General features: G+C 40.0%; 14 protein-coding genes, 1 long non-coding RNA gene, 3 other non-coding genes and 4 pseudogenes across 33 annotated transcripts; 8 read left to right on the top strand and 14 right to left on the bottom strand.

The window, feature by feature from the left end:
* Positions 1-44,997: 44,997 nt before the first annotated feature.
* Positions 44,998-98,784, bottom strand: LOC133070268 (cytochrome P450 2C19-like). 4 transcript variants are annotated; one of them, XM_061162225.1, is made up of 9 exons: positions 98,586-98,784; positions 97,238-97,400; positions 96,916-97,065; positions 81,118-81,278; positions 79,321-79,503; positions 71,026-71,167; positions 60,140-60,327; positions 54,938-55,079; positions 44,998-45,273 (listed from the first exon to the last, which is right to left on the bottom strand). In XM_061162225.1, the coding sequence occupies exons 1-9, from the start codon at positions 98,751-98,753 to the stop codon at positions 45,140-45,142; spliced, it is 1,431 nt and encodes a 476-aa protein (XP_061018208.1). In that variant the 5' UTR covers positions 98,754-98,784; the 3' UTR covers positions 44,998-45,139. The 4 variants fall into 4 exon arrangements, with proteins under 4 accessions (XP_061018208.1, XP_061018207.1, XP_061018210.1 ...); XM_061162224.1 differs by lacking the exon at positions 44,998-45,273 and adding an exon at positions 53,508-54,023 and having other exon boundaries at positions 98,586-98,783; XM_061162227.1 differs by lacking the exon at positions 44,998-45,273 and adding an exon at positions 53,508-54,023 and having other exon boundaries at positions 98,548-98,685.
* LOC133070271 (GTP-binding nuclear protein Ran-like) lies at positions 81,380-91,429 on the bottom strand (annotated as a pseudogene).
* Positions 98,785-112,014: 13,230 nt separating the features above from the next.
* Positions 112,015-151,441, bottom strand: LOC133069886 (cytochrome P450 2C9-like; annotated as a pseudogene).
* Positions 151,442-152,258: 817 nt separating this feature from the next.
* LOC133070266 (cytochrome P450 2C18-like) lies at positions 152,259-193,766 on the bottom strand. Of its 3 annotated transcripts, XM_061162221.1 has the most exons (10): positions 193,510-193,764; positions 186,371-186,533; positions 186,048-186,197; positions 183,086-183,246; positions 180,415-180,591; positions 175,925-176,066; positions 169,819-170,006; positions 169,028-169,096; positions 161,329-161,470; positions 152,259-159,345 (listed from the first exon to the last, which is right to left on the bottom strand). In XM_061162221.1, the coding sequence occupies exons 1-10, from the start codon at positions 193,675-193,677 to the stop codon at positions 159,164-159,166; spliced, it is 1,542 nt and encodes a 513-aa protein (XP_061018204.1). In that variant the 5' UTR covers positions 193,678-193,764; the 3' UTR covers positions 152,259-159,163. The 3 variants fall into 3 exon arrangements, with proteins under 3 accessions (XP_061018204.1, XP_061018205.1, XP_061018206.1); XM_061162222.1 differs by lacking the exon at positions 169,028-169,096 and having other exon boundaries at positions 152,261-159,345; positions 193,510-193,761; XM_061162223.1 differs by lacking the exons at positions 152,259-159,345; positions 161,329-161,470 and adding an exon at positions 166,054-166,933 and having other exon boundaries at positions 193,510-193,766.
* A 21,934-nt stretch (positions 193,767-215,700) lies between these two features.
* On the bottom strand, positions 215,701-253,182 carry HELLS (helicase, lymphoid specific). Its single transcript, XM_061162220.1, has 22 exons — positions 253,007-253,182; positions 252,438-252,559; positions 247,772-247,894; positions 244,887-244,943; positions 242,484-242,520; positions 242,330-242,394; positions 236,497-236,538; positions 233,208-233,432; positions 232,656-232,838; positions 232,202-232,345; positions 231,280-231,476; positions 229,165-229,261; positions 227,755-227,916; positions 226,560-226,699; positions 226,327-226,465; positions 224,960-225,043; positions 224,757-224,876; positions 224,072-224,188; positions 223,601-223,760; positions 220,719-220,815; positions 220,561-220,637; positions 215,701-216,242 (listed from the first exon to the last, which is right to left on the bottom strand). Exons 1-22 carry the CDS (start codon positions 253,035-253,037, stop codon positions 216,148-216,150), a joined length of 2,514 nt encoding a protein of 837 aa, XP_061018203.1. The 5' UTR covers positions 253,038-253,182; the 3' UTR covers positions 215,701-216,147.
* A 7,883-nt stretch (positions 253,183-261,065) lies between these two features.
* Positions 261,066-348,821, bottom strand: TBC1D12 (TBC1 domain family member 12). 3 transcript variants are annotated; one of them, XM_061162218.1, is made up of 14 exons: positions 347,743-347,870; positions 309,249-309,372; positions 305,850-305,886; positions 286,442-286,557; positions 281,612-281,694; positions 279,214-279,331; positions 277,883-277,989; positions 272,532-272,612; positions 270,152-270,240; positions 268,245-268,316; positions 266,616-266,744; positions 266,242-266,351; positions 263,774-264,032; positions 261,066-262,918 (listed from the first exon to the last, which is right to left on the bottom strand). In XM_061162218.1, the coding sequence occupies exons 5-14, from the start codon at positions 281,634-281,636 to the stop codon at positions 262,850-262,852; spliced, it is 1,059 nt and encodes a 352-aa protein (XP_061018201.1). In that variant the 5' UTR covers positions 281,637-281,694; positions 286,442-286,557; positions 305,850-305,886; positions 309,249-309,372; positions 347,743-347,870; the 3' UTR covers positions 261,066-262,849. The 3 variants fall into 3 exon arrangements, with proteins under 3 accessions (XP_061018201.1, XP_061018200.1, XP_061018202.1); XM_061162217.1 differs by lacking the exon at positions 305,850-305,886 and having other exon boundaries at positions 347,743-348,821; XM_061162219.1 differs by lacking the exons at positions 305,850-305,886; positions 309,249-309,372; positions 347,743-347,870 and adding an exon at positions 307,591-307,608.
* A 9,127-nt stretch (positions 348,822-357,948) lies between these two features.
* On the top strand, positions 357,949-358,051 carry LOC133070860 (U6 spliceosomal RNA). The gene has a single exon (XR_009696264.1). It is a non-coding gene; the product is annotated as a U6 spliceosomal RNA (small nuclear RNA).
* A 13,558-nt stretch (positions 358,052-371,609) lies between these two features.
* On the top strand, positions 371,610-398,528 carry NOC3L (NOC3 like DNA replication regulator). Its single transcript, XM_061162216.1, has 21 exons — positions 371,610-371,732; positions 372,898-373,105; positions 375,887-376,019; positions 376,912-377,069; positions 377,681-377,734; positions 379,065-379,195; positions 380,242-380,403; positions 380,770-380,863; positions 382,599-382,774; positions 383,181-383,309; positions 387,412-387,543; positions 389,212-389,292; positions 389,617-389,717; positions 392,666-392,738; positions 392,824-392,887; positions 392,974-393,045; positions 393,383-393,564; positions 394,819-394,947; positions 395,578-395,675; positions 397,621-397,705; positions 398,035-398,528. The coding sequence occupies exons 1-21, from the start codon at positions 371,724-371,726 to the stop codon at positions 398,161-398,163; spliced, it is 2,400 nt and encodes a 799-aa protein (XP_061018199.1). The 5' UTR covers positions 371,610-371,723; the 3' UTR covers positions 398,164-398,528.
* Positions 398,529-402,226: 3,698 nt separating this feature from the next.
* On the bottom strand, positions 402,227-766,751 carry PLCE1 (phospholipase C epsilon 1). 3 transcript variants are annotated; one of them, XM_061162214.1, is made up of 34 exons: positions 766,554-766,751; positions 760,078-760,326; positions 728,480-730,036; positions 595,458-595,746; positions 559,796-560,112; positions 503,554-503,699; positions 496,860-497,118; positions 494,629-494,834; positions 478,322-478,997; positions 470,436-470,603; positions 468,707-468,824; positions 467,920-468,076; positions 463,883-464,008; positions 463,654-463,790; positions 461,308-461,546; positions 459,483-459,544; positions 458,599-458,764; positions 452,964-453,071; positions 451,732-451,848; positions 448,144-448,302; positions 441,030-441,159; positions 437,309-437,430; positions 436,295-436,412; positions 430,750-430,881; positions 429,324-429,614; positions 423,615-423,778; positions 422,050-422,311; positions 419,581-419,699; positions 417,311-417,439; positions 415,451-415,660; positions 408,431-408,589; positions 406,778-406,996; positions 406,259-406,467; positions 402,227-403,801 (listed from the first exon to the last, which is right to left on the bottom strand). In XM_061162214.1, the coding sequence occupies exons 3-33, from the start codon at positions 729,680-729,682 to the stop codon at positions 406,282-406,284; spliced, it is 6,894 nt and encodes a 2,297-aa protein (XP_061018197.1). In that variant the 5' UTR covers positions 729,683-730,036; positions 760,078-760,326; positions 766,554-766,751; the 3' UTR covers positions 402,227-403,801; positions 406,259-406,281. The 3 variants fall into 3 exon arrangements, with proteins under 3 accessions (XP_061018197.1, XP_061018196.1, XP_061018198.1); XM_061162213.1 differs by lacking the exon at positions 760,078-760,326; XM_061162215.1 differs by lacking the exon at positions 760,078-760,326 and having other exon boundaries at positions 467,968-468,076.
* On the top strand, positions 404,956-405,028 carry TRNAE-UUC (transfer RNA glutamic acid (anticodon UUC)). Its single transcript has one exon. It is a non-coding gene; the product is annotated as a tRNA-Glu (tRNA).
* LOC133070715 (ADP-ribosylation factor-like protein 6-interacting protein 1) lies at positions 482,052-483,157 on the top strand. The gene has a single exon (XM_061163104.1). The coding sequence runs from the start codon at positions 482,121-482,123 to the stop codon at positions 482,730-482,732; it is 612 nt and encodes a 203-aa protein (XP_061019087.1). The 5' UTR covers positions 482,052-482,120; the 3' UTR covers positions 482,733-483,157.
* Positions 757,115-757,221, bottom strand: LOC133070852 (U6 spliceosomal RNA). The gene has a single exon (XR_009696256.1). It is a non-coding gene; the product is annotated as a U6 spliceosomal RNA (small nuclear RNA).
* A 74,842-nt stretch (positions 766,752-841,593) lies between the features above and the next one.
* SLC35G1 (solute carrier family 35 member G1) lies at positions 841,594-851,751 on the bottom strand. Of its 2 annotated transcripts, none has more exons than XM_061162211.1 (3): positions 851,488-851,751; positions 846,833-847,013; positions 841,594-844,634 (listed from the first exon to the last, which is right to left on the bottom strand). In XM_061162211.1, exons 1-3 carry the CDS (start codon positions 851,663-851,665, stop codon positions 843,896-843,898), a joined length of 1,098 nt encoding a protein of 365 aa, XP_061018194.1. In that variant the 5' UTR covers positions 851,666-851,751; the 3' UTR covers positions 841,594-843,895. The 2 variants fall into 2 exon arrangements, with proteins under 2 accessions (XP_061018194.1, XP_061018195.1); XM_061162212.1 differs by having other exon boundaries at positions 846,833-847,010.
* A 7,991-nt stretch (positions 851,752-859,742) lies between these two features.
* Positions 859,743-860,256, bottom strand: LOC133070714 (mitochondrial import inner membrane translocase subunit Tim17-A-like; annotated as a pseudogene).
* A 240-nt stretch (positions 860,257-860,496) lies between these two features.
* LOC133070713 (translation machinery-associated protein 7-like) lies at positions 860,497-860,792 on the top strand. Its single transcript, XM_061163103.1, has one exon. The coding sequence runs from the start codon at positions 860,497-860,499 to the stop codon at positions 860,689-860,691; it is 195 nt and encodes a 64-aa protein (XP_061019086.1). The 3' UTR covers positions 860,692-860,792.
* Positions 860,793-894,497: 33,705 nt separating this feature from the next.
* LOC133070260 (uncharacterized) lies at positions 894,498-919,584 on the top strand. Of its 2 annotated transcripts, none has more exons than XR_009696111.1 (3): positions 894,498-894,595; positions 910,875-911,056; positions 912,109-919,584. It is a non-coding gene; the product is annotated as an uncharacterized LOC133070260 (long non-coding RNA). The 2 variants fall into 2 exon arrangements; XR_009696112.1 differs by having other exon boundaries at positions 912,105-919,584.
* A 30,246-nt stretch (positions 919,585-949,830) lies between these two features.
* Positions 949,831-986,387, bottom strand: LGI1 (leucine rich glioma inactivated 1). Its single transcript, XM_061162210.1, has 8 exons — positions 986,035-986,387; positions 985,574-985,645; positions 965,911-965,982; positions 965,737-965,808; positions 957,380-957,451; positions 954,657-954,826; positions 954,218-954,382; positions 949,831-951,148 (listed from the first exon to the last, which is right to left on the bottom strand). Exons 1-8 carry the CDS (start codon positions 986,247-986,249, stop codon positions 950,313-950,315), a joined length of 1,674 nt encoding a protein of 557 aa, XP_061018193.1. The 5' UTR covers positions 986,250-986,387; the 3' UTR covers positions 949,831-950,312.
* Positions 986,388-1,004,640: 18,253 nt separating this feature from the next.
* On the bottom strand, positions 1,004,641-1,004,740 carry LOC133070875 (U6 spliceosomal RNA; annotated as a pseudogene).
* Positions 1,004,741-1,024,264: 19,524 nt separating this feature from the next.
* On the top strand, positions 1,024,265-1,058,910 carry LOC133070258 (protein FRA10AC1). Of its 4 annotated transcripts, none has more exons than XM_061162208.1 (15): positions 1,024,265-1,024,285; positions 1,024,589-1,024,658; positions 1,026,399-1,026,475; positions 1,027,800-1,027,895; positions 1,028,003-1,028,048; positions 1,031,063-1,031,139; positions 1,032,182-1,032,265; positions 1,032,840-1,032,924; positions 1,037,807-1,037,852; positions 1,039,785-1,039,898; positions 1,041,677-1,041,719; positions 1,043,951-1,044,069; positions 1,048,892-1,048,930; positions 1,056,488-1,056,566; positions 1,058,725-1,058,910. In XM_061162208.1, exons 3-15 carry the CDS (start codon positions 1,026,399-1,026,401, stop codon positions 1,058,765-1,058,767), a joined length of 948 nt encoding a protein of 315 aa, XP_061018191.1. In that variant the 5' UTR covers positions 1,024,265-1,024,285; positions 1,024,589-1,024,658; the 3' UTR covers positions 1,058,768-1,058,910. The 4 variants fall into 4 exon arrangements, with proteins under 4 accessions (XP_061018191.1, XP_061018192.1, XP_061018190.1 ...); XM_061162209.1 differs by having other exon boundaries at positions 1,024,268-1,024,289; XM_061162207.1 differs by having other exon boundaries at positions 1,024,269-1,024,396.
* Positions 1,058,911-1,062,249: 3,339 nt separating this feature from the next.
* PDE6C (phosphodiesterase 6C) lies at positions 1,062,250-1,111,253 on the bottom strand. Its single transcript, XM_061162205.1, has 22 exons — positions 1,110,789-1,111,253; positions 1,103,872-1,104,024; positions 1,103,678-1,103,767; positions 1,102,600-1,102,740; positions 1,101,841-1,101,915; positions 1,100,786-1,100,850; positions 1,100,617-1,100,683; positions 1,094,863-1,094,910; positions 1,090,113-1,090,262; positions 1,089,388-1,089,531; positions 1,088,040-1,088,108; positions 1,082,396-1,082,542; positions 1,082,032-1,082,139; positions 1,081,391-1,081,500; positions 1,079,670-1,079,757; positions 1,069,838-1,069,938; positions 1,068,056-1,068,163; positions 1,067,908-1,067,971; positions 1,065,638-1,065,712; positions 1,065,439-1,065,522; positions 1,064,907-1,065,060; positions 1,062,250-1,062,936 (listed from the first exon to the last, which is right to left on the bottom strand). The coding sequence occupies exons 1-22, from the start codon at positions 1,111,251-1,111,253 to the stop codon at positions 1,062,875-1,062,877; spliced, it is 2,568 nt and encodes an 855-aa protein (XP_061018188.1). The 3' UTR covers positions 1,062,250-1,062,874.
* Positions 1,111,254-1,122,840: 11,587 nt separating this feature from the next.
* RBP4 (retinol binding protein 4) lies at positions 1,122,841-1,129,074 on the top strand. The gene is made up of 6 exons (XM_061162204.1): positions 1,122,841-1,122,955; positions 1,123,163-1,123,291; positions 1,123,387-1,123,523; positions 1,123,698-1,123,804; positions 1,127,009-1,127,221; positions 1,128,753-1,129,074. Exons 2-6 carry the CDS (start codon positions 1,123,181-1,123,183, stop codon positions 1,128,788-1,128,790), a joined length of 606 nt encoding a protein of 201 aa, XP_061018187.1. The 5' UTR covers positions 1,122,841-1,122,955; positions 1,123,163-1,123,180; the 3' UTR covers positions 1,128,791-1,129,074.
* A 140-nt stretch (positions 1,129,075-1,129,214) lies between these two features.
* On the bottom strand, positions 1,129,215-1,152,575 carry FFAR4 (free fatty acid receptor 4). 2 transcript variants are annotated; one of them, XR_009696108.1, is made up of 4 exons: positions 1,151,847-1,152,575; positions 1,143,537-1,143,665; positions 1,131,721-1,132,584; positions 1,129,215-1,130,953 (listed from the first exon to the last, which is right to left on the bottom strand). XR_009696108.1 is itself a non-coding variant. In XM_061162203.1 (3 exons), exons 1-3 carry the CDS (start codon positions 1,152,411-1,152,413, stop codon positions 1,132,195-1,132,197), a joined length of 1,086 nt encoding a protein of 361 aa, XP_061018186.1. In that variant the 5' UTR covers positions 1,152,414-1,152,575; the 3' UTR covers positions 1,129,215-1,132,194. The 2 variants fall into 2 exon arrangements, 1 of the variants encoding a protein (XP_061018186.1); XM_061162203.1 differs by having other exon boundaries at positions 1,129,215-1,132,584.
* Positions 1,152,576-1,153,433: the final 858 nt, after the last annotated feature.

Below are 1,153,433 nucleotides of genomic sequence, written 5' to 3'. Positions count from 1 at the left end.
AGAAAAAAGAATAAAGAAAAATAAACAGATCTTAAGAGACCCATGGAACTCAATCAATTGTAGTAACATCCACTTTATAGAGTCCCAGAAGAGAGATCAGGAAGGAATAAGTATTTAAAATAAGAATGACTGAAAACTTCCAAAATTTTGCGAAGTACCTGAATCTAGAAATCCAAAAAGTTAAACTCCAAGAAGGATAAAACCAAACAGACTCACAGTAAGGCATATTGTAATAAAACTGTCAAAAGCCAAAGCAAGGGAGAGAATGTTCAAAGCATCCAGAGAATAGTAACTTGTCATATACAAAGGCTCATCCATATGATAACATTACATTTTTTCCACAGAAACTGTAGAGGCCAAAAATCAGTGGAAAGATATATTTAAAATCTTGAAGGCAATTATGCCCACCAAGACTTTTGTATGTGGCAAAACTACTCCTCCATAAATAGGAGCTATAAGACACCCCAAAATAAAGGCTAAGGGGTTCCTGGTTGACAAAACCAAAGATAGGAGGCAATAATTCAAAGCCAGATTTATAAAGTTCATTGTTTCAAACAAACATGTAGGCAAATAGAAAAGCAAAAACCACTATTGTTGTTGTTCAGTCACCAAGTCATGTCCAACTCTCTGGAACTCCAAGGACTGCAGCATGCCAGGCTTCCCTCTCTGTCACTATCTCCTGGAATTTGCACAAGTTCATGTCCACTAAATCAGTGATACCATTTATCCTCTGAGATGGTTTATCCTCCAATCATCTCATCCTCTGTCACCGTTTTTTCCTTCTGCCCTCACTATTTCCCAGCATCGGGGTCTTTTCCAATGAGTTGGCTGTGTGTATCAGGTGGTCAAAGTACTGGAGTGTTGGGTTCATCATCAGTCCTTCCAAAGAATATTCAGGGTTGATTTCCTTTAAGATTGACTCGTTTGATCTCCTTGCTATCCAAAGAACTCTCAAGAGCCTTCTCCAGCACCACAGTTAGAAATCATCAATTCTTCAGCACTCTGCCCTCTTTATTGTCCATCTGTCACATCCATACATGACTACTGGAAAAACCATAGCCTTGACTACATGGACCTTTGTTGGCAAAGTAATGGCTCAGCTTTTTAATATGCTATCTAGGTTTGTCATAGCTTTCATGGCTGCAGTCACCATCCACAGTGATTTTAGATACCGAGAAGAGGAAACCTGTCACTGCTTCTACTGCATTCTAGTAGAAAAGCCTCATTTCATTTTCTAAATTATGTAAAAGAAAAGCTTATTTAAAAAATCATTATAAATAGATGATTTAAGGCACAAAATATAGAGATATAATTTTGTACACCAATGAAATAAGGGGGTGAAGTTGGATGGGAGCAGAGTTACTGTATGTGATTTGAAGCTACTGAGAAATCAGTTCATGTTGAATGTTATGAATTTAGAATGGCAACAATAATGTCTTTTATAAGTACTAAGAAGTTAATTTTAAAATACACAAAAAATTTTAATGGAAATAAAAAAGGTACACTAGAAAAAAGTTGATCAAAAAAAACAAGGCTATACTGAAGGAATTGAGAAGCAAAATTATAAAATACATTAGAAGAAAAAATTATAGGGCAGAAATAGATCCTTCAATATGACTGATCTCTTTGATTGAAACTCACAATTTAAGACAGATATTGAAGGAATAAAATTTTAAACTGTGTGTAGAAATATTCCACTACATATCCATAATAAATCTACACCAGTATAGAATATGATTTAGCCATAAAAGAAGGAAATCCTGATGTCTGTGACAAGATGGATGGGCCTTATATCTATTATGCTAAGTAAAATAAATTATACACAGAAAGGCAAATACCACGTGATCAAATTTATATGTGAAATATTCTAATAACTTTATCTCAGAGAGACCACATTGGTGGCTACCAGTGAAGGGAGAAGAGGTCAAAATGAATGAAGGGAATCAAAGGTACAAATGTCCAGTTATAAAATAAATAAGTCCTGGTGATATAATACACAGCATGATGACTGTAGTTAATGACATATTCCCTATTTGAATTGCTAAGAGTAAATTCTAAGATTTACAAGCAAAAAATCTATAACTATGTGTGGTAATAAATGTTAATTATACATATTACAGTAATCATCTTGTAATATATGGAATCATTATGTGGTACACCTATAACTAACTGATATATAACTGTACATGTTACAGGTCAACTATTCTCAACAAAAAAACCCTGCATGTTGTACAAGAAACTCACTTGAGATGCTAAAATACAAATATATTGAATGAGAAAGAAGGAAAGAGATTTTGTAAGCTATGAGTAACCAAATAAAGCTATACTGACTATATTAATATTAGAAAAAAATTATCAAAAATAGTTTAAAGGGAAAAAATAAGAATGGGATGTTTGATACTGGACTAAGAAAGGTGAATTCATCAGGAAGTTATAGAAGTATAAACGTGTATCCATCAAGCAACAGAGCCCCCCAAATATATGAAGCAAACATTGAAAGACCCAACAGGATAAATGCAGGGTTCTACAATAATCATGCAAGACTTCAATATTCAATTTTCAATAATGGATAGTACTACTAGACAAAAGATTGATGAACAAACATAAAAACTTGAACAACACTAGAATCAACTATACTCACAGACATATAAGGAAAACTTCACTCAACAACTGCAGAATATACACACTTCTCCAGTGCACATACAGCATTCTCCACATGTTAGATCATAAACAATTCTCAACAAACTCAAGAGACACAGATGTACAGAACAGACTTTTGGACTCAAAAAGATTTTAAAAATGATACAACCTATCTTCTCTGACCACAGTAAAATGAGGCTAAACATTAATAGAAGAAAGATAGAAAGTGAAGTTGTATCTGACTCTTTGTGACCCCATCGTCCGCCAAAGTCCTCTGCCCATGGGATTCTCCAGGCAAGAATAATGGAGTGGGTTGCATTTCTTTCTCCAGGGGAATCTTCCTGACCCAGGGATTGAAGGCAATCCCTGCATTTATAACTCCTGCATTGCAGGCAGACTCTTCATGGTCTGTCACCTGAGAATCCCCTAAACATCAATAGCAGAATGAAAAATTAAAAATTCACAAATATGTAAATGTAGAAAAATAAATCTGATAGTTATACATGTAAAGACCTTGGAAGCTTCAACTCCATTCCTAAAAACAATTAAAAAGCTGAGCAGACGAAAAAATAAACTTTTCAAAGACTCTTAAGAGTGTTTAGCACAAAGGGAACACCAATGCCCCCTAGCTTGGAGAGGTTGACAGGGGAATACAGGGAGTCAGACTTACCAAAAGGAGCTTCAATGAGTGAAACGAACCATGAGAACAAGTATCAGGGAAGGAAAAGTCTGAATTGTAATAGAGAAATCTCTCAAAGTTTAGCCTGAACAACTTTGAGAGACAGGGTGACCCCATCTTCCAGGGGCCATCAAAGTTTTTGAGATTTATCTCTAGGAGTTTTAGCAAGTTCTCAAACTACAACTGGAAAAATAAAATCCGTTAAGCTTCCAGCAGGTGAAGGGCAAAAGGAGTGTTTTTAAAATATATCAGAGCACTCGATTCTTCTTAACAAGCCTTGCCCTCAACAGAAATTAGTAATCAATAGTCTCACCTGCTGGGGTATTATCAGAGCCTAACTGACTGAAGGAAAGGGAAGTACTCAATCCAGTCAGCTCTAGCATTCCATGTGAGGGAAGAAAAATATTCACCTCTAGTCTACTAAACCTACCCTCTCCCACCTAAGGAAGGAGAAAAATACATGTAAAGCTCACAGTCCAGAGGCAAAGTTTTGTTTAATATATGAGACCAAGTCATAGGACTATAGAATGTTTCCTCTCCTCCCACATGTCACCATCACATTACTAAATGACTATTTGTAACAGTTCCTTTCACCAAGCACAGCATGTTCACCATTCAACAAGAAATTACAAGGCATACCAAAAGGCAAAAATCAGAATTTGACAGAGCAAGCATCAAAACCAGACATGACAGGGATGTGAAATTATCAGACTAGGACATAAAATTATATTCCTCTGCTCATGTATTTAAAGGGTAAGGTAGAAACCATGCAAGAACAGATGGGAAATGTAAGGAGAGACATAGAAATCCTAAAAAAGAATCAAAAAGAAATGCTAGAGATCAACACACTGTAACAGAAATAAAGAATGCCTTTGATGGGCTTCTCAGAACACGGGACACAGCTGAAGAAAGAATCTCTATTTTGAGGAAATCTCAACAGAAACCACCAATGCAAAGAGACCAAAGACTTTTAAAAAAGAGAAAAAAAGCATATCCAAGGACTATGAGACAAGTTCAAAATGTGTAACACATTCGTGATTGGAGAGGGAGAAAAAAAGAGATAAAGGAACAGAAGAAATATTTGAAACAATAATGACAGAATTTCCCCCAAATTAATATCACATACTAAACCACCAATTAAGAAAATGTAAGGAACATAAACAAAATATATATCAAAAAAGCAAAACATAATCAAAAAGCTCCTGCACCGAGGCATATATTTTCATATTACCAAAATAAATAAATAAATAAATTTAAAATTCTGAAAAAAAGAGGAAAAGAGCATCTTACTTATTCAAGAACAATAAGAAGAATCATTCCAACTTCTCCTTACATACCTCAGAAGCAAAAGGACAGTGGAGTGAAATATTTAAAGCATCAAGAGAAAGAAATCACCAACCAAGACTGTGAACCCTGCAAAATGATGCTTCATTAGGGAAAGAGAAATGAAGACTTTCTTGGTGGGAAAAAAGCCTGGAAAGCAAAAATTGAGAGAATTTGTTGCCAATAGAACCACTTTGCAAGAACTGTTAAAAGAATTTTTCAGAGAGAAGGAAAATCACATAGGTGAGAAACACACCTATATAAATGAAGAGCTACAAAGAATGAGTGAAGGTTAAAAAAAGTTATTTTCTTTTTTCTTAATTGATCTCAAAGCTAAAAGTTTGTTCAAAATAATAACAATGAATTTAATTGGGTAATGCTTATGAATATGTCATACAAACATATATGCTTATATAAAAGTGGGAAGAATGATAGCCTGATACAAGGAATGGAAGGGAAGAAACAGAATTATTTTGCTACTCCCTGTGAAATGGTGCTGAAACAACTAGGTAAGCTCAAGAAAAGGAGTGAAGTTAAGAGTCAGCCTCACTTCATACACAAAATGTAACTCAGCATAGATGAAAACTTTAATGTAAGAGCTAAATGTATAAAACTCTTAGAAGAAAAAGTGGTAAATCTTCACAAGCACAGATTTGGCAACAGATCCTTAGATTTGACACCAAAGTTACAAATATATGTGTATATATTTGTCTTATATATGTATTTGTCTGATACACATGCTAGACTTCATCAAAGTAAAAAATGTTGTTGTGTATCAAAGTAAAAATATTTGTGTATCAAAAGACATAATCAAAGATGTGAAATGAAAATATACACGTTGAGAGAAAATACTTGTATTTTATATATATGTAAGGGCATGATGCACAAAATATCAAATTTGAGCTACAGCTATAGTTCAATGATAAAGACAAGCAACACAATTTTAAAATGACAAAGAACTTGAATAACATTTCTCCAAAGGAGATATAAAAATGGGTAACAACCCATGAACACCCTGCAAAAATATGTTCAACATCATCGTTCATTAGGGAAATGAAAATTAAAGCTACGATGAGAAACTACTTCACATTAACTAGGCAAGCTTTAATAATGACAAGAAATTGGAAATTAAGTACTGGCAATTATGTCAGAGAATAGAAACCTTTAATTGACAGTAAGAATATAAATGCTGCAGTCACTACTGAAAAAATTTGGCTGTTCCTCAAAATGTTAGACATAAAATTACCACATCTCATCAATTCCACCCCTAGGAATATATTCAATGAAAATGAAAACATGCCCATGAAGAAACATCATTTATAAGACCCAAAGGTAGACAACACAGATGTTTAACAGTACATGAATGAATAAAAATTATCAAATGTACATAAAATCAAAAATTATGCAGCCATAAAAGAGAAAAACAAAGTACTGATACATACTATAACTTAGATAAACTTCCAAAACATACTAGGTAAAAGAAGTTAGAAACAAAAGTGGCAATACTATGAGTTCTGTTATACACTATATCCATAACAAGAAAATTCATAGACTCAAAACATAGACTACAGGTTGACACATGATGGGGTGGAGGAAATGGACAGTGATGATTTAATGGATATGGCATGTTTCTGCAAAGTGATGAAAAAATATTTTAATGAATGAGCTAATTGTAACACAAAAATTGTAGCACTAAATATCAATAGAGTGTATACTTTAAAATGGTTAATTATATGGATATAAATTTCACCTCAATTTTAAAATGACACTGCTTCATAAGTTGATCTACATATTTCCTGTCAAAATCACCACTGATTTCTTTGCATAAATTGATATGTTTTTCCTAAAAATCATCTGGAAATTCAAGAGACACACAAAACCAAAGCAATCTTAAAAATGACAAAAAATTAAAGGACTCACATTTCTCAACTTCAAAACTAACTGTTGTTGTTCAGCTGCTAAGTTGTATCCAACTCTTTGTGACACCATGGACTGCAGCATGCCAGGCTCCTCTGTCCTCCACTACCTCCCAGAGTTTCCTCAAATTAATGTCCATTAAGTCGGTGATGCTATCTACCCATCTCATCCTGTGCCATCCCCTTCTTCTTTTGCCCTTAATCTTCCCCAGCATGAGGGTCTTTTTCAATGAGTCAGTTCTTCATATCAGGTGGCCAAAATATTGAAGTTTCAGCCTCAGCATCAGTCCTTCCAATGAATATTCAGGGTTGATTTCCTTTAGGATTGACTGGTTTGCTATCATTACAATCTAAGGGACTCTCAATTTCTCCAGCACTACAGTTTGAAAGCATGAATTCTTTGGCACTCAGCCCTCTTTACGGTCCAACTCTCACATCCATACATGATTAATGAAAAAAACATAGCTTTAACTATATGGATCTATGTTGGCAAAGAGATGTCTCTGATTTAAAAAAAAAGAAAACAGTAATTAAAATGACCAGATGAAAGTGTAAGGACTAACATTTTGATTACTGGAACAGACATCAGATTACATAAATACCTCAAATTTTGGGTCAGCTGATTTTTGACAAAGATGCCGAGGTGATTCATATGGGGAAAATAGTCTTTTCAACACATGGTGCAGGATTTATGCTCACAGACATGTAACTCCACCTCCATATCTATGGCAATTCATTTTACTTCACACAAAATTAAGGCTTCTCTCTTCCATCCACCTACTCGTTCCCATCACAGGCCAATATGTACGGCATTATATATACAGCATTCACCCATCTGAAATTCCCTACCTTGCCCTTCAGTGCTAATATATTCAGATTTATTTCCAACCACCTGACATGCAAAAACTTCGGCTAGATTAAGGCTTTCTTTTCCATTTCCTCATACAGTGTGTGCAATGATCATGTCCATCATCATATCATACCATGATATTTTGTATGTTCTAACTTGTTTCTAAATGTTTCCATTTCACCTGAGATGTCATCAGTCTTTCCATAGGTATATTATTAATATGTGAAGAGTAGAATCAATATATTCAACTGATTAAACAGTTAAATGTCATATCTTCCAAAATAGATTCTCAACTATAGATTTGTGCACAATTCAAATACTTGTCAGCATATAATGCCAAACCACTGAAATATCTCCAGTAAATTCAATGATCCCCCCCAAACTGCATAAGCAACCAAGTTATTGAGTTGTCATTAACATTTTACCTGCTCCATCTTGATTAGGAAACAATCAATAAAATCCCGAGGATTGTTAATGTCCAGGGATGTTTGGTGTTCTCTTGTTTTCTCAAAAATATAACTCTTTAAATTAGCACAGTTTTTAAGGAATTTGTTATGGCTCCCTGGGAAATGATCAATGAGAACAGGGAAAGTATTGCAGATCTACAAAAGAAAACAATAGTTTATTAACTAAAGAATACCTTATGAAAATTTATATACTATATGCCCATCCTTGGTGAGCAGCCATGTTAAAATAGTGATATAAAATGGTCTTTGTATTGAAGGAAATATTCATTTCACAATACACTGTATCTATGTTGATAGATGTATTTGAGGAAGAAAATACAACCCAGGGATAAAAAATGATAATCATTTCCTATAATCACACATCAAGTTTACAGTATAAAATCATCCTTGTATCAATTATCTTATTATTTCTTACAACAACTTTTCCCTACAATCATGAAATAAGGGATAGATTTACATTTTATAGATGACAATAGAGGTTAAGAGAATTTGGATAACTTGATATGCACAGAGATGATTCCTGATGTTTCTATTTCTGCTTAGTAGCCTCAAACACAAAATCAGTATTTTAGAACCTAGAGGGTTCAAAAGACACCATGAAACACAACTCAACATTTTATGGATAAAGTAACTGGGAACCAGAGCAATTAAGTGACCTTTATGAGGTCACACCATTGTCATTTAGGCAGAGGGCAGAACATGTCAGCTCAGCACAGGGTACACCTGTGAGGTTTGTTTTTGGTTCCTACACCAAGGAAACAATCATTTTGTCATCCCCAAAGCAATTTTGTCAGTCAGGATGCCAACTGAAGTATCAAACTCTCCTATCCTAGTTGGTGTCCCCTGGCAGCACTCTCCACCTTAAAGGAGATCTTCTCTTCCTTCCCCAAAGCAGATATTTCTGCCAATTAATATGCTGAAGTAGTAACTAAGTGGAGACTGAATGACTAGACTTGTGGGCAATAGAAGCCTTTCCAGAAGGGTCTGGAAGTCCTTCTACTGCTGTGGGCATGCTTTGGAGAAGTCACCCAAGTAGTTTATCGAAAAACCATTGAACAGAGTCAACAGGACTGAATTGCAGTTCTGTATTATTCTGGGCATGTATTTTCCTGTCTGCTCTTAAAGGGCTCAGCTATCTACCCCAGATGAACACTCCACAATGCTAAGCTCTGGGCCGGACTGTGCTCTTCATACATTCGCCTCACAGCTTCGTGCAGAGAGAGATCTGGACCTCACGCAGAAAAGAGCAGAAATGATTCCTCGAGAAGAAAGGAACTTGGTCTCACCTGCAGCCATGGAGAGCTCAGAATTCTGGTGTTTTCACTAAATGTTTTTATTATTGCTAGAAAAACCTGATCTTTATACTCAAAACGGTTCTGGAAAATAATGGAGCAGATCACATTGCAGGGAGCACAGCCCAGGATGAAAGTGGGATCACAGGGCAACCCTGAAGAATAACAATTTAAGCACATCATTAAAGCATACATGTGAAAAACACTTTGCCTTTGAGACTGCAAGTAAAGGTTATGTTAGAAAGTTTGTCAGTATTTCTCCTACAAAATCCCTTAACAGCACAATATTCAACATGCACAAAATTAACACATCAACTTTTACCTTGATCTGAATAGCTAGTTAAATAATGCTTTTAAAAAAATATTAAAATCATATCCACTGCCAATACTTGTGCTCTCTTCAGAACCCAACGTTCCTTTGCCCAAGGGATAAAGAAGAAAATATTTAAAGATACTATTTTTAAGAGAAATAAGAGAGAATATAAGTGTATCCCTTGGGTGGTTTACAATCCCCTTGTACAGGCAAGATGCAGAACTGGCAGATAACAGTAGGGGGCACACCATGCAATACAAACTTAAAATCGGAATACAAGCAATTGTTGGGAAAAGGATTATGGACGCTCAGGAAAGGAAAAGGACAACTTTTAATTAGTTGTAAGAAGTGGTTGTACTTGACATGGTCTTGAGTAATTATATTTTGTAGTATTTGTGTGGTAGCTCAGCATTTTCAAAGCCCCTTCAGTTAAACTCACTGAATATATTTCACACTATTGTTGTTAGGTATTACTATGCCCATTTTAAAGAATAAGAGGACAAGGTCCTAGAAGCAGGAGAGATTCAACCAGAGTCACATGGCAAGATAGGGGCAACGCTGGGACTCAAACCTGGGTCTTTGGAGTTCAAGTTCAATGGGCCATGCAATGCTCCCACTGCTTTCTAATCCTGTCATTCTTTGCCTTTAAATTAGAATCTAAGAGCAAAGCCATGAAGCAAAATGAAAATGCAATTTAAAAATCCTGGGTACAAAAATAGAATCACAGACATAGAAAAGAGACAGGTGGTTGCCATTGGGGAAGTTTGGCGGAGGGGTGGAGTGGAGTGGAAAGTTGGGGTTAGCAGAGTTAGTTACTTAGATACTAAATAACTCAGTTACTTAGTTACTACTTCAGATATCAGAGTTTGGGAGAGGGGTGTTACACATAAGAGTTAAGTATCAAGTGGGTAAACAACAAAGTCCCACTATACAGCACAGAGAACTATATTCATTATCGTATGGTAAACCATAACGAAAAAATATTTTAAAAAGAATGTGTGTGTATATATATATATACACACATACATACATATATATATATATATATATATGTATAACTAAACCATTTTGCTGTACAGCAGAAATTAACACAACATTGGAAATCAAATATACTTCAATGAAGAAAATTGATTAAAAAATTATTTTAAAAAATTTAAAAGATGGCATTTTCATATAATTTAATTACTAACATTGTAAATGCTGATTATCATCCGTTTGAAAATTCTGTAGAAAATTAAGCACTGGGGACTTTCCAGTGGTGGTCAGTGGTTAAGAATTCAACTTCCAATGCAGGGGACGTGGGATCTATTGGAGAACTAAGATTCCACATGCCACGGGGCAACTAAGCCTGTGAACCTCCACTAGGGAGCCCGCGTGCTACAAACTACAGAGTCCACAGGCCACAACTAGAGAGAAACCCACATACTGCAATCAAGATCCAGGATGCCACAACTAACATCAATGTAGCCAAAAATAAATAAATATTAAAACAAAAAAAGAGAGAAAGTCAGAGAACAATGAACTGCAATCTCAGGGTATCAGTTATATGAATGAATTATATTCATATAAAGGATTTTTCTGAATTTTTTTCAAATCATGGAAAATCTGTACTAAATAATGTACAATGCTGCTTAGAACTTCAAGATAAAGCTATTTAGAAAGAAGACAATGTGATAAATAAATACACTGGAATATTATTCAGCCATAAAAATGAAAGATTGTATCATAAGCTACAACATGAATAAAAAGTGAGAACACTGGGCTAAGTGAAAATAATCAATTACAGAAGAACAAATGTTGCATGATTTCACTTATACATGAAGTAGCTATAGTAGTCAAACTCATAGAAACAGAAAACAGAATGCTAGTTGCCAGGGTCTGGGGGAAGAGGAAATAAAGATGACTCCAGTAGGCCTCTACCCTTGAGCAACTCATGCAAAGAATGAGATCTAGAAACCTCATCATATCCCTATGGAATTCATCATGTAAGAGTATCAGCCAGTGTTGATTTCTTTGTTGCTGTTGTGTGATTATTTTAATGTACAGAAGGTTCAAGGAGATATTACTCAAAAGCCAATTCAAACCAGGTTGGGCCCAACCACAAGACTGGAGGCTGAGCACACAAACCAAAAACTGTCCAAAAGCTACCTTTGCTTCATGTGAATGCTAAAATCTCCTCTGTAGTCAGAGATTAAGGCCTATTAACATAATACATGATGTATAAAGAAGCATGCTCTCAAACAGAGCTTCTGTGAAATTATGATCACCTTTATATGTAATGACAAAACTTTCCTGCCAAATATTCATCCCCTGCCCTGATAAAAGGACAAAACTTTTATCAGGAAAGCCAGATAAGTGACTCAGGGTGCTGAGGAAGCCAGAGCTTTGAAAAAGGATTCCCTTTACTAGATGCAAATAAACACTTTAATTCATATGTCAGTTACTTTTGGAGTTGTCTCTGATTAAACACCGAGAAGTGAACTCCTTTTGGTATGGTAACAGACAGTCGTAGTTTAAAGAGTACAGAGTATCAGGCATGTAAGATGAAAAGTTCTAGAGACCTGCTGTATAACAGTATGATTATAGTTAACAAACTCAGTGTTGTAAGTAAGTATTCACTTAACAATTTGCTAAGATGGTAGATTTCATGTTAGGTGGTTTTTTAACTATAAATTTTTAAAAGGTGTTGGGAAGAAATGGTTAAGAAATAGATAAAAGAAACATGTATCTTGGGCTTCTATGCCAGGTTCTAGGGTCCTAAGTCTAGAAAAAAAAAAAAAAATTATTTTAGCTACACTGGCAGAGATAATTTGGAAAAGAGGTAATTTGGGGCAAGTATTTCTTTGTCTATATGTGAGTCACAGGTAAAATCTGATTTGCTGTCATTTGTTTCACTTACTACAGGATAAAGAATTTTAAAACAGCAGAATTGGGGACTTCCAAGGTGGTCCAGTGGCTGACTCCATGCTCCCAATGCAGGGAGCCTGGGTTCAATTCCTGGTGAAGGAACTAAGTCCCAAATACCGCATCTAAGACCCTGTGCAGCCAAATAAATAAATATCAAACGACTAAATAGTGGAATTTGTAATATAAGCTGAAAATTAGAGTCATTACGACAAACACTTTATAGGTGATTACACCTGGTACTGCAAGGTAAATAATTACCATACATTTGTTACAAAGCCCAATAAAGGTGGGGCAAGTTTGCAAATTGAAAAGAGAGCCAAGTTTGACTTAGAGAAGACAGGGTAAGCAGGTGTTGAAATGTTGAAATCTAGTTAAATAAACATTTTTTTATAACTTGGTGTTTTACAGAATTATGACACAGCAAATATTTATTCAAAATATATAAATCAATACAGTGAGTATTATGCAACAGAAAATTAAGAGTGCTGATATTTTAAAATAGTGTTGGTTTTTAGAAAAATCATAATAGATGAGAATTGCAATAAGATATCCTTAAATGATTAAAATCATATGGCATTAATATTGGCAAGTATTGTAGGTTTGGGCCCTGGAAATACTCTCAGACAAGTCTGTGAGGATGATAAATATAGTTTAATTAAGTGAATGTACATGATACTAGTTTCACACTCCATAAGCATATGAGGAGGTCATTCCCACCCTGTCCAGTTAACAACTATTCCCTGCTGAAATGCTCTAAGTAGACCATCCATATTTATGCTATGAGAAAATACTGTTTTCTCACTTTTTCAGTAAATTATTCAGAATTATTTTTTGTGATTTCTGATGTGAAAACAAAAAAAAAAGTATCAGAGAAAGTATGATAAGTGATCTTTAAACCCACACTGTGTACACAACCATGGGTATACACCAAACGATCAGCTGGCTACACAAAACTCCCTTGGCTTCCTCTTCTTCACAGTCTCCCCCTCGAAGGAAGAGCTTGCAATCATGATCCAAGGGAAAAATGCATCTACTCCTGAAATGTTTCCAAGGGCGTCACTGGAGAAGACGGCAGTCCGTTAAGGTCAGAGTTACAGAGCATAGAATCACCCACCGTTGGTTTTTCTCAACTCCTCCACAAGGCAGTGTGCTTCCTCTTGAACTCTGTCCTCAATGCTCTTCTTCCCCATCCCCAAATTCCGCAGAGCCATGAGGGAGAAGCGCCGGGTCTTCTTCCATCTGTTGCCATTGCTGAGAATGATTCCTACCAGGAGGAGAAACAGAAACTATTAACTGGAGGGAGGCCTTAGGCAAGGAGTGAGCTTACAGTTGGCAGCCCTTCTGGTGGATCCAGCTCTTCTGGAGGGCTCTTCAAATCCCTCTTTTCCATCCTCCTCATCCCCATTTTGAATGCAGAACATGTGCACATTCACACCTACCATGTCCTTTTCTAACTTTTTCATTCACTGGGAAATGGCCTCTTCCAGAAAACTCCTCTCCCAGATCAATCAGAGCTTCCTTTACTGCTTCATACCCATGCAAGACCACCATGGGCTTCATGCCAAAATATACAGTGAACACAGGGCCATAGACTTTTGAGAGCTGGGAATGGAGATGCATGTAATAACAAAAGAAGTCAATATTTGATAATACATTGTGCCTGATGCAGAATGTGTTATCATCCTACAATTATGTTTTTCTTCTGCCACATACAACCTAAATATTCCTGAATTCAATACCTAAACATGATGGTGATTGTTACAGCTTCCACTAATGGATGAACTGCAATGCCAGGCAATGCCAAGTAACTGGCACACAGATGACAGTTAATCCTCACATCAACACCTTCAGCAAGTTTATTTGCTCCACTTATAAATAAGGAAACCATGGTCAAGGAACTTCATTTCATTCCAGTGTCCCAGAGTTACTATATATAGAGGATTGAAATTTGAATCTCTCCTTGTTCAACTTCTGATCCTTGAACAATACATGATTCTTCAAAGCCCACCTTTAAACCAACACCCAGCTGACTGCTTCAGAGTTACATGTAGAGTTCTTCCCATGAGAATTCTCATTCTCCAGTCCTGTGATGAATGCTACAATTATTTTTTGAAGGATAGTTGACTTATAATACTGTTATAAAACTACAGTACTAGTTTCAAGATTACAGCACACTGATTCAGTTTTTTATATATATATATATGTATATGTATGTATATATATGTATATATGCTTGTGTATATATATATATATATATATATATCATACAATGTATATCATATGTGTATATACAATTCAGTTTTATATATGTATACATACATACATGTATATAATATACATAATACATAGATATAAAACATGTTATTTTTTCAAATTCTGTTCCATTACAGGCCATTGCAAAATGCTGAATATTCTACAACTCTATATTTTAAAAAATAAGTTCAAATGTTCTAATGCCCAGCCTTGTTTGAGATCCACTGGTGTCACTAACACAGAAAGACAGGAAGCATCGTAGAGGCAGGGAGAGGACATGCAGCATCTCATGGAAGAACATCATCGTCCATCCTGCAGCATCCACAGGGTACAGACGGCAATTTCCTGCAGAATCCAAATGAATGCTGCTGCTGCCAGTTGGACCCTGACTGATGACTTTTTTCTTTCACTCACTCATGCTGGTCTTGAACACAGAGCTATTTCCTTAATACCAAGCCCAATGCGCTTCTTCAGAAAAGTTCTGTTTTCATAGGATTGACCATCTGAACAAAATACACAGCTTATATAGTGTACATCTTCCACAAGGAACTTTTATTATTGCCAAACACTTCATTTACCAATTTACCTTCAGCCCCAGGCTGTGAAATAAACAAGGGAAACAAATCTTTAACTTTTGACACCTTATTATTTTGATTGCTCCATTCAAAGAGCTAAGTGCTCCTCTACTCACAAAACACATTATTTTGTTTATGACAATGACAGAGCTAAAAAAAAAAAAAAAGGAGAAATATCAAAGTTTAGGTATACATGTATATAATTTTTTTAGTTTGGCTTAATTTACTTACTGTTTGCAAGACACTGGAGGAGCTTAAAACCTACTTACATCACTTAAGGATTGGCTGATGTTCTTAACATCTAACTGTAGGATGTTTCCAAGAATGGGGAGAGGAGTGGGGCCTGGCGGGAGCTTCCCTTTCCCAGAGCTCTGTTTCCAGAGTGAGAGGAGAAGCAGAGAGCAGAGGCAGAGCACCAGGGCCACAGCCAGATCCATTGACGCCGTCTCTTCTCACTCAGACGACTGTGAGCCTGAAACCTAAAGCTTTTATAATAGTCCCTGTTAATTCAACCTTGGCCTCTCCCATATAAACAGGCTAATCAGTTATATCCACTTTGCACTCTATTCTGAATAGACTTTACCCCACTGATAAAAATCAAAATAAACTGCCCTTTAGTCCTGTTTTCTCTGTGTCCAGTGACCGCTCTGGAGATTCTGGTTTAATCACGGTAGATGGTGTTCCAGTTATAATTTTACAAAGTGTTTCCATTATGCAACCAAGATTGAGAACCACTGAAATAAAAAATCTAATGACAAAAAGCGCTTGAATTTCTGGATTCAAATCAATGACCAGCTGGGAATGTATCACTTTGAGGACAATCACTGTTTATTTAAAAAGAATGCTCTATCTAATGCTAGGATATTTTGTCCTTGAAAGTGAAAGGCTTCAAAGTATTTGAATGCATTGTACTAACATTGCACTTGTGGCTGTTTAGTCACTAAGTCGTGTCCAACTCTTTGTGCCCCATGGACTGTAGCCTGCCAGGCTCCTCTGTCCATGGGATTTCCCAGGCAAGAATACTGAAGTGGGTTGCTGTTTCCTTCTCCAGGGGATCTTCCTGACCCAAGGATCGAACCTGCCTCTTCTACATTGGCAGGTGGATTCTTTACCATGGAGCCACCACAGAAATCCAACATTACAGTTACCTACTCATAAAATAGTTAATGATGACATATTTAAGAAAATCAAAATGGAGTAACTATGGGCAGTCATTGTGGATGTGATTTCAGACATGTTCCTGCATCACTGATTACTTCAATTCTGAACTATGTCAAACTCAATTACTCCACCAGCCATTTTCAAAATGATATATACTAGTAGCTGTTAACTGCAAGTTTATAGTATCAAAACTGCCTACTTCACAACTACTTAATCACTTCAGGCACAACCAATCCTTGCTTAACAAGCATCTTTACATCTTTCCATCTCCAATCCTAATTCTTTTCTTTTTCCTTGGCTTAAGACAACACTAATTTATTATCCTACAATTCTAGAGGTCACAAATCTGAAAATTAAGGTGTTGACAGGGCTGCATTCCTCCTGGAGGCTCTCGGGAAAATCCATTTCCTTGTCTTTTCCAGTTTCTAGAGGCCACCTTCATTCCTTAGCTCACGACCACCTCCCCCATTGCCAAGGTCAGCAGCACAGCATCTGCAAAGCTCTTTGATCTTCTTGACCTCCTGCTACAAGGACGCTTACAATTCCACTGAGCATACCAGGTAATCCAGGATGATTTTCTATTCTCAAGATCCTTACTTTAAAAAATTTTTAATTTTTTGTACAATTATTTAAGGTTACTTTCCATTAACAGTTATTACAATATATCCATCCTAATTTTTGACACAATTTGTAATTTTTGCCCTTATAAACTTCCTCATTTTGTAGTGTGGAAGAACACAGCTTAAGTACTTCCTGGATATGTGTCTTCTGAGAAGCAGTCCTAACAAATCCCAAATAAACACCTCTTGATTTCAACCATTTTCCATTCTGGAAATTCATGGTTAACAATAACATAATTCAAGCATCCTGAATGACCAAAGACATATAAAATAGTTGTCTAAGTAAATCAACATGACTTTTACTTGGAAATCCCAGGACTACCTCAACAAAACAAACACTGGACAGTAGAGATGGTAAATTTGTGTTTTTCAAATGAGGGAAAGGGAGATTCTGAGTAAAGAGGACAACTGTTCAGTGTCACAAGGCTCATAATAAATAAAATTAGGATTTAAACTGAAATTTTCTGACGCCCATTGTGATGCTGTCTCATATATACCACAGCTGCCTCAGGAAAAATTTTAGAAAAAAAAAAAAGCCAAATACCCTAAAATGGTACCCTGAATATGCACCCCACTGACAATTTACAAAACAACAGGCATCACAGTAAATACATCTCCCTGGACTCCAAGGTGAAAAGGATCATAGATTCTCAAGTGGAGAAATGTTAAAAAGGTACTCTCCCCTCCTCATCAACAGAGGTAAAACTCGCTCAGGCAATAGAAGGAAGAGGCATTCTCAAGAATTTATATAGAAGGCCTGTGGCTTAAGCCTCCCAGTTGCTTCCAAACCCAAATGCTTTGTTGTCCTTTGGAGTTTTACTTTGTCAGAAATAATGAAATAAAAGGGGCTTCTCCTATGGCTCATCAGTAAAGAATCTTCCTACAAAGCAGGATGCAGCAGGAGCTGCAGGTTTGAACTCTGGGTCAGAAAGATCCCCTGGAGAAGGAAATAGCAACCCATTCCAGGATTTCTTGCCTGGACAATGCCATGGACAGAGGAACCTGGTGGGCTACAGTCCATGAGGTCACAAAAGAATTGGACACAACTGAGGAACTAAACAACAATGCAATAAAGTTTGTACAGTAGCAAACCAAAACTTTAGAAAATGAAGACCTGATTGATATAAGAACCAGGATATTGCAATCAAGACATGGCAGTTGTTAGGACTGCAGCCCAAGAGACATAGATTCATTAAGTAACTGAATCAACTTTCACTAGACTACAAAAAGGTAGAGGCTTATAAAGGCAAAACTCACAACATTCTGTGAATTGTTTGTCAAGAATCATAATTGGAGATGGCAAGTAAGAGTTCTTGTTAAGTAAGCAATGGTTGGGGTCCAAAATTGTTGCACTGTTAAAAGGGGAGACCTTGAGAACACGAGACTGCAACTGTCAGGTGTTGCTCTGAGTAGGGTTGATCCCATCCTTGCATCTCGTAAAGGTCAAAGAAGCATCAAGTTCTCAGAGGTGCAGAGATAAGCTTGAGACTAGATCCTCAATAGCCTCCTGACTTCATTTTTGTATGTCTGAACTGTGATTACTCCATTTTAATTTCAATTTGTCATCAAGAGCAAGGAAGAGAGATTTTACATAGAACAACAGGTGTGGATTCATTGGAGGATCAGAGGCATGGACTTCATCAAACAGACCCACAGCACAGAACCACCAGGACATGCAGACCCAAACAGGAGATGAGAGTTAGTGGTCATGAAGATCTAAATATCACTGGAAGGATAAACATCACTAGATCACTAATTGCAGTGTTTTACAATCACATGTTCTACAAAGATATCATATATGTTTAAATTGATTAGTGCAGTTATTTCTAAGATCTTTTAGTAGGGAGAAGTAAATTTTTGTCAAGAACTAATTACAGTAATGTTTTATCCCTCATGTTTGCATGGATTCATGTTTTATTCACCACGTAAGAGAAGATTTTCACACCTATGATATCTCTTTATTCTTTCAATTATCTTTGCCTGAGTCCCTTGGACTGCAAGGAGATAAGACTAGTCAGTTCTAAAGGAAATCAACCCTGAATACTCATTGGAAGTGCTGATACTGAAGCTGAAACTCCAATCATTTGGCCATCTGATGAGAAGGGCTGAGTCATTGGAAAAGACTCTTATGCTGAGAAAGATTGAGGGTAGGAGGAGATGGGGGCAACAGAGGATGAGATGGTTGGATGACATCATCGACTCAATGGACATGAGTATGAGCAAGTTTCAGGAGACAGTGAAGGACAGGGAAGCCTGGCATGCTGCAGTCCATGGGGTCTCAAAGAGTCAGACACGACTGAGTGACTGAAAAACAAAAGTAAAACTATTTCCATTTGGGGTTTGAAGAAACTGAGCCTTGGAGATTCAGTTCTTGTGCCAAGGACACAGTATCTGCAAATGGCAGAGCTGAGACTGGAACCCACATCTCCTGAGTCATGTGTTCAGTTCAGTTCAGTCGCTCAGTCATGTCCAACTCTTTGCGACCCCATGAACCACAGCACACCAGGCCTCCCTGTCCATCACCAACTTCCGGAGCTCACCCAAACCCATGTCCGTTGAGTCAGTGATGCCATCCAACCATCTCATCCTCTGTCGTCCCCTTCTCCTCCTGCCCCCGATCCCTCCCAGCATCAGGGTCTTTTCCAATGAGTCAACTCTTCGCATGAGATGGCCAAAGTATTGGAGTTTCAGCTTCAACATCAGTCCTTCCAATGAACACCGAGGACTGATCTCCTTTAGGATGGACTGGTTGGATCTCCTTGCAGTCCAAGGGACTCTCAAGAGTCTTCTCCAACACCACAGTTCAAAAGCATCAGTTCTTCGGCACTCAGCTTTCTTTATAGTCCAACTCTCATATCCATACATGACTACTGGAAAAACCATAGCATTGACTAGATGGACCTTTGTTGACAAAGTAATGTCTCTGCTTTTTAATATGCTAAGTTGGTCATAACTTTCCTTCCAAGGAGTAAGCATCTTTTAATTTCAGGGTGGCAATCACCATCTGCTGTGATTTTGGAGCCCCCCAAAATAAAGTCAGCCATTGTTTCCCCACAAGCAAGCATTCTGTTCACCAGGGTCACCATATACTGAGTATGAACCTTTATTCAATATTTTGTTACTCATCCCAGTCAATAAATTTCCAGATATATTTATTTGGTTAATAATTACTAAACCGGTTGACTAAAATGGGTGTCAGAAAAGTTTGGTTTTGTTTTGTAACCTGTAAACTTGATTGAGTCTAACACTCAGAGTAGCTCTTATTTACAACAAAAAGAAGCAGTAATTCGCTGCCTAACTTACGTAGCTCTAAATTCTAAAAGAACTGAACAGATTATTGTGGATGAAATCAATTTGGTCACTTTCTTTAGAGCTGCCCTTTTATTCTTTGAGAGATGAGTGTGTCTGCTTTGATCCATTTTCCTTCTGTTAAAGCTCACTGCTTTTTATATAGTGAAAGAGTCAAAGATAATTTAAAGATTGAAGGAATCTCTGACATCAGTTAGTCCAATCTTTCTTTCTTTCCAACCAGAAATTTAGTGACAGTGGATAAGGTGTCCTCACTGCATTAGTACAAGGCCTTGGGTTAGAATCCTAGTTTTCCAACTCCCAGTTCAGTGACATCACACATCAGTAGCATTCTTGTTGCTGTCCAAATGATCAGGATAGCATCAGTATTAAGCTCTCCACTATCATAAAGCAATACAAACTTCAGGCTGACTAGAATTGTGGATTTGGATTATTCTTTTTAATTAATAGAATTTATTTTTAATTGAAGCATATAGTTAATTCCAATATTATATTTTTCAGGTGTACAACATAGTGATTCAATATTTTTATGAATTATGTTCCATTGAATGTTATTAAAAGATCATTGCCATAACTGCCTGTGCTTTACAGTACAGTCTTATTGCTTATCTATTTTATACAGAGTAGTTAGTATCTCTTAATATCATATCCCTAACTTGCCACTCCTCTTCCTTCTCCTCTTTGGTAACCTATAGTTTGTTTTCTATATCTCTGAGTCTATTTCTGCTTTGTGTATATACTCATATGTATTATTTTTTAGATTTCACATGTAAGTGATATTATACAGTATTTTTCTCTTATTTCAGTAAGCACAATATTCTCTAAGAACATTCACTTTGCTTCAATTGGCAGAACTGCATTCTTTTTATGGCTGAGTAATAGTCCACTGTGTTTGTACCACATCTTCTTTATCCATTCGTCTGTTGATGGACACTTGACTTGCTTCCAAACTGAAAGGCTGTTGTTGAACCACAAAAGACACCAAGATTCTTGGCCTCCAGAAGAAAAGAATTCAATCTGGGGCCAGAGACGAGGCTTGATCACTCAGAGCTTTTGTATAATAAAGTTTTATTAAAGTATAAAAGAGATAGAGAAAGCTTCTGACATAGACATCAGAAGGGGGCAGAAAGACTGACCCCTGACTAGTGTTAGCAATGGAGTTATTACAGTGAATCAAAAGAATGTCTGGAGGTTGTAAAGACCTTACTAGACCCACTCCCATAATTTATATTTTAAGATAACAGGATTAGCCAGAAGATTTTTTTCCAGAAACTGTCCTCAAGCAGGATACATTATTGTTATATAATCCTAAGGAATGTAGAGGAAAAAAAGTTTGTCTTTTCCTCCTCCTTGAGAATTCCAGATCACTCTCTCCTTGGGGACCCCCAGACTTCTTATCAACCTGCCTAGGAATTGACTCAATACCTTGACTTGTAAGTAGTGCTGCTATGAACATTGGAGTGGAGGTATCTCTTTGAATTAGTGTTTTCATTTTCCTTGGCTATACACCCAGGAGTGAAATTGCTGGATCATATGGTAGTTTTATTTTTAGTTTTTTGAGAAAACTCCTTATTGTTTCCTACAGTGCCTGCACCAATTTACACTCCCACCAACAGTGTATAAGAGTTCTCTTTTCTCCTCATCCTCTTCAACATTTGTTATTTGTGGCCTTTTTGATAACAACCATTCTGAGGTGTGAGGTGATTTCTGTGGTTTCGATTTGCATTTTTCTCATGGTTAGCAATGAAGAACATCTTTTCATGTGCCTGGTAGCCATCAATACGTCTTTCTTAAAGAAGTCTATTCATATCTTCTGCCATTTTTAATAGAGTTGCTTGCTTGACATTGAGTTGCATGAGTTGTTTATGTACTTTGGATATTAACCCCATTAAATGTATTATTTGTAAATATTTTCTCTTATTCTAAAGGTTGTCTTTTTTGTTGACTTCCTCTGCTGTACAAAGTTTTTAATTTTAATTAAGTTCCATTTGTTTATTTTTGCTTTTATTTCTTTTGCCTTAAGAAACCAATCCAAAAGAAATTATTGCTACAATTTATGTCAAAGACTATTCTATGTTTTCTTCTAGGAGTTTCATGGTTTCTGATCTTACATTTAGGTCTTTCATCCATTTGAGGTTTCTTTTGTTTATGGTGTGAGTAAATGTTCTAATTTCATTTTTCACATGTAGCACCATGTTTTCCCAGCACCACTTATTGAAAAGACCCTTTTTTCACTTTTGTAAACTCTTGCCTCCTTTGTCATAAATTAACTGACCATATGTGCTGGGGTTTATTTCTGAGCTCTCTATTGCGTTCCATTGCTCTGTCTGTGCTTACACCAGTACCATGCTATTTTGATTAGTGTAGCCTTGTAATATGGTTTGAAGTCTGGGAGGGTGATACCTCTGGCTTTATTCCTTATTCTCAAGACTGCTTTGGCAATTCATGGTCTTTCATAGTTCTACATGAAGCTTAGGATTGTTACAGTTTTGTGAAAAATGTCAAGGGTATTTTGATAAGTGAAGTCATTCAGTTGTGTCCAACTCTTTGAGACCCCATGAACTGTAGCCTACCAGGCTCCTCCGTTCATGGAATTTTCTGGCAAGAGTACTGGAGTGGGTTGCCATTTCCTTCTCCAGGGGATCTTCCCAACTCAGGAATCGAACCCACCATGTGTCCCACATTGCAAGCAGATACTTTACCGTCTGAGCCACCAGGGAGGCCTGGTATTTTGATAGGGATTGCATTAAATCCAGAGATTGCTTTGGGTGGTATGAACATTTTAACAATATTTTTTGCCAGTCCAATAGCTTCATAGTATAGTTTGAGATCAGGAAGTAGAATGCCTCTGGCTTTGTTCTTCTTTCTCAGGATTGCTTTGGCTATTCAGGCTCTTTTTAGTTCGTTCAGTCACTCAGTCGTGTCCAACTCTTTGTGATCACATGGACTGCAGCACACCAGGCTTCCCTGTCCATCACCAACTCCCAGAGCTTGCTCAAACCCATACTTCATGTAGGCTGTTTTTGCTTGCATACAAATTTTAGAATGGCCTCCCTATTTCTGTAGAAAAGGTAATTGGAATTTTGATAGGGACTGCAATGAGATAGCTTCGAATAGTTATGGATATTTTAACAATTTTAATGTTTCTGATCTATGAACACAAGATATCTATTTGTTTGTGTCTTCTTCACTTTCTCTTAACCAAGTCTTTTACTGCTGATTGTATAGATCTTTCACTTCCACCACTAAATTTACTCCTATGTATTTTATTGTTTTTTATGCTATTGTGAATGAGGTAATTTTCCCTATTTCTTTTTCAGACTTTCACTGTTAGTGTAAAGAGATGCAACTATTTCTTTTGCTGATTTTATATCCTGCAACTTTACTGAATTCATTGATTAGCTCTGAGAGTATTTTGTTGAGTCTGGAAGTTTCTATATATATCACTTGCAAATAACACCACCACCTCACAGCAATATACTGTTCTGTATTTTTCTATATATTTGGCCTTCACAAAATGTCCTTTTATTCCTTATACTATCATGTTGCTGTTTATGGTGCTTTCATTGCAGATTGAAGAATGCCCCTTAGCATTTCTTGTAAAGCAGTTTGAGTGGTGAGGAATGTTCTTAGATTTGGTTTTGGGGCATAGCTCTCATGTTTTCAAAGAGAGTGTTGATGAGTATAGGTTCTTTGTTGGTGTTTTTTTTTTTTTTTCTTTCATTTCTTTGAACTATCTTCTCATTCTCTTCTGCAAGGATTCTGCAATCTTCTGGTAGTATTGAAAGGGCACCCTTGTCTGTGACAAATCGCTTTCTCTTGCTGCTTTCAAAATTCTTTCATAATTTGCTTTTGACAATTTGATTATATTGTGTCTCAGTGTAGATTTCTTTTTATCTGAGGTTCTTTTATAAGTCCAGTATATCTCCATCCACTTCCTTTTCAGATGTAGGAAGTTTTCTGCCATTGTTACTTTGAATAAGCTTTCTAGTACTTTCCCTTTCTCTCTTCCCCTTCTAGGGCTTCTACTCTTAATATATTGGTCATTTCACAATGTTCCATAAATCTTTTAGACTTTCTTTTCTTTTCCTTCTCCTTTATTCTCATTTTCCTGGTTGAATAATTTCCAGTGACCGATATTTGAGTTAACTGACCATTTCTTCTGCCTGATCTAGTCTGTTCTGGACCCTTTAATGATGTCTTACATTTAGTTATTATATTCTTCACCTCTCTGATTTCTGTTTGGTGGCTTTACATTGCCTATCTTTTTCTTGAAATTTCTGCTTCATTTCTTTATTGTTCTCATGAACCCAGTAATGATGTTTATGGCTGTTGTTTTGAATTATCTTTCACTTAAATCATGTATTTCCTGTTACTTCATTTTCCTTGACTCTGCTTTGCTTTCTGGACTTTAGACAAACAGTCACACTCATTGTCTTCACTGACTAGTCTCATGCAGGAGAACCTCACCAATCAGTTCATTCAAAGATTGTGAAGGTCTCTGAAATTTACTGGCTAGTCCAGCCTGCTTCTTCTGTTCTGTTCATTGCCCATTTTCCAGAGTATGCTGAATCCTGTCAGTGTTCTAAAACAAGCAACACAGAAGCTAGTTCCTCATGCAACTGCCCCCAAAATTGTGAATGGAAGGCCAGATGTGAATGCCAACTCCTTTGCTCCTCAGAGACAATCTGGGAGCTGGGGGTGGGGGTTCATGCTCAATTATATGGCACTTTGCAGATGTTCATAAGAAAGACCCTGATGCTGGGAAAGATTGAGGGCAAAAGGAGAAGGGGATGACAGAGAATGAGATGGTTGGATGGTATCACCGACTCAATGGACATGAGTTTAAGTAAACTCTGGGAGTTGGTGATGGACAGGGAGGCCTGGTGTGCTGCAGTTCATGGGGTTGCAAAGAGTCGGACATGACTGAGTGACTGAACTGAACTGAAGAGGTTGATAGTTATGGCAAGAGTGTATTTCTGCTGTTCTTTCTGGCTTTGATGTAACTGGATTCACGTCCACTAAGGTAGAGAAATCTTTCAACTAGGTTCTGGATTTTTTTTTTACAAAGAAAATTGATCCATGTGCTGCTCTGAATCAATGTGGCCACTGAGGGAAGGAAAGTTCAGAGTTTCTTATTATGGCAGGTTACTAATAGTATACCCTCTTGGGTGAGTTTCAGCAGATTGCATACTTAAGGAATTGATCCATTTCAATTAATTTATAAAGTCAGTGAACATAGAGCTGTTCATAATACTTCCTTTATTATGCTTTCAATATCCATGGCATCAAGAGATGGCCCCTCTTTAATAACAACTTGTGATATTTGTGTCCTCTCTCTTTTTGGAGGGAGACTGGTTAAGGTAATTTCTTATACACAATCTCAATTTCTGTTTTGATTTTCAATTGTGGTTCACTATGTCTTATTTGAAACTGAATTCTCACTATCACTGATCTTAATATTCCCTACATATGAAGCTGCTCTTGAAAGCAATCTCTCTCTTTTAAAACCAAATCTCATATAACTCTAGACAACATGCATAAGAGGGAGATTTTCTGCTCTCATTCCCTCTGTCCTTCTCTATGCATATCATTATAAGGAAGAGCATGACATCTTTGTCTTTTTTTTTCCTTTCTTACAAGACACATGCACAAAAGAAAGAAAACCTGAGAAGTGGCTCATCAAATTCTGCTTTTTATTAGAAACATACACTGGAGAAATAGGTATCATTGGCACACACTAATCATCTTGCTCTACTTTGCACTGACTACATGATACTATATACATAGTCCTACTTAATATTAGACACATATTAGGATATGTGATGATCAATACAAATGTTACAGGATATGAAGAACAGCAGATATGTTTCTGTGGTAAAACTGTGCAGGGAATGAGAAGAGGTCAGAGAAAGTATTCTCAGGAAATATTAACAGGACACTGGTGAATGATGCCCCCGAGGAGAGGGAGTTGAAGACGACATCACTGAGGAAGCTGGATGATCTAGCATTCTTCACACAAGAATGAAGCAAAGCTGGTAAGAAGGCAGCATAGTAGCTATCCCAGTAATAGCTGGGGTGGTGTCAATGTCCTTTGGGTCAACCACAGATTTCAAGGTAAATTTTTGCAAAATTGTGGTCAGGAATAAAAACAGCTCCATGCAGGCCAGGCCCTCTCCCACACAAATCCATTTTCCTGAAAATAAGAAACAGAAAGTACATACTCCTTGAACACTGTGTTTCTGGCTGCCAGAAACAGACTATGCAGTAACTTTTTGATGAATGTTTGAATGGATGGATGGAAGGTAGATCGCTAGAGAGACAGGTGGACAAAGGGTAGATACACATGCTATCCATCTAATATCTAATCTTAACAGGTATCCTTCTTTCAGCAGATATTTACTGAGTATCAGCACTATACCACATACTTCATTAAGTATATTATAACTCCAATTTGACATTTTCAAGTTTCCATCAACTTTTTCTAGAAATATTTATACATTGGTTGTATTTTTGTTCCTAGTGTGATGGTCCGATATCTTTCTTTTCTTTCTTCAAAGCCTCTGTTCTCTGCTGTAAGTATATTGAATCTACATTAACCTTGAAGATTTAAAGTTTTATAACACAGAATTTCTTTAGTCTAAGATACACTTCTCTTATATTTTCAGAATGTAGTTTAAACTTATTTCTGAATTTGAAAGAACTGGGTCACTGCTCCAAAACTCCAGTAATCTAGCCCAATGATGAGGATGTATCATGGGAAGGGAAGGTGTAGGGGCACTGGGATTGCTGTCCCTCATCATGGACAAACAGCATTTCAACCAGGCCCAAAGTGGGTACTATGGAAGTTCCAAAGGATGCTTAAAGGCACCTTGTCCTCTGAAGGGAAGTGAAGTGAAGTCACTCAGTCATGTCCGACTCTTGGTGACCCCATGGACTATAGCCCACCAGGAATTTTTGGAATTTTTTAGGCAAGAATACTGCAGTGGGTTGCTATTTTCTTCTCCAGGGGATCTTCTGTCCCAGGGATCAAACCTGGGTCTCCCGAATTGCAGGTAGACACTTTATCCTCTGAGCCACCAAGGAATCCCTAAAGTAATGAAGAAAGTAAATTTGTGTTACCTGCTGAGAAAGCCATGAAATTGTTGCTCTTCCTAAAGTTGCCATTCTCATCCAGGAAGTGGTCAGGGTCAAATACCTCTGGGTTGGGGAATTCTTTGTCATCAGGCAGCACAGAAGTCAGTGATGTTAGTGTATCTGTGCCCTGGAAAGAACAGATGAAGATAAACTAACCTATGAAGAAGTCACAGAGCTAGAAGTACTGCTGAAAATCATTTAGTCCAACCTTAGGATTAATCTTGGATTGAAAGAAGGGCAGTGGCATTTTCAATCAGACAGAACAAGTAATAAACAAGGATAAGTTTAAGACTAATGACAGTGATGCTGCTAAAGTGGACTTCAAAGGCATCTGAAATACTCAGTACATGGGTCCTAGAACTTATGAATCCAATCTGCTTATCACCACATTTGAACACTGGTGTCTGACCCCACTAGCTTATTTGTTTTATCATTTCAATTTTCACTCATTTCATATGTGGATTATGTCTCTACTATGTTTTAAATGTCTCAAATTATCTATTTGCATGGCTTTTGTAAACAGACATTTGATCTAATATAAAATAACTTATTCAATGATAATAAAGTAAATGCAATAACAAATATTATTGTTTTACCATTGCCAAGCAGACTGTTTGTCTTTATTTAAAAATACTGTGTTAGACTTCATTACAGATTAATCCCAGATTTGAAACACAGGAAGGATGGTAAAATTAGAATAATCATTTCACAACAATTCAGTATAGGATCATTAATTTAAGCAAGTTTTATCTATTAATGCTAAAACTATTGGTTAAACAACTGAGAAGCAAGATACAAATCTATACAGTACCATGCAATTTTTAATTAATTAAATGTGCAAAAAAGGACCTGTGTCATGGAGTAATCTGGCAGATACTACTTTGTCATGGGAACAGCACTGCATAACCAATAATGGGATAACTGACGTATGTGCCTGCACCTCCCCAGTGAATTTCAGTGGGAAACACAAAGTACTCATATACTTAAAGTTGTAACTGGAATCTGTGTCCAGAAAACAACCACACAAAACCAGCCTGAGGAATATCTTACGTGATTACCAAACTGAACTCTACAAAGTTAAAGGTACTGAAAGAAAACAAACAGGACAAAAGAGAACTGATAATGGGAGATAAATGGAGAACAGGGAAAATATAATCAAATTATAGGCTTGTTTCTGGACTGGACATTGATTTGCAAAAAAAAAAAAAAAAAGTTTAAAGCTTATTCCATGAAAACTGGGAAATTTTTAATATAGGCTGTCCATTGGATAATAGTATTCTATCAACGACAACTCTTAAGTACAACTGCTATTATTCCTCTGTATACAAAAAATCACTGTTTTGAGCTATACATACTGAAGTAGGGAAGTGTGAATGAGTAGATGGGTAGATTGATAAATGAATATTTGTGGAAAATTTTTACACATTAAGGTATGGGGAAGTCATTTTATCTTATACATGATTTAACTTGAATTTTATGTTAAATAAAACTGCCTGTTTGTGGCCTATCACACATACACACTAATTAATTATTAAAGAAAATGTGAATTGAACAGAAATAAAGAATGTCCATGTTAAAAATAAGATTAAGTGCCTCCTTTCTGGGATGCCAGTGTTGAAACTCTTGCAATGAGAAGACTCCTCTCTTAGGTGCCAAGGCCATACCAACTCGCTGTGCTTCTGTTGATAATGTTTTTTTTGAAACCTTATAAGAATGTATCTCTGGCTTCCTGATGTTCTTCGTTCTAACAAGGTACACAACTATGTGGATAAACCATACCTCTCCAGAGCAGTTCCTCAGTTATCTGAGAGGTTGTCTTCTGGGCTATGGTCCTCAGTTTGGCTCAAATAAAACTCTTTTCTACAGACTGTTTACTGATTATTTCTCAACACTGCAAAAGCAAGTAAATATACAAATTCACATATAACATACATATGAACATGTTTTTAATGTTTTATGTTTAAAAAATAATTAATGCAAACTTGGGGGAATCTTCTATCCCCTAAGGTTACCATGTAAAATGTCTACAACCCTTTATTATTCTCTTGTATATATTTATGTAAGAAATACATAAAATTTTCCTTTAAGATGCCACAAAAGATACAAAATCCAGTATTTTCATCAAATGTTGCTCAAGTAATTGCGTATTTCATACAGAAATAAAGGAAGCATAAACATTACTCAGCATCATAAGTAAAAATTACCTGCCTGGATCATCGTCTAAATGTAAGCACTAAATTTTGAAGTTTTAGAAATAGATAAGGGCAAATCTTTCAGACCCTGTGCTGGAAAATGTTCTTTATATAAACTAAAAAGAAAAAAAATATCCCACAAATCAATCTCACAGCGTTGCAAAACATTCTTTCAGACAGTCTTACATACTAACAAATATCAACCCATGTACAAATATAGCCTTTGTACAAACAACGACTAAGCATTTTAAATGGAAAGTAATCAAGGAAGAATAATATTTTGTGACACATGGGAATTCTATGCAATCTAAATTTCTGCCTCCATTAAGACTTGTATATAGCCCTTTTTGTTTGTTTAATATGTCCTTGACTGCTTCCAAGCTGTAATAGCAGAAGTGTACCAAAGTATACAAAAAGCATCAGACACTTCAAGGCTTCAAATTCTGAAATACTTACACTCTGGAATAATACAGAAAAAGTTTACCAACTCCTGTCTTAGACCATTCTCTCCAGTTAGCTCAGCAGCTCCAGGCTTGAATAAAACTAATCACTCATCTAACTGGTAAAAAAATATAACAGAATCAGCCTCCCAATATTCTCATTGGAAAAGACTCTGATGATGGAAAAGACTGAAGGCAAAAGAGAATGGGTGGCAGAGGATGAGATGGTTAGATAGCAACACCAACTTAATGGACATGAATTCAAGGAAACTGGAAGACAGTGGAAGACATAGGAGCTTGGCATGCTATAGTCCATGGGACTGCAGAGTCAGACATGTCTCAGCAACCGAACAACAAAGCCCTATATTTATGTTTCTACACTGGGAGGGTCATGCAGAAGGGAATGGTCATCCCCAGTATATACTTGGGAATAGACATATGACAATATAATGGTTATTTCCAAATATAGTGGATGTGTGAGATGGGCCATTCCATTTTGATTTCTAGTACATTGTTTCTCATGTACTTAGAAATAAGAGGAGAAACAAGTTTGATTAATGACTACCTTAGACTCCAACATTACAAAAGGAAAGTCTTCTCTCAGCATGTCCTTTGGTTAAAAAAAAAAAAAAAGTGGACTTGAAGTACTAACTCTTGTATCAAATTTGTGATTACTGAAACAAGTCCAATAATCTCTTCATAAAATCATCAAGTCTGTCTTCTCCAAAGATTGGCACTAGTACTTGTACCTTACACAAATCTCATTACACTATCAGCTGACTTTTCAACAGAAATTCTGCAGGCTAGAAGAATGTGGCATGATACACTCAAATTTTTTTAATGTGATGAAAAGAAAGAACCCACATCCAAGAATACTCTACCAGATTTATAAAGACTCAAAAGTTTCACAGATAAGCAAAAGCTTAAAAAAAAAAAAGAGGGAAACTACCTCTTCCAGAAAATTCCTCTCCCACATTAATCAGAGCTTCCTTCACTGCTTCATATCCATGTAAGACCACCATGGGCTTCATGCCAAAGTACACAGTGAACACAGGGTCCACCTTTGGACCAACACCCAGCTGACTGCTTCAGAATCAGCTAATGACAGCAGTTATTAGAATTATGATTCTGTGGCCCTGTGATGAATACTAGAAATCTGTAATTTTAAAAAATAAATTCAGATAATTCCCAGCCCAGTTTGAGATCCACTGGTATTACTAACATAGAGAGACAACATCATAGAGGCAGTGCCTGGACATACAGCATCTCATGAAAGAACAACATCTTTCATCTTGCAGCATTCACAGGGTACAGATGGCATCTGCCTGCAAATTCTTGACTGATGACTTCTTTCTTTCAATCACTCATGCTCATCCTAATCCCAAGACAACTCCTTATATCAGGCACAACAGCCTTTTTCAGAAAAGTTCTGTTTTCCTGATCATCTGAACAAAACACCTGGCTTATATAGAATATGACTTCTGGAAGAAAATCTCAAATCATAAAACATTTCACTTCATTTATCTTCAGCCTCAAATCACAGCAAATGCCTGTGTAACAAAGAAGGGAAGCAACACTCCCAACGTTTAATATTTTATTACTTTGATTCTACCATACAAAGAGCTAAACACACACAAAACACATTATTGTTTTCCCCTGCTTACAATAATGACATAGCTGAAAGGCAAGAAAAGTGTCAAAATCACAGGAAGCAATTTGCTTCACACTGATCTATTTTGACAGTGTGCCTTAGCGAAATGTAGGATTTCCCAGCAAGAATACTAGAGTAGATTGTTGTTTCTTTCTCCAGGGGATCTTCCCAACCCAGGGATCAACCTGGATCTCCTAGTTGGCAGGCAGATTCTTTGTCACTGAGCCACCAGGGAAACCCCATTAGTTTTATAATCAGACTTAACTTACTATGTACAAGACACTGACTGGAGAAGCAGAAAACCTATTTACACTGTTTAAGGATTTGCCGATGTTCTTAACATCTAATTGTAGGACATTTCCAAAAATTGGGAGAGGAGTGGGCCCTGGGGGGAGCTTCCCTTTCCCAGAGCTCTGTTTCCAGAGTGAGAGGAGAAGCAAACAGGAGAGACAGAGCACCAGGGCCACAGCCAGATCCACTGACGCCTTCTCTTCTTACTCAGAAGACTGTGAGCCGAAACCTAAAGCTTTTATAACAGTCCCTGCTAATACAACCTGTGCCTCTCTGATATAAACAGACCATGCAGTTATATCCACTTTGCTCTCTATTCTGAGCAGACTGCCCCAATGATAAAAATAAACTGTGCTTTAGCTTTGTTTTCTCTCTGTCCAATGATCACTCTGGAAATTGCGGTTAGGCTGGTTTAGCTGTGCTGGGATTGGGTCTAGTGGGTGGAAAAAGTCCCACTGTGCAGCTGGGATTGAGAACTATAGAAATAAATAATTTGATGCCAAAAAGGGCTCATAACTCTGAATTCAAATCAGTGACCAGTGGAAATATTTGACTCTGAGAACAACCAATATGCCTTTTTTGCTTTTGAATGTTTATCTTGTAATACTATATCCAACACTAGGATACTCTGTCCCTGAAAATGAAAGATTTTAAAATATTTCAATGTACTGTACTCATATTACATTTGCCTATGTATAAAATAGTTAATGGTGATATATTTAAGATCATCTGTATTTTAAAGATCATTGTATTTTAAAATCAAAATATAGTAACTCCAGTTCAGGCCTGCAAAATGAAGCTGCACAGTCATCATGGGTGTGTTCAGACATGTTCCTGCATTACTGAGAACTTGAATTCCCAACTGTGGCAAACCAAGGACTTCACCAACCATTCCAAAACAATATCTGCTAGCAGGTGCTTGCTGCAGTTTTGTATTTTCAAAGTTTCCCACCCCCTTCACAACAATATAACTATTTTGAACCCATCCAACTCTTGCTTACAAGCATTCTTACTTCTTGTCATCTACAGTTCTAATTCCTGTCAAAACATTTATCTATCCCTGTGGATTTTTGCCTTTATAAAGTTCCCCGTTTTGTAGTCTGGAAGAACACAATTTAAGTGCTTCTTGGATCTGTGTCTCCTGGGCAGCAGCCCTAACAAACCCCAAACAAACACCTCTTGATTTCAACCAGATCTACATTCTTGGAATTCTTGGTTAACACTAACATAATTCAAACATCTTGAATGACCAAAGACGTGAGTATATAATTAGATGTACATGACTTTTACCTTGAAATCCCATGTCTACTCCATCAAAATAAACATTGGAAAGTAGAGATTGTAATTTTGTATCTCTCAAATGAGAGAAAAGAAGATTCTGGGTGAACAGAAATGTGCAATGTCATATAGCTTATAATTAATAAGACTAGGATTCAAACTGAGATCTTCTGATGCCCACTGTGATGCTCTCTCATATATACCACAGCTGCCTCAAGAATAATTTCAGAAAAACAAAACCAAACCCCTAAAATGTTACTCTGCATATGCACCCAACTGACTGTTCACAAAGTAACAGGCTTCACAATAAACAGATGTCCCTGGACTCCAAGGAAAAAAAGATCACAGATTCTCAAGGGAATAAACCAAAACTAGGGATTCTCCTCTCTCCATCACCAAACAAGTAAAACTTTCTCAGGTAACTGAGGGAAGAACCAATCTCAAGAATTTCGGTGGAAGGCTTGAGAAATTATGGCTCAAACCTCCCAGTTGCCATGAGACACAACCCTTCTGTTGCCTTTTGAAGTCTGTCTTTATCAGATATAATGGAATGAAGTATACACAGTGTTAATCAAAATTTGAGAAAAGACCTGACTGAAATAAAACATGTTTCTGAGAGGTTTCTTAGAACTGCAGCATGAGAGACACAGATTCAAGAAGCAGTTGAACGGTGCTTCCACCAGACTACAAAATGAGGGAGGCTTATAAGGGTAAAACAAAATTCCATTAAGTTGTTTGTTAAGAAGTATAATTGGACCTGGCAAGTAAGGGTTCCCATTAAGTATGGATCAACTGGGGTCCAAAATGGTTGCAGAGTTGAAAAGGGAGACCTCGAGACTGAGTGCAACTGGCAGGTGTTGCTCTGAATAGGGCTGATCCTCCCCCTGGGTCTGGTACAGGTCAAAGAAATGTCAAGTTCTAAGTGGTGCAGAGACAGGTCAAAGAATAGGGCTGATCCTCTCCCTGGGTCTGGTACAGGTCAAAGAAACGTCAAGTTCTAAGTGGTGCAGAGACAGATTCTCAATGGGCTCCTGACTCCCATTTTTGTATGCCTGAAATGTGATTGCTGTTGCTGTTCAGTCGCTCAGTCGTGTCCGACTCTTTGTGACCCCATGGACTGCAGCACACCAGGGCTCCCTGTCCCTCACCATCTCCCAGAGTCTGCCCAAATCCATGTCCATTGCTAGTATATAGGAAAGCGACTGATTATTGCCTGTTCTCCCCCAAATACTGAAACCACGCTAAAATTGCTTCTTAGATGTTTTTTGATTCTTCAAGATTTTCTACTTACATAATCACATTATTGCCAAACAAAGATAGTTTTATTTCTTCCTTCCAAATCTGTATACTTATTATTTCTTTTTCTTTTCTTATTGCATGAAAAGATGAAAAGTCCTAGAGACCAGCCATATAACAGTATCATTATAGTTAACAATCCTCAGCACTGTAGTATTCACTTAATAATTTGTTAAGATGGCAGATCTCAGGTGTTTTTAAATTTTTGAAAGGTATTGGGAAGAAATGGTAGGACATAGATAAAAGAAATATGTAGCTTGTAGATTCTATGCCAGGCTCCTTTAGATGTCGCAGGGCATCTACACAAATAAAACAATAATAAATAAAACAACATTTATTTTAGCTAGACTGGCAGAGGTAATTTGGAAAAGCCATGGGTATTTCTTTAGCTATATGTGAGTCAGAGGTAAAATCTGATTTGGTGTCTTTTGTTTCACTTAATACAGAATAAAGAATTTTCAAACAGTGGAATTTGTAATATAAGCTTAAAATTAGACTCCTTGTGACAAACACTTTACAGGTTATTACGTCTGGCTGTGGGAAGTAAATAATTACCATATATTTGTTACCAAAATTCAGTAAAGATGGGGCAAAGTTTGCAACTGAAAAGAGAATCAGTTTGGATTTAGAGAAGACAGGAGAGCAGGTGTTGATAATGTTTAAATCTAGTTAAATAAAACGTTTTACAACTTGGTATTTTTGGAGAATTATGACATAGCAAATATTTATTCAAAAAACATAATACAATGAGTATTGAAAACAGGAAATAATGAGAGTGTAACTTTCCTCATAGCTCAGTTGGTAAAGAATCTGCCTGCAATGCAGGAGACCCTGGTTTGATTCCTGGGCTGGGAAGATCCTCTGGAGAAGGGATAGGCTACCCACTCCAGTATTCTTGGGCTTCCCTTGTGGCTCAGCTGGTAAAGAATCCACCAGCAATGTGGGAGACCTGGGTTCAATCCCTGGGTTGGGAAGATCCCCTGGATAAGGGAAAGGCTACCCACTTCAGTATTGTGGCCTAGAGAATTTCATGGACTGCATAGTCCATGGGGTCGCAAAGAGTTGGACAGGACTGAGCGACTTTCACAACAGGTAGGAAGACCAGAGGACCCCAAGTGGCAGGAAGAAGTAAACTGCAAGTGGCAAACATTTTTTTCCTTCTCTACACAACATTCAGAAAACTAAGATCACGGAATCCACTCCCATCATTTCATGGCAAATAGATGGGGAAACAGTGGAAACAGTGACAGATTTTTATTTTGGAGGGCTCCAAAATTACTGCAGATGGTGATTGCAGCCATGAAATTAAAAGACGTTTGCTCCTTGGAAGGAAAGTTATGACCAACCTAGACAGCATGTTAAAAAGCAGAGACATTATTTAGCCAACTAAGGTCTGTCTGGTCAGGACTATGGTTTTTCCAGCAGTCGTGTATGGATGTGAGAGTTGAACTATAAAGAAATCTGAGTGCTGAAGAATTTATGCTTTTGAACTGTGGTGTTGGAGAAGACTCTTGAGAGTCCCTTGGACTGCAAGGAGATCCAACCAATCCATCATAAAGGAAATCTGTCCATAATATTCACTGAAAGGACTGATGCTGAAGCTGAAACTCCAGTACTCTGGCCACCTGATGCAAAGATCTGAGTCATTTGAAAAGATCCTGATGCTAGGAAAGATTGAAGGCAGGAGGAGAAGGGGACAACAGAGGATGAGATGGTTGGATGGCATCACCAACTCAGTGGACATGAGTTTGAGTAAACTCCAGGAGTTGGTGATGGACAAGGAAGCCTGATGTGCTGCAGTCCATGGGGTCACAAAGAGTCAGACATGACTGAGCGACTGAACTGACTGACACAAAATTAAAAGAGGCTTCTTTTAATTCTGTGTTGACACACCTGGTTCTGCCTTGAGCTAACCAATGTGTTTTTCTTATGGAAATTATTTTCTTAAGCTATGTTAGAGAAACTCTGTATTTGTTTTGGAATCTGCCTTTCTTGAAAATGGTTCTGCACAAGATTAACTTTTTTCTGTTCTCAAACCTTGGGCTGATAATGGCTCAACAAGCCAATATTCCTGTCAATTGTTTTATGGCCAGGGGATGACACACTTCATGCCATACTATCTCAAAAATGCATACTGTAGAAGAGGGGCCTGGTGAAACTCCCTCAGCCTTGAGGTATCTCTCTTATCTGATTAATAGCTTTGTAACAGGCATAAAGTCAGTTCAGTCACTCAGTCATGTCTGACTCTTTGTAACCCCATGGACTGCAGCATGCCAGGCCTACCTGTCCATCACTAACTCCTGGAGTTTACTCAAACTCATGTGCATTGAGTCAGTGATGCCATCCAACCATCTTATCCTCTGTCATCCCCTTTCCCTCCCGCATTAAACACCTTGCTAAAACTTGCAAGGGGGCACTCTTTCTGTCCCCTTCTGATGTCTATGTCAGAAGCTTTCCCTATCTCTATTATACTTTCCCTATCTCTAAAACTCTGCTATGCAAAAGCTCCAAGTACTCAAGCCTTGTCTGACCCCGGGTTAAAATTCTCCTCTGGAGGTCAAGAATCCTGGCCTAACACATGGTTTGCAGTAGCAACCTTTCAATAAGAAATGCTGATATTTTCTAGCAAGTGTGGCCAGAACAATTCTATTGGCCAGAAGTGTAGCTTTGGGCCCTGCACATACTCTCAGCCATTTCTGTGAGGCTGAATATATAAATATAGTTTAATTAAGTGAATGCACATGACATTTGTTTCATGCTCCATAAGGGTATGAGGAGTTCATTCCCACCCTGTCAAGTTAACAAGTATTCCCTGTTGAAAGGATCTGAAATAAACAACCCATATTTATGCAGTGAAAAATATTGTTCTCTGAGTTTTTCAGGAAATGATTTAAAACTATTCTTTGTGATTTCTTTTTTTTTTTTAAACAAATATTTTTTATTTAATTAATTATTTATTTTTTCAGTGGGTTTTGTCATACATTGACATGAATCAGCAATAGATTTACACGCATTCCTCATCCCAATCCCCCCTCCTACCTCCCTCTCCACCCGATTCCTCTGGGTCTTCCCAGTGCACCAGGCCCGAGCACTTGTCTCATGCATTCCACCTGGGCTGTTGACCTGTTTCACCATAGATAATATACATGCTGTTCTTTCGCAACATCCCACCCTCACCTTCTCCCACAGAGTTGAAAAGTCTGTTCTGTACTTCTGTGTCTCTTTTTCTGTTTTGCATAAAGGGTTGTCGTTATCATCTTTGTAAATTCCATATATATGTGTTAGTATGCTGTAATGTTCTTTATCTTTCTGGCTTACTTCACTCTGTATAATGGGCTCCAGTTTCATCCATCTCATTAGAACTGGTTCAAATGAATTCTTTTTAACGGCTGAGTAATATTCCATGGTGTATATGTACCACAGCTTCCTTATCCATTCATCTGCTGATGGGCATCTAGGTTGCTTCCATGTCCTGGCTATTATAAACAGTGCTGCGATGAACATTGGGGTGCACGTGTCTCTTTCAGATCTGGTTTCCTCAGTGTGTATGCCCAGAAGTGGGATTGCTGGGTCATATGGCAGTTCTATTTCCAGTTTTTTAAGAAATCTCCACACTGTTTTCCATAGCGGCTGTACTAGTTTGCATTCCCACCAACAGTGTAAGAGGGTTCCCTTTTCTCCACACCCTCTCCAGCATTTATTGCTTGTAGACTTTTGGATAGCAGCCATCCTGACTGGCGTGTAATGGTACCTCATTGGGGTTTTGATTTGCATTTCTCTGATAATGAGTGATGTTGAGCATCTTTTCATGTGTTTGTTAGCCATCTGTATGTCTTCTTTGGAGAAATGTCTGTTTAGTTCTTTGGCCCATTTTTTGATTGGGTCATTTATTTTTCTGGAATTGAGCTTCAGGAGTTGCTTGTATAGTTTTGAGATTAATTCTTTGTCTGTTTCTTCATTTGCTATTATTTTCTCCCAATCTGAGGGCTGTCTTTTCACCTTACTTATAGTTTCCTTTGTTGTGCAAAAGCTTTTAAGTTTCATTAGGTCCCATTTGTTTAGTTTTGCTTTTATTTCCAATATTCTGGGAGGTGAGTCATAGAGGATCTTGCTTTGATTTATGTCGGAGAGTGTTTTGCCTATGTTCTCCTCTAGGAGTTTTATAGTTTCTGGTCTTGCATTTAGATCTTTAATCCATTTTGAGTTTATTTTTGTGTATGGTGTTAGAAAGTGTTCTAGTTTCATTCTTTTACAAGTGGTTGACCAGCTTTCCCAGCACCACTTGTTAAAGAGGTTGTCTTTTTTCCATTGTATATCCTTGCCTCCTTTGTCAAAGATAAGGTGTCCATAAGTTCGTGGATTTATCTCTGGGCTTTCGATTCTGTTCCATTGGTCTATATTTCTGTCTTTGTGCCAGTACCATACTGTCTTGATGACTGTGGCTTTGTAGTAGAGCCTGAAGTCAGGCAGGTTGATTCCTCCAGTTCCATTCTTCTTTCTCAAGATTACTTTGGCTATTCGAGGTTTTTTGTATTTCCATTCAAATTGAGAAATTATTTGTTCTAGTTCTGTGAAAAATACCGTTGGTAGCTTGATAGGGATTGCATTGAATCTATAGATTGCTTTGGGTAGAATAGCCATTTTGACAATATTGGTTCTTCCAATCCATGAACATGGTATGTTTCTCCATCTGTTTGTGTCCTCTTTGATTTCTTTCATCAGTGTTTTATAGTTTTCTATGTATAGGTCTTTTGTTTCTTTAGGTAGATATACTCCTAAGTATTTTATTCTTTTTGTTGCAATGGTGAATGGTATTGTTTCCTTAATTTCTCTTTCTGTTTTTTCATTGTTAGTATATGGGAATGCAAGGGATTTCTGTGTGTTAATTTTATATCCTGCAACTTTACTATATTCATTGATTAGCTCTAGTAACTTTCTGGTAGAGTCTTTAGGGTTTTCTATGTAGAGGATCATGTCATCTGCAAACAGCGAGAGTTTCACTTCTTTTCCTATCTGGATTCCTTTTACTTCTTTTTCTGCTCTGATTGCTGTGGCCAGAACTTCCAACACTATGTTGAATAGTAGTGGTGAGAGTGGGCACCCTTGTCTTGTTCCTGATATCAGGGGAAATGCTTTCAATTTTTCACCATTGAGGGTGATACTTGCTGTGGGTTTGTCATATATAGCTTTTATTATGTTGAGGTATGTTCTTTCTATTCCTGCTTTCTGGAGAGTTTTAATCATGAATGGGTGTTGAATTTTGTCAAAGGTTTTCTCTGCATCTATTTAGATAATCATATTGTTTTTATCTTTCAATTTGTTAATGTGGTGTATTACATTGATTGGTTAGCAGATATTAAAGAATCCTTGCAGTCCTGGGATAAAGCCCACTTGGTCGTGGTGTATGATTTTTTTCATATGTTGTTGAATTCTGTTTGCTAGAATTTCGTTAAGGATTTTTGCATTTATGTTCATCAGTGATATTCGCCTGTAGTTTTCTTTTCTTTGTGGCATCTTTGTCTGGTTTTGGAATTAGGGTGATGGTGGCCTCATAGAATGAGTTTGGAAGTTTACCTTCCTCTGCAATTTTCTGGAAGAGTTTGAGTAAGATAGGTGTTAGCTCTTCTCTAAATTTTTGGTAGAATTCAGCTGTGAAGCCATCTGGTCCTGGGCTTTTGTTTGCTGGAAGATTTTTGATGACAGTTTCGATTTCCTTGCTTGTGATGGGTCTGTTAAGATCTTCTATTTCTTCCTGGTTCAGTTTTGGAAGGTTATACTTTTCTAAGAATTTGTCCATTTCATCCAAGTTGTCCATTTTATTGGCATAGAGCTGCTGGTAGTAGTCTCTTATGATCCTTTGTATTTCACTGTTGTCTGTTGTGATCTCTCCATTTTCATTTCTAATTTTGTTAATTTGGTTCTTCTCTCTTTGCTTCTTAATGAGTCTTGCTAACAGTTTGTCAATTTTGTTTATTTTTTCAAAAAACCAGCTTTTAGCTTTGTTGATTTTTGCTATGGTCTCTTTAGTTTCTTTTGCATTTATTTCTGCCCTGATTTTTGAGATTTCTTTCCTTCTGCTAACCCTGGGGTTCTTCATTTCTTCCTTCTCTAATTGCTTTAGGTGTAGAGGTAGGTTATTTATTTGGCGTTTTTCTTGTTTCTTGATGTAAGCCTGTAATGCTATGAACCTTCCCCTTAGCACTGCTTTTACAGTATCCCATAGGTTTTGGGTTGTTGTGTTTTCATTTTCATTCATTTCTATGCATATTTTGATTTCTTTTTTGATTTCTTCTATGATTTGTTGGTTATTCAGAAGCGTGTTATTTAGCCTCCATATGTTTGAATTTTTAACAATTTTTTTCCTGTAATTGAGATCTAATCTTACTGCACTGTGGTCAGAAAAGATGACTGGAATGATTCCAATTTTTTTTGAATTTTCCAAGACCAGATTTATGGGCCAGGATGTGATCTATTCTGGAGAAGGTTCCGTGTGCACTTGAGAAAAAGGTGAAGTTTATTGTTTTGGGGTAAAATGTCCTATAGATATCAATTAGGTCTAGCTGGTCCATTGTGTCATTCAAGGTTTGTGTTTCCTTGTTAATTTTCTGTTTAGTTGATCTATCCATAGTTGTGAGTGGGGTATTAAAGTCTCCCACTATTATTGTGTTACTATTAATTTCCTCTTTCATACTCGTTAGCGTTTGCCGTATATATTGCGGTGCTCCTATGTTGGGTGCATATATATTTATAATTGTTATATCTTCTTCTTTGATTGATCCTTTGATCATTATGTAGTGTCCTTCTTTGTCTCTTTTCACTTCCTTTATTTGAAAGTCTATTTTATCTGATATGAGTATTGCGACTCCTGCTTTCTTTTGGTCTCCGTTTGCATGAAATATTTTTTTCCAGCCCTTCACTTTTAGTCTGTATGTGTCTCTTGCTTTGAGGTGGGTCTCTTGTAGACAGCATATATAGGGGTCTTGTTTTTGTATCCATTCAGCCAATCTTTGTCTTTTGGTTGGTGCATTCAACCCATTTACATTTAAGGTAATTATTGATAGGTGTGGTCCCGTTGCCATTTACTTTGTTGTTTTGGGTACACGTTTACACAACCTTTCTGCATTTCCTGTCTAGAGAAGATCCTTTAGCATTTGTTGAAGAGCTGGTTTGGTGGTGCTGAATTCTCTCAGCTTTTGCTTGTCTGTAAAGCTTTTGAATTTTCCTTCATATCTGAATGAGATCCTTGCTGGATACAGTAATCTAGGTTGTAGGTTATTCTCTTTCATTACTTTCAGTATGTTCTGCCATTCCCTTCTGGCCTGGAGGGTTTCTATTGATAGATCAGCTGTTATCCTTATGGGAATCCCTTTGTGTGTTATTTGTTGTTTCTCCCTTGCTGCTTTTAATATTTGTTCTTTGTGTTTGATCCTTGTTAATTTGATTAATATGTGTCTTGGGGTGTTTCGCCTTGGGTTTATCCTGTTTGGGACTCTGTGGGTTTCTTGGACTTGGGTGGCTATTTTCTTCCCCATTTTAGGGAAGTTTTCAGCTATTATCTCCTCGAGTATTTTCTCATGGCCTTTCTTTTTGTCTTCTTCTTCTGGGACTCCTATGATTTGAATGTTGGGATATTTCACATTGTCCCAGAGGTCCCTGAGGTTGTCCTCATTTCTTTTGATCCTTTTTTCTTTTTTCCTCTCTGCTTCATTTATTTCCACCATTTTATCTTCTACCTCACTTATCCTATCTTCTGTCTCCGTTATTCTACTCTTGGTTCCCTCCAAAGTGTTTTTGATCTCATTCTTTGCATTATTCATTTTTAATTGACTCTTTTTTATTTCTTCTAGGTCTTTATTGAACATTTCTTGCATCTTTTCAATCTTTGTCTCCAGTATATTTATCTGTAACTCCATTTTGTTTTCAAGATTTTGGATCATTTTTATTATCATTATTCTAAATTCTTTTTCAGGTAGATTCCCTATCTCCTCTTTTGTTTGACTTGGTGGGCATTTTTCATGTTCCTTTACCTGTTGGGTATTTCTCTGCCTTTTCATCTTGTTTAGATTGCTGTGTCTGGACTGGGCTTTCTGAATTCTGGTGTTCTGTGGTTCCTTTTTATTGTGGAGGTTTTACCCAGTGGGTGGGGTTAGACGATTGGCTTCTCAAGGTTTCCCGGTTAGCAAAGCTTGCGTCAGTGTTCTGGTGCGTGGAACTTGATTTCTTCTCTCTGGAGAGCAATGGAGTGCTCAGTAATGAGTTTTGAGACGGGTCTATGTGTTAGGTGTCACCTTGGGCAGCCTGTATGTTGACGTTTAGGGCTATGTTCCTGCGTTGCTGGAGAATTTGCTTAGTATGTCTTGCTCTAAAACTTATTGGCTCTTGGGTGGTGGTTGGTTTCAGTGTAGGTATGGAGGCTTTTGGACGGTCACTTATTACTTCAAGTTCCATGTAGTCAGGAGTTTTCTGGTGTTCTCCGGTTTTGAGCTTAAGTCTCCTGCCTCTGGATTTTAGTTTTATTCTTCCTGTAGTCTCAGGACTTCTCCAACTATACAGCACTGATAAGAAAACTTCTAGGTTAATGGCGAAAAGATTCTCCCCCGTGATGGACACCCAGAGAGGTTCACAGAGTCACATGAAGAAGAGGAGAGGGAGGAGGGAGATAGAGATGAACAGGAGGAGAAAAAGGGGGACTCAAGAGGAGAGAGACAGATCTACGCAGTTGTCTGTTCCCAGAGTGTTCTCCGTAGCCCAGACACCCACCAAGATTCACAGAATTGGATTGGGAAGAGAAGGGGAAAGGAAGAAATAGAGGTGTTCTGAGGTAGAAAGCAGAGAGTCAAGATTGGGAGAGAATAATCAACACACTCCTGAATAAAAATGGGAACTGAATATTGGATTGTTAAATGTTCACAATATATATCATATATTGAAAAACAAAAATTAAAAATCTAGAGTAGAGATTAGACTCTTAAAAATACTATATGAAAAACAAAAACCAAAACACACACAAAAAAAGTTTTTAAATATATATGAAGTTCAGTTTAAAAAATAGGGCTTCTCTTCTTTTTTTTTTTTTTTTTTTGGTAAGGTTATAGTGTATTGAAAATGAAAATTAAGGCGTAGTAGAGGAGTACTAGAGGACTTTAAAAGAAATAAGAGAAAAAGAAAAATAGAAGAGCAAAAGGAGAAAAAAAGAAAAAAAAAAAAAGAATTTTCCCTAATTAAAAAAATCATAAAAATCTATGAAAATGAAAGTTAAGGAGTAATGGGGGAGTAATAGGGAATTTTAAAGGAAAATAAAAGAGAAAAAATAAAAAAAAAATTTTTTCTTATTTAAAAAAAAAAAAAAAAGTAAAAATATATCTAGGAATTTCTCTGGAGCTGTTGCGGTCAGTGTCGGTTTGGCTCAGTTTCAGATATCTCCTCGTTCCAGCTTACACTTCTCGATATCTACAGGCCTCTTCTGGTGTAATCGGTGTTTTCTACAGGGATTTTAATCTGTTGCACCGCTCTCTTCTGAAGTGGTTCCCTTTGTTTATTTGGCTTCTGTTTGCCGGTTTCTTCAGAGCCTCATTTCCGCCCTGACACAGGCGGGCGGAGGTGGACTCTTGTTCAGGTAGCTAGTTCTGTCGCGCTGCTGGGAGGGGCTGGCGAGGAGGGGCTCGCGATGTGGGGAGGGGCTGGCGCTACTTTCTCGGTCTGCGCTGCTCAGGATCCCGGCTGCTCTATATGGAGCTCGCCACGCGCTGTGCGCAGCTCCAGCCCTAGGGTGTTCCACAAAAGCACGGAACAAAAGGCTGCGTCCGCTCTTGTGCCTTCCCCGTCAGAGCGGTCCAGGCAGCCAGGAGCTTGACAGGCGCACTCTCCCCAGGTGCGGCACGCCCACTACCTTCCGCGGTCCCAATCTCGCCGTCGCCAGTCGGGTGCGTGCGCCTTCTGCCCTCTGCGTCCCCAGCCCCAGTCCCCGCCCACGCTGGTCGGGTCCCTGCGCCCTGTGTCTCGCCGCGACCTGCTCCCACCTCCGGCGGGTCTGGGCCAGTCCGCAGTCTGCGAGCTCTTCTCTGGACTTTCTCGGTCCCTTAGTTCTGCGAACGGCCGGCAGCGTGTTCGGGCCGGTTAATTTTCTCTCTCTTCCCTGCTTTCCCACAGTTCAAGTTGGCAACTCACAAAAGCTCTCTCCGATTGTCCTCAGGGCACTCAGGCCCGGACCCTACCCCAAGCAATGCCGCCCGCTCCTCTCCGTGCCGCCCCCACTTGCTGGTGGCGGATGCGGGTGTCTGGGGTACTTTTCTGCTGAGAGTTGCTTTTAGGCACGTAATCTGTGGGTTTTATTTATTGTTTCCCTCCCAGTCAGGTTGCCCTCCTAGATTCAAACACTTTCCCCAGGCCCGCCAGTGAGAGGGTTTCCCGGTGTCTGGAAACGTCCTCTAAAGACTCCTTCCTGGGACGGATCTCCGTCCTGAGCTTTTTTGTCTCACTTTTTATCTTTTATATTTTGTCCTACCTCCTTTCGAAGACAATGGGCTGCTTTTTTGGGCACCTGATGACCTCAGCTAGCGATCAGAAGTTGTTTTGTGAAGTTTGCTCTGCGTTCAGATATTCTTTTGATGAATTTGTAGGAGAGAAAGTGGTCTCCCCGTCCTACTCCTCTGCCATCTTGGCTCCTCCCCTTCTTTGTGATTTCTGATGTGAAAACAAAGTTCAGGAGAAAGTATAATTAAATGACCTTTAAACCCACACTGTGTGCACAACCATGGGTGTACATATGACAGTCAGCATGGCTACACAAAAGCTCCCTTGGCTTCCTCTTCTTCATACCCCTCCCTTCCAAAGGAGGGCTGCAATAATGATCCATATGAAAGATGTGGCCACTCCTGAAATATTTCCAAGGGTGTCACTGGAGAAGAGAACAGTGTGTTAAGGTGAGAGTTACAGAGCATAGAATCCCCCACCATTGGTTTTTCTCAACTCCTCCACAAGGCCTCAGGCTTCCTCTTGAACACGGTTCTCAATGCTCCTCTTAACTATCCCAAATTCTGCAGGATCATGAGGGAGAAGTACTGGGTCTCTTTCCAATTGTTCCCATTGCTGAAAATGATTCCTACACCAGGAGAAGAAATAGAAACTAGTAGGGAAAGAGGAGTGAGCTGACAGCTGGCAGCCTTTCTGGTGGATCTAGCTCTGATGGAATGCTTCTCAAATCCCTCTTTTCCATCCTCCCAACCCCTCTTGCCTGGGGCTTCCCTGATAGCTCAATTGGTAAAGAATCCACCTGCAATGCAAGAGACCAAGGTTCAATCCCTGGGTTGGGAAGATCCGCTGGAGAAGTGATTGGTTACCCACTCCAGTATTCTTGGGCTTCCTTTGTGCTCAGTTGGTAAAGAATCCACCTGCAATGAGGGGGACTGCAGTTCAGTTCCACGGTTGGGAAGATCTGCTGGAGAAGTGATAGACTACCCACTCCAGAATTTTTGGGCTTCCTTTGTGGCTTAGCTGGTAAAAAATCCACCTGCAATGCAGAAGACCTGGGTTTGACCCCTGGGTTGGGAAGATCCCCTGGAGAAGGGAAAGGCTTCTTTCCCTTTTCACTGGAGTGAAAGTACCCACTCCAGTACTCTGGCCTGAAGAATTCCATGAACTCTATAGTCCATGGGGTCACAAAGAGTTGGACACAACTGAGCAACTTTCAGTTTCACCCATATTGCCAACGCAGAACACAGTTTCATCCTTATTGCCAAAGCAGAATATGTGCACATGCACACGTACCATGTCCTTTTCTAGTTTCTCATTCACTGTGAAACTGTGTCTTCCAGAAAACTCCTCTCCCAAATCAATCAGAGTTTCCTTCAGGGCTTCATATCCATGCAAGACCACCATGGGCTTCATGCCAAAATACACAGTGAACACAGGGCCACAGACTTTTGAGAGCTGAGAATGGAGATGCATGTAATAGCAAGAGAAGTCTATAGGTGATATTATACTGTGCCTGATGCAAAATGTATTATCATCCCACAATTATGCTTTTATTCTGCCACATACAACATAAAATGTTCCTGAATTTAATACATAAATATGATGGCGATTGCTACAGCTTCCACTAATGCGTGAACTACAATGCCAGGCAAAGGCCCAAGTAACTGGTACACAGATTACAATTAATCCTCATATCAGCACCTTCAGCAGGTTTATTTGCTCCACTTATAAATAAGGAAACTGAGGTCAAGAAATCGCAATTAATTTCCAATCCTGATGGCTACTATACAAAGGATTCATATTTGGAACTCTTCTTGTTCAACTTTTGATTCTTGAGCAATATATCAATTATCAAAGCCTACCTTTAAACCAATAACCAGCTGACTGCTTCAGAGTTACATATAGAATTCTTCCCATGAGAATTCTGATTCCCTAGTCCACAGGGCTGCAAAGAGTTGGACATGCCTAAACTGACCTAGCATGCATGAATGCATGATGAATACTATGATTATATTTTGAAGTATGGTTGATTTATAATACTGTGCTGTAAAACTACAATAACTAGTCTCAAGAGTACTGCAAATTGATTCAATTATATATATATATATATATATATATATATATATATATATATGACATATATTATCTTTTCAAATTCTGTTTCATTATAGGCCATTACAAAATACTGAATATACTACAATTCTGTATTTTAAAAAATAAGTTCAAATAATTCTAATGCCTGGACTAGTTTGAAATCCACTTGCATCACTAACACAGAAAGAAAGGAAACATCATAGAGGCAGTGTCAGGACATGCTGCATCCCATAGAACAACATATTGCATCCTGCAGCATTCACAGGGTACAGATGGCAGCTTCCTCCAGAATCCAATGAATGCTGCTGCTGCCAGTTGGGCTCTAACTAATGACTTCTTTCACTGATGCATGCAGAGCTATTTCCTTAATACCGAGCACCATGTGATTCTTCAGAAAAGTTCTATTTTCACGGCTATCTGAACAAAACACACAGCTTATATAGTGCGCATCTTTTGTAAAGTAATTTTTTATCACCAACCATTTCATTTACCAACTACCTTCAGCCCCAAATCATAGCATATTGCTGTGAGATAAGAAGGGAAGCAACACTCACGCTTCTGACACTTTACTATTTTGATTATATCATACTAAAGGAGATAAGTCTTGGGTGTTCATTGGAAGGACTGATGCTGAAGCTGAAACTCCAATACTTTGGCCATCTCATGTGAAGGGTTGACTCATTGGAAAAGACCCTGATGCTGCGAGGGATTGGGGGCAGGAGGAGAAGGAGACGACAGAGAATGAGATGGCTGGATGGCATCACCAACTCGATGGGCATGAGTCTGAGTAAACTCGGGGAGTTTGTGATGGACAGGGAGGCCTGGCGTGCTGCGATTCATGGGGTCACAAAGAGTCGGACACGACTGAGCGACTGAACTGAACTGAACTGATCATACAAAAAGCTAAGTGTTCCTCTACTCAAAAAGCACATCGCTTCTCTATTTATGACAGTGACAGAGTTAAAAAGCAAGAGAAATATCAAAGTTTATAGAAGTAATGTGACTTATGTTAACAGTGTGCTCATAGAAATATTTATTATTTTTTAGTTGAGCTTAATTTACTTACTGTTTGCAAGCGACTGGTGGTGGTGGTTTAGTCACTAAGTTGTGTCTGACTCTTGCGACACCATGGACTATAGCCTGCCAGGCCCCTGTGTCCATGGGATTCTCCAGGCAAGAATACTAAAGTGGGTTGCCACTTCCTTCTCCAGGGGATTTTCCTGACCCAGGGATTGAACCTGCCTCTCCTGCATTGGCAGGCAGATTCTTCTTCCTTTTTTTTTTTTCCAGTTTTATTTATTTATTTATTTAACTTTACAATATTGTATTGGTTTTGCCATACATTGACTTGAATCCGCCATGGATGTACATGTGTTCCCCATCCTGACCCCCCTCCCACCTCCCTCCCCTTCCCATCCCTCTGGGTCATCCCAATGCACCCGCCCCAAGCACCCTGTATCATGCATCGAACCTGGACTGGTGATTCATTTCGCATATGATACTTTACATGTTTCAATGCCATTCTCCCATATCATCCTGGCCTCACCCTCTCCCACAGAGTTCAAAAGAATATTCTATACATTTGTGTCTCTTTTGCTGTCTCATATACAGGGTTATCATTACCATCTTTCTAAATTCCATATATATGTGTTAGTACACTGTATTGGTGTTTTTCTTTCTGGCTTATTTCACTCTGTATAATAGGCTCCAGTTTCATCCACCTCATTAGAACTGATTCAAATGTATTCTTTTTAATGGTTGAGTAATATTCCATTGTGTATATGTACCACCACTTTCTTATCCATTTGTCTGCCGATGGACATCTAGGTTGCTTCCATGTCCTGGCTATTATAAACAGTGCTGTGATGAACATTAGGGTGCACGTGTCTCTTTCAATTCTGGTTTCCTCAGTGTGTATGCCCAGCAATGGTATTGCTGGGTCATATAGGAGTTCTATTTCCAGGTTTTTAAGGAATCTCCACACTGTTCTCCATAGTGGCTGTACTAGTTTGCATTCCCACCAACAGTGTAAGAGGGTTCCCTTTTCTCCACACCCTCTCCAGCATTTATTGCTTGTAGACTTTTGGATAGCAGCCATCCTGACTGGCATGAAATGCTACCTCATTGTGGTTTTGATTTGCATTTCTCTGATAATGAGTGATGTTGAGCATCTTTTCATGTGTTTGTTAGCCATCTGTATGTCTTCTTTGGAGAAATGTCTGTTTAGTTCTTTGGCCCACTTTTTGATTGGGTCTTTTATTTTTCTGGAATTGAGCTTCAGGAGTTGCTTGTATGTTTTTGAGATTAATTCTTTGTCCATTGCTTCATTTGCTATTATTTTCTCCCATTCTGAAGGCTGTCTTTTCACCTTGTTTATAGTTTCCTTTGTTGTGCAAAAGCTTTTGATTTTAATTAGGTCCCATTTGTTTATTTTTGCTTTTATTTCCAATATTCTGGGAGGTGGGTCATAGAGGATCCTGCTGTGGTTTATGTTGGAGAGCGTTTTGCCTATGTTTTCCTAGGAGTTTTATAGTTTCTGGTCTTACATTTAGATCTTTAATCCATTTTGAGTTTATTTTTGTGTATGGTGTTAGAAAGTGTTCTAGTTTCATTCTTTTACAAGTGGATGACCAGTTTTCCCAACACCATTTGTTAAAGAGATTGTCTTTTCTCCATTGTATATTCTTGCCTCCTCTGTCAAAGATAAGGTGTCCATAGGTGTGTGGATTTATCTCTGGGCTTTCTATTCTGTTCCATTGATCTATATTTCTGTCTTTGTTCCAGTACCACACTGTCTTGATGACTGTGGCTTTGTAGTAGAGCCTGAAGTCAAGCAGGTTGATTCCTCCTGTTCCATTCTTCTATCTCAAGATTGCTTTGGCTATTCAAAGTTTTTTGTATTTCCATACAAATTGTGAAATTATTTGTTCTAGTTCTGTGAAGAATACTATTGGTAGCTTGATAGGGATTGCATTGAATCTATAGATTGCCCTGGGTCATATACTGATTTTCACTATATTGATTCTTCCAATCAATGAACACGGTATATTTCTCCATCTGTTTGTGTCCTCTTTGATTTCTTTCACCAGTGTTTTATGGTTTTCTATATATAGGTCTTTTGTTTCTTTAGGTAGATATATTCCTAAGTATTTCATTCCTTTTTTTTTTTTTTTTTTTCTTTTCTTTGCAATGGTGAATGGAATTGTTTCCTTAATTTCGCTTTCTGTTTTCTCATTGTTAGTGTATAGGAATGAAGGGGTTTCAGCAGGTGGATTCTTTACCACTGAGCTACCACAGAAACCCAACGTTACAGTTATTGTTCAGTCGCTAAGTCATGTCTGACTCTTTTCAACTCCATGGACTATAGCACACCAGGACTTCCTGTCCTCCACTATCTCTAGGAGTTTGCTCAAGTACATGTCCATTAAGTCGGTAATGCTATCTAAACATCTCACCCTCTTCTGTCCTCTTCTTTCCCCATCAAAATGATGACATATTTAAGGAAATCAAAATGGAGTAACTGTGGGCAGTCATTGTGGATGTGATTTCAGACATGTTCCTGCATCACTAACTACTTCAATTCTGAACTGTGTCAAACTCAAGTACTCCACCAGCCATTTGCAAAATGATATAGACTAGTGGCTGTTAACTGCAAGTTTGTAGTTTCAAAACTGCCTGCTTCACAACTATTCAATCATTTCAAACACAACCAATCCTTGCTTAACAAGAATCTTTACATCTTGCCAATCCTAATTTTTTTTTTTTCTGGCTTAAAATAACACTAATTTATTATATTACAATTCTAGAGGTCACAAGTCTGAAAATTAAGGAGTTGACTGGGCTGCATTCCTCCTGGAGGCTCTTGAGAGAATCCATCTCCTTGTCTTTTCCAGTCTTTAGAGGCCACCTGCATTCCTTAGCTCACACTGCCTCCTCCATCGCCAGGGCCAGCAGCACAGCATCTTCATGGCTCTTTGATCCCCTTGACCGCCTCCTTCAGGGACTCTTCTGATTCCACTGGGTGTGCCAGGTAATCCAAGGTTGATTTTCTAGTCTCAAAATACTTACTCTTTAAAATTCTTAAATTTTTGTACAATTTTTAAAGGTTACTTTCCCTCAACAGTTATTACAAAATATCCAATCCTAATTCTTGACACAGTTTGCCATTTTTGCTTTTATAAACTTTCACATTTTGTAGGCTGGAAGAATACAGTTTAAGCGCTTTTTGGATCTGTGTGTCCTGGGCAGCAGTCCTAACAAATCCCAAATAAACACTTCGTGATTTCAACCAGATCTCCATTCTGGGATTTCATAGTCAACAGTAATAAAAGTTAAACCTCTTAACCAACCAAAGACATATAAAGCAACTATATAAGTAAATGTACATGACTTTTACCTTGAAATCTCAAGTCTAAATTTGTATAATTTTTTTAGATTTCACATATAAGTGCTATCATATAGTATTTTTGTCTAACTTATTTCAGTAAGCATAATATTCTTTAGGAACATTCACCTTCCTGTAATTGGCAGAATTTCATTCTTTTTATGGCTGAGTAATATTCCATTGTATGTTTATACTACATCTTCTTTATCCGTCTGTCTGTTGATAGATCCTGGGTTGTTTCTATGACTTGACTTATAAGTAGCACTTCTATGAACACTGGGCTGCACGTATCTCTTTGAATTACTGTTTTCATTTTCCTTGGCTATATCCCTAGGGGTGGAATTGCTGGATCATATGGTACTTCTATTATTAGTTTTTAAGCACACTCCTGTTTTCCAAAGTGCCTGCACCACTTTATGTTCCCAACAACAGTGCACAAGAGTTCTCTTTTCTCTTCAGCCTCTCCAACATTTGTTATTTGTGGTGTTTTTGATGATAGCCATTTTGACAGGTGTGAGGTGACTTCTCATTGTCACTCTGATTTGCATTTTTCTTATGATTAGCAATGTTGAACATCTTTTCATGTGCCTGGTAGCCATCAGTGTGTCTTTCTTTAAAAAGTCTATTCATATCTTCTACCATTTTTAATAGAATTGCTTATTTGATATTGAGTTGTATGAGTTGTTTATGTATTTTAGATATTAACCCCTATTGGTCATATTATTTGTAAATATTTTCTCTAATTCTGAAGGTTGTCTTTTTGCTGATGACATCCTTTGCTGTATGAAGTTTTTGTGTTTAATTAAGTTCCATTTGTTTATTTTTGCTTTTATTTCTCTTGCCTTAAGAGACCAATCCAAAAAAAAAATTGCTATAATTTATGTCAAAGAGTGTTCTATGTTTTCTTCTTTGAGTTTCATAGTTTCTGGTCTTACATTTAGGTCTTTCATCAATTTTAAAGTTCCTTTTGTGTATGGTGTAGGTAAATATTCTAATTTCATTATTTAACATGTAGCGCCTTGTTTTCCCAGTACCACTTATGGAAGATACTGTCTTTTCACTATTGTATATACTTGCCTCCTTTGTCATAGATTAATTGACCACATGTGCCTGAGTTTATTTCTGAGCTCCCTGTTCTTTTCCATTGCTCTGTCTGTGCTTACGCCATACCATGCTATTTTGATTACTGTAGACTTGTAGTATAATTTGAAGTCTGGGAGCATCATTCTTTTTTCTCAAGAGTGCTTTGGCAATTCATGGGCTTTTGTAGTTCTACATGAAGCTTAAAATTGTTTTTTACAGTGCTGTGGAAAATGTCAAGGATATTTTGATAGGGATTACATTAAATACATAGATTGCTTTGGGTAGTATAAATATTTTCACAACATTTTTTGCCAGTCCAGTAGCTTCATTGTATAGTTTGAGATCAGAAAGTACAATGCCTCTGGACTTGTTCTTCTTTCTCAGCATTGCTTTGACTTTTCAGGGTCTTTTTGGTTACATACAAATTTTAGCATGGTTTCTCTATTTCTGCTGTTCATAATACTCCATTATGCTTTCAATATCCATGGCATCAAAGAGATGCCCCCTCTTTTAATTACAACTTGTGAAATTTGTGTTCTCTCTCATTTTGGAGAGAGACTGGCTATAGGTGATTTCTTATACACAATCTCATTGATTTCTGTTCTGATTTTTAATTATAGTTTTCTATGTCTGACTTTTAATTGCTCACTATCACTGATCTCAATATTCCCTACAGGATGAAGCTGCTCTTGAAAATAATTTCTCTCACTTTTAAAACCAAATCTCAAATAACTACATAAGAAGCATTCAAGGGAGGTTTTATGCTCTCATTCCCTCTGTCCTCCTCTGTGCATATCACTATAACAACCAGTATGACATCTTTGCCTTTTTTTTCCTTTCTTACTTGCAATATGCACAAAAGAAGAAAAGACTGAGAAGTGGCTCATCAGATTCTGCTTTTTATTAGAAATAAGCACTGAAGAAATAGGTCTCATTGGCACACACTAATCATCATGCATTACTTTGTACTGAGTACATGGTACTAGGTACACACTACTACTTAATATTAGATATCTATTAGCATATGTGATGGCCAATAAAAATACTACAGGATATGGAGAATAGCAGATATATTTCTGTAGTGAAATTGCACAGAGAATGAGAAGAGGTCAGAGATGTGTTCTCAGGAAAGATTAACATGACACTGGTGAACGATGCCCCCAATGAAAGGGAGTTAAAGACAATGCCATGGATGAAGCTGTATGATCTAGCATTCTTCACACAGGAATGAAGCAGAGCTGGTAAGGAGGCGGCACATTAGCTATCCCAGTAACAGCTGGGGTGGTGTCGATGTCTTTTGAGTCAACCACAGATTTCAGGGTAAATTTTTGTAAAATTGTGGTCAGGAATAAAAACAGCTCCATGCGGGCCAGGCCCTCTCCCACACAAATCCGTTTTCCTGAAAATAACATAGATAGTACATACTCCTTGAACGCTGTGTTTCTGGCTGCCAGAAACAGACTATGCAGTAACTTTTTGATGAATGTTTGAATGGGTGGATGGAAGGCAAATGGCTAGATAGACAGATGGACAAAGGGTAGACACTAATACTATCCATCTAACATCTAATCTTAACAGGTATCCTTCTCTCAGGAGATATTTATCTAGTTATCAGCACTATACCACATACTTCATTAAGTGTATTATAACTCCATTTTGACATTTTCAAGGTTACATCAATTTTTTTTTTCTAGAAATATTCATACATTGGTTGTATTTTGTTCCTACTGTGGTGGTCCAGTGTCTTTCTTTCCATTCTTAACATCCTCTATTCTCTGCTGGAAGTATATCAAATTTACATCAACCTTGAAGTTTTTAAGTTTTATAACACAGAGTAACTTTTGTCTAAGATGCACTTCTCTTGTATTTTCAGAAGGTAGCTTAAATTTTATTTCTGAATTAGAAATAACTGGGTCACCTCTCCAAAGCTCTAGTAATCTACTCCAAAAATGAGGATGTCTCATAGGGAGAGAAAGTGCATGGGCATTGGGACTGCTGTCTCTCATCATGGAAAATGAACATTTTGACCAGGCCCAGAATGGGCACTATGGAAGTTCCAAAGGATGCCCAAAGGCACCTTGTCCACTGAAAGTGAAAGTCACTCAGTAGTGTCTGACTTTTTGCAACCCCATGGACTGTCCATGGAATTCTCTAGGCCAGAATACTGGAATAGGTAGCCTTTCCCTTCTCCAGGGTATCTTCCCAAACCAGGGATTGAACCCTGGTCTCCTACATTGCAGGTGGATTATTAACCCACTGAGCCACAAGGGAAACTTGTCCACTGGAGCAATGAAAAAACTAAATTTGTGTTACCTGCTGAGAAAGCCATGAAATAGTCGCTCTTCCTAAAGTTGCCATTCTCATCCAGGAAGTGGCCAGGGTCAAATACCTCTGGGTTGGGAAATTCTTTGTCATCGTGTAGCACAGAACTCAGTGATGTTAATACATCTGTGCCCTGGAAAGAACAGATGAAGATAAACTAAACTACAAAGAAGTCACAGAGCTAGAAGAACTGCTGAAAATCATTTAGTCCAATCTTAGGATCAATAGATGATTAATTTTGGCTCAAAAGAAGGTCAGTGCCATTTTGAGTCAGACAGAACAGTAATAAACAAGGATAAGTTTAAGACTAGTGGCCGTGATACTGCCAAAATGAACACTGGCAGCATCTGAATACTCAGTACGTGGGTCCTAGAACTTATGAATCCATTCTGCTAATCACCACATTAAGGACATGGTATCTGCCCCCACCAGCTGCTTTATCATTTCAATTTTTACTCATCTCATATGTGGATTATGGCTTAATATGGAAGTCTCTATTGTGCTTGAAATATCTCAAATTATCTGTTTGTATGGCTTTTGTAAACAGGCATTTGATCTAATACAAAATAACCTCTTCTACGATAACAATGTAACAAATATTATTGTTTACCATTGACATGCAGATTGTTTGTCTTTATTTAAAAATATAGGGCAGGCTTCATCACAGATTAATCCTAGATTTGAAACACAGAAAGGACTGTAAAATTTGCAAAATCACTTCACAGCAATTCAGCTTAGGATCATTAGTTTAAGCAAGTTTTATCTATTAAAGCTAAAACTGTTGGGTAAATGATTAAAAAGCAAGATACATACCAATAAAGTACCAGGCAATCTTTTATTAATTAAATGTGAAAAAAAGGACCTGTGTCATGGAGTAATCTGGCAGATACCACTTTATCATATGAACAATACTGCATAACCAATAATGGGATAACTCACATATGTGCCTTCACCTCCCCAATGAATTTCAGCAGGAAACACAAAGCACCCATATAGTTGAAATCATAACTGGAATCTATGTCCAGAAAACAATCACACAAAACCAGCCTGAGGAATATTTCACATGACTACTAAATTGTACTCTTCACAGAGTTAAAATGTACTGAAAGAAAACAAAGAGGGCAAACAAAACTGGTAACAGGAGAGAACAGGGAGAACAAGGAAAAGATATCCAAATTATAATCTTGCTTCCAGGCTGGACACTGATTTTCAAAGACAAAAAGCCATAAGGCTTACTCCAGAAAAACTAGGAAAATTTCAATATAGGCTGTACACTAGATAATATTATTCTGTCAATGATAACTCTTGAGTATAATTACTGTTATTGCTCTGTATATAAAAATCGCTATTTTGAGCTATACATACTGAAATAGAGAAGTGCAGATAGTAGATGGATAGATTAATAAATGAATATTTGTGGAAGAAATTTTTACATATTGAGGTATGGAGAAGTCTTTCTAGCTTATAAATGATTTAGCTTGAATTTTATGCTAACTAGAACAGCCTGTTTGTGGCCTATCAAACATAAACACTAATTATTAAGAAAATGTATATTGAACAGAAATAAAGAATGTCCATGTTAAAAATAAAGATTAAATGCCTCCTTTCTGGGATGCCAATGTTGAAACTCTTGCAACGAGAAGACTCCTCTCTTAGGTGCCAAGGCCATACCAACTAGCTATGCATATGTTGATAATGGTTTTTTTTGCAACCTTGTAAGAATGTATTTCTGGCTTCATGATGTTCTTTGCTCTGACAAGGTACACAACTGTGTGGATAAACCATACCTCTCCAGAGCAGTTCCTCAGAGTTATCTGAGAGGTTGTCTTCTGGGCTATAGTCCTCAGTTTGGCTCAAATAAAGCTCTTTTCTATTCCTCTTACAGATTGTTTATTGATTATTTCTCAACACTGCAAAAGCAGGTAAATATACAAATTCATATATAACATACATATGAACATGTTTTTTAATGTTTTATGTTTAAAAAATAATTAATGCAAACTTGGGGAAATCTTCATCCCCTACAGTTGCTGCTGCTGCTAAGTCGCATCAGTCCTGTCTGACTTCTTGTGACCCCATAGGCGGCAGCCCACCAGGCTCCCCCATCTCTGGGATTCTTCAGTCAAGAACACTGGAGTGGGTTGCCATTTCCTTCTCCAATGCATGAACGTGAAAAGTGAAAGTAAAGTCGCTCAGTCGTGTCCGACTCTTAACAACCCCATGGACTGCAGCCTACCAGGCTTCTCCGTTTATGGGATTCTCCAGGCAAGAGTACTGGAGCGGGGTGCCATTGCCTTCTCTGTCCATCCCCTAAGGTTATCATATAAAAGGTCTACAACTCTTTATTATTCTCTTGTTTGGGTTTATATAAGAAATAAATAAAACATTTAAGATAACAAAAAAGGTACAAAAGCCAATACTTTAAGCAAACGCTGCTCAAACAAATGCACATTTCATAGAGAAATAAAAGAAGCATAATCATTACTCATCATCATAAGTAAAACTTACCTGCATGAACCATCATCTAAATGTAAGCACTAAAATTATGAAGTTTATAAGGGTAAATCTTTCAGACCCTGTGCTGGAAAATGTTCTTTAGATAAACAAACAAACAAAACAATCCCACACATCAATCTTACAGCATTGCAAAATGTTCTTTTAGACAGTCTTACATACTAACAAATATCCACCTATGTGCAAATATAGCCTTAGTACAAACAATGACCTAAGTATTTTAAATGGAAAATAATCAAGGAAGACACTTTGTGACACATGGGAATTATATGTAATCTAAATTTCTGCTTCCAAAAAGACAGGGATATAGCCATTCTTGTTTGTTTAATATGTCCTTGACTGCTTCCATGCTACGACAGCAGAAGTGTACAAAAGGATACAAAGGGCATCAGACACTTCAAAGCTTCAAATTCTGAAATACTTACACTCTGAAGTATTACTTAAATACTGTAATACTTCTGTCTTAGAGCATTCTCCCTGTTAGCCCAGTGGTTCCAGCCTTGGATTAAAACTAATCACTTATATGATTGGTAAAAAGGTATAACAGAATCAGCCTCCTAATAATCTTATTGGAAAAGACCCTGATGCTGGGAAAGATTGAAGGCAAAAGCAGAAGAGGGCAGCAGAGGATGAGATGGTTAGACAGCACCACCAACTTAATGAACATGAAATTAAGGAAACTGGAAGACAGTGGAGGACAGCAGAGCTTGCTGTACTACAGTCCATGGGGTCACAAAGAGTTGGACATGACTTAGTGACTAAACAAGAATAAAACTCAATATTTATGTTTCTACACTGGGAGAGCTATGCAGAAGGGGATGGTCATCCCCAGTATATGCTTGGTAATAGATATATGACAATATAATGGTTATTTCCTAATACAGTGGATGTGAGAGATGGGCCACTCCATTCTAATACAGTGTTTCCCACATACTTAGAAATAAGAGTAGAAACAAGCTTGATCAATTATTACCTTAGACCCCAGTGTCACAAAAGAAAAGTCTTCTCTCAGTTAGGACTTGAAGTCCTAACCCTTGTATCAAAACTGCAATCACTGAGACAAGTCTCATAATCTAGTAAAATCGTCAATTCTGTCTTCTCCAAGGGCTGGCACTAGTACTTGTGCCTTAAGAATCTCATTGCTTTCTTTCCCCAGCAAAATATAAATTTTAGTTATATTATTTTGTAATTTTAATAATATGTCTTGGCTTCAAGTGGATAAGAGAAGTTTTCAGCACACAAATTAGAAAGTCTGAATATATACAGATATTCTGTGTTAGAGAGCATGAGAAATCTACTAAGACAAAAATCTGTCTCAATATTCCGAAGTTTGGAGAACCTCAAAGAGGAAAGCTGACACCTAAAGTTAATATTAGTCTCTGTCAATGTTCAAATTTTACTCAAAATACTCAAAATGGGAGAAGTTACATCATTCCATCTGCCAAAGAGGAGAGGGATGGACCCTTTCTGGAATAAAATAAATAACATCTGAACTCTGCATTTTTTCATTTATAAAAATTGGTATTTAACCAAATGTAACTAGACATTTCAAAGACACACTAAGTGGCCAAAGGTAGAAGTGAGGAAAACAATAAATATACACCCACACTATGAAACATTTCTCACCTAATTTTATCATGCTAGCATGACCTTTAAAACAGAAATCCAATGAAAAAATGTTGAGGAAGAAAAGATGTAAACCAAAAATCTCTTATACCATAATCAGTAAAGTCCTGAACAGAATGTAGCAAATGAAATCCAACTGAGTATATATACTTATAATATGCATATTCAGTGGGAAAAGTGAGGTCAATGTATTCAACCATACCAATAAGTACAGACATCAACATGAAAAAATTATATACATGTTCACGGCTAAAAATAGCATTAAAAATGAGAACATATTTTCTACTCTGATTCTTTAAAATGTATGTAGCAAAATGTACATAAAATATCATTATCAATAGTGAAATGTTAACCACCATTCTACTGAGATCAGAAATGAAAACAAGACTAAAAGAAAGTTATCAGCCCAGACAGCATGACAATGTATAGAGAAATTGCAATTAATCTAGAGGGAAATTTTAAACACTGATTTTAAATTTGGCAAGATTGCTTCATATAAAGTTATTAAAATGATAAAATCAATTATATTTTCAATCCAGATAATAGAATGGAAAAGGCATTTTAAAACAACAATAAGCACCTAAGGGAAAAAAAGAAAAGATACATAAGCCATTGTACAGAAAAAAAATTACTGAGAAAACTAAAGAAAGCCTTTCAAAACTGGACCATATATCATATTAATTAATGCAATGATTCAACATGCCATGATGTTATATCTTTCCAAATTGACCTCATATCACCCTGACAAAAATCCCTGCAGTGTTTTGGTAAATTGACAAATTGATACCAAGATTCATTTGGAAATGTAAACAGTTAACTTTCGTCAAACCAAATAAAAGAAATAGAAAATTTGGAAGTCTTACACTGCTAGCTGTTATAAATCTGTTATAAAGCTTTACAGACTAAACTGGAAAAAACACACAATTCATCAAGCCTGCACACAAATGATTACTTATACTTCTTTCATCTTGCTTTCATAGAGGATGGCACACAAACTGTCTAACATGGGAACTTCAGTACCACCGAGGTCAGTATAAGAGAAACCAATGTTACCTTGGGGATGAGGTAGTTTCTGAATTTAACATCACAGTTCACAGCATGAGGTACACTCGTGGGAGCCAGGTCAATGTATCTCTGGATCTCATGCACCACAGCATCCATGTAGGGCATGCGGGTCCTGTCCTGCATGCAGGGGCTCCGGTGTCTGCCAATCACACGGTCAATCTCTTCCTGGATCTTAGCTGATAAGAGATAAGTAAGACTGAAGAAGGAAAAATTGCACACCACATTTGCACAGCAATTCAGGGATACATGATGCTTCATGAAGGTATCCCAACAACATTATACACTTAAGTTATATGCTCAGAAATGCACCTCGACATGGAGAGAGAATTGCCATAATACAAATACATGTTAGTCTCTGACAAGCTAGACTTAAGATACAGCTAAAGAGACTTCTATGTTAGCATACACAGTAATACAAGCAGAAATGATGAAATGTTTGAAAATAAAAACACAACACAAGATCAAGAAACTAAAGTTGTTGGAGGAGAAAAACGGGAATCTATTAATTTTATATCAAAACAATATGTGGATTGAAAAGGTAAATTATATGTGTTTTAGTGTATTTGTGTATTCTGTGTGTGCAACATGCAGTGTTACTCTCTTCATCCTCCAATTGCCAAATGCTGTCACTTTCAACATTCTAGTGGTTTCTTCTGAAATTTTTGTCCTATTTCTGATCAATGACTCTGTTTCTATTTTTTATGAACAGATTTTCAAACAATATCTGATTTCCTGGTATGAGAGCTGAGAATTTACTTTTCTATCCCCACCTCATACAAAATACACATACAAATCCCCTTACTCCACTTCCAATATATTTAAACCATAATTTTTAGCTCTTAGAACATTCATTTTAACATCATTCTGACTAAATAAACAATGCTCACTCATAAGAAAACTATGATTATGCTTCCTTTTGGTACCTTCTTGGACCTTACTATGTTTCTTTAGTTCAAGTCATAAAACTCTGTACCCTGATTTAAGATTATTTCCAAATACTGAGGTAGATGTTTTGAACTCCTAATAATAATTTCCCTATTATTCAGAAGCCACAAACAATCCATCACCTTTTGTCTTTTGTTCTTGGCATCTCCCTTCATACCTGCTTTATCCACCTGATCCATTTAGAAGTGGATATTTTCCAGGCCTGCTATCTAGCAACAGCCCTGACACTTTTTCTGCTTCAAGAGTTCTCAAGATTCCTGAAGCCCATGACTTCCTCTGACATGACTTCAGGCATTTGAACATGAAAGTTTGATAGTTGACTTGAATTCTGATGCCTTAGTGAACTCTAATCCTTTATCTATGACATGCTACATCTCTCTGTGTCAGGAAGCTTCCTGTGTGCTGTTTTGGATCTGTCAGGAATTCTCTGAATATTCAGGAATTAAGATGAGAGGCACGCCTTTCCTGGGGCTGAGGAATCCCGGAATTTCCTTCATTAGTTTTTCAATACAGTGATAAGTACCCTCTTCCTTCTTATGAACCATACGGTAAAAAGTGATTGTTTACAACTCTCTCATTTTAACAGGGATTGCCTTATGTTTTGTAAGTCTGGAATTTTAATCTTTATCCTTGTTGAGAATAACTACCTTGTAAGGCAGTATATATGCCCACACCATGTTGATTAAAACACCTTTGCTCCATCAGAGCTTGGGTCCCCATGTCTTTCTTCCTTTCCTTCTTTCTCTCTCTCTCTCTCTATTTCTGGCTGATTCCCTAGAGCGCAAAAGCCGGCTGCATAACCCAGGGAGTATTTGCCTCTTTCCTTCTTTCATTGTCTCATCATCGACTCCAGACTACCAGGTTCCGGTCCAATAAAGGACCAACATCTCTGAAAGTTTTTGTGATTTTTCTCTTTTATTCTGGTGTTCAGAAATTTCATGACCTGTGTCATGGGGTGGAAATTTTTATTTCATTCACTCTGCTAGACATGTCAAGAGAATTTTCTATCTACATGGTAAAATTTGGAGGCCTTTTCTCCAGAGTGCTCACTCTCTGGAGTTTTTCTCTGGCTGTTCAAATTCAGAAAGCAGGATGGAGAAAGGAGCTAAGAGTCCCTGAATTCATGAAGAGGATTTCCTAACCTTTCCTCCAAATCGTGACCTCATGCTTTGCCCCTGTCTCTGCCCAGTGTCCTGACTGTAAAGTCTCTTAGTTTCAGTTTCTCTAGGCAATAAGCTTCTCTCATTCTATTGGGGAAAGAATGATCTGATAAAAGGAGCTGTCAAAGGGTTGTGACTGGGACAGTTACCTTTATCAGCCTATTTCTCCCTCCATCCTCTTTGACTCTTGGTACTTATAAATACTGAAACTTACAGGATGGTAAGGACACAAATGACTCTCCTTATTATACAACTTCCTCTTCTGACATATAGGCCATAACTTCATTCTCTGTCTGACTTCACTGTCACCTCTCAATATGCTCTGTGTTTCAAAAATTTGTTTAAGATGTGTTGGCTGCCTCTCCAGTTTTAAAAAGCTAACTCTGGCCTGTTAGGCTATGGTCATTTTACTGAAACCCTAACACAACAGAAGATCATGTGTATTTCTAAACTGCTGTTCAGGGGGAGGAGCCAAGATGGCGGAGGAGTAGGACGGGGAGACCACTTTCTCGCCTACAAATTCATCAAAAGAATAACTGAACGCAGAGAAAACTTCACAAAACAACTTCTGATCGCTAGCTGAGGTCACCAGGCGCCCAGAAAAGCAGCCCATTGTCTTCGAAAGGAGGTAGGACAAAATATAAAAGATAAAAAGTGAGACAAAAGAGCTAAGGACGGAGGTCCGTCCCAGGAAGGGAGTCTTAGGCGGCATTGCTTGGGGTAGGGCCTGGGCCTGAGTGCCCTGAGGACAATCCGAGGGAGCTTCTGTGAGTTGCCAACATGAACTGTGGGAGACCAAAAGAGCGAGAGTAAATTAACCGGCCGAACACACTGCCGGCCGTTCTTAGAACAAAGAGACGGAGAAAATCCAGAGAAGAGCTCGCAGGCTGCGGACCGGCTCAGCCCCGCCCGAGGCAGGAGGCAGGGGGGAGGGGAAGGTCGCAGCGAGACACAGTGCGCAGGCACCCGACCAGCGCGGGTGGGGACTGGGGCTGGGGACGCGGAGGGCAGAAGGCGCACGCACCGGACTGGCGCCAGAGGAAACTGAAACTGGGTCTGCGGAAGGGAGGGGGCGCGCCACACCTGGGGAGAGTGCGCCCACCAAGCCCCTGGCTGCCTGGACCGCTCTGACGGGGAAGGAACAGAGAGCAGGCGCAGCTTTTCGTTCCGCGCTTTTGTGGAACACCCGAGGGCTGGAACCTCGCGCAGCGCGGGGCACGCTCCATATAGAACAGCCGGAAGCCTGAGCAGCGCAGACGGAGAAAGCAGCGTCAGCCCCTCCCTGCAGCGCCAGGCCCTCCCCGCGGTGCCAGCCCCTCCCCGCAGAGCGACGGAACTAGCTACCTGAATAAGAGTCCACTTCTGCCCGCCTGTGTTAGGGCAGAAATGAGGCTCTGAAGAGACCTGCAAACAGAAGCCAAATAAACAAAGGGAACCACTTCAGAAGGGACTGGTGCAACAGATTAAAATCCCTCTAGAAAACACCGACTACACCGGAAGTGTAAGCTGGAACAAGGAGCTATCTGAAACTGAGCCGAACCCACACTGACAACAACAGCTCCAGAGAAACTCCTAGATATAATTTTACTTTTTTCTCTTCTTTTTTTTTTCTTTTTTTATTTTTTCTCTTTTATTTTCCTTTAAAACAACCTATTACTCCCCCATTACTCCTTAACTTTCATTTCCATAGATTTTTACGATTTTTTTAATTAGGGGGGAAAAATTTTTTTTTCTTTCTTTTTTCTTTTTCTTTTTTTTCTTTTTCTTTCTTTTTCTTTTTTTTTCTTTTTTCTTTCCTTTTTCTCTTCTATTTTCTATTTTTCTTTTTCTCTTATTTCTTTTAAAGTCCTCTAGTACTCCTCTACTACTCCTTAATTTTCATTTTCAATACACTATAACCTTACCAAAAAAAAAAAAAGAGAAGCCCTATTTTTAAACCGAAGATTATTCTCTCCCAATCTTGACTCTCTGTTTTCTACCTCAAAACACCTCTATTTCCTCCTTTCCCCTTCTCTTCCCAATCCAATTCTGTGAATCTTTGTAGGTGACTGGGCTACGGAGAACACTCTGGGAATAGACAGCTGCGTAGATCTGTCTCTCTCCTCTTGAGTCCCCCTTTTTTCTCCTCCTGCTCATCTCTATCTCCCTCCTCCCTCTCCTCTTCTTCATGTAACTCTGTGAACCTCTCTGGGTGTCCCTAATGGGGGAGAATCTTTTCACCATTAACCTAGAAGTTTTCTTATCAGCGCTGTATAGTTGGAGAAGTCCTGAGACTACAGGAAGAATAAAACTGAAATCCAGAGGCAGGAGACTTAAGCCCAAAATCGGAGAACACCAGAAAACTCCTGACTACATGGAAGTTTAAGTAATAAGAGACTGTCCAAAAGCCTCCATACCTACACTGAAACCAACCACCACCCAAGAGCCAATAAGTTTTAGAGCAAGACATACCATGCAAATTCTCCAGCAACGCAGGAACATAGCCCTGAACATCAACATACAGGCTGCACAAGGTGACACCTAACACATAGACCCATCTCAAAACTCATTACTGGGCACTCCATTGCTCTCCAAAGAGAAGAAATCAAGTTCCACGCACCAGAACACTGACGCAAGCTTCGCTAACCAGGAAAGCTTGAGAAGCCAATCGTCTAACCCCACCCATTGGGTAAATCCTCCACAATAAAAAGGAACCACAGACCTCCAGAACACAGAAAGCCCAGTCCAGACACAGCAATCTAAACAAGATGAAAAGGCAGAGAAATACCCAACAGGTAAAGGAACATGAAAAATGCCCACCAAGTCAAACAAAAGAGGAGGAGATAGGGAATCTACCTGAAAAAGAATTTAGAATAATGATAATAAAAATGATCCAAAATCTTGAAAACAAAATGGAGTTACAGATAAATAGCCTGGAAACAAACATTGAAAAGATACAAGAAATGTTTAATAAAGACCTAGAAGAAATAAAAAAGAGTCAATTAAAAATGAATAATGCAATGAATGAGATCAAAAACACTTTGGAGGGAACCAAGAGTAGAATAATGGAGGCAGAAGATAGGATAAGTGAGGTAGAAGATAAAATGGTGGAAATAAATGAAGCAGAGAGGAAAAAAGAAAAAAGGATCAAAAGAAATGAGGACAACCTCAGGGACGTCTGGGACACTGTGAAACGCCCCAACATTCGAATCATAGGAGTTCCAGAAGAAAAAGACAAAAAGAAAGGCCATGAGAAAATACTCGAGGAGATAATAGCTGAAAACTTCCCTAAAATGGGGAAGAAAATAGCCACCCAAGTCCAAGAAACCCAGAGAGTCCCAAACAGGATAAACCCAAGGCGAAACACCCCAAGACACATATTAATCAAATTAACAAGGATCAAACACAAAGAAGAAATATTAAAAGCAGCAAGGGAGAAACAACAAATAACACACCAAGGGATTCCCATAAGGATAACAGCTGATCTATCAATAGAAACCCTCCAGGCCAGAAGGGAATGGCAGGACGTACTGAAAGTAATGAAAGAGAATAACCTACAACCTAGATTACTGTATCCAGCAAGGATCTCATTCAGATATGAAGGAGATTTCAAAAGCTTTACAGATAAGCAAAAGCTGAGAGAATTCAGTACCACCAAACCAGCTCTTCAACAAATGCTAAAGGATCTTCTCTAGACAGGAAATGTAGAAAGGTTGTATAAACGTGAACCCAAAACAACAAAGTAAATGGCAACGGGACCACACCTATCAATAATTACCTTAAATGTAAATGGGTTGAATGCACCAACCAAAAGACAAAGATTGGCTGAATGGATACAAAAACAAGACCCCTATATATGCTGTCTACAAGAGACCCACCTCAAAACAAGAGACACATACAGACTAAAAGTGAAGGGCTGGAAAAAAATATTTCATGCAAACGGAGAACAAAAGAAAGCAGGAGTCGCAACACTCATATCAGATAAAATAGACTTTCAAATAAAGGAAGTGAAAAGAGACAAAGAAGGACACTACATAATGATCAAAGGATCAATCCAAGAAGAAGATATAACAATTATAAATATATATGCACCCAACATAGGAGCACCACAATATGTATGGCAATCACTAACGAGTATGAAAGAGGAAATTAATAGTAACACAATAATAGTGGGAGACTTTAATACCCCACTCACAACTATGGATAGATCAACTAAACAGAAAATTAACAAGGAAACACAAACCTTAAATGACACAATGGACCAGCTAGACCTAATTGATATCTATAGGACATTTCACCCCAAAACAATCAACTTCACCTTTTTCTCAAGTGCACACGGAACCTTCTCCAGAATAGATCACATCCTGGGCCATAAATCTGGTCTTGGAAAATTCAAAAAAAAATTGAAATCATTCCAGTCATCTTTTCTGACCACAGTGCAGTAAGATTAGATCTCAATTACAGGAAAAAAAATGTTAAAAATTCAAACATATGGAGGCTAAATAACACGCTTCTCAATAACCAACAAATCATAGAAGAAATCAAAAAAGAAATCAAAATATGCATAGAAATGAATGAAAATGAAAACACAACAACCCAAAACCTATGGGATACTGTAAAAGCAGTGCTAAGGGGAAGGTTCATAGCATTACAGGCTTACATCAAGAAACAAGAAAAAAGCCAAATAAATAACCTACCTCTACACCTAAAGCAATTAGAGAAGGAAGAAATGAAGAACCCCAGGGTTAGCAGAAGGAAAGAAATCTCAAAAATCAGGGCAGAAATAAATGCAAAAGAAACTAAAGAGACCATAACAAAAATCAACAAAGCTAAAAGCTGGTTTTTTGAAAAAATAAACAAAATTGACAAACCGTTAGCAAGACTCATTAAGAAACAAAGAGAGAAGAACCAAATTAACAAAATTAGAAATGAAAATGGAGAGATCACAACAGACAACAGTGAAATACAAAGGATCATAAGAGACTACTACCAGCAGCTCTATGCCAATAAAATGGACAACTTGGATGAAATGGACAAATTCTTACAAAAGTATAACTTTCCAAAACTGAACCAGAAAGAAATAGAAGATCTTAACAGACCCATCACAAGCAAGGAAATCGAAACTGTCATCAAAAATCTTCCAGCAAACAAAAGCCCAGGACCAGATGGCTTCACAGCTGAATTCTACCAAAAATTTAGAGAAGAGCTAACACCTATCTTACTCAAACTCTTCCAGAAAATTGCACATGAAGGTAAGCTTCCAAACTCATTCTATGAGGCCACCATCACCCTAATTCCAAAACCAAAGATGCCACAAATAAAGAAAACTACAGGCCAATATCACTGATGAACATAGATGCAAAAATCCTTAACAAAATTCTAGCAAACAGAATCCAACAACATATTAAAAAAAATCATACACCATGACCAAGTGGGCTTTATCCCAGGAATGCAAGGATTCTTTAATATCCTCAAATCAATCAATGTAATACACCACATTAACAAATTGAAAGATAAAAACCATATGATTATCTCAATAGATGCAGAGAAAGCCTTTGACAAAATTCAACACTCATTTATGATTAAAACTCTCCAGAAAGCAGGATTAGAAGGAACATACCTCAACATAATAAAAGCTATATATGACAAACCCACAGCAAGCATCACCCTCAATGGTGAAAAATTGAAGGCATTTCCCCTGAAATCAGGAACAAGACAAGGGTGCCCACTCTCACCACTACTATTCAACATAGTGTTGGAAGTTCTGGCCACAGCAATCAGAGCAGAAAAAGAAGTAAAAGGAATCCGGATAGGAAAAGATGAAGTGAAACTCTCACTGTTTGCAGATGACATGATCCTCTACATAGAAAACCCTAAAGACTCTACCAGAAAGTTACTAGAGCTAATCAATGAATATAGTAAAGTTGCAGGATATAAAATTAACACACAGAAATCCCTTGCATTCCTATATACTAACAATGAAAAAACAGAAAGAGAAATTAAGGAAACAATACCATTCACCATTGCAACAAAAAGAATAAAATACTTAGGAGTATATCTACCTAAAGAAACAAAAGACCTATACATAGAAAACTATAAAACACTGATGAAAGAAATCAAAAAGGACACAAACAGATGGAGAAACATACCGTGTTCATGGATTGGAAGAACCAATATTGTCAAAATGGCTATTCTACCCAAAGCAATCTATAGATTCAGTGCAATCCCTATCAAGCTACCAACGGTATTTTTCACAGAACTAGACCAAAGAATTTCTCAATTTGTATGGAAATACAAAAAACCTCGAATAGCTAAAGTAATCTTGAGAACGAAGAATGGAACTGGAGGAATCAACCTGCCTGACTTCAGACTCTACTACAAAGCCACAGTCATCAAGACAGTATGGTACTGGCACAAAGACAGAAATATAGATCAATGGAACAGAATAGAAAGCCCAGAGATAAATCCACACACCTATGGACACCTTATCTTTGACAAAGGAGGCAAGGATATACAATGGAAAAAAGACAACCTCTTTAACAAGTGGTGCTGGGAAAACTGGTCAACCACTTGTAAAAGAATGAAACTAGAACACTTTCTAACACCATACACAAAAATAAACTCAAAATGGATTAAAGATCTAAATGTAAGACCAGAAACTATAAAACTCCTAGAGGAGAACATAAGCAAAACACTCTCTGACATAAATCACAGCAAGATCCTCTATGACCCACCTCCCAGAATATTGGAAATAAAAGCAAAAATAAACAAATGGGACCTAATGAAACTTAAAAGCTTTTGCACTACAAAGGAAACTATAAGTAAGGTGAAAAGACAGCCCTCAGATTGGGAGAAAATAATAGCAAATGAAGAAACAGACAAAGGATTAATCTCAAAAATATACAAGCAACTCCTGCAGCTCAATTCCAGAAAAATAAATGACCCAATCAAAAAATGGGCCAAAGAACTAAACAGACATTTCTCCAAAGAAGACATACAGATGGCTAACAAACACATGAAAAGATGCTCAACATCACTCATTATTAGAGAAATGCAAATCAAAACCACAATGAGGTAGCATTACATGCCAGTCAGGATGGCTGCTATCCAAAAGTCTACAAGCAATAAATGCTGGAGAGGGTGTGGAGAAAAGGGAACCCTCTTACACTGTTGGTGGGAATGCAAACTAGTACAGCCGCTATGGAAAACAGTGTGGAGATTTCTTAAAAAAACTGGAAATAGAACTGCCATATGACCCAGCAATCCCACTTCTGGGCATACACACTGAGGAAACCAGATCTGAAAGAGACACGTGCACCCCAATGTTCATCGCAGCACTGTTTATAATAGCCAGGACATGGAAGCAACCTAGATGCCCATCAGCAGATGAATGGATAAGGAAGCTGTGGTACATATACACCATGGAATATTACTCAGCCATTAAAAAGAATTCATTTGAACCAGTCCTAATGAGATGGATGAAACTGGAGCCCATTATACAGAGTGAAGTAAGCCAGAAAGATAAAGAACATTACAGCATACTAACACATATATATGGAATTGAGAAAGATGGTAACGATAACCCTATATGCAAAACAGAAAAAGAGACACAGAAATACAAAACAGACTTTTGAACTCTGTGGGAGAATGTGAGGGTGGGATATTTCAAAAGAACAGCACGTATACTATCTATGGTGAAACAGATCACCAGCCCAGGTGGGATGCATGAGACAATTGCTCCGGCCTGGTGCACTGGGAAGACCCAGAGGAATCGGGTGGAGAGAGAGGTGGGAGGGGGGATCGGGATGGGGAATACGTGTAAATCCATGGCTGATTCATATCAATGTATGACAAAACCCACTGAAATGTTGTGAAGTGATTGGCCTCCAACTAATAAAAAAAAATAAAAATAAAAAAATAAACTGCTCTTCACAACTGTTAACTCTTTAAAGGTTAATTTCTAACAAAAGTTATTTGCAAAGGATAAAATTATTGACCCCAACCCCCACCACTATCAAATTCTTATTTTGGTAAGAAATATTTTCCCGGGAATAAACTTCTTGACTGATAAAATTCCTTTATGAACATCTTAAGCCAATTCCCTGTGAATATAACTTTTTAAAGCAGTCACAACACTGAAATTTTCATCAGGCAGTCTCACAAAATTTCCAGGATTTCCATTTATGTTTCAAAAAGCAGAATTTCCATTTTCCGTGCCCTGGCTTTAGAACCCTGCATTTTCAGAATGAGGAAACTCCAGAGTGATCTTTCCATAAGAAAGCCATTATGCAACCACAGGCCAACTCATGCTGGCTATGCCCACTACATGTGACCTCCCATGAAATCCAAGTGCTACTACGTTGATTTTCCTACCTTTCACAGTGTCTTCACTCCTGTCATCCTGCTATATCATGTAAAGATGTCCCATTACTTTCCCTTCACTAAATCTGAAAAACATTAAGGTGCTCAAACAGAGATTTAAGGGCTTCCCTTGTGTCTCGGTCCTTAAAGAATCTGCCTGCAATGCAAGAGATTGCCTGCAATGCAGGAGACCTGGGCTTGATCCCTGGGTCAGGAAGATTCCCTGGAGAAGGAAATGGCAAACCACTCCAGTATTCTAGTCTGGGAAATCCCATGGACAGAGGAGCCCAGCAGGCTATAGTCCATGGGGTCTTAAGAGTTGGACATGACTTAGAGACTAAATCACCACAAGAAAAACAAGGTGGAAAGCACTCCTAGTCTCTTTCCAATATCTTTTCTGAAATCACCCTGCCCAGCATGTTATCATACCTGTGACTTCTGGGTGCTTCAGCAGGAGGAGAAGCCCATATCTCAGCGTGGTGCTCGTTGTCTCTGTCCCAGCTCCAAACAAATCAGATACAGTGATTGTCAGGTTTTCAAATGTATATTCTGATTGATGATTGTGTTTTTCCTAGGAATGATTTGATTTTTTAAAAATTAGAAAGCATACCAAAAGCAGGTAAACATGGCCCATTAACAAGTAAAAAACAAGTCGACACAAATGATTCCTGATGAACCCCAGACATATTGGATTTACTCGATAAAAAGTTTAAAATTCATGTCTTAAACTGGCTCAAAGAGCTGAAGAAAACCACATACAAGAACTAAAGCAAATCAGGAAAATATATATACAAGTGAGGAATAATGAGAAAAGTACTATAAAAAGGAACCAAAGAGAAACTTTGGAGCTGAAAAGTACAATAACTGAAATTTAAAAAAAAAAAAAAAATTATCAGAATTTTTCAACAGCAGACTGGAGGAAGCCCAAAAAAAAAAAAAAAAAAAAAAACCATCAAACATGAAGCCAGGAGAACAGAAATTTCCTGTGAATATCAGGAAGAAAAAGGAAGAAAGAAAACAACTGGAACTCAAACAAGTATACCAATATCCACTTAATGGGAGCCCCAGAAAAGAAAGAGAGAAGAAATAAAAAATAAATATTTAAAAAAAGAATGGCTGAAGACTTCCAAAATTTGATGAAATACATGAATGTATGAATAAAAGAAGCTAAACAAACTCCAAGAATATTGAAGTCAAAAAGACCCAGAGCAAGGTGTATTTTAATCAAACTGTCAAAAGCCAAAACTAGAGAATGTTTGAAGTGTCAAGGGAGAAGTGACTCCCTTGTACACACTCCCTGAAGTGTACAAAGGACCCACAATAGCATAATATATCATTTTTCTCCAAAAACTGTGGAAACCATAAATCAGTGGAAAGATATTAAGTCCTCAGTGTAAAAATGTCAACCAAAAATTCTATATCTGGCACAACTATCTCTCCACAAAATAGGTGATAGAAGACATCCCCAAAATAAAACCTAAGGGGTTCCTTTTTAAAAGACTGGCCCTACAAGAAATACTAAATGGAATCACCTTTCAGGTTAAAACGAAAGGTATTCCATGATAATTCAAATCCAGATTGACAAATAAATATTTTTGGTAAAAATAATAATGTAGGTAAATACTAAAGCTAATATTATTTTATCCTAGTATAAAAACTCTTCTTTTCTATATTATCTAATAGAAAATTGAATAAAAATCATTAGAAATACCTTTTCTAGGCAGAAAAGATATAAAGATGAAATTTATAACATCAACAAAATAGAGGGAGATGACATTGGCTGGGAGCAGAGTTAACATATGCAATTTGAAGCTACTGTGGAAGCACTTTATACTGGACTGCTATATATTTAGGATGTTAACAGTAATCCCCATTCTAAGAAATCAATTAAAAAATAACACAAAAAATTTGAAGAGGGCATTAAAAAGGTGCCTGCAAAATTGATCAAACAAAAAATATGATTATGATGGAAAAATTGAGAAACAAATCATAAAATGCATTGGAGCAAAAAAACGGCAGAACAGAAATAAAGCCATTAATATTAAACTAATTCTTCAATATTAATTAAAGTCACTTTGACTAAAACTCACAATTTAAGACAGATATTTAAAGAACAAAAATTTAAACTGTATGTATACACACACACACACACATATATATAAGCTATTATATATCAATAATATATCCATACATGTATAGAATATAATTCAGGCATGCAAAAGAAGAAAATCCTAACACTTGTGATATCATGAAGGATGGCCCTTGAAGTTATCACAGTAAATGAAACAGATCAGATACTGAAAGATAACTACCATATGATCAAACTTACATGTGAAATATTTTAAAAATCTGATCTTAGAGAACACATTGGCTGCCAGAGACGGGGAGTGGTCAAGATGAATAAAGGAACTCAAAAGGTACAAAATTCCAGTTATAAAATAAATAAGTCATGGGTAACTACTACACAGCCTGATGACTATAGTTAATACTGTATTGTATCTCTGAAAATTTCTAAGAAAGTAAATCCTAAAAATCCTCATGTTCTCATTACAAGAAAGAAAACCTATAACCATGTGTGAATGGATGGTAACTACATTTATTATGCTAATCATCTTGTGATATATACATATATTGAATCACTATGTTGTATATCTATAATTAATATATTTTATATCAATTCTTTTCAATTAAAAATTGCATATTGTCTACAAGAAACCCACTTATGACTGCAAGATACAAATATGTTGAATGAAAAAGACAGAAAAAGATTTTGCAAGCAGTGAGTAACCAAATACAGCAGGAATGTTAAAAAAAAAAAAAAAAGTTAGATTTTAATCAAAAAGAAATTAAATGGAACAAATGAGAATGGAGTGTTTTTTTTACTGGGTCAACAAAGATGAATTCTTCAAGAAGCTATAACATTATACATCTATATGTGGGCTTCTCCAGTGGCTCAGCAGTAAAGAATCTGCCCGCGGGTTTGATCCCTAGGTTGGGAAGATTCCATGTAGAAGAAAATGGCAACCCACTCCAGTATTCTCACTTGGGACATCCCATGAACAAAGAAGCGTAATGGGCTACAGTCCGTGGGGTCACAAAAGAGTCAGCCAGAACTTAGCTGCTAAGCAACAACAATAACAACACCATCTATGTGCACCGAACAACAGAGCCACAAAATATATGAAGTAAACATTGAAATAATTGAAAGGATAAATGAAGAGTTCTATAATAATAGTAGGAGACAGGCTTAGTATTACACTAGACACAGTGAAGAAATAATCTGTGAACTTGGGGATATCACAGTAGAAACCTCTAAAAGAAAGAGAAAGAGACTTTAAAAAGAGAGGCAGAAAAAGGAAAAAGCAAATCTAAGGACTATGGGACAAGTTCAAAATGTGTAACATACTCATATAGGGAATTCCAGAAGGAAAAGTAAGAGTAAAAGAAGTAGAAAAAAATATTTGAGACAATAATGAATCAGAATTTCCCCAAAATTAGTATCATACACCAAACTACAGATCTAAGAAACTCAAAGAACACTGATTAAAATATTGCCAAAAAACAAATCCTACTCTAGGCATACATTTTCAAACTACAAAAAGTCAAAGGTAAATTTAAAATTCTCAAAAAGCCAAAAGTAAAAAGTGCCTTACTTAAGAGGAAAAAGGATGAGAATAATTCTGACTTTCCCTCACATACCTTGTAAGTATGAAGACAGTGGAGTGAAATATTTAAAGTGTTGAGGAAAAGAAACCACAAACCAAGACTGTGTACCCTGCAAAATGATGTTTCCACAGGGAAAGAAATAAAGAACTGCTCAGACCAAAAAAAAAGAAATAATCTGTTACCAGTATGACTACCTTGCTAGAAGTGTTAAAAGAAGTTCTTTGGAGAGAAGGAAAATCATATCAATCAAAACCACATCTACATAAAGAAATAAAGAATTACAAAGAAAAGAATGCATAAACATTAAAAAGTTTTCTTTTCCTCATTCATAATTGATTTAACAGCTAAAAGTTCAAAATAACAACAATGTATTTGATGGAGTAATGCTTATGAGTACTTCATATATAAATATATATATGCTTACATACAGGTGGAATGAATGACAGCATGCTACAAGGGATGGAAGGGAATAATTAGAATTATGTTGTTACTATGAGATAGTTACTCTGACAGTGAAATGGTACAGGAACAACTAGGTGCAGGAAAAACACAGGACATGACCCTGTGTTTGTGTTTGTTTCCTTAATGAACAGTGACGTTGAATGGACCCTGTGTCACTCCATATAAAAAATTTAACTCAAAATAGATGAAAAATTTAAATATGATACACACATATATATTTAATGTCTAACTCAAAGAAACTCACAGAAAAAGAGAGCAGAATAGCAACTATCAGAAGTTGGGGTGGTGGTACCAGGAGAAATAGGGAGATAATTAGTCAAAGGATAAAAACCTCCAGGTGTGAGATGAATACGTTTGAGGGATCTAATGTACATTATGGTGGTTATAGCTAACAATACTGTATTATACACTTGAAAGTTGCTAACAAAGTGTTAAATGTCCTCACCATAAAAAAAGGAAATAGTAATTATGTGAGTAGATAGAGGACTTAACCCAATGCTAGTGTGGTAACCCTGGTGGCTCAGACGGCAAAGCGTCTGCCTACAATGTGGGAGACCCAGGTTCGATCCCTGGGTTGGGAAGATCCCCTGGAGAAGGAAATGGCAACCCACTCCAGTGTTCTTGCCTGGAAAATCCCATGGATGGAGGAGCGTGGTGGGCTACAGTCCACGGGTCGCAAAGAGTCAGACATGACTGAGAAACTTCACTTAGTGTGGTAATCACTCTATAATATGTATGTGTATCAAATTAACACAGTGCCCAGTGCTCTCTGACAACCTGGAGGGGTGGGATGGGGTGGGATGCGGTGGAATGCGGTGGGAGGGAAGATCAAGAGGACAGAGACATATGTATATCTATGGCTGATCTATGTTTATGTAGGGGCAGAAACTAACACAATATTGTAAAGCAATTATCCTCCAATTAAAAATAAATTCTTAAAAAAAACAGAAAAATACTTTACAAGAGTTAAATCTATAAAACACTTAGAAGAAAACATTGTACTATAGCTTTAGAAACTCAGAAATGGCAACCAATTCTTAAATTTGACACCAAAGTAACAAATATATATATGTGTGTACATATGTATTTGTCTAATATATATCATATTTCAATAAAATTAAAATGTTTATGTATCAAAAGCATAATGAAAGATGTGAAATGACAACCAATATGTTGGAAAAACAGCTCAACAACAATGACAGGTGCCCAGTTTTAAAAAGGCAAAGGACTTGCGTGATATTTCTCCAAACAAGAAAATACACTCAACGTCACTCTTCATTAAGGAAACACAAAATATAGTCACTACCAGATACAACCTCACATTACCTAAGCAAGCTTTAATAGTGTTAAAAATTACAAAGTAAGAATTGGCAATTATGTGGGAAAATAGGAACTCTATACATTGCTGCCAGGAATATAAATGCTGCAGTCACTGTTGGAAAGTCTGGCTATTTCTCAAATGTTAGACATGAAATTATTAATATCATATGTCTTCTCAATTCCACTTCAAGGAAAATATCAAACAAAAAGGAAAATGTGCCCATGAAGAAATTTGTACACAAATATTAGTAGCAGTCTCTTTCAGAACACCCAAAGAAAAACAACACAAATGTTGACCAATCTGTGGATGCATAAAAAATTATAGTACACACATACAATTGAATACTGTTCAGCCATAAATGAAAAAAACAAAGTGCTCATACATATTACAACTTAGAAAATGCTCCAAAACATTATATTGGGTGAAAGAAGCCAGAAACAAAAGGGGCAATGCTATGATTCCTTTTATACAATGAATCCATAAAAGGCAAATCATAGACATAAAGCAGATTAAGTTGACACATGCTGGGGTGGAGAGAATGGACAGCAATCATTTAATACACAGCATATGCTTCTGTACAGTGATGAGAAAGTTTTGAAATAAGAACTAGTGATCACACAACATTGTGAATGCACGACATACAACCAAAATGTACACTATTAATTGTATGGCATGCAAAAGATATTAAGAAAGGGTGGCAAGATACACAGAAGAACTATACAGAAAAGATCTTAATGACCCAGACAACCATGATGGTGTGATCACTCACTTTGAGCCAGACCTCATGGAGTCCAAAGTGAGGCAAGCCTTGGGAAGCATCACTACGAACAAAGCTAGTGGAGGTGATGGAATTACAGCTGATCTATTTCATGTTTTAAAAGATGATGCTTTTACAGTGCTGCACTCAACATACCAGCAAATTTGGGAAACTCAGCAGCGGCCACAGGACTGGAAAAGGTCAGTTTTCATTCCAATCTCAAAGAAAGGCAATGCCAAAAATGTTCAAACTACCACACAGTTGCACTCATCTTACACACTAGCAAAGTAATGCTCAAAATTCTCCAAGCTAGGCTTCAACAGTACCTGAAGCAAGATCTTCCAGATGTTCAAGCTGGATTTAGAAAAGGCAGAGGAACTAGAGAGCAAATTGCCAAAATCCATTGGATCACAGAAAAAGCAAGAGAGTTCCAGAAAATCCTCTACTTCTGCTTTATTGACTATGCAAATCCTTTGACTGTGTGGATCACAGCAAACTGTGAAAAATTCTTCAAGAGATGGGAATCCCAGACCACCTGACCTGCCTCCTGAGAAATCTGTGTACAGGTCAAGAAGCAACAGTTAGAACCAGACATGGAACAACAGACTGGTTCAAAATTGGCAAAGGAGTACATCAATGCTATATATTGTCACCCTGCTTATTTAATTTACATGCAGAGTACATCACATGTAATGCCAGGCCGGATGAAGCACAAGCTGGAATCAAGACTGCCAGAAGAAATACCAATAACCTCAGATACACAGACGACACCACCCTTATGGCAGAAAGCAAAGAGGAACTAAAGGGCCTCATGATGAAAGTGAAAGAGGAGAATGAAAAAGTTGGCTTATGATTCAACACTCAAAAAACAAAGACCATGGCATCCGGTCCCATCACTTCCTGGCAAGTAGATGGGGAAACAATGGAAACAGTGAGATACTTTATTTTCTTGGGTTCCAAAATCACTGCAGATGGTGACTGCAGCCATGAAATTAAAAGACACTCGCTCATTTGAAGAAAAGCTATCTATGATCAACCTAGACAGCGTATTAAAAAGCAGACATTACTTTGCCAGCAAAGGTCCATCTAGTCAAATCTGTGGTTTTTCCAGGAGTCATGTATAGATGTGAGAGTTAGACCATAAGAAAACTGAGTGCTGAAGAAATGATGCTTTTGAATTGTAGTGTTGGAGAAGACTCTTAAGAGTCCCTTGGACTGCAAGGAGACCCAACCAGTCAACACTAAAGGAAATCAGTCCTGAATATTCATTGGAAGGACTGATGTTGAAGCTGAAGCTCCAATACTTTGGCCACTTAATTCGAAGAACTGACTCATTGGAAAAAACCCTGATGCTGGGAAAAACTGAAGGCAGGAGGAGAAGGGGACAACAGAGGATGAGATGGTTGAATGGCATCACCCATTCAATGGACATGAGTTTGAATAGGCTCTGGGAGTAGGTGATGGACAGGGAAGCCTGGTGTGCTACAGTCCACAGGGACACAAAGAATCAGACATGCCTGAGCGACTGAACTGAATTTATGTGAATTTCACCTTAATTTTTCAAATAACATTAGTCCATAAATTGATCGACAGATTTCACACAATCTCTATAAAAATCACCACTGATTTCTTTGCATAAATTGACAAGTTTATCCTAAATTTAAGGGGCACAGAAAAGCCAAAACAATCTTACAAAATGACCAAAAATTAGAGGTCTCACACTACTCAACTTCAAAACTAATTATGAAACTAGTAATTAAGATGTCTAGATGATGTGCCACTGATGTAAAAACTGACATTTAGATTACTGAAACGGATGCCAGATTGCACAAATGCTCAAATTATGAGTCAGTTGATTTCCGACAAAGTTGCCAAGATAATTCATGTGGGAAAAATGGTCTTTCCAACACGTAGTGCAGGGTTCATGCTCAGAATCATATAATATTAATATAACTCCATATCTTTGCTAATCAATTTACTTTACACTCAATTAAGGCTTCTTCTGTCTACACACCTACTCTTTGCCATCACATGCCTATGTAAACAGCATCGTACATACATCATTCATCCATCTCATATTCCCTCCCTTGTCCTTCGATGCAAATATGTTGATCTATTTGCAGCTACCAGCCAAGCAGGAAGCCCAGTTAGAGCTAGTCATCCTTCTTTATTCCCTTTACACTGTGTGTGCTATGATCACGTTCATCATCATATTATACCATGATATTTTGTTACTTTTAACTAGTTGTTATCAGTTTCCAATTCACCTATGACATCATTCTGCTTCTTCTTGGGTAGATTATTAGCACCCAAAGAGCAAAATCAAGGTATTTCACTTATTTAATGACTAAATATTACATCTTCATAATGCTTAGCATAGATTCATGCACACAAGTACTTAAAATGCTTGTCAGCATTGCTTGCCAAACCACTGAAACATCCCTGGTAAATACAGAAGATTCAATGATCTATAAAATGCACAAGTAATCAAATAATTGAACTGTCTTTAACCTATTACCTGCTCCATCTTGATCAGGAAGCAATCAATAAAGTCTCGAGGATTGTTAATATCCAGGGATGCTTGGTGTTCCCTTGTTTTCTCCAAAACATAATTTTTTACATAAGCAATATTTGTAATAAGTTTTTTATAACTATAACTCCATGGGAAAAAATCAAGGAGCACAGGGAAAATATTGAGGACCTAGAAGAGAAAACTATGGTTTATTAAATAAATAAACAGTTAAAACTTACATGCCAAGTCCTGGTTGGAAACTGTAGTATAAATATTAAAATAAATATGGTCTCTAAATGTTGAGGAGTATTTTTATTATACAAATACATAGTTTTCTATGCTGATAGAAGTATTTCAAGGAGAAAATTCTGGTCAGGGATCAAAAATAATAATCATTTCCTACACCTACATATCATGTTTCCAGTATGAAAACATCTTTACATCAATTCTGCCTGTTTTTTACATCAGTTCTTCTCTATAATCATGAAATAAGGGTTGGCACAAAGGACAATGACTCACATTTTGTAGATGACAACGGAGGTTAAGAGAGTTTGCACAGCCTGATATAGAGCACAGAGCTGGTCCCTGATGTTTCTACCTCTGTCTCATAGACTCAAACATAAAATAAGTATTTTATTAATAGGACTGAAAAGGTCCTAAGTGAAAAAAAGTGAAAGTGAAGTCGCTCAGTCGTGTCCGACTCTTTACAACCCCATGGACTGTAGCCCACCAGGCTCCTCTGTCCATGGGATTTTCCAGGCAAGAGGACTGGAGTGGGTTGTCATTTCCTTCTCCAGAAAGGGTCCTAAAGACACCATGAAACTCAACGTTTTTTGGCTAAAGTAACTGAGCACCAGAGCACTTAAGTGACCTCTGTAAGGTCACACCACTGTCTTTTAGGCAGAAGGCAGAACATGTCAGCTCAGTATAGAGTACACCTGTGATGTTGGTTTATGGTTCCTACCCAAAAGATATCCCATTTTTTGCAATCCCCAGAGCAATTACCTTGCCAGTTAGGATGCCAGCTGAAGCATCAAACAGTCCTAACCTAGTCAGTGTCCCCTAGCAGCACTCTTTCACTCAAAGGAGATATTCTCCTGCTTCCTAAATGCAGATATTTCTGCCAACTAAGGTGGTTAAGTAGTATCTAGGTGGAGACTGAATGACAAGACTTGTAAGTAATGGAAGCCTTTCCAGAAGGGCCTGGAATTCCTTCTGTTGCTGTGGGCATGCTTTGGGGATGTTACCAAAGTAGTTTATGGAAACTGGGCTTTTAAAATTGGTAGAAAAACCACTGAACAGTGTCAACAGGACTGAATTGCAGGCATGTATTTTCCTGTCACGGAGAAGGCAATGGTGCCCCACTCCAGTTCTCTTGCCTGGAAAATCCCATGGATGGAGGAGACTGGTAGGCTGTGGTCCATGGGGTCGCCAAGAGTTGGACACGACTGAGCAACTTCACTTTCACTTTTCTCTTTCACACATTGGAGAAGGAAATGGCAACCCACTCCAGTGTTCCTGCCTGGAGAATCCAAGGGATGGGGAGCCTGGTGGGCTGCCGTCTATGGGATCACACGGAGTCGGACACGACTGAAGTGACTTAGCAGCAGCAGCAGCAGCATTTTCCTATCTAACATTAAAGGGCTCAGCCAGCAGCCCCAGATGAGCACTCCATGATGCTAAGCTCTGGGCAGTACTGTGCTCTTCACAGTTTCACCTCACAGCTTGGTGTATAGAGAGATCTGGACCTCATGAGAAAAAGAGAATAAATGACTCCTCGAGAAGAAAGGCCCTTGGCCTCACCTGCATCCACGGAGAGCCCAGAATCTTGATATTTTCATTTATTGTTTTCATTAGATTTAGAAAAGTCTGATCTTTATAATCAAAACGGTTCTGGAAAATAATGGAGCAGATCACATTGCAGGGAGCACAGCCCAGGATGAAAGTGGGATCACAGGGCAACCCTGAAGAATAACAAACATTTAAACACATCATTAAAACATACACATGAAACACTTTATTTTTGAAACAACAGGTAGACTGTTAGAAACTTTAAATCAATATTTCTTGTACAAAATCCCTTAACAGCAAAATATTCCAAATCAAAAATTGACACATCACTTTTGCCTTAATCTGAAAGACCATGTTAACCTATTTAAATAAGGTCTATCTATTCATTTATCTTTACATTGTATTGATGTATAGTCTATTTACATTGTTAATTTCTACTGTACAGAAAATTGTTTCAGTTATACACACATACATATATATATTGTTTTTCAAATTTTTTTCCATTATGGTTTATCACAGGATATTTAATATAGTTCCCTGTTCAAGGCAATAGTACCCTGTAGTTTATCCACTATATTTATAATAGTTTACCTATGCTAATCCAAACTTCCAATCCTTCCCTCCCCCACTGATGGAAACTACAAGTCTATTCTTTATGTCTGTGAGTCTGTGTTTTTCACAGATATACTCATTTGTGTCACATTTTAGATTCCACATACAACTGATATCATATGATATTTGTCTTTGTCATTCTGACTTACTTCATTTAGTATGATAATCTCTAAGTCCATCCATGTTGCTGCAAATGGTATTTAAATAATGTTTTGTTTTTTTAAAAAAATCAATCCAGGGACTTCCCTGGCTGTCTAGTGGTTAAAACTCCACGCTTCCACTTCAGGCAGTACAGGTGGGATCCTTTGTCAGGGAACTAAGATCTCACACACCACATGGCACAGCCATAAAATTTAAAATAAATTCAATTCATATTCACTGCCTTTTCTTATATCTTTTTCACCTAAGGTATCTGTTAATTTGAAAGGTGAATAATGAAAATGCTGAAGAGACCGTTTTCACATCATTTAATTACTAACATTATCAGTGCTGAGTATCATAAACACTGACATAGGAAAATGGGAACAGTTAGGGACCTCCAAATGTTTTTTATATAATGAATATTTGAAAGAGAAAAGAAATATATAATGAATATTTGCAGAATCAGCAATGAAGAAGCTAAAGAGAGAGAGATTGTAGACTTCGTGTATTTGAAAAAGTAAATGTATAAAAGCAGGAAGAATCCATGCTACATGAGAAGAAAAACTAATATGAGTGAACAAGTATTATGAACTGGATTTTTTTGTCCAAAGTAAATATAAAATATATTTTTTATATCAACCATAAATCCCAGGGAAGTGAAACCAGAAAAGGTTAATTGGCAAATGGAGTTTTTTTTTCTTTTTTTTTTTTTTTTTTAGATATTTGAAATACGACTTTATTCTGATTGTAAAGGAAAAGGAATGGGAATGACAGTAACAAACAAGATCCCACCTCTCAATATTGTCATGTGACTATAGCAGTCTTATATTTGAAACTCAAGGAGGAAACAACTGCGTTCCAAAACACCTAAATATGCAGGTCCCAAAAATGAAAGTTTTTTTTTTTTTAAACTGCCACATTCACTCCAAAGCCCATCCATCTCCTTCAGCATCCAAAGATTAAGCACATGTTCTGCTTAGCTATATAATAGTGGCAAACACGCTGCACCACTGACATCACAGGACAGTTGCCTATAAAACTAGACTTCTGACGCTGGGCCCCGGCTTCACTTTCTCATAGGTCATCATCTTCATCCGGGAGAGCAGTTGTCTGAGCAACCTCTAACTCGTGCTCGTACTGTGCTGCCAAGGCTGGGTCCATGACCACCTCTGGTGGGGCAAGAGCAGGCATGGCGACAAACTCCAAATCAGGGTCTCCAATCAATTTTCTAGCAAACCAGAGGAAGGGCTTTTCAAAGTTATAGTTACTTTTGGCAGAAATGCCATAGTACTGAAGATTCTTCTTTCGGTGGAAGACAATTGACTTTGCCTTAACCTTTCTGTCCTTAATATCCACTTTGTTGCCACACAACACAATTAAGATGTTCTCACACACTCATACCAGATCTCCATGCCAGTTAAGCACATTCTTGTAAGTAACTCTTGATGTTACATCAAACATTATAATGGCACACTGAGCTTGTATATAATAGCCATCTCTCAGTCCACCAAATTTCTCCTGACCAGCTGTATCCCATACATTGAACTTAATAGGTCCTCTGTTGGTATGGAACACAAGAGGATGGACCTCATCACCCAAGGTAGCTACATACTTCTCAAATTCACCAGTCAGATGATGCTTCACAAATGTAGTTTTTCCAGTACTACCATCACCAACCAAAACAAGTTTGAACTGAACTTGGGGTTCTCCTTGGGCAGCCATTGTGATGTTACTTCCAGAAGTGTCTCCGCACCCGTCTCCAAATGGAGTTTCTTTATGTGTCATTTCAATGTTAAAAAAATTTCCTTCCTTAAGAATTAAATGATCTTCATTTCCAATGACCATAAAAATTAATTAACTTAAGCAAGGCTGCATTATGTGGACCTCTGGGCTAGTCTTCTGTTTACCCATCAACAGAATATTAAACTTTGATAAATTTAAATTTTTCATCATTTATATCAAGTTTATTATATTTCCAATGAAGAAATTATACTAGAGGAAAAGATTTCTTTTTTGGTAGGAGATCTATAAGATAAAATTGGTGCAATCAAACAATCAAAGAAAATTCTGGCACTTCCCTTGTGGTCCAGTGGTTAAGAATCTGCTTTGTAATTCAAGGAACACAGGTTTGATCCCTGGTTGGGAAGCTAAGATCCCATAGGCCCCGGGGCAGCCCTTGTGCTTCAGCGAAACATTTCACATGACACAGTGAAGATTCCGCGTGCCACACCTAAGGCCTGAAGCAGTCAAATAAATAAATCAACTTTTTTTTTTAATTCACTATATAAAGAGAGATACAATATTCACATATATAGATGTGATTAGGATTACTTGAGTCAAAGTACAGTAAGGAGTGACATCAGAATGACGGTGTAAGAGGAAGTCCCAGCCTTCGTTCCCCCACAGAAACACCAGTTTAGCAATGATATGTGGATTAAAATTTCTTTATGAGACTTTCAGAAAGTTTTAAGAAGTCACAATACCATAGGCCACTACGAAGCTGAAAACAGATAAAATAAAACTGATAAGAAGTGCAATATCACTTCACCTGCATCAACACCTCCCCTGCAAAAACTCAGTGCTGAGGCAAAAGAATGCCCTAGGTTGTGATTAATCCAGGAAAGAGATGGATGAAGCATGCATTCAATGCAGCAGTGGGCTGCTTGAGGAAGCAGTTTCTGTCCTGCCTCACTTGGAGTGCTGACAGAACTGGCACAGTCTGGATGTCTGGAATCACTGAGAATAGAGGGTGAGAAAAGTGATTTGCTGTGACCAGCATGACCTGACACAGTCTAAAGAAGGTGCACAACTTGAGGCTCATCCTCTAATAGGGGGAGGGGAGTGGAGTTTCATCCAGTGTCCTGGTTTTTTGGAGGGCAACTCAAAGGACTGGTAACTGTCTAACCTGATTCAAGGCATTAAAGGGGAGCCTACAGATTTTTGGATGCCACTGAGAAATGGAAGAGCTTGCCTCTGTTGAACCACAGAACTTTCAGTGTGCAGACAGATAACAAAGAGAGCAAGAGAGGACTAGCTCCTGAGAATGAGCTTGGCAAGCTTTCCTAGTTGTGAAATTCTACACATAAGCCCACAGTAGTTGCAGCCACCAAAAGAAACAGAAGGGCCCAGAATCTCCAGCCAAGACGCTTGCTAAGTGTTTTTGCTCTATATAAAGCTGGTCCATAAAATCTGAAAGAGGTAGATATTTTTTCAAATTAATGAATCTAAACATAAAGTCATGAAACACACAAAGAAGCAAGAAAAATGGCTCAAACAATGTACAAAATAAATCCCAGAAACTGATCCTAAAGAAATGGAGTAATATCACTTGTCTAAACAAAGTTTTCATCAGAAAGTGATGCAGGGACTTTCCTAGTGGTCCAGTAGTTAAGATGGTGTGCTTCCAATGCAAGGTGACCGGTATGATCCCCGGTCTGGGAACTAAGATCTCACATGACTCACAACGAGGCCAAAAAAAAAAAAAAAAAAGTGACACAGATGCTCCACAAAGTCAAGGAAATGATGCAATGAACAAATGAGAATATCAAGAAACAGAATACATTTTTTAAAAACAGCTGAAATCTGTCAGGTTGAAGAACACAATAAGTCACATAAAATTTTTGCTCAAAGGTGGGTCATTTGCTATTACTCAGAAGAACAAAAGGGAAAAAAAATATCTAAAAGAGTGAAGAAAACACAAGGGACTTATGGGACATCAACAAGGGGGTCCATATACACATTATTGGGAAAGAGAGAAAGCTTATTTGAAGAAATAATGGCAAAAACTTCCTACATCTGAGTGAAAAACTGACACAGATTCTAGAAGGCCAATACATTCTAACTTGGATGAAGAAAAGAAACTCACACTGAGATACATTATACTCAAATTGCCAAAATCAGAGACAAGGAGAGAATTTTGATAGCAGCAAGACAAGTGATATGACAGATAGAGTAGAACCATAATAATACTAACAACTGATTTCTAAGGAAAACATTGCAGGCCAGAAAGCAATGGGATGATATACTCAAAACGTGGAAAGAAAAAAGCTACCAACCAAGAATATTCTACTGACAAGAAAATTTTTTCAAAAACAAAGGACAAATAATCACTTTCTCAAATAAACAAAAGTTGAGGGAGTTAATCCACACTAGACCTGTCTTAGGGCTTCCCTGGTGCCTCAGAGGTAAAGAACTGGGCTGCCAATGCATGAGATAGATGCATGTTCCATCCCTGGGTTGGGAAGATTCCCCTGGAGAAGGAAATGGTGACCCACTCCAGTATTCTTGCCTGGGAAATCCCATGGACAGAGGTGCCTGGTGGGCTACGGTCCATGGGGTCTCAAAAGAGCTGGACATGACTTAGCAACTAAATAACAACAACAAAGACATGTCTTAAAAGAAATGTTAAAAAGGGGTTCATAAAGTTCAAACAACAGAACACTGAGCAGCAACAGAAAATCACATGAAAGTATTAAGTTAATCATCATATTTTGTGCTGGTCTCAGCCTATCAATAACCATAGGTATAGATGAACTAGACCTTCTGGTTCTTTTTATGACTGCAAGAAGTCTTTCAGCAAAACTCATCAGGAAACTTTGAAACATAGAACTTTATTACCAACAAGACCTGGATATTGCCAACACACCTGGGAACACACTGTGAGGTTGTGAGTGGAGAGAGACAGAGAATGACAACTTACACAGTGGCCCGGAGTTCTGCTCTCACTGGGGTAAAATTTGGGGCACAGGGTTTCGAGGGCTCTTTATGGATGAATTTAGGACATAGAAAGTGGAAATACAAAGCACTGAAAGATAAAAAAAACAAGTAGCCAAAATGCTTGTAATTGAAATCATCCAAGAACAAAGCAGGCTCAGTGGGAAGAGCTCTTTAGTCTCCTGGCTGGCTTGTGTTTATTTCAGATAACCACCTTTGAAACGGATGCTGTTTGGAAACAGATGCCTTGGCGATCACAGCCGACATCAGGTATTTGCATTACAAAAAAGAAAAATATCCAGAACTGTCTGAGTTTAAACTACACATTAGAAAATGAAAATCAAAAGCAAGAATTAGCACCTCACATTTGTTAGGATGGCCATTATCAAAAAGAAAGAAAAAAGGGAGAAAGGAGGGAGGGAAGGAGAGAGAGACAGGAAGAAAATAACAAGTGTTGATGAGGGAGTTGAGAAATTGAACCCTTATATCCACTTGATAAAATGTCAAATGATTTACTATGAAAAGCAGTATGGCCATTCCTCAAAGAATAAAAAGAAAATTTCTGTATTACCCAGCAGTCCCACTTCTGAGTTTTCATGCAAAATAGCTGAATCAGGATCTCAAAGTTCCCCCTTTTGACTTGACTTTTTTTCCCCCAGATCACCTCTATTTCCTCCCTCCCTCTTCTCTTCTAAATCCAATTCTGTGAATCTCTGTGGGTGTTCTGGGCTATGAAGAACCAGGGAACAGAGTACTGCCTAGATCTTTCTCTCTCCTCTTCAGTCCCCCTTTTTCTCCTCCTGCTCATCTCTATCTCCTTCCTCCCTCTCCTCTTCATGTAACTCTGTGAGCCTCTCTGGGTGTCCCTCACGGTGGAGAATCTTTTCACCATTAACCTAGAAGTTTTATTATCAGTGCAGTATAGTTGGAGAAGCCTTGAGGCTACTGGAAGAATAAGACCGAAAGCCAGAGGCAGGAGATTTAAGCCCAATCCTGAGAACACAAGAGAACTCCTGACTACAGGGAATATTAAGTAATAAGAGATCATCCAAAAGCCTCCATACCTACACTGAAACCAACCACCACCCAAGAGCCAATAAGTTCCAGAGCAAGACATACCAAGCAAATTCTCCAGCAATGCAGGAACATAGCTCTGAGCGTCAACATACAGGCTGCCCAAAGTCAGACCAAACACATACACCCATCTCAAAACTCACTACTGGACACTCCACTGCGCGCCAGAGAGAAGAAATCCAGTTCCATGCACCAGAACACTGACGCAAGCTTCCCTAACCAAGAAACCTTGACAAGCCAATCGTCCAACCCGACCCACTGGGAGAAACCTCCACAATAAAAAGGAACCACAGAACACCAGAATACAGAGAGGCCACTCCAAACGCAGCAATCTAAACAAGATGAAAAGGCAGAGAAATACCCAACAGGTAAAGGAACATGAAAAATGCCCACCAAGCCAAACAAAAGAGGAGGAGATAGGGAATCTTCCTGAAAAAGAATTTAGAATAATAATAATAAAAATGATCCAAAATCTTGAAAACAAAATGGAGTTACAGATAAATATACTGGAGACAAGGATTGAGAACACGCAAGAAATGTTTAACAAGGACCTAGAAGAAATAAAAAAGAGTCAATTAAAAATGAATAATGCAATAAATGAGATCAAAAACACTCTGGAGGGAACCAACAGTAGAATAACGGAGACGGAAGATAGGATGAGTGAGGTAGAAGATAAAATGGTGGAAATAAATGAAGCAGAGAGGAAAAAAGAAAAAAGGATCAAAAGAAATGAGGACAACCTCAGGGACCTCTGGGACAATGTGAAATATCCCAACATTCGAATCATAGGAGTCCCAGAAGAAGAAGACAAAAAGAAAGACCATGAGAAAATACTCGAGGAGATAATAGCTGAAAACTTCCCTAAAATAGGGAAGGAAATAGTTACACAGGTCCAAGAAACCCAGAGAGTCCCAAACAGGATAAACCCAAGGTGAAACACCCCAAGACACATATTAATCAAATTAACAAAGATCAAACACAAAGAACAAATATTAAAAGCAGCAAGGGAGAAACAACAAATAACACACAAAGGGATTCCCATAAGGAAAGCAGCTGATCTATCATTAGAAACTTTTCAGGCCAGAAGGGAATGGCAGGACATACTTAAAGTAATGAAAGAGAATAACCTACAACCTAGATTACTGTACCCAGCAAGGATCTTATTCAGATATGTAGGAGAATTCAAAAGCTTTACAGACAAGCAAAAGCTGAGAGAATTCAGCACCACCAAACCAGCTCTTCAACAAATGTTAAGGATCTTCTCTAGACAGGAAACACAGAAAGGTTGTATAAACACGAACCCAAAACAACAAAGTAAACGGCAATGGGACCATACCTATCAATAATTATCTTAAATGTAAATGGGTTGAATGCACCAACCAAAAGACAAAGATTGGCTGAATGGATACAAAAACAAGACCCTATATATGCTGTCTACAAGAGACCCACCTCAAAACAGGGATACATACAGATTGAAAGTGAAGACTGGAAAAAAAAATACTTCACGCAAATGGAGACCTAAAGAAAGCAGGAGTCGCAATACTCATATCAGATAAAATAGACCTTAAAATAAAGGCTGTGAAAAGAGACAAAGAAGGACACTACATAATGATCAAAGGATCAATCCAAGAAGAAGATATAACAATTATAAATATATATGCACCCAACATAGGAGCACCACAATATGTAAGGCAAATGCTAATGAGTATGAAAGAGGAAATTAACAATAACACAATAATAGTGGGAGACTTTAATACCCCACTCACAACTATGGATAGATCAACTAAACAGAAAATTAACAAGGAAACACAAACATTAAATGACACAATGGACCAGCTAGACCTATTTGATATCTATAGGACATTTTAACCCAAAACAATCAATTTCACCTTTTTCTCAAGTGCACATGGAACCTTCTCCAGATAGATCACATCCTGGGCCATAAATCTAGCCTTGGAAAATTCAAAAAAATTGAAATCATTCCAGTCATCTTTTCTGACCACAGTGCAGTAAGATTAGATCTCAATTGCAGGGAAAAAAATTGTTAAAAATTCAAACATATGGAGGCTAAATAACACGCTTCTGAATAACCAACAAATCATAGAAGAAATCAAAAAAGAAATCATAATATGCATAGAAATGAATGAAAATGAAAACACAACAACCCAAAACCTATGGGACACTGTAAAAGCAGTGCTAAGGGGAAGGTTCATAGCATTACAGGCTTACCTCAAGAAACAAGAAAAAAGGCAAATAAATAACCTAGCTCTACACATAAAGTAACTAGAGAAGGAAGAAATGAAGAATCCCAGGGCTAGTAGAAGAAAAGAAATCTTAAAAATTCGGGCAGAAATAAATGCAAAAGAAACAAAAGAGGCCTTAGCAAAAATTAACAAAGCTAAAAGCTGGTTTTTTGAAAAGATAAACAAAATTGACAAACCATTAGCAAGACTCATAAGAAGCAAAGAGAGAAGAACCAAATTAACAAAATTAGAAATGAAAATGGAGAGATCACAACAGACAACCCTGAAATAAAAAGGATCATAAGAGATTACTACCAGCAGCTCTATGCCAATAAAATGGACAACTTGGAAGAAATGGACAAATTCCTAGAGAAGTATAACTTTCCAAAACTGAACCAGGAAGAAATAGAAGATCTTAACAGACCCATCACAAGCACGGAAATCAAAACTATAATCAGAAATCTTCCAGCAAACAAAAGCCCAGGACCAGATGGCTCCACAGCTGAATTCTACCAAAAATTTAGAGAAGAGCTAACACCTATCTTACTCAAACTCTTCCAGAAAATTGCAGAAGAAGGTAAGCTTCCAAACTCATTCGATGAGGCCACATCACCCTAATTCCAAACCCAGACAAAGATGCCACAAAAAAAGAAAACTACAGGCCAATATCACTGATGAACATAGATGCAAAAATCCCTAACAAAATTCTAACAAACAGAATCCAACAACATATTAAAAAGATCATAACTCATGACCAAGTGGGTTATATCAGGAATGCAAGGATTCTTTAATATCCACAAATCAATCAATGTAATACACCACATTAACAAATTGAAAGATAAAAACCATATGATCATCTCAATAGATGCAGAAAAAGCCTTTGACCAAATTCAATAACCATTTATGATTAAAACTCTCCAAAAAGCAGGAATAGAAGGAACATACCTCAACATGATAAAAGCTATATATGACAAACCCACAGCAAACATTATCCTCAATAGTGAAAAATTGAAAGCATTTCCCCTAAAATCAGGAACAAGACAAGGGTGCCCACTCTCACCACTACTATTCAACATAGTTTTGGAAGTCTTGGCCACAACAATCAGAGCAGAAAAAGAAGTAAAAGGAATCCAGATAGGAAAAGAAGAAGTGAAACTCTAACTGTTTGCAGATGTCATGATCCTCTACATAGAAGACTCTAAAGACACTACCAGAAAATTACCTGAGCTAATCAATGAACATAGTAAAGTTGCAGGATATAAAATTAACACAGAGAAGTCCCTTGCATTCCCATACACTAACAATGAGAAAACAGAAAGAGAAATTGAGTCAACAGTTCCATTCACCATTGTAACAAAAAGAATAAATATTTAGGAATATATTTACCTAAAGAAACAAAATACCTATATATAGAAAACTATAAAACACTGATGAAAGAAATCAAAGAGGACACAAACAGATGGAGAAATAGACCGTGTTCATGGATCAAAACAATCAAGATAGTGAAAATGAGTATACTACCCAAAGCAATCTATAGATTCAATGCAATCCCTATCAAGCTACCAATGGTATTCTTCACAGAACTACAACAAATAATTTCACAATTTGTATGGAAATACAAAAAACCTCGAATAGCCAAAGCAATCTTGAGATAGAAGAATGAAACTGGAGGAATCAACCTGCCTGACTTCAGGCTCTACTACAAAGCCACAGTCATCAAGACAGTGTGGTACTGGCACAAAGACAGAAATATAGATCAATGGAACAAAATAGAAAACCCAGATAAATCCACGTACCTATGGACACCTTATCTTCGACAAAGGAGGCAAGAATATACAATGGAAAAAAGACAATCTCTTTAACAAGTGGTGCTGGGAAAACTGGTCAATCACTTGTAAAAAAATGAAACTAGAACACTTTCTAACACCATACACAAAAATAAACTCAAAATGGATTAAAGATCTAAATGTAAGACCAGAAACTATAAAACTCCTAGAGGAGAACATAGGCAAAACACTCTCCAACATAAATCACAGCAAGATCCTCTATGACCCACCTCCCAGAATATTGGAAATAAAAGCAAAAATAAACAAATGGGACCTAATGAAACTTAAAAGCTTTTGCACAACAAAGGAAACTATAAGCAAGGTGAAAAGACAGCCTTCAGAATGGGAGAAAATAATAGCAAATGAAGAAACAGACAAAGGGTTAATCTCAAAAATATACAAGCAACTCCTGCAGCTCAATTCCAGAAAAATAAATGACCCATTCAAAAAACGGGCCGAAGATCTAAACAGATATTTCTCCAAAGAAGACATACAGATGGTTAACAAACTCATGAAAAGCTGCTCAACATCACTCATTATCAGAGAAATGCAAATCAAAACCTCAATGAGGTAGCATCCATTACATGACAGTCAGAATGGCTGCTATCCAAAAGTCTATGAGCAATAAATGCTGGGCAGGGTGTGGAGAAAAGGGAACCCTCTTACACTGTTGGTGGGAATGCAAACTAGTACAGCCACTATGGAGAACAGTGTGGACGTTCCTTAAAAAACTGGAAATAGAACCGCCATATGACCCAGCAATCCCACTCTTAGGCATACACACCAAGGGAACCAGATCTGAAAGAGACACGTGCACCCCAGCATACACACCAAGGGAACCAGATCTGAAAGAGACACGTGCACCCCAGTGTTCATCGCAGCACTGTTTATAATAGCCAGGACATGGAAGCAACCTAGATCCCATCAACAGATGAATGGATAAGAAAGCTGTGGTACACATACACTATGGAGTATTACTCAGCCATTAAAAAGAATTCATTTGAATCAGTTCTAATGAGATGGATGAAACTGGAGCCCATTATACAGAGTGAAGTAAGCCAGAAAGATAAAGAACATTACAGCATACTAACACATATATATGGAATTTAGAAAGATGGCAATGATAACCCTACATGCAAAACAGAAAAAGAGACACAGAAGTACAGAACAGACTTTTAGACTCTGTGGGAGAAGGCGAGGGTGGGATGTTCTGAGAGAATAGCATTGAAAGAAGTATACTATCAAGGGTGAAACAGATCACCAGCCCAGGTTGGATGCATGAGACAAGTGCTCAGGGCTGGTGCACTGGGAAGACCCAGAGGGATGGGATGGAGAGGGAGGTGGGAGGGGGGATCAGGATGGGGAACACATGTAAATCCATGGCTGATTCATGTCAATGGATGGCAAAAACCACTACAATTTTAAAGTAATTAGCCTCCAACTAATACAAATAAATGGGGGGGGGGGAGAAATATGGGGGGAGATTGGCAAAGATGGCAGAGCAGGAAGATCCTGAGCTCACCTCCTCTCATGGGCACCCCAAAACTACAACAATATACAGAAGAACCAGCAATGAAAAAAGCCAGAACCCACCAGAAAAGATCTTAAACAACTAAAGATATAAAGAAGAAACCACAAGGAGATGAGTAGGAGGGGTGAAGTGAAGTACCACACCCCCACATAAGTGACACACAAAGGCAAGAAAAATTACAATTGCAGAGATTGTCCTCAAGAAGTGAGTTGTCTGAGCCCCACACTGGGCTCCCCAGCCTGATGGTCCTACAACAGGAAGATGAATCCCCAGAATGTTTGGCTTTGAAGGCCAATGGGGCTTACTTTCAGCTGCCCCAGGGGGCTGAGGAGATAGAAACTTCACTCATGAAGAGGACATACAAAATCTCACATGCTCTGTACCCAGCATAGAAGCATTCATTTGAAAGAAGCCTGGGTCAGATCTACCTGCTGATCTCAAAGAGCCTCCCAGAGAGGCAGGAGGCACCTGGGGCTCACCCTGGGGCCATAAATACTGGTAGGAGCCATTTTAGGGAACTTGTTCTGCCACATAGACACTGGTGCTGGCAAGTGCCATTTTGGAATCTTCCCTCTGGCTTAGCATCATGACCCAGCCCCCTCATACCTCCCAAGAGCCTGTGGGCACCAATACTTGCCCAAGACCAAGCAGCTAACCAAATGGGGACATAGCCCTACCCACCAGCAGAGAGGCTGCCTTGAAATTCTCTGACTTCACAACACCCCTGTACACAGCCCTGTCCACCAGAGGACAAGGACTCAGCTCTAAACAGCATTGCACAGGCACTAGACCCAGGAATCCCAGGGCCCTACAATCAGAGAACAAAGGACTCAGCTCAAAACACCACTGGCAGGCACCAGTGCCAGAATCCCCAGCCCCACCCACCAGCAAGCCTGCTGTCATCAGACAAGCCTCACCATTAGGATGTGGATAAGAAACCCAGGACAGTTTGACAGCCCCACAGCATGCAGACCCAGTCCACATACCAGTAGGTTAATGGTGGCTTAGCTTGGTAAAGAACCCGCCTGTCAATGCAGGTGATGCAAGAGACACAGGTTTGATCCCTGGGTCAGGAAGACTCCCTGCAGAAGAAAATGGCAACCTGCTTCAGTATTCTTGCTTAGAAAATTCCATGGATGGAGGAGCCTGGAGTGCTACAGTCTATGGGACTGCAAAGAGTTGGACACAACCGAGCACACATGCATACAACAGCACCAGCTAGGCTGGCCCTGCCAACCCATAGGCCTGCCCTAGCCTTGTGACCAGCCTCTTGCACCATGAGTGGACACCAGTCACAGGACTACCACAGGCCTATAGTCTGTGGACCAGCCCAGTCGTCATAAGACCAGCACCAACCTGAGACCTGCTAGACTTCAGACCCGCCCACCAGTTAGCCTAGCCTAGGCTCAGCACCAGCCTCACCCACTGGTGGACAGACACCAGCCCCAGAATAACAGCAGCCTTGCAGATTGTGGACCCAACCCACCCAATTCTAAAAGGCCAGACCCTGTTGCCCCAGCCTCAACAACCAGCAGGCCAACACAAGCTTCTGAATACCCCAGAACCCACAGCCTGCTGTGTCAGGAACCAGTCTCACAAACCAGTGGTCCCATACCAACTCTGGAATCCTTGGGCCCCTAGGCAGATCCCAGGACCTGACTCTGCTCGCCTGGGCCAGCAAGTGACACAGCACCTGGCTTCACCATCCAGTGGTCAGGCACCAATCCTTGGATCTCATGAACCCTGACTCCACCCACCAGTGAACCAGCACTACCTCTGGAATGCCCCAGGGTTCCACAATCAGCCAGTTCTTGTGATAGCATGGCCAACCAGCAACTGGCAGCCTCTGTACAAGGCAGGAACACTCAACCAATCTGACCGAGGTCAACCAAGACTACCATATTGCCTACAGTAGTCAGCCCACAACAGAAAGACAAACAGCCCACATGGGGGGAAATCCTGAGGAATATAGCTCTAATGATGAGTGGGCAGTGTGTTGTTGGGACACATTGGACATCTCCTACAAAACATCATTTCTCCAAGGTCAGGAATTATAACCAACCTCCCAGATACACAGAAATAAAAACAGCAAGTTAGGGACAAAAAATGGGGCAACAGAAGAACACGTTCCAAACTGAGGTGGAGATATATAATCTACTCAAGAAAGAGTTCAGGGTAATGATCAATAAGATGATCAGAGATTCTCTGGTGATCCAGTGGTTATGAACCTCTGCTTCCACTGTAGAAGGCATGGGTTTGATTCCCCGTCAGGGAACTAAGATCACACACGCCACATGACTCAACTAGAAAAAAAAGAAAAAAGATGATCAAAGAACTTTGGAGAAGAATGGATACACTAAGCAAGAAGTTAGTAGTTTTTTACAAAGAATTGAAAAATATAAAGGACAACCAAACAGAGATGAAGAATATAATAACTGACATGAAAAATACGCTAGAAGGAATCAAGAATAGACTAAATGAAATGGAGGAACGGATCACAGAGGTGGAAGACAGAGTAGCGGAAATCACTGATAAGGAACAGAAAAAAGCATGAAAAGAAATGAGGGCACTTTAAGAGACTCTGACAATCACATTATATGGGTTCCAGGAGAAGAAGAGAATGATAAAGCGGCGGAGAACATATCCAAGACGCATTGTAATTAAAATGTCAAACAATTAAAGAGAGATTAAAAGCAGCAAGGGAGAATTAACAAGTTACATGTAAGGAAATTCCCATTACACAATCAGCTGACTTTTCAACAGAAATTCTGCAGGCCAGAAGAAACTGGCATGACACACTTAAAAATTTTTAAGTGATTGAAAGCAAAAATCAACAACCAAGAATGCTCTACTCACAAGGTTCTCAATCAGATTCGATAAAGACATCAAATTTTACAGACAAGCAAAAGCTAAAAGACTTCAGCATCACCAAATCAGCTTTACAAGAAATAGTAAAGAGACTTCTCTAAGTGAAAAGAAAAAGCCACAACTAGAAATGGGAAAATTACAATGGAGAAAGCTCATTGGTAAAGGCAAATACAGAGTGAAGTTATTTTTTTTAAAGTGCTGCATTTATACAGAAGTCATAATTGAGAGCAGCATTAAGACATACCTAAACGATTAAAATCCCTAAATGTCATTACTATTTGCCAGAATTGTAGCCTTGGCCCTGAAGTGACTCTCAGACACGTCTGTGAGGCCGTACGTATAAAAACCATCCAGTTAAATGAACATAAATGTCACTGTTTCATGACTCATAAGGGTCATTCTCACCCTGTCCAGTTAACAAGTATTCCCTGGTAAAAAGCTCTGGAATAGACAACCCACTTTAATGCTACAGGAAAGATATTGTTCTCTTTTTTAGGAAAAGACTCAAAACTATCCTTTGTGATTTCTGAATTGAACACACACCTCAGGATAGAGTATTATTAAAACACATTTATACCCACACTGTGTGTACCATCATGGGACAATCATATGACACACATGACAATCACAGATATACAAAAGCTCCCCTGGCTGTCTGTGCTTCACACCCTCCCCCTGTCCATCTGAAGACTGACAACCACCACCCATAGGAAAGATGTGGCTGCCCCAAAATGTTGCTAAGGACATCACCGAGAGAGAGAAGGCTGCTAAAGTCAGAGTTACAGAGCACAGCATCACCCACCATTGGTTTTTCTCAACTCCTCCACCAGGCAGCGAGCTTCCTCTTGAACCCGGTCCTCAATGCTCCTCTTCCCCATCCCGAAATTCCGCAGGGTCATGAGAGAGAAGCGCCGGGTCTCCTTCCATAAGTTTCCGTTGCTGAATACGACTCCTGATGGGAGGAGAAACAGAACTAGGAGGGAAATCCTAAGGAAGGAGGAGTGAACTGACACTTGGGAGACCAAGAAGAACAAGCTCTGCTGGGGGGCTCTTGAAATTCCTGTTTTTCACCCTGACCACCCCTACCCATTATCAAAGCTGAACGTGTGCAAATACACACCTACCATATCCCTTAGTAGTTCTTTCAATCACTGGGAAACTGCCTCTTCTAGAAAACTCCTCTCCCAAATCAATCAGAGCTTCCTTCACCGCTTCATATCCATGCAAGACTACTGTGGGCTTCATTCCAAAATACACAGTGAACACAGGGCCGTAGACTTTTGAGAGCTGGGAATGGAAATGCATGTAATAGCAAAAGAAGTCAATACTTGATAATATATTGTGCCTGATACAGAATGTGTTACCATCCTACTATTATGTTTTTATTCTGCCACATAGCCTAAAATACTTCTCAATTCAATTCTTAAGTGTGATGGTGATTGTTACAGTTTCCACTTATGGATGACCTGAGATCCTGGATAATGGTCCAAATAACTGGTACACAGATTCTAATTAATCCTCAAATCAACACTTTCAGCAGGTTTATTTGCCCCACTATAAATAAGGAGACTGAGGTCAGGGAATTCTGGTGCATTTCCAGCATCCCAGGGCTAATATATAGAGGATTACAATTTGAAGATCTTCATAATCACCCTCTGATCCTTGAGAGGAATGTAGCAGTCCTCAAAGCCCAGCTTTAAACCATCAGCCAGCCAAATGTTTCAGAATCACTCACACAGCAGTCCTTAAAATTCTGATTCTATAGCCCTATGATGGATACTAGAAATTTATCATTTCAAAAAATAAATTCTGATAATTCCCAGCCTCGTTTGAGATCCACTGGTAAGACTAATACAGAAAGAGAGGCAACATCGTAGAGGCAGTGCTTGGAGAGACAGCATCTCATGGAAGAACAACATCTTGCACCCTGCAGCATTCACAGGGTACAGACAACAGCTTCCTGCAGATTCCTGAGTGATGACTTCTTTCTTTCAATCACTCATGCTTGTCCTCATCCCAGGTCAATTCCTCTACATCAGGCACAACGCCCTTTTGCAAAGAAGTTATATTTTCCTGACTCTCTGAACAAAACACGCAGCTTACGTAGTATATGACTTCTGGAAGAAAATCTCAAATCACAAAAAGCCGTTTACCTTCGGCCCCAAATCATAGCAAATGGCTGTGAATCAAAGGAGGGAGGCAACACTCCCAGCTTTAAATACTTTATTATTTTCATTTTACCATACAAAGAGCTAAGTGTTTCTCTACTCAGAAAACACATTCCTTTTTCCTCTATTTATGACAATGATATACCTGAAAAGGCAAGAAAAGTGTCAAAATTTACAGGAAGTAATTTGCTTCACATTTACATATTTTGACAGTGTGCCCATAGAAATATCTGTATTAGTTTCATAATTAGGCTTAACTTACTTACCATTTACAAGACCCTGGAGAAGCATAAAATCTACTCACACTGGTTAAAGATTTGCTGATGTTCTTAACATCTAACTGTAGGATGTTTCCAAGAATCGGGAGAGGAGTGGGGCCTGGCGGGAGCTTCCCATTCCCAGAGCTCTGTTTCCAGAGTGAGAGGAGAAGCAGACAGGAGAGACAGAGCACCAGGGCCACAGCCAGATCCATTGACGCCTTCTGTTTTCACTCAGACGACTGTGAACCTGAAAGCTTTTATAACAATCCCTGTCAATTCAACTTTGGCCTCTCCAATACAAACAGACCAATCAATTATATCCACTTTGCACTCTATTCTGAGTAGACTTCGCCCCAATAATAAAAATAAATTGTGCTTTAATCTTATTTTCTCTGTGTCCAATGATCACTCTGGAAATTCCAGTCTAGCTGGTTTAGTTGTACTGGGATTGGGCCCATAAGTGCATGCCAAGTCAGTTCACTCATATCTGACTCTTTGTGACCTATGAACTGTAAGTCACCAGGCTCCTCTGTTCAGGGAATTCTCCAGGTAAGAATACTAGAGTGGGTTGCCAGGCCCTCCTCCAGGGGATCTTCCCAACCCAGGGATCAAATCCACGTCTCTTATGTCTCCTGCATTGGCATAACAGTTCTTTACCACTAGCACCACCTGGGAAGCCCTGGGATTGGGTCCAGGTGTGGCTAATTAAAAAAAAAAAAAAAAAGGCTCCTAACTGTGGATTCAAATCAATGACCAGTTGGAGATATGTCACACTGAGGACAATCAGTTTATCTTCAGTTCAGTTCAGTTCAGTTCAGTTGCTCAGTCGTGTCTGACTCTTCGACCCCATGGACTGCAGCATGCCAGGCTTTCCTGTCCATTACCAGCTCCTGGACCTTGCTCAAACTCAAGTCCATCAAGTCAGTGATGCCACCCAACCATCTCATCCTCTGTCATCCCCTTCTCTTCCTGCCTTCAATCTTTCCCAGCATCAGGGTCTTTTCCAATGAGTCAGTTCTTCACATCAAGTGGCCAAAGTACCAGAGTTTCAGCTTCAGCCTCACTCCTTCCAGTGAATATTCAGGACTGATTTCCTTTAGGATGAACTGGGTTGATCTCCTGGCAGTCCAAGAAACTCTCAAGAGTCTTCTCCAATACCACAGTTCAAAGGCATCAATCCTTCAGCACTCAGCTTTCTTTATGGCCCAACTCTAACATCCATACATGATTACTGGAAAAACCATAGCTTTGAATAGATGGACCTTTGTTGGCAAAGTAATGTCTCTTCTTACGCCTTTTTAATTTTATTTTTTTATGTTTTTCTTGTAATACTACATCCAGCACTGGAATACTCTGTCCTTGAATTTGAAAGATTTTAAAATATTTTAATGTACTTACTGATATTACATTTGCCTATACATAAAATAGGTAATGATGACATATTTAAGATCATTTAAAAATCAAAATGCAGTAACTGTCATTCAGGCATCCAAAATGAAGCTACACAGTCATTATGAGTGTGTATAGATTAAGTTCCTGCATTACTGAGAACTTGAATTGCCAACTGTGTCAAACTCAAGGACTCCACCAACCATTTCAAAACAGAATCTGCTACCAGGTGCTTGCTACAATTTTGTTTTCAAAGTTCCCCACACCCTTCACAACTATGTAAGCATTTTGAACTCCCCCTCCAAAATTCTTGCTGACAAGTATCCTTACATCTTGTCATCTACAATTCTAATTCTTTTTAAATTTATTCTTAATTGAAGGCTAACTGCTTTTTACTATTGTTGGTTTCTGCCATACATCAACATGCATCAGCCATAAGTATACAAACAATTCTAATTCTTCACAAGAAATGTATGTACCCTTGCAGTTTTTTACGTTTATAAATTTCCCATGTTGTAGTCTGGTGGAATACAATTTAACTGCTTCTTGGATCTGTGTCTCCTGGGCTGCAGTCATAACAAACCCCAATCAAATACCTCTTGGATTTCAACCTGATCACCATTGTCATTAATACTAACATAATTCAAACATCTCAAAAGACCAAAGAGATATCAAGTAATTATGTAAGTAAATGTACATGACTTTTACCTTGAAATCTCAAGTCTACTCCACCAAATATTAAATATTGGAAGGTAGAGATGGTAATTTTGTAATTTTCAGTATGGGAAAGGAAGATTCTGGGTGATTAGAAATGGCCAGTGTCCTAAAGGTCATATTAGGTTGTTGCAAACAAAATTGTGGTTTTGGACCATGAATTTTAAATCCTTATAACTAGCCTCAAACACCTCTTTATTTAGAAACCATTACAATCAACACATTTTTTTTTTGCCAATGAGAAATAAGTTTGTTTATTCCTGTAGTATAAAAATCCATGCTTTGAGCTTCATTGAACTCTTGGAAAGCATTTTCCGCATCCTGGTTATGGAAGCGGTTTCCCTGAAAAAAGCTGTCCAAACACTTGAAGAAGCAGTAGTCAGTTGGCAACAGGTCAGGTGAATATGGCGGACAAGGTAAAACTTTGCAGCCCAATTTGTTCAAATTTTGAAGTGTTCGTTGTACAACATGTGGTAAGGCATTGTCGTGGAGAACTGGGCCCTTTCTGTTGACCAATGTTGGATAAGGGAGTTGCAGTTTTGAGTGCATCTCATTGATTTGCTTAGCATACTTCTCAGATGTAATGGTTTCACTGGGATTCAGAAAGCTGTAGTGGGTCAGCAGACCACCAAACAGTGACCATGACCTTTTTTTGGTGTAAGTTTGGCTTTAGGAAGTGTTTCAGAGCTTCTATTTGGTCCAAACACTGAGCTGGTCCTTGCCAGTTCTCATACAAAATCCACTTTTCATTACATGTTATAATCTGATTGAGGAATGTTTCACTGCTGTTGTGTAGTTCTGAAGGCTAAAATGGTAAAGAATTCACCTGCAGTGCAGGAGAGCCAGGTTCAACTCCTGGGTCAGGAAGATCCCCTAAAAAGGAAATGGCAACCCACTCCAGTATTCTTGCCTAGAGAATTCCATGGACACATGAGTCTGGCGGGATACAGTCCATGGGGTTGCAAAGAGTTGGTCATGACAGCGAATATAAATAGAATGAAACAGAACAGAATAAGAGAAGATGACACTTCAAAACGATTTTCAGTGAGCTCACGAGGCACCCAATTATAGAGCTTTTTCACCTTTCCAGTTTGCTTCAAATGCCAAATGACCATAGAATGGTCAATGTTGAGTTCTTCAGCAACTTCTTGTGTAAGTTTTAACAGGATCAGCTTTGACAATCCTCTCAGTTGGTCATTGTCAACTTCTGATGGCTGGCCACTGTGCTCTTGAAGATGAAGATCTTCAAGACTTGTCTTGTTTGCAAAACTTCTCAAACCACCACTGCACTGTACGTTTGTTAGCAGTTCCTAGGCCAAATGCGTTGTTGATGTTGTGAGTTGTCTCTGCTGCTTTACCACCCATTTTGAACTCAAAGAGAAAATCATTTGAATTTGCTTTTTCTCTAACATCATTTCCCTAGTCTAAAATAAAAATAAAATAAACACAAGTGATAAGTCATTGGCAAAAAACACAAAGCAAGAAATGTGCATTAAAATGATGTATAACATAACAGGGGCTTCCCTGGTGGCTCAGATGTAAAGAATCTGCCTGCAACGCAGGAAACCCAAGTTTGATTCCCCACATTTAAGAATTTATTCCAGTATCAAATGGCAAAGTTACTTTTGCACCAACCTAATAATTAATAAGACGCAGATTTAAACCAGAGAAGGCAATGGCGCCCCACTCCAGTTCTCTTGCCTGGAAAACCCCATGGACAGAGGAGCCTGGTAGGCTGCAGTCCATGGGGTCGGTAAGAGTCGGACACGACTGATCGAATTCACTTTCACTTTTCACTTTCACGAATTGGAGAAGGAAATGGCAACCCACTCCAGTATTCTTGCCTGGAAAATCCCAGGGACGGTGGAGCCTGCTGGGCTGCTGTCTATGGGATCGCACAGAGTTGGACACTACTGAAGTGACTTAGCAGCAGCAGCAGCAGGATTTAAACTGAGATCTTCTGATGTCCACTGTGACGCTCTCTTATATATACCACAGCTGCCTCAAGAATATTTCAGAAAAACAAAATCAAACCCTCCAAATGTTACTCTGAATATGCACCTGATTGTTCACAAAATAATAGGCTTCACAATATACAGATGTCCCTGAACTCCAAGGGAAAAGACTCACAGATTCTCAAGAGAAGAAATCAAAAATAGGGATTCTCCCCTGTCCCTCACCAAAGAGGTAAAACTTACTCAGTCAACTGAGAGAAGAGCCAATTTCTGAGAACTTAGTGGGGAAGGCTTGAGAAATTATGGCTCAAGCCTCCCAGTTGCCTCGAGATACAACTGCTTCTGTTGCCTTTTGAAGTCTGTCTTTATCAGAATAAGAAAAAAATGAAATGAAGTATACACAGTGTTAACCAAAATTTTAGAAAAGACCTGACTGAAATAAAATGATGTTTATTGGGGTTTTGTTAAGACTGTGGCATGAGACAGACTCAAGAAGCAGTTGAATGGTGCCCCACTGGACTGCAAAATGGGTGAGGCTTATAACGGCAAAACCTGCAAAATTACATAAGTGTTTTAAGAAGTATAATTGGATCTGGCAAGTAAGGGTTCCTATTAAATATGGATAAACTGGGGTCCAAAATGGCTGCATAGTTGAAAGGGGAGACCTTGAGACTACAAGAGTGAAGCTGGCAGGTGTTGCTCTGAATAGGGTTAGACCTGTCTTTGGATCTAGGCCAGGTCAAAGAAATGTCAGGTTTTCAGTGGTGCAAAGACATGTCTGAGACCAGATTCCCAATGGCTGCCTGACTCCATTTATGTATGTCTGAACTCTGATTACTCCATTGTAATTTCAATCTGTGATCAACAGCAGGGAAGGGAGATTGTACACAGAACAACAGGTATGGATTTGGTCGGGAATGGGAGGCAGAGACTTCATTAAACAGACCCACAGTACCAGTACATGTAGACCTGAACAGGCGATGACAGTTAGTGGTCATGAAGATCTAAATATCACTGGAAAGGTTAACACTAGAACACTGATGACAATGCTTCACAAACAGGAGTTCTACAACATATCATTATATTTGTTCAAAACTGATTGGTGAAGTTATTCCTAAGCTCTTTTAGTAAGAAAAAAAAAAGTGTTTGTCAAGACCTAATTACAAAATACTTTATTCCTAAAAAAAAAAAAAATACTTTATTCCTCGGGTTTACATGAGTTCATGTAACAGAGAATTTAACACCATTTTATCTCTTATGATTCTCTCAATTACCTTTCCCAAAGATAAAATTATTTCCCTTTTTATGATGGGCCTTCGAGATTCAGTTCCTGTGCCAAGGACACAGCACCTGCAGGTTGTAGAGCTAAGCCTGGAATTCACATCTCCTGAGTCAGGCATGCCTCCTTGTAAGCAAACACTCAGTTCACCAGGGTCACCACACTTACTGCATATGTACCATGATTCAATATTCTGACTCATCCTAGTCAATGACTTTCCACATATATCAAGTGAGTTAATGATTACTGCACCAGTTCATTAATTTCAGAGTCAGACAAGTTTAATTTTGTAACCTTCATACTCTAGCAAGTCATTAGATGATTGGATGGCATCACTGACTGAATGTACATGAGTTTGAGCAAACTCCTGGAGATGGAGAAGGACAGGAAAGCCTGGCATGCTGCAGTCCATGGCGTAGGAAAGAGTCGGACACAACTTAGCAACTGAACAACAAGACTCAGTGTAACCTTTATTTCCTACAAAAAGAAGCAGTAATTTGTTACCTACCTCACACAGCCCTATGCTCTAAAAGACAAGCCAGCTAATATCGGGTGAAATAAGTTCAATCACTTGTTTTAGAGCAGCTGTTTTAATTTTTTGAGCAATCAGTGTGAGTGTGACTGAACTTCATGGAGTCACAGAGTCAGACACAACTTAGTGACTGAACAACAAAGTGCCTGCTCTGCTCCACTTTCCTTCTGATGAAGCTCATTGCTTTTCATAGAATGAAAGAGTCAAAGATAATTTAAATACTGAAGGGATTTCTGAGATCAGTTAGTCTAATTTACTTTTCTGATGAGCAGTTAATTACAGTGAGACAAAGTGTCCTCATTGCCTCAGTACAAGGCCTTGCATTAGAATCTCATTCTCCCAGCTCCCAGTTGAGTGACATCTCACGTTAAGTAACATTCCTGCTGCTGTCCAAATGATCAGCATTAAGATCTTCATTGTCATACAGCAATACAAACCTGACTTCAGCTATAATTGTGGATGCACATCTTTCTTTTTAATTAATAGAATTTATTTTATGGTAATTATAAATAAAACAACAACAAACATTCATGTGCAGGTTTTTATGCAAACATAAGTTTTCAATTCATTGGTATACCAAGGAATGTGATTGCTGAATCATATGGTAAACATGTGTTTAGTTTTCTAAGAAACCTGTCAACTGTCTTCCAAAGTGGCTGTACTGCTTGCATTCCCACCAACAATGACTGAGAGTCCCTGTTGCTCCACATCCTTGCCAATATTTGGTTTTGTCAATGGTCTGAACTTTGGCCATTCTGTAGTGGTATCTAATTGCTGTTTTCCTCTGCAAGTGTCTAATGATATATGATATTGAGCATTTTTCACATGCTTACTTGCCATGTCTATATATTCTTGCCATTTTTAGGGTGGGTCCTATTATTTTTATTTTTATTGAATTATAGTTGATAAACAATGTTGTATTAGTTTCTGGTGTACAGCAAAATGATTCAGAGAGAGACATATATCTTTTTCATACACTTTTCCATTATGGTTACAGGGTATTGAAAATAATTCCCTGTGCTATACAGTAGGACCTTGTTATTCATCTGTTTTATACAGATATATTAGTTTGTACCTGCTAATCTCAAACTACTGATTTATCCCTCCACCACACCCTTTCCCATTTGGTTTGTTTTTTATGTGCCTGTTTCTGATTTGCCCATTTTAAAATCAGATTGTTATATTTCTATTGTTGAGTTTTAAGAGTTCTTTGTGCATTTTGGATTATGATCCTTCATCAGATACATCTTTTGCAAATAATTTCCCCACTCAATGGTTTCTATTGACAGAACATTCAGCAGAGCAGAAGTGGCTAAATTTAATGCAATTCAAATTACTCTTTTCTTTCCTTGGAGTCTACCTGTAGTGATACACATAAAAATCATTGTCAAAATCAAGAACATCTAGTATTTTTTTTATATTATCTTCTGTAAGTTTTATAGTTTTGCATTTTACACATAGGTCTATGATTCATTTGAATTAACATCTGTGAAGGTTATAAGATAATTTGTGTGTGTGCATGTGTGTGAGTGAGAGAATATTTAGTAATTGCAGAAGCATTTGTTGAGAAGACTAGCCTTCTCCATTGAATTGCTTTGCTCCTTTGTCAAAGATCAGTTGACTGTATCTGTCTACCTATTAATATTTCTGGACTCTTTTTTCCATCAAATCATTTGTCTCTGTTTTCATCAATACCACTCTGTCTTGATCATGGTAGCTTTGCAATGAGTCTTGAAATCAGAGAGAGAGAGTGCTCTGACTTTGCTCTCCTTTTTTAATATCGTGTTGACTATTCTGGGTCTTTAACCTCTTCATGTACACTTAAGAATCTTACTGTCAATATGTTTAAAAATCATGCTGAGATTTTTATTGGGATCACATTGAATCTATAGACTAAACTGGGGAGAACTGAAATCTAAACTCTATTGAATCTTCCTATTGATAGATGTGGAATGTATTTCCGTTTTTTAAAAATCTTTTTAGTTTTCTCCATCAGAGGTTTAGAGTTTTCCTCAAATAGAACTTATACAAATTTTGTCAGATTTCTATCTAACTGCTTAATTTTTGTTTTAATGTAGATAATAATATTGTGTTTTTAATGTCAAATTCCAATTGTTCATTGCTAATATTGTTGTTGTTCAGTCACGTCTGACTCTGCACCCTGATGAACTGCAGCATGCCAGGCCTCCATGTCCCTCACTATCTCCCAGAGTTTGCCCAAGTTCATGTCCATTGCTAGTACACAGGAAAGCAACTGACTATTGCTTGTTCCCTACCGTATATGGGAACATGCTAAAATTGCTTCTTAGTTGTTTTTTCATTCTTTGGGATTTTCTACATAATCACATTATTGTCAAACAAAGATAGTTTCATTTCTTCCTTCCCAATCTGTGTAACTGTTATTTCTTCTTTCTTTTCTTATTGCATTTAGCTAGGTCTTCCAGTTCAATACTAAATGGGAATAATTAGAAGGGACATAATGCCTCATATCTATCTTAGCAGGAAAGCTTCCAGTCTCTCACCATTAACAATGATGTTAGTTGTGAATTTCTGTAAATTTTCTTTATCAAGTTGAGGAAGCTGCTCCTCCATTCTTGATCTGCTTAGAGTTTTTAAATCACAAGTGGGTTTTAGATGTTCTCAGATGATTTTTATACATCTATCAATATACAATCATAGAACTTCTCTTTAAACTGTTGATGTAATAGGGTACATTGATTTTCACATGGGATACATTAATTGATTTCATATTTTCCATACCACAAATATGTCTTACTTGGACCCAGCGTACAATTCCTTTTCTACACTATTGGATTTGATTTGCTAATATTATGCTGAGACTTCTTGCATCTAAGTTTATGAGGAATATTGGTCTGTACCTTTCCTCTTCTGTAATGTCTTTGTCTGATTTTGGAATTAGAGTAATGCTAGCTTCATAAAATGATTTTGTAAGAATTTCCTTTACTACTATATTCTGGAAGAGATTATAGACAATTGGTATAAATTATTCCTTGACTATTTCATAGAATTCACCTGTGAAACAAAGTCTTGGATTTTCTCATCTGAAATATAATAATTATTGATTCAGTTCATTTAATAGATAAATACCTATTTGGACTATATTTCTTCTTGCATGCACTTTTTAAATTGTTTTATTGTGGTAAGAACACTTAACATGAGATATAACCTTATAACTCATTTTTAAGGTACAATGCAGTTCTGGTAACTACAGAAACACTTCTATACAGTAGATATCTAGAACATACTCATCTTGCATTGTGTGCATGCATGCTCAGTCGTGTCCGACTCTTTGAGACTCCATGGACTATAGCCTGCCAGGTTTCTCTGTCCATAGAATTTTCCAGGCAAGGGTACTGGAGAGGGTTGCCATTTCCTTCTCCAGGGGATCTTCCCAACCCAGGGATCAAACCCATGCTTCTTGCATCTCCTGCATTGACAGACAATTCTTTACCAGCTCAGCCAGCAAGGAAGCCCTCACCTTGTGTTACTGAAATCTTATATCTATTGATTAACAACTGCCCCTTTGTCTTACTCTCTAGGATTTAGCAAACGTCATTCAGTTCTTTGATTCTATGAATTTCATTATTTTAGATAATTCATATAAGTGGAATCACGCAGTGATTATACTCCATAGTTGTCTAAGTTCACTCAGCCTAATTGGTCAATGTTCATTCAAGTTACCAAGTACTGCAGCATATTCTATTCCTTAAGGTTGAATAATATTCCATTGTATGTATATCGCATTGTTTCCATTCATCCACTGATTGACATTTAGGATTCTTCACATATTGACTGCTATGAATAATGCCGAAACTGGCATTATTTGCATTATAATAATGCAAATAATTATTGCCATGTTTGGCAATAATGCCAAAACATGGAAGTTTGGTATCTCTTCAATATCCTAATTTCAGTTCTTTAGGTAAATAGCCAGGAGTGACATTGCTGGTTATATGGTAATCCTACTTTTAATTTCTGATCAGCCACTATTCCGTTTTCCATAGAAGTTGCATCATTTTGCATTTCTAGTACACAAGGGTTTCAATTTCTTCACACTCCTGCCAACACTCCCTTTCTTTTTTATAATATCCAGCCCAACAGGTGTAAGGATATAACTCACTGTGGTTTTGGTTTACCTTGCCCTGATGTGTAGTGATGTTGAGCACCTTTTTATATACTTGTTGGCTAATGTTATGTTTATTTAAGAGAGATGGCTCTTCTAGCTCTTTGCCCATTTTGAAACTGGGTTCATGGATTTTTACTATTGAGTTGTAAGAGTTCCTACATATTTTGGATATTAACCTCTCATCAGATATGATTTACAGATATTTTCTCCATTTTATATGTTGCCTTTTCACCTTATTGATTATTCCCTTTGCTTTGTAGCTTTTCATTTTTATATAGTTCCACTAGTCTAATTTTTCTTTTTCTGCCTGTGTTTTTAGTGTCTTATCCATGAAATCATCATCAAAACTCAGATCATAAAGCTTACACCCTATATTTTCTTCCAAAAGTGTTATAGGTTCAGGTCTTACATTTAATCTTTAACCCATTGTTAGTTGATTTTTATATCTAGTGTAACATAAGAGTCCAATTTCATTCTTTTCAACAGGTGTATCTATTTCCCCAGCATTATTTGCAGAAAAGACTGCTCTTTTGTGTAGTCTTGGCATACTAATTAAGGTTCAAGTGACTCTATTAGCTCGGATTTATTTCTGGACTTTATACAGTGTCATTGCACTGTTTATGTCTATCTTTACATCAGTGCAATACTGATTAACTGCTACAGCTCCATAATATAATATATTAGAATTTTGAATTAGGAAGTGTGATGCCTCCAGCTCTGTTGTTTTCTTTTTTTAAAAATTTATTGCATTATAGTTGACTTATCAGTACTCTTGCCTGGAGAATCCCATGGACTGAGGAGCCTGGTAGGCTGCAGTCCATGGGGTCGCTAAGGGTCGGACATGACTGAAGTGACTTAGCAGCAGCCGCAGTTGATTTATAATGTTGTGTTTAATTTTTGCTGCACAGCAAAGTGACTCATTTATATATATATATATATTCTCTTCTACTATGGTTTATCACAGGATATTGGCTATAGTCCCCTGTGCTATACAGTAAGAACATATTGTTTATCCATCCTAAATATAATAGTTTACACCTGCTAATCCCAAACTCCCAATCCTTCCCTCCCCTACCCACCCTCTCCCTTGGCAACCTTAAGTCTGTTCTCTGTATCTGTGGGTTTATTTTGTAGATATCTTCATTTGTGTTTTATTTTAGATTCCACAAGGTAAGTGATATTGTATGGTATTTGTCTTTCTCTTTCTGACTTCACTTAGTATGATAATCTCTAGTTGCAATCCATATTGCTGGAAATTGCATTTTATTTGGTTCTTTTATATGCATGAGTATTATTCCATTGTATATATGTACCTCATCTTCTTGATCCATTCCTCTGTTGATGGACATTTTTGTTGTTTCCATGTCTTAGCTATTGTGACTAGTGTTGCTGTGAACATAGGGGTGCATGTTTCTTTTTAGATTATAGCTTTGTCTGGATATATGTCCATAAGTGGAATCACTGGATCACATGGTTATTCTATTTTTAGTTTTTTGAGAAACTTTCATACTATTTTCCATAATGGCTGTACCAATTTATATTTTCATCACCAGTGTAAGCTTTTCTCTACAACCCTCTCCAGCATTTATTATTTGTAGACTTCCTAATGATAGCTATTCTGACCTGTATGAGATGCTACCTTATTTGATTTCCATTTACTTTCAGCCTATGAGTGTCCTCAAATCTAAGATTTTATTTCTTCTTTCAGAATTCTGAGGATATGTTCTATTTTCTCTCCTGTCAGTTTCCATTACTAAAATAATTAGCAACATGGAACATGTTTCATTTGTCTGTCTTCTTTGGTAAAATGTCTATTTAGGTCATTAGGTCATTTGTCCATTTTTCAATTGGGCCATTTGTTTTTTATTGCTGAGTTGTATGAGCTTGTATATTTTCAAAAGTAAGCTCTTTCCAGTTGTATTGTTTGCAAATATTTTCTCCCAATCTATAGTTTGCCTTTTTGTTATGTTTATGGTTTCCTTTACTGTGCAATAGCTTATAAATTTGATTAGGTCCCATTGGTGTTCTTTTTCAAGATCGCATTGCTACTTGAAGCGTTGTGGTTTCTATCCATTTACTTTCAGCCTGTGAGTGTCCTCATATCTAAGATTTTATTTTTTCTTTCAGAATTCTGAGGCTATGTTCTATTTTCTCTCCTGTCAGTTTCTGCTCTAAAATTTACTGACAGTTTTGTGGGGTCCTTTGTATATGAAAAGCTATAATCTATGGCTGCTATCACTGTCATGGTCATTGATTTTTGACAATTTAATTATTGTGTGTCTCAGCATGGATTTCTTTGAATTTTTAAATCTAAGGTTCTTTATACACCCAGGATTTTTATGTCCACTTCTTCCCCAGATTTGGAAGATTTTCTGACATTGTTACTTTGAATAAGCTTTTTAGTCCTTTCTCTTTCTCTCTTCTCCTCCCATACTCCTATATTATTATATTGGTCCATTTCATGGTGTTCCATAAATCTCTTAATCTTTCTTTTCTTTTTCCTAGTTTTTCTTTCACTCCCTTGATTGACTGAATAATCTCCGGTAAGATATATATTTGAGTTCACTGATCACTTCTCCTTGATCCAGTCTGCTGTGAACCCTCTAATGATGTCTTAGGTTCAATTATTACATTCTTTAATTATCTGACTTCTGTTTGGTACCTTTAAATTTTCTTTTGTTGAAATTTCTGCTTCATTTCTTTATTGTTCTCCTGAAACCAGTAATGATTTTTGTGGCTGTTATTCTGTTAAATCATGTATCTTCTGCTTCTTGATTTTTCTTGACACTCTGCATTGGTGTTTGCACATTACACCAACAGTCAGTTCTCCCAATCTACAGTAACCAGTCTCATGTAGGTGAAGAACCTCACCAACCAGCTCAGTCAAAGATTCTGAAGGTCTCAAACTTGCATGCTAGTGCAGCCTGCTTTTCTTTTCTAGCTTTCACCAGGTTTCAAGAGTATATTGAGTCTTATCAATGTTCCAAGACAAGCAAGATAAAGCGAGTTCCTCATTCCAGTCCCCCCCCAAAAGCTGTTATCCTTTGGAATGCCAAATGTACTGGCATATAATTAGGAGAAACATCACGACCTTTTTGCACCTTTTCTTCCATTTTGTACATGCACTATGCACAGAAGAGGGAGAATCTGAGAACTGACTCATCAAATTATGCCTTTTATTTTGAACATGCACAAGAGAAGGCTCTCCATTGGTATACACTAACCATCTTGTTATATTTTGTACTGATTACATAATAATACTCAATAATAGACAAGTATTAGCATATGTGATGGCCAATACAACTGTTACAGAATATGGAGAATAGCAGATACATTTCTGCAGTGAAACAGCACAATGAGATGAGAGGTCAGAGAAGGAATTCTCAGGAAAACTGACGGGAAAGAGGTGAGTGATGCCCCGATGAGAGGCAGTTGAAGCCAGATGATCTACCATTCCTCACACAGGAATGAAGCAGAGCTCATAAGAAGGCGGCACAGAAACTAACCCACTGGCAGCTGGGGTTGTGTCGATGTCCTTTGGGTCAACCACAAATTTCAAGGCAAATTTTTGTAAAATTGTGGTCAGGAATAAAAACAGCTCCATGCAGGCCAGGCCCTGTCCCACACAAATCCGTTTCCCTGGAAACAAGAAACACAGAGAGTACATACACTCCTTGTATATGTACAGAACATTGTGTTTCTGGCTGTCAGAAAGAAACTATGCATTTGATGAATGTTTCAGTGAATGGAAGGAAGGCAGAATGGCTGGATAGACAGATGAACAAAGGGTAGACATACATGCTATCCACTTAAATCTTATCTTAACAGGTATCCTTCTTTCAACAAACATTTACTGAGCATCAGCACTATACCACATACTTCATTAAGTATTCTCATACTATAGCTGCAATTTGATATTTTCAAGTTCAATCTTTTCCTAGAAACACACATATATTCATTCTATTTTCTGTTCCTAATCTGATGGTCCAACATGTTTCTTTCCATTCTCCACAGCCTCTGTTCTCTGCTCTAAGTATATTTACTCTTCATCAACCTTGAAGTTTCAAAGATTTATAACAGAGTTTCTTTTGTCTAAGATGCGTTTCTTACATTTTCAGAATGTAGCTCAAACTTTATTTCTGAATTTGAAAGAACTGGGTCACCTCTCCAAGCTCCAGTAATCTAGCCCAACAATGATGATGTATTGAGGGGAGGGAAAGTGTATGGGCACTGTGATCGCTGCCCCTCATCATGGACAAAAAAGCACTTTCACCACCCTTACTGTGGGGATGAAAGTTCCAACTGATACCCAAAAGGTATCCTGCTCTCTGACGTGATGAAGAAAATAAACTTGTGTTACCTGCTGAGAAAGCCATGAAGTACTCACTCTTCTTATAGTTGCCACTCTCATCCAGGAAGTGGCCAGGGTCAGATATCTCTGGGTTGGGGAATTCTTTGTCATCATGTAGCACAGAAGTCAGCAATGTTAATACATCTGTGCCCTTGAAAGAACAGATGAACATAAACTGAACTACACAGAAGTCCTGGAGCTGGACAAATGTTGCAAACCATTTAGTCCAATTTTATGGTTTATAGATGAGGAATCCTAGGCCTAAAGAAGGGCTGTGGCATTTTGAGCAAGACAGCAGCAGACAGAGCAAGCAATAAACAAAAATAAATTAAAGATGAGTGGTGTCAGGAATCCTCTGGCCAGAGGAGAGGCACGCCTTTCCCTTTCCCAGGGCTGAGGAATCCAGGCATTTCCTTTGTTAGTTTCTCATTATGGTCATAAGTACCCTCTTCTCTCTTTAATAGGGATCGCCTTGTGCTTTGTAAATCTGGAATTTTAATCTTTATCTTTGCTGAGAATAACTACCTTGTAAGACAGTATATATGCCCACGCCATGTTGATTAAAACACCTTTGCTCCATCAGAGCTTTGGTCCCCATATCTTTCCTTCCTTCCTCCCTTCCTCCCTTCCTCCCTTCCTCCCTTCCTCCCTCCCTTCCTTCCTTCCTTCCATCTCTCTATTTCTGGCTGATACCCTGGAGCGCGAAAGCCAGCTGCATAACCCAGGGAATATTAGCCTCTTTCCTTCTTTCACTTTCTCATCATCAACTCTGGACCACTAGGTTCCAGTCCATTAAAGGCCCAACAGAGTGGCAGTGATGTTGCAAGTAAATCTCAAAAGCATTTGAAACAGTGAGTACATGGGCCCTAGGGTAAATCCATTCTGCTTATCACCACATTTGGACACTGGTGTCCGTCCCCAACAGCTGCTTTGTCACAGTTTCTACTCTTCTCACATGTGGACAACGGTTTGAAATGGAAATCACTGTTGGAACTTGAAGTGTTTGGAGTTATCTGTCCATAGTACTTTTGTAAAGAGATAGCTGATCTAGTCAAAAATAACCTCTTCTATGATAATAATAAGTACTAGAGCAACTATTAGTGTTAATCCTTTTCATGCAGATTATCTTATTTGAAAGTATAGGGTAGATTTCATTACAGATTAATCTCAGCATAGAAATGGAAACAAAGATAAAATTAGAAAAATCATTTTATAACAATTCAGCATAGGATCATTAATTCAAGCAAGTGTCATCCATAAATGCTAAAACCGTAGAGTGAATGGTTAAGAAGTTTGATATTTACAAAGCCCTGAAGTACTACACCATAGATTTTCATTAATTAAATGTAAAAAAAAAAGGAAACTCTCCCATAGAGAAATCTGGCAGATACTACTTTATTATATGAAGAACAACCCATACCAATAATGGGGTGACATTATGTATCCCCACCTCCCAAATGAATTTCAGTGGAACACACAAATGCACCTACATAGCTGTCTAACCAAATAATAACTGAAATCTAATTTCTAGAAAACAATTGCCTGCAGAATATTTTACAAGACTACTAAATTGAATTCTTCACAAAGTTAAATGTTGAAAGAAATACAGAGCAAAGGGAACTGATAACAGGAAACTAAAGAGAAAAGCTAACCAAATTATATGCTTGCCCCTAAGCTACATACTAAATTGCAAAAAAAAGGAAAGTTATAAAGTATATTCTAGGCAAGTCAGGAATTTTTAAGTATAGGCAGTACATAAGATAATATGATTGTACTTATGGTAACTCTTGAGTGTGAATATTATTGTTCTCTTTATAAAAATCATTGTTAATGAGACATACACACTAAAGTAGTGAGGTGTTGATGGATAAGTGGATAGATAGATAAACTGATATTAATGGAAGAAATTTTTACATACAGAGGAATGGGGAAGTCATTCTGGCTTATACTTCATTTAACTTGAATTTTACATTAAGTAAAGCAGCCTCTTTGTAGCCTATCAGACATACATTGCCCATCTGTTTAATCATTTTTTAAAAGGGTTGACTGACCAGAAATAAAGAATGTTAAAAATACAGATTAAATGTTCTTAGGACATCAAAGCTGGAAAGACTCCCTTCCCAGGCATCAAAGTCATACTGACTCTATATACCTGCTGATCTTGTGGGGGGGGGGGGGGCGGGGGGACTTGAAGGAATGTTTCCCTGACTTGCTTGATGAACTTTGTTCTGACAAAGTATAAAACTGTGCTGAAAATCATGTTTCTCCACAGCAGCTCTTCAGAGTGATCTGAGAGGCTATCTCACACGCTGAGCCCTAAATTTGGCTCAAATAAAACTCTCTTCTATTCCTAATATGGCTCAAGGTTTCATTGAGTCAGACAAAGTTGTGATCCATGTGGTCAGTATGATTAGTTTTCTGTGATTGTGGTTTCCATTCCATCTGCCTTCTGATGGATGAAGATAGGCTTGTGGAAGTTTCCTGATGGAAAGGATGGCTTTGTAAAACTGGGTCTAACTCTGGTGGGCAAGTAAATCTCAGTAAATGCTTAGTAAATCTTTAATCCAATTTTCTGCTGATGGGGTAGGTCTGTGTTCCCTCCCTGTAGTTTGGCCTTCAAAAAGACTTATTTATGCCAACATATTGCAGCTCCCAGGACTGTGGTAGTCAGTGGCCCTGACCCCAAGGCAGGCAACTGTCAACCCAAGCCTCCACGGGAGACTCCAGGATAATCACAGGCAAGTCTGGCTCAGTCTCTTGTGGGGTCATTGCTCCTTTCTCCTGGGTCCTGGTACACAGAAGGTTTTGTTATTTCCCTGGGGGTTCTCAGTCCTTCTGCCAGATGCCCAGGTTGGGAAATCCATTGTGGGCCCTAGAACTTTTGCAATAGTGTAAGAACTTCTTTGCTATAATTGTTCTGCAGTTTGTGTGTCATCTGCTCAGTGGCTCTATGGTGGGCCAATGGTGACCTCTTCCAAGAGGACTAATGCCACATGCCGTGCCTCCCAGGTCTGCTGCCACCAGAGCCCTTGTCCCCACAGCAGGTGACTGCTGACCCATGCCTCTGCAGGAGACACTCAAACACTCAAAGGCAGGTCTGGATCAATCTCCTGTGGGGGATCACTGCTCCTTGCCCTCAGTCCTGCACACACAAAGTTTTGTTTGTGCCCTCTGAGCATCTCTGATGGGTCTAAGATTTGATTTTAAATGCAATTGATTCCCTCCTGCCATCTTGTTGAGGCTTCTCCTTTACCCATGGATATGGGATATCTTTTTTTTTTTTTTTTTGGTGGAATCCAACATTCTCCTGTTGATGGTTGTAGTCCACAGGGCTGGAAAAGGTCAGTTTTCATTCCAATCCCAAAGAAGGGCAATGCCAAAGAATGTTCAAACTATGGCACAATTGCACTCATTTCACATGCTAGCAAAGTAATGCTTAAAATTCTCAAAGCCAGGCTTCAACAGTATGTGAACCAAGAACCTCCAGATACTCAAGCTGGATTTAGAAAAGGCAGGGGAACCAGAGATCAAATTGCCAACATCCATTGGATCATAGAAAAAGCAAGAGAATTCCAGAAAAACATCTACTTCTGCTTCATTGACTACCTTAAAAGCCTTTGACTGTGTGGATCACAACAAACTGTGGAAAATTCTTAAAGAGATGGGAATAGCAGACCACCTTACCTGCCTCCTGAGAACTCTATGAAGGTCAAGAAGCAACAGTTAAAACCGGACTAGGAACAATAGACTGGTTCCAAATTGGGAAAGGAGTATGTCAAGGCTGTATATTTACATTGTCACCCTACTTATTTGCAGAGTACATCATGTGAAATGCCATGATGGATGGAAGCACAAGCTGGAATCAAGATTGCTGGGAGAAATATCAATAACCTCAGATGTGCAGATGACACCACCCTTATGGCAGAAAGCAAAGAGGAACTAAAGAGCCTCTTGATGACAGTGAAAGAGAAGAGTGAAAAAGCTGGTTTAAAACTCAACATTCAAAACACAGAGATCATGAATGGCATCTTGTCCCATTACTTCATGGCAAACAGATGGGGAAACAATGGAAACAAGTGACAGAATTTATTTTCTTGGGCTCCAAAATCACTGCAGATAGTGACTGCTGCCACAAAATTAAAAGACCCTTGCTTCTTGGAAGAAAGGCTATGTCCAACCTAGACAGCATATTAAAAAGCAGAGACATTACTTTGCCAACAAAAATCCATCTAGTTAAAGCTATGGTTTTTCTGGTAGTCATATATGAATGTGAAAGCTGGACCTGAAAGAAGGCTGAACACCAAAGAATTGATGCTTTTGAATTGTGGTATTGGAGAAGACTCTTGAGGGTCCCTTGGGATGCAAGGAGATCAAACCAGTCAATCCTAAAGGAAATCAATCCTGAATTTTCATTAGAAGGACTAATGCTGAAGCTGAAGCTCCAATACTTTGGCCATCTGATGCAAAGAGCCAACTCACTGGAAAAAACCCTGTGCTGGGAAGGATTGAGGGCAGGAGGAGAAGGGAACGACAGAGGATGAGATGGTTGGATGGCATCACTGACTCAATGGACATGAGTTTGAGCAAACTCTGAGAGATGATGAGGGAGAGGGAGGCCTGGTGTGCTACAGTCCCTGGGGTCGCAAAGAGTCAGACATGACTGAGTGACTGAACTGAACTGAACTGAAACTGACTTTAAAAATCTAACAAAATGTATATAAAACATCATGCTTAATAGTTTATGTTAATCTTCACCCTGCAAGAGATCAGAAATGATGAAGGATGAAACAAAGAGATTTACCCAGATAGTATGACAGTATATATAGAAACTGCAATTAATTATTAGTAATTTTTTTAATTTAGCAATGCTGCTATAATAAGGTCATCCAAATGATAAAATTAATTATACTTCTGTATTCCAGATAATAAAATGATAGTCATTATTTAAAACTTATAACAGTATTAAGCATCTTGCAAAAAAGTTTTGCAAGCCAATTTACTGAAAAAGATATTATTGAGAAAATTAAAGAAAGCCCCCCAAACCAAGGACTATATACCATGCCCATTAATTGAAAGACTCAATGTGTCATGATGTTAAGTCTTTTCAAGTTGATCTAATGTCACCCAGATAAAAATCCCAGCAGAGTGTTTTGGTAAATTGACTGACACTCATACTAACAAATATCAAATAAAAACTGATAACATTTGGAAAAATAAACAGCTAAGATGAGACAAACAATACAAAAGGGGCAGAACAAACTTGGAACACTTGCACTGTCAGCTGCCAGAGCCTATTATAAAGCTTTACAGACTAAACTAGAAACAGCACATCTTCCATCAAGCCACCACACACAGGATTTTTGTGTTCGTAGAGGACTGCACTCATACTGTATAAATGGGAACTTCAAGACTACTGAGGTCAGTATAAGAGGAGCCAATCTTACCAGGTGGCGCTAATGGTAAAGAACCCGGCTGCAAATGCAGGAGACATAGCAGATGCGGGTTCGATCCCTGGGTCAGGAAGATCCCTTGGAGAAGGGAATGGCAACCCATTCCAGCATTCTTGCCTAGAGAGTCGCATGGAGAGAGGAACCTGGCAAGCTACAGCCCATGGAGTCGCAGAGTCAGACATGACTGAAGCAACCTAGCACACAAGCAATCTTACCTTGAAGGTGAGGTAATTTCTGAATTTAATGTCACGGGTCACCACATGGGGCAGACTGGTGGGGACCAGATCAACACATCTCTGGATTTCATGGACCACAACATCCATGTAGGGCATGTGGCTCCTGTCCTCCATGCAGGGGCTCCGGTGTCTGCCAAGCACATGGTCAGTCTCTTCCTGGACCTTAGCTGGTAACAGATAAGTAAGAATGATGGAGAAAGAAAAGTGCACACCACATTTGCATACAAATTGAAGGACATGTGAGGTATTATGAAGGTGCTCCAGCAACATTATAAACATCAGTTATAGTTCAGAAATTCACCTAAACATAGAGATAACTGCTATAATATAGATACATTCAACTCTCCTGTGAACTAGGCTTAAGATACATCTATATATACCTCTTTATTAGTATACATAATAAGACAAACAGAAACTCCCTGCATTTTGGGAACTACAATGGAGAAAGGAACTAAAAGTCTCTGAATTCAAGAAGTGGATTCTTCCCTAACCTTGCCTCTCATCTGTGCACTTCACTATTTTCCTCTTTTTCTGCCCAGTGTCCCTGAGTATAGAGCCTGTTGGTTTCAGTTTCTCTGAAGAATAAGCCTCTCTCATCCCACTGGAGAAAATGTTACGTGATAAAAGGATTTGTCAAGCGACAAGGCAGAGACAGCTACTTTTTTCAGTCTCTTTTTCCTTCTACCCTCTTTGACACTTGGTACTTCTAAATACTGAAATTTATGGGGTTATAGGGATATATATCTGAGTTAAATTCATCCATTCCAGTCCATCTTAGTTTGCTGATTCCTAGAATGTCGATGTTCACTCTTGCCATCTCCTGTTGGACCACTTCCAATTTGCCTTGATTCATGGACCTAACATTCCAGGTTCCTATTGCTTTTTACAGCATCAGACCTTGCTTCTATCACCAGTCACATCCACAACTGAGTATTGTTTTTGCTTTGGCTCCTTCCCTTCATTCTTTCTGGAGTTATTTCTCCACTGATCTCCAGTAGCATATTGGGCACCTACTGACCTGGGGAGTTCATCTTTCAGCGTCCTATCTTTTTGCCTTTTCATACTGTTTATGGGATTCTCAAGGCAAGAATACTGAAGTGGTTTGCCTTCCCTTCTCCAGTGGACCACATTCTGTCAGACCTCTCCACCTTGACCTGTCTTGGGTGGCCCCACAAGGCGTGGTTTCATTTCATTGAGTTAGACAAGGCTGTGGTCTTGTGATCAGATTGGTTAGATTTCTGTGATTATGGTTTCAGTGTGTCTGCCCTCTGATGCCCTCTTGCGACACCTACCGTCTTACTTGGGTTTCTCTTACCTTGGACGTGGGGTATCTCTTTACGGCTGCTCCAGCAAACTGCAGCCGCTGCTCCTTACATCTGACAACGGGTATCTCCACATGGCCGCCCCTCCTGACCTTAAAAGTGGGGTAGCTCCTCTCGGCCCTCCTGCACCTGCGCAGCCGCCGCTCCTTGGATGTGGGGTAGCTCCTCTCGGCCACCGCCCCTGACCTCAGATGTGCTGAAGCCAGGCTTCAGCAATACGTGAACTGTGAACTTCCAGATGTTCAAGCTGGTTTTAGAAAAGGCAGAGGAACCAGAGAGCCAACTGCCAACATTCACTGGATCATCGAAAAAGCAAGAGAGTTCCAGAAAAACATCTATTTCTGCTTTATTGACTATGCCAAAGCCTTCGACTGTGTGAATCACAATAAACTGTGGAAAATTCTGAAAAAGATGGGAATACCAGACCATCTGACCTGCCTCTTAAGAAACCTGTATGCAGGTCATGAAGCAACAGTTAGAACTGGACATGAAACAACAGACTGGCTCCAAATAGGAAAAGGAGTACCTCAAGGCTGTATATTGTCACCCTGCTTATTTAACTTATATGCGGAGTACATCATGAGAAACGCTGGGCTGGAAGAAGCACAAGCTAGAATCAAGATTGCCGGGAGAAATATCAATAATCTCAGATATGCAGATGACACCACCATTATGGCAGAAAGGGAAGAGGAACTAAAAAGCCTCTTGATGAAAGTAAAAGAGGAGAGTGGAAAAAGTTGACTTAAAGCTCAACAATCAGAAAACTAAGATCATGGCATCTGGTCCCATCACTTCATGGGAAATAGATGAGGAAACAGTAGAAACAGTGTCAGACTTTACTTTTTTGGGCTCCAAAATCACTGCAGATGGTGACTGCAGCCATGAAATTAAAAGACATTTACTCCTTGGAAGGAAAGTTATGACCAACCTAGATAGCATATTAAAAAGCAGAGACATTACTTTGCCAACTAAGGTCCATCTAGTCAAGGCTGTTGTTTTCCCAGTAGTTGTGTATGGATGTGAGAGTTGGACAGTGAAGAAAGCTGAGCACTGAAGAATTGATGCTTTTGAACTGTGGTGTTGGAGAAGACTCTTGAGAGTCTCTTGGACTGCAAGAAGATCCAACCAGTCCATCCTAATTGAGATCAATCCTGGGTGTTCATTGGAAGGACTGATGTTGAAGCTGAAACTCCAGTACTTTGGCCACCTCATGTGAAGAGTTGACTCATTGGAAAAGACCCTAATGCTGGGAAGGATTGGGGGCAGGGGGAGAAGGGGAAGACAGAGGATGAGATGGCTGGATGGCATCACCAACTCGATGGACATGAGTTTGGGTAGACTCCGGGAGTTGGTGATGGACAGGGAGGCCTGGCGTGCTGCGATTCATGGGGTCACAAAGAGTCGGACACTACTGAGCAACTGAACTAAACTAAACTAAACTGAGGGATACATATTAACTTTGATTAGATACCTTTTCCTTTCTACATTTAGGATGCAATTTCATCTTCCCTACTGAGTTCATTATTACTCCTCGGTATGTTCTCTGTGCTTCAGAAATATGCTGAAGTTTTGCTGGCTATTTCCTGACCTCCTCTTGTTCAACTTTAAAACTCTTAGTCTTATTTGTAATAAGTTTTTAATGGGATGGTGAAACAGGACAAGATAATGTCTTTTCTAGCCCACCATGCACAATCATAAACTCTTACAAGGTAAATTTCAAAAAAAAAAAAAAGCACTTTGTAAAATTTAAAATTTTTGACCCTCAAACTTCTTATTTTGGCAAGCATCATTTTTATAGAAACAGACTTCTGGACTTTAAAAAAAAAAAATACCTTTATAGGCATCTTATGCCTAAAAGGTACAATTTCTTGTGACTCTATATGCTTAGAGCACTTCCCAGAATGTGGGCCTCCCTGGTGTCTCAGACAGTAAAGAATTCACCTGCAATGCAGGAGACTGAGGTTCAATTCCTGGGTCAGGAAGATCCCTTGGAGAATGGAATGGCAACACACTCCAGTATTCTTGCCTGGAGAATTCCATGGACAGAAGAGCCTAGAGGGCTACAGTACATAGGGTCACAAAGTATCAGACACAACTAAGTGACTTTCACTCACTCATCACTCCCAGAATGTGGATGTTATCTCAAGCTACCTCATTAATTTTTAGAATTTCCCCTCAGACTTCAATAAGGAGAGGTTCCATTTTCCCTACTCTGGCTTTAGAACACGGCATTTTTAGAACAAGCAGACATGTAAGTGGTCCTTCTATAATAAAACCAATATGAAGTCCCAGGCCATGAAATGAAATGACCTCTCATGAAATCCAGATGCTGCTGTGTTGATTTTGCTGCTATACACCATGTCTTCAACCTCTCAGGTTATGCAAAGATGTTCTCTTATTATTTAATGAAATACCCCTTCATTAAATCTGAAAACATTAAGCTGCTCAAACAGAGATTTAAGTAATTCTCTAAGAGTAACAAGATGGAAAGCACTCCCAGTTTCTTTCCAGTATCTCTTCTGAAATCACTCTGACCACCATATTATGATCCCTATGACCTCTGGGTGCTTCAGCAGCAGGAAGAGCCCACATCCCAGGGCAGTGCTCGTTGTCTCTATCCCAGCTCCAAACAAATCAAATATAGTAGCTGTCAAGCTTCCAAATGTGAAGTTCAATTGTTGATTGTGCTTTTCCTAGGAATGATTTGATACAATTATTTGACAGGCTAACTTTTCAGAATTATAGGTAATCCAAAATAACTCCCATTATTTTAAAGTTAAGCCTATTTTATATGTGTCTGTGTGTGTGTGTGTGTGTGTGTGCTAAGTTGCTTCAGCCATGTCTGACTCTTTGTGACCCTAGGGACTGTAGCCCGCCAGTCCCTCTGTCCATGGGATTTTCCAGGCAAGAATACTGGAGTGGATTGCTGTGCCCTGCTTCAGGGGTTTTTCCCAACCCAGGGATCGAACCTACGTTTCTTACATCTCCTGTATTGGTAGATGGATTCTTTACCACTAGTGCCACCTGGGAAGTCATACACACACACACACACACACACACACACACACACACACACTGCAAGGTGCAATTTTAGAAAAAAAATCTACTGTAGAATATAACAAGAGATTATAGATCAGCTGACTCAAACATCAGTTTCTCCTAACTTATTCCTCACTTGCCTAAAAGTTCCATTCATCAGCCTCTTTTGCATTTAGGTGAGCCAAGCAGTGGGCTTCCCTGGTGGCTCAGTGGTAAGGAATCCACTTGCCAATGCAGGAGACGTGGGCTCGACCCCTGGGTTGGGAAGATCCCCTCGAGTAGGAAATGGCAACCTGCTCCAGGATTCTTGCCTGGGAAATTTCATGGACAGAGGAGTCTGGCGGACTACCGCCCATGGGGTCACAAAAGAGTCAGACACAACTTAGTGACTAAACAACAACAACAAGCAACATGGTTTTCACCAGTGAGATACAAGCAGAAGGCTATTGGAATTGCTTCCTCTATGCCCTCCTTCCTATCCAAACCAAATATCTGAAGGAGTTGTTAGAATACCCCAACATCATTTTCGGACAAGAAGTTTTAATAATGAGTGAGCCTGGCAGGCTACAGTCCAAAGGGTCGCAAAGAGTCAAACACAACTGAAGAGACTTAGCATGCATGCACATGAGCTCTATATACTCAGCATAAGTAAATAAAAATGGAAGGTATTTGAATCCCTGATGTTTCAGGACTACTGTACTATTCCTACACTGACAGAAGATTCTTTGTATATGAGATAAATATAGCCTCTATTCATTAAAGCATTTATTAATAGGTTTTCTCTTATTTATAGATGAACAAATCTTAATTAGTAGAAATAGATAAATTAGGGCCATAACATGAAAGATGTTATAAGCCTGAATCAAGATTTCATAATTCTCTTCTTTGTTAAAAATGTACATGAATTCAATACTGTCTGTATATTCATGATGAAGTTGAAATTGTACAAAGCTAATACGGCAGCACAACCTGAAATGAACTATATGTAAATTATAATAAAGAGGATGGATTCACAAAGACAATACAAGACCATCGTGGTTGTATTCCACATGCAATGCAGTTAGCAGCTTGACCTAAGAAACAAATGTAGGAATAAAAAGAATATACAGCTTTAAGTTACACTACAATCATAAATACAGAAAGTTGAGGCTTTCTCTGCCCAAGGGGAAAAGGGAAGGGAAGGAGTAATGCAGTGCCAAAGCTGACAAACTAAGTGACTGTCTCTCATAAATAAGGAGACAGACAGCAATCGAAAAGGAAAAGTAATGCTGTTTTAGGATTGATGCTATGATGTGACACAGACTACATAACAAGCAGGTAGTTTTAAATACTAAGTAGAAGGGATCATTAACAGGCAAAAAAGTATATTTTGTAAACATGTCCCTAGACTAGCATTAATTTTATGATGCATTTATAATCTCCAGGGCCCCAGTGCCATGTCTATTATTATATAATAAACACAATTAAGACAGACTAAACTCACTGAGTGTGTGCTCTTGTTAATGTTAGGTAGTTAAAATAGGGAAAAGGAGTCCAGAATGGCGGTGGCTAAAAGATAAGGAAGAGAAAAGCCCACAAAAATAGAATAAAGGAAGGTCTCAGGACCAGAGTGAGGACCTCAGGTAGAACAAACAACACTCCTGGCTAACCCAATTTACATAGGGCAGGCCCATGGGGAGAAAAAACATAAAAAGAGGAGCCAAAGGGCTGGAGGGCTCTCTCTTTCTCTCTCTCTCTCTCTCTCTCTCTCTCTCTCTCTCTCTCTCTCTCTCTCTCCCCCACGCGCTGGGGCACTCTTCTCCTCGCATCTTTGGGTCAACAGGCCCTCACGCCTTGAGAATGGATTTTCCTGTTACTATCTAAATAAAATAGAGCTGTAACATGGAGCTGTAACACTGATTTGTCTAAGAGGTATAACACGGTCCATTCGAGACTTGAGAGCTATAACACAGTCTGTCCAAGACCCGAGAGCTGTGACATGCCGAGGGCTTTAATGTCTGTCACTCCAAATCTTTGTTGCGATGACACAGAACCGAGGAGTATACACTCATCTGACATTAATTTCCCTCAGGAACACTGGCATCACACAAGCTTTCAGATTCTCAGTTCAAAATTACTCAAGTCAGTAAGAAAAGCAGTCCTCTCATAAGACAATATTAGTGTTTCCATTTCTTGAATTTGATTTGCAGATACAGTGGTTATGTGTACACAGCCTATCATTATTACACAAAACAATTAAAGAAAACCTAAATAAACAAATTACTTACCTTGTCATAGATCTGGACACTCAATATTGTGAGGATGGCATTTCTAGAGTAATGTCACACAAAAGGCAGAGAGGAAGTTCTAGGAATCAGTCCGTCTGCTGAAGTAACTACTGGCCATGCACAAAGGGTCTGAGCAATTATTTTTGTACCCTGGAGATTAAACACTTGCAGCCTCCAGGCGTATGCTTAAATAAATGTGTCTGGTACATAAATCATACCAATGTTTTCTTAGGTCAATCTCCCAGACAATACAAATAAAAACAAAAATAAACAGGACCTCGACTGAGCGACTGAACTGAACTGAACTTAATCAAACTAGTAAGCTTTTGCACAGCAAAGGAAACCATAAACAAAACAAAAAGACAACCTACAGAATGGGAGAAAAGTATTTGCAATTGATGTGATCAACCAGTGCTTAATTTTCAAAATATACGAACGGCTCATACAACTCAACAACACAAAAACAAACAACCCAGTTGAAAAACAGGCAGAAGACCTAAACAGATATTTCTCCAAAGAATACATACAGACGGTCAAACCAACCATCTAAATTCTGTACCCTTCAAAATTTCCTTAAAAAGTGAAGGAGAAATGAAGACTTTTTTAGCAAATAAGCAAACAAAATTGTGGGAATTTGTTGCCAGTTGAATTGCCTTGCAAAGAATGTTTTAAAAATCTTTAGAGAGAAGGAAAATCATATAGGTCAGAAACACATCTACATAAAGAAAGGGTTATAAAGAAAGAATGAGTGACAGTAAAATAAAAAGTTTTGCTTATTTACTTTATTGCTCTAACAGATAAAAATTTGCAGAAAATAGTAAGAGTGCATTTGATTATGTAATGGTTATGAACATATCTGTAATTATACATATGCTTATATATTAAGTGGAATGAACCACAACAATGATACAAAGGATGGAAAGGAAGAAGTATAATTATTTTTTATTATAAGAGACATAAACTGTAAAGTGGAATACTGTTATTTACAAGTGCATCAGAGTATTTAAATATGTGAGGCAAAACTGATAGAACTTCAAGAAATAGAAACAAAATGAATAAAATACTTAAAATAAATTTAATCAAGGAGGTGAAAGATCTGTACACTGGAAACTATAAAAAAGAAAATGAAGAGGATCAATTAATGAAAGATATCCCATGTATGTGAATAAGAAGAATTAATATTGTTAAAATGTCTATATTACCAAAAGCAATCTACAGATTCCATGAAATGTGTATCAAAATAGAAATTTTCACAGAAATAGAAAAAAAATTAAAATTAATATGCAAGGATTTCCCTGGTGGTCCAGTAGTTAAGAATCTGCCTATCAATGCAGTGGACATGGGTTCAGTCTCTGGCCCAGGAAGATCCCACATGCCATGAGGCAACTAAGCCCATCTGCCACAACTACTGAGCCCATGCACAACTATTAGAGCCTATGCTCTGCAACAAGAAAAGCCACCACAGTGAGATGTCCATGCACCACAACTACAGCATAGCTCCTACTTGTCACAGCTAGAGAAAGCCTGCAGAGGAATGAAGACCCAGAGCAGCCAAAAGTCAATAATTAAAAAAATTTTTTAAATTCATATGGTACAAGCAACTCCTGCAGCTCAATTCCAGAAAAATAAATGACCCAATCAAAAAATGGGCCAAAGATCTAAACAGACATTTCTCCAAAGAAGACATACAGATGGCTAACAAACACATGGAAAGATGCTCAGCATCACTCATTATCAGAGAAATGCAAATCAAAACCACAATGAGGTACCATTACACACCAGTCAGGATGGCTGCTATCCAAAAGTCTACAAGCAATAAATGCTGGAGAAGGTGTGGAGAAAAGGGAACCCTCTTACACTGCTGGTGGGAATGCAAACTAGTACAGCCACTATGGAGAACAGTGTGGAGATTCCTTAAAAAATTGGAAATAGAACTGCCATATGACCCAGCAATCCCACTCCTGGGCATACACACAGAGGAAACCAGAATTGAAAGAGACACATGTACCCCAATGTTCATCACAGCACTGTTTATAATAGCCAGGACATGGAAGCAACCTAGATGCCCATCAGCAGACGAATGGATAAGGAAGCTGTGGTACATATACACAATGGAATATTTCTCAGCCATTAAAAAGAATACATTTGAATCAGTTCTAATGAGATGGATGAAACTGGAGCCCATTATACAGAGTGAAGTAAGCCAGAAAGATAAATACCAGTACAGTATACTAATGCATATATATGGAATTTAGAAAGATGGTAACGATATCCCTAAATGCAAGACAGAAAAAGAGACACAGATGTATAGAACAGACTTTTGGACTCTATGGGAGAAGGTGAGGGTGGGATGATCTGAGAGAACAATATCAAAACATGTATATTATCAAGTGTGAAACAGATCGGCAGTCCAGGTTGGATGCATGAGACAAGTGCTCGGGGCTGGTGCACTGGGATGACCCAGAGGGATGGGATGGGGAGGGGGGTGGGAGGGGGATTCAAGATGGGGAACACATGTAAATCCAGGGCTGATTCATGTCACTGGATGGCAAAAACCACTACAATACTGTAAAATAACTAATACTGTAAAATAATTACAATAATTAGCCTTCAACTAATAAAAAATAAAAAAATAAAATTCATATGGAACAACAAAGGACCCTGAATAGCCACTGTAATACCCAAAAAAAAAAAAAAAGGGTGGAGGAATCGTACTCTCTGATTTCAAACTATATTACAAAGCTATAATAATCAAAACAGTATAAGAACAGCTACACAGACCAATGTAAAAGAATAAAGAACCCAGAAATAAATGGACAAATTTATGATCAACTGATCTCAAGACACATAATGCAGAAAGCACAATCTCTCAAAAATATAGTGCTAGGAAAACTAGATCACCACCTGCAAAAAAAAAAGAATTTGAAACATTATCTTACAACATACAAAACATCACCTCAAAATGGACTGAAGACATAAACATAAGACCTAAAGCCATGAAACACCTAGAAGAAAGCATAAAGGGAAAGCTTCTTTCTATTGGTCTGGGCAATGATTTATTCAATGTGATACCAACAGCATAGGAAAAACAAGCAAAAATACAATATTTTTTCCTGCCAGTAATCCTAGCCACTAGTACCCAGGAACTGCAGAGGACATCTTATGGCCCAGTCTGGCAGAGAAGCAAGCTCAAAATCCCATTCAACTAATAAGCACAGCCTCCAGCATACATGTATCAAAACCACATATTGTACACATTAAATGGGCTTCTCCAGTGGCTCAGTGGTAAAGAATCTGCCTGCAATGCAGGAGACACAGGTTCAATCCCTGGGTCTGGAAGATCCCCTTGAGGAGGGCATGGCAACCCACTCCAGTATTCTTGCCTGGAGAATCCCATGGACAGAGGAGCCTGGTGGGCTACAGTCCATAGGATCCCAAAGAGCTGTACACAACTAAAGTGCTTGAGCATGCACGCACACACACATTAAATACATAAAAAATTTCCAAGTTTTACTGAGGTATAATTGACAGGTAAAAAATTATTTAATTGAAATAGAAGAACTATCCAGACCAATTGGGCTTCTCTGGTAGCTCAGCTGGTAAAGAATCTGCCTGCAATGAGGGAGTTTTGGGTTCCATCCTTGGGTTGGAAAGATCCTCTGGAGAAGTGAACGGCTATCAACTCCAGTATTCTGGCCTGCAGAATTCCATGGACATGCAGTCCATGGGATTGCAAAGAGTTGGACATGACTGAGCAACTTTCACTTCACTTCACTTCCAGACCAATTAGGCAAGAAAAAATAAATAAAAGATATCTAATTTGGATAGGAAGAAGTAAAACTATGACTATTTCCAAATAATTCAATATACATATAGAATCCACAAAAAAATTTACTAAAGATAACAAATGAATTCAACACAGTTCCAGGGTATAAGACCAATGCAAAAATCAATTGTTCCATTCTTTATTTCTTCTTTGCCATTGTGATTTGATGACTATCTTTAGCATTATGTTTTTATTCCTTTCACTTTTTTTGTAGCTATTGTAGAATTTTGGTATGGTTACCATGAAGTCTATATACATAGATTTTTGATGTGAGGTTACCATGAAGTATGTAAGTGAGTGGGGGGTAGGGGTGGGGGGGAGGCGCTTCTCAAGTGGCTCAGTGGTAAAGAATCTGCCTGCCAAGGCAGGAAACATGGATTTGATCTATGAGTCAGGAAGATCCCTGGTAGGAGGAAATGGTAACCCACTCCAGTATCCTTGCCTGGAAAATTCCATGGACAGAGGAGCCTGGAAGACTATAGTCCATGGGGTTGCAAAGAGTCAAACACAACTGAACAACTCAGGGCACGCGCACACACACACACACACCAAACGACATAATCAAAGATGTAAAATAACACCTATGGGACAGGAAAAAATATTTGCATTTCATATTTTTATATATATAATATATGGGTTCAATGCTGAAACTACATAAACAACTTTTACGTTCAACAACAAAAACAAGCTCTCCAATTTAAAAAGGGCAAAAGGACTCGAATGACATTTCTCCAAAGAAAATATAAAAGTGGTAGACATACTATGCTGAAATCACATAAAAATATGTTTAACATTATTGCTCATTAAGGAAATGCAAATCAAAGCCACAACAAGATATCACTTCACGTTAACTAGGCCAGCTTTAATAATTACAAAAAATTATAAAATACATATTGGCCACTATGTGGGTAAACAGGACCCCTGTACATTGCTCGTGGGAACATGACTGCTGTAGTCACTGTGGAAAAGGTTGGCAGTTCCTCAAAATTAGACATAAAATTACCACATATCCCATCAATTCTACTCCTATAAATACACCCCACAAAAATGAAAAAATGTCCATCAAAAAACTTGTACACAAATGTTTACAGTAACACTATTCATAAGACTCAAAGACAGAAACAACACAGATGTCCACCAATAGATAAATGGATTAAAAAAAAATTACAATGTGTGCAAAAATGGAATATTATTCAACCATAAAAGAAAATAACAAAGAACTGATACATGCAACTTAGATGAACCTCCTAAATACTATGCTAGGTGAAAGAGCTAGAAACAAAAGTGACAATGCTATGAGACCATTCATATGCTATATACATAATAGACAAATTCATAGAGGTATAAAGCAGATAACAGGTTAACACAAGATGTGTTAGTTATCATTTAATGGAAGGGTATGTTTCTGCAGAGTGATGGAAAAGTTTTGAAATTAGAGAGAGCAAGTAATCACACAATATTGTGAGTGCAATAAATACCACTAAATTGTACACTTTAAATGGTTAATTGTATGGTATGTGAATTTCATCTTATTTTTTTAAATTACATTACTCCACAAACTGATCTACAAATTTCCTATAATCCCTACCAAAATCACTACTGTCTTCCTGGCAAAAATTGATGAGTTTATCCTATAATTAGTCTGAAAATTCAGGGCACTGAGAATAGCCAAATACTCTTAGCAATTAACAACAAAGTTAGAGGACTCACACTTCTCAATTTCAAAACTAACTATAATACAATGCTAATAATTAAGGAGAATCAATAATGTGTTATGGTATAAGGTTTTCATATAGACTATTGGAAAAGATTTGAGATTACACAAATAAACCCTTCCATTGATTGAGTCAACTGATTTTTGACAAGGGTGCCATGATGGTTCATGTGGGGAAAACAGTCTTTTCAACTAATGGTTCAGGGTTCAGAGTCTCAGATACCAGCCTCAAACTCCATACCTATGACAACTCATTTTGTTGTAGCCACGCGTTCCAGAAAACAAACTCACTCAGAAGGACAATGCAGATAGTGGAGTGCAGTTTATTACACTGGCAGGCCCAAGGCAGAGTCTCCTCTTAGCCAAGGACCCGACCAGCATTTGTGAAAATCTTTTATACCCCATGTCTACGTGTCCGAACCCAGCACCCCAAATTCCTTGAGACTTATATAAACAAAGGAAGGGTAAATACAATCCCAATAACCCCACCATTCATGTGCCAAGAGATTAGACAGCTAAACGATTAGCCACTAATCAATAAGCCCGAGGTTACACTCCGATAGGTACAGAAAATTTATGGCCTGTCTGGAGGAAGGGGTGATTAGTGTATGTGTTCCCTTAAGCGAGGAGTAACCTGGATACAATCTTCAAGGTTCCCCTGTCCGGAGTGGGTCTTATCCTTCTGTTGTCGTTTCCAAAGGCACTAAACACAGAGTTCAGAGTCCATTGGAGAGGTGGCCGAGCATGATCAGCCGAACAGGCCTAAGATGGAGTCCAGGCCCTATGAATTCCTTCTTCAATTTTACTTTACACTCAATTAAGGTTTCTCTCTTTCATTCACCTACTCTTTCCCATCATATACCTTTGCACCTTTACATACACTATTCACGCATCTGAAATTCCTTTCCTTGTCCTTCATACAAACATATTAAATTTATTTTCAACCACCTGTCATGCAGAAGTCCAGTTAGATTAAGCCATTCTCTTTCATTCCCTCAAACTGTGTGTGCAGAGATCATGCCCATCTTCACATTATACTATGATATTTGTATTTTATACCTTGTTTGTAATTGTTTCTTTTTCACCTGAGGTGTCATTCTGACTTTTCTTGGGATGACTACTAGTATACAAAAAGCAAGATCAATTTTTCCACTTATTTTAAAGTTAAATACTGTATCTTTCATAATGCTTAGTGCATACAATATATGCCCACAATAGATACTTAAAATGCTTGTTGGCATTACTTACTTGACCATTGAAACATTCCTAGTAAATTCAAAACTATTCAATGAATCACAAAATGCACAAGCAATCAAAAAACTGAACTGTCATTAACATTCTACCTGCTCCATTCTCATCAGAAAACAATCAATAAAGTCCCGAGGATTGTTAATGTCCAGGGATGCTTGGTGTTTCCTTGTTTGCTCAAAAAAAAATTTTTTTTGTAAATGAGCAGCATTTTTAAGTACTCTCTTAATGACTCCCTGGGAAACAGTCTAGGAGAGCAGGGAAAGTATTGCAGATCTAGAAGAGAAAACAGTAGTTTCTTAAATAAAAAACATTTAGTGAAGACTTATTTAATATGCCAAGCCCTAGTTAACAACTGTGGTATAAATATTAATGTAATACAGCCTCTGTATTGAGAGAAATTTTCACTTCACAAATACATAATTTTATATGTTGAGAGATGTATTTGAGGGAGAAAATTATGACCCTGGATCAAATATGATTATTTTTTTCCTATAGTCATATATCATGTTTATATGACTATAGTCTTCCCTTGTGGCTCAGATGATAAGGAGTCTGCTTGCAATGCAGGAGACCTGGGTTCAATCTCTGGGTCTGGAAGATCCCCTGGAGGAGGGCATGGCAATCCACTCCAGTATTCTTGTCTGAAGAATCCCATGGACAGAGAAGCCTGGTGGGCTACAGTCCATGGGGTCACATAGAGTCAGGCACGACTGAGTGACTAACACACACACACACACACACACAAACACACACATGTTGACAGATGTATTTGAGGGAGAAAATTATGACCATGGATCAAATATGATAGTTTTTTCCTATACTCATACCGGAGAAGGCAATGGCACCCCACTCCAATACTCTTACCTGGAAAATCCCATGGACGGAGGAGCCTGGTAGGCTGCAGTCCATGGGGTCGCGAAGAGTCAGACATGACTGAGGGACCTCACTTTCACTTTTCACTTTTATGCATTGGAGAAGGAAATGGCAACCCACTCCAGTGTTCTTGTCTTGAGAATCCCAGGGATGGGGTCTCACAGAGTCGGACACGACTGAAGTGACTTAGCAGCATACTCATATATCATGTTTATAGCATAAACGCATTTTTATCTCAATTCTCTCATTTTTTACCTCAATTCTTCTTTACCATCATGATATATAGGATGACATGAAATACCATGATTTACATTTGTAGTTCATAAGAGAATTTAAACAACCAGAAAAGAACACAGAGCCGGTCCTTGATGTTTCTACTTCTCTCTCATACACTCAAACATAAAATCAGTATTTTAGGGCTGAAAGGATCCTAAAGAACCACGAAACACAACCAATATTTTATGGATAAAGTAACTGGGCACCAGAGGAATTAAGTGATTTCTGTGAGGTCCCTTAGGCAGAGGGTAGAACATAGGTCAGCACAGGGCACACCTGTGATATTTATGTTTCTTACACACACACAAACAATCATTTTGTCATTCCTGTTAAGTACTTAGAATAGGGAAAAAGAGTCCAAAATGGCGGTGGCTAAAAGACCTGGAAGGGAAAGCCCGCAAAAATAGAACAAAGGAAGGTCCGAGGACCGGAGTGAGAACCTCAGGTAAAACCAACAACACTCCTGGTCGGCCCAATTTACATAAGGCAGGCCCAGGGACAGAGAAACATATAAAAAGAGGAACCAAAACCCTCTTCTCCTTTTTTGCTCCCTCCCTCTCCCCTGCGCGATGGGGCGATCTCTTCGCGTCTCTGGATCGATGTGCCCTCATGCCTCAAAGATGGATTTTCCTGGTATTATCTAAATAAATAGAGCTGTAACACTGATTTATTTAAGAGCTATAACACGGTCTGTTTGAGACCTGAGAGCTATAACACGGTCTGTCCTCCGAGAGCTGTGACCCGCCAAGGGGCTTTACTGTCCGTCACTCCAAATTTTTGTTGTGACGAGACAAAGAACCAAGGAACATATACTTACGTGACATTCCCAAAGCAATTACCTTGTAGGTTAAGATGCCAAATGAAGCATCAAATTCTCCTTCCTGTCCTAGTTGTCCCCTGGCAAAATTCTCCCCCTTGAAGGAGATATTCTCCTCTGTACTAAATGCAGATATTTCTGTCAACTCATGTGCTTAAGTAGCAACTGTGTGTGTGTGTGGGGGGGGGGGGGTACGCTAAGTCACTTCAGTCGTGTCTGACACTTTGTGACCCCATGAACTGTAGCCTGCCAGCCTCCTCTGTCCATGGGATTCTCCAGGCAAGAATACTAGAGTGGGTTGCCATTACCTCCTTCCTGACCCAGGGATGGAACCTGCACCTCTCACATCTCCTGCATTGCAGATGGATTCTTTACCGATGAGCCACCACCGCAAAAGCCCTAAATAGCAACTAAGTGGTGTGAAATTAAAGTACCTCCTGCCATAACAATAAACAAGAAATGTCATAGCCATTAGTGATTTCTGGCCTCCAAATGTGAATGAGGGCTCCCAAAACTGAGTTCTGACAGATGCTGCCACTCCCCAAGATGACTGCTGAGCAGCTGGGGGAAGACAAGAAGAAGCTTAAGGAGGCTGCATTCCTCCAGGTGAACAAGGAAACTGGATTTAGCCCCAGAGAGCTGAGGTGCATATCAAAGGAATGAATTCAGTGAGCCCAGAGGCTTGCATCTTCTCATACACAGAATGCTAAATTCCTTAACTTGATATCTGATCTTTGACGTTCAGACTGCTTGCTCCCTTTGTTGCAAACTTGTATATAGCCTGACTCCCCCTCCTGCCTCCTTGGAGCAGTTTCCTCAGAGAGAGTGAAAGGTGGTCTCCCACACTCAGAGTCCTAACCATTCCCACCAAATAAAATAACTCTACTTTCAGGATGTGACTATGTTTTTTTAGTCAACAGTGGAGACTGAATGACAAGACTTGTGAGTAATGGTGTTATAGCCATGCTTTCTGGGAAACAAACTCACTCAGAAGGACAATGCAGATAGTGGAGTGCAGTTTATTACACCGGCGGGCCCAAGGCAGAGTCTCCTCTTAGCCAAGGACCCCGTCCAGCATTTGTGAAAATCTTTTATACCCCATGTGTACGTGTCCAGACCCACCACCTACCCCATGTGTACGTGTCCAAACCCACCACCCCAATTCCCTTGAGACTTACATAAACAAAGGAAGGGTAAATACAACTACAATAACCCCATCATTCACGTGTTATGTGTTCAAACAGTCAATAATCAATAAGCCCGCAGTTACATTCCAAATAGTTAATAACCGATAAGCCTGTGCTTACATTCTGATAGATAGTGTCTGGAGGCAGGGGTGATTAGTGTCTGTTTTCTCTTAGGTGATGAGTAACCTGGATATGATCTTCAAGGTTCCCCTGTCCGGAGGGGGTCTTATCCTTCCATTGTTGTTCCCACAGGCACTAAGCAGAGAGTTCAGAGTCCACTGGAGAGGTGGCCGAGCATGATCAGCACAGACAGGCCTGAGATGGAGTCCAGGCCCTATGAATTCCTTCTTCAATGGGAGCCTTTCTAGAAGGACCTAAAAGTCCTTCCATTGTGCTGGGCATCCCTTTGGACCATTGAAGTATACAGATGAAACACCCGGTGTTTGAGATAACATGTGAAAGTTGTTTTAGAAACTTTAAACAATATCATATCTACAAATCCCCTTAACAACAAATATTCACCAAGCATAAAATCAACATTTCACTTTTAACTTAAAATGAGTAGATTTCAGTGTAGGTAATTAATTAATGGGTTGTTTTTTATTATTCGATTCACTTCTGCTGCCTTTTCTTGTACCTATTTCACCCAAGATGCCTGTTAATTTGAAGAGAAAATGGTGAAAATTAAAATTTAAAGAGGTCATTTAAAAATACCATTTAATAACTAAAATTGTGAGTGCTGAATATCATCTCTCTGGAAAGCCTGTAGGAAATTAAGCACTGATATACAAAGGAGAATAACTAGGGACCTCAAACTATGTTTTGCTTAATGAACAGCTGAAAGAATCACAAGTAGAATCAGAAGAGGTGAAGCTAACATGAGAGAGATTGTGGTTCATAAGATGCAAGCCTCTGGGCTCACTGAATTCATTCCTTTCATATGTACCTTTAGCTATCTAGTTCCTGGGTTACTGTCAGGGGTGGCAGATGTGGCAAATGGCTGCTTCCTGCATCCACCCCTCCCCCACCACAGTCCCAGCTCCTCAGCAATCACCATGGTGGGTGGCGGCATCTGTTGGATCACAGGCATTGTGTTCCCTTTTGGGAGACCTCACATTGGGAGGCCCAAAGTTGCTGAAGGCTGTGACTTCTTGCCCTTCAATACGGCAGGAAATATTATATTTCACAGTATGTTTTAATAAATTCTCATTTTTTCCCATCATTTAAATCAAGTTAATCATATTCCCAGTGAAGGGCTCACTTTCTTTTTTACCTGAAGTATAGCTGAGTTACAATATATTAGTTTAAGGTGTACAACTATTGGTGAACTTAATATATATAAGTGGGAATTTAAAGCACAGGAAGAGAAAAGGAAAAAACGTAGCTCAAAAAGTCAGTCACTGAAATCAAGCAAGATCTCTAAAACGAAGGAGACTCAGTGGGGGGAGGCAACCAGCTCTTTATCTAGTCCTGTGGCTGTTTATCTGAGACAATCAGCTTTGGATGCCCCTTTGAAATGGATGCCTCAGCCATCAAAGATCAAATTAGACACTTGCATTACAAAATAGTAGGAAAATTGTCCAGATTTACACTCCACATTAGAAAATGCAAATCAGAAGCGAGAGATATCACTTAATTCTATCTGTTAGAATAGGCACTATCCAAAAAAAAAAAGAAGGAAAGAAGGATGAAGGGATAGAAAGAGAGGGAGGGAGTGGAGAAGAAAATAACAACTGTTGGTGAGGGGGGGGAGGTAGAATACTACTACCAGAAGCTCCTATGGAAAACACTAGGATGGTTTCCCAAATAATTAAAACTAGAATTGCCATATTACCCAGCAATCCCCTTTCTGAGTTTCTATTCAAAAGAACTAACTCAAACTTTCAAAGTGATATTTGTACTTCCATAACCTTAAAAGTTGAGGTAAAACAACTTAAATAGTCCCCATTGATTAATGAATAAAGAAAACATGTAAATACATATACTGGAATAGTATTCAGCCATAAAAATGAAACAAATCTTCCCACATGATACAACATAGATGAACCTTGAGCAAACTGTACTCAGTGAAAAAAGCCAATCACCGTAGGACAAAGGATTCATAATTCCCCTTATACAAAATATCTAAATGAGTCAAACTTACAGAAATAAAAAGTATCCATTTGGCCAAAAATTTCCTTTGTTGAAGTAAAAAGAAAAGACATCTTTCATTTTCACCAAGAACTTTATTGAACAACATATTCACCGTTTGTTCCCCTACCTTCTGCAATTTTTTACACAACTTCATACTTCCACCTTCCTAAAACTTTTTGGTTTTGAGTAAAATGTTCCAGGTGCCTTTTACAGTCTTCCAGGGAACTGAAAATTTTTCCATTAAGAGAATTTTGTAAAACCCAAAATAAATTGATACCTGAGGGTGCAATGTCCAGTGAGTACAGTGGCTGAATCAGAACTTCCCAGCCAAGCTGTAACAGTTTCTGCCTGATCATCAAAGAAACATGTGGTTTTGCATTATCCACATGGAGATTTATAGATTTTCAGTTGACTAAGTCCTGACATTTTTCATCAAGTTCTAACTGGAAGCAGTACTTGTGGGAATTAATAGTTTGGTTTTCCAGAAGGAGCTCATAATAGAGTTCCACCATAAACATAATATTACCTTCTTTGCATGAAGACAAGCCTTTGGTGTGGTTGGTGGTTCATTTTGCTTGCTTCATGATCTCTTCCATTCCACATTATTGTACAGTATCCACTTTTCATCACTCATCACAATTTGTTTTAAAAATGAATGTTTTTGTTACATTTAAGTAGAGCGTTGCATGTGGAAATATGGTCAAGGTTTTTTTCCCATAACTTATGTGGAACCAAATCATCTATGTCATTAACATAGCCAAGCTGGTACAGATGCTTTTCAATGCTTAATTTGGATATTTTGAGTATGTTGGTTATCTCCCACCTGGATTGTTCTCAGTAATTGATCACTATCAACTTCAGTTGATCTACCTGATCAGGAAGCATTGTCTAGTGAGAAATCTCCAACATGAAACTTGGCAAACCACTTTTCACATGTTCAATCAGTCATAGCACCTTCTCCAAACACTACGCAAATCCTTTTTGTGCTTCAGTTATGTTTTTACCTTTCTCAAAATAATAAAGCATCACATGCCAAAAAAGTTGCCCTTTCTTCCACCTTCAAATAGCTACACAAAAATTCACTTTCTGCCATTAGAGTGATATCATCTGCATATATGAGGCTGCTGATATTTACCCTGGCAATCTTGGTTCCAGATTGTGATTTATCCAGCCTGGCAATTCACACCAGGGAAGCCCAAACACTGCACAGAAGTTTTAAATAAGCAGTGTGACAATATACAGCTCTGTTGTACTCCTTTACCAATTTTTAACAGTCCATGTTCCATGTCTCCTTCTAATCATTGCTTCTTGACCTGTATAGAGATTTCTCAGGAGACAAGTAAGGTGGTCTGGTATTACCATCTCTTTAAGAACTTTTCATAGTTTGCTGTGATCCACACAGTCAAAGGCTTTAATGTAGTCAATAAAGAAGAAGTAGATGTTTTTCTGGAACTCCCTTCTCTCTCCATGATCCAAAAAATGTTGGCAATCTGATCTGTTTCAGATTGCCTTCCTCTGCTTCTTCAAAACCCAACTTGTACATCTGGAAGTTCTCAGCTCATATACTGCTGAAGCCTAGCTTGAAGGATTTTGTGCATCACCTTGCTAGCATGTGAAATTGTATGGATGTCTGAACATTACCTTTCTTTGGGATTGGAGTAAAAACTGACATTTGCCAATCCTGTAGCCACTGCTGAGATTTCCAAATTTACTGATATACTGAGTGCAGCACTTTAACAGCATCATCTTTTAGGATTTTAAATAGCTTAGCTGGAATTCCATTACTTCCATTAGCTTTTTTTTGTAGTAATGCTTCCTAAGGCCCACTTGACGTCACACTCCAGGATGTCTGGCTCTAGGTAAGTGACCACATCATTGTGGTTATTCAGGTCATTAAGACCTTTTTTGTACAGTTCTGTGTATTCTTGCCACCTCTTCTTAATCTCTTCTGCTTCTTTTAGGTCCTTACCATTTCTGTCCTTTATTGTACCCGTCTTTGCATGAAATGTTCCCTTGTTATCTCCAATTTTCTTGAGGAGATCTTCTGTTATTTTCCTCTCTTTCTTTGCATTGTTCATTCAAGAAGGCCTTTTTATCTCCCCTTGCTATTCTCTGGAACTTTGCATTTAGTTGGGTATATCTTTCTCTTTCTCCCTAGACTTTCACTTCTTTTCTTTCCCCAGCTATTTTTAAAGCCTCCTCAAACAACCACTTTGCCTTCTTGCATTTCTTTTCCTTTCGTATGATTTTGGTCACTGTCTCCTGTACAATGTTACAAACCTCCATCCATAGTTATAATGGACACTTAATTTGTTAAGATCATAGATCTCATGTTACATAGTTTTTTTACTACAAATTTTTGTAAAGTGTTGGGAACAAATGGTTAAGGCATGGAACTATGCCAGGCTCCTTTAAGAAGCTTCTAAGCCTGGTTCCTTTTAAAATTACAGAGATCTAAATTTAAAACCGGAGAAGGCAACGACAACCTACTCCAGTACTCTTGCTTGGAAAATCCCATGAACAGAGGAACCTGGTAGGCTGCAGTCCGTGGGGTCTCTAGGAGTCAGACACGACTGAACGACTTCACTTTCACTTTTCACTTTCATGCACTGGAGAAGAGAATGGCAACCCACTCCAGTGTTCTTGCCTGGAGAATCCCAGGGACGGGGAAGCCTGGTAGGCTGCCATCTATGGGGTTGCACAGAGTTGGACATGACTGAAGCAACTTAGCAGCAGCAGCAGCAACAACTTTAAAACAACTTTTATTTTGGCTAGACAGATAAATAGTAATTTTGAAAGTCTTGGGCATTTCTTTGTCAACATGTGATTCACAGTAAATCTGATTTAAGTTTTCCATTTAATATAGAAGGAAGAATTTTAAAACAGAGTAATTTGAAATATGAGCTGAAAATCAGAATCCTTGTGATAACCATTGTATGGGTCATTATACCTAGTAGTGGGAAGTAAATAATTACCATACATTTGTTACCAAAATCCAGTAAAGAGGGGGCAATGTTTAGCAAACCGAAAGCAAAGCCAAATTTCATTCAGAGAAGACAGGGTAGCAGTTACTGATAAGGCTAAAGTCTAGTTAAACCAAACATTTTCTAGCTTAGTATTTGTGTATTTTGCAGAATTATGATGCAGCAAGTATTTATTCAAAATTTATAAATAATGTATATATAAATCAATACACTAAGCATTAAGTAACAAGAAAAATGAAAGCTGATTTTTAAATGGTACTGTCTGCACAGAGAAATCAAAATTGATAAGAACTGTACTAAGATATGCCTAATAAAGTAAAACCATATATAGTATTACTCTTAGTCAGAACTACAGGCCTGGGCCCTCAGATGTGTCTGTGAGGCTCATTATATAAATATAGTTCACTTATGTAACATACAAGTCACAAGTTTCATACTACATAAGGGCATGATGAGGTCATTCCCACCCTGTCCACTTAACAAATATTGCCTGCTGAAATGCTCTGAAATAGACAACCACATTTATGCTATGGAAAAACAATGTTATCTAATGCAGGAAATAATTCAAAACCATTCCTTGTGACTTCTGACTTGAAAAGAGGTTCAGGATTATGATTAAATGACCAATATCCACACTGCATGCACAATTATGGGAGTACACATATGACAAGCACAGATACACAAAAGCTCCCTTGGCTCTCTCTTCTTCATACTCTCCCCCTCCACAGAAGGACTGACAACTACAATCCATGTGAAAGACGTGAAAGACATCCAGGCCTCTCCTGAAATGTTTCCAAGGATGTCAAAAGAGAAGAGAGGGGGCTTTGGGGGTCAGGCTTACAGAATACAGCATCTCCCACCATTGGTTTTCTCAACTCCTCCACCAGGCAGCGGGCTTTTTCTTGAACTCGGTCCTCAATGCTCCTCTTCCCCATCCCGAAATTCCACAGGGTCATGAGGGAGAAGAGCCAGGTCTCCTTCCATCTCTTGCTGTTAGGGGAAGCACACTGATTGAAACCGCCCACCCTGGTCAGGTACCATAGTAACCATTTGCATGAGTTGTTTTATGGCAGGAGATCCTGATAAGGAATACGGAACTAATAGGCCACCACCAGCCGGAAGAGTTCGGGAAAGATCGAGAGGAGACACTACCTGTCCGTCCACTTCCCAGAATCCCTCTTGCTAGCATCCATCTTGGCTGAGCGATGCGTGCGCCACCAGGAAAGACTCTGAATTAGAATGATTGGCCAAAGACAACCCGGAAACTAATCCCATCACCATAAAACCCAAGACTGCAAGCCACGTGGCAGAGCAGTTCTCCTGGGTTCCCTTACCTACTGCTCTCCACTCGGGTGCCCTTTCCCAATAAAATCTCTTGCTTTGTCAGCACGTGTCTCCTCGGACAATTCTTTTCTGAGTGTTAGACAAGAGCCCAACTTTGGGCCCTGGAAGGGGGTCCCCCTTCCTACAACAACTGGCAACCACGAAGGGACTCCCCCATTTCTACTGGGGCTGACATCCAGACCGCTCAGGGTACTCCAGGACCAGCTCACCTGCCGACGGACCTGACCCAGCGGCCGCAACTGGGACTCGTTTGTCCCTGGTCTCCTCCTGACGCAGACAACTGGCCAGGGTGCCCCAACCGGGTAAGGAACAAGAGATTTTGTTGACCCTTCTTTTCCCACCCCTCTTTTCAACCTATCCTATTTTTCTAGTCCCCCGGTCCTGGACGCAGGAATCTGGTCGAAGGGCCTCAGCTTAAGCTGAGGATTGGAGACTGATCACCTCCTCTTGGCAGAGAACTCGAATTCTGGTTCTGGTAGGGCCGAGTTCCAGTCCTCCCTTCTCTGGAAGCCCAGGGAAAAGTCCCGTAACGCCTGGGTGTCTGCAGGTGGCAGGAGACGTCTGTAAGGCCACCCCTTTTTTTTCTCTTTCTCTCCCCCACTCCTAGACCTTCTGTCTCGTCCCACTCCTTTTCTCTCAACCTGGCCCTCTTCCCTCTCTTTGAAGACCCAAGTTATTTCCGCTTACTCTGTCTGTCAATACTTGGACCTGAAGTTCTGGGTCTTTGTAAGAGATTTTCAGAGAGGCTACGCCCTCTGCTCCCCATCAACTGTGCTTTCTGTTCCTGGGGAGACGACTGAGCGTTAGAAGCCCTCCATCGGGTGCCCTGTTTCTATAAATTCAGCCATTTAATTGCGCATTTGGCTGAGTGCTTCCACGTGGAAGTGATTGACGGGGTTCAGTATAGTCGCACCTGGTCTTGGGTGAAAATTAACACCCTAGATACATCCTTAGGGGTTAATTTACCTTTTGGGGCCAGCCCTACAGCCCCATTGATTGTGCTTACTACCGAACATTTCCTTTGGCGCTTATACAATCAGGCCCTTTGGGACCAGGAGAGAGCTTACAATCTCTCTAGAGTCAGATATAGAGGCATCCGCCCCAGTACTGGTCCCTTGGGAACGAGATATAGGCTATACCATCGCTAAAATGGGAAATAAGCCTAGCTTCCCTCTAGACACCCCGCTCGGTTGTCTTTTGGCCAACTGGGAGGGACACCAACTGGGAGGGTTAAAAAAGAAAAAACTTATCAAATACTGTACTCAGTACTGGCCTACTTACTCCCTGGGAGGAGGGGAAAAATGGCCCCAGTCAGGATCACTTGGACACAACACCATTTTACAGCTCAGTCTATACTGCAAACGTGTGGGTAAATACAAGGAAGTTCCCTATGTTCAGGCCTTTATGGCCCTCTACCAGGATTCTGAAAAAAAAGGGAAAATATAAGCTTGAGGACTTCGATAAATGCTCTTCCAAAATCCTTTTAGCAAGGCCTGAAACAGAAGATCCCCTTGACCTTCTCTTGAACTCCCCTGCTTCAGCAGAGAGGCCACGAGGAAGGGAGGGTCAGACACGCCCGGAAGTCAGGAGCCCGGCCCGGAAGACATGAGATCAGAAGGGGAGTCACTCCCAGTCGCCTCGGCTCCTCCTCCATATGTCCCCTCCCCCATGGGGTTACGATCAGGAAGTAAGCTTTGTCCTCTACAGAAGGAAAGGTCATCCTCAGACAAAATCTGCCCCCTAAGAGAGGTACCAGATGGGGAGGGGGGAACTATGCACGTTTATGTTCTGTTCTCTATGCAAGACATTACCCAATGCAAGGAACAATTGGGTTCATATTCCGAGAGCCCCCAAAAATTTAAGGATGAATTTGAGCATCTTAGCCTTAACTTCTCCCTCACCTGGAGGGATATAATGGTCATCCTCACCCGGTGTTGTAATGATGAGGAAAAAGCTCGAATCCTAGATCAGGCTAGAAAAGTGGCTGATGAAAGACAGCGGGTAGATGTCAGTCTGGCCCCTGCCGAAGAGGCAATTCCCTCGACAGAGCCAGACTGGGATCCTAATACAAGGGCAGGAAAAGAATCCTTAAGACACCTCATTACTTGCCTGCTACAGGGAATGACCCAGAGTGTGCGAAAGGTTGTTAATTATAATAAGATAAAAGAGGTTACACAGGGAGAGAATGAAAATCCAGCTCTTTTTTTGGGCAGACTCACAGAAGCCTTTAGAAACTTTACCGAGACAGATTTAACAAGTATGGAAGGATGAGACCTGTTGGCCCATTCCTTCATAACCCAGGCAACCCCAGACATAAGGAGAAAATTACAAAAACTAGGAAAAGGACCAGAGACCCCAATTTCCAATTTGGTGGAGGAGGCAAATAGGGTGTTTTTGAACAGGGACCGGGAGGAGGAAGCAAGAAGGGAGCAAAAAGAAGTCCGAAAAGATAGGAGAATAGAGAGGCAGACCCAGGCCTTGGCCCAACAACAGGCTAAAATCCTGGCCTTGATTCATCCTGCCACTATGCGAGAGTACCGGGGAGAGCAAGGAAGAAAAAAGATCTTAACAATCCACCGCGGCTGAGCCGCACCCAATGTGCCTACTGCAGAGAGGATGGACATTGGAAAAGGGAGTGTCCATATCGCCCTAAGGGAAGGCGTATGGCGACCCCTACACCTGCTCCCTCTGTGTTAGTTCTGGGCGACCAGGACTGACGGTGCCCAGCGGCTCGAGAAACCCCCGCGAATGGTGAGATCCAAATCACTCCTCTCGACCCTTGGGTGACTCTACAAATAGAAGGTAAGGATGTGAACTTTCTTCTAGACACGGGGGCTGCCTTCTCCGTTCTTCCTTTCCGATTAGGACCTTTAGACTCCCAGACTAAAATGGTGATAGGGGTAGATGGAAAACCCCAAAGCCGGAATTTTACTAAGCCCCTCCATTGTAAGGTGGGAAATTGGCAAGGAACCCACCCCTTCTTATACATCCCTGGTTGCCCTGCTCCCCTACTGGGGAGAGACCTTCTTTGCCGCCTCTAAACCAAAGTGACTTGGGGAAAGGTAGAAGTCGATAATTTTCTTTGCCTAGTGTCTGAATATTTACAGTCAGAGGTAGAAAAGGAAGAGTCTGTCCCTTTCCTAGATGAGGTCAATCCCCAGGTGTGGGATGTCTCCAGCCCTGGTTTAGCCATAAATATTCCACCGGTAAAGATTTCTCTGAGGCCAAATGCTCCCTACCCCTGGAAAAGACAATATCCCTTAAAACCAGAAGCTCTTGAGGGTCTTAGACCATTAGTTAACAAATACCGAGATACTGGAATTCTAATCAGCTGTGAGTCCCCCTGCAATACTCCAATCTTGCCCGTTAAAAAACCAGATAGATCTTATCGATTCGTCCAGGATCTAAGAGCTGTTAATGAAGCTGTGGTTCCCATCCACCCCATAGTCCCAAACCCGTATACCCTCCTATCCCAAGTCCCAGGAAAAGCCAAGTACTTCTCAGTTTTGGATCTTAAAGATGCTTTCTTTTGCATTCCTCTCCATCCTGAATCCCAAAAACTCTTTGCTTTTGAGTGGCGGGACTTGGAAACGAGGGAGACCATACAACTCTGCTGGACTCGACTACCACAAGGATTTAGGGATAGCCCTCATATCTTTGGGACTTCCTTGGGGAGAGAACTAAGGGAATTAACTTTAATGAACAGTAGTCTAATACAGTATGTGGATGACTTGCTCATAGCTAGTCCAGATTTTACCAGCTCTCAAATGGACACTATTAAAACTAAATTTCCTATATGAAAAGGGTTATCGAGTATCCCCCAAGAAGGCTCAGATTAGCTTAACCCAAGTAAAATACCTTGGATTTATAATTACAAAAGGAAAAAGAATGCTTGACCCCGAGAGGAAATCCCTCATCTTAAATACCCCGTACCCCCAAACAAAAAAAACAGCTTAGGGGATTTTTAGGAATGACCGGGTTTTGCAGGATCTGGATTCCTAATTATGGCAATCTGGCCAAACCCCTATATGAAAAGTTAAGGGGGAAAGAGGAAGAGCCACTCGACTGGGATGAGACCTGCAAGGTGGCCTTTAGTGCCCTAAAAGAGTCCATCACTACAGCCCCAGCTTTAGGCCTCCCAAACCTGGAGAAGCCTTTTAGACTCTATGTTTCTGAAAGGATAGGAACTGCTCTTGGGATGTTAGGGCAGATAATGGGGCCGTATTACAACCCGTGGCTTATCTCTCAAAACAACTAGATGAGGTGGCCAGAGGGTGGCCCACTTGCCTCCGGGCAGTAGCAGCCACCGCTCTTATGGTTAAGGAGGCATCTAGGCTGACCCTGGGTCAGCCCACCACAGTGTATACACCTCACCAGGTGCAAGCAGTCTTGGAAACTAAAGGGGACAGGTGGATGACAGGGGGAAGGATCACCCAATACCAAGCCCTCCTCCTTGACACTCCAGAAATAAGGTTGAGGGTCTGCCAGACTTTAAATCCAGCAACCTTACTGCCAGATCCCCCTACTTCCCCTCTGGATCACCAATGCATACAAATCATAGACGAGTTATACTCTTCTCGCCCGGACCTATCAGAGACACCTTTATCTGACCCAGAGGAAAACTGGTACACAGATGGCAGCAGTTTTGTAGAAAAAGGAGAGAGAAAAGCAGAATATGCAGTAGTGAGCCTAAAAAAAACTAAAGAAAGTGGGTCTCTTCCCCCAGACACCTCAGCCCAGAAAGCTGAACTTTTTGCCCTGACAAGAGCTTTGGAGTTAGGAGAAGGAAAGAGGATTAATGTGTATACGGACTCTAAGTATGCTTTCCTCATTCTACATGCCCATGCAGCAATTTGGAAAGAAAGAGGGATGCTCAGTGCCCGAAGCTCTCCTATTAAACACAAAGAGCTCATTCTCAGGCTCCTGGAGGCAGTCAAACTTCCTGCAAAATTAGCTGTCATCCACTGCAAGAGTCACCAAAAGGGGCAAGAAAAAGAGGCCCAGGAAAATAGGAAAGCTGATCAAGAGGCAAAACGAGCTGCCAGGAAAGCTACCTCTGCCACTGCTATCTGCCCCCTTTCCCCAAGGAAACCCTGACTCCAGATTATACCCCAGAGGAACATTCCCGATATGCTGAGCGGGGGTGGGAGATTGGGTCACATGGGTGGTTTCAGACTGATCAGGCCCAAATAATACTCCCTGATTCTCAGGTTTAGAAAATTACTAACTCCTTACATAAGAGCACCCATTTTGGAAGAGATAATCTAGAAATCTTGCTTAAGTCTATTCTCTATCATCCCCAGTTAGCTAAGGTTGTTAGACAGGTCACACAGAATTGTGATACCTGTCTAAAAAATAATCCAAAAACCAGACCCTTGCCACCTCCTCTAATTAAACCTGTCCAACATCGGGGATCATACCCAGGAGAGGACTGGCAAGTAGATTTTACAGCCATGCCAAAGACCCAAGCGTTTTCTTATTTGCTAGTCTTTATTGACACATTCACAGGATGGATCGAAGAGTTCCCTACTAAGACAGAGAGAGCTACAGAAGTCTGTAAGGCTCTGCTGAAGGAGATAGTGCCTAGGTTTGGGCTGCCTCGGTCACTTCAGACAATGGGCCCTCATTTACAGCCACGATATCCCAAAACCTAGCCGCATGCTTAGGCATAAAATACCGGCTCCACTCATCCTGGAGGCCTCAAGCTTCAGGAAAGGTAGAGAGAGACTTCTGCTCTGCTAGGCAGGCCTACGCCCCGACACAGCAGGAAGAAGTTACAGAAGAAAGAGACCTCCGCCCCAATTCCCAAGAAGCATCTTGAGTATGAAGTCTCTCAGGGGGGAGTTGTTAGGGGAAGCACACTGATTGAAACCGCCCACCCTGGTCAGGTACCATAGTAACCATTTGCATGAGTTGTTTTATGGCAGGAGATCCTGATAAGGAATATGGAACTAATAGGCCACCACCAGCCGGAAGAGTTCGGGAAAGATCGAGAGGAGACACTACCTGTCCGTCCACTTCCCAGAATCCCTCTTGCTAGCATCCATCTTGGCTGAGCGATGCGTGCGCCACCAGGAAAGACTCTGAATTAGAATGATTGGCCAAAGACCACCCGGAAACTAATCCCATCACCATAAAACCCAAGACTGCAAGCCACGCGGCAGAGCAGTTCTCCTGGGTTCCCTTACCTACTGCTCTCCACTCGGGTGCCCTTTCCCAATAAAATCTCTTGCTTTGTCAGCATGTGTCTCCTCGGACAATTCTTTTCCGAGTGTTAGACAAGAGCCCAACTTTGGGCCCTGGAAGGGGGTCCCCCTTCCTACAACATTGCCATTGCTAAAGAGGATTCAGAAACTATTAACAGGAGGGAGGCCCTAGGCAAGGAGGAGTGAGCTTACAGTTGGCAGCCTTTCAGGTAGACCAAGACCTGCTGCCAGGTTCTTCAAATTCCTCTAATCTACCCTCTCCACCCCCAATGCCAATGCTGAACACACACACAAGCACACCTACCATGTCCTTTATTAATTCTTTCAGGCAACGGGAGACTGCTTCTTTCAGAAAACTCTTCTCCCAAATCGATCAGAGTTTCCTTCACTGCTTCACATCCATACAACATCACAGTGGGCTTCATGCCGAAATACACAGTGAACACAGGGCCACAGACTTCTGAGAGCTGGGGAAGGAGATGCATGTAATCACAAAATAGGTCACAACTTGATAAAATATAATACCTGACTCAGAATATATTATTATCACACTTTTACATTTCTATTCTTCCACAAACAGCCTAAAATATTTCTGAATACATAAGTATTATAGTAATTGTTACAGTTTCCACTTTATAGATGGGACTCAAGTAACTGGTACACAGATTATAATTAATCCACATATCAGCATCTTCAGCAGGTTTATTCACCCCAACTTATAAATAAGGAAACTGAGGTGGAGAATTTCAATTCATTTCCAGCGTTCCATGGCTATATTTAGAAGATTCAAATTTGAAAACTTTCTTACTCAATCTCTGATCCTTGGGCAATGTATCAACCCTCCAGGCCCACCTTTAAACCAACAGCCACCTGCCTGCTTCAGAATCACCACAGGTCAGTCATTAGAGTTCTGATTCTGTAGCCCAAAGATGAATATTAGAAATCTGTATTTTAAAAATAAGTGCAGATAACTCTAATGCCCAGCACAGTTTGAGATCCACTGGTATTAGTAAAACAGAAAGAATAGAAGCATCATAGAGGCAGTGCCAGGCCATACAGCATCTTGTGGAAGAAAAACATCTTCCAGCCTGCAGCATTCACAGGGTACAGACACCAGCTTCCTGCAGAATGTAAATGAATGCTGCTGCCACCAACTGGGCCCTGACTGATGACTTTTTCTTTCATTCACTCATGCTGGTTCTGATTTCAAGCTAATTCCTTAACCTCAGGCACAATGCCCTTTTTCAGAAAAGTCCTACTTTCCTGCCCATCTGAAGGAAACACATAGCTTATATAGTATATGACTTCTGGAAGAAAATCTTGAATCACAAAACACTTCACTTACCATTTACCTTCTGTCCCAAATCATAGCAAATGGCTATGAAACAAAGAAGGGAAGCAATACTCTCAGCTTCTGACATTTTTATTTCAACCATACAAAGAGCTAAACATTTCTCTACTCACAAAACTCTACTTTGTTCCTCTATTTATGACAATGACATGCCTGAAAAGGCAAGAGAAGTAACAGTATTTACAGGGACTAATTTGCTACACAAGGAGCTATTTTGACAATATGCCCCCAGAAATATGTATTAGTATCATGTGTGTGTGTGTGTTAGTTCAGTTCAGTCGCTCAGTCATGTCTGACTGTGACCCCAAGGGCTGCAGCATGCCAGGCTTCCCTGCCCATCAGCAACTCCCGGAGCTTGCTCAAACTCATATCCATCAAGTTGGTGATGCCATCCAACCCATCTCATCCTCTGTTGTCCCCTTCTCCTACTGCCTTCAATCTTTCCCAGCATCAGGGTCTTTTCCAATGAGTCAGCTCTTCGCATCAGGTGGCCAAAGTATTGGAGTTTCAGCTTCAGCATCAGTCCTTCCAATGAATATTCAGGACTGATTTCCTTTAGGATAGACTGGTGTGTTAGTCAGTCATGACCAACCCTTTGCGACACCATGGACTATAGCCTGCCAAGCTCCTTGGTCCATAGAATTCTCCTGACAAGAATACTGGAATGGGTAGCCATTCCCTTCTTCGGGGATCTTCCTGACTCAGGGATGGGATCAAACCCTGGTCTCCCACATTGTAGGCAGATTCTTTACTGTCTGAGCCACCATGCATGCATGCTAAGTTGCTTCAGTTGTGTCCAACTCTTTGTAATCCTATGGACTGTAGCCTGCCAGGCTCCTCTGTCCATGGGATTCTCCAGGCAAGAACACTGGAGTGGGTCCCTCCAGGGGACCTTCCTAACCCAGGGATCAAACCTGAGTCTCTTAAGTCTCCTGCATTGACAGACGGGTTCTTTACCACTAGCACCACCTAGGAAACCCCAGAGAAGCCCACTAGTGTCATAACTGGGCTTAATTTACTTACTGTTTGCAAGCCACTGGAGGAGCATAAAACCTACTTACATTGTTGAGGATTTGCTGATGTCATTAACATCTAAGTGTAGGATGTTTCCAAGAATCGGATGAGGAGTGGGGCCCGGCGGGAGCTTCCCTCTCCCAGAGCTCTGTTTCCAGAGTGACAGGAGAAGCAGAGAGCAGAGACAGAGCATCAGGGCCACAGCCAGATCCATTGACGCCGTCTCTTCTCACTCAGACGGCTGTCAGCATGAAGTCTAAAGCTTTTATAACAGTCCCTGCTAATGCAATTTGCACCTGTCCTAGGTATAAAGATATCAATCAATCATACCCACTTTGTACTCTATTCTGTGGGACTTTGCCACTCTGACAAAAACAAAAACAAACTGTAGTTTAGTCTTATTTTCTCTGTGTCCAATGATGACTCAGAGATTCTGGTTTATTTGTACTGGGTTGGGGTCCAGGTATTGCTAATTAAAAAATTAAGTGGTTCTAACACACAACCAGGATTGAGAATTATTGACATAAATAGTTTGATGCCAAAAAAGGCTCAAAACTCTGGACTGAAGTCAACAACCAACTGGGAATTTATGATTTTGAGGAATATCAGCATATTCTGTCTTTTATATTTTAAAAAGAGTATCTTGTAATGTTATATCTAACACTATCTAATATACACATGTATCTAAAATCTAATTTGTCCTTGAATATGAAAGATTTTAAAACATTTTAATGTACTATACTAACATTACAGCTGCCTATACATAAAACAGCTAATGATGACATAGTTAAGATAATTTAAAAATCAAAATGAAGTTAATTATGGTCCTGGCCACCAGAATGGAAATGCGTGGCCATTGTAGATGTGGTTTCGGACATATTTCTGCATATCCGAGAACCTGAATTTTTAGAACTGTGTCAAACTCAAAGATACCACTAGCCATTTTCAATGGTTGCTGCTGCTGCTGCTGCTAAGTCGCTTCAGTCATGTCCAACTCTGTATGACCCCATAGACAGCAGCCCACTAGGCTCCTCTGTCCCTGGGATTCTCCAGGCAAGAATACTGGAGTGGTTTGCCATTTCCTTCTCCATTTCAATGGCTAGTGTCTGCTTAATATGGGCAGTGTCTGCTTAATGGGCAGTATTTCTTTCTGGAGTGATAAAAATATCTTGGAATTAGATAATGCATAATGTGAATACACTAACATTTTCTAAATTGTGGTCTTTTAAATCGGTAAAGTGTCACCTTTTAAAAAAAGAAAACAGCATATGCTAGCTGCAGCAAGCTGCCGCCTTGTAGTTTCAAGTACCCACACACTCCATTCTGTAATCATTTTGAACCTCAACCTACCCTTGCTTGACAAAAAGCACCATTAATTCATGCAGCTCCAATCCCAGTTCTTGACAAATAATTTATGTAACCTTGTGTTTTTTACCTTGGTTTTTTTTTTGTTTGTTTGTTTTTTACCTTGTTAAGCTTCCCCCACCTTGTAGTCCAGTGGAACACAATTCAAGGTCTTCTTCAATGTGTGTCTCCTAGGCTACAGTCCTAATAAACATCAATTAAACACCTGTTTATTTCAACCAGGTCTCCATTCTTGGAATTTCTGGTTAGCATTAACATAATTCAAACAATTTGAATGGCCAAACAGAAATAAAGTAATTAGCCAAGCAAATTTACATCCTTTCACCTTGATATCTTCAGCCTCCCTCCCCTGCCCACAAAAAAAAAAAAAAAAAAAAAAAGAAAGAAAGAAAGAAAGAAAAGAAATATATTGGAAATAGGGATTATTATTTTGTATTTTTTCAAATGGGGAAAAGAGAGATTCTGGGAGAACAGGAAGCCTGTCCTGTGTCACAAGGTTCATAATTAATAAAACTAAGATTTAATTTAAGATCTTCTGATGTCCATCAGTTATAATGCACTCACACCATAGTTGCCTCAAGAACAAATTGAGCAAGACAACTAAAACCCTGTGAACACAAATAATCAATAAGCAGTTTATAATAAGGAACAGAAGAGAGTTTTATTCAAGTAAAATTGAGGTCTATACCACAGAGAGAGCCTCTCAGTAGCTCTGAAAAATAGCTCTAGAGAAACATGGTTTTCAGTACAGTTTTACAACTTATCAGAAAAAAGAATACATATCAAACATGACATGGGAACATTTCTTCAAAGTTTCAAAAGAGACAGATCAGCACATGCCCAGAGAGTTAGTATGACTTTGACATCTTGGAAGACAGCCTTAACTTCGATGGCATTTGAAGGGAGGCATTGTATCCCTATCTTCAAAGTGGACATTCTTTACATTTGGATAATGCACTCTTTAAGAGTTAAAGCAGATATACAAGGTATGAAAATAGACCATAAGACAGGCTGTTCTAGTTATCATAAAGTTCATGTCAAATCATGTATAAGCCAGAATGACTTCCCCATACCTGAATATGTGAAAGTTTCTTCCACCACCCCCAGATACATTACTCTGAATATATACCCCACTGACCACAAAATAACAGGCTTCACATTAAACAGATGTCTCCTACTTGATCCAAGGAAAAAAGGGTCACAGATTCTCAAAACAAGAAATCAAAAACAGATATTCTCCCTTCTCCATCATTGCAGAGGTAAAACTTACTCAAGTAACTGAGGGAAGAGCCAATCTCAATAATTTAGTAGGGGAAGTTTGAGAAACTATGACTCCAGCCTCCCAGCTGCTTCCAGACACAATTGCTTCTATTGCCTTTTGAAGTCTGTCTTTGTCAGAAGCAACAGAATGAAGTTTGCACAGTGCTAATCAAAATTTTAGAAAAGACCTGATTGAAATAAAAAGGTGTTCACTGAGGGTTTGTTAGGACTGTAGCCTAGAAGACACAGACTCAAGAAGCACTTGAATTGTGTTCCACTGGACTACAAAATGGTGGAGACTTATAAAGGGGAAGATTGCAAGAGTATGGTTAGACACATGAGTTACTTATCAAGAATCGTAATTGGATATGGCAATGGGTGAAAGTTTCTGTTACATAAACATTGGCTGGGCTCAGAAACAGTTGCACAGTTACAAGGGAAGACCTTTAGAACATTGGGTCTGGTACAGGTCAAAGGGATGTCAAGTTCTCAGGGGTGCAGAGACATGTTGGAGACCAGATCCTCAATTGCCTCCTGTTTTTGTATGCCTAAACTGTGATTGTCCTCAGTCGCTCAGTCATGTCTGACTCTTTTGTGACCCCATGGACTGCAGCCCACAATGAGTTACTTATCAAGAATCGTAATTGGATATGGCAATGGGTAAAAGTTTCTGTTACATAAACATTGGCTGGGCTCAGAAACAGTTGCACAATTACAAGGGAAGACCTTTAGAACATTGGGTCTGGTACAGGTCAAAGGGATGTCAAGTTCTCAGGGGTGCAGAGACGTGTTGGAGACCAGATCCTCAATTGCCTCCTGTTTTTGTATGCCTAAACTGTGATTGTGCTCAGTCGCTCAGTCATGTCTAACTCTTTTGTGACCCCATGGACTGCAGCCCACCAGTCTCCTCTGTCTATGGGATTTCCCAGGCAAAAATATTGAAATGGGTTGCCATTTCCTCCTCCAGGGGGTCTTCCTGACCTAGGGATTGAGCCTGTGTCTCCCGCATTTCCTGCATTGGCTGGATTCTTTACCACTGAGTCACCTGGGAATCCTGTGATCACTCCATTATAATTTAAATTTGTCATCAACAGCAAGGAAGGGAGATTTTACACAGAACAACACATATGGATTCAGTGGAGGATGGGAGGCAAGGACTTCATTAAACAGACCTACAGCATGGAGCCACTATAACATGCAGACCAGAACAGGAGATGACAGTGGTCATGAAGATCTAAATATCACTGGAAAGGTAAACATCACTAGATCACAATGACAATGCTTTACAAACGTGTTCTACAACATATCATCATATCTATTCAAAATTAATTAGTGAAGTTATTCCTAAGCTCTTTTAGTAAGGAAAAGCAAGTTTTTGTTAAGAGCTAATACCTGGGAATTCCCTGGTAGCTCAGTCGATAAAGAATCTGCCTGCAGTGCAGGAGACCAAGGTTTGATCCCTGGGTGAGTAAGATCCCCTAGAGAAGAAAATGGCAACTCACTCCAGTATTCTTGCCTGGGAAATCCCATGGACAGAGAAGCCTAGTGGGCTACAGTCCAGGGGGTCTCAAGAGTCGAACACAACTTAGCGACTAAACCACCAAAAGCTAATTACAAGATGTTTTATTCCTCATGTTTACATGAATTTATATCTTATTCACCTTAAACAGAATTTTCCCACCATAATATCTCTTATGATTATCTCAATTACCTTTCTCAAAGGTAAAATTATTTCCAATTCATGGATGGGCCTTGGAGATTCAGTTCCTGTGCTAAGGGTGTACATGGCACCTGCAGGTGATCGAGTTGAGACTGGAACCCACATCTCCAAGCAAACATTCAGTTCACCAGGGTCACCACACTTACTGCATATGTACCATGATTCAATATTCTGTGACTCATCCTAGTCAATGAATTTTCAAATATGTCAATTGAGTTAATAATTACTGCACCAGCTGATTAAAGTGGGGGGTCAGATAAGTTTAGTTTTGTAACTTATTAACTTGAATGAATACAAGACATGCTGTACCTTTCAACTAGAAAAGAAGAAGTAGTAACTTGCTGCCTAACTTACAGAGGTCTAAACTCTACCTAATTTTGGATGAAATAAATTCAGTCACTTTCATTAGAGCAATTTTATTCCTTGAGAAATCAGTGTGCTTGCTCTGCTTAACATTCCTTCTGTTAAAGCTATTTCTTTTATAGAGTGAAAGAGTCAAAGATAATTTAAAGGCTGAAAGTATCTCTGAGATCAGTTAATCCAGCCTTTATTTTAATGAGCAATTAACGACAGTGGATAAAGTATCCTCACTACATTCTTACAAGGCCTTCAGTTAGAATCTGTTTTTCAACTCCCAGTCAATGACATTTCACATCAAATAGCATTCCTGTTGTCCAAATGATTAGGACACCATGAATATTAAGTCCTCCACTGTCACAGAGTAATGCAAACTTCAGGTTGGCTGGAGTTGTGGGTTAGGGGTTTTCTTTTTAAAGAATAGAATTTATTTTTTACAGCAGTTTTAGGTACACAGTGGTCACACATACTCACACACACACAGCCTATCCCACCACCAGCAACCCTCACCAGTATGGTACACTTATTACTATTAATGATATAACACTGACACATGATAAATCAAAGTTCACAGATTATATTAGGATTCACTCTTAATTTTGTACGTTCTATGGATTTTGACAAATGTAGCATGAGCATGTATCCACCATTAAAGTATTATACAAAATTATCTCACTGGCCTGAAAGTTCTCTGTGCTCCATCTATCTGTCCCTCCTTCCCAAGCCCCTGGAAACCACTGATCTTGTATTGTCTCCATAATTTTCTAGAATGTTACAGAGTTAGAATTACACAATATGTAGCATTCAAATTGGTTTCTTTCACTTAATAATGTGCTTAGGGTTCTTTTCATGGCTTGCTACCTTTTTTTTTAACAATGAATAATATTCCATTCAATTGATATATTACTGTTTATGCTTCAACAACTGAAGGACATCTCGACTCCTCCAAGTTTTGACATAAATTTATGAATAAAGCAATTATAAAAGTTAATTTTATAAATAAACATGTTTTTATTTAAAAAGTAACTAAAAACATTAATGTGCAGGTTTTTGTGCAGATGTAAGATCTCAACTCATTTGAGTAAATTCCAAGGAGTACGACTGCTGGATCATATGGTAAGTATATGTTTCATTTTTTAAGGAACTGCTAACTCTTCCAAAGTGGTTATACCATTTTGCATCCCACCAGTAACAACTAACAAACGTTGCAGCTCCACATCCTTGTCAATATTTGGTTTTGTCAATGATTTGGACCTTAGCCATTTTATAATGTGTGCTTCCCAGGTGGCACAAGTGATAAAGAATCCAACTGCCAGTTCATGAGACACAAGAGACATGGGTTTGATCGCTGAGTTGGGAAGATCCCCTGGAGAAGGAAATGGCAACCAACTCCAGTATTCTTGCCTGGAGAATTCCATGGGCAGAGGAGCCTGGTGGGCTACAGTCTATGGAGCTGCAAAGAACTGGACACACACAAAGAACTGAGCACACACACACACATGATGTGTGTAGTGGTATCTAATTGCAAGCCTCTAATTATATATGATGTTGAGCATTTTTCACCTGCCTATTTGCCCCTTCGACATCTTATTTGCTAATGTTTTTATTCAGATATTTTGCACATTTTAAAAATCAGGTTTTTTATTTCTGACTGTTGAGTTTTAATTAAGAGCTCTTTGTTTATTCTGGGTAACAGTCCTTCACCAGATATGCCTTTTGCAAATACTTTATCCCAGTCTGTTGCTTGTCTCTTCCTTCCATTGACAGTATATATCACAGAGTAGAAGGTTTTAATTTTAATGAACTCCAAATTATCAATTATTTTTGTGGATTATGCTTCAGAGATAAATTTTAAAAGTCATCACCTAGTCAAGGTAACCTATATTTTCTCTCATGTGATCTCTTAGGAATTAAAAGTTTGCACTCTGCATTAAGTCCTATGATCCATTTTTAGTTAATTTTTGTAAAGGGTGTAAGATCTGCATGTAGATTCTATGTGCATGTGTTTCGCATGTAGGTACCCTCTTGCCAGTCAAGGACTGGATTCAAATTCTCTCAATTTTGTTTGTTTGAGGGTCCTTATCTCTTCACTTTTAAAGACAATTTCACTGTATACAGAAATCAAAGTTAGTGCATTTTTTTTTCCTTTAAATACTTCACTCCAATCTCTTTCTGCTTGCACACATTTTGAAGAAAATCCCAATGTAATTCTTATTCTGTTCCTCTAAAGGTAAGATTTTTTTTCTTCCTCTGGCTTCTTTCAGATATTTTCTTTGTTTTTATATTCTATGTTTGAATGTGATATACCTACACGTAGACTTCAGGGTATTTTTCCAACCTGATGTTCTTAAGGTTTCCTGAACGTGTGGCATGGCATCTGACATTAATTTTGCGAAATTCTCTGAAATTACTGCTCAAATATTTCTTCTGTAGATCTGTTTGTCTTTAAATAAATGTTTTAATTGAAGCATAACATCCATAGAGAAAATATGCATATTCTAAATGTGCATGCCAACACACTAACAGAGGGTGAATATTTCCGTATAATCAAGACACAAATCATGAAAAAGAATTGCATAATTTATGTTTTCCATTGTACTGTTATAGACATTTCAGGTTCTTGCTGTGTGGGGTTATTTCGATTGGTGCTGTTATGTGCATTTCTAAACATGTCTTGTTGAAATCCCAAAGTACTGCATTTCTGTTCAGTACATACTTACAAGTGAAACTGCTGGACATTCATGTGTTTACTTCCAAAAAAATGGCCAAATAGTTGTCCAAATGGTTGAACTAATTTACAATATTACTCTGAGAATGCCGGTTGCTTCACTTTCTTGCCAAAACTTAGTATAATTTTTTTTTTTCATTTTAACCATTCTGATGGCCATCTAAGGATATCTCATTAAAATTTAAATTTGCACTTCCATAAAGCTTAATGTTGCTGAGCACTTTTTCAGATGTCCAATGGCAATACTAAGTATTCATATGTGAAAAACTAGTTTATTGGGGTATAAGCTAATAGTTGGCTTCATACATTTTTAAAACAAATGCAAGCGTCAGAGAGAAAATTTGGTAGTATGTGCAAAGAATTTATACTCTGAACCAGGTGAGTGTAAACTGCTAACCTGAATGTAAACTGCTGACCTGATACCTGATCTTGGTATCAAAGACCTGAATTATTTTAGTACATGTTTCCTTAAAAGAAGTCAAATCTTTTACATAATATTAATAAAACCTTCAACAGGAATTTCTAATTCTCATTTCCATTAGTGTTTCAGGGATAAGTCCCAAAGATATTCTTTATCTCTCAGCTATCTATATTTCAGAGATGTCTTGAGACTAAAAAGTTCAGGATCATAGCATCATATTGCCATCACTGATGTTACATATAAAACAATGTGATGGAAAGTAGAAAAAAATAGAATCTGGTGACACCTTCAAGGGATTTTGTTCTTCCTCACAGAGAAAAGAATAACACTTAGAATACATGATTAGAAATACAGAAACATAGGTTAATATTTGACTATAAGTTTGAAACACAAAGTAATGTGAACATTTCATATCTTCTTTTAGTGTTCATAGTAACACCAACCAGAGGAATGAATTCTAACACTTATTATTCAGTCCTCCCAATTGCTGATTTTCTCACTATTTCCCTACAGGCTGGAGCTGCTCTGGGACACAATTTCTCTTTTCCAAATCCAATCCTCAAATAAGCCCAGGTGATACTCAGCACATAGTGTTCCTACCCTCTTCCCCTTTGTCCCTATCTGTGTTAATCATTATGAGGACAAGCACAGACTCTTCAGACTCTTACTTTCATTCATTTCTTACCTGCATTACGTACAAAAGAAGGAAAGTCTGAGACTGGCTCAGCAAATACTGCTGCTTTTTATTTAGAACATCTGGAGAGCAAATGGCTATGTGTTAGCTTATACCAACCATTCCACTCTGTTTTACAGTGATAATACGGTACTGACTCTTAAGTAAGTATTAGCATATGTGGTAGTTAATATAAGTGTTACAGAATATGAAGACAGCGAATATATTTGTGCAGTAAAACTCAGGAGACTTTCCTTTCATGGAAGTTGGATATTTACCAGATATTCACATAGAAGTTGGATATTTACTGGAGAAAATTGTGGTGGTATGAGATGGGCGGTCAGAAAAGAGTATCCCTGGTAGAAAGAAGGAGGTGAATGATGCCCCAGAGGAGAGTAATTACAGACACCAGCACAGCAGCAGCCGATGGACTGCCCTTCATCACACAGGAACGAAGCAGAGCTGGTACAGGGGTGGCACATGGCCAAACCCACTAGAAACTGGGGTGGTGTCGAGGTCCTTTGGGTCAACCACAGATTCCAGGGTAAATTTCTGTAAAATGGTGGTCAAAAATAAAAACAGCTCCATGCGGGCCAGGCCTTCTCCCACACAATTTCGTTTTCCTGAAAATAACACACACAGAGGAGATTTGTTCCTTGAACATTACATTTTGAATTGTCACAAAATGTATGAATGATTGAACAGATGGAGGCCTGGAAAGATGGTTAGAGATAGAGAGACAGAAGGAGAGACACACTCGCTATTCACCTAATATCTTCATAGGAACTTTTCATTCAGTAAATATTGATTGTCAGCTCAGCGTCAAGTACTTCATCATGTATTCCCACATTTTAACTGCTCTATTCCACTTCCAGTTTCCATCAATCTTTGTATAAACACCCCTACTCTGTTTGTCCAGGTGGGCTGAAAGGAGAAGCCCTGAGAGGAGGAAACTTGTACATATGTGCTTCCTTTCTACTTCTGGCACAAAATTCAGCCAAAGATATTTTTCCTCCACGTGCTTTCAAAAGTACATGTCTAAATGTGTCGGTCTTCTACTTGAAAATATTAAATGTCTCTTCCATCTGTTATGAGGTCCAAATGAGTTGAGCTGGCCCTTCATATTTTGTTCCCAGTATGGATGGAGGGGCCTGGTAGGCTGCAGTCCATGGGGTCTCTAGGAATCGGACACGACCGAGCGACTTCACTTTCACTTTTCACTTTCATACATTGGAGAAGGAAATGGCAACCCACTCCAGTGTTCTTGCCTGAAGAATCCCAGGGACGGGGGAGCCTGGTGGGCTGCCGTCTACGTGGTCGCACAAAGTCGGACACAACTGAAGCGACGCAGCAGCAGCAGCAACATTATGTTCCATATCATTCTTTCCATTCTTCACACCCTCTACTCTCAGTGCTAGCGATATCCACTCTTCATCAATCTCCAAAACACCATTAAACCTCTAATTTTGTCTCATGATGTTTCACTCGGTCAAGATGCATGTCCCTGACACTTCCTTCAGGACCTACGCCCCCATGTCATTTCCTCTTTATGGTCTTTGCAATCTTCACAAACAGCAGAATCTTGCCCTCTCTGGGTTTCCTCAATATCACATTCATTGCTTCAGTTGAAGCATGAATCACCTTGAATCGTAATTCTGGTTCCTCTGCTATGCTAAAATGTGTGCTTTTGAAATGAAGGCTCAGAAGATGACACAAAGCAGGCATCAAAAGCCATCAAATACATGGAGGTGAATCTGTGGCCAGAGACTCAGCACACACTGTAGTTGTGGAGACCCAGTATCCAAGATCTATGATCAAGAGTGGAGGATGATCACAGTGCTCTGGAACCACTGCAGGGTATCTTGCCACATTCCCAAGGACGCATTGACACTACAGTTAGCTGGCAGGGTCTGACTTTCTCAATCTAAAAGAATGTCCTGCTCCTGTAAAAGTGCCCTGCCTTCTCTTCTCACTTTGTTCCTGTGAGGCAGTTCAAACTCCCTTTCTTCTGTAAGAATGTTCCTTATTCCATTTTATGCCTCACTGTGGGCATGAGTGACCAGAAAAGTGTTTCTCCTTCTGGTCTCATGAGCAGCCTGTGCTTTCCTCTCTCACAACACTATTCAATGTTCTCTTTAGTAATCTACTTCCCTAACTAGATTGTGAGCCCACTTTGGTGCCCATTCTGTACTTTTAACCCCAGAATTCAGCCTAGGGAGTGAGGGATATCACTCATGGAAAATACTCAAACTTATGGACTTACGTACCTTTCTCATGGCAGAGAAGCAAAACCTAAAAGTTTCACCTGCTAAAAGGAGCTCACAGGTAGCTCAGTGCTACCTAAGATTATTACTGAATTATGCTATAGGCATAATTCAATTAACCTGTTTTCTAGCTTTCTTACTTTGGAAGAACTGGGTCACCTCCCTGAAGTTCCAATACTGGGGATATGTGGTGAGGGGGGAAACACATGGGAATTGAGAGTGGTGCTTGTGATCGTGGACAAAAAGCATTTCTACCAGCCCCAGAGAGGGCATCATTAAGTTCCAACCAACTCCAGAAAGGTACCTTGTTCCCTAAGTACTTAAGGAAATTAATTTTATTACCTGCTGAGAAAGCCATGAAGTAGTCACTTTTCTTAAAGTTGCCGCTCTCATCCAGAAAATGGGCAGGGTCAAATACCTCTGGGTTGGGGAATTCTTTGTCATCATGTAGCACAGAACTCAGTGATGTCACTATAGTCGTGCCCTGGAATGAAGGATGAAGATCAACTGAGTTATAAGAAGTCATGGAGCAAAAGAAATGTTGCAAATCATTTAGTCCAATCTTTGATCTATAGGTGAGGAGCCCCAGGGCCAAAGAAGGGCAGTGGCAATTCCAGAGAGACAGACCAAGCAATAAACACGGATGGGTTTAAGCTCAATGGCAGTGATGTTACTAAAGTGGCCTCCAATAGCATCTGAAGTACTGAGTACTTGGTTACTTGGTTTCTGAATCCCTGTTACTTATCACAGTGTTTAGACACTGCTGTTTGTTTTGCTCAATTTCATCATTTCGTTTTCATACATCTCATATGTGGATTATGTTTTAAAATGAAAGCCTCTGATGGCTCTTGAAAAGTCAGATGTATTTGGAACCTATTTACAGGGCTTTTCAAAAATAGAGGTCTGGTACGATTAAAAATGACATCTGGCACATCCATACAGACAGAAACAGGTTAGTGGTTGTCAGGGGCTGGAGGGAGGGAGGAATGGGCAATGACTGCTTAATGGATGGGTTGGGTTTCTTTATGGAGTGATGAAAATGTTCTGAACTAGACAGTAGCTATGGTTGCACAACATTGTGAATGTACTATATTTCACTGAATTGCTCACTTTAAAATAGTTAAAATGGTAATTTTTACATTATAACTTATTTTACCACAATAAAAAAGAAAATATTCTCAAGAGGAAAAAATGATTTCTTAGACAAATACACTAACAACTACTGAGCATTTATCTTTGGGATGAAATTTGTTTCTCTTAATTTTAAAATGTGGAGAAACACATTATGAATGAATTCTAGATTTTTAAAAAAAGATGATAAAATTAGAAAAATTTTCATTTTTCAACAAAGCAGTAAAGATTATCAATTATTACTAAAACTGTTGGATGAATGTTTTGGGAAACAGTATACACTAAGTCTTAAAGTACATGCCATAGATTTTTAATTAATTACCTATGAAAACAGACACTCATCAATAGAGAGATATGGAAGATCCCGCCTTAATAAGTGACCATCTTAGCATTACCACTAATGGGATAAACTGACAATACGTCTTCAGCCAAAATCCGATGCAGTGGGACATACACAACATCGCCTATGTAATTTTCTTGTCAAATACACAGAATTGGTATCTAATCTCAAGAAAACAATTACCAAAGCCAGACTGCCAAATGTTTAAAATGACAATTGTCTTGGACTCTTCAAAGTTGTCAATGTATTGAAATAAACATAGGAACAGAAACTGTTCTTGATAACAGGGGAGTAAAGGGACAGATAAATGAAATACTTGTTCCTTGACTGGACACTAGATGTCCCTTCAAGAAAAACTACATAAGATATATTAGGATAACTGAGAAAATGTAATTATAATATATATACTAGATAAAATTACTGTATAGATAATTCCTTTAGTGCAAATGTTTTTACTTTACGTAGATGTAAATGTTTACTTTACGTAGATAAAGTCCTTGTTCACTTGTTTGGAAGATATATATACTGAAATATTATTTAGGTTTAAGTGTGATAGATGGTAAGCCAGAAAGATAAAGAACATTACAGCATACTGACACATGTATATGGAATTTAGAAAGGTGATAACAATAACCCTATATGCAGAACAGAAAAAGAGACACAGAAATACAGAACAGACTTTTGAACTTTGTGGGAGAATGTGAGGGTGGGATATTTCAAAAGAACAGCATGTATGCTATCTATGGTGAAACAGATCACCAGCCCAGGTGGGATGCACGAGACAAGTGCTCCGGCCTGGTGCACTGGGAAGACCCAGAGGAATCGGGTGGAGAGGGAGGTGGGAGGGGGGATCGGGATTGGGAATACATGTAAATCCATGGCTGATTCATATCAATGTATGACAAAACCCACTGGAAAAAATAATAATAATAATAATAATTTAAAAAAAAGATCAAAAAAAATAAATAAATAAAAATTCTAGAAGGAAAAAAAAAAAGTGTGATAGATGATAGGTATGTAGTTAAAATGTAAATATATACACACTTCCATATATATTTCATATATTATATATATATATCCACTGTGTGTTTAAATACTATTTAAATTTTAAAATTTTTTAAATTTAAAATTGGGAGTAATTCCACCCCTTAAGTTTATCACATCTAAGGTTTATAATTTTATTGTCAAAATTATTGCCTTGTATAATCTCAAAACAAATAATACAAGAAAATGTTACTTTAAGATTTTAAAAGCAGGTGTATTTTCAGCAAATGGTGTTGGGACAAGTAGATATCCATGAAGAAAGAAGTGTGATCATTATTTCACACCATAAGTAAAAATAAATTTTAAATGGATCATAGACTTAAATATAAAAGCTAAAAGTATAAAACTTGAAAAAGAAAAGATGAGCATAAATATTTGATAACATGCTGGAAATAAGTATGACACAAAAACACAAGTCATAAGGGAAATAACTGATAAATTGGACATCATCAAAATTTTAAACTTCTGCTTTTTTCTAAAAAAAAAATTCTGCTCTCTCAAAAACATTGTTAGAAACCAAAAAAAGAAAGAAAAAGACACATACTGGGAGTAAATATTTGCAACACTTAGACATGATAAAGGGATTGCATGCAAAATATATAAAGAACTGCAATAAGTAATAAGGCAAACAAGACTGCAAGGAGATCCAACCAGTCCATCCTAAAGGAAATCAGTCCTGAATATTCATTGGAAGGACTAATGCTGAAGCTGAAACTACAATACTTTGGCCACCTGATGTGAAGAGCTGACACTGGAAAAGACCCTGATGCTGGAAAAGACTGAAGGCGGGAGGAGAAAGGGATGACAGAGAATGAGATGGGTTGGATGGCATCACCGACTCAATGGACATGGGTTTGGGTGGACTCCGGGAGTTTGCGATGGACAGGGAAGCCTGGCCTGCTGCAGTCCACGGGGTCGCAGAGTCGGACACAACTGAGCGACTGAACTGAACTGAACTGAAGGCAAACAACCCAATAAAAAATAGAACTATAACTTGAGCAAACACTCAATGAACATATATGAATGGCCAATCAACATATTAAAAAAATATATCACTATTTGCCCAAAAAAACCATAGGTAAAACAAAATGTGGTATCACTACACAACTATTACAGTCTAAAATTTAGAGGGCACATCAGCAAGTGTTAGGGCGGGGGAGTCAGGGGACACGCAGACTGCGCACCAAGGTCCCTTCCCTTTAGGGCCAGCGGCCGGTGATTGCCCGCAACCCGGCCACTTAGCCACGCACAACGCAAGGCATAAACGACAGCAACAAAACAGTGTGGGAATGAGCCTTTGCTTAGTCTCCGACCTCATCCCTCCTCATCCCAAGTGCAAGCCCCGAGCCCTGCGGGATGCGCAACTGTGCCACCGGCTAGGGTTCTGTGAGCGCTGCCAGCCTGTCGCGCCAGGCTGGGGGACGAGAAAATCGAGTTCTCCACCTGGTCCAGGCGGCGCCGCCCCACGTGCCCTGCGCCCTCGGAGAGGAGACTCTTGCCACATGTTGGATCACGTCTCACCGCGCCGCGCAGCCAACAACCCCAAGGCGCTCCCTGTGCGGAACGAAGCGCGTTGGAGGGCCCACCGTGTAAGCCGCGAGGCGGCTTCCACCCCTCCTCTGTCACTCTCCGCGCGGGGACTACGGGTACCAACGAGTGGAACGCCTTGCGGCGCTGAGGTCCCGACCTTCAACCTTTAACTCTGCCTCCGCCCCCACCTTCCTCGTGGGGTCAGACCTCTTTTGACTCAAGCCTGCAAGCCCTTCTACGGAAAAGTGGGAACGCATTCGGCCCATTAGCATGCCAATCAATTCCACCAAAGTTTGTAACGATGTTTTAAATGTTTTGTTTGTTTAAAAATATTTACAGATCTGAAATCTCTCCCTTTTGCCCCTTCCCTTTCTCAGGACAAGGGAAAGGAAAAGAGGCGTTGAGATAATTGTTCAAAGCCCCCAAGGGCTGTCTTGGCCGGACATATGAGTGGACATATATACAGGTGTATACATGGGGAAAGACATGTACTTGGTTTCATATTTTTCTTTTTTTCCCTACCAATCAATGGCGATCTGACCAAAACTCCCTTTCCCACCACCACCGGAGAACAGCCCCTCAAAACCATTTTCAAAACATATTGCTTTGTTTGGGGTAGAAAGCAGGTGATTTGGCTAGAGGAATACTAATAAATACCACAAACAAAACAAACAGAAGCCATTAATACAAGATAATGAATTTTTTTTAAAAAGTGTAAGAACACTAACAAAGGCAAGTGATGAAGGGTACCCCCAGCAACTGGAACTCTCATTCATATATTGCTACTTGGAATGGAAAATATCACAGCCATATTAGAAAACTGTTTAATGGGTTTTTAAAAATGAAGTTAAACATTTAAACAACACTCTCACTCTTCGTTATTACCTAAAAGAAATGAAAACTTACATCCACACAAAAACCTATATGGAAATGTTTATAGCACCTTTATTCAAATGGCCCCAAATTGGAAACAACCCACATATTCATCAATCAGTCAATGAATAGACAATTTGTGGTACTCCATATGATGGATTACTCATCAATAGAAAAGGAATACACTAATATATGCAATAAAAAGATGAATCAAACATATTCTGCCACATAAAAAAGAGATTAAAGGCATATATTGATTACAAGTTATTTCACTTACATCACATTCCATTATATTGCACTCTTGAAAACGCAAAACTATAGAACTAAAAACAGATTAGTGGTTATCAGGGGCTAAAACTGGGGGAAATGGATTGGTTGCAAAAAGAGAATAAGGGAAATTTTCAAGATGATGAAAATGTGTTTATATCTTACTTGTGTTGGTAGTGACATAACTTCACATATTGGTCAAAACTCTTTAGACTCTGTACTTAAAAGGGTGACTTTTCTTTTACATAACTTATACCTCAAGTGAAAAATAGAGGAAGATATTAAGTCACAAAAAAGCACACACAGTAAAAAGTAAGTCTTCTTCCTATCTAGCTGCACAAACTCATTTAGACTCTTCAAAAACAACCATTCCCACCAACTAGTTATATGTGCTTCCACAGATATTATGCATATTAGCAGATAATCCTATATACATTTATGCTACTTATCACTTTCTTCTCTTTTTACCCAATGCCAAACATCCACTAGATTTTGATTTTTTTCTATAATGAAATAATTTAGATATTGTTTGATGTCAACACATATGCTGCTACTGCTGCTAAGTCACTTCAGTCCTGTCAGACTCTCTGTGACCCTATGGACAGTAGCCCACCAAGCTTCTCTGCCCATGTGATTCTCCAGGCAAGAATACTGGAGTGGATTGCCATGCTCTCCTCCAAGGGATCTTCGCAACCCAGGGATCGAACCTGTGTCTCTGATGACTCCTGTACTGGCAGGCGGGTTCTTTAGCACTAGCTCCACCTGGGAAGTGTGTCAACACATATACATCCACCTTATTCTTGCTACACAATATAAATGTGCCATTAAACTTGCAATGAATATTTAGTAGCTAAAAATACTTTTTTTATTACAAGTAATGATGCAGTGATACATTTTGATATTCCTTCACAAGCATTTGTAGTAGACACCAAGAATTATAACTGTTGCATTATAAGATATATTTTATTTTTTAATAGTTATGGCCAAAATGTCCTTCAAAAAAAGAAAAAATGTACTTATTTACAGTCTTACCAGTGGCACCTGAAAGCACTTGTTTATGTATATACTCACTAGTAAAAGGTTTTTTCAGCCTTTGACCTCGTCACTCTGATAGACGAAAATGTCTCATAGTTTTAGCTCATATTTTAAAATATATGTTACCTGGTTTAATTCTTGCAACATTTTGAGGTAAACACAATTAGTATTACAGACAGTATACACATCTCCAGTAGGACATAAATAGTCACACAAAGTGGCATAAATAAGGAATAAAAATAGATTCACTTCAGTTCCAGTAACGTTTTGACCGCCAAATGAAATTGCACTCAATTTATATTTGTTTTTAGTTTTTCAAGTTTTTAGTGTTGCAGAATTAAGGATGAGGCATTTCTAAAACCATGTGAGAGGGAAAAAAAACTTAGAACAGCTCTAACACGATAGACTTGAGTGATCTGTGGCTATTTATAGCTAAAGCCAGTCAAAAGTAAATAAAATTTAAAGTTCAGTTCCTCAGTTGCATTAATTACATTTCAGGCATCCACTGGGCACATGTGACTAGTGGTTGTCATAAGGGGCACACAGATATTCAGAATTCCATATTTCCCAGAAGATAGCAGTAATAATTTCAACCTTAAGAAACTCACAACCCTTTTATCCTCAAAGAAGAATTTTTAGTTATCTTATTTTTATATAGAATAGTAACATATGCAGTCTTCAAAACAGAATAGCAGTCTTCAGAACAGAAACCAACTAGAAAGTCTGAATAAAAACAGAAACCATGTGTTAGAAAGCACTGGAAAACTGCTAACAAAAATTGGTCTCCAGATTCCAGACAGAAGAAACTTGGAAAGGTAAATTGGCATCTGCGGTCAGTTTTTGACTGTGTACATATACAATTCTGAAATAGGAAGTGTTACATAATTCTGTCTAGCAGAGAAGATAAACATCACCTAAGACTGTGTATTTTTCTTATATAATATCTGAGATTAAGCCAAACTTATTAGGCACAGAAAAGGCAGAACTAACTGAACACCCAAAAGAAATATATATATATAATAAAAATATACCCACAGTATGGAAAATTTCCAACCTATTTTACGAGGCCAGCATTACCTTGATATCAGAAGTCGGACAAAAATTTTTTGAGAAAGGATAATTGTAGACCAGCCTCTTACAAATATAAATACAAATGTCCTCAATAAAATCTAGCGAACCAAATTCAGCTTTTTATATATGAAAGGGACAGAGACAGAGGGAACAAAATATATACCATGTAAACAAATGCAGAGAATTCATTTGATCAAATTATACACACGTTTGTGGAAAAAAGTAGACAGATTGTGAATAGCCAGGGAGAGGGGAAAACAGGGAGTTCCTAATCAGTGGACATAAAATGGTTGCCAGGGGTTTGGGGGGGAGGGGGATGAATAGACAGAGCACAGAGGATTTTTAGAGCCATGAAACTACTCTATATAATACTACAATGATGGATACATATCATTAGACTCTTGCTCAAACTCACAGAATGTACAAGAGTGAACCCTAATGTAAATGATGAACTTTGGATGTTAATGATGGTCAGTATAGGCTCATCAATTGTGAAAAAGGGTACCAGTGTGGTAGTGGATATTGATAATGGGAGAGGCAATGCATGTGTGGAGGCAGGAAGTATATGGAAAATCACTGTATCTTCAGCTTAAAATTGCTGTGAACCTAAAACTGCTATAAAAAATAAAGTTTATCCCCCAAATCATACAAAAATAGGATTAGGAAGTATTTCCCTAACCTGTTTTTTTTTAATATTTACAAAAATGTACATAAAATATCATTCTCAATGATGAGATATATAATCCTCACCTCTTCCAAGATATCATAAATGAAACAACAGCCACTATCACGACCTTGTTCAATATTATCCTTGAAATCCTGCCAGTGTGATAATGCAATAAAGTAAATCAAAGTCATGAGAATTGGAAAATAAAGAATAAAACAAGTACTAAATCAGGTAACAGAATTGTGGTGCATATAGATATCAAAAATAAATCTACAGACAAATTATTAACAATGATATATGAATCTGGAAAAGTTGCTAGATATAAGGGCATCAAGATAATAAAATCTTGATATTTTGATATACCAAAAAATGGAAAAAGCAATTTTAAAATTATAAAATGTATAATAAGATCAAAAATATTACTTATATCAGAAAAACATAACAGATGTGCAAATCACTGTACTAAAAACAAAACAGTATCAAAAAAATTAAAGAAAATCCAGATTAACTGTATCTGTGAATTGAAAGCATCAACATGTCAAGATGTCAATTTCCAAATTGATTTGATACTACCAAGAAAAAAATCACAACTGAATGTTTTGGGTAATTGACAAATGAATACTAAAATTTATCTGGAAATGTAAACAGCTAAGAGTAGTCAAAACAACATTAAAGAAGCAGAACAAATTTGGGAGACTTAGCCAGATATCGAGATCTGTCATAAAGATTTATAGCCACAAATTGGAACAGCACAAAACCCTTCAAGCTGCCACATGTATGATTTTTCCAATTCTCTCATCTTGAGGACTGAAATCATACTGTGAATATGGGAACTTCAAGGGTGTTGAGGTCACTGTAAGAGAAACAATTTTACCTTGGGGATGAGGTAGTTTCTGAATTTAATGTCACGGGTCACCGCATGGGGCAGGTTGGTGGGGACGAGGTCAATGTATCTCTGGATCTCGTGCACCACAGCATCCATGTAGGGCATGTGGCTCCTGTCCTGCATGCAGGGGCTCCGGTGTCTGCCAATCACACGGTCAATCTCTTCCTGGACTTTAGCTGATAAGACACAAGTAAGACTACTGGAAAAAAGAGGAAAACGCATGCCATATTTTCATACCAAATCAGGGTGACATAAAACTCTGTAAAGGTGTTCCAACATCGTTATAAACATCAATTATATGTCCAATACTTTGGCCACTTCATGCAAAGAGTTGACTCATTGGAAAAGACCCTGATGCTGGGAGGGATTGGGGGCAGGAGGAGAAGGGGACCACAGAGGATGAGATGGCTGGATGGCATCACCAACTCGATGGACATGAGTTTGAGTAAACTCTGGGAGTTGGTGATGGACAGGGAGGCCTAGTGTGCTGCGATTCATGGGGTCGCAAAGAGTCGGACACGACAGAGTGATTGAACTGAACTGAACTGATATGTCCAGAAGTACACCTAGACTTAGAGAGTTATCATATTACAAGTACAAATGACCCTCATACAAGCTAGACTTTGAGATAAATCTGTGCACACCTATATATTAGCATGAAAAGTGAAAAAAGTGTTAGTCACTCAGTTGTGTCTGACTCTTCCTGACCCTATGGACTAGTAGCCCACCAGGCTCCTCTGTCCATGTAATTCTCCAGGCAAGAATACTGGAGTAGGTTGCCATGCCGTCCTCCAGGGGATCTTCCCAACCCTTGTCTCCTGCATCGCAGGCAGATTCTTTACCATCTGAGCCACCAGGGAAGCCTATATATTAGCATGCATGCATGCTAAGTCACTCCAGTCATGTCCAACTCTTTGCAACCCTATGAACTGTAGCTTGCCAGGTTCCTCTGTCCATGGGATTCTCCCGGCAAGAATACTGGGGTGGGTTGCTATGTCCTCCTCCAGGGGCTCTTCTGAACACAGGGATCAAATCTGCCTCTCTTACATCTTCTGTTTTGGCAGGCAGGTTCTTTATCACTAGCACCACCTGGGAAGCCCATATATTAGCATAGAGGATCATTAATAAAAAAAAATAGAAATGATGAAACACTTTAAACACAAACAGTATATTATTAAGTCAAGAAATTTCTATCATCACGTGTAGGAGACAGGAAGAATAAAAAAAGCTGGCCCCGGCAAGGGTCGCAAAAAAAATTTATAATTATTGATAAACTGGATGCTATAAGGCATGAGACTCTTGGAACAAGTCCAGAGGGAACAGTGCATAATCTTGAAAACAAGATATGAACCTGGGGTCGGAAAACCGACCCCAGACAGTTTCTCAACCGGCGTCTCAGAGTCACAGGTTTTACGTATCTGGTGGAAAATTAGTCTTAGTTACTGATTTGTTATTGATTACCGTTTCCTAATTATTCAATGGTTAATGATCATTTTGTTCTTTGGCCCTGAAGGCCACGTGAGTTATAGTTTAACTCCCCACATATTCTTTCATTCAAGGCTGAAAGTGTAATAAAGCTGGATTGGCTCCAGTTTCGGCACCTTCACCTTGGAGCGGTGTTGGTCCCCCATCCTCGCTTTTCTCTGAATTCTTGTGTCTCTTTTCTCATTCTTGCCGTATCGCGCTTTCGGAATCCTTGCTTGTCGGGTTGGTCTAGACAAGTGGCCCGGGAACAGGGACCCAAAAGTGAATCCAGCCTGCGAGGCTAGCTCCTAGCAGCAGAGAACGCAGGGAAATCCGGCCAGCTCGGCAGATGAAGAAAGAACTTGGTAAGTACACCCCTGCGGATTTGTCAATCAGGGTAACAATGGGGCAAAATCCTTCTAAACATAGTGACTATATGCAAATGCTGAAAACTTTGTTAAAAAGTTCGGGGGTTGAGATATCTCACTTCTCTTCTAAAAAATTGTTTTCTGACATTGAAAAATATTGCTACTGGCTAGATCAAGATAAAGGGACTTTGAGGCATGAAGAATGGCAAGAAGATATGCGTTGCCTGCGCCGTGCCTACCAAAGCGGCGAAAAGATTCCTTTGTTGGTATGGTCAGTAGGGAATCTTATAAACACAGCTTTAGGACCGCTGCAATCCGAAACCTCGGATTCAGGGGATTCCGTAGAACAAACACAAGAACAAATGGAGAAAATGAATTTATAACATAGGTGATGAAAAAGAGAAACAATCAATAAAAATAAAAAATAAAAGCCAAAAAAATGATAGAAATCAAGAACAGATCTTTCTCGCTCAACCAACTACACCTTTGGTCGAGCCCCCTCCTTTCAATTCTGAAACCCCTTGAGATGATGGATTTGTTTTTAAACCACAGATAACTGTGCCTAATAAAATGACGCCTTTACAAAAGGGAGTTCGTATGGCACAATTGCAGTGGAATGAAGATGCTTTAGTTCTCCCTGTGGCTGTAATTCAAATCCTACCAGATCCTCAATTCCCACAAGGAGGAATGCATTATGATTATAATGTCATACCATTTAAAACTATAAAGGAGATAAAACTGCATGTACCCAATATGGAACTAATTCTCCTTATACCATGGGACTAATTCAGGGACTTTCAAAGCTGAATGGTTAATTCCTTATGATTGGAAAATGATAGCCAGAACTTGCCTATCCACCTCAGAATTTTTACAGTTTAGGACCTGGTGGCAAGATGAGGCAAATCAACAAGCTTGCAGAAATGCAACAGCCAACCCGCCAGTTGCTATAACACTTGATCAACTAATGGGTAGTGGGGTACATTTTGACATTCAAGCTCAGTTACAACTTGATGATCAATTACTCACTCAAGTGAGAATGATATGTTTAAAAGCCTGGGAGAAAATAAATCCACCTGGACAAGGCTCGATTTCATTTACCCAAATTAAACAATCAGATAGGGAACCTTATGTAGATTTTATTGCCAGGCTACATCAAAATTTAAATAAAACAGTCTCACAACGTGGCTTGAGAGATTTGCTGATGCCAGTTCTTGCTTATGACAATGCTAACTCAGAATAGGAAAAGGTGATTCAGGCTCTCAAGGCACAGGGTGCCCCTCTAGAAGAATATTTTAAAATTTGCCAGGATATTGGGTCAGAACCATATACAATGCAACTTCTGGCTCAAACATTGTCTAAAGCTAATAAAAGACAGATATGAGATATCACCAACATGGAAAATTAGGACACATTAAAATAGACTATAAAGGAAGAAGAAGACAGTCAGTTGATAAATTATACTATTGGTTCTGATGCCACTCCTGAATTTGTATTGCTTTTGGAAGTATATGTCTTAAAACAGGATATCAAAAGTGGCTGTCAGTTGTCAAAGAATCAAATGAAGGTAAGACTTCCCTCTTTCTGTTAACTGCTCTTACTTTTTTAGAAAAAGAGGAAACTTCCAGCATGATGAATCCACCTGACCTTCCTGATTGTGTTGCTGAAATTTGCCATGGTATTGAAAATTGGTTAAGATGAAAATTATGTAAAGGATCAGAAGGTCACTTATTATTAAATGTTGCAGAAGGCTCCATTATCGATTGGGGACCCCAAGAAATCCTTAAACTTATAAAATCTAAAGTGTCTTCCCCATGGTTATATAATGATAAGACAATTAGTACTTATGGTACTCAACCTCTCATATGACATGGGGTAGGATTAGCTCCCCCTGTGCCTCGTTTAGATCATTATCCTATTCGTGATAAAATATGGAAAATATCCATGACATTAAAAAAACTAATTGCTTGAAAAAGACAATATACTGAATATATTTTAAATGACCCAAAAGCTATCTTTAATTTTACAAAAAACTCTATCCACACTATTCAGACTTGTGTAAAAATTCCTTTGGTTTTTATGATCGGACCAACAAAATATGATCCCAATTTGAGATTAGTAACATCTATTAACTGTTCATTTTATACATGTATAAATAATACCATTCCTTTTGATACAAGTTGACAGTATTTACATTCTTAAAGCCAAAACTAACATATGGGTTCCAGTTGATTTACAATGACCTTGACAAGAAAGCCCTACATTTTATGTCATTGAAGAAATATTAAAAAATCTTAAACATGTTAAATGTTTTCTGAGATTGCTAATTGCTGCCATCTTAGACATTATTGCTATTACCACTACACCAGCCGTAGCTGAAATGGCTCTTCATAAATCTGTACAAACAGTTCATTTTTTACAAGAATGACTTAAAGATGCCTATGTCCTTTGGACCACTCAACAAAAAATTGATAGAAAGTTGGCCTCCCAAGTGACCAGCCTTCAACAATCTGTTATTTGGTTAAGAGATCAACTAGTCAGTTTACAAAAACAGGTGAAAAAAAAAAAAAAAAAAAAAACAGGTGAGACTAAAATGTGATTGGAACTATACTTCCTTTTGTATAACAGCTTTCAAATATAATAAGACACAATTCAGATGGGATAAAATTAAACAACACCTATTGAACCAAGATAATATTTCTGTAGATATTCAAGATCTACAAGATATATTAAAAGCTTTTAATAAACATCTCGATGTAATTTCTGGATCAGATTTTCTTGATACTGTTGCTGATAATCTTTCTTGTCTTAATCCCTTAAAACAGATCAATACATTTGGATATGGAATTGCTCTGGTTATGGGAGTGCTATTAATTATGTGTTTGTGTTTCTTTATAGTCTAGAGAAAAACAATCAAGAGACAATGCAGCCAACAACAGCAACTAACATTTTTCACCATTTCTTATCATTTACAAAATCAAAAGGGGGGAGATGTAGGAGACAGGAAGAATAAAAAAAAGCAGGCCCCGGCAAGGGCCGCAAAAGAAATTTACAATTATTGATAAACTGGATGCTATAAGGCATGAGACTCTTGGAACGAGTCCAGAGGGAACAGTTCATAATCTTGAAAAGAAGATATGATCCTGGGATCGGAAAACCGACCCCAGACTGTTTCTCAACCGGCGTCTGAGTCACAGGTTTTACGTATCTGGTGGAAAATCTATCGATAAAAATATTAGTCTCAGTTACTGATTTGTTATTGATTACCGTTTCCTAATCACTCAATGGTAATTAATGATCATTTTGTTCTTTGGCCCTGAAGGCCACATAAATTATAGTTTAACTCCCCACATATTCTTTCATTCACGGCTGAAAGTATAATAAAGCTGGCTTGGATTCAGTTTCAGCACCTTCACCTTGGAGCGGTGTTGGTCCCCTGATCCTCGCTTTTCTATGAATTCTTGTGTCTCATTTCTTATTCTCTTGCTGTATCGCGCTTTCAAAAACCCAGCTTATCGAGCTGGTCTCGACAATCACAGAAAGAAAAACAGGAATCAAGTAGTATTATTTTCATATCAAAATAATATACAATGTTTTAAAAATCAAATTCTATAACTGATGTATGTATGGTTTGCAATTGTATATGTATTGTGTGTGTATTTATTTGCAACTTGAAATGCTATCTTACTTAATGTTTAAAAAGGGAAAAAATTCTTTTAGGTACATCTTCGTCTAAATAGCATGTATCTTTTTCTAAATCTAACCTTTTAAAGTACTTCTCAGACTGTGAAAATTTTCTCAGGCTTTCTCACCAAATTCCTAGAATTTCTGCTATACTTCAACAATATAGCTCCCATCTTCCCTACCCTAGCATTATGATGCTGCATATTTAGAACAGGGAAAGATTTCTATAAAAACAAGTGTCTACTTCTTAAGAAAACCAGTATTGCATTGCAGGCCAATTTATGCTGGTTGTGCCTGCTGCAAATCCCTTCCCATGAAGTCCAGACACTTAACCAAAATTTTTTATTGATGAAATCCATAGCTTTATTGCCTTTGTTACTGCTCATACTGTCTTCACTTTTCTCAGCAATCCTCCCTACTATACAAATTTGTCTTACTTTCACCTTTTTTTAAAAAAATATTTCGGCAGCTTATAGCTGGTGGCATAGAAATTTCAAAACTAAAGCTTCTCTAAGAGAAATTATAAGACAGAAGACCCAATATCTTCCCCGAAACTCACCCTGCCCACCATGTTATCATACCTGTGACCTCTGGGTGCTTCAGCAGCAGGAGGAGCCCATATCTCAGCGTGGTGCTTGTTGTCTCTGTCCCAGCTCCAAACAAATCAGACACAGTTGCTATCAAGTTTTCAAAAGTAAACTCCATCTCTTGATTGTGCTTTTCCTAGGAGTTATTTGATGTAATTATCTGGTAGTTTGCCAGCATAAATAATTAAAATCAATCCAAAATAACACACCCTGTTAAAAAGCTAAACAAACCTAGACACTCGAGTGCAGTACTACAACAACTGGCAAAGTGTGTAGACTGGGCTGATGCAGTCTTGATTTCCTACTCCTCATCCCTAGCTTGCCTAAAAACTTCATTCCAAGCCTCTTTTGCAGGTGCACTGGTCAAGCAACCTACTTCTTACCAAAGAGCTTGCTGATGCCAGTTTCTCTTTCTTTCTTCATAGTCAAAACACAGATACAGAGGTAGAAGTGGTGTAGTCATCATTTTGAAACATGAGTATCTGAGCATGAAAATGAAACCTAAATACTTAAATATGCTGAAGAAAAATGGAAGGCACTTGAGTTCAATGTACTTCATGACTAGTCCTGGACTTCCCAGCATAAGAGTCTCTGTGAATCCATTCTTTTTCTTTGTAATCTATTCTAGGATGTGCTGCTATGTTAGCTTTTGCACATTTTCACCTTCTTCATGGGTCTTTAGGCAGAGTCCAGATAAAATGGTTTAAAAGGAAAAGAGAATTGCAAACTCTTGATTCTGGTTTATAACATTTTTCAAGATATGGCTCTAATTTGCTCATTTCTGTCAATAAAGTTTGTGTTTGCCTACAAATAAAAAAAAAGTTAACAGTGGTTTAAAGAAATAGTGAGTTTATTTATCGCACATAAAAGACGAAATGGGGCCAGCCACTACTGTATTCCAAGATGTGAGGCAATAGGCAGCTTGGTCGAGGAAATCAGTGCAGATGCTCAGAATAAGGAATTGACTGAATAAAGTTCTCACAAGTTGGAAGTTGGGAGAGTAAAAGCCCTTCACAAGGACAACTAAGGTGGGTTTAGAGGAGGGATATATATGACATAAAATTGGTAATAACAATGGAACAATCTGAAATACTGACTACACAGGTCACAAACATACCAAAAAATAATCATTTTTTCCTATCCAGTCCTCTAGACTAGCATTAATTTAATAAGACTCTTATAATCCCCAAGTGACCTGTGGCATGCCAATATTATGTAATCCAACACCATTAAGATAGATTTAACCCTATCACAGTTGTACCTGATAGACAAAAGTAGTTATCCCCATTGGTAACATCAACTTCACACAGTTTCTAAGTTTGTCAACTCAAAATTACTCTGAGGCCAGGGAGAGTAGAGTTCTTATAAATTGTTATTGCTATTTCTATCTGTTCAAGTGAATTTGAAGGATCAGTGGTTATGTACACATAGCCTATCAAAAGTAAGCTAGCCTATACAAAACCTTGCTGAAAGAAATTAAAGAAGACCTAAATAAATGGAAATACATTCCATGTTTATCTATTGAAAGATTTAGAATAGTTAAGATGGCATTACTCCCAAACTGACCTACAAATGCAACATGATCCATGTGAAAATGGATCAGATTCTACTAGGATGGCTAGAATCAAAAAGACAATTAGATAATCAAAAAGATAATTAGAAGCACTGTCAAATATATGAATAAACTGTAACCTTCATACACTGCTGGTGAGTATATAAAATGGTGCAGTCAATTTTATGTGTAAGTTTTCTTCTAAGAGTTTTATAACTTCAGCTCTTACATTAAGACTTTGATCTGCCACACTTCCTTTGAAGGTTAAATATAAAGTTATCATCTATCTGTGCTGTGCTCAGTTGCGTTCGACTCTTTGTGACTCCATGGACTACAGCCCACCAGGCTCCTCTGTCCTTGGAACTTCCCAGACAAGAATACAGGAGTGGATTGCCATTTCCTATTCCAGGGGATCTTCCTGACCCAGGGATTGAACTCCCATCTCCTGTGTCTCTAGCACTGGCAGGCAGATTCTTTGCCACTGTATGACCTGGGAAGCCCACCACCAACTCTATCACTAGGTATATACCCAAGAGAAATTAAAACATATGTGTATACAAAACTTGAGGGGTTTCCCCCGTGGTGCTAGTAGTAAAGAGTCCGCCTGCCATTACAGCAAGTGCAAGAGATACGGGTTCAATTCCTGGTTTGGGAAGATCCCCTAGAGGAGGCCATGGCAACCAACTCCAGTATTCTTGCCTGCAGAATCCCACGGACAGAGGAGCTGACAGGCTACAGTCCATAGGGTCGCAAAGAGTTGGACATGACTGAAGCAACTTAACAAACACACACATAACATAAAACTTGTACACAAATGTCCACAAACTCATAAAAACTGAAATAGAAGGAACCAAAATGTCCATCAACCAACAAACAGATATATAAAATGTGGTATATCCACACTGAAATGCCATTTAATCATTTAAAGGAATGAAGTACTGATGTATGCTACATCACCAATGAACCCTAAAAGCATTAAGTGAAAGAAGCTAGACACAAAAGACACATATTGTATAATTCCATTAATGCGAAATGTCCAGAATAGCAAACTTATAAAGATGGAAGGTAGATTAGTGAAGCCTAGAACTGGGGAGATTGGGGAGGAATGAGGGTGACTCCAAAAGCATAAAAGATTTCTTTTCACGGTGATAAAAATATTCAGAAATTGATTGTGGTGGTAGTTGTTCAACTCTGTGAAAATACTGAATTGTATACTGAATGTGTGAGGGATATGGTATATAAATTGTACTGAATAAAGATGCTATAAAAAAATAAATATGATAATGAAGTCCAGAGAAACAATAAGGGTTTTAAACATAGCACTGATGAAACAGCCACTGTTAAATGGAATACCAGACATCTTAGAGCCTCCTTAACCCAGGATTAGTGGAGAGACTTCATAGCATAATGAGAATCCCTCAAATTATGTGCAAAATATCAGGAACTCATATAGGTGCATCTTTCTAGGACAGTTTCCTTACTCTTAATCAGATTCTCAAATCAACTGGGCCCCAGAAAGACAAAAATCATTGCCCAAGCACCAGAGAAAGCAGAGAGCAGATTTGCTTCTTCTTCCTTCCTCCCATTTCTTTAAGCCACTCCATGTGCTTCCCTTCATTCTGTTCGAAACACATGATTTGAGCAGTCCAGTTCAAATCCATGAACAATTCTTCGAATGTCATCTTCATCAGCATCTTTGACTCCTTGCCATTTTAGCCTACTAACCAATTTCTCATTTCTGCCCAGTGCTACAAAGTGGTTGAATAAAAGAGTGATGGCCTCAGATGAAGAAATTTCTTTCTCTAGAATTAGTTTCTACAGGGCATTTTACAGCTTTTGCTGGATTCTACCTTTTCCCAGTTCAAGAACAGCTTTGCACCTACACAGATTTTTTTATGGCACCTATATTTCTCTTGCCACAGTTTCCAACTTGACCCTACCACTAATCATATTCACTATTAAGATTTACTATCTGAATTTTTCCCTCCTTGGTTGAACTTCTCAGGTAAGAAATTTGATCTTTTTACTGAGATTTCCCAGACAGTCCCTATAATTTGGCTCTCATCCTCTCTTCTAACTAAAACTAATCTTTATAGATCTCTGATAATATGACAAGATGGACAGATTGATTTTATTTCAGAATCCTCTGCATTTCCATGTTCCAGACTTTCCTCAAGCCAAAGTTCAAAGAAATTAAAAATCTCATAGCTGGTCCTTGAGGTCTATTCTTATTGTACCGGTCATTCTACAGAACTCCCAGGATAATCTTCCCCAGTAATTATTTGCATTCTACTCTTGTTTTGGTTCATACATCTACCTGATAAAAATCAAAACTTCTCATTCACGTTTACTTGAAGGACACCAACCTCCAACTCTGTATCTGTCCAGAATTATTTTTGGTTACACTCAGTTAAGGCTTCTCTCTTCTACCCACCTAGTCTCTGTTCCACAAACACCTCTGAACCTCTCATGACATCATTCTACCAATCTGAAATTCCCTCCCTGATGACTTGTTGCAAATATTTGAAGATATACATCAAGCTTCAGGACATACAGGAAACCCAAGCAGGCTAAACCCTTCCTTCTCACTCTCCCACATGCTATGTGAAATGATCACACCCACCTTCCCTTTATGGCTCAGTATTTCATATTTCTCACTTGTCTGCACTTCCATTTCACTGGAGATGTGTGTTCTCTTTCTTCTCAGCCAGCCTATTAGTACCCAACAGACAAGGTCCATGTATCCCAGTTATTTACCAGGTCAATTTTAAATCTCCCATGATGCTCAAACCAAATCCATGCACAAATAGTACCCAAAGTGCTAATCAAGCATTTCTTCTCTAACCATTAAACATCCCTAGTAAGTACATAACAAGTTAATGAACAAAAAAATTCACACAAACAGATAACCAATCTGTCATCAACATTTTACCTGTTCCATTTTGATCAGGAAACAATCAATGAAGTCCCGAGGATTGTTAATGTCCAGCGTTGCTTGATGTTCTTTTACTTTCTCCAAAACATAGCTTTTTACATAAGCAAAATTTTTAAGTACTTTGTTATGACTCCCTGGGAAATAGTCGATGAGAATGGGGAAATTGTTGCAGACCTTGAAGATTAAAAATATGTATTTATTAAATTAAAAATATATGTTGAAGACATATATACCATATGCCAAGCCCTGGTTAGAAACTGAAGTGAATGGTCTATATCTTCAGGGGGAGCTTTTTATATTGTACATATAAAATAATTCTTTATGCTGATAGAGGTATTTAGGGGAGAAAACTCTGACCAGGTGCTAAAGGTTGACAGTAATTTCCTATATTCATACAACAACTTTATGTTATTAAAGCATTTTTATGTCAATTCTCTCTTTTTCTAAATTAATTCTTCTTTATAACCTTGAAATACAGAGTAAGATGAATTACTATGATGCACATTTTATAGATGAAGACAGAGGTCAAGGAAGTTTGGAAGTTTTATCATTCCAAGCCCAATCACCTGGTCAGCTAGGATACCAACTAAAGCATCAAACACACCTGCCCTGGTCAGTGTTCCCAGTGGCATCACTGTTCACAAACTTTCTTCCTCTCTGAAAGAGATATCCTCTTTCTTCCTAAAGTAGGATATTTCTGCTAAGTAATGTGATGAGGAAATTTCTAAGTGTGATTGGCGGACAAGCCTATGCACAATGGAAACCTTCCAGTCAGAGCCTGGATGTTTACTGAGTGCTGTGGGCATGCTTTTGGGCAGTCACCAAAGTAGTTTATGGAAACTGGGTTTTGGTGGGTTAGTGGAAAAACCACTGGCCAGGGAGTCAAGAGTCTTGAGTTCCAGCTTTATATTCAGGCATTTCTTTTCTTTGTAAAATAAAGGCACAGTCACCTGTCTCAGAAGTTTACTTTATGACACTAAGGCAGGAATGTCACGTTCAAACATTCATTTAGAATAACATCAGCAAAAATGATGCAGTAGACAACTCAAAAGGCCTATCCCTCTTTTAAAAAGTGTCAGAAAATTAAGTAAATACTATCAGAATCAACTTGGCAGAACTCTAGAGCACCAAGGTTTATAGCAATCACATAAATGTTGAATCAAGGAAAAGACAACTTAAAAACAGCAGAAAAGATCTGTTATTGTTTTTTCCTTTGTCCCACCTCCTTCCTTGACAGTGGCCTTAACAAGGGCAGCTTGTGGTATGGGAGCCTGGTTCCTCATTCTGGTGGGACCAGAGCAGACTTCACTAACAAAGAACTGTGTATCTGTGTTCTAACCTGTCTGGGGCCACCGGAGGCACTGACTCAGGCACTTGTCTTTGTTTCATCTGACTTGAAACTTAGGGTAGAAACACAGTAGGGATTCTCAAAGACCTGGCAAGATTAATGAAAAACCCACAGTTGCCTGGAGCAAAAGATTACAGTTAAGGCACACAACAGAGCACCAAACTCCAGAAAGAACATCTGGGGAGGGAGTGCCTTTAAGAAATAAGGACATTCAAAAGCACCCACATATACTGAGGAATTTAGAAAGCTATACACATGCCCAGGGCTGGACACCTGCTAAGAAAAGACCTAAGAAGAGACTAAGCTTTCACCTCTGGCTGATCTCTAGGCTGAGTGCAAGTAACAAGCGAAGACCAAGACAGAGTTGAAAATAACCTGGCTGAGGGATTCCCGGGCAGCCCAGTGATAAGAGAACCCACCTGCCAATGCAAAAGTTCAGTCCCTGGGTCAGGAAGATCCCCTGGAGATGGAAATGGCAACCCACCACAGTATTCTTGGGATACTGGGAAATCCCTGGGACAAGCCAGGATACTAGGAAAAGCCTGGGAAATCCCATGGACAAAGGAGCTTCACAGGTATAGTCCATGGGATCACAAAGAGTCGGACATGACTGCGCAACTAAGCATGCAAGGACAAGTCTAGAGGAGTAATTTCCTTCCCTTTATTTCCTCCCTTTCTCCCTTTCTTCTTTCCTCCCTTCCTCTCTATCTCCATCTCCATCTCTTTGTCTCACCTTTCTTTCCTTAGGATCCTCACATCCAGTGACATTGCTATCCACAGATTCACAGATATGAAAACAAGCTATAGAGGGAGAGGAGAGGGGCAATACAAGGGCAGTGAGGGAAAAAGGGGTTTTATGGGATTATATGATATCTTGTGGGTGTAACTTCTGAAAATTGTAAAGCATTACAGAACTTAAAGAACATTTTATTCAATTTTTTAAAAAAGAAAAAAAAAGCAAAAAAAAAAAAACAAACCCAAAAAACTCTATCCAAACACTAGCTGAACATAAGCTAAAGGAACAGAAATGTCAGCAACCACACTAGACAAAAGAAAAAAAAAGAGATTGTGCCAAAACAGTTTAGAAAAGTCACTAAATAAATGAATAGCTACAGCTTGCAAAAGTCAAACAAACAGAAACTATATCAAACTAAAAAGCAAAGCAAAGAGGGGAAAATCTGATTCCCAGTTGCGACATTGTAATATCCAAAATGTTCAGTTTTCAAACATTCTCTTCACAGCTTGGTCCATACTGAATTCTGAACTTGTCAGAGAAAAGAACACAGATGACTTCTCAGGAAAAAAGGAGCCTGACCTCACCTGTATCCATGGGGAGCTCATAATCCGGAGATTTTCATTAAATTTGTCTAGCAAGTTAAGAAAATTCTGATCTCTGTAATCAAACCGATTTTGGAAAATAATGGAGCAGATCACGTTGCAGGGAGCACAGCCCAGGATGAAAGTGGGATCACAGGGTGACCCTAAAGAATTGAAAAGATTTATAAAACACTGTTATTATAAATATAAAACTGTGCTGTGGATAACAGATAATTTTAGAATCTCTGAATCAACATCTACATAGAAATTCCCTTATTGGCAAAAATTTAAGCGTGCTTAAAATACATCACTATTGCTTTTAACATGAATTAACCGTTCCATCCTTGTTTGTTTAACAGACCTTTTTTTTTTTAACTTTTTAGCTGGGCTGCACAGTTTGAGGGATCTCAGCTCACCAACTACAAACTGAACCTGGGCCCATGGCAGAGAGAGCCCAGAATCCTAACCATTCAGCCAACAAGGAACTCCCCCATCCTAGCTTGTTTAATAACTGGTTTCCAAAATCTCCATCTACTTCACTGCCTTGAGCCAAATTGCTGGTTATTTTGAAGAATGGAAAAAAATTGTAAAGGTCCGGTTAAAAACAATAATTCAAGTTATCTATCAGTACAGAATCACATCTGTCTGGTAAGCTAGACAATTAAGCACTATGTATGAAGGAAAAAATATTTAGAAACCTGGGAACCTTTTATATATAACAAATAGTTGAAGGAATGACTGGTAGGATCAGAAAAAGAAGAGATTTAAGAGAGAAAGATTATGGAAAAATTCAGGTATTTGATGGAAAAATGAGTAAAAGTAAAAGTCATCCACGCTGTATGAGAAGAAAAAGTAACACAAATAAACTACAAGTTGTAAGATTTGTTTGCCTCAAATGAAAGTAAGAATTCTTCATTTCAAACTTCAATCACAAAGCAAACAAGAAAGGTTAAAATGAAATGTCCATGTGTGTGACAACTAAAATATGACTTTTAATTTTTCCTGTCACGTCACTGGAGAGGAAGACTTACAAAGCAGATAGTTTGGAATCCAGACTGAAAATAAGACTCATTGTGTCAAGCGCTTCATAAGTCAATACAGCTAGCAGTAGGGGTGAAAAATTACCCTAAGAGTTCTAGTCCCAAATCCAATTGTTTTAAAATGTACTTGGGGTTTTATTTTTACTCACATGATGAGGTCAACAGATCAGGAGATGATAGTCATAGAGAAAATAGTTTGTTCCCAAGAGGAGGGGTACACCACAAAGGGCCACATGGGGAAGCACCAAGATTGGTCAGGAGAGAGCATGGAGCAGAGCTTTCATGGGTTTTCAAAGAAGAAATGAGCAAGGTGGGGTCAGTATGCTAACTAACCTTAGGATTGGATAGTTTGGGTAATTTCAGAGGGTTCTAGGCAGTAGGGAGAAGGCAATGGCGACCCACTCCAGTACTCTTGCCTGGAGAATCCCACGGATGGAGGAGCCTGGTAGGCTGCAGTTCATGGGGTCTCAAAGAGTCAGACACGACTGAGCAGCTTCACTTTCACTTTTCACTTTCACGCATTGGAGGAGGAAATGGCAACCCACTCCAGTGTTCTTACCTGGAGAATCCATGGACAGAGGAGCCTGGTGGACTGCCATCTTTGGGGTCGCACAGAGTTGGACATGACTGGAGTGACTTAGCAGCAGCAGCTGCAGCTAGGCAGTAGGAATGGTCCCTGGTTGTCCCATAATGCCTTGGGTTGATTTAGGGCAGGGAGAATATTGGCTTGGTGTGTGAGGGTTTCATAAAGTAGGTATCCAGAGGGTATGGGCTCTGGATGGTTGGCTTGAAAATCAAAGGCACGCTCATAGAAAAGATGTGATGCTCTATCTCAGGATTAACTGACCCCGGGAGAGGCAGTTGCTCCCCAGGTCTGCAAGCCCTCCCAAAATGTCAAAGTATCATACAATATAGAAAATACAAAACATGGGAAAGGGAAAGGGAAAGTCTCTCAGTCACGTCCAACTTTTTGCAACCCCATGGACTATACAGTCCATGGAATTCTCTAGGCCAGAATACTGGAGTGGATAGCCTTTCCCTTCTCCAGGGTATCTTCCCAACCCAGGGATCAAACCCAGGTCTCCAACACTGCAGGCAGATTCTTTACTAGTAAGGGAAAGGAGATAAATGTAAAGAGAAAGTTGAAGTTGGAAGCAACTAATAGGGAAGGCAGGCTGAAATCTAAATAAATCATTTTATAACCTCGTATTTGTGTAAATTTTAGGATTATTCTATAGCATCTATTTCTTAAAATTCATAAAACAATACTGTAACTTAGAAGCAACATTAAATAACTCAAGCTGATAATTTTAAAAGTTGTTTACAAGGCAATCACAACGGATGAGGCCTGCACTGAAGGATACCTAAGTAATTAAAACCGTAGAAAAGTATCATTACTCGCTAGAACTGTAGGCAATGAGTGTCTGAAGAAACTCAGACATCTGAGTAAGGTTGACCATACAAATACAGGCCAATTAAGTGAAAGCACATGCCTTCCAGAGGGGCATGATGAATTCATTCCCACCATGTCCACTTGACAAATATTCCCTGATGAAATGTTCTGGAATAGATAATCCACACTGACACTATGGGGGGAAAAATTGCTCTCTAACACACACAAAAAAAAATGAGACTCAAAATCTCCTACCTTCATGACCTAATGATCTGAAAACAAAAATTTCAAAACAGAATGGGATTAAATGACCTTTAATCCACACTATATGCACCCTCATGGGTGTACACACACAAGCATAGATACACAAAAGCCCTCTTGGCTCTCTCCTCTCTCTCTCTCTTCTCCATGGGAGGGTTGAAAACAATGAACCATATGAAAGATGTGGCCACCCTTGAAATGTTTCCAAGGGCGTCCCTGGAGAAGAGAGCAGTCTGCTGAGCTCAGAATAATAGAGCATAGATTTACCCACCATTGGTTTTTCTCAACTCCTCCACAAGGCAATGGGCTTCTTCTTGAACACGATCCTCAATGCTCCTCTTCCCCATCCCAAAATTCCTCAAGGTCATGAGGGAGAAGCGTCGGATCTCCCTCCATCTCTTCCCATTGCTAAAGAGGATTCCTACCAGAAAGAGAAACAGAAACTAGGAGGGAGGCACTAGAGAAGGAGGAGTGAGCTGACACTTGGCAGCCTCAGAGATGGACCAAGCTCTGCTGAGGGGGCTCTTCAAATTCCTCTTTTCCATTCTCCCCACCCCCATTAGCAATGTTGGACACGTGCACATGTACACCTACCATATCCTTTATTAACTCTTTGAGACACTGGGAGATTGCCTCTTCCAGAAAACTCTTCTCCCCGATCAATTAGGGCTTCTTTCACTGCGTCATATCCATGCAACACAACAGTGGGCCTCAAGCCAAAATACACTGTGAACACAGGGCCATAGGTGTTTGAGAGCTGAGAAATGGAAAGAAAATGTAAATATTAGCAAAAGAAGTCACAATGTGGTCTATTTTGCTCATGATTAAGACTGTTATTATCATCATATTGTTGATATTTTATTCTCCCACACATTTCTGGATCTTATACATCAGTATTAGTTTAGTCGCTGTCGTGTCCAACTCTTTGCGACCCTGTGGACTGCAGCACGCCAAGCTTCCCTGTCCATCACCAACTTCCAGAGTCCACCCAAACCTATGTCCACTGAATTGGTGATGCCATTCAACCATCTCATCCTCTGTCATCCCCTTCGCCTCTCTACTTCAATGTTTTCCCATTAAGGTCTTTTCAGATGAGTAAGTTCTTCGCATCAGGTGGCCAAAGTTTTGGAGTTTCAGCTTCAGCATCAGTCCTTCCAACAAATATTCAGGACTGATCTCCTTTAGGATGGACTGGTTGGATCTTCTTGCAGTCCAAGGGACTCTCAAGAGTCTTCTTCAACACCACAGTTCAAAAGCATCAATTCTTTGGTGCTCAGCTTTCTTTATAGTCCAACACTCACATCCATACATGACCACTGGAAAAACCATAGCTTTGACTAGACAGACCTTTGTTGGCAAAGTAGTCTCTACTTTTTAATATGCTGTCTAGGTTGGTCATGATTTTTCTTCCAAGGAGCAAGCGTCTTTTAATTTCATGGCTGCAATCACCATCTGCAGTGATTTTGGAGACCAAAAAAATAAAGTGTGTCACTGTTTCCACTGTTTCCCCAACTATTTCACATGAAGTGATGGGACCAGATGCCATGATCTTAGTTTTCTGAATGTTGAGTTTTAAACCAACTTTTTCACTCTTCTCTTTCACTTTCCTCAAAAGGCTCTTTAGTTCTTCTTCACTTTCTGTCATAAGGGTGGTGTTATCTGCATATCTGAGGTTATTGGTATTTCTCCCAGCAATCTTGATTCCAGCTTGTGCTTCATCCAGTCCAGTGTTTTTCATGACGTATTCTGCATATAAGTTAAATAAGCAGGGTGACAGTATACAGCCTTGAGGTACTCCTTTTCCTATTTGGAACCAGTCTGTTGTTCCATGTCCAGTTCTAACTGTTGCTTCTTGACCTGCATACAGACTTCTCAAGAGGCAGGTCAAGTGGTCTAGTATTCCCATCTCTTTAAGAATTTTCCACAGTTTGTTGTGATCCACACAGTCCAAGGCTTTGGCATAGTCAATAAAGCAGAAGTAAATGTTTTTCTAGAACTCTCTTGCTTTTACAATGATCCAACGGATGTTGGCAGTTTGATCTCTGGTTCCTCTGCCTTTTCTAAATCCATCTTGAACATCTGGAAGTTCACAGTTCACGTACGGCTTTAAGCCTGTCTTGGAGAATTTTGAGGATTACTTTACTAGTGTGTGAGAAGAGTGCAATTGTGCAGTAGTTTGAGCATTTTTTGGCATTGCCTTTCTTTGCGATTTGTAAGTATAATAATTCAACATCTATTCATGATAAAAAAAAAAAAAAGCACTCTCACTAAAGTGGGTATAGAGGGAACATATCTCAGCATAATAAAACAGAAGACCTAAATAGACCTTTCTCCAAAGAAGACATACAGATGGCCAACATGCAATGAAAAGATTCTTAAAATCACTAACAATTTAAAAAAAAATCACTAACAATTAGAGAAGTGAAAATTGAAACCACAATGAGGTACCACTGTGTACCATCAAAATGTCTACAAGTACTAAATACTGAAGAGGGTGTGGAGGAAAGGGAAGCCTCTTACACTGTTGGTGGGAATGTAAATTGGTGCAGCCACTAAGGAGAACAGTGTGGAAATCCCTTTAAAAACTAAAAATAAAACTACTATATAATCCAGCAATTTCACTCTTGGGTATATAACCAGATTAAAAAAAATGAAAACTCTAATTCAAAAAGATAATGCATCCCAATGTTCACAGCAGCATTACTTAAAACAGCCAAGACATAGAAGCAACCCAAGTGCCCGTTAACAGATAAATGGCATAAGTATATGTGGTATATACATACAATGGAATATTACTAAGCCATAAAAAAACAATAAAATGTTGCAGCAACATGGATGGGCCTAGAGAATATGCTTAGTGAACTAGGTCAGAAAAAGAAAAATACTACATGATATCGTTTATATAGAGAATCTTAAAAAAAACACAAATGAATCTATAGACAAATTGTAAACAGACTCACAGACACAGAAAACAAATTTGTGGGTAACCAAAATGGGTGAGAGACAAATTAGGGGTATGAGATGAACAGATTCAAACTACTATACATGAGACAGAAATGCAACACGGCTTACTGTACAGCACAAGGAAATACATTCAGTAACTTGTAACAGACCACCACAAAGATGGCGGCGCCCATCACCGATTGGGCCACAAAGCGATCACACTGCGGGGAGGCGCCAATGGAAGCCTGAGACAGGCGAGCTGCGGTACCACTGAGCACGAGGCACTGGAAGCGGATCAAGTGCAAAGCAACGTGCTTGTCCTGCGTCTGGAATCCCAGCCCGGGCGGCTGATCACCAGCAGCTCCTCACTAATGGCCCTCCAGCAGCTCTGCGGTGGCGGACAACTCGGCCTGGCCCCAGAAGCATCACCTGGTGGACTTCCTAGCGGCAGTGGGCAGCCACTTCCAGGTGGCGTGAGTTTGGCAGAGTATTTATACCAGGTGGAACCCTGGAGCAAGCGTCCTAGATACATGCTGTGGCCTTAATTACTTCAGTCGTGTCTGAGTCTTTGTGACCCCATGGGTTGCAGCCCACCAGGCTCCTCTGTCCAGGGGATTATCCCGGCAAGAATACTAGAGTGGATTGCCATGCCCTCCTCCAGGAGATCTTCCCCACACAGGGATCGAACTGGCGTCTCCTGCATCTTCTTCACTGCAGGTGGATTCTTTACCACTGAGTCACTGGGCAAGCCCCTGCATGCTGTAAAGCAAACGCCTACCAAAGGGGCCCCGAGGGCCGTGGATGGTAAGGGAAGGGGGAGTCAGTTTACATCACAGACAAGTAACAAATCCTGATTGTTTTCGTTGTCGGACACCATATTCTTAAGAATGAACTTCCGTTACTCAAAATAGGAAAAAGGGATTTCTACATTATAAAATGGCTTCAGCCATTAAGAAAAATCCTTTCAGTGGGTCAAACAAACGTATCCTTCATTCATTCTCAAGACAGACGAACTTAGATTCTTCGCTTATGTAAATCAAACCACAGAGAAGGGAGTATACTCTAGGCCTCACAGGTGAGTAATTTCATTATTTATATGTTTGTTCTGTTTGTGAAATAGTGGGATATTTTATTTCCTGATCCTTAAACGTTAAGGGCTACCACAGAGAAGTATGATTTCCAGGGATAATCTCTTTTAATAATTACTTTACATGAAAAACTAAATGCTATTTTTCCTGTTCTGTCCTTCTTTCTCTTTTTGAAGACAAAAACAATGAAAAAGAGGCAGTATAAGAAACTATGGGTACTTTTATATCGGGTGTATATCTCACTGGATTTTTTTGTTGTTTAGGAAGCTAATATAGTTCTCCTTAAAACAGGAGAAATGTTAAAGGAAGCCATAGTTGGCATTAGAAATTATGGTAGAAATATTAATAGTTTCTTTTCAAAGAAGAGAACAAAAATCAGTACTTGACTTTTCAGAAAGTGTCTTATTCAGTTTTCCAGTCCTTTTCCTGTGTTCCATAGAATTAAATGTATTCCTAACTTTGTTTTTGTTTTTGTTTGTTTGTTTGTTTTTTTGCTTAGTAAAAAAGGTAGCAACGCTTTATAAATTTATAAACATTTAGTTTTAAGTTTCAAATTCTGTCCCCAGGCAGATTGCAATTTGAGATTAACTGAAAAGTAGCCAACAAGATAGAATAGAGGACAATTATATGCGTTTGAAATATAAAAAAGGATAAAAATTTTTAGGTCAGATTTAAAGGATTTGGAATCAAGACTTTAGTTAAATTAAGCTCTACATTCACTAGACAAGTTGATCCTCTGGAAATGTTTCTAAAATCTGAAAAATCAAGGTAAGCACCCCTTTTTCCCCTGAGGATCTAGTAAAACATAAACACAAAATGGTTTACAATCAGATTTGTTCTAGAACATCTTACAGGCACCAAAGCATGGCTTTAGAGTTCAAATTCTAGGTGTTTTACTACCTGGGAATTACTTGGAGCAAGTCACTATCTTCATATGCAGAAATGGAGATGTAATAGTACTTGAGTCAATTACAAAATTCTAACAGGAAAAAAGTCAAAACTTTCACATAGTATAAGCTGTATTGCTATATTCCAAAGCATATTTAAATGTTATATGGTTTATCCAGACTTTCCTCTGGGGTTAAAGTTAGAAAGAATTCACTTGTTAACAAACTTTAATGTTGCTTCATACCAGCCATTTTATTTACATAGTAAGAACATGCAGATATCTATTATAAATGCAGAGATCATCACTGCATTTCAGAACTTCACTCAGTTTGAGGACCAACAAAAGAAGGTTTTTCTCTTTCCATACCTATCTTGCCTCTGTTTTTCTTTGTACAAGGTTTATAGTAGTAACACATGTGTTACCATAGTAAGTCACATTTTCAATTTGAAATTTATTCAGTATGCTAGAGAAAGATGCATTACAAGGCTTTTCCCTCTTACAAATTCAGAAAGCTAGAATAGAATGGTAGTCATCTGACCTACCTGAACTAAGTCATTTGCTGTTTTTCAGTTGCTTAATCATGTCCGACTCTTTGTGACCATATGGACTGCAGCACGCCAGCCTTCCCTATTCATCACTATCTCCTGGAGTTTGCTCAAACTCATGTCCATTGAGTTGGTGATGCCATTCAACCACCTCATCCTCTATGTCCCCTTCTCCTCATGCTCTTAATCTTTCCCAGCATTAGGGTCTTTTCCAATGAGTTGGCTCTTTGCAAGGTGGCCAAAGTATTGGAGCTTCAGCTTCAGCATCAGTCCTTCCAATGAATATTCATTGGAAGTAAGTCATGGATGGCTATAATTTCAAAATTTATGTTTGATGATGGCAGAGTAATTTCAAAGTGTGCTAACAAACATTTTGGAAGCAGGTATTCTATGAAGATGGTACTACTTACTGACAGATTCAAAGTTGTACCATATCAGACTGAATCCGGTTTTTTCTGTTTGAGATCAGTTGCTGAGCCTATTGTTTCTTAGTAAATGGGTATATTTAGATAAATGTAGCAGACACAGTCATATTGTCTTGCCAGTAGTCCTTCATAAATGTTACAACTTTAAAATTTTTAATATCTACAATATACAATTTATCTTAAATTTATGATGTAAGTCATGTCAGGAACCACCGGGGGATTTTAGTAAAATGTGTATGTTCTAAACCTCAGTCCCGACCCCGTGAAAACCTTTAGGGATATGTGTATGTGTGTCCGGATGTTTTTCTTAAAATAATAAAGGTCCATCATTATTTTCATTTAAAAATACTTTGTAACAAGTATACTATCAAGGGAGAAACAGACCACCAGCCCAGGTTGGATGCACAAGACAAGTGCTCAGGGCTGGTGCACTGGGAAGACCCAGAGGGATGGGATGGGGAGGGAGGCGGGAAGTGGGATCGGGATGGGGAACACATGTAAATCCATGGCTGATTCATGTCAATGTATGGCAAAAACCACTACAATATTGTAAAGTAATTAGCCTCCAACTAATAAAAATAAATGAAAAATAAATAAATAAAAGGGGAAAAAAGTGGTGCATGTATCTTTTTGAACTATAGTTTTTCTGGGTGTATGTCCAGGAGTGATTTGCTGGATCATATGGTAATTCTATTTTTAGTTTTCTGAGAACCCTCCATACTGTTTTCCATAGTGGCTGCACTAGTTTACATTCCTACCAACAGTGTAGGAGTGTTCTCTTTTCTGTACATCCTCTCCAACATTTGTTATTTGTAGACTTTTTATTACTTAGGCCATTTGGACCAGTGTGAGGTGATATCTCACTGTAGTCTTGAGTCTCACTCAGGACTACATTTCTCTAACAGTGATGTTGAGCATCTTTTCATGTGTCTATGGCCATCTGTATGTCTTCTTTGGAGAAATTTTTACTAAAGAGAAGGCCCAAATTTCAACACTGCTTAGTCAGCCTCTAGTGCCTAAGACATTTATTGGTAACCCCTATGCCGACCTCAGAACCAATATACAACTGACTGCCTCCAGATCACTTGTAAAGCTCATCCCATGGGAATTCTGACTCAGCAGTAATAAATACTAGAAATCTACATGTTTAAAAACCACCCTCAGTGATTCAAATGCCCAGCCCAGTTTAAGATCCGCTGCTGTTACTGACAGGAAGCAAGCAAGCATCACAGAGTCAGTGCCAGGACACGCAGCAGCTCATGGAAGAACAATTACTTTCATCTAGCATCATGTCTTGCAGACAGCAGCTTTGTGCAGAATCCAAAAGGATTTTGTTACCACCCAGCTGGCTCTGAATAATGACTTTTTTCTTTCATTCACTCATACTTGTCCTGATCCCAAGCTATTTCCTTAACATCAGGCATAGTTTGCTTCTTCACAGACATTAAATTTTCATGGTTGTTCTGAACAAAACACGCAGTTTATATAATAGATGACTTCTTGAATGACATCTCTAATCACAAAACACTTCCCTTATCACTTACCTTCAGCCAAAAATCATAGCAAATGTGGTGAAACAAAGAAGAGAAGCAATACTCCAATCTTTTGCCACATTATCATTTTGATTCAGTTATACAGAGACCTAAATGTTTCTCTACTCAAGAAATGCTTTCCACTCTTCTTGACAATGACAGACAAAAAGTAATATTCCATGGGAGTATTTGCTTTAAAATGACATATTTTAGTAATTTTAAGATACTGTAATGTATTTTAATATATATTTTTTAAAGTAGATGTTCACTTACCCTTTGCAAACCACTGGAGGAACATAAAACCTACTTACATTGCTTAAGGATTTGCCAATGTCCTTAACATCTAACTGTAGGATGTTTCCAAGAATCGGGAGAGGAGTGGGGCCCGGCGGGAGCTTCCCTTTCCCAGAGCTCTGTTTCCAGAGTGACAGGAGAAGCAGAGAGCAGAGACAGAGCACCAGGGCCACAGCCAGATCCATTGACACTGTCTCTTCTCACTCAGACGGCTGTGAGCCTGAAATCTAAAGTTTTTATAACAGTCCCCGCCAATTCAACCTGTGCCTGTAACTCAGAAAGTGAACAGTCAGCTAGGTCTACTTTAATCTCTCTTTTGAAGGGACTTTAGCCCTGCAATAAAGATTAAAATATGGTACTGTTTGTTTGCTCTTGCCATTTTTTTAATGACCCATCTGAGCATTCCAGTTTAACAAGTCAGGGGTGGAACAACCTGGTGAGTTTTCTTTAAACACTCCAGGGGGTTGACAACTAGTGAACTAATAAATGATTTAATCAAAAAGTTGCTCAACATTCTGGATTGTCTGATTAGTAACCAGTTGAGAATTTATGACTTTGAGGTCAAACCTTGTATATTACAAGATGCTTATCCTTTAATGTTTTATCAAATACTAGTATACTTTGTCCTTGAAAATGAAAGCCTTTTGAAATATTTTACTGTACCCTACTAACATTATAGCTTCTTAAACAAAAACCAGGTAATATAACTCATACATCTTGAAGGTCTAAACATGTATCAAGTTCTTAGCTAAAAGTAAATTTACACATTTTACCATTAAATTCTCCTCCTCCTCCCCTCAAAAATATCACTAGAAGAAAAAAATTTTAATTTTTCTTTTTCAAATGGGGAAAGGGAAATTATTCATAGAGAACAGGAGATGTGTCCAGAGTCCCACAGCTAATAAATGACAAAGCTGTTATTTGAACCAGTTTTAATCTTTATTTTCTTGGGCTCCAAAATCACTGCAGATGGTGACTGAGGCCATGAAATTAAAAGACAGCTAGTCGTTGGAAGAAAAGCTATGACCAACCTAGACAGCATATTAAAAAGCAGAGACCTCACTTTGCCAACAAAGGTCCATCTAATCAAAACTATGGTTTTTCCAATAGTCATGTATGGATGTGAGAGTTGGACTATAAAGAAAACTGAGTGCCGAAGAATGGATGCTTTTGAACTGTGGTGTTGGAGAAGACTCTTTAGAGTCCCTTGGACTGCAAGGAGATCCAACCAGTCCATCCTAAAGGAAATCAGTCCTGAATGTTCATTGGAAGGACTGATGCTGAAGCTGAAACTCCAATACTTTCACCACCAGATGTGAAGAACTGCCTCCTTGGAAAAGACCCTGATGTTGGGAAAGATTGAGGGCAGGAGGAGAAGGGGATGACAGAGGATGAGATGGTTGGATGGCATCACCAACTCAATGGACATGAGTTTGAGTAAGCTCCAGGAGTTGGTGATGGACAGGGAAGCCTGGTGTGCTGCAATCCATGGGGTCGCAAAGAGTCAGACACGACTGAGTGACTGAACTGAACTGAACTGGTATTTGAACTAATAGTCCTCTAATGCCCATTGTGGTACACCGTGGTTTACACCACGGCTGCCTCAAAAATAATTTTAAGAAAATAAAAACCAAAGCCCCTAAACATTAGTTTCTCCGAACGCATACCCCAGTGGGTGTTCATAGAATAACAAGCTCACACTAAATAGATGCTCCTTATTTGATGCAAAGATCAAAGGATCGTGGTGTCTCAAGAGAAGACATAAAAGATAGGAATTTGCCCTTCTCCATCACTACCAAGGTGAAACTTGCTCAGGTACTAAGGAAAAGCAGTCCCAGAAAATTGAGGGGTCAAGCCTTGAGAAAACTTGACTTCCCCCACCTCTCAGTCACCTCCAGGTACAGGGGCTTCGGTTGCGTTCTTTGTTCTGTCATTGTCAGACATGATGGAATGAAGTACACACCGCAAGAAAGGGAGATTTTAGATAGAACAAAAAGGTGTGGATTCAGTGGAAGATGGAAGACAAAGACTTCATTGAACAACTCATAGCCCAGAACCATCTCAACACGCACAACTGAACAGGAAATAACATTTAGTGGTCATGAAGTTCTATATGTGACTGGAATCTTGTGTATTACTACATCACTAACAGTAATGATTGTACAAAGACATTCATAAGATCATCATATTTGTTTTTTTATTGAAGTATAGTTGATGTACAATTTAGTGACGTGCAGCTTTTCAAGGTTATACTTCATTTATAGTTATAAAAATTGGTTATATCCCCTGGGTTGCACAACACGTCCTTGTAGCTTATTTGATACATAGTAGTTTGTGCCTCTTAACCCCACGTTCTCATATTACTGCTTCCTCCCTTCCCTCTCCTCACTACTGGTAACCACTAGTCTGTTCTATCTGAGTCTGTTTCTTTTGTTATGTCCACTTGTATAGAAGCATGTACTTTCCAATAGGATTTTAAGCTGTTTTTGAGGGAAGCTTCAGCAAGAGTCCATAGTTCATCGGACATCCTCAGAGAAAAGGAAAATAGTCACTCTGTAAGCAGCTCTTATATTTTTGTATAAAGTGTTCTGGTTTTCAGAGTCTAAAACCCATTCTGCTAAACTTCTTTACTGCTGTGCTTTCTTTGTATTTCCTTTCCAGTTTCTAACTTTTTTAAGCTACATTATTGTTTACTTGTGACATGCTTGTACTAAGTGTTAAGTAATAAATGGTATGGATTTTCTTTTTTTGTTTATTCTGTTTGGCTTTTATTTTGGTTATGCTGGGTCTTTGTTGTGGCAGGCGGGCTTCTCTACTTGTGGTGCTCAGGTCTCCTGCATTGCAGGCAGATTCTTTACCATCTGAGCCACCAGGGAAGCCCTTTAGTTAATTGGCTGGGCTGTGTCTTCACTGTGGCAGGCAGGCTTCTCTACTTGTGGTGCGCCGACTTAGTTTCCCGGCAGCCTGTGGGATCTTAGTTCCCCAACCACAAGTGGAACCTGCGCCCCCTGCATTGGAAGGTAAATTCTTAACCACCAGGGGAGCCCTTGAATTTTCTTCACTGAATAATCTCTATTCTACATATCGTTAGTGTATCCGTTGTTAGTATTGTTGAAGTAGTGTGCAATGTTGTTTATTTTAAAGATTCTAAAAGATTATTTAGGAGCGTTCGCAAAATTTCCAAACAGTTGTTTTCTTTGCTTTACACTTTGTTTTTAATTTTCCTGAAATGGAATTATAGGAAGTGATCTTCATTATGCTCTTTTAACTCTTTTCAAGTTGAGGATCTTTTATAGTCCAACATGGTGAATTTTTATTAATGTTATATGTGCTCAGTCATGTCTGACTCTTTGCAGCCCCACAGACTGTAGCCCACCAGACTCCTCCGCCCATGGGATTCTCCAGGCAAGAATACTGGAGTGTGGTGCCATTTCTTACTCCAGAGGATCTTCCCGACCCTTGATCAAACCCTTGCATCTTCTGCTTTGGCAGGTGGATACTTTACCACTAGTACCACCTCAGATGCCCCTGTGTTACACGGTCATCTGTTATTAGCATTTGTTCCAGATTTTTTTATTACATCACTCTCCATTCTATGTCGACCAGTTTTAACTGCCTGAGGAGTCAGCAGAACGTGATGTGTGAATCTCCAGAGTTGGCCCAGGATGGCTTTCTCCTCCCTCCATTCATTCAAATGCTTATTCATGTATCTCTCACAAACATGCCCGGAGCTCTGGGCTCTTCGTCCTGGTCAGGCCCTGCCCTGGGCACTGAACACAGGGGCAAGTGAACACAGTTGTTAAAGGAAGGGTGTGACCCCACACTGGCAATGGAAAGAGGATCTTCCCAGGCTGAGAGTACAGCAGGCCCAGGGGGTTGGATGGACCTGCTGGGGCTGCAGAGGGAACAGTTTTAAGTCAAGGAAAGGAAACGCCGAGGTGGGGTGGAAGGCGTGTGCATTTTTTTATTGCTGTGATGCTGCTCATCAGCCCTCTGCATGGTCTGAGCCAGTTACCTGTCACAGGAGTGACACTGGACAGAAACCAGCTCAGCTATCCCCACAGTGTGGAGTGGTTCAGCAGGCCGTGGGAGCATCTGTAGGGGCCTCTGCTTCAGGAGCCACTATGGAGGAACCACATCCTGGCAGGGGGGTGTAATTGTAGCGATTGTGGCAAATGCTAAAGAGTTTTCTGGTGGAACCCACCAACAGTGAGACACACAGTCTCGCTGTCCCTGGATGTCACTGGGAGATGGTGGAGTGCGCTGTGACAGTTCAGGTGTTCACAGCTCACTTCATTTTAGGCAGAATTTTCCAGGCAGTGAAAGAATGGCTTTCTCTGCGGAGAGACAAGGAATCTGCCAGTAGCCCTTCAGCATGAGTGGTTGTAGCAAAGTGTTTGATGTTTCCTTCTGTGAGGGAAGAGGATGCAAATGCAGAAGTACCTTATGAGCTGGATACCTTTAACTCTGCGATGAGGAACGTCATATGCATTGTAGTAAAACACGGGGAGAGGGGGGAAATCCTCAATATTCAGACCGATAACAGTTGATTCTGTTCCTGCAACAACAAAGGATCCAGCCTCTGGGAGATGGAACCAATAACATCATACAAAGTGGAAGAGGCTAAACCACAATTAAAATTACTGTTGGCGACTGGGTCAGGGTCACCACTGTGAGCTCTTGGGCCTGAGTGTAGAGTCCAAGAGTGTCCCTGCAGGATGCTGACTCAGGATCAAAGTCCTGACCACTTCCCTGGAGGAAGTGGACGTAGGTGATAACCTGGAGTCAGAGGATGGAGAGGATGTTGTCCACCTGGAAGGGTCCAGGTTGACACAGCAGGATGCTCCAAAGTCACATGTATATTCAGACATTCAAAATAGCAGGAATAATTCATCCGACACCCACATGGCCAAAAAAGAGACGAAAATGCCCACCTGACAGATCATCACGAAGCTGTTCAGACTGAAATATCAAATGGGCTGATCAGCATCCTAAGGAGGGAGGAAATGAAGTGACAGAGCCTTGTCAACAGAAACAAGAAGAGCATCTCAGAATGGCCTGTTGCTGAAGATGGTCCTTAGCGGCAACAAGTGGGAAGTTCTGAAGGAGATGACCTGATAAAGTGTGAGAATGATGAGCTAAGGGCCTACAGAAGGGCTTCCCTGGTGGCTCAGTGGTAAAGAATCCACCTGCCAACGCAGGAGACACTAGTTTTATCCCTGGTCCAGGAAGATGCCACATGCAGATGAGCAACTAAGCCTATGCACCGCAATTGAGCCTGTTCTCTAGAGCCCGGGAGCAACAACTACTGAAGCCACATGCCCTAGAGCCTGTGCTCCACGACAAGAGAAGCGCCTACAACGGGAAGCCTGAGCCCTGCAACTAGAGAGTGGCCTCTGCTCGCCACAACTAAAGAAAAGCCCGTGCAGCAACAAAGACCCAGCACAGCCAAAAATAAATAATTTTTTTTTAAAAGATCTACAGAAAACAAAGGTCTCAAAAAAAAAAAAAAAAAGCTGGCAGGATCCATTTCTTCTTCACACAGAAGGCTGTTTGTGGAACCAAAACCTCATGAGAGTTTGAGAGGGAACTGAATGAAACGTCATCATCTACAGAGAAGAGATTAAAGACCTGAGACAAGGAAAAGCCCTGTGATTAAACTGGAACTTCTAGAAGTGGTTCCTCAGATGTCTGTTGAGCCCTAAGGAGATTTGGAAAGGACCACTTGCTCCCCAACCCCCGTGCAGGGTGCTGCCTCCTTCTCCTCAGACCCCCGACTCGCCCTGTGCCAGGCTGACCTTGCCATGTGCCAGGCTGACCCCGCCCTGCCGCTCCGATCCCCAACCCATGTTTCCTGTGAGTCTATCAGGGAGCTCCTAGCAAGAGGATGTTTACGACCAGTCCAGGAAGCCTGCATATACCCCTGTGAATCAGATCCCGTCAAGGGGGCTTTGCCCACCTTTTTGTCCATCACGTCCTGGCATTTTTCCCTGGACAACTCCTTTCTAAAATTTGAAGTGTATTACCTGTGTCTTCCACCATGACACTTGTTGTAAAAATCCTAATGTACCAGTAAGACGTCTATGTCGCTGAGTTTCCTATCTTCCTCAAACTATTGTGGAACTATGTGTGTATTTATTTTTAAAATACATAACTCATTTGTGGCAAGTGGTTTTGCTTCCTTTCATCTTGATATTAATGTTTCAGGATTGATTCAATATAAGATATTACACTGCATTATTCATTACATCATACATCTGGAAACAACCAGTAGTAGATGTTTCTTTGATGAGTCAGTTGATTTTTGTTTAAACACTACAGTTTAATCCACAAAGACATTTGAAATTTTATTTTATTTATTTTTTTTTCTAGAAACAATTTTTGATAGAAAGAGGATTAAAAACATGATTAAGAAAGTAGACATTTTGGGAGGGAGGGGTAGGGAGTTTGGGATCGACATAAACACAATGTTGTGTTTTATTTTATTTTTTCATTTTTTTCAGTTTTATTTATTTATTTATTTTTACTTAACAATATTGTATTGGTTTTGCCATCCATTGACATGAATTCGCCATGGGTGTACATGTGTTCTGCATTTCTTCTCTGTTAATGTTTCTATTCACCAGTCTTACAAGAAAGAGCTAAAAATTACTTTGTGGTCTCAATAGATTACGGTTGAATCTTTAAATGGCTAGTGTGTGGTGATCACGTAGGGAGGGCAACAGGGCTCCCTGTGGAGTGGGAGTCCAACAGAGCTGGACCCATCTGTGTCCAGTGCCTCTGGCTATGTGGCACTCTGAAAGATGCTGCACTGATTGTAGATGTTCAGTGAAGAAGGAGGTAGCCTCAGGTGGTCATTCCTGGCCTCTGCCCTAATCCCCGGGAGACCTGGTGGCCACTGGGACCCTCAGGCTCTTCATGGGAAAGATGGACTTATCCCAGTATAACTCCCTCTTCAAAACAGTGTCTTTAGACTTCACTTACAGCTTTCTGGATGACGCTAGTGGTAAAGAACCTACCTGCTAATGCGGGAGACATAAGAGGCATGGGTTTGATCCCTGGGCTGGGAAGATCCCCTGGAGGAGCGCATGGAAACCCACTCCAGTATTCCAGCCTGGAGAATCCCATGGACAGAGGATTCTCTGTCTTATGGCAGGCTACCGTCTATAGGGTTGCACAGAGTCAGACACGACTAAAGCGACTTGGTGCATGTGCACACACACACACACACACACACACACACACACACTCTCACAACGACGTCCTGATGTCCTCAGTGGGATATTGCCCCCAGAGCTGGTCTGGGGGACCTTGGTGCTAGAAGATGAGGTGTGGAGGCATCTCTGCCCGGCAGTGGGGCTGATGCAGGGTCAGGTGTGTCCCCAGAGCTGGCATGTGGAAGGGTGTGGAAGCAGAGAGCACAACCACAGGCTCAAGTATTTGGGTCTCATGCTCAGGCTAGTAGCGCACTACAAACAACAGAACAGGCTGTACTGATCCTCAGTCTAGTCCAGAACTGCAGACAGTCAGGGCAGAGCCGCTGTCGGTGTCTTCAGGGGAGCTGTGTCACAGAGCCTTGGTGTCAGCCAGGTCCTGGGGCTGGAGAATCTCACACTGTCCGACCACCACCGAGTCTCAAGTTCCCATCGGTACCTGAGTCCAACACTGGAAACTGCCTATGTGATCCTGGGCAGCTTCCAACATGAGTAGAACCTTTGAATTGGGATCAGCCTGCTGCCCAGACTTGTTTCCATTACTCATGGGAACAGCATGAGTAATGGGAACAACAGTGGTGGTGCTGTTGAGTAAGAGGGGCCCTTTTATGTCCATTCAGCGATGCAATGGGAGAACTGCACTCTTTTGTAAAGGTGGACTAGCTAATATATCTCACCTTCTCATGGATAACAATGATTCAGGCTGGGCAGTTTTTTCATAAGAAAACAATTTCAGAATGCATTTAGAGAGACACCCAAATCAAAGAGATCCTAGAAGGGAGTGCTTGAGAAGATGGAACTTTCCATCTGAGGACAGGCCCCAGTATGTCCAGAGTATCAAACTTCACACAAATGACACGGGATCAAATAGAAAATCAAAAAAGTCACGTTGGTCATAGAAATTGATTTTATAATCAAAACTAACCCCATGAAATTAGTTTTGAGTTCAGATGGCTTCTTCATGAATTCTATCAAATTGAAGATGAAGGAAGAAAATTTCCTGATGTCTTGTGGAAACTGATTATTATCCTGGCACCAAACCCAGCAAAGACATCACTCAGAAAAATAATCACACACCAGTCACTGTCGTGCTCATGTTGTCTTAAAATATATTGATCCAGCAACAAGCATAATGTCATGACCAAGTGGCATTTAGCAACAGGAATGCAAGTTCACCTTAAAAAATACAAAATTTAAATCCACTTTTGTTAACTAAGTAAAAAAGACAAAACAAAAAATTCATCTCAATAGGTTTGAGGAAATTTGGAAGAAAATAATTTCCCATTAATTATGGAAAAACCCTGCAGAAAAACTGGAATAGAGGGAAAGTTCCTCTGTTGATAAAGTTCCTCAATAGAGTCTTTGAGTTAGCACTATCTCTGTGGGTGAAACATGGAAACATTTCCCCATTCTATGAACAACAAGGCAAGCTCTCATTGCTTCTATTCAACATTAAGTAGTGGTCTTAGTGAGTGAGATATGGAAGGAAAAAAAAATAGAGAAAACAGACAAGAATACTGAAAATGAAGAGATAAAAATTTCCATGTTCACCAAAGGGATGAGTTTATATGTAGAAAATCTGAATTTTTTTGTAAAAACTACTTATGTTAAAATACATCTGGGATTTTTTTTCATCAGGTATGGTAATACACACAGACACAGAACTGACTGTCATGAAGGAAGAAGTTGCTGCTCACAGCTGAAACAAGACAAGGGAAAGCATGGGCAGAAGCCTTTATCCTGGTTTTCGTGGGAAGGAATGGGTGAGGCAGAATAGGTAGGATTAGTAAGTTTAAGATTTAACTGTTTGAATAATTTCAGCAGGCTCCAGGGCATAGGTATACTGCCCCTGGTCACCTGGTACCGGACCCTGAGATAATCAGGGCAGAGGAACATTGCCTCCTGGTGAGTAAGAGCCTGATGCAGGGCAGGCAGAGCTCTGGTGTCATTCTTCTCTGTAGCAGAAATTATGGGAACTGCTGCTGTGAAACTGGCAAATTATGTTATTTCACATGTACAAATTTCAGGGAAAGGAAAAATTGTAGTTACAGAATCAGAAAAGTATTTTCTTAGGACAATTATGGACCTTGATTGACTGGATCAGACATAATGGGACTTAAGGGGTAATGATAATATTCTGTATTTTGATCAGATGGTTGATACATTGGTGTTAGCACTGATCAAAACTCATCACATTGTACAGTTTTAATATATGTGCAATTCCCTGTTGTTAAATTTCACCTCAGTAAAAAAAAAAGAAACTATGTTTCTATATTTTTAAGCATAATTGACATACAACATATTAGTTTCTTGTGTATAATATAATGATTTGATATTTGTATATATTGCAGAATTCTCACCACAATAAGTCTAGTTGACATCCATCCTTATATATAGTTACAGAATTTCTTTCCTCATGATGAAAAACTTTAAGACTTAATCTCAGCAGCTTTCAGATATGCAGTACAGTATTACTAAGTTAGTCAATGTGCTGTACAGTAAGTACATCTCCATGACTTCTTTCTTTTTTAACTTGAAGTTTATAACATTTGACTCCTCACATTTTGTCTCTCTAAACCCCCACCTCTGATAACCACCAGTCTGTTCTCTGTATCTAGGATCTTAGTTTTTGGGGGGTTGTTGGGTTTTTTTTAATTCCACATGTCAATGACATAGTATTTGTCTTTCTCTGACCTATTTAACTTAGCATCATACCCTCAAGTTTCATCCTTGTTGTTGCCAATGCCAAGATTTCAATCTTTATTATGGCCAAATTGTAATCCATTGCATGCGTAGACTACATTTTCTTTATCCAATCATCCTTCAATGGACCCTTAGGTTTTTTCTGTATCTTGGCCATTATAATTCATGCTGCAGCAAACATGGTCATGCATCTATTTTTGCAAGTTAGTGAATTCATTTTCTGAAGATAAATACCCAGAAGTGTAATTGCTGGATTGTGAGGTAGTTCTGTTTTTAAATTTTTGAGGAACCTCCACACTGTTTTCCTTAATGGCTGCACCAATTTACATTCCCACCAGTAATGCACCAGGGTTCCCTTTTCTCCAGTCCTCATCAGTGCCTGTTACTGTTGACTTTCTGATCATAGACATTCTAACAGGTGTGTGAAGTGATACCTCATGGTTTTGATTTGCATTTCCTTGATGATTAGTGATATAGAACATCTTTCCATGTGTCTGTTGGTCATCTGTATGTCTTCTTTGGAAAAATGTTTCTTCAGATCCTCTGCCCACTTTTAATTGCATTGTTTGGGTTTTTTTGCTGTCGAGTTATGTGATAGCAACATACATATTTGCTATTTATATATTAAATTAAATATTAATATATATAATGCTTATATAATATAAATTAAATATTTATATATTTTTAATATTAACCACTTAACAGATATATAATTTGCAGATATTTTCTCCAACTTAGTAGGCTGCCTTTTTGTTTTGTTGGGTCTGGCTTCTGCCCTCATCTTTGGGGAAATTGCTTTCCTCTGTGGCCCTAGTTTCCTTATCAATAAAATGAAACTGGAAGACTTCTTGTTCTCTAGGGTCCCTGAACAGAGGAACAATGTATAACAGAGCTCTGGTAGCAATTTTGGTGCTCAGTATCCACATGTTTGGGGTTTAAAACATTTTTTTTCCTATCACTTTCAGTAAGAAACACATTGACATGTCAAGAAAATGTACACACACACACACACACACACACTATAGTATTATCACCTGGAGAATTCCATGGACAAAGAAACCTGGAGGCTACAGTCCATGGGATTGAAAGAGTCACATGACTGAGCAACTAACACACACACACACACACACACACACACACACTCTCTCTCTCTCTCTCTCTCTCTCTCTCAACCACACACGAATTAAATTAATAGATAAAAAATGAATGGATAAATGATTACATATCCACCCTACTTAATAAAAGTAGGTAAGTGCTATTTTAATTTTGTGGTTGTATCGTTCAGTTCAGTTGCTGAGTCGTGTCCGACTCTTTGCGACCCCATGAATCGCAGCACGCCAGGCCTCTCTGTCTATCACCAATTCCCGGAGTTTACTCAAACTCATGTCCATTGAGTTGGTGATGCCATCCAGCCATCTCATCCTCTGTTGTCCACTTCTCCTCCTGGCCCCAATCCCTCCCAGCATCACGGTCTTTTCCAATGAGTCAACTCTTCTCATGACATGGCCAAAGTACTGGAGTTTCAGCTTCAGCATCAGTCCTTCCAATGAACAGCCAGGACCGATCTCCTTTAGAATGGACTGGTTGGATCTCCTTGCAGTCCAAGGGACTCTCAAGAGTCTTCTCCAACACCACAGTTCAAAAGCATCAATTCTTCAGTGCTCAGCTTTCTTCACAGTCTAACTCTCACATCCATACATGACCACTGGAAAAACCATAGCCTTGACTGGACAGATCTTTGTTGACAAAGTAATGTCTCTGCTTTTTAATATGCTATCTAGGTTGGTCATCACTTTCCTTCCAAGGAGTAAGCATCTTTTAATTTCATGGCTACAATCACCATCTGCAGTGATTTTGGAACCCCAAAAAATAAAATCTGACACTGTTTCCCCACCTATTTCGCATGAAGTGATGGGACCAGATGCCATGATCTTAGTTTTCTGAATGTTGAGCTTTAAGCCAACTTTTTCACTCTCCTCTTTCACTTTCATCAAGAGGCTTTTTAGTTCCTCTTCACTTTCTGCCATAAGGGTGATGTCATCTGCATATCTGAGGCTATTGATATTTCTCCAGGCAATCTTGATTCCAGCTTGTGCTTCTTTCAGCCCAGCGTTTCTCATGATGTACTCTGCATTAAATAAGCAGAGTGACAATATACAGCCTTGACGTACTCCTTTTCCTCTTTGGAACCAGTCTGTTGTTCCATGTCCAGTTCTAATTGTTGCTTCCTGACCTGCATACAGGTTTCTCAAGAGGCAGATCAGGTGGTCTGGTATTTCTATCTCTTTCAGAATTGTCCAGTTTACTGTGATCCACACATTCAAAGGCTTTGGCCTAGTCAATAAAGCAGAAATAGATGCTTTTCTGGAACTCTCTTGCTTTTTCGATGATCCAGCGGATGTTGGCAATTTCATCTCTGGTTCCTCTGCCTTTTCTAAAACCAGCTTGAACCTCTGGAAGTTCATGGTTCATGAATTGCTGAAGCCTGGCTTGGAGAATTTTGAGCATTACTTTACTAGCGTGTGAGATGAGTGCAATTGTGCAGTAGTTTGAGCATTCTTTGGGATTGGAATGAAAACTGACCTTTTCCAGTCCTGTGGCCACTGCTGAGTTTTCCAAATTTGCTGACATATTGAGTGCAGCACTTTCACAGCATCATCTTTTAGGATTTGAAACAGCTCAACTGGAATTCCATCACCTCCACTAGCTTTGTTCGTAGTGATGCTTTCTAAGGCCCACTTGACTTCACATTCCAGGATGTCTGGCTCTAGGTGAGTGATCACACCATTGTGATTAACTGGGTCGTGAAGATCTTTTTTGTACAGTTCTTCTGTGTATTCTTGCCACCTCTTAATATCTTCTGTGGTGGTATAGATATAGATATATAGATGTATATACAAATCATTCCTAGACTATATGCATTAAAAGACTTACAAATATTTACAACTGCAGATTTAACAAAATTAATTGAATAAATTAATACACGCAGGCACACACACACACACGCACACACACACACGGTACTAGATAATGGATTGCTGTTTAATTAAGTCCTGTCTGACTCTTTTGCAGCCGTCAGGACTAAGGACTGTAGCCTGCCAGGCTCCTCTCTTTCCATGGGATTTTCCAGGGAAGAATACTGGAGTGAATTGCCATTTCCTTCTCTAGAGGATCTTCACAACCCAGAGATCAAACCCACATCTCTGGCATCTTTTGCATTGGTAGGCGGATTCTTCACCACTGCACCATTGGAAAAGACCAGGTAAATGGGTAAAAACAAGCAAATCATTCTTAGACAATATTTAGCAAAAGCCTAGAAAATGTTCACACTTTCAGACTTATCGAAATGTATCCTAAGAAGCAAATCAGAGATTTACAAACACCTATACAGGAAACATCCTTATATATCCAATATTTATCCAATAAGAAACAATTTTTTTAGAATAATAATGATCCATGAATACTGTAAACTAATTGAGTATGTACTCAATAATATTCTTGGGAAATATTTACAGATATAAATTGTGTATCATATTATTACCTGAAGAAGCAATTTACTAGGTTTTATATACCATATTATCCTGAAACATAAATATGTGTGCTTCTATATTTTCCAATTTTTCTGAAATTGTTATTTTATAATTAGAAAAAGTAGATTTTGCTTTAAAATATGATGAAATAACTTGGAAATTTCCCTTGCTGTTACAGATAGAGGAGTTACTGAATTATTGCTCTTTCCATTTTTTAACTGGCAAAATAAAATAAATAAAACTGAAATCTCACCCAGTAAAGCAGAAAAACTGAAGTATTTAGAACCGGGAAGGTCAGTTTTAATCTGGGAAATGATGCCACCTTGTGGTCTTTTTGTATACTGCAATGTATAACCATTTTTAGTATTAATACAAATTTCAGGGTTAAATTCTGCGATTGTCCTCCAGCTTGCACTTTGAGGGGTTCTCTTTCTATTTCATGGTACTTACTTGCAGCAAAGAAGGATTTGTTTAGGAAATAAGATGGTTATAAAATAAAAAACAAGTTTGTATTACACTACTATCAATAACAGGAAATCCTTGGGTTAGCTGACTCCCAACTGAAGTTCCTTCTCAATTGAAACATGATAAGACTAAGTCTGTGGCAGAATGTTTATATTCTTTGGAGAGAAAGGACTCACTAAGTAAAAACTTTCCCGTTCATTGTCAAGTGAAAAACAAAAGGGCTGAGGGACCCTTTAGAAGCCACACTGACCAGTGGAGCTATTCAGGGGTCCTTGTCCATCAGGGAAGTCTTGTCCAAGCCCAGCCCAGGCCAAATGAGATCCTTGCAGGCACAGTAATCCCAGGCAGGCTTATAGGGCTGGGAGGGGACAGTGGGTGCAGAGAGTCACCTGAGCTGGAGGTCTGAACACAGAGTTAACAGGTCATGCAAGTTTCAAGGCAGTTTATTTTTATTTTTTATTGGAAAATAATTGCTTTACAGTGTTGTGTTAATTTTCGCTATACAACAATATGAATCGCCATATATACATGTATCCCCTCCCTCTTAAGCCTTCCTCCCTTTCAACCTCCCTCCCGCAACCCCACCCCTTTAGGTCATCACAGAACACTGAACTTAGCTCCCTGTGCTGCATAGCAGCTTACCACTAGCTATCTGTTTTAACAACGGTAGTGTATATATGTCAGTGTTCTTCTCCCGATTCATCCCACCCTCTCCTTCTCCCTCTGTAGGCAATCTATTTTAAAGCAAAAAGAATTAAGGACAGATTTACAGAGAACAAAGTAGGAAAAAACCCAGGAAGTAGTTGGTAACAATAGACATCTGGCAGAAGATGGCACCAACCTATATTATCTTTCCCTAAAATACATAAGAATAAAAGCAGTTTTTAGAGAATAGTTCTGCTGTTATTTGATAAGCTTTTTTTTTTTTTTTAATAAGGTTTCATTTTTAAAGGAAAAAAGGTATACTGGATTGACAGGGAGTTATCCCTAACAGATGGCCTTGAACAATTTATACTGAAAGGTTTAGTGTAGGTAAAGTTCTTGAAACAGTGCATGGTACACAGTAGCCCTATAGATACATGGTAGCTAACATTATCATTGCATTGCAGGTGGGTGCTTTACGATCTGAGGCACCAGGGAAGCCCAGCATTACCATTAGATGTCACTATAGCTTTTTTTTTGGTCTACAAGCTGACTTGTGACAAAAATTTTTTCTGAAGTAGGATAGCAATTTGCTGATGAAAACAAACAAACATCACCCTTCGGGTGACCATAACAGCAAGTGACTCATATCTCCCTGACAAAGGGTATAAGTAGTTCAGAGCTGATTACAAACTCACTGTGGACAAGTGGATCCCCTCTACCCATGTGCTCCTTTTTGCTTCCTGTGGTCAGTGCAGCCAGGATTCCATGAAAGAAAGTCTGCGTTTTCCTCCTCTGACAGTCAGAACCATGGGTGCCCATCCCTGGAGGCACAGACCCCTCTGCAGAGGCAGACGTGACAAGGGGAGGCAGAGTGATGGAGAGATGCCTAAGGGCCAGTCCTGTGTCCTTGTCCCTTCCCGGCAGTCCTCAGTCTGGCTTCACTCCTTTTCCTACTCTGTTGCTCAGTTGGGAAGTCTTGGCTGCAAAATGTTCAGTATGTATAAAAGTCATGTTGAAAAAAAAATACAGAGAACTTCCATTTTAAAGAAAACATGCAAACATGTATACATTCACAAAGAAAAATGTGGGAATGAATTGTCTCCCCCAATTTTTAACCAGGTAGTGAAATTATAAGTGATTGTTCTTTTCCTTTTCTTTCTTTTTTAAAAGGATCTGATATTTTGACCCTGTCAACACAGAGCATGTATTAGTTTAGAAAGAAGCAGGAGAAAATTTATTTGGAAAGAATGGTTTGATTTTTTGAAGACTGAAGAATTTCTGCACATGTACTTACCAGTCTTAAATATTTCATTATTTGTCATCAGAAATCATCTTTATCAAGATTAAATATTGTAGTCATAATGCAAAGCAGAAAGCCCGTCTATGTGTTGTTGAAAGGGCACGTATAAAGACATGGCTGGCATAAATCAGAGTGGGTCTAAGAAAAGGTTGATTTTCAGGTTCTTGAAATGCCTATCCTTTTGAAAATGGTCCCTTTAACATCTTGCTCATTTGGGGACACTGGGGCCCTTCTGAGTGTAGTCAGTTTTGATAAACACCAGCACCTGAGCAACCACACACTATCAAGATACAGGATAATTCCATTCCCCTGAAAATTTCCCTCACTCCCTTTCCAGGTAATGCCTATCCTCGGAAGAAACCACTGCTCTGGTTTTTAGCTCTATCCATTAGTTTTAGCTCTTCTAGAACTTCATAGAAGTAGACATTCTTGAGTGATGAAATTGACTTTTTGCAAACAACAGACTTTAAAAGACTTTAAGATTATCTTTACAGACAATTGAAAACCCTTCATTTTCAGAAATCTACCTAGTTTACTGTGAGATTAGTTTCATAATTCAAATATCATATACATTTATATACAATATGATATTATACCTCTTTAGGAGAAATTGTCGCTTGGAGTCTGGGTGTGACTTGCGTCTGTTTCTCTTTAAGGAAACACTTCAAATAAGATCAAGTTTAAATTAATATTACTGGAAATTGAGCATTTTCCTTGTAAGAATAAAAAATAATAATAAATAGAACATACAAGGATGTCTTACAGAATTTAAGGGATTTTCTTAGGTCCAAAACCCCTCTCTGACGCTTTACTTAAACTTTCTTCCATTTGTTCATTCTTGTGTTTATTCAGTAAATATTTATTGGACAATTACTGCATACACCAGGGTCTGAACTAGGAATTAAGGAAAATTTTCAGGAAAAAAGAAAAAGGTCATCAGGACATTATTCTCTAGTCAAGAATAAAATGCATATTCTCAGAGAGTTGTAAGATACTGAATAATGAGTGTCCTAAAAATGGTAGAAGGATCTGTAGAAATCTGAAAGGGATAAAAATACCCTGTTACGAGAATCAAGAAAAATTAATGGAAAAGTTGATATTTGAACTAAGCTTTGAAGACTGGGCAGAGCCAACTAAATATCACAAGGCTTCCAAAAACAATTTCAATTATCTCCAACTGGTCTTGCATTTGAGAGTAAGAAATAATTCTCAATGGTAGTTTTCTTAAATGCCTCAGCTGTCCCTGTTCCCACTCCTTTGCAATGTAACTTTACAGTGCCCTCCCCTGCACCCTGTGATTCTGCGCTTGTCCCAGTGGTTTTCTTTGGCTGATGGGAAATTATATGTGATGCAAGTAGAATGGGGGTAGTTAGGCAGAATTTATAGGGCAGAGTCAACCTCCTCATTAAAGAATGGAGCAGCAAAGCCAAACTTGAAAGCATTTGATGTAGTTGACCTCGCATCAGCTCCAGGACAAAGCTGAGAGTAGAACTCTCAAAAATTAACCACTTACTAGGCTACAAAGAATATGTTAATTGACCACCAAAAGCAAAATTGTTATTCAGGCAACATCCACTGATCACGATGCAATGAAGTCAGAATTCATTTTTTTAAATTTAACCAAAAAAATTTTTAAATCTACCCACCAGTTGATAGTACTGTTCAAAATATTTTAAAACACCTTCTAAATAATTATGTGTGAAAAGATTCTAAAACTAAAATCCCAACTATTTGCAAATGAATCTCAATAAATGCCCGATATTTATCGGTATATAAATTGTTTAGTTTTGCATGTAATCACTGAATTATAAGCAAGAAAAGAAATAAACTCACTAACCAACTTCAGGGCTTCCCTGGTAGCTCAGATGGTAAAGAATCTGCCTGCATTGTAGGAGACCAGGTTCGATCCCTGGGTTGGGAAGATCCCCTGGAGACAGGAATGGCAACCCACTCCAGTATTCTTGCCTGGAGAATTCCATGAATAGAGGAGCCTAGCGGGTATAGTCCGTGGGGTTGCAAAGAGTCGGACACAACTGAGTGACTGACAACCAACTTCAACAATCAGAAAATAAGAATGTCAAAATAAACCCAAAGAAATATGGTAGACAGAACTGATGTGAATACCTACCCATCAACTGTAATATAAACACATATACATGCTGCATAAAATATTACAAAAATACTCTTATACAAACTAGAAGGAAAGATAGACAAATATGCAGGTTTCAGAATCCAAAAGATAAAGAGTGGAATACAGAATTGGCCTGTAAGCCCAAGGCCTGCTGCTGCTGCTGAGTCGCTTCAGTCGTGTCCGGCTCTGTGCGACCCCATAGATGGGAGCCCACCAGGCTCCCCCATCCCTGGCATTCTCCAAGTAAGAACACTAGAGTGGGTTGCCATTTCCTTCTCGAGTGCATGAAAGTGAAAAGTGAAAGTGAAGTTGCTCAGTCGTGTCCGACTCAGCGACCCCATGGACTGTAGCCTACCAGGCTCCTCCACCCACGGGATTTTCCAGGCAAGAGTACTGGAGTGGGGTGCCATTGCCTTCTCCAAAGCCTAAGGACAGGACAGAATTATAGCCTCAAAATGGGGCATTAAGTTTTGAAACAACTACATAACACCTAGGTGTCTACAAGATTGCTTCATTCTATTAATAAAGGATTAAAAGAGCTCCATCCACCAATGTAGGGAAGTGAAGAAGTTCACTGTCAGTCCTTGGGCAAAGTCAAGTCCTTGGTTCAGTCACTGCCCTGGGCAGGGAGAAAAATGTAACCTGGGAGAAATCAGGACCACAGATCTACATCATACAAGGGGTAAGGACTATGTTTTCTTTTCCTTGTTGATTATTTATTTTAAATGTAGCAGTGTGTACAGCTGTTTTTAAATTTTTTATTGACATATAGTTGATTTACAGTGTTGTGTTAATTTCTGCAATACAGCAAAGTGATTCAGTTATATATATGTGTGTGTGTACATACATATATATATATATACTGTTCTTTTTATATACTTTTCCATTATGGCTTAATCATAGGATATTGAATATAGTTCTCTGTGCTATACAGTAGGACCTTGCTGTTTTATCCATTCCATGTATATTAACTTACATCTGCTAACCAACCTCCGTCTGTCCCTCTTCCAATCCCTTCCCCCTTGGCAACCACAAGTCTGTCCTCTATGTCCTTGAGTCTGTTTCTGATTCATAGATAGATTCATTTGCCTTTTTTTTTTTTTCAGCTGCACCACAGTTTGCAGGATCTTTGTTCCCTAACCAGGAATTGAACCCATGTCCCCTGCAGTGAGAGTGCAAAGTTCTCACCACTGGACTGCCAGCGAATTCCCTGTGTCATATTTTAGATTCTACATAGAAGTGATATTATACTTTTTCTCTGATTTATTTCACTTAATATGATAATCTGTAGGTCCATCCATGTTGCTACAAATGGCATTATTTTGTTCTTTTTTATGGCTGAGTAGTAGTCCATTGTGTGTATATACCACATCTTCTTTATCCATTCCTCTGTTGATGGACATTTAGGTTGTTCCCATGTCTTGGCTATTGTGAATAGTGCTGCTATGAATGCAGAGGTGTATGTTATCTTTTTGGGGAATGAGAGTTTTGTCTGGGTATATCATGTCCAGCATTACTGGATCATATGGTAATTCTATTTTTAGTTTTCTGAGGAAACTCCATACTGTTTTCCAAAGTGGCTGCCCCAACTTACATTCCTACCAGTAGTCCCTTTTCTCCATATCCTCTCCAGCATTTATTTGTAGACTTTCTAATGATGGTCATTCTGACTGGTGTGAGGTGGTACCTCATTGTACTTTTGATTTGCATTTCTCCAATAATTGGCATCTTTTCATTTGAAAATTCTGAGAAAAAGTAAAAATTTGTTTTTATAATTCACTTTAAAAATTTATCTTTTAATCAAATCCATTTAGAATTAAAATCATTACCTAAATTAGGGATGTAAAATGTATGTAACAGACAAGTTTCCCTAGATTTTAAGTTACCTCTTCTCTGAATGTAGCAATTATAAACCAGTGATAACAGTGATTCCAAAGAAATAAAGACCAAAAAGATATCTTTAATTTTACTCATAAATAGGATTCCTCGGGCTTGATTTTTATAGCCACAATTGATGGTAAAGTATTAATACATAGTATGTTATTTGTGAAGATGTACTAATATAGCAAACAGAATCATAAAAACTTAAGTAGCATTAAGTTAAAAAGCTCAAAACCAAAACTAAGTTTTGAAATAAAGAGTATAGAATTTAAAACTAGAAGCACTTATTTAATGTTTTGAATATAAATATTATTGCATTTCAGGCTTTTCATAATGTTTTACTTCAAAGTTCTAAGACTAAACAAATCAAATTGCTAAAACATTACTGAAAAATTCCATCAAACATGTTTGCCTGGAAATGTTCAAGTGACCACTTTCACTATACCTCCCAATACATTCAGGATCTGTCTCATAATACAGAATGACTCACTGAATAATAAAGCTAATGAACTATTTTTCATGGCAATTTGGTCAAGTGACGGAAGACAAGTCCTGGTTTGAGAATACCTTTTCATACAGATGAAGCAGGGAACATGTTTCAATATCATAGAATGAATACATTCTGTTACCCTTGCCCCGTAAACTAAAATCTGGAAACTAAAGTAACAGTAAAATTATTAAAGTCATTAAAATCTCAAGATAGAGAACACAAGAGATAACACACGGTTTCAGAAGCTGAAAAATAACCACATGAATGGTAATATTCTTAAGAGGCTGGATAACAAGTTCATGAAGTTCAGATTGGGATAGTTTATCAGGCAACCAAGTAAAAATGTGAAGTAGGCAGTTGGAAGTGAGTTCAGGAGAAAGATTCTGGCTGGAGATATAAATCTGAGCCACCACTACAAAGTTGGTATTTAATACATGTGCTGTGCTTAGTCACTTAGTTGTGTTCAACTCTTTATGATCTCATGGACTGTAGCCCACTCCTGTATATGGTGATGCTCCAGGCAATACTGGAGGGGGTTGCCATGCCCTCCTCCAGGAGATATTCTCAACCCAGGCATTGAAACCAGGTCTCCCACATTGCAGGCCCACCAGGGAAACCCATTTAATACATAGTTGGGATTTAAAGCAACAAACCATCAAGGGAGTCCCAAGTTCTCTCGGGAGATTCTAATGAGTCAAATAAATAGCAAAGGAGACTGAGAAAGAGCCAGAGAAGTAGGAAGAACCAGACAAATGTGTCTGCTAAAAACTTGGAAACTACAGAAACTGGTTAGTGGAAATTAAACATCTATATGAAATGCTTCTGAAAGATCAAGTAAATGATCTTTGAGGTCGGACTCAAAATGACTCAGAGGTCACTGGAGACAAAAATTCTGAACGGAATGGATTCAGGGAAAAAAATGGAAGTGAAACAAGTCAACAGTGAATATAGAGTTTTCAAGGAGTTTGCTGTAAAACAAGAAATGGGGCGTTTCTGTTGGCTCTAGCTAGAACAGACTACACCCATGAAGGGAAAGGATACATGGGCACAGGTGCTGGTAGGTTTACAGATGCAATGGTGGCAACTTTTAGAAGTTCTTTTCTGATTGTTTTTATTTTCTGTGAGGACAAGGGAGCAAGACCAGAGGGAGGAAATATCAGAAATATGAGGACAGAGATAAACTCAAATGAAATAATCATTTGAGATGAATGTAAGACAATGGAGTAAGAAGCAACCAACCAAGGTTATGATGATAGTTTGTCAGAGACTGGTAAACATTCCCACTTTAAAGAAAATCCACTGTTGTCTGTTCTTTACTTTGGCTGAATAGTCTCTCAAAACAGTTTTTCTTCTGAGTCCTACCTAGCTTCCATTGCCCTAAAGCAAAGAGAATCTGATCTACATTGGAATATACATGGCACCAAGAGTAACAACCTACACAGAAATGTGTGCTTCAGGCAGCATTAAGTATTTCTCTTCTTCAGTTTCATTTAGGGCCTAAATGATTCCCAACTTGGCCTCTATGCTCCTCTGTTATAGGATCATGTGTTACTTATATTCCTAAGTCTTATTTTAAGCCCTCCCTGTTATAATTTTCAGGGTCTCTTCTCTTTTTCTGTTCCTGTTTTGCATGGTACCCTGCCACTTCCAATTTCTAGAACCAATTTCTTTTGTCAAGAACCTGCAATTTCTTCCAAAGCAGTCTCTGCATTGACCCAGTGTCCAGTGGAAATCTTTATATATATGACATATGTGTAAAGTACTGATAAATCGAAATGGCAGTCAAGATTTTTGACATTATTTCACCTGAGCCATTATTTATCTGAAAAAATAATCTGATGAGATCATCTTATAACAAATATTTATTTGGCAAACCATTTTATAGAAATAGACCCTAAAAATCAAACCGTTTCTTATTTAAACAATGGACAGTATCATCCCAGTCTTTCCCCCATCCAAAAATCTACTCCATAACTGAAGTACCAAAAACCCATGAACTGTACTGCTAAAAAGGAGGGTGGGGGAAAAACATTAAACTTCCACAGGAAGACTGTATAAATCTGGCAGTGGTTAAGTACACATCAGCCTGTACCCAAGAGTACTACTGAACCTGAAAAATTAACTGAAAATCTAAATTTACTCTTAATATATGTATTTGCTCTTAATAAGGTTCAAAAATTATGCATGGTACAGTTATATTATGTAAACTGATATAATCAAAGTAGAGTGAAAAATGTAGATTTTAACACCAATACAGATCACTAGATGTGAACAAGAATTTTTTGAAGACATTCTTTTAAAACAAACATTCAGAACTAGAATCTTCAGAATTTTCTAGTATCTTGAAAATCCCCATCTTCTCTTTAACTGGTCCTGAGGCATTCATTTGATCTAAGAGAAAAATATATAAACAGGTATTTAAAAAAAAAAAGGTATAAGAACTTACAAAGAAATCTCCTCTTATTAAAACGAGAACTGGCCTCCTGGGAACAAACTGAAACACCAGTTTGCTAATCAAAATCACTTCTGCTGAATTTAAGATATACCTAGCAATAAACACCACCAATGTGAATTATATTCTCGTATATATATATATACATATAATTTTTTTAAAGCCCAATTATGGTTAGTTTAAAAGCAGGAACGCAAAACACCATGATAATATATCTTTATACTCCCACAGCTAATTTGAAATCTTTTATATTTTTGTCAATATGATAGCTATTGAAATGAAATTACTTCTGGTTTTAATCTGCATTCTCGGATTTCTAGGGAGACTGAAGCATCTCTTTATGTTCAATGGTTGTTTCTTTCACTCCTGGTAACTGTTCAGTTTTCTTGTTGATATTTATTTATATATGATAATCATTTCCTGTGTGCTATGTACTGCAGGTATTTGTGGTTTGTCATTTACCTGTATATGGTATTGTTTTTACAGAAGTCTTTAATAAAATTTATTAATCTGTTCATTTAGTTTGAGAGTTCTGTATCCTATTTAAGAATTCTTTTCCTATCCTAAAACCCTACAGTTATTTCCCTATTTTTTAAGTTAAATGTTTTGCTTTTAAAGTTTTGATGACTTAATTTATTTAGAATTTATTCTTGAATATGATGAGATTTACCACTGTTGATACAAACTGGCAAACCATGCTTTACCATGCTTTGCAGATATTACATTTTTTACAAATTGAAGGTTTGTTGCAACCCTATGTTGAGCTAATACATCGGAATCATTTTTTGCTCACTTCATGTCTGTCTTGAATTTTGGTTAATTCTCACAATATTTTAAACCCTCCACCAAAAAGATTGTGACTTGCTGAAGGCTCAGATAATGGTTAGCATTTTTTAGCAATAAAGTATTTTTAAAGTATGTATATTGTTTTTTTTAGACAATGTTATTTCACATTTATTTCACACAGACTACTTTATAGTGTAAACATAACTTTTATAAGCACTGAAAAAAAATTTTTTTTAATGTGTGATTTGCTTATTTCAGTGCTCTGGAACCCAGCCTGCAGTATCTGCAAGGAATAATAGGAATTTCCCCTCTCTGGTTTGAAATGACATTTATCATCTATTGATCTTTCCATAGAAGTTTGGATGACTTTCTGGATTTGCCATATCAGTAGTCAATTTATCTTATATGTTAAATCAACAGTCTTAATTATTATGATTTTTAAATTGAATCTTAGTACCCGATATAAAGTATTTTGTTGTTCTTCAAAATTGTCTTGGCTCTTGGTCCTTTACCATTCCATATTAATTTTAAAAACAGCCTGTCAAAGCTCTTAAAAGAACCATAATATTGTGGATTTTAACTAGAAGATTAATGTAAGGAATACAAGTTAATCGTATCCATGAATACAGTTAAATTTGTCATGTATTCAGTCCTCTTATTGTCCTTGGATGTTTCATAGCTTCTCTATAAAGGTCTTAAAGAAATTATTATATTTAATTCTAGGTATATTACAGTTTAGTAGCTGTTGTAAACATCTAATTTTCTAAATAATTACTGCTAATACACATACTATTAATTTATAGCAAACTTTATGAATTCTAACTTTTAGATTCCCTCAGATTTTCTATGGATATAATTATACCACCTGCAAAAGCAGTATAATGAAACTAATTATTCCTATTTTTATTACCTTATAGCATTAGTTAAGGATTTCCTGTATATTGCATTATGTTTTATAATGGGAATGACAGCTGTTACACTCAACTGTTCTTGATTTTCATAGTAATTTACTAAATGAATGCATTTTTTCAGATTAAGAACATTTTCTTTGTCATATTTAAGAATTATGAAGTTGATTACGATGGTATGTCAAGTGGGTTTTCAGAATCTAGTTCTTTTTTATTCAGTTAATGTCAATTAATATTTTCAGATGTTACCCTATCCTTTTATGCTTTCTATGCTGCTGCTGTTTATTTGATAATATATTTAAGATTTGGCCATAATGGTATATCTTTATCTCATATTTTTCCTGTACAATGTGAAAATTAAAATTCACATAAACATGCAAAGAACTCAGAACAGCTAAAACCAACTTGAGAAAGAAGAACAAAATTGGAGGATTCACTCTTCACAATTTCAAAACTCACCATAAAACAATAATCAAGACAGTGTAGTACTGGCACAGGATTAACAAACAGATTAACAGGAATAGGAGAGAACTGAGAGTATAGAAAAAACCCTCATATATATGACCAACAGATTTCCAACAAGGGTGCCAAGGCAATTCAAAAGGGAAAGAATAATCTTCAGTAAACTGTGCTGAGACAATTGGACAACAAGCAAAAAACTGAATCAAGACCCTTACCTTATATCCTACACAAAAATTAACTCAAATATGAGCCTATAAAACTCTTAAAACATCAGACTTCCCTAGTGGTCCAGTGGTTAAGATTCCACGCTACCAGTGCAAGGGGTGTGGTATAGTCCCCAGTCAGGAAGCTAGATCCCACATGCCATGTGGTGTGGCCAAAAAATTTTTTTTAGTTAAAAAGAAGAGAAAAAAAAATCACAACTTTGCTAGGCAAAGATTAGATACAACACCAAAATTGTGAGTAATAACAATAAAAGGATAAATGTAACTTCATCAAAATTTTTCCTTCTGCTCTTTAAGAGACACAAAGGAAGTACAAAGATAAACCACAGACTGGGAGAAAATATTTGCAAAACATACATCTGATAAAGGATTTGTGTCCAGAATATATAAAGAATTCTCTCAACTCAGTAAGATGACAAATTTTAGAAGAGCTATTTGAAACTAAGTTGAAGATATCATGATGCTATACTCAGTGATGTGCTGGTGTTTAACAACAGACTCCTATTCCCCAAAAAGGGCTGTAGTTTATCTTTTTTCCGTTTCTATGCCTGCCATCACCAACAGCAAGCTACTAATGTTTAACACTGCTGAACACAATTAGGAAAAGATACCATTATTTATTTCCACTCTGGATATACAATATACGTAAATAATCAAGAGCATAGATACCCATGTTACAGAATGAGTAGGAAAGGATGAGTTTTAAATATTTATTTGTATTCAAAATAACTTATGATCACCATTTGTAGGCATCAACTCATTATTCTTACAATTTATACATAAAAGCAGCAATTTATCTTGCAGACCCGTGGACTATAGCCCACCAGGCTCCTCCATAGGATTTTCCAGGCAAGATTACTAGAGTGGGCTGCCATTTCCTTCTCCAGGGGATCTTCCTGACCCAGGGATCAAACCTGGGTCTCCTGCACTACAGGCAGATTCTTTACCAACTGACTTACTAAGGAAGCCCTATCTTGCTTATACAGATTGTATCTCAGAGTAACCAAATAATTTATATGGGAAAGTTATAATAGACAAACTCCAGCTAATAAAGGAATGACAGAATAAGAAAATCAGCATTTTGTAATGCTCAAAAAAATAATGGTTCTAAACCACAATAAATAAATGCTAAAAAAAGTCAGGTTAAATAGAACAGAATAGTAAATGAAGATCAGCCTGAATCAGGTGATTAATCTTAAACTTAGCTAACTAAAAATAAGAAACCCAGACATGATACATCTCTTTATATCATTTAAAATGAGAACAAAGCACTGGTATTCCTAGAATACGGAACTTGGATCTTATTAAGCCAGTAGAGCTATTTTCACAGCTATTTACCACTTCACAGAAAATAAGTAGATTGAGGAACAAGTCAAAGAACAATGGTAGGGAGAAGTTGGCCAATTCTGGAATGCAGGTCGTTTCACTGGACAAATAACCCCGTTTCTCCAACAAATCAACAGCATGGAATGACAAAAGTGAGGAGGAAAGTGATACAGAAAAAAAAAGATAGCAAGAACAATGGAATTTGGATCCTGATTCAAACTGTAAAAAGACTGGGCCAAGTGGAAAAATTTGGATATGAACTGGGTATTAGCTGCTATTAAAGTTTTAGGGTCAACTCTCTCAAATGTAATAATGACATAGTGATGATATTTAAAAACATGTTCTTCTCAATAAATGATGCCTAAAAGTGGCTATGGCATGAATTTAACATTCTGATTGAAGAAAATGGCAATGAAACAAAATTGGCTAAATGTTGTAAACTATTAGGGCAGAATGAGTTGTACACAGGGGTATATTATACTTCTCTCTACTTATGCATATGTTTCAAAGTTTCCATAAAAATAGTAAGTAAAACCATAAGAGATACTTACCAAGAAGATCACTTCGATCTAACAGCAACTCCAGATCTTTATCACTAATGACTTTCTCTCTTGATCCTTTTACTTCCCTATAAGAAAACAAAATACTCAGGTCTATAGGATAAATCAAAACTATGAATTATATTTTTCTAAAGTAAAAACAATCTTACCTTTCATAATCTCTTGATTTTAATAATTCCATTAATTCCTTAGGGTCTAAAAAGTTCTTAGATTGATTTAATCCAGATCGACCACCTTTGAAATGATCTGGAAAAAATTTACAAAAAATTAAAAACATTCAAAATTGCTTTTAAAACCAAAACAAACCAATCAGAATACCCTACATTAAATAAAAAGGACAGACAAACCCAGTGTTGGTAAAAAAGAAAAGCAACTGCAGTTCTCATACTTTGCAGGTGGGAGTAAAATGGTATGTCCACTTGGGAAAAGTTTGGTAGTGTTCTATAGGTAAACATATACCCACCCTAAGACAAAGGACAAATAAATACATATGTTCATTAATACTTGTAACAAGAAGACCTTATTCCTAAGAACCAAAATCTGTAAACCAAACATCAATCAATAAAAGAATGGATGAATTATTTCGCAATTAAAAAAAAAATCACAAACTTCTAACACAACAACAGAAATGAATCTCAAAATACGTCAAATATAAGTAGCTAGGCTAAAGAAGAATATGTATGTACAAATGAATCCAGGTGTGAAGTTAAAGGAAAAACTAACCCATGTGACAAAAACTGGAATAGTGACTGCCTTCTAGTAAGGAGCAAGAGTCTGGGAAATACTGGAAACGGAAACTTTCTTGGAAAACAGAAATGTTACCTTGATATGGATGACAATTATTTGAGTATAACTTGTTAGAGGCATCAAGCCATATACTTAGCTTGGAATTTTACTGTATGTGCATTACACCTCAATAAAATATTGCCAGCATTTAAAAAATTATTTTCAACTTGTTCTCTGAAATTAATCTCTAAAATAACTAAAAATAAAACTTGGGAAAATAAAACTATAAAGACTGTACCTAATTTAAAATCCCCTGGTAGCTCAGCTGGTAAAGAATCCACCTGCAATGCAGGAGACCCCGGTTTGATTCCTGGGTTGGGAAGTTCCCCTCAGAAGGGATAGGCTACCCACTTGGGCTTCCCTGGTGGCTCAGTTGGTAAAGAAATCACCTGCAATGAGGGAGACCTGGGTTCGATCCCTTGGTTGGGAAGGTCCCCTGGAGGAGGGCGTGGGAACCCAATCCAGTTTTCTTGCCTGAAGAATCCCCATGAACAGAGGAGCCTAGCGGGCTACAGTCCATGGGGTCACAAAAAATCGGACACAACTGAGCAACTAAGCACAGACAAACACAATTTAAACCAAATTCAATAAACAAAATATAATGTATTTCATCATTCAAATCCCTAAAAGCAGCATAGATGAAAAAAACTTTAATCTGCACAAAATCTTACTTGGACCAAGAACCTTTTTTCTTCAACAGAAATTCTAACTACAATCTGAATGCTCCATCAAGCCAAATTAAAGATGTCTAAAACCTAATCCATTATTTCTCTCAAAATCAAATACACTGGAGAAAGTTTTTTTGAGTAGAAAAGCAGCATAAATTGTTAGTGACATTCAACATTATTATGATTTCTCTACGCTTCAAAATGTACAGAAGATGATTTTCAATTTTTTGTAAGGCAGCCATCAAGTCATTTGCCCAAACAGAATTTTATATAGAATAAACAAAAGCAGAACTCCAAGGACTCTCAGGGAACAGAACATAAAATGCCAATGCCTCACCCACATCACTTTCCCTATTTCTCAGAATCTTTTCTAGATAAAAAATGCTGTGTTTTTAATATTGTATTACTGGAACTATGAAAAGGGTATACTGAAACCAAATATTTTTTAAATAGTGGGGGCTCAGCAAAGTCAGTACTTTTATGGTAGCACTACTTCAATATACCTTTAATCTTTTTTAAATTGGACTATAGTTGCTTTACAATGCTGTGTTAGTTTTTGCTGTACAGCGCAGTGAATCAGCTGTATGTATTCATATATCCCCTCTTTTTTGGATTTCCTTCCCATTTAGGGCACCACATAGCACTAAGTAGAGTTCCCTGAGTTAGACGGTCAGTTCTCATCAGTTACCTATATATACACATAATAGTGTATATATATCCGTCCCAATCTCTTAATCCATCCCACCCTGTAAGATAGTTACAGAAAAACCAGAATGAACTCTTTGGCCAACCCAATACCATATGATCCAGCAATTCTATTCCTGGGTATATATCTGAAGAAAACAAAAATACTAATTTGAAAAGATGCATGCACCCCAATGTTCATAGGAGCATTATTTATGATAGCCAAGATATGGAAGCAACCGAAGTGTTCAACTGATGAATGGATAAGGAAGAGTACAAAATGGAGTATTAGTCATCATAAAAAAAAAGAAATTCTGCCATTCAAAACATGGATGAACCTAGAGGGTATTATGATTAGTGAAAAAGGACAGAAAGACAAATACTGTATGCTAAAACTTGTATGTGGAATCCAAAAAAATCAAACAAGAAAACAGACTCACAGATATAGAGAACCAGTGGTTAGTGGGGAGAAGGGAAGGGGCATTAAAGTCATTATTTTTCAATAACTTTAAATGGAGTAAAATATATAAAAATTGTGAATTACTATGCTGTATACCTGAAACTAACATAATATTAGAAATCAACTATACTTCAATAAAACTTTTTTTTAATGAAAATAGAGAATAATCAGTAACATCATGTCAAAGCGCCATGACAGACTTCAGACTTTAAGATACTTTAAAAGTACACAAAAACCACTACAATATTGTAAAGTAATTAGCCTCCAACTAATAAAAATAAATGGAAAAAAAAAAAGTACACATAGCTTCAAATTCCCCACTGCCTATTTAAATCTTGCACTGATTTCTTTTATAAAGAAAGTAACAACAATAACAAACTCACAATACATAATAGACAACTGAAGCAAAAAAGTACTACAAAATATTATTTACTTTTGTGGATGATCAACTTTTCCAGTTTTCTTTTAGCAGCTGCTCTTTCCACAATTTTCTGATCAATAGTATTTGCTGTAACAAGACGATATACAACAACTGGCCTTGTCTGACCAATTCTATGACATCTATCCTGGGCCTGAAGATCAGACTGGGGGTTCTTAAAAGTTAAAAAGAAAAACATTTCACAGTTTAAGGTTAAAATTAGTTAACTCATACTATGTGGGTAGAGTCAAATAGGATGATCCAACCAGAATCTTTTAAACAGTGCCTTAACTCAATTTAGGCTTCTAAGCATTACTTCAGTGATAAAAATACATTTTTAAGTCTTTACACACAAAACACTTGACAAAGAAATGATTCTTATCTTATAATGGATATGTTTTCAAAACAGGTAAATGAAATTGCAAAATATACAATGAAAGATTAGAATGGAAATATAATCTGTCTATTGCTATACTTCCAACTTACCCAATCACTATCATAAATGATAACAGTATCTGCTGCAGTCAAATTAATGCCCAGGCCACCAGCTCGGGTACTCACTAAAAAGATAAACACATCTGGATCTGTGTTGAAGTTGTGTATCTAAAAGCAAAAGGGATGTAAACATAAGGAAATAAGAAACTGTTCCTTCCTGGAATGTGGATAAAAAACTGACTAGTAAGTAGCAGTAGCTATCTTATCACCATCTGTTTATCAGCAAAGGAGGGGGAAGGCAGTGGTGTGCCATGGGACACATAAGCCAGCATTCTTCAAGCTGGGTATAGTTCTCAAGCATCTATAGGACTTCTGATGTGGGATAAATAAATACTGACAGCCCCAGAAGCCATAAAGTAGAAAAGACCAATTTGGTGGAAAAGAGATAAAACTATCAGATTCATCTCCCATGAAACAAAATAATCATGCCTATTGCCCAGGTAGTGGCAATAAGCCAGAGGCCCTAGGATGCAAGTCTTTTTATTTTTTGGTTGTGCCACAGGGCATGTGGGATCCCAGTTGCTCAGCCAGAGACCCAACCTTGTGCCCTCTGCAGTGGAAACACAGAGTCTTAACCACTGGACCACCAGGGAGTCCCTAGGTCTATTGAACATTACTTCAGAAATCAAGAAAGGAGTTACAAAGAATTAAGTATGTATGACACAAGCAGTCTTACATTTTTTTCTCTCTCTGAATATGACATGGATCCATCAAGCCTGCTAAAGCTGAAATTTCTAAAGTGACAGTAATCCATCAAAATGTCCAACATTCCTGTCATTTGTGAAAAAAGCAGCACCTGAAATTTAAATATACCTTAGTATCTATACTTACTAACAAAAAATAATTATATAGCCAAAAGCCCAATCAAAAGTACCAAACCTTGTGACCTCTGGTTTTTAGTTCTGGCAGCATTCGATCCAAAATTAAGAATTTCCCAGAATTTGTTACCAGCTCTTCATCAACCTTAAGCAAAGAAAGGAAAAATTAAAAAAAAAAAAAGAAAATAGTCACACAAATAATAATCTGTTTTTGTCAAAATAAAAACCATGTTTACAGGTTTAAGTTTTCAATGACAAGTAAGTCCCACCTTTTAAACTAACTTTGTTATTTGACCTTTTTTATCAGGAGATAGTTCTCAAGCAAAGATATACTCTAGAATTTAAAATCAATGATCTCACAAAATACAAACTATAGTTTAAGTGTATACTTAATCTATCCTCCCCACCCCTCACCCCAAAACTCTGTATAATAAAACATTAAGTTCAACTTAATATTGAGGTTTATTCTTTATAACTGAGTACACTTTCAACCAAATGTGTATGAAAATTACTGCCAAAATTCTTAGTAGAAATGAAAGAAAGTGTAAGAGCTTATAAGTAACCTAAATATCAAAGATGAAATTAATCTTCTGATGAATTATCAATCACCGCCAGAGATTATCTTCTTCCTTGTTCAATGAAAAGCTTTAAAGCAGTCTTCTTAATTGGGGCAAATTTGCCCTCCAACCCCCAGGGTATACTGGGCAGGGCCTGAGATATACTTTAGGTTGACACAGCTGGGGGAGGGGAATTACTGTGGCATCTGGTGGCTAGAGGCTACGGATGCTGGACAACTGGCCTATAGCCCACAAGCCTGTATCACCTTAACAAAGGATTATCTGGTCCTAAATGTCAATATGCCAAGGATGAGGAATCTACTCTAAAATAGGGTTATTTAGAGTTACTGACAACGGATGTCACTTAATATATGTTGTCTTCCCATCAATCACCCAAGAGACCAATTTCATTCATTTAATCTGGGAGCCTGCAACTCAACATCAACTTTTTGTTCTGTTCTGTGGCTATTTGTTGAAAGTTAAGCAATGAGCAGTCAGATTGCCTTTGACAAGCTGAATACTAACTAAAGGAATATTGAAAAGGTGACAACAACCTCTAAAACAGACACTAAGTAAAACATGGAGTGGAAGCCAACTGGTTACTAAAAAAACTTATATTTCTAATGTCACTCTAAATTTAGGAGGATTCTTAGCTATTTATATAAAACATATAAATAAAATATTAGTTAGCTTACATATAGAAAACAACCTTTATCTGGGGGGAGAAGACTATCATCTCTACTTACTAAAAGGATTACAATCTTCATGACAAACAGCAAAGTATTTACTGCAAATAATAACAAAATGACACTTTCACATGACATAAAAAAGTCACAGAAATCAAAATAGTATATTATTAAATAGTATTTACCTTAAACTCTTGTGTAACTGGATCTATAGGGTACTCAATCAAATATGGATGGTTACAACATTTTCGAAGTAGCATCATTATATTCTGCAACTTCAGATTAACTTCAGATTCTATAGGGACATTTGTTTCCACAACAGTTCTGCCCAAAAATGTATAATCCATGAATACAAGAAATTAAAAAAAAAAATACAGTTTAAAGAATACTTTTAAAAAATCTATTTTTAAACTCACACCTTTCTCGGTCTACCTCTGGCTGTATTTGGCTGATCAATTTTTCTAATTCATTAGGGAAATCATCTATTTTGCTGTAATCTACTGACTTTCTAGTTCGGCGTTTTGGTCGTCCAGTGGGACTCAGCTCAACTGTTTCTTTCTGTAACAGAACAAATTAAAGGAATATCTGTTTAAAAAGCATACCCTTAAATTCTATATATACATATATATAAAGTAGGGCATAATATTTTTATGTACAAAGTGTTTTAAGATATTAAAAAACTTCTGTCTTTCATCACTGAATTTCGTAATTTTCAAAGGCGCAAAACCAAGGATCCATAAACTATAGCCAAATGCAAATGTTTTCCTGTGAAATTTCATTATTTTAACACTGATGCCCATATCTAGTTTCAGAGTTAATGCATTCATATCACAGTGGAAAAAAATGATAGATGAAACTTCTGAATTTATATAAAGGAATTTAATAGCTTTGGGCTAAAATAAGACCCTGTGTATCATTACAGAGGGTATTTCTTTGGATTGGTATAATACAGCAATGAAATTCCTCCCCAAAGACAACTTTTAATTTTCTAACAGCTAAAAAGTCAGAGATTCCTTTAATTAAAATAAAAATGGTCTGATGCTTATACAAAACAAAGATGCATAACCATAAGAACTTTGAAAAGAAACACATAGGTACACGGTAAACAGTTAAAAATCTGGACATCTTAACAAAATTTAAGGGTCTCCTGATCTCCAGTTGTAAGATATTCACATTCCAATTCAATTTCTTATAATATGATGGGTGACTAAAAGAGATGCTTCTTTCAGAGAGAGGATTTTATTTAAGTTTTTGGCTACCAACAACCTCCTGTAAAGGGATTATATATTTGAAGTGACTGGTCTAGTTGGCAAGCCTTAGTATACTGTGTGCTTGCTCAAATTTATTTTCAAGTTGACCCCCACACAGTATTTCAGATGACTATAAAGCAGTTATTGCAAAAACCATCACTTGAACTTTAGACAGATTTTGCTATTGGCCTGATGCCTTATACTCCAATTAGAAATTCACCCTCAGCAAGTCATGAAAACAGATAATAAGCCTTATTGTAAAAAGTCATGAAAACAGGCGATGAGCCTTTTAAGACTGAAATGAACCATGAAAATTTTCTATGCCAACTGTCATTTACAGGTTATTTCAAGTCCACATTCTACCTCACTGGATCCAAACATGTTTGCAATTGTACGGTTCACAATGGCTGTGTAAAAGATCTCTTGTTTCTTTGAAAGTGGTGCATAAACAACTACTTCTCGTTTAGGAGGAACTTCAAGGGCAACATCAGATTTGAGTCTTCTCAGTAAGAAAGGTGTTAAAATCTAAAATTTAAACATGAATAAATACATGTAAACATTAAACATTTCCGTATTTTCAAGGAATATTCTCCCAAATACCATCTTATCCCTTCTTCCTTTCTTCCTATATGAACCTATCATCTCAAAAAGTGATATAAAATATCTCCATGAAATTTTCTGAACCAGACCACATGATAAACTCACAGTGTTTATCTGTGTTCACAACTTATTAATTTTACAAAAATTCTAGTATAACTTGAATATTTTAAAAAGCAAAAATAAGAAGATGGTATATATACTTCTTAGGGATAAAGTTATAGCCCATATTTTTTAAAAGTGAGGTTCTGAATTAGTAAAAAACCAAAAACAACTGACCCAGAAAAGTAGACATGAAAAGTTCCCTTCAGTAAGTTTTAAAACTTCAGACCTAAAATTATTCTTTCATCAGCTGTGATGACAAGAGATTTCCACATTTTAAAAACAACAGAGAAGCAATAATTATACCATTATCAAACTGTTCAGGTGTTTAAAAGACACCTTTACAGCCTTATCTTAAAATTTACATATAGAAAGTTCATTTTTAGGGCTCTGTACTTAAGTATTTCACAGGTATAGAGCCAAGCACAGTGAGACTTTAATTTAGCCAGAGACAGAACAGTAGGTTAAGAAAAAAGTATCTATAGGCAGCAGTCCAGAAACAAATACACCTACATGCAATTATCAGAAAAAAACATTCATATGATTTGGGATATTACTTTTACTTTGATTTCTGTACTGTCTCACTTCAAAGTCAAAAAACTTGAAAAGTCAAAAAAACTTTTTCAGAAAGATTTTGAATAAAATTGTCAAAGCACAATTGAGAAGAAATTCATAAGAAACTTTTGAAAGACTGTATTTGTTTGAAGACAGATAGGATAGATAGAATCTGTATAAAATGGCAGAATGGATCACACAGTTTGTAAGTAAATTATGCAACTATTATTGACAAATACTGCATACAAATCACTTATTTTTATTTTTGGCTGACAAACACGTATATAACCATTACGGATAAAATGAGTATATGTGGAAAGGACAAAAGTTTGAAAAAGCACTTTAGTTCTGCTATCATACCATGAGACCACTGGGGGAGGGGAAAGGATAGGAGAGTAAGTTAAATTAGGGTGCAGGAAGCTCATTTTTCAAAATCTACAACAGGTTGTATAGGTAATTTCTAAGGTGTCTTTTTTATTCTGTGAGTCTATAGTAAGCAGAATAAGAAAATCAAAAAACCTGATGCAGCATATGTAATACATTCTGTTCTCTCTCTTTAGCAATAATATCTTCAGCAGTTTCAGAAAGACTAGTGATATCAAACCAAGATTCAAAGCTGTAAAAGAAAAAATTATAAGTTAACCTATCAATGTAAATCAATTACATTAACACATTTTTACATTTTAAACTTTATATTAATCTGTATATTATGAAGCAGCATTTTTCCAAAGGGAACATTTTTTCTGATTTATAAATATATTATCTTACAATAGTATAAACACCAAATAAACATTAAGGTACATTTTTTCCCCTCTTTCTTTAAAGGCAGACTTCATTTGGATATGTCTAGAGTCCTGGAAGCTTGCCTACCCCATGTTCTCCTACAAATGGACCTTGAGACAGGTCCACCTCTATTGGGAAACGTCCTCTTCCACCAAATATGCAGCTTCAGGAAGAATGCACATATCTCATGGGAAGAAAGGGACACTGGCCTTGATAGTCAAAGCAACCTTAGCTATCAGTGGGATGACAGATGTCACAGCCACATCACCCTCACATCCTAAGATACACATTTTATGAAACACTTTAATAAAGTTATAGAAATAAAAACTGTCTCTGAAAATCAAGGGCATATGACTCTCTTTCTTTTAGTAAAAATGTGACCCACTACAATGTTTTAGGAATCAACATATATGTAGGCTGATAATGATTTCTATTAATATCCTTAAGATCTTCACAATGTAAAACAAAACAAAACAAAGCCATATTAACATGAACTATCAAATATAAGCATGTCTGCACTAATACTGTCAGTAAATACAATTAGGGAAAATGGTTATAACAGTAGATAGACCAGATATTCCCAAAATTTCATCACCTGAGGCACATTTTATGAATTCAGATTCCCAGCTCCTACCTCCTAACTCAGCAGAAATGCACAGGACCTGGAAATCTCTTTCAATAAATGTTCCCTAAGACAGCCTGGCCTTGGGCTAATATCCTGTCATCCGAGGAGGAACACATTCTCAAAAACATTAAAAGTTACTTTCCCATATAAAATTAACTTTCTTACTTCACTGATGCCAAAGTATAAACCAATTATTTTGACTATTTTTAATGTCTGGTAAGATTATTTACTTTTCCATTCTGAGCACACTGATTTTCTGAAAACTACATTTATATTTTGTTCTTTATGATATATGCTTCAAATACAGCTTCTAGAATAAAAAACCAAGGTCTACTGAGAGACCTGGGTTATATTTTTGAGTCTGGCATTAACTAGTTATATTTTTAATAATTTGACACTTGGGTTTTCTTATGTGTGAGATAGGAGATGTAGTCAACCTCTATCCCTAATTTGTAAGAATATAATGAGAAAAATCCATACAAAAGTGAAAGTTAAGACAATAAGGAACTTTATAAAATTATTTTAAGGCAGAGAATTCCCAGGAAGTCCAGTGGTTAAGATATTGGGAGCATTCACTGCCATGGTTGCAGGTTCAATCCCTGGTTGGGGTATTAAGATCTCACAAATCATGTGCCATAGTCAAAAAAAATAAAAATAAAAACTAAGCAGTATAAAAGTTTTCCTTTAATAAAGGCAATAAAAACTTGAAAATCACTTTTATTTATCTCTTCTCATAATTTGTGTCAAAAGTAGAACTTACTAGGGGAGGGGGATTTGGAGGAAGGTGGTTAAAAAGTACAAACTTCCAGTTATAAAACAAACACTAGGGATATGATATACAACATGACAACCATAGCTAACATGGCTTTATGACACATAGTAAAGTAGTTAAGAGAACAGATCTTAAGAGTTCTCATCACAAGGAGGAAAACTTTTTCTTTTTATTGTATCTATTTGAGATGATGGATGTTAACTAAACCTACTGTGGTAATCACTTAACAATACATGTAAATCAAACCATTATACTGTACATCTTAAACTTACACAGTAATGTATATCAATTATTTTTCAATAAAACTAGAAAAAAATAGAGAACATATATACTACAAAGAACTAGCCAAAAGCTACTATTGAAGTCCAGCTACCTAGAAGAAATTAATCTATGAACACAGATTTTGAGACGTTTAGAAAAACATAGGCAATAATTAAATAACTAGCTTACCTACCTTTTCAAGTCATCAAATACATCTGGTAGCAAAAAGTTTAGCAATGACCAAAGCTCTGATAAATTGTTCTGCAAAGGAGTACCAGTCAAAAGAAGTTTGTTATCCGCATTGAATCGTTTTAACTCCCTAATTAGGCGGCACTTCATGTTCTTAATTCTGTGTCCTTCATCTACTATTAAGTATTTCCAATAGCAATTCTAGAAAAGGAATTCAGGGGAAACATTTTATATGATGGTCTCACAATTTCTCCTAAAAGCAATTCTAAAAAAAACAAAACCACTTTATTAGGAATGAATGTCCAATTTTATTGAATGGTATTTCTCTATTGAGATAATCATGTTTTCCTCTTATCTACTAAGAGAGTAAGTTAGATTTTCTGAAACTGATATATACTTGTATTCCTAAAACAGTCCTCACTTGGTCTTAAACTAATAAAGTCCACCTGCTGTTATGTATTTAAGAATCTCCATTCACATTCTTTAGGCAAAGTAGTCTGTAGTTTTCCTTTCTAATGCTTTGTCAAGTTTTTAATTAGTGTTATCCTGGAGTCCTAAAAAAGGAACTGAAAGACTTTGTTAGTTATATATGCTCTGAAACATTAAATAGCATTGGAATTTTCATCATAGCCAAAAAAATAAAATTAAAAAAGAAAAAAAAAACAAGGAAAAGAGAAAAAAATTATTTAAATGGTGTTGTGGCTACCAAGATTTAAGTGCCAAAGGCTTTAATTTTCTTGTTACAGACTACAATCTTCATCTCAATCTTTCGGTTAATATAAACCTCCAGGTTCTAAAGGAATATACACAATGCAATCTATTCCATCAGGAAAAAAAAAAAAATAAACAAATGCTCTTGGAAGGTGATATAAATTTTCAGAAATGTGATTTATGGATTACAAAGACTCCTATAAGACCATTCGTACCTGTAATGTATTTCGGTCTCTCATAGCTATCTCAAATGAAGTGATCACCACAGGATGAATCTGGAGTGTCCCTTTCCGTTCGTGAATATGCTTCACCAATATTCGACGCTCTTGCTGGGCACCATGATATAACATAGTAGGAATCTAAAAGATTTTATTAGATTGATTGGTAACAAACTTTAGAACAAAATATAAATAACAACAATTTGAAAAATATGAAGTTAAACATTTCTGAGAGAAAAAAATATAATAGGCAAGATTTCTGAGATGACTAATACGTAGTCTATATAAACTTACAGAAGGTATTGCTGATATTGAAAGATAAGTTAAATAAGATGCAGTGCTACACAGAAATCAACAGAATTATAATAAGAGATCTATAACTTAATTCAGGCAAGAAAACAATAAAATATTTGTAATGATAATATATTTAGCAAAAGGAAGCATGTCTTACTTCTGGTGTAAATCTTTTGAATTCAGCCATCCAGTTAGGAAGTGTGGACAAAGGGCCACAGACGAGAAAAGGTCCAGGTACACCTCTCTGAATCATCAATGCAATTGTAGCAATGCACTGAACTGTCTTCCCCAATCCCATTTCATCTGCTAAAATACCGTTAATTCCATTTTCCCAAAGCATCTGGACAAAAAATATACACTCTATTTGAATGCTGATATAAACATCTATTGAATCAGCAGTTTCTTTCTTTCTTTAATCCAAAGAGGATAATTATGATGAGACTGACATATTCACATTTTAAGTTATAAAAACACTGTGTGAAATCAGTTTCCAAAGCCATAAAAATGGTAGCCTTGAATAAGATAAATTTTCACTTTCAAAAACTCACTCTGGATAAATAAATGAGAAAATGAGTATTTACACAGAAATATATGTCTTATATATAATAGTGACACACAGAAGGAACAGCTCAAGTTGTGTTATATCATATTAATAGGTTATTACGTAGAAATTAAACAATATCTTGTATCAAAATTGAGGATGTATTACCCTAAGCCATTCCATGCCTTCCACCTGGTACCACCGCATCACTCCTCCTGTGAAGTGTTTTGGTTGCTGAAAGGGTACTGGCTGTCCATTACATTTCCGAACTGGGTCAAAAAAGAATTTCGTATTTTGCCTAACCGTTTGAGATAATCTATCTTTAATTTTACTATTTGAATCTTTATTTTTCTGAAGATCTTCTACACACATATTAGAAGAGGAGCTCTCATTCTGTAAAGAAAAAAGTTCAGATAAAAGTTTAATACATAATTATGCTGCTACCCTCTGTTAATCAGAAAATGTAACTATTAATCAAAATTTGCAGTCACATAATCACGGTGAAGATCACTTCACATGTTGAATAAAAATCTATAGTTAGTTCCATTCTAGAATATAAAAATTATTTACTTTCTCTAAGTAATTACCTTCACTACAGGGAAAGGGACAAAGTACATATAGTTTAAAACTCTATCAAACTTAAAGAGTGTCAATTTATCTGTGACACAGCACCAACTTTTGACCAAAGGTAGACTTCATTGGTTAGCTATGCCCAAATTCAATTTTAATAATATGAAAACAAGGATTAAGTCAATTCAAATGAAGTCCTATAAATGATGCCAACAACTGAATATTCAACTGGAAATATAGGGAACCTGACTTTCACCACTCCATACATAAAATTTGTGATTAAATGATATACCTAAACATCAAACCAAGGACCATAAAGCTTTCAGGAGAAAACAGAGAATAACCTTGTGATAAATTTTCACAAGGTTATCACAAATCTTGATAACCTTGTGATAGACAAATACTTCTTATACAAGACAAAAAGAGTACTAACCACCAAAAGAAAAAAAGTAATGATTTGGACTATTACAAAATTTAAAATTTTCTGCTTATTGAAAGATATCACTAAAAAAAGATATCATTAAGAAACTAAGTAGGCAAGCCAGGAACAGAAAGAAAATACAGTATATATATCTGACAACAATCAGAACTCACGTATCAACAAAAACACAAATAACACAATAACTGGGCAAAAGATATAAACAGAAACTTTACAAAAGAAAACACATTAACAGCCATTACAAACACAAAAATTAACTCTATATTAGTAATTAACAAAATACAAAATAAAACTACATACGATTCATTTCACAGCTAAGGTTAAAAAGACTAATGACAAGAAATGCTGGCATGATATGAATTCAAACTTTTATACACTACTAGTGGAGAGTCAGGAAGCAACAGTTAGAACTGGACATGGAACAACAGACTGGTTCCAAAGAGGAAAAGGGGTATGTCAAGGCTGTATATTGTCGCCCTGCTTATTTAACTTATATGCAGAGTACATCATGAGAAACGCTGGGCTGGAAGAAGCACGAGCTGGAATCAAGATTGCCAGGAGAAATATCAATAACCTCAGATATGCAGATGACACCACCCTTATGGCAGAAAGCGAAGAAGAACTAAAGAGCCTCTTAATGAAAGTGAAAGAGGAGAGTGAAAAAGTTGACTTAAAGCTCAACATTCAGGAAACTAAGACCATGGCATCTGGTCCCATCACTTCATGGAAAATAGATGAGGAAACAGTGGAAACAGTGTCAGATTTTATTTTGGGGGGCTCCAAAATCACTGCAGATGGTGACTGCAGCCATGAAATTAAAAGACGCTTACTCCTTGGAAGGAAAGTTATGACCAACCCAGACAGCATATTAAAAAGCAGAGACATTACTTTGTTAACAAAGATTCGTCTAGTCAAGGCTATGGTTTTTCCAGTGGTCATGTATGGATTTGAGAGCTAGACTATAAAGAAAGCTGAGCACCAAAGAATTGATACTTTTGAACTGTGGTGTTGGAGAAGACTCTTGAGAGTCCCTTGGACTGCAAGGAGATCCAACCAGTCCCTCCTAAAGGAGATCAGTCCTGAATATTTGTTGGAAGGACTGATGTTGAAGCTGAAACTCCAATACTTTGGCCACCTGATACGAAGAGCTGACTTATTTGAAAAGACCCTGATGCTGGGAAAGATTGAGGGCAGGAGGAGAAAGCGATGACAGAGGATGAGATGGCTGGATGGCATCACTGACTCAATGGACATGGGTTTGGGTGAACTCTGGGAATTGGTGATGGACAGGGAGGCCTGACGTGCTGCAGTTCATGGGGTCGCAAAGAGTCAAACACGACTGAGTGACTGAACTGAACTGAGCGAGAGTAAAATGGTGGGTTCACTTTCAGAAAATAGCTCTACTTTCTTATAAAGTTGAACCTCATTTACCATATGATCCAGCAATTCCATTCCTAGGTATATATCAAAAAAATATGAAAACATGTCCACACAGATCTTTACAGAATTATCATAGCAGCCTCATTCAGAATAGTTACAAAGTGGAAACAACCCAAATGCTCATGAAGAGAATGAATAAAGAAACATTATAATATGTAATAGAATACTACTCAGCAATAAAAAAAACCTACTAGTAACAAAACAACATCAATGATCATCATCCACGGTGAATGAAAAGGAACAGAAAATAGAGGTGGGCAAATGACTGGCAAGGATACCAGAGATCCTTATACCATAATGAAAAGGTGCTAAAATCTTGATTTGGATGATGGTTACAAAGATATATACACTTAACAAAACTTATCAGAATGAACACAAGATCAGTATGTTACTTATTATATATTACAAAGTGCGGTCAATTCCACAGTAAATTGTGACAGAAGATTAGATTGGACTTTATCTTTTAAAATACATCTAAGATTTGTCAAAAAAATATGCTTAATCTTATTTACGTTTAACATAGTTGGGTTGTAACTGCATCATAAACCAAATCTTATACTAAAGAAAGAAAAAAATCCTGTAATTATAGAGCCTTGGATAGTAAATATCCAGGTCACAAGGCATCTCTCTACATAAAATGAGGGGTTGAGGGTGGGGACAGAAACAAGCCTTCTCAAACAAAAGCAAAGAAAATCTTGGAAGGCCAGAAACAAGACTGAAGTATCCCAAGGGACTTCCACAAGCTGTGGAATATATACATGTGGAATGTATATATGCATATAGTAACAGTTACCTGCATGTTTGCCAGACTCTCAAAGACTCAAAACTTAATATTTACATATTAAGGAACATATAATAGATTATACTTAAAGTTGATAGATAGGAAAGAAGAATGTTATAGGATAACTAGTGAGAAAAAATGTACACTGGTGACTAAGAGAAAAAAGAACTAATGATCAGGGACACAAATATGACTCCTAAATTTATTATCTCTTATAAATCTCTTACCTCATTCTCCTTTTTATTTTTCTTGGCCACAGACAAAATTTCCTAAAACAGTGAGAAAACAGAAACAAAATAACAATGATTGTGGTCCATTCATTTATTTATTCAACAAACATTTATTCTTATTCTGATTTTCTGCCAGGAAATGGGGATGAGGCTCGCAAAGTAACTAAAATACAGAGAAATCAAACATGAGACAAAATTAGGCCCATGGCATCTTATAAAATCCTGAATTCGTAAGCAGCACTTAAAATTGGAATATTTACTCCCAAATTTTCCAGTTTGTTTTTTTTCTTAGTTGAAGTTTATCTTAAGTCCAAAGTCCAAATTCACAGTCCTCTAGTAAAAAGGCAAACTACTACCCATGGACCAACTCTAGCCAGCAACCTGTTTTTATAAATGTCTAAAGATGGAGAAGTTCTATACAGTCAACAAAAACAAGACCTGGAGCTTGTGGCTCAGATCATGAACTCCTTATTGCCAAATTCAGACTTAAACTGAAAAGAGGAGGGATAACCACTAGACCTTTCAGGTAAGACCTAAATCAAATCCCTTATGAATATACAGTGGAAGTGAAAAATAGATTTAAGGGACTAGATCTGATAGACAGAGAGCCTGATGAACTACGGACGGAGGTTCGTGATATTGTACAGGAGACAGGGGATCAAGATCATCGCTATGGAAAAGAAATGCAAAAAACCAAAATGGCTGTCAGAGGAGGCCTTACAAATAGCTGTGAAAAGAAGAGAAGTGAAAAGCAAAGGAGAAAAGGAAAAATATACCCATTTGAATGCAGAGTTCCAGAGAATAGCAAGGAGAGATAAGAAAGCCTTCCTCAGCGATCAATGCAAAGAAATAGAGGAAAACAACAGAATGGGAAAGACTAGAGATCTCTTCAAGAAAATTAGAGATACCAAGGGAATATTTCACGCAAAAATGGGCTCAATAAGAGACAGAAATGGTATGGACCTAACAGAAGCAGAAGATATTAAGAAGAGGTGGCAAGAATACACAGAAGAACTGTACAAAAAAGATCTTCATGACCCAGATAATCACAATGGTGTGATCAGCTCACCTAGAGCCAGACATCCTGGAATGCGAAGTCAAGTGGGCCTTAGAAAGCATCACTACGAACAAAGCTAGTGGAGGTGATGGAATTCCAGTTGAGCTACTTCAAATCCTGAAAGATGATGCTGTGAAAGTGCTACACTCAATATGCCAGCAAATTTGGAAAACTCAGCAGTGGCCACAGGACTGGAAAAGGTCAGCTTTCATTCCAATCCCAAAGAAAGGCAATCCCAAAGAATGCTCAAACTACCGCACAATTGCACTCATCTCACACGCTAGTCAAGTAATGCTCAAAATTCTCCAAGCCAGGCTTCAGCAATACGTGAACCGGGAACTTCCATATGTTCAAGCTGGTTTTTAGAAAAGGCAGAGGAACCAGAGATCAAATTGCCAACATCCGCTGGATCATCAAAAAAGCAAGAGAGTTCCAGAAAAACATCTATTTCTGCTTTATTGACTATGCCAAAGCCTTCGACTGTGTGGATCACAATAAACTGTGGAAAATTCTGAAGGAGAAAGCAATACCAGACCACCTGACCTGCCTCTTGAGAAACCTGTATGCAGGTCAGGAAGTAACAGTTAGAACTGGACATGGAACAACAGACTGGTTCCAAAGAGGAAAAGGAGTACGTCAAGGCTGTATATTGTCACCCTGCTTATTTAACTTCTAAGCAGAATACATCATGAGAAACGCTGGGCTGGAAGAAGCACAAGCTGGAATCAAGATTGCCTGGAGAAATATCAATAACCTCAGATATGCAGATGACACCAGCTTATGGCAGAAAGTGAAGAGGAACTAAAAAGCTTCTTGATGAAAGTAAAAGAGGAGAATGAAAGTTGGCGTAAAGCTCAACATTCAGAAAACAAAGATCATGGCATCTGGTCCCATCACTTCATGGGAAATAGATGGGGAGACAGTGGAAACATTGTAAGACTATTTTCTTGGGCTCTAAAGTCACTGCAGATGGTGACTGCAGTCATGAAATTAAAAGACGCTTACTCCTTGGAAGGAAAGTGATGACCAACCTAGATAGCATATTAAAAAGCAGAGACATTACTTTGTCAACAAAGGTTCATCTGGTCAAGGCTATATGGTTTTTCCAGTGGTCATGTATGGATGTGAGAGTTGGACTGTGAAGCTGAGCACTGAAAAATTGATGCTTTTGAACTGTGGTGTTGGAGAAGACTCTTGAGAGTCCCTTGGACTGCAAGGAGTTCCAACCAGTCCATCCTGAAGTAGATACGTCCTGGGTGTTCATTGGAAGGACTGATGCTGAAACTGAAACTCCAATACTTTGGCCACCTGATGCGAAGACCTGACCCATTGGAAAAGACCCTGATGCTTGGAGGGATTGGGGGCAGGAGGAGATGGGGATGACAGAGGATGAGATGGCTGGATGGCATCACCAACTCGATGGGCATGAGTTTGGGTAAACTCCGGGAGTTTGTGATGGACAGGGAGGCCTGGCGTGCTGCAATTCATGGGGTCGCAGAGAGTCGGACACGACTGAGTGACTGAACTGAACTGAACTGAAAGTTTAATTAGAAAAAAAGTCAGGCTCATTGGTTTACAATTCGTCTGTGACTATTTTCTGGATACAACGGCAAAGTTCAGGGTGAGTTACCCACAAAACTATTCAAAGTCATAAAATGTTTATTATCTAGCCCTTGACAGAAAAAGTTTTCAAAACCCTGCACTAGAGTCAAGCTGTGGTTACCACCATTATTCAAGGATTCACTTCCAAATGTATTAAAATCCCAACTCCAGGCCACTTTAGGCCTCTCTCAGGATTAGAGACCTGAATATGCAATCTTGAGCAAGAGGCAAAGACAAATACATTAAAAATAAAGAATAAAGGTGTTCTGATTTTGAATTACCTACTAGATGCTAAGGGTATGGAGACAATGACCCTAGTGACTTAGTAGAACATTACATCAAATTTTCTGAAAAAAACTGTCATCAGGGCATAATAATTAAAGACAGAATTAAATTCTAGGATAGCATATGCAGAGGCTAAAGTGGATAAAACAGTAAAATACACTCAAGAAATTTTAAGCATATCTCAAATTTGAGATATACAGGAGAATAAAAGGACATGTAAGTGGCTGACAGCACACACATACATACATGTGTGTATGTAAAGTATCATATAAATACAGATATTCATATTCTAAGGCTAAAGAGATTTAATATAGAGAATAGATAGAAGAGTTGTCTTTTAAAATGCCTAGCTGAGATTAATCTTTCTGGAGAACAATTTGTGAATGAATCAAAACAATAGCAACTATTAAGTATTCTTGTTAGAAATTAAACTTCCTAAACTCCTGACGCCGCTTACCTCTACAGCTTCATCCTATACCTCTCTTCTGTTTATAAACTGGAGCCAAATATAATTTCTTTTTAAATTTTTTTAATTTTCCAGGAACTCTTCTGCCTCTGGACATTTGTCAAAGATTATCATCTCTTCCTATAACACAAACCCAGCATCTTCCCTATATCTTATTACTTCTATTAACCTGTGCCCACCACCTTTACATGATTTAATTTTTATCCCTCAAGTCTCAACTTCCTAGATGAAACCTTTATGAAACTCAGGCTTGAGTTACATACCCCTCTATATGCTCAATGCATTTTCCAATTATCCAATTATATTTGACTCAGTTCAGTTCAGTCGCTCAGTCGTGTCCGACTGCGACCCCATGAATCACGGCATGCCAGGCCTGCATGTCCATCACCAACTCCCGGAGTCTACCCAAACCCATGTCTGTTGAGTCAGTGATGCCATCTAGCCATCTCATTCTCTGTCGTCCCCTTCTCCTCCTGCCCCTAATCCTTCCCAGCATTAGGGTCTTTTCCAGTAAGTCAACTCTTCACATGAGGTGGCCAAAGTATTGGAGTTTCAGCTTCAACATCAGTCCTTCCAATGAACACCCAGGACTGATCTCCTTTAGGATGGACTGGTTGGATCTTCTTGCAGTCCAAGGGACTCTCAAGAGTATATTTGACTACTTCCTTCCAAATATTTCTCACTGCATAAATGCTGAGGCAAAATGAGTGATGATGCTACTGAGTCTAAGTTCATACTGCTTGCTGCACAACAGGCCAATAATTGAGAGAAGAGCTGTTGGGGCAAGGAATAACAACTTTATTCATAAAGCCAGCAAACCAGGACGATGGTGGGCTCCTGACCCAAAAGAACCATCTTGCCTGAGTTAGAATTCAGGCTCCTTTTATACTAAAAGAGGTGGGAGTAAAGTCAAACATTTCCCGGTTCACATCAATGTTATCGTTTAGTAACTAAGTTGTGTCTGACTCTTTGGCAACCCTGTGGACTGTAGCCCGCCAGGCTCCTCTGTCCATGGGATTTTTCCTGACAAGAATACTGGAATGGGTTGCCATTTCCTTTCCCATGGGGATCTTCCCCACCCAGAGATCGAACCCCATCTTCTGCACTGGCAGGCGGATTCCTCACTGCTGAACCACAAGGGAAGCCCAGTTCACATCAAGAGATGTGTTAATTTCTTCCTCCCTGCAGTCATTCACAGGTGGGTCTGGTCAGGATGTTTCCTGTGAGCTAAATAAAGATATTCTAGCTTAATGCTCATTACTTGGGAAGCAGAGTTCCCAGAGATGGGCCATTATATATAATTTAAACTTATACGCAACATCCCTTTAATGATTAACCTAAAATAGAATCCTCCCTATAACAATTACCTTTCTTTACTAATTGACCTTATCCACTTAGCACAAAGCCTGCTCATAGCAAATATGCCACCAACATTTGAGGAATTAAAATAACAGCTATGTGATTAGCTAAACTTAAATAAACCTCATTAATAGTGTTTTCACTATTATTAATTAATAAGTGTTTTTCACTGCAGTCTCAGTGTGTTCCACAACAAATCAAGAGGGTCCTGAATATTATTTTTAAATGGGGAAAGAAGGGAAAATAAAGAGTATATCCAGAGAGTAAAGACAAGTATTATGGGGCTTCCCTGTGGCTCAGTGGTAAAGAATCTGCCTGCCAATGCAGGAGACACAGGTTCAATCCCTAGTCCAGGAAGATGCCACATGGTGCAGCGCAATCGTCACAACTACTGAGCCTGTGCTCTAGAGCCTGGGAACTGCAACTACTGAAGCCCACACACCTTAGAGCCGGTGTCCCACAAGAGAAGCCACTGCAATGAGAAGCCCACACACAGAAACTATAGAAAAGCCTGCACAACAACAAACACCCAACACAGCCAAAATAAATAAATTAATTAACTTTAAAAAAAAATAAGTATTATGTTAAACTTTATTAAGATGTGAAGAGTTATAATTTCAGATAAAAGAAAAGTAGAGCAGATAATAAAGTTAGAATTTTTGTTAATATTAAGAATGTGATATATTAAATTATGCTTAAGGAATATTTAGGGTTTGTTGTAATTAAAGCTACTCTTTAATTAATTTTTATTTAATGAGGTACTAAGTGAGAAGGTGAAAACAGAAATGGCTTTAGAAATTAGTTTATGGTTTTAGCTCCCTAACAATCTTTCTTAAGATACAATTTTGAGGTTATAAGAAGTTGTAACAATTTCTCACTAGGTCAAGCTCATGATCTTTTAACAGACAGGAAGACGGTACCATCTTCTTCCCTAAAACACTTAACTGGCTGAAAAGACAGGTAAGTATCAGTAATCAGTACACCTTTAAGTAATAGTTATCAATATCACATAGGTTATACACAACATAAAACCTTATGTGTCCTTCCCCCTTTATTTTTACCTCTTTTGACATGATCTCTGAAATATTGTATGATTCGTCTTCTCTTCCTCTCTTCTTTTTCATGACTATAAAAACAACACCATTTTAGTTTTTATAGTAAATTAAGCAAAAAATATAAACACATATTCTTCAAAACTATAACAAAGAAATTTACCTGCATTCTCCTCTCTTGCATCAATGGAATTTTTATCCTACAAAACAAGGATTTATACTATTATTTTTCCAAAACTTCTATGGTATTACAAGTTTTAAGGCACTGATTAAGTAAGCTTTCCTTGCAGTTGAACCAAATCTAGAACTCTTCACTATTATGCTTATTAAAAGGTAACCTTTTCCTATATTTCCCTATTATAACTTGTTTGTAACTCTTTCCCAAAGACTCTACTTTCCTCCATTTTCTTCCATGTAAGACAAATTTCAAAATTAAACAGAGGCATTTTTATTTTTTGTAATTACCATGTACATCTATTCTGTGTTTATGCTGAAGATACTCAATGGTTATGGTATGGAAGGAGTACTCATTTCAGTATAATTTGTAAGTTAAATACAGCTGAGAGTAGATTATCAAAGAGAAAACCAATGGAAAAAAGACTAGTGAAAGGAGATGAAAGAAAGGAAGAGACATTCAAAAACAGTCTCAAAATGAGAGTTGGAAAAGAATAGGAAGACAACATGCATGAAAAATAAAAATGACAAAGAAGGTAAATATAAAAATGAAGTAAAAAATTTAAAGGATTAAAAAAGAAAATATCAAGAGACTAGTGAAATGGAATAGACAGAATATGATGGCTGACACCTTTAGAATAAAAGGAAAAAAAACCCCAAAAGCTGGTATAAAAAGTTAGCTTGGTGAAAGTAAAGACTGTTTTAAAGCAACAGGTTGAAGAGTACAGAGCAAATGGTTGGTTAAGTCAGTAAAATTATAAGTACATTCTTCAAAAACCCAAAGTCCCTGGAATTAGCAACTGAGTCAAGTATCAGTTTTCCACAATTGCTTTTGTTGTACAGTTACCTGTTATGTACTTTAACATCACCACTAACTACACTAAAAATCAAGTAACTGGACTTAGATACCCTCCCTATTTTTCTTATTGGCATTTTGATATTTTCTAACAAAGGCAGTTTGGGGTAGAAATTAAGTGTGGAGTCTGAAATTAATCCTAGGATCAAATTCTAGCTTACAATTAACTAGCTATGTGACCTTCAAACTTAGTCAATTCTCATTCACAATAGCTGAGTTCTATAAAGTCATCATGAATACTGAATTAGTGAACACCGAATCTGTCCATCTAGAAGAAACACAACTTTAGGTTTCTGCAAGCACTTCTTCATTAACTGATCAATACATAACCCTGTTATGACAGCTCATTTAAAACATATGCTGATTAACACTGAACTCAAAGCCAAGAGCAATTTACTCATACATGAAGGAAGCTTATCTAACAGATATATTTTCTCCATAAGGCACATCACAGTCTTCTTGCATAAGAAACAGACAGCACTGCAGCACGATGTGACTGACAGTCTTTTAAACAGCAAAATCACCAAAACCACAAAAATACAAAAATCATGGCATTACACAGACACAAAAAGGACACTTTTGTGTCAACAAAAGTTGACACTGTGACAGCTTAAATAAGGCAGATAGCTTTGACCTCAGCTGGGAATGTTACTTATCAAGAGACTCAAATTTTTTGCCATTCCATACATGCACATGTCTGTGAATGGCCACAAAAACAAGGGTATTGATTTTGGGGTAACCAATTATAGCAAGTAGGCTAATTGGAAAATATGAAATCTATGAACAATGAGGATGGACTGTACTCTATCTCCTTGCATCAGCTTCTTTATACATAAAATGTGGATAACAGTATCTCTTCCTAAAAGAGCTACTTTGATAATTAAGTAAAGACATGTAAAGTTTAGAACAACACCTGGCACACAGTAAGCACTCAATAATTGTTACCCATATTATTTCTCTTTTCACTAGCACAAGTGTTGTCTGTGCAATTCCTATCAATATGGCATATAAAGCCTCATGTTAAAAAAAATGAAAACATATTCCTCCAAAAGATCACATCTACAATTCAGACTATCCCTAAATGGATGCTCTATCTGAAATGCTATTACCATACATGCTATCTACTCCAGTTTTGGTTCCACTGCTACAGCTACATACAAGATACAAATTTAGATTATTGGTATGGTTAGAGGCATGAAGAAGAGCAATCATTACAGGCTCCAACAGAGTTGGTCACTTATAAAATGCCTTGAGGAATAAAATATTTGTAGATTTTTCCTGAGATTATAAAGTGAAATTTTGCTACTATGAAATACAGTCCACAGGATAAGAAACTAAAGGTCACAGTTTAGCTCTCCTTCCATATCTAAGATTCTGAGAAACAGATTTTACATGTTTCTATGCAACCAACAAAGAAAGGCTATCAGATAAAGAAGGTTAAAATTAAAAAGATGATCAAGAGTCAAAAGAATACAAGAGAATGTCTTCAATATCTAAGGTAATGTATATAAAATATTCTAGCTTACTATTTATTACCTTTGTAACTTTCAAAGATTCCTTTTTTCTCTCCAATTTCTCTTTCTTCTTCTGCTCCTACAAGATAATTTTTTCTTAGTGTCAAAAGTGGAAAATGCAAAGTATGAAACACATATATCAAATAACTTAAGATCACAATGAAGAAACTGTATACAAAAATTAAAAAAAACAAAAACTTGAGCTTCAAGCCTTTACGAAGTAAAAGGGAACAGATTTACCCTCCTGCCTTAAGCAACTAAAATCCAGATAAAACATACCAATGGTTTTCAGCAACTTTTCATCACGCAGCAAAGGACACTGAACACTGACAAGAGGGAAACAAACAAGGTGAATCTTCTGACTACTAAGCTTCCTGCCTAGAGGCAACGTCCAAGTGCAAACAATGGAGGGAAACCCAAGTAGAGCTCTGCAGTCTGAGTTGAGAAGACAAAGTGCAAAACTCAGAGGAGCTGGCAAACCACGGTCAAAGTACCAGAGGGGAGAAAGCAACATACAAAAGAAGCTCTTACAGGGGCACTCTCAGGCTGAATATTAATCAGTGTGTGAGTGTAGAAAATGAGGGCCAGGAAAAGAGCAACTAGAAAGCAGGCAGAACAATCTCTGTACTCACAAGGGATCAGGAACAGTTCATATTCCCATCAGCCAAACCTGAAAGGCCTCTTAACACACAGGGCATCAAGAAAAACTTTCAGAAGAGGGACCAAGTTATTCTTAGACTAGAAGCTGTTCCAAAGCCCCCTAACAAAGTTTTAAAAGCAGGACATAAAACGATTCAAATTATTTCCAAGAGGTGGTTAAGGGTATTTGCCTTAGGAGTCATTAAGCTTGGTATTTGTTTTTCTGTTTCATTTTATCACAGTGTTTTGAAAAGGGCTCCAACAAAGAAAAAAGAAAATTTAGCAAATGTAGCAAGATCTTCACTGATAATCATTAACGGTCAATGATGGGGACAAAAGGATTTATTGTAGTGTTAACATTAGCCCAAGTTTTAAAATCTTCATCTATTATAGTAGACTTAGAAATAAATTATACAGTGTCTTAGATGATAAATGCAATGGGAAGAACAAAACAAGGTAAACAAGATGAGGGAAGAGGTGCCAGGTAACTTTATTTAAGGTTGTCAGGGCAGGTCTCATTGGAAAAATATTTAAGCCAAAGCTTGAAGACGATAATGAAGTAAGCCAGGCAGGAATCTATTGAGAAGAGGGTTCCAAGCAGGAAACACACCTGGAACAAGGTTTGAAAGGTAATGGGGTTGAGAGAGGCAACCAGACTGCTTATGGTCTTCTGGCCATCATAAGGACTTGGGCTTTCTTAGAAACAGTGAAAGCTAGAAAGCAGTGAAATATAATTAAAATACTGCATGAGGGGGGGTGGGGGAAGCACTAAAGAAAAACACATTCTTCGTCCTGTAGATAAACTTTTAAAAATGAAGGTAAATGAAGACTTTTTCAAACATAAAAGCTAAAAGAACCTGTCACCAACAGAAAATGAAGACAAACCTATAATTACAGAAAGCAGATCAGAAGACAGGAAATGAGGAAAGCCAGAAAGTGAGGGATGGCAGGGAATTAAAAAGGGGGCAGAATTCAGCCATAAAAAAAGAATCTAATTTTGCTATTTGTGACTATATGGATGGATCTGAGGGCCTTATACTAAGTAAAATTAAAGAGAAAGATAAATATTATATAATCTCACATGTGGAATCTTTAAAAAAAAAAAAAGCTCAGATACAGAGAACAGATTAGTGCTGGAGGGTCGGGCGGGTCAAATGGTAGAAATTTCCAGTTATAAAATAAACAAGTCAAAGGGATGTACTATACAGCATGGTGACCACAGTGAATAATGTGTGTGCTGCATGCTCAATCATGTCCGACTCTCTGCGACTCCATGGAATATAGCCCACCAGACTCCTCTGTTCATGGAATTTTCCAGGCAAGAATACTGGAGTGGGCTGCCATTTCCTACCAGGGGATCTTCCCAACCCAGAGGTAAACCTGCATCTCTGCATTGGCAGGCAGATTCTTTACCAGTGTGCCACCATACTTATTGCATATTTGAAAGTTGCTGAGAGTAAATCTTAAAAGTGTGCATTGTAAGGAAAAAAATTTTTTTAAACTAGGTATGGTGACATTCACTAGACTTACTGGGGTGATCATTTTGAAATATACAGCAATACTGAATCATTACACTATACACCTGAAACTAAGATAACGCTCTATGTCATATCTCATTAAAAAGGAGACAGACAGAATTTTTGGGAATTAATGGTTATGTTCATTATCACAGTTGGGGTGGCTTCATGGGTATACATTTTAAATATGTACAGTTTTGTGTGTATCAATTACATTTCAATAAAGCATTAAAAAAAAAGGACTGAGCAAAATAAAATACAAAATTTCTAGCATCCAAAAAAAAAAAAATCACTGGACAGAATAAAAATCAGTCAAAAGGTGAATTAAAAAAATGTTAGTATATTCATACAATGGAATGCTTCTTAGGAATAAAAATGATCTATTAAATAAATACACATAAGTGAAACTTAAAAATATGCTGAGCTAAAGTAAAGAAGCAAAACACCAAAAGAATGTTTTTCCTATGATTCCATCCATATAATATTCTAGAAAAATCAATACCAATTTATAATTACAGCAAACAGAGATCAGTGTTTGTCCAGAGCCAGAAGGAGAGATCACTGAGAGAAGAGAACTTCTGTGGGTAATGGAAATGTTCTTTATCTTGACTGTACTGATGGTTACACAGGTCAAAACTCACCTAACTCTAAATTTTAAAATGTGTGCATTATAGTTCATATAATTTATATCTCAATAAAGCTTTTTTAAAAAAAATTAAGCTGTTAACTATAATCAATCACACATACATACCTCTAACTGCTGCTGTTCCATTTTAGTCAATAAAAATTTGGAGTAAATATTGCTTTTTTCAAGCAAATGTTGAAGTCTACGATATCGAATGTCCATGGACTCTCTATCCCAAGACATGCGAGCCTATCCAAAGAGAAAGTTTCCATAAGTATTAAGTTTGCTGACATACATTGATCCTTCTGCACAATGTGTAACAAAGATGACTAAAGAACTGCACTTTAGGTTTAATATATTTCCTATAATTAACAAAATACTTTTATAATATTAAATTCACTTACTAAAAATGCCTATCTTCAAACAAAAAACTAGAATAGCTTAAAAAAATATGATTCTGGGGTTCAACAGGCAATCTGGTAAAATATGTTAATAGCTTGGCTACCAAAATATTGAAATTTCAGACACTGAAAACATGGTTTTTGGCATCTACGAAACTGAAGGCCCATTTTCAAAATATCTGAAATTACAATTCGAAAGTAAATATTTAATTCAAGTTGAAATTAAGTTTTTAAAAAACTAAATGATTTCAGAAAAAGAAAAATTTTATACACCAGTTTTATGTGAAAGAGCACTGGAAGTAGAAGATAACCTCATTGGCTAAGGACTAGAACATCTAGTATTAGAACTTAAATACGATATTGTTAAAATATTTCAACAAGCTAAATCTGTTAATTTCTTATAAGCTTCTTTTCTCCTCAGTACTGTGTTACCCAAGATCTGCCCTTACCTTTTAGGTTCCTTTTACTCTCATACTCTTAGCTTTATCTTTGACCTCTGTACAACTTCTATCTACAAACCTCTGCTTTTCATATTGCTGTCACACACTATCTATTTTTCATTTATAAAAGTATGCAACATTCTAGTGGCTAAGGAGGATCTCTCAAGTCACAATAAAAGTAAACAGAAGGCACAAGAGAGAAAACAAAAGCAACAAATAAATAGCATAGTTCAATGGTTCACAAACTTTTTTTTGTAAAAGGGCAAATATTTAAATATTTCAGCATGATATGGTTTGTACTGCGAATACTTAAATCTGCCTTTGAACAGTTACAGACAATAAATATATAAACCAAAGTTGTGTTCCAATAAAACCTTATTTACATAAACAGGCAGAGGCCAAATCCACTTTATAAGTGGCCAACTAAATACTGTAATCTGAACTCAAAAGAAAAGCACTAAGTGGGCTAAAATCAAGAAAGAGTTGAATATGTGCAAATCTTACTAAACACCAATCCCACTCCTGCATGTGTGTGTGTGAAGTAAATTTAATTCAGTGGTTAAGGCTTGACATTATAAACCAGACACCATTATACACTGGCTTGTATTTCTCAGATGTTACATCATCTAACTTTTCTTTCAAAACAAATCATTTTCTATTACAAAAGTAGTTACAATAAGACATCAAGGAATAAATCTAATGAAAGTAATATATGTGGATTACAAGAAAATGAAAATTCTTTAAAAATCATCCATAAACTTCTCCATGCAAATAATCTGTTAATATCTCATAAAACTATTTTCAGTTATTTTAGGATGGCCTTTCTTTGACTATTACCAATTTACTACTATGATTCCAACAGTCAGTCACTGAATGCAATGGACATTATAAAGAAATGTAATTACTTGACTTTCATAAAAATAACTATATTTAACTTTATTTTTATATTTTACTTAAAATCCTTTGGGCTTAATTTATCTGCAGCTTTAAGTCTTGTTCAGAATAAATTAGCATACATTTTTAAAAGTAATTAATCCTTTAACATGCCATCATGGAACAATAATTTATAACAGACTATGCCAATGGTTAACCTTTAAACCCAGTCTTCCATATTTCAAAATAATTTTGTAGTAAATCTTCTCATCTATCATTCCTCTTTCTTAATTTTGTTATTTGTTATACTAAAGTAAATCATAACTTCATCTGTGGAAAGTACTGAGTGCCTGGTGGTAAGTTTCTCTTCATGGGTAAAAGAGTATGCCAATGGATACCATGAGCATAAATTCTTCACTGTCTATCCCATCACCTCTCCCAAGCCCAGAATTTTTTTTTTCATTTTCTTTTTGCAGAGGGAGTTCTACTTCAGTCTACACAATATGAGCTGTTTTCCTTTTACCTTTCCAAGAACCCTCACAACTCTTACCTTTCCCTTCCCCCCACTACACAGACATTAAGGCTACTCTAAAGACTTCTAGACTAACAATGACTTCTTTCAAAAGGAAATTCAGGTGAAAAGTCAAATAACTGTAGCAAATGAATATCAATATCATTCTCCAGGCTCTTCACAAACCTCCCAATCTCCTAAACCAAAGCAAATGCTTCTCATTAAGAACTTAAGCTAGCTCTTCCTCTCTTAAGTACTTCGAAATATATGCCCATAAATACTGTATTCTCCTAAAAGGAATCATTACTTTTGTATGATGAATTTTTTTTAGCTCCAAAGACCTATAAGAGACTTATTGGAATTTTCTCCATAGTCACTGAGGTAGGAATAATTTATGTCAAGGACAAAAAGTAACAAAATTCTTTCAATACCTGTTTATAAAAAGACATGTAATAACAATGAACCACAGTCTTTCACCCTTGTACCAATGGGATTGAAAAGAGCTTTATTCATGGAAAATCTGAAAAATCAATTTAAAAATTGCTATTTTAAGTTCTACGATACATAACTGCTAAAGAAAAGCTAGTTGTACCGTACCTATCCCTCAAGTGTTAACAATTCAAAAAAATCTTAGAATGACAAAGTGTTTGTTCAAAAGCTTAAAAATTTCACTAAAAGGAGAAATGAACTCCCCGTTTAATCAGCAAATACTTATGGTTCTATAAATTTTGACAAATCTTTTTAAAATTGTTTTTTATTTTAAAAAAATTCTTGGCCGCACTGCAGGGCCTATGGAAACTTAATTCCCAATTTAGGATTGAACCCACGCCCCCTACATTGAAAGTGTGAGTCTTAATCACTGGACCACCAGGGAAGTCCCTGTTAAAGCATTTTTGAAATGTATTCTTATTATACCTCTCTTTCTTTGAATACCATTTCCTTATCCAATAATCTTCATGGGTTATAAAACTGAACTACACTACTCAAAATTAAGGGTTTATCGTTCTTACAATCTCTGAAGTTGATTCTACTCTGGACTGTGCTCCAGGATCCATCCTTTACAATTCACCTTGCTACAATAGCCACAAAGTTTATTTTATTTATATAGTCATATATGTTATGTAATATATTATAAAATATTCTTTTACTTTAGTTAGAAATTCAACAGACATTTATTATCCTATTATCTGCCTACTATCTGCCAAGTGCACAGTCTACAAAAAAAAATGTGATGTGCCCTCAAGAAACAAAGTGAGAAAGTAAGTAATGATAATACTGTGTAACAGAGTACTATGGGAATTCACAGAATGAGTAAAAGTGGTTTACGGTTGACCTCCCAATTCTATTAAAATTTATTAACTTATTACCTTAACCAATACAACTACAGATGATGAGTAACAACAGAACTAGAATTTACTGGAGTGAAAGTATAGCAACCTGGTTAAAAAGTGTGAATTCTGAAACCACAGGGCCTACATTACCATCTTTGCTCTGCCATTTACTAGCTGTGGGACCCCAGGCAACCTCTAGGTGCCTCAGTTTCCTCATGTGTAACACAGAATGAAAATAGAACCTACTTTATAGAATACTTTAATAAAATAATTTATACTAATAATTAAACTATTAAGTTTAATAATAGTAATGAGTTAGTAGTAGTATCTACATGATAGAATAGTTGAGAATTCAATGAGTAAAATACATGTACAGCATTTAGAACAGTGACTGACAGTAAATGAGCACGAGGTGTTAACAAGGCTAACAAAAGAATCATTACTGATATAAAATAGGAGGGAACCAACTAATGTATTACTTGCCTTTGGAGTACATTACTCCCCAATTTAAGTAGTTTTATAATTACAGGATGTTAATTCAGTATTAATGTCCTTAGGGAGGTATAATGTTAAAAAAACTCTGGAAGCAGTCAAATTTGAGCTCATTAGTGTGTGACACGAGCCCCAGTTGCCTCAGCTTCATCATATGTAACTGGAAATATCAAAAGTATCGATATAATCGTAATACTGGGAGGGCTAAATAAATTATTACAAGAAATTACTTAGTAGGGAGCACATTTAGAGTTGGCAGGTAAACAACGGGGTGGGACAGTACTGGAGTTAAATATATTCAAAAACTGAAGCTTTTCAAGAGGTTAAAAAGTGCTTTTAGCAGTCTTCAAAATAAGAAAACCTCAAGGACAATGTCACTGAAAAAGTACAATGAAAAAGAAAGCAAAAAGCAAGTTGATTACTTAGATGGAAAGAGAACACTGAAAAAATTAACTACCGACTTTGGAAGAATTATTATTATGGCTGAACAAGCAATTTGAAATGCTAACTTAAGAGAGATGAGGCCACTTTCCAGACCAAGACTGTAACTGATAGAAGCATCATTCCAAGCTCGTGCAAAGCTTTCCCAAAAGTAGTATCGGTAAAGATAGATAAATAAGGCAGTTCGTTTAAAAGTTGATTAAAAAAAAAAGAAAAAAACTAGTAAACTTAAGCACACAAACCACACCCCCAAGGACGCATCAGGTTACTACTTAACGACGATGAACTTGATGCCTAAATTACCTTTTCTAGCATCTTCCGCTCTCTCTCTAGCCCAGCAGCCTCAAGCTGTTCTTCCTCCTCTAGCATGACTGAGGTAATCACGGCAGTCTCCGGCTGTTCAACCACATCTGGAGCTAGGGGCCCTGGCGGGGAAGGCGGGGGGGAAAGGGCTTTTAAATTGCAGTTTTAAAAAATGACCAATTACTCGATGTCCGAATTAAACAACCCTTGTCGCCTTCCGAGATGCATTTGACGCAAAAGTTGAAGACCCAGGGGGGACGCCAGCATCACCTCTCAGAGACCTCCTAGGTCTTCACTATGTCAACTAGTAGTAGCCCGGACCGCAGTGTACAGCTGGGGATGTTCAGGAAAACGCGGTCTCCTGTGTAAAATCTCCTGTACTATGCAAATACACGCAACTTCGGGTGTCCCCTACCCCTCCCCACAGAAAGGGGAAACCTCCTTTCCTCCTCAATCTCTGCCCGGGGTCGGCTCTCCCCGCAAAAGCTCGGCTGCAGTCTCCATGCTGCTCCCCCACCCCCGCCCCGGACGCCACAGCCCGCGCTGGGAGGCAGGTTCTCCTCACTTACCGCCGCTGTTCGCGGGGCGTTGCGCCGGCATGGCTGGACACACACTCCGGAAACCGGTGCCCTCCTCACAGTGCCTGTAATGCCGCACGCTAAATCCTCACTCGCCGCTCGGCGGTCCCAGTCTCTCGCCCAAGCGTCCAGCCAGAGAAAAACGCGCGCTTCTCCTTCGCGGGAAAACGCCGTCATCTCGCGATGCTTCGTGCTCCCCACCCCGCCCCCGAGTCCCAGAGGCGCGAGATTTGGCGGAGTTTGGTTTTCCTCAGAATCCACTTCGGCGACGGTAAGCGTTTTTATGGGGACCTCGGGCTTGGGGTAGGTGGATTCTGCTGCAGAAGTTAGCCTGTAGCTCTGTGATGCTGGGCGAGTTTGCCTAGCGAACGGCCCTGTTTCCTTACGTAACTGATGATAATGCCTCACTATGCAGGCTTAAGCAACACTCTGAACAGTTTGAAAGGCACCTTCACACACACTGGCTGATGTGATTTAAACCCCGCCCACGGATGATCCTTTAGGTAGAAAGAGGTACCGAGTATCCAGGTGAAGATGTGAGAAATACATATTGCCAACTTTGGCCACCATCCGCAGTTAACATTTTGAGTGAAAATTCCCCGAAGTGACCCAGAAGAGGGCTCTTTTGTGGCTGGAATAAGAGAGATAGTATTATGGTAGAGTTAAAGAATGAATAAGCACTTATGGAAAAAATTCTAAAAGAAATAAAGAGCATAAAGAAATGTTTGATTAAACGAAGAGATAAAGTATATTCTTGGAAAACTTAGTAATGAATTTAATATTAGTATTCATTGATAGTAAGAGTTGTACAAAACGGTTGATATTTTCTAATGGGCTTTTCATGTATTAACATTTATACTATGCATTAACTCTATGTAGAACCTTAGAGTGGGTACTTTATGAGGTTGGAGAGTATGAAGCCAAGAATTTAAGATGGGAGTGATGGCTTAGGGGGAATAAAAAGATAAGAGAACATATTTTACAGACCAATGGGTGGTAGTGAGCCATGAACTCGGGGGTATTCATGAATTATGTTTGTTGCTGAGGTCCAAAAGCAAAAATGAAAAAAGTGAAGTAAGGCAAGGTAATAAAAATACAAACCTATATTATTTTCTAGTAAAAAATAAAATAATATAAAATAAAACGTTGTTCCAGGATAAAGGAGAATTTAATGCAGTGATAAACCTAGCGGAGTGGCCAGTAGAAAAGACATAAGGTTCAGGAATTTCAATAGAGGTGCAGTAATTAGAGAAAGTGCCTGAAGGGAGGACCTGGGCTCTTCTGGCCCATGGTTTTCACTTCAGTCTTCAGTCCCACACTTTCTTGCCTGCAGTCCCTTCTAACAAGTTCTTGTACCACCCCCACCCCAGCCTCAGAATTTACGGTATACCTGCCATGTAACCATCTGTTTCCTCCATTTCTGACTCCCAACTGCTTTACTAATTGTAATTGTACAAAACTTAAGGGTTTACAATGCACCATAACCATCTTCAGCAACCTTTGTAACACTGAGATTAGCAGAGAAGATTGTTTTCATTCCTACATTATAGGTGAGAAAACTGATGCTCACAGAGGATAAATTAACTTAGCCAGAAGCCTACAGTCATTTTGTGATAAAATAGTAGCCAAACCCAGGTCTTTTGAAAGCCAGTTCAGATTGCGTTAAGATAAATTATAACCTTCATTAATAATTACTCTTAAATCCTACCTCTTTCTAATCAAGGACAATAGCTATCAGTCAGTGTCATGTTACTAAGATTTTTAACCTACAATCAATTCCAAAATTTCTTTTCCTGACTTTTGAAACACTACTTTTTACAAGGCTTTCCCCTAATCTACTGAGAATCTTTTCTTGTTCTCTCTTTTGAACTCAATTGTGGCCAACCTACCCAAAACTTTGCTCCATCTGTTGCTCTTCTCTACTTTGTTCCTTGTAGTCTCTGCTCTGCAAGCTTCAATGATCAGCTCAAGGCCAATAACTTCCCTTCTGATTCCTCAGAGATCAAATGGGGAAGATTTATCCAAACACAAATAGGATGGAATTCAAACAATTTCATCTGATTCTCGAAAGACAGAAATTTCATCTAGTATCTGGTCCCACACCTGACACCGTTTGAACTGGTATATCTCCTGACACGTTTGCCACTGTGCTGCAAACTTCCAGATGTACAAGCAGGGTTTAGAAAAGGTAGAGGAACCAGAGATCAAATTGCCAACATTCAGTGGATCATAGAGAAAGCAAGGGGATTCCAGAAAAACATCTTCTGCTTCATTGACTATGCTAAAGCCTTTGACTGTGTGGATCACAAAAAACTGGAAAATTCTTAAAGAGATGGAAATACCAGACCACCTTACCTGTCTCCTAAGAAACTTGTACGCAGGTCAAGAAGCAACAGTTAGAACTTTACAGGGAACAGTGGACTGGTTCAAAATTGGGAAAGGAATACACCAGGGCTGTATATTGGCACACTGCTTATTTAACTTCTATGCAGAGTATATCATGCGAAATGCCCAGCTGGATGAATCACAAGCTGGAATCAAGATTGTCGGGAGAAATAACAACCATTAGAGTGATACCACTCTAATGGCAGAAAGTGAAGAGGAACTAAAGAGCCTCTTGATGAGGGTGAAATAGGAGAGTGAAAAATCTGGCTTAAAACTAAGCATTCAAAAAACTAAGATCATGGCATCCAGTCCTATCATTTCATGGGAAATAGATGGGGGAAAAAGTGGAAGCAGCCACAGATTTTATTTTTCTTGGGCTCCAAAATCACTACAGACGGTGACTGCAGCCATGAAATTGTGTGGGTTTTCTATTTTATATATAGTAGTGTTTATCTGTTAATCTCAAACTCCTCTTCCCCCTTTGGTAACCTTAAGTTTGTTTTCGATGTCTGATTCTATTTGTTTTGTAAGTAACTTTATTTGCATCATTTTTTAGATTCCACATATAAGTGGTATCATGTATTTGTCTTCTGACCTCCTTCACTGAGTATGATAATCTCTAGGTCCATGCATCTTGATGCTGTCAACTACAAATTGGCACTTTCCATGGTTGCTTGCCATCTACCTTTACAAAGGATGAAATCATGTGCTGCTGTAGCTGCTGACTTTCAACACCCATTGAAGGAGCTCAGAGTGGAGAACAGAAATGCACTCTGTACTCAGGAAAAAACTGGCAGGACAGGTCTTCAGATAGATATTCTAAGAGCTGAGTTTATGAGCCCAATTCTCCTCATATCCAGAAAAACATGAAAATCCTTCATGGTGATGTCTGTTCCATTTGACTAGGAAAGGTTTCATGAGACTGTAGAAACCTTCTGGAAAAATATGTGCTTGATTGCATATATACTCTCTTCACCAAATATCATATGTATACTGACCTTCCCCCCGCCCCCCGCCTCTATGAAGCAGTTACTCAGAGCTATCTGCTAAGGTGCTGTCTTGCAGGCTGCAGTCCTCCTTTTGCCCCAAATAGAATTTAACTCAATTCTCAGGTGGTGCAGTTTAAGTCAACACTGCTAATGGCATTCATTCTTTTTCATAGCTGATGTGTGTTTGTGTGTGCATGCATGCATAATACATCCTATTTATCCATTCATCTGTCAACAGACACTTAGATTGCTTCCATGCCTTGCCTGGTGTAAACAGTGTTGCTATGAACACTGGGGTGTATGTATCTTCTCAAATTTGAGTTTGCATCTTTTCTGAATATATGCCCAGGAGTGGGGTTGCTGGATCACATGCTAACTCTATTTTTAGTTTTTCACTTCAGTTCAGTCGCTCAGTCGTGTCTGACTCTTTGCAACCCCATGAATCGCAGCACGCCAGGACTCCCTGTTCATCACCAACTCCTGGAGTCTACCCAAACCCATGTCCATCAAGTCGGTGATGACATCCAACCATCTCATCCTCTGTCATCCCTTCTCCTCCTGCCCCTAATCCTTCTCAGCATTAGGGTCTTTTCCAATGAGTCAACTCTTCGCATGGCCAAAGTATTGGAGTTTCAGCTTCAGCGTCAGTCCTTCCAATGAACACCCAGGACCGATCTCCTTTAGGATGGACTGGTTGGATCTTCTTGCAGTCCAAGGGACTTCTCAAGAGTCTTCTCCAACATCACAGTTCAAAAGCATCAATACTTTGGCGCTCAGCTTTCTTCACCGTCCAACTCTCACATCCATACATGACCACTGGAAAAACCATAGCCTTGACTAGATGGACCTTTGTTGGCAAAGTAATGTCTCTGCTTTTTAATATGCTATCTAGGTTGGTCATAACTTTCCTTCCAAGGAGTGAGCGTCTTTTAATTTCATGGCTGCAATCACCATCTGTGGGGATTTTAGAGCCCCCCAAAATAAAGTCTGATGCTGTTTCTACTGTTTCCCCATCTATTTCCCATGAAGTGATGGGACCAGATGCCATGATCTTAGTTTTCTGAATGTTGAGCTTTAAGCCAACTTTTTCACTCTCTTCTTTCACTTTCAACAAGAGGCTCTTTAGTTCCTCTTCACTTTCTGTCACAAGGGTGGTGGTGTCTGCATATCTGAGGTAATTGGTATTTCTCCTGGCAGTCTTGATCCCAGCTTGTGCTTCTTTCAGCCCAGCATTTCTCATGATGTACTCTGCATATATAAGTTAAATAAGCAGGGTGACAATATACAGCCTTGACGTACTCCTTTCCCTATTTGGAACCAGTCTATTGTTCCATGTCCAGTTCTAACCGTTGCTTCCTGACCTGCATACAGGTTTCTCAAGAGACAGGTCAGGTGGTCTGGTATTCCCATCTCTTTCAGAATTTTCCACAGTTTATTGTGATCCACACAGTCAGTCTTTGGCATAGTCAATAAAACAGAAATAGATGTTTTTCTGGAACTCTCTTGCTTTTTCGATGATCCAGCGGATGTTGGCAGTTTCATCTCTGCTTCCTCTGCCTTTTCTAGAACCAGTTTGAACATCTGGAAGTTCACAGTTCACATATTGCTAAAGCCTGGCTTGGAGAATTTTGAGCATTACTTTACTAGCGTGTGAGATGAGTGCAATTGTGCGGTAGTTCGAACATTCTTTGGGATTGCCTTTCTTTGGGATTAGAATGAAAACTGACCTTTTCCAGTCCTGTGGCCACTGCTGAGTTTTCCAAATTTACTGGCATATTAAGTGCAGCACTTTCACAGCATCATCTTTCAGGATTTGAAGTAGCTCAACTGGAATTCCATCACCTCCACTAGCTTTGTTCGTAGTGATGCTTTCTAAGGCCCACTTGACTTCGCATTCCAGGATGTCTGGCTCTAGGTGAGTGATCACACCATTGTGATTATCTGGGTCATGAAGATCTTTTTTGTACAGTTCTTCTGTGTATTCTTGCCACCTCTTCTTAATATCTTCTGCTTCTGTTAGGTCCATACCATTTCTGTCCTTTATCGAGCCCATCTTTGCATGAAATGTTCCCTTGGTATCTCTAATTTTCTTGAACACATCTCTAGTCTTTCCCATTCTGTTGTTTTCCTCTATTTCTTTGCATTGATCGCTGAGGAAGGCTTTCTTATCTCTCCTTGCTATTCTTTGGAACTCTGATTCAGATGGGAATATCTTTCCTTTTCTCTTTTGCTTTTCACTTCTCTTCACAGCTATTTGTAAGGCCTCCTCTGACAGCCATTTTGCTTTTTTGCATTTCTTTTCCATAGCGATGGTCTTGATCCCCTGTCTCCTGTACAATATCACGAACCTCCATCCATAGTTCATCAGGCACTCTGTCTATCAGATCTAGTCCCTTAAATCTATTTCTTACTTCCACTGTATAATCACAAGGGATTTGATTTAGGTCATACCTGAATGGTCTAGTGGTTTTCCCTACTTTCTTCAATTTAAGTCTGAATTTGGCAATAAGGAATTCATGAGCTGAGCCACAGTCAGCTCCCGGTCTTGTTTTTGCTAACTCTATAGAGCTTCTCTATCTTTGGCTGCAAAGAATATAATCAATCTGATTTCAGTGTTGACCATCTGGTGATGTCCATGTGTAGAGTCTTAGTTTTTCAAGGGACCTCTATACTCTTCTCTGTAATGGCTATACCAGTTTACTTTCTCATCAACAGTGTAAGAGGGTACCCTTTACACATATCCTCTCCAGATTTATTATTTGTAGACTTAGTGATAATGGCCATTCACACCTCATTGCAGTTTTGATTTGCATTTCTAGCAAACAGTTTTTTTAAAGGGCAAGGCTTTCTTCTCTCTCTGAAGGGGCTAATTTCCCTGATATTAAAAAAAGAAAGTCTTTAATTGTTTAAAAACATGATATAATTTTCATCTTTACATGTTGTGATAGCTCAGTTGGTAAAGAATCCACCTGCAATGCAGGAGACCCCAGTTCGATTCCTGGGTTAGGAAGATCCGCTGGAGAACGGATCCGCTACCCACTCCTGTATTCTTGGGCATCCCTGGTGGCTCAGCTGGTAAAGAATCTGCCTGCAATGCAAGAGACCTGGGTTCGATCCCTGGGTTGGGGAGATCCTCTGGAGAAGGGAAAGGGTACCTATTCCAGTATTCTGACCTGGCGAATTCCATGGACTCTATAGTCCATGGGGTGGCAAAGAGTTGTACATGACCGGACAACTTTCACTTTCACATGTTGTGAAACAGTGAAGTCCAAATAAATGGTTTTACCACTGTGCGTGCATGCATGTTCAGTTGGTTGTGTCCGACTTTGCTGCACTATGCACTGTAGCCTGCCAGGCTTTTCCAAGCAGGAATGTTGCAGTGGGTTGCCATGCCATCCTCCAGGGAATCTTCCTGACCCAAGGATCAAACCCATGTCTCCTGTGGCCCCTGTACCACAGGTGAATTCTTTACAGCTGAGCCACCAGCACTGTAGGAAAGCAAAATTTGTCACCCCAAAATGTGTCTTTTTGGTGTGAAGGTTAAATTAAGCTAATTATTTTTAAGAAACAGAAGACTCAGTAAGTTTTTCTTGTTACTGTCCCCTTATCTGCCAAAAAGAATTTTGATAGAGGGTCTATTCTGTAATAGAACTAAGAATATAGACTAGGTGAGGTGGGGAAAACTCTGCAGGGGTGAAAGATCAGAGTCCACTCACTGTCTTGCAAGGCCCAGCAAACATCTGTTTATCAAACATTTGCTTTTCATCTCCATGTGAATTGCTTCCCCTTTGAAGTCTCAAACCATACCCCTAACATCTTTAGTTTTCAGCTGAAGACAGTATTTAAGGTGAGGGTTTCAGTCATTTTGGTGAGTTAGTTTTCCTGGGTAGTGTCAGAGGGGAAGAAATTTTCCTCAATCCTTCTTAGTTCTTTAACAGAAAGCAAGAATATATATATATAATTGAATTGAATCACTTTGTTGTACGCCAGAAACTAACACAACACTGTATATCAACTATACCTTAATTAAAGTATACATATATACATATATATACTCTGCTTATATATATGTGTGTGTGTATACTCAAATCAATAACATTCTCTGAAGGTCATCACTACAAAAGAAATCAGCAAAAACTGTGTTCTGACTTTAGAAAGCTATGCTAGTTACTGGAGTCTTCCAGTAGCATTTAAACAGTACAGTGCAGACCAGGGCTAAAAGGACAATGAGTGAGAAATATTGATTAGACAGACAAAACATCATACTCAATTTCACATTATCTTGAGGTTTTTAGGAAAGTTATTTCTTTAATTTTATTTTTTAATTGGAAGATAATTACTTTACAATATTGTGATGGGTTCTGCCATCATCAGCATAAATCAGCCACCTCCCTTCCACCTCTCTCCCAGGCAAGTTATTTTTTAACTGAAAATATACTTTACCCAAAAAACTGCCATACACTGACCATGTGAATAATGAGTAACTCTATAATGCCTGTATAAGAGGTTTAAGGAAGATACAACTTTCTCACTACCAGTACTGTCAATTTCAAAAGCCAAAAGGCCCAGTCATCCTCAGGAAGAGAAATCTGGCAGAAAAGTTTATTCCCTTTTTATCTCCACATGTAGTTAAATATCCCCCATGTAGTTAAATAATGAAGACTCATTTCAAGTAATTACTCTGCTTATAAGTTTTATTTACACAGTAATTGTTAATAGTGGGTTTTAGTAAATTCCTTGTATTTACATTTTATATACACATTTATACTTGAAAGGTAAAGAAACTGTACAATAATAAAAATGAGAAAAAAAAAATACAGTAACTTAGGCCCAACTTAGGAAACAAATACACAAAAGTAAGATTAAATTTTGGCAGGTAGTACAACCTCAATGAGATTACTGCCAGGGGTTTCATTCCCTCTATCAGGGCCACCAATACCAAGGAAGTAGTTATCAGAGTTAATATGTCATTCTAAAACCTATTAAGACCCTGAGTACTCCCTCAATATTTTATTACACTACTAGTTTCCACTAAGAAAGCTCCTATGACAGGAGTTAACTTCTGAGGGCTCCATTAGTGGTCCCTAGGCTAGAGTGACCCATGGGGTAAAAATACATGGATACCATCTGGTCCCATATTCCTAAAGAGGCAGTCACTACACTAACAAGGTTCTCAGACTTGTTAGTTTGAAGACTATATACCACTAACAGAAATAGTGTGCTTAAGTGTTGTTTCAAACCAAAGTGCAACATAAAAGCACACTATAAGTCTAATTATTAACCAAATACCATGTTATATAGATATCAATAATAATAAAGTGATTTAAGCTCAAGAATCAAACATAATAAATTTAATGTCAGGTTACCAATAATTAATCATTCCTTTATCCACTATATCATCAAAGTTAAACTCATTAGAAAAAAATTAAATTTTAACTTTCTTTTACTCTCATTTCCATTGATTAGAAAATTATACACAGGGTTTTACAAGTCATGGACTTTGCTACATGTTTCAAAATTCAAACTGGAATTACCAAATTTTGTTTCTACAGACAGTGAAAGAATTTTAACTAACAAACTTAAAGTCTTGCCAAGTAGCATGCTATTTAAGAACTCTCAGAATTCATTACTTTTTATTCTTACCAGTGAAAAACCTCATTTATATTTATGGACTTACTCCCTCCAAAAAGTCTTCAGTCCATTAAAGTGCAAAGAAATTTTCTTCTACCAGTTAGCTTTCTTAAATTACTAGATGAACAATTCTTAGACTAGAAACAGAAAAGCTAAATTCCTCTGAGTGACAGGAATTCCTTGAGAAAAAGAAACAATTTCCTTTTAAAAACAGACATGATACTGTGGAAAACACTTACATAAGTGCTAAACAATCTCCTACCAATATTTCCAGTTCCCAGATAACCCAAATTTGCCCCAACCTGGGAGTGAATATAAACATCAGTGACATAAACACTTTACAATCAAAGTTGCTTATTATTGGTCTATAATATCTTCAAATGTTTGGAACTGGAGATAATATCTGTACTAAGGCGTTTATTTCAAATAGTATTTTAGGAGTTAAAGTAGTATTTAAATAGCCTGTTCTGACCTCCAAAGTGCCTTTATGCTAACAGTTAAAAAAAGAAAAGATGTAAAAATTTTGAACTATATCCAAAGCTATTAAAAAATTTATTGCATTAAACTATTCACTCCATATTATGGAGTATGAACTAGCCATTTAAATTTTCTCCTTTGTAAAATGGCTCTCCCTATAAAATACTTTTTAAATTAATACTGTCAATGGGTTACTCATTTACTTCAGCCATGGAATTCAAAATCAGTAGTTTTCCATGTCTTGATTCTTTTAGCTTTCTTCAGCATTTTCTACCATGCTTTTTACATAGGAAACAAAAACTTTTATCAAAAAACATTTGTTATATTGCAATTATTTTGTTAATTTTGAAGGTTAGCTTTTCAGAGCTGGACTATTATTCTTGTCTCCTTCTTTAATATCCTTCATCATAGATGCAAAGACCTGGAAATTATATAAAGTAAACATTAATGCTAAAAACAACAATCATGCAGATTAAAGAGATTTTAAAATCTATAGTTTATTAACATGAAAAAGCTTTAGCATACATAACTTTGCTCTCTGAAAGAATGTCATTCTCAAATCCTCGTTTGTTTCAACCCAATTTTATGATATACAGTTAGATTCCAGTTTTCATCACTTGCCAATATTATAAAATTACTATTAGGTAACAAAACATTTCCTGGACCAATATTCATTTGTTTGGTTTTTTTTTTTTGCATTTTCCCAATGTTTATTTTTTTAATTAATTAATTTACTTTAATTGGAAGCTAATTACTTTACAGTATTATAGTGGTTTTTGCCATACATTGACTGGACCAAATATTTTCATGTTCATAAGCAATAAAACTGTGAACTTATGCCTACTGTCCATCATTCATGAAGCAAGTGTTAACACTTTAGACTGTCAATATATTTGCTTCCCTAACAACATTAAGCATCTAAAAAGTCAGAATCATATATTACATTCTTTTTATTACAAACCCTTAGTACACATTCAGGTATTTAATACAATTGTTGTTTATTTGAAATACCAAGGTGCTTATATAATTACCCTGGCAATTCATGCCTATTGTAGGCTGTACTTCACTAAACTCAAAATATTACTGGACTTACATAAAAATAAAGCCATAGGTCTGGAGAGGTGAAAGAGAAGCAATATTTTTTTCAAAGTCAAAAATTATTTTTAAAGCTTTTTTTTAAACTTAAGCACTAACATTTGTGAAATACTTAACTTTTTTTTTACATTAAAAAAAAACTTTTAATACATCTGTTAGAAGTAGGAAAATGTCACTCTACCTGAGTCCATTTTTTGGTACTATTCTGCATCTGAATGGCTGCAATACAGCTGAACAGTTTTTCTGATGTGATATCTTCCGGCAATTTAGTTAGAAACTGTGCTATGTGAATAAAGTCCATCTGTAGAAGAATATCTTCATATAATCGGAGGATTCCTAATCCAGTCCTAAATAAAAATTCCTCCCCATCTCTGCAAAATACATCCCATACTCGACAGGCCAGATCAAGTGGTAGTGATTTGCTATATAGTGTGAAGATCCTAAAATTAGGGGGGAAAAAGCCATTGAAATTTTTCATTCATTTATTCATTCACTCATTAAGCATCTCTATATAAAAGGAAGTGCTTAAATTAGGGCTGAAAAGGCAAATAAGATATGGCTCCTTCCCTCAACTTGAGTAGTGGAAAATTAAGTAATAAATGACAGAAGTATGTGAATTTATAATCTTATGCAGCGATACAGGCTAATACAAACTACAATGGCAGAATAACCTCATGGTTAAGGGTATGGACTCTGAAACCAGCATACCTGAGTTTGAATCTTAGATTTGCAATTTATTGATTTATGTTCCCTGAGTAAGATACTTAACCTTGCTGTGCCTCAGTTTGCTCATTAGTAAACAAAGATAATAAAATTACCTAAATGTAAAGTGTTTGGAATAGTGAATGGCACATAAGAAATGCTCAATAAAAGTTACTTCTTCTTATTGTATGAGGACAAGTATCCTATATTAACCTAAATACAAAACCATAAAGCCTGACTTCTCTCCTTTTTTTTCTTCTTCACAAACACCTACTGTTTTGTTTTCTGGTCACCAAACTTTACTTACTACTTCTTTTGGAGCATGTATACCCTCCAATAGAATCACCAAAGGTTTTTCCCATCTTTTCTGATAATGTTTGATCGTGTATTTATTCAGTAGTACTTTGGAGTAGCACTGCGGTTGAGGAAGTAGGGAGAGTAGATGCTAGAGAACTTCTCTTGATGTTACCTTGGCAAAGAAGGTACACATTGTTTACACAGGCTAGCTGAGATACTGTTGATGAAATGTGAGCAAGTCAACTAAAGGCTCTCCCGCCAAAAAATGAAATAAATCCTCATTAGCACTGCCACTTACTTATTCTTCTTTTTTCTTGCACCATTGGTTCTGGGCTTTGTATGTTACAAGCTCAATGGAGTGAAACAAAAATCCATGTCTACTTCTTAAATTATAAACACATATTTAATTGCATAACAAAAACCAGAGGGAATTCCCTGGCAGTCCAGTGGTTAGGAGTCTGGTTTCCACTGCAGAGGGCTTGGGTTCTATCCCTAGTCAGGGAACTAATATTCCAAAAGCTGTAAGGCCCAGCCAAAAAAAAAAAAAAAGCCCTCCAGAAAACCTAAAGCATACTCTTGGTAGTACAGAGAATACCAACTCACTGTTCAAAATGTGAAAGGGTATTAGTAGTGCTGAGGCAGTTTCTAGTATACAGTACTCACTCGGTATTAATTTCATCCTGCTCCCTTTATCAGTTGTGATCCTGTTTTGCCTCATGTTCACAGTTCTTAAGATGGACAGTTGAGTAGTTTTACCCCCATTCTTTACAGATTTAGTATTTGATCTTGGTCCTTCAGGTCCCATAATATAAAACCCTTCTTCCCATGATCTTAGGTCCTACCCAAAGGAACTCTAATGTTCCTAATTGGAACAGGAGAATACGTTGAAAAATAACTTTTTTTTTTTTAAGTCTAAATAGAAGAAACCTCAAACAACCATAAAGATAGCTGATCAATGCCATTGTCTATATTAAAACTTATTATCACTTATATGAAAGCCACTGATTTTTAATGATTAGGATTTAAGATTTAAATATTTCATATGTACTCTTAACAATCTATCTTAAGATCAACTGCTCTATCTCTTGGGCAAAATTCACCCCCCTCTAAATATCTACTGCTACTGCTCAGCAGAGTCCTAGGCAAACCTTCCAAGTTAGAATAGAAGAGCTAGAATTGTAAAGTTAAAAAAAGGCAGTAGCACTTAAATAAGGTATCAATACTTGGTCAGACAACTGGATAAGGCCTTGGAAAAAACAAAGCTCTCAGTAAAGAAAACCTATCATAACTATCATAAGCCCTTATATGTTAAGAATATTAAAGGAATAGCAACTAATTCTTTCTCAGAGCTTAGTATGTATCTGGCATTGAGTGAGATAATCCATGCAAAACACTCTAACTACAACTCAAGATAGAGATATTATTACTCCCATTTTATAGTTTGGAAATTGATATACAAACAGGGATTCTGATTTCAAGCCAGAGTTCACGCTCTTAATCAAATCCCTCCCAACAGAAATGTGAGGGTTTCTTTATACCTAAGAGAGAGTTTTTCTTGTATGTATGATCCTGTGCATCAGATTTACTTTAGGCAAAAAGTTTTACTCTGTTTCCTTTTAATTACTATATTCTACTTATGTTATGACTTACCAGTCTATCAAGTATATATCTGGTGTAAGACTATAAGATTTGAAATGAAGAAATAGTTTGGAGAGATTTTCTTCAAAAAATACTTCAAACGTTGCAAAATATTTCAACATCTAAAGATAGAAATTTCAACAAAATTATTTAAGAGTATACTCAAGAAATTGAGAAATTAAATCCTTACTCATAAGTTAATAGAAAATCTTGCTTAGCACCTCTTTCTCAGTCTTTTCATCAAGCATTCATAAAACTGTAATTCAATGAAAGGCTTATTTTAGATCACCTTGGTCTTCTAATTACTGTATTTTACTCTGTAAGGGCAATCAGACTATAGAAACAGACAGTCAAAGAAAAACACAATTCATTCTAAATGTCCATACCATGCTGTGATCCACACGAAAAAAGGCTAACTGGCATGGCTTATTCAGGAGATTTGCAAATGCAATGAAGGCATCTGCTTCTTCCAAGTTGAGAATGAGAACTGCTGCTATGAAGGACATCCCTTGGACCTTCAAAAGGAAGAGAAATTAATGCAGGAGACGCAAGAGACACAGGTTCAATCTCTGAGTCAGGAAGATCCCCTGGAGCAGGAAATGGCAACTCACTCCAGAATGCCTCTCTGAAAAGTTCCAGGGACAGAGGAGCCTGGTGGGCTACAATCCATGGGGTTCCAAAGAGTCAGACACGACTGAGCAACTGAGCACATACAGTTTTAAAATAAAAGTTTTATTTTAAAATATCAATATTTAATAAGTGCTAAAAATTAAATCCTTTATGATGAAACTTATAATGAAAAAATTTAAATGAATGTCAACTTAAAAATGTGAAGGGGTTATGTAATTTTTTATGACTCTACTATAGAACACATGAGCAAAAGAGATTCTCTGTTTAAATCTACTTTCTTCATAAGGACATCTTTAATACTACAACCTGCCCCATCCCCAAACTTCACTTTCCCCCCAACCCATGCCATGCTTTTTCTATAACACTTATCACCTTTTAATAAACATGTGATTTACTTATTTGTTGTTGTTTATTGTCTGTCTCCTTCTAAATTATAAGAGACAAAAGGAGGAATCTTTCTTTTGTTCACAGAGCCAAATAAAATGCCTAGAACAAAGCCTGACATATAGCCATAAGCACACAATAAATATTTGTTGAGTGAATGGATGAATAAACAGATGTACAAATGAACATGCAACAAAATAGGGTAAGTTGTATCAGACAGCCACCCTATTGTGAAATCTCTAAAATTTTTCCATTTTAAGACAAAGGCAAGAAAATGAAGGTTTTATGATTTCCAGTAAAACATGAGAAGTTGAACACATTTTTCTTTGTCCCCTTCCCTCCCAAATCCAACTAAGATAACAGTAAATAAAAAGATAAGAGTTAACCTAGAAGAACAAAAAAGAAAATGGAAAATAATATAGACAGTAGATAAAAGATGTCAATAGCATTTTAGAAATTTTAATTTAACTATACAGGGAATATTGAGACTAAAATATGTGCTGAGGAGAAAGCCAGTCAGCAGCAAGCCAATTCAGCCACAAATTCTGGAAGGCTCAAGAACTGAAGTTATCAGGCACCTCTAAAATTGAGAGGAAGGACTAAAACTTGGATTGGTTAAAAATTTGTAAAAGGAGCAAATCCCCTCCTCTACTCTGTATGTACAGGTACCTATCTTTTCCTCAACCCAGATGAACATGAGGTTTATCTCTAAAGAGACAATCAGGAAAAGGAGAGTTAGGGAGAAGGGGAGGGCAACACAGGAGGGATAATAAATAAAAGTTTATAAATTGAATGGTCAAATCCCTAGCTGCTCTCCAAGAAAGCTGGCAATCAGTTTCACAAGCCTCTGTCAGGAAAGGGAAAATTCCTCTCAGAGTAAGCTGACAGGAGCAAGAAAAAAACTATAGCGATAGAGACATTTGAGAGCTAATACAACATAAGCTACTATGAGATAAGAGAGAATGTTTATATTCAAAAGACAGATTGAAACAAATACTTACATAACCAACATCCGGTCGGTAACATGTATATGCCCCTAATATACTATGTAAGACATCATGATATGGGCCACCCTTAGAAAAGAGAAAAATGAAATGTCAAACTATACAAATAGTTGTTTCTAAGTTAATTCTCAAAAAACATGTTAATTAACTTAATATTTCCTAAATGACTAGTTTTGGTCAGTATACTTAATCACTCTGCAAAGATATGTTCTAAAGTATGGATAAAAAATATGTAATTGTGGAAAACCAAAAAAGTCAAATAAACTTACTTGATGGATGGATACAAACTATAGAGTTGTATGCAATTTTAAAGACATCTAAATGCTCAACACCACTCATTATCAGAGAAATGCGAATCAAAACCACAATGAGGTACCACTTCACGCCAGTCAGAATGGCTGCTATCCAAACGTCTACAAGCAAATAAATGCTGGAGAGGGTGTGGAGAAAAGGGAACCCTCTTACACTGTTGGTGGGAATGCAAACTAGTACAGCCACTATGGAGAACGGTGTGGAGATTCCTTAAAAAACTGGAAATAGAACTGCCATAGGACCCAGCAATCCCCCTGCTGGGCATACACACTGAGGAAACCAGAACTGAAAGAGACACGTGTACCCCAATGTTCACTGCAGCACTGTTTAAAATAGCCAGGACATGGAAGCAACCTAGATGTCCATCAGCAGATGAATGGATAAGAAAGCTGTGGTATATATACAGAATGGAATATTACTCAGCCATTAAGAAGAATACATTTGAAACAGTTCTAAGGAGGTGGATGAAACTGGAGCCTATTATACAGAGTGACGTAAGTAAGTCAGAAAGAAAAACACCAATACAGTATACTAACGCATATATATGGAATTTAGAAAGATGGTAACGATAACCCTGTATGCGAGACAGCAAAAGAGACACATATGTATTGAACAGTCTTTTGGACTCTGGGAGAGGGCAAGGGCGGGATGATATGGGAGAATGGCATTGAAACATATAAATTATCATATGTGAAACGAATCGCCAGTCCAGGTTCGATGAATGAGACAGGGTGCTCAGGGCTGGTGCACTGGGATGACCCAGAGGGATGGGATGGGAAGGGAGGTGGGAGGGGGGTTCAGGATGGAAAACACATGTACACGCATGGCTGATTCAAGTCAATGTATGGCAAAACCAATACAATATTGTATTTACAATATTATAAAGTAAAATAATAAATTAATTAATTTAAAAGGAAAAAAAATTAAAATATCAAAGTTAAAAAAATAAAAATAAAGACATCTAAAGTTGGCACAATAAATTTATAATGAAAACAGATTCTTTCATTTGATGTAATACAATTTCAGCAAAAGAAAACCAAGAAGACACAAAATTAAGTTTATTAATAATTACTAATTTTAATGGTGAAACTTTCAATCTCACTTTATCAACATAGAGAAGAATTTGATGAATAAAGACTTGTCATGTATACGTATAAAATGTAACCATTACTCTCCTCATAAAACGTAAGCACTTTCATAATAATCTCTGCACAAAAAACAAACTTTCCTATTACAATTATAATTCTGAAAAAAAAATTAAGGTTTGGAGCAAACTTCCTTATAGTTTACCAACTTGCTAGGCAAAAATGTTAAAATTCAGATATTTTACAGAATAGAAACTAGACAAAGAAATTCACTTCAGGGAAAACTCATCAGGTACCTTTCCGTGCTACCTAACTGCAATGCATTCAGTCAGTGGAATAAAATAACAGAAATGCCTTTACTATTTTCCTACTAGTTTTGCCTTTTTTATATAAAGGCCTTCAATTTTTATAGTTATGCTTTTAAAAAATAATAGCTATGCATTTAAAGAATTTGTTCCTTTGGATTAAAAAAAAATAGTTGCTACAAGTTAGTTGAGATACCCTTACCTTCTGAAAGATGTAGAGAGATGGAAATGTACGGGATATGTCCAATTTAATTAATTCTAGACTGGCCTCTCGATCAGCAACAGATACACCTGCATTTGTCAGGTAGATAAAACTGAAATGATTACTTGTTATACCAAGTTCAGTCTTGTAAACACAGAATGATCACACAGCATGTATGTTACTTAAGGAAAGTTAAAAGCTGAATAGTCAATAACTTGAAAGAAACATCACAGCTTTTCCTGGAACTTATAGCCTTAAACCTGTATGCAGGTCAGGAAGCAACAGTTAGAACTGGACATGGAACAACAGACTGGTTCCAAATAGGTAAAGGAGTATGTCAAGGCTGTATATTGTCACCCTGCTTATTTAATATGCAGAGTACATCATGAGAAACGCTGGGCTGGAGGAAGCACAAGCTAGAATCAAGATTGCTAGGAGAAATATCATTAACCTCAAATGCAGATAACACCACCCTCATGGCAGAAAGTGAAGAACTAAAGAGCCTCTTGATGAAAGTGAAAGAGGAGAGTGAAAAAGTTGGCTTAAAGCTCAACATTCAGAAAACTAAGATCATGGCATCCGGTCCCATCACTTCATGGAAAATAAGATGGGGAAACTGGCTGACTTTATTTTTCTGGGCTCCAAAATCACTGCAGATGGTGATTACAGCCATGAAATTAAAAGATGCTTACTCCTTGGAAGGAAAGTTATGACCAACCTAGACAGCATATTAAAAAGCAGCGACGTTACTTTGCAACAAAGGTCCGTCTAGTCAAAGCTATGGTTTTTCCAGTAGTCATATATGGATGTGAGAGTTGGACTATAAAGAAAGCTGAGCAGAGAAGAATTGATGCTTTTGAACTGTGGTATTGGAGAAGACTCTTGAGAGTCCCTTGGACTGCAAGGAGATCCAACCAGTCCATCCTAAAGGAGATCAGTCCTGGGTGTTCATTGGAAGGACTGATGTTGAAGCTGAAACTCCAATACTTGGGCCACCTAATGCGAAGAGCTGACTCATTTCAAAAGACCCTGAAACTGGGAAAGATTGAGGGCAGGAGGAGAAGGGGATGACAGAGGATGATATGGTTGGACGGCATCACTGACTTGATGGACATGGGTTTGGATGGACTCCAGGAGTTGGTGACGGACAGGGAGGTCTGGCGTGCTGTGGTTCATGGGGTCGCAAAGAGTCGGACACGACTGAGCCACTGAACTGAACTGAATATGAAGAAAGAATCTATACACTTATCACAAAGTTTTATGGTAAAAGATTTCTGTTTCTAGGTTTTATAAAAGGTAGGGGAAAGACTACTGCTCTTGCAATAACAATTAGGAAAAGACATTTCAAATATCATATATTTTTTTAAAAGGCATAAGAGGAAATTCCCTGGTGATCCAGTGGTTAGGATTCTGCACTCTCATTGCTAAGGACCTGGGTTCTGTCCCTGGTCAAGGAACTAAAATCCCACAAGCCATGTGGTGTGGCCAGAAAAGAAAGGGGAAAAAAAAAAAAAGGCATAAGAGAATTGTGAGCACAGAGAGTTCTAAAGGGTTTAAATCTCAGAAAGAGTAGAGCCTTTCCTTTCCTTTCCCAGGTAAGTGGATACCAGTGGCCATTTTTATTCCTAGGGGCACCTGCCAAGTGTGGGAATGGGCTCAGGACTGAGCTTGCCAGAGACGAAGGTACTCTGCTTGAGGAAAGAGAAAGCAGAAGAGCTTTTCATGGCCCAATAAGACTGATTTGGAGGAGCCTGAAAGTATATCTGGTTTTCCTCTGTGGAACTTTTGCTGGGTTCCAGCGTAGTGCAGAAGGCCAGGCTGGAAAGACATATGAAATCACCCATAGGCACATGGCCCTTGGGAGAAGGTCTCATTAAAGCAGGGAGCCTGTGGTTCTTTCCATCAACAAATCTGAAACCCAAGATGAACTAATAAGTCTATCTAAAGCTGCAATCCTGCCCAACCTAGCTCAGGAACTGACTGAATTGAAGTGATAATCCAACAGCGTAAGAGAAAAGAGCATGCTTCCTCTGCAGGGGAGGTCACAAGCGAGCTGTGAAGATCATCTATCTTTTCAGTAAGAGGTGGCCTAAAAATACTGCACCCCATTACTTTTACTGTTGTGATTAAAAACTGGATTCTGGAGTCCAACAACCTGGGTTTACATCACAGCTTCGCTGTTCCCAAGTTAACTATTCTGAGCCTCAGTTTCCTCTTAAATCATTCAGTATAATAACATCTATTTAAAGGGTTATTAACATTAAAGGAGATAATGTATGTAAAGAATTATTGCAGTTCCTGACATATTGTAAAATTCACACTCATATCTCAGCACCTGGATTTTGAGAAATTTCTAGTAACAACAACAAAAATAGCCCACCTTCTACATCATTCTCTGAACTTGTTTCACTGAAACTTTTCCACCGTTCCTTTGCTCTTGAGAGGAAGATTTCATAAAGTTCTGGGGAAAAACAAGAATAAAAATTCATAAATAATAAGAGAAATTTATCCACATATTTCTATTTTAACTCTTAAAAATAAAGATAAAAATCTTACTATATCGTCAGATTTCTCTTACATGGCAAGTATCAAAAACATGGTAAACGGAAGTACTTGATTCTACCAAAACTATTCATTACACAACCAGAAAGATAAAATACTGCAGAGAGGTCATCCAAATAGCTACAATAAAGAAAGAATGTTAAGAGGCTGGAAAAGATGCTTCTGCTAAAGGAGTATCACTGTGGAACAGCAGAAACATGATTTTCTTAGAGTTGGTCAGACCTAGATTCAAATTCCAGCTCTGCCACTTAAGACCTGTGAGACTTCAAGAAAGGTCACTCTGGAACTAGGCTGTCTTCGTCGGTAAACTGGAGAAAAGTAACACCCACTCATGGGGTTGTGTATGTGTGCTCCAACGCTTCAGTTGTGTCTGACTCTTTGCGACCCCATGGACCACAGCCAGCCAGGCTCCTCTGTCCGTGGGATTTTCCTGGCAAGAATACTACAGTGGGTTGCCATGCTCTCCTCCAGGGGATCTTCCCCATTCAGGGATCAAATCCGAGTCTCCTGCATTGCAGGTGGGTTCTTCACCTGCTGAGCCATCCAGAAATCCCATGATTAAGTAAGGTAATTTACATTAAGCTCCTGACACCATATAGATCCTTAATAAATACAAATGCTGGTTCTTGCTTTCCTTCTCTTAAAATTGTTTTCTCTATTATGATATTGCTATATGATATCTCTATTATGACATTATGATAAGGCTAACCAAGCTATTCAAAGCTACCAAACTTCACAGATTTCGCCAGAAGGCCTACATACAAAAATCTCAACCCCTGTGTTTTTACTTCAATTGCCCAGTAACTTTTTGAGACTGTTACTCTGTGCTTTCATATACAGGATCTCATTAAAATTTCAAGAACAAAAGAAATTGAAAATTTTTCTCAACTCTCAAATTTTAATTGTTTCTACTTTCTAACTAACCACTACAAATATTTTAAAATTTACATAAAAATAATAAATTTCAATGACAAAACAGCAGAAAATATTTCGTGCCCAAATATCAAAATTTATATAATACTGCCCAATATACCAAGAACATATTTCGCTTCAATTAATATTTTTTTAATGTATTTACTACTCATAGTTTGGAAAGAAGAAATTTTAAAAGAAGAAAAAACTTAAAATTTTTATTATTTGTGCCCAACTCCATCAGTGGGCACAAGTCTTCATATAAGATGTAGATATACTCTTAAAATTTAGACATAATTTTTTTGCAGTTATCAAACTAAAGTTTGCACTTTTCTGATTTCAAACTAATTCCAAGCTAAGTCCAAAAGTTTCACTATTCTTTTCAAATGTCAAAACTGTCCTGGAAGAAGAGAGGCTTGCCAAATAACTACATCACCTTTGGAAGTCACAAAATTAACCCAATAATAAAAATGTAGCACTGCATTTCCAAACATCAAAGGATATCTCTCCCAGGAAGAGTTATAGTGCTTATCTATAATAAGATGACTTGCATCTCGGTTTGATTCCATGCTTGACTGCGCATGTCACACATTTTATTCTGTATCTACAAGTGTAGAGCTTGAAGCAGACTTAAAGAGGTATCTTGGACTTGAACAGAGAATACTTTGAAATCAGTGTACATTTCACTTTCTGATTTTCTGACAATAATGATACCATATACACTCTCAGTAAATTTTATTTTCACTATAATTTTATATTTATCATCACAAATAACTGTTAGAACACTCCTTTGAGATAGCTAATTATCTCGTCCCCACTTAAAAACTAAGACCTCTAGATGTTAAGTAATTTGCCCAAGATCACAAACCTAATATATAGTGGAACTAAGATTTGAACTACATGTGACTGACTTCAGAACCTCTATTCAGAGTTACTATTCTCTAATGGTTATAGATTTCATGATTAAAAGAAATACAACAGGAAAAAATGTTAAACTATTAGAGCCCCTGAAACTAAACAAAGTTATCAAAAGTAAATTTACTTCCATTGAAATTTAGCTTTCTTACCACCACTAACAAAAAAAAGGAGAATGAGTCCCTCCAAAATCATTGCAGATGGTGACTGCAGCCATGAAATTAAAAAACACTTACTTCTTGGAAGAAAAGCTATGACCAACCTAGACAGCATATTAAAAAGCAGAGACATTACTTTGCCAACAAAGGTCCATCTAGTCAAAGCTATAGTTTTCCCAGTAGTCATGTATGGATGTGAGAGTTGGGACTATAAAGAAAGCTGAGTGCCGAAGAATTGATGCTTTTGAACTGTGGTGTTGAAGAAGACTCTTGAGAGTCCCTTGGACTGCAAGGAGATCCACCCAGTCCATCCTAAAGGAAATCAGCCCTGAATATTCATTGGAAGGACTGATGCTGAAGTGGAAACTCCAATACTTTGGCCACCTGATGGGAAGAAATGACTCATCTGAAAAGACCCTGACACTGGGAAAGACTGAAGGTGGGAGGAGAAGGGGACAATAGAGGATGAGACGGTTGGACGGCATCACCGACTCAATGGACATGAGTAAGTTCCAGGAGGGGAAGCCTCCTGGACAGGGAAGCCTGATGTGCTGCAGTCCATGGGGTCGCAAAGAGTCGGACATGACTGATCAACTGAACCTCATTCACTCCTGAATACATAACTGTTTAATAGAAAGAAGCTAAAATTACTTTGAAAATGAATGACCCAGTTACTTTATAAGCCTTATAAATTTTGAGCTTAAAAAAAAACTTTTTGATTAGAGTATTGCTAAAGATTAACACCAACTTAATCAATATTTTAATGTCTAAGTTATATATACCTAATACTGTAAAGCTAAAGTTCTCAACAAAACTGCAAATAAAACATAGCCACCAATACTTCATCATCTTACCTGTTACGTAAACTGATTCTTAAAACTTTAAACCAATACAATAGTTTGCTAAGCTTAATTTCTCAATACTTCCCTTAAATTCTATTTTTAATTGAAAAAAAAGTCATTAAAATGACGTTTATTATAGGATATCTGTGAAAATCAATTTTATAAACCATATATGATCATGTTACTCAAAGTTGGCATCACTTTTTTTTTTGCTATGTTTTCTTAGCCAGATTTATTTTAACACAATGGGCTACATTTCTACAGTTAAGATTCACTACTTGCCATATTTTAAGAAATCAAATAAACACAATTCAATTAGGTGTGGGTTTTTCAATACTTCCATAAAGGCAGAAGGGAGAAGCATATAAATTAATTCGTTAAAGACAGTCTTTGAAAAGCATATTTTACAATACATTATCTCATGAATTCATCAATTTCTCACCACGAGAAATTATGAAAAGCCTGTTTAATTCCAGAGTTTGCATATTTTCACAACTAATCACAGTGCTTTTATTGTACAAAATATGTGTAGTTTTTTGTAATCCTATTTACCAATCTAGGCTGTTACAGAAAGATTTTATCCCATGCTATCATAAAGATGTTCTTCAGAGGAAGTTTTGGAAAAGAAAAAAAAAAATTTTTTTTTGGCATCACTTTTAAGACTGAAGACAGACATTTAGGTCTTTGTTATAAATTCTGCAAAACTCCTGGAGAAGACTCATGAAGGTCCCTTGGACTGCAAGGAGATCAAACCAATCAATTCTACAGAAAATCGACCCTAAATATTCATTGGAAGGACTGATGCTGAAGTTGAAGCTCCAATACTTTGGCCACCTGATGCAAAGAGCCGATTCATTGGAAAAGACCCTGGTGCTGGGAAAGACTGAAGACAAAAGGAGAAGGGTGGCAGAGGATGAGATGGTTGGATAGTACACTGACTCAATGGACATGAATTTGAGCAAATTCCAGGATAGTGGAGGACTGAGGTGCCTGGTGTGCTATAGTCGATGAGGTCACAAAGAATCGGACATGACTTCACGACTGAACAACTATATATAATGCTGACTGCTGTAATGAATATCCTTGTAGAAAAGCTTTCGTAATTCTGTTTATTTACTTAAAGTGTTAGAACTAGAATAAATGGGTTAGAGGTTACATTTTTTGAAGCTTTTTTAAATATTTCTAAATTATTTTCAGTCATACTCTATGTGGGTAATATTCATTCATTTACTCACTTTTGAGGAGTAAGAAAACATCACCTCGATATTGTTTTGACACAAATGTCTCTGATTTAGCAATCACTAGGAAAATAGTTAAATAAATTATAGTATAGCCAAACCATGAAATACATTGCAGCTATAGTAAGTATAAATACACCTGTATGCGCTGACATGGAGGGATGTTGAGATGGTTTTCAGAAAAAAAATAAAGAAAACGAGAAGGCTTAACAAGTATCATAAGTAGATGTACCCTTTTTTATGTGCATAGAAAAAAGATCTGAAAGAACATATACCAAATTGTTCACTAGTCCATACTAGGATTAAGAGAAGATGTTTGGGTGAAAGAGGGGGACAGACATGCAGTTTGTACTTCACTATTGAATTTTTTTCAATAATATGTAAATAAAAATTTTAAGTAACAATGTATTATTTATATTATTATACTAGAATCCCTAAAAGTCTTTTTGTGGTGCCTCTGTCTGGCATTATCATTATCATTCAGACCATTTTTAATATTATTAATTATTTTACTCTATGTGATACTATCCTTATTTTATCTAATTTTTTTAGTTCATCAAAACTACACTACATTTTATTCCTATCTACATTTTACTCCTATGCTTCAAGGTTTTAAGAAACTTAAAAAAATAAAAGCAATGAGAATCTTCTGTTTTTTTCAAGTTTTTAAATAAAAACATTCAAAATGACTGGTTTGTGTAGAGACAGGAAAAGAAATTTCTATCCTTCCCATAATATTTTTTTTTTAATAAAGAGGAAACTTGTCCACAACTAGACTATTTTATTTTTCCTTGTATATCTTTATTCATCTACTGCTACCTATACCCAGAAGTTCTTGAAGTTATTATCCACAGTTTAATTTGGATGTCAAGATTATTATTGATGGTTGTAAACTAAAGGAAAACACACAAATTTTATATACATAATATGAAATACAGTAACTTATTAAATTGTATCAGGTTTTAGAGGGCGTGGGGAATGAAGTATGCTCTTAAAATGATATATATGGTACTGCCTTTTTAAATGACCAATCTCTTAATCTGTTTTGTATCTCTGAAGATGGCTATTAACATGTGTGGGAGTAACTGAATATAGAATACAAACCAGGAGTGATATTTAGTTCATTTCCTACAGCTAGACTCCAAACTTTCCCACGAACACTAGGGGGCAATCCCTGCCACCACAATTCTCGAACTCTTCTCGTACTACGCCTAGAATTGAAGGGGGAGAAAAAAGGAGAAAGTTACTTTTTATACCAAAAATACTAGTTCTATGATGGTTTACCTAGTCTACAGCCAAATGACTGAATGATTTTTTAGAACATGGAGACTTAAGTATGTGATGCATTCCTTCCTTGGGTTCATGCATGTAGGCAAAAAATGCCTAAAAAATATACAGCAATTTAAAGGGAATTGTCTTCCGTAACTGCCACTTACACTAAGGGTACAATGAGAGAATAAGAAATACAAGAAAATCATGAAAAATCATCATAAAAAGAATATAAAAATGCATTGTCAATACAGTACCAAAAACAAAATCACCAAGTATTTACTACGGGTAAAGCTCTAGTCATTGGGAGGCAGCACAGTCTACTGAAAGAAGTGTGGGCTTTAAAATCAGATAGACTTGAGTTCAAATCTAGTTAACCATTCATTAATTGTACAACCTTGGGCAAATCACTTAACCTCTCTGACTCTGAGAATCCCTCTAAGATAAAAGGAAATAAAGGTTGTGAGAATCAAATGTGATTACTTGTGTAAAGAGCCTAATATAATATCTATCACATTATGCCAATATTCAGTACATTCCCAAAGCACATCCTATACTTGGCATTGCAGAAGTCATCTCCCACCAGTCCAGAGGAAAAATAATGCATGTATAAAAATATTATCAAAAAATAAAAGGCAAAGTAACACAAGAAGTGTATTAGTCTCAAAGTATAATGGGACATTACAGAAGGGAAAGATCATATATAACATATTATCTTGATTATGAGAAGCATATTAAAATCACTTTACTATTTACCATTTAATAAACGCACATTACAATGAATGTGTATGTTTAATATTTTCTTTGCCAAAAATCCTGCTATTACATCAACAGTACATGTAGCAATATAGATAGTACGTTAGAATTAAGAAAATATGGTAACAGGAAATTAGAAATGTCATGGATCAACAAGTATTCAGATACGATTCAAATGATAGATTAAATTCTGATATGCATAGAGGGTGGTCAGTAAGGGAAGCAGGCATTAGAGATTGAGGGATTTACAAAAGCAAAGAACAGAGATAAGCATGAAAATTTTCAAACTCTGGTTAACAGTATAATTTAGCCAAAACATACAACACATGCTAGAAGTCATCAAAATATAAAATTGGAAACATGAGATCTTTGGAGACAGACTGAAATTCAGGAAAAGTCTGCTTACTTACATTACTTCCCAATTGGGTAGTATTTCATTGATCCAAATTACCATTGCACTTGCAATACTTTCTTCCTGTTTAAACCTTTCTTTCATTATTTTTTTCCTTTTATGTGCTTCTTTAATTTCTGTTTTAAACAAGTAAAAATTATTTCAACATAAAACAACCAGATCAAAATGCCCTTCTCTTTCTACCGAAGTCTACAAAAGAGACCTTCACATAAAGAATATTCTGGTAAAAGGAAGGAAGAATGGAAATGAAGAAGGGAAGAAGGGGAAGAAAGGAAAAAGGAGAAAGAGGAAAGGAGGGAAAGAGGGAAAAAGAAAAAAATGAACTTGATTAACATAATTTAAAAATAGCTTCTTCTATTCTACAAAAATGGATGGAACAAAGCTCAAAAAAAAAATTTTAATAGATTACTATATCACATAGTCTACTTACACTTAATGAAGTAAAATTTCTCATGAATTAACTATGTAAAAATAAACAACTGTGAGCGACTAACAATACCAATTTTTTCATACAACGGGTTTATGAATTTCTTCACATAAAACCACATGACAGTGACTTCCCTGGTGATTCAGTGGTTAAGACTCTGAGCTTTCAATGCACAAGGTGTGGGTTTGATCCCCAGTCGGGGAACTGAGATCTCACATGCCATGTGGCACAGAAAACAAAAACAAAAACCCACATGACATTGAAAAATGATATTGCCATAGCACTATTACAGTGACCCTTTCTTTTGCTATGATGTTTCAGTTTACTAATTACATGGAAATTTTTAAATCCTCCTAACACACACACATACACCTAATACCACTCTGATGATCAGGAGTCACAATTTTGGAATAAGAGATGCCCCCCAAATAGAGAAGTACATACACAGAGAATGAATGAATTTTAGAACCAGTGGGACTTCAGAGATTAGCTGGCTAAACTGTTTTCTAATTGTGTTTAACACATGACTCACAAACCATCTTAAGGGGGCAAGTAAATAGCTTCACGTTTTTTTATTTATGTATTCAGATTCTAAGTGTTGACTGAAGGGCATGAAAAGTCCAGATGTAGTCAACTGCCCCCTCCTCCACCCTTCTTCCCCAATATACACAAACATTTCACAGATGAGGAAAATTAAGATTTATTTAGAGTATCACATCCAGGAAGCATAAAACAACATTAAAGCTTTGACCTTCTGACTTCCCAATTCAATGTTACTTCTATCATATCATATTGTTGGTGCTAAGACACTTCAGTCGTGTCCGACTCTGTGTGACCCCATGGACGGAAGCCCACCAGGCTCCCCCATCCCTGGGATTCTCCGGGCAAGAATACTGGAGTGGGTTGCCATTTCCTTCTCCAATGCATGAAAGGGAAAAGGAAAGGGAAGTCGCTCAGTCATGTCCAACTCTTAGCGACCCCATGGACTGCAGCCTACCAGGCTCCTCCATCCATGGGATTTTCCAGGCAAGAGTACTGGAGTGGGGTGCCATTGCCTTCTCCGATCATATTGTTACATTCATCTAATTTATCAATAATCATCTTAAACATTAATCAAATAGTAATGTCAATGTTAAGAGTCGATTAAAATTTGTTGGGTATGCTAGAAATATTTCAAATTGTATAGTAAAATAAATGTAACCAATGTTTACATAATTATGCCTTCTAAAAAGATTGTGCCACAAAGCAGAAGTGTATATTATTATAATATTTGATTCACTTAAGTCAAAGGAAAAAATATCAGTTGTTAATAAAGTTTATGCCAAAAAATATAGATAACTGTGTAATATTTTCTAAAAATGTACCCTGAACTAACAATACTTAGGTAAATAAGTATTGCTAAATCATCCTTATGTTTTATTTTTGGTTGGAAGAGAGAATGAATAAATGTGTGAATTTATACACATAAGAATATACACTTCTGTGCCTGTCAAAATGACATAACTGGGACTTGAAAAAAACTTCATAAGTCATGAAACTTCATAAGTCACTTTTTACTTCCAAATCATATTCCCATAACCTATAGAAAGTTACTGCAAAATGTCAAAATTCTTAAATTATAAAATATCAAAAGCCTAGTGAAAAAACAAATGAATTTCATGAATGGATTCATGAATAACATCTTCATTTATAAATTAAAGTACTAGTAGTCCCAGGTTTATGATGCAATTACGTCTCTCACAGATAGTCTTAGGCCTTTCTCCTCATACTAGTTTTGTAAAAGTATTTAAAAAACTATGATTCTTGTATGACATTTTATTTCTCTTTAAACAAATTTAGTCAGCATCATCTTAAAGACAGACTTGGTCAATTTCACCATTTGCCATCCTGTTGAAATGAATTTAGTAGGAAATGAATTTCGTACTAACATCAATAAATAAAATATATCACCTGGAGTTAAATTTTATACCTCGTTTTTTAGCCTCAGCCACCATCTCATCATATTCTTGTCGGTGACGTAAAGCCTCTTCCACAGATTTGGCAGGAAGATTTCTGAGGAAAAACAAAATGTAAGTCAATTTTTTAAAGACTAACTTAAGTTTACTGATCTACTTTCTTTATATAGCCAGATACAAAAGAATTTCTAACTTAATTTTCACATTTCATACAATAAGAAAGTATAAGGTTGAAAAGAACTCTCCATTTTAGAAAAGAATCAGAATCCAGGTTGCTAATATTTGTTATATATATCAAATATCATATATATTTGTTTATATGTCATTTAAACATGTTTGATTTTAGCCAATAACTCTAGCTTATTTGTTAAACTCACTATAGTTTATTTTTTAGTCAACTTTTTTGAGGTATAATTTCACCCAACAAAATGGACATACATATTTTAAGAGTACTGTTTGATGAGTTTTGCCAAACGTATATATCTGTGCAAAAAATGCATCAATCAAGATATAGAATGTTCCCATAAATCCACAGTTTTTGACCCCTTTACACTTAATACTTACCAAACTCCTACCTTAAGCAATCACATATCTGATTCTATCACTATAGATTAGTCTCTAATAAAGAATTTCATATAGATTCTTTTGTGCCTGGCTTCTTTTGCTCAGCGTATTTTTGATATTCATCCACTTTGTCCTGTGTATTAGTAATGATTTCTTTTAATTGGTGAGTAATGTTCCATTTACCCATGTGGATGGACATTTAGACTGTTTCCAGTTAGGGGCTACTGTGAATAAAAGCTACTATAAATATTCAAGTGTGGCTATCTGCATTCATTTCTCTTGGCAAATAAGTAGGAGTATTTATATGCTTTCCACTTTATTAGAGATTTAACATAACATTCTAAATAAAATTTTGGTAATCCATTACTCACTTGCATATATTATATTTTGGTTTATAAAATCAATGGCTTCACAGAGGCATGATTTAAATATATGACTATACAAAATGAAATACATTTGAATATTACCACATATCCAAATATGTCATAATAATGTCAAGTTTTTAGAACCAGTTTTTTAAATGATTTTCAACAGGCTAGGTGGGGAAAGGTATGTGACAAACTTTCAAATTATATATTATACTTCTTGCCATCTCAGGTTAAGATTCCTTAGATATGTTGTAGCTGCTGCTGTTGCTAAGTCACTTCAGTCGTGTCCAACTCTGTGTGACCCCATAGACAGCAGCCCACCAGGCTCCCCCGTCCCTGGGATTCTCCAGGCAAGAACACTGGAGTGGGTTGCCATTTCCTTCTCCAATGCGTGAAAGTGAAAAGTGAAAGTGAAGTCGCTCAGTTGTATCCAACTCTTCACGACCCCATGGACCACAGCCTACCAGGCTCCTCCATCCATGGAATTTTCCAGGCAAGAGTACTGGAGTGGGGTGCCATTGCCTTCTCCTATGTTGTAGCAGGAAGGAATAAAAGTTAAGATTTCTGCTTCAGACCATAATGGAATAAGAGGGATCAGGTTTATCTTCTTGCCTTAATTAATTAGAAAAACAAATAAAATACATTAAACTACAGTTTAAGATGCTGGACCATAGGCAGCACAAGACCATACTCCTTATGAAAAAGGAAACAAGGTAACCCTGCAGATGCCTGACCTTACTCCCTGGAGTTTCCAGGTCTCAGTGCTGGAAGGAAGTGCCAAAACAGGGCCCACCAGTCTTGCTGAGTGAGAAAACTTAGAGTTTCAGATAGAATTTGAGTAACTGTGTACCAGAGAGAAGGCAGCTGCAGAGGCTTTGGCTGAACACTGAACTATGTATGTGTGTGATTAAACTATAGTGGCCAGAGAAAGAAACACCAGAAAGAAATAGGTAGAACATTTTCAAAATCACACTGGACTGGGCCATCAAAGTAGAGAGATCTCCTAATAGAGTATTCAATAGAATCCTTAGGGCACTGCCTCAGTAGTAAGGATAAATTATAAATCAGCTCTACACTAACGGCTGTTCTGGAAGCACTCTAACAATGATTAGATCAAAAGGATCAAAGCAATTCCATACCACACCAAAAAATATTTATTTAAAGGAATACAAACAAGTCCAATACCCAACCATGTAAAAACACAGTATCTGGTATCCAATAAAAATTATCAGGGATGTGAAGAATCAGGAAAATAAAAGCCATAATACAAAGAAAAATCAATCAGCTGAAATAGGGCAAAAATGTCAGATAACAAGATTAGAACTCAAGGACGATAAACCTGTTATAAACATACTCAAGAAGAAGAAGAAAGTAACATGATAAGAGAAATCCAAGATCCAAATCCAATGTCTACAGATGAAAATTTCTAGAATGATAAATTTAAAAGATAGGACTGACAGAAAATTATATACTACAGAAGAAAAAGTAAGTGAACTTTAAGATGTAGCAATATAAAACTGTACAGAGAGAGAAGAAACCCCACCCCCTCAAAAAAAAAAAAAAAAAACATAAATGAGCTATGGGACTCTATGGAAAAATATCAAGTAACATATGTTTAATGTATATCTCAGAAGAAACGAGGGAAGGCAGAACAAAAAGCTGTTGAAGAAATAAAGACTAAAATTTTACCAAAATCAATAGAAAACTATAAATGCAGAGATACATTAAGCTCAATGAATCCCAAACAGATAGAACATGAAGAAAACCACACCAAAGCATACCATAATCCAATTCATGAAAATCACACAGAACAAAGTCTTTTTTAAACGCATTCAGAAGTAAAAGAAATCACTGCAGGCTGAAAAAGTCAACAGACTTGAAAGAAATGAAAAAGCCTGATCCTTAAAGGATGAGGCAGGTGAGAAGTAGAAATAGGATAACTGCATTCCAAATGAGGGTAATAATGAGAAGACATGGCTTAAAAGAAAAGTTTAATTATTAAAGAGTAAGGTGTAAAGAAATATTTATCCCAAACACTATTTAGAACAAAACCTTTTGCACTGTATTTTTATAAACTTCTTCTGGAAGGAAGTTACAACTCTTGGTTAAAATCTTAATCTATTTTGGATGAATTTTTAAAAGTTTAAGAAAGGTCTGGGAATTTGGCTATTACCTACGCAGCTGTCAGTCAGTCAAGAGTCTAAAGATCTTTAGTCAGTATTCTTTACCTAGCCAGGTATTCTTTCCTTGCTTATCTAAGCACTCTCTGAATTGGCCCTGTTCATTCACCTGGCAGCAAGACTGAAATATCAATAAAACTTTGACATGGTCTCATAATTAAAAACTTTTTTTAATACTAATGAACAATGAATATGGACATATTTACCAAATCCTAAAAAAAAAAAAAAGGTACTGGGATCACAATCTTTAGTATGAAGAAATATAACAAGAACAAATAAATGATGTACTTATGTTCAGCTTCTCTCCTCTCATAATATCTAAAAACATGTTCAACCTCTACCTGTTTGGCTCCAGATTTTTTTTATTACACTCATCAGGATAATGGGTAGAAAAACATGCAGACTAGGAATGTAACTTTAAATAAAGTTAGGAGTTTGTATACTGGAAGGAAAGAGAAATCTAGAAGAAGAAAAAGCTTAGGTCCAGAGAGCCTAAGAAGGAAAAAAAGCAGTTAAGGACCAAGTAGTCTTGGTTTAGGGACAGTGTGCTTTGTCTGATAACAAATCAGAGACTTTATTTTGAAGAACAGCAGCTTTGTGGAAAGCTAAGATGGGAAGGACAAAAATGGAAATGGAAGAATTCAAGATTTTTTCCTTATATATCCTTATATATATATCCTTTTCCTTATATATATATATCCTTAATACCCAGGAAAAAATCTTGAATATATATATATATGTATATATATATATATTTGGGGTTTTTTCTTTCCTTTTTTTTGGTCACACCATATAGCGTGTGGGATCTTAGCTTCTCGACCAGGGATCAAACCCACATCCTCTGCATTGGTGGGCAGTCTTAACTACTGGACCACTAAAGATGTCTCAAAAATATACTCTTAATAACAGTAAACCAATCGGTTGATAGCAATTGCATGGCAAAAAGGACAAATATATCTTAAGTGCATATTAAATGTAAAGAAACGAAAACTAACTGCTCTATCATGTGAAGGCGAGACAGAGCAGGGGTTGGAGGGGTGGGCAAAATAAGTGAAGGGGATTAAGAAGCACAAATCTCTGGAGAAGGAAATGGCAACCCACTCTAGTATTCTTGCCTGAAAAAGTCCATGGACAGAAAAGCCTGGCAGGCTATAGTCCATGGGGTTACATGACTCAGCACACATGCATGAGGGTGGAGGGAGATGGGTTGGTAGCAATAAACTGGTAGAACTTTAAAAAGAAAAAAGAGTACAAATCTCTAGTTATATAATAAATAATTAACAGGGATATAAATATAACATAAGAAATATGTCAGTAATACTGCAGTAACTTTGTATCAGGATGGATGGATGGTTATTGTTATCTGGATCATTTCATAACATATATAAAAGTGTCAAATCATTATGCAGTACACCTGAAATATAACACTGTACATCAGCTATATTTCAATTAAAAAAAAAAGATAAGGCAGAGGAAGGCTGACACAGTAACAGATATATTATGTTATATATATTTTGTTTCATACACTGGCTCATAGAGACATAGAAAACATGCATAAATCTTGGAGATCAACAATTCTTCCTTATTTATGTTAGGATTCATCACTGGGATTAAATAGAACTTTTTAAAACCAATTTCTTTAATTTACTGATACCTTTTAAATGAAATACTAATAAGAAAAATTAAATTTAAGTTCAAAATACAAACAGTGTGCCTGATGAGAAATACTTACGATGGTCGATCCTCAAGAATCAGGGCAGTGGTAGAAAGTGGCTCAAATTCAAAATTCTTTCGTCTTGAAGACTGAGGTGGTGGTTTACAGGTTCTCCCTGTCCGTGCTTCATATTCCTAGAGTAGATAAAAATATACTTATGCAGCGACTTTTGCAATTAAATCTGTATCATTTAGGATATTATGCTATAATAAGGAATACATACAATTCATACATTAATTTGGTAAAAATATCAGATAGGCAAAAAAGTCACTTTTTTGCCCTGAAGCAATCTAAACTATTAATTTATGCAATATATAAAGTATGAAAGTATGTCAAAAGAGGGGAAGGTACAATGTACTAGATTAATTAGGTAAGGTTTAGGAAGATGTTCTTGTTTGCATTCTATGGTATCAGTTTCCAGTTTCTAAGTCTATGATATCACTTCCATTATTCAAAGTCCAGCTTTGAATAATCTACATAGGATAAGCCTACTTTCTAAACTTTCAGCCAGATCAATGATAAAAATACTGACACAAGAAACAGATAATCCTGTTTTAATGCTCTGAAGATCTCTTTCAAGTGTGTCACTGAACCCCTAATCATACTGGTTTTGGATTTCAACATACTCTGAATCTAACTACTATAATAAATCTACCCACTTATTTTAAACTGAAACAACAATTCACCAACATATCTTACCCAAAAAAAGGCCAAAGACTCAAATATTTCACTAAAATTTAAAAAACTGTTACTATGGTATTTTTTCATTCAACTGAATTGATAATTCTCTTAAAAGAAATGAAGTTGGTTTAACGTGATATGTTTTTGTTGGACATATTCAAATTTCTACATTTGAGCATTTTTTCATAAATGTTCACAAGCTTCTGCTAAAATTTCTAGAAAGTTGCAGATCAATACCAAAATTGTGACTTATAATTTCCAGAACCCACATTATTCCCTTTCTAAAACAAAATCAAGCTAGTATTTGATCACCTCCAGATAATAAATATATTTTTCATGATATTCTCAATGGTTACTTATGAGTACATCTTCAAGTTCACTGTCAGATAAAGACATTAACTCAAATGAAGAAAATGAAATGCACTTAAAGTGATCAAGTGTTTCTCTTATTAACTAGCTGTTTTCCTACCATGGCGTATAATTCTTTTAAATTACTATTTTTTCTAACTCAAAAACAGATTCTCACTACCAAATCTGATGGTTGCAAAGTACAAACGATGGTTCCATCCCTCTTAAAAATCTGATAATCTTGTTGAAGCTTCATCTTATTTGATATTACTTTAAAAAACAATTTATGATGTCAATCATTTTCTATAAACTTCAAGCTTTACTTTTGGTTTCTGCCACAGTTTACAATGGTTTGTACTATTCTTTTTTTTTTAACATTTTTTTTTTTAATGTGCACCATTTTATTGAATTCATTACAATACTGTTTCTGTTTTATGTTTAGGTTTTTTGGCCACCAGGCAAATGGTGTCTTAACTCCCAGACCAGGGATTGAACCTGCACTCCCTACTTTGTAAGGCGAAGCCTTAGCCACTGGACTGCCAGGGAAGTCCCTAAACTATTCTTTTATAACTGTCTTTAATTCTACATCTCCTCTTCCTTCCACCAAATCTAAGCTATTAGTCTGAGAGTTCCTTTGCATGACTGCATTGGATTTTTAGAGACTTCTTTCTCAAATTATTTAGAACTTTGTATGTTCATTTTTGCTAACTCCCATCTCAAAGAACTGTACAGACTTTCAGTGTCAAAAACAGTGGAGTCATTCTTTTTTGTTTTCAAAATTTTCAGTGCCAAAAACAGTGGAGTCATTTCTTTTTTGTTTTCAAAATTTTCAGTGTCAAAAACAGTGGAGTCATTTCTTTTTTGTTTTCAAAATTTTCTAATATCTAGGATATACATGTTACTATGATCAATATTTCTTTTCTTCATTACAAACTCAAGTGTAATCCCCTTTTCTGCTAATGTTTTTCTTATTAAAAACCATATATGCTAATACATATGAGGTTTGTTATCACTTACATGGCACTTTGTTTTCCTACAACGTGACGTGGACTCACTGCCAGACAGAATGCAATGAATACTACCCAATAAAGCATGTTCCATGCAAACAAATGCCAGCACACAGAGAGTAAAATAAAACTCCTAAGTCAACATATTAAAAATAACAACTAGCATTTACTGACACTGACAACATACCACACAGTGCTTTAAACACTTAACACATTTAATTCTTGAAACAACCTTGTGAGGCACCTAACTCACAGTAGAGGAAACTGAGGCACAAAGATGATATTAGCAGACAGTCAAGTAGCTATCTATAATAATTTAAAATGAATGAAATCATTTAGTGAGAGGCTAATAGGGAACTTTAAAATGGGAGGCTGGAGCTAACAATACCTCAATCACCAATCCATCTACACATTATTTTAAAAGACTACCAGACAGTATGTGTTTCCTGATGCAATGTGAAGTACATATCATCATTCTTGAAGTATTCTTGCCAAAAGAAAAATCAAACAAATATGATTAAGTCCCTAGAACTGTACTCTCCAATATGGTAGTCAAAAGACATGATAACCAAATAAGTCATATTATGGTCAAATATACATAGAAAAACATCAAGGAATTTGAACAATTAGGTTTCCCTCTGGAGGGCTGGACTAGAAGGGCACTTGTCTTACTTTACTCAGTGTTGTCTGACTTTTCTTACAAGAAATAAAGTAGCTTATTTATGAGAGGCCATTTTATATAAAGTTACTGTGGATCACTGACAAAGATTTTACTTAAGAGCTGGGATCAGAACTAAGGCAAAAATGATAGGCATTAATTAGACAGAAAGACTTGGAAAGAACAGGTGAGGGGGAACAAGCAAAAGTGTGGATTAGGGAAATATTAATCTCAATGAATATGAAAAAGGATGGGAAATAAAGTATAGACTAAATTATAGGGCCTTTCACTGGCAAAAATACTTGGAATTCATGCTGAGCAAACTGGAAAGCCACTAAAGACAGAACAAAAAGTGAATACTTTATTAAAAATTAACTAAGTACATGTTTAATATAAAAGGCAACACAAAAGCAAGTTCACCAATATCATTTATGTATTCACCTTACAAAGGAGCTTTATACAGAATTGTCACTCAGATATTTTTCACATGAGAAGAAGAAGGAATTTATATTTGAGTACTTCCTATCACAGATGTTTCTAGAGTGTGATATTTTTTAAAAGCTTAAAACATGGTATTAATCCATCCTCATCTGAAAATAGGATATATTTATACATTTTTAATGACTCAAATATTTGCCAAATAAAGGTGCTAGTCTAACATGATTAAAAGTACAAATTGTATCAGAAATAGTAAAATATCAAATATCAGTACTTTCAAAATTAATCACAAAGTGATATCAAATACATTTAGGCAAATGAATCAGACCACAGGACTAATATTCTGTATATTTATGTCTCTGTAACAACAATTCTCTATAACTTTGGTTTCTGTTTGACCAAGAGTACCAGTCAGAGACTAACCTGCTCCACCACTCTCTTAGCTACGCCCTCCTCCATGTGTGGGCTTCATCTGGAGGCTGGCTTGTTGATCAGAGAAATGACTGTAGCAATGCCAACTGTCACATCCTTAGAGCACAACTTTCAAAGATCCTCTAGCTGTTCTTCTAATAGCAACTTTCACAAAAGAAAAACAAAGTACCCTTCCTGGAAGGTCCCAGTAAACACTTCATTCAACATGCAATCACAATGACCTGAGAAATAAGCTTTATCAGTGAATTAAAGTTAATCAGGGCCTATTGCTATAGCTGAGGAAAATCACATAATTCTTAAATCACTCAATTCGAGGACAACAGAGAGAGATAATAGTGTTCAAGTTATTGATATGTAGTTGATATCCACAAGACATCATTTAAAAATACAACCAAATAGTACATCATGGGGAGATTCCTGAAGCCATTTTCACTTTAAATCCATGTATCATGTCATAAAAATCCCCTGTCTATTCCTTCCATAGAAGTTTAATAATGTGGAGAAGGAAATGGCAACCCACTCCAGTATTCTTGCCTGGAAAAGTCCATGGACAGAGGAGCCTGGCGGGCTGAAGTCCATGGGATTACATGACTGAGCATGTGTGCACGAGGGTGGAGGGAGATGGGTTGGTAGCAATAAAGTGGAAGAACTAAAAAAAAAAAAAAGAAGTTTAATAATGAACAAAATATTGATAATTTTATAAGTCATAAAGAAGCCTTACAATATTAAAAAATGACTGGAAATATCATAGTCCAAGGATATCAGTATATAATGCTAGCTACAGAACACTCACTATCTGAAAATACCACATCAATCTCCTCATTTCCTAACAACAAAGGTTAATTTTTTTTTTTCTGCCACACTATGCAATTTGTAGGATCTTAGTTCCCCCCAAGGACCAAGGATTGGACCAGGGCCCCCAGCACTGAAAACAGAGTCCTAACCACAGACTGCCAGGGAATTCCCAAGGTCAGTTTTAACTGACTTATTTTGAATTGTTGGAGCTACCTACCAATGGTAAGATAAGAAGCATCTAGTTTTTCTCTTAGGGAATATATTTCTATGAGATATTGCAACGAAGCTTGTTTATTTTGTCAATTTAACTTATTTTTCATCTTTCACTCAACTATTTTTCTATGAAAGCTACTTAATTGGATAACTAGAATAGAAGATGAAAACAATCCTAGAGGCAGGCTAGCAATATCTGTAGGATAATTTATTCTAGCTATTGGTGGCTCAGACGGTAAAGCATCTGTCTGCAGTGTGGGAGACCTGGGTTCGATCCCCAGGTTGGGAATCCCCTGGAGAAGAAATGGCAGCTGACTCCAGTACTCTTGCCTGGAAAATCCATGGATGGAGGAACCTGCTAGGCTACAGTCCATGGGGTTGCAAAGAGTCGGACATGACTGAGAGACTTCACTCACTTCTACTGTAAGAAAATTGGAGGCAAATAGGCAATTAATTCTAAGTCTGGTCAAAAGATGGTAAGCAACTGATATCATCTCCATGAGCACAGAGTAGAAAAAATTACTTATTATTCCAAGGCAAAGAAATACTAGATTCACATAAATGAAAAAGATGTTTTTTCCTCAAAATAATCTCTTAGAAAAGAGGACATATTTGCTTAACATCTCTCATATTTTGGGTGATTTCTCTATTAGTTTGAATGGCAAGGCACTATTTGGAGGAGGTGCGTCATCCTGAAATTATCTCAGTCAATACTGAATATAGTTTGGAAGGTGATTTATTTTATTTATTTATTTTTTTGCTGTGGCATGTGGAACTTCTCTGACCAGGGATCAAACCCATGCCCACTACAGGAGAAGTGTGGGGTCTTAACCACTGGACCACAGGAAAATCTTAGAAGGTGATTTTTTGTTCAATTTTTTTTTGTTGTGGCTTTGTTTAATTGGAGTAGGAAAGGAAGAAAATGGACATAAAGTAATGAAGGATTCTCAATTCCTGGAGGTGTAACCATTCAATTGCAAACACTCATGAAGAGTCTTTAAAACATTACTGTAAAGAGCAATATAGTAAGAGACTAGGTCATAGAGATAATTTTATACTTATAGAACAAATAAAAGAAAAAATATAAAGCATCTGGAAGTTTGTGGCTTAAGACAAAATTTCTAGTAACAAGATAGTACACTTAAAAGGCACTGTACCTTCTACAAACTTGGACAAAAGTGAAGATGCACTGTTCTGGAGCTAAAGACCACAAAAATGCTCAATGATGCTGAATATATTGACATTGAAGATGTATGCAAACAGATCTGAATAAAAAGGTACTATTTCTTAATATGCTATTATATATGCAAACTGAATATGTAATTAGAAACAAGTATTTGATTTTCATCTATTATACATTTCTAAAAGTTATATATACATGTTGGACAAAAAAATTCTTCAGAAAGATAGGTAGATTCCCACTTGGTGGGCAAGGAAGAGGTAATTCATACTGTCTCTCTGTAAATAACTTCTTTGTTCCCAAAGGGGAAACAAACAAGGTGAGCCTATTGATCATCCTATTATTATGCATGGGGGCAGTTCTGATATGACCCAGCAATCCCACTGCTGGGCATACATACCAAGGAAACCAGAATTGAAAGAGACACGTGTACCCCAATGTTCATTGCAGCACTGTTTACAATAGCCAGGACATGGGAGCAACCTAGATGTCCATCGGCAGACAAATGGATAGGAAAGCTGTGGTACATATACACAATGGAATATTACTCAGCTATTAAAAAGAATGCATTTGAATCAGTTCTAATGAGGTGGATGAAACTGGAGCCTATTATAAAGAGTGAAGTAAGTCAGAAAGAAAAACACCAATACAGTATATTAACACATATATATGGAATTTAGAAAGATGGTAACGATGACCCTATATGCGAGATAGCAAAAGAGACACAGATGTAAAGAACAGACTTTTGGACTCTGTGGGAGAAGGCGAGGGTGGGATGATTTGGGAGAACAGCATTGAAACACGTGTATTATCATATGTGAAACAGATCGCCAGTCCAGGTTCAATGCATGAGACAGGGTGCTCAGGGCTGGTGCACTGGGATGACACTGAAGGATGGGATGGGGAGGGAGGTGGGAGGGGGTTCAGGATAGGGAACACATGTATACCCAAGGCTGATTCATGTCAATGTATGGCAAAACCCACTACAATACTGTAAAGTAACTAGCCTTCAATTAAAATAAATAAATTAAAAAATAAAATATTAATATCTACAAAAAAAAATTATGCATGGGGGCAGTTCTGGATATCTAGTGCACAAGGGAGAACTGGAAGAACGTCCCAACTGTTAGTTGGAATGGTCAGGGGCTGTAGGGGGCAGAATTTGTGGGCCAGAGCATCAGAAGAGGAAGCATTCTGATGAGAAAGAGCTCTAGGAATCTGCATAGAAGTCCTCTGGAGGTATTATTTAGCTGAGTACTAAATGGATGTGTGTAGGGCAAAACATTATAAGACTGGGAAAAAAGAAAAACAACTTCTGGGGAAAGAACAATTACTATGGAGTGGTAAGTAAAAGAGTTCCCACAGCTCACCTATGGCTGAGAAGTATTCACATTCCTACTAACCCTAACCAGATACGAAAGTCATCACTGAATACACAGAATATTCAGAAGAGACCTGATTGTTCAAACTGATCTGAAACTATGCAAGTCAGAAGACAATGGGAAAATCTTTAAGTTGCTGAAAGAAAAAAAAATAATTAAAAACAGGGAACAAACTTGTTGACTTAGGATTCTACACACACACACTTGAAAAATAAAAGCACAATAAGAATGTTTTCAGACAAACAAAACCTGAAAGAATCTGTTGTCAGTAGACCTGCTCTATATTTTAAAGGAGATCTTTCAGGCAGAAAGAAAGAATACATTACATGAAAACACAAAGAAATAAAAGCACCAAAAATAGTAACTATGGAAAGACATTTTAGAAAAGACACAACTAAGAGACAAAAATATAAAAGTAATTTTTAAAAGGATATCTGACTAAATGCAAAAATAATACCAGAGTATTGAGGAGGTTTACAGCACAAAATCAGAAGGGACAAAATGGCAGTATACTGTTGTAAAATTATTACATTGTACTCAAAGTGGTATAATGTTATTTGGAGATAGATTGTATTTCAGATATATATCATAACAGTGTCCCAGAGATGGTTTCATGATGTCTACAAAGTCAAAACTATAGTCCTAATAATGTTAATAGTTTCTTTGTCAGTATGTTGACAATTTTGCTAAAGCAAAACAAGGAATAAAACTGTTGATCCCCTAGCACAATCAAAGCAATAACATGAAAAATGAAAGTGAAAGTTGCTCAGTTATGTCTGACTCTTTGCAACACCATGGACTACACAGTCCATGAAATTCTACAGGTCAGAATACTGGAGTAGACAGCCTTTCCCTTCTCCAGGGTGTCTTCCCAACCCAGGGATCAAACCCAGGTCTCCCACATTACAGATGGATTCTTTACCAGCTGAGCCACCAGGAAAGCCCAAGAATACTGGAGTGGGTAGCCTATCCCTTCTCCAGCGGATCTTCCCAACCCAGGAATTGAACCCGGGTCTCCTGCATTGAAGGCAGATTCTTTACTATCTAAGCCAGAAAACATAGCCCCAGTCCAGTCATGAGGAAATCATCAGACAATCCAAAATTGAGGATGTGATATAATAAGAAATATTTATTTGTCTCTGTCCCATTTCCTGCCACACAGTTCTTGAAACCTTTGAAATCACTGACATGATGTGTCTTTTTGTATGCTAATGAGATGACTGGTAGTTGAAGGTTCCTAGATATTTTCAGAATGGAGGCTCGTTGCCAAGGGTACCAACTATATACTTTCAAAATCAGAACTTTCAGCTCTACCCCTTGACCTCTGTAGAGGGAAGAGGTCCTGGAGGCTGAATTAATCACCAGTAAGCAATGATTTAATCAATTGTGCCTATTTATTATAGTAAGGCCTCCATAAAAAATTCTACCTGAAGTAGTTCGGAGTACTTTTGGGTTGGTGAGCACTCTGTGGGGCTAAAAGGGTAATGAACCCATAGCATGCTTCGAAGTTCTATGTTCCTTCCCTTATATCTTGCCCTATGTATCTCTTCCATCTGGCTGTTTATGTAATAAACTGCTGCACAGCATGGCCAGAAAAAAAAAAAAAAAAAGAAGTACTAGAAGCCTGACTTGTATTAAGCATCTAAAATCAGAGGCAGTCTTGTAGGACTCTTAACCTGGGGGTTAACAGTAACTCCAGATAAACAGCCCAAGAATTGAACTGAATTGTAGGACACTCAACTGGGGTGGAAGAATTGGTCAATGTGAAGAAAAACCCTACACAGCCTACATAATTGGTGTCAGAAGTACTGAGGGCAGGAAAAAATTAGTAGTTTTTCTTTTAAGGACCATTTTGGAAAATATCTGACCAATATTCCTCCTTTGATTCCTTGTGCATATCAAAAAGAATGCATGCATGCATACTAAGTCACTTTAGTCATGTCCAACTCTGTGCAGCCCCATAGACGGCAGCCCACCAGGGTCCTCTGTCCCCGGGATTCTCCAGGCAAGAGTACTGGAGCAGGTTGCCATTTCCTTCTTCATCAAAAAGAAAACACACAACTATATGAAAATACTCTTTCCTTTACTATCTAGATATTTGTATAAGGCTATATTTTCTTCACGCACTTAAACTAAAACAATAGACAAGCAGAAACTGAATGCAGGAGTAGAAATGATAATCCAATCTTCTTTCATAATATTAAGCCAGACATTAAGAGATGTGTAAAAATGTAAAACAATGCTAGTCTTCCCATCAGTTGGTTTTTTAAAACAGTTTTTAAAATATATATTATTTATGTTAACATGTAATGACTTTATTATTGCTATTTTTAAATGAACTAATAAATATTTCAACCTGTCAGTATTAATTCTGGGTACAGCAGTTACTCATAGACAATTCCCATGAACAAAAACTCTTTGGAAAAAACAAAAACAAGAAATTCTTTGAGATCCTTAATAGCCAGAATCCAAAGCAGTTGTAAATATAAAACATTTGAAAACTGCTGGCCAAGAGCAACAACTGAAAAACTGAAACAAATGTATAGCTAATAAGTTAATAGTGGAGATAAAATGGAGTACTAAAAACACTCATTTAATTCAAAAGAGGGCAGGAAATGAGATAAAAATTAACAAAGACCAGATGGGACAATCTGAAAAGAAGTAGCAAGATGGTAAATTTAAATTCAGTCATACCAATAAATGACAGTAAATGACACTCTATTTAAAAAGAAGAGGGTATTTAGACTGCCTACAGAGACCCAAATATATGCTATATACAAAAAAAAACACTTTAAATACAAAGATGGAAAAAAGCAAATGAACAGAACAATTAACATGTAAATACTAATTGAAAGCAAGCTATAGTGGATAAATTGGACAAAAACTTCATAATAAGAACCATTACCAGGGCAAAAAAGACATTACATTAATGGTAAAGAGGTCAATTCACCAAAAAGACATAAAAACAAAGTTTCAAAACAAAAACAGAAGAAAAAAGAGAAAAGGACAAATAGTCAAGTAGATTATGGTGGATATTTCATTATTCCTCTCTCGGTAATTCATAGAACAAAAAATCAGCAAAATTATAGAACATTTAAACAATACTATCATCTAACGACCCAACTGAGATTTATAAAACACTGACCTAACATCAGCAGAATACATACATTCTTTTCCAATGCACAAGAAATATTGTCTAAAACATCTTATACCTAGGACGTAAAACAACTTTCAAATATTAAAAAAGACTGAAATTGCATTATGTATATTGCGTGAGCATAATGGAATAAAATTAGAAGTTATTTACAAAAACCTATCTGGGAAAAGTCTAAAATATTTGAAAGTTAAAACAACACACTTCTAAATAATCATAAAACATTTTCAGTTGAGTGAAAATGAAAATTCTGATACCTGTTAAACACAGCTAAAGCACAGTTAGGAGGAAATGCACAGCTTAATACAAATATTAAAAAGATAAACGGTCTAAAATCAATGATCCACTTTAAAAAACTAGAAAAATCGAAAGCAAGAGGAAAGCAATAATAAAGAGCAAAAATAAATGAGATAGAAATAGAGAGAGAGGTAAAAATCAATGAAACAAAAGGGGTATATTTTTAAAAGGTCAATAAAGCTGATAAACTTCTGGTAATATTGATCAATAAAAAAAGAAGACACGAATTACTAATTTCAGGAATGTGTGAGAGATCATCTCTATGTTTATGACATAACAGATAGATATTAAAAGGATAAGAGAATATTATTAACAATTTTATTCCAATAAATCCTACAGCAGAGATGAAACAAAAATCTCTTGAAAGATACAAGTTAACCAAAACTGAATCAAGAAAAAACAGAAAACAACATACCTCATATCAATTAAAATTTATATTTATAATTAAAAAGCTATCCAACAATACAGTAAGTCCCCTACACATGAAAAACTTCTATTCTGAGTGTGTTCATAAGTCCAACTTGTAAGTCCAATAAAGTTAGGCTAGGTACCCAACTAACACAAACAGCTATATAGTACTATACTGTAATAGGTTTATAATACTTTTCACACAAATAATACATAAAAAACAAACAAATACAAAAAAACAAAGCATTTTTAACCCTATAGTACAGTACCTTGAAAAGCACAGTATGACAGTTCAGTAGTTGGCATACAGGGGCTGGCACTGAGTGAACAGGCAAGAAGACTGAGGACAAACTGCAGTTTCACTCCAGCCTGACGCTGACAGAATGCACTTTTTTTGAAAGCATGCAACTTAAAGGTTCGCATGCAAGGTACTTACTGTAACAACAACAAAAATCCCAGTATACTTCGTTTATGTCACTAATTCTCAATTGGGGTTGACTCTGGCCCTAGGGAATGTTTGACAACATTAAGAGACATTTTTGGTTGCCACAACTGTGAGGGAATGCTACTGGCATCTACCGGGCAGAGGCCAAAGATGCTGCTAATTCTTCACTGCACAGGAAAGGTCCCCAAGAACAAAAATGACAAGGCCTAAAATGTCAATAGTGCTAAAGTTGAGAAACCTTGCCTTAGATAATCTCACTGCCAAGTTCCATCAAACATTTAAGGAAGAAAAAATGTTAATTCTACACAAATTCTTTTAGAATAGAGGAAAGAAACAGCTCTCAATTCATTCAATAATTCCAGCATTATCCCAATACCAAAATCAGACAAAAATAGTAAAAGAAAATTATAGACCAATATCTCAAATTAAAATAGAAGCAAAAATTCTTAACAAAATATTAGTATTTCAACTTTGTTTTTCTGCTCCAGCACGTAAGAACCTTAAAAGTTGCCTACCCATTCTAGTCAGTAAAAAGCTGAACAAATAAAAAAAATCAACAAGTCTTCTTAAATTCCTCAGAGAAATGAGGTCACAGGGCAAACCGCTGTCACAAAATTAGAGAAATAGGTAGATAGATGTCGAGGATCACAATTTACCAGGGCAGAAACTCCTGAAGAAACCTCTGTGGGAACCAATGCCAGGGTAGGAAAACCTGAATTGTAACTGACAAATTGCTAGAGGCTTAATGCGGACAGGTCCGAAAGCTAAGACTCTGAGAGATCCCAGCCCCACATACTTCAGCAAGTTTTACCTCCAGGAACTCTATCAGGTCCTCACAGAGAATGACAGAGAAAAACGCCCTTGTGCTTGCAGCAGTAGGAGGGGAAAAGGAACTATTTTGAAATACATTAGAGCAATCTGTTCTTAACAAAGCTTGCTCTCAGGAAAAACTATTTCACCAGAACCTAACTTACTGCAGTCTTATCAGAGTCTAACCTATCTGGGGAAAGGAACATGTCCAACTCCAGCCCACCTCTCCCACCTAAGGGGGTAGAGGGACTGAGAAGTGCCTGTGCACTGGCGAAGTGCACAGTCTGAAGGCACAGGATCACCAAAAGACTGAGAACTAATCACAGGAGTATGCAACCCTTTCCCTCCCTCTGCACCTCACCACTACATTACTCGGGTCTATTTACTAAAGTTCTTTATTGAGTCCACCATATCCACTCTTCAACAAAAAATTATAAGACATACTAAAAAGCAAAAAACCACAGTTCAAGGAGGTTGAACACATCAGAACCATAGTCAATATGGTAACAATGTTGAACTTAGTAAACAAGGAATTTTTGAATACTATTAGTGTGCTAAGAGCTTTAATGGGAAAAGCAGACAACATGCAAGAATTGATGAATAATGGAAGCAGAGAAATGGCAATTCTAAGAAAGAATGAAAAAGAAATGCTACAGATTTAAAAAAAAAAAAAAACTAACTAAAAGAGAAACGGAGAATGCCTCTGATGGAGTAGAGGCAAACAGTTGAGGAAAGAAACCTTGAACTAGAGGATCCCTCATTAGAAACCTCCAAAACTGAAAAAGAGAACAAAGACTGAGCAACACAGAACAGAATATCCAAGTACTGTGGGACAACTACAAAAGATGTAATATATGTGTAATGGGACTACCAAAAGAAGAGAGAAAAAATGGAACAGAAGCAATATTTGAAGGAATGACAACCAGGAATTTCTATAAATTAATGTCAACACCAAACTACAGATCAGAAAGCTCAGAACACAAGGTGGTATAAACGCCCAAATAACTACACCTAGGCAAATCATATATAAATTGCAGAAAGTGTGTTAGTGTGACAATCGCTCAGTCATGTCTGACTCTATGTGACCCCATGGACTCCTCTGTCCACTGGAGTTCCCAGGCAAGAATACTGGAGTGGGTGGCCAATTGTGGAAAATCAAAGATTTTAAAAAATCTTGAAAGAAGCCAGAGGTGAAAAAACCTCTCTATACAAAAAGCAAAGATAACAAATTTACGGAGAAGTTCTGCACTCTACAAAATTATCCTTCAAAAAAAAAAAAAGAAGAAGAACAAGACTTTTCCAAACTAACAAATATTGAGAGAATTTGTTGCCAATAGATATTTGCCTTGCAAGAAATGTTGAGAGAAGCTCTTCAGAGAGAGGGAAAGGGACACCTCAGAAATTTTTATCTACATAAAAGAAACAGTATCAGAAAGAAATACATGAAAGTAAAATAAAAATTCTAGTTTTACTATCCTTAACTAATCCAACAGATAACATCTTGTTCAAAATAATAATGATACATTCAGTTACATATGGTTGTGTGTATGTGTATGTGAGCATGCTCATGTGTAAATGAAAGGAATGACAGCAAGCATACAAAGGATGGAAGGAAGCAATTAGGAATATTTTGTTTTTATGAAGTACTTGCAGCATGGTGAAGTGGTAAACAATATTTTTAAATGGGTTTGTATTAATTGTAAATGCATATTGCAAACTCTAGGATAAAGGGAGGAAGGAAGGGAGAGAGGGAGAGAAAAAGCAGATACAAACTACAAATATCATAAATGAAAGAGGGGTATCACCACAGATTTGATACATGTTAAAGAAATATTATGAACAATCATATGTCCATAAACTTGATAAGTTAGATGAAACGGATAAATTCCTTAAAGACATAATCTGTTAAAACTCACAGAAGAAGAAAGAGATGATCTGAACAGTCCTGCTATCTATTTAAAAAATTCAGTCAACAATTATACTCTCAAAAAAGCTGGGAAAAATGAAAAGAAAAGTAAGGGAGAAAGGGAAGGAGTGAAGGAGGGAAAGAAGGAAGGACAAAGAGAACCGCATTGATAATTACTTTCCAAAAGAGAAAGCTCCTGGCTCAGATGAGTTCATGGGCAAATTTTTAAGAAACATTTAAGGAACAAATTATATCAATTCCCTATGATCTCTTCCAGAATATAGAAGCAGAGAGAATACTTCCTAATTTAATCAATGAGGCCAGCATTACCCTAATATTAAAACAGGCAAAGACATTAAAAGAAAACCCTGATCAATACATCTCAGAAACACAGATGCAAATATCCTCAATGAAATATTAGCAAATCGAATAATCAAATAATGTATAAAAAGGATTATATGCCAAGATCAAGTGGGAAAATTCAACTCATTCATAACAAAAATTCTCATTAAAGTAGGAATATAAGGGTCATTCCTTTCTTGATAAACAACATCTACAAAACAACCCAAAGCTAATACTGTATCTAATGGTGAGAAATTTTTGAAGTTTTCCCACTAAGAACAAGGCAGGGGATGTCTCCTCCCATCACTGCTTGTCAACATTGTATGAAAAGTCCTGGCTAATGCAACAAGACAAGGAAATACAAGGTATACTGATTGGAAAAGAAAACAATAAAACTGCTTTTGCTTGCAGATGCCATGATCTAGTCTACATATAAAATCTGAAAGAACAGTAAAAAAAAATATATATATATATATATGTTTATATGTAGAGGCAAAAGACCCAGAATACCAAACTCAATATCGAAGAAAAAGAAAGTTGGAGGACTAACATTACCTGACTTCAGGACTTAATGTAAAATTACAGTAATCAATACAATGCAGCATTGACAAAAGACTAGACAATGGAACAGAATAGACCGTGGAAAACAATTCCACATAAACACAATCAACTAATCTTCGACAAAGGAGCAGCAGCAATAAAATGCAGCAAAGGTAGTCTTTTCAACAAATGGTGTGGAACAAGTGGACATCCACATGCAAGAAAAAAGGATTTAGACATAGAAATTACACTCTTCACAGATATTAACTCAAAATGGATTATAGACCTAAATATAAAACAAAAAACTATAAAACTACCAGAAGATAAGACAGGAGAAAACCTAGATTACTTTTGGTATGGTGATGACTTTATTTAGATATAATACCAATGGCATAATCCATGAAAAAAAAATTGAGAAACAGGACTTGATAAAAATTAAAAACTTCTGCTCTGTGAAAGATACTGTCAAAAGAATGAGAAGACATAGACTGGAAGAAATAGTTACAAACGATACATCTGATGAAGGACTGCTATACGAAATACATAAAGAACTCAAAATTCTGCTGAGTTCTGTTTTTATTATTATAAGAAAATGAACAATCCAATCAAAAATGATCAGAAAAGACACCTCACTAAATAAGATATGCAGATGACAAGTAATATGTTCTAATTCATATGTCAATTGCAAATTACAAATTAAAATAACATTCAGATACCAACTACACACCTATTAGAATGGTCAAAATTCAAAACACTGATACCACCAAATACTGGTGAGGATGTGGAACAAAAGAAATGCTCATTCATTGCTTGGTAGGAACGCAAAATGGTACAGTTACTTTGGAAGACAGTTTGGCTGTTTCTTATAAAACTAAAATACCATATGATTCAGCAACCAGGCTCCTTGGTATTTACCCAAAAGAAATGAAAACTTACACCCACAAAAATACTTAACACATAGATGTTTATAGCAGCTTTATTCACTATTGCTAAAACTTGGAAACAAACAAAATGTACTTCAAATTGCTTTCTACGTATAATATTTCAAATATTACATCCAGCACCCAAGCAAAGGTAACAAAGCACACACAGAAATGAAATAGCATCCACTAACAAAAACTAGCAGAATCAATATTCAATATAAACAGACCTATAGAATTTCCAGACATTGAAATTATCAGACACAGGCTATGTAAAACTATACTTACTATGTTTAAGGAGATAAAGGCCAAGCTTGAAATCTCAGCAGGGAACTGTAAACTGCAAAAAGCGATATAGCAGATTTGAAAAAGAAACAACTAGAAACACAAGAATTGAAAAACACAAAATTGACATTAAGAACTCAAAGTATGGGGTTGTCTACGGCCATACCACCCTGAATGTGCCCAATCTCGTCAATGTATGGGGTTGAAGAAACTGTATTTTTAACTCATTCCCTAGGTAATCCACTGTGTTTGATAACAAGAATCATAGACTACTACAACAAATTTTAAAGCCCTTTGCAGTCTCACTGTTTCCTAGTTTCTATAAAGCCTCCAGAATTTTTCCAATATATGAATTTGATGTCTCAGCGCTGAAAGTATTTTGGTTAAGACCAACTTTCTAACCTGTGGCTAATGACCTTCACCTCTACCCTACTCAGTCACTCAGTGGTGTCCAACTCTTTGCAACCACATGGACTGCAGCCCACCAGGCTTCTCTTTCCATGGGATTTTCTAGGCAAGAATACTGGAGTGGGTTGTCATTTCCTTCTCCAGGAGATCTTCCCCACCCAGGGATTGAACCAGGGTCTCCTGCATTGAAGGCAGATTCTTTCGGACCTAATACTGAGTGCATTCCTGCTTGCTCATTCAATTTTCTCTATCTGGAATGGCTTTCCCCATCTTGTCTACCTGGTGGACTCCTGCTAGTATATTTCAGAACACAAACTGCATGTAATCCTGAGTAGAAGTAATCACTCTTTCATCTCTACTCCTGTACTTTGTGCACAACTACAGCACTCACTATACTATAGAAGAACCATATATGAATCTTTCCCCTCCTCCCCACAGTTATACGAGAATAACAGAAAAGCTAGGACTCATATTAATCTATTTCTCAAGAACCTAAACCATGCCTATTTCATCGTACAGTCAATGTCTGTTGAATAAATTACACATTCATTAAAATGAAAGCCAAACAAACTTAGAGAAGAATCTAGGATCAATTAAAGAATTTTGTCCTTCAAATTCTACCAGAGAAAAGGTTTAGGGCTTGCTAATATGAAGTCACACAATAAGCTGGTCACAGAATGGCACCTACAACATTTTGATGTCTTAGGCTCTATAGCTAAAGGACTCACCAGAAAAAGAACATACCAGGAGGGGGTTATGAGAAAAGATAAGTCTATGGGTTCAAAGGGAGGGTGGCAGGAGTCTTTGACCAACTTCTTGAAGTAAGATATGGGGTCTGGGGAGAAGGAAGAATAAAATAGGAGCTTCTCCTTTAAAGACAATGTGAAAGCCAAAACAAGCTTGATGCATATACACTGACTTGACTTTTGAGTTTCAGAGTACAGTGAGAACACTATTCCTAAAGGGGTTAGTGTTAAATCCAGGCCAGTAAGTAAACCCTCATGTTTCTATATTATGGCAGCCATTTATAGACAGCCAGAATAATGTTTCAGAAATGGAAGAAACTCCCCATGTGTACATCTCTATCACCTTAAGAACATGTCTACCCAAGATAAAGACAAGTTTACACAATTTGATCCAAAAGCCAGGGAAATCATCATGCCTGTAGTAGAGGGGATAGCCAATTAGGATACCTTTACTGGTTGATTCTAGGATCTGTGAATTAGAAGAAATAAAATGCATCCCATAATTCAAGTTTAACTGAAACCTAGGGAAAAGCATTTCATCATCCTCTGGTATACAGCAGTGTTTTAATAAGCTTCATTCTGGTAAAGCTATTAACACAATTTTGTTTTAGTGTAATTTGAAGCCTAACATAAGTCTGACATCAAGACAGAACAAATATAACTTCTACTTTGATACTAGAATTACATGTTTGGAATCAAATAACAAGTAAGTATTTTCAAATTGCAACTCTTTTCCAAGTATCTAACAATTAAAAAAAAAAAATTCCCCCCAATTCTGCCCTGTTCAATTTGTGATAACTTATTATTGTTATTCTTTTCATTTCTTTAACTAATTTAACCTTCTTTCTTAAGGTTCATACTTCTCCACTCTCCCAGGAGCACAGGCCCAGAGCTGGCACAAAGTCCTCTCTCAATCTTTAGACCACAGAAATCAACATTTATGAAATCAAAAATTATTCATACATAGGAAAGACACAGCAATTTATCATTAACTATAAATATGGAACACACGTGTGGCAAGAAAGATAATTATTCACTTCCTTTTCAAGGTGACAATACATTAGGTAAATAAAGATGAAAGAACATGCAAGTGTGTAACAGTTTTAAGGACTTATCAAAAACAAATTCTGAACATAGTTCAGACCCTCCACAATTTAACAACAATGAAGCAGTTCATTTATTGCATCGCTCACTCAAATTTTATACTGAAGGTATCTATATTTAAGTACAACTAAAAAATAACAAACTTTTCAAGTATCCTAACTACATAAACCAATAAAGTTAGCAACCAGAAAACTATGCTCTACCCTTACAAACTGTAACATAATTAGTGCTCACAAAGCATGTGTATTCTAGTCCTTTCCACAATACTACTTACTGTTCCTAAAGTCAAAGGCTTAACTGAGGAGAGTGACCTATTCTCCTTTAGTTTTTCTTCTATTTTTCGGTCACGCTGTGCGGCATGTGGGATCTTAATTCCCCAACCAGGGGACAAACGTGCGCTCCTTGCAATGGAAGTGAGGTGTTAACCACTGGACTGCCAGTTAAGTCCATGACCTATTCTATTTTAGACAATTTGAAATGCTCAGATCAAGAAACTGAGTCTTAAAACTTTTTTCCTTGCTTGTCAAAAAGATAGCTGAAAGTGATTCTAACACTCAACTATAACACCACTCAGAAAAAGACATGAGTGATGAAAAACATGAAACATCTTCTAAGTACTATAATCTCACCTATTCATAATGAAAAAGATGCCAATATAAAAATAGTGCCAAGCAAAAAATTACTTTCTACTGAAAGACCGAGTTTGACATAGGCTATATTCGATCTAGTATGCAATCATGTTACAGTTACACATAACATGGCGCATTTAAAATAATTCTCACTTGCAATTTGGAGGTCATAAACTATGTAGCTGTATTCCAACTTCAGCCTATTAATTTAGAAAAACCAAAAACTTAGGTCAATTGAACTACAATATAACTGAAATACTATTTATAAATAATAGATGCGATTTTTAACATGGCTCACCAACTGGTTCAGATGGCCACAAGCAGGAATTTCACACCTGCAAGAGAACACATGTGATAATCCTCATAAAATAATATTGTGAATATTCGTGTAATTTGGGGACTGATTGTCAAGTTAAATGCCAAACTTGAGTCAGTCTGACTTTGCTATTATCCTAAAATGATCTTTATACTTCTTTACTATTAACATGGAAAGTACTAAAATTGATCAAATCTTTAATAACTTTTAAAAATACTTAACCTACAAGTATCTTTCACTTTTGAACTCTGAAAAACTATAGATACAAAATACTTAAAAGAAGGCAAAAAATTGTATATATAGTAACATTTTGTTCTTGGGAAAAAAAACCATATAATGTAAAACTATATACACATGAAAATAACTGTATTTTCTACACAAAAATTGAATTTTAAAAGGCCTAAAACTGGTGAAGGGAAAAGTAAAATGAGATATGCCTTCCTATAATGTTTTATATTTTATAGAGAATATAATCATGTGCTATTTGTGCAATTAATAATTAATAGAGAAAAAGGTTGTAATTCAAAATAGTTTAGTTAAGTTTATAATCTTATAAGTGTCTTTCCATTAGAAAAAAATTATAGCCCCCAAACATATACTCATCCTTAAGAATATGGCAACTCCTTTCTGGATATCTGCTTAATGAAATAATTATCCTATAAAATACTACTACCACTCTAATATTCTAACAAATTTTACAGTTTTGCCCTTCTTGAAGCAAGTGATGCATTCTCAGAAAGATCAAAGGAATCTATTTTTTCCTTAGTACTTCTTGCACTGCCTCACTTTTTCAAGCAGTTTTACAGTGGAATACTAGCTACCTTCATTTTCTATAGCCGTAACAGCTTAAAACCTTATCCTAAAACATGACAGATGTGTCTGAACACTCTTCACGGTTTTACTCTTACATTATTTTAAATTTCTGACTCTAAACACAACACACATTTTACATGTGAACACAGTCAAAGATCTCAAATGTAGTTTTATGCTGATAATGTTTTACAGAGTTTAGAAATTAGGACTGTAAAAAAAACTGTTTTCAAGTAGAAACAGAATATTGTAGCTTTACCATTACTAATAAAAGAAAATCATGCCCACTTTTAAAATGACAATTGCAGGAAAGAGAATAGCAAAATGAGACAAATGGGGGGTCAGGTATAGGACACAAACTGTAGTAAAAGAGAAAGTAGAGACATATTCCATTACATGGTGAAACAGACACATATTTTTGAGGGTGGAAAATGGTCAGAGGAACAATGACTTTGCTATCCATCACAGCCCCCAGAAAACAAACAGAAGCATGAAAAAGGCACCAAAATACACACTAGTCCCTACACACACCAGAACACTCAAAAATTAAAAGCAGCAGCTGGGAGAAATCAACAAGTGTAAACAGCCAGAAAGGGACTGTAGAAGATAGAAATTGCATTTCAATTCTACTCTTTCTTCCCATACGAAAATAAGACTTGTTCTTTTCCTGACCGCTCATCAAATTTTCAAACAACATATATATATAAAGGAAAGAAAATGTGAGGCCTTGGCACTCCAAAATGAAAACAGCAGATTGAAGGCAATGGCACATCAGTAAACAGATAATTATCCACTAGTAATTAGAGACCTACAGTAATAAAATATCACAGAATGTTAGTTTACATAAAGATATTAAAGAACTATATGCACATGCATATTTCAGGTAAACTACCATAAAGTCAAGAATACAAACCTTCAATAGCAAGACCACTGTTTTTGCCTCTAGAGGGCGAACTTGGTCTTCTGAAAAACTCTATAGACAAGAGAGGTTACTTTTAGACTTTACAAAAAAAAAAAAAAAAGAGTTAAAATTTAAGATGTCCAGATAGCAAAGATGCCCAAACTTTATTGGATTAACAGCAACCTTAGTGTCTCAGTAATTATTACTGGCACCCCCAAACCAACAGAAATACTCAATTATTCTGTTTAATGAGTAGTTATGTCCCAGTACTTAGTAATCATTTGAAAAAATGCACATAAATTAAAAGAAAGCCTTATTGCATTCTTAAATAACCACAATTAATCACTAATTGGGCATGTGTGCCTTTTGTGCAGCGTACAATTTCACAAATCTTGAAATAAGACTGGACACCATCACCTTCATTTCCTGTTTCACACTGATTATTGCAGAGTATCTGATTTTTACCACAGCAAACTCAGAAAAACCAGATTCACAAAGACACAATGTCACAGAAAGTAATACATTGCCATTTTATGTTAAAACCGTGTACCACCTCAAGCTATCAGGCTGCACCGTATCCAACAAGCGGTGGAAGAGTGTTACTGAGTTTGCCATGGTTCCCATCAGCGTTAGCTGCTGCAGCACATGGGGTGCCCTAGACACACAGCTCGGGAATCACAGCACTTCAGTGTTAAGTCTGAGCAGCATATAAACTAGTTGATATTTTAACTACTTGCAATTGAAATTAACTATAACAAATGCTATTAAAGATCTAAAAATTATGTTCTCATTTACTTCGGAAACCAGTTTTTCTTTTCAGCAATAAAAAGAACACTATTAAATCCTTAAAGGAAAATATTTTTCCAATTTAAATGATGATTACTGCTTTCATGGTGATTATTTTTATAAATGCTGGATGTGCTAAATTTGATAAACTACAACTGGAAGGAGATAAATAAGAAATGTATCATTCTATCTCCTTCTGAGAAGTAACTTCTCTAAACTTAAAAATGCCACAAACTGATAAAAGAGTCTCACTGTTGTCCAGTCTCACTGATCTCCTACTACTGAGAAGCACAAGCTAAGAAGTCAAACAAGACATGAAGTTCTTAAGAACTCAAGAAGATGGGTATTAAGACAGGTAACAGAAGTTGGCTTCTAAATTACTAGAAACAGAATATATACCCACCCACCTCACAAAGTCCTTGGTAGAAAACCAGAAAATGACCAAGGAAAATTTTCAACCTCAAAATCTACTCAGTTTTCACTTTATACTGCTTCATCAGTTCACAACTACCTATCATACATAAAATCTGTGCCATTGCAAATGCTACCATGTTCAATTAGAAGTCACAGTATGTGGTGAGGATGGTTTACTGAGAAAATTTTAAAAAAGAAAGAAAAAAAAAAAAAAAGAAAGAAAAAAGACACTATCCAAGGAATAACTAGAAAATAAAATCAATGTTCTGTTACTATAAAGAATTTTCACAACCATAAAATATAATTGAAAATATATATCATGCTTTAAAAAAAAACTTAACGTTACTAAAAATGTCTATAGTCACAAAATTTTGTATGTTAAAAAAATGAATGAAAGTAGAATATGGTTGATTATCTAGAAGAGAATATTTGAAAAGCAAGACAAACCATATGGCTATATTAGTACTTACCTGCTGAATGATTTTGGAAGTTTTCTGAAGATTCTCTCTGGGAGGGACTTTACCAAATAATTTCCAGCCAGGAGCACTATGTACAACTGATTTGAGTTCTTTTGTCCTTTTTGGGAAAAGGTTTCTGAAACAAGAAAAATTACATGAATTGTGCTTCTGGTAACCAAGGAACTACTTGAAAAGTGACAGATATAAATAAAATGTAAATATTTGCTTTGAATTAGCTACAAAGTGTACTAGAATTGATTATACATGTATTATACTTGACAGTAAAAGCCAAAAATCTGAAAACAAAAAAGTTAAAGAGAACTTGGATAAAATAGGTAAAGGATTAAGCCATACAATTTTTGTGGGAAAATACTACTTAATTATTCTCTGTAACAATTTGTTAGCGTTTGAAATAAAAGAGTATCTATTGAGCCTATTCCTATAATATATGTATATGCAAATTGTTTTTCCTAGTCAAGTATGCACAAGAAAAGCTTACATGTAACTTAGTAAGAAAGTTATTTCTCATTGACAGTCTTAAAAAAATCTGCATAAGGAACAAGAATTTTACCTATAATCACCATGCCCTTACCAACCAAATTAAGTATATATTGTACATGTAAGCAGGAATGATATTCAAAGTATATATACATCAATATGGCATGCCAGGGTACCACAGACTAATCAGAAAGGTACAATAAATCCAACTGAATATAAACACTTCATATAAGCTGTGATATAAATATTCACTAAGAAAATTTACAATTTTTACATACAGTCACAAAGTATTTGAAATCTCAAATAACTTGGTTAATCTATACTCAAAATACATACATACATCTGTTCTTAAAAGTACATTATTGTGATAAGAATGGGATAAATTTTTAATGCATAATGTTAAGGCTATTCTTCAAGTTTAGAAAGATATCAACGGACTCCTACAAAATATGAGTTAATCAGTAATAAAGAAATAGTCTCATTTTCCTGGGTGTGCAGCGGAAGTGAAATGATGACTCTTGACGACAATTTAGACTAATTCCTACTTAAAATACTCTAGAAGTTTCATCTGAGACCATATATAGTTACCCAGTTTTCTATTTCATAAAATATCTAAATTTTCAATAATGATTACATGAAGGACTGGTATATTTACAATAAAGTTTCATGCCTCAAAGGATGGCCTATTAATTTAAATACTATTTTATACCTTGTGTGCTGCTCATCAATTTATTGCCTCGTAGCTCCATTATGAACCCTGCAGTATACGCTCTGTGACAACATGGAATTCCTTTGAGCATTTCTCCTTTTAAATAAACATGAAGCTGTTACACTTTCTCAGTAGAGAGAACTGAAGGGACACCAGGAGAAAGGGGCTCTGCTCTCCTGTGGTTCCCAGCTGAAGCAGAGTGGGCCAGTGGTTTGCTGTGAGGATATCCAATAGAACTCTGCTCAGTCATGTGCCCAAGTCCCTCAGCAAACTTACAGCCTCAGCAACTCAACTGGCAGATGGCTTTCCTGTAGTCCTCTTAACATTTAAACTGGCACCCCCAAGGCTTCCTGCCAGCACTGAAGCACTAATTCTCTCTGTAAGCCCCACACAGCTCACTCGTACTCCCCAGAAAGTTCTCATCAAGCTATGCTTTCCCCACAAGCTTCCATGTGGCCTGCCTACACACCTTCCAACCAAGGTTTCCCATCCCACCATGTTAAACACAGGGGAAGGACCTTTGACACCAAGGTTTATACAAAGAATTCTTGCATGAGACATCAAAAGCATGATCTATAAAAGAAAAACTGATGAACCAAGCTTAAATTGAAACATTTGCACTTCAAAAGACATCACTGATGCAAAATGAACAAATAGAAGGATCTAGAAATCAGTCCCTCCACCAAAGTAAAAACTGAACCAGAAAGAGCAATTGGAATCAATCATTTTAGAACTATAGAACCTTATCAGAAATTTATAACCACCAACGGAGTGTATGAAAGGAGAGGCTGCTGATCTTCCCTAAGTGAAGAGCATGGGTGAACCAACTACCATCAACTGTTCCTCAGCCCCTCCCTCCTGCAGCAGTGGAGACAGCAACCTGCTGGCTCCAGGAGGAATAGTTTCTAGAACAGGCAGCAACAGCAGCTTCCATTGGTGGTATCTATCAGAACATTAAAAAAGGGTACTTTTTTTGACCCAGATATTTAAGGAAATCTTTGTCAGGCCACCAGCTAACTGCAGGAAATAACAGAACAGAAACTTGTAACCACACACAAAAAGGATTACACACTTTGCAAAAACAGTTTGGAAATAACACAAACAGATGGCTCTAGCCTTCAATGAACAAAAATCTGCAGTCACTGAGAACTGAGAAAACAGATTTACACAATTTCCACATAATAATACTCAGAATGTCCAAGTCTCAACAAGAAAAGAATTATAATACATACAAAGACACAGCAAAGTATAGACCATTCACAGGACAAAGAATTTGGCAAAAACCATTCCTAAGGAAGCTGAGACAATGAGATTACTAGTCAAGCATGTTACATTAACTGTCATAAATATACCCAATGAGCTAACCAAAACTATGAACAAAGAATTAAAGGAAATCAAGCAGGGAACAAAGTGAGAATCATTAGAGACAATTATATATAGGAACCAAACAAATTCTGGAACTGAAAAGTAGAATAAAATTAAAAATTCATTAAAATAGTTCAACATCAGATTGCAGCAAGCAGAAGAAAATATCAGCATGTAACATGATGATAAGACAATTGAACTTACTCAGTCTCAAGAGCACAAAGAAAAAAGAATGAATAAAAATGAGCAGAGCCTGAGAAATTTGTGCAACACTGTGGAGTATACTAGCATATGTACTATAAGAGTTCCAGAAGCAGAAGAGGAAAGAAAAAGGGGGGCGGCAGAAACGATATTTGACGAATGGCTAAAAATTTTTCAAATATGATGAAAGACACAAACCTACACATCCAAGAAGCTCAACAAACTCCAAGCAGAATAAATTCAAGTAGATATACATGGAGAGACATTATAGTCAAACTGTCAAAAGACAAAGTGAATTTTGCAAGCATCAGGAGAGAAGCAACTATCACAAACAATCTATCTTCAATAAGATTAACACCTGATTTCTCATATGACATCTTGTGGGCCATAAAATGTCAGGCTGACATAATTTAAAGTTCTGGGGGGGGGGAAAAAACCTATCAACTGAGAATTCTATATGCAGCAAAAGTCTATCCTTCAACAATGAAGGAAAAATGAAGATATTTCTAGATAAACAAGTTAAAGGTGCTCATTCCTAACAGATCTGCCCTACAAGAAGTGTCAAGAATTCTTCAGAATGAAGTGAAAAGTAGCTCAAAACCATGAGAAGAGATAACACTGGTAAAATTAATTACACAGGTAAATGTCAAAACCAGTATTATTGTACTTTTCTGTTTATAACTCCACATTTTTCTTATGTGATTTAAAAGGTAAATGCATAAAATAATATTTACAAATTTATATTATTGGGCATACACCATACAAACATGTAATCTCTGACAATAACAATATAAACGAGGAGGTACAGAGATGTATATAGTTAGCACAGTTTTAGTACACTAATGAAACTGGTTTATATGCTAATGAAATTAATTTGGTATAACTCAAACCAGGTTGCTTTAAGTTCATGATGTCAGTTTTAATCCCCAAAGTTACCACTAGAAAATAACTTTAAAATAAACATAAGAGAATCAAAATGGTACACTAAAAATTCAACTAAATATAAAAAGTGGTAAGGAGGAACTGAGGAACAAAAAATATATATAAGACATACAGAAAATAAACAGCCTAATGACAGAAATCCTTCCTCATCAACAATGAATTTAAATATATAAGTTGATTAAACTCTTTTATTAAAAGGAGAGTGACTGGAAGACTGGATTAAAAACACTATGTATGTTGTCTACCTGGGTGGCACAGTGGTGAAGAACCTGCCTGCCAATGCAGGAGACAGAAGAGACAAGGGTTTGATCCCTGGGTTGGGAAGATCCGTAGGAGAAGGGCATGGCAACCCACTCCAGTATTCTTATCTGGAGTATTCCATGGACAGAGAAGCCTGGTAGGCTATGGTTCATTCGGTCACAAAGAGTCAGACACAACTGAAGTGACTCAGCAGCAGGCACATGTCGTCTATGAGATATTCACTTTAGATAAAAAGATACAAAGAGATTAAAAATAAAAAGATGGAAAATTACATTGAAAACAAATAGTAACCAAAAGACAATGGCAGTGATTATATTATTGTCACATAAAATAGATGTTAAGTCAAAAAGGTTACAAGAGGCAAAAGAGAACATTATGTGTTGGGGAAAAAAGTTTAATCCATCAAGAAGATATAACTACTATAAACATTTTTGTTGTTGTTAAGTAGCTAAGTTGTGCCCAACCCTTTGGCGACCCCACAGACTGTAACCCACCAGGCTCCTGTGTCCATGGGATTTCCCAGGCAAGAATACTGAGTGGGTTGCCATTTCCTTCTCCAGGGGATCTTCCCAACACAGGGATCGAACCCACATCTCCTGTATTAGCAGGTGGATTCTTTACCACTGAGTCACCAAGGAAGCCCAATTATAAACATACACACACCTAACAACAGAAGAAAAATACATGAAGAAAAATTGACAATACTGAAGGAATAGGCAGTTCTACAATAACTGGAGACTGCAGTACCATAGTTTTAATAAAAAAACAATCAGACAGGTCAAAAAGGAAATCGAAGACTTAAACATTAAGTAAGTTATACCTAATAGGCATATACAGAGCATCCCACTCAACAACAGTAAGATACACATTCCTAAGGGTACATGGAATAGTTTCCAGAATGAACTATTTGTTAATGCATAAATGCTTTAATAAGTTTTAAAAGATTAGAAACACACAAAGTGTCTTTTCCAACCAGAATAAAATGAAATTATAAATCAGTAACAAGAAGAGGAACTTCTCTAGTGGTGCAGTGGTTAAGAATTCATCTTGCAATGCAGGGGACTCAGGTTCAATCCCTGGTTGGGAAACTAAGATCCCACATGCCATGGAGTAACTGAGCCTGAGCACCACACAACTGAGCCCTCATGCTCTGGAGCCCCTGTGCCACAACTAGAGAGTCTCTGCGCCCCAATGAAAGATCTCACATGGCATCTCACATGGCACAGCGGAGACCCTGTGTGCTGCAGCTGAGACCCATGCCCGCCAAATAGATAAATAAGTAAATGTGTCAAAGAAATACACACACACACACACACACACACATATAAAGTAACAGGAAGAAAACTGGAAAATTCACAAATATATGGAAACTAAACAACACAGTCTTAAATAACCAATAAGTGAATAAATCAGTCAAGAAATTATAAATTAGAAAACACCTAAGATGAACTGAAACAGAAATACAGCATATCAAAACCTACGGTATACAGCAAAGGCAATGACAAGAGGAAAGTTTATAGTTGTAAACACATATATTTCAAAAGAACCATACCTCATATCAATAATATAACTGCACACCTGAAAAAAAGAAAAACTAGAAAAAGAAGTGCAAACTAAACCCAAAGCTAGCAGAAGGAAGGAAATAATAAGGATTAGAGTGGATAAAATGAAAAAGAGAATTGACAAATAATAGAAAAAAATTTTAAGCAAGTTCTATGGAAAGATCAACAAAGTTGACAAATTCCTAGCTAGACTAAGAAAAAGGGAGAAGATTAAAATTATGAAAAGCAGAAGTGAAAGGGGGATATTACTAACAATAAGGAGTATATATGAATACTATGAACAACTGTTCACAAACAAATCAAATAACTTAAATGGAAAAATTCCTAGAAATATACACACTACCAAAACTGACTCAAGAAACAGAAAATCTGAACTGATTTATAAGTAAGGAGACTGACTCAATAGTCAAAAACCTAACAAAGAAGAGCTTTAAGAACAGATGGCTTCACTGGTGAAAAATCTAACAAATATTTAAAGAAGAATACCAATCTTTCTCAAATTCTTCTAAAAAAGTGAAGAGGCACAACATTACTCAGTTTTCCTAGGTCTTTCCCATGTGTACATATTATTAAAGTTTTGCTTGATTTTCTGGAATATAAAACTAGAATAATATTTTATACTGGACTGGCAGAAACTAAGAAACCTGATGACACCAAACGTAGAGGGAAAGAAACACTGTGAGGAAATTACATTGGTGTAATCACATTTGTTCCAGCTGCACACACTACACTACCATCGAGCATTATACTTCTAGCTACATACTCCAGAGAATGTTATGGACATATGCACTAGAAGACATATAAAGAACATTCAAGGCAACATGTTCAAGACAGCAAAAACCTTTTAACAATTCAAAGATCCACTGACAGATGAATAGAAAACTTACGTTATGCTAATTAGTAAACGCAATATTATTCCCCCATGAGAATGAGCCAAAGATACATCCATCAACATGGATGAATCTTAAAAACAATGCTGAGTTTAAAAAGAAAGACAGGGTGTGGGGCAAGATGCAGAGTTCACACAGTGTATCATTTTTATAAAGCTCAAAAATGATAAAAATAGTAACAAAAACTTGGGGCAAAAATTATTCCCTAAAACATCAAGGAAATTCAGGATAGTTGCTACTTCTTAGGGGTGAGCAGGATAAAAAGGCACTCACAAGGTAATATATTTTCAATAGTAGTGTTGGTAATGTTCTGTTTCTGGGATTGGACAAAAGGTTTACCAATGTATACCAGGCATCATAATTCACAAATCTGCTACATATGTATTTTCTTTTGTATGTGTCAAAAAAAAAAAACAACACTAGTTTTTATTAAGCTATATAAACCTAATGTACCAACTGGAACTCCCTTGTAACTAGAGAGCACTAACTAAACCAATTAAAAGATTTCATATTCTTAGTCTATCACTAAGGAGTTATAAAGTTAGCCTTTGCCTATAGTTTTAGGCATCCACTTTTGTCACAAGTTTAGACATACTTCTTTGGGCCTAAGTTGATAAACATTTCAGACTGTAAGCATTCCTCTTAGAGTCAATTTACATTCATATATAAATTTGTCTCCATCATATTGAGGTAATTATTTAGTCAGAAGCCTTCACACTGATAATTAGTTCTTGCAGGGGGCGGGGAGGCGCTGTTTTTCACAGCTATTGATACCATCAACTCCAATCACTGACAAGATCGAAATCTTTAACTACAACTTTAATAGTTTCAGATCTAAAAATCTATAAATTGCTTTTCTCCTCACAACAATGCATGAACAAGGTAGTGCCTATAAGGTGAAAAAAATAGCTTTTCATTCTCTAGAATTGCAGGGTTACATATCTACTTAATTAAAGCACCATAAAGTAAAAGAACATAAGCATTATTTTTTCATTCAGTGAAGCACAGCTTCAAAGAATGTCACCTGTCTGAGAATACAGACAGAGCAAAAGAATGAGAAGACCACAAATGTAAGAAGCAATTATACCAAAGAATAGTGATAATGACATCAGAAAACTCATGTGCAGAGTTTTACAAGGAGTTTTTGGGAGTGGTTGTCTCTATAACCTTTACCTACAATTAGATACTGTAATTACAACCAAACAGTGAAAAACTAGAGGCTGTACATATCGACACTGTACATTAGATCTCTGTAAGTTACAGAACAGAACCCTTTACAAATCACAAAATGCCAAATATACACAAAGTTTTGAATAAATATAGTTAGAAATTATTCTGAATCATTAAAAACTGTTATGCATCAAGGGTGAAATAGATCACCAGCCCAGGTTGGATGCATGAGACAAGTGCTCAGGGCTGGTGCACTGGGAAGACCCAGAGAGATGGGATGGGGAGGGAGGCGGGAGGGGGGATCGTGATGGGGAACACATGTAAATCCATGGCTGATTCATGTCAATGTATGGCAAAAACCACTACAATATTGTAAAGTAATTAGCCTCCAACTAATAAAAATAAATGGAAAAAAAATGTTATGCATGAATATATATATATATATATATGTTTATGTGCAAAATTAATTTACAAGAATATTTTGAACTTCCAAAATTAAAGTCAAGGAATATTAATTTTTTAAACCAAACAACAGTTGGTCTTCCAATGGATACAATTTCTTAATCTTAATGGATACAAAGGGGAAAAAAAGCAAATAAATATATAACTCCCACAATAAAAAGTCTGCTTATAATATGTATTATAGTACAATATTATAATAAGACCAGACTGAAGTCTAAATTCTCATTAAATCATAAAAACAAACCAAAGCCAAATATCTTCTATTTACCTATCCAGTAAAATTTGGTTACTCTAAGAGATTGTCATAAAATAAATATGAACCCACAGGTATCCAACTGCAAAGAAAGGCCATCAGATAATGTTTCACAATAATTTCTTAAGCCACTAAGAAATTTTGGATTGGGTTTTCAGGTTATCCCTTGCCATGAAAAAACTATAACGTAGCTAAATGACATACATCTGCAATGAAAAACAATTTTAAAACATTGTTACAAATATACAGAATGATATTAAAACAACATTACAGACTAATGGGCTTCTACTTGCTAGCCTAGGAAGAAAAATACCAGTTTATCAAACCTTAAGGGGAAAACACAATTAAAAGTTACAAAAATAGACTAAAAAAGTCCCATACTCTGTTGTTCTTCTCATGCCCATTCCCTTGCCCCCTGCCTTCCCCAATCCACCATCAGGAGACTGAGAAATTGGAGGTCCCAATGCAAATAAACATGTGGGCATAGGTTCCTCCTCACCAGCTTTTCAAACTAACGACAAACTGTCTTTGTCTGTCTCTTCCCCTCACCTTTTTCCCACCTCCCAAGACATTCAAAGTTCTTGACTTTAAAGCAACACTAAAGGTGTCTTAGCAGAACAAAACTGCTAAATGTGTTCAAGCACCCATACTTAAAAGGGGACAATTCTTTCACTCTGAATTGGAGGTAAAGCCTGACTATATGAATGAGATTTATACATCGGTGTTGGGGGACAGAAATCATTCATTCTGACTGCTTCATGTTTCAGGGGAGTGGCAGGGCAGAGGGACACTCCAAGCATCTCTTTTCTCCCTTATACATCTCCAACTGAGGAGATAAAATTTTGCTGACAGACATTGTTACCAAACAGCAGAGAAGATACTGTTTGCTCTACTTTTACAATATGCAGGTTGTTTTCTCTACCCCCATCTCTACAGGAAAGGCCTGCTGCACTAGTGACTAGCTGGATACATTTAGAGTTAGGAGGTACAAAGGCTATCTTTCAACCCAGATTTTATGAGTATTAAAGCTGATGTTATGAGGTCCTATTTGTCTGTGTCCATGTCTTTTTCTCTTATAGTAACAAACCCAGATGCGCTGACATCTGGGAACAGTTGAGCTGTTCTCCCTCAACAACTGTCAAGTCTTTACAGATTGGGTATCTTACTGCTTCCGATACACTGGAAACATTAAAACTATGTTTTCTAGTTCGGGGTTTTTTTGTGTTTGCTTTTCATTCTATGACACATTTTGTCAGTGTATATAACAAACAAGGAGAGGCAGTAGTAATTCATCTTTCCATTAAAATCACTCTCCACTCCAATCAACACTATGTTCACATACACAACAACCTACACACCAGAGATACAAAGACAAGACACCATCTTCTATTCTCTGCACTACTTACGTCCACTCTTCATAACAAAAAGAAACTGAAAAATCTGTAGCAACAGTTAAGAAACAGCACCAACTGAAGAAATACCAGATCAATGTTTCTATATTGCTGAAAATGTAATGAAAAAGAAAAGAGAACCACCACCAACAACAACAATGAAATAACAGATGTGGGGATAAGAAGAGGAAGAAAATTTTAAAAGGCCAAGTTTTTTCTTTTAAGTGGTTTTTATAATAAAGGCTGATGAATGGCTCTTACTTGTTAATACCTGTTAATACCTGCTTCACTTATCTGTTTCATTTTTCTAAGATTTCTTCACTTCTTTCACCACACTAAAAGAGTTAAAAATTATATAAAAGAGATCATTTGCCTACTACTCCTTATTAAGGGATATAGCTAACCAGTAAGGGCCACAACTTATTCACACCATGTAAGTTCTGTGCTCATGATTTCTAAAGTAGAATCTCCAGTACTTGGGTCTTTAAGAATTGGCAAACCCACTTATATATCTGAGCAAAAATCATATAAATTCCATATTTTCTCAGACTATGAAATCCGACAGTTACAGGAAACTGTGACTACATAATCCTGAACCTTCTTACCACCAACAATATCATCAGTTCTAGCAAAACAACACTATTTTTGCCTAATATTTACATATATATGACTTTTTTACACTTTTTAGATTCATTAAATAAATTCTAATCATCATTTAAATGTAATTATACATTAAAAAGGGGCTAGAATACTTTCAAAACAGGAAAAAATTCAACTTTAATCAAGAGAGAAAAATCAGCTTAAAAAACTGGAAATCATGACCTGATCTTCAAATTCTGTCTCAGCAGAAGTTGGACTTCTGAACACACAGCAACTTCCTGGACTTTGTACTTAAGTTTCCCTAAAGTATAATAGAAGGCCAAAAAGAAAACATTATCTAGTGAACGTGGAATGCTACAGTTGACTACATAATTAATTCAAAGAAGTATAAGTACTGTCTCTTTAAAACACAGTTCTTTGGCTACCCTTGAGTATTTTGGATTAAAGATCTGGCATGAAGATTACTTACATTCTTTCCAAACCTCAATCATTTTTCACTTGAAAAAGACTTTCAGCTGACTAGATGCAAAAAAAAGTTTGGTTTTTTTTTTGCTAAATAACAGGCTTTTTTGAATTTCAAGAATTTTCTTTTTTAGGCCGTTTGTGGATCTTGTCTTTGTCATAATTACAAATCCTAAAAATAAAAAAATAATAGAGAATTTTACTTAATACATACTGTTTAACTAACCTAAATACTGCCACAGATCAGGACTATCAGAAAAGTACAGAATTCAGTATCATTTATTCTTTGTAAAAAAAACAAAAACAGAATTTCGATGCTGAAAGTAAAGGTTGTAATTCTTTTTTAAAAGTATTTCACGGCTGCTAGGGACCTCAGACAGAAACCAAGTCAAAGGTCCTTGACCAAGAATCAGTGCACCTACATGAACAGACTAGAGGAGGTCCATGGGCCTCCTCAAACTGTACGTACAATTTAAAGTAAATAATGTACTCATAAACATTTTTCTTGGGCAGCTATCTATAGCTTTCATCAAATGTTCCAAGTATTCAATGTGGCACCCTACCACCCCCAAGAAAGGTTCACGAGCCATTTCCCAAGGTCACATCAATAGGAAATGTTGAAGCCAGGTCTCTCACACAATTCCTCTTCTTTCTAATCAAACTCATCTTGTTCACATCCTCCATAGCACAATCACAACATAAGAGCTTCCAACTATGCCTATTCGCTTTCATCCTACACATTGCCAAAATGCTTCCTGATACTCATTTAAACAATACAAATACATAAATTATTTTCTTCTTTCTCCTGTTTTCATGTCAGCAAGTCATCTTATAGTATGTGTTATTTCTTTTAGTAAATAAGTTTCAGGCAATATCTTACTGACGGAGATCTTTTAATTCCTTTACTTCCCTGAGAGCTCAGTTGGTAAACAATCCTCCTGCAATGCAGGAGACCCCACTTAGATTCCTTGGTCAGGAAGATCCCCTGGAAAAGCAATAAGCTACCCACTTCAATATTCTTGGGCTTCCCTTGTGGCTCAGCTGGTAAAGAATCCACCTGCAATGCAGAGACCTGGGTTCAATCCCTGGGTTGGGAAGATCCCCTGGAGAAGGGAAAGGCTACTCACTCCAGTATTCTGGCCTGGAGAATTCCATGGACTGTACAGTCCATGGGGTCGCAAAGAGTTGAACACAGCTGAGCAACCTTCACTTTGCAGGGAGAAAACACAATTGAATACAACTAAGGAAGGGAAAAATAATTATAAGAATATTCTTGCTTTTGTGCTACATACTAATTACATCATGTATCAAAGTTTCATGAAGAGAAACTGTTGCGTTAAGCCTAGTGTAGTACCTAAGACATTCAGAGAAAAGACAGAAACCACTAGAAGAAAAGAGGAAGGATACAGGAAAGAACTTTTAGGAGAAGAACATGAGCAGTAACAAGGAACAACATCAGTAAAATATGAGCAAAAACATTTCAGTCATCAGGAGGTAAGATATCTTTTAACCTCTAAGAGAAATTTGGGGGGACTTCCCTGGTGGTCCAGTGGTTAGGATTCAGCACTCACTGTCAGGGAATCCCTGCTGGAAGAGTAAAATCCCACAAGCCATGCAGCTCAGCCAAAGGAAAAAAAGAGAAAGCTAGGAAAGAAAGGCAAGATAAAGACTGATAATGATGAATAAAACTAACCACATGTGAATACTTATCCATTAATGTCTCTTACATTAATAAAACTATGCTAGTGTTGTTTACCATAAAAGTAAAATATCTTTTCATGTATTAATATTTAATCTTCATGATTAATACACAGTTTTGGGGGGGATAAAAATGTTCTAAAATTATGGTGATTACAGCACAACTGTGAACTGAGTAAATATCACTGAGCTGAGTACACTTTGAACGGATGCATTGTATGGCATGTGAATTATATCTCAATAAAACTATTATATTTTCAAATAAAAAAAAATCAAAAGTGACAACAGGTAAAAAAAAAAAATAAGACCAAGTGGGATGTATTCCAAGAATGCAACGCTCATTCAGTAGTCAATAGTCAATCAATATAATTCACCATCTTAACAATCTAAAGAAGAAAAAACATGACCCATATCAATTTATGCACTTGAAAATATCCTGAATCTAGTGTAGATTTTAAAAAGTAAACAGAAAACTATGAATAAAATGGAAGTTACCAAGCATGGTTAAGAGCATCTGTAAAAATAACCTACAGCTAACATCACACTCCTCATCATGGATCACAGCCTTGTCTTGGAGAAGGGGCTTTATAACTCAATGAAGCTATAAGCCATGTCATGCGGGGCCCAAAATGGACAGGTCATAGAGGAGAGTTCTGACAAAACATGGTCCATTGGAGAAGGATACGGCAAACCACTCCAGTATTCTTGCTCTAAGAACCCTATGAGCAGTATGAAAAGGCAAAAAGATATGACACCAGATGAGCCCCCAAGTTGGAAGGTGTCCAATATGATACTGGGGAAGAGCAGAGGGCAGTTACTAACAGCTCCAGAAAGAATGAAGCTGCTGAGCCAAAGTGGAAACAGCGCTCAGCTGTGGATGCGTCTGGCGGTGAAAGCCAGGTGATGTAAAGAGCTACACTGCATAGGAACCTGGAATGTTAGGTCCAAGATAAATAAGACATGGTCGAGCAGGAGATAGCAAGAGTAAACATCTACATCTTGGGAATCAGTGAATTGTAATGAACGGGAATGGGCAAATTTAACTCAGATGACCATTATACCTACTGCTGTGGGCAAGAATCCCTTAGAAGAAATGGAACAGCCCTCATAGTTAACAAAACAGTCCAAAATGCAGTACTTGTGTACAATCTCAAAAATGACAAAATGATCTCGGTTCATTCCCAAAGTAAACCATTCAACATCACAATAATCCAAGTCTATGTCCTAATTTCTGATGCCAAAGAAACTGAAGTTGACCAGTTCTATGAAGACCTACAAGACTTTCTAGAACTAACACCAAAAAAAGATATACTTTTCATCACAGGGGACTGAAATGCAAAAGTAGGAAGTCAAGAGATAACTAGAATAACAGACAAGTTTGGCCTTGGAGTACAAAATAAAGCAGGGCACAGACTAACAGAGTTTTGTCAAGAAAACACATTAGCCCAAGGAAACATCCTTTTCCAACTACACAAGAGATGACTCTACAGATGGGTGGGCATCACCAAATGGTCAATACCGAAATCAGATTGATTATATTCTTTTCAGCTGAAGATGGAGAAGCTCTATATAGTCAGCAAAAACAAGACCTGGAGCTGACTATGGCTCAGATCATCAGCTCCTTATAGAAAAATTCAGGCTTAAATTGAAAAAAGTAGGGGAAACCACTAGGCAATTCAGGTATGACCTAAATCAAATTCCTTATGATTATACAGTGGAGGTAATGAACAGATTTAAAGGATGAGATCTGGTAGACAAAGTGTCTGAAGAAGAACTGTGGGTGGAGGTTCCCAACACTGTACAGAAGGCAGTGACCAAAACCATCTCAAAAAAAAAAAAAAAAAAAAAAAGGAAATGCAAGATGGTAAACTTCCTGGTTGTCTGAGCAGGCTTTACAAATAGTTGAGGAAAGAAAAGATGTGAAAGACAAGGGAGAAAGGGAAAGATATACCCAACTGAATGCAGAATTCCAGAGAATAACCAGGAGAGATAAGAAGGCCTTCTTCAATGAACAATGCAAAGATGTAGAGGAAAACAACAGAATGGGAAAGACTAGGGATCTATTCAACAAAAATGGAGATAGCATGGGAACATTTCGCGCAAGAACAGGCTCAATAAAGGACAGAAACAGTAAGAACCTAACAGAGGCAGAAGAGATTAAGATTCTGCAAAAATACACAGAAGAACTACACGAAAAAGGTCTTAATGATCAGAGTAACCAGAATGGTGTGGTCACTCACCTAGAGCCAGACATCCTGGAGTGTGAAGTCAAGCACTTTGGAAGCATTCCTACGAACAAAGCTAGTGGAGCTGATGGAATTCCAGTTGAACTATTTAGAATCCTAAAAGAAGATGCTGTTAAAAGTGCTTCACTCAATATGTCCACAAATTTGGAAAACTCAGCAGTGGCCACAGGTTGGAAAATGTAAGTTTTCGTTCCAAATCCAAAGAAGGGCAAGGCCAAAGACTGTTCAAACCACCAAAGAATTGCACTCAGTTCACATGCTAGTAAAGTTACTCTCAAAATCCTTCAAACTAGGCTTTAGCAGTATCTGAACTGAGAACTTTCAGATGTACAAGATGGATTTAGAAAAGGCAGAGGAACCAGAGATCAAATTGCCAACATCTGCTAGATCACAGAAAGCAAAGGAATTCCAGAAAAACATCTACTTCTGCTTCACTGACTACAAGAAAACCTTGACTGTGGATCACAACAAACTGGAAAATTTTTGAAGAGATGGGAATAACAAATCACCCTACGTGTCTCCTGAGATACCTGTATGTGGGTCAAGAAGCAACAGGTAGAACCAGACACAGAACAAATGACTGGTTTGAAACTGGGAAAGGGGTATGAAAAGGCTGTATGTTGTCACCCTGCTTATTTAAATTCTATGCAGGGTACATCACGCAAAATGCCAGGCTGGACGAATCACCAGCTGGAATCAAGATTGCCAGGAGAAATATCAACAACCTCATATATGCAGATGGTACCACTCTAATGGCAGAAAGTGAAGAGGAAATAAAGAGCCTCTTGAGAGCAGGAGAGTGGAGAACTGGCCTGAAACTCAACATTAAAAAACTAACATCATGGCATCTGGTCCCATCACTTCATGGCAAATAGATGGGGAAAAGGTTGAATCAGTGACAGATTTTATTTTCTTGGGCTCCAAAATCACTGCAGATGGTGACTGCAGCCATGAGATTAAAAGATGCTTGCTTCTTATAAGGAAAACTATGACAAACCTATACAATATATTAAAAAGCAAAGATCACTTTGTTGACAAAGGTCTGTATAGTCAAAGCAATGGGCAATCGTTTTTACATAGTCATGTACGGATGTGAGAGTTGGACCATAAAGAAGGCTGAGTGCCCAAGAATTGATGCTTTCCAACTGTGGTGCTAGAGAAGACTTTTGAGAGTTCCTTGGACTGCAAGGAGATGAAACCGTCAATTCTAATGGAAATCAACCCTAAATACTCATTGGAAGGATTGACGCTGACAGAAGATTCAATACTCTGGGCACCAGATGGGAAGAGCCAACTCGCTGGAAAAGACCCTGATGCTAGGAAAGACTGAAGGCAAAAGGAGAAGAGGATGGCAGAGGATGAGATGGTTAGCATCACCAACTCAATGGACATGTGCTATGCCTGTGCTCAGCCTCTTCAGTCATGTCTGACGCTTTGCGACCCCATGGACTGTAGCTTGCCAGGCTCCTCTGTCCATGAGATTCTCCAGAAAAGAATACTGGAGTGGGTTGCCATGCCCTCCTCCAGGGAAACTTGCCAACTCAGGGATCGAACCCGCAACTCCAGCATGTCCTGTGTTGCAGGCAGATGAATTTGAGCAAACTCAGGGAGAAAGTGAAGGACAGGGAAGCCTAGCATGCTGCAGTCCATGGGGTTGCAGAGTCAGACATGACATAGCAACTGAACAACAAAAACATCATCCTTCAATGTAAAAGACCAAATGTTTTGGAGATTGGTAACAAGGTAAGGTTGTCCACTCCCATGACTCCCCTCAAAAAAAATGTAAAATCCTCGTCAGGACACCAAGGCAAGAAAAATAAGTGTCGCAGAAAAGCTTCTAGAACTAATAATTTACCAGGGTTATAGGACAGAAAGCAAACAAAAATCAATCATATTTCTATATAGTATAGCAGTGAATATTTAGGAACTGAAATGTTAAAAATACATAATCTCTAAGAGTTCAAGTCCATGATGTTGCAGAGTCGGACACAATTGAGCGACTGAACTAAACTGATAATAGCTCAAAAATATTAAATATTTGACATAAATCTAAGAAAACATGACATAAATCTAAGAAAAGATAGTGGAGGTGATGGAATTTCAGCTGAGCTGTTTCAAGTCCTAAAAGATGATGCTGCTGAAGTGCTTCACTCAATATGCCAGCAAATTTGGGAAACTCAACAGTGGCCACAGGGCTGGAAAAGGTCAGTTTTCATTACAATCCCAAAGAAAGGCAATGCCAAAGCATATTCAAACTACCACACAATTGCACGCATCTCACACGTTGCAAAGTAATGCTCAAAATTCTCCAAGCCAGGTTTCAAGAGTACGTGAACCGAGAACTTCCAGATGTTCAGGCTGGATTTAGAAAAGGCAGAGGAACCAGAGATCAAATTGTCAACATCTGTTAGATCATTGAAAAACCAAGAGAGTTCCAGAAAAACATCTATTTCTGCTTTATTGACTACTCCTAAGCCTTCGACTGTGTGATCATAAAAAACTGTTGAAAATTCTTAAAGAGATGGGAATACCAGATCACCTGACCTACCTCCTGAGAAATCTGTATGCAGGTCAAGAAGCAGCAGTTAGAACTGGACATGGAACAATGGACTGGTTCCAAATTGGCAAAGGAGTATGTCAAGGCTGTATATTGTCACCCTGCTTACTTAACTGATATGCAGAGTACATCATACAAAATGCCAGGTTGGATGAAGCACAAGCTGGAATTAAGACTGCCGGGAGACATATCAATAACTTCAGATTTGCAGATGACTCCACTCTTATGGCAGAAAGTGAAGAGGAACTGAAGAGCCTCTTGATGAAAGTGAAAGAGGAGAGTGAAAAAGCTGGTTTAAAACTCAACATTGAAAAAACTAAGATATGGCATCTGGTCCCATCATTTCATGGCAAATAGATGGGGAAAAATGGAAACAGTGAGAGACTTTATTTTCTTGGGCTCCAAAATCACTGCAGATGGTGACTACAGCCATGAAATTTAATACACTTGCTCCTTGGAAGAAAAGTTAAGACCAATCTAGACAGCATATTAAAAAGCAGAGACATTACTTTACCAACAAAGGTCCGTCTATTCAAAGCTATGGCTTTTCCAGTAGTCATGTGTGGATGTGAGAGTTAAACCTTAAAAAAAGCTGAGCACTGAAGAATTGATGCTTTTGAACTGTGGTGTTGGAGAAGACTCTTCAGAGTCCTGTGGACTGCAAGGAGATCAAACCAGTCAATCCTAAAGGAAATCAGTCCTGAATATTCATTGAAAGGACTGATGCTGAAAGCTCCAATACTTTGGCCACCTGATATGAAGAACTGACTCATTAGAGAAGACCCTGATGCTGGGAAAGATTGAGGGCAGGAGGAGAAGGGAACAACAGAGGAAGAGATGGTTGCATGGCATCAGCGACTTGTTGCACATGAGTTTGAGTAAGCTCCAGGAGTTGGTGATGGACAGGAAAGCCTGGCATGCTGCAGTTCATGGGGGTCACAAAGAATCGGACACAACTGAGTGAATGAACTGAAGAAAACATAAGCAGAATGTGTATGCTGAAAGCTACAAAACTCTGATAAAAGAAGTTCATAAGACCAAAATTATAAACAAAGAAATATACTGTGTTTCAGGAATGGAAAATTCAACATAGTAAAGATGTTAATTCTCCCCAAGTTAATTAACAAAGAGTTCTGTAAATATAGATAAGCTGATTCTAAAATTGATGTGGAAAGGCAAAGGAAGCAGAATAGCCAAAACGATTTTGAAAATTTAATTAGTTGTCATTTTCTGCATTAGAATGTGAGCTTTATGGATGTTGCCACCTCATTAGACTGTGAGTTCCGTGTTGACCATTGTACCCTAGTGCTGTGCTTGCACACATAAATCAGTCTGCTGATTGAAGGCTGCAGAGAAAAAAATAACTGCTATCCTCAAATTAGCTGTCTTATCCATTCATGGTTGCTACAACAACAACAACAAAAACAAACACTTGGTGGTTTATAAACAAAAGACGCTTCTTCCCTCCAGTTATGGAGGCTGGGGAAATTTAAGATCAAGGCACTGGCAGATTCAGTGTCTGATGAGAGTTGGCTTCCTGGTTCATAGACCGTAGTCTTCTCACTGTGTCCTCACAAGGCAGAAGGCACAAGAGAGCTCTCTGGGCCTCTTTCATAAGGGCACTAATCCCATTCATGAGGGCTCCACACTTATGATCTAACCACATGCCAAAGGCCCCACCAGCAAACAGTATCACAATGGGGATTAGGTATCAACATACGAATTTTAGAGGTGACACACTCAGTCTATCACACTAGTCTAACGAAGTGCAGTCTGGGGAGCTATTATTTCTATGAAACTTTCTCCCCATGAGCCATTTCTTCTATAAATCACTCTCTCCTTATTTTACTTTCTATCTTATATAATAATCTGAATGCTACTTTTAAACTCTAAATGCATTGAGAAGTAGACTTGCGCTATTTCCACAATAACCTGCACGTAAGGTATTTAAACACTCAGGAAATTTTCATCTTTAAAACTAACACAGAATAAAAATTGACTGTCTTTCTTTTGGCATACAGTTCTACAACTTTTACCACATATAAAGATTCATTTGCCAGGTGGCTTAATGGTAAAGAATCCACCTGCCAGTGCAGGAGATGCAGTTTTGATTCCTGGCTGGGGAAGATTCCCTGAAGAAAATAGCAACGAGTGGGTTGCCTGGGAAATCCCATGGACAGAGGAGCCTGGTGGGCTACAGTTCATGAGGTCACAAAGAGTCAGTCAAAACTGCTCAGTAGCAACTAAGCACACACACACACAGATTTGTGTAACTATTACCTCAGTAGAGGTAATAAACATTTGCATCATCCCCAAAAAACTCAATCATGTTACCTTTTTGTAGTTACCCCTCCCAATTCCTGTAAAGCACTGAAATGAGCACAAAGATGGACTTAACAAGCCAGATTCAGTGCTAGAGGATTAATGTTGCTTCCCTCATCTCACGCTCCCTGGTAGTATCAACGTCATAAGCATTTCAATTTATGTTTGCAATGTGATCATCACTGGCTTTACCAGAAAGGTTTTATTCTAGCTCCTTCTTTTCCTGCTATACATTCTGTACTCAACAAGGGAGGATTCAGACAAACAGAAATTAAAGGGAGAGAATAACATATTAACTCATTCTGGCTAGAATAAACTTCAAAGTACAGGCAGAAAAGAATAGAGAATTTCATTTCTTGCCCCAAATCCTCAACCCTCTCTAATATCTATGGAAAAGTTTTAATTTTTGTTAACTGAGCATTAAAGACTCTTTACAATTTGGACTCAAATTATTTTTCCAACATTATTTTCTACTACCCTTTTTACAACTAGGAGAAATATATGTGACTTTAGAATACCTGCAACGTACTCCCACTTCTTTCACAGCATCTTTGTCCCATCCCTGACTGAAGCAGTAGCCCAAAATGGCCATATTTGTGTTTCATGGTCTTGCCCCTCAGTCAGCACTTGATTAAGTCGGACTGCTGATGAAACATGGATAAATCCATACGCAGGCTAAGACAATCAGATTTCCAGGATTTTTAAATAGAAGACTTAAAGATTGAGACAAATGACAATAAAAGCTCAAACTGATAAATCAGGTACAGTTGAAACAGCTTCTGCAGGTAAAAACCATGCACTGAACAACCAAGAGGCAGAAAAGAGACGAGAAAAGCCAAGCATTCCCTGGAAAACAGAAAAACCATTATTCCAAGTACTCTATAGCCCAGGTATATTTTATTTTCTGTCTTCAGAATGTGCACAAGATTCCTATTACAAGCCTACAATAAACTCTCCTGCATTTAAGTAGCTTAAGTTGGGTTATACTCCTTAAAACTAAATAACTCTAACTGTACTCTTTTTCACACATTCTTCAATTTCTTGCCTCTGAACTCTGGATAGCTACATAAATATCTTACCTTTTACAGTACAAACTAAATTGGTTACACATACTTAGAACTGTAATATATCAAATTTAAAACATTTCTACTTTTGCGCATCAAATGAAACTATCAAGAAAGTATAAAGGCAAACCATAAAACAGGAGAAAATATGTAATTTGTTTTGCTAATTAGAAAGGTGAAAGAAAATATTTACCTCACAAGTAGAAAAGTATAAAGGATACTTCAAAACTGGCAACAGCATAAAGGCAATACTTACAAAGTTCAGTATATTTCTTTTACATTATAACAGTATCAGTTACAGATGCTGTATTATGGATTTTACCACAAACTATATAAGTGAGTCCTTTAAATACAGACTGTTTTGCAAACACCCTGTTAACAGGAGTTGTAGGCTTCACCAAAATTAAACTGATATAGCTCTAACCACCCAAAGATGACCAAATTCAAGGGTGGCAGACCCCCAAGTCACTGAATTTATTTAATCCTTCAGAAGAGTACCGGAGGGGAGGGGAAGAAGAGTACCAGAGGTGAAATAATTTATGCTTGTTTATATAAATTTCAACTATTTACATATTATTATGTGTCTCACTATTTGCTTGGAGATGAATCTATTATATCTAGAATATTAGAGTAATTACTATAATTAATATATAACTGAACTTACTTAGTTGGCTTCCTAATGAATTTCAACTATGACTCTCCTCCACGTTCAATTTTTCAGTCTTATCTTACATGGGCCCAACTGATTTCTCTCCTACAGAAACATCTCCCAGAGAAAGGAATCAAACATACTTTGATTAATGATACTATTACTCCCAGAGTGACCATTCCAAAGGTTCCAATCATTTAACTATTAAGCCCTGGTACTTTTAAAAAAGCTTTTAATCCAATAAATCTTTGTGTTCATATGTACATGGCTCTATGTCTCTTTACAAAGACAAAAAACACATGTTTCATATCTGCAGGGAGTTTTCATTTTAGTAGAAGAGAAACATACACCTACAAGTAATGATGAAAGTCTCAACACTTTGTGTTTACCTCATTCAATCCTTAAAAGCAGGTGATGGGTACATGTCCACCATCCACTTCTATGAAGCAATATACAGAACTTGTGCATTGGATATAAAGACATGATTTTACTACTTTATTCTCACAGGATTTCCTCTGAAATTGATTCCCTTCTGCTCCACAACAATTACAAACTACTAGGTACAAAATAAATTAGAAGGATATTATGTATAGTCCATGGAATATAGCTAATACTTTACAATAATTTTATTTTTTAAAATTATTTTTAATTACTTTTTATTTGGCTGTACCAGGTCTCAGCTGTGGCATGCGGAATCTAGTTCCCTGACCAGGGATTGAATCTGGACCCACGGCATTGGGAGCATGGAGTCTTAGCCACTGGATCACCAGGGACATCCCTGTAATAACTTTAAATGGAGTATAACTCATAAATATCAGATCACTAGGTTATATATCTGTAATTAGTATAATATTGTAAATCAACTGTAATTGAATTTAAAGGGGAAAAAATTGGCCTAACAACTATTCTGGCTCTTCGCCCCTCCTCATCAAATTCTTTATAAAACATAGTAGACATAATTTTTCACATGACTCTCCAATTTCATATCATCCCACTTCCCTCAAAAATCAAAGTTACCTTCATTAAAGCTTCACAAAATGGCTACTGTGTAGGCACGTGTGTATGTTAGTTGCTCAGTTGTGTCCCAACTCTTCGCAGCCCCAGGTTGCCCCAGGTTGCCCCAGGTTCTCCAGGCAACAATACTGGAGTGGATTGCCATTTCTTCCTCCAGGGCATGTTCTGGACCCAGGGATCAAACTTGGGCCTCCCGCATTCCAGGCAGATTCTTTACCATCTGAGCCACCCGGGAAGCCCAAGGTAAGCATATATCACTGAATTTGTTAGTTAACTCTTCTGATAGAGACTGAATTTACATCAATGACTTGGATATCACACTTTAATAAAGAGACTGACAAGTACAGATAAACTACCACTACAGATAAACTATCCAAGTCCCAGTTTCTCAAGTCCCAAATCATCTGCTACGCTGCTACCAGAGTCACTGTTCTAAAACACAATCTTAAGCATGTTGCCCTTGTTTTGAAAACCCATCAAAGGTCTGGTATGCTGCCACCCCTCATGGAATCAATTAAAACTGTGTAGTTCTGTCACACAAACTCATTGATAATTTAGCCCCAACCTTTCTGTCTCCATTTTTGACACTTTACCTCACTTGCCCTAAGGTATTGTTCTATTGTTGCTATTGTTTAGTTGCTAAGTCACATCTGACTCTTTTGTGACCACGTAGAGTGTAGCCTGCCAGGCTCCTCTGTCCATGGGATTTCCCAGGCAAGAATACCACACTGGGTTGCCATTTCCTTCTCCAAGGGATCACCACAACCCAGGGATTGAACCTGCCTCTCCTGCACTGGCAGGCAGACTTTTCACTAACACTGAGCCACCAAGGAAGCCCTGTGTCCTAAGGTGAGGTCATACTAATAAGTCTCTACAGTTTCAAAAGTGCTGTGCTATTTCATGTATAATTCTGCATATGCTGTTGTGTGCCTGTACTGGCTTCAGCCTCATTCCAATCCAAACCCTCCTCCTCATCAGTAAAAACAAAACAAAACAGAAAAATTATGCATTCATGTTTCATCTAATGTAAAAAGTTCCCTAATGTCTTATGACCAAAGTTAATCACTCCTTCAGTGCCACTGATGCACCCTTGTATTTTCTTTTATAACACTAATCAGGTTTGTATTGTAAGTACTGATTTATATGATTCGCCCATCTTAAGTTTGTTATTAGAATATTTTTTCTCTAATTTCCTTAGTACCTCATATATATAATAGGGCTCAACAGCATTTGCTGAATGAATAAATGGTAAGAAAATGTCAAGCTAATTCATAAGAATTGTATATGCTTAGCTAGCAGGGTCAAAAACAGATTCAGTAGCAATTTTTAAATTTCTGAACAGCAATTATGTAAAAGAACTCACTTGTTCTTTGTGTCTCTAAAGGGCAAATGAGGACCAGGAACATTACAAAGAGATACACTGTTCTTTGACATAAAGAACCTTCTAACAATTAATACCCTCAATGGGCTGCATTGAGGAAATAGAGTTGCTTGTTAGTGAAAGAATTCAAGCAGAGGCCAAACCACATCTATCAGGTGCCTAAACTCTCTCACAATAGAGAGGCGGACACTTAGCTCTGGGGGTTGTTGTTTAGTTGACACTTTGCTCATCTGACCTAGAAGCACTTTCTGAATTGAACCCGTCTTCCAGGAGCACATTTAAAGTATCTCTACTGACCAAGGCACCTGTCTTTTATTCCACTTGGTGTTATGACATTTCCATCAAAATCAAAAGATTTTGGTGGTCTCACACAACAGCAAAACAATCTTATCTCTTCATTACAATGTGTAGCTAGTTATTATTTTAATCAAGAACACTTTATAGTGGTTAGCTTCTAATTTTCTTTCTTCACGCAGTATAATTCTCACTTGTGCTAACAATATAACTTATTTTGAAAGGTAATCACGGTCCTAGTATGGTATTCTTGTGCTTCTGGAAGTATATCACAAAGATGGACATCACTCTCTGGTTATAGGTTCAATTACTGTGCTGGTTACCTCATATCATTTTTATCAAAAGCTATATTTTTTAATCTTTAGACAACAAATTTTGTGTATTCAACACCCAATTATGAATTACAACAAATCTTTTGTTTTCCAAACAACACCCAAGCTCTTTAACTCTTGGTGTACTGATAAAATTAAAAAGTCAATTCAACATGGGTGAGCTAAGGAGTGTAAAGGGCTATGTAACCAAAAAAGCAACTCAAATTTTATCAGTCTTCACAACACAGAAACTACTTAGTCAATTAAGACTTTTAACGATTTAAAACTTCAATAACTTACTTCAAAACTTAAATTTATACATAATATATCTTCCTGATAATGAATAAGTTTCTTATGGGTGGCAGATTTAAATTGTTTGCTAATTTTACTATGGTCCTTGTAGAAGAAACTTACCTTTTAGCACTGGAGCTCAAGTAAGACTACATTTTGTAAAACTGTATATTGCATTTACCTTATACTTTGATATATGTAAACTGTAATATATGAATCTGTCATACTAACAACCTAAACTTTTAAAGTCTAAATTAAACCTTATATATAGGTTTTCGAAAAGGCAGAGGAACCAGAGATCAAATTGCCAACACTTGTTGGACCATCGAAAAAGCAAGAAAGTTTCAGAAAAACATCTATTTCTGCTTTATTGACTATGCAAAAGCCTTTGACTGTGTGGATCACAATAAACTGTGGAAAATTCTGAAAGAGATGGGAATACCTGACCACCTGACCTGCCTCTTGAGAAATCTGTATGCAGGTCAGGAAGTAACAGTTAGAACTGGGCATGGAAAGACAGACTGGTTCCAAATAGGAAAAGGAGTACGTCAAGGCTGTATACTATCACCCTGCTTATTTAACTTATATGCAGAGTACATCATGAGAAACGTTGGGCTGGAGGAAGCACAAGCTGGAATCAAGATTGCCGGGAGAAATATCAACAACTTCAGATATGCAGAAGATACCACCCTTATGGCAGAAAATGAAGAACAACTAAAGAGCCTCTTGATGAAAGTGAAAGAGGAAAGGAAAAAGTTGGCTTAAAGCTCAACATTCAGAAAACTAAGATCATGGCATCTGGTCCCATCACTTCATGGCAAATAGAAGGGGAAACAGTGGAAACAGTAGCAGACTTAATTTTTCTGGGCTCCAAAATCACTGCAGATGGTGACTGCAGCCATGAAATTAAAAGACGCTTACTCCTTGGAAGGAAAGTTATGACCAACCCAGACAGCATATTAAAAGCATAGACATTACTTTACCAACAAAGGTCTGCCTAGTCAAGGCTATGGTTTTTCCAGTGGTCATGTTATGGACATGAGATTTGGACTAGAAAGAAAGCTGAATGCCTAAGAATTAATGCTTTTGAACTGTGGTGTTGGAGAAGACTCTTGAGAGTCCCTTGGACTACAAGGAGATCCAACCAGTCCATCCTAAATGAAATCAGTCCTGGATATTCATTGGAAGGACTGATGTTGAAGCTGAAACTCCAATACTTTGGCCACCTGATGCAAAGAGCTGACTCATTTGAAAAGTCCCTGAGGTTGGCAAAGATTGAAGGCAGGAGGAGAAGGGGACGACAGAGGATAAGGTGGGATGGCATCACAGACTCAATGGATATGAGTTTGAGTAAACTCTGGGAGTTGGTGATAGACAGGGAGGTCTGGCGTGCTGCAGTCCATGGGGTCGCAAAGAGTCAGGCACGACTGAACTGAATTGATACAATCTGTCATTAAAAAATATTTCTTTTGCAAGACATAACCTGTTAAGAAGCCATGAAGGTGCTTAGTTGTTCAGTTGTGTCTGACTGTGACCCTATGGATTGTAACCCACCAGGCTCCTCTGTTGGAATTTTAGGCAGGAACACTGGAGTGAATTGCAATTTCCTCTTCCTGAGGATCTTCCCAACCCAGGGTCTGAATCTGTATCTCCTGTGGCTCCTGCATAGGCAGGTGGATTCTTTACCACTGAACCACCTGGGAAGCCCCAGGATGGGGATATTAGGGAAGTTGAGAGGAGGAGGCACAGCAGCAATCTTTAAGAAGTTGCCAGAAGCATCCCAGGGCATTGATATAAGCAGAATAGAAAAATAAATATGTAAATAACCTGTGGTAAGTGCACAGACAGAAGTACCGAGCTAACTTGCAGCTAACGCTTACTCTCTCCAGCAATTTTTCTCTGCACGAACCTCTTCAGACTCATTCTAACAGTTTCTCTCGTCTCTAAGGAAACCCCTACACTTTCCCAATATTGTCTCCTTTCTCACTACCTGAACTGGAATGCGTGAAAACAAAGTATTTATCTATAGCGTATTTTGTACTCCCCGTGCTGTTTTTAGAAAGGAGGTAAATGAACATTTTATGTTTTTCTAACAACAACAAAAACCAATACAGTGTTGTGGTCTTTGAATAACTTCTCTGGGACAGCAAAAGAAAAGCATTTTGCCTACTTGACTAGAAAATGACTACAAACAGTCTAGATGAAAACCAGATTTGGAAATTCTAAATAATGTAGTTGTATATTACAGTATTGGGGAATATATGAGAACACAGCACAGAATTTGATTTCAAAACTATCATGTTCATTTCCAAATTTAAAATGTTTTCATCTGTGTGAGGTTAGAGAGAGACAGAAGCAAGTACTGTTTTTAACCAAGAAATGTAACCCAAAATCAAATTTAAATTAAAAAGAAACTGAAAAGCAAATTCAAAGGTAAATTAAAAATTAAACACATTACCAAGTTAACTCTTAAACTAGCCCTAAGTAGGAATGTAATTTGTGGCTTGCTTTCCTAGGTAAACTTCTCTTAATCACAGGAAAGAGCCTGCTGAAAAGCCAGACAGTCACATGGGTTCCCCTCTCTTTCTTGTTTTGGCTACAGAAATAAGAAGTGCAAGAAAGGCTGAAGCAGCAAATTCTGGAGGGGAATAAGCCACGTGCAAAGTGCAGAATTTTTTCTTAAAGGCATGGAAAAGAATTACAACTACTCAGCAGAAGGAAGGAAAATTAATGCCCTTTTTGATAAACTATAAATAAGAAGTTAAGTTCTGACTCCATGTTGAAGAGGCCTAAGTAAAGTTTTTTGAGTTAAAGCTTTTCACAGAACATGTAAGTATGGCTATCTAAAACCACATAAAGTGAAAGTAAAAGAACTTTCCCACTAATAAAAAGGAAAACAGGATTTTAATTATGCAGAGATAGCTTCTCAATCTAGTGAAAGTTAGTAAAATACTTCTATATTTGTACTTATATCTGTTCTCTCCTGTATCTCTATTCATACTCATCAATTACATAGTACCTCAATATGACCCAATTTTAATTTTAAGTCAATAAAGCAATCTAACCTTTAAATGTATGTTGTACCTTCTTTTAGTTACCACCTGGAGAGCTCTGCCTATCAATAATTTCAGCTGACACCTGAACAACTCGAGGACTAGGGGGACCTAACATAGTCAAAAATCCCAGTATAATCTTACAGTCCGCCCTTCTTATCTGCAGTTCAGTTCAGTTCAGTCGCTCAGTCATGTCTGACTCTTTGCGATCCCATGGACTGCAGCACGCCAGGCTTCCCTGTCTATCACCAACTCCTGTCTATCATCAACTCTTGTTTAAACTCACATCCATCAAGTCGGTGATGCCATCCAATCATCTCATCCTCTGTCATCCCCTTTTCCTCTACACCCAGAATTCAATCAACAGAGGATGGTGTAGGACTGTAGTATTTATTATTGAAAAAAATCCACATGTAAGTGGACCCGGGCAGTTCAAACTCCTGTTTGAAAACAGTCAACTGTATTTCACAAATTATAGTGTGTAACCATTTTCATGGTTTTTCCAGTGGTTATGTATGGATGTGAGAGTTGGACTGTGAAGAAAGCTGAGCACCAAAGAATTGATGCTTTTGAACTGTGGTGCTGGAGAAGACTCTTGAGAGTCCCTTGGACTGCGGGGAGATCTAACCAGTCCATCCTAAAGGACATCAGTCCTGGGTATTCATTGGAAGGACCGATGCTGAAGCTGAAATTCCAGTACTTTGGCCACCTCATGCAAAGAGGTGACTCACTGGAAAAGACCCTGATGCTGGGAGGGATTGGGGGCAGGAGGAGAAGGGACGACAGAGGATGAGATGGTTGGATGGCATCACCGACTCGATGGACATGAGTTTGAATAAACTCCGGGACTTGGTGATGGACAGAGAGGCCTGGCGTGCTGCGATTCATGGGGTCGCAAAGAGTCAGACACGACTGAGCAACTGAACTAAGTGAACCACTTTCATCAGAATCACTTGAGAAATCCTGTTAAACATTTGGATTCCTACTGGACCCCAACCAAGATCTACAGAATCAAAAAGAGTACTCAAGGAATTCACATCCCACCCCATCCCCTACCACAGGTAATTTTAAACACTGATGCTGCTGCTACTGCTAAGCCACTTCAGTTGTGTCCGACTCTTTGTGACCCTATAGACAATAGCCCGCCAGACTTCTCTGTCCATGGGATTCTCCAGGCAAGAATACTGGAGTGGATTGCCATGCCTCCTCTAGGGGATCTTCCTGACCGAGGGATTGAACCTGGGTATCTGATATCTCCTGCACTGGCAGGCAGGTTCTTTACCACTAGACCCACCTGGAAAGCCCAGTTTTAAACACTAATGTTTAATAACTACTGTAGTAGGGTCTAAGCAACAAGCAATCAGAACTCCCTGGGGACAACTTTAATGTAGTCAATAGGGTTCCTAGGAATAGGAATAAGCCACCTCAAAAAGGTCTGTCTTTCCCTTTCTGAATAATACATTTGGAGATGTGTAACAAATGTATCACTTCAAAATCTCCCAATGTTTCCACATTTCCCCATAGTTTTCCTACCACAACATACTAAGTATAAAATATATGAGTAAGCCAAGTTAAACAGCTCATGAATTTAAACTTAAAAAGTGTCTTTCCCTGTCTATGTAAAGTCCTTAAAACAATAAAAGATACAAATATTTTAATCTTTCTCAACATTCTCTCCTTTCAGTTCCTTCTCAGATTTGCTTTTTAGGCAAAGCTTCAAGACTTCTAGAAATGCTGTATCATTACACCAGAGTCCACTTTAATACCCATCCAATCCCGAAAACAAACTGTTTTAAAATCTACTACATAAATTGTGCAATGCTTCTTTAGTGAGTACACAAAAAATTCATCCCAGGCTCTCCCTTTTTTTAAACCAGTGATTTCAGTGAGGGAGTTGGGAAAGGAATTGTGGCTATCTTCTGTAGTCTGAATAATAAGATGTGGGTCCTCACTATACACCACATAATAAATACAAGGCATTTACCATATTATCTCATTTAACGCTCATGATAATCCCATGAGATAGCTATCGTTATTACCCACATTTTATGGATGAGTTGTCTAAGGTCCAGAGAGGTCAAGTTACCTATCCGTAAGTTTACAGCTAGTAAGCTAATTTTCATTCCAATCCCAAAGAAGGCCAATGCCAAAGAATGTTCAAACTATCATACAATTGAGCTCATTTCACATGCTAGCAGGGTTATGCTCAAAGTTCTTCAAGCTAGGTTTCAGCAGTCCATGAACAACTTTCAAACGTAAAAACTCTGTTTAGAAGAGGCAGGAACCAGAGATCAAACTGCCAACATGGAGAAAGCAAGAGAATTCAGAAAAACATCTACTTCTGCTTCACTGACTCTAAGAAAACCTTTGCCTGTGTGAATCACAACAAACTGAAAAATTCTTAAAGAGATGAGAATACCAGATCACCTTACCTGTCTCCTGAGAAACTCGTACGTGGGTCAAGAAGAAACAGAACCAGATGCAGAACAACTGACTGGTTCAAAATTGGGAAAGGAGTATGACAAGGCAGTATATTTTCACCTGGCTTATTTAACTTATATGCAGAGTACATCATACAAAATGCCGGGCTGAATGAATCACCAGCTGGAATCAAGATTGCCAGGAGAAATATCAACAACCTCATATATGCAGATGATACCACTCTAATGGCAGAAAGTGAAGAGGAAATAAAGAGCCTCTTGATAAGGGTGAAACAGGAGAGTGAAAAAGCTGGCTTGAAATTCAACGTTAAAAAAACTAAGATCATGGCATCTGGTCCCATTACATCATGGCAAACATTTGGGGAAAAAGTTGAATCAGTGATAGATTTTATTTTCTTGGGCTCCAAAAATCACTGCAGATGGTGACTACAGCCATGAAATTAAAAGATGCTTGCTTCTTATAAGGAAAACTATGACAAACCTATACAGTATATTAAAAAGCAAAGACAACACTTTGCTGACAAAGGTCTGTATAGTCAAAGCAATGGTGCTTCCAGTAGTCATGTACAGGTGTGAGAGTTGGACCATAAAGAAGGCTGAGTGCCCAAGAATTGATACTTTAGAACTGCAGTGCTAAAGACTCCCGAGAGTTCCTTGGACTGCAAGGAGATCAAACCAGTCAAGCCTAACGGAAATTAACCGTAAATACTCATTGGAAGGACTGATGCTGAAGCTGAAGCTCTAATAGTTTGGCCACCTGATGGAAGAGCCAACTCACTGGAAAAGACCCTGATGCTAGGAAAGATTGAAGGCGAAAGAAGAGGGCGGCAGAGGATGGATGGTTAGACAGCACCACTGACTCGATCGGCATGTGCAGTGCCTGTGCTCAGTCACTTCAGTCATGTCAGACTCTGTTTGACCCCATGGACTGTAGCCTCCTCTGTCCATGGGATTCTCCAGGCAAGAACACTGGAGTACGTTGTCATGAGACGGTTAGATGGTATCATCAAATCAATGGACATGAATTTGAACAAACTCTGGGAGATGGTGGAGGACAAAGGAGCCTGGTGTGCTGCAGTGCATGGGGTCACAAACAGTCAGACACAACGTAGTGACTAAAAAACAACAAGCTAATTCAAGCAGTCTAACTCCACAATCAGCATCTTTAAGCAGTACACTATAACCATCCAGGGCTTCCCTTGTGGCTCTGCTGGTAAAGAATCCGCCTGCCATGAAGGAGACCTGAGTTCAATCTCTGGGTTGGGAAGATCCCTTGGAGAAGGGAAAGGCTACCGACTCCAGTATTCTGGCCTGGAAAATTCCATGGACTGTATAGTCCAAGTGGTTGCAAACAGTCAGACACGACCGAGCAACTTTTGTTTCACTTTACTTCACTTCCATATCCATCCTATAGCTTAAAGATTCCACCTGCCAAGGGCAAGTCCCCTGAATCCAACTAAGGGTTGTGGATTATCAAGCATCTCACCTTTTTAATGTGCTTTTAGGTTATTTTGCAGTATGACAAGGCTAGGGACTGTTGTACTAAGTGATCAGTTCCCCAAAGCGGCACACTGGCAAACAGAAAAAACTCATGGTCTGGAAGTTCAAGTATCCAACTTCAATTCACTGATTAACTAGAATTTACTTATTATCTTACTCTCTCTCTTTCCTACTCCAAAGAAATTATGAAGAAAAAAAAAATCTAGAATTGCTAAGGAAAAAAAAAAAAGAGAGCTGTTGGTCTGTTTATGAGACTGCCTGCTTATGAGACACTAAACAAAGATCACTGAAAAAAAATAAAATAAAATAAACAAAGATCACTGATGTTTAGACTGATGTTTAGCATGATTACTCTCAGGTAGAGTTAGGCCTTTACCAAAAAAATGTTCAAGGTAGAATTCAGAGTTGAAGGGGTATTTCTATCCCTGGCAACTTTTTCATTTTATAGATGAAAAAACATGCTATTTTTTTTAAAAGCATTCTCTTTAACTCAATTCAATTCACATTTGTAGTATTTAACCAACAAATATTTGAGGTTTACAATAGTGTATTGGAGCTGAAAGGCACTCTGAATCTCCAAATTTCACAGATGAGAAAAGTGAAGTGAAGAAATTTAGTGATTTGCCCAAGATCACATAAATTATTTAATGATACAAGAAAAGAAACTACCCAGGACAAAAGTCAAGTTTCTTATTTCTCAAGACAATAGTATTTTCACTACACTTCTTATAATTCACAGAAATCAATGTATTAGCTTCAAGCCCCAGGAATCATACCTATCCCTAGTTCTGATATTTTTTTAATTAACTCTCTGTCTCTGGGCAAATAGCTATAAAATAAAAATAAACCCTATCTTTCTTAGGTCACAGGAATATTTCAGGAATCAAAAAAATTATAAAGGAAAAACATATTAAAATAATTTTGTAAAAATATGAAATTATGTAAAATTAAAATATACTTGACATTTTTTTTCTAGAGGCAAATGGGTACTGGTTGTTAAATCCAAATAATCTAAACTGAAAAGCTTTAAAACACATTGCTTTAGATCACCTGAACTCGTTAACATCTCTAGTTCATTTCCAATACTAAATTAATACCATCTTACTAAGTGATGGCTAGCAAATAGAAGCTAACCCTGATTTTCCATAGAGTATTAAAGAATGAATAAAGGGATTCCTAAAATTCCTTCTACTTTAAACAGTTCTGATTTTACAGTAAACCACAATAGTTTCCCAAATAAAAGTCTTACAGCCAACAGTAAAGGTGTGGTGCACACGTGCTCAGTTGTGTCCGACTCTGTGACCCCATGGACGGTAGGCAGTCAGGCTCCTCTGTCCATGGACTCTTCCAAGCAAGAATACTGGAGCGGATTGTACTTCCTTCTCCAGTGGATCTTCCCAACCCAGGGATCAAACCCAAGTCTCCTGTATCTCTTGCATTGGCAGGCAGATTCTTTACCACTGAGCCACCTGGGAAGGCTCTTTTAGTCAATAACTCTATGCCAAACAAAGCGTGGAGTTTAACTAGTAATAACGTACAAATGATGGATTCTTAGTTGTGACAAATGTACCACAGTTATGTGATACTGTCAACAGGAGAACTGGACGAGGGATATATCAGAACTTTCTATAGTACCTTTACAACTTTTCTATAAACATAAAACTATTCTTAAAAAAGTATCTTAAAAAATAAAAAGTCTCAAAAAATAAAATAAAAAAGTAAATCTCTGTGTCTTACCACGGAAGCCTGGATTCTTAACCAATGCACCACCAGGGAAGTCCCAATTCCAAGTTAATATTAGAGTCTGCTTTGCTTATTAGGGCTTAGTGTTAAAATGTTAGTTTAGTTTAGCACTTCAAAATAATGTTTGAGTGATTAAAATTAACTAAGTCCCACAAAAATTAGAGTTTCCCAATACTTTCTACGGAGAAGACAATGGCACCCCACTCCAGTACTCTTGCCTGGAAAATCCCATGGATGGAGGAGCCTGGTAGGCTGCAGTCCATGGGGTCGCGAAGAGTCGGACATGGCTGAGCAACTTCACTTTCACTTTTCACTTTTATGCATTGGAGAAGGAAATGGCAACCCACTCCAGTGTCCTTGCCTGGAGAATCCCAGGGATGGGGTTGCACAGAGTCCGACACAACTGAAGTGACTTAGCAGTAGCAATACTTTCTACTGAATTTATATTCAGATGATTACATCTCTAACCATGAACTACTTGAATCAATGTTGGGTTTCTAATGGTTTGGTATAGGTAACTAGTGCTTTGCAGTTAGTTGTTGTTTTTTTTAAGAAATTATTGAATCTGAGCTGGGGGAGAGGGCTAGACATAAGAAAAGGGAACAAAACACTCTTCAGCCATTAGCTCCCCAATCTAATATTATAATGGGTAGCTTCACAACACTCTAAAATCTTAAAAGACTCATTTTTATTCTAAAACAACTAATTAGACATTCTTTTCAGTTTTTCTAAAATTTTACACATTTTAATTATATTAATATAAAAGTAATGTCCAACAGAATTTCCTTAGTGACACATTAATGAATATTTTTATAGTATTGTACTAACAAAAAATTAATGTTTAGAGTAAGATATATCTTAATTCTCCTTTTAAATAATCATACCACACCTCTTATAAAGAACTGTTTGCTTTGGGGAGCTATAAAAATCTTTTAAAACTTATCAGAGGTTTGATATTTTACCTTTTCTTTATTGAAATGTTAAAGAAGGGATTTTTTTTTTTTTGAGAAACTGGTCCTGAAACTGTGGCTTTTATTTTAGTTGACTGGGAAGAATACACACTGTAGGACAAATAAGCGAGTACTATCTGATGAAGGTCAATGATGGCTCAGTTCGGTGAATAATGATTTCATCAACTAGTGTACAACAACTAAATTTTGAGTAGTAGTGAAAATATGGTTGATTTTGTTGTTTCTGAGAATCTTAAACTAAGAAAAATTATAACAGAAATTTCAAAAATTCTCAATATCATAACAAAAAGTATATTCTCAACAATTTTCATAGTGGGGAGATTAGAGACTGCCTATATATGAAAGTCGCTCAGTCATGTCTGACTCTGCGACCCCATGGACTATATAGTCCATGGAATTCTCCAGGCCAGAATACTGGAGTGGGTAACCCTTCACTTCTCCAGGGGATCTTCCCAGCTCAGGGATTGAACCCAGGTCTCCCACATTGCAGGTGGGTTCTTTACCATCTGAGCCACAAGGGACGCCTAATATGTGAAAAGAAACCACTAAATGAGCCTACATTGCTAGTCTTCCCTGTTCAGCTACCCATAATAAAAAGAGATCCACAAAAATAATTTTGTGCAACGTTTAGGAAGTTTCAGAGTTGGTAACTACAGGGTAAACTACATGAATCTCTATGTTCCAGAATCTATAAAATCAATCTATAAAAATTTATATAAATTCCAGAATCTAAAGTTTATCTTTCAGATAGAAGAAAAAAAATCTTTAGTATTTTTTCCCTACCTTAGTCATGCCCTTTTAAGGTACTAAATTCTTGTGATTTATCATGCAGATTTTGTATTTTAAAAATATATATATTAACACTATCAGGAGACACAGATACATACTTGTGTGTTTCTAAACAACAGTGACTTTGCCAGTGCAATCAGAACAAAAGTATTCGAGTATTAATACTCAAAAGTATTAAATGTCTTTTAAAATATACCTATTAAGAGCATACATAAAAAACAAACAAAAAGGAGTGTATAACTTAAAAAACAAACCAGTCTAGTTTGAAGACAAGACATGGATTTGCTTAAAGGACCCATAAAAATGGTTTAAAGTTACTTCACTTTCAGAACAGAATAATAAACATACCCTTGAGAAACAAAGGCTAGCCTACAAACACAAGGGGTTTGTCTTAGCTTTCATCTTCTCACTGCTAGGTTGGTGAGAGTGGCAGCAGTGGTATGTACCTAGCACTTCAAAACTTTAGAGATAGGAAAAGGCCAAAGACCTGGGGGAATGTTACTTCTGCCGCTGCTGCTGCTGCTAAGTCGCTTCAGTCGTGTCCAACTCTGTGCGACCCCACAGACGGCAGCCCACCAGGCTCCCCCGTCCCTGGGATTCCCCACGCAAGAATACTGGAGTGGGTTGCCATTTCCTTCTCCAATGCATGCTGCTGCTGCTGCTAAGTCACTTCAGTTGTGTCCGACTCTGTGAGACCCCATGGACAGCGGTCCACCAGGCTCCCCTGTCCACAGGATTCTCCAGGCAAGAATACTGGAGTGGGTTGCCATGTCCTTCTCCTGAATGTTACCTCCAGGGCTCCCGTAATCAAGTCACTATAAACACAGATGCCCATGGGCAGCTGAGGCAAGCTCCCAACAGAGTCTGAACTAGAACTCATTTCATCTAGAAGGAAGGGCAAGCAGGAAGGAGATAATGAGAACTGTCCCATTTTGGACCAAATTCCTTTTTCTCCCACATGATTTCTATCCTACTCAGTGAGGCTTTTGTAAATGATATGCCTTGACTGAACAAATTTCTGTAGTAACAAATAAACAGAGCCATAAAATGGTCCACTCTCTTCACTTGTAAAAGGTTAAAACAAACATGAAACCAGTCTTTTAAAGTATTTCTTGTTATAGATTTTTTGACCCAGATAAGAGAAAGAGAGGAAATGGAAAGGAGAAGGGAAAGATTTAGATAATCAGGTGGGAAAGAAAAAAGTCACAGGTAAACGTAAGTTATGATTGAATTCCTGGACTGAAAATCAGGAAGCCTGGTTTCTAACCCAGCTCTGCCATTAGCTGACAACTGTTTATGGGAAGAAAAACACTCTGAGGTTGTAGGGAGAAGAGAAATTTCTGATTATTCTTTTTGGAAATAGATTTGTTCAAAATTACACTACCTAGAGAACAGTAAAAGAGGGACAGACCATGAAAGTTGTCACTTCAACACAATCTGAATGGGATTCTTCATACAACACTAGATATTTTAGATTCAGAAATGAAGGTCATAGTCTTTGCCTTGAAGGTGTTCAGCATGCAGTTAAGGTTTTGACTAAAGGTTAACAGAAAAACAGTCCTAATGTCTGATTCTGTCCTTTCCCAAGAATGTTATATGAAGGAAGCAATGATGCTTAGAATCTTGACATTCATATCTCAAAAGTGAAGCTTAGAGAAATTAACTTCAGGGGACCTAAGTTTACTGACTTTCCACTCAGTGCTCTGATACACATGAAAAGTATATCATATGAATATCAACTAAGCCATATGAATGTCAACTAGCTATGCCCTCCAAAGTCCTGTTCAAGTCTAAAACTGCATGATACCTAACATCAAAACATGACCAATAAATATGCACAAGTTCCACAAAAAAAAGTCAAAAAAAAAAAAAACCAACAAAATACCTACAGGCTTCACACACCTTAAGAGCTTTAAAAATATTGCCACTACTAGCTTTAAGTATGTCTCTGCACAGATCTTTGCACAATTTGAGGCACAAACACACATTTCACTACTATATATATTGTCCTATGCGTAAAACAGGGCTGCTCTGGTAGCTCAGCTGGTAAAGATTCTGCCTGCAATGCAGGAGATCTGGGTTTGATCCCTGGGTGTAAAGATCCTCTGGAGGAGGGCACTGGCAACCCACTCCAGCATTCTTGCCTGGAGAATCCCCATGGACAGAGGAGCCTGGTGGGCTACCTTCTGTGGTCATAAAGAGTTGGACACCACTGAGCAACTAAATACACACATGACTAAAACATAATGAGGATTTCCCCAATCTTGATTTAAATAACTTCAGAATTTATTTGTAAATGTACACAAGCAGGAAAAAATAAAAGTTACTAGAGTAAAAAAGGGAATAAGAAACACTAATTTCAATCAGAAAACTGTGAGTCTACAGATACGCACACTGCTTGCATATCCTCTCAAACCTGAGACTCATTACTTTGTTTCTTTATTTCTGGTTTTTGTCATGATCCCTGAAAAGGGAACAAAAACACAGAAGAAAGGAGAAAGAACTTTGAAAGGGAGGGTTTTCCAAGTTGGAAATATTTTCCTATTTGTCTAGAGACTTAAAAAAAAAAGTGTGTCAAAATCTGACTCACAGGACACTGCTTTTTCACTAAAGTGAATTAAGATGAGTATTTTCTAACGACATATTTATCCCTATCAACGTCCCACTGAGAAACTGCAATGTCCAGCACCACAATTTAACTTGAAGACTAGCAGGACAAATCACATATACGACACCATAAAAATTTAACAGAAGTTGCCGAAAAAAAGTATAGGTCTATCTGGCAAAAGTGGGGAAAAGGAATTTTCTAGATAAAGTGCCACAGTAATTTGGTTTTAAAGGCTGGATCAAATTTTAAACACTAAACTGACGTTATTTTAATAAAGGCCACTGAAACAGGCTGTTAAACGCTATGAAACTCAACCACGTCTAATTTCAATAATTCCCAATCTACTCGAATGGGTTTAGATTCCACGCAAAGAGACTTCCCTTTCTCTTTCACAACCGCACCAGTACACACACATCCCGCACCAGTACACACACACCCCGCACCGCACCGCCACCCGCCCCTAAATCCCAACAGTATAGTACACGCGACGAAGAAGGCTGTCTATTTCTCTGGAAGAGGCAAAACTGTAGATATGGCACTAGCACGCTGGCCTAAATTCACAGAAACCAGATGTGAATGGCAGGTACAGCGTCCAGCTCAGGGAAACACCAAGATTGGCTCCCCGCGCTCACAACTTCTCCGATCCAGACGCGCAACACAATGCAGACCTAGTTCCTGGTCCCTCCTGTAACAAATCAAAGCTCAATCCTGATGCCAGCGAGAGCCACGCTGAGGCTGCACTCACGTCGCTATCCGCCCGCTCCCGGCCCCGAGCCCGCCCGGAACCCCGGAGTAGCCTGAGCTGTACCTGGCGAAGAAGTCGGCGAAGCCGCCGCTCCGTCGAGCCCGAGTCGAGGGCCCGGCAGGGCCCTGTTCCGCGGCCGGCAAGGACACCGGCGCCCCCGCCGGCGGCAGGTGGTCGCGGGCGCTTTGGCAGCGGCTCACCTCGAACGTATTCCGAGAGTTCAAGTGAACGTCAGAGAAACCGACGCGCGGCTTGGCGCCGGAGCCCCCACTAGTCCTCTCCGCCGAGGTGATGGGCGACGCGCCCTCCTCGGAACCCCCGGCTCCGGCTCCCGGCCGCTCCAAGTCCTCGCTGCCGCTGCCGTCGCTGGTCGAACTGTCCCTCGCGCCGCTGCCCGCGCCCTCGGGCTCCTCGGCGTCCGCCGCCTCCAGGCAGCAGCTCCGCAGTGGGTCCTCGAGCGGCGCGGCCCAGTCAGACAGGATGCCCGCGCCGTCCGCGCCCTCGTCGCCAGGCCCGTCCGGACCGAGGCGGCGGTGGCGCGGTTCCCGGCTGCCGGCGCGGGCCAGGTCGCGAGAGTCCTGACCCAGCAGAAAGCCCGAGTCCCCGTTGGTCATGCCACCGTGTCGCGCCGAGCCAGCATCCACCGCCTCCGCGTCCCGGTGCTTGGAGCCGGCGTCCGGCTGGCAGGCGTCCGAGCGCGGGGCTGCCGAGGGCGGCAGACCACAGGAGTGGCCGGCGGGGAGCGGACAGTAGCACAGCCCGGGCTCCAGCTGTGCCCCGGCCGCCGCGAGGTAACGCCGAAGGAGCTGCTGAGGCGGCGGCGTCTCCTCCTCCTCCTCCTCCTCCTCCTCTTCGGGAGGCTCCACAGCGCCGACGCCTCCGCCAAAGCCGCCTGTGGCCCGAATCATTTTCCCGTCCAGGCCCGCGGAATCGGGCGCCGGCAAAGGGAGCAACTTGGGGTTTCTTGCCGAGCAGCCTGCGGCATCCTCCGGACCCACCATCTGTGGCCGGGTGAGCGCCGCCGGAGGAGGCAGCGGAAGCTCCCCAGCACAGGCTTGGCCGGGGAAGAGCCCTGAACGCTGGGACCGCAGCGGCTACCGCCGCAACGTTCCCAGACCCACCCCTCCCTCCCGGGAATTCGGGCAGTTGCAGGAGGGCGGGCACGCGCCTGGGCTCGCGCACGCGCAAAAGCCAGACCGGTCAAGCTCCGACCTGGAGATTCCGCGAACCATAGAGACGGTAGCTAGAGAGACCCACTCCGTGACACTGCGACCGGCAATCTAGGATCAGCCCTCTGGACAGTGGAGGCTGGTTGGCCCACTCCGAACAGGACGACCATTAGGGAAGCCCGGGTATGCCTCCCTTAGCAAAAATTCACTTGATGTACTTATATCGGGCTTCCCTGGTGGCTCAGATGGTAAAGAATCCGCCTCCCAATACAGAAGACCTGGGTTCCATCCCTGAGTCAGGAAGATTCTTTGCAGAAGGAAATGGCAATTCTCTCCAGTATTCTTGCCTGGAGAATTCCATGGACAGAGGAAACGGTCAGGATACAGTTCATGGAGTCACAAAGAGTTGCACACCAATGAGCGACTAACACAATTTATGGGAATAGAATACAGGATTTAGAATAAGTCCTTCCACCTCTAGTTTATATCCACCGCTCCATCCCCACTATTCAGGGCTGTTTTCATCTCAAGTTAACACGCTTCCTTCTCCACTTCATCTTTCCCAATATTAGCAAAGTTATGTTTCCCATATAGGACAACGTTTCATCGTATCACTCTTAAAGATTTCCATTATCACTTGAGGAGATAGAAGTAGAGTCAGGCAGAGAGGGCTATTGAAATAATTCCAGCACCCCATGAAAATGGATTAAAATGGGGTGATAACCAATGAATGGAAATGAAGTCTATTTAAAGTAGAAATCCCAAGATGTGATAACTGTGCAGACAGAAGGATTGAAGAGAGTGTTACCGAACATTACCAAGTCCATGTGCCCAACAGATAGGCCAAAACAATGCTAAAATATTGGAGTTTGGAACAGAGAAACGTTTATTACAGCACCATGCAAGGAGATGGGTGGCTCATACCTTAACCCCAAAGTTACTGAAAGCTTTCATCAAAGCACTTTATGGTTAGTTGCAACTTCTTGGTGTCAGAGCCTTTGTTCTTAAAGTCAGGTCATGGTCAGGTAACGATGTTCCTGTAAACCTCTACCAAACGAATGTTATTCTCTGTCCTGACAAGAAAGGGCAAGGTCCCAAGGTACAACTTTTAACCTCCAAGGTCCAGGTCCTGGCTAAGAGGAAGCAGAGCTCAGCTGGCGGTTCCCTCAGGGTCAGGTTCCCCAGACCCTCACCAACTGTCATCACTGAGAGAGCCAGGCACCTAACTCATCTGGCCGTCAGGCTTCTCAGGCCACCCAAAGCGGGACACCACGTCCCACACACTGTGACCCAGACCGACCACCGCTACTATTTGGTCCCAGAGTCAAGGATGGGGGGAGAGGTTCACCGCTGCCTCAAGACCTGGGCCAAGGCCAGTGGAGGGCCTTGATGAGGGCTCTTAAGTCCTACAGAACATAGCTCCAAGCCTGTTCTCTTGGTGCCCAAGCTCACTCACTGACCAAAGGCCAAATGAACTGGAGGGCCCTAGGGAGAAGGCCAGGATCCACTTTTTACCTCATTCTTCCCCCACGCACTGTTGGCTGAATCCCCTCACTAACTGTCCTTTCTTAACAGCTGGTTGCTTGTGGGTGGGGCCCACTGCTGAGATGTCCAATGTCTGAGCAGGGTCATCGGGGTTGCTCATTGACAATTGGTTGCTAGTGGGTGGGGACCTCTGACGAATGGACCAATGGCTGAGCAGGACCCATTTCCTGGTAACAGGGTGCTGAGTAATGGCACACAGCAATTCAGTTCAGTTCACTCAGTCCTGTCCGACTCTTTGCGACCCCATGAACTGCAGCACACCAGGCCTCCCGGTCTTTCACCAACTCCCAGAGCCCACCCAAACCCATGTCCGTCGAGTCGGTAATGACATCCAACCATCTCATCCTCTGTCGTCCCCTTCTCCTCCTGCCCTCAATCTTTCCCAGCATCAGGGTCTTTTCAAATGAGTCAGCTCTTCGCATCAGGTGGCCAAAGTTTTGGGGTTTCAGCTTCAACATCAGTCCTTCCAATGAACACTCAGGACTGATCTCCTTTAGGATGGACTGGTTGGATCTCTTTGCAGTCCAAGGGACTCTCAAGAGTCTTCTCCAACACCACAGTTCAAAAGCATCAATTCTTTGGTGCTCAACTTTCTTTATAATCCAACTCTCACATCCATACATGACTACTGGAAAAACCATAGCCTTGACTAGATTGGGCCTTTGTTGACAAAGTAATGTCTCTGCTTTTTAATATGCTATCTAGGTTGGTCATAACTTTCCTTCCAAGGAGTAAGCATCTTTTAATTTCATGGTTGCAATCACCATCTGTAGTGATTTTGAAGCCCAGAAAAATAAAGTCAGCCACTGTTTCCCCATCTATCTGCCATGAAGTGATGGGACTGGATGCCATGATCTTAGTTTTCTGAATGTTGAGTTTTAAGCCAACTTTTTCACTCTCCTCTTTCACTTTCATCAGGAGGCTCTTTAGTTCTTCTTCACTTTCTGCCATAAGGGTGGTGTCATCTGCATAGCTGAGGCTGCTGTGCTAAAAGCTGAGCTCACTGCACTCTGTTACAGGAGGAATCAGCCAATCACTACAAAACTCTTGAGAATGAAGCTGATGTGGTTTGCAAAAATAGTTGTGGATTGGAAAGAACTTGATTAATAGGGGAAATATAGCTGGGAAAGTAAAATATCCAGCATTTAGAGTTCTAAAACTTCAGTTAGGGCTTCAGTTTAAAGAGGCAGATTGAAGAGGTATTTGCATAATACCACTAGGTGAGTCACTGGTAACTTCACCTGGGAAGAAAGACTAAAGATGAATGTGGGGTAGAGACTCAAAGGTGTCTCAAAAATTATTTAAGGATGGAAAAAGAAATCATATTGCAAGGGACTAAAGAGACACTAGTTGTGGATAAAATGAAGTGGCAGATATAGACCACTCATTCTAGAAGTATGTCAATGAAAGGATAGCAGTAGGAGAATGGAGAATTAGAGGAAGCAGCATTGTCAAGCCTTTAAAAAAAATATACATACAAAAAAGTGAATATAACCTATATTTAAGTAACAAAATGCATAAATAAAATGGCTATCCATGTGCCTAGCATCCAGTTTAAGAAACATCATGTCTTTTATAGTAAGCATTTCTCAAGGTCCTAAGTAAAATGCCAAGGGCATAGTTGGCAATACATTGTTTTTTGTGGGTTTTTTTTTTTCCTTTTTTGACTGAGAGTCCAAATCTTAGTGCAGGATCTTAGTTCCCTGACCAGGGATTGAACCCTTGCTCCCCGCAGTGGAAACATGAGAGTCTTAACCACTGGACTACCAGGGAAGTCCCTAGCAATAAACTTATTATCAAGATTTTTCAGAAGAAGAAATGACCTCCAAGATACAGGTGGAAAAGTTAATATAGGAAGACAGAAAATATTTGTAATTCATATATCTGATAAAGGCCCAGTATCCAGAATATATGAAGAACTGAATTACAAGAAGACAACCCAATTTACAAATGAGTAAAGGAGTTGAACAGATATTTCTCTGAAAGAAGATATGCTAAAAGTTGTTAATAAGCATATAAAATGATGGTCACCATAATCTCTAGGGATATGCAAATCAAAACCTCAAAGATAGCACTCACACCCACTGTGCTGGGCTATGCTTAGTCACTCACTTGTGTCCAACTCTGTGACTCCATGGACTGTAGCCCACCAGGCTCCTCTGTCCGTTGGGATTCTCCAGGCAAGAATACAGGAGTGGGTTGCCATGCTTCTTCCAGGCGATCTTCCTGACCCAGAGATCGAACCCAAGTCTCTTATGTCTCCTACACTGGCAGACAGGTTCTTTACCACTAAGCAATTCTTTACCACTAAGCAATTCTACTCCTAGGTATATACCCCAAAGAATTGAAAACAGATGTTCAAACAAAACTTTGTAGGTGAATGTTTAGAGCTGCACTATTCATAAAAACCAAAAGATGGAAGCAACCCAAATGTCCATCAGTAGAGGAGTTGGTAAACAGAATGTGACATATACACACAGTGGACTATTATTCAGCCATAAAAAGGAATTAAATATTGATAATGCTACAAAGTAGATGAATATCAAAAAAATATTAAGCTAAGTGAAAGAAGCTTGACACAAAAGATCACATGTTGTGTAATTCCATTTATATGAACTGTCCAGAACAGGTAAATCCATAGAGAAAGCAGATTGGTGATTGTCAATGGCTGGGGGAGGGGAAAAATAGGGCAGGAATGTCTTATAGATAAAGGGTTTTCCTTTGGGGGTGATGAACATGTTTTGGAACCTGATACAAGTGGTTGTTGCATGACATTGTGAATGTACTAAATGCTACTGAATTGCACATTTTTAAATGGCTTTATTTTATGTGAATTTCACCTCAATAAAAAAGTTAATGTAGGAGATAGCTAGACATAAGTATAGTTGTACAGTAAAATGGTAAAGATGAGGGTAGCTACGAGAATTTAATTTCAATCTTTTCTCTTTTCATCTTTTTTCCTCTCTTCCTAGAGAATTTATCTCTGCAATTTTCTTCCTGCTGTCAAACTTCCCTAACTTGTTATTTTTTCTAGCAACCACTCTACTTCTCCCTCTATGAACATCATACTATTTTTAAAATCAAGTTTCTTCAAGTTGTTTATTTAGCTCATTTCCTTCCTTCCTCATGGTCAATACAAGAAGCTTTTATGAACCATAATAGCCCATACAACCCTTCTGTTCTCTCAGTGCAGACTTCAAAATTGACACACATTTCTATTTTGTAACTTTGTCTACAATAATAGTACTGCATAATTAATAACATTAGTAATTCTTGTTAGTGATTAGTGGTTATACTTCCCACTTTCAACAATAAAATTTTGTCTTATCTGATAAGTAATATCATAAGCTATCTTACAAAGAAGTACAAAATCTACTTTCAAGGTGTAGCATATTCTTTTTGTGGTCATTAAGTGTTTGACATAGAACTTTTGACACCACTTACTACATTACTACCACTCTAGGCATAAATAATACATCCCTGAACATTCCTATAAATCTGATGAACTCATTATGATGAGAAAGGATATTCTCAATCTCTGCCATAAAATATTACCCTAGTTAAAATATGAAGCTCCAATACGTTGGTCACCTGATGTGAACAGCCAACTCATTGGAAAAGACCCTGATTATGGGAAAGATTGAAGGCAGAAGGAGAAGAGGGCAACAGAGGAAGAGATGGCTGGATGGTATCACCGATGCAGTGGACGTGAACTTGGGCAAACTCTGAGAGATGATGAGGGCCAGGGAGGCCTGGCGTGCTGTATCCATGGGGTCGCAAAGAACTGGACATGACTGGGTGACTAAACAACATGAAAACAAACTATGAAAAACTACTGGTATACTTGGATTCTTATATTTCTAGGAAAATTTGACTTTCACAGAAATTTTCAAAATATATAATTAGTCATATTCTATGTGTGACCCACTCTTCATTATTGAAGGATGAAGCATGGTACCATTATCCAATATTATTATTTTGCTATAATTGTACTCAAGGAGAGTACAAAGACCTCCAAAAAAGGCCTCAAAACTCCTTGTATCTTTTTTTAATCATTAATTTTTTCTTGTTATACTGAATTTCCAAACAGCATCCAAACAGTTTTACCTTCTATCATGTTAAATCACCACCATCACCACACTTATCGATTAAGTGATGTTTCTCACTTAGCTGCACATTAGCAGCAACATTTAGGGAATTTTTTTTTTCTTAAACCCTGATGACTGGGCCACACCCAAGAAGAATTAAGTCAATATCTCTGGAGGAGGAGCCCTTACACTGGTATTAAAAGCCACTTGAGTAAATCTAATTTATAACCAAGGCTGAGGAATACTGCCTTAGTAGCTACAACCTTATCTCTCTGCTTCCCTAAGCTAAAGTTTCTTTAAAAGGATGTTCACACATTGTGCACCTCTAGAGGTGATACCCTGAGAAGGATACAATGTGTCCAAGGATGTACAACCTCAGTATACTCACACAATAGCATCAGATGAACTCAAAATGAGGAAAATTCTCTTTTATAAAATGTAATGGTGGTAGGGGGCATACTCTAGTCTTCAAAAATTTTTTAAAAAATGGTAAAATTATAAAAGGCAAAGAAAAACTGTGAACATGTTTGAGATTAAAAAATATTAAAACAATATGACAATTACATGTAATACCTGACCCTAAACTGGACTTTGTATTAGGTAGAGAAAAAGAAAATATTCTATGAAGGACTGTATTAGATCAGCCAACACAGCTGTCTTATGCGTAGTGGATTAAATAAAGGTGTCAATATAAAAATTTTGATGTTTATAATTAACAATTGCTATATTCTATAAGAAAAAATTTCTATTCTTAGGAAACATACACTGGAGTATTTAGGATAAAAGGCCATGATATATGTAATTTACCCTCAAAGGCTTAAAAAATACACATGCACACACATATACACAGAATAAGGGATAAAGCAAGTAGGATAAAATGTTAACAGTGGGATAAACAAGGTCCTATTGCATAGCACAGGTACCTATGTTCAGTGCCCTGTGATAAACTAAACCAGAAAAGAATATGTGTCTGTGTGTGTATGAGTCACTTTGCTATATAGCAGAAATTAACACGATATTATAAACCATACTTCAAAAAAATTTTTAAGAATGTTACACTAGGCAAATCTGGGAATGATATGAGTGTTTCTTGTATTATTTTTATGCTTGTAACTTTCTGTAAGTTTATTTCCAAAGAATAATATTTTAAAGATGTCTCTAGTCTCTATTTTCTCACTCCTCTCTGCCCCCCAATTTACTCCATTCTAGCTTGTGTCCACAATTCTAGCTTGTGGTGTCCACTCTCATTAATGACTTCCCTGTCCCTAACTTAAGAGAGAAATTCCAGCCTCCATCTTGCTTAATCTCTCAACAGCATTCATTTGTTGATCACCCCTCCATTTTGAAATACTCATGCATCTGACTTTCAAACTTTTCAAAGAAACACTTTTGCTCCTCTCAGTTTTCATTACTCCATTGTTGCCATACTCTCTCAGTTTTCCCCCTACCTCTACGGCTACTACTTCTTAATTTCCTCAAGGCAAGAAGAATTTCTTCCCTCTTAACTGAAATTTCCTAAAGGAATAGTTCTGAACCCTCTTTTCTTCTTATTCAACCCTCTTTAACCCAGGTAGTCTCAGTATTTAGATGATCATCTATCAACTGAAGACTCTAGAGTTTGTATCAACAGCTCCAACATTATCATCCAAATGCCTTCTTGGTATTTACATATAGATATTTTTAGTCATTTATGGATATGAGAGTTGGACCATAAAGAAGCCTGAACACTGAAGAATTGATGCTTTTGAATTGTTGTGATAGAGAAGACTCCTGAGAGTCCTTGTAGACTGCAAGGAGATCAAACCATCCATCTAAAGAAAATTAACCCTGAATATTCACTGGAAGGACTGATGCTGAAGCTCCAATACTTTGGCCACCTGATGCAAAGAGACGACTGATTGGAAAAGACCATGATGCTGGGAAAGATTGAGGGCAGGAAAAGATGGCAGAGGAAGGGATGATTAGATACCATCACCAACTCAATGGACGTGAATTTGAGCAAACTTTGAGATAGTGAAGGACAGAGAAGACTGGCATGCTGCAGTTCATGGGGTCGCACAGAGTCAGACATGACTTAGTGACTGAACAACAATAACAGACATAATAAATATGATTAAATGAGTCTCTCCTAGTTTTCTTCCAGCATTCTCCATCTTAATACATACCACCACCATTCACTCAGTTTCTCCAAATCCTATATGCCAACTGTATACCCAGTATCTCTACCTGGTGGTCTTAAAGTCACCTCCATCCCAGTACCTCCAAGTCTAAACTCATAATTGCCTTCTCCAAATCTGCTCCTATTATAATATTCCATATCTCACCAAATGACAATATTTTAGTTGCTCACACCTAAAACCCAAGAGTCATTCTCTTTCTTATATGACCCTCTTTCTTATCCAATTAGCCATGTGTAGTGGGTTGAATTTATCTCTGGAAAAGATATGTCCAAGTCCTAACTCCAAGGACTTAAAAATGTGACTTTATTAGAAAAGAGTCTTTGCAGATATAATTAAGATAAGGTTCCCAAAATGAGATAATCCTGGATTAGACATACTCCCTTCCTCATCAGTTCTCAGTTCAGTCGCTCAGTCGTGTCCGACTCTTTGCGACCCCATGAACTGCAGCACACCAGGCCTCCCTGTCCATCACCAACTCCCTGAGTCTACCCAAACCCATGTCCATCGAGTCGATGATGCCATCCAACCATCTCATCCTCTGTCGTCCCCTTCTCTTCCCACCCTCAATCTTTCCCAGCATCAGGGTCTTTTCAAATGAGTCAGCTCTTCGCATCAGGTGGCCAAAGTTTTGGAGTTTCAGCTTCAACATCAGTCCTTCCAATGAACACTCAGGACTGATCTCCTTTAGGATGGACTGGTTGGATCTCTTTGCAGTCCAAGGGACTCTCAAGAGTCTTCTCCAACACCACAGTTCAAAAGCATCAATTCTTTGGTGCTCAACTTTCTTTATAATCCAACTCTCACATCCATACATGACTACTGGAAAAACCATAGCCTTGACTAGATGGACCATTGTTGGCAAAGTAATGTCTCTGCTTTTTAATATGCTATCTAGGTTGGTCATAACTTTCCTTCCAAGGAGTAAGCATCTTTTAATTTCATGGCTGCAATCACTATCTGCAGTGATTTTAAAGCCCAGAAAAATAAGGTCAGCCACTGTTTCCACTGTTTCCCCATGTATCTGCCATGAAGTGATGGAACTGGATGCCATGATCTTAGTTTTCTGAATGTTGAGCTTTAAGCCAACTTCTTCACTCTCCTCTTTCACTTTCATCAAGAGGCTCTTTAGTTCTTCTTCACTTTCTGCCATAAGGGTGGTGTCATTTGCATATCTGAGGTTATTGATATTTCTCCTTGCAATCTTGATTCCAGCTGTGCTTCCTCCTTCCTCATAGAGCTAATAAGTAGCTGTGATGGGTGTCCTTATAAAAGAAAAAAGAGAAGGGCTTGCTTTTGCAGTACATATACTAAAACTGGAACAATACAGAGAAGATTAGCATGGTCCCTGTGCAAGGATGACTCACAAATTCACAAAGTATTCCATATCTGCGGGAGGGATAAATTAACAGTTCGGGATTAACATATACACATTACTATATATAATACAGATAATCACAGGACCTACTGTAATGCACAGGAAACTCTACTCAATAGGTGTAATAACTTATATGGGAAAAGAATCTGAAAAAGAAAGAATATATATATGTATAAACACACACACACATATATATGTATGTATAACTAAATCACTTAGCTATATACCTGAAACTAACACAACATTGTTAACCACCTATATGCCAATATAAAATAAAAGTTAAATTAAAAAATTTAAATAGTAATGAGTGGTAAAAAAAGAGAAAGCACATGGAGACTCTGGGAAGAAGACCACGTGAAGATGGAGGCAGAGATTTGAATGATGCATCTATAGGCCAAAGGAACACAAAGGATTGCTGGCAACACCATCAATTAGGAGAGAGGCATGAAGTGCATTCTCTCTCAGAGCCTTCAGAAGAAACCAACTCTGCCAACATAATTTTTTTAATGTTATTTATTTATTATTTTTTACTGTGCTGGGTCTTTGTTGCTGCCCATGGGCTTTCTCTAGTTGCAGCTAGCAGGGGCTACTCTCTAGTTGCAGTGCACAGGCGTCTCATTGCAGTGGCTTCTCCTGCAGCAGAACACAGGCTTTAGGGCATGCAGGCTACAGTAGCTGTAGTGCGTGGACTCAACACTTGCAGTTCCTGGTTCTAAAGCATCAGCTCAGCAGTTGTGGTGCATGGGCTTAGTCGCTCCCAAGCATGTGGGATCTTCCCTGGACCTGGGAAACCCGTGTTTCCTGCATTGGCAGGTGGATTCTTCACCACAGCCACCAGAGTAGTCCCCTTGCCAGCACCTTGATTTCAGATTTCTGGTCTCCAGCATTGTGAGAGAATAAATTCCTGTTGTTTTAAAGCACTAAATCTGTGGTAATTAGTTATCACGGCCTTAGGAGGCTAATATACCTAGTCTGGGCTCCCCAGACAGCTAGGTGGTAAAAGAATCTGCTTGCCAATGCAGGAGCCAAGGGTTCAGTCCCTGGGTTGGGAAGATCCCCTGAAGGAGGAAGTGGCAACCCACTCCAGTATTCTTGCCTGGAAAATCCCATGGACAGAGGACCCTGGCAGGCTACAGTCCATGGGGCCGCAAAACAGCTGGACAAGACTGAGCGACTACAATACCAAGCAGTCACTAAGGTCTGTTTGTGTTACCCTGCTGAATATCTGTGTTTTTTTTTAATTATATAAAAGAATGTTATTAACTGTAGTTCACCATGTTTTACATTAGATCTTCTGAAAGTAGATAGCTGAGATCCTTACAAACTCTCAGCTATAAGATGGATAAGGTCTAAGGATTTAATGTAAATATCCTCTAAATGTACTCACTTCACAATAGCTACCCACCCAGACTAAGTCACCATCATCTCTTCCCTGGGTGACATAAGTAACCTCCAACCAGTTTCTCCACATTCCCTTGGGGCCACATTCAAACATTTCCCCATGCTGCAACCAAAGCACTTTCTAATAAACCCATATCTGATCACTGCCTTGCTCTTTTAGTCACCTTCATATTAACCTTTCAGGAGTTTAAAAGAAATACTTTTTCCTTAGGTCTCATTTCTCTATTGTTTCCATTTTTTCCCCCTACATTTTGGCTGTTTCTTCTAAGTACTCTTCTGAGTTCCTCTTCGTTGAATCATCCTCAACTTCCAGAAATGATTTAAATTCCACGCATGCCTGGTAAAGCCTTAGCTAGTAAAAGAAGTGGCTAGGACTAAGGTTGCGGATTATAGTTAGAATACAAGTATTGAGAAGATGTGTATTGCAGATTAACCACAAGGGTGAGACACATGTGGGAAATGAATGATAGTAAGATCACAAAGCAACTGCCGTTTGGTAAACCACAGCAGGACAGCCACAAACCAAGAGAGAGATAAGATGCTCTAGAAATGCATACTGATCCTTTGGGGAAGCAAACTGATGCCACATATCAAGAGGCACTGCAATCCTACTCCTGGGAATGTGTCATAAAAAAATAATTCAAAATAATAAAATAAAAGCTACACACACAAAAAAATAAATAAAAGCTACACAAAAAGGCCTGTAACAAAATGTCTTAACAGTTAAAAGTGAGAAATCACTTAAATTGTCAATAATATAGAAAGTGTACAAAAAACTAGGTTTATCTATGAAATATTACAAAGTTGATTAAAATGATAAAATATAGAAATATGGGGTCATTTTACAAAACAACATTAGATAAAAGGTAGAGAAACATAATTGTATATCATAACTATGATGATGCATAAAACCAGCATCTCCAGTTTGATAAAAATTAAAAAGGATAGATATGAAAAGAGAATGATGGAGGGTTTTTTTTTAACATACTTTCCCTTTTTATGATATTTTATTTTTAAAATATTTCTATTTATTTGTGCATTTATTTATTGCCTGTGCTGGGTCTTCAGTGTTGTGTGGGCTTCTCTCTGGTTGTGACAAGCAGGGGCTGCTCTCCAGTAGCAGTGTACTGGCCTCTCATGGTGGTGGCTTCTCTTGTAGCACACAGACTCCAGGGCACATGGACTTCAGTAGCTGGAGCATATGGGCTCAGTAGTTGCAGTTCGCAGGCTCTAGAGTGTGGGCTCCGTAGTTTGTGGTGCACAGGATTAGTTGCTCCTCGGTACGTGGGATCTTCCTAGACCAGAGATCATGTCTCCTGCACTGGCAGGCGGATTCTTTACCACTGAGCCACCAGGGAAGCCCCTTTATGATATTTTAAAACAGATTAAATAGTAATTCTTTAAAAGAATAGTCTGAAATGCATTTCCAAACACATATCATAACTATGAATTGTGAAGAAGCGAATAAGAGAGTCCCTTGGACTACAAGGAGATCCAACCAGTCCATCCTAAAGGAAATCAGTCCTGAATATTCATTGGAAGGACTGACGCTGAAGCTGAAACTCCAATACTTTGGCCACCTGATTGATGCAAAGAACTGACTCATTGGAAAAGACCGTGATGCTTGGAAAGATTGAAGGCAGGAGGAGAAGGGGACAACAGAGGATGAGATAGTTGGATGGCATCACCGATGCGATGGACATGAGATTGAGTAGGCTCTGGGGGTTGGTGATGGACAGGGAGGCCTGGTGTGCTGCAGTCCATTGGGTCGTCAAGAGTCAGACATGACTGAGTGACTGAACTGAATTGAACTAAGAAACAGACCTCATTTAAATTGTTCCGTTTGTCCTGCTAATGTGACTGATCCGGTGTAGGATCACGCATTCCTTTTAGTTTTCATGTCTCCTTCTACCCCTGCAATGCAGGACAGTTTCTGTCTTTCTTTGTCTTTCATGACCTCTGGGTTATCTGTCCAGTTGTACATGTCCTGCCCTGCACATCTGATTTAATGCTCTGTCATTGTTGTCTTGAAATTCTTCATCATTTTCAAGGAAATTTTGAAATTTTCACATTTTAATTTGATCAGGGCTCTGTAAATTAAGTAGTTGATTCTGAATGACCTTGATAGTTTTGAAAAAGATTGGCTGGCTGTTTATAAGATCCCTCAGTTTAGGTTTGGCTTAATTGTTTCTTCATAATTCAATCCAGGTTATGAATTTTTGGTAAGAATACCACTGAAGTGATGTTGTGTCCTCAGGCCTGGTAGCAGGAGGTACAGAATACTAGTTTATTCCCAATACTTGTAACAATAACTTTAATAACTTAGTCAAGATGATGCCTTCCAGTTTTCTGCACTGTCCAGTGTCACAGTTTTGTCCTTTGATACACATTTTCAAATTGCTTTGTGAAAAGGTTGTACAATTTTACATTTCCTACCAGCACTGTGTGAAAGTGCCCATCATCCTAAACCCTCACCAAGCTAGATCCTATCTCTTAAAAAAAAGTTTGCAACTTTACAAGAGGACTGTCTTTAATTGTTTCCAACTATTATACTTTTCTTTCAAAAGTACTACTAATGAAGGTGGACCTACCTCCTTCTCCATCCCAGCCCACCCCACAACCATATTACTTAAGTCATTTACATTTCTTCTTTTGAGATTAAGTAAAAAATCTCTTTGGTTCAACCTGCTTCTAGTCCACCTTAGTGATGAGATAATCCTAATAAATATTTGTGAGTTGAAAGGACACCACAGAGAAGTATACAAATTATAGGCCATCTCATGTGGTTTTAAATGTTTAACAAAATGGACAACAGAAACCTCCTTTAGGAGCTGGTGATTATCTTTAGTATACAATTGTGTATTGTAAATTCCTGAAGGGGTTGTGATAAACTGGCTCTGGATTTAGGCCACTGGGGAGAGAAGAGAACCCCTGTGGCTTGCTCACAATGGATGCGTGAAGGATAAACAGAATACAGGAGGAAAAAAAACGAATAGAAGATTCTAGGGTGCTCTGTTGGAGGGCAGTAGGGATGAGGTAACCATATAACAGAAAACCTCTGACAGCTGAGTTATTCTGGTGATCCAGCTGGCATGACTTAGTCAAATCAAGTACATGCATAACCTGTGACCCAGCAATTCCTCCTCTGATTATATCCTTCAAAGGAAATTTCTCACAGGTCCTTAAGAGGAATATTAGAAGATGCTCATTAAAGTGTGCATTAAGGCGTGTTGTTGTTCTTCTGTGAGGTGGAAAAGAATTCGAGACAATTCTGAATTGACGTAAATGTGTAATAAACAAGATGAAGAACTATGAACAATTAGCAACAACAGATCAGATATACACAGAGCAAGGTTAGGATACACAGATATACACAGAATAACTATATTAAAACCAGTGCCAAGTGAAAAAAAGAAATGAGAATAAGAAAACAAAATCATTTACATAGATGAATAATACATATATACAAAACAAATATGCCTTTCTCAAGAACATCAATAAATTTTAAAAATCTATACAAACAATGGCTGAATATGGAAGAGAGAGAAAGGAATTGCTAAAAAGGGATAAAACTGAGTATATTGATAAATAAGAAAGTAACAGAGTCTCTGCATGGATGAATAATGCTAATGTGTCAAGAACTGAGGAAGGTGTTAACTCTGCATTCAAGGAAAAAGAAAGAAACAAGGGGAGGAAGTAAGGAAAAGAAAGGATAGAAGTTAAGAAAGAAAAAGCAAGAGAGCAGCGAAGTGATGGGCAATCAGTCTCTGTTCCCTTTGATCACAGGGCTTTGCATATGTTGTTCCACCTGCTAAAAATTCTGAGACAACGATGACCATCACCACCGCCACCACCACCACCCACACATACACACAGTTAACTCCTCTTTCCTTTAGATCTCAGCTCAGCCATCAATTCTTTAGTAAAAGCCTCGTATGACCTGTTTGATGAGGCCATAGTCTCTTATCATAGTAGGTCTTAACACCATATTCTCTCTTTTTCGGCACTAATTACAACCAAAAGTTTTAGAATTAGAAAACTTTACATCTATCTGGGTGGTTTGTTTGACTAATATCTGCTTCCCACCAGTAGACCAAAGCCCTACAAGCGCAGCTGCTAAGTCACTTCGGTTGTGCCCAACTCTGCGCGACCCCATAGACGGCAGCCCACCAGGCTCCCCCGTCCCTGGGATTCTCCAGGCAAGAACACTGGAGTGGGTTGCCATTTCCTCCTCCAATACATGAAAGTGAAAGTGAAGTTGCTCAGTCGTGTCTGACTCTTAGCAACCCCATGGACCGCAGCCTACAAGGCTCCTCCCTCCATGGGATTTTCCAGGCAAGAGTACTGGAGTGGGGTGCCACTGCCTTCTCCGTACAAGCACAGGGGTGGTATCGTTTTCTTGTTCTCATGCCTGGACACTGGCTGATAGTTGAGTGGCCAGTTAATATCTGTTACATGGGTGAATTAATAAAAGGATAAATTAATGAACCTACAATAAAGATTGGAAAAGAGAACCAAAGTGGAAGAGCTATGAAAAGAGCCTCACAGAAGGTCTTGAAGTTATTTGCCAGAAAGGAGGAGGGACTGTTTCTTAAGTTAACCACGCCTTTTGCAGTCAGGTGCTGTATACCATCTCACTCACTGGTAGGCACTGTTATCCTCAAGCTTTTTTCCATATACCATTTGGGATGTGGCAATTGAGAGACACTGGAAGAGGGGACTATTCATCAAGAATGATGAAAAGAAGGGAAAGGAAAAAAGAACTGGAGAGAAAACAAGGGTTTAGCAGAATGCAAATGGATACTGACCAAGCTAAATAGGAGATAGTTACCAACCCACTCCAGTATTCTTGCCTGGGAAATCACATGGACAGAGGAGCCTGGTGGGCTACAGTTCAGGGGGTCACAAAACTTAGCAACTAAACAACAACCAAAACAGTACTTTTGACCTAAAGTGATTGATCTACTGAAAACAGTTCACCTTTGGGATGGTGAGTAAGAGTAGGCTGAACTAATATCATGCCATGCAATCCTGAGATTTAAAATAATCAAGATGCATGTCTCAAAAAAAAAAAAAAAAAAAAAAGATGCATGTCTCATACTCAAGCATCTTTAGGGACCAATAAGGCTGATGGATAACAGAAGTACTGGGGCTGGTGGGGGAACTAGAGACTAAATACCGAGTGAATATATGGTCCACTTAAAGGTATTTAAAAAATCAATGAAAAGTATCATACACACACAATTTTAACCAAACAAAACTATTCCTCTGGCAGAATCTGGCCATGAGGCTCAAGTCTGTGCCCCAGTGACTGTTCTAAATCCCAAAGAGCTGACCATGTCAAAGAAATAAGTAACAGAAAACACCCAGAATAATCAAAATCTACAACAAGCAAGGGGGGTACATAAACTTATACCTAGGATTCACCTCAATTCATCAGTTAAATATAATCCAAAAAACAGTAAATATTTATTGTTTATAAATACAGAGTAATGACCCAGGTGTCTCAGGTTAAAAGATGGAATTAGTTATGACTCCTGTACTTCGGTATTAGTTCTCAGTTCAGGACTTACAAGGTTTAATGAATGGGCAGTCACACAGGTTACAAAATAATCTTTCTTATCTTCTCAGTAGAAAATCAGTCTCTCATGCTGTCCATGATTTAAATCTCACCTACACATCCATTCAACTTTAAACCTATCATAGTCATGTAACGTCCCGTATTCTAAAATCATCTCATCTATATAAAATTCTGATTTCTTTAGCATTGGGTAATAGGAAAATAATCTGTGTTTGAAATCCAGTGCCTACTCAGGTCCCAGTAAAGATGCTCAGTAAATGTTCACTGAATCCAAAACTGATGTTTTTAAAATATGTCCACAAATTCTGATATTTTCTCTTCAAAAAAGTATACTCTAATTCCCCTATCATTGGGAGTGGTCTGAAATAAGGTGACTCATTTTTAACAAACTGAATAGTGGAAGTGATGACTTCCATGACTAAGATCTTTAAGAGGCATTAGAGTTTTCCCCTTGCTCTCTCTCTCTTGGATAACTTGCTCTGGGGAAAGCCAGCTGCTGTATCATGAAGACACTCAAGCAGCCCTATGGAGAAGTTCACGTAGTGAGAAGCTGAAGCTTCCTGCCAACAGCCAGTAAGTAAGGAATGATACGTCCTGCCAAGAGCCATATGAGTGAGCCATCTTAGAAGGTAATCCTTCTGGGGAGATTTAAGAGGGAGAGGACATATGTAAACTTATGGCTGATTTGCATTGTTGTGTGGCAGAAGCCAACATAATATTGTAAAGCCATTATCCTCTGATTAAAAATAAATTTTAAAAAAGAAAAAAAAAAGTTAATCCTTGAGCCTCAGTAAAGTCTTCGGATGACTGTAGTTTTGACCAACAGTTAAGACTGCAACTTCCAGAAGCAGAGCCATCCTGCTAAACTGCTCCTAAACTCCAGATGCACAGAGATTATGTGAAATAATAAATGTTTATTATTGCTTTAAGTTGATAGCTTTTAGAGTAATTTGTTAAGCAGAAATATATAACTCATGTGCCTACTGAAATTATCATGATGTTATGACATACATGCACCTGGTGTTTAAAACCTAGCTGTTTTGGCGCCTCTTTCGCTTACCTTCTACTCCTCCTCCACTTCCCATCTTTGCCACCTCCAGAAGCCACTCATTCCCATAATTTCTGGATATTAAAAAGTCCTTTTGCTCCTAATGAGCCCAAGAGAAGGATTCCTTCGGGGCAGACTTTCTCTTCTTTCAGGTGTGACAGATGTTGGATGAGACATTTTGGATCATCAAGATCTCTCATCAATCTATTCATAAATATCTACTTATTTCACTTATGCATCAATTTATTCACCTGAGAGGATTTTAATTATTAGCAACACGGACTTCCCTGGTGGTTCAGTGGCTAAGACTCCATGCTTTCAATGTAGGGGGTCTGAGTTTGATCCCTGGTCAGGGAACTATATCCCAATATGTCGCAACTAAGAGTTCGAATGCCACAACTAATCAACTAAAGATCCCACATGCTGCAACGAAGATAGAAGCTGCCACCTGCTGCAACTAAGACTGGGTATGTAGAATGTATGTGTGTGCTCAGCCGTGTCCAACTCTTCATGACACCATGGACTGTAGCCCACCAGGATCCTCTGTCCATGGAGTTTTCTAGGCAAGAATGCTAGAGTGGGTTGCCATTTCCCTCTCCAGGGGATCTTCCTGACCCAGGAATAGAATGCAGGTCTCTTGAGTCTCAGGCACTGGCAGGCGGATTCTTTACCAGTAGTGCTACCTGGGAAGCCCACAAGACTGGGTATAGCTGAATAAATAAACAATTAAAAAATAATAAATAGCAGTATCAGTTTAGAAAATGAAGGGAAACAATCAGAAGCATAAATGCCACCTAAGCAGGTTTTAGGACTATATGCGGATAAGCCCATAAGTGGAAGTATTTCCAAACTTGTAACCAGAGGAAGGACTTGGCCTTTGGTGAAAGATGAAGTAGAGAATATTAGAATAAGCCGGGGCACATTGTGATATACAAGGTACCTAAGATGTTAGTTTCATTTTATGGTCTCTTCCCTGTGCAGGGTACTTACCAGTAGCTTCAGAACAGAGGCAGAGACAATATGTCCTTGTTTTACAGAACACTCTTTCACAGAGAGCTCCTAGCAGAGTCTGGTACAGAGAGAGAGGGAGCAACTATTGCTGCCAAAGGGATTATCAGAAACTGGACATGACTTTGTGTGTGGAATCTACTCCCCCTTTCCCAAAGATTCTGGAAAGCAATGAATAAACAAAGTGGCTCTGAACAGACAATGCAAGTAAAGAAAGAGGAAACGTTCAGGTCTTAGAAATTAAATTTATCAACAAAATCTCAAATAGAAAAGATTATCACAACCCTAAGAAAATCCCTCTTTGTTTCCTGATCTATAATATTGCAGATGAGGGGGAAAAAAAGAGCTTAAGGTATTTGATCTCTTTCACTGAAAACCATTCCCACTGGTAGAACTGGCATCTTATTACATTTCCCGCCTGGTAAAACACAGACTTGACTACACCATAATATCAAATCCTCAGATTTATTAACTTTGAAATGGACACAATATCATAAGATTACTGAGGAAAAATAATTATATTTAGGGAAATAAAAATGCTTATGCTTGGGAAATCAAAATGCTTAATAAAAATGCTTATTAACAATGCTTATTAAGTGATAATTGTCTTAGGTTAGGGGTCCCTAAATTTGACCCTGAGTCAAGGTGTTACGAGTTGAAGTATTGCCTTACAAAAGATGTTATAATTCTTTTCCCCAGAATGTAGAAATGTGACTTTATTTGGGAATAGGATCTTTACAGATGTTACCAAGTTGTGACAATGTCATGAAACTGGAGTTCTTATATAAGAAACTAGTGTTTCTTATATGAGGGGAAGATGGCCACGTGAAGACACAGAGATGGGGGAGAATGCTATGCAACGATGGAGGCAGAGAGAGGAGAGATGCATTTATTAACCATAGAACACCATGAATTGCCAGCCATCACCAGAAGCTAGGAAAGAAGCATGAAACAGACTTCTCCTCAGAGCCCTGAAGAGGAACCAACTGAACTAACACCTTCACTGTATTTCCAACTTATGGTCTCCAGAAATGTGAGAGAATAAATATTTTTGTTTTAAGCCACACAGTTTATGGTACTTTGTTACAGCAACTCCAGGAAACTAATATAGAAGGATTTGAGAGTATGTGGTTTATCTTGAAGGAGAGACCTGGAACCTCTGATGGAAGAATAAGCCAGCGAGACTGAGAAGAGAAAGTCACTAATAGAGTAGGCTGATGGGTGGGTAACCCTGCAGGTAGGGCTCAACTCTTCTACAGACTCTTGGAGACAACGGAATATGCCTCAGTTGTTCTGCTTTTGAGAAGTGAGGACATTGGTGTACTTATGGGTAAAAAATATTGGTATATTAGTGTTCTGTGGCCATTGTGACAATTACCACAAATTTGGTAGCTGAAAACAATGAAAAGTTATTCTCTCACAGGTTTAGAGGCCAGAAGTTTGAAATCAGTATCCTTGAAATCATGCAGTCAGCAGGGCCATCCTGCCTCCAGAGGCTCCACAGGAGAGTCTGCTCCTTGCCTCTTCCTGCTTCTGGTAGCTGCTGGCCCTTCTTGACTTGTGGTTACATCACTGCACTCTCCACTTCTGTGGCCACAAGGTCTCCACTTCTGTCTGCGTGAAATTTCCCTTTGCCTGGCTCCCCTAAGAACACATGTGACTGCATTTAGGGCCTACCTGGACAGTCCAGAATCATCTCCCTATCTCAAGATCCTTAATCATACCTTTGGCTCTAAAACATAAAATTCACCAATTTCAGGGCCTGATATCTTCAGAGGACATTCTTTAGCCTACCACACTTGGCATATGTATTTACCCTTCAGCTTTCAATTGTCATGGGTTGAAGACTGCTCTCAGGGTCCTTAGTGCTTCTAGACTGCCCTGTAGGGGTTGAGAAAAACTCCACAGGTTAAAAGTTGCATGTATTGAATGGAAAGTGTTGAGAGGATGTCAATGTGATGACAGTATCTGCTACACTATTATTTTTTGTTATTTAGACTTTTGGGTTAATAATTTCAAATTGAATAGTCATTAGTTATAATTATTATTAGCTATTTTAGCCTCATTTCCTAATGACCCACAATATAAATTATTTGCTCTGTGTGACCTAGCTTAGAAAAAAAAATTTTAAGAAGAGTAAACAATATTTTTAATGATAAAAATAATCTTTGGCACAGTTAAGTTTTATATACCACATATGTGCACAGGTACATTCAGCCCATATAGAATCTATTAAGTGGAGTCATAAAGAAACATCTCTCGAGAGGCAGACATTTTACTTTACCTGCTGTACACAGTGAGTCCAATCATTATCTTTTCATATAGGTGTCACAGACATAAGGTTTAGGAATCTCTTTGCATTAGGTAGATGGATGAGATCACACCAGAAGGGCAAGTAGAACAAAAAGAGAAGTAGAAAGGCGGGTCAGGAGTGGCACCCTGAGAGTAACCTACATTGAAGAGGCAGGAGGATGAAGGAAAGAACGTAGGAGGAGAAGCTGGTAAAACGGCTGTTCAGGGAGCCAAGGGAGTCAAAATTCTAATGTGAGAAAGGAAAATTGCAGCGGAGAGATCTAGTGAGGTTTAAAAAAAAAAAAAGAAATAATGTAATTCAATGCACACTTAAAAAAATTCACTTTACTTGGAGATTCTTGGTGATCTTATTGAGAGCAGTTACAGTAGACTATTATGGGCAGGGTCTCAAAGGGGTTCACAGGAACCTCTGGGTACAGTCCCTGTGAAGTTAGTATGGGGTAGCTCAGTGACCCTCTTAGTCCAGGTATTCAGGAAAGCTATGGAAGATCCAAGAGGATCTAGCCCAAACTGAGCTTAGTGTGGACTGAGTGAATGGGAAATGACACGAAGCTGGTGATGACATAACTGAGAAACCAGATTACATTAGTAGGAATCATGTAAACTTCCATTTGTTAATTTTGTGTTTAAATGACAGATTGCTCAAAATCAAGATGGGAAAGATTAGCTTGGCAAGTGCTTAAAAATGATCCAAAGATTTTTGGTTGATTATAAACTTAAAATGGGCCAAAAGTATGACTTAACTCTTAAAAAAGCTAGCACAGGCTTGGGCTGTGATAATAGAGAAGATGAAGTGGAGATACCAAGAGTAATATAGTTTTTTTCTTTCTTTCCTTTTTTTTTTTTTGAAGTAAAGACAACCAGAGAATGAGGAAAATAAAACAGCAATTAAAAGAAGTCATTAGAAGAAAAATGAAGGATGGAAGAGATTTGCATATATTAATCGGCCACGGGGAAAGATGCACTAGGGAGGGAAAGAGAGAGCAGGGATAGTTAGTGATACATGGAGTGTGATGAAGCTGGGAGAAGTTCATTTCGAACGGTAATGGATATGCGTCATCCTCGGAGAGACTGGACAAGAGGCTGAAAGAACGGGAGTGACCACAGATAAATCATTATGTTTGAGAAGGAATTCAGACACTTGGGAAGAGCACAGGCTAATGTTTTCAATTTGTTTGATGAAGTAATACTCCAGTGGGACAGGTTCTGCTGTCTCTGAGAATGTGTGTAAAGGACAGCAATGGGGAAATTGAGGAAGTTGGAAGAGAGGGAAAGAAGAGTTCTGGATAGAATGGGATTCTTGGTCTCTAAAGTGGGATCCAGAAACTGAAAGGTTTCTTCTCAGTCTCTATAAGACCAGCACCTACAAGGGAGCTCAGACTCTTTGGAGCGTCTACTGGCCTTTCCCCTCTAGCTCAGGACTGCTAGGCCAGACAGCCCGGATGTTCTCAGAATTGCAGATTTTAAAAATAAAAACAAACAAGAAAAAAAAAAAAAAACGAAAGCAGAATTCTTAAATTTATTCATGAAGAAAAAGTCTTTAAAGACAATCATTTTGGAAAAACAGTTATTCTTGCAATGCATAAATCTTCCTGTTAAAACTAATGACTTCGGAGGAATTACTGACGAGACAGTAGAATTGACAGAAAAGTTATAGCTATAAAAAACTGAAAGGCAGATGAATCTCACTGATATAACTGTTTATGAAGCAGTGGTTAAGTTAAGGCAAAAAGGGTTTCAAAATAAAACATTAAGAATCATAGACTTTTGAGTGCCGGAACTCATAAGAAATCATTAGCCAACCACAACTCGCCCAGATAACCTGTCAAGGGGCAGGTATTTCACAAATGGAATAAGCTCTTCTCTGTCCCACAAAAATCAGTATTCACAATAGAAAGATAAGACGAGCTATATCCTATAACAAGCTAAACATGAGAGGTACAAAATACAGGAAGATGACTGAAAAACTCAGATCCTATCGTTCTGAGAAGAGAAGCCCGATTTCCTGAAGAACTGCAAGGAAATTGGGCAGGAGTCAGATTCAGAGACCCTGTAGAGTGACCACTGATTACCCACCTTTGGTGATTCACGGTGCGTGCGCGGCCATGCGCGTGCACGCCTGGGCGCCGTCTGCCCAGGGCCGCGAGAGGGCGCACGACAGCCCTGTCTACGGAAGTCCCGCCCCCATTTCCGGCGGCGGAGGATGGGGAGGGGCTAGTGGCAGTTTCCGGCTGGCTCAGTGTTGCTGATTTCCCACGTGTGTTGCTGGTTCGGGATTCCTGGATTACCGCTGTCCGGGTGAATTTGTCCAGCCGGGGTACCCTGCACACTGAAGGATGAAGGCCGTGAGTGTCCTCAGAAGCCCGGTCCCCGCGGCTTAGGACCCTTTTGGGTCACAGAGTCGCTGCCGTTGTATGTCGGGCGGCGGCGGTGGCCTAGATTAGGGACTCCCTCCTGGCTCTCCGCGTTGTCAGCTTCCTCTCAGACCTGGCTCCTTCTTTTTCACCCACTGTGCACTCTTGGCTTCAGCGGGCCGCAGTGACACTAACACGAAGTCTTGAGTTCGAGTTCATAAGATGTCAGACTTGAAGAGTTCTTCAAGACCATCTTTTGAACCCGTTATTTTACAGATGAGAAACGGTCCTGCTTCCAATAAGTTTATGAGTCTTGGGACCGTTTTTTTTTTTTTTTTTTCCTCCTAAAGGTAAGGATATAGAAAAGCAAATTGTAATCCACATCCGAGTTCAGCTTTGTTTTCCTCACTTTGTCTTGATCTCTTTAAGCTGTAGCTTCATCAGTAATATGAGGATAACAGCAATCACTACTTCTAGGCTGTTGGCGGTAATATGTTAGAGCACTTTGTAAACAGTTAAGCGATATGTAAATGTCACTTGTTATTGCTAAAGACAGCCAATATTTTAATCTTAGTATGCCAAACCACGAGTGTTAAATTAGCCTCGAATAACCATTTACCAGTAACTCAGTGGTTTTTCACATTTTTTTTTAGTCTCAGACCCTTTTGAGCAGCTGTGGATTCTGGTCACGGGAAGAACCTCCCGTTGAATAACTCCTGATCTAGTGCTGTTCTGTAGGATTAATGCCATAGTGTGGTTTTAGCTCTTATATGCAAGACCCGTGACTGTGAGACATTAAAATTGTGGAATTGGTCTAATGAAATTTTATAATCAATTCTTTTTAACCTGATTTTAAAAATAACATATTCATGTGTATTATCAAGTGTGAAACAGATCACCAGTCCAGGTTGGATGCATGAGACAAGTGCTCAGGGCTAGTGCACTGGGATGACCCAGAGGGATGGGATGGAGAGGGAGGTGGGAGGGGGGTTCAGGATGGGGAATACATGTAAATCCATGGCTGATTCATGTCAATGTATGGCAAAAACCACTACAATATTGTAAAGTAATTAGCTTCCAACTAATAAAAAATAAAGGAAAAAAAAATAACTTATTTTTCTGGGTATTCAGTGACCCTTCTGTTGTTGTTTTCTAGAGAAGAAATAAAAAACAGGTTCCAAGCTTTCGGAAGTTGTTGAAAACTAGTAAAGTCAAACTTGAAAACAAGCTAAAAAACAAACAGTTTAAACAACAAAGCACTCTCAAGAAGTACCGTAAAGAGCAGAGGAAACTAAGGCAAGCTGTAAAAGATGCCGTGTCTAAGAAACCCGTTCCATTGGAGGACCCAAAGGAAAAACGACCAGGTAACTGTGAAAACATTCCTGTGTTCCAGTTTCTATTGATTTGTTCTAAAATATTCTTCATGCAATAACTTTGCTTTTTAGCCATCACTCCTAGAGAAGGATCATAGTCCTATGTATTTCAGTCACTATGAGAAAACATTTTAATGCAGTATTCACGGTGAAAGAGACCCAGCCTCTGCTTTTAGTTTGTTTAGAAAGCAGATCTGAAGATTTTCAGTGCATACTTGGGAAAACAAACTCAGAATAACCATGTAAATAACTTTTGGGCATTCCAGTGCTGCCACTTTCCCATTTCACTGGCAGTTAGCTAAGAAAAGAGTTGCTTTTCTCTGCTGCATTCTTTACAGCGTTGCCAAGTATCACTTAGTCTTCTAAACTCTGGCTTTCTTTTCACTTGGAATGAAATTGAGCTGTAATCGTCAAGGTTATTCTTTTGTCAACCTGTTCAAAAACTCCCAAGTACTCAAAACAGTTAAGGAATATGATCATTCTGACTCAGACCTGTTTTGCTACAGCAGAAGTGGTACTTTCAGGGTATTAATATTTGACTATATCTGACTTTTCTTTCTTCCTGTGCACATCTCATTCTCTTACAGTGACCTATTTAATTTGATCCATTGGCAACTGTGCTATTGTGATGTATAAAAGGGCATGGGACTGGAAGTCAGGATACCTGAGCTTTTCTCTTAATTTTGTTTCTTATTAGTGGTGTGGCCTTAGTCTGTCACTTAATCTCTAGGTACTTCATTTATTTAAAAAAAAAAAAAAGGCCTTGTTTGAGTTAGATATTTTTAATATCTATCTAAATTTCAGAAGAATTTAAAAAGCATGATTGTTAGGTATTATATTTTAAAAATAAAAACAAAAAATGTCTTTCTTCTTACATGTTGAGCATATAAATTAAGTCTCTTAGGGAGTTGGGTATAGGTAATGTTCAAGTGGAAGACCTGGGTTAGAGACAATAGTTTTGCAAATTATTACTATATAGATGGTAATCAAAGCCTTTGACTTGAGTAAAATCACCATGGAGACTGTGTAACATGAAAATAAGAGAACCCAGAAAATAATTTTAAGAAATGCCAGCATTTAAGAAGTGAATAGAGAAACCTGTAATGTGGTTTGAGGTGGAGCCAGAGAATTAGGAAGAAAACTTAAATTGTATATGTCTTAGAAATTGAAAGAAACATGTTTCAAGAAAGAAAGAAACTTTTTTAATGTTCTAACATGAAATAGTCTATAAGATGAATTTTAATTTTAAAAAGCAAGATGAAAAGTAGTGTATATTGGAGCTTCCACCCACTTGAAATTATAGGTTATCACCACCTGTAAGATGGGCTTACACCAGTTGAGTAAAAAGGAGAAAAATATGTATGTACACATAAACTCAAATGTGAACTATCACAATAAGAATTAAAAGAAAAAAGCAATAGACTTTCCTTTGACCCAGAGATCTCACTGCTAGGAATGTATCCTACGATTATTTGAAAATATTTTCCAAGAGCATATATGCCCAAGCATGTTCATTGCAACACTGTTCACTTCAGTTCAGTCGCTCAGTTGTGTCTAACTCTTTGCAACCCCATGAACCACAGCACGCCAGGCCTCTCTGTCCATCACCAACTCCCGGAGTTTACCCAAACTCATGTCCGTTGTGTTGGGGATGCCATCTAACCATCTCATCCTCTGTCTTCCCCTTCTCCTCCTGCCTTCAATCTTTCCCACCATCAGGGTCTTTTCAAATGAGTCAGCTCTTCACATCAGGTGGCCAAAATATTGGAGTTTCAGCTTCAACATCAGTCCTTCCAATGAATACCCAGGACTGATTTCCTTTAGGATGGACTGGTTGGATCTCCTTGCAGTCCAAGGGACTCTCAAGAGTCTTTTCCAACACCACAGTTCAAAGGCATCAATTCTTTGGCACTCAGCTTTCTTTATAGTCCAACTCTCACATCCATACATAACTACTGGAAAAACCATAGCCTTGACTAGATGGGCCTTTGTTGACAAAGTAATGTCTCTGCTTTTTAATATGCTATCTAGGTTGGTCATAACTTTCCTTCCAAGGAGTAAGCGTCTTTTAGTTCCTCATTGCTGCAGTCACCATCTGCAGTGATTTTGGAGCCCCCAAAAAAAGTCAGCCACTGTTTCCACTGTTTCCCCATCTATTTGCCATGAAGTGATGGGACTGGATGCCATGATCTTAGTTTTCTGAATGTTGAGCTTTAAGCCAACTTTTTCACTCTCCCCTTTCGCTTTCACCAGGAGGCTCTTTAGTTCTTCACTTTCTGTCATAAGGGTGGTGTCATCTCCATATCTGAGATTATTGATATTTCTCCCGGCAATCTTGATTACAGCTTGTGCTTCCTCCAGCCCAGCGTTTCTCATGATGTACTCTGCATATAAGTCAAATAAGCAGGGTGACAATATACAGCCTTGACGTACTCCTTTTCCTATTTGGAAGCAGTCTGTTGTTCCATGTCCAGTTCTAACTGTTGCTTCCTGCCCTGCATACAGTGTTAATTTATGGCAATTATTATGGCGTATATGGCAATTATTATGGTTAATTATGGCAAAAATATGGAGACTATAAGGGGCTTTCTTTATAGGACACCCAAGGACAGCAAAGAATTGTCCTGCCCAGCATGTCAGTAAAGCTCACGTTTAGAAACATTGGGGTAAGGTGGTTGAAAAACATAAGCTTTTCCTATTGTAGACACAAAAACACAGGGTTCTATGTCTCTAATACTAATTCCTGATTTTTTTTGTTGTTTGTTGGAACAGGTAAAAGGATTGAGAGGGAAGAGGGAGAAGAGGAGGAAGCCCTTCCTTTAGATATGATGGATGAAGATGACTTACAGTTAATGAAAGATTTAGGACAAAGAGCATCTTTTCTAACGAGAGACATTTCTTCCAGGTAATATTTCTTTTAGATTATAGTCATTCACATCCTTTCAATGTTAAAAACTTGGTTCTGAATTTTACTCAGGTGGTTAGTGCAAGATGCTGCTCATCTCTGAACACTGGAGTTTGTAAACTGTAAACCCTATTCTGTAAACCTTATTCTATATATTTTGTAAATAAAATTAGTTCATAAAAAAAAAAGCTGATTTTATTTAGTATATATCTTTATTTCTTTTGAGTCTGAATAGTGAAGCAGAGTGAATGGGTGAAGTATGCTTTCCTCTGTTTGAGGCAAAACAGTCCCGGGTTCCTTATGGCCGTGTTACCCGTGTCTCAGTTGCTGTTATCCTGTTATGCTTAGTTGCTCAGTTGTGTCTGACTCTTTGTGACCCCATAGACCACAGCCTGCCAAGCTCCTCTGTCCATAGAATTTTCCAGGCAAGATTACTGGAATAGGTTGCCATTTCCTATTCCATGTTACCATATCAGGTAGGTATTATTCTGTTTCACAGAAAGGAAACTGTTTTCCCATAGTCACAAATAATGGATCTGAAATTTAAACTTAGGTGAAGTCCAAAGTCCATGCTATGTTCTGAAGGTTTTGGGAAAAGTGAAACCTTTGGCACGATGTCCACATTGGCTGTGTGGAATATTCTTCAAAAAAAAAAATCTGTAACTTCACCTCTGTTTTGCTGCTAAAGGGAAAACTAAATGTAAACCGTAGTTTTATGGCTTTATATGGTAGGCCATACGATTCATTTACTATACAAATGCCTCTTATGTTCCTGATCTAAGTGCTAATATCTTTATGCCAATTGAATTTGATTAGTGATTTATTTTTATGTACTTTTAAAATAATAAGTCTCTGAGTTCTTTTTTAAATATATTAAAATTTTTTCTTGCAGTGAGCCTGTTCACGTCAAGAAACGGAAGCATGAGAGTGTTATAGATAAATATGAAAAAATACCAAGAACTCTGCATACTGCGCCAGAGAAGGAACTGATTCACTTACTTCCTATCAAAGATAAAAGTGGTATAATCCCACAGACCAGAGAGAAACCAGGTGAATCTGCTCAGCCTGTGTATTAGGTTAAAATTTTGGTCCCTTACTAATATCACGTTCAAAATTTTCTCATTCAAAATTTGTTTTATTTTGACTTTTACTCATATCTACAAAACAGGGTAGCTACAGTTAGTCATAGAGCAAAGTTGACCATTCTGGCTGGAAATACAAATGATTATCTCTTAATTCAGTATGCCCATTGTACTATGAGTACTGCTGAAGCTGCAAGGTTAAGGTGATTCTTTTCAGAGTATTTCATTTTTTTGTTTCTAAAATTAGAAACATACTAGTCATCCTTTTTTAGCCTTTTTTTTTCCCCCATACATGTATTTTTGTGAAATAAAACACAAAAGTCTGGGAATCAAAGATGTGAAATTATATGGGTTATAAAAAAAAAAAAAAAATCCGCCTGTAAAGCTACCATCTGGGCAAGAAAGAAATACTGCCAGCACTCAGAAACATCCCTTCTGCTCCCCTTAATCACTAATTGCTCCCTCTGAATAAAAGTAACTGTTTTCCTGAGTTTTTTGGTAATCACTTCCCTGGTTTTCCTTGTGGTTTTACAACTTACATATATTATAACATTTTTAATATGCATATTTTCTGTATAGTTATTGACAGTAACCAAGACGAAGAGGATCAAGAGGAGATGGAACCTGAGGAAGGTAATGGGATGCATCTTTCTAGTTAGTAAATTGTTAATTGAGAATTACATTTTTTTTTTTACTTAATAGTGAATTAGTTTTAGATGTAATCTGGAATGTGCATTTTGGAGTACTGGTCATTTCAAGGTCATTTTGAACTTTTTCCCACACTTTGAAAATCTTACCTTGTGTAATTTGATTGATTGTTGCCTTTCCTATGGAAGATTTTATGCAGTTATGTTTGTGATGTCTAGGCATGCGTGGAGAGTCTGATAAATCATTACTATTTTGAATTCTTTTTAATCATAATGTAAGGACCTGCCTACAAATAACTATTAACTTTGTAGCCTAAAGGATAAAAATGACTCTGGTACAAAATTATTTTGGCTCTTTCTTAGAGAAGTTATACTTTATGTATGTCTGTTTAACATAACTGAATGTGGGTTCTAATAGTTGGACCAGTTCCAATCACAGTTAAACTGAAAGAACATACTTTATTGTTTGAAGCTATATTGGTTTGGAATTTGTGATAAAACAAGCTAGTTAAATTTTACTTTGTCTTAGCAAACCTTATTAGTGTAAATGAGATTACAGGGCAACTGTTTTAACTGTTTTTGGTCATTCCTCATAGGCTTATACCAGATACGCTTGTGTGTTTGTTAAATCTAGTTCCATGTAAATTTCTTAAGGTAGATGTATTTTGCATAGAGCTGAAAACAGAGGAGCCTGTTTTGTACTTTTTCAAAACTAAATCAGATTGTTCTTTCTCTTAATTTGTATGAATTATTGTGGATTTATTAGCATAGTGGGCTTCCCTTATAGCTCAGTGGCATGGAACCTCTACCAATGCAGGAAACATTAAGTTTGATCCCTGGGTCAGAAAAATCCTCTGGAGAAGGGAATGGCTACCCACTCCAGTATTCTTGCCTGGGAAATCCCACAGACAGAGGGGCCTGGTGGACTACAGTCCATGGGGTCACAAAGAGTCGGATGGACTTGACTTAGTGACAAAACAACAGCAACAGTTAGCATAGTACTTATGAATAAGAACTCTTAATCGGACTACCTGGATTTAAATCCCATTTCTGCCAGATATCCGAGCTTAGGCAAGTTACTTTCTCTTTGCCTCAGTTTATCTACAAAATGAGGCTAATGACAGTAGTATTTGGCTCAAGTGATTAGTGAGAGATTTATATGTATTAATAGTAATCTTGGCCCATAGCAAGTACTTGGTAAAAGTTAGCTATCATTATGGTTGTTTGTTACTACAAGAAAATTATTTTAATCATTAAGATTCTTGGATTCTTGTAAATAAAAAAATGTTTAAGAGGTGAAACCTAATCTGTTTCAGAGATAATTGAGAAGCCCATTAAGGAGCTGACATTAGAAGAACATTTAATTGAGAGGAAGAAGAAACTGCAGGAGAGGAAAATGCATATTGCAGCCTTGGCATCTGCCATATTATCAGATCCAGAAAGTAATGTAAGTATAATTAATTTCCTTAGGATCTTCATATTATGTGGTGTGATAGTCTGATCTTTTAAGATTTTCTTCCTAGCTGTAAGCACACACGGAGAGGAAGGGCATTAACATGATGGTAGTAACTGAGTTAAAATAAGAGTACATAGAACCTTAGCCTAATCCAAATCTGAACTTTGTTTCTTCTGTGATCTTAGAAAAGTTGCTTGAAAGTTCTGAGTCTTATTTTCTTCATCTCTAAATGAAGATATTGGACTATACTTGATTGATGTATGTAACAATGTGTCTCAGAAAGTGTTTTTAGGGAAATAAGACACACCTGGTTTAAGAAAACTCAATGCCATTTGTGGCAATATGGATGGATCTAGAGATTAGCAGACTGAGTAAATAAAGTCAGACAGAGAAAGACAAATAACATATGGTATCACTTATGTGTAGAATCTCAATAAATGATACAAATGACCTTATTTTAAAAGCAGAAAGAGACTCACAGTCATAGAAAACAAATTTACAGTTACCAAAGGGGAAAGGGATGGGGGAGGATAAATTAGGAATTTGGGATTCAGATATAGATCAGTAACAAAGAACTACTGTATAGCAGAGGGAACTATATTCATTATTTTGTAATAACCTGTAATGGAAAAGAATCTGAAAAAGAATACATATGTATCTGTATGTGTATACCTGAATCACTCTGCTGTACACATGAATCATTGTAAATCAACTATATTTCAGTTTTTAAAAAGGTAGCATCATAAAAAAAAATAGCATCATTAAAAAAAGAAAACTCAAAAAAAGAGTTTCTAAAAATAGGTAGATTAATAAATAAGTATATTTTTTCTAACTGCTTTTTTAACAAAAATTTGATGCACTTAGAACTTTAGTGATTTATGTGTTGTTAATGTGAGCAGTGTCTGGAGTTGTATGTGGCTGGACTAGACTGTGAGCCATGGTGAGAATTCCACTTATCGTGCCAGATGTGTGGTGGTTTTCTTTTGTTCATAATTATCTTGCCATTTCTCTAGCCTTATATGTTGTTTCTTTAACAGATTAAAAAATTGAAAGAATTACGTTCTATGCTGATGGAACAGGATCCTGATGTGGCTGTCACTGTTCGAAAGCTGGTGATAGTTTCTTTGATGGAGTTATTTAAAGACATTACTCCTTCATATAAAATACGACCCCTAACAGAGGCAGAAAAATCCACCAAGGTAATGCTGGATATAAGTACTACACAAAATAAGCTGAAAACTTTGCTTTGCTAGAGACAGGAGAAGGGCTTCCCTGATAGCTCAGTAGTAAAGAATCTGCCCACAGTGCAAGAGATGTGGATTCAATTCCTGGGTCAAGAAGGTCCCCTGGAGGAGGAAATGGCAACTCCCTCCAGTATTCTTGCTGGAAAACCCCATGGACAGAGAACCCTGGCGGGCTACAGTCCATAGGATCACAAAGAGTCAGACATGAGCAACTGAGCATGCAGAGGTGGGAGAAATAGTGGGGGTACTCATATTTTGCGCTAATTTAAAAATGGATTTTAATATTTTGATTTAAGAAAATGGTCTTTTTGGTCTTTTTAGATCCGCAAAGAAACCCAGAAATTAAGAGAATTTGAAGAAGGCCTGGTTAGCCAATACAAATTTTATTTGGAAAACCTGGAGCAAATGATCAAAGGTATATTAAAGTATCCTAAGAGTGTGTAGTGCACTGAGCTCTCAGGAAGGTGAATTCTGTATTCTGTCCTGTGTGTTGAGTCAGTTTAGTGTATGATCAGGAACAGAGTCTACAGTCAGACTTCTGAGTTCAAGTTCTGGTTCACCTCTTAGGACCTGTGATGGGCAAAGGACAGCCTCTCTGTGCTGCAGTTTTTCTGTCTATAAAATGGGAGTAAGAATAGTTAAAGTACTATGCTTTAGTAGTATTTTGATGCTTTTCTTTAATAGGAACAACCCAATCTCAAGATTGTTGTGAGGAGTGAACTAATTTATAGGTATAAAGTAGGGTTATAGTGCTTGTACGAGATACTGTGCCTCATCAGCTGTCAGTATTAGCATTGCTGTAGTCCTGTACCTAGTAAATAGTTATATGTTTCTTGAATTTATGAATGGTTAGAATTTATTCTACTGTTGTTTATTTGGAAGGAGTAGGAAGAGAAAGATATCTTTCTCGGGGGAGAAAGATAATGTGAGTGGATGTAAGGAGTGCCTCGAAAATGGACTTAACATTTTCAGGATGATAAACTTGTTTGTCAAACGCTGTTTGCTTTCTCTTCGTTCAGAGGAAAAAGGGCATAGGGATCATTCTGACATGAATGGGGAAGAGATTTCTTGCCAAGGCAAGGAGCTTTCACCGGACTCAGTTGGGCTCCTTTACTCAGTGCTGGGTCTAAGGATCCAGCTGCCATCTGGATGGCACCCAGATGCCATCTCAGCAGCAACAGAGCTGAATCTTTTGGCCCAGTAAGGACATGGAGTGGGGTCGGTGGTGTGGATATTGCTTCTGTGCTCTGTCATCCCAGCTGGAACCTGCGTACTAGCATTTATTTATCTATCATAATGTCTTCAAGATTCTTCCCTGTTGTAGCATGTGTCAGTATCTTCCTCCCTTTTTAAGGCTGAATAATATCCCATTGTATGTACACACTGCATTTTGTTTATCCATTCATCCATCCATTATGAAGTCTTGTCAGTTTTAAGTAAATAGAAAATATTGTTCTTAATTATGGTGAATGCAGTCTGTTTGAGGAAAAATCACATTTATGAGAAGCAAGTTCAAAACAAAGGCACTTGGGGAATTCCCTGGTGGTCCAGTGGTTAGGAATCTATGCTTCCTCTGCAGGGGGCATGGATTCGATTCCTGGTAGGGGAACTAAGTTGCTGTATGCTTCGTGGCACAGCCAAAAAATTAATTAATTAATTAAAATGTAAAAAGTCACTGTCTTTCTCATCTTTGGCTGTGTATGATGAAGAGAGAGGTGTTGAACCTACTTTAGAAAAAAAATCGGCATATTTTCATATGCTCATATTCAAGATACTGTGTTACAGTACATTACAGAGTATGTGTGTAGATATTTCTAGAAAAGAGGTACTGTGAATCATCAGTTATTTTGAAGAAGTTAAACCTCTTCTGGACCTCTTGGGTAAAGATACCACAATGAGCATTAGCACTAAGCCTGGGGAAATGATGTAAGATCCAAGATTCTTATCATTGTGGGGAGAGTCAGATGATGAATGATGGTAGGTAAGTGCTAGTGATAATATTTGTACTTGTGTCTTAAGTGTAGACAACTCATATTTAAGAATTCAGATGGCATGTTGATTTTTCATATGATTGCCTATTAGTGTAAAAGAAACTAATTAATTGAAATTTTAACCAGTGAGTAAAGTAACCCCAGTTATCTTTTGATTAGACTGGAAGCAAAGGAAGCTGAAGAAAAGTAATGTAGTTTCCTTAAAGGCCTACAAGGGACTGGCAGAGGTGGCTGTGAAGAGCCTGTGTGAGCTGCTGGTGGCCCTGCCTCATTTCAACTTTCACAACAACATCATTGTATTGATTGTCCCTCTCATGAATGACATGTCAAAATCGGTGGGTTGCTTTTGCTGCTTTTGCTTTTCCTTAACAGAAAATCCAAGACTATGTGATTATTTTTTTCCCTCTCTCTCAAAATTCTTTTGGAGCTCTTATTTATTGCTAAAATGGGGTCCATTAAATACTGTCTCTTCAAGAAAATTGTTTGAAAATAAGTTTGTCGCAGCGATTCTGAGTAGCAACTGGTTTTACCCTCTAGGGAACATCAGGCTTGTGTCTGCACACATTTGATTTTCACAACTGTGGTGGTGGGAGGAGGGGATTGTTGACGCTAGATCAAAGGTCAGAGAGGCTTCTAAACACCATATAGGACGGGCCCCCACAACAAAGAATCACCTGGCCCAAAATGTCAGTACCGCTGAAGTTGAGAAACACTGGTTTATTGTAACATTTTATTTTTCAGATATCTGAAATGTGTTGTGAAGCAGTAAAGAAACTATTTAAACAAGATAAATTAGGCCAAGCTTCCCTGGGTGTAATTAAAGTGATATCTGGTTTTGTGAAGGGCAGAAATTATGAAGTTCGGCCAGAGGTAAGCCTTTCTTTTCTCACCTCGCATTGTGTTTGGTTTTAAAGTACAAAGTTAATTTTCAGTTGTTATGAAGCATTTGTTTTTTGTAGAAGTGTGTCAACTATAAAGTGAAAGTACTCCCCCAAAGTAACCATTCATAACAATTTGGCATGTATCCTTCTATCACAGACATTTATGTATACAGATAGAGACATGCTGTGTTTATATGTTTTTAAAAAATGGGTTTATACAATGGAAACTATTCTGGAGTTTTTATGGATTGTGGATTTATGTAAAGGGCTATTCCATTCTTTTGAATGTTTGCCTTAGTATTCCGTTATGTGAATACGTAGTCCCTACTTGAAGGACGGCTGAGTTGTTTCTAAATTTTTGCTATTACAGTCAGCATAGAAAAGAACATCCTGGTCACGTTATTTTTTCACACTTGTGTGAATAATCTGTGAGTTAAACTTCTTAAGTGTCGATTCTGTGTCCCAACAGTATACACATTTAAATATTTGAGAGATAAAGCCAAATTGTCTTCCAAAAACATTTGAACACTTGTGTTCCCACCAGTGATAGGAGTGTCATTTCCCTACAACCTACCCAATGTTGAGTATTTTCACTCTTTAATCTTTGTTAGTCTGTTGGGTAAAAAAGTTGTATATTAATAGATTGTTTATTTTGTTTACACATTTTTCTCAGTAACGTTTTGCTTCCTTTCATACATTTATTAGTCATTTGAATATTTTACCTGTTTGTATTGTTTGCCAGTTGTTTTTTCTCAGGTATTTGTCTTTCTTAATGATATGTTAATTTTTAAAATACTCATTTATTTTAATAAAAGTTATGTACTAGGCACTATTCTAGGTCCTAGGGATAAAGTAGTGAACAACAGAAACAAAAGGTCTGTGTTTGTTGAGCTTACATAGTAAGCATATTAAATCTTTGTTATATAAATTGCAAATATTTACTTGTTGCTTTTAATCTTGTGCTCTTTTTGCTTCATAGAAGTTTTGCATTTTAATTATTTTATGGAATTGATTTTTTTTGTATTCAAGAATATGAAGTATCTTACCTTTATGTTCTTAAATGAAGTTTTATAGTTTTCTTCTTTTGGGCCTTAGATATTTTTGTTAATTTTTTACTGTTTTATTTTATAACTTTGAAGTCTTCCTTTGTCATCAAACCCTTTACATCACCCGAAGCTGATCATTTTAGCTGAACTGCTAAAATTACAAATATTGGGCTTAAATATTACTCAAAATTTTAGAGTAAGCAGATAATAGAGCTTGAACACAAATGTGATGTGATGTGAGGAAATACTTTTATCGATGCTAGAATATAAACTGCTTTCTTTACTTTCTTGGTATTTGTTTGTTTTGTATGTTTACAATTTTTACAGTGGTTTTTTTTTTAAGGTGTACGATGTGATGATTTAATGTATGTATACATTGTGAAATGATTACTACAGTCAGGTTAGCACATCTGTTACCTCTCATAATTGCCTTTTTTAGTGTGGTGAGAATACTTAAGATCTATTCTCTTAGGAAATTGCAAGTGTATGATGGAATATTATTAACGGTAGTCCCCATGCTGTACATTTGATATCCAGAACTTACTCACCTCATAACTGAAAGTTTGTATCCTTTGACCAGTTTCCTCATTTCCTTCACCCTCTGGCAACCACCATTCTACTCTGGTTCTGTGTATACCTTGCGATCATACAGTATTGGTCTTTCTGTGTCTGGCTTATTTCTCTTGGCATAATGTCCTCCAGGCTCATCCATGTTATCACAAATGACAGAATCTTTTTAATGGCTGAATAATATTCCTTTGTATTGTATGTATTCACCACATTTGCTTTATTCATTCATCTGTCCAGCAGACATGTCGATCGTTTCCATATCTTGCCTTTTGTGAACAGTGCTGCAGTGAACATGGGTGTGCAGGTATCTCTTTGAGATACTGATTTCATTTCTTTTGGATATATACCCAGAAGAGGGATTGCTGGATCATATGATAATTGTATTTTTCAGTTTCTTGAGGAGGCTCCATACTGTTCCATAATGGCTGTATCAGTTGACATTCCCACTGACAGTGTACTAGACTTTGCTTTTCTTTCTAACTGCACTGTGTGCAAGCTTGAGCGCTTAGTTGCTCAGTCGTGTCTGACTTCTTTGCAACCCTATGGACTGTATCCTGCCAGGGTCCTCTGTCCATGGGATTCTCCAGGCAAGAATACTGGAGTGGGTTGCCATTCCCCTCTCCAGGGGAGTTTTCCCGACCCAGGAATCAAACCCAGATCTCCTGCATTGCAGGTGGATTCTTTACCGGCTGAGCCACCATAACCATTCTAACAGATGTGAGGTGGTATTTCACTGCCGTATTTATTTTCATTTCCATGATGATTAGTGCTGTTGAGCATCTTTTGATTTGTCTGTTGGTCATTTGTTGTTCGTCTTCTTTGGAAAACATGTATTTAGGTTCTTTGTTCTTTTTTAAGTCTGGTTATTTGTTTTTTTTCTGTGAGTTGACTTCCTTATTATTTTGGATATTACCCCTTGCAGATACATGATTTGCAAATATTTTCTCCCGTTCAGCAGGTTGCCATTGCGTCTTGTCAGTGGTCTCCTTTGCGCGTGAAAGGTTTGCAGTTTAACATAGTCTCACTCGTTTGCTTTGCTTTTGTTGCCTGTGCTTTTGGTGTCGTATCTGAAAAATTAATGTTCAGACCAGTGTCAAGGAGCTTTGCCCCTGCATTTTCTCTTATAGGGGTTTTATGGTTTGGGTTCTTACAGTTAAGTCTTTATGAATCCATTTTGAATTCATGTTTATGCCTGGTGAGATAAGGGTCCAGTCTCACAGCTCTGTGTGTGGATATCCAGTTTTCCCAGCACCAGTTGTTGCGGAGACTGTCCTTCTCCTGCTGTGCTTTCCTGGTTCCTTTACCAAAGATAAGTGAGGGACCGTGTGCTGCTTTCTTTGATTTGGAGTTATTTATTTGGGGAGGGAGCTTCCCTGATGGCTCAGCAGGTCAACAGTCTGCCTGCAGTGCAGGAGACACAGGAGCCACTGGTTCGATCCCTGGGTTGGGAAGATACCCTGGGGATATTTTAGGAGCGTACAGAATACCTAAAAATACTAACATCTTCTGATGCCTAGAATGACTTAAGGTGCAGTATTTATGCTTTTCATTCTTCCTGGTTTCCATTCCACACTTTAAATGAAATTCTCAACTTTGTTCAAAATGTACATATAGGAACTTCAAAATAATATAAACCTGTAGTTCTCCCCTTCCCCCTGCAACACACACACACACACACAGAATGAGGCTGTAACTGCAGGTCAGTAGAGTGGTTTCTTCCCCAGAAAATGTAGGATTTTAAGCCCCTTTGTCTTTGTGTTTGGATGGCCACTGTAGTACACAATACATCAATTTCTGAATTAGTTTCTGATTTTTTTTTTTTTTTAATGACTTAAGGCAGTAGTACACATGGACCCCGGACCAGCATCAGCTGGGCCCCTATTACAGACCTGCTGAATCATAGACTTTGGGGATGGGGTCTAGCTGCTTGTGTTTTCACAAGCCCTCTGAGTGAGTGTGATATCTGGTCAAGCTGGAGAACCACTAGCTTAAAGAAATTATTTTAAAATGAATAATGTTAGTCGTCATATTATTTTTTTATTGAGAAAAAAAGATTAGAACTGTTAACTGCAGAATTGAATCTGATTTGGGAAATGAAAGCTGGTTTAGAAATATCTAAAATATCCTCACCTCCCATGCTGGTCCAACCTTTTCTGGCCTGTCTGCTCTTGTCCTGTCTACCAGTGCCACATTGTGTTCTCTTCTTCTTATTTTCATTGCAAAGTAATATTATGTGTATTTAGACAAATGCTAGTGTCCAATCATGGACGAAAATTACTGAATATGTTTAACAAAAAGCTAATAGAACTTTGTATAAAATGTGATAAAAGATGTTGCAAAGTTTTTTTGTTTTTTGGATTTTTTTTTTTTTTAGCTTGAAGAAAGGAAATAACATTGTTTAATGCTTATTCTGTGTAAAGTATTTGAGAGCAATATAAATGTTAAGCTGTGTATTTGTGTTTTCTTCAATAACAGATGTTAAGAACATTCTTGTGCCTAAGAATCAAAGAAGTAGAAGTAAAAAAAGATACGGAGGATATTAATAAACCAAAAAAGTTCATGACTTTTAAGGAAAAGAGAAAAACTCTATCAAGAATGCAGAGAAAGGTTTGATTGATTTCCTTTTTGGTTTTAATTGATTTTAGAGTAAAATCATAGGCATAGGTGAAAATCATAGTTAAATCATAAATATAAATATTTTAAAATCTGATATTTAGAGGATTTTATTTTCCCCAGTTATTGCAAAGAAATGTTTTATGAAATCAACTTTAACTGACAATTCATTAGCAAAGAGAGCAACAGGTGAAGAGGTTTTCTTGCCATGTTGTCTTTTATCCTTTGACTTTTTCTTGCCATGCTGGCTTTTAAGGTCGTCTTAGATTCGTTGTGGTAACACAGATTCCTTCCTTAAAATAAAGGGTGTATTCCTGTGAAGTTGGCAACAAAATAGGTTTTAATTGAATTTTGTTTTTCTATTGCTTTGAATTTGAAACCCAGGTTGAAATTCCAGACTTTTATTTATTTGCTATGGAATTTTGTAAACTTTTTTTTTTTTTTTTTTAGTATTTTGAGAAATAGAACTAATAATAGCACTGCCTTGCAGGGGTCACTGTGCAGTTTAAATAGAATAACATAGGACAACAACTTAACGGAGTGTACAGCACTGAGTGTACTATATAAACGTTAGTTAGCACCACCACCATCGTCATTATGATCTCTTCTCAAAACATTTCTGAACAGTTTATTAGGTTATCCAAATGGGTTATTAAGAACAAAATAAAAAGTAATTTCCAGGAACATCCATCTGTGAATGGGTCTAATAATTTTTTAAAACAAGACAGAAATATCAGAAGGAGGGGACACATGTATACCTATGGCTGATTCTTGTTGATGTTTGACAGAAAACAACAGAATTCTGTAAAGCAATTATACCTCAATTAAAAAATAAATTTTTTTTAAAAGAAATATCAAAATAGACTTAGTGATTGTTAACAAATGAAGGTTAATATTTAAATTATTTATACTACACTCTCCTAATGTAGGTTGGACATGCCTGTTAGGAACAGCATGTATGTGCCTACAGTGGGGAATCAGAGATTCTTAGCAGATCTTCAACAACTTCATGTGAGGGAAGGAAACTATTCCTCAGTCAGTCCTCTGTATCTCAGGCAGTGTGGCAACCATTGTTTACTGCTCTTAACAGCAGGAGGGAGTGGGAAAAAATTGTTTTTTTGTTGAATTTCTGAATGTATAGTTTTATGCATTGTATGTAAATAAGTTTGGGAAGTATTGTTGATGACTGGTTTCCACGTTATACATGATTTCACAATAAGAATTCTTTCTGGGCTGAGCGTGTCCTTTTTTTTCTTTTTGAAAGAATTTAAGTTGTAGAAAATTTAAGTTACAGAGAGTAGCAATAGAATTTAAGTTACAGAGAGTAGTATAACATATCCCATGTATTTACTGTTCTGAAGAGCAAGTATTAATACACTTCAGTTTTTTTTCTTGAAAAGAAAGAAAACACTGGTGATGGAGTTGGAGTCCCTTTGTTCCTCTCTCCAATCCCTTTCTTCTGCCTTCCTTCTTGGAGGCAGCCACTGTCATAAATTTGGTTTGTATATGTTTTTTATCCATGATTTTCTCTTTTTGCTTGTATTTGTATCTGTAGACAGTCTATGGTATTGTTGTATGTGTTTCATAATACTGACATATAATGCGTCTCTGAAACTAGCTTCTTCACTCAGTGGTACACCCTTTTTTAAAATCTATTTTCAGTGGAAGAAAGCAGAAGAGAAATTAGAGAGAGAACTTCGGGAGGCAGAAGCTTCAGAGAGTACCGAGAAAAAACTTAAACTGGTAGGCAGTTTCACACATTCTCTTATGCTTTTAAAACTGTTGTTAAGTGATCTTAACTAGAGACTTTCTGTTTCAACTTATGGTTATATGATTTTGGTTTACTTCATGGGGCTTGGGTGTATGATATGCAGGAAATGTTAATCTGAGTGATGATGGTAGTTTTAGGAAATAACAGTATGTGTATCTTCATTCTGTTTTGTTGAAACTCTTAAGGTTGAATAGCGATGGAGGGATGGGAAAAGACTGAGCTTTCAAAAGTGATAGTTTTGGTAACTTGGGAGAAAGTATACTAGGTTATACTGAAGTCATTTTGTCTGTTCTCAGCACACGGAGACTTTGAACATCGTGTTTGTAACCTACTTCAGAATACTGAAGAAGGCCCAGAGGTCACCCCTCTTGCCAGCAGTTTTGGAAGGTCTTGCCAAGTAAGGGCTGTGTAGGTTGAAATCTTTTAAATTCTTTCTAAATAAATAAGACTGAAGTAATCATGAATTTTAAACAGGGTTCACTAATGATTACCTCGTGTCCTCAGTTCTCATTCCTTTTCTATTTGTTACCAGCCTTTCCTTGAAACTGTTCGTAACACTACATATTTTTTGGTTTTCTCATCTCAAACCTTTAATTTTTTTAATATCCTTCACTAACTCTTTCCTCCTGCTTACTCAGTTCTCACTTTCCCTAAGATTGATCCCTTAGTTCTGGTTTCCTTCTGCTCTGTAGTCAGTTTTCAGTCTTGTATAATCTGTTCCTCTTAAGATAGGTCTTTTTGTATTTTTCTGTGAACCCTGATGAACCTGTTGGGGGATGTGAGCCAGAGTTATGGTTGTCATGATGGTTTTCTACAATTGAGATATTGTCCCATAGAACAGTGCTATCTAATAGAAATATGGTGTGAACTACATATGTAATTTAAAATTTTCTTTTAACCACATTGAAAAGGAAAAAGAAACAGTGAAATCAATTTAAGTATATTTTGCTGAATTTATTTTATCTAAAATATTATTTTGACATGTTCAGTTCAGTCGCTCAATCGTGTCCAACTCTTTGCAACCCCATGAATCACAGCACGCCAGGCCTCTCTGTCCACCACCAACTCCCGGAATTTACTCAGACTCATGTCCATCGAGTCGGTGATGCCATCCAGCCATCTCATCCTCTGTCATCCCCTTCTCCTCCTGCCCCCAATCCCACCCAGCATCAGGGTCTTTTCAAATGAGTCAACTCTTCGCATGAGGTGGCCAAAGTACTGGAGTTTCAGCTTCAGCATCAGTCCTTCCAATGAACACCCAGGACTGATCTCCTTTAGGATGGACTGGTTGGATTTCCTTGCAATCCAAGGGACTCTCAAGAGTCTTCTCCAACACCACAGTTCAAAAGCATCAATTTTTCAGCGCTCAGCTTTCTTCACAGTCCAACTCTCACATCCATACATGACCACTGGTAAAACCATAGCCTTGACTAGGCAGACCTTTGTTGGCAAAGTAATGTCTCTGCTTTTTAATATGCTATCTAGGTTGGTCCTAACTTTCCTTCCAAGGAGTAAGCGTCTTTTAATTTCATGGCTGCAATCACCATCTGCAGTGATTTTGGAGCCCAAAAAATAAAGTCTGACACTGTTTCCACTGTCTCCCCATCTATTTCCCATGAAGTGATGGGACCAAATGTCATGATCTTAGTTTTCTGAATGTTGAGCTTTAAGGCAACTTTTTCACTCTCCTCTTTCACTTTCATCAAGAGGCTTTTTAGTTCATCTTCACTTTCTGCCATAAGGGTGAGTGTTAAACATTAATGAGATATTTGACTTTCCTTTTTTCATAATGTATCTTCGGGAAGTGGTATATATTTTACATTGTAGCACATCATCTCAGTTTGGACAAGCTGCATTTCAAATGCCTGATGGCCAGTGGCTACCATTGTTTGGCAGCCCAGCTTTAGAGATAGTACTAATGTCTGAAAGATAGAGAAAAGGCAGATTCGGTTCAATATAGAAGAAATTACTTCCTAATGACTAGAGCTGTTTGGTGATGAAATGGTTTGCCTCATAAGATAGTGTGGTTCTTGTCATTGAAAGAGAGGTTAGTGAGAGATTCAGAGAGAAGGTATTATTACATTAAGGAGGACCTGTTTGTTTTTTCAGTGACCAATTTCTTTATTTAAACAAATTCTTAATAGTCATTTATTAATACAAATTCAAATAATGCAGTTAAAAATTAAAAGATCATAAGTTCCCTTCTTTCCTATTTAGTCAGTTCAGTTCAGTCGCTCAGTTGTGTCCGACTCTTTGCAACCGCATGAGTCGCAGCACGTCAGGCCTCCCTGTCCATCACCAACTCCCGGAGATTACTCAAACTCATGTAAATCTGCCTACCTATCTTCTTTCGTATAGATTGAATCTTTCACACAAATGTATACTGTTCTGTAACTTTTCTCTTTTTGATAAACTGTTATTCTGTGTATCCTTCCTTGTTAGTACATACAGACCCACTTTTAAGTTCATGATGCTCCATTTTATGGATATATAATACTTTATTTGATCAGTCCCCAGTGCTACACTGGAAATAGCTTCAATGTACTTGTGTGCATATATTGCTAGGTGGAAGAGTATGTTCATTTTAAATTTTGATAATTATTGCTGTATTACTTCTCCAAAAAGTTGTACCAGTGCACAGGGAATCTGTGACCTCTAAGGTCTTTCCTTCTAATATTTACTTTGTGTCAAAGGCTCTTGCACTAATACTGAAGAGATATCCTGACTTGAACTACTTCAGTGCCTAACATTTTATAGTGTACAGAGTGCTATGACATTTAGTAGCTCACATGATTCTTTAACTCTATTGAGTGATCTCAGTCATTTCTAGAAATAAAAGGCCAGAATTTAGGATTATGTAGGTAATTAATTGGAGAGCCTGAGCAGGGCACTAGGTCCAGCATTTATTTTTTTTAAGCTTTCCGAGGGTCTGTTTTCTTATTAGTAGCAAAATCTTTCCTCTCTTCCTTCTTCTGCCCTGTTTCCCTAGAAGCTGTAACTGATGACTCCTTTGTTACTTAGAACATTGCTTGGGCACTTAAGTCAGCTTGTCTCAGAGAAGTAGTTTGCTCTCAGCACCTTCTTTCTCTGAGCAGGAGTATTTTTGAAATATATTTAATTTGTTTAGTGCCTCATATCCTCCTGCTGAGTACAGTGTCTAGTTGTGGATGAATTGTCCAAGAGGCCAGTATGAATTAATGAAAAATATAATCACTATCATCTCTAGCATAGCTAACATTTTGAAACAAGTAATATTAAAAACACGGTTTTAAAGTCAAGTTTAATTTTTAAGTTCTCTGTATCTATTTTTACATTACCTTTTAACCAAATTTTGTTTGATTCTAGGTTTGCTCACCTTATAAATGTGGAGTTTTTTGATGATTTATTAGTAGTTCTACATTCTCTCATTGAGTCTGGTGTAAGTACCTCTACTAATGAATTACTTTTTAAGATATAAATTGTAGTTATTCTTAATATCCTTTTTTTGTCTTTGTCTTTTGAAGGACTTAAGCTATCAAGAAAGTCTTCACTGTGTCCAGACTGCTTTTCATATTCTTTCTGGGCAAGGTAAGATAGTTTCTTGACCAAGTTCTGTTTATCTTCGCCTGTGAAGGCTGTAACATACCTAATTGATATTTGTTGTGATTTCAAAGGTGATGTTCTGAATATTGATCCAATGAAATTCTATACTCATCTTTACAAAACACTGTTCAAATTACATGCAGGTATGTATGTTTTAGATAATGTGTCTTTAATAAATCTTTATCTTTTAAGATTATGTTGTGACTGCAGTTCTAGTCAATGAGAATTGAGAAATAGGAGCTAGTGTATAAAATGCTGGCCTGCCAGTGCCACACATCTGTATTTCAGAAAACTTTTGGAATTGACTGGAGATGAATTCCAACTCAGAGCAATATATGGGCAGGGTAGCACTGCTTCATCAATTAGGGAAATGATGTGGGACAGGCACGACAGGTTCATCTGGGATTTTTCGAGTTCAGTGAAGTTGCTTAGTGAAAAAGGGATGAGACCAGCCCTGAAGGGTCTTATCTGCTGTTTTAGGTGCTACGAATGAAGGTGTTGAGACCGTCCTCCAGTGTCTTGATGTCATGCTGACTAAACGCAGAAAGCAAGTTTCTCAACAGCGGGCCCTTGCCTTCATTAAGCGCCTTTGTACCCTTGCTCTTCACGTGCTTCCAAATTCGAGCATTGGCATTTTAGCAACTAACAGAATATTAATGCATGTAAGTAGGGTGCAAACAAATAGAGCATAGTTCTTGCTATGTAACAGTGGTATTTTGTTTGATGTATGTCTTTTCCCCCATTTACATTATTATTTTAATTATAAAAGTAATTCATATTTGTGATAAGATTAGGTAATAAAAGAAGTACATAAAATTATGAAAAGAAAACATTCCACCCCTACTGACACTCTTCAGAAATAACCGTTTTTACCAGTTGGTGCGTATCCATCCAGAAGACTTTAAAAAATTCATATGTAAATGTTTACGCTAAATACACACAAGTAGTAATCACTCGGTCATGTCCAACTCTTTGCGACCCTATGGACTGTAGCCCACCAGGCTCCTTTCCATGGGGTTCTCCATGCAAAAATACTGGAGTGGATTGCCATTCCCTTCTCCAGGGGATCTTCACGACACAGGGATTGAACCCCGGTCTCCTGCATTGCAGGCAGATTCTTTACCATTTGAACTATAGGGAAGTCCTAAACACACACAAACAACAGAATTTTTTTTCTTTTATCGGAGAGGGGATTATGATATACATCTCTGCTCTACAACTTTTCTTTTTAACACTTACTGATGGCGAACACATTTTTGTGTCAGTACAAATACAGCTACTTTGTCTAGTTAATGACTGCTGGTTTAACATGGTTCTTACTGTGTGAAAGCACTGTTACAATGCTTTGCAAAAATTAATTCACTTAATTTTCATAGCAGCTCTGAAGTAGCTACTATTTTTCTCATTTATAGATAGGAAAAACTGAGGTCCAGAGAAAGAAACTTGCCTAAACTGACACTTCTAGCAAGTGGCAGAGTTGAAATTAAAATTTAAGCAATCTGGCTTTTACACTTTGCATTTTCCTTTTGATGGACATAAGTTGTTTGCTTCTTTGCTATTATAAATGATGCTATAGTGAATATTCTTATATGTGTATCTAATGTAATTATTTCTCTAAAAAAGATTCCTAAAAGTGGGGTTGCTGAGTGAAAGAATATCTGTTTTCTTTTGCAAGATGAAATGAATTATTTTCAAAGCAAGCTAAGAAATATTCTTTTGCAATTTTTGTTCTGTTATGGGACAAACTTAAATTGCAGAAATTAAAACTAGGTATAAAGTACATGTACTTGTATCTCTTATGTAACTATAGAACCAAATTATGTTTAAATGGAAGTAAAAGTACAGAATCCAATAGCATCCTTAAAATTAATAATATTGCTTTAATTAGTCCTTCTTTTAATGGGACATTTTTGCAGACTTTCCCTAAAACAGACCTGTTGCTTGACAATGAATCTCAGGGAAGTGGGGTTTTCCTTCCTGAGCTGGATGAACCCGAGTACTGCAACGCTCAGAACACCGCTCTTTGGGAACTGCATGCACTGCGGGTAAGAGTCCCCCCCAGCCCTTTCCTTTTTGTGAAAAATATTTTTCAGTTTTTGCCCAAGTAGTTATAATTGCCAGAGAACTTAATGTATTTTGTTTTGGGACTGCGTTTCCTACGATTCCTGTCTTAATAGTCCATATCTCACTTTGCTCTTGCTATTAAGATGCTGAGATGCATTTTCTAAGGAAGCAGAAAGTGGTGACAGTGTATTGTAGGGTGAGATTTCCTGAAATCTTTCCCTGACACTATTCAAAATAGAAGATTCGTTATCAGGAATATTTGTATTGGGTCCTATCCAGGGAGACTTTCAGAAGCCTGCCAGTTTCAAGAGGGTTTCACCTATGTTGTGACCCTATAGTGTGAATAGTAGCACTCGAGTGGAAATACATTTCAGGAAACCTGTTGTAAACTAACTTTTTTACTCTGAAAGAGAAATTGCCTTTTGCTTTTCCTTTTCATACTGTAAAAGCAACTTGTGAGCAAATATACTGTTTTTTTCTGTGGGTAGGTGGTTCTAATGAATTAGATATGCATTTGTGGTTTTTAGAAAAAGTGGTGTTTATTAAACTGTGGCTCGTGTCTTATAAAATACTGACCTGCACAAAATGTGGTTGTCCCCTTTCCCCTTCAGCGACATTACCATCCTATAGTGCAGAAGTTCGCTGTTCACCTCATTGCCGGAGCCCCTTCGGAAGGCTCGGAAGCGCTCAAACCAGAATTGAGCCGAAGGTAGTATGTAGCATTGCCTTATCCTAGAACTGCAGATTTCAGCTAATAGCTGTTTTGACTATGACAAATCTGTTTTTTACAAAGTAATAGATTTCAAAATGGAAAGTGGCAATTGGTCATCTGGATTTGGTCCACTTCATATTCTTGAGTTATTCCAAGGAGAAAACATTGCTGACTGAGATTTGGTTTGTTTTGCATAATTACTTTTTTTTTTTAGTTATAGAAAGTTTCACACATACAGATAAGTAGAAAGAATAGTGAATCCCCAGGTGCTTATTATTTAGGTTCAATGTGTAATAAGATGATGCCATATTTGCTTTATGTGAAAATCCCTGAGTCTAACCAGACTCCCTTTTCCCCTCCCCTCTGAATGGTTCTGCTAGGACCAGAAGGGGAGAAGTGAGGAGGCAGAGAGAAGAAGTGCTTTGAGCCCTGCCATCAAGAAGGCAGCACTTTCTCTTCTTAGCCCTCACAACTATCTTTTTGTGCCCCCTGACCAGTCAGAATCTGGACTGGCACTTACAGTGTTCATCTTACACTCTTTCAGATGGGGAAAAGGGGGTCCTCCTAAAAGAAGTTTCTTTACCCACAACTTTTTATTCTGTAAAATTTCAAAAAGTACAAAGAAGTTGAAACAGTAGTAATTAATCTTTTTCTCCCCCCCACCCCCACACAAGATCAATTAGGAAATACTTCATTCTACAGAAGACACCTTTGTGATAGTTCCACCATTCAGAATTAATATTGTGCCTTAGATTTTTCCCCTTCCATTACAGCCCCATTGGTTTCTTTATTATTATTGTTATTTTTTTTTTTGGTTTCTTTAATCAGAGACCACAGACAGGTGGCCTGAAGACAAGATTTTCTGGCCTCTTCAATGTTTGAACAGAAGTCTGATTCGTTGCTAAATTGTCAAATTTGGGAGAATTCATCCAAAAATCACATTTCCAGCTTCTCTGGAAATACTGGGAGAGATGACAAAACAGATCTGTATTTTTACATCATAATAGTCAGCTACCCACCTCTCTTAATGAGGTATAAATTGTAATTTCCTATAAACCCTTTTCATTCTGGGTAGGATAGAGATAACCTTTGCCCTTCTTCAGTCTCAGATCATTAAGGACTCATTTACATGCAAGGGTATGGACATTTATTCTGTCCTGATTGGCCCCTGCTTGCTTCCAATCCAAGCAAACAACTGAAGAATGCTGTTGGAAATCCGTGGAAGATAACCCCATGCCTTGTGTTCTCATGACTAACATATTGTTCACGTAACTGATTGAGTTGGGATTTGATCACATTAAATTTGAGGTCTTTTGCTCAGCCTTTTTGTTCAGGCTTCTATTTATCAGTGTATACCAGACCTATCTGAGGTGGATTTAGTTGGATAACGAAATTATAACATAGGGATTTAGGACTTGTTTTGTATGTGTGTTTTGCTGGTTTTCAAAGAAAACAAAAGCACTCATTAGAAAATATGTGTATCCTTAAGTTCATCACAGCATTATTTACAATAGCCAAGATATGGAAGCAACCTAAATGCCCATCAATAAATGAATGGATAAGGAAAATGAGGTATTTATGACTGGAATGTTACTCAGCCATGAAAAAAAGTATTAAAGCTTGCCCTTTGCAACAACATGGATGGGCATAGAAGGTATTATGCTAGGTGAAATAAGTCAGAGAAGGACAAATACTATATGATTTCACTCTCAGAATAAATGAACCAACAAAACAAAAACAGTCATGGATACAGAGAACAGTGAGGTGGTGCCAGAAAGGAGGGGGTTAGAAGGAGGAGAGAAATAGGTGAGGGAGATTAAGAAGTATACATTGAGTACAAATTATTTTCTCTGGGTACGATCTAATTCTTTGGGTACAATCTAACTTTTCAGGTTATACACATGGGTTGGTGTCTTTACATTTCTTATGTTTGTTATAATAGATCTGCTGCAGAACTTTTTGAGGCTTATAGCATGGCAGCAATGACCTTCAATCCTCCTGTTGAATCTTCAAACTCCAAAAGGAAGGTATGTGATAGTTTTCATTATTTTTTTAAAAGATGAAATAAAAACTAAATGTCTCTTAGTAGCTGATTTCAACTTGCTAAATTGTTTTCTAGGTTTTTTTTTTTTTTTTTCATGTTTAGGAGTTGATGGTAGGGTGAATTTCTGGGATTGGAATCCTATGGAGATAGGAGACTCTTTTATTCAGTGTAGACTAGCTGACACATCCAAGATCTGACACAGCCCCTGTCATCGTTATGTTTCACATGTTGGTTTGATGTCAGCTGTTGCCATTTTTAACTTTGCTTACAGCATAAGCAGACTTTTAACTCATACTTCTAATATTTTTTCAGGATAAAGTTTTACAAGGGGATTCATTTTTGAATGAAGAGTTAAGTCAACTGATCAAAAGACATTGCAGACAAGTTGCTACTCAGTTGCCTCTGGATTTTACCAAATGTTTGGAAACATCACTACGGTAGTAGAAGAATGAGGAGTCTCTGGACTTCATGTATATTTGTGTGTTTGTGCAGGTGCACATAAAGATAGATTGTTAATTTAGGACTTTCTCTTGAGGAGAAAGACTTATCTTTTGCGTGGCACAGGGTTCTGCCCCAATCCTAAAAATAAGCACAGGAAAATCAAGACTATGAGATTGCTTTTTACCAGTCAATTACTCTTTATAACCAAATAAATCTATTTTTATTGTACCACCATGACGGAAGTGAGAAACAGTCTAAATTTGAGTGTATATATTTTTATGAAAATTTTTGAGAAAAGGAAAAATAGCTTGCAATTGGATACCAAGTTCTTTGGCTCTTACTGGACAATAAACTTCAAGAAGTAACCTAATTTGGTATATGGGGGAAAAAATGAGTGCTCATCATGGTTGCTTTCGCAGAAAGTTTGAGTGTGATTCTAGTCTGTTGGAAGTCCTTCATATTTTCTGACATGCTCTGGAGGGTGAAAGGGGAAAAATCCCTTCCAGGTGGAAAAAAACAAGTCTGAGACTTTACCATTCTGTCTTAAGGATAAAAGGTATCCAGTGAGGGTCTTTTGGGCTTTCCAGGTGGCACTAGTGGTACAGACCGCACCTGCCAGTGCAAGAGATGTGAGAGATGCGGTTTTGATCCCTGGGTCAGAAGATCCCCTGGAGGAGGTCTTGGCAGCCCACGCCAGTATTCTTGCCTGAAGAATCCCACGGACAGAGGAGGTAGGAAGGCTACGTGGGATTGCAAAGAGTTGGACACTATTTAAGCAGCTTAGTGTGCATGCAGCACGGGGGGGCTTTGATTTTATTCCCCCCGTCCCTTTTTTTTAAATGGATGAAATGCCTATTCTTAGGAATGTAAGTAAAAAAGTAGTATTTTATGTGACTGTTAACATATTCTAGGAATGGCCTATGAAATAAGTATTTTAATTACCAGTTTATAAATATTCTTTACTGTGAATAGTTGAGTAAAACAGCTGCCTTTTTCTATTCTTTTGAGAATTAAAAACACAGCAGTCCAACTTGTTTCTAAAATCAGTTTTTAGGCTTGATTATTTAATGGTGAGAAATGTATGATTCAACATATAAATATTTGCTTCTAACCCACTTTTTAGATATTAAAAGCCAGAAATGTTATGAATATTTGTTTAGATGACCAAGGGGTCTTTCCCCATTGGAACACAAGTGACCAGTACATGTCACAAATCATTTATTTTTCCAAACATATATAAATACATTTATATTTCACTTTGGCAGCAGAAACTATACTTTAAATGAAAGATCAATTTTAAAACAGAAGTTCATCAACTATTCCACAGTTGCACTATGCTTTTAACCTTCTTGTTACATATACAGAGAATCACAGTGGGACCATAAAATGATACATCTTGTATTTGAATATCCTGTATGAATTGCTGCTGCTGCTGCTGCTACGTTGCTTCAGTCATGTCCGACTCTGTGCAGCCCCATAGACGGCAGTCCACCAGGCTCCCCCATCCCTGGGATTCTCCAGGCAAGAACACTGGAGTGGGTTGCCACTTCCTTCTCCAATGCATGAAGGTGAAAAGTGAAGTCGCTCAGTCATATCCGACTCTTAGCGACCCCATGGACTGCAGCCTACCAGGCTCCTCCATCCATGGGATTTTCCAGGCAAGAGTACTGGAGTGGGGTGCCATTGAATTGAGGATGAAACATACTTGTGCATTTAACTTCTACAGTCTTGTACTGATGGGTTTCATTTTCAGAGCTAAATATTGTACTCATTAATGATAACACACAGACATACAGCCCGAGGCTATTATAAACTAGTCTTCATATCTGTTTCTTTAACTAGATAAATATTGAACACCTACTATGTGCTTCACATTGTGCTAGGCACTTCAAAGTGAACTGGGTTAACAACAGACATATGATATAGCCTCTGTCTTCCATGCCCTTGTATGCCGAGTCAGATCATTTTTGTTTGAATGAGGCATTACCCAGTTGAGTGAGTTGTTGAAGTTCAAAGACCTATATCATCTGAAATAGGGAAGGTTTCAGAGGCCTGCTTAATGGCAGACTTCAGCATAGCATGTTTTGGATCTAAGAGATGTATACAAACAGCTTGGTAATCTTGGAGATTCAGTATCTCAAAAACATTCAGGAATTCCTGTCAAAATCCTTAGCCATCAGGCAAGGACTGTACTTAAGAAGTTGACAGGTGGCAATGGCAGAGAACATTTAAGTTGTTAACAATGTACTGTATCATGGAAATGTTGACTGAGGTGTGGGCTTGGTGTAAGAGGCAGTCTCCTCTTCTAGTAACTTTTTGGAGGGCCCAGGGATTGCCCTGTTGTCTTGCTGCTGATGTGAGAGAAACAACTGGAGGGGTTCAAGGCTGCCATCTAGAGATTTCTTTTGCTGTAGGCTGCGTCTCACTGTGCCAAGTTTAAGATCAGACACCAGCCAGGAAAATCCCCCTTAGTGGCATGGGAGCAGAGTTGTGGAGTTTTATGCTTTAGTTAATTCTGTTTTACCAGACCAGTACACAAGGTCTTACTACTTTTTGGAATTAAGCAAGGCCTGTGGGTGTCTGGCAGAGGAGGAGAGGTCTACAGAGGTATTGTAAAGGGAGAGAACAGAGGAAAGGAAAGATGTAGTTTTTAAGAAAAGAACATACGGAGCCACTGGGGACGCAAACTGTCATTAATGAGCCTCCACTGTCTCCAGAGCCATCAAGATGGGAGACCTTTGTTGAAAAGTAAATTTGATTTTTGACTCACTTTTGTTGAGTCTGGACTCCGTATTTCCCCCCAACTGGAGAATTTATAAATAACTTTTACTTGCTAAAGATGACATAAAACGAGGTGTTCCTTCAGGAGGGCACTTTCTGCCCAAATAATGTTGTTACCTCCTACAAGTTTATCCTCAGACTTATTTTCAACTCCTTCACACCCTTATGTGATCTTACATTAGTTGGCAAAACAGTAAATTCCAGATGAGGTGATAGGAAGTTACTCTGTTTCTTCTGGCGTCACACATCACATTGGATTCCCAGTCTAAATCCTTTCCTGCCAGCTCCCGTAATCTTAAAAGTTGGAATCACCCAGCAGAGGGACAGAATTCATGCTCTTTTCTTTCTGTTTTCAGTGAAGCATCTTAAAATATTTTTCCTCAAAATCTTGTAATAAACCCAGCTTACATATTTAGATTCTTTCCCATATCAACTTTACTGATGAAAGTTTGCTACCCAGGTTTTTAGTAGTCTGAAAAGTATGAAATGGTAATGGGTATAAGCCTGGGTGGCTATTTTAGATGCATTCTAAACAGTAGGACAGTTTCTTTCATTTGGTATACTAATACAGCTGTATAATTCAGAGAAACTCTAAATCAAAATTTCTTACTTTTGGCAAACACCAGGTTGTGTTGGTTAGTTGTAATAATAGAGTAAACCCTCTACATTTTTGAGCAATGTGTCCCTCCTAAAATCCCCAGGACTCAAATACCTTAGAGTGTGTACTTTTACCTCACAATGGGATGAGCAACCAAGATGGGTTGTGACATAGGCAGAAGGCTGGGTTCACTCACTTGCTAAAACCAGTCTCAAGTTAAGTTCCAGATTTTATGCTAAGGACCCTGGGGTGGGATGGAGGGCTTAGAGTCAAGACCAGTTGATAAAACCTAGTGAGACCAGTCTTGCTTTCCACCTCACTACTCTGCACAGTTTTCATCTTGACTCTAGCCAGTTGGACTTGTAACTCGATGTTTATGACACAGTAACGCCAATCAGAGGCTTCTCTGGTGGCTCCATCAGTCAAGAATCCGCCTGCAATGCGGGAGACCTGGGTTTGATCCCTGGGTTGGGAAACTCCCCTGGAGTAGGATATGGCAACCCACTCCAGTATTCTTGCCTGGAGAACCCCCATGGACAGAGGAGACGTGGGCTGCAGTCTATGGAGTTGTAGAGAGTTGGAAAGCACAGCAAAGCCCAAACAGATGGCAAAAACGCCCATTAGTTGAGACAAGTTTGATGACGGTTTCTGGAAAAATTTTTAAAGTGAAGGCAGCATTGTGCATTTGTTGCAGACTGATTATTTCATTTAAAAAGAAACCTGTAGTACTGTACAAACAGCATCAAATTGAAATAGCCTGAATGCTGTTGACAAGCAAACGGTGATTCTTTTAGCAATAAGGCTTTGACTTAGTCAGAACTTCCAATAACATGAAAGCTGTGTTGTGTTTTTGATACTTTTGTTAGAGTACACAAAGAAGGGGGAATTGTTTTATTCATTTTTTTTTTATGGTGAAAATGTCTCAAAGCAGAGATTAGAGATTTTAGTATGTTTTATAATTTGAAGAAAAACATCAAATTTGAAGGTCATTAGAAAGATAAAATTTGGATTTTACTTTAGAGGAACACATTTTATGTGAAGAGTCACAATTTGCTTCGTGCCAAGAACAAGACGAATCCTTTATCACTTACATGATAGTCTTATACAGCAAGGTTTTAAAAATAATTTACATTAAATGGCAAGATACATGAAATTCTGGCCTATTTCAGGTATTCAGGGCATACATTTTCTTCTAAGGAGATTTGTTTTCAAATAGTGAAATAGAACCACTAATGCTTCTAATCTGCAAGCAATATCAAGAAAGCTATGTATAATAAATACATAGGTACAGTGTCAGTACAAACCTCGTAAAATAAATAAACACCAACTCAGTCTACTTCTGCGTTAGAAACATGGTTAAGTTTCTTACTAAGATGCCACAACTCAGTAGATAACATTATTCTAAATTCATTTTGTAGAAACCAAAAGTCTGTGAATATAAGTGATAAACATAAAAAACCCAACATCATTCTATATGTAAAAAGAAACACTATAGGAGAGTTCACGATGGTACACAATACAGAGAGTAGGTTGAATTATTTTTTAATGAGTCCTAGAGGACATATTTACATGTGCAATGCCCCAAAGCTTCCAATTCTTAGCCATAATAGGTATGACTAAACTAGCCTGCTTGTTTTCTTACCTCTGTGCATCTTGTTCCCAGTTTTCTAAGTCAGGTCAGCAAACTGTGGCCTTTGAGCCAAATCCAGCCTGCCACCTGCTTTTGTGTGGCTGTTGAACTAAGAATCGTTTACATTTTAAAATGATTTTTTTTTAAAATCCAAAGAGGAATATTTATGCCATGGGAAAATGATATGCAATTCCAATTCCAATGTCTTTAAATAGTTTTCTTGGATCACAGCCACCACATTCAATCATGTATGTATTGTCTATGGCTGCTTTTGCACTAAGCTAAATCATTGCAACAGAGACCATTTGGCCCATTAAGAACGAAGATATTTACTGACTAGCCCTTTATAAAAGTTTGCTGACTCCTGTTCTAAGTCAATTATTGCAAGCTTAGCGGTGGTTTTTCCAACTGTTGACATGTAAAATGGCAGTCTGCTGGGCTTCTTTGCTTCATTCAGTAGGAAACCAGTTGATAGCAAGCCCTGTACCATTTTGCTTGACCTCAGCGTGGACCTCGTATCAAGAGTTCAGAAATCGTAAGTTTCCAGTTTAGTTTATGAAAATAAGGGAATTATATTTGTCTCCATTATGATCGTTCTTGATTTTAACTTCTTGCCAAAAGATCTTCACCTGTAAAGTTGTATACATAGGCTTGTTAGTATTAATATCTTCAAAGTGAAGCAGCAGAAACAATTCACAGTGTAGCAAGGTTTAGGGTTGGTCAACCAACAGAAACCCACAGCTCTGGTGGCTGGGTTTGGGGCAGAGAGTATTTCCTATAAACTCATAGTGTTAGAACATGATGTTCCTGGGAGGTGGAACATTAGGCTATTTCTGCCCTGGAACACCACATTCTTTAGAAAGTTTTTTAACCACAATTAAACTGTTCAGCTTTTTCTTTTTTTTTTTTTTTAAAGGTGGACTTCTTTCAACTGGTTAAATATATTACTTAAGATAAGGTAAATAATAACTTGTTTAGAAATTCTTAGATGATTATTAGGGGGTAACTCTTGAAACTTTAGAGGTGAATATTTCAGAACAAATAGCATGAAATATTATGTTGCTCAGAAAGCAATAAAAATACTAAACTTGTTTTCTTATGAGCATATACAGAAAGGCCCTTCTTTTTTCACAAGTGCTCTTTCTTGGAGACAGTATTTGTAAAGTTAATAACATGGGACATATATTACCATATATACATCTATGCACCAATGGCTATTATTCTTTCAATGACTGTTAAAGAGAACCTTCCCCAAATTTAGGGAAAGAGGTCAACTGACTGATTATGAATTTCTGCTTATGATAGGAAAATTGAATCCAAAGGCAATCATCTAAATCACCACCATAAAATACAAGCAATTAGTAATGCTCATTAGAGCAAGCACATTATTTTGAAGTCAGGTTTCTAATGGAGTTGTATTATATACTTATTAATCTTATGGCACACCCAGGGCTCTTCCTCTGCCAAGTGTAATTTCACTCTACCATTAACGGAAGTTATAACAGACAAGTGAGAGGTGTGCATAACATTATCACACCTATGATTTATTTGATGCTAAGTTCTTAATATGGAGAACAATATTTGAAATTCTGATCACTGTCTTTACTGTGTGCTCACAGACCCACTACCATGATGAGTCATTTTCCAAAAGCTGGAGAGGCTCAACATGGTGCTTAATCCTAAAGCTCACTTAGTTCTTGGAGAAGGCACTATCTCAGTGACACTGTCACTGAGAAGGAAAGTAAGTTGAGTCTAGAACTTTAAAAACAAGATATCAGGAAATTCTCTGGTGGTCCAGTGGTTAGGACTTTGCACTTTCACTGCCGAGCACCCGGGTTCAATTCCTGGTCAGGGAACTAAGAGGAAGGAAGGTGGTAATAAAGATAACTATAAAAAAGGGGGAGGGTATGAAATACCAGATGTACCACAACAGAAAATGGGTGCTGAGCCTTCTCAGAGTCTGGAACAGCCCAGGGTTTCACTATTCTGTGCAGATTCAGTATTATCTGATGCTGTATGATGTGGACTGCTGCCACGGTGCTGAGATTTCTTTCTGGTGAGTCTTTGCATACAGAACCTAAACAGTGCTGACTCGGAATAGTGGGGTGTGCAGAAGCTCTGGAGAAGGTGATTTCCTGTATTTCACTGTCTGTTTTGAAAGAGGTTTCTTTGTAAGTGTATCTGGGGCACCAGTTGTTTTAGGAGTTGCTTCTTAAACATTGGCTCAATATGGGCTCTTGTAAGTCAGATTTGGCCCCATCAAGAGGTATCAATAAATTTCTTCTAATTGTGAGCTACAGTTTTATATAAGAAATACCTGATTGTGATGCAGACAGATGATGCAGCTGTGTAATATAAGCAACAATGCCTTCACCATGCTGTTGGTCTCTCAAGGATTTTAAATCTTAGAACTCTATGATGGAACAGGTGAAAAGAGGGCTTTAATAATCCCTTGAGTTCATTAAGGAACTAAGTGAAAGAAGAGAACTATGTTTGGTTTCCTCACATGCCTTTTTTAAAAAAATTCAGATCCATTTAAATAGTTTAAAACAGAATGAAATTTACTCTGTATGTGAATACCAAGCAGTGAGCTGGCAGCCAAAGGCATGATTTACTTTATGTCATTTTGCTTTCTCTTTAATCATCACAACCTGCATGCCAGATTTTAATTTTTCCATTGAGTCAGAAGAAATGGAGGTTGTTGAGGCTAAATCAGACCTAAATTAGAAGAATAGCAAACTAAAAATCCAAAGAATGAAAACAGAATGACCCATAGTAATCCTTTGAGAATGTTCATATGAATTACCAGTAATTAAGACAGTTCTATATCTGATGAAATAAAGCTACTGTAGTTTGGGCAAGTTTATTGTCCTCTTGGGGCCTTGATTATCTACAAAAGAAGGAGATCTGAAATCATCAGTGCTGAAGTCTTGTATATCTTCAGAGCCCCTTTTCTGTAGGGTTCCATCCCTACCTGCCTCAGGGACTTCGTCCTCCAGGAAAACACAAAAGACAGTGCACAAACTTATGTTTTACAAAGTAGTATAGTTGACCCCTGTTTAGAACGCTGCAATGACTCAGGATACCTGGGTAAACCGTGCTATCTTGCTCACTGTCGGTAGTCTGTGGTGTCACTGGAAGGCAAGCCACCCATAGGTTTCTCTTCCTTGTTTTGGACATTTTCTGAGGCCAAGACCTGAGAAGGTGATGTGGGTCCTCGGGGCTGTTTAGTCTTGGTGAGCTTCTTGAGTTCACTTGCAAAAGAGATGCCTTTTTTTTTATCTTCTCGAGATGCCTGTGGAAAATAAGAACCTTCCCTTGGTATTAGGTTAAAGAGACTGTATCAGAGCCCTTTCTTGTTCTCTCTCTAGTAGGCAGAGCTTTGGAAAGCAGGGTGGAGGGGACCCCCCACCCCCCTGCCACCTCAGGACTGCTTACACCCAGAGGGAAAGACATTTCTTTGCACACGGTGAAAATAGAGCCAAGCAAAATTCTTCCCACTAGTGTCTTTGACTCGGGAACTTCCTCTGGCTTTCACTAGCTCCTGAATTTGATTATACTGTAGTTATGAAAATCAGCTAGAGCAAAATAACCATTAACTTTACCTGCACCTGTTCCTTTAGCTTAAGGATGAATTTTCCTGCACCTTTCCACTTGCTTTGAGCTTGAAACACACACTCCTGATCCAAAAGGACACGCTGGGAGGCCTTTGGGGTGGAAGACTTCCTGTTGGCGGTGTCTTTCACCACCTCTTCCAGAAGCACATAGTCACTCGGGTTGGGGTTGCTTAGGATGCTATAGGAATATTTGGCTTTGCATAAGGTCTGAAAGGTAAGTTATGATCAACAGAATAAAGATACAGTATCTCCAACACTTGCTTCCCTGTAAATGAGACTTTAAGGTGGAAAAAGTCACAGACTTTTAGACAGGGGTGGGGGTTGGAGGATCCTTTTCAGATCATGTCATCCCACTTCTCATTTTACATTTTCACAGTTGTAGCTTATACAAACTTGCGCATATTGCCTCATTTAGCTTCACAGCACCCATCCATGATTTAGATGTTCTAATCCCCATTTTTCAGACAAGGAAGCTTAAACTTAAGAGGTCAGGCAGATTCCAGAGGATGAACAGCTTAGTAAGTAACACAAAAAGGACTTGAGCCAGATTTTCTGCATCCACCAAAGTTCATGGACCTGAAAGTCACCCAGACAGTGAGGGACAGAATCCTGACCCTCCAGAGCCTCTCTGGCCCACAACACTGCCTCTGCATCTCTTGGTCTTGAATGTTGAAGGCATTTTAAGACTTACCTGGTCTCACTTCTCTTTTATCTTTTATCAAGACTATCTTTCATTTATGCATGTATTCACTCATCAAAAATTTACTATGTTCCAGACGCTGTATATAGTCTGGGGAGTTCAAAGTCTCACCTATTAAGGAGACTAACATTAATCAAATTATTGTGCGATCCGTGTAGCAAATAGCACTTAAATAGTGCTTGCCATGTTAGGTGTTATACTAGGCAAATGTCCATTACGTATATTTACTTAATGTTCACAATAACTATAAAGAAAGTGCTGTTATACTATCTTCATGTTTTCCTGTGTGGTAGCTTGGCACACGGCATTGTGCTGGAGCCCATTGGAATCTGATGTGTGAGGAATGTATAAGATAGAAACTGGCAAATGCTACAAATCAGGGTCTTACTTTTTTTTTAAAGAGAGCCAATTTACCAGCACACCCATGTAACTTACACACAGATGGTTAAATGACTTGCCCAAGCTCTCCAAGCTAGTAAGATGTAGAGCCAGGGTTTACATCTGGAGCAACCTGATCTACAGTCGGTGCTGTGAACCATTATGCTAACTTCTCAAGCAAGTGTTTAATAAACACAAACCACTACAGGGCTTGGAATGAAGGCAGCAGAGTTCTCTGGAGCCATATACACAGAAGGGGAGAGGATCAGAGAGTCCTCCTGCATGTCGTCTGAAGGATCCTGGAGAGATGGTCACTAGGTGATAGACGATGACGCTCCTGCTCTGCAGAACCATCTTCTGGCTCGGCTGTCAAGGCTTCCGAGAGAGCCTGACTCACAGCATATACTGGGCAAGTACTGTTGAACAACCGGATACTTCCCAGCCTTACCAGGCACATGCTGCCTTGTCGTGTCCCCTTTGTTCCCAAACCTCATCCCCAGAGGGAGCTGGGCCCAGCAGTTGACATTGAGGACAGGGCTGGGGGAGGGCGGGGAGGCCTTCACCTGCTGAATGACGTCCTGCGCGGTGCTGACACGGGGTGCTTTGATGACCGTGCGCGGTTGCTCGGGGGAAACGTCGTGCACCTGGACAAAGAAGCTGTCCTCCTCTGAGCTCAGGAGCATCTCCTTGTCATCTTGCACAATGCTTTTCTCCTCCAGGTTCTATGTTAAGAAAAGGAAAGTAAATGATAACGTAGAATAAGGAAAGAAAAATCTAGTAAAAATTTGAGTTGGATCTTGGCAACGTGGAAACAACTTTTTAGCTTGATATCCCATACACTAGTTACTGTTTCACAAACTATCCTAGAAGGATATACATGTCATCTTAGAGGAGGAAAGTACTGTAAGTTTCTGCTAATGTTGACACCCTGATAAGGTCTGGTCCCGAACAAGCCAGTAGATCTGCTCGTGTTTGCTGTGGATTTTGAGTCCACAAAAAAGCTAGAGATAAATTTGTAAAAAAGACAATATGCCATTTTTCCAGTTACTATTCAAATTTTCCAGTTACTAATTCAAATGGGCTTCCCTGGGGGTGCTCATGGTTAAGAACCCACCTGCCAATGCAGGAGACATAAGAGATGCTGGTTCATCCCTGGGTCGGGAGGATCCTCTGGAGGAGGGCATGGCAACCCACTCCAGTATTTTTGCCTGGAGGATCCCTTGGACAGAGGCGCCTGGTGGGCTACAGCCCATAGGGTCACAAAGAGTCAGACATGACTAAAGCGACTTAGCACACACGAAAAAGCCAAATAAGAATACAGTAAGTACATTTAAGAGAAATCCCCTCCATTCCCCAACAAAACTTGAGCATTTAAGAAATGCTAGACATCTGAAATGTGAAACATGCAAGATTGACATTCCGGCAGGCTGAATGAACAAAACTCACAGTGGAAAGGCTAAAACAATGACTGGAAGTAAGTCACATCGAAATGAATATTGACAAAATTCTCAATAATTATGAGAATTGGTCATCAGATTAGATGGTTTTTGGTGGGTTGGCTTTCAGTGAATTTTACATTTATAATTATGTGTTTTAAATACATAGTTGAAAATGAACGTGTTAGTCACTCAGTTGTGTCCAACTCTTTGTGACTCCATGGACTGTAGCCTGCCAGGCTCCTCTGTCCATGAAATTCTCCAGGCAAGAATACTGGAGTGTTGGAGAAGGAAATGGCAACCCACTCCAGTATTCTTGCCTGGAGAATCCCATGGACGGAGGAGCCTGGTAGGCTACAGTCCACGGGGTCGCAAAGAGTCGGACACGACTGAACGACTTCACTATTACTATCACTAATCTCTCACTACTTGCCCTTAACTTCTCTTACTCTGAATAGGCCCTGACTCCAGCAATCATTAGACCTCACTAGAACCCACAGTCCTTTAATCCTAGTGCCTTCTCATAGTATTTCTCCCCTCTCTCCCTCACTTACCCAGAGTCTATAGTACATTATTAATAATCGCTCCCTTGCATATACTCTCAACTCCATCACTCCATTCTTTGTTGAATTACTTGGCAAAATTCCAGTCTTTATTAATCTTATTGCCTGCTCTGCAGCCATGAAATTGGTTAGAGAAAGGCATAAACCTCCAAGAAAAAGGCACAAGTCACTACAGATTCTAATCACTAAAAAGATAAAAGGGGATACTACAAATAACTTTATATTCATAAATTTGAAGAAATGGACCAATTCCTCAAAAAACATAACCATCAAAGCTCAATATGAAATCATCTAAATAGCCCTATACCATTAAAATCTTTTTAAATTCATAATTAATAGCTTCTGAAAAAAATCTCCAAGCCCATATGATTTCACTGAAAAATTATACCAAACATTTAAAGGATTAGTACCAATGTAAAAGAGACTCTTACAGGAAAAAAATCTATTTCAGAAAATGTCTCTTCCAAAAATTGGCCTATTCTGTAATTTTTGTCAATAGGACAAATTCTATCAACAAGAATACTTCCCAACCAATGAGGCCAGTATTACCCTGATAGTAAAATCAAAGACAGTACCAAAAATAAGTAAAAGCTGCAAACTGTTTAATCTTCAGCAAAACACTAGCAAACCAAATCCCACAATGTATGAAAAGAATTATCAACCCTAAAACCCAAGTCATATAAATTGGAAATGAATAAAACTCTTGTTTTTGGGGAAAAAAAAAGAAAGAATACTGGAGTGGATTGCCAGTCCCTTCTCCAGGGGATCTTCCCGACCCAGGGATAGAACCCAGGTCTCCTGCATTGCAGGCAGATTATTTACCATATCTATAGACATGTATTTTTTAATTGTTTTTTTTATTTTTAGACAATCATATAAATGGTATTAATGCCTCATCCAATATAGACATAGGTATCTTATCAAAAATTTTCAAGCAGTAAGGAAATAAATCAATATAAAGGCAAACTTCCCATTTCTACGTTGTTTCATTCTTCCTTCCACCTCTCCCATCTCATTCTCCATAAAAAAAACACTGTTGTTAGGTTGTATATCCTTTGAACCATCTGCTATGGATATAAAAATGTATTTTTGTGTATGTGAATAAATACATACAAAGAAACCCTGGGACTTCTATAGTGGTAAAATGGAGAAGAATCTACTTGCCAATGCAAGGGACACGGTTCAATCCCTGGCCTGGGAAGGTTCCACATGCCATGGGCAACTAAAGCCCTTGTGCCACAGCTCCTGAGCCTGCGCTCTAGGGCCCTCAAGCTGCAACTGAGCCCACAGGCCGCAAGTACTGAAGCCTGTGCTGTGCAGGAAGAGAAGCCACCACAGGGAGAAGCCTGTGAACCACAGTGAAGAGTAGCCCCCCACCCGCCACAACTGGACCAAGCCTGCACAGCAACGAAGACCCAGCACAACCAGAAATAAATAAACAAAAAGCAATCCTGGAATTACGTGAACTTAAATATAATGTCATTGTCAAATGGCTCCTGTTGTTTGCTAGAGCTGTCTTCAAACGAGGGCCGTGTAAAGTTATCTTCCACAAGGGAGCAGCATGGAGACGATGGGGAGGTGAGGCAAGTAAACAGCAGGCAATCCCATCTCAGGATGGGAGGATTTGGCAGGAAGGCCCTCCAGTCCCCAGCATGCTTCTAGCTTAATCTCATAACATCCCACAGAAACGGTGCTAACTAACCAGAAGAATACAAGAATCACTCTCATTGTCCTGGAAATTCCAGCCAGCCCTAGGAACCAGAATTGTCCCTGTTGATATTAAGGTCAAAGGGGGTAACTGCCAGCAGGTGGCGCCAAACTGTGACGTGAAGTGAAGTCACTCAGTCGTGTCCGACTCTGCGACCCCATGGACTGTAGCCTACCGGGCCCTCCGCAAGGTCAAAATGGGTAACTGCCACCAGGTGGCGCCAAACTGTAGCCAGGACCAAAACGGACTGGCTCCTGGGGCTTCTCACCAATCAGCTGCACAGCCTCGCTCCAATCATTTCATTGTTCCTACAGGTGTGATCCCTACGATTTACATACAGCTGAAGTGTTTGGATTCCACTCATCAAATTATGCGTGAGGGGGGGAGAGCTATTCTGTATTTTTATTACATAAAATGAGACTGTAATACATATACTGTTCTACAACTCATTTTTTCTCTCCTTAAAAGGCTGTGATCAGGGACTGCTACCCTCATGGTCCAGTGGTTGAGACTTCACCTTCCAACACAGCAAGTGCCGGTCTGATCCCTGGTCAGGGATCTAAGATGCTACATACCTCAGGGCCAAAAGCCCAAAGCATGAAACAGAAGCAATACTGTTGCAAATTCAATAAAGACTTTTAAAATGGTCCACATCAGAAATACCTTTTTAAAAAAGATTGTGATTATAATTTCATGTCAGTTTCTAAAGATTTTCCATAGTATGTCATTGCATTGATTACAATATATTTAACCAATTGGAGAGTGGGGTTGGGTGGTAATTCACATGACATAATTTATAATCCTGAAAGCCGGGATGTAAGTAAGCAAGACAGAAAAGTTCTAAGTTGCCATATAAAATAACACAATGACCATGCACTAGGAATTATTTCTAAGAGCACTCCTTAGAGCCTTACTCAGAGCTTATTGATTTTTAAGCTGTTTTCAGTCACATTAGGAGCCATAGATTATGACCATAACAATAATCCTCATTTGCATTTTCCTTTATAGTTTACTAAGCATTTTTCTACATTTTATTTACATGTTTGACTTGAGTCTCATAATAATTTTTTGAGCCAAGCAGGGTAGTTTCTATCAGGCGTGCGTGCTAAGTTGCTTCAGTCCTGTCCGACTCTTTGTGACCCTATGTACTGTAGCCTGCCAGTCTCCTCTGTCCATGGGATTCCCCAGGCAAAAATACTGGAGTGGGTTGCCATCCCCTCCTCCAGGGGATCTTCTCAACCTTGGAACCTAATCTGTGTCTCCAGCGACTTCTGCATTGTAGTTGGATTCTTTACCGCTGAGCCACAGGGGAAGCCCAGTTTCTATCATAGATTTTACAAACATGGACACAGAAGTTTACAGAATTCAGATGATCCTTTGAAGGTCATCTATCTAATTTGTGTCAGAGCTGGGTTTGTCTCATTGCAAATCCAGCAGGTGTCAGAGGGGAGCATATTGACCTTAGAAAGATACCTAACAGCTTGAGAGCCCAGGAAACAAGAAAATTATACAAAGCAGACAGGCAGGATCAAAGGTCAAAGACAGCAGCTTTGGAACTTTTAACATACGGACAAACTGCCTACATAGCTTCCTAGTTTCAGAGAGTAGACTAAGTGGAAATACTTATAGCCCAAATCGATCAACTATGCCAGTGTCTGCTTCCATTCAGTAAGTGCTGAATTCATTTGGTCAATCAGTAAATTTGTATCGTGGTCACTGTGCAGCTGGTAAGCCTAGATACATGAAATATGATTTGTTATCTTTTGAGACATACTTCAGTCATTTCAAAACTTTCCTCTCAACAAGGCATATAAAGAAGAACTTGCTATATTATACTCATCAGAAAATGCTTGTTAGCCTTCCCCTCTACTATATCCTTTTTGCAAAATGCTTCTGTTCCACCAGCCTTGATTAAACATTTATTCCTGACATCTCTACTGCTTATTGTCATATACATTTTAATTGCATATGGGGCAGCCCTGGTTTCCCAGTCCTTCCAACCCTGTGATGAAGACCCATCGTGACACTCGGCAGTCTGCCCATTGCTGCTCACTGCCTCCTCCTGCCTCCCCTGGTGCTGGGCATGGAGGAGCCATGAGCACTGACTCAGCTCCAGCCTGGGCAGCATGGGGTGGTGGAATGAATACTGACCGGAAGCCTAAGACTTCAGTTCTTTCTACTTCTCACCCTGTCGTAATCTAACCTCTCTGAACCTGTTTCCTCTGTGTAGAATGGTTTCCATTATATCATAAGATGATTCAAAATATTGGGTGCTTGAGAGCATTAAACACTGTAAGTCATGATGCACTATATGATTAAAAAATTCACTTCACTGAAATTGTCACTTCTAGGATACTTTTCGGTTTTTTTGGCTAGGCCATGCGGCAGGCGGGATCTTATTAATAGTTCCTGGACCAGGGATCGAATCAGTGCCCCCTGCATTTGGAGCATGGAGTCTTAACTACTGGACTGCCAGGGAGGTCCCTAGCATACTTATTTATATGTGACAAAGACAATTAGAAATAGGAAAAAAAATTAGAGAGAAATTAAAGATGGCTTCAAAAGCCCAGGTAAGCCCTCTGATATTTTCTTCTACAGCTTTTATGATTAGAATTGCTTCTCCACCATCTTAGTACTTTGTACACGTCTGATGGGGAGAAGACGCTAGGGAGATAATTACATTTCTTGGCTTACAGGAAGTGTCCTTTTATGATCTAAGACAAGGTTAGGAGGGAACGCAGAGGATCTGGTTCCTAGAGAAGCAGGAGTGTGGTGAGGCTGCAGGCCATGTTCATAGTTACGCAGAGAGTGAAAAATAACACACGATGCTGAAATGGGCTCTTTATCATCTCTATGTTCTAGCAAGCATGGACCAGCAATGGGCATTTTACCAGTCCATCTCCATTTCATGCCCCCAAAAGGCAGATCATGTGCCTAGAACAGGGCCTGGCACAATTAAGTGCTCAATAAATATTTGTTTAATCAGGTTGTTGAACTGCTTCAACTGCTTTCTTGTTGATCTATCATAAGGCATTATTATCTATGTAATGACATTATATGTCATTTTTAAAAATGGCAGTCAATTAGTGGGCTAATATAAGTCTATTAAAAAGAAAAGTGCTCCATCAGCAAACCCCATCAGGAGTCCCCCAATCTGGAGTCAACAGACAGTACTGTTTCCATTATCAGAATGATCATGGGAATATTAGGGACCATAATATAATCTGCTACAAATTCAGACCAAAGCTGAGAGGTTATTCTTACTTTGTGTAATCTTATGGAATATTTTCAAAGAAATGCTGTTGTTTCATGAATTAGCAAAAAACCTTTTATTAGCTAAAACTTGAATGGGCACTACAGGAGGACCAGAGAAGGCAATGGCAACCCACTCCAGTGCTCTTGCCTGGAAAATCCCATGGACGGAGGAGCCTGGTAGGCTGCAGTCCATGGGGTCGCTAAGAGTCAGACACGACTGAAGCGACTTAGCAGCAGCAGCAGCAGCAATGGGAGGGCAACCAACCCCCAAATGCAAATGCCTACAGACTTTCCATTACACAGTGGTGACCCTCACAGCCAGGTCTTCACACATTCAGGTAAAACACTGGACACTACACTGATGACATGCTTAAGGAATCCTTGGAGTTCTTTCTCCCTTTGTTTCCTAAGGGATGATTTTTAAACCAAATTTCTATAACTTAGAGTTAACCCTCTGAATATGTGCAGAAGAATAAAATCAATTCTCCACATTTACTTAAAAGAAGACTATAAAGCAAGTTGCGGTGATAAGAAGTTCTGAATTTGAGGGAGGCGGCCAGTGGTGAGGTAGTGAGTCACATATAAGCTGTTACTGTGTAGGCTGCCCCAGGACACACTTACTTCCTGCTGGGTTTTTAAGACAATCCTGCCAACATATCCCTCTTCTGGAAACCAGCTGCTTAAAATTTGCACAATCTCTTCTTCTGGACCAATGGCTCTCTGGAACGGTTGTTTCCTACATTCATTCTTCTCTTTAGATATGAAATATTTTTCCTCCATTAAAAAATAGTCTGTGGCAATAGGTTTGGTATCTTGATCCATAACGAGAATCTAAAGAAAAAGCAAAGGCCAATTAAGGCACACTTCTGAAGAGTGGCAAAAACTTTAAACCCAAACAAGTCTATTTTCTCAGGGTTCGGATAAGTTTGGTTTGCAATTTATAAATGAAATCTACCCTGCAGTGTTGCATAACTCTTTCTGGAAGATCTTAGAATTCTCTTACGTCCAAAAAGAATTGTTTATGTTCATTCTGGGCAATGAAACAATTTATTCATAATCACCAGCCAGCAAAACAGTTTTTCCCACTGATGGAATAAGAGCTCTTACTGAATTAAAAACTTTAGGTTTTTCAATCTGTGAACTTAGCTCTTTGTAATCTTGCAACACAAGACCAAAGGCAAAGAACCCAGTCCAGCTTTTATCAAGATAATCTCCCATTCTCATGTTAGAAATACTCAATCATCTTCTAATCTCATCTGATCTAAGTTCCTGGGAATTCCCTTTTCAAATAACGTCTTGACAGTGTGCCTAGAGGCCTGTTTTCTCTATTGGCTACTGACCCTGACAGTTGAAGTGGCTGAGACCAGGCTGGGGAGCCAAACAGACTCTGGTCTGAGGCCTGCGTTTAGTACTTACTGGCTGTGAGGTTCTGGCCAAGATATCTGACCCCGTGGAGACTCAAGTGTCCTCATCTATACAGTGGAAACAGTAAGAGGAGCAATTCTGTCTCTTAATTTTGTTTCCTTTTATGATTGAGGCACTGACTGCAAAATGTAACCCAGGTGCATCAGGATAACTTAGAACCTGCCAGGCTCCTCTCTCCATGGGTTCCCCAGGCAAGAATACTGGAGTGGGTTTATTCTCCAGGGGATCTTCCGGACCCAGGGATCAAATCAGGTCTCCTGCATTACAGGCAGATTCTTTACTGTCTGAGGGAAGCCCTGGTAAACATGGTAGCTACTCTTACTGATGTATTCTTTCACATGGTTTTCTGTTATCCAGATTACTGGCAAAAGCTGAACTTTGAGTGACCAGAGAAGGCTGCCAACTTCTGGCATGGAGTAAGCAAACATCCTTCTCCTCAGGCATCCATCCACTTGACCATGCAAGCATGCAATGACCAGAATCAGCACTTGGTGATTGATTGGTCTCACTCAGAGAAGCAGAAGGACCTGGGGATGGGCTGGAGGTGGGATAGAAGATCCTTAGGAAGACTCTTCTCCCTTCACTGCAGACCTTGGTCTCAGGTTGATGCTGGACTGTGGATTTTGTGGGGCAAGGCAGCTACCACTACAGCAACAACTAAGGGATGAAGCTTCCAGGAGCAGGTCAGTTGACACTGTCACCTCCATGAGATGGCCAGCATCACTTCCTCCCCAGTCCTACTCCACAGCCCCGGGATTACTTATGTGGACAGTAATGTGCTGCTTTTTATGGGTGGTCCATGGAAATGCTTCCTTACTTTTCACCATTATATTTTACACTGTCTCCAAAACCCCAACAGTGCTTTGTGAGGGTAGACACCAAAGTTCAAAAACAAAACAGCCCAAACCCCTTGGTAGTAGCTATTGTTTTATAATCTATGAAATTTGACACTTGAGCTGCTCTGACTTTGAGTCAGTTGTAAAATGTTGGACAAGATGTTAACCTAGAGATGCCTCTCAAAGAACTGTTTCTTAACTATAGACTCAGTGAACTTACTTGTTGGAGAAGCTGCTTTGCCTTAGTGGCTCCGTTTATAGAGAAAACCGTAAAGGGCTCTGGACCTGGGACGCCATGCACTGTGACTCTGTGAGTCTGCAAACATTTTCTTTCTTCTGTATTAAACATCTGTCAAGGAAGATCATATGGTTTCTCATTCATTTTCATTCTCCTGTTTCTAGGCTACATCAATACAGAAGTGCTGGTTCTTAGAAGTACACGCAGGGACACATAAATGCAAAATAAGGCCAACCTTTTATAACCAGATGCATCTTTTTGTGGTTTTAGGCAATAGTGCATGTTCCTTAATAGTCTAGTAAGAATATTTAGCAGCATACCACCAAAGTAACAATTTATTTTAAATAACAGTGTTTCTTTCCATCATAATTAGGGGACTGATATTGTCTGAAATGTATGTCAGCCCTTACTTATGAAGTGACATTCAACAGTGTCTACTGAGTTCCATCTCTCTTCAGGGCACTGGGCTAGAATTTTGATGGTAAAATGATAAATAAAATATTCTGGCCTCCGGGAGCTTGCTGTCCAGGCACACAAATAATTGTGATATAAAAAGTATTTTTGTTAGGAAGAGCTGGGGAGGTGTGTAACTCTCAAGTCTTTGAGCAGTTTGTATACTGAGATAGATTCATTCATAAAATACAAAATAATTTATGGAAGGCTGACAACGATGGCTCTGGGGTTTCAGGGAGAAATAAGACATCCCTGGCTTCAAGGTGGGGGGCTTCTAGAATAATAAGCTAGAAGAATAAGTGGACACACCCAGAATGGGACACTACCATCTAATTCTTGCTCTCAGGTACCAGGCAGACCGTCCCTGCTTCCCAGGCAGGCAGGCTAACAGGCAGGCACCAGGCAGAGGCAACACCTCTCTCTACTGGCCAACATGCTATATTCAACCTCGATCACTTGTTGAAGGGAGAATGAGGAGAGCCCAAGAAAACAAGCTGAGGGACAGAGAGAGAGAAGAAACCATTGAGGTGAGAGAAGGAGAAGCAGAGGAGGAAGCAGGGTGATGGCGGCAGCGGTCAAGTCGGCGCCACTGTGAGCACAGAAGGCAGCTTTTCAAAGGTTGTTAGGACCACACTGAAGTATAAGGTGGATGCAACCAGACTTCTCTGGTGGTCTAGAAGTTAAGAATCCACCTGCCAATGCAGGGACACAGTTTCAGTCCCTGGTCTGGGAACTAAGATCACGCATACTGCAGAGCACCTAAACCCGAGCACCGCAACTACTGAAGCCCGTATGCGTAGAGCCTTTGTTCCCCAACAAGAGAAGCCACTGCAACGAGAAGCCCAAGCACTGCAACAAAGAGTAGATCCTGGCTGCAACTTGAGAAAGCCCGTGTGCAACAACAAAGACCCATTGCAGCCGCATCCCCACCAAAATAAATTAAAAAAAGATCAGTGTGGCTGTGAATAGATTACTAAACATGTAAAGAGGCAATGGGTGGACACCCTTTAATTTTTCAAGAGCAAGCATAGTGGAATCAACCAGTTAATCAAAGCAGAGTTCCTTGTCGAGGTAAACAACCCTGCGTTACTGGGGGGAGCATTGGTCCAACGGTTCTCAAACTTTAACCGATGGACCTCACCATCAGTTCTCAAACTTTACCGACGGACCTTAACCAGTGGGGAACTTGTTAAAACCCAGCTTCTGCAACGGTGGCCCTTTGTGCAGTGTTCCTCTCTCATTCCCGAGAGTGAAGGTTCTGAGTCTACTCAGGTGCCAGGGTACTGCTAGGCTTGCAGAGTTACCTGTCGCCAGCAGCGCCTGGCTGCTCACCTAATCCTGCTCGCCTGTGACATCTGCCCCTGCACTACTGAAGAAGCAAAGGATTTTCCTGGTCTAACCTAAACCTTCTAGAAGTATCAAGATGCTTCCTAGCAGGCTTTGTGTAATTAGCCTTTTCCCTGTGTTGTTAATTTTGGCTCACTTCCCTGGCAAGTACTATGGCACTAGACGATGAACTTGGGTTTATAGCTGTGTGACTTCAGGTGTACTTAGCACTCCCCTTCCTTTGTAACATGGAGATGATACTAACAGCTATGTCATGAAGTTAGTGAGGATCAGATGAGTCAATATATGTGTAAAGTGCTTAGAATGTGTCAGGTATCAGCCATTGTTGTTATAATTATATCCATAGCCACCTAATGTATGACTCGAATTGACCACATTCCTGGACCACAAGAAAGCCTGCCTCTGGTGTAGCAATTCCCACAAATATGCTGAGTGAAATAGATCTTCATTACCAGAGAGGCCGGCACAGTATTGCCAGAGGAATTTTCTTCCATCCTCCTGCTGTTTATGAATAAACTAGAGATTTCCAAGACTTCATTGTGGAGATTTCGCAGCTGAAGATGTCGATATCCTGGAACAATGCAGAATTGGGAAAAGCTTGTTAGCCATGCATTGCAGAGCTCTGCAGAGAAGATGCCTCAGGAAGGTCAGTAAATGACAGGGAGAAATAAGAATTTCAGATGGGCAGGGGTGACAACATGCAGGTGACCGACAGATGTCTTTTCTCCGCGTGCTGCCCCCGGGGACAGTTTGGGGCCACCTAGTGGTTGTAGTTACCTTGTCCAAGTGCTGTTTTTAAACTTAGACTCAAAATGAACATTTTAAACTTAAACAACATACAGTAGGAAAATCTGATCATTTATGTATCAAGTCAGCTAGAGTCACTGTTCTAGAAATATTTCCTCTTAGAACAACTTTAGTGATAATAAAGTATTCCAACAACAGAGAGTTGGTTAAAGAAGTTACAGTATGAGTGTTTGTACAAATATAAAATAGAATAATACGCAACTCTGTAAAGTGGTAACGAAGATGTATATCTATTTACCTGATAAGTTGTTCACTACATATGTTAGTGAAAATCAGTAAGTCGCAAAACATTAAGGTTAGTAGGAAGCTTACTTGTTAATATTTATACACATGGGCAGAGAAATAAAGCCTGCAAAAAATATCTACACCAAAAGTAACTATCTTGAAGAAATAAAAAGATGGTTAATTTTTTTTTAATTGTTTTTGTTCTTCTGTACTTCATCATATTTCTATAATAACTGTTAGGAACTGAATGGTGTCCTCCTAAAACTTGTGTGTTGAAGCTCTAACTCCCAGTACCTCAGAATGTGACTGTGTCTGGAAATAGGGTTTAAAGAGGTGATGGTGGGTCATTAGGGTGGGGCCTAATCCAACATGACCAACGGTCCTTATTAGAAGAGGAAATTGGAAGGCAGACACGGGGAGACACCAGATGCTGTGCACACAGACCAAGGGACAGTCCTATGATGACACAGCGAGAAGGTGACTCTCTGCAGGCCAAGGAGAGAGGCCTCAGTAGAAAGCAAACTTGCTGAAACCTTGATCCTGGGCTTCTAGCCTCCAAAGCTGAAACAGTAAACCTCTGTTATTCAAGACACCCAGTCTGTCGTATGTTGTTACACAGCCCGAACTGACTAACACAGTCAGTGTTATGACATAACACAGTGAGCATGACCATGTGCTACTCACACAATGGAGAAAAGAAACAGGAAAAAAAAAAAAAACTAAAGAGTAGGGGACTGCAACATGTTGGTGGAGCTCAGAGGCTGGCAAAATGTGGTTGCAGGAAGAAGCATGTTCAGGGAGCTTGATACTCAAATGAGATCAGCAGGGGCAGCGTCCCCAGAGCTTATTCAGTCAGTCAGTCAGTCAGTTCAGTCGCTCAGTTGTGTCTGACTCTTTGCAACCCCATGAATCGCAGCACGCCAGGCCTCCCTGTCTGTCACCAACTCCCAGAGTTTACTCAAATTCATGTCCATCGAGTTGGTGATGCCATCCAGCCATCTCATCCTCTATCGTCCCCTTCTCCTCCTGCCCCCGATCCCTCCCAGCATCAGGGTCTTTTCCAATGAGTCAACTCTTCGCATGAGGTGGCCAAAGTACTGGAGTTTCAGCTTCAGCATCAGTCCTTCCAGTGAACACCCAGGACTGATCTTTAGGATGGACTGGTTGGATCTCCTTGCAGAACTTGTTAGAAAGACATAAATAATCTCAAGCCCCAAACCCACTGTATCAGGATCTGCATTTTATTACCCAGAGCCCAGGTGACTTGATTGCACATCAATTTTGAGAAGCAGTGCATGAACATTCTGGACAAGTGTGACAAGCTGACGTTTCCCCGAGGGCCATGGCAAAGCCAACAGACAGCAAGACAACAGCTCTAACCTTTGCTCAGGATTCTCCACCTTCCCTGCTCTGCACCCAAACCACCCTTGGCTTCCCACAATGACCTTCCACAATGGCCTCCCACCAGACCTCGACTCCAACCTCAGCCCACTGATGCCACCAGCACAACCCAACCCTCCCTGCTCTTGGTTTCCTCTCCTTACAACAGTTCCAGCTTTAAACATGCCAGGGGTGCAGTGGGAGATACTAGGGAGGGATATATGGGAATAAGAACACAAGGACCACTGCTCCCAAAACAGACAGAGGTGGCAGAGGCCATATTTTATAAGTGATGTTGTCAATAACCTTGGATTTTAGAATAACGTAAAAGAAAACTGCCTTTTGAGGCATGCTCAGGGTTCAAATTTGCATTATCTTCTTCTGCCTCTTATTTTACCTTTTTAATATGAAAATTTCAAACATACACAAAAGTAGAGAGAGGCGTGTAATGGACTCCAGGCACCCATCACTCAGCTACAATGATCACGAACTTTTGACAGTGATTCTACCTCGCTTTAGAGCCTTGAGGGAGATGATTCTCTGAGCAGTGACCACCGAGCTGTTGTTCTCCACGACAGCAAAACGAACAAATACGAGATCTTCGAAGTGAACCCGGAAGAGGAACTGTTCATTCCACATGGGGTTCAGAGTATTGCGGTGGATGGGCTTCGTGCGGAAGTGGCAGCTATCCAAGGCCATGCCCAGGACATCAACCTCGATACATGGGCTCCCCGTGCTATTACTCGGGCACACGTTCTGCCCAGAGACAATCTGAGGGGAAGAAAGGATCAAAGTCACTGGGGTTGCAAAAGAAACAGATGTCACCACTGAGCCTCACTGCTTCCCTCTGCAAAGAAAGACAAAGAACTTTCTGGAATGGACCAAGTAAATGATTAATAAGGCTGCTAAAAAAAAAAGAGACTGGAATCATGGGAAATTGCATGACTGGAATCATGGGAAAGTTTATTTTGTCAACAGCATTCACCTAACTATAACCTTTCAACTGTCAATATACTGAAACATCTTCAAAAAGCCACACAATTAAGATGAAATTGTTTGTCAAGAAGCTGAGAAAAAAAGACCTTAATTGTGAAGCCACAAATGTGTTACTAACATTCTCTTCAAAGTGTTTTAGGTGTATCTTTTATAACTCCAAAATGTTTTTCTTAAATAGTTAAGTTCTGGATCAAGTCACAAGGAATGCTGTTCAAAATTTATAGCCTTCTATCAGCATGACGCTATAATCAAGTCTAGCAGAAATGGTCACACAGAAAAGGAGCTACTGCTCTCCTGTCTTAGGGAAAGAGGAAATGCAGTTTGGTGGGAGGATAATCTGTGAGCTGGGGTTTCCCAGGGGTGTGAGGTATTGTGAGCAGACACTGCTTGGCATTCCTCCTTAGGAGGGAAACAGACGAGATCTAAAGATGGGCAGAAGGATAACTTCATCACTCCCTGTCTTTTCTAGCACCCATTCAGTTTTGTGGGTTTTTTTTTTTTCTTCCTCAGCTAAGAGGGAGTGAGAGAAGCTGGAAATAAAATTGAGTAATGAACTACAAGGACTCTGATGTTAAGGGCAGTCTGTGGAGTTCTGACAATTAGTTAATTAGACAATAAAAGGAATTAGACAATAAAAGGAATAAGGAGAGGCCAGGAATGACTGTAAGGAGTTTAACTGATTTGTATGGTGATGCCTGTTTTACTTTTTATAAGAGCCTATTAGAGTTTAAGATGACTTGCTCTAACAAGGACCTCAGCTTTTCTGGGGTGCACTGAGAGTTATGATTCTGAGGGCCCTGGAAGACAGAATTACCATCACCAGTATGGAGGTGGAAGCAGGGGAGGGGGGTCATCACTCTACCTTCTGAGCTCTGGCAAGTATAGTACCTGGTGACTGTGCACCTAAACCTCAGCTGCTGCCTTCTGAGAAGTAAAGAAATTCTTTTGGGAACTAAATCTGCACCAACAAAATTGTGACATGAGAGTTTGGCCATGCCTTGAAGTCAAAAGCAGTTCATATTCAGTAGGGCTTAAACACCTTCTTATATTCTCTTGGGACCACAGGGGCCAGACTTACAGTTAACGAATAGACGGCAGGCTCCATGTTGTCCAGGTCTCTTTCCAAGGGGGAGAACTTCTGATACATGGAACAGTTCTTGTCCCACAGAACTGGGGGTTTCAGAACATAACCACAGCCACCATTGGCCTCAAACATGGCGGCATTCAAATGTAAAGAGAGATCTGTAAAATAGCATCACTTGTTATTTGGTCGCTTAAGTGTCATCTTACAAATAGACTTTACCAATTTTCTCTAAATTTAAACAGGAAGAAGAGAGAACTATCCATTCACTCCATAGATTGAGTGCCTACTATGTGTCAGCTCTTGGGCACCAGAGATGCAGTGTGGACCAAGACACAAGATACCCACAGTCTTCATGGAGCTCACTGTCTATGGGATATGCCTCGTTTTCTGCTCCAACCCAGGAGCCGCTCAAAAAAACTCCTGCCACTTAAAACTCCTTCTGCAAATTAAAATTTGCAACATCCTTTCAAAAACTAATCTTTGAAATACTTCATTTTATACTGAATTTTAGAAAGGCATAATGGCATTTTCTTATCCCCAAACACCAAACCATGCAGACAATCATACAACTAATTCTTGCCTTTTCAAACGTAAGATGAAATCTTAAGAATCCAAGAAAGACCAGGAAAAGAGCCAAAGAAACATATCTTTTCCTTGAAATCTCAATTTCAACTCATAAATTACTGTATTTCTACCTCTATTTTTAAATTGTAGTTAGGTATGAAAAAACAATCATTATCACATGTGATTCACATTATGTCCACAATCCCCTCAATAATACACTCTGGGAACCCTCACAACAGCTTCCAGTCTTCTGTGGCCAGATTTTATTTGGCAGAGTTGTCTGATGAATGGTTGGATCTCTGTATGGTTTGGGGCTCGTACACACCCAAATGCTCATCTGATGGCACAAGTCTGTAGAAAAGCTGCATTCCAAGTGAGCAAGAAGTTTATGAGATACACCTGACAAATGTCCCCTCTGACAGATTCCTTCCATGTGCAGAATGAACTCTGCTACCTGGACCAACATCAAGGAAAAGTGTGGCAAGTAAGCCCCGCAGAGCAATGAGAAGTTGGCCTCTCTCCTTGTCTTGTGAGTAAAAAAATTTCCCCATAAGTGGGGTTGGCCGGGATTATGTGCAGGCATTTCTGGGGTCAGATGTCTTACACACACATCAAAGCTCCTTGAGCCTCTGTCTCCCTTATCAATAAAATTAGTGCACTGGATGCTACCAGCCCCAGTGTGCCTGATTCATTGGGGACAATTGCCTGCAACCGGAAAAAACTCTCTTCCTGGGAGAAAACAGGCTATCCTGTTACAGAGGAACACAGACGTGGGCAAGGATGGGTCAGATGATCAAGCCCCATTCTAAGAACTTGTGTGTACTAGTGCCTCCCAATAACCTATGAGGTAGATTCTTTTTGTGTTTCTCATTTTTATAGATGAAGAAACTGAGGCATGAAAAGTGAAAAAGTCCAAGGCATCTAGCTAGTAAGAAGTGAATGATAAGGTTTGAACACAGGCAGCTTGACTCACAGTTCCTAATCTTAAGTACTGGGCCATATAATGTGCATCTCACAAGGGTGTCATAAAGATAAGCGAGATCATGTGCAAAAATCCCTACCCCAGCCTTTGGAACATAGAAGGTGCTCGATAAACAGTAGGTATCAAGTCATGATTATACTGGCCACGCTCATTTAGGTTTGAAGTCTGATTTCATTGGCATTTGTGTCTATCTCTGTAGCTCTGCAAAACTTCAAAGCACCTTTTTTAACTAAAATCTCACTTGGTGATTTGGTATATAAAACAGATCTACGTGCAGCTGCTCAGTCAGAATAAAGATGGGGCTTAAATCTAACGCTCCTACTGCCCCCTAGGGTGGTCCCCAAACTTCAACTAGGGCTATAGTTTTAAAACCCGTTTTAACCAAGAATGAATGTGCACAGATATATGTAACTCCATCAACCCTCTCAGTCAATGCATGGGATGGCAGATTAAGCATATCCTTTACCTTTGTGTCCTTCTAACATTAAAAACCCTGTGTGAAGTTGACACATTTTCATAATCATTATGCTTATTTGGGGGCTGGAAAAGTCATCAGAAAGTGTGTGATGATTATTCAGAAAAGCATAATAAATATTAATGGAAGTTTTTCTTTTGACTTGGGGCTGCATTTCTACATACTTGTAGGTCCTGGGACATGAGGGAAGAATCACTCTGACCCAAATGGAAAGAACTTTCAGGGGCTGTTGCCTATAATAACCAGGGTCTGCCTATCAGGATGAGGTCAGTTTCCAAACTTAAGATTTTGTTTTACTGAGTGTAGACCTAGGATACTCTGGTTTCAGATCACTGCAGACCTTCTTGGAGTTGATGGAGCCATTAGAAATCTTGGGAAGAAGTGACCCTAAGTCCATGGGCATACCTTTGGGGCACCAGGGTCCCCTGAAATTCAGGAAACTTAAGGCAAACAACCCATGGAACATATTTGGATTATTACAAGGGGTATGGGGAAGGGGTTATTTGTTATTTGGTTGGGATATTTCATGGAAAATCAAGCATTCCCTAACCCAGGAATTTTTTTTTTCCAAAAATTAAAATATAGTGATTCCAATGACGCTTATCTGTCTGTTTGGACTTGAAATTCACCTGGCAATACCTAGAAGGAATCTAGACCAAAAATCAAGAATGATAGGCTCTGCTGAAGCTCATCCAGACAGTGTTAGCGCAGCACAACATGCATTTATTGAGCACCTACTGTATGCAAGAGATTGAACTAGGCTCTACCCCCAGTGTGCGAGAATGAAGACCTTTTTTACAGATAGACTGAAACTGGACACAGTGTGAGCTTTGTCCAGCATGGAAGAGGCTTCATCATTACTGGCTACATTGAATCAAGAGAGGATCTATGGCAGCACTCCCTCCTGGGTTGGAAGATGACATAGAGAAACTTGAGGATGACACAGAGAAACCTGAGTGGGGTAGCTGGAACACGCACCCAGCTTGATTTGGGGAAGAGGCTGAGCCTCCAGGGGTGAGTGGAGGCCAAGCTGCAGCCTCCGTGTGTGCTTCCAGACCACAAGGAGGCTTGAGGAGGGCCCCATTCCTGTGTCCCCTTCAGCTGTGGCTCCCTCTGCCATCAGTGGAGCCAGTGTGTCTGCACCAGCCTCAGCACTTCAGGAGGAAGGACACGTCCCAAACCAAGTGCATTTCCATTTCCTTGAGAAAACCATTTAGCTAGTTATTTCAGTTCACTTAAAATATTTCCGTATCATCTCAACCAAGGGCGCCAGTGGACACAGGGCCACAGACGGGGCCAGAGATATAAACCCACAAGCCACTTGGGACAGACTGAAAAGAAATTTTTACAGCTTTGAAAATATTTCACTATTATTTCCACTTGCGAGTCCAAAGTGTACTGTTTTCATAACTTATCAAAAATACTTAATGAGAGCTAATGTTTGTGGAATGCTGTCCGCACTCCAGGCACTATGCTAAGTATGGTATTTCACCTGCATTATCTTATTCAATTTCAACTGAAAGGAGCAAATATAACAAGGGCGAGAAAATATGACTGATGTCTCTAACCAGGGTTGGCCACAAATGGGCTTTGGTGGCGCCAGTGCCAGGTGGCTGGCTGATCCCAGAGCTATAGCTGTGGTTTGACCTTGGCTGCAGACAGGGTTACGCCGTGGTGGATGGGTCAGCACGGTTGGTTAGGATCTGATTCGGTGCACGTGAGAGAAAGGCGCAGGCTGCTTGACTGTTCAAAGAGAAGAATCTGATTTTTGAAAGAGCTTTGAGGAAACATTCCTCATCTGCTCTTTCTTCATCTGCTGTAGCTCCCCACCTCCCCCCACATCTAAGTGGAACCAGAGAGTTTTATCCTCTAAGCTCTGAGAGTCCTTGAATTTATAAGTCATTCTGAGACCGTGAGCAACTTAATTGCTCTTTGTCTTGGTTTGCTTCTCTGAGAAATAGGGATTATAAAGGCTCCTACTTCTTAGGGTTGTTTCAGAGATTAAATGAGATAACAAGGGTCAAGAGTGAGCACAGGCTGCTGCTGTTTAGTCTCTCAGTCGTATCCGACCCTTTGCGACCTCATGGACTGTAGCCCACCAGGTGCCTAAGTCCAGGCAAGAGTACTGGGGTAGGTTGCCATTCCCTTCTCCAGGGGATCTTCCCAACCCAGAGATCAAACCGGGTCTCCCACATTGTAGGCAGATTCTTTACCACCTGAGCTACCAGGGAAACCCAGTGCACAGGGAGCCACCTGCAGTAAAAGCTAGCTTGTACTCGGGAGTTTTCAGCCTCACCCGTTATCCCCCGTGAGCATCTCATGGACAGAGGAGAAGTCCGAACACTACTTTCTCTGTCCATATAATTCAGACTTGTTTCCTTTGCATTAGCTGCTCGCTGAGCACTGACCATTCATCTCCATTTCAATCTCAAAGGGATGAGAAGAAGCTAAAATGGTATTAACTTGCAAAGTGTTTGGAAAGACCCTACTTTTTAACAGCAAGAAGAAAAAATGAGCAAGACGGTTACTAAAGAGTGTTAAGAAATCTTTACCCCAACAGGTCTTTAAAAACAAATTGGACACAGCTCTATCAATAGCAGTCCTATTTTTAAACAGTGCTTTAACAACCTAGATGTCCATCTGCAGATGGGTGGATAAGGAAGTTGTGATACATATACACAATGGAATATTATTTAATGTTAATTAAAAAGGAATGCATGTGAGTCAGTTCTAATGAGGTGGATGATTCTGGAGCCTATTATACAGAGTGAAGTAAATCAGAAGGAGAAAGACAAATACTGTATATTAATGCATATATATGGAATTTAGAAAGATGGTACCAACTATCCTACATGCAGGGCAGCAAAGGAGACACAGATGTAAAGAATAGACTTTGGACTCAGTGGGAGAAGGAAAGGGTGGGATGCTTTGAGAGAATAGCATTGGAATATGTACTTTACCATATACAAAATAGGTGACCAGTGCAAGTTTGATACATGAAGCAGGGCACCCTGGAGGGATGGGGTGGGGAGGAAGGTGGGAGGGGGGTTCAGGATAGGGGTGACACATGTATCTATACCTGTGGTCGATTTACGCTGATGCATGGCAAAGACCATCAAAATGTAATTATCCTCCAATTAAGGCAGAGACTTTTGCATGAAGCTTTCCTAGTGGCTTAGATGGTAAAAGCGTCTGCTTACAATGTGGGAGACCCAGGTTCGATCCCTGGGTCAGGAAGATCCCCTGGAGAAGGAAATGGCAACTCACTCCAGTATTCTTGCCTGAAAAATCCCATGGATGGAGGAGCCTGGTAGGCTATAGACCATGGGGTCACAAAGAGTCAGGCATGACTGAGTGACTTCACTTTCTTTCTTTCTTTCCAGTTAAAATAAATAACAAATAATAATAATAAAAATAAATAAAAAGTGCTTTAAAAATGGAGCAGGAACAAGAGACTATTCAGGACTCCTTGAGGTTTTTTTTTCCCTATCGCCTTAACTCTGAAAAGTCAAGAGTACAATTTAGTGTCTAATTCTCTTCTCTTTTCTGTCTTCTGTATTTTTACCCTCACATAGGCCCTAGTTGGGACTCTCGCCCCCTTGAAAACATGTTTTTTTTTGAGATGTAAGATGCAAAGGAGTGAGGGGAGAAGGCAGTCCTCTGGGAGAAGCAGGCCCATTACCATCTGTCTGGTAGTTGAGTGCCACGAGCTGTATCCCATGGAGCCAGAACAGGAGTGGGTTGGGGTTGGAAGAGTCGATGCGAGTGGCAGCCGGGTACGTCCTCAGCAGCTGGCAGGCGGTGTGCTGGATCAGTTTCTGAGAATACCTGCGACATAGACGTTTGGCGGCATTTTCATTCAGCGAGGAGATATGGTAGCATTTGGGAGTTCTAATGATAGCGCTGAGGGATGTGGTTGGGTTGACGGAGAAAGGAGAGTCCTCCCAGGCCTGTCGCATTCCTTCACAGGAACCTAAACCCCCCCAAAGATTAGCCTCAGATTAGTGCAGAACACTTGAGGTATTTTAGAAAGAGAAACCTGAACAACATCGCAGGCTACAATCACAGCACAGGACACATCGGCGTGCACCTAGAGTGTTACCTGTGAGTTAGTCCCCCACCTTGAGAGTAAAGGACAGCCGTTAAGGGTGTGCCTTTCTACCTGCTAGATGGAATGCTACCCATTCACGAGTCAATAAATAATAAAGCCAACTAGATCTTCCCCCCAAAAGGAACAGCTATAGAGTTTGAAAGTAAGTGTAACACCAATTTGAATTAAAAGCCCTAAAGTCCTTTGCCTCAGTACCTCATTTTCTTGTAGATATATTTGCACAGATATAAAACAATGTATGCATATGCAAGGTATTCACTCAGCAGTATTTTTTTACAGCACACACACACACACACACACACACACACACACACACAAAGCAATAAAAACCCAGGAAGCAACCCAGAAGTTCTACCAGTGAGAAATGGTTAAATAAATGGCAGTATATCCACACAACAGAATACCACAGGGACATTAAGGAGGGTAAGGTAGATTATATGTACAGAAAGCTATGCAGAAAGCTATAGTGCATATAAAAGTTATACATTTTCAGTTATATCCCATTTGGATTATCTTAAAAAGAATCTTATTTTTCTTGAACTAAACACAATAAACTTAATAGTGGTTACCTCTGGGGAGTAGAACTGGGATGTTGCGAGTGGAAAGAAACTTTAATAATACTCTATAGTTTGAGTTTTTTAACTACGAGAATTTATGACTTTGACAATAAAAAGTAATTAGACATAAACTGGATATATCTTCTGGAATTATAATGGGGAAGAGTACAGTTCCAAGAACCATGAGAAGGTTCCAAGGTGGCTCTAATTTTTACTTCTGAGGCAAACACTTTTAGAACATCTTCAGTGAAAGACTATTTTTTAGGAAGTTAAGAGGATAATTTTATAATTAAAAAAATATTTACACCACACTTAGATAATATGAATAATCATGACTATAAAAAAAAAAGATTAAAAATTTCCAGGGAAGTGCTTAGTGAAATCTCAGAATTCTCCAGCATGCATAATCAGGCAAAGATATTGTCAGAAGGTGACTTTACTTTTTCCAGATGTTTTGTTAAATGGTGCTGTCTCCCCGGGGCTCATTCTGCCCGGATTGTTGCCAAAAATGGACTTCCTGCTTTTCCTTTCTTTTCCTCTGCTAGAGCCAGATGCATTTAGAGTTGACAGGCCTGTTCCCATAAAATGAAAATAAATAAGCCAAAAACTACAAGCAAGGGAACTCAACATTTTCCATCCCTGCTAATGTTTATTTTGAAGTCCTGCTACTCCCTTCTAACCCAGTACAGAAGATCTACTAGCATTTTTAGCACGATTAATAATAGCATTGCAAGTAATGACAGTGAAGTTTTTATCTCTGTAGGCAAATGAGACAAGACCTTCAGGATTATTATAAGACGACCACAAAATCACACCCATACCTATTCGGTTATGCAACAGAAAGATTTTGAAAAATTGCAAGAAAAAAATCTTTTAGAGCCTAAACGATTAGACTCTAGAACCTAATTAGTGCAGTTTGGAGAGATGAAAGAATGGTCAAAGGCCTGAGCTGTCATATAATTGTGTGCTAAGTCGCTTTAGTCCTGTTCGACTCTCTGCGACCCCATGGACTCTAGCCTGCCAGGAACCTCTGTCCATAGGATTCTCCAGGCAAAACTACTGGAGTGGGTTGTCATACCCTCCTCCAGGGAATCTTCCCAACCCAGGGATTGAACCCACAGTCCCCAAAGTCTCCTGCCCACTCGCGGCAGTTTCTTTACCACTAACACCACCTGGGAAGCCCATATCATAACTGTCCAGAATCAATTCCTGCCCATAGGAACCTTGATTTAACATCTACCTTCTTGGCTCCTCAGCTGCCTTATCTGCAAAATGGGTGCAGTGATAGGAACTCATTCACAGGGTTAACCTGAGGATTAAATGGGAAACAGATTATGCTGATAACTATGTTTCAGGGCTTCTCTCCCTCACTCCTGGTCCACCCACTCTTTGGATCCTTCCTGGCCAGTGCTAGGGCACATCAGGAACTTCACAGGTATTTGCTGAATGAGGAAACAAATTCACACCAAACAAACCTGGCAGCTGGGCAGGATGTAAAGGCAACAGTGAAACCAGAGTTGCCTTCAAACTGGTCCCACTCTCTACAATTGTGCCATTAGAGAGTAATTCCTTTAGCTGAAGCAGTATTCAGGAAGGCCACTTTAAGATGAAAATAAACTTTCCAAGAATATCATGTGAGAAGACAGGAGTAAGTAGTGTTTAATAAGACTGTGGGCTTCCCAGGTGGCTCAGTGGTAAAGATTTTGTCTGCCAATGCAGGAGACCCAGGAGAAGCGGGTTCAATATCTGGATTGAGACAATCCCCTGAAGGAGGAAATGGCAAACCACTCCAATATTCCTGCCTGGAAAATCCCATTGACAGAGGAGTCTGGCGGGCTACAGTCCATAGGGCTGCAAAAAGTCGGACACAACTGAGCTCAGGAAGAGTGTAGACTCTGGAATTTAAACCCTGTTCCCTGCGGAGCGACCTCACACAAATTACTTAACCTCTCTCACCACTTATTCCTCATCTCTAAGAGAGTCCTGGTTAGGATTACATGAGATAATGTATATCTGCATACTTAGTAGGTTGTCCTGTTCAGAGAAAATATTCAGTGCAAAGTAGTTATGCAGCTTCTATATCTTTTTTTTCCTCTGAAGTATCTGAAACTGTGAAGATGCACAAACTTGAACAAGTGAATTCTTTATCTTAAAACTTTTTTTGTGAATTTTGCCCTCTACACAATGATGTAACAGTGGATTTTCTCCCGAGTAAAACCGATGAAGGGTCAGAGTGAGGGGCTGCATTCATTGTGGGGTTTTTGCACACACCCTGGAACATGCTGACATCCCCCAAGGGTACATGATCCCCTTTGAGGAGCCTGGGTGTTCTCTGGGGTGGGGTGAGCAAGCAAGAAAACAAGCGATGAGTGATCAAGAAAAGGGAAAGAATCTGGAGAGGCCCAAAGAAGTTATTGAAAGAGCAACAAAGACCCTTAATCTGCCCGGTTGGTCCCTTCACCAATGACAAGGACAACAACCATTTCCAATGAGCCAATTATTTTCTAGATAGTGTGCTAGTCACACTGTGCGCCTTATTGCTAAGTTATATAACAGCCTTGCAAGTTAGGGCTGTTTATACAAAAACCTTGCAAGTTACGCCTCTTTCACCAGTAGAGAACCCAAAGTGCAGAGAAGTTATAGAACCGCCCTGGCCAAGTCACCTGAGGAGTGACTGCCCGTGGAGCAGGTCCCTGATCTGGGGAAGGACGCGCCCATGGTCTTCATGGTGCTTCCCTGCTCTAAAGAACTTTTTGCATGGTGGCTCCTTGGGAAGGGACTTGGGATGGTGAAAGGTGAGATGCATAGACATTGATGATGTAGCAAAATTAAACCAACAGTAGAGCAAAGTGAACACTTTTAAAAATTATTATATTCATATAAATTTTTAAGTTGGATCTCAAAGAAATTCACACTGTAGGGTATTTTCCTCCTGAATTATTCAAACAAATCATAATGACAATAAATATTTAGAAGCTATTACGACAATGATTCGGGCAATGCAATTTAGTCATTACGAGAAAGGAAATAAATTTGGGGAAAAAATGTGAGAAACTTCAATTACTAAAAGAAAGGTTAAAAAGTGGGGGATTAGAATATAGCATACTTATAAAGGATGTGTGCTATTTAAACACTTTAAAAAACAGCACACTTGGAATTTTAAAAACAAGCCAAACAACCCCATGCTCTGCCTGTGCCTCGTCAGAAACTGTACCAAATGACCTTTGACCCTTCCACGATCCTCTATCAGTAGAGAAATGTAATCTTTCATGGTGACTTCAAATATCTCTGGGAACTTGTACTCTTTGTTGACTCAGTGCTTGAGAGGAAAAGACAGAGCCAGAGGAACATTCTGGGTGCAGTGGCAGCTAAATTTATAAAGAACAAGAGATGCAGTGAGTATGGTTCTTGGATGGAGTGGTCTTCACATTTGTTCCTGAGATGAGGGACATGCAGGCCATGAGGCTCATTGACAGTGAAAGAATTTTATCCCATGATAAGAACAATTTCACTAACTATAGATATGGTGTACTCATGAGACAGAAAGTCCGAATCTGTGAAACTAAACCTACATGGCCAGGTTCTTTCGTTTCTTTGAAATCTGTTGTTGTTGTTTAGTCTCTAAATCATGTCCGACTCTTTTGCGACCCCATGAATATGTAGCCCGCCAGGCTCCTCTGTCCATGGGATTTCCCAGGCAAGATTACTGGAGTGGGTTGCCATTGCTGGCTACTTATTCACTCTTATCCTCCTCAACAGAATATGCTAGCAGATAGGCAGTAGCAGCTGCCAAAAGTTTAAAAACAGTTTATATTTATATATTTTAAAAGATGGTAACGATAACCCTATATGCAAAACAGAAAAAGTGACACAGATGTACAGAACACACTTCTGGACTCTGTGGGAGAAGGCGAGGGTGGGATGTTCTGAGAGAATAGCATTGAAACAAGTATACTATCAAGGGTGAAACAGGTCACCAGCCCAGGTTGGATGCATGAGACAAGTGCTCAGGGCTGGTGCACTGGGAAGACCCAGAGGGATCGGATGGGGAGGGAGGCGGGAGGGGGGATCGGGATGGGGAACACGTGTAAATCCATGGCTGATTCATGTCAATGTATGGCCAAAACCACTACAATGTTGTAAAGTAATTAGCCTCCAACTAATAAAAATAAATAAAAAAGAAAAAAATAATAAAAAAGTAAAAAATAAAAGCAGTTTATAAGAGAAAATCTAAAATTGAGAAAGTTCTATGATTTTTATCCTCCTCTGGTGTGTGAAGAGACCACTGGTTATCTATTTTTTGATAGCCTAAGACCTCTGTCCCCTTTGCAGGGCAGAGTGTGAGAACTGGGTCTTAAGATAAAGCCTCTGGAAGCAGGATCTGCATCCAGACCACCTTGAAAAAAAAGAGGGTTGGTGTTTTAATTTCCCTCTCTAGGTCAAATTCATCCAAGCTGCTTACTAACATTTAGATGGGTGCCCCAATGCCAGCTGCTTTCCTGTCCTCAGAAATCTTGTACAAGGAAATCTTTCTTCTTAATAAGAGGAGATGAATTTTTCTGACTTCCAGATATTTATGGATTTCCTGTTTGCCCTCTGCCTCCTGCTGTTCCATTTCGATGAGCTCACTAGCAGCACACCCTAACAAGACAGGAGGGTAGTCCCAGGGTTAAGAGCAGGACTTTGGAGGCAGACGAGCTTCAGAATCAGAATTCTATCCTTTATTAACTGAAATGCACAATTCTGGGGGCAATGGTTTATCAGCGTAAGTTCACTTGTACTTCTAAAAATGGCCAATTGGGGAAATCTCCACTGAAATTTTGTCCTTGATCTTTGCAGTTTGGGTAGAGACTCACTACCTAGCTCAGGGATGGGGCACATGACATAAGTCCTAGACCAGGGGTCCCCAATCCCCAGGACATAGACTAGTAGTGGTCAGTAACTTGTTAGGAACAGGGCCCCATAGCAGGAGGTAAGGGGCAGGTGAGTGAGTGAGCAAAGCTTCATCCGTATTTACAGCCCTTTCCCATTCCAACTCCTATCAGATCAGCAGCAGTATAATGAATGTAATGCTCTTGAATCATCATGAAGCCTTCCTCTGTCCTCCTCTCCCACCCCTTCCCCCATGCAGTCTGTGGAAAAACTGTCTTCCAGGAAACCAGCTCCTGTTGCCAAAAAAGATTGGGGACCACTGCCCTAGACTGTCAGAGCATTGCATGTCCTTGATCACAGTGACTGGTTTGGGGATGGGCAAAAACCCAATGAAAAACAATGAAACTGCTGCTGAAAGTTCTGAAAGAGACTCATCCTGAAGCTGAATCTAGAAGCATGCAGTGCTGGCCTGCTGCAGCTGCCTTGCCACCATGAAGGAAAAAGGGCCAACACGTGGTAACCCAGTGAGAGTCAATGGGGTGATCCTATGAAGTGAAAGGAAAGCCCTGGATAGAGATGTATTTGAAACTTGTTTATCTCTTCATTTTTCAACACACAAGTCAATACATTTCTTCTTTGCTTATGCCAATTTCTGCCACTTTCAAAGAAAAGAGTCTTAACTGATATGCTCTGAAACCTTGGGCCAATTATTTCATCTCTCTCAGATTGTTTTATGTAAAAATAGGGATAAATCTGCCTACTGACAGAATTATTATGAAGTCATTTAAGATGATGTATGTAAAATATTTAATACAAATCCTGGTACTTAAAATTAAGTGCTTAATAAATTTTAGCTATTAGTTGTTGTGAATATTATGATTATTATTAACTATTATGAAGAGAAATGGTATGGTCTGAAAAAATGATAATATTATGGTATTATCCACATCAGCATCAAAGCAAATAATAATAATAAATATTTAGAAGGTACTGGAACAGTGATTTCTGCAACACATTTTAGTTATTTTGAGACCATTCACAATACCTGATTAAATAGTGTATTTGTATCTTTTGGTATCTTTAAATGCTATAAATGATACTGTCTACTCTTACCTGGGAATTTTACTGCTTGGCAATAGATGACAAGGTCAGAAAGCTCTGGTGCAATCTGTCTGCTTTCCTTTTTATTCTGAGGAAGATAAAATTCTTCTCCCAGTTCCATGTCATAAACCTATCAAGGGAACAATGATACTGGTTTACAGGGAAGGTACCCATCAGATCACTTACCTCTGACTCCCCAAAGCTCTTTGTTCCTCTCTTTTGTCATCAGTGTGTTTCACTTGCTCTATCTTATCCATATACACATTCTAACACCTTCCCTAGAGAAAAGCTTTCTGAGAGCAATGGCTGAGTCTAACATTTTTCATCTTCCCCCAGGGCATATAGTTCAGGGTCTAAAATGTAGAACATTATATGCATCTTTGTTGAACAAATAGATGATGGAGTATGTATCTTCTGTGGCTCAAATTCTTGGCACATTTTGTTATTTTGTTCTCCAACAATGTCACTGCAACTATCAATTTGCTCAAAGTCTAACACTGTGAGGCACTTGAGGACTGGGTCCAGGTATCTCATTTATTTTTCCATTCTTAGTGTCCTCCCTCTGCTAACACTTCCCAATCAGCCCCGTTTATCTTCTTGGTCATCCCAAACAACTTTAAAACTTCCGGCAATTCACTAAACATACCAGGCTGTCCTCCTGCTCTGAATGCCCTGTTTTAATCTGCTTCTCAACTTCATCTTCCAGATGATCTGATAACAATGTGTAATCACTGCTCTTTGTAATTATTTCCAAGCACTGTTGACATGTTTACTTCCGTTGCTAAATCACCGCCTGTGTTACATTAGTGCCTACCACATGCTACACCTCCAGTAGGTACTGGCTGGATGAATAAATGACTAACTTTCTATAAATGATAGAAGGGGGCCCATATCATCACTGACTTTGGCATTCAAGGGAAAGTGAGGGGAAAGGTGAAGGGAAGGGATAGGGAGGGAGTGAAATCCTATCTGAAACTGACAAGAGTACCATGTCCAAGTACAATGGAACAGAAACCATTCACCTACCTTTCCTTTGTTGCAAGCAGAGTTATCTGCTTTCTTTATCCTCTTGGGGATTTCTTCATTATACTCAAACTGAAGTTTGTCATTACATGATTTATTTTCAGGTCTGTCTTCTAGAATGTTGTCTGAAAATGAGTTGGCAGGCTTTAGTGAATAAGAACTGAATGCTTTACTTTAAGGTTGTGTCTACATCACTGCAAGAATATCCAGGTTCTTGTTCTTATCTGTAAGACTGAGGTGCTGACTACATGTTACCAAAATAATGGCTTAAATTTTTAAATTTTGTTAAATGATATATTCATTTTTGATTGAATGGACTAACTTACCAGTTAGTTTTGGTACCATATAGACATAATCTAAATGAGAAAACTTATTTTCGCACAATTAGAACTGTGCACAGATTATGGAAGATACCCTGTCAAGAAGCTCTCAGCACACAAGTTTGGGAAAGGTTGATTGGTTGAATCACTTCTTGATGGTACAGACATGATTTAATCACTCTCACTTAAAAACGAAGCTATTAGTTTCTTTTACCTCTAGAAATGTCAAAACCAGAGGGGAAAAAGGCATTGTTATTTGCCATGCAGTTTTCACAAATATACTTAATTGGAAAGTAAAGTTTTCATAATTGTCTATCAATTTATGAAGGGAAAATCTTAAGATGAAGAATCAAGATAGATTTAAACATTTCCAAAGTTTGACAGATAACCTTCTACTTTGCTCTTACTTTGGTATTTCTATTCAAAATGACTGTAAAGGTTTTAGGAAAATAAACATGATTATGTTCTTTTAAAATGACAAACAAGAAAGCTCATTTCTCACCCACAATTTACTATCTCATCAGACCACAAATGCTTAGACCAAAATATCCTTATACCAAATCAGGGCCATGCAGGCTGCCAAGAAATAAATTAGATCAATCAGTTAATGACATTTTTGTTCTTAAGTGTCACATGCGAATCAGACCTAAACAATAGAAAACAGAATGCTGACATTCATGCAGTTAAAATGCCAGGTTCAAATGGCTTTACCTTCCTGACTGTTAGGAGCAGGAGAAGCAGTAAGGACATCTGCTACAGAAAAATAGAATCAGAAAGGGGATAAAAGTAAGGAAAATTAAGGCAAAAAGCCAGATAAATTAAATTAAGGTATGAAGTAAAGCATAAATAACAACAGCTTAAATCACAACATAAATGAAATAAGAACTCTTCCACTGATTTAATAGTTTGACTATTAAGGGATGCAAAGACTAGCAATAAAAGAAGTGCAAACATTGTTAACATTAATCATGCTGCCACATTCACACTACCTATCTTCAGTTACTGATGGTCCTAACAGTCTGCAAAACACTTCATGTCGAATGGATAGAAATTGATTAATTTGTTAGAATCATGCAATCATTAGACTTCATATATATGAAGTCACAGAATATCTATATAAAGTTGTAAATTCAAATCTATAGTGCATGTTCAACGCTAGTTAAGATGTACAGCAAGGTTGGGGAAAAATTAATTGATATTGCTTTAATAAAATTTAATTGAATAAATATTCATTAAGAACTTACTGGCCAAAAGGCAGAGTAGTACTTCCTGAAATAAATGAGCCTCATTTGCAACTTCCTTTAGATTTTCTGTAAGTAATTTTCAGATAGTTCCCAGGAACTATCATAGTTTTATAGCCAAAAAAAGGTTTTAGAGAAATTTGCTCATTTTATATATGTGAAAACTGAGGACTAGAGTTGTCAAAGAGATAAATTGGGCTACCTAGGTGAGTTTTCAGCCTGACTTGCTTTCAATGGATTCAGAAAAGTGAAAGTAAAGGTGTTAGCCACTCAGTTGTGTCTGACTCTTTGTGATGTTATAGACTATAGCCCGCCAGGCTCCTAAGTCCATGGAATTCTCCAGGCAAGAATACTGGAGTGGGTTACCATTCTCTTCTCCAGAGGATTTTCCCACAGCTTTTGAGGAATAGGCTTTAAGAAATGATCTTGACTCCTTCCTGTTATCATGCTTTTTCAGTCTCCCAATTAGAGAATATGCCCCTTGTGTTAACTGACAGGATTTCAGGTCAGTTTTTAGTTGATGGTATGAAGCAGTCAGGGCTTCCCAGGTAATTCAACTGGTAAAGAATCTGCCTGCAATGCAGGAGACCGCAGTTCAACTCCTGGGTCAGGAAGTTCCCCTGGAGAAGGGAAAGGCTACCCACTCCAGTATTCTTGGGCTTCGCTGGTGGTTCAGACTGTAAAGAATCCACCCAAAGACTTAGGCTCGATCCCTGGGTTAGGAAGATGCTCTGGAGGAGGGCATGGTAACCCACTCTAGTATTCTTGGCTGGAGAATCACCATGGACAGAGGAGCCTGGCTGGCTACAGTTCTTGGGATCACAAAGAGCCAGACATGACTGAGCGACTGACTGAGCACATGAAGCAATCAACTACTACTAAGGACAATTATTAAATGGACAGAGACTAGTATTATATCTGGGGGCAGAAACAGATTAGACTGTAGCTGCTGACCATGATGGAGGCTCATGGAATCATGACTAGACAATCATGCTGCATGAGAAGTGGATATTTGGAGGAGGCTTGGCTGTCGTTTTTTTTTAAGTTTTTTTTGATGTAGGCCATTTTCAAAGTCTTTAGTAAATTTGATACAGCACTGCTTCTGTTCCATGTCTTGGCTTTTTGGCCGTGAGGCATGTGGGATCCCAGCTTCCTGGCTAGGGATGGCACCTGCATGCCCTGCAATGGAAGACAAAGTTCCAGCTACTGGACTTCCATGGACGTCCCCTGGCTGCAGTCTTAATGCAAGTGGTAAATGGTTGCTGGTCTGGGTATATCTACACATTAACAAAACAATGAGAAGTAATATAGTCTACATTTAAATGTTTAAGTAAACAGGAACTTTGGCATTTTTTTAATGAATACATATTTGTCTTTCAGATGTTGCCAAAATTAAAACAATCTATCATCAGCAGTGGTACCTGTGGAAGCATTTTGTAATCCCTAGCAGAGATATGAATTTCGTCCAGATGAAATACACCTGAAACCTAATTCTCTTGTAAGAAGACACCTTCACTTGTAAAACAGGGTAGGTAGTATCATTCCTGTGACTTTTCTGTAGTGCACCATTAGTCTTCACTCGTATTGTTTTCTCTTTTGGTGGGGCCAGAAGGAAATGTCTGGTTGGCTTAGTAATGTGAGAACCAGGGTAGGGGGGTGGGTGCAGAAGGGGAATGATGCTTCATTTTTTCCCATGCTCTTGCAAAGCAAGAGTGAAAGCAGTGAAGAAGCAGAGTATGGGAACTCGATGCTGCTCCCTGCAGGTGGTTCAGGAGATAGAAAAGATTTAACCACAGTCTACAAGTTCCACCAAGATCATCAGACATGCCAGATAATGAAAGGGTAAGAATGTGGTCTCTCTGCTGTAATTCTACCTCTTTCTCTAGAAACCAACTTAGGAACAACTCCTGTGCTGCTTTCCACATCCTCTTCTTTCCTTTAGTAATGGCTCTAGTGGCTGACAGAATCCCCTTCCTTGCTTGGTCCTCCTTGCTAAGTGACAGGATTCCAGAAACTCTTAGATAATATTACAACAACCTGTACTGTTTGTCTATAGAGTGCCAGACTTATTTTGGAGAAAAAAAAAAAAAGACACCAAAAAACCCAGTAGAAAAACCATCCAAGTGTGCTTCCCTGAGTACAGCGTCATGTTGGCTCTCTTACCATCAGAGAGGGATTCATAATCGTAATCATATTCATCCTCTTCATCTTCCTCTTCCTCATTATTAGCAGGTGGGGAGTTGGCATTGCTACCGTTATAAGCCTGAGCTTGCATGGATGCTAGCTGATGAGCCTGTAAGATATCAATAATTAAAGACTGTAGATATCCAGCTACTAAACTTTCATTAATGGTTTTCAAAAGGACTACCCAATGCTTACCATAGTCCTAAAAAGTGGCTTAACCCATTCAATTATCTAGGGGAAAAAAAACCCCAAAACTCTACATTCGCTTAAAATACAACATCAATACTTAGGCAAATGTTAACATCTTTGCAGGAGGAATCCAGGAACTTTTAGAAAACTATCACAAGGAATTGGAATCCAGGTCCCCTAGGACTACTTCCCTCCTTCCCAGGAGAAACCTGGGTGCTTCAGAGAATCATCAATCCTGAATGATGAGGAAGTAAGTCAGCCCATTCATTTTGAAAAAGAAAATCTCTGCTAAAAAACTGTCCCCCACTTCTTAAAATACTATCTAAAGGTCTTTGACATTGAGAGAAATGTTAGAATTCCTATGGATGGGAAAAAAGAATAGTTGATTTAAATAAAATTCTTTGAACAATATAAAGTTTTTTCAACAAATAAAGTTTTATCAACTTTTCAAAAAAGTTTTTATCTGAACCATCAGTCAGATTAACAAAATAGACTTAGAAGCTTCTGGAAACTTGATGTGTGCTATCAGAAAGGTCATGTGCCTCTACATTTGAGTAGAATTACTGTGAGGGAATAACACAGGACACAAGAATAAATATAAATCTGGGAGCCTAGCATAAGGAAATAGTCCAAAATACAGGCAAAGTTATTTGCGTGAATTAAAAACAGGAAACAACCTAAAAGTCCAACAATAGAGGAACTAAGTCACGCAAGTATACACATATATACACTTTTAAGTGTACATGTACACATCCATGTGAGTATATACATATGTAGACTCGTAAGTGTACGTGTACACATCCATGTGAGTATATACATATGTAGACTCGTAAGTGTACATGTACACATCCATGTGAGTATATACATATGTAGACTCGTAAGTGTATGTGTACACATCCATGTGAGTATATACATATATATACACCTATGCAAATATATATAATTCTATATCCTTTGTTTGATAACTATATGTTAAGACCTTTATGCCTCTATATAATGATTATATAAAATAACATACATAAAAGGCTAGATTTTAAATATTGATACAGGCAGGCACAGATCCCTTGGGCAGTCTAGTGAGATAAGATCCTTCTCAGAATATTTTAAATGCATAGAATAAAATATGCAAGATTACAAAGGAAAAAAGGAATGTTGACTACAGTTATCAAATGTTAAAAAGACAAATCGATGCTATAGGAATATATGTTTCTTTATTAACACAGTGAAAAATATATAATGGCAGGTTGTGTAATGCTTGTGAAATAGTGATGAGAATAAATAATTCTTGGAGATAATGGCAGCAACTCTGATATAATATGAAAAACCTGTGATTTCTATTGATGACAAAGACATTACCGCCAATTTTATTCTGGTGTGTTTCTTATATTTATAATCAGAGGAAAGTCTAAATTTTATCTACAGGTTAGTGAAAATTAAGATGTAATTTTTTTTTTTCTCAGGAATTCTCTGGAGGCCCAAGTGATTAGGACTCTGCTTCCACTGCAAGGAGCATGGGTTCAATCCCTGGTTGGGGAACTATTAATGAGATCCTGCAAGCTGTGTGGTGTGGCCAAAAAAGAAAAAAGATTTTTTTTTTTTTCATCTAACTTCATGGGCCTCCTGAATTCTATCCATAGATTCTATTAGGGTTAAGAATCCCTGTGATATATGTTGTGTTTGGCTTTGGAATTAAGTATATTTTACAATAATTCTCTCTTAAGCTTCCTGAAATGCGATTATATTGCATTTGTAATAAAATATATATATAAGGAAGATAGGATTTAGGCTATGTCGATATCCAGATAAATCTTTTACAATGCAGTCCACTCCAGATAACTGAACATGGCCTAAGCTCAAAATTTTTATGGAACACTAGCTCCATGGGTGTTAACAGCTGTTATATAAAAAAATGACAATTACAGTAACCATACAACACAATGGAAGCTTAAAAACAACATCTTACAGTACTAAAACACATTCCTACTACAGAGTTTCTCAAAGCCTTCATTAAATATGCTAAAGGACATCACGGTTCTTCAAAGATCTTCAGTGCAGCATTTCCCACGCTTATTTAACTGGGAATTTTCTTTTTTTCCCAGAGTGTCTCATAGGATTAGCGTTCTTTCAAACTTTGGGAAATATGCTCCAGGCACAACTGAGCTACAGAAGCAAGTCTATCTGTCCTAGATAAGCAAATAACCTCCAAACAGTAAACACTCAGGGTGGAGCCAAGTATCATGAATGGCGATGCCAAGAGCTGGGAAGCCCGCCCCCCGGCCCCCAACCCCAGGCAGAAAGTTGGGGGAACCAGGAAGGGGAGAGCTGCCAGTCAAAGTTCCACCACCAGGTATCAGAAAGCAGAGTGTCAAGGCCCCGTCAACTTGCAGGTACTTCCCCCAGTGCAGGAAGTATGGGATGGGTGGCACAATGACAGTCAAGAGCTGACTTCCTTATTCTTTGCAATATCCTACTTATTTTAGGACAGAAGAACAGGATCTCAGCCCTTGATAAAAGCAATTCAGATATAGGTCAGAGGGTCAGAGGTAGGGATCAGGTGAAGAGACTGGCTCAAATGGGCCCAGGCAGGAGCCATGTCTCACTGGCTCTATTCCTCCAGCCCCTAGCACAGCACCTGGCACTGAGTGAACTGTCTGAGTCTAGCAGGTTGGAGTTCAGAAGACCAAGGGTTCAGAAATCAGGCTGTGAGTCAGTCTATTCTTGCTGAGGGTGAGTTCTTTGAATAGAAAGGACCCAGATGCTGTAAGTTAGGGATGGGTCTGAGCACACTGGAGCTCTAGGCATGCATCACTCAGCCCCATGTGAACTCAGATCACCAGGTCTGGACCCACAACCTGTCAGGCAACTGAAAAGCCTTGACAATATGACTGTCAGCAGCATGCTAGTAGCTCAGTCATGTCCAACTCTTTGCAACCCCATGGACTGTAGCTCGCCAGGCTCCTCTATCCATGGAATTCTCCAGGCAAGAATACTGGAATGGGTAGCCATTCCCTTCTCCAGGGCATCTTCCCAAACCAGGGACTGAACCTGGGTCTCCTGCATTGCAGGCAGGTTCTTTTCCATCTGAGCCACCAGGGAATTCCCTGGAAAATCACGGGGGTCTGGAACTGTGCTTAAAACACTGATATACTATCAAGGGTGAAACAGATCACCAGCCCAGGTTGGATGCATGAGACAAGTGCTCAGGGCTGGTGCACTGGGAAGACCCAGAGGGATGGGATGGGGAGGGAGGTGGGAGGGGGGTTCAGGATGGGGAACACATGTAAATCCATGGCCGACTCATGTCAATGTATGGCAAAAACCACTACAATACTGTAAAGTAATTAGCCTCCAACTAATAAAAATAAATGGAAAAAATAAATAAATAAATAAAAAATAAAACACTGATAATGGGATTACATTGTCCCATTTTTCCAAAAGGAGGAAGAAGTAAGTTGTGGAAGTCAAATGGTAGGAAATGTCAAGGTGATAGCTGACAAAGTCTTAGAATGGATTATTTGGTTGTGAGAACACAGAAAATAAAGAGGTGACTAGAAAGAAGTAGAACGAGTTTACTAAGAAAAAATCTCCCATACAGAAACCTGTTTAGACCTTTTGGGTAAGGTAACTCACTTTGTGGGAAATAACAGATAAGCAGCATTTTCCAACTTTCAGGATGGTAAAAATTATTTTTAAGTAAACAGATTACCAGGACTTCCTTATGGCAATTCTGATTTAGTTAGGCAGATTTGGGACCTAAGACTCTGTGTCTTTCAAAGTGCCCCAGTGATTCTTTCTTTCTTTATTTGGCTGCACTGGGTCTTAGCTGCAGCATGCAGCATCTTTAGTTGTGGCATATGGGATCTAGTTCCCTACCAGGGATCGAACTACTCAGTCCTTCTGCATTGGGAGTGCAGAGGCTTAGCAACTAGACCACCAGGGAAGTCCCTGCCCCAGTGGTTCTTATCAATGTATCCTGACTTCTGGACTGCCTTTGATAAGGTCTTTCCTAAAGACCAGAATCAGAATCCTGCCTCTGCCACTATGAGCTGGGAGACTTGGAGAAAGTCCCACAGATGGCTAGACCTCAATTTCTATTCTATAAAGAAAGAGGTTGAACCAGATTCTGCAGAAATGTGGGCTTCAGCGAACAGAGAACCAGACGGGAGGCATAATCACCTAAACTCCAGGGAGGTCCTGCATGAAGGGCCACAGGGCTCTCCAGTGGGTCGTCTGGCTCAAGGGCAATCTGAGCGAAGGCACAGTTTGGAAAACTGCTAATAAATACATTGGATGACTAATGTTAAAACCCACAGGGAACCTTACATGCTGTATAATAACATACTCAAACCAAGAAGAGCAAATTTAAGAGCGATAAATGTGAGGCTCCTTTTATGTGGAAGGTTAACATTAACTGTAAACCTGGAAATGTGGGGAGACTAGACATAAGTTTAGTCCTGTGAAAACAACTGAACTCTTTGTTTTCCACAAACTCAACATGGGCCTGGTAGGTGTTAAAGAATTTAAATAGCAAAAACAGTCTGAGGTTGTATTAACTGAGGTATAAAGTTCAGATTAAGAGAGGTGATGCTTACACTGTTCATGAGTTGACAGACCCTGAGCATGGACTTAGTTCTGGAAATCATGTTTTAAGATGGACAAATTCAAGCATATCCACAAACGTAAGAATATCAAAACAGTCTTAATGGAAGAGTCATATCCTGTGAGGCACTGTTGACACAACAGAAACGTTTAGCTTGGAGAAGAGAAAAGCTGGTGAGAAGAGACATGCTGGCTTTCAAGATGTGCAGTTAGTCTGTGCAGCTGCAGAGGAAAGTTGTGCCAAAGAGTAGGAGGAACAGGAAGGAAGATTCGGACTCTACATACAGAAGACTTTTGCAACAACACGATCTATTCATTAGTGGAATGGACACTGTGTAAGTCACTGCAAATGTGCAAAGAACAGGAAAGGCAGCAGCTACAAGAACATCCAAATATGTCTTGAAGACCATAGAGCAGAGGGCAGCTGGATCTGCCTGGCACTGAGATGTAGGCAGTAGTTTCTGGATAAAGAGAGCAGAGTGGAGGAACAGTGCTGCCAAAGAAAAAGTGCCTTTTACGTGGGGGAGTCAGTTTCTGCTGCAGAATTTGAGGAGGCCAGGCATAAGCATATACATGCTAACATTTTGGTCAAATGGCTTCATAACAAAGCCCGTCTGCATAGGTGTCATGGCTTCTGGAACCCAAGTAAATGCAGCAGCTTTGGGGAGTGCAGATCTGCACAAAGGCAGACCTAGTAGAGGTCTCAAACTGGTGGCACTTAGCGCTGACTTCACCTCCAGACCAGACTTGTTTGGCTGATACAGTGTTTTAAGAATTTTTAATTAGGGTTGCTCATTCATGAAGCCATGTGCACTCCCTTGCCCTCCTCGCCACTTCCCAACTGTTTTATATCCAGCTGGCTCTTATGTTTATGTTTCCTGGTTGGCCCCTGAAGGTGGCTGCTTTTGCAACTCTTGGCCCAGAGCTGTGCATGATGGTCAAATTGGGCAATGGGTACCTCCAGGGTACACGAAGACTTCTAGGAACATGCAGGTTTGGATCTTTAAAAGAAATCAATCTCCAGACTCAAGATTTTTCATCATGTTTGGGCACTCTTTTTAAAACAGGCTTGCCTGAGAACAAGCTTGTGGTTGGCTAATTTTCCCTTCTCACCTTCTCTTCATGATTGTTCTTCTCACTTTACAAGAAACAAGCAGAACTCTCACTGATCAAGCAATAATCTTACAGTGATATAGGAGATGAGGTGAAAAACCATTCCAGGCAGTAAAAAGAACATTTGAGGATGCAGAGCTCCTGAGAGAGTCTTAAGAAATGAAAGAAGGGGGCATCTTATTTCATCCAGGCAGTAAATACATTCAAGGTTTTATGTCTTGTCTATCATCTATCTGTATCTATCTATCTACCTGTCTCTCCCTTCCTCCCTTCCTTTCCTCTGTCTGTCTATCCATCTACCTTGGAATTAAACTTTAGAAGTGAGATGTGCATCAGAGGGATGATAATACAATGTTTATGTGAATAAAAAAATAAAGTCAGACCTTTTTTGATCAAATGTAAGTCTGACTGGGCTGATTTATTTGACAAGTACTGTTTTTGTATATTACATTTGTATATAATTTATGTTATCTCCTGTTGGGGACTGAGGTTTATGCAGCAACTCTTGGCTGTGGTAAGTTTCAAAAGTGGTGTTTCAGGGCCAACAGTGCCTTCCTAAACAGGGCAAATAGTTTTGGCAGCTGTCGTTCTGTGCAATGAGTAAGTGCAACCTGGCATATGGACTTACGGGTCCTGGACCTGAACTTTTTCACATATCCTCGGGCAGAGGGCCCTCCTATGCAGGCAAGTTTGGGGTGCTCTGAGTATAGATGTCTTGAGTGAGGCAGATACAGAAGTGCCTTGGGGTCCACATACCACAGTGATACACCGTGCCAGCTTCCACAGGGCTAGGACCACAGAGCTGCTGCTACTGGGGGTCTACAGCTGACCTCGGGGGTCACAACCCCATGTTCAAGGGCTCCACAGGGGCAGGGACTCTAAAGGGGACTCCAGTGACCACTGAGGGATTGAGAATTGTGAAGCCCAGGTCCAGAGATAAAGGTCGCACATTATTCTGCCCCGAATAAATTAAATAATGAGGTATATGCTATGTCAATTTTTCAAAATAAAATTTTAGGTGAGTGGGAAGAGAGTATTTATCAGTCTATTAAAACAAAAGCCAAAACTCAAATATATCATTCAAGGAAAGGGAATCTCCAAAAACTGGTTACCTGGCTGAAAGTTTAGAATGACATCAATTTCTTTGTTCTGGGCATGCAGCATCCCTGTAACCTCTTTAACAAGAGCATACCTTTTGCTTTAAGATATCCACTGGTGTCTGATGGGCTTTTAATTTCTTATTTTTGAGAAGCACTTTCCTTCTGAGTTGGTCAGGCGAGGGGAGCATTGGATCATCCGAGAAATCACTCTCAAATAAGAATTTAGCCACCAGTTTTTCTCCAAACACAGTCTAAAACAATAAAGGAAAACACATTATCAATGACTTTTGTCTATACTTAAATCATTTGGCTAGGTATTTCAGCCCAATGGAATTCTTCTAAAAATCCCAAGAAGAGGAACTAGGAAAGAAGTTGTATCCATGTGTCCCCACCCCTCTGCATAGTTTCTTAGTGGAAAGAAGGGAGGCAGTGAGAAACCAGGAGGAGGGTTTTAGGGCATCACCGACTCGATGGACATGGGTTTGGGTGGACTCAGGGAGTTGGTGATGGACAGGGAGGCCTGGCGTGCTGTGGTTCATGGGGTTGCAAGGAGTCGGACACAACTAAGCGACTGAACTAAATTGAACTGAACCAGAGGGCAGCTCTAACTGTTTAGGAAAACACTCTGGGGTCTGATGTACAAAAGAAGAAAAAGAGATTCAGTAAGAGCTGTGGTTTGTAGAATATGGACTGTTCCAGATGTGGGCAGGAGGTCACAGGCTACAAACCTTGAAGAAGGTGGGGAGTGGGGACAAAATGAAAAATAACAGGGAGAATTTGTTGCCATTTGGTATAAAGAACCGCACACGCCCTTCTCACAAAGGTTTCCTGAGCACTGGTCTCCAAAGGGACATTTGTGTTCCCCAAGAAGGTGGGTGTGGGGAAAGGTACAGGATGACCCCCTGGAGTGAGGGTAGAAAATATGGCAGTTTCTATTTCTAGTTGTCTTTTTTTTTTTCTTTTTTAATGAAAACAGAACAAAAATGGAAGATTATTAGTGCTTAATGTGCAGACTGAAAATGGAACCCTCAATGTATGTCAGAGGCTGTTCATAAAGGTCCCTGCAGGGCTGGCAAGGGGTCTCCACTGATGCAGAGGGACCAAAGGTGTGTCCCTCACATATTTGTTTGGTACCAGCTTATTGAGATGATCACAGTTTGCGTGCCGTGGTGACCACTGCGGTTAATTTCGAAAAAAGATTTTTCTTTAAAATATTTTGTAATTAGATGAAAAGTGATTATGAAAATCCTTTATAAACATACAGAAGCTCACACTTTATTCAAGGAAAATGCACTTAGTCAAAGAAAGTAAAGTCGCTCAGTTGTGTCTGACTCTTTGCGACCCCATGGACTGTAGCTGGCCGGGCTCCGTCCATGGAATTTTCCAGGCAAGGATACTGGAGTGGGTTGTCATTTCCTTCTCCAGGGGATATTCCTGACTCAGGGATCGAACTTGGGTCTGCAGGCAGTTTCTTTACCGTCTGAGCCACCGGTGAAGCCCACTTAGTTAGTCAAAGGAGTATTCTAAGTTATGCAATTTTCTTTAAAAAAAAGTATCCTAAAATTTCTGACTTTTTCTGTGCTGCACTTTGTTACCAAATGATGATGATTATAAAATCACTATTAGTCTGTTCCTATGTGCTAAGTGTAACATTTTAACACTGAGAAAGCAGTTGCTTTTTAGATAAAATTTGTGTTCTGGAAAGAGTAAAGACAACTGTCTAAAGATATTTCTATTGTGATGTGATTTTGTTATAGGAAACAATGTATTTTAACATAAACACTCATGTAGGCACAGTCAAAAAACATGGAAACAGATTTTCTAATGGTTACAAAATCCTCTAAATGAAGGATTTTAGTGGAGTTTGAACTCATCTGTTAAAAATATAAAAGTGAAAGTGTTAGTCGCTCAGTTGTGTCTGACTTTTTGCAACCCCATGGACTGTAGCCTGCCAGGCTCCTCTGTCCATGACTTCTCCAGGAAAGAATACTGGAGTGGGTCACAATTCCCTTCTCCAGGGGATCTTCCTGACCCAGGGACTGAACTCTCATCTCCTGCATTGCAGGCAGATTCTTTGCTATCTGAGCCACCAGGGAAGCCCCAAAATATAAAAGTATATAAAGGCAAGACCTTTACATACAAACTCTCTAGCCAAATTCCAACAAGAACCTTTGCCTCATTAATGGAATTGAGAAATGAGTACCGTGATTTAACAAGTGCAGTTAATGACAACTCTTTTCCATCTGTATATAGGTATCTTTGTAAGGCATCTTTATCAGCTACTATAGCTATTAAAGACAAATGCTGAAATAATAAACTAAACTTAAAACCAGACATGCAAGTCAGCAATCACAAAAGTTTCAAAAATAATGAGGTGTATTCAATCACATTGTTCCCACTAAAAATTTAGATAATAAATAAACAGTCCTAATTTTTTTATGATAGCAAAAGGTTTTTGTATCATTAATAAATAATAGCATTAAAATGCTATTCTTTACTTTCATCCTTTCGGTTACCCTCTTTTATATTTTATTTTTGCATGTTTTAATTAATATATGAAATATGTTAGTAAGTAGGATATGTATATAATTTATGAATAAGTCAATATACACAATAGGAATACATGGCATATTTTACTGATAGAGGTATGCAATCAAAAAAGTTTAGAGGGTTTCTTTGGTGGCTCAGTGGTAAAGAATCCACCTGCAATGTAGATGTGAGTTTGCTTCCTGGGTCAGGAAGACCCCACATTCCTCAGAGAAACTAACCCCATGTGCCACAATTATTGAGTCGCGCTCTAGAGCCTGGGAGCCAAAATCAGTGAGCTCACAGGCCTAACCTACTGATGCCCTTGCGCCCTAGAGCCTGCGCTCTGCAAAAAGCAAAGCCACCACAATGAGAAGCCCATGCACTGCAACTGGAGAGTAGACCCCACTCGCTGTGACTGGAGAAAAACTGGCACACAAAATAAATAAATAACATTATTAAAAAAAACGTTTAGAGACCATCATTCTAAATGATGGCAAAGAAAAGGCAATATGAAAGGCTGATTAGTTTTGTTGGCATTAGTTTTGTATTTGGGAACATTTTCTTCTCTCCATGCCCCTCCCTCCCACTGAGAACCATATTCCCATAAATGCCTCTACTAGTGGAGGAAGGGGGAAGTATACTGGAGTATTTGCCGTTAAATCTGTTTGTATTATAGTTTCTTTGCATAAGGAAGAGCTGGGTGCTAACAGCAATTGTTGTGGCCAGTCTAACCTCTTTGCCAACATGGATCTCTATATCTGAAGTTGGGCCGCAAGAAGATTTGACTTCTTTGCCCTTAAATATTTTCAGCTTTTCTATATATAACTGGCAGATGACACCCCGGCACCCCTGATTTGTGATTCCAAAAGTGTTGGAGAGTTGGTCTTCTTTTACCTCTGAAGGCTTTCTAGAAATTGCCAGAAGACTACAGAAGAATGCTTCAATCACTAGCTGAAAAGATGAACCACTCAAGAGAGAGCCCCAAGCTCATAGGGGCATCCCCATTTTTCAGGTCTGAGGGATCTAACTATACATGTTTCACAGCTGAGGTCCAGCTGTGGTGTGGTCCATGGTTGCCCCAAATTAAGCTCAACAATAGTCAAACATGACAAAGACCAAGACACCATCCTGTCACTTAGCTGATACCTTACCTTGAAAATTTCTGCCATTTTTCGTTGCTGAGGCAATGAACAGTGGTTCTCAATCGATATGATGATGGGCAGGTCAGAGTTGATGAAGGCACTGCGATCGATGGCTTCAACCACTTCCTGTGAGGGCCAAAAAGTCTCATCAGAGCTCAGATATCTGCCCAGGGTGTCAGGAAACAAGGTACTAATAGCCACAGAAGGCATCTAACTTGGTGTATGCAGAAGACTCTAGCCAAAATAGTTTCTATCTTTTTAAATATATTTTCAAGTTAAGCTGTACAATAGGTTATTTTCTATAAAAACATTAAACTATTCATATTAAGTATTGTTCACATACTATGAGGAACAGTTATCAGTATCGTCAATTTAACAAATCAACATATATATATTGAGTATATTATAGGTAAGATACATTGTTTTAGTTACAGTATCAAAAATAATGATGCATAAGATACTTTCCTGCTTTCAAGGAGTTTACAATCAAGTCTCCTTGGGGTAATAAGACATATATCACCTATTTTTATGTATGCACATAAATACAGTTATCAATCCCTCCTTTCCTCAGCATAAGGCAAAAAAAGTTTTAAAGAAGGCTGAATAGGAAAATGAGTTGAAGAGAAAAATATGCTTTAGCCATTATCTTCACATACAAGACAGAAATAGTAATATTACTTCTCAGTCCAGTTACAGTTCAGAAAAAAAAAATGATGCCACAGCCAAAGACCCTCAGATTGAGGTTTATAATTGTACAATGAACAAATAAGCTACCTAGAAACTGACATCATAATACAATGAGACCAGTCTTCCTGGGTGATGAATCTCCTGAGGTGGAATCAGTTCTCATTACTTTATAGTGTTATTTCATCCTCTCTCGACACATGATGTTGGCCTTTGTCAGCTGAACACCAGGGAAAATGATCTTTAATTCTTACAGCAAGAGAACAACTCCTGCCTTTTATGTATCATTTTATGATACAGAAATTACAATAACATTATTACATGATAACTAATTTAAGGTAATGGTTACTAAACTTTGGCTGAATGGGAATATAAGGAGAGTTTTAGATCAACTCCCCAGAAAATGAACATGTGCACATCCCCACAATTTGGAGGTCTTAAGACCCAGGATAAGAACCCCCCAACCTAAGATATAACTTGGAAGAGTCACTATTTAAATGATGAGTAAAGATAATGACTCTCTGTGATCTGATCTAAAGAAAGTTATGAAGCATTACCTTGAAGGGGATCTTGGTTGTCAGGGTGTGTCCATGATAAATGATGGGCATTCCATCATCTCCGTCCCAGCAGTCCAACTCTACACTCCTACAGCCTTGCAGGAGGACCTGTGGGATCAATGAGTGAATCCACCCCAGATGAGCAAATGGAGATAAAGCCTCAAATTAAACCCAGCACAGGCTTCCACATATCAGTGTTCATGCTCCAGGCTAAAACAGAAGGGCCTAAGATTGAAAAGAAACATTGCATGTTGGCCAAAGGCCACAATATATCACAGGTGGGGAAGGGATAGAACAGATTAAGGTGGAAAGAGTGCTGACCAGAGCTAATACTAGTGGAAGGTAAAATTTGATAGCAATAACATATGATCATTTTCCCATCAACTTTGGTCCTTCAAGTGACCTACATATGGTATATCCTTAAATGAAAAAGCCAGTTCTATTTTCAGTTTTTTAAGAAATCTCCACACTGTTTTCCATAGCGGCTGTACTAGTTTGCATTCCCACCAACAGTGTAAGAGGGTTCCCTTTTCTCCACACCCTCTCCAGCATTTATTGCTTGTAGACTTTTGGATAGCAGCCATCCTGACTGGCGTGTAATGGTACCTCATTGTGGTTTTGATTTGCATTTCTCTAATAATGAGTGAGGTTGAGCATCTTTTCATGTGTTTGTTAGCCATCTGTATGTCTTCTTTGGAGAAATGTCTGTTTAGTTCTTTGGCCCATTTTTTGATTGGGTCATTTATTTTTCTGGAATTGAGCTGCAGGAGTTGCTTGTATATTTTTGAGATTAATCCTTTGTCTGTTGCTTCATTTGCTATTATTTTCTCCCAATCTGAGGGCTGTCTTTTCACCTTACTTACAGTTTCCTTTGTTGTGCAAAAGCTTTTAAGTTTCATTAGGTCCCATTTGTTTAGTTTTGCTTTTATTTCCAATATTCTGGGAGGTGGGTCATAGAGGATCTTGCTGTGAATTATGTCAGAGACTGTTTTGCCTATGTTCTCCTCTAGGAGTTTTATAGTTTCTGGTCTTACATTTAGATCTTTAATCCATTTTGAGTTTATTTTTGTGTATGGTGTTAGAAAGTGTTCTAGTTTCATTCTTTTACAAGTGGTTGACCAGTTTTCCCAGCACCACTTGTTAAAGAGGTTGTCTTTTTTCCATTGTATATCCTTGCCTCCTTTGTCAAAGATAAGGTGTCCATAGGTCCGTGGATTTATCTCTGGGCTTTCTATTCTGTTCCATTGATCTATATTTCTGTCTTTGTGCCAGTACCATACTGTCTTGATGACTGTGGCTTTGTAGTAGAGTCTGAAGTCAGGCAGGTTGATTCCTCCAGTTCCATTCTTCTTTCTCAAGATTACTTTGGCTATTCGAGGTTTTTTGTATTTCCATACAAATTGTGAAATTCTTTGGTCTAGTTCTGTGAAAAATACCGTTGGTAACTTGATAGGGATTGCATTGAATCTATAGATTGCTTTGGGTAGAATAGCCATTTTGACAATATTGATTCTTCCAATCCATGAACACGGTATGTTTCTCCATCTGTTTGTGTCCTCTTTGATTTCTTTCATCAGTGTTTTATAGTTTTCTATGTATAGGTCTTTTGTTTCTTTAGGTAGATATACTCCTAAGTATTTTATTCTTTTTGTTGCAATGGTGAATGGTATTGTTTCTTTAATTTCTCTTTCTGTTTTTTCATTGTTAGTGTATAGGAATGCAAGGGATTTCTGTGTGTTAATTTTATATCCTGCAACTTTACTATATTCATTGATTAGCTCTAGTAATTTTCTGGTAGAGTCTTTAGGGTTTTCTATGTAGAGGATCATGTCATCTGCAAACAGTGAGAGTTTCACTTCTTCTTTTCCTATCTGGATTCCTTTTACTTCTTTTTCTGCTCTGATTGCTGTGGCCAAAACTTCCAACACTATGTTGAATAGTAGTGGTGAGAGTGGGCACCCTTGTCTTGTTCCTGATTTCAGGGGAAATGCTTTCAATTTTTCACCATTGAGGGTGATGCTTGCTGTGGGTTTGTTATATATAGCTTTTATTATGTTGAGGTATGTTCCTTCTATTCCTGCTTTTTGGAGAGTTTTAATCATAAATGAGTGTTGAATTTGAACTGCCATATTACCCAGCAATCCCACTTCTGGGCATACACACTGAGGAAACCAGATCTGAAAGAGACACGTGCACCCCAATGTTCATCGCAGCACTGTTTATAATAGCCAGGACATGGAAGCAACCTAGATGCCCATCAGCAGATGAATGGATAAGGAAGCTGTGGTACATATACACCATGGAATATTACTCAGCCATTAAAAAGAATTCATTTGAACCAGTCCTAATGAGATGGATGAAACTGGAGCCCCTTATAGTGAAGTAAGCCAGAAAGATAAAGAACATTACAGCATACTAACACATATATATGGAATTTAGAAAGATGGTAACGATAACCCCATATGCAAAACAGAAAAAGAGGCACAGAAATACAGAACAGACTTTTGAACTCTGTGGGAGAAGGTGAGGGTGGGATATTTCAAAAGAACAGCATGTATACTATCTATGGTGAAACAGATCACCAGCCCAGGTGGGATGCATGAGACAAGTGCTCGGACCTGGTGCACTGGGAAGACCCAGAGGAATTAGGTGGAGAGGGAGGTGGGAGGGGGGATCGGGATGGGGAATACGTGTAAATCTATGGCTGATTCATATCAATGTATGACCAAAAAATAATAATAATAAAAAATAATAATTAAAAAAAAAAAAAAAAGAAAAAGCCAGGCTAGAGCTCTACCTGGGCAGATGTCAGAGGAGATGACACAGGTGCTGATGAGGAAATGAGGACACTGATTCTTTAATGAACTGAAATATTTATATGAATCTAATCAGGATAAAAGTTCCTCTGTGTGTGGTGCTAAGTTGCCTCAGTCGTGTCTGACTCTTTGTGACCCTATGGACTGTTGCCTGCCAGGTTCCTCTGGCTACGGGATTCTCCAGGCAAGAATGCTGGAGTGGGTTGCCAAGCCCTCCTCCAGGGGATGATCTTCCTGACCCAGGGACTATACCTGTGTCTCATGTCTCCAGGATTGGCAGACAGGTTCCTTACCACTAGTGCCACCTGGGAAGCCCAAAGCTCTTCTATTTAGGCCCAAAACTAATACCTTTGCTGTGAACATGTAGCATGTGAGAAGGGTAGAAGCAAGGAGTTTTCAGGAATTTGTTTGCTGTCTAATCCTAGAACAGCATCCACAGCAGAGACGGCAAATAAATCCATAAACTCCCCTTTTCCATACCCATAGCAGTCATCAGTAATCAATCATAACACATTTGCCCCCAAAGCTCTGATGCATTGTCTCATGACCTCCTCAGCAAAGAACCCCAGGAAACATTACCAATGAATTAGATGAGATGATACCTATTTGCTTTCCTGAATCTAAAAGCTAGAAGCAGAGCTCCTGACCCATGTATTTGGGTGGCATTTCTGTAATGTTAGCTTGGATCAACTTCTTCTTCCATAGACTCTATGTGTGGACCATCTTAAAGATGATGATATTCAAAAGGGTCAACCAAGCTAAGAGGTGTATGTATCTGTGAATGAGCCAACTCTCTGCTTTAAGAATCCACACACCTATTTCCATGTAACAGCAATACAGTAACTGGGGGCTAGTGGCCACTACAGTTGCTACAACATAACTTAGATAGTTGAATCCCCGCTAATGCTTTTATATGAGATACTTGCTAGATTCTTCCCATTGCACACCATAGAGAACCCAGTTTTCCTAGGCAGCCTCTCATCCCACAGGGAACTGATTCTGTGGTAGAGAATCCTAAGGCCCTCAGCATTTTTCAGCATCAGAGTATCTAGGGGTGAGTTGCTTTGGGCTGAAACTGTTGTGTAACATGACAGCTGAGACGTGAGGCTCTCCGCAGTGAGCCACACTGGGAAGAATGTTCACTGACCGGCAGCAGACCAGATGGCTTTCAGCATGAAAAGACTAAAGGTCTGTATTAAAGTCCACATAACTTTAAAGGTTCCACATACCGCTAGAATAGGAGAACCAGGGCTGGAAATTCCAGGTGAGAAGAGGGCTTTCTCTCACTTCTCAATGACCCATAAGTAACGAATGTTAGGAGGTAATTGGAGGAGTTGAAGGACAGCAGAGTGGTAAGAAATGAAATAAAAGGGAGCCTCACATTTAAGGTTTAATCACATCCATGAATCTATTTGAGGAGTTTCTGTGCTTTATTCAAAGACTTGGGGTGTAATGTTAAGGAGTTTAAAAAGAAAATGTCCCTGAAAAAAAAAATTAAAAAAGAAAACCTCCCTGATGTCAAATAGGTAAGTGTAGTAGGAATTAAAGCTAGGACACCAGTCCCTGCTTATTTTCCTGGAATAAACACACACACACACACACACACACACACACATATTTCATTTCTTTCCCTTAGAACAATAGATTTGAAACTTCTTTTAACCTTGGAATTCTCAGTGCAAACAGAGGGTCAATATAGAAAACACATAAAAGAGCAAATCTTCAGCTGCAGTGGAAGCAGGGCATGGGACCCTCCAATATCAGCTATTCTGTGTCAGTAGCTGAGGTCCCTTGACAGACACTTATTTTGAAAATCGTCACTCTAAGAACACATCTTCATTTCATAATAAAAACCCTTTAAATTTTAGAGTTTAAAAGACATACTCCATACCCAATAAGCTTTGGGACAGAAGTTTAACCCATGCTTTGAGAAATATCTAGAGTAATCTGAGGAAAAAAGGAAGCTCAAGTGTGCTGTGTTTATGTATACAATACAGTAATAATTTTTACACTTGGACCCCTTCCCCCAACACACAGACATGGACACTCACACACACACACACACACACACACACACACACACAGGACCTAGCTAGATCCTCCCACAATTAACTGGTCTTGTGGGAGTACAGAAAACAGGGAGCATAGACAAAGGTATTGAAGAAAATACAATAGAAGCAACAGCCATACAGATAATTGAGAGCTGGATGTTTAGGCAAATAGGATGTGCTTTTTCTAGTCCAGAGACCCTTCTGAGTTTTCAAGAACATTCCCATCAATTTAAGTGTGTAAGGATACTGCCTACATTTTGTAGATTTTTTTTTTTTGGTAAGTTGGTTGTCATAATGATGGATTAATTTTCTAACAAATTGCAAAACAAAATAAACAATATTCTGGGAATAACTTCATAAACAGTTGCATTTTCTCCTATGCTTTCCCACTACAATATATTGATTTATTTAGCATCTAGGCAAGCGATTAGATAGTTTTCTCATGGGAAAATCTAATTTTAGTAGGAGTAGGTCAAACTAACCAAGATCTAAAAGCTATGAGTCTCAAACTACTACTTATTTATTTATTTATTTATTTTTGCCTAGAATAAAGGTTAAGTATAGATGGGGGATGGGGAGCGGAATGGAAAGAAAAGAAGCAAAGAAAACAGCCGTATATATTGGCAGCTTCCCACACATCATATTTCCTCACATTTCACAATTAACAGCATATAAGCTCATCAAAGGAGCCTGGGGTCAACTTTCTGTGACTAGGGGTTACGTAAATAAGGTTAATGAAAACCACATTCCCAGTGAAATTCTCGGTACCTGGCTGTAGAGTTCTACTGAGGATTCTCCTTTGAGCTGGTGGCCCGTGAGGTAGGTATTGTGTGAAGATTCAATGTAATAGTAGGAGAGGGGCAGCTGCATTTCTTTAACGTTCTCCTGTGACTCATCATTTTTCGAGGCAAAATTATCTTTATCCATAAGAAACCTAGGGGAAACAATTTTCTCAGTCTTGTATAGGAAAACTACACACTCTCTTTTCTGAAGTATACTTGACTTAAAATATTATATTAGTTTCAGGTATGCATGCTAAGTTGCTTCAGTTGTGTCCAACTCTGTGCGACCCCATGGCTGCCAGGCTTGTGTGCCCATGGGATTCTCCAGGCAAGAATACTAGAGTGGGTTGCTGTGCCCTCCTCCAGGGGATATTCCCAGCCCAGGGGTTGAACCCGCCTCTCTTACATCTCCTGCATTGGTAGGCGGATTCTTTACCACTAGCACCACCTGGGAAGCCCAGTTTCAAGTATACAACATAGTGATTCAGTATTTTTATAGATTATACTTCATAAAGCTATTATAACACATTGGCTATATTCCTTGTATTATACATTAATCCTGTATTTATCATATGTATCATTTGTATCTTTTAATCCCCTTCCCCTATCTTTTTCAAAAAATTATTTTATTTTTTGGGCTGCACCACACGGCAGAACTAAGGTTCCCCGACCAGGGATTGAACCTGTGCCCCCTGTGTTGGAAATGTAGAGTCTCAACCCCTTGACCACTGGGGAAGTCCCCCTTCCCCTATCTTGTCCCTCTCCCAAGTCCTCTCTCCACTAGTAACAGCTAGTTTGTTCTCTGTATCTGTGAGTCTATTTGAGAAATATACATGCTTAAATGATGGGCAAAAATATTTTAAAAGTTACCTTGCAAATCCTTCAAATGACATTAGGCCTTGATGACACATACTAATGCTAGGCTCGAACTTCTGCAAGGGATACAAAAGGAGTGTTATTTAGGTAAAGGAAACTAAAGGGAAAAAAAAACCACCACATCATTTTTTAAAACTGTTCTGTTTTCATCAGGAAATATCTAAACCAAATATTTGGACTAATTTAGTTATGGAGTGTTAAAATGTAGTTTTTAGTCCAAAAGAAAACATTTATTATGTGTGAGTTTATTATAGGAAGCATATTTATTTAAGAGGAAAAAAATAAAAGGAGAAAAGAATAAAGCTGATTTATATGGAAACAAACAGTATCAGTTTATCCAGGTGAAGATGGGAATCAGAACAGCAGCTACTACAGAGTTGGTGGGAGGTGAAATGTGAAGGTCCACTCAGGACAGTGGTCACACTCCATCATATCTTAGTGCACACTCAATCATGTGATCATAATCTTACATTTTTAGCATCGCCAGTGATCAAGTCCAGTTGCTGGCCAGCTAATCCACTGATTCCTAATCAATTGACAAGGGAGGCTAAAAGCCTAGACTAATTCTGTTGCATGTGGCGCAGCCACAGTGAACCATCTGGCCCCCTCTCTCCTCTCACCCCCGAGAGGAAGCCATGACCACCTCTTCTGGGTTACAGTGACAGCTTCCTTCCCAGTTTCTCTGGCCTTCACTCCTTCCCCAGCAGAGTTTACACTCCAGTGGGGCCAGAGTGACCTCTTAGAAACTTAAATCATCTTCCCCTGCTCAAAAATTTCCAATAGCTTCTCACCTCCCATGGACTCCTTACCATGGCCTAAGATGCCTGGATGGTTTGGCCCCTGCCCACCTGTCTGAAATCAAGTCTGCTACGGTCCCTCTGGCTTTTGTTATTCCTCACAAACTCCAAGCTGGCTTCTTCTTGCTACTCTCTGTCTGGAAAGCTCTCTCTTTAGACCCTCGCAAGGCTTAATCATTCAGGACTCAAGCCAAGTGTCAGCTCGCTCGAGTGGCCTTGGCCTACTCCTCTCAACCTTCCATTCCCTTACTCTGCTCAGGTTTTTTTCAGAGCCCATTATTACCTGAAATTACATGATATCTTTATTCATTTATAGTTTGCCTCACCCACTAGAATGTAAACTGCTATGAAGGTCAGAACTTGATCTTAAATACTATATTTCCAGGCCCAGAGTAGAAGCTGATAAACATTTGTCAGACAATCAAAATAGCTGATGACCTAACTACCAATTCCATTGCATGTGCTGGAACAACAAAAAACAATCATGTACTGATTCCTTACAGTAGCCACTGGGTAAAAGTGACTTGGTGTTTAGTCACTAAGTTGTATCTGACTATTGCAATGCCATGGAGTGTAGCCCACCAGGCTTTTCTATCCGTGGGATTTCCCAGGCAAGAAAACTAGAGTGGGTTACCATTTCCTTCTCCAGAGAATCTTCCCAAATCAGGGATCAAATCTGAGTCTCCTGCACTGGCAGGCGGATTCTTTACCGCTGAGCCACCAGGGAAGCACAAATGGACAGAGGAGCCTGGTGGGCTGTATAGTCCATGGGATCGAAAAAGAGTCGGACATGACTTAGCAACTAAACAACAGCAAAAGAAAAAGGTTTAGGACCTATGTTAACTGTATGTTAAATAAGAACACTCACATATTTGGTTTTTTTTTTTTTTAATAAACTTCTATTTCTCCTCCAGACTTTAAAGGCATTGGAAGGAAGTATAAAAAGAGTAAACGTTCAGCAGAAAATAATCAGAATAGGTAGAAGCTTAACACATGTCCTTGCACACAAAAAAGATACAAACCTGGATGATGCTGAGGATTTCATCATAAGTATAGTGTTCTCCTTGGCAATTCACTAGGAAGTCATTGAGCTGGAGGATGCCGACTCCAAACACACCCAGAGATGTGCTCTCCACTCCGGTGCCATTTGTTACAATACTTGCAGCAGCAATGGCATCAGATATCTGCCTCTGGTTGTCGGACAGCTGCTGTTTACTCTTGATGAATAACCCCAAATCTGAGACATTTCTGGTCAACAAATCTGAAACAGAACCATCCAACAGAACATGGACGGGCTAGCCAGCATCTTTCATAAAGCCCATTTTTGGAGATAATGATGTTGTGGAAATATTAAGCAGTAGTAACTCTTCACTAATCTGTCTAAACATGCTATCAAGCTCAGTGCTTCTTCCTGACTTCACATAGTTGAAGGAATAAAAAAACAAATTAGTGAATAAATAAAAGAAATGAAGAGAGCTAGGTCAATGATCCTAAAAGCTCATAAACTTCAGTATCAGATGCAAACTCATGTAAATTCAGTTGGGGATTTTAGGCTGAACTCAGACTTTGGTTTTTGAGAATAACCACTTCTATGACTGAGCACGCATGGAAGATATACCCTTAAGATTACAGTTTTTTTGTACTTTAAAAGTGTAACTGTAAACATTTGTGTGCAGGTGCCTGTGTGAACGTATGTTTTCAACTCATTTGGGTAAATACCAAGGAGTAGAGCTGCAGGATTATATGGTAAGAGTACATTCTATTTTGTAAGAAACAGCCAAATTCTCTTCTGAGCTGGCTGTACTGTTTCACACTGCCACGAGCAATGCCCTAGTTGCTCCACATGTGCACCCTCTTTGGTATGGCCGGTCATTTTCATTCTAACCACCACGGAGAACAGGGTGGCAGTTTCTTGCAGAGCTAAATACAGGCTCACCATAGGATCCAGCAACTCCATTCCTAGGTGTTTACCCAAGTGAGTTAGAAACTTAGGTCCACAAAAAAACCTGCATACCAAATATTTATAGCAGTTTTCTACATAATTGCTAAAACTCAGGAGCAACCAAGATGTCTTTCAATAGGTGAATGGGCAAGCATACACATAACAAAATATTGATCAGCAATATAAAGAAATGAGCTGTCAAACCATGAGAAGACATCAAGGAACCTTAAACACATATTACCCAGTGAAAGGAGCTAGTTTGAAAAGGCTACATACATACTATACGATCCCAACTACATGACATTCTGGGAAAAGCAGAGCTATGGAGACAGGAAAAAGATCAGTATTTTCCAGAGGTTCAGAGGAGAGTGGGAGAGTGACAAGACAGAGCATAGCAGGTCTTTAGGACAGTGGAACTATTTATGCTGTATACTATTGTAATGGCAAATACATGATCATTATACTTCTGTGAAAACCCATAGAAAACACAGACAGTGAACATTAATGTAAATTATGGACTTCAAATATATCAATATTGACTCAACTGTAACAAATATACCACACTAATGAAAAAATTACTAAGGGGGAAACTGTATGTATTGGGGGAGAGCATACAGGAACTCTCTGTACTCTCTGCTCATTTTTCTGTAAACTTAACTATCCTTAAAAAATAGTCTACTATTTTTTTTGAAAACTATAACTACTTGACAAATCTACAGTTATGTACATTTATAACTGAATGGCTATAAGGTTGAAAAAGGTTAGTATTCTTAAGGACAATATGTTTTTAAATAAGTAAAAAAGAAAATGCAGGAAAGAGGACTAAGTTAATTTTGTTTTTTGCTTTTTAGAAAGGTTTATGGTTTCCAGCAAGAACAGAAGAGAAAAACAATAGGCCTAAAATACGTGGGTGGTGATGGTAATGGTGGTGGCAAGGAATGGGATCAAGGAACTCTGGTTTATGTATTAGGAAGAATGTCCTGAATGCTCAGGTAGGAGTACTTTGCTGAGGTCAGGCAAGATCCTCCTGTCAAAGGGCAGACCACTCCCAACGCTGGGTGCAGCACCCACCCACCTGGAGGTAGGGAAGAAATGCATTTCCCAACTGGGACATGCCACAAACTTCGTGGACATTTGGCAATAAGTGGGAAAGGATTTTTAGTTATCACAATGACTGGAAGGCTCTACTGGTTAAATATATCCTGGACTCTAAGGACAGACCCATACAATGATGAATTTCCTAGTCCAAAATGCTAATAATACCATCCCCCTGACACTCCCATTAGAGAAATGATTCTCTAAGCATTTCACCATGCTCCTGGAGGCAGTGTGCCATGTGGGACAGGCTGAAGGTTTGCATGACTGGGTCTCTAACTATTTTTAGGTAGAAAGGTCTCAAAGGGAAATATCAAATTGTCACACAAACCTAGGTCAGGCTGAAGACCGCTGACATTTTCATCAATGGTCAGGTTGGTATAGAGGGGGGCTGCCTCAGAGCCAGCTCGGTCACAGGGTACGGCGTAGATGTCAAAGAGGTCCTTCAGGTCCTTGCGGCTCCTCACACTGGGCACAGGGTGGAGAACACCTCATCTTTAGCTCCGTTTTAACAAGGGAAGGGTAAGAGGAGGGAAGGCTGAGAAGAAAGCCGGTCGTACCTGAATGATTTGAACAGCTCAACAAATTCCACAAAACTCATGCTGCTGTCTGAAACCATGAAGCTCTGAAAGCCCTGCATCCCTCCTTTGATCTTCCCTGGCCAGCAGCTGCTGCTGTTCCAAGCACTGCAACAAAGACACGGCCTTGATGGGCAGAACTGGGACCGGTTCTGTCACTCTGCCCTAAGAGACGTTCTGGGATTAGCAACATGAACCGAAAGATGGACTGCAAGCCACTGAAGTTTAGGCTCTTTTCTTTCTAAGCATTGCTTTAATTATTACATCTTTTCATTTCTCTCCAAATTCATCTATATTGCATCAGAGGAAATAAAACATTATATATTGAAACCACTTCATGTTTACAGCCTATTTAATAAGGGCACAAAGCTGAGTTAATATTCCTCTACAAATCAAAACAGGTCTTTGAAATCACAGGTCAATGAGAGGAAAAAAAAAAAAAACCCATAAATTCAGTGGTTTTGAAGAAAAGTCATTTCAAAAAAGAGCCCCACATTGTGCAATTATAACTTATGGAAAATTATTCATGTGCTTTTATATATTTTAAATCATAGAAACACATTTAAGAAGAAAATCTTGAATGTATCAATGTCTTCCCTTTCTTCTTTCTTTACCAGTTTTTAGATGAAAACAAGGAAGGGTTTTTAATGCTAATGGAAAATGTGAGTCACAAAAATATGAAGGGTGGAAAGAAGCCAACTCTTGCCTAGAATTATATTTGCACCTGCCAAGGCTGTATCTATGTAATATAAAAATATCAGTCATCTGGGTCAAAAATTCAGTCTAGCTCTTTCACAATATTTTTTTATTTCCTATGCTGGTTCCTTGAGAGGAGAGTATGAGAAATGTTTTGGCTGGTTTTTGGTCAAATCAATCAGTAGGATCTTTCTTTTTTTTTTTTCCATTTTTGTTTTTGTGTTTAATTTTTCATTTTTAAAATATTTCAAATATATAAGAAAATAGAGAGAATATTGTAATGAATAGCTAGCTTGTTCTTGATCCTTTCAACAGTGTTTATTTATGGAAAATTATTTTGTGTTGACATCTGAAGGTCACCTCCATTAATGGAAGAGTATTACAAATGGATAGATTTATGGTATTATACTTTGTAGGCCTGGATTGTTGATTCCAAGTACAGTGTGGGAAACAGAGGGTAGATCTTGAAGAAGAGGACAAAGGTCTGATAACAAAGTGGTTTTTCATTTGAATTTAAATATATATGTTTCATGCCTTCCTTCCTCTGGTTCCCTGACCAGCCACTGTCTATAGGCACCCAACTCCCTCTTACTTTAGGAACCTCTATTCTTCTACTCGGTTCCTTCCTAGGGCTCAATTTTGCTTTCTTCTTGAAGAGTATTCAGGCTGACTTCTCCTCTCCCGCCTTGTCTTCTCTTACTGGCCCCCTGTCCTCCTATGGCGGGGTCCTCTGATTTTGCATCTGGCATGGTAGTCTCTCTATTTTTACCTCTTTGAAAATATTTTCCTTGTTTACTTTGTCTTTCCTTTTCCTGCTTATGAGTGATGGAAATAAAGGGAAAGGCCACTTAATTGTACTTATGTGGCCGTTTTATTTTCCCAGGGTACTGTTTCAGTTCAGTTAGACAGTTCAGTCGCTCAGTAGTGTCCAACTCTTTGCGACCCCATGAATTGTAGCACGCCAGGCCTCCCTGTCTACCACCAACTCCCAGAGTTTACTCAAACTCATGCCCATCGAGTCAGTGATGCCATCCAGCCATCTCATCCTCTGTCATCCCCTTCTCCTCCTGCCCCCAATCCCTCCCAGCATCAGGGTCTTTTCCAATGAGTCAACTCTTCACATGAGGTGGCCAAAGTACTAGAGTTTCAGCTTCAGCATCAGGCCTTCCAATGAACACCCAGGACTGATCCCCTTTAGGATAGACTGGTTGGATCTCCTTGCAGTCCAAGGGACTCTCAAGAGTCTTCTCCAACACCACAGTTCAAAAGCATCAATTCTTCGGTGCTCAGCTTTCTTCACAGTCCAACTCTCACATCCATACATGACCACTGGAAAAACCATAGCCTTGACTAGACAGATCTTTGTTGGCAGAGTAATGTCTCTGCTTTTTAATATGCTATCTAGGTTGATCATAACTTTCCTTCCAAGGAGTAAGCAGCTTTTAATTTCATCTGCAATGATTTTGCAGCCCCCCAAAATAAAGTCTGACACTGTTTCCACTGTTTCCCCATCTATTTGCCATGAAGTCATGGGACCAGATGCCATGATGTTAGTTTTCTGAATGTTGAGCTTTAAACCAACTTTTTCACTCTCCTCCTTTACTTTCATCAAGAGACTGTTTAGGCTGAAATATAATGCAAAGAATTCTGATTCTTTGTAGCTTTAATTTTGTTACAAACCTACAAACCTTGCAAAAGTGGTAAAAAGAATTTCTAGGTACCTGTGATCCAGTTAAGCCAAATGCAGAAATTATGTACATTATTCACACTATGAAAGGATGCTTCCCTTTAAAAGAGGATTTACTGTAGGGTTTTTATCTATAGCAAGCTTCCAAGAGAGAGAGAAAGAGAGAGATACAGAGACAGAGACACCCAGAGAGACAGACAGAGACACAGAGACAAGGAAAGAGGAAAACAGACATGAGGAGGAGGGAGATGCGGGGAGGAAGAGAAGGAGAGAAGAGGGCGGGTGATGCATGTGTGTTAAGTGTGTGTGTATAGAAATGTTTCTAAACCAGTACCTATACAGACCCATATCCTCCTCCCACTTCTCTGATGAAGTAATAGAATGTCTGCTTTTTTTTTTTTTATCATGGTTCTGTCTGGAATCTCAACATTTCTTAAACTTTAGTGTGGGGTTGAGAGAGATGATATGGCATTCTGATTCCTCTGAAAGACTTTCATTTTAATATATTTTTTTAAGAGGGTAGCTGTTGTTTCAAATCTTTAATTGGCATGGACCTTAAAAAATTATTTACAGTAATACCAGCTTTAGGATTATATCTAAACCTCTCCAACTGGCTGTAAGACATTCATTTCTCCAGAGATGTACATCTTATACATGAGAAGAGTGTTAAATATATTTCACCCATTAGCAAAGGATCAAGTTGCTTACATGAAAACATTTATCCTTCATTTAAAGCAGTGCTATCCAATAGAACTTTCTGCAATGATAGAAATGTTCTTTATCTGCACTGTTGAGTACATACAGTAGCCACCAGCCAGTGGTAGCTCTGCAATACTTTTAATGTGGCTAGTGTGACTGAGGAACTGAATTTGAAATTTCATTTTAATTAAATTTGAATTTAAATAGCCAGTTAACTTTTTTTGTTTGTTTTCTTGTGGCTGCTGTGCTGTGCTAAGTAGTCTCAGTCGTGTCTGACTCTTTGCGACCCCATGGACTGCAGCCCGCCAGGCTCCTCTGTCCATGGGATTCTCCAGGCAAGAGTACTGGACTGGGTTGCTGTACCCTCCTCCAGGGGATATTCTTGACCTAGGGATCCTGTGACTCCCACGTTGTAGGCAGATTCTTTATTGCTGCGTCACTGGGGAAGTCCTTTCCTGTGGCTAGTGGCTGCTAGATCAGACAATGCAGATTTAGAGACTGACCGCTCAGGTTTTGTTACTGTTACTGGCCTCTGAAGGATTGGTTTGTCAAAAAAATTAGAAGCCATTATAGTAATGTGGCTCAGATGGTAAAGAATCTGCCAGCAAAGCAGAAGACCTGGGTTCAGTCCCTGGGTTGGGAAGACCCCCTGAAGAAGGAAATGGCAACCCACTCCAGTATTCTTGCCTGGAGAATTCCATGGACAGAGGAGCCTCACGGGCTACAGTCTATGGGGTCGCAAAGTAGTGTGAATGGTAGTAATGTGAGAAAGTAGGAAAATGCAGTCAAGAAAATTAATAGCTTTTAAAATTTTGGGGTTTTCAGTTTTAAAGTGATTGTTAGAGACCATCTTTCGACAGAGCGCTGAAAGAGGATGCCCTTCTACACAACCCGAATGGTGTAAAGGGTCCTTCTTTTTATCATGTTAAGGCCCCACCTGGTCGGGCTCTTGTTGGAAGCAGGCAGCACAGGGGAGGACACTGGCCTGATGGGAGATGATGTCCCGGCAGTCAAGGTAGGGGGCCCAGTCGTGGTCAAGGAGTGGGCTCTTCTGGAAGGGAGAGGGTTGGGAGGGTTCATGATGGCATTTGCCTCTGTGAGAGTGGAAGACAGAAAAAAGACAATGACTCTGATTAAACTTTCCCTCACAAATCAGATAGAAAAGATGTTTCTGAATGTCTGAGGAAATCAATCTATACAGGCAATTATAAGAAGCATTATATGTATATGTATAAGCATATATGTATAAGAAGTATTAAAATATTCTGGTGAGTTCTCAATCCTGGCTACACATCAGAATCATCTGGGGAACTTAAAACAGTGCCTAGATATCCTGAACTCACATAGAGTCTGAATCGGTTGGGCTGGGGTGTGGCAAGAGCATGCATAGAATATTTAAAAAGCTCTAATATCCAGCCAGGAGGTAAGAATCACTGGTCTAATCCAGTGATTTGATTGTATCTTTCAAATCTAATATTCTTTGTCAATAATGGCAAGTTAACTAGTTAGTATTTTCTTCTAAGTACAACTTACATCTGCAAACTTGTGTTTGCAGAAATACCTCTTGGGTTCCATCATCCAGTTAAAAACAAAGGTAAGTATATTTAATAAGATAGAGTTTAGTTAAGAAGGCCTGTGTTGAGATATAAGTGTATATCTCAATTTAAAACCAAATGCACGTTTTCCCATTTAAAAAACCCTCAGATATGAAGATGCTGCTTTACCTGATTCTTCTTGTTCATTGACATCTTGAGGATCAGAACCACTCCGGCTCCGACTCTCTTTGTGTGTTTTGGCCTTGCGGGTGGCCATCTCGTCATCCGTCACCTCTCCACTCTCACCCTGGGAACAGAAAACTCACATGCTTATCCTTCCCATCTCTGCTTAGCTCAGGTGGGTCCCTATTTTTTCACTGATCCACCATCAGTACCACCTCCCCCTGGTGAAACCAGTAAAGACCTATGTGAAGGCTGACCAAGTGTTCCCTTGTTCTGTTTATCCCACGTGTTCTTCATGATAATGCAGTACTCCTTGGGGGAAAGGGTGACAAGAGAAGGCATAAGATCCCTGGAGTCTGTGCAGAGACAGAATTATAAAGCAGATAAAGTTCAACCTAGGCATCAACAGCCTCCCAAGTGCAAAGAGTGGAACTTCTTCCATTTAACCATGAAGAAAATGTATCACACTATAGTGATAATATAAATAATGTAATATATAATATAGAGTGATACATATATATATATATATATATATATATATATATATCATGCTAAAAAACAAAACACAGAATTTACCATCTTAACCATTTTTAATGCTTCCCTTGTGGCTCAGATGGTAAAGAAGCTGCCTGCAATGTGGGAGACCTGGGTTCAATCCCTCGGTCGGGAAGATCCCCTGGAGAAGGAACTGGCAACCCATTCCAGTATTCTTGCCTGGAGAATCCCACGGACAGAAGAGTCTGGCAGGCTACAGTCCATGGGGATGCAAAGAGTCAGACACAACTGAGCAACTAACACACACATGACCATTTTTAAGTGTACCATAGAGAAAGTGGTGTTAACTATTTGTATTTTGTTGTGCAAGGTATTTCTAGAACTTCTTCACTTTTGCAAAACTGATACTCTATACTCATTAAACAACTCCCCCTTTCCCCTTCACCTTAGTCCCCGCAACCACCATTCTATTTTCTGTTTCTAAGAATTGGACCACTCTAGGTATCTCATACCTGTAACTGGAATCATGCAGTATTCGTCCTTTTGTGACTGACTTATTTCACTTAGGATAACGTCCTTAAGGTCATCTGCGTTGCAGCACATGACAGGATTTCCCTCTTTTTATCCCCATTGTATGTACATGTTACCTTTTCTTTATCCTTCATCGGTGGATGGACACTTGATTCTCTTGTTAATATATTTTAAATTGAGTTCTAGCCTTTTGACCCTCCAAAACCTTCCTAATATGATCCTTGTTCCTTACTATCCTTTCTTTGCCCACCACAGAGCCGATGCTCCAACCTGAAGCCTAAATCCAGGGCCCCCTGTGCCAGAGAGGCGGTCCCCTGCATTGTCTGCCTGGTGAATCCCATCTGTCCTTTAAGACCCACCTCTCACCTTCTCTGTGGAGCCATCCCTGCCTGACTCCCAGTCTTCTATTTCCCTTCTCTCTACCCCACAGCACTTTGCAGACAGCGTGACAGGGACTCTTACTTAGATCTCACTGTGTTTGTTAGCATCTCTGTGTCCCTCTATGGACCCTGACTTTTTGCTGGTGGTGACTCAGTTCCTAGTACTGGGCTTGGCATCCAGTGGGCACTTGGTAAGCTCTTGTATTTTATTTGTTTTACATCTCACCCTGTCCCCAGTCCAAATGACCTAAAATAGTTTATGGTTATGTAGATTATACAGTGGTCCCAGATGATTGGGTTGGATGCTTAATAAACAAGTAACACCCTACCCTCATAAGGATTTTCTTCTTTTTCTTGGCGTTGCTTATACTTAAGGTGTTGGGTTTCTCAGCGCTCTTTGCTGATGTCCCAGGGCTGGGGTTTCGAGTACTCCATCGTCTGCCACCAAACAGCTCCACAGCTTGAGCCAAAGTTGGGCCTTCATATCGTCCATCCTCCTGTAAAAGAGACACATTCTGAACCCATAAGGGAAGAATGAGTAAAGGGGGAGTAAATGTATCAAAGGCTTTCCGGAAATTCCCAGAGGCAGAGGAGCACAGGCTGTCACCAAAGAAGAATGATCTGGCCACCCAAGTGGCTCTAACTGTCCGGACTCTCTGTTGGGGATTTCATCAAGTCCTATGTGGTCCTGGTCAAGTCCAGCTGAGTTCCAGTGTTGTGCTTTAATACAGCCACATTCAATTGGGATTAACAAAAAAATTTCCCTTTCCACTTTCAGAAGTTATGTTTCAGTATTATCACTGCAGGAAAATTCATTAAGATGTACTTTGTAAATCTGGGCTTTGAAGGACTTGAGGGTGTATATGTGTGTATGACTCTATTGAAGTAAAATCAAGTTCTATTTGTTATTTCATCACTCTAGCTATATTTTCACCTAGCTTGATGCTTGGGACAGTCTGACTTGGAGTCAGAGTAGGTGGAGTACATGAAATTCATTTTGAAGGGCTTTGGGGGCACCTCAAGTAGTTGAGCTGCCATCTTCTTCAGTGACTGATATCCAAGGACAGAGAGCCCAGGTGTCTCAGAACACCACACATATTATGATGCCTTGAGCAGTGAAAACATCCTCAGTGGGTACATGATGGTTTACAATAGCTGTTTCTTATAAGGCAGCTCTATGTAACATGCACTGAGTATCAGAAGGGATGGAGTAATTAAACAGTGTTCAACAATTCTCCTTGTAAGTCAGGAAAGTTAATAAAACTACAAAAAGTCACATATGAATTGAAGACAATATTGATATTTCACAAGTCATAGAAAAAGCACCTTTTAAATCTATTTCTATTTACTATCTTTACTTTCTACAAGCTTTTAAGGTTAGTCCTCCTTTGCAAATGCAAAGATGTGCTTATAAATAGATTTTGGCTTTGTTGTAGATAATAAGCAAATAATAAAGCGACTTTGTGCACAAACGTGTGTGCATGTGTGTGTGTGTTTGCGCCTTCATGTCTGTGCTTGTTCCTAATGTTCAATGACTATCTGATTTGATGACTTGAGTTGTGACCTCCTACTTCCTGAATCCCATTACAGATCCCAGGATGCTTAGTGAATTGGATACTTGGTGATCTTTTGAATGATTTGTGATGAAACCTTTTGGTGACCTTCTGTCCTGAATATCTGTGATTTATGCCTGTCTGTGGGTCATTTTTCTTTTCTTTAACCATACCCAAGTTTACTTTATCTCTTGTCACTGGATACAGTCTTGGGTCTATCAGTCAATGGGGAACATCCTCCCTTGACCAATGGTTGGTATAGGATCCAAATAAGCCAATCAAACTCACCATCCCTGACATGTACACACTACTATATTTAAAATGAATAATAATCAACAAGGTCCTACAGTACAGTTCAATGTTATGAGGCAGCCTGAATGGGAGGGGGATTTGGGAGAGGATGGATACATGTATACATATGGCTGAGTCCCTTTGCTATTCATCTGAAACTGTCACAACACTGGTTGCTAATGGGCTATATCCCAATACAAAATAAAAAGTTAAAAAAACCTCCACCCCTGGAAAATGAATCTTGAATGGAGTGATACAAAGAATGAAAATGGCTGGAGATGATTCCACCTGGTGCAGATCTGCTGGAGAGAGTTCCTGCTAATAAGTCACCAAACTGACTGCAAAGTGACATAATTTCATAAGGTGATTTTTAACTACCTTATTGCATAACATACTCTGATTACAAAAAAATTCTGTAAAATTTTATCTATGGGTTTTAACTAATACATTTTTAAACATTAAACCTAATGCTTAAACAGAGTAGACCACTTCATTAAAATTTAAAAGCTCTTCTCTGCAAAAGACATGGTCAAGAAAGTTAGAAGACAAGTCACGGGCTGGGAGAAAATATTTGAGAAGAAACATCTGATAAAGGTCTGTTATCCAAAATGTACAAAAAAAATTTAAAACTCAACAATAAGAAAACAAATGACTCAATCAAAAAATAGGTCAAAGAATTTGATAGACACCTCACCAAAGTATATATGCAGATGGCAAATAAGCATATGAAAAGCTGTTCCACGTCATATGTCATCAGAGAAATGTGAAATAAGACAACGAGGTAAAACTGCACACCTATTAGAATGGCCAAAATTGAGAACACTGACAACACCAAATGCTGGTGAGGATGCAGAGCAATAGGGACTCTCATTTGCTGCTGGTGCGATTGAAAAATGTTACAGCCACGTTAGAAGGCAGTTTCTTACAAAACTAAACACACTTTTACTGTATGATTCAGCAATCACACTCCTTGATATTTACCCAAATGAGTTGGAAACTTGTGTCTATACCAAAACCTGAACATGGATACTTTCACTTGCTTCATTCATAATTGCCAAAACTTGGAAGCAACCAAGAAATCCTTTAGTAGGTGAATGAATGAATAAACTGTGGTTCACTAAGACAATCAAATTTCACTCAGTAAAAAAAAAAAATGAACTATCGAGCCACAAGCAGACATGGGGGAAAACTTAAATGCATATGACTAAGTGAAAGAAACCGATCTGAGAAGGCTACATATTCTATGATTCCAACTATATAACATCTGCAAAAGGCAAAACTATGGAGACAATAAGAAGATCAGTGGTTGCAGGGGCTAGGAGAGAGTGGGATGGAGTGGGAGCAAGATGAACAGGCAGAGCACACCGGATATTTAGGGCAGCAAAAATGCTCCATATGGTATTGTAGTGAGGGATATATGTCAGTATATTATACTTGTACAAGCCCATATAATGTACAGCACCAAGAGTGAACTCTAAGGTAAACTATGGACTTTGGGAAATTACGACATGTTAACGTAGGTTCATCCTTTGTAAAAGGATGTCTAGTCAAAGCTATGGTTTTTCCAGTAGTCATGTATGGATGTGCGAGTTGGACTATAAAGAAAGCTGAGCACCAAAGAATTGATGCTTCTGAACTGTGGTGTTGGAGAAGATTCTTGAGAGTCCCGTGGACTGCAAGGAGATCCAACCAGTCAATCCTAAAGGAAATCAGTCCTGAATATCCACTGGAAGGACTGATGCTAAAGCTTTGGCCACCTGATGTGAAGAACTGACTCCTTGGAAAAGACCCTGATGCTGGGAAAGATTGAAAGTGGGAGGAGAAAGGGACAACAGAGGATGAGATGGTTGGATGGCATCACTGACTCAATGGACATGAGTTTGACTAAGCTCCGGGAGTTAGTGATGGACAGGGAGGCCTGGCATGCTGCAGTCCATGGGGTCGCAAAGAGTCGGATACAACTGAGTGACGGAACTGAACTGAACTGATCCTTTGTAAAAAATGTATCATACTTGTTAGTGATGTTGATAACGGGGGAGCCATGTATGTGTGGGGACAGGAGGTTTATGGGAAATCTCTGTACTTTCCTTTCAATTTTATAATAAACCTAAAAATGCTCTAAAAAATAAAATCTTTAATAAAATTTAATAGACCCATTACCATGTACATATAAAAGAATCAGCCTCTACTGCTTTGGTTTTCATAAATTCAGAACATCCTAACATGGGCCAAGCTTTACTATTAATGGAAATATTTTAGGCCTGTAAAAGGCAGGATGCCTTTGTTTAATCTTTAAAGGAGACTTTCTGGGAACTAAAATGTACTCTGAATCTTCCTTTTGTTTTACACAAAACAATAAACTTGTTTGGGATGGATGAAAGATGTACCTTCTATTTTAAATTTGGGCTATAGCAAGTGAAGGTACATTCTCAGTTTTAGAAAATGGTTCATGTGAACACTGAGAATTAGGAAATTGACTCCTTAAAAAGTATGCATGTACTTTTGAGACTTCCCTGGTGGTCCATTGGTTAAGACTCCACACTCCCATTGCGGGGGGCCTGGGTTCAGTCCCTGGTCAGGGAACTAGATCCCACATGCTGTAACTAAGAGTTTGCATGCCACAATGAAAAGATCCTGCATCCCAAGACTAAGGATCCAGCATGCAGCAACAAAGGTCTAAGATCCTGAGTGCCACAACTAAGACCCATGGAGCGAAATAAATACACATTTTAAAAAAAATTCATGTACTTTTAACTTGGCATATCTTTGCATATGATACCTTAAAGACTTAAAACAATCTAACTCTTTAAATAGATGCCCCACTTTTTTCCTTGGAGATAGCCAGAATCTGTTTCTGTTGCTTACAAAGAAGTTTACTGATAATCCTGTGTATAACCTCCTCAGCTTCCCAGAAATCTTTCCAAATATATGAGTTCTTAAGCTCTGCCCATAACTTTGAGCCAAAGCTCATGATACCAACCTTTCTTCCACATCCCATATCAAATTTCTGCACAGTTTGCTTTTTAAAAATTTCTTGTATCCCTAGGCTTTGTTACAAATATCACTATTGGGAATTCCCTGGTGGTCTAGGGGTTAAGAATCTGTCTTTCAATGCAGAGGACTCGGGTTCAAGCCCAGGGAACTAAGATCCCACATGCCTTGGGGGAACAAAGTCCATGCCACAACTACTGAGCTCATAGGCTCCAGAGCTCATGCTTGGAAACAAGAGAAGCCCATGCACTGCAACAAAGACTCAGAGCAGAGACCCCCCCAAAAACCAAACAAACAAAAACAGAAGTCACTATTTTTTCTTGTCTTTTGCTTTATCTCTTACTACTATTTTCATTAGCTTAGTTTATATTCACTAGCACTAAAATACTTGTACTTGAAAGTAACTCTGCAAACATTTATCACAGAAGAGGACTCGGATGTTAGGAAGATTATTTTCTATATAAACTCTTCCTAAATTGGGGATAAAGAAATATTCTTATATGGCTGTTAGCGGAAGTTTGGAAGAAATCAAGATCTTCCATACATTTCTTTAGTTTGTAGATACGTTTAAAAATTTCTTTTGTACTTTGGGACTTCTCAGAGTTTTAAGTGTGCTAAGCTGTATTATAAATCACCAAGGGGGCATTTAGAATGATACCTATCTGACCTTTTGTTCTCCAAGTGCCAAATTAGCATCTTTTTAATATTCCCTGATACAATTTGGGAACTGGTCTATATAATGGAAAAATGAGTAGTCTGTTGACCTTTTTCACTTAAAAAAAAAAAAGAAAGAAATCTTGAGTGTCTAAGACTGTTGTCTGTCTTAGGCAGCTTGTGTAGTACATTGTTTTGAGGATGAATGCCATCTATGTTTTCAGAAGTGACTGAGGTATATGGAGGCTTTTTGCCCTTACACTGTGACAGCTTGGTTCCTCACAGGGGTGGAAGGATGGGGTGGAGAGAAAGGGAGGGATATAGCTGTGGTTATAACTGCGTAAGACCAAGTCAACTCCAAGTCACTGCCTCTGTCTCAGCTCCAGCAGCACCTTTTCTCATCCATTGTCTGTGGTCTCATCTGGTGCCCCCTCAGCATAAACTGAAGGTTGCCAGGGTAAATGAGAAACTTTGTGCTGTGTGTTAGTTGCTCGGTTGTATCCGACTCTTTGCGACCCCATGAACTATAGCCCCCTGGGCTCCTGTACTGGAGTGGGTAGCCATGCCCTTCTCCAGTGGATCTTCCTGACCCAGGGATCCAACTCGGGTCTCCTGCATTGCAGGCAGATTCTTTACCATCTGAGCCACAGTACAGTACTGTGAACTTAGTAATGAGAAACTAAGTAGACTTTACATGTTAATTCAGTTACTTTGTAAGACTGGGAAGGAAACACGTGGAGCAAATAAACCACATAGGTTTTGTGACAGTGACTGTAATTGAGCCCAAAGACTTTGGTTCATGACCAGACTGAATGCATTTTCATGACTAGAGAAGGCTGAGGAATGACTGTAATTGAAAACCAATACTCATAATAGCTCCTGGAGACCTTCCTTCCAAGCAGCCGGCACCACTGAGAGCTCCCTGTGCAGTAGACAGGAAGCAAGCATTTTGGTTTCCATTTTATTTCAAAAAATATTTATTTATTTGGCTGTGCCAGGTCTTAGTTGCATCATGTGGGATCTTTAGTTGTAGAATGTGGGATCTAGTTCTGTGACCAGGGATAGAACCTGGGCCCACTGTATTGGGAGCAAGGCGTCTTAGCCACTGGACCACCAGAGAGGTCCCTTGGTTTCCATTGTAGATGAGTTAACCAAAACTGGCTTTGTGCAGTGCAGCATAATCATGTATATAGGCCTAAGTGCTTATTAATTAATTGAGTTCTTCAGGATATGATCTCTACTCATTAAGTGCTGTATGGATGTGGGGAAAGGGGAAAGAAGGGGTTTTACACATGTGACTCCACTAACATTCCAGAGTAGAAAATGTTTTAAATTATCAGAAACATGTTAGAACTATGAAAAGTACACGAAAATCAATCCTTTGAGTAATTTAAGTCACAGTGGTATTTGTTCTGTGACACTACAAAAGATAATTCGTCCCCCATAAGATAGAAAAGGGTTTCCCTTGTGGTTCAGCTAGTAAAGAATCTGTCTGCAATGTGGGAGACCTAGGTTCAATCCCTGGGCTGGGAAGATCCCCTGGAGAAGGGAAAGGCTACCCACCCCAGTATTCTAGGCTAGAGAATTCCATGGACTGTATAGTCCATGGGGTCTCAAAGAGTCGGACACAACTGAGCTACTTTCACTCACTCAAGACACAAAAACATAGCAAAGAAAAAGTGAATACTCTATACAACTCATTTGACAATCCCACCAATAGTGTCACCTTGTAGTGGGGTTTATGACTCAATTTCCAAGCAATCTCTGCCCTCCTTCCTCCATAAGCATGTGGCTCTAGCTACATCTGTGTCTCTTCTCACCACCTCATCCAACCCAGTGCTGGTGGACCTTTGGCTGGAGGGTCAAAGTACCTGATGTGTGTGTGTGTGCTCAGTTGCTCAGCCATGTCTGACTTTTTGTGACCCCATGGATTGTAAAGCACGCCAGGTTCCTTTGTCCATGAAATTTTCCAGGCAAATACAGGAGTGGGTTGCCATTTCCTTCTCCGGGGATCTTCCCAACCCAGGGATCCTGATACTTCAGGGGTTAACAGAAAAATCACTCAGTCTAAGCTGTCTCCTAAGGGCTGTTGCCACTACAAATGAGGTTTGGAAGAACTCTAGTTGTGACTATCTCACATTTGGGAATGTTTCTTTTAATCTTACAAGTTCTACAGTTTGGCAGCAATACACAGTAAATTAAAGAACTCTCTGAGAGTCATGGAGCACATTAGAAGATGAAATAGGATTTTGGTTTCCAAAGTGAAGATTTCCAACACATCAGCTAGTCCCTAATTAGTATAAAAGCATTCAGATTACAATGCTTTCCATTTTCACTTTAAGTGAAAATGCTTATATTAACTTGTTTCTTTCCAGATGTGAGAAGTCACTATTTTCATACAAAATAATAATAGGACCTACTTTGAGCCAGACACTATGCTTTATACACATGAATTTACATTATGGCTTTACACATATTAACTCAGTTAAGCCTCACAGTCACCCTTTGGACAATATGAATAATATCATTATTTTTCACACTTTATAGATAAGAAACTAAGGCACAGAGAAGTTAAGTAAAAGCTGTTCAACATCACTCAGGCAGACAGTTGTCAGAGCTGGGAAAATGAACCTTGGTGGTCTAGTTGTCCAGTGTGTTTTTACAAGATAAATCTGGAGAATTATACTACCGAGGAGACAGGGAAGGCTGCATCCCTTTCCCCTTACCTGGTAGAGGCTGACGTACTGTTTCCGCAGCCACTGCTGTCTTTGGTCAGGGAACTTCCTCATCTTCCTCACAGCTCTAGTGAGCTCCAACAATCCACTGAAGAGCATTTTAGCTGTGTGCTTTGGTGCCACAAAGTGCAATAATCTATTGTCCGTGGTCTGCAGCCCGTAGAGCAGTGTCACACCAGTCTCTGAGAGAGACATGTTACTCAATTTGTTCTGAACACACACAGTGTGTATATCAATGTTAGGGTGTCCCATGTACACAGCCTTTGCTGCAAACAGATCCAAGATCCCCTCCACCAGGCCACTTAATCCAGCATTGCCCAGTAACGGGAACTTGCCAGGCTCAGATGTGTTACTGAGCACGCCAAGTTTTGCTTTAGCACTGGCTGGGGAAGCAGTGGTGGGTTTTATCCAGGTCAAAGTGCTATTGTCAGGCTGAAGCTGGAGGAAGCAGCGGGCAGAGAGGTGCGTGTCCTGATCATAGTGGATGACTGTGGCCCCCTGCAACAGGAACTGGTGCACATCAGCTTGGATGGACAGCACGTACCATGGGATGAGCTCTGTCCCATGGTCAAAGGCTTTCTGTGGCTCTTCCGATCCATGAGAGTCCCATTCTTTGGGCTGCTCAAAGATGTCATTTTCGGAATCCAACAAATCTCCAATTATAAACCTGATAGAAAGAATTACAAATTTGATCTGTCTTATAATCAGAAGTAAGGACAACAAAAATCTTTCACTGACACTGGCATCATTTTTCATTCCATTATAAATTCAAATTAGCATAGGAAATATAAAATGCTACAAGTCAGAGTGATTTTATATAGTGGTATTCTAAAACCTTATATTTAACAACATGTCTGACCATAGGCTTTGAGGCCCCATGGACTGTAGCCCGCCAGGCTCCTCTGTCCATGGAATTTTCCAAGCAAGAGTACTGGAGCAGGTTGAATAAAGGAACTACTATATTATTGTATTTTTAATGTAAACAACAAACTTCATTATTTATTAGTCTTTCCTCTTGTGTTAAATACACACATTTTTGCAATTAATATGACCTACTTGCAAAGTAAGTTTTATTATTATTTTAAAATTTTTTTTAAACTGGAGGATAATTGTTTTAAAATATTGTGTTGGCTGCTGCAATGTATCAATATGAATCAGCGACAAGTATACATATTTTTTTAATCTATGGGGGAACTGAGGTTCAGGAGGGGTGAGTAACTGGCTCTAGGTTACCCAGCTCAGAAGAGACCTACTAAAGGCAGGAATTTGGTCTGTCTGACTCTCTTTCTTCTATTTGGCTACTTTGGTAGGAATGTGCCTAAGAGAGACTCATTCTCTTCAAAGCATGAGAAACTGTTACTAAGGTCAAGGCTTTTCACTACTTGATCCACAGAAATCACTAGCAAAGGGGTGGGTAAAATTGAGGAATTGGTCCATACATCCCTGGGAAGGGATATTCCCATCACCTCCAGACACTTGGGCAGCTGACAGCCTCTTGGCGAGGTCTGAGAAGCGGCCTTGGGCTTCTCAGACTCTCGGTCTAGATCCTGGTCCCTAAGCAAGATTCCACTCCTGCTTTCAAACAGGAAAATGTTCTTTTTCCATGCCTCACATAAACAGATATTCTTAAGAAAGAAAAGAAATCCACAAGAAATCTCACAAATCTGATGACCAGAAGATCCTTTTCAAATAATCCACACTGGAAACACTGGAAACCACCCAAACGTCCAGCAACAATCAAATATATAAATAAAATTTGATGTATTCATATAACACCAGCCTGCACAGCCACGAAAGTAAACATGCAATGGTTAACCACCTGCAACAACACAGACAAATCTTAAGCAAGACATACAGACATACATATTATGTGATTACATTAATGTAAATTTCAAAAAAAGGAAAAATTATACTATATTGTTTAGAGAGGCATAAAGTGGTAAAATTATAAAGAAAAACAGAATGTATTATCACAAAATTCACAGCAGTGAATTTTTCTTTACAGGGAAAGCTGGTGATATAACAGACAGGAAAAAGGGGGCTTATGGGTACTGATAATGGATGGTAGCTACACATACACTCACTTGAAACTATTAAAAAACATTAGTTTAAAAAATTTTTTCAGAATAGTTTTAGATTAGGAGAGAAATTGCAAAGATAGCATACCCCATATACCGTTTTTCCTATTATATTAACATCTTACATTAGGGTGGTGTATTTGACACAATTCATGAATCAATACCACAAAACACTACTATTTATTAAAGTCCATACTTTGCTTAGTATTAGTACTGGTCTTATACTTTGTTTAGTATTTGTATTAGTCTTTGTGGCGTGATTGGTGGCATTATCACCTTTGCCTGTTAACTGGAAGATTGGTGGTTCAAGTCCACCCAAGGATGCCCTTCTCTGTGTTCCTCAGACAGTAAAGAAGCCACCTGCAATGAGGGAGACCTGAGTCGGAACCCTGGGTTGGGAATATCCCCTGGAGGACGGCATGGCAACCCACTCCAGTATTCTTGCCTAGAGAATCCCCAAGGACAGAGGAGCCTGGGGGGCTGCAGTCCATGGGGTTGCGAAGAGTCGGACACGACTGAGTGACTTAGCACAGTGCAGCACATACTTTGTTTAGATTTCTTTAGTTTTTTACCCATTTCCCTTTTCTGTTGCAGGATTCCATCCAGGAGCCCATATTACATTTAACCTTCATATTTCTTTATGTCATGGTTTCTCAGACTTTTCTTGATTTTACGATTTTGACAGTTTTAAGGAACAGTGGTCAGGAATTTTGTAGAATGACCAAAAATTAGAATTTGCCTGATGATTTTCTCATAATTATTCTGGTGCTCTGGGTTCTGGGGAGGAAGACCACAGAGGCAAAGTGCCATTCTTGTCACATCATATCCAGGGAACATACTATCAACAGGGCTTATGCTGTTGATGCTGACCTGGCTGAGGTAGTGCTAGTCAGTGTCCACTTTATGGTGTCCACTTAAAGTTACTTAAAAAAAACAACCTCCTTTCTACATTGTCCCCTTTGGAAGGAAGTCACTGTGTGCAGCCCACACATAAGGAAAGGTGAGTCTGCTCTACCTTCTAGAGGTCAGAGTATCCACACAAGTTATTTGGAATTCTGCATGAGAAATTTGTCTCTTCTCCCCCATGTGTTTGCTTTGTTATCACTTACATACATGGACTTGTGAATATTTATGTAATACTTTGGGTTATAATCAAAGCTTCTCTGGTAGTTCAGGCGGTAAAGAATCTGCCTTCATGGCAGGAGACTTGGGTTTGATCCATGAGTTGGGAAGATTCCCTGGAGAAAAGAATGGCTACCCACTCCAGTATTCTTGCCTGGAGAATTCCATGGACAGGGGAAACTGGCAGGCTACAGTCTATGGGGTTGCAGAGTTGGACACAACTGAGCGATTTTCACTTACTTACTTGGGTTATAATCTAATACTATTTTATTTTGTTACTCAAATTGCTCCAGCTTTGGCCAACATAATATAACTTTCCGTTGGCTCTTGTGCATCTTTGATATAACCTCATTATTGTTTTAGTTTTTTTTTCTCAGCACTTATTTACTTTTTCTGGCACAAGATACTCCAGGCTCATCTTGTATATTTCCTGCCCCAGTCCTAGAAGCAGTCTTCTTTCCAAGGAGGTTTGCTTTCTTTCACTGAAGACTTATTAGAAATCAAGATCTGGTTAGGGGTGCGGCGAGGGAATCTGCGGAGGAGTAGACTTGGTGGCGTCCTGTGCTCGCTGAGATTGCACCTCGAGAACTATGGCGGAAGGAGATAATCGCAGCACCAATCTGCTGGCTGCAGAGACTGCAAGTCTGGAAGAGCAGCTGCAAGGCTGGGGAGAAGTGATGCTGATGGCAGATAAAGTCCTCCAATGGGAAAGAGCCTGGTTTCCACCTGCCATCATGGGTGTGGTTTCTTTGGTGTTTCTGACTATCTACTATCTAGATCCATCTGTTCTATCTGGTGTTTCCTGTTTTGTTATGTTTTTGTGCTTGGCTGACTACCTTGTTCCCATTCTAGCACCTAGAATTTTTGGCTCCAATAAATGGACCACTGAGCAACAGCAAAGATTCCATGAAATTTGCAGCAATCTAGTAAAAACGCGACGCAGAGCTGTGGGCTGGTGGAAACGCCTCTTTACACTAAAGGAAGAAAAGCCGAAAATGTACTTCATGACCATGATCGTTTCTCTGGCTGCGGTTGCTTGGGTCGGACAGCAGGTCCATAACCTCCTCCTCACCTACCTGATAGTGACTTTCTTACTTTTGCTTCCTGGACTGAACCAACATGGAATCATTTCGAAATACATTGGAATGGCCAAAAGAGAGATAAACAAGCTTCTGAAACAAAAAGAAAAGAAAAATGAATAAAGCATTTGCTTTATTCAGTGTGATTAATGGAGTATACATTGTCCTTGGGAACAGTGTCTGTTATGCTGTTTGGATACTAAAATGTTACAGAAGTAGCTCTCTGCTGTCCCTTGCTCTGCCCTTAGTAGAAATTCTGACTTGTCAAGTAAGGCTTTATGCCCAGTGTCTTCATGGGTGTATTCTTATCAGCTGGCCTTATATGGACAACTCTTCAGTTCCTCATCTTGGTTTTTTGTCACCCAGGGTTAACTGAACTCTTAGTTTTAAAATAACATAGTGGTGAACTTCACCTTTTAGTACAGTTAACAGTGACTTGGGATAACTGTTCAAGTTGATCTTTTTTTTAAGCTGGATACAGGAGAGTGGTCTGTGGTTTCAGGAAGCTCGTTCTATCATCTGCTTCCATGGTCTGCTTAAAAAACTGGCTTCATAGTTTCCTTTGTAGTGCAAAAGCTTTTAAGTTTCATTAGGTCCCATTTGTTTAGTTTTGCTTTTATTTCCAATATTCTGGGAGGTGGGTCATAGAGGATCTTGCTGTGATTTATGTCGGAGAGTGTTTTGCCTATGTTCTCCTCTAGGAGTTTTATAGTTTCTGGTCTTACATTTAGATCTTTAATCCATTTTGAGTTTATTTTTGTGTATGGTGTTAGAAAGTGTTCTAGTTTCATTCTTTTACAAGTGGTTGACCAGTTTTCCCAGCACCACTTGTTAAAGAGGTTGTCTTTTTTCCATTGTATATCCTTGCCTCCTTTGTCAAAGATAAGGTGTCCATAGGTCCGTGGATTTATCTCTGGGCTTTCTATTCTGTTCCATTGATCTATATTTCTGTCTTTGTGCCAGTACCATACTGTCTTGACGACTGTGGCTTTGTAGTAGAGTCTGAAGTCAGGCAGGTTGATTCCTCCAGTTCCATTCTTCTTTCTCAAGATTACTTTGGCTACTCGAGGTTTTTTGTGTTTCCATACAAATTGTGAAATTCTTTGGTCTAGTTCTGTGAAAAATACCATTGGTAGCTTGATAGGGATTGCATTGAATCTATAGACTACTTTGGGTAGAATAGCCATTTTGACAATATTGATTCTTCCAATCCATGAACACGGTATGTTTCTCCATCTGTTTGTGTCCTCTTTGATTTCTTTCATCAGTGTTTTATAGTTTTCTATGTATAGGTCTTTTGTTTCTTTAGGTAGATATACTCCTAAGTATTTTATTCTTTTTGTTGCAATGGTGAATGGTATTTTTTCCTTAATTTCTCTTTCTGTTTTTTAAAGGAAACTATAAGTAAGGTGAAAAGACAGCCCTCAGATTGGGAGAAAATAATAGCAAACGAAGCAACAGACAAAGGATTAATCTCAAAAATATACAAGCAACTCCTGCAGCTCAATTCCAGAAAAATAAATGACCCAATCAAAAAATGGGCCAAAGAACTAAACAGACATTTCTCCAAAGAAGACATACAGATGGCTAACAAACACATGAAAAGATGCTCAACCTCACTCATTATTAGAGAAATGCAAATCAAAACCACAATGAGGTACCATTACACGCCAGTCAGGATGGCTGCTATCCAAAAGTCTACAAGCAATAAATGCTGGAGAGGGTGTGGAGAAAAGGGAACCCTCTTACACTGTTGGTGGGAATGCAAACTAGTACAGCCGCTATGGAAAACAGTGTGGAGATTTCTTAAAAAACTGGAAATAGAACTGCCATATGACCCAGCAATCCCACTTCTGGGCATACACACTGAGGAAACCAGATCTGAAAGGGACACATGCACCCCAATGTTCATCGCAGCACTGTTTATAATAGCCAGGACATGGAAGCAACCTAGATGCCCATCAGCAGATGAATGGATAAGGAAGCTGTGGTACATATACACCATGGAATATTATTCAGCTGTTAAAAAGAATTCATTTGAATACAGAGTGAAGTAAGCCAGAAAGATAAAGAACATTACAGCATACTAACACATATATATGGAATTTAGAAAGATGGTAACGATAACCCTATATGCAAAACAGAGAAAGAGACACAGAAATACAGAACAGACTTTTGAACTCTGTGGGAGAAGGCGAGGGTGGGATATTTCGAGAGGAATCGGGTGGAGAGGGAGGTGGGAGCGGGGATTGGGATGGGGAAGACGTGTAAATCCATGGCTGATTCATATCAATGTATGACAAAACCCACTGAAAAAATAAATAAATAAATAAAAGCTCATGGAAGCAAAAAAAAAAAAAAAAAAAAAACTGGCTTCATGAATATAGAGACCAAGTTTACCATTTCTGATGAAGAGACCAATGAAGAGTCATTCCTCATTCTGTTTCGATAGTGTGGGAGAAGCCTCATGGAATAAGATGAAACTCATTCCATGTCTTAGCATGTGTTTTCTCCCTTGTGCAGAAGTTAGCAGTTTGTGGGAAACATTGATCTTTCCTCCCAAATGGGGAATCTGACAGGAACTTTCAGAACTCTTGCTCCTGCGCACTTAAACTTGAAGTTAGTACATCCTCAAAGGCTTTTTAGTAGCAGGCTTACACAAGTTGGTATTTAGGACTTCTAAATTTCAGATTTTCAGTTAATTGGAGCTAAAGTCTATAATAGGTTAAGAGTCATGTCTATGATCTTCACTCCAAGACCAGCCAATAAAGGACAAAAGTCTTCCTGTGTTGAGTCAAGATTCACTTCAGTAGAAAATAGCCTTATCCTACTAATTTTTCAAGACCAGAATAAGCCTTTAAAGATAAGTCTCAAGAGTCTCCTTTTATGGTAACACTGGCTGCTTTTGGTCCCCATAGATGGAGTAGTTGAAATCTGTAGGAATGGACCTCTGAGGAATGGAAATGTGATATATTTGGGAACAATTCTTAAAACTGATTAACTAGCTATAATATAGTTTTGTGAATATTGCACTGATGCTGTGAAACCTGGACCTTGTGGTATATCAGTCCCTAAATTAGTGTTATTTTCTCCCCTTCAATATTGCTGTAAACAGTGGCACTGTGTAGCATGTTTGACTTTTAAAAAAAAAAATGTTTCGTCTACAAACTACCATAATTTACACGTGTTTCCTCATTGTATATAAGTTTGTCTTCCTATCCAGATTTTTTTTGTGTGTGTTCTACCAATTAACTACTTTCGCAGTTTTAATCCTGTATTATTTCTTCTACTTTGTTAAAAGGGGAATAAATGAAAAAGCTGGAAAAAAAAAAAAAAAGAAATCAAGATCTGAGTTCTAGGTGCAAATCCATTCTTTTTAACGCACTTTTCTTAATGTTACATCTCACCATAAAAAGTGAAGAAAGAATGAGAAAGGAAGAAAATCTTTTGTATTTAAATTATCACAGTCTCTCTGAAATTTCTCTCAGTAACAGTGGGAAACCAATACTCAGGTTCTCTTACACAATACTTCTGTCCATTCTACACATATATGTAGCAAGGTGGTTAGGGGCACAGCCTCTATTCACTTTGGGTTTAATGTTAGACTCTATTACCTCTTCACTGTGTGATCTAGTCAAATCACTCAACCTCTCTGACCCTCACTTTACTCATCTGCTAATGGCAAAAAGACAATACCCACTTGCAGAGAGTAATGGTGAAGCTCAAATAAGATAATACTGGTAAGTGATTCAGCACAGACTCTGGCTCAGTAAAGTAGATGACTATAATTAAACATAAAAAAGATCAAGGTTTTATCCTGCCTCTTCTTCTTCCCACTTCCTTTTCTCTAGGCTAAATCAGTCCAGTTGTTCCTCTAGAGGGGCTTTCCTCAGGGCCACATCCAAGTTCTTTAATCCTTATTTCCTTTCTCTGGGACCATTTCCACGTTCTCCCTGTCACACTGCTTGCTGGTGTTTTTTTTTTTTTTCCCCCTAAGAGCAAAAATGATTCAATTGGAAAGTATCAATACCCATGAAATGTAACATATGTTGATTTGGACATAGAACTTCTGGTTTTAATTTAGCAAGAGAAATGGTGTTTTCCATATTCCATTTAATTTGAGTTCTGAGCTAAATCAAATATTTTCCAGTGAAAAACTATAGGCATTATGAAAAGTCGTATCTGGAAAAGAAAAATTATGAGGCTTTTCTGGAGCCTGTTTCAACTGCTCAGCTATGATGTAAGCTGGGAGAGAATGGACACTATCTTTCTTAGCATCAGTTCTATTTTAGACACAAAAGAACTAATGTTAGGTGTTAATAATTCCTCTTCTAGGGACTAATGCCCAAGATAAAATTGGCAGTTGTAATAAAGTAAGATCACTTTAAGAAGGAAACTAGTAGCTTTGTCTCTTACATCATATAGTAAATTTTATGCATTTCTGTGCCTGATTCTCTCAGGAGACAAGTTTCTGTGGGTTTACAAAAAGGAATTAGGTGGGACTTAAAGAGTTACTCAGGAACCAAGTGGCATCAAAGATGTGGTACTGGCAAAACAAACCTACCTAGTCAAATTTAGGTCATATGCCTTAAGGAGAGGACCAAGAAGTAAAAAGAGAAGGAAAGTTCATATTCAACCTCTGAAGAGGTTCTGAAGCATCCTTCAGTTAGAAACTATAAATTGACAAGTAAACACCTTTCTAATGTTCCATGATGAAAATCTGTTTAAAAATATAACTCATTTTAAAAAATATTTATTTTTAAAATATTTATTTACTTGGCTGCACTAGGTCTTAGTTGGGGACATGGGACCTTTGATGTTCATTGTGGCATGAGGGATCTTTCAGTTGTGGCATTTGAACTCTTAGATGCAGCATGTGGACTCTAGTTCTCTGACCAGGGATTGAACCTCGGCCCCCTGAACTGGGAGCATGGAGTCTTAGCCACTGGACCACCAGGGAAATCCCTGAAGATCTTACATTAGGGGAAAAGTGGGCTACTTATCAGGTGGCACCTGTGGTAAAGAACTCATCTGCCAATGGAGGAGACACAAGAGACTCAGGAAGATCCCCTGGAGAAGGGCACGGCAACCCACTGCAGTATTCTTGTCTGGGGAATCCCATGGACAGAGGAATCTGGTGGGCGATAGTCCACAGGGTTGCAAAGAGTCCGACATGACTGAAGGGACTTGGCACTAATTTTTTTCATAACATTTTGTTACTCCTGCAGAGTTAAATGGATTACATAAACATGATTCATCAAGTGATAAGCCTAAATTTAATTTTGTAAGACATGAAAAGGTGCACTTTTTCCAAAGGACTTGCTATAGCTGTACCCTGTAATAAAATTGAGAGTTTCAACTTTGCTTCTGGCAAATTCTTGCTTTTAATTAACTTAGCACTTTCCTCAGCCATAGGCAGCTTCTAAATTATAGCTGCATAATGCAAGGACTTTAAAGCCAGCCTGCCTGAGGTTAAATTCTGGCCCTGCTAAATGTGAGATCTTGAGCGAAATAGAATCGCTGTGAGGATTAACTAATTTAAATGTAAAGTATTTAAAACAGTGTTCCTTTAAAAGTAGGCTCTTGATAAATAATAGCGTGTCAAATACTAGTAGTATGGCCCAGTTTGTGTGCAAAGTCAATATCCTAAAACACAGCCACCCAAACAAACATTGCTTCTTTGTAAAAATGGTGTCCAAGTTTCATGCTGGGATTCAAGTGATAAACAAGCTTAAACTGAATGTTGTGCATGCATGCTCAGTTGCTCCATTCTGTCTCTTTCTGAGCCCATGGACTATAGCCCGCCAGGCTCCTCTGTCTATGGAATTAATCTGGCAAGAATACTAGAGTGATGCAATGAACATTGGGGTGCACATGTCTCTTTCAGATCTGGTTTCCTCAGTGTGTATGCCCAAGAGTGGTATTTCTGGGTCATATGGCAGTTCTATTTCCAGTTTTTTAAGAAATCTCCACACTGTTTTCCATAGCGGCTGTACTAGTTTGCATTCCCACCAACCGTGTAAGAGGGTTCCCTTTTCTCCACACCCTCTCCAGCATTTATTGCTTGTAGACTTTTGGATAGCAGCCATCCTGACTGGTGTGTAATGGTACCTCATTGTAGTTTTGATTTGCATTTCTCTGATGATGAGTGATGTTGAGCATCTTTTCATGTGTTTGTTAGCCATCTGTATGTCTTCTTTGGAGAAATGTCTGTTTAGTTCTTTGGCCCATTTTTTGATTGGGTCATTTATTTTTCTGGAATTGAGCTGCAGGAGTTGCTTGTATATTTTTGAGATTAATCCTTTGTCTGTTGCTTCATTTGCTATTATTTTCTCCCAATCTGAGGGCTGTCTTTTCACCTTACTTATAGTTTCCTTTGTTGTGCAAAAGCTTTTAAGTTTCATTCATTCCCATTTGTTTATTTTTGCTTTTATTTCCAATATTCTGGGAGGTGGGTCATAGAGGATCCTGCTGTGATTCATGTCGGAGAGTGTTTTGCCTATGCTCTCCTCTAGGAGTTTTATAGTTTCTGGTCTGTCATTCATGTCAATGTATGACAAAACCCACTGCAATGTTGCGAAGTAATTAGCCTCCAACTAATAAAAATAATTGAAAAAAAAAGAAAAGAAAAGACCCTAAAAAAAAAAAAAAGAACACTAGAGTGAGTTGCCATTTCTTCCTCCAGGGGATCTTCCAACCCAGGGAATCAAACCCCAGTCTCCTGTATGGTCAGGCGGCTTCTTTACCACTGAGCCACCTGGGAAGCCCTTGAATGTTGTGCAGACCGGGGAAATGGCTTTCTTTGTTATGGTAATAGAAGCGGGACTGGGTCTTGTGTACTGGCAAGCAGACAGGAAAAAAGAGAAAGAGAAGGGTTCCTGGGTATCCCCAGTCCCAGAAGCCCCTAACAGAGCCAGCCATGGGGTGGGAGGAGATCGTGTTAAGCTCTTGGCTAGACGGAGGCAGTCAGCTGTTCCTAAAGGATGTTGTGAGGTTGGTGTTTATAACGCTGCACCATCCTTCATGGAGAATAAGTGACTGGTTTCCTATCATTTTATAATTTCATGTGTGCACATAAGTGTGCATGTGTATGTGTGGCAAGTCCTGGTATCTATGATCTTTTCTCAGATACTCTATTTCCTTATGCTTAGCTTTTTAAAAAACTTTTTATTTTGTATCGGAGTATAGTTGATTAACAATGTTGTGATAGTTTCAGGCGCACAGCAAAGGAACTCACCTTTAGCTTTCTTATTTCTATCCTTGTGGGGTCATCTTTCAGGGAAGTGTCTCAGGTTGTTGGGATGGGAGAGCAGCGCATACTCCGTGTTGTCCCATAAAGAAGGGCAGGGTGACTGAGGGCTGCTTCTCAAATAGTGACTGTTGCCACAGGTGCCCATACCTTAAGGTCTCTGCTATTTGTGATGGTAAGCATTAATTACAATAGCCACCATTTATATGCCTTTATAATGCAAAATTCCTTATTTTACATGTATCCTCTCACATAATCCTTACAACAACCTTATAAATAAAGCATTATAATCATTCCCATTTTACAGATTATAAAATTGAGGCTTAGTAGGCTTCCCTGGTGGCTCAGAAGGTAAAGAATCTGCCTGCAATGCATAAGTCCTGGGTTTGATCCCTGGGTTGGGAAGATCCCCTGGAGGAGGGCATGGCAACCCACTCCAGTATTCTTGCCTGGAGAATCCCATGGACAGAGGACCCTGGTGGGCTACAGTCCATGGGGTTGCAAAGAATCAGAGTCGACTGAGTGACTAAGCACAGCACAAGAGCAAGATTAAGTCACCTACCCAGGTGACACAAATAGTAAGTGGTGGGGGCAACATACAGTCCCAGACAATGTGATTGCAAACTTTGAGTTCCGAATCATCCTAAACAGCCTCCCTTCTAAGGTTCTGCCTGAACTAGTTATCTGCTTATATCCAACTTCTCCAAGTGGAATAATGGTTTTTAAGAAGTATTTTAGAGAGGGTGGACAATGTTGGTAATAAGAACTTGTGGCTCCTATATCACCCAACACTCTTCTCTATACACCTAAATATTCTTAACTTCCATTTTCCTACAATGGTGCCATATGCTACTCTTATGCCTTCATGACTTACACTCACACAAGCAAAACTTATTTATTCTTCATACTGGTCAATTTGAAAAGTCATTATTAATGAGCTTTATAGGTCATATGAAATGTAACTGGGCTACTTTTAGAATTTAGATGTTCCTAGTCTATAGGAACTAGGAATAAAAAGAAGTCGAGGGTTCCACAGTGACAAGAAATGCCTTCAACACTGCAGGAGGAAAGAGCCTGCCCTGCAGTTGATCACGTGGTCAGGCTCACAACCCAGCTCTGCTAGGCACCACTTAGGGAAGTGACTTCACCTCTCTAGGCACCACTTTCTCAACTGTCCACGGAGATGATAAGTTGATGCCCTTAAGATCTCACTGACATTTTGAGATTATTTCAACCCTGTTCCTTTCCTACTGAGGTACTGAATTTCTTATGACCATCTTTCTGGGGTTTCTGTCAATGTTTTGAGTGGGTGTTCTGGCAGAAGTAGCTGAGATGTTTGAGAAGAATTATTAGACACCCTACAGGTTGGGTGAACCAAATGACCATGAGGTCATCCCTTCTTTCTCTGATGTAATTTTCACAGGGTTGGTGGCTGCCATAGGAAAGGGGCTGGAGGTTACTGTTTACAGAGTCTTTGTTTCAGCAAAATCAACAACAAAGCATAGTTCCCGTGGGTTTTGAGATCTGGAAATCCCTTTTTCACACACAACCCTGTACTGGATATTTTAATGCAGGACTCCGGATCAGAAATGGATTCCCAAGTCCTGGCAAATGGTCCCGGAAACAGTGCTTGCTGATCTGGCTTCAGTGAATTCTATTAAACACCCCCACCCTCATCTTGTGTGTTCAGTGGTTCTTTTCAAAATAGCCATCATGTGGGGTAAGAAAATTTACCAGTACTGAAGTACATAAATTTCAACGTGAGGATGTCAACCTGACTTCTTGGGTTTTGTAAAAGAAATATTTGCAATTTTGTGCTTCTTTTCCCCTTCTAAGAGTGCTTACAAGTGGAGTCTAGAAAATGCAAAGTAGAATGTAGATGATAAAACAATTAGGGAGGGGACAAAGAAACAAGCAGAGAATTGGAAATAATGATTTCAAAAGAGGTGATGGTATGAGGTATGAAATTTATTACTTGAAGGAAACCTAGTCAAAAGGAAAAAGATGGTAAAGAAAAACTCAGAGGCCTGGTCTCTGAGTCTCAACCAAAAGTGAAGGGAAGTGAAGTGAAAGTCACTAAGTCATGTCCACGACTCTTTGCGACCCCATGGTCTATACAGTCCATGGAATTCTCCAGGCCAGAATACTGGAGTGGGTAGCTGTTCCCTTCTCCAGGTGATCTTCCCAACCCAGGGATTGAACCCAGGTCTCCCACACTGCAGGCAGATTCTTTACCAGCTTAGTCACAAGCATTCCTAAAAGTATTTTTAGAAAGACTAACACCTATAAGTAACATATACACCTACACACACACACAGCCCCAAGTGAAGGTTGTTATAAAAAAAATCATATGAAATTTTATCTATTCAGAGATGACATATCCTTTATTGGAGGATTTAAGGAAGGAATTTCAGCCAGATCTCAGTATGAAGAACAGGTGTGCTTCTCCCAAACATCTGTTTGATTTTTCTTACAAAGACTGTGACTCCTGATTCCCTCTTTTTTATGGTCACTATCTCAAAACAAAATTTAGTCACTGTAAAGACAATATAGTATACATTTCTGTATGTTTTATTTTTTCCTATCCTACTTTCCTTTTCCCTTTATATCTTCAATTATTTATATCTATTCTTATAAGCATCTACAAAATATTTTGTGGGAGGATGTAGATATATACATAGATACCTGTGTATAGAGACAGGTAGATAGATGTAGATTAAGGAGTTAAGGGCTATGAGAGGCCTCTGTGCTTATTTGTAGATGGTCCTCTCTCTATTTATATATGATGGCACCAACATCAGCAAAAATTAGTGAGAAACTTTCAAATAATCTTTGACTCACAACCAACTTAAAAAGAACAATTGGTAGAAGCTACTTGTGAAATTTGAGCTTTAGGGATGTGACATTGTGATAAAGGCAATATTGGTTCATCTTTGAGCACCTGGATCCCCTATGGGGGAATGAGCTAGGAGATGAGGTTTGGAAAAAAGCTCAAAGGCTTTGGAAAAACTGGGTATATAGGTTCATCTCTTTAATAACAATACTTGGGATTCAGGCACAAGGTGTTCATTTCTGTGTTCACAACTGATCCTGAGGATCCAGCACTACAATTCCAAAGGAATTATTTTCCAGAAACACTGTCTCTTCCCAATGTAGGTTCATGCATACACAGTCATCCAGGAAAGACTTTGCAAAACAAATAGCGATGTCTTACAAGGACTGGGAGACAACTGCCAGGTATGACTCATGAGTATGCCACACAAACAGAACCTTTTGTGGCCAAGATGTCAAAGCCAGCAGATGTTCTGCTTTTGGGTCATGCTCAAGGATTCTTCCAGGTGGATCAGACTCCTCTTTGAGTTTGGCTTGACCATGAGTAAATGGCCTTGAAGAGATGCAATGGCTACCCTAAGACCATTGATTTCTGAACTTCTCATTTGGTCTTGGGTTAAGCAAGCATGTCATGGGTAGACTGCAATGCTTGTCAATAAACAGCAATCGGAACAGCAAGGCAATCACAACGCTGCAGATGCCACCTGAAAGTGATATCCTGGAAGCATTGCAATGCTTGTCAGTCAGTGATGAGCTGCCTTAGAATCATCAGAAGTTGGGGGGAGCTGCAACAGTGCTGATTTCTGGATATGACTGACTCCAATCCTACTGCTGCTGCTGCTGCTGCTAAGTCACTTCAGTTGTGTCCGACACTGTGCGACCCCATAGATGGCAGCCCACCAGGCTCCCCCATCCCTGGGATTCTCCAGGTAAGAACACTGGAGTGGGTTGCCATTTCCTTCTCCAATGCATGAAAGTGAAAAGTGAAAGTGAAGTCACTCATTTGTATCCGACTCTTAGCGACCCCATGGACTGCAGCCTACCAGGCTTCTCTGTCCATGGGATTTTCCAGGCAAGAGTACTGGAGTGGGTTGCCATTGCCTTCTCTGCCAATCCTACTAAATCAGTATATTTGATTGAAAAAGGTTAATATTTGCCCCATGACTTACCCAGTAACTAATAAACCCTTTTTAAAAAATTAGTTTTTTAATTGAAGTATTGGGGCTTCCCAGGTGACACAGTGGCAAAATTAGCCTGCCAGGGTAAGAAATACAGGAGATGTCAGTTCAATCCCTGGATCGGGAAGATCCCCTGCAGGAGAAAATGCAGCCTACTCCAGTATTCCTGCTTAGAAAATTCCATGAACAGAGAAGTCTTGTGGGCTACAGTCCATGGGGTTGCAAAGAGTCGGACACAAGTGAGCAACTAACACACATACACAAACACATCAAAGTATAGTTGATTTATAATGTATACTCTGGATACTATTGGAGAAGGGAATGGCATCCCACTCCAGTATTCTTGCCTGGGAAATTCCATGGACAGTGGAGCCTGGTGGGCTACAGTCTGAAAGTGCAAGTGAAGTCGCTCAGTCGTGTGTGACTATCTTCGACCCCATGGACTGTAGCCTGCCAGGCTCCTCCGTCCATGGCATTTTCCAGGCAAAAGTACTGGAGTGGGTTGCCATATCCTTCTCCAGGGGATCTTCCTGACACAGGGATCGAATCCGGTCTCCCGCATTGCAGGCAGATGCTTTAGCATCTGAGCTACCAGTGAAGCCGGGCTACAGTCTATGGGGCTGCAAAGAATTGCACACGACTGAGCAACTAACACATACATGGATGCTATTTACAACTGAAACCAAATTGGAGTAGGAAAAAGAAGAAACGAGAATCCTAATTTTTAAATCCCATGTGAAACATCCCATGTAAAACTTACTGCCATCGGGCTTTATCTTTCAGGGAATTTTTCCTTGAGCTGTTCCCATCACTGGGGCTGTCCTCCTCCTCTGTCTCCAGACTTCGACTGCAGCTCCTGATGATCTGAAAGATGCTGTTGACAGTGGATTCCTTCTCTGAATTCTTTAAGCCATTCTGTCCCACTCGTTGTAAGAAATTATCTTGTCCACTATAATCGGCTACAAACTACAGAGAAATATATTGAGGATTTGTTATCGCAGCTTCACATACTACATCTAAATAACCTACTTGGCTAGAGAAACGAAATCATAACAATCATAAATAATGGCATTTGTGCCTATTTTATTGGGGGGAAAACCAACCTCCAGGAAAAACATTTTTTCCTTTCACCACATGAAATACCAAAACTTACTCTTGTTTCCACTAAGACAACTTCAGTCCCTCTAGGAATCAACACTCCACTTCAAGTTTATAACACAAAAAGCAATATTATTTCAAGGTTCCCTAGGGAGAAGATTAGCCACTTTACAGAGGAAGGATAGAGTTATTTTATTCCTGTAGTGAGAATTGAGAAAAACCATGACAGAAATCTATTATTCTATGGAACCAGATAAAATTACTGGGGCCCAAGGAAATGATCAAGGAAAGGGGACATTTTGCTTTATTTCCCATACACCTTAACAGTAACACAGAGGCTTCCTGGTGATTTATAAGCTCTTATTGTCTGTATTTGTAATCAGGGAAGTATCTCCCATCAGAGGTCAGAGGGATGGCTAGGCCATGAGATATGGAGTCCCCTACTTTTCAGATGTGAGGGAGCCGGTGCGGGTACAGCTTGGGGGGCTTGCTTTAAGCTTTCTCCTTCATTTCTTGCACTTTTTTTTTGTTGTTGTTATTTAGTCATTAAGTTGTGTCTGACTCTTTTTGACTCATGGGCTGTAGCCTGCCAGGCTCTTTTGTTCATGGGATTTTTTCAGGCAAGAACATTGGAGTGGGTAGCTACTTCCTCCTCCAGGGGATCTTCCCAACCCAGGGGCTGAACTTGCGTCTCCTGCACTGCAGGCAGATTCTTTACCGCTGAACCACTGGGGAAGTCTCTTCTTGCACTTTATGATCCCTTTCACAAGCCAGGGAGATAGAAGCCAGTAATGCTGCCAGCACCTGTCAGGGGCTCTAAGTCTCCCTGATACCAGGTAATTCTTTTGCTCCCAGGGGACCTGGAAGAGGCTGCAGTTTTAGGAGAGTCTTCCCACTGTCACCAAGAAGGGGTGTGAATGAGGGTGAGAAAGAGAGAGAGAGAGAAGGAGAGAGGGGGAGAGTGTGTGTGTGTAAGGTCAACAGTGGGTGCTGGTACCATGGCGAGAATGACTCTAGATTTAGGTATGGGACTTCCGGGCATGGGACTCTTCAAATTTCTCCGTAAAGTCCCCCACCTTTCAATCCCTTCTTTCATTTCTAAACACCATATAGAGAGGTGTCTGTATATTCTGTTTCTCAGTGCCTCTTCTCTGCACTGCCCAATACTCTGAGTCCAAGCTCATGTGGTTCTTCCCGTGCTGGGGGTTGGGAATGAGCAGCAATGGGCTGAGGACAGCATGATCAGGAGCCCAGAGCACATCCTCAGAGGACATGCCAAATTCCCAGAGTGGAGGAAAAGAAGGCAGCATTGACTTCCCCTCATTCTTTCTTCCACTGACCCCAAAAAGTTACTACTCTCATCTGACTTCTTATATCCCCTTCACCCATTTGCACCTAACAAGAGAGGAAAATCCCATCAACCTTAAGAAAAAACACCCAGAAAAACAGCACCATTTGTACATTGCCCCATTAAAGCTAACTTAATATAAAGCTCCAACAGTGCTAGTTGGCGTTCTTTTCTTTGGAATGTTCTAGTGAAAGTGAAACTGTCAGCTGCTCAGTCATGTCCGACTCTTTGTGACCCCACGGGCTGTAGCCTGCCAGGCTCCTCTGTCCATGGAGTTCTCCAGACAACAATACTGGAGTGGGCTGCCATTCCCTTCTCTAGGGGATCTTCCCGATCTAGGAGTCGAACCCAGGTCTCCTGCATTGCAGGCAGATTCTTTACCATCTGAGCCACCAGGGAAACCCCCAAGGATCTAACTGTGAGTCAGCACAACTGTGACAATGGATAGCCCCCGGCTCAGAGGTGTCTCTCTTCTGGCTTCAGTGTGTGACAAGCCAGGAGGCAACAACGACTCTCCAGATCATGAGAGTTTTGAAAGGTCTCACCTCTAGAGTTTCTTCCTGTGAATTGTACCTCGGGCAAAGCTTCATGAGGCCAGAGGCTCCGTCCAGCACCTCACAGAGCTCCTTCAGGAACACCCCGCAGAACGGAACCACCTTGCAGCCGGGGATGTGCAGCGCTCGTGTCACCACCTTCCTGTATTCACAGGAAGACTCGTGCTGGGCCATGGCGTCCTTCAGGCTCCTCATGGTCTCCAGGTCAGACTGGTCCATAAACTGCCACATTTTTAAAACTTTCCTTGACCTATGGCAAGTCAGGGACATTGTTTTTAGATCAAAGGAGAAATAATATCGTTTACAGTAGACAGCTTAAATTCTGTATGAAATTCATTTGTTTATGTTTTCTTTCTGTTTTAATATTTATTTAGGATTCACATTGCCACGTACTTCCCCAAATGATGTGAATATTACTTTAATAAATTGAAACATGAAATTAAACAGAGATATATACAAAAACACACATTGGGTGGAGTTAATTTTGGAAGGTGGGCACTGAACCTTAAGTTTGAGTTTTCCTGGTTTCCCAAAAGGGAAACCTGATGGGTAATACGGTTTTTACAAATATTCATGGAGGATCACTCACAGAAAATGTGTTCCATTCACTCCTCTTGATCTTTTAAACATAACTGGATGAGGCCAGTGCTGCAGTGATGCCCACAAAGCCTGTTTTGGCCTCTTCTATTGAACTGCTTCAACTGATATTAAGTCACTGGCCTGTCTTGAGGGATCTTATCTTAAAGTATCATTTGCAGAATAGGATGTTAAATGAGAGTCTTCCTATGTTTAAATTGCTGCTAAGAACAACAGCTGACATTGAACTCCATCTTCTAAAGTGAGGCAGCGTGTCGTCACCAGGAGACTCAAAGTGTTCTCCTGCAGAGGTCTCCCACCCTCCATCAGCAGAGAACTGGGTCTGAGCAGCTAAGCGGGGACTTCTTTGCAGATGGCTGTCAGGACATGGTAAGTGAGAAGGAGGAGATCTCCCCAAGTTCAGGGGCTTCGGGGAACTTCATGGAGAGGCTCGCCCATGTCCTGGCAGCTTGTTGATCATGTGGGCTGCCTGGTGTGTGACTTCCTGGGAAAGTGTAAGGACGAGAGGCTGCCTGGGGCCGCGGGATGGCTATGTGAGGGAGAAGGATTCGGTGGCCGCGCTTTGCGTCTGCAGAGCCTGGGTGGGCAAAGTGCTGGGGCTTTCTGTGAGTCTGGAATGGACCCTGAGAGGCAGCGGGGCTTGAGTTATCTTGAAAGGCTTCCCTCCAAAGAAGGGGTCCCTAGTGGAAAGAGTCTGTAACGGTAGGCCTTCCAGAACTAGATGCTGTGGGGGAGGACCGAGTGGTGGGCCAGGCTGGGGGTGTACCACCCCCTCCAGGTGATGGTACAGGGGGTTGCTTCCAGACGGGAACTGGGGGGAGTTAGGGGAGGTAAGTAGGAAGTGACCCTGAAAACACCCCACATGGCTCTCTGTGGGGTCACCAAGGCCGGACCACAGCGGCCCCAGTCAAGTTAGACTGGCTCCCTTTACCCCTCCTCCCTTCTTCTCTCCTGCCCATGTTTTCTGCAGGAACCCTGAGCTGGAGACAGAGGGAGAGAAAAGATAAATTATATCTTCCCACCTACTGCAGCTTTTTTTCTTTTTTCTTTTTTACTGCAGCTTTCTGAGACTGGTAGGGCTGTGAAATTGGGGAAAGAGTGAAGCTTTTCTTCCTTTTTTTTTCTTCCCAGGTGGCACTAGTGGTAAAGAACCTTCCCAGGTGGCGCTAGTGGTAAAGAACCAACCTTCCTGCCAGTGCAGGAGACATCAGAGACACAGGTTTGATCCCTGGGTTGGGAAGATCTCCTGGAGGAGGGCATGACAATCCACTCCAGTATTCTTGCCTGGAGAATCTCATGGACAGAGGAGGCTGGCAGGATATAGTCCATGGAGTCACAAAGAGCCAGACACAACTGAAGCGACTTAGCAGCAGCAGCAGTGTGACATACAGGATCTCAGTTTCCTGACCAGGGATTGAACCCATGTCCCATGCAGTAGAGTGTGGAGTGTTAACCACTGGACCATCAGAGGAGTCCCTTTACTCCTTTTATTGAAGCTTTAAATGAAAACTTGAAGCTCTGATTTATATCAGACTGAATTAAAAAATCATTAGGTAATATCTAAGACATCCAAAAGACATCAAGAAGTAGAACATGACAAACACTCATGCATCAACCTCTCAGTTTAAAAAATTAAAGCATTCATAATATGGCTGAGGCCCCAGAGAACTCCTCTGTGAACACACCCCCCTCCCTTCCTCACAAGGGACCACGACTGCAATTTTACTGCACTCCTTCCCTGACAATTCCTCATACTTTCTCAACTCGGGCAGATATTGCTAAGCAGTTTGTACAATTGTTTGTGCATTTTTAAACTTTATACAAATGGTGTCACGCTGTAGGCGACCTGCTTTTATGGCACTGCCATATGATTCTGGGGTTCACTAGCGCTCAAGGGCATAGGTGAAGGAGACGGCTTATTAACCACACGAGTGATGGGGAAAGACACAGGGGGCCCAAGGTACATTCCAGAATTCAGCGGAAGAAGAGCCAATTGGCTGGTTTGAAAGACAGTGAGGTCAGAAAAATAAAACTGTCTCCTGATTTCCCCCCACTGGGTTCAACTTGTCCTACAACCAGTTCCTTATAAGGTGGTGAGAACCCATTTGGGGGCATGGAATGGAGGTTTAAATAAATGAAGTGAACACATGAATGAGACTTGGTTCTCATTATCTGATCATCCTTTTTTTCATGATTCATGATATGTGGGTGGGGCAAGAGACAAATATTAGCAAAGAGCAATGGTTTTTTGTTAGACTGAAGACTGACACTTTTTAAAAAGAAACTTTATTTCTTTTCATGATTAAAAAGGTATGCCCATTGTAGACAATCTCAAAAATACCAAAAATATAGAAAATCCACTCACAGTTCTTCCAACCACAGACAACAGTAGGTATATTTCCTTCCAGTACTTATCCTATTTGTGTCTGTCTGGTCCAAATATTTTATACATTTTGTTGTATAAATATTGCTGAGGTTATTAAGTATGGACAGCTTTGTTCCCAGGTAGTTTTATATATTGTATGTTACTTGAAGTCCTATGATATTAAAATTATTATAAACATTGTTTTTGGGGATTAAATAATATTCCACTGTGTGGATGCATCATGTTATTTCCTTCATTGTTCTATTATTGTTCATTTGATTTATTTTATTTTATTATTTTAAAACCAAGGTGTCATTGACATTTGGGTTATTTTATATTGACATTAAAATTGAGTAAATATTGCTGCATGTAAATCTTTGTACTTCTACTCATTTCCTGTAAACAGCTGAGAATTTAGTTCGAGAAAGCAAAATGTACAAAGGTGACAGAAAAGCAGTCACTTAACAATAAGATTGTGCCCCCTTCCCCTCTAATTGTTTTAAAAATAAAAAAAAAAAATCAGTTATCTTGATGCAGTTCAATTACTTGTAATCTAAATGCTTTCAAACTTGAAAGTGCACATGTGAGCTCTTCCTCCACTATCATTCCATCATAAGGACATCCAGCAACTTACCTCCTGTATCTACTGTTCTGGCTGACGAACTATTAAACCTGGTAGTTTTACCCATCTACTTGTAAAGACTAATTCAGCCTTAAGCCAAATATAGGAGTGTGAAACTAGGTAGCAGTGGGTCTGGGGTGGCCAGGAATCAATGGTTAAGATTTAGCTGCTTTGACATTATTTCTCACCTCAGAAAGAATTACCTGGCTCTATAGACTTCCACTATGGCTCAGCTGGTAAAGAATCTGCCTGCAAGGCAGGAGACCTGGGTTCAATCCCTGCATTGGGAAGATCTCCTGGAGAAGGGAAAGTCTACCTACTCCAGTATTTTGGCATTGAGAATCCCATGGACTATAGCCCATGGGGTTGCAAAGAGTCAGACAATTGACTGAGCAACTTTCACTTTCACATGGACTTCTTGGATTTTGAATTCAAATTAAGTTGGGTCTAAAAGTCACATTTCCCCAAGGCCTCCATTGGGCATTATGAGGCTATGCTTTGCATCAAGGCACTCTCTAATACATGGTACGTGGCAGCCAACCTCCAAGATGGCCTCCAAAGATCCACACTTCCTGCTGCAGTGTGGTCCCACTCACAGTGAGTCAGGGCTGGTCCTACATAATCAGTACAACATGGCAGAAGTGGACAGTGTGTGACTCCTGAGGCCAGGACATAAAAAGCACTGCAGCTTCTGCCTTGCTCTTTCCATTTATTTATTTATCTATTTATTTATTTTTGGCAGCACGGGGTCTTTATTGCTGTGTGCAGGCTTTCTCTAGTTGTGGCGAGCGGAGGCTACTCCCTAGTTGTGGTGTGCAGGCTTCTCATTGCAGTGGTTTATCTTGTTGCAGAGCACAGGCTCTAGGCAATGGGTTTCAGTAATTGGGATTCAGGGGTTCAGTAGTTGTGGTGCACGGGCTCCAGAGTACAAGGATTCAATAGATGTGGTGCATGGGCTCAGCTGCCCGCTGGCATGCAGGATCTTAGTTCCCAGACCAAGGATCAAACCCACGTCCCCTGCCTTGGCAGGCAGGTTCTTAACCCCTGGACCACCAGAGAAGTCCCTGCCTTGTTCTTTTGGATTGTTCACTTTGGAGGGAGCCAGCTGCCATGCTGTGAGGATGGTGACATCCAGAAGAGAGGAAGCGAGGTCCCCAGACAACAGTCAGCACCAGTTTGCTAGTCAAACATGGAAGGATCAGCACCATTGTATGTGTGTCCTTAGTTGCTCAGTCGTGTCCGACTCTTTGCAACCCTAGCCCACCAGGAGGTCTGTAGTCTACCAGGTTCTTTCATCCATGGGATTTTCCCACTAGAGTGGGTTGTCATCTCCTCTTCCAGGGGATCTCCCACACCCGGGGATCTCTTGCATCTCCTGCATTGCAGGTGGATTCTTTACCCCTGAGCCACCAGGGAAGCCCAAGCACCATTAAAACAGGACTAATTTATCATAATATGATCTCTATTTTTTTTACAAGAAAATAATGCAGGGACTTCCCTGGTGGTCCAGCAGTTAAGAATCTGCCTTCCAATGCAGAGGATGTGGGTTTGATCCCTGCTTGGGCAACTAAGATTCCACATACTGTGGGGCAACTAAGCCTGCATATTGCAACTAGAGAGAAGCTGGCAAACCACAATGAAAGATCCTGGATGCTACAACTAAGATCTTGTGCAGCCAAATAAATAAATAAATATTTAAAAAGAAAAGTAGCACAGATTCTTTGTAGAAAATGTATCACAAAGAGAATCAAATCATCTGGATATAGCCTTTTCTTCACCCAGTACTTTTCTATTTTTCCTTCTTTCAAGCCATGCTTAGTGCATTTGTATGACCATTTTAAATGCCAACGACATGATCATGTGAGTTTATTCTTAGTTGAGAAAGTTCAAAAGGACGAAAAAATTTCCAACTAAGAATTTTCCTCTCCACCCCCAATCCTGAACCCCTATGTCGGGCCTGGAGAATCAAAGAAAAACCTTGAAATGTTATGAAGCAAGATCTATTTATAGATCTTCGTTGGGAAGACAAATCTTAGACAACAACAACAACAGCAATGACAAGTTCTCTTCTTGAGCCTTACTACATGCCAGACACACATACTCAACACTTTACATTGTCTCATTAAATCCTATGCAAAGGGGTAGGTGCTTTTTATTATTGCCCCCATTTGCAGATAAAGAAACTGAAGCTCAATGAGGTCAAGTAACTAGATTACACAGCTGTTCCACAGGGGAGCCAGGATTTGATTCCCTGTTATTCTAATTCCACCATTTATCCTCTTCTTCCTCATACCACACTGCCACCCACAAGAGTGAGGAACAGCTATTTTAGCAAGGTAACTGACGCTTAAAGGGAATACAGCCGGAGGCTTTAATGACAGAATGCTGATCTTATTATTAGCTTGACAGAGAAGGTGTAAGAGGAAGATATCACTGAAGTTAAGGGCACAGGCTCTGAAATCAAGGTGGCCTGCATTCACATTCTGGCCACACCAGGTGACCTTGTGTGAGTGATTTCATTTCTTCTTATCTTAGACATTTCTTCTTTCATCCGGTATGGAAATAATAATAGTATCTACCTCAAAAAATTGTTCCAACAATTGAAAGTTTTAATAAACAGAACATGCTTAGTTCAATTCTTGACATGTAGTAAGTGTTCAATAAAAATGACAGCTAAGATTATTCAGTGCTTATTATCAACATAAGCCACTGTTATTGGTGAGGGCAGTCAGTGGTTGGCAGCTTACAGTGCTGGGTAATTTGTAAGGTAGATCTGGGAAGAGATAGGTAACAGTGGGGCGCACAGGCCAGGAAGGGGAAAAGGAGGTCAGTGATGGCATTGAATGAGTTAAGCAATCAGACACTCAGCCTGCCCAAGAGCATGGGATCAAGGCAGACACAGTGCAGTAGGATCATGCCTGCTTAATTCTGCAGCACCTCTGAGGAACAGGGATTGTGGCACTAACAGAGGGTAATATATTTCCCCCCAAAGATCAGTACCAATTGCCTAGTTGGGGTAAATATGGTTACCCAGACAATTAATTCAGTGCTATTCAGCTATTAAGAGGAAACCCCAGATAACTATATTCCACTGCCCATACCTGAGGCCGGCCAAGAACTCCATGACGGCATTGTAGTTGCCCATGTTCCAGCAGCATTTGGCCACGTGAACCAAGTACGAGAAGACTTCCCGCTTCTCTTCCATGGAGCCCGCCGCGAGGATCAGCCACGTCACCCAGGAGCTCACCTGTAGAATGCAGAGAGGGGCATCCACTGAAACCAAGCCGGGGAAGCTTGACATATATTTTCTCATGAGAAAAATATTGTTGTTGTTGTTTTTAAGTCAGTTTAGTATTAGGAAATGAAGGACCCTGTCAAGAGACTGAATTGAAGCTCTAGCTCCATCATTGCTTTGCAATGGGATTAACCTCTCTGTTAATCTTCACCTTTAAAATGAGGCTGAAAGGTAATTCATATAATCCCTTTTCATCTATAAGATTCCATGAGACCATAGGAAAACAAGGCCTAAAGGTAATGATGATTTAAGTGTATTTGACTGATGGAGCAAGAATAAATGCAATCAATGCACTTAGCACATGAACAAAAGTCCATTTGTCAAAGAGTACAATGCATAATATTAAATGAAAAAACACAAAAAACTTTTTGAACTATCTTACACAAATGCATTATCTATTATGTTCCTCAAATGACTAAATAATAGAACCAACATAGCACTTATGTTACTGTTCTAAGCACTTCATATATGTTAACTCATGGATCTCTTACAACAATCCTGAGTCAGGAACCATAATTACGCTCATTTTATAGATGAGGAAACTGAAGGACAGAGAGCCTAAAAGACTTGCTCAAAGTTCCCAACCAATAGGTAGCAAAGCCTGAAACTGAACTGAGGTATGTGCCCCTGGTGGCTGAGAGGTAAAGAATCCATCTTAGCCAACCAGGAGATGCAGGAGACGCAGGTTATGGGAACATCCCCTGAGGAAATGGTAATTCACTCCAGTATTCTTGCCTGAAAAATCACACCAAGAGAGGAGCCTGGCAGGTTACAGTCTATGGGGTAGCAAAGGGATGAACACAACTGAGCACATACACATGAAAAATGAAATGTGTGTCCCTGAGGTGTTACTATTGACTACTCACTAAACACTTAATGTAGATACTATTCTCCTCTAGGCTTAAATTTAGCCTAATGTGATTTGCCTTTCTACTATACAGACCAGTGTATCAGTTCAGTTCAGTTCAGTAGCTCTGTCTGAGTCTTTGCGATCCTATGGACTGCAGCACGCCAAGCTTCCCTGTCCATCACCAACTCCCAGAGCTTACTCACACTCATGTCCATCCAGTCAGTGATGCCATCCAACCATTTCATCCTCTGGCGTCCCTTTCTCCTCCCACCTTCAATCTTTCCCAGCATCAGAATCTTTTCTAATGAGTCAGTTCTTCGAATCAGGTGGCCAAAGTATTGGACTTTCAGCTTCAGCATCAGTCCTTCCAGTGAATATTCAGGAATGATTTCATCTAGGATTGACTGGTTTGATCTCCTTGCAGTTCAAGAGACTCTCAAGAGTCTTCTCCAACAACTCAGTTCAAAAGCATCAATTCTTCTGCACTCAGCTTTCTTTAGAGTTCGACTCTCATGTCCATACACAACTACTGGAAAAACCATAGCTTTGACTAGATGGATATTTGTCGGCAAAGTAGTCTCTGCTTTTTAATATGCTGTCTAGGTTGGTCATAGCTTTTCTTCCAAGGAACAAGAGTCTTTTAATTTCATGGCTGCAGTCACCATCTGCAGTGATTTTGGAGCCCAAGAAAATAAAGTCTCTCACTGTTTCCATTATTTCCCCATCTATTTGCCATGAAGTGATAGGACCAGATTCCATGATCTTAGTTTTCTGAATGTTGAGCTTTAAGCCAACTTTTTAATTCTCCTCTTACACTTTCATCAAGAGGCTCTTTAGTTTTTCTTCACTTTCTGCCATAAGGGTGGTGCCATCTGCATATCTGAGGTTATTAATATTTCTCCCAGCAATCTTCATTCCAGCTTGTGCTTCATCCAGCCCAGCCTTTCATATGATGTACTTTGCATATAAGTTAAATAAGCAAGGTGACAATATACAGCCTTGACGTACTCCTTTCCTGAGTTGGAACCAGTCTGCTGTTCCATGTCTAGTTCTAACTGTTGCTTTTTGACCCGCATACAGATTTCTCAGGAGACAGGTAAGGTGGTCTGGTATTCCCATCTCTTTAAGAATTTTCCACAGTTTGTTGTGATCCACACAGTCAAATGCTTTGGTGTAATCAATAAAGCAGAAATAGATGTTTTTCTGGAACTCTCCTGCTTTTTCGATGATCCAACGGATGTTGGCAATTTGATCTCTGTTTCCTCTGCCTTTTCTAAACCCAGCTTGAACATCTGAAATGTCACGGTTCACGGACTGTTGAAACCTGGCTTGGAGAATTTTGAGCATTACTTTGCTAGCATGTGAGCAATTGTACAGTAGTTCGAACATTCTTTGGTATTGCCTTTCTTTGGGATTGGAATGAAAACTGACCTTTTCTAGTCCTGTGGCCACTGTTGAGTTTTCCAAATTTGCTGGCATATCGAGTGCAGCACTTTCATAGCATCATCTTTTAGGATTTGAAATAGCTCAACTGGAATTCCATCACCTCCACTAGCTTTGTTCATAGTGATGCTTCCTAAGGCCCTCTTGACATCACATTCCAGGAGGTCTGGCTCTAGGTGAGTGATCACACCATTGTGGTTATCTGTGTCATGAAGATCTTTTTCGTACAGTTCTTCTGTGTATTCTTGCCACTTCTTTTAATATCTTCTGCTTCAGTTAGGTCCATACCATTTCTGTCCTTTATTGAGCCCATCTTTGCATGAAGTGTTCCCTTCAGTATCTCTAATTCTCTTGAAGAGATCTCTAGTCTTTCCCATTCTATTGTTTTCCTCTATTTCTTTGCATTGATCACTGAGGTAGGCTTTCTTATCTCTCCTTGCTGTTCTTGGGAACTCTGCATTCTCCTTTGCCTCTAACTTCTCTTCTTTTCTCAGCTATTTGTAAGGCCTCCTCAGACAACCACTTTGCCTTTTTGCACTTATTTTTCTTTGGGATGATCTTGATCACTGCCTCCTATACAATGTCATGAACTTCCGTCCATAGTTCTTCAGGCACTCTGTCTATCAGATCTAATCCTTTGAATATATTTGTCAATTCTACTGTATAATCATAAGGGATTTGATTTAGGTCATACCTGAATGGCCTAGTGGTTTTCCCTACTTTCTTCAACTTAAGTCTGAATTTGGCAATAAGGAGTTCATAATCTGAGCCACAGTCAGCTCCTGGTCTTGTTTTTGCTGACTGTATAGAGCTTCTCCATCTTTGGCTGCAAAGAATATAATCAATCCAATTTCAGTATTGACCATTTGGTGATGTCCATGTGTAGAGTCTTCTCTTGTGTTGTTGGAAGAGGGTGTTTGCTATGACCAGTGTAACTGGAGTATAATACTTAATAATAATCTACTATTAAAGTCCCTGCTTTATGGTATGCAGCCTCAAAATCCTTTGCTTAATCTCTAAGATTATTTTGCTGCTACCTATACTTTGGTGCCTTGATACTAATGTTCACTTAAGTTACTTTCTCCATCCTGCTTAAGGTCTGGGCTGATAAGTTAAGTTGTTAGTAGATCAAAGCCTTGGTCTTGACCTTGATCCCCCACCCCCACCCCTGCCATGGCCCACGAGTTTTACTTGGTTCAGCAACAGTGCCAAAACCTGAGGAGCAACTCATTTCTCTGGCTTGAGTGAGAGTGAAGCCTGAACAGAGAACGTTACAGGGGGAAAAGTTCAAGGTCTAAGGGAACACTTCTCTGCCTCCTTTCCTCCAAATAAAATGAGAGGAATGAATGGCATTTAGTGCTGGCAGCAACCACAGAGGGCGGCCCAACCTCTTTCTTCCAGATCAAGAATTCAAGGCTCGTGGGAGAAATTGACTTGCCAACGTCACAATTCTTATGGATGTCAAAACTAGGACTCCCAGGCTGGTGCTTTTTCCTCTGATGAAGGGAAGCTAGTTTTGGTAAACTTGGCACTGGTAGGTCCTTCTAAGCACTCAATAAGAGATGCATACTTGAAGACAGAGATGGAATCAAAGGAGAAGATACCAAGAAGAGTATCAAAACATGATTTAGAAAATGAAAAAAGCAGAACAGAAAAGATCAGTGCTGAACACACCTTTCCTTTCCCTATACACAAACAAGTAGGAGACAGCAACAGAGAGATTCCATGCTAGCACAGGGTTATAATCTGGTACCAGTCAGGAGCACTGCAATAATAATCTGTCTCTTCTTTTCTGAAATTGGCTGAAGCAAAAAGTGATGGGCCACCTTCTAGCCCTGAGCCCAGCCCCAGCCCAATGGGCTTTCAGCAGGCACCACCACTCTCCACCTGCTCAGACTTAGCTGAGCTCTCATGAGACGTCAGGGAACAGATCTGGAATCAGACCCCTGGGATGAGCCAGAGTCCAGACCATCCTGCAAAGAATGAAGATCCTCTTGGGAAAGAGAGAACCTTTTGTTTGGTCTCCTGGGACTCCTCTGGGATTCCCAAAGCCAACCCCTCTCCTGCAGCTGTGAGCAATCCCTGGCTCACTGCTTCTCGGCCTTGTCCCTTCAACTGCTTACCCAGTTACCAGTCACTTTGTGGAACTCTGGCTGTCTAGACCAAGCCATTATATTGCCAATAGAGACTTGAATGTCGTTAAAGTTTTCAGCCAATTCTTCTGTTGGTGTGATCAACTTTTGATAAACCCTATCTACCTAATGTGAAGAGCTGACTCAAAGACCCTGATGCTGGGAAAGATTGCAGCCAGGAGGAGAAGGGGGTGACAGAGGATGAGATGGTTGGATGGCATCATCAACGCAAGGGATGTGAGTTTGAGCAAACTCTGGGAGATAGTGAAGGTCAGAGAAGCCTGGCGTGATGCAGACCATGAGGTCAAAAAGAGTTAGACATGACTGAGTGACTGAGCAATACCAATCCTGCCAAAAGAAGTCATCAGAAAACACTCAGAATCACAATGTCATTGACGCTTTGAGCTAGAAATTCAAAACCATCTCCTTAAAATAAAGATGAAATACTTAAAAATTTAAAGTTGTTCTTCAAAGACACCCAATGCATTAATTCTTGAGGCCTCTGGCTATATTGTTTGTATGGCTTTAGCGCCTTTCCTGTTGAAATGGATGGAAAATCAGTGTTTCTGCAAAGTCACTGTTCTTTCCGTCTATTTTGGTACCACACAGTGACTTGTCAATGCTGTGACCTGAAAGGGTTAACACATCTCCCCCTGGAGAGACCTGCTTCAGAGAGCAGGCACTGACCGTCATGAGGTTTGTGCCTCAGTCCTGACCACACATCCAGATTTATTTCCTATCAGTCAAATTATTTTCCATATACTTTCCCACAATGCTAGGAAAAAAATAGTGATACCATATTTCACATGGAAACCTAATTTAAACCAACTGTTCCATCTCCAAGTGTGAGTCCCTAGGGCTTGGTTATTGAGATTATGTAAGCACTGCTATCATAAACACATGCACACACAGATACACACACACATACATAATATCTGCCTACAGACTTTGGGAACAATTCTTACTGTGGCCTAATGTACTAATAATTCCACAAGCATTAAGTAACAAGAGTGCCGCCACTGATTCTAAAAAACGCAAATTCTAAAATGACACAAAAAGAAAACAAGGATTCAGTGATGACTGTAAAATGTAGACCACAGCATAAACATGGTCATATTTACTAAGTGGATGAAGGAATGTGTTGCCAATCCATAAAGCCTTTCAGCAAACCACACAGAAAAACACGAATTGCACGTGTATAGTACTACGACTCAAACACAGGGAACAGTCCTAAAGCAGAAAGGTGTTATATGTGTCAGATTATTTTGCCTCACTGCAATGGTCAGCACAGCATAGACAGAGAATCTGGGCCCTAGTCCCATTCCTTCAGTGTTCCTCCCAGAGGCTCTGTGCTTACCCTGACAATCCTGACCCCTTTCTACAGGGCTACAGCTCCTCCATAACTCTTTTCTTTTCCTTCCTTCTCAGGCCTTTCTCAGTACTCTGAGGCCCGCGGACTGAACAAGTTGCTCTCTCTCTCTCTACATCAAACACCTTACTGGCATCATATAAGCTCAGTTTGAGAGGAACGTTCTTGCTCCATTCAACGTGACCTTTCCCTGGTCCACCACGCCTTGACTATGTCCTTTGTAAAGCTGAGTCCTTACCTTGGCCCTGGAGGCCCCTGTCTGTTCTCCAGTCTCACCTTGGCTCTCCCCACACCCCTCCTCTTAGGGAGGTGAACCAGGCTTTTCGCATCTTATGGAGCTTGTACTGGTTGTTCCTTCTATGGGAAGGTACCCTGTTCCCAGCCCTCCACCTCTGCTTTAGCTAACATTGACACATCATTTAGGCAGAACCATACTTAGGCCTGTAGCCAGGCACCCTACCCATGCCCCAGGCTATAGAGGCCCACGTTGGCCCTCATTCAGCTGTGTCCCCCACTTCCCTCCAAGAATAAGAAGCCTGTGGGCAAGAGGGAACATGTCAGCCCACCACCAGATCACTCACCCCTGTAGACCAGTATTCCCAATGCCCTGTTCAAGCACCCCACTTCTAGGATGGCAAGGGCCTGATATCTGGATCAGTCCTCCTGAGGGTCAGTCACAACAATAGGCCTGAAGGCTGGCCAAGGGTGGGTAGTATATGGACGGAGTTTACACTTGGGGCCTGAGGTATCCACATGATACAGGCATACGAGCCAGGGTGGAAGGAGGAGGTGGGCAGGCCACGGGCTGGGGTCTGAGGGCCTCTCTTTGTACTTCATCCCGACTCCCCTAAAGTCAGGGGCAGGGCTGTGTTCAGGAATCTGATGAAGGCCTCACTACCTTGGGGAGGCTCGCCCTGACTTCCCACAGGGGCAGGGTCCACACGCTCTGTGCTAGGTGGAGCCCCAGACCCCTTGTGCCATCAGCACTGTGTTCCCCAAAAGGCTGACTTGGGGGCTGCTGCACTCACCAGCAGCACAGCTCACTCCAGGTGCTCGAGGGGAGTCACGTGTGAGTGCGTGTGACCTCCCTGGGAAGGCCGCTCCGACGGCTCACCTAGCATCTCACACACAGACTCCTCCGGCTTCTCTTTCACTGGATGTTGGACCTTGAGTCCAGCGTCACGTCTGCACTTGGATTCTCACAGCCGCATGCGTTTGCCTCTGGCTTATTTTTGTTATATTTGTGTGCCTGACTCTTTCACATGGGTCTCTTCTGTCTCCCCCCACACCCCCACCCAGACCTCCAGGGCAGAGACCATCTTTCCCACATCCCCAGTGTGGGGATGTTCGGTGCCCCTGACCGGCAGGCAGGCCACTCAGAGTCCCAGGAGGCCGTGGGCAGAGAGGATTCTCAGCCTTCAAATGGCCAGAGATTATATTTGGGAAAAGGCCTGAACACTTCCTACTGCTGTTCCCAGGTCCAGAAAAGGGGGACCGATGACTTCCTGCCAAAAAGTTTTTTTGAATATCCTGAACAGAAGTTTTCATAGAAAGATGATCCTTTGTAGTGGGTATCTGGTCACCCTCACTGCAAAGTCCAGGTTCAAATGGTAAAGTCTAAAGAAGGCCATGAAGTCTAAGTAGAAAAGCTCCTCTGAAGTGGGTTGTGTGCGATGCATATCTTTATCCACCCTCTACAGAGTTTTATTAGAACAACCCTTGAACTAGGGTAATTGGCATGCACATGCAGGCAACAACACACATACACACGTCCCTGCCTAGGCAGCACTCCTCACAACATGGCACATCTGCATCAGAATCTTTAGGCTGTTTATTCAAATACAGATTACAAGGCCCCACTCAGACCTAGAAACCAGACTCTCTAGATCTTCAGACCACGAATCTGCATTCTCAAATGCACTTAAGTTGAGAGCTTTCCCTGGGATTCAGTGTCCCTTTCTGGGCCCCTGAGCCTCGAGTCAGGAAGCATCACTTCTGTAGTACCTGTCCAGTACTCTAAGTCACCACCTCTGTAACTGCACCTGAGGCTGGAGCTCTGACCCATTTGGAACTCACAACTCGGAGCCAGCAGGAGATGGCATGGCACAGTGGTGAGGAGCATGGGCCTCGGAGTGGACCTCTTTTCAACTCCCAGTTCCACTGTTACTCTGTGCAGGTCTCTGAGGCAAGTGATCTACCCTCTTGGAGATTCCATTTCTGTTCCAGTATAAGGGGAATAATAATATTTACCCCATAAAATTGTCATCAGGATGAACCTGCAGACTATATCTAAGACCTTAACGTGGTACTCAGTATGTAGTTAAGGGTTCAACAGAAGTGGATTACTGCGGCCACCTGCTGCTTCTATATCCACTATTAGTACTGCTATCTGCGTTCCAGGAAGCAGAGCACAGAAATCCAGAGGGAGGAGTCTCTAAGTCTCAGTTCCTAACTCCATGGAAGGAAGGAGTCCAAGGCTGGATCAGGAAGAACCTGTAGTAGCCTTAAGAAGGGTTTGTCCTTCAAATGCAAACCTGTCCTAAAAGGATAGCTCACCTATTTCCTGTTTTCTGAAGGCTTCTCTGACTCCTCATTAGGAATAAAATATCATTTTTCCTATTTAAATTGCCCAATTCATATACATATGTAGATTTATCTATGTGATTAATAGGTGTATTGATAGCATCCTCCCTGAGGATGTGAAGTAAGAGCAGAAGAAACTCCTGTTCTGCCTGGCATGGTTTCACCATAACTTTGTTTAGGAGAGACTCGGAAAAAAGGAGACACTTGAAGGTGGCTTCCGGAGAAGCCCTAAACACATCCTGGATTATACCCACCTCAAACTGCAGCACAAGTGTCTACAGAACAAACTCTCCACCTCTTTTTTCTGGCCCTCAGTCCTGGTACCATCTGATCTAAATTTACATCTCCAGCATTAATTTTGACTCTTTCCCACTACTCATCTGTCTGACATTCCAATCCTACTACATTTCATACCATTTCCTCTGCTCGGCCTATTCCTCCTGTCTCTGTGGTGTTGTTCCGTCTGCTCCTTGCGCTGTGCACACGTGCTTGTTTCCCTTTGCCTGTCCAACATTTCTTAGCTGAACTGCCTTTCCTCCACCTCAATCTATACAGATTACATGAAGTTGCACCCATACCCGCCACCTTTAGGCCTGGCCTCAGTGATTTGTTCAAAGATGGGTATAGGAGCCAAGTCAGGCCAACCAGAAGTCTCCTTGAGTCTTCTGCTGAAACTGTTAGGAAAAAAGACACAATCTTTTCATCAGAATCATAAACTTCAAAGATATGAGCCTGGAGCTATCAACAGCCACCTTTGCCACAATATCAGGAAAGCCTGCTTGAGAACGAAGCCAGCACAAATGAAAGATGAAAATAGATTCCTGAGGCTATTGGTCAGATTCCTAGATCCAGCCGTACTTGAAGCCCTGAGAATATTTCATTTAATAAATGAACAAATTCCCTTATTTTGTTTGAGCAGGTTGCTGTTGCTGTTAACTTGTAACTGGAAAGAAAAATTCTTAACTCTCTTTATCAGATGACCCTCATTCTTCCAACAAACACTTACTGAGTATTTACTACACAGTGCACCATGTAGGATACTAGCAAAAAATACAAATATGGTACCTCCCGTGGGGAGCTTGGAGCCTCATGGGGGAAAATAATATAAACAAGGAATTAAATAATAGTGTGGTTGATACCATGATTAAGTACAAGGCCAACTTTATCCATTTATATGCTATCATCTTTGGAAGTCCAAAAGGAAGTCTGATCTTTTTACCACTCCTTGGTCCCAGTCAACCCCCCAAAGCACTTTATTTATATCTCTATACAGTGCTTATTCTTTCCAAGCAGCTACTGCATGCCTGTGAACTTGCCAGGAACATGCTAGGCATGGGGGCAGGAGAGGTTGGATCAAGTATGAGAAAAGTACGTTGGCATGCTCTGCATTGCAATGATGTCAACTGTATATATGTCCATCTTCTCTAAATAGTCAGCTCCTTAAAAATAGGGACCATGTCACTCAGCCATCTTTCTATTGTTTGCAGAATGTCTTCCCTGTAGTTTGCAAAAGATAACTTTATTCTCAAATTATTCAACTAAAAATTCCTTATATACTCAGAAAAAAGATTCTAAATTCACTAGAATTATTTACTGTTTTTAAAACACACTTTTTGTTTATTCTTCTTCCATTTAACTAAAAGCTTGTATCATAAGTTACATGTGAATATCCCCAGGATGTGAACTCTAGAAACTTTGACAAGTCCTCAATTTTACACGACATACTTAAACTGCCTTTTTGTATAAAGCATACAGTTATTATAAGTTTTTAAAATGCTTTGCTGTTCCATTCTTTGTGACATTACATTACCTTTAAATATTGAAGTATAATTGACATATATTAGTTTCAGGTGTACAACAATTCAATATTTGTATCTATTATGAAACAATCACCAGAACAAGTCCAGTTAGCATCCATTACCACACATACACAATTTTTTTTCTTGTAATAAGGACTTTTAAGATCTCTTCTCTTAGCAACTTTTAAAAATGAAATACGGTGTTATTAATGATAACATGTTGACTACCATTTTATATATAAATATGTATATATACATATATAGAAAAAATATCCTCGTGACTTCATTATTTTATAACTGTAAATTTGTACATTTTGACCCCTTCACTCATTCCCCTCCCACCCCTCACTGGCCTCTGGCAACCACCAAACTGTTCTCTGCATCTATGAGCTTCATTTTGTTTTGTTTTGTTTTGTGTGATTTAAATCCCACATATAAGTGAAACCACAAGGTAATTCTCTTCCTCTGATTTATTTCACTTAGCATGACATCCTTGGGGTCCCTTCACATTCTCCACAAATGACAAGATTTCATTTCTTTGTATGGATATTTACTATTTTAAAATCCACCATTGGACATACTTTGACTTAAAGATACAAATGCCATTTCTATTTAAATGGTCTACAGAGAATTACAACGGCTATGCAGGCTGTGTTACCCTCTTCTCTCTTAACACAACTGAATGGATCATTCATTCTGAAATCATTTTTTAAAAACTATTCAAGAATAAGCCTCATTTTATGCATATTCTCTCCTTTTGTAACAGTATTATCGTTGTCCTGGAACAGGGTCTTTTTAATTTCATCCCATTTTAATAATGGGATTAACACTCACCACTAGGGACTTCCCTGGTGGTCCAGTGGTTAAGAATCCACCTTCCAATGCAGAGGATGAAGGTTTGATACGTGGTCAGGGAACTAAGATCCCACACATCGTGGAGCAACTAAGCCCATGCTCTGCATCTACTGAAGCCCACTCGCTCTGAAGCCCACAGGCCACAACTAGAGAGTCTGTGTGTCACAATGAAAGATCCCGCATAACAGGGATGATCCTGCATGCACAACTAAGGCCCAGTGCAGCCAAATAAATCAATTAATTAAAAAAAAAAACCATGGCTAGCAATTTACATAAAACATCTTGACATGAGTTGCCAGCTCCACACTATCCTGATCCTATTGCAGGATCACTTATGAATCAATTTCTTTTCCTCTTTGCATGATTTTAATAATAATACTTACAGTAACAATAGCTTCAAAGTATTGGTTGTGTGCTATGAGAGGGACACTGCTTCTTCCATTTAATCCCCTCAGCCCTCACAGATGGTACTAACAGTGTTCCCATTTTACAGATGGGGAAACTGAGGTTCAAAGTGACTGAGGTAGCCTGTCCAAGGTGACACAACCTGAAAACTAGGAACAAGACAAATCAAAAGCCTGTGCTTTTAAACTACGTGCTTAACTATGACCCAGCAATCCCACTTCTGGGCATACACACTGAGGAAACCAGATCTGAAAGAGACACATGCACCCCAATGTTCATCGCAGCACTGTTTATAATAGCCAGGACATGGAAGCAACCTAGATGCCCATCAGCAGAGGAATGGATAAGGAAGCTGTGGTACATATACACCATGGAATATTACTCAGCCGTTAAAAAGAATTCATTTGAACCAGTCCTAATGAGATGGATGAAGCTGGAGCCCCTCATACAGAGTGAAGTAAGCCAGAAAGATAAAGAACATTACAGCATACTATCACATATATGTGGAATTTAGAAAGATGGTAACGATAACCCTATATGCAAAACAGAAAAAGAGACACAGAAATACAGAACAGACTTTTGAACTCTGTGGGAGAAGGTGAGGGTGGGATATTTCAAAAGAACAGCATGTATACTATCTATGGTGAAACAGATCACCAGCCCAGGTGGGATGCATGAGACAAGTGCTCCAGCCTGGTGCACTGGGAGGACTCGGGGGAATCGGGTGGAGAGGGAGGTGGGAGCGGGGATCGGGATGGGGAATACGTGTAAATCCATGGCTGATTCATATCAATGTATGACAAAACCCACTGAAATGTTGTGAAGTGATTGGCCTCCAACTAATAAAAAAAAAAGATTAATAAAAACAAAATAAATAAACTACGTGCTTTATTCTTTTCCATTTTTTCTTGAGCAAAGAGGGCCAACTTTTACTCCTGACGAGGGCCCTGATCTATTGAGCAAAGAAATGCCTTCACACAGACTATGCGGAGCTCTGCTCCAGATTTGAGCAGCCGAGTCTCATCTCCTGTAGAAACAGGCCGTTGGCGTCCTGATAGGTCACAGAGAATGTGGTGCAGGGGCTTGCCAGCTGTCCCCCAGTGTTCCTGCTCTCTCACCTGCGTAAAGTTCTAAGTTTTCTCTGACAAGCATGAATTTGAGTCTGGAAGTGGAGGGAAATTGTGAGAGAAGCCCTGAGAGAGATTCCATCCCTGGGCTCACTTCTGGGGGTAGTGAGGTGTCCTGGGCAGAGGTCTGAGGAAGTGTCAGGAGATGCCCTAAGAAACCTCCCCTGAGCTGCTGCCACCCCAGGAGTGGCTCCATCCCGAGGTGCTCTGAGTGGTGGACAGGAAATGGCTTCCCTGGTTACCTAAGTCCCCCAGTGGGAAACTCACTGGCCACAGGCCACACTGCTTGGAGAAGGGAGAGAGAAGGTAGTCTTCTAGGGCCACTGAGCAGGGCCAGAGGTTCTGAGACCTGCTGTGAATCACTCTGGACGCCAGGGCAGGTGGATTCCTGTCACAGGAAAGGAAGAATGAGCCCCATAAGTCACTGTTTCACCCCTAGGACCCAATGGCAAATGTTTGCTGACTGCAAGGTGGATGGTAAGCAGGTAACAGGAGATCAACAGTTAAACAGATACCAGTGATCAAGCAGGAAGGAGAGACTGTAAGGAAATAAAATCATTTGTGTGTGCTCTCCTATGTTCCTCTAAAGACAAATCTGTGTGAAGAAACAAAGGATATTAGCATCCCACCAAGATCCATTACATCCTCCCTGCTGGGCCCTGGTAGATATAATAGATCATTAAGAGGAAGGTAATGGAATCTGCTCTCTGTGCTGTACATGTGCATAGGGGTGAGCTTCTGTGAATGAAACTTGCTAAGGAATAAATGTGATGAAAACCAGAATTCTGTCATTTTAGCTTCCCTGTTTTAATGGGAGGTGAGAGAGAGAAGGGAAAACACAGGATTTGGAGCCAAAGAAATGTAGGTTCACATCTTGGCACTACTTTTCACTATTTCTGTTACCTTGAACAAGTATCTTACCTTCCCTGAGACTCAATTTCTCACCCATAAAATGTCCTGCCATAAGAGGGGCGTGTGGTAACTAATAGACAATAAATATACATAAAGGGCTCTAGTGGTTGGAGCAGAGTACATACTCAATAAATGTCAAGTGATGCTGATAATGAAAAAAAAAAAAAAAAAGCAGCTCCTTCTTCAAAGATGTTTCTTTGAGGAAACCATGTTGGCCTTTTAATTACAGTGCCAGCCTCTCTGTTTTGTTTAGCAGAGAAAGACTTCCCACGGATCAAACCCTCAGAAGGAATGATCCTTTGTTTCTTTTAAAGAGACCAAAAAGGAAAGATACAGGGAAGGCAGAAAGGGAGTAAGAAAAAATTGAGACCCTCCCCTCCAAAAAACCAGATCAACAAAAGTCTAAGGACAGTCAGCAGGGATGGATGGGACACAGGAGATGAGGAGCGAGGGTGTGGTGAGGGCTGTCTGAGGAAGTGGGGACACGTGGATGTGCTTTGGTGGGAGGGGAAGTGCTTAGGAAACAGCAGTGAGTCAGAGCTAGGTTCTGTAAGGGCAGCTGCCTTGAGAGCCCTGGCTCCTTTGTCCAGGAAACACTAGGTGCGCTGGTCAGTAGTGACACTTGATTCAGAGTAGGGCTAAACAGCAGCAAGGGACGCTGCCCAGTTCAATACCTGTTTCACTTTGTAAGAAGGAGGTCATCTTTTCTTGGGAAAGAATAGATCCCAATTCCAAATAAAACCCAACAGAGCTGTACACGTAAGGCAGAAATTCTAGGATGCCAGCACAAAATAAAAGTACTTGGTGTGTCTCTCCAAGCACTTAATCTATGAAAACAAACAATGACTGTCCTGTGATGAGGTCATGTAACTGGGTGAATGGTAACAACCCTGTGGCACAAAGCTAAGAACTTGAGCCTGACAGCTGAGTGCGTGGAAATTCACTTCAGGAAGCAAACCACTGCTCCGGGGTCTGGCTGCAGCGCTTCCACATGGTACCTGAACTTTGCCCTGTGTGCCAACTGGCATGCTTCTTCACGTCTGCCTACCCCTATGCAGCTTTAGAGTTTGCATGAAAGAAAACTTTAAGAGTTTGCATGAAAGATTTCTTGTAAGAAATCTTGGCGGGCAGACTCTGTGCCAGTTTTGAGCTGTTCCGCATACAGTAGGTGCTTAGTAAATATGTCAATAACTGTAGTTTTCTCTTTCTGCTTGGAAGACCCAGGGAGAGACAGGTCAGCCAGGTTCTGTGGTAATAGGTCCCAGCTTGTGTTCTGGGGACATGTTCTTTCAGATATTAGCTATTTTGTGAAGAAAGTGTCTGGGGCCATTCAGGTTTGGGAGATGCTGGGAACAATTAAGATTTCTTCACTGACAGGATTTCTTAGACCTTTAAATATGCTAACATGCATGGTAAATCTCTAAGGGGCTAATATTGAGAGTTTCCCAAATTCTTTATGGGTATTAAGTCACTTCAGTCATGTCTGACTCTTTGCAACTCTATGAACTGTAGCTTACCAGGCTCCTCTGACCATGGGATTCTCCAGGCAAGGATACTGGAGTGGATTGCTATGCCCTCCTCCAGGGGATCTTCCTGACTCGGGGATCCACTCAGGAATTGAACCTGCCTCTCCTGTATTGGCAGGCAGGTTCTTTACCACTAGCGGCACCTGGGAAGCCTGAAATTCTTTATACCATGTCATTTTTCCCTAAAGGAATCCTGGAATATTGGCACTGGATCTCTTTGAGCTCCTACAGCCTGGAGCCCTCATAGCCTCATCTCCACTGGCAATTCTGAAGACCTTGGCCTGTGTCTGCTCAACCTCAGAACACATCCTTCCACCTCTAGAAGCTGCAAGGTGTGAGTGGACATCAGGGGTTAGAAACAGCCAGAAATGGCAGCCTGTGGTTTTGTGACAGGTGTCAAAAACTCAGAATCAATATATTGTTGTAGGAATTCTAAAACCAATACACAAATAAGATTTTTTTTATAATCCATAATGAGGAGATTAAGGCATGCAGGCAATCATTATTTCATAGCCAAGGTGGTCAGAAGAAAGAGCTGAGCAGACCAACTTTCAGCTGTGGTTCCACTATACAATATGACAATGACTACATCAAAGGACCTTAGAGGTCCTTTAGATCACTTTCTGTATTTCATAGATGAAGAAACCCAAGAGAACCAGAGAGGTCAGGTGACTTACCCAAGGTTATCCAGCTGGTCAGCCATAGTGCTGGGGCTAGACCTCAGGTCTCTGACCTCAGGACATCCTGCAGTCCTAATCTGCTGGGTTTCTGCTATCTCTGAGAAGAGGATCTGATGCACTGCCCCCTCCCTCTCTCCCTCCCTCCACCCATGGGTCTGCAGACGCAGACTTCCCAGGTGAAGAAGCAGCACATGCCAGCAAGGAGCTAACCTGGTCTGATGGAGAGGAGGAGGAGGGGAACTGGAGGAATTGCTGAAGACACTAGCTCAGGGAACCTAAGAGATAGTGGCAGCAGGTCCTAGCTGGGCAAAACCCAAGGAACAAAAGGAAGAAGAGTCAGGGCAATGAGACGCTCTCAGTGGGCAGCCACCTGCCCACAGAGATTTGGGGCAGGATTCTAGAAGGGAGGCTGGAAGAAAGATAAGGAGAAACTACATTTTGTAGAGTTGCTACAACTTCATTGTCTTCAGCGATGGCAGGAGAGGTCTGAGGAAGAGTCAGGAAATCTCGGAAAAAACAAACAAGCAAACAAAAAGACCTAGGAAAGGGACTTGCCTGGGGTGCAGTGGTTAAGACTCCATGCTTCCAATGCAGGGGACACAAGTTCAACCCCTGGTCAAGGAGTAAGATCCTGCATGCCAGGTGGTGCAGCCAAAAAAAAAAAAAAAGCTTCTTGTTCTGGGAGGAGGAAGGCAGGTGGGAAGAAGCCTTCCAGGAAGATCCTGCCAGAATGTGTGTTCTGGGAAGGGAGACAATGGCTGCTCACCAGTGTTGGTGTGGAGGATTATGGGTTGGGGACCCCAATGAATAGTGCATGGGCATAAACCCAAGGACAGGAGCTGCAGAAATTCAAAACTTGGAGCGGCTGGAGGGAGCTTCAGGCCAGCAGAAGAGGGGATTTACTTTGGAGACTGGGGCCATGCCACGTGGCTGGCAGGACTTCAGAGTGATCTTGTGTGGACTAAAGTTCTGCTTGTTTTCTTCAGGAGAGTCAGTTAAAGAAGTTTGGGCGGGTGTTGACAGTTTCTGAGGGTGTGTTGACAGTTTCTCTAAAAGTGACTGACCTGTTTGGGGTCTGGTAATTTAAGGGTTCCCTGAAGCCAGGGCAGGAGGCAGTGGGGGCTAAACACCAGCTTTGCTTCTTCTGTTGGGGGAGGGTGAGCTTTCACTTCAGAGGGGTTAAAGACATGCTTTACATCTGGCTCAAGAAATCTCTTTAGAGAAATATTTACTCCGAAAGTGCCTTGGGTACAGGTGACAGAGACTCAAAAATAAAAAACGCTGCTTAAAGTATTAGAAAGTGGCATTTCTTATACCAAAACTAGACAAAACAAGACAAAAGCCCAAACCAAACCAAAACAAAGCAAGATCATGCTTTTGGGGTGCTGACTGGACAAACATTCTTTCCTGGATGAAGTGGAGCCGGGATAGGAAGGGCTCAAAGTCAGAAGTGCTAGGTTCACGTCTCAGCTCTACCATTTACTGTGATACTGGGCCAACTACTTACTCTCTTCTACTCCTTCAATTTAAAGCAGGCATGTCAGCAACACCTACCTTACAGAATGGGAGGGTTAAGTGAAATAAGGTGAGAGTGCTTATAAGCACAGTAAAAAGGCTAGCCAATTTTACCAATATTAATGGGCACATATTCAATGATTTCCAGATATGGCATTTGGTTTTGTGAGGCACCTACATTTAATGTGGCATTTCACTTAACTTAGAAATTAAAATATTTAAGGAATGTCTTTAAAAATTTTATTTACTTATTTCTTTACTGGCTGACCTGGGTCTTCATTGCTGCTTGGGCTTTTCTCTAGTTGTGGTGAGTGGGGGCTACTCTCCAGTTGTGGTGTGTGGGCTTCTCATTGTGGTGGCTTCCCCTGTTGCAGAGCAGGGGCTCTAGGGTGTGAGGGCTTCAGTGGTTGTGGTGCACTGACTTAGTTGCTCTGCAGCATGTGGGATCTTCCTGGACCAGGGATTGAACACACATCTCTTACATTGGCAGGCGGATTCTTTACCACTGAAGACCTAGTTTAATGTCTTATTATGTATCTCTCACCGCTCCCTCACTGGCCTCTGCTCCATGAGCTATTTATGTCCACAGGTAAACTGACAGATGTTAATAAGAGAGCAAAAGCAAATTTTGCTATGAGTGGATGAGAGTTCAGTGTACCATATAAAACTAAGACTATCTGACACCATTTCCATATAAGATTGACTAAATGATTAGTTTTCTAAGATACAGTCAAAACCTCAGATGTTTTAGTCAAATATTTTTCTGAAACAAAGTCGGTATGCATAATTTTTTTTCCTTTTAACTGTAAGTGAATAGACTAGAGCCTTCTATCAAATCTGTTCAACACCTGCAGCATATAAACTCAGGCCCAGATTTCCTAAAAATGCTGGACATGTTTTAGTATTTTAATGATAAAACCCAGATGTCTTGTTTTACATGCCCTGGAAGAAAAGAAACATACAACCTTACAAAGAACACTTACCATTTTAAATCTGATTAAACTCTATGCCAAACAAGGACTGGAAAGAGTATGATGTTTGTACAAACAATCTTTTAAAAAGTATTTTTCAAGTCCACTTAAATGTCCTGGAAAACTCCTGAAATGTGAGCCAGCAATATTTATTTACATTCCATCCCTGCATTGGAATATTAGTTTGGGGTCATGTCTTTGTGCTTAGAGTAAGAATCAAGGTGATGATTAGTTTGATTCTCCAATCTATTTCCAGGTCTGAATGGAATGAACCCCACTTTGGTCACATACAGAAGACAATACCATTTAGAACCCGGTGGCTTAGTATCAGAACCACCTGTGAGAATTGGCCAATTAGTGTCTAATTCTATAGATCTCGGGACGGAGAGGGGAGGAATCTGTCCTATTAAATCAAGTAACTAAGTGTTAGTCACTTCAGTCATGTCCAACTCTTTGCGACCCCATGGACTGTAGCCCACCAGGCTCCTCTGTCCATGGAATTCTCCAGGCAAGAACACTAGAGTGGGTTGCCATTCCCTCCTCCAGGGGATCTTCCCAACCCAGGGATCAAACCCAGGTCTCCTTGCATTGTAGGTGGACTCTACCATCTGAGCCAGCAGAGGAATCCTATTAAAAAGTCCTTCTAGATGATACTGATTAAGCCTAGGAACTGCTGAGCTAGGGCTCTGGCTGTTTCAAATTTCAGTATGCACAGGAATTTTGGGGGATTTTGTTAAAATGTAGGTTCTGATTCAGTAGGTCTGAGTTGAGATTGGGGTTGAGTGGGGAGAGTCTGCATTTTGTTCTCAGGTCTCTTCAGTCTTTTTCCATCAGGAATGATTTCTCCATATCTCTCTTTCATGTCCTCTACAATTTCAAAGATTGCAGGCTTCCATTCTGTAGGATAGCCCTTTGCCTAGGTCCATGGGATACTTCCTTATGTCCGGACTTCAGTTTCACTGTTTCAGCAGGAATGCCCCAGAATGAAACTGGGTTTGTCTCAGTGCATCACAACAGAAGGTACAGGATGACACCACTTGGTCATATAGATCTTGATCATGTGACCAGATCTCTGTATCATAACATCACCATTTGTCCTCGATAACTGATCAGTGTTTATGTGGAGGTCATTCAATGAACACACTGAAATCTTGCTCCTCATCAACCCTCTGTCCACCTGCTTTCAACAGATGACTACCACCTGGATCAACCATCCACCCCTATGAGAGTTGCCAAATGATGATTTATATTTCCACTATTCCTTCTATTTTTATTAGTTGCATTCCTTGGTAAGGATGAGCTTTCCTTTCTTTGTACATGAGTATATTCAGTCACTCAGTTGTGTGCAGCTCTTTGAGACCCTGTGGATTGTAGCCTGCCAGGCTCCTCTGTCCATGGCATTTTCCAGGCAAGAATACTGGAGGGTATTGCCATTTCCTCCTTCAGGGATCTTCCTAACACAGGCATCAAACCCACATCTCCTGCATTGGCAGGCAGATTCTTTACCACTGTGCCACCTGGGAGGCACCCCCCCATTTATTTATTTATTCATTAACTTAAATCAGCAAAGACTAATAGATTGCTAAACTTCCTACTACACTGGAATCCATGACTATCATAATGAAGCTCAAATTGTTGCAGAAGCTCAAATTCTGGGTCTTCTTGACATACACCATCATCATTTGAGCATTCCCTTACATTCTAGCATAACAAGATGTTTCAGACTTCTCTTTAATTTTTCCTGCTCCACCCACAGAATCAGCCATTTCTCCAAAAAACCCTTGGTTTCCTTTAAGTGAAGGGTGATATTTAGAATCTTGGTATTTGCGTGTCCAGTGTGCTCATGCTACTGGAATGTCATTTCTTCTAGGTCCCTTAGTTACACAGCGCTAGAAAATACACACAAACACACACACCCCCTTTAACTACTCCCATATTTATCTCTATATCTATATATATTTAAAAACATAAGTTCATAATGAAATCTACATTTCCATTATAATACCTTAAGGTTCTTTCTTCTTTCCAAGTTTGCATCTTTTCCAACAGTGATGAATCTGGCTTTCATATATTTTTCCTTAATATATTTAAGTACTTAATATATTTAGTACAATTGATTGGGTTATTTGCTTAAAGTAACTGGTATGCCAACCATCCAGCCCTTCTCTTCCAACCATCACCTATGTGCCCCATCACCACCCTACATTCTCTGGCATGCAATTGATGTACCTGTGTGGCTCCCACAGCCCTCACTTCAACGAGGCAGACCTGCTCCTAACTGTTCCATGCTGGGAAAGAAAGAGAAAGCTATTCATTCTTTGTAAATGAATCAATAGTGTCTTGTGTTTAAGCTACAATGGTTAGTAAATTCATAATTGTGAAAGTAAATTTGACTTTTTTGTTAAAACACTCTCTAATAAAAAGTAAATACTAAGATAACTTAAGGAGCTTCCCAGGTAGTGCTAGTGGTAAAGAACCCACGTGCCAATTGCAGGAGAAACAAGAGACATGGTTTCAATCCCTGGGTTGGGCAGATCCCCTGGAAAAGGAAATGGCAACCCACTCCAGTAGTCTCACCTGGAAAATCCCATTGATAGAGGAGCCTGGGAGGCTATAGTCTGTAGTGTCGCATAGACTTGGACACGACTTAAGTGACTTAGCATGCAAGATAATTTAAACACTGTGTGTGTGTGTGTGTGTGTGTGTGTGTGTGTGTGTGGCAACTGAACTTTAAAGTTGTAAAGAACTTCAAAGGTCACTTAGTCAAATGGTTTTAACTGGAGTCCCCAGGATTTTATGCTGATGCCTAGGACACAACATTGAAAGCAGAGCTGCTCTGATGAAGACAGGCTAGATGAGAGTAGTCTCTCTTCAAGGAATATTCCCTAGAGCTTCTCAGAACATCATTTCAACACCACCAGTCTCATCCAACCTCTCAAAGTCCAAACAAGGAGAAGGCAGGCTTAACCGACCACTTTGCTATTTGCTAACAACTCAGCCACATAGATTTGACCATTGTCCACTGTTGATACATGTCCAGGAACTACCTATGGGGCCAAGCCATGTATCTCAACATTCCTTTCAGGATTTCAGGATTCTTACATTCTTCTGGATCTTACATTCCTTCTGGATACTTGAAGGAATTTTAGAAGATTGTGTTACATAGGATTTGTCCATTGATGGCACAAATTCCAGCTGTTCATAAGAGAAAGAATGGCCTAGATCCCTAACTCTTAACTTATCCCCAAATTATTTCAATATGGCATTGAGGTGAATAGGATATACCTGCTTTCACTCCCCACAACTGTAAATATAAAGAGGCATCCACATGATGAGCAAAAAAAGAAAGAAACAACTGTCTTCCAATGGTAGAAGGGTAAAGAGTACTCAATGGAACTATAGAGAGCAATGAAAATGAATCAACCATAGCCATACATTTCAACATGGATGAATTTCAAATACAAAATTGAGTAAAAGAACAAGTCAGGAAAGAATACCCACAATCTGGTCAAAACTTTCTATCAATTTCCCATATCCTTCTGGATAAAATTGAAATGTTTTACAAAACTCTATACCATCAAGCTATTTGACCTCACCTCCTACTGCTCTCTTCCATCCTTCACAGCCACACTGGCTTCCTTACTCTGCTTTGAATGTGTCAGGCATGTGAACCCAACCCCGCCCGCTCCACATCTCCACAGGGTCTTTGCACTTACTATTTCCTCTGCCTGGACAGCTTCCTTCAGAAGTCCAGATCGATCACTTTCTCCCCCACTTCCTGTCTTTACTCAAATATTAGCCTCTCAGTGAGGTCTTCCCACACCTCCCTACTTAAGGTTACAATAATCACTCTTGGGACTTCCCTGGTGGTCCAGTGGCTAAGTTTCTGTGCTTGCAATACAAGGGCCCTGGGTTTGATCCCTGGTCAGGGAACTAGATCCCATATGCCGCAATTAAAGACCCTGCATGCTGCAATGAAGATCAAAGATCCTGCATGCCCCAACTAAGACCCTGAGCAGCCAAATAAATAAAGTTAAATAAATATTAAAAAAGCCACTCCCCCCGAACACTCCTCAACCCTCTCCCCTGCTGTATTTTCTCTCTAGCACTTATCATGCCATATGCTCTACTTATCATCCGTCTCCACCTAACTAGAATGGAAATTCTATCAGTAGATATTTTTATCTTTTTTTTTTTCTCCACTGCAGGATCTCCAGAGCCTAGAACAGTGCCTGGCATGTCATAGACACTCAATCAATATTTCTGCACGAATGACTGAATGAACAAATGAAAGCTCTTCCAAGCGTGGCCTCAAGAAGCAAACAAAAATGCTAGCTGTCTGACAACAGGAGGAAGAGCTCATTTCCAACTCTGCTGGATCCAAAGAGTTGCTTTTGGCAGCCTGCCTCTGACATATAATTCTGGTTGACAGATAAATCCATTTAGCGATTCATTTAGGCATCTGAGGGTGGGGAGAGTGCATTTTGGAGCTGTCCACCCTGGAAAGGGCGTTAGGATGCTGCCTCACTCACAACAAAGTGTTTTTAAAGAGCTGAAGTACACTTGTTTCCTAGTCAAGGTAGCCAACAGAAGACTCTGCCCTCAGGCTCCTGCAGGCCGGTCTTCTCCTCTGTGTTCTATGTACTTAGTCATTCAATAAATACTTGTCCTGTCTAAGTGAAAGGACAGACAGCACTAGGGCTTCATGTGCATAATCTTCTTCTTTTAGTTAAGCAGACTTTATCAAATTTATTTGCATGCAACTTCACTTTTTTTCATTCTTTGTTTCTCCACCTTCCCAACCTCCCTCCCCTCTCTCTCTCCCACCACTCATAAGGTCCTTAGTTTCAACTTCATTATTTTAGGCAATACATGTTTGTTGTAAAAAGAAAATCCAACAACATAGCTTTCCTTGCAGTAGAAAATGAAATTCCCTCCCTCATTATGGGTCATTCTAATCATATCATTTATTAGCCCTCTCTTCAGGTAGACAGGTAAGATTCCTGGGGGAATAGAAAGGTGATGAAAAGGGAGGGAACTTCCACAAAGTTGACTTTTATATACAAAGGAACTTGCCAGGAATCTCAACTTTCAACTGTCTGTTCTATATCATGCTTGTCAAAAGCTTGGCTGAGGTGACTGGTATTTGCAAAAGACATCCTAAGGGTCATACCAGGCACTCATTCCTGGGATTTTCTGAGCTTTATCCCTGTGCCAAGTGACTCTCAGTGAGCAATACACCTGGACTAGATTTATCTCAGCTCTCTACGTACATATCTTTAGAGAGCTATGCTTTTAAATCATTTCCGTTTATTGAGGGTCAATATAAAATATGACTGGAGAGAGATGGTTTCTGCAAATGTTTTTGTCCCCCAAACAGTTCTTAGAGACTATCCACCTTCCATAGGACGCAGAAAAAATTCCTCCCTGAACTTAGCTTGGATTTTCAGACAATCTGGTATGCTGCTTCTTCTTCGCCTTCCTCCTCTCATTCATCTTCTCTCCCCTCTCTCTAAACTTTCTTTTTCAGATAAAAAGAATAATACTGTGTTATCACCTCTCTCTTTTTGCTTAGGCTACCAGGAAGCTTGGCCCAACTTTGAATCAATGGTATCAGTTTCCCTTGGCCTACGTGTTCTTTCTTGCTCTGTTTTATCCTTTCTTGGCATGAGTCCAGTATTTCTACTCCACCATTTCTAAAACTCTTCTTGAATTTTTTCTATTTTTTTTTTTTTGCAAGAAGAAGGAGATGTAAAAAACAATAAGAGTCCAATGCTGACATTTTATAATTTACAAGGAAGGAAAATAGGGCTCAGAGAGGTTGCCTTTGCTAAGAGTCACAAAAAGCTAGTTAGCAGAAGCTTTCAGATTAAAACCTGAGGGTCCCCACTCTCTCATTGCCCTATATAGTATTTCAAATTAAAGACTGTATTTCTTCTGTCTTCAGATATTGTGAATATTCACTCTGACATAATAATGGGGATATGGACAAAATATATTTAGGAAACAAGGTATTTCTGAGTATGACATTTTTGTTGTGGACTATGGGGTCACCAAAAAGAGGGAAACTATGAGCTTAATGCAAGCTGAAGAACTCCATATTTTGAAGTTTGAAATATGGTGGTTTATCCTCCCAAAGCAAGTATGTGAAAGTGAAAGTTGCTCAGTTGTGTCTTACTCTTTGTGACCCCAAGGACTACACAGTCCATGGAATTCTCCAGGCCAGAATACTGGAGTTAGTAGCCTTTCCCTTCTCCAAGGGATCTTCCCAACCTAGGGATCGAACTCAGGTCTCCCACATTGCAGGAGGATTCTTTACCAGCTGAGCCACAAGGGAAGCCCAAGAATACTGGAGTGGGTAGCCTATACCTTCTCCAGAGGATCTTCCTGACCCAAGAATCAAATCGGGGTCTCCTGAATTTCAGGCAGATTCTTTACCAACTGAGCTATGAGGGAAGCCCCAAATTGATTGTATTTAAAATAATTTCCCCCTAAAACATCAATATGAAGTAAACACTCTTATTTGTACTTTAAGGTTTCCTTGTGTGGGCTTCCCAGGTGGCTCACTAGTAAAGAATACGTCTGCAATGCAGGAGACGCCAGTTCGATCCCTGGGTTGGGGAGATCCCCTGGAGGAGGGCATGGCAGCCCACTTCAGTATTCTTGCCTAGACAATTCCATGGACAGAGGAGCCTGGTGGGCTACAGTCCATGGGGTTACAAAGAGTTGGACACAATGGAAGCAACTGAGCATGCACGTGTGGGAAAATAGGATAAGTATAAAGATGGACCTAGGAGTGCTGAGTTGTCAGGGCAGACTGACAGGTGACCCTAAGTGCCATAGAGGAAGGGGTTATAGCTAGGGGGAGCAGAGAGTATGGCAGAGCCCAGATCTGACTGGAGTGCCACTATGGGTAGGGGTTTTAGGGGCACACAAACTGTTTTGGAATCCCAGTTCTCCCAGGTACCAGCTGTGTGAACTCTGAAATGTGTTCTAAGTTCTTTGCACTTTGGTGTGCCCATCTAAAAAACAAGACTCTTCGGGGGATTTAATAAGTCCCCCTGGATGAACCCCACAGTGTAGACTTAAGTGCTCAACTAATCATAGCTATCACCACTTCTAAGTCAGGTTAGAGAAACCACAGTATCCAGTCAGTAACTAAGTTACTTAAACAACTAGGCAAAAATCACGAAGGAAAACCTTCAGTACACAGAAGGTGCTGAAGAGGTGTTGGGTATGCTTAACTGAGGTCACACTTTCCTCTCAGGGGTGGACATAGCTGCAAAGATGTTTTCAGACTAAAACTGTGATGAGCCAGACTTACATTAGCATAAATCAAACCAATAAATAAACTTCGTACCTAGGTAACTGCCTAACTCTGTTGGACTTATATATCTTGCAGCCAAAGGGCCAAGGCTTCCTCACATTGTGATCAAGTCATAAATGACCAGCTGAGCACAGAATGGGCCAAAGTGCCCCCTGAAGAGTAATAATAGGCCAAGACTACAGTCCTAAGGTCGGCGCCCACAGAGAAAAGACCCTCAAAAACTGAGTGATTGGCAGCCCTGAGTCTTGGGACGTGAGACTGGAGTGTCAGTTCCTGTGGGGCCTGGGCATGAAGTTCTTGGCTCAGTTTCATCACAGTGAATTGGATCTGAACGTGAGACATCCTGCCAGAAACTTTCTGTAACAGGAGGCTCACTAGAAAGCAATGGAAGGTTAAGCTGCTACATGTCCTTTAAAGGCATCACTATTATCTCAGGGAAGGGGGTCAGGGTACTGTGGCCAGGAATAAATTAATCTGATAAAAGGAAAATGGAAATTTCCTCTTGGCATAAAACATCTTGACTGATTGACCTAGACGGTCCAGATGTTTGGATATGGACACATACTGGCCATCCCATGGTCACATTATAAAATACTGGGTTCTATACTATACCATCTGTAAATTGATCTTATTTGTATACTTGCTCTTATTTGTTAACTTGAGAAGCAAAACAAAATAATAGTTTACAGGGATTTCCCTGGTGGTCCAGTGGTTAAGACTTTGTGCTTCCATTGCAGGGGGTCTGGGTACAATTCCTGCATGCCATGTGATGTGGCAAAAAAAAAAAAATAACAAAAATTATATATAAAAATTTTTTTTTAAGTTTTAGAGGACAAACAGAAATGAAGCTAGACAAGCTGAATTTTGTTTTTAACTTGGCATAAAAAGTGGCCTATGATTTTGTGTGTGATAATCTAAATAATTATCTTCTGGGTTTTATTTATTTATTTATTTTTTACCAAACATGTCTCCATATTTAAATTTTAGAACAAAACTGCCCTCTACCCCAAATATCTATAGTCATCCTTTTCTTTGGGTTTCTAAGTGGACAACAACAAAAAAATCAAAAAAATTTTATTTGAAGCTTACATAATTCATGTCACATAACCTTAAAAATTATCTTGTTTAAGATTTCATCAAGATTAAAACTGAAATCCTTCAGAGAATATTTTTCAGTGGGGCAAAATGTCCTATATATACAAATGAAATTTTAGCTCAATTCTTATTTTGTGAGAAGTTTTTTAAAGTAAACTTAATTTTATAGTATTTTTAGACTTACAGGAAAACAGCAAGAGTACTACAGAGAATTCTCACAAACCCAATTTCCCCTTTTTTTAATGTCTTATGTTAGTATGGTACATTTGTCACAATAAAACAATACTGGTATATTATTATTAACTAAATTCCATAATTTATTCACTTTCCCTCAGTTTTTACTTAATGTCCTTATTCTGAAAAGTTACTCATTTTTTCCTCCCTTTCCACATGGTCCTCTTCGGAAGTAAGTCACTAGGTGAAGCTCACTCTGAAGCAGTAGGGAGTCATGCTCCACCTCTGAGAGGGTAGTTTCTAGAATGAGATCTTTTGAATTCTTTTCCATAGGATAAGTGCCTATGTTTCTTATTCATTGACTTAATCATTTACTTATATCAGTACAGATCCATGAAGACTTACACTTTGGGCTAGGTTGAGAGCTCAGCTACTCTGGGATATTGTTGCCTTGATAGCCATTCTGTGTGGCCAAGTGTTAAAATGACACTAGCCCCTTCCTCCTGGCGCAGAATCACAAGTAAATACAGGTTTAGGATAAGGACTCCCTCAAAGACTTTCTGGATGAGCATTCTTCCCCAGTGCTCTGCTTGAGGCCTTATGCATCTTAGACAAGACCTCCATGGAGCTTATCAAAACTCTGCTCTTTTTGTTTTACATTGACCAATCTGGCTTTATCCCAGAAATTCCAAAGCATTCCACTCATGGATCCTAATAAAGGCACATACCCCAGGTCCTGCCTTTCTCACTACCTGCACGTGTCTTGACTTCTCCATGTGGCCCCTCTAAGTGTGCTTGCGAGGTACAAGGACACCAAACAGTCTTTGTAGAACCATCTGACACCAGACATTCCACTTAACAAATGCTCATTATAAAAAGCCGTGACAGGCCATATACTCTTAAATGGGTTTTCCCTGCTATCTAAAAGTAGAGTGTTCCTATGAAACATTTTGTAAACCAAATTGGTGTAGTAGAGAGAGTAAGTGATTACCTTAGGACACATCTTGCTACCACAGATAAACTGATAAGAAAGCACAGATGTTCAAAGACGCAACTCAGAGCTACGGCACTGAGACGTTTAGTGTAGCTCTCCGGGAAGCAGAGTGGTGTTGCCACTCTTACTGCTGGCCATGATGCATGCTGCCTCTACAACCGCTCACTGTAAAACCTGTGCTTAATGCTATTTTTTCTTGCTTTTTGCCATTTTTTTTTCTTTGTAAAAATGGAAATCCTTTTTGGATTTCTTTTGGTGAGCAAAAACAGGTACTAGGGCAGATCTTTTGTAAAACTGAAATGCAGTAAAGTGAACTTTTCAAAGAGCCAGAGGTACCTGTAGCACTTTATTTTGTTGCTCTAATTGCTCCAGCTTTGGCCACTGGGAGCTCTTTCAGTTGGCTCCCGTGCCTCTTTAACATACCATCACTGCGGATTTTTGGCTTCTTACTTATATCCTAGTCCTACTAGATGCTCCAGGTTCATCTTGTATATTGCGTGCCCTAGTCCTAGAATCAGACATTTATCCAAGGAGCCCTGGTTCCTTTTACTGAAGAATGGAATTAGAAACCAAGAGCTGGGAAGAAGGTGTGCTCACTGCTACTGGGGTGTCAGTTGCTTCTAGGCCCTCAGAAGTCAGAGCAAGGAAATACAAGTGTGTATATTGACCTACGAATTCATACATACCTACCAACATTTCTACATGTACATTATGTACATCATGTACTACATGTACACTTGTACATTATGCTAATCATTAGTTCATACCAATGTCAATGAGAAAGCATTTGCCAATTTGTTTCTCACACACTTCTGTTTTTAACTCAAAAGTAAACCTCAAAGTTGAAAAGAGTAAGTTAATGATATATTTAAAATGGATAACCAACAACGACCTACTGTATACAGCACACGGAACTCTGCTCAACGTATGTACCAATGTGTGATACATACAACCAATGTATGGCAATCTGGATAGGAGGGGGTTTGGGGGAGAATGGATACATGTATATATGTTTGAAGGAGTCCCTTCACTGTTTACCTGAAACTATCATAACATTGTTTGTTTATCAGCTATACCCCAATACAAAATAAAAAGCTTTTGATTTTTATAAAAAAAAAAAAAGAACAAAAACAACAACCAAAGAGTAAGCTAAAATTATTACTTTATGTTCAGTTTTCTTCTCCACCCCTTCCACCCCGCCCTGATGGGGCATATGAGGCAGCCAGTCCTCTTATCTGCCACAGTCGTATGAATGCCTTACCCTGGGGACACTGCCTGGTTAGCCCTGCCGTTATTTCTCCCACAGCACGTCATACTGCCTGCTCTGCGGATTCCACTCCTGCTGACTTCCATCACAGAGGGTCATGTTTCTTTACAAAACTGACTCACACTTGATGATTTACATCTTGACCATTTATCTGCTTCTGTGAAAAGTTCAAAATCTGAAGCCAAAACAAACTTCAGAATGCATCTAAGGCAAAACCTCTTGTTGCTTTAGACTTGCTGTAACTCACTCTGTCTGCCAAGATGTAGGGGAAAAAAACAAGACATTTAGTTCATGTGGGAAACAAGTTTTGCATATAAGTGGGTATGGGTATGATCATTATCATCGGACACGGGAGCATGTCTTACTTGGGTGTGGCACTTAACAAATTATAAAACACTTCTGCTTAAGCTATTTCATTTTTACTTCTATATAACAATCCTGAGAGGGGAAGACAGACTGGTGTTCCATTTACAGATTTAAAAAACTGAGGTTTGTGACAGTAAGTGCTGGTGAGGAAACAGAGCAACCGGAATGGTCACACTGGGAATGGCAAATGATACAGATACAGACAATGGCAAATGATATAGACACCTTGCACAATGCTTTGCAAAATAGTTTAGGTTTACCCAAGGGAAATTAAAACCTACCTTTACCTATTTGAGAATGTTTAGTGGTTTAATTTATAATTGCAAAAAAAGTGAAAATGATCCAAAAGTCCTTCAGTTAATGAATTAATAAAACCATAACAGACGTATATACAGTGAATACTACTCAGAACAAAGTACTGACATGCACAATAACAATAATGAATTTCAAATGCACTATGCTTAATGAACAAAAGCCAACCTCAAAAGACTGTAAGATTCCATTTACATGACATTTTGGATAAGGCAAAAGGATAAAGAGAGAAATCAGATAATTAATTCCCACAGGTTTGAAGATGGGGAGGAGACTGACCACAAAGGGAACTTTGGAAATGAGGGAAATATTTGTTTGTGGTGGTCATTACAGAAATCTACACATTTGTCAAAAAATACAAATTGTACACCAAAAAGGTGAACTCTACAGTGTGTAAATTATACTTCAATTCAAAAAAGAGAATCGGATCATTGAAAAGTGGTAGTGGAGGGACTTCCCTGGTGGTCCATGTGGCTAAGACTCCAGACTCCCAATGCAGGGAGCCTGGGTTCAATCCCTGGTCAGGAAACTAGATCCCACATATGCAACTAAGAGTTCACAGGGCATAATAAATGCTTCACATGCTGCAAGTAAAGATCCCACATGCCCGATTGAAGATCCTGAGTGTGGCAACTAAGACCCAGTACAGTCAAATAATTAAATAATTTTTTTTTAAGTAAGAGGTTTAACTCTTCCTTAAAAGGGGAGGGGGCTGATGGTGGAAAGGAAAGTTTAAATAAGCTAAGTTACCCACTGAGCAACTTATTCATAGTTACCAAGCAGAAGTAGGAATTGAACCCAGGTTTTCTACCTTCAAGCCCAGAGTTTTTCTATTGAGAATGGACACTTGTCTAGAAAACAACCGATTTTCTGTCTTTCCTGCTTATAGACACAAACCCCAGTTAGAGTGAGAGTCTTAAGTGCTGATCCCTTTCTTCTTGTCCACACTTGGAAGTAGAGCTCACTTTTCCTGCCCAGGATACATATTCCTACTTAAGGATTCAGAATGACAATAGCCAATCTATAAAACATGAGACCATATCTTAGTGAATCATTTTATTAAGATTTATACATGAATGTGCATAGCAGCATTGTCAGAAATGTTGTAAAGATTTGAATGAAAATTTCTCCAAAGAAGATATAAAAACATAAGCACATGAAAAGATACTCAACATCATTAGCCATTTAGGGAAATGAAATCAGAACCATAATGAGCTACCACATCACTTCTGCTAGGATGGCTATAATAGAAAAGATTTTGACAAGGATGTAGAGAAATCAGAATCCTCTTATTTTGCTGGTGGGAATGTAGAAGGGTACAGGCACTTTGGAACACAGTTTGACAATTCCTCAAAATGTTAAAAATTGAGTTAATATATAACCCAATGATTTCACTTCTAGGTATATAAATACTCAAGAGAATTCAAAACATATATCCACATACAAATTTATACATGGATATTCACAGCAGCATTATTTGTAATAACCAAAAAGTGGAACAACCCAAACGTCCATCAACTGATGAACAGGTAAACAACATGAGCTATATCCATACAACAGAATATTACTCAACAATAAAAAAGTGAAGCACTGATGTGTGCTATAATTCAAAGTGAATGAACCTTGAAAACATTGTTGTTTGGTTGCTAAGTCATGTTTGACCTCTTTCTCGATCCCATGGACTGTAGCCCACCAGGTTCCTCTGTCCATAGGATTTCCCAGGCAAGAATACTAGAGTGGGTTGTCATTTCCTTCTTTAGGGGATCTTCCTGACCCAGGGATTAAACCTGAGTCCTGCACTGCAGACAGATTCTTTACCACTGAGCTACCAGGGAAGCCCCCATTGAAAACATTATGCTAAGTGAAAGAAGTCACACAAAAAGACCACACATTGTATGATTTCATTTGTGTGAAATGTCCTGAATATGCAAATTCATAGAGACTAAAAGGAGATAGATTAGTGGTTTCCAGGAACTAGGGTTAGAGAGGAATAAGGAGTGACTGCCAGTGGGTAGGGGGTTTCTTTTGTGGGCAATGAGCATGTTCTAAAATTGATTGTGGTGGGACTTCTCTGGTGGTCCTATGGCTAAAACTCTGCACTCCCAATGCAGGGGGCCCAGGTTCGATCCCTAGTCGGAGAACTAGATCCCACATGCCACAACTAAGAGCTTGTATGACGCAACTAGAGATCCCAAATGCTGCAACTAAGACCTGGCGCAGCCAAAAAATAAATAAAATATCAAAATGAAATAAAATAAGATTGATTGTGGTTTTATCTGTACAACTCTTCTGAATATACTAAAAAGTCACTGAAGTATATAATTTAAATCTTTCTGTTTTATTACATATAAATGTATCTCAATAAAGCTGTTACAAAATGACAAATACTGAATATAATAAACAAAAAAAGAAGTGCTGCCAGCAGTAGAGAAAATACACCAGAAGGAGGATCAGGCATGCAGAGCTGGGCAGTCCCCCCTTATTATGTTTAAGTGGGGCCCTTTCTCCCTCAATTTCTCCCATGGAGGACAGGCTATTGAGCCTCCTCTCTCATCCAAAGAAGATTCAGCTGGGGGTGTAGCTGTTTCTCCTGTGGGCTCTGCCCAACTGTAATAACCAGGCTGAGGGTGGATCAGATAAGAAGTTATTACCTCAAAGAAATGAAGAGCACACCATGCTAAAATATATAGGATGCAGCAGTCACAGAACCCTTGCTATCACCCCACCCCATAGAAACCAAGCCACTGAACCCAGGGCCACGGCTGCTGACTGGCAGACTCAGTTCCTGCCCCTTCTTTCCCTGAAAATAGGGGTATAGCGAGTGTATAGCACATACCGGGTATTGTGGATTCGGTATTACATTGAATTCATCTTATGTATTAAGCATCAGAGGACTATAACAATAGATGGCATTTATTGAGCCTAAAGGAAATCAGTCCTGAATATTCATCCGAAGGACTGATGCTGAAGCTGAAGCTCCAATACTTTGGCCACCTGATGTGAAGAGCTGACATTGGAAAAGATCCTGATCCTGGGAAAGATGGAAGGCAGGAGAAGGGGGTGACAGAGGATGAGATGGTTGGATGGCATCACTGACTCAAAGGATGTGAGCTTGAGCAAGCTCTAGGAGATAGTGAAGGATAGGGAAGCCTGGCATGCTGCAGTCCATGGGGTTGCAAAGAGTTGTACACAATTCAGTGACTGAACAAAAAAATTGATCATAACAGAATTGATGGGGGCATCAAATGGCCCCATCTAGAGGGTATTCGACAGAGGGGGGAAAAAGAAGCTTAGTAATGTAGGTCACATAAACAATGCAGCTAGGATTCAAACTTGGGGAGATCAGACTCCAGAGCTCAAATTCTAAGGGGTGCTAGAGATCGCTTGTTCTCAACCTTTGTCTTACAGGGCAGAAACTAATGTCCAGGGGTTAAAGGAGTTGCTCAGCATCATGTGGCTGGCTAGAGGCAAAAGGAAGAATCCAGACTCATCACCTTGTTAAAAGCACCCCTGGCCTTTTTTTTAGACTCATGGTACAGAGATGGCAGAAATTCCCTGAAGTCAGGATCTCACAGCTAGTCCAGAGTCATGTAACTTAAGTCCAGGCAGATGAGTATGCATTGTTTTCTTCAGGATTTCTAAGAAAGAAGTTTTCAAAATCTTCAGGGAGTTATACAGCTGACAGAATGTCTTACTGTATGTGTGATTTTTTCTCACTAGTCTCATCTTCCCAGGAGAAAGGGCATCACTGGTGTGGCATTACTTTCCTCAAAGATGTCCAGTCATGTCACCTCCTCTTCCAAAAAATAGAAAAGAAAGAAAGCAAGCTTCCAATTCTTAGGAATACTTCTTTGTCATCTCATTGTGTCTTTTTACACAGGGACTTCTTTCCTGTTAAGGGGAGGACTTGGATCTCTAGGGCTTTAACAGTGAGTCGCCAAATCATAAACTCCCAGGGCTGGAAGAGGTCATGTGGAATCTGGACCATCCTACCACCTGTTAAAGGTGAAGGCACTCTTGTTGCCCAGTTGGGGCAGGGCAGGTAGGGGAGAGGAGAACACATGATATTTTTAAATGTATATTTTGTACTTTATTAAATGCTTTTACTTGTGCTATCAATTATATTTTAAAATTTCAAATCACATTAAATGTAGATATGAATGTTTTTTAATTCTGAAAAAAGAGCATGAGTTAAAAATGTTATAACACTATACCTTAAATGCAGTTTCTCTATTCTATGAATCCAGATACAGACAGTAGAACCACTCCTAACATCAGTATCTCTATCTGTCACTTTTGCAGTTATTCAAAGAGCCTGCATAAGCATGTTCAACTGTTCAAAATGGGGACCTCCATTTTCCCAAACCTCCTGATAGCTTGTAAATAGAAATCTTAAAATATTATAGTATTGGAAACATTTTTCTTATCCATTCTAAAAGAAGTGATTGAGAGTTACTAGTTTTCCTAGAATCATTATCTTCAACATTGTGTGTGGGTATGCTAAGTCTCTTCAGCTGTGTCCAATTCTTTGCGATCCCATGGACTGTAGCCCACTGGGCTCTCCTCTGTCCAAGGGATTCTCCAGGCAAGAATACTGGAATGGGTTGCCATGCCCTCTTCCAGGAGATCTTCCTTAGTTGATATTTATTGAGTTCTTAAATCAAGGTTGATCACTGTGGCGAATATATTCCCCCCAAACTGTTTCATAATTCTTGCAACAAGCCTACGTGTTACATGGGTTTTATTAGTACCATTTCATGGATGATGAGACTGGGGTATAGAATGGTTAGGAAACTTGCCTGGGGTCCCACACTCACTGTTGGGACTGGGATTTAAATTCAAGCTCCAGGGCCAGCATTCTCCTCCAGAGTTGCTGTTTGGGGCACTAGGTGAATGCTGCCCTCTGGAACTTTGTAGGGTCCCTGCCACTCCCAACAGAGCACAACAGTGAATCCTTGAGGCTGATTCTTATGAAAGGTGCATGAGGGATTACTCAGGGAAAAAACTGGACAGGTTCGTTGGAGAGACGCTTGAATGCAGCTAAAAGGCCTGAACACTACTTGGTCAGTGATAGGAAGCTATGAGAGAAAGACGAGCAGAGAGTTAGCTCCTGTTATTGCCACAGGGACAGGGAATAAATGCAACAACCAAATGAATGAATGTGAGTCCTGATAAATACTGTCACTGAATTCTCCTGGGAAAGGATGGCAAAACTGTTAGCCAAAGTAGGATGTTTGGTTCTGTGTGGATTTTTATCAATAGAATATCTGATTCCTTCATTGGCAGAGATAATAGTTACTTTTCAGTACTGAAGGGCTTTCCAGGTAACATAGTGGTAAAAGGATCTGCCTGCCAATGAAGGAGACACAAGAGATGTGGGTTCAATCCATGGGTCAGGAAGATTCCCCTGGAGTAGGTAATATCAACCCACTCCAGTATTCTTGCCTGGGAAATCCCATGGACAGAAGAGCCTAGTGGGCTACAGTCCATGAGGTCACAGAGTTGGACACAACTGAGAACACACACATACAGTATTGTATTGCATAATAGGTATCCTGCCCTGATTGAAATAAGAACAGTAACTAAGCTTGGTTTGAAATTCTGGAATATCATACCTACTTCAAAACAATGTGAAGTAAACATTTTTTTTTTTTTTTTGTGATATAGTTATGAGATGTTAATAAGGAAATCACACTGTAAAAATCATTAAAAACTTTGCTTTTTAATAAAGACAGTTTTGCACCACACTTTCGGTGGACATAGCATGCTTATCTCACCCCCTGGTTGGGGACCAAGCTTTTGAGAGCCCAGCAGGGAAGCCTGTCTTGTGTTTATGTGGCTGTAGAGAAAATTAGTTTCAACTCATTTGCAGAAGTGGATTTCAGAGGAAGGGATTTGACAGAGTTGTTAAACCCAGTGGAGGCAGAAGAGGAAAGCTGGGCTGATTATGTATCTGAGCGCTGTCATCTTGAAATTCATTTTGGCCCCCAGAGTATAAATACACTTCAGTATTTTTGTTAGGATTGCCAGAAAATCAGCAAGTGTTCACTTTCTTTGGCCAACAAAAGCATGACTCTCTGTGCAAAAATTTTCTGCACATTTATAAACAAGAACATTTAGAAAATCCCCTCTTGCTGAGAGATATTACAACAGATATATTTAACTGTGCCGTAAAATAAAGCAGATATTAAGAACACCGTTAAGTTCATCAAGCACAGGAAAAGGTTTTATGTCTCTCTTCTGACACAAATTTATACATGTCTCCCTATTGCCAGAAAAATACCTTCCCTGTACTGTGTTGATCTGATGAGCACCATCCAGACTCTCACCTTTGTGTTCTGACTTCCTTCTCAAACAAGTTTTCCTGACCCATCACCTACATTTTCTCACCACTGCACCCTGGTTTTCCATCCCTGCAGGTTATTCTACCAGTGGTCTCCAAGTGACCCAGGACCTTCTACCCAAACTTTTCTCCCTCACAAAATCTCCCAGTTGGAAAAAAAAAGGCAATTGGATGATCTCAAACTTTTTGGCAAACCTTTTTTCTAAAAGACCAGATTATAAATATTTTAGACTTTGTGAGCCATTCAATCTTTGTTGCAACCAGCTTTGCAGCGAGAAAGCAACCATAGAGCAATATGCAAACCAATATGCAAACCAATAAGCCTGGCTGTGTTCTGGTGCAATTTTTTGTATGGACACTGATATTTGAACTTCATATCATTTTCAACCATCACAAAATTTTACTCTTCTTTTGATTTTTAAAAATCATTTAAACATGCAAAAATTATTCATATTTCACAGGCAATACAAAAACAAGTGGTGGCATAGATTTGGCCCACAGGCCACAGCTTGATCTTGGACAACCTCCCAACCCAAACCATGAGTTTCTTCCCAGTTTTGCAGAGAGCCAGCCAGGCCCTTTGTGAAATTTCTCCAGTTGTAGAAAGCTCACTACCTCCAAAGGCAGTCTGTTCCAAGGCCAAGATAAAATGATGGGCCCTAGTTTTGCCTGACCCTAACCCTAAAGTCACAAAGAATAACTCAGTTTCATTTTCATGGTAACCTTTCAAATATTGAAATGCACCTATCTTGCCCACATCAGAAGTCTCCCATTTTGTCAAAACAGTCCAAGTTTCTTCAGCTGTTGCTCATTGCCATTCATTTAACCTATCTTGGGACTGTTCAGCCCTCATCCTGGTGGGAGGAGAGGAGGAAGGCTAGAACATACATCAACTATCATGCAATTTAAATATTTCAGATGGGTACTTTTTGTTCCTTACTATTTTTTATCCTTGGTTGTCTCAAGAGCAGTGTGTTTGGCGAAACTAGAGAAAGACCAAGTAAATAAAGTTGGAAGTGAGATACGTTTGGGAAATGCTGATGAACTAACTATAAGTGTCTTTATTGATGGATTTCTCAGGTCTTCAATACACTAATGTGCATTGGGAATATCAATACACAAGGAAGAAGCTGCAAAGATGTTTCTGGAAGGCACTGAACCATGAATCTTTTATTTTATCTTATTTTCTCCTCCAGAGCAGGCTGAGAAACCAGGATTCTGCAGCACAATTTTTAGGAAAAGCTACTCTCAGAATGTCTATCAAAATGTTAGGCTTGCAGTGGGAGTGAAAGGCAGCAATGATGAGGGGAAGAGCTCTGAACATGGACAGAAGGACAGACTGGAGACCCAGAACCAAAATCAGAGTGGCCCTGTAAGGATGAAATGAGATAACTCATGTGATGAGCTCTGTGTCAGTATAAAACACAGTATAAACGGGTCACTATATGATTTGGGGTTTTAAGTATACCTTAGAATTTCCCCCCAAGATTGACTGTTGTCTTCTCCAGTTAAAGATTAACAACAACAACAAAAATAATAATATCTTATAAAACAATAAGAAGCTTTTAAGACAGTATTAGATAGAACTATAAATGTGTGTTGGTCGGTTGTGTATGACTCTTTGTGACCCCATGGACTGTAGCCCGCAAGGCTCCTCTGTCCATGGAGTTCTCCAGAAAAGAATACTGCAGTGGGTTGCCATTTCCTTCTCCAGAAGATCTTCCCAAACCAGGGACTGAACCCGGGTCTCCTGTGTTGCAGGCAGATTCTTTACCATCTGAGCTACTAGGAAAGCCCAGAACTAGAAAAAACTTCATAGTTTTTTTAATCTTTTATATGATATGATGATTTAAAAAAATAAACAATTCCAATTTTATTTATTTATTTATTTATTTGGTGGCACTGGGTCTGAGTTGCAGCACATGGGATCCAGTTCCCTGACCAGGGATCAAATCTGGGCTCCATACATTGGAAGCATGGAGTCTTAACCACTGGACTACCAGAAAAGTTCCATAAACATACAGATTTTTATTTCCTCCACTTCCAGGGAGTAGATGTTACATTTATATATTCAACTGATCCAAATAAAGAACTGCCACAAACATATGGTGATTTTACTTTTCATTGAAGAGAATAGCATTTTACAAATTATGGAATGACTCATAACAAAAAGATAAGGCAACTTTAATATGAATTGAACTAAACATTAAATAAACTAAGATTGTGGCATCCAGTGCCATCCCATCATGGCAAATAGAAGGGGAAACAATGGAAACAGTGATAGACTTATTTTGGGGGGCTCCAAAATCACTGTAGATGGTGACTGCAGCCATTAAATTAAAAGACGCTTGCTCTTGAAAGAAAAGCTATGACAAATCTAGTCAGCTTATTAAAAAGCAGAGACATAAGTTTGCTGACAAAAAGTCTGTATAATCAAAGCTATGGTTTTTCCAATAGTCATGTGTGGATATGAGAGCTGGACCATAAAGAAAGCTGAGTGCCAAAGAATGGATGCTTCTGAACTGTGGTGTTGGAGAAAACCCTTGAGAGTCCCTTGGACTGCAAGGAGATCAAACCAGTCAATCCTAAAGGAAACCAACCCTGAATATTCACTGGAAGGACTAATGCTGAAGCTAAAGCTCCAATACTTTGGCCACCTGATGCGAAGAACTGACTCATTAGAAAAGACCCTGATGCTGGGAAAGATTGAAGGTGGGAGAAGGGGGTGACAGAGGATGAGATGGTTGGATGGCATCACTGACTCAATGGACATGAGTCTGAGCAAGCTCTGGGAGTTGGTGATGGACAGGGAAGCGTGGCATGCTGCAGTCCATGGGGTCTCAAAGAGTTGAACACTACTGAGCGACTGAGCTGAACTGAACTGAAGTTCATATTAAACCCTTGCATCATGGTAGCTGTAGGTACCTAGGGAAGGGGCAGGAGGGAGAGAGAATAGAAGAGATGGATGTGGTGGTTGGAAAGGCCAGCAATCTTCTTGGCTGCATTTTTTGCCCAGGGTTTGTCCTTCATGTTTTCTAGCCTAATGACTTTTATACAATTTTAGTATCTATACAGCTTTTAAAGTGGGAGGTATAATGATAAAGGAATGAAACTTGTATTTGTGTGAGGCTTCTGAAATCTGAATCACAAGATTAGGGTCTCACCATGTAAATTCATGTGGCTCAGACACATGTGCCAGAGCAGGAGGGACCAAGACCTCACCTTCCACAGAATCTGCCCTGCTTTGACCGGAGTTGAAGCCTCACTTCCTTCCCTGCTCTGTCTCCAGCTCTCAAAGGATCTGTAGCCATGTAGTTTAGAGAGGCTAAGGCATTAAGCCAAAACCCACCTTCTCCTTTATATGACAGACCCACCTACTTTTCCCATGTGGCAGAGTTTCTTAAAGCATGCTTTATAATAGGTACCAGGCCTACAGCTATGCAATACTCAAATATTTTTATGAAATATTGCCTTCTAAGAGAGTTCCAATGTACATGAGCACAATAAATGACCTGAGAAGTCCTGCAATGAGAAAAGAAAAAGTTATCGTTTGCCCAGGCTGCGGCATATGCATATGCCACATGAATGATACTGACTTCCTACACTTTAGGAGATGCTGCTCTAGTCCAGTCAAATCCCTCAAACAAACCAGCATTTTCTGGCCTCATTTCTTTTTTAAAAAAATAATTTATTTGTTTATTTTTGACTGTCTGGGTCTCTGTTGCTGTGTGGGCTTTTCTCTAGTTGCGGTAAGCAGAGGTTACGCTTTGATAGAGTGTGTGGGCTTCTCACTGTGGTGCCTTGCCCTGTTGTGGGGCACAGGCTCTAGAGTGCGCCAGCTTAGTAGTTGTGGCAGCTCTGTTGTTGTGGAACGTGAGCTCAGCAGTTGCAGCACATGGGCTCAGTTGTTGTAGCTCCCAGGCTCCAGGGCACAGGCTCAACAGTTACCGTGTGCGGGCTTAGTTGCTCTGTAGCATGTGGGATCTTCCCAGACCAGGGACTGAACCTGTGTCTCCTGCACTCCTGCCTGCCTGGCAGGCAGATTCTTTACTCCTGAGCCACCAGGGAAGCCCTGCCCTCATCTCTTTATTCATGGTATTTCCTGGGGCAAGTATTTATTGTGTAATTAGATACATAGTGCTACACATATAGCAATAAAACAGAGTTTGGGCTCTGGGGTCATGAAAGCCTGAATTTCATCTTAGTTTAGTCACTCTCTAGCTGTGTGATAACTGGACAAATTATGTAGCCTTTCTGAATCTCAGTTTTCTTATTTGCAAAATAAAGCAGTGATTCCCATCTTTCAGAGTTGTGTGGAAACTAAAAGTGATTAGGTATGTAAAGTGCTTGGCATGGTGCCCAGTGCAAGGCACAGAATTAACAGTGGTTACATTATTAATTTCTCTGTCATCCTCATTATCATCATCATTGTTATTTAAGTAAATGGAATAACAATTAGACATCCTCCAACAGCTATTTGTCAAATTAACCAAATTTTTTCTTTCCTTTTTAGAGGATAATTTGACTTGCATATCAGGCATGTTTACTGGTTTTAAGAAATCATTTCACAGAGTATCTCAAGCTACACCCAGAAACAAAATAAGGAACATCTGTCAGATGACTGCATTATGGAAATTTACATCTAGCTTAAAAACACTACATAAAGAGGAGATATGTGGTTCAGGGAAACCTGATGAGCAGTCTAACGATGTGCCAAAAGGCTTCCTGTTAATTCTTATTTGGTTTGACATGTTTACCAACAATTTGCATTTAAAAACATGAGACATGTGTATCAAACCTGAATATAAAAAAAATATATATATATGGGGAGTGGAAGCTAATACATAACTAAATTAATATTCAAAACAGTGTGGAGATTTCTTAAAAAACTGGAAATAGAACTGCCATATGACCCAGCAATCCCACTTCTGGGCATACACACTGAGGAAACCAGATCTGAAAGAGAAACGTGCACCCCAATGTTCATCGCAGCACTGTTTATAATAGCCAGGACATGGAAGCAACCTAGATGCCCATCAGCAGATGAATGGATAAGGAAGCTGTGGTACATATACACCATGGAATATTACTCAGCCATTAAAAAGAATTCATTTGAACCAGTCCTAATGAGATGGATGAAGCTGGACCCATTATACAGAGTGAAGTAAGCCAGAAAGATAAAGAACATTACAGCATACTGACACATGTATATGGAATTTAGAAAGGTGATAACGATAACCCTATATGCAGAACAGAAAAAGAGACACAGAAATACAGAACAGACTTTTGAACTCTGTGGGAGAATGTGAGGGTGGGATATTTCAAAAGAACAGCATGTATGCTATCTATGGTGAAACAGATCACCAGCCCAGGTGGGATGCACGAGACAAGTGCTCCGGCCTGGTGCACTGGGAAGACCCAGAGGAATCGAGTGGAGAGGGAGGTGGGAGGGGGGATCGGGATTGGGAATACATGTAAATCCATGGCTGATTCATATCAATGTATGACAAAACCCACTGGAAAAAAAAATAATAAAAATAATTAAAAAAAAAAAAAAAGAGAAAAAAAAAATTTTTTTTGACAGGTTTTAATGTGCCTAAAGAAAACACTTAGTAGACTTAAATATCAAATACTACCTCCATATAAGAAAACAATAAACACGGACTTCCTGAAGATCCCATGGCTAAGACTCCATGCTCCCAATCCAGGGGGCCCAGGTTGGATCCCTGGTCAGGGAACTAGATCCTGGAAGCCAAAACTAAAGATCCTACATGCTACAACTAAGACCCAGCACAGCTAAATAAATAAATATTTTCAAAAAAGGAAACTACAAACAAAACAACCTATGCACAGAGAAAATTTGAGCATGGTCTCTTTGTATGATACAAGTCTAGGGGTTTTAGTTGATCATCAGTGGGCTAATAATTAGACAGAAAAAGTAAAGAGCAGGAGAATGACCCAGTTGCAAGAAAGAAGAGTCTCACTATTCAAAGCAGATTCAGTTCATTTCAGTTCAGTCACTCAGTCGTGTCCGACTCTTTGCGACCCCATGAATCGAGAGGACCTCATTTCTTAAGAGGGATGTTCAAAAATAATACAAGTTTGGACAGTGTGAGGAATGCCCAATCTTGAGAGAACCAAACCAAAGGAAGACAGTTTCTATTAGCCCCCTGGAAGGAACAGGTAGAATTTATGAAGAGGCAGATTTCAGTTTAAGGAAAATTTTTAAAACAAATTGAGTTCCATCAATATAACAGGCTCATTAAAATGGAATGAACTCTGTCTTTGGAAGTTTTTAGCAAAAGCCAGGTCAGACTATGCAAGGGAGAGATTCCTACAGTTGGTGGAGATAGGAGAACATACCATAATCTCTGAAACTTCATCAGTGATAAAGTTTATAATTGTGTCTGATAAAAGCCTTACCAACATCTGAGGCTCTGAAGCCCTTGGCCATGCTCGAGAGAGATGTGCCTGTTTGACTCTCTTCCACTATCACAGTCCTATGTCCCATGTGGCAGGAATCCCCCTAGTTGCTATTTATTGAGTACCTATCCTGTACTGAGAGATCTTATACACATTAGCTTGCTTAAATGTCCCAATAATTATGTGAATTTTATAAAATTAGCCCATTTCACAGATGGGAAATATGAAGCTGATTATCAAGTAATGTGATCACTTACTTGTCTAGAGTCCCATAGTGAGTAAGGGCAGAACCTGGACGCAAAACCAGACTTTGAAACAGAATCTTACTCTTTCCACTACCTATGGTACCTCTCCAACCACTGTCTCTCCTGTGACAGGTGATACTTGGCACTGCCTTTTTCTAAATATGTGTATTTATTTAATATTTTATGTCTTATGTGTCTGGAACTTGACTGTAAATTCCTTGAACAAAGGGACATGTCTTGCTAATTATGTCCAACAACATCTATGTCAAGAAACAAGTGGTAATACCAATTAGCATTATTCATTTATTAACTATATATGAAAGCTATAAGGAAAGCTGAGCACTGAAGAATTGATGCTTTTGAACTGTGGTGTTGGAGAAAACTCCTGAGACTCCGTTGGACTGCAAGGAGACTTAACTAGTCAATCCTAAAAGAAATTAGTCCTGAATATTCATTGGAAAGACTGATGCTGAAGCTGAAACGCCAATACTTTGGCCACCTGATGCAAAGAACCGACTCATTGGAAAAGACCTTGACACTGGGAAAGATTGAAGGCAGGAGGAGAAGGGGACAATAGAGAATGAGAAAGTTGGATGGCATTGCCAACTTAGCGGACATGAGTTTGAGCAAGATCTGGGAGTTGGTGATGGACAGGGAAGCCTGGTGTGCTGCAGTCCCTGGGGTCGAAAAGAGTCAGACATGACTGAGTGACTAAACTAAACTGATTTATTAAATATGTATTAAGCATCTAGTACTTAAACTTAACATTCAGAAAACTAAGATCATGGCATCTGATCCCATCACTTCATTGCAAATAAGTGGGGAAACAATGTCAACAGTGACAGACTTCATTTTTTTGAGCTCCAAAATCACCGCAGATGGTGACTGCAGTCATGAAATTAAAAGACACTTGCTCTTTGGAAGAAAAGCTATGACCAACCTAGATAGCATATTAAAAAGCAGAGACATTACTTTACCAACAAAGGTCCATCTAGTTAAAGCTATGGTTTTCCCAGTAGTCATGTATGGATGTGAGAGTTGGACTATAAAGAAAGCTGAGCACCGAAGAATTGATGCTTTTGAGCTGTGGTGTTGGGGAAGACTCTTGAGAGTCCCTTGGACTGCAAGGAGATCCAACCAGTCAATTCTAAAGGAGATCAGTCCTGAATATTCATTGGAAGGACTGATGCTGAAGCTGAAACTCAAAAACTTTGGCCACCTAATGTGAAGAACCAACTCATTGGAAAAGACCCTGATGCTGGGAAAGATTGAAGGTGGGAGGAGAAGGGGACGACAGAGGATGAGATGGTTGGATGGCATCACCAACACGATGGACATGAATTTGAGTAGGCTCCGGGAGTTGGTGATGGACAGGGAAGCCTGGCATGCTGCAGTCCATGGGGTTGCAAAGAGTCAGAGAGGACTGAGCAACTGAACTGAACTGAACTTAAATGACACTTGGCAAAGAACCAGACCTACAGCAATGAACAGGGTAAGCAGGTTTCTGACAAAAAGTAAACAAGTCAATGGCTTCCCTGACTTTTGAACTGAGACATGATCAAGAAAAAGCAGACACCAGCAGTGGGGGAGACAGTCTTTGGTCTAGGGAACAACAAGTGCAAAGCCTGCGTGGGAAGAACCAGTTCAGCGTCTTCAGGAACAGAATGAAGTCCAGTGTGGTTGGAACAGAGCCAGATACAAAGATGGCTGGAGAAGCTGATGGGGCAAAATCATGCAGGATCTTGCCATTTTGGATTTCATTCCAAATGCAAAGGGAAGACCTAGTGGAATTTTTAGGAAGTGGCTCAGCAGTAAAGAATCTGCCTGCAATGCAGGGGACACAGGTTCGATCCCTGGATGGGAAGATCCCCTGAAGAAGGAAATGGCAACCCACTCCAGGGTTCTTGCCCAGCAAATCCCATGGACAGAGGAGCCTGGTGGGCTACAGTCCATGGGGCTGCAAAGAGTTGGACATGACTTAGCAATTAAACAACAGCAGTGATCTGATCCACTTCATATTTATAAAATACCACACTGGCCACTGTGTGGAGAAAAGGATTATAGGATATGCAAGCATCAAAGTAGTACTGGAGGTGAGTGCAATGGTGACTGGCTCCAAGGTGGTGGCAGGGGGAATGCTAAAGTGAAAAAAGGGAAAGTGTTAGTTGCTCAGTTGTGTACGACTCTTTGTGACTCCATGGACTGTAACCCACCAGGCCTCTCTGCCCATGGAACTCTCCAGATAAGAATACTGGAGTGGGTAGCCATTCTCCTCTCCAGGTGATCTTCCCGACTGAGGGATCGAACCCACATCTTCCACACTGCAGGAAGATTCTTTACCATCTGAGCCACCAGGAAAACTCCTAGGGGAAATGCTAAGGAGTAGTCCAATTCCAGGTGTATTTTGTAAGTCGAGCAGATGCGACTTGCTGATGGTTTGGGTGTTGGCAGTCTGGGTAGAGAGAGTAAATCAAGAGTGACTCCTAGCTTGTTAGATTGAGCACCCAGGTAGATGCTGAAATGAGAGGAAGGAGATAAATGGGGAAAATACTATGTGGTATGTGAATAGGGTAGAGAGAAGGCAGTAGTTCTGTTTTGGTCATATTTGAGATGCCTTTTAGACATTAGAATGTAAGCTTTATGCATGGAGGGGCTCTGTCTTGATTCTTTGCTGTATCCCCAGCACACAAAACAGTACCTAGAATACAAGACGTACCTTGGTAAAAATCTGTTGAATGATAAAAGCCAAGGCGGGGCATCAAGAAGGCAACTGGATTTATGAATGTTTAAATCTCTTTGGTGAATGTAGATTCTTGGCAAAGCATAAATTTTCTGCCTTGGCTCCTACATGTGCAGTAAAGACCTCTGAGAGAGTGGTTTTTCAGAGAGTTGAATTAAACATCCTAACAGGGTCAGTTAAGGCAGTCCTGGGGAGAGTCTCAAAAGCCCAGTCTCTTTCCCTCAGTGTCACTCAGTGACATGCCTGATGGCAAAGAATATGGGGTCTTGAGAAGCTGCTGGAGTGTTTCTCTGAGTCATGTTAACTGTTTCCAGTTAAAAATAAATACTTCTCATGTACGTCAAAATCGTATTTGTCTGTTTGCTAATTTCCACTGGATGCATTCTTATTTTTATCAGTCCAGGGATTGAAGTAGCAACTTGATGCTTACTTTCAACAGAATAAAACAGGCCTCCAATGAATCTATGGCTTTGGCAGTTCTCTTTCTAGAATGGCTAAACACTAAAGGCATGATGTGAGCCTTAAGCAGGGTAAATAAGAATAAAAATATCCTGTCATAGTAATAAAATAGTTTGAATATTGAAGACTTCAAAACCAAGTGCTCTAGGACCAAAAATAAAAAAATACAGAAAGAAAGAAGGAAGGAAGGAAAGAGCAAATAGGCAAATAAGCAAGCCATCACATTTAACATTTATTGTTCATTTATCTATTTAGACAATTTTCAACTATTATACTGTCTCCAAAGACTGGAATCATTTCCCCCCTATTTGTTTTGGGATACAGCTTTATTCTTCTCTTCGAAAACCTGTGCTCCTGATGGTCTAGAGTCATGATTCTCAACCATTGGTGGCATCAGTAATATATAGTGGAACTTTCTAAAAATACAGATCCCCAGGCCCACCATGGATTCATACAGCCAGAATCTCCTGTGGACTAGCTCCAGGCATGTGTGTATTTGAAAAATATTCAGATGCCCATTGCTTTCATTCTGCTGATCAACGAAAGCCACTGTTAAAGGAAATCATGTTTGATGTTTAAAGCATGAACTCAGGCGTGGAGGGACTGATTCACAAGATACTGAGCAGGTCCTCTCCAAAGCCTTCTCCTGCTGCCCCAAATTGGAGCACAACTAGAGAACAGCCAAAAAAAATCCACAAAATAACTGTACTCCCAGTCTTTCAAGGAGTACAGGTACAACTAAAGATTTTGAATTTCAAAAGCCATGCCTGTTGGGAGTATAAGTTTCATGCAAAATTGAAATACAGAAAAAGAGGAGGAAAAAGATTTGCAGATGTGGTGTGGTCAAGGAAGGAGAATAAAGAAACAAAGGGAAAAAAAAATTTTTTTTTGGCTGCACTGCACAGCATGTGGGATTTTAGTCCCCTGACCAGGGATCAAACCTACACCCCCTGCATCAGGAGCCTGGAGTCTTAACCACTGGATGAGGCAAGTCCCTAAAGCAAAATTTTTATTTTATTCTTTTTTTGGCAGCCTACATTCTCAAGTACCCAGTACCTAAGGAGATTTCAAAACCAAAACGGAAACTTTAAAAGCCAAAGACCTTAAATCCCGTTTCTGCCTGGTACTGGGAAATGACAGTTTATTCTATTACTTTTCTAGGACAATGTTCTCAGACATTGTGCAATACCACTGTCCTACCCATTTCCAGCTCCACAGTCTGCCAATTCAAAGGAGATGCCACATTTTCAATATCATGGAGTCTACAAGGAGGTCAACAGTGTTATACATGTTGAAATAATAAAGAATATTTGAATATCGTTGTGAAGCAAATGGTTTAATTCAGAATAAAAGACCAAGGTGAGGAAAAAGGGCTCTTATGGCTTCTGATTCAATGGCACCAGGTTAACGAATCAAGAATATTGGCTTCAGAAGTCAGACCACCTGAGTTCAAACACTAACTCTGAAGCCATGGGTCATTTACTTAGCCTCTCTGTGCTTCCATTTTATCATCTGTTAAGTGAGGGGATAAGAATAAAAAGTGGGATCTATTATAATTAGTTATTGTGAAAATGCAGCTATTTTAGTTTTGTTTGTAACTGACATTGAACCCAGGACTGTGTCTTGGGTCCTCACTAAGTGCTTTACCCACGTCATCTCTCTGACTTATATCAACCATGTGAAGTAGGTACTATTAATATCCCCAGAGAAAGATGAGGGATTAGGTACTTGGCTTGAGGTTCCACAGTGAGAAATGATGGATTAGAACCCAGGCAGGCCACTGTAGATAGGGAAACCTAGGGTATTTTGAAAGACCACTGTAAGTTAATGATTACTCAAGAAAGCTATCAAAACTCCCCGAAGCAGGCTTGCTTCTATAAAGGCATAAATAAATGCACGAGATATACTCCAGGCCATTAGGTGAAAGAAAAATGTCACCACCCGTGTCTACTGGTTTGAGTAAGTGCTATGATAATCCTAGTTTGACCTCATAGGGTCAGACTCTCTCTTGCCTGATATAGGGAGGAGCCAGAGATCTAAGTCTGATACCTACTTAAAGAAGGTGTCTTCCCCCCTCCCTGACTTTCCTTTGGTTATAAAAGGGCAGCGTATTTAATCCTCGGGGCAGAGCCCCCGTGCCTTCCTGCTTGCATCTCTCACAAGTGTCCTATATTCATAAATCAGTTGGACATGACCGAAGCGACTTAGCACGCACGTATTTCTTTAGTCCAGAAACTTCTGAACTAAAATTTCTGTTCCCTGGGGAATGCGGCATGAAATTTCCAGGGAAATGAATACCATTTCTGCTCTCAGAGGTATGCCTCTAGGGAGAAGTGCTTTCACAAGGAAAAATCTGGTTTTCCAAAGAGAGCTGAAATTTCCCTTACCCTGAGAGAGCTTTACTACTTACCTCATGAGTATTCCAATATGAGGGAAAATAGTTTGTACAGCAGTCCTGAGCAGAGGATTTGTTTGGCTTTCTGCATGAAAGAGTATGAGTGTGGGGGACAGGAAGCTTTGATAGGAAACTTTCCTAACAAGGTTGAGTGTACAAATTCAAAACCAATATTTTTTAAAAAAATATTTCAAGTGAAGGAACACATTTGGTCATTGTTGTTGGTTTAGTCACGAAGACGTGTTCAACTCTTTGCAACCCTGTGGACTGTAGTTCTCCAGGCCCCTCTGTCTGTGGAATTACCCAGGCAAGAATACTGGAGTGGTTGCAATTTCCTCCTCCAGTGGACCTTCCTGACCCAAGCCAGGGAGCCAGGGATCAAACCCTGGTCTCATGCATTACAGGTGGTCTTATGCATTGCAGGCAAATTCTTTACCAACTGAACCACAGGGAAGTTCCCATTGATCATGATGATATGTTATGCTTTTTTCTTATTATGCTAAAATGGTATTTCCTGGGCTACGAACAGAGAGACTTCAGGATGTTGGAATTTGTCAAAGCGATCATGATCCCTTAAGATTATATTCGTTGCAGCTGAAGATGGAAAAGCTCTATACAGTCAGCAAAAACAAGACCAGGAGCTGACTGTGGCTCAGATCATGAACTCCTTATTGCCAAATTCAGACTTAAATTCAAGAAAGTAGGGAAAACCACTAGGCCATTCAGGTATGACCTAAATCAAATCCCTTACAATTGCACAGTGGAAGTGACAAATAGATTCAAGGGATTAGATCTGATAGACAGAGTCCCTGAAGAACTATGGATGGAAGTTCCTAACATTGTACAAGAGGGGGTGATCAAAATCATCCCCAAGAAAAAAATGCAATACGGCAAAATGGTTGTCTGAGGAGTCCTTATAAATAGCTGAGGAATGGGGAGAAGTGAAAGACAAAGGACAAAAGGAAAGCTATACCCATTTGAATGCAGAGTTCCAAAGAATAGCAAGGAGAGATAAGAAAGCCTTCCTAAGTGAACAAAGCAAAGAAATAGAGGAAACTAATAGAATGGGAAAGACTAGAGATCCCCTCAAGAAAATTAGATACCAAGGGAACATTTCACGCAAAGATGGGCTCAATAAAGGACAGAAATGGTATGGACCTAACAGAAGCACAAGATATTGAGAAGAGGTGGCAAGAATACATAGAAGAACTGTACAAAAAAGATCGTCATGACCCAGATAACCACAATGGTGTGATCACTCACCTACAGCCAGATCTCCTGAAGTGCAAAGTCAAGTGGGCCTTAGGAAGCATCACTACAAACAAAGCAAGTGGAGGTGGTAGAATTCCAGCTGAGCTATTTCAAATCCTTAAAGATGATGCTGTGAAAGTGCTGCACTCAATATGCCAGCAAATTTGGAAAACTCAGCAGTGGTCACAGAACTGGAAAAGTCAGTTTTCTTTCCAGTCCCAAAGAAAGGCAATGCCAAAGAATGTTCAAACTACTGCACAGTTGCACTCATCTCACACACTAGCAAAGTAATGCTCAAAATAATCCAAGGGAAGATCCAATAGTATGTGAACCAAGAATTTCCAGGTGTTCAAGCTGGATTTAAAAAAGGCAGAGGAACCAGAGATCAAAATGCCAACATCCGTTGGATCATAGAAAAAGCAAGAGAATTCCAGAAAAACATCTACTTCTACTTCATTGACTACACTAAAGCCTTTGTCTGTGTGGATCATAACAAACTGTGGAAAATTCTTAGAGAGAGGAATAACAGACCACCTTACCTGCCTCCTGAGAAACCTGTATGCAGGTCAAGAAGAAACAGTTAGAAGCAGACATGGAACAACAGACCGGTTCAAAATTGGGAGAGCAGCACATCAAGGCTGTATATTGTCACCCTGCTTATTTAACTTAAATGCAGAGTACATCATATGAAATGCTGGGCTGGATGAAGAACAAGTTGGAATGAAGACTGCCGGGAGAAATTTCAATAACCTCAGGTATGCAAATGACGCAACCCTTATGGCAGAAAGCAAAGAGGAACTAAAGAGCCTCTTGAAGGTGAAAGAGGAGAGTGTAAAAGCTGACTTAAAACTCAACATTCAATAACTAAGATCATGGCATCTGGTCCCATCAGTTCATGGCAAATAGATGGGGAAACAGTGGAAACAGTGAGAGACTTTATTTTCTTGGGCTCAAAAATCACTGCAGATGGTGACTGCAACCATGAAATTAAAAGTCGCTTCCTCCTTGGAAGAAAGGCTATGACTGACCTAGACAACATATTAAAAAGCAAAGTCCATATAGTCAAAGCTATGATTTTTCTCGTAGTCATGTATGAATGTGAGAGTTGGACCACAAAGAAGGCTGAACATTGAAGAATTGATGGCTTTGAACTGTGGTGTTGGAGAAGACTCTTGAGAGTCACTTGGACTGCAAGGAGAGCGAACCAGTCAATCCTAAAGGAAACCAACCCTGACTATTCATTGGAAGGTCTGATGCTGAAGCTGAAACTCCAATCCTTTGGCCACATGATGCAAAGAGCTGACCCATTGGAAAAGATCCTGATGCTGGGAGAGAGAGATTGAAGGCAGGAGGTGAAGGGGATGACAGAGGACAAGATGGATGTATGGCATCACTGACTCAATGGACATGAGTTTGAGCACATGCCGGGAGATGGTCAATGACAGGGAAGCATGGCGTGCTGCAATCCATGGGGTCACAAAGAGTCAGACATGACAGAGCAATGGAACAGCAAGGAGATTCTGGCTGAAAGGACTCAGGCCCAAACAGTCTTTCTCTGGTCAGATTGTTTATTTATTCTTATGATCTTTCCTAGAGAGTTAAGCCGCACCTTGGCACTCTTTATAGAGGGCATGACCTTTACACTGTTGAACTGACATTTGGTGAAACTCACCAGATGGAAGGGACAGGCAACACCTGAGTGTCACTCTGGACTGCCTACATTTGTGTGTCTAGAGAAGCAGGTTGATGATGGCTTAGGCTGACCAAACACAGGAGGGTGGGGGAAGGTCACCTGGGGTAAAGAGCCAGGGGGAATCTCTCCTGAGCCTCCTGGGGTCTCAGTCTAACTGGGGGCTCAGTCTTGGGCTCACCACCTGCCCTTGGATCAGCTGGTTCAAGAGAGGAGCTCTGAGAATGGTCTTGCTAAGACCTACTCAAAAAGAAAAGCTGCTCTCTCAGGGCATAGGATGATGGATTCTGACCCCAAAGGCCATCAGTGGGTGGACAACCAGACAAAAGCAGAGGCCATACTGAGGAGGCATAAGGTTTGAGAACTAGTGACTCATACACTGCTTCCCCAAATCATGTTCCATCACAGCCCTTTGCAAGAAAAGGGCGTGAACTCAAAGCTAGTAAGGATGCTCATCAATCTGTATTTGCCTTTCATCTCTTCTCAAAGGCACGTGATAAAGTATGTCATCTTTTTGGGAAAATTATCTACCAAAAAATGCCTCTCTGTCTCCTTTTCGTAGAGATAAATGGCTCTGGAATTAATTCGAAGAGAAACTAAAAACAGGGAGATCAGAAAGAATGTGGACTAGAAGTAGAGGTGGGAGAAAGGAAGAAGGAGTGGGGAAAAGAAAAATATGATTTGAGACTGTCAGAGCAAGGAAGTGGGTGGCCAGGAAGTGAGCCTGCTGAGCCTGAGAGGAGCAAGAGAGAACACTGGCTTCTCGGAGCTTCAGAACAAGAATATGACTACAGAGGGGTCTGGGTCAAAAGGGCTCAGCAAGCCCTGCCTTCCAAACCAAGGGGAGCAGGATTGAGCCCATCCCTAGGGCCCCCTAGTGGCTCAGATGGTAAAGAATCTGCCTGCAATGCAGGAGACCTGGGTTTGATCCCCGGGTTGGGAAGATCCTCTGGAGAAGGAAATGGCAACCCACTACAGTATTCTTGCCTGGAAAATCCCATGGACGGAGGAGGCTGGTGGGCTACAGTCCATGGGGTCACAAAAAGCTGGACATGACTGAGGGACTAACACTTTTTACTTTTCACTAGGACCCCCTTGACTACCACTGGCTTGGGGGCTGGCTCCTTGTGCCTGCTTCTGCTTACTTACAAGGATAAAGAAAAGTCACTAGCAAGTACCAGTCTTGACATCGGGCAGGAGAAGGGGAAATGGGGAGAAATTTTGCTTCCAAGCCACAATCTAAATGGATTTTAAATGATTTATCTCCTGGCCTTCCTTAACATAAGCCAAAACCCCTTTCAGTTATTTCATGACTGTACTTGGAGCTGCATTTTTACCATATTTTCCTAAGAATTAATGTTATGCAACACTGCCTGAGAGGCATCAGGGATATTCTTCCCTTTCCCCAACATTACAGTTAAGTCCTTATGTAAAGAGTTGTTAGGATTTGGGAAACTTCTAGCTCATGATCACATTCTCCTGACAATTAGGAGCAAGCTGCCTCAGACCATGACCATGAGGATTTCCTGCTCATGACAAGAACTGGTCATATTGTATTCTTGCCCAGAATGGCCTCCTCCCGTTTCCTGAGATGGTCCCCCTCTATCCCAACCACCCCTCAAGGCCTGGCCACAAACACCAGTGTGAAGGAGAGTCTGATCGCCCACCTGGATACTTCAACTCCCACCATCTGTGTCACTCACACAGCACATAATTTCTGTCTTTTTTGGTATAAATTTGTGCCCCTGCCTGACTACAATCTAAGACTGGTAGCTTCTGGCAGCCACAGACTGTTACTCACTTTCCTTAGCGCTTTTCCACTATGGTCTCCTGCTTCTGAGAAGTACAGAAAACAAGTCAACTGAAAGATTGAATGCTTGAACAAATGCATTTGCCTTTCTCCTAAGTGACTAGCAATGAAGCTAGTATTCTCTCTCTTGTCTTTGAGATTCTCCCATGTTAAAGAAAAATATATTTTACTTCCATTGAGGAAAGTGCATTTATTTTGTATATCCAATTCTGAAAGAACCAAACATGGGATAATAATGTTGTAAATTTTCATCATATGTTGTTCAGTCGCTAAGTTGTGTCTGACTCTCTGAGATCCCATGGACTGCAATCCACCAGGCTTCCTTGTCCTTTACTAACTCCTGGAGTTTGTTCAAACTCATGTCCATTTAGTCAATGATGCTAATTTCTTATTTAAAAGAGATGTTTGGCACACCAATTTAAAAAAGAGAAGTTTACAGAATAGTAGGTGCTCAATAAATAAATCTTGAGTGAGTGAATGAATGAATGAATGGTAATAGGAAATTGGATAAAAATAGAAATGGTAGGAGAAGTAGAAAAAGAGTAGATGCACAAGAAGTTAAAGGAGACCTTGGGCCTGAGTCAGAGATCTTCTGACCTGAGTCAGAAATGCTTATTTTACTACAAACTTTAACTTGGTAATTCAACAGGTAGAGAGGCAAGGCAATTGGTTGAGAAGAAAATTTACTTTAAAGACAGACATCTGGATCCTGACATCACTCAGCCACTGTGTGACCTTGGACAAGTGACTCAACCTCTCTGAGCTTCACTATTTTTTTTAAAAAACCTTTTAATTTTGAACTAATTTTAGATTTACAGGAAAGTTACAAAAATACAGAGAGTTCTTGTACATAGTTCACCCAACTTCTTCCAGTGTTAGCATCTTTTATAACCATAGTCCCACTATCACAACAAGGAAATTAACATTGATACATTCATACAAATTAAACTACATGCATTATTAGAATTTCACCAGTTTCCCATCAATATCCTTCTTCTAGTCCAGGATGTAATAGGACCCTAAACTATATTTAGTTGAGCACAAAATTCCTGGTCTCCTCTAGTTTTTGACAATCACCATTCATGACCCTGACACATTTGAAGAGTAGAAGGGCCTTCAATTTGGGATTGTCTGATTTTTTTTCTCATATTGTGGTTCAAAGCCCAGGCTCTGAGACCTGACTCTGTGGGTTTCAGTATCGCTGTTGCCACCTACTACCTATAGGACCTTTTGAAAAGAATTTCACCTCCTCGTGTCTGTTTCCCCTTTGGTAAAATGGGGTTAATGACAAGAATCTGTCTCCCAAGGTTGGTTGTGAGGAACAAATAAGTGGCACATGTTAAATAATCAGCATGACAGTGCTAGATGACTACTAGCAATTCCTATGAATCACGATCTCCCTTTGAGAAATGATGCTCAGGGCATCTCTGGAACACAGAGCTGTTTGAGATCAGCCTCTAACACTCTCTTCATCCACTGGGCCTCACTGTCATGATATAACCATCACCAGGGTCATGATTGACTGGCTATGGAGGCTGCAAGGTGAGCTGCTATGGTTGGAAAGTGTTTAAGTAACAAAGTTTGATTGATCCTCTGCCAACCAGAGATATATGAGACCTAGGATATTCTGTTAGCATTTAGGTAGTTTACTAAATGATGAGGAAACTACTGTGTTTGTGGAATTCAACCAACCAACACCCACCAAACACACAGACTGAAATTCTGTGTTTTAATATTCAAGACAAGGAAATGAAGTCTAAAAGAAATAAAATATAGAACAGAAAGCTCTGGGTGTGGGGTTAGGCTATGGAGTGAAAGTATTCTTTAAGTCCAGGAGCACAGCATCCCCTGACCCTAGCACTTCATAGAGACCTGCCTCTCTATCCTGTCCTTCATCCTTGGTCCAAGGTCACAGGGTGTCCAGCAAGCTCCCAGCAAGCTCCTAGACCTCTTATAATACCTCCCTTCTAGGTGTTCCCAGACTCTGGTCACACCTGTCCTTTTTAGAAGTTGCTTCTGGCAAGGTCTCGGAGGCCTTAGAGGGACTTTCTGGGGCTGAGAAATTGATGGTATATAGAGGTCAGGAATGAGGCAATTCATTGTCCTTCAAGACCATGTTCCTCCCAGCACTCCTGACCCAGGTGTATTAGTGTTTAATTTCTGCGGGGGAGAACTGACAATAGCAGATGGAGTGGGCTAGAAGGACCCCATGGGCAAGGGATCATGTCATCAAACTCCAAATTAAGACACCTGGGCTTACAAGGAGGAAAGGAGGAGGCAATTTGACATTGAGCCCGGGGAGAACATTTTGGCAAGGGCATACAGAAAATGAGGGGTTCTGGTTGTCCAAAGGGTGAAAGCTTGTAGAACATGGTTATGCTATGGGATGGAGATGGGCTCAATTAGGTTGAAGGGTGAAGTGGAGTGAAAGGGAGGATGACAGTGTGTCTATCTCATTGCCTGGAAAGAAAACAGTCATCATGGAAGCGTCAAGACAGACAGGCAGATGAGATAGCAGTAACAAACAAACCTAAAAGGAGAAATGCCTAAAGGTCACTTACTAGCCGTTAGACAAAGACAAATATCATATGACATTGTTTATATGTGAAATATAAAAAAATGGTACAAATGAACTTATTCACAAAACAGAAGTAGAGTCACAGATGTAGAAAACAAACTTATGGTTACCGGGGGAAAGTGGGGGAGGGACAAATTGGGTGATTGGGATGGACATACATACATTACTATATATAAAACAGATAATTAATAAGGACCTATTGCATAGCACAGGGGACTCTACTTAATATTCTGTAATGTCCTATAAAGGAAAAGAATTAAAAAGGCATACGTATATGTATAGCTTATTCACTTTGCTATACAGCAAAAACGGATACAACATTATAATCAATTATATTTCAATTAAAAATTAACTAAAAATGAAAAAAATCACCAGTGATTCAATCACAACAAATCTGAGAGTGGCTTCTTACCTCATTAAATCTCATCACAAGATCTTCGAGGGCGTTGTGCTCTCCATTCTGGGAGGTAAGAATGGATGCTGAGATGGATGCTTTGAGGGAGGGCAGGGACCTCTGACGTTCTGTGGTGCCCAAGCCCCGGGTCAAGAAGAAAAGATAGTCAACTGGCAAGACCCTTCGGTAAATATTTTGCTCCTGCTCCATCAGGATGCTGGCGACTTCCTCTGGGAATTGGATGAGGGGCTTCAGATCAATCAGTTCCTTGCTGATCCCAGCTGAACTTGAAGGAAGGGCACTGGAATTGGCCATAGACGTGCCTGGTTGGCGTTCTGAAATAAAGCAACAGAAGCCATGGTTACACTGTGATTGGTATCCCCTACCACAGATATTTGGGCTTCCCAGGTGGTGCTAGAGAACGCTAAAGAACCAGAAGATGTAAGAGACATGGGTTTGATCCCTGGTTTGGGAAGATCCCCTGGAGGAGGGCATGGCAACCCACTCCAGTATCCTTGCCTGGAGAATACCATGGACAGAGGAGCCTGGCTGGCTACAGTCCATAGGGTCGCAAAGAGTTGGACATGACTGAAATGACCTGGCATGCATGCATGCACAACAGATATTTACTTGAGAGCCATTCAGAATCCTACAGCTTTCTCCCTAGATGTACATCGACAGATGAAGGGATAAAGAAGCTGTGGTACATATATACAATGGAATAATACTCACTCATCAAAGGAACAAATTTGAGTCAGTTGAACTGAGGTGGGTGAATCTAGAGCTTGTTATACAGAGGGAAGTAGATCAAAGAGAGAAAAACAAATAATGTATATTAACACATATATATGAAACCTAGAAAAATGGTACTGATGAATCTATTTGTAGGGCAAAAATAGAGACGCAGATGTAGAGAACAGACTTGTGGACACAGTGTTAGAGGGTGAGGAGAGGGTGAGACAAACCACTAAAACATATACATTACCATATGTAAAACAGATAGCTAACGGGAAGTTCCTATGTAACACGGAAGCTCAACCCGGTGCTCTGTGACAACCTAGAGGGGTGGGCTGGGGTGGGGGGTGGGAGGGAGGTTCAAGAGGGAGGGGATATTTGTATACTTATGGCTGATTCATGTCATTGTATGGCAGAAACCAATAGAGTATTATAAAGCAATTATCTTCTAATTAAAAATAAAATTTAAAAAAATCTTATAGGTTTATCAACCAAAGTTTCTGCTTGGTGAATAGTCTATACTATCTCTCCTGTTATGGAGACCTTTCTGATATCTGTCTTGCCCCCCTCCCACTCTTTGGTTTCCCATTTTCAGAAGCAGAAGTGATCTAGCACACCATTCCCTAACCAGTTCACTGTGACACTCCGCAGAGTATTAGTGAAGGAGAATGTACTATTTGCTTCCTCATCCTTCAGGGCTAACCATCAGTCTGAAAAGGAATGAGGGTGGGCACGGGCAACGCAACTGAAATGGAAGAGGAAAGAAGGCTGTAAGGGGAGGAGGCCTATACACGTATAGGGATGTGCACCCTGTGTGCAAACACACCAGAGACCTAAGGACCCTCCGCACACCAGATTTCAAAACTTCACGGTCTACCCTGCCAATATCCCACCCTCAAAGATGCCAGTTCCACTGAGATTTATTTGGGGGTTTTCAGGAACAGAGGGCTTCCTTGATGGCTCAGACAGTAAAGAATCTGCCAGTCATGCAAGAAACCCAGGTTCAATCCCTGGGTTGTGAAGATTTCCTGGAGAAGGAAAGCGTAACTGACTCTAGTATTCTTGCCTGGAGAATCCCATAGACAGAGGAGCCTGGAGGTCTATAGTCCATAGGGTTGCAAAGAGTTGGATACAACTGAGTGACAAACACTTTACTTTCCTTACAGGGACAGAACCACCTATACAAGTAAGGAAGAAATAGGTAATAAGGAGATATATCTAAATAAATAAAATAAAGTTTATTGCCTGTTTCACAACTAATAATAAGAAGGTGGTAGCAGGAAGGAAGGTAGCAAGTGCATTAGATAGAAGTCCCAAAGGCATTCATTCATAGACTCAAAATTATTCTCTTAGCACATGTTCACTTTGCCACAGTGGATATCTCCACCTTCCATTTCTTCCTTTCCACTGACTCTTCTTTGCCTAGAGAGATGTTAATTACCTTTATCCTTAAACACAAACCAGTAAAATATCCCTTCTCCCTTAAACTTCAACTAGCCTTACCCTGCATTACCTACCTTCTCTAAAGGGTAGTCTACTTTCCCTGATTCCTTCCTCTATGAGTGTGGCGACTATATCTTCTGATCCAAAACTCAAGCCATGCAGTCTGTTCAAATTAATAAATCAATAAGGATGTGGATGGAACAGAAAAGTGGAAACCAGGTCTGTCTTAGATGACAGTGTTGATGTGGAATACCAAATCATATCTGGTTCTCTCTAAGCTCATATTTGAAAATAATTAAAATTAGGCAGGTACTCAATCAAGCCTACAAGATCTCATTCTCCAACTTGCTGGATGGTTGAGAAACTGACCAGATTTCCCCCACACTGAGCCAGAATATGGCCTGAATGATGACAGAGGCAGATTTCAGTTTCTGATGCTGATCATTTATGTACAGTAGAACTAGCCATATATAGTAAATCTTCCCAGAAATAACCAGGTTTAAGACATGATTTCAAAGTATAGCATTCTGTGAAGGAAATAAAAATAACTCCCTAATCTTATGAAACAGCTGCTTATTTAACTTACATGCAGAGTACATCATGTGAAAAAAACCACAAGCTGGAATCAAGATTGCCAGGAGAATATCAATAACCTCAGATGTCCAGATGATATGACCCTAAAAGGAGAAAGCAAAGAGAAACTAAGAGCCTCTTGATGAAGGTAAAAGAGGAGAGTGAAAAGGCTGGCTTAAAACTCAGTATTCAAAAACTGAAGATCATGGCATCCAGTCCCATCACTTCATGGCAAATAGAAGGGGAAAAAGTGGAAACAGTGACAGACTTTATCTTCTTGATCTCCAAAATCACTGTGGATGGTGACTGCAGCCATGAAACTAAAAGACGTTCGCTCTTCAGAAGGAAAGCTATGACAAATCTAGACAGCATATTAAAAATCAGAGACATTACTTTGCTGACAAAGGTCTGTCTAGTCAAAGCTATAGTTTTTCCAGTAGTCATGTAAGGATGTGAAAGGTGGACCATAAGGAAGGCTGAGTACTGAAGAATAGATGCTTTTGAATTGTGGTGCTGGAGAAGACTCTTGAGAGTCCCTTAGACAGCAAGGAGATTTAACCAGTCAGTCCTAAAGAAAATCAACCCTGAATATTCACTAGAAAGACTGATGCTGAAGCTGAAGCTCCAATAGTTTGGCCACCTGATGCGAAGAGCTGACCCACTGAAAAAGACCCTCATGCTGGGGAAAATTGAGGGCAAGGGGAGAAGGGAGTGACAGAAGATGAGACGGTTGGATTAATTCAGGAGGTAGGTATTATGTAATACTCACATAAGGTAACATAAGTGGTCAGCTGGGAAGTTGGGATTTGAATTAGGGTCTTTTTGACCTCAGAGTTTGTGTTCTTGATCACTCAGCATATGATCTTATGTAGCAACAGAAAATCACATTGGCATTATGGATTTTAGATGCATCACAAGTGATTTCTGTTAGTATAAGTCAACTTCCTGTGCTTGCTTACTTGCAGTGGTCTGATGAGATGAACTCTTCAAACTCTAAAGGTAAGGATTTGACTCTAAAGAGGTGACAGTTTCATTCTTTGGTCAGCCTGGAACCATCGTGTCAATCACAACATTACAATTACATTAGAATGTAGCAAACACTAATGAAAAAGTGCCCTCTCCTTTCCTTCTTACAAATTCATATGAAAGTTCCCATGCTTGAAATCAACATTTTTGAAAGTGTATTACACTGAATTTATGCAAAATATGGTTCCTTGGTTACTAATTTAGAGACATACAGGGTTAAACAAAGTTAAACAAGCTTTCTTTTTTCTATTTTAACTTCAGGACTTCTCAGAGCCTTTAATAATTCCCCCTAGGGGAAAAACTATCATAGCACACAGTAGCTATCCTCAATTTTGCTATCTATCTCTATATCATTTATATGGAAATTATAGTTTCCTCAAAACTTTTGTCAACTGGGGGAAATAGGGCCTTGGGTACTTGTGAGGTTAGTGGTTCCAAAGAAGCTTGGCCTGCCATATTGCCAAAGACAATATATACAGGTCTATGTAAAGATTCAAGGGTGAGAGAGAACATTGCTTATTTAGGAAACTGCACATCATTGCCCAAGGCTGTAGTACATATTAACAGAGATGAAACATCCGTGTAGAAAATGAAGGAAGCTTTATTTTCTAGAAGGCACTACAGAACAGGTGTGGCTCATGAAGGAACAATGGGGGTGGTAGGAGAATCCAAATATACATGTGAAGAAATGTACATCTTAAACTCTGGGGTCTCTGGGTGGACCTATGCAATCACCCGACCTTGAAGGAGGAGAATCTGGGCCAAGTCTTCCCTTGAGGGATGCTGTGGTGAGAGACATCCACTTAACCCTTGGTTCCTTCCTTCCTAGGACCAGAAAGCCCTGATCTTGCCTATAAACTTCTACTCCCAGAGACTGTCTACTATTTCACTGAACTTTTTTCTAATGTAATTTTACAGTATTAAAAAGATATATCAAATGTTATCTGAAAAATTCAGCCAGAGAACAAAATTCTAATCTTCTCATGGGCACAAACTGGTTTGGTATTTGAGCAGTTCAGATTTTTCCAAATATTGCAGTATTGTTTTTTTTTTTTTTTTTTTATTAGTTGGAGGCCAATCACTTCACAACATTTCAGTGGGTTTTGTCATACATTGATATGAATCAGCCATGGATTTACACGTATTCCCCATCCCGATCCCCGCTCCCACCTCCCTCTCCACCCGATTCCCCCGAGTCCTCCCAGTGCACCAGGCTGGAGCACTTGTCTCATGCATTCCACCTGGGCTGGTGATCTGTTTCACCATAGATAGTATACATGCTGTTCTTTTGAAATATCCCACCCTCACATTCTCCCACAGAGTTCAAAAGTCTGTTCTGTATTTCTGTGTCTCTTTTTCTGTTTTGCATATAGGGTTATCGTTACCATCTTTCTAAATTCCATATATATGTGTTAGTATGCTGTAATGTTCTTTATCTTTCTGGCTTACTTCACTTTGTATAAGGGGCTCCAGCTTCATCCATCTCATTAGGACTGGTTCAAATGAATTCTTTTTAATGGCTGAGTAATATTCCATGGTGTATATGAAAAATTAGTTCAAATTGCAATTAGGGAAGAGCAAAGAAAAAACTTTTATTATATCTACTCTACCCATTTTTCTTTGATCTGAATTCAGTTTGTAGGCAATCCTTTATTTTTTTTAACTGAAGCCCTGGATTCATCAACCTCACACTTAGTAGTCTTTGAGTGATGTGATTCCAATCATATAAAATAAGACAGGAGAGGAAGGATGTTGATTCTTTCTTTTATTTAAGATTCAAAGTTGACTTGCAGACACTAAATCTCAGGCAGAGTTGAAAATTGTTTTTCAACAGGGAAGTAATAGATTTAGATGGAGAAAGGTCAGCTAGTTGGTGATACTTTCTCATTATCTGTTATTGGTTTTTGGAGTAACAATCAATCTTGCAACAACTGTGTCTGGTTCTCAATACTGCATGATTTTATGAGTTCACAAATCAATGAAGCATATTATTTCTAAGTCACACTTTTTTTTTAAAAAAAGGGAAAAAACCAATATGCATAGATTGAGAATTAAACCATAGTCAGATAAAATACTTTATAAGCGATGGAAGAGCTTCATAGAAGAAGAAAATACGACAGTATTCCTATTAGTAAAAAATAACTTCTGTGCTCACTCTGACTTCCAGAGAGACATGAGTCCACCATGAAAGTATAAAAAATTAGAGAAGTTTATACTTTCTTTATAAAAGAAAATTAAAACAATCAATAATCCTACACACACAGATAATCTCTGCTAATACTTTTGTTGTAGCATTTCATATTTTTTCTACAAATGTACAAAGCATTTACAAAATTAGGATCAGAACACATGCTTTTGTTTTTGAAGCAAACAAACAAACAAAAAACCCAACTTATTCTACAGTACACATTTCCCCAGCTTTAAAACTAGTTTTCTAATATTTGATCTTAATGGCTCTTTAGTAGTCAATGTTATGTTTACCATTTATGTCATTATAAATAACACTGTGATAGAGTTTTTAAATATATCATTATATGTGCTTATTATAGTTTCCAATAACATTGAAACAAAGAAAAATTCCCCACCCACACTGGGAAATTTCCAGGGAGCAGTAATTTCTTTTCACAGCACACATTAGTCAAATGTTTTAGCCATATTTCTCATTGATCACCTATTGTTTCTGATTATTTTGGGTAAACAAAATTAATTGAGCCAAAATTCATATGGTAAACTATAATAAGATGTCGTGATTACAGAGGAAAGTAGCATTACTGGCTCAAAGTTAACAGGAGGGAAACTCTAGAGTGCCAGTGACAATCTAATGCCCTTGTACCCAGCAGGCCATTCCTGATGGCCAGCCCAGTAGATGTGAATATTTCTAGAGCAGAGCCCAAGCAGGTCACCTGAACACCAGAGTCTGATCTGGCTGAGCAACTTAAACCTATACTATTTACCCTTAAGGGATTCTGTGCTTCTATTTTATAATGATAATCATCAATAATAATACTAAATAAATTATAATATCATTAAATAATGTATAATAATCACTACTTACAGTATACTAAGAATTGCTGTAAGCTCCCTAAAGAGGTCTCACTCAGTCCTCACAAGCACTTTAAGCCATATCACCCTATGCTATTACTTTTTTAAAGCTTATTTTTAAAAATTATTTATTTATTTGGGAGTACCAGCTTTTACCTGAGGCATGCGGGATCTAGTTCCCTGACCAGAGATTAAACCCAGGTCCCCTGCATTGGGAGCACAGAGTCTTAGTCACTAGAAAACCAGGAAAGTTTTATTATTATTATACTTATTTTATATTATTATATACTCATTTTATTATTATACTCATTTTATTTATACCCTCTCCTATTATTATAATACTCATTTTATCATACAGGGACAGAAGTTACAGAACTTATTCAGTATCATCCTGAGATTAGCGATGGAAGCCGTGCCACATCAGTCTGACACCCAAGTCCAGGCTCCCCAAATCACCACCCTCTCTGGCTTGAAGGATTTGTTCCTCTTAGTGTCTCTATACAACTGGTTTCCTAGTGGTAGGTAAATGAGGTGGGACTCGGACCAAATGATCGAGCTGGAAGGACCTCATTCAGGGACAGCTAGGACAAATTTTCCACACCTTACAAATCAGGAAACAGTGCCTCTAAGAGATCACGCTTCCTGCCCAAGGTCCTGGAGCTGATTATTGGCAAAGGTGGTCTCCAACTCCCAGTCGAGAATTCCCTCTCTACTCCACTGTCTCCCCTACTTAGTGTGGGTAGAACCTCAGGTGTTGTACACTCCTGGGGGGAATCTCCCCCAGAAGAAGAAAACAAGGTAATGGAGAGTATAATCCAGTGGTTACGAGTGGGGTCCAGGAGTGGGGCTGCAGCCCAGCTCAGGCCCTGACTTGCTGACTGACCTTGGGTAAGTTCTCTACAAGCATGTCACAATGACGATGGGGAAATTAAAATGAGAAAATGCATGCAAAAACGTTTAGCACATATTCAGCTCTCAGTAGTTAACTGTTTTTTTATTGTAGTGAATTTATCCTTTGAAAGAGGAAGGAATCTTGGGGCCTTTCATCTTGGAAGTCAGATGGAGAGACTTAGTCATATATCAAACCATTTCAGGGTATGGAAACTTTTGCTTTGTTTTTATAACCTGCAACTTGTACCCTCTGGTATGGTGCCCATCATAATCAAGCATTTTTTAAAGATCCTCATTTATTCATAGGAAACTATCCATCACATTTTGCCATACATTTCAGTAATAGATTCCCCACTTTAAAAAAAGTTATCCCCTCCCCACCCCAAATTTGCTGTTCTTAACTTGGCAGCTGTCCCCTCTATGAAGAGTTACATCCCTTTTAGTTTGGCATCATCAGCAAACCTCATTGAAAAGTCAGAATAGTCTCAGAGTTAAATCCTTTCATGCTAAAATACTGCTGAGTTATTTATGTCCATTCTTTTTTTTTAATTAAGATATAATTCACATACCATAAAACTCATTTTTGAAAGTATACAATTCAGCGGTTTTTCAGTATGTTCATGGAGTTGAATTGTCGTCATAGTTAGTTTTAGAACATTTTTTTATCACTGCTACTTCCTTTAAGGCTCAGCAAGTAAAAAATCCACCTGCAGTGCAGAAGACACAGGAGACGCAGGATCGATCCCACATCAGGAAGATCCCCTGGAGGAGGAAATTGCAATCCACTCTAGTACTCTTGCCTGGACAACCCCATGGACAGAGGATCCTGGCAGGCTACAGTCCATGGGGTCACAAAGAGTCAGACACAACTGAGCAATAATATTAGAATATATGCACACACATTATCAGTCATTCCCCCTGGCCCAACTCATATCAGCCCCCGATAACCACCACTCTGTCTCTATGGATTTGTACATTTTCTAAAACTAAATCATACAGTATGTGGCCTTTTGTGTATGGCTTCTTTCAGTTATAATATTTTCAAGGTAAATCAATGTTATAGCATGGATCAGTACTTCATTTCTTATTTTGGCTAAATAAGATTCCATTTTACATATATACCAAATTTTGTCTATCCATTCATCAGGTAATGAACATTTGTGTTGTTTCCACCTTTTGATGATCATGAATAGTGCTATTACAAATATTTGTGTAAAATCTTTTGTGTGGGTAAATACTTAGGAATGGGATTGATGGATCATATGATAACTCTGTGTTTAGCAGTTATTGAAGAATGCTCAAACTGTTTTCCTCAGGGACTGCACCAATTTACATTCCCTCAGCAATGTACAGGGCTCCAATTTCTCCACATCCAGGTCAACATTTGTTTTCCTTAAATTTTTTAAAAAATTATAGCCATCCTAGTGAGTGTGAAGTGGTATCTTATGGTTTTGATTTGCATATTCCTAGTCACTAACAATGTTGAGCATGTTTTCATGTGCTTACTGGCCATCTGTTTACTTCTTGTGAGAAATATTGACTTAAGTCCTTTGCCCAACTTTGAATTGGGTTGTTTTGTTGTTGTTGTTGAGCTGTATATATATTCTGGATATTAATCTCTTATCATATATGTTATTTGCAAATATTTTATCCCATTCTGTGTGCTACCTTTTAGCTTCACTGACAGTGTTCTTTGACAAACAATTTTTTTTCAAAAAAATGGCAATATAGTTGATTTACAATATTATGTTAGTTTCAAGTGTACAGCAAAGTGATTCAGTTACATATATATATTTTTCAGGTTATCTTCAATAATAAGTTATTATAAGACATTAGATATCACAAAATTTTTAATTTTGATAAAGTCCTATTTTCCATGTTTCTTCTGTTGACTATGCTTTTGGTGTCATATCCAAAATTCATTGCCATATACAATGTCATGATGCTTTCCCCCTATGTTTCATAGCTTTAGGTCTTATATTTAGTTATTTGATTTGTTTTAGGTTAATTTTTGTATACAGTGTAAGGCAAGGATCCAAATTCATTTTTGTACATGTGTATCCAATTTTCCCAGCATCATTTTTGGAAAAACTTTCCCCACTGAATGATCTTTGTTGAAAATTATTTGATCATACATGCAAGGGTTTACTTCTGGGATCTCTATCCCATACTTTTGGTCTATATGTCTGTCTTTATGCCAGTATGATTACTGTAGCTTTGTAGTAAATTTAGATATTGGACGTGTGAGTCTTCCAATTTTTTTCACTTTTAAAGTTTATTTTAAAAAGTTACTTTGGCTATTTTGTGACCCTGAAAGTCCATGTGAATTTTAGAATCAGCATGTTAATTCCCCCAAAACAGCAGGTGGATTTGGTAGGGACTGTACCGAATCAGTAGATTACTTTGGGGAGTATAGCCAGTTTAACAATATTAGTTTTAAATTCATGACCACAGGAGGTCTTTACACTTATTGAAGTCTTTTAAAATTCTTTTTTTTTTTTTGAACAGCATGTATACTATCTATGGTGAAACAGATCACCAGCCCAGGTGGGATGCATGAGACAAGTGCTCCAGCCTGGTGCACTGGGAAGACCCAGAGGAATTGGGTGGAGAGGGAGGTGGGAGCGGGGATCGGGATGGGGAATACGTGTAAATCCATGGCTGATTCATATCAATGTATGACAAAACCCACAAAAAAAAAAAAAAAAAAAAGTATTGAAAGGCTAAAAAAAAAAAAAAAAGACCTTGGTCAAAAACAAACAAAAAAAAATTCCTTTTTTTTTTTCTAATTAATTAATTAATTTATTTTTACTTTACAATATTGTATTGGTTTTGCCATACATTGATTTGAATCCTCCATGGGTGTACATGTGTCCCCCATCCTGAACCTCCCTCCCACCTCCCTCCCCTTCCCATCCCTCTGGGTCATCCCAGTGCACCAGCCCTGAGCACCCTGTCTCATGCATTGAACCTGGACTGGTGATTCATTTCACATATGATAATTTACATGTTTCAATGCCATTCTCCCATATCACCCCACCCTTGCCCTCTCCCAGAGTCCAAAAGACTGTTCAATACATCTGTGTCTCTTTTGCTGTCTTGTTCTTTCAACAGTGCTTTATAGTTTTTAGTGTATAAGTCTTGAATTTCTTCTGTTAAATTTATTCCTGAGTATTTTATTATTTTTGATGCTGCTGTAAATGAAGGAGTTTTTGTAACTTCACTATCAGATTGTTCATGGCCAGTGTGCAGAAGTATGACTGAGTTTCTGTCTTGCAAGCCTGCTGGATTCAGTTAATAATTCTAATAGGAGTTTAGTAGATTCCTTATGATTTTCTATATATGAGATCAGGTTATCTGATAACAGAGATAGTTTTACTTCTTTGTTTCCAGTTGGAATACCTTTTGTTTCTTTTTCTTACCTAATTGCCCTAGCAAGACCCTCCAATAAATGTGGAACAAAAGCGGTGAGAAGAGATATCTATGTTTGGTTCCTGATCTTGGGTGAAAAATTCTCAGTCTTCCACTGTAACACATTATATTAGCTGTAGGTTTTTCATAGATGCACTTTATCAGGTTAGAGAAACTCCCTTCTATTCCTATTTTGTTTAATGTTTTTATTGTAAAAGGGTATTGGATTTTGTCAAATGATTTTTCTGCATCTATTGAGATGATCATGTGGTTGTTATCCATTATTCCATTAATATGGTGCATTACTTTAATTTTCATATGTTTAACTGCATATTTATTTTATATTAATATATCACATATTCAAGTACAGCCTAACCGAGAAAAGCCTTGTATGAGACCAGCAGACATTTATTGTTTATTTGCAGTTCTGACCTTAACTTGGACCTGTACATTGGACAAGAACAGATGGCAAACTGGGACGTGACTGTAACCATGACTTCAAACCACAAACACTCTGATATTTTTAAAAACTATGTTTGTTTTAAAGAAAGGAAATGTATATTTTAAAAATGCATGTTGAAAATTGTTGTTTGTTATTATAATCACATTTTCAACCCATGGTGATCTGAGTATCAATTAAAATAGCTCTATGACTTAAAACTGGTGCATGTTATTTCTGATTTAAAACATATTGTTTTAGAACTGACCTGTACCAGACTTTGGGTAGCTCAAAGTCACTTAATAAGAAAAACACACGTCGACCTGGAATTTATTTATTTATTTTTGCCCATAAAAAGCAGTACTAATTGTACTGACAGCATTACTTGCTAACATTTTATTTAAATATCTCCTTTAATCCTACCAATGACTCTGATCTAAGTATGATTAAATGTTAGTCAATCAGTCATGTTCAACTCTTTGTGACCCGCATGGACAGTAGCTCACCAGGTTCCTCTGTCCATGGGATTCTCCAGGCAAGAATACTGGAGTGAGTTGCCATTCCCTTCTCCAGGGGACCTTCCTGACCCAGGATCAAACCTGGGTCACCTGCATTGCAGGCAGATACTTTGCTGTCTGAGCCACCAGAGAAGCCCCCAAGTATGATTAAATATTTCATTTTATAGCTGAGGAAATGCCAAAGGTTAAGTAACTTGCCTAAATACTCACAGGTAGTAAGTAGTGATGCCAGGAATTTGACTCAGACTCATTTGACTTCAAAGTCCACTCTCTTCACCATTTCTTGTACTTTGGGTACCACAGTTAAAGTTATGCACAAATTCAAAACTGTTCATTTCCCCTTTTCAACTAAAATGGGACCAAAACCTGAAGGCATAAGGATTCACATTGTGTCACTTGTTGACCAATGTTATTTCAACTCAAATCCTTAGTAAGTACTTACCACAAGAATTCAGCCTATGGTATGTACCTTATCTAGTAGTGGACACGACTGTATAGAAACTATTTTGTATTTAATTATGTAATATTATTTGAGTAGAAGATCTTTACTGACAAAGTCAAAGCTACCTTTAAGAGGGGGAAAAGATAGTCATGCCAAAGTGGCTAGTGATAGATTAGAGAAAATTATGATTTGGTGCATTAAAATTACCATGCAAATGTCATGGAGCAGGAGCTTGGTGATCTATAAGTCTAAGCCTAACACTGTGGACCTTCCCTGAGTCCGGCCTCAGGACACTACATGATCTTGGCTTTCCTCTTTACTCTCCAGAAATGACACTGGTTTCTGAGTCTTCTTGCAGCTCCTGAGCCTGAACTCTACAGTCTCAATTCTCTCACCTCTCTCTTTCCTAGAATGTTCATCTCAAGCTGCAACCATCACAGCTAAGCAGATGACTTTGTAAATGTGTAATTCCAGTTCTGACCTCTCACTTAGCTCCAATCCTGATGCCTCTATCGGGAGGGCCTACTCGAACAACCAGCATCTTAGAGTGAAGTTATGCAAGTTGAACTTCTATTTAGGGTGTCACCTTCACTTCCTCAGGTCCAAATTCTTGGGGACTTTGTTACTCCTCCACCTCCTGGGCTGAGTTTGCATCTATTAGTTATTTCCAGAATGAGTCGCTTCCATCCCATTTTCATTGCTTTCTCTCAATCCACCCGCATGGACGTCTGCATCAACCTCTTGACTGTCCTCCACTATAAGATGTTCAGAAGAATCCTCACAAGACCTTTCTTAGGCCAAAGTCTAGGGGGTTAGCAAGGCCATTTGATTCTGTGACATGATGTCCATGATGGCAGTGGGATGTGGGAGAAGAGAGCCAATTTAGTAAAATGTGTAAAGAAAACACATACGTTTCAAGATGTCTAAGAGAGACCTCACGCTTTCTTCCTGAGGCCAGCTCCTCTTTGATTTGGTATAAAACAGTCATAAGACCTGGAATAACAGCTGTCATCCTCTCTCGGAGCAGCAGACACAAAAGAAGTGCTGGTGCCCGTTCCTGGACATGAGTACATGCCCAGCCTCTGGTATCCGTGATCCTGAGCCGGACTGCTGCCAGCTGTGACTGTGCAATCCAGGGCTTCATGCCTGGGTACCTTGGGCACCTTCAGTCTCATGTCTCCCACCAGAGGCATGTGATAAGGAGGTGGTAAAGAAGGAGCCCTAGGCTGCACATGCAAGTCGGGAGAGTGATCAGGTGCCTGGGCTCTGAAATGGGATGGAACTAAGTTCAAATCCTGCTCAGCACTCCCTTTAGTTGCTTAATGCTGTAATTAATCTCTTTGAGTGGAACAGGCCATCTGTTCACCTTCCTGTGAACTCCCAGCTGGAAGGCGTACAAACCACCACTAAAGAGACAAGAAGATGGGGAAAATCAGTTTTCTTCAACTCCTTAGAAGTGAAATGTCATCTGTGGTTGGGACAAACACTGGCATACCTCTGAAGGTGGATGGGGGTGGGATCATCATGAGGCTCTCGAAGTGTCTTTTAAAACAGAGACACCCACTTAGCCTAATGGCAGAGGTTTGAGTTTGTGGACTGGGGCAGGCAAGTTGGGGGCCAGAAGGGAATAGCTCAGGACAATAGAGGGTGAAGCCACCAGCTATCCTCCCCCTTCTCAAGCTCTTCTTAAGTAGGGGCACCAATTTATGGTCCTTAAGTCTCAGTTTTCTTATCTTTGAAGTGGGAATCATGAGTCTACCTTACAAGGTTGCTTTGGAAATCACATGAGATGTACATAAATCACTCAGCATGGTGGTTGGGCCATTCACAGAAGACCTGAATATTTTCACATAAACTCTGGGGAGGTGGTCATATGCCCTAGAAGTGTGTTATTATTTACTTGTTTATAAGCACATGAGAGTTGGCAAAGGGAGGGAACAGCTCATTAATACACATAAGACATGTAACTTCTCATTCTGTTGAAGGACCAATTGCTCACTGGTCTGTTATTTCTTTCAGGGTGACTTCCTTTTTATCTATAGTTACAGATATAAATACAAATAATAGAAGCAGATTCTATTTACTAACAGCTGGGGGGGATCATATCTAAGTACTCCATAAGCTCTTCAACTGAAGGGACCCAACTGGCTGATTCTTGCTCTCTCTAAAGGAAGAATCCTCTCTGGCCACTCTGAGTCTTATAGTTGTTGACCGCCAATCCTGGGCACCAAAGAGAATGCTCAAACAATCTTTGTCAATGAAAAAGACCTGGGATCTTTCCAAGAAGACCCTGAAATTGAATGAGACCAAGGGAATGAAGATAGAGGGCAAAGGAGAAAAGATTTTTGTACAATTATTGAGTACTATAGCTAGGACTGAACCCAGGATTTTTACCTAGGAATTGTATTGATAAAATAATGCAGATTCTGATTCATTAGGTCCCAGGTGGGGTCTAAAGATTTCTGCTGTTTCTGGGACCATACTTAGAGTTGCAAGAGGGTTGATACTGCTGAAGCACTTAGAATAGTTTATGGTATGTAGTTTCTGATTCAACAAATGATAGATATTATTGTTTCTATTATTCGCACTGGCTGAGTTGTATGTAGCTCTTAGAAACTGGGCAAGTGCATTTGGGTTTAGAAGTCCATTTTCCATGGACTTGATTGGCTCAGACCAGTGCCTCAGGAATCAAAGATGAATTCAAATGGGCTGGTGAACTGACCATAACAAACTTTGAAGATGCCTTCAGAACTAAGGATTCAAGCTCAAGGAAAAGTGGAACAAAGAAACAGGAGAATATTTTTTTTTAAAGCTGCCTCCTGTGTGTGGCAGCAACCGAAGGGTGCTGCAGCAGGACAGGGCTCTTGTTCTGTGTGCAGCAGGCGGGCTTCCTATCCTAAGACCAGGCACAGGCTGGAGTGGAAACTCTTGAACCTCAGAGGAGGAGTTTGGTCTCCTTAGGCAAAGGTGGGTGACACAGAAGCCATGAGATACAGAAAGGTTCCTTGAAGAGGCTTCCAGAGGTAATCTAGAGTCTTGCTGCTCAACATGAGGGTCTTGGCCATCAGCAAGTGCATCATTTAGGAATCCCTGAAAAATTCAGAATCTCAGTCCTTACCCAGACTTAGTAAATCCAAATTTACTAGGTCTAAATCCCAACAAATCCAAATTTATTGAAATTTGCATTTCAACAAAGTCCCCAGGAGACGCATATGCACATTACTAATTGACAAGCACTGCTTTGATGGAGTTTCTTTACAAGTGCAGTGGCCACAGGAAAAGAAGCATCCAGATATAGCAAAGAATAAAGCCCACTGGTTTCACAAACCCACAGGCAGGACCTCAACTATAGTCAATACTTATCATCACAATTATGTGCAATTATGTGACAGAAGCAGTTTACATATGTATAATGGCTTAGAGTAAAAAGACTGAATGCCTCTACATTCCTTTGATTTATAGACTAAGCCTATTATTTCCACTTTGTGGATACAGAAAACTAAGGCTCAGAGAGACTGAATAATCAAATACGAGGTCCCCCTAAAATGATTCTTTGAAACTATACCTCAAAAATTGATCTTCAACATAGAAGCCTAAATTAAAGCTATTTTATTCTACTACAGGTCCCTTTATAAGTACATGGTTTCTCATTAACTTGTACTAAATCGAACAGTAGAAAGGATCAATATTTTGATCTTAAAATATTAAATCTTAATACAATATTAAAAACAATATTTTTAAAGCAATGCAGGCTTTTTGCTTTTAAGTCCAAAGTAATAAAGGTACAGAAATGATTTTTTTTTTTTTAAGAAAAAGCACAAGAATTCAGGTCCAAGTTAAGCACTAAGCAGTCACCTTTGGGCACTGTAAATTGATACAAAGGTGCTCTGGGTAGCCCTGGTCCTTTTTCAGTGTTGTTTTCAGAGTCTGTAGTACTGTTGTTTGGACCTCCTATAGCTTATGTTGCTATCTCCAACTCTTGGCAGAGTGCCTGCAGAGAGAAGAGGTTAGTAAGTGTCACTGAATGAACAGATGAAGAGACTGATAAACACGAGGGAATGTGACACAGTCCAGGGCCAAAGGAATCTAAGACCTGGGCTCCCTGCTCCCCCTACTGTGGAGAGATCAGAAGGTTCTGGAAGGGATGTGGCATCCATGTCAGCAAGCAAACTCTTCCTCAAATAGCTAGTGTAATTTCTCTAAGTCCAGACATTCAGACAGAGCAGGGAAGAGAAGAACAGGAAGTCCTTCCAATGGAATCCATTGGCAAGAGTGATTTGTGTGACCTGTTTTTGATAAATGGGATAGTAAGTCTGTGCTTTGCTGAACACATCTGTTATCATGCACCTGTATGTCCATCCCATGTCTAGGCATTTCCCTCCCTTTCCCTTCTTCTATCTCTTTTACCTCCCTCATTTCCTTCTATCCTTCTTCTCTTTTTTTCTAAGAGAAAGAGTTTGCACAAAAAATTCCAATTTTCTCATGTCTGAGGCAGAAAAAGAGAAAAGAAAATTTATATGTGCATTATTCACCTGAATTATTAATAGCCAAGAAGAGGAGACAGAACTTCCAGGCAGGTGAGTTGCTGTTGGTGGCTGATGTGGCCTGGAATTGTGAGAAGGGTGGGTGTGGATGGGAGAAATGAGCTCTGAGGTCAAGAGCTGGGGAAAGTTCTGTTTCCTGAGGTTTGCACTGACCCCCAGAGTCCACCTGCAGCTCCAGGCAGCCTCCAGAGGAGGGCACGCTCCCCAGCTCCATTTCCACAGTTCCCCACCCCCCCCCCCCAAGCTCTCTCCCTTCTGTCAAACCTGACCTCTTGCTAGACCCAAACCTGAACCCCTTCTAAGACCCATTCTGATCTAAGCCTTTGTTCTTACTATTTCTGGAATGTCTTCTTTGCTCTACATCCACCTTTTTCTGTTGTTTGTTTTGCACGGTATGCTTTATAACCACTAAGTTCATTGATTTTATCCCATTATAATTTTGTGAGGCAAGTATCTACATTGTCCTCATTATATAGAAAACATGATGAAACTTAGGAACAGAAAGGTTAAGCAATTTGCTCCAGGTCACAAAGCTTGTCTGATGTAGAGCTGGGATTTAGGTCTGTCTGTTGCCAAAGTGCACACTTTTAATCACTAATCTTTGTTTCGTATGTGTCACGGTATGGTGTAACCACATATTCAAACGTCAGTCTATCAACTAAATCACTGACTCCTAGAGATGAAGAACATGCTTTCTTTTCATTGTTTTCCCTGGTTAGGACAAAGCCATGGCTAGCACTCAGCAAACGTTTTCACAGTGTGTTACATTTCGTTTCCTAGAGGTGGACTAGAGACAGGCTAAGAGCTCAAGTCTAGGTTGTGCTGTGATGTGTTGTGCTTAGTCGCTCAGTCGTGTCTGACTCTTTGCAACCTCATGCACTGTAGCCCCTCAGGCTCCTCTGTCCAAGCGGATTCTCTAGGCAAGAATACTGGAGTGAGTTGCCATGTCCTCCTCCAGGGGATCTTCCCAACCCAAGGACTGAACCTAGATCTCCCACATTGCAGGCAGATTTTTTACCATCTGAGCCACGAGGGAAGCCCCAAGTCTAGGTTGAGGTTAGTTCAAATCAGGCTTCTGTGACCTTTGGATTCATGACCATCTAGGGCTTGGTCCTTAGCTGCTCTGAGTCTTGGTTTCCTACCTCTGTGTCCATCTCCATCTTTTACTAGACTGTGAACATCAGGGAGACAGGAGTAGTGTTAATTCTTCTTCAATTTACCCCTTTCACTGTCTCCAAACAGCATCTAACTTGATTAGGCATCAAGTTGACTATTCAGTGAATGAATGATTGTTCACAATTCTCTATACATCTGCCTCCCATTTTAAAAAAAATGGAATAAAAAAGAAAACATGTCACCTAACTGTTATGGGGAGAGAGAGACAATTACACTATGTTATGCATACAGAAAACTAAACAATGAGACTGGAAAGAGTGACAAAGGATATTGAAAATAGAAATCAAGGTTGGGAACTTACCAAGACCCTGTCTATGGAAAATGTGAATGCTCTCTGGAATTTTTCCAGCCCAGTTTCTGAATATGTAACACACTTCCAGAAGATCTAACTTGGACTTTAACATCCCATTAGCAGAAAAAAAAAAAGGGGGAATACTGTATAGGTTTTAGGTTCCGAACACAGTCTATTTCTGGGTTTGCAACTGAGGTGTTGAGACACTTCAAAAAAGGGCAAAGACTGAAGAGCACGCAGTTAAATTAGACTGGAGTGAAGCAGTGAAACAGGACATTAACCCACTTGAAGACCCTTGAGGCCTCCAGGCTTTCCCCTTGGATAACTCTGAAAGGCATCCAGTGAGTTCCAATTTGGGCAGGGGTTTGTTTATTCTGCTTGGTTCAAATCAGGGCTACAGATCCCTAATGGTTTTCATGTCCCTAAAGGTTTTCCACATTTGGGCAAGATCTATGCTTTATGGAAGTCCAAAGAGGCCCTGCTCCCAGCCCCTCAGGCTGAGCAGTCTGCATCAAGACCAGTCAAAAGCCCAAACTCCGAGAGAAGTTTAGCAGCATATATCCCTTGGCACGAGCGTGGGGATTTTCACAATGTTGCTGTGTCACAGTAAAAATGCCTCCATTCTTAACCAACCGTAATTTTTATTACCTTTTCATTTTTCTCCCTGTGATGCTAAATTTTCAAGGCCAATCTCTTTTCCTGTAAGCACTGCCCTGGGCCAACATAAACTACATGTGTTCACACTGGCTTCTGGCCCTTTATTTTGAGCACACTATTCCTGATCCGGGAATATCCTTGTAGGTTTGTGATTACGACTCTCCCTCCTTCCTAGGGTGTCCTACCTCCAGACTCTTGACCTTTGTTGGTCTTTCCTTCCTAAAATTCAACCTGCTTTAAGAGCATGTGATGGCTCTCTAATGCTTTAGGTCCAAATTTTCCCCTTGTTTTCTCCAAATTGTGACTGGACCTACCAACTTAGCCTTATGCCTCCTTGTATTCCCCCCATGAGATCTTGGCTGAGAATCACTTCCTCATACTTACCTTTTACTTATCTCACGTATTTTTCTTGCCTGGAATGAGACCCTACTCCCCCACTCCCAAGCAGAAGCTGGTTCACAGAAGACTTCCCTGCTTCCAGCCCAGCCTCCTAAACCCAAGAACTAAAACTCTCCCTGGCATACCACCCAGGGCACACAAAAGAAGATGTCTGCAGGGTCGGGCAGGTGAGAAAATAAGACTCGGGATGGGAGGGAGATAACCCAGCGGTGGGGTCCGGGTGGGTAGGTATGGGAGGGTGAGTTGAACTGGTGCATCTTGCTTGGAGGCAGGTGTATGGATCAGGACCAGTGCAAGGGGCCAGGGGAGAATGGGGGCCCGGGGGTGCCAGAAAAGATAGAACTCTACATTTTAACGCAAAATTTCCTAATTTAAAAAAATACTGAAGCTGTCAAGGAAAAAGCCACATGGCCTGGATTTGGCCCGCCAGGGAGTTTTTGCTTCCCTAGTTAAAGCAAGACACTGCTATGACTCAGTACTCAGAGAGTCTGGCCTGGGGTGGGGGAGTGTTAACAGTCCCCCTGGGCCTGCGGGGGGGGGGGTGGTGGGTGGGGTGTCATCAATCCTCCTTTCTAGTCCACACCACAAACCTTTCTTCTAAACTTCTTGGAATACAGTTCCCAGGAAGTAGAGAGAGCTGGGTTACTAGGTTATTTGTCCTTTGCCTGCCTCCTCAGAACAACCACAGAGTACTAAGGCTCATCTGAGCTGTAGCTTTCTTTCAGATTATCCTTTATTCTCTGATTCAATATCTTCAGTGGTTTTAAATGCTAACATTTTTATCTGGATATAAAGACGGCTGGAGTCATCTCAAGCTGATTTTTGTCTGAATCATCCTTTTGAAAGAGAAATCCTATGGTGTCCCTTCTTCTGTGTGAAACTTGGTTTTCCATGGCTCCCAAGGATACAGACAGGAACCCTTAACTACAGTCTGTACTATCTGGCAACTTGCTTTACTTTTCTGTGGCTTAGCTTCTTCTCATGTAAAAATATGAGTTTTAAATTAGATAATACCGGGGAAAAAAAAAGCTTGTCAGAGTGTCTGGCTCACCGTGAGCACCCAACACCTGTTAGCCTTTGTCATTCTGAGTTCTCCAGACTTTCTTGAGAGGGAACCCTCCAGATCTCAACTGTCCACTCTAACTTCAAACTTGCCATACTCCTGGCTGCCATGGGGCCTTGGCAAATAATTACTTCTGTCTAGAACATTCTTCTTGCTCCCCTTCCCTTAGCTACAGGCTAAGGAGAGCCTGTAGCCTTACGTGGAAGCCTTCTCTGCTTGGGTCAAATCCCCCTTTTAGAAGATCACATGCGCATGGCCCTTTCCCTGGTAGCACGTACGACAGCCACAGCTTGTCATTTATTTTTGTAATTACTTGATTCCCTACTGGTCTTTAAGTTCCATGTGGGTGGGTACAACGTCTGTTCTATTCCTGGTACCTGGCAGTGGCGGTGTTTAATAATATTTGCAAGATAAAATGAATTTCCACCACCAGCGGCCTGTCCTTGGCATGTGTGGGGGTATGATGACCACTGAGAAGAGGGCATTCCCCCAGAGACAGAGAAGGAACATGGACTCCTCTCTCAGTGTGAGGGCTATGGAATGGAGGTGCCTTCATCTCTTTTCTCAGGAAAGAGACTCCAGACCCTTCAAAGCAGGGCTAATGCAGAGATTGGGGTCACTCTTTTCCCCCCGCCTTTTCTCTTTTCTCAGCAACAGTGTAAGTCCACTTTGCAGAGATAAGACCCTCAAGTGCACTTGTCAATTGGCTCAGGGGTACAAGGACACATTGAGCAGTGACAGAAACAGACCAGAGAGAAGTCATTCCATGGCCGTCTGCCTCAATATGGGCCAGGGCAGGACTCTCTCACTCAGAGGCCAAGGAAGATCAAAGGCTTAAATATTCCTTGTATGGCTCTCAGATGGTCTGACTTCTGCCCTGTACCTCCAGTCACAGATTGAGCAGGACGGGGACCAGCCCAAGCGAGTTTTGTAATTGATGCTTGAAAAATAGTCATTGCTGGTAAGTTAACTCTAGATGGTGATGCTCACAGGTTCGAACCAGATGGCTTCAAATTTCTTTCCTGGTTTTAGTACGGGGAATTGTATGTTATCTTGAGTTGTATGTATGTATTCATTTACTTATTTTTTCACTCAACAAATATTTTCTGAGACATCCTCTCCCATTTGGTTGATTCTGTGCTATGACTACTCAGCCGTAGATGGGAAGATCCTTCCATCCACCCCTACAGGTTCGCATAACAAAGAATACTGGAGATGTCTTAGAAGTCCTGGGAGGAATACAGGGCAAGGAGGCAGCAGGTACACAGAGAAGAGATCAATTTTGTAGTCTGGATGAACTTGCAATCAAATTGGGGCTTCTATGTTATATTTATGTACGTACACGTGCACACACGCACACACACAAACACACAAATACACACAAGGTCAGTACAGGGTGAAATGTGAGTGGGAGTTAAAACTATTGGATTTCCTGGTGGTTAAGAACTTGGGTTGGACTCTCAGACATAAATCACAGCAGGATCCTCTATGACCCACCTCCCAGAATATTGGAAATAAAAGCAAAAATAAACAAATGGGAATGAATGAAACTTAAAAGCTTTTGCACAACAAAGGAAACTATAAGCAAGGTGAAAAGACAGCCCTCAGATTGGGAGAAAATAATAGCAAATGAAGCAACAGACAAAGGATTAATCTCAAAAATATACAAGCAACTCCTGCAGCTCAATTCCAGAAAAATAAATCACCCAATCAAAAAATGGGCCAAAGAACTAAACAGACATTTCTCCAAAGAAGACATACAGATGGCTAACAAACACATGAAAAGATGCTCAACATCACTCATCATCAGAGAAATGCAAATCAAAACCACAATGAGGTACCATTACACGCCAATCAGGATGGCTGCTATCCAAAAGTCTACAAGCAATAAATGCTGGAGAGGGTGTGGAGAAAAGGGAACCCTCTTACACTGTTGGTGGGAATGCAAACTAGTACAGCCGCTATGGAGAACAGTGTGGAGATTTCTTAAAAAACTGGAAATAGAACTGCCATATGACCCAGCAATCCCACTTCTGGGCATACACACTGAGGAAACCAGATCTGAAAGAGACACGTGCACCCCAATGTTCATCGCAGCACTGTTTATAATAGCCAGGACATGGAAGCAACCTAGATGCCCATCAGCAGATGAATGGATAAGGAAGCTGTGGTACATATACACCATGGAATATTACTCAGCCATTAAAAAGAATTCATTTGAATTAGTTCTAATGAGATGGATGAAACTGGAGCCCATTATACAGAGTGAAGTAAGCCAGAAAGATAAAGAACATTACAGCATACTAACACATATATATGGAATTTAGAAAGATGGTAATGATAACCCTATATGCAAAACAGAAAAAGAGACACAGATGTACAGAACAGACTTTTGGACTCTGTGGGAGAAGGCGAGGGTGGGATGTTTTGAGAGAACAGCATCGAAACAGGTATATTATCTATGGTGAAACAGATCACCAGCCCAGGTTGGATGCCTGAGACAAGTGCTCGGGCCTGGTGTACTGGGAAGACCCAGAGGGATCGGGTAGAGAGGGAGGTGGGAGGGGGGATCGGGATGGGGAATTCATGTAAATCCATGGCTGATTCATGTCAATGTATGACAAAAACCACTACAATATTGTAAAGTAATTAGCCTCCAACTAATAAAAATAAGTGAAAAAATAAATAAATAAATACACACATCTGTTTTTCTGCGAAAAAAAAAAAAAAAAAAGAACTTGGGTTAGGGATCAGAGAGACTTGGAGACCAAATGTAGGCTTTGCCCCTTTAAGCCCAGTTAAAGGTTTTAGTTCTAGACTTGGTAGTCCATAAGCTCAGATCCTGTGCATTGCCAGAGTCTCTGAAACTTTTTATACTGTCAGTTTCCCTCCATGTTTCCAGATCATCCCCAAAAATATCTGCTTGAAATGGATTTTAGACGAGTCTGCTTACTAATGCAGAAGTTGAATGATTCTGGGTATGAATCAGGGTAAAATACCATGACTGTTAGCAATGGTGTTTCTGGTGACTAAAATTCACAAGAAGAGCCTCAGAGGGGCGGAAGCAACCATTTTTTCAGGCCATCATAGAATCGTTTGTTATTACAATGAAATAGAGAGTAAAGAGGCTTAAAATGCCAAATATGTACATATTTCCAGCTGGCAAAACATTTTATACTTTCCAGAAGATGGTAACATCTTCTGTTAGAGTTTAGTCCATTGAAAACCAAACACTCTTAAAATGTCCACTAACAACTTTAACTGTACTAGTAATTTCTTGGTTTTAAGACTCAATTCCGACAGAAGTTTAAATAATGACTCAGACTGTCCTGAGATCTTCTCTTTTTTTTCCTCTTAAATATTTGCTACTGACCCACATGTTATTATAAACAAATTATAAGTATATTCCACTATGTTCTATAAATGTTCCCATGGACAAGAATTTTCATAGCTCATTTAAGTGAGGTTTTTGTCCTTTAAAAAGGTAAACAATTTAAAAACACTCAAAAGGATTAGTTACATGTATTGAAACATTTAATTTTATTGTAAAGAGTAATGCAACTTCATAAAAATGTACAAGTTCTAACTTGAACACTAAATTTTATACCAAGCTTAGCAGACATGGTGCCCAATCCCAGGAATAAATGCTTAGCATCTTTTCTACTCTGGAGGGAACAGAGATGATACCAGCAAAAAAGTGGAACTAAAACAACAGAAGCATCATAACAGAGGTGAGAGCTTGTTTTCCTTAGTTACATAGGGTGTTCACATTTCTCCAGGCTCTTAAGTGATTTTAGAAACCTCAGACTTCACTCAAGTTGGTACAGGGACCCTCTGAGCCCCTACATCCTGTTTTTATCTCAACTATAACATTTATTACCATCTGAAAATTGCAGGGATATTTGTCCATCTCCTGCAGTATCAGGTGAATTCCTTGAAAGTTAAGACTTTGTCTTATTCACTGTTTTATCCTCAGGGCCTAGCACAGTGCTTGTCACATAGAAGATGCTCGACTAATGTTTGTTAAATGAATTAATGAATGATCTGATGCATGAACCCTAAGGAAAACCTTACAAAGGGGCAGAATCCAGCCTCTAGATACCTCCTTTCAAGTGTCCTGTAAGGATGGCAGGACAATCTGGTTGCGACATCTGTCACCCCATTGATCGCCAGGGTTGATTCGGCTGATCTGGCTGGCTAGGCGGGTGTCCCCTTCCTCCCTCACCACTCCATGTGCGTCCCTCCCGAAGCCGCACGCTCGGTCAAAGAGGCCGACCATCCCTGATAGAGGAGGACCGGTCTTTGGTCAAGGGTATACGAGAAGCTGCGCTCCCCTGCTAAAACCTCCAAACAAGCTCTCAAGTGTCCCGTAAGATACTACTTCTCTGAGTCCAGAGCCAGGGAAACCTGGAGGTTTGTGTGCATCTAAGACTGAGCTAAGAGCAGAGTACCTGAATCAAGAACAGTGGAAGGCTGGCATTTCAAGGAACTGGTAAGGGTGGCAGCAATCATCATTGCTACCCTCATCATCCTCAGCATCACATCATCAACCTAACATTTACCGAAGAGAGATGCCAGATACTTTGCTCAGTTATTTATATACATTATCTCATTTAGTCCTCAGAACACCTCTGTGAAGTTCTCACTTTTATTCCTGATTTACGGTGGCAGACACTAAAGCCTAGGAAGTAAAGTCACCTATTCAAGATGGCATAACATTGAAATCGAGACTCAAACCCAAGACAGAATGATGTTCCCAGTCAATTTCTTTTAACCATGAAGCAATTAACAGGACAAAGAGAGCCCCAGTAATACTTTTCTTATTCATTCTAAGCCCTTCTCCCCACTTACTTTAACAAAGCCTCTGTCCCCCTTCTCATCTGAATGTGAGCCCCAAATGGCTTCAGAAAACAGTATCACTGGAGACAAAGGGCTTGAATCCATCAAAGTTTGCACACAGGCTCCAAATGCCTCTTTTTAACCAATAGTCACGTGGTACGGACAAGAACATCAACATTCAAACAGTATAAATGGATAGGAGGTGACAAGTAAAAGGCCTCTCTTGGAGGCAATCATTTTTGCATGATTCTGTGCCTATTCTTTGACAGTTATCTTTTAACTGTAAAAAAAGATTTTGGGGATTTCCCTGATGGTCCAGTGCTTAAGAATCTACCTGCCAATGCAGGGGACATGGGTTCCACACTTGGTCTGCGAACTAAGATTCCACATGCCTCAGGGCAACTAAGTCTCATGCCCTCTAACTACTGAAGCCCGAATGCCCTAGAGTCCATGCTCCACAACAAAAGAAATCACCGCAGTGAGAAGCCTGAGCATGCACTGCAACTATAATAGCTCCACAACTAGAGAAACCTGCATGCAGCAACAAAGACACAACCCAGCCAAAAATAAATAAATAATAAATGTACAATTTAAGGATGAAAAGAAAAGATCTGCATCTCATTTGAAAAAAAAATTCCCTTCCCTTTCAAGAATAGTGTATTTAATCACCTCGATGGAAGATGAGAAATCTGGCCCATTCTCCCCATCACTGCAAATTACATCTTTTTAGTTTTATTTTTCTGTTGATAACTGTATTGTTTCAGCTTTAAATACTATTCTTCTTGTGCTTTCTTTTTTTAAAATTTATTTGTTTTTAATTGATTTAAATACTATTCTTAATCTTCTCTCTTTATATTTCACTTTAAATGTATTTCTTAGCTCCCCCAAGGTTATCCAACTGCTCTTTCTCCTTCTCTAAACCTTCCTTTTTCAAGATCAATGCAATGATTTCTTATGCCAGGTTGGCTGGGGGGAACATTTACTTACTGACATTGAAAAGTCATATTTTAAGACTTCTTGATTTAAAAGAGTTATGAGTTCAGTGTTATATGCAATAAGCAAGCTTTGGAGGAAAGGATTGGAATCTAGTTGTTATTTTTTTGGGTACAGAGTTTCAAATAACTATCTTGCAAATGGTTTTCTGAAACATGGCCCACTCAGAGTTTCTGGAGCTAGGACTTGGAATTTTTATGATCAGTTCAAATATGGGGAAGAGATGGTTGGATGGCATTACTGACTCAAAGGACATAAGTTTGAGCAAGCTCCGGGAGTTGGTGATGGACAGGGAAGCCTAGCATGTTGCAGTCCATGGGGTTGCAAAGAGTTGGAACATGACTGAGTGACTGAACTGAACTGAACAAATATGGGAAGTCCAAGTGACTGACTGGGGTTGCTGTCCTCACCAGTCATCTTTCTGAATTTAGTATTAGGATTTAACCAACCCTTAACTTTTTGATTTTTTGATGCAATGGGAAGGATAGATGGGCATATGATCCAACAATTCAATTAACTTTTACCAACATTGGAAGGATGTATTACTAATGGTAACAACAGGGGACAATTTTGTGCACTGTACAAAGGTCTGTACCCAAGTGGAAGAGAGATTTGAGTCTACATGCTGTGCACTAAATGATGTATGTGGGGATGAGGCTTCATCACCCTGGAGAGAGTGAAGAGGGGTGAAAAATCTGTAATTTTTACAGATTACAATGGGCCAGCAGTACCTGACACTGCCTTAGCAATGCTGTTGTTCAGTTGCTCAGCTATGTCCGACTCTTTCTGACCCCATGGACTGCAGCACGCTAGGCCTCTCTGTCCCTCCCCATCTCCCGGAGATTACCCAAGTTCATGTCCATTGCATCAGTGATGTCACCCAGCCATCCTCAGACACCTTCTTCTCCTTCTGCCTTCAATCCTTCCCAGCATCAGGGACTTTTCCAATGAGTCAGCTGTTCGCATCAGATGACCAAAATACCAGAGTTTCAGCTTCAGCATCAGCCCTTCCAATGAGTACTCAGGGTTGATTTCCCTTAAGATTGAATGGTTTGGTCTCCTTGCTGTCCAAGGGACTCTCAGGAGCCTTAGCAATGCCTCCTCCTAAATGCCTCCAGTTCTCACTACTCTTTCCTTCCATCCACCTTCCACATCAGGCATTCTCACCTGAAGTATCAGAGATTCTAGCTCTTCCCCCTCCCGCTTTGGCCATGCTTCCCATCCCCCCCGCCCCCGCCCCACTTTGGTCATGCCTTATAGCTTACAGGATCTTAGTTTCTCAACCAGAGATTGAGCCTGTGCCCTGGGAAGTGAAATCATGGAGTCCTAACCACTGAACTGCCAGAGAATTCCTGATCAGAGACTCTTGATTTGGTAGGTTTGGGATGAAGCCAAAGAAAGCTATTTTGTGGACACTCAGGCTGGCTGATTCTGATGCAGGTGGGCTAAAGATGATGCTTTGAGCAGCCCCACTCCACACTGCAGCCAGATGGATCTTTCTAAAGGATCTGATCACATCACATCCTTTCTTAGAACCCTTCTGTGTCTCTCCTACTTACAAGGTAGGATCCAAGCTCTTTATCATGAATTACAGTCCCCTGGAGACCTATTTTCTTGCCCCATACCTTCCTATTTACTTCCGGTGCACCTCAAACTTTGGCCATAACAGCATGGTAGACCAGCAGTCCCTGAACACATCGTGCCTTTTCCTGTCTCATGTCTTTATACCTGGGTGCTGTTTCCTCTACCAGTTACCATTGGCTCCTCTATCTGTCCCTGATGCTCGCAGGGGAGTTTCCTTCATCAGTCAACATCCCAGGTCTCTATTCCAACCCACCAGATCCCTCTCTTCACAAAGCTAGGATCCACTACAGAAAGAAAAGAAAATTGTGTTTTTATGGGGTAGCAAGTGAGGAGTAAATGGGCTGATACAGTCAAGGGGGCTCTGACCCCCAGAGGCAAGACATGTCTAAGGAAGAAGGGAGAAGAGTTCAGACAGGGAGCAAGGAAGGCCCTGGAGATAGCTCTGTAACTATTCCAGGACCTTGTGCTGACAGTACCTTCTGAGACACTGAAAATAACTTTTGTACCAGCTTGGAAACTTACTGAATGTATCTGCATTTCATATGAGTCTGACAGGTGAGTGCAGCCTACAGTGAAAATTAGTGCTTTCTTTCTTTGGTTCTAAAATTATCTCATTCAATTAAATGTGATAAAGAGCAATGATCACATGTTCCTTGATTCTATGAACACATCTGCCCCTGGAATCCATGAAAGTTTATAGACTGTCTGCTCTGTGCCTGGTCGTGTGTCAGGCAAGATGCTCATGGGAGAGGAGGATGAATATTAGAGACTGAGACCAGAAAAATCCATGATCAATGAAAACAAAGCAGAAATGGACAGTGCCATCAGAGAGCTGCAAACATGTCTGCATCACAGCTGTGACCAGAGGCCCTGGAGAAGCTTGATCTGAGTTGGCTACACACACTGACTAGTTGTATGACCTTGGGCAAGTCATTTAACCTTGTGGGCTTTAGTCTCCTAGCACTAATAATTTCTTCCTTACGGGATTGCCAAAAAAGGACCGTCATAGTTTCCTAGTGCTACCCTAACAAAATGCCACCACTGGATGGTTTAAAACAACAGAACTTTGTTTTCAGTTCTAGAGGCTAAAGGTCCAAAAGCAAGGTGTTGGCAGGGACATGCTCCCTCTTACACTCTGGTAAGAATTTTTTCCTGTCTCTTTCTAGTGGCTGCTGCTGGCTGGCAGTTCTTGGCATTCCTTGGTTTGCATGCATCACTCTGATGCCTCTCATATCACATGGTGTTCATCCCAACATGGTCTGTCTGCCTGTTTCTTCTTCTGATAAGGAAAACCATTCACTGGGTTTAGGGCCCATTCTAACAGAAAACAACCTCATCTTAACATGATTACATCTGCAAAGATATTACTGCCAAATAAAGTCCCATCATAGGATCTGGGGTTTGAACTTCAATGTATCTCTTTCAAGGGACACAAGTCAACCCAAAAGGACTACATGAAATAATGCAAATAAAGGACTTGGTGCATTGTCTGAAACACAATAAGGACTCAACAAGCTGCCTGAGTTCAAGCACAGACTTTATCACAGACTACCCATGCACTCTTAAGCAAGTTTCTTCATATCTCTGGGCCTCAGTTTCCTCATTAGTAAAGAGTACCTCTCTCATTGGTTTGGTTTTCTCTCACTGAATGGTATTCAATGAAGTCAAACATGTGAAGCATCCAGAGTAATACCTGGCACCCAGCAAGAACTAAGAAAAAATTCACAACTATTACTATGATTCTAATTCCAATCCTTCCCTATGCCCAACTTTCTCTTTACAGATGGGAGAGTTTACAACTTCAGAGATAACAGTAATAAGGATGTCAGCTTGGAAAAGTTTTCTTAAAAAGTTAGTTCCTGTGCTTGACCCTCCTCCTCCCCCAAAATACACTTGATTGTTTTGACTCAAGAAGCATCTCTGGTAATATTTGAGGTTGATGACTTTGTGCTGCTCTGGAGCCTTGGAGATGTTCCCCCTGGTTATAAGCAGGGGTATGGAGTCACACTCATCAGAAACACCTGCACAGGTTTAGGTCACATCTAGACATGAAGTCACACTCCTGAATCATGCCTGGCCACACGTATCCCAAGGCAGAGGGCTTTCGTCCTGCACCCACCAAGCTTTCTGGCCCCATGAGCTACAGACCCCAGCTTTAACTGACTAGCCTTGAACTTTGTGAATCTTTTTAGGATGGCAGTAAGGGCTACTTCATTAAACCTGAAACCTATTATTACATTTTCACTGGAGTGAGAAATATTATTTTACACGTTGAAGGCTTCCAGATGTGATCTTTCCATTCTTCTCTGAGATGACACCACCCTAGACAATAGTGGGCACTGAATAAATACTTCTCAGTTGATTAACTGGCATAAAAACATACCCCAAGTTGCATTAAAGCATACTTTAACATCAAGAAAATAATCTCAAGGTCACAAAACTAGGAAGTCAGATTTAAATACACTTAAATCTTGGAATTAGAACCATGGAGATGTCTTCCCTTGCCTGGTAGGCATATAAAGGGTAATTGTTTTGATTATGAGGAAGTCAACCAAGACAGCCTTCATAAACTAAATTATTTATGAGGTACAATCACATAGTTCAAATGTGTATGTGTATATTCCTATTAGGTCTTCCTATTTTTATACTCAAAGTTATTCACTTTAGAAAAAGACAAATAGAATATACTTCTTGCAGTAGAAGAAAATAAGCTGAAAATTATTAGACCTTTCTATCAGAAACAGAATATTCCCCATTTTCAAATAAGAATATTACATCTGCAGGGTACTTTTTCTTTTCATGTGAAAGTGTAAGTTGCTCAGTCCAGTCCATCTCTGTGACCCCATGGACTATAGCCTGCCAGGCTCCTCTGTCTATGGAATTCTCCAGGCAAGAATACTGGAGTGGGTTACCATGCCCTCCTCCAGGGGACCTTCCCAACCCAGGGATGGAACCCAGGTCTCCTGCACTGCATGCAGATTTTTTACTATCTGAGCCACCAGGGAAACCCTCTCTTTTCATATTAATATTCTACTTATAGTCTATCTATGATGAATAACTTTATTAATAACTATTCTATACATACACACACCCAAACTGGTTAAAAAATGAGCATTTCCTACTACATAATTTAAATATGGGTGACTCTACTTTGTCCGAGTTACATGTAAATATTTAATCCTTTGATTTACAAACTTAGGAACAAGCTGATACAAAATGTACACTTGAAAACAGCCGCCTTATATTGAAAAATCGTCTTCCTTATCACTATTTTTTTTTTTTACTTTTGCTATTTCAGTGCTTTACATTACTATCAATTACCTCATTCCTTTCTCTCCCTTTTGTCTTTATCTTGCTTTTGTAACTTTTAGTAGGGAGTACACTGGAAAAAAAGATAAGTAGGCAATGGATTTAGAAAACGTCTCCCTGATTATTGAAGTCAAGAACTCTTGGCTGCCACTGCTCTACAGAGCTGGTCCTGGGATTCTCGAAAGGTTAACGGGGAGGAGGAAGAGGGGATTTGGATGGGAAGCGGAAGGATCTTGACTGTACTCAACTAGTGGAAGTCCCGGATAGGATGGAGTAAGTTCTCCATTTTCCATTTTTTGAGATAGTGTACCCTTGCTGATCAATGCTTCATATCAGAAAATGTTTCTCATTATTTGGCAAACTTTCCATTGAGCAGACAGACCATCCTCACTAGTCCTGAAGGCAGAAAACCAGGAATGAACTGACTGTCGGCTGATTTTTTAGAGCTACTCGTACCACTGGAGGGGTGCAAACTGATGAAGATGTTGGAGAGTTAGGAGAATCTTGTGGACTGTGGTAATGCTGCAAAGCTGCACAATTCTGGCCAATCAACCCTGACATTATCAAGTCCTGACTTGGGAATGCCCTGTGAGTAATGAAGGAATTGGTTGGACATTTTCCCTTCCTAGTCTCACCTACTAGAGGCAGCTCCAAACCTTGTTTTGAAATCATAACCACTTCTAGGAGACAAGTTGACTTGGGGCACCTGCAGGTCACCTGGAAATCTGTCTTCACATTTCTTTTTCACAAACTTGGTTCTTTCTAACATCTTAATGGGCCTGGCACTAAAGACCTGCATAATGTGTCCCCCCTGTTTAAATCCTTTGATTTCTGAGTGTGTGTTCATTGGTGTAAAAACATTTATAACAAAATTTAGGGTCTTAACCATTTTTAATGCAGCTGAGTTGTATTGAGTAAATTCATATTGTTACACAATTATCACCATGATCCATCCTCAGAATTCTTCATCTTGCAAAATGAAACTCTGTACCCATTTACAGTAACTCCGCATCCAAACCCGCCCTCCACCAGCCCCTACAACCACAGTTCTACTTTCTGTCTCTGATGATTTGGACTATTCTAAGCACCCCACACAAAAGGAATCATATATAGCATTTGTTTTTCGCCCTCCTCCTTTTTTTCCCCCTACCTTTTCCAACTCGATTTAATCCACTTTAAATGTGATCTCTCTCATGGAAAAGGTCATTCTTTTTGACCCTTTTCCTTACCTTTTCCCTCTGGGAAAAAATTACAAACTTTGTCCTGCCTCCCTCTTCCCTTCTTCATTCCATTTATAAGCCTCTCATTAAAAGAAAAGAAAGTTACTGGGATAATAATTTTCTGAATCTTTCACATTAGATATGAGTTTCAAAATATAATTAACCATAATGACAGAACTATAGATGCCAACATCTAAAATCTCTGAAATGGCCCAAAGTTCTTTACAAAATCTCCATGATGTTTTACTTTAACTCTACTCATCTTAATTAAAATGATTTCCCCTCAACAACAAATGCCTTTTAACTCATTTGTATCACTTTTTTTTCCTGGAGGCTGATGCTCAGTATTCTAACAATTGTGTTTTTCTCTCTATTCCATGGGAAGTGTGTAGATTTCAACTTTGTTGTGGGTGAAAGAGGTTTGTGAGGACTAAAGTCTGGAACCAAATCACAATGTTTAATACTGCTTCTCCAGAAAGCATTCTGAGTTCCACACAGCTCCTGAGAAATGAACTCTGGAACATGAGCCGTTTATAACCTGGAGACTGAGTATGTTACACACTTCGCGTAGATTTTCATTAGTGACACAGAGCTGAAAGTTGTTGGCCTGCTCAATGCCATAGGACACATAGTGAACAATAAAACAAGCAGACAAACGTGGCATAGCAGCCGAGCATATTGTCCAGACCCCCTGCTGGAGCATGAGGCCAATAGAGTTCAAGACCCACCTACTCAATATGCTGAACCTACAGGTTCCCTAAACACTCCATGATTTTGAACGGCCATGTATCGTTTTCTAAGATGTATTATATTCCACTGCATGTTGAAGAACCATATGTCTTACTACAGCACATACAGATTTTGAAAACCCCATGGGAGGAAGCACTGAAGTTGAAAAAGATTCCCAAGAGAGCAAAGTAGAGATACAGAAATTAGCTTGGAGGTGAAGCCAACCTGCTAACTATATTATTCAGCAGAAACTACTTGCAGATGGATATCAGAAACCATTAAAGAGGTGCAAAACAGAAAGTTAAAAGAAACTCCCAACTCTTGCATAAAACCCAATTCAATGATCACTCATTAGCTGATGATCCAACAAGTCCCAGAGATAGGAATGCTGATCTCAGAGCTCTGATATGAACAGGAAAGTGCAAATAGCAGTGGAGATCAACTTACTTGTTATCAGGGCAACAGACACCTTAACTAATGGCCTCCTTTTTTCTCCCCAAAGGTCTGTGTAAGACTGGAGGCAGCCTGCCTGGGAACTAAAACACAACATTTCGGGAGCCTGGAAATCTGTCCTTTTGCAATTAATAGAGAAGAAACAAAGTGGCTTTTATTGACTTTGTTCATTTGCAGCCAAACCATTTATCACATGGACTATTAACTCTACTTTCAAACACTTTGAACTCTTAGAGTCACTTCCACATTATTTGGCATTTAACTCTCTGCAGTCTTTTCTTTGAATAGTTGGTGCATGCAAATCTGGCTTGCTCACTAGGATCATAAAAACTTAAAGGCAAGAAAACTAACTTGTATGTTATTAGGATCTCCCATAAGGCCTACACACTGCTTGGCACAGACTGGGTATCTGATACAAAAGCCTGATTAACACACAGGATAAGCTCCTCACATAGAGTCACAAGCACTGAAGCTCTGCCAACTCTATATGTCAGTTTCGACTCGAATTCCCAGGAAGATCACTGATGGAGAATACAAGCTTGGCAGTCACCAGGAGCCTCATCAGAATAGAGAAATCTTGAATCCTGTGGATAGGGGAAACCCTTAGTACCTAGAGACTACAAGTTCCATGGGTGAAAAAGTGAAAGTGACAGTCACTCAGTTGTATCCAACTCTTTGCGACCCCGTGGACTATACAGTCCATGGAATTCTCCAGGCCAGAATACTGGAGTGGGTAGCCTTTCTTTTCTCCAGGGGATCTTCTCAACAATTTCCATGGAGGTAAGGGCTATGTTTTGTCCCCAACCCAGCACCCAGGGGCTCAAAAAACATATGCTGAATGAATGAAACATATATGAATCTAAGTTTCTCCTCTTTAGTCTCTGGGATTAGTGGTCCCCATCTTGTGTTTTTCTTCATTCATGATTTATAACCGATCCACAAAAGTTAAGGTGACACTAGAAAACAAATCAGCATGGCACCCACATGGTACACAGACAGGTGTGGACCTCCTCTAGGGTCTTCCCAAGGGGTGTTGGGGTGGGGCGGGGTAGGGGAGGTTGAAGGTCAAGGAGGAAGACCACTGGTGTGATAATCGTAGGTCTGGGGCTTGCTGTGGAGGGATGAGAGGGGCTCTCCTTGAGAGAAGTGGCAGGATGTCAGAGAGAGTTCTTGGCAGCCCCTGAGCAGTGGAACGCTGCTCTGCATGGTCCCCGTCTGGTTGGCAGCTTCCTGCTAGGGAAGGATGCCAAGTGGGTGGTGTCAGCTGTGCAGTGCACAAATCTCCACTGGTGCACAGCCGTTTCTGACCTGCCTGTCTGCCACTTGTGGGAAGTAGCTGGGAAGTTCTGATGCAGAGACCCCATTCTCCATTAGTTTTAATTTCTTAGCAGTATTTCTGACTGTCTTGTCTTTTAAGATGGAGGTCGCTGGAAGATGGCCTTTAGCTTCTCTGGTCAACATGAACCTATTAATTCTGTGTAGGCGAGAGAACTCTATTCCACTCTGTTTTGAGTGAAACAGTTGGTTTTCACTGTGACCACACGACTACACTTTTTTACGAGCTTTTTTACTTTTATTTTTTTACAGTAATTGACATCTGTCATAGACCACCACCAGGAGAAATCATCTATTAGTATAACTTAAAAAAATTAAACGCAGCCTTTTAGTCATTTACTTCTTTTGAAAAAGAAATTTCAAAATCTTAATGTTCATTATTCAGAATGCTTACACCTTAAGGGATTTTGGTAAAGGACTATCATTTTATATTCTTTTAAGCAGCTACCTTTTCTGAAAGTTGTTGATAAGTGGACTCAATTTTCCATGAGGAGATGCATAAATGTTAACTCAGATTCTTTTCTGCCTTCAATGATGAAGAGTTAAAAGTGAAATTTCAGACAGTACCTTTCAGCATCATTCGTCCCGCGGATCCTCCAAAAGAATTGAGGAGGCTGCTTCTTGCTCCTAAAGATGTGGTGGCTTCCAGGAGAGAGCCGGTGATGTACTGAGATATGGAAGTCCTTTGCAGGGTGGCACGATACTCACACACCGTGTCTCGGACACATTGCTTTAAGTACGGACTAACACTGATCCTTTCATGGGCTGTCTCGGAGGCTGGGAGCTTGGCGAAGAAATGGAGAAGAGATCTAATTGTTTCTTCTGTGGCTTCTCCCCTTCTCACTGCACTGTAGATCTGTGAATAGCACAAAGTACAGGAAGTATTAATCTAGTTTCTTAGAAAAGCAAATTAACTTGTTGACAAAATGCCAAGATGACTTATTAAGAAAGAAGTCTCAGTCGCTCTAAGCGCAAACACTGTGAACACTGGGCTCATACATTAACCTGAACATTCTACAGACACCATTTATTTGGGAAAGCTATGTGCAGTTATGAAATAGGTCGTTCAAACAGCGCTGCTATCAGACAGAGCACTTACGACTTGTACCAACCAAAAATATATTCAGCTCAAATTTCTCCTCCTTCTCTTTATTAGAGCAAAGCTCGTCTACAGTGGGACAAGGGCATACCTTTCCTATTTGTCGCTCTGGACTCTCTTGAGTGACTCCCCCAGCCCTGTCTATCTTCAAGGAACCCTTCAGACTGACATTCATGAGGAATCCTCCTTTCATGCTCAGAATGAAATAAGGGTGAGTGGGTTAAGGGGCAGGAGAATTTCTATATTCACTTTTTGGTTATAAGCTTTCAATCCATCAGCTTAGATCAAAGTCTTGAATCCTTTTTCCCCCTCTTCCTCCCTCACCCCCACATCCAATGAGATGACAGATCCTGCCCACTTCTCTTTCCTTCCTTTCTTTCTTCCTTCTGCCTCTGCCACTATTCTGATTTCCTCTTGCCTTCATCACCTGAATTCACAAAGAATTATCTCAAAGAGATTGGATTATTACATTTTCCCAGCCATAATTCCAATCCATTTCAGTGCAATTGTTCAACATGTGTTTATGTAGATATGCTCTGTGCAAGGCACTGCATTGAAAGATGTGAGGTGTTTACGAAGATTAACAGACACCTCTTGTGCTGTAGGACTTCACAATCTAATTTAGAAAATGAGACCTGAAAGTTATGAGGTTTGACACTATATCCAGGAGGTATGGGGTTTTGTCAAGGTCTCTGGGAAGCCAGAGCCTTCTTGGCAATGTATAAATGCCAGAGAAGAAAGATAACACAGGGTGAGTTAATCTAGCTTTCTGACAGTGGAATAAATGTTTACTATATTGTGTTGTCTGCATCATGCTACCTTGAGCACCATGCCTTGGTTGACAATTGATGCATCAAATTAAAAAATTGTTCTTCTGTGTTTATATACCAATTATGTGTTAGGCCTTGGTAAATACAACAGCTTCTCCTCTCCAAGAGTTCACAGTCTAACAAGGAGGGTGAACAGATAAAAAGTTCAGGGTAGGGTGGAGGTGACAGCGATGAGTGGCGAGGGAAGGGAAGAACCTCGCATGCCCTTCAGACTCTGCACGCACCCTTGGGAAGCTGCACACTCCAAAACTCACCTTAACTAGCATGCCGGGGTACTCAAAAGGACCCCTGTTGAACTAGTCTGTGATGACACCCTGACTAGATTTCTACTCTGCCTTCCTCTGCTTTCTGGTATATACTTTTCATTTGAAGACAGAGTGTGGAATCTTTAACTTTAATTCTGTCATTAAATTTCTGGTGGCCACAGAGATGGTGTGCTGGGACAGAAGGAGCCCAGGCTTTGGGATCAGGTTTGTGGGGTTGTACACCCAGCTCTGCCTTGACCAGCCAGAGAGGATACTAATGCCCATTCTTAGAGATGTTCTGGCATTCCCCCCTGACAATGCATACAAAATGCTCAGTCTGGGGTCTAGAAACAGTGCCCATTAGCACTGAGCAAGAAGAGAATGGACCCTGCTCTAAACAATCATTAAGTGATTGTATAACAACAGAGCACAGAGCACAGTCTATGAAATTCACTGTGATGGAGTTATACCCTTGCTCTTACGTGCTAGATAATGTCATCCTAACCTTATTTGGGTGTATTGTGAGGACAAACAGGGGTAGAGAGTTGCAGAGCTCAGAGCATGCTTTTCTTCTCCCAGCTCCAAATCATACGGGCAGTCTCCAACACACTAAGTCTCAAAGAGTCCTTCAGAAGTAAACAATCTGGATGTTCAGAGAAGAGAACCTACTGTGAGATTTGATAGCTAAAGATAAAGAAAGAAGCATGGCTTTAACTGGGGCAGCTGAGGGAGACAAGTCACATGGCAAGTAAGGGTGAAGAGGCTGGAAAACAGTGTGTCCTGGGGACAGTGAGTAGAGCAGGTATTAAGAGCAGAGAGTGTAGGGAAATCACTGGGGAATTGAAAAGGTCAGTTGGCCTGACAAAGGAAAGCCTTGAAAGTCAAGAAAAGAGGTTTAATCTATCAGAGATGGGTAGCCCTTCACTTTTTTTGGTCTATTTGTTTTCAGCAGAGGAATGCCGCTAGAAAGGCCCAGTGGTTCAGTGGTAAAGAATCTGCCTGCAGTGCAGATGCAGGTTCAATCCCTGGGTTGAGAAGATCCCCTGGAGGAGAGCATGGCAACCCATTCCAGTATTCTTGTCAGGGACATCCCATGGACAGAGGAGCCTGGCAGGCTACAGTCCATGGGGTCGCAAAGAGCCAGACATGACTGAGTATGCATGCACACACTTGGATATATTAAGTAATTATTCAGCCTTGCTATCAGCTGTTTCCAAGCCCTCCAACTTGTCTGAAGAAAGAAGAAATGAAGAGTTCTAAGAATACATCCCTGAGATGCTATCACTACTGCTAACACCCCATCCACAAAGGATCAGAAAGATACCTACAGGTCCCACCATGATCTGGACTAACACATGTCATTCATACCAATACTTGATAAGCTGAATTCAAAGATATGGAAGTGCCTAGGGTACATGTTAAAATATAGGCAATAACCTCTTACTAGATCATCCATTTAAAAAAAAAAAGCAACTACTGAAAATTCTACCTATAATAGAATGGGAGAAGGAGGCAGTATGAAACAGTAATTATGAGTGTTGCTCTGAAGTGTTAGTTTGAGTCTGAGCTTCTCTGCTTCCCATCTGTATGACTTTGTCTAAGCTGCTTTGCCATTCTGTGTCTTAGTCTCCCTTTCTATAATATACAGATATAATACATATTATCTGTCCTATAAAGTTGTAGTAAGAATTACAAGCTTTGATAAACACAGTACTAGGACTAGAACAGCTGTTTAATAAATGTTCAACAAATATTGGCTTTTATGATGATGGTGACAAGGATGATTGCAATAGACTACAAAAATGACCATACATTATTCCTTCACAGATTTCAGGCCAGTCTTGGGATTTGCTTAATCAATGGGAATTCAGTAAATGTATTGCCAGTGAAGTCTTCAGTGTTGGAGCTTGCTCTCTCTTGCCACTTTTGGAAATTCTGAAACAACTACCAAGTGAAGGAGCCAGAACTAGCTTACTGGAGGGTGACAGACCACAGCTGAGTCATTCCTGTCACCTTTGCCAATAGCCTGCCAATAGGCAGATTCCCTGGTGGCTCAGATGGTAAAGAGTCTGCCTGCAATGTGGGAGACCTGGGTTCGATCCCTGGGTTGGGAAGATCCCCTGGAGAAGGAAATGGCAACCCACTCCAGTATTTGTGCCTGGAAAATCCCATGGATGGAGGAGCCTGGCAGGCTACAGTCCATGGGATCACAAAGAGTCAGACACGACTGAGCGACTTCACTTTCTTTCACTTTGCCAACAGGCAGACACATAGTGAATCCCTCCTAGATCATCCAACGGCTAGTCCACCTGCCATCACAGACACATGAGAGAGCCCAGCAAAGATCAGCTCATCCAGACTAGGAGAACCGTCCAGACAATTCACAGGTACACGAGCTACATGAATGCTGTATTAACCAGGAAGCACTGGGAATGCCTTGGCACATGGCAAAAGTCAACTTACACAATGACGATGTGGTAGAGGCAATGATAAGCATTTCCTCGCATGATATCTGAATCCACACACTAGCCCTAATAGGTTGATTCATTTTGCAGATGGGGACAGTGAGCCTAGAGAGACAGAGTGAGACAGTCAACTTTACACGACTAGTAAGAGACTGAGCCAAGACTGAAATTGGGTTTGTCCAGCTCTGTGGTTCCCCTTTATCCATTGCACTAAACATGGTCACACCCAAAACCCAAACAACGGGATTCAAGAAAATGTTGTTATTTGGCAAGAGTGTTAAGTGATGTTAACATTGCAGTTGTTATAGTTTTTATTCATGATAATTCCTTTCATGGTCACCCTAAAGTACTTTGGAAAACAGTCAAGTTATGACTAATGAATGAGCAAATATGTTTCCTTTTTATGGAGATTTGTAGTTTGAATTACAAGGTGAAAAAATATATAAACTTTATCTCACTTGATTAATGTGGTAATAGAAGGTGCTGAAAATTAGACTACTGCCTTATATGGGTCAATATCTTTTTTGATATAAAATCAGCACCTTACAACAGGGCATCCAATCTTGGTAAAAAGATATGTGTCTATCCACTCACCCAATGATTGATTTTTATTTATTTTGAAAACATACAAAAAAGAACTTTGCAAACATGCAAAAAGAACTTTTACTGGAGGAAGGAAGACAGTAAACAAGTAAATCAAATAAGTTAGCTAGCAATTAGTTAGTAAAAGTAAAAAGTTAGCAGTTAGTAAAAGTAAAAAGTTAGCAGTTAGCTGCAACAGCAATTGCAGGCTATTATAAATAGTCAAGATACATTTCAGATATGGACTCTACAGGACTTGCTAAAGTCACTGGGAATCAAGGAAGGAAAGGAGTCAAGATTTTTATAGTTGGCCATTGTGGAGTTCTTAGAACTTTTAAGATCTATATATATTTTTTAGATTCCATGTAGAAATGATAACATATTTGTCTTTGAGATAAATATAAAGCATTTGTCTTTATATGTACATTTGCATAACATAAACATAAATTAATATAAATATTGTAAATCAACTATACTTCAATAAAAAAGATTTACATAAAGAGCTATAGATCAATGTTGCCCTCCATAGCACCTATGTTTACCCACCACTGTGAACTGTGAGTGGGTCCTCTCCATGGAATTACACTACTTCGACTACAGCAGGTGCTGCGTTTGAGAAGCATGACCTCACCATTACGAAGTTACCTGCATAAAAGCGAGCAGTCCTTAGACAATACTTAGGAAAAATTTGAAGTTCCTTGTGACTCAAGAAACCAACACTGGGACATGGAGTTCAGATCCAAACCCAAATAAAACAAACATCCAAGGCTGGGTAATTCAGATGGAGATGAAATCAAAGACTTGAGAGCACTGAAAGGCATAAAGCAGCCAGGCACATCAGGTCCATAGCACTCACTCAGGAAGAATGCTCCTTCTTCTGCACAGCTGGAAAGGGCTTTGTCTTATCTTGACTTCTACTGGGGTCCAAGAGAGTGCTTGACAAGGGGAGTCAATTTTGTACTTGCTCTGTTCCAAAAGCTTTCTTTCTAGGGTCAGAGCTATGGAAAATCACAATGTTCTAAGATCTGCTAGCATATCTCCCGAAATCTTTCAACAAGAAGGAGGCTTGTTACTTGGGTGTCCATTGACCCTTAACAGTAATACTTGTGGGCTCCCCTGGTGGTTGGGACAGTAAAGAATCTGCCTGCCAAGGTAGGAGACCTGGGTTCAGTACCTGGGTCAGGAGGACCCCTGGAGAAGGGAATGATTACCCACTGCAGTATTCTTACACTGGAAATCCCAAGGACAGAGGAGCCTGGCAGGCTACAGTCCATGGGATCTCAAAGAGTTGGACACGATTAAGTGATGAGCACACACACACACACACAATAATACTTGTAATCACTGCAACATTTAATGAATGTTTAAAATGAAGTAGGCCCTGAGCACTGAGACATGAGTTCACTGAAACTCCAGAACAGCTCGAGAAAGAGGTCCTACTTTTACCATCACATAAAAACAAGGAACTAATGTGCATACACCTGACTCAGCATCAGGACTCTGCATCTCTAAGCCAGCACTGCGAGCCACCAAACCAAACAGCTAGAGAATCCTATACTGCAGTTGTCCAAGAAAGCTCTTTTTAGAGAGGGGTAGATAGCTAGTAGGAAGCTCCTGTATGGCACAGGGACCTCAGCTCAGTGCTCTGTGATGACCTAGAGGGGTGGGATGGGAGGGGTGGGAGGGAGGGTGGGTGGGATGGGAGGGAAGAGAGAGGGTATATATGTATACATATAGCTAATTCATGTTGTTATACAGCAGAAACTAACACAAATGGTAAAGTAATTATACTCCAATTTAAAAAAAAAGCTAGAAAGAAAGGTAGAGCAGATGCAAAGTAATGATAATTTTACCAACAGCTGAATTCACAATAACAATGGTATTGACCATTAGACAGTGGAATCATACTTTCAAAATCTGAAAAGGGAACTGAGATTACTGTGAGTATTGCAGTAGCAATCCTGCCGCCTCTCTTTATGGTCTATTTTCTCCCTCTAGAATGCAACCTCAAGAGGATTTTATTTACTTTTTCACTGCTCGATTGCCAGGGTCTGGAAGTTTTGGCATTACAGCTTCTCAATAAATAGTTCTTGATAGAATTAATGAAGGTCTTTTATATCTTCACCAAGAAATTGGCTAGAATCCTTTAGTTTTTTGGTCATGATAGTTTTTTGGTCATGACGTTATTGGATTCATCTAAACCACAGGTGACATTGTATTGTCACCTGTATGTGCTGAACATCAGATACAGAAGTCACATGAAATAGCACCAAATCTTTACAAAGCATTCAGAAAAGCTGCAACCAGATGAGGCTTTAATTGCTACTAACCAAATGTGATCTGAGGGGCTCCCCAGGTGGTTCACTGGTAAAGAATCTGCCTGCCAATGAAAGAGACAGAGAAGACATGGGTTCAATCCCTGGGTTGGGAAGATCCTTTGGAGGAGGAAGTGGCAACTTACTCCAGTGTTCTTGCCTGGAAAATTCAATGGATTAGATGGAATTCCATGGATTAAATTCCATGGTGGAATTTAATTCCATGGATTAAATTCCATGGTGGAATTTAATTCCATTAAATTCCATTCCATGGATTAAATTCCTGGTGGGCTACAGTCCATGGGGTCACAAAGAGTCGGACACAACTGTGTGACTGAGCATGCACACAAGTGTGATCTGTTCTGAGAAATTCACCAATAGTTTAACATTATCCCATTATCATTTGCTGATTTTCCTAAGAGTTGAGAATGCTGAATCAGATCTAGTCTCCATCCTGAGTTTTCATGAAAATGATGATTTAAAAGAATCATGGGGCTTAAAGAAAACAGATATGGATTCAATATGGACTTTCCGGATTCAACAAATGCTGAGTTGCAGTTACAGAGACTATGGTAGATGCATGAGGACAATGATTAAAAAAAGAAAAAAAAAGACAAACTCCGTCATATGGTCAAAACCCACCCCCTACCACAGTTTTCTACATTTAACATGAAAGGGTCAGCTAACATTATCCCTACATCCCTCTTAGTGTTACTGTTTGATGACCAATACATCTCAGCTTTCTTAAATGGAGGACAAAGGATATTAATTAACCTTAATTTTAATGACAATTTTGATCATGATACTTTTTAAATTAATTTTTTTGAATATAATTGATTTACAATGTTACCTTAGTTTCTGCTGCATAGCAAAGTAAATCATATATACATATACACACATACACTTTTTGTAGATTCTATTCCCATATAGGTCATTATGAAGTATTCAGTAGAGTTCCATGTGCTATACAGTAGGTTCTTATTAGTTATCTATTTTATATATAGTAGTATGTATATGTCAATCCCGATCTCCCAATTTCTCTCTCCCCACCTTCCCCCTTGGTAACCATGTTTGTTTTCTGCATCTGTGACTCTGTTTTAGAAATAGGCTCATTTGCACCATTTTTCCTAGATTCCACATACAAGTGATATCATATGATATTTGTCTTTCTCTGACTTACTTCACTCAGTATGACAATCTCTAGGTCCATCCATGTCACTGCAGATGGCATCATTTCATTCTTTTTTAGATCATCATCAGTTTTGAATACAGCGTATAGTCAGTATCTCACTCATCAGGGTTCTCCTTCAATATCATCTGTCATTTCTCACTAGCGACTATATATCCACTTCTAACAGCACCCTTAAAATCCCCATAATGTGATTCTTAAAGTAGCCTGAGCTGGAAAAACAAATAACCATGGTCATCTGAACTGTGCAAACTGAGAGTTAATAGGCTGGGGAACAATGCCGGAGCCTTCCTCAAGGAATCAAGTGTGAGAGTTGTGGTTTGGAAAGCCCTTTTACTGGTCTCATGGGCCCCTTTCCTAAATTCTGGAATCCAGAAGCAGTGTTCTAGAAGGTTGAGATGCTGGAAGCTTGACTTCTGATGCATGTGTGTGTCTACACAAAATGCAATGACATAAAAACCACCAAGTTTCCTGAAGAGTCAACAAAAACAGTGAGGCTGTTATGGGTTGGAGGGTGGTAGCTGAGGCAGCCTGGAGACCGGAGTGGTAGGGATGGGGAGAAGGAATTTGGTAGCAAGCCCATTGCTTCCTTTGCTCTTCATTCTACATTCCATTCAAGTGCCTGTGCAGAGAATTCCATTCTACTGAGAATATTCAGACCATGCACGAGACACTGACCAAACAGAGCTCCACAGAGCCAAAAATAAAGACTTTGCTAAGGCCAGGCCAATTAACCAGAGCTATGCCACCCGCTTCTGTAGGAAGCCAAAACTTTGTGACTGCAGGAAATGTCTAAGAAGGAGTGTGAGGGGATGCCCCAGGACATTTGATAATCTGAGAAGGTAAAGGCTGGGAATGAATGCCCTTCCACATATCTTCTTTCCATCCACATTTTACACTTGCGTTCAGATTTTGCCTCCTCCAAGCAGCTTTCCCCCAGCTTCAGGAAACATCATTGTTTTGAGTTCCAGCTGCCCCCATACAAAACTCTATAGTGGCACTTTCTGTAGACTGGGGAAGTCGCTGTTTACTCCCCTTCCAGGCTCTGAGTTCTCCAGGTGGGGATGGCAGTCAAGTTTTGGTCCACATTTAGTCCCCAGCAGGAAGCACACTGCCTAGCCCCTTGCAAGCAGTGAAGAGAGGGAACAGGAGTGAAAGCACTGAAGTCTTTACAGCAGGTGCTCAAAGTGTGGTGCCCAGAACAACAGCAGCATCACCTGGGAACTTGTTAGAAATACATATTCTTGGGCCCCACCTCAGACCTACTAAACCCAAAACTCTAGGGTTGGGGCCCAGAAATCTGCATTGTAACAAGCCCTCTGGGTGATCCTAATTCCTGCTAAAGTTTGAGAACCTGATATTTTATGAGACCACATTACGTTTCATTTCTGACTGCACTTCTCATGTTATCCATCCCATAAACATGCACATCCATGCCATCTGCCTTTTAGAATGTGAGCTCCTGAGGGCAGGGGTGAGGTGCTCATGTCTCTCTGTTTCCCCAAAGCCCCTACCTCAGAGTCCAGCACAGGGCCAACTTGACAAATGCTATTTTCATGAAGAAGCATCTCTTGCAGAAGTTCCCTGCAGCTATGCATGCGCCAGGCCTTTCTGAAATGATGCTTCTGGCTTAATATTTCCCAAGATGAATCATGCCTGAGATACTAATTCTACTGGGAATTACCATACAGATGAATCATATTCGTAATGAGAAAACCTGGCTGCCAAGGAAGCCTCTTGAAAAAAAAAAAAATCAAATCAGTACAAATGGATTATGTTGGGAGGCTTGTGATGTCAGGCTGTGAATTAGGTCGACAGAAGGGATTTAAAGGCCTGAACTACCAGGCTCTCTGCAGCTCTAAGGAGCAGCGGGTCAGTTAATGAATCACATGGGGACAAAGCCCCTGCAAGACAAAAACAAACTTTCACAAATCCTCTAGATTGTGTTACCCTGGCTCAGAGGTTTGGGGCAGCGTTCTTGCTCAGCTATGCACATGGGAAGCTATGAGGGAAAGAAAGTTCCTGAAGTCCTGTGGCTCCAGGCTGCTGTGTCCACAACAGGTGGATGAAACCAAGGTCAATCTGCAGGGCTAGGTTGTTTGCTTCCTGAGCCCCAACTGAATCCCTACTCAACAAGCTTCTAACTTCCCTTCCTCTGCTCAACTCAGAAGGATCAGTTCAGTTCAGTTCAGTCGCTCAGTTGTGTCCAACTCTTTATGACCCCATGGACTGCAGCACGCCAGGCCTCCCTGTTCATCACCAACTCCTGGAGTTTACTCAAACTCATGTCCATTGAGTCAGTGATGCCATCCAACCATCTCATCCTCTGTTGTCCCCTTCTCCTGCTTTTAATCTTTCCCAGCATCAGGGTCTTTTCAATGAGTTGGTTCTTCGCATCAGGTGGCCAAAGAATTGGAGCTTCAGCATCAGTCCTTCCAATGTATATTCAGGACTATTTCCTTTAGGATGGACTGGTTGGATCTCCTTGCAATTCAAGGAACTCTCAAGAATCTTTCCCAACACCACAGTTCAAAAGCATCAATTCTTCAGCACTCAGCTTTCTTTATAGTCCAACTCTCACATCCATATATGACTACTGAAAAAACCATAGCTTTGACAAGACAGACCTTTGTTGGCAAAGTAATGTCTCTGCTTTTTAATATGCTATCTAGGTTCCAAGAGCAACCATCTTTTAATTTCATGGCTTCAGTCACCATCTGCAGTGATTTTGGAACCCAAAAAAAAATAAAGTCTGTCACTGTTCCCACCATTTCCCCATCTATTTGCATGAAGTGATGGGACAGGATGCCATGATCTTAGTTTTCTGAATGTTGAGTTTTAAGCCAACTTTTTCTCTTTCCTCTTGTACTTTCATCAAGAGCCTGATTCGTTCTTCCTTGCTTTCTGCCATAAGGGTAGTGTCATCTGCATATCTGAGGTTATTGATATTTCTCCCGGCAATCTTGATTCCAGTTTGTGCTTCATCCAGTACAGCATTTCTCATGATGTACTCTGCATTTAAGTTAAATAAGCAGGGTGACAATATACAGCCTTGATGGACTCCTTTCTCTATTTGGAATAAGTCTGTTTTTCCATGTCCAGTTTTAACGTTTGCTTCTTGACCTGCACACAGATTTCTCAGGAGGCAGGTCAGGTGGCCTGGTATTCCCATCTCTTTAAGAATTTTCCACAGTTTGTTGTGATCAAAAGGATCAGTGGCACCATCTATCTTGATGGCTCCAAGAGGCCCCTTTCTGCCCAGGTCATTGCTTCTGGACCAACCAACACTACCTTTCCTCCTTCTCCTCTTTGCCTGAAGACGGCCCGAGGCTGACCTCCTGGAACACACTGCTCTGACCACCAGGGGTGGGACAAAGAGCAGATGCCTTAGGATGGAGAGAAAGAGCCTGGTCTTTGCATCCTGTGATCCGTTGGACTTCCAGTGCCACCACCTAGTAGCAGTGGGCAAGTAACTTGTGTTTCTTTAATGGAGGTTATCACAGGGTTGTTGTAAACCAGGATTAACTGAGATAAGATAGCTATGGGTTCTCCAACTACATAGCCCTGGAGGATCCAAGTGCTCAGAATAGCATCCATGCCTGAATCTCTAGAGCTCTAAAGCCATGCCTGCTTGACTCCAAGACCAGAAACAACTTCCCACCCTGAACACCTATCACCCCTTCCCCGACCCCTCCTTGTTATTCACTGGTGCTCCCAAGGCAATGGAGCCTCTTCTATGCTCAGGAGTAAGTTTGCCCAGCCTCCTCAATGTGAACTCATGTGGAGATGTCTGAGCATTTTCTGGTCCACAGCTCCATGGATAATCAGACTCTGAGCTCAGATATGGGCAAGTGCACCTGCAACGCTATAAATGCAAAGTCTTATCACAGTGCCTGGTTACATAGGTGGCATTCAATAAGTGGGAACTTCTTAATAATCCTCTTGGTAACATGGGAGTTACAGCATGAGTCCTCTCTCCCCCCAGATTCCTTCCTTCCTCTTACTTCTCTGCTCTCTTCTTTCTCTCCAGGTTTTTCCTGGAGGTGTCTTCTCCAGCTCTCTCTGGGTCCCCAAAGTTTCTTCACTCCACAATTTTTTATTCCTCCCCAAGTTCATGTCCCCTGTTTTGCGTTTTTATGTTTTATTTCTTATTGTTATTCCTATTAACTCGTGTCCTGTTTTTCCTTGCTCTGTCTTCCCATCCTCTTCACTTGCTCTCCTTTTCTCATCTCTCTCCTCCACTCTTATTTCTTTTCTCCCCTTTTGATCTGGATCCTTTGAGCTTCAATTCATGGGCAAAGGAAGAAGGTGGGAATAAGGGAGCAGTACTGACTAGTATGATCTGTAAACTGAGACCCTCCTCTAGTTGTGAGCGGCCAACTGTTTGTCATTATTGAATGCAAGTGTTTCTTCTACCAGAAAACTGTAGGGCTTTAATTCCTGAAAGTCTCTCCTGTGATGGGAGCCAATTGAATGGTCAGTGGAGAGAAGCTAGGGACATTCCTCCCCCGCATTGCCAAGGAATAGGAACTCAGTGGTTGAGCCAACACTGGACCCACCCTCAGCAACAGGACCCAATGTAAGCTGGCCTTGACTAGCTGAGCTGGTTGCAGGCACGATGACACTGACTTCAGAGCCTCATGCTACCAAGTAGACTTGAGAGCTGTTTATAACAAGCTGTATAGACTCTCAGGTTTCATCTGAGGGTAGAATCAGGCTCAACAGCCAGTTAGGGAGCATACTTCAGGTAGAGCAAGCGGACTAGGCAGCAGTGGGTGGATAGAGACCACCGAGTCTCTAGGAGCTGGAGTCACTAAGAGCCCAGTCAGTTCAGAAGGCAGCCTGAAGGGTCTCTGCAACAATCAGGCCTCAGGCAGGGGCGCTCACCCAAGGGAATCCTCTGAGAAGCTTGAACTGGCAGCCAGGGCAGACACAAAGTCTCTGGCTGCACTTAAATTTCTGAAGGAGAAGGTATTTATGCCTATGAATAACTTCCTTATTTGGACACCAATCATTCATTTGCTCAACAAATATTTACTGGCTGCCTACTTTGTGCCAAATAGCATTCCAGAAACTAGAGACAAAATGATGAATAAAACCATTTTTATTCTCAAGAAAAGTTTCCAAGCATCAGGGGAAGTAGGCCAGAATGTAGGCAATTCTCTGATGGCAGGCAATTCTGCAATAGTGTGAATACAATGTGCTTCAGGTACACAGAGGAAGGTCTTAGAAGACCATGGAAGGCTTCTCCTAGAAAGTGACATCTACACATAACCTAAAGACAGAGAGCTAGCCAAGCAAAGGTGAGGGCAGAGTAAGATAAGAGGGACGAAAATGTTTTAGACAGAAGGAGTACCATGCACAAAGTGGCTCCCTATTGGAGCTAAGACAATGGGCAATGAATCTGGGGAGATAAGCAGAGTCCTTCTGAGTCTTTACAAGTGGATGTCATTTGAGCCCAGAACTGTTTCCTCTCACACATATTTTCTAAGCTAACTACCATGGAACTGCCTTCAATAGAAAAAAAAAAAAAGGTTTACAGCTAGATGGTTATATTTCCTATGCCTGAGGACACCTAGCACCTCTTCAGGGTGTCATGCTAAACACTAAGGATGCAACATCAAACAAGACCCAATCTCATCTTAACTCACCAAGGGGATAGAGACGATCACATCTAAGATTTCCTAAATGTGGTAGTTTGCTTGTTATTAACAAAAACCAAAGGGAAGGAATGAAGTGCTCAACATACCTGCCAACCTGGACTAAGAGAGACCATGGGCTTCATTCATCCCCACAGTGTAACACTGACAGAGGCACCCCACGGGACAGGATGCAGGTTAAGACTTTTCCTGTCTAGTAGGAGGTGTGGAGCCAGATGGAAACGGGAAGGCTCTGAAGGAAACGTGACCTTCCTCTCTACCTCTGGAAGATAGCAGAGGAAAAAAAAAGCCTCCGAGAAGGTTCCAAAATATTAAGAACTACAGAGAAATAAACAGGCGAATGTATTAGAATTGTACTCCAGTTCACGGAGAAAAGTCAAGAGCACTCTGTCTCATCCCCAGATAGAGAATTTCTGCCCTGTTACAGAGGCTGTCAGCTACATGTGTGTCGGAGCACATATGTTCAGGGATAGGATTACGCAGAGAAACTGAAGGTCAAAGACAACATTTCAGAGGGCTCAAGGGTGTGGGAAAGTCACCATCTCCCACCTCCCTTATGACTACTCTGTAGTCAGATAAAAAAGCTGTGGTTTTCCTGAGCGGCATTCCAAAGAACTCCATGGATATCATTAAAAACAAAACAAAACAAACCTAAAGTTGATCAAAACTGAGGGTGACAGTCACATTAAAGAAAAAAAAAGTTTGTAATTTACATTCCAAAAATAAGGCATTTTAGCCCTTACATTTTGTCATTTTAAAAGCCTGTTCTGTTGTCTCTACTGAGCTTAAGGTTTTCCTTGGCTATCAAAACAAAGAGGTCTTTTGTTGACAGAAACAGGTGACAGTGTTTTGGTAAAAAGATGATATACAGAATAATGTTATGAAGCTCTATTGTGCGAAAAGTAGACTAAAGAGCTTTCTCTGTCTCCAGAGTCTCTGGGCTTCTTACAACAATCTAAAATACTATTGTCCTTCAATTTGAGAGAATCCTAAACAACTGGATGCAGTTGTGATTCTCTAAGACTTTGTAAAGGACACCATGCAGATGTGACTGTACCTAACCAAAGACGATGTCAACAACAGTGTAAATACTAGCCATAGCTGTAACCAACCCCCTGGGATCAACTGTGGAGTGTCCCAAGAGTCTCTCTCCTTTGTACCCTCCATGATTACAATGATTTAGGGTATGTTGTATTGCATACAGTTGAAATTCATGAACTATTCCTTGAGTTGATTTCAACTGGCTCTTGGCTGAAACTGGCTCTTGTATTTACTGGACATTACCAGTATGTTAAGGCAGGGGCAAATAAAGATGATGTGGCTAGCGTTTGGCATGAGTCCATGGCCAGGTACGCTGGAGGAGGGTGAGGACACCGAGGCTTACTTCCAGGCGAGCAGGTAGGAACTGATGGAATGTGAATTGAAAAATGTGAATGTAGGGCTGAGTGGAGGAAGGGGACTTTGTGGGGTCGTACTCCATGTAAATCCTAGACATTTCTGTAGCTTCCTCAGATGATCAGTGGGTGGGTGCTTTTCAGAAGCAAATGAGGCTTCAACTGGAGGGTTCTATGATCCATGGCCACCTTTTGTTCCTTGAGAGGCTCAATCCCTGTGTTCCTCTATCAAAATCTTGTGCCCTCACTACAAGAACCCAAACCATGTTCAGCCGTTCACTTTATGTGTGTGAAAGAGAGAAGGAGTTCTATTTATTGTGTTCATGATGGGAGGAGAAGGACCACATATGGGGACCTGGCACCAGGCCACAGAGGATCCTCTCAACGCCTACTTGTGTGGTTCCAATAGTGAGCAGGATGTGCTAGGCATGGGGGACACAGAGGGAACAGGCTCGGGAACAGGCTCTAGAGAGTCAGGGTATGGAGATGATATCAGAAGCTCTTTCTTTTCTTTCAATGCCCTCCCTCCAAATTACTCCTTCTTCTTGTCAGCTCTTCCCCTTGCAGCCATGGAGAAACTAAGGCGATCTCTTTTACGAGGTGGAGTATACTCAGCATGGCTGTCCCTGGCCAGGTTAACTCTGGTTTCCATTCATCCCCTCCAGCAGGTTCTGTCATCTGCTCTTTCACATTTTGCCCTGCACATGTTCCTAAGAATTCTTAAGGAAGACTTGGCAACCTTCTCCTACCAAAGCCATGGATCCTTTCCCCACATCCAAAATCAATCAAAGGCCACACACACAAGTTTAAAAGAAATCATAGTATTTTCAGACACAAGACAGAGAAATAAGAAAAGTTAAGGGTGGTATGTAGAACATAGATAGCAAATGATCCACACAGTGAACAGTTAGGAAATCCAAAAAAGAGGGGGATATGTGCATACCTATGGCTGATTCTGGAGAAGGCAATGGCACCCCACTCTAGTACTCTTGCCTGGAAAATCCCATGAACGGAGGAGGCTGGTAGGCTGCAGTCCATGGGGTTGCTACAAGTTGGACACAACTGAGCGACCTCACTTTCACTATGGATGATACACTCCACTCTACAGCAGAAACTAGCACAATATTGTAAAGCAACTATACTCCAAGAAAAATTGAAAAATAAATTGGGGTGTCTGTAGGTATGGTACAAATTTGGTAAGGAGAGAATCATGAAGAAAATTTTGAAGTTGGAGATGCAGAGAGGAAGGCAGGCGCAGGAAAAAAAGAAGCAAGGATGGTGTGTCTGAGATGAGCATGTTCCATGGTTCGCCCTGGTTTTGGATATAAGAACAATTATCGCTCTTTGTCACTCCTCTGTGAAGTGCTTACTGATTAATCAATAACTCACCTTTGCTTCATCGAGTGTCTCTTACATGATCAGGGATAACCGTGAAAGCAGGGCAGGCAATAGAGAAAGTTAATTAATAGGATGAGACAGGAGATAATAAGTGAGAAGAGAGAGGCTCAAGTACTTGGGAACAGGCTGATTTCACTGCGATGTGGGTGGCCACCACGTGCCTAGAATCATGTGAGGGCAAAAAATCAGAGCACACCAGAATTAACCTACTGTAAGGTCTGAGGATGAAGAAATAAGGAAAGAGCTGCACTGCGATCACCTTGATTATCTGAGGGGATGTGGAGATTACCATACTAGTAAAGATACCTGCAAGTGAGGTGTTACAAGGCTTGGTATAAAAACCCAAGCATGACTGAAGTCAGACCAGGGAGAGATCATGAAAAAACATTTACAAAGGAACTAAGTCCCAAGATGGACAGAGCTGAGCTAGGACGGCAGAGAGGAATGTGTTCTTGGGCACAAAAAGCTTCTGGCTCTGAAGCGTGGATCTGGGTTGAGGAACAGACTGTCAGCCTGAGAGGCTGAATGTCCATCCCTCCTCTGCTGCTGTGGCCACATCACTGCTGGTCCCCGTGCGTCCCAGAGGGAAGGGAGACAAAGGCTGGGAAACCCAACTTGCTACCATTTTGTGAAGAGTGAGGGGGTCAGTTGAAAACAGACTCTTCTTTCCCTTCGGAGAGTTTACTTCTTAGTCCAGGAGACTTGATGCTAAACATCCTGAACATTCTGGGCTTGAGGAGGTCCCCTGGGCTGAGACTTTGCTATCACAGCAAAGAATCTATGCTCTAAAGGCAGGTCCTATGGTAGCTTTCCGTTCTCCCAGATCACTATGACTTCTATTTTGGTGGCTGCTCCCCAGGGACCATCAGGGGGCCAGGTGGGCTTCTGGGTCCTATGGTGTGCCCATCACAGACCTGGAGTCATGCAAGGAACAAGGTGCTGTGCCAGACAATACGCTCATAGCTGCTTGTAAGTAGATGCAGAGAAACACCCATTCAGATACACACACACATGTGCACCAAGAAGACGCCACATGGCCTTGCTTTGATGATCTTCAATGGTGATGCCTTAGCATGGTCACGAGAACTCCTCAATAACCTCTCTCCTTCCATCCTTCTAGCATCATTTTCCATTATCACCCTACCTGAACCCACTGCTCCTGCCAAAATGAGCTGCTTATTCTCCATCCCCCTCAGCATACCACAGCCTTCAGCTCTACTGTCACTCAATACCTCTAGCTTCACATTCCTAACAGAAACCTACTCATTCCTTAAGGCAGTCTTAAGGCTGCTTCTTAGAAATAGTTGTATGACCTTGGGACAGTTACACTCTCTACACCCAAGTTTCACTGAAGTAAAATGGGAATATTGGGTGGTGATTAATCATATACATAAAGCATAAAGAACACTGTCTGGGATTCAGTGAGTTTTGGTCTTTTTTCACCCACTGGATGTCCCAGGACATCTGCACAGCTTCTGGCCCATCTTCCCCTGTACACTCAGATGCTACCTGGAATATAGGTGAGAACTAAATGCCTCCAAGCAGGCTCTGCATCATTTTGCTCTCTTACTGTCCCCATTTTAAGCTCTGTCAACTATGAAAGGAATGGGTGGAGAGGAAAGTTTCTTCTCTGCTGTTCCTAATTCACTTAGTGTGAAGTCCTCTTAGTGAAGCATAGTTGTGGCTTTTTAGTTTTTTCAACAGCAGTTTTATTGAGATCCACCCGTTTGAAGTGTACCACCAATGAATTTTGGTATAGTCACAGAATTGTGCAAACATCATGCTAAGTTGCTTCAGTCATGTCTGAGTCTTTGTGACCCTCTGGACTGTAGCCCACCAGGCTCCACTATCCATGGGATTCTCCAGGCAAGAATACTGGAGTGGGTTGCCATTTCCTTCTCCAGAGGATCTTCCCGACTCAGGGATCGAACCCTGGTTTCTTTTGTCTCCTGCATTGGCAGGCAGGTTCTTTACCACTAGTGCCATCTGGGAAGCTCAATACTACTTTCTAATTTTAGAACATTTTCATTACTGCAAAGAGAAACCCCACTCCCATGAGCAGTCACTCCTCATTTCTTCTCTAAACTCTCCAGGCCTAGGTAACCACTAACATACCTTCTATCTCTACAGATTTGCCTATTCTGGACACTTTAACCTTCCCTCTTTGTTTATTGATTTTTTTTTTTGCCCATGTGGCATGTGGGATCTTAATTCCCTGGACCAGTGATCGAACCCATGCCCCTGCAGTGGAAGTGCAGAGTTTTAACCACTGGACAGCCAGGGAAGTCCCCTTCCTGCTTTTTAAAGGGCCCAAACTCTTCTTTCACTCATCATTAATTTATTTCCTCAAAATACCCAGCCATAGGACCAGGCCCATGCTAGGCATCCAATAAATGTTCTGTTGAATAAAAACCAAAAGCTGAATGAAAATCAAAACAGGTTTGATGTAAACACATTTCCCCCCGCATAGTTTCTTTTTGGACCTTGTTGGTCCAAAAGCAAGTTGGGGAAATAAATCAGGAGCAGTGGTGTTGTGTTCTTGTTTATCTAAGGCATAGAAAAGCTTTGCTGAGTCTCCGTAAAGTGAAATTGTAGTGCAGTGGTTCTCAAACCTGGCTGTAGCTTAGTGTCACCTGAGAAACAAAAAGGCATGAGCCCTGCCCATCTCCAACCCACCCCACAAGGTTCTTATTTATCAGGCTACCGTGGGGCACATCAGTATCTTTTAAATGTTCCCTGATTTTAACTATGATTCTATGAACAGCCAGGGTTGAGAACTCTCATTCCAATGGAAACAATCACTCTAAGCAAGAATAATTGGTTGAATTCCAGCCATGCCCAGAATGATACACAATCCAAGTTTTCAACCCTGTCTTCAGGGAAATAGATCTAAATTTTAAAGAAAGCAATAAAAACCACAATATTCATTTCACTAAAATTTTCTTTATAGCCAACATTATTATTAGACTGAACTATATGAAACTGATGATTCTTGATTGTTCTGAGCTACAAAATGGAAATTTCATACTTTTCAAACTAATTGAATGCATTTATTTCATGACATAGAAGATACATACAGTATTCAATCCGAACCGTTGACTTACAAATCCATCTATGCATCTTCCCTGTGCTTCATAAACTTTTAAAAAAGAGTATTTCAAGCTTTATTAAATATATATTTATAGTAGTAGAGGGTGGAAAATAAATCAGCCATTATGGAAAACAAAAGCACAATAACTCACAAACAGGTAAAACAAATACCAACTTTATAGACAACCTTTACTTTTTGTCATGCATTATTTCTGGAAAGCATGTCATAAAGCAGATTGTCATAAAGCAAGTTATTTTTCCATAGGAAAATATCTTATGATTAGGGATTGTGTTCCAGACAGGACATGATATAAATCAGAGATATGATCCACAGCAAGCCACAAAAACAAAGTTGCAACATCTATAAACCTTTATAAACTTCTAAAATAATAAATCTTTTATTCAAGCACCATAAAATACCACAATTGTATTTTGCCCATTCATTATTATACTGTTATTGTGAAAGGTAATTTAGCACTACCCATCAAAATACAAAAAGTGCATATTCTTTGATCTGCTTCTAGTGATCCTTCCTATAGAAAACCTGGCCTTCTCTTTTCCACACTTACAGCACCAAGTAAAAAGGTCCCAGTCTAACACAGATGGCTAAAAGGCACATGAGAAGATGTTCAATATCACTAATTATTAGAGAAATGCAAATCAAAACTACAATGAGATATCACCTCACACCAGTCAGAAAGGCCATCAGCGAAAAATCTACAAACAATAAATGCTGGAGAGAGTACGGAGAAAAGGAAACTCTCCTAAACTATTGGTGGGAATGTAAACTGGTACAGCCACTGTGGAGAATAGTATGAAGGTTCCTTACAAAACTAAAAATAGAGCTACTATATGATCTAGCAATTCCACTCCTGGGTATACATCTGGAGAAAAACATGGTTCAAAAGGATACATGCACTCCAATGTTCATTGCAGCAATAGTTACAATAGCCAAGACATGGAAGCAACCTCAATTTCCATTAACAGATGAATGGATAAAGAAGATGTGGTACATATGTACAATGGAATATTACTCAGCCACCAAAAAGAATGAAATAATACCATCTGCAGCAATATGGATGGATCTAGTGATTATTACACGAAGTGAAGTAAATCAGACAAAGAAAGACAAGTATCACATGGTATCACTTATATGTGGAATCTAAAAAAAAGGATACAAATGAACTTATTTATAAAACAAAAACAGCCCCACAGATTTAGAGAAGGAACTTATAATTACCAGGGGGAAGATGTGGGATGGAGAGATCAGGAGTTTAGGACTGTCATGTACACACTAGGATGTTTACAATAGGTAACCAACAAGGACCTACTGTATGACACAGGGAACTCTGCTCAATATTCTGTAATAAACTTAATGAAAAAAGAATTTGAAAAAGAATAGATACATGTATATGTATAATTGAATCACTCTGCTATACACCTAAAACTAACAAAACATTGTTTTGTTTTTGTTTTGGGGGGGTTTTCTAGAATTTTTTAAAAGTTTATTTATTTTAATTGGTGGACAGTTACTTTAAAATACTGGGATGGTTTTTGCCATACATCAACATGAATTGGCCACAGGTATACCTGTGTCCCCCCTCCCCATCTTGAACCCCCCCTCCCTCCTCCCTCCCTACCACATCCCTCCAAGTTGTCACAGAGCATTGGCTTTGAATGCCCTGCTTCATACATCAAACTCGCACTGGTCATCTATTTTACACATGGTAATGTATACATTTTCATGCTAGTCTCTCAAATCATCCCACTCTCTCCTCCCACTAAGTCCAAAAGTCTGTTCTTTATGTCTGTAATACAACATTGTTAATCAACTATGCTCTAATATAAAATAATTTTTTTTAATATGAAAAGAAAGGAAAAAAAAAAGAAAAGGCTCTCAGTCTAGAACCAACTCTGCATGATCTCATTTCTGACTCACCAGTGCCCTCAGCGATCTCGCCTAGTCCTCCTTATCTGAGGCTGTGCTCCTCCTAATGTACTCGAGAACACTGTGCTGCCCTACTTATGAGGACAATGCTGCTCCAAGTCAAGGGAGATTTAAGGAGCGTTAGCTCTTTGGTGCAGCTGCCACAGTCTCCAGTCCAGTGCATCTGTTTTCATCCTAGCTGAGAAGTCAGTCTTCTCCCTCCTTCCTGTGACCAGACCTGCAGGAATCTTAGTCCTTCCAAGTCTGCTCGGACTCTATCCTTATTCCATTTCTTCCTGCAAGGGGCTGAGGTCCTCTCCTAGAATCCTACTCTGTAACTGGAAGAAATCTTGCTACTTATTGCCACAAAGAAGTGTTTCATGAATGAATGAATCCCTAGATTTCTCCATCATTGTGCACAACTGAACAGACACTGCTATGGCTTGGGAGGTCTCCCTGACGCGGGTGGCCCTGGGACTGCCAGACACTATGTCCTCCTTGTTGAAAACTGTGTGCTGTGGAGGCCAGCTCAGCCTGTGTGGCTTTGCCGAGCAGCTGCCTCCCTTTCCAAGGGTCTCCAGGAGCCCCTTCTCTCTCAACCCCTTCTTCCTGACCACAGTGACCTAATGCTTTACAAGTTTCTGGCATAACTCCCTTACCTAAACCCTCTAGATCAATCTCCAGACATTTTCTTTCCTGCCCCTCAACTCTCTGGTCTCTCTTTGCCCACAGAGTGGGTGGGAATTTGGGGAGTATCAGTACATAGTTATAGAACAGCAGTTCTCAGTTATTTTGCCCCTAGGGGACATTTGGGGAAATGTGGAGACATTTCTTGGTTGTCACAACTGAGGACATGCTATTGGCATCTAATGGGTAGAGGCCAATGATCCTGCTACATGGAAGGCACAGGGCAGCTCCTGCCACAAAGAATTATCCAACCCCAAACTGGCTGAAGTTGAGAAATACTGTTCTAGAAAAATCAAAGATGCCTTTGCAGCACTACAAACACAAGATTACCAACAAAGAAGGATAACGCTTCTGTTTCCAGTTTTAAAAAACTTCCCCCCAATTATAAAAATTCATGCTGAATACAGAAAAATTAGAATAAAGTAAAAGATTGCACATGATACCATATTACTATATATTTTTGCCTAATAGTGACTGTATTAAATACAATTTATTTTTCTTCTTTTTCTACATAACAATCAAACTGCTCTCTGTAATACTAAAAGATATCACTTTCATTGTATGATTCTTCCCAAGAACAAACCACAGTGTAATGCAACCTTCTCTTATTAGTGTAAATTTCAGTTGTTTTCCTGTTTCCCACTATTATATAAGCTGTTGTGACATATACATTTATGCATAAAATTTTCTCTACATGGGTGGTTACTTCCTGGATTATTTTAGAAGGGGTCTATACTCCTTCCATAATTTTTGCAATGCAAATAGGATTTGTCAAAGGAGTCTATCCAAAACATCGAAAGTTATGTGAAAAGTTCTCCTAGATTCTGGCTCTACACTGGTTTAAAAACATACTCCAAACCTGCAACTGAAAGTGTCTCCATTTGAGGAACTTCAAACGAGTAGCAAAAAAAAAAACGCTCCATCCCAGAACTCTGAATAGAGCACTGCAGTGGATCATAAGGACAAGAACGAAAGGTCTTGTGATTTTTGGCACAAAGAGACATAATATGCACTTAAGATGGCAAGATCTACTGGTTACAGAGGCAAAATGATTTTACTTAGAAAGTCTGTCTTATAAGCATATTTTCTATTTATTAAAGCAGTTTACGTATTTTATTTTTATTTATTTTTTGACTGTATTTTCTCTTTGTCTCAGGTATTCAGGCCTTTGGGAATGCAAAATCTTGACAGACATCTTTACAGCTGTTGTTGGGATAAATCCAGAACATTCTGGAACAAGAATAGATCAAAGAAAAAAAGTTTCTTTTGCCATAAAGACCCAGTTTTCCTCAGTTTTAACAGCTGATTAGAATATGGCTGGAGCTTCCTTGGTGGCTCAGTTGGCAAAGAATTTGCCTGCAGTGCAGGAGACCTGGATTCAAACCCTGTGTCGGGAAGATTCCCTGGAGAAGGAAATGGCAATCCACTCCAGTATTCTTGCCTGTGAAATCCCAGGGACAGAGGAGTCTGGTGGGCTACAGTCCATGGGGTCGCAAAGAGTAGGAAACAACTTAGTGACTAAACCGCTGCCACTACTACAGAGAAGCAGAATTGAACTCTCACGCTCTTCCTGCTCCCAGACTCAAAGGAAAATTTACAAGTATATATTAATAGAAAGCAAAGCAGTATGTCTTGATGTGTAAACTCAATGATGGCAGGGAATGGTATGAAGTTGGCAACCAGAGGACCTGTGTTTCTACTTCTCTATGCCACTAGCCAGTCCCTGGCTCTGTCATTGACACTTGAAAGGTTCAATTTCAAAAAAGGAAACCTATCAAATATGAAACCATTTATGTGAAGTGTTTTGGAGATACAGTGTACTTCTCTAAATGCAACAACAGCACAAAGAGGGTTGTTATTGTGTATTCCTGTGTATTGTCCTTTATGATATCAACCCAAGTACAGACAAGGAGAGAACAGTCAGTGTTGATCAGGTGAGCTGTGGGACTGGAAAGAAGCAGGAAGGTGTCCAGGGGGAGAATCAGTGGTTCAGAATCAGGTCTCATGGCAGGAATCAAAGTCTCCTCCAAGTCACAGGTCTGTCACAGGATATTAGCAATGATGATGAGAGGCATAAAAATAACATACATCAGCAGCAACTCTGACCACTGACACCCCCATTTCACGGTTTACCTCACCGTAGGCACTCTGCAAAGTGCTTTACTTGCCATATTTCAATCAATCCTCATAACCGCCCAACAGGACTACACGAGAAGCATACACGAGACAGGCTTAGAGAGAGGTTCAGAATAAAATAAAACCTTACAGCTGCAAAATGGCCAAGCAGAGGTTTCAACCCTTGTCTTCTGACTCAGAGCTCAAGGGAACGATCAGGCAAGAGTAGGACTTAAAGCAGGAACTGGGGAACAGCACAGGGGAGGCATGAACCTATGAGTCAGGCTGAGGCCAAAGCCTCCCTGACTCCTCCTGGGCAAACAGCAGGTTTGCAGTTTGTAGTCCTGGAGGCACTACAACTGCAGCTGAGCTCACACCTTGCCTGGGGCAGTCGGGTGCAGACTGGGAGGGCTTACAAATAGACTGGGTTTGTTCCTCCAGTAACAGGGAACAGTTCCTACTGCTGCATGGGCCTTCTCTTTCTTCCCCTCCCATGACCGGGGTCAGCAATGGACTACAAGGCCAGCAGGCCCCAGCCTGTGCTATGGAGAGAAGCAACGGTGGAGCCTTGATCCACAGGTAAGATCTGCCATGGTGGCTTAGCCCCACAGCCCATCTCCAGTGAAATCAAATTAAATGACTTATGACTTCTTTTTTGTAACAAAAAATATTTTCAAGTGAAGAGAAGCAGAGAAATTATAAAAGATGAGAAGTAGAGCAATTCTGGTTTAAAGTGAGATGAAGAAAGTCCAGAATGCCTTCCTTCTACCCACCACTAACCTTTCCACTAACCACTAACCACTAACACTTTCAGGAACACTAGAGCCAAAAGCATGTTTGGACTTCTTAACATCAAGGAATGGTATGGACCCCAAAAATTCTAATTTTCTTTAGAAATCCAGCAGCAATCCATTACTATGTAGTTTCCTAAAACCTTTAAAAAACAAATCTATGTTTCCATCTGCACCACACTTGTGGCTACAGAGTGCACCACTTAAACTGCCAATTTCAGAAGTAACTTTGTCTTGTCCTAGACTTGTTCTGCTCTAGCTCCAAGGGCTATCTTTGCTTCTTCCTAGTAGTTATGCTAGGAAGTCTATTATGACTTTAGACACTGTTCACATCCTCCTCCTCCTCTTTCCAGACAGAACATTCCTAAGCTGTTTAGTCTATTCTCACTGGAGGATTAAATTCAATAATGTATTGAAAGCACCAAGCAAGGGGGGTGGCACAAAGGAAGGGTCCAGCAAGCATCATGCCTTTATCTCTCCTTTTCCATCCCCTTCATCAGTTAAAAGACTTCTCCAGTCTTGCCTTCCATTGTAACCCTCTGTTCCTCTCTTAATCATAAACATGGACGTATTCCAAATGAGGTTGGTTGAGATGACAATGACATCTTTACCTACACAGCCAAACACTGATACTGCAAGATTGGGAACATCAACTCCAACCAGCACCACATGACTCGTCATCACAGTCAGGAACACAGAGTTCAGGTTCACTCTTCTCTAGGTAATCTCCAAGTTCCCTGATAGGAAAGTTGTAACCAGTAAATCAAGGCCTTAATGAGGAGCTCTATTTTGTTGTTGCATAACCAAGCGGGGTGGGGAGGTGGGGGTGGGGAGAGAAAGAGAGACAGAGTTCACACAGGTAAGAAGAGAGGGGTCAGGAAGGATTTGATTATAGCCAAACAGTGTAGGAAGACAAAATAACTTTTCTACAGAAAGAGAGGCATAAAGATCAGAGAATAGGAGTTCTTAGGATGGGAACTGTTAGGAAGGGAGCTAGGGCTTACTTCCTGAACTTGTACACGGAAGTAAGGAAAATCACAAAAACTTCAAGACACCGTTAGCAGGAGAATAAATTAGCACAAAATTTCCAGAGGGCCACTTATCAATATCCATCATAGTTTTAAGTGTATATACCCTAAGATCCAGCAACCACATTTTTAGGAATCTAAACTTATAGAGATATTAACATTGTACAGATGAAAGTACAGTGATGTTCATTGCAGCTCTGTTCCTTTTTTTAAGGAAGTGTTCATGTTCATCATCAGTGACTGATAAAATAAATTATGGTATATCCATACAATGGAATAGTAGGTAACAGTGAAAAAGAGTGAGGTAGCAGTATGTGTAGTAAGAAGAAAAAAAATCTCAAAAAAATAATAAAGGAAAAAGACAAGTTGCAATATGTATAATATCAACCATTTTAGTTTTAAAATAATATAACTATTCATTGAAACATAAGAAAGCCATCTAAAAGGATACATGTGGATTATCTCAAATTTTTGGAGAGAAAGACAATTGTCACTTTTTATTTTTTATATTTCTAGATTGTTGGAATTTGTAATTAAAAAATAAACTAAACAGGGGACTTTCCTGGTGGTTCAGTGATTAGAACTTCACCTTCTAGTGCAAGGGGGTATGGGTTTGATCCCTGGTCAGGGAGCTAGGATCCCATAGGCCTTGTGGTCAAAAAACCAAAAACAGAAGAGAGACAGTGTAATATTGTAACAAATTCAGTAAAAGATTTAAAAAATGGCCCACATTAAAAAAATTCTTTTAAAAAATAAAATAAACAGGAGAGCTAACTATAGCACAGCGGTTATGTACATGGGTCTGAAGCCATGCTACCCAAATCTGAATCCCAGCTGTGCCTCATCCTTAGTAATTTAACCTCTCTGTGACTTATTCTCCTCATCTGTAGAATGTCATTAATAATAGTACACTCACATTATAGAGTTTCTGTGCCAATTAAATGAGTTAATGGACATAAAGAGGTTAGAAAAGGCCTGACACTTATGAACACTCCATAAATCATTAGCCTAAAAGAATATCTTTTATGTTGCTGTTTTAAATTAACAGAGGATAGATGGGGAAAGGTGGGAAAAGATGAGTGCCAGGTGATAAAAGGCCTCAAACACTAGGCTAAGGAGTAAGAATTCATTTATTCAGTAGGAAATGAGGTCATTTATTCATTAAACAAATATTTACTATGTGCCTTTTATGTGCCAGATTCTGTTCCAGATGGTTGGGACACATCAGTGAATGAAATGGACAACAGTATTTTAGAAAAGGTCTGATGTCATCAAGACTGGCCTTTTGGGTATGATAGTTACATGTCTTAAAAATGTTTTATGTGTTTTGAGAGGAGGTGATCAGGAACACCAGGGCTGTCAGTGAGGAGGCCAACGCAGCGTTCAGGCAATGAGGGCCTGATACACAAAAGGGACGACTCCTGGTCTGAAACCTGGAAGAGGTGTCTGAGGGCTCAGAGGACAGATAGCCAATCCCTCGTGTTGGCAAGGGACTGAGGCTGGCACTGTCAGGCAGGGAGTGGTGGCCAGAAAACCTCTGGAGACCAGCTTTTTAAAGTTTATCTCAGCTTCGGCCAACTCTGTTGGCCTGCAGTCAGGCGACCTGATTCCAGCCTCATGTTTACCACCATTGACTAGAGGGGCCCTGGAGAATCAAACTTCTGTAGGTCTCTGAATCCTCATATAAAGAAAGGGGTGAGGGTCACCTCTGATGACCTCCAAGTCCCCTGTCAACTCTAACATTCTACAGTTTTCATGTCATTCCAAAGAGGCAAATGAATGGGACCTCCTTTCCTATTACCAGTGTATTATACACCAGAGTCACAAGAGAAACCATTAAAACACAGGATTCAGATGTGCAGGATAATGTATGAGAAGACTGTTTACATTTTTATCCTTTTTGAGAAAGTGCATATTGAATTTAAAGCCAAATGTATGTGTCAAGGTCTGAAAACAGGTTACTCAAAGAATTTCTTTCCATGCATGCAGCTGTTCTAAAGTATAAACCACACTCATCCAGTAAAACCATCATCTGTTCTATAAAGAATATAAGCATTCATCTGGCCCTTATTTTTAGAGTAAGAGGTCAAAAGCACAAGGGGTGAGATGTAGTTGAGTCCACCATGCCAGATGCAGACAGGGGCTGAAGGCCAATTATAAACCGTAATATCTGAACTTGGGGATATTTCAATTAGATGGCTTAGAAGATCAAAAGAAATGAGTTATTAAATATCGGAGTAGCCACACAGAAGCTGTGAAAAGCTCATGCTTCCCTTGTTCATTCATTCAACAGATTGCTCTAACAAAATAAATCACCAAAATAAACAGACTCTGACTCATTTCCCATTGCTTGTTGGAGTTTAGTTCTTTTCCCCTCCAGGGTCACGGAATGCATGAACTTCAGGCTTACTCTCTGTGTGAGAAAAGTCCTGCATGAGGATAACTGACTTGATGTTAGAAGAAAATGTAATTTTCAACTACCCACGAGTAACCGGTACTGAAGTCAGGCTACCTGAGCTTTGAGTCCAGCTCCACCAATTCCCCAGCTAAGTGATTTCAGGTAAACCAGAGGGCCCCAACCTCCGGGATCTAATGTATGATGATCTGAGGTGGAGCTGATGTAATAATGATAGCAATAAAGTGCACAATAAATGTAATGCGCTTGAATCATCCCCAAACCATCCTCTCCTCCCCAGTCCATGGAAAAATTGTCTTCCATGAAACTGGTCCCTGGTGGGGAACAGCTGAACAACTACTAGGTTTCGTCCTGCCTCAGTTTCCCCCTCACAGGGATGTGATGAGGATGTTACTATTGCTACATTGTTTGGAACAGCACCTGTTGTACAGTAAGCACTGTGTACGTGTTTATAAAATAAATCTTCATCGCTGGAGACAACACTAGGCAGCTGAGAGCAGCGGCACACTGATTCTCTTAAAGGCTACTTCCTCTCTGCTTACCCTACTCACTCATAAAAGTACCATGGAAAGCCATACATTAGACAAGACAAGGCTCAGCTGTTCTTCATTTTATTTAGGAAGGGCTGGGAGGAATTCACGTTGAAAAACCTCCTGCCTCGACTGCTGAAATCAAAATGACACATCTCTTTAAAAGAGAGATATGAGTTTGTTGTGGAGATGAAATTAGAATGCCTTGGCATAGTGCCTGTCAGCTTCAGAGCCTGTCATTTCAGCCAACTGTTTGCTTAAGCTATTTGAACCTATTTATTCTTAGCTGTTCTGGTGTATAAGTGACTGTGTGAGTGTATGTGTACGTGTGTGTACACACACACACACACACAATGGGGGAAGGGTAAGAGCCCTGGTGGCTCAGAGGTTAAAGCGTCTGCCTCCAATGCAGGAGACCCGGGTTCGATCCCAGGGTTGGGAAGATACCCTGGAGAAGGAAATGGTAACCCACTCCAGTATTCTTGCCTGGAGAATCCCATAGACGGAGGTGCCTGGTAGGCTACAGTCCATGGGGTCGCAAAGAGTCAGACACGACTGAGTGACTTCACTTCACTTTAAGAGCACAGGTGAGACAAGATGCCTCAATGCTTGAGTCTGGGTCATCTCAGCTCCAACACTTTGAGCTGTTACTACAGTGAAATGTCTTGAGCCTCCATTACTGAAACTGAATAACGGTCTTGAAAACCTGGTCTTTGGGGTGCTGTTTTCTAGACCATTATTCAAAGTGGTTGGGATAATTTGTCTTCATAAGGACTGTCCCCACGCATGCCAGCCGGAGGACTGCTGCCACTCACTGGTTAAGACAAGACCTCAGGGTATCTGGTAGCATAAGCAATTAAGAGCAAACCTTGGATTCAGGCCACAGTACAAGCCTCAACTTCGCCACTTCTTATCGTGTGACCTTGAAAAAAAATCTGAACCTCTCAAAGCCTGTTTGCCTATCTATAAAATGGCGGTAATACTAATACCAGTATCTATCTTATCACGTGCTCATGAGGCATAAGTGAGAATCCTCCGGAAGAACTCAGCATGGCGCCTGGCAGCCAGTGCGCTTTAAACAGCAGGTTTCACAGAATAGCTGTTCTTGTCCCAACTGCCTCAGGGAGATCTCAGGTGGGTTCATCTTTCGGTTGTGATGGGCAGTTTATTAGCTGGTTTTTATATTTGCTTTTAAAATCTCCAGTGAGAATTCTTTAAATATGTGTTATCTATCTCCTCCACTGTTTTTCTTCTTTGTACCTTTTTTTTTCTTTGTACCTTTTTTTTTTTTTTTCCCCCCAAAACAAACTAGCTTTTAATGTCTGAGAGGTTGGCCTGTTGCTCATCAGAAGAGACTCCAGGGCTCTTTGTAGAAAGGACTTCATGTCAGGATGCTTTTTCCAAGGAGCTGTCTTCCTGTTCTCTCTCCCCCTGGGACAGCCCCTGCAAAGAGTGAGGTTTCAAGTACCCTCCCCCACTGAGGCGGCAGGATGGGGGCCCTGGGAGCTCAGCCCAGGGCAATGGGGCAGAGAGCAGTCAAGAGAGCCCGTGGGTAAGTTCTGGCCTTGGTCCTTCCAGTAACTAGCTGTGTGACCTTGGACAGGTCACTTAAACTCTCCAGGTTACGCTGTCTTCATCTGTGATATGAGAGATCTCACAATGGACCAAAAAAAAAAAGGGAAGACAATTCTCTCAGGAGGATAAATAGTATAAACATTGTACTCTTCACTGATTATCAAAGAAATGCAAATTATAGGAATGCAAAGACATTTTTTTTAATTATTAAAATAAAATCTAAAAACAACCTTGCTTATTATTATTTCTTTCCTGGGAATACGGCACATTGGTACAACTGACTGGGACTGGAAAAAATTCATATTGTGTCTCACAGAAGAGAAGGAGGAAAATGTATGTGAATCCTCATGTCTGCAAATCACTAGTTTTGAGGCTCAACCTCCTTGAGGTTCCATTGCCTCACTGGAGGAAAAATGGATAAAATGGGGATGATAAAAATAAGACCTATTTGCTGGGTTGTTGTGAGGCTTGAAACTAATGTCGATAACAAACTTAGCTTAACGTTCGGCACATTACGGCTGCTGCTGCTGTTGTGAAGATGCAGTTGAAGAAATGATGATGAGGATGCCTGACTCTACCTGGCTCATATTGTGACGCTGTTGTAGAAGAAACCTATTCTCCTCTTCTTCGCTGGACTCCTTGTCAGAACGTGACTTCTCAGCAGGGAGGGCAGATAAATGGTCAGCTGCCGGGCCCACTTGTCCGGTTTCCTCAGGGATTCTGACCCATGGCCTCAGAGGTCCCCGGGCAACTCCAAGCACACACCCCCACAAACACACCTTACCACACACACACCACTACATGTCAGATGCTGGGCCTGCCCAGCTCAGCGGGCACCCAGTTCCACAAAGCCTCTGGTCTCGAAGGCCCTACCCGTCTAGCATCTAATGCCTGCCCTGTGCTCCACAGCTTCCAGGCAGATATGGGCGGCCCCTCCTGGGAGCTCAAGCTCTCTGACGCAGGTCTGTGGCCGCCATCACCCCGCACATCTTCTGTGCCAGTCCATGGCCACCATGTTTACCAAGAAACTCATCCCACCTGGCGGCAGGGGGAGGAGGTGCTCAGTCCCTTTTCTCAAATGCCCACTTGTTTCTGAGGAGCATTTTTCTCTCCTTCCTCAGATTTCTCCTGTGATTCATCTCGTGCTTTTTGGTAATTCAAGTTCAGGATTGACTTGAATTGCCACAGAGCCTTTATCTACTCAATATCAAAGATGCTTCTTCTCAAATGGTTCTTTGAATTCTTTCTCAATACCAGGTTATGTTTCTGTTCCCATTCTGCAACCTAATAAGGACTGAAATCTGTTTTCAGTAGTTGCTTGATTTTTTTTTTTTTTCCTCAGCTTTAAAAATAATTTTAGAGAGCCTCAGAACTGAGGCACTGACAGGCACTCAGGAGTCCTCACTTCATTCATGAAAGCACTGAGGGCCTTGAGACCCCCTCTGTGGGGGTCACACAGTCACTCAGGAGATAGGAAGCAGATCACAGCCTCCGAGGAAGAGCTCCTTCTACCCCCCAGCCTGTCACAGGCCACCTCTCCTTGGTAAATGAGGCCTGGGCCTGCATTTCTCTCTGGAAAGAAGGGAGGAGCCTGGCCACTCAGCAGAAACAGCTCTTTCCAGGCGTCCCAAGTCTTATCACCCCCTCATTCCTCTCTCTTACTTCCAGGTTTTTGTAAACGCTATTTCCTCTTCCTGGTAACTCTGGCCAAGTCAATGTTCATTCTCTAGGTGCTTCCTCCAGCAAGTCCACCTGAACCTCCAGATGAGGAACCCTCCCACATGCAGTGTCCCCACCAGCGCCCTGGACATCCTCCCTCTAAGCTAACTGTTGAGCACCAGTCTTGAAACCGACTGTTACCTTGGCTGGAGGCGTGCATGCAGCATGAGGGCAGAGCAGACATGATTAACGCACACCAACAAGTTAGTGACCTTTACAACCTCCCCACCTGCAGGGACCTAGGCGCTGAGCACTGAAAGTGGGAAAGAGTCCCCAGGGCAGTCTAAAGCCCAAGGAAAAGTGACTTCACAATTTTAGACCAAACGGCCCCACTCTCAATTCTTCCAGATACTGAGAATAAACTTCTTACTCAAGCAAGTAAGGAGAGCAAAGTAACCAGGCCCAAATGAATTTGGTTCACGGTCACAAAAGAGATATGTCACTGTTCTGGCTAGAAACCTCAGCGTCACCTTTGCCTCTTTCCCTCTCTTCCTCCCTAAACCAGGCAGCCAGTGGTACTTTGGAACATGACTCAGACAGACACCCTTCTTCTCCACTCTGACTGCTTTAGCCCTGGCTTTAGACACCTCACACTTGGATTGTTGCAGCAACCTCCTGGCAGGCCTCCTTTCTCTGACCCTTCTCCCTTCTGTGCAAACAGCTGAATTTTCTAAAATTATAGGCTGCCAAGCTTGATGCTCTCAGAAACGGCATTTTGAAACTCGTCTGTTACACCCTTGTCTACTGTGTTAGTGGACATAGCTCTCTCAGGAGTTCTTATGGCTGAGCTCCATCTTACTGCTTCAAACAGCTCCCTGTATGCCTTCTCCAACTGTTTCAGAATAAGTCTGGTTATAGGAAGCCTGGAAGCTCCATCAGGCAGAGGCTTGTTGGTCTACCACTTAGTCCAGTGCTTGGCACACAGTTGTGAGTGCTCAGTAAATACTGGTTGAATGAATGGACTCATTAATGAACAAATACAGTGAAAAACATCATTGATGTCACTTTTCCCACCATATATGAAGTACTCTCCCCAGCAGAGGTCCTCATCTTGTCAATACAGTATCCCCTAGGATTTTCCTGGTGGTCCAATGGTTAGGGCCTTATGCTTTCACACAGGAGGCATGGGTTTGATCCCTGGTCTGGGAACTAAGATCCCACATGCCACATGGCATGGCAAAAAATAAAAATAAAAAAAAACAAATGGCATAAATTTATTTATATATATTTAAATAAATATGTTTCTATATATATATATATTTAAATAAATATGTTTATATATATACATATATATATATAGTATTCCCCAAGTCCATGATAACTAATCCTTCAAGAATCTTTGTTGGGAGACCTTATTTGCATAACCAAATAAAAAGTATTCTAGGGTTTCCCTTTTCCCACATACACAGTGTAAAGAGACTTGGAAGAGTTGAACAGTCTGAGCTTTACTGCTGCCTACATGTAAATTTTATCTGGTCACCAATGCTTCTGATCTTCATCATCTCTCCAGTGGGAAGGTAGCTGGGTCATCAGTGGGATCCGGTCAGGTGTAATCTTCTCAGTACTTTCTTATATAGAAGCCATAATGCTTTGTGCCTGACACGCTGTGTTAACTGAGTGTTCAGAGAGAGTCCTCTTTATTATATGTCGCAGCTGTGAGTTGGCTCTTCACATCAGGTGGCCAAAGCATTGGAGCTTCAGCCTCAGCATCAGTCCTTCCAATGAATACCAGAGGGAGGAAGTCCTAGGTCAGTTAGGTGGTTACTCATGGGTGGTAGACACTCCTTTAAGTGCATTTATCATTGCCCAAGAGGCAGCGTTTCACACACCAGGTCCATCAGTAGGGCTGTGCTGTGGCCCAGCTTGCATGCCATTAATACAGGCTAATCAGGGTCTTCTTAGGCTGCAAGGCAGATCTGGAACTTGAGGGATCTCCAGGTCAAAAAGTGAGGCTGTCATCTTGAACTGTTCTCAGGGGCTTCCTGTGATTCAGATTCATCCTTATTCAGACCATCATGTCATTGCTTCAGTCAGAGATGGCTAGCTCTCTTCACTCTCCCAGCTGTCTTGGCTATTGCTCCTATGGGCAACATGGAATGATGCTGAAGAGGCCAGGACCAGAATTAAGGAGACTATTTCATCCTCTGTCACCCACTTCAGCATCCTGATGCTGGGAAAGATTGAGGGTAGGATGAGAAGGGGGTGACAGAGGATGAAATAGTTGGATGGCATCACTGACTCAATGAACATGAGATTGAGCAAGCTTCAGGAAATGGTGAAGGACAGGGAAGCCTAGCATGCTCCAGTCCATGGGGTCACAAAGAGTCGCTTGTGGAGTTGGACATGACTTACCACCAAACAACAGCCACCGCCACCCATGAATAACCACTCAGTTGGCCTAGGACTTCCTCCCTCTGGACTCCAGACCTGGCTTTTCCCTCAGCCTGCAGCTCTCCCCTTCCTGACCCTACTTCTCTAAACCTTCACCTGAGGGCTACTCCCCCTGCCAAGTCTCCTCCTGATATGATTTCCTCCAGGAAACCTCCCTCCCCGCCAGGTCTGGGCTAAGGGGACTGAGCAGGAGTTCCTGAGATCACTGTTCTTCCTTATCCTACATTACTGTATAGATCCTCAGCAGGGATGATTCCACCTCCCAGAGGACATGTGGCAATATCTGCAAACCATTCTGGTTAAGACTGTGCGTGTGACCGGATGCTTCTGGCATCTAATGCTGCTAAGCATCCTGCAAAGCACAGGACCATCCTCCCAACAAAGAACTGTCCAGCCCCAAATGTCACCCGTACCAAGGTTGAGAGACTCTGCTCTGCTCGTGTGACTGTTTACTTGATTATCTTTCTCACAGTGGTTGTCTCATTCAAATCCTCAGTACCATGCCTGGCACATTGTACTCAAAAAAGACCTGTTAAATGACTGAATGACTTTCACCTCAGCTTCCATCTCTTGTTTACTGCTGCTTGCTTTGACCCTGATCAAATCCCTATACGGGCCTCACCTAGTACAACTTCTAACCTAGTACAACTTCTGACTATGTTTTGACTCTGGCCAGGCCCCTCCCCACACCAGGCCCATTTTACTCCTGCTCTATACATTAGAGAGGGTTCCCAGATGGCGCTAGTGGTAAAGAACTTGCCTGCCAATGCAGGGGATGCAAGAGACTTGGGTTTGATCCCTGGGTCAGGAAAATCCTCTGGAGAAGGAAATGGCAACCCATTTCAGTATTCTTGCCTGGAGAATCCCATGGACAGAGGAGCCTGGCAGGCTACAGTCCATAGGGTTGCAGAGTTGGACACGACAGAAGCAATTTAGCACATACCCTAGAAAACTAGAGCTATAATACCTGCAGCACAGCAAAGAACAGGGCATCTGGACTTCTCAGCGAGCAACACTAGACGAAGTCAAGACCATGAAAAAGGGGAGAAGGCCTGAGCCAGCTGGGAGCAGGGCCAGACCACCAGGCAAATCGGGCAGCTGGACTGTGCAGTTAGGGGCTCAAAAGCTGATTAGTTTCCAAATCCTGCGAATGCCTCCTATTTAATTAATGGACAGTGAGCGTCCGTTTCCGAAGCTGCAGGAATCTTCTCCCCCTTAAATGAAGCAGAACTGTATGATGAATACTTTCTCAAAACCCTGAGTCACTGCCCATTTGTTTCTTTCTGCTTTAGCTACTGAGTTCACATGAATAATTATAAGCTTATTTTACAAGATCGTAAGGGGCTGGGTAATTCTGGCAATTTCAAGAATGAAATGTTCACAAAGCTTTCAGAACTGTGACATCAGGGTTTGGGAATTCAAAAATCACTGCTGTCTTTATTTTCTGATTTGATTTATCATATTTCATATTTTACATATATCTATGATAATTTATTTTCAAATGAAGTAGTAGAGCCAGACATCTTTTCCGGACAACAAAGGCTTAGGGGATTGCTGGGTTTTTGAAGCTAAAGATTAGTTGCTTTAACCATCAGCCCCATAATTTCACCTTTGAATTCCTTTAGAATTCTTGGATGAATGCCGAGTTGTCTTGGTTATTTATCCACATCCAGTTTGTCAACTGGTCTAGAACATTCTGTGCATCCACCACTACTTGATCTAGTACCTCTGCTTCGAAAGATGATTTAAGAGTGTTATTCAGTTTGATATATTTTTTCTGAAAAGATCAAGGCAAATAATTTATTATGCCTGCTGGCTTCCTTTCATACATCCGAAGGAGTTTTCCGGTAATCTACAAAGGTTCTACCGGTTCTCTGGCTGGCTCCTTCACTCCAGTTACTTTAAAAGGCCTTCTTATTTTTGCTTTAATGTCTGTTTCTTACAGATGCCCCTTAAATTATAGGTGGATCTTTTTCATGGGCTTCCCAGGTGGGTTTCTCTGTTCTTTCAATCAACTTCCTATTTTTCCTGAAGATATCTATTTCTTAGGAATATGTCTTGCCTTGAGCAATCCTCTTTGAGCTGCATCTGTAAATAGAGGTTATTATTCCAACCCCTAGGCCTGTTGAGGGGGGCCAGTTTCCCAGATGGTGCTGGTGGTAAAGAACTCACCTGCCGATGCAGGAGACGTAAGAGACATGTGTTTGATCCCTGGGTCAGAAAGATCCCCTGGAGAAGGAAGTGGCAACCCACTCCAGTATTCTTGCCTAGAGAATCCCATGGATAGATAGAGGAGCCTGGCAGGCTACAGTCCATAGTGTCACAAAGAGACACGATCCAAGCGACCTAGCACACACAAGGAGGGCTGTGAGTCAAATGCAGGAAGGTATGCAGAGAGTTTTGCCTGATGCCTAGCACACAATAAGTGTTTAACAAATGGTTATTTATTCTTATTGTCTTCGTCAAAGAAGGGGAGGTAAGAAAAGGAAGCTAGTTCTCAACCCAGCCTACTAAATGGTTTTATGAATCTTGTCATACTTTATGCTTCCCCATAGGTGTTGGCAATGTTTTTAAAAAATTAGTTGGCAAGATTCTTGAGGTTTAAAATATATTTACATAATCACTATTCACATTTTTCTCATTTCTCCTTTTACGTATACATTATCTTGGTTTTCCATCCTTGCACCAGACCCTTAAACTTGTTAGGATCATTGAATCACAGTGTTCACACACAGATGCTTCCTGCACCTTCTACGGTGCTTGTCTTCCTTTTCTTCTGGAAAATCATTAGCACAGGAAATGATCATTTGTCCTAATTCATCCCGGGGAGGTATTTTGCCAATCTACAAGCAAGTAAACACCCTCATTATTACTAATTGGCCCAATTTTTTTTAGCTCTGCCAGTCCTACTCCAGTCTCCAGCTCAATCTCATTATCCTTGTCAGGTGGCCCATAACTCCTTTCTACTGCCATATTTTCATTAACTGTTGGCTATTTCCACCCAGTAGGCATTTCCTGATGGCATTTTTATGCTAAGGCTCCTTGGATTTCTCCACTGCTCTGAAAATCTGTTTCATGACCCTAGTTTCCTACCCTTCTTTGCCAGATGTCTCATGAGAGCCTTTGGTTTCTAAGAAATTCAACAGCCCTGCATTCTGCTTTTATTAGGACCTTCAAAATCCACCTTTTTCATGGATGGTCTGTACTACAGCTATCTGTCTATCTATTTATCTATCTATGACTATGGCTCAGCAATGATCACAAAAGTTTCTGATCTTCAGCTTCCTTCTCAGCTTCCCAAATTAGACTTTAGAACCTCGCTGTTGTATGGTGCTGGAACCAAAAAGGAGAGTTTGGCATGTAACTCACAGGGCATGCATGGGACAGCTTCCAGCCAACTGATTTCCTATCTCTATTTCATCATTTTCACCAGATGGTCTTCACTCGTTTTGTGCCAGGGGACCATGACTCCATTTGCCAACCATTGCTAAATAGTTCTGGAATGCCCCAAGGCTTCCTTGTGTCTTGCACCTGCCTAAGCCTGCAGTGGTTGCCACAGTTCTTTCCTCCTGAATGTGATCTGCAAACCCCACTGGATTCCTAAGCTAGCTAGCTGCCTCAATGGAGAAATCATTGAACAGACATAGTTTCTGGTAAAACCCCTACCCTGTCCAGCACACACACATATACCTGATGCTTCTCTGTATATCTTCATGTTGCAGGTGAGCATGTGGAAGCATGTGGATGTCTCAGCACTTTGAATTCAATTGGCACCCAGTGGCCAAGCAAGTCAGGGTGTGAAATGAACATGAAATGAAACACAGTAGGTGTTTTACCTTTTTGTTCTTCTTGTAGCAATAGCTCCTTTAAGAAATGGCAGAAGTGGGCGCCAGAGACAACTGCTTATATTTTATTATCCAACCACATAACACTGTCTATGGGGGGTGGGTCCCCATGTATGGGAAAGCTCTTTATCAGTGTACCACACTGGACTGTTAGAGTTGTATCACCTTGAACAGCAAACTCCTTGAGGGCAAGAACTATATTTCTCCCTCCAGGGTATCTCCTGGTCCTCCTAATACTATGACCTGCACCAAGAAACCATCTAAGCCAACTGAACATGAACTGGAAGGGCTCCATCCGTATACTCAGTTATCACTAAGCACCTACGTGTCCTAGTCTTCCCTTTCTCCCCTTCTCCATCCCCATCCTGGGTTACTCACCTCCTTCCCCAAGAATCTCTACAATATCTAAAGCCTCAAAAAGGCAGGGACTGTCTGTCCAGCCCACTGTTGTATCTCAGAGCCCAGCAGTGTGTGGCACAAGAGGTCCCCGGTAAAATGGCTTGAGCCAACACATCAATGAGAACAAACCTGTTTATAACCCGGGCTGGTGTCACGGGAAACACTCTGCCCAACACCAAAGTGTGACCTGGATTCTTCTGTGTCGAACAGGGCCACCTGCAGCATATGCCAGAGGACAGAGAGATGTGGCAATACTTGTAGGGAAGCAGAGATGAGCAGGGGCAGACATGGGTCATTTTTCGAGGGTGTGTGTGTGTGTGTGTGTGTGTATGTGTGTGTATAATTACAGTGAATGTTTTCAAAATCCCAACCAATAAGAAGAGATTTTTGGTGGCGGCTGCTGTGCTCACTCTAACTGATGATTGTTTCAGATTGTAATCAAGCCTGGAACTCACAGCAGCCCACCCACAGAGCAATGCCCTTCACACATTGCAGCCATTCACACAGAATATCTGCTGCTATCACTACCCTTCTCTCTACCCCAATGCTGATTACAGGTATGTGATTTTATCTGCCACCATGGTTCTCTCCCAAAGGGATAGTGTGGGCTATTCATTGCAACTGTAACCATTCTGAAAACTAGAAAAGAGAAAGTGAAAAATGGACACAGAAGGAGACCTTCACTTGAAGCCAGCACACATCAAAGTGTTGTCTTGGCAGGTGGCAGCATCACCTGGGGAAAGGCTAGAAATGCACATTTGGGGGCCCAACTCTAGTCTCCTAGATTCAGCATCTCCGGGGTGGAGCCCAGGAAGCTGTGTTTTATCCGGTAGCAACACTGCAGGTGTTTTGAGAAGCATGGCTTGAAAGCACTGTTGGCTGCTTTAAAGAATTCTCAACATGGCCTAGAGGAGAAATGGGAGTCTGGGGTCCACGGCGGAGACTTTTTGTTGTTTTTATGGTATTGCTTACATTTTTTCATGAGAATGTCTTACTATTTCAATAAAAATAAAAAAACAACAAATAAATGGAAGTTTTATCAACAGCACACCAGGATGGAAAGGACAATTCATGGCAACATCCTAGGAGGTTCCTAGTAATTATTCTCCAAGTGTTTACCTGGACAATTTCCCTTCTATCCTACATGACAGATAAGGAGGAAGAAGGTAGAATGATGATAAAGTAATACGTTGACAAAATTATATTTTGTTTCTTGACAAAAATACAACAAAATATATTTTGTTTAATATTTCTAAAAACATTAGAGGACTAAAGTTATCCCTTAAGAAGACAGCAATATGACCGTAAGTCAAGTCAGGACATCAGGGTTAACCATTTCCAACTATACAGCATGATTTTTTTTTTAAACTCAATTATGAAAAGTATTTGTAACAATAGCATGTCTAGATTCTCTAATAACCAGAAGAGAATGAACACAATACAATTAAAGAGTTTGTGTGTTTAATCCTTGGCATGATTCTTTTTTTCCTAAAGATTATAGCTGCTCTCACACCTTCTCAAATTGAGCCATAAACCTGCTTTATAATTAGCCATCCCACTAAGAGAAACACAGTGGATGCAGTGCTCGGTTAAAGCAATACAAAATGCTAGAGATTCTCCTGCCAGTTTGTCTCCCAAAGGAAGAAACAGGGACTACGTGAACCAAAAGGGCTCATCAAGCAAAAAGGGCAGGAACAATTGGGTATAGAGACCTCCTTGCTACAGGGTCAGAGTCCTCTACATTGAACAAAAACATTTTATTTTCAATAAATCATAGAGACCAAGAGTTCCTATAGTCAATATTTTGTAACAACGCACGTGGAAAAATAATTTGAAAAAGTGTATATAAGCGAATCACTTTACTGTACAGCTGAAACTAACACAACATTATAAATCAACTATACCTCAATAAAAAATAAATATTTTTAAAAAACAGTTCCTGTGTCTATGTTTCTGCCACAACAAGCACCAGGCATTCGTTCCTATGAAGACGCCCACACTCTTAGGGTAAAGAGGAGTGTCAAATGCCCCCTATTCTCACTTTGACAACTCTACACTACTTTGGACGCAAGAAAAATGAGCTTGTGTCAGGAAATTGACATGATTTCTCATGTTATTTTCATCCATCTACAAGGGGTGTAGAAAGCATAAAAACTTAATTGAAAACTTGAATCCCAATAACACTCATAAAACATTGTATGCTCTTGAAAGGGGTTGTAGAAATTCAGTGATAGAGTTATGTGAGCCATTTCAAGAGTAGTCTTCATAGCTTGAATTCCTTAAACACAGTACTTTGCAATGAAGTTAGCCAAATACAGAGAAACAAAACAGTTTTCAAGTTTTATTCTGGGTTATTTTTAACCCCAGAATTTTTTTTTTTTTTTTTTTTTTAAAGTAAAGGAACAGAATTTGGAATTGAGTTGGTGGTGAGCAGGAAACTACTCTTTCGGTTATTTCTTGAACTAATCTTATCAAAGGTCCAACATGTTCTCAATGCTGGTGAATAAACAGCTTAACCACACGGATAAACTATGGACACTGACATGGAAAAACTTCTTCAATAAGGTATATTTAAAGCATTAAAAAACATGTAGCTCATTTCAACCAGGGATGCTATCAAACATGATTGCACTGAACTCTTAAGTATACTTTAAAATTAGTTATACTAAGCCTATTCCTTACCACAATCATATTCACAAAAGCCAAAAGATTAAAAAGAAAATCAAATCTGCAAAAGGAAGATCAACTTATTCAAAAGCTAGTATTCTGAAGAATATCATGAATCAGTTTTCATTAAACTAGATGTTGATACAGACATAACACACCACAGGCCATTATAAAAGGAAGGAAAACAAATATCTAATACACCCTCAGGATTCCTTTCAAAATCTTGTAAATTAAAATGCACAGCGATAATCTTAAAGCTATGTCTTCAAAGGAAGAGAAACTTGCATCTCTAACTGTTCAGTATTTTGGGTTAAAACATTTCAGAAACGTCTTTAACTAGGGAAGAAACTTCCCTGATCCTCTCTGTGAAATGTCTCAGAGGAATTGTGTTTTGGCTAACACTGCACAGCGGTGTGAGAAAAGGAACAGTCCCCAGATTTCATGCATTAAGAACGTCGGGGGACTTCATGAACAACAGGAACCCTTACCTGGTCTTCTTTAAGGTTTCAGCATCCACATCCATCCTTTAATAAGGTAAAATTGGGTACTGCAGAGAGAGGGAAGAACCAAGCAACCCTCAAGGCAGGCTGAGAGCGTGCAAAGCCCCAGCTGACAGCCTGCTTCCCTCTCCTGAGGCTCTCTGCCTAAGAGGCTGCACAGAAACCAAGCCCGGTGCCAAATCTTAATCCTTTTGCAGAATCTCACATGGAGCTCCCTCACCTCTTCCATTCCCGCAAAGCTTCTTCCTGCTGCACTTCCTTCTGAAACCATTAATCATTGCAACGACCCACCGAGTGAAGCCCAATCTCAAACTGTACTAAAAATCCTGTTACATGCGGGGTGATGAGTGTTTACATTAGCCGAAATGAAATGATGTAATATCTAGAATCAAGGGAGGGCCCTCATCCAGAGTCAGGGCATTGTAAGAACTGCTATGAAATACGATTTTTCTAGATGGGGGAAAAAAAAATTACCCTGGGGTTTTATGAATCTAGTCTCTGTAAATTTAGGATTATTTGGATTGTTCTGGTCTTACTGAGTATCATCATGCTTTCCAAACAGAAATTCAGAACTTTTCAATTACTTAAAGTTTTAGTTGGAAAAAAAAAAAAAAGGAGCAGACAGAACCCAGTGCAGTCCTGTGCAAAGAACCTGGTATCAAGGTGGCAATGGTAGAAGGCATCAATCCAGGGATGTGGAAGCCTGCCATGTTGCAGGAGACCAGAGCCTCTCACAGGTGCAAATGCATTCAAAGGAAAGGCATCTTCCAAGAAAAGTACTGCTTATTTAAGCCAGAAGTCCATTGTTTTTCCATAATTTTTTAAAAATTATTTTTTTGGCCACAGTGTGCAGCACCTGGGCTCTTAGTTCCTCGGCCGGGGATCAAACCTGAGCCTCTTGCGTTGGAAGCTAACCACTGGACCTCCAGGGAAGTCTCATGACTTTTGGTGAATAAGAAAGTTCAGGGGTTCCCAACACCATTCCTGATGGACAACTGCTATTGGTTACTTTAGCATCTTATGGTCTTCCCTGATCAGGTTGGGATGGGAAAGTTTGAGAGGCACGATGCTGGATGAAAAGGGGGAAGGGGAGGGGAAGTGGTTTGTCAATAGAGCCCACTTGCAAGAGAGCCCAGGGAAAGTTTCAAGGCTGATCAGAGATTGGCTTGTGACTGGTGGGGATGCCAGAGGTAGACTGTTTCAGTTTGGATGTGTTTAACCGATCATAATGTGAAATTTTAAAAGTAATTATCATGTGCCACACAACTGTGCTAAGCACATTACATGCAAATCTCATTGAACCCTCACAACAACACTATGTGGCAGATACTTATTACCATTCAGGTTCTGCAGATGAAGAAGCTGAAGCTCAAACCTGGTACCTAAGTGATGGCACCAGGTCTGTCTGGTGTGCTCCTTGACTACCAGCCCACTGCTCCTGCCGGCTTCACCAGCTACACAACCACACCATCACAAGTATGCTCTGTGCTCTGCAAAGTGACAAAGTGTTACTACACAAATGCATGGGAAGCATGTGTTTACAGTCCCCCAAAGGTATAAGCCAAATCCTTGGCTGCTGCCGCCCAAGAATGGCAGGCCCCAGAGCCCCTAGCCTACTTGCCAGACCCTTGGAAGGAAGATGGAAAACCTCCAAATGTAGGGGGCAAGAATCAAATGTCACATAAAAGGATCTCTGGCCTGATCCAGTACTGCCATGAACCAGCGTGACCTCAGTCAACCCACTCCCCTTTCTGAGCTCTGAAAAATTAGGAGCTTGGACTTAGTTGGGTTCTAGCAACTACATTTCAGCATGAAATCTCTACAACATACAATTTTAAAGGATGGGAGTGCTAGGTGAGACGTTATTTTTTAAAAAAATCAGAATTTATGCATCCAAATGAGAATTCACTCCAACACAACAATGACACAGCAATAATAATAATAGTAAAAGAACCACTCTCATTTATTGAATTAGTGTACTACACAAGAGGCATTATGCTTAGAGCATTACATGAACATTCTCACTTGTCCTGATAAAAGCCCCTAGAAGGCAGTATCATTATCCCCATTCCACAGCTACAGAAATAAAGGCTCAGAGGGAATGAATTTGTGTAGGGCCAGCCACACTGCTGGTAAAGGGGACAAGTAGGGATTGGAGTCAGGCCTGATAGATTCCGGAGCCTATGCATTCCATGTCCACTACACTGCCCATTGATCCAACAACACTCTTGTCACTTGCAACAATTCTGGAATGCTTTTTTGGAAACTTCCGTCAGAACCTGTACGCTGCGTTTTGGTAAATATACATTTTTGAACATCAAAATGCATGCTGGACACTGCAGAGGTTATAGACATATGGTTCTGCCCTCCAAATCTCCCAGCCTGATGGGGGAAGTAGAGGTAGAAGGCTGTTCCACCACAAGGGTGACCAGGCTAAGTGTTACAACTGAGGCACAGGACCACGGAAGTCTGGGGCAAGTGAGGTGTTATTTCAAAATTACCCAAATTACTGCTAATATGTTCATTGGTGGTAAATATCCATCCTTAGAGGGTGGATGCAATTTTGGCTCACAGGCAAGTCAATCAGAGCCAAGTCTGAGGAATAAGTGGGTCATCAAGCTGGGTAATACCTTTTTTGGTCACAAGCTAGGTGTGGCTATAAAATAGTGAGATGGATTTTCCTGTGTGGCCCCGACTAGCTCGGAAGGCAATTCCTAAAGGGGAGTTCCAAAAATGTTTCGAGCAACGATACCATCTCCAGATTAAAGGCAGAGCTGCCCAAAGCGGTTCCAGAAGACAAGGCTTCCAGAGCAGAGAACATGACCACAGCAGAGGCATAGCCTGCAGAATCACTTGATCCCCACCAGCAGCCCAGAAGAGCTTGCCTGTGCCATGTCCCAGCATCCGACAGAGCACTTGGCACCAGGGTAGGCTCAACCAATGTTTGTAGACTGACTAAATGAGAGATGCATTTGAAAGTACAAAGTCTGGATTATTTACTTCTAAAAACTGTCTTATTATTTGGTCACACTTAGACATCCACATATTGACTGTGGACACATTTCCAAACTGAGCTCAATGGCCAAACTAAGACTGTTCTTACCTAGTCTGTCTACCATGCCAGGTCCTGGATGGTGAGCCTGGCCCTAACTGTGGTGGTTTAGTCACCCAACTCTTACAACTGCATGGACTGTAGCCAGCCAGGCTCCTCTGTCCATGGGATTCTCCAGGCAAGAATATGGTAGTGGGGTTACCATTTCCTATTCCAGGGTATCTTCCCAATCCAGGGATCAAACCCTAGTCTCTGGCATTACAGGCAGATTCTTTACCAATTGGGTCACCAAGGAAGCCCCAATTTCCCACCCTGTCCCTACCCATAGCTTTTCCTGCATTCAGTGTGAAGAGGAGTGAGAAGCATGTGCTAAAGAAGCCTCCCTGCAGGACCTGCTCAGGGCCTGTGGCCACATGCCCTGACTGAGTGCCCACTCTGGAAGTCTGGCAACACTAGGGAAGGCATCCACCGCCCCATTAGGGGAGGCAGTGAACCTCTGTGCCCAACAGCCATGCTGGCCTCCTACCAGATCTAAGTCTGGGGGAAACTGGAATGTCCAAGGAACCGTCCCCCAACCACAGCCTAACTCCATACACACTCCAAAAAATGGGTTGACATCTCTGAGACTCCATGGAGTTCATCAAATAGAGAGGACCAACTGGAGTTTGGAATAGACCTCAGGGAAGTTGGAAATGAGAGAGGTTTCCCCAGGCTTCAATTCTCCCTTTCTGCTGTCTGTAATTGGCTTACATCCACATAAACAAGCCAAGGCCTCTAGGCCACTGGGACTCTCAGGGCCAGAGGAATTCTTTGGGTCTAATGTGACCCCTTGGCCTGACTATCCATCACTAGTGAAGGAAAGGGATGGCAAGACCTCTCCTGGATATTTAACCTTTCAGTGGCTCACTTTTTTCATCTTTTTTCTTTCTTTCTTATTTATTTTTATAGGCCACACGGCCTGTGGTATCTCAGTTTTCCACCTAGGGATTGAAACCATGGCCCCTGCATTGGCATCACAGAATCTTAACCACTGGACTGCCAGGGAAGTCCCCTCACTCCCCTCATCTTTAAATAAAGAAAATAACAGTATCCCCAAACACAAGGTTGTTGAATGAGAAAATACACACAAAGGACTTAGAAGAATACGAGGTCCCAGGTAGGTTCTATTACGTGTCAGTTGTTGCTGTTTCCGACTTGCTGGGAGTGGGGAAGGAAGCAGCTGATGGACACAGTTGGAGGTGGGGAAAAGTAGTCATGTATTTCTATTTACTGTGTCATCCTCCACTAATGTTTTATGCCCTATTTGATGCCACAAAAGGATCTGGTGGGCTTTTTAAAGTAAATAAAATTAAACAACAACAACAGTATCAGTTCTAAGAAGGATTCAGAGGCCTGAGCTGTCTGAGGGAAGCCACTATTGCTAACCACTGCCTTTAGCTCTGAGCTTCTTGGCAAACGGAACAATAAGAGAAACACACTGAGGGGATATCACAGATGTCATCCAATCAGAAAAAACTGTAAGAGTTTAAGCTGAAAAACAACCTTTTTTCTGGCTCCAAATTTCCAGAGGAATTTACAAGCTGGGATATAGGGCACTGGGTAACAAAAAGGACAATGCCTTCCCCAGGACTCGACTGAACGATACAGAGACATCTTTCCAAGGGCCCCAACTTACAAGGACCCCACCATAAAAGCTGAGGGCTCCCATTAAATTGTAGCTCCAAAGAGGCGTTTATGGCTTCACAGAATGTCAACACTGGAAGGGCATGCAGTCCAGCCCGCTGCTTTTATAGCCATAGAAAGAGCAGTTGGGGAGCTCCAGGGACAGCTGGCCGAGAACCCAGATTCAAGCTCCCAGTCCACGGCTCTCGCCCTCCCCTTCATTTCTTTCACCAACAAAAGGAAGTCTCCCTGGGTCCCTTTCCCTGTGGGAAATGGCAAAGCTGCAGCAGCCTCCTTCACACTGTGGGAATCCCTTTTCTTTAAGTTTGGTTAAAAATAAATTTGAAAATGTTTAAATTTTCAAAGTCCGGGCTGGCCAGTTTCCAGGTGGCCTCAGGAGTCAGCAGTCCAGAGCCGCTCTCGGCTCTAAACTGCAGGCTGGGTCTGCTGGTTGCTGAGATGCACTGCTCACAGCGAAGTCCTCTTAAAAGGCTGTGTGTTTTAGCAGCTACCGTTCTTAAAAGCTTTCTAGGTGCCCCAAGGTGTGCTAAGTGCCCTAAGTGACAACCTTACTTTCAGCAACACCATGTGGAAGGTTCTATTGTTGAAACAGAACATGAATTGATCCTGTTGACTAGAGCCCAAGGTCTTATCTACAAACTTATCCTTGTGAGGCAGGAACAAAGTCTGGCAATCATGTTTATGTCCAGGCCTCTGTTTGAGCAATGAAGTTTCTTTTTTTCTTTTATTTTTAATTTTTTATTGGAGTATAATTACTTTACAATGTACAATGAAATTTCTGAGCCCAAAACTTGGCAAATGTCATATAAACTGTAGTTGGTATCCTAAAATTCCAACAGACTCTTTGGAAAGACAGTCTTAAAATCGGGACAATTCTTTAACTGTAGCATCCTGAGGACAACAGCAAAACAAGACCCCCAAGGTACATCCACAGGCTATACCTGAAAGGGACATTCACTTCTAGCCAACCACAGGAAACTGGTGCTTGCTATCATTGAGCAAGGAATAAGCGGAGCAATATGGCAGGGTGGCTGGGGGCACAGGTTTTGGTGTGGTTACCGGGATTGTCACATGCTTTTGTGTGACCCAGGCAAGTGGCCTAACCTCTCTAGATCTCCATTTCCTCTTCTATAACAGTAGACATTACACTGGAGTCTTCCTTTATAGAGTCATGGGCATTACATGAGATAATGTCAAGAAAGCTGTTTACAAAAGTGCCAGGTACACATTATGGGCTCAGTGATAATTACTAATGACAGCAGACGTGTGTTTTAAAACATACATATATATATGTGTATATATATATACACACAGATTACTAATTGAAATTAGTAATATAAATGTCCTCAATATAAATTAGTTGCTAAAATTTGAGGCAGTTTCCCACTTTCTTTGTACATCCTGATTTCATTTTACCTAATACAAACTTTTCCAATTTACAAAACAATTATGGTACCGTATATGTATTATGAGCTCATCTATGTTCTTAGTGGGCTTCCCTGATGGCTCAGTGATAAAGAATCTACCTGCCAATGCAGGAGACATGGGTTCAATCCCTGGACTCCGTAGATACTCTGGAGGAGAGAATGGCAACACACTCCAGTATTCTTGCCTGGGAAATCCCATGGACAGAGGAGGCTGGTAGGCTACAGTCCATGGGATTACAAAAGAGTCAGACATGACTCAGCAACTAAACGACATTGAAGTTCTTACCAGCATCTTTTATTGACAATATATAACATTTACTTTCAGATCTTGACCAAGAAGTAAACTCTAGTTCTCTGCTATTCCTTCTTACTAGGAGCTTGGATGCAAAAAGTAATCATGAAGAATCACCAAAAGTATGTTCAGCTCACCTATTCCTCTTACAATTTTAAATTATAGTCTTTGATCAAATCAAATCATCAGAAAGCTACATACCTAAAATATAGATATTTTTACTTCTCATAAAATTGTTTTTTATAAATTTTCTCCAATGTTTTGCCTTTGGCTTTTCAATGATTTTCTGCAGTTTTCAGTGTCTAAGTCTTATACCTCTTTTGTTAAATTTATTCCTAAGCATTTTATTCTTTTGGATGATATTGTAACTGGAATTGTTCTTAACTTCTCTTTAAGAACATCAAGTTCTTCTTAACTTCATTTTGGAATTGTTCATTGCTAGTGTAAAGAAATAGAACTGATTTTTGTATTGAGCTATTTGCTTTTATTGATAAATATTACAAATAATATTCCAGTTTTCATTCCAATCCCAAAGAAAGGCAATGCCAAAGAATGCTCAAATTACCACACAATAGCACTCATCTCACACACTAGCAAAGTAATGCTGAAAAATTCTCCAAGCCAGGCTTCAACAGTACATGAACCATGAACTTCCAGATGTTCAAGCTGGATTTAGAAAAGGCAGAGGAGCCACAGATCAAATTGCCAACATTCGTTGTCAAAAAAGCAAGAGAGTTCCAGAAAAACATCTACTTCTGCTTTATTGACTATGTCAAAGCCTATAACTGTATGGATCACAACAAACTGGAAAATTCTTAAAGCGATGGGAATACCAGACCACCTGACCTGCCTCCTAAGAAATATGTATGCAGGTCAAGAAGCAATAGTTAGAAGTGGATATGGAACAACAGACTGGTTCCAAATTGAGACAGGAGTACGTCAAGGCTGTATATTTTCACCCTGCTTATTTAACTTATATGCAGAGTACATTATGTGAAATGCTGGACTGGATGAAGCACAAGCTGGAATCAAGATTGCCGGGAGAAATATCAATAACCTCAGATATGCAGATGACACTACCCTTACGGCAGAAAGCAAAGAAGAACTAAAGACCCTCTTGATGAAAGTGAAAGAGGAGAGTGAAAAAGTTGGCTTAAAACTCAACATTCAGAAAACTAAGATCATGGCGTCCGGTCCCACCGCTTCATGGCAAATAGTTGGGGAAACGATGGAAGCAGTGAGAGAGTTTCTTTTCTTGGGCTCCAAAATCACTGCCTATAGTGACTGCATCCATGAAATTAAAAAATGCTTGCTCCTTGGAAGAATAGCTATGACCAACCTAGACAGCATATTAAAAAGCAGAGACATTACTTTGCCCACAAAGGTCTGTCTAGTCAAAGCTATGGTTTTTCCAGTAGTTATGTATGAATGTTAGAGTTGGGACCATAAGGAAGGCTGAGTGCTGAAGAATTGATGCTTTTGAACTGTGGTGTTGGAGAAGACTCTTGAGAGTCCCTTGAACTGCAAAGAGATCCAACCAGTCCATCCTAAAGGAAATCAGTCCTGAATATTCATTGGAAGGACTGATGTTGAAGCTGAAACTCTAATACTCTGGCCACCTGATTGGAAGAGCTGACTCATTGGAAAAGACCCTGATGCTGGGAGGGATTGGGGGCAGGAGGAGAAGGGGATGACAGAGGATGAGATGGCTAGATGGCATCACTGACTCAACTGACATGAGTTTGAGTAAACTCCGGGAATTGGTGACGGACAGGGAGGCCTGGCATGCTGCAGTCCATGGGGTTGCAAAGAGTCGGACATGACTGAGTGACTGAACTGAACTGAACAAGTAATATTCACTCAGTGAAAAAATATTTTATGAGCACCTACCACATAACAGGTGGGGTCTGGACTCTGTTATGTAATGTAGAATAAAATAAATAGTCCCTGCCCTTTCAAGGGGCTCAGGGTCAAGTATGGGAACCAGGTCCAAGTGAGGCTCACTTTCTCATTACCAAGAAGATGCTGGTAAGCACTGCTCACAACACCACACAGGGCCCCTATATGAAGGTCATGGCAGAAGCTCCCCTCTCTCTGAATTAGGAAAAACTGTGTATCCCTTTGGCAATGATTCTATTTTGATCCCATGCCCCCTGTGAATAGTGTAGCTGGATAGGTTTTCTTTATTTTAGTTGCTAGGAAGCTTTGGGCTATGTTGTGGCCACACTCCTGCAAATGACACTAAGGCTAGAACTCATTTTTATTTTGCTGTATCTATTTCTTCTTGGCTCTGACTTCCTTATCTTTTAATTTTACCTTGTTTTGGGTAGATCTTTCTAAGTTGCCTCAGATCTTTCATGGATGGAAGCTGGGAAGGAAGGGAGGAAGGAAAGAAGAAAGGAAGGGAGGAAGGAAACTTGAGTTACTCGACAATATTAACTTACTATGAAGATCTACTTCTCATTTCTGAAGTTCCATCAAGATGTGATTTACTATGAAGATGTTAACTTACTATGAAGATCTACTTCTCATTTCTGAAGTTCCATCAAGATGTGATTTTTATTACCTGAGTGAATGTTTATACCATCTGGAATAAGAACTGTTTCATACATATATGGTTCTTTAATCTGCTTTTGGCAGGTCTAAACTAAACAAAGTCTATTGGTTTTGTTCAGACACACGAGAAGTGCTTTTATGGCATCACTTCAATAAAATGTTCTTTCCTCATTGGACATAGAGGTTCAGGGCAAGATCAGGGAAGGTAAAAGGGGCTATCTTTTTCCTAAGTCATTTGTGAGCAAAAGGTAGTATAAGTAGTTCAACTTTGTAGTTGCTCAAACCTGGGTCTCAACTCTGACTCTATTATTTCCTTACTAGCTGTATGATTCTGGAAAGGTTACTTGTCTGCTCCAATTCCTTCATCTACACAGATGAGATAACACCTACATTAATGACTACTAGTGTAGTCAAATTAAATGAAATTTAGTATAGGGCTAATGACAGATCCCTTTAATAATGGACTAGAAGTACTAGGCAGTGTAATGAGACAAGAAAAGTAAATAAGAAGAATAAAAATGGCAAAGGAAGAAATGTGCCATTATAAGAGACACTATTTTAGGAAAGATTCCCCAGTATTCTCCTTACTTGCTACAAGTAATAAATCTTTCCTTCTCCTCCCCTCCCAGAAGACGTATACCCAACTGTATCTGAAGGCTTGGTAAAAATAAATTACATTTCTATCTAATTACAACAACAGTAAAATCCAGATGAATGAAAGTTCCAATTGTGAAAAGCAAAGCATTAAAAACATTTTGAGGAGAATACCTTTACAGTCACAGAGTAGAAAATGGTTTCTTAATTTAAAAAAAGTAGAAAACATACAGGAAATGTTAGCTGAATCATATTAAAATCTAAAATTTCTATAAAATGCATGATAATGTAAACAAAGATAAAAGACAAGTTATGGGCTAGAAGAAGGTAAGTGTAACATATATAATAGGCAAAGGAGTAATCTAACTATACAAGAAAACTTACAAACCAACAGGAAAAAGATAAATGGAACAACCAAACAGATAAATGGAAGGAACTGTTCTTAGATGCAGCTAGTAAATATGAAAAATGTTCAACCTTACCCATAATCAGGGAAATATTAATGAAAACGAGAGTAAGATAATGTTTACCATTCATAAGGCTAGCCAAAATGTCAAGTTGTCTATTCTAGTCCACTTACAGATTTTCAAATGACTGGACTGACAACTGTGCACACAGTGGTACCTCTGAGGAAGGAGGAGAGAGTGGGGAATAGGGTCTATACAGGCCTCTGTAACATTTTGTCTCTTTTAAAAAAATTTGAGGCAAACACTACAAAAGTTGACATTTGCAACTCTGGGCAATGGGTACATGGCTGTTTGCCATCAGCCTCTCTGTGCTTTTCTGTGTGCTTGAAATGTAAATAAACACAAGCAAATAAACCATATCTAAAACAACCTTATTGATACTGAGAAGGAACAACAGAAAATAAAATATCTATTTAAGTCAGTTTTTGAGAGGGCTGGCTGGGCCCAGAATGGGAACCAGGATGCCCTGCAGAGGCCCAGTGTGAAGGCCAGTAGATCAGCACAGTGAAAAGGCAGATGAGTGATGTGAAGAAAGATGCACATTTTAGAAAAAATATTGGTCCAGAAAAAAAGTTTAAAAGCAGAGGAGCCACTTCTCCTGAAATCCAGAATATGTACAGCCCTTGTTTGTCCACTCACTGCACAAATACTTATTGCACTGAAATATGTGGTCTCTGGCCCAATACCATATCCAGTCTTATGGTAGAGACAGATTTATGAAATAAACTCATGATTGATATGGGCAAGAGAACGGGTGTGTTTTGGGGAAGGCTTCCTTGAGGACATGAACTGAAATCAACTACCAGGTACCAGGATGTAGTAGGTAGAAGAGTATGCCCCAGGCAGAGGAAGCCAGCATGTGCAAAGGCCCTGAGGCAGAAAGGAGCCCAGGCCTGGGAGGTGTTAGTGCATAATCTACAGAAACCTCCATGAAAGGTTCTGCGGTTCTAAGGAAGGGCACTGTTGTCATGGTCAAGGGGAATGTACCTATGTCTTCCTTAAAGTCCAAGGAACCACAGAGAATTCACCCAGGGTGAAAGACCATGAGTAATAAGCTAAAGACATCTAAAAGCAACAATAAAAACTGTGCGGGTCAGATTATTCCCTTTCATTGAAGTAAAAATCAATGATAAACTTGAGAAACTTTAATAAAACAGGAGATTGAGCTGCAGAGGACACGGTGGGAAAAAAGCATTAAGAAGTGGGAATCTGCCGAGGAATGGGAAGGTTCCTTGCATGCAGAGTTTTGGAGGAACTCTCAGAGCCAGGAGGTAGCAAAGTGGATTATGCCAATGGCAGCTAAAAAAACTAACCTAGAAGCATCCTTCTTGGACACCACTTCAGCCTAGGCTGGTCACACACACAAGTTTAGGCATCAGAAATTCCAGTTGGCTTGGGGCATGAATTTCTCCAAAGGGTTCTTGGACTGGCTCTGCTGTAGCAAACAGAAGATAATATTTTTTACACCTGCAATTTTCATAATGGAAACTGACATCTTCTTGGGATTACACCAAGAGAAATAAATATAACTGAAAGCTTTCCCCTAATATTATATCAAATACAGGCTCCAGGGAGGACATTAACATTTTCTCATTTCAAACAACGCTCAGGGCTAGAGTTCATTGGTGGGAGAGCGTGTGACCTCAGATTTGTTCCAATGACTTTCTCTTAACGTTGTGATGAAAATATTCACTTGACTTGAGCAACATTTGCCTATCTGCCCTCAAATGCAAGTGCAGCCCCTTGAGAGAAAAAGCAACTTGGGACTAATTTTTTCTCAAAAAAATTTTAATGACCACTGATGTAAAAATATTAAAACTCTGTCCCCATGAGGGAAAGTGAACTGGAATAACAACGGCGAAGGATATAGCACACTGCACTGCAAGCTTGGGTTCTGCTTCTCCCCAGATACGTTACTTTACCCAAGATCTCAACTCCTGAGACCTGTTGCCTTAAGTATGTGTTAGGTCGCTCAGTCATGTCCAACTCTTTGCAACCCCACAGGCTGTAGCCCGCCAGGCTATTCTGTTCATGGGATTCTCCCTTAAGTATAAAGGAAGCTAAAAAGCCCTTGTGGTATTATCATAATACCACCTCCTTGTGGTATTATCGTAAAAGTCTGACTTGGTAATGTTGATTAGGCATGAAGCACAGTAAGCACTCAATTGTTGCTCATATTGCTAATATTTTTTATGAGATTCTTAACTATCAAGGCAACAACTATCAAGTGCTTCTCAGGGTCATGCTTGATGTTTTCTGATAAGTTAATTTGCGTGGAAAACCACGAGACACTGGCAAGAACTATAAACTGAACATATACAGCTTTTTTTATAGAACCAAAATCACCTTTGGGGGTGGGGTTTAGATGCAGAACACAAAATCATCAGTCATTGCTGTCTGCTTGTTGCAACACAAGAATATTATAGGAACTAAACGTGGTGCATCACTGCAGCATCAAAGAGTTAATTAAGAGAGCATTGAGATTCAATTGTTTTCAGACTAAAAAAACCAATGAGGTCTTATAATAACCTATAATGGAAGACAGTGTAAAAAAAGTATATATATACACACACATATACATATATATACACTTGACGGGCTTCTCTGGCGGCAACAGTGTTAAAGAACCCACCTGCCAATGCAGGAGACATCAGAGATGCAGGTTTGATTCCTGGGTTGGAAAGATACTCTGAAGGAGGGCATGGTAACACACTCCAGTGTTTGCTATATACTTGAAACTAATACAACATTATAAATCAACTATATTTCAGGAAAAATTTATAAAAATTTAAATAAAAATTTTTAAAAATCAATGAGGTACTTATGCCTTATATTATGTAACATCCCCAGCAGGGACTAAGGCAGTATTCCATAATTACAAAATGTCTAAATACAGTATACAGAATAAAGATTGTAACTAGCCCTCATGCCTTCTTATTAGGTTTTGCCATCAAATAAACTTGCTGTGTAATTAAAACAAAATACTTTCAGTCTGTAGGTCTTTTACTTTTAAAATAAAGTCCCTATATTCACACATTTTACTTCTATGTCCTTATCTTATAGAAATAAAATCTCACAGTGCGTAAATATGTAAAACAATGACTATTGCAACATTGCAAAGGGTTAGAAACAGCTTTAAATGACTGCTAGTAGGTATGGAAGCAACGTACATGTCCTTCAACAGATGAGTGGATAGAGATGTGTTATATATACAATGGAATACCACTCAGCCATAAAGATGAAAAAAATCTTGTTTCATTTGCAGCAATATGGATGGAACCTGGAGGATATTATGCTTAGTGAAATAAGTCAGAGAAAGACAAAAACTGTATGTTACCACTTTTGTGTGGAATCTAAAAAAATAAAACAAACTATTGAATGTGACAAAAAAGAAACGGACTCACAGAGAACAAACTAGTGGTTGCCAGTGGAAAGAGGGAAGTGGGGAGGGGTAAGATAGGGGTAGAGGAATATGAGGTACAAACTACTACGTATAAAATAAATAAGCTACAAAGATTTATTATACAACACAGGGAATACAGCCAATATTTTATAACTCTAAATGGAGTATAACTTTTAAAAATTGTGAACCACTATGTTGTTCCCTTGAAACTTATATAATGTCGTTGTATATCAACTATACCTCAAAAAAAAAAAAAATGACTGCTAGTAGGAAGATGGATTAATACAAGACAGAACTCGAGACTGTGAATACTATGTACCCATTACAAAGAATGAGGTTCTCTGGAAAAGGGTTTCTCGATCTCAGCACTACTGACTTTGGGGACCAGATTATTCTCTGCAGTGGGGGCTTGTCTTGTGAACTGGAGATGTCTAGCGGCGTCCCTGTCCTCCACCCATTAGATGCCAGTAGCACCACCATCCACCCCAGTTCTGACAACCAAAGATGCTCCCAGTCATTGCCAGGTGTCCGCTGGGGGGCAAAACTGTCCCCAGGTGAGAACCGCTCTAGAGACAGTCACATATACGGGCAACCCCAAAACCTCAATACGTGGCAAGAGCAAGATGCAGTGTAACACATATTACATGATCCCCCTTTTATTTAAATGGAGATACATGTATCTGTTGGTGAATGCAGGTGAAGGTGGGGAAGGCAAGGGAGACTTTCCTCACCTACTTTATCCACTATGGACTGTTTTAATTTGGGTAAATTTTAATTTCAGAAATGTAGTTCCTGAAAAAAAACACCATCATACACAATTTGACAGTAAGTACAAAGGTTTTAAAACTGGAGATAAAAGCCTTAGAAAAGGACACGTAGTCAGGAAAGGAAAAAAAAAAAAAGACGACTCAAAGTGGGTGTCCAGCAAGGTTCACAGGAGAGCCAGGGTTGCCAGCGCCTCCTTCGAGCACCCTCGCCTTGTAAGAGGATAAAAACATTATCTGACCATCAGATTGGAAATATTCCAGTCCAACTGCAGAATAGCAATCTTTTAACTGCATGCTTCAAACTTCTCCTGAGGGCTTTTTTGGGTTGTTTTTCCTTTGAGGCAGAAATGAAAGGAATCCTGCTAGGACTCAGCTGAAAGATTCAGTTCTATTTCCACCTACTGGTAGGAAAAAAGACAACAATGCACAATTCAGAAAAGGCAGTACACCTCTCAAACATTCACACTGCCTCCTTCCAGCCCTAATAAAGACCTTTATCCTCTGAACTCCTACTGCAGTGGTGGTCTTACAGGTCTTAGAAATCACCTGACAGTCAAATCAGCTTAACTGGATGCAAAAAAAATCAAGTTATTGATTAAATCAACCACTGTGCAGCTTTATAGCATCTGTCTTTTCTCTGGACTGAGAGCTCTCTCAAGAAAATACTTAACATTATTTTCATTACCTTTTTACTGAACACACACTCTAATAAAGATGTCTCTGACCCCTTCTATCTATTTGGCTTTTTTATCAGGCTCTCCAGAGCTCCCATTGAGGCAGCTGAGCACAGAGGCTTCCCAGGTGGTTCAGTGATAAAGAACATGCTTGCCAATGCAGGATACATGAGTTTGATACCTGGGTTAGGAAGATCCCCTGGAGAAGGAAATGACAACCCACTCCAGTATTTTTGCCTGGAGAATTCCATGGACAGAGGAGTTCGGTGGGCTACAGTCCATGGGGTTGCAAAGAACTGGACATGACTGAGCACGCATGCACGCAGGACAGAGCTAAAAGGACAAGCTCTATGGTCATGGTGGTTTAGTCGCTAAATCGTGTCCGACTCTTGCAACCCCATGGACCATAGCTGGCCAGGCTTCATGGTGGTTTAGTCGCTAAATCGTGTCCGACTCTTGCAACCCCATGGACCATAGCTGGCCAGGCTCCCCTGTCTGTGGATTCTCCAGGCAAGAATAATGGAGTGGGTTGCCATTTCCTTCTCCATCTATAGTCATAGAGACTTGGATTTGAGTTATAGATGCTTTCATTTACTTGCGGTCAACCGGTCACTTAACCTGTTTAAGCTGCTGTTTTCTTTCCTATGAAGCGGGAATCCTAATGTTATCATCTCATAGGGCCCTCATCTTAGATTAAAGGAGCTCATGCATTCAACACACTACCTGACTCACAGGAAATAAGTGTTAGTTATTTTTCATGACACAAGAATTCCACTGACTTCCACCCATTTCCCATCTGCAAAACTGAGGCAAAGAATGATAAGGAGAAGGGAACACTGAAGCAGGACACATTCTGGATACTACTCCCTCAACCAGGTCACAGTGCAGGCCTCCCTAGAAGCCCTGCTTTTCCTGTTTCACTCAGGAAGAGGATACCATCTGTTGTCCTAACACAAATGCCTGCGTATTTATCTCATGACGTGTATGTTTCCAGCCACAGGATTCAAACACATCCCCTTCACTCAAAGGAAGGTAGGCTCTGCCTGAGACAGTCAGACAGACTCAGGCAATGCTTTCACCCCATGGAACTTTTAATGTAAAAGATAGAACATTAGCAACTTAGTTAGTAAAAACAACAACAACAACTCAGTCCTCCAAGATAAATGACTCCTGAAATCCACATTCATGGATTTGTCACCTAATTTTACACCAATTTTTCTTTCTCAGGTAAATCAGAATGAATGTTAATACATTCAAATGAAATTTCTACTGGACTTTTTTTTTTTTAGCTTTCTGGTCATGCTGCTTGGTATGAGCGATCTTAGTTCCCTGACCAGGGATTGAACCTGCACCCCCTGCAGTGAAAGTCTGGAGTCTTAACCACTGGACCACCAGGAAAGTCCCTAGCCTACTATTTTTAAGTGATGTGTTATTGCTGTAAACAAAACTGGAGGATGCATCCGGGGCTTACACTGTGCTGCATGATGGGGAGAAGAAGGTGAGGCACAAGGCTTCCCTCAAAGAGCTCCAGGTCCAGCTGGAGACGTGGACATGTTCCCAGCTATTCCGCTAATGGAGCAAAAACATAGTGCTCCAGAGCAGGAAGAGAGAGACTAACTGATGGAGGACACAGAGGTTTAGGAAAGATCTCACAGGAAAGATGATTCTTGAACCACTTCATGAAAGGTAAGAATTTAGCATAAGGAGAAGGGGAAGGAAGGGAATGAAGGGAAGCCCAGGCACTTGAAATCCTACTGTCCTTATGGAAAACAATAGGTGTAGACCCTGTATTGTCTGGGTATGCATGCATGCACAATCCCTTCATCATGTCCAACTCTTTGCGACCCCATGGACTGTAGCCCTGCAGGCTCCTCTGTCCATGGGATTCTCCAGGCAAGAATACTGGAGTGGGTTGCTATGCCCTTCTCCAGGGGATCTTCCTGACCTAGGGATGGAAGCCACACCTGTTATGTCTTCTGCATCGGCAGACCGGTTCTTTACCACTAGCATCAACTGGGAAGCCCTTGCTTATTTGATAAGAGAGGAGTAGAACTTATTCATGGTCTTCCCTGGTAGCTCAGCTGGTAAAGAATCCACCTGCAATGTGAGAGACCCCAATTTGATTCCTGGGTTAGGACGATCCCCTGGAGAAGGGATAGGCTATATGCCCCCACCCCACCCCAGTGTTCTTGGGTTTCCCTTGTGGCTCAGATGGTAAAGAATCCACCTGCACTGCAGGAGACCTGGGTTTGATCCCTGGGTTGGGATGATCCCCTTAAGGACAGCATGGCAACCCACTCCAGTATTCTTGCCTGGAGAATCCCCATGGACGAAGGAGACTAGCGGGCTACAGTTCATGGTGTCACAAAGAGTCAGACACAACTGAGCGACTAAGCAGTGGCAGCAGGGCAAGCAGAACTTATTCATATAGATGTCCCACCTGGTGTTAGAAAAGTTATTCTTAAAAAATCAATACCATGCTCTGGAAAATGGATCAATGCAAGACTGAAATCTACACATCCCTTATGGTCCAACTCCAGATGCACCTCCCATGAAACTATTCCTGATGATTTTCAGGCCTCACTAAGTTCCACATGACTTTTGACATATCAGTTACAAATTTTTAAGTCAGTTATTAGAAATTCAGAACATGTTCACCCATAGAAAAGGTTGTTGATTAGCATCCTAAGCCACTCTATAAAAATAAGTTATGACAAGGGAAAATGTATTTATCAGAATGTTCATTTAAAGGCAAACTGGGGTGTGAAGGCAGTTGAACTGCAACATCTGTCACCCATTGATCGCCAGGGTTAATTCAGCTGCTCTGGTTGGATAAGTGGGTGTCCCTTCCTCCTTCACTGCTCCATGTACGTCCCTCCTGAAGTCATGTGCTTGGTTGAAGCACATGAGAAGGAGGAGGAGGACCATTCTTCAGTCAAGGGTATACAAGTAGCAGCATTCCCCTGCTGCTGCTGCTAAGTCGCTTCAGTCATGTCCGACTCTGTGCGACCCCATAGACAGCAGCCCACCAGGCTCTGCCATCCCTGGGATTCTCCAGGCAGGAACACTGGAGTGGGTTGCCATTTCCTTCTCCAACGCATGAAAGTGAAAAGTGAAAGTGAAGTCTCTCAGTTGTGTCCGACTCTTCGTGACCCCATGGACTGCAGCCTACCAGGTTCCTCTGCCCATGGGATTTTCCAGGCAAGAGTACTGGAGTGGGTTGCCATTGCCTTCTCCATTCCCCTGCTAGAACCCCCAAATAAGCTCTCAATGTCTATTTGTAGGACAACATAGGGTAATCAAGCTCCCAAGACTCCAGATGCATGCAAATGAGGCACTGCCTGTGGCAGTCTGTCTTTCTCTAAATAAATGTGATGAGCTGCTTGAGATGGCTGGTAGGGGGAGAAAGGGGAGGGTTTACACACCAAGAAAATGCCCAAAGTTTGGAGTGGGAAGTTGGCTGTGGAAGGATGAAGATGGCAGCCAGAGAGCTGGGTACTCCTGGGTGGGGAGGGAAGCAAAAAGAATTCCTGGTCCTGCCTGGCAAAGGAAGCTTTGCAGTCAGAGGGGCTTGGGGAGGGGTCTGAATTTTTGCTGAAGTGAAGGTGATGTAGTAAGCCTGCTTCTGCAAAGAGAGGTTAGAGAAAGGGCCACCAGATGGCATCTGGGGACATCCACTTAACCCACATCGTGACCCACAAAAATGAGAACAGAAAACTCTTACTGTAGTTCTAGGAATTAAACATAATAATAATAAACTCTACAAATGTTACTGTTGATGCTTGAGAGAAAAATTATTTATTTGTAGGGGAATAAAAAAATAAATGAAGACATTTTGAGTAGTTTCCAAGCTTTGGTCTGGGCTCATCACCAGCTCAAATACCTACAAGAGACAAGCAGACAAATGACATGGGTAACATGGGCCAAGTTGTAGAAACAGGGCAGGTAAAAGGTAGGGACAATGGGTCCCACCTAAGAACATTCAAATTAAAATTTAAATCCAAATAATAATGATAATAACAGCCAAATAATAAAGAGGTACAAGCCTTCCAGATGGCTCAGTGGTAAAGAATGCACCTGCCAATGCAGGAGATGCAGGTTTGATCCTTGGGTGGGAGGATCCCCTGGAGAAGGAAATGGCAACCCACTCCAGTATTCTTGCCTGGGAAATCCCATGGACACAGAGGATTCTGGCGGGCTACAGTCCATGGTGTCGTGAAGAGTTGGACGCAATTCAGTGACTGAGAAAACAAACACACACTGCATTTCAGCCTCAGTAACTTCTCTCATGCCCATTTAACAGATGAAAAAACTGAAGAAGAGACAGTCAGCCATGCATCCAAGGTAAGAAGGTAGTAGAGCTGGGAGCCGAATCCAGGCAGAATGATTTCCACCACCCTAAATAGTACCCTGGAGCACAACTCTCTTAATCAGCCACCATCCAGGTATTCCTTAGCTCCTCAATGGAATGAAGTGGATGAAAGACAAAGAGAGGTAAAAGAGGGAACAGAAATAGGAGGATAAGAGTTAATATCAAGGAGAGAGGAAACACAAAAATAGGAGTGATAACCAATAGAGAGGAAGGGGAGTAATGAGGTAGCAAAGAAAGAAGTAGACTTTCTGCTGTCAACAAACAAAGGGTTTTCAAGACAGGGAAGGAGGCTTAGAAGAAGTCCCAGGGCCCAGCCCTGTCTTTGGGGTCCTATAGCTCTAGAACTCTCAGCTGCACACCCCACTTCCCATCAGCTGAGCTTCAGAGGTAGGGCTTCCTTTTCTATCAATTTCTTAAAATAAAATGACTTAATCTTCATTTGGGTGACAGACTCCTGAACCAAAGAGGCGGCTCTGTGAGCCCTGTTGTCTCTGTATGCACCACAGGAAAGGCAGGCAAGGTTGGAGTGGAAGCAGTGGCAGAGGAAAGAATAGTGTAATAGATGCCTTTTCCCAGAGGAGGAAGAAAGAAGTCAGGCACCAGGATCAAGGTGGTGCCACCAGCACAAAGGAGAGTCTCCCAAGCCAGGATAGCCTTGAGGGGTGAGAGGAACAGGGAAGCAGTACATGAGTACAGATATCCTCCCAGCCCTAGACTCTGTGTGAGACATGCCAAAACACAATGGCCTTGCCCTTAAGAAAAAGGTGTTATTTTCACGGAATTCACAGCAAGTCCAAGAATGGGTCTTGAATCCCAGCTCCAGCACTTACTAGCTACCTTATCCTGAGCTGCATGAGTTCAGTTCAGTTCAGTCACTCAGCCATGTCTGAGAGTTTGCAACCCCATGGACTACAACATGCCAGGCTTCCCGGTCCATCACCAAATCCCGGAGCTTACTCAAACTCATGTCCATCAAGTCGGTGATGCCATCCACCATCTCATCCTCTGTCATCCCCTTCTCCTCCAGCCTTCAATCTTTCCCAGCATCAGGGTCTTTTCCAATGAGTCAGCTCTTCACATCAGGTGGCCAAAGTACTGGAGCTTCAGCTTCAGCATCAGTCCTTCCAATGAATAGTCAGGACTAATTTCCTTTAGGATGGACTGGTTGGATCTCCTTGCAGTCCAAGGGACTCTCAAGAGTTTTCTCCAACACCACAGTTCAAAAGCATCAATTCTTCAGCACTCAGCCTTCCTTATGGTCCAACTCTAACATTCATACATAACTACTGGAAAAACCATAGCTTTGACTAGACAGACCTTTGTGGGCAAAGTAACATCTCTGCTTTTTTTTTTTTTTTTTTTTTTTTATGTCTCTGCTTTTTAATATGCTGTCTAGGTTGGTCATAGCTATTCTTCCAAGGAGCAAGCATCTTTTAATTTCATGGATGCAGTCACTATAGGCAGTGATTTTGGAGCCCAAGAAAAGAAACTCTCTCACTGTTTCCATCGTTTCCCGAACTATTTGTCATAAAGTGATGGGACCGGACACCATGATCTTAGTTTTCTGAATGTTGAGTTTTAAGCCAACTTTTTCACTCTCCTCTTTCACTTTCATCATGAGGCTCTTTAGTTCTTTGCTTTCTGCCGTAAGGGTGGTGTCATCTACATATCTGAGGCTATTGATACTTCTCCTGGCAATCTTGATTCCACCTTGTGCTTCATCCAGTCCAGCATTTCACATGATGTACTCTCCATATAAGTTAAATAAGCAGGCTGACAATATATAGCCTTGACGGACTCCTTTCCCAATATGGAACCACTCTGTTGTTCCATGTCCAGTTCTAACTACTGCTACTTGACCTGCATACATAATTCTCAGGAGGCAGGTCAGGTGGTCTGGTATTCCCATCTCTTGAAGAATTTTGCACAGTTTGTTGTGATCCACACAGTCAAAGGCTTTAGCATAGTCAATAAAGCAGAAGTTTTTCTGAAACTCTCTTGCTCTTTTTTTTCTTTTCTCTTGCTTTTTTGATGATCCAACAGATGTTGGCAATTTGATCTCTGGTTCCTCTGCCTTTTCTAAATCCAGCTTGAACAGCTGGAAGCTCATGGTTCATGTACTGTTGAAGCCTGTTTTGGAGAATTTGAGCATCACTTTGCTAGCGTGTGAGATGAGTGCAATTGTGCGGTAGCTGGAGCATTCCTTGGCATTGCCTTTCTCTGGGATGGGAGTGAAAATTTACCTTTTCCAGTGCTGTGGCCACTGCTGAGTTTTCCAAATTTGCTGGCATATTGAGTGCAGCACTTTCACAGCATCATTTTTTAGGATTTGAAATAGCTCAACTGGAATCCCATCACCTCCATTAGCTTTGTTCGTAGTGATGCTTCCTAAGGCCCACTTGACTTTGCATTCCAGGATGTCTGGCTCTAGATGAGTGATCATACCATCGTGGTTATCTGGGTGATCTTTTTTGTGTAGTTCTTTTGTGTATTCTTGCCACCTCTTCTTAATATCTTCTGCTTCTGTTAGGTCCATACTGTGTCTGTCCTTTGTTGTGCCCATCTTTGCATGAAATGTTTCCTTGGTTTCTCTAATTTTCTTGAACAGATCTCTAGTCTTCCCCATTCTATTAGTTTCCTCTATTTCTTTGCTTTGATCACTGAGGAAGGCTTTCTTATCTCTCCTTGATATTCTTTGGAACTCTGCATTCAAATGGGTATATCTTTCCTTTTCTCCTGAGCTGCATAGCATTTCTAAACTTCACTCTGTTCATCTCTGAAATGGGGAAGTAATGTCTCCTGCCAGATTTGCTGGCAAGATTAAGTGTGCAGTTCAGTTCAGTTGCTCAGCTGTATCCAACTCTTTGCGACCCCATGGACTGCAGCATGCCAGGCCTCCCTGTCCATCACCAACTTCTGGAGTTTACTCAACTCATGTCCATTCAGTCAGTGATGCCATCCAACCAACTCATCCTTTGTCGTCCCCTTCTCCTCCAGCCTTCAATCTTTCCCAGCATCAGGGTTTTTTCCAGTGAGTTAGCTCTTTGCATCAGGTGGCCAAAGTACTAGAGTTTCAGCTTCAACATCAGTCCTTCCAATGAATATTCAGGACTAATTTCCTTTAGGATGGACTGGTTGGATCTCCTTGCAGTCCAAGGGACTCTCAAGAGTTTTCTCCAACACCACAGTTTAAAAGCATCAATTCTTCGGCACTCAACTTTCTTCACAGTCCAACTCTCACATCCATACAAGACTACTGAAGAAACCATAGCCTGACTTGATGGACCTTTGTTGGCAAAGTAGTGTCTCTGCTTTTTTAAGTGTATGGATGGGAGTAAAATACTTAGCACCATGTGTAAATGGTGTACAAGGTCATAACAGAGGAAAGGATTAACAATGGTCAGTACAATCAAGGAAGGCTTTATGGAAAAAGAAGGACCTAGACATAGCCAATTGAATGCAGAATTCCAAAGAATAGCAAGGAGAGATAAGAAAACCTTCCTAAGTGAACAATGCAAAGAAAGAGAGGAAAATAATAGAATGGGAAAGACTGGAGATCTCGTCAAGAAAATTAGATACAAAGGGAACATTTCATGCAAAGACGGATGCAATGAAGGACAGAAACAAACAGTATAGACCCACCAGAAGCAGAAGACATTTGGAAGAGATGGCAAGAATACACAGAAGAACTATTAAAAAATGATCTTAATGACCCAGATAACCACAGTGTGATTACTCACCTAGAGCCAGACATCTTGGAGTGTGAAGTCAAGTGGGCCTTAGGAAGCATCACTACAAACAAAGCTAGTGGAGATGATGGAATCCCAGCTGAGCTATTCAAATCCTAAATGATGATGCTGTTAAAGTGCATTCAATATGCCAGCAAATTTGGAAAAGTTAGCAGTGGTCACAGGACTGGAAACCATGACTGTTCTTCCAATTCCAAAGAAGGGCAATGTCAAGGAATGTTCAAACTACTGAATAATTGCACTTATTTCACACACTAGCAAGGTAATGGTGAAAATCCTCCAAGCTAGGCTTCAATAGTACATGGACCAAGAACTTTCAAATGTACAAGACGGACTTAGAAAAGGCAGAGGAACCAGAGATCAAATTGCCAACATCCGCTGGATCAAAGAAAAAGCAAGAGAATTCCAGAAAAACACCTACTTCTGCTTCATTTACTATACCAAAGCCTTTGTGTGGATCACAATAAACTGTGGAAAATTCCAAAAATGATGGGAATACCAGACCTCCCTACTTGCCTCCTGAGAAATCTGTATGCAGGTCAAGAAGCAACAGTTAGAACCAGACATGGAGCAAGAGACTAGTTTCAAATTGGGAAAGGAGTACATCAAGGCTGTATGTTGTCACCCTGCTTATTTAACTTATATGGAGAGTACATCATGCAAAATGCCCACCTGAATGAAGCACAAGTTGGGATCAAGATTGTCAGGAGAAATATCAATAAGCTCAGATATGTAGATGACACCACCCTTATGGCAGAAAGTGAAGTGGAACTAAAGAGCCTATTGATGAAGGTGAAAGAGGAGAGTGAAAAAGCTAGCTTGAAACTCAGCATTCAAAAATGAAGATCATGGCATCCCATCCCATCACTTCATGGCAAATAGATGGGGAAACAATGGAAACAGTGACAGACTTTATTTTCTTGGGTTAAAAATCACTGTGGAGTGTGACTGCATCCATGAAATTAAAAGATGCTTGCTCCTTGGAAGAAAAGCTATGACCAAACTAGACAGCATGTTAAAAAGCAGATACATGACTTTGCTGAATAAGATCTATATAGTCAAAGCTATGGTTTTACCAGTAGTCATTTACGAATGTGAGAGTTGGACCATAAAGAAGGCTGAGTGCAGAAGAACTGATGCTTTTGAACTGTGGTGTTGAAGAATACTCTTGAGAGTCCCTTGGACTGCAAGAAGATCAAACTAGTCAATCCTAAAGGAAATCAGTCCTGACTATTCGTTGGAAGGACTGATGCTAAAGCTGAAACTCCAGTACTTTGGCCACCTGATGTGAAGAGCTGACTCACTGGAAAAGACCCTGATGCTGGGAAAGACTGAAGGCTGGAGGAGAAGGGGACAACAGAGGATGAGATGGTTGGATAGCATCACCGACTTGATGGATGTGAGTCTGAGTAAGCTCCGGGATTTGGTGATGGACCAGGAAGCCTGGCATGTCGTAGTCCATGGGATCGCAAAGAGCTGGACATGACTGAGTAACTGAACAATGACAAAAAAGTGGGTATGATTTACAGAAAAAAGAGAATCGAGACTGGGGAGGGATGGAGGATGATGGGAATTGAGGAGGCAGTGCTGAAGGCACAGGTGCAACAATGAGCCCACATGTTCTATCTGCGAGGACTAAGGTGGAAATTTTCCCAGTAAAAGAGGGTAGCAGGAATAGTAAGGAAAAATGTTTACTGTGGAGGGGCATTGGATTGTGGAAAAGCCTGGAAGTTTTGCTCAAAAAAAGCATATCTCCATGCCAAGGAACAATCTTGGAATGTTAAAATATCTTGGAAGCAACTGATCCAGTAACTGGGCAACTAGAACTGAGCCTGGATAAAGAGGAGGGAGATGAGGGGCAGACTGAGAGGAGAATGAAACAGCTGGCACTGGGAGATCAATGCTCCTGCTGAAGTGTGGGATGCTCTCTTCTTTTAGGATGAAGCATTAACAGAGCATGTGGATTCAGGGAGAAGTATCAGACATTTAGGCATCCCTTACACTGATGTTCTTAACATATCTGCTCAACATTTACTCATTGGAACAAGAGCAAAAACTGATTCTCTTTTCATAAGTAAATGTATACCTAATTCTTTATGTTTTAAAAAGAGAATGTTATTACACTGATTGATGGCATGCATTTTTTTTCTAAGCTACACATCTTAACTGTTCAAAATTTAAATAAGTCACTATCATGCTGTGCATTACTCAATACAAGGTGTGGTTGATGGTACCTGCTGATGACAGCTGACTCTAGCTGGGTTGAGACTGATGCTTGTGGCTGCAGGTACAGCCTGCACACTTGTTCACTGCTTGAAGAGTGACCAGCACTGGTGGGGATGCTTCAAAACATGTTTTACTTGATGGAAGGCGACCTCCTGCTTCCCAGGTCATTTTAAGAGTTGATTGTGGAAAGTTAAATTAACTGACACATTATTCTCAATATTTTCTGCTAATATTTTAGTAACCCTTATAGAACTAGAGCCTCTAGAGGGCTACCCTGTGGACATGGCTTGGGTCAAACTTCACCCAACTCCTTGGAAGACATATTCCTTAAATCACATTCACTCTTTGTCTGTTTACTTAAGTCATGGCTTCAAGAAGAGACAGGACTGGTCAGATGCCTGTCCTGTTTCTAGACTTATGGGTCTTAAATTTCAACTCTTTGGATACTATGTTGAATTCTGACCTAGAACTTTATCCTTGTTCCATTTCCCCATCTCTACCCCCTAGTTCTAGTTCATTATTCCTGAATAGAGTTTCTGCTTTAGGTCTTAATCTTAAATGATGTTCAATCTCCAATAAGTTATCTGAGTTATGCCTGGTAGCTTGCCAAGTTTCTGTTTGGAAACAGTTGTATAGCATTAAAGTTTTGAACTCCTCTTGAAAGCAACCTGATAGACGGAGGACAGGGGTATGGGTTCTGTAGTCAGGCAGATCTGGGTTGAAATTATAGCATAGGCTATTACAGTGTAGTAGCCTCAACTGTGAAGAGGGGATATTTGCAAAAGATTGCTTTCCTCCCTTCCTCATTCATTTTTTTCATTCATCAAATATCTCCATTTTGCCAAGCTCTGTGCTATGCAATGGGGTAAGGCAAGGGGTTAGTGAGGAAGTGATCAATAAAACACCATCCTACCCTTGATGAGTTTGTGGTTTGATAGAGAAAGACAGACATATAAATACATTAATGCAGTCAAGTGGTAATACATGAGTCATGAGGCTCTATGACAAAGTCGTTAAGCAGTTAGAGACAGACTACCTAGCTTCAAATCCTGCGAAATCAATTATTAGCTGGATTCTGTGTGCTTAATCGCTCAGTCGTGTCTGATTCTTTGCAACCCCCATGGACTGTAGCTCACCAGACAAGAATACTGAAGTGGGATACCATGCCCTCCTCGAGGGGATCTTCCCAATCCAGGGATCAAACCCAGGTCTCCCACATTGAAGGCAGATTCTTTGTCACCTGAATGACCAGGGAAGCTCATTGTCTAGTGCAGTTTTACTTAGCCACTCTGTGCCTCAGTTTATTCACCTGTAAAATGGGGATAACAGATTTGTTATGAGGATTTAATTAGTAAACACATGCAAACTTCCTGGTGTCTGGCACAGGGTAAGCACTCCATCCATGTTACCTGTTATTACAATGATGGGAACACAAAAGAAGGAGTAGCCAATTCTACTTGGTGAGGAAGCTAAAGAAAGGCTTCACAGAAATGGTGTCACTCGAGTTTAGTTTTGCAGAAAGTGTGGCAAGTGTTCAGTGGACATAACAGAGTGAGCATTTCAGGCAAAGGAGGTTACAGGAGCAAAGGAACGACTTGGGGCTTCCCGGAGCCCATGCCATCTACAGACGCTATAGGGAGGATAGAAGCAGGAGGAAGGTGCCTTATGGGGAGAGGACATCATGTGTCACAGCCACCCTGAGGCTCCAGCCCTTATCCTATAGGTAGGTAACTATGGCTTGCAGGCCCCACCTCTCCCTTACCTCCCCAAGTCCCACCATCCTCCCTTCTCCACCATGCTCCCTACCTTGAAGGCTGCCCAATATAAACTGCACCCCACGGCTCCCCTCCCCTCATTCAATGGAGAACACGGGCACAAATTCAGAAGGAAGGAAGGAGAAAGGATTTATTTTCATTTGTTCTGTCACTGTCCCAGGTTGGATGCATCTTTCCACTAATTACAGCTCAGATCAGGCAGTCCTCTGTTCCTAGGCAAGGAATCCCTCCCTCGCCTAACTCTTTTAGAGCTCCTGTTGCTGGCCCTGGGGCACTGCAGTGGCCCTCCTGTCTGTCTCACCTCTGGAACACCTTCGTGAATATCACTTAGATTAATACTCTTTAAATTACCCATTTTGAATGTGCTTTGTGCATCCTGCTTTGACCCCAACTTATTAGAAAACTCTCAAGGGCTTTTAACAGGGAATGATGTGATCAGATTTGCATTTCTGAGAGGTATTTTTGGCTTTTGAGTGAAAAATGATTTGGGGGCAGCAATAATAAAGGCAGAGTTTTTAACAGTATTTTGCAAACCAGGAATACTTGTTTTAAATATTGTCCTGGACACTATCTGCCTTGCCCTGGACACTATCTCCTGATTCAGGAGACCTGGGGTAGGGTCTCCAAATCTATTTCTTTAAATAATGACTCTATATGAAAATGACAGAACCTCACAGTTGTCCAGCAACACTTGACTAGTATGTTGGGCAGAATCTAGTAGAGATCCAGAGGAGAGGGGAGGACAGCTGATGGAACAAGGTCTGGACCTGGAGGACCTGGGGAGATGGGGAGAGGAACTCAGAAGCAAAGGCAGGGGATTTGTTTTGAGAAGGCCAGAGAATACCTTTCCTTTTGAGGGCAAACAAAGTGAGCATGAAAAGGAAATTAACAGAATTCTCACCCTGTACCTTCAATTTCTCATGGAAGTTAGAGGAAGAGTCATCCTGAGACTGGAAGGACAGGCAAAAGAATGAGGAGCTAGGGTGACGCAGGTTTAGAATAGCCACTGTGGGGCATGGAGGAGAGAGTGATGACCAGCAACACTTTAGGACTGCTTGGTGGAGCTGAGACAGAAGAATGTGTATTTGTGTGTCATCCAAGGGATTAGTTTTGTCATTTTCCTCCAACAGTCCTAGGCCATGTCTACAAATGGAGAAGGCAGTAGTTGGATTGATCCTAACTGGGAGGGTTGCAGAGCAGGTGTAATGGAAAGATAAGGGGCCCAGGATGTTGAAGTCACACACAAGCAAGGGAGTCGCAGCACTAAACCATGAGGGAGAGTGTCCAACAGATGCTGTCCTTGGTCCTGAAGTATTATTGCACATGAGGCCATTGTCTTTACTCTGTGAAGTTGGGGGTGGGTTGGTACATGTTCCCCTGCTGCTCCATAACACCTTGCCATACTAGACTCATGGTGTCAATGGATCTGATTCCAAGCCCCATAATACTGTGAATGGTGTGAATACAGGGCCTACAGTCTGAGTAGTAACATTTGTTGAAGATTCAGTTCCAATATTTAAAGAAATTAATTCAACCAACAATTATTGAAAATGTTATATGTGCCAGACATTGTGTTGGATATAAGGGATACAACAGTAAAAAATGCAGAGAGAGTTTATTCCCAAGTCAAATCTTTTATTGCTTTCCTTAAAGATCACCAGAGGGGCCCATTTCTTGCTTCTCTTTCCTCTTTAATTCCTTTTCACTTTTCAGCAGCTACAGAGTGCTTTCTGTTAAATGACCTCTCCCAAGTTCACTCTCTGCCCAGATAGATCTTTGATTTCTGTTCTTCTCCCACTTTTCCCTGGGTATCCACTAGTTTGCTGATAAACTTAGCTTCTCTTTCAGCCAGACAGTATACTATCTCTTTAGGAAGAGAGAGCAAATAGAATACAGAGTTATTCTTTGCAGGCTAGAGGAGCCGAGCGTGCTACAAATATCAATACACTAATTTTTGTGCCATACCGGTTTCAAGAAAATCCTCCCCAAGCAGAGAGGGAGGCCACATCACTGACTATCAGCTGATCATGGAAATTTCCCCAAAATAATTTGAAGCTGACCATCTCTGGAACAGTTCCAAGGCCCCTCTGTCCTCTAATAGACAAGGGCTCTATTTCTTCCCAATGGTACAGGTTGACCCTAACTTCCCTGGCAGGGTGACAATTTCTAATTAATTTTGAAAATCTTCAATTAAAGGTCTTCTTTGATTTTCCAGGGCTTGAACTAAATACTGGGAACACAGAAACAATTAAGGACAACTTCTGTCCTTGGAGACTTCATAATTTCATGGTGAATATGATATAATAAGTTCTAGGCCTGGAACCTGACCAAAGTACAGAGAGAACGAGGCATACAGAGGTGAATTCTGTTTTCACTGGGTTGACTCAGAGCTGGTTGTGGGAATCCAAAGGTTGTGTCTCTTATCTAAGATGAAATAAAGGTAGCAACAGCATGAGGTTTTACATGTAGGGAGTAATGCCAAGAAGCTGGACATGAGTCTGGGTTAGGACTGGAAAACAGGGTGTAAGTTTCCCCAGCCAGCAGGTGTCAGAGGCTAGTCTTGGCTCCTGAGCCAGTAGGTCAAGGGGAGGTAAAGGAATACATAACATCACCCATCCAGGGCAATCTTAGAGTCTGGGACTATATTACTAGATAGTCAAAACAAAAACAACCAGATCTCAATGTCCAGGGCAGACAAGAGTTCAGAATAGGGAGAGGCAGAATTTAAGTGAGCAGCTGGGGTGGGAAATATAAACATGGAGAGTGACAGAGACAGGCAAGTAGAAGACCTTAGAACAGACAGCTTCCTTAAGGACTGCTGAGTGAGAACCAGAGGTCAGGATTAAACATGGATGTTAGAGGCTCTTGGAAGCAAAACAAGGAAAGAAAAAAGTCTCTGGCTCATACTCCAAGAAAACTGTTGCAGAACAAAACACAAAAAAATTTAACTCTGATGCCAGTTATTGGTCAGGGCTCCCCCGAGAAAGGTTAAGAAGCAGCAGAAAAAAAGGCTGGGTTCCTCTGCTTCCTAGAGCACAGAGCCTCTAAACACTTCTCAACTCTCAACAAGCACAGCCATGTAATGAGCAATTAGGACCCAAATTCTGTGCTCAGCACTTTCACTCCATTGGCTTATTTAATCTTTATCAAATCTCACATGGTAAATATTAGCATCCTCTTTTTTTCACATGAGAGAATGGAAGCTCAGAGAGGTTTAGCGAACTTTCCCAAGACCACCCAACTAGGTGATGAAACTAGTATTTGAACCATAGCTCAGCCTGATTGGAAGGCTCATTGTGTTAATCATCCAATTAGCCTCCCTTACCAATGATCTGCTCCAGGTCTCATCACTGTGATCTCACTGGGTTGAAAACAAGGTAAAAAGAGTATTTATAGGGATAGAAACAATGTGTAGAAGCATGCCAGGCAAGGAAGCACTTGTACAGAGTTGATGGCTATGATGTTAAGGAATATCAAGGGTTATCAAAATGAATACTGAAGTCCCCAGATCTTGCCTTTGCCCACCTCTCACAATCTTCAGCTCCCTCCCACCCTGGCTCCTGCACCTCTGGTCTTCTTTTGGACTCTTCAAAGTGTGTTGTGCTTCTTCCCTTCACACCTCTGCACACATGACTCCGTCTGCCTGGAACACTCTGTCCTACTTCTCCCAGACACCTCGACCTAACCAGTCACCATTCCTCCTCCTAGTACAGCATGGAGCCTTAATTCCTTACAAAAGCCCTCACTGACCATCTCATTCCCCACTAGGTTAGGCCCCACAGAACTCTGTGTTTTTCCTTCACACACATTTCACAACACTGATTAATTTATTTAAGCAATATATATTTCTCTTACTAAATGAGATGTCTCCAGAAGAGAAGACCAGTGGTGAACCACCCCTGGCATCTTTATAAATATCTATTGAGTGAATGAAAAAACAATGATTAAAAATGGGGCCCAGGTAGGCAAAAAACATGAAGGTTGATAATTTTGATAATACTCCTGAGAAAGATTTATTCATTGATTCTGTTCACTCAACAGATAATAGAAGGCCTACTATGTGCCAGGGTCTATTCTAGATGTTCAGTCAGGGATTATAGAAAGGGAATGTAGTAATACTATAGCAAGGACCTCAGACAGGTGACAAGAACATCCTGTGAGAGTCAAGAAGGTGGCAGTTCATTGTCTACTCCCAGTACAGGGCAATGGGAAAGCCAAATCTACTCCTTCCCCACAAATAAGGTGAGGCTTTCATTTGTGAAGAGGGCAGAGTACGTGATATCTTCATCAAGAACGAAACTTCTGGGCTTCCCTGGTGGTCCAGTGGTTAAGAATCCGCTTTGCTGTGCAGGGGACACTGGTTCAATCCCTGGTCCAGGAAGATCCCACATGCAGCAGGGCAAATAAGTCAATGTGCCGCAACTACTAAAGCCTATGCACCCTAGAGCTCATGCTCCACAACAAGAGAAGTCACGCAATGAGAAGCCCACGTATCACAACTAGAGAGCAGCCCCTGCTCTCCACAACTAGAGAAAGGCAGGGCACTGCAATGAAGACCCAGCACAGTCAAAGAAAAAAGAAAATCGCTATAAAGGAAAGGACAGGAGGGAGTGTGCAAAATATGTTTTGGGGATTGGCATAAATGCAGCAGGAGGGGAGGGGGCATAAATGGTGGGTGTGAAACCAGGGACGAGAAAGCCATGGAAGGGGCTGCCAGTGGGTGACGTAAGTAGATGAAAGGAAGTGAGCACATCAGGGAAGAAGGATACTTAGGAAATCAGTTCATAGAATCACATGTTTTTATGAAGTTCAGAAGGGCAGAGTCAAGAGTCCCATGATGAGTCATGTACTTTCCTAGAACCTGACGTATTGCCAAGATTGGCTATAGAACACTGTGGGCCTGGAAAATCAGAAAGACAACAATTGACTATGCTGTCTAGGGGCCAACATAAAATCTGGGAAGGCTATTCCAGCAACGGAAGGTAGAGATAAGCCCTCAGAGCTGTCATCCTCAGATTTTCCAGTTTTCTGCTTGAGGGCTCATAATGTTGTCTCTGAAATCTGAACACAGGAAAAATCAAGAAAGCAATAACTAACATGTATTGAGGGTTTACCTTATGCCGGGGACTGTGTGAATCATGAAGTGTTTTGTAAATTTGTCACATCAGTCAAACAGACGGTAAAGCGTCTGCCTGCAATGCTGGAGACCAGGGTTCGATCCCTGGGTCGGGAAGATCCCCTGGAGAAGGAAATGGAAACCCACTCCAATACTCTTGACGGGAAAATTCCATGGACTGAGGAGCCTGGTAGGCTACAGTCCATGGAGTCGCAAAGAGTCAGACACGACTGAGCGACTTCACTTTCACTTTTCACTTTTCAATCATACAAAATAGATACAATCATTTAGCAAATATAAAAATTCTGAGAAGTCAGTAACTTGCCTAAGGTCAGCTGCCAAGTAGGAACACAAAATTCAAGCCATGTTAGTTCAGAGCCAACACTCTTAACCACCAAACTATCAAGACCGTAAGGGCTAACCCATATCTAGTGCTCATTCTATATGCCATGTACTGTTCTTAGCATTATATACTTATCAATTCTTTTCCTTCTTACAACTCCAAGGTAGTTACTACTATTCTGACATTGTAAATGTGAGGAAGCTGAGGGACAAATAGGCCAAGGAACTTTCCTGAAGGCACACAGCTGTGAAGAGGTGGAGCCTGGATTGAATCTCAGGCGGTCAGGCTCAAGAGTCTGCTCTCCATCACTATGCTGGCTCCACACATGAGTGGTCCCTTCAAATGGCATCATTGGAGGCATGAGAAAACAAAAACTAGCCTTTGTACTTGAGCTTCATTGTGCTACAATTTAGAAACCATCAGTTAAACTTCCACTCTCTTGTCTGAAAAATAGAAAATCAGGGGGATCATTTCTTTATAATAAAAGTAAAAAGGAAATTTCTCTTTGTCTAATGGCAAAGAAATCCAGTTACTGTTTTTTGTGATTTTCATTCGTCCTGGATATCTTCGTTAAGGGCCTGGTCTTTAGTACTCTTCAATCTCGGTCCACAGACATGTGCTGTTGGTTTGATCTTTTCCATTTCCATGGACTTGAGGAGAATTACCATTTAGAGATCACCTGCTTAAACTAATCTTTTGATCTCCAATGAAGAGCTTCATTTCCACCTCAACCACAACCTGTTATAATCTTCCTACACAACTGGTTGCTCCAGCTTGACTCAGTTAGAAACACATTTTGTAGAAAGTTTGCTCAGATCAGAAAAAAGCAAAACAGATTTCGCCTGAAGCTCGTCACACTGAGCAGCCAGTGCCCTGTCCCACGGCTCCCACCTCGCTGAATGTGGGAGGCACATTCTCTGCCATTTTCTTAGGCTCACAACTGAGAAACATAGAAAGATTTCATAAAAGTTGAAAGGGGGCAGAAAAAAATCTAAGTCCCATAATTGTGCCTCAGTTCATGCTAACATTAATGCATCACAGCTGCAAAAAATATTTCCTACTTTGCAATCAGAGTCCAGGAGTTCAATATAAATGCACTAATCCTTGTAATTTTCTTGTAAGGCCAGCCACAGAGTACTCATTTCTTCAAGGCACAGGGAAGTAAAGTCTTGCCAAGCTCACAAAACTAAGAAACAGACATTTAAAGCAAGCTAATCTTATTCCCCATTTTCTCTTGATTGTTATATGCCTTTATTCTTTTCTGTATATATAATTAAATTTCCTGACCAGTTCTATCTGTAGACCTCACATATTTCCATTGCTAATAAAAATAATAGTAATAATGATGATAATAACAATTATAATGGTAGGCTCTATTTATTGGGTACTTTTAATAGGTGCCAGGCACCATCCTAAGCCTTTATACATATCAATTCACTGGAATCTCACAACCACAATAGGAAATAAGTAGTATGAATATCTCTATTTTACAGTTGAGAAAGTTGAAGCTTAGAGAGGAAAAGGAACTTGTCCAAAACTCAGCATAAAGTAAGCCTTCATTTCAAAGCCACACTCCTCTCACAGCACCCGAGCCCTGACCTACATACCACATGGCATTAAAATCATGAATCTTAAAGAAGTGCCCATATGGATATTGTTTCTAACTGCCTTTTTTTTATTTTAAAAAGGCAAACAAAAAATGCAAATAGCCCTTCCACTGTAACCTGATGTAATTTAACAGTGTGCCAAGTTTAATCAAACCCAGGCAATTCTTCAAAAGCCACAATGAAAATAAACAAACAAAAAAAATCTATCAGGAGAAGGAAGGGAATGCTGAATGCTTGAATTGAAACAGGGACCACTCATTACATTCATGAAAACATAGAGATAAAATAAAGCTCAAAAAGCAGTTTATATGTCAAATGTGTTAAAGCAATGAATTAAATTCACCTTCAAACTAGGTAGAAGGTGTGTAAGATGAAGTACAAGGTACCTTCCCAGTGCAATAGTACATGAGTAAATAAGATTAGCATGGAACACAAATATTGCTGATACTCAGAGCAACAGAGTTACTTTCTCTCTGTCCCACTTCCCAATGTACTCGCCTGCCCTCTTCACTGGCCAGCTGCACTGGACTACCTAGCTGCATCTCCAAATCTCAACTATCTAGCGAAGAACATCATTTTACCTCTACATTGCTACTTCTGCACACATTTTCTATCATCACCAATGGCACCACTTCCTTTTCTGAGATCTCTACCCTGGAGTGACTGCCGGTTCCTCCTCCTCTCTCATCAGTCAGGCCTCAGTGAGTCACCACATTCCAACAACCCTTCCTCTACGTTGCTTTACGCATCAACATGGCACAGTCCCACCTTTGCCCACCAAGTTGCTGCCAAAGCCTTAGTCTTGGTCTTTGCAGAAATTCTCCCTTCTGATCTGTCATAGCATCACAGCCCAAGCAATCTGGCTAAACCATTCATTACAGAGTGTTATTTCTGTACTCAGGAACTACCGGGGGCTGCCTATTAGCCCCACATCATCTAAGGCCCGCAGTGCATTCCTTTACACACATCTAATCTTCCTGCTTTCCACCATGACTGTGTCTGTCCAGCCAGATTTCTTTTCTTCCTTTCCCTTTCAAACTGTCACCACTCTATGGGTCTGATGTAAGGAAGTGTGTACCTGAATTTGTCACTTGGGCTATTAAATCAGCACAAGCTCTATTATGAACATATATATGTTCATGCTGTGGTGTTGTTGTTTAGTGGCTAAGTGGTGTCTGACTCTCTGCGAGTCCATGGACTGCAGCACGCCAGGCTTCCCTGTCCTTCACTATCTCCTGGAGTTTGCTCAAACTCATGTCCATCATAAATGGATGTTGAATTTTGTCGAAGGCTTTTTCTGCATCTATTGAGATAATCATATGGTTTTTATCTTTCAATTTGTTAATGTGGTGTATTACATTGATTGATTTGCAGATATTAAAGAATCCTTGCATTCCTGGGATAAAGCCCACTTGGTCATGATGTATGATCTTTTTAATATGTTGTTGGATTCTGTTTGCCAGAATTTTGTTAAGGATTTTTGCATCTATGTTCATCAGTGATATTGGCCTGTAGTTTTCTTTTTTGGTGGCATCTTTGTCTGGTTTTGGAATTAGGGTGATGGTGGCCTCATAGAATAAGTTTGGAAGTTTACCTTCTTCTGCAATTTTCTGGAAGAGTTTGAGTAAGATAGGTGTTAGCTCTTCTCTAAATTTTTGGTAGAATTCAGCTGTGAAGCCATCTGGTCCTGGGCTTTTGTTTGCTGGAAGATTTCTGATTCCAGTTTCGATTTCCGTGCTTGTGATGGGTCTGTTAAGATCTTCTATTTCTTCCTGGTTCAGTTTTGGAAAGTTAAACTTTTCTAGGAATTTGTCCATTTCTTCCAAGTTGTCCATTTTATTGGCATAGAGCTGCTGGTAGTAATCTCTTATGATCCTTTGTATTCTTGGGCATACACACCAAGGAAACCAGATCTGAAAGAGACACGTGTACCCCAATGTTCATCACAGCACTGTTTACAACAGCCAGGACATGGAAGCAACCTAGATGCCCATCAGCAGATGAATGGATAAGGAAGCTGTGGTACATATACACCATGGAATATTACTCAGCCATTAAAAAGAATTCATTTGAATCAGTTCTAATGAGATGGATGAAACTGGAGCCCATTATACAGAGTGAAGTAAGCCAGAAAGATAAAGACCAGTACAGTATATTAATGCATATATATGGAATTTAGAAAGATGGTAATGATAACCCTATATGCAAAACAGAAAAAGAGACAGATGTACAGAACAGACTTTTAGACTCTGTGGGAGAAGGCGAGGGTGGGATGTTCAGAGAGAACAGCATTGAAACAAGTATACTATCAAGGGTGAAACAGATCACCAGTCCAGGTTGGATGCATCAGACAGGTGCTCAGGGCTGGTGCACTGGGAAGACCCAGAGGGATGGGATGGAGAGGGAGATGGGAGGGGGGATCAGGATGGGGAACACATGTAAATCCATGGCTGATTAATGTCAATGTATGGCAAAAACCACTACAATATTGTAAAGTAATTAGCCTCCAACAAATAAAAATAAATGAAAAAAAACAAAAAACAAAAAACTCATGTCCATTGAGTTGGTGATGCCATCCAACCATCTCATTCTCTGTTGTCCCCTTCTCCTCTTGCCCTCAATTTTTCCCAGCATCAGGGTCTTTTCCAATGAATCAGTTCTTCCCATCAGGTAGCCAAAGTATTGGAGCTTCAGCTTCAGCATCAGTCCTTCCAATGAATATTCAGGGTTGATTTCCTTTAGGATTGACTTGTTTGATCTCCTTGCTGTCCAAGGGACTCTCAAGAGTCTTCTTCAGCACCATAATTCACAGTTCACACTATGGGACTACTCAAAAATTCATGAGGAAAGATTTCCATGATCCAATTGTTTCTCAGAGGTCCAGCAGATGACTTTAATAATTTTTGTGTGTTTTGTTTTGGTGTGGTTTGTTATTATTTTATTTTTGGCAAAGCTGTGTTTATGAAACACTTTTCTTTACACTTTCATAATAAAGTAAATGATAGAATCCTATAACATTGAAACTGAGAATTTAAAGTGTAATTCACCTCCCATCCTCATTTTACCAAGAAGAATTAACACCCAGACAGGTTAGGTGATTTGTTCTAGATCCCCAAAACTTACCCTTTCAGGCTCCTGGTCATCACCCAAGTTTTAGATGGCCTGCTCAGCTCTGCTTAGCCTGACTAATGGAGACAGGATTCACAGGAAGCAGCACTGCCATAGTGCGCTCATTCCTTAGCCAAGGAGAACATGATCTAGCAATTTAAACAAGTTTGTTACTGACTTTCCAGGAGAGCACAAAAGGAGGAGTAAAAATACAGAATGTAAGGTTATCTCAAACTTGGTTATCACAAAATTCTTGGCTCAAAAGAATACTTTGCAAGACCGGAGTTCTGTGAACACATTTGTGAAAAAGGCTATTTCTGATTCCAAAGACAGGCCCAGTCCTGAAAAGGAAGAGCACTGAGAGACTGCTCTGAGCTTCCTCCAAATTTAAATACCAATAACAATAATATCAGCTAATATGTATGTAGGCTTGACAATTTAAAAAAGCATTTTAACAAACAAAAGAAGCATTAACTCTCCATTTTAAAGAGTCTCTGTTAATTGGAGGGGTCTCCCTGTTACACCAATTTAACTACAGCTAGGTTTTTGTTGCTGAAAGATGGCCAAATAACTAATAAATTATAAAATATTCTAATTAGAAGGGTCTTAAAGTTAATCTCATCCACTGATTCTCAAACTTCATATCTGCAGAACATGGGTATGCAACTACTAAAAGTGAGTAACTTCCTAATTCAAAGAAAAAGAAAGAAATATAATGAATAGAAAAGGTGAGAAGGAAATGAATTCTACCTACATCCAGTGAGCTTTGGAGAAGACCTTGAGTCCCAGACAAGGCAGGGGGCCCTGGTAGACCACTTGATGTTGAAATGTGAAAATGTGAGCTGAGAATACAATCCGACCACACAAGACTTCTAATCTATAGAAACTGAGATGATAAGTTCACGGTGCTTAAAAGCACTACATTTGTGATAATTTGCTGTGTAGCCAGAGAAAACTAATACATTTTTTTGCTAGGTCCTGTTTAGAAAAATGGGCAAAGGACACGACAAGTGCCATGCACACTATTTGGTGGAAGTCTATATTGTTAATCCTTCTTAGAGGAAAATGTTACACTAAGTGTTAAGGGCCTTAAGTATATCTATTCCCATTGACTCAGTCACTCCACCTCCAGGAATTTACTCTAGAAGAAATACAGATGCATACAATGTCACTGTATAATTATTTATAATAATAATAACAACAAAAGAGCCAATATTAGGAAAATGGTTGACTTAGTTATTGTGCAAACCACATGATGGAGTGTAGATCAGCTACTAAAAATAACATTTTCAAAGAAAATGTAGTCACTTATGCAAATGACTGTGATATAATGATAGATGAAAAAGTACCCTGGGAGCTTGACCAAGATGGTAGAGTAGGAAGACCCTGAGTTCACCTCCTCTCAAGGGCACACCAAAATTACAGCTGCTCACAGAACAGCTATTGATTAGAAAGACCAGAATCTATCAGAAAATCTCTTCCACAATTAAAGTATAAAGAAGAGACCACAATGAGACACGTAGGATGGGCAGAGTGGCAGTATAGTCAAGACTCATACCCCTGATTGGGTGACCCACAATCGAGAGAATAATTACAATTGGAAAGGATCTCTGCAAGGGGTAAATGATCTGAACCCCACATAGGCTATGCAGCCCTAGGGTCCCGCACAAGGAATATGACCTCCAGGAAATTTGGCTTTGAAGGCCAGTGAGGCTTACTTTTGGGAGACCCAGAAAGCAGTGGGAAACAGAGACTCCACTCTTAAAGGGCTCACACAAAGTCTCACGTGCTCTGGATACAAAACCAAGACTCAAAAATATGCTCCTACAAGCAATTCATTTCAGATCTAAAGACATACACAAACTGAAAGTTCAAAACTAGAAGAAATAATTCTAAAATTTGTATAGGAACACAAAAGATCCTGAATAGCCAAAGCAATCTTGAGAAGAACAGAGCTGGAGGTATCACGCTCTATGACTTCAGACTATGCTACAAAGTTATACTCATGATAACAGTATAGTACTGGCACAAAAAAAACAGACATATAGATCAATGGAAAAGAACAGAGAGCCCAGGGGATGTCCCTGGTGGTTCAGTGGTTTAGATTTCACTTTCCAATGCAGGGGGTTTGGATTTAATCCCAGGTCAGAGAACTAAGGTCCTATGTGCCTTGCTGCCAAAATAAAACCCCAAACATAAAACAGAAGCGACACTGTGAACAAATTCAATAAAGACTTAAAAAGGAAAAAGAATAGACATCCCAGAAGTAAAAGCCATGTACTTATAGTCAATTAACCTACAACAGAGAAGGCAAGAATATACAATGGAGAAATTGTATATTGTATATACAATTGTATATTTAGTATATGTTACTAAATCTTTAGTAATTGGTGCCGGGAAAACTGAACAACTGTATGTAAAAGAATGAAATTAGAACATTTTCTCATTCCATATACAAACATAAACACAGAATGAATTAAAGACCTAAATGTAAGAACATAACCACAAAACTCCTAGAAGAAAACACAGGCAGAACACTCTGACATAAATCATAGCAAGATATTTTTGGACCTGTCTCCTAAGGCAAAGGAAACAAAAGCAAAAATAAACAAATGAGATCAAATTAATCTTAAAAGCTTTTGCAAAACAAAGGAAATCACTGATAAAATGAAAAGACAACGCACTGAATGGAGTGAAAATATTTGCAAATGATATGACTGATAAGGCGTTTCTATCCAAAATATACAAATAGCTCATACAACTCAGTATCAACCAACCAACCAACAAACAAACAACTTGATTTAAAAATGAGCAGAAAACCTGAATAAACATTTCTCCAAAGAATACATACAGATGGCCAACAGCCACATCATCAGATGCTCAACATGGCTAATCATGAGAGAAATGCAAATCAAAACCATAATGAGATATTGCCTCATACCTGTCAGAATGGCTATCATCAGAAGGCTACAAATAACAAATTTTGACAAGGATATGGAGAAAAGAGAAACCTTGTACACCATTGGTAGCAATGTAAATTGGTACAGCCACAGTGAAAAACAGTATGGAGGGTCCTCAAAAAACTAAAAATACACTTGTCATATGATCCAGCAATTCATTTCCGAGTATATATCCAGAGCAAATGAAAACACTAATTCAAAAAGACATGTGCACCCCAATATTCATAGCAGAGAGAGGGAAGCAAGGAAGGATAAGATGGGGGTAGAGGATCGAGAGGTACAAACTACTGTGTATAAAATAAAGAAGCTTTAAGGATACATTGTACATTACAGGGACTATAGCCAATATCTTATATAGCTTTAAGTGAGTATAATCTATAAAAATTTTGAATCGCTATGTTATATACCTGAAAGTAATATTTTAAATCAACTACATCTTAATAAAAAATAAAAATAATAAAAATAAAAGAGGATGTGAACTAGAATACTACCTTTGAAGTGGCAAACAGTAAAAGACATTAGAGAGTAAGAATCTAAATGCTTTAGCAAGTAAAATTTGATGTGGGAAATGCATTTATCACTTCTCTCTTCCTCTCTTCCAAAAAGAAAAAAGTAGCTTGTAAAACAGCATGAAAATGGTGCTGTCATTCTGGAAAATAGTTTGAAGATATCTCAAAATTTTAAACATAGAATTATCATATGACCCAAGGGAATGTGGCTCAGATGGTAAAGAATCCGCTTGTGATGCAGAAGATCCAGGTTTGATCCCTGGGTTGAGAAGATCCCCTGCAGAAGGCAACAGCTACCCACTCCAGTATCTTGCCTGGAGAATTCCATGGACAGAGGAGTCTGGAGGGGTCCTCCACAGGATTGCAGACAGTTGGACATGACTGAGTGATGAACATTTTCAAGGAAACTGAAAATATATTCACAAATAAAACTGGCATACATATTCACAGCAGCATTATTCATAATAGCCAAAAAGTAGAAACAATCTAAATGTCTATTAACTATTGAATGGATAAGTGAAAAATGGTATATCCATACAAAAGAATTTTATTCAGCCAAAAAAGAAATGAAGTATGAATATGTGCTACTCATGGACAAACCTTGGCTACACAATGCTCAGTGAAAAAGTCAGCTACAGAAGTCCACATGTTTTGATTCCATTTATATGAGACGTTCAGGATAAGCAGAGACACAAAGCAGTTCAGTAGCTTCCAAGGTCTGGAGGAGTAACTGCTAACAGGTACAAGGGTCTCTCTTTGGAGTGATGAACATATTTTAAAATTGATTATAGTAATAGCTGAACAACTTTGTGAATATACTAAAAACCACTGAATTGTACATTTTAAAATGAATTTTTATGTTTTTAATTTTATGCTAAGGTAAATTATACCTTTAAAAAAGACTAAGAAACAAAACACTGTATATGAGTCAAAATTTGTGAAAAAACATATATGCATAGAATAAAGATTGAAAGGAAATTTACTGGTCGTTCTTCGGTGGTTCAATTACAAAATTTTGTTTTTCTTTTTCTCTTTTTTGTATTCTCAACTTTTTAGAACAAATATTCAAGTTTGAAAAATCAGTTACTTTAAACAATTTTAATACTGTTTACCACAGTCTATACCAGAATCTAAAATAAGAAAGTATTTAATTTAGTATATAATTGCTATTCCTACTTATTTAATATTTCATAAAATATAATTTATGGCTTTTGAAAAGCAAATCATAAATTCTGGGTGATCTTCCAACCACATTTAAAAACCACTAATCTAGTCTGACCTTCTAATCTCTTTTTTTCAACCCTCTCTTTTTAATGTTGATAAAATCCAAGAGTGAGTAGTATAAATTTAAGCATATGGTACTGCTTTTCAAAATGAAAGGAATGAAAAAAAAAGAAAGAAAGGAACAGGAAAAAATGTATCTTTAGCTTTCAGAAAATTCATATCTACTGAGGTAGCAAAGAGTTTGCATATATATGTGTGTGTATATATATACACACACATATGTGTAATTTTTCTGTACAGATATCCAAAGACTAGCTAAGCTACAGAAATCTACTGGATGTAGAGTACTGAGATGGGCAATGTCTCAGGATGGGTTGAAAGGTCCTCTAATAATCAAACTGGTCTGTGGCCACAACAGTGATACAACCAGTCAAATTCACATGAAATCATACAATGCTTTGAATGGTTATTTAATTCTGTGTGAACATCCTGCCTTCTCAAATGATAGCAGAATCTCTAAGCAGGAATCACAGAGAATCCCCATGGAGTCTAAAAGGGCTAGCTCAAGGTAAGAGATGCTCTAAAACAGCTTGAAGAGAAAGACCATGAATTTGTCATGCACTGCATGAGGCACTAAGGAGAGATCCATAAACTGCCTCATTACTCCTCACAATAACTCTATGAGGTATGCATTGTTGGCAGCCTCAGGTGGGGACACTGAAACTCAGCGAGGTTAAACAAATTGCCCAGGTTACAACAAGAAAGAGGCAGAGCTGAGATTTGAACCCAGGAAGTATAACTCAAAAGTAAGACAAAAAAGTCAATGTATGGCAAAACCAATACAATGCTGTAAAGTAAAAAAAAAAAAAGGGAAAATGGGGAAAAAAAAAAGTCTATTTTATCTGGAAAAAAAAAACTCAATAAACATTTACTATGATTTAGGCAACGTTCTATGTTTTATTCATTTATGCATGTGATTATTAGCTTATTTATAATGCATCATTAATTTAATCCTTAGAACAATCCTATGATAGAGGATCAACTATTATCCTCATTATTATACTGCCTCCTTTCATTATAAAATGAATCATATCCCTGTTTCAGATCACAGCTCTCAAATTTCAACTCTTCCAAAATGACTCCATAATCTACACAGGCTTGCCCTTGCCTTCTCTGACGGACCAGGGCATTTTAGTGTCACATATAATCTGAGTGGTCGTTTAATTTTTGCCTATTTGCCCCAATTGACTAAAAGCACTAGAAAAGAATGTTATTAATGGCTCAGGTAATTCTGAATACTGTAAGAAAGAAACCCTGAACTCTCAGGAGCTTCACAGAGTAGTTTATTTCCTGCTCACACAGTCAGCTGCAGGCACTCAGCAGGAAGATTTCCAAGTGGTGATTTAGGAACCAGGTTCCTTGCGTCCTGCCCTCCACCTCTCCCGGGACCTCCTAGACCTCATGGTTTACCTCACTTCTGTCCACATTCCAAAAACACAGGCACACAAACATATCAGACTGCAAGGGAGTCTGGTCTAGCTGTGAGCTGACGAGGAAGGGAAATAGGTTTAGTAACAGCTAACCAACCTCCTTCACAGAACAGACCACCACAATTGCACCTTTTCATCTTTTGATACTCTGAGAGATTGTGCAGAAATGGGGGATGACTCTCCCCTTCCACATGATCTCTTGTTTCACCTACTGGGGTGTCTTTAATTTCTACGACAGAGAAAAAGCCCCACCAGACTATAACCTCAAGGACAGAAACTCAGTCTGTTTTGTTTTGTTCATCATAGTAAGCGTATGCTAACAAATGTGTTAAGAGTCTGTAAAAAAAAATGATTAAGCTTGAAGAAATCATTTATTGACTAAAATATGAAAGAGAAACCTACAATATAAAGATTAATAAGTGAAATTTCCTCAAACGCTAGCATCCTGTTGATTAGTTAACTGCAAGTTCACTTTACATGATCATGTAGAAATTTAAAACAGCTAACTTCACAGGAACCAAAAAACTTAAAATCATAAAAATATCTTTAAACACATAAAGCAAAAGCTATACAAGAAAACGGTATATATGGTATAGGGAAGGAGTTCGAAAATACAAGTGCATCATTAATTGAGTGGAAATCATCATCAAACAGCCCTCCTATACATCACTGGGTACACATAAGGTATGTAGTCATCATTATTAAACAGTTATGCTATGTCTTAGAATGACAACGGGGACATTTTAGAATACTTAACTGAAATCTCATATAAACAGAGGTCTGAGAGGAAGAAGGAAATTGAGAGTTTAGTGAAGATGAGCTGGAGTAAAGATGATGATGAAAGTCGCTCAGTCATGTCCAATTCTTTGTGACCGCATGGGATCTAGGCTACTCTGTCCATGGGGATTCTCCAGGCAAGAAAACTGGAGTAAGAGTAAAGATAACAAAAGGGAACAACTGCGGAGTTGGATTTAACACTGGTCTCTCTCTTTCCCCAAACTTCCTGGAGTCCACCCGCTCAGCAGGCAGGATCTGTCACCCCTTCATTTACAAACTGTATAGAGAATTAGTATTTTTTCTGTTTGCTCAGGATTGATTTTATCCTAGGCTGAAAAGATCAGCAAGGCTGACTTCATTCACAGCTGTCTATCCCCTTCCCTCACATGATAAGACTTTCTTAACTACCTCCTGAGACTCACAAAGTTGCATTTTTTCCCTTGATGATTTGATCATTTGTGCTGACACTTTCACTGCCAGTTTCTTCAACCCAGATTCTGACAATTTACAAATCTGAATCTCAGGTTCTGACCATTTACTTTTTGTAACTTAAAATACTTACTAGGGAGAAAAAGAAAGAAACTAATGTGGCCACGCTGTAAAACAAACTAACTTCTGTTTTCCAAATCTGCTCAACTCTTCAACTTCATTCAGAGACTGGATGGCTGGCTCCTACCATGGTGACTAGGACCTTGGCAGCCCCAGTTCCTATTTGGAACGCCAAATCCCTATCCCCGGCCTTCATTCAACAACCAGGGGGATATTTCTAACACACAGCCCTCACTCTGGAGAAAGCTGGAACCCAGCCCTCTGCCTATAATTTCCCAATGCAATCCAAGAAGCCCTTCTTGAGGCCCTGCTGTAGGCAAGCCACCTTGGCAGATGCAAAGGCTACTATATAAGAGCAAGTCAGGGGGTGTACAACCTAGTGAGGGGCACAGCCTCTACACAACTACCATTTAGCAGAGTAAAACCATCATGCACACTAAATAAGGTACTATAATAAGATACTGAAGTATACAATATTTGCTCAGATGTGGAAAGCACAGTTCTCTGACAGAACTTCCCATTTCATTATTCATAGTAGTCATAGAGATCTTAATCACAACAGCAGCAGTTCCAATTTACTGGAACGACTGCCATGTGCTATGTTTAGTGCTTTTTCAGATATCCAATCTTCGTGACTCTCTGCATTAGGTGTTATTTTCATTATTCTCATTTTACAGGTGAGAAAAGTGGAGACTTAAGAAACATCAAGAAAATTGCTAAAGGCTCCACTGTGAGTTAACGATGGAGCCGGGACTTCTTCCAGAGTCCAACTCTTAACTGCTCGCTCTGCTGCCTGTATAACACATTCCACTATTATGAAAACTCAAAGAAATGAAGATCCTTCCAGAACTTTTCCCTTCAGAAAGCACTCCTCGGGACAGTACACTTCAAGTTCACCAGGAGGATTCAAAAGCATGCCCATGGCAATTAATCAGCAATGGCAAATGGCTTATTGCAGTCCAGACTTTTTCAATTTGCTAGCACCAAATAAACGTTTAGTCATGGAGCTGAAGAATAATAAAGTAAAAATGAAACCTTGGGGAAATAATATGAATCACACCTTCAGACTATATTTTTCTAGCCTTCCAGAGTCAGGGCTCTTTATATTTAAAGGCGACTCCTGATTAACTCGGATCAAGACTCGATGCTCACTACCTCTAGGCCCAAAGCAATCATTAATTTTTCATTCCAAGTAGGAAAAGACACTTTGGACTTTCTTTGTTTGTTTGTTTTTTTTTTTAATTAAAAGAAGGAGGGAGGAAAAAATGAGTTCCCTGCCCTTGTGCTGAAGGAAATAAAATACAATATGTTTAAGTTGCAATGTGGAATCTAGATGTGCTTTTACCAAGATAATTTCAGTCTTCTCCAAACACATCTGTAAAAGAAATTACCCATAAAAATACTCCACAGCAAATTTTAGAGTCTGGTAATACAAAGTGAGAGATTTATCTACTGCTAGAGCAAACCCCCAAACCTCTCCTTTCTGTGTCCTTCACTCTCTAAAAGAAGGAGGAGACAGCAGAGAGACATCCATCTTTTCTCAAGTTTTTGTTCATTATCTCTTCATGATTTGGTATTATGGGACAAGGAAGAAGTAGAAAAATGCCTCTCCGAGTGCTCCTTTAAAGGTTATTACTAGTATTTCTTGTCAGATACGACTGAATTGAACTTTGAAGACTTTGCTTTTGGTTTATCATAAATGTTTTCCATTTGGGACTTCTCCCTCCAATCTGTGTTCAATAAATCATTCGTCAAGGGATTTCCCTGGTGATCCAGTGGACAAGACTCCGAGCTCCCAATGCAGGAAGCCTGGATTCGATCCCTTGATCAGGGAATGAGATCTCACATGCCATAACTAAGATCGAGTATGCCACAACTAAGACCTGATGCAGCCAAATAAAGAAAGATTAAAAAAAAAATCATTCGTCAAATAAACAGATACAGAGAACTTGGCTTAGGCAAAGCACTGTTCTAGGTATAAAGGGTTACAAAGTTCAATAAGAAAGCCATGGCCTCCAGAAGCTTGAAACCTATTAGAATTCATAGGATCTGGTACCAGAATCAGGATATTGTTAACATGGGGTTGAGATAAGGGTGGGGGGAGATTAGGCAAGGAAGAATCAATCACTTGTAAATTTTTATACACCATTTTTTCTTTCAAGGAATATGCATTGCTTTTGTATCTTTTTTTTTTTTAATTTAAAGACTATTAAAGGAGATAATGGCTTCCTAGGTGGCTCAGTGATAAAGAATCTGCCTGCCAAGCAGGAGGTTGGTTCCCTGGGTTGGGAAGATCCCCTGCAGAAGGAAATGGCAATCCACTCCAGAATTCTTGCCTGGGAAATCCCTTGGACAGAGGAGCCTGGCAGGCCACACACAGTCCATGGGGTTGCAAAGAGTCAGACACGACCTAGCAACTAAACCACTACCACTAAGGGAGATAATATATAAAAATACAAAGACACCCAAGAAGTGAGTCAAATGACCAAAAACATACCCATAGGTCTATAGATGGGTTTGCTTGTCACCGTTAATCAACTTTTAATCATGTTGACAGGAATAAAATGGAGCAAGATCTATGGAGTCTTCCCAGGACAGACCCACTCTACCCATATCCTCTGCCTGCCTTTGTCTGTAGAAAAACTTCAGTCAAAGAATAAATTTAATCAGGGAAGTGAGAAAATGCAAAAGCAAAGGAAAGCAGTCAAACAAAACTAAATAATAATAGTTTAGTCATTAAACAAAGTCAAGGACCTTTATAAGTTCCTCCTCAAAAGTTATGGATAATATTCTGAGCCATATCCTTTGAGCTGCCTTGTAGATACTGAAACCCCCACCAGGTGGAAGGAGTTAACTATAATATGATGACAAGACTAGCCATAACCCAAGTTGCCACAATGGGCTTCCCTTGTAGCTCAGTTGGTAAAGAATCTGCCTGCAGTGCAGGAGGCCTGGGTTCGATCCCTGGGTTGGGAAGATCCCCTGGAGAAGGAAATGGCAACTCACTCCAGTATCCTTGCCTGGAAAATCTCATGGACAGAGGAGCCTGGTGGGCTGCAGTCCATGGGGTCGCAAAGAGTTGGGCACGACTGAGCAACTAACACACCCAAGCTGCCACAATACCAAGAACTGGCCTCAAAGAAATAAGAATAAACTGACCCTGGAACTGAAAAGTAACTATACTTAAACCATCAAGAAGACCAGATCAGACCACTGCATGGCCAATTTCAAGATGACTGTCAGAGCTGACTGAGTTGTTCTGTATGAAGTCCCCTCCCTCCACCTGTGCACCCCTAAAACTCTCCTTTAAAAGCTTTGTTCATTTTGTCTGCAGGGAGAGTTGGGCTTTGGACCTGAGTCCACCCTCTCCCTTGGTTGCCAGCCTCTGGAATAGAGAACTTTCCTTTCTATTAACATCTGCCCCTCGAATATTGGTTTTCAAGCAGTGAGCAGCTGAACCTGAGTTTTGGTAACAAAAACATGGATATTTAGCATGCCTAACTATTTTCAAGCATTATGGACTGTGTTCAGTCTCAGCACATTTCAATTCTGAATCCAGGTTTATTTTACTAACTCTGATTTTTAAGTTTCACTTTTAGCACCCTTATGATAAAGAATGTACTCTAGGTCTCCAACACTGCCCTGTGTTTTGGCCACATTATCAGAAATTTCTGGTTAGTTCTAGGATGTGTAGGACTAATGCTGAAGCTGAAACTCCAATACTTTGGCCACCTCATGCGAAGAGTTGACTCATTGGAAAAGACCCTGATGCTGGGAGGGATTGGGGGCAGGAGGAGAAGGGGACGACAGAGGATGAGATGGCTGGATGGCATCGCCGACTCGATGGGCATGAGTTTGAGTAAACTCTGGGAGTTGGTGATGGACAGGGAGGCCTGGCGTGCTGTGATTCATGGGGTCGCAAAGAGTTGGACACGACTGAACGACTGAACTGAACTGAACTGATGCTCCACAATTTATGGAATGATGTATTCTTTTGATGAGCATAGTTTCCTTTCAGATGGATGAGTTTCTCTTAAAATGAGCTACCAATAGTGAAGAAGATGTTTGATCACTCAGATACCCCAACACAGCTGGAAAAATCTTAAAGCGTGTTTTTACTTATGAAAGGCTGTGAATCTCTTCTGCAATTATGATTTCAATTTCTCCTAAATAGCTCTGCAAGACCACGAGCTTAAGAACATGTATACATAGTAAAGTCATACATTCCCCATATGCACCTGATAAAGTACCACCTAATCAGAGAATTCCTCTCTTATTTCTCTTATTAAGATAGTATCTCTTTCCACTTTAGTCTCTATTTACGTACCTGCTGACTATACAGTATCTATTTATTTGTGTCTTGCCGATGGTATTTTCCCCTCTACTAGAACATAACAGACTACTGATTGTCCTGCATTACCCACTCTCCCCTGGACACAAAGCCCTTGAATTTATCTGCATATGATCTTTCAGAATTAAGACTATATTTCCCAGCTTCCCCTGGAGCTATGCAGTGACCATATAACAAAATTCTAGCCAATCAAATGTTTTGAAAAGTGATGTAGACAAACTCTGGACAATCCAGTCCTTTAGAAGGACTGGGTGTGCCATCTCTTCCTGCTGTTCTTCCTACTGTTGAGGACATAGACAGAATGTTGAGCCATCTAGGACCATGTGAATGAGAGAAATATACCAGATGAAGCCTGGGTCCCTGGATAATGTGGTAGGGCAGAATTTCAAAATAACCACAGACCACTCTTAAGTGTGACAAAGAAATACTTTTATCTTATTTAAGCCACTTTTATTTTTCGTCACTGTTAAAGACAACAGAACCCCCATCCCAACTAACACACTGCAAGAGGGCAGGGGCATTTCTGTTTTGTTCACTGTTTCTCTAACTCGTTCATAGAACCTGGCACAGAGTAGTAGGTGCTCAATAAATAACTGCTGCATGAATCAATCAATCAATGTTCAAATAATATGTCCACTTTGACTTTGAATATCTTTACTTGTTTGAGCAAGTCAGGATTATGTTTACTTTTACTTGTTTGGTTTGTATTTTGCTTTTACTTTAGCATCTTTTGACTCAGCATATTCAGATGTCCTGTCCCATTAGTAAGAAAATGATGAATTTCAAACCACTTACTACTAATTCACAGAACCTTTTGGTCCCCAAGTATCCTTAATCTGAAAAAGTAGTTGAGGAGAACTTTTCCACAAGTTTCTGTTCCCTAGCCATCTGACAACATTAAAATATACTAAATATTAACATTTTGCTTCAACTTCTTCCATGTATCCCATCCCATAAACTGGCAACGGTTAAGAGAAAAAGCACATATGTCATTAACAACGCTGAGCACTTTCTCCATCACATCATACCATGAGTCTGCTGAAGACTTTCTCCTAAAGAAGAATAAAATGGAGGCTGGTCATCCCAACCATTTCTTTGACTTACATAAACTTTTGGACACTTCTTACTCCCTCCTTGTCTTGCATATGACCACACAGGAACTCAGTGTTTACATGTTTAGGAAAAACTTGTCAAATTTTGGTATGGCTCGGGCCTGGTGCACTGGGAAGACCCAGAAGGGTCGGGTAGAGAGGGAGGTGGGAGGGGGGATCGGGATGGGGAATTCATGTAAATCCACAGCTGATTCATGTCAATGTATGACAAAAACCACTACAATATTGTAAAGTAGTTAGCCTCCAACTAATAAAAATAAATGAAAAAAAATTAATTAATTAATCAAAAAATAAAATAAAAGTGAAGAAAAAAAGTTAGGCCCTATTAGGACATATTTGCTAGAGATAATTACTTTGTAAACTTTTTGGGCAAAATTCTTCTCAGTATTGCACTTAGGTTCAGCTCATAAACTATAAGGTTATACACCTTGACAAAGAATAAGTTGGTATACTGTGGAAGCCTAAGAAAGGTTCACACCGAGATGGAATGTACTTAATAAGGCTTTATAAAATGGCCAGAATCTTAAGTACTGAAGTAAGGAGGACATGACATGAAGAGGGAACCAGTTCAGGCAAAGGCTAGAGGCAGATAGGGAACAGAACAACACTATTTGTAATAGCTTCAAACTAAGAATGGAGTAGAATGGGTGAAAAGTGGTATATTCTTGAAATGGAAAATAATATGTACTAACTTGCAGTGAAAATGCAGAAATTACAACTATATGGAACAGCATGAATAAATCTTACAGATAAAATGTTAGGTAAAAAAAAGACCTAAAAAATAGTACCTATTATGAGTTCATTTACATAAACTTAAAAAATAGGTCAGATGAATCTATGGTGTCAGAAGATAGGATTGATGACTTTGAAAGGAGGCAGAAAGAGACTGGAAGAGGACACAAGAGGACACAAGGAAGGTTTCTGGGGTTGCTAATGGTGTATTTGTTGATTTCGGTGCTGGTTACATCACTGCATTCACTTTGTGAAATACAGTGAGTTGTACATTTTGTATTCAGTTCAGTCCAGTTGCTCAGTCATGTCCAACTCTTTGCAGTCCCATGGACTGCACCATTCCAGGCCTCCCTGTCCATCACCAACTCCCAGAGCTTGCTCAAACTCATGTCCATTGAGTTGGTGATGCCATCCAACTATCTTACCCTCTGTTGTCCTCTTCTCCTCCTGCCTTCAATCTTTCCCAGCATCAGGGTCATTTCCAATGAGTCAGTTCTTCTCATCAGGTGGCCAAAGTATAGAGTTTCAGCTTTAGCATCAGTCCTTCCAATCTATATTCAGGACTGATTTCCTTTAGGACGGACTTGTTGGATCTCCTTGCAGTCCAAGGGACTCTCAAGAGTCTTTTTCCAACACCACAGTTCAAAAGCATCAATTCTTCGTGCTCAGCTTTCCTTATGGTCCAACTCTCACATCCCTACATGACTATTGGAAAAACCATAACTTTGACTAGATGGACCTTTATCAGCAAATTAATGTCTCTGCTTTTTAATATGCTAAGTTTTTCAAGCTTTTCTTCCAAGGAGCAAGTGTCTTTTAATTTCATGGCTGTAGTCACCATCTGCAGTGATTTTGGAGCCCCCCAAAATAAAATTTGTCACTGTTTCCATTGTTTCCCCATCTATTTGCCACGTATGATGAGACTGGATGCCATGATCTTAGTTTTCTGAATATTGAGTTGTAACCGAACTTTTTCACTCTCCTCTTTCATTTTCATCAAGACGCTCTTTAGTTCTTCTTTGCTTTCTGCCATAAGGATGGTGTCATCTGCATATCTGAGGTTATTGATAACTCTTCTGGCAATCTTGCTTCCAGCTTGTGCTTCATCCAGCCTGGCATTTCACATGATGCAGTCTGCATATAAGTTAAATAAGCAGGGTGACAATATACAGCCTTGATGTACTACTTTCCCAATTTGGAACCAGTCCAATGTTCCATGTACTGTACTAACTGTTGCTTCTTGACCTGCATACAGATTTCTCAGGAGGCAGGTCAGGTGGTCTGGTATTCCCATCTCTAGGAATTTTCCACAGTTTGTTGTGATCCACACAGTCAAAGGCTTTGGCGCAGTCAATAAAGCAGAAGTAGAAGTTCTTCTGGAATTCCCTTGCTTTTTCTAGGATCCAGCGGATGGTGGCAATTTAACTTATGGTTCCTCTGCCTTTTCTAAATCCAGCTTGATCATCTGGAAGTTCAAGGTTCATGTACTGTTGAAGCCTGGCTTGGAGAATTTTGAGCATTACTTTGCTAGCATGTGAGATGAGTGCAATTGTGCGGTAGTTTGAACATTCTTTGGCATTGCCTTTCTTTGGGACTGGAATGAAAACTGACCTTTTCCAGTCCTGTGGCCACTGCTGAGTTTTCCAAATTTGCTGGCAGAGTGAGTACAGCACTCTCACAGCATCATCATTTAGAATTTGAAATACCTCAACTGGAATTCCATCTCCTCCACTAGCTTTGTTCGTAGTGATGCTTCCTCAGGCCCACTTGACTTCGCATTCCAGGATGTCTGGCTCTAGGTGAGTAATCATACCATCATGGCTATCTGGATCATTAAGATCTTTTTTGTACAGTTCTTCTGTGTATTCTTGACACCTCTTCTTAATATCTTCTACTTCTGTTAGGTTCATACCATCTCTGTCCTTCATTGTGCCCATCTTTGCATGAAATATTCCCTTAGGTATCACTAATTTTCTTGAAGAGATCTCTAATCTTTCCCATTCTATTGTTTTGCACTATTTCTTTGATCACTTAGGAGGGCTCTCTTATCTCTCCTTGCTATTCTTTGGAACTCTGCATTCAAATGTGTATATCTTTCCCTTTTCTTCTTTGCCTTTCACTTCTCTTCTTTTCTCAGCTATTTGTAAGGCCTCCTCTGACAATCATTTTGCCTTTCTGCATTTCTTTTTCTTGGGGATGGTTTTGGTCACTGCCTCCTGTACAATGTCACGAACCTCCGCATAGTTCTTCAGGCACTCTATCAGATCTAATCTCTTGAATCTCTTTGTCACTTCCATTTTATAATCATAAGGGACTTGATTTAACTCATACCTAAATGGTCTAGTTGTTTTCCCTACTTTCTTCAATTTAAGTCTGAGTTTAGCAATAAGGAGTTCATAATCTGAGCCACAGTCAGCTCCCTGACCTGTTTTTGCTGACTGTATAGAGCTTCTCCATCTTTGGCCACAAGGAATATAATCAATCTGATTTTGGTATTGACCATTTGGTGATGCCCATGTGTAGAGTCTCCTCTAGTGTTGTTAGAAAAGGATATTTGTTATGACCAGTGCATTCTCTTGACAAGACTCAGTTATTTAGCCATTGCCCTGCTTCATTTTGTACTCCAAGGACAAACTTGCCAGTTACTCCAGATATCTCTTGACTTCCTAGTTTTGCACTACAGTCTCCTATGATGAAAAGGATATCTATTTTTGGTGTTAGTTCTAGAAGGTCTTGTGGGTCATCATAGAACCGTTCAACTTCAGCTTCTTTGGCATTATAGATTGGGGCATAGGCTTGGATCACTATGATATTGAATGGTTTGCCTTGGAAACGAACAGATATCATTCTGCCATTTTTGAGACTGCACCCAAGTACTGCATTTTGGACTCTTTTGTTGACTATGAGGGCTACTCCATTTCTCCTAAGGGATTCTTGCCCACAGTAGTAGATATAATGGTGATCTGAATTAAATTTGCCCATTTCAGTCCATGTTAGTTCACTGATTCCTAAAATGTCGATGTTCACTTTTGCCATCTCCTGTTTGACCACTTCCAATTTGCCTTGATTCATGGACCTAACATTCCAGGTTCTTATGCAATATTGTTCTTATAGCATCAGACTTTACTTCCATCACCAGTCACATCCACAACTGGGTGTTGTTTTCACTTTGGCTCTGTCTCTTCATACTTTCTGGAGTTATTTCTTCACTCTTCTCTAGTAGCATATTGGGCACCTACCAACCTGGGGAGTTCATCTTTCAATGTCATGTTTTTTTTGCCTTTTCATACTGTTCATGGGATTCTCAAGGCAAGAATACTGAAGTGGTTTGCCATTCCCTTCTCCAGTGGACCACATTTTGTCAAAACTCTCCACCATGACCCGTCTGTCTTGGGTGACACTACATGGCATAGCTCATAGTTTCACTGAGTTAGACAAAGCTGTGATGATTGTGATCAGTTTGGTTAGTTTTCTGTGATTGTGGTTTTCATTCTGCCTGCCCTCTGATGGATAAGGATAAGAGGCTTTTGGAAGCTTCCTGGTGGGAGGGACTGGCTGTGGGGGAATCTGGGTTTTGTTCACTTGTACACTTTGTATGGTCTGTATATTTCTCTGTAGGTATGTTATAATTCAATAATAATAATAAAGAGTAAAGAACTAAAAATAGTAAGGACATTTCTGAAAAGAAGTTGTTATGATTTCCTAATATTATTGGCACAGTGACATATGAATTATATTGACGGCTCAGAGAAGAGCAAGGCATATGTAGGATTTTGATATATGACAGGGGTGTCAGATTAGAGCTGAAAAATGGATATCTACATGGAAATAGATTAAAATGGGATCCCTGTCTCACACCATACACAAAATCAAAGATTTAAATGGATTAGGGAATTAAATGTCAACCATAAAACTTCGTAACTCCTCGTAGAAAATATAAGTGTATCTTTTAGACTTCAAGTAGTGAAAATTTTTCTTTAAAAAAGTACTGACTACAAAATAAAACTTCACTAAATTTTACTATGAAAACTAAGAATTTTATTTTCCAAAGGAAATATTACAAAAAAGAGAAGACCATTTAAAATAGGGGGAAAGTATTAATAACACACACAATCAAAAAGGGATAATATCAGGAATGCATATAAAATAAAACCCTCCTACAAATCAATCAGGAGCACAAGCAACTCAATAGAAAGTGGGCAAAAGATCTGAGGTATTTCATAGAAAAAAGAAACACAATGACAATATGAAGATACAGTTAGTATCACTAGTGGTCAGAAAAATGCAAAATTAACCACAGAGAAATACTTATAAACTTGCCTGATTGGCAAAAACAAGTTGAAAAACATCAAGTATTAGAAAGGATATAGATCCAGAGAATTTTTTACTTCATCAGGGTGGGCATGAAGTCAAAACTGGTATAGCCACTTCTGAAAACAGCCACTGTCTCCCAAATTGAATATTCACATACTCTATGCTCCAGCAATTCTGCTCCTAGGTATACAGTTGACTGCTGAACAACAAGGCTGTTGGGGTACTACACAGCACCCCCACCAATGCTGTGTGGTTGAAACATCAGTGTGTAACTTTAAAAGTTTCTCCAAATCCAAGGTTCTGCATCTTTGGAATCAACCGACCCAAAAGATGTGTACTACTGTAGTATGGATTTATTGGAAAAAATTCACACATAAGTAAACCTGTGCAACTCAAACTCTCGTTGTTCAAGGATCAACTGTATATTCTGGACATGAAAACAAGCAACACATACAAAAATGATCATGGAAAGTCAGTTTAAAATAGTTTAAAAAAAACATGAAATAATCTAAATGTCCATCAACTGGAGAATACATGAGTAAACTATGACATATTTGGAGGAATATTTACAGCAATCAAAGCAAATGAACTACAGCAATATACTATAGTATAAATGCAACTGAGAAATATAATGTTGTATTTAAAAGGTCTCAAAAGATTACACATAGGCATGCCTTCGTGTAAAGTAAAACAATTGAAATTTGAAATGTATAGCTTTTTAATTGAGGTGAAATTCACAAAACACAATTAACTAACCATTTTAAAGTGTACAGTTCAGTGGCATTTAGTTAAAAAAAAAAGTATAGTTCTTAAGAATGCATATAGATTCAATAACAATGCATAAAAATAAAAGTAAGGGAATAATAGAAAGGATTGACGATGAATGGTATTTTTGGGTGGGGGGAGAAGAGGGAGAGAGGCAGAGGTATGAGATGGCCAAAAGAGGAGACTCTATGGCTCGATACAGAGTATGTCAAGACCTCAGCTTTACTTCCAGCTGATAAGTTTATGAGTGCTTATTTCATTAGTGAAAATGACCAATTACATAAATAAACAAATAAACAAACTGATCCCCCGCCTCCTTACATCAACAGATGTTGTTAACAACTTTTTGCAAAGTGTAGATGGTAATTTTCACAATTGATGCCTTGACAGTAAAACAGGAAAATTCCTTTTCTAATGACAGAAATTAAATCACTTTAAGTTTTATGCAGAATAATTTCTTTGGTGGAAAAAATGGGTAAGGCAAAAAAAAAAAAAAATGGGTAAGGCAAAATGGCAAACGGCCTCTAAAATCAACAACTTGGAATAAGTCACATGGACTCCTGCAAGTGAGAAAGGTGGTCAGTCTTCTTATGATGGATATTTTGCTTTCTCACTGCAGGAAGATGAGCAATCCCAAACCTGACAGGACTGAACAGATACTCCACCTCCTCCAGGAAGCCTTCTTAGGCTACATAAATTTTCTCACTACAGGAAGATGAGCAATCCCAAACCTGACAGGACTGAGCAGATACTCCACCTCCTCCAGGAAGCCTTCTTAGGCTACACCAATTTTCTTCCCAGTCTTATGGCAGACACTACATCTCACAATTTAGATTTATTTTGTCAAGGAACCTAGGAAAATGTATTTATAGGGAGATAACATAGAATTTTGGTTAAAAATTGAGGCTTGAGAAACAACAATGATAGTGCCAGGTACTATTTAGATGCTTTAAAAGTAAGAATATTTTTGTTAACATATGTTACCATTTAACAGCTAACCAACTATTAATCTTCACAACCCAAAGAAGTAGGTCAAATTATTGCCCCCACTTTAGAGATGAGGAAACAGAGGCACAAAGTGCTTAAGCAACTTTCATTAGGTAACAAAGCTAGTAAGTGTAGTCAGAATTTTAACCCAGGCGTTCTAGCTCCTGAGCTCACTTAACCACTCTGGAGCCTTAAACCTTCAATAACTTCACTGTCATAATTCAGTCAATTCAGTCCCATGCCTATGGGTCAGGAATAGTATCTGGCAAGTGGCACAGGGGAGGAGAGCTGGCTTGAGAGACCTGAAATCAATGTTTGACCAGACCTGGGCAAGGCCCCTGTCTTCCTTGAGGCCTCAGTTTCCTTCTCTGTAAAATGACAGGTTGGGCTTGATGGTCTCCATGGCCCTTCCAGTGCTAACGTTTTATGAGCCTGGGATTCCTGGCTGGATTCCTTGCAGCTCAGGCCATACAGGCTCTTCCCAGGCCAGGTCTGGCCCCTCCTTTTGGGCCCAGTGTCTCACATTTGGCTCTGCTTCCCGTAAATAAGAGAAAAAGAACAAGGGGAAATATCCTCCTGAGAGACTGGGAGGGATCCCACGGCTGCTCTGGATGCTTTGAAGAACTTACAGTCATTAACCAGAGAGAGCTACCTGCCAAGTGAAGGATGGAAAGAAACATGGACTAAGGGGAGAAATGAACTCACAAAACTTGGCTACATTCAAACTTAAAGGGCATCTCTGAGTACTTAAAGAACTGACAATGTTATTGCAACAAGATGAGCCAGATTCTTAAAGAACTGAAGATAGGATAAGCCTGAAAATTGGAACGGACCAGGGAACACAGGAGAAATGTGATAAACTATGCACCAACTAAGGTTGTTTACAATCTGGGAAAATGATAGAATAAATAAAAGCTAGAATGGGTTTGTCAGTCTGAACTATCCCACCATGAACTATTCTAGAGCAGGTGCTGTACCAGAAATCCATACACCCCAGGAACCTTAAAGACATTAGATTCAGAATCAGCCAACTAACAGAGCACCTACTGTGTGACAGGCTGTTTCACATATTTTTATCCTGTTTTAGAGATGAAGAGACAGAGATCCTGTTTCTAATTCTGTGGCTTCCATCAGTAGCTACGTGAACCTGGTCAAATAACTTCACAAGCCCAGGGCCTTGATTAATTTATCCATAAAACAAGAGGCTGAATAAAGTTATAGAAGATGAGCCTTCCAGCTCAAGAATTCTGTAGTTCATAAAGTTACCAAATACTTATTTTATATTCGCCTAGAAAATCATTCACACTGGACCAATTTGTTTATATTTCCAACCACTGGGATTTAATAGACTCCACTGTGCTGAGCACATAATATATGAATCTAAGAAAAAAAAAACAATTGTAGCTTTGGATTTCAGTAGCTCTTCTGATTCTCTTCCACATGGTATTACCCAGAATCATCACTTACAGTTGAGAGTGTCGTGCCCTGTACAAGAGCACCTGGCCAAGATGGGTGAAGGAGATGGGGCCAAATTTCAACCTGCCCTCTGGCATGAGGTTGGTGCTCCTGAGGCTGGATCCAAACCAAAGGTGCATTACGGGATCGTGGGTGCCTTTGAGCTATCTATCGATGCTGAAGGGGAAGCCAGACAGTAAAGCTATGGTCAAGTTTGCATTCAAGTTGCTTCATACATAGGGCTTGTCATTTTACCTTTGCTCAAAACATTTCCAGACACCTCCTTTCAAGTCCAATCTGCTTATAAGATCCTAAATAAAACCAATCTTCAGGGAAGACAAGATGGTGAAAAAGTAGGTGGATGTACAGTACATCTCTCTCCACAGATGCATCAGGAATACATCTTCAGATGCAGAAGATCTCACAGAACATCAGCTGAAAGCGGGCAGGAGTCCCTGACCACCGGACAGGAATACACAAATCCATGCAAAACTTGGTAGGATGAAGGAAGGAAGAGAAAAAGAGGAGAGTAAGCGAGACTGGACCTGCACCTGGGGGTTGGGGAAACTGAAGCAGGGGCAAGATGCCCATATCGGGGAAATTGTTTGGGCCAGAGGTGCAGCATTCGACACTGTCAGAGAGTGAAGCAGCTGGTCTGTGACACTCTGAACGGAGTGAGAACCACACAGACAATCCATGCCGCAGCCCTACTCACCCCAGACAGGGGCTCAAGTCCCCTGGAACATTCAGTGGCTGGGAGCTGGAACACAGGGATTGGAACGCAGGGTGAAGACTGCTGCTGACACACCCAAGGGGACATAAGGGAGGAGATCGTGGCAGGGAATGCCTTTGGAGGAAAGCCAGGAAGCCACGGAGGCCGGGCCATGCTGCTGAGTCACACGCAGAGGGTGGAGCCACACTGAAGCCTCTCTCCCCACACACCAGCACTGGCAGCTGACCAACAGAGAAAGAACACAGAGAGGCTGGCCATTGAATGACTGATGTGCCAAGCAGTAGAGCAGGATGCCAGCGGGGGGGACCCTTTGAGCGCCTGCTGTCATAGGTTAGAAAAAGATTCTAATAGTGCCATGGCTCCTGCACCCGTGGTTGCCAGCATCCCTGAGCATCTGAAACTGCCAGGATCACCGAAATCCAAACAGCTGTGCCACCTCCAAGCCTGGTCCTCACTGGGGCAGACCCAAGTCCTCTGGGAGAGCCTCAGGAGCAAACTCCTATAGATAACCCACAAGCAGAGGTGGGGATAAAACCACAATTGAACTCCACAGGCAATGTGGCTAAGATAATTGAAAACCTTTCCACCAGCTGTACAAACTGCAGATTAAATCCACATGATCAACTAGATAGACTCTGTTCAATGGAATATATAAAAGGACAATGAGTGTTCCCATAAAAGAAAGAGCCTGAGCACTGGCAGCTGAGGACACTGGAGGCAAGAACACACAGGAGTAGGGCCCAATTAGAGTCTGAGCTGTCCCCAAAGCAGGTCCAGAAACCAGCTCACCCAGTATTGGAAGGTCTCCTAGAGAGGCAGAGGTGGGCTATGAATCACAGAGGGGAAAAGGACGCGGACAGCTGAGACCCAAGGAAAACATTTACTATTCTTATATTTTGATTCATTCTATAGTTGGTTCCAGATTTCTTTTCTTCTCTTTTGTTTTTTTCCATTGTGCTGTAGTTGTTATTATTATTAACTCTAAGCTTCTACCTCTACACTGGCTTTTTTGTGGTTCAGTGGGGGTTTTTTTTCCTTAAAAATTTTTTGTTTTTGTTTTTGTTTGGCTTTCCTATGGTTCTCCTGCTGTTGTTATTCTTTAATATAAGCAAATCTTTTTTATATACTTCTATTTAATACGCTTTTCTATTTTTTTTCCTTTTCTTCCTTTTGTTTCTTTATTTCATCATGTTTATTAGTTTTCTTTGTTTTCCTTGCTTTATTCCAAAGTTGGCACTCTGCTTTGGTCCTATTTTCTGATTTGTGTTTTAGTTTTGTTTTTAATTGGTCAATATAATTTTTGGTTTCCTTTGTCCACTCGGTTACTCCCTTGTGCTTTGTTTTCTTTGGACTGCTCTTGGTTTTGTGTGTGTGTGTTTGTGTGAATGGTCCTTTGTTTTAGTATTTGTCTGATTTTGCATTTCCTATTTGGGGTTCATTTTTTGTTTCTTGTTTCACATTTTGTTTTTGTGTGTTTGTTTGAATCCCTTTTAATGCCATAACAAATAGCTTGTGGGGTCTTGGTTCTATGGAGAGAGATCAGGCCTGAGCCTCTGAGGTGGGAGTGCTGAGTCCAGGACACTGCCAAAGAACTCCTGACCTCAGGGCATGTTAATTAGTGAGGACTCCCATGAAGGCCTCCACCTATATACAAGAACCAGCATCACCCAACTGCAGGCAGCACCCAGTGAAGGATGCCTCACCCAAAGAATGAGCAAGACAAAAACATAAACCCAAACATCAGCAGACAGGCTTCCCATAGACACCCCAAACACACCACCTCACATAGCCCTGCCCATCAGAGAGGAATAAACTCACCGCCTTCCAGTAGAATGCAAACATCAGTTCCTCCCAACACAAAGCCTACACAAACCACTGGACCAACCTCATATATGAGAGCAGAGACCAAAAAGAAGAACTATGACCCTATAGCCTGGAGAAAAGAGACCTCAAACACAGTACATTAGAAAAAATGAAAAGACAGAGAAATATTGTGCAAATGAAGGAACAAGGCAAAAACTCACAAGCCCAAACAAATGAAGAAGAAATAGGCAAACTACATGAAAAAGAATTCAGAGAAATGATAGTAAAGATGGTCCAAAATAATAGTAAAGATCTTGAAAACAGAATGGAGAAAATGCAAGAGTTAACACATTTAACAAGGATCAATGGCTCAGATGGTAAAGAATCTGTCTGCAATGCAGGAGACCTGGGTTCAGTCCCGGGTAGGGAAGATCTTCCCGGTTTGGGAAGACCCCTGGAGAAGGGAATGGCAACCCACTCCAGTATTCTTGCCTAGCGAATTCCACTGACAGAGCAGCCTGGCAGGCTACAGTTCATGGGGTCACAAGGAGCCAGTCACGACTGAGTGACTAACACTTTCACTTCACTTTCAGAAGAAATAAAGAATAAACAAACAGAGATGAGAGATAAACAACACAAATACTGAAATTAAAAATGCTCTAGAAGGAATCAATAGCAAAATATCTGAGGCCAAAGAACAGGCCTAAGTGAGCTGGAAGAGAGTATAGTCGAAATAACTGCTGAAGAGCAGAATAAAGAAAAAAAAAAGTATGAAAAGAATTGAAGATAGTCTCAGAGACCTCTGGGACAGTATTAAATGTACCAACATTCAAATTATAAGGGGCCCACAAGAAGATGAGAAAAATAAAGGGTCTGAGAAAATTTCTAAAGAGATTATAGTCAAAAACTTCCCTAACCTGGGAAAGGAAATAGTCAATCAAGTCTAAGAAGTGCAGAGACACCTATACAGGATAAACCCAAAGAGAAATACACTGAGACATGTATTAATCATACTAACAAAGACTGAACACAAAGAAAAAATATTAAAAGCAGCAAGGGAAAAGCAATTACTAACATACAAGGGAAACCCCATAAAATTTAACATCTGATCTTTCAGAAGAAACTCTGCAGGTCAGAAGGGAATGGCAGGATATGTTTAAAGTACTGAAAGGGAAAATCCTACAAACCAGATTACTCTACCCAGTAAGGATCTCATTCAAAATTGATGGTGAAATAAAAAGCTTTACAGCCAAGCAAAAGTTAAGAGCATTTAGACCACCAAATCAGCTCTACAAAAAATGTTGAGGACTTCTCTAAGCAGGAAACAGAAGAGAATGAAAAGGCTTACAAAAACAAGCCTAATACAATTAAGAAAATGCCAATAGGAACACATATATCAATAATTACTCTAAATATAAATGAATTAAATGTTCCAACCAAAAGATACAGACTAGCTGAATGGATACAAAAACAAGACCCATATGTATCCTGTCTACAGGAGACCTACTTTAGACCTAGAGATACATACAGACTGAAAGTGAGAGGATGGAAAAAGATATTCCATGCAAATGGAAATCAAAACAAAGCCAGAGTGGCAGTTTTCATATCAGACAAAATAGACCTTAAATTAAAGAATATTACAAGATATAAGGAAGGACGCGACATAATGATCAAGTGATAAATCCAAGAAGACATAACAATTGTAAATATTTATGCACCCAACATAGGAGCACCTCAATCAGAAGGCAAATACTAACAGACATAAAAGGAGACATTGACACAACAGTAGTAGACGACTTTAACACTCCACTTACAGCAATGGACAGATCATCAAAACAGAGAATAAGGAAATACAAGACTTATGTGACACATTAGATCAGATGGACCTAACTCATATCTTCAGGACATTCCATCCAAATGCAGAAGAATACACTTTCTTCTTAAGTGCACATGAAACATTCTCCTGGATAGACCATATCTTGGGTCACAAATCAAGCTTCAGTAAATTTAAGAAAATTGAAATTTTATCAAGTCTCTTTTCTGACCACAACACTATGAAACTAGATATCAATTACAGAAAGAAAAAAATACTGCAAAAAAACACAAACATATGGAGATTAAACAATAAAAAATACATTTCTAAGTAACCAATAGATTACTGAAGAAATAAAAGGGGAAATCAAAAAACTAGAAATAAATGATAATGAAAACAAGATGATTCAAAACCTATGGGATTCAGAGAAGCAGTTCTGAGAGGGAAGTTTATAGCAATACAATCCTACCTCAAGAAACAAGAAAAACATCAAATAGACAACCTAACTTTACATCTAAAACAACTACAAAAAGAAGAGGAAAAAAACCCCAAAGTTAGTAGAAGGAAACAAATAATTAAGAGCAGAGCAGAAATATATGAAGAAAGAAATGAAGGAAACAATAGTAAAGATTAGTAAAACTAAAAGCTAGTTCTTTGAGAAGATAAACAAAATTGATAAACCATTAGCCATAGTCATCAAGAAAAAAAGGGAGAAGGCTCAAATCAACAAAATTAGAAATGAAAAAGGATAGGTTAGAACATACAATGCAAAAAAAAAAAAGAACAACAGACAATGCAGAAATACAGAAGATCATAAGAGACTATTATGAACAACTATATGCCAATAAGGTGGATAACCTGGAAGACACAGACAGATTCTTAGAAAAGTTCAACCTTCCAGGACTGAGTGAGGAAGAAATAGAAATCATGAACAAGCCAACCACAAGCACTGAAATTAAAACTGTGATTAAAATCTTCCAAAAAACAAAAGCCATGACCAGATGGCCTCACAGGTAAATTCTATCAAACATTCAGAGAAGAGCTAATGCCTATCCTTCACAAACTCTTCCAAAAAACTGCAGAAGGAACACTTTTCAAGCTTATTCTATGAAGCCACCATCACCCTGGTACCAAAACCAGGTAAAAACATCACACAAAAAAAGAAAATTGCAAGCCAACACCACTGATGAACACAGATGCAAAAATCCTCAACAAAATGTTAGCAAACAGAATCCAACAACACATTAAAGGGATCACACACCTTTATCAAATTGGTTTATTCCAGGGATGCAAGGATTCTTCAATATACACAAATCAATCAATGTGTTACACCATATTAACAAACTAAAACACAAAAATCATTTGAAAATCTCAATAAATGCAGAAAAACTTTTGACAAAATTCAGCACCAATTTATGATAAAAAAAAATTCAGAAAATGGGCATGAAAGGAACCTATCTCAACCTAATAAAGGCCATATATGATAAACCCACAGTAAACATTATTCTCAATGGTGAAAAATTGAAAGCATTTCCTCTAAGATCAGGAACAAGACAAGGGTGCCCCTTCTTGCCACTATCATTCAACACAGTTTTGGAAGTCCTAGCCATGGAAATCAAAGAAGAAAAAGAATAAAAGGAATCCAAATCGGAAAAGAAGAAGTAAAACCCTCACTGTTTGCAGATGACATGACACTATATATAGAAAAACCTAAAGATACTATCAGAAAATTACTAGAGCTAACCACTGAATTTAGTAAAGTTACAGGACACAAAATCAATACACAGAGATCTCTTGAATTCTTAGACACCAGCAATGAAAAACCAGAAAGAAGAATTAAGGAATCAATCCCATTTACCTTTGCAACAAGAAGAATGAAATATCTAAGAATAAACCTACCTAAGGAGACAAAAGAGTTGTATACAGAAAACTATAAGACACTGATGAAAGAAAGCAAGGATGACATAAACAGATGAAAAGATATACCATGCTCCTGGATTGGAAGAATTGATACTGTGAAAATCACTATACTACCAAAAGCAATCTACAGATTCAATGCAATCCCTATCAAATTATGGAAATAGAACGAAAAAATTTTTATGGAAACACAAAGACCCTGAATAGTCAAAGCAATCTTGAGAAAGAAGAATGGAGTTAGAAGAATCAACCTGCCTACTTCAGACTAAACTACAAAGCTACAGTCATCAAGACAGTATGGTACTGGCACAAAAACAGAAATACGGACCAATGGAACAAGACAGAAAGCCCAGAGATAATCCCATGCACCTATGGGCACCTTATCTTTGACATAGGAGACAAGAATATACAATGGAAAAAAGATAGTCTCTTCAATACATAATGCTGGGAAATCTGGACAGCTACATGTAAAAGAGTGAAAGTAGAACACTTCCTAACACCATAAACAAAGATAAACTCAAAATGGATTCAGTTCAGTTCAGTTCAGTTCAGTCGCTCAATCGTATCTGATTCTGCGACCCCATGAACTGCAGCATGCCAGGCCTCCCTCTTCATCACCAACTCCCAGAGTCCACCCAAACCCATGTCCATTGAGTCGGTGATGCCATCCAGCCATCTCATCCTCTGTCGTCCCCTTTTCCTGCCCTCAAAATGGATTAAAGACTTAAAGGTAAGACCAGAAACTATAAAACCCTTAGAGGAAAAGATAGGCAGAACACTCTTTGACATAAATCACAGTAACGTCCTTTGTGCATGCATGCATGCTAAGTTGCTTCAGTTGTGTTAGACTCTGCAACCCTATGGACCATAGCCCACCTGGTTCTTCTGTCCATGGGATTCTCCAGGCAAGAATACTGGAGTGGGCTGCCATTCCCTCCTCCAAGGGATCTTCCCAACCCAGGGGTTGAACCTGCATCACTTACATCTCCTGCATTGGCAGGCAGGTTCTTTACCACTAGCACTACCTGGGAAGCCCTAAGATCCTCTATGACACACCTTCTAGAGTAATGAAAATAAAAACAAAAATAAACAAGTGGGACCTAATTAAACTTAAAAGCTTTTGCATAGCAAAGGAAACTATAAACAAAGTGAAAAGACAACCCTCAGAATGGGAGAAAATAATAGCAAATGAAACAACTGACAAAGGATTAATCTTCAAAATATACAAGCAGCTCACGCAACTCAACACCAAAAAAACAAACAACCCAATCAAAAAGTGGGCAGAAGACCTAAACAGACATTTCTCCAAAGAAGACGTACAGATGACTAAGAACACATGAAAAAATGCTCAACATCGCTCATTATTAGAGAAATGCAAATCAAAACTACAGTGAGTATCACCTTGCACTGGTCAGAATGGCCATCATCAAAGAAATTCTACAAGTTAATGCTGGAGAGGGTATGGAGAAAAGCGAACCCTCTTGCATTGTTGGTGGGAATGTAAATTGATACAGCCACTGTGGAGAACAGTATGGAGATTCCTTAAAAAAACTAGACATAAAACTACTGTATGACCAAACAATCCCACAACTGAGCATTCATCCTGAGGAAACCATAACTGAAAAAGACACACATAACCCAATGTTCATTGCAGCACTAGTTACAATAGCTAGGATGTGGGAGCAACCAAGAAGTCCATCAAAAGATGAATGGGTAAAGAAACTGTGGTACATATATAAAATGAAATATTACTCAGCCATAAAAAAGAATGCATTCGAGTCAGTTTTAATTAGGTGGGTGAACCTAGAGCCTATTATACAGAGTGAAGTAAGTCAGAAAGAGAAAAACTAATATCATATATTAATGCATATAAATGGAATCTAGAAAAGATGATACTGATGAACCTATCTGCAGGTCTGTGGAGGCACAGACTTGACGATGCAGTGGAGGAAAGAGGGGGTGGGATGAATTGAGAGAGTAGCATGGAAACATACATTTACCATACGTACTAATAAAACAGATAACCACTGGGAATTTGCCATATGATGCAGCAAGCTCAAACTGGTGCTCTGTGACAACCTAGAGGGGTGGGATGGGGTGGGAGGTGGGAAGGAGGTTCAAGAGGAAGGGGACAGATGTATACCTATGGCTGATTCATGCTGATCTATGGCAGAAACCAAGACAATATTGTAAAGTACCCTCCAATTAAAAGTAAATAAATAAATATAAAAAAACCTAGCCTTCATAGTTATACATCAGTATGACCTAAACTACCATTAGCCAGGATGTTAATATGGACTGTTTTGAAAATAGCAATCCAAGCTCAAAGGGTTAAGAAATCTTGCATAATGGCAGCATGAATGGAAAGCAGAGAGAGCTTTCAAGGTGACTCCTCAGAAAGGGACAAATCTTATTTAGCTGAGCATGTCCTGGGGTTTAAAATAAACCTATTTAATTACCTTCACAATTTCAAAGCATGATAACTACCAAATACTTGCCAAAATACAGAAAAACAAAAACTTTAGGAAAAATACTTGCTGGATCCCATTCTAGGCTTTTAATGGTTATCTTTACATGTGGACAATTCTTTACCATCATTATCTAATCATTCATCCTGAGGCTCCTGATTTTTCTAGCAGCATATTAGATTTGCACTAGGTCACTCATAGTGTTTTTCTTTTAAACTGTGATCCATAACTACCAAGTCCAATAATTCTGGATTTCCTGGGTCAGTCTCAATTTCAAATAGTCTGTCCCTTTCTCCTCTCAATAAAAAGTTCTCAACTTTTTATTTGGAAAATATGGTTGCCACAATAGTGGCATTACCTTCACAAAATATCAGTCATGCCAGTCACACCATCTTCATGGTGCCCATGTTTGGTTTGTGGCCGTGAAAACAACTGGCTGGTCCGTTCAAGGACTGAGACCATTTTCTTTCCCTCATTAAAGAGAAAAATAATGCATTTGCTACTAAACATGTTTTGGATTCACCAATTTAGAACTCAAATGAACTTCCCCCTTGTAAAAGAAAGATTTTTAAGGCTAAGAAATTACTCTTTGATGGAAGGGTACACGATCTGGAAAAACTGAAGCCATGGGGCTTTCCCACTGCCAAACTCCCACATGCTGGCTCTCAGACACATCCACACTCACTATTAAAGTGTCACCATTTATAATTTGGTGCTAAATCTCTCTGAAGCTAGCCTACTCAGCATGGTCTACTGAAAACATTGACTCCTTATTCTATCAAAACATAGGGGTAATACCAACTAGGTGTTGGTGATAAAAGTTAACTAGTCTCAAGCTGAAGACAAGGTTATTAAAACTAGGCAGGCACACTAAAGAGAAACTAAAGGGTCAGATTTCAGTAACCAGGTACCCCTTGATGCACGATGTTTCTGAAAGGATACAGCCGACTCTAGTTTTGTTATGCTGCCTCTGCGGTAGCTTTTGAGTTCCTTTCCCCACCAAGTACCTCACTATGCATCCTCAGAGCAGGGACTGAGAAAAGTTACAATTTCAGGGAGATTTTATAACACTGGCCAAACACTTGAATACACAACCAGCTCATTTTTTTTTTTCCTACAGCCTCAAAACCTTGTGAAATAGGTGAAAACTTCACTTTATAAAGGTGTGACTGCAGAAAGAAATGTTACTGAGTAATGTTTTTCATACTCAGGTCACTTGGTCAGAATCTTTAAGGGATGAGAGAAAACTTGAAATTAATATGGAAAAATACTGAATTATGTCCCCCCTAGTTTGGGTTATTTCAGCATGATCATGAATAAGCTATAGATTGTGAGTCAGATGTGTGCAGTTTGCTTTGGACTGTGTTCTTGCTTACTTACTTATAAAACTTTTAAAATGTCCTTCTAAATTACAGCAATTGAGTGAAAAATTCAAACCTTCGGGCTTGGTTTCCTCCCCCTTGCAGGCTGAGTCATAAAAAATAAATCTTAGCCATTTCAATAGCCAACACGCCCCTCACATTAAGAACTGGTATTGTTCCCCCATGTCTCCCATTTCATCCAAAGGTCACACCCAGCTCACATTTGAAGAAAGAAACAGCTCAAGGCTTCATCCAGCTCAACATTCGCACATTTAATAAGAGAGCAGAACCTCTGCCAAGTTACTGGGGTGAGTTACATCAGAATCTTCCAGGGAAACTTTTGAGAAGCCATTATGAGTGTGGGCTTTGGAGGTAGTCAGACGCAGGGTTCAAATCCTGACACTGTGTGAACTTGGTCTCATTACTTATCATGAGCATGAAATGAGAATGTTCATACTATTGGCCTCTTACACCGTTACTGTGAGGATGAAAGGGAGTGAAAAGAGCAAAGACTTCTGGGAAGCCCAGGACCCAGTACTCTGCGAGAACCCAGGAAGGGCTCACTCATGTGCTGATCCATGCAGCTCAGTGATGAAGGAGCATCTCTCCCAAGTTTCTCTCCAAATCAAACCTCCAGGAGGCACTGCTGGAGGAGGGAGAATATTCACTCAACCCAAAATCCAGGGTTGGGACTTAAATCAGGAAGTCATAGACTGTTGGGGCTTTTAGAGTTAAGAAGAAACAGTCATTAAGTTAATATAGGCAAATACATACACAGTGGCTGACACATAGCAGGTCATGAGTACATGCTGGCCCTCACTTTTCTTTATATCCAAAGGAACTAAAATCCCAGGTCCTAAAGTGACATGCTTAAAGTCACACAACCAGTTAACAGTAGAGCTGGAATTGGTACTTAGGTCTTTCCTTGGGGGTGGGGAAGTACTACCTCAGGTCTGTTATTGACATTGGCATGCTCTTCTCTTTACCACCAACCTCATCCCTGACCACAGTTGAGAAACAGAAGCCAGATCCCCTCTGGTCCACGATGGAAATCTGCCTGTATGGACTGGGGGTTCTGAAGGGCAGACACGGAGCTCCTGGATTATGAGAGGAGGGGACTCTCTTTCCTCCCTGGACCCCTGTGGATCACAGCAGAACCAGGGGCTCCCTTGTAAACTCAAAATGTTTGAAAACTTTCCCAAGGTTTTTTTTTTTTTTCAGCCAGTAGAAATGGGGGACTAGGAACAAGGAAGTCCAAACACGTCCCTTCTTTGTCTGTTACGGCCAAGTCTGTGGAGGTGACAAGCATGTATCTCTGGGTTTACGGGATTAAAAAAAGATCCTTTTGAGTATCAATGGAAAATTCTGATTCTGTCCTAGGTATTGCACAAAGGAACTGGTTCCAAGCTCTGAGGGTCAGGGGAAGGACAACTAAAAAGTTGCACTGGGTTTGGGAAAGGAGAGAAGACATCAAAAGTGGGTGGAAACTGCCTTTATTCATTTCTAATTCAGGGAGTCATTCAAGAAATATGTATTGAGTACTGACTATCAGAAGAATGCTAGACTGGGATCCATGGTAGGGGGAGGGGACTGGTAGTAAAGACCATGGAGAGAATGTGAAATCCAGGCTCAGGAAGGAAGGACGGGTAGGAATTAGCCAGGCAGCAAGGGGTGTTCTAAGCCAAGGGAAGACAAATTTGCTGTAGAGGACCAGATAATAAATATTTCAGTCTCTGCAGGCAATTCAGTCTGGATTGCAGCTATTCAACTCTGCTGAGTTAGTTATAAACTAACTATAAACTATAATTTATAACTATAAACTAACTATAAACTATAGTTTATATACTATATACTATAGTTATAAACTATAACTATATACAATAGTTATAAACTAACTATAAACTATAGCTTATAAATTATAAACTAACTATAAACAAGCACAAATTAGTTATAAACAATGCATAAAGGAATGGGTGTGGCTGTGTTCCAACAACTTCCATTGGTGAAGAGTGAAATTTGAATTTCTTATAACTTTCACATGTTATAAAATATTATCCTTCTTGTGATTTTTTTGAACCCTTTAAAGATGAGGAGCCATTCTTAGCTTATATTTTAAGAATGTCTATATTAAGGTATATGGGGTTTTACTCAAGGCCATTCTGGAACTAGGAAGATAAGATGCATTTCCAAGCCATACATGGAGTTTCTGAGGTGGCACAGTGGTAAAGAATCTGCCTGCCAATGCAGGAGACTCAAGAGACGGGTTTGATCCCTGGATAGGGAGGATCCCCTGGAGTAGGAAATGGCAACCCACTCCAGTATTCTTGTCTGGAGAATCCCAAGGACAGCGAAGCCTAGCAGACCCAAGTACCTGGGGTTGCAAAGAGTCAGACACAACTGAGCATGCACACATTCCCTTGCAACCACAGATACCCCTAGACTCTCATACCCAGGGCTGGAACTAGGGTAAGATATGTAAGCTACACAGGGCTCAAAATTTAAGAAGATAAAATTTAAGAATTAGACATAATTCGCTAATAAGTACAGGGTTGGCACTTGCAAGACCCTGTCTCTTTAATCTTACACCCTAGGCATCTGCTTTTCTCAGCCCAGGCCTGGCCCTGCTGCACCTGTGCATGAAGGAGCATGTTACTATGAACGGTGGGTGACCTCCTCCTCAATCATCACTGCCTCCAATGCCTTCCTTGTGATGCACCAGTCTGCAGGTGACAATCGGGATCCCAGGCACAGTTCCAGGGAACAGAACTTGGATAATTTGAAAAATTTACATTCATGATAAAAAGCTTAGGCAGAGGCAGAAAAGGGGGGAGAAACCATGCAGACTGGGGTCTGGAAAGAACTGTGGGGAGAAGGAAGACAAAAAGTTTTACTTGAAAGTCGTTGCCAGTGTGGTAGTGTGAGACAAAGAACGAGGTCAATATTCAAAGGAAAGGTTTAACAAGCTTCACTGTGCATGAAAACTGTAAGTCTTCTTGGCTACTCTCTGACTCTCACTCATTATATCTATATCTCTCTCAACATATAAATTGCAAATCATACATCTGATAATAGACTTACTGTTTAGTCACTCAATCGTGTCTGATTCTGTGACCCCATGGACTGCAGCATGCCAGGCTTCCCTGTTCTTCACCGTCTCCCAGAGCTTGCTCAAATTCATGTCCATCGAGTTGGTGATGCCATCCAACCACCTTGTCCTCTAATGTACCCTTCTTCTCCTGCCTTCAACCTTTCCCAGCATCAGGGTCTTTTCTAAAGAGTCAGTTCTTTGCATGAGGTGGCCAAAGTATTAGAGCTTCAGCTTTAGCATCAGTCCTTCCAATGAATATTCAGGACTGATTTCCTGGTTTGATTTCCTGGATTGACTGGTTTGATCTCCTTGCAGTCCAAGGGACTCTCAAGAGTCTTCTCAGTTCAAAAGCATCAATTTCCAGCACTCAGCCTTCTTTACGGTCCAACTCTCACATCCATACATGACTACTGGAAAAACCATAGTTTTGACTAGACAAACCTTTGTTGGCAAACTAATGTCTCTGCTTTTTAATATGCTGTCTAGATTGATCATAACTTTTCTTCCAAGGACCAGGCACCTTTTAATTTTGTGGCTGCAGTCACCATCTGCAGTGATTTTGGAGTCCAAGAAAATAAAGTCTCTCACTGTTTCCATTGTTTCCCCATCTATTTGCCATGAAGTGATGATGCCACAATCTTTGTGTTTTGAATGCTGAGTTTTAAGCCAGCTTTTTCACTCTCCTCTTGCACTTTCATGAAGAGGCTCTTCAGTTCCTCTTCGCTTTCTGCCATAAGGGTGGTGTCATCTGCATATCTGAGGTTATGGATATTTCTCTGGGCAATCTTGATTCCAGCTTGTGCTTCATACAGCCTGGCATTTTGCATGATTTACTCTGCATATAAGTTAAATAAGCAGGGTGACAACATACAGCCTTGCTGTACTCCTTTCCCAATTTGGAAACAGTCTGTTGTTTCATGTACAGTTCTAACGGTTACTTCTTGACCTGCATACAGATTTCTCAGGAGGCAAGTAAGGTGGTCTGGTATTCCCATCTCTTTAAGAATTTTCCACAGTTTGTTGTGATCCACACAGTCAAAAGCTTTAGCATAGTCAATGAAGCAGATGTTTTTCTGGAATTTTCTTGCTTTTTCCATGATCCATCAGATGCTGACAATTTAATCTCTGGATCCTCTGCTTTTTCTAAATCCCACTTGAATATCTGGAAGTCCTCAGTTCACCAACTGTTGAAGTCTAACTCAGAGAATTTTGAGCATTAACTTTGCTAGCGTGTGAAATGAGTGCAATTGTGCAGTAGTTTGAGCATTCTTTGGCACTGCCTTTCTTTGGGATTGGAATGAAAACTGACCTTTTCCAGTCCTGTGGCCACTGCTCTGAGTTTTCCAAATTTGCTGGCATATTGAGTGCAGCGCGTTCACAGCATCATCTTTTAGGATTTTAAATAGCTCGGCTGGAATTCCATCACCTCCACTAGCTTTGTTCGTAGTGACGCTTCCTCAGGCCCACTTGACTTCACATTCCAGGATGTCTGGTTCTAGATGAATGATCACACAATCGTGGTTACCTAGACCATGAAGATCTTTTTTGTATAGTTCTTCTGTGTATTCTTGCCACCTCTTCTTAATATCTTCTGCTTCTGTTAGGTCCATACTGTTTCTGTCCTTTATTGTACCCATCTTTGCATGAAATGTTCCCTTAGGTATCTTTAATTTTCTTGAAGAGATCTCTAGTCTTTCCCATTGTATTGTTTTCCTCTATTTCTTTGCTTTGTTCACTTAGGAAGGCTTTCTTATCTCTCCTTGCTATTCTTTGGAACTCTGCATTCAGACGGATATATCTTTCCTTTTCTCCTTTGCCTTTTGCTTCTCTTCTTTTCTCAGCTATTTGTAAAGCTCCCTCAGGCAACCATTTTGCCTTCTTACATTTCTTTTTCTTGGGGATGGTTTTGGTCACTGCCTCATGTACAGTGTTGTGAACCTCTGTCCATAGTTCTTCAGGCACTCTCTCTATCAATCTAATCCCTTGAATCTATTTGTCACATCCACTGTACTAATTGTAAAGGATTTGACTTAAGTCTTACCCGAATGGCCTAGTGGTTTTCCCTACTTTCTAGATATAGACATATCTAGAATATATAAAGAACTCAATAATTTAAAAAAACAAGTTAAAAATGGGCACAGGATTTGAACGGGCATTTCTTCAAAGATGCACACATGGTCAATAAGCAGATGAAGAGATGTTCAACAACATTGGTCATCAAGAGAATGCACATCAAAACTACAATGAGATATCACTTCATATCCACCAAGATGGCCATGAGCAAAAAGATGAACACTAAGAAATGTTGGTCAGAATATGGAGAAATTAGAACTCTTACACATCACTGGTGGGAATGGAAAAAACTGCAGCTTCTTTGGAAAACAGTCTGGCAGATCCTCAAAACAGTTAAACACAAATATAGGAGCCAGCAATTCCACTCCTAGATATACACTTAAGAAAACATTGTCCACACAAAAACCTGTACATGAAAGTCCACAGTAGCATTATTCATAATAGCCAAAGAATAGAAAAAAACTAATGTCCAACTGATGATGGAAAAAGAAAATGTGGTACATTCATACCATGGAATATTATTCAGCAGTAAAAAGTGACATATTAATACTACCAGTATATGATAAAAATATAAATAAAACTTGAACCCTGAAAATATTACATTGAGTGAACAAAGCCAGTCACAAAAGCCACATACTATGTGAGTCCATTCATATGATAGTCCAGAATAGGGAAATCTATAGACATGGATCCCCTTCATGGATCACTGCCTTGTCGTGGAGAAAGGGCTTGAGTAACTCAATGAAGCTATGAGCCATGCCATGCAGGGCCACCCAAGACGGATAAGTCATAGCAGAGAGTTCTGACAAAATGTGATCTGCTAGAGGAGGGAATGGCAAACCACCCCAGTATTCTTGCTGTAAAACCTCATGGACTGTATAAAAGGCCAAAAGGATATGACACTGAAAGATGAGTCCCACACGTCTGAAGATGTCCAATATGCTACTGGGGAAGAGTGGAAGAGAATTACTAATAGCCCCAGAACAAATGAAGCAGCTGGGCCAAAGCACATACGATACTCAGTAGTTGATATGCCTGATGATGAAAGTAAAATCCAATGCTACAAAGAACAGCATTGTATAGGAACCTGGAATGTTAGGTCCATTAATCAAGGTAAATTATACAATGTCAAGCAGGAGATGGAAAGAATAAACATCGACATCCTAGGAACCAGTGAACTAAAATGGACGGGAGTGGGAAAATGTAATTCAGTGACCATTATATCTACTACTATGGGCAAGAATCCCATAGAAGAAACAGAGTAGCCCTCATAATCAACAAAAGAGTCTGAAACACAGTACTAGAGTGTAACCTCAAAAATGACAGAATGATCTCCGTTTGTTTCCAAGGCAAGCCATTCAACATCACAGTAATCCAAGTCTATGCCCCTACCACTGATGCTGAAGAAGCTGAAGCTGATCAGTTCCATGAAGACCCAGAAGAACTCCTAGCACTAACACCTAAAAAAGATGTTCTATTCATCATCAGAGATTGGAATGCAATAGTAGGAAGTCAAGATGTACCTGGAGTAACGGGCAAGTTTGGCCTTGGAGAACAAGATGAAGAAGAGAAAAGGCTAACTAAACTCTGCCAAGACAATGCACTAGTCATAGCAAATACTCTCTTTAAACAACACAAGAGATGCATTTACATGTGGATATCACCAAATGGTCAATACTGAAATCAAACTGATTACATTCTTTGTAGCCGAAGGTGGAGAAGCTGTATACAGTCAGCAAAAACAAGACCCAGAGCTGACTGTGGCTCAGATCATCAGCTTCTCATAACAAAATTCAGGCTTAAATTAAAGACAACAGGGAAAAACATTAGGACAGCCAGGTATGACTTAAATCAAATCCCGTATGAATTCACAGTAGAGGTAACAAATAGATTCAAGGGACTGGTCTAGATAAGAGTGTGCCTGAAGAACTATGGACAGAGGTTCGTAATATTGTTCAGGAGGCAGTGGACAAAACCATCCCAAAGAAAAAGAAAAACAAGAAGGCAAAGTGGTTATCTGAGGAGGCTTTACGAATAGTGGAAGAATGAAGAAAAGTGGAAAGCAAGGGAGAGAGGGAAAGGTACATCCAATTAAACATAGAGTTTCAACAAATAGCAAGAAGAGACAAGAAGGCCTTCTTCAATGAACAGTGTTTAATAATAGAGAAAACAATAAAAGGGGAAAGACTAGAGATCTCTTTGGGAAAATTGGAAACATCAAGGAAACATTCTGTCCCAAAATGGGCACAATAAAGGATAAAAATGGTAGATATCTAGTAGATGCCAAAGAGATCAAGAAGAGATGGAAAGAATATATGAAGAACTGTATTAAAAAGGTCTTAACGAACTCAATTACTACTATCGTGTAATTAGTCACCCAGAGCCAGACACTGTGGAATGCAAAGTCAAGTGTGCCTTAAGAAGCACTGCTGTTAATAAAGCTAGGAGATGAGATCAAATTCCAGTAGAACTATTTAAATCCCTAAAGGAGGATGCCATCAAGGTTTTGTGTTCATTATGTCAGCAAATCTGGAAGACCCAGCAGTGGTCACAGGACTGAAAAAGGTCAATCCTCATCCCAATTCCCAAGAAGGGTAGTACCAAAAAATGTGCTAACCATTGGACAATTGCATTCATCTCCCATGCTACTAAGGTCATGCTTAAAATCTTGCATGCTAGGCTTCAGCATTATGCAAACCAAGAACTTCCAGGTGTCCAAGCTAGGTTTAGAAAAGGAAGAGGAACCAGATATCAAATTGCCAACATTCACTGGATTATAGCGGGAGCAAGGGAATTTCAGGAAAATATCTATCTCTGTTTCATCAATTACGCTAAAGCCTTTGTGTAGATCACAACAAACTGTGGAAAGCTCTTAGAGAGATGGGAATACCAGACCATCTTACCTGTCTCCTGAGAAACTTGTATGCAGGCCAAGAAGCAACAGGTAGAACCCTGTATAGAATTGATTGGTTCAGGATTGAGAAAGGAGTATGACAGGGCCGTCTGCTGTCACCCTACTTGTTTAACCTTTACACTGACACATCATGAGAAATGCCGGGCTGGATGAGTTACAAGATGGCATAAAGATAGGTGGGAGAAACATCAAAAACCTCAGATGATACCACTCTAATGGCAGAAAGAGAAGAGGAACTAAAGAGCCTTCTGATGAGTGTGAAAGAGGGGAGTGCAAGAGCTGGTTTAGGACTAAATATTAAAAAAAAAACTAAGGTCATGGCATCCGATTCCATTACTGCATAGCAAATAGAAGGGGAAAAGGTGAAAGTCATAACAGATTTCCTCTTCTTGGGCTCCAAAATCACTGCAGACAGTGACTGCAGCCATGAAATCAGAAGACAATTGCTTCTTGGCAGGAAAGCGATGACAAGCCTAGACAGGATGTTGAAAAGCAGAAACATTACTCTGCCAACAAAGGTCAAGGCTATGGTCTTCCCAGTGGTCACATATGGTTGTGAGAGCTGGACCATAAGGAAGGCAGAAGGCCAAAGAAATGATGCCTTCAAACTGTGGTGCTGGAGAAGACTCTTGAGAGTCCCTTGGACAGCAAGGAGATCAAACCACTCAATCTTAAAGGAGATCAACCCTGAATATTCACTGGAAGGACTGATGTTAAAGCTGAAGCTCCAGTATTTTGGTTATGTGATGTGAAGAGATGACTCACTGGAAAAGTCCCTGATGCTGGGAAAGATCAAGGGCAGAAGGAGAAGAGGGTGTTAGAGGATGAGATGGCTGGATGCCATCACTGATGCAATGAACATGAACTTGGGCAAACTCCAGGAGATGGTGAGGGACAGGGAAGCCTGGTGTGCTACAATGCATGGGGTCACAAAGAGTTATGCACGACTGGGTGACTGAGCAATAACAACAACATGGACATGAAAAGTAGCTTAGTGGATGCTTAGGGCTAAGGGAGGGGTAGAGGGGTGGAGAGAATGGAGGATGACAGCTAAAGGGTACAGGGTTTCTTTATAAGGTGATAAAAATGTTCTAAAATTGTGGAGATGTTTGCACACATTTGTGAATATGCTCCAAACGACTGGATTATACACTGTAAACAGGTAAACTGTACCATATGAGAACTGCATCTCAATAAAACTATTTTGAAAAGAAAAAAAAAGTCAAAGCATTTCTTCTTCTAAGGAGATCTGCCAGTGAGTTTCAAAGTATGGGCTCTCCTTAAAAATCATTGTGTCTTTGTGTTGCTGAAGGCAGAGGTGGTTTTCTGCTGAGTTCTTTCTGAGGGTTTAAGGGGTGATGACCTAAATGAGAGGGAAGGGGTTGGGGTTTGGACAACTAAGCTCTGTAACCCCATGTTTAAGCTGAGGCTCTGAATGTATCCAGGCCAGCTACAAGGACAAAAACTACTGGATGGGGCTCTTTAGGGTCAGAAAATGACCCCAGTACCATTGTCTGGGAACAGCTTTTTAGGCAGGGCTTTGCCTGAGCCCTGAGTTAGTCTAGTCATGGAGGGTCAGGGAATGTCTCTGTCCCCAACACTCTGCCCCATTGCTAATGATGCTTCAATCCTTGGATGTTGAATCTGCATCATTCCAGGAGGGCTTTAGCCCTGAGAGGCCTGTTGCACTTGAGGCAGCATCTAGGGAAGGGATGGGGGGAGAGGGCCACTTCACCACTCATGACAATAGGGAAGTCATTCTATGGGAAGCCTGAGTTTCTCCTGCGTAAAAATGCACGGCGTGGGTTAGATCCAGCCTCCATCTAATGCTCTATCTTTGCTTATGGATTCTGATTCTTTTTAGGCCTCATCTTAACCAGAGCCCATTTCCAGGGATGCTCCAGGCCTCTACAGCTGTTAATTCTTACTAAGCAGGACATCTGGGGAAAATGAAAAAAAAAAAAAAAATCCTAATCTGATCATGTTCCAAAGCTAGCATAAGAATAACAATGGCCATGAATACATTCACCTTAAACTAGGGTCCAGGGTCAGTGTTAGTCTTTTCCTTTTCCTCTTTTTTTGGGGGGGGTGGTGTGGGGGGAGGGGTCAAATCCTAGCCAAAGAGCTGGTGGAACTACAGTAATGTGAAAGTAACTTCATCTAAACTGTCCCAAAGCAGCTACTGAGAGAGTTGTCCTACCATCACAGCGCTGGCCTCTGACAGCCCGTCACATTTTCCACTGATGCTCTAGACGGGGCTAAACTGCACAGGGCTTGGCCGGGAGCTGGATCCCTTTCACCCTGCTCAGCAGGAAGGGGCCGGTATTGTCCTATACCCATGTCATGACCTCAACATAACCTTTCATAATAGAAGAGGAGGTCTGGCATGTCCCCAAGCACAGCCTTTCAGTTTAGCCTGTGCACCCTGTGAAATTCTAATCATTTCAAGATCCAAACTGTATCCAAGTTGCAGAGAGACCAAATTTCCAGACAAGAAAACAAGACATGTTGCTATTTCAACTGCCATCTATTACAACACTGGACAGCAGGGCTCAATGGATATTTGATCATCCATAACAGCTACAACTTAGAAGATGAATTTATTGCCAGTTGGTCCGTTTACACATAATAGAGAAAATAAAGAATCCAAGACATGTATACTGACAAAGATATTTATGTTAAACACTCAAATATTCTTCACTGCCTCTTAAGTTAAATTTTCTCTGGAGAGTAAAATAAAATGTGAAGAAAGACACATTTTAGAAGGAAAAAAAGTAGGATAGGAACTAGCAATGTAGAAGCTGGTTTTAAATTTAGTTTTAGAGTCCGATTTCTAAATAATAAAACTTGACTTTTTTCTATTTTGCTGTACATATTCTTGCACAGTAAGTCCTCTTGGGGATCAAGGCAGGGAAATAAATGAGGCAATAAGACAGGACCTGGTGGGCTGTCTGCCCTGCCCCCCTGCTCTCTCTGTGTTCCATCATCCAGTGCATGCAGAGAGTTACATGAGTGATTCCAGCAGAGGCAGGAACTTCTTGTACTTCATATTCAGGATAACTTTAGGTACTTAAAGCCCCCAAAATTTGGGCAAAGAGAGTTTTTTTTTTTTTTTTTTTAAGGAAAAGCACCCTTAATCAACTTTTAACCTGAAGACTTTAGCAACTTGCTAAAATAAGTCATCTGCTCTCAATAAATTGAGAGCAGGTGAGGGGAGGTGTAACTGGATAAGGGGTAGGTTTTAATTTTTTAACAGGCAGAAGGAGGAGGAGGATACCATCATGGTTAGTCAGTCAGCAAGCATTAATCCTCACTAACGTCTCCCATTCAAATCCATTCTTCTCTCCACAGCTGTGCAAACATAAATTAATTGGGTCATTTTGACGAAGGCATACAAGAAAAAAATTTTAATGTAGGCAAAGTTAGTAATTAGATAAATAAACGTCCTCTAAATGCTTAGGAAGGACTATGGAAGCTACTACATCATCCATCAAGGAACATACATTCAAATGCACCATCGTAAACACCCCTGTGTGAGAAGCACCAAGGAGTGGAAGGAGGTGGGGACAATTCACAACAAGCAAGTGATAAATGGTCCCAGGCGAGGAGAGTAATTCTCCCTGCTGGCATTTCATTTAACCCCTCAAGAATCATTATTCCCAGTTTACCTATAAGATATCTAGGGACAAGGAGACTAAACAACTTCTCCAAGGTCACAGGGCCAGAAGGTGATGAAGTCAAAGTCACAATTTCAATTCAGGCCAACTGACTCCAGAGACCATGTTTCTAAGCATGGTGTTGTCCTCTTTTCTTAATACTTGGCATCATGCTTACATTATGTAGAGTATAACAAAAAGACAGGGCCACTTCTTTCCCTTAGTAAACTTAGAATCTGACTGGAGAGCCAGTATGTAAAATAATCAAAGAACAGGAACAAGAGCACAACCGTGGGAGTCTGTATCTTTTTTAGGTGGAGAAATCAATTTACAGAAAGGGGCTGTGATTTATTTATCCATGTGTTCTTAAACACTGCAAGGATAAGGACTTTTTTAGTTTAGACCCTAACTAAAAAAGGAAATGTAGAGACAATACCATATTTTAGAAAATATTGATTCATCCCGGCCATGTTTGAATGTTCAGAAAAGGCTCTCCCTTTCAGAAATCACCCTTATGTGATGACAGGAGGACAAGCAACAAGGTCCTACTGTATAGCACAGGGAACTATATTCAATATCTTAAAATGAACTATAATGGAAAAGAATACAAAAATAATATATAGTGATCACTTTGCTGTGCACCAGAAATTAATACAACGTTGTAAATTAACTCCAAAAAAAGAAAGACCAGGAAGACAACCAGTCTATCCCCCAGCTTCAGCTTAAGGGTTAATAAAAATGCCCACAGCCTCCTGGAAGCCCAGAGAGAGAGGAGGAGAGAGAAGTTCCTGAGGTTTACTCTGCAGGAGGTATGGCAGCCTCTCCCAGCCTCCAGAGACTAAGAAGCAGGGAAGAGATGATTTGCATCATCTTTTTGGTTCTTTTCATTGGAAATTACCCATCCCAAGGCCTCCGGGATGGACAGAGAGGGACAGGTTTGAGCTAGGGACCAGTGAACATTCTCAGAAGAAGTGGCAGGGCTCCAGAAACAGGAGGAATGAGTACAGGAATGCCAAAGAGTATTCTGAAACTGATAACCCATTCACGACTCTCATGCTTATATAAGTGTCCAGGGGACTCTGATAATGGTTTCAAGTAATCTACCTCCATTTACTTTGCTGTATTTAAATTTCTGTTGTGTTCTTAATGTTCAATTTCAAGTGTACATGGATTTTAAAAGCAATGCATTATTTTAGTGAGACAACATGCTGCCCTCAGCAGCAGTTTTATGGCAAGCAGTGGACAAGTCACTACGGTGCTGGCAGGATACATGTGCCTGGGACAAGCTATTTTCTTCTGTGTGGACAAAATTCCCCAGAATCACTGGTGAGCATGTGGGTAGTTGACACCACTTCCTGATTCAGGTTTCTTGAGGAACCAAGTGAAGATTCAAAACCAAATTCTCTGACACTTGCTGGGCTGAACTGCCCTTCAAATGTACAAACAGAAGGGCCTCCAGGCTGGCATTGTTCAGGCAGGCCCCCAGGACAGCCCTGACACTCCTGAGAGCTGAAGCCAGGTCAAGGAGTTTGTTGTTGTTCAGTCGCTAAGTCGTGTCCGACTCTGTTGCTACCCCATGCCGGCCAAGCTCCTCTGTCCATCGGATTTCCCAGGCAAGAATACTGGAGTGGATTGCCATTTCCTTCTCTAGGGGATTTTCCTGACCCAAGGATTGAACCTGCGTCTCCTGCATTGGCAGGTGAGTTCTTTGTCACTGAGTCACCAGGGAATTTAGGGATGAGCAAATATTCCTGAAATGTCCTGACCAAAACACAAAAAGCTCAGTTTAAGCTCCTGGTCAGTGGTTCTCAACTCCATAGAATCACAGAACAACCTGGAGAAAACTTGGAAAAAATATGGATGCTGTGCCCTACCCCAGTGGTTCTGCTTCAGAGAGTCTGGTGTGGAGCCTGGACACTGATTCTAAAACATACGCAGTGTTAGAGCCACATTGTTGAACACACAACTCTGATGCATATGTGAGATATCATATGCATCAGTGAGTGGAGCCACTCAAATCAACAGACGCAGAAAAGAACAAAATTATTTTGTTACTTTAAAAGCTTAATCAAATTTTATATTTTTCTAGATCTTGAGAAACTAAGAGTGTTAATTGCCTGGATTGCAATCCTAGTTATACCAATTACTAGCTTAGTAAGTTTGGGTAAGGTACAGAATTTCCTTGAGACTCTGAAGCAACAGTTAGAACTGGACATGGAACAATGGACTGGTTCCAAATTGGGAAAGGAGGGCATCAAGACTGTATATTGTCACCCTGCTTATTTAACTTATATGCAGAGTACATCATGCAAAATGCTGGGCTGGATGAAGCACAAGCTGGAATCAAGACTGCCCTGAGAAATATCCATAACTTTAGATAGGTAGATGACACCCCACTTACGGCAGAAAGCAAAGAAGAACTAAAGAGCTTCTTGATGAAAGTGAAAGAGGAGAGTGAAAAAAGTTGGCTTAAAACTCAACATTCAGAAAACTAAGATCATGGCATTTGGTCCCATCAATTCGTGGCAAATAGATGGGGAAACAATGGAAACAGTGAAAGATTTTATTTTGGGGGGCTCCAAAATCACTGCAGATGGGGTGATTGCAGCCATGAAATTAAAAGACGCTTGCTCTTGGAAGAAAAATCATGCCCAACCTGAAGAGCATAGTAAAAAGCAGAGACATTACTTTGTCAACAAAGGTCACTCTAGTCAAAACTATGGTTTTTCCAGTAGTTATGTATGGATGTGAGAGTTGGAATATAAAGAAAGCTGAGTGCCAAAGAATTTATGCTTTTGAATTGTGGTGTTGGAGAAAACTCTTGAGAGTCCCTTGGACTGCAAGGAGATTCAACCAGTCCCTCCTAAAGGAGATCAGTCCTGGGTGTTCATTGGAAGGACTGATGTTGAAGCTGAAACTCCAGTACTTTGGCCACCTGATACAAAGAACTAACTCATTTGAAAAGATCCTGATTCTGTAAAAGATTGAAGGTGGGAGGAGAAGGGGATGATAGAGGATGACAGTTTTGGATGGCATGACCAATTCAATGGACATGAGTTTGAGTAAACTCCGGGAGTTGGTGATGGACAGAGAAGCCTGGCATGCTGAAGTCCATGGGGTCGCAAAGAGTCAGACACAACTGAGCAACCGAAGTGAACTGAATACCACCCACAGCAAACTAGGTTCAACGCAGTCCCTATCAGAATCCTTCTCTGCAAAAACTGACAAGGTTATCCTAACCTTCGTAGGGAAGTGTGCCAAGACAGTCTTGAAAGAAGAATAGTGTTACAGGACTCACATTTCCCAATTTCAAAACTTGCTACAAAGCCACAGTAATCAAGACTAGGTGGTACTGGCATGTAGATACTATAGGAATCAGTGGAATATAACTGAGAGTCCACAAATAAGCCCTCACATTAATAGTTAACTGATTATCAACCAAACAGAGTGCTAAAAAAATCTGGTGAGGAAATACTAGTCTTTTCAACAAATGCTGCTGGAGCAAGAAGGTATCCATAAGCAAACCAATGAATTTTGACCCCTGACTCACACACCACGTACAAACATAGACTGAAAATGGATCAAATATCTGAAAGTAAGATGTTAAGACTATGGGCAAGATTCCCTTAGAAGAAACGGAGTAGCCCTCATAGTCAACAAAAGAGTCCAAAATGCGGTACTTAGGTGCAATCTCAAATGTGACAGAATGATCTTGGTTCATTTCTAAGGAAAACCATTAAACATCACAGTAACCCAAGTCTATGCCTCAGCCACTAATGATGAAGAAAATGAAGTTGAACAGTTCTGTGAAGACCTAAAAGACCTTCTAGAATTAACACCAAAAAAAAAAAAAGATGTCCTTTTCATCATAGGTAACTGTAATGCAAAATTAGGCAGTCAAGAGATACCTGGAGTAACAGGCAAGTTAGGCCTTGGAGTATACAAAATGAAGCAGGGAAAAGGCTAACTGAGCTTTGCCAAGAGACCACACTGGTCATAGCAAACATCCTCTGCCAGCAACACAAGACACGACTCTACACATGGAGGTCACCAGATGGTCCACCAAAATCAGACTGATTATATTCTTTGTGGCTGAAGATGGAGACGCTCTATAAAGTCAGCAAAAACAAGACCTGGAGCTGACTGTGGCTCAGATCATGAGCTCCTTAATGCCAAATTTAGACTTATATTGAAGAAAGTAGGGAAAACCAGTAGGTCATTCAGGTGTGACCTAAATCAAAACCCTCATAATTATACCATGGAAGTGACAAAGAGATTCAAGAGATTAGATCTGATAGACACAGTGCCTGAAGAACTACAGACAGAGGTTCGTAACATTGTACAGGTGGTGGTGACCAAAAACATCCCAGAGAAAAAGAAATGCAAGGAGGCAAAATGGTTGTCTGAGGAGGCCTTACAAATAGCTGAGAAAAGAAGAGAAGTGAAAGGCAAAGAAGAAAGGGAAAGATACACCCAGTTGAGTACAGAGTTCCAAAGAGTAGCAAAGAGAGATAAGAAAGTCTTCTTAAGTGAACAATGCAAATAGAGGAAAACAATACAATGGGAAAGACTAGAGATCTCTTCAAGAAAATCAGAGTAACCAAGGGAACATTTCATGCAAAGATGGGCACAATAAAGGACAGAAATGGCAAGGACCTAACACAAGCAGGAGATACTAAGAAAAGGAGGCAAGAACACATGGAAGAACTATATAAAAAAAGGTCTTAGGGACCAGGATAACCACGATGGTGTGGCCACTCACCTACAGCTGAACACCTTGGAGTGTGAAGTCAAGTGGGCCTTAGGAAGCATTATTACAAACAAACCTAGTGGACGTGATGGAATTACCGCTGAGCTAGTTCAAATCCTAAAAGATGATGCTGTTAATGTGCTGCACTCAATATGCCAGCAAATTTGGAAAACTCAGCAATTGCCACAGGACTGGAAAACATCAGTTTTCATTCCAATCCAAAAGAAGGGCAATGCCAAAGAATGTTCAAACTACCATACAACTGTGCTCATTTCACATGCTCTCAAAGAAATGCTCAAAATCCTTCAAGCTAGGCTTCAACAGTACATGAACTGAAAACTCCCAAATGTACAAGCTGGATTTGGAAAAGGCAGAGGAACCAGAGATCAAATTGCCAACATCCATTGGATCATAGAAAAAGCAAGACAATTGCAGGAAATCATCTACTTCTGCTCCATTGACTGTGTGGATCACAACAAACTGGAAAATTCTTAAAGAGATGTGAATACCAGACCACCTTGCCTGCCTCCTGAGAAAACTGTATGCAGGTCAAGAAGAAACAGTTAGAACTGGACATGGAACAACAGACTGGTTAAATTTCGGAAAGGAGTACATCAAAGCTGTATACTGTCACTATGCTTGTTTAACTTCTATGCAGAGCACATCACGTGAAATGATGGGCTGGATGAATCACAAGCTGGAAATCAAGACTATCCGGAGAAATAGTAACAACCTCAGGTATGCAGATGATACCACACTAATGGCAGAAAGTGAAGAGGAACTAAAGAGCCTCTTGGTGCAGGTAAACGAGAAGAATGAAAAAGCTGGCTTAAAACTCAACATTCAAAAAACTAAGATCACAGCATCTGGTCCCATCACTTCATGGCAAATAACTGGGGAAAGAATTGCAACAGTGGGAGATTTTACTTTCTTGGGTTTCAAAATCACTGTGGACAGTGACTACAGCCACGACATTAAAAGACACTTGCCTCCTTGGAAGAAAAGCTATGACAAACCTAGACTTTCGATTAAAAAGCAGAGACGTCACTTTGCCAACAAAGTTTCATACAGTCAATGCTATAGTTTTGCCAGTAGTCATGTACGGATGTGAGAGTTGGAACATAAAGAAGGCTGAGCGCCAAAGAATTGACGCTTTTGAACTGTGGTGCTGGAGTAGACTCTTGAGAGTCCCCTGGACAGCAAGAAGATCAAACCAGTCAATGCTAAAGGAAATCATCCCTGAATATTCACTGAAAGGACTGATGCTGAAGCTGAAGCTCTAATACTTTGGCCACCTGATGCAAGAGCTGACTCATTGGAAAAGATCCTGATGTTGGAAAAGATTGAGGGTAGAAGGAGAATGGGATGACAGAGGATGACATGGTTGGATGGCATCACTGACTCAATAGGCATGAGTTTGAGCAAACTCTGGGAGGGAGCGAAGGACAGGGAAGCCCGGTGTGCTGCAATCCATGGGGTCACCAAGAGTCAGACACAATGACTGAACAGCAACAACAGCAAAGACTATTAAAATCTGGGAAGGAAACATAGGTGTAAGTCTTCATGAATTAGGAAATCATTTCTTACATATTACACTAAAAGCACAAGCAACCAAAGGAAAAAAAGTAGATAAATTGTTGACTTCATTAGAATTAAAATGTTCTGAGCATCAGTGCACAGTATCAAAAAGGTGAAAGAAAGCCCATCAACAGAATATATTTGCAAATCACATATCTCATTAAGAATATATGAAGAAGCCTTGCAATGCAACAATACATAGGCCAAAAAAACCATTTTTTTTAAATGGGGAAAGGATCTGAATTGATATTTCTCCAAAGATGATATATAAATGGCCAACAAGGAAATGGAAAACTTTTCAACGTCATTAGTTATTAAGGAAATGCATATTGAATCCACAATGAATTACCAGGTCACAACCACTAAGATAGCTTTCATAAATGAAATGAATAGTAACAAGTGTTGGTGAGGATGTGGAGACATTGAAATTCTCATGTACTACTGGTGAGAATATAAAATGGAGCAGTGGTTTTGGAAAACGTTTGGTTCCTTCCCCAAGATGTTAAACATGGCGTTACCATATGACCCAATGATCCCACTCCTAAGTATCTTACCAGGAGGAATGAAAACATATGTTCACTCTAAAACTTGTCCAGGAACATTCATAGCAGCATTATTCAAAACAGCCCCAAAGTGGAAACAACCCATTGTCCTTTAGCTGATGAATGGATGAGTAAATCTGGTACATCCATATAGTAGAATATTATTCAGTCATAAAAAAGAATACAGTTCTGATATATGTTATGACATGGATGAACCTGGAAAACATGATGCTAAGTGAAAGAAGCCAGTCACAAGAAGTCAGATCTTGTAGGAAATGTCCAGAATTGGCAAATCCACAGGGACCAAAAGCAGATTAGTGGTTGCCAGGAGACGGGGAGGAATAGAGAGTGGTCACTAATAGTTAAGGAGTTTCTTATTTATCTACTTATTTATCTTTATTTTTGGCTGTGCTGGCTCTGCATTGCTGCTTGGGCTCTTTTTTCTAATTGTGGCAAGCAGGGGCTACTCTGTAGCTGTGGTATGCAGGCCTATCATTGCAGTGGCTTCTCTTGTTATGCAGCATAGACTCCAGGGTGTGGGGGCTTCAGTAGTTGCAGTTCTTGGGCTCTAGGGCACAGGCTCAATAATTGCAGTACATGGGCTTAGCTGCTCTTCATACGTGGGATCTTCCTGGATCAGGGATTGAACCCATGTCTCCCTCATTGGCAGGCAGATTGTTTATGACTGAGCCATCAGGAAAGCCCGAAGAGTTTCTTTTTGAGGTGTTAAAATTATTTTGGAACTAGATAGTTGTGATAGGTGCACCATCTTGTGAATGTACTAAAAAGCATGGATTTGTATACTTTAAAATGATGTGTACATTATACCTCAATAGAAGATGGTTGGAAACTTGTGCTTTATATTTTTTTCATTTGTTATTTTCTTGAACATCTTTCTTGATCAGTATATATTGAACTCCCTTGTTCTTCTGCACAGCTCTATTTTTCCATTTTGAATTCTAGTGGGCATGAATGCTAGTGATAGATGATTTGGTTTTCACTGGGTTTGTCATCATCATTACACATAGGTTCACTGCCCAGAGAAATATCAATAACTTCAGATATGCAGATGACACCACCCTTATGGCAGAAAGCAAAGAGGAACTAAAGAGTCTCTTGAAGAAAGTGAAAGAGGAGAGTGAAAAACCTGGCTTAAAACTCAACATTCAAAAAATGAAGATCCTGGCATCCAGTCCCATCACTTCCTGGCAAATAGATGGGGAAACAGTGGAAACAGTGGCTGACTTTATTTTCTTGGGCTCCAAAATCACTGCAGATGGTGACTGCGGCCATGAAATTAAAAGATGCTTGCTCCTTGGAAGAAAAGCTATGAACAACCTAGACAGCATATTAAAAATCAGAGACATTACTTTGTCAACAAAGGTCTGTCTAGTCAAAGCTATGGTTTCTCCAGTAGTCATGTATGGATGTGAGAGGTGGACTATAAAGAAAACTGAGTGCCAAAGAATTGATGCTTTTGAACTATGATAGTGGAGAAGACTCTTGAGAGTTCTCCTTTGGACTGCAAGGAGATCCAACCAGTCTATCCTAGAGGAAATCAGTCCTGAATATTCACTGAAAGGACTGATGCTAAAGCTGAAACTCTCACATGATGCAAAGAACTGACTCTTTAGAAAAGACCCTGATGCTGGGAAAGATTGAAGGTGGGAGGAGAAGGGGAAGAAAAAGGATGAGATGGTTGGATGGCATCACCGACTCAATGGACATGAGTTTGAACAAGCTCTGGGAGTTGGTGATGGATAGGGAAGCCTGGCATGCTGCAATCCATGGGGTCGCACAGTGCTACAACTGAGCAACTGCACTGAACTGAACTGAGGGTATAGAATTTCCTTTAGACTCTGTTTTCTTAATGATAGAATGGGGTGAATAATCAGACCACATCAGCAAGTAGTTGAGATGATTTCATGAAATGAAGTGTGTAAGTTATTCAGTCCAGTGCCTGGCATATTTAAATTCACAATAAATATTAGTTCCCACAATTGATGATGATGAAAATAAAAATATACTAGTCATAGATCAATAAAAGGATGTTCTTTTAGATTGGGTTTATTTTTAGGGCCAGGTTTTAAGGAATTGTGTAAAACTGGAATGCAAAATTTATAGAAACAGCTTTTCCACTAAGATCAGTTGAAGAAAATAGGGCTACTTTGCCACAGAAGGAAACAAACAAACAAACAAACAAACAAGAGAATACATGGTGCTGGCTTCTGATGCAAAGATCAGGTCTAAGAGTGCACAGCTAATTGAGTGCATTTTCGGAGCAGGAATCTTAAAGAGGGAGAACTATGGATAGAACTCAGAGAGTCCAGAAATTTGGATGAGAAAAAATTCTTTTATTAACCTCAAATAGAAGTCTAGCATTTCCTTCCATTATGAATGTAAGCAACAAATGTCAGTAACACTAGCAGTACCTGTGATTTTGTCACCAATAGGAATCACAGATATTGCCATATATTATAGTCATGGAAGAGACTCTAAAATAGTATTTATTATTAAGGTAACTAATTAATTAGTTTGTCTTGGTTTGTCCAAGACTTAGTGGCTTCCCAGAATATGGGACTTGCACTGCTAAAACAGGGAAAGTCCCAGGTAAACCATTCCTTACTAACATTCTTCACTACCTTGAAGTTATGGTAGTTATCACATCATCAGCTGCCATTATTTAGTGTGTTAATAAAGAAGTACCCTGCTATATTACAACTTCAAAAATATTTTGATATATGTCTATCCACATAATCTGTGTCCTTTATGATCCTTTGTATTTCATTTGATGCATTTAAAAGTGTTCTTCTCAACCCGAAGACTTCACCAAATAACCAAAGAGGGCCATGGCATAAAAAGGGTTAAGAGGGAAAAAACAGGAAGCACTGGCTAGAGGAATTGAACAGAGAAAATGAGATTTAAAACAAGTATACTATCAAGTGTGAAACAGATCACCAGTCCAGGTTGGATGCATGAGACAAGTGCTCAGGGCTGGTGCACTGGGAAGACCCAGAGGGATGGGATGGGGAGGGAAGTTGGAGAGGGGATCGGGATGGGGAACACATGTAAATCCATGGCTGATTCATGTCAATGTATGGCAAAAACCACTACAATATTGTAATTAGCCTCCAACTAATAAAAATAAATGAAAAATAAATAAATAAAAGGGGAAGAAAAAGAAAGAAAATGAGATTTAAGTTTAAGCTTTGCAACCTAAAAACAACAATGAACTCCATGGCAGAAGAGGACAGACATATCTCTGAAGGATAGAGCTGAATAATCAGTTGGCAGAACCATTTTCCTACTTCCAGGAGTTTCTGTTTTATAAGCCCACATACAGTAATCAGGGACTCTCCCTAACTTCTCTGAGTGCATATTTATGTGTCTTTTGTGACTTATATTGCTGTGGAATTAACTCAGTCTTGACAGCTATCAATTCCAGTATCTGTTAGGTCTACTAATTTCCAGTAACTATAAGTGCTTCCCCTAAGAATCATTGGCCAGAAGTGAACATTTCCCATGAATTAAGACAATGGAGATTTGGAGTTTTAAAAAATCAACTTTGAAAAATGGATTAAAAGAAACTTTAACTCTTACCGGATACCACTGGGCTTTTGACAGACCTTGGGAACCATCTTGCCTAACCACCACTGTTGACAGCCGTTCCATGACTCTCCCAGGAGGCAATAAGAGACCATTTTTCTTCTGATCAATATAACTCAAAGCCTCCAGTCCAATGTGACCAGAAGGCAAAGTTCTCACAATTGCCCTTGTCCCAGTAAACACAGATTTCTTAACTTCCTTGTCATTTTTGCAAAATCTCCTCACTAACCAAGCAGACCGCTCCTTTTTATTTTTAAACAAATCTTCTTCTACATCTTCACAATTATCAGGGAAGTCCTCAAAATGGCTCAGAAAGGTCTTGGCAGGTGGACTGTCAGTAAAATCCTCTCTGCAAAAGCTGTCACTTGAACATACCACATCGGCCTTTGGGCAAGAGCCTTCAAAGCACAAGTATTTGTCATTCAAGGGGTCACAATGATCACACTGCAGCTGCCTATTCTTATTGTCACAGTTACTTGTCAATTCCATCAGTTTGCAAGTATATGCCATGTAATTTTTCTCTTGTTCCTCACCAACAGCAGGTAGTACACAGTTTCCACAATCATCCAAAATCAAGTTATCTGATAGGGGACAGAAACTGTCTGACATTCTTCTGTCAACCTCGTAATGCAAGTGAAATACTGCCATGTTGCTTTCAGGGTGTGCCCTGCTTGTCTCTATGATGGCTGACTGAGTTCCTAATGGACTAATGCCCATGGGAGGTCTGTCTATTTCCAGTTGAATTCCAGGGAACACCTTTCCTTCCAGTGAAGAAGAGATTCCAGTTTCCAAACACAGACCTTCCTCTGTGATAGAATTGCACGTTTCATAAAACTGGCTCTGAGGAGGGCCATGCTGATGGTTTTTCAATATGCTGTTGCAGTTAATGTTAAGGTTTTTCACAGAATCTGGCATGCTTTTCTCCCAGCAATTTTCATTACTGTTCTCATCACTGGTTATTTTCTCCCTTGCTACTGAGAAAATCTGGGGCACGTTGCTTCCAGAAGATTCTTCTGTAAGTTTGGTCAGTTGCGAGATGGTATGAGAAGTCTCCCCACTCTGCCTGACAGGATGAAATTTTGGAATATTGATGTCCAAGACCTTATCATTACTTTCATCTACAGTTGACTGAGCAGAGATCACTTTTCTCTGACTCACAGGCCTGAGAACAGAACCTGCCATTTCTTCAGAAGTCATCTTGACCAAGGTGCAGGGTTTCAGCTAGCCCTTTGTTTCTCCTCTCTTGTGATCATGTCAAGATGTTGATAAAACTACTGGTTTTTAACATAATCTCTGGGGTATAAGCCCTCTGAGAAACAAAGTGACAGTTCCTATCACTTAGATATATTAAGACCCAAATAAACTTTCCCAGTTATCACTTCCTACCATGTGCAGTATGTTTTTCTACATCAAGGTATTAAGGAAGTAGATCAATTTTCTTTCTTCGGTTCTTTGAAGCAATTCTTTCGAAGACTTTTATTTGGCATTGCATTCTGTAACTTCTGATCCATCACTGGCTTACAATGATTTAAAAATCCAGTTGAATGTATCCTGTAAGAAAAAGAGATAATGTCAAACACTAAACAAATTTTTAAAAATGACCTCATAATTCTAAGCTACTGCAAAATGTGAATCCATTTTGTGGAGAAGTTTTGCAATCAGAAGTTGGTTTTAGGTATTTATTTTTTTGATTCAATATTTCAAACTTCTGTTTTCAGCCAGTACAGATTAACAGAGATCAGGTTTATGCTTCTTCCTTAAACAACTGAAAAAAGTCAGGAAAAATAATGAAATAATTGCTTTGAGATACTGAATAACAGGCAACATAGAATAGTAATTCCAGAAAGAAGAATAAATAAATAAGGTGAGTTCTATAAATGCCCTAGCTTATACCTTTGAGTTTTTTGGCTACTGGGGAGGGAGAAGGGACTCAGATGAAACCAAACAGTATGTCCAATTTAAAGAGAAGAAGTTGAGACTTCAATAAAGCCAAGGAAATTAGAGAAGGAAGACACATAAAGTAGAGTGGAGAAAAGATAGGGACGCTAGTAGGCTTCTCATTAGGAACAATGCAGAATAGTTTATTAAAAAATAAAGAAGTTTATTAAAAAAATAAACTTAAAAAAAATATATATATATGCTGCTGCTGCTAAGTCACTTAAGTCATGTCTGACTCTGTGCAACCCCATAGACTGCAGCCCACCAGGCTCCTCTGTCCCTGGCATTCTCCAAGCAAGAATACTGGAGTGGGTTGCCATTTCCTTCTACAATGCATGCATGCGTGCTAAGTCACTTCAGTCATGTCCGACTCTGTGCGACCCCATGGACAGCACCCCACCAGGCTCCTCTGTCCGCAGGATTCTCCAGGCTACTGGAGTGGGTTGCCATTTCCTTCTCCCATACATACATACATACACATACACTGCCAAATTAGAATTCTATACCCAACAAAAATATTTTTTGAAAACAAAATGAAATAAAGACTTTTAGACATATGAAAACTGAAAGAATCCATCAAGGGTGAACTTACATATAAGAAAGATAAAGAGGGACTTTCCTGAAGGTCCAGTGATTAGGACTCCATCTTTCCACTGCAGGGGGCATGGGTTTAATCCCTGGTTGGGGAATTAAGATCCCACAAGCCATGCAGTCAAAAAGAAGAAAAAAAAAAAAGGCTCACTAAAATAAAAAATGGTAAAGAAAGTCCTTTAGGTAGAAGAAATAGAAATCTGATAGAAATCTGGATCTACAAAAAGAAATAGAGTATGAAAAATGTTAAATATGCAGATAAATACAATTTTTCTTACATTTTAAATAACTAATTGACCATTTAAAGCAAAAATAATAACAATGACTATACAGTTACTAACAAATCTAGAAGTAAAATATATGACAATAACAGCACAAAGGTCAAAAGAGAAGAAATGGAAATATATTAATATAAGACTATTTTCTACATGAATTAGGGTGAAGTGAAAGTTGTGTCCAACTCTTTGCAATCCCATGGACTATACAGTCCATGGAATTCTCCAGGCCAGAATACTGGAGTGGGTAGCCTTTCCCTTCTCCAGGGGATCTTCCCAACTCAGAGACAGAACCCAGGTCTCCCATATTGCAGGCAGATTCTTTACCAGCTGAGCCACCAGGTAAGCCCAAGAATACTAGAGTGGGTAGCCTATCCCTTCTGCAGGGGATCTTCCTGACTTAGGAATCAAACCAGGGTCTCCTGCACTGCAGGTGGATTCTTTACCAACTGAGCTATCAGGGAAGCCCAGTAATATTACTTAAAGTAATATTGTCAGGTTTTCATAAGCTTAAGATATATACTATAAGCCCCAATGCAATCACTTTAACCAAAAATACAGAAAATAAGTAAAAACATTAGAATCTTAGAAATTTTTTTCAAGTAATTTAAAAAAAAAAAGGCAGAAAAAAGGAAAAGGTGAACAAAGAACAGATGTGACAAATGGGAAACAAATCATAGATTTAAACCTTTCAAAAAGCATCTTTGGGCAGTTTCTCCAATTTTTTCCATAAAATATACACATTTTTAACTCCCTCTTTCATTTGAATAAATTACTCAGTTGAATGTTAGGAGACATAAATATTTTCAATTGTGAATGACACTATTTTAAAAAATAATTTAAGCTATTTTATTCTTCAGATTATTAAACCCTGCTACATTTTGGGACCTAGATAGCCAGTGTAATGAGCTAGATAGCCAGGACCTGCTTGGAAGTCTGTTAAGAGGGAGGGAGAATTGAACAGATTTCAGTTCAATGCGGCAAGAGCAGTTATAGAAGATATTCAAGGCACTCTGGGCTGACAGAGTGCCCATCACAAGTATATTGTTCTTTTATGGATAAAGTTGTTCCCAAGGCAACTTACGAGCATTCAGGCTTTGCTGTCAACACCAGATTTGTTCTGTCTTTGCTCTTTGCCACACATACGTCCCTCTTCTCCTTGCTTCTCCATACTTTCCCCTTTTTCTCTTAATATATGTCCCCTCAAGCAAAACACAGTCACAAACTCTCACCTGATCCCAGCACATACAAGTCTTCACAACAAACTTGAAGGATCAGAGGATATCCTATCAATCAGATACATCACAGGGGATAAACTAGTCCACTTAGAGAAGCAAAATCCTGGCTCAACATACTAAACCTTTCCACCTTTCATGTCTTCTTTCCAACTTAGTTTCTTTTTTATTTTCTTTGGAAAATGCCACCCTTATTTTTGTAGATTTATGCTCAGTGTAAAACAATTCAAACAATGCATAAAAACACAAATTTTTGTTTACCTTAACACAAATTCTACCACCCAGAGATAACCATGATTAATACTATGAGGAACCTCATTCTAGAATGCTCCCTTATGAGAGATCACAACAGACAACACTGAAGTACAAAGGATGATAAGAGATGACTACCAGCAGCTCTATGCCAATAAAATGGACAATCTGGAAGAAATGGACCAATTCCTAGAAAAGTTTAACTTTCCAAAACTGAACCAGGAAGAAATAGAAGATCTTAACAGACCCATTACAAACACGGAAATCGAAACTGGAATCAGAAATCTTCCAGCAAACAAAAGCCCAGGACCAGATGGCTTCACAGCTGAATTCTACCAAAAATTTAGAGAAGAGCTAACACCTATCTTACTCAAACTCTTCCAGAAAATTGCAGAAGAAGGTAAACTTCCAAACTCATTCTATGAGACCACCATCACCCTAATTCCAAAACCAGACAAAGATGCCACAAAAAAAGAAAACTACAGGCCAGTATCACTGATGAACATAGATGCAAAAATCCTTAACAAAATTCTAGCAAACAGAATCCAACAACATATTAAAAAGATCATACATCATGACCAAGTGGACTTTATCCCAGGAATGCAAGGATTCTTTAATATCCACAAATCAATCAATGTAATACACCACATTAACAAATTGAAAGATAAAAACCATATGATTACCTCAATAGATGCAGAAAAAGCCTTTGACAAAATTCAACATCCATTTATGATAAAAAACTCTCCAGAAAGCAGGAGTAGAAGGACCATACCTCAACATAATAAAAGCTATATATGACAAACCCACAGGAAACATTATCGTCAATGGGGAAAGATTGAAAGCATTTCCCCTAAAATCAGAAACAAGACAAGGGTGCCCACTCTCACCACTACTATTCAACATAGTTTTGGAAGTTTTGGCCACAGCAATCAGAGCAGAAAAAAGAAATAAAAGGAATCCAGATAGGAAAAGAAGAAGTGAAACTCTCACTGTTTGCAGATGACATGATCCTCTACATAGAAAACCCTAAAGACTCTACCAGAAAATTACTAGAGTTAATCAATGAATACAGTAAAGTTGCAGGATATAAAATTAACACACAGAAATCCCTTGCATTCCTATACACTAACAATGAGAAAACAGAAAGAGAAATTAAGGAAACAATACCATTCACCATTGCAACAAAAAGAATAAAATACTTAGGAGTATATCTACCTAAAGAAACAAAAGACCTATACATAGAAAACTATAAAACACTGATGAAAGAAATCAAAGAGGACACAAACAGATGGAGAAATATACCGTGTTCATGGACTGGAAGAATCAATATTGTGAAAATGAGTATACTACCCAAAGCAATCTATAGATTCAATGCAATCCCTATCAAGCTACCAACGGTATTCTTCACAGAACTAAAACAAATAATTTCACAATTTGTATGGAAGTATAAAAAACCTTGAATAGCCAAAGTAATCTTGAGAAAGAAGAATGGAACTGGAGGAATCAACCTGCCTGACTTCAGGCTCTACTACAAAGCCACAGTCATCAAGACAGTATGGTACTGGCACAAAGACAGAAATATAGATCAATGAATAGAACAGAAAACCCAGAGATAAATCCATGTACCTACGGACACCTTATATTCGACAAAGGAGGCAAGAATACACAATGGAAAAAAGACAACCTCTTTAACAAGTGGTGCTGGGAAAACTGGTCAACCACTTGAAGAAGAATGAAACTAGAACACTTTCTAACACCATACACAGAAATAAACTCAAAATGGATTAAAGATCTAAATGTAAGACCAGAAACTATAAAACTCCTAGAGGAGAACATAGGCAAAACATTCTCTGACATAAATCACAGCAGGATCCTCTATGATCCACCTCCCAGAATATTGGAAATAAAAGCAAAAATAAACAAATGGGACCTAATGAAACTTAAAAGCTTTTGCACAACGAAGGAAACTATAAGCAAGGTGAAAAGACAGCCCTCAGATTGGGAGAAAATAATAGCAAATGAAGCAACAGACAAAGGATTAATCTCAAAAATATACAAGCAACTCCTGAAACTCAATTCCAGAAAAATAAATCACCCAATCAAAAAATGGGCCAAAGAACTAAACAGACATTTCTCCAAAGAAGGCATACAGATGGCTAACAAACACATGAAAAGATGCTCAACATCACTCATTATTAGAGAAATGCAAATCAAAACCACAATGAGGTACCATTACACGCCAGTCAGGATGGCTGCTATCCAAAAGTCTACAAGCAATAAATGCTGGAGAGGGTGTGGAGAAAAGGGAACCCTCTTACACTGTTGGTGGGAATGCAAACTAGTACAGCTGCTAAGGAGAACAGTGTGGAGATTTCTTAAAAAACTGGAAATAGAACTGCCATATGACCCAGCAATCCCACTTCTGGGCATACACACCGAGGAAACCAGATCTGAAAGAGACACGTGCACCCCAATGTTCATTGCAGCACTGTTTATAATAGCCAGGACATGGAAGCAACCTAGATGCCCATCAGCAGACAAATGGATAAGGAACATGGTACATATGTACTGTGGTATATATATACTATGGAATATTATTCAGCCATTAAAAAGAATTCATTTGAATCAGTTCTAATGAGATGGATGAAACTGGAGCCCATTGTACAGAGTGAAGTAAGCCAGAAAGATAAAGACCAATACAGTATATTAATGCATATATATGGAATTTTAAAAGATGGTAACAATAACCCTATATGCAAAACAGAAAAAGAGACACAGATGTACAGAACAGACTTTTGGACTCTGTGGGAGAAGGCAAGAGTGGGATGTTCAGAGAGAACAGCATTGAAACAGTATACTATCAAGGGTGAAACAGATTGCCAGCCCAGGTTGGATGTATGACACAAGTGCTCAGGGCTGGTGCACTGGGAAGACCCAGAGGGATGGGATGGAGAGGGAGGCGGGAGGGGGGTTCAGGATGGGGAACACATGTAAATCCATGGCTGATTCATGTCAATGTATGGCAAAAACCACTACAATATTGTAAAGTGATTAGCCTCCAACTAATAAAAATAAATGGAAAAAAAAATAAAATGCTCCCTTATGTATCAACATACAGAGATATAAGTATATAATCATACAAACATCAGATCACACTGTACATGCTGTTTTTACTCGCTTTTTAAAATTCAAAACATGAACAACTTTTCATGCCAAGAACTATACTGAATACTTTAATTGTTTATGGCATCAGTTAATTCTGTTATCTTTGCTCCATTTTATAGAGTAATTTTTCAAGTCAAAGCCTTCAGACTGACAGTTCATTGTCCTTTCTAATCTATGAGGAAAGTAATTCAAGGTAGATGCTGCTTAAGTCCTATCAAGCACTTTATAATTCTTATCTCATGGAATTCTCACTCAACTCTATAAGATAGTGTGTGGTTTTAAAATATGTCCACAAATTCTTTGATACTCCTTTCAAAAGGTGGAGCCTAATTCCCCTTTCCTTGAACATGGGCCACCTTAGTGACTTCCTTCTGGCATAGAGAATGTGGTGGAAATAACAGTGTATGTTCTAAAAATAGGTCATAAAAGTCACTGGAGTTTCTCCATGGGGCTTCCTCTCTTGCTTTCTCTGGGGGAAATCAATTATTAATCCATAATGATATGAGAGATATACTCCCATAACGAGAGTTGCTGGTGGGAAGAACTATGGCCTCCTGCCAAAAGCTACTTGAGTGAGCCATCTTGGAAGGTGATCCTTCAGCCTCAGTCAAGGTTCCACATGACAGGAACCTCAATCGACATCTTGACTGTCACCTAATGAGCAACCCTGAGCCAGAAGCACTCACATGAGCCTCTTCCAAATTCCTGACCCACAGAAACTGTGAGATAATAAATGTCTATTGTTATGAGACACTCAGTTTGGGGGTAATTTGTTACACAGCCATAGATAACTAATATACCAAAGTTCCACCATTATCCACGTTTAACAAAAACCCAAGCATAGAAAAGCTAAGTCATTTGCCAAAGATCACACAGCTGGAAAATGGTGAAGTCAGGATTCAAATCTAAGAAGACTGACTTTAGAAGCTGTGCACTTCACCATAGTTATGCTGCTTTCTTTGCTTTCTAGTCTGAAACCCCATAGATTTTAATTTCTGATGTTCCCTGGCTGCAGAGATCAATAGCTTCTGGGAGGATCCTCTTTTGTTTGTTTCTGGAAGGTTGAGGTTTCTGTTTTGCCTCCAGGTATAATCAGAACTGAGAAACATCACAAGGAAATGACTCCCTGCAACACTGACTTGGCTCCATCTCAGGGCATTCCTTTACTTGACAAATATTTATTGAGTACAAAGATAAATGAGGCAAGGATGTGCCCTTGATTTCCTTACAAGCTAATACAACATCAGTTAAGGTTCAGTGCAAAGAGGGTGATGATCTTGTTTAAGATGTAGAAAGAGCATCTAAATCAGATGGTGGGCACAAGGTGGAGGTGACTGCAGAAAGTGTTTCCTGGAGAAGATGATGATGGAGCTGAGGTCTGAAAGACAATAAGGAGGTAGCTAGAAAAGATGTGCGATGAACTTTTCTGAGAAGAGCAATTGTGGACTCTCCTAGAAGCAGGTGGCTGGCAATTCCAGCAAACATTTTAATCATTTTGTGGTTTGATTTCCTTTCCTGCAAAATTGAAATAAAATCACCTACTCTATAAAATTATGAAGTAAATATCCTGAAAACCAAAAGTTCAGCACAAATATTTGCTATTCTCTGCTTTACAAATGTCTTGATGAGAGAGGACAACCAAAGTATAGCAACTATGCTGTATTTGTGAATGGTTTCGAATTACTTTTGCCAGATGCACACACTTAAATCCCCCAGTCCAGTCAGATTTAATTTCTATTCTGTAACTTGGAATGACTCCTTGTATTTCAGCTGCATGACCACAGCTGGTGATATGACCTATCTCAAATTGCACTTACCATGTCTATAACATTGAAATTAAACACACATATTGTAAATGTCAGCAGTGCCTGGTCCATCATTAAATGTTAATTTTCTACCTGCCTCCTCTAAATTGTCTTTAAGGGAAGTTGGATTAGGTTATAGTTAGTATTAGACTGCTCAGTGAAGAAAAGCTGAAGCACCACCAAAGGAAAATCAAAGTCTAACAGGTTTGAAGAAGAAAGGGATGGAAAAATGATTCTTATTTTCTTAATGTGGACAGATTTGTGAGATGACTGGAGAAGAGTCAGCCTGGGGGAGGTCAAACAATGTGTGGTAGAACAAGAGAAGATTTGTCAAAGAGCATTTCCAAGCTAGAAATGATGGATAACATGTCTAGGGAAATAATTGGCCAGCAAGTAATGCTATGGAGATGCAAGGGGTGCTGAAAATCTTAACCAAAGTAATAAGACAAGAAAAAGAAATGAAATGTATAAAAAATTTGGAGTGACACAAAGAAAGTTTTCAGCTTCAGACAAGGGGAATATCAGTCACAAATAACCTTATTTATAAGTTTCTATGGATTGAAGCAACTTAGCAGCAGGAGCAGCAGCAGCATGGGCTAAATCACAGGGCTGGCAAACCATAGCACGAGGCCAAAATCTGTCCTGCTATCTGTTTTTGTAAATAATATTTATAGAAACTGCCTTCCCCAGTGGTTCAGTGATAAAGAATCCACCTGGCAAAACAGGAGACACAGGAATGTGGGTTTGATCCCTGGGTCTGGAAGATCCCCTGGAAGAGGAAATGGCAACCCACTCCAGTATTCTTGCCTGGGAAATCCCATGGAAAGGGGAGGCTAGTGAGCTACAGTCCATGGGGTTGCAAGGGTTGGACAGAACTGAGAGACTAAACAACAACAACAAATTTTATAGGAACATAGCCATAGCCATTCACTTATACAACGTCCAAGGCTGCTTTCCCATTATGATGGTAGAGTTGAGAAATTGTGACAGAGGACATGTGACCTGAAAAGCCGGAAATAGTTACCATCTAGCCCTTTACAGAAAAAGTTTGCCAACCACATACTAAATAAATCAGCTAACAAAAATGCCTGCTGAGGGTCAGAAAACTAAATGTGAGGCTTATTAGCTACCTTCATATATTTGATGAACTGAATGGAGGAAACAGGCTTGTTCTATGGTTTCAAAGGGTAAGACTGAATTATTTGGGAAGCATGCTTTGACTTACTCTGATAAATAAGTTATGGAACTTTTAAAGTTATCCCATAAAAAATAAGCTATTTTGGACAGTAGTCTCCTCCAGATTGTTGATAGAAGGATTTAAACAGGAGAGGTATAGTATTCAGCACAGTAGGTATTCAATGTCTGTTGAACAAATAATACAGTGAATGAATGACTGCCTATAATGTTTAGCCATAAAAACAATGGCTAATACTTACATATTAGCTGAGCATGTATTATATGTCAGGCATGAAGCACATGCCTGAAGCACATTGTATATATTATCTCATTTCATCATTTTTTATTTCATAAAATTATCAGTAGGGTCACAGAGACTTCTAATTGTCCTCCAGATCTGTTCCCATATTCCTCAGTAATATAAACTCTGAATTTCAGCCAAGTACAAGGCCATCTCTTTATCAGCCTCCCTTATAGCTACATGTAGCAAGGTGACTAAGTTAGTGCTAATTGGATATAAGCACAATGGTTTGCTACTTGTGGACAGTGTCCTTGAAGAGAGAGAGTATGCCCTTTTCTTTCTCCTCTTTCTCCTTTCTGCTGGCAAGGAAGGCATGATGGCTGGAGCTGGAGCAGCCATATGAGACTGCAAGGTGAACATGAAACTAGATGCTGTGCATAGCAACGAATTAAGATAGAAGCCACTGTGCCTGTTCCTGGATTTGGGAGAGAGGAAAATAATATGCTATCTTCCTTAAGACACCAGTATTTTAGGTTTTCTGTCACTGGCATCCAGATACATTGCTAGCAAAGGTGAGTACTATTGTCACCCTCATTTTATGAATATGGCTCAAAGCACTTGAATGACTTATCTAAGAGAACAGACTAATGTAACAAGGAAGCTATATAGAAAATTCCTGAATTGGAGGGGAAGTTATATTCCCTAATTTCTATGATGTTTCCAATTTTATGCTCTTAAACCAGAAAGGGTGCTTTGTATCATAAAGAATAGTAAAATTAGAAAAATATGAAATATAAGCATACTATCTTTTCTAACTGTAGGTGTTAGAAGGAGGTGGGACTTAACAGCAACAACAAAAACTAATCTATCAGACAGTTCTCAATTATTTATTAAGTACTGATTATATTCTACAGAGTTAAGAAAGCAAGATGGCCAAGCACCAGGGGATCAGTAAAGTTCTGCTGGAGCAGGGTCTGGGGTGGAACTTTACAAAGAGGTAGCAATCACTTTACCCATATTCACATAGGATGAGCAGTGTAAAGAAAGATAAAGAAAATACAATGCATAACCATGAATTCATTTCAAGCTTGTAGGAGAACATTTCATCTAATCACAGAAAGTGAAAACTGCTCAGGAATTTCACCATCATGGAAAAGAAACACTGGGGTAATCATCAAAGCTGGTAACCAAATAATTCTATTTGCTTCTTAACTTAAAGAAAGGATTTCATAGAGTCTTTTTGAGTATCATGTGTATGACAGACAAACTATGCCATGTTGTTTTCTTAGGCTTGCTCTTCTCCAAAGTCCACTCTGCAAAGAGATTAAAGAAAATATTATGTCTGCAAAACCCTCTCCTCCCCTTCTTCCTACCACAGGGACATGGAGTGCACAGTTGTTGGTGTATGCACATAATCACACCCAAACTCTGCATGATATGAATCAGTCTTCAGTGGAGTCTTTCTTCTCCACCGAATGTCTGCTGTTCCACCTCCCGCTGACCTCCTTTCTCTAAACTATGATGACAAAAATTCCACAATTCACAAAGAAGCAAAGATTCAAAAACACTCCCCAAAGGCACTGGTGTACCCATCTAGATCCTTTCCCAAGATCCCAAAGACTTAACCCTTTGTGACTTCTACTCTATTAGAAAAGTTTCAGAGTCTGATTCTAGACTTATGACTCAGAAACCCAAAGAGATCTTAATCTTTATACTCTATGTATATTAGACATCAGGAATCTACTGATAAGTAGATGAGAAAGTTACCCAAATAAGTAATTCCAAATGAATATGCTGATAAGGCTGACAATACAGTAATATGCAAGATCATAAAAAAAAGTTTGTCCACACAGGTTAATTTTCAATTATAAAACTCACAAGGAAAGGGAAATGTCACTGAAAAACACATTCTCCAATCAGCTTGCAAATCACCCCTTCTCTCCTTGTTGCTGTCCCAGAAATATGGAGATATTAGACATAGTAGAATATAGCTTTAAGTCGAGAGTGGAGGTGGATAGGATTATGGTATAGACACTCACAAGATGCATGCACAAAAAGATTTATGTTTTTGGTAAGATGATGAGAAGAGAGAAAAGCGGACAGCAGAAGATGGCATTTAACCCTCTGTGATTTAGTCTCAGTTGATTTTTTCTAACTTCATCTCTGACCAATATTTCCTAGAGAATGTCACAGTCTTTAAAAGAGGACTCTGTCCAGGGAAGTGAGGCCAGGGAGAAAGTGGAGGAGAGACGGAGGAGTCTCATTTTGGAGAGAGATGGAAGGTCATGGGTTGGCTGGCACCTGGAGACTACTCTGCCTTCACTAAGGCTAACTGCAGCAGAAGCAGTAGAACCATCTTGGACAATTCATCCTGGAGTTGGAAAGTTCTCATACTAGGTCAGAGCAGCACATTTTTGGAAGCTGTGCAATGAAAAGAGAAAAGTGGGAATAACCTGGAGCCTCTTCCTTGAAAATCTTGTTTTACCCAATCAATGCATCAAAAATATAATGGGCTTCCCCAAGCAGCCTACTGCCACCCTTTAGATGGGATACCTAGAGCTCATGTTACAAGCTACTTTTAATTAATTGATAGTTAGGTAACATCAGTACCCCCATTCGCCAAATGTTTTTTCAAACTGGTATTCTACATGTCATTCCTCAATTAATGTAATTGTCTTTCCAAAGAATTAAAAATACATGTGATGAAAATGAACTCACTCTTGAGTAAGATAACCATAATAGAACCCCTCTACTACTCTAACACAGTCTCACATTACAGGCTCTGAGTAAACCGATCCTGATTTAATCAAAATAAGATATGATTCAAGTCCTGCAAACTCTATTCGTCATGGCTGTGTTTCCTTCTCTCCCTCCATCCTGGGTCCCCCACATCTGATACCTAGTCTACATTTCATCATCGCACTGAGTGAAACATTTTCCAGACTCAGTAACTCTCCAGTTTCATAGAGGTTCCCATGCAAAGCCCTAGCAGATAGAAAGCATTTTAAATCCACATACTTAGTGCATAAGATGGCCATTTTCATTTTTACATTTGTATTATATTTAACACTAGCACTAATGAAGGTCTTCAGAGGTCCTCTGGTCAAAAGTTTCAAAATTATGCCTGTTCCTCATGGATGCCCATCAATGACATCAAATTCTGGGTGGAGGCCCAAGCCAACAACTGACTCAAACAGTTGATATCATTCTAATGGCACTTGTTTTTGGTAAAGTCAAAAACGCAAGTAGAAGATCTTGTTAAAACTCAAAGTTCACTTAAGCAATGTCTCGATTTACCACTGAGATGTCATCATCCAAAAGGGAGAAACAATATTATTTATACTTTTCACCTGATTGAAAAAAAGAAGTGAATAAGTTTTCAGGGTTCGGCTGCTTTTATTTTTTTTTTAATTTGTTTAGTCTACAGGATAATACCCTGGCACATTTGCTATTTTTCAGGGCAGTCAATATAATCCAAATTACAGAGTTGTTTGCTGAGTCCACAATCAGAAGCAAGCAGGGCAGCTCTGACCTGCACTACCAGCTTCCCAGCCATTCCTGAGCCTCTGACAGGTAGAGGGGGAGGAAGCAAGTACCCAGGGAAGCTGAGGGATGTGCAGGTAGAGGCAAGGAGCCATGATATGGCCAATCTCAGCATCTGGATGGTGTAGGCTCCTCGGCAGATCAACTGTGTCACATGACACAGGTAGGAGTACATCTGCTAAGGTGCAGTTCACTTTTGCTACGATAATGTCATTATTTAAAATATCAGCTGTGATTTTTATGATGAATGCCAGGGATTAAAAAAAAGCAGGCTTTGGCAAGAATGTCATACCACATTCTATACTAACTGTTTAACAAATCACATGTTATATTTTTCTGATTATAAAAGTAATACACACTTACTGCAGAAAATTTGGAAAAAGTCTGATAAGTAGAAAAGATAAGGTAAGATCATTGGGTAAGTCCCAATTTTGTTATAACTTCTTTCCAGTTTTTCCCCCATGAATATAGATTTTTTAATAGAACTGAAATTATACTGTTTGTGCCATTCTTGTCCTGCTTCTCTTGTTTAATATTATATTCTCTAAAAGAAACTTTGGGACATAATAAAATCTATATCAACTTTAGCAATCTCTATCCTAACATTCTAAACCTTATTTTAAAAAGGAGAAGATCTAGAGAAATCACAGGCTGTGCCCCCCTGAAATCATGCGTCATCTCACCTGTTTGATATACTTGTAAACACTGTCCTATTCTTCGAGTACAATAAATTCCAAATTGCTCAATCTTGCTTCCAAGGGCTGGTCAACCAAAGGGTGTGTGCATGTGTGCTAAGTTGCTTCAGTTGTGTCCAACTCTTTGTGACCCTATGGATTGTAGCCTGCCAGGCTCCTCTGCCCACGGGATTCAACCAAAGGGTAGGATTAATTCATCCATTTAACAAATTATTTTCTGAACACCTACTTTGTGCCAAATCCTTTGGTAGGCCCTGAGTTAGATGGTCCATAAAACTGATGGGTTTAGTTGAAATTTATTAAAGGGACATTTGCTAGGTTTAAGTGACATTTTATGATATTAAACTAGGCCAAACAGAGCCAAGTTTGAGGGGCAGCTGAAATGCTGGGCTGGAGGAAGCACAAGCTGGAATCAAGATTGCCGGGAGAAATATCAATAACCTCAGATATGCAGACGACACCACCCTTATGGCAGAAAGGGAAGAGGAACTAAAGAGCCTCTTGATGAAAGTGAAAGAGGAGAGTGAAAAAGTTGGCTTAATGCTCAACATTCAGAAAACTAAGATCATGGCATCTGGTCCCATCACTTCATGGGAAATAGATGAGGAGACAGCGGAAGCAGTGTCAGACTTTATTTTTTTGGGCTCCAAAATCACTGCAGATGGTGACTGCAGCAATGAAATTAAAAGACGCTTACTCCTTGGAAGGAAAGGTATGACCTAGACAGCATATTAAAAAGCAGAGACATTACTTTGCCAACAAAGATCCGTCTAGTCAAGGCTATGGTTTTTCCAGTGGTCATGTATGGATGTGAGAGTTGGACTATAAAGAAAGCTGAGCAAATAAGAATCGATGCTTTTGAACTGTGGTGTTGGAGAGTCCCTTGGACTGCAAGGAGATCCAACCAGTCCATCCTAAAGGAGATCAGTCCTGGGTGTTCACTGGAGGGATTGATGTTGAAGTTGAAACTCCAATACTTTGGCCACCTGATGCGAAGAGCTGACTCATTGGAAAAGACCCTGATGCTGGGAAAGATTGAGGGCAGGAGGAGAAGGGGATGACAGAGGATGAGATGGTTGGATGGCATCACCGACTCGATGGACATGGGTTTGGGTGGACTCCAGGAGTTGGTGATGGACAGGGAGGCCTGGGGTGCTGCTGTTCATGCGGACACAAAGAGTCGGACATGACTGAGCGACTGAACTGAACTGAACTGGTACATGTATTTACATAGATGTATTTTATATATATCTTTTTTCTGTATATATATATATATATATATATATATATATATGTATATGTATATATATACACACACATTTTTTTCCTGTCCTGACTGATGGCCTTGGTTGCTTTCCTGCAGTAAGAGAACAGCTAAAGGAAATGCTTCGGGGCTCCAGGGCCAGCTCCACTTTCGGACTCTCAGCATATCACCTGGCCCGTTTCTTCTCACCTTTCAGACTTCAGCTCATATGTCATCTCCTCAGAAAGGCTTTACCTGCTCTAGGGCAGCCCCTTCACCCCTCCCACTCATCACTTTCTGTAATATTACCCGGCCTGATTGTCTTTTGAGCACGTACTGTCACTGGAAATTCTATGTATTACTTATTTGTACACTACTCACTTGTTGGCATCGCCTGACTAGAACCAGAACTTCCTGACAGCTGGGAACATGCTGGTTTTGTTCATTGTTGTGTTCCCGGCAAGGGAATGGGAACTCAATAAATCTATACAGAATAAATAAAAGAATCCGCCTTATCTGTTTCACTGTGTATACCTGTTGCCTTCTACTTCCGAAGGTGATTTGTAGGAAAGATCAAATGAGACCAGGTATGCCAAGGTGCTTTGAAAGGAAAGACTCCACATAGGATGTGGTTATCATGCATGGAAAGGCAGCTCATGAAGCCCTGAGCACCTCAAGGGGCCTCCTTCCTGACCCTGCACAGTATGTGCCCCTCCTCGTTTCTCCACTCCTCCTAGACAGAGACTTGTCTGGAATCTAAAAATGCCACTCCACCCAGCAAACCATCCAAACAGAATGCAACCTAATAATTTATTATAAAGCGAGGCCTCTCGGTGAGCCTCAAATAAGATGATACTGCTGCTGCTGCTAAGTCGCTTCAGTCGTGTCTGACTCTATGCTACCCCATAGATGGCAGCCCACCAGGCTCCCCCATCCCTGGGATTCTCCAGGCAAGAACACTGGAGTGGGTTGCCATTTCCTTCTCCAATGCATGAAAGTGAAAAGTGAAAGTGAAGTCGCTCAGTCGTGTCTGACTTTTAGCAAACCCATGGACTGCAGCCCACCAGGCTCCTCCATCCATGGGATTTTCCAGGCAAGAATACTGGAGTGGGGTGCCATCGCCTCCTCCGAAGATGATACTAGTGGGACTCAAATAACAAGATGCTACTTAGGAAGGAAGCAATCCACCAGGAGGGCAAACCTAGAAGAAAAACTACAAAGATATTCCCTGCCCTAAGCCAGTGGGGTTCAATGAGCATGAACTGAGTGCCTGCAATATTCCAGGTCCTGAGCTCAGCCCTAGGGACAGAGAGGTAAAGGAGACCATCACAGTGGAGGGGCGGACACAGATGCAAAATTGAAAACCCAAAGTCAATGAAGTAAATCTGGCATGAAGGCAGTCAGGGAAGGCTTTGTAGAGTGATTGACACCTAAACTGAACTTAAAGGACAGAAGGAAGAGGGCTGGAGACCAGTGGGCAGCCCAGGGTGAGGCACAGAACGGAAAGACCATGTGCTGTGTTCAGGGAGCTCCAAGTAGTGAACCCATCAGGTATTTACTGCTGGAGATCTGGTGTGCCAGGGAACAAGTCGGGGCAGAAGGGCTGGGAGATGTACCTAGAGAGGTGGGTGGTGGTCACTCTCTCACAAGTGACGGGAGAAACACAAAAAGTCAACCAAACCTCACTGTGCCGCAAGCAGGGAGGATGTGAATCGGGAGGAGCTAGGCTTGGGGAACTAGACAGAGACCCCAAGGGAAAATTCTTCCCACATGTGCTGGAGAACATGGGCTGCCTATGTAGCTGATCTGGGGCTGCTGTGGAGCCCAGCTCTCGGCCATCTCGCCCTGGGATGGTGCAGCTTCCTAACTGCCTGGCAGAGCTTCGCAGCAGCTGAGTCAGTTCTGAACAGAGGGAAGGGTAGAAAGAAGAACCAGTGTGATTTCCTGAGACTAAGCCAAAGGAGAATCTCCTGAGCCCTGAATGAAGGCAGCAGCAACGAAGAGAAGGAAAAGGAGGTCCCTGGTATCATGCATAAAATACACAAGTCCCAAATTTGCTTATGACATAATATGATTCAGAGCATCAAAGGCAGGAAAACCAGAAAGAGAAAGAGAGGTGGATGGAGAAAGAGAGAGAGAGAATGATTGGGGTGGGACAAAGCAAGTACAGAAAAGGCTGTCCTTCCTTTTCCTTCTTGAGTCCTTACACTCAAGAAATCCCACACATTCAAGAAAAAATGGGAGTGTCAGTTCTAGTGAGGAGGATGAATCCAGAGCCTGTTATACAGAGTGAAGTAAGTTAGAAAGAGAAAAACAAATATTGTATATTAATGTACATATATGGAATCTAGTGGAGAAGGAAATGGCAACCCACTCCAGTATTGCCTGGAAAATCCCAGGGACAGAGGAGCCTGGTGGGCTGCCGTCTATGGGGTCGCACAGAGTCGGACACGACTGAAGCGACTTAGCAGCCACAGCAGCAGCATGGAATCTAGAAAAACGGCACCGATGAAGCTATTTGCAGAGCAGGAACAGAGTCAGAGCGGGGAAGGAGACTGTGGGCGAACTGAGAGAGTAACATCAAAACATATACATTACCGTATGTAAAATAGATAGCTAGCGGGAAGTTGCTATATAATACAAGGGAGCTCAACTCGGTGAGTGACAACCTAGAGGGGTGGGATGGGATGGGGGGCGGGAGGCCCAGGAGGGAGGGGACATATGTATACTTACGGCTGATTCACATTGGTGTGGCAGAAACAAACACAACTTTGTAAGGCAATTATCCTCCAACTAAATTTAAAAAAAAAAAGAAAAAGGGAACAATATACCAGTGTCTCACTGGGGTATATGATATATTTTCAGGAGCTCCCAGTGGGAATTGAAAAAATCATGTATTCATTTTGATGGTATCTGTAAGAAGAAAAATGTTTTCAAACCCAACCCACCCCTCCCCAAATCAATCACTCCAACTTTGGCTTGGACCTGGCGATCCAGATGAAAGTCCCTATCTCATTAGCATACATCCTCCTCTTCCTTTTCTCCTCACTACTTCCAGCTCCTCCAGCTTAAGGCAGAGAAAGGATCCTGACAAGGTTAAACACAGCAGGTGGCTGAGCCTGACACAGAAATTCCCTATCCTAAGGTTCATAATGCATTAGTAATTGATCCCTTGGTGAGGTAGGGAGAACTAAGGCACCAAGAACTAGGGTGATAGATTACACCTCCATCATCCATCCACGTCTCCATCTAAAACACAAAGAGTTCAGCCTCTCTCATCTCCTTCTGCAGCTCCACAACAAACAAGGTCTCCTTCCCTGAAGCCACCACAGTGTGAGGCAATCTTAAGAAGTAGCATTTTCTATTACTTGATTTTACTTTATCTTATTAAATACCCCTTAAATACACATTAAGTATAACCCCTTAATGTGTCTATATATCTTTTGCCTTCTTTTTAAGTGATTTATTGACTTGATTTGTCTTTCTTTTTAATTGAAGTAGAGTTAATTTCCAATGTTATATTAGTTTCAGGTGTACAAAATAGTGATTCCATATTTTTATAGATTATACAAAATACAAAGTTATTACCAAACAAAAAAAAAAGAAGCAGCATTTTCTGCCTGTCCTCTTCTTTATGTGCTTCTCATTGCCCCAATAGTCTGCCAACTCCTGGCTTACTATTACTGACATATGCCAGTTTCTCCTGGGCAGTCTCCTACACATTGTGTGTGTGTACACTAAGTCTCTTCAGTCATGTCTGACTCTTTGTGACCCCGTGGACTATAGCCCTACAGGCTCCTATGTCCACGGGATTCTCCAGGCAAGAATACTGGAGTGGGTTGCCATTTCCTCCTCCAGGGGATCTTCCCAAAACACAGGGATCGCACTGTGCCTTGCAGAATGAGCAGATGGCAAAAGTTGGAGAGAAGGTATATTCCATCTACAAGGGAATGATTAAATAAAATATAGTACATTCATATCCAGGAGAACAAGTTTTTTGTTGTTTTTATAACTTAGCTCTAGATACATTTACCTAGAAAGGGTTCCAGGGTGTATTGTTTCATTTTCTTAAGATAAAAATAAATCAAAGAATAAAACATGTTAGTAGCGCCTTATATAAAACAAAACACACAAAGTATATCATTATGTGTATGTGTATGTACAACTGTATAAATGCATAGCAAAACGTTTGAACAGCACCCGCCCAACTAGGAACAGTGATTACCTCTGAAAAAGAAAAAGCAGACTTAGAGAGGGGATATAGGGGCTTTTACTTTATCTACAATGTTCACATTCTTTACAACCAAGAATGTATTTGTGTATTGTGTAATGAAAAATAACTTTTTGAAAATCTGAAATTATTATATGAGATTTTTTTCATCCTGTGAAAGTTTGCTTTAATGCATTAAAGAACTCCTGGAAGGCAGTAGAACTAGTTCCCACTTGGGCATGGGTTTGTTTATCCTGCTTATCTCTAGTTAGAGCCAACAACGCTAATGATTCTGAATAGCACTGGCCACTCCTTGGCCATCCCAACCCCTCCCACCCACGGCTTCAACTATCACCTCTAAGTGGATGACTCCCAAATGCCTCTTTCTAGACACAGCCGCTCCCACCAGCTACAGTCCTGACTTTCCAACTTCCTGTTGGATACAGCCAACACCCCAAGTACAAAACCAGATTCCTGTCCTCCCTTCTCTCCTTAACTCAATTCTTCTGCCTAACTTCCTCCTTCCTATTAACTGGCAACTCCTACTTCCCAGGAATTCGGAAAGGAAACTTCCCAGGTATCACTAGTTCTCTTCGTCCACACACCCACCTAGTTATTTGTCATATTCTGGTGATTTTTCTAAAAATTTTTTCCAAACTGTTAGCCACTGACACCACCCCCTCGTCAGACCCTTTCCATTCATCATCTGGACTAGTGGAATCTCCTTCTAAATGGTCTCCTTATAAATCAGGGGACTGAGATCGACGCATACACACTACTATATATAAAATAAATAATGAATAAGGACCTACTTATAGCACAAGGAATTCTACCCAATATTCTGTAATGATCTATATGGGAAAAGAATCTGAAAGGAGTAGATACATGTATATGTATAACTGATTCACTTCACTGTATACCTAAAACTAACATAATATTGTAAGTCAATTATACTCCAACAAAAATTTTAAAGTAAATAAACGGTCTCCTTGTCCCTGACTAGTTTGATCCATCTGCTAGATGCCCAACTTCCCATTTGGTGAAGGCCTAGCATTCCAGATTGTTGAGGTCATTTTGAGCCTCCATTCCATCACCTATTGTATTAGCTATTTCGCCAACTTTGAGTCATCTGCAAATTTGGAAATAGGGTTTTTTGCCTTCATCCAAGTCTGACAAAAATGTTAAACGAAGTTGAGTCAAAGAAAACCCTCTGGACTACAGATATCTTTCCAAGGGAACCCAGAACTTATCACTGGAAGAAAGACAGCAACTTATAAAAAAAATAGTCTCAGACACCTTTCATATACCATCTCATTTAAACCTTACAACAAATCCTGGTACTGAGTATTATTATTAGAGGTTATATAATATTGTAATACTGAGTATTAATTTTGGAGGTTTAAAACTGAGGTCGAGAATGGCTAGGTACTTTTGTGAAAAGCTTACAGCTATTAAGTGATAGAGTTTTGATTTTTACACAAATTTGGGTTGATTGCACAGATTATGGTTTTTCTGCCACACAGTTTGAACTTTTCATGGATCCTCCCCTTCTAAAAGATACAGCACACACCTCTTAACCTACTTTAAGGGACTTTCACAGTCTAGCTTCAAACCTACCTTTGTAACAGTTAAGACTACACCATGTGTCAAACACATGGTATAATGTATTATATGCTTTATTTATGCATAATTTATTTATTATGCATATAATAGTTTATATGCTTTATTTCATTTAATTCATGTCAAACCTATGAGGTAGGCACCACAGTGAGGTCCATTTTACTGATTCAGAAGCAGATGCATAGTGAGATTAAAAATAGCTTAATCTGTAAATTAAAAACTAACTCAATTAAAAAAAATAGATCTATTAAAGTTACCCAGCTAGTAAACAGCAAAGCTAGATTTCAAACTAGGGTCTGCCTGACTAAAGAAATACTTAGGAGGCAGAATGGACAGGAAGTTCAATTCATACCATCAATCTACAAGTATTTATGGAGCACTTTTGTCACAGGCTGAATATTGTGCTGGAGCTAGAGATCAAAAGAAGTGAACCCTGCCCCTGGCTTCATGAATGCTCAGTCTCTTCAATCATGTCTGATTCTTTGCGACCCCATGGACTGTAGCCCACCAGACTCCTCTGTTCATGGGCTTCTCCAGGCAAGAATACTGGAGTGGGTTGTCATGCCCTCCTCCAGGGGATTCTTCCCCACCCAGGGATCAAACATGCGTCTCTTACATCTCCTGCATTGGCATGAGAGTTCTTTACCATTAGTGCCACCTGGGAAGACCCTGCCTTCATGGAGCACATGATTTATTGGGAAAGATAGACATGGAAATGGAAGGTAGCAAAGTGTAGTGAATACTGGGAGAGAGAAGCTCAGAAGGTGGGGGTGGGGGGGTTGTGCTTGGAGAGCTGAGGTTTCCAGTCTTGTTAACTGAATCCATAAAGATTCCATCCACTGTGATGGGGAATGTGGAAGAAATAGGTTTCGGAAAAGACTGAGTTCAATTTGAGACATGGGTTTTGGGGAGATGTCTCACAGGCAGCTGGATGTGCAACTCTGGAGCTTAGGAGTGGGGCATGGATCACAGAAAGATCTGGAATCATTGATGAAACTCATGGAGGTGGATATATTCGAAGGATCCACAACATGCATGTAAGGCAAACAAGGAAAAAGAAGGCCTCAGAGGATACGCTGCTCACCTGGCCAACTAGCACACTCCCGTGAACCAGACTTCTAAGGATGGTTTTATCTCTTCCCAAGCAGAAACACCTTCCCATCCTTGTCATCAGGCCATACCCAGCTTCCTTCAGCCCTCTCTCTGCTCCAGAAAATTCCAGCCCAGAGCTCCCTCTCCTGGACTCAAGCCATTTAACAGCTGGCCAGGGACTCAGCCATTTCTTGGTGAGGATGTAGACAATTTCAGGTATTTGTGTCCTCTCTCCCTGACTGGACTGAAAGATCTTTGATGGCTAAGATTTTTGATAACATTAGGAATGCAGTCAATATGCTCTTTACAGAACCAATTTAAAAAGCATAATGAAACAATAGCAGAGCATTTATGTGAACTAGTTTCTCCAGATGAACCTGAATGGTTTTCTCAATACAGCAGCAACCACATCCTGGGCACTCTCCCAAGCTTCCACCTGATCCTCTGCACCAAACAGAGCTGGTCAAGGTGAGCACACCCTGCCTCTCCTTGGTCCTTCTAGTTTATGCCTTAGAATGTGCTCCTTCTTCAGTCCCAGCAGCCCTTGCTTCCAGAACTTTTCCAGTTTGAAAAGAAATTTCTTCAGAAGGGAAGAAACAAGGATGAAGATGTTTTGCTTGAGAAAACATCAAGGAGCAGCAACAGAAGCCTCCTTCCCATAAGTCAAGTCACAGAGTTTAACCAAGACCCTTAAAACAAAATATTGTCTAAAATTAAAAGATGCTTGCTCCTTGGAAGAAAAGCTGTGACAAACCTAGACAGCGTACTAAAAAGCAGAGACATTACTCTACCAACAAAAATCCATCTAGTCAAAGATATAGTCTTTCCAGTAGTCATGTATGGGTGTGAGAGTTGGACCATAAAGAAGGCTGAGCGCCAAAGAATTGATGCTTTGGGAATGTGATGCTGGAGAAGACTCTTGAGTCCCCTGGACTGCAAGGAGATCAAATCAGTCAACCCTAAAGGAAATCAATCATGAATATTCATTGGAAGGACTGAAGCTGAAGCCGACGCTCCAATACTTTGGCCACCTGATGCAAAGAGCAGACTCACTGGAAAAGACCCTGATGCTGGGCAAGATTAAATGCAGGAGGAGAAGGGGACAACAGAGGATAAAATGATTGGATGGAATCACTGACTTGATGGACATGACTCTGAGCAAGCTCCGGGAGATGGTGAAGGACAGGGAAGCCTGGTGTGCTGCAGTCCACGGAGTCGCAAAGAGTCGGACACAACTGAGCGACTGAACAACAACAACAAACTGTCTAGTTTTACAATTTAGAAATGATTCCTCATTCATGATGTTTTATAATATCCTTCTATAAATAAGCAAATGTCTGAGATACTGAGTAAGGGAGAGAGTTAGTAACATCTTGTTTCATAAATTAAGAGATTATCAGATTCTCACCTTCATCAACACCTGGCTCAGGTAAGCTCAGGTGGGCAGTAGCCATGGGGGTCTTACTCACCAGCATCCCCCATCAGCCAGCACAGTGCTTCACACATGGGAGTGACTCAGAAGGACTGATGAATGGATGAGACAATATTGAGTGGATGAGACAATAAGACTGGGAAAAAACAAAACTGTAGAAAAACGAGACAGAGAATGAGGGGTGATACAGAAGTAGGAAGAGTGTGAAGAAGACTGAGTTGAAGAAACAACCAACCACCTTCTTACATCTTAGGCTCAGAGTCTCCTCAACTTCTCCACAAAGATATGCACACAGCAGCTAAATCGTTGGGTCAGTTTCTCAGTCCTAAAGATGTCAAATGCACATTTATAGTACTCACCATTTAATATTTTTCTTTTGTAACCACTTTCTCTCTTCCCTTCTGTATGCCTTAGGAACTTTTTTTTTTTTTTTAACTTTTCACCTAAACGAAGACCTGACATTCAATTTGACTCCTACTAGACTCTACGCTTGTCTTTCAGGTTTGCTGCTTTGCTACTTAAAATCCTGTATCAATTTAGAAAAGGAGACTGAGGTCCACATTTGATGTCTGGAATCATTATGAACAGTGCCTAACCCTCTAGTGGTAGTTTCAATTCTGCCTATTCCATGATGAGTGCAAAGAAACAAGAGTGTCCCAGTTTAAAAAAAAAAAAAAAAAAGACTTTGCATTTTCACTTCACAGGAAAGCCCCAGTGAACCAAGCCACTGTGACACTTCATTGTCCTTAGTCTATCCCACAGCAACAGGGCCTCCAGCTCCTCACCATTTTTTAAGCTGGCCCTGTCACTCTCAGGACAGCACAGGAGGTCTCCAGGAATTCAATCTATGCACTCTCAGGGGCAGCATGCTAATTTTAATGTCAGTCTTTGACAACCATAACTAAAATAAATCTAAAAAAAAACCCAACAAAGTAAAATCTAAATAGGTCCTAGATGAATCTCTACAGATAGAATTCATTAATACAATGATAATTAACTGCCACAACAAGATTGAAAACATGGTTTAATGATGGGAAACTTGTTAATATAACATACCAGTAGGTCAAATGTGAAAAAAAGCATACAGTCATCTCAAAGATGACCTTTTGACTTTTGATAAATTCAACTCCCTTTCACTAAAAAAAAAAAAAAATCTATGAATATAAAACTCCTTCCTCAAAAAAAAAAACTCCTTCCCCAAACTATTTTTAACCAAAAGCAACATCATAATCACTAGTGAATATGAAAAGCATTTCTATTAAAATCAGGAATAAAATTAAAAGGTCTTTCATCCTCCCTTTTAGTTATTTATGTTCAAATTTCTGATTTAAAAGAAACAATTATTACTTGTAGACAACACAATTCTCTACCTAGAAAGTTCAGGGAAATCAGCTAAAAAATTAAGGTGATTAAACAAAAATATAAAACTTATTTTAAAATAAGTAAGAAATATATGATTCACTGGAGTAGGAAACAGTAACTCACTCCAGAATTCTTGACTAGAAAATTCTATGGACAGAGGAACCTGGTGGGCTATAGTCCACTGGGTTGCAAGAGTTGGACAGAACTGAGCATGTATGCATACATTTATGATTTACATGACGGCTACTACAAGCTTCAGTAAGAGATATAAAAACATTTGAGTAAATTAAGAAACATATGAGTATGGAAAGACTAAATACATAAACATATTAATTCTTCCTAAATTAATATATGTTTGCCTGTCTGCTAAGTCATGTCCGACTCTTTGTGACTCTATGGACCATAGCCCGCCAGGCTCCTCTGTCCATGGGATTCTCCAGGCAAGAATACTGGAGTGGTTCCCATGCCCTCCTCCAGGGGATCTTTCTGACCCAGGGATTGAACCCGCATCTCTTATGTCTCCTGCATTGGCAGGTGGGTTCTTTACTACCAGCACCACCTGGGAAGCCCAATATATAGGTTTATTATAATCTTAATCAGAATATCAACAGATATTTGACATTCTGACAAAGTGTTTCAAAGCTTAATTTATAAGAATAAGCAAGAAAAATAAGAAAAATTTTAATAATTATAATGAGAATCCAGTGTGTAATTAATGTTATAAGGCTAAAATATTAACTAACCAAAACAGTGTGGTACTCATTAAAGAATTTACAAATAGATATCTTAGGCTTGAAATTGACTTTGCTGCTAAGTCACTTCAGTCGTGTCCAACTCTATGCAACCCCAAAGACGGCAGCCCACCAGGCTCCACCGTCCCTGGGATCCTCTAGGCAAGAACACTGGAGTGGGTTGCCATTTCCTTCTCCAAAGTTGACTTTAGAATATACCAAATAAGATTAGGAATAATCTAGGATAATCGAATAGGTATACTATTTAAGAAAATTATATATGAAATATAAATCTGAGGAAATAAATATATTATGAAGGAAAATTAAGTATTTAGAAAACAGATAGGTCTTCATCTCATAATATGAACAACAAAAAAACTAATTTTAAATAAAAAACTGAGCGTAAGTAAAAGCCTAAAAACCTAAGGGAAAAAAAAACAACAGTTAATCACAGAAAGGAATAAAGAGTACAAATTGAAAAGCTGTGGAAGTAATCCCCAGGGAGAACAGAGACCTATCTGGCCATATGGAAAACTTTCTGCACATTAAGACACATGATAAACATTTCAAAAATATGATACTTTATTAATATATATACAGAGTATCCCATAGTAGGATAAACATAATTTGCCTAATTATGATTTATAAAGTTAGGTGAAAAGCTATAAAATGTGAAAACATGATCTCAAGTTGGAAAAAAAGAAAATAAACCCAGAAAGCCATGAACCAAACATTAGTAAGAACTCTAAATGGTAGGAACGCAGGTGATTTTGGACTTCTTTGCTGTGCCTTTCTCTATTTTCCCAAATTAGCCAAAATTAACTTGCATTGTACTATAATCAGCAAAAAAATGCTAGTTTTTGAGAAAAACAGCATCAAATGACAATGATACGTTACAGTCTTAATTCATTAAGATGTCTCAAATAAATGGACAAAGTATGTGATTAAACAATTAACCAAGAGGAAGCACATTGATGAGATATCAATGTTTTTTATCTCTAGTGATCAAAGAAACACACATTCAAACTATGAAGTACCAAGTCTGATATCTCTCATTGACATCCCACCAGAAAGACTACTCTAGCATATCATTAGTTGAAGCGCAAACTGTTGCAACCTTTTTGGAAAGCATTTTGCCAGTATGTATGTGGAGCCTTTAAAAAAGTTCTTCACTTTGACCCAGTAATTTCACTTCTAGGACTCTGTGCTAAAGAATTAGAGACCTAGGCAATGAAGAGTTACTTAAATAGAAAAAATTGGGGATCAACGACTGAATGCCCGAAAAGGGGGGAATCAGTAAACCCTCCATGGGACAACATGACAGATGAGATTCAGACACTGAAATCAAGATTTAAAAACATTTAATGGAGTGGAAACATCTTAATGATAGAATGTTAGGCAAAGAAACACAATTGAAAATTGTGTAGTAGGTATCTACGCTGCCTGCTAAGTTGCTTCAGTCATGTCCGACTCTTTGCAACCCCAAGGACTGTTGCCCGCCGGGCTCCTCTATCCATGGGATTCTCCAGGCAAGAATACTGGAGTGGGTTGCCATTTCCTTCTCCAATTGGGTATCTATTATATGGTCTTAATTTTGCTTGAAATAAACAAAAGTTCCAGTCCTACTGCTCCCCAGCCAGGTGACTTGGTCAAATCTTTGTCTCTGAGAAGACGTTTCTCCAACTCTTAAAAGTGAGAGGGGAACATTTGGATTTCTCAATTTTCACTGTTGCAAGACACAGCATGTAATAAAAAAGAAACAAATCATAAATAGATGCATAACATCTGCATTAATAATTAAAAGATAGAATTTTAGTTGTTAAAATGGCTTTGGATTAAAAATTCTTTTTTAGTTAATTTTTTATTTAAGTATAGTTGACTTACAGTGTTAGTTTCAGATGTACAACATAATGACTCAATATTTTTAGAGATTACATATCATACAAAGTTATGATCAAATATCGAGTATATTCCCTGTGCTATACATTAGATCCCTGTGACTTTTTTTTTAGTACTTTTTTAAAAAAGTATGGACCGCTTCATGAATTTGCGTGTCATCCTTGTGCAGGAGACATGTTTATCTTCTCTGTATCATTCCAATTTTAGTATATGTGCTGCCGAAGCTAGCACTGACTTATTTATAACTGCTAGTTTGTACCTCTTAATTCCCTTCACCTATTTGCCCTAACCTGTACTCCTCTCCCCTGTGGTAGCCACTAGTTTGTTCTCTGTATCTGTGAGTCTGTTTCTGTTTTGTTATATTTGTCCATTTGTTTTGATTTTTAGATTTCACATATAAGTGAAAACATGCAGCATTTGTCTAAAAATTCTTTATTTTTTTTAACTAATAATCTAAACAAGTGACATACTTGAGACCTTCCTGACTGCTTAGATAGAGACAATTCATCAGAGATAGATCGCATGGCTAGAAGTAAGCACGCTCTCTGATCCTCTGTAGCTAATTTGATCTGGGCTTGCCTGCCTGAGTCAGGAACACACTTCACCTGTTGTCAGCCATCCCATGACTTGGCATTCGAGAAGTTCTCAGTCAGTAAAGGGTACTTAGTCAAAATCCTAGATCGAAGAGGTGCACTGAAACAACCTGCAAGGCTATCTGACTGCTGTTACACTGATGCCACAGGAAAGTCACTTTCTGGAGTTCTTTTTACAAATTTATGTGGTTTCTATGCATAACTCAAGAAGCTCTTGCCGTCCTCTCTGAGATTCAAATAATAAATGAGCATATTTCTTTCACAACTGCCTGGAGTTTGACCAATCTGCCCCACTGTGAATTTTAGGACCCTGCCGGAGGCACCATGAAAGAATAACCTCTGGCACAGTAAACCAAGCTGAGTTAGGGACTAATTAGCCTGCTGAGCGGCAGAGAAGTGAATCTGAATTTACTCAGACCCCAGCAGTTAGCAAAACTGCAGACCCAGTGAGGCTCACGCTCGACTCTGTCATCCAAATTCATTCTGCCTTTGCGGGGAAAAAGGAATACAATCTCATGCCAAAAGCATTTAACTTCTGTGAATTTTATCCACCTCCCTGAGATGGACAAACCAGACTATTAGAAAGTGCTTCAATTCCTCCAGGCAAGCGGATCATAGGCAAAAATATGTTCATCAATGAAATCTGAGTTCGTGTTGTTAATAATAACAAATGAATTGAAGCTTTCTTTAGAAATGACAGTAACTTGAACTAACTCCAGTGATATCCAAATTAAACTGTGTTATATGATATTTTAATCCCAGATGTGTCTAGTATGCACTTGGTCACATGTGTTTTTCCCAGTGATTTTTTTTCCATTCTCTGGATTTTCCATAGTCAGTGATATTATATAGTTTAAACCTAAAATGAAGTCATCAAAATAGAGTCTCTCCTTGCTTCTGCCTCTTCCTTAATTCTGAATGGAGCACCCTTACTGTTTTGTTATCAAAACGTAGCTGCTTCTACAAAGCAATAAATTTCATAAATGCTAACTGCATTTTGTTATAGCTCTGAACTCATGTGCAAATGTAACCAGCCCTCCTGAAGGAGACATTCCAGTGTTTTTAGACTCGGAGAATATTTCTGTGGGGTTGCCCCACAGCAGATCACTCCACGGAGCCAGCAGCAACACCACCACTACGTAGATAATAGTACTGGCCAGCCCTGTTTAACCAACAACCCTGTCAGGCCTAGCCGCCCTGTTTATGATTATTTTAATTTTATGCCTTAAGGGGTGAGGGGAAAGGATGCAAGAGTATGAAGTCTGTCTTATAGACCCAATGTCATGGAGAAAAAGCAGGGAGAAGACTGGAGCTCCACCCTGTCCCTCTCATCTCAGCCCCCAAAGCTGGCAGGCAGGAGAGAAAAGAACACACATCCCTCAGTTTCTCAGAGCCGAAGGGACCCTCTTCCTGGAAGAGGCAGGAAGACCTCAGAGACCTCGGGGAGGGGCGGCTGTGGCCCCATGAGAAGCAGCCTCATGCACCTGAAGTCACCTGTGGTCAGGGACAGTGAACGGTGGCAATTAGGAGAGAGAGGAGTAATGGAAGTAAGACCCCCGGCCACACCAGGGGAGAGCACCACGGAGACTCCATCAGCATGAAAATGAGCCTAAGAGCCAATATTTGTTGAATTCTTATCGTCTATCAGACACTGTTCTAAGCCCTTGACATGAACAGTCTCATTCACTAGGTGTTACTATTTTGTTGTTGCTGTTGAGTCTCTAAGTCATATCAGACTGTTTTGTGACCTCATGAACTGTGGCCCTCCAGGCTCCTCTGTCCATGGGATTTCCCAGGCAAGAATACTGGAATGAGTTGCCATTTCCTTCTTCAAGGCATCTTCCCAACCCAGGGGTCGAACCTGAGTCTCCTGCATTGGCAGGCAGATTCTTTATGACTGGGCCACCAGCGAGGCCCAGATGCTACTATCTGTCACCCCTCCCATTTAGTGAATGAGGAAGTTTAGGCCCCAGCAGAACAAGTATTTTGCACAAGATCACACAGATTGCATATAAATAGTGGAGCCAGGTAAACAAATCTAAGCACCCTGGCTCCAGATCCTCATCTTGTAAAAGACATTAGAGAAAACACAGCAGAGTTCTATTTCCTGCACATCCAAGTCTCTGGGCTAAGGTCATACCTAGTGTGCCTTAATGCAGGGTTTAGGTCTTCTCAAACTTCTGTCTCTCTAGCACAGAGGGCTGCTTACATGCCAAATCTGAGGCAGGACCTCACTATATAAATAAAATGAGTAAGAGTGGGGCTCTGGGCAAAATGGGATGAAGGGTTGAGACCTTCCTCTTCCACCATCTCCCTCACCTGGCAGAGGCTCCAACCCTCCTGCGACACAACTGGAAAACCAGTATCACTCTGCATTATGAGCTTGAGAGGCAAAAGAAGCACAACTAGAAAGTCAGCAACAGGCAACTAACCCAAAGGAAAAGGAAGAAATCACCACCACGCACCCGCCCCAGCAGTCCCAGAGGTACCTCACCATCTGACATGAACCATCTCAAGTTTGAGCATTTGAGGGGCCAGGAAAAGGTGGAATTCAGGGCTGGAGCGGAGAGTCAGGAATGAGGCAAATCCAATAAACAGGCAGAGGTGGGAAGCCGAGCCAACTGGGCGCCAGGGCCAGCGGTCTGTGGTGAGTGAGCGGGGCTGCCGGAGGAACAGAGGTGGGAAGCCGAGAGGGAGGCCAGCACAGGGACTGCTCCCAGAGCCGGCGTCCTCCAGCTTCAAGCTGTCCACACACATTACAAGAGACAGAAAGGGCAAGAACTTACCAAGGGCTTTGATACCCATGTTTCTTTTCTTTTTTTTTCTCGGTGCGGTAGGGCTATAACATACTCCTTCTCCCCCATTCAAATATCACTTTTTCCTTCCTTACAGTAACATGCCACTCAGTGGCTGGCACTGTCAGCCTTAGCAGACACAGAAATGCCTGCTTTGGGGAATCCTAGATAGATGGAATGGGCGGGAGACAGGGAATGGGGTAGTGGGAGACAGGTCGAAGAAGGAGGGGATCTATGAATATATATATAGTAGATTCACTTCATTGTGCAGCAGAAACTAGCACAACATTATAAAGCAATTATGTCCCCAACAAAATAGAGAGTCCCAGACTATGGATTTGATCCCAGCTCTACCCCGTACTAGGGCTTCCCTGATAGCTCAGTTGGTCAAGAATCTGCCTGCAGTGCGAGAGACCTGGGTTCCATCCCTGGGTCAGGAAGAACCCCTGGAGAAGGAAATGGCAACCCACTCCAGTGACCTTGCCTGGGAAATCCCATGGACAGATGAGCTTGGCGGGCTACAGTCCATGGGGTCACAAGAGTCACACACGACTTAGTGACTAAACCACCACCCCATACTAGCTGTGTACACTTGGGTAAGTTACCTATCCTCTCAGTGCCTGAGCATCTCCTTCCATGATATATAGATAATAAAAGTACCTACCTCAGAAGGTTGTAGTGAGGATGACAGGTTAATACACATAAGGTAGTCAGAACAAGTCCCTAGCAAAGTTCAAACTAAATCCTGGCTCTTATTACTCTCTTACTTTGACAGCTTTCATTTCCCTCTTGACTACTTTCTTTTTTCTCTTCTACACTCTTGTGAGTTTCCTATAACTACTGTGACAAATGGCCTCAAATGTGGTGTAAACAATACAGATTTGTTATCTTCAGCTCTGGAGGCCAGAAGTCTCAGGTGGGTTGGCAGGGCTGTTTTCCTTCTGGAGGCCCAGCATCTCAAGGCAGCCTAAATCCCTTGGCTCCTAACACCTTTCTTACGAGTCGGACCTTCTATGAGGGACTCTGTGATCCTCTGGCCTCCCTCTTATAAGAACCCTCTTGACTAGGTTGAGCCCACTCAGGTAATCTAGCATAATCCCCTCATCTCAAAATCTTTAAAAACATCAGCAAAGTTCCTTTTGTCCTGTTAGGAAATACATGTACAGGTTACGGGGATTAAGACTTGGACAATTTACAGGATCACTGGCATTATTCAACGTACTAGACATATTTTTCCTAAGCCTAAAGTTGCAGACTGGCAAGACTTAGGAAGACCCAGAGGGAAAAGACAATAACATTAGTAACTAATGTTTTGAACACTGACTATGTGCCTGGCACTATGCAAAGCGCTTTAGGTACATTATCTTACTGAGGTCTCAAATGCATGATGTGTGAGTGTTCAATTGTATCCAACTCTGTGTGACCCTATGGCCTGTAGCCCGCCAGGCTCCTCTATCCATGGGATTTTCCAGGCAAGAATACTAGAGTGGGTGGCCATGTCCTCCTCCAGAGGATCTTCCCAACCAAGGGATCAAAGCTGTGTCTCCTGCATCTCCTGCACTGCAGTCAGATTCTTTCCTGCTGAGCTGTCAGGGAAGCCCTAGGTCTCTGAGCAACTCTGCAAAATTGCTATCTTACAGAAAGGTTAACTTCTTATCTAAAGCTGTACAGCTAGTAGATGGCAAAGCTTCTGTAAAACCAGGTAAATTTGATTCTAGAGCCCTTGTATTGGACCAAGAGTGCCTTGCCCCTGTACCTTAAGCTATTATAACTGGAGGTACCACGACCACTAGAACGTTGAAGGCTATGTCATGAGAGGTACACATGCACCCAGGACACAGAGAGACAGGGGTCCTGCAGACCCTAGGCTATAAGGTCCACAGATGGTAGAGCTTCAGAACATTTTCTTATACTCACAGGATAAAGCTTGGGGTTACTAAATAGTTTCTTCAAATGCAGACTTGAACAAAAAAGTCACAAAGGGACCAGCTAAAGAGGGAAAGTGAAAAGTCTGTTCCTGACCCCAAGCCAACCCTGTGATTCTAGTCAAACCTCCCCCAAAGAAGAGAGAACCTCACAGTCTCTCCGGGAGAGACTTCCAACCAAGTCAGATTGACTCAGATCCTCCAACGCCCTACCAGGAAGTTTCAGAACCCCGGCTGGCCACCAGAATGGTCCCACCCACAGCACAACAGTCAGTATACACCAGGACCAAACCATGCCCTACCTTCTGTTCCACAACTGTTATGAGAACCAAGTGCCACAGGTTTCAACAAGGGTCCAGCAGTTTTACCAACAGCCACAATGAGCAACTTCTTTTCCTATCAGTTCTTTTCACAGAGAATGGCTCTAAACAAACTGTGATTAGCTAAGGTGGAAAAGGGTAAGCTAAACACTTGCTAAGCATGCCAATTATGGTGGTTTAACTAGCCACAGCATTCCAAAACCTCAGTTGCTAAACAATTTAGCCATAGCCCTATCTGTAATTTTTTAATGAGCCAAGTTCAAGTTATTTGGTTTCACCCCACCAAAAAAGAGCCAGTTGTTTGTTTTCAGTGATGAACCTAAGGGTTGATACAGGAAAGCACAGTGGTCAAGGGAACAGAGTCTGGAGCCAGCCAGCTCTGACTGAATCCTGGCCCTGGCACTTTCTTGCTCTGACTTCATGTATGTTACCTAACCTTTTAGTTCCTCGGTTTTCCTGTCTTCAAAGGGGGCATAAAAATAGAAGTCTATATGTCCTTACACAAAATCAGAAGATTTTTGGCTTTGGTAATGGCAAAACAGTACACATGTCATATATTAAATAATGCTGTAGGTGAGATCTATAGCAAAGTGAAAGTGAAGTCGCTCAGTCGTGTCCGACTCTTTGCGACCCCATGGACTGTAGCCTACAACGCTCCTCCATCCACGGGATTTTCCAGGCAAGAGTACTGAAGTGGGTTGCCATTTCCTTCTCCAGAGGATCTTACCAACCCAGGGATCAAACCTGGGTCTCCCGCATTGTAGACAGATGCTTTACCATCTGAGCCACCACGGAAGTCTATGATCTATAGCAAACATGTCCATCATTTCCAGAATAAAAAATGTATATATACTTCTTATCAGTGAGAAAAATTAAGACCATATGAACCTCATGTCAATTCAGACCAAATTTTTTGGCCAAACTTATAAAAACCAGTTTTGAGTTTCTTTTTTTAAATTTTGGAATTGCAGGTAAGGGATAACAGGTCTCTGGCATTTAGCACCTAATGCTGTTGTTAGGATTAAATGAATTGACAGATATAAAGTACTTAGAATGCAGTGTTAGCAACAACAACAACTACTACTATTATTTTTATCTAAATAGACTTAGTAGGGGACTAAGAATAGGAAATTGTTAATTTATGACTAAATTGGACTTGGAAATTAGTACTTTGGAGATTAATAGTCATTATGAATATCCCAGGGCAGATATCTAAAACGATGGACATATTATATATCTTCATGCTCCAGTATGGTAGCAACTAGCAACATGTGACAATTAAGTGCTTGAAATGTGACTAATCTCATTTAATTCTAACTTACTCAAAGTTAAATGTAAATAGCCCTATGTGACTTGTAGCTACCCTGACTGGACGGCACAGCTGTAGAGGCCTGGGTTCCAATCTGGCTCATGAAAACCTATATAGATGAATTACAGGGCTGACTTAAAAAAACAAAACAAAAAAAAACAAGCCTGAGTCCTGCACCCTGGGAGAAGAGAAGACCACAGGATGCTGAAGAGGGTTTTCTCTTCCTTTCTAGATCCTGTAGCTGGCCATTCACAAAGTGTATCTTTGATATCTTCTTCTTCCTTCTCGACTCCCCACTTCCCCATCTCCAGCTCTCCTCATGGGAAACCCCACATAATTGGGCCACACGCTTCCCTAAGCCTCCATCAATACCCCTCAGCCTTCTCCAGGAGTACCAGGCTCCCCAGTCACCTGCCCTCGCTCTCCCCAACCAAATTTCCACCTGTTAAGTGCCAAGATCTTAACCAAGCATCTAGAGGAAAGCACCTGGATCATACCAGTTCACACTCTAAGCTGTTACTGCTTTTTCTCTCCTCTTCTCTGCTATGCTACTCCTTCAAATTCAAAGCTCTGTATTGTTGTGCTCCCCCAGACCCTTCTTCCCTCAAGCACAGTGAGACCAGGCAAAGAAAGCAAGAGCCCAGGCTAAAGCAACTGTTATCCTATACAGGCTGATTGCCACCCAGGTGTGGTATGGCAGGGACTGCCAATACACAAGTGCAGAGCAGCCTCACTCTGTGCAAATATCCCCTCTTGCCCAGGCATGGGAAACATTCCCTGCTCTCTGCTTGAGAAAACAGCAAGCACAATTCTTTTCAATTTTCCATTATTCATTAAAAAATTTGTAGGTAACAAACTGCACATTAAATGAATTGTTTAAAGTATACAACAAAAGCCCAGAGAAGACTGTAACTTAGAATAGTTGCAAATAGCAAAAGAAAACCAACCACCTTCATCAGAATCTAGCTTCACCACAGCCCACTGGAGCATGGAATTTTTAATGACACAGGTCAACCTTGGCGCATATCCAAGGAGCTTATTTTACTAGAAGGACTGGAAGACAGTCCCCTCCAACTCTTACTTGGTCCCCAGGCTTAGACCAAAAATGATTATTATGCATGACTCCTGGCTATAAGGAAAATTTCCCCTGTGGGGTTGTAAGTGGAGGACAATTCGAATGGTAAACATTATGCTCTTCTCTGAATCCTCTTCTCCAAAACAGAGATTTGTATTGAAGAACCAAAGCCATAGCACTATTTATTTCCAGAGACGCTTCTAGGTGCGAACACTGTGCCAAGAAAGCCACAGTGAAGTCCTTCAGTAGGGAAAATGAAACATCTACATAAATACTTCTCAAAGAATGCTGAGAGGAGAGAAGCCAGGAAGGTAAAACGCTGCAGGCATCAGAGCCTGAGAAAGTTGACTATTTGGGACTGGGGTATGAGGGAAGGTCTTTTGGCAGCAACAAAACTGGTTAGGATTTAGAGTAATGAAATGGAGCAGAAAGGGCACTCAGGAAGAACAAAGGGTGTGCTAGACGACAGCACCCCAGGCACTCTTCAGAAAGCATCCGTGAAGATGTGGCTGGATACAGCATCCAGAGATAGTCGACCACCCCTTCCCCCAGGGCCAGCTGGGCCCTGTAAGTGCATCTACGGGGTCACCTAAATCCACCCCCCAAGACAGGCTCTCAAAAATTCTTCCTGGTGGGTTGCAGCACCCCAGGCCTCGGCTGTGCCCCTTCTGACAGGGACCCCACCCTATCCCGACCCGGGGTTCTTAGCAGAAACACAAGGAAATGCACTAATCCTGCAGGGATCTAAATGACCTAGTGGCAAATTTTGCATGATGTAACCCAAATTAAAAACCATGTGGAAATAAAACTTTTCCATCAAGTGACTCCTACTTAACATCTATTGAGGGTGCTCCCTCTTTAAAATGACGCTGCTAAATCTTTGAATGATGGATGATGGATCTCTCTTACATTCAATACTTAGTTGAGTCAGTTGTACCAAGTGTCTCATGACTTAAATACAAGGCAAGTGGGGCGGGGTGGGGGGTGGGGGGAGACCATAAATTTACACTGTGCATTTAACATCAGCCACAATGGAGGACTTTTCCTTCTAGGTTATTCATTATCACAGCACTAGAGGGCTTTAAGAAAAAAGAAGCAGCCATTCTTATAGTGGCCAGTGAAAGTGAGACCCAGGTTCAATACTGTATTTTCTAGGACTTGATGTAGCTAATCTCTCCAGGAACACTCTCTTGAGCACTTTTCCTTGAAATACTGTCACTAGGGACCGCCTCAGAAAGAGTTTATATTTTTCATCTTCGTACTGCACACACAAAATGCAGTGGAGACCCAAGGCAAACATTTGAAGGGGCGAAGGAAGCCCCACCAGGGTGTCCTCCAGCCCATGTGAGGGTGGGTCTCGTCCCCTCGGGAGTCGCCTGCCTCAGTTTTCCCCTGGAGATGGGGCGGGGGAGAGACACTCTCCCGCCAGGTACAGCTGGGTGAGGTTGGCTGCCCTCGGCGGCTCTACTGACTGGTTCAGAGATTACAAGCCCCTCTTTCCCCTTCTCCATGCCTCGGGAACCGAGCTCCAGAGTCTCCTCCTCACCTTTCCTCTGCTGGCCGGTCGCGCCGGAGTCCCCAAGTTGCAGCGTCCTTCTGGAACGTGCCTGTCGCTAGCGGCGTCGGGTGTCCCCGCTACTGTGTGTCAGCGGCGGAGCAGATGCCAGGAGCGCGCAGAGCCGGGCAAGTGCCCGGGAGGCAGAGCCCGGGAGGCACAGCCGGGGCGCGCCACCGCCGCTCCCGCTCGGGGGTCTGCCGCCCCCGCCGCCCGTCCGGCCCCGCGCCGCCCCGTGCGCCCCCGCCCGGCGCCGCTACCTCGCTCCGCGCCCGCCGAGCTCTGCTCGCTGCCCTGACGGCGGCGCGGGCGGCAGCGGGGCCCCCGCCCTGGGCCGGGCTTTCCCAGAACTCGCCCGCCCCGGGTGAGAGGCCGCGAGCGCCGCCGCGGGCCGCCGGGCGGCCGGGGGGAGAGGCCTGAGACGGGCCCGCCCCTGGGCCGCGGGCCGCGCGGAGAAGGCGGGCGAGAGGGGCGGACCCCGCCGCCACCCTGGCCTTGGACGTCGGCCCGGCGACCCCCGCCTGGCCTCCCAGGGCCGCCCGGCGTCCGGGCCACAGTGGGAGCTGGAGAAAGTGCGGCGGGGTCGCCCGGCTCTGGCCGGAGAGCCGAAACTCGGTCCAACTCAGGCCGCGGGAATTTATCGTCTCACACCTTCCGCCAGGCACCGTCCCTTCTCGACACACACACGGAAACTGAGGCTCTTGAAGGTTAAATTACTTGAACCAAGGTTACTCTGGTAAGGGCAGCACCGAGTCTCCAATGTGTTCCGTCACTCATCCAACAGCGATTTATTATTGAGCACCACAGTGCCCGGTGCTGCGCCAGGCTGCGGTGTGTAGTGACCATCCAAATAGTGGCCTCCAGGTCTGTGGACTCCAAATCTAGTGTCTTTCGTTGCTGAGGCAAGCAGGAGGTGTTCAGCGCTGCCAGAAACTGCAGCCTCTGCACCGAGCCCTCCCTGGCCGTTGAGGTGGTTTTTATACCCAACTAGCAGTCAAGAGAGCCAGAGACCTGGAGAAAAATCGAATTATCACACCCCGCTCCCTCCCCTAAATCCCTCTCCCTCTTCACCTATTTTAATGGACCAACCCGTTCCATAGTTATGACCTCTCCTCCTACATTCAGTCACTTGTCCACTCCTTGTACTCCCTCACACCGCAACCATGTTGTCCTTCCTCTTCTGCAACTTTAATCTGTGCAGAAACCTTCATCAGCTCCCTACTGCCTTCCAGACTAACTCCCGTAACTGTAGGAACCCGACATGGTGTTTCTCCCACTCTGAACCTCTACCTGGAAGGGTCCCACCTCCTCCCACATATTTTCCTGCTGCCCAAGTTTGACCCCTTCTTTCAGGTCACTGTTAAAAGTGGCCTCCCATCCTTTGAGCTTCCAGGCGCAGGAGGGGTTGGAGCAAAGAATGCACAGGAGGGTGCACCGAAGAATTCTGCCTTAAAGAAAAGTATGTCAGCCTGGGTCCTTACACTGTTTTGCTGTTTTCTCACCACTAGGATTTTAATGAAAATCAACATTACCTCCTTCCTTGAGAGCTGGTTGTGGAAAGACCTCTGCAGAAGATGGAGGAAACTTTTTGTTCGTGAAAAGCTTGAGATCTTAGTACTAGAGGAATAGGAAGTAGTCACTGACCCCAACCCCTGTGCCTGCACGTTCTGAGGAGGTGAATGAGGCTTCAGGCTCCAGGAAAAAGGAAGCATTATTGACAATACACAAGGTAGGCTCTTTATTCAATATACAGTTTTGGATTGTGGTTTTATAATGCATTTAATGAATTAGTAATATCAAACATCATTAGTCACCTGGAGCCCTCAAAGGCTTGTCTGTTTAAAAAAAAAAAGAAAAAAAATGGCACACGGGAATTAGATTGTTGCAAACTGATAGATGCACAAGCAGTTAACATGAATCCTCCAAATGAGTCACTTCACTATTAGTAACCAAGGAAAGTCTAGGTTCGTTAGACAGGAAAGTTATCTGAGTGTGATCATCAATAACCCCCCATTCCTGGAAAAGGCCTTCCCCAATTTTTTGCAAAGAGATCAGGTCCAGATCAATGTCCTTTGCTCGCCCCCTCCATCCCTCTCTAAATGAGACTGGAGGGAGCCATGTCCCTGAGGCTGCCTCACCGCATTGGAATGTCTGAGCTAACAGTGCTTCCAGAGGGTTCATTGCTCCTCTGAACAGCACTGCCCAGACTTTCTGGAGATTTTAATTCACTCCCCAACCTCGCCAACAGTTGCACACAAGGTGCCTTTTTTACACCCTGCTCTCTGTTCAGTGAAACACACAGACCATCTCAGGGGAACAATGGCTCCATTCAAGACTTTTTCTAAAGTACAGCATATAACCTCCACACTGTGGGTTGCTGCCAGCCATTATCTGGAGGAAGAAAGACGGTCAGATAAAGTGCTTGTGAATTGGGGGAGCACTGGACGGTTTCCATGGAAAATTCAGTTTCAATAAACTGAGTTATGCATCTTTGTATACAAGACCATTTTGCATAGTCAAAAACAACAACAAAAACAAAAGCCCCAAGAAATAATGCTGTGGAAGCTATTTAAATGTAGTGCATCTTTGTTTGAAATTCCAGAAGAAAGCACACATCTCTTTTGAACTTGTTGCATAATGGTCTCCATTTGATGGAAATTGATTTAAGATGTAAACGTTGGGCTAGGGAATTTAAGTTGTAAAATCATTTTAAGAAATGGAATCATGTCCCCACTTTCTTCCTCTCACATCCTGTAATTTTTTATGTGGGGGGAGGGGGTGTCTCTGACTTCATGGTTGTTGCTGCCAGTGGGAGGCCGCAGTCCCCCTACTGCACATATTACAGAAGAAAAGATTGGCCCTTTGCCACACTCAACAAGCCAGCCATCAGTTAACCCATTTATAAACAAACCTTAAGGTTGGGAACTGAGTAGTCAGCACAGGCACAACTGACAAATGTATTGATCTTTGTTCAACAGTAGCTAATTGCTAAGCAGAGGAATTTGCCAACAGACTTTTGGGTCAGCTTTGGAAGCCAAGGAAGAACTGAAGGAACAAGGCAGCCCCGAGTTTAGGACTCGCCCTTTCCTCTCATTCTAAGTCTATGCATCAGACTGTATGGGGTTTACCAGCTGTCTGCAAATAGGCCGGTGAGTTCAGAGAGTGGACACAGAGCCCAAAACAAGTTTTTCGGAGTTTTCTCATATGTGAGGGTAGAAGTACTAAAGCTGTTCGAGGTTAGTGGAAATACCAGCATGTTAGAGCGATAGGTAGCTCTACTTCTGTGGGGTGATAGGAGTGAGGGTGGAGGAGATCTATCTCTCAACATGGCCAATATTAGGGGCAGAGACCTGTGTGATTCCACTTGAGTTGATAACCTTAATCCACTTCCCAGGTGTGAGTGAGCCCTTGAGCAAGTTTCTTATCTCTTCGTGCCTCATTTTCCTCTTCTGTAAACTATACCTGCCCTTCACAGTGGCTGTGAGGGCTTAAGCAAGTTACTCTATGTGAAGCACTTAGATTAAAGAAATAAAACTCAGAACTTAATTTTCATTTATATGTATGGTATTTAAAAACTGTGATCTCCTTTGAATATTGCAGATGTCTTGGTGTTTTGACAGAAAGTCCATCCATTTTTTGTTCCCTTGAAATATTCTGGAATCTCATTGTAATATCTGGTTCAGTTGCTATCCGTAAAAGGCAGGGGTAGCTCAAATCATCTCAAGGAGCCATAGCTAAAAATTAGAGAAACACAATTTAAAAAAACAATTTAACTCTCCTGGAATCCCGAAGCATAGACTTTGGGGCAAGAGACTTCTCAAGAGGTAGGTTTTAAAGTTTGATATCATTCTAAGTGGCCACAGTGTTGAAGAGAACTCTGGTATGGTTGTGGAATTCAAAGGAAAATAATAGTCTTTTGAAAAAATCATCTTTTCTACAAACTTAATTGAAGTAAGTCACTAGGAAAATGACCATGGCTCCTGGGTGATCCCAAGTGCTGTGAATTGTCCATAGATCATCAGACTGGTCACCTGTGAAGAGTAGATGACATGGAGCAGGTTTTCACTGGCTATTAATTTGTTCACTGATTCTCCAACTGGTATCTTGATGCTGATTAGCTGTGCAAGCCCCTCTGCAAGCTCATTCTTTGGTTTCTCTGCACGCCTCCTGCATTAATGTTAGCATGTTACTATCTGCCAGCTCTCCCAGATCCTTTTATTAACAATCATCATGCTCAATCACTCCTTCTGCCAGAAATTATAATAATGATAACAGCGGCTACCTTTGTGCTCTTCTTTGATTCTTTTATGCAAAAATATCAATATATTTTGATATGCAATATGCATTTGCAATATGCAAATGTACGGAGCACCTACTATTTGTCAAGCATTGTATACCAGAGATACAAACAGTGAACACAATAGTCAGCAAAGTCCAGGCCTTCATGGTGCTTATATTCTGGTATCCATAGACAACGAACTATGTAAAAAGTAAAGCATGTAGTATAGTAGAAGGTGATGAATGCTTGAGAAAAGTAAAGCAAGGATAAAAGACAGAGTGCTGCAGGTCTTGGAGAGGATTGCAATTTTACATAGAATGTCTCAGGAAAGACTTCTTTGAGAGGTAACACTGGAGTAAAGGAAGTGAGTAAAGGAAGTATAGGAAGTGAGGGAGGGTGGAAGACACTGCTTATTTCCCTCTAGCATCCTTCCTCCACTTGTTTCTTTTAGGCTGGCACTTCTTTATCTTCATTCTTATGTTCTAGGGGCAGCTTCCCAACCTGACAAAGACGTTGCAAGCAGTGTTTGAAAGAACATCTCCATCAGCCATAGCTCTGTGTGTGTAAAATGTGCTCTACACTTGCCCTCCTGGGCAACTGTACTTTCTCAAAAGTCGGAGTTGCTCTTCTGACTCTTCTTTTCTCCTCTGCCTACCTTTCCTTCTGCTCTCCCAGTCCTTCCCGAATCCTTTCGATCTCTTCTCTTTTCTCTGAAACACTGTTTCTCCCACTAACATGGCTTGTTTGTGTGACTTGTTTTTATAACAGTTCTCTAGGCCTGATTTTATTCATTACTTAGGTATAGATTTTACTAATATAATGAAGAAAGTTGGGAAAACAGAGTCTAAATTACTTTTAACAACATTTACAACCTGCACATAGAGAATAGATATCTTCTCTTCTGAATTCCATGGGCATTTATAAGAATGGGCCAAGAAAATCTCAACAAATTCCAGGAAATTTATGAGCTATATTCTCTGACTAAAATGCAAGAAAACTAGAAGTTAATATTAAATATTTTTAACCAAAAACATCAACTGCTCAACAGTTAAACCATGTTCTTCTAAATAATGATTGGGTCACATAAGAAATATAAATGATAATTGTAGATTTCTTGGAATATGACAAAAATGAGAATATTACATAATCTAAATTTATGAGATGTGGCTAAATCAGTAATTAAAGGCAAATGTGCATCTTTAAATGTTTTTATTATTAAACAAGAAAGTATAAAAATATATGAACTGAGAATTCAAATGTAAAAAAAAAAATGCCAAAAACAATTCCAAGAAAAATAAAATTAAAAAAAAAAAAAGAAAGTAAAAATGAAAACCTAACCAACTAGAAGTTAAATCTAAGAGCTGGTTCTTTGGAAAATATAAAATGCCTTTGAGGGGAGCATTAAAACAAAGTAACACTTCTGTAAAACATAATCAAGAATAAAAACACTAACAAAATTATAAAAGGGAAACAGAACACTATAATAGATGTGTGACATTTTCAATTATAAAAGAATACCATGATAAAGTTTGTTGCTGTTGCTATGCTGTGCCCAGTTGTATCTGCCTCTGCAACCTATGGACTGTAGCCCACCAGGTTCCTCTGTCCGTGGAATTCTCCAGGCAAGGATACTGGAGTGGTTTGCCATCTCCTGCTCCAGGGATTGAACCCCAATCTCTTGCATCTCCTGCATTGGCAGGTGGATTCTTTACCACTAGTGCCACCTGGGAAGACCATGATAAAGTTTAAGCTAACCAATTTTTAAAAATCTACCTTAAATTGATAATATTCTGAGAAATTATTTTACCACAATTAATCAAAAAAGTAGAAAAGTCTTTGTTTCCTTTGGAATACCATTGCTGGGTTCGGAAATTTCTTCCTTACAATTCTTGTTTTCCCAAGTTATTAGCTATAAACCATGTTTGCTCCAGCCTCCATTGCAGCTTGGGCAGTGACCAGTTACCTGGCATCATCGGTCAGGCATATGTGTGAGAGACTTAGATTCAAAAGTGAACAATTTGGAGACAAATTCTATACAGAATACATTTTGCTGGCAACAATGAGAGCAAGCAAACTAAACTTTTGGGGGCATCTGTAAAGCTGGAAAATTGGTGCCAAGGTGGCTTCAGTGCTGGTAGCAGATGGAATTCCCGAAAAGTTGAGTTCCTGGCAGTGATGCTAACTTATAGCTTCCAGTGCCTGGGAAATTATTTGGGGCATTATTCTTGGAAGCCTAGTTTTGAGGCTGACTATCCAGCTCTCAACAATTCTGCAAGTTACTCAAATTCCTTTTGGTAAATTGCTTTCTTGCCTAAGTTAGTTTCTGTTACTTATAACTGAGGATACTAACACAATAATCATTGAAAAAAATGAAAGTAGGTAATTAATTGATTAAATGTTTACTGAGTAACTTTTAGTGTAGGAATTGTGTAAAGTACTAGGAAAACAACAGTGACTGGGAAGGAGTGACATAATCTCTACCTTCATAAAGCTTATAATTTAATGGAGTACTTATCAATGAATCCTTACACAAAAAAAGTTTTAGTATGGTATTTTCAAAGTATTTTCACCTGCTACTATTTAATCAATGTAAAGAGTCTCTGTGGGCAAATATATTTTAAAATGCTGGAGGTTTACAATTGTCGGTGACATACTAAAAATTATGAGAAATCCCAAATAAATAACCTTTTAACTCTGTTTAATCCAGAGATGAGGGCTCCCCTTGTGATTCAGTGGGAAAGAATCTGCCTGCCAATGCAGGAGGTTCGAGTTGCATCCCTGGGTACGGAAGAGCCCCTGGAGAAGGAAACAGCAACCCACTCCAGTATTCTTGCCTGGGAAATCCCACGGCAGAGGAGGCTGGCAGGTTACAGTTCATGGGGTTGAAAAAGAGTCAAACACGACTTAGTGACAGAGCATGCATGCCTGCTTCATGTATCTTCATGCATGAGGCCAATCCTAGTTTACTTCTTCTTTTTAGATGATGTGATCATTTTCCTGGGTATCTAAAGGACTATGCCATAGCCAAGATGACTCTGAAACAGTAAAGGAAAGGGATGTGCTCTACCAAATATAGAAACTTTTAGACAAAATTATAGGATAAGTTCTCTGTGGTCTCAGAGTAGAAAAGGAGTTCTTTGATGAGGTTCTTAAAAAAGCTAAGGAGTAAGAGAAAAACGGTAAATTTGGCTTTAATCATATAACCTGTATAACCATGTGCTAAGTCGCTTCAGTCGTGTTCAACTCTGTGATCGTATGAATTGTAGCCCTCCAGGATCCTCTGTCCATGGGATTCTCCAGGCAAGAATACTGGAGTGGGTTGCCATTTCCTTCTCCAGGGGATCTTCTCGACCCAGGGATTGAACCCAAATCTCCTGTGTCTCCTGCATTACAGGAGGATTCTTCACCACTGAGCCACAAGGGATGCCCAAACATATAACAACAGGTGTCTTTAACAAAGGTAAAACAAAATCTGAAGATTGAAAGAAAAAAGTTGCAACATAATAACCAATAAATCATTAGTGTCTTTTAAAGACTGTCTTGAAATCAGAAGGAAAAATAGAAAATGGGCAAATGATATGAACAGGTAATTTATAGAAAATATAAACCTTATTTATAGTCTGGAAAAAATAAAAACATGAGATACTTTTTACATAAAAAAGCTATCTCAGCTACTTGACTGAAAAAGTTTTAAAGTCTGGCAAGAATAAATGTTAGAATTATACTGTTGCTGAGAATATAAATGAGTACCACCTCTTTTAAGAGTCATTAGACAACATCTGCTCCAATTCCACATCTGTGTCTATACAGAGAAAGTTCTGCATATATACATAAAGAGACATACTATAATTTCTTTGCAGCTTGTTGTTAATTACCAAAATTAATTGAAACAAGCCTGAATATATGAATGTTTGTTGGTGAATACACTAACACATTTGCTTTTGTTTACTCATGACCAAATGCTGTACAATAGCTTATGTGAATAAACTAGACTTGTGAGTTTAAACATGGATATATCTCAAAAATATAATTTTGAGTGAAAAAGAAAAATTACAGAATGACTTTTACAGTATGATAGCATTGCTGTAAACAAACAAACAAACAAAATAAGATAATATCTGGTTTACGGGCATATGTGAAATGCAAGTATTGAAAACATGGATAAGATGTGTGCACACTAACTTCATGATAGGAATTTTCCTCTAGACAGGTAAGGAGCTAAAAGAGAAGGGTATAAAAATCATTTCAATTATATCTGTAATGTTTTTGATTTCTAAAAATATCTGGAACTGGACTTTATTAAAATTAAAAACTTCTCTGCAGAACACACTGTCAAAATGATGAGAAGACAGCCACAAATTGGGAGAAAATATTTGCAAAAGACATATTTGCTAAAGGAATATTATCCAAAATATACAAAGAGTTTTTAAAACTCACTAAGGGACTTCCCTGGTGGTCCCTTAAGGGAAATCAGTCCTGAATATTCTTTGGAAGGACTGAAGCTGAAGCTCCAATACTTTGGCCACCTGATACAGAGAGCTGACTCATTGGAAAAGACCCTAATGCTGGGAAAAACTGAAGGTAGGAGAATGGGATGACAGAGGATGAGATGGTTGGATGGCATCACCAACTCGATGCATGAGTTTGAGCAAGTTCCGAGAGTTGGTGATGAACAGGGAGGCCTGGCATGCTGCAGTCCATGGGGTGGCAAAGAGTCAGACATGACTGAGCGACTGAACTAAACTGAACTGAACTGGTGGTTCAGTAGCTAAGACTCCGTGCTCCCAACACAGGGGATCTAGGTTCAATCCCTGGTCAGGGAACTAGATCCCACATGCCACAAGTAAGAGTTCAGTGCTGCAACCAAAGATCCAGCAGACTGCAACAAAGACCTGGTGCAGCCAGATAAATAGATAAAGATATTTTATAAAAATAAAATAAAATGCAGTAATAAGAAATGAACAACCCAATTGAAAAATGGGCAAAAGGCCTGAACAGATACCTTGCCAAAGAAGAAATACAATTGGCAAGTAACTGTATGAAAAGATGTTCAACATCATACATTGTTAGGGAATTACAAATTAAAACAATGAAACACCACTACACACCTATTAGAGTGGCCAAAACCCCAAATATTGACAATATCAAATGTTGGTGAGTATGTGGAGCAACAGAAACTCTCAAACACTGCTACTAGAAATGCAAAATAGTATAGCCACTTTGGAAGATAGTTTGGCAGTTCTTATAAAACTAAACATACTCTTATATAATCCAGCAACTGTACTTCCTGTTGTTGCTTAGTTGCTCAGTCATGTCCAACTCTTTTGCAACCCCATGGACTGTATATAGCCCGCCAGGCTCCTCTGTCCATAGAATTTCCCAGGCAAGAATACTGGAGTGGATTGCCATTTCCTTCTCCAGGGGATCATCCCAACCCTGGGATGGAACCTGCATCTCCTGCATTGGCAGGTGGATTTTTTACCACTGAGCCAACAGGAAAGGTCACTGGACTCCTTGGTGTATACCAAAATAAAATGAGAACTTATGTCCACATAAAAAGCTGCACATCGATGTTTATAGAATCTTTATTCATAGTTAAGAAAACTTGATAATAGCCAAGATATTTTCAATAAGTGAATGAGTAAATAACCTGTGGTATAGTCAGACAAAGAGATGTGTTTTAGTGCTAAAAAGAAATGAACTCTCAAGCCATGAAAAGATTTGGAGGAACCTTAAATGCACATTACTAAGTGAAAGAAGTCAATCTGAAAAGACTACCTGCTGTGTGATTCCAGCTATTAATATATGACATTCTGCAAAAGTCAAGTTGTGAAGGCAGTAACAAGATCAGTGTTTCCCAGAGGTTAGGTGGGAGGAAGGGATGAATAGTTGGGGCACAGAGGACTTTTAGGGCAGCTGAACTATTCCACATGATACTACAGTGGTGAATACATGGCCTGGTATGTTTATCAAGACACATAGAATGTACAGTACCAAAGGTGAACCCTAATGTAAACTGTGGACTTTGAGCAATGATGATGTATCAATATGAGTCATCAATTAACAAATGTATTCCTCTGAGGCAGCATGTTGATAACGGAGAAGGCACTGTGCATGTGTGAGGACAGGGTGTTTAGGGGAACCCTCTGTACTTCCTGTTCAGTTTTGCTGTGAACCTAAAATTGCTCTAAAAAATAAAATTTATTAGTTTAAAAAATATATGAAGCAAATATAATATTTGTTGATTCTGAAAGGTGGTTACATAGTGTTTATTACTTTCTGTACTTCCTGAGCTAGAAAAATTTCTCAATACCACTAAAAGAAAAAATGAATAGTATGAGCACAAGTATAAACTGAACAAAATGATAGAAAAGAAGGATTTGAAAATAACCCCAAAAGACATACATGCATATATATAATATACATAGGTATAATAAACATTAAGATAAATGCAATAAGTCAGTATGAAAGGGATGGTTTATTAAACAATGCCTTAGGAAAATTGACTGGCTAAAACTATCAAGAACCTCACCTCATATACATATCAAGTACATTTCAAGGAATTAATAACTGAACGTTAAAGTGATATCATTAACATAGGGAAGTAAAATAAAGTGGAGGTGAATATTTTGCTTGTCCAATTGTGGGAAAATGCTTTCTAAGTCTAGAAGCATTGAAAGGAATTTTAGTGAACATTTAAAATACATAAATATTTTAGACTTTTGAGAGTTAAGGTATTATAAACAAAATACAAAAACCAAACTGTATATTGATCAGGTATGATTTTTATAGTCAGAAATGAAAGCAAAAATGAAGCCATGCAACAAAACCTTAGGTATCTCCCCATCAGCCTTATACCATCTTCTTACCCAATTGATGTTACTACACAATTTTTCCTGGTCACTAGGCTTACAATTTCCAGAAATCTTTAACTCCTCAAAATATTTCTCTCCACCTCCATCAATTAATTGCAAAAATATTTTCAACTGCTACTCACTGAGTATGTGTTATGTATCAATCACCATATTAGGTGCTTTACATAGTATGTCTTTTTTAATCCCTAACTCTATAATATTGGCATCATCTCTTCATAGTAAGTATCTAAAGTTCAGAGATATGAAGTAATTTTTCTCTAGTTCAGCTGTAGGATGCAGCTCATTAATGGGTCATGAGATCAATTGAATGGCCATGGCTAGCAGCTTTAAGAAATGAGATAAAATAGAAGAGAAAACATCAGACTACATCATGCATATTAAGGGTAGAAGCTGTTTCATTAACCTTTTTGTGATTTAACATTTTTAAAATTTATTTTTAATTGAAGGATAATTGCCTCACAATGCTGTGTAGGTTTCTGTCATACAACAATGTGAGTCAGTCACGTGTATACACATGTCCTCTCCCTCTTCCCACCTTCTACCCCATCCCACCCCTCTAGGTTGTTACAGAGTACTGAGTTGAATTCTCTGTGTTATACAGCAACTTCTTACTAGCTATCTATTTTACATATGGTAAGAAATATGTTTCAGTGCTGCTCTCTTAATTTGTCCTACTCTCTCCTTCGCCAACTGTGTCCACAATTCTGTTTTCTATGTCTATGTCTCTACCATGTGACTTAGCAATCCCACTATTGCGCATATATCCTAACAAAACCATAATTGAAAAAGATGCATGTACCCCAGTGTTCATTGTAGCACTATTTAAGCTTAGACATGGAAGCAACCTAGATGTCCGTCGACAGATGGATAGATAAATAGGTTATGGTTACATATATACACTATGGAATATTACTCAGCTGTGAAAAGGAATACATTTGAGTCAGTTCTAGTGAGGTGGATGAACCTAGAGCCTATTGTACAGAGTGAAGTAAGTTAGAAAGAAAAAAAACAAATATTGTATGTTAACACATAAATGGCATCCAGAAAAATGGTACTGATGAACCTATTAGTAGGGCAGAAATAGAGACATAGACATAGAAAACAGACTTGTTTCATTAACCTTTGATTCAAGAGTATATGTATATGAGCATGTGTGTGAGTGAGTGAGTGTGTGTGTTTGTGCTGGAACAAAACATAAACCATTTTTCTTACTGTGTGTCATATTTAGAAAAATTTGAATGTCACTGTTTACTTAGTATGAGGCCAAATATTCACACCCAGGCTATGGGTCTCTAAATCCTATGGCCTTGCAATTCATTTACTGTTCAACCTGGCATTCAAGGCCCTCCATCACCGTCACCTTCCTGTCTTGTCAGCCTTATTCTGTACTTCTTTCATCCAGCCACAGACTTATCATCTTTCTACACTATTTTCTCAGGATGCTTTGTGTTTAAGCCTTGGATCAGACGGTTTCTGCCACAGATATAGTGTCATATCTGCTGGGTAAAAATCCTCCAGAGAGTCATCATGTCATCTTTTACATGAACCACACAGCTACACATTTTCCTATTTTGATTTCAGAGAAGGAGGGCCCATTCTTAAAACTAAGATTTATAAAGTGCGTGCTTTTATGTCGTATTATGCATTGGTGGAAAGTTAAGCAGTCTTCAGTACTTTAAGGTTACTATGATGCCACTGAGTTAATCTGTGACAAAGGAACAAGGGTGACACCAGTAATAGCTAATGGTTATTTGCTGCTTATCAGGCCCTGAGCTAACTCTTTACAGGCATTGCCTCATTGAATCATTAGCCCCATTTTATAGATGAAAAAGTTGAGACATAGGGGTGTAATTTGTCCAAGTTTGCGTAGCTAGTAAGTGAAAGATCTACTTTTCAAAGCCAGGCAGTGTTTTTCTGTAACATACTTGGTTAACTCCAATTACTACGCTGCATCAAAACCAATATCCCGGAAAGACACTCTGAATGCTTAGTTTCAAGTTCATGAAATGCCCTGGGGAAAGTCTTAGGGCTGGGGAATGGTTCACGTGGGTAGCACTGGGGGAAAAGCTGCCTTGGAGGGTTGAAGTACACTTGGAATGGGGCTTATGTGATCTGGTGTGAGGCAGCAGCACAGTTGGGACGGAGAACAAGAATTGATACTGAAAGATCCAAGGTCGACTGGTGGGGAAATGGTCCTGAAGGTTAACAGTGAAGACAGGAATCAAAATGGAAAAGTAAGCAGTCAGGGGAAGATTCAGAGTTAAGGCAGCAGCCAGCAAGCTCACATGTGGGAAGCTCTTTGCTTGTCCTTGGGGACAAGGGACTTGAAGGTCATCAGCAGTCATGGGGCAGTGTCTCTGGTGGGCCTTGCTCGGATAACGCTGGATGCCTTTTCTGCCAAGCAGCTTGCACATGCCAGGCACTCACCCTGAGTCAGGCAGGTAATGGTGTACAGCCACATTCCTTTGAAGAGCAAACACTGCCATTTGTCATTGCAGTGGACCTCAGTGTGGGATTCAGATGACCTTTCTATCATCCACCCTCTAAATGTAAATATTTTAGACAGACCATTGCCCTAGTGAGACCACTTGCTGTGTATTTGTAACTTTACTTACCCAGTGAACTCAGAACCATGGAAGACTGGGCATTGACAAATAATGAATAATAATAGTACATTTTTATCCTGTATCTACTGTATGAGGGTCTTTTAACACATTCTCTCCTCTTTTGCCCTAGAAAGAACAAACAAGTTAATCTTCTGAATTACAGGAGGGAAAAAAACTCCAGCTCCTCTCTTTTGAGCTATGCCAGTGCTTCCCAGTTGGAAAGGTATTTCTCAAGACTACCTTCCCTGCATGGAAGGTGATCATTCTATAAGACAATCAATAATGAGTTTTGTTGTTGTTTTAGAATTTTATTTATTTATGTATTTATTTATTTTTGGCTGTGCTGGGTCTTCATTGCTGTGTGGGCTTTTTCCTAGTTGTGGCAAACAGGGGCTACTCTTGGTTGCAGTGCCCAGGCTCTCATTGCAGTGGCTTCTCTTGTTGTGGAGCATGGTCTCTAGGGTGCATGGGCTTCAGTAGTTGTGGTTCCCAGGCTCTAGAGCACAGGCTTGATAGTTGTGGTGCTCAGGCTTAGTTGCTTTACGGCATGTGGGATCTTCTTAGAACAGGGATCGAACCTGTATCTCCTGTATTGGCAGGAGGATTCTTTATCACTGAGCCACTAGGGAAGCCCAGTGAGTAATGAGTTTTTACCATGTCATCCTATTTTATTGATAGTTTCTTTATAACTGCTTTTTTTTGCAGTTTTTCATACAATTTTATTTTCTCCCTTCAACTGTTATAATATGGTATCTTGGTTCATGGCTCTGTCACTCTGATCTTTGCTTCTGTTGTCACATATATTCCTCTGATCTTCCTGTCTCCCTTTTACAAGGGTCCATGGGAAGATCTTGGGCTTGCCTGGATAATTCAAGATAATCTACCCATCTCAGGATCCTTAACATAATTATATCTGCACAGTCCCTTGTTGCCATGTAAGGTAGCATGTTCCTAGGTTCTGGGGGATTGGGAGATAGATATTGTTGGAGGTCCACTGTTCAGGCAGATCTTAACCAGGGAGAATTAGTTTTTGGGCTTCACCTTGTAAAACATAGGTTATTTTTCAGTCTGATCCCTTGGTAGCTGTTCCGATTTACCTTATCTTTGTTCTACTATTAACTGTGATATTATCATGTAAAAACACAATATGCCAGGTGCTATTTTATGCACCTCATACATTTTAACTCACTAAGTGTAGATTCAGGAAGATTAAGCAATTTAAGTGGCAGAATCGGGATTTGAACCCAGGCAGTTGTTCCCTAGAGTTAATGACTATGTTGTCCTGATCTCTGATGACCCAGCTTCCTCCTGAGTGCCCTAGTGCTGAGAGTGGCATCTCACTTAAACCATCTGACACCTCACAACATCTTCCTCAGACTCTGGATCCCACATGGAGATGCCAGCATGACCTCTGCTTTGGGCCACGTATACCTTCAGGCAGGCCAGAAGCTGCCTTCAGCCTTTGAGCAGCTTTGGATCAACAACCAAATTAGATCTCTGACCCCTCAAAGCCAAGGACCAGCCCTTGACCAAGGTAACTCCACAAAGGATCAGTCCTTGACATCCAGCTGGATGCATTTCTGCAGACTTTACCACAGTATTCAAAAGTATTACTTTTAGAATTGGGGATGTGACTCATGCTTCTGCTTTTTATTGAGTACATAGAAGCAACAGTTAATGCAATTTTATCTGAACCCTGAGCATAATTCTACTGTCGGAAGAGCAGTAATGCTCAGATTTATCAGAGGCTGCAGGCTCTGCCGTAGTTCATTAAAGTTTTTCATTATTCATCTATATTAAGCTAAACACATTACATGATGTCAGACAACACAGAGCTGCTGTTCTGATTAAAGACACGTTCCTTAACCCAGAAGACCCTGGATACTCAGTAAACTCTTAGATAGGCTTCAAGTAGTCTGTGATGTGCCCATAGGTCAGTGATGAGTTTCTGAGAAGCAAGAGCCCCCAGGAAACAAGCAATGAGGCTGCTATGTGCCCCAAAGATAGTGTTCATTTCTCACCACCTGCTTTGGCCAGAGCCGCCATCACCTTTTACCTGCACCCTTGCCAACTGCCTCCTGTCTGATCTGTCTGCTTCTGCTGTTGCCTTCTACCATCTACTTTCCATACCACAGCCAGAATAATTCTTTTTATCTTTGTTCTTATTATTTATTCTTTAATTGGAGGCAAATTGCTTTACAATGTTGTGTTGGTTTCTGCCATGCAGCAATGCGATTCAGCCATAATTACATGTATGTCACCTCCCTCCCCGTATCCCACTTTTCTGGGTCATCACAGACCACCATGCTGGGCTCCCTGCGCTATACAGCAATTTCTCACCAGCTATCCATTTTGCACATGGTAGTTTATCTACATTGATGCTGCTTTCTCCATAGGAGAAGGCAACGGCAACCCACTCCAGTACTCTTGCCTAGAGAATCCCATGGATGGAGGAGCCTGGTAGGCTACAGTCCATGGGGTCGCAAAGAGTCAGACACTACTGAGCGACTTCACTTCACTCACTTCACTCACTTCATACTTTATCACTGGAGAAGGAAATGGCAACCCACTCCAGTATTCTTGCCTGGAGAATACCATGGACAGAGAAGCCTGGCAGGCCATGGTCCATAGGGTCACAGAGAGTCAGACATGGCTGAAGTGACTCAGCATGCACTTTCTCCATTTGTCCCACTTTCTTCTTCCCCAACTGTGTCCACAAGTCCATTCTTGACATCTGTCTCTCCATTCCGTCCCTACAAATAGGTTCATCGATACCGTTTTTCAAGATTCCATATATAAGCATTAATATATGATACTTGTTTTTCTCTTTCTGATTTACTTTACTCTATAGGTCTAGGTTCATCCACCTCACTACATCTAACTCAAATTCATTCTTTTATGGCTAAATAGTATTCCATTGTATATATGTACCTTAACTTCTTTATCTGCTCATCTGTTGGTAGACAACTAGGTTGCTTCCATGTACTAGCTATTGTAAATAGTGCTGCTATGAACTTTGGGGTACATGTATCTTTCTCAGTTATGGTTTCCTCAAGGTATATGCCAGTACTGGGATTGCTGGATCATATGGTAGTTTTATTCCTAGTTTTTTAAGGAATCTCCATACTTTTCTCCATAGTACAGCTAGAATAATTCTTACACAATGTGAGTCAGTCACATTTCATGACTGAATCACATCTGTCTTCTATTCGGAACCCTTCATGGGCTCCCACCTCACTCAGAAGTCCCTCCTTGGCCTTTAAGGCCCTGCATGACCTGGTATCCCTAACTTCTCTCTTTCTCCCTTTCCACTTTTCCTCTCCATCCTACTTACCTTCTTGTTGTTTTTTAACATGATGGGCATTTTTCTACTTCAGGGACTTTATATTTATTTTCCCTTAAATGTTTTCTATGGTTTCATCCTCACTTCCTTCGTGTTCTTGCTCAAATGTGGCCTAATCAGTATACTTTTTCCTGACAAATCTAAACGGCAAAACAGCAACCCCTACTGCCTGCACACCCCAGCGTTCTTTATCCTCCTTACCCCATTTTATTTTTCTCCATATCTTATATCTCCAGCAGGCATATTGTAGATTGATTTATTAATATGATTAATGTCTGCTTCCCCATTGAAGGCTCCATGACGTCAGGGGTTTTGCTTGTTAGCTGGTATCCTAGGATAGTACCAAGAATCGTACCAGGTGCATAGAAGGTGCTCAATAAGCAGATATAGAACCATGGTTAAGGCGCAGCCTGGATTTAGATGACCTTGACCTCAATTCTGACTCTCTTCTTTATTGCTATGGGAACTTAGGCAAGTTCATTTACCTGTGACTCAGTTTCATTCTCTGTAAAATGCTGATAATAACAGTATTCACTGCCTAGTGGGGATTAGTGTTCATATAAGAAGAGGAAGAAAGACCAGAGCTTGCTCCCTCTCTTCCATGTAAAGATATAGCAAGAAGGTAGTTGTCTGTGAGCCATGAGGAGGGCCCTTATCAGGAGCTAAATCAGCTGGCACCTTGATCTTGGACTTCAGAGTCCACAGAACTATGAGAAACAAATGTCTGTTTTTTGAGTCACCCAGTCTGTGGTATTTTATTACAGCAGTTTGAGCAGAATACAACAAGCCTTGAACTAGAAACAACCTAAATACCTATCAACAGATGAATGGATAAACAAGTTGTGATATAGCTATATAATTAGATAGTACTCATCAATTTAAAAAAGACCGCTGATACATGCAGCAATATGGAAGAATTCAAAATAATTATACCTTGTGAAAGAAGTCAAAGTTTTAGAAGAACATAAAAGAAAGATATATTATATTATTCTATTTATATATAATTCTATAAAATGCAAGCTAATCTGTAATGACTGAAAGCAGATCAATGGTTGTCTGGGGACAGGGTGGGAGAGAGTGTCAGGAGGGAAGGATTATAATGAGACAGGGGTTGGGAATTCCTTGGTAGTCCAGTGATTAGGATACTCTGTGCTTTTACTGGTGGGTGAACTAACATCCTGCAAGCCTCCTGGTGTGACCAAAGAAAATGAGAGAGAGGTGATGGACTTGTTCACTATCTTGATTGTATTGGTGGTTCATATGTATATACACAGGTCAAAATTTATAAAATTATGCACTTTAGATATGTGAAATTTATTATATAGTATTAATACCTCAATAAAGCTATCTAGGAAGAAAGCAATGTACAAAAGAACATTTAAATATTGCTACCTATTGTATTAAAAGAAAGGAGAAATAAAACTTACAGGTTTTTTCACCTATTTTTGAAAACGTGCATGCATGTACACACACACACACACACACAATTAAAACAGTTTCCTATAGGAGGAGAGAATAGAATGATAAAGAAGAGATGTTTGGCAGATTAAAGATACTGTAGATTTTTTGACTTCTTCCTATCAAGAGGTAGATTCTGTGTTCCTGATTGACTGTAGGCAGGTTCGGATGCTGTTTTGACCAATAGAATTCAGTGGAAGAAGTAACTATGCCAGTGTGCAGACTTGGATCTTAAGAAGGAGCTTCCTCTTCCTGTCTCTGGGAACACTGGCTCTTAGGAGCCCTGACATGCCATGTGAGAAACAGTTACTATGGGGTTGCCATATTGCTCGGAAGCCTAAGCTAGTCATGCGGATAAGCCATATATATATATATATATATGGGGGAAGTACCAGACAACTCCCAGTTGTTCCAGCCTCCCACATTCACATCATCCTTACGGAGGTCTCAGACATTGTAGAGCAGTATCAAGTCTTCCCTGCTGTTCCTTTTCTGAATTTTGACCTACTTAATCATGAGAAATAATAATAAATTCTTGGTTGAAGCTTTTAAGTTTGGGGGTAGTTTTTTATGCAGCATTACCATTAAGACTTCTCTGAGTATGTGTTTTATTTTAGTTATCTAATAAAATGTAATGCCCCAAACTTAGCGGCTTAAAACAATGACAGTTTATAACTTCTCATGATTTGAGGGTGGTTGTTTTGCTCCATGAGCTGTCAGTGGGAACCATTCCTATGGCTGCCTTATGCTTTGGCCTCATTCTTCACGTGGTGTCTTACTCTCCTAGGCCTTTCTATGTGGTCTCCATCTCCAACAGGATAACCTGGACTTTGTTATAGCTCGATGGCTTGGTTTTACAAAAGAATGTTCCCAGGAGACAAGTTCTAATGCAAGAGCTAATCAAGCTTCTACTTGGTCTTGCTTGCTAGGGTCCCCATGACCAAAGCAAGTCACATGACCAAGTCTAGTGTCAGTGTGAGAGAAGACCACACAGGCATGGAAAACAGAGTTTATATTGATGTTTCAAAGGGGAGGAATAGAGCTCATTTATACAGAAGTGTGTCAGCTAAATCTGTAAACAGGAATAGTGATTGAATTAACATTGCCATTTGTAGCCACCAGTGTAGTAATTAGGAAGCATTGTCAAGGGATCCCAATCCTCTGGGTAAAATGTTGTTGGGAAATGAGATAGTCACACAGTCTCTGAGTGTCACCTCCATAGATTAATTATTAACTACAAAGGGAAAAGGTACTTTCACAACAGACAGTACTTTAACCCAGGGGTGAAGATTAGCATGACCAGTAACTGGACAACCTGACATCATATGCTTCCTTTTGGGATGCAGTGACAAGCACATGTACATCATCACATACATAGTGCTCTTGAGCAAAATGTTTGACCTGAATTTAATCATGAGAATACAATGCGGCAAATCTAGAATGTGAGATATACAATGAAACAATTGGTCAGGACTCTTCAAATAAAAGTCAGTCTCTGAAAGAGTTAAAACTATGACAGGGCACTTTTCTAGACCAAAAGAAAGCTAAGAGATGTGACAAAGATGTAATGAGTGAACCTTGATTAAGTCCCAAATTTTAAAGAGCAACATTAGAAGATATTCTGGAAGTATATGCTTATGTACTGTATATTAGATACTGTTATATAAGTGTCAAATTTTTTGTGTACAGCAGTCGTATTTTGGTTATGTAGAAGACACATGATTGAGTATTCAGGCATCAGGTATTATGATGTCTAGAACTTTCAGATGGTTCAGCAAAAGGAAATCGTGTATGTGTCTGTTGTGTGGAGGAGTGTGAATGAGACACAGAGAGAAAGAGCAAAAGCAAATGTGGCAAAATAGTCACAATTGGTAGATCTATGTATAGGGGATATAAAGATATTATTTTGAATCTTCTCTGTAAATTAAAACAATTTTAAGTAAATAGTTGGAAAAATAGAAATAGATTCCAACTTTAGGGGAAAAGAGCATGAATGTATATGAACCAAGATTAACAGGTAATATACAAACATTTAATTCACTGTACTATAGTGTCAGAATTATAGATGAGCTTTTCTTTAACTTAAGACAATTGCAGTTTATGCAGTAAAGAAAAAATAATCTCAATGAAGTTAAATTTATTTCCTATAAACTTTCATGAATTGGTAAATAAAGACACCATACTTTAATGAATCCTGGTTGTGTGGGTATTCTAAAGATAAAATAACAAATTAGTTAACCTTCAAAAATCTGGAGACCAAGGTTATATGGACTGGAAGGAGAGAAAAAACTCAAAACTGTGTGCCAGTGTGGTGAGATTCTGAATGTTTTCATTTCTCTTAATATTGTTATTTTATCAGTACATTAAAAAATAATTTAAACAAGAAAGAAATAATGAAACCCACAGTCCCCATTCATTTAACACTTATTTTACATATTTGATGTCTTTTAAGCTATAGACTCATTCTTTAAAATAGGGATTTTAAAGTAGGTTGGCTATGGGGGTTGCTTTTCTCTTATCTCTCAACTGGCTGCCTTCTGTGTCTTCATTAGAAGAGTCCTGTGGTTTTGGTTCTAGCATCCTTTCTCCCTCCACCAGTAACAGGGCCTCAGATCTTGCTCTAGGGGCACTACTACTCCCCAATTCTTAGCCATGTGCTTTGTGTGTGTGTGTGTGTGTGTGTGTGTGTGTGTAGCTAACTTTATGTGCTGCTTCTTAAGCAATAAAAACTAGCTCATAAGATGGCTAATAAACAAATGAAAAGATGCTCAACATCACTTATTATTAGAGAAATACAAATCAAAACTACAACGAGGTATCACTTCACCCCAGACAGAATGGCCATAATCAAAAAATCCAAAAACAACAAGTGCTGGAGAGCAGGTGGAGAAAAGGGAACCCTCTTGCACTGTTGGTGGGAATGTAAATTAATGAAGCCACTATAGAGGACCGTATGGAGATTCCTTAAAAAACTAGGAATAAAATCACCAGATGACCCAGCAATACCACTTCTAGGCATATACCCTGAAGAAATCAAAGCTGAAAAAGACACATGTACCCCAATGTTCACTGCAGCGCTAGTTACAATAGCTAGGATATGGAAGCAACCTAGATGTCCATCGACATGAATGGATAAAGAAGCTGTGGTACATATATACAATGAAATACTACTCAGCTGTAAAAAGGAGCACGTTTGAGTCAGTTCTAATGAGGTGGATAAACCTAGAGCCTATGATACAGAGTAAAGTAAATCAGAGAAAGAAAAACAAATATTGTATATTAGTGCATATATATAGAATCTGGAAGGATGATACTGATGAATCTGCTCACAAAGCAACAGTGGAGATGCAGACATAGAGAACAGAATTATGGACAAGGGTGAGGGAGAAAAGGGAGAGGGTGAAATAAATGGAGACAGTAGCATTTATGCATATGCACTAACATATATAAATAGATAGCCAATGAGAATTTGCTGAAGGACTTGGGGAACTCAAATGGGGGCACTGTAATAACCTAGAGAGGTGGGAATGGGTGGGAGGTAGGAGGGAGATTCAAAAGGGAGGGAATATATGTACAGCAGTGGGCACAGGACTGGAAAAGGTCAGTTTTCATTCCAATCCCAAAGACAGGCAATGGCAAAGAATGCTCAAACTACCGCACAATTGCACTCATCTCACACGCTTGTAAAGTAATGCTCAAAATTCTCCAAGCCAGGCTTCAACAGTACGTGAACTGTGAACTTCCAGATGTTCAAGCTGGACTTAGAAAAGGCAGAGGAACCAGAGATCAAATTGTCAACATCTGTTGGATCATCAAAAAAGCAAAAGAGTTCCAAAAAAACATCTACTTCTGCTTTATTGACTATGCCAAAGCCTTCAACTGTGTGGATCACAACAAACTGTGGAAAATTCTTCAAGAGATGGGAATACCAGACGACCAGACCTGCCTCTTGAGAAATCTGTATGCAGGCCAGGAAGTAGCAGTTAGAACTGGACATGGAATAACAGACTGGTTCTGAATAGGGAAAGGAGTATGTCAAGGCTGTATATTGTCACCCTGCTTATTTAACTTATGTGCAGAGTACATCATGAGAAATGCTGGGCTGGATGAAGCACAACTGGAATCAAGATTGCCAGGAGAAATATCAATAACTTCAGATATGCAGATGACACCACCCTTATGACAGAAAGTGAAGAACTAAAGAGCCTCTTGATGAAAGTGAAAGAGGAGAGTGAAAAAGTTGGCTTAAAGCTAAACATTCAGAAAACTAAGATCATGGCATCCAGTCCCATCATTTTATGGCAAATAGATGGGGAAACAGTGTCAGGCTATTTTTTTGGTCTCCAAAATCTGCAGATAGTGACTGCAACCATGAAATTAAAAGACGCTTACTCCTTGAAAGAAAAGTTGTGACCAACCTAGACAGCATATTAAAAAGCAGAGACATTACTTTGCCAACAAATGTCCATCTAGTCAAAGCTATGGTTTTTCCAGTAGTCATGTATGGATGTGAGAGTTGGACTGTAAAGAAAGCTGAGCGCCGAAGAACTGATGCTTTTGAACTGTGGTATTGGAGAAGACTCTTGAGAGTCCCTTGGACTGCAAGGAGATCCAACCAGTCCATCCTAAAGGAAATCAGTCCTGAATATTCATTGGAAGGACTGATCCTGAAGCTGAAGCTCCAATACTTTGGCCACCTGCTGCAAGGAACTGACTCATTTGAAAAGACCCTGATGCTGGGAAAGATTGAAGGTGGGAGGAGAAAGGGACAACAGAGGATGAGATGGTTGGATGGCATCACTAACTCATGGACATGAGTTTGAGTAAACTCTGGAGTTGATGATGGACAGGGAGGCCTGACGTGCTGCAGTCCATGGGGTTGCAAAAAGTCTGACATGACTGAGCAACTGAACTGAGCTGATATGTACCCCTATGGTTAATTCATGTTGTATGACAGAAACCAATCCAGTATTGTAAACCAATCATCAATCAATTAAAAATAAAAAATTGAAAAGAAGCCTTAGAACCTTTGCCTGGTTCTCTTGGAACCCTCAGTCTTGGAACTCAGAGCTCCCATATATGAAGTCTGGCAATACTGCTGGAAGGATCATGTGGACAATCCCTGAGATCACAAGGAGATTGAGAAAGGCTTAGCCTTCAAACTGTCCTTGTTAATGTGCCAGACAAATGAGTAAAGTCAACTTAAAATTCACCTCCCCCCAAGACCAATTCGGCTACAAATAGAATGCCCCCCGGTGATCCCAATAGATGCCATAAGGACTTGAACAACCACCCAGCAGAGACCTGCCCATTCTTTAGACTCTCCTAGTGACTGTACTGAGTGAAGTGAAAGTTGCTTAGTCAGTTCCGACTCTTTGCAACGCCATGGACTGTCCATGGAATTCTCCAGGCCAGAATACTGGAATGGGTAGCCTTTCCCTTCTCCAGGAGCTGTTGCCAAACTGTTTATTTGTTGTGAGCAACAGAATCTAACTTTAGCTTTGGTTAGCTTATGCCATGTATTTGTTTCCTATTGCGACTGTACCAAATTATCACTAATTTAGTGGCTTAAAATATAATTTTCTTACAGTTGTGAATGTCTGAAGTCCAAAACAGCCCTCAGTGAGCTAACAGTATGGTATTGGGAATGTGCATGGGAAACTCCATTCTCTCGTCTTTTCTAGAAGCTGCCTACATTCTTTTGCTTGTTTCCCGTCCCCCATCTTCAAAGCCAGCAGTGTTACATCTTAAAATCTCTCCAACTCGGCTCCCATCATTGCCTCTCTTCTGTGATGCTCTTGTCTCCCTCTTTCCCTTTTAAGGACCCACATGACTTCATTGGGCCCATTCAGATATCTCTCTTTGTTAAAATCACATCAACAAAGTCTCTTTTACCATGTAGGTTCCAGAGATAAGAATGTGAATGTATTTGGGAGGCTGTTATTCTGCTTGGCACATGCCACATGCCATAGAGGAATGTTTTGGAAGGACACTATAGTACCTCATGAAAGCGGAGGAGAAGTTAAACCATGGAGATTTAAGGAGGGCAGAAGCCTCGTCATCTCTAGAGACATGAGCATCCATAATTAATAACAACATTAATAAACAATCACAAGTCTTCCCTGGTGGCTCAGTGGTAAAGAATTCCCCTGTCAGTGCTGGAGACATGGGTTTGATCCCTGATCCGAGAAGATCCCACGTGCTGAAGAGCAACTAAGCCGGTGCACCAAAACTATCAAGCCTGTGCTCTAGAGCCTGGGAGCTGCAACTACTGACCTCACATGCTGTAACTACTGAAGCCCATGTGCCCTGGAGCCTGTGCTCCACAACAAGAGAAGTCACCACAGGAGAAGCCCATACACTGCATCTATAGAGTAGCCTCCTCTTGCCACAACTAGAAAAAAATCCTGTGTAGGAATGAACACCTAGCACAGCCAAAAATAAAGAAATAAGATTATTTTTAAGAAAATAAGCAATCACAGGAAGTTCTCACCATGCATTGGTCGTTGCCCTAAGAACTCTACATGTATTAACTTATTCAGTACTTACATGAGCTATATGATGTAGATCCTATTGACTGCCCCATTTTACACAAATTGAGACACAAAGACCTTCTCACTAGAGCTATGCCATTGATAGAAAGACGCTCCAAAGGTTTTCTAACATTTGTCTTTTAGCTTATAATTCCAATTTTTGGGGAGAGATCAGCCAGCTTAGGTCGAGAGCAATTTTGTTTCTCAGCTGATAACATATCAATTTAAATGCACAGACCAGTAATTCAGCAAGTATGGTTCTGAGACCAGTAGCAGCAGCATCACTTGGAAACTTGTTAAACCACAACTTTTCCGGCCTTACCTCTGACTTACTGAATCAGAAACTCTGGGGTGGGGTTCAGCAATCTGTGTTTAACAAACTCTATAAGTGATTCTGATGTAGGTTAAAGTGTGAGAGCTGCAGCGGGAGATTGTTCAATAGCTGTGCTTCATACTACTCAGCTCAAATGGGCCTCTTAAAGACCATGAGTCCTGAGGCAAGAAAGTTAGCTTAGAGTGACCAGACATCCTGGTTTGCCTGGAATTGATGGGTTTTCTAGGATGCAGGACTTTCAGCTAAAACTGGGGTAGTCCCTGGCAAGTTGGGATGGTTTATCACCCTCTTCCAGTCTGTCTCTCCCCATTTTACAAATGAGGAAACAGAGGTTAAGGAACTCACAAAAGTCCTAGAGTTAGGACATTATAGAAGTAGGACTCATGGGCAGAATATAGTTCACGCTGGGTTCTTACCCACCATGCTCCACTGCCCACTAAATGGATGAGAACACATAGCTGCTTGCTGCTCCATGGCAGAGTAAGCAATCAATACATATAAATAAGAATCCAAAGGGAGGTCTCTCTCACCCTTTGCATTCAGGTCTTGGTAACTAACCCACCAGGCAAGGTTTCTTTTCCACTGCAGTGCAAAAGATGGCAAAGAACCAAAGGATGGGAGACTATTCATTCAGCAAGCACAAGTGATGATTAGCTGCAGCATCCAACATAGCACACATAGTACGTAGCACACAGAAGAATCCCAACACATATTTTTGAATGAATTCAATGCCTGCTGAAAGCCATGTATGATATCAGGTCTTTAGGATACAGAGATAAATTTGATAGGCCAGATTTTGTAGAAACCATCTAATGGGAAAGACAGATTTTTAAAGAAAAGATAGACAAGAACTACAATAGTCATCACAATAGGAGGATGCAAAATGAAACTGGGTGGACACTGGAGGAACATTGAGGAGGGACTTAACTGCAGATGGAGGTTAGGAAAGGCTTCCCAGGAAAACAGCACAGCTGAGCCTAGAAGGACAAGCAGGGAGTCAGTCTTTTTATTCTTTTTTATTCAAAGGAAGTGATTTATTTAATTATCTAGCTATGCCAGGTCTTAGTTGTGGCATACAGAATCTTCAAACTTCACTGCAGCACGTTAACTCTGCAGGCACGTGGATGTAGTTCCCTGAACAGGGATGGAACCTGGGCCCCCTGCATTGGGAGCTCAGAATCTTAGCCACTGGACCAGCAGGGAGGTTCCGGGGGGAGTCAGTCTTGGGAGAAGAGAGGTGTGGATGTTCCAGTAGAGTGACAGTATAACCAAGGACAAAGGCATGAGGACGACCATTGCTTTGTGAAATAAACCAGTTGACTATATTTTAGTAGTTGATCTGACTGGAGAGACTGATAGACCCAGCACATTCAGGTGGGCTGGGAAGGAGTCTGTGTTCTCCCTACTTCAGCACATATGTGCACTGGATCTTCTGATACAGATCTGGCTAAATGGCAGGAAATCAGACAGGAGAGTGAGGTCCTTATTCTCAGCTTGGGGGAAATTTTATTGTTTATTCATTTTTGTTCCCTAGCACCATGTTCAAACTTTTGCAAAGACTGGGTGTTCCCCAAATGCTTCAGACAGACTGGCAGAGTAGCAGCACAGGCAGCCAAAACTGTGAACAGGCTCCCCGATTGTTCTGGGGACTTACTGTTCCTCAGCTCTTTACCCTGAGGGGCTCTGGAGATGGGGATGTACAGGCCTGGTGGTATCTGATTCGACAGAAATAGACTCCCAGGCATGGAACGCAAGGCACACAAAGGGAGAAACATATCCGGCTATATGGGTGTGGCCCCCTAAATGCATTTTTACCCCTAAAGTAGAGATTAGATATTTCGGACTCCTTTTTGCAAAACTGAGCTTGGGCTAAACTGCATGTAAACACATTCGTTTCTTCAAATCACTGTCTTTCATCATTTCACAATTAGATTGCAATTTATTGGTTTCTAGAATTAGATTAAAGCAGTCTGTAGGCAATGACTTTTATTAAAATAATATCTGCCAAAAAGAAAGGCTCCAAGTTGGTTTGAACTCCAAATGATTCAACATGTAATATCCACATCTTCTCTCTGACCTCCCCTTTCTAATCCTGTTGAACTCAGTCTAAATTTTGTATAAGGTTTATTTGCCCTCATCAGAAGCTTAATAGGCTAAAATGTAATTACTGTACTTAAGATATATGACTGTGAAAGGAACTAAAACTTGTTTTCTTCCTTAGATGTACACAAAAGGCAATTTCAGCTCAATTGACTTAACTTCAATAGCCTTTTTTTTTTCTTTCATGGGGGCGTCAAGTGGATTTCAGTTGCCAAGAAGTAAACAAAAACAATCTCTTTCATTAGGAAGGCATAACATTAACAAAAGTAAAGCAAGCAATGTCAAAATCAATTGACCTTTCAGAACAAACCAACACTATTTCTAAATGACTGCAATAATTTACAAGTGATTGTTTTAACCCGCTCTTCCATTTTACATTGGCAAATAAATATAATGACTTGGGCATAAATATGTTCACAAAAGGGAGGTAGAGTAGTTTAACAGGTTCTAATCCTGGCTCCAGCCTCTTAAGAAAACCACCAGAATATCCAGGCCTCCTTTTCTTTGCCTTTAAATGAGCATGAAAGCACCTCTGCTGAGAATAGCTTGGTGCTTGCTAAGGGCAAGGGAGAGGAAGGTATAGGGATGACTTCTAATAGGATTGGAGTTGTTTTTCTGGGATAATGAAATGTTCTGGGATTAGTTGGTGGTGATGGTTATACATCTTGCAAATGTACTAATAACCACTGCACTGTGCACCTTAAAATGGTGAATTTTATGGTGTGTGAACTATGTCTCAATTTTTAAAGAAATTACTGTGCTACTTAACCGGGCTATTGTTAGGAGGTACATAGAAAACCTTTGTAAAACAAAAAGTGTCATTTTTAGTGAGGATCAGTTATATTAGTTGAGAGCATTTCATTGTGGTTGTTCTTTGTGTTTTGGCTGCAAGAAATAGAAACCTAACTTGAGACTTTCCTGATTCACATAACCAAACCACAAGAATGCTATAGACCTTGGAGTTCAGGATTCCAAGTGGGCCACATTATCTCTACCTGTCATCTTGTCTTTTCTGAACATCACCTTCATTCCCTCTCCTGTGGTAGGGAACAGGTATCTTGTCAACCAGACAGGCAACTTCTGTTTTGTCACTAGAAGAATCAGAGTCTTTGGTTCTCTGGCCTAAAGTGCAAAACTACTATGGAATGACTCCAGTTGGCCCAATTTGGGTAAGTTATGCAACCTTAGACCAGTTACAGAGGTATGGGAGATGCCTTCTGTAAGAATACTGGCAAGCCCATGTATACATGGGTAGTTAAAAACTTCCCAGAAGAGGTGGACAGAATGCTGCTTTCAGCAGAGGAAACAGCAAATGTCCCACAGTAGACCAGTGACCCAGGCCTCCGCATGTTGGAGTCAGAGGGACTTTATTATTTTATTTATTTTCATTTTTATTGAAGTATAGTTGATTTACATTATTAGTTTAAAGCGTACAACATAATGATTCAAAGTTTTTATAGAGTACATTCCATTTAAAGTTATTTTAAAATATTGACTATAATTCCTGTGCTGTACAGTATATCCTTGCAGCTTATTTATTTTATATATAGTAGTTTGAACTTCCAGAGAAGGCAATGGCACCCCACTCCAGTACTCTTGCCTGGAAAATCCCATGGATGGAGGAGCCTGGTAGGCTTCAGTCCATGGGGTCGCTGAGTCGGGCACGACTGAGCGACTTCACTTTCACCTTTCACTTTCATGGGTTGGAGAAGGCAGTGGCAATCCACTCCAGTGTTCCTGCCTGGAGAATCCCAGGGTCAGAGGAGCCTAGTGGGCTGCCGTCTATGGGGTCGCACAGAGTCGAACACGACTGAAGTGACTTAGCAGCAGCAGCAGCAGTTTGAACTTCTTAATTCCATTCTCCTATCTTGCCCTCCTCACCTCAGAATTACCTGGTGAGATTTTGAAAAATATCACTGTCTTGAGATCCAGGCAAATTAAATTAGAACCTTTAGGGATTGAGCCCAGGCATTTGGGGCTTCCCAGGTGGCCCTGGTGGTAAAGAACCTGCCTGCCAAAGTAGGAGACACGAGTTCGATCCCTGGGTCAGGAAGATCTCCCGGAGGAGGGCATGGCAACCCACTCCAGTATTCTTGCCTGGAGAATCCCATGGACAGGAGAGCTTGGCAGGCTGCAGTCAGTAGTGTCACAAAGAGTCAGACATGACTGAAGCGACCTAGCACACACGCACGCATCAGGCACTTGAAGTATTACTAAAGTTTCCCCAGTGAGTCTAATGTGCATTGTTAGCAGTTCTCAATCTTAGTTGCACATGAGAGACCTCACAGCTCAGATCAACATGTGAGCATCTCCGGGAGGGGGAGAGATGCAGGTATTATTAGTATTTTGTTCTCTTTTCTAAGGGTGGATCCCAAACATCAGAATCACCTGGAACACTGTAATTGAATTCAGACTCATCCTATTTCAGAAATAGTAAAATGTAAGGGAAAAGTTATATCTTAGAGTCGCAGAAACATGCTATCTATGATCCTTATTTTCAGATGAAATTTAAACTTTAAGAAATTTTAGTACAAAGTGACATGGTTGATTATATGGCCTCACCAGAAATACAATATATGGCTCCCCTGATGCTAGAGTTCTTGAGAAGCTCCTAGACTAAGAAACTTTAATTTACAAACTTTCCTTAACAAGAGAAAAGTGATTTGTCAGAACACAATGTTATCAGCTCTGCCTTCTGCCATCAGTTGAATTTAGGAGTCCCCTGGGACTTGCAAACACATGAACACAGTGGCAGACTTTCAAGATCTAACCAACTCCTAGAGTAGAGTTTATATCTTTCAGTGCAATGCAGGAACTGATTTTAAGCAGGTGTAAAATCTGAAAATTCAGAGTCCAATAAGATATAAATGCTTTTATTTTTGAAAACAATAACTTGAAAAGTTGAGACAGTTAAAAAGGGAAAACAGGTTGAAATTATAGAATGAGGATGAAAAGGATTGGTCGGATCAGTTTTATGCTTTGAATGGTCCATTGTCAAATTGTCAGCATGACCAGATTTACCTGACGTTGTTTGGTTCTTTTTCTATTAAAATTACCATTTAGTTACAGGAAAAGTTAATGCTGATTTTAGAAAAGGAAGCAGCAAAGAACAACTCAGAAATTTTAAAAAAGTAAACATTTAATCTCCCTCCCCATCAGTTTGGAGTGTGTTTTTCTAGAATATCCATATCTAAACCAAATTTGCTTTAATAACGTGGGATTGTATATATGTTGTTTGTAACATCTAACAATATGTAGTGGCCATCTTACATTATTTTAACTAGAGGGTAAATCAAACAACCTTCCGTAAGCATATTGAATTTCTTTTGTAGCCCTGAATGTTTGATTGGCTTTAGCAGAAATGTTCTTAAATGCAGCCCTACTCTACCAGCTTTAGTAAAACCCTGTAAGTCAAATCCAAAGTCACTGAACGAGATGGCACATTGTTTTTGTCTGCTGGTATGGAGAAGACTCAGTTTGTGGCTTCCAACATTTGTGAGGTGTTAAACAGCAACCTCCCTCCCTGATTCCCTGGAGGGTCAGCACTGTGCTGGTAAACTAGGCTTGGATGGTGGTGAGTAGGGAGCCCTGGTTTGTAATTTGTCAATTTCTAAGTGTAAATACTACCACTGTGGTCAGTTTCAAGTATCAACAGTTTAACAATTAGCTCACAAAATTCTCAGTTATTTAGCAATCAGCTCTGAGCTGCTAAAGTGCTTGAGAGTTAAGTCAATCAATGATCAGTTAGGGAGCCTATAAGACATTTCAGTCTGATTTCCTACATGTGGTCACTGCACCTAAAAGAAAGGCAGGTATAATGGAACAAATAACCAAAGTCCAAAACTGGGAGGAAAAACCTGAATCAGAAGAACATCCCTCTCGTATTTCTTTATTAACTTGGAATTTCTAGAATATAACCTTTGAGTATAATGAGATCCCTTTGTAGATGTATAGGATAAATATTATTATGCTAGCATTTTTTTCTTTTCCCAAATAAAAATAAAGTAGTTCACAAGTCTGGTTTTATGTACCATTAAATGTTCTTTCCAATTTTCCCGTTCACAGATGTTAAATAGCTTATACCTCCAGTATTTTTTTCCTGCATAATGATTTTTATGGATGCAAATATAATAAGCATTTTAAAGTCTTACCAGTAGTGACAATAAAAGAGTGGGACTTTAAAATCCAACCATCAGTTTGGAGAGATAAGAAAACTGTGAATTTATCTCCTGGAAAACCACACACTCATTCTGTCAAGGATGCCATTGCTCAAAGTGTTTTGGAAATCCTCTTTTTAAATTGTCTTTGGCACAAGATTATGAGGTATGCATGAAAGTCAGTTAGGTTGCCCTATTGCACTACTTCATATGTTTCAAATAAAAAATAGAACCTCTGATGTTAAGTAAAAAGCAATGGATTTGAAATCTGATCTGGATTCAAGTCCAACCTCTGTTTTGTGACTTTGCATATTCCTTAAATTTTCTTAAACTCGCTTTCGTCTTCTGCAATTGGAGAATAAAAGTATCTACAGCAAGGGTTGTCCTGAAGATTAAATGAAACAAGTCATTACACCACCTTGAGAAATGAAACCCATTCTCCAAGTGTAAGTTATTATTGGCCCGGCTTTATTAGGAGTGAATGGACTTTGCTGTTTCCAAAACTTAGATGTAACCACTGAAAGCACAAACGTTCCATCATTGAAAAAGTATTCAAATGAATGTGGAAGAAGCTCTGATTCCTTATTTGAACCCAAAGGAGAACTCAGCTGGGATCCAGAGAAATGATATCCTGTGCTGAAGCCTCCCTCACTCTCCAAGTCCTTAGTATTCTCATTTCTTCCTGATTCTCTGCTTCCCTGCACCCACTCTGTTGAGTGAAAGAAGGAAATGTTGGCGAAATGCAGGGTATTTATGAAAATGATATCTGCAAGGATCCAGACTGGCAAGACAGAACATCAGCATCCCTTGTATTCCCAGGAGCCTGCGCCACCCAGCCCTCCTCCTCTAAAATGGCTGGCTCTAGTACTAGCGCTCTTCTTGCCAGCAGTGAAGATAGCTTCAACCTGAGGGGCCAGGCCACAGATTCACACTGGAGGACATAGCATGAGCAGGCCATTCTGCACAGTCTGAGGCTATGAGTGAGAAATTAACTGTACTCCAAGCCAAGCCGCAGTCACCCACACTGCTAAGCAAATTCCCTACCCTCCCACCCCCAACCCGCTCAGTCACATGAGTGAAATATTTAGCCAGGTTACCCCAAGTTTCTTGCTGTAAAACTAATACTTTGTGGTCTGCTGGAGCAATTACTGAAGTCTATCATCTGCAGTACTTCTTTCAGATCTAAAAGTAATTCCCTCTTTTCATTTTTCATGTTAATCAGAAAAAAATAAACAGCCATCACTTAGGTATTCCAACAATGCTTGCACTACGTATAGTCTACAAATAGAACAATGGATAAAAACGTATCAGTTTACTGCATCTCAGATTGTTTTTTTTCTTTTTAGCTTTAAAAATATGCTTTAGTTATAAGAGAATAAGTAGGGAAGACTGTTTACCATCTGAGGAGAAAAGAAAACCTCTCACATATGGCTATAAAATTTTAATTTATGATGATGAATTGTTTTGTATGAGAACAACCTCATCCAAATCTTTACTATAGACACCCTCTCTAGATTCCATAGTCAACAGTGCAGGGTTTTGTAGTTAATGCAAGTAGAGTATGACCTGCTTTTTTAAAAAGGCAAACACAAATATAAAAATATTTGAAACACTTTACAAGATAACAACTGTTCCAGTAGCAGATTAAACACAGTAAATACTCAGGCTCAAGATTTGGTTGGGGCTTCCCTCATAGCTCAGTTGGTAAAGAATCCTCCTGCAGTACAGGAGTCCCCGGTTCAATTCCTGGTTCAGGAAGATCCGATGGAGAAGGGAAAGGCTAAGCCATTCCAATATCCTGGCCTGGAGAATTCCATGGACTTTATGGTCCATGGGGTCGCAAAGAGTTGGACATGACTGAGCAACTTTCACTTCAAGATTTGGTTATTCTTTGGTTGGAGCCACTACAGATGATTTGAAAAACAAAAAACAAGCAAACAAATAAACAAAACACCCAGCTTTTTCTTTTAGGAATTCGTTGAAGTAGAGGAATCTCAATATGGTAACTCTATTAGTATTCTGTAACCATCAGCTGGATGTTTGAAGGTAAATTAGATATCAAAGCAGTAGACCAAATGTTTAAACGTTACCTAGCAGAAATCTGTACCACAGACCAATTTTGTAGAGCACCGAGTTATATAGTTCCTTACTTATTGTTGCTGCCTATTGTTGTTCAGTGGCTAAGTCACGTCCGACTCTTTGCCACCCCTGAAGCATGCCAGCCTCCCCTGTCTTTCACTCTCTCCCAGAGTTTGATCAAATTTATGTCCATTGACTTGATGAGACTATCTAACCATCTCATCCTCTACTGCCTCCTTGTCCTTTTGCCTTTAGTCTTTCCCAGCATCGGAGTCTTTTCCAATGAGTCGACTCTTCACACCAGGTAGCCAAGGTATTAGAGTTTCAGCCTCAGCATCAGTCCTTCCAATGAATATTCAGGACTGATATCCTTTAGGATTGACTCGGTTGATTTCCTTGCAGTCCAAGGGAGTCTCAAGAGTCTTATTCAGCACCACAATTCAAACGCATCAGTTCTTCAGTGCTCAGCCTTCTTTATGGTCACATCTGTACACGAGTAATGGAAAAACTCTAGCTTTGGCTCTATGACTTCTGTCAGCAAAGTGATGTCTTTGCTTTTTAATATGCTATCATAGCTTTCCTTCCAAGGAGAAAATGTCTTTGAATTTCATGGTTGCAGTCACCATCTGCTGTAATTTTGGAGCCCAAGAAAAATAAAATTTGTCACTGTTTCCACTTTTCCCCCATCTACTTGCCATGAAGTGATGGGACCAAATTCTGTCATCTTAGTTTTTTTAATGTTGAGGTTCAAGTCAGCTTTTTCACTCTCCTCTTTCACCCTCATCAAGAGACTCTTTAGTTTCTCTTCACTTTCTGTCATTAGAATGGTATCATCTGCATATCTGAGGTTGTTGATATTTCTTCCGGCAGTGTTGATTCCAGCTTGTGATTCATCCAGCCTGGCATTTCTTATTATGTACTCTCCATATAAATTAAATAAGCAGGGTGACAATATACAGCCTTGACATACTCCTTTCCCAATTCTGAACCACTCAGTTGTTCCAGGTCCAGTTCTATCTGTTGTTTCTTGACTTGCATACAGGTTTCTCAGGAGACAGGTAAGGAGGTCTGGTATTCCCATCACAGTTTGTTGTGACCCACACAGTCAAAGGTGTTAGTGTAGTCGATGAAGTAGAAGTAGATGTTTTTCTGGAATCCCCTTGATTTCTCTATAATCCAGAAAATGTTGGCGATTTGATCTCTGGTTCCTCTGCCTTTTCCAAACCCAGCTTGTACTTCTGGAAGTTCTTGATCACATACTGCTGAAGCCTAGCTTGAAGGATTTTGAGCATAAACTTACTATCCTGTGATATAAGCATGTTTGTCCAATAGCTTGAACATTCTTTGGCATTGACTTTCTTTGGGATTAAAATGAAAACCGACCTTTTCTAGTCTTGTTGCCACTGCTGAGTTTTCCAAACTTGCTGGCATATTAAGTGCAGCACTTTAACAGCATCATCTTTTAGGATTTTAAATCATTCAGCTGGAATTCCATCACTTCCACTGGTTTTGTTTGTAGTAATGCTTCCGAAGGCCCACTTGACTTCACACTCCAGGATATCTGGCTCTAGGTGAGTGACCACAGGATCATAGTTTTCTAGGTCATTAAGACCTTTTTTGTACAGTTCTTCTGTGTATTCTTGCCATCTCTTATTAATCTCTTCTGCTTCTGTTAGGTCCTTGCCATTTCTATTCTTTATTGTACCCATCCTTGCATGAAATGTTCCCTTGAGATCTCCAATTTTCTTGAAGAGATCTCTAGTCCTTCCCATTCTATTGTTTTCCTCTATTTCTTTGCAATTCTTCATTTAATAAGTTTGCCATTTCCTCCTCCAGTGGACCATGTTTTGTCAGAATTCTTCACCACAACCTGTCTGTCTTAGGTGGTGCAGCTAGGCTCATAGCTTCATTGAGTTACTCAAGCCCCTTTGCCATAACAAGGCTGTGATCCATGAAGGGGATTGCTGCCTACATAGCAAAATGTATATACCCCATCACAGCCCCTAGTTACTTAGTCCCATCAATTATTAACTTCTCAGAGTCAAATAGAATCTTTGAGGTCTCAGTATTAATGTTAAAGTAAGCTACTTATTTGGAAAATGTTTAAGCAGTGATAAAATTAAGCATTCCTTTTTTTCTCCTAATGGAGACTTAGTAGTCTTGCACAATGAATATCTTAAATATATATTTTTTTAATTTAAATATATCTTTTTTAATTTTTAAAAGTAACTCATGTTCAGAAACTACAAAAATGGAGATTTTTTTTAAATGAAGACATAAGTCACCTATAGTCCAACCACCAAAAGAAAAACAACATTTTGTTGTTTACCCTTTAAGAATTTTTGTATGTCAATTGAAAATATATATTGAGAATTTAATATGCCCAGAACTATTTTAGGTGCTGAGAGAAAGAGATAAACAGGGCAAGGACTTGTCCCCAGGAACTCACAAAGAGGGCAGTTAAGTTATTGACCAGAAGCTTGTTTTCAAAGGGCTAGTTGACATTTGATAGTTTTCCATGTTTTGAATATCATCGTTCTAAGCCTAATTGAAAACAGTTCTATCTAAAGTATGTCAGAGTCTACTGCAACCTCTTTGATCAACAACTTCATTCTCACACACACACAGCATTACTTCCCAGACTTGTTTACATATGAAGTCCTTTTTTCAATGAAAATATTGCTTCACCCAAAGGAATGAAAGTACATACCCACAAAAAAAACTGGTATTAAAAATGTTCATAGCATATTTGCAGTATAAATGAACTACTGGTGCCCACCTGGCTGGCTTTCTCACCTCTGGGACCCTGGATTCCAGCCTTTAGACCCCCTATCTCCTGCTTGCTATGGGCCAGATGCCCATGTCCACCTATGGTATTTTCTCATTTTCTTCCCACCCATGTGACCAGCATCCAATCAGAAAAGCTTTGGTCTCTGGGGCTGTGCAGGATTATCCTGAACTTTCTTGAGTCATCCTACTTCCCACTGTGTTTCCAGACCTGTTTCTGATCTCAGCTCCTGGTCTCTTGCCTCATTCTTGACCACAGTCTCAAACTGACCTCTTGGATTTAGCAGCTGATTCTGCTCCTTTGGCTCGGGTCTTGCCCTAAATGGAACTGCACCCCATGCATCATCCTAGCAGCCTCCTCTACCCTCACTGGAACCAGCACCTTCCAATCCAAACCAGGACCACTCTCTCATGCCAGCTGGATGAGCCTCAGCATCAGAAAGGGGATGGGGCCGTTTCTCCTGCTTCAGCTAATGTCCCTCATCTCACCTAAATATGTAGTTTGGGCCTGACCACTCTGGCTTGGCTGGTCTGACCTTCTGATCCAGCATGACCATCTTTATTTTGCTGGACATTGCCTAGAGCTGGAGTTAAATAAGAGAAAAATGCCTGGACATGCATTAGGCTAAAGCCATTGTATCAGGTTTCTGTGAGCTTCAGAGGGGCTGGTGTCTGCCCTGCATTCCATTCTACTGACCATGTGGTACATTCTCAGTGCAGGCAGCCGGATGAAGTGCGTATCAGAAAATACAGCTGCTCAGCCCTGAGAACTCCAAGTGCCCTCTCCTGTCATCTGCCTTCCCCAGCTCCAGCGTGCCCCTTCCTGGCCTGGGCTGTAGCTTTGATCCAGGATTTATCCTCATGTCTATTTGTGGTTTGGATCTGTCTCTAGCCTCAAACCCATATCACAGATCCCTCAAAGGGGATGGAGAGGCCAAATTCCTGACTTCAGGTTCATGGGCATCTGTTGTTTTTGCCTGCTCAGCCTCCACTCCATTCTTCTGGTAACAGCACCCAACTTTGACTTAGGGGAATCTGCACTCCTCTCCCATCAGAAATAGCATAGATCCGTCATGTGTGTGAAGTGTCTTTCCCCCTTGGCTAAGGTATGAGTGGGATCACAAACTAAATCCTTCAGATGCTCTCTGAATGGAGCAGAACAACAAAAGCTTTACAAAGGCCCCAAACAGTCAAACCTACTTATCTATAAGGTAGTGCTTTTTTGTTTTTGCCATCTTGAGCCGCTCCTCTCTACTTCCTGCCATTATCTAAACTTCATTTTAAAGCTTTTCCTTCAATTCCCAAGTTCCTTAATTATTATGATTATTTTTTACCATAGTAAGAATTGGTTCTTACTGCAGTCCATGGGGTTGCAAAGAGTCGGACATGACTTGGTGACTAAACAACAACAAAAAAATTGGTTCTGTTGTTTGTGGCCAATAGTTACAGCTAGTTTACAGCCAACTTTTTTCTTTTTCTATGATTTGATAGAAGTATTTTGAAAGGGTGGTTTGTATAAAGGATCGCATTAAAGGGCTGTACATCAGATTCCATTAGATCAGATTAGATTATAGATATTCCCATATAGTCCTCACACCATGCAGATGAGACTTTAGGAACTGAGGGAACATGCAGTGCCCTGATCATCTACTTGCTGACTTTATATCAGGGAAATTATCTATTAATCACTTCTATGGATGGGTATTGTTGTGTTGTTCAGTCACTCAGTCGTGTCTGACTTTCTGCTCCATTGAGTGCAGCATGCCAGGCTTTCCTGTCTTTCACCATCTCCCGGAGCTTGCTCAAACTCATGTCCGTTGAGTCGGTGATGCCATCCAACTAACTTGTCCTCTGTCAATCTCTTCTCTGCCTGCATTCAATCTTTCCCAGCACCAGGGTCTTTTCAAATGAGTCAGTTCTTCACATCAGGTGGCCAAAGTATTGGAGCTTCAGCTTCAGTATCAGTCCTTCCAATGAATATTCAGGACTGATTTCCTTTAGGATTGACTGGTTTGATCTCCTTGTGGTCCAAGGGACTCTCAAGAGTCTTCTCCAGTACCGCAGTTCAAAAGCATCAATTCCTTGGTGTTCAGCCTTCTTAATAGTCCAACTGTCACATCCATACATGACTACTGGAAAAACCATAGCTTTAACTATATGGGTATGGTGGTGATGGTGGTTTAGTTGCTAAGTCGTGTCTGACTCTTGCGACCCCATGGACTGTAGCCTGCCAGGCTCCTCTGTCCATGGGATTTCCCAGGCAAGAATACTGGAGTAGGTTGCCATTTCCTTCTCTAGGAGATCTTCCTGACCCAGGGATCAAACCTGGGTCTCTTGCATTGCAGGCAGATTCTTTACCAACTGAGCTACAAGGGAAGCCCATACGGGTATAGGGGGACATTTATTTAACATTTAGAGATGTTATGTGAATGAAATGTGAATAATTTATTCACCTAAATTTTCTTGAAAACAACATCTCAGAGGTTCCAAATTCACTACAGTCCTTTTCTTTTAAAGTGATGCCTGGTCACTGAATGTTTTTTGATTTAAATATTCTTCTACCTCATGATTTTTAATAATTGTCCAGTATTCCATTCTATAGCTATTGCTAGAGGTTTGTAATACTTCATAATTACGATTACTAGACATTTAATTGATCTCTTTTTTTGGTTATTATTGACATAATAATGTATGTTCTTGTACATGAATCTCTGTGTGAATATGTAACTATCAGGATAAACTTCTAAAAGTGGAACTTCTCAAAAAAAGAAACTTCTCAAAAAAAAAAAAAAAGAGAGATGCCTTATGATTTCTATTTGGTAATGGAAAATAATAGAATTTGGTCAAACTTTTCAAGTAGCCACAAAAGTTTCTGATTACAGAAAGATAAAATGTCCTCTTTTTTGGTTCAGAAAGAAATTGTTATAATTACTATAATCTATTATCTCCAATACGTGTTGTACACTTCATATGCAAAAATAACATTCAAGATCCATCATGAATGTAAAATAAGCAACTGAAGTGGTTTTTACAGGGTGAAAAGAGTGTCAAGTCTTTGGGATCCCACAGACTCTGTATCTGTGTAAAATCTGTGTATCACTGTATCATCCTAGCCAGGGTAATTGTTTTACATCTCAGGGCCTCAGGTTCCTCATTTATAAAGCAGAGTGTGCCAGGAATATCTGTTTCATGAAGACTCAGAACAGGTTGCAGAAGAACAGCTTTCAGGCTGGCACATCGTAGGCAAACAAGCATTTGTTGAGTGAAGTATTTGTGTATTTCTTCCCAGGTCCAGTTTGCTTTCCCAAAATGCTTTAACATTATACAGTAGGCAGATGATATAAAACTGTCCCTGGGACCTAATCATAGAAAATATTCCTGACAAAGTACATTTTGAGGTATTCGGTCTAGGAACATAGCCAATGATTCTGTAAGCATATCTTGCTTGCAAAAATAAGGCATGTGTACAATAGAACCTCTTATTCCTTTCTTGACTACTTTGGATTGCTCTACTTCTGTGTATGCTCAAATTTAACCTGGAAAAGGCCAGAGTGTAAACTCAAAACCTATTATCTTACTAAGGAGAAAACAGATACAAGGGAGACAGAATGTGTGGCTTGCACATGAACCCAATGTTAATAGGAGTAAAAAAACAGAATAACTATCTTATTCTCTCTGTCCCCCAATATTTGAGAAACTGTGCTAACTCAAGGAATAAACTGGGTAAATAAATAATAGAAAAGCTTATTCATGTCAGGCAAACCTTGAGTCTGTGAACACTTGTAAAGCAAGAAAAGAGGTAGGAAGTGCTGATGGGGATGGCTTGGAATGCAGACTGTAGTCCTATACACAAAAGCTACAGCCCAGTCAATCCAGCCCACTCATCCTCTATTTCTGATAATGGATGAATTTTGTATCTGTAAAATTGGAAAACACTAGAATAAGAAATAATAATAAATGTTTACAAATATTGATTTTTTTTTTTTTTTTGGTCTTTTAGTTCCTGCCTGTGTTGTAGGAACAAAATAATTAAGAGATGGTTTTCATTTTTTTAAAGGCAGAGACATTACTTTGCCAGTGAAGGTCCATCTAGTCAAAGCTGTGGTTTTTCTGGTAGTCATGTATGGATGTGAGAGTTGGACTATAAAGAAAACTGAGCACCGAAGAACTGATGCTTTTGAACTGTGGTATTGGAGAAGACTCTTGAGAGTCCCTTGGACTGCAAGGAGATCCAACCAGTCCATCCTAAAGGAAATCAGTCCTGAATATTCATTGGAAGGACTGATGCTGAAGCTGAAACTCCAATACTTTGGCCACCTGATGTGAAGAACTGATTCATTTGAAAAGAATGAATGCTGGGAAAGATGGAAGGTGGGAGGAGAAGGGGACAGCAGAGGATGAGATGGTTGGATGGCATCACTGACTCAATGAACATGAGTTTGAGTAAACTCCGGGAGTTGGTGATGGACAGGGAAGCCTGGCGTGCTGCAGTCCTTGGGGTTCCAAAGAGTCAGATATGACTGAGTGACTGAGCTGAACTTTCATTTTTTAAAGCCCAACTGAGCTGTATTTTTGGAAACAAATAAGTGAGAAAGAAAAGAAGAAAAGAAATTTAAATCAGCAAGGGTGTAATTATTATCCAAATAGATTGTAAATGTTGATATGTCAAATAAGGCATCTGAATAGTGTCTGGCTCATGAAGACACTTAATAAAGAAATGAATGAATGAAAGATAAATATTTGTATGAGCAAATCATTTGCTAATTTTTATCTTATATTATGGCATATGGGGCTAGAAGAAGCCAGAAGCACTGGTTCAATCCTGACACTTTACAGGGGAGGAACTGACCTCAAAAAAGGTCACTTGACTAAGGCACAGGCTTGTGGCAACTCTGGAAATTTTCTTATTTCCCTGGAAGCTGTCATGGCAAACCTTCCCACAAACTGACTTTTAATGTGTACACCATCAGCGTACTGACATAATAATTTGCCCATCAGTTTGCCCCAATAATTTAGCATTCTTTCATTCACACAACATATATTTATTGTATTTTACTATGGCACTGTTATAAGAAGTGAACAAAACAAACCAAAATCCTCCTTTAGGGAGCTAATAGTCTAGTGGGAGAAAGGCAGATAATAAAAAAGTAAATAAGGAAGCATATGTTGTATCAGATGGTAATAAGTTCTCAAAGCAGATCAAAATAATGGGGATTCATTCCTAGGTGTACACGCAAAAGATATAACATATGTCCACACAAAAACTCATACAAAATGTTCTTCATAGCATTACTCAACAATAGCCAAGAAGTAGAAATAACACAAATATCCATCAATTGATGAATGGAGCAATAAGATGTGATATATCCATACCACTGGCTTCCCTGATAGTGCAGTTGGTAAAGAATCCACCTGCAATGCAGGAGACCCCAGTTCAATTCCTGGGTCTGTAAGATACGCTGGAAAAGGGATAGGCTACCCACTCCAGTATTCTTGGGCTTCCCTTGTGGCTCAGCTGGTAAAGAATCCACCTGCAAGGCAGGAGACCTAGGTTCAATCCCTGGATTGGGAAGATCCCCTGGAGAAGGGAAAGGCTGCCCACTCCAGTATTCTGGCATGGAGAATTCCATGGACTGTATAGTCCATGGGGTCGCAAAGAGTTGGACATGACTGAGTGACTTTCACATATCCATACAATGGAATATTATCTGGCAATAAAAAAGAAATGAAGTACTGATACATAGTACAATATGGATGAACTTCAAAAACATTATGCTACTAACACAATATTATAAATCAGCAACACTTCAGTAAAAACAAAAAAAAAATATGCTGAGACTAGTTACAAAGGACTACATACTATATAATTCAAGTTGTGTGAAAAGTCCAGAATAAGCAAATAATTCAAGAGAGAAAGTAGTTTAGTGATTGCTTAGGTCTGGAGCTTCCCTAATAGCTCAATTGGTAAAGAATCTGCCTGCAATGCAGAAGACCCTGGTTCGATTCCTGGAATGGATTCAGGAATATCTGCAGGAGAAGGGATAGGCTACCCACTCCAGGATTCTTGGGCTTCCCCTGTGGCTTAGCTGGTAAAGAATCTGCCTGCAATGCAGGAGACCTAGGTTTAATCCCTGGGTTGGGAAGACCCCCTGGAGAAGGGAGAGTCTACCCAATCCAGTATTCCGGCCTGGAGAATTCCATGGGGTCGCAAAGAGTCAGACACGACTGAGTGACTTTCACTTTCACTTTAGGTCTGGAGATTTGGGGTGATTGAGAAGTGATGGATAAAATATGCAGAATTTCTTTGGGAAAGCAAGGAAAATATTCTAGAGTTGATAGTGATAGTGTTACATAAGTCTGTGAATATACTAAAAGTGATTGAATTGTGCATTTAAATGGGTGAGTTGTGTAGGAGGTGAGTCATATCTCAATAAAGCCTTTTTTAAAAAATATGGAAAGTACTAGAGTGAGATGTGGGTCAAGGAAGGTCTCGTTGATGATGTGACATTTGAATGGAGACCTCAAGGAACTGAGGAAGAGTCTGTGGATATCTGGGGGAGGAACATCTCAGGCAGAGGGGACAGCAAATGCGAAGGCCCTGTAGTGAGTAGAAGATTGAGACGTCAGTGGAACATCAGGCAGCAGTTGGGGAGGGCAAAGGGGAGACTGTAGAAGAGAAGGGTAGATGGTTAACAGGATGGAGTAGCGATGTGCTGGTGGGACTTCACCTCTGAAGAACTGTGGCTTTTCTCTGAGTGAAATGGGCAGATACTGGAGGCTTTTGAGTAGTGGCATGACATGATTTCTAGACAGATCATGCTGGAGAAGGGAATGGCAACCCGCTCCAGTATTCTTGCCTGGAAAATTGCAGACAGAGGATCCTGGTGGGCCATGGTCCATGGGGTCACAGAATCAGACACTGAGCGACTGAGCGCACGCGCGCGCGCACACACACACACACACACACACACACACTTATCATAGATCAGAAAATTAACTCACTTCACAACAGTAATCAAAGGAACTTCTAGCTTTATTCCTGGGCTTAGAGTTCAAAACTTAAGTGGAACCATGGGTGGGGGTCTCTCACCCAAGCCTGCTGAGAACCTAACTTAGTTTGCACTGTCAGAGCTAGAAGTTAGGAAGTCTGAGGCTAGAGCTGATGTAACTCCATCTGGTTTTATAAAAAAACTTTTCCTTATGAAAAGAGACAGCCATCAGATTAACCAGTAACTGTGTTTGATAGTAAGAATGCCAGGCCATAAAAGGATGATCTAATACAAGTGGAAGGTTCTATCTGGTGTAACTCAAGGCCAGTGGTAGAGATGAGCAACAGAAGCTGACTTCTGAGTCCTTGCCTAAGTCAAAGGGTAGATGGGGGGAAGATAAGGGACTGAGTTTCACAGATTTTACAATCCATTTCTCTGTCCCTGACCTCTGTTCACTCTGCCAGTGCTTTTTACCAAGAGACACTGAAGAATCAGTGAGGGTGAGAAGGGGTGGTGGGAGGAAGGAAGTGACGACATTTATTTTCTTTAAGGATGAAATAACTGCCTATTGTTATCCAGAATGAGTTATTTATTTACTTTCTTCCTCAACATTTCAAATCAAACTGTTTTTTGTTTAATGCACATTCTAATATATCCTATTTCTGTTGAGGTTTAAGGAACAGATTTTTTCCCCCTCTTTTTCACTCTGCTTAAGTAATTTCACTGTTGACAACTTGCAACTTTCATTTACTCAGATGAAAAAGTTATGTGGCTGCACACAAGATGTTTTGAGAGAATAGTGAGTTGTCTGGATACTAGAGAATTATGTTGTAGGAGGTGAGAAAACACCCTGGAGTCAGTTGTTCTTAGCATCACAGATGATAATCAACAGTATATCAGGAAATGCTAGTTGAGTGGATGAATTATAAAGTGCTAGCTATGTATTTTTTTTTTTCTTGGCTCCTCAAACTGAGCTGTTTGAAATGCAACCAATAAAATCATGTACTCTAGAAAATGATCTGGATCATTAAGGCCAATAGTCCATTGTCAGGTTTCTACCCTGAATGTGCTCATTGTTCTTGAGGGGCTTGAGATAAGATTGGGAAAAGAGGATGCTATAACTGGTTTTAACAGGGGATCTCAGGGGTTGGATACATTGCTTCAGGGACCAAACTGAATAGACTAGCTATGCCAGAGGTTCCTGGAGCCAGGGTTAGGAGCTGTGGCATTGGTACGGTTAGCATGTAAGATCAGTTTGTGACGTAAGCTTGTTGGGAGCCTTACTGAATAAGGAATCAGCCCTTGGTTCCCACCCCCCACCTCTGAGTACACTTCTCTCACAACCTCTCTAGTCCTCTTTCCTTTTCCTTTTGCCCATTTCCTACCATCTCATTTTTGCTTTCTCTCTCCACGTGTATCATTATACTAAACTGAAACCTTTTTTTAATTGATTGATGTACAGTAGGTAGAGAAGTTTTATGTTCTGGAGTTTGTTTCTTCATTCACTCTTTTGTAGGGTGCATGAGAAGCAAAATAGATCAGTAACCATAATCTCTACTTTTTAAAGTGTAATCTCTACTTTTTAAACTTAGGAAAAGGTTTAAGTAGATTCCTTTTTAGTGGGTCAGTAGATTTGGATAGAAAAAAGAAAACCTTCCCACTGACTCCAAATCTACACAAAAGTGCTCAAAAAACTTCCTCTGATCAAGAACAAAAGTGGTGAACCAGAAGGGGTAAAAGGCCATCCTATTTATGTATCTGATATAATAGACAAATTGATTTTTGATAAGGAAGCAAGCAGCTGCAAATACTGACATGCAGCTTTTATGAGAAATGGTTGCTCTATTTTAGGGTTCTTGTCAAAGCTGGAACAGGTGCTGATTTTTTTTTTCTTTTTTAATCACTCCTAGCTCACAGGGGTTTAACTGGCTAAAGGAAGGCCCACATTCAGTAGACTTATGCCCACGTGGGCTGTTGTTCAGACAGCACAATGCTCCAACCAGCTTGATGCTCTAATACAGTTCCCAAAGCCCTTCTGGGATAACAGGCTAGGCGGACTCCCACCCATATTAAAATTAGAATTGCACCTGCCATGTCCAGCATGTGTTAAGTTTCTGAAAATACTAGAGAAGGAAGATGGCAGAAATACTCATACCAATGTCCTTAAAGAGATCGGAGTGCTAGGACATTGCTGGTGGGGAGGAAAGGGTGGAGGTGGGAATAGCAATGGCTTTTACTGCTAAAGTCTTCTCATTAGTGCAGGACTATGGAGATTCCTTGAAGCAAATGGTGGCAAAACATTTGTTTACACCTTTTTATTTTATAGTTTTCAAGCATAAGCTTGGTTTTCCAGACTTCTGAGTGACTTGTTTCTAAAATACTTAAAATTTTACTTAAAAATTTTCTGAGGACAGAATACAATACAGAAAGATTCAAATAGGAAGGTGAAGGCGCCAAGAGGGTTTTCAGAGGTAACTTCAGGGAATTCACAGCCGACCTGTACTTGTGCTGTGCTGGGATAAGTCACTTAAGTCATGTTCTACTCTTTGCAACCCTGTGGATTATAAGCCTGCCAAGCTTCTCTGTCCATGAGATTCTCCAGGCAAGAATACTGGAGTGGGTGGCCATGCCCTCCTCCAGGGGATCTTCCTGACCCAGGGATTGAACCTCTGTCTCTTATGTTTCCTGCACTGGCAGGCAGTTCTTTACCACTAGCGCCCCCTGGGAAGCCCACCTGTACTTGTCACAGGTGGTGGCTCAGACAGCAAAGAATCTGCCTGCAGTGCAGGAGACCTGGGTTCGATCCATAGTTCGGGAAGATCCCCTGGAGAAGGCAGTGGCTATCCACTCCAGTATTCTTGCCTGGAGAATCCCATGGCCAGGGGGGCATGGCGGTTTGCAGTCTATGAGGTCACAAAGAGTCAGACGCAACTGAGCAACTAACACACACACTCACACAGATGCTGTGGAGCCTACCATCACGTAAACGATAGACGTGGCCTGGGTGTGAGACAGCCGAGAGGGCCGTAGTGGACTGCGGAGGACATGCTCTCTGTGAGGCTACTCAGCTCCGGCCAGTGTCACCGTGTGAGAGCGTGAGTTCAGTGTTGTCAAACCGCCCGAGCTTGGGACAAGCCAGAAATCTGGATGCTATCTAGGATGTCTCAATTTTTTAAACCCCGGGAAAGTCAAAGAAAGCACGTCTGCCAGCTTACGTAGCCGTGGGCTGCTGTTTGTGGCCCTCGCCCTCTCTCCCATCTGTGGATCACTGGGCACCCCTTCTGTGCCAGTGCCTCCAGCATGGCCTGACTTGCCCATCCTGCAGCTACCCCATGTCTTCCCAGGCCGGGAGTGTGTCCCTGTCCTCCCTCAATACCCTCCCTTCCACCATCCCTCCTCGTTAAGTCTTAGTTGTCACTCTCCCTCCCACCTTCTCTGATGGCCTTTCTGGGCTTTCTCAGCTGGGCTTTCATTGAACTCATCTTTATTGCTGCTTATTATGTGCCTGGCACTCTTCCAGGCAGGGGAACATATCAGTGAATTGGACAGGCCAGACACCCTACCTGTGTTGAACTCCCATTGTAATCTCCTGTAATGGCTCTTTGCCTTTGAATCCACAGAACTTGCAGGGAACTTGATGTTCTGTCACACATCTGGCACCTACAGGCTAGGACAGATCCCCAGAGAAAGTCTCCAACACAAAACTCTATCCCTGACTAAAATGGGAGCTTCTTGACAGCAGAGACCATGTTTTCTGCTTCTTGGAGTTTCATAAGTGTGTGTCTGTGTGCTCAGTCACTTCAGTATCTGACTCTTTGCAACCCCATGGCCTCCAGCCCACCAGGCTCCTCTGTCCATGGGATCCTCCAGGCAAGAATACTGGACTGGGTTGCCTTGCCCTCCTCCCGGGGATCTTCCCAACCCAGGGATCGAACCTGTGTCTCTTTCATTTCTTGCATTGGCAGGTGGGTTCTTTACCACTAGCACCACCTTATCTCCTCCAAATTATCTTAAACCAAATGCCTAAAAACACCCACTGTTGGGTTGATTAAACAGATTTCATCATAACTAATGGAATGGAGCATGTTAGAGTAAGACATCACTTCTTATCACTGTTCTTCAAACAAGATTAATGAAGCTTTCTTTACTTTGAGTTTCCTGTTATGACATTTTATTTTAAATATTTATTTATGTATGGCTTCACTGGGTCTTCATAGTTGTGGCATGCAGGATCTTTAGTTGTGACATGTGAACTGTGAGCTGAGGCTTGGGAACTCTTAGTTGCAGCACGTGGGATCTAGTTGACTGACCAGCAATCAAACCCAGGCCCCCTGCATTGGGATTGTGGCATCTTAGCCACTGGATCACCAGGGAAGTCCCCATATTATGACATTTCATTTTGAAGCATGGGTTGATTAACCTCAGGGGGTAAACAGCCTGGGCTTTGGAGATCCACTGTGAGGACTTTGTGGTATCTGTCAGCTTTGTGCCATGAGAAGAGAAGCTAATCAATGGAGTCAACGGCAGAAGGGAGAGTCTGGGTGCATGTCTCGTCTCAGGGGTAATGTTCCAAGACTCTGCATGTCTTTTTGTGCTTTGGAGGATTTGAGGCTGCTCATTTCACAAAGCATGTAGGTCACACTTGAGAACACAAGCTTCATATTTGCTCATCAGCATTTTTCATCCTCTCTGACTGCTTAAGTCAGTTCTGTGAGATTTAAAATGTCTTTATTTTTGCTGGATTAGAGAATTATGTGGTCCATCCGAAGGAGAGTCATCTCAAGGGAGAAAATAAAGTCATGCTAGAGGAAAATAGGGGAGAGAGAGAGACAGAGAGAGATAGAAGATCCTGATGACATGGATTGAACCTCTGGATGCAGCTATACCTGAAACAAGTATACCATTTGACTTTACAGTTAAATTCTCTGACTTCTCTTGTCATGTAGGCAATTTGAACTGGATTTTATCATTTGCAATTCCTTGGCTCCTGGCTGGACTTTGTCCTTTAATTTAAGCATTTACTAAACATTTATTGGGCATCTACTATGTTGCAGATATTATTTTGCTAGGAAGTGCTGGGGATACAGAGTTGGAATGAGAAAATTTCTTCTCTTTATAAATTAAAAATTTGAAAACTTCACCTTTTTTTTTAATCTGCAAAACATTTATTTTTATTTTCCTTTTTAATAGTTTTCTACTTCTTCTTATTGTGAGATTAGAATTTTTCACTAGGATTATTATAATTAATAATGTTAAATCCCAAGACTTCACCTCTTATTTGCAATTTCTCTCTCTCTAACACACACACATACACATAAACATGTACACTCTTCTTTTTTACAAATTAAACACTTGAGAGTAAGTTGAAGAGATCGGGGGCCCTTTACTACTAAAATGTGTATCTCCTTAGAATTAGGGCAGTCCCCAATTATCAAATTTAGGAAATACAATATTGATCCAGCATTTTATCTAGTATACAGTCTATATTAAATGGGACTGACTTTCCCAGTATTGAATATAACAATACTTGTCTTCACTTGTGCAGGATTTAATCCAGGACCACACACTGCATTTTATTTAATTTTTTAAAGTATTTATTCAATTTGTTACAATATTGTTTCTGTTTTATGTTTTGGTTTTTGACTCCAAGGCATGTGGTATCTTAGTTCCCCTACCAGGGATCGAACCTGTACCCTCTGCATTGAAAGGTGAAGTCTTAACCACAGGACTACCAGGGAAGTCCCCCCAAATGAGTTTTTTATAAAACTGAATACTGTTCTCTTTGATTAATTCAACCCAATTGTCTGTAAGTAGGGTAATCTCTGCTTTTACTTTCTTTGAATTTGTTTCTGGTATATTTTTGCCTTTATATATATTTATTTTTATATTTTTGTCTGGTGTATTTTCTTTTTTATTTGGTTTTTTTTTTTTTTTGGGGCTTTGTTTGTTTGTTTAATTAGTTGTAGGCTAATTACTTTACAATATTGTAGTGGTTTTTGCCATACATTGACATTAATCAGCCATGGATTTACATGTGTTCCCCATCCCGATCCTCCTTCACACCTTCTTCCTCATCCCATCCCTCTGGGTCATCCCAGTGCATCCGCTCTGAGTACTTGTCTCATGCATCCAACCTGGGCTGGCAATCTGTTTCACCCTTGATAGTATACTTGTTTCAATGCTGTTCTCTCATGACATCCCACCCTCACCTTCTCCCACAGAGTCCAAAAGTTTGTTCTATACACCTGTGTCTCTTTTTCTGTTTTGCATATAGGGTTATCGTTACTATCTTTTTTGTTGTTGTTGTTACTATCTTTTTAAATTCCATATATATGTGTTAGTATACTGTATTGGTGCTTTCCTTTCTGGCTTACTTCACTCTGTATAATGGGCTCCAGTTTCATCCATCTCATTAGAACTGATTCAAATGAATTCTTTTTAATGGCTGAGTAATATTCCATTGTGTATATATACCATAGCTTCCTTATCCATTCGTCTGCTGATGGGCATCTAGGTTGCTTCCAGGTCCTGGCTATTATAAACAGTGCTGCGATGAACATTGGGGTGCACGTTTCTCTTTCAGATCTGGTATCCTCGGTGTGTATGCCCAGGAGTGGGATTGCCGGGTGATATGGCAGTTCTATTTCCAGTTTTTTAAGGAATCGCCACACTGTTCTCCATAGCAGCTGTACTAGTTTGCATTCCCACCATCAGCACACCCTGCATTTTAATTTCCATTTCTCTTTAGTCTCCTTTAATCTGCAATGATCTGTCAGCTTTTCACTGTTTTTTTTTGTGTGTGTGTGTGACATTAACATTTTTAAAGTGTGTTTGCCTGTTGTTTTACAGAATGTCCCTCATTCTAGGTGTGTCTGAGTGCCTTATTATGACTTGGTTATGATTATGCATTCTTGGCAGGAATATGACAGCAGTATTATGTTTCTTTCACTGCATCACTGCAAGAATTGTCTGATGTGGTTCATTCCATCTTGGGTGATGTTAATTTTGACCACTTGGCTAAAGTATTATCTGACATATTTCTGTAAAGATATCATTTCTTCTTTTGTAATTAATAAGTAATCTGCAAGGAAATGCTTTGAGCCTGTATATGTATTCTGGTTCCCAACAAATTTTTCCCCAGTGAGTTTAGCAACTATTGATGATGCTTGCCTGAGTCAGTTAATAAGATGGTGGTTGAAAAGTGATGGTTTTTAAAATTCTGTTTTTTCTCATGTATTTTTCGGCTAGCATTCACCTGTAAATAAGAAATTTCTCTCTGTGTTCCTTTATTTTTGTCTATTTATTTTTATTGTAAGTATAGACTCATGGAATCTTTTAATTTTTGAAATAAGGCAAACTTAAGAAAATGGTATTAAGTTAACTTTTTAATATGTGAAAACACTAACATTGTTCCAAAAGTCAAAATGATACAAAAAGATTTACTCAGAAAAACATCAGTAGTTCCCCTCCCCATTTCCTCTTTTCCATTCTCCCTCTCTAGGATATATTATCATTAACTTCGAGTTTATCCTTCTTGTGATTCTTTCTGAAAAAATAAACTGGTGCATGCACAGTTTTACCTTGTTTCTCACAGTCTATTATTGAATTGCCCCTTGCTTTTTAAACTTTTCATACTAGAATTATACCTTTTACTATTAAAGAACTTTTCCTTATTTTTTTAGTAACAGTTTTATAGAGATATAATTTACATACCATACAGTTCACCCACTCAAAAGGTACAACTCAATGGTTTTTACTATATTCACAAAGTTATGTGACCATTACTATATTCCATTTTAGAACATTCCACCACCCCAAAAAGCAACCCTGTACTCTTTAGCAGTCACTCACCATTCCCCCTAATTACACTAACCCTGATAAAGCACCAATCTATTTTCTGTCTGTATAGTTTTGCTTATTCTTTCCTATAAATGGAACCATATAATCTGTAATCCTTTGAGACTGGCCTCTTTTGCTTATCACAATGTTTTCAAGGTTCATCTGTGTTGTATCATGTGTCAGCACTTTGTTTCTTTTTGTTGCCAAATAATATTTCATTGTATCAAAATACCACATCTTTGTTGCTCCTTTCTTCAGTTGATGGACACTTGAGTTGTTTTCTTTTTCTGGCCTTTATGATTATTGATGTACAAGGTTTGTGTGGACTAATGCTTTCAGTTCTCTTGGCCATGTACCTACGAGTGCAATTGCTGAATCATATGATAACTCTATGTTTTATTTTTAAGGAACTACCAGACTTTTCCACAGTGGTTGCACCATTTTACAATCCCACAAGTAATGTATGAGGGTCCCAATTCCTCCAAGTTCTTGTCAGCACTTGCTATCATCTGACTTTTTGACGACAGCTCTCCCAGTGGATATAAAGTGGTATCACCCTGTAGCTTTGATCTTCACATCCCTGATGCCTCATGATTCCATATTCTCTTTGCCTGCAGCATAGCACTGCCCTGTGTGGTGTGCCATAATAAGCAGAGCAATTTCTTACAGTTTTTTGCCCTCTGATGAGCTCATTAACTAGTAGGAGAGACAGACAGTCAAACTAATAATTAGAATACATCGCTCATTCAATGATTTATAAGAACAGGCCACTCCAGAAGTAGAAAAGGAGAAACTCATTCTTAACTGGGAAGTGAAAGACTTAAAAGAAGGCTGAGTCTGAAAGGGTAACTTGGGGATAGGGATAAGAGCCTTTGAGAAAGCAGAGAAGCTTTCCACCCTCTCCACCCGATTCCTCTGGGTCTTCCCAGTGCACCAGGCCGGAGCACTTGTCTCATGCATCCCACCTGGGCTGGTGATCTGTTTCACCATAGATAATATACATGCTGTTCTTTTGAAATATCCCACCCTCACATTCTCCCACAGAGTTCAAAAGTCTGTTCTGTATTTCTGTGTCTCTTTTTCTGTTTTGCATATAGGGTTATCGTTACCATCTTTCTAAATTCCAAATATATGTGTTAGTATGCTGTAATGTTCTTTATCTTTCTGGCTTACTTCACTCTGTATAAGGGGCTCCAGTTTCATCCATCTCATTAGGACTGGTTCAAATGAATTCTTTTTAATGGCTGAGTAATATTCCATGGTGTATATGTACCACAGCTTCCTTATCCATTCATCTGCTGATGGGCATCTAGGTTGCTTCCATGTCCTGGCTATTATAAACAGTGCTGCAATGAACATTGGGGTGCACGTGTCTCTTTCAGATCTGGTTTCCTCAGTGTGTATGCCCAGAAGTGGGATTGCTGGGTCATATGGCAGTTCTATTTCCAGTTTCTTAAGAAATCTCCACACTGTTTTCCATAGCGGCTGTACTAGTTTGCATTCCCACCAACAGTGTAAGAGGGTTCCCTTTTCTCCACACCCTCTCCAGCATTTACTGCTTGTAGACTTTTGGATAGCAGCCATCCTGACTGGCGTGTAATGGTACCTCATTGTGGTTTTGATTTGCATTTCTCTAATAATGAGTGATGTTGAGCATCTTTTCATGTGTTTGTTAGCCATCTGTATGTCTTCTTTGGAGAAATGTCTGTTTAGTTCTTTGGCCCATTTTTTGATTGGGTGATTTATTTTTCTGGAATTGAGCTGCAGGAGTTGCTTGTATATTTTTGAGATTAATCCTTTGTCTGTTGCTTCGTTTGCTATTATTTTCTCCCAATCTGAGGGCTGTCTTTTCACCTTACTTATAGTTTCCTTTGTAGTGCAAAAGCTTTTAAGTTTCATTAGGTCCCATTTGTTTAGTTTTGCTTTTATTTCCAATATTCTGGGAGGTGGGTCATAGAGGATCTTGCTGTGATTTATGTCGGAGAGTGTTTTGCCTATGTTCTCCTCTAGGAGTTTTATAGTTTCTGGTCTTACATTTAGATCTTTAATCCATTTTGAGTTTATTTTTGTGTATGGTGTTAGAAAGTGTTCTAGTTTCATTCTTTTACAAGTGGTTGACCAGTTTTCCCAGCACCACTTGTTAAAGAGGTTGTCTTTTTTCCATTGTATATCCTTGCCTCCTTTGTCAAAGATAAGGTGTCCATAGGTTCGTGGATTTATCTCTGGGCTTTCTATTCTGTTCCATTGATCTATATTTCTGTCTTTGTGCCAGTACCATACTGTCTTGATGACTGTGGCTTTGTAGTAGAGTCTGAAGTCAGGCAGGTTGATTCCTCCAGTTCCATTCTTCTTTCTCAAGATTACTTTGGCTATTCGAGGTTTTTTGTATTTCCATACAAATTGTGAAATTCTTTGGTCTAGTTCTGTGAAAAATACCGTTGGTAGCTTGATAGGGATTGCACTGAATCTATAGATTGCTTTGGGTAGAATAGCCATTTTGACAATATTGATTCTTCCAATCCATGAACACGGTATGTTTCTCCATCTGTTTGTGTCCTCTTTGATTTCTTTCATCAGTGTTTTATAGTTTTCTATGTATAGGTCTTTTGAGAAACCAGCAGTTTAAATGGACCAACACTGGGGGTGTTTGGGTACAGGAAACTTAATGTTTTATTTCTCTGTATTGTGAATTTTTTTTCTTTATGAAGTATATGTATTACTTTAATGAAAAAGAATACAAAATAAATTCACTGTGAATTCTAGCCTGGAAACAAATCTTTTCCGTCAGATCAGGTGAATATTCAAGCCCCTCTTTGGTGGCTTTGTTCAGTGGACAACAGCAGGGGTCTTTCCTCTGTTAATGTTTGCCTTCTCTTATATGTAACTTTAAGGCCTTCTTTAAAAAAAAAAAAAAAAAAAACCTTCTTTCCCTTTTCCATACAAATTTCAGAAAAGAAGAAAAATATATTTGATGGAGGGCATCTCCCTGCTGGAAACAGACACTTGCTGTGAGCTCATGCAATGAGGTGACTAAAGCACAGTAATTCAGGGGTTAGGTAGGTGGTACAAGGAGGTGCTGACAAGCTACCTGTGGCTCAGGAAGACATCTGAGAAGAGCATCCTTCATCATGATCCCAAGCAGCTTTTGCTTCTCATTTGTTTAAAACATAATAATTCTTTTTAAAGTTTATTTATTTTTGACCGCGCTGGGTCTTTGTTGTTGCATGGGGGCTTTCTCTAGTTTCTAGTTACAGCATGTGGGCTTGGTGGTTTCAGCCCGGGGGCTCTAGAGAGGGGGCTCAGTAGCTATGGCACACAGGCTTTGTTGCTCCGTGGCACGAGGGATCTTCTTGGACCAGGGATCAAACCCATGTCCCCTTCATTGGCAAGCGGATTCTTAACCACTAGACCACCAGGGAAGTTCCTAAAACATAATAATTCTTAATAATTATTCAGCATTAGGAATTGTCCTAAACTCTTCACCTCTGCAAGTTTGTAATCCTTACATTTGGGGAACCAACAAACCCATTTCATAGATGAGGAAACTGAGGTTCAGAAAGGTGATGTTACTTATTCAAGGTCATCTGGCTAATGATGAAGCTAGGATTCAAACTTCAAAGTTGATCTGACTTCTGAGCTGCAACTATTAACCACCATGCTATACCAAGGAATTTTTAAAATATTCATACTCTGTGCCTGTATCCATCAAGCATTTTACTTAAAGTCTGAAAACCATCCCATTTCATTTTTATAAGTTTAATAAAAGCATATTATATGTAAAATTACATTGCATATTACATATTCCGCCCCTGTAATTTTATTTACATTGTTAGACTGGTATAATTGTGTTTAGTTGTATCTCTGCCTTGCCAAACTGAGCTTGGTTAATTCAATTTGAAGCTATTTTTAATAGAATTTGTTAAATAATTAAACATTTATATCTATGACTCTCTGTCATTTAGCTTCTAGTTCAGAGCTTACTTATTTCACCTCCACCAAAATAGAATAACAATTACAAAATTAAAGCTAAAGATAGGTGTCCAAAATTTCTAAAAGCTCTATTATAAATATGGAGAGTTATACAGGCAGAATGCCAGTGTTGCATTTTATAGTTATGATGTGATGAGCACCGATGCAAAGCAGGTGGACCCGAACCTTGCTGGGCATTTAATGGAGAGCAGCTCCCTGGGCCATGAGAGCATGCACACAATTGCATGTGAGTGATCCTGAACAGTTCCTGAATTTTTTTGAACAGTGCAGAACTGTCAATTTTATATTATAAGCTAATAACTTTATAATAAATTTGAATAATTGCTCCAAGATGGAAGAAGTCTCATTCTACATGGTTCACAAAAATGATTTAGCCTAATGGTTCAAGTTAACATATTAACAGCATTGGGCATAAGTGTGGTTGTGCTTAGTCGCTGTCATATCTGACTCTTTGCAACCCTTTGGACTGGCAGGCTCCTCCATCCATGGGATTTTTCAGACAAGAATACTGGAGTGGGTTGCCATTTCCTTCTCCAAGGGATCTTCCCCATCTAGAGATTAAACCTACGTCTCCTGTGTGTCCATTGCAGGCGAATTCTTCACCTGTGAGTGAGATACAGTCTTTATGCACTGACATGGAAAATGTCCATGATACACTGTCTAGGCAAAAGGTGGAGGACAGTGTCTTTAATATGCTGTCATCTTTGTAGAAATCAAACAAATTTACATGTATCCATATAAAAAAAGAATCTACTATATTACTTAGCATCTAGAGACATAAATTGGGGGGGTTGAGACTTCCATTTATTTTACACATTTATTTGTTGTTGAATTTTTAAGGTATCACTTTTGAGAGAGAAAAAATATTACTATCTTTTTTTAATATATTGGGTTAGATTCATAAAGATAAACTCAAAATGTATTAAAGACCTAAATGTAAGACCAGAAACTATAAAACTCTTAGAGGTAAACATAGGCAGAACACTCAATGACATAAATCAAAGCAAGATCCTCTATGACCCACCTCCTAGAGTAATGGAAATAAAAACAAAAGTAAACAAGTGGGACCTGATTAAACATTAAAGATTTTGCACAGCAAAGGAAACTGTAAGCAAGGTAAAAAGACAACCCTCAGAATGGGAGAAAACCATAGCAACTGAAACAACTGACAAAGGGTTAATTTCCAAAATATACAAGCAGCTCATACAACTCAATGCCAGAAAAACAAACAACCCAAAGAAGAAGCTGGAAAAAGACCTAAACAGACATTTCTCCAAAGACTTACAGATGGCTAACAAACACATGAAAAGATGCTCAGCATCGCTTATTATTCAGTCAGTTCAAGTTCAGTCACTCAGTCATATCCGACTCTGCGACCCCATGAATAGCAGCATGCCAGGCATCCCTGTCCATCACCAACTCCTGGAGTTTATTCAGACTCATGTCCATCGAGTCAGTGATGCCATCCAGCCATCTCATCCTCTGTCGTCCCCTTCTCCTCCTGCCCCCAATCCCTCCCAGCATCGGGGTCTTTTCCAATGAGTCAACTCTTCGCATGAGGTGGCCAAAGTATTGGAGTTTCAGCTTCAGCATCAGTCCTTCCAATGAACACCCAGGACTGATCTCCTTTAGGATGGACTGGCTGGATCTCCTTGCAGTCCAAAGGACTCTCAAGAGTCTTCTCCAACACCACGGTTCAAAAGCATCAATTTTGGGGCGCTCAGCTTTCTTCACAGTCCAACTCTCACATCCATACATGACCATTGGAAAAACCATAGCCTTGACTAGATGGACCTTTGTCGGCAAAGTAATGTCTCTGCTTTTTAATATGCTATCTAGGTTGCTCATGACTTGCCTTCCAAGGAGTAAGCATCTTTTAATTTCATGGCTGCTATTACCATCTGCAGTGATTGTGGAGCCCAAAAAAATAAAGTCTGACACTGTTTCCACTGTCTCCCCATCTATTTCCCATGAAGCGATGGGACCAGATGCCATGATCTTAGTTTTCTGAATGTTGAGCTTTAAGCCAACTTTTTCACTCTCTTCTTTCACTTTCATCAAGAGGCTTTTTAGTTCCTCTTCACTTTCTGCCATAAGGATGGTGTCATCTGAATATCTGAGGTTATTGATATTTCTCCTGGCAATCTTGATTCCAGCTTGTGCTTCTTCCAGTCCAGCATTTCTCATGATGTACTCTGCATGTAAGTTAAATAAGCAGGGTGACAATATACAGCCTTCACATACTCCTTTTCCTATTTGGATCCAGTCTGTTGTTCCATGTCCAGTTCTAACTGTTGCTTCCTGACCTGCATACAGGTTTCTCAAGAGGCAGGTCAGGTGGTCTGGTATTCCCATGTCTTTCAGAATTTTCCACAGTTTATTGTGATCCACACAGTCAAAGGCTTTGGCATAGTCAATAAAGCAGAAATAGATGTTTTTCTGAAACTTTCTTGCTTTCTCGATGATCCAGCAGGTGTTGGCAATTTGATCTCTGGTTCCTCTGCCTTTCCTAAAACCAGGTTGAACATCTGGAAATTCTCGATTCATGTATTGCTGAAGCCTGGCTTGGAGAATTTTGAGCGTTACATTACTAGCATGTGAGATGAGTGCAATTGGGTGGCGGCCGAGAGGAGCTACCCAACGCCTGAGGTCAGGGGCAGCAACTGAGATGAGCTACCCCATTATTAGAGAAATGCAAATCAAAACTGCAATGAGATATCACTTCAGAATGGCCATCATCAAAAAATCTACAAACAATAAATGCTGGAGAGGGTGTGGAGAAAAGGGAACGCTCTTGCACTATTGGTGAGAATGTAAATTGATGCAGCCACTATGGAAGACGGTATGTAGATTGCTTAAAAAACTAGGAATAAAACCACCATGTGACCCAGCAATCCCACTCCTAGACATATACCCTGAGGAAACCAAAATTGAAAAAGGTACATGTATCCCATTGTTCATTGCAGCACTATTTACAATGGCTAGAACATGGAAGTAACCTAGATGTCCATTAACAGATGAATGGATAAAGACGCTGTGGTACATATACACAATGGAATACTACCCAGCCATAAAAAGGAATGCCTTTGAGTCACTTCTAATGAGGTGAATGAACCTAGAACCTATTATAGAGAGTGAAGTAAGTCAGATAGAGAAAGATAAATATCATATTCTAATGCACATATACAGAATCTAGAAGAATGGTACTGAATAATTTATTTACAGGGCAACAATGGAGAAATAGACATAGAGAGTAGACTTACGGACATGGGGAGAGGGGAGGAGAGGGTGAGATGTATGGAGAGAGTAACATGGAAACTTATATTACCATGTGTAAAATAGATGGCCGACAGGAATTTGATGTATGGCTCAGGAAACTCAAACAGGGGTTCTGTGTCAACCTGGGGGGGTGGATGGGGAGGGATATGGGAGAGGGGTTCAGGAGGGAGGGGATATATGTATACCTATGGCTGATTCATGTTGAGGTTTGACAGAAAACCACAAAATTCTGTAAAGTAGTTATCCTTCAATTAAAAAATTAATTAATTAAAAATATATATTGGGTTGGACAAAAAGCTCGTTAAGTTTCTGTAACATGTTATGGTAAACCCGAACAAAGTTTTGGGCTGATATAATATTTGAAAACACCCAAAGATGTTTGAAAGCCTCATAAAGCTGTGACCATTTAAATCTAAGCCACAAGGGGGTGCTGTCGGACTTTGGATGAGTTACCTCATAGCGCCTCAGTTCCCTCTATTCAGTGAAGATAAGACTCATAGCATTGAAACATGTATATTATCAATTGTGAAGCAGATCGCCAGTCCAGGTTTGATGCATGAGACAAGTGCTCAGGGCTGGTGCACTAGGATGACGCAGAGGGATGGGATGGGGAGGGAGGTGGGAGGGGAGTTCAGGATGGGGAACACATGTAAATCCATGGTTGAACTATGGCTGATTCATATCAATGTATGACAAAACCCACTGAAATGTTGTGAAGTAATTAGCCTCCAACTAATAAAAATAAATAAATAAAAAGTTACATCTAATGGAAAAAACAAAAAAGAAAAAAAAATGTATGGCAAAAACCACTACAATATTGTAAAGTGATTAGCCTCCAACTAATATAAATAAGTGGAGAAAAAAAGGCTCATCTCATACGTCAGTGGTGAAGAATTATTTGGTGTGCCCTGGGAGCCCACCTTTAATTTTCCTAAATCTTAATAGGGGTTGAGGAAAGATGAGACCAAAGAATCCTTCTTCCAATTGACTGTATTTATAAAACCAGAACAAATAATTTAACCAAAGAATCCTTCTTCTAATTGACTGTATTTATAAAGCCAGCTTAATTTCCTCCTTTAACTTATATCTCACGGAAAATCAGAGTGCTGGAGGGGAAGGAAGATTGGAAGTAGGTTTTCTTGGGTCACTCTCTCCTTAAAGAATCTGATGAAAATTAGGCATTTTAATCCCAGAAAAATGCATGGAATTTTTGGTGCAATTCCTGGAGATATCCAGGCCAAGATTAAGGACGCTTCATTGATTTAATTTTATCCAGGAGGAAGACATGGTCCAAAGAAATCAAGGTCACCAAGACCTTGTTAAAACAGTCTCCCCTCTGTATGCTCACTGCTGTTTTCCATACATTTGTCACCAGTCAGGGAGCCAGGTGACCAAAGCATGTGGAAACAATAGATGGTGCCTATCTGGAAAGAGGACATTCTGTAATTGAGATTCTGCATTACAACTGCATTCCCACTCCAAGAGTTAGGTTTATCTATATATTTAAATATAGGTGTGTTCTTTAAATACCAGTCACTGGTTAACATTAAGAAAAAGAAAAGCTACTATTCCTTGATGGGTCTTGTGGGTCCACAGCATGTGACCTCATTTAATCCACACGATGGACCTAGATAACTTAGTGGACACAATGGACCCAACCCAGATCCCCTAAGATCTGCCTGTGCACCAGAGCCTGGCAGCTTGGCTGTTGCCAAGCTCAGTGATTCCACCTTCGCCCCACCCACCCAGAACTGCTCGTGGAATTCCAACCACCTTGAGTTCTGTGGTGCAGTCTGTGCTCCAAAGCACCTCTGGATCAGGCCAAGACTAGACTTCATCTGAAACCCTATCCTGGCTTGCCTCCCGCCTCTGACCTCATCTGTTTCTCTCAGGCCCTCACCGGATTTTGCTGAAGAGAGTGTCCCCAGTAAATCACCCACCCCCATCCCTCTCTCAGGCTCTGCTTCTAAGGAATCTGACCTAATAAAGTTGGTATCTCTGACCCCATTACTCTAGTTTCCAGAGAGTCATGACTTATGTGAAGACAACACACTGGTATGATTCACTCTATAGAATTGCACCTGGGGCCTCAGGGATCATCTTTCTAGTATTTTACAGAAAGAACATGTATGTATATATACTAATATGTATATGTACACTTTGTGTATTTTTATGTATATTTACCTTTATATATGCGCTCTCTTGCTTTTCCATTTAGCATTATATCACAATTATTTTTATTTCTCTTTATGAATGTAGCTTAAAAAAAAAAATCCTAATATTAGGAGTTCCCTGGCAGTCCAGTGGTTAGGATTTGGTGCTTTCACTGACATGGTTCAATCCCTGGTTGGGGAACTAAGATCCCACAAGTCACAGAGTGCAATAAAATAAAATAAAAAAAAACCCTAATATACTTTAACAGGGAAATAATTATTTATGGTTTTATTATTATAAACAGTGGCTGACTTTATTTTGGGGGGCTCCAAAATCACTGCAGATGGTGATTGTAGCCATGAAATTAAAAGACGCTTACTCCTTGGAAGGAAAGTTATAATCAACCTAGACAGCATATTAAAAAGCAGAGACATTACTTTGCCAACAAAGGTTCATCTAGTCAAGGCTATGGTTTTTCCAGTAGTCATGTATGGGTGTGAGAGCTGGACTCTAAAGAAAACTGAGCACCGAAGAATTGATGCTTTCAAACTGTGGTGTTGGAGAAGACTCTTGAGAGTCCCTTGGGCTGCAAGGAGATCCAACCAGTCCGTCCACTGGAAGGACTTATGTTGAAACTGAAACTCCAATACTTTGGCCACCTGATGTGAAGAGCTGGCTCATTTAAAAAGACCCTGATACTGGGAAAGATTGAGGGCATGAGCAGAAGGGGACGACAGAGGATGAGATGGTTGGATGGCATCACCGACTCAATGGACATGGGTTTGGGTAGACTCTGGCAGTTGGTGATGGACAGGGAGGCCTGGCATACTGCGGTTCAGGGGGTCGCAAAGAGTCAGACACGACTGAGCGACTGAACTGAACTATTATAAATTATAAATGAAGTATCTTCATGTAGGATTTTTTTTCCCCCTGTAGTCAGATTGTTTTCTTAGGAAAGAGTCCTAGAAATAGAGTTACCAGGCCACAGGGTTTAATACATGTTGCAGAATTTTTATTTTTAAAAGTTTTTTGACCACACCTCGAGGCATACAGGATCTAATCCCCTGACCAGAGATCAAATCTGCACCTTGTGCAGCGGAACCAGGGAGTCTTAACTACTGGACCACCAGGGAAGTCCCTGGATTTATTTTCAAAAAGATCTCACCAGTTTATACTGCCAACCATAGTGCCTTCTGGCAATTTGAACCCTTGCACTGTCTTGCCAGTTTTGAGTACTGTCATTAAAAAAATAAAAAGCAAAAAACAAGCTTTAACTTAAAAGAACTTATTGCTTTGTTAAGATGTTTTTCTTTATTTGTAATAAGATTGAAATTTTTTCTTATATTTATTAACCATTTGTTTTTCCTATTTTAGGAGTTTTCCCCTCTGTTTATGGCTTTAATAATGAATTTATGTATGGTTTTTGAAAGTCAGTCTAGAAAAACACACTGTTTAGGGACTTGGTTATTAAGCCCTTGATTTAGAGGTATTTATCCTGTAATTTTTCCAGAGCAACATTTTCTACCTGCTCTGAGGCAAAGTGGGTGGGGGAAGATGTGAATCTGAAGAAATTCCATTTAATGATTAACATTCAACAAGATTTACCTCCCTCACCAGAAGCAAGGTGGAATGTCTCAAAGAGAGGGTTTCAAAATATAAAATGCAATGAAATAATTTAACAAAATATTTAAGTGAAACAGAGCAGAACTGAAAACAACCTGGTGGAGCTAGGAAATGTCTACACATTTATGAAGAAACACAAAGCAAGTAGATGACATTGTTCCAAATGCAAGGATTAGGGCAGTAAGCCCATGTACCTTGAAAATACAAACACAAATGTCCCTGCATGTGAGGTTTGCTAAAACTTCAGCTTGTGGCTTTGAAAACGCTTCTTACTTGATTGTTTTTTTTATTTCATAAGTGAGGTGACAATATGAAATAGTCAGTTGGATAGATAATCAACAGTGAAAGTCAAGTAAACATTTTGGCCTCCTTCTCCTTAACATAGTATGATCAATTATATATTTTCACGCTGAAAAATTTTAAGTGCTGACCAATTTTCAAGAGACAAGACTAAATTCTGTACTGAAATTCTTTAAGCTTCAGCTGTAGCCAGAGGTGAACCTTATCTTGGAAAATCTGAGAAAATAGGCTGTTAATTCTGATGAGCAGAAGAAAGGGTCCTGAAATGCTCCTTGCTTCTCCCAGAGATATTGTTGAACCTCACACTTTGCTCACAAGCAGCTGCTCCAAATCTTCTCCACTTTCCCCCAGATCCTCCTGAGCTGTGCAGAGAGAACAAAGACTGGGTGACCATCCTCATTCAACTTACCCCTCATCTCCGCACACCACATCTTTACTCCTGCTCAATGTCAGCTTCTTTTACAGCACTTGGCTTTCACTGCTTTATATTCTCTTTCTCCTAGCACACAGCAGAGTGCCTGTTCATAGGCATGGCTCAATAATTGAGATGTTTTTAAATGAATGATTCAGGTAAAGTCAAGTTTTTTAAAAATTGAGATATGATTGACATAACATTGTATTTGTTTAGATCAGTTGGTAAGGAATCTGCCTGCAATATCAGAGACCCCAGTTTGATCCCTGGGTTGGGAAGATCCCCTGGAGGAGGGCATGGCAACCCACTATAGTATTCTTGCCTCGAGAATCCCCATGGACAGAGGAGCCACATGGGCTATAGTCCATGGGGTTGCAAACAGTTGGACAGGACTGAGGGACTAAGCAGAGCACATGCAACATAATGATTTCATATTTGTATATACTGTGAAATGATCACAATAGATCTAGTTAAAATCCATCACTACATATAGCTACAATGTTTCTTCTTGTGATGAAAACTTATAAGATCTACTCTCTTGGCAACTTCCAAAAATAAAATACAAGACTATTGACTGTAGTCATCTTTCTATACATTGTATCTCCATGACTCACTTATTTTACAACTGAAGTTTGTACTTTTTGATCACATTCACCCATTTGACCCACCCTTTACCTTCCACCTCTGGCAACTAACAATCTGTTTTCTGTATCTATGAGTTCAGAGATTTTTTTTCTTTTAATTATTTTTTAGAGTCCACATATAAGTAAGATCATACAGTATTGTCTGACTCATTTCACTTAGCATAATGCCTTCAAGGTCCATCCATGTTGTTACAAATGGCAAGATCTCCTTCTTTTTTTTATGGTATATATATATACTTTGTTTTTGTTTGCTTTGGATGAACACCAGGGAGTGAAACTGTTGGATCACATGGTGCATACGGGCGTGCTAAGTCATTCCAGTCATGTCTGTAGTTCTATTTTTAATTTTTTGAGGAACCTCCATACTGTTTTCCGTAGTGGTTTCACCAACGTACATTCCCACCAACAGTGAGCAAGGATTCCCTTTTGTCCACATCCTTAACAACACTTGTGATTTCTTGTCTTTGTAATAATAGCCATTCTAACACAAGTGAGGCAATATCTCAGAAATGATTTGCATTTCTCTGATAATTAGGGATGTTAAGCATCTTTTCATGTACCTATTGGTCATCTGTACGTCTGAGGGAAAATTCAGATCCTCTGCCTATTTTTTTCATTGGATTGTTTGCTTTTTTTGCTATTGAGTTGTATGAGTTTTTTATATATTTTGGATATTAATCTCTTATCATATATACGATTAGCAAATGTTTTCTTCTATTCCACAGGTTGCCTTTTCATTTTGTTGATGGTTTTCTTTGCTGAGCAGAAGCTTTTAAATTTGCTATAGTCTCACTTGCTTATTTTTACTTGTATTACCTTTGTTTCTGTTGTCAAATAAAAAAAAAAAAACAATGAAGTCAAGATGCTTGCCACCAGTTTTCTTTCAAGAGTTTTATGGTTTCAAGTCTTACGTTGGTGTCTTTATCCATTTTTAATTACTTTTTGTGTGTGGTGTGTAAGGTAGCAGTCCAGTTTTACCCTTTTGCATGTAGATATCCAGTTTTCCAATACCATTTATTGATGAGCCTGTCCTTTCTCTAGTGTCTATTCTTGGCTTCTTTATGGTAAATTTATTGACTATATATGCATGTGTTTATTTCTAGGCAAGGAGTAAAGTCAACTTGAACAATATGACCCCAGATTTTATCTGGTCAGACACTTATAGATCCTTTTGCCTTGGAATAACGAACTAAGAAAGAGCATAACAGTGCTTCACACAGGGCTAGGTTTGAATCTTGTTTTACCATTATTTAACTAGGTGATCTTGGATAAGTGTTTAACCACTCAATTCCCCAGCCCCTTGTTTTTCAGATACTTCATCTCTAAAAGAGGATAATTTAAAATGCCTGCCTCACAGAACTTTGGGGAGGATTAAATCAGATAAGGGACTTGGTACAGAGTGTGCCCCTTAGCAAGTGCTCAAAATGAATATAACAAATCCTGTATATATATTCAGTATCAAACCTCTGAATTATATGACAGTTTTGTAAACTGTCTTTGTGATGTCTTTATGTCATGTGCAGGCCAACCTCAGCTGAAAAAGGGAAAATGGGTGTTGAATGAGCTAGTGAAAATTGTTTCTTAGACCCTCCTTCCAGATTTGAGAACTTGTGTCTGTCTCAGATGCCAGGAAAACCTGCCCCTACCCCTTTCCCAGATGGAGGACAGAATAAATGCCCACTGCTTCACTTTCCTAGGGAACCCTAGGTACCGTGTCTCCTCTCCCGCTGTTTCCAGTAGAGCCTTGCTCATAGCTGACAGGGGTGGATATATTTAACATCTGGGAAGGTGAGTTGCTTGAATTCTCATGCCCCATCTCACGAATAGACTGTAGACAAGTTGGTTTCTTCTAAACTTGCCTGCTCATATCTTAGAGATCATTTTTATTTTGCAAATTTTAAAGCTTTGCCTCTTGACAGTCCTGTCCACATACTAGGTCACAAAGATTTCAAGGCAGAATATGTCTGACTATAGTGACATCTACTGGTAAAACTGAGCTCTAAACCAAGGGGATCCTGTGTGTGTAGCCTCAAAGGTATTTTAACCATTCTTTTATCCCTAAAGTGTAGTCCAGGCAAACATTCAAATCAGCATTCTTTGACAATAAGAACTACTAAGCCACTTCACTAAATGATTTTCTAGAAATGATTTCAGAATCTTAAAAGCTTTCCTGTTTGAAATACTTCTGCTATCTTTGCTGAAAAATCATTACCATATGTGAAATAGATCACCAGTCCAGGTTCAATGCATGAGAGAGGGTGTGCAGGGACGATGCACTGGGATGACCCTGAGGGATGGTGGGGAGGGAGGTATGAGAGGGGTTCAACATGGGGGACACATGTACACCCATGGCTGATTCATGTCAATGTATGGCAAAAACCACTATAATATTATAAAGTAATTAGCCTCCAATTAAAATAAATAAATTAAAAAAAATCATAGGCCAAGTTGCTGAGCAGCCTTTTGAAAGGACCCATACAGGTGGTGCTAGTGGTAAAGAACATGCCTGCCAAGGCAGGAGACTTAAGACATGCAGGTTCAATCCCTAGGTCAGGAAGATCCCCTCCTCCTCAGGAGGAAGGCATGGCAACCCTCTCCAGTATTCTTGCCTGGAGAATCCCATGGACAGAGGATCCTGGTGAGCTACTGTCCATGGGGTCGTAGAGTAGTGTACCACTCAGGGACTGTGCATGCATGGACTAGCCTGCCAGGCCCCTCTGTCCATGGGATTTCCCAGGCAATAATACTGGAGTGAGTTGCCATTTCCTCTTCTAGGGATCTTCCCAACCAAGGGATGGAACCCATGTCTCCCGTGTCTCCTGCATTGGCAGGCAAGTTCTTTACCACGGCACCACTTGGGAAGCCCTAGTAAATACTTAGGATGTTTAAAAATTGTAAAATAAAGTTTTTAAATAATTTTTTTTATTACTGTGAATTCTATGGGGATTAATGACTAGCTGTCTAATAACGTCAGTATATTAGATATTAGCATTATATCGATGTTAAATTCCTGATTTTGCAAATTTTACAGTAGTTATTGAGAGGATATGCTTTTTGAAGGAACTGGGCAATGCAGAACTTTAGGGATATGATGGCTAATTTTATGTGTCAACGTGGCTTGGCTATGATGTCCAATTGCTTGGTCAGACAACTATCTATATGTTGGTGTGAAGGTATTCTTAAGATATGATTAACATTTAAATCATCAGATTTCGAGTAAACTAGATTATACTCCATAATGTGGGAGGACATCATCCTATCATTTGAAGGCCTTAAAGAGCAACAACTTAGGTTTCCCAAGGAAGAAATTCTTCTTAAGACATAGACAGTCTATCTGATTTCTATCCTGTTGCGCTGTGGAATTCAGACTCAAGAATGCAACATCAACTCCTACCTGAATTTCAAGCCTGCTAGACTGCCCTACATGTATGGTAGGTCAGCCCTCACAGTTGCATGAACCAGTTCCTTAATCTATGCTTCACCCCCCGACCCCCTACTGCTGCCCAACTTCTCTCTCAAGATATGTGTGCGTCTCCTGTTAGTTTGTTTCTCTGGAGAATCCTAAACAATGCAAGGGGTAAATGGCATCATGTCTACAACTTACTCTCAAAAATGTTCACTCTTGGGGAATCTGAGCAAAAAGGTAGTGGGAATTCTTGTAGCATTTCTGTAACTCTGCAATTATTATGTCAAAGTAAAAAGATAAAAGAAAAACAAAATGTATTTGAAACCTGGTTTGGAACAGGGCCTTTCTCTTGTACAAAAGCTTATGAACTTGGCTAAGTTCCCAAAAAACTGACAAAGGACTGTTAATGTAATCCTGGGCCCTCAGAAGGTGGTTAAGTAGGAAGAAGGCAATAAATACTGTTTTAATAGTGACTCAACCAGAAGGGAAAGTATTAAAACTGATTTCAGTTAATCTTTATTTTGGTGGAGAAATATCACACATTTTTTATTGCATAGCTTTTAAATATTCAGTTGCCAGTGTGAAAAAGTGGAGGGATAAACAGTTGTGGGAGGGAGTTGAGGAAAGAATGGTAGTTAAAGAAGAAACCAGTGCTCAGGTGTATCCAGAGAGGAAGGGAGAATAGTTTAAGGAAGGTTTCATTTAATTTGGTTTACTTGGAAGAAATTCAAGCATATTTTTGCTCTGAGGGGATGGAGCTAGGGTAGAAGGAGTAGTTGAAATTATACCAGAGAAAAACAAAATCTGGTATACATGAGAAAGGATGGAATCTTAAGCAGTACTTTTTTTATTTTATATACCACAAAAATGTTTTAAATGATTAAACTGGAGGACCGACATAAAATTGTCAACTTCTACATTTGCCAGGTAAGACATAAAAACGAAGCCATCCAAACATTGGGAATCCACCCTTACCATCTTTCATAAATAAAAGACATTTAAACTTTAAATATAGAAAAGGCAAAGGTAAGGATTTAATAAATTTAGTATGATGTTCTCTTTTCACTGAGGACTGTTTATATGGATTCCTGCTTTGGGCATTAGTCCTAGCTGAGCCTGTCAGAATGGGGTTTTTTAACAGCACACCTTGGATGGTTGCACATCCTTGTCTCTGTTGTGACCTTGACTCTTGCTGTGACCTGCTTTCCACAGTCGATCATGATAACCCTTCACATGGCTCCAGGCTTTGGTTCCTCCTCTTCCCAAGAGCAACTTTACAGGTCAGACCTGTGGCATCCACTTCCACTTGCTTTAATGGCATGTTTATCTACCAAGGTTGTGATCATTATTATATCCCCAACTTTTGCCCTTGGTTAATGTTCAAACTCACTTACCGCTTTCCGGTTCGCATAGCTTTCCTTTTTCTTTTCACTTTGTTTATTCCCTCACCTTTGCTTCTCAAAGAATTTTTTTCCTTTTTCTTTCTTTCTTTCTTTTTTTTTTTTTTTTTTTTGCTGAGGAAGTTTATCACCTTGCTTCTGCTTCTAATCTGATAGTAGGTACCTCTTTGCCTTCAGAGGGAATGGCCTGTTTGGTTACACAACTTACTGGTGATGTTAGTGCCCTTCATTTGAGCTTTGTTTAGGACCGGCAGTGCTTCACAACCTGAAGGGTGAAGTCCAGAGCAATTCATCTTCTCGTATCTGTGAATGGGAAGCATAGATGAATTAGGAAGTGCTTTGGGTCAAATCTCTGTCCTTTGCTAGTTACGTGACCTCACACAAGTCTCTTAAACACTCTAAGTCTGTAAAATAGGGAAGAGAACATGAATCTTGTAAGGTTATTCCAAGGATCAATGGGAGAAATGTATCAAGGAGCTTTGATATGTGCTAGCACATGGCAGCTATAGTAACAATGGTAGTTGTTACTGTAACCCTGCTTTCCTCCCAGCACTGTCTAGAATGGTGCTGTTAAAGATGGTAACCACTAGTTACATGTAGCTATTGAGAACCTGAAATGTGGCTAGTCTCAGCTGAGATGTGCTATACATGTAAAATATACACCAGACTTTGAAGTCTATGGATGACAAATAAAATGTATTAATACAATACCTCATGAATAATTTTTATAATGATGACATGTTGAAATGGTAATATTTTGGATACATTGGGGTTAAATAAAATGTACTGTTAAAATTTATTTTTCCTATTTTTTACATTGTTTAATAAAGCCACCAGAAAATTTTAAATTATGTATTATCTTCATCAGCTCAGACTGCTCTAACAAAATACCATAGATGGAGGTGGCTTCTCACAGTTCTGGAGGCTGGCAAATCCAAAATAAAAGTGTTGGTAGATTTGGTTCTTAACAGAGGACCTTCTTCCTGGTCTGTAGATAGCTGCCTTCTTGCTGTATCCCTACATGGTAGAGAGAGGGGGCTCTGGTTTCTTCCTCTTCTTAGAAGGACAGCAATACCGTAATAGAGGTCCCATCTTCATAACCAAAGATTTGGGCAATAAAAAGTTAAATGACCAAATTGGTAATTTAAAATAATATCCTTATACCAAAACACTCAGATGTATTATTAATTAAGATGCCAAAAATTGCATAAATTTTTTAAAAAGCATTAAGCCTCAAAGAGCTTTTGAGCTTGAGATGGGCAGCTTCAGTCTTAGGGTGAGCAGTAGAGTAGCAGAGTCAAGAACAGAGGGTTGGGGTTTGACAGAGGAGGGTTTTAAGACCCAGGCTCTGCACTTATTAGCTACATGCCCTTGGGCAAGTCATTTAACTTTTCCTAGCTTCTGTTTCCTCAACAATTAAGTGAGGACAATAAATAGCCTTCCCCACAGAGTTGCAAGACTTGATAAGCCAGTTAGAGGACTTCTCTGGTGGACCAGTGGCTAAGATTCTGTGCTCCCAGTGCAGGGGGCCCAGGTTTGATCCCTGGTCAGGGAACTAGATCCCATATGGTGCAACTCAGTGATCCCATGCAACAACTAAAGACCCCACATGCTGCGGCTAAGCCCCAACATAGCCAAATAAATAAATTTAAAAAAAAAAAGTAGGACAGAAGCTTACACATGAAAGACAAAATAAAGGGTAATGGTTATTGTTGCTGTGATTATAGCTATGCCTCCAGACTCTTGTCAGCTATTAGGGGTACTTTAGGGAGAAAAACTGGGACACACCAAGATAGTGTGTCCCATCTCTACTGTGTGAACATGCCTGCCACAGCCACCTTCCTTTCCTGTTTCTGATGCGGGTCAGCCCTTCTGATTGGTATGTTACACCCTAAAAAATGTTCTGAGTATCTCTAGGGAAGTTACAGCTAAACATGGCTGGCCCGAGGTTCAGCTCCGTTCTTCCCTGCTTTGAGGCCTCAGGAGGCTACCACATTCCCAGGTCCTTGGGCAGTATGTTGCTGTAGCCCAGGTGCACTGATTACATGGTATGTATATATGTCACGTTTGCATGTCATCTTGACCATTTTGAGGGCTTAGCAATATTTGATGTTTCCTTGTTTTGTGATTGTATATGGCTACTGCTCAATAACTATTGATCAATGGGTTGAAAGAAATAAAACTAAAATATATGCAGCATTGTCACCACCTTCTATACTCGCACATCCGGCTCTTGCTGTGTGAGAGAAGAGGAGGTGGGAGAAGGGTATATATACATCCAAATCCCAAAGTCAAGAAGTAGTCCTTTCACTGTGGTGGTAAACACCACAGTGTTTCTGTCCTGATTCTGCCCCAGCTAGTTAGGTAATGTGGGGATTGGAAAGGTCAAGTCTTTGGGATCAGGCTGACCTAGGGCAGTGACTCAGTTCCATCATTTACTAGTGAGAGCACTGGAGTTTACTAGTAGGTGATCCCCTTCAACCTCTTTGAACTCTAATTTCCCAACCAGCCCATCTCCCAGAGTTGGCAAGGATTGAATGAGGCAAAGATCAAGAAGCTCTTGGCCTGGATGGGACATGTTTAATAAATACTAGTTTCCTTTCCATGTAAAAATAATTTTGGTGCTGTGGAAAGGCAGATATTTGGCTCTGGGCTGGACAGTATTTTTTTTTAATCTAAGGGAAACTCAGATTTTCTTTTTGTATTTTCTTCAGTTGTGGAACATGTGGAAATTAAAGTTTGGCTTGCAAGCTAGATAAGGAAAAGAGGAGAAAGCAAAAGGAAGTCAGTAATCATGGCCAAGTGATAAATCAGATTAAAACAGTAAACGTTTCTCTACAAATGTATGCATGCATGCATACATGCATGCATATATGTATATCTCTATTTCTATCATTCCCTCCTTTCTATTCTCCTGACCTTTATGTCATGTCATCTTTTTGGTTTTGTTCTACCAGCTTTATTTTCTATTTTATTTGTGTGCTACATTATATATTCACATAGCTCAAAATTCAAAAGGTATAAAAGGGGATGCAATGAAAAGTCTCATTTCCACCCTGTTCTTCAGCCACCAATTTCTTCTTCCTAAAGGCAACCAGTGTTACCAAATTTGTGTATCTCTTCCTGAAATATTGTTTACCTTCTTTTTATACAATTGCTCTCATACTCTACTACTATCTGAATCTTGCCTTTTCACTTAATCTTGAAAATTATCCCACATCTCACATCTATGCATGTAAAGCTCCCTTGCTCTCCCTTAATTTACTTTCAATGGCATTTTATTTTGTGTATGTACCATTGCTGATTTAACCAGTACCCTATTGAGAAACATTCAGGCTAGTTCTGTTTTTTGCTTTTAAGTAATGTTGTAATAGTAAATTCTCTCAGTCTTGTCTGACTCTTTGCGACCCTATGGACTGTAGCCCACCAGGCTCCTCTGTCCATGGGATTTTCCAGGCAAGAGTCCTGGAGTGGGTTGCCATTTCCTTCTCCAGGGGATCTTCCCGACCCAGAGATTGAACCCGGGTCTCCAGCATTGCAGACAGATGCTTTACCGTCTGAGCCACCACTTTAATGTTGTAGTAAATAATCTTGTATATGTCATTTTACAGTAAGAAAGTATATCTGCAATTCCTGTAATTATAAATATATGTAATTCAAATTCCTGAAATGAAATTTCTGGGTGAAAAAATAACATGCATCTGTAAATTAATTGATGCTGTCAAATTGCCCTTTGTAAGTTGTATGGATGTAAGTACTACGCTGCATAGTACAAAGTCTTCTGACTTTTCTAAAGTGCACATACAAAGAAACCAAAGTACATATACAGGAAGTAACAGAGACAATTTGCTAATGGGCTTCCCTAGTGGCTCCGTCAGTAAAGAATCTACCTGCAGTACTGGGTTAGATCCCTGGGTCAGGAAGATCCCCTGGAGAAGGAAATGACAACTCACTCCAGTATTCTTGCTTGAGAAATCCCTTGGACAGAGAAGCCTGGTGGGCTACAGTCTGTGGGGTCCAAAGCATTGACCAGGACTTAGCAATTAAGCCACCACCACCACTACCAATGACCATGGGCCAAAAAATTTTTGGTGCTGCACCCCTTTACTCTCTTAAACATTTCTGAGGACTCCAAAGAGCTTCAGGTTTATGTGGGAGGTATATATATATACACACACATATATTTATACATACACACATATATATAAAATAATATTTAAAAGCAAAGCTAAAAAGTTTGAATTTATTTATTTAAAATAATTCCATTATATGGTAATATAAATAACATTCTTGCTTCCCTGATGGCTCAGTGGTAAAGAATCCATCTGCCAATGCAGGAGATAGATGTAGGTTCAGTCCCTGGGTTGGGAAGATCCCCTGGAGAAAGAAATGGCAACCTACTCCAGTATTTGTGCCTGGGAAATTCCATGAACAGCAGAGCCTGGCGGGCTATAGTCCATGGGGTTGCAAAAGAGTTGGACATGACTTAGTGATTAAACAACAACAACATTCTTATGAAAAGTAACTATATTTTTAGTGATAAAAATAGCATGTTTCATATTGTTGCAAATCTGGCTCAGTAGATGACAGCTAGCATAGTACCTAGTGGAACCCATTGGAACGTTTTCTTGTGGACTGGACTTCTATGGTATAACATTTTTGCCTTACCTTGACACCAAATATGTCTGCTCCTTACCCTCCTGCCATAAATCCTCCAATTTCCAGGAAATGATGGGCAGTGCCAAATTCCATGGGCTCTCTATGAACTGGTTTTCCAGGCCTGGTGTTCAAATAGGCTAAAACTTGAATGGTCTTTATGGATCCCAGAGGGTCCCTGATGGGTGTCTTGGAGAACTCTAAGTGAATACAGTAGCTGTATTAGATTTGATATAAGGGACCAAAGGGATCATGTAACAGTGCTCAGGCTGACCAGCCTACACTGTAATTACCAAATCCTCACGTCCAGTCCTGACCATGGTGCCATACACCTACACTGGAGGCCAGCATGTTATCAAAGATGTCTGGCTCTCTTCCCACTAAGTTACCCTCAGTAGACTAATTATGCCTACTGGGTGAAAAGATAAGAGGCTAGAAGAGCTATGCTGAGTTTGATGAATACTACATGTGAAACACACAGAGAATCAGGCTCACCAGCGCCCTCCCCAGCCCCAGTCAAAGCCAAGTGCAATATTCACAGAGCTAAAGCCAGAACTGGGAAAGTGGCAACACCTATGGATAAGATTAAAAGGCTGGTGACCCTTGGCGTCCCTTCCTGGGCATGTCACCCAGGAAATCAGAGCTCTCCAACAGTAGGATTCTGTGCTAGCAAGAGAGGGCCAAATAAGGTTTGTGATCAAGAAGACTGTTCATACCATTCCTGGTGAGGCTGCTCAGGGGGGAAGGACCTTGGGCTAGGCATCATTTTGAATAGGAAGTGAATACTCAACTCTGCTATCGTAACCACAGTTCAGTACTTAAGTGTTTTTGTCCTCCTTTGTGGTCTACAAGTCTTCTGTGACACTTATTTGTAACATGGGTTGGAGCAGGTAATATTTTTGTACTTAATAATTGAAGCAAATGAGGAAAACAGGCTCAAGGACACTAACTGGAAGGGCCGAGATGGAAAGGGATGACACCACCCCCAGATCTTCAGATGACTAATCCAGTGCTTTATCCACTCTTCCAAGATGGACGAGTATGAGTGGGAGAAGCTGGAGACAGTGGAAGAAACAATGGCTCAGGTGAGCCACTGGACGCTAAAAGGCTTTAGAAGGCAAAGAAAGCACGCAAAACACAGAGGAAAGAATCTCTTGGCAAGTGTGGGAGTTGGTGGGGAGACTGACATGAGTATGGAATTTGTCTTGGGATGTGGGAAATCAAGCTGGAGAAGTAGGAATAGGATCAGATGAATAATTTGAATGTGATGTGGTGTATAAGAAAGCATTGTTATGCCTTCATGCAAACCAGAGTAACAATGAAAGCAGGGCCTTAGGCAGATTAATCTGGCAGTGGAACAAGAATCTGAGTGGAACAAAGAGTCTAGAAGTCTTGGATCTAGAGACCCAAGATACTGTTGTGATAATTCAGGTGTGAGGGGATAAGTCTTGGACTAAGACAGCAGGAGTGCAAAGGATGAAGAATTCATGAGACAGTAAGAAGACAAGACCCTATAAGACTTAGTAACAGATTAGCTGTTGGAACAGAAACTGCTTCAAGATCTGAGGAACTAGAACAATGAAGGCCTCACTGGAACATAAGATTCTTTTTGAGACATTAGATTTGATGTGACAGTATCCGAGAGATAAACAGTTTGAAACTTGAGACTATATCACAACTGGCTAGAGGTCAGTCTCTTTAATAAATACATTTTGATGCACATGGATTAAAAAAAGAAACAAGTTATATTAACTAAGCATATGCTACAATCATTAAAACCAAAATATAGTTTTTCTTTCATATTAATTTTATTAGTAATTATAAAATAGAAGCAGTTTATGAAAATAGTTTCCTTTTCAAGATATAGGAACTGAAGTCTTTGCAAAATATACACACCCACAATTGTTACAATACATATCCTTGTATATAACTTGGACATTATAAAAGGTTTAAGAATCACACCCTGTAAAAGTCAGGAGAAGAAACATTTTCTCCAACTTTGGTCATATATTATGACATTCAAGTACTAAAACCACTTTGTTGAAATGTAAAGGCCCAGAGGGATGTAACTTCCAAGGTCCCATCGGTTGTTTTATTGTGCAAGGTAGAGAACCAGGAGAGGCATCCCTGAGAGTTAATTAACCTTAGATATCTCAAGCAGTGGTTTCCTTTCCATACTTTACCTTGGAACTAAAGGAGGGATAAATAAGACCATGGAAACCCATCTTGGGCAGGTCCCCTCCCTAGCATCCCTAACCACGGAGTATATCTCCTACAAGAGGATCTCTAACCTTTGAGCCCTAGAAAGCTCCAAGTCTATAATTATCTAACATAGTTGCAAAATGATGGTTCTGCAACTCTAAACTTGAATACTGCAGAGTAGGCTAAAGTTATAATAATAGTGTGACTCTCCTAAATAGACTTCATTTAGGATTTGTCTGGTGAGAAGCACTTGGGAAGATCAGCAAGCCAAAAATTTCCTCTGGGAACTACTGGAAAAGATCGTTTCTCACCATGGCATAAACCTCAGAAGCCAAGTTCTTTCTTACTTTGGCAGATTTGTGATGAAACAATGGGAAGGAGCCTATAAGCGTTCAAATCTGTAGGCTTAAGAGCACAGATGCTAGGTCTGATACAGTAAGAGCTGAAGCCCTACCAATAAAGGGTTCACTGTGACAAACAGTATGTACTCTCTATTTCCTGATTAACCTCTCAAGTTCTCCTAAATATTACATTCTCTCTTTAACTACAGAGTACTGGCCTGAAGAAATTCCAGATATAAAATGTGTTGTTTGAACTCATGAGGTTAGTATCATGGTTCAGCACTGACACTTAAGGTCATACTGATATACTAGAATTTAACAGTGATTCTTTTTTTTTTTTAAGAAATTACAAAAATCAATTAATTGTGGATTCACAGGTCTTTACATTTAATATATAACATGAAGCATTATTATATAAAATTCCATAAGGGAAAAAGACTACAAAAATAAGTTTACTAGGATTACTATATTTTAAAAAGTAATTTAAAAAATATACTCCAAAGTCCCTTAAGTATTTGGTTTAGAAGGTAAGAGAGGTATCTTAATAGGGTGAACCATAAGGAACTATGATTTTTTTAAGTTGAAAAGGTAAAATCTCATCAGTTTCTTATGGTTAAAGTGAATAAAACCCTGAGAAAATTTTATTTGGCATCACACCATAAATTCAAAGAAAATTTATAGAAAATCACATTTCTATTATGGGGAAAACACTTCAGAATGGAAATGTGCATACTGCTTATGCCAAGATTTCTTTCTTATGATTTTTAAACACCTAAAATCTTAGAAGGTTAAGAAAAATTTAGGGGTGTTTCAAAAAAAAAAAAAAAAAGAGGACAGTTAGAATTACAGAATGTAGCTACAGTTGCTAATGCCACTAAAACAGAAAACTATTAGCCAGATGTGATGGAAAGATTTTCTTTTTTTAAGTTTATGCATAAAAGTTTTAGCATTAAAGTGAAAAGGCACAAATACGGGTTAAAAGAATGACAATTGTTTATAAAAGCCTTGAAAATAAGGCTAATTCATTAGTTTTATTAATACCATTAAGTAGGCACCTACTCCAAGTTTCAGCTTTAGCCTCCTAAATGGGATTACATTTCAAATGAATTCTCAGCATAACACTAGTTATATAGCAGCATTATTATCAGTAAGTTTTTCAGCCTCTACACTGCTGAAAGAGAATCTAAAATTTCCTCCCATCTATATCCCATCAGTACCAAAAATACACTTCTAAAAATTACATATATTTATACTTAGAGTCAAAAATTGTGCAGTTTTTCTTCAAAGAATGATCTATCCTCTTACCAACACCTACCAATGCCACCCCAACAACAACAAAAATCCAAAACCAAAAAATAATTGACTAAAGAAATCACTGCTACACCCAACTGACTGGCTTATTCTCAACTAAAGACTATACTTTATGAAATGTATTAAATATAATCAATGAAGTAAATGCAGATTTTCCAGGTGTGTGTGTGTCCACTGTGTGTCTGAACTGGGTGACGGTGTACTTTAAAAAAAATACACATTTTGGCAGTGATGCTTTATTTGGTACTATGGCACCATTTACGAATGGCTGCTCCAGTGCTACTGGCTATTACGCATAGGGAGCCACCCACTGTCCACCATGACGGCATGTCATTAAAGAAAATAATCTGAAAGATAAAAGCAAAGACCACATCCATGGTCTTCATTAATGCTACTGGCCCTGCCTTTTCTATCTGAAGGGCTTTTGCCAGAAACATCTGACCTCCCAAACCAAACATTCCAATTAGTATGAGAAATAGCCTGTCTAACCCACAGTGCGGAAGACGCCATTCTCCTAAAATAGAAAGGACAATGACGCACTCGATGAGGCCAATGATGACATAATACCAAATGCTCAACATGTAGTCCACAGATGTCCCTATTTTTCTGAGGATAACCAGAGTAATGGCAGCAAACACAGCATGCGCGAGGGCCACCAAAGCGCCCTTCACGTGAACTGAATAGTCTTTATCCGTCTCCGCGACTTCGGAACCGAACAAAAATGGTGGCCTCACGATCAGTATCACTCCAGTGATGGTGAAGGCAGTGAAGAGGGCGTCCCAGGGGCTGTATTTTTCCTTGAGAAATATGCAAGCAATTATAGAGGTGAACACCGGGCAGCTAAAGGAGATAACTGTGGCATCTGCGAGAGACGTCAGCTGGTAGGCATAGTACAAAAGGATCATGGCGTTAGAACCAAGGACTCCTCTGAGGAGCAGGTAGATTCGTTGACCTTTGGGGCCTATAAACCCAGTTCTGTAAATTCAAAGGAACGAATGCATATTAAATGGACTTGGCATTTGTTTTCAAATTATATCTTAAACATTATCTTAAAAGTCTTAACTTTCAAAAATAGGAAATGGTAAATTAATTATGTCTACAACTATAATAATATACCTTTTACAAAGTGTTTCCTAAGTATAACTAATGACATTAAAGTGTTCACAGTACAAGCAAAAATAAGACATAAATAGTATAATTATAATTCAGCAAATAGAGATAGTATTTTCCCTATGTATTGATATATGCTTGTAAAAAAAAGACAAAAAGGAAAATATACTGAAATGTTCATTGTGGTTATACCTTATACAGGTAGACTCACAGATAATTTTTCTTCTTTATATTTGTTTTCTCTAAACTTTCTATAATGAAAAAGTGTTATTTTTATAATAGGTACAATTTCACTATTTAGCTGCCCTATATAAGAAAACTTGGGAATGCAAGTGTGCATTTTCAGTCTTAATGAGTTTTTTCTGTTAAAGTTGAAGCGATGCTAAAGTTTATTTTAGCCACTGAGTATGAGACAACTTTTCACTGTTCTCCTTAGGAAGTGAGTTAAAATACACTGGAAAAGAACTGTAGCATCTGGATAAGTATAGTAACTGCTGTTCAAATGGTTTTTAATTAAATATTTACAAAGCAGGGCACTGTGTAAGTTCCTGCCTAGGTGTGGCTCACTGGTCTATTACAGAGCTGGCCTTTTTAGAACAGCATCTAGGCTTGATATAGGGACCCCTGGGTCTCTGAAGTTAGGAATGAAAGTGTGGTCACCTTTGGTCCATACTTTGAGAAGCTGAGTTTTTTCCATGATAGTGAAACATAAAATGGGTCAAAACAGATTAGTGCCAACAGTGTAAGAAAATTTTTCTAAGTGCCTTACTGCCAGTACTTTTATTCCAAAATGGAGAGAATGATTGTGTTCACATCAGTGGTCTGTTGGCACTCTTCAACATTTCTTAAGTCTTACCCACCATCATTTCCTAAAATACTGTGACTTGTCCACACCTACACAGGAATTTCTGACAATATTTTTGCTCTTCCTGTATTTTCACCCTTTTCACCAAAAGCTTGGGATAAGGAGTGAAACAATTCTAAGTAAATCTGTGCTGAGTTATAGATACAAGGAGACTTTGATAGCAAGTGACTGAAGCTTTTCATTTGGAGTCAAAACATCTTTACCCAAAGAGACAAAGAGCCAAATTGCCACCAGGAACCCAACAGTCCCTCCTCGCAGGTGTCTAAATACACAGGGATGTGTAGAGGTTATAACAGTGTGGGGGAGGCATAATTTTGACCTGGGGAGGGTGTGTGGATGGGGTCCACGTGCAAGGGGAAGAGAGGCTGGCCAGGGAGAAGACTGTAAGGATGGTGAATACAGTTTTCGTATAGGGTAGAGGACAAAGGGTATCATTCCCTCCAGTTTGCAGATGGACACTGAACAAGAAAGGAGTTAAAAAGGGCCTTTCTCAAAGAGTCAGCTGATGTGGCAAACTTCACTGCTGTCTTATTTTAAGAAATTGCCACAGTCACCTTAACCTTCAGCAACCACCACCCCGTGCAGTCAGCAGTCATCAACATGAAGGAAGACCCTTCACCAGTGAAAAGACTAGGACTGGCTGAAGGCTCAGATGATGGTCAGCATTTTTTGGCAATAAAGTAATTATTTAAATTTTTTTACAAAAGGCCTTTCTTAAGATCGCCTTACATCTTTCCCACAGCACCCTAGTGGGAAGATTGAAATATTATTACTGTACCTTTCTGTCTGCCCTGGTCGGAGAACAGCCTGTTATACTTTAAGAAACCTCTGACACCAGGAGACACTACTATTTCCTCTTGTTTACTTTTCTCCTCCAAATACTTGTTATGCCAAAGGAAAGAGGGAGGGTGGTACAAGATGGGGGGAATTGTACAAGGAAAGCGTTGTTCTCAAAATGAGGGGCTGGTGAATAACTGAACTCTTTCCCCTCCTTTGTTGGGCATGTGGTTTGTGCTTATGAGAGCAACTTCTATGGGTGGATCCTTGTGACTTTTCATTAATCTGAGCCAAAGGGTATGAGGACTGGTAAATCTATGAGAGGGATAAAGCAGATGCTGGAGAGTAGATGATTTAAGCAGGTCAGAAGATTTACAAACATTTATTAATACCTTCTACTTGGCACGTAAGAAATACTTACTTTCTGTATATTAAGCAAGGGATAATGATTAGCATTTGGAACACACATCGGAATGCACTAATTTCTACAGCGTGGATGTCTTGCACTTTTTTAACAAATAAGGAGCCCACTGAGAAAAGGAACGCAGACAATAATGTGTAAAACAAGCCAAGTCCAGGACAGGGTGCTTTCTTCTCAGCTTCTGAAAAAGATTAAATTCTGGTTAGTCCTTGCTTCCATGTTTTATCACTTTTACTTAGATACTGAGAAAAATGGAATGACACTGATGACTCACAGAATACAAATATTACCTCCTAATTAATATCCATTCTCTGGACCTGAACCATTTTCCCCGCCCAGAATAGAGAACACAGGCAGAGGGCAACAATTTAAGCCTACATTTTTAAACTGCAGTTCACACTATAAAATGGATTTCTTTGGCTCACTGAAGACTCTTCCCTCACTCGTAAGTCAAAAAAAAGTACAAGCTTGCCAAGATGGTGAAAGAAATCTTTAAGAAATATTTATCAAGATGGCGAGAGAAAAATGCTTCCAAGTGATATTTTATATCACCTCCTTGGTGAACTCAGCTTTAGACAGAATGTGTTCTTTTCTGGAAAACAGGTCCGAACTGTGTGATGTGGCTACTTGTTGATTATCTGGCTTCCCCCACAAGCCTGTGAGCTCCTCTAGGGCTGAGAGCTCAGCTGAGCTGTTCAGGCCTGGCCCATGGAAGACGCTGAATAAAAATTTGCTGAAGGAAATAATGTGAGAAAGCCTGGCGGGGTTTTTTTTAAATAATATAAGATGCATAGTCTAACACCACAGGCAAAAGCATAATCTGAGAAGGCTCTCTGTTTAGTTATTTTGAACAGCTGGCGTGAGTGGTAAAGAATCTGCCTGCCAGTGCAGGAGACATAAGAGACAAGGGTTCGATCCCTGGGTCAGGAAGATCTCTTGGAGGAGGGCATGGCCACCCACTCCACTACTATTGCCTGGAGAATCCCATGGACAGAGGAGTCTGTTGGGCTACAACCCATAGGGTCACAAAGAGTCAGTCATGACTGAAGCGACTTAGCACACATGCAAGCAGATATTTAGGTTTTCATGGTTTACAACTTATCTTCCATTTAGAACACAACTTTTTGAGGGCAGGAGCTAGGTTATCTATCCCTCTGACCCCAAAGTGCTTAAAATTTTTTAAAAAAGAAAAAAAGAACTGCCATCTAATTCTTGGCTTGATCTTAACCAGGAAACTTCTGTTCTCTCCAGGGCATCAAGTATTCAGTCCATTAATGAAGGTCTATAGGAGCAGCCACTGCCTCTGTCTTACACAGCTGTCTAAGAGAGGAGTAGAGCGTGCTTTCAATCTCATCCTGGTCATTCAGAGGAGAGCAAAATGCAAAAGGGTAAGCAGAGAACTCCTTAAAAGATAGGCCACATACTGAAGAATAGTTTTTTTAAAAACTAACACACAAAAAACCAAGGAGAGAACAGGGTGGAAATACAGTACGGCCCTTGTTAGTTATGAGCATAGCAGAGGTGAAGGATGTGTAGGCACATGCAATTTGTAGTAAAGCAAGATTATAATTCCAATCTAGGAATTTACAGTGGGTTACTCAGCCATAAACCAGTATTGTACAATGTTTGTTTGTCTTAATGCCCTTTTCTGATAAGCACAAACATCAGCTAATACACTTCAACATCCACATGTTAACTAGATATTTTTGCCCACAGTGATAAACAATTTGCAAAGTGGGACCAAACTGTGATGATGCACAATCCTCCTGGGCGTACACTACAGCCTGACCTTTGTAGTAAAAGATGCCATTCTGGCCAGAGGCCTCCACCTTTTCCTGTTCAAGGTGTACAGCTAAAGGGAATGACCTGGAGTTAGCAGTCGCCATGTAATAGGTTATCTGTTATAAGTACCAGAATCCTCCATTCTAGTCTATATCTATGTGCTCAGATACTGCAGGAACCAAACTGTACATACCCACTCAGTCCATGAGAAGGAAGCTTTAGAAGGTTAAGCACCACAAAGTACATGTCTTGGTTGTGGTCAGCCTTAGAGGTCAGCTTCTGAAATTTCAGAATTCAGGTCCAAATAAAATAGTTTTTCTTAGAAGAAACCTAATCCTTACATAGAACCTACACCCTCAGACAGAACAGAACAGAATGGGAAGATCAAGAACAAAAAACATCTTGGTCTGTGTTTCAGGGATCTTCTCCAACCTAAACTTTAAAATTTTTCTCAAGGAATATTTTAACTTATGGTATTTTAACTCTTTTAAAACTTTAAGTTTCAAGGTCTGGCTGAACTTGATTGTTCTGAGGCTGAGGACTGGCAAACTTCAGTCTCTTACAGAATAATAATTTCAGTCCTGTCAAAGGAAATGAACAAGAATAGCATAATCCAAAGAGGCATTTGCTTATATATATGCTTCCACAATCATACTCCATGCAAGCATATCTAATAATCTGGTAACTCTAAATAATTCAACTTAAGTGGCAACAGTGTGATTTCCTGAGTCAGAAGAAAACTGAAAAGTTGCTCGGTTTCTCTATCCTCTCCTTTAAACTGGTGATTCACTACCCAGTTGGGAATTAGAATCAACTTAGGAACTTTTAAAACTTCCATCTCAGCCCTACCCTAGACCCACTGAAACAGGATCTTGGTCACTGTAAAGAGCTCTGCTGGTTTCAGGGCCACTGCTACCCTAAGGAACTCACTCCTTCCAGGAGAATGAGAGGCACAGACTTAAGACAACTCCTTGCTTCAGTCTAAGACTCACACTGTCCCTCATGAAAATAAACAGATGTCTTAGGATAGCTATATGCTATCTGTGAAGGTTATCCAAGAATGTAAGAAAAATGGGTAACAAGTTTCAGCCTGAACTTGAAAATGAACTTTCTTGAGATAAGCAGTTGGGTTAAGAGGCTAAAATGATACTGTCACAAAGTTCAGTGACCACAGTACAGAGGTTTAAAGTGTTTCTGTGGCACTCCCTTTTTTGGACTATTACCTAGTTACCTTATAATAAGTATTTCTAAGTCTTATTATTAGCAACTTTCTTTGAAATTAAAAGACCCCCTCAAGATTCTTGGGTGCAATTGCTTACATAGGTTTTGCCATGTTCTGCCTGAAATATTCCTCTTTGATTCACAAACAGGGAAATCACTTAAAAGCTTGCAAGGACTAACTCAGCAGTCCATCAGAACATTCAGGCCTAGGATATTAAGACAAGAATCTGACCTCTTCAAAGCTGCACCTCTGGTCCACTTAGCTGAAAGTGAAGTGAAGTGAAGTCGCTCAGTCGTGTCTGACTCTGCGACCCCGTGGACTCTAGCCCACCAGGCTCCTCTGCCCATGGGATTCTCCAGGCAAGAATGCTGGAGTGGGTTGCCATTTCCTTCTCCAGGGGATCTTCCCGACCCAGGGATTGAACCCAGGTCTCCCACATTTCAGGCAGACGTTTTAACCTCTGAGCCACCAGGGAAGCCCTCAGCTGAAGGTAACCCCTAAATAAATAATCAGAAGCCTGATCATTTCTCTTAGCATTTAGGATGAAAATGGAACAAGAACCATCTCCCTGGGGTTTGTCTGTCTATAAAGTTTGTGAACTTTGTGACTCTTACAGATGGGGAACAGTGGGGTTGGCTAAACAGCATAGAAATCCCAGCTCACACTAGGGGAGGTGACCTAGAGGATGAGGTGGTGCAGACTGTAACTTTGTCTTGAAAGGAGATCTGCCTGTTTCTCTTTCTTGGAAGAAGCTGCTTCAAGTGGGTGGTGAAGTTGAAGGAGGAATATGCCTGAGGCTGGGAGGAAGGGCACTGGGCTGGGTCTCTAGCAAACTGGGATCCTATGCCCGGTGCTGCCCAGACCTGTGGAGTGTCTTTTCCAAACATGCCAAATCTTCAGAGAAAAAAACAAATCAAACAAAATCTTGCCAAAGCCCTCACTTTCCGGGGCCTCAATTTCATCATTTGTGGAAGGAAGACATTGAACAAAATAAAGTGTCCCTGGTCTTGGAGGTGGGTCCGTGAACCTCTTACCCATGTATGTAAGATTGTGCTTCTGTCTCCTTTTGCCTCAGTTGCTAAAAATTCCTTGTAACTCAAAAAAGGTTAAGAACCAGTGGTCCCACTCAACTTTGCTTTCCCAAGAGTCTTAAGACTGAGACAAACATTTTTCTAGACTTGATGATTTTAAACTTCCTCTTCGAGGAACACCGTTTACCATTGATATCAGGTTTCTTGGTTAGCTTCCTCCCAACCTCAGCCCCCTTCGTGATGGCCTTTCTCGCTGACCCCCAACCTCCGGCAGGGCGCACCGAACGACAATCGGACTCCACGATCCTGCCAGCAACACTTTAATTATAGGAACAGTTTCAGAATCCTAAACAGATTCCAAAGCAATCAGAAACTTTCTCCGGTCTTTCCGCCGACTGGGAGGCAGGGGGCTTCTTCTTTCCAGCCCGCACCCCGCGCCCCCCCTTCCGCCCGCAGGTGACAGCGCGAGGGTGTTCCGGAGCTTCCAGCAGGGTGGGAAGGAGAGGCGCGGTCCACCATGCGCAGCCCCCCGCCCGCCGCTGCGGGAGCTCCCACCCACTGGCGACCTCCTGGTTCCCCCACGGGCGAGACCCGCGCCAGGGTCCGCGCCCCTCACTCACCCTGCTGGGCACGCGAGCCGCACGGCGAGGACGGGCACTGCCAGCACCCTCCGGGGCCGGGCGTCTCCACTACCTCGGCAGCCGCCGGCTCCTGCCTGAAGCCCGGGGACGAGATGTCCATCAGCGGCAGCCCGGACTCCTGCCGCTTGGCGGCCCCAGTATCATCCAGGGGCCGCATACCCTACCCGCGCTCTCCCCGCGGCCACCGCGGCGTCTGAAGCCTGCCGCCGCGGCTCTGCTGTCCTGTCCTTCCGGCCCGCGGCAATCCGGATGCTGCGCATGCGCCCCACCCCCCCATCCCCGCCCGGGAGCCGAGCTCGTCCTCCGCTGCCCTCTCACTTTCAGCTTCTCTAGCGCGAGGCCAGCTGCCTGCAGGTTAGGCTGCGGTAGCCAGGACAGAGCCGGAGGCGTCCACCCCTCTGCTGCGGTCCCGCTAGACTGGCCAGCGACGTGGAGTCAGGCTTCCCACGGACACTGGACCCCTTTCTGTCATTGCGAAGGGAGGCTTGGACCCCCGCGGGTCCTGTAACCTTCTCTTGGGGCGGCCGGTGGGGAGGTTAGAATAGGGTGCATTTATTTATCCGTGTGGCGCGGCATTCAGCATCTGTAGCACACCCTGAATACCTTGCCAAGCACTATGCCTGTCTTTGAAGAATCGTGGGTTTTTCCTCTTTTGTATCTGTCTTTGCCACTTACCCAAGGAAAGTCGATTTTTACTGGTTTGGGGTTTAAAAAAAAAATTAGCACGTATCTATGGGGGAAATGTAAGACTGGGGCGGAACCCATTTATTTGTTGTTGCTTTTTGTAACTGTACGCATTCACTGTTGATCTTCATTGTCTTTGTCTTTCCGTCCGTGCATTTCTCTTCCTTGTTCATTTTCTCCATCCTCCCTCCTTTCTTTCCTTCCTATTGTCATGTGGTTAGGGGAAAAAATTCCAACAACCTGATTTAACTGCACCTGGTGAAATCAGAGATTTATGTCATTTGGCCCCTGGATTCACTAATAGCCTCTGTATGTTTCCATAATTCTTTTTTTCATCTCTTTGCTTGCTTCAGATGTGAAAAAGAGAGTCTCTGGGCAAGGATGGATCTGTCTAAACTGTTCTAGGTCCAAGCGCAAGCAGGTTACTAAACAAGAGAATGAGGTTTGTCTTTACTTAGATATTTGCACAAAGTGGTCCACAGCTGAACAATACTGGACTTGAAATCAGCAGGAGTCCTTATTCTGTCACTGAATGTGTGACCTCAGACAGTCACTACTGTGCTACCTGAAGTCAGCCTCGGTTACTTAGTTTAATTAACAGAGATAAAATATTTCCCTTCCGACTTTGCAGAGTTGTTGTGCAACTGAAGTGCAGTGATGTGGGCAAAAGTACCATGTCACCCGAAAAGCATTTTACTGGGAAAGCAAGGTGTATTTTTATTTTTATTTTTTTTATTATTATTTTTTTTTCCAGTGGGTTTTGTCATACATTGATATGAATCAGCCATGGATTTACATGTATTCCCAATCCCGATCCCCCCTCCCACCTCCCTCTCCACCCGATTCCTCTGGGTCTTCCCAGTGCACCAGGCCGGAGCACTTGTCTCATGCATCCCACCTGGGCTGGTGATCTGTTTCACCATAGATAGTATACATGCTATTCTTTTGAAATATCCCACCCTCACATTCTCCCACAAAGTTCAAAAGTCTGTTCTGTATTTCTGTGTCTCTTTTTCTGTTCTGCATATAGGGTTATCGTTATCACCTTTCTAAATTCCATATACATGTGTCAGTATGCTGTAATGTTCTTTATCTTTCTGGCTTACTTCACTCTGTATAAGGGGCTCCAGCTTCATCCATCTCATTAGGACTGGTTCAAATGAATTCTTTTTAATGGCTGAGTAATATTCCATGGTGTATATGTACCACAGCTTCCTTATCCATTCATCTGCTGATGGGCATCTAGGTTTCTTCCATGTCCTGGCTATTATAAACAGTGCTGCGATGAACATTGGGGTGCACGTGTCTCTTTCAGATCTGGTTTCCTCAGTGTGTATGTCCAGAAGTGGGATTGCTGGGTCATATGGCAGTTCTATTTCCAGTTTCTTAAGAAATCTCCACACTGTTTTCCATAGCGGCTGTACTAGTTTGCATTCCCACCAACAGTGTAAGAGGGTTCCCTTTTCTCCACACCCTCTCCAGCATTTATTGCTTGTAGACTTTTGGATAGCAGCCATCCTGACTGGCGTGTAATGGTACCTCATTGTGGTTTTGATTTGCATTTCTCTAATAATGAGTGATGTTGAGCATCTTTTCATGTGTTTGTTAGCCATCTGTATGTCTTCTTTGGAGAAATGTCTGTTTAGTTCTTTGGCCCATTTTTTGATTGGGTCATTTAGTTTTCTGGAATTGAGCTTCAGGAGTTGCTTGTATATTTTTGAGATTAATCCTTTGTCTGTTTCTTCATTTGCTATTATTTTCTCCCAATCTGAGGGCTGTCTTTTCACCTTACTTGTAGTTTCCTTTGTAGTGCAAAAGCTTTTAAGTTTCATTAGGTCCCATTTGTTTAGTTTTGCTTTTATTTCCAATATTCTGGGAGGTGGGTCATAGAGGATCTTGCTGTGATTTATGTCGGAGAGTGTTTTGCCTATGTTCTCCTCTAGGAGTTTTATAGTTTCTGGTCTTACATTTAGATCTTTAATCCATTTTGAGTTTATTTTTGTGTATGGTGTTAGAAAGTGTTCTAGTTTCATTCTTTTACAAGTGGTTGACCAGTTTTCCCAGCACCACTTGTTAAAGAGGTTGTCTTTTTTCCATTGTATATCCTTGCCTCCTTTGTCAAAGATAAGGTGTCCATAGGTTCGTGGATTTATCTCTGGGCTTTCTATTCTGTTCCATTGATCTATATTTCTGTCTTTGTGCCAGTACCATACTGTCTTGATGACTGTGGCTTTGTAGTAGAGTCTTGGAAGAATTAATATTGTCAAAATGGCTATTCTACCCAAAGCAGTCTATAGATTCAATGCAATCCCTATCAAGCTACCAACGGTATTTTTCACAGAACTAGACCAAAGAATTTCACAATTTGTATGGAAATACAAAAAACCTCGAATAGCCAAAGTAATCTTGAGAAAGAAGAATGGAGCTGGAAGAATCAACCTGCCTGACTTCAGACTCTGCTACAAGGTGTATTTTTAAATAGGGCAAACATAATTTATCCTCCAAACTGGGACTTTTTTTTAGAGTAAAAAGGGGAGCTCATTTAAAAATTATGCAGGGCAGTAGGCATAAACTGGTACTGCCCTAGGCAAACTGGGACAAATGACCATGTGAATTCTAAATTAACATATACTTTTGCCTTATTCTAAAGAATAATTCAAGACTGCTTACAAATATATATGTGCAACTGATTTATTGGTGGTGGTGGAAGGTGTTTTGGTGGGGAAATTATAGGGAAGGGTGATGAGAATGGTAGCTCATGATTAGGAAGGAGAACCAAGAAGCTTCTCCAAACATGCAGAAATCAAGTGCAGTGTCACAGTTGCATTCTGAGATTTAAATGTGCAGAACATGTGAAGAGCCCTTGAGATGCTGACTTAACAAGAAATATGTATTTGGCCACATTCAGATGACCAAAATGTATTTCTCACATATATATAATCTTCAACCTGAGTTCCTGGCTCATAGTTCTCAAAATCCTTGGAATTTCCTGCGCAGTAAGAGCAATAGGAGCATCTTTTGTTATAGTATTTGTTCTCTTGTCCTCACTTCTTAAAATGGCTTCTGTGCCTTGGAGGTGAAACAGATGCCTTGTTATCAGAACAGGCTTCTTTCCACCACTCCTGGGTTTGTGTTAATTTTTTTTAAAAAAGCACCTAAGGATGGGGGCTTGTTACCAAGGGAACCAACCCTGAGATTAAAGGATTAACACTTTTGGTCCTACTCTCACCCTTCACTGTCCACCTCCAGGGAGGTGGGTAGGAACTAGCAGCTGGAGATTGAGTTCAGTCATCAATGGCCAGTGATTTTCATCAATTAATCCTATAATGAAGCCCTCATAAAAACCCAAGAGGAGGGATTCAGAGAACTTCTGCGTGGGTGAATACGTGGAGATGCTGGGACAGTGATGTGGGCAGAGAGGGCATGGACACTCAGCATCCTTTCCCTGTCCCTTGCCCTGAGCATCTGTTCTACCTGGTTGTTCCTGGTTATATCTTTTTATAATAAACTGGTGATCCAGTAAGTAAAAAGTTTCTCTTGGTTTTGTGAACTGCTCTAGCAAATTAATCAAACCTGAGAAGGGGGTCGTGGAAATCTCTGATTTATAGCCAGTTGGTCAGAGGAACAGGTAACAATATGGACTTACAACTAGCATCTGAAGTCCACGAAAGGGGGACTTTGGAACCTCTAGTTTGTAGCAGGTTGGTCAGAAGCACAGGTGATCCTGTGGGCTTGTGATTGGCATCTGAAGGCATGGGGGCAGTCTTTTAGGACAGAATCTTTTACCTGTGAAATTAACCTGTGCTGTCTTCAGGTTTACAGTGTTGTATTGTTGTTTTGTTGCTTCAGTTGTGTCTGACTCTACAACCCCACTGACTGTAGCCTGTCAGGCTCCTCTGTCCATAGGATTCTCCAGGCAAGAATACTGGAGTGGGTTGCCAATTCCTCTTCCAAGGGATCTTCCCAACCCAGGGATTAAACCCCCGTCTCTTGAGTCTCCTGCATTGGCAGGTGGATTCTTTACCATGGAGCCAACTTAGAATTGAGTTAAATTATAAGACACCAAGCTGGTGTCTAGAGAACTGTGAACCACTGCAGCATTGGGTCCAGGAACCCATTTAGTCATCCTCTGAAAATTGTGAAGGTGGTGGTTAAGAAGCAGAAGGAAGAAAGAACGGGATGAATTGAGCCAGAAGTACCTCAACTACTTCACTTTGATCACCATCCTCAAAAAAAGAGAAGAGGAAGGGCTTCCCTGGTGGTACAGTGGTTAAGAGTTCACCTGCCAATGCAGTGGATTTGATCCCTGGTCCAGGAAGATCTCAGTGCCATGGGGCAACTAAACCCATGTACCACAACTACTGAACCCGTGCTCTAGAGCCAAGGAGCCACAACTACTGAAGCCCGCAAGCCCTACAGCCTGGGCTCTGCAACAAGAGAAGCCACTGCAATGAGAAACCAGTGCATTTAAAAAAAAAAAAAAAAAAGTGAGGAGAAGAGAGAAAAAAAAGAAAATATGTGTCACACCAATGTTGACTAAGGTAATGAAAGGGTACTGGAATGATTTTGATCTTGGAGTTTATTCATTTAACTTGCTTTCCTTCTGTTGCTGACCTTGATACATGTATGATATCAGTACAGTCATTTGTTGAATAAACAAGAGCCATACAAACTTAAAAAGCTACTGGTAAGAAAAGTATAGACCAGACTAGAAGTAAGAAGGCATGGCTCTGTTGCAGTCCCACCCAGCAGAGGCTTGGAGTGGTTAAGTTTTTCTTTGAACATTGTTATTTCAAGGATCTGTGACACTAACATTAAGCTGGGCAAAGATGGATTTCCCCTATAATATGAAGGGTGGGGCAGAAATCCTGACTGTAGCGGAAACTGACTCAGCCCATTTTTGCAGTGGTCTCAGTGAGATTTTTGACCTCAAGGCAGAGGAGGCAAGGAGGAAGGATTGATTTTGAGTTAGCTAAAAGATGGAATGGACAGGATTAGTTGAACAGATGTGAAAGAGCATTGCTTCCATTTGCAGAGTCATGCAGTGTTCCAACTGCAGTTCCTCTGCTTCTGAAGAAATTCAATCCTCTAGTGAAAACAGGAGCTCTTGAAACAATGCCAGCTAGTCACAGTGACCGTGGCACACATATAGTTCTGGTGTCAAGAAAAAGAAGGAAGATGAACATAGAAGAGAGGTGAGTTCTAGCTGTCCCATTATTAATAACAAGTTAGAGTCCACAATCCTCATGATTCCAGTGGTGGCAAACAGAGACCTCCAGGAACTGCAGAAGATCAACTCCTGAATTCCATTATGTTTTGCATGTCAGGGATGTTCGTAAGTGAGACATATGTAAGTCAGGAGCTCTTTCCTGGTATGTCTAGCTGATGCACACCAGACTGGTATCTTGGTACTGATTTGTATATACTCAGAAGAATTGAAAGCAAGGTATCAAATGGATATTTGTACACCAGTGTTCATAACAGTGATATTCACAATAGCCAAAGAGGAAAACAACCCACAGATCATCAGTGAATGAATGGATAAAGAAAAAAGTGGTATATACATAAAATGGAATATTATTCAGGCTTAAAAAAGGAAGGGGATTCTTTACATGCTACATGGATGAACCTTGAAAACATTATGCTAATTGAAATAAGTCAAGCCTAAAAGGAAAACTACTGTATAATTCCACTTATATTCAGGACCTAGAGTAGTCAAATTTATTGAGACATAAAATAGAATGGTGGTTGCCAGGAACTGAGAGGAGGAGGGAATGGGGACTTATGATTTAATGGGTACAGAGTGTCAGTTTGGGATGATGAAAGAGTCCTGTGATGGATCACGGTGATTGTTGTACAGCCATGTGAATTCACTTAAAGCCACTGAACTGTATACTTAAAATGGTTAAAATGATAAATTTTATATTATGTATATTTACCACTATTTTAGAAAGTTAAAAATATGACAGGAAAAACCCTTCTGAGAGTGTGCAACAGACAGCTAAAAAAAAACCAGCAATGTAAATCCAAAGTCAAAGCAAATCTGGGTCTACATACAAACTGAGGCATGCAAAGATATTTTCCCCAACATGGCCATCTCCTCTCTTAAGTTCTGGCTCATAGTTATACAGAGATAATAATGCATTAAAAAAAAAAAAGGAAATAATAGGACTTCCCTGGTGGTCCAGTGTTTATCCACCTGCCAGCGCAGGGGACATCGGTTCCATCCCTGGTCAGGGCAGATCCCCACATGCTGCAGGGCAGCTAAGCCCGTGCACCACAACTACTGAAGTGCCTGTGCTCCGCAACAAGAAGCCAGCACAATGAGAAGTCCGTGCACAGCATAGAGAGTAGCCACAACTAGAGAAAGCCGGCATGCGGCAACGAAGACCCAGCGTGGCTGAAAATAATAAATAAATAAGTATTTTTAAAGAAAGAAATAACAGGAGGAAGAGCGGCAGCATGGTATTGCATGTTCCAGGCTTCTGAAACTTTTCCATCTAAGTGTCCCTCACAGCTAAGAAGTGTGAGCTTTGAACTCTAATTTCTGGAGACAGAGTTTAAAGCCCTCATCAGAAATGGGAAGTTTAATTTCTTTGAAGGTCGGTGTCCCAGTTTCAAAATTTGTCAGTTTTCCATTCTATTCCCTAATATATTTATGTTCATCTTAGTATCATTCTGCCATGTAACTCATTCAGCTGATGCTGTTTGAGTGCATATGCCTGACCATTCACAATTCCTAGCAGGGGTAGAGTGAGGAACAAAAGAGATAAGTCTGCATTCCTCATAGAGATGTGGTAGGGGATGATGGAGAAAAAAAAAAAGGATGCTAACATGACCTGGCATCATGCAAAATCGTTCACAACCATGTGAGTTTTGTTTCACTTCCTGCATCTTCCCAGTTTGACACACTCGCCTGGGGGTTAGAACAGTGTTCTGTGTGGTTGTTCGAGTCTGAATGCATCCATTGGGCTCTCTTCATCTGTATTTCCTCAGCTCAGAAGTCACAGGACTGGATCCCCAAGCAGTCACTGTTGGGCAGAGCAGAGCCCTGTAGGCCTTACCATGGCCGGAACTTTCTCCAGCAACTCCTTGCTTCATTTATTTATCTTTTTAAAGAAAGAGCAATCTCCAGGCATTTTTTGTTGTTTGATTAAGAAAACAAAACCAGGTAGAGAAGTCTCCGAGGAAAGTCATGCTTCATGACTGTTTACTCTGCGGCCCTTCATCTTCTAAGTACTTACTGTATTTCCTTTTAAAGATTTTAGACATTTATTTTGATCACAAATGCAATCCAAGTGTGAATAAATAAATGTATTATCTTTTAAGAACATACCCACCCCCTGCCCCTCCCCCACCCCTCCCCCACCCCACCCCCCCCCACCCCCTGCCATGTTCCTTTAAACAGAAAAAGGTTCTGAATGTTTCTTCATAGCCTATTTGGCCATAGTTGTCCCACCTACAGTTTTAAAAACAGACTGAACTTGATCTTCTGAAATCCTTCCTAGACCTACAGCTCATTCTGTTGAAGAAATCCTGAGAGAGAAGTCCTACTCGTATTGTCAATATTCTCCAAAAGGTGAGGATGGTAACTGGGCTGATGGCAGCTAGAAGGGGTTTTCAGCAAAAGGAGGACCCTTGGGAAACTGGACAGAGGCAAATTTTGTCAACAAAATACCAGTTCCTTCGGTGAGAGCCAGGAGAATGCCACCCACTGAGGCTTATCCAACATGGCTTCTGGTCCCTTCTTGCTCTCAGAATGGCTCTGTTAAGGCTTCACTCGTGACGGACTTCCAGGTGTCTTCGTTTGCTCAGACTTGAACCATACTGCAGTCGGTCTCAGAAAACAGACCTTTCCAGACTGCAAGGTTACCTCCCAACTGCGGAACCCTGGTTTTAATAGCTATCAAATTCCCTCATTGTCTGTGGTTTGCTCCTACCAGAGAATTGTGGAAACCTTTGATTACTTGAAAGATCCCACTACTTATGGTTCCCATCCTAAAGGCCCCCGCTGCAGCCATCCGTCATGTGCCAGGGGCAGGGCTGGCATGCCTCCTGCTCCATCTTGACTCCACTGCTTCTCAGTCAAGCCCTTGCTTTAGTACTCTCCTCTGTGCCCACTCGGCAACAGACAGCTCCTATAAAAATGATTTCTGGGGCCCCAGGGAACCTGTTTGCTCATGTGGGAGCTTACTTTCTGTTTACAGATGATCTGAGAATGAGGATGTCTGAACTTTAGACTTGGCTTCATATGATAAAAGTACAGCATAGGTGGCAGGGTCTGGGGAAGGGGTGGCAGGCGCCATGTTGGGCTGGGAAGGTGGCAAGAAGAAGCCCCTGAAGCAGCCCAAGAAGCAAGCCAAGAAGATGGATGAGGAAGATAAGGCATTCAAGCAGAAGCAGAAGGAGGAGCAGAAGAAACTCGAGGAGCTAAAAGCAAAGGCCGCGGGGAAAGGCCTCCTGGCCACTGGTGGAATTAAGAAATCTGGTAAAAAGTAAGCTGTTCCTTGTGCCTGAGGCAATGATGACCCTTAGTTCCATTCCTGTTTAAACACCTGGATTCCCTGCCATGATATCTGTTGCCGCCTATAGCTAGAGTGAAGTGTTGTCTTGGAACCTATTGTACATTTAAGAATAAACTTTTGTAAAAAAAAAAAAAAGTACAGCATAATCCACCTTACCCCCAAGTTTGTTATAATTTGGGATTTGGATTCCACCCAGCTCTCATTGTAATAATTGCTCTTTATTAAATGCTCAAAATATGCCAAGTGCTATTAAATGCATCGTTTCATTTAATCCTCAGGTGAACTTTATCAGACAGTTTAGCATAATAGCTGAAAGCAGGGGTCTGGAGGCAGACTGCCTGGATACTCTCCTGTCTGTCTTACTTAACAGCTGTGTGACTTCAGACAAGTTACTTAGCCTCCCTCTGAGCCTCGGTTTACACGTCTGTAGAAAGGGATAATAATAGTACCCAACTGCTGTCAGAATGACTTGAGTTAATAACATGTAGAATACCAGAGAGCAAGTTCTCTTTTAAAAAGATGTGCATATTATTACCCTCATTTTCCAGATGAGAAAATTGAGACTCAGAGATATTGAACAACTTGCCAGAGTCACACTGGTGGGGAAGGACAGAGGTATGATTAGAACCCAGTGCCATCAGAAGCTGAAGTCCATGGTCCAGATGACTCCTCATCCAGAAGACTTAATTACCAGGATTGCTAGCTTCCAAGAAAACCTCATTAGAGAGATTTCTTCCACTTTATATCCTGGCTTGGACCTTAAGGCTCTTACTATGGCAGCATTCCATGACTACATTCTACACTACGACGATGCTGTGTGTCTTGTCTCTGTAGCTTATAGTGTCTTTGTAGCATCTTAACTTTACCAATAATGAGATTTAATGGGCCAAGAGAAATAGATCAGATGAGCAAAAAAATGGAGGTGTTATAGCCACACGTTCTGGGAAACAAACTCACTCAGAAGGACAATGCAGATAGTGGAGTGCAATTTATTACACCAGCGGGCCAAAGGCAGAGTCTCCTCTTAGCCAAGGACCCTGACCAGCATTTGTGAAAATCTTTTATACCCCATGTGTACATGTCCAAACCCACCACCCCAAATTCCTTGAAACTTACATAAACAAAGGAAGGGTAAATATAACTACAATAACCCTATCATTCAAGTGTTCAAGCAGTTGATAATCAATAAGCCTATGGTTACATTCCAACCAGTTAATAATCGATAAGCCTGTGATTACATCCCGATAGATACGGAAAAAATTTATGACCTGTCCGGAGGCAAGGGTGATTACGGTATGTTTCCTCTTAGGCAATGAGTAAACTGGATGTGATCTTCAAGATTCCCCTGCTCAGAGGGGATCTTATCCCTCCACTGTCTTTCCCATAGGCACTAAGCACAGAGTTCAGAGTCCACTGGAGAGGTGGCCACGCACGACCAGCATGGACAGGCCTGAGATGGAGTCCAGGCCCTATGAATTCCTTCTTCAGAGGGAAAATAGTAGAGTGCCCAGACAAAGCAGAGGATTCATGAAGGGACTAAAATGAGATCTGTGTTATGTGTAGGGATCTTTACATATTGCCTATGAACACCAGCTACTCCTTTCCTGAGGGTCCTAGCCAAGACCCCAGCTTTGGATGACAGAAGTAAGTTAGGAAGAAATCAGAGATGTGGATACTGGAGTGTGATAATGAGGTTATCATTATAGAAGAGAAAATAGGCTGGCTTTAGTTAATATTATAAAAATTGCTTTTCTTTGCTTCTTAGCATTTTAATTTTTAATAGTACAAGTCCTCAAGGGAGGAAGAATTAGGCAAAGGGTTTAATCATAAAATGTTATTTACTTTACAAACAGATGTATGGACACACACACATACACACGCACGCACACACACAATTCTTGGCAACTACAGTGTAACAGAGGCCAGCCCTGGCTTTCTGGAGCAGCAGTAGTTTCCCCTTCAGGGGTGCAAGGATGGGAAACACTCAAGAAGTTCCGTTTTTACACAAATCCTGGTATATTTGTTTAACCTCTCTCCTTGCTCCATATGTACCTTCTAAATTATAAAACTAGGTTTTATGCAGTATTTAATACAGGTTAAAAATTTTAACAGTATAAAAGGATACGTTATGAAGAACAAAAACTTTTCTCTCTGCCCTCAATCGCACTTCTCAAAGGCAATCCCTGTAAACAGTCTCTGTTTCTAATTCTTCTAGTGATCACCTTTATACTCTTATACATTCTTAGTTCTCTGTTACTGATTTATTAACTTTAGATGATTTCATTTATTCTGCTTTGGAAGATGAAAAATTTCAGTGTATTTTACCACCTCCTACTTTCCCTTGTTCCATCGTATCTTTTCGATCAATTGCTCTCTGACCAAGTTGGCATCTGGCACGGTGGGGATATGTTTGACTTTAGGATAATAAGGGTTGCCCTTTGTCAAGTCTCTGTTCTTGCCAGGCAGGCAATATGCTAACAATTTATATATGGTAATTTAGTTAATCTTCAGACCCACGCTATTCAAGAGGCAGTACCGACCTTTTACCGACAAGTAAATTTAGGTTTTGGCTAGTTACGTTTCTTGCTCAGAGTTCTATAGTTAAGACTAGTGGAGTTAGACTTAGCCTTGATTCTCCAACAACCAAGTCCACTTAACCATTACTGACCTACAAAAACAAATGCGTTAAGGCTAGTCTAGTTCTGCCAAGGTGTATTCACCTTGTTCCTTTGTTCTGCAAGTTATGTATGCATAAGTGTATGTGTGTGCATGCACATGTTCATGAGTATCCACATTTATAATGTAGAAATAAAATCTATGACAGATATTTAAAAGGGTGGGGGAGGGAAAGATAGATGGTCATAAGTTTCTTCATATAGGGATACATTATTATTTTGTGGATGACAGTGAATTATCTTTTAAAGATAATAAAAGGAGGAAAAGGTCTTTTATATGTACTCAAATATTTACCATTTCTGACACTCTTCTTGCCTTTTATGAAGATCTAAGTTTCTATATTTTCATTTTCCTTTAGCCTGAGGAACTTTTAAAAAACATTTCTTGTGGAGAAGATTCTGGGACTAAGATAATGGAGTAGAAAGATCCAGAACTCACCTCCTCTCATGGCACACCAAAATTACAACCACTTATGAGCAACTGTTGATGAGAAAGACTGAAATCTAATAGAAGAAGATTTTCTACAACTAAAGATACAGAGAAAGATATACCCACATGAATGCAGAGTTCCAGAGAATAGCAAGGAGAGATAAGAAATCCTTCTTAAGTGAACAGTGAAAAGAAATAGAGGAAAGCAGTAGAATGGGAAAGACAAGAGATCTCTTCAAGAAAATTAAAGATACCAAGGGAAAATTTTCATGCAAAGATGGGCATGAAAAAGAACAGAAACCACAAAGACCCAAGAGATGCAGAAGAGATTAAGAAGAGGTGGCAATACACAGAAAAACTCTACAAAACAGGTCTCAAAGACCCGGATAACCCCAATGGTGTGGTCACTCACCTAGAGCCAGACATCCTGGAGTGTGAAGTCAGGTGGGACTTAGGTAGCATTACCACAAACAAAGCCAGTGGAGGAGATGGAATTCCAGCTGAGCTATTGCAAATCCTAAAAGATGATGCTGTTAAAGTGCTGCGCTCAATACATCAGCAAATTTGGAAAACTCTGAAGTGGCCACAGGACTGGAAAAGGCCAGTCAGTTTTCATTCCAATCTCAAAGAAAGGCAATGCTAAAGAATGTTCAAATTACCATACAATTGCACTCATTTCACATGCTAGAAAGATTATGCTCAAAATCCTTAAGCTAGGCTTCAGCAGTACATGAACCAAGAAATTTCAGATGTATAAAACTGGGTTTGCAAAAGGCAGAGGAACCAGACATCAATTTGCCAACATCTGTTGGATCATGAAAAAGGAAGGGAGTTCCAAAAAAAATCTACTTCTGCTTCATTGACTTCACTAAAGCCTTTGACTGTGTGGATCACAACAAACTGGAAAATTCTTAAAGAGATAGGAATACCAGACCACCTTACCTGTCTCCTCAGAAACCTGTATGCAGAACAAGAAGCAACAGAACTAGACATGAAACAACTGACTTGTTCAAAATTGGAAAAAGAGTACATCAAGGCTGTATATTGTCACCCTGCTTATTTAACTTATATGCAGAGTACACCATGTGAAATGCTGGGCTGAATGACTCACAAGCCAGAATCAACATTGCTGGGAGAAATATCAACAACCTCAGATAGGCAGATGATACCACTTTAATGGCAGAAAGCAAAGAGGAACTAAAGAGCCTCTTGATGAAGGTTAAAGGGGAGAGTGAAAAAGCTGGCTTAAAACTCAACATTCAAAAGAAGATCATGGCATCTGATCACAGCACTTCATGGCAAATAGATGGGGAAAAAGTGGAAACAGAGACAGATTTTCTTTTCTTGGGCTCCAAAATCACTGCAAATGGTGACTGCAGCCATGAAATTAAAACACGCTTGCTCATTGGAAAAAAAGCTATGACAAACCTAAACAGCATATTAAAAAGCAGAGACATTTTACCCACAGAGGTCCATCTAGTCAAAGTGATGGTTTTTCCAGTAGTCATGTATGGATGTGAGAGTTGGCCCTTAAAAGAACGTGGAATGCTGAAGAATTGATGCTTTTGAACTGTGATGTTGGAGAAGACTCTTGAGAGTCACTTGGACAGCAAGGATATCAAACCAGTCAATCCTAAAGACAATCAACACTGAATATTCATTGGAAGAACTGATACTGAAGCTGAAGCTTCAATACTTTGGCCACCTGATGTGAAGAGCTGACTCATTGGAGAAGACCCTGATGTTGGGAAAGATTGAGGGCAAGAGGAGAAGGGGGCGAAAGAGGATGAGATGATTGGATGGCATCACCGACTCAATGGATATGAGTTTGAACAAACTCTGGGAGATAGTGAAGAACAGGGAAGCCTCGCATGCTGCAGTCCATGGGGTTGCAAAGAATTGGACACGACTTAGGGACTGAACAACTGAAAGACAACAAAAGATATAAAGAAGGAACCACAACAAACTGATAAGAGGAGCAAAGTCATCATATAGTCAAGACCCATACCCCAGGTGGTCACCCACAAAGGGGAGGATAATTACAGTTGCTTGGGGTCTCCTCAAGGATCAAGCGGTCTGAACCCCACACTGGGTTTCTCAGCCCAGGGGTCTTATCCTGGGAGGAAAAGCCCCTAGAAGGTTTGGCTTTGAAGACCAGCTAGGCTCACTTTTGGGAGGCTCAGAGTGCCATGGGAAGTAGACTCTACTATTAAAGGGAGCACACAAAATCTCACATGCTCCAATATCTTGGACAGAAGTAGTAATTTGAAAGGAGCTGGGTGAGACCCACATGCTGATCTTGGAGAGTCTCCCAGAGAGTCAGGAGGCAGCTGGAGCTCCCCCTGGGGATACAGACACTGGTGGCAACAATTCTTGAGAACTCATTCTACCACTTGGACACTGGTGCTGATGGTAGCAAGAATAAAACTGCAAAAACCACAAATATGTGGAGGCTAAACAATATACTACTAAATAATCAATGGATCACTGAGGAAATTAGAGATGAAATTTTAAAATACTTGGAGAAAATGAAAGTGAAAACACAACAATCCAAAATCTCTGGGATGTTTTAAGAGGGAAGTTTGTAGTAAAACAAGCCTACCTCAGGAAAAAAGAAAAATCTTAAACAATGTAACTTTCTAGTTTCTAGTTAGAAACTAGAACTTTCTAGTTCTAAAGGAACTAGAAAAAGAAAACAAAATTCAGTTAGTAGAGGGAAATAATTCATAAAGATCAGAGCAGAAATTAAATGAAATAGAGATTAAAAAGCAATAAAAAAATGTCAATAAAACTAAAAACCAAAACATGATACCAAATCAGACAAATATATAACAAAAAAAGAAAAATACAAGTCAGTGTCACTGATGAACATAGATGCAAAAATCCTCAACAAAATATCAGCAAATGGAATTCAAAAATACATTAGAAGGATCATTCACTGTAATCAAGTGGAATTTATCCCAAGGATTCCTGAATAGGTCAGTATGCCAGGATAGGTCAATATCCACATGTTAACAAATTGAATAATAAAAATCATATGATCGTGTTAATAAATACAGAAAAAAATCTTTTGACAAAATTCGACATCCATATATGATGTTGAATCAATGAAGTGGGTATAAAGGAAACATACTTCAGCATAATAGAGATCATATATGATAAGCCCACCCTCTTTGACATAAATCATAACACTATATTATTGGATCTATCTCCTAAGGCAAAATAAATGAAAGCAAAAATATAGAGCCTGATGCTGCTGCTGCTAAGTCACATCAGTCGTGTCCGACTCTGTGCGACCCTACAAATGGCAGCCTACCCAGGCTCCTGTGTCCCTGGGATTCTCCAGGCAAGAACACTGGAGTGGCTTGCCATTTCCTTCTCCAATACATGCATGCTAAGTTGCTTCAGTCATGTCCGACTCTGTGTGACCCCATGGACAGCAGCCCACCAGGCTCCCCTGTCCATGGGATTCTCCAGGCAAGAATACTGGAGTGGGTTGCCATTTCCTTCTCCATATGGAACCTAATTAAACTTAAATCTTTTGCACAGCAAAGGAAACCATCAACAAAACATGAAAAAAAAAAAAAAATACCCTACTGAATGGGAGAAAATATTTGCAAATGATGTGACCAGCAAGAGGTTAATATCCAAAATACAAAACCAACTCATACAACTCAAAAAAAAGAAAAAAAAAAAAAAAAGCAGCCCAATTAAAAAATGGAGTGAACATCTGAATAGGCATTTCTCCAAAGAAGATATAGAGATGGCCAACAGATACATGAAATGTGCAGCATAGCTAATCATGAAAAGTACAAATCAGAACCACAATGAAGTATCATCTCACACCTGTCAGAGTGGCTGGCATCAAAAAGAACACAAATAACAAATGTTTGCAATATGTTTAGAAAAAGGAACCCTTGTACACTGTTGGTGGGAATGTCAATTGGTGCAGCCACTATGGAAAACAGTACGGAAGTTCCTCAAAAAACTAAAAACAGAGCTACTATATGGTCTAACAATTCCAGTCCTGGGTATCTATCAAAAGAAAATGAAAATACTAAGTAGAAGATATATATAGATATATATACCCCAGTGTTCATAGTATACTGATATATCTATATAGTAATCCTATCTATCTATCTAATCTATCAATAGATAGATTAGATAGATAGATATAACCCTCCATATATATAGAAAGAGAGGTATGATACTCAGCATTAAAAAAAATTAAATTTTGGCATTTGCAACAACATAGATGGACATGAAGGTATTGGAAATGATTGACATAATAGTGGATTGATTGAATCAGACTTTATGAATCTTGTTGTTGTTGTTCAGTCACTCAGTTGTGTCCAACTCTTTGTGACCCCATGGACTACAGCACGCCAGGCTTTCCTGTCCTTCACTTACCCCCAGGAGTTTGTTCAAACCATGACCACTGAGTCGATGATACCATCCAACAATCTCATCCTCTGTCGCTTAGTAAAATAAGTCAAGCAGAGAAGCGTAAATACTGTATGATATCACTTATATGTGTATTTTAAAAATAAAGCAAATGAATGAATATAACACAACAGGAACAGACTCACAGATATAAAGAACAAACTAGTGTTACAATACTTTGGCCATCTCATGCGAAGAGTTGACTCATTGGAAAAGACCCTGATGCTGGGAGGGATTCGGGGCAGGAGGAGAAGGGGATGACAGAGGATGAGATGGCTGGATGGCATCACCAACTCGATGGACATGAGTTTGGGTAAGCCCCAGGAGCTGGGGTCGCAAAATTCATGGGGTTGCAAAGAGTCGGACACGACTGAGCGACTGAACTGAACGGAGTGGTTACCAGTGGAGAGAGGGAAAGGGGAGGGGCAAGATAGAGGTAGATGATTAAGAGATACAAACTACTAGCGTAGTGTAGTGTTAGTTACTCAGTAGTGTCCGACTCTTTCTGACCCCATGGACGGTAGCCTGCTGGGCTCCTCTGTCCATGGAATTCTCCAGGCAGGAATACTGGAGTGGGTTGCCATTCCTTTCTCCAATATAAACTACTATGTGTAAAATAAGCTACAGGGATATAATTACAGCACAGAAATATAACCAATATTTTATAATAACCTTAAATAGAGTATAATCTATAATATTTTGAATCACTCTATGTACACCTGAAACTAATATGATATTGTAAATCAACTATACTTCAATTTTAAAAAATGAGGAACATATCTACTGGCAACTAAGTCTCTTATTCTTTGTTTGCAACATGTCTTTTAAGGGGTCTTTTTGTTAAATATATAATTATATGTTGGCTGCTTTTTTTTCTTTGCACCCTTTGAAGATCTTATTCTATTTTCTTTTGGTTTGTATTTTCTTTGATGAGACATCAGTGATTTTCTTATCTCTGTGCCCTTGTTTTCCCTGTCAACTTTTTATTATTGATTTTCATCAGTATTTGTTTGTGTAATTTGTAGTTTTCTCTGTATTTATCCTGCTTGAGGATCATTAAGTTTCTTGGATCTTTAGGTTGATATTTTCGTCAAATATAGAAAAATTAGCAACCATTATTTTTTCAAATATTTTCTCAGGCCCTTCTCCCTACCACTACACTACCTCCCTAATCTTTGAGACTACATTTATGCAAATGTTAGACTGCTTCATTTTGTTTCACAAATCACTGTTTCCCTATTCATTTTTTAAATTGAAATATAGGTTATGGTTTTTCCAGTAGTCATGTATGGATGTGAGAGTTAGATTATAAAGAAAGCTGAGCGCAGAAGAATTGATGCTTTTGAACTGTGGTGTTGGAGAAGACTTGACAGTCCCTTGGCCTGCAAGGAGATCTAACCAGTCCATCCTAAAGGAGATCAGTCCTGGGTGTTCATTGGAAGGACTGATGTTGAAGCTGAAACTCCAATTCTTTGGCCATCTGATGCGAAGAGCTGACTCATTTGAAAAGACCCTGATGCTGGGAAAGATTGAAGGCAGAAGGAGAAGGGGATGACAGAGGATGAGATGGTTACATGGCATCGCCGACTCAATGGACATGAGTTTAGGTAAACTCCGGGAGTTGGTGATGGACAGGAAGGCCTGGCGTGCTGCGGTTCATGGGGCCGCAAAGAGTCAGGCATGACTAAGCGACTGAACTGAACTGAACTGATTTACTATATTGTGTTAGATTTCGGTGTACAGCAAAGTGATCCAGTTATATATATATGTGTGTGAGTGTTCAGATTATTTTCCATTATAAATTATTATAAGTTATTGAATATAGTGCTCTGAGCTATACAGTAAATCCTTGTTACTTATCTCTTTTGTGTATAGCATTTTGTATCGGTTAATCTTATAATGTAGTTCCTCCCCCTTCCCTTTCCCCTTTGGTAACCATAATTTTATTTTCTACATCTGTAAGTCTGTTTCTGTTTTGGATTCTCCTCCTCTATGCCAGGATCTAAATGCCTTTAAAGCTGGGGCATTTGCAGGACTTACCTCATTTGTTTCCCTCCTTCAGAGATTATAGTCTTGTGAAGCTTGTTGTTCAGTATCTAAAAATAGATGTTTTAAATATTTGTCTGTCAGTTCAGTTGCTCAGTCGTGTCCGACTCTTTGTGATCCCATGAACCGCAGCACGCCAGGCCTTCCTGTCCATCACCAACTCCCAGAGTCCACCCAAACCCATGTCTGTTGAGTCAGTGATGCCATCCAACCATCTCATCCTCTGTCATCCCCTTCTCCTCCTGCCTTCAATCTTTCCCAACATCAGGGTCTTTTCAAATGAGTCAGCTCTTCGCATCAGATAGCCAAAGTATTGGAGTTTCAGCTTCAACATCAGTCCCTCCAATGAACACCCATCCTTTAGGATGGACTGGTTGGATCTTCTTTCAGTCCAAGGGACTGTCAAGAGTCTTCTCCATCACCACAGTTCAAAAGCATCAATTCTTCTGCACTCAGCTTTCTTTATAGTCCAGCTCTCACATCCATACATGACCACTGGAAAAACCATAGCCTTAACTAGACGGACCTTTGTTGGCAAAGTAATGTCTCTGCTTTTTATTTTTTTTATTTATTTTTTTTTGTTGTTGTTTTTTTTTTTTTTTTGTCTCTGCTTTTTAATATGCTGTCTAGGTTGGTCATAACTTTCCTGCCAAGGAGTAAGTGTGTTTTAATTTCATGGCTACAATCACCATCTGCAGTGATTTTGGAGCCCAGAAAAATAAAGTCAGCCACTGTGTCCACTGTTTCCCCATCTAGTTGGCATGAAGTGATGGGACTGGATGCCATGACCTTAGTTTTCTGAATATTGAGCTTTAAGCCAACTTTTTCACTCTCCTCTTTCACTTTCATCAAGAAGCTCTTTTGTTCTTCTTCACTTTCTGCCATAATGGTGGTGTCATTTGCATATCTGAGGTTATTGATTTGTCTGTATTTATCAGTATTTTGTTTATGGCAGGGGATAGTATCAGTTAGTGCATCACAGGCTGAAGTTGAAGTCCTCTATCCTCAGAGTTTTGATCTAATAAAATGAAGGTCCATTTGGTGATAGTTACACTGAAAGCTTAGAAATTGAGATAGTCTTATCAAACTGCACGGCCACTTTGTGTTTTGTTCCCATGCAGATATATAGTTAACAACACCTTGAATCTTCAGCCAATATACCAACCAAGTCTATACACCTTCTGAAATCCATCAGGTTTTACCTTTCACTGTCACTTCTTATTGGTTGACTAGTGTGGGTTCAGCTACTTTTTGAATACCCTGTTCTTACTTGGGGAGATGATTTTTTTAATGTGATTAGTTATCATGTGCCATAATTATTTTTGTAAAGTCATATTTTATTGAAGTATAACTATCATACAGGAAAAAATGCACAAATCATGAGTGTATGCCTCAAAGAATGATCACAAATTTAATGTGCCCATGAAAATAATACTCAGGTCAAGAAATGTGAGACTTCCCTAATGGTTCAATGGCTAAGACTCTGTGCTTCCACTTCAGAGGGTATGGATTTTATTGCTGGTCAGGGAACTAAAATCCCACATGCCATGAGGCACAGCCAAAATAAATAAATAATAAAAGGAAAAAGAAAAATGTACTTGACAAAATTAAAAAGCACATTTATTTTTAAAAAGAAAGAAATGTAACCAGTTCTTCAAAAGTCTCTCTTGTGCCTCCTCCCCATCAGTACACCCCTTCCAAAGATAATCAATACCCAGACTTTTAAAGCTATACATTAGTTTTGCTTGTTTTTAAACTTCATATGATTGGAGTTATACAGTATGCACTTGTTTTTGTGTGGCTTCTCATTCAGTATCATGTTTGTGAAATTCATCCTTGTTAGCATATGTAGTTTTATTGGCTCATTTCGTTCTTTGTATAACATTATATGAATATATGATGTATAATTATCGACTATTACAAGGGAACACTGCCACATTTAGAACTATAGTATCCTTTGCCCATTTAATGTATTTCCATTGCAAAACCCTGGAGATATTATTAGACTGGAGTTTCAAAAAATGTTATCATACTCTCTATATACTGAGCTTTAAAGCTCAAATTCAGATGAATTCACATGCATCTATCAACTGTCTACTACGTGCCGGTACCAGGCTAGACACCAGGACACGTTTGAGAATTTCACCATCTAATGAGGAATAGATACAAAAGTAGATATTTAGATTCTGTCTAAAAATGAGGAGAGCAGCCTGGTTTGCACAAATGGTGTTTGATCTCTGTGTTTTACCTCTTTGGGGCATTTTCTTCCAGGACATACAGCATGGAGAGCCAGCTGCTTGCCAGCCTGTGGGAGCCCGGAAGAATGTCCAGAGCAGTGCACTTGTGTAGGATTGCAAACCTTCATCAGCTCTGGTTTCTAATATCTGCATGTGTTTTTATCACATAGAATGTGGAGGAATGGGGTGAGTAGCCAATAGAGTTCTTAATGATGTTAAAAATGATAGCTGTTAATGGTTTTGTCTTTCCTCTGTGCTGGGAGCTGTCCTAAGCATATTACAAGTGCTATTTATTCCTCCCAGCAACTTATAAGGTGAATGCTATCATCAGCCCGATTGCCCAGATGATGGAGTTGAGATGGTGAGAGAGTAGCTTGCCTTGGCATCACACAGTAAGTGGTGAATTTGGATGCAAGTGATGGACACAGGATGAGGGTCTATTTCCCCACCCTGTGGCTCTACTTCAAAGTCTCTTGCTACTGCCCTGACGCTGTTGATTAGGGTTTGCAAATCTTTGAAGCTACTGGGGAAATGATACTGATGAAATCTCAAGTCTGGGAAGGAATTTGCATTTTTCTATCAAGTTTACATGCATTTTTCCCATTTGACACCCATAGCCGTTCTCTATGGTAGAGCCCAGGTATTGTTATTACTGTCTTTTACAAAAGGGAGAGACTGAAGCCAGGAGGGGTTAGATGACAGGAGTCACACAGTTAATTATCGACAGTCAACAGCAGACTGTCCCCTGCCTCTGGTTTCCCTTCTAACCTGCAGATGGAGCTGTGTTATCTCAGAACTCCTGTTCCCACCTCCCGACACTTTGAGTTCCTCAAAGGACTTGGGGAGCATCTTTCCTCCCTCTATGCTGTTGCACAGCACTTGCCCTTGCCTTGAAGGCTGATTTGGCTCTTTCCTCCCCCTTTAGTCTGGAACCAAGCTGCTTTGATTTGAATCCAGCTCCACCATTTACTGTGAGCCTATGTTTCCTCATCTGTAAAATGGAGAGAATAATGTTATCTACTTCATAGGGTGTTGTAAGAACTAAATGAGGGTTCTCATGCAGGGCTCTCTGAACAGGGATGGATGGATGTATACAGTATGTGCTTAACAAATGTTAGCTGTTGTGATCACTCCTTCAATGATGATCACTCCATCATCTTGGTGGTGAGTCCCTCATCCAAGCCTCCTCCAACCCTTTGAGCCTTATATTAGCCATCTGTTGGATGTTTCTACCACCTTCGCCCTCACACCTAAGGTGGCACTTGTCATACCTGTCCACATTCCTGCTTTCTGCATCACTTCCCAACCTTCCCCGACTGTAATTTCTTTATTCACTTCTGGCAGTGTCAGGCACAGTGTTTAGCACATAATGGGTGCTCAATAAATATTTAGTAAGCAAACCAACATTATTTTAGTTGATGTTCATCCAAGTGTCAGTAGTCTGGTTTCCAGGGGGACCTCTGAGTTTGCAGGGGAGTCCTGCTGGTACAAACAGCTCTTTTGTGCAGTATGTAAAGACCTCCCTCTAAGTGAATACACTGAGATGCTCAGAGCTGATGTGACCCTATGCTAGCTAGGGTGCCCAGTTTAGCCAGTCCAGCTCTGGCTGAACTTCAGCCCTCCACTCCCCTTCCAGCCCAGGACCAAACTGGAGATTTCAGATGCCTCATAGCACAACCTCATATTGCTGAACAGAACATCCTGGTTGAAGAAACAGTGTCCTGCCAGCCCCATTTCACAGCAACCAACCTCATATGAGACAATGTGCTCTGGAAATGGAAGAAAAACAAGCACCACAGAGGTTGGTCCTGGATTGCTGCGGCCAGCAAAGCAGGTAAGAATCGAAAGTGGTTGATGTACAGTTTGGGGAAAAGAAACAAGAGACAGAATTAAAGTTTTAAAGATGGTGTCAGGGGACTCAAGACCTCTTGGGTCAAGAGCCCTTCTCCTCGGAGCCACATCACTTTTATTTAGTGTCTTGGCAAGCAGAATGTATCTGTTGTGTTATGATGAAGTCAGCCTCCTGTGTCTCTGGTCACATCTCCCATTTTATTGATTACTTTAGACTATCTTTGTTATTTTCTTGTACAAGGGCTATCACCTAGCTAGAGGTCATAGACCTGCATATGCCTTGGGAAAACATCTTAGTGTGTGCACAAGCAGTGTTCTGAATCTGCACTGATCTGGCGTTCCAAGGTCCACACTATGTTTTTCCTTAGCTTAGCAGGGCATGACAACCCCAACTGATGAACCCGATGTACTTTTATTTGGGTTATGCTGTATTGCTATATTTTGCTTTTATTCTTTTCCCATGGTGATTTTTTTTTCATGGCTTAGCCAGAGCAACAGGCAGCTGACTATTAACCTCTGCATATCCCCCTTTTGTTTTTGTAGCAAAGTGCCAGTGTTTTTGTAGCAGAAGATATGTTGATCTCGCAACTTCTTTCTTCATTAGTTCTCGGAGGGTTTTTCGTGTGCATCTGAGGACTAAACAGCAGATTTTAGTGAAACAGCAAAACATAGCTAGTGTTCAGTGAGATCACCTCCGATGTCTTTGATCCACTTGAGAGGACTCAATGAGTTAAGGCCCTCTGTATTCCTTGAAGTCTATCTGCACCTGGTAATGGTCTAAAAGAAGCATGCTGCATGCCAATGATTTTTGCCTGTAGCTTTTTAATATCTAGAGTAAAGTTGTCAGCCGTATGGCCCTGCAAGTGCTGTCTAACCTTTTCCCAGGAGTGTTTAGATTAGTTATATTCCTGGGCGTGTCACACAAAAAGTAGTAATGTTCCAGTCACACTTTAAATGTATTTGTAATTTAAGATTTTGTACTTCTTCTCCTAAGAGAAGCACTGCATTTTCTAAATCCACCAACCTGTTGTTAATCTCCTCATCTATATGAGTTTGGGCTCCCCAGTATACTCTGAGATTTTTGTGTATGTCTGGAGACAGTCTTTTTTGTACCTTGATGAGACTGTTCAGAACCCAAACATCTCCAGTTTCTGGAGGGATGAGACAGAGAGAAAAGAAAAATGTTTTAATTTTACCCACAGGTATAAATCACTAAATTATTTTAAACCATCAGTGACCTGAGGAGAAGAGTTTTTTAATATCTGAAAACAAAGATTAGAAGCCAGTAATATGTCAGACAAAAAGTCATGAAAATTGTAGTCATATTTAGCTGTTCAATCTCATATAACCAATCCTTTTGTTTTGTGACCCTTGCCTGACGACAAAGGATGTCAGTGAACGTGGTAGTCTCCAGAAAGCTCATGAAATTTTTGCCAGTGTCTGTACGACCCAGCAAAGTGGGTGCCCTGATCACTGGAAATTGCAGAAAATGTATTTTAACCATTTTTTTTTCCATTGTGAGATATTAACCCTACAGCCAGGAAAGGCTTACCCTATCAAATAAAAGTGAGGTTTGTCAGGGAGCCAGGAAAAGCCAAGTGGCCATCTTGGATTTCCCATAGCCCCAGCTGTTTGGTTTATAGCCATTTTTCCATTTTAAGTTTCCTGATGAGGAGTTAATTTTGTAGAAGCAGAATGTGCTTTGTCCATGTGTGTCATCGTCTTCATAGATCATTGTGAAGCAACACTCATTCATTTTATCAAAGTAACAAAAGATTTTAAAAACAAGTATGAATCACTTAAAGACTAAGAAATTTACATAGTCTGTTATCAAAAGTCACATACCAGGAAGACTTTGTCTTTTTTTAACAGGAAGAGAAAATAAAATTCCAGATTGGTACCAGCTTATATTCATTTTGAAACAATAGTTATTCATTTAGTCAAAATAACAATAAAAGATTTCAAAGGCAGTTTAATGTCTTAAGAAACTTGTGTCATGCACAAAACTCTCTTCTACTTGCCACAAACCTTTTTTTACACTTTTATATTCATCACTCTATTTTCCCATTCAGATAACAGCCACCTGTAAGTTCAGATATACTTCCTTTTTCCTTAAGAGAATGTAATTCCATTCCTTATACCTTTTTATTAAAAACACACCTTACTTTCCTTTAGCAACTGTGAACTGTACTTTATAACATCATTCTGTAGATTGGTAAATATAAATCACTCAAAGCTATGTCATTTGCAAAAGTATCTTCACGAAGTCAATAAATAAACATTAATACCAGGTATCAATTCAATAATGAATATTTCCCAGTTCACACAAGCCTGAAATTCATTTTAATTTTTTTGAATTTAGAATTGTTTGATTCATAAGCACTTACTTCTCTTTAGGCCAATTAAATAGAGCTCATTGACCAATCAGCCTTTAGCAATTTTGTCCAAGGACAAAGACACACACTGAGATACACATAAATTTAGACAGACATATAGACAGAGATCTCATAGTTTTCTGCTTGATATTTAAAATGTCTCTTTTTTTCTGCTTGATATTTAAAATGTCTCTTTGCCCCTTCTTTTTTCTTGGTTTGAGTTCTACCAATTTGTTCATGGCTGGAGTCCCAGATAGAGTGGGCTGTGTATCCCAAGGACATGATAAGAGTTAACTTAGGTTTTTTTCCCCGGCCTGTTTTTGTTTCTCGAACAGAATTGGAGCTCCAAAGAAGTATTTTAACAAGCCAGCTTTTTCTTAATTGCACGTGCAAAAAGAACCAGTTTTGCAATTTCAAAAAGACTTAATTTTAACCAGTTTTCTTTGGAGTTTAAAGAATATCATGGCCATTCAGTATCAAAAATGTCATCTCCCTTTTCGTAGTCATAGTTTCATAGTTAAAAATTAATCCAGTGAATGTTCAAATTGGCTCTGATGACAGGGGTGGACAGACTGATAAGAAGTTGTCCCAGCAGAGATTATCTCTCTGGGCAGGTGAGGTCTTCGCTTAAAGAAAACCTGTCCTTTAACCTCTATTTTCTCCCAGGCTCTTATGCAGTATCCCCTCACCTGTTCTATAGCTGATCTTCCATAAGCACTTGATCTTGAGTTCTCCCCCAATTTCCATTGCCTATTAATTGATCTAAAGAGATGGGGATCTGTCTGGCTTGGTCATGAGCCACCATAATCAAATGGGAACCCTCAGCTAGTCCCTGCACTATTTCTAAGGTAAAAGGGGAATTTACTCCATAATTTTGAACAGCTTGCTTAAGTTTCTTTAGTATTTTAAAGGGAATCTGTTTGTGTACAGCCTCATATACCCCATTAGGATTATTAGGATCTTTCCCAGGAGCTACTCATTCATGTATTGTCCTTGGACATGTCATAGTCAGAGCCTCCAAGTCACCCTCCTGTCGAGTCTGACAAATACCTTTCTGGAGGGGTGACAGAACTGCTGTCCATGACAAGGAAAGAAAAGCTTGAGTCACTCCAGCTGTTAAGATAGGAGTGGGAGGTATACTATCTATGGTGAAACAGATCACCAGCCCAGGTGGGATGCATAAGACAAGTGCTCGGGCCTGGTGCACTGGGAAGACCCAGAGGAATCGGCTGGAGAGGGAGGTGGGAGGGGGGATCGGGATGGGGAATACGTGTAAATCTATGGCTGATTCATATCAATGTATGACAAAACCCACTGAAATGTTGTGAAGTAATTAGCCTCCAATTAATAATAAAAAAAATAAAAATAAAAAAAAAAAGATAGGAGCGGGAGGAAGAGGAGATAAAGAAAATTCGTCCTCCCCAAAGGAAGGTACAGAAGGAACTGTAGCTTTAAGAGTCTCCTGCGTTTTTTTTTTGTTCTACGCCCTCTGGCTTTGTGTATTCAGGTTCTCCCTTTGACTGGGTTTTACCTTCATCCTCACTCCCTTCTGAGCTTTCTGGAGTCTAAAGAGGTTCTAAAATTGATTTTTTTATCAATGTCCAAATTGACCAGATAGATACAGGCAAGGGCTCTCCCCTGCAAAAAGCTTCTCTAATTTACTACCTACCTACTCCCAAGTTCCTAAATCTAAAGTACCGAGAGAAGGGAACCATGGGCAATGTTTCTCAATGGTTTGTAAAAGCTCCAATAGCCGGCCCTCACTAATTTTTTTTGTCGTTCACCGACCCGCCTGGGCCCTGGCCCCATAACAATACAGCCGGTATGGTTCCGAGTTTTCTGAATTTCCTATATTTAACCCCGGTTTTAATGCCTGAGAGTGTTATTTACTGCAAAGGGGGATTTTCAGAGGCCTCACCCCACTCTTCTTCAGTACCGTGCACTGATGTTTCAACTTCAGTTTGGCTCACAGCGATCCTTAACTTTCAAGAGCCCCACGTTGGGCGCCACTTGCTGCAGCCAGCACAACAGGTAGGGATCGAAGGTGGTCGACACACAGTTTGGGAAAAAGAAACTAGAGACAGAATTAAAGTTTTAAAGATGGGGTCAGGGGACTCAAGACCTCTTGGGTCAAGAGCCCTTCTCCTCGGAGCCACATCACTTTTATTTAGTGTCTTGGCAAGCAGAAAGTATCTGTTGTGTTACGATGAAGTCAGCCTCCTGTGTCCCCTGTCACGTCTCCCATTTTATTGATTACTTTAGACTATCTTTGTTATTTTCTTGTGCAAGGGCTATCACCTAGCTAGAGGTCATAGACCTGCATATGCCTTGGGAAAACATCTTAGTGTGTGCACAAGCAGTGTTTTGAATTTGCGCTGATCTGGCATTCCAAAGTCCACACTATGTTTTTTCTTAGCTTAGTAGGGCATGACAACCTCAACGGATGAACCCGATGTACTTTTATTTGGGTTATGCTGTATTGCTATATTTTGCTTTTATTCTTTTCCCATAGTGATTTTCTCATGCTTAGCCAGAGCAACAGGTGGCTGACTATTAACCCCTGAACTGGATAAAATCATAAAGTACATTAAATTTGTTTCCAGCACCCTCGCTTTCCTCTTCCTGGCATACCTTCAAACCCATTTGACAAACATTGTATCTTCCATTTGTAAGTCCCTATGCCAGATGTGGGGTGTAAAGAGTTTGCTCACAGTCTAGCGAGGAAGGCAGACATACATACAACCAACTCTAATTGAAGCCAGACTCTGCAAATAATCATAGCTAATAATCATAGCTAACACTGGTTATTTGTTATGTGCCAGGCACTGTCATTTTTATATGCATTGTCTCATGTAATCGTCACAAAAACCTCCTATGATACAGATTTCTCCATCTGACAGCTGTGGAGGAAAGTTACCTGGCCAAAGTCACCCAGCTAGTAATGTTAATAGACAAAGGAGGGAATTTAGAGTCATATAGTCGGGCAGCAAAGCCTGGCTTCCTAATAAATAAGTTATCCTACCATTCTAGAAGTCTAAGGAAAATCCCATGAGAACCAGAATAAGGAGTGGTGATTTTGGGGAAAAACATCTCAAAGGATGGGACACTTCAGTCTGCCAGGAGCTGGCACATGAGATCTCACCCATGACAAGGTCATAAGGGAGAAAACCTGACAGACAAGGCGGATCAGGTTTTCAGGGATTCCAAAAAGGCCAGCTCACGAGATCCCTCCCATGCAAGGTCACAAGGACAAAACCTGACAGGCAAGGCAGATCAGGTTTTCAGGGATTCTGAAAAGCTGCCCCCAGTGCTCACCTTAAAGATGATATCTGTCTTTCTGATGCTTGCTTCAATAGACTACTCCCTAATTTCTGTGACACAGGCAGAAGGCCTTCCCTGATCTCTTTCCAAATAAGAATCAATTTAGAACTTTAATCAATAAGTTTCCCGGGTGGTGGTATTTTATGAGATTATCCAGGGTGAAAGGAGTGTTTTAATTTAAACTTCTTTGCTGGTATTTTAGTTTGTTTGGCAAATGCGTCTATGCCCTTGGTACTAATATGCATGACTGCTTATAATACCCTAATCATAAAACAGCATAAAGAACCTGATCATATAAAGGCCCTAATAGACATAGAGCCTTTTTGGGGGGTGAAGGGGTCCTATTAGAAAACATAAGAAAAATTATTCTAAAGGTGGTTATTGGGTTAACATTTGCTTGCTGTGTTTTTGCTCTTAATGTGCTAAGGTTGTGTTATAGAAACCATTGTTAATATAGTTATAGATCTAGAAAAATAAGAGCTTAGCCCTAGTGTGATAACAATGAAACGGTCATTAATTATCACCCAGGAGTGCTAGGCAGGGGCTGCCTCACCAAAGTCACAGAGTCAGTGTGGGGTAAACTTCTTAGATAAACGTAACTGACAACTTCTGCAGAAGGATTAATTTTTATGTTAACAAGGTTATGCTTCTACTCTGTACTGTTGCCCTATGAGACTGCTACCTTTCAGTTAAGGTCACCAGAGAAACAGAAAATAGGTTTACATTCACCTGACTTGCATAAAATGTTAATAGGCCCCAAGGCCAGAAGATAATGTACAAGACCCTCATAAACAAAGAAGTATGCAGAAAACACCCTGGTTTCATGAAGAACAAGCTGATGTAATGTTAAACTATCTTCCCCTTAGAAATGTACTAATTTAGGGTATAAAAGCCATGGTAAAAAATAAAGCATTGCCAGACCCTGCCAGACTCTGCTGCATCCCCCGTCTGGTCACTCTCTTTCTCTTTCTCTCTCCCTCGCAGACTTAGCCCTATCAAGGCTGGTCTCACGTGTCTTCTCTCACTGACGCCGTTCATCCCGAGGGTACCCCCTGGATCCTGCCGAGGCTGAACCCCGGCAAGGTGATTTTGGGAGAAAACTTCTCAAAGGATGGGACACTTCAGTCAAACCTAGAAAGATAAGTAGAGTCTGGAGCCCACAGTAAGCGCCTTCCAAGTCCCTCAGTGCTTAAAGACCAGTTCTCTCTCTTTTACCAAAACTACAGGTTAGATTTAAGAGTAAAAAGCTTTTTCCACTTTTTCTTAAGTTCCAAGTAGGGAACCTATTTACATTTTCATCCTAGAGATTTGAAGGCAGAAATCCAAAGTTTGTCTTGCAAGGTCATTGGGCACATTTGGTAAACAGTTTTTACAAATGGCAGTGATTGGTCTTGCTTATACTTGGTCAAAAAGGTCAGTTTTCATTCCAATCCCAAAGAAAGGCAATCCCAAAGAATGCTCAAACTACCGCACAATTGCACTCATCTCACACGCTAGTAAAGTAGTGTTCAAAATTCTCCAAGCCAGGCTTCAGCAATATGTGAACCGTGAACTTCCAGATGTTCAACTGGTTTTAGAAAAGGCAGAGGAACCAGAGATCAAATTGCCAATATCCACTGGATCATCGAAAAAGCAAGAGAGTTCCAGAAAAACATCTATTTCTGCTTTATTGACTATGCCAAAGCCTTTGACTGTGTGGATCACAATAAACTGTGGAAAATTCTGAAAGGGATGGGAATACCAGACCACCTGACCTGCCTCTTGAGAAACCTGTATGCAGGTCAGGAAGCAACAGTTAGAACTGGACATGGAACAACAGACTGGTTCCAAATAGGAAAAGGTGTATGTCAAAACTGTATACCGTCACCCTGCTTATTTAACTTACATGCAGAGTACATCATGAGAAACGCTGGACTGGAAGAAGCACAAGCTGAAATCAAGATTGCGGGGAGAAATATCAATAACCTCAGATATGCAGATGACACCACCCTTATGGCAGCAAGTGGGAAGAGAAATTAAAAAACCTCTTGATGAAAGTGAAAGAAGAGAGTGAAAAAGTTGGCTTAAAGCTCAACATTCAGAAAACTAAGATCATGGCATCTGGTCCCATCACTTCATGGGAGATAGATGGGGAGACAGTGGAAACAGTGTCAGACTTTATTTTTTGGGGCTCCAAAATCACTGCAGATGGTGACTGCAGCCATGAAATTAAAAGACGTTTACTCCTTGGAAGGCAAGTTATGACCAACCTAGATAGCATATTAAAAAGCAGAGACATTACTTTGCCGACAAAGGTCTGTCTAGCCAAGGCTATGGTTTTTCCAGTGGTCATGTATGGATGTGAGAGTTGGACTGTGAAGAAAGCTGAGCACCGAAAAATTGATGCTTTTGAACTGTGGTGTTGGAGAAGACTCTTGAGAGTCCCTTGGACTGCAAGGAGATCCAGCCAGTCCATCCTAAAGGAGATCAGTCCTGGGTGTTCATTGGAAGGACTGATGCTGAAGCTGAAACTCCAATACTTTGGCTACCTCATGCGAAGAATTGACTCATTGGAAAAGACCCTGATGCTGGGAGGGATTGGGGGCAGGAGGAGAAGGGGATGACAGAAGATGAAATGACTGGATGGCATCACCGACTCGATGGACATGAGTTTGAGTACACTCCGGGAGTTGGTGATGGACAGGGAGGCCTGACGTGCTGCGATTCATGGGGTCGCAAAGAGTCAGACACAACTGAGCGACTGAACTGAACTGATACTTGGCCAAATCACATTTTAAGTATATTTTCTCCCTTGTGTGGTCTTTTTGGTTGCTTCTGACTCCATAACCAGTGATATGTCCCAAAGAATTAATGTTTAATCCCACCTACCTATGCAGAGTGAAGGTGAAGACTGGGGCATATCCTCTGGGTCTGTTCCCTGTGAGCTCTATTCTCTGAAAAAGTTTGGAGGCAGCCAAAATTGAGGGCAGCCTTTGTGGTGAAGAATTATCACACCTCTCGATGATTTGATGAAAGTGCAGATCGGCTGAGGCACTAGATTTGTATTGGTGAGTGTGTGTATGTGCTTCAAGGCAGTGTTTCTTATACGTCAATGTGCATGTGCATCCCTGGGGACCTTGTTAAAATGCAGATTCTGGTCCAGCAGCTTTGGAGTGGGGCCTGAGATTCTGCCTGTCAGAATCTAGCAGGTGTTGGTAATACCGCCCCTGCTTAGGCCACGCTTCAAATAGCCATGCCATAAGGTCATTGTATGTCTTAGTCTCAGGACTTATTTTGGTACCAAATGACCAAGCCCTCCCTCCCCAGTCCCCCCCCCCACGAACTGAAGAAGGAAATGGCAACCCATTCCAGTATTCTTGCCTGAAAAATTCCATGGACAGAGGAGCGTGGCAGGCTGCAGTCCTTGGGGCTACAAAGAGTTGGACCTGACTTGGCCACTAAACAACAACAACAAAAGCACAACATAGTGTTGTAATATGAGAGAGCCATAACTATGACTTAATTAAAATTACTTTATATGATATTTATTTTTTAGACATTCAATTTTCACAAAAGTCTTCAGCCTTTATTAGTGGACCTCTTCTGGAATTCCCAGAGGCACCTTTACATTTAGACAGATTTAGAAAGATTAAAGAGAGTCATCCTTTTCAAAGGGTTTCAGTGTTCAGTCAATTGAAATGATCCTATTATGCATCAAAGAAATGCCAGTTTCATTCACATAGGCTTTACTTCCTCTATGTTCTGCTTTAATGACCTCAGCCTTTTTCATTTTTCACTTACATCCTGTTTCAACCAGTTTATCTATCCCCTGGCTTTAATTAACACATGTACCTGTCCATGACCACTATATCTTTAGCCCTACTCCAGTCTTCTCTCTGAGCCCATAATTAACTACCCTAGTATTTAACTACCTTTCCAATACCTCTGCTGGCATATCAGCGCTACAAGTTCCAATCTTCACAGGTCTCCCCTACCTCTCTTTCCCAATCCACTGGAGCCACAGTTATTCACTTAGTTTGGGAGCCATTTGAGACTCTTTCTCCTCCTCTACCCTCCACATCCTATCAATCAGTAATGCTTGTTAATTCTATGTCTTAAATTTGTCCACTATCTTTATCCCCATTGCCACTATGCTGACTTAGCCCTTGCCATCTTTTTCAGGATTATTGCATTGCCTCCTCCAAGATCATCCTGACTTCAGTCTTTTTTTTTTAATTAGTTTATTTTTTATTGAAGGATAATTGCTTTACAGAATTTTGCTGTTTTCTGTCAAACCTCAACATGAATCAGCCATAGATATTCATATATCCTCTCCTTTTTGAACCTCCCTCCTATCTCCCTCCCCATCCCACCCCTCTAGGTTGATACATAGCCCCTGTTTGAGTTTCCTGAGCCATAAAACAAATTCCCGTTGGCTATCTATTTTACATATGGTAATGTAAATGTCCATGTTACTCTTTCCATACATCTTACCTTCTCCTCTCCTCTCCCCATGTCCATAAGTCTACTGTCTATGGCTGTTTCTCTGTTGTTGCCCTGTAAATAAATTCTTCAGTACCATTTTTCTAGATTCCATATGTATGTGTCAGAATATGATATTTATCTTTCTCTTTCTGACTTACTTCACTCTGTATAATAGCTTCTAGGTTCGTCCACCTCATTAGAACTGACTCAAAGGCATTCCTTTTCATGGCTGAGTAATATTCCATTGTGTATATGTACCACAACTTCTTTATCCATTCATCTGTCCATGGACATTGAGTTTTTTGTTTCCTTGTTCTAGCTATTGTAAATAGTGCTGCAATGAACAATGGGATACATGTGCCTTTTTCAATTTTGGTTTCCTCGAGGTATATGCCTAGAGGTGGGATTGCAGGGTCCTATGGTGGTTTTATTCCTAGTTTTTTAAGGAATCTTCATACCATCTTCCATAGTGGCTTCATCAATTTACATTCCCACCAACAGTGCAAGAGCATTCCCTTTTCTCCACACCCTCTCCAGCATCCATTGTTTCTAGACTTTTTGATGATGGCCATTCTGACCAGTGTGAGGTGATATCTCATTGTAGTTTTGATTTGCATTTCTCTAATAATGAGTGATGTTGAGCATCTTTTCATGTGTTTGTTAGCCATTTGTATGTCTTCTTTGGAGAAATGTCTGTTTAGGTCTTTTTCCCGCTTCTTCATTGGGTTGTTTCTTTCTCTGGCATTGAGTTGTATGAGCCACTTGTATATTTTGGAAATTAATCCTTTGTCAGTTGTTTCATTTGCTATGGTTTTCTCCCATTTTGAGGGTTGTCTTTTCACCTTGTTTATAGTTTCCTTTACTGTGCAAAGCTTTTAAGTTTAATCAGGTCCCACTTGTTTACTTTTGTTATTTCCATTACTCTAGGAGGTGGGTCATAGAGGATCTTGCTTTGATTTATGTCATCGAGTGTTCTGCCTATGTTTACCTCTAAGAGTTTTATAGTTTCTGGTCTTACATTTAGGTTTTTAATCCATTTTGAGTTTATCTTTGTGTATGGTGTTAGGAAGCATTCTAATTTCATTCTTTTACATATTTCTGTCCAGTTTTCCCAGCACCATTTATTGAAGAGGCTGTCTTTGCCCCATTGTATATTCTTGCCTCCTTTGTCAAAAATAAAGTAACCATGGGTACATGGGTTTATTTCTGGGCTTTCTATCTTGTTCCATTGGTCTATATTTCTGAGGTTTCTTTCTTTGTCAGTACCATACTGTCTTGATGACTGTAGCTTTGTAGTATAATCTGGAGTCAGGCAGGTTGATTTCTCCAGCTCCATTATTCTTTCTCAAGACCGCTTTGGCTATTTGGGGTCTTTTGTGTTTCCAAATGAATTGTGAAATTTTTTGTTCTAGTTCTGTGAAACATGCCATTGGTAATTTGATAGGGATTGCATTGAATCTGTAGATTGCATTTGGTAGTACAGTCATTTTCACAATATTGATTCTTCCTACCCAGGAACATGGAATATCTCTCCATCTGTTTATGTCATCTTTGATTTCTTTCATTAGTGTCTTGTAATTTTCTGTGTACAGTTCTTTTGTCTCCTTAGGTAAGTTTATTTGTAGATATTTAATTCTTTTTTTGCAATGGTGAATGAGATTGATTTCTTAATTTCTCTTTCTGATTTTTCATTGTTAGTATATCAAAGTACAAGTGATTTCTGTGTATTGATTTTGTATCCTACAACTGCTAAATTTACTGACTAGCTCTAGTAATTTTCTGATACTATCTCTAAGGTTTTCTATGTACAGTATCATGTCACCTGCAAACAATGAGAGCTTTACTTCTTTTTCAATCTGGATTCTTTTTATTTCTTTTTCTTCTCTGATTGCTGTAGCTAGGACTTCCAGAACTATGTTGAATAGTGGCAGAAGTGGACACCCTTGTCTTGTTCCTGCTCTTTGAGGGAATGCTTTCAGTTTTTCACCGTTGAGAATAATGTTTGCTGTAAGCTTATCATATATGACCTTTTGTTGGTCCTTTAATGGACTGGAACCTGGTGGTCTGGAGTCGACGATAAGAAAGTAAGAGAGAGAAAGAGGCTGATAGCGCTTGTTGGTCCTTTAATGGACTGGAACCTGGTGGCCCGGAGAGTAAGAGAGAGAGAAAGAGGCTGGTATCCCCTGGTTTACGTGGAAAGCCAATAGAGTCCTGTTCTTAGGGCTCGCGCTGCTGCACATAGGCACCAGGCACCCTCTCGAGTGGGTGAAGGTACAGTGCGCCTTCTCTAGAGGGTCTTAGAAGCTCGGGCAAGAAAGTGAGCTCAGCGGGCCTCCGCACTCCAAGGAATTAGCCAGAAATAGAGAGAGAGAGAGAAAGACAGAAAGAAGGAATAGAAGGAAAGAAAGAAAGACACGGGGACCAAAGCTCTGATGGAGCAAAGGTGTTTTAATCAACATGGTGTGGGCATATATACTGTCTTACAGGGTGGTTATTCTCAGCAAAGACAAAGATTAAAATTTCAGACTTACAAAACATAAGATGATCCCTATCAAAGAGAGAGAGTTGCAAACAATCACCTTTTACCATTTGGCTCATAAAAAGGAAGAGGGCACTTATCACTGTAATGAGAAATGCCTGGATTCCTCAGCCCCGGGAAAGGCATGCCTCTCCTCTTAATTCCTGAATATTCAGGAATCAATAAGGGCCAGAGGGTTCCTGACAGATCCAAAAGAGCACACAGGAAGCCTCTTGTTAAATGCTTCCTGACAGTAATTGCAGCCATGAAATTAAAAGATGCTTACTCCTTGGAAGGAAGTTATGACCAACCTAGATAGCATATTAAAAAGCAGAGACATTACTTTGCCGACAAAGGTCCATCTAGCCAAGGCTATGGTTTTTCCAGTGGTCATGTATGGATGTGAGAGTTGGACTGTGAAGAAAGCTGAGCACCGAAAAATTGATGCTTTTGAACCGTGGTGTTGGAGAAGACTCTTGAGAGTCCCTTGGACTGCAAGGAGATCCAGCCAGTCCATCCTAAAGGAGATCAGTCCTGGGTGTTCATTGGAAGGACTGATGCTGAACCTGAAACTCCAATACTTTGGCTACCTCATGCGAAGAATTGACTCATTGGAAAAGACCCTGATGCTGGGAGGGATTGGGGGCAGGAGGAGAAGGGGATGACAGAAGATGAAATGACTGGATGGCATCACCGACTCGATGGACATGAGTTTGAGTACACTCCGGGAGTTGGTGATGGACAGGGAGGCCTGACGTGCTGCGATTCATGGGGTCACAAAGAGTCGGACACGACTGAGTGACTGAACTGAATTGAACTGAACTGAACTGAACTGAGGGTTAGTTCTCTGGTAGTCTAGGGTCTTGGAGTCAGTGCTCCCACACGTAAAGCTCAGAGCTTGATCTTGAAAAGCTCCCCCTACAGTATATTCTGTGTCTGTTGCGTTCACCTTCCAGCTGCCTGGGTTAACTAGAATCCTCTCCTCCAGACCGTCCTCTGCTACTCTTGCAAGAATCTCAGCCATCGCCACAGAGGTCCCCGTCACCAGAACAGTCTCGGTCTCTAGTACCAAAGCATAAGCCACAGAACCAGAGGAGCGCCTCTACCACTAGCCAGGTTACCTCTTACTGCACACTGGCCCTGACTTCGGTCTTATTCTTCATATTAACCCATCTTCCATGTCATGATTCAGAATGCAAATCTTATCATATTGCTTCCTAGCTAAAAAATCTTCAGTGAGACTCCATTGCCCATAATAGAGCTTCCTGAAAGATGTGTGCTACAATGAATTAAGACATGCCAAACATGGCTATGTATGTGGCCAGCCAGCCACAAGCAGCCCCAATCTTTTACCCTGGTATCCATATGTGTATTCATTTTCCATGTACATCATGAGTGGTATGGTAAGGAAGGACTGGCTATAATATTAGGTTCAAACTCCAGCCACTTGCCAAGTTCTCCCTCTCATCTCTAGTACTCACTGCTTCATATCTTATTATCTAATCAGTGCCATTTCCTGCCATGTGCAAAGCTGTTTCATATCTATATCATTGTACAGAGGGTAAATTCATCCATCAAACTTGGGATGAACCTCTCCCTGTCTCTATCTGGCAAATATCTACACATCTTTTAAAATGTAATTCAAACTTCTCCTTCGTGGGTAGTCTTCTCTGAGTTTCCAGGATGAAATTGCCATTTCAGCCTTTGTGCTTTCATTGTAATTCCTAATCCACCTCTATTATGGGATTATCATACTGAAGAGCATCTTTTGGTTAGTATGTTTATCTCCCTTGCTGATCTGAGACTTTTCATCTTTGCTTCCCTAGTGCTTGACACACAGGAGGCTTAAGAAAAGATTAGGTGAACCAAATGCAATGAACTAGTTTACATCAGTCAGGATGGGCTAGGTTATGCTGCTAAAACAAATGACTTAACACAACAAAAGTTTATTTTTCTGTCTTTTTGTAATCATTCAGGTTGATGGATGTTCCATATGTAAACTCCTATGTGTGTATAATTTATAAATATATATAACATACATATATTTAAATTATGATGTAATGCACATATCATAAAATTCAGCATTTTAATCAGAGTGTACAATGTAGTGGCCTTAAGTATATTTACAATGTTGTGAAACCATCACTAGTATCTAATTCCAGAAATTTTCATTAACCCAAATGGAAATCGCACATCCATTTAGCAGTCACTCTTCATTCCCTACTCCATCAACTCTCACTGCAGCACCTTGCAATCATAATCTGCTTTCTTTATTTGCCTATTTTGTGTGTTTCATATAATCGGAATCATATAATATGTGGCCTTTTTTGTCTGGTTTCTTTCATTTAGCACACTGTTTTCAATTTTCATTTATGTTGTAACATGTATCAGTGCTTCATTCCTGTTTATGACTGAATAATACCATTATGGGTTTCCCTGGTGGCTCAGTGGTAAAGAATCTGCCTGCTAATGTAGGAGACTTGGGTTCAATCCCTGGGTTGGGAAGATGCCCTGTGTTCTTGCCAGTGTTCTTGCCAGGAAAATTCCATGGACGGAGGTGCAGGCCTACCATGTTCAAGAAATGGGAGCACTGAGATGTTTGTGAATATTCCTAATGATGTCACAGAGTTAATACCAAGGGAAATGAGAGATTAGCTCAAAACAGACCCATCATTTCTCTGCAAGTTCATATGCACAAATCAGGCCAGTATCTGTTACTTAAATATTATAAAGTTTCCAGAAGGAAGATGAACAGAGAATTGCTGAGAGTGGTGTGGTGGTGGTTTAGTTGCTCAGCCGTGTCTGACTCTTTGTGACCCCATGGACTGTAGCTCGCCACGCTCCTCTATCCATGGGATTTCCCAGGCAGGAATACTGGAGTGGGTTGCCATTTCCTTCTCCAGGGGATCTTCCCCACCCAGGATCAAACCTGGGGCTCCTACATTGCAGGCAGAGTCTTTACCGACTGAGCCACCAGAGGCCCAAGAGTGGTATAGAATGAGGTAAAAGAGGAGGGGAGAATAAAAGCCAGAAGGAAAGAAGAACAGAAACAAATAAAAGAATTTCCAAAGAATTCTTAGTTTTGTTAATTAATTATAAACACATTTTGTATCTTTGAAAAAAAAATAAACCTCTTTTTTTTTTAATACAATATAGTATAGCTAGAAATCACTCAAACTATGGCAATTTCACTTTCATACTGGAGTTGGTTCAGCCCTCAGCAGCTTCACAAATAACTGCTGCAGTACATTTTGTTAGATAAAATAACTGAACAATCATTTTCTGATGCAACTACAAAATCAATCTGAAAAAATGTAGAAATAAATATCTGCATGGGAGGATTTTCCTGAAAAGGAGCACTGCATGTCAACAAGCTACTTCTGTCACCCAGCAACTGCCCTTTAGAGTTCCCTCCAATAGGGTGGTTTCAGCTGGCAGCTGGTGCAACCTTGAAAGGATCCAATTTGTTTTCCTGCTCCCTGATGTGTAGAGGTCACTGCTGGTTACAATGTGGTTGCTACTCAGTATTATCTGGAGTGTGATAAGGGGGCAGAATTGCCTTGAAATGCTCTTTTTTAAAATCTTGATGTTGACTCTGCATATACAGATGGGTCACACTAGATGCACATTTCAAAGCCTAAAGGTATTTACATTTTAAAAATAAGAATGACCAACAGGGGTGGTAATGGAGAGGATGGGGGGATAAGCATTATACTTTCTCTAGTTTGTAGCTGTTCAATCAATAAACTAACATTCATTATTCAAACTGCCTGGGTTTGAATCTTGTCTCTACCACTAAATGTATGTCCTTAGGCGTGCTTACTAATCTCTCTATGGTGTATTTGAATCATCTATAAAATGGGACTAATAATAATATTTACCACATAGACTTGTGATGATTAAATGAGCTCATACACGTAACAGTGTTTAGGAAGAGGTATGGTACACAGTAGCCCTGTGTAAGCAAAACCTTTGATTGTTTTGGAATCATGTTCTATCTTGACAAATCACTTTTCTTCCACCCCTCCCTGACTGCATTAGGTACCCCTGTTGTGCGTCTCTCTGGCAAGCTGTACTTTCCGATGGCTACACAGCGCTTAATTGGAATTACAGTTTAATTTTCTGTTGAATTACCTGTGTCCCCCAATAGCTGGAAACTTCCCTGATGGCCCAAGTGGTAAAGAATCTGCCTACAGTGTAGGAGACACAGGAGATGCAGATTCAGTCTGGGGGTCAGGAAGATCCCCTGGAGGAGGAAATGGCAATCTGCTCCAGTATTCTTGCCTAGAAAATCCCACAGACATCGGAGTCTGGTGAGCCACAGTACATCGCATTGCAAAGAGTCGGACCTGACTGAACATTGCATGTGTGGATGCCCAATAGCTGAATGCTCTAGGTAGGTAGAGACCCGGTCCATATTGTGCACCACTGCATCCACATGTGTTGGAGGTCTTACTTACCTGTTGTGCTTTGAGCAGGATAGTATGAGGATGCAAGAGTTGCCGACCTAACCTACTGGGGAACAAGGAGCAGGCAGCAGCTGACTGAGATTTACCAGGACTTTACAGAGACTCAGAAGAAAGCTTGCCAAGTCATAAGCATGCAAGCATGCATTTTGAGCAGGGAATAATCTTAATTTGAGGTCTTGTAACATTGCTGCTTGAGCATGATGTAGCTACCAACTGACCCTCTAGGGAACAAAGGCACACATTCATTATCTTGTCTTTGAACCCTTTTTTGCATGTAATGAGATTCATTTGAATTCACTTTAGAATGGTCTGGTGGGAGAACAGAGAACATATAAGGATAGCCTTGCTGTGTCTCAGAACCCAAGGGCAGGAACACAGCTGATCCCCTGCCCGGCTCCCGTCAGGAACTAAGGCACCCTTTGACCTCTCTCATTCTCTCTGGAGCTAGATGCTTCCTTGACCCTGGATCTCCTTGCCCCTCTGCTTCTTCTTCTATTTCTTCATTTCTCTGTTTAGTGCAAGAAAAGTCTCTCAGCTTCTGTGGTTAAGTGTCCCTCCGTTCCAGCTGTACCCTGAGAATAACGAGCAGCTCCTTAGCTGCCAAACTTAATTTTCAGGAGAGAATCTGATTGGTTCAAATTGAGCCAGCTGTCTCACTGGATCTGGTTTATAGTTGCCCAGGATCATCTATCACAAACCAGGTTGCCAGGAGTCTACTTTCACGGTTGAGCAGTTCACTCTGAACGGGTTCACTGAGAAATGGGCGGGTACTCTATTAGGCTTCTGTTAAAACAATATCATTCAAAGTGGTCTACAGTATTCTGCAAGATTGGGTAAGGCAATAATAGTACAGAGAGAAGAAAACATCTTAATGAACCAGAAACCACTGCCTTTGTGTGACTTTTGAAAATTGTCCCTTTAATGGCATTGAAGAACATACAAATAAAACTTCTTTTGGATGGGACATCGTTCAAAATGAACTACACAGTTCTCTGAAAACAAGAGAACACATGTTTCCCACTTTACCTGGAACTTTCATCCCTCCTTATACATTCAACTAGTCCCTACCCCCCTTTCAGATCTCTCTTTTACATATTCCCCAGGTGAAGAGCATATTTTGTTCTTTTCCCCCCAAGGAATTTATTTGGCTTGATCAGGGATGGGGAGGGCCTTGCATCTAAAAGGAGGTGTTGGGCTTCTTGATAAGTGTGGCTTGTGCTGGGCAGGACCCAAGGGGCCAGTGGGAACTTGATCTTGGACTTGGGAAGCTGCTTGACTACCAGTCAGTGCCACTTTGCTGGCTGTGAGCTCTTCCACCTTCATGATCTGAATCAACTGGGCCATGCCAAGTGCCCATGTCATGGTGGCATGGAGTTATAGCACCTGCAGAGGTCAGACCTGAATACCGGCAGTATACCTGCAAACTATTTTACCAGAATCCTGGAGAATATGTTTGATTAACAAACTCAGGTATGCAAGATATGAACACTTAGCTTTCCACGAATGAACTTGATTTCTGTTATAAGCCCTTGTCTGGATTTGAGTGATTGCCAGACCACTTTCCCAGTGTTACACCGAACACTGGTATTGAGTGTTTAACTACTGGAGAGAATGGTGGGGATGGGGCCAAGTCAAATGCCTGGTTTTTGTTTGCTGGCATGTGCTAGGAAGTCCTCATTTTCACCTGGTCTTTAGTTGTTAATCCACAAAAGTCCTAGTCATCATCCCCACCTTGGCTCTCTGGGTGCCTTCTCAGGAGCACTAAGCTCCTGGTTTCCAACATCATACCAGGCCCATGAACCCCATAGCATTGTTGCTGCCCTTTACTATGCCTGCATTGAATTTAGGGAAATTGCTTCTGTCCCCATACATACATGGGTGCTGAGGTCCTCAGGAAACATTTCTTGGGCCCACTTGCCCACACCACTACAGCCATTTTTAGTCTGAGGTCTTGCCTCCCGTCCTCTCCTCAGCTCAGAACCCCAATCTTATTTACAGTGTCTACTGTTTTGTCCCATTGGGACTTTACTGAAGAGAGGCCATTTAGGTCCCCTTCACATTTAAAACTTCAAAACCTATCCAGGATCTCGGTCCTGGAAGGGAACCTCCTCCATGCCCAGGCAGCCCATGGGAGAAGCACTGGTAAATGTTCCTCTCTTAGAGCCAAGTAGAACCAGTCTACTCCCAAGCCAAGGTCAGAGAAACTTTGTCTAATCTGGAGATGGCAGGTAGAGGAGGAGTGGGATAGGAGAAAGAAGGGAAGAGAAATAAATAAGAAACAAATGTAGGAATGGACAAAACTGGGTTTCAAATGGCTTTCTGTGCCTTTCTTTATCCGTGGCAAAGCTCCACTTAATGAATCCTTTACCCACTTAGGAAAGCAGTGATCACTGAGAGTCAATAAGAATTTACTAGTTAAGTTAACCTTATTTTTATTTTTGATGATTTGCAAAGTTTCAAAATCAAGGCTATGCTGGAGGTGGTGTTCCCAGATTTCTGCAAGGCAGGTGGGAAAGCAGTGGTCACTGGGAGTTGGTAAGAATCTTTAGCATTAATAGGTACTTTTATATATGATATTTCATTTAATCCTAAAAATAACTCAATGAGTAGAAGAAAAGCATATATCAAGTGTCAATTGTCTAGTGCTATGTCATATACTACTCCACAACTTAGTAACTTAAAACAACAACCATTTTATTTATTCGCAGTGTGGACAGGGCTCAGGGGGAAAGCTTATCAGTTGGGGGTGGAATATCCAGTTCCACAATGGCTCTTTCACATGGTCCGTGAGTCTGTGCTGACTGTCAGTTGGAAGCCTCAGTTCTTGCTCTCAGCTAGAAGGACGGTTAATTTTCTATGACAACATGACTGGGCTAAGGCATACTCTCAGATAACTGGTAAAATATTATTTCTGGGTGTGTCTGTGAGGGGAGTGTCTGGAAGAGATTAGCATTCGAATTGGTTGACTGAGTAAAGATCAACCTCACCAGTGTGTGTGGGCTTCATGCAATCCCCTGAAGGCCTGAATAGAACAAAAGGCAGAGGAAAGGTAAGTTTGCTCTTTATGTTTGAATTGTGACATCCGTCTGCTCTCCTTGGATATTGACACTCCTGGTTCTTGGGGCACTAGACTCTAGCTGGAACTTATGACATTGGCTTTGTTTGTTCTCAAGCCTTTGGTCTTGAGCTGGAACAAAACATCAGCTTTCCTGGGCCTCCAGCTTATAGATGGCAAATCATGGGACTTCTGAGCCTCCACACTCATGTGAGCTAAACCCTTATAATAAATCTATAGGGACGTCCCTCGTGGTCCAGAGATAGGACTCCATGCTCCCAGTGCAGGGACACTGGGTTTGATCCCCAGTTAGGGAACTAGATCCCACATGCCACAACTAAGACATGACACAGCCAAATAAACAGGTAAATAAATGCTTTTTAAATCTATATATATTTGTTGATCCTATTAGCTCTGTTTCTCTGGAGAACCCTGGCTAATTAATACAGCTAGGCTCCTCAGTTCTATTCCATATAGCTCTTCCTCGTGATTAGCTTAGGCTTCTTCACAGCACAGGGTGTACTTGTTTTACAGTGGCCGGTTTCCAAGAGTGTAATAGCTGTAATCTCAAGGCTTTAGGACCAGAACTTACACAATGTCACTTTTACCATAATTTATTGGTTAAAGTAAGGCAGAAGGCTGGCACAGATTCAAGGTGAGAGACCATACAAGGTATGAATACTGGGAAACACAGTTCACTGCGGTTACTAAAGTAACACGTTGGGCTTGGGATTTACTGGCTCACATTTACATCAGGTCCGAGAAGCGTGGCTAACTCAGGAATGCCGGTAACAAAGCACTCAGATGAGGTCAACATGAATATGCTTCTCTTTGCCTCTCACCTCTGTTCCCTCTGTGTTGGCCCCAGTCTCAGGCAGACTCCTTGATGCTGGTGGCAAGATAGCCACAGTATTTCTGACTTGCAAGATCCATGGAGAATCGTGTGTCCCAACATCCAAGCACCTGTCCTGTGACTGGGAGGATGGACTGTGCTGGTTGGTTTGTCTGGGTCATGTGCTTACCTATGGCATATGTTGTTGACTAACTGCCTACCCAGTAGCATTTCCCAGGCCCCTTCTCCATTTAGTGAGAGTCTGAAAAAGCCAAATACTCAATTTCTCTGCTTCTCTTACAGCTAAGGATGTTCATGTGATTGAGTCTGGCCATTGAGGTGATCTTTCAGACTTCCAGGGAAAATTTTTACTGAGAGTTTAGCTACTCCATGGTGCTGCTGCCTCAGCATCTCCTTTGTTTGGCAAAGTGACCTGTGGGAGATTTAAACTATCACTAGCCCCGTCATGCAAGCTCATAGTCTAAATCATAAATAGCCTGCAGAGTCATAAGTAAATGTCAGTAACTGATATGACTTCCCCAATAGCCTCTGTGATAAATAGTCCCTCCTACCTTGCAGGGTCTTCCCACTGTGCCGCTCCCCTCTTAGATAAGACCCCTGTTGGTACTTTCCAAATCCCTGATCTTTTTATTTTTTACTTTTTGTTTTGTATTGGGGTATAGTCAATTAACAGTATTGTGTGATAGTTTCAGGTGAATAGCAAAAGGACTCAGTCATACATATACATGTATCCGATATTCTCTCCCAAACTCCCTTCCCATCCAGGCTGCCACATAACATTGAGCAGAGTTCCGTATGCTATACAGTAGGCCCTTGTTGATTACCCATTTTAAAAATAAGCCCTGCTCTTTTGAATGGACCATTTCAGCCTTAGCCTGAGTACTCCATAGCACTCCACCCACAGAGCCTGATAAATGCATATACCCCAGGCCCTGTCTCTCTTTCTGCTGGCACCCTGCCTTAACTTCCCTGTGTGGTGCATCAAAGAGTGCAGTGTACTTCCTTCAGTACTTGTGGAGGGAATAAACCTCTACTTATTTATATATGAAATTGACCTCTATTTCAATTCCTCTTGTGCTCTTTTGTCCAGCATTCCAGGAGTCTACTTAATAAATATCAATTTAACAAAGTCATAACAATCTTCTTCCCTGATTAAATGAGAAACTAGTCTTCCTTTGTGTATAAACCACACCCCACCCAGCAACTTCCTACTTTAACATTAATTTGTGATGATAAAAAGGCTGGAGCATGACAATGAGGAGAAGGCCAAGAGAATCTCAGAGATGCAGGCCTAGAGTCTGGCATTGTTCAACTAATCAGAAACCTTCTTTTGTTGTTCAGTAGCTCAGTCGTGTCCCAACTCTTTGCGACCCCATGGACTGCAGCATGCCAGGCTTCCCTGTCCTTCAGCATCTCCTGGAGCTTGCTCTAACTCATGTCTATTGAATCAGTGGAATCAGTGAAATCAGTGGAATCAGTGAATCATTGAATCCAACCATCTCATCCTCTGTCGTCCCCTTCTCCTCCTGCCTTCAGTCTTTCCCTGCATCAGGGTTTTTTCCAATGAGTCGGCTCTTCACATCAGGTGGCCAAAGAATTGGAGCTTCAATTTCAGCATTAGTCCTTCCAATGAATATTCAGGGTTGATTTCCTTTAGGATTGACTGGTTTGATCTCCTTGCAGTCCAAAGGACTCAAGAGTCTTCTCCAACACCACAGTTGGAAAGCATCAATTCTTCGTCACTCAGCCTTCTTTATAGTCCAACTCTCACATCCATACTGACTACTGGAAAAACCATAGCTTTGACTATACCCGCCTTTGTAGGTAAACTGGTGTCTCTGCTTTTTAATACGCTGTCTAGGTTTGTAGAAACCTTCTACAACTATACTATAAACATTTCTATAGTTGAAAGTCACTTGTAATTGAGTTTTCCCTTGCATTATAACTGAACACTATTCCTCGGGCTGGGGAGGTGGTATCAAGCTTGCTAAACCATATGGACTGAGAGTGTAAGAGGGGTGTTTCCCCCAGAAATTCTAGTACTGTTTCCAGAAGAAGGGGACAAAGTTTGAGTAAAAGCTTGGCAGTGAAAAATGTCCATTTTAGCTCATAAGTCCTAGATCTAGGAACAGGTCTCAGGTTTGTCCTCAGAGGCCCATGAAATCAGCTTGCTTTAAATATATATGTATGTATGCATTTAAGGTGTAATTGATTTACAGTATTATACAAGTTTCAGATGTATAGCATACTGATTCACAATTTTTAAAGATTATGCTCCACTTGTAGAAAAACTATCAGCTGTATTCCATGTGCTGTACAGTATATCCTATTTATTTTATACCTAGTAGCTTGTACCTCTTAACCTCTTACCCCTGTCTTGCCCTCCCCACTTCCAACTCCTGAAACCAGCATTACTATACTCAGTTTGCACATGAAGAAACTGAGGCTGAAGGACATTGGGAGATTTTCTCCTTGTCACTCAAGTGCCAAGTGGCAACTCTGGGCCTACTACCTGGTTCTTGGATTTTGATGTTATTGTCCTGCTCCTTCCATGAAGTGGCACAAAGCAGTAGGGATAATTGTCATCCTGAAAGAAAATTAAACTCCCAGAGGATTTTGACAGGCTAGAATAATGTGCTAAGTTAGCAGAATATGAGAGAAAATATAACAGAAATATTCTATGACCGTAAAATCAACATAAATCAATAGGGTAATGTGACAGTCAAAATGGTCAGTGTGAGATTATCGATGAAAAATTCATCAGTTGACCTAAGAAATAAATGAAGAGTTTTATTCATTTGAAGATTATAACCTGGGAAGAGCATCTCAGAAAGCTCTGAAAACTATTTTGCCTGCTAGATGTCAAGGTACAGCTGTATAAGTTTTTTTGAGACAAAGGGCTGTACATCAAGTGATGTATTATTGACAGTTTACATAATCCAGATCTAAGTGTCATTCTAGTAGGTCATGTGACCCCTTACAAGATCAAGGAGGATCTTCCATGCCCTCCTCCATGGGATCTTCCCAGCCCCGGGTTCGAACCCAGGTCTCCCACATTGCAGGCAGATTCTTTACCATCTGAGCCACTAGGGAAGCCCTATGCTAGGAGAATGGTGCTCCTTATGGCTGAGCAGGTATTCCTGCCAATGGGAGAGGTTTGGTGGATGCATAATGCACAGTGCGAAGAGAGGGGAGGCCAAAGGGCAGAGAACTTTTTATGTTTAAGTTTTTCTTGTCTTTCCATAAAATACGAATTTTATTTCATGGGGTGGATGTACAGTTGTTACACTTTGATTATATTAACAGTCAGTAGTGGGGCATAATCAATTATGCTCCAGAGGTAGCAGCTTCAGTTCAGTTCAGTTCAGTTCAGTCACTCAGTCATGTCTGACTCTTTGCGACCCCATGGACTGCAGCACGCCAGGCCTCCCTGTCCAACACCAGCTTCCAGAGTTTACTCAAACTCATGTCCGTTGAGTCGGTGATGCCATCCAACCATCTCATCCTCTGTCATCCCCTTCTCCCACCTTCAATCTTTCCCAGCATCAGGGTCTTTTCAAATGAGTCAGTTCTTCACATCAGGTGGTCAAAGGATTGGAGTTTCAGCTTCAGCTTCAGTCCTTCCAATGAACTCTCAGGACTGACCTTCTTTAGGATGGGCTGGTTGGATCTCCTTGCAGTCCAAGGGATCCTCAAGAATCTTCTCCAACACCACAGTTCAAAAGCATCAATTCTTCGGCACTAGCTTTCTTTATAGTCCAACTCTCATATCCATACATGACTACTGGAAAAACCATAGCTTTGACTAGATGGACCTTTGTTGGCAAAGTAATGTCTCTGCTTTTTAATATGTTGTCTAGGTTGGTCATAATTTTTCTTCCAAAGAGTAAGCATCTTTTAATTTCATGGCTGCAGTCACCATCTGCAGTGATTTTGGAACCCCCCCAAAATAAAGTCTGTCACTGTTTCCATTGTTTCCCCATCTATTTGCCATGAAGTGATGGGACCAGATGCCATGATCTTACTTTTTTGAATGCTGAGTTTTAAGCCAACTTTTTCACTCTCCTCTTTCACTTTCATCAAGAAGCTCTTTAGTTCTTCTTCACTTTCTACCGTAAGGGTGGTATCATCTGCATATCTGAGGTTATTGATATTTCTCATAACAATCTTGATTCCAGCTTGTGCTTCATCCAGCCCAGCGTTTCTGCTGTTTCATGTCCAATTCTAACTGTTGCTTCCTGACCTGCATACAGATTTCTCAAGAGGCAGGTCAGGTAGTCTGGTATTTCCATCTCTTGAAGAATTATCCACACAGTCAAAGGCTTTGGCATGGTCAATAAAGCAGAAGTAGATGTTTTTCTGGAACTCTCTTGCTTTTTCGATGATCAAATGGATGTTGGCAATTTGATGTCTGGTTCTTCTGCCTTTTCTTAAATCCAGTTTGAACATCTGGAAGTTCACGGTTCATATACTGTTGAAGCCTGGCTTGGAGAATTTTGAGCATTATTTTACTAGTGTGTGAGATGAGTGCAATTATATGGTAGTTTGAACATTCTTTGGCATTGCCTTTCTTTGGGATTGGAATGAAAACTGACCTTTTCCAGTCCTGTGGCCACTGCTGAGTTTTCCAAATTTGCTGGCATATTGAGTGCAGCACTTTCACAGCATCATCTTTCAGGATTTGAAATAGCTCAACTGGAATTCCATCACCTCCACTAGCTTTGTTCGTAGTGATGCTTCCTAAGGCCCACTTGACTTCTTATTCCAGGATGTCTGGCAATAGGTGAGTGATCACACCATCGTGATTATCTGGGTCATGAAGATCTTTTTTGTATAGTTCTTCTGTGTATTCTTGCCACTTCTTAACATCTTCTGCTTCTGTTAGGTCCATACCATTTCTGTACTTTATTGTTGCCCATCTTTGCATGAAATGTTCCCTTGGTATCTAGTTTTCTTGAAGAGATCTCTAGTCTCTCCCATTCTATTGTTTTCCTCTATTTCTTTGCACTGATCACTGAGGAAGGCTTTCTTGTCTCTCCTTGCTATTCTCTGGAACTCTGCATTCAAATGGGTATATCTTCCCTTTTCTCCTTTGCTTTTCCCTTCTCTTCTTTTCTCAGCTATTTGTAAGGCCTCCTCAGACAACCATTTTGCCTTTTTGCATTTCTTCTTCTTGAGGATGGTTTTGATCACTGCCTCCTGTATAATGTCACGAACCTCCGTCCATAGTTCTTCAGGCACTCTGTCTACCAGAAGTAGCAGCTTAAAGCAAGTATTTGTTATCTCAGTTTCTGTGGGTCAGCAATTTAGGACTGGTTTGCTGGGTGTTTCTGGTTCAGTGTCTCTCACAAGGTTGCAATGAAACTTTTGGCTGGGATGTGGTCATTTGAAGGCTTGTCTGAGGCTGGAAGGAACCTTCTATAATTGCACACTTGGCTGTTGTCTGCAGGCCTCAGTTCCTCACCATAGGTTTTTTCATTAGGGCTTTTGGGGTTTTCTCAAGACATAGAAGCTGGCTTTCCCCAGAGGGAGTGATTCAAAAAAAGAGCAAGCAGAAAACTAACAATGCCTTTTATGAGCTAATCTCTGGAGTGGCATTCTGTCATTTCTGCTTTTTTTCTATTCATTAGAAGCAAGTCACAAGTTCAGCTCATACTCAAGGCAACCTTTTGAAGACAGCGGCAAAGAATTTGTGGATATATTTAATCCACTCCCTATCACCACTGGCAAGACCATACATGAAGCATTTTGTATGATTCTGAGCACTGAAACATAATAGTTTTTCTTTATAATACCTTTTATTGTTCACTTTTTGTGTGACTATATACACAATACTTTTCTCTCCTCCTAGATTGTAAACTTCCTTAGAAGAAGAATGTAATGCTTTTCTCATCACCTTAATCTCAAGGTCTAGTTTACTGCTTGACACAAGCAAGTGCATGATTAATCATTTGTTGAATGTTGAAAGAGTTCACTGAACAAAGGTCCAAAGGGACTTACTCTTCATGCCACATGAGAAATAATTGGAGTAAATTGATACTTAGCCTGGGAATAAAAGGCTCATTAGGGAAAATGAGAACTCTCTTCAAACCTGCATAACAGAAGTGATTCATTATGGTTACCACCAAGGGAAGGAGTTGCCATTGACTCCCAGGTGGAGTAATAGACAATAAAGTAATAGATTTTCATCTGACTATAAGGAACAACTTTGTAACAACCAGAAACATTTTACAATGGCCAGAGGGCTTAAGGAGCGGATTAATTGTTTGAATGCCTGCTGGAAGATCGATTGTTCAGAAAATTACCAAAATGATGAATATATTAGAGAGGATGTAGGATCAGATGACTTTTATGGGACCCTGAGATTATGTGACTCTGTGATCTTGGGGTTTATGCTAGTTTACCTAATTTTAAATGTCAAAAGAAGCAAACACAACACTATCTGCCTGTCCCCTATGGTAAACACCAGTTGCTTTATTTATCTAGCATGTACTCCCATTTCTTTTTGCAAATGTTTCCTCCCTTTGATTTGAGGAACTGCTCTACCCACCAGTCTTGTGATTTTAGTGGGTGCTGCTAAGCAGAGTGCTCTACCTCTTCCCTCCGACTAAAGTAGGCATGTGACCCCACGGATCCATCAGAGTGTTCCAGGGGTTTTTCTATGGAAACTGTCATCTCTGGTGTGAGAGTGGGGAGAATGTGAGCCTGGGAAATGCTGGCAGTTGTATTCCAGCTTCACAAATGACCTGAACCCAGACAGGAGAAACAGAGATGCAGATGGAAAATGGGATAAACTTCTGGTTCCTGCTGCCAAATGTTGTTGAGACTCCGTGTCACACCTGCTTTTTCTGCAGTTTGGTTTCATGAACCAATAAAGTTTCCATTTTTGTCCATAGAAGTTCAAATTTCATTTCTGTCACTTGCAATCAAAATCCTGAGCAGCTGCTTCTTCTCTCCTGACTTCTCTATTTCTGTTAACGACACTGTTCATTATCAAGCTGTGAAACCTCCAAGACTTCTTTTCCTTGCCTCTGAGGGCCTTGCCAGAAACCACATGCTATGAATTTATCCTTCATCAAGTCATAAAGTTGAATGTCTGAAAACAGTGCTTTGGACTGTTATTTGCTCCAAAACCTCCAAGAATATATGCCTTATTCATATTCTGCTCAAACTATGGAGTGATAGAGTGAATGTTTTTACAAAACATCATCAAACTCTTTGCTAGTTTTTTACATGCATATGCTGTGTGCTGATTTGCTTCAGTTGTGTCCAACTCTTTGTGACCCCATGGACTGTATCCTGCCAGACTCCATCTGTCCATGGGATTCTCCAGGCACGAATACTGGAGTGGGTTGCCATGCCCTTCTCCAGGGGATCGTCCCAACTCAAGGATCAAACCCGGGCCTCCTGCATTGCAGGAGGATTCTTTAACAACTGAACCACCAGAGAAGGTCTGCAAATGACTGACAAACAAAGGGATACTAGACCTGGTAAAGTGGGTTTTTAGTGGTACCTTGTTCCACATGTAAGCCAGGAAAACAGGGAAAGAAGATTGGACTAGAGTAAGGAGGAAAAAGGAAGAGGTGAAATGGCTAAGAATGGGAGCTGCTATGGGACTCATTGGAAAAAACCCTGATGTTGGGAAAGATTGAAGGCAGGAGGAGAAGGGGACGATGGAGGACGAGATGGTTGGATGGTATCACTGACTCAATGGACATGAGTTTGAGCAAACTCCAGGAAATGGTGAAAGACAGGGAAGCATGGCGTGCTACAGTCCACGGGATCACAAAGAGTCGGAAGTGACTGAGCAACTGAACTGAATTGAACTGAGGGGAATTTAGCCCAGACAGAGAAACAAAGAGTTATTTATACTGGGGCAAAATTCTTAGATGCAAAGGATGCAAGATAAAGGATAGCATAGAGAAGCTGGATTCCTTAGGAAGACAGGACAAGGTCTGGGACTCAGATTAAGCAGGACAAGATTGGACAGATACAGCCATAAAAGTTGCAACCATGTTTGGTTGGACTACTAGTAAAGGAAGCATGTAACTCTAATTCTTTCCTGCATGCCTCATGGAACTAAGACATTCTCATTCTACAGCAAAGTTGCTGTGCATATGCTGATGGAACACACCATTATGGGCACCTGGGGTAACATAAGGATGTATGGGGACAAAGCTATAGGTTGAAATCTCCACAGAATAAGACCTCTTAATACTTTGGCCACCTGATATGAAGAGCTGACTCATTTGAAAAGACCCTGATGCTGGGAAAGATTGAAGGCAGGAGGAGATGGGGATGACAGAGGATGAGATGGTTGGATGGCATCACCGACTCAATGGAGATGAGTTTGAGTAGACTCCAGGAGTTGGTGATGGACAGGGAGGCCTGGCATGCTATGGACCATGGGTCGCGAAGAGTTGGATATGACTGAGTGACTGAACTGAACTGAAGCTATACATAAAACAATATTATGGGAGACTATGTAAATATAAGGTGTTTGTCAGGGCTCTGGCAAGTAACAGATGGAATATAATAATTTGTCATGTCAGGGTTAAGAAAATCAAGAAGGGACTCTTGGTAGTAGAAAGCCAGTACTACTCTTAAGCCTGAAGATGGGAGGGAAGGAATGATGTTAGTGGTTATCAGTAGGAGAGGGGCTGAAAGCATTTCTAGCTCATACAACTAAGCCTCAGTTTTCTAATTTTCTTATTTTTTTTTTAATTGGAGTATTGTTGCTTTACAATGTTGTGTTAATTTCTGCAGTACAACAAAGTGAATTAGCTGTGTTGTTGTTGTTCAGTCGCCCAGTCATTTTCTGATTCTTTATGACCCCATGGACTGCAGCAGGCCAGGCCTCCCTGTCCCTCACCATCTCCTGAAGTTTGCCCAACTTCATGTCCATTGCATCAGTGATGCCATCCAGTCATCTCATCCTCTGATGACCCCTTCCCCTGCCCTTAATCTTTCCCAGTGACAAAAGTCCCAGGGACTTTTCCAGTGAGTCAGTTGTTCAAATCAGAAGACCAAAATACTGGAGCTCCAGCTTCAGCATCAGTTCTTCAGGGTTGATTTTCCCTTAAGATTGACTGGTTTGAATCAACTATATGCATACAAATATCCCCCCCCCATCGAGCCTCTTTACACTGCCACGCCCCCCCAAAAAAATTTTGAAAATAACAGTATTTATTTCAGACTGTTATTGTAAAGAAAAAGCAAAGTAACAATAATTAACATTTGTATAGCACTTGGGACATACCAGGCACTGTTTTGAGCACTTTACATATGTAAACCCTTTAAAACCTCACAAGCACTGTATGCTACAGGCTCTACTGTTATCCCCATTTTAGAGACAAGGAGAGAGAGATTAAGTCCCCTGACTAAAGTCACAGAATTTGTAAATAGCAGAACCAGTACTGGACTCCTGCTAGCCGAACTCCAGGGTCTGTCTACTTATAAAGCAGTTAGTACGGTAGCACAGGGTAGGCATCCAGAACGTCTCAGCGATAGTGTGGATGCTAATGATCAGGTGCCACGGCAATATGCAGAAAAGGATCCAGGGGCATGTCTATTTGGTGGCTTGGAGGGTGGCTCTTTTCCAAAGTCTAGTTTAAAAATGAAACTGTGCACTTGGAACCTCAAGTGAAAAACTCAGGGATAAAAAGGGTTTACGACAGGGGATCAGGAGTTGTGGGGTCAATCGGATGACATTTCAGAAGCCACCCCAAGATTCTGTTCCTTCATTCTTTTCCCATTCTTGGGTTTCTGTTTCCCAGTGGTTGTACTTCCATCTCTTTGGAGCCACGGTTTTTTTCCCTTTCTGTAAGGGAGCAGGACCCTATGCAGTTTTCCCAAGACAGACCCCTGTCCCCATGTCCTATGCTTTAGCTCCCCTCTGAAGTACCTAGAGAACAGTATCTGATGCACACATCCTGAATTGTTTTACAGATGCTAAGTGAAAGTGAAAATCGCTCAGTCGTGTCCCACTCTTTGTGATCCCGTGGACTATGCAGTCCATGGAATTCTCTAGGCCAGAATACTGGAGTGGGTAGCCTTTCCCTTCTCCAGGGGATCTTCCCAACCCAGGGATCAAACCCAGGTTTCCCTCATTGCAGGCAAATTCTTTACCAGCTGAGCCACAAGGGAAAAACCCCACCAAATGATGACCATGAGCACACTTGAGCCTAAGGAGTCACCTCCAGCCAATCAGAGAACTGTCCATGAGCTGATCACAAACCCTATGACTCCCCTCCCTTACTGGGCTTTTAAAAACGCTTTCCTGAAACCAATTGAGGAGTTCGAGGGTTTTGAAGATCAACTGCCCTGGACTCCTTGTTTGGTGCAGGGCACTTTCCTTCACAACTTGGTGTCAGTAGGTTTGCGTTACTGTGCGCAGGAGAGTGGACCCAAGTTTGGCTTAATACTTCCTCCACCAAACTTCCCCCTTCAACAGGGGACGTTTCCAAGGAGGGGCTGAGGGGGATGAAAACATTTCAAGCATTTAATATCAAATTTGGCCAGTAGGTGTCAGCATCTATCACAAAAAAAAAAAAAATGAGTGATTGCTTAAGTCATCTTTACATTTAAACTCAAAGATTTAAATTGTGTAAAACAAATCAGTTTTTAATCTACCTTATTAGTGCTTAGAAATCTGTAATTCCATTTCCAGACTTCTGTTTTGCTGGAAGTATGTACAGAAATTGCCTTTTAAACATTAAAAAATATAGGGAGAAGTTTGAAGAGAAAAGCTGCCTACTTAATGAAAAGATTAAGAAAATAGTTGTCATACAGGATCATGCATTCATTGGTCCATCAGCCATTTATTTGACTACTGTAATCTGTGTATTCAATGATAAAGAAGAAACCAAGAGTCTTGTAGCCCAGGATCCTGCAAGCTATCGCATACTGAAGTTTAAAATGATGTATTTTGGCTACTTGTGCCCTTTTTGGTAGAAGTTGGCCTTAGTTCTGGTGTTTGCGCCTGCCCCAATCTATAAGTATTTTGTACAACTTACAAGAGTGTCCTATTTTAAGAAAATGGAGCATATGAGAATCTGGACCAGTGAACTAAAATATTCATTAAGCACCTATTTTCTGTTCCTTAATTACACCTTGGGTGGATCCCAAAGCTTCCTAATCACACTTAGGTATTAAAAAGCCAAGCTGAGTCCAGCCCAATAAGAAGCTTCAGTTTCACATCAACTCAATGCTCTGTCCCTCCTCCCCAGCTTGAATGACCAAGCGGGCTTGCACGGGATAGAGGGACACGTCTACTGCAGGGAAGGAAAATTTGCCATCCCAAAGTGTGTCTCTTTGGCAGGCAGATTATTTTGAGCTGAAAACAATCAAGGCCCAAACAACTAAAAACAAAACAAAAACAAACAAACAACCACACACACACACACACACACACACAAATGCTTTGATCTTCCCCCTAACTGCCCAAAGAATTTAGATAGGGACCTGTCTTAGGGAGGTAGCCATCACTACTATAGACCATTACAGTATGAACTAGGTGCGAGATATTTATAGTATGAACTGTGGTGGTAGATAGGGAGGAACTTAGCAGAGTCTGGTAACATTCCTGTCTATGTCCCACTCTCTCTGCATGGCCAAGCACATTTTTTTTAATTACAAGGTTTTTTTTCAAGCAAACATTTTTTTTAAATGAACACTTGTTTTTCCATCTTCATGTCAATTGCCTTCCTCCCCTTTGAAGTCCAAACCACTACCCACAATATCCCCTTTTGTCTTTAGCTGAAGATGAAGGTCTCAGCCATTTTAGTGAGTTACTCAGTTTTTCTGGGTCTCTCCCATGTATACAAGTTATTAAACTTGTTTGATTTTCTCCTGTTAATCTTGTTGTTCGTCATTTAGTTGTGCCCAACTCTTTGCAACCCCATGGACTGCAGCATGCCAGGCTTCCCTGTCCTTCACTATCTCCCAGAGTTTGCTCAAACTGACCAGCCAGAAGAACCTAATGGGTAGGGAGTCATTTCTTTCTCCAGGAAAAACTACTCTTACTCCTTCCCACTCTGCTTTGCATCCACTAGAACTGGAGAAGGCAGAGGAGGGACGTCAGAGAGAAAATAAAATCCTCTCTACCGCATAGATGCTGCACATCATATCCACTAGAACGTAGCCCTTCTAGGTGCAGGGGAGGGTGGAAAATGCAATCTCTATTCCGAATGACCATGCACCCAAGGTTAGATGATGTTTTCCAGCGTCACATTTTCTGACCTTTACCCTCAGGCTGTGGGTCCTCTCACTGGCAGGCAGCTGCCTACTAAGAGTACTACTGAGAAGGTTTAAGCTCTGCTAAATTTGTGGAGTCAAATGCCTCACAGGAAATGCAAATACCCTTGCTTGAGAAGCTGCAGCATCCGTCCTGTAGGGTAATTCTAATACTCTGGGAATATTTCCTGTTTCCCTCAGCTTTAGGGCTTTGTTGACAATTTCAAGACAGCACGGAGTGTTCCATTCAATATCCTGGGACCTGAGGTCCCATATGCAAATATCAGATGTGGAAATAAAGACCAACCTCATGAGAAAAACAAAGGCTCTTTAGTCAGAACTTGCTGTATTAAGGGAGTCTACCGTTGTCACTTGTATTTTGGCAGAGACTCAAAGACAGGCAGAGGAGTGCCAAGGCTTTTTAGGGGGAAAAAAAGGAAGACTTCATATATATGCCAGTTGAAGGATGTTGACATGAGGGAGCTGTAGACTTCCTAAACCTAAGCAGAACGTCCTGTGTGACTAGGTAAGGGTAGGTACTTGGTTTTCTCTGATAGATCCTAAATTGGAATCTATCTAATTTGATAAAAATTAGGAAAGCTGCAGTTATTAAAATCAAGTTCTGGCCATTTGGGGCTGATTATGACAGAGGTTATTCTTTAATTTCCTGGATTCTAATTAGAGAAAGCAAGCTGACTTCTTGTGAGTCTGCCTTATAGCAGACTGGCCTCTTACATTGCTTATTGTAGATAAGGAGTTGGTTTCCTGAGCAGGTTGCCACAAATTGTTCTATTTTTATACATGGTCAGGCTGCTGTCTGTATATTTGGCCCCTCAGTAGCAAGCAGTAAACTTGTTTTGGCTTTATCAAATATGGTAGTACCTCATATTTATATCATGTTTTTGCGCATTTTAAAGTTTGTTAATGTGTATCTCCAAGACTAATGCGTGTGAAAGGTCTGTAGGACAAAGTTATCCTCATTGTTAAGTTGAGAAATGGGCTCAGAAATGTCAGATGACTTTCCACAATCACAAAGCTGCTGCTAAAGAGACGAGTAGCACTGTCAGCAGACAGTATAGAGTTCCCAGAAAGAAAACCAGGCGTGGCTTTCTTGACATGTTGTTGTTCAGTCGCTCAGTTGTGTTCTACTCTTTGCGATCCCCTGGACTGCTTCACCCAGGCCTTCCTCTCCCTCACCATCTCATGGAGTTTGCCCAAGTTCATGTCCATTGCATCAGTGATGCCATCCAGCCATCTCATCTTCTGGCGTCCTCTTCTCCTTCTGCCCTCAATCTTTCCCTGCATCAGGGACTTTTCCAATGAGCCGTCTGTTTGCATTAGAGGACCAAAATACTGGAGCTTCAGCTTCAGCATCAGTCTGTCCAGGGAATATTCAGGGTTGATCTCCCTTAAGACTGACTGGTTTGGTCTCCTTGCTGTTCAAGTTACCCTCAGGAGTCTTCTCTGGCACCTCAGTTCGAAGGTATCACTTCTTTGGCGTTCTGCCCTCTTTATGGTCCAGCTCTCACAACCGTACATGACCACTGGGAAGACTGTTTGTGCTTAGTTGCTCAGTTGTGTCTGTCTCTTTGCGACCCCATGGACTGTAGCTGGCCAAGCTCCTCTATCCATGGGGATTCTCCAGGCAAGAATGCTGGAGTGGGTTGCTGGAGTGCCCTCCTCCAGGGGATCTTCCCAACCCAGGGATTGAACCCAGGTCTCCCACAATACAGGCAGATTCTTTACCATCTGAGCCACCAGGGAAGACAATAGCCTTGACTCTACAGACCTTTGTCAGCAGAGTGATGTCTCTACTTTTCAACACACTGTCTAGGTTTGTCATCACTTTCCTACCAGGAAGCAATCATCTTCTGGTTTCATGGCTGCAGTCACCATCTGCAGTGATTTTGGAGCCCAAGAAGAGGTGCTCACTTCGGCAGCACATATGCTAAAATTGGAGCCCAAAAAGAGGAAATCTGTCACTACTTCCACCTTTTCCCTTTCTATTTACCATCGAGTAATGGAGCTGGATGCTGTGACCTTCGTTTTTTTAATATTTAATCTTGAGCCGGCTCTTTCACTCTCTTTCTTCACCCTCATCTAGAGGCTCTTTAGATCCTCTTTGCTTTCTGCTGTTAGAGTGGTGTCATCTGTATATCTGCAGTTGATGTTTCTCCCACCTATGTTAATTCCAGATTGTAACTCATCCAGCACATTTCTCATGATGTGCTCCGCATATAAACAAACAGGGTGACAGCAGACAGCCCTGTCATACTTCTTTCTTGCCGGGAGCCAGCACACGAGATCCCACCCATGACAAGGTCATGAGGAGAAGACCTGACAGGCAAGGCAGATCAGGACTTCAGGGATTTCGAAAAGCTGCCCCGGCCCTCACCTTAAAGATGATCTCTGTCTTTCTGATGCTTGCTGTATTAGACTACTCTCTAATTTATGTGACACAGGCAGAAGGCCTTCCCCGATCTCTCTCCAAACAGAATCAACTTAGAACTTTAATCAGTTTGTCCCCCAGACGGTGGTATCCTATAAGATTATCCAGGATGAAAGGAGTGTTTCAATTTAGACTCCTTTGCTGGCATTCTAGCCTGCTTGGCAAATGCGTACTAGTGCCCATGACTGTTCACAACACCTTAATCGTAAACAGCATAAAGAACCTGATCACACAAAAGGCCCTAATAGGTACAGAGCCCTTTGGGAGGTGAGGAAGCCCTATTAGAGAACATAAAAATTTATTCTAAAAGTGGTTATAGTTAAAGATTTAGAAAAATAAGAGTTTAGAATTGTTAATTTTAACCAGGAATGCTAAACAGGGGCTGCCTCACCGGAGCTGCAGAGTCTTTGTGTGGTAAACCTTTTAGATAAATTTAACTGATAACTTCTGCAAAAGGACTGACCTTGTGTTCATTAAAGAATAAATTACTGAAAACAGCTTTGCATTCACCTAGGTCATAAAATGTCAATAGGCCCCAAGGCCAGAAGATAATGTACAAAGAAGTATGCAGAAAACACCCTGGTTTCGTGTAGGACAAGCTGATGTAATATTAAACTATCTTCCCCTTAAAAATGTACTAACTTCGAATATAAAAGCTATGGTAAAAAATAAAGATTTGCCAGACTCTGCTGCATCCCCCCATCTGGTCTCTCTCTCTCTCTCTCTCTCCCTCGCAGACTTCGCCCTGTCAAGGCTGGTCTCACCTATCTTCTCTCGCCGACGCCATTCATCCTGAGGGTACCCCTGGATCCTGCCGAAGCTGGACCCTGGCACTTTCTCAATCTTGAACGAATCAGTTGTTCCTTACAGGGTTCCAACTGTTGCTTCTTGACCCGCATACAGGTTTCTCAGGAGACAGGTAAGGTAGTCTGGTATTCCCATCTCTCTAAGAGCTTTCCATAGTTTGTCATGATCCACACAATCAAAGGCTTTAGCGTAGCTGATGAAACAGAGATAGATGTTTTTCTGAAATTCCCTTGCTTTCTCTATAACCCAGAGAATATTGGCAACTTGATCTCTAGTTCCTCTTCCTTTTCTAAACCCAACTGGGACATCTGGAAGTTCTTGGTTCACATAATGCCGAAGCCTAGCATGCAAGATTTTAAGCATGACCTTACTAGCATGGGAAATGAGTCCCATTTGTCAACTGAGTCCATTGAGTCCAATTTGGGAAATGAGTCCCATTTGGCAATTGTCTGATGGTTAGCACATTCTTTGGTACTACCCTTCTTGGGAATTGGGATGAAGATTGACCTTTTCCAGTCCTGTGGCCACTGCTGGGTCTTCCAGATTTGCTGACATGATGAATGCAAAACTTTGATGGCGTCCCCCTCTTAGGGATTTGATAGTTCTGCTGGAATTTCATTGCATCCACTAGCTTTATTAATGGTGGTGCTTCTTAAGTCCTGCTTGACTTCACACTCCAGAATCTCTGGCTCTGAGTGACTAACTATATCATCATAGTAATCCAGTTCATTAAGATCTTTTTTATACAGTTCTTGCATACATTCTTTCCATCTCTTCTTGATCTCTTCAGCATCTACTAGGTCTCTACATTTTTATCCTTTATTGTGCCCATCTTTCATGACATAAGAGAAGCCATTTTTGGCCTAAACTAGGCATCCTGGAATGTGAAGTCAAGTGGGCCTTAGAAAGCATCACTACGAACAAAGCTAGTGGAGGTGATGGAATTCCAGTTGAGCTATTTCAAATCCTGAAAGATGATGCTGTTAAAGTGCTGCACTTAATACGCCAGCAAATTTGGAAAACTCAGCAGTGGCCACAGGACTGGAAAAGGTCAGTTTTCATTCCAGTCCCAAAGCAAGGCAATCCCAAAGAATGCTCAAACTACCATACAATTGCACTCATCTCACACGCTAGTAAAATAATGCTCAAAATTCTCTAAGCCAGGCTTCAGCAATAAGTGAACTGAGAACTTCCAGATGTTCAAACTGGTTTTAGAAAAGGCAGAAGAGCCAGAGATCAAATTGCCAATATCCGCTGGATCATCGAAAAAGCAAGAGAGTTCCAGAAAAACATCTATTTCTGCTTTATTGACTATGCCAAAGCCTTTGACTGTGTGGATCACAATAAACTGTGGAAAATTCTGAAAGAGATGGGAATACCAGACCTCCTGACCTGCCTCTTGAGAAACCTGTATGCAGGTCAGGAAGCAACAGTTAGAACTGGACATGGAACAACAGACTGGTTCCAAATAGGAAAAGGAGTACATCAAGGCTGTATACCGTCACCCTGCTTATTTAACTTATATGCAGAGTACATCATGAGAAACGCTGGGCTGGAAGAAGCACAAGCTGAAATCAAGATTGCCAGGAGAAGTATCAATAACCTCAGATATGCAGATAACACCACCCTTATGGCAGAAAGTGAAGAGGAACTAAAAAGCCTCTTGATGAAAGAGGAGAGTGAAAAAGTTGGCTTAAAGCTTAACATTCAGAAAACTAAGATCATTGCTGGGAGCCGGCACATGAGATCCCACCCATGACAAGGTCATGAGGAGAAAACCTGACAAGCAAGGCAGATCAGGTTTTCAGGGATTCTGAAAAGCTGCCCCCGGCGCTCACCTTAAAGATGATATCTGTCTTTCTGATGCTTGCTTCAATAGACTACTCCCTAATTTCTGTGACACAGGCAGAAGGCCTTCCCTGATCTCTTTCCAAATAAGAATCAATTTAGAACTTTAATCAATAAGTTTCCCAGGTGGTGGTATTTTATGAGATTATCTAGGGTGAAAGGAGTGTTTTAATTTAAACTTCTTTGCTGGTATTTTAGTTTGTTTGGCAAATGCATTTATGTCCTTGGTACTAATATGCATGACTGCTCATAATACCCTAATCATAAAACAGCATAAAGAACCTGATCATATAAAGGCCCTAATAGACATAGAGCCTTTTTGGTGGGTGAAGGAGTCCTATTAGAAAACATAAGAAAAATTATTCTATAGGTGGTTATTGGGTTGATGTTTGCTTGCTGTGTTTTGCTTGCTGTGTTTTTACTCTTAATGTGCTAAGGTTGTGCAATGGAAACCATTGTTAATATAGTTATAGATCTAGAAAAATAAGAGCTTAGCCCTAGTGTGGTAACAATGAGACGGTTGTTAACTGTTAGCCAGGTGTGCTAGGCAGAGGCTACCTCACTGAAGCCGCACAGTCTGTGTGGGGTAAACTTCTTAGATAAACGCAACTAACAACTTCTGCAGAAGGATTAATTTTTGTGTTAACAAGGTTATGCTTCTACTCTGTACTGTTGCCCTATGAGACTGCTACCTTTCAGTTAAGGTCACCAGAGAAACAGAAAATAGGTTTACATTCACCTGACTTGCATAAAATGTTAATAGGCCCCAAGGCCAGAAGATAATGTACAAGACCCTCATAAACAAAGAAGTATGCAGAAAACACCCTGGTTTCGTGAAGAACAAGCTGATGTAATGTTAAACTATCTTCCCCTTAGAAATGTACTAATTTAGGGTATAAAAGCCATGGTAAAAAATAAAGCATTGCCAGACCCTGCCAGACTCTGCTGCATCCCCCATCTGGTCTCTCCCTCTCCCTCTCCCTCTCCCTTTCCCTCTCCCTCTCCCTCGCCGTCCATCCTGAGACTTGGCCATATCAAGGCTGGTCTCACGTGTCTTCTCTCACCGATGCCATTCATCCCGAGGGTACCCCCTGGATCCTGCCGAGGCTGGATCCCGGCAGATCATGGCATCTGGTCCCATCACTTCATGGGAAATAAGGAGACAGTGGAAACAGTGTCAGACTTTATTTTTTTGGGCTCCAAAATCACTGCAGATGGTGACTGCAGCCATGAAATTAAAAGATGCTTACTCCTTGGAAGGAAAGTTATGACCAACCTAGATGGCATATTAAAAAGCAGAGACATTACATTGCCAACAAAGGTCCGTCTGGTCAAGGCTATGGTTTTTCCAGTGGTCATGTATGGATGTGAGAGTTCGACTATGAAGATAGCTGAGCGCCGAAAAATTGATGCTTTTGAACTGTGGTGTTGGAGAAGACTCTTGAGAGTCCCTTGGACTGCAAGGAGATCCAACCAGTCCATCCTAAAGGAGATCAGTCCTGGGTGTTCATTGGAAGGACTGATGCTGAAGCTGAAACTCCAATACTTTGGCTGCCTCATTCGAAGAGTTGACTCATTGGAAAAGACCCTGATGCTGGGAGGGATTGGGGGCAGGAGGAGAAGGGGACGACAGAGGATTAGATGGTTGGATGGCATCATTGACTCAAAGGACATGAGTTTGAGTAAACTCCGAGAGCTGGTGATGGACAGGAAGGCATGGCATGCTGCGGTCCATGGGGTTGCAAAGAGTCAGACACAACTGAGCGACTGAGCTGAACTGAACTGATGCTAAAGCTGAAACTCCAATCCTTTGACCACCTGATGTGAAGAACTGACTCATTTGAAAAGACCCTGATGCTGGAAAGGATTGAAGGTGGGAGGAGAAGGGGGTGACAGAGGATGAGATGGTTGGATGGCATCACTGACTTGATGGACATGAGTTTCAGCAAGCTCCGGGAGCTGGTGATGGACAAGGAAGCCCGGAGTGCTGCAGTCCATGGGGTCGCAAAGAGTCAGACACGACTGAGCGACTGAACTGAACTGAACTGAAAGTTTGGACTCTGTCCCTTTATTAATATGACGTACTCTTAGCTTGAAGCTTCCCCAGTTTTGCTATTCAGGAAGCCACTCATTTGGGAAAGATTTCCAGTGCTCTCCTTACTTGCTGCCAAGTACCCAGTCCTCCCTTCTCTGGCTCTTTGACTTGATTGTGCCTTGGTTCCACACTCACCAAGAGACAAGCACTGTTTTTCAGATAACAGCATGGTGACTATGCATCCTGATTTTCCTAAGACTGTCTCAGTTCTTTTGTCCTGACATCCCATGCAGCTAGCAGTCCCCTTTACTCTCATATGTGCCCTGGTTTGAACTAAAAATCATCTGGCTATATTATCCCACCCAGCTGGGTCTTGAACAGATAACATCTGAGTTCCATGAGCACCGCTCTGTTTACCAGGTTTTGTTAATCCCAGGCTCCCCAGTCACTGTCTCTCCCACCGCCATTCCTTTGCCAAGGCCACTGAGTGGACTCCAGTCCAACGATTTGTAGAAACAAAAGTTCTTTTTAAAATCTGCTTCATTGCCCACTGGTTGATAAAGGCTAGTTACAAAAGCTATGAAGAGATAATTAGCAAAATGAAAACAGAAATGTGAAAATAAGACTTGGCATTTAGTCATTTAATGTCCCTAAAAGAATAATGAGTGTGGTTGGTTGAATGTTTATAATAAGCAGGGGAGGAGCTGTGCATTGGTGTCAATGTTTAACATTTCACTCAGGGCAAACTGTACTAAACTAAGGCCTTTGGATTTTAAAAGCTCACTGAATCCTTTAAGATGACAAAAATTAGAAATTTCCTGGTTGTTCAGTGATTAAGACTCTGCTTTCACTGCTGAGGGTTTGGGTTCAGTCTCTAATCAGAGAAGTAAAATCCTACAAGCTGCGCAATAGGAAAAAAAAAATGTGTAAATGAACTGTTTACAGACCCCTTCAAGATTAGTTCCCTTTAACAGTACTTGGAGCAGAAAGTCAGCTAATTCAGTTAATTAATTCCTCCTTTCTTAAGCTGAACCCTACAGAGAGGCTTTAAACAAGAAACTGGCTGCATAGTTTATGTTAGTACAAACCAGCAGGTGGCAAGCCACTGCTCTTTGGAAGAAGGCATTTGGCCACTTTGAGACTATTGAGATGCAATAGGGTCTGGATTTGAGAAAAAGGAAATGCTGAAGGAAGAAATAAATTAGTCACCATGTGATTCCTTTGTGTTCCTTGGGTTCTCCAGTCCAACCAAGCCCTTGGCCAACCTCCCTCTCCAAATTGTCCTCTCTACTGTGACCCTTGAGTTAGCAAGGATCCTTTAAATCAGCGTCAAACCACCCCTACTCCCAAAACTTTGCATAAATCATTCAATGAGAAATTCTTCACTGCAGGAGATGAAACTCTCTTGAGTTCAGCTTTAATCATGTATCATTGTTGAAACTGTAAGACACAGCCTGGTCCATTCTCCTCAAGTCTGCCAAGGAAGATCATAGAGGTGGTATGCCCATTCTATTGATGAGCTATCTCAGTCTTTATGGAAGAGATGAGTATCAGAGTTGGGATGCTCTGAAACGTCATTTGTGTGTCCCTGTTTGGACCCTGGGACATGTTTTCTCCTTGTTTAAATGTTGACTCAGTTCTCGGGCCCATTAAAAACCCATGTCACTGTTAATATTGCAGGAGAGCAAAATCTGCCACCCCGATATGTGTCTCTTTAGTGTGAGGATTATTTTAGGCTGGTTATTTTTAAGCAACAGAAAGCTCAAGAAGTCCATTCTTGTACCTCCCTGTTAGCTGTCTAAATTAATTTAGATAAAGTTGGTCTAGGAAGAGTACTATCATTAGAGATATCTGCAAAGAATGTGGGCCAGGTCTGGTGGGAAATCTTGGAGGACTTACAGAAAAAAATTCTCCCTGTATCCATTCTCTGCATGGCAGAGCAGTCCTTTGTTTACCAAACATTTGTTTTTCCAGCTCTATGTTAATTGCCTTCCTCACCTTTGAAGTCCCCAAATCTTACCCACTGCTTCTTTCAGATGGTGTCAATCAAAAACTAATGCAGGAGGCTGCAAATAAGAAAAGAGTTTATTTAGGGTCTGAAGGATTGCAATTCAGGAAACACAGATCCAGGTAACCCCCCAAATGTTACCGAGTGAGTCCAAGCTTGTACTGCTGGCCCAACAACACGCCAGTCAACTGAGAGACTAGCTAGTAGGGTGAGGAATAGCGACGTTATCAAGAAAAGCAACAGACCGAGAAGATGGCAAAACTAGACGGTCTTCTGGGATGTCAGTTTGGATGCCCAGGTTTGGATGCTAGCTTCTTTTATGGAACAAAGAGTGGAAGACAGGAGGTAAAGTAAAAAGGCAATAAGTTGCTGGAAATGTTTCCAGCCAGACTCAGGAAAGGATGTGTTAAATTCTTCTTTCTTTCAGCCATCCACACAGGCCTGGTTAGGATGTTTTCTGTAAACTAAATGAAAGTATTTTATTTAACTTAAACTCAGGCATGGGGGGCAGGATTCTTGTAGATGGAGCATTTATGTATACTTTAAGCTATAGGCAACATCCCTTTAGTGACTGACTTGTAGCAAAAACAATAGAATAGAAAGGTAAAGTAAAAGTAAAAGGTTAAAGTAAAAGAGATCTATATTGGATTTCACAGATCCAATATAGAGTCAGATTTGTTCTTCCCTATCACAAAAAAAGAGTCGGGAAGAGAATGAGCATGGGGCTTAAAAAGACAAAAAGCCACGAGGCTGTTAAATTTGCCTGGTGAGAATTACAATTCAGAAAATATCTATCCTTCAGTAATCACAAGTCGTTTAACGGTAGGGGTCAGATAAGTAAATAGACTGTCACAGTTATTTTAGGATAAGGGTCTCATAGGTATCTTGAGTTTCTGGGAGACATTCTGGATACTTTCGTTGGGATAATAAGTGGTCAAAAGTTCAGATTCCTCCCAGACCGAGACCTGTGCACAGGTCGAACTGCAGTAGCTCCCTGCTCGGTTGTAGAGAGCTCTTAATGATACCAACTCCACTCTGATTTTCTCTTCACTATGGCATATAGACCTCAATTGCCTAACATGTCCTTGGTCTCATTTTTTTGTGTGTGGAGGCCCTCATATATGTGTGATGGAATTTTATGTTCTCCTGTTATTCTATCTTGTGGCAATTCTTAGACCAGCCAGAAGAACCTAGAAAGGGTGGAAGGAAATTTTTTTCTCTCCCCAACACAGTCCTTGAAGCTGCCCAGGCCCCTAAAACTTGAGTGTTGGGCCTGACCCTAGTTCCAAAGCCTTTCTGAAAGCTAAGCCTTGAGGTCTTAGGGAACTTCAAATGAGCCAGGGTGTAGGAAAGGAGAAGGAGGCTGATGGAGGAGCCAAGATTGGGGCATCAATAGGAGGCTTAGGGGAAGACTAGAAGAGAAGAGGTCAATTGGGGCACTTTGGCCACTATGGATGGCGGGTACAATGAAGGGGAGTTCTCAAGGATGGGAAGAATCCAGTGATGAGGCCACAGGAAACCAGTGATGGAGAAGGAACAAAGGTTATTCTATTACAAGTTATTCCTTCATAAATTAGGTGATCTGAGAAGTTATGAAATGCCTACATAAAATTGGCATAGTGTTTTGTGGGGGAGGGGGGGTGTCTCTTTTTTACAGCAAAAGAGATGACAGGAACTTTCCTACTCTCCTGGGCTTCCCTGGTGTCTCAGATGGTAAAACGTCTGTCTATAATGCAGGAGACCTGGGTTCGATCCCTGGGTTGGGAAGATCCCCTGGAGAAGGAAATGGCAGCCCACTCCAGTATTCTTGCCTGGAAAATCCCATGGACGGCGGAGCCTGGTAGGCTATGCTGTCCATGGGGTCGCAAAGAGTTGGACACAACTGAGCGACTTCACTTTCCTACTCTCCTCCAGATAAATCACTGGATTATATCAGTGTATCATCTGAATGCAGCATTTTCACATGATAGCTATGGGTCCCCAGAATGTCTGATGCCAGATCCCAGGTTTTCACAGGTTGGACTTGCCCCCAGGAGGTGCCTGGATCTGTGAGCTGAAAGCACTGAGCATTGCCCTCTTAGAAGCCCAGGTGTGGGGCTTCCTGGCTCAGCTGGGCTCTGCCTCCAGGACTCTTTGCCATCTTAGTTGAGATCTGGAACACACTGACGTCTTGTCAGTGGGAGACCAGCATGACCTCTTGGACTTTCTAAGACCCATTTTTAACCCTGATGTCCTGGACAGTGAAAAGCCATAGCTTGCTGGACTCACCAGATTGTGGGATTTTAAAATATAAATTTTATTGTTGTTCAGGAACGAGGAGTCCAATTGATCAGGAGATGATTTTTGATGAAAAGATTTGACTGTTACAGTTCCCAAGAGAAGTGGGGAATGGCTTACCATAGCAGTGGGGAAGTACCAATGTTGGTTAGAAGCAAAAGGAACTCGAGAAAAATGTAGTTTATTGTGGTTTGTGCTGGAAGAAATAGGCAAGGATTGGCTAGTTGAATAATTTCAATGGCCTCTGGATGTAGGAATTGTCTCTAGTTGTCTAGTACTGGCCCTGGAGTGATTAAGGCAGAGGAATAGAGGCCTTAAGTGTGAGAGCCTGATAGAGAAGTGGGCTCTGGATTGATTAGTTTGCATATGAAAAGTACTAATACCCCTAGTCTTTACTATCTCTAGGAATTTGCTAATCCTTGGAGGGGCAGTCGTCCAGGGTCAGAAAGGTTCCAAGATGTCAAAGCATTGAAAAGGAAGAAAATTTATTCATATCAATGTATGACAAAACCCACTGGAAATAATAATAATAATAAATAAAAAAAAATAATAATAAAAAAAAGAGAAAAAAAAAAAACGTATGATTCATACAAGTACTCCTTGCTATATGCTGGCTCAGGTGGTAAAGAATCTGCCTGAAATGCAGGAGACCCAGGTTCGATCCCTGGGTCGGGAAGATCCCCTGAAGAAGGGAATGGCAACCCACTCCAATATTCTTGACTGGAGAATTCCATGGTCAGAGGAGCCTGGCAGGCTACAGTTCATGAGGTCACGAAGAGTTGGACATGACTGAGCGACTAACGCATACACACTCCTTCCTACAGCAGGAGTGTGGAAGCTGCACTGAGTTCCTTTTAGGCTAAAGTGAGATGCCCTAACCCCTACTCACTACTGTCCCCTCACGGTTCTTAGATAATTTCAGGTACTAGATACTGTGCTTCTTGCTAGTAAGGCAGAAGGGGCCCCCGAAAAATCATTAGAAAAGTGCAGAGGTATAACTATGTTTGATGTCCGAATTTCTGAAGTATTCCTTGCTAGTTACAGTAGTTAGGACTCCAGGTAGTTAGGCTCAAATATACAGAAGGAATTTTAAATGAGTTCTATTTTAAAACATCTCTGGAGCTGTCTTTATCCTAATAAAATGAAAGCAAAAGGGAAATGGGTGAAGACTTAAATCAGTTTAAAATGTATTAACCTGGGCAGACATAGGGTACTTTGAATAATTCTTCAGGTACTGCACTTTCAGAGAATTACTATTTGATGGGGGATCAAGCCCTGCAATAAAGGGTAACAGAACATGCCATTCCAAAATGTCTGTTTAGGGTATGGATTGTTTTGAGCTAAAGGCCATTGAGGACTTCCCTGGTAGCTCAGCTGGTAAGGAATCCATGAGCTCCTTGGACAGCAAGGAGATCAAACCAGTCAATCCTAAAGGAAATCAGGCCTGAATATTCATTGGAAGGACTGATGCTGAAGCTGAAACTCCAATCTTTGGCCACCTGATGTGAAGAACTGACTCATTGGAAAAGACCCTGATGCTGGGAAAGATTGAAGGCAGGAGGAGAAGGGGACGACAGAGGATGAGATGGTTGGATGGCATCACTGACTTGATGGACATGAGTTTCAGCAAGCTCCGGGAGTTGGTGATGGGCAGGGAAGCCTGGTATGCTGCAGTCCATGGAGTCGCAAAGAGTCGGACACAACTGAGCAACTGAACTGAACTGAACTGACCTTATAAATGTCCCACCATTTTGTACTTACAGATCTGAGTTGTACAAACTATCTCTGTCATTTAACATATAGCTCTCTGTTTCAAAAACCTGTAAAACTTTGCTTTGACGTCTGACAGGATGAACAGTTCTTGAAACTTTCTGAGAGGCTGTTCTTGGGTTATAATCTTTAATTTGGTTTGAATACAATTTTCCATTCCTTTCTTAGATCAACTGACTAATTTTTTGTCAACAGATGGAAGGACATGATAGGAGAGGTCAGAGAAATTATGAGGACCAGATGGTAGGGGATTTAGAAGGCTTTACAAAGACTTTTGCTTTTACTTTGAAATGAAATAGGAACTAGAACATTTGTCATCACCGTATTGATATGACTATTGCTGTTCTTCTTTGCCTAATCTTGGGGGTAAAGACTTGGGTATTCCGGCCTCGGGTATTCAGGACACTAACCAGGAATAAGAATGTCAAGTATGGAGATCAATGTGATGCTGAAATTGAGGGAACAAATAGAAGAGGCCAGAATTATAGGACTTGGTTCAGCTAGATATCTCCACCTCTGGGAGGTCTCACTGACTCATCTTCCCATGAGAGGTGGGGATGCTTTGGGGGCTTGCCCCATCACAGCATCAATCCACTCTTGTATTTGTCTGTCTCTCTGTGAATCTTAACTTGTAAACTTGGCTCGTGAGGTCAGGATCCCTGTCATTTATTGTTTGTTTGTTTTTTTCCATAGTGTCAAATTCAATTCTGACATATGATATACAGGGAATGATTAGTGAATGAACACTTACCATGAATTGCTGAGTTCTCACTATGTGCTGGGCATTTATATGTAGTAACTCGTTTAATGCATTAACCCATTTAATTCTTTCAGTAACTCTCAGAAATAAAGACTATTACTATCCCACTTTATTGAGGAGTATCGGAGGCTCAGAAAAATTAAGTAACTTGTTCAAAGTTACTCAGTTAAGTGAAAAAGCCATAATTTCAACCTAGTCTGTGGGACTCACAGCTTGTGCTATTTACTGATAAGAGAGGGGTGGATGGCTGAGTGGATGGGGGGTTGGGTGCATACGTGGATGGATGAATGGATGGGACATGTCTGAATTATAATGCAAAGTTTGAATTAGTGTTCCTAGAAGTTAGCAAAAATGGGAGAAATATTAAAAATGCCTCCTTACTCATAGTAATTCTATAGTGAACAAAACCCCAGGAGGCTGAAATTATGTCTGCATGAAAGAATACAGGAGGAGGAATGTGGAGTAGGCAAAGGAGGGAATAATCCATGTGGATTATAACCAGAGGCACTAACAGCCCTCCCTTTGGCTCCTGGGCTCATGGGAAGCTCACTCCCAGACTCTGGAACTGCCAGGCTCCATGGCCAAACCTTCTGGGGGAGGATGGGAGAGGGGGAGAGGAGGCTGTGCCAGGAAAGCTTCTTGGAGGAGGTGAAGTTCTTTCTTTCGCTTTTATTTTTTTGAGATATAATTCACCTACAGTGTGATGTGCACCAAGTTTGAGAGTTATAGTTCAATGGATTTTGATAGAGAAGGTGAAATTTTGAATTGAGTATTGGAAGAACAATAGGATGCACAAGGTCAGAAGCACAGAGCACATGCAAAGGCGCAAAGAGCTAGGAGAACATTCAGTCCTTGTGACGGTAGTTTGTGCCAAGAACAGCGTGCTGCTGGGGTATGCACACGAGATAACGCTGGAGAAAAGTCCACAGATGTATGTGGCAGAGCTGAATGCTAGTTTACAGTTCAGGGTTTTATTGGTATTGTGGGGACCCAGGTCAGCCACCCCAAAATGTGCCTCAATGGCATATTGATTATTTCGAAGGAAAGTTGCTTAAGAAATGGCCCATGCCAAAAGGACGCTCTGCTCCTCCCACTCTGTTGCCCTAAATGCAGGAAATAAATCTCTCATGTGAAAGGTGCACTTCCTGCCCATGGAGGTAGAAGGACACCCTGAAGGAATTTGGGGCTGAGGAGGCCAGATAAACAAACTGTGTTACTTTAGTTCATTACCCCAAGCCCAAACTCTGTTTAGATTCTTCACTGTTTGGGCACCCAAGACCCAAATTTCTTTGTCTTGTCAATTCCTCATAAATTTGCCTCTTTGTCTAAAAACTATAAAAGCTGCCTGCCTTGGGTACTTCTTAGGTCCATTTCTTTTCTTTTTTAAATTATTTTATTTGTTTGCTCTAGGTCTCACTTGTAGCATGTGGGATCTAGTTCCCTGACTAGTAATCAAACCTGGGCCCCCTACATTGGGAGCACAGAGTCTTAGCCACTGGACCACCAGGGAAGTCCCCTTAGGTTCATTTCTATGAGGCCTTCAGCATAAGGTTAAAATCTGTTTTGTTTTGTTTTTTCCTGCTCATCTGTCTGTATCAATTTTATTAGCTCAGCCAGGAGAACTCAAGAGGGATTGAGGGGGAGATTTCTCCCTCCCTGACTTTATTTTTGTGTGTAAAGCCTTAACTCCCAATAGCAAGACATCTGTCTTCTGCTCTCTCTTAGGAATTCTGTGATTCCTTCCATTTCATACGGTGCCACATCCATGCAGCTGCAGGTGGTGATGCTTCCCTTCCACCAATGCAGGCTGCATATCCAGCCATTTTTTGACAGTGCAGAGTCATGTATTCTTGGGGACGTAAATATGTATATCAGCTGATTTGGGATTGCTACTTTGGGCTGTGAATAAGAACATCATTCAAGAGTTATGAGAAGGGTCAAGACTTCTACAGAGTAAACACATCATCCCCCCACATGGAAGAGATATCCCAAACACAATGAGAGCTGAGAAACTCATAGACCATGGTACACTTACTCAATATGTATGAGTGCTTTCTATCTTCCTGGCCTGCCTCTATCTACTTCTCGTGAGTGTGTGCTCAGTTGCTCAATTGTGGCTGACTCTGCGACCTACTTCTCACTTTTACTCAGGTGGCATCTCTCCTTGAGGCCTTTTCCAGCCTCAATCCCCCAATGCACAGATTTCCTATGTACTGTTCCCTGCTTACTCTTCTCCTTAGCACCCATCACGTTCTAGCATGAGGACATATTTTACTTATTTATTTTATTCATTGTCTGTTTTCATCACTAAAATACAAGCTCTAAGAAGCCAGGTGTCTTTGTTTAGTGCTATTTCTGAAGTAAATTTTAGATCATAGCAGGCACTTAAAAATATTTGTTGAATGAATGAGTTGTGCTGAGTATTGTAAGTAACTCAGTGGCTCTGAAACTGAGGCATTATCTAGTGATGAACAAACCCATAACTCATAAGGTTAGAAGGAAAGGGATGAAAAAATAAAAGAACAAAGGCAAACATTTCAACATCAATAATAGAGGCCTAAATAGCCTGCTTTAAGCTTGTTAATCATCTTATAAGTTTGACAACCTTAATCAAATTCCTAAACATTTCTTTAAAAGGCACAGATATTAATCCTTTGTCTGTTTCTTCATTTGCTATTATTTTCTCCCAATCTGAGGGCTGTCTTTTCACCTTACTTATAGTTTCCTTTGTAGTGCAAAAGCTTTTAAGTTTCATTAGGTCCCATTTGTTTAGTTTTGCTTTTATTTCCAATATTCTGGGAGGTGGGTCATAGAGGATCTTGCTGTGATTTATGTCCGAGAGTGTTTTGCCTATGTTCTCCTCTAGGAGTTTTATAGTTTCTGGTCTTACATTTAGATCTTTAATCCATTTTGAGTTTATTTTTGTGTATGGTGTTAGAAAGTGTTCTAGTTTCATTCTTTTACAAGTGGTTGACCAGTTTTCCCAGCACCACTTGTTAAAGAGGTTGTCTTTTTTCCATTGTATATCCTTGCCTCCTTTGTCAAAGATAAGGTGTCCATAGGTTCGTGGATTTATCTCTGGGCTTTCTATTCTGTTCCATTGATCTATATTTCTGTCTTTGTGCCAGTACCATACTGTCTTGATGACTGTGGCTTTGTAGTAGAGTCTGAAGTCAGGCAGGTTGATTCCTCCAGTTCCATTCTTCTTTCTCAAGATTACTTTGGCTATTCGAGAAAATAATAGCAAATGAAGAAACAGACAAAGGATTAATCTCAAAAATATACAAGCAACTCCTGCAGCTCAATTCCAGAAAACTAAATGACCCAATCAAAAAATGGGCCAAAGAACTAAACAGACATTTCTCCAAAGAAGACATACAGATGGCTAACAAACACATGAAAAGATGCTCAACATCACTCATTATTAGAGAAATGCAAATCAAAACCACAATGAGGTACCATTACACGCCAGTCAGGATGGCTGCTATCCAAAAGTCTACAAGCAATAAATGCTGGAGAGGGTGTGGAGAAAAGGGAACCCTCTTACACTGTTGGTGGGAATGCAAACTAGTACAGCCGCTATGGAAAACAGTGTGGAGATTTCTTAAGAAACTGGAAACAGAACTGCCATATGACCCAGCAGTCCCACTTCTGGGCATACACACTGAGGAAACCAGATCTGAAAGAGACACGTGCACCCCAATGTTCATCGCAGCACTGTTTATAATAGCCAGGACATGGAAGCAACCTAGATGCCCATCAGCAGATGAATGGATAAGGAAGCTGTGGTACATATACACCATGGAATATTACTCAGCCATTAAAAAGAATTCATTTGAACCAGTCCTAATGAGATGGATGAAGCTGGAGCCCCTTATACAGAGTGAAGTAAGCCAGAAAGATAAAGAACATTACAGCATACTAACACATATATATGGAATTTAGAAAGGTGATAACGATAACCCTATATGCAAAACAGAAAAAGAGACACAGAAATACAGAACAGACTTTTGAACTTTGTGGGAGAATGTGAGGGTGGGATATTTCAAAAGAACAGCATGTATACTATCTATGGTGAAACAGATCACCAGCCCAGGTGGGATGCATGAGACAAGTGCTCCGGCCTGGTGCACTGGGAAGACCCAGAGGAATCGGGTGGAGAGGGAGGTGGGAGGGGGGATCGGGATTGGGAATACATGTAAATCCATGGCTGATTCATATCAATGTATGACAAAACCCACTGGAAAAAAAAAATAATAATAATAAAAATAAATAAAAAAAATAAAAAATAAAAGGCACAGATAATTTAGCTTCCTTTTTCTTAAAAGCAAGGCCTAATTTTTTTTTTTTAAAAAGCAAGGCCTAATTATAGATGCATAGACATCATAAGAGAAAAGGATGTGCAGGTCCTATTTGCCTATTTTTAGAAAAATTCTCTTCTTTGCAGATTCAAAGAAATAACCTTTTGTGACATTCAAAACATAGGAGAATTAAACCTAGAGATGCAGATAGCCAAAATTTTAAATATTATAATCTTAAATGTTATGAAGTGGTATTGACATGTGGGAGCTTTTAGCATCCTATTTTCCAGGTCTTTTATCCTGACTAAACTCTTGACTTCTTAGTGAATAATTGAATTTGAATTATTTTCCACATAAATTTTAACAAACGCTTCATTGAACATACAGATTTTGGCAAGTTTTATTTAGTTTTAAAAATGAGTTTTTATTTATTAGAAAGACTCATTTAAGTCTAACTTTTTCTGAGATAAAAATACAAGAGAAATACACACATCTGTCTAAAGATTTTTTCATTTGAACATTTCAGATGTAATATTCATGAATAATTATTACCTGTCACATCTTGAATTTATGTTGGATATAGACTGACTTGCTGATTTTCCCCTAAATGTGAAATCATAAAACCCTGTGCAACAATTTGATAAAGGTTTTGCAAATGCTCAATTTTTAAAAATTTTTTGCACATGCTCAACTTTTGTCTTTTCCTCCACAGAACTTGTCAGTGGCTTTTCAAATGCAGTTCAGAATTCACAAAATGGTCCACATGTATTTCAAGGAACAGAGAACACTAAAGGCCCCTGTGGCTTAGGTGCTTCTATCATCATAGCGTTTGTGTTTATGTTTCTCTTATGGATTAACAATGTTCTTGATATTCAATGAAAAAAAAATGAAAGTTCACTTATTCATTTACCAACCATTGTATAGCATACTTAAGGAATGTTAGGAATAATGCTAGGTGAGGGATTGCAGCTGTGAACAAAACTGACATACCCCCAGTTCTCATGGAATTTGTACTATCATGAGGGCAAAGATAGAAAACAGGTAAAAAATTAAAAAGCGACATGTTTTGGAGCTAGAGAGGAATGTTCCTGAAGCTGCCACCCAGACCCTGAAGCAACGTGTCACTGAAATTCAGGATCCATCCAGCAGAGAGTGCCTCCCCCCATACCCCCTACACCATGCTTCCTCGGCTAAGCCTGCAGAGTCTCTAACTCTGGAATACTCAGAACTTTCCAATCTGCCCATGCAACCCTGCCTAATTCAAAGTATCTCTTCCCTAATATCATTCCCAGCCACTCTGGCTACTCTGAGACCCTGCCGTGCTCATCATATTACACTTGGAGCCTCTGACTTAGTACATCTGAATTCTTGAACAACTCTTCTTCCAAAGATTACAACAGTCAGCCTGGTCTAAGAACATGCTTTCCATCCAAAGGAGATTGAAGAGGAAAAGGAAAGAGACAGGGCTTGTCCCCCGCTCTCTAGAGTTCTTTGGTGACCATGCAGAGAGGCCCTCTCAATTTGGGTAAAACTGGCTTTTTTAGTTCAAGGCCACTGTTATCAGTGTAGAAGACTCTCAGACCTTAGGGAGCAGGAGAAACTTCCAGGTAGCTTATTACAAATGCAGATTTCTAAGAATAGGCTCCAGTGGTCCTTGTTCACTAAAGCTGCTGAGGCCTGGGAATCTGCATTTGCAACCAGCATCCTCAGATAACTGGAATGTTGCTTATCTGAGGACATTTTGAGAAATATTTGCATAATGGAAAGTAGGAAACCAATGTCCACCTCTACCTTCTTTGTGTAATATGGTACTCTATTATAAGATCCTAACAGTCTCATTCATCCAACAAACATTGACCTAAGCCAAGCACCGTATTAGGTGTAGGGAGTTGAGCTATAACAATATTTGAGACATACTCACACAGAAGGTCCCTGATTAAGAATGGTTCAACTTACGATGTTTTGTCTTTACAATGGTGAGAAAGCAATTTGCATTCAGTAAAAACTGTACTTAGAATTTTGACTTTTTCTTGTACTCGCAATATGCAGTATTGCTTGCATCTAGTGATGCTTGCTGGTGACAGCTCCCAGGCGCCATGAGGGTGAACCATCAATACACTTACAATCAGTCTGTTTTTCACTTTCAGTACAGTTTTCAATAAATTGCATGAGATATTCAACATTTAAAGTTTGGTTGCTTTTTTTTAATTTTTGGCTGCATGGCATGTAAGATATTAGTTCTCCAGCCAGGCATCAGAACCGCACCCTCTACAGTGGAAGTGCAGAGTCTCAACGGCTAGACTGCCAGGGAAGTCCCAAGCTATTCAACACTTTGTTATAAAATAGGCTGTGTGTTAGATGATTTTGCTCAACTTTCAGCTAATGTAAGTGTTCTGAGCACATTTAAGATAGACTAAGCTAAATCTATGATGTTTGATAAGTTAGGTGTATTAAATGTATTTTTGACTTATGACATTTTCAGCTTCTGATAGGTTTATCTAGATGTAACTCCATTTTAAGTTGAGGAAGATTGTACTGAAAAGTTATTCATTGTTTATCTGAAATTCACATTTAACTGGGTGTTCTGTGTTTTATCTGGCCATGCTAGGTGGCAGGGGCAGTAGGAGTTGTTGCAGCTTGGGTCTTCCACAGGCACACACCAAGATGAATTTCAGTGTGCAGATGTTTACAGGAATCACGCTTGAGATCAACACATGTGGAAGGGATGAGAAGGAAGCTGGACGGAGCTGAGAGAGAAGGAGAACTAAGATGTAGGCCCGACAGCCTCCACCAACCCTACAGGCAACCAAAAGCATCTGAGTTGTCCCACGTTGGGCTGAAATGGCTGGGACTACATAGCCCTGCTTCCATCCATCATTGGGTATAAGCTGTCTCCGGAAGGGTGTAACCTTAGGCGAAGGAGCTTTCGGTAGGCAAGGCTGACCCAAGGAGCTGAGATATGGAGGTTCTCTGGGGATAGCATTCCCAGCAGCCAGGCAAGTCCTTCCCTGAATGGGGACCTGTGACTTCATCCCTGTGTCCACTACAGGCGCCTAGCTTTCAAACTTCCTCAGCCCAGAAAATAGAGTTCTGAGAAATGAATGAGAGATTCATAGTGAAATTTCTCAAGCTTTAAGAAACAGAGCTGATGAAAAACTGGAATCAGTGGCTAATCATTGGATGATAAACCTCTTTAATTCCTAGAATCCATAGGATCAGTAAAGCATGACCTATTTGCCCAACACCATCCCAGGGTTACCTTGTCTCCCATTCTCCATTCAATCATTCATTCATCCATTCAACAAGTACCAGTTGACCTTATCCATAAATAAGGCTGTTATTTCCCAAATGGCAGAATTTCTGAGAGCTTTCTATTGGTATAATATGAGTAAAGGTGGAAGGGCTATTTTTACTTGGTTATGTTTAGGTTTTTTACTTTTTTCATATTTTTCAGTGCTTCATTTGTTTTCCCTTGAGATAATCATCACAGCTTTTCTTTCCTCTACACCAATAATTAAGAAAAAAAATACACTAGTTCCCATAGCAACTTCAAAGATTAACAACTCATCTAGGCCAGAAGAATCTCCAGAAAACTGTTTGTGATAGAATCACCAGGTCTTCCAAATTAAAAAAAAAGCTTAAAACATTTAAAAGCTAAACAGTATATGAGAGTAAACACACACACATAGAGTTGGCTGATGGTATGACATGGGATTTTCTGCACTCTATCATCTTAGTACTGTGTAGGAATGGGGCAGAATTCCCTGAGAGAGGTAGGGACTCACCATGCTAGGGAGAGGGGCTGGAGATTGAGTTAATAATCAACCATGCATATTCAATCAGTTCAATTCAGTGGCTTAGTCGTGTCCAACTCTTTGAGACCCCATGAACCGCAGCTCGCCAGGCCTCCCTGTCCATCACCAAACCCATGTCCACTGAGTCAGTGATGCCATCCAACCATCTCATCCTCTGTCGTCCCCTTCTCTTCCTGCCTCAATCTTTCCCAGCATCAGGGTCTTTTCCAATGAGTCAGCTCTTCGCATCAGGTGGCTACAGCCCTCATAAAAATCCCCAAAGTGTAGGATTCAGAGAGCTTCTGGGTCAGTGAACACATCCCTGTGCCAGGAAGAATGTGCACCCAGCTCCTGTGCTTGGGATGCTTCCAGACCTTGCCGTATGCTTCTCTTTACCAGGCTGTTCATCTGTATCCTTTATCATGTCCTGTACTATATAATAAACTAGTAAGCATAGCGTTTCCCTGAGTTCTGTTATGTGGTCTAGCAAACCTGCAGAGTGGTTGTGGGAACTTTGATTTATTGCTGCTTAGTCAGAAGTACCAATCGCCACCTGAGCCTTGCGATTAGCATCTAAAGTGGACACATGGGGAACTGAGCCGTTAACTTAGGGGATCTGACACTCACTCTAGGCACATAGTGTCTGAAATGAACTGAACTGTAGGACACCCAGCTGGTAATAGAAAACTGGTGGTTATGAGATAAACCCGCACATCCTATGGCAGAAGTGCTGTGTGAGAGTAAAGGAGACTCAGGGGGTTTTCCACAGACAAGTCTATAGTTCAGTCTGGGGAGAAATAACATCTTAACAATATTGAGTCTTCCAGTATGTGAACAGGATAGAAATCTCCATTTCGGATGATAGGATTAAATATAAATTGCATTCCATTGTTTTGCATGTGTTCTTCAGGAGTTCCAAAGATTTATATCCTTAATTTTGTCTTGTTTCAACTACTTTCTGTCCGAATCCTTTCACTTCTTTATATCATTTCTATTCTCTTGTTTTTGTTTTTTTTTTTCTGCCTCTCCTCAATACTCTTCATTAAAATTGCATTTGAATCTATTCTCTGTTGGATACTTATAACCTAGCCTTCATGCTTAACATAATTTTGCCTTTTCTTTCCCAAGTTCAGTCAACTGATTGTTCAGTCACTTTATCTACCTATCTATCTATCATTTTGTCTGTTTCTGTTCTTGAATTTGAATTTTTTTCTTTGGCTGCCCTGGGTCTTCACTGTGACACAAAGGCTCTTTCTAGTTGCGGTGTGAAATTTTTGAATTTTTTATTTAAAGTGGCTTTTCATATTTCCAAATGCTTGTTTAAAGATGTTAATCCACCATGGCTGATTCATGTCAATGTATGGCAAAACCACTATAATTAAAAAAAAAAAAAAAAAGATGTTAATCCATCTGGAATTTTGTGTCTTTTTGGTAAGAATTTTCTCCAGTTGGGATTTTTTTTTTAATCTCATTTTTAACCCCTTACAGTAGCTTTGTATGGGCTTAGGCTGCTTCATTATGGATTTGGAGTAATTTGCCATTCTTGGTTCAAGATCACCCTCTTCTGTCAATGTCATGAAGTACAGTTCCTTTAAGGGGTGGTTTTATTTTTAAGTTGAGGGGTGGATAATTTTGTAAATGTTCTTTTAAATTACTTACCTATTCCAGTTTCATAATCTCCTATTCTGATTTTACTAATGTTATCTTTTATTGTTTTTGAAGATTTCAGACAGATTCATTTCAAAGTTCTTTTCAGATTCTTCTTGTATCTCTGTCACCTCAGAGTATAAACCTCTCCTTTGTGATTACCTCTCATTGTGCTGAATGTGTTTTGAAACCTTTCCCAGAAAGCACATTTTGCAGGGGAATTTTCTCCCGCGTGGCCCTTGTCTGTGAGGCAGTTTCTTAGCTGCCTTAGCCTTGGTCTCATGAGTTAGCCAGACTCAACCCAGCACAGAGCTCCCTATTTCCAGAGTGACAGCTCTCTGCAGTTCATATGGCACGGAACAGAGGGGACTCCGCTGTGGATACTGGCCCTAAGCAAGTAGTGTATTTCTACTATAATTCTCCATGCCTGAGTGGACCTGTATCACCCACTGTTCTCAGGTGGCAAGCCCAGCTCAGATTCCTATTGCAGAGGTGTGTTTAGGCCTTTCTGGGGAGGTATTCAACTCCAGTCTGGCTTGCCTGGCTCCAGCTGCTTACTTACACCTGTGGTTTTACATGTTGCTTATTGTTTAAGTTTTACTTCAGTATTGAGCTGTTGAAATTTTCCTCTTGTATCAACGTTTTGGGAGAAGCATATAAGCATATATTTTGACCTCTTACCTCGTATTCTTACGGATTTGGAGCACAGGAAACGGGATCATGAGTGTATTTACTTTGAGACATTTATCCAGAGATTTTCATGCCTTTTTAACAAATGAGAAGGACAACACGTATCTGAACTCAAAAAATATATATGTCCTTTGATCCAGTATTTCTGCTTCTGGAAATTTACTTGAGGAACTTATCCAAAAGGAAGGAAAAAGCTTCATGCACAAAGATGTTCATAATTATTTTTGGTTATAAAAATCTGGATATATTATAAGTATTTCCCAACAATAGGGAAATATTTCATAAATATATACTCAATATAGTTCTGTGCAGCTTCTAAAAAATAGTAATTTACGAAGAATATACAATGTAAAAAATACTTGTTATAATACAAGAGGGAAAATTGCCTTTAGCCTTTTTTTATTGTTTCATACAAGTGTGCTAAAAAAAAAACAAACATAAAAAGATAGAAAGAAGAATGGGAAGAAATGCTACTAAAATGTTAAAAATGGTTGTCTTTTGGTGATTTTTCACCTTTTATTTTCTTTATTTCCAAATTTTATGTTATGTAGATGAATCATTTTTATAATAGAAAAAGACCTAAGTAAATATGTTGCTCCAAAAGGTGAATAATAGAAGAGTGAAATTTTAAATAGGTATGCTTTCTGTGATTATAGAGAATGGATTGGAACACCACAAAGTGGCTGATAACAAAACATGGTCTGATGGGCCCCAAACAGCTGAGGAAGCTTTTGGGTTATGGGATTATTTGTTGTGATCAGATCCCTTTTCAGCATAAGGGCACAGGTAGCATCAGATTGGAGATGCAGAGCAAGGAGGCAGGAGTAGGAGGGGATGGCAGATGGCAGGAACCTACGACCTGTGGGCACCTGGCCAGGAGCCAGGCTCCAATAAGGAAGAAGACAAACTAGGAGCTGACACTGGGGGTCAGCTGGAAGGAGGCATAGCAGGAGCCGACGTTTGTTGAGTTTGTTCCAGGCACTGTTTGGACAATGAAAATACAGATAGAGAAAACTGATATAGTTCTTGCCTTCATGAAATTTACAGTCTAGAGCAGGAGTTGTCAAACTTCTAGGAGGAAAGCACCAATAGTAAACATGTTAGGTTTTGTGGGGCCATGCAGTCTTTGTCAGGACTACTCAGCTCTGCTGCTGTAATGCGAAAGCCATCGTAGATGACATGAAATGAATGGGAATGGCTGGGTTCCAATAAAACTTAATTTACAAAAGCAGATGGTGACTGGATTTTGTCGTGGGCCATCATTTAGCCAACGCCTGATCTAGGGGGAAGACAGACAGTAAGCAAACACATCAACATGAATATCAGATTGTGATCATTGACAAGTAAATAAAGAGCGTGCTGTGGAAGTGAACTATTCTAGGTGGTCCACTTTATATTTTACCTTTTACTGAGGCCTGATGTCCACACAGCAAAGCATACAAATCTGGAGACATACACAGAATGTTCTTAGCACTCCAAAACGGCATCCTAAAGGATCAGAACGATTTATCCCACCAAAGAGCTGGGCAGAGGGAAGCATTCCAGGCAAAAGGGAAAGAAAATGCAAGATCCCGCGGCAGGGAAAGACCTGGCATTTTCCAGGAACAGCAAGTGTTTCCATGTGACTGGCTGGCAGGGGGCTTGGAATAGAGTGAGATGTGTGGGCGGAAGGAAAGTCCTACAGAATTTACAGGCCACTGTGAACATTTTCTGTTTTATTCTCAGTGTAACGAGAGAGCAGTGGAGGGTTTTAGAGTTACATGATCTGGCTGAAGTTTTAAGATGATTTGTGAGCCAATTTCTTGTCTTGTTTCTGGTGTTTTCTATGGTGGTGTTAGTTTAGGCCTGGCAGCAGGGCATGGGAGCTGGGAGCTGAGGTGGGATGTGTGAGAAAAAAATCCATCAAAGAGCATCATGACCACCCACCATTTCCTGAACCACAGACATTGATCTGTTTTATGAAACACCTCTTTGAAATGTTACTGTGACAGGACTTATTGACACCTGTCACTTAATTAGCAGACACCTTAAGAACTGTGCGCTAATAAAGGTCTGAGAGAAGTACAAACAGGGAGCTCAGAGGTGGGGTCAACTGGCAGGTGCAGATATGGCTGCTGCAAGAAAGTTAAGAAGTGAAGTCAGTGCAGAGGCTCACGAGGGAGGCTGGAAGGCATGTTGAAATACACTATTAGCGCCCAAAGACAATTTGAGGTTGTAGAAACTGGAGAGGTTTGGTTTGATTGTGTGTGGCTTTGCTCTGATTTGATTTTTTGAAGACATATTGTGGGGAATGGTTAAGAAATATCCTGTGATACTGAAAAGGCAGAGGCACAAGAAGTGATAGAGTATGGATAGGTAATTAGAAACTAACCATTTGGGGTTCATAATTTCTCTCCCTTCCTTCTACCCTTCCTTCCTCTCCTCCTTTCTTCTATAAATAGATAAGGATGAGAGATCAAGAAGAGATATTTAATCAGTGTGTGCCGCCCTTATTAGGGCTGTCAAAAATACTAAAATATCATTTGCCGTTTATCTGACATTCAAAATTAACTGTTGTTGTTTAGTTGCTAAGTCGTGTCTAGCTCTTTGTGACCCCATGGACTGCAGCACGTCAGGCTTCCCTGTCCTCCTTCACTATCTCCCAGTGTTTGCTCAAATCCATGTCCACTGAGTTGGTGATGCTGTCTAATCATCTGTCTTCTGCTGCCCTCTTCTCCTTTTACCCTCATTCTTTCCCAGCATCAGGGTTTTTTCCAATGAGTCGGCTCTTCGAGTTACGTGGCCAAAGTATTGGAGCTTTGGCATCAGTTTCAGTCCATCCAATGAATATTCAGGGTTGATATCTTTTGGAATTCACTGGTTTGACCTCCTTGCAAAATTAACTGGGCAGTCTGTATTTTTTTTTTGCTAAACCTGGCCATCCTGCACTGATGGCTTTGGTTTTGCTGCTTCAGCCTCAGGGAGCTGATCTCTAGCCACTAGGAGGCAGACGGGTGCTGTGCTCAGGCAAGATAACATATGGTCTCTGGGCTTGTAGGTCACTTTGGGTTTGTCTGCATTCCTCTTCAACCCTCCTGACACCCCCCTCCCCCACCACTTAGCTACAGCTTTTCACTGTTCACTCCTAATCTTGCTTTGTTGCAATAGCTAACATCCAAAGAAACATTTAAAAGCCTTTCCAAATGTAAAAAGAACCCATGATATAATATTCATCCTGCCTTCTCAATGAATTACAGTCATAAATTAATTCTTTCTTCTTTTAAAAACCTGAATTTAGCTGAAAAGACTCAGTTCCTGTCATTCTCCCCTGTGACCTGGGTGCCCCTCCCCTCCCTGCATACCCTTCTGCCCTCTGTCTGCACTGGATCTTGGCTCCATCTCTCTGCACCCCTTCCTGCCTCAGCTCATCACCATGGTTACACAGGGACCTGTTTCTCTGGTGCTGTCTTCCAGAGCCTGCTTCTGAGATAATTTCCCCAGTGAATTCCAACTCTTCCTGGTTATCTCTGCCCTAATCCTCCTTCCATGAAGAAAAACAGACAGAGAGGGAGATGGTGGAAGAAAGAACCCCAGCATCTCCGATATCATTTTTTTTTCCCTATCTGTAACCAGAAGACTTTCTCTAGCTGATGTTACCTCTTCTTTCTGTTTTCCTTCTTTAGTAGGAAAAGCCACTCCCCATCCCATGCTTCATTTAGGTGTAAAACCTAAATCCACTTTTAACACTTGGTTAACTACATGCCTTTGGATCTCGTGGCTGTAGTTACAGTTAACAACTGTTTTCTTCTTTAAATGTCTCCAATTCTGCAAACTAGAAGGGTCCACTTAGGATGGAAAAAGGAATTTCCTGTCCTGTCCTGTGGGGGACACATCAAAATAGAAAACCACAGCCTGGCCAGCCTGGGCCACAGTGAGAAGTTTTAAAGAGCAGCCAGAGCCCAACCAAGAGATGTCAAAGCCAAAGGCCCCGGAAGAAAAAACTTTCCAAGCGAGATGGAGTCGAAATGCCTCGCAACACCTTTAAAGCCGCAAAGATAACTCTAGAAAGCTTTAGGTGTGATAACATGGAAGAGATCAGAAACAGCAGGGTTTTGATAAGTATTTGGCTTCCCATTTGCTTTATTTGGGGGTAACTTGAGATCCTGTAAGTTGGATTATTTTCCATATTCCTCATCAGATTTAGGATAACCTACTCTGATTATGCAAATACTTGTTCAAAGGATGAGGCCAAATTATGTCAGTTTCTCCTGTAATTCTATGGAAGCTATGATTCATAGGGACCATTCTCAAAGAAGACTTGTTTCAAGTGAACACAGTCAAGCAACATTGTTTTTTAATGTCAGGAAAGGGCTGTAACTGACAGAAACACTTCATAGATTTCCCATGTCCTCCCCCACCCACTGCCCTTAACACAGCTGCTTCTGGGTCTCTCTCTTCCAAAACACAAATTCGGACAGGCTCCTTCAGCCTAATCTGTCAGTTTCTGTGTTATTCTCCTCCAGTTCTGCTAGAGAAGAGTCCCCAGAATAGGACTCTGTTGAGAGGACTTGGGGAGAGGAAGAAATTGAGGAGAAGGAGGCAGAATTTTCTTTAGCTTTAGAGCCAGGACTTGACAGCAACAGTTTTGCCTAGTTAGAGTAACAAAGTGTCATCAAAATAATTTCCTTTGGGACTGCCCTGTGGTCCAGTGGCTAAGACTCTGTGCTGCCAATGCAGGGGGTCTGGTCAGGGAACTAGATCCCACATAGGGCAACTAAGAGTTTGCATGCCGTGATTTATGTCGGAGAGTGTTTTGCCTATGTTCTCCTCTAGGAGTTTTATAGTTTCTGGTCTTACATTTAGATCTTTAATCCCTTTTGAGTTTATTTTTGTGTATGGTGTTAGAAAGTGTTCTAGTTTCAGTCTTTTACAAGTGGTTGACCAGTTTTCCCAGCACCACTTGTTAAAGAGGTTGTCTTTTTTCCATTGTATATCCTTGCCTCCTTTGTCAAAGATAAGGTGTCCATAGGTTCGTGGATTTATCTCTGGGCTTTCTATTCTGTTCCATTGATCTATATTTCTGTCTTTGTGCCAGTACCATACTGTCTTGATGACTGTGGCTTTGTAGTAGAGTCTGAAGTCAGGCAGGTTGATTCCTCCAGTTCCAGGTGGGATGCATGAGACAAGTGCTCCGGCCTGGTGCACTGGGAAGACCCAGAGGAATCAGGTGGAGAGGGAGGTGGGAGGGGGGATTGGGATGGGGAATACGTGTAAATCTATGGCTGATTCATATCAATGTATGACAAAACCCACTGAAATGTTGTGAAGTAATTAGCCTCCAACTAATAAAAAAATTAAATTAAATTAAATTTAAAAAAAAAAAGAGTTTGCATGCCACAGCTAAAGATTCTGCATGCCACAATGAAGATCGAAGATCCCATTGCTGTTGCAACTGTGACTTAGGGCAGCCAAGTAAATCAATAAATATTTTTTAAAATTTCCTTTGCTGCTCTGATCCATTAGGAAGCTCATCTCAACTAGCAATAACTGTGAGTGATACTTGGTAACTGACCCAACACACACAAGGCTCGATGTTTTTCTCTATATTTAAGGGCCGTAAAATTCAATTACATATAGTCATCTCTAGCTTAACCAAAGAAGAAAGGGAGGCAACCATGTAGACCCTCTCTCTGACTGTATGACCCTCACTGTGCTCAGCATCACCTGAATGAGAACACTACCCTCTGGAGAATAGGATGGAAGGTTGGAGATCTATTGGGAAGATGTTATTTATCTCTCTTTGTTGTGAGGCTGGTGGACATTGGTGACCCAGGTGAAGCAAAGATAAATCTGCTAAGGCCTGCAGGGTAGGATGGATGGCTGTTTCAGACTGAATTTAATTAATTGCTTATATCTTGGCTGAATCATTAGGAGTTTATGTTCTAGCCTTCAGGTCTGCATGATCCAATTTGCTGTTCTGATGGTTCCTCTTGGGATGACCAGGCTTTGGAGGATTTATCTCTCAGGAGGCGCACCAGCAGATTGATTTCAGAACATTGGCTTCAAGAAGGACAGACCTTCGGGGTGTTGCTTTCCCCCTGAGAAAGTATGTTTATAATACTAAAGCAAGATACTATTTAAATATCTTTCCTCAGTTTCAGATTCTTTCTCTGCCCCACTCACTCCCCGCCCCCCCCCATCCCCACCCCTGCCTTCTTCAACAGGCTGAAGCAAGACCTTGGCAAAATTTATTCAGCAAAATTTTAATTATTATTCTAGTTCTTGAACCCTGGTAGCCCCTGGACTCTGTTCTTGGAATTTCCAGAACAGTCTCAGGAAAGGAAATCTCTTTCCCTAAACCTCCTTTCCCACTTCAGTTGTACTTTTTCCAGGGACCACCCTTTGTGGGCCTGATCTGGAACTCAGATGTCCACAGCAGCTGCACGCAGTCTCTGGGGCCACCTGCAGGGGGAGTCTGGTTCTGCTGCCCTCTGCGGACCACAGTGGGCTTGTTCTGCCTGTTAACCGTTGGGTCGCATCCCCCCCTCACCACAAAAACTGTAATTCTTATCCTCCAAACTCTCCTTCCTCAGCAGTCCTTAACAGATACCAAGCCCTCTTGTTATTAAGGAGCATGGCAGGAAGCCATGTTGCAGCTTCCAGGTAGAGTTTATCTCACATGATTGGTGAGTGATTCTGGCTCCCATTATAAAGGATAATGGGTTATTTCTGGGAAGGACCCTGAAATATGACCAGAAAATGTCTGAGCTCATCAACTCTGCCCTGCCTCTCATTCGATTTGTTGTCAGATGATAATATCTCTTGACCTTGCCCCCACATTTTGTGATAGTTCCTATTTGGGGGCCTCTAAACACAAAGTCACTCACTACAGCATAATAATAGTTGTTATTGTTATGCTTTATCTGCTACAGCATCCTCGAAGTGGTATCTGAGCACTGCAGAAATTTCAGATATCAGCATCAGGTTGACCCTTTAAACAGAAAGCAAAGGGGAAAAGATACTAATGGCAGTAAAATTTGGTACCTGGAAATAAAGAAGACTAGGTTTAGATACCCCAACATACTGGGTTATCAGGGACCATTAATACATGTTAAATCTTATTTTATAATGTAGACTTCTTCAGAGTCTTGGACTGGTCCCTCTAATCCTTTCCAGCACACTGATGCAGGCTAGCAGTGAGATAACTGGGCTGAACTTCTGGGAGGATCCACCTAAGCATTGCCGTTTTTGTTTGTCCTAAGAGAGCATTTTAGCAGATGAGTGCATTTAAAAGTGGTCTGTGCTCTGCCCCCACACCAGTGTAAATATTGTAAGCATGAACATCTGGTTCATATCACTGATGACTACAGGGCATATTGACCTTAGATTAGGGGGATGAGACAGCAAAATCCTCATCAAACCAATAGTGACATTTCTAAGAGACGGCTGGGGTGGGGCAGTGAGGGAGCTTAGTCCCCTTGAATCTCCATTTTTGGGAAACTTTCCTTTTAAAAAATTTTTTAAGTATTATATGAAAATAAATTTCTAAAAAATCAAATAGATTTGCAATAAAAACAGTAGTAGCAGCCAGTGCACACTTTGTCAAGGCTCTTTTCACCTCTGATACAGAGTAATGTCCATGTAGTAGTTATTCCATCAAAACATGTATTAGCCTACAAAGATTATAATGACTTGGAGCAGTGCTCTCAGTAGCATGAAGAAGATAGAAACCTTTATTATTTTAAGCCAGTAATATTTGAGTTCTTCCAAAGGACTACCATATACCCCAGCCTATTTTGCCTGATACAGTCGATGCAAGTACAGTGGTCAATCACTAGGGCTCTGATTTCAGATGGATTTGTTTGTTTGTTTGTTTTTAATTGAAAGAAAGTGAAAGTCACTCAGTTGTGTCTGACTCTTTGCGACCCCATGGACTATACAGTTCTCTAGGCCAGAATATTGAAATGGGTAGCCTTTCCCTTCTCCAGGGGATCTTCCCAACTCAGGGATCGAACCCAGGTCTCCTGCATTGCAGGTGAATTCTTTACCAGCTGAGCCACAAGGGAAGTCCTTTTTAATTGAAGTACACTTTATTTATAATATTGCATTAGCTTCAGTTGTACAGCATGGTGATTCAGTATTTTTACAGATTACATTCCATTATAGGTTATTGTGTACTATACAGTATATCACTGTTATTTATCTATTTGATGTATAGTAGCTTGTATCTGTTAATCCCATACCCTTCATTTGTCCCTCCTCCCTTACCTCTCCCCTTTGGTAACCACAAATTCATTTTCTTTGTCTGTGAAATACAGACCTGGATTTGAGTCTGGGTCCTGCTGTCTCCTAGCTATATGTCTTAGACAGACTTCTGAAACTTTCTGAACTTCATGTCCTTCTCTAGAAAATAGTGATAATCATGGGATTTTTGCAATGCTTGGATTACTAAATAAAACTAAAACATTCAATACATGTTCTGCACAGAATAAATGCTCAGTAAGTGGTAGCTTTTGATGATTAACAGTGTTTTTAACCTATTTAACACAAGTTCACAGGTAATACGGGGATTCCCGGGTGGAGCTAGTGGTAAAGAACCACCTGCCAATGAAGGAGACATAAGAGATGCAGGTTTGATCTCTGAGTGGGAAAGATCCCCTGGAGGAGGGCATGGCAACCCGCTCCAGTATTCCTGCCTGGAGAATCCCATGGACAGAGGAGCCTGGTGGCCTACAGTCCATTGGGTCACAGACTCGGACACTATTGAAGTGACTGAGCATGCACTCACAGGTAATATAAATACAGAAGGAATGTGTGTGAGCTGGCAGAGCTATTGCATTAGATGGAATACTGCCTTTTAGGAGATAAAGAAAGGAGTAAGTTCTTCAAGCTTTGTGGTGAAAATAAGTGCACATATGACTATTTTATGATAGTGGAGAGGAAGGGGCCTTTATATTTGGTCTTTCAAAATAGTATCTCTGCTTCTTCACACTCCATTCAGAGAACAAGTCTTTTTTACTAAACCTTGATGAATTCTGTGCTAAAAATACTCTATTCCCATTTGGTGCAGTGAAATGTCATATCCATTAAACACCAACATACCAAATGCTGCGTGCAGAGCCTCAGCCCAGCAAATTCAAATCAACAGGATATTGTGCTCATCCTCATCTTCTTCATACTGTGCATCTCAGCAGATAATTCTGAAGGATTATCTAAGGCTTAATTGTTATCTTAATCTTTTAAATTATAAAAATAAAGAACTCATGTACTCCAACAAATTCACTTTTATAATTTTAATTTATTTTTGACTGTCCTGGGTCTTTGTTGCTATGTGGGCTTTTCTCTACTTGCAGCAAGCAGGGGTTGCTCTCTTGTTGCAGAGCATGGGCTCTAGGGGGTGTGGGCTTCAGCAACTGGGGCTCCTGGGCTCTAGAGCCCAGACTCAGTAATTGTGGGGCACAGGCTTAGTTGCTCTGCAGCATGTGGAATCTTCCCAAATCCAGGATCAAACTCATGTCTCCTGCATTAGCAGGCAGATTCTTTACCACCGAGCCATCAGAGAAACCCCCAAACTCATTTTTTTTTTTAGTTCTACCACTTTATTGCTACCAACCCATCTCCCTCCACCCTCGTGCACACATGCTCAGTCATGTAATCCCATGGACTTCAGCCTGCCAGGCTCCTCTGTCCATGGACTTTTCCAGGCAAGAATACTGGAGTGGGTTGCCATTTCCTTCTCCACCAAACTCACTTTTAAAGAAAGGAAGTTGTGGCCCAAGGATAAAAATGACTTCTCAAGGTCACAAAAATATAAAAGTGACAGTACTGGGCCAAGATCTCCAAACATCCAAGCTAATTTTTCCCCCATAATAACACAGAGATACAGAACTTTCAGAACTGGAAGGACCTGATCCAGTTCCAATAATTTATAGAGAAAATTGAGGCCAAAAGAAATTTAAAATGTTTCACCCCAGGCAGTTCTTGAAGCCAGCACGTTCTAGAGTTTTGGGCCAACTTTTGTAATCACAGGCTTGGTGCTCTTGATATGTCACTGGTCAGTCCAATGTGGTTATTTAGAGTAGGGGCCCCAAGATTCCAGTTAATGGACTGGAAATGAGCTATCAACATTAGAATCACCTTAGTGATGTTTAAAAATAAAAATTCCTGGATCCCAGTCTTTGAAGATTCAGTTTTAGTGAATCTGAGGTGAGGTCCCCAGAATCTGTGTGGTTAGTTAGTTTGTTAGTTAATCCATATAGTTACTTTGCTTTCTAGCTGATTCTGAGGGACATCCAGATAGGGGAACCATTATTAACAGAAGTCAGTGCTTTATGTTCTGGTTTCTGCTGAGCCTGACCTATGATCATTTCCAGCTGATGACGAGATACCTATGGGAAAGCTTAGTCAGGGAAAGTCCTGGGCCACCAAGGAGCCTCTAAGATTTTAATCTGCAAAACCAACCTCAAGGTAATTAGAGCCAGGAGAAGGCTGCCCTCGCCAGATGGAGATTGATCTGAAATGGAAACACATCCAGGAGAACTGAAAGGGATCTAGAACACTCGGTCTCATCTCCCAGGCACGGGTGGCCACTAAATCAGAATTGGCAGCTTGACTTCTCTTGGGAAAACATCCTTTTAAAATAAAGGTTATCCGTTTAAATATTTTAAAACAGAATATTTGAGCAAACACCATTTTTAAATGTCTATAGAAATTGTAACAATAAATCATCATGAATAATAGACAAAGCTAGGAGGTTCTGTTTTGTCAAGTTTCACAAAATAAGAGCTGAAAGGGCTCTCTGAAACCTTTTAGTGAAAGGATTCTAAACACATCTGAGGGTGTGGCTTCTCCTCTGGTAAGTTTTTCTCTAAGTAGAGGATCTCAATAGAGATCACACCTCTTGCTGATGACTTTTGCCATTTTACCTGTATAGCATCCTTTCCTTCTTCCCTTATAGCTCAGTCGGTAAACAATCTGCCTGCAGTGCAGGAGATTCAGGTTTGATCCCTGGGTTGGGAAGATCCCCTGGAGAAGGAAATGGCGACCCACTCCAGTATTCTTGCCTGGAAAATCTCATGGACAGAGGAGCCTGGTGGGCTATAGTCCATGGGGTTACAAAGAGTTGGGCACGACTGAGCGACTGACACACACACAGTTTTACTTTAGAGAATTGCTCTTACCTTACTGTCATTCCACATGGTTCTCATCCGTGGAGTCCAGGAGTGGGCACCTGACCCAAGCTTGGCCAATCAGAGCACTCTATCCTTAACCAAAGCAACTGCTTCAGGGATGGGCACTTGGCCAATGAGCATCAGCCCCCAACCTTTGCTAGAACTACTGAGAAAGAGGATATGGGCATGGCTAAACTGGCCATAGAAGGGGGAAAAAAGTGGAAGCAGTGACAGATTTTATTTTCTTGGGCTCCAAAATCACTGCGGATTGTGACTGCAGCCATGAAATTAAAAGACGTTCGCTCCTTGGAAGGAAAGTTATGACAAACCTAGACAGTGTATTAAAAAGCAGAGACATCACTTTGCTGACAAAGTCTGTGTAGTCAAAGCTATGATTTTTCCAGTAGTCAGGTATGAATGTGAGAATTGGACCATAAAGAAAGCTGAGCACCAAAGAATTGATGCTTTCGAATTGTGGTGCTGGAGAAGACTCTTGAGAGTCCCTTGGACTGAAAGGAGATCAAACCAGTCAATCCTAAAGGAAATCAATCCTGAATATTCATTGGAAGGACTGATGCTGGAGCTGAAGCTCCAATACTTTGACCACCTAATTCGAAGAGCCGACTCATTGGAAATGACCCTGGTGCTGGGAAAGATTGAAGGCAGAAGGAGAAGGGGGTGGCAGAGGATAAGATGGTAAGGTAGCATCACTGACTCAATGGACATGAATCTGAGCAAACTCCAGGAGATAGTGAAGGACAGGGGAGCCTGGGGTGCTGTAGTCTATGTTGTCGAAAAGAGTCAGACATGACTTAGTGACTGAACAACAACAACAAAACTGGCAAGAGGCAACATCGGAGCTGCTGGGGGTGTCTTTCTGCCAAGAATGGAGAGACTGCCTTAGGAAGAAGTCAACATGGAGGAAAATAGAGCCAAGAGTCAGAGAAAGACTGATGAACGATAATATCATCTTCATATCCAGCCCAGGTTTTTCTGAAACTAGATGCATTTTGATGTTTAAACTAGTTCAGCTGGATTTCAGCAACTGAAAACCAAAAGAATCCTGACCACTGTGTCTCCTCAGGAATCAGAAACTGGGGTTGCAAAATGGTCATGTGTATTTGGGAATTTACACAGATTATAATTCTTAAATACTCATTAAGTATGGACACAGTTTGGAGACAGGAAATGGGATTAGGCTTTTCTTCACTAGACCACTAGTAGTTGGGAATGACTTCCTGCTAGCTGAGGAAACTTGGCCAACATCACACAGCCTCAATACAATAAACCCCTCTGAACCCGATTCTATCTTAGGAAAAAACATACTGTACACCTTAAAAAACAACAGTACATATCACAACAAACCGACTCTATTTGATCATCATTCACATTTTACAGACAAGATTAACTTACCAAGGGTCACGGAACTAATAAATGGCCACATTGAGATGCAAACTTGGTCTATCTGAGTCTAAAATACATGGCGTTAACTACTCTGTCTACTGCCCTAAAGAGAAAATTGACATGGGCACCATCAGGATAGACCTACAGGCAAAAAGGGGAAAATATGAGTCACATTTCACTTCTCATATAGGACTTACTTTTGCCTCTTTAATTTTTCTGTGTGCTGCCTTTTAGAAATAAGCCCTAATGGTATACAAATCTTTTAAGCATAGGGACAATTTCTTGCTCATTTTTGCTTTGAGTTGTATACCATAGTGTTTTGCACATAGTAGGTGGTCAATAAACTTTTACAATGAAATTGAACTTTCTGTGTCCATAGGTGTAGGTATACAGTTGGAGTAGCAGAAAAAAAGGAGACAGAAATATCTAGTACTTGCCATCGTATCTACATTAGAATACATTGTGCCTAAGTGTTCTGACTTAGTTGAAAATAATTTTGTGACAAGTACAGAAAGCCACACAAAGTAATATAAAACAAAATGTGTATGTGTGTGTATGTATGTAGTGACATGTTAATAGAAGGCTACAGAAGTATCTCAAGGAATTCAACAGCAGGGAACAACACCATTGGATCGCATGAGTGATGGAGTGGAAAATGGGCAATCACTAGGAATAAGGGTGACTCACCCCCTCCCCTCTCCCACAGCCTTCTTCCTCGTCTGTCTCCCTCTGGGCTGGATGCTGTGTTGTGCTGCCTCACTCAGGAATAAATTACTTATTTCCCCAGCTTCTGGGACTACTCCCAGAAGATGGGTATCTACTGTTTGCCCTCTTTGGGGATTGCCTTGGTTGAAAAAAAACAGCCTCACTAAGGCCATGCTTTCTTCCAGGGACAGCACACCTCTGATAGAGGTATAAAGGTCTGATCCCCTTGGTCCAACTTGGGAAAACTGAGAAGGGACATCTCAGCTCTAGAGCTTCCTACAGGATTGCTTTTATTAGAACTGCATCACAAGTCAGCTACTCTCTTTGCCAAATCCTAATTCCTTCTGCCTTCCAGGTTTTGGTCTGAAAGGTACTACGTAATACTTAACTTCTCAGAGGCTGGTTCTCAGGTGACCCAAGCTGGGTCTCCAAGCCTCCCAGTCTTCTTCCCATTCTCTCTCTGCCCTTCCTTTTAATTTATTTGACTGTGTTGGGTCTTAGATGCAGCATACGGGATCTTTATTGCATCCTGAAGGACCTTCCATTGGGCACACGGACTCCCTAGTTGTGGCACGGGGGCTCCAGAGTGCTTGGGCTCGGTGATTGCAGCCCACGGGCTTAGTTGCTCAAAGTGGCATGTGGGATCTTAGTTCTCCAACCAGGGATTGAACCCGTGTTGCCTGCATTGCAAGGCAGATTCCTCACCACTGGACCACTAGGAAAGTCCCCTCCCTCCCTTTCTACTCTCCACTTTTCCCTTTCCCTTTTCTTACCCCTTCTCTCTCTTCTTCCCTTCTTTTTCCTCTCCCTCCCTCTCTCCTTCAGACTATGTAGCTTCTCACCCCTGCTTCTTTCTGTGCTTCAGCTTCATTCTCTTCTCCTCTGCTCTTCTGGTTTGTAGACCACCGTGGCTGCTCCAAACTGGAGTGGTGCCTCAGACACCATCATTGTAGCATATGCTTTTGGTTATCCACCCAGATGCCCTTTGCTAGGTTGGTGAACTCATCCGGTGGTATGGCTGCTCACATTGATTCCTGTCTCTGGAAGGTTGCCTTTAGCCAACTAGAACCTTCTCAGCTGGAGATGCCTGAGAGGTTATGCCCCACATTCTTTGGTCACTGATCATCAGATGGGGGATATAAATGTCCACCCTCCTTGCTTCAAAGCAGAACACACACTGTAGTACAATTCATTCCTGCTTTAGAGATCCCCTTGGATTCAGGCTGAAGCTAGACTTCTCCTGAAAGTACATCTTTACATCTTCCCCGCTCCGTGCTCCTCCCTGTCCCTTACCTAAGAGCACTCCTTCAGTAAATCCCGCTGTTTCAAGGGAACATGATTTAAGATCATCCCCTTACAGGTATGGTGCCTGGGACCAATTGACTCAGATTCTGCTGCTCTAGTTCCAGATATCCAGGAAGGAGGATGGATTGGCTCAGGCTGAGCCAGCTGAGCTTCTTAGATTGGGGTTTAGGTGTTCAGTTATTTATGGCTGGGTATAAATGACCCAGTTGCATAGTACAGGGTAGATGAGGGGTACAGAGAGAGAGGGCAACTCTCAGAAAAGTCGATTCCTGCAAGAATGGATGTGACCACGTGTCCTCCTTCTCAGTCTTTCTTGAATTTGTTATCTCAGTCAGCCTCCTCATTCCTCACCCTCTCTCCAATCAGAGGGTTCGATTTTGAAAGGTAGCACAATGTAATGGAGAAAGGACTGGGCTGAGCGTCAGGAGGCCTGGGTTGTAACCTGCTTCACATCTGCAGGTCTCAGTTTCGAGGTAAATTAGACAGTTTGTTTGCTGACTTAAATAGTCAATGCCTCTATTAAAGCAAATGGCCAGAATCTAGATCCAAAACCTCTGCATCTCTGAAGTCAGCAGAGTGCCTGGCACAGAGTCTGAACACCGTTAACATATAGAAAACAGTAGGTAGCCTTTAGAAATGAAATGACAATGAATTACATCAAGGCAATAAGGTAGAACATGACCCCAAAGCATACAATATTCTGGGTGTGGGGCCCACTAGTAATAACTGGTACTTGCATGCTCAGTTGCTTCAGTCATGTCCGACTCTTTGCAACTCTGTGGACTGTAGCCTGCCAGGTTCCTCTGTCCAGGAGATTTCCCAGGCAAGAATACTGGAATGGGTTGCCATTTCCTGTTCCAGGGAATTTTCCCAACCCAGGGATCAAACCCTCGTCTCCCGTGTCTCCTGCATTGCAGGTGGATTCTTTACCGCTTTGTGCTCTTCTCTGCTAAGCACGCCATGTACTGTTCTGATTATTGCTGCTAAAAAGTCACCCCAAAACTTGGCCTTTTAAAATAACAATTTTATTAATGCTCATAGATACTGTGGGTCAGAAATTTCGGCAGGGTATCATAGGAATCGCTTGTCTCTGCTCCATGATTTCTGGATCTTCAGTTGGGAATATTTGCCAGTCTGTGGTGACTTGACAGCTGAGAGCTGAAATCATCTGGAGGCATCTTAGCTCACAAAAATGGTGGCTGATGTGGCAGTTGGCTGAGACTTCATCTGGGGCTGTTGACCAAAGCTTGGGCTTCCTCAGAATGGTGGCTTGGGCTAATAATAGCACTTTGTATGCAGCGGCTCAGGCCTCCAAAAGAGATCCTCCCAGTTTCACAAGGCAGAAGCTTCATTGTTTTTATGACTTCACTTCAAAAGTCAAACTGCATCGTTCCTACTACATTTTGTCAGTCACCAGGCCATGCAGATGGAAGGATCAAGAAATTAGGCATCATGTCTTGATGGTGTTAGGGCAAGGTTCTCATAGAGCATGTAGGATGGGAAATATCGTTGTGGCCATATTTGTAAAATTCAATTCACCATGTGTGCCTTGTTTCATTTAATCCTTCTGTTGTCCTTGGAGTAGGCATCGTTGTCCTTACAGATGAAGAAACTGAGGCTCAGCAAGGCCATGTAGCTTGCCTGTGAACAAAGCCAGTACATGACAGGACAGGACTTAAACCCACTCTGTACCAAGCAGGTGTTCTCTAACAGAGGTGCATGCTAAGTGGCTTCAGTTGTGTCCAACTCTTTGCAATACCATGGACTGTAGCCTGCCAGGCTCCTCTATCCATGGGATTCTCTAGGCAAAAATACTGGAGTGGGTTGGCAGGCCCTCCCCAGTGAATCTTCCTGACTCAGGGATCGAATCTGCAAGTCTTAAGTCTCCTGCACTGACAGGCATGTTCTTTACTACAAGCACCACCAGGGAAGCCCCCCTCTAACACACATGTGCTACTTATTGGACAAAGGAACGAAGAAAGTCAGACATTCGAAGGCCAGATCTCCCTATGTGCAGGATTGGGAGTGGGTGAGTCTTTTCGTCCCCCCATAACCCTGATGTCAGAGTTGATATCTTCCCCATGGGGTAAAGGAATCTGGTTCCTCTGCATAGCTCCCCAAGGTGTTACTTCCCAGAGACTATGTAACTATTATGTGTACCTTTAATGCCTCAAGTTTGCCAGATACATGCTGCCAGAGTTGCTGTCTGTCCCACCTGCCCCCCTAATCATTCAGCAAAAGAGTCTGAGCAACAGTAAGCCTGAGGAAGCTCTGATCCCCTCCATGAAGGCAGCACACAGAACCAAATCATGCCAAGAATATCTCCTCTGCCCTGATTCCCTTTTGAAATCATCTCTTCCCTTTATCTTCAAACAAGGACCACTTCTTCCAGGAACTCATCTTGGACACTCCTATGATACTTAAAATCAGAATGTTTAGGTGACATTTGGCACTCACAGCTTATTCTGTAGTTTTTTGTGTCCTAATCACCCTGTTAGTCTTCTAAGACCCCACAGATCAAGGACTATGCTCTATTCCTGTTTTCCTCCCCCAACCACAGAAAAGATACCCCATTAGTAGGTACTCAGTAAATATGACTGATTAGATCAAAGGGCCTTGTGAAGTTTATTTTTAAGTTTATAACATGTGCATCTTCAAAAGTAGTTTTTGAGAACCTACTCTATCAAAGGCATTGTGCTAGGTGCTAACATACCATGTGATCCAGGAGCAGGAATTTAGAAAGTCAGATCTGATCCTTGTGGGCACTCAGCAGTATGTCAGTAACATGTCAGAACTGATGTCTAGAAGCAAAGCGTCCTTGGTTAGATTGAGGCCTTGGTATCGGATATATCAGATGCAAGTGCTGTAAGGTTAAAATCTCTGTCAGCTGTCAGATGATTTGAGAGTCAGACATTTAGAAGTCCCTGAAGAAGGCTTTAAAAATCCAAGATCTTGAATTTAGCTTCTATAAATTCCCCAAATGATGTTTTTAGCTGGAGCTATCACATAGGAAAGGATGGGCCTAACTGTCTAATTGGCCATCTTGTAACAGGTAAGTTTCTCTACTCTTCTTCCATTTGTCACTATTTCACCCCAAAGTGTTCCCCAAAACCATGCCCTTTAGAAACACCTTTGAATATTCAAACTCAGCTGATCAACCTGATAATAAATGATAGGCAATCAATATGAATGTTCATCTTCACTCATTATTTACTACATAAATTCTCGATCCAAATATAACCCCATTGTATAAAACTCTTTACTCAACATACTATTACCAAGAATAAAATAACTCCTGTAAATAATTACCTTTGGGATATGAAAGAAAATGTAAACATTTTATTTGGCAGTTGTTTCTGAACACATGAATAAATAAATGGAAAAGTACATATTCATATTTCTTTTTGGAGTAACAGATACCATTAAACGCTTATTTACACATCTTCACTGCAAAGAACAGTTACACAATTCAGTTTTGTCTTATAAAAGGTAACTTCCCACACCACTGGACTGGACAGGTAAAGATGGAGATATGGGTAGTGCTTGGTTCTAGCAGTCTCAATGTTTGAAAGGCATTCATTTGCAAGTGTGAAAAGAAGAGTCATCATGCATTTGAGTTCATCCGGATCATGTACTGTAGAAAGTTACTGATGGCAGCCACAGAATTTGGTGTGTCATGCGCTTAAGTCAACTATGACATGTTTGTAAATCTGTGTGTTTCCCTTAAAACTGGAAGCAAAAAGAAAATTGCGTTTATTAATGGACACATGCGTGAATGATCTTGGTGCCTGAACATTTAATTCCTGAAATTTCACAAATTTGGCTTTCTCTGCATCCCAGTTATACACTTGAGTAAAGGAATAATCACTTCCAAGAATTGCATATTGGTAGTTATTTATCTGAAGAGGCTGGAACACCATGGATCCTCGTGATGGCATCCTCTGAATATCCTGAAATGAGGACCCTCCCCATTTCATTACTTTGGAATCACCAATGAATCTTGTCAAGCAGATGTACACATCGCCTTTCACTGAGAAGTGCTTAACGGCATATACATCCTCCATGTTGGGGATGTCAGTCTGGTTAGTGAATAATTGTATTGCTTTGTTCCACTGATAAATGACAGGACGCTGGGAACTGCTGGACAGTATTAAATGAGGCGTTCTGAGAGTCTGAGGTGTTCTGGCTATTTCTAGATATTCCACATCAGTATCCCTGTACCACGCATGTAAAGATTGATGGGAGTAGAATCCATTTCCGTTCCACTTATAAATGGTAGTGAAACCAGCTTTTGAACTGTCAGCAACAACGAAGTACCAGTTGTTTTCAATCTTGAATGTTTCAATGTCATTGGGTTTTCGAATTTTGAGGATTTCAATATCCTGGATTTTTATGAATTTATTTGCAAAACTGTCTCGCTTATAGATGTGAGAGCCACCAAACAGCTGGGCCACAATGACATAGAGCTGAGTTTCAATGACTATAGGCTTGCACACTACAGTGGACGTGCCTGGGAAAGACAAATGAGAGATTAGGAGGATGGCCATCCTTCTCTTGGAGCATGTTAATACACAGGCTGAGACCATGCAGCTGCCACCAAACTCTTGTTTCAGCCTGAAATAAGAGATTTCTTTCGTTGATTAGGCAAAGCCAGTTTTTTAATCAGATCCAGTGGCAACAAGACTGTGCCTTTTTGCCTCATGGAGCCTTGTTACCAACAGTAGAGTTGTCTTGTCACATCCAATGTGTACTAGACATTCAGGACACATGGCTACAGCCTGAGTTTTCCCTCTCACTTCTTCTTCTTCATTGTCTTTAATTTTTAAAAAAAAAATTTTTGGCTGCCCCACGTGGCAGGTGGGAGCTTAGTTCCCCGACCAGGGATTGAACCTGCGCCCCCTTCATTGGAAGTGCAGAGTCTTAACCACTGAATTGCCAGTGGAAGACCCTGGAAGACGGTGATGGAAGTCCCTCTTCTTTGTCTTTTTTTTTTTTTTTTTGGCCATGCCACACATGGATCTAGTTCCCTCAATCAGGGATTGAACAGGGAAAGCAGTGAGTACTAACTACTGGACCGTCAGGGAGCTCTCTCTCCTCTCACTTCTTATGGAAAAGAATCATTGCTTTCCCTGACGTATCAATGAGTTAGTCACAGTAATTCTAGTGGAAACTGCCATTTATTGAGCACCTACTTTATGCTTTGCCAGATCATCTCATTAAATTTCCCACCAATCTTAAGAGATAACTATTATTATTACCCTTCCTTTTGCAGGTGAGCAGGCTGAAAGTCAGAGAGGTTCGATGCTGCTAGAAGGCAGAGTTGGGATTCAAGCCCAAGGCTACCAGTGTCCCTATGCTTTTAACTTAACCCAGGGCGAGGAGTTAGCTATATTGGGGCTTCCAACTTGGGCTTGGATTCCACAAGGTTCTAGGATAACCTCACCAAGTCTTGAGCAGTGGCCTGGGCAGCCCACAGCTCTATCTTCAATTGCTGTGTTCTCTGTAATGAATGGTTTCTAGCTCTAGAATCCACTAACTTTCCCCTAAGAAAAGAGAGATGTCACTCGGGATTTTTCTGAAGCTTTAGGTCACTAGTGGCAAAAGAGAAGAAGGAAGAATCCTTAAGAAAAGGGAAAGAGGGGTACAGTCGTGGGCGAAGCTCCTGAAAGTTACTTTGGGAAATCTCAGAAAAACTACATGGGGGTCTGTCAGAAGCCTAGCTCAGTATCCTTTGTTAAGAGTTTAAGTTATCAATAGATTCTGATCTTCTAGAGGGAGGTTGGTTCTCTGAAACCCAAAGAGAGCAAGGCAAATCTAGCCCCAGGCTTTTTCTAACTGCAGCTGTAAGGGCTTTGAGGTAATAAGTTCCACATCGACTCTTTCTATTAATTGACTGCATGCATAGGCAAAATTATTCTATTTATGACCCTTTTCAAGACTCAGCTGATTCTGTGACCTTAAGAAAATCTCTTCTCTGGGATTCAGTTTTCCCTTCTATACAGTGAAAGTTGGAACTAGATTAGAGATGGCTGCTGGTTTTCAATCATGTACCAATATTGATTGATTGATTGGGACTGCCTGGAGAACTGTATTAAGAAGGATTCTGTCCTCTGCAAGAAAGAACATCATGATAGATTAACAGTGTCTATATGGGGTGAGGGAGGGGATAGTGACTGCATATATGACATATATTCATCATCCTGGACTAGATAATGTCATCTGGAAGTCTGCAAATATATGATTCATTTTTCTTTCAAGTGTTCATCTAAAGATTCATTCATGGCAATTGAGAGACTGTACGCATGTAAGAAGAAGCTGGTTTAGATTGCACAAAGTCCTGCTGCAATCCACTGGAGAACTGAGGGGGCTTCAGGAGAAAGGGAAGCATAGCCTTCCTCCTTGAGAAGGAAAGAGGATTGTAGGAGGGTCTCAGTTTGGAGGGGATTCAGTTATCTGGGCACCTCAGTCTTAGCTAAGACCAAAACTTGCCCTGATCCTTTGAGCAATAGAGTTGATGACTGCCAACAAAATCTAGTTATAACCATCCCAGCCTTGTCGAGTGGGTGACCTTCTATGGGAATGTGGGAGTGCTCTCAGAAGCAAGTTTAACGGTGTTAGAAGCTAACGCTGATGTGAAGGTGATTTCAGAGGGAGCCTCATGTTCTAATTTATGACTTAACACTTAAAAGTTTTTGAAATGAGGAAGAAACTTAAGAGGTGACCTAAGTAAAAGTTTTCATGGGAAAAAAAAAAAAGATTTCCATCATCAAATTAAATGCAAAAAATACTAGAAAGAGGTTTGTGTCCTCACTGCAGGATTTCTCAGAGCCTCTAATGTGTGTTATTATGAATCTCCAAGAGGGAGATATGGGTCCCAAATTTACTGGACCATAAAACCCTTATGTCACAAGTCATACATGAACATTTTGCAGAAGTAATGTTTTTGCAATAAAATTTGAGATTCTTCGATCTAAAATAAACTCAATTCTGTAGTTAAAAAAATGGACCCAGTAAGAGTGTGGCTTAACTAGTTTGTTTGTGGCAGAACCTAGATAGAACTCATAATTCTTAGTCCAGTACTTTTTCTTTCAAGAAAAATAACCCACTTTTTATTGCGTATTTACTGAGATAGGTCCTATGCTGAGTTTCTTGAACATGTGCTCTCATTATTTCGTAAGAGCCCTGCAAGTTAGATATTAGTATTACCATTTTACAACTGAGGAAATTAAGCTTTAGGGAACAATCTCAAATGGTAGATTTAGGATTCAAATGATTCTAAACCTGGTAGCTCAATTGGTAAAGAACTGCCTACTGTTCTAGAGACCCAGGTTTGATCCCTAGATTGGGAAGATCTCCTGCAGTAATAAATGGCAACCCACACCAGTATTCTTGCTCGGAAAATCCTATGGACAGAGGAGCCTGGTGGGCTACAGTCCATGGGGTGGCAGGAGTTGGACACGATTTAGCGACTGAACTACAAACCTGCCAAAAGCATTCCCTGATATCATTCATCTTTTCTTTTTGCCCTTGACCCAAGCAGTTTAACTTTCCATTCAAAATACAGTCAGCCTTTTCATACCTGTGATGTTGTCATAATTCCGGAAGGTCTTTTCTACATGGTCCCATTCAAGGAAAATGCACTTTCCAGTAAAAGGCTGAGCAATGACGACATACTCATCGTTCATATAAGAAAAAGTATCTATGGACAGTGATTGATAAGGCAGGTCTTGAGACTTTGCAAACTCTGCAAAAATTGAAAATGATGATTAGTAGCTGTGCTAATGCCTCATTCGTTGGCTAGATCTAAAATGTCCATAAGAAATACATTTATTCTAGAGAAACAGTAAAATGGTAGTTTTACTTTGCTTTTAAACACATGAAGTTTTAATGGTTCATAATATCTTTAAATTGCTTAGTTGGTTTTTAATGTATAAAAAATATCAGTTCCTGCATATGTTAAAAAAAAAATGTAACCCTTAGTTTAATTTTATGAGATGGAATAATTTGGAATACATTACCTGTAATGATGCAATCAAAATCCTTAGAGGAAAGACTATTGATTTTGCGCTTCTTGTATTCCGGAGGGCCTTCACAATAGATGTCTTCGACAGTTGCATTGGTGTGGCTTAGCCATTCCACCAGCCACTTCAGTTTACAGTCACAATTAAATGAATTACCTCTCAGGTCACTGAAAGACAAACTTCAGCTGCTTTTGATATACAAGGGTCCTTCCTTCATAGGCATGACTCTTACCATAGCAATTACATGAGCAGGACGCCCTCACCTGGTTTTATATCATGCCTCATAATCTACCTTGAACCTGTCTGATCGTTCACTTTGGGCTCAGAGAGGACCACAGTGCACCCTTGCAAGCCACCCCAGTCAATGGAACCTCATAACTTACTCCCTCTTGGATTCAAAGGTAGTTCAGTCTAGAGCTGTGCTGTCCATAGGAACACAATATGAACCATATATGTAGTTTAAAAATTTTCTATAGACACATTAAAAAAGTAAAAAGAAACAGATGAAATTATTTTTAATATCATATGTTATGTAACCCAATACATACAGAATTTTATCATTTTGACATATAGTGATATGAAAATTACTTATGAGATATTTTGCATGCTTTTTCTATACTAAGTCTCTGTGGAGTCCAACGTGTATTTTATGCTTACAGTATATCTCAATTTGGATAATAAAACTTCAGCAGAAGTTCCTGATTTGTGCTTAGATTTAATAAAATTCACAGTTAAAAAAAAAAGATTCATACACCCGATTTGTTCCAAGCATACCTAAAAGTTTTCCAATAATTGAACAGAAAAATCAGTTCTTAAATTTAGTTTTTTATTTGATTAAAAAAAAAAAAAAACTAAGTAAAATTTAAAATTCAGTTTCTCAGTCACACTAGGAACACATTTTAAGTGTTCTGTGATCACACGTGCGGCTACCATATTGGGCAACACGGGTTCTAAAACACAGAATGTAGTGACTGTTGGACCATATTTAATTAAACCAAGTGAGCTATTTGCTTTTCTTCTTCCTCACAGATGTAATTAATCCTGATCCTATTCCATGGTCTTCAAATTCAATTTTAATAGGAAATGACTTAGATACAGCCGAGTTAATGCAGACATACAATAGCTCATGCCCATAATAAACTGCACAGCACAGATAGTTTAAATTTCCACATATGATCCCAACTCATCAGTTCTCTGTTTATTTGCATTGTTTCTGCTCAGAAATCCAATCTCTTTCCTAAAACTCGTCTCTGTCACATAGAATTCCTAAGATAGGTATTGTCTACTTTTCACACAGCACAAGAATAATTTTTAAGTGTTGGAGCACTTAAAAATGTGTTTTAAGGGATAAAGAAAACCAAGAAATCTACTAAAAGGCATATTGGCATGGATCCTTGCACTTCTTAGATAATTCTTGATTTGGGCGTATCAAGGTAGGCCAAACCCATGATAGGATTCCTTGGAGAAACTGAGCCCTTTTCAAGTGACTTTTCTTTTGCTAGCGTGCGGTTTAGACTGACATAATGTTGGGCCAGAGGGTCTCCAAACAAGCTATATCCCCAAGTCTGCCATGGAGTTATCTAACTTGCAAGACATTCGTAGGACTGACTTCATATCCCAAGACTACTCTGACCCAGAAATAATGAGTGTCAACTTTTCTGATCTATTGCAAACCAGAGTGGATAACTGTGGTCTGTCCAAGACTCTTTGGAAGTATCCTGATTCTGACAGTCTCTTGGAAATAAACCATCTTTCAGGAATTGGGGTAATAGGCATGGAGGAGGGGCTGGGGGAGTACTACAAGGAACAAAGAAAGTTTTTCACTAGCTAGCTGATTTGATGTTAAATACTGGTTTTAGGCGAGGATACTTGACTCAAATTTTGTTGGAGAAAAGTTGTTTTGAATATATATTCTATAGCAAAGGACCTGATAAATATGGTTGTTTTCACACATCTTTCGTTTGTTCCTATGTTCTACCTTGTGGCATTTAAATACCTTTCTAATGTTTTGGAAGGCACTTATTGAAGCTAAATTGCTTTTGAGACGGTTAGGCATACATTACTTGCTTTGCTTACTGCAAAATATACAAATTCCTTCCAAAGATCTTTCACTCTGAGGCTTAAAAGTCAAAGTTTGAAAGCTCTTTTGTTTGAAAAAGGGTCAAAAATAATTAAGTTCATTCCCTTCCTGGGGCTTAAGCCAAATTCCTGGGGATTAAGCCTAGGGTTGTTGTTCAGAGTAATGAGAGAAAAGGCAAACTTTTCTCCCTTCCCCCACTTCCTGCTCCGTTTCTCTGTTTACTGACCAACCCATGGGTGTAACCTTTCATCTTTATTCTGTCAGTTACCCAGACTTCTTTGTGTTTTTCCTTTGTTGTCCCATTTCCTGAACCCCGTGAGAAAAAAAAAAAGGCTTCTTGAAATTTCTATCTAGCTCTCCTCTTCCCCTGTCTCCCCCCAAGTCGCTTGTCATCAGTCCCTCCCATACAGACACACACTTTATCAAAGGAAAGCTTAGGGTTACGTTTTCAAACTATAGTGGAGGAAACCCTAGGAGACTCAAACAGTAGTCCAACTAAATTCAAAATTTAAGACAAATTAAAATTTTAAATTTCTCATTTAATTTAAAGCCAATTAAAATTTTTAATAATCAACACCAGACTTCTTTGTTAACTACTGCAAATTAGTTAATTAATCAGTGATTTCTTAGGTCCTCTTACACATTTGTTAAAGAATCCAGGCCTTTGAAAATATCTTTTGGGAGAGTCTGGAGATTGTTGTTTGCAAGGCTCCTGGAAAAAAAAAAAAAAGAGTAACGTAAACTGTAGTCATAAACAAAATACATGCATTTATGGCCCTTTTTGTGTTATGGTATTAAACAAAATGAACAAGGAAACACTCCAAAATACCAGTAACAAAACAGTGCCTGGGCATTGGTCTTTCTATTTATTTAGCACCGAATGGAGCATCACACTCTCAGACAACTAAAGGTTGCCTTCCCGTGTCTGTCCTCTCCATGCGCTCCCCCCTCACACTCAGGCCGCCCTTCCCCTCCTTCCCTCCCCTCACTGGCTCCAGGAGTAGCTCAACCACCAGCTCTTAGAACCCACAGCTCTCAAACTTGGAGGCCTGTCTAACTACTCCCACTCTAGCACACTCTTTTTGCCTATTCTTTTTCTACATGTTTTTCCTTTTTAGCTCCATTCATTCATCCCTCCTTAGAAAATAGCTTCCTCATAAATATCCATCTATCCAATCATCCATTCATCCTGTTTAATCATCTTTTTTTCCTTCTTACAGTTCTTGCCCTATTATCACAGGAATTGTTTTCTCCTTCTCTATTTGTTCTTCCACATATTGCTAAAATGATTCTGATTCTAATCAAGAGTAATGAGCAGGAAACAGTCCTGATAGTATCAAGGAAAAGGTCATGTGTCCACACTGCAGAATTGTGCACGTAACCGGGAGCAGATACTGTATGACGGGAAGGGTGACTAGGTACTGGTGATTTGTCTTTAATCAGCACTATACATATACTTGCATTTCCCAGGTGGCTCAGTGGGTAAAGAACCCACCTGCCAGTGCAGGAGACTCAGGTTCAATCCCTGGGTCGGGAAGATCCCCTGGAGGAGGGCATGGCAACCCACTCTAGTATTCTTGCCTGAAGAATCCCATGGACAGAGGAGCCTGGCGGGCTACAGTTTATAGGGTCACAGAGTTGAACTGAATCGACTGAGCATGCATACATACGTATACATGTTATATACTTTCCTTAGAAGCGGTTTTAATTTTCACAATAAAAATTGAAAATTAAAACAAAGGAGCCTATGCTGTCAGCCTCCAAAGCTCTTGAAAATTCTCTCAAATTCATCTTAAAACACTCTCAAAAGTCTTCTGTTTCTATGTCTTCTAATTAGTACGGGATTTCTCAAGTGCAAGCATTAAAGACATTTAAAACCTATTTTTAAGTTAATTATGTTGTTTTTCTGAGTTTTGGAAATTACCACTAGACTAGATTAGAAACCTTTTTCAATGAACCTTGGCACAGAAGAAAGGGAACTGAATCAGAAGGTTTCAGTCTCAGTGACAGTCCGTTTTGTGATGAGGGGCATAGCTTTGGAGTCATTCTGAGCTGTTTGAATCCTGACTCCACTATTTACTGGCTGTGTGACTGTGGTTATGGACCTTCTCTTCAACTCAGTTTTTTCATTTTTAAGTGGAGGTATAATACCTCATATTATAAGAGTGTTAAAAAAAAATGCAGTAACTCAGGATGGTAGCTGGTATGTGGACTGCTTTCAATAAAGGGCATTTGGGAGGAGGGGACTGGAAGGAGAAGGGCTTTTGTGTGATCATTGCCCCAAAACAGCATTTAGAAAACTGACCATACAAGTGAACTGCTGTGACTGTCTACCTACATAGTATTAAGAAAATACTGCTAAAGAAGATTTTGCAAGAGAACATCTCCACAATTCCTTTTACTGACTGGTGGTTGAATGAAGAAATTTCTTGGTGTCTTGGACCAGTCTAGAGTCACTCTCAAGTTATGCATCTCAATATATTTGCTGGCACAATTGTGTCCTACAGTCCTTACGCTAACTTCTCCTAAGTGGCTCCCAGAAACCAACATAAAGTACAACTGGCTGCAGGATGCATGCTTGGAGTAGGCTGGGTTTTAGAACAGTGGGAGGGAAATGATAAAATAGTCTAGTCCTGAATTACTGCAGCCATTAAGGTTACCAAGAAAGAGACATCTGTTTTCCTTGCTGCCCAACGCAGTTCTTTGAAAGAGCCGGTGAATTGAGAGTTCCACTATCTGCCCGAAGGATAAAACTGTAGACCTCACATAGCCAGGGTGTTAACAATGAACTTCATAGATACAGAGAACAAATTGGTGGCTGCTAGAGGTGAGGTTGAGGGGTGGGAGAAATGGGTGAACTGCATTTTGTTTGTTTTGGTCTAAAAAAAAAAAGATTTTAAAATTCCAAAATTAAGAAAGAGTCAATGCGCTTCACTACAGGTTTTATTAAGGGGTAAGAATGCACTGTATCTGGGTAGCTGATGAAGGGTAGAATTGGTTGGGAGAGGAGTGAAGACAGGGAAGTGAGACATGTCACTGATGTTAATTGTTTTCTAGGATTACTCCGCAGCGAGTACTGGAAGGATGTTTGTCTTATCACTGTATCCCCAGTGCCTGACATAATGTAAGTCCTCAACAGCTGCTTTTAAATGAATAAATGATTGAATGAATGAGTGGATGAATGGGACAGGCTTGAATGGATAAGAGAAAGGGCACCAAGCGAGACAGAGGAAAGGGCAGAGAATGCGTCTCAGGCCCTGTACACCAAGACACTGAGTTAGGGAGAAACTGCAAAGCCCTGTGAATTACCATTGCCTTACCCTGACATCACGTGCTCCTGATGCTCACAAAGTTCCCTCCCTCCTCTGAGCCTGGGATCCTAGTTCCTGGCCAGGGTTCAAACCCTGCTGTGAAAGGGCCAAGTCCTCACCACTGGACCGCCAGGGAATCCCCTAGGAGACTTCCTTTAATTTTTTTTTTAACTTGGCTGCACCAGGCCTTAGTTGCACCATCAGGGGTCATTTAATTACAGCATGTGAACACTTATTTGTGACATGTGGGACCTAGTTTCCCAACCCAGGAATTGAACCCAGACCCTTTGCACTGGAAGCTTGGCCTCTTAGCCGCTGGACCACCAGGAAAGTTCTCCTAGGAGGGTTTTTGAAAGTGTGTCTGTAACTAAGCTCCATTCTCTAGGTCCTGATTCAGAATCTACCTAAGAAACATCCTTTAAAATACCTGGGAAACTGTCCAACTGAACACCTAGCTGCCTTGAGACTGGCTGAGAAGGGTCAAGGGCAGGCAGGCTTTCCTTCCCAATGGAAATGATGACCATTCCCTCCACTTTGGGCTTCCCTGGTGGTTCAGCTGGTAAAGAATAAACCTGCAATGCAGGAGACCTGGGTTCGATCCCTGGGTTAGGAAGATCCCCTGGAGAAGGGAAAGGCTACTCACTTCAGTATTCTGGCCTGGAGAATCCCATGGACTGTATAGCCCATAGGGTTGCAAAGAGTCGCACACGACTGAGTGACTTTCACTTTCACTCCACTTTGGTGTTTTCATGGCTTACCTGAGAAAACCTCTAATTATGGAGCATGGAACCTACTGGAAAGTCTTCTTGCTAAGGCAGACCAGACTGGCTCAGACAGCACGTTTGTTTCAGTGCCACTGGGCTCTGCTGCTAAGAAAGCTTCGCCCACGGCCATCTGGGGTGCTCCCAGCCTCCCTGCAGTGCAGATTCTCAGCTTGAGTTGGTGTCTCACTGAATTTGCGGTACTTCAAGTGCAGTTATTTTAATTTCATACAAAATGTTTAAAGGAGATAAATACACTGCAGCATTTGGAGTCCTGATCCAGAATCAGTAGAGGTTAGGCAGCAAGGCTTAGTTTTTTCCTACATGATGGTGTTTGCTGCATACCACACTCTGTTCTAGGTACTTTACATAGAGTAACTGGCCTAATCTCCTGTCAGTCTTAGAATCTAGGTGTTCCTAAGTATCTTATTATTTTCCACCCCTATTTTTACAGATGACTGTTATCACTTCTGTTTTACACAAAAGAAATTGGAAGCACCAGGAAGCTTAGCGACCTGCCTGATGTCCCAGAGCTATTAATGGGTAAAGCCTGGCTTTGAACACTCACAGTCTGGTAGCAGAGACAACCACCTCAGCCACTATATCCCACTGCCCTCTACACATGCTTGTCATTGTGAAGGCTTAAGTGAGGACATCCTGCCTGATTAACTGGGGACACATGGATGCCCTGAGTTTGGGGACTGCATATATGTCTTTTGTACCTCCGCATTGCAGAACAACCAGTAGGTGCTTCATGACACGTATAGATCGATGATAATTTTCCCCAAATGTTTTTATACATACATGCAAACAATCCTGCCTCCACTGGACCTTAGCCACCATGACACTTATGTGATGCCCAAGGGAATCATTACTAAAACATTGTGGGTGTTAACAGAAACCAATACAAAATGTTTAGAAATTTTGTCATCATTGACCATAAACTATTTTTTAATTCATTTTCCCCCATAAACTATTTTTTAATTCATTTTCCCCCTGACTTCAGAAGTAATACATGGTTATCAGGAAAATTCAAACCTTTCTGAAATATATGAACTATTCAAACACTTAAGTTAATCATGTATACTATTAGGACAGTCATTTAGAATAATCAAGAGAGGCTCTCGGAATTTGACAGGATTTGTAAGGACTTAAATATAAGGAATTCCCTTTTGGGGAGGGGTTGGTCTGAAGGAGAGGGGAGTCTGTATAGTAAATTTTAAGTTATCTAAAAATGTCTCTTTAGAAGGCAAGTCTACTGAGATAGATGTATAAGAAGGTGAGGTAAGTTCATTGCTTCTTTAGGAATGAACTGAATTTATATCAGTGCTCCCAAGTTCCCTTGGAGCAGCTTTAATGTTAAGCCAGAGTGGGAACTAGTTGGATCTAAAAGTGTATGTCTACTGTTGTACATACTACAAAAGTACATACGTACTCTACACACCATTGAGAGTATGTTACATGGCAGCCTTGACGGAATGGGAGTTTGGGGAAGAATGGATATATGTATAGGTATGGCTGAGACTTGTGTCCACCTGGAACTATCACAACATTGTTAATCAGCTATACTCCAATACAAAATATATATTTTTTAAAAAGCCAGCAAAAAAAAGTATGTGTCTAATTCTAACTAATTGCATTTGGAGACCAAGAGTGAGGGTAGGGCTCCTGTCTTCAGGATCTTCTCTTCCTTCCCCATTTGTGTTTGCTTCTCGGATCATGTCCTGTGGAAGGACCTAGCCATCCGTAAAGCTCTCTGGTCCTTCTATAATTGACATGGTGGAGACGGCACTAGAGGTCTCATTAAAGATCTTGGAAAACTACTGGCTTTTACCACTACTAACTGGGGAGCAGCTTAAACTCAGGGCACACCTCTGAATTCTCATTTGCCAGTAGGGGTAGTGTCTGCCCTGTTTCTTTTTTTTTTAATTTATTTTTAATTGGAGGAAAATTGCTTTACAATGTTGTGATGATTTATGCCATACAACAATGCAAATCAGCCATAATTATATGTAAATCACCTCCCTCTGAAGCCTCCCTCCCCTCCCTCCTCACCCTTCTAGATTATTACAGAGCACCTGGCTGGGCTCCCTGTGTTATATAGCAACTTCTCACAGGCTATCTACTTTACACATGTTAGTGTATATATGTCTATGCTGCTTTCTCCATAACCCTCCACCTTATCTCTTTCATAAGGTCATCAAGAGACTGTAATGAGGTCTAGAATATGAAAAGCTTTGTAAACTCCTCCTGTGGGTTAGAGGGCAGGGTGATAATTATTTGCTACTTGAATGATTGCCTTTAATTGAGAAGAATTGGTCTGAGGAGGAGAAAAGTGCACTTTGAAACCTAAAATCTTAAAAAGAAAATTAATGGCTCAAAGAAATGTCAAATGTACGTATAAGTGGTTAATAATGGAAAATGAACTTGATGTGCTGAGTAGTCAGAGGGACATTAGGGCTTTAAATCTTCCCTATCTCTTTTTGAAAGGAAAAAAAAAAGGTAAGGAGAAAAGAAAAAAGGAAGGAAGGAAGTACCCCTGGAAGAACAGCATAATTAGAAAGGAGGACATGATGTGGGGACTAGGCACTCAGTGAGAAAATATTTGTTTGTCTAATTCCTCTTGCTAGACTGAGCTCTTCCAAGTTGGAGCTGGATTTTCTTCATTTTTGTGTGGCACATCCTAGAGACTATTTAGGATGAACCATATGGCAATGCCATTTTTGTAGCTCAAAAACAGCCTCTTATTGGCACAGTCACTGAATCAACCTAACTGTTTGATAAAAATGCAAGAAATCTAAGGGTCATATTCAATCAACTTTAACCTGTTCCCTCCTAACACCTCCCTCCTACCTCCAGCACCTGGTCCCACATTATTTAAGTGGGACTTCACTTTCGTTGTCTGTTTGATCTTTAAGATTCATGCCTCTTTCTTTGAGGACTGCATTATGCTTTCCCTTGAGCCTGAAAATTTCTAGATATAAGTACATGCTGTACCAATGCATCCTTCTTATATTCTTCACACTTCTAAAGAAGGGGCCTCGTAATGACCCAAATTTATATTTCCATTTTATTTGATGGACATAGTGAGCTCTAGTCAAACAAGATGGATGTTCTTCACCAGAGTGTTGTATAAATTTTTTTCTTCCTCCCTTTCCTGCCTTCCTTAACCTTCCTCTCCTTTTCCCTTCCTTTTTCTCTCTTTCGTCCTTCCCTCCCATTCTTTCCATTCTTCCCTCCAGATGAGGTAGGCCTTTAGGCTGGAGAGAAGACACACTTGAGTGAACTAAGGGTCATAGCAAGGCTCTGTCCAGGTTTCCAGAGAGAACCGTGGGGTCTTAGATTCTTCCTTCAGCCCCTCGTGATGCTCAGCCATTAGTCACAGGCCGTGTTGAATAGATTTATGTGAGCCAAGTAGATCTCAGGTTGAAGTTATGAGCTTCCATTTATCTGTTTTAGTCTGAAATATCAGGCTTGGTGGCATTTGGCTTTATAATCAAATAGCACAGCATTCCCACCATGCACAGCCAATTTTGCAGCACTTACAACATTGATGTGAAAAGCAGTGTTGCTGTTTATTTTATAGACAATATTTTCCTCATCCTTTTATAATGACTATATACAGAAGCCTTGAAAGGTGTACTGATTTTGTAAAATACATAGGGCCATCAGTTCCCTGTTGCTGCAAATCCAAGTAACAGTAGAGATAGAAACTAGTAGAGACAGCATGAGACCATGTGGACACCCTAGAATAAAGGCTCAAAGGGCAGGCATTTTTACCTGCTTCGTTACCTGGTACCTCCTGGGGTCTAGAACAGAGCTAGAAATGAGCTACTGTGAGGCAACAGGTTAAAATAGACAGAATGACTGTGATGCTTAGATGGCTTGCCTCTTTATCTAACACTAATGAGATACATATTAGGAACTTGAGAAATAGTTGCTGAATGGATGAGTAGCCACAGCAGTTCAGCTACGGAGTTGATGTTATCATAATTCCCTAACTAGTCAGTTTACTTGTCATATATCCCCTCCAAGCTTCTGTTTCCTCATTTCTAAAGTGGGGGTTAAAAAATAAAATGGGGGTTATTGTGCCTATCTGGCAGGATTGTCAAGATAATTAAATGAAAATTCATGTAAAGAGTACTGACCATTGTAGTAGTAGACACACAACAAATGTTGGTGCTGTTTCTTCCCATGTCCTTCTGTTTTCATTAAAAATATGTGTGTGTGTGTGTGTGTGTGTGTGTGTGTGTAAGGTGTAGTTGAAAGTAAGAGAGATGAGTTATTCAGTTCATATTTGGTTTCTCAGCATTCTAAGCTGGTGAGAGGCTTTCCTATGCATTGCAGGATGTTCAGCAGCACTGCTATTCTCCACTCACTAAATCCCAGTTACATCCCTAGTTGTGATGACCAAATATGTCTCCGTTCCCTGGAAGGTAAAATTATTTCCTGTTCAGAACAATTGATGGAGCTCTAATCACCCACTAAATAATTAAATATTTTACTCATAAAAAAGTTGTTCAGGTGCTGTGTAGATGTGGCCTGTGGTTCTAGCATATGTTTAAATGTATATGAAATCAGGGCTTATACAGAAAAAGAGAAACAGCAAAAACTATATAGTCAGTTCATGAAGTTGAGTAATGATGCAGTTAATAAAAACATTATTTCATTCACATAATTTCCTTGCATTAGGATATTTTCCTAATTATTGTTGATTGGGCTAATATTAATAGGAATGGGTTTCCTGGATACACTGGCTGAAGACAGGGAGAAAAGGCAGTGTGCATGGAGAGAAATCATTTTGGTTTCTTAAATTTTCATAGATACCCATAAAATAGGTTATCTATGATAAACATTAACCACAGATTATCAAACTGCATTGTCCATTGGCAAGCTTAAAATATAATAGCAACGTTCATACTTACAGGTGAATTAAAGACTTTAGTCCTCGGAAAGTATGTCTTGAAATGGACTTGATGTTGTTGTTTTCTATGAATCTGCAATAGGTTATAATATTTTTGGTCAAACAGCTGTAGGAACCTCAGAGCCCTTGTCCTGTATCATTATGTTTAAAAAAAAAAAAAGGTTATTTTACTTACAAATACTCTAGATGTGGGAGACCAATGAAAGCATCATCACTGATCACATCAAAGGAGTTCGATGTGAATAACCTGCCCAGAAAAAGTACACAGTGAAAATGGTTGCACTGACAGATTGTCAATCTTTGCTGCTTTTATCTCTCAGAGAAATGAGTGGGAGTAGTGCACAGAAAAATGTCTGGGTGTCTGCCTTTTTACAGTGTTATTTATTCAGGTAATTTTTGTAGCTTTTTTTAACCATCAATTATCTCATCAAATGCTCAATGAGGGGGTGCCTTGTACCCCACTCCTCATAGGGATGAGTGTCACATGCCCTAGGTAACATTTTGGGACACAATCGAGCAAGTATGACAATCAAAGCAGCCAAATCAACATGTTGCAGGTTTCCATGACAAAGACACTAGCAGAATCTTTCCCTCCTGCTCTGAAACTTCTGGAACATTCTGACCAGCCCAAATAGTGGTATCATTGTCACTAACCTGACAGACCTAGGAAACTAGCTCCATGTCTAGTTGTGCATGTTATTCATAATAGGTAAGCCATTGACACTGGTTCAGTAAAAATCAACTAACCTTCCTTGAAAGTAGAGCAGGCTGAAGATGGGAACAATGAGGCTTAGGAAGAGTCTCAGACCCATTTTATTACTAAGTAGTTGAAAAAGAACACTTTTACTTGGACAAATTTATTTGCAGTTTCCTTATCCACAGGGATTTGGTTTTGAAATAACTGATGAAAAGAAACATCAATCAGCAGTTCCCACATCCTGCGTAATTCCTCGAAGAATTTATTTCTTTTTTTTTTTCTTTCTGAATCAGAGGCTTAACAGAGATGATTACAAGCCAAATAATACAAAGTTATCTTTTTAGAATGAGTATTAATTTATGGAATTCATCAGATAATTGACATAAACTGAAAATAAAGTTTTACATGTACTGATGACAATTATAATGGGTTCAAGTGACATTCAGGCTATAGGTTAAGGTTCTTATATGGGGAAACATCATTTTTCACTTGTAACTAGTGCCCAAAATGTGGCCATGATCATGGGACAGGTGGGAGGTTTGACAATTCATGTCTTATACATACTGTTTAATTGCACTATGCTAAGTCCAGTATTCTCTGTTAGTAAACTTCTTGACTTTTACTTTTGAGGTGTAGGGGTTAAAAATAGCTGCACTAACCAACTTAAAGACTTACCCTCTCTGAGCTTGTTAACCAAGGGGATTGAAACTATGACCTCACCTTCTGAACAGTTGTAAATAACTTATTTGACATCTGAGATTGCTTAAAAATAATGAGAGAAAGGGATAACAGTGGGTTAGCGACGAACTGAGCACGAAGAGGTCATTTTTGAAGCTGGAAGCTGATTTTTACTATTATTTCTACTTTTATATATGTTTGAAGTTTTCTGTAAAAATGGGGAGGGAGAGAAAGCAAACCAAATAAAACCAGATGATGTCTTGCATTTCTTTCTAAGCTATAATCCCTGGAATGATGTTGGATTCTCTTCTATCCCTTCTCCTTCCAACGTTATAGCTTTACTCTCAAATGATTCACTAGACTGTGAAGTCAACATTATCGAATAAGTCATACATATTAGATGCCCAGTTATTCAAAAAATTCAAATTTTTATGATTTCAGTCACAACTTTGGCAATTGTCTCTTCTTATGTCATGGTTCTGGGAAACAAGAAGATTGCTCAGCCTTACTCCAAGGTAAGCTACCATCCAAAGTCTTCCTTAGGTTACAGATTTTCGTTTCATTCTGTATCAGTTCAGTTAAGTTGCTCAGTTGTGTCCAACTCTGCGACCCCATGGACTGCAGCACACCGAGCTTGCCTGTCAACCACCATCTCTGGAGCTTGCTCAGACTCATGTCTATCGAGTCCGGTGATGCCATCCAACCATCTCATCCTCTGTTATCCCCTTCTACTCCTACCTTTAATCTTTCCCAGCATCAGGGTCTTTTCAAATGAGTCAGTTCTTTGCATCAGGCGGCTTAAGTGTTGACGTTTCAACTTCAGCACCAGTCTTTCCAATGAATATTCAGGACTGATTTCCTTTAGGATGGACTGGTTGGATCTCCTTGCAATCAAGGGACTCTCGAGAGTCTTCCCCAACATCACAGTTCAAAAGCATCAGTTCTTCAGTGTTCAGCTTTCTTTATTCTTTTATTTTTTAATTCTTTGTTCTTTTTATTTAATTTTTTTATTTTTAAAATTTTTAAATATTTATTAAATTTTTATTAAATTCTTTTTAATTTATTAAATTTAATAAAATGTATTTATTTGAAATTCTTTATTCTTTATTTCTTTATTCATTCTGTATAGGCAGCATCAAGAAGGGGGAGGATGAAATAAGGCAGAAATAGATACAGAGAAATACCTCCCATGTTCACTGGCTTGCAAACTGTCCCAGGGACTTCAAAATCACTCACTTCAAGTCACTGCAAGAAATGACTTCTAACACTCATTCTCCTTAAGTTGAATAAGATGCAAAACAGGATACGATATGCATATAAGTAGGCAGAATTAGCCCACATATGTCAGGGAAATAAAATAGGGTTTTTGCTAAAATTTTTATCTGCTCATTCATTGCTTATCCCTAGCACCTGTAATAGTGCCTCTCCCATAGTGCTGCTGCTGTGACACTGAATAAATATTTGTTAAAGAGGAATTTACTTTACATTAAATTCTGGTCATTACTATATTACTAGATTTAATGTTCCTTATAGCAAGGACTTATCCTTATTGATTTTTGTGTCCTCAGTCCTGAGCACAGTTCCTGGCTGAAAGCTGTTTGCTGAACTAGTTTTTAAAGATCAAAACTTCTGGCTAAAAGTACAACGATATGCAAAAATATGGGTGAATCTCATAAACCTAAATCCAGGGAAAGAAGCCAAAAGGCAATAAAGTACATCCTTTATAATTGCTCTTATATAAAGAAGAAAAGCCAGCAAAACTAATCTATGCTGGCAGAAGTCAAGATAACATTTACATCTTGGAGATTAGAAGAGGGCACAGAGGAAGTCTTTGCGGTAATGATAATGTTTGGTTTCTTGACCTCAGTGCTGGTTACAAGAGTGTTCACTTTATAAAGTCATGAGGAAAGGGGTAGGGGTGATAAATAGGCAGAGCATAGAAGAGTTTTAGGGCAATGAATATATTCTGTATGATACCATAATGATGGATACATGTCTCTATACATTTTCCTGAACTCATAGGATGCACAGTACCAAGACTGAACCCTAATGTAGACTCTGGCTGATCAAGTAAGCTCATCAGTTGTAACAGAGATACTACCATGGTGGAAGATGTGGGGGATAGGGGAGGCTATGCATGTGTCAGGGTAGGGAGTCTATGGGAAATTCTGTGCCTTCTCTTCTATTTTGCTGTTAACCTAAAACTACTCTAAAAAATTAAGTCTTAATTTAAACTCTCAAGATGTACACTTAGGATATGCACACTTAAAAAAAAAAAGGATATGCACACTTTTCTTTATGTAAATTTTATTTTAGTAAAAAGTTTTCTTATAAAAGCTAAAACAAATCCCTCTGGCTAAGATAATATTTAATATCTTAGTCCCTGGATTCTAAATTCAATTGTAATTTTCTGTGGACAAGGATTCCATGGGCAAAGATTTGTAAATGTATACATATATTCTAAACATAGTTGATCGAACAGGCTATCCATTTTGTTATCCAGTGTATGCTACTGCTAAGTCACTTCAGTCGTGTCCGACTCTGTGCAACCCATAGACGGCAGCCCACCAGGCTCCCCCGTCCCTGGGATTCTCCAGGCAAGATTACTGGAGTGGTTTGCCATTTCCTTCTCCAACGCATGAAGGTGAAAAACGAAAGTGAAGTCACTCAGTCATGTCCGACTCTTAGCGACCCCATGGACTGCAGCCTACCAGGCTCCTCTGTCCATGGGATTTTCCAGGCAAGAGTACTGGAGTGGGGTGCCATTGCCTTCTCCGATCCTGCGTATACTTAAGACTTAAAAAGATCCTGTTCTATAAAGAGGGTAAAATGCCCATCTTTAATTTTTATAGGTTCCTTTAGAAAGTTTGATTTCAATATCATAATTTGTTATTGAGCCAGATATGTTAAAGAATCCTGTAGTCCTTGTTAAAGGAAACTATGTCACCCCACTTCATCTTGATGTACAACAGACCTGGGGCAAACTAGTATGCCATGTTTTATACCTCATGACTTCTATCCCTTTTCTTAAATTATTAGAAAAAGAAGGACTCCTTTTCTCATGAAGAATAGCTGATCCTAAGGTAGGTCAGCATCCCATGGTCCAACTAGTCTGGTTCAAAAAGGTGAGTTGGGCTAAAGATGAATCCCTTCTTGAGAATTTGGAATCACAAACAGAGATGGAGCCAGCCAGCAGAGGAGCTGAAGGAGGAAAGATGCCTTAGGGTTGAGTCAGCTCCATGGCAGGAAAACTGTGTGCAGGGTGAACTCAGAAGAGAGTGGAATGTGGAGGAGATCTCACAAAGGGCTGTGTGTATGAGGCTGGATCAGGGAGATGCCCAGATCTGTGTTTGATCCTAGACCTGTGCTTCTCAATCTTAGCTTCACTTGGAATCACCTGGAGAGCTTTATAAATACTGCTACCATGTTCTCACCCTCAAGGATTCTGGTTAATCTGGTTAAATTTTGTACCTGTGATGTGGCCTGAGCATGGGATGTTTAAAAACTCCCCAGGTGTCTCTTACATGCAGCCAGGGCTGCATATGGTAAATTTCTGGTCAGTTACAATAGCCTTCCTCTACCTGTGGCGACCCAGGGGACCTCTGCTCCTTGTAGCAGGTGTGTCTGGAACAGGAGCTCTGATACACAGAGATGCTGTAGACTGTCCCATGTCCCTAACTACAGGTAGCAAGAGTCCATAATACCGTAACTCAGATTTGACGACTGTCCTCACAATTGCAGCACATGGAGGGGTGGGTGGGGACCAATGTATTGTCTGAACAAACTCCTTACCCTGAGCTCCAAATCAGAGACCTCACCCCCTAGATTTGCCAAACAGCCATCCTGTGGGTTTGTACAGGGATAATGTAGAATGTGTCCTCTGCCCCTGGGCCTGTGGGAACATTTGAGGTCTCTGACACTTTCTTCTTAGGAAGGGGAAAAGGCAGGCATGTTCCCTAGAATGTTGGTGGAGGTGGACACAGGGCTGCACCTTGACCTTTCTGTATCTTAGCCAACAGTCTCATGAATTCAGTATGAAAACAAGGGAGCATAGGAAGGGTGGGAAGGATTGTTTTCCTCTGCAACCAAGGGAAGGTATGTTTCCTTACCAAGAAAGATTTAAGACCATATATAGATCAATCGATTGCTCAGTTGTGTCTGACTCTTTTGCAACTCCATGGACTGTAACCTGCCAGGCTCCTCTGTCTGTGGAATTTTCCAGGCAAGAATACTGGAGTGGGTTGCCATTTCCTACTCTAAGGGATTGTCCTGACCCAGAGACCAAACCTGCATATCTTGTGTCTTCTGCATCGGCAGGTCTATTCTTTACCACTAGTGACACCTGGTATGTTTCCTTACCAAGAAACAGATTTAAGACCATACACATCAGCTATCAGTTCCATGCAGGCAATAGCTCATTCTTTAAATCATCATTGTTGCCTCCACAATAACCTGTATTTCATAAAATGCTGCTGCATTTTCTTATCGGGGCTTTGAAACAAGTCTGTGAAAGTGGTAGAGTAGGTGTTAATAGCTGTTTGACAGGAGGAAACTGTGGCCCAGAGGGCTGCTAAAAGCTTTGACCAAGGTCATAAGACCCAAGAGTCCTGGTCTACTCCCCTTTCCACGCCTTGGGTGGTCTCTCAGTATAGGAGCCCGATCACATAATGACACAACATTCACATTCTGACAGACAACTATAACACTACTCAGCTTATGTGGATTTAAGAAATCTCTTTAAATTATAATTCCTTTTTTAAAAGAAATTAATTAATCAAAGTAAGTATCCTAAAAGTCACATTAAGACCATGTCAACTTATGTTTTTTTAAGTCAAGAATTAAAAAAAATCTAAACTATCACAACATTGTAAGCAATTATACTCCAAGTTAAAAAAAAGAATTCAAAAAATAAGAATGCGGTTTGGTGTATTCTGCTTAAGATACTATCGGCTCAGTGTAAAAATTCTGGAAAACTCAGAAAAGCTTAAAGAAGACAATAAAAATGACTGTCACATACTACAAAGATATGAACACATGTATATATAATATCTGTATGATATATGCATGTATATATTTATAAAATTTATAAAATTAGAATAATAATTTGTATTGTTCTGTGTCCTTTTCATGTACTTATTTTTTCAAGAACAATTTCTTATGACAAAAATTCAACATAAAATTTTGACAGATGAGTAAGTCTTGTATTATAAATATTTCAGGATTTAACTTTTTAATTGTTGATTCCAATTTTCACTGTTATAAACACTACCATGACTACTCTCACATGCAAGTATTTTTCCATATCCCTAATTCTTTCCTTTGAGTAGACTTAGGATAGATTTTTTAAGGTAGCATTATTGGATTGTACATGGTTTTTATGTCTCTATTTATTACTAACTTGTATCACACTACATATTCAATTCTGAATATAGAAATGCCTATTTATCACATCCTTACCAATAGTTAGTATTATCACTTTTGTTTCTTTTTCTACGAAATCATGTCCTTTGACCATTTGTGTTGAATTTTAAGCACCTTTTATTTATTAAGGATATTACCTATTCTTTTCCTTTCTTATCTGATGCTGAATGTTTCCCTACTGATTATGATTTGCCTTTTGAATCATGATTTTTAGAATATAGACATTTTACATTTCTAACAAAATATATCAACATCTATTACATATTCTTTCTTTGCTGTAATTCTTAAAATGTTTCTTCCTACCTTGATATTAATGAAATATTACTTACCCCTCGCTCTATAACTTTTCTTTTTTTACTCTAATTTATTTGGAGCTTGCTTTTATCTATGATGTGAGGTGAGACACTGCCTTGATTCCTTCCTAGATATTTACTCAAATTTGCCAAAGCCTGTCATTGAATAATTAATGCCCTTCCCACTTGTGTGTACATAATCAGTTCAATCAGTTCACTCAGTCGTGTCCGACTCTTTGCGACCCCATGGACCACAGCATGCCAGGCCTCCCTGTCCATCACCATCTCCCGGAGTTTACTCAAACTCATCTCCATTGAGTCAGTGATGCCATCCAACCATCTCATCCTCTATCATCCCCTTCTCTTCCTGCCTTCAATCGTTCCCAACATCAGGGTCTTTTCAAATGAGTCAGTTTTTCCCATCAGGTGGCCAAAGTATTGGAGTTTCAGCTTCAACATCAGTCCTTCCAATGAACACTCAGGACTGATCTCCTTTAGGATGGACTGGTTGGATATCCTTGCAGTCCAAGGGACTCTTAAGAGTCTTCTCCAACACCACAGTTCAAAAGCATCAATTCTTCGGTGCTCAGCTTTCTTTATAGTCCAACTCTCACATCCATACATGACTACTGGAAAAACCATAGCCTTGACGATATGGAACTTTGTTGGCAAAGTAATGTCTCTGCTTTTTAATATGCTGTCTAGGTTGGTCATAACTTTCCTTCCAAGGGGTAAACATCTTTTAAATTCATGGCTGCAGTCACCATCTGCAGTGATTTTGGAGCCCCCAAAAATAAAGTCAGACACTGTTTCCCCATCTATTTGCCATGAAGTGATGGGACCAGATGCCATGATCTTAGTTTTCTGAATGTTAAGCTTCAAGCCAACTTTTTCACTCTCCTCTTTCACTTTCATCAAGAGGCTCTTTTTTTTTTTTTAAGAGGCTTTTTAGTTCCTCTTCACTTTCTGCCATAAGGCTGGTGTCATCTGAATATCTGAGGTTATTATTGGTGTTTCTCCCTGCAATCTTGATTCCAGTTTGTGCTTCATCCATCCCAGCGTTTCTCATGATGTATTCTGCATATGAGTTAAATAAGCAGGGTGACAATATACAGCCTTGACGTATTCCTTTCCCTATTTGGAACCAGTTTGTTGTTCCATGTCCAGTTCTAACTGTTGCTTCTAGGGACCAGGGAAACTGAATATAGATTTCTCAAGAGGTAGGTCAGGTGGTCTGGTATTCCCATCTCTTTCAGAATTTTCCACAGTTAATGTGATCCATACAGTGGAAGTGAGAAATAGATTTAAGGGACTAGATCTGATAGACAGAGTGTACATATTACTTCCTTCAAAAATCTGCTATTTTATAGGGTTTTTCCAAAGATGAAAGCTTGAATTTACTTACTATTCCTACTGTTTCCTAATTTATTATTTTATATGCTAATTATTTATTTTCTCTTGAGTTCCTTAGAAGATGTATTGTTTCATGTTCAATTCATATATTTTTATTCTTTCTGATTTAAAATGAAAGTATTTAGAAATATGACTTTGCCTCTATGTAAAGCATCCAGTAAGTTTTAACAAGTGGTCTCTTAAAATTGCATATTTGATTTCAACAAGTATTTCGAATAATATTCTTAAAATTCCCTGTTGATGATATTTAAAAAATGTTTTCATGAGTTAAAATTAACATTGCCCTGGGACCAAGGAGGATGAGATCTGTAAAATGCCTGCTAACCCTGAGCTCCAGTTTCTCTTCTGACTACTTGCATTCACCTGTCTGTAGGTGTGGGTCACATCTCTCTATAAGCAATAAATGAACACCAAGGCCATCAGGTTATTAGGAGGTTCTTGGTTGAAAAGCTAGGATCAGAAGCACTTAATTCAAAAGGAGCAGAGAAGTGTGTGATAGGGTTAGCATGGAACTTGGTGTGCTGAGGTCAGCAGTAGAGGAGAAAAGGAAGAAGCAGAGGATCACAGAATGAGGATCTAACTACATTAGAAGGAGGTCAAGGCTGAGGCTGCCCAATGTCTAGCTGGGGGTCCGCAAGAGTGAAATGATTGGACAGGGACATGTGTCGATGCCAGGACTGAAGGGCTGCTAAAGCAGTTTCCTGCCCTGGCTTCACACCTCTTCTAGGGACCAGGGAAGGAGCACCCTGAAGAGGGAATCACAAAGCCTGAGTCTTAATTCCCACTTGGCCATAAATCCTCCGTGTGGCCTTGAGCACATCACTTCTGCTCTCTATGTTGTCAAATGAGGGATCTGAACTAGATAACCAGAAAGATGTGTGAGTCTGGGCTTGTAGAGCTGCAGGCTTCATTCATGGAGGAATAGGCATGGGCTCTGCATGAGGAGTGGGAGTCTTGGGTAGGCAGGTCTACAGATGGTTGAATGGGAGGAGTAACCTTGCTGGAAAATCTCCCCTTGTCTCAAGCCAGACTGGCCCCCTGGCTCTAATGACACTTCTTCAGACTCCCTTCAGTCACCTGTGATATCTTAACTGCCATCAGAACTGACATTGGCCACAAGTGGTCTGCATCTTGTCTTAGAGCTCAAAGCAGATTCTTTCGACTGTGGAGGGGGCTTTCCTATACAATCCCCGCTCTGTAAGGGCTACTCTGGATGAAGAAGAGTGAGCAGCCAGCCTCAGGCTATTGCTTAGAGATGGCATCGATTAGATATAGAATAGAGAATCTGGTTTCTAAGCTTGTAGCTGCTGCTTTCATTATGTACATGATACATCAAGCAGGTAAATCTATTTCTTCATCCATTAAAAGAGGAATGATAATAACAAAGACTTGCTGGAAGATTCTGAGAATTATGTGAGATAATATATAAGAGCATCTCATCAATGCTTCTGCCAAAGAGTATCTCAGCAAACAGCCCAGACATAAAATAGCAGAGCTGGAAGAACTGTTAGATCTAGTGAAGAACATTAGTTATGCGGAGAGGGAAACTGAGGTCCAGTGAGACTGTCATCTGCCTAAGAGAACTGTTATGAGCCTCATCTAGGGAATTAGGCAGGCTTGGGCAGTGTGTGCAAGCACATTTTGTGTACATATGTGTGCCTGATGTTTATATGTGCATATACATGAAATGAGAGAGAGCAAGATGCAGACGGTACAGTTGTTAGAGATTTGAGGGCACAGCTGGAAGGGCTGGCCAACTTTTTAGAACTGCCTCTGCTTAAATGAGTCATACCTTCTAGTTGTTACTAACATTCTCCTTTATTCAAAAGAACAGGGCTGGTTGAATGATAATTAATAACAGGCTGATGATTCACTTCAGTTGAATGCACACATTCTAAGTGCATGTGCCACGTGAATAATTTTATATTTGAATATATTAAAATAGGCTCTTAAATAGGAAAGCATTAAAATGGGAAGCATCACATATGAGTTCGTTATGTTCTTTTTGACTCTCATCCTTGGAAACATTTTCAATGTAACTCAGAGGACCCTTAGGTCTACCTTGGAAAACATTTTCAATGTAACTCAGAGGACCCTTAGGTCTACCTTGGAAAACATTTTCAATGTAACTCAGAGGACCCTTAGGTCTACCTCTTCTATCTGGATTGATGGAAAATAACCTTAATTTTGCTCCATGTAAATCTGAAGGGTGGGGGGCAGCCTAGAGAGATATGCGATTCAATTCTTTGGTTTACAGGTGAGGAAAGCAAGGACCACAAAGTGAGTGACTTACTCAAAGTCACAACTTTTGACAGCAGCAGGGCCAGGTTTAAAATGTAGATTTTAGATTTGCAAGGATTCCCTGGGGGAATATTCTTAGCCTGCACATTTGAGCATGGATTTGATTTGAGCATAGACCCACCTCTCTGGTTTTATAGTTCATTACCTTTCATCCCAGAATAATCAAAAGCTTTCCTTTCTAGGAGATGGCAAAACTAGTCACAGCCCCACCCTCCTGATGCAGTTTATATATTTGGTCTGTATTTCCCTGCTCCTAAAAAACAAAGAAGAAGGGACTTCAATTTTATTTAAAGCTATTATATACCAAACCTCATCTTTATCAGATTGCTATCTAGGAACTCATTTAAATCCTCCAGTGAACACTATAATGTAGGCTTTATTGTCTCCATCTAAAATACAAAGAAACCCGAGGTGCGAGCGGTAAAGTACTTTGAAGCTTGTAACTGGCAGAGCTGGGATTCTGTGCTCAGTCATGATCTCCCCTGACTGGTAATGGTCAGGGGCAAGGCTTTGCTTCCTCTTTTTAGTCCCAGCAGATCCCAGATCTGCTACAAATCTAGGTTAGCCTTGCCTTATAGTTCCCAGAGTTCAGGGAACACAAGGCCTTCATGCGATTGGGAGGTTTTACATGAACAACAAGAGAGGAAAAATCAAATTCATGTAAATTGGGTAAGTGAAGTTAACTGAAGTTCCTAATTACAGGAATCTTCCTATCTGTAAGTAAACTGAGTCTCTTCAAAAGGGATTTAAATACAGTTTCCCTATCTTATTGATAATGGGACCCTTTTATCATTGTGTTTTACGTACAATGAATATACACAGGAAAATGCTGGACTAGCCATCTGAGAAATAACTTGAGGAAGCCCTCTTAAGACAAAAATAGTGAGAGCATAAATTCAAGCTTATGGGGCTTTTTCCTGTTGAACAGGCTGCAAGTAATAATGCACTTACTCTGAAAGATGGAACATCCATTGGGACGTCCCCAAAGAAGCTGTGTGTGCCACACACACTGTTTGATCAGGTGGAGAGCTTGGCAGTGAGGCACGTTCAAAGATAATCACACTCAATGAGTCCACACTAACAAAGCTGCCTGAGTCACTCCTTATATGGAGACAGATGGTTTAATGTATCCTTTAAGATGAAATTCTTTCTACCTGTGTAAGCTCTGCTGGCAAGCCTCTCAAGAGCACGGGAAGGTATTCATAATTAAGCTAATAAATAAAATGAACACCAAAGGTGTAGATTCCTAGTATCCTATTGGAGGTTAAGAAAAGGAAAACAACAAAAAGAAATTCCAGAGGTATTCTAAGCCAAGGTGCATTGTGAGTAGCCAAGCATGAATAGAATGGGCAGTTTCCCAAATTTATTTGAGCACAGAACTCTTTTTTTTTTTTTTTCCAGGACAAGTGTTCCACAGGACACAAGATGAGAAAACATTGGTCTAAGGTATAACTTTAAAGTATATAAGTTCTTTGCCATTTGCCCTTTTCTGTGTCTCTGTCCCTCTCTTTTTTAAAGCTGGGAGACTAGAGCCTACACATACCAATGAGAGCTGAATCCTAGGGCTACTCAATGTTCTTGCCAGCAACGCTGCCCCCCTTTCAAAGGGCTTTTGAAATTCTTTTTCAGTGATTGTCTCCAGGGATCAGGACACAGTCCTCCGAATATCCTCATTAGTGGCAAAGGTTGACCCTCTGAGAGGGGGTTTGATTTGGGGAACAAAACTGTGCAAAGTTAAGCCCAGTTATTCATGTTCAAGAGAAAGTAGACAGATGTAGTTACAAGTGAGGATGTGGGTTTAAACTCCAACTTTACCTCTTATGAGGGGTGTGACATCACAGAGGTTACCTAATTCTTCTAGGACTCAGTGCTTCATCTGCAAAATGGACATAATCATACTTCCTCACAGGCTTACTGTGATAATGATTGAAAAATGAGACAGATAAAGTGCTTAGCACCAAGCAATACAAGTGACAAATGTCCCCTAACAAAACTTTGCCTGACTTTATTGTATGACTTGTAAACTGGCAATGAAGACAATTCTCAAAGATCTAGAAATGTCTAGCTATAGAAGCAAAGTTAGGAAGAATCTCTGATCTCCCATAAGGAACTCTCTAAAAGTCAAGAGTTACTTGTATATTTAAATTCTAGTCTGTTTATTTTTTAAAGGCTCGGGTTGTTTTTTTTTTTTTTAAGATTTTCTTTTATGTGGACCTTTTTTAACGTCTTTACTGAATTTGTTACAATTTGCTTCTGTTTTACGTTTTGGTTTTATCCCATAAGATGCACATGGGATCTTAGCTCCCCCACCAGGGATAGGACCTACACCTCCTGCATTGGAAGGTGAAGTCTTAACCACTGGACTGCCTGGGAAGTCCCCCATAAAGGCTCATTGCTTTTTAATCACATTTTACACAGGTAAACACATGTCATCTTGCCATTTAAATGGCCTCAACAATTCCTTTCCAGTCCTTGCCCTGTGGGAGGGATATTGAAACACTGTTTTGTCACAGCCACCATGGGAGGTTCTGATAAAGTCCCAATGGACCTGCTTGGGAAATTGGGAACTACATTATTATTCTAATAATAACTTTATAATAGCCAATTTCATAATGTGAGGCTCTTTCATTAAACAATCTAATTTACTGGTTTATTAGAACTGATACAATAAATTTTGTCCATTTCCTTAACAAGGCCATTTTCTATATTAAAGTACCCTGTTTGTAGAACAGAATACAATAGCATTTTTAAGCAGAAAGAAACCTAAGTTAATTGAACATTAAGGTCTCAAAAATGCCAGTTATGTGTGTTTTGTTTGGCCTTTATTCTGTTTAAAAATCTGCCTCCAGATTTCTGCCTTCTTCTAAAAATTAAAAAAATATGATCCATCTTCATGTAGCACATTCTCATCAGCAATAATCAGTTGGAACTGAAGATTCATTTTTAGGTAAGACATGTCTTCTCTGGTTTACCCCAGTCACTACCACTCCCTATTGTCTTATACTCAACTGTTTCTTTCATTGACCTTATCATCCCAACCCCCACTGGGCATTTGAGTTTGAGAACCATGTTTTAATCTATCTCTGGTATTTTATACATATAAAATCTGAAATCCAGGGATACTTGGTCACACAGTCCATTACTATCTGAACTGGATTTCAAAACCATGTCTCCTGATCTCTACTTCAGGCTTCTCTCCATCTTATCACAGAACTACTCATCTTAAGACTGGCCAGTGTTAATTACTTTTAATAAAACCTGACATGCTTACAAAATATGGTGCCAGTTGTTTTTTTCATGAATGAGAGGGCTCTGCTTCCTCTTTCCCCTCCCACCCTCGGAAAGGTAAATAGTTCACCTTTCTTGTGAGAAGTATTTGAAGAAAGATTTCTTAGCAAGTTCTGATGCAGACCTATGTGTAGAACAATGACATCTTAAAGCTAGCATCGTAGGCAAACCCAGCCTATACAATCAGATGCTAATCTGATGTTATGGTCATTCAAATTAAAGTGATTTCAGAACAAATAATAAAAGCTAATGTTTATTGAGTTATAGGAACTGTTCCAAGTGCTTTACATGTATTATTTCATTTAATCCTGACTGTAATCCTGTATAACAGGTACAGTGGTTATTGCCCACTTTGTATTAATAGATGCAGGTAATGTAGCCTCCCTTAGCCATAAGCTCAACAGTGGGCAAGAGTCACCATCATCACCAATCAACTGAGTACCATTTTGAACAAAAGGAGAGAGCTTATCAAGACTACTTTCTCATACCTTGGAATACAGGCAAAACAGAATTTACCTTTTTAGGGCTCACCTCCAACTTGGAGCTGCCATGTCAAAGCAGGGGGGAGAGCTGTCACTCATCTGTGTGTCTCCCATAAAGCCCAGGGCTGAGCCTGCTGCACAGTAGAATCCCAAAAGTTTTTGCTGAAATGGGAGGCTTCTGCTTTTATTTTGTTACTGCTTGCAGCTACACAATGAATAAATACTTGTTGTAGCTAAGCCACTGTAAATAAAAAAGAAACTATCTTTGTGTTCACAAATTTGGTTTCCATCTTAATAATGCTTAATCAGCATCTTTCTTTGGATGTCCTGTCAGACCGGATAAAGGGGGAGTTTGACCTTTCACAGGAAAGACAACCAGGGTGGCAAATAAGAGTTTGTGCTTGTCAAAGACCTAGAGGAAATCAGAGGGAGACAAAAGGGATCCAGGCAGTGGGTCTAAAGAAAGATTCTGGATGCTTTGCCTTTTAAGCTCTGGTACACTGGAAACATCTGTTGAAGAAGTTTGACATCATAAGGTCATGAGCAAATACCTCTTCACACTTTCTTTTGGTTCAGCACACATTCCAGACCTCCACACTATTGGCTCGTGTGAAATCAGATCGTGTATATCAAACAAAAGGAAGTGTGAACATGACTGAAACCACTGATAGGAAGACAGAAGTCTCTAGTATAAAATCTATGAAAATATGGATTGAATTCAACAAATATATAGTAAGCAAAATCTTAATCTAAGCTTATAACATCTTTTCTAGGACCATGGCTATTGAGAACCCTCTGTTAGAGACAAGGGCAGATACAATAGCTCTAAAAATGATGGGAAGAATTAGAAACATCAGAAAAGTCTATAGAACTTGAGAAAATAGAGGTCAGGGAATGAGGTACTTCAGGCTGGCATGGATGCAGCTTGTGGTGTGTGTGTGTGTGTGTGTGTGCACATGTGTGTGTGTGCTATTGCTACCATGAGAGATGACCCTAGACAAATAGCCAAATTCTATTAATACCAACTCAGATGTTCAGATGTTTCTCTGTTTCTAGGGAACCATTAAAGGCTTCCAAGCATGAGGGTATCAGGATGAGATCTGCACTTCAGGAAGGTAATGCTAATGGAGGTGGGGAGGAATGGGATCCAGAAGCAGGGGGACCACTGTAAAACCTCCCCCAGCAGCCTGTGGAACAGTGACTGCAGCCTCAGTTAGGATCATGGCCCTGGGGTCAAGAGGAGATGGCAGATTCTTATGCGGTTTGATGGGGGGGCTTTTCCTGTTGAAAGTGGACCTGAAGAGGTAACTCCTAACTTTCCTGGTTGAATAATTGAGAGGATGAAATACACTTTCAGAGAAAACATTTGTTATACAGGGCTGTGTGCACAGTCACAACAATTCATTAAGAAGTTAAAAATCAGAGCTATGGGTCACTGGTCAGACTACAGACAAAACAGCCCAGATGATTGAAATTTTTACTTCTTGGTCCATTGTAGGCCATCACCTGGGCACAAACCAAAACATACTCATCCACAAGCAGTAAGTAATTCCTCTAAAAGCCCTCTTAGCTGATAGGTTTGGCTTGAGTAGTCACTGAAGGTCACGAAATGTTTCTTAACTCTTGTCATGGAATAGATAAAGAGGCCAATCACTGTGAAGGTGATATAGGCTATGGATATTTTCCCCTGGACAAATAATATTTTGAAGAACTAACTGATAAAATTATAGCAAGGATGCACTTATTATCTGTCTTGTTCATGCTGTTTACTTCTCGGTTTTTTGGTTTTTGATTTCTTATGAACTATATATTTGTGTGTTGACTGTGGATTAATAAAAGAAATGATGATATCCTCCCCCACCCCACCCCTGCCGAGGGATCAGTTCTATTGCTTCAAACAAGATCAGACCTCATTGGAGTAAATAGAAATTTTTCCAGCTACCCTGAATTCTTATATTAAGATTTTGTGTGTGTACATGATACTAACCGAACCCTGTTACTTCCTGCAAATAGAACTCTCTGAAGAGTTCTACTAGATAGCTTTAGTTTATTAAAAATTTTATGAACAAATGGCAATGTGTCCACATTTTATACTTTTAAATTTGAATTTTACTTCTGTAATGAGCCCATATCATTGGGGATTTTAGTCTGTGTTTGAGAAGAACAGGGCTGTCCAGTGTGAAAACACATTTCTGTAAATTCCATTCACTACAAGTACCACTCCCTCTCACTGAAAGCAAACTAGAATGAATAATCATTCCCATTGGTTAAGTTTCACAGCAGGCCTATGGAAAACATGAATGAAATTACATTTTCTGCGGAAAGATCTTTTTTTTCTTTTTTTTTTTGCTGTTGTTTAAAACCATAGGTGTTTTTAAAAATAGGCTCATATAATTAATCTGATGAAATTTCATTGGATAATTTTATTCTTTCTCTCCTCTCTACAGAGTGTGGGCTTTTGTTTTTCTTGTTCTCTGACACACATTGCCAGCCACAGCCTACCAGGATCTTCTCCCCCAGAACATGTAACTTAAGGAGGCATTGCGTCTGTTTCCCTCAGTACCCCAGGCTGACATTTCACAAAGTACTTTTCATCATGACTTCTGCAGAAGGTCTGAAAAAGCATCTGAGGCCATAATGAAATTATCAGATTTTTAGGGTGGGTGATGGGAATGGGTCTTTTCTTTTTCTTTTTCCACAACTGAGCAAGAAACCAACTGCCTTTGGACATCAATGGAGCAGAACTGATTCAGAAGCTTATCTTTTCACAAACTATGACAGGTCTGTTTTATAATCCGCGGTCGCAAGTGCTATTAGAATCTATTGCAAACCCCAAGCAATGGCTGGTGTGATCCAGGTCTGGTCTGATGGCAAAGGTCATGCAAAGGCAAATCAGACTCCTGGGTCTTCATGTTCCAGTGGGGAGTTTTCAGGGCACTGGATGGTGCCATCCCACAAAAGAACTCTATGTCTGTGAAGCATGCATTCCCACCACTGTTATGATTATGGCATTATTCATACTTGGCGCCTTTTCATTTATTTCCTCCTCAGTGAAAATGCACTTATTAGGCCCTTTCCCAAGGACAGGAGGAAACAAAGAACATTGGACAGGAAGAATGGGGAGCAAAATCTCTAGGAAACAGAGTCCTGGCGATTAGAGACAAACTTTGACCCCTGCCATGTCGAGTTTAGCCAATGTGAGTTAAGTAAGGACATCCAGGGCAAGAATTACTCGCCCTTTTGTTATTTCTGAAACCTGAACTGCTTTTAGAAATAAGGGTTGGAATGTTCCATAGGAACTCGAAGCATGGAACGCAGGGGCATGGCACACACACTCGGTGCGGGCTATTTAAAAACCAGTTCCCTGGCTTCCCTCTGTGATTCTAAATACGTGTCATCACATTACCCTGCAGCAGCCGGTAACTATTTCTATAACATTGTCCAGCATCTGTGCTTGCTGAGGCTGGGTCCACTCAGCGGAAACAAAGTGGAGAGATGCTAACTGATGAGGTTGATCAATCCAGGTGTTCTGTGTCACAACTAACAACTGCCCAATGTTGTTAGTAGTGTGTGTCATATGACACTTCTTGAATTTTAAGGACTGATCTATTTAATTATCCTGGGGAGAGAGAAGTGCCTTAGTCCATCAAAAGGATGCTTTTAAAATGAGCCGTATATGTATTTGACAAATAATAACATAGTCACAATTGATCACTTTCTCACATACAACCAGTTCTTATCCTATGAAAGGATCCCAGCATTGACGACTTTGCCTCTTTTTTGAATTTGTTTGATGTACTAAACAAACTAATTTGTTCGTTGCCCTAATCAACTATTAGCTGTCAGTCAAACAGATAAATCACTTAGGAATATTCTACTCAATTGTTAATCATTCAAAGACATTAGCTAGAAGAAGGACATTAGTCAACATTATTACATAATGTCAAAACACTTGAATAATCAAATCAGTTTGGGGATTTCATATAGACAAAACAATAGATTAAGTGATTTTTCTAGCTTTTTTAGTTTCATGTAAAAAGTTAAAACCCTACCATTTATAAAATGTGTAACCACTTGTCATATCCTACACCAAGCATTTTATCTACTGAAATCTCATTTATTTCTGATAACAACCTTTCAAAGTGACATCACCTCCATTTTACAGATGAGAAGACTGAGGCTCGGAGAGATTTAGTCATTTGCACACAATTACATGTCTAGCTTCTAGGGAGTGGTGGAGTGAGATTTACATACAGGTCTCTCTCATTTCAAATCCATGCTATTTGCCTCTGTATGTAAAACTTCAAACAGCCAAAATGGCCAAGTAAGGTAAGAAAACAAAAACCTTAAAACAAACAAGCAAAAAAACTTGAGTCCTGGATCATACAGTTAAGATAACCACAACTCAGTTGATGGACAATTGGCTGATTCCCCCCTGGAACCAGTAACGACAAGCCACTCTGTGGCCTGACACCTGAGCACCAGAGGACCTCTTGTCCCCTGTGCGGTCCTGCTCTGCGAACTAGTACTCCAACTGCCAAACATTACATATGAGAACAAGTTATCCATGTTACATTATGCCTGTGGAAAGATCTGATTTCTTACTCAAATATTATTTTTTGACTCTTTTCAGACATAGATTGAATATGTGGTTCCCTCATGGCTATCTCAAAACACACAGCAAAGACTAATTCTTTGCACTATCCTATATTAATATTTTCTTTCCCTCCTTATAAGGAGATGAGTTATAAATCAGGTGAGATTAGAAAGCAGTCACTCAAGAATGAACATTTTAAGGAATTACCTAGAAAGAACTGAGATTTTTCTTCCCCACATGGTAAATCATACAGAGTAGCAGCCTGCCCCAGGTCCCCCAGGACAACATCTTGAGCGCATATGTTATGCTGGGTTCTGTATTGACTAATTCAGAAACTCCAGGTTAAAATAACCAAAGTTCCCAAGTCAAAAATGAAAGTAAAAGGGGAGAATGAAGTGAGGATCACTGTTATAACATTCCAACAACTTCACAAATAGCCATGAAAGTAGCCGGCATTACAGGTTAGCAAATTTACCATTGCAAGCATCAACCTGCACCGTTGGTGTCAGGTCGCAAACGAGCCCATCTACCTCTCACTTTACTGATAATTCTTTTCCTCTCCAGAAATATAAGCACATTTGACAAAATTAATATTGAGATCATTTCACTAGAGGGCTTATCTAAATATATGCTATATTAAAAATAGTCATGATATAAATATTTCTCACAAGAGCTGCAGCGATGGTGTGAATAAAAAACTCCCTTCGGAGATTTCAGTAAAACCAGATCTCACAAAGGATCTGAAAGAAAACAAAACAACAAACAGACACACACAAAGAGACACACACAGAACAAACCTTATGTTAATCCGGTTTAGCAAAACAGTCACTATTGGACACTATTTTATGAAGTATGATACTATGCCTTGCCAGCTGAGGTAGGAGACATGAATCTGCTGCAGGTTTCTCATAATAATGTTCGGGGAGTGGAAGATATCTAAGCATGTTCTGTAGCAGCTAATAAGAATCAAAATTTCTAAATGCAGCAAAATGTTAGCTCTGTCAAACGGCCAGGCGTGCAAGAGGAATCTCTCTCCCCATGCCCTTTTACCAATACATACAAAGCCCCAAATACATCGGCTGGAATTTTTAAATCGTAAATTAGATATCAAAATGCTTACGGGCCTTACAGTGAGATAACGTCAGGAGGAACGGTGCGTGGAATGGATCTGGCATTCTCACATAAGGCATTATCTTTGGTACAAGTACACACGGCAGGGCATTTTGGCTTTGCTGGTTTCTTCCCCTCAGTCAGCAGAAGCGCAGATAAGAGACATAGGCAATAAGCAATTCTTTTCAGGGGGATGCAGGCATTTCCCATCCTTTGGCTTCTCTCTGATTCCATGCAGTCGAAAAAATATCCCCAAACATGAACAGGGCTTCTGGAATTCAGATGGTGATTGTCTTGCTCTAAGATCAGGTCACATAAGAGTCCACCCTTTTCCTTTGCCTCTGTCTCTCTGCTTTTCAAAACAGGGACCTGCAGCTGATTCGTGAGCCGCTCCTGGCTCCAGCGAGGCACTGCTGGGGAAGAGACCTGTGAGGTGCTGCGAGATGGGAGGGACCCAACGGCTGGAGGAGAGAGCAGACTTGCATCACCACGAAAACACAGAGCACAGACCAGCCTTCGAAGGCAAAGCGAAGTGATGTAACAGAGAATAAACAGCTTTCAGCTTGCACCGGGAGGCCCTTTAATTGTTACCAAAAATAGGACGGCATTATGTCTTATTAGTGGGTGGGTGGGCGGGTGGGTGGGAGCAGTCATCTTGCCTGGGATCTCAGCAATCTCGGAAACCTCTGGGAATTGGCTTTTCCGTGTGGCAAACAACCTAGTAAGAAAAACCAGCTTCGGAGCCAGCCCTGGCTGGAAAAATGAAGTGAAATGAAACTCTCCCTCTGCAACCTTTGGCTAAAAACCTTGGTATTTCTTGCTGAGTCCACCTGACTGATGCCATCGCTGAAAGACAAACAACACATGGAGAATGTGACTTTCAGGGAATGAATGTGAGTAAATACTTTTCTGACACTTCACTGTCATAAATTATTGATTTTCATAATCCACCCTCCCCCACGTGTGAGCCATTCCCTCCTCCCGTGTGAAGGAGGGAGACAGAAGCACTGACTGCCTCTGTGTCTAACACCCCCTCCTCACCTCTCACACCCCCCTTCTTCAGCACTAGAACCAGAAGCCTGGAAGGAAGTCCCTGCCAGCAGGAGGCAGCCAACTTGGGCTTCCAGGGCTCTGGAAAAGGTCTGGCTGAGCCTGGGAGGCTGAGACAGGGTGGGGAAAATGTCAGCCGACCAGCCAAAGACCCAGCTTTTGAGGGTCTAATTCTGCTGTGAACTAGCTGATGATGTCTCTGGATCTGTACAGTGGGCGTGACAGTACATATGTTCCATATATATTGCAAACATTAAATCCAAATGATAGGATGCCACTGTCCCACGTAATGGGAAAGAGGATGCACCCTTGGAGAAGGAAATTCAAGAGCCCAGGCTCTAGGGCAGGGAGGTATTATCTGTGTGCCCGGGGAGGCACTTAGGGTAAAGAATAGATGCTTGGGCCTCTTTCCAAGTGGTGGACAATCATCCCTGAAGCTGGCATAGCTGGTCAGGGATGTCGGTCCACCATCATTTTTCTCTCAGCTTTTCAGACTGAAAGGAGTACATGGACTGTGTAAGCCAAGGTGCAATCATGACCTCAACTCATCCTACACAGAGCTTGAGTCATTGACAGTCCATCCTTTCCTTCTCATCGTAGAGAGCACAAATCCCTCATTTACTTCTCTGTAAGCTCTGTGAAGGGAGGGTGGTGGCAGTCATGGTCATTCCCCTATTTGACTGCTGTCTGTTTACCCAGAAGACTGTAGGCTCCATGAAGGGAGAGATTCAGGAGGGAATCCGTGCACACCTCCATGTACAACCAGCGTTCCCTCATGAACAGCCAGAGAGCATGGAGGTTCCCCATGGTTGAGACATGCTCATCCCAAGAAATTCCAAACGGCTCCTCAGAGATATCATGAAGGAGGTCAGGGACAATTCCCAAGGCAATGATGTAGCTGAGTTGCAGGGTAAGTGGGATGATGGAGAGGGTTGGCAGGAGCATCCCAGGTGAGCAGGCAGCATCTGTGAAGGCCTGGCCACCACCCAGAGGACCACGGATGCCTCTGCAGAGTTCTAGGCAGACAAGGGATAGAATCTGGTTTGTGTTTCTAAAGGACCTGTAGGTTGCTTTCATTAAACCAGTTTGGGGTGGGGGATGGGGGTGGTGGAGGGGCACGTGTAAATATGGTTTTTTGGTTTTTTTCTTTCCACAAACCAAAAAAAGAAAGAACCAAGTCAATTAGAAGTAATGATTTTGGAATGCATCTTACTCTTGCTTCCCTGTCTAGGCTCCATGGAGAGGGGGAGTTTATCACAGTGATTTTAAAAACGGTGACCCAGGGGACAAGCCCCACTTGAAACAGTAAAAGTGTCACTGAAAAGTTGGCTGCAAGTCAGATTTTTGTAGACTGAATCCTGCTTCAAGTGCACAGTGGAAACTTGCTCCGTGGAATAATTATGTGGCAAAAATTGTTATAGAAGATGGTTTTTAGTCAAACAATCACCTACACCCTAAGTTCTCTGACTTGTAAGTGATGCATTTGGTAGCAATAAAGTAAAGACCCTGAGAACTTTCCAGGACCTCAGAGTTCTCAGCTCCAATCCCTGCATGGAGAGACTAAGGTCCTGAGGGGTCACAAGGATGATGAGTGGCAGGGCCACCACTCTGTGTGGGGTGACCCTCTGGCAGATATTTAGTTAAACTGATCCCTGTAGGCATGGCTCAGATGGTAAAGAATCTGCCTGCAATGCGGGAGACCCAGGTTCGATCCCTAGGTTGGGAGAAATCCCCTGGAGAAGGAAATGGGAAACCACTCCAGTATTCTTGCCTGGAGAATTCCATGGATAAAGGAGCCTGGCAGGCTAAAGTCCATAGGGTCACAAAGAGTCAGACACGACTGAACGACTACACTTTCTTTCTTTTTTTGTGGCGAAACAGGATCCTTCCCTCCCTCCGTTTCACTTTCAAATGTATCAAACTATCAAGATGGCTTGATCAGTCCCTGGCTCTGTACTCTGTAGATGTGAAAGGATGAGCAGTCTTTCATGTCTGACTTGGTTAAGCCAGGAGGGCAAATGAATGAGGGAAAGAAGGCATTGCCATAACTTCACTTCACAGCTGTATTTATCTGGCAGTTCAGTTTGTCAGTTCAAGTGGAAAAAGGACCATAGCGGGGGGTGAGGGGGGTGTTCTAAGGACAAATGACAATGGGCATTCTGAAAAGACAGTAACTTTTTCTTTTTGTATGGCATTTAAAGCTCAGACTTGAATTCCGCATTCAATTAAAACACCCACTGAGATGAGGCACCAATTGAACTGTGTAATACAGATAACTGGTATTCATTTAGGGAGGAGGAACCATTCCGGGCACCAGAATTGGTTCCCTCCTTAGAGGGAACTAGTGAGAGGAGGGCAGGTTGTTGCAAGAGTGACGTCTTGAGGGGCCTGGAGGGGAGCTCCTACTGCTGACCAAGCTTCCCTGCCCTCCTCCGGGAAGCCTTGGTAGGACACTGAGAGGGGATGGGAAGTGAGAGGGTAGATGCTTCCCTCCCCAAGAGGGGTTTCCTCCAGCTTGGAAGTTTATATGAGTTTTGGCAGCCCACCTGTGCATGATGGGGGCGCCTTGGGAGAGGTGCCTAGAAAGGATGAAAGCAGAGCTGGAAGGAGGCCCAGGAAGGTGGGGGAGGCCTGGCCAAGGCCGGCTCCCTGCCCAGTCCCAGCTCTGGAGCAGTAGCTGAGGGACTCCAGGGCTGGCTCTGCACTTGGCCAGCCATGTGACCATGGGCTAGCTATTTCAGCTTTCTAGGCCAGTTTTACTCCCTGGTGAAATGGGGGGTGGTGGTGGTGTATTTAATACTGCATATCATATAAAGTTGGTTTTTTAAAAAATATATTTAATTTATTTATTTGGCTGCACCAGGTCTTAGTTGTGGCCCTCGGGATCTTTAGTTGTAGCATGCAGGATCTAGTTCTCTGACCAGTGATGGAAGCCAGGTCCTCTGCACTGGGAGCATAGAGCCACTAGACCACCAGGGAAGTCCCACAGGTAAAGTTGTGGAGAGAATGAGAGACAATAATGTATTTAAAGTGCTCAGCATGGGGTCTGATATATGGGGATGATCTGTCATCGCCATCATCACTGTCATCACCATCATCACTGTCATCGTTGCAGTGGGACTTGAATTCTGAACCTGTGACTTCCGATATGTGGAAAGCCAAGCTCTCAAATGAAATGAGTTTATCTTAAGTATATGTTCACTCTAGGAAGCAAGCATTTCCGGGCAGGATGACAGACTGTGGTCTTGCCAAGAGCTTCTACACGTGAGGGAACCAAGAAGCCTCCTCGGGAAGAAAGAACTCTCTTCCAGCTTGAGAGCATCAAGCTTGGTCCAAGGGTAAGAGCCAGGGCTGGACAAAAAGAAGGTGGTTATGAATGAACGTTAGATGGAGTTTGTCTTTTTTTCCTTTAACCCATTGCCCTTGAACATGTGTAATTTTGAGGGTGTAAGAAGAATCTGGGCTTCCCAGGTGGAGCAGTGGTAAAGAATTCACCTGCCAGTGCAGGAGGCACAAGAGATGTGTGTTCAAGGAAGATCCCCTGGAGTAAGAAATAGCAACCCACTCCAGTATTGCCTGGAAAATTCCATGGACAGAGATGCCTGGTGGGCTACAGTCCATAGGGTCACAAAGAGTCAGACACGCCTGAGCATACATCTATAAGAAGAACCTACCCTGGGATCCCTGTAACAGAAGGGCGTTTTCTCTAGTTTGGTGGGTATCATGGCGTTGCTTATGGGCGCTGTGAGACTAAACACTGTGTTCTGGCACCCAGAGCTGCTATAGAGAAATGAGACCAACCGTGTCCCCATCCAGGCCCATGGCTCAGACATCACCCAAGTCATTGGATTTTCCACCAGGAGCAACTCATGCTTGGCGTCCCACAGTACTGAGAGGCCCACAGACATAGGAAGTGGCAAATGATCCCAGCAGGGAGCCTCAGCAAAAGAAAGGAAAATGAGGATGTTTGAGAGCGCATGTGCAATGTTCCCTGGCATCCTCAGAAACTGGAAAGGGTCTTTGAGGAGGGGCTGGCAATTCTGAGAGAGCTGATGAAAGCAGAGAGAGCGAGAACAGCCTGTGCCGTGGTTCTGATCCCAGTTTTCCCCTCAGGCTGGTGTGACCTAGGAAACACACATTGTGCAAGTAAACAAATCATTATTATGAGCCTTAAAAGATCCAGCTTGGCCCTGCCTCCCTTTACACTCAGACTTGCAAACTGGTGTCAGTTTAAGCGGCTTTCTCAATAGAGCAGGGTTTTTGAAGCGGCAAGTCAGCTGCATTAGTGGGTTGCAAAATCAGTCTAGTAGGTGAAAACAGAATTTTAAAGAATAAAATAGTTTTGAATCTAAAATTGGACTTTATTACACCTATAAGAGTAGCTATTGGGATTTCGCTGGTGGTTCAGCGGGCTGAGAGTCTGTGCTCCCAATGCAGGGGGCCTGGATTCGATCCCTGGTTAGGGAACTAGATCCCCATTCTGCAACTAAGACCTGGTGCACATCAATTTAAAAAAAAAAAGAGTAGCTATTACCTTGTGAAGTTTTAGTTTCCATTCTTTGGGTATGTATATGTGTGCGTGTGCGCGCGCACGCGCGCGTGTGTGTGTGTGTGTGTGTGTGTGTGTGTGTGTGTGTGCACAAGGCTGTAATGTAAAAGATATTTTGTACACTTGGTTTATGACCTCCCTCTCTAAAAAAAAGAAGAGAGAAAAAAGAAAATACTACCATACAGGATGTTAAAGATCTTCACCCATTCCAGGAGTCTGTGAAATGGCAGAGAAAGGTTGATCTCAATTCCAGTAAATTTCACTTACCAATTGAGGGCAGCAATCAGGCCTATTGCATCATCATCTCTGTTATTTACTAGCTGTGTGACCTTGGGCAAGTTGCTTAACTTCTCTGTGCCTCATTTTCCACACTGATAAAATGGAAGTGAGACTTTTTTTTTTTCCCAGTAAATTTGTGTTGCTTATCTGTTTTATTTTATTTTATTTTATTTTGGCCATGCCACAAGTCCTCTGGGATCTATTTCCTCTGTGTGCATGTGTGCTAAGCCACTTCAGTTGTGTCGAACTCTTTTTGACTCCGTGGACTGCAGCCCACCAGGCTCCTCTGTCCATGGGATTCTCCAGGCAAGAAGACTGGTGCGGGTTTCCATGCTCTCCTCCAGGGGATCTTCCCAACCCAGGGATCGAACCCACTTCGTTTACATTTCCTGCATTGGCAGATGAGTTCTTTACCACTAGCGGTGGTGAGGAGGGGCAATAGAATCTAACCCAGGCATTCTGACTCTGATGCCCAAGGTATTGGTCACTCCTGGACACTGCCTCTCTAAAGGACATGTGGGTTACTGGGTGTTGCTTTAGCAAATTCTAGCACCTCACTGGTGGCGCCAGTGGTAAAGAACCTGCCTGCCCATGCAGGAGACATAGGAGACACGGATTCGATCCCTGGGTCAGGAAGATCACCTGGAGAAAGGCATGGCAACCCACTCCAATATTCTTGCCTGGAGAATCCCATGGACAGAGGAGCCTGGTGGGCTACAGTCCATGGGGTCGCAAAGAGTCGGACTCGAATGAAGGGACTAAGCACTCAAGCCCACAGCTGCCTCACTGACCGGGCAGTGCTATTGAACTACAGTTCCCAGCATGCAACAGGTCTACCTTCTTAACCCTTTCCTCACTGAAAGTTCCTCACAGTCTTGGGTAAAAAGTTTTTTAATGGCAAATGTGGTGAAATCCGGTTTCCCTATATCATGATTATGCAATGGAAGCATGAATGCAGAAATCAGTGGGAGTTGATAGAGGAGAGGGTAAGATTCTAGGTTAAAATATCCTCTACAGTTTTTAGTGTTTGAAGGAAAACATTGGAGATTATCATGGGAAGGGCTGCTTTTAATTTAGAAATGTGTACCGGGAAAATGGCAATAAGGGTGTTTAAAGCACCCATTCTCAAACTCGGCTGCACTTTGGAATCACCTAGAGAGTTAAAAAAGATACTTAATGCTTAGGTTACATTCCTAGAGGTTCTGATATGATTAATCTGAAGTGTAACCTGGACCTTGAGACTTTAAAAATCGCATTAAATTCTAAAGTACAGCAAAATTTGAGAACTGTTTTCGAAGGGAAATATTCAGATGTGGTCATAAAGATGAATCAAATTGTGACTAGCTCAAGGAAGCTTTAAGAAAAATGAGGGAGACAGACTAGACTCTAAAAGCGGTGGTTCTCAGCCCTGGCTGTACATTAGGATCACTTAGGAAATGGTTGTTTTTTGTTTTTTAATACAGATATCTAACCCCAGACCAATTGAATTAAAATCTCTGGGGACTTATTGTAGTGCTGAAGCAGCCCCAGAACAGTGGTTCTCAAAGTGTGTTCTCAGATCAGCAGCACCAGCATCACCCAGAAACTGGTTAGAGATACAAATTCTTGGGTTTCTGGGGTGGGGCCCAGCAATCTGTGTTTTCACAAGGCTTCTGGGTGATTCTGATACACTTTCAAGTTTTGAGAACCCCTGCCTTGGGTAGACTCCAGGCCGGAACCTGGTTTGACATGCTCACCAGCAAGTCTAGCAAAGTGTTAGAATGTGCTTTTCCAGTCTGTTAGGTTAATGGCGCTCAATGAACTACACCTCCAGTGTCCATGCGCTGCGCCCCCTCCCCTGGAAGCCAGACTGGTTCTCCTTAACCAACAAAATGTGGCAGAAGTGACACTGTTCCAGTGCCAGGCCAGAGTTCTAAGAAGACACAACAGCTCCTGCTTTGGGGGTTTTAGGAACCCTGAGATTCGATGTAAGATGTCGGGCTCCTTGTGAAAAGGCCATATAGAGAGGTAGAAATCCTGCGTCTGTAAAGAGAGATCCTGTCTCCTTAGCCTCCGGGCTGAGTTCAGCCCCAAATAGATCCACCAGGTGAATGCAGCCACTGAGTGAGTGACCGCTGGCAAGACCAGAAGAAACTTCCAACTGAGCTCAGACTGGATTGAAGAACTGTGAGCAAATAAAATGATTGCTGTTTGAAACCAGTAAGTCTGGGGTGGTTTGTTAATGCAGCAACAGGAGAAAAAAAAAAAAAGAAAGAAAAGAAACACTGCTCAGTAAATAGTTGCTGAACTAATGTGTGAAAGTGCTATAGGGACATGGAGCTGGAACCTAGCTCTCCTTTATCAAAGGAGGAAAAACAGGAGCTGGAGAGAAAGAAGGAATATACTATCCAGCTGATGAAGAGGGTGGCTAAGAAGGGAATTTTAACCAGATGCCGATGATGCTGTCCTCACGCCCAGACAGCAAACGTTCACAATGCCCAGCCAAGAATAGAACAATTACAGGTACTCACTCGCTTTTAAAAATTGTATTTTATTGAAGTATCATTAATTTACAATATTGTGTTAGCTTCAGGTGTAAAACAAAGTGATTCAGTTACCACATACATAAATTTTAAAAAATATATATTCTTTTTCAGATTCTTTGCCATTTTATGTTACCACAAGACATTGAATAGAGTTCCCTCTCCTATACAGAAGGACCTTGTTGTTTATCCATCCTGTATGTAATGGTTTGGATCTTCTAATCCTAAACTGCCAATCCATCCATTCCCCCAAGCCTCTTCCCCACTGGCAACCACGAATCTGTTCTCTAGGTCTATAAGTATGTTTCTGTTTCATAGATAAATTCATTTGTGCCATACTTTAGATTCCATATGTAAGTGATATCAAATGGTATTTGCTTTTCTCTTTCTGAATTACTTCACTTAGTACGATAATCTCTAGGTCCATCCATGTTGCTGTAAATGGCATAATTTCATTCATTCTTTCTATGACTGAGTAATATCCCATCGTATGTATGAACCATGTCTTCTTTATCCGTTTATCTGTCAGCGGACATTCAGGTGGTTTCCACGTCTTGGCTGTTGTGAATAATGCCACTATGATCACTGGGATGCATGTATCTTTTCAAATTTACAGTTTTCTCTGGATATATGCTCAGGAGAGGAATTGCAGGATCATATGGCAACTCTATTTTTAGTTTTTTGAGGAACCTCTATAGTGCTGCACCAATCCCACCAACAATGTAAGAGGTTTCCCAAAGGTGTTAACTCTAGCTACCACATATTGAATACTGATTATGTGCCGGGCATATAGATAAAGCATTTTCCCTATCTTAGTGTTCACTAACAATATTATATATAATATAACAATATGATATTATATATCATAATATATAAATGACATATAATATTGTGTTATGTAATTATGTATTTGAATAATATTTTGCTTCTTCTTAACAAGTTTGTATGGTAAGTATTATTATCATCCCATTTTACAGGTTAGGAAATGAAAGTCATATAGCTACTATTAATTCTGACTCAACCCATATTTGTCTGATTCCCAAATTTAAGCTTTTAAGCCCACAGTAGGGCCAACCTATTCAGAAAAACTGTGAGAAGCTCAGTTTTGAAAGGTGATAACAGAGAAGAGTTACTACCTGCCATTGATTGCAAATAAAATGTGCTCTTTTTAGCACAGGAATGCATCTCCAATTTTAGGATAGAGGTCAATGAAAAAATAGACTGCATATTACAGCTAAATGTAAATGTGATGGTAGATCACATCTATTTGGTAAAACAAAGGAAACTAGTAGTTAATCTTAGGCCCAGCCATCTGTAATGAAGAGTAGTTAGATACTTAGGCATTCTGAGAAACTTAGCCCCAAATTCTCAATCCCGAAGTGCGCTACTTAAGCAGAGTTAAGAAAAGACAGGCCAGATGCAAGCCAGACCAGAAGAGCTTTTCTGGCCTGAAGCTCTTCAAGACTACAGAAAGGTTTTTTTTGACCACTTCTTCTAAAATTGTTCTGACATAAGCTTCAGTGTCTTCTGTGGGAAGCATCTCACAATTTCCTTTATCAATTCAGTGTGCCAATGCTTCCTTGGTGCATCAGAGCCAAGTACAAGGGAGGGGAAGTCAGTGGGCTCCTAGGGGGCTTGGAATTATTTACCTGCCCCCTTTTGATTTCTCTTCATTCATTCCTTAGTTCAGCATGTACTTGTGAATACAGTACTATGCACCACACAGTGGGGAAGGCCAGGTAACACAAGACAAAGTCTCTGTCTTCAGAGAGTTCTGTAAACCCATGAGCTAGAAGCAAATGGAATGAATACTTGGATTACAAGATCGCAGACAGGAACTTCCCTGATGGTCCACTGTCTAAGGAACTTCCCAGGTGGCACTAGTGGTAAAGAATCTACCTGCCATTGCAGGAGACATAAGAGACCCAGGTTCAATCTCTGGGTCAGGAAGATCCCCTGGAGTGGGGCATGGCAACCCAATCCAGTATTCTTGCCTGGAGAATCCCATGGACAGAGGAGCTTGATGAGCTACAGTCCACGGGGTTGAGAAGAGTCAGACATGACTGAGCGACTTACTAAGACTCTGTGCTCCCAATGTGGGGTGCCTGGATTGGTTCCCTGATCAGGGAACTCGATCCCACATGCTGCAACAAAGATTCTGCATGCCACAACTAAAACCTGGCACAGCCAAATAAATAAGTAAATGTTTTAAAAAATTTTTTAAAGATCACAGACTGCCACTGATGCTGCTGCTGCTAAGTCACTTCAGTTGTGTCTGACTCTGCGACTCCATAGACGGCAGCCCTACAGGCTCCTCTGTCCCTGGGATTCTCCAGGCAAGAACACTGGAGTGGGTTGCCATTTCCTTCTCCAATGCATGAAAGTGAAAAGTGAAAGTGAAGTCTCTCAGTCGTGTCCGACTCTTAGCGACCCCATGGACTGCAGCCTACCAGGCTCCTCCATCCATGGGATTTTCCAGGCAAGAGTACTGGAGTGGGGTGCCATTGCCTTCTCCGCAGACAGCCATAGTCCCTTCTTATTCTTTCTCTGTTTATTTGGCAGGCTGCCATAGGATTGTGGAATCTGATAGATCTGAGTTCCAACCCCAACATTGCCACTCCTGGCTGTGGGTCTTGGTCAAATCACTTACTTTCTCTGGGTCTCAATTTTTTTCTATGTAAAATGAGATTAATAATGCTGACCTCACAGGCTTTTGTCAAAGGCTGGGTGAAATTCTGTCAATGAAAGCATTTGAGATGAGTAAGTTATCAAATAAGTATGAGGGGTTGTGATCTTATTTACTGAGTTGAATTCTACCTTCCCTCCCCAGCTGGTTCTTGTCTCTGATTCTTCCTCCCTGTTTTCTTTCCCTTTGTTGTAAGGATACCCAAAATTTGTTTTAATTAGGTGTGGTAAGACATGCAGGCACATGGGAGAGGGAGGCAAGCTCAAGATGGAAGGATATATATATATATATATATATATATATATGTGTGTGTGTGTGTGTGTGTGTGTGTGTGTGTGTATAACTATGACTGAAAGCAATTATTCTCCAATTAAAAGAAAAAGATATGCAGACATGGAAATGACCATCATAAAGGAAGTTGTGATACTCAGTTTCCTGAAGTATAGAACAGGAGGCACGGCGCACCATGCAGAGGGGCCGGATGGGGAAGCACTCGGGTCGGTCAGGAGGCAGAGGAGGTGAAGAAAAAAGTGGACAAGAGCTTTACTGCACTAGTTTGAATAATCTCAGTGGGCTTTGGGGCATCAGAGCTGTCTCTAATAATCTGGCACCTGCCCCTGAGTTGATTAGTGGTCCGGGATGTGAGAGCCCACTAGAGGAGGTTGTTGGAAATATGGACTCTGCATTGATTGGTTTGCATGTGAAAGATTTGTTCACAGGTGAGTCATTTACTATCTCTAGGAATTGGCTAACCCTGGGAGGGGCAGTCTCTCCAAAGTCATCAAGGGCCCGAATGTCAAACTATCAGAATAAAAAAAATAAAAAGACATACTTAATACCCCTTTCTAGCCACTCCTCAATAGGAAGCAACTGACTGGGCTCTAAGAGAACCGGGAGCAGCATGGAAGCTGCTGGGTAACTACCCCATTAGGAGTGGTAGTCTGCAAGGAAGAGAGAAGGAGGGTCAGTGAACCCAGTGGAATTTCAGCCCAGGCACTACCTAGTTTACCAAGATTTCAAGCCCATCACAGAGTGAAACCTAAGTAAACAGGATGAAAGGCAGCAAACTATACTGCTTATGAAAACCTCCTTGAAGGCAGGACCCACGATTTATTTTTTTATTTCCCTGGTTGAATAATCATTCAATAGCAAAAGCAGCTAAAATGGCTTTATGAAAGAGAAAAGAGAACTGTGGACTGGTACTTTTCTTTACTTCTTAAAAAAAAAAAAAAACAACTTTATTTTGCTCAATTTTTATTCCCAAAGTTAAGTATACTGAATTTGCACATTTTCATAATAGTCTTAAGTTTTTAGTAGAAACAGAATTAGCTGTGGATTGGAGACCATTGCTTATGTCCACAAATGAAAAGCCCCTTCTGGCTCATGCTTGTGGAAGAAATTGAACCAGCCATGCTTTCTTTCCCTGGTTAAATTTTCAGGGGAGGCAAAAAAGTGTAATTGATGATGAAGGTGATGATGATGATGATAATTAACATTGATGATGACTTCACACATTTATAATGTGCCAGTCTCTGTTGTAGGTGCTTTAGAACCATTACTCCATTTAATCATTAACATACACAGTTTGGCTATTATTGACTCCCAGTTTATAAATGAGTTACCTAAGGCACAGAGGCTAAGCAGCCAACCTCCAAGATTAAGAGATTAATCTGACTCTAAACTGAGGCATTCCATGCTCTTAATCACTCCACAGCACTGTCTCCTTCCTTCAGAGTGATTTCTTCAAACAAAGATGATCTCAGCTTATTCATACCATTGCAGGCAAGAGCTGCGTAAGTACAGAATCTCAGTGGGGTGATGTGTATTGAGCCTTTGTGCTAGCCTGGGTGTGTAACCGGGGTTGATCCTTGGAAGAGCTGTGGCATATGGAAAGTTTGTCTCTGGGGCATGGAAGGAAGGAAAATGGGCTAAGATCTGGTCTGCTATGGGTGAGTTGTGTGTCCTTGGGCACAGCTCTTGACATCTTCTTATTTTCAAAGGAAGCTGTTGGGTATGATGATCTTTAAGGATCCCATCCATGTCAACTGCCTCTGCCAGAAATGCTATTGGAGGGTAGATTATTGGAAAGGCAAAGAGAGTGTTGAGCAGGTTCTTGAACATCCAAACATAAGTAGATAATAGCTGTTTGGGTGCCCTGCTTGCCTGCTCAGTGGCTCAGTCATGTCCGATTCTTTGTGACCACATGGGCTGCAGCCTACCAGGCTCCTCTGTCTGTGGGATTTCCCTGGCAAGAATACTGGAGTGGATTGCCAGGGGATCTCCCTGACCCAAGAATCAAACCTGCATGTCCTGCATCTCCTGGATTGGCAGGCATATTCTTTACACTGGGCCACTTGGGAAGCCCTAGTTGGGTGCCCTGAGGAACCTAGCGCTTAAGTTGCCTCCTGCTTTATGTTGCGCCATATGCCTGCAGCTGGCGAATGGATAACATCACTCACAGTTATTCATAGATGCTCAGAAAACCTGAAAAGAAGAAAGGAATAAGTATTTAATGAGAAAAATATTACAGGAGACACTGGGGAGAGCAGGGTAAAGGGGGAGGACTTTCCATTGTTTTGGTCTGAGAATACGACAGTGGATATCATCTAAAGACAGTACTGCCCTCTTAGGAAGTGTTTGGAAATGGAGAAGGGCATTTCTGCTCTCACCCTGGCTGCGGTTGTTGGACTGGAAACACTAACATCCTGAAACTCTTGGGACCTCCACCACACACACAAGGAAGAATTGTCCAGGCCAGAATGCTTGGAGCATTCCCACTGAGGAAGAATAAAAGAAGTTCTCAGAGTGGGGAACATAAAAAACTTCTTTGTGCATTTTTCTGAACATTAATCAATAATCCATTAACTCAGGGAAGCTGAATGCTCTTCACAGAATCCAGAACAAACTGACAGATAGCCTCTGGTAAGAATTCTGGAGACGCTGCTTGGCCTTGGACAAGGCATTTCATTTCCTCGGTCCTCATTTTCTCCATCCTTATAGCACTAACTTTCTATAAATTCCTAATTCCTCTCATCAGAAAGGAGAAACACCTTGTAAAAATCAAGGTTTGGAAAGCCTTTGTTTTTCCCATTTTGTGTATGGTAGATACCATACTGCGATTAACCGAAATGCATATGGCAAAGTTTAAATATGAAATATACAGTTGCATACTTTATTGACTGTACCAACTATAGTTAATAACACTGTGTTGTGCATTTGGAAGGTTCTAAGAGAGTAGATCTTTTAAGTTCTTATTACAGGAAAAACATTTTTGTAACTATGTATAGTGACAGATGTTAAGTAGGCTTCTTGTGGTGGTCATTTTGCAGTATATACAAATATGGAATCATGTTATACACCTGAAACCATACAACTTTATATGTCAATTATTTCTCAATTAAAAAAGAGTATATAGAAGCAAGTGATCTCAGATGATTTTTGATAAAGTATGATTTTAACTATTTAGCATGTTCTCTGGAGATATATTTGAATTTTTCAGAACCAAACAACAAAAGTGCATACAAAACCGTGGTAGGGCACCCCTCCTACTGGCTTTAAAAAAAAAAGGATGTTAGGACATGAAACAAGCCTAATTCTATGTTTCAAGCAAGGTGAATACAATTGGGCCAGAAGGCAGTGAGTCTGAGAGGTGTTGCCCAAAAAGGGACTTGCTTATTAGAATGTAAAGTTGAAAATATGATTATTCTTCTTCCTTCTTCTTCTACTTTATACCTGAATTATTCCCCAAATACTTATTAGTAGTTATTTTTTTTCTCAAAAGAGACACTCCTTCATTCTTTCAAGACTACTGACTGCTTTTTTTGTTTGTTTTGCTTTATGATTCTGAAATTAAGAGAAAAAGCATGTAACTCAGCTGCTCATGCTGGAAACTTAAACTTCATGATGTTGGATTTCAGGCTTGTTGGTTTTGTCTTATCCCTTTTGAAAGGCTCAGTTTTACTTGGCTTTATACTCTCATTCTGGAAGAACTAAGAGCTTTACATTGCTGCCTGTGACTTGTGGCCTATATTATACTCATTTGTTTCAGTAGAAATGATGACCCAAGAAGGTTGGAATTTGACCCCAGAAAATGAGAAGGGAATGACGGAACTCTTTGTTTTTTATTTTTTTAAATTAATTTTTATTGGAGTATAGTTGCTTTACACTGTTGTGTTAGTTTCTACTCTACAGCAAAATGAATCAGCCACACATACACATACATCCCCTCCATTTGGGGCTCCCTTCCCCTTCAAGCCATCACAGTACATTGAGTAGAGTTCCCTGGACTACACAGTAGGTTCTTATTAGGCATCTGTTTTATGTGTGTGTGTTAGTTGCTCGGTCATGTCCGACTCTTTGTGACCCCATGGACTGTAGACCACCAGGCTCCTCTGTCCATGGCATTCTCCAGGTAAGAATACTGGAGTGGGTTGCCATGCATTTCTCCAGGGGATCTTCCTGACCCAGGGATCGAACCAGGATCTCCTGCATGGCCCACAGATTGTTTACCATTTGAGCTACCCAGGAAGCCCTATAGATACTATCTATTTTATACTTAGTATCAATAGTGTATATGTGTCAGCCCCAATCTCCTAATTCTTCCCATCCCTGCTTGACCTACTTGAGCCCAACTTGAGCCACTAGGACGCAAAACTTGGAAAGAAGGCAAAGGGAGGGCAGTCTGTCTTCTCAGTGTCAGAATGAAACACTCTGCCAGGCCTACCAAGAATTATTGAATGATCTAGGCTGAAGAGTGGACCTGTGCTTGAGTTTCTGTTTACTATTAGCCAAAGACCACTTTGAAGTTACAACAGAACCTATAAAGTTGTACCCAGCAGAGATATAAATGAATTCTGAAAGGTAGAAAGGATAATCCTCAAATTATGGTTCTATTGCTTGTAGGGCAAGCAATTTTGTATCTAATCCAACCATCTTATGTCAACAGTCTTTCTTCAATGCTATATAATTACAATTCCTCTCATTCTTTTTGGAATCAGTTTTACTACCCTTCACTAGTGAATTTAGTAAATCTCCAACATGTGTTCATTCTATGTTTAAGAGTCATATTTTTGACTTATAGAAGAGTATACTTTGACAAGTACAAAGAATTCTAGTATTTCTAGAATATAAAGATCGTACTTTAAGGTATATAAGGCCTTCTTGGATTGTAATTTGCTTTTTTATTTATAGGTTTTATCTGTTTCCATATTAGCAGTTTTAAAGCCCAAAGGTTCAAGAAGCACACTAATCTGTTGGTTACAGAAGAATTTGATTCCCTCATTGGGCAGAACAAACCTGAAGCCAAATGTCAGGTTGGTTTTCACCTTTTATTTACTCCTTCTCACCTTCCTGCCTTGTCATAACTGACTGACAGAGCCCTTTAATCTGAATTTATTATTCCAGCTCTTTGTTTCAGATGGTAGGAAATGTCTGATAGGATACAAAGTATGAATGATAGCAAGAGATTCTTCCAAGACCAATTGTTTAGAAATAGGCGATAGAGCTTTAACCTAGTAGATTTTGGACTGTAGTTCTTAGGCTTATCATGGACTAAACTCTGCCTCTCCCTGCTTCTCCTCCCCATAAACACCCTTCAGCCAGAACAACTCCATTTATACGCTGAGATTCAGGTAAGGTTTCATTTGAATGGTCAATTTCTTAGGAGATGTATTTAATCCAAAGAAATGAAGTGTTAATAATGGCGGAGGCAATCATGGTGTTGTGGAAAGAGTCCTGAAGCCAGGACACAGGATAAGTCTTTGCTTTGCCCTTTACCACCTGTATAATCTTGTACAGATGATTTCACAGAGTCTTGAGGTTCATTTTTATAAACCTACCTTGCAAGAGAATTGTGTGATAAGAGAGATCACATAAAGTGATGTGTGATTGTGAAGGGTTGCTATGAACAGCTTTTCAAGCATTGCCAACATGCAACAGAAATGTTTGGGGATCACAGGAGGAGCCCCTAGAACTCCTCAAATCATGCTAATTATAATAGGTGGCCTCTTAGTCATATGGTTATTGATTTTAACTTTAGTGTATGAGCACTTTCTTCTTCATTACCTTAAATTTCTTTTGCACCCGTCTGATTCTCCAGTTTCTAATTGAAATTTGGAAGTTTCATGAAAACTCGACAGGAGCAGTTTTTATGAAATGTTTCCTCCAGTGGAGCAGATTGTGCTGCTCATCCGAGTCAGTTCTCAAACAAATTTAACTCTCAGCCCTGTAGCCTTCGTACAAGAAGACAGGGAAAGCAAAAATGGAGCTGTGATGAATGGTGCCAACTGGACTGCCTTGTACTTCTGACTCATTTCAGAACCATTATCATGTCAATAGAAGCATCCCCTTTATCCCCATATTTTTTATAAGGGAATGCTATTAGTAGAGCAAGGTCCAGAGAGAAGCAGCCCATTAACACTGAGATCAGGCTTAAAGACAAAAAAAGCAGAGATGGACATCTAGAGATGCCTTGGTCACTGGATGAAAGGGAAAAAGTACCATCAGAAAGATGGGAAAGGAAAAGTCTATGTACCTAAAGTGGGACTGATATCGCACAATAATAAATAGCTGTTACTTGCTAAACATTACTATGTTCCTGACACTATGCTTATAAATAAATTATCTAGTTTGATCCTCACAATTGCCCTATTAGTCAGGGTAGGCTAACTGCCACAGCAAATAATCTCCAAATCTCAGTGACTTAATAAGGTGAAGGCAAATTGGTAACTCTTGTCCTCATCCTCCCCAGGACCTTGGAGTCCTTTTTTTTGCCTCGTTAACCTGTTATTTTTAACTTAGCTTTATAGTAAAGAAACGGAAAAGAAATAAATCATTAAAAAAAATACCATAGCTGTCGATCTTAAATTTTAAATGAGGTTCTTGTTAAACAAAGCAGTAACACTACATCCTATAATTACAACTTTACTTGTATATACAAGAACTGTGTGCAAAGTGCTTTTCAAACTATGAAATAAGACTTTGGAATAGGATACAAATGATTATCCCTAGGATTTAGTTATCTCCAACTGCTTGTAATGAATCACAACTGCTTACATTCTTACTTTGCGTCTTATTTACTTATGTACTAAGAGACGGCAAAAGGAGAAGAGGGCAGCCGAGGATGAGATGGTTAGATAGCATGGCTGACTCAATGGACCTGAATTTGAACAAACTCAGAGAGATGGTGAAGGACAAAGAAGCCTGGTATGCTGCAGTCCATGGAGTCACAAAAAGTCGGACACAACCTGGCAACTGAACAGCAACAACATACTGAGAGAAAAACCACCATTTTCTGATACCAGATTGATAGCTAATTTTTGAAAATAATTCCCAATCCGCAGGTCTAAAATTTTATTTTTACATATAGTTCAGTTACTGGCTTCACTTTCCCCCTAAATAAATAGAGGACAGCTTTTAAAAAGCAAATATTAGCAGATCTCTTTAGACAGACGCATTTCGATCAAGATGGGGTTTTTTAAAATCAGTTTTTATATAAGAAAAAAGGAAAGAACAGTCTTCAAGAAAGCAAATTGTATTCTTAAAAATATGGAATGTTTCCTGGATTTGCATACCATCATTGTGCAGGGCCACGCTAATCTTCTCTCTATCATTCCCGTGTTAGTATATGTGCTGCCATCACTTTGTTGAATCACATGCTCACTTGCACGTGGAGTTCTGTATCCTCCAGCAGGTGAGGAGAGAGGGAGAGGGTGTACAAGGGGAGGGTCCCATGGGAAGGTTCTTAACGGTCAAGGCCTGGATATAGAATGTATCACTTCTGCCTGCATTCCATCAACCAGAGCTCAGTCAGATGGCCCTACCTAACTGCAAGGGAGGCTGGGAAATGTCCCCTAGGCATCTAACCAAGAGGAAAAGGAAACAAGGCTTGGTGAACACATAGTCTCTTCTGTAACAATTCATTGCTCCCATTTTACAGATGAAACTGAGTTTTGGACAAGTGAAGTAACTTGCCTAATAGCACATAGCAAGTGAGTGGTAGAACCTGGATAAGTTCTTGGTATGATACATCCTTGGTAGATCCCAAGAACATGACTGCTGCTCTGCAAGACCACAGAAGTGGTGGTGATAAGTTTTGATTTCTTGCCCCAAGTCTAAAATGTGGTACAAATGGCATCTTTCCAGGGTATCTTTATATCCCAAAGAAAGAATGGCTACTTTTAAAAATGTTGACCCCTCTGTATTCCCCTATGTTCATCAATTTTAGACCCACCCAAAATGGCCTTGCCTTTCTATGACATCCCCAGCTCCCTGCTCCTGAATAAATTCCATGGAAATTTCTTAGTTGAATGAAGTTTGCTTCATGAAATGTCCAGCTGAATGATGGTTGCTTGATGCCAAGATTACCCGGTATCTCACTGAGGAGAAGGCTCAGGCTGGTGATGTGCTAATGGGCAGCAATGTGAGGGGTAGATGCCTGGGCAGCCCCCTCATTGGGGAATCATCATGTATATTGGACTCACAGATTTCAGGGCTGGCTGCTGGATTGGTGTCCACCATGAGGAGCCACTAGAGGAAAATGATGACAGAATGGGAAATAATACTTTGAATGGCAGGCCAAGTATGGCATCTTTGTCAAGCCATTCATTGTGACAGAAGGAGACTTCCCTTTGGAGGACTATGGGTTGGATAAGATGTGATGCCCAAGGAAGGACACACCCCTGCCCCAAGTTCTGACCATCCATCAGCCCCTCCCTATGTGTACCCACAACCTCTTCCCTGACCCCATTTTTATTTTATTCACCTTTCCCTTGCCGTTGTTTTTTGAGACCTGTGCATTCAACGTGCCAGAAACCTGGGGACAAAAACCTAGTCTGTCTTTAGTGATACTATTTGTTTTCCTAGTATGTCCATCTCCACTTCCTCCTCCCCATCCTTGGGGTTCTGTTCAAATGTTATCTCCTTGAACTCAAGCTTGGAGATTTTAGGCTCTCCAGGGAGAAGAGACTCAGGAAAGCGTTCTGGAAAAAGTATAAAGCTGATGCTGGTCCTGCTGATCCAATCACCAGGTACTGTGGACATGCCTTAGGAACAAGGTTGCTCTGTGTGTATGAGTGTGTGTAAACTGAAAGCTCTGTACCACATGTGTGCTGTAATACCAGAAGCACAGGTCTGTTTGGTGCAGAGGTTGCAAGGGTGGGCATGGACCCAGAGAAAGAGGCACCATCTCTCGACGCTCCCTAAGCATCTCTTAGGGATGTCAGTAGTTGTCTGTTTTGGTGTTGTATCAATATCCAAAAGGAACAGATGCTCACTCTAGACAACTGACCTTTACTTCCTCTGCATTAATGTAAAGCAGTACAGACAGCAGAGCCCCTTGGTGCGCTGACCCAACTTTCTGGTTTCTTCTTCTGTCAGGCAACATTAACTAATTAACAGTTAATAGGTTAAGCACTTTGGACTCTGTTCTCCTGGAGCTCTTGTTCTTCTTATTCCGGTCTCAGAATCTCTCCTTTGTGGGTATCTGGCTGTGTTAGAGGGAATTCAAAAGCAGTTTAACATTTCTCCCTGAACAGAACAGCAGAAATCAGTACGGAAAGAAGGAAATTGCTACTTTGAAACCTACAAATGGAAGGATGGCTATCTTTGTTTCACATCTATTTTTCACATGTGAGAAGCAGTCAGCTTCACTGATTATGTACTGTTGAGGATGACCTTTCCATTTTTCTGTCTCGGAAACCTGTAATTTAATGTGAAGCATCTATTGGTGGGCTGATAGTACAAAGACTTCTCAGGATAATGTGCTTGATTTTCCCCCTTGAGATCAATTCATGTTTATTAAGTGTCTTTTATGAAAGTGGCATGGAACAAGGTGCTTCACATGCATTATCTCATTTAGTCTCATGTAAGCCTCTCAGTTGCCTCTGATGTAGCATCATTAGCCAGCGTTTTCAGACAGGATAAAAGGGAACAAGGAAATGTTCACTCAGGGCTCTGAAAGTGCTAAATCACTTCCAGGGGAAGAATACACTTACTGTCTAGTTTCTATTTGATGGCGTTCAATAAATTTCTTTAATATTAATACCTACTTCACATTTGCATAATCCTTTCAACTTTTCAAAGCACTGTCATCTCGTTCACATGTCAACTGATGCTCATGCTATCCTGTACTGATAGTGGTCGAGAACTATTTGATGGCATCTTTTTTTTTTTTTTTCAGCCTAAATCTCTGCAGAGCAGCTTGCTTTGGTTGCCATAGCTAAGGTTCAGGATGAAGCCAATAGAAATCTTGCTTTCAGAAATCAAATCCACATTTTCATTTACAGGGTCTCCCTGGGAGGGTATGATCGGTACAGCAATGCACATTGGTCCTCACCTACCAGAGCTGATTGCCCTGGTTACATATGCCCCCTAGATTTTAGAAATTTAAGTGTCTTTACTACCCTGTCCTTGTTGGGATCTTCCTTCCAGTTTGCCCCAGTTAGTGACAGCCAAAAAGAAAGAAAGAAAGAAAAATAAGAAGGAAAAAAGAGGTTTGTGTGCTTGTGCAATGAGGTGCATTTATTCTAAAAAAATCCAGAATCCAGCCTAACTAAAGCAGGGAGGGAGTGACAGCAGATGAAGCATAGAGCAGGTGCTTACTTAATTGCTGCAGCTGGTGCCAAGTATTTGGCATAATTTTTCTCCTCATTTCCAATTATTGGCACTGGTGCTTACTTTCCTTTTTAGCTGGAGCATCTGAGAAGAGTCTAGGAACTGCTCTGCCTCTCTTACGTGTACAGGCAGTTTTCTGACAAATATTCTAAGTGAACACAATCCTGAGGTGTTTTTGTTTGTTTTGTTTTTGCCTCAAAATGACTTGTGGATTATTGAAAGAGAGATTGGGCAAGTTAACATGTTATTTGATTCTGCCCAAATTGCCATGGGTTGAATTTTTAATTTGTTTCCCAAGACTTGACTCAACCTTTCAGACTCATCTGTGTGATTTAGATTTCAGAATTGTAGGTCTGAGCCCATAGCTTCCTTAGGTCTTTTCTTTTCAAAAGTAGGTTGTTAAATTCACCAGTTGAGGTGGCACACCCCTTTTACTATTGGACTTTTCTTCTTTAGGTGATGAAGGGAAATATTGCAAAAATATTAGATGCAAGTTAGTTGATGCCCTGTCATTCCACAAATGTTTATGAAAGGGCCTCCCTGGAGACTGAGTGGGAAAGAATCCACTTGCCAATGCAAGAGACATGGGTTTGATCCCTGGTCCGGGAAGATCCCACATGCAACTATGACTGTGCGCCACAACTACTGAGCCTGTGCCCTAGAGCCCTTGAGCCGCAACTGCTGAGCCCATATGCTGCCAGTACTGAAGCCTGTATGCCCTCGAGACTGGGTTCTGCAATACATGAAGCCACCTCAGTGAGAAGCCCATGCACCGAAACTAGCCCCTGCTCGCCACAACTTGAGAAAAGCTCTCGAAGCAACAAAGACCAAGCACAACCACACTAAATAATAAATTAGAAAAAATGTTTATGAAAAGTGAGCACTGTGTCAGAACCTTATGAAGAACAAACAATTGTTGCCCCAAACAATGCCAAGAACCATGAGGCATGCAAAGATAAATACTCCAAGGTCTTTTCCTTTCAGCAGTTTTGGTCCCTAAGAGAATCGAGACAAGAACAAGGAGCAACACAATGCAGCTCTGAGGGGAGGAACAGCAATACAATTAAGAAAAGCACAGGGATCTATCACTTCTGACGGCAGATATAGCATAAAGGAGAAAGGTCTTCATTCACGCGCCTTAAGGTAATTTAACTTAGTGGATGTGGTTCGATTACTGTATTTAAGGTGATATTTGATTTCTATGCATTTACCTGACCTTTACCCTTTATCTCCTTCTATTGATTCTAATCTGTGTGTGGATATATATATATATATATATATATATATATATATATAATTGTATATATACGTGGCTTCCCAAGTGGTGCTAGTGGTCAAGAACCCACCTGCCAATGCAAGAGACATAAGAGACACAATTTCGATCCCTGGGTCAGGAAGACCCCCTGGGGGTGAGCATGGTGACCTACTCCAATATTCTTGCCTGGAGAATTCCATGGACAGATATGCCTGGCAGGCTACAGTCCAGGTGTCACAAAGAGTCTATCTCTACTACAGCCATTTAGCGCACAAAATAGCACTAGATTAAGAGATCACTTGTGCCGGGGTCCAGCCCCAGCAGGATCCAGGGGAACCCTCAGGATGAACGGCGTCGGCAAATGAGAGAGAGAGAGTGAGACAAAGCTCGGGGCTAAGTCTGAAGTTTATTTTTGCACGGCCCCTTTATACCCTTAACAACATCTTTGGGGGAAGTGCATATTGCTTACACACAGATCATCTCAAAACATTACAGCAACTTGACCTTCAACAGAAACTGGATGTCACCCACATACTTTTCATTCACAAGAGTCTTTCTTATCATTTGGCCTTCAGGCCTGCTAACATTTTATGGCTTGCACCAGGTGTGACTTAAGCAACTTCAGTAGCCGACCCTGTTTTGCTTATAATTAATCTATTTTCTTTCTAATAAGCGTCATCTCTATGGGAACTAGATAGGATTACATTTTTACAGAACAGAAATGCGAAGGACTGCAAAAACAGCAGATATGGCACAAAACAGGCTCTTAGTCTAAAAGTTAACTACCTGCAAGAAGTCGCCAGCTAATCTCTATCTAAAGTATTTTCTAGTAGGCACATTTGTGGCTATCATATTTGTGGAGCTTTTCTCACCCTGCGGAGGGACCTATGCTTAATAGTTTCTTTTGTTAGTGTACTGTGCTTAGGATGTTTAGAACAATCAAGAGCATTTTTTGCAATGAGAGCACATATTTATCAAACAAGTCAGAATGCCAGCAAAAGGGTTTGAATTGAAGCATTTTCTTCATCCCTGGCCCCTTCATAGGGTACCAGCGTCCAGGAGATTTATTAATTAGGGTTTTAAGTTGGTCCTCATTCAGTGAAAGAGGAGCAGGAGAGCTCTCAGCAGGCAACACAAGAATCCGCAGCAGGGCAAGCAAGAACAACAGCAGAAAAGGGGGGAGGATACAGGGTGGGGTAGAGGCCGAGGCCAACCTGGAGGGTCCCTTATCCTAGGCGGCCTTGCCTGTCAGGTTTTTTCCTCGTGACCTCGTCATGGATGGGGACCCGGATGGCCTTGCCTGCCCGGTATTTTCTTCATGACCTCGTCACGGGCGGGACCTCCCATAACGGCTCCCGGCACACTTGGAGGCTTCCTGGTGGCTCAGACGGTAAAGAGTCTATCTGCAATGCTGGAGCCGGGTTTGATCCCTGGGTCGGGAAGATCCCCTGGAGAAGGAAATGGCAACCCACTCCAGTACTCTTGACTGGAAAATCCCATGGACAGAGGAGCCTGGTAGGCTATAGTCCATGGGGTCGCAAAGAGTTGGACACGGCTGAGCGACTTTACCTCCTTACTTTGGAGGCTTCCCAGGTGGTGCTAGTGATAAAGGACCTGCCTGCCAATGCAGGAGATGCAGGAAACATGGGTTCGCTCCCTGGGTCAGGAAGATCCCCTGGAGGAGGGCATGGCAACCTCCTCCAGTATTCTTGCCTGGAGAATCCCATGGACAGAGGATCCTGGCGGGTTACTCCTAGTTTATAGGGTCACAAAGAGTCGGACATGACTAAAGTGACTTAGCACGCACGCAGACACATGTATTTGTGTGTGTGTATATATACAGAAAGATATATAGTACAATTTTGAACTGAAATTTTTTTTAATTTTTGGAACTTTATTTCAGATTGTGTTTCAGGAAGTAGGAATGAAAGAGGAGAGAAAAGCCGTAGTTCAGGGAGGGCATCAGGACCCCTGGGTTCCGGTCTTGTTTCCACCTGGCTCACCTGTATTCCCAGGTCCCTGGGGGCTTAGCCCGGCTGACCCCCAAGGTCCCTTTCAGTCTAAACGGTCTACACGTGATGCCTCCCACCCCATGCTGATGGGAGCAAAGGATACTGGAGGCCTGAGGGTGTATCAGAGGTGCTGGAATTGAGACAGAAAGAGTGGTATTTGGGTGAGACACCTTGGTCTCTCAGCTTCCTATTTAAATGCCACATCATTTGTAGAAAGCCGTTAAATTCAGAGCCACTCACTGTTTACAGGGGACATGGTTAGTTTCCAATGGGTATAGCACTGGCCCTGAAGAGTGTAGAGCATGGCCGAGCAAAAACATGTCTAAAAGACCGACACGCTGGCCGAAGTCTGTGCTGAGTGAGGTCCACAGATAAGCCTTGAAGGCAATGAAGTGAGTTCTGAGGAACAGACAGAAGGAAACTGGGGAAAGTGTGGCATGGGGGACGGCACATCTCTCCGTGGTTCTCTCCTGTTTCATTTCACAGCCAGGAATTGGGCCCAGGCCCTAATCGGCCCCACGCACAGAGGTTGCTGCTGGCCCCCCAACAACCCTCTCCCTTCAGACTCTTCCTGTCCAGTTCACACATCACTGTCCTCCCTCAAACACTCCACTCACCCTGTATGGTGATTTATTATGAGTCCCTGTTACCTGTAGCATCTCATCTTAGCCTGGGGTTCTGGGTCCTTCATCCAGGAAGCATGGTATTATTAAAACAGGTTACCTCGCCTTAGCCTTTGCAGCATTAAAGCTGTGCAATTATTGTTGTGGTTTAATCTCTAAGTTGTGTCCAACTCTCTTGTGACCCTATAGACTACAGCTCACCAGGCTCCTCTGTCCATGGGATTTCCCAGGCAAGAATACTGGAGTGGGTTGCCGTTTCCTTCTCCAGGGAATCTTCCTGACTCAGGGATCAAACCTGCGTCTTCTGCATTGGTAGGTGAATTCTTTACCACTGAGCCACCAGGGAAGCCCTGACTTTTCACAAAATGTTAAACTTCCCTTGCCTTTATTTTCCTTATCTCTAAGATGACTGGGGACTGAGGGCTCCAACTGTAAATGAACTCTTGGAACTGTTGATCTAACATGACGGCCCTGGTCTCACACTGCCTTGGAGTGCCCAGATTCTAATATGTTGGCCCACAGTCCTAGGGGCATCTATAATCTTGGCAGGTCTTGGGTCCCAGGTTTTGGTTTGGGAGATGTCATCATGCTGGTTTTCAAGGCCATCTTCTGGTATTCTCCATAGCATTTCTCTGCTCCAAACAAGTCTGTGGTCTCAGGAGCTCTGAATAAGCCCAAATGTTTCCATCCTGTCTGCTCTGGCTCTGTGCCGCTGCCACCGCCAGAAAGCTGCTTGTGGTCCCCTACATTAACTCACAGCAATTTCCAGATTAAAGCCCAGCTAATCCAGATACCCCTCACAGGTACCTACATCTAAAAACAACAGCCCCTCCTTTCCATGAGGGCAAGTCTGATAGCCATAGCCATGGCCTCAGTGGCCTTTGATAATCTGTGGATTTGAAACTTCCAGTCATTCCCCCAAGAGTGCCTTTTTCCAAACATAATTGTCATCGTGCAGCCATTCAGCATGGTATCATAGATCTTTTCTCTCCTTGTCTCATAGTCTTCACAAGGTGTTAATGAATGCCTTGGGACTCTGCTAACTTTTCCCTTATTATTGTTGGGCAATTAAATGCTTAGTCTTTCAATATCATAAATATCTCAGTATGTGCGTGCGTGTGTGCTTCGGTCGTGCCCAGCTCTTTGCAACCCTATGGACCTTAGCCTGCCAGGCTCCTCTGTCCATACGTCCTGATTTTTGAATACTTTACCTTATTTTCCTAGTCCACTCAGATGCATTGTCATTGTAAAACATAAGCTTCTTTGTGGCGTCTTGTAGTTCTGCAGTCCTTGTGTGTATGTCTGACTCTTGTGCATTCACCTACTTCAGATGTCCCAGACCTCCTTCTCTGTGCCTTCACCTCCACTTACTCCCCCCGCCACCCTTACCGCTCAGCAAGTGGTCTTGCCTAAGTTCTGTCTCGGACATCTCTGACTTTTCTGCTATTCCCTGATTCAGTGGTTCTCAAACTCCAGGTGCACTGAATTGCCTAGAAGACTTATAAAGACACAGATTGCTGCCCCCCTCCCCCTGAGTTTCTGACACAATAGGTCTGTGTGGAGGGAGAGGGAAAGTTGCATTTCTAATACACTGTGGTGGTCCTGATGCTGCTGGACCATGGTCCACACTCAGTAAACTCCTGCTTGGATTCTTTCCTCATGTTTCAGGGGAAATGGGTTAGTTTCCCTAACTTGTATTCCCTGCCTCCCACCCCACCCCACCATCTACCTGCTCTCTGAACCATCTTCCCATCTTCTCCCGGACTAGCTCCTACTCTCAATCTGTTTTCTTCTAGTGCTTTCAATCTGCACCATTGAAACTTCCCTTACTCCATCCTTTAAGAACCCTCCCATCACTGCTATTTTAGTAATACCTTTCTCTTACCATTACCCAGTTCTAACTAGCAGCCCAGATGTCTTTCCTCCTGTTGCAAATTTTTCCTGAGCTTGAACTTGATCTTCATTCATTGCTTCTACTTCTTATCTGTATATTTCCTTTCTAATTCCCAGAAATTTCCCAAGCTGCTCTAAAGAAGCTATCTGGAAATTTAAAAATTACCCTTCTTCCCAAATCAAGTGACCTTTCTTTATTAAGTAATAATAGCAGTTAATGTTCATTAACTTCCACCTGTGTTCCAGGCATTGTACTAAGCACTGCATATATATATATATATATATATGTATATACACACACACACACACATATATATATATATATACACACACATATGTATATACAGGTATATAATCTCATGTGAAGATTATCCTTATATCAATTCTATGTAGAAGGTATTATTAGAGATTTTAAAAAGTTACAGCTCATAGAAGTTAAATAATTTGCCCAACAGTTTAAGCGAAAGAACCAGAATCAGACCCAGCTCTAATTCCAACATCCGATGTGCTTAAACATGACCCTGGAAAATACATCAGAATCTCTGAGCACCTAAAAAAATGACAATTACTAGCTCCAGTGACAGAGGTTCCAAACCAGGTATGGCTGAGGCCTAGGAATCTGAATTTGTAATAACACCCCCCCCCACACACACACACCCACCCCACATGGTTCTGAGGTGGGTTTTCCCAGTGACAGATAGATTTTGAGATGCAGTCCCTCTGTATTGACATAATTGGCCACTTCCTTTCTTTAAACACTTCCCTCAGTTGCTACGATACAACATTTTTCTCTGGCTCTGTGGGCTCTTGAGTCTGGATTTCTCTGTCTCCTGCTTCCTCTCCTGCCCAGATCAATGCCCCAGCTCTGCCCTCCGCCTTCTCCTCCCTCTCCTGACTGTCCCTGTGAGCCCGTCCACTCGCAGCACTCAACTCAGGCAGATGGTTCCCAGCCTTGCCCTTCTCGTGCCAGCATCCTGGAGAGAGTCATAGAGCAGCAGGACATGATTTTGGAACATGATGAACTGTTGCACAGACCGTGGACAAACGGGTGAGGCAGGTGACATTGACTATGGTGCTGCATCACCCCACATCACCCTTGGTCTTTCTTCTGGCCTCGAAGATCCCTATCCTTTATAGCTTTCGAATCAAACCAGTTCAGCAAAAGAGCTGATTATTTTACACAGTTACACTAATGTTTTAATTCTCCCACTCATTTGCATTTTTAAAGCCTTTTTTTCCCTCTTTTTGTTTAACTTGGGTTTAACTGTTGTTCACATGTTGAAGACATTTCAAGCTTCACTTAGCAGATAGGGGGGATTTAGACAGAAACTGGGACCTAAGAGGAAGGGAGGAGGGCCCCTTCTCTTTCCCTTGAAATTGTTTGAACCTGAGACTCAAAGGCAGCTGAAAACACCACTGGAATGGCAAGCCTTGTCCTTCTTGCCTCCTGTGTACCTGGGCAGGTGAAAGTGAAAGTGAAAGTCACTCAGTCGTGTCCGACTCTTTGTGACCCCATGGACTATTCAGTCCATGGAATTCTCTAGGCCAGAAAAAATGGAGTGGGTAGCCTTTCCCTTCTCCAGGGGATCTTTCCAACCCAGGGATCGAATCCAGGTCTCCCGCATTGCAGGCGGATTCTTCGCCAGCAGAGCCACAAGGGAAGCCCAAGGGGTGAAGAGTAATTGCAGCTGCTGCAGACCTGTCCCTAGAAGAGCGGAGGGTATGTGGCTGGCTTCCGGCCATGCTCCACACTCGGAATGGCTGACTTCTCTTCATCTTTCAAGTCTCAGCTTAAATGTTCTCTTCTGAGAAACTAGTCCTGACTCCCTCCTTACTTACATGGGCCCTTCTGGGTGATTCTCTGTGTTGCCAGCTGTTTCCTTTCATTGCATTTATCACAGTTTGTAATTATTGTGCTTATTTATTCACTTGCTCTTTCTGTCCCCATTTGGACAGTAAACCTCAAGAGGATAGAGACCAGTTGGCCTTGTTCCTCACTACGCTTGTAGCATAATGCAGGCTCACAGTAAATATTCAGTGTTTGTAGCCAGAGTGGCTGGATAGCTACACCTCCACCACCTGGCACTTAGTGATTAGTTCTTTACCTGAGCTAACTGCCCCCAGTAGCTATCCCAGCGCTGAAAGACATGAGACGGTTGGAGAACAGCTGGTTCACCTCACCGCTGGGATAACAATACGGGGTGGCCTGCAGGTGGCATTAGGAAAATTTATGACAGACTTTGAAAAAGGCAAAATGAATTACTAGGTATCCTGTCTAGCACCCAATCAAGTTATGAGACTTTCAATGTCTTTGAGCTATTTTATACAACTTTTAAAGTCATACAAAACTGATATCAGTACAAATGATTCCTGTCAGTAGTGATGCAAATGAATTTTGTCTGGTGGAGATACAATTGATTATTGCCCTGTGGATACTGATCAGGTTTGCATCTGTGTGTAAATTTATATTAATTTTCCTGATTGCCTAGATACATGTTCTTTGCATTCTCCTTTGATCTGGGGAGTAACATTTTGCTTATTGCCTTATTACTTAGGTAAGTAAAATCTCTGATGTGTGTTCATTTTATATTTGTACAAGAGTCATGATTTTAGCCTTTAAAAATATTTTTTCAATTGAATTTTATGAAAAGCAAGAACTATCAGGCATCAAAAATGCTATCAAGAAAGTGAAAAACAATCTATATGATGGGCGAAAATATTTTCATATCATTTATCTGAAAAAAGATGAATATCTAGAATCTATAAAGAACTGAAACTCAACAATAACAACAACAACAAAAAACCCAATTCAAAAATAGACAATGCACTTGAATAGACAGTTCTCCAAAGAAGACATAGAATGATGAATGCACATGAAACGATGCTCAATATTATTAGTCATTAGGGAGATCAAATCACACCTACTTCACTTCACACCTACTAGGATGTGATACCACTTCACACCTACTAGGATGGCTATAAATAAAAAAGAAAAGAAGGAAAGGGGGAAATAACAAGTGTTGGTGAGGATGTGGAGAAGGTAGGAATATTAAATGGTAGCTATTGTGGAAAACAGATGGTGATTTCTCAAAGATTAAACATAGAATTCCCATATGACCCAACAATTCTGCTCTTAGATATATATCAAAAGAATTCAAACAGGGACTCAAACAAATGTTTGTATTCCAGTGTTTATAGCATTATTCACAATAGAAAAAGTGTGTGCCTGCCAACAGATGAATGGATAAACAAAATGTTATATAGATCGATAGATAATGATGAATATTATTAAGCCATTAAAAAGCTGTAAACTGGGGCACATGGGCATGTAGATGGTCCTCTGAGCCATGGAAATGACTGATAGCACAAGGAGAAAAGAACACCCAGCCCCAACCCTGCAGAAAATCAGATCCTGAGAAAACATAGAATGAGAAAGAAGGAAAACTTGAGTGTGGTATCATGGAAACCAAGACAGATAGCAGCCTTACTCCTGACGTCTAGCAGCTCACTGTCCAGTGACTTGGGGTCACTTCAGTGACTGCTTAATTCTTGTCCTGTGAGAGGACATCATGCACTAGATAGTACTTCTGTTCATAAACAACATTTTCAACAGCACACTTTATTGTCAAAAATTGTGCAAGATAGATTAGCCTTCAACTAGTGAAGATAAATGAAAAAAAGAAAAATGCAAAAAAAATTGTGCAAGATAACATAGGATGCATAATGACATGGTCAAACAAAAACAAATCTGGACTTAGGTGGGAGAAACTTTTATTCAAAAAAATTTTGCCAGGCAGGAAAGGGACTATTGTGATAGGGAAGCACTTGGTCTTGTTTTAATAGAGGGGCATGAACAGGGCTAGAAAGAAGCAAATGTGGGAAACTGGAGTGGAAGGGTGCCATGATCAGACATTAGATAAGAGAAAATTTTATGCTGAAGCCAATCTGTTCTCTGTGTGCTGCCTCAGACTGAGGGTGGGCCAAAGTTCAGGGGCTTGGAGGAAGGAAAGAAGCTGAACCAAAGTTTGGCTAACAAGCATCTTGATCCAATTGATCAGTGGGGATGTTCAACTCATCATTTATGAGACAAAGAATGGGAATTTGGAGTGTCTGTGTGTAGCTTTGTCATAGGTTAAACAGGGGGCATCTAAGCCTTATCTAAGTCATATGGGAAAGAGTGGTTCTGTGCAGCAAGTTGTTTTCCATATCACAAAAACTGGGGGATTCCTTTAACTGGCACTGTTTTCCAGGAGCAAAGTGCTCAGGCAAAATTCAGCATCATCACTAAGCACTGGGATGTGAGTTCCACATGCCCAGTCTGGGTGACACCCAGGGCCTCTCAGTTGGTGTATGTGTTTCTGCCCAGGGATATACAGATCACCCCTTGGTGTGACTAGGTTGTGAGCGTCCTTTCCAAAGTGTTCCAAAGGCTTTTGATTCCTTTCTTGAAGGAGTGTCCATGCATGACTTACCAGGAGCCTGTTTTGTTACCAAGAGATTCATCCAAGACAGACTCAGAACCTCTGCTTCCAAACTACCACCTCCAAAATGCAGTCCTCAGGTCTATGGATTAATCCTTGGAAATCTGCATCCCATGGGCTGCATTCAGCTCACAGAAGTGCTTTGGCCCAAAGTGTGTTTGCTTTGATTTTTAAACATGAGTTAGATGCCAGTGTTAAAACTCAGAATACTGAATCTAAAAATTCAGCTTGCTAACTTCTCTTGAAAAATGGATTGCTCTAGCAATTCTGGCCTACATTTCCATTTTATGCTTCCTATACTATTGAACAAAATTCCTAACAATAAAGTGTGCCATTGAGAAAGTTCTATTTATAGATCCCCGCATTACTTTGAGTGCTCTTGCTTTTTATATGGCCCAAATAAGGAGAGGCATGAGCCCCCCATCTCCTGTTTACCACTGTTTCTCAGAACCTATTCAGTCATTTAGGTTATCTCTCTGTCTATAAGTATTTCCATTTCTACAACCAATTATCACCTTCAGTATCAGGACATCTAAAAGTAAAAGGGGATTTACTTTCAGAAAATATGTTAATTAAGGCATTATTTAGGAAAATTGCTTACTATTTACATCCAGTTGCCTGACCACATAATAATAATAGTGTGTATCTTTAAATACACAACAGATGTACTTTCCTGGATGTTTCACTTGACTATACAACATGCTCTGTACACATTTAACTTGTGTTCATGAGTTGTGAAATCATATGATATGTATTCTTATGAAACCCTGTACATATGTACTTAAATATAACTTTTTCCTGGTAATCTATCTCATCAATTTAATGTTTATGCCAGCCAGAAGAACTTACAAGGGTAGAGGTTTTCTTTCCCTCTTTATAGCCTCAGTGGGTGGTGGGATTATGTTTCCCATGATTGTAGGCCCAGTCAGCCCTTGAAGAAGGATCCAGAGTTACAGCAGCCATCAACTTTCATTATTATAATGAGTCTCCCCACTTTGCAATTTCCTGAATGAGACCTGAAATCTTGATACCAACAGATATTATATGACAAAACATAAAGCATCAGTTTTCCAGTGACATTAATATTTCTGGTCTCTGCTTCTCATCTCATTGACTTGGTAAGTGTCTCCCTATCTCTTAATCAGAAGGCTCCTTATCCACCACTACCTCAGAGAGGGGTTTTACAGACATCCTGTCTCTGTTCTTGCCTCCTGGGAGCAGGCCTAAAAATGACAATCAATTCATTTGGCTAAGCGGTATGTTGCTGCCTCTCCACTCTGCTTCCCATTGTCCATCCAGCCACAGTATTCGTGCTCCGGTTGCCTCTTCCAGGCACTTTCACAAGTGAGTGGCTGACCTTTGACTGTATTGCGAAAGGTAAGTATTAGATTGGGTCTCAGTTCATGGGCTGAGCTGTATGTCGGAGGCTGCAGAGTTGCCTTCTGCCAGATCCTGGCTTATAAATGTACAGGAAGTACAGCTGACTGTGCCAAGTGTTCAAGGCTTGGGCACTCTCAGTCCTTTGGGTGCTGACTAGAGTCTTTCTCAGCACTTACAGAGCCCCCTGTCTGTCTCCATCTCTGTGCCTACGGGAAATTCATCTCTGACTACACAAGCATTTACGTGGTGTGAATTCTGAGACCCCAGGAAATCCCATCTATCTACTCCCCAGCCTGTTCTGCCATGCCTGAAATCACTTTAATTGACAAAACTTCCATTGACCAATTAAAGTTTTACAAACCTCTAAGAACAGTTAAATTTTGTAAATATAAACTCTTTATTAAAGCATAACATGCAAACATGAAAGTACACAAGTCATAGGTAGAAATGAACCACTCATGCAGTGAATGCCAGGGTCAAGAAACAGAATATTAATATTGCCATTTCCCCAAAAGTCCCCTCCAACTACTGCCTTGTGCCTGCTTCCAGTCACCTCCTGTATGCCCACCAGGGGAATCACTATCCTAACTTGGAACAGATAGATTACTTTTGTTCTTATTTTTTATATGAATAGGATTGTGTGATATGTTTTCTTTTGCATACACAAAGCTTCTTTTGTTCAGCATCACATTGATGAGATTCATCTATGCTGCTGCATACAGTTGTCGTTTACTTGTTTTTATTGCTGTATAGTATTCCAAGCTGTGAATAAGTTGCAATTTATTTATTCTAATCCTGCTGACCGTTTGGGTTGCTTACAGTTTTTTACTTATAAATAGTGCTAGTGCTTTCTAAGTCAGGTGCTTTGATGAATATATATATACACTTTTCTGTTGAAAGTACACTGAGGACTAGAACATATGAGACATAAGACATATATATTTGGCATTAGTAGGTACTATTGAACATATTTTCCAAGGTGATTGTACCAATTTACATTCCCACAACAGCATAAAATTATTATAGTCATACTATATCTCCATCAGTACTAGATATGTCTTCTCGTTAGTTATTCTCTTAGGTGTGTAACGATGTGCATTGTGTTCTTAATTTTCATTTCTCTGATCACTAGTGAGAACGAGAACTTCATTTTATGTGCATTGGCAATTCAGACATCTTGAACTGTCTGTTCAAGCCTTCAGCTAGCTTTTCTATTGCTTTTTTCCCCTTATTTTTAAAGTCCTTCATATAATCTGACAGTTTGTCTACTGCAATATATTCTCCCACTCTGTGACTTAACTTTTCACTTTTTAATAAAGTGTTTTAAATGAATAGAAACCTGCACTTTATTTTTGTACTTTGTGGTTAGCCCTTTGTATATCTTACGTAAGAAAATTTCTCCTGCCCTAAGGAAGAGATCCTGGAATATCATGAAGAGGTTTTCATGTTATTTTTGAAGGTGACTAATATGTGTGGTGTGAATCAAGTTAGGAATGAGGGTTTTTTTTTTTAACCATAATATTAAATTTGCTCAGAACTATTTACTAAGAAGTCCATACTTAAACCTATGCCATTAATCATGATATTATATAAATGTGGATCTGTTTCTAGGCCATACTCAAGAAGCAGTTAATTGTTAAATCATAAGAATTTCCTCAGGAACTTCCCTGGTGGTCCAGTGGTTAAGACTACATGCTTCCAATGCAGGGGGCGAATTTGATCGCTGGCTTTCCTGATAGCTCAGCTGGTAAAGAATACAACTGCAGTGTGGGAGACCTGGGTTTGATCCCTGGGTTGGGAAGATCCACTGGAGAAGGGAATGGCTACCCTTTCCAGTATTCTGGCCTGGAGAATTCCATGGACTGTATAGTCCATGGGGTCGCAAAGAGTAGGATACGACTGAGCGACTTTCACTTCACTTCAGGGAACTAAGATCCCACATGCAGCCAATAAGTTAAAAAAAATAATAATTTCCTCAATAAATGCTACTTTCCTCAAGTAAAGCATATATTATATTCTTAATATGAAGTATGCATCATTCTAGGCATTTTAGCTGCATTGTTTTGTTTCAAACCTCATAACCCACTATGAGTACTAGTATTTCCATTTTATAGGTGAGGAAATTAAGACTTAATTAAAAACTTGCCCAAGATCTCCTGGGCCTCCCTGGTGGACAAGTGGTAAAAGAATCCGCCTGCAAATGCAGGAGATGCGTGTTTGATTCTTGAGTTGGGAAGATCCCCTGAAGAAGGAAATGGCAACCCACTCCAGTATTCTTGCCTGGGAAATCCCATGAACATAGGAGCCTGGAGGGCTACAGTCCATGTTGTCACAAAAGAGTCGGACACGACTGAGCAACTAAACAACAGCAACAACCAAGATTTTCTAGCTAGTAAGTGACAGAAGCCTGACTTGATTGTGGGTCTGGCTGACTTTGAAGTGGAGTTCTTTACTATACTGTTTCTCAAAGCAACATTCCCCCCACCCCACCCCGCCATCAGGCATTGGGAGTGGCAGGGAATAAGGGTGTGTGTGTAGGGGAGAAGGGTGACGGAGTGGAGTGGGGACCAACTTCCCTCACCCCCACCACATACCTATTGTAGTATTTTTTGCTTTGAGTTCTACAACATTGGTGTCCATATAAATTTTCATATTCATTAAAACAGCACATTTTATAGATTGGAAACCATAGGTTCATGCCGTTTACCAGGCACCTCATACTGATAGACTATTTTGTTGTTATTTTTCTATATATTCTTTCTTTGTCATTAGTCATACTTGGAGAGTAAGGAGTGACTTTTACATATTTGTAACCCTGATGACTAGGACAGTGCTCTGTCCAAAGCAGACACCTGATAAATATTATTTTTTTAGTTGTTGAGTTGTAATTGCTAACTTGAGATTTCCTGATCAGGTAGGTTATTTCTCCTGTATTAATTGGTTTTAGTTCAGATTATGTGATCTATCCCTAGCATGCATTTTCTATTTTCTCTCTTTCAATAACTGCTGCCTCAAACAGAGAAATACAAATCTTTGGCTGAATGATCTGGTAACAACAGATCTGAAATTCTTCAAATGTTAGAACCAGAAGCTATTTCTCATACAATTAGTGAGTTAAAAAAGAAAGAGAGAGAAAGAATTTTGAGAGAGAGACAAGGAGAAAACTGAGTCTTGTAGAGAAATAAGTATTCCCAATTCTAACCCCTCACCAGGCCTGTGGCTCTGAGTTTTGTGATTCTATTTCTTAGGTGCAAAATGGGGCTAATAATACTGCATGCAGCACAGGTTGTTGTAAGAGTAAAATGAAGCAACAGACAAAAAAATACTAAGAATGGTAGAAAATGCTATTAAAGATCAAATATTGGTAGAAAGTAAATTGAATACCAGGTGGTGCTAGTGGTAAAAAACCTACCTGCCAATGCAGGAGACATAAGAAATATGGGTTCCACATTTCTGGGTCTGGAAGATCTCCTGGAGGAGGGCATGCAACCCACTCCAGTATTCTTGCCTGTAGAAGCCCATGGACAGAGGAGCCCGGAGGTCTACAATCCATAGGGTTGCACAGAGACCAACCCCACTGAAGCAACTTAGCAAGCTCACACAGGTGTGTTTGGTTTTATCAATAATAAACAAAAGAACTGAGTAGATATTTCAGATATTTACTAAAAAAGGAACTTCTTGACAAAATAATTCAATATAATGTTAAATCATGAAGCTTCCTGCTGCTTCAAATATTTTAAAATTTATTTTTAATTGGAGGATAATTGCTTTACATTTATTGGTTTCTGCCGTACTGCTTTAAATATTTTAATAAACGTTTTATTGAAGTTTAATCCGATTGCATTTTGAAATTGAATTTACAATAATTTAACTTACAGATTTTTTTTAAGATCATATTCATTGCATGTGTAAAGCAGGATGAATCTGTAATTTACTGTCAGGGATAGATGTGGCTTGAACGGATAGATATTGTTATCCACCATTTAGTTAAAAGATGTAAAGTGGTGAGTGTTACGTGCTAAGGTTTTTGCTATAATGAGCCTCTCGTGAAAGTCAGCGGCATGCCAGTTCAGTTTTCAACAAATAGCTAATTGACGCGCGTAATTTCCAAGGAACTGCGCTGGGTACCAAGGAGGAAGCAAAGATGAATAATAACATGAGCCGGAGCGGGGATAAGACACGAACTCAGTAACTAAGCTGCAAAACAGAATGGGGCATCATAATTTAGAAAAGGGAAAACACGGCAGAGCTTAAAATGTTTCCCGTCTGCCTTTTTCTTTTCTTTCTTTTTAAAGTAATTATTTAGATCCCTTTTCACCTGTGCCAAGTCACTTCTCTGAAGAGAATTTGCGAGTCTGTTAAGTCGGCCCTACCCACTCTTTCTTCTTCCTCTCCTGGCATATTCGATGAGCTCCTCTGCCATCAGGACTACATTTGGAATGGTATCTACTGTGTGGGTGGTGAAGCGATGAAAAGCTATTTTTGTTCTAATTATGAGAACTGTTTTTGTGGGGGGCGGGGGTGGCGGAGGCGGCAGATCGGAGACTAAGAAGCTCAGCGAGCGTGCTGAGAGGAGGCGTTACTAAGGTTACTAGAAAGAGGACGGCAGGTGATATTAAGGAAGAGTTTTTTCCTACAACGAAACAAATTTTCAAACGAGGGGCGGGGGCTTAGTATGAGCAGTGCCACGCGATTTTAGATGCCGGGCTCCCGAGAGGGAAATGAAAGGAGGCCCAGGAGAAAAAAAACGAATTCTGCGACTTCGGGGAAGCCGGAAGCCTCTGCCTTCCCTCCCGGCCCTGTTCTTCCGGTGCCTTTGTTTCCCGGGGCTGTCCTAACTGTAGCACAAGGTCTGGGCGCCCGGGTACGGTGTCATTTAAGTGAAACACGCAGCCGCGCCGAACCGGAAGCAGCGACCAGTCGGGACCCGTAGGTAGAGGCGGGGAGCGGCGGCGGCGGTGTCGCTAACCGTGGTGGCTGTTGTGGAGAGGCTTCACGGCAGGGGCGACGCGGCTGGTGCTGCAGCGGCTCGCTCAGGCCGTGGGTTGTCGCTGCAGACGTGGGCAAAAGAGGGAACGACGACTCAGCGAGCGCACTTGGCAGAGCAGGGAGGAGGGGAAGGGGTGTGTGAGGCGGGCCTTGAGTGTATTTGGGATCGGGGAGAAGGACTTCGAAACTTGTGCCTCATATGCTACTAGTTGATTGTTGTTGTTTTTTTTTCTTTAATGGCAGATTTTGGAGACACCGCGCGTCTCCCTTCTCGAATTTCTCTCGGTCCTTGTCAGTTGACTCGTAGCCTAAAGTGAGTGAGCTTTTTAATGCAGTCAATGAATTCAGATGGGTGTGCGATGGATGAGAATAAAAGACGAGACGGGGTGCAAGGGTAGGAGGGTGTGGGAACAAGGTGATGATGGTAATAGTAATTAACATTAATAGGGTTTTACTGTACCTGACACTGTTCTAAAACTCGTTTTATGTGGTAGCTCACTTATTGACTAGCCCTGTGAGACTGGTACTTTTACTAGCATCACTTTATAGAGGAGGAAACAGGTTCCCAGAGGTTAAGGAGCATGCCCAAAGAAAGATATGAAAAGTGCAAAGACAGGATTTGCGTTCTGGCAGGCTGACCCTAGAACTTAACCTCTAAGCTCCCGACGAAATTTCTACCCCTGTGAAGAAAGTGAGGACATAAGGAGTGAGAGGCTGGTATGGTTTGAGTCTATGTGATAAAACAGCTGAAGCAAGTAGTTTGCATGATAAAAGGTGTGTGAGATCTAGATGTGTCTTATATGTAAGCAAGAGTAAAGTGGAAACTGCCCTAAACCATCTCAACCTTGGCTAGGGCCTTCCTCTCTAGAGTTCTGTGGAACAGGGAAGAGAAATAGACACCCATACACGTAAGTTTGAAAATGGAATAATAAAGATCACACTCAAAGGATTTAAAGATTGTTTGATGCAGCCACCTTATTTAGCAGATGAAGCCCAAAGAGATGTAGTAATTTATTTAAGGAAGCTATAACTAGAAACATACTTTTTGTCTTGGATCTAGTGCAATGAAGTTTAGGAAGTTCTTTCCTTTTTCTACTGTACTTGCTGTAGTGAATATTAGAATTTTTAAATTTGACATATCATTTTATCTGGACTGGTTCCTCATATCTGTATGAATTGGTATTTATGACAAATAGTCAAATAATCCGTTCCTCCCCTGTTAATTTACGTTCCAAATTCAGTGTAATGCTGAGACCAGGAGCTGATTCTAACATATCTGAGTGACAATTGAGATCTTTTAGTATTCCTAAGAATTTTTATTTAAAAATGAATAGAAACAAGAGAAAGTTGTCTAGAGCAAAGGACAAGGTGGTTTACCTTTAAGAAACTAGGTTTAAAAGAAAAAGGAATTCATGAAAGAAGTTGGGGAATTTTTTTATCAGTTGCTCATGTACTGTTCACAAATCCAGTAAGTCTAATGGAATGTAGTAATCAAAATGTTAGAAAATTCCAGACAGGCAATTTGTAATAGTTGAGATCATAGGCTTAAGAATCAAGTAGATTACCTTAGCCATGCCATATATTTCCTCTGTATAATTGATTTGCTTAACTTTGTCCTTGATTTCTTCATCTGTAAAATGGAGGGTATAGTTCCTAACTTGCAGAATTAGTAGCAGTGTTTGTAAATAAACTAGTATAATGTCTGGAACAAAGTTGATGATAAATGCACAGCAACTGTTACTCTGAATCAAAAAGAAGTAACGCATTGCTGAACCTTTTATGTAGTGACTTGGCAGCTTCTAGTCCTGGTTTTAAATGGAAAGGTAAAAGAGTAGCTTCCCTTGTTAGTATTAAGGTGAAAAATATTGATTCATATTCTGAAGGGTAAGCTGTTATTTCAAAGTGAATGAGAGTTTTAGATGGCTAGATAGCCCCTGATACACCTACCACAATCCTTTAAAACTATTGTGGCTTTTAAGGATAACATATTTGAACTTTTCTGTTTCCAAAACTATGGATAACTTAAGTTCTAAGTAACTGTACTTCTTTATAGATGCATGGTCACGGAGGCTATGACTCTGATTTTAGTGATGATGAACACTGTGGAGAATCTAGCAAAAGGAAAAAAAGGTAAGTAATTTTTTATTGATCTATATTGCTCATCCTTTCTAGATTGAGATGGGATATAAATAAATAATATTTAAAGTTTTTGGATTATGTTTACATGTGAAGACAACAGTGCTGTCTACTGAATGAATTTTTGTTCATTAAACTATAATGAATTGACTCCAAAATTTGAGAACAGTTGTGTGAAAGATAAAATAATATTTATGTTGTGAAGGGATTTGTGGAAAGGGAAACAAAGGAAATCAATTAAAGCTTTAAAATTTCTCTATTGCATGTATTTTTCATTCAACTGTCAAGGCCTCTATTTGTGACTGTCATAGCTAAGAAGGCGCTTGGTTGGTGGTCCCTTTTTTAGTACTTGACTTCAAAATGAGTTTAGTGTGGAGGATGAGATTGTGATGCAGTGCGATTCTTAAGATTCTGTGAATGAGCAGACTAAGTGGCCAGAAGAAGGAGTGCATGGAAGTTTTTATTGAATGAAAGGGATAAAAACTGATAGCGAATAAAGCCTGAGCCTTAAAAGGAGGCTTTGTCTTGGTGGAGTAGCTGTGTTTAGGGGTATTATGTTCAGCTTTCAGTGCTTAATGGATAGTAATTTTATCTGTTAACTTAGGAGTGGTTGACTGATTCATGTTAGCCAAACTTAACAAAAATTGGTTTATTATTTCACACTCAAGCAATATATTAAGCAACTAATTGGGACTGGACACTTTTGTTGGGTACTCAGTCTTCATGGATAACCAAAAGAATAGAAATAATTATGTGATAAATTATATATTTATGTAATGAAAATGCTTTGCATTTCCAACATTTTTTATTGAGAAATATTGTTTTGTTAGAATAGAATTTGAGCAAATTAATTGGATAGTCTTGTGTACTCTAGGATTATACCTGTTTATCTAACTAGGGCTGAACACCTATAATGTATATCATCTATAGTTAGCCCTTCTTTTTTCATGTTATCAATTGTTGAAAGCTTTATTATCTCTACTTTGCAAACAAGGAAATTGTGGCACACAGAGATTTAAGTAATTTAAGATAGTAAATGACAGAGCCAAAATTTGAACCAAGGACCCTAGATGGTATGGCACCAGAGCACATGCATTTGTTAGTCTCATCTTCTCCATTTTATAGGTATTAAATATTTAAGTTAAGATATTAATTAAACTGTTGAAGAAGACATAAAATGTCTCATTAAAGATCAATGAATCTTTAATAAGAGTTGAATTCTTTAAAACATGTTCCAATTAGGAAAATAATAAAGAAACAGGAAACACCCTTTGCAAAGAATGAACTTTTCTAATAATATTTCTTCTTAACAAATCAGGACAGTTGAAGATGATTTACTACTCAAAAAGCCATTTCAGAAAGAGAAACATGGAAAGGTGGTTCATAAACAAGTTGCAGCAGAATTGCTGGATAGGTATGATACTTCAAATTAAATTACTTTTTTTTTCTTTAAGATGTTGGTTGTTTGATTATATTCATTAAATACAGACATTTGAATTTGTTTAAAATTTTTCTTAACAGGGAAGAAGCAAGAAATAGAAGGTTTCATCTCATAGCTATGGATGCTGTATCCTTTTTATATTCCTAGATTTTATGACTAATACAGTTTTTAAAGTCTGCTGCCTTCCAGGTGTCTCAGATGGTAAAGAATCTGCCTGCAATGTAGGAGAGACCTGGGTTCGATCGCTGGGTCAGGAAGATCCTCTGGAGAAGGAAATGGCTGCCCACTCCAGTATTCTTGCCTGAAGGATCTCTTGGACAGAGAAGCCTTGCGGGCTACAGCCCACAGGGTTGCAAAGAGTTGGACATGACTGAGCACCTAATACTTATTTCATAAAATCTTGTGAAGTTAGATGTAAATTTTATAAGATAAGTGTTTATTGATGTGGAATTTTGCCTTTTATACTTTTGAGTACAGTTCTCTTTTTACTAATGTGTAAGAAAGATTTAGAAACAAAAAATAATCAAATATATTACTAATTTCCTATAAATAGGTTTACAAAGTCCATGCATTTGCGTATATTTTTCCAACCTGTTTTTGCCAAGCTATCGACGTTTCTCTTTTTTTACTCTTATCTTTAGTCTCATCTTAACTGTCACTCTTTTCTGACCTGGTTCTTAGCTCTTTAAGTTCTTATAAAACTGGTATTTAAAAATAGATCTGTTTGTGAACTATCGCAGGCCTGTTGCGGCGTCACGTTGCAGGCGTAGCTTAGGGCTGGCTTTAAGCTGTACCTTGTTTCCCTGTTCCAGCCGTGTCTTAGCCTAGCTCTTTGGTGAGGCTGTGGGCTTAGTTACACTAGCTTCTACCACTAGACATCCATATTACCTTTGGAAATATTAGAGAATGAAAATATTTGGGGGTATTTATAACTATGGTCAGCATAGAGATAAGGAGAAGGTGGCAATTAGATATACTTGCTATTCTGTAGATAACCAGTGTCACTTCATTTTTCCTGATTGTTTAAGTTATAGAAGTTCTTGTCACCAATTTATTTATTCCACTTATCTCCTAACCCAGTAAGTTAGCTTTCCCATGGATGCCATCTGCCCCTTGTTCCTTTAACTTTCAACATCTGCTGTGCCTTCTATTACACACCATTCAGTTGGAGGTGTTGGGGCATCTAGTTACTGTCTGATAGTGTGAAAGTCCAGATCCCCTTTTTTGGAGTAGGTGGAGGTTGGGGTTATACATTTTCTGAAATGTTTGCTAGAGTAGAGTAGTTATTGCCTACAAATTATCTTGTTAGGCTGCCTCTCTCCTGGTTATTTTGTTAGAGGCAACAGCCTTTTGTTGGAATTTTTTTTTTTTTTTTTTGCTATTTCCGTGTTGCCAGCTTCTTTGCCTCCAGGTCTAGGATTTACTAAGCCAAAAGAAAACCTGGGGAACTCACTACCATGTCATACCATGAATCCTGAGATTCTTAGCTGGTCTGCCTTCTCTTTACCTTTCAGAGTCTTCTTATGTTTGTTTTATATATAATTTCCAAGGTATTTAGTTCTCAGAGGAATAGGAAGAAGTGCAATTGACCCTTGAAAAACACAGGGTTTGAACTGTGTGGGTCCACTTATATAAGGATTTTTGTTTTACTGTGTTACTTGTGTAAGTAAGGGTATTTATTTTACTGTGGTACTAACGATCTGCAGTTAGTTGAATCTACAAATGCAGAAGGCTGGCTGTACATTATATGCAGATTTCGGACCTAGCAGAGGTAGATACCTCTATCTGTCCTGTTTAAGGGTTAATTATATGTCTTTGCTCCATCTTCCTGGAAGCAAAATCCCACCTACCACTTGTTCTTGTAAATAAAATTTTTTTTGGAACACAGCTATGTTCATTCATTTAGATATTATCTGTGCTTGCTTTCATGCTAAAATGGCAGAGCTGAGTAGTTTTGACAAGAGACCATATGGCCTGCATATTTTACTATTTACAGAAAAAGTTTGCTGACCCGAGTCCTGAATGATTTAGTGACTTGCCAGTGTCACATGACCAGTTAGTGATTAAACTGAGAACTAGAACCCAGATCTCTGGGTATCTGGTTTTTCTTTTTTTCTCTTCTGAAATGTTAATTGCTTTGTTGCCCATTTTGGAATTACGTTTTGATTCGCTATTCTATTAGAATACATTGTGATCAATTAAATCACTGTTTATCTTTAGTATAATTGGGTGTGAAAGTGAAAATGTTAGTCACTCAGTCACTCACTCACCTTATTCTTTTGTGACCCCATGGACTGTAGCCTGCTAGGGCCCTCTGTCCCTGGAATTTCCCAGACAAGAATACTGGAATGAGTTGCCATTTCCTTCTCCAGGGGATCTTCCTGATCCAGGGATGGAACCCACGTCTCCTGCAATACAGGTGGATTCTTTACTGCTGAGCTACTAGGAAAGCAAACATAATAGGATGTAGTCACAGACAATATTATGTCAGTTCTGTTGTATGTGTGTTCAGCTCTAGAGAGAATACCATTGAGCTTTTTAAAACAAGAAGTAAAATGCTCATATATCTTATTATATTGCATTGAAAACAAACATGACTGTAGCTTATTGGATATTAAAAGAGAGCATAAAAAATAACATCTAATTTCTTATATTCTTTTTGAAAGCCTCAGGACTTAATATTATAAAAGTTATATTTTCTATTTTGGAGTCTTTATTGTTACCAAAATAGCTAAATTATATTTTATAATAATGGAAGTTAAATTCTACTCCTTGCCTTTAACTTTAGAAACTATAATTTATTTTTCATATCATGATGATTAAAATGAATGGTGGTGTGAGGCTGTATGCAGTTCAGCAATAGAATAGGAAACTGTCCTTCTCCCTAGAGTTATTGCCTGAAAACGTTCAATAGCAATATAAAGAGTATTCAATAGAAAGTGAAAGTCCCTCTACTCTAGTGTTCACTCTTAGCAATTTAATATTTACCCTTTTAGATTTTTTTATTTATAACCATCTATAGTATGCATATTTTAAAAAAACTAAGTGGACTCATTATGCTTTTTCCCCCTACTCACTAATATGTCATTGACACAGAACTACTCTTGAGCAAATAAAATCCTTAATTTTTTGCATTTCAGTATCAAAGGCATACAAAGTTTGTAAATGACTATATTTTATATTATGGTGGCAAAAAAGAAGACTTCAGACGATTGGGGTAAGTGTCATGAAGTGTATTTTACAATGGGAGATGGGTATGAAGACTCAGCTGCTGTGTCTTCTCATTTTCTCCTGCTTTCCATTCTGGTTTTGTTGTTATATCATCAGTGGAGAGGCCGTACGTAGCTTCTAGCCAACCAGCTCCTTGAGAACTAATTTCTCTGGCAACAGGCCTTGGGCCAGGTCTGGCCTGCTGAGCCAGATCTGATCGGGCAATAACAGCATGTGAGGAATACTCATGTGCCTGATTTTCAGTGGTTTTTGTTTTCCACAAGGATTTTTGAAATAATGAACTTTTTAAACCTCAGGCTTGGATTGCTTTTTAAAAGGTAAGGCAAACAAGAGACCTCACTCTTACATTTCCTACACATGAAATTCCTTCTTATATCTGAGGCTCTTCTATCAGAGCCACTTAGTTTTGTGTGGATTTTACTCTCTTGGTTTAATGATTTTCTGAGTTGGTAAAGCCCTAAAAAACTCCCAATACCATCTCATCTATCCCAAACTTTTCTCTCAGTTTAGGCTATGTTCTCCAGCAGTCCCTTTTTCTACCCCTAAACTGCTGTCATCTTAAAAAATCATCTTCAGATCTCTTCCTTCTTTACTCAGTCTTTCTTAGAAGCTGTAGTAAAATGAGGTGTGCCAAAGTTCTTCATGTATTTTAAACATTAGATCCCAATAGGATGGTGTTGCTGACTGATTTCAGATTTTGAAACTTAAATTTTCATTCATTTTCCTTGTCCATTTAGTGTTTATTCAGATTTTTCATTCTAGCTTTGGTAATTTACCACCCTTCGTATAATTGAACCAGCACTCGAAATGGGTGGGTTCCTTATCCATTCAAGTTGTTTGTGTAGCAGCACATTTTTTATAACTGCCTTTTGAAAATATTGAAATACTTTTAGTAAATATATACATATATATGCTTCATATAAAACTATCTTTATGTATCTTATTTTTACTCAGGTGCTCAAAACTTTACACAACTGTTTAACTTAAATTTGACTAATTTTGTGTTCACATTGAAATTGGTTTTTCAGGGAAAATGACAAGACAGACATGGATGTTATACGAGAAAATCATAGATTCCTATGGAATGAGGAGGATGAAATGGACATGAATTGGTAATTGTAGCCATGTGAGACATAATACATCAAATGCTATAGTCCTGTCTCTCCTGTTCCCTGAGTGTTTTCTTGCTTTGTCCACCTGTGCAAAACATTTGGCCCCTGAATGGAACAGTTTTGAATCGAGGACATAAAACCATGACTCCAGTTATTGAATTTGGTTTGATTCTTTGGGTAATTGTTAACAATTTTAGCTTCTCATTGCTTGACTTTGTATTTAAAAAATAATTTATAACACTTTTACAATATTATTTGTTGTAATATGCTGCTTTTAAAATTTTAAAAATATTTTGGGAAACTGTAAAACCTAAAAATGGTTTTAAAAATTCAAACATTACAGAGGATAAAAAATAAAGTTTCCTTTTCATCTTTGACTATCAGCCTTCCAGTTGCCCTCCCTAGTGACTCACTACTAATAGTTAATATTCAGATACTCTATGCACATGTAAATATAGACCTCTTTTAAGACATGAATGTTTTTATCATGTGCCTTTTTTGACATTGCTTCCAAGTAGTGAACAGTGATTGAATTTCTAAATATATAAGATTTATATTTTTTTAATGAATCTAGGGAGAAGAGACTTGCAAAGAAATACTATGATAAATTATTCAAGGAATACTGCATAGCAGATCTCAGCAGATACAAAGAAAATAAGGTATGCCTTCCATGTATTTATAGGTTTTTATTCATATACAGTATTATTTTTTAATATACTGTTATGCCCCATATTCTTATTTTAAGATGCTAATTCAAGTCTAGGTTGTTCTGCGTCTATGAAATATCAGTTGGACCATTTAACCTGTATACCTATGGAATTTACAAAGGGCCTCTAAGTCAAGGGCGCCTCTGTGTGAGCTGAAACATGAAAAGTCTAAAATTAAACACAAGTGGCTACTGGATCTTGTTTTATCCTGACTCTAATCCAGAGCCCTTAGTGATTATAATGAATGATTTGACAGTGCACAGTATTGTCTTGTTTCACAAATGATGTTTGAAATTGGTAGGCTTTATTTTTCAAACTGATCACCATTTATAAAGCAGCAGAAGCACATATTCTTTTATATTAACATGTCTTTGTCTATTCTAGTAAAACTAGCTCTCATCATTGTCAGTAATGACAAATTGCCCTTCCTGCTTTATATTTTATTTTAGTTAATATTAAAGTAGTTTTTTAAAAATTGAAGTACATTTGATCTACAATACTGTATTTCTGATATATAGCAAATTGACTTGGTTATATATATATATTTTAATTCTTTTGTGTGATAGGTTATTATAATATATTGAATATAGTTCCCTGTGCTATACAATAAATCTTTGTTTATTTTATATATGATGGTGTGTAATTTTATAATTTTATAAAATTTTATATATATATATAATTTTATACTACTAATCTATCCCTTCCCCACATTCCCCTTTGGTAACCATAAATTTGTTCTTCTGTATGAGTCTGTTTCTGTATTGTAAATAAATTCATGTGTACTATTTTTTAGATTTCACATGAAAATGATATATTTGTCTATTTTACTTAGTATGATAATATCTAGGTTAATAGTTGGATAGTATCCATCTCTGTTGCTGCAAATGACATTTCTTCATTCTTTTAATGGCTGACTAGTATTCCATTCTGTGTGTGTATGTGTATGTGTACACACCACATCTTTTTTATCCATTCAGTTGTTGACACTTAGGTTGCTTCCGTGTCTCAACTGTTGTAAATAGTGCTGCTACGAACATTGGGGTGCATGTATTTTTTTGAATTAGAGTTTTTGTTTTTTCTGGATAATGCCCGAGTGAGATTGCTGGATCATGTAGTAGCTCAATTTTTAGATTTTTAAGGAACTTCTGTATTTTTTCCATAGTGACTGCACCAATTGGCATTCCTGCCAACAGTATAGGAGAGTTCCCCTTTCTCCGCAGCCTCTCCAGCATTTATAATTTGTATATTTTTTGATGATAGCCTTCCTGACTGATGTGAAGTGATACCTAATTGTAGTTTTGATTTGCATTTCTCTGATAATTAGTGATGTTGATTCATGTGCCTGCTGGCCATCTGTATATCTTTGGAGAAGGGTCTGTTTAGGTCTTCTGCCAATTTTTTGATTGGGTTTTTTAGTTTTTGTTACTGAGCTATATGAGCTGTTTGTATGTTTTGGAAATTAAGCTCTTGTTGGTGTCATCGTTGCAAATATTTTCTCCCATTCCGTAGATTGTCTTTTCATTTGATTATGGATTCCTTTACTTTGTAAAATTTTTAAGTTTAATTAGGTCTCATTTGTTTATTTTTGTTTTTCTTTTTCCTTGTAAGACTAACCTAAGAAAAATTTGTTACAATTAATTTCTTTTTTTTAATTTTTTTTTTATTATTGTTTTTTTTTACAATTAATTTCAAAGAATGTTTTGCCTATGTTCTCTTCTAGGAATTTTTTTGGTATATCGTCTGTATTTAAGTCTTTAAGCCATTTTGAATTTGGTTTTTGTGGGTGGTATGAAGGACTGTTCTACCCTCATTGATTTACATGCAGCTATCCAGTTTTCCCAATACTTTTTGCTGAAGAGACTGTCTTTTCTCCATTGTATATTCTTGCCTCCTTTGTCAAAGATTAATTGACCACAGGTGTGTGGGTTTGTTTTCTCAGGATTACTTTGTCAATTCTGAGTCTTTTGTGATTCCGTATAAGTTTTAGGATTATTTGTTGTAGTTCTGTGAAAAATGTGGGTAATTTGATAGGCACTGCATTAATCTGTATGTTGCTTTGGGTAGTATGGCCATTTTATCTATATTAATTCTTCCAATCCAAAAGTGGGGGATATTTTTCCATTTTTATTGAATCATCTTCTATTTTTTTTGTTAATGTATAGTTCTCAGCATATAAATCTGTTCACTTTCTTGATTGTTTATTCATAGTTTGTTTTTGGATGTGATTTTAAGTGAAATTGTTTTTTACTTTCTGTTTCTGTTATTTCATTATTTGTATGAAGAAATACAACAGAATTATGTATGTTAATCTTGTATCCTGTTGCCTTGTTGAATTCATATATCAGTTTTAATAGTTTTTGTATAGTCTAGGGTTTTCTGTATAGAGTATCATGTTATCTGCACAGAATGACAATTTTACCTCTTCCCTTCTGATTTGGATATGTTTTATTTCTTTTCCTTGTCTGATTGCTGTGACTAGGAGTTCCAGTTCTGTGTTCAGTAGAAGTGATGAGTGTGTACATCCTTGTCTTGTTCCAGCTTTAGCAAGAAAGCTTTCAGCTTTTCACCATTTAGTATTACATTGGCTGTGGGTTTGTCACAAATGACTTTTATTATGTTGATGTATCTTCCCACTATACCCACTTTGGTGAATTTTTATCATGAATTGATGTTAAACTGTATCAGATACTTTTTTTGCATCTGTTGAGACGATCATGTGGTTTTGTCTTTTTTGTTGATGTATCAGCTTGATCAATTCACATATGTTGAACTGTCCTTGTGACCCTGAAATGAATCCAACTTGATTATGGTGCATGATCCTTTTTATGTGTAGCTGGATTCAGTTTGCTAATACTTTGTTGAGGAATTTTGCACATATATATATATATATGTTCATAAAAGATATGTCCTGTAATTTTCTTTTTTGTTAGTGTCTTTGTCTGGTTTTGGTGTCAGGGTGACGGTGGCTTCATAGGATGGCTTTGGGAGCATTCCTGACTCTTCAGTCTTTTGGAAGAGTTTGAGAAGGATTGGTTTAAGTTCTTCTCTATGTGTTTGGTGAAATTCCCCAAAGAAGCCGTCCAGTCCTGGACTTTTGTTTGCAAAGAGTTTTTTAAATTACAGATTATATTTCACTTGTAGTGATTGGCCTATTTCTTCTTGATTCAGTTTTTGCAGTCTATTTCTAGAAACTTGTCCATTTCTTCTAGGTAGTCCATTTTGTTTGTATGTAGTTGTTCATTATTATCTTACTTGATTTTTCTTTATTTCTATGGTATCAGTTATTATTTCTCCTTTTTCATTTCTTATTTTATTTATCTGGGTCCTCTGTCTTCTTCTTGGTGAGCCTGGCCAGAGGTTTGTCGATATTATTCATCCTTTCAAAAACCAGGTCTTGGTTTTCCTGATTTTTCCTGCTGTTTTTTAATCTCTATTTTATTTCCTCTCTGATCTTTATTATTTCCTTCCTTCTGCTGACTTTAGGAAGAAAATAATTTTTAAAAAATTGAGATTTTTCTTGTTTTTTGAGGAAAGTCTATATCACTGTGAACTTCCCTCTAAGAATTGCCTTTGTTGCATCCCATAGATTTTGTATGGCTATATTTTCATTGTTGTTAATCTCAATATTTTTTTAATTTCCTCTTTAATTTCGTTGTTGATCCATTGGTTTTTAGTAGCATGTTGTTTAGTCTCCATGTAATCATTTTTTAAAATTACACTGCAGGCGTTTTTTAATTTATTCATTTTAATCTTGATTCTGATGGGTCTTTTGTTGTACACACAGGCTTTCTCTAGTTGTGCACAGGCTTCTCATTTCAGTGGCTTTTCTGGTTGGAGTGCATGGGCTTCTTAATTGCAGTGACCTGTCTTATTGCACAGCATGGGCTCTAGGGTACATGGGCTTCAGGAGTTGGGCATGAGCTCAGCAGTTGCAGCTTATGGGCTTTGGTACACAGACTCAGAAGTTTGATGCACAGGCCTAAGTTGCCCTGTGGCATGTGGAATCTTCGCAGACCAGGGATCAAGCCCATGTCTCCTCTACTGGAACGTGAATTCTTAACCTCTGGACCACCAGGGAAGTCCCTGCATGTAATCATGGCAGAACCATGCTCTTTTATGTGCACACCCCCAGTTTTGGCCTGGGTCACACTCCAGGCCCTTCAGGCTTCTCCAAACAGCCAAATCGAGTCCAAGTGGTAGAAAGAAAGAAAGAAAAGAAAATGAAGTCACTGAGTCATGTCCAACTCTTTGTGACTCTATGGACTGTAGCCTGCCAGGCTTCTCCATCCATGGGATTTTCCAGGCAAGAGTACTGGAGTGGGCTACCATTTTCTTCCCCTTGGGATCTTCCTGACCCAGGGACTCAGGTCTCCCGCATTGTGGGCAGACTCTTTATCCTCTGAGCCACAAGGGAATCCCAAGTGGTAGAACTAAGACAGAAACCCAAACAATCTGACTCCAAAGACTGTACTCTCTTGTATTTTAGTATACTGTTTCTTTATTGTACTGTAATTCTTTTTTTCCTATCAGTGTTATAGAACAGTATCTATTTTTTATTCATTTACATACCTTGTGCCTAGCACCTATAACTTTCAATGGGAAGTTTAAAAGTAAAGAAGATTGTTTCTTAACAGGTTGATAATTATTCAGATATATTTTTAAGTACCTGGAATCCTATAAGGAAAGAAAAAACTATTGTGATGGGAATTAGGTTTAGTTTTTAGATTACTAAGTAAAATATTGTCAGTTGTTGGCTCCACGTTAAGATTTACATGTGGTTTAAACAATGTTTAAGTTTACTCTAGCATACATGTATTTTTTTTTTCCTCATCAGTTTGGATTTAGGTGGCGAATAGAAAAAGAAGTAATTTCAGGAAAAGGTAATTTTTTTTTTAATTTCAGTTTTTAATAAGATACAGTTATTTTGTTACTGAATCGAAGTCATTGGGTAAGGTTATTCCTAATGTGATTGTCTGCAAAATACAAAGTAAAAGTAGAGAAGGTGTATTAAAGATATATTGCTGACAAAGGTCAAAATATAATCCTTTAGTGGTTTTTACCTTTAGAATTTTTGCTTTTAGGATATTAAGTTGCAGATAAGTAGAAAATGTTTAAAAGTTAAAAGCTTCATAGCAAGGAAAGTGTCAATAGATGAACATCTTTATTAATTTTTGGAGTAATGAGTTGGTATTACTGTATTCTAGTCAAATCTATATTTCGCAAGTAGAAATTAAATATTACTTTGACCCTTATAGAAGTTTTAGACAGGCTAGTTTATTTTGAGGAGTCACTGAATTTGAGTCTAAATATTTAGTCTTAGAACAAAAGAACAAACATTTTGTAGACAATCAGTAACATTTTCTATGCCTTGTAATCTATTCATGAAATTTTTCTGAAAATGTAGTGTCTCTATACTGTCTCATGTTATAAAATTAAGTCTTTATTGGGCATTGCATTTTAACTGTTAATGCTTCTGAAAACTATATAGGAACATTGATTAAGAAAATAAGCTAGTAACTTTAAAATCTCTTAAACTGAAAATAAACGTTTCATTTTTAAATGATAAACATTTATGCCATCAGTGTGGTTTATATACATTTCCCATAAATTATAATCAGCCCAAAAGGTACTCTAGAGGAGAAGGAAAAAGAATAATTTTAAAGCTATTTTTTAACTTTTCTTAGCATTACATTTTAGTTTGTGCTTTTACCTAATTGAAATGTCTATCACAATTTTAAATTTTTGTAGTTTTATTAAGTGGAATTTTTAAATGATGGTAAGTAATGCTGCCTTTTAAAAAAAATTGATGGACATTCTCTAAATTCATATAATTGAAAAAAGTTTTAATTGAGAATGGTAAAGAAAGCCATTTGCTGTGATTCATGAAGTTATAATCTTGTGTTTTAACGATAGACTAGTTGCTCAACGTGTACAATTTAATGAAGTATTCATTTGGAATGAGTAAAACAATGCCAGTTTAGAAAAGTTATCAGCCTTTGAACTGATAATTTTCAAAATTCATTTTGTTAATCTCTTTTTATGAAAAGTTCAGACTTGTTCCTATTGGTACAATTTATTAAGATATAAGTGCTTTTTTTTCAGGTTGTACAAATAAGTTTGATCTTGTCTTTTTCTGTTAAAAAGTCAATAATTATTGAGTAGTTTTTTTTTTTTTCCTCTTGGATCATCAATATTAGTCCTTTTTTACAGATCTTTTAATACACAGTGAGTATGATAATGTTGATTTTAGTGTCACGTGATTCTAAAGTTTAGAACATCGAGTTTGATTACTTATTCTACTTAATCTCAAAATGCTATAGCACTTTAAAATGTGCTTTAAATGTCATTTTATGCTTGTGCTTAAAGTACCATATGTTAATACCTTAAAGAATCAATTTTAATAATATTGAAAAAGATTGCCCCTAGTGCATGTACTTTGGAAAGTACATTTTTTTCTTTTAAGGTATTAGTGAGTACACTTTTTTAGTGCTTCCATTTTCCAAAGTGTAAGATTCCTTCACTCGGAGTCACTAAGACTCTGTATTTAAATGTAAACAGTCAGCTTGATAGTAAACTATTTATCAAGTAAGAATTCAGAACTGATTTTTTTTTTAAAACAGTGCATTCAGCAACTTGATTTGATTGTTGAGCATACCATAATTATTATGGTCCGTTTTTTGACGCTGACTTTATAAACTAAGAATTTATGTTGTGTATGTTATGTATGTTGAGTGAATTTCAGAGATAATGCCTGATTGTAAATAAATATTGTCACCAACCACCATAGCTAATATTCCTTCCTTTATTTGCAGGCCAGTTTTGCTGTGGAAATAAATGTTGTGATGAAAAAGAAGGCTTAAAGAGTTGGGAAGTTAATTTTGGTTATACTGAGCATGGTGAAAAAAGAAATGCACTTGTTAAATTAAGTAAGTTGACTTTAGATGGGTTGTGATTGATTCCTTCAAAGTTTAGTAATTTAGTTTGAAAGTATATAAGCAATTTAATATTCAATTTAAAATGCTTAAGGTATCTTCTTGGAAACTCTTTCTCAGAGCTTGCTAAAGTTGCAAAGAACTTTTGAGCCTGAAACTTTTTTCTCAGCATTTCTGTGACATTTAGATGAAATAGTTCTAATGCCAAATGTAAACCAGTAATTTGTAAAGTGAAGACCTGTGTCTGTTAATTTGAGAATGTCAGTGTAGACTGAGATGCCAAGTGGGAGTCAGAGTGATATCAGAAAAGGCACTGTAAAATCTCACATTAGTTAATAGCCATATTGTTATGGTGTAGATAATAAATCTGCTCTCTTTGTGGCAATAAAGAAAAAAATTTAAGAGGGCAAATTGTTCTCAATATCTGTCTTAAATGCTTAAGATTATAACCCAGAATACAGCATTTTCTCTTAATATGCATATTTTAGAATCTGTTGCTCATCCTTTTTTTTTTCCTGAGCTAGTCTTTTGTGTCAGCGTCTTCTCTGCATCATGTTAACAACTTTCTCTGGTTCCTAAATAAATGTGCTATAAGAGTGTTCTGCTCCCTCCAGGTAGAGATCAAGGTTTTCCCCACATGCTACTTCAGTTCAGTTCAGTCACTCAGTCGTGTCCAACTTTGTGACCCCATGGACTGCAGCACGCCAGGCAGGCCTCCCTCCCTGTCCATCACCAACTTCCAGAGTTTACCCAAACTCATGCCCATTGAGTCGGTGGTGCCATCCAACCATCTCATCGTCTGTCGTTCCCTTCTCCTCCCACCTTCAATCTTTCCCAGCATCAGGGTCTTTTCAAATGAGTCAGTTCTCCTCATCAGGTGGCCAGAGTATTGGAATTCAGCTTCAGCATCAGTCCTTCCAATGAATGTTCAGGACTGATTTCCATTAAGATGGACTGGTTGGATATCCTTGCAGTCCAAGGGACCCTCAAGAGTCTTCTCCAACACCACAGTTCAAAAGCATCAATTCTTCGGTGCTGAGCTTTCTTTATAGTCCAACTCTCACATCCATACATGACTACTGGAAAAACCATAGCCTTGACTAGACGGACTTTTGTTGGCAAAGTACGTCTCTGCTTTTTATATATGCTGTCTAAGTTGGTCATAACTTTCCTTCCAAGGAGTTAAGTATCTTTTAATTTCATATGCTACTTAGTACACTCCAATGAAGACTGGTTTCTGAGTTCCTCCTATTTTATGAGGAAGAGTCACCTAGTATGAATTGAGATTAAAGTAAAAAAGAAACAACAATTGTGGAACTTTTTCAAAAGCTCTTTTCCATTTGAAAACTCTTAGAGTACTTCAGAGGAGATGACTATACCCACACTACCATTACTGGATGTCTTTGATTTGAGATACACATTAATGCTGCCTATGAATGAAACAGTTTGCTTTTAGTATATGTGCTGCGGAAGCAAGCACAACAGTTTGCTTTTAGAATAAATTGACGGCATAGTTTTCTAAAGCAGTGGCAGAATATTTTCAATTTCTCAAGCATCCTAATACAGTTTTTATTTTATATATATATATATATATTTTTTTTTTTTTTGAGGTGGAAGAGAATCAGATTGTTTTCTTCAGTTTATTTTTTTCCTGTTACAATGAAAGAATGTAAAGAAACATGACAGTTTATGATATTAAAAGTAAAGTAGCAGTGCAGTGATAAAAAATTTAGCAGTCCAGTGGTGTTACTTTTTTTTCCTTTTTTTTTTAGGATTATGCCAAGAATGTTCCTTTAAGTTAAATTTTCATCACAGGTAATATGATCTTTTAAAATGTGGTTGTTAATTTTAGTAGTCTTGGATGTAGTCATTCCCTGCACTAGCTGTCTAAAGTAAACTTGAGTGGTTGATGTTCATTACTTGAGTGTATACACCATCCAGCATTGCCATATGACCACATAAACCAGGGTACTGAATGTTCGTCATACCTAACTCTAGCCAAGCAGTGTTAAATGTGAAGGCCTATGCAGAGTAGCAGGCAGATGCTAGAGCTTTTGTTTTGAAATCGGTGTTCAGATACTGAAATATTCTTAGAAACTATATTGTAAATCAGGTCTTTATAATGTGATTCCTACATCTCCTTTAAACAGTGTTTTAGAGTTTATCATTCTTAAAAAGGATTATACCTCTATAACCATTTCAGTTTTTAAAGTCAGGCTCCTACTGAATGAGCTAGATTGTCTGCCATATTGAGTAGGGGAGGAGGATCAGTGCTCTGCAACGTGCAGCATATATAGATCATGGGCTTTGAAATCACACCCCTGTATATTCCTCTCAGCTGCTCCACTTCCTAGTCATATCCCTGGGCAAACTACTTAACCTTTATAAGACTCAAATTATTTCTAAAAATGAGGATACTAAGCTTATTGTGGGGATTAAATGAAAATGCATATAAAATGCTTGACACAGTGTCTGGCATATGGTAAACAGAGCCTAATGAAATCCCAGGCATTGAAGATGCTCAAGCAAAATCTGTATGACCTGGCATGATTGTGGCAGTTGGGTTTCATGTTCTGAATAATGCTTGAAAGTCTTAACATAAGATTCTGCAACTTTATAAAATGTATATATATTTATAATCAGCTGTGTTGTGAATGACCCTTATCTAATATTTATCTATTAAAAATAATTAAAATTTTTTTAATTCTTAAAATTAGCAGTGTTTTTCAGATTACATGATTTCTCTTCTCCATCAGTGATTCTGAAAGATACCAAAGATGTACTTTTGACCTTGAGTTTTGAACTTTATTTCAAAATTGAATTATTCTTATAAAGGACAAAAAGTTATTACTGTCTTAAACAGTATTGTAGTACTTGGTATAAGTATCTTAATTTGAAAGTTTTGATAAACAGCTTTCTTGAAAGTAAAACTCTCTGTTGTCTCTTCATCCTTTTTCCCAGTCTCAGTTTCAGCCTTATCACCTTTTCCTATTTCATGTTTCTTTTCTTTGTTGTTCAGTCTCAGTCATGTCCAATTCTTTGTGACCCCGTGGACTGCAGCATGCCAGGCTTCCCTGTCATTCACCATCTCCCAGTGTTTGCTCAAACTCACATCCTTTGAGTCGGTGATGCCATCCAACTGCCTTATCCGCTGCAATTAAAATCAATCACTTGCCAACTATTGTACTGACAGCCTTATAAACCTGGCCTAAAAAAAATAAGGGGTTTCCAAGGTGGTTCAGTGATGAAGAACCCACCTGCCAGTGCAGGAGACACGGGGTTGATCCCTGGGTCTGGAAGATCCTCTGGAGTGAGAAATGGCAACCCATTCCGGTATTCTTGCCTGGGAAATCTCATGGACCAAGGAGCCTGGCAGGCTACAGCCCATGAAGTCACAAAAGAGTGGGACACAACTTAGTGAACAACAACAAAAAAAGGTAAAGCTGTAGCAGTGAAAAGATAAGTGGTATAAAGTAGACGTGTGAGTTAACAATAAGCCCTTCCATTCTCATTCCATTATACCTCTATTTTATTCTCGTTTATTATTAAGAGAATGATTTTCTATTTACTGGTTTAGAGCTGTACAGTGGCTTCTTTTGTTCTATGTGTTTTTTCAAAGTGTAGATAATGAATTATGTGGAGGGAAATGAGATTTGTTTTTGTAATTTTTTAGAATGGCTAAATGATAGGGTCACAGAGTCAGACAAGACTGGGTGACTGAACAATAACAAAATGATAGAATCTAAAAAGGAAATGAGTAAAACAATGATTACATTTACTAAGGTTTTATATAAAACTTACAAAACATAATTTTGTCTCCAAGTGCTAATTACCTTACTTTTGTCTCAGACTTTGTAATCTTATAGAAGTGGCTAAAGTAATATACTAACCTGCAATATTTACACTCATTTAAGCATTTCTTGTTATGTAAATTACATTTTAAATGAATACTTCAACTAATTTAACTTTTTTTGCCCATTGATTTTTATCTTTTGTAAAGCTTAGTTGAAAAAGTTATTTTTAATTTTATATTGTTCAACATAAAGGAGAAAAGAAGTCAAGTCAAAGAAAAGAAAGGTTAAAGCCAAAAAAGATTCTGAAGAGTCAACACGTAAAAAATCCAGATTATCTTCTGTAAAAGAGACCTCTAAGAAAAAGGATAAAGGTAAATGGGAATTAAAATATTTACTCATATTTCTGAACATAAAGGATAGTCTGCCATATGTCTCAAATTAGGAGTTTAATTAGTAAATGCATTTACAATGCTGTTCTATAGTATTTGAAAGGAAACTGGAGAATTTAGAGACAAATTTATAGTAACTTATAGAAGTTTCAAGAACAAGGTCAGTTTTGATTCATTTTTGCAAATGGTGTAGTATTGTAACAGCACTCTGATTTCTGGATTTGTTAGTTATAGACATGTTAAATTAAGCAAGTCACTGAATTTCTTGAGTTTTACTTTCCCCATACACCTACACAGTAATGACGTGACTACCTGGTTTCTGTATTGCTGGTGCTTATGGTGGAGAATCAAATAAGAATGTGAAAGGCACTTTGAACACTGTACATCAGTACATAATCTATAAGTCAGTATAAAATTATAGCATTGTGATTTCAATGATCATGGTCTGTTTGATTTTTCTCCCTAGCTAATGGGCTTCTTGAAATGATAGAAATTGATATGTATGTATCCTCAGAACCTAACATGGTATTGTGCACATACAGTTAGCAAGTAATTGTTAAATTCAAATCCAGGTCAACTGCTTACTTATTCCTCAGCAGTCCTTAAGCTGTGCCTTAGTTTAGACAGTGGTCACGATAATTGTACCTTAGCTCAGATAATGTATGTAAGCCATTTGCATAGTACTTGGTACATAGTTTTAATGAAGGTTGCTGTGGGTTGTTTTTTTCAGTCCGTAATAGGGTCAAATTAACTGTAACTTAGAGTAAATTGGACTAAATTAGGTAGGTAATGGTAGATTGAATTAGATTCTGGCTAGTGTTAACATAATACTTGAACAGGAGAGGGCTCCCTTGCTCCAGCTGTGATCATTAGACATGTTATATTATGTATATTTTTTCCTTCCAGCATGTCATGATACATTCAAACATACAGTATTGCCAAGTTTTAGACTTGGTAAAATTGATAGATAATGAGAAGAAAAATACTGTTATTCTACTGTTTATTGAGAAATGGTATTGAAACAGAATGTCTTTTTTGTCTATAAATCATGTTCTAAACTTCAAAATAAACTTTAATTAATAAATGTGAGAATCTCATTTGAGATTTAAAAGTTTTTTATTCTCATGTGCCAGTAAAATATTTAATGTATTATATTTGAAGATTTTGTAACATTCACTGTTATATATTTATGTCATAATATGACATCATGTTAGTCATTGCATATTCCAAATTAAAGAGTTAATCCCTACAATGTAAAGTTTATTCAGTACCTCCAAAATAGGTAATTAGGTAGCTGGATACTTGTGACTAAGGATGAGGTTGCATCCCTCAAGTTATATATTCATGTGATCTTCCTTAGAAGATGTTTTTCCTTTAGTGTTCTGTATTTCAGTAGCTGATACGTCTGTCAACCTAAAAGCTAACATCAGAAGTCTGGAAATTATCCTTGTGTGTGTCAGTTGCTCAGTTGTGTCCAACTATTTGCGACCCCACGGACTCTAGCCTGCCAGACTCCTCTTTCCATGTTTATGTAAATCCCATCAGTTTTATCCCGGGTTATGTATTTCTCAAGTTTTCTCTGCTCTCGTTCAAACTAACCATGTGTTCTCATCTACGCTACTACTATATTATCCTTAGTGTTTCCACCACTGTCTTGTCATCCCACCTCCCTTCTCTTAATCCATTCTCCATCTAGCAGTGATTTCCTGTTGTTCTTAATATGTAACCAATGTCTGGACAAAGCCCAAAGGGTCTAAATGATCCAGCATACAAGGCTTGTTTCTCACTACTCTTCATGTTACTTTCACACTCCACCCACATAGCCTTTCAATTTCTAGAAAATGCCAAACTTCTGTACATTTAAGGACTGCATGGATGCTGCTTTCTCTCTCTAAAACCTCCAGGCCCATCCTAACTCATCCTTCAGTTCTAAGCTTAAATGTCACTTCCTCAGGGATCCTTCTCTGACCACAAATCTAAATTAGGACTCCCGTTTATAATGCTGTCACAACTCTAGAACTTTTCCCTCATTACACATATGACAATTATATAAAAGCACAAAGAGAGCAGGAGTTCTGTCTGCTGTGTTCATTGCTCCTCTGTCCCCAGCACCCCACTAGCACATGTTAGGCATAAATAATAAAGAATAAGAAAATTTCAGAGACAGAAAACCCAAGCAAAGTGGAATTGAGACATCTTTCTTATTTACTCTTTATTTGGAGTATCTTTGATAGAGAGTATCGGATATAGTTCTTTCTTTTTCAGCTTTGGTATGAAGCAGAAAATGACAACATTTTATCAGACTTTAGGAGGACCATATAAACCTGTTTAATATCTTTTTATTGATATTTGTGATTGATCATCTGTAACTAGGTTCATCTTGATGTGATACTTTCCTGCCAGGCCACCTTAATGTGTCCCAAACTTGAATAGTAATTAATAAGTGCTTAATATCTCAGCTGCCTTTGGACTGCTGACATTCCTCAAAGCAACCTACTTTCTTGACTTTTCTTCCTATCTTTTTGATCTCTCCCCAGCCGTTTTAGACTGTAGTTTCTCCTCAGTCTTACCCTTAGGTGTTGGAATTGCTCAGGGCTCTTACAGACCTTTTTTCTCTCTGTTCTCCCTGTGTGATCCTGTCAACTCCCATCACTCAGGTTACCATTATACAGAATGTTAAATAGGTAGATGGGTAGATAATTGGATGGCTAGATAGCTGAACCAACAGATAGAGAAAATGTAAGAAAGATCAATAACTGGACTTTGAGGACCAGTCTCCTTTGGCAGGTATGAACACAAAGGGATATTTAGGTAAACTGTCTTGGCAGAAAGTTCAAGATCTTATTCCTCCACCTCCATCCTGCCCCCAAGATCAGCTCCTTGAGTAGGCCTTGTCTAATTCCTTTCACTCTACTTTTCCAGGCAAGGCTAGTTCCCTGTTAGCACATTCTGATAGCACCCTGCACTCTACTTTAGAAATACATACCACTCTTGGAATAATTTATTTTCTGTTAAGGAAAGGACTGTGTGACTTGTTTAATTCTTTATCCCCAGTTCGTAAGCACAGTGCTTGCTCCCAATAGTAAGTATTCAGTAAATGTTAGGTGAGTGAGTCAGTGAAGTCAGCCAATTTCTGTGTTGCAAGGAACATCAGAAATGAGCCCTGGAAATCATGATTGAAAAGATATTCTATGGTTTAGCCTTTCAAAATATGGTCCTCTGCATTATCATCACTTGGGAGCTTGTTAGAAATGTATAACCTCAGACCCTTGCAGATCTCCTGAATTACAGTTGACTTCAGGTTCCCAGGATGACTCATATGCACAATAAAGTCTGAGATGCTCTGCTCTTTATCATGTACTTGTTCTGCCTTAGCTTTAATACCTCCAGAGAAAAAGAACCCATTATCCAAAATATTCCTTTACATTTCAGATAGTTGTAATTGCTAGCAGGTTTTTCTTAATATTTAATCCAAACCTACAACTTCTTCCTTTTAGTTCCAGCTGTGTGCCTTTTTTAAGATAATAGACACTTGGAAGCAGGTATCATGTTCCTTACATGACAGAGAAGAGCATGTTTCTTTTGCTACAGGAGGGCTAACCATGTTTTTATTTGCTCTCTGATGGCTGGGAAATAAGTAGGAGTAAAGAAACAATAACATAAAGCACTTGGCGGCAGTCCAGGTCTTGCTTTTCTTTGGAATCTTTATCATGTGCCTCTCACACCCTCTTGTCTGGCCTTAAGGGATCATTCGTGTGACAACTTGGACTAATTATGAGATCTACCCAGAGAGGTGGGCTTCCCTGAAAGCTCAGTTGATAAAGAATCCACCTGCAATTCAGGAGACCCCAGTTCAATTTCTCAGTCAGGAAGATCTGCTGGAGAAGGGATGGACTACCCACTCCAGTATTCTTGGGCTTCCCTTGTGGGTCAGCTGGTAAAGAATGCACCCTCAATGCAGGAGACCTGGGTTCGATCCCTGGGATGGGAAGATCCCCTGGAGAAGGGAAAGACTACCCCCTCCAATATTCTGGCCTGGAGAATTCCATGGACTGTATAGGCCATGGGGTTGCAAAGAATCAGACATGGCTGAATGACTTTCACTTTCATCCAGAGAGGTTGGAGGAATTGGTACTTCATCTGTTGTTCTTTTCTGACTTAGCAGGCTTCAGAAATATTTCCCCTGAGGTCTTCCAGCAGGACACTGTATATATAATAATTTTTTTTAAATTAATACGTCTTCAGTACTTTTCTGTTTCTCTCACTGGGTAACCATTGTGGAACTCAAATGTTTTGTGACATAATTTTTTCTGTGATTTTCAGTTACTGTGAATTCTTACCTGTATATGATCTTCAAAAAAGTATTAAGAAAAACTATTTATTTGTAAACTGCTCTTGAATGTTGAAAATCTGTAGATAAAATGTTGGTTATATTGTAGGTAATCTATGAGCTTTTTTCCCCGCTAGCAGCATGAGATATTTTTTATAGGTGTTTATTATTTTTTAAGTTTTGTGCTAGGTATTCCAGCCTGTGCAAGAGCATAAAATACCCCTGCCTAAAAGGACCTAATATTTTAATTAGGGAGATAAGTCAAAGGAACAGGGAAGATTAGAAGACTTTGAAGTGCTTTCCTGCAAGATATAAAGTAAAGTTTACTAGACTATAAAGTTGACTAGAAAGTAAACTAGACTACTTGAAAGAATTCTGGTTATAGCTATGGCTGTTATACCACTGCACAGTGATTCTTGACGAAACAGTGCTGGTTTTTTTGTTTTAATCACATTCATTTTTTGTTTTCCCCAGCGCATTCATCCTCAGTGAAATCAGAAAGTTCTGTCAACAGTAAGTATCAGGTTTTTATTTAATAAAAATAAATAGATTCAAGTTATTTGCAATTTGTGTTTCCCATAAATTGTGACTTGTCCTGTAATTTTTTTTCTACTGTGTGAGAAAAATCATAGGAAAAAAAACAAAAGTGTATTTCTTCCCCAAATTAGAGCATTTAAAAGTTTCTGATTTCAAGTATAGAAGAACACAATTTTTTTTTTCAGTAAGTAGAGTGGATACACATTTTGATTTCACATTATAGAGTGTGAAGGAAGAGAACCAAAGGGATAAGATTGGGATAGAAAAAGAATTGGGGAGATGGATTCACATTTAAGAAATGTTGCTTATATTGTACAAGAATGAGTGGTCTGTCATTTGGTGATTTTGATTAATCAAATATCTCTGTTTTGTGCATAGAAAGTAGAATGTTAGCAACTGGTTATTACTGGTCAACTTTTTAATGAGTTCTACAGTTTTCACCAGATTGGATTTCATTGAATATTTGCTACAAATCTTATTATTGTTTTTTTCCCTGCAGCATTCCAAAAAGTATTCACAATGGTTTACAATAAAATAAGATTTTTTTTAAAGGTGAAATCAAAATAATGGAAAAATAAGGTAGCATAGGAAAGTAAAGCTAGAGGTAAATTTAATACAGAGAAATGTTTACCAAAAAGTCTTGCATAATTGCAAAGGTAGATCACAAATTTGTCACTGTTCTTCCTAACAACCAAACCAAAGAAAGGACAGTACAATGATTAATTGTACCCATAAAATATTAAAGAGAACTCACAGGGTGTTCAGCTTTTTCCAGGCAGTTTTGAGAGCAGAATCTCCTGTGGGTTCGTAAAAGGGGGGCATCCATTTGTGATAAAACAAACAGTAATCTTGCATCTCAACAGTAATACAATCTCAAATTTCTTTAAGACCTTACAGTAAATAGGCTTAGGGTCTAAAAGTAAAATGTACTTTAATAGAATATTTAATCTATTTGATAGTATCTAGACGTATAGAAATTCAGAGATTTGAGACTTCTCAGCTTACTTGTAAATTTTTAAACTTAAGTTTTTTTTCTCATTTTCAAGGAATATGTCTATGTGGCAAACTCAGGAAGTAATTACTCTAAATCCCACCTTTCAAATTAAGTATTAGCATTTTAGTATATAATTCTTAATGGGAATTTTTAAGTGTTCAGTAATCAGAAATTTTTTTAAAATAAAATTTTTAAGATATTCATTGTTTAAAAATTTACTGAAGAGGGAGATATCAGTGGAGGCATTGCTCTAGTTTAGGAATACAACATATTCTTTATAAATTATTTTCCTCACACCATTTTGTTTTCAACATTTTTGAAGTGTCATAAAGCAATGATACTTCCCTTCTTCTCATGTCAATCCTAACGTATCAGTAGCTGCTTCTTCTAAATTAGGTTAAGTTTCCTGACAATGTATAGAACATATCCAGGCATGTTAAGCTATCTGAGGATGGAGTAGTAAGTATATATATTTTTAGAAAGCATAACAAGTTAAAATGGGAAAATTTATAGTTTTTGCCTATTTCCAACTATACATTGCAGTTAGAGGTGTGAAGTCCAATTTAATGTAGAAAAAAAGATTGTCCTTTTCCAATTCCAGTTTTTCATTATTAAAATAATCTTTGGGGGAAAGGTCTTTACTTGCCATTATATTCATTCTTTCATTTTGTCTTAATTCCTTCTCCCTCCCACTGTCCTCCCCCTGCCGCCCAGCTCTCTCAATCCTCCCTCATTTCCCAGGAGTAGCCATAAGTCTGTTAACTCTCCTCAGCTAGGTCAGACTTCTGTTGTAGGGAGGGGAGAATACTGTAGTCAATCTGAACAATATCTGCATTATCTTGGTTCTTGAAGTAGTACCATTTCAAGTAGGAGACAGTTACCTTGTTAGGGTTTGTCAAACCCAGATATCTTCTCAGGTTGTCAGTGACCTGTCTTAGGTGGTCTTGTCAATTTTAGAACTCAAATTTTGCTGTTTCTGTATTTCATTTCCATTTGGGTAATATTCAGTTACCCTTTTATCCCCTTGTAACATATTGATTGTTAAAACCAAGTCTAAAAAGAAAAGCCCAGTTTCTATGGGGAAAAAGAATTTTAACTTGCTTTTGTTAATTGTCTTAATCACAAGTAGTTTAGTTGTGTACCACATTTAACTTTAGTAATGGACACATGATATCTCATTTTGTAGATAAAAGCAAGACCCAGAGAATTTACACAAATTGCCTAAGGTCAGATAGCTGATTAATGGCAGAGCTATGATTAAACACAGGTTTATAACACCAAAGTGTATGTCCTTTTAGCTATATCATCAGTAACTTTCATCAGTGAAGTAAGTCCCCTCTTTATACCCAGTTTTGACACATACATTATACAAATTCACATTAAAAGATTTGGTCTGTGTCTCAGTTCTGTCTGTAAAATGGATGTAAAGAAGCTTGATGTCACTGGATTATTATCAGAGTCAAGTGAAATAATAGACATGTAAAGCATGTTCTAATATGAAGTAAGTCTTTGATAACTTGTAGTTATTATTATATCAGAGAAAAAGAAAATACTGGACATTAGATTTTGTGTTTGTTTTCTACAATAGGTTGGATCAAAAGTCTGTAAAAAGTCTGACCTCTCTATTGTTTTCATAGTTAGAGACTTGACACTTCTTCAGTAGGCTAAGTTATTTAGGTATCATATAATATCCAGAAAAACCAAGATGATAGACCTGCTTTTATTATTCAAAGCATGTGGGGAAAATTATATGCAGTTTACATTACATTCTAAAAGGAACATTGAAAACTTAAAGCAGGTCAAGAATAGAACAACCAGTGTTGCCAGAACTTGAAATGTTTTTATAGGAAGAAGGTTGAAGGAGCCTTAGATGTTTAGCTTAGAAAAAAGTGAAGAGGAAAGGGGAAAGGAGGTAGACATAGAAACTGTAGATATTTGCAAGACTGCTACTATGTAGGAGACTTATTTTTGGTGGCTGCTTGGCAGAACTAGAGACGATAAAAATAGCCCGTGGACTGATTTTTGCCTTAATTTAGGGAAAAACTTGTCAATTAGAATTATCTGAAGAATGGAATGGAGGAATGGGCTGCATCAGGAAGCAGTGAGGTGTTTAAGTGTAGATTAAACAGCCACTTGTTACTGCAGTCATTACAGTAAGATGTTCATTCATTGGTTAAGAGGTGGACCCCCAAGCTCCCCTTCCAACACAGAATCAGTGACTTAAATTCTGATCGCCAGTTGCCAATAATTACTGTGTAGATTTGATGCTGATGCAAATGCAAGCATCTGTTTTATGTTGCCCAGTCTTCTAATTGTTACTTCCTTATCAATATCATTCCCACCTCTGGCAGGTTGTAGCAGTTACCAAAGAAGTGATTTGTAGTTTCTGTCACCCTCAGGGAACTAGGTATTTTAGATTCATGTGTGTGTGTGTGTGTGTGTGTGTGTGTGTGTGTGTGTGTGTGTGTACATGTACATGCACATGTGCTCAATCATGTCCAACTCTTTGCAACCCCATGGGCTGTAGCCCTCAAGGTTCCTCTGTCCATGGAATTTTCCAGGCAAAAATACTGGAGTGGGTTGCCATTTCCTACTCCAGGGTATCTTCCTGACCCAGGGATCAAACCCGAGTCTTTTGCTTCTCCTGCACTGGCAGGAGGATTCTTTACCACTGGCGCAACCTAGCAGTTAGATTATTATAGATTCGTATGTTTCCTGCATTGGCAGGCAGTTTCTTTACCACTAGCACCACCTGGGAAGCCCTCATAGGGCTAAAAGGGACCGTCAGTCTTGTAGAATTTGATTCTCTAAGAATATTTCTTAGATCACTTTTCAGCATGTCCTCTATCAAAGGGAGTTATTTTATAATGTTATTCTAAACCGATTGTATTTTTTTAGTAAAACTGGATTGTCTGATAGCAGAAAGCTGGTGTAGGAAAGCTTGCATATGATAAGTACCCTTAAGAGGAAACAAGAGAACAGCTGGTGGTAAGGCCTTTTGAAATTAGCTGTCCACTTTCAAAAGCCTGGTAGGTTTGTTCTCTGACATCATTAACAGGATAACACCATGGTGATAACCTAATTAGTTTTTCTGTGCTTTTGTTAGCTCAGTTTCAGTTTCAGTTCAATTGCTCAGTCATGTCCGACTATCTGCGACCCCATGAACTGCAGCATGCCAGGCCTCCCCGTCCATCACCAACTCCCAGAGTCCATCCAAACCCATGTCCATTGAGTTGGTGATGCCATCCAACCATCTTATCCTCTGTTGTCCCCTTCTCCTCCCTGCCCTCAATCTTTCCCAGCATCAAGGTCTTTTCAAATGAGTCAGCTCTTCGCATCAGGTGGCCAAAGTATTGGAGTTTCAGCTTCAACATCAGTCCTTCCAGTGTACACCCAGGAGTGATCTCGTTTAGGATGGACTGGTTGGGTATCCTTGCAGTCCAACGGACTCTCAAGAGTCTTCTCCAACACCACAGTTCAGAAGCATCAAGTCTTCGATGCTCAGCTTTCTTTATAGTCCAACTCTCATATCTGTACATGACCACTGGAAAAACCATAGCCTTGACTAGATGGACCTTTGTTGACAAAGTAATGTCTCTGCTTTTTAATATGCTGTCTAGGTTGGTCATAACTTTCCTTCCAAGGAGTAAGTGTCTTTTAATTTCATGGCTACAATCACCATCTGCAGAGATTTTGGAGCCTAGAAAAATAAAGTCAGTCACTGTTTCCACTATTTCCCCATCTATTTGCCATGAAGTGATGGGACTGGATGCCATGATCTTCGTTTTCTGAATATTGAGCTGTAAGCCAACTTTTTCACTCTCTTTCACTTTCATCAAGAGGCTCTTTAGTTCTTCTTTACTTTCTGCCATAAGGCTGGTGTCATCTGCATGTCTGAGGTTATTGATATTTCTCTCGGCAATCTTGATTCCAGCTTGTGCTTCCTCCAGCTCAGCGTTTCTCATGATGTACTCTGCATATAAGTTAAATAAGCTGGGTGACAATAGACAGCCTTGACGTACTCCTTTTCCTATTTGGAACCAGTCTGTTGTTCCATGGCCAGTTCTAACTGTTGCTTCCTGACCTGCATACAGGTTTCTCAAGAGGCAGGTCAGGTGGTCTGGTATTCCCATGTCTTTCAGAATTTTCCACAGTTTATTGTGATCTACACAGTCAAAGGCTTTGGCATAGTCAATAAAGCAGAAATAGATGTTTTTTTGGAACTCTCTTGCTTTTTCGATGATCCAGCGGATGTTGGCACTTTGATCTCTGGTTCCTCTGCCTTTTCTAAAACCAGCTTGAACATCTGGAAGTTCTCGGTTCATGTATTACTGAAGCCTGGCTTGGTGAATTTTAAGCATCACTTTACTAGCGTGTGAGATGAGTGCAAATGTGCGGTAGTTTGAGCATTCTTTGGCATTGCCTTTCTTTGGGAATGGAATGAAAATTGACCTTTTCCAGTCCTGTGGCCACTGCTGAGTTTTCCAAATTTGCTGGCATATTGAGTGCAGCACTTTCACAGAATCATCTTTCAGGATTTGAAGTAGCTCAACTGGAATTCCATCACCTCCACTAGCTTTGTTTGTAGTGATGCTTTCTAAGGCCCACTTGACTTCACATTCCAGGATGTCTGGCTCTAGGTGAGTGATCACACCATTGTGATTACCTGGGTTGTGAAGATCTTTTTTGTTAGCTCAGTTAGTGAATTTTTGTAAAAATAAAGAGCTGGAGACTTTTGTCTTTTTCAAATGTTGTTTTGGGACATTGGCAGTTCCAGTGCTGGCTGTCATTGAGTTGGTGGTGCTAGTGTTAAAGAAACTGCCTGCCAATGCAAGAGACATGAATCTATAATATCTAACTAATAGATTGCACTAGTGGTAAAGAATCCTCCTGCCAGTGCAGGAGAAGCCAGAGACTAGGGTTTGATCCCTGGGTCGGGAAGATGCCCTGGAGTAGGAAATGACAAAGCTTACTCCCAAAGCTTTATAATTTTATCATCTTTGTGTGTAGATCATTCGAAGTATGACCCCTCCCCCTACCTTTTTTTTCCCCCCCTGTTTTTGTTAGAATTTGTGCTAGAATCAGTTAGGACCAAAGTTCAGACACACATGTTGATTCAAGGATCAAAGTCTAACAGCTAAAAGGCTAGAATCACCATGGCAAATCAATGCTGCTTTATTTTTGTGTTGAGTTTAACTATGGGACATTGTATCTTGACAAGACAAATTGGTGTCAGTTCTTTTCCAGACTAATGGTCATTATTGAAGAGGAATTATTTGCTAGCATAATTACTTTGTGGCATATAATTTTATTGTCTCATGATATGTGTTGCAGTATTTGATAATTTTTGGTTGATTAGTATAGGGTGGTTCATTTGAAACATCTCTTTTGTTGTATTTAAAAAATACAAGTATCTTTATTGTTTTTACTGATCTTTAAAGGTAATACATGGTTATTGTTTAAAATAATAATAAAAAAATTTGGAAGTGCCTAGAGAGTAAAAATATCCCAGGTCCACATGTAATATAGTCACTGTTAAGTTTGGTTATTCCTTACAAACTTACTATTTATATATATTATAATATATATAATATATATATGTATGTAGATATAATGTTTTAATACATATTGTATTATACTATACATGCTTTCTATAACTTACAAATTTTGATATAACATACATATTGCTCTATCACAGATATGCTAATGGTTTTGGGTTTTTTTAAGGGTTTTTTTTTTTTTAAACAGCCTTATAGTATTTATTTAACCAAATCCATAATCTCTAATTGGTGGGGATTTAAGTTGTTGTCTTTTGTTGTTGCTGTTATACAGTGAACATCTTCATATATACATATATATTTTTTTGAGGAGCTTGTTTATTCTAATAAATTTCTTAAAGCAGCATTGCCAGTCAAGGGTTTAAAGTGATCTATATTTCCAGATTTTCCTCAAGGAAAGGATATTTACTCCTAACAGTGTATGAGAACATCTGTTTCTTCATTGAATTGGACTTCTAGTTAATGTAATCAGCAGTAATTTTTTTTAAATCTGACAAATTTTTTTTTCATAATTTTACTAGCTAGTCCTGTATACTACTAGTTCAGTTCTTGAGGTCTTGATCCTAATGTAAATATATCTCTACAAAAATCTTAACCTGTATGTCTTTTGTATGATCAAGAAAAGGAAAAAACTAACTTAAAGACAACTGATGTGCAAGAGGTAATATAACTTAACTCTATATCCCTTTACAATATAGAGTTAATATTGGAATTGTTACTTTAACTCACTATAACTTAGAGAAGTTTCCCATGAGACTTTAAATCCTTGGTCTATTTGCTGAGGCTCTTTGGTATATCTCAGCTTATTCTTTTTCAAAAGAATTTATTACTCTGGAAAAGTGAATTAAATTTTCAGAGAGCCATAAAAATTGAAGCTAAACCACAGTTAAATCCAAAGTTAATTGCATTATTGGTGGATAGTTCAAAATGTGTTTTAAATTTAATATGCACATTTTTTAAAAATCTCTTTTAAATAAACAGGAAACTCTGATGAGGAAGAAAGTGCTTCAGAGTCTGAACTTTGGAAGGGCCCACTACCAGAGACAGATGAAAAATCACAGTAAGTCCTGATGTTAATAGAAAACGATATTGCATACCTTCTACAATCAGTCTAGAAAGCTATGACCACTGCCATTTTTGATAACTTAATGAAAAATTTAGCATCATGAATGTTGATTTAAAGCCAAGGACCATGAGATCAGAGTTTATTCCCAGTGATTGTTTATGGCCACGTGTATAGCCAACTTACCCAGCTCCCTCTTGGTGAGTAATTCTTTCCTCATTTCCCCTTAACAGATGACCCCCTAGACTTTGCTTAGGTTCTGTTTACTAAATTCTAGAGCCTATCCATGATGTTCTGATTGTCATAAACCTGTACAGGAGAATTCCTCAAAGATATATACAGGTGTCAGAGTTTTCTTGCCCCCAAAGACAGACAACTCAACACATACATTGTTCTCTGTTATTGGTTGGAAGAGCTGTTGGAATATAGGCTGGAATATTATCAGCTCTTATATACTGGGATGTTCACCACTTGAGCTTTATCTGTTGAAAGAGGATAAAATAATACCGACTACATAGTTTATTGTGAAAATTTAATATAATTAAGAATATAAAGCACCTGGTACAATACCTGTGAATATAATAAGCGCTCAATAAATTTTAGTCCCATTTTGTTAATCCAGTCTTATTAGTTCATAATAAGAGATTTGAATCAATCATAATTCGCTAACTTAAGTTGATGATAAAACATCTTGCTAATTGTATAATATGTTCTCAGTGTAATAGAATTCAAGTATGTTGAAAAGAGGCCTTTTTAAAAAAAAAAGATTGTTTTCTATGATCTTTTTTTCTTTCTTGCCAAATAAGAATTCGAATATAAGTGGTCATTATAGATCAGATTACTAAAAAGGTATTGCTATCCTAGTCAAACTATTAACTGAACTTTTGACCATAGAATTTCCCCTTGAAGAGCTGAAAATGAAAGAATAGGTCTCAGAGTCCACTCACCTTTATGGCAGTAAAGATCCATAAGTAAAGCCTAAGAGGGGTTCCATAATCCAGAGTTCTTTGTGACCTTATAAAAGCTTGACATCATGTACTAACATCTGAGTACACACAGAGGTTCAGCTAATTTCATACGTCTAAGTTCTTATTACAGTTTTAAAAATTCAGCTGCATTTTGCTGTCATGCTTGGGAAAAGGGACAGTAGTATGGAGAATACCAAATTGTAGGTAATTCTTAAATCAACTGTATCTGATTCTGTAGTTAATTTTTTTTTAAATTTGAACATGGTTGTGGGGGTTTTATCCGTCACAGTCACTTTTTTTTTCTCCCCCCCGTCACAGTCACTTAAAATGATGGAGTCTCATTGTGAATTTCTAATCTAAAAGAACATTTTCTAAAGAGATTGGTAGGCAGAATTTGTGTAGCTTGATTCTCTGTTCCCAGAAGGAAGAAAAGCAACTGTACATACACTTAATCTTCACAACAGCTCTTTGAGGAAATGTAATGTTCTTTATTATATAGATAAAGAAACTGAGCCCAGAGAAGTTAAATAACTTGCTTACCTAGCTAGTAGCTGACAGAGCTAGGACTTAAATACTGTCTTGACTCGAAAACCTGTGCTATTTTCATTGTACTGCTCTGGGCTCTTACCACTAATATTTATTTAGTACTTTAATTTTCATATTTTAATATATTATAGTTTAGTATCTCCTTTCAGAGTTCTATTCTTTTAGATATAATCTTCACTGCTACAAATACATATTTACTCTTCTCAGAGTAATAAAACCTGCAGCCTAAGCAGATCGTCCCTATTCTTAGGACTTGTATTTTTCCTTAAAATAGTTTTTTCATTAATTTGAAATGAGAATGAACAGAGTAATAAAGTCAACCAAGAACAGAGTAATAAAGTCAACCAAAAACATAAAGAGAGGCAATGATATAATACGAAGTACTTCAGAGTAAAATCTTAGGTATAAATATGTGTAGGGATACATGCCACCATATACAACACTTTAATCAGTCTGAGCATAGTCACGATTATTTTAGAAGCCAAGAATTACTTGATAGCTGAATCATGAAAAATATATATATATATAAAAGAACCAGCAAGTATGCTGGTTTGAATTACCTTAATTTCATATAATGTGTCACCTAGTAATTTTTTTCTATGTTGATTTTAATCAATATGTATACTTTTTCTTTTAAATAGGGAAGAAGAATTTGATGAATATTTTCAAGATTTATTTTTGTGAGATGAAAGAGGGATGCCTACATTCCTTAATGCAAAGTGTACTTTGAAATTCTTCACAAAAGTTTTGTCTACAAGTTGCAACTTCAGTGGTTTGTCTTTGGAAATAAAAAATCCATCTAGGATGGATTGTCAGATGCTTTGGAAGTATTTTCAGTTCTTTTGGAGATACTTTTCCCTATCTCATATATTTTTTCAGTTTCTTACCTACAACTGTGTTCCATCTGTAGCTCAAGGATGGACCTAGTACACTCCACAGAGATCCATTGTTTCTATTTTTATGGGTTTTTATTTCTTCCCCACTGATTTCACATTTATTTTCCCTTGCCTCAATTAGTTTATTTAAACTTTTAGGGTTATTGGGGTCTTACAAAATTATAAGGTAGATTATTATGTCTTCAACTTCTTTACTTTCCTTTGACACACAGGCACCCCTCTTCTGAACCTGTTTTTTCATTAACTACCTTTTCTTTTTTTCCTTACATTTCTCTTCCTTCTTGCCTCTGCCACATAAGGGAGTTTGTTATAATCTGATTTAATTCCCCAGTGTATGGGTAATTTATTATAAAATAAATTAATAGCACAGGAGGCCAAATGAGATCCCAGTAGTCTAAAGCAGCATATGTGTTCATGAAAGTTGACTCTCTAGTAAAGATTATGCAGTAATATAATTTAACTGAACAATGCTGTGTGCATAGAGCTTGTCTCAGATACAGTCATACATAATGGATATATGCAGAGATATATTATAAAATGTAACTTAATTTGGGGTTCATATGCCCAGGAGTCAATGGATGTGCTTCCAGAGATCTAAACACGCCTACAATCGATGTGCAAACTTTCGTGATTGTGTGTGTTTTAAGAGGAAAGGATCCATAGATTTCATCAAATTTTCAAAAGGATTTATTGATTTTTTTCCGAAAGGTCAGACCCATTTTTATAAACAGCAAAGAGGTGAAGAGTGGAAAAGATGCCTGATTTGGTGAGTAAGAGAGGACCTATAGAAAATAGGTATTTTGTTGAAAATTAAATGACATTTAAACATGGAATTATTGGCATTAAACTATACAACAGGTAATTATAGTATCTTATTTTTAAATAGTATCAGATTTTCCTTTTATTAAAGTTATTATTCATTATTAGATCGGTGTTATACATGAGACACTGTGCTAGACTTTGCTACCAAGGAAGTAGCTAGGAAGTGGTCATTTCTAAAGCATCAGAAAACAGTAAATCAGTGTTGATAACCAACAAATAAATAGTTTGTTGTGTCTTTTTCTTCACACTACTTTTAGTGAAAAAGAATCTTGATTTTGGAGGAAAAAATATTGAAATATCCAGCAGGAAAACTGATGTTATTAATAGAATATATGAAGCCAAAACAGTTTTATGATAAAAATTAGTAGTCATCAGAATATAAAACTCCTGCAAAACTAAACAATGACTGGGAAGAATATTCAAAGGCCCCTTTAAAATGGATTCATATATTTGGTATTGCAAGTATGGTTTATGGACATCAAGTTCATTTATAAATTTAAATCATTAAATGTAATCATGGTGTTTAATCCATTCATACACAGTGACAGATAATTGGAGTCATATTTAAAGGAGTCTTTGAGAAGGCCTCAAGATGATGTTTTAAATTTTTTAATTGAATTTTTATCTTTTATTGGAGCATAGTTGATTTATAGCATTGTTAGTTTCAGGTATACAGCTAAATGATTCAGTTATAATATATCCACTCTTTTATCAGATGCTTTTCACATATAGGTTGTTACAAAATATTAAGTAGTGTTATATAGTAGGTCCTTATTGATTATCTATTATCTAGATTTTAAAGATAATTCTCCAACAGACCTATTTTAAACTTTGCTGTAGTATATAGTCAGGGGAGTTCAGCAGACCATTGGCTTGAGATAAATTATGCTTTCTTATACTTGATCTTAAGCAAAGTGCCTGTTTTTGCAGACCTTCAGTGGTGGCTCATCTCTGTGCCTGAGTTTCTAGTGAATGAGGAAATAGTTTGAGCTGACTGATATTTGAGGGGCCCAAAATTTTATAAGGCTAAAGGAAGAGGGTTTCTTACATAGTTTCTAAAATAATCCTACATGGAGTTTCAGGATTATTTTAAGCAGTGAAAATAAGATGTACATCTATCACCCAACATGACTTATATAGACAACACTCATTTGGGTATATATATATTTTTTTCTCCGTAAAAATATTAACTTCCAGGCACTGTTCATTTATACCTGTTTGTCATGATATTTATGCAAAATATCATTCATTCATGTTTACTGAGTGCCTGCCTTGTGTCAAGCACTTCTCTAAGTGTGAGCAGAGCTGCAAACAAAACAGACAAAAATATTTCCTCTCATGGACCTTACATTCTAATGTGAGAGGAAGAGTCTTATGATTCTAAGTACCTAACTTGTAAAAATATAACAAATGGTGATATCTCAGCCGCTTAAAATTTAACATTATCTGCTTTATAACAGAACATTTGAGGTTGATAGAGCAATTCATTATAATTTAGATGTTTTACAAAAAAAAGTCAATGGTATAATTAATATTTGGTCTATTTTATAATTTGGTATGTCATTATAGATAAGAAAGAAATCTTCCCTTATGTACAGGTGTGTACATGTGGTAGAAGTAGTTGATTGTCTTTAGTTTCTTTTTTTAAAAAATTTATTTGACTGCATTGGGTCCTAGCTGTGGCATGTGGTGCAGACTCTCTAGTTGTGGAGCACAGGCTCCAGAGCATGCAGGTTCAGTAGTTGTGGCACAGGCTTAGTTGCTCCAAAACATGTGGAATCTTAGTTCCCTGACCAGGGATTGAACCCACATCCCCTGCGTTGCAAGGCAGATTCTTCATTACTGGACCACCAGGGAAATTCTGTTTAGTTTTCTTGACAATCAATATTTAGAATGCCTAATTTAAGATACTTCTAGTAATCACTTTTTTTAAAGTCACCTCTGTTGAAGTCCCTTTAAACTGTTTTTCATAGTAAAGCTTTTATATAGTCAAATCACATGCTGCTTAATAATGCATAACATTTATTAGCTGATTTAACTTTCATTAGGATTTATATAGGTCATGTCTTATAAAGTGATAATTCTATCAATGAGAAGAATAGTTCTGAATGTAATAATATATTAGTTACACATAAAATAATTGATTTCAGACTTGGGAGAAAGGATGGGCATAGGATGACATACTTTTAAGCTGCTGAAAGTGAAGTGGTCTTTACTATTCCATTATCAAGAGTAAAAAGTGGAGGAAAGAGATAAGCATTTCAGGTGGAATGACATTTAATATCCTTTTTCTTTGTTTCTTATATAGTACTTACATACATTATACATTCTGTACTGTATTTGCTCTTACATTAAGACATGTTGAGGAAAGATTTCTGGTTCAGAAAAGGATGTGAGGTATGAATCATGTTATGGGTTGAATTGTGTCTCACCTGAATTCCTGTTGAAATCCCGATTCCCAGTACCTTGGAATGTGGCTGTATCTGAAGCTAATAAGGTAAAATGAGGTCATATGAGTAGGTCCTAATCCAGTATGACTGGTGTCCTTAAAAGAGGAGAAAAGGACACAGACACATAAGAGAGAAGATGGAAGACCAGGTGAAGACGGCCATTGACAAGTCAAGGAGAGAGGCCTCTCGAGAAACCAGCCCTGCCAACACCTTAATCTTGGCCTTCTGGTCTCCAGAACTGCAAGAGAATAAATTTCTTTTGTTTAAGACACCCAGTATGGGGAAGGTTTTTTGTTATAGTAACCCTAGTAAATGAATACAATTAATAAGAACTTTTAAAAAAAGAATTGGTGACTAGTTTCAGGATTATATTATTTTTAATTTAAAACAAATTGGCACCAAAAATGCACTTATCTTTGTCTTATTTTGCACTCTTTTTGAACTTTATTTTACCCTCATGGCTTTCAGGCTAGCAGTGTATTTTCTTATGCTAGTCACAGGATAGCTTTCCTGAAGAGTCTCTGTTACTTGATGGTTTGATGAATGAAATTTGCTGATGTTCTTTTTTAATGTTTTCTTCAAATGTAGAAACAATATTTGTAATTTAGACCAGTTGGATTGTCTTACAACATTAGACATGTTTTGGACTTCTTGTCATCACCACCACCTCCTGAATCTTCTACAGCTAGTAAAAAGGAGAAAAGCAATATTATTGGGAGTCAGTGGATATATAGTAGTTTTTTCCTAATATTAGAATAACTATGTAGCCTAATTCATAGTTTTAACCTATATCAAGTACTAAGAGTTTGACCATTTTAAAACTTGACTTCATATTCAGAATTAGTCCATTTAGAAAATTAAATCTAAAAAAATGACTAACCAGTTAATGTCTCAGTTCTCAAAAGAACCACTGAACTATCCAGTCTGGGAATCTGAGTTGTTGCTTTGTGTTGCCTGGAGATAAAGTAATATTCTTAGTTTACAGAGACTTCTCAGTGTAGTAGGAAGAAAATTCAGAAGTAATTTTTTATGCAAATAAAGTATAGAGATGCATATCCAATATACCAAATACTAAATCTAAAAAAAAGTCAGGAACGATATACTGCTCATTGTAAAATTGGGATAAAGATTAACTGTACTGAGAAATAACTTTTTGCTTTTCACTTGCTCAGTAAAAATAACCATTTTTGTTATCTTTTTGAAGCTCAGCTCAGATCTTACTGCTTTCATGTTGAAATCCATCCCTCTAAGGACTTCTGTTGCTGTCTAGAGGACAGATCCATAAGGAGGCCTTCAGGGTAACACACCCATCTGGCAGAGCTGCCTGCACTCCTGGCTTCATCTGGTATTTTACTGTTTGCTCTCTAGACTCCAGCTACACCAGTTTTCAAGTTCTTCAAGTGCACCAAGCTTATTTCCACTTTACGGCCTTTGTGCATATTCTATTCTTTCCTCTCCTTTCCTTTAAAACTCTTCCTCCTTTCTTTGCTTAGAAAAAGCCTGTCTTCAGTGTAGCATAAACATCCTTCAGGAACGACTTCCCTGATGCCCCAGGTATGCTGCTTCTGATAATTATAGTTAAATAATCGATTTTTCACTTGGTGCTCCCCTACCAGGTGGTAAGCTCTATGAGATAAGGACCCCATCTTTCCCCAGGGCCTGCCTAACACAGGGCCTTGTACAGAATACACAGCCACTAAACATTTAAGTGAATGTATATCCCAGAGTCAGGAACTCCTGCTTTTATTCTGTTGAAGGATATCCTTAACCCTTTAAGCAAAATGCTTTCTCCCTCTGAATTCTTTAAAATATCACTAAACACATGAACCATCTAAAAAGAATGTTGCTTTTTTTTCTTTTAACAAGGCCTTTCCAGACAGAGATGGTTTATTAAACAATAAGAATTTCTTACAAAACCTTTTAAGTCTGGAGCTCTTGAGACAAAATACGAAATGATGACATTAATATTCCACTTTCAAGATGACATTTGAGTCATCTGATGAACTAATAGGTGATGTAAGCATCTTAACAGAGGCTTTCTGAAGATTATGTTAAACCTAACTGAGTGACTTCAGGAGTAGAAATTTCATCAGGATAAACAGCACTACAGAGAAACATCTGAGGCACAGAGTCTTAGGGTACCTTCAAGTCACCCCACTCTGTTGGCCAGCTTTACTTCTAGGGCTTCCTTAGATCTGGAAATGAGGCTGGAGATCTGTAAAGCTTTCTCATTAAGCTCAGAGAGGCTAAGCAAGATGCCCAAAGTCTTACAGCTAACACAGAATGTTAGGACTAAAATTATTTTCTCACCTAAACCTGATTGATCACACTAATCCTATGGTTTTCATATTATTTCTTAAAATTCAGTATTCTGCAGAGGTACCTCAGGAGCCACTTTATTGAGTGGATGAAGAAACCTAGTCCTAACCCCAACTTCAACTGGACCAAGCAATTCCATTGGGAATTATAAAGTAAAATCTTGTTCAAGGGGATAAAAACCCTGAAAACCACTAATCAGCTTCTAATAATTCTCAGTCTGTGGGCAGTAAAGCAAATTTCCTGTTTGCATTTACTTTTTATGCTTTTGTCATGTGAAATTAAGCTCTGCTGGACTTACAGCTACTTGAGAAGAAGCCAAAACAGATTCCATCTAACCTTTTTCAGTCGTATTTCCTTCTTCCTGCTTTTTCATCTCTTCAATTACCTTCATCTTTTCATCATACTCATCAGCTAGGGATTTCCATTCCACTCTGTTGTTTTGAAGACCATTCAGCATAGGTGTGATTTCTTTGTGAAACCGTGAGAACTCCTAGGGAGAAATTTGGGTCAGAAACTACTTAAATCATTTGGTTCATTTTCAGTACCTTTCATATGCAGAGAAGGAGCCTTAAGGAATTACTACAGTGCTCAGAGCTGTTAGGATGAGATTAATTCAGTACCTTGAAAGTGGGAAATGTAGCTCTTGTCTTTCCTGCTCACCTAAGTAAGTTTATTCTTAGTTCTCTCACCTTTCATTGCATCCTTGAAGGAAAGATAAGGGTAATACCTCAAACTATCTTGGAGAAATGACGACACCCTTAGTGACTTTCCATGAGGGATGAGAGTGACTTTGATTTTAGTTACAGTTTGAAAGAAAAATTCTCATCCAGAAAATGATATATTTCACTCAAGTAATCTATTTACTTACCTTATATACAAAAGTACAGACAAAGTCAATAAATCCAACTTGAAGTTTAGGTAGTTCATCTTTTTTGTTTCTGTCCATCATAGGCTAGAAAGAGAAATAAATTCTTTAAAGATAATTTTCTAAGATCCAGTGGACAAAACAGACTGATTTGTATCGATAATTTTTAATCAGTAGTGCATTTTTATGTCAAGGGTTTTACAATGGGTTGTTGCTGCAGCACTGTTCTCTCCAGATCTCCTTGTTCCCAAAATTCATTTGCAACCAGGAGTGCTACCTGCAAAGAAGGAGGACATGATTCATGAAAGTCATGGTTCAGACTTATTAACAGAGAATTTGCATTTTATTATAACATTTTATCCTTAAATGAGTAACATTTAAGAACAGAATTTATAATTAATGCTTGAGATATTGTCATACCATATGCTCTTTGGCTTTAAAATGATGTTATTTACAGATTATATTGAAATGTGCAAGGGGGATTTCTCTTCCTACTTCAGTGTGATAGACTCCTTCTGGGTGTGCCAATCTCCTAGCTGCTATTGTCACCACCTCTCAACAATAAAAAGGGGAGAAGGGAGGATGTCTAATTCCATTTCATTATGATTCAAGCTCCAAAGCTTCCCAGATCCTCCTCTTGTCCTGCTTATCATCTGCCAGCATCTAGCATGTATCTGCCTATGTGTTTATGCACATACATGCACAGCTTAGAACATGACTTCACCTGATTATGTTGTGGGGATATTGAGAGTTAATTTATATGGTTTTTTAAAAACCATATTTATCAAGTTTGTTGAACACCTTCTAGCTGCCTTACATTGACATGATCCAGGCTTACCAAGAGGAGTTAAGATGTGACCTTGATCTTTAAGATGCTTACAGTCTAATGAAGTCAGTCATGTAAAGAATGTGGAAAGTTCTATCATTTCAACACTATCAACTGCTGTGGATCAAGGAGAAAGATAAGGGAGGTTGTATTTATGCTGTATCATCAAAGAAGACTAGTAGTTTACCAGTAAAGAAGAAAGGGAAGACTTTGTGCAGATAAAGTTGAATGTTTAGGGCTTGTGTGAGTAGGAGCTTAAGAGTGTGAGGCAGTAACATGGGAAATAAGAGAAATAAATTGGGGAGTGTGAGTTAAGGACAGGTAGCAACAAACCATGTATGCTTCACTGGGAAGTTTAACTTGATTCTCTGGGCCAGTAGTTCTTTTTCTTTGAGCCGTACGGTCCCTCCAAAGTGCACAAGTGGTACAAAAGTGGATGCCAAGAGAGATTATAAAGTACAGTAACTGCTTTTTCCTCTTATAAAAAGTGATCTATGTACAACTTTTTGTGCAAGGAAAATGGACATTGCTTTTTTCTTTAAAAAAAGGTTGAAAACCTCCATTAGTGGGGAGTTTAGAAGGCTTCTTAAGCAAAGCAGTAGCGAAGCAGAGCTCTATTTATAAGCATTCCAGCAGCAACTCAGAGAAAGGTTGGAGAGTTCATCCTAAGAGAGGATCACTTAGGAGGCTGCCACCATAGTTCTGATGACAGGGAAGTAAGACCTAAGAGGGTGGCAAGAGTGATGGACAGAAATGGTTTTGAAATGAGGGAGATGGACTCAAGCATGAGCCCAGGTTTTTGGCTTGGGTGACTATGTAGATAAAAGAATTGAGGAGGAAGAGCAGGCAGTTGGTGAGGAGGGAGCACAGGTATCTGGTTTGGAGCCCAGCTATTCTATCTTAACAGATACAATCCACATTTACAGTTGAACCCAGGGAATTCTGGCCTCTTCTGCTTAGGGTTTTCCCTATGAATTAACTGAGGGAGAATTCTTTCATCGATTAGTAAGAAACCAAGTGGTAAGCAGGTGGCTCCCACTCATTCCCCACACTCCCCAAGGGTGAGGAAGACCTTCCTTAGAAGACGCCCTTAAACTGAACCTGCAGATAGTGCCGTCTCATGACTGACAGCACACAGAAGAGACTAGGAGCAAAACCACCCTTGAGGGATGAAGGCACTAGTGATTCATCCTTGCCTATCATGTTTTATCTCTACTAAAAACCCAGACACTCCATGAATAATTTTATGTAAACTTCTTACAGCCTGTCCAGTGATAACAGGAATTCTTTCCAGAAAGCATTTTCTTTCTAGGTTCCTTCTGTTTCCCTTGTCCTGGGCCTAACCAGATGACCTACTGACATTTGTGAGCTCTTGAAAGCTGTTTGCTTTTCTTCTCTAACAGAAACCCAACAGGGAACATTGTACTTTTTTGTCTTAACTTCTTAACTTCCTTTTTCTTCTTTGTAAATTATAAACTGATGGTTTCAGAGGACAGGTCCAGGGTAATGAAGGTAATTGCTTTTAAAATATATAGTCATATAATTGGTTATAATTAAATTCTGAGGTTGCCAGATACCTTCACATTCACTGTCTTATGGCGCCTAGGCAAAGCCCAAGGGCCTGACAGAAAATGGGAACCACTCACCTGACTTTGTACCTCCCAGGGCTTGGTTATAGCTGACAGATCACACGCAGTCATCATCATCGCCCTGTGAAAGAAAACAAAACATGTTTAAATAGAAATATAAAACAAGTTATTTTTGCCAAAAGCAAAATAAAATTTGATTTCTCACATGATAATCTCTTTTTTGGTTGGATCAATGGTTACATATTTGATGGCCTCTTCTTCAGTTTCCATTTTTTCACAGGCATCAACAATTTTTTGAAACATGGTTCTCTTCCTAAAAAAGAGACAACTGTGCAACAATTTTAGCATATAAGACCAGAGGTTTAAAGTGTCTTTAATATGTCCTTTCAGGTTTCATGTTTCCACTTTGCATCAGTTGTCCACATTGTGGACCTAGGGAGGAGAACAGGGAATGGCTGTGTAACCTTGATACAGAAAGGGTTTAAGACAGAAATATCACAAGTCAGAAAGGAAAAAAAAATTAGTAAATTCAAATACATTAAAACTAAGAGCTATATGTGACAAAAAGAGATCATAACAAAGGCCACAGGCTATGATGAGACATTGTAAAGTATAAAACTAACCAAATATTAGAACCTAAAATATATGAAAAGGTATAAAATTATAAGTGTGAATAATAATAATCTGTCTCACGCTCAAATTAACAAATATATTTAAATATGCCCAGATCAAGAAGAGAACAGATATGGAATAATAGGAACTCTTGTAACACTGCTGGGAGGAGTTTAAATTGGCATACCTACTAAGGAGTGTAGGAGTTTTGCCATGTGGTATAAAATTGAAGATATGCAAACCTTCCAGCAATTCCCATATGTACTTTACAGAAACTTATATACACAAACATATACAATGTTGGCAGTGATGAAAAATTGGAAATAATCTAAATGTCCATGAATAGAAGAATGGCTAAATTAATTATGATAAAAATTACACAGTTGAATATACATTTAAAAAGAATGACCTGGATCTCAATTTACCACCAAGCTAAATCTTCAAAGTATTGTTTGAAAACAAGTTGCAGAAAGGTATATACAGTATGATACCATTTATGGAAAATTTTTAAACACTTAATAATGCCATAGAAAACATGAATGGTAAGGATGAATACATAACAATACCAAGACAGTGGTATTTGTGAAGGAGAAGTGGGGTGGGGGGGTGGCATTCATGATGGAGTGAGTACAGAATGCCTCGATTATACCACTTTCCTTGAAAAAAGAGATCTAAGAAAATCTTAGCATTTGTTGAATCTGGGCCATAGCTATTTGGATATCACTCTTAAGTATCTGCTTTCACGTTTGAACTATTTAATAACTGAATTTTTAATGAAGGATTGGAGAGGCACAATTTAATACTGCTCAAGTTGTTAACTATTTAGACCCTGTAACTAGTTCACTTTGTCCTAATGCATTTTAAACTTTATAGTTCACTGACAGGAAAATGTACAGAAGCTTGGAGTATCTGGTCTCCTAGGTAATCATCATCATTATAAATAGGCTAATGCCTCTGCTGTATGTAACTCAGAAATTTTTTTAGTTTGTTAATGTGCATCAGTATCACTAAGATTTTTCAGCTCTCGGACTCTGGCAGAATCAGATGTCTGAGCCTGCAACTCTAAATACCAGACTGGGAACTATGATGAATTCCCCAGATCAAAAGGCACCGTGTAAGGTTTTATAGCATCACTGTTCTGGCAGTCATCTACCTTGATGCAATTTCTTCAGATAACAAACTAATATTAGGGGCTTAGCTTTTTAAAATATGTTCCAAATGTCCAGTAAATCCACCATCAGGCATCTTAAGGGTATTTATTGGTAATCCAAAAAGAAAATGAAGAAATGTGTCTCTAAATAAATGTCTTTTAACTTTAAAGCAGTGGACCGTGGAAGGCAGAACCACACAGAGTATAAGGGAGTTCTGTACTTACTTGAAATATAAAGCCAGGTCAGTTGCTATTATTGCAACTTCGAACAAATGAATAACTGTTTCATACTGGCGTTTATTTAGGTTCTGGAAGATGTTTAAACTCTGTAAGATGAAATTCAAAATAAAGTGCCATCATTAATTTGCCTTTGATTCAACAAACAAACCACCCTATGATGCTTAATAAGAGCATCTTATTATAGAAAGAAGATAAACTAAGTCTTACTTGTCTTGCTTTCAGTTTTCTCTCTAGAATTAAGTTACCTCTCTACTTATACTTTGAGTAAGATAATTTAAACTCTTAAAATAGATTATTAGCAAATATTCATGTAATCAATATATAAGTTTTCTTCCAGGACCATTTCAATAAAAACAATAGATTTAAATTTTTCTGTAGTAATTGAGAAACTTTAATAAAGAATATCTGGTTTTTGTAGTGGTTTTTGCCATACATTGACATGAATCAGCCATGGATTTACATGTATTCCCCAACTAATAAAAATAAATAAATAAAATTTATTCTCCAAGCCACAAAAAATAAAAGAATATCTGGTATTTGTCCAATTGTTAGACCTGTTGAATTACTTACCAGATAATTTCAGAGTGATTATAGAAACTATGGGAGAGCTTTCAGAAGCTGCAGATTACAACAGTACTCACACATAGAAAAAAGTAAATCTTCCAAGTTGTTTTTAAAATGAAGTCTTGCAATTCTATTTTACAATGACTTATTTCTACCTTTCTTCAAAGAGTTTCCCGCTAACAGTCCCCTCATACATGGATCACCCTCAATTTTTAGTGTTCCAGAAAACAAGAGTGTAAATCTGGGAGTGGTTTTTAAAAGAAGATATTCCAAAAAGAACATTTTTAGTAATACAGGCCAAAGACAGATGTGCAGTGACAAATGAAGTCAACAGTTAAATACAGGAAAATCCCACTGGAAAGGAGGAAATAGTCTGTTCACCTGTATAGAGACAGAGGCAGCATAATGTAGAAAAGAACACTGGGTCAAGCACCAAATAACAGCAGACACCTAATGCCTCCCACTCCCCAGGCACTGTCCTAAGTGCTCTATGAAAACTCTTAGTCTCGCAACAAATGACAGCATATAGAGGTTAGGAAACTTGCTCAAGGGTCAACAGCTAGCACACAGTACAGCCAGGACAGCAGGGCAGTGCACCGGCTCAGTAAGCAGCCCGGGTTCAGTTCCCAGCTTCCCCACGTGGTAGGTGCAGCGTCCTACCACGTTAAATGAGGACACCTCATTTAACATCTCTAAGTATTTGTTTTCTCAAATGGGGATAATATCAGCTGCCCTGCTAACTGCCTGGCACTCAACCTGTGATCAGTAAATATTTGTGGAATGTTGATGCAGATGAGATAACTGGGAATGCATTTAAGAACAGTAAATTGCTACAGAATTTAATTATTGCTATATCATTATTACTGGTAAGTTTTGAGGTTATCCCCAGTTTAAAATAGAATTGCAAAACCCAAGACCAAATATAGCTCTGTCATTCCAGGAGACTGAAATACTAGAAAGCAAGAAATGGACTAGAATTATGTGTGCATAATACAGCCTCCACTTAGGTTATCTTTTTATAACTTCCAAGTCAAGAAAAATGGCATTTTACACAGCAGTAATAATGAGTTCATAATAGCAACTACAGCTAGACTTTAAATTGATAGAAGACATGGCAATTGACTACTATAAACTATAATAAAAGAAAACTTATCTAGATAAAAATCCATGTCTTGCTTGAAAGAGAAAGTCCTCAGCAGCACCTTAGGCGTAATCTCTGCTCCAAATCTTCGGGATATAAGTTATTTTTAACTGGTCTGGATTGACCAGGAAGAGGGCAAAGTAAGTGGGCCATTTGGCATTTAAATCCCACTTAACCTTCCCTGATTTGGGTACACTGGTGGCCTGCCTTTGGATTGGTGGTGACCCTGTGGCATATTTACATCAGTGAGTCATTGCCCTTATCTGTTCACTGATACACATTATATGTTTCCCAAAGTAACGTGTAGTATCTAATTCCAACACATACTTTGTAGATCCAGTAGCACTTAAAGTCATTCTTGACTGCTGTACTCAGGAGAAAAAAGGGGATCATGTGTGGAAATGCCCTAAGTTTTTAGGCAAATTATTAGTAGCACACTTTAATCACTTTATATAAGTCATTTTAATCCTTATTACATACTGAAAAAATCTGCTAAAATAGTGGATCTCAGGTGTTCTCACCACACACAAGAAGATACTATGTTGATTCACTTGACTGTAGTAATGATTTTACTGTATATCCATACATCAAAACATCATGTACACATTAAACATGTAATTTTTTTAAACTAAAAAAGTCAGAAAAAAACAGCCAAATAAAAACATAGAATGGGGAGAGGGGACACACAAGGCAGGCTGCCAAATTGAAATAAACAATCCCTTACGATAGACTTTGTCTCTACCAAGTGCCAGACTGTACAGACCACACAACCATCAACCAAAATTATCAATATTTTTTATGCACCAATTACTTTTAATACATGTTGATTTTATTTTTAAACCTGGATACTTTGCTATTTGCTAAATATATGTGAGAAAAAAGCTGTATATATAGAGAAAAATAATACTGCTGTACTCCATTTAAGTCATACCTTTTTCTAATCCAGAACAATAAAACAGCTCTATTAAAGCAGACAGAATGGCAAACATTCTTTGACTTCACAAAGTAAATCAGTGTTGCATTTTTTAAAAAGATGACACACTTTGAAAATTAGTATACTTAAGAAAAAAGGGTGTACATTCGACTATCCAGTACTGCTTCCTTTGTTGATAGCACAATATTCCTGATTTTCACCTTTTTTCCCTCATTTTTACTGTACAAGTCTCTAATTGAAAAACCCTTTCTTAATTCAGTATTATTTTTTATTTTCTCCTTTCCTTCTCTCCTAGCAAAAGTTCTTAAAAGGAGAGCTTCTAAGTAGTTTCTTTTTCAGCCATGGATATAGATTCACATAAAAGATCCTGTTTCTGTTTTATGTTAGTTACTAGAAATCCCTTGACGAAATCTGTGGCCCATGTCTAATAAATATTTATACCTCCCACTGTACACATTGTGGGCCTGCCCCATACTTCGTCTTATTTTTATTTTCCCATTAGCCTTCATTTTTTATTTAATGTTACATGTATTTTGGGGAGCTCCATTAAAAACTTTTTGGAACAAGTTGAGGATTAAACATATATACATGCATGCAGTTGTTTTTAAGTAAGCAAAGACAGAGCCAGTAATCTTTTAATTGGAGCAAGAGGTCGTAGAATGTAGACAGGGCACAGAAGAAGGAAGGATGTCCCTCAAAAATCCAATCTGACACACACAACAGCAGCAGAGGATGAGCTGCTGAGGGGAAACTATTCTGACATACATTTGCACTGACTTCTATTAGTCATCTGTGCCAAAGAGAATGCTTTGGGTAAAAAGGAGTGAAGGCAGGGAGGTTGGCAGCAATGATCAGATCCTAACACAGACCCTGTAGCTTCACAGGCTTGCTTAACATAAGCCTTCTCAACTTCTGGAAAACCCAAATCAAAGAGGTGAGTTCTCCAGACCAAAGAGATAGAATTGGTGAGACAGAGTTTGAATAAATAGAAAGCTGAGGCTGTCCTCAGTGCATTCCTGCCCTCCCCTCACAGCAGATGGCAAGTTCCACTAAGGAATGAATCGTTTTCAGAGGAAAACAAGTGTAAAACCTCTGTATAAAGACCACAAGAACACAAAATAGCCTATGGATTCAATGTGATTCTAACCAAAATACCAAGTTTGTGGATGTGTGTATGTAAATTTGACAAAATTTTTATGAAAATACAAAGGCTTAATAAAAGCCAAAGCAGTCTTCAAATAGAACAAAACTGGAGAATTTATACTGGAAGGAAGACTTTATTACAAAGCTATAGTAACTAAGATGACATATTGACCAAAGAGACACAAACTGACTAGTGGAATAGAATAGAGAATGCAGAACCAGTCCATTATAATCAGTTACCTGGTTTAGGACCAAGGTATCACTGAAATGAAGTGGGTCAATAAGTGGTGCTGAGTCAACTGGATTTTCACATGGACAGAAAAAGTATCTTGATCTCTACATCAAACCATATATAAAGGTAAGTTGTAAAATGATTGTGGATCTAAATGAGAAACGTATAACAATAAAATACCTTCATAACCTTGAATAGGCAAAAGACAATACTATACAACTAAAGAATTAATCTTTAAAAAATTGATCAAATGGACTACATTAAAATTAAGAGCTTATTTTCACCCAAATCCAATATTGAGAGAATAAAAAGGCAATTCACAGGGAGAAAATATTTGTAATACATATTTCTGATGAAAGATACATAAACCAGAATAAAGAATTCCTACAAATCAAGTTGAGAACAAAGGTAGTCCCAAAACAGAATTTCAAAAGGTTAATATAAAAAATTGTAGTTTATGTGTGTTAATCGATGCTATTTAATTTGACACAAATCAGTGCATCCCCCAAGTGACTAAAATGAGAAAGATGGAAAGTGTCAAGTGTTGGAGACAATGGAGAGCCACTGGAACTGTTGGTGAAAATATATATTAATACAACTATTTTGGAAAACAGCTTGTCAGCATCCACTGAGGTTGAGCATATGCTCACCCTATGGCCAAGCAATTCTATTTCCAGGTACATACCAAACCGAAATACACCCATGTGTTCACAAAAAGACGCACTAGAGAGTCACAGCACACCACATGTAACAACTCTGAATCAGAAGTCACACAAAGGTCTTGTAGTAGTTGACTGAATATGTAAATACAGTGCGTGACTGCACATGCGTACACACTGAACTAAGAAAATAACAATGGAAGAAAGGAACACAAAAGGCAAATGAAAAATACATCAAAGGAAATACCCAATGGAACATGAAAACTTCATGCTAATAATATCTATAGTTTGAAAACCACAAGAATTCAAAGGAGATTGTAAGACAACAGTAAAATTAAAAATAAACTAGCAAAACTAGTAGTAGAATGAGAAGAATGGAATTGAATATAAAAGCAATATAATCCACAGTAAAGCTACTCAAATAGAATAAGCAAGGGGCAGTCCACAGTCTTTAGGAGATTAAAGCAAAAAGGAAAAAGAATAAATCTATTAAAAATATAAAGAACATAATATAAATGACAAAGAGATTTAACATACACATAACTGGTATTCCCAATGTATTAGAAAAGTGTTCAAAGATACAATGGAAAAAAAGCTTTCCTGAAATTAAAAAAAAAAAAAGACAATGGATTCTGTGGATATGTGTAACCTATATCAAGGAAAAAATAGATGCAGAATCACCCAGACATTCAAAGTTACTAAAATATGAAGAATTAAGAATTATATGAACATCTATGCAGAAAAACAAAGTCATCTGCAAGGGAGAAAATCAAATCAGCCATTTATACCTCTTTAACACCAAAAAATACTGAGGCAATGTCCTCCAGTTTCTGAGAAGAAAGTAATGACCCAACAACTTTTATATTCTTCCAAACTGACTTTCAAAAATGTAACAAACAGATCTTCGTAGGTGTGCACTTAGCTTAGAGACTGTGAAAAACTACCAGATGACAAAAATCTAATCAAGATATGAGTCAAAATAAAATACACAGAAATGGACAAGCCAAGATAAAAAGTCTGAGCCTACGTATCAGGCCCATAGAAAAGTAGAAGTTGGAGTAAACAATTGTGCCTCTTTGGTCTCAACCACAGAAGAGAGATGACAAAGGGAACACTGTCATCTGGAAGTAAGACTGTGGTTCCAAGGCCGCCGACCTTCAGAAGCAGACCTATGACCACTGTGGCAACACCGCCAGGCAGAAGAGGAAATGTGACTGGAGTTGCCAAGGCTACAGATGGAACACCACCTAGGCCAGGTGAGTGAGGCACTTACAAATGGTATACTGAAGATTCAGGCGTGGATTCTGGGAGAACACCTAACCCAAGAGAGCCGCTGGGGCAGCATCCAGTTCATCTTAAGGATTTCGACCATTAGTCATGCAATAAATGCTCTGGTTTAAAAAAAATATAGACACTTAAGGAAATTATGTTAATTTTATAAATCCTGATAACAATAAAAAAAATACTGAAAATAAATAGCTTACAAAACAGAAGTAGAGATGTGGGAAGCAGTGTAAGTATTCGAATTTCTCATGTTCTATAGCAGGGAGTTCAGAGATGGTGAAAAGGTAACACATAACCACTAGTTATTGATTTTAGTGTTCTCTAAGAACTAATATCTCTTGTGATTAAGGACACAGTTCTCTGAAGTTCTGTAATTCCTTCCCTTAAAAAATGTTTCTTCCATTAAACTGAAGTAAAATTAAAATCTTCATTTAAGATAAATGCAAGGCCACTCAGCAGTGAAAAGTAATGAATCACTGCTGACTCATTCGCTCAAAATGAACAAATCACAAAATTATTGTTCTGAATGAAAGTCATTGTCACAAAAGAGTAATTATTGGATGACTGCATTTATATAAAATTCTAAAAGATTCAAACTAATCTGTAGTGACTAAATACATTTCATTGCTTACTTTGGGCTGGGAGGGGAGAGAGGCATAGACTACTGGGGGACTGCTAGCATAGACTACTACAGAACTGAAGTGTTCTGTATCCAGTGATAGACTACCAGGGAGCAGTCTCCTTTGTCATCCCAAAGGAGATGACTGAAGTGTTCTGTATCCTGAGTGTGGTGGGGTAAAATCTATCCAAGTGTAGGGATAAAATTCATAGAATTTGTATGAATAACACATTAAAGGGATGCTGCTTACTGTTCAAACATTACACTTCAATAAACTCAATTAAATAGATAACTCTAACAACAACAAAGAAAATAGTTCGGATAATGAGATCCCATTTTTCTAACATTGTTTCTAACCATCCTGCCTATATATAGTCACAATGGGCTACAATGAAGTTCATTAAATGTTAATGAAATGTCCTATTTCTGAGTGGTAGGATTTAAAGCAATTTTTAAATATTTATCTTTAGAATGTTTCCTATTGCTTGAATTTTCATAGCAGGTATATGCATGTAATTTTTACAACCACTACTGTCATTAATTTAAGATATCTATAGATGAGTCTATAATATTCCATTTGTGCTTCCAGGGAATTGTGCTGGAAACATGATATAGAGACAGGCACACAGAACAAGAGAGGAGGCCTCCATCCCAGCCAGCCCCACTCCAACTGGGCCCCTACCTGTTCAGCAGGGCTCACCTGCCCACAGAGTCTAACATTGCTCTCTACCATTAACAGGCCATTTTTGTTCTCTTATTGCTATGAAAATGGCACTACACATCTAAATTTGGTGTAGCACACCAAAATAGAAACGGCTCCAATTCACCCTGATGAGGACTCTCAGGGAGGTGAGTTCTAGTCTTCAATGTGGTACATGTTACACCCAAAAGGGAAGACTACAACATGTTTGTGGCTGGCTGGTGATCATACACAAGATACTTAATTTCTTCTTCATTCCTTCTTTGTATAACATGAAGTCAGTATGAAAAAGCATAAAGTTATAAATTTTATGAAGAAGTTCTGAATAATGAAAGTATTCTGTTATTTATGCTAAATAATGCATTTTGTCATTCTGATAGTACATTGTTGTATTAAAGTTTATATTCTGAGAAATTTGGCTAACAAGGGTTTTAACCCCTATTCATTATGTTAAAGGGTGGATTTCTGACTAGTTTAGAATACAGACAGTTCTGTCCTCAAAGCAGGGAATCCAACTCTACTGGGACATAAAGCTTGATAATATACAAAACACAATGAGTAATGCCTACAACATGGCAAAATTGCTAGATAAGGATTTGCCTTATGTAAAAAAATTAAAGTTTTAAATATAAATATTTCCTCCATACAATAAATAAATAGAAGAACTGTACTGTCTTCCAAAAATGTGAAAACAACATCTGATGTTAAAATTTCATTTTTTCAGCATTCAGTTTGCCTGCTCATAAAAAGCTCTGTGATTGCATTTATTGCCTAGTGACTCTATTTACAACCCTAAAAGTCTGCAATTAGCAGGTCAAATAGCATTGTAGATAGGTCCTTGCCAAGGTGGCATGGATTACTAGGATGCACTATTCCTTTTTAAAAAGAATAAGCCTTTATCTAGCCATGAAAACCAGTTCAGACTGCAGAGTAAATAACACTAAAAAATTAAGATGGGAAACAACAACTCTATTTTAAAATAAACTCTCAAATCCCAGAAAGTAAAAGCATATGAGCTACTAGGAGCCCTTCCAAACTTAAGCATTTAAACATTTGGCTATAAAGGTTTTAGAATATATTTTGCATTAGTAGGTAAATGTAAAATTAAATAAATTATTTTTGATACTACCTGCCTGTGGTATATGTAATCAGCTGGATATATGGAAGATCCCTACTCAAAAATATAAAACCATCCCAACCAGTAAAGCAAGACCCTTAACAAATTGGGTGGGTAACAAGTCACTATTATATTCATGAACTACTTTCAATTCTATTTTTTCCAACTCTCATAGAATAGGTATCTTCATTCTTTTTATGATACTACTGCAGGAACAGGTCCTAGCTACACATGAGAGTTATGAAAATTCTTATTAAAAATCAGATTCCTAGGTCCAATCCCCAGGGAGCCTGGTAAGTGGGAGATGAAGCCCAGGATGTGTTTTTAACCGCCTGCCCACCTCTGCCCTGTGAAATCGATAATTCAGTGCAGTTGGTCTGTGTCTCCCTGTCTGGATGCTACATCAATCACAGGCTATTAAAAACATTTAAATCATATGTCTGTTTTCTTTTTCTACTTTTCGGCCTAATTGCCCTTACAAATTTTCCCACTTGGCTTTTGATTACCTAGAAGAATGTAATATTATCTCGAAACTTGGACATGTTTCCTTGTACCCCTTCCCCTGAGCCTTTAATAAATGATTATTACCAAAGTGAAAAAAGCTCCACTCTCCCGAGGGCTTATTTATCCTAATGAGTTTGTGTGATTCTAGACAATTTCTCTGTGCAGACAGAAGAATGTTCCCTTCTATCTAACAATGATTCATTCTGGGTTAGAATCTTCTCAGATTTGTTCTCAAGCATAACTAGGTTATAGTCAAAACTTTCCCAACAAGCCTATATACTCTTTAAATAAAATCAATAAAAAGAAAAATCTTTTTATTGAAAGTTAGTAGTACATGATATTGTATAAATCACAATGAATTCAGGACCAAGCTTAAGCCACTTCCTGTGAAAAGTTCCCTGATCCCACCCCTCTTCTCTCCTATGCCCACCCACTCCTGAATGGGACAAGTCCCTCATTCACTCAGTGCCTCTGATGGCAGCTGTCTGATCTTACAGCCTGATTTTCATGCCTACCCCCAAACTACCAACACCTGACTCTCTCAAAGATACAGACAATACCTTAACAGTACATACCCTCTGAATAAGAAAAGCAGCGGCTGTGTAGCCTCCTCTTTTTACATTCATACACACCGAAAGTATACAGAGCCCTCTCATATTCATCATAAACTTTTTCTTCTTACTCTACAGACCCACAGAGATTCTGTGACTTTTCATAGCTCTTTCCTCCTCTATCTCAGCTACTTCCATTTTGATTGTTCAAAAACTATCGCAATATATCAATTTCTATCAATTGACTTCAATAAGGGTATATACACTGTCAGCCACCAGCATTCAGGATCATCCTCTTTCTAAGCATTTTCTGTGGGTTAGCACTTTGATCCAGAGCTTGTGAGCTGCCCTAGAGAGAGACCCATGTACCTCATCTTGCAGCAGCGTCTTACTGTACTCCAGGTGGTGCCTCTCCAAGATGGAAGAGCCGTGAAGCCTTGCTAGCGGAGAAGTGGACCTAGGAGGAAAAGGGTCATTTCAGCTATTTAAAGATGACACATAAGATCACACAATACAGAATCTTTGCAATCTGAGGATTTTTTTTTTTTCATGTCTTCCCTCTCCCCTAATGACTGTGAAACAGTTGAAAGTAACATATTGGAAAAGAATTTTTAGATTTAGAACAGAAAAATACGCTCTTTTAAAAAAAATCTTTTTTAAGAAAAACCCTAATTTGTAAAATGCATAAAATGATTTAATTGCTTGAACTACAAAGTTTCTCTCACAGAAAAGGAAGAAGGTCAGCTCGCCCATCGCTGATGGGACTCAACCAGACTCCCAACACCAGGCCAAAGCAGAAGTCTGGGATGTGGTCTCATGTTTTCTGCAAACCAGAGATGCCACATCCCATTTGGCTACTCTCTTTTCATCTAGGGCAAGTTAGATTTGACTGTTTGGGACTTGTTTCTTCATCAGTAAAAGAGGGGAACAATAGTACCTCCCACGTGGGAGGGCTATAAGGATTCAAAAAGGCCATAGGTATCAAGTTCTCAGCTGGTCTCCCAGTACGCAAGTGCTCAATAAACATTCATTCCTTTGAAACTGAGCAGAAGAGAGCTCAGTCATTGTCAGGAAACCTGCATTCAGGAATGCGGAACAGCCAGCACGGGCTGGAGCTCTTAGAGGAAGATGTGGCTTGCCCGAACGCAGACTGGGAATCCCCTCTTCAGAGCAAAGCCTGATTGGTAGAGTTGCTGAAGGTGAAAAGTCCCTGTTTACTTCATTGAGTAAATTTCTTGAGCATCTACTATGTAATTTCAGACATACAATTTCATGTGATTCTCACAGCAGTCTTTGAGAGCTCAAAATTGTACCCATTTAACAGTTAAGAAAGTGAATCTCAAATACATTAAGTGATTTACCCAAGATCACTCAACCAGGAAGTGTTTGGATCCCACAAACCCAGATCCCAAAGCTCATTCTCTCTAAAATGTCTCACTTCCTCTGGTACCTTGTAGGGTAGTGGGTTATGTGTAGATGAGGATATAGTGCAGCCAAGGCAGGTAGAGCTTCTTAAATGTCCTATCAAGGAGCTAGGTTGGCCATGGCACTGCTGACGAATTTTCAAAGTGCCAATGACATAATAACAGTAATAATAATAATACCTGATAATTATTAACCACTAAGCACCAACCGTGAGCTGACTGCTTTGTATGCATAGCCTTATTTAATCTTCACAATGACCTTAAGTGTTAGGTAGCATTATTACAATTCTTATTTTCCCAATGAGGAACTCAAAGCTTAGAAAGTTTAAATAATTTGTGAACTCAGTGAATACAAATCTGTCTGAGCTGAAAGGCTGCACTTCTTTTCTTAGCCAAGAGGGAAAGGTGGTGATGATGTTAAGATGCAAGGTCAGCTGGTGGAGGCACAAGGACGAGGGACATGAGAGGTAGCGAACCCAGGAAGAAATGTTCTCTAGCTTGAGTTGGGGGTGTCACCCAAGGGTGTACAACTGCAAGTCGAAGATCAATGCACCTAAAGGTATGAATTCAATACTTTGATGAAACGAAGTTGAAAAAAGAGTGAAGGCATCTACAAATAAGGCAGGGGCACCAGAACTATCGATGTGGCAGCATATGTTCACTTACTTCATCTGATACAAATTATTGGTGCCTCTGTGGTCAATGTCATGGCAGAAGGCAGCAGCAAGCATGGCAAAGGCTTCAAGGTCTGTGTAGTATTTCTTCAGTCTTCCTGTCTAAAAGAAGACATATATTCACTTACATTAATACACTTACATTAATACATTATGCAGCATGTGCAGTGAGGCTTGCCTCTGATGGAGAAGGGGGTCTGCTGTGTTTTTAGAGCAAGCTGACTTTCTTTCCTTTTTGGTCACACCACGTGGCATATGGGATCTTAGTTCCCTGATCAGGGATCAAACCTTGACCCTTTGCATTGGAAGCATGGAGTCTTTACCACTGAACCACCAGGGAAGTCCCAAACTGGTTTTATTTCTTGTAGCTCATTCTGGGCAGTTACAAACCTAGCAGGGAACTGAATTTTTTTCCTTTAAAGACCTAAGTACGTGAGTGTCAGAGTTATAATCCAGTCAAGTGCCCAGGGATACCCACATGCCCTAGCATCATCTCTAGAGGATTTGGGGATTTATGGGATTGTATCCATGAATTATAAAATTACAGATCTAAAGTGATAGCCTGTATCTATTCTCAGCACGTTCAGGAGGGAGGCACGCAGGTTTTCACCAATTGCTGCGCTCCATACCTACCATCAGCAAAGTGAACATGGTCTGCCCCACATTAAACCCATGTCTCCAGTTGTGGTACGTGACGGCCCGGTACCCCTTCCTCACCGTGTACATCCATCTGGTGAGAACCTGCCACCAAAGAAGACAACACCACTCAGACTTTGGAACAGAATTCTAAAGGTTAGAAGGTCTGTGACAACCTTATCTGAAAAGATAGGATGGCCTTGTTTACAGGGTTTAAGCGGATATATTGACAAAGTTATTGACCAAGTTAATGATAATTTAAGATCCACACTGCAGGGAATCTTTTTGAACCACAGGTAATTTTACGCAGTGGAGAACTGCCACAGAATCACACCATATTTTAAATGAAATACCATCTAACCTCCACGGGTACTTTGAATTTCTCCACCACGTTTATTTCAAAAAACAGCCGAAGTCCACACTTAATCAGTTCGTGCTCTGTGATGGGCAAGTCGCTGAAGCGGAATTCATACAGGTCTGCGGTCCGTGGGTCCGGCAGGTCCTCTTTCTGTTGAAACAAGGACCAAAGGTTCCAGTTTATATTCTTTTTTATCCCTTTAGTCATACACAAAATTACAACGCAATGATGCCACATGCACTCCCCTGAGCCTCTACATACCCAGTACTGAGTTATGCCCCTATTATCCTCACAACAAACCTGCACAATGACCCTCAGTTTCCAGGTGGTTAAACTGAGGCTCAGTTATCCTGAGAAGCTTTCTAAGTGACAGCATTCAATTCCAAAGCAGACCCCAGCGGCTACTTTCTTTCTCTGATGCAAAATAAAATGTTGAATTACAGCAGCCTAACCCATTTTCAATACCCAACTTCTCTTTTTTCCTCTTCTAGAAATATTTGGTAAACAGTAAATGATGGCTTGACTCAGTTCTATCGTATTTTCTTTACCTGTTCAGTGATGCTTTCCCAGTAGTCTGTGGGTTCCCTAAGGATGGAATCATGGTCTGTTACCTGCTGTGGTAACAGAACCTGAGAGCTTGTCCCACAGAGGTGCTTGGTTAATGTTCATTGAATGAATGAATGAATGCCCCCCAGTGTCCTGGTACACACGCAGACATCTCATTTAACCCACCCCTTGTCAGGGTTTAGGTCTAGGTGAAAAAACAGTTGAACTAGTCACATGGACATGGCTTGGGAAACAAAAATGTGGATCTTGCCTTTAAGGACTTAACTTGTTGAAATGGTTAAAAATACAGACAGTGAAAGGTGAGATTCTGGAGGGCTGATGTGATAGACGGCAGGGCAGAGACAACCCCACAGGAAGAAAGAAGCAGGCGAGGAAAGAAGCAAGCAAGCAAGCATCACACAGTCAGCTGTGTGGCCCAGCAGACAGACATGCAGGAGCAGTTCAGTTCAGGGTGTTCACTGAGCCCATAGTAAACCCTTAATACTGTGCTAAGGTCACATCCCTCAGAAAGTTCAGGTTTGGCCAGAGGATGAGTCATGTTCTATTTGTACAAATTTCAACACATAATGGAATATGGCTCTTTTAAATACAATTATGGTATCTGTTCACCTAACCCCCAAGTCAGAGCTGGCCCTCACACCCTTGCCTGTCTTTGCAGGATCTTCCTGATTCTCAAGGAAGAAGAACCCCCTCTCCCCAAGGCCACTCTTAGATGATCACTTTGGGCAGAGATCTCTCTCCTGCAAAGCAATGGTTTTGAGCCAGGAAACTAGTGTTCAGTTCTGGGTTGGGGTTAGCTACACCAGTGTTCTCATCTGTGAAATGCGGATAACAATAGTAACATTTTTGTCTGCTGTTTTAATGAAAAAGCAGTACCAATTTTATTCTCATGTGTCAAAGACAATTAGAGGGGATTCATCACAGGACCCCTAGGGAAAGTGAAAGTCGCTCAGTCATGTCTGACTCTTAGTGAGCCCATGGACTATACAGTCCATGGAATTCTCCAGGCCAGAATACTGGAGTGGGTAGCCTTTCCCTTCCCAAGGGGATCTTCCCAACCCAGGGATTGAACCCAGGTCTCCTGCATTGCAAGCAGATTCTTTACCAGCTGAGCCACACGGGAAGCCCCTAGTAACACTTCCCAAAGCTCCTTCCTCACAGGGCTTCTCACGTCCTCCACTGTTCCTTCTTCTCATCACTATCTCTCTGTCCAGAACTCCCAGATTCCTTGCCCATGGAGGCTCTTTATGCCTTTTGTTCATTTTTAATCATTCGACAGACATTTATTGGTTCCTATTTGTGTTGTAGGCATTACAGATAAAACAATGTCACTACTCACTGAAATGCACATTCTTGTGGGGAGAAATGGAAAATAAGCACACGTAAAAATCAGACCATTATGGGGTGCAGTGAGGGGTGCCCCACGCCACAGAACCTCCCTGCTGGATGTCACCTCTGCCCTGCTGTTCTCAGAGTATTATGTAAAGATAAAATGTGAAAACATTTTTTAAAGCATTACAGGGTCAGTCACACTAATGTGTAAGTGTGCATTTTTAGCAGGAAACAAAGACATTCTCAGAATTATGACTCCCAGGCCCAATTTGCAGTTATAGGCAAACCAATATAATAATACTATAATACAGAAATCACAGGTTTTGAAGAACAGCAGTCATACAACAGTGATACAGAGAGGTTGATAGAAATAAAGGCTTTTGCTTGGTCTGAGAAGTAGGAACTCAAGCACCAAAGGCTGGTTTTCTCCTCTTTGATGGAACCCACAGCTGAGACTGAGCATGAGAGGCAGAGAGCACAAGAGACTGAGGGAAGCCACCCTCTCTGTAACTGTATGTGTGTAACACGGCCCCGCCGGCCTCCTGCATCCAGGCTAGCTCGCTCCCTCTCCTCCAGAGAGACCCCTGACCACCTGATCGGGCCACGTCCCGGGTCCCAGTGTGCCAGGCTGCCTTGCGTGGTCTTGCCCCATCTCCCTGCCAGGCCTCACGGGCTGCTCCCCTCTCCACTTGCTGGGGCTCTGGCCACACCAGCTGGCTTTGGTCTCCCTAATGTGCTGTGTCCCCCTACCCTGGCCTGGACTGTGCTGCTTTCCCTTCTCATCTCCAAGCCGCCATCATCACTCTCTGCCCAGCCAGCTCCCGCTTCCCCTTCAGGCCTGCACGCCATGGCCTTCATCTCACACTCTATCATCTTCCGTGAGGAGAATCAGGCCCTTTGCCTCCCCAGGGCCCTTGGTGCTCACGCCCTATGAACCCGCCCATTCAAGGCAGTGTCATTGCTTGTACTTTTTGTCTCTCTAATAAACAAGGGGTTTCTTGAGCCAGGTAAGAACCAGACCACATTATCTTTTGCCCTTGGGACTTAACAGTTTCTTGTATCATAGTGCATCTCAATAATTAGTGAATGAATGAAAAAAAAAAAAAAAAAAACCTCAATGAAGTGGGATGTTCTCTCTACATCTTCTACAGTCTGGTAAACAGGAGCTGCAGGGCATCTGTGAGTGACCTGAAAAGTCTCAGGAAGCAGGGGGAAGAAGGGGGACAACTTTCCCCACTTCTTCTGCCCGAGTAGCACTGCTGCTTCCTCAGTCACCAGCACAGCCACACGCACCTGCTGTTACACCTATAAAAGAGGGCCACGCCTTCCCTGAACCAAGAATTAAAGTGCATCCCTGGAGAAAATCATGGTAAGTGAAGACGCATATATATTTATGCCGCTTGGAAATTATGCCAAGATAGTTTCAGAGTACCCCTCTGAAATACATGTTTGTTTCTCAAGTGGGGCTTCCCTGATAGCTCAGCTGGTAAAGAATCCACCTGCAATGCAGGAGACCCCAGATCAATTCCTGGGTTGGGAGGATCTGCTGGAGAAGGGATAGGATACCCACTCCAGTATTCTTGGGCTTCCCTTGTGGCTCAGCTGGTAAAGAATCTGCCTGCAATGCGGGAGACCTGGTTTTGATCCCTGGGTTGAGAGGATACCCTGGAGAAGGGAAAGGCTACCCAATCCAATATTCTGGCCTGGAGAATTCCATGGACTATATAGTCCATGGGGTCACAAAGATACATATATATATATTTATGCCACTTGGAAATTATGCCAAGATAGTTTCAGAGAACCCCTCTGAAATATGTGTTTGTTTCTTGTTACAGGCAGCGATGATTTAGGATGAGCCTTAGAACATATCTTATATTCAAAATAAGCCATTTTGTTGTAAAGCTATTGATTCTTTGCCCATTTTATTGCTTTTCCATCATAAGGCCCTTCCCTCCTCTAAACAGAGAACTAGAAAATTTCTAACATGTCATGAATATCAATTAAGGCTTTGTTTTACAAAGAAGATGAGTTTTGTCAGCAGAAGGAAAGGTCATCTTCTGGACTACACGTGAGAGGAAAGTGCTCAGAAGTTAAGTCAAAGAGAGTGAGAGGAGGAGGAAGAGCCTCAGGTGACACGAAAATATGCAAGGTGTCAAAACATAGAGGTCAAAGGCCACTGGCTCTGTGCTGGTACAGCCAAGGTCCAGGATGGGAAGACAGAACTCATAAAAGATGGAGATGGGGAAGGTGAGATATTCAGTTTATCTTAGCTCAGAAAAAAAGAACACAGATCGGAAAGGGGCCGTGGAAAACAGGAAATGGTAGTTAGGGAAGCAAACAAATGTGACATTACTTCAGTTTCAAAGAGATTGTATTCAAGCCTCTGAAATTCAAAGGTATAGGGGCCTTGGTAAATATCCCAGGCTTTTAGTTGGGATCCCAGAGGGCCACTCTCTAGAAATAAAGATTCTACCCGAGTAGCAAGGGCAAACCTAAGACAGACCATCCCTAACAAACTCTAAAGCCAGCTCTTTTACCTGCCAGAAGAAAACTTAACCCTCTGAAGAGAAAGATAACATCACCCAGGGCCCCTCCAAGTTTTTATCCACAATGTCTGGTTCTCAATGAAAAAATTATGAAGTATGCCTTAAAATGATCAAATGACTAAAACTCAAGGCTATGGTTTTTCCAGTAATCATGTATGGATGTGAGAGCTGGACTATAAAGAAAGCTCAGTGCCGAAGAATTGATGGTTTTGAACTGTGGTGTTGGAGAAGACTCTTGAGAGTCCCTTGGACTGCAAGGAGATCAGTCCTGGGTGTTCATTGGAAGGACTGATGTTGAAGCTGAAACTCCAATACTTTGGTCACCTGATGTAAAGAGCTGACTCACTTGAAAAGACCCTGATGCTGGGAAAGATTGAGGACAGGAGGAGAAGGGGATGACAGAGGATGAGATGGCTGGATGGCATCACCGACTAGATGGACATGAGTCTGAGTAAATTCCGGGAGTTTGTGATGGACAGGGAGGCCTGGCGTGCTGCGGTTCAAAGAGTCGGGCACGACTGAGCGACTGAACTGAAAACTCAAGAGTAAAAATAGACAGTAGAACCAGATATATAGGTGATTCAGGTATTGAGAATTTAAAATCACTATGATGAATAAATTTAAGAAGATTGATGAAAAGAGAGAGAAAGTAGATAAAATGACAAAGTTTCAGCATAGAGTTGAAATCTTAAAAAAAAAAAAAAAAGTTAAATATACATCCTAGAACTGAACAAGAGAAGCTCTGAAATTAAAAACTTAACCTCATGGGTTTAACAGTTGACTGAAGAAAATTTGGGTGAGTTTAAATAGTAGATACAAAATACAGGATTAGTGACTAGAAGAGAAGTTATTTCAACTAGATATAATAGGGGTGACCCAATGGCAACAATAGGAAAGAAATAATTCTTCCAGGATCCAGAAGAGAAGCTCAAGATGGCAGAAATAATAATGGTGCCTTTAAGGGTCTATCTGTAATTCTGCCATGTCTTCAAGGATGGCCATGGTGTAATCCAAAGCTATTAAAATAAACCAGGCCGTGCTATCCCCTAGAGTCTGTGCCTGAACTCTCTTGTGCAGTGTGGTCTAGATTAGCTGTGATTCTAATTTACCTTTGTGGATTGCAGTGTGGGGGACAACGAGGAAGAAAAGCAGGGAACCATATTTTATTTAAAAGGCATTAAGGATAGAAGTAAAACACTTACCAAAATTGTGACAAGCTGTTTTTCTTCACAGTCTTCAATTACATCTATATTTAACTTCTCTTTAAATTTCTAAAATGTAAAAGCAAAGGAAGTGTGAAATTTCTATAAAGTCGATGTCTATGTGATTACTTTACTCTTAAAGTCAGTTAAAATAAAGTATGCTGTAATGAGTTCCATGACAAAGTGCCATACAAAGGTCTATGGCACTTGATTATGTAGAATTTTCTCTAAAAAACAATGTTTCTTATCCTCCAAAATGTAACAGAAGCTGTCTCAAAGAGAGAGAGGGAGGGAGACATTGATAGTTCACACGTAGGCGAGAAAAATGAGTGGCTTACATCTGCTTTTCTATTAGTTTATAGCAATTTCCCTGTATTTCCCCAGACATTTTCATCTTCAACATATCGAATTCTCAAATCAAATTTCTTTTACATCTCAAACAACCCAGCAAAAACAAACAAAAACACCTCAGGAAACCTATACCACACATACTCTGAAAGCTAGGGAAATAAGGAATGGAGATCATGGGTGTGTGATATTTCCCCTTTGTTTGGTGGTGATTAGTAAACTTCTAGCAAGTATCTTGGAGAAGGAAATGGCAACCCACTCCAGTATTCTTGCCTGGAGAATCCCAGGGACGGCGGAGCCTGGTGGGCTGCCATCTATGGGGTCGCAGAGAGTCGGACACGACTGAAGCGACTTAGCAGCAGCAGCAAGTATCTACTGGTTCCCCAATCATCCATGATGTTGATTTGGTCATGTTTGTACACTGAAAATTTTAGTGAGTATGATATGAGGGAAGACTTGAAATGAGCTTGCACAGCTGGGCTTGCAGTCTGGCACTTGTCATCACCATGAGAAGAACATCTATCAGGTAGCTGCTGATCAAGGATGACAGATGCAGAGAGCCAATCAAATGCACAGCTTACAGCCCAACCAAGATCATTTGAAGCCTGGTCAACCCACAAATGCATGAGAAATAGACGCTTATTGTCATATACAGCTGAGAGGCTATGGTTGTTATACAGTACTACATGGCCAACAGCTGACATTTCCCTCCCTGGAAATATTTTTTTCTGTGCTAATATTCCAATCTAGACCTAACTATTTCAGCTCCTACAAGTTATTTTTAACAAAGAGCTGTTCCAACCAAGCAGCCTGGACATTCAGTAAGGGTCTGTGTACTGTGAACCACCCAAATTCTCCCTGACCCCTCCTTCTCTGAATCACCGTCCTCAGTCCAGGACTAAACTTATTCTCCTTTGTCAGACCTCTGGGTACTTAGGTGAATTCCAGAAGCCATGGTTAAACAGTATCTAATGCCCATAGGACTGAATTCCTCACTTACCAAAATAGACTTGATTTCATCAGGCGTAGCCTTGGTGTGGTTCATGAGCATTTCTTGGGCTATGTCCTTTCTGTTCTCCAGCTTATTCATTTTCTCATAGGTGTCAGTATTTAAAAGAGACCATCCAAGAAACTGTGTGAGAGTCTGAAATTGATAAAACGTCATTCAATTCTCTGAAATTAAAGGAAAATTGATTTGGAGGCAACAGTCTGCATGCTTTCCTATCCATCGATCTCTCTTCCCCCATAAAAAAAACCCAGCTGTTTTAATCTAAGAAAAAAAAATACTAATAGTCAGCCCCAGACAATAAAATTGGCTAAGCGCTTGTTTTCAAAGTGCTTCAAGCACCATGAATACTTTATTAGAGGAGGGGATGACCAATATCCAATCAGATAAAGCATGACTTAAATCAGAGAGGGCTGGGGGTGACAGCAAGGAGGAGAGGGGGGGAAAGGGGGGAGTGGGAGAAAGAGAGAGAGAAACCTTTTCCCCAATTTCCTAGTACTGGAAAGAATTTTGATTAAGTCAAACATTCACGCTTTGGTAGAAAACAGTGCAGTATTATGGAAATCAGGAAACAGAAATGACACAATAACAACATATTGACAGCAACCGTGTGTGACTCACGTCTTAATTACCCTTTGGAAACATCTTTCCAGAATAACAATTATGCATCCTCTATTCATGAATTTCATCTCCCTCTATTATTTTATAATTGCACTCACCTCAGCGATGTGCTCATCATATTCATCAAAAGGCTTTCCATCCTTCCTGTTGTAAAATGTAGCTACACCCACGATGTCTTCTTTTTTGTTGACAATAGGCAGGGACAAGACATTTTTAATGACCCAACCAGTTTCATCTACAGGTCCTTTCTACAAATAAAAAAGACACAGGTTATTTTTCAACTTTTTATTTTGAAATTACTATATATCCACAGGATGTAGAAAGAGAAATGTACAGAGAAATCCCATGTGCTCTTTACCCAGTTTTCTTCATGGTATCATCTTGTGTCACTAAGGTACACTAGAAAAACCAGGGAATACATATTGGTATGATAAATGGAGCTTATTCAGGTTTAACCAGATTTATATGCATTTGTGCATGTGTGGGGGTGTGGAGGACTGTTTTTATGCAAATTCATCACATACGTAGCTATATACAACGTCCCTGGAATTGAGAGAATTAATCCATCACTACTGGGATCACTTGCACTACCCCATTATAGCCATACCCTTGCTATCCCCCACTTAGGTTGCCTTCAATTTAGACAAAGAATAATTTGGGGGTGTTAGATGCACAATTCCTATGCTGTGACAGAACATGGCTAGAAGTATACAGTCATGAAAGCGCTCTTGTACATTTGACTAAGTATCCTAGAACCAAATGTCTGTATTGTAACAACCCTACCCTCTTCTCTTTGATCCCCTTCCCAGCCCTTTTTCTGTCCTCCAATACCTATCTAGCTAATTCCTTAAATTCTGTTGAAACAGCTAATGTGGTTTCTGTTTTCCTGACTGATCTACCAAGATCGTCCTTTGTTCTGTGGTGTGGTTCCATTTAGTAAACGTCTGTCAAGTCCCGTGATGTTTCAGGACCTGGGTTAGCTGCTGAGGTGCAGAGATGAAGAAGTCGAGATAACAGTTTGGTAGGGGATGCACACACACAGAAGTTCAGGAGTGCTTCTCAAAGTGTCGGCCAAGAATCAAGGGCAACAGATTTTTCTTTTTTAGCCTGTTTCATAAATCTCCCGGAGCGTGTCTTAAATAAGCTCCCCAGGTGACCCTGAAGTCCTCCAAAATCTGAAAACCATCGTGTGGCACCTGCACAGTACGCAACAAGGCAAAGACAGCCAAGTCCCCAACACACCACACTGCTCCTTCTGCCTGCTCTCAGCTTCTTTACTTATCCTCGGAGATGCAGGTTAAGTCTCGCCTCTCCCAGAAAGGCTTCTCTAGCTTTTCACCCACGTGGAACTTTCCTTTTTCAGAATTCCATCAGCACCTGTAGCCTGGATCACACAATGTAGGTACTTTCCAAATGCTTTGAACTGTTGGTTTTTGTCTCTGAGGCTATTTTCTAATCTTACCAAAGAGCAGTTCCATAAACTGTTGAATTTTACCTAAGTAATGGGACAGTGCTGGGCATATAAGGGATGCTCAACAAACAACTGCTTCTTAGTTGAAGAGCTCCTCTTATACTTGGAATGAAAAGCAAAGAAACCAAGCCTCAATTTATGCTTCCTAATGGTCGAAGTTCTGGGGGAAAAAAGTAGTGCACTGTCATTCTCAAAGTCCTAAGTTTTGGAAAATACTATGAAACATTTATATACTTATACCTTCACACGGATGAGAGACAAAATCAATAACAGAAAGTATTACCTGTGTGCAAAATAACCTCACAACCATAAGCACCTGGGTGTACATATATTTTGAAAAGCTTCCAAAATAAGCTTTACTGACTGCCTCTGTTTTTCAGTACTTATTCATTACCTGTTCACGTTCATGTGTTTTGCTATTAAGTTAGAGCTTGTTCACAGAAAAGTGACTGGAGGAACTTAACACTTAAGAAAAGTAGGACAAAAACTTAAGACTGAGAAAATTCTATGTACTTTTTCTTCTATAAATTGGGATCACTTTAATTGATGTTAAAGGAAGAAGCCCCTACTTCACTTCAAGGAACACCTCAAAGATGTCTACTTGCCAATGCCTGGAATCTGTGAACAAGTTACTTTATGTGGAAGGAGTATTAAACTAGCAGATGGAATTAAGGTTATTAGTCAGCTGATCTTAAAATAGGGAAATTATCCTGGATTTTCCAGGATACAAAATGGACACAATGTAAACACAAGGATCCTTACAAGTAGAAAAGAGAGTCAGGGTCAAAAATCAGAGAAGGACATATGACAATAGTGGCAAGCAAGGTCAGGGCAATGCGATGCTGGTTTTAAAGGTGGAAGGACACCACGGGGCCAAGGCTGCCTCTGCTGCTAAGTCCCTTCAGTCGTGTCCGACTCTGTGCAACCCCATAGACAGCAGCCCACCAGGCTCCTCCGTCTACGGAATTCTCCAGGCAAGAATATTGCAGTGGGTTGCCACTTCCTTCTCCAAGGCTGCCTCTAGCAGCTGGGAAAGACAAGGAGGCAGGTTCTCCCCCACATCCTTAGGAAGGAAGTCATTCCTGACAATACCTTGAATTTTGCCCAGTGTGACCCATATTAGACCTCTGACTCCAGAACTGTAAGATAACTCAGTTGTGTCACTTTAAGTCACTGAGCAGTCGTTGTTATGGCAGCAACAGGAAGCTAATACCTCATGCCACCAACGAACATAGTTTGAGAACCACTGCATTTGCAGGTTTGCTCTGACCATAGCTCACTTTGAATCATTGGTTTTTCCATTACACTTCTCAGGTGCAAGAGGGACCACTGAGAATGGAGGTGGGTGTGAGCAGATGGAGAGAGAAGGGGAGGCCGGGCTGGGTGGAGGCTTGGGGAGGAGGGGCACCCTATCCTGAGTCTGCCCTTTGGGATGATCCAAAAATGGGGAAATGGAGAGGGAGGTTGAGAGCCCTCCAAGATGTAGTCCTGATCCCAGTCCAAGGGCAGAGGGATGGATGGAGGGCTGGGCGGGGGTGTCTTAGGCCACAGTGCAGTTCTGAAAGAGTTTGCAGGGCTGAAGGGGATTCCTAGGACCCATGGTGCTGGTCGGAGAACTCTGGTGTCTCCCAGAACTGGCCTGTGTTAGTATCCCAGGGCCTGGAAGTGGAGCCTCCGGCCTAACAGTGGATTTCTGAGCCCAGCAGCCATTGGACGGTCATCCTTCCCACAGTCAAAGGCCTGAGATGTTTCTTGTGGAAGCTGGGAAATTCCTATGGGCTGGAGATTTACCCCAGGTGAGTGCCCAACTTCCTCTGAACCATCCGAGCCCTTGCATGGCTGCTCCCATGGAAGCCACATGAGGCCCACCAGAAAGCACAGGCCCTCAAACCTCAGAGTGCAGCTTGGTTCTTCTGGGCCAGCTCCTGCCCTCCCTGTCCAGACAAAGACTGCTTAAGGTTCAGGCGCCTTAGAGAGTCCATGTCCCCTTCTTCCTGCCTGTGCACCCTTTCCTGGCATGCAATTACGATAAGAGGGGCCAGGGGTGGGCACAGTGTGGTCACACTCAGGCCTTCAACTACAAGGAGGAAGGAGCTGGAACAAGGGCTCTGATGGTTCAGAGGAGGCTGGGCACTCACCTAGGGTAAACCTCCAGCCCATAGCAATTTCCCAGCTTCCACAAGAAACATCAGTGGAGTGCCTGTAAAAACACACTTCTCAGGCCTCTGATTGTGGGAAGGATAATCGTCCAATGGCTGCTGGGCTCAGAAATCCACTGTTAGGCCGGAGACTCCACTTCTGGCCCTGGGATGCTAACACAGGCCAGTTCCTGGGAGGCGCCAGACTCCTCCAACCAGCACCATGGGTCCTGGGAATCCTCTTCGGCCCTGTTAACTCTTTCACAGCTGCATGGTGGCCTGCGTACGGTGTCTGTGTGTTTCCATGTCATCGAGCAAAAGAACGAGTGGGGAGAACAGAGGGAAATCTGCCCTGAAACTGAGCAAGTGGCTGCAGGTTCTTCTGGCCTAGACACTTCTGCTGCTGAGGAAACACCCCTCACCCTCTGCCCCCCACCCCAGGCCACCTTCACCCTGGTGTGGGCAGAGAGGGGGCTCTGTGGGCGTGTCTGTGTAGATAGGAAGGCAGCCGCTAGTGGTCCCCACTGGGAAGGCCGTCTCTATTCCTGACTAGACAGGTCTCCAACCAGACACGCTTGTTAAAACAGGACACAGAACAGCAGGGGCTAAAAGACAGAACAGGAGAGGCTGTAGGGCCAAAAGCCAGGTTGTCCCAGTGGTCAGGTGGGGAGGGGATGAGAGAGGGGACAGGTAGGGATGGGCATCTCTGGATGTTGAAGGAGGAAAAACTAAAACCAAGAGTCTGATAGCATGGGGAGCCCCCAAGAACCCAACAGGAAGCTTCTTTTCCCCCTAACAGCCATGATAAGCCGCTGGAAAGGGTCTGAGAAACCTGTGGAAGGCCGAATCCAGGTGGTACGATGTTTTCAGCTAATTACTCAGGCAGAGACCATTGACTGAGCGCCTGTGTTGTGCCCAGACTGTTTTAGGCACGAGATGACCAGGGATGGGAGAGAACCAAGACGTGACATTCCCCCCACTCCAGCCCCCCGCCAGTGCCAGAGTGACAAACACCCTACCTGCTTCTCTCATCCCCCTTTCTCTTCTCCCCCTTCTTCTTTTTCACCTGAGGAACGGTCTACGTTGTGGCCAGCCAGGGTGAGCAGGACATAAGCCCTGTGCGTGCTTCTTGGTCCCTCCTGAGCACCAGGCAGACTCTGGGGCGGGGGGTGGGGGGCAGGGCCACCCCAGCTCCCTGCACTGACGGGGGTGGGGGGAGGCGCGGCGAAGGGCGGTTACCTGAAACGTGAAGTATTCATCGGCCGGGGCGTTCAGCATGTTGCAGATCTGGAAAGCAAACAGAGCCATTAAACCCAGACCAGAAGGAGAAAGAACGTGGGAGCAAGAGATTCCTCCCTAGGCCTCCAGCGCTCGCAAGCACATTATTCACTCTGGGCCTGGCGAGACTAAGTGAGCTAACAACACACTGAAGTTGAGACAGATGGGCACCGGCCCTTAACCAGAGTGCTTACGTCTGAGAAAACGTCTCCTCCAGCAACAGGATACAGAGAAACTCTAAGGGACTAAAAATAACTGCATGCACACCCAGTTGGGGCAAAATGTAAACAGTAAGATACCAAAACGTCACAAACGAGTGGCCATTTCTGAGGTGTGGGGAGCAAAAGCACTGACATGGGCCCACAGCACAGGCAAGGGGCCGGGCGGACCTGCTGGCCCACCCCACCAACCCGCCCCCAACCTCTCCCCAGTTAAGGCACCGGCTCGCCCCACCCAGGGAGCAACCTGTTTCTTGTTTTTGCTCCCTCCTGCCCGCAAGAAGAGTGCCAATAAAGCCTTGCCTGAAGTCCTCCTCTGGCCTCTGACCAACTGCGATTGATTAAAGAGCCGGAGGACTTGGGTGGGTAACCGTTGGCTCCTCTTCTACTAAGTAAGCCATTGGATGATGTTTAGCCCCATCTCTGACCCTTCCTACTCTTTCTGCCTCTAAGGAATCTACTTCCAAATTCAAAGCGACTAGCTGTTCAGACCAAGGAGAGGAGGAAGCTAAGCAGAAAGGCCTGGCAGGTGTGGCAGCAATTCTGGGAAGACTCTATTTTCTTTCCTTTTTTTTTTTTTTTCTTTTCTGATGTGGGATCCAGGTTGGAAGGTGGTGGTTAAGGGCTGGAGGAAAAAACCAGACAGCCTTTTAGGTACACCAGAGTAAATATTCACTATGAGACATGGCTTTAAGTACTAAATTCAGAGACGATTGCTCATATCCATAAGGACAAGGAGTCATTCCATTTCTGTTCATTTTGAATTATTCTTCTATCAGGTCAGACCCACAAATGGGTCTTAATAAAACACAGTATCTTTCTTCTCACCAAAATTAAATTAGATACTTTAAATCATAGCATTTTAAAGTTAGAAGGCACTTTAGTAATTGTTTAAGCTTTTCTTTCCAAAGGTGGGAAACAGAAGCCCAAAGAGGTTAAGTGATTTTTTTTAATGGGATAACAGGAGAACTGAGCTTTCCAGTGAGGGTGCTGTTGGAATCACCTCTCCTGGTGTTGGGGGTGGGGAGCCCCTAATTTGCATCATTCACCAATCTCCATGTTGTAAATACACCCACCATGGGAGGTTTCAAACTGACCTGGGATTAACAGGTTGCTCACCAAATTCCTGAAAATGGAAACTAGGAGTCAGCTTCTCCATCTATGGTACTAACTCTACCGGCCGCTCCGCCTAAGGGAAGTAAGTGCTGTCTGGGAGTGGCTGAGCCATGTCAACCATTTTTCCCCCTTACTCTTAAAAAGCTAATGTGCTGTGCTTAGTCACTCAGTCATGTCCAACTCTGCGACTCCATGGACTGTAGCCCTCCAACCTCTTCTGTCCATAGAATCTTCCAGGCAAGAATACTAGGCTGTCATTTCCTTCTCCAGGGAACCTTCCCGACCGAAGGACTGAACCTTCATCTCCTGTGTCTCCTGCATTGCAGGAGGATTCTTTACCCGACGACTCTTGCAAAGCAAATGTGACCATCTTTCAAAGCTTTTGTTAGTATATCAGCCTAAGAATTTAAGGAATCACTATCCATTAATTTTATGATCCAATGTGAATAAAAAACATGAATTGATTGGCTGAGCATCCTTCAGGTGTGTGTCAAAGAGACAAAAAGCAGCTTAATTCTCTTTTCTGAGCTTACCATCAGCAGTATCTATTTTGGTCCAGGCTTTTCGGCCTTTAGAGAATATCTATAGATGGATCAAGGCCCTTGAGGCCAAGCTTTTTTTTAACTCAGTATTCAAACATTCAAAAATCTTCTCTACCCTCCCCATTTCTCTCTCTAAGTTTATAGATCATTTTGATTCTAGCTTGGTTTGATCCTGCATTTCTTGCTTTAATTCTACAAATGTTAATTCTAGAAACTAATTTTCATTTTCTAATGTTTTTAACTCTAAAAAGTCACTCAAATGAAGTCTAATGTTTCTCATTCAGAGCTGGGATTTACTGGTTTAATGAGACCTCTGGGCACGTGTTCCCTAAATTCAGCGAGGTCCAACAGACGGGCCTCTGGGACAGCTCATCCAAAAGCCTGCCTTTATTACAAGGGGTTTGTGAAAAAAATATCAAGGGAAAAGTTTGAAAAGCTAAATGGAAAAGTTTCAAGCAATTTGGAGGAACATCATAATTACAATTAAAACTCCAGATCATTTTTATTATCCAGAAAATAGAATTGAAAGATTTTTCAGTATTTCATTTTTTAAATAAGTCAACAATCTCATTTTACAGATGATGATGTTAAGACCCAGACAGGTCAAGGGATTTGCCCAAGGTCAAGGATTTGCCATGGGATTTGCCCAAAGCAGGACTGAAAATCATGGCATTCAGGGATCCTGAGTCATGGCCGTTTGCTCTCTTTACTAGAACCCACCAGCACATCACAGGAGGCCCTCAGGAATAGCACTGCTCTGGCTGGGTCTGCTGAAATGTTTGATATCATCCTATAGACCAGTGCTTCTCAGTCAGGGGTATATTATCCTCCTGAGGACATTTAGCAACTTCTGAGACGTCTGGATTCTCACAAGTAGGGTGGTGCTTCTAGCACCTAATGGGTAGAGGGCAGGGAGGCTGCTAAAAACCCTACAATGCAGAGGACAGCTCCTCACTACAAAGAACTAGCCCGCAATGTCAGGAGAGTCCACAAGTTTGAGAAATCCTGTTTTATACATAGAAATTATGTTTTTAACAGATCCTGCCTTTTGAAATATATAGTACAGGGCGACATCTGGGAGTGAAAGGGAAGACTTAAAAACTCACAAGGACAACAGTGTAAAGGGAGGTTGTCCCATACAAACTAGGATGTATGTTCACTCCAATTCTGGAGTCTCCCAAAATGGTTCAAGGTCAGTTCTCTGAAAATCATTTTGGGAATGCTAACTTGTCTAATGAGGGACTTGATGAGAAATGCCTTACACTAGATTTACTCCATTTTGCCGTCAGTCTTGGGCTGCCAGCAGAAAGGATAATATCAGGGGTGGGGCCGAGGGCAGGAGCTGAGAGGTGAAAGGGAGCAGTAAAGCAAATGCAGTGAATCTGTGATAGAAACAAAATCTGGAGGGAAAAATCCTCCGCAGCTTTGGGAATCGATTCTGGCAAGTTGGTTACATGGCAAACTGATGATTTGGCAAATGCACTATTCAATGAATTGATTTTTGGTGCATTAGTTTCCTGCAAATTGATTTTTGGACAATAAAATCTTTACCTGGGAAACATCTAGGAGAGAAGAGATGTTTAAAAAGTGGGGCAAAATAAAAGTGCCATTTGCAGCAACATGGATGGACCAGGAAATTATAATACTAAGTGAAATAAGAAAGAGAAAGACAAATATCATATGATACTGCTGATATGTGGAATCTAAATGGTACAAATGAACTTATTTACAAAATAGAAAGAGAGTCACAGATGTAGAACACAAACTTATGGTTACAGGGTGGAGGTAAATTGATGGGTTGGGATTAACATATACACTCTACTATGTATAAAATAGGGCTTTCCGGGTGGCACTGTGGTAAAGAATCTGCCTACTAATGCAGGAATTGCAAGAGATGTGGGTCCCATCCCTGGATTGGGAAGATCCCCTGGAGGAGGGATGGCAACCCATCCTAGTATTCTTGCCTGGAAAATTCCATGGACTGAGGAGCCTGGCTGGCTACAGTCTATGGGATGGCAAAGAGTCAGACACGACACAGCAACTGAGCACACATCCATAAAACAGGTAACAGGGACCCTCTATATAGCACAGAGAACTCTACTCAAATACTCTGTAATGACCTATATGGGAAAAGAATCCAAAAAAGAATGGATGTATGTACAAGTATAACTGATTCATTTTGCTGTCTGGCAGAGACATTGTAAATCAATTATACGCCAATAAAAAAAATTTTAAGTGGTGCATAAATTCCTTTAAACCAGCTATGGCAACTTTGGGAGTACCAAACTTGATAAAAACCCTAAATGGAGTTTGATAGATGGGCTGCCAGGAAACCAAAGGACAGAGGCCAAGGGCCAAGCTACTTGGCTATTTCAGTGAGGCTGAAAAATTGTGGTATCTGTGGATTCAGTTAGGAATAAATTGGAATAGTTTGGTCAATACCACCAGGTCAGGAATGACATTTAAAAATATTTCAATTATATAATAAAAAAAAGGGAATTCCCTGGAGGTCCAGTGATTAGGACTCCACACTTTCACTGTTTGGGATCAGGTTCAGTTTCTGGTCAGGAACTAAGATCCAGGCAAGCTGTGTGGTTTGGCAAAAAAAAAAAAAAAAAAATTTCAATTATTTCGTAACATTTGTTAGTATATATCGCTGTTTACTCTTAAAAGACATAAGATTGTCTCTCCTTTTTCTTTTCTTCCCCTTTGACATGTCTCTACACTAAGAGATCATGTCACTTGGTGAGGCCACTTTGTCCTGTAACCAACTAAGCCCAGAGTTAGGCATCCTCCCTGAAACCCTAGGGTAAAGCATCACTACATAGAAAGATTACCTTGCAGTCACAACAGAATTTTCCTTACTCTGTCACCATTCTGAATCCACAAATATTCACACTAAGCAGAGGCAAATTTGTGACAGTAAAAAAAAAAAAACATTAAACAACCTAAATTTTGTTTTACTTCCCCTGTGAGCCCTGAGTCACTGTAATTCACATGCTCATTTACTAAATAATGAAGATGCATGAACACAATGACAACACTAAAGAAAAAACAACTATGCAAATACATGCTATAAAAATATTTTTTTGGAAACTTGAGTTTGAAGGGGGAAAAGGAAAGATGCCAACATAAAGAAATGTAAAAAACAGGGAACATTCTTGCAGGGAGGTATCTTGAGGCCAAAAAAAATGACACAGATGGTGGAGAAGCCCAACTAGGGAGAGAAGTCAGCCATGAAAAGGAAGGAGAGTATGGTTAAGGTCAAGTGGGAAAGCTACTGGTCCGTGGGCCTTAAGGCCTATGGGACCCACCAGAGACCTCTTGTTTGTTGTCTTCCTACCCCTGACCTTTCTCAGCCAAACCTGGCCTACCCTCCCACCACACCCCCACCCCACATGAGAGACTAGGGCAAAAATCTTCACTTCCACTATCAATTCAATGCATTTTGCATTGCAATCAAAGGCAAAGTCTTTTCCTTATATATTTTTTCTTTTTGTCAGTAATTTTCCGAGTTTCAAAAGTCGTGACCAAGGGGAACTATATTTAAGGTCAAATTAAACCCAGCACGAATCATAGTCATGAACTACCAGGATGTCTGAAATTTGTGTGGCTGCAGAATAAGAGGCTGGGAGATGGATCTGTCTTTCTTGTGGAGTCAAGGAGTTTCTAGTTCACATACATTCCGACTGCCAAGATTCTTCTTTCCTGTGTCCTGTGCCAAAGCAGCCATCTCACCCCTACCTGGTGCAGTCTTGCCTTCACAATTGTTCTTATCTCTTAGCTAATGAGAGTTTCATCCAGTATTATTTAAGATTCAAATTTGTTCAATAACTTACAAATCCATTTTCAGCAACGTATGTTGGCAACCCACTAACGAGAGTCCAGTGGTCCGTGGGAGGTGTCCTTGAGGAAGATGAGAAGAAAAAAATCATTGCTATGCAAAGAAATGCACTGGATACAAATATAAAAGGGCAACTCCTGCAGCTGCTTCACGGCAATACTCACGGAATGACTTTGATCTCTTCTTTTCCATGTAAAATGTAATCGATGATTTTATAAAAGATGACTTCCTAAGAGGAAAGAGAGAGAATATGAGAAAAATCTCACCTCCCAGAGAAAACATTTTTCCTTAATGAACTTTTATTTTGAAATTTAAATATTTTATTTCCCAATCACATTTCTTCACATAACATAAATTACCAAACTACTCATGTCCTAATTTACAAGCTTGTGATAAAACTAGAAATACCATTGGCCACTTATCATATGAACAAGACTGCTGAACTAATCTTAGAAAGTTGAATACACCCTAATAACTTCTAGGAGAATCTTCAGTTTTCTTTTCATTTTTATTGTCCAGACATATCTGACTGCTTACTTCCATAGAACAAATCATGGAATTTCTCAACCTCAGTCAGTGTTTTCCCTTCCCAGCTGTACAGTGCACTTACCCCTTCCAGCACTCTGAATGGGTGCCTAAGAAGCAGGATTCGGTGAATACGTTGTCAAAGCTGGAAGGGACTTGAGAACTAGTCTCTCTGCTTCTGTGGGCAAATGAAGAACCAAATTCCATCCCCTGCCTTCCCTTTCCTGTATGCTGGGGATACGGTGGTGGAACAAGCTTCCTATGAAACTTCCTATAAAACCTATCAAGGGGGAAAGTAAATCTAAGCCAACCTTTGCCTGGAGATCCCAGTCCAGAATGTCAGAAGAAGGGCCTGGGCAGAGTGTGTTTTAAAAACTATTCAGGAGGTTCTAATGCTCCCTCCTTATGAAGAAGCACTGATCCACCAAACCCTAGCTTCATAGAAAAGACAACTGAGAAGTTAAACAAGTGAAGACAAGGGCAACCCAGCTGGTTTGGGGCAGAGCTGAAACTTGAACCTCAAACTCCTTGTCCAGTGCTTTCTACTTCTCCAAGGTCCTCCAGGAAGTCCCAGGACTAGAGCCCAGTCCTTCTTGGGCCAGCGCTCTTTCCTTTACACACGGCCTCCTCTGGTTTTAGCTCCTGGTAGCTAAAACCAGGCACAGATATCATCAACAAAGATGTCTGCACTCACTCTGCCATCTGGTGTCTTTGGACCTTTGTAAGGCTCGACTTCTCCAAGCTTGACTGGCCACTCATCATAGAATTCCTGGAGGCAAATATATTTAAACACTATTAAGCAAACTGTCCTGTTACCTACCATATCTTATACGAGTGCCATTGGTTTGCATATTTTATGTTAATTTATAATTCTGGAATTTTAAAGCTCTTTTTCAGTAATGCTGTTTATGAACTTGTGACTGTAAACAAGCCAATCTTTTTAATCTGTAAAACGGAGACAATAACAAAATGCATATTACAGAGTCATTATGTGGATTAAATGAATAATACAGAGCACCTACCCTGACACACAGAAGGACGGAGGGCAAGAGGAAGGAAAAGAACATGTATGGGAACTCTCTGCTCTCCCTGCTCATTTTTTTCTATAAACCTAAAAATACTCTAAAAGAATATGGTCTATTAATTAATTTTTTAAAAAGAAAAAAAGACTTGTTGAAGACACATATAGCTAGGAAGTGGAAAAACCAAGCCTAGATATTTTTTACTCCAAAAAGTACACTTTCCCTTCTTCTTTTCCATGTAAAATGTAACTGATGATTTTTAAGTTGACTTTATATAAAAGATGAAAGTACCATACTTTCTTGGCACTGATTCTTATGATCTATCATGACCGGTAGTTCACATAGCGTAGCCATTTTTTAGTGGATTGCATTTCATGTGATGTGCATTTTATAGGTGGTGGTAGGGGAGACAAAATGTACGGAAGAGTGACCTTCTCCTTGGTCATGTCCAGCAGCCCAATGGAGTATCGTTCGCAGTTCAGGTATGTTCTAACAGTGTAGAGCGCTTTGTGAAACTGTCGCTCAACATCTGTGAGCTCTTCAAATATTTTGTTGGCTGACCACATAAGAATCTGAAAGTAGGTATTACAAAGAAAACAATCAGAACAAAATACAGTATGAAGAGGAGCATTAGTCAGAAGAAAATGGGGTGCATCAAATAAAAGGAACACATGTCGGCAAACAATGCAATTCCATTTTTGCATATGTACGTGTCCAACAAACTACTGAGTCTCAGAGTGGGATGATGAGCAGACCTTTTGCAAAGCCATGTGTTTATGAAAGCCATGACTGATCCCCATGTCCAAAATGTTTTGGCTCCGAAGAGCAAGTAATCTAACACAAATGCAGAGACAGTTCCTGGGCAGAGGGTCCAGCATTGGGGGCCCACTGCTTACTGCTGGCCCTTGTGGGAAGAAAGCCAGCTGACTCCTTCCATGTATCTTGAGCCAGTCAAAGGTTACCTGCCCTGGACAGTTAGCATGGGACAGGGCCTTGGAAGTCTATCCCAACCACCCTCCCACCATTGTACTGATGAAGAAACCGAGGTCCACAGAGTAGTTCAACTCAGGTATCCTGGCTACCAAAGTTGTTCTTTATCCCTCTGGCTCAAGAAGGCAACAGAGGAGCGATTTGCTTCTCAATGTAGCATCTTTACTATGTACCAGGAATACACAGCTCTGCTAAGAGCTTTATGTGAACAAATTCACCTAATGACCATTTAATAGTCAGAGCAACCAGGTGGGGTAAGTACTGTAATTATCATCGCCACCTCAAAGAGGAAGAAACCACAGCTATCCAGGACAGAGACTGAAGAAAGCAAGCCAGTGGTACCTACAGATAGAGGGGCAGGAAGGTGATAGGGGAGGGGACCATAAGAGGACACTGGGAATGGAAGCTTGGGGATCTGATCCAGGGGGCGTGGTTAGGAAGGATCTGCACTTGTTGCCTCTGGGGGGTCCCTTTGTCAAACAGGTCAGCCTGAAGTAGCCACTGTCACCTTCTCTTTACCTGACTTCTTCGGGATTCAATATTGTACAGGTAGTTGGTATGATGAAACTTTAGGATGATAGAGACAAAGTTGAGGTATTTGGAAAACACCTACAGATGACGGAGAAAAACAAATTAGGTGTGACATCTTTCTTTCAGTTACACAACAAATAAATTTCCTGAGCCTCTGAAGGGATGCCCAGGGTTAGCATTACCTCTTCATCCTGTTTGGAAAATTCAGATGCATCTACTTTGTTAACTGCCATAAACACAGCAAGAACCTCCTTGCCCATCACGATGGGGGTTGCCAGCAGGTTCCTAGTGACATACCCGGTTTGTTTGTCCATGAAGTCAGAAAAATGGCTGTTCTGAAAGATACATTCACACATTTGCCAAAGCAGCACAAAACCATGGAGTGTAGGTCTAGGAAAGGCAACAGATCATCCTCTCTAGTTCAAGTCCTACCAACAGATGACCAGGGCTACAGGACAGTGGTCCCAAGCCAACATTCCCCACCCACCCCACCATCTGCAAGCAAACAGAATGAATGAAGCATAGAATGAAATGGCCCATTTCCAAATGAGCTTTCCCACCTGAGGTGTGGCCTATCCGGGTTAGGCTAGGGTTGGGCCAGGAGGAAAGAGGTGATGTTGTGACCAAGTGGAAAGCAAGGTTCTAAGGGGAAGGGAGGGAAGGATGCAGGATTATAACAGGGAGGAAGTGTGTGCTCGAAGGAGAGCACAGCTGGAATTCCATTGGGCTCTTCTTTTTAATTGCAAAAGTAAAATTTGCCCTTGAAATCTCACAACCATCATAACATAAGGAAAAAAGTATTAACTGCCCCAAACTCCTCCTAATCTCACCTACCTGAAGAAATCTGTATTACAATGCTTAGTGTGTCTCCTTCTATGCCTTTCTCTATGCTTGTACAAAGCATCTTCTTATTTTTTAATAAAATTTTCTCTCCTAATTTTATGCAGTTCATCACTTAACACTATCTTATGGACTTCCCTCCAGACTGGTGCATATGGATGTGAACTAGTTTTCCAGATTCTTGCATGCTATTCCACAGTGTGGGGGCTCCAGTTCTGCTCAACCAATATCTACTGATTTAGTCTGTTTAGAGTTTTCCCCATTGCAAACAATACTGCACTAATCACCCTTGCTTTCATTTTTATGTGATGGCGTCCCCAAATGGAAATGTCTTTTGTAGTATCAACAGGTACGTGAAGTTTTAATTTACACCAGCTACTTTTACAAAATGTTGAAATTCTTACCACCCTCTTGACAGCACCAGATATTTAACAGTTTTTCAAAGTCATTTTCTTTTTTTTTAAAAGTATTTTTATTTTATTTATTTAGGTAGGTCTCACTGCATGGCATGTGGATCTTAGTTCCCAGACCAGGGATCGAAACTGTGCCCCCTGCAGTGGAAGCACAGAGTCCTAACCACTGAACCACTAGGGAGGGCATTTTCTATCAAATCAATATCTCTGATTTGTAATTTTTATTTCTTTCCTAGGGGAAAATGAAATGGATCATCCTAGATACAAGCTTCAAGTAGAAGACGTGAGGGACGACTCTAATACACTAACCATGTAGAGGGCAGAGTGATGAGTTTGGAGAGGCACACAAATGAAAGGGCTTGGGAAGAAGGTCAAGGATGGCAGTTATCTTATTAGCTGTAATTGAGAGTAACTGTGGTCGGGTATAGACTCTGCTCGCTCTGGGGTCATGACTAGCTCCTCTTTAAGTCTTCTTCATTTGAAACTTCAACTGAAATTTCCACCTTACTTTGAGATTCAATGGCCAAAAATCAATGTGGTCTTCCTTTCACAAGTTGTATTATGTCCATTTCCCCATGTGGATGGTGCTTCTATAAGTATCTGGACTTCTATAAGTAGCTGGACTCTGTTCAGTTTCCCAAAGTAAAAATGGAAGAGTCCACTGGTGTGTGACTTTGGGGCCAGAATCTCCACCAGGGCACAATGACTGCTTGGGCAACAGAATCACAGCCCTGCTCAGAGCAGGAGACCTGGGCTGAACCTCAGAAAGACCTGAAGACTGATGCAGATTTGCAGACCTCATGGCAGACCTACCAAATTCTAATCTCCTAAAGTAGAAACCGTCTTCCCCAGGAATCTACACTTTTAGTGGATGAATTGATTCCATAGAGGATCCTTAGAAATGTGAGATGCTAAGGAAGTCAGATGCAGCCCTTGACCCCAGACTTCTTCTATACCCTCCCAAAGTGGAACCCCTGAAACCAGCTACTTATGTAGGAGGCAGCATCGCATAATGGTGAAGAAGATTCTCGAGTCAGATGTCCTTGGCTGAAACCAGCTCCAGATTCACTAGCTGTGAGCCCCTGGGCATGCTACTTACCCTGTGCAACCTCATTTTTTAACCTGAAAATGGGTACAATGGATATTATCTACTGTCTATCATACCTGATGTGAAAAGAGTATAATATAGTGTGGGTAGAGCACTTAGAAAAGAGTCTGACACATAGTAGGTGCTCAATAAATACTAAGAAGCCAAACGTAGGACTCTGGGGGCCTCTCTGGATGACAGGGCTTCCCTTGTGGCTCAGCTAGTAAAGAATCCACCCACAATGCGGGAGATCCGGGTTCAATCCCTGGGTTGGGAAGATCCCCTGGAAAAGGGAAAGGCTCCAGTATTCTGGCCTAGAGAATTCCAGGAACTGTATAGTCCATGAGGTCACAAAGAGTCAGACATGACTAAGTGACTTTCACTTTCATATCTTTTACTCTCACTGGATGAGAAGTCCTTCAGGTTTTGCATTACCATTTGGCTTCCGATGATGATGCGATGTTAGTTGCTCAGTTGTGTCTGACTCTTTGTGACTCCATGGACTAGCAGTCCGCCAGGTTCCTCTGTCCATGGAATTCTCCAGGCAAGAATACTGGAATGGGTTGCCATTCCCTTCTCCAGGGGTTCTTCATCGACCCAGAGATCAAACTCAGGTCTCCTGAATTGTAGGCAGATTCTTTACCGTCTGAGCTACCAGGAAAGCCCCATCATTTGGCTTCTACTTCTAGCTTTTCTAATCAATGCCAATCACTGAAGAAATTACATGCTCTTAGCTGATGCAGGCCTCCTATGCCTAGAAGCATGCTTGCTCCTGAGGGCTAGCTCTCTGCCCTATGCCAATAAGAGCCATGTTTTTTCCTAACTGCTGTATCTGTGACTTTCTCTGCCTCATGCAGCGTCTTCACTCCAGAACACCTCCAGACTTTGAAAGCTTCTTTCTCTTAATCCACTGCTATAGCCCAGGCTGACTTGCTGTCCATTTTCCTCCTAACCTATTATCCATTATAGAAGGTGATCACTTTCATTTACACAGTGATGCTGGGCACTGAAGGAATAACCAAAATGCCCAAAACATGCACCATGGGATGGTGTTGGGCAGCATTTCTTGGCTAACACATTTTACTCTGCAGCTTCAAAACTTGATGTCATTTTATTCTAGATTCTAAACACAAGAAGATGTTCTTACATTCAATTGAATGTTTTGAAAAAATGACTTACAAGTTTCAAAACTTAATACTTGCTTATCATCATATCTGAAAACCTTGGATAAAACCATCCATCAAATTTCAGGGTAGATAAGGTGAGGTTTTCTGGTTTTGTGTTTTCATTGGTTCAAACAATCCTTGGTAAAGTTTCCTTGAGTAAATTCTGTATCTTTTGGATTCACAAACTCCCCTCAATGATTTTTCTTCAAAGAAGTCAATGAAGGCAACTGGGAATGTTTAGAGCAGAGGGCTGCCTGGATCCTCATCCAATCTTAGTCCTGTTAAATTCTGATCAAACATCTGGAGATCCAGAGTCAGAAGGAGACAAGGATGGAAAGCTATAAGTGCAAGCTATAAGCACCCTGTTAATTATTGAAAACTTAGGATTCTCACATGGCTTTCTTTTAAACCACTGCCAGGAGAACCACCCATACAGTTAATCATCAGCTTTCCCAATAGAATAGGAAATGATTAACTTGATGAGGATATGTCAGAGTTTCCTGTTATTAAGTTTCCCTGCCTTTAACCTGTTTTAAAAACAGGCAGTGATCACTGACCCAGTTTTGGCCACCTACATCCAGCCCCCAAACTCTTCGGACATTGATATGATATGATCATAGCTGTCATTTATTGAGCACCTCCTGGGAGTCAGGCACTTTATGATTTGGTTTCCTCTGTTTCTCTCCGTGGAGAAACACAGTCCCTCATGCAGTGACCTAGTCTCAGGCCTGGATCTGTACCCAGGTCATCTGATGCCAAAGCTCTCACCTGGCACCATGTGGCTTCTCTGCCGCCAAGGCTGGGAGTATCCAGTTCTGCCTCTCCGTCTGTGTGCAGGTAGTCCTTCCCTCCCTGTGCCCACACTGCCCACCAGGCAGGAGTTGTGTGTGGTCAGGGCTGTGGCAGAGAAAAAGGGTGGCCTTGCAAGACCCGGATTATGAGCCTAGATCCACCACATTGTGCCTAACTGACCTGGAGAAGGTTCTCACATGCACGGGATGGAAATAAAAATACAGTCCTGGCCTTCTGCACAAGGTCTTTGCCAGAATCAAGTGAGATCAAGAACAAGAGGAATCTTCACCAAGAGTCAAGTGCAATGAAAAGGTGAAGTGGTGATAGAAGTGTCCCTTAAAACAGGGGTTTCTAACTCCTTTCTCTGCAGATTTTACCACAGCAACTTAAGTGTGGTGAGCCTGCAGGGCTGCAGGGTGGGATGAGGGTGGGAACATAGCAAGGAGGCTGCATCTTCTCCAGTCCCTCTCATCACCGATCAGACTCTGGACCCCGGGAGAGACACAACCCCCACGACTCAACTTCCTGTCTGCTCAAGGGAAGACTTAAACTAACAAGTCCAGGAGCCCTTCCATCTAATCGTTTACAGCTGATTTGAAATGCAGTTCCTCCTCTTGCATCTCTTCACCCAAAAGACCAGTGGTTCTCAATGTTGGCTGCCTATTAGAATCACCACGGTAGCTTTTAAACCATACTCCTGGCTGCATCCCAGTCTCTGAGAGCCTGATGTAATTGGTCTAGTGAGAGTCTCACACATCTGTATTTTTAAAAGAGCTCCCAGTTTGATTTTAATGTGCTTCCAGAGTTGAAAAGCACCATTCTCGGAGGGAAAAAATGCTCAGAAACAGTAGAAATGGAGGGCAAATGAGGTCTTTGTCCCTTTTCAGGAGGGAGCTCAGGAGGGCGGGAGGGCATCTGTCTTCACACATACTCAGTAAAAGGGAGAACACAGTGACCCTGCCCTCACTTTATGACCACTATGGGGTGCCCATCATGGACAGCAGCAGACCCAGGCCACCTGATCTCTTAAGCAGCTCCTTTCTATCATTCTGTCCTCAACAGGACTGGGCTCATTAATAAAGGAGCATAGCAGAAATTAGGGCTTGCCAGGTGGTGCAGTGGTAAAGCATCTGCCTGCCAGTGCAGCCCCTGGAGGAGGACATGGCAACCCCTCCAGTATTCTTGCCTGGAAAATTCCATGGACCGAGGAGCCTGGCGAGCTACAGTCCAGGGGGTCTCAAAGAGTTGGACAAGACTGAGTACACACACACACTCACACAAACACACACACACCAGAAGTCATTTCATCCATCTCTCCTTTAAAAAAAAAAAAAAAAGTTCTTCTGAAAAAAAGTCTCGCATGTCACTTTCTTAAGTTTGCTGTCCGTGTCATTTTGGAAATGGCCTCAGTCAGAGACTTGCAGGAAGCATATTCCCATGAGAAAAATTCAGGATGTACAGGCAGAGCCTCCTCCCTGGGGTCCAAGAACTTTGCCTTAAGGCCCTTGATACACTAGAAGCAGCTGCAGCAGACCCAGAATCCAACTGAAACCAGACGGAATGCACTGCAGGGAGGGGTGGTAAAGACGGAGGACCCTCGGGTGCCTAACAGCAACCCTTGCCCCTGGGGCTGTTTGCTGAGTGTTGCTAATGTTTGAAAACCTCTGCACCTCCTGTGGATCCGCACAGTCCCCCTCCTGTAATCAGCTTCGGGAGGCACGCAGGGGATTATCCTCCAGCCGCCAGCTGCCCTCTCCATAAGTAAACCTCTACACAGTAAGCGTTTCAGGGGCTGCTCCCAGTCAGTTCTGTTCCATCATCTGCTAGCTCTCCCCTTTGTTAATAGCAAAGCAACATGACAGGACGCATGTGTAGGAAAAGGGCTGGCAGGAGAAACTCCAGGCTGGGACCTATGGTACTACTGAGTGCAGGGATTATGGGTGATTCACATTTCCTCCCTCTTTATTTGTATGTTCTAATTTTTCTTAGATGAACAAGCAACTTAGTTGGAAGGAGAACATTCTTTTTAAAACACAATAATTTATGTAGTGTTCAACTGGTCTTCGGGAGGGTTCCAATGTCCCATTTACAGGATTGGAAATTCTTGGTAGATCTGAATTAGGAGGGGTTGAGATGGCCAACTGCATTTAATCATCATCTAAATTTATGTATTTTTTATGATCCAGATGGGAACATTTGAAATTTCATGTCATTTTTCTTTTTTCACACTTGATCTATAGGTGAGAGAATCATTCCTGAGCCAGTTCACCCCAAAGAGCTGACAGTCTTCAAGGGATTGTGGGTGATAGACGTGGGGAGCAGTTCAGGGGCCTTGGCATCTGGCCTGTTGGCTGATCTCCCCAGTGAGAGGCCTGCTTTGCCCTGTTGGTCAGGACAGTGTCCAGAGGACAGAAGAGGTATGAGGGAGTAGGTGTGGACCGCCCCACGCCCAGGTAAGCTTGCCCGACATTACGGGAGACATAACGCTAAAACTGTTATTATCTACTATTATCTACTGTTATCCACTGTTTATCTGAAATTCAGATTGAACTGGGCATCTAGTCATTTTATTTGTTAAATCTAGCCACTCTTGGCCTGGGGGTTCCTCTTCTCCACCACCCACTCCCCAGGTTATAGCCAAACCACAGCCACAAGGATGGCCCCTGGACCCACCTCCACCCTCTCACCCCCCTCTTTCCCATGTTCCTCCCTGAGGCCACCAAGACCTCCTCTCCACTCCACGGTCACCATCTTTTTCACATCTGGAACATCTTTTTTTTCTCCACTCCACGGTCACTCACCTTTTTCACATCTGGAACATTAAAGGTTTTCTTCGTATGAGCAACCCAACCCACTATCCCGACGTCCAACGGAAACACAGCTTCTCTGTCGGGGACCACCAGGTTGTCCTCAAACTTGGAGGTGGGGGTGACGTCGAGCAGCTTGGAGGCCACCTCCGGCGTGCCGTTGCGGGCCCGACACAAGAACATGCTGCAGCGGTCGGCCTGCAGCAGCTGCGCCAGCCTCCCCAGGGCCCTGTGCACCGCCAGCTCCACGCTGCCCGCCTCCTCCAGCAAGACCTCCAGTAGCTCCAGGTACAGGGCCGCCTCCTCCGCCAGCGTCCGGCCGGGGAAGGAGGCGCTGGCCGGGGCCTGTGCCCCGCCGCTGGGCGCCTCCGCCTGCAACTTCCTGTTGAAATACTCCTTGGCGAACTGAGGGTTGTCCTCCAGGTATTTCTCCACCGTCTCTTGGCTGATCTCACCCATGGCGTGGCGTGCTGTGCTGCTCTGGTCTAGAAAGGAAGAGACCCTCAGAACACCACCAGAGGCAGAGTGCCAAGAAGGAGATACATCCTGGCCAAAGAAACCAGGAAAGCCCTGAGGGGCACCTCGCAGGACACCCGCCCCCCGCCTCCTCCCCAGAGGCCGAGGAGAAAGGTTGTTTAGCAGAGCTTTCAAACTGGCCTGTAACTCTTGAGATGTGACAGAAGGCCCTGGCTTAGAGTGGGATTCAGGAAGCACGGGATTAAAGAGTTCTTCAGGACACGAAATCCCTAAGCATTATTAGCTCATAAGTCCTCAGAGAATCCGCAGAGCATCTTAGATCAGCCAGCCAAGTGACAAGTCAAACTGACTATTCCAGAAAATAGCTGAACCTTGGTGGCTGTTGGCAATAAGAAGAATGGGGTATATCCATTAATTATATTACATAGGCATCGACAATACTTGTTCTTTCATGATAGCTCTATGAAATGAAACTGTTTAGACCTTAGAAATGTCTGTTTGTTTATATGGCAACGTTAAGGAACATTTAGGGGAGATCGAAGAGTTTAGCATAACACAACATAAAATCAAATGTTAATCTTTCCTTTCCCTAAAAGTCCTGTAATCAGCCAGCTTGCTTGGCCTACTCTTTTTCTAAAAATCCTCACCTCTCTGTTCCCCTCATTTAAAAACCTGACCTCAGAAATGGTTTATGGGAACAGACCTTGGACTTATTCTAGAGAAGTGAACATGGAAAAATATTTGCCCACAATTTAAGCCTGATCAAGCCACAACTTATATTAATACAATAATCCTTGTCAAAAGACACGATCATAAAAGGCAACCCCTGCAGCTGCCAACTGGGTTTTCCTGCTAAGCATATTAGTTTGGATTTTGTTTTCAATAGTAATAACCAGATCTCATGCCTTTTTGCTCCAAGGTACAGTCAGTTAAATCTACTGGATAATACATGTCTTGTCTGTTGCTAGGATCTTTCACACCTCAGGGCCTTTTGGCATAGAAAAAACACTTAACCACTACTTACTTTTGTTTAATGTTCAGGTTACTAAGCTTTTACATTGATTAAGCACATTTTCCCAAATATTTAAATACTATTATGCAACTAATAAGCCAAACTACACATTTCATGGACCAGTTTCCTTGGCTATCTACAGGCTGACTTCAAATTTAGTCAAAGGTCTTTTAAGCATTTCAATAACACTGCAGACTTTATATGGAGAATTCTCTTGAATGAAAACATATCTAAGAGTTACAGTGACTCTAAAAGTTAGTTACACCCACATTTAAATTCACTTCAAAAACAGCACGGCTATGGGTTTCATTTATTTTTCTAGACTTAAAGTTTACCTTGCTAGGGTGATAATGGTCATATTAGATAGAAAAGAAGAAGAGATTCACCGAGGCTGCAGTTTCTAGGTCATGAACTGAGAGACTGTTGATGGGAACATGGTTTTCTCAGGCAAACAGAATCCACACTGGCATATGTTGAGCCATGTCACTTCCTATGGTTGAGTCCACTTGCTCCCTCAAAGGGTCTTGTCAAGCACTTTCTTGCATCTCCCTCCATCAGGCCCAAGTCCAGTCTCAGGATGGTCCTCCTAAGAATATTATTTATTTCATAATATCCTATTAGCATCTCATTATAATTAGAGCAACATAGGGGAATCCCCTGGTGGTCCAATGGTTAAGACTCTGAGCTCCCAATGCAAGGAGCATGGGTTCAATCCCTGGTTGGGGAACTAAGATTCCTCATGCTACACAGTGAGGCCAAAAAAATTTTTGTAAGATATATACACACACACACACACACACACACACACACACACATATATATACTTTTTTAAAAAGAGAATAATGCAGAGGTTTATTTCCTAAGAGAAAGGAGTTGGGTCAGCTGAGTCACTCCTATGGGACTACCATCCATCTTCCTCTAACACAGGTGAGGGCACTCTTTCTCCCTGGTTGTTCCATGAGATGACTGTGCAGTTCCTACTTCTCTTGAAAGCATGTGTGTGCTTACAATTCCCTGATACCATCCTTCCCTCTTTACATGCACACACAGAGAAAACACATATCCATATCCCATACACAGATTTATACTTCAGAGGCATAAATCTGTGTATGGGAAAAACAAAATGCTCACATATGTTTACATTGCCCTACTTGTAAAAAATGAAAATGAATTTAAAATGAAGCATATTCTATCACAGTCAGCATTCTTATGTTTTGATGACTACATCTAGGTTCATTCATTTGCTTATTCTTCCAATACATGTCTATTGGTGGCCCATTATAAGCAAGACATACACTAGCTCCTGTGGTAGAGACTCCATGTTCCTCTTTTTCTGATTCTCCTCCCCTGCTAGTTGTATGGGAAGATTATTCCTCTTTGCCCTCCACTCCCAGTAGAGCCATGTGACTAATTTTGGCCTATGGGTTGTGAGCTTAAACCTCTCTTCCAGGCAGGAGCAATCAATTGCCACAGTGAGGCTCAGGAGCTCCTGCTTCTCCCTGCTCCCTTCCAGTTCCAGCTGGAGGGGCCTCATGGATCCCAGTAAGGATGTCATGGAACAGAGCCCCCTGCTGACCTGAGATGGACATGTAGCATGAGTAAGAAATAAATCTTTCTTGTGTTCAGCCTTTGAGATGTGAATGTTGTTTGTTACCACGGCATAACCAAATCAATCCTGTTACACTTCTACATCAGGGAATATAGAGGATAAATAAGCCTTGGTTCCAGTTTTACAAGAACTTGTGGTGCAGTAAAGGAGATAAGACTAGAACATAAAAAGTTATGATGTGGGACTTTCCAAGTGGTCCAGTGGCTCCTGATGCAGGGGGCCCAGGTTCGACCCCTGGTCAGGAAACTAGACCCCCCACATACCACAACTAAAAACGATTCTGCATGCCACAACAAGGATTCCATATGCAGCAACAAAGATGCCTTGTGCCCAAACTAAGACCTGGTGCAACAAAATAAATTTTTTAAGAAAACCATGAAGCACAGAGCATAATAGAATTAAAAGCCAGAAGTGAAGTACATACATATGACTATGAGACTTTATGTGATATGGATATGGAATCATATTTAGAGTAGATGGAAATAGAGAAGAAATCCAAGTGTGAGCCAGGGGTGGTAATGGCAGAAGCAGTAATAGCATATAGTGCAGAGTAACAGGGGGACTAATGAGAGAGAAACTAGAAAGGTATGAGTGGGCCCAGATTACTGGGGCCTCAAAGTCTAGCTGGGGAATTCTGAACCCTGGAAACTCTTAGTGGTAAGAAATGACATTAAAGTTCATCTCTACAAGATCTCTTCAAGAAAATTAGAGATACCAAGGGAACATTTCATGCAAAGATGAGCACAATAAAGAACAGAAATGGTATGAACCTAACAGAAGCAGAAGATATTAAGAAGAGGTAGCAAGAATATACAGAACAACTATACAAAAAAGTTCTTGACCCAGATATTCATGACCCAGATAACCATGATGGTGTGATCACTCACCCAGAGCCAGACATCCTGGAATGCAAAGTCAAGTGGGCCTTATGAAGCATCACCATGAACAAAGCTAGTGGAGGTGACGGAATTCCAGTTGAGCTATTTCAAATCCTAAAAGGTGATGCTGTGAAAGTGCTGCACTCAATATGCCAGCAAATTTGGAAAACTCAGCAGTGGCCACAGGACTGGAAAAGGTCAATTTTCATTCCAGTCCCTAAGAAAGGCAATGCCAAAGAATGTTCAAACTACCACACAATTGCACTCATCTCACACACTAGCAAAGTAATGCTCAAAATTCTCCAAGCCAGGCTTAACAATATGTAAACCGTGAACTTCCAGATGTTCAAGCTGGATTTAGAAAAGGCAGAGGAACCAGAGATCAAATTGCCAACCCCCATTGGATTATCGTAAAAGCAAGAGAATTCCAGAAAAAAAATCTACTTCTGCTTTATTGACTATGCCAAAGCCTTTGACTGTGTGGGTCACAAAAAACTGTGGAAAATTCTTAAAGAGATGGGAATACCAGACCACCTGACCTGCCTCCTAAGAAATCTGTATGCAGGTCAAGAAGCAACTGTTAGAACTGGACATGGAACAATAGACTGGTTCCAAATCAGGAAAAGAGTATGTCAAGGCTGTATATTGTCACCCTGCTTATTTAACTTATATGCAGAGTACATCATGAGAACTGCTAGGCTGGATGAAGCACAAGCTGGAATCAAGATTGCTGGGAAAAATACCAATAACCTCAGATATGCAGATGACACCACCCTTATGGCAGAAAGTGAAGAATTAAGAGCCTCTTGATGAAAGTGAAAGACGAGAGTGAAAAAGTTGGCTTAAAACTCAACATTCAGAAAACTAAGATCATGGCATCTGGTCCCATCACTTCATGGCAAATAGATGGGGAAACAATGGAAACAGTGACAGATTTTATTTTGGGGGGGGCTCCATAATCACTGCAGATAGTGACTGCAGCCATGAAATTAAAAGATGCTTGCTCCTTGGAAGAAAAGCTATGACAAACCTAGACAGCATATTAAAAATCAGAGACATTACTTTGCCAACAAAGGTCCATCTAGTCAAAGCTATGGTTTTTCCAGTAGTTATGTATGGATATGAGAGTTAGACTATAAAGAAAGCTGAGTGCTGAAGAATTGATGCTTTTGAACTGTGGTGTTGGAGAAGACTCTTGAGAGTCCCTTGGACTGCAAGGAGATCCAACCAGTCCATCCTAAAGGAAATCAGTCCTGAATATTCATTGGAAGGACTGATGCTGAAGCTGAAACTTCAATACTTTGGCCACCTGATGCCAAGAACTGACTCATTGGAAAAGACTCTGATGCTGGGAAAGATTGAGGGCAGGAGGAGAAGAGGATGACAGAGGATGAGATGGTTGGATGGCATCACTGACTTGATGGACATGAGTCTGAGTAAGCGCCAGGTGTTTGTGATGGACAGGGAAGCCTGGCATGCTGCAGTCCATGGGGTCACAAAGAGTCAGACACGACTGAGCGACTGAACTGGACTGAAAAAGGTGAATTGGAGAAAAGGAATACTGGACATTAGGATACAGATTAAGAAGCTATACTGCATTTGCTCATTATCAAGCATCCTAAAAATGTGTACAAGCTTTGACCCTGCAATTCAGCTTTTACGAATTTATCTTACAAAAGTAATTAGGGATGTATATGATTAATGTAGTTATAGGGGCGTTCACCAAAAGCACAATTATAAAAGGAAAAGATTAGAAATAGCTTAGATATTCAGTAATATGAGGTTGAGTAAATAAATGGCATTATAGTCATAAAATAGGAAACCATACATTAATGAGTAATCCTATTGTAAAGCTCTATTTACTGATATGGACAGATATTTATGATGTGCAGTAAATTGCAAGATCCTATTGCAGTATGATTCCACATACACATAAAAATATATGGAGGTGTACATAAGAAATGTTAACAGTAATTATTCCAAAGTGGTGGAATTCAATATAATATTTTTTTTCTTCTCTTTTGCTTACCTGATTTTTCTAAAGTATCTACAATGATATTAAAGAAATTAATTCATTCATAAACAAAGCTTTTAAGGCTATTCTCACAGGCTACAGGTGAGGGTGCTTGGGAATGAAGGAAGGGACAAATGTGAGACAATTTCAGGCAACAATTGACAGGATGAGGGAATGGGTTAGTTAGAAAAGGCAAGTGAGAAAGAGGGATCCCTGCTGACTACTTTGAGTAGTGGATGACATTTGATAAAGTTTTTTTTAAGGAAATATTGGAAGCTGACCTTTTAGTAGACATACAAATATCCTTCTCCTCCATGTCCTTGACTGAATCCTGTCATTACTGCTGCTCTTTTTCTGGGGCTGGTCCCTATATAGTCTCTGGCGTGTGCTGACAAGACTTTTGAGTATCTGTCCTAGGCACCAAAAAAATAAAATTTAAGAAAATATAATAGTTTTAAATGACCAAGCAGAGCACTTAGAATGAATTTTTAATGTTACAAAGTAATTGCCGATTTTGTTAAACTTCACCATTTGTGTCACTATTTCCAGTTTGTTTAAAACATAAGTTTAAAAAAAAACTAGAACATTAACTGGTGGGAAGAATGAAGAAAAAAAGGCCAATATCTGAGATAGTACAGACATTGACAATTATGTGTTTAAATAAAGCATCTCTGACACAGTAACTAGGTTGGTATGGAAACTCTATTCCATTTACACAGAATATTTTTAGAAAGATAAGCCACAGGTAATAATAAGAAAGTGACCATAAAAATAACTAACACTATAATAAATAATCTGTGCCAGATATCTTTCTAAGACCCTTATATTCATATCTCATTTCATTCTAACAATAATCTTATGAAGAGGATAACAATAGCCTTATGAAGAGAATAACCTTATGAAGAGGATATCTTCACAACAATAATCTTATGAAGAGGATACTATTATTATAATATTTTACAGGTGACAAATTGAAGCATAAAGAAATAAAGTTGCTCAAGTTCACATAGCTAGTGATGGTGACCTACCCCAAACTAAGAATTCAAATAGGAATGAATTTTAAAATGCACCCATGAAGTGTACCATAGCTGCTATAGGGGAATACACAAGACTTTTTCTTTAAGGAATTTAAAATCTAGACCTATATCATACCTATATCATAAAATGTTAAATACCAATACAAGAATTAAATGAAAATTCCACTTAACAAATTTACATTTTTCAATAGTATACTACATTCATGAACACATGCAATATTTAATTGCATCATCACTAAAATATTCCACTACACTTAACCATTTCTGCAGGAGGTAACGCTTATTTAACAGCCAAAATATTAATAACATGCATATAATGTTGAAGCACTGTCATAAAACTAACAATAATATGCTGGATTAACCAAGTGCATTTTGAATCATTATATTGGACCCACTCTTCAACTCCACTTTAGCCAGATTCCCTACTCCTGCCATTATTCATCACTCAAAGACACCCCCTAATAGCAGTGATTTCAGGCACATCCCAGTAGTCAACCTGCAAAGGGCCCTTTCACCTGGCACATTTGCTCTCATGACAGTTTCTGCCTGCACCTAATTGATGGGTATGATCAGGTATCTCACAGATAATTTATATGATGGAATCCATGTTACTTTCAACTAAATTGATGAAACTGACTGATGGCTTTGTAACCACCAGGGAAAAGTCCTTATTAAAAAAAATTAGTTTGACTCTTTGTACCTGAAAACATTGGCTGAATAACTAATCTTTCCTTTTTCCCACCAATTATTTTGGAATATTTTAAATGCCGTCAGAAGATAAATGCTACCTGACTTCCTTGTTTGTAACTTCTCTTGGCTTCTCTGTCAAGATGTGGATGTAAACATTAGTTTGCACAAAATGGAGCTGGTTGGACATGCTTAATTCTTATGAGGCTAAGGACACAAATTTCTCATATTCATCCTTTTTTTCAACTACAGCAAAGCATTTTCAATATTTCCTAGGAGCTAATGACTTGCTGCTGTATTAGTTAAGGTAACACCAGCTGCTATTACAGTAACTCCCAATTTCAGCAGCTTAAATCGAATGGAAGTTTATTTCTCATTCACATAAAGTTAATCATGGGTGGGGTCCCCAGGCTGAGAGAGGCTTCACCAGACTGCAGATGAAGGAAGACAGACATCAAAGACTAATTATTAGACAGGCAGCTTTTAAAAGCCCCATCTGGGAATGACTCACAGCACTTTCATCTATATTCCACTGACCAGAACATAGGCATGTGGCCTTATAGAACTGTAGGAAGTTGGGTGGTGGTGGGGTGGGGAGGTTGTCTTCTAGCAGGGTGGTCTCTTTGCAACAACTCCAGCCCTCATAGAAGGGGAGTGAAAACTTTTTTGGTGAAAGGACAGCTAGCCCTCCCTGCTACAATTAATAAATCCTGGAAATTATTTTTTAGAAAGACTGACCTATGACTGGGTCTTTTTAAATAAATATTTTATAAAGCTTACTTAAAGTGACTGATTTAAGTAAAACAAATTAAGTCAATATCTACTGATCAAGCATCTACTCTGTGTAAGTCTCTTGATAAATCCTGTGGAAAAGCTGGAAGTGAGATGCATACCAAGGTGAGGGAAATATGATTTGTCCTTCCATGATGTAGACAAGGAAATGAACTTTTGTGTATATTATATACAGTCCACAAGATGTAATTTAGACCATAATTTTACTTCTAGAAGAAAAAAGTCTGCAGAGTATTTGTTTGATTAAATATTTTCACTGTAAGAAAATTTGGAAAGTTTTTAAAAAGGTAGAAATCAACAATAAATTTTCAAATATCCCTAATCCTATCACACATGTAATCACTGTGAACAGTTTTCCTGTGGATATTATACACACATATAAGCATATTTGAAAAAAAATATTTTATGAGGAGAGCTTTCAAAGCACCAAAGTTAAAAAACACCAGTTGACCTCTACTCACATGTTTGTAATCATGAAGAAATTTGAGACAGAATGCCAAAATAAACTGTTTTTCTTTGCTGGTATCTGGGACACCGAGGGTTACAATATATCATTAAAAGAGAGAGAGGTGGGGGAGGAAGAACAGTTATATCAACTTTTAAGCATTTAACAAATACATTAAAACATATTGATGCAAAAAAAAAATCCCTGTAAAAATGCATTGAAATCCCCTACATTTATTTTTCATAAGCATAAGCAAGAATCACAAGAATCATTCTGGGAGAAACAGTTGTCAAGGGCTGGGAGTATTAGGAGAACTTTTCTGGCAGTCATAACAGTCCAAAGGCAACTTGGCTCAGCCAGGAGCTCTCCATCACTGGAGGTACTGGAGGAGAGGTGGATAGACCTCTATTTTGGGATGTCAAGGAGGGGAACCACACTTTGGACAGGAGATAGAAAGGGACCCTACCTATAACTAGGGAGCATAAGTAATGACTACATGTGTGGCCACACACAGCGTCCCTGCAGGAGTGGCTCTGAAGCAGACCTTATTGGAGCTGTTTGGGATTATGTTGTTGTTGTCGTTGTTCAGTTGCTCAGTCATGTCCGACACTTTGCAGCCCCATGGACTGCAGCACGCCAGGTTTTCCTGTCCTTCACTATCTCCCACAGCTTGCTCAAACTCATGTCCATTGAGTCAGTGATGCCATCCAACCATCTCGTCCTCTGTTGTCCCCTTCTCCTCCTACCTTCTACGGTTCCCAGCATCAAGGTCTTTTCCAATGAGTCACTCTTTGCATCAGGTAGCCAAAGTATTATAGCTTCTGCTTCAGTATCAGTCCTTTCAATGAATATTCAGAGTTGATTTCCTTTATGATTGACTGGTTGGATCTCCTTGCAGTCCAAGGGACTCTCAAGTCTTCCCCAGCACCACAGTTCAAAAGCATCAATTCTTCGGCACTCAGCCTTCTTTACGGTTCAACTCTCACATCCATACATGACTACTGGAAAAACCAAAGCTTTGACTACACAGACCTTTGCTGGCAACGTAATGCCTCTGCTTTTAAATATACTGTCTAGATTTGTCATAGTTTTTCTTCCAAGGAGCAAGCATCTTGTAATTTCATGGCTACAGTCACTGTCTACAGTGATTTTGGAGTCCAAGAAAAATAAAGTCTGTCACTGTTTCCATTGTTTCCCCATCTATTTGCCATGAAGTGATGGGACCGGATGCTGTGATGTTAATTTTCTGAATGTTGAGTTTTAAGCCAGCTTTTTCACTCTCCTCTTTCACCTTCATCAAGAGGCTCTTTAGTTCCTCTTCACTTTCTGCCATAAGGGTGGTGTCATCTGCATATCTGAGGTTATTGGTATTTCTCCTGGCAATCTTGATTCCAGCTTGTGCTTCATCCAGTCCAGCGTTTCTCATGATGTACTCTGCACAGAAGTTAAATAAGCAGGGTGACAATACACAGCCTTGACACACTCATCTCCCAATTTTGAACCAGTCCGTTGTTCCATGTGCAGTTCTGTTTGGGATTATACATCCTGTGATTAAACTGACCTCACCAGAAGAGCTAGTTAGCTGGTAGGCCTGAAACAGGGCTTTCTTAGCAGAAAGGAGGAGGCAGTAAGGAGTTAATTGCATCAAGGTTGGCACTCCAGAGACACCTCCAGACTCAAATGGAGAACAGGAGTGGAGGGGAAGATGGAAAGTGAAAGCAGACCATCAGACAGGGAGAGGCCCAAGGGGTCACAGGAAGGTGGCAGGAGCCACAGGTATTTTTTTTTTTTTTCAGGAGGCTCAGAAGTAATCCCAGTGCCGTGCTCTGTAAAGACCATCAACTCTTTATTTCTCTGTATGGCTGCCACCCTCCTGCACCTCCACCCTCTCTTATTTCAGGTCTGGCAGTAGCAAAATGGACCAAATTCATCTTGGTCTTTTTCAATTTGGGACACAACTGATGGAAGGGATCTTACAAAAAGGTGATACCTCCTTGCCCTATCCCTAATTCTCATTCAGTCCAAAGCTGCGTCTTCTGACTGCTTGGATCAGATTAGAGGAGCTCTAACTCTGATGGGCATGAGTTTGAGTAAACTCTGGGAGTTGGTGATGGACAGGGAGGCCTGGCGTGCTGCGATTCATGGGGTCGCAGAGTCTGACAGACTGAGCGACTGAACTGAACTGAACTGAACTCTGAATGGAAAGAGAAAAACATGGCCCTGAATTGTGCCACTGGGCAAAATCACACAACCAGTCACAGCATTTCGACTTAATTGACCATTGACGTCACAGACGTTTGTTCCCCTCCCCCTCTCCTCCGCTCACAGTCAATCCACCTTAGCTGGTTTGGAAACAAAACAAGATGCCACTCTGGCTTTGAAATCAGATTGCAGAATAAACAATTGGTAGGTGTGTTTCAAAGTGGTTTGAGCGAAGTGCCACAGACTAAGTAGGCGACCACCGAGGTTGCTAAAATGTTTCCTGTCCTGACCAGGGTTGCGTTTCTGGAGAATATTTAACAGGGAGGGTTTTAATACTTCTAAAGATGTTGAAACTAAAGAACAAATATTGATCCAAGGGCACCACAACTCCCCTGAAAGAGAGTAAAAGACATCCTTTATAAAATGAAAAACTATGTGGCGGAAACAGTCCCAAACTCCTGCATAGCTAGTCCTCAGAAGACCGAGGGGCCAATTTGGCACGGTCAGGCCCGAGCACTAACGCGCCCGGGCAGCATCGAAGATGTCCCTCGTTCTGGGAGGCCACGGTCTGGTCTTCCCGCCAGACCTACCCGAGCCTCCAGCCAGAGCAACAGGGCCCCGAGGCCACCCCAGGCCGCAGCTGGCGGCCGCTGGCACGGGCGCCGGGTAACTAGGCCAGGGCTGGTGCCCGCGGCTCGCCGCCGCCGGAGGCTCCGCCGAGGCCACCCCGCGCGGCAGCTGCTCCAGCCCCGGGCGGCGCTGGAGGGGAGGCTCTCGCCCCAGGACGCCCTCCCTGCGCCCGGGCGGCGGTGAGTCAGGGCGCGTTATGCAAGTGCTGGCCCGCCGGCCCCGGCGCCTCCCCCTCGGTCTTTCACCCCGCGCCGTTACGAAAGCGCGACCCCCTCCCCCCGGAGCTATAAAGCCGCCCGGCGGCCCCCGCGGCGCGCTAGCCTTGCTGGCTCCACGCGCGCTCGGACCCGCGGCCAGGCTTGCGCGCAGCTCCCGACTGTGAGCGACGGCCCGGCGGGATAGGGGGCCGGCGCGGGAGGGATGGGGGCCCGGGATGGGTGTGATGAGGGTCTGGGGGCGGGCGGGATGGGAACCCGGGGGGCTGGCGGGAGGAGGGCCCCTCGCGGGCAAGATGGAGCCTGGGGACCGGTGGTGGAGGGCCAAGTGGTCCAGCCGCCAGGCTCTCACGGCGCGCGGTTCCCGCAGGGCGGACTCCCGAGCGAGATGGAGTGGGTGTGGGCGCTAGTGCTACTGGCGGCGCTGGGCAGCGCCCGGGCGGAGCGCGACTGCCGGGTGAGCAGCTTCCGAGTCAAGGAGAACTTCGACAAGGCTCGCGTAGGTACCGGTGTCCCGGGTGCCCCGCGTTCCCCTTTCCCAGACGACCGCCATGCGCTCCCGGACACCGAACCCGGCTCTCCTCTCTTCCCCAGTTCGCCGGCACCTGGTACGCCATGGCCAAGAAGGACCCCGAGGGCCTCTTTCTGCAAGACAACATCGTCGCCGAGTTCTCCGTGGACGAGAATGGCCACATGAGCGCCACGGCCAAGGGCCGAGTCCGTCTTTTAAAGTCAGTGACCTCTGGGAGCGGGGGTGGGGGAGGGCGGAGGCTGCGCTCTTTGCGCGGCAGGGTCCACAGGCTGAGCGCCAAACCCCGACTGGGGCGGGAAGGGAGCGCCTGGGGTGGGATGGGGGGAGGAAGCCCTTTGCCCGGCCTGGCTCAGAATCCCCTTGGCTTTTGCAGTAACTGGGACGTGTGTGCAGACATGGTGGGCACCTTCACAGACACTGAGGACCCTGCCAAGTTCAAGATGAAGTACTGGGGCGTAGCGTCCTTTCTCCAGAAAGGAAGTGAGTAGTCAGTTCGGTAGGACTGTCTTGAGGGGGGAATCGAAGACATACATAGCCAATTGGCTGGGTTTCTTCTCCAGGGGCACCTTAGGGAAGAATGGTCTGTAAGTAGCCAGAATTCTCAGCTCGGCTGGAGGCTGGAGGGATGAGGCTGGAAGTAGCTAGGCCCCTTCACCACCTCCCATTCCCCTCTCCCAGCTCAGAAACCTGGCCCAAGCTCAAAAGGACCTTGGGTTTGTCACCTGACCACCTCCTGCCTGTTACCCATCCCGCCAGCGTGTGTGGCCTTCCCCTTGCTTAGACCTCCCACCTCCTCAAGACCCAGCTCACATCACCGCTCAGCCTGGTGCTGCGGCTGCTGCATTTCCTCCATTTCTTTGGGCTGAATCCCTGAAACAGCTTGAATGCTAGACGCCCCAGCAGAGGCTCAGAGACTCTCATCAAAGGACACAGGGTTGGCTCACTCCCAGGTACCCTACCTGCCCATGCTGGGTGCTGAGAGTCTGAGCCAGGCACAGTGTTCTGGGTGACAGTGACCTCTTCCCTTTCTCCCAAGCCCTGAAACTCATATGGGGAGCAGAGTGTTAAGGGCTCTCAGAAGAGCATCCTAAAATTTAACCTGATACAAATTTATGGGAACATGCATGTACATGCTCTTTCTACTCATTTCTCCTAAGCTTCAAATCCAGAGTCTACTTGGTACCTAGAGAATAATGCAGGACAGAGGGGCATATCATGGAATCTTACTTCTTTTTTTTTTGACCATGCTGCATGGCACACGAGATCTTAGATCACCCAGCAGGGATTAAACCTGAGGGTTTAATTTGTTTAATTCCCCTCCAAGACACCAGGGAAGTTCCATCATGGAATCTTAAAGATGGAGAGTTATCACTCTGAAGGGGGTTCAACATGCAGATGAATAAATTGAAATCAAGAGAATGCAGTGGTAGGACTTCCCTGGTGATCCAGTGGTTAAAACTCCTCACTTCCACTGCAGGGGGGTGAAGATTTGATCCCTGGCCCAGGAACTAAGATATCACGTGCATATCACGTGCCTCGTGACCAAAAAAAAGGGGGTGGGGAGAGGGGAAAAGATAGTGCTTTGTCCAAGGTCATGCAAACAAGTTTGTGAGAGACAGTGTCAGAAACCGGAGGTTCTAGCTCCCGGGTCAAAATTAGGTGGTCCTGAACAGCAGGGCCCTAATACAATCAACTTTTACAATTTTACAAAATATTGTTGGAGCTCTCCTGGGAAATAGGCCCCAGGGCCTGTTCAGGGGGACGCTTAGCTTGGTGAGCCAGGGCAAAATGTCCTTTCATGTAGCCCATGTACTCAGGGTACACACTCCTCGACTTCCCCTACAGTTGTGTTAGATGAAATTTTATCTTTTATCAAACTGCTCATCCAGTATTGATGTACACTATATAAAAGGACTTACTATTCAACAAGGGGGAAAGCTTTTATCCTTAGAGATAATAAAAGTTTTTTCAAATAACTCAGCAAAACTTCCTAAAGTGATCTATTTAGGATAAAAGATAAACTTCTGATAATGGACTATAAAAACCGATACCAGGGGGCACAAGATTAGTAATTTTTAGAATCTGCATCTTATCAAACAGATGAACATGGCCACCCCTGAGTGGTCATGTCTGGCCCTTCCCACCACAGCCTCTGACACCCGCCCTGTGGGAAAGCGTCGGGGGTTCAGGAGTGGTTCAGTCCTCCTCGTGGAGGGTCTGCAGTGAGATGAAGAGAGGGTTCACCACACACTCTGGTGCAGCTCTCCTGCAAGGCCTGGTCTCAGGCTGAGCCCCTCCTTGGCAGGGACTCCTGGGGTTTTCAGAGCCAAGAGGCACACCCAGAAGTGACTTAGGCAAGCATTAGAGATCTCCCTTACACCCTCAGTGCTGGGAGCTGAGGGTTCCTCTCCAGCACAGGACATGAAGTAGAGCAGAGATCATCACTTGCTTCATGACCTGGGTGTGGAATGAAGACACAGAGGCTTAGCGTCTCCTGTTTCTTATCCCCTGTGGCCCCCAGTTTACTTAATGCCTGGAGACAGTGTGCTGTAGAGGTTAGGCATGGGGGCTCCAGAGTCAGATCGGAGCTCAATTCTGTCCTGCTCTTTGTGACCCTGGGTGAATTATTTAGTTTTTCTGTGCCTCAGTTTTCTTATCTGGAAAATGAGGATGATAGAGTGCACTTTCAGTAGCCGTGAAAAATAATTGAGAAAGCATGGTAGCTGACACTAAGTGCTCAGAAAATCCTGGTCATGGTTATATATCAACAAGAATGTTAAGTAGAGATGTGACACGTTTTACCAAATGTGAGGTGTTTGGATAACAAAGGTGTTATCCCCATTGTTTTTCTCCATGGCAAACCTCTCACCTGCATTCTTATGAACGTGGTTTCCCATCCTGCCTTTGTTGACCTTATTACCACTTTTGTTTACACTTACTCTGCATGGCTTACATCCCAGTCTTAGGAAGAAATATAATCTAAATTCTTCAAGGGCTCAACTCTGCCTCTGTCAAGAGAGCTCTGAGCAGTTCTCTAAGAAGAATATCTGATGTCAAAAGGTGGGCATCTTATGCCCCTAAGGCAGATTCTACCCTCTTGCCAGCCTGGAGAGAGAAGTGAGTCAGGTCACCGAGCCAGAATTAGGATGGAGCCAGAAAGGCCATGAACCAGATCACCCAGTGGACTGAGGCAGGAGGGCCGTGTGGGTAGCGAGAGGGCCGGGAACTGGCTGATACAGATCAGTGCAACAGACGCATGCTTATGTTGCAGATAGCACATGTTGGTGGCCATCGTCAGCCACAGAGGCACGAGATGCTGTCAGAGGGTAGATGGAGAAGACAACAGTAGCCAGGTCTAGACTGTGGTTTTGATGGGTCCACATTCTCAGCTCTTCTTGTGAAAGATACGATCACATTTATCATCAGGGAGAGAAACAGTCATTAAAGCAAATGTGGTCCCTCCCGCCCCTGCCACCAGCTCCAGGATTTTTTCCTGTGAAGGCCAAGCTCCTCTCTCATGGTCTCAATTTTCTAATTGCCGTCAGAATTCCCTGTGGTCTCCTGCTTTCTAACTTCTGAACCCAGTTTGGGGAAGTGGCTGGTTTCTGGGGCCCAGCGCTAAGTTTCCCTGGCATCTGAGTGTCTGAAGGAGATACAGAGGCCCCGTGGCTTTCTGCCCTGCAGACGATGACCACTGGATCATTGACACGGACTATGAGACCTATGCCTTGCAGTACTCCTGCCGCCTCCTGAACCTCGATGGCACCTGCGCTGACAGCTACTCTTTCGTGTTCGCCCGAGACCCCAGCGGCTTTTCCCCGGAAGTGCAGAAAATCGTGAGGCAGAGGCAGGAGGAGCTGTGCCTGGCCAGGCAGTACCGGCTGATCCCTCACAACGGTGAGTGGCGGGTGGGAGCAGGTTCCCTGGGTCTGCAGGCCCTGAGATGCGTTACATCTGCATGCAGAAGAAAACAGGGGAGCCTGGGTGCCCGTCTGAGTCCAAGTCTTCGTCCTTCATAACCAGGTCTTTCACTGGCCTTTTCATGAGGCTGATGCAGAAGGAGTGGGCAAAAACCTTTTTATCCAAAACCCTGGCCCTTTTAGTTAAGTAAAGGGGACAGTCTTTTCCTTTTTTATCTGCTACCTCAGGCCCACTGTGTAGTCACATGATTTTGCTCCTGGCTGCGCTGCCCAAAAACCATTTTGACCGAATTAATATTGTTTGGGGATTGAGTGGCCCCAGTGAAGAGCTGGGCATCAAATGTGGCCATTGGTGTAAACACTTAAAGAGAGGCAAGTTGACTAGCTGGTTTTCTCACGTTTTTTGAGATTCCCTGACCAGACCAGAGGGTTAGTGGCTCAGTGATGTCTGACTCTTTGCGACCCATGGACTGTGCCTACCAGGCTCCACTGTCCATGGGATTCTCCAGGCAAGAATACCAGAGTGGGTAGCTGTTCCCTTTTCCATGGGCTCTTTCCAACCTAGGGATCGAACCGATGTCTCCTGCATTGCTAGATGGTTCTTTATTGTCTGAGCCACCGGGGAAGCCCCATTGAATCTTTTTATGAATATCACCCTTGGCTAATCTTGATTTAAAAACCAGTAGCATTCTGGAGGAGACTGCACATTTTATTTTGAATAGACATTCCCATGGGAATCTGCATTTCAGAATCCAAATAGAATAATGCTAAATTGTAAGAGAAAACAGAGAACAAAACTGAACTTCTCTGTTGGTCATCTAACTAGCTAACCCACGCTACACCAAACAGATATGAACCCAGACCAAACACATAAATAAGATTTTGATGCTTCACCTGGGGGTAGCCTAAATATAGGGCAGGCAAAGGATTGCACTCCAGCTGGGCTCCCCACCAAGTCCTTTGCCTGCCTCATCTCACCTAATCCTGGATATACCTTGTGAAGTAGGTTTTCTCATGATCCGCCTTCTACAGATAAGAAAACAGAGGCTAAGAAAAAATTACGAAGATTGCCCAAGATATTTAGTAGATAACTGAGTCGGATGCAAGCCAAGGTTGTTGTATGACTCTGAAGCCCCTTGTGTAACCACCTGGTGACATGACAGGGCACAGTGAACATTCTATAAAACTGCTGAAAGAGTAGCCCTCACTTCCTGAATCAGGAGGAGGTACCCTCATCTCTTTGAAATGCAATGAGGCAAATTTAAGACAGAAAGAACACTACTTTATACAGCAGATCCTTTGCTCTCAGCCTGTACCCCATCGCCCCCAGAGAAATCAGGGTTTCAGAAAACCTCGAAGATGTTTATGTATTACAACTACATCTAGCTGTCCCCTGACAAGAGGCATTTGAACAATGCCAAGTCCTACGGCCATCCTAATATCGACTATCTATATTGAATACTGGGTCCATCTTTCTGTCATTAATAGCTTTGTTTTCTATATTTCAGGTTACTGTGATGGCAAGTCAGAAAGAAACACTTTGTAGCAACATGGAAAGTGTCCTTTCATTAGGAAACTTCCCATTAACCTTATTCAGCCTCCAACTCTACCTTAGGAGTTTAGTTTGCTGCACCTCCCTTACCTACCCCTCCCACCCTTCCCCTCCCCTCTGTAAACAAAAAAAACCCCTTCAGTATACGTAAAAAACATACATGGGGATCAGTGAATCTGCTTGTACTCAAATGTATGTCTTCTCTGGAGTTTTCTAAGGAATCGTTTGAGGTTTAGGATTCCAGACTTTGACTTATTAAAATATGTATAGTTACCCATTTCCAATGATTTGGGTTTTTATTTGTGTCCACGTCTGTGTAAGAGTGAAAAGTCCTGCTGGTGGTGGGGTAGTTGCGCTTTTATGTACCGGGAGGGATTCTTCTCTTCCAGCTCTGACCTTTGGCCTGTTCTAGTACCTAATCTCCATTATTAATGACTATGTCTTCACTCAACTTCCTGAAAAAGGGATTTCCCCATTAACCCAGGACAGCGTTGATGATTGAGGCCTAAAGAGGTGAATGTGGGCCAGGCCAGCAGCCCCAGCCTCAGTCAGCCCAAGGCCCGTGAAGTGGGTGGATGGTGGCTCAGCCTCAGCTGATCTGAGAGGCCTGGGTCTGGGGGAGCTCTAGGAAAGGTCCCCAGGCCTTACTGTCCAGCACCTGCTTCCCTGGGGGAATTAAGAGATGGGACTCTGAAACCAGGTGTGTTGGAAGATCATGGCACCCCCTACCTGGAGTGTCCGGGTGATGGGGGTGGAAGTAGCCAGGCCTGGCGAAGTACACCAGTGTCTTATACCATCAGCAGCACTTGTAAACACTAATTTATAATATAACTGCGTGCAAAGTCGTATGCCTCAATTTCCCAGGAGCTCCTAGGAGCCTTTTATCATCTTGAAAAGGCATCAAGGCTTTGGTACCAGAGTCTTGGTTTTGCATCAAAATGCAGCTCAGCTATAATTAGCTGTATGACTGGGGGCTGATTGTATGATTTCTCTGAGCCTCACTCTCCTCTTGTGAAATATGGGGAAGCAGTGTCCACCTGCTGGGCTGCAGTGAGGGTTCAGTTAGAGCACTTAGGAGCTGTGCAAACACTGGCGGGTGCCAGGCTGACGTTGATGAGGTGTGTCCGGAGGCAGGGAACCTCCCGTGTGTGCAGAGACCTCTGCCGGGGTGCTGCCATATCAAGGGGCCATGAGGTTCCCAGGGCCCTGAATCACTGTTCTTTGTTCTTCCACCAAAGGGGGAGGAGGCGGGGGAACACACACAGGAGAGCTCTGCCTGTCATTCATCAGAAAGGGGCTGCCAGAGCTAGACTCTTCAGCAGTGGCTGTCACCCCAGAGATCTGTAAGACAGTCGCACATCGCTTCAAAAGGCAACTTTAATTGACCAAATTTATTAACTAAAGATGAACAAAGGATCCCTGTCCTCTTGTCCTCAAGCCTGTGATAAATCTTACTTCGAAAGTGAGCTGCTCAAGAAATTCCACCAACAGAGACAGCTACTGGCTCCAACTTCCTCGGTGCAAAGATTGGTTGCGCTCGTACTATGCACCAGGCCCTGAGCTACTGTTCCAGCCATTCTCCCAGCTTCCAGGTGCTGGCGTGTCCCTGGGTTCTCTCTGGCTATGGTTTCTTCTCTCTTTATTTCATAAAACCATAGATCTGCAAACACTGTCTGATGACTCCCAACACTGCTCTTCGGGCCTGTATCCCACAGCCCTGCATCCACCTACCGGCTCTCCATTTGGTTCTCACTGGGGTTTCACATGCAGATGCCCCAAATGAAACTCTTGGTTCTTCTACCTCTCATCCTCCTAGCCTTCTCCTTTTTGCTGCCTGCCTTCCATCCTATGGCTGTCAGGAGTCTCTGCTGAATCCTCTCTTTCCCTCACATTCTGTATCTTGTCAATCAATAAATCATGTTTGCTCTGCCTTCCCAAAGTATGCCCAAGATCATTTCTCACAATCCCCCACTGATGTCTGGAAGATGGTGAGGGACAGGGTAGCCTGGTGTGCTGTAGTCCATGGGGTCGTGCAGAGTTGAACATGACTAAACAACAACAGCGATGTCATCCGCCTCCAACTTCCCCATCTTCCTTCTTTACTTTGGCAGCTGCCTAATAGGTGTCCATTTTCATTCTTGCTCCACAAAGCAGTTCCTGAACAGGGCAACCACAGTAATATTTAAAAACAAATAGCAGGTCATATCCGCATCCAAATGCAAATCTCCAGTGGCTGCCCACTGAACACAGAACAAATTCCGATGGTAACCTCCCTAGCCCGGTATAAGCCAGCTCTGTAACCCTTCTCTTCTCCATTGATGGCCTCCAGCAGAGCATCCCTCTGTTCTGGTTTCAAGGACAGGGCCTGGCCTAGAGGAGGCTCAGCCAATAGTTCGCTTTGTTCACACTGGTCTTTCTGTCCCACAAGCACACAAGCCTCTTAGCACCAGCACCAGGGTCTGCTCCATCTGCAAAGCCTCATTCCCCGGACTCACATGACTGGTTCCTTCTTGTGGTTTGCCCTTTTGGCTCAAATATCACCCCTCAGAAAGGTCTTCCCAGGCCCTTCAACACTCCATCTAAATTGTCATCACTGTCCCATTTTCTTCACAATGTTAATTCACTCTGAAATACTATATGATCTATTGACATGTTTGGTGTTTCTCTGCCCCGTCTGGAAGGTAAGTGAGCTCCCTGAGGACACGGTCCGTGGATGTCTGGTTCACTGCTGTATTCCCACCACCAAGAACACTGACCACGTCATTGGTCAGGCTTAAGCCTCAGCACGTGCTTAAGAGGCATCTGACAGGTGGATCAAGGAAGGGAGTCACTCCTGCTCTGACTTTCGAATGTTTGAGGTCATCCGACCTCCTCTGTGACTTTATGACAAAGCTTCTCCTATTATCAGTGATGAACAAAGTCACCTTTAAGTCCTCGGAAATTAATTTCTTGTTCCTTGGAAATTCCTCAAGCACTCTTCACACTGATGAATGACCCTGCGGCCTTGCAAGTCCAGGGTGGGGAGCGAGGGTGGCTGTGACTCTTTGGAGGGGAAGACTGAGTCATGAATCCAAGCCTCACTTCAGAAACCTGCATAGCGCGGCTTTACATATAGGAGATGAGATTGCTGAATAGTCACAAACAAAAATTAGTACAATTAATTATATTCCACACCGAAGTTCACATTGAAAAGGAACCCACAGCAAATCCTTCTATACAGGATAAAACTGTTATACTGAATGATCACCTCTTAATTTACCAGTGCTGAAAATGGGCATAGGTTACATTTTCTGAGAGCAGGTACCCTGGTGCCGAGGGTCATGGAAACGATCTCCCTTTGAAAACACACCATGGCTGGCCAGAGGGGGAACACATAGATGCCTGTAGAGAAAAACGAACTAGCTGGAAATAACAGACAGATCATTTCTCCTGACAGACGTGTCTGTCAACATGGCTCCCTTTTCCGACAAGAAGCAGCAGTGGAAAAACCTCCTCCACTCGTTCCTAAACAGGGACATGTTGTAGAGAATGGGGTTGACGGCCGCGTTGGCAAAGGTGAAGGCCATCACCCAGAAGAAGAGGGACGGCCAGATGACCAGGTTCTGCTTGAAGTTCTGGATCAGGATGAGGAGGATGGTGATGATGATAGGGCTCCACATGATGAAGAAGGATATCATGAGCAGGAAGAGGGTGCGGAAGAGCCGGACGTCCTGCTGGGACACGCGCAGCTGGTGGCTCTCTGAGTAGGCCAGGCTCATCGTTAGCCTCTTCCTGGATGCCTTCGTGATCTGCAAGAACACAAAACAGAGCCAGAGCCACGGGTTATGGCAGGACATCAGCGGGTGTTGCTCTAAGAGGACCAGAGAAGCCCCAGGAGCTGGAATCTGCCATCCTCACTGCACTGGGACTGTTTGGCTTTGGAGCTTTGTGCACAGAGGGCTCCCTCCTCAGAGGCCTGACTCTCCTCCCGCACTAAGGATGCACTGGAGAAATGGGGCAGCTGGCCTCCTGAGAATAGGCTGAACTAAATCATGTTTTAAATAGTGTTGATGTACTGTGTGTGCTGTGCTAAGTCGCTTTAGTCATGTCCGACTCTTTGCGACCCCGTGGACGATAGCCCGCCAGGCTCCTCTGTCCATGGATATTCTCCAGGCAAGAATACTGGAGTGGGTTGCCATGCCCTTCTCCAGGGGATTTTCCAATCCAGGGATGAAACCTATGTCTTTTACATCTCCTGCACTGGCAAGCAGGTTCTTCACCACTAGCCTCACCTAGGAAAGCCAGAATGGGAGGGTCTGGAAGAGAGATGTGTGAAACAAAAGCACACTACTGTGGTCTGAATGTGTCCCCACCGAGTCCATGTGTTGAAACCTAACTCCCAAGGATGTTTTGAGGAGCTGTTATTAGGAGCTGCCCCAATTAGGTTAAGGGAAGAAGCCCTCATCAAGGGGATTAGTGCCCTTATGAGAGGCCCCAGAGTGCTCCTTTGGCCCTTCAACCCTGTGAAGACAGAGAGAACTCAGTCTGTAACCCAGAAGAGTGCTCTCATCAGGATCCCACCATGTTGGATCCTGATCTTGGACTTCCAACCTCCAGAAATGGAGAAATATGTTTGGTGGGGGGTTTGGGGGGTATTGTTTATAAGCCACCCAGTCTGTGGTATTTTGTTATGTCAGCCCAAACAGATAAAGATAAACATCTCTCCCGTTATTTCTTTTTTTGAAAGTGTTAAATAATTGATTATATAAAATCAGTATGTACTCAAAGGTACAAGTTGTTTGGGAACCATCTCCCAATCATGAAGGTCTGTTGGCACCACCAGCAGCTATATGGAGACTAGAGGAAACCGCCAGCAGAGAGAGACAATCCCCTCACACGGGCAAGCAGGCAGGTTCCTTGTCTGTGAGGGAGATGGGAGTCACTGAGAGAACAGCCCTTCCTTTCCCCTTCCACACACCCAGCCCCCAATTCCCGTTCTGTGCTCTAGTGATGGGGAAGCTTTAAACTGGCCCTCAGATACATTGTTTGAAATAAGCAGGCATATCCAAAAAAGTGACTAGAAAGTTCTGAAGTCAGATTGAGGTGTCCTTAAAGATTCCTGCTCCCAGTAAGAAAGAGGAACTGGTCAGATCACTGCTAGTGACATGTGTTGAAAAACTGAAACCATTTCCTGTTTGTACCCCCAGGTGAGAGATGACAACAGGTAGGATTAATATTTTTGTACATATCTTTGCACACCTAGATGCACATATCAGTAGAATAAATTCCCAAGAGTGGAACTGCAAGGATCTCTAATATTTTGTACTAACGGGCAGGGTCAGCTTTAGAGCAGAGGGATTGCAGGCAAGCAGGCTACTCTGGTGATATGGGTTCAGAAGGGCGTTCTGGACTCTTCTGTCATGAGCCCTTGCAGGCACTGCTGTCTGGGTTTTCTGTCCAGTCTTTTCTGTTCAGTTAGAGGGTTTTGCTTCAGTGTTGGTCAGAGAGGCTGGTTACTGGTTGACAGTGGGCAGCCTTGCATGTGGAAATGGTCCATCAACTAAGGCAAGCTGACCAGATTAAAATAAAGCCCTGCATGTCTTTTCACCCCACTGTCCCATGTAAAAGTAGTATTTTTGGAACAGACAAATGTTTCATAACATCTCAGAACCAGAGTATTGGAGCTAGATGGGCCTGTGCAAAGTTGGAGTAGCACTGCTCAGACTTCACTCTGCCTGTGAGGCCTTCAGCACTACTATGTTTAAATGTAGATTCTGACTTTGCAAGGACCACACTCTGAGTAGCCAAGGCCTACCCAACCCTTCTTTCTACAGGTGGGGCAACAGGCCCCCGGGGAGAGGATTTAGCCAAAGTACTTTGAAAACAGGAGCTGTGGAAGTATTCATGTCAGGGAGCAAAAACCCTACAGAAGCCAGAAGCCGAGTCCCTGAGAGAGGAGGTGGGGCCGCTGTTTAACTGTGTCTTCCAGGCACAGGGTGGTGGGCTGGCCTGACCTCCCCAGACGTTCTAAAGAGCTCAGGCTCAGGCTGCCCTGGGCATACTCACAGTGTCCTGCCCCTCCACCTACTTCTAGTTGTCCTCTAAGTACAGCCAGAAAGCAGGAGGCCTGCCCTCCCCTATCACTTGCTCAGCTTTAGGGGTGCCAAGAGGTGGGGGTTGAGAACAGAGGCTGGGGGTGGGAGTGAGGGGTAGGCTGGTACACAGTCAGCCCAGTGGAGCCCTGGACCTACTAGCCTGACATGCTCTGTTCTAGTCTACGACCTCTGTCCTAGGGAAGAAATCCAACCCTGAATGTCTTAGCACATTTGTGGTGCTTGCTAACTTTCCTTTGCTTAGTCTGGCCCTGTGTCCTTCTGCTTTTCCTGCAGGAGCAGTCTTCTGGCCGCACAAAGAGTGCTTACATGTCTGGACATTTTAATAGCCAAAAGTCTTATCGTTAGCTCTGCCCTGGCCTTCCTAGGACCATTGCCCTAAGATTCTTGAATCTCAAGAAGTGAAACAATTAGAAAGTAATTAGATTCATTCAAATTTGGGGCCAGATTAACTCTAAGATCTGAATGGCTTTAAGTAGTCCCTTGAGAATGCTTCTAACTAGCTGAAGGACATGCTGTGCCATGCTAAGTCACTTCGGTCGTGTCTGACTCTGTGAAACACTGTGGACTGTAGCCGGCCAGTCTCCTCTGTCCATGGGATTCTCTAGGCAAGAACAGCGGAGTGGATTGTGGCGCCCTCCTCAGCTAAAGGATAGCCATTTTAATTGTCTTATGGTTACATGCAATTGCTTCTGTGCAGTAGTTTTTGGTCTGGGCAACAGACACTGAATGGATAGAACCCCTTCCTTCCCACCATGAATAACAGGAATTGTGATCACCAAGCTTTATGGAAGGCCCCCTGTGTGCCAGGTAGGTACTATGCATTTATTTTATAAATTATCACATTTCATCTTCACAACTTCTCTTTGGATTTGTACTACTATTATTATTATCTTCACTTCAGAGATGAGGAAACTGAATCTCAGGAAATTTGAGTAGCTTGTTGAAGTTCACTCCACTGATGCTAAATGGCTAAAGCCACCATCTGGGAAAATCCAGCTCAGGTGACCTGAAGATTAGCGATATTATTAGTGATATCATAAATGGCTCCAACAGGGCTGCCTTCCTCCTGGCTCTTGTGCTCAGTGGGGCTGTTGCTCAGGAGATGTGACCCACCATCTCGGACCCACATGCTAGAAGTCATGATGGCACATCCAAGCTGGAAGGTGCTGTGTAGAATCAAAATTAGAATATGTGTTCAGGTGAAAGCTGGGTAATCTGAGATCCTGGATGGTAGACCTGGGAGGGTAACGGCTGCCCAAGGGCAGGTGGAAGGGCTGCAGGCAAAATGGTACCACTTCTGAATAGCCTAAGTGCAGCCTGGTGGGTACACATGGATGATTCCAGCAACAGCCTCATTGCTAGTGCTGTCCACATTGCTCTGCCAAGTAGGATGGAGTCCTTGGTACAGTGGCTTTTAGATTTCTTTTTTTTTTTTTTTTTTGCCAAACCACGTGGCTTGTGGGATCTTAGTTCCCTGACCAGGGATTGAACCCGGACCCTTGACAGTGAAAGCACAGAGGAACCACTGGACCACCAGGGAATTCCCTAAAAGTTTTTTGAGTGAATGATGTAAATGAAAGTTCATCTTTATTGAGCACTTCTTATGCACCAAGCCTCTGTACATATCACTTGGCTTATCTCTTTAAATTCTCCCAATGATTCTGTGACTTATGTACTTTGATGATCCCCATTTTACAGAGGAGGAAACTGAGGCTCAAAGAGGTTAAGGAGATTGCCCAATAGTACCCAGCTAAGCAGCTGCAGAGCTGGACTTCAAACCTTGGCAGTCTGTCCATGCTTAAACTAATTCCTTCCCACCCTCTAATATCTCCAACAGTAGCAGTCCTTCTGTCCAGCCTGTAACTCCAAGCTCTAATGCTGGGGACATCCTGGTTCACCTCTCGTTGGCACCCTGCAGCGCTTTGTTTCAGGTGCTCACGTGGCACTTGCCACATACTCTCACGTAGATGTTGAAGCATCGTTCTTACCTCTGAGTCCCACAGGCTGCAGCTCCCTGGGGGTTGGGCAGCCCTGTGGCTTCTGTGGTCCAGGGCTCTGGCAAGGGCCTGACAATGACTATGAGCAGACAGCGAAACAGACTGAGTCATGAGCCAAGTGAATATGTGGTTGGCTCTTTTTTTAGCACCGACTGATGCTCCCATTTCCTTCCATCCACAGTTCCCACAGCTTTGAGGGAGCGAGAAGGAAAATGGGCCCATTATAAACAAATGTGGCTCCTCCCCCGCTCCCTTCCCTACTTAGGTGACATGACTAACCAACTTTCATTCAGGGTTTAAAGTGTCTCTGGCATGCACTAAATGCCTGATGTACTTTTAGATCAAATTAAATGCTTGATTAACTTCTGAGGATTAACTTTAATCCTTAAAACAAGCCTATCAGGTATCTTCTGTTATTTTGGGGAGACAGACAAGACTCTGAGAGGTGAAGTGACTTGCTCAGGGCCTCACGGTCAAGGTGGAGACGCACACCTCAGGGGGAATGCTCTTCACTGCCCGGGACACCCTGCAGCTTCCAGAACAGAGGACAGAGCTCCCAGGAACCTGGCCCACAGCCGCCCCCATCAGGGTCACTGGAGCTTAATGCAATGCACATACGTGGGCCCCCCTTCAGACACTGATTCTGTGGGTCTGAGTGGCCTCAGGAATGCGCATTGTTCATTAACTCCCCAGGTGCTTCTCCATCTCTAAAATATGAGAACTACGCATCTAGGACAAGAGGCTTGGGGTTTTCCCCCAGTCCTTTGAAGAGTCACTTTTAAATTGTCTAGAACTTGCTGACTTTGCATTCACTGAGCATCTGAAGGCCATGAGTGAGCGAAGCTTCTCCCCACCAGACCATGGCTGCAGACAGGTGAGTGTGGGGGCGGTCACTCCCAGTACCCAGCTCCAGTCCCTTGGGTCTCCTCTGAGGGTTGCTTGGTCAAACCACACCCTTCTGATCATTAGACAACAGACTCCATCTTTCCAGAGGGCCCACCTCTTCTTCCATCACAGGCCAGCAGGCCCCCCCAAGCTAGGGAATGAGGGCCAGGCATGGGGAAAGGAAGGGCCGTGTGCTCACTACCTAACACCTTCACCTGTATCTGCAAGGGATTTCCTTTCTCTTCTAAGCCCTGAGCTAGGTAAAGGTTTTCCAACTTCAGGCCAGACACTCACTCTCTCTTCAACATATATTTTACTAAGCCCCTACTCTGTGGCCAGCCCTCTTATAGGTGCTGGATGCACAGCAAGAAGCAAGAGAGCCCGGCCCATTCTGCACTTCCACTCTAGTGTTCGGTGAAACGAGTGTAGGAGGGAAGGGAGGGGGACCAACAAACCTACAAGCTGTCCCACAAATCCTGGAAGCGTCTCATCTTGCCATGGTGATGGTTACTGGGTGACGGTATAAACCAAGCCCCACCCGTGAGCAAGGTCAGCTTGATCAAAGGCACTGGGGAGTGGCCTGGAGACTATTACCCTGGGAAACTGTGGATTGGAAAAAGCCACTGGAGGTGTAGAGCACGCCTGAGTCAGGAGGAAAGAGGAATCTGGGGAGGCAGAGGGTGGAAAAGGCCATTGCCCCAAGCAGTGGGAGCAGCCCCGGAAAGGAAGAACCTGGATGAAGCTTGCTCTCAACGCTCAGCCAGGGCAAGCCAGCAACCCAAGGCAGGACTTGAAAGCAGCTGTTCTCAAAAGAGAGTCTGGGGAGCACCAGCCCAGAGGGAGCTCTGCGGGGAAAAGGCGGTCTGCAGTCAGATTTAGCAGTGCTGCCTACTCTGGTCTGGAGTTGGAGATTCTCAAAGTTTGTTAGCATAATAAAGGCTCTGAAAAGGCCTGCAGCAAAGTAGCCCACTTAACCTTGATTAATCTAGCATTTTCTAAGATCATGGAACCCTTTCTAACATTTAACATCGCATGGAGTTCTAGAGAACATTTTAGAACACTTCTCACTGCTTGTGAGGAATAGAAGTCAAGGTGATTTGAAAGACACCTTGGGCTTCCTTGGTGGCTCACTGGGGAAGAATCCGCATGCCAATGCAGGAGATGCAATCCTGATCCAGGAAGATGCCCCATGCTGCAGAGCAACCAAGCCGATGTGCTGCAGCTATTGAGCCTCTGCTCTAGAACCTGGGAGCCACAACTACTGAAGCCCACACATCCTAGAACTCACAACAAGAGAAGCCACCATAATGAGAAGCCTGTGCACTGCAACTGGAGAATAGCCCCCACTGTCTGAAACTCGAGAAAGGCCCACACAGCAATGAAGACCAGAACAACCAAATTAATTAATTAAAAAAAAAAAAAAAAAGAGCAACACCTCTCAGGCTCGAGACGGTGCTTGAGTTAGAGTTAAGAATTAGAAGCAGTGACAGGTGTGAGGTGGGGCTGCTGGGAAAGTTACCTGTCCTGTCACTCCAAATGACATGCTAATTGTGTCTCTTAAATATAGCTAATTAACATTGATGTTCAAATGATTTTACAGAGTTACACTCTTAAAAGAAAAAGCTTGGCAAAAAGGCTGATTCAGTGTCTCTCAGTTATGAATATCTTCAGAGGGAGAGAGATGCAAGCTAGGAGGCTCTGTCTAGGTTCTCCACCTGGAAGCTCACCTGCTTCCAAGTTACCCACAGGTACAAAATGAGGACAAATGTCAGTCCTCCTGGGAAAGGGGCAATAGTCAGTTTTACCAGTGGAGTGGAAAGTAATTTTCTGAAAGTCTTATATTTGCATTTGTGATTTTCAAAACCACATTTTACCTCTTTCATATTAAAGTCTAGCAGTCTATTCAAAATATAATATCTGCACTCTCATTTTATTGTGTTAAACAATGCATTGGGACCCATTTGGCTCCAGAGGAAACTGAGGCCCACATTCATCAAGTGACTTTTCTAAGGTCACGCAGTAACAAAACTTGGACTAGAATTGGTATCTTATGACTCTTTGTCCTGTGGTTTTCCCACTGCCCCAAAGAAGAAGGTGCTGTTGGCCCTTTCAGGGTGATCCAAGTTTCTTTCTTATTCATTCAGTAAGGGTTTATTGATCCCCTACAATGAATAATCCAGGCTCTGGGTTTTTTTTTTTTTTTCCCAGGCTCTGTTTTAAGCACAGGACTATGGCAGTAAACAAAATGAAGTCTCTGCCTTTGGAGAGCTTGCATTCTAGTGGGCAAGACAGATGACAAGCAAGTAAAAATGCACATATGGAATATGACATGGTTGGAAGTGCTTTGAAAAGAAATAGGGTGAGGGATTAGAGAATGATGGGGACTTTCTGGAGAAGAATCTCTTGAGAAGAAACCTAAATGAAGTAGGAGAGTGGCCCATACAGAAGCCTGGGGATAGAGATCCAGGAGAGGAAATGGCAGGTGCAAAGGCCCTGAGGCAGAGTGTGTTGGCATATGTGAGGAACAGCCCCAAGGACACAAGGGAGATGCGGGGAGAAGACAGGTGAGAGGGGCAGGCAAGGGCCAGATCACAAAGGGTCTTGAGCAGAGAGTTGTAGCTTTTCCAGCGTATGTGAAGGAAGCTATGGGATCTAAATCACATCTTTGACTCATTGCTCGGGACACTGTTTCATAACTGTGAGTCACACCAGGCAATCTGATTCATCCAGGAGCCGTCCTGGGATCTGTGATGGGAAGAACGGAAGGCTGGCCATGGGTTTATACACACAATGTCTGGAATTGCAGTTACATGTGGATGGATAACAGGACCCCTCCCCCAACTCCTCAGGGCTCAAGGATGTTTCCAGGTCAGCCCTGGCATGAGGAGAAGATGGAGGGGGTGGGAAACCTTTCCAGAGAAGTCATCCTTCTGCAGAAGGCGGCTGAGAAGTGTGAGGCACAAGTGAAAAGAGGCAGATCGGAGCCCTCTCACCCTCTTCGGGGCTCAGGGGTGGGACCGCCCAAGCAGGAGACGTGGATGCCCCTGCCAGCGTCTGCCCGGCCCTCCCCTAGCCAACCAACCAGCCCTGCTCCAGAGCCAGATCCTAGTTCCTGCCTTGCCCCAAATCTGGGCTCTGCTGTTCATTCTCTCAAAAATCTCAGCAGTGCCTCCTCCCAGCATGCTGTGAGAGGATGAGAGGAGCAGCCCTGCCTAACAGTTAACAGCAGCATTAATTCCTTCATCCCCTGCTACAGGCAGGGGTGACACCACCACAGTTGCACCATGAGTAACTCCTATGTATCTCACAAAAATCTTAAACTATTGGGCTTTTGACCATTATTTTGCAGACGAGGGAACTGAGGTTTGGAGAAGGTAAGTAACTTGCTGAGGTCACACAGCAAGCAAGGGACACATTCAGGACTGGTTACTAAAACAACACTTTCAGGTCTCCTTCTTTTACATCCTTTTGTCTTTTACAGTCCTTTGCTTTTCTCCTTTTTTCCCCCTCTTTTTTCTCTTTTAACAATTTGCAAAGTGTTTTCACACAAAGCCTCACCATGGATTTCACTGCACTGAATAGCAGTGAAAAGGGGGACACACCTTTTCTTGTGTCTCCCCCTTCCTTTTCTTGTGTTAAAGCTCCTTCTAGATTGTGACCTGCTCTTGACCAATCTCTACCGCCCCACCAACACTTCACACAGCAGATTCTTGACAAATGTCTGAAGAATTAAAGTGTTGGAACTCTGGAACCAGACTGCCTAGGTTTATGTCATGAAACGGCTGCTTATGAGCTGTGTGAGCTTTCATAAATTGCTTAACTTCTCTGTGCTTACGTTTCCTCATCAGTAATTCCGGTTAGGAGTAGATGAGTTCCTGACACATGTAAACATCACTTGTTAAAAAACATTTTTTTTTAATAAATTCATTCTACACGACTTCCCTGGTGGTCTAGTGGTTAAGAGTCCGCCTGCCAATGCAGGGGACACAAGTTTGACCCCTGGACCCAGAAGATTCAACGTGCCATAGAGCAACTAAGCCCAAGCTCCACAACTATGGAGCCACAAGCCTAGAGCCCAGGCTTTGTAACAAGAGAAGCTGCCTCCGTGAGACGCCCACACACCACAACGAACAGTAGCCCCCGCTCACCATAACTAGAGAAAGTCGGAGCGCAGCAACAAAGACCCAGAGCAGCCAAAAATAAGTAAATAAATAAATCTTTAAAAAAAACTTCAACCTACACTTCTTTTTTCCCTCGCTTTTTTCTTTTAACATAATGATAGTAACTAAAGCTTACAGAGCATTTACACATGCCAGACTCCCACTGTAAGCACCTTATAGACCTCAATGCCAGGCTTGAATCTGCCTCACACCCTTGAGCAAGCCGCAGGTGGGGCGTCACTTAAATGGGTCACAAGTCACCTGGTGGTGAAGAGCCTTGGGATGAACATGGTGGTCATCTCACACAGAATCCAAGGACTACAAGATTCAGATGGAGGATGGCTTGGTTTGGGGTTCTAAACTTCTAAGCAGGTCACAGATCTTTAGCTACAAAGAAAGGGCCATAAAAGTGGCCAGACAGCAAGCAAGACCTAAGGGCCCCACTTCAATATGCTCGTTTACCATATGACCCACTATATGCTATAAAACCAAGATTCAGCAACTGTAAACATTGGAGAGGACTCAAAGGTTTTGTATTAAACCTTCTAAAGCGAGCGTGAACACAGGCAGATGCCGCCTTTGCCTGGGCCAGCATCTCATGTGCAAATATGCTGCCTCAAGAGGTAAGAAAGAAGCAGGCTGGCAGGTCTTTTTTACGTTCCTGTACACAGTCACACTTGAAGGAGGAGATCATTTCCTGTTTCAGTGCACTTATGAAAGGCACAAGCCCTGGGAGTGAGGGGGTAGCAATGGACGGAGACAGGAGGGGTTTCTGGTGATGTTCCGCTTCTGGGAGCTGCTTCTGGGAGTGTGGTCAGCTTGTGAGCTGTGTGTGTATGCTTTCTGTATTTATATTGCACTTCAATAAAAGTTTTAAAAAGTGTACATGCTTTATTGCTACATTGCTGTTTGTGATGGGGAAACAATGGACACAACCCAACCCAAAAGCTCATAAAATAAATTATGTCACATCTGTATGATGGAGGACCATGAAGTCATTGCAAATAATGAGGCAGAGATACAGGAACTGATACAGAAAGATGTCATGATATAGTCCTAATCAAAAAAAGGAAGTTACAAAGTAGAAAGTATTATCTCAAATTGGAAAATAAAATGGTTGAACCATGGAAATAGTCGATACTTAATAGTTGACCATTTTATACGGTTCAGTATATATATATATATATACACACACATATATATGTGTGTGTATGTTTATATGTACGTACACGTACATATACATATTCAAATTGCATATAAGTATGTATATATATAAATGTATAAAATATAACCTGAAAAAAAATTTTTAAACTGCCAACAAAGGGGGTAGACAAGATTTTTAGTATCTATGTTACATACTTCTATGTCTTTAATTTTTTATAATGAGTTATATTACCTTAGTGATCAGCAAAAACAATAATTATAACAATCACAAAGATAAAACTTTTTAAAAATACCAAACTTTTGTCCCTTAAAGGGATGGATCTGGGGAGTGAGCCAGGATTGGGCTGGTGTGAATTCTAAGGTAACTTCTGACCTGGAAATGCTAAGATTCCATCTGAACCTGAATGAAGTTCAGCCACTGGGCTTGAAGCAAACGTACCTGTAAAATTTTGGAGTAACTGATCACAATAAGCAGTCCTGGTACCAAGAAGTTGAAAATAGCAAATGACACATCCCAGGTGATTTCTCCGCCAATACTGGGCCAAACCAGTGTGCAAATCGGAATTTCCTACATACAAAAAGGAAGAGAAGGTCACTTAACGCGGGATTCTTATTTGGCCTTTAGCTCAAGCCCAGTTGAGGTTATCTGGCACTGCTACACTGTTGTGTTTTGATGGCACACAACTGGTGTGACAAGAAACCCTAGACTCCCTTCCACTGCCCACACAACCCCACTTACAAGTCATTTGCCTCAAACCCTCAGAATCACCATGATTATTATTCCCATTCTCCAGTGGAGGCACATGGACCTCAGGGTCCAAAGGCTGGGGAGACCTAGGCATGATTTTGGATCATGGCTCCATCACACGCATCATGTCCAAAGGCATGATCCCGGATTCAGTGCTCTTTCTACTTCCTTGGACTGAGTTGCAAAGAGCCATTGAGGTTTTTCTTCCAAATCCTTCATTTTACAGGAGAAAAATCTGACCCCTGAAAGTTCACATAGATTGGAAGAGGTGTGCTACACGCAAACATATAAAACCAGGAGTGAGGTTTCAGTATAGTCACACTGCTGAAGGCAACACGGTCTCCATTAGGGCATTAAGTGTTCGTTTGGGGGGTGTTCAAATGTCTGAACTGTGTCAAGCTGCATCAAGGCAGCCATGGTTTACTCCAGAACAGTGCTGGAGCCCAGACTCGGGAACTCTGTGCTCATGCTCCTCTCCTGCAGGGAAGCACCCAACAGGCTTACAGCGAAGGTGCAGCTGCAGCCATCAGTTAAAGACGTAAAACCACTGAGATGGGACGGAAGAGTGTGTAGGTTTGTGACCTCACTGCTATTGCCATCACTATGTTGTGTTGAATTCAAATGTTTGACACTAATTACAAACCCCAAAACCTGTTGGGAACTCACTGGATAGTTACTAAGAGCTGCTACAATAATTTCTTCCAACAAATAAATAGGTTAAGGAAAAGACTTCTATCTATCTATCCTCCCAAACACAAATCTCCAGCATCTGCTTGACTATAGGACAAAACTATTTAGAAAACAAGAGCCCTACACACTTTCAAACACATAGAACAGATTTTGAAGAACACATTCTCTGTAAAAAGACCACATTATTGATTTTTGGTGGACAGGGCATCTTAACCACTGTCCAAAAGCAGTATCATCAACCACACCATCATTCACTCATTTGACCAATATTAATTGAATGCTATTCTAAGAAAAGGGTTTCCCTGGTGGCTCGGTGGTAAAGAAGCTGCCTGCAATGCAGAAGACACTGGTCCTCGAGTCAGGAAGATCCCCTGAAGAAGGAAATGGCAGCCCACTCCTGTGTTCTTGCCTGGGAAATCCCATGGACAGAGGAGCCTGGAGGGCTACAGTCTAAGGGATCACAAAGAGTTAGACATGATTTAGTGACTAAGGAACAACAACGAAGACTAAACAAAGGCACAGAATTTTTATCATTTTCTAATGTGTATAAAAATTGAGTGGTTGAACTCAAAATACAATCAAATAATCACCCCTTTTCCTGTTCGGTATTCACAAAAAATAGTAACATCTGAAATTCACTGAGCATTTATTCTTGGCCAGGAAACACTTTACACACATTATCTTATTAGATGTTCAATACAGCCTTTTTTGAAGTGCATAGTTATTTTCCCCAAACAGAGGAGGGAACTAAGTCTTAGAAACATTCTCCTAAAATATTAGTCTAAAACACTAAAGATATAGTCCTTTTTAATCATCTCCAAAGAGCTGGGTGGTTATAAGGATCTACCAAGAAAACTCTAAGGCAAGTAAGGCAGGGAAGAATGATTTAGTTATATTTATGCCTTAAGGTGGGCTTCCCTGGTGGCTCAGATGGTAAAGAATCTGCCTGCCATGCAGGAGACCGTGGTTTGACACCTGGGTCGGGAAGATCCCCTGGAGAAGGAAATGGCAACTTACTCCAATATTCTTGCCTGGGAAATCCCATGGACAGAGGAGCCTGGAGGGCTACAGTCCATGGGGTTGCAAAGAGTTGGACATGACTGAGTGACTAGCAATTCGTACCTTGAGATGGGGGTGCATTTGGGGTGAGAATGTTGCTTCCTTTTCCTATTTGATTCAGATGGCTCGCAAATGCACTGGATATTCTAGAAACTTGTTATTCTATCCTCACCCCACTGTGCACACCTGATGGAAGAAAGTTTATTAGAGCTGTCTACATTTTGGTAGTTGGAAAGAAATCTGTATCTCTCACGGATCTTCTGAATATTGGCAGTGCAGTGACCATGGTTCTTTGGGAAATCCACACAGCTTTTGCTTGTACTCAGACCTCCACCCACCAGGGACCCCTCATCCCAGGTACATTGGTGGGCAACACATATCAACACATATCAACATATCACATATGTTGAAGCGGCAATCAGGAGAAACAGATTACAACCCCGAGTGGGACTTAATCTTTAACTCTTATGCTTGTGATGGCAAAACGTACAGAGAAACAGATGACCCCAGAACCATTTCTAAAAACCCCCAAGAGACCCCAAACTCTTTCCAAAAACCCTCTCCAGAATGTCTGCCCTACTTTCTCCAGGCTTAAAAAGATTTTGTAGAAAAATGTGTAATGATAGAACAAGGTGTTCCCTCTAAATTAGGGGGAAAATATAGATCTTTAAATAATATGCCTGTATCAGCCTCATGTTGTTGAGGAAAACGTATAGGTGTGAATGTACAGGTATCTACCCACACGCCCACACAAAGAAGCATAGAAAAGACTGGAAATCCAATTAAAAATAAAAAAGACCAAAAAAAGCCAAGTACACAGGCACTTGATACAGGTCTGGTATATGTCAAGTATGTAAAGCCCCATGATTCTAAATATTGAGAAATTTTCCTTCAGATTTTCTTGCACAAATGAGTACCAGGTAAATTTTAATATTTTGCTAATAATGATGCTCAGTGATTAGAAGGTGAAAGATCTTAAGAAATGCTCAGAAAAGACAGATAAAGGCTTCCCATCACTGAGTGACTCAGTGGGCATTTGTAGCACAATGATGCTTCTGTCATTTTCTTGTGCTCATTGAAAAAAGCATGTAGGGGAAAAAAAAAAAAGACTGGAAAGATACACTCCAGAAAATTAACAGTGTCTATTTCTAGGTGGGACTCAAGTTATATTTACTCTTTTGACTTATGTGAATTTTCTAAATTTTCTATAATGTGTTTATGTGACTCTTATAAGAGGGAAAAAATGGCAGTAAAAGTTTATTTTTAAGGGAAATGATGAGCAGATACGAAACAAAAATTACCATGATAGTTGAGAAACCTAAACAGCTATTTTTTTCAACAAACACAGTGAAGCCAGGAAGACTCAAATTCCATGACACTGATGAAGATGCTCTTTGACTTTTTGATTTGTGGCTCTCACTCCAGATAGGAGTGTGTAAGGAAGTAAGATAAGAACTCTGCCAGGCACCCTCATCCATGACCTAAGAGACAGTGAGGGTGGCTTGCATGAACTAAATGACTAATTACATGTTCTCTAGAAAGCTTTATATGGTATCATTGGTTAAATGCAGTATTTATCATCATTTCAAAAAAAAAAAAAGAACAGGCACCAGGCCCACAGTCCAAGACCTAACATGGTGTTATAAGTTTGTTTCTGTGGGAAAGTCCATTTGACTTAAGTCATTTTGCTTCTAGGTATTCTCATAAGCTGTAACTTGTAGAAGGAGTTTGGCAGTCAGTCAAATCTGGAAGGTTGGGGTGTGAGTATTAGAATATTCTCTGTAATTTTTCTGCACATTTAAAATGTTTTCTGATTTTAAGAAGGAAATTTGAAAAAAAAAAAAAAAAGCGCTAGGTCTACTTTCCTACTGAGCTACACAAGCAGAGCTGGCTCAGCTGGTGACAGTGTCCTGGAATCTATTTGTCCAACCACTCGCTGACTCAAGCCACCGTGTCTGAGCCACTGCGAGGCCACAGTGGGAATGGGCCAGGAGGCTGCGGTGCAGGCAGGGAGGGAGAAAAGCACCAGGAAACTTCAGTACAGAGCAGTGAACTAGAAGTACCCAGAGAGCTACAGGTGATGGGATTGTGGCGTGACTGAGAAAGCGGCATCCGGGAGGGGTAGTGTCAACTGGGCCTGTGAGGATGGGGCATTGGCCAAGAGAACGAGGAGGCTGGAGCTCCATGTCCCAACCAGAAAGGATGTAGATGGGAGGCCAGGCACAATGGTGTGAAGTGTGCTTGGGGGTGACCTGTATTGCCATCCCAATCTCCATTTCCCCCTGGCAGTCTCATCCACTTCCATGGTGGCTTTTCGCAGATGTTGCTGCCATCTACTCTTTCCAGCCCAGTCTTCTGCTGAACCCCAGACTGGCCTCCCCACCCCAAGAGCATCTCTATAGGATGCTTCACAGGCACACCTAGCATCCAGTGTCACACCCCAACGATTCCACCTCCTGCCTCATAGACTCCAGGCACAGAGCCTCCATTTTCCAAGCTGTCAGATACCTGAGAGCCGCCCTTCCACCTTCTTCTCTCTCCACTCAGAGGGAACTCTTAGGTTCTGCCTTAACAGCTATCCAACTCACCACAAGCTCTTTCTCACTGTCCCCCAAGACACAGTCATCTCTCACCTTGTAAGTCCCAATGTCCTAAAGGGTGTGTACCTGGCCCTTCTCTAGTTGGCTTCCACCAACCTGTCCAGCTCCATCTCATGCAAACATGTGGGCTGTTTCTTCTGCCTGTAACACCCCTTCAGTCCCTCCAGTCCCCCACGTCAACTCATGGCTTTCCAGGAAGACTCCCCTGAGAGTGGGGGACATCTATCTACAAGCACCTCTCAAGCGCCGACCCCTCCCCCCACCAGCTGACTCATCTGCAAAGGCCACCTGATTGCAGCTGTTTCCTGTCAGCCTCTCTAATGACTCTTCCTGGAACACCCTTGGGGACCCCTTTGGAAATAATTCTCCCTGCCCCACCTCGTCAAACAAGATGGAAGACCTCAAGGTTGTTTTAAGAAACTAGGCATCCTAGTTATATATCTCCACTCCTCTCAGCTTCCCAGCTAAGAAAGAACATATCCATGCAAGAAATGGACTTACTTTCCTGTATCTTAAAAGTATCCTTTAATATTAGCAAACGTAAGCAAACTTGTCTCCCCAGTCAATCCACACGCAGTAGAGACACGATAGCATTATTAGCCTGAAATGAAATCGGGACAGGGCAGAGAGCAGTGCGACCAAGCACTCCTCCGGAAGCGTGAACTCATGGGAGAGGGTCCTGGAGGGACAGACAGACCCCGGCTAACTTCCAGTTCCATCCTTTGTTCATCCTGTGACTTTAGGCATCTTCTCCCTCAGAAAATAAACATGAGAACACCAACTCGTGGGGTTACTGTGAGGTAACTGAACTGTGCCAGGGTCTGAGACCAGAAGCTGGGTGACCTACATGCACCTCCTTGGAGAGAAGGACAGTGTCTTGGTCATGTGACTCATGGTGGGGGCAGGAGGGAGGGGTGCTCAGTAAATGTTTGCAGAATAAATGGGCAGCACACTCTGACCAGGGTGGACAGTCCTCCCTACCTGCCAATGAAGGTCATGCCCCACTGGGACCATAGCACATACAGAATCCTATTGGAATAGGCTGGGATGACCTGGCTGAGATGGCTAAGTTGCTAGGATGTGTCCACTCTCCTAAAATGGCAGTGTTTTTTTTTGTTGTTTTTTAAATATCAGTCTTTTATTTTATAGCAATCAGAAGAATTATACTGTTTGAAAAATGTTTAAAATATTTATAACCAAAGATAAGGAAACTAATAATAGCTGGCAACTCTTGAGCGCTTAACTGTGTGTGTGCCAGGAGTTAGTTCATTTACTAAACATAGTCCCCACAATGTTAATAAGGGTAATATTGCTACTGTGCCCATTTTGCAAATGAGGAAAGTGAGGTATAAGAGAGATGAGACCACTTGCCTCTGTCTCGCAGCTCCTGAATGGCAGGGATGGGATTCAAACTCAGATCATCTGACTCTAAAATCTGCATTCCTAATACCAAATTATCTATCATTTTCTAGAATGTCTACCATTTCATCTAAGTTTGCGAGAGTCTAATCACCTTGACTGCTGGGCACCCACTGCCCAAATGGACAGAGGTTCCTGGGGAGTGGGTTTGACCAGGGGTGGAGCTCAGATAAGCAGAAAACTCTGAGAGACACTGTCTCCCTGGCCTGTTCTCCTGGAGGGGAGGGAGCCAGTCTGCGCCTGGGTTTAGTTAGTTTTCTAAGCTGGTGGTTTGGGTAGGAAAATGTCCCCCATCCAAAACCTCCATATTTAGTGTCCAAGTGTGTGTGTGTGGGGGGGGGGGGGGGGGGAGGGCAGGCAGAGCCAGGAAGTTGGGAGTAAAGGATTGAGAAAACAAGTCTTTGCTAATTTTAAATTTGAGTCTCAGTTCAGTCTAGACTAGATCCTTCTCTGTCTCTTTTTTTTAATTGCCCCCCTCCCTCCCCCCACCCAACTCTCATTCTTCTCAACTTATTCCTTTAACTGCAGAGCCTCAGTCGACCCACCTATAAAAAAAGGCATTTCCTACATGTTCAGGTCATAGCCCTTGAGGAACTAGGAGTTTTCTGTTTGTTGGGAGGTGTGGGTATGTGTGTGCTGGGGGTGTGGAGTAGGTAGGGAAAACAACAGAGGATGGAGGGCTGGAAAGGACTGTCCCAAGTTTTCATCACAAGTTCCACAAGTTCCACCTTGGGGAACATGGCTCCTGCAGCCAGTTCACCTATCCCTAATCTTCTGGCCCACTCTCTCCCTCTCCAGGCTATTAAGACCAAAGTGGTGTTTCTGCATTAAAATAATAAGAGGGGTCTGTGTGCCCAGCCCCAAAAGGTACTGAAGGAAGGTCACCCCAACACGAATCTCCACAGAGGCATCTTATGGTAAAACCCCCGCCATTCCAGAAGGGTTGTGGAGGGTCCAGCCTCCACAGGTGCCATACCTGGGGTAAAATACAGACTGGCAAGGCACGGAAGGTCCTGCTTCTGTGTGAAGGCCTTCTGACTCAAACAACCCCTGTGTCCACGTCAGTCTGGGTTGCTGGTTGAGAGGTCACAAGTGCCTCGTTTTTTAGTGTCATTTGCCGGTCAGGTAGGAGTGTACCTGAAATAGTACTCCCCCTCCACCCCCGCCCCCCAGGCGCCTTCTCGTGGGGCTCACAGACCTCTGTCCCTGGCCCTCCCCAAGAGGCGCACAGAAACCAACACCGGGATAACAGCCAGAATCGCGGGCCTCTGTCCAGGTCTGGTGTCCCGGCTGAATCTCCGCGCGCGCAAGCCCTGCCTGCAGTCGCGCCGCAGGACAGCAAGGAGAATTGCGCCCGCAATTCCGGACCGTGGGACTGGAGCAGGCTCGAGCCAATGTCGTGAACAAAGCAAAAGCTTTGTTCGATCCCACAAAGATCCTAATGGCATCTCTGGGTGCACCGCCCAGAGGAAAGCTCAGGAGCTCAGCCTCGAGAATCTTCGGAATATTTCGGGCGCCCAGGATACTCTGAAGTCACTCTTCATCCAAAGCTCCCAGGGTAAGATCCCACGGTCTAGTTTAAGCCTTCCGTCTTGCAGTTAGAAAAAGTGAGGCTTCAGGGCGGAAGTGACAACCCCTGTAGAGGCAGCACTAGGTCTGGGGTCTCTGGGTCTCCAAGGCCCTTTCTCTCTGGCCCATCCACACATACATGCCCGCGATTCTCAAAGCAAGACCCTCATTCACCTCGCATGGAAATCTGCTGAGCACGATCGCAGCTCCTCCTCGCACTAAGGGTGAGATACTATGAGCAACTCACTCTCTGCGTACCTTGGCTTCCTCATCTGTAATTACGTATGATAATAAGTACTGAGAGAAAGCAGAATTTACTATAACGTGATCAGTCATTCCAGGTCTCCCAAGTTCCGCCTGTCTAACCGTTAAGCCCCCGTTACTCCAATTAACCTTGCAATAGTGCACTTTACAAGCATTTTGGGGACTCCACTCACAACGTTTTGGAGGGCGTTAAATGTAATTTACACCGTAGGGTCATAGTGAAATTTAACAGATAAAACTCAACAGTACCGAGCACGGTAACACAACTATTAAATGCAACAAATGGCCTGTTATTGTTTTGTTGTTTTTGTTAATGATCATCCCACATCACCGTCTCCGTGGCATCCCGCCTGCCAGCCCTCCCCGGACACCTGCCCGGCACGCACACCGCGGCGCTCACCTGGTCAGCGCCGGGTAACCGCTGCGGGAGGACGCGGAAGAAGATGCAGAGGGGCAGCGCCGCGATCGCCGAGTAGCCCCAGATCAAAGCGAGCAGCGCGGCCCGCGCCCGCCACCCCGGGCCCCGCGCGCCGCGCTGCACGCGCAGGATGCACACCACGCGCTCCAAGCTGACTGCCGCCAGCGTGAAGATGGTGACGCTGCCGCTCAGGGTCATCATGTAAAAGAGCAGGTGGCAGGCAGCCGGGCCCAGGAGCCAGGCCTCCGTCCAGCGCACGACCAGCACGAGCGGGATGGAGCTGGTGAAGAGCAGGTCCGCGCAGAAAAGATTGAGCACCAGGCTGGCGGTGGTGCCGCGGCGCCGTCGGCGCGCTACCAGCACCAAGGCGCACACGTTGCCCAGCAGCGACACCACAAAGATGAGTGCCAGCACCACGGTCTCCACGGCGTTCAGCACTAGCCGGTGGTCGCCCTTGACATCGGAGAAGAACGGGAAACGGGTGCGGTTGGCCCGCTCCAGGCTGCGCACGGGCGCAGTGCCCGCCGCCTGCGCGCACTCAGGGGACATGCCGGGCACCCCGCGGCCCGCAGCCTTCTGCGAGCGGGCTCATCTGGGAGGTGACTGAATGCCAAGGCGGGGAAAGAGGGAGGGAGAGAGTTGCGACATCTCCCCGCTGGCCCCCTCCCGCCTGAGCAGCGCCGGAGCTGGGCGTTGCGAGCTGAGCCTGGGGCGCGCGGGAACGAGGAAGTGCCAGCGACGCCGGCTGGAAACACCAGGCTGTGAGGGAGGCGGGAGTCTAGGTAGAGGACGCCCTCGGCCGAAGTAGGAGCACCTGAGTGGCCCGGAGGCCCCACCTAGTGAACCCCCCAGAAACCCCACAAAGCCCCCTTTTACCGCCAGGGGCACCCGGAGGACAACCTTAATCTACTGATCTAGTTAAAATTGATTTAGGAGTGCTTGAGCTGGACTCTGGAGACCATTCTGTCCTGTGCTCTTCAGGCTTCGCCAGAGAAGTCTCACGGGTCTGGGAATAAATCCCAAAGCAGCTTGCAATGGGTCCAGATCTTTTTGTGGGGGTGAGGAGGAGTCATTTATCATTGCTAAGTAACATGTGACTGGGTAGATTAGTTCATCTCTCTGCCTTAGTTTTTTAAAATCTATAAATGGAGATAATAATATCCCATTAGGTAATTGTGAGTATCATAGAAAGAGATTTATACTTGGCACACAGTAATTGCTCCTGAAACATTATCAATTATCAATTCCCATAATTAAAATCCAGGTAAGTTCTGCATTCTGAACAAAGATATAAAATACTTTCATGTAAAAAGAGTGGGGCCCAAAAATATATTGAATAAACTTGGCACCCAGGAAAGACAGTCACTCCAAGTGCACATACAGGTGGTGAATGTGCCTCTGGCACCCCAATTTGACAAACACTGAACAAACCAGTCCCCTTACAGATGAAGAAACTGAGGAACAGCACAAAGTGACTTGTCCAGGGACTTTCCCAGTGGTCTAGTTGTTAAGACCCCGAGCTCCTAAAGCAGGGGGCACAGGTTCAATCCCTGGTTGGGGAACTAAGAT

This window comes from Dama dama, chromosome 15, assembly GCF_033118175.1.
Source record: "Dama dama isolate Ldn47 chromosome 15, ASM3311817v1, whole genome shotgun sequence".
NCBI lineage: Eukaryota > Metazoa > Chordata > Mammalia > Artiodactyla > Cervidae > Dama > Dama dama.
This window is presented reverse-complemented; position numbering and strand designations above follow the sequence as displayed.

Coding starts and splice junctions, on each gene's coding strand:
- LOC133070268 (XM_061162224.1), bottom strand. CDS start 98,753: ATGGATCTGGCTGTGGCCCTGGTGCTCTGTCTCTCCTGTCTGCTTCTC. Junction 97,066..97,237: donor AAGAACTACTAAGGGATATG/GTAGGTGTGTAT, acceptor TCCTCCCATCAG/GAGTCGTATTCAGCAACGGA. Junction 71,168..79,320: donor TCCTGATCAAGATGGAGCAG/GTAATAGGTTAA, acceptor AATCATTCCTAG/GAAAAACACAATCATCAATC.
- LOC133070266 (XM_061162221.1), bottom strand. CDS start 193,677: ATGGATCTGGCTGTGGCCCTGGTGCTCTGTCTCTGCTCTCTGCTTCTC. Junction 169,097..169,818: donor GAAACTACCTCATCCCCAAG/GTAAAATTGTTT, acceptor TCACACTGGCAG/GATTTCAAGGATAATATTGA. Junction 159,346..161,328: donor CTTCATGGCTTTCTCAGCAG/GTAATAAAATTA, acceptor TGTTATTTTCAG/GAAAACGAAATTGTGTGGGA.
- HELLS (XM_061162220.1), bottom strand. CDS start 253,037: ATGCCGGCGCAACGCCCCGCGAACAGCGGCG. Junction 232,839..233,207: donor AAGGCATGGAATGGCTTAGG/GTAATACATCCT, acceptor TTTTTTGTCCAG/ATGCTTTGGGAAAATGGAAT. Junction 223,761..224,071: donor TCATTTATGATAGTGATTGG/GTAAGTTGGAAG, acceptor TTAACTTTTAAG/AACCCCCAGTCTGATCTTCA.
- TBC1D12 (XM_061162217.1), bottom strand. CDS start 348,680: ATGGTGGGTCCGGAGGATGCCGCAGGCTGCTCGGCAAGAAACCCCAAG. Junction 272,613..277,882: donor TGAACTAAATATCACTCCTG/GTTTGTATTCTA, acceptor GTTTTTCCCCAG/AACTTTATGAAATCTTCCTC. Junction 264,033..266,241: donor GATATATACTTGATAGACTG/GTAAGTCATAAC, acceptor CCCTAATTTTAG/GATCTTCACACTATATAGCA.
- NOC3L (XM_061162216.1), top strand. Junction 382,775..383,180: donor TGAATGACATGTCAAAATCG/GTGGGTTGCTTT, acceptor TTTATTTTTCAG/ATATCTGAAATGTGTTGTGA. Junction 383,310..387,411: donor ATTATGAAGTTCGGCCAGAG/GTAAGCCTTTCT, acceptor CTTCAATAACAG/ATGTTAAGAACATTCTTGTG.
- LOC133070715 (XM_061163104.1), top strand. CDS start 482,121: ATGGCGGAAGGAGATAATCGCAGCACCAATCTGCTGGCTGCAGAGACT.
- PLCE1 (XM_061162214.1), bottom strand. CDS start 729,682: ATGACTTCTGAAGAAATGGCAGGTTCTGTTCTCAGGCCTGTGAGTCAG. Junction 595,747..728,479: donor CAAAAGCCCAGTGGTATCCG/GTAAGAGTTAAA, acceptor TGCTATTCACAG/ATCTACAGTGCAGTGAGAAG. Junction 430,882..436,294: donor CCAAGCAGTAAAATTCCCAG/GTAAGAGTAGAC, acceptor TTATGGGAACAG/GCCTGTCAACTCTAAATGCA.
- SLC35G1 (XM_061162211.1), bottom strand. CDS start 851,665: ATGCGGCCCCTGGATGATACTGGGGCCGCCAAGCGGCAGGAGTCCGGG. Junction 847,014..851,487: donor CGGCTCGCGTGCCCAGCAGG/GTGAGTGAGGGG, acceptor AATCTTTTTCAG/AAGCTGAGAAGAAAGCACCC. Junction 844,635..846,832: donor CCTTGCTTAATATACAGAAA/GTAAGTATTTCT, acceptor TTGAATTTACAG/AACTGGGTTTATAGGCCCCA.
- LOC133070713 (XM_061163103.1), top strand. CDS start 860,497: ATGTTGGGCTGGGAAGGTGGCAAGAAGAAGCCCCTGAAGCAGCCCAAG.
- LGI1 (XM_061162210.1), bottom strand. CDS start 986,249: ATGGAATCAGAGAGAAGCCAAAGGATGGGAAATGCCTGCATCCCCCTG. Junction 954,827..957,379: donor CTGGATTCTTTAACAAATGT/GTAAGAGGACCT, acceptor TTTGTCTTTCAG/TGACCTGAGAGGTAATTCAT. Junction 951,149..954,217: donor GAATTATGACAACATCACAG/GTATGAAAAGGC, acceptor TGTCTTTCCCAG/GCACGTCCACTGTAGTGTGC.
- LOC133070258 (XM_061162208.1), top strand. CDS start 1,026,399: ATGCATGGTCACGGAGGCTATGACTCTGATTTTAGTGATGATGAACAC. Junction 1,027,896..1,028,002: donor GCAGCAGAATTGCTGGATAG/GTATGATACTTC, acceptor TTTTCTTAACAG/GGAAGAAGCAAGAAATAGAA. Junction 1,039,899..1,041,676: donor AAATGCACTTGTTAAATTAA/GTAAGTTGACTT, acceptor TTTTTTTTTTAG/GATTATGCCAAGAATGTTCC.
- PDE6C (XM_061162205.1), bottom strand. CDS start 1,111,253: ATGGGTGAGATCAGCCAAGAGACGGTGGAGAAATACCTGGAGGACAAC. Junction 1,088,109..1,089,387: donor ATGAAATCAAGTCTATTTTG/GTAAGTGAGGAA, acceptor TTTACATTTTAG/AAATTTAAAGAGAAGTTAAA. Junction 1,065,523..1,065,637: donor TGCTGCAGCAACAACCCATT/GTAAAACCCTTG, acceptor TTCTCTTTCTAG/CCTATGATGGACAGAAACAA.
- RBP4 (XM_061162204.1), top strand. CDS start 1,123,181: ATGGAGTGGGTGTGGGCGCTAGTGCTACTGGCGGCGCTGGGCAGCGCC. Junction 1,123,292..1,123,386: donor AGAACTTCGACAAGGCTCGC/GTAGGTACCGGT, acceptor TCTCTTCCCCAG/TTCGCCGGCACCTGGTACGC. Junction 1,123,524..1,123,697: donor GGCCGAGTCCGTCTTTTAAA/GTCAGTGACCTC, acceptor TGGCTTTTGCAG/TAACTGGGACGTGTGTGCAG.
- FFAR4 (XM_061162203.1), bottom strand. CDS start 1,152,413: ATGTCCCCTGAGTGCGCGCAGGCGGCGGGCACTGCGCCCGTGCGCAGC. Junction 1,143,666..1,151,846: donor GGTTACCCGGCGCTGACCAG/GTGAGCGCCGCG, acceptor TTTTGTATGTAG/GAAATTCCGATTTGCACACT. Junction 1,132,585..1,143,536: donor GTTACTCCAAAATTTTACAG/GTACGTTTGCTT, acceptor GTGTTCTTGCAG/ATCACGAAGGCATCCAGGAA.